A 1153433-nucleotide genomic window follows, 5' to 3' on the forward strand; every position below is an offset into this window, starting at 1 on the left:
TATAAGAGAGCAAATAAATTTGTAGTCCTTTATTTTAGCACATAATGGTTGTGCTTCATGCTGAGTTTCTTTATTAAAATTTTCATTATTTAAAATTTCAAAAAGTGCATCATAAATTTCTCCTAAATCGGAGGGCGGATTGCATTAATTTTACTTTCCCATCGCGTATTTGATGGCTGTTTCAATGTTATTTTTTTTACGAACTTTAAGAGAATGAAAAGAAATTGTATATTTCTTGAATAATTGCAAAGAAACTAATTGTATCTGCATTCACTTTGGCTGCATCGTTAATTATTAAATTTAGAGTATGAGCAGCACATGGCACGTAAAAAGCTCGAGGATTTTTGTTCAAAAGGAAATTTTGGAGCCCATATTTTTTTCCCTTTCATAGTTGCCGCATTGTCATACCCTTGACCTCGCATGTCTTCAATGGGGATGTTCCATTTTTCCAGTTGTTCCATTATTGTTGCACATAAACCACGTCCTGTGGAATCTGATATATCTATAAAACCTAAAAAGTTTTTCCTGATCTTGACAATTCCATTGTCACAGGAAACAAAGCGAATAATAATGGTCATTTGTTCTGTTTTACTTGCATCAGGTGTGCAGTCTAAAATTATGGAATAATATTTATATTTTCGAATTGATAATAAAATTATATCCCTGATTGCGTTACTTAAAAATTTCCAATATTTCATTTTGTCTGTCTTTACGCAAATAGTGTACTATATTGTTTCGATGTAGAGCCCTTTCAACATGATTTTTCCATAACGGGATCAAACTTCGCAAACAGTTCGACTAATTTTAAAAAATTGCCGTTATTCCTTTCATATAATTTATCAGATGATCCGCGAAAAGCTAAAGTTTGGCTACCAAGGAATTTTATAATTTCAATCAAGCGTTTTAAAACACTCGTCCAATGTTTCTTTTCCATTTCATACATGCTTTGAATCCTGCAATCAATAGTAGTTTTGATTATTAAATTTTTATCGAGTTCCTTCCATTTTAAGAAATTTTTCATGTCAGTTAAACTAGTCTCATGTCTATGCAAAGTTGTACTTACATTTCTGCAATCGTTATAACCTTCTACAAAACTACTTGATTCAGTAGGTGCAAAAAGTTTCGGAATAAATGAGCCATGTTCTTGGCACGAGCTCCCCGTTTTCCATTTTTCTATTATAATACGTGTCGCCAAATTTACAACTATATGTATCTCTGGGATATATTATATTTTTCTTTTGAACAGGCCCCATTTCAATTAAAACAACTCGTAATTTTTCATCAATATTTCCTCATTCACCTGGATCTTCTAAATTTACAGAGACTAATAATGTGTTAGTTTCGTGGTCAACTACAAACTAAATTTTCTCTTAACTGTTTTTCACTTAAATCATGTGTCTTGTTATCTTGTTCAATAGTTGCAATAGTACTTTCATGAAAACTGGATGATGTTCACGGTTCTTCACCTCTGATTTCTGATGTATCAAGTTGGTTACAATCTGCATCAGAATATTTTAACAAATTTATTAAGAGCCCCAGTTTGTTTCTTAATAACTGCTTCTTTCGCAGCATGACGCTTACGATTTTGTGCACCGGATAACTTTTTTTTAAATTTTTGATTCCATTTCTATTTTATACCCAGAAGAAATTATTACACAACACGACACAGAGACGAAATAATAGTCCTCACTGCGCTGCTGTCAGTAGCCTACTGAGATGCATACCATATGACTGGTTAACTAGCAACAAATGTTTTGTACGAAAATTCGTTTCTGCGCATAAAAACCGTTCACCGATTCACTTTCGATAGGCTGCAGTAGACACAACATTCTGCAGGCAAGTTTAGCCTGCTCTCACTGCAAAATTGTAAACAGCTGGCTGATCAAAGAGGCGGCAATATACAATTTTTTAAAAATTTTTATTCGGTGTATCCGGCCTTATTTATTTTAATATTGATCATTCTAAGATTTTTTTTGTTTTTATGATAAAAATTTTGTTTCCTAAAAATGAACTTATTAACCGTGCCCCGGAGGCGGTTCCCCCTTCGTGGCGGAGCCCGCATGCACCGCATGCTCTGCATGTCCGCTTCCGCCGGCCCTGTTTGTAGTGTGCACAAAACTCTTACGTTGTTATAGCGTATCTTAGTATATTTTGGCATAGTGCTTTGTATATTAGTGTTTTTAGGCGTGTGGAACTATTGTCTTTTAATCTGTAGAGTTTGCTAGTTATTGTTTGGAGTTTATTTTGTAGATGACTTATGTGGCTGTTCCAATTCATATCTGCATCAAGGTAAATTCCAAGGGTTTTACTGTTCAGTGTGTTTTGTACGTTGGAGAATGGATGTTGGACGGTTATATATATATATTATCAACTGGTTGACTCAGTTGATTTCTGAATATAATTAATTTTGTTTTATCAGGGTTTAGGTGTATGGATTTTTTGGTGAGCTAGTCGGTGAGCAGATTTATGTCATGCTGCATATTTGGGCTATGCTTGCATTATTATGGATGGATATTATAGCTCTATCGTCTGCATATTGGATGATCTTGCCTTTGAGAGGGAAGCTGGTTAATATCGTGCATAAAATGTTGAATAGAGTTAGGGAGAGAACAGTTCCCTGTCTCACTCGACAGGTTACAGGTAACTCTACTACGGATTAACCAGATGTGTATGATTTTTCTATTTTGAAGGTAGTTTCTAAGCCATGTGTGTGTAGAGGCCAATCTATTCCAACATGTCTTAGCTTTTCTAATAAGGTTTGATGTATGAGTGTGTCAAATGTTTTAGTCAAGTCGATAAAGACTACCATGATTATTTATGTATTAATTACTTCTGTAAAATTTTCCAAAGAGGTTGTTCCCTTATTCTTCTAGCAACCGTACTGTGTTTTGGAGATAATATACAGGTTCTCTGTATATGTGTATATATATATATATATATATATATACAGGGTGTTCGGGATAAATTTGACAGTTTCGTAAGGAAAAAGAAAATCTTCTTTGTATCTATTAAATTTAATGAATTGACAAAAAAACATTACAGGCAGAGTTAATTACAATACTATCAACAAGATTTACTCAAAATAACCACCATTAGCATCGATCACAGCTTCAATTCTGCTTCGGAACCTCAAACAAGCTGATGCTACAGTCTCCCTGGGAAGGGCCGCAAAAACTGTTTTAATTTTATCCATTAACTGGGCTTTTGTATTACTGGAAGTGCGATTGGTGTCTTTTTCAACTGCGCCCCATACAAAATAATCCATGGGGTTAAGGTCTGGGGAGTTTGGAGGCCAAACATTTGGACTGGTGAAGTCGTAGAAATTTTCAGACAACCATTTTTGACTTTTCCCAGAGGTGTGGCAAGGGGCCGAATCCTGCTGCCATACATACGGCCTACCATTGGCTACCCTTGTTATCCAGGGCTTGACTACAGTTAGCAACTCCACGAACAAAGCCCGAATTCCAATGCCAGGGTTCTTCAACACCTGTTCCTGCAGATTTGCGAGGAATTCTGCTGTACGAACGCAATCAGATCGTCTGCTAGGGATCTTTCTTCTTGCTACATCCTCGTAGTCACCATTGCAAGTCTCTAGTTCATGCCTGATTGTTTTTACTGTATTCAGGGAGCATTGGGCAGCAGTCGTAATATCCTTATTTTGATGGCGGGCACGAATCATCATGATACAAGTTATTCTCTTCCATGATTCAGGTGGGTTCCAGCTATCCATCCTTTCTGACATCTTGTATATGAATGAAGAAGGGTCCAAACTTTTAAATGAAGAGAAGTGTGTGTTAATACATGTAACTTACGGAAAAATATAATTAATTATAAATATGTCAAATTTATCCCGAACACCCTGTATATATATATATATATATATATTGCGAGTTTGTTAAGCACGATCTGCTCCATAATTTGATTGATAAATGGTAGGTTTGCTATGGGTCTGTAATTATTGATTAAATTTCCTTTTCCATGTTTGTATATGGGTGTGATTATGGCAGTCATTAACCTTGGTATTTTTCCGGTTTTAAATATTTTATTTATTAATTTTAGTAAGATCGGACCTAGGCTAGCTGCGTGTTGCTTGTCTGATGTCGTGGGACTTTGTGTGGTTTGGTTTGATGTACTACTGAGAGACGTTCTGCTTCTTGGGAATCATAAGAGAAGCATAAGATTAATGAGTAACCATATAATAATAATTATTATAATTATGATTATTATTAGAATAATAATTATTATTATTATCAGAGACCTTTAGGGATTCAAGGACTAATCGATGGAGGCCATACATCACCCACCTTAAACCTTCTCTTAAACTCATTCACACTAGATGCACTAACCACTTCAACAGATAAATTGCTCTACTTACTCACTGCTGTGTGAGAAAAAAATCTAGCTGTCACCCCCTTTCTTAACTGCACACAAATTAAACTCCCACGGATGTCCCCCCCCTTACCTCCTCCCATCTTCTAAATTTCATTAGTTTATATTAGTATTTGTCCGGTTTTAAATATTTTATTTATTAATTTTAGTAAGATCGGACCCAGGCTAGCTGCGTGTTGATCACAAACCTATAACACCCTTTCAGAAGTTTATACACCCCTCATATCACCCCTCTTTCTTTTGTTTGCCAATGTCTGCAATCCACACATTCTCAATTGTCCTCGTAATCTATATTCCATAATCCTGATATCATCTTTGTTACTCTTCTTTGCATATTAAAATGAATATTAAATTTTGCATATCACTTTACAACCATTATGTTATTAGTCTTTTCACTTATATCTCTATATAGAGAATATGAAAACGTAACCACTAATAACAATGTTGTTTTATAATTATAAACCACACCTCTATTAATATGGAATTAGTTTGCATTTGGTTCACAAGATGGCGCTAACACAAAGTTGATTCCTTTATTGTTTGTGATCAAATATTTACATTAATTTTTCGTGCGACCAGAATGAGTGCAAAAAAAAAAAAAAGACGTGTTCATATTTGAATTCTTAATAGATCTGGAATATCGTTTTTTTTCCCCTCTCCTTTTCCTTTCACCCAGTGCAGAACTGATTAAATTCTGAGCACAGAAATTTAAAAGCATTTTAATTTTGTGAGTATATTTGTAACCTACACTAGGGAGGACATAATTTATAAGGCTTGACCTTCTTAAATAAATTAATTTGAAACGCTATTTGAGTTTGTCATGTAGCCTTGATAAAACCAATTTCTAGTTTCTGTTTCAATTATTTAAGCGTCATATCCAGTTGAGTATTTGTAGTAAGGGGAAGGGGAGTTTGTTAGAGTTTCAGGGATCGTGATTACTCGGAAGGTATAGAAACTAAAGGTACAATATAAAATGTTTGGAAATAATGAATATACATGGCAGAACAGCCAAATGAGACTTGGGTTAATTTGTTGAAGTAACAGCTGCGCAGTAATTTTGTGGTTAATGAAAGAAGCCATTAGGTTTGTATCCTTATAGGTTTCCTGGTCTTTTATATTGCTACTAGGAAACTGATTAAGCCTTTCAGTAGCACGATCTTCCTGCCTTATTCTTGCAACTAGTCAGCATTATAAAGTTTCTAGTAAACCAAACAATTGTAATTCATTTCGAATGACAAAATAACAAAAGATGCAGGAGTATTTATTAATAATACTTTCTGTACGGATGATTACCAGTTAGTATTCAGAAGATGAATGCAGGCTGTTATATAATGTACTCCTCTCTAGTTCTTAGACGCATTGTGTGAGATGGATGTCAGCGCTAGAGTTAAAGGCTACGTCAAAACAACTTTTCTTATGGACTTGAGCAGCTGCAGGCAGTTGCCAATATATGACGTAAGTGTTTAGTCTCCATGACGATGTCGTAACGACTGTAATATGCCATACTCACAACGAGATCACTAGTTTTCAATTTCTATAAACGCTATAAATCCTCCCCCTCCTCCCTCTTTTCGGGGTAAGCGGGATGTAAAACCATTAAATGACGGCACAATTTAATGAATGTAGCTTCTTCTTCCATTCAAAATGTTATAAGCTTAATTTTCAGGCTACTTCAGTATAGCAAATAACAATATACGGATATAGCCGATTTCACTATAGTTGCTATGGGGACTAGAAAAGAAAACAATCCTGTTGACAAGCTCTCTCAACTCTGGTATTGCTGAGATTTTCTACAGAAATGTCTTATTTCATGTCACCGTTGAGAAGGAGCATTTGTTGCCTTGTTCTTCTGCCAACTTTCGCACACGGTACTTGAAAAAGTTATATTTAGAACAACGTAAGAAGTAATCCTTCCTGATTATCTCTAACACACACACGCACATATACACGCACACCGTTCTTTCACCCAACTTTTGATATGGAACTGTCTAAAAGAATTATCTACTTGTCTTAACCGTCAAGAAGCTCCAATGATAGACCGTAGGTCAAGCGGATACAGTTGAGCACTTTAAAAAGTGTTAACTAATAACATCCCTATATAGTTCGGATTGTAGAGAAATTTCCTTAAGACCAGTATGTGTTCAGCTGAGCCATATACTTTAAAGACAATCAGTTAATAGAAAGAGTAAAAAGATGGACCAATTGTTCAAAAAAAAAAAATTAAATAAATTATGTTAAACAGGATATCGGAAATCTTACTCATCGGTTAGTTTTATATAGGAAGTTACATAAAAGTGTTTTTAGTAATTAATGGTCAATTTTTTTTTTTTTTAAATTCGCTTTACAAAGTCAGGAAATCCGAAGATGAAACGAATACATATTTAACGGGTTTGACTTGAGCGAAACAGGCAATTATTTGTCTTCCAAGGGAATATATTTCATTACGTTGCATGCTAAGACGATTCTGCTATTCACCAAACCAAAAAATTACTTGGGGAAAGAATTTTAAAGAGCGTCCATTTTAGGAATTTTTAAAAGAAAAAAAAATATTAAATTTGGTTTCTGATTCATCACTGAAAATTCTTCTGCATAAGTGTTATGTTAACCTTTCCAATAATTGCAGCTACCAATGAAAGAAGTTAATAATAGAAAAAAAGTTATTAAAATTATTTACATTTAAATTTATTTCAACGATGTGTGAAAGACAGTCGAAAAGATTTAATGATCTCGATAAGAATATGAAGTTAAAGAAAAAGTCCTTAATCTTACTTTTTTTCAAAAGCCTCAAAATTTCTATAAAATTATTTCTATATTCTCATACTTATTTTCCTTAACTATTCTTAAGAATTCGCCGTAAATAAATATGCTTTTATTAAACTTTTTATCATAAATGAAATGCAAGCAACAGCAGAATAATGAAACCTTAATTGAGACAGTGGATACGTAATTTTTAAAAATATATTATATACAAACCAGTGGGTAATTACTATTTCCCCCCCCCCCCCACGCCAACAATAAAAATCAGATCAAGACCAGCATTAAAGTTTCTGGTACCCAGAAAATAATTGACTTTAGATATACCTACCTCTAGTATTCACACCATAAGCTCTCATTGAAGTTACATTGGACTTTTACCTTTCTCGCTCACCTTCGGAAAATCGAAACAAAATCTTAATAATAATAACTACGTTCGGAAATAAGGCCATTACTAACAAACTCGTTGTCTTGGAAACGACGATTATGTAAACACGAAGCTAATAACTGTCAATGCTGAGGGTGTTTGAAGGTTAAGGACAGAATGATCAGTTAGTTCCCTTCTGATAATTCCTATTCTCGGAGACCTTTGTATGAAAAGAATTAGTTTATTGCTTTCAGATGATTAATAGTGACGTTTTGGATTATTTCTGAGGTTTAATTTTGGTTATGAAACGGAGAAGGTTTTGCTATATCTAAATGAAATATTATCAGTGTATTGCAGATGGATTATGACGCAAAGATGACGATTATTACGTACTTCTGTCTTTAAACAGACAGAATGATTAAAAAAAAACGTTATTAATGAACTTCTATGGGAATTTTAATTATCTATGTTTTTATTTGAAATTATGAATATAGTGAGAATTATAAAAGCAGTTTACAAGCAATGCAAAATGAATGGTAACACCGACCATTTGGAGAAGCATGTAGATATGAAACCTGTATAATACACGCGATTTCGGACATAATATACTTTCTTCCCGGATCTTGGGCCTATCTGAGATTGGCTGAGAGAGGAGATCCCCCCCCCCCTCCTTCCAGTTTCCAAAATTTAGGACTAAATGATCTCTCGCACTCCCTGTGAGAAATAAAAGACATTAGAACATTTGTTTATTTATTTTACTTTATTTACAGAATAAAGCAGTAAGGTGCATGCATAATGCAACTCCGCATAGCTTTCGCAATTCATGGAAAAAATCCATGAGCACAGTGATGAGATGGCTAAGGGCGTGTGGCATTTATATACAAAAGCCAAAGTGGAAGGGGTGACTTGTTTTATGTCCTTATCACGATAAATTTATTTGCACATCACGCGTTTAGTGTTTTCTTTCTGAAAACGTTCAAGAAGAGCCTTGTGGCTTCTAGAAACTGAATAACAGGTCAAAAGGAAGAAAGTTTTAATGTATATTTTTCCCTTCTTTTTAAATCGGTTTCTTAATTTCTTAAAGAAATTAAGAAACCAATATATCGAATTTCATTATAATCTATCATCCTCAACAACACGGTAAACGATATCTCTTCAATGGAATATTCAGATTTCAAACACTTTTTTCATTGTGCTTTTTAGATTTTTGTTTAACTTTAGGGATTTATTAATTTCTTTTTAATCGAAAGGTCAAACATACCACTCAATCTTATTAAACTGCTCACTATTAAAAGTTTGTATAGTATACTGAACTAGCTATTCGCTGCATTAATCATTGTTAATTTTCACTGATATAAAATTTATATGTAATTATATAAATTTCAAATTCATAAATTTAAAATACAAATTATGCAATTTATGTTGTGGATCTACTTATAATTGATAATGAATATTTTACGCACGGTTCATGCCATGTGAATTCCGCATGACCCGGGAAAAGAGTGGCAATATAGGGGAAGAAAGCCATTCTCATTCATTTCTCAAACATATGACGGCAACTCAAGTATGAATGACATACGCCACCATTTTTTGGGTTCAAGTGAACCTACCACTAACAGAAACTCGAATGACAACCACGAAAACAGTCATCACCAACTTCATTTTACAAGAAGTATCACGTTTTGATTCCTTTTGTCACAAAGATAGTATTTGGAAATTCGTAAGCCCAGACAATCCATGCTAAAGATTGTATAACTTCAAATTCCATCTTTTTATTCTTCTCTGACAAAATATTTTATCCTACCGGATTCATTATGCGCTTCGCAACCATATGCCTGGGAAAGAAGTGTCCTGCGTTCGATTCCCGTCGCCTAGGGGAGGAGTTTAAGGATCTTTCTCAGACATAGCCAAGTTAGCTGGTCTTGGGCGTGGACCGCAGAGTTTTTTCTCCCCAGTTTATCTGGGGTTTTCCCTCCTGCAAGCAGGCAAACCGGCCCCCTTGAACACACGCTTTGACAGACATAGGATACCTCCAGGAATAAGGAGTAACCAACCAATTCCGTAGGATTCGGTTACGAATGCATGCACGGTAAAAAGTGTAGGTCTGCTCGTGAGTAAATCAGGAGACCAAATTCATATTCAGCATTTGTCGATCTCTTTAAATCGCTCGGAACTCTTTGATTGCCTTTCCCTGAATCGTGATTCCATGTAGTCAAACATAGGGATTATCTTGCATTAATATCCCTAATTCCAATTGGATTCCATTTTTCATTTCTACAGATCATGCTGAAAAATATGCCGAAATATTTGCTGTGAGTAAAGAATTAATACTAATATTGAACCATGCAGACCAAAATTATCATTCTACTGAGTTTTACCTTTAGATTTCTTCACTTGATGTCCTTTGGACCAGCGGTCGGCAACCTTTTCAGACTCGCGGGCCACATTCAACTTTTATTTTTAATAATCGGGCCGCAAGCGTTTAATTAAGCGAAAATAGTAAGTGAAAAAATATTTGAGTTATCACTTTTTGTTATATCAGTCTTAAAAAACACAAAAATATTTAAAGTACGAGATATGAAACAAGCATAAAAATGATACTCAATGAAAAATTATTATCATGTAAGAACAAAGTAATATAGTTTGTGCATCACAATATGTGTGCTTCCCTGCTTTTTTGGCAAGCATCGATAAAATTTTTAGATATTTTCTAACGAAAATGCGTTTTTTAATGTGCGCCAAAATCTCGGTTGTGGTCGGATGAAGAACCTTTGTTATCCCCACTAAAGATGATCACAAGGTTGACTCGCACCAAGTTGTACTGGGATATCACGAAGTATAGGTATAAAATTATTTTTAATTTATTATTCATATTATAAAATGTATTATTTAAATAATTCAGCATACGGGCCACATGCCATGTAAATATGGTCAACCTTTTATGGGCCGCCAAAAATGCACGTTTGGGCCGCATGCGGCCCGAGGGCAGCCCGTTTGCCGACAATGGACAGTGGAATGATCTCCACAATTTTAATGCATTTTTTCCATGATCAGACTGTGTTCTCTCTCTCTCTCTCTCTTCTTTTCTTTTGTCTTCTTTTCTCTTCTCTTCTTCTTTTCTGTCTGTGTCTTTTGTGCGTTTTCTTTTCTGTCTTTTGTCTTTTCTGAATGTGGAATAAAGAACTTCATTCCACATTCCACACACAAATTTCCTTCCTACCATGATTAAAACATTGCTTCTTCAACTAGTTAGTATACATGCTAAAAATGAAGAATATCTCTTTCTTTCTTTGGGTATGCAAAAAGATTTCATGCACTACACTTAAATTATTTCCTACATAATAGATGTCATGAAAATTACGATTTTGGATTACTCGTCTAGATGATCAAATCAGACCACGACCTGGTTCAGGTTTCCTTCATTTCAAACCATTCTCAGTCCTGGGTCCTTTGGCATTACAAGAGTGCCAAATGGGACGACCTCCATGATGATGATGATGATGATGTGAATAGTTTCCTCTCTTCAGATTCCACTCCTCCTTTCCGTGGTATGATTACCGCTTCCGATCTTCTAATCTAAACACCTTCTCAGACCAAATAACAGAAATAAATATATATAACTGGAATGAAGGCCTTCATCATTCACTCCATCCAAAAATCCCGATCGCTATCCAGAGCTTTGGTCCACCAGCAAGTGTTTCAATGAGGGCCATGAAAAAAAAAAAAAATCATATCATGAATAGCAGCCTACACCCGAATTTAAAATGACCAAATGCAGCGAATTTCTTCCTGGTTTAAAGAAGCCTTTTAGACTTGGCGAAGGTCATTGGGTGCACTTTCTTCCCACTCACCTGGCAACACAGCCTCGCATCCAGATGGTACTACTGAACATAACTCAAGACAAAGTTGATCTACTGGCATTAATTGATTCTCTCAATTGATGACCAAGGCAAATTACTCCCATCTATCATAGGTATTTCATGGTCAATATTGTACTGAATTGGTGACTATCATTCGTCCATTTTCTCCATTTCCCAAAGTATCTTCTCCACTTTCTCCAACTCAAACTTCTCATTTTCATTCAGTCTATCTGTTGTTAGGAACTTCTTCTCTCACTCTATTTACCTTTAAAAGCTACAACCTTCAGCTATTCAAAAAAAAAAAAAAATTCAACAAATTTCTTCTTTCTTCTTACTCTCTAACCTACAGTACACACTTCTAAGCCACTCTCGGTGACAAATGTGTGGATTAGAGGTGTGTGTGTGTGTGTGTGTGTGTGTGTGTGTGTGTGTGTGTGTGTGTGTGTGTGTGTGTCCTTCATTTATGGGTCAGATAAAAAAAAACAAAAAAAAACGTAAGTATTTTGATATTAAGAAACGTGAAATGCACCTTTTTTTTTTTTTTTTCCTCGCGTAAATGCAGTCCACCTGTGATGAAATACGACCATTGTTAGCAAAAGCTGCGTTTACTATAACGATGAAAATGGATGGCGGATCTCAATCGTATATATAGAAATTTAAACGAAAATTTTGGCAAACTGCTGATTTTGATGAGTAAATGGTCTGAAACCTGGAAAAATCAATTTTAATTGATATTAATTAATATCTTGATAACTCGCCATCCATCACTTCTGCTACAATTAACACCTTTCGGCAGGAGGGGGGGGGGGGAAGGGGAGGGTAGAAGAATTTATAAGATTTTTCTTTGTGCAGAACATGAAATTTTCTAACAAGTCAATGGGAGAAATGTTGATTTTAAAGGAAATATCTGTAGTACTTCTTTGTGAAAAATTGATTATTTGTCATCATTGTAAGGGATAAATAGTAGTTTTTTTTTTTTTAATTGGTCGTCGCATGTTATGTTATCTGTAACATAAAGCTATATAGGTCATCAATACTTCGAGAATATATATATACACACAAACGATTAGGACCTTTTCCCATCAAAAGTCAATTTTAGATAACTATAATGTGCTTTTGCATTACAATTCTGTAAACGTAATAACAATAATAATTCATACAATGCCGTTAGGTGCATATAATACACCTAACTGCATTAGGTGTCATTACGAGCATCTCGCGCTTAATCATTCATACTGTTCTAGTAAATTATCTTTTATTGCTCTGTGCTACTTGCTGCCTAGTTCTCCTTACCGATTATTTTCATTCAGTTGCTTTTGTTTTATGCTTTGTTCTAAATGCTAGAAAAGACGGAAGGTACTTTTCGGTGAAACATAAATCAATCAACCTATGAAAGCCTTTCCATTCAAAGAAAAAGCGCACATGAAAATAATCTTTCTAAGTCATAACATTATCTTGTAATAAGGTGGCGACGTAGTTACTGTCCGCACACAGAAGCCGTCATCTACTCATATTTCTTTAAAGGGGGTTGAAGTCATCGATGAAGTAAGGAATGTGGACAGTTTGTAACAACACAAATATTTCTTCTACGGTGCGAGTCATCACTTCAGAGCCACGCTAAGAACTGATTTAATAAAACTTTTATCGTTCTCCCTGAAGGGTTGCTTCTCGGGTGTCGTTTATCCCAAAGGCTACTTCTACGCATCGCTGATGACAGTTACCCCCCCCCCCCCTTCATTCTTCCGGAAACCAGCTCCGAGTTGACATCATTTGAATAACAATGGATTATCCAAAATATCGTACGAAATACAGAAATGGAAGGGGATTACATATTTTAAGAAATAAATCACAAGTCGCTTACGCGGAAAAGAATATTATTGAAATATTATTTAATTAATATCTAAAATAATTTTAACTAATAGTTAAAATAATCACTAATTGTGTATCACCATTACCACTTCCTCAAATCGTTCTTTTAGCACATCAGATTCCTCTGCTCTGCAATTTGAACTAATAATATGACAAGGTTTAAGAGGAAGGTTATTGTCACTGGATTAAAATATAAAGTTGCAATCAGTGCGATTAAATATAATGTACGTCGTGAAGGAATGTCATCGATGACCTGATGTTGGAATTTAAATAATTCAATACGAGACAAACTGGTCCATAGCAAGGGAGACCTTAAAAAAAAAAAACTCCAAATTATAAAACGAATAATTTTGATTGTGTTTCACAAGGATGGCAATACTGCATTCAATACCATTAGGCATCTCTTTGATTTCATAATACATTGAAATAATAAGCAAATAACCCTTCATTTTGTTTTAGGCTTACGGGTAGACCCATACCTTACCATGCAGGCTTTCGAAACCAGAGCTGACGGAATTCATTCCTGTAGTGTCCTATGTTTATAAACTGTGTGCGTGCGTGTTTGTTTTTTTTTTTTTTTTAGATATATTTATTCGTAATAAAGGCGAAATCTTTACATTTTTCTCAGTGTTGCATGTGTGTTTGTGTGGTTCTTCTCGCGGTTTTCCTGTTTTGCAGGATGGAAAACCCGAATTTCCGAAGATGAAAAAACCCTGTCATCCCCAGATCAGACTGGCTAACTCACCTTCAGATGAAAAGTTCTGATCAAGGTTATTCGCGTTTTAGACAGGATTCGAACTCAGCCCTTTCCAAAGGGCATCCTAGAAACTGACTACGGAGACTCATAATAATCAATACTACATAGAATAAACACACAATAAAGAAAGTGGAGGAATATTTTAATACACAGAATCACAAAGAAATTCAAATAAATAAAAAAGTAATTACGTTTACTTTTTTAAAAAAAAAATTACTTTGCGCTGTCGAAATTCGTCAAAATGTTAAACTGCACGTAAAATAGTCTCAAAAGTACAGAAATAATGTTCGAGCTTGATAATAATAATTATTTCTGCATTTAAAGTTATATTAACCAATGTCATTATATACTAGGGTTTCACTATAATTAGAAATTTAAATAAAACAAATAAAAGCAACTGTGTGGCGTTAACTTCTCATGGCTGCATTTCAGTGGTTTTATCCCCGTACAAATTATAACGTGACAAATGACATCATAGAGATAATTGTCGGAATTGTTTCACGAGAAAACTGGCCGGCAAATGAAGCATTTATAATTCACAAACCGTCAGGGGAGAGGGACTAATTATGAAAGTTGGTATACAAGGGTCATCGATCTAGAGATGAATTGTTTAGCGACTTAGAATATAATATGATAATAACATGAATACCGGAAGCCATTAGAAATGAGGTATTCAACATTTATAAAAACTTACAGAGCTGGAACAGATGACTGAAGCCATTCTCTTTTTAAACAATGTTGAGCACTAAAGGATGATAACCGTTTTTTCACCTCTTGCTGTTGTTATTGTTATGCATAAATTCGGCTAAAAACAACAAATATCCATTTTACGTAATATGTTGAACATTTGTTCCCATACTACGATTCTATAAAGATTCATAGTATGGGAATTTGAGATAAATACATCTCAAAAAAAAGAAACTAAATGACATTCAGAACAGTTATTACGACTGTGGTGTAATGATAATAGTTAATTGCATAACACATCCGCTGTTGCATCATCTTATTCTTAATTGTATCATTTAAGATGAAGGCTGCGGCTGCTGATGGGCACTTCGAGGACGTTGGCACCGCTGTTAATAGTACGTTAAAAAAAAAAAGAAAAAAGTCGCATTCGCTTTAAGGGAAAAGACATTTTTGGGACCACTACTTGATTATCAGTACGAAATCGTATATCAAACGAAGTCAAAAATGTAACGTCAATGGATGTTGATGAATGAGTCACAGCAAGTTGCGTAGTAGCTAGTGAACATGAACCTCAAGCTTATATTATCTGATAAAAAAATAAAAATAAAAACACGATTAGTTAATTAGCTTATGATAATAAGCTCATAACGGCCATGAGATTTATTCGGGCAGATGCCACACCATCTTATTAAACCAAAACATTACAACCTAACACGAGTTTGAGAATGACTGAGCGAAACCCTTTCAAAAGGAAATCTTGCAAAAGATTTTGGTCGAAATTATCTAGAGATGGGTTATATTTGGAAGGAGAACTAGAAGAAGTGATCAAGAATATTGAGAGAGAGAGAGAGAGGTATAGTTTTTGGCGAAATGGGTGTGGAAATAATTTTTTGCTGGATTTTGTGTGTGTTTTGTAATTTTAATTTTAAAGGGAAAAATTTGTTAGTGACACAATTATTGTTTGTAATTCTATTCATGATTAATTTTGACGAATATATGCAAGAAAGTCGGGACATAATAAAATAAAAAGAAGAAATAAACTCTTGGACACGCTGCCCATCCATGCTAAGAGTACTCAATTTGCTCATCATATAGTGGCTCTGACAGTGCTCCCACATAATGGAAGTCGAGCTTCCCTTTGGTCGCAAATTGGCAGAGTATGGGAAAAAAAGATTTATGTCAGCTGCTTGGGACGAAAGACTCCTGAGGTGTCATTACCATTATGTTCGGTCCCGTATACTATCTGGCAGCTGACCTGCGGAACTTTACTGCTCAACTCTCGAATGGAGAAGGTTTTTCGATCTTCACACTGTTTGGCAAGCCCTTGAAGAGTATAATTCTCACAGCATGTTAAAGAGGTTAGAATGGGAATGGAAGCCGAGACACCTACTCTCTGTTAAAGATACCAAGCAATTTTATAAACTAGGTTTTAATCCTTTTTCCCAAGTAAGCAAACAGACAAGTAAGGCAAGTTTGCGTCTGAACATAGTTCAGGTCTGAGGCAACTCGTAGTAAGGGTGGTGTAAGCTCTGATCACTTTCCTTAGTATTTCCCCTAATGCAAAGCACATCCCCTTACGGAGATGTATGATGCTATGCATTAAAGGCAAGGGAGAAACCCAGACCGGTTTCGACTTTTATTGAGGTCTCGTCAGTGGGAGCCAGACCGAAAAATGCCAAGGTTGAAGTAATGCGGAGCTTATAAATTTTACCTAAACAAGTTGCCACGAGGTGCTTTGACCTTATTAAATAAAAATCTCAGGATGAGAGTAATATGTAAAATGTTTTTTACCTTGGGTATATACTATGTTAAAGATATCCCGCAAGGGGATGTGCTTTGCATTAGGGGAAATACTAAGGAAAGTGATCGGAACTTACTCCACCTTTACTACGAGTTTCCTCAGACCTGAACTATGTTCAGGCGCAAGCTTTACTTACTTGTCTGTTTGCTTACTTGGGAAAAAAATTATCAAAACCTAGCTTTCAAAATTGCTTGATATCTTTAATATAGTATATACTCAAGGTAAAAAAATTTCTAAACCTACTCTCTGGAAACCAAACATAGCATTTCAGGCCTGCAATAAGGATAGCTGTGGTGTTGGTAGTGTTTCGCCGAACGATGAACTTCATCTTTTACCCAGTAGGTTTGGTTGGCATTTCTCTAACTACGAAGCGATCCATTTATGGCAAAACTAGTTCGTTAGAGTCCCTTATGTGGAAATGGGACACACCACAGGATATATTAATACTAATAATTGTAGCCCCGTTTATGACACATCTTCGTTGATTATACTCAACGTTTATAATCAATCAACGTTTTGGTATTGCAGTCAAGATCAGTGCATTCAGTCAAGGATAAGATTTCACCGACATTTACAGATATAGAAATTATACACCATCTTATTTTAATTTAAATGGTGACAATCTCTTTATGAGAAATATCACTTTTTGCAATTAAATCGCATAAATATGAACTTTGGACAGCAATACTGGAGAAAAACCAAAAAAGGGTTTCCTTATCATTTGAAGATATCATCAATGATTTTCGTGGAATCGTGGGAAAAATGCTTTAATATTTAATTCAGAGGTCGCCAAACCTTCTAGGTTCACGGTTTCGCTTATTAAGACGTTAGGTCCGAATTATTAATAAGTATTTATGTCCTAAAAACTTGGTAGCAGTTTGAAAAAATAATAGAATTCGCTGCGAAGTCCTGGTCGCCATTGGAAACAGTTTGGAAACCATTGATTTAAATTATTAGGCAGACATGTTCCTCTCAGTTTACGCTGCCGTTTTAGTATACAGATAATTGTGAAATGCTTAATATACATTCTAAACTAAGCATTTTACTACTGTTTATTTATTTTCATGTTTTCTTTTAATGAAATGTTCCCTTTATAAAATCACAATAATAAATACATTTCTAATTTTTGGGATACTTAAACTTAAAAAGAGTGAAAGGTCTGCTAATACTCCTGCTACTCTAATTTCTTGGTTCGTTTTTGTTATACCAATAGACAGAATTGAATATATATAGATAGAAAATAGAAAACAGCCTGTGTAGCTCAGTGGAAGAGAGCTTGAATCCCCTGCGCTAGGCCTCCCGAAGATAGATTTAAGTTCCAGTCTAGTCGCCGATTGGAGGAACTTTTTCTAAGCCTTTCTTCGACTGGTTCCCGAGTTAGTCGATCTCTGGGACGGGCTAGTGAGTTTTTCGTCCCATAAACTCAAGAAAATCGACTGTAGAACCCACGTTATTTCAGACAGTAACACATCCTGTTAGGGTTAGGTGCCCTAACCCTGGCAGCACTTGTTTACCTGTTTCTTCATCGATTACCGCTTATAATTAGTGATAGTTATAAGCTATCTCTGATTGGCTACTGGTAGATATTCAACTGCCCACTCACTTTCCAAAAGCTAGATAGGGTTAAAAGGTCCCTCAATACTCCCTATAAGGGAATAAAACGTGTTAGCTGATTATTATTATTTATTTATTATTAGATAACTTCTGCATTCTCATAAAACGAAAAGCTTGCTTCTCAGATAACTCTTGAAAGAGTTTGTTTTGAGACGTGAACATTCGTAATGTCTCGGCTGAAGTCGGCTGGTGGAATTTGTATCGTGGACAGGCTAAAGGTTAATCTGGAAACCTTGTTCTAGAGACGAGCCATGGAAATTTTTCAAGCCACTTTAGAACTCCAGCAAGCAGAATTATATTATCACATTAGATACTAAAAAAAAAAACCTAAAGATTTTCACACACCTCCGGGCCATGTTAGGATTCTAAACTAGCCTGTTGGTTGAAGACGGTTGGCCAGCCTCGTTGGCCGGCCGCTCTTCAATGCATAAAACCCAACTCATAAAAATTTGCTTTCATGAAGCCTCTAATGTTTATATAGCTAGAGAGAGAGAGAGTGAGAGAGAGAGAGAGAGAGAGAGAGAGAGAGAGCCTGAAACTAATTTCCATATACTTTTTTACATTTTTTTTTTCAAATAAGAGAATATATTAAATTTGTTATATCTTAGCGCTAAAAATAGTTAAAAATACTGAGAATATTGGAATTAATAAACTATAACTTCGAATCGTATACCACATATGCATGGTGTAGTTCTCATAATAAAATGTATTTTCAAATCTTTATTATTACACTGAAGAAAGTATCTTATAACATCATGACTCTTACTTAACTGAACCATACTTCCAAACGGACGTAATCCCATAAATCCATTAGGACTGAAATTTGCTAAACTGAAAAGTGCAAGACGATCAAATGATAAAACCATCTTCAACGTGATAAACTTGTTTGAAATGAATATACGAGCCACAAACATCTCAGTATGTGAAGGATTGTAATAGAAGTTGTTGATGTTAATATGATGCTATATTTCCTTATTAACTTACTTAAAGTGTCTTACTTAAAGTGCAGAAATTCCTATTTCTTATTACAGCAAGCAACTAATCCTTAAGGTTTTCGAGGGGAAGAGGAAAGTAGCTTTCTTGGACTCTTTACGTTTATTTGTGTAATAGCTTATATTGCGTGCATTCACGCACATACAGGGTGTTCGGGATAAATTTGACAGTTTCGTAAGGAAAAAGAAAATCTTCTTTGTATCTATTAAATTTAATGAATTGACAAAAAAACATTACAGGCAGAGTTAATTACAATACTATCAACAAGATTTACTCAAAATAACCACCATTAGCATCGATCACAGCTTCAATTCTGCTTCGGAACCTCGAACAAGCTGATGCTACAGTCTCCCTGGGAAGGGCCGCAAAAACTGTTTTAATTTTATCCATTAACTGGGCTTTTGTATTACTGGAAGTGCGATTGGTGTCTTTTTCAACTGCGCCCCATACAAAATAATCCATGGGGTTAAGGTCTGGGGAGTTTGGAGGCCAAACATTTGGACTGGTGAAGTCGTAGAAATTTTCAGACAACCATTTTTGACTTTTCCCAGAGGTGTGGCAAGGGGCCGAATCCTGCTGCCATACATACGGCCTACCATTGGCTACCCTTGTTATCCAGGGCTTGACTACAGTTAGCAACTCCACGAACAAAGCCCGAATTCCAATGCCAGGGTTCTTCAACACCTGTTCCTGCAGATTTGCGAGGAATTCTGCTGTACGAACGCAATCAGATCGTCTGCTAGGGATCTTTCTTCTTGCTACATCCTCGTAGTCACCATTGCAAGTCTCTAGTTCATGCCTGATTGTTTTTACTGTATTCAGGGAGCATTGGGCAGCAGTCGTAATATCCTTATTTTGATGGCGGGCACGAATCATCATGATACAAGTTATTCTCTTCCATGATTCAGGTGGGTTCCAGCTATCCATCCTTTCTGACATCTTGTATGTGAATGAAGAAGGGTCCAAACTTTTAAATGAAGAGAAGTGTGTGTTAATACATGTAACTTACGGAAAAATATAATTAATTATAAATATGTCAAATTTATCCCGAACACCCTGTACATTGAAGCGATGATTAAAGGGCAAAATTTATTTGATATCATACTTAACATGTGGTCTTTGCATTCCGTCTAAGATTTCAACACACAGAAATAAGAATAATAACATAGAAGGCCAATAAAAATAATTCCTGAAACAAGCATAGTTTAAAATTGTCTTTATGATATTTAAATATATCTGCAAACAGAGCACTTTCTTGGACTTGTCATAGTCAAGGTTACCTTAATGCGACCCTCCGACCTCGCTGCTTACAGAATAAACAAGAATCATACTTTCCTTTGTACTCTTTTAACTTGCCGAAACCTTGGCTTCTTACACCCACTCCGAGACTTTATGAGCCAGCTTTAATAGAAGAATTACTCTCCTGCTTTTCTTGGTGTTCAGCTTTACAGATGTTTGGTTCAGGGACACTTCTTTCAATTATGAGACATGGTAACTGCTTTGTTTTATTGTGGTGACGTAATACATCTAGTCGCTTCCCTAAAAGAAAATCTGCATGAATGATCACAAACTATGGATAAAGTCATTCGTTACTGTGGTACTGATCAGGGGACGGCTCGTACATAGGTACTACGGAACTGCAGCACCCCAATTTTTCTCGATATATTTATTAATATTTGCTTGTAATATTTAATTTTATCATCAACAATCCTATACAATTCTCTTAGCAGGGCGAAGGACGCTAGCAGCACTGTGTTTCCCACAGTGTCATATTCAGTGGTGAGCTATAAGGGTCTCGCGGGAGCTCGCGCCAGCCCTTTGTTAAATTTTTCTCAAATTTGTGAGCCGCTTGTTCTTCTTCTTGTTTACTTTTTGATTAAAAAAAATGAAACATATTAAGCGACAAACTCATACGGTAACGGAACAAAAATTAGTCTATTCGGCAGTGTATAGATTATTTGGAATTATGGTTTCAACTCCTCTATAACGAATGCGCCCAAGTTTTCAACGTTAATGAAAATAAAATAAGCGCATGAGCTATCTTTACCCTTCTCCCTTCTGGCAGCCAATTGTATGTTAAAACCAGGAGCCAATCAAATGTTTTATAAAAGATTTCATGCTTATTATATTTTGATAGTTAAAAAATGTTTTTCTTATGTAAGATAAATTAACACAGTTGCTTGCGGGCAAATATTTCATGTTCAGATCATGAAATATTTGTCTAAAAATTATAGCCTTTAGAGGTTGATTGTCCTCTCATACTTTTTGATTGGAATTTGTACAGAAGCTGTATTAATAAAGTTTTTGTGAGAAACACGGCTTTTTTTTTTTTTTTTTTTTTTTTTACTCGACGATGCGAGCCCTTTGTTAAAATTTCCATAGCTCACCACTGCTCATATTGCTAGTATTTGCTACGCGCGCAAGCACATGCAGGTCATAGTGAGACGCGAGCTATTAGAGTAATGCGGCACTATCCATCGCGCAGTTCCACTGTTGTTTATATGCAGTTTGCGCCAGTAGTAGAGTGTTCGTAGTGCTTATCGTGTTTACTCCGTCTCTTTAAATATTTGGACATTACAATTAAAGGATTTAACTGTAATGTCCAAAAATTGTTAATCCATTCCTTTAATTACAATTAAAGGAATGGATTTTATTTTTAAGTAATTTTGAATTATACCAAACTATAATTTTATATTTTATTTATAATAAACATTAATATATATAATAATTATTGTAATAATTATTACAATAATTATTATAATAATTATTACAATAATTATTATATATATTTTATCGATAATAAAAAATATTTTTTCGTGTATATATATTTTTTTAATTTTTACCATAATTTTGATATTTTATCCAAACACGTATACACTGTACTTACAGTGGGTATGTACATTTCGAAAGTAACAGCACCCCTACGATTTCAAGCCACGAGCCGCCACTGACACTGATAGTCCTAAACTGAGCGGGTGTGTGTGTTTCCTCTAAGGGAGACGAAACTAATGCTTAGGGGTAGCTCTTTTTTTTTTTTTTTTTCGATAATAGCTATATCTAGATTACTTTGAGCACCACACTAATATCTCCCTTTAAGAATGTTACTACTCTTACATTTTAATAATCAGTACATAAAAGGAGCCCCCTTACCTTAGTTGGTATCGAAGATTCCCTTTGATTGGAAAGACCTGGGTTCGAATACTGTGTAGCATGCGAAGGACCTTTATCGGGGCTTTTTTTAGTGCAGGTGGGTAGACGGATTAGCCAGTCTCATACGAAGATGACAGAGTTTTTCATCTCACGAAAAACACAAACAGGCCAGAAGAATATACTCCATTAACAGACATAATACACTGGTCACATCGCCTCATCTGCTCGGCTGTAAATTCAAAACAACCAATGAACCAATCGGCATTAAACATCACATAAGATACCCAATTTTTCAGAAAAGTGGGTAGGAGATGTATAATCTCATATGTACGAAAACAAATAATACATAAGCATACCTATCTTGCTCCGAAATATCTTCAGTAGCCTATTTCTCTTAATAAGAAACGAAGCCAACGAAGAGTATTTAAATTTCTATAAGAATATTGATAGTTTGTTTATTAATGAATTTGTTGATGCTCAGGTTCTTGATGTGAGAGTATATTTTTCTAGCTCCAAATTACTGCTGTTGTTTGTCACACTCTGTATTTGTGTTGCTGCACTGTTATGCGTTGACGTGTGTAATTTTTATATAGTTTTATTCTCTTTTTACCGAAGAGAGTGGGCTTATTCTCTTGAGTTAAATATATGCCTTTTATATAATTCTAAAAAAAAATTAGATGTAAATACGAAATTACAAAAATAAATAAATAAATTTGAAACGTTCATCTAAATATTATTTTGCTACAAAAAAGGTTTTAGAAGCTATTTATTTCCAGTTAATGCAGTAGGTAGATTATATAAACTTTCGCAGCGTCTCTTGTGTTATGATTGTGACGTGTTTGTTGCTGTGGAGATTTTATTCTTTATGAACTATTTTATTCTTTACTGCACGAAGGCTTCTGCTTCAATTACATCACTGTCGAAAATTTTAACATCTCATTATTTAGGAATTATGTGTTTTGGTTCATTCCAACAGTCGATCTTCCAGGGGGCGTATTGCCATACCATGAAATCCCGTAATACAGTGCTTTTCAAACTTTTCAAAGAGACGCCCCTTTGTTTATATATATAAAAAATTCCTGCAACTCCGACACTTTTCATAAAAGAATGTTGACGTCTAATTTTCTTAGCATGTATTTTATTCTAGTAAAACTGACAGTTTTTTGATAGTACACAATTATGCTTCAAACCAAACTAAACCTGCACAAAATATTTATTTTAAAATTAACAACTTTTTTTAATTTAAAATTTAAGTTTTAACGCACCTATCTCAATAAAAAATACTTAATGAGATGGCTACGCTTGTTCTTTAACGTATTTTTTTCAAAAAATGGGGTTAGATGATATTGCCAATTGTAATTCCTTAGAATAAAAACTGTGATGGGGGAGTTCTTTTCGAAGCATTTCTTAATGTCAAATCTAATCAAACAATAAGAAACTAAATCTGCAAGATAGTCAGTGATCTAGGAAAAACAGAAGTACAACATACAATCAACATGCAGAATAATTACGCATCAGAGAATTTCATAACGATCTTAGACTTTAAATGAAATCAAATTTTGATGACGACTATATTGTGGTGATAACCACAACGGTAACTTAATGTCATAATGTTAACGAAATAAGCATGGAAGATGCAAGTGCTTTAAGGCTATATTGTATTGAAATAACTGGATGGAATGTCGAATACATGTGGAAGATGCGACAATAAACAATAACGTTAATTGTTGTTACCCCCCCCCCCCAGAAAGGGTCTCGTCCTCCCTGGGGATGTGGCCTGTCAGTTGAAAGCCACTGCCATAATGCAAAGATGGCAATGAGGAAGCCGAAAGCTTAGAAGGTTCCATCGAAGGCTCTGAAAAGACGCAACAAGCGGTTTCAGAAGCAAAGTGCAATTTTTATTTTATTTTTATTGTTAAGGAAGGGATGCGTTTCTAACAGGCTATTAGTAGTAGAACAAAGAAATCAAGAAATTATGATGAATCATATCTATTGCTCAGATAAATCATAATCCCATTAGAAAATGCTTCTAAGATTTATGTTCCTCTCTTCCTCTTCCTTATACGTATATTAGGCCCCAGTGGCCTAAGTTCGTATTAAGCATGGCCTATTACGCTTCGAAACCGCCTCGAGGATAAGGTGGTTAGCCTATGCCTCCCGGTGTGTCCTATGTCTGTAGATCCGCGCGCGCGCGCGGGCGTGTGTGTGTGTGTGTGTGTGTGTGTGTGTGTGTGTGTGTGTGTGTGTGTGTGTGTGTGTGTGTGTGTGTGTGTGTGTGTGTGTGTGTGTGTGTGTGTGTTTACGGCCGATTTGCTTGTTCTGGAGGACGAAAAACGAGACGAGTTTCCGGGTGAAAAAACCCTACCTCCGTATGAGACCGGCTAACTCATATTTCGTCGAAAAAGATCAGATAAAGGTTCCTCACGTCACGAACGGGAATCGAACCCAGGTCTTTCCGACCCAAGGGCTTCGTCTATACCAGTGGTCTCCAAACTTTTCGCCGTGAGGGCCACATTGGGTACTTCAGCACTGTTCAGCGGGCCGTAGTAAAAAAAAAAAAAAAACTCTAGGACTAGATATATGAGTTTTATTGAAAGCAGATAAAAACTGATTACAGAGTGTGTGAGATTAAATCATCGTATATTAATGACAACGAACACTATCAGCAAATTTTTTGCTAGCCGTTAGTTTTTCAACCGAATATACACCGACAATTTACATATAAATTTTATTAATATTAATATACACCGACAATTTACATGTAACTTTTTTTTAAATTTCGTATAACTTCGAGTTTTTATCAATGAATCCAGATCGGGAAATTTTGTTTTTATTTCGTTTTTTGCTCGTTAGTTCATTTGAACAGTGTTTTTACCGAGTTTTTTTAAGTGTTCTTATTTCGTGCGACATAAATTTTTTTTGTTGATAAAAAAATTTATTCGGAGGTAACTTTTTATTTCGTTTTGAATTCTTTTAAATTTTTTTTCTTCGTTAGTTTATTTTAACCGACCTTTTAAGTCCGTAATCCAAGACCGTAACTTGGATTACGGTTACTTTTTGCTATTCGGGAATATATTTTGAACACAATTTTAATTAATGCATTTGAAATCTATCAACACCCCTTTTTTTTTTTTTTTTTTTTTTTTTTTTTGCGGATTCTTATTGAAAAATTAGTCCAATTGGCGGGCCGGATAAAATCATATCGCGGGCCGTAGTTTGGAGACCCCTGGTCTATACCGACTGAGCTACGGAGGCTCAAACTTTTATTTTGTACTTAATTTCATATTCGTATTTTTTCCTTTTATTCTATGCATAACACATGATTATAATTTTACATTTTTATACGCGTTTCCAGATGGGGGAACTTTCATGGAAACTCATGTGAGACTTTGTATGGCATTGGCTAACTCACCTCCAAATGAAAAGCCATTGTAATAGTTCTTCTCCTCTTCCTAGACTGAAGTCGAACTTGATATAAACCAAACGGAAATCCTGCGCAGTCATCATTGTGAAGGTCCTCGCTATTGTGACTGTATCAAAGCTTTCGCAAAAACTAGAAGAAAGTATGCATACTTTCTCGAAAATATGGTTTTAGTGAATGACAGATTAACACCTTGGGTATTCACAAAGAATGGTGGCCTTTTTTTTACTCTCGTCTGCAGTAAGGAGGCAGTTCAGAATAAAGAATAAGCCGTGTGTGTGTGTAAATGACATTGCTTCATTCAAATTCTGCAGGTTGTCTTGTGACGCTTTCAAATTTTTATCTTTTATTATTATTTTTAAAATTTAATATTGTTAAAACCTTTGGATCATAGTTGACGTCATCAATTACAGATGCGTCCACAAGACTGCTCATCGTGTGCTGTTCTGTTTTTTTTTTTAATGGTTTCAGTTGCTTTTATATTCGTGCACCGAATTTCTATATTATGTTCTATATAAACAGGTAATGAAGTTTACTTATTTACACGTTTACTTATTTACATGTTTACTTATTTGCTTGTTTAATTACCTTATGTCACTGCGATCGTTATTACTAATAATAATACTTGAATTGTTTTGCTATATGAATTGCCAAGTGTGCAGCATAATTGTATGAACTGGAATCTGAACTGAACTCCATGTGAGGAATTGTAATATTATTTACGAAATTGCGTAATAGATGTATGCAGTTTATTTGAGGGATAGTAAAGTGTTATTTGACATAAAATTATTATTATTCTACAATTCTTCTGTAGTGAAAGACTCCTATTTTTTAACAATTTTAACATTTTAGGTTTAATACTAAATAATATTTTACTGTTCTGTTTATCATTCTATTATATACAATAATATTAATATATTCTGAGCGCGAAACTACTGGTTCACGAGCCAACCAGTTTATTATGAATATTACAGCGCGTGTTTTGCATTCCATTTATGTGTCAAAGTCACGTGTGCCTTCAGGTTACTATATGCTATAGTTTAATACTAACGCCGATACAAAAAGTAGGCGGGAAAAAGGGCGGATCTTCATTCGTGAAATAAATATGCGTCCATATTTATTTCATTACCGAAATACGTGTACCTTGGAAACATTTGCATCTTTAATGGACGCAGACTTCGTTTATATTCACGAAAACAATATATTACACGTTTGGATTATCCTCTAAAACAATTTCTGTGTAACTAAGCTGACAGCTTAATCAAGAATATTAATGATACGGTTTGGGAGCGAGTCATAATTCTTTATTGTCATTATATTGAAATGTGAAGATTGCTAAAAATAAACTGGAAAGATGCATTCTATACATAGTATAGACATGGGTGGTCTGAAAAGTTCTCGGCCTCAACCATAAATAGCAACACTATCGGCAAGATTTTTTTTTCTAAGTTGATACATCTGTCATAAGCATCCATGTGAAATTGCAAGTCGTTCTATCAAGTAGTTTGTTTTATACAGCTGTCTGAAGCAAAAGTGTTCTCTGCATCCCTTGAAATGGATAAAATTGAGTATCGTGGGGTTATAAAATTCTTTGTAAAAGAAGGTTTAACGCCAGAAAAAATTCATTCGAAGTTAATAAAAGTTTATGGGCACTCTTCTCCTTCGTTTTAGACAATTAAGAAATGGGCTGCCGAGCTTAAACATGGCCGTACCAGCCTTGAAGATGATCCACGTGAAAGACGTCCAAAAAGAAGTGTAACAACACCAGAAATCATTGATCAAGTGCACGATATGTTATTGAATGACCGACGAGTCAAAGTGCGTGAAATTGCTGAGACTATAGGCATTTCCAAAGAACGTTTAGGATATATTTTGCATGAAGAATTGAAAATGAAAAAGCTTTGCTCAAGATGGGTGCCGCGCTTACTCAGAGCAGATCAAAAATGCACTCGCATGAAAATCTCCGAACAGTGCTTGGAGCATTTTAACAAGAATAAAACTGATTTCGTGCGTCGATTTGTGACTATGGATGAGACTTGGATTCACCATTACACACCAGAATCCAAACAGCAGTCAAAACAGTGGAGAGAAGCAGGTTGTTCAGCGCCAAAGAAGACAAGATTATGACATCGGTGTTTTGGGATGCTAAAGGCATTTTGTTTATAAATTATCTTGAAAAGGATAAAACAATAACTGGGGAATATCATTTCGATCTTTTAACCAGACTAGACGAAAAAATTCGTGAGAAAAGGCCCGGAAGAAAAAAATCATCTTTCATCAGGACAATGCACCTGCCCACAAAGGTGTTTTGGCAATGGGAAAATTAAGGGATCTGCACTATGAATTGTTGGAACATCCACCCTATTCCCCAGATTTGGCTCCCTCTGACTTCAATCTTACCAAAACTAAAACTCTTCCTCACTGGTCAACGTTTTTCTTCGAATCAAGAGGTGATTGCACCTGTAGAGGATATTTTGCAGATCTTACAGAGAACACCTACAGGGACGGGGTAATGGCGCTGGAGCATCGCTGGAATAAATGTATTAGTCTTAAGGGAGATTATGTTGAAAAATAAAAATAATTTTGAAATTATAAATTCGTTTTTTTATTCTTAGACCGAGAACCTTTCAGACCACTCACGTACATCTGGTACTTTATTATTAATGACATAAACGTAACAGAAACTTGAAGAACTTGGACTACTACGAAAGAGAAAAATACACTCAATCAACCCCATAAATCAATGGAGGTCTGAACTTCACTTGTAGAGGACGAAATATTTATTATTAATATTAAGGAAGGAGAAAATTGGATTAAAAATTCACTCTCCACCCTTCCTGATTTCTTTGGGTGTGATCGATCGTTCCCCTTCTGAATCTACTTAACTAAACAAACCGAAACGAGTCAAAAAGTTAACCCAGCATAATATAATCTAACATCGAAACTAACTGAAACTTTACTTTGTAGTATTCTACGAGAATAAAGCATCACATGGAAATCCTGTCCACAAGAATGAAAACCATGACGTTAACACGCATCGATTTCATAGTTGCCAAACAACGAACGTATATCGGCTGTTTATTGTATTTTATGAATATTTTCGTAAAAAAAAAAAAAAAACAGACACACTGTTTCACTGCTAATCACGCCAATCTTCATAACTTATAATAGTTAATTAACAGTGAAAACAAACTCCTCTTTATTTCTGAACTCCTCTGACATAGTTTTACCTATTTTATTTATTTATTTATTTTTACCTTATCTAGTAGGTAAATGTGCGTGTTCGAATATATCAGTTCGAAGTCATTTTGGTATCTGTTGCATGAAGGTCATATTTTCTGTTCGGCTAAAAGACCGTGAATGTTGTCTTTACATTAAAAAAAATCATATACAGAAAGCGATGAAGGGGTAATTTATGCCGATGATAATAAATAAATAAATGTTTATTTATTTATTTATTTATTATCGTATACGCTAATACTAATATATTATCACGCATTAGCACTGTATGTGCCCAAAGGGCTAGATAATCTGAAAATCCTGCTCTACTTTAGGTCTCCATGAGCACCCTGCTCATGGAGACCTAAAGTAGAGCACGGTGGTCTCACACTTAATGATGAAAATCATTTACCATCTAATGATATTTAATAGACATTTATGCTACAGTAAAATCCGAACCCATAGAGTTCTAGTATGTATGAAACTACTCGGACCTTCAGCCCTTCTCTAATAACCTGACTATCAGCAATATCCGAGAGCTACGGATATGCGATCAACTCAACAGGTGTATGTCTCTCATGAGCAACTTACGAGTTTGCTTTAAATCTTTAATTTGATCTAATTTAAAAATAAAGTAAAATATCTATCTGCATGTCTAAAAAAACCTAAGTTTCTCAAAGTGGTAGGTTATATGATCATGAGAATTACTCCGGTAACTTTTGCTGGTATCTTACTGTATAATTCACTGCTTAAATGCTATCCTCAAGAACCTTGTTTTCACATTTTATTCATTTCATTTTCCTTATATTTTAGTCATTAGTGACGTGAAACACTATTTCAAAACTGTTCATAGGTTGGACAGAAATTCAATTTTTTGTTTATTTGTTTGTTTGAATAGTTTAATTACTAAGTGAAGCCTATTTACAACTTTCTTCAAAATTTATGTGATTTTTATTTCCTCCGCTAAAAGCGCAGCAAACTGATGTGCTTTAAGTGAATGAAATATGAATGGCATGAAATGTTAACTTCTTCTTCTTAGTCATTTCTCGTAATATTTATTAAAATTTGTCATCTGATGATAGTTTTAACTGTAATCATCCCAAATTACAGTTTACAGTTTGGGTTGGACACAATTTTAGTGGTAAAAAGTTAGCAAAACAGTACTATATGTGAGAAGTACTTTAAGTTCCCAAACGTCTTTACGTTTAATGTCGTGAATGCTGATGAGCACGCACACACACACACACACACACACACACACACACACACACACACACACACACACACACACACACACACACACACACACACACACACACACACACACACACACACACACACACACACACACACACACACAAATGCGATTACGAAAGGTTCCCTTTTACTTTCTTGAGTGTCATGTACAGCAATAATTTTATTTCATTTCAAATATGCCAATAAAACGGTCTGATTTAAACCAAAATTGAGATGACTCGATAAATTCCACATATCAGTTTCACTAAAATCTGTCCGACCAGAGCGTACAGACAGACAAATAAACAAAATTATTCCAACACACGCTCACACACACTTTGTGAAACCCTGCAGTAGGGCATCATAAGAAGCAAGAAAGTTGTTTATTAACTAATTCAAAAAAAAAAAAAAGATTATGAAATTTAGAAATAATGACCTGGAGTAATCTGGGACATCCTTTTATGTGATGTAAAAGTTCTTAAATTTATATGATTAAAGATTATGAAAATAATTTTTGGATTTTTTTTTCTACGTTAATAATCCATTTAGTTCAAATTTATTTTGGATTTGAACCACATTTCGTTCAAGCATTCTTTTTGATGTTGACTTGAAGAATATCTAAAGTTCAATAATGGAAATGTTGCTTTTGTCTGTCACCACAGACAATTTTTCCTTTTTTCCCCCCGTGAACTAAAGGTCGTAAACCTATAAAGGTCGTAAACCCTCATGTGAACACATGAGGGTTAAGGATTTTAAGGATTTTTCTACGTTTTATTAATTTTCTGTATTTTTCTCTATTTTATTTATGTCGATTTAGATGTAAAATCTAGAAGTCCTGTTCTCGAAACTCGAGACCAAATATGGAACTTTTCAAGCCACTTCAGGCCTCCAATAAGCAGGACGTTGGACTCACCACGCGATGAAATTTACCTACTACCTAAAGACAATCACAAGTATTCATATGAACGGTGGAGTGTAACCCTTAGCCATTGGTGCGTAATATATTCAGTTGCATATATTCAACCTATAATAGTAATTTTGATATCGAGGTTTGTGCAAACATTTGATATACTGAAAAGGAAATTTACTGCAATGCTATTAACTGTGAATATCGGCTAATGTATTGTAGCAATCTTCAAAGTATCAGAGAACTCAATTCCTACCTGCTTGGAACCTTGCACCCCATAGAATTTTTGCGATTTCTCTTTCATCTTTCCCTGAATGTATTAGGCTCAATATCTATGATTGAAAAGAAACTTAATTCTTATAAACCGATAAGAGAAACCGTATCAATTAGAGTAGAATTTACGAGCCCTCATGCAGAATTTATGTCTTTTAATGCAGTGTAATACCAAGTCAACTCATGGGAAAGTTTGTATTTTCTTATACTCGTCATCACTTTCAAAACGTTTAGAGTTGTGAAGTTATTGACATAAAATTTGGATTCATATTTCAGATAGCAAAATATAGTGTTAGGATTAGGGACCACGAGATGGCGGCACTTGTCAGCCGCTTCTCTTCACCGAATGCCGTGTATAAATAGTAATAGTCTTGGACCATCTGTTTCCAATTGGCTACCGGTGGAGATTGACTGCTCACTCAGTCACCAAAAATTAGATAGGGTTAAAGGCCTCGCGTACTCCTTGTAGGGAATAAAAGACATTAGCGGATTTATTATTTATCCTTTTAACAAGATTTGCTACTAAATTGAAACCTTTTAGGCTCTTTTCTTTATTAATACTTAAGAAGTTAGACCCTATTTGCATGTGGCTGTGCAACAATGAGGATGCCATAGTTAACATTTACATTAACAGGCGGTTCCTATTATGTCGATTTATGATGCAAGTTGTGAAATTCCGTGTGGTATATCCAGAAAAAAATAATTTGGTAATTGAAGTATTAATGCAGATTTTAATATAAAATTGATAACATTATAACAAAACTAAAACCGTTTATTATTTCTGGGATTTAATGTGTTTTCATTAAAGAAGCGATTTTAAATTGAATTTCTCACACCGATATTTCCAAGTTGAATATTCTGTAACAACACGATTTCATGTTCATTTTATGAACATTTTTTTTTTTTTTTTTTTTTTTGTTCTGTTTGGAATAAAGTCATCTTTATCTGTTATGTCTGAAAAAAATTAACAAGAACAGTGAACATGGTTTCAAAGGAAAAAAAAGAAAGAAAGAAAAGAAAAAAAGATTTCTATAGCACGACTTCATCTCTTACTAATGGAATAGTTTATCGAAACTTCTACCGTGTCATATAATCTAAGATGTGTGTAACTTCTAAGCAGAAAATCAATCTCTCACTTCGGCAATGTTTTTTATGAAAGTGTTGTTGTAAAATAGAGCAGATTGGAAAGGTCATTGCACTGGCATCTTCACTTGAGTGAAATGTGCCTTTCCTATAATCATGACTCTGTTTCCATGTGTCAGTTTCACTTTTGCGTCACAAGTGTTGCCAGGGTAACGATGTCACATATCCAGTGCAGGTTAGGGTATCACTTGATTTATAATCCTGTCCTTTTTCGACATAATCGGAATTGCTTTATTCAGATAATATCATATGTCATATGTTGTCGAATTAAATCTACTGAATTCGAAAACTCGTCTTGAGCAAAACAGAACTTTAGATAGAATATTCAGAATTGATTGAATTACAAACGCTGGGATTGAGATAAGGAATCCTGAAAGACACACACACACACACACACACACACACACACACACACACACACACACACACACACACACACACACACACACACACACACACACACACACACACACACACACACACACAAACACACACACACACACACACACACACACACGAGCACTATTTACTGGCCATTACATCAATTATAATTGATGTAATGGCCAGTAATTGATGTTCAGAAACCATATAAACGGTTTGTGCTGGCGGTAATTAATTATAAACTGCCAAAATTTAAAATCATAAGATTATAAATTCTATGAATATGTACTCGAACTGGTCTATTTTGAGTACTAAATGCCATTAAGTTAAAAACTTCAGGGAGTTTTTTTTTTTTTTGCGAATAATAATAATCTGAACCTTTGTAATGATGTGTTAACTTGTTATTATTCGAAATCACTATCACACTTCTTTTTTTTTTTTTTTTCATTAAGTTGTATTTGTGCTCCCTGTATGCTCAACTTCATCAAACAGACTCGATTCATCTTTCACTTGCGATGGCGATTTGTGAAAAGATCAGCAGAATGATATTCTAGAAAACAATTTTTAAGGTAAAACGAAACCAAACAGATGGCAAATGATTTTGTTTTATTCTCTCAGCATACGTTTACCACCCTGCTTATCAGAGAACGGAAGTGGCTTGACAAAATGTCCCAAGTTTGGTCTCTTAAACTGTGTTCCTCGCAACCCTAGGGTTCCTCGAAAACTTGTACGGTTCTTCAGAGCACACACCGTGATTTATAACTTTGGTTAGATGTAATTTTGGAAAAAAACCTTTAGTGAATGGAGAAAATTCGAATTTATATTAATCCACTTATTTCTACAGCAGAGTTTCCTTATTATTTGTAATATTATGTATCATATGTTTTCTTGATTAAAACATTTTGCTGGTATAAAAAGTTTCGTCCGACTTACGCGATGAACGACCTATTTTTATGTATTTCTCCTATGACATAAAGTATAAGAAACATTGCTCTAAAATATGTTTCTCCAGTACCTTTTTCTCACGTACGTACACCTATGAAAGGTAGTAAACCTTTCATGGATGGACTCATGAATTAAGTTCTATTAAAGATTTAAAGTTTTAAACAAAAACTGATTTATGCTACAAAGAAATCACCTGACGCGTTGTATGTGTCGTATACAACTTGAGGTAAGCTTCATATCACACACTTTCCCTTCTCGTTTGGTAGATATTTCTACTCGGTATGCATTTGATATTTAGATAAGACCTACAAAAATTCGATTAGTGTAGTGAGATATGAGTCCACGGTCTCTGTAAGTTAGCCGATATTGGGTGATGTCCTTGATACTCGTCATCATAGCTGTTGCTAAGGTGGTCAACAGTGATATTTTTATGTACATGCACACTAGACTACACAATGTACTTCTGCTGAGCGAAACGCGATCGCATTAAGAGGTATCGACGTGCATTCAGTGTGAAAGACGCTCAATATATCGACACTGGATAATATTATAGAGTGCATTGTGTCTGATGCTCGTTTGTTCTCACACGCACACAGTGAAAGAGAAAGGAGAGAGAGAGAGAGAGCGAGAGTATGTAAAAAACAACGGAATATTGAAAAAAACGCTCTCTCTCTCTCTCTCTCTCTCTCTCTCTCTCTCTCTCTCTCTGTGTGTGTGTGTGTGTGTGTGTGTGTGTGTGTGTGTGTGTGTGTGTGTGTGTGTGTGTGTGTGTGTGTGTGTGTGTGTGTGTGTGTAGAACGTCCAGAGCTCATTCGTGAACGACAATACCCTTCAGTTGGATAGATCTCGATTCACATCCCGCCCAAGACGCGAATTACTTTATTATAAAGGCCTCTCGACTGAACATGTTAGTCGGTCTCATTTAGAAATGATAGCTTTTCAACACGAAACTCGGTATTTTCCCTGTAAAAAAACTGGCTAGTTAGTTTCCCAGGCAAACTAGCCTGAGAATACTAGCAATTTACAGACACAGCAAAGGATGTAGCGGACTAACTAGCCTATCGTTGCATTAATTAGCTTTCTTTCTTATGAAGTCAAGTTATTTGGCCCTCAAGGCCAAGTAATCGACGAACACACACACACACACACACACACACACACACACACACACACACACACACACACACACACACACACACACACACACACACACACACACACACACACACACACACACACACAAAGCAACTGGTACAGGTCGTCTCACCAGCGGATTTTTTCTCTGCGGCCAGCCTTCGCTCGTTTCACTCGCGATGGAACTGTGAATTTTCACCACACGCAATACTAGACTCCACTCAATCAGACAGTCCCGGCACAAAGATTCTATGGGATTGTTTGGTGGCGCATCATCATCATTGGAAAATACCTCATCGGTCCGTTGTTCTTACCATCGAAGCTGAAGGCCGATGTTTATGCTTAATGAATAGGCTCTCCATCAAAGGATCATGGATAGTTGTACCTCGATGCGGAATTCTCCAGGACGTCCGATTGCTTTATATGTTCCAGAATTCTTCGGAAAAGATGCAAGCCAATCGCTCAGCCAACGCTGCGAGGCATGTATTGCTAATCGCCGAGTCCATTTCAAGGATTTACTATGATATCGTAGTTAGTTGCTCTCCTCAAGCATTTCCTATGTACAATACTATATATTTAGAATATAAACACGTTACCTTCCTATGAGGTGGGGGGAACTGGAATGTTCTGATAAACATCTAGAACAAAAATGATATTAAAGCAACTGATATAACCACAAGAAAGAACATATGAAGCTATAAGAATATTAGACCCACCCTAAGTTGCTTTCATAACTCTGCTGCTGGAATGTTCTTCCTTGTTGTTATATCACTTGCTTTAATATGATTTTTGTTCTAGGTGTTTATCAGAATTTTACAGCCCCCCCCGCCCCTCCTCATATGTGTATAATGTGCAGTTTCACAGGTGCCATATCTCTGTAAGAAAGAGTTTTCCGATTTTATCTTTATATGATCTTCTGCCTTAAGAATCGCCGGTAAAGAACAATTACCACCAAGAGTTTGATGAAACATTTTAGAAACAAACTATATATGTCATCTAACAACAAGTTTTCATGTTCAGCGTTGGAGAAACATGTGAATATCCTTCAGGCACAAGAAAGGCGTCGAAAAGAAAAAAACACTTTCACGATAATATTATGTTGAAGCGTAAGAGAGAAAGTAATAAGTTTAGATCCCGGTAATAACTCTGCTTATTGTAGATGCCAATGTCAATTAAGATGGACAAGAAACGAGAGAGAGAGAGAGAGAGAGAGAGAAAACAGTTTTCTTGTCTACAAGATTTAGATCAACGTTGACGTCAAACAGTTATGAGAGGCGCACGCTTTAATATCTATTTTCTGCAGATCAAACAGGGAACTCTCTCTCTCTCTCTCTCTCTCTCTTTCAGTAATCACAATTAAATTATGTCCCACTGCTTTCTGGAAACACACACACACACACACACACCACCACCATAATTATTATTATTATTATTATTATTATTATTATTATTATTATTATTATTATTATTATTATTAAAAATGCAGGTGAGTCCTATAATTTCAACTCTTTAAATATACTAATAGGAAACGGTCTAGAGACCATAAAAGACATCTTAGTAGACCTTGTGCAAGAACTCTTTAATAAACAGAACGAACAAATAACAAAAAAATCTAGCGAATATGAAGATTTGGTAAAACATAATAATTTAGCAGTTATAGAAGTGTTGCAAACGGTAAAAGACATTAAAATGAGCATTAACGCACTAAATGACAGGCAACACAATTTGATGAAAGAGACATCCGAACTCCGTCAAGAACTCCATTCTCTAAAACTACAATACGAACGTTTAAATCAGCAACAACATAAAGAAGATCTTGTCATAAACGGTCTTCCAGAAACTGCACCTACAGAAAACCTCAGAGACGTGGTTATAAAATTAGGCCATGTAATTGATATCCCCCATACAGCTTAACGACATTCAGACCGTAAATCGGATTCCTAGGAAGATCAAAAACCAAGGCTTGCAACGACCTGCACTAGTCATAATGCGTCTTAAGAGCAAGTCCACAAGAGACGATCTCATAAAAGCCAGCAGGCAGAAAATACCAGTTGCCAAGGATTTGAACGCACAGCAAGACAATACACCAATCTTCCTATCCGAATATTTAACACCATTCTACCATAATATGTTGTACCAAGCAAGAAAAGCAAAAATGGAAAACAAATTACCAATTTTTGTGGACCAGAGATGCCAAGATATTCATAAGGAAGTCACAAACTTCAAAGCCGATACAAATTAAAAGCACAGAAGACATAGAAAGGCTGCCACTGTGAAAAAAAAGCCTCCTAAATAGTTCAAAAAGAAGCCCACAATAAAAAAGAATGTGAACCATCAAGACAGATGCAATAACACAGGATATATCGGCAATTTCACTTTGATCAGACCTTTCAGATCATTCATTTGACCTCCCAAACATCTGCCTACTTCCAACACAGCAACAAAATCAATAACAAATATATATATATATAACCAGTATCACCCTCAGATAAGCTAATTACAAAGCTTCGAGGGAGCAGTTGAGTTACATCCCAGTGGTAGTATTTATCAAATATAATTTACTTAACATTCTGTAATGAATACTTGTAGTAAACAGAAAATGTAATAGTAACACTTCAGTTATATATTTAATTTTAAAATTATATATTTAATTTACATATTTAAATTAAAAAAATTATTATTATGTAAACTGCAACATAAGTAATATTGTTTAACTTGTGAGTTATTAAGCGTGAAGTATTACTATGATTATTATTAGTGGCAATAATACACGCTTTTTACTCTTGTGTCAATGAGAAATTCTACAAATGATAATGATATTACGAGTAATTATAATTTTTACTGAACCATTTTGCAAGAAAAAGTTGCACTGTTGCCTAAATTTTAGTATATTCATGTAATTATTTGAGAGATAATAAACTATTATTATTAAAAAGAAAAAATTATTATTATTATTATTATTATTATTATTATTATTATTATTTTACGTACCTGACATGATAAACAAACTCCGTTCGACGACAGAAACCTAGGGACATATAGAGAGCTGAAACAGGCGCTATATAAATATTATAGCGAGAATGAAAATTAGAGAAATTCTTGTTTCTCTCTCTCTCGCTCTCTCACACACACACACACACACACACACAAAGCAACTGGTATAGGTCGTCTCACCAGCGGATTTTTTCTCTGCGGCCAGCCTTCGCTCGTTTCACTCGCGATGGAACTGTGAATTTTCACCACACGCAATACTAGACTCCACTCAATCAGACAGTCCCGGCACAAAGATTCTATGGGATTGTTTGGTGGCGCATCATCATCATTGGAAAATACCTCATCGGTCCGTTGTTCTTACCATCGAAGCTGAAGGCCGATGTTTATGCTTAATGAATAGGCTCTCCATCAAAGGATCATGGATAGTTGTACCTCGATGCGGAATTCTCCAGGACGTCCGATTGCTTTATATGTTCCAGAATTCTTCGGAAAAGATGCAAGCCAATCGCTCAGCCAACGCTGCGAGGCATGTATTGCTAATCGCCGAGTCCATTTCAAGGATTTACTATGATATCGTAGTTAGTTGCTCTCCTCAAGCATTTCCTATGTACAATACTATATATTTAGAATATAAACACGTTACCTTCCTATGAGGTGGGGGGAACTGGAATGTTCTGATAAACATCTAGAACAAAAATGATATTAAAGCAACTGATATAACCACAAGAAAGAACATATGAAGCTATAAGAATATTAGACCCACCCTAAGTTGCTTTCATAACTCTGCTGCTGGAATGTTCTTCCTTGTTGTTATATCACTTGCTTTAATATGATTTTTGTTCTAGGTGTTTATCAGAATTTTACAGCCCCCCCCGCCCCTCCTCATATGTGTATAATGTGCAGTTTCACAGGTGCCATATCTCTGTAAGAAAGAGTTTTCCGATTTTATCTTTATATGATCTTCTGCCTTAAGAATCGCCGGTAAAGAACAATTACCACCAAGAGTTTGATGAAACATTTTAGAAACAAACTATATATGTCATCTAACAACAAGTTTTCATGTTCAGCGTTGGAGAAACATGTGAATATCCTTCAGGCACAAGAAAGGCGTCGAAAAGAAAAAAACACTTTCACGATAATATTATGTTGAAGCGTAAGAGAGAAAGTAATAAGTTTAGATCCCGGTAATAACTCTGCTTATTGTAGATGCCAATGTCAATTAAGATGGACAAGAAACGAGAGAGAGAGAGAGAGAGAGAGAGAAAACAGTTTTCTTGTCTACAAGATTTAGATCAACGTTGACGTCAAACAGTTATGAGAGGCGCACGCTTTAATATCTATTTTCTGCAGATCAAACAGGGAACTCTCTCTCTCTCTCTCTCTCTCTTTCAGTAATCACAATTAAATTATGTCCCACTGCTTTCTGGAAACACACACACACACACACACACACCACCACCATAATTATTATTATTATTATTATTATTATTATTATTATTATTATTATTATTATTATTATTATTATTATTATTATTAAAAATGCAGGTGAGTCCTATAATTTCAACTCTTTAAATATACTAATAGGAAACGGTCTAGAGACCATAAAAGACATCTTAGTAGACCTTGTGCAAGAACTCTTTAATAAACAGAACGAACAAATAACAAAAAAATCTAGCGAATATGAAGATTTGGTAAAACATAATAATTTAGCAGTTATAGAAGTGTTGCAAACGGTAAAAGACATTAAAATGAGCATTAACGCACTAAATGACAGGCAACACAATTTGATGAAAGAGACATCCGAACTCCGTCAAGAACTCCATTCTCTAAAACTACAATACGAACGTTTAAATCAGCAACAACATAAAGAAGATCTTGTCATAAACGGTCTTCCAGAAACTGCACCTACAGAAAACCTCAGAGACGTGGTTATAAAATTAGGCCATGTAATTGATATCCCCCATACAGCTTAACGACATTCAGACCGTAAATCGGATTCCTAGGAAGATCAAAAACCAAGGCTTGCAACGACCTGCACTAGTCATAATGCGTCTTAAGAGCAAGTCCACAAGAGACGATCTCATAAAAGCCAGCAGGCAGAAAATACCAGTTGCCAAGGATTTGAACGCACAGCAAGACAATACACCAATCTTCCTATCCGAATATTTAACACCATTCTACCATAATATGTTGTACCAAGCAAGAAAAGCAAAAATGGAAAACAAATTACCAATTTTTGTGGACCAGAGATGCCAAGATATTCATAAGGAAGTCACAAACTTCAAAGCCGATACAAATTAAAAGCACAGAAGACATAGAAAGGCTGCCACTGTGAAAAAAAAGCCTCCTAAATAGTTCAAAAAGAAGCCCACAATAAAAAAGAATGTGAACCATCAAGACAGATGCAATAACACAGGATATATCGGCAATTTCACTTTGATCAGACCTTTCAGATCATTCATTTGACCTCCCAAACATCTGCCTACTTCCAACACAGCAACAAAATCAATAACAAATATATATATATATAACCAGTATCACCCTCAGATAAGCTAATTACAAAGCTTCGAGGGAGCAGTTGAGTTACATCCCAGTGGTAGTATTTATCAAATATAATTTACTTAACATTCTGTAATGAATACTTGTAGTAAACAGAAAATGTAATAGTAACACTTCAGTTATATATTTAATTTTAAAATTATATATTTAATTTACATATTTAAATTAAAAAAATTATTATTATGTAAACTGCAACATAAGTAATATTGTTTAACTTGTGAGTTATTAAGCGTGAAGTATTACTATGATTATTATTAGTGGCAATAATACACGCTTTTTACTCTTGTGTCAATGAGAAATTCTACAAATGATAATGATATTACGAGTAATTATAATTTTTACTGAACCATTTTGCAAGAAAAAGTTGCACTGTTGCCTAAATTTTAGTATATTCATGTAATTATTTGAGAGATAATAAACTATTATTATTAAAAAGAAAAAATTATTATTATTATTATTATTATTATTATTATTATTTTACGTACCTGACATGATAAACAAACTCCGTTCGACGACAGAAACCTAGGGACATATAGAGAGCTGAAACAGGCGCTATATAAATATTATAGCGAGAATGAAAATTAGAGAAATTCTTGTTTCTCTCTCTCTCGCTCTCTCTCACACACACACACACACACACACAAAGCAACTGGTATAGGTCGTCTCACCAGCGGATTTTTTCTCTGCGGCCAGCCTTCGCTCGTTTCACTCGCGATGGAACTGTGAATTTTCACCACACGCAATACTAGACTCCACTCAATCAGACAGTCCCGGCACAAAGATTCTATGGGATTGTTTGGTGGCGCATCATCATCATTGGAAAATACCTCATCGGTCCGTTGTTCTTACCATCGAAGCTGAAGGCCGATGTTTATGCTTAATGAATAGGCTCTCCATCAAAGGATCATGGATAGTTGTACCTCGATGCGGAATTCTCCAGGACGTCCGATTGCTTTATATGTTCCAGAATTCTTCGGAAAAGATGCAAGCCAATCGCTCAGCCAACGCTGCGAGGCATGTATTGCTAATCGCCGAGTCCATTTCAAGGATTTACTATGATATCGTAGTTAGTTGCTCTCCTCAAGCATTTCCTATGTACAATACTATATATTTAGAATATAAACACGTTACCTTCCTATGAGGTGGGGGGAACTGGAATGTTCTGATAAACATCTAGAACAAAAATGATATTAAAGCAACTGATATAACCACAAGAAAGAACATATGAAGCTATAAGAATATTAGACCCACCCTAAGTTGCTTTCATAACTCTGCTGCTGGAATGGTCTTCCTTGTTGTTATATCACTTGCTTTAATATGATTTTTGTTCTAGGTGTTTATCAGAATTTTACAGCCCCCCCCGCCCCTCCTCATATGTGTATAATGTGCAGTTTCACAGGTGCCATATCTCTGTAAGAAAGAGTTTTCCGATTTTATCTTTATATGATCTTCTGCCTTAAGAATCGCCGGTAAAGAACAATTACCACCAAGAGTTTGATGAAACATTTTAGAAACAAACTATATATGTCATCTAACAACAAGTTTTCATGTTCAGCGTTGGAGAAACATGTGAATATCCTTCAGGCACAAGAAAGGCGTCGAAAAGAAAAAAACACTTTCACGATAATATTATGTTGAAGCGTAAGAGAGAAAGTAATAAGTTTAGATCCCGGTAATAACTCTGCTTATTGTAGATGCCAATGTCAATTAAGATGGACAAGAAACGAGAGAGAGAGAGAGAGAGAGAGAGAAAACAGTTTTCTTGTCTACAAGATTTAGATCAACGTTGACGTCAAACAGTTATGAGAGGCGCACGCTTTAATATCTATTTTCTGCAGATCAAACAGGGAACTCTCTCTCTCTCTCTCTCTCTCTTTCAGTAATCACAATTAAATTATGTCCCACTGCTTTCTGGAAACACACACACACACACACACACCACCACCATAATTATTATTATTATTATTATTATTATTATTATTATTATTATTATTATTATTATTATTATTAAAAATGCAGGTGAGTCCTATAATTTCAACTCTTTAAATATACTAATAGGAAACGGTCTAGAGACCATAAAAGACATCTTAGTAGACCTTGTGCAAGAACTCTTTAATAAACAGAACGAACAAATAACAAAAAAATCTAGCGAATATGAAGATTTGGTAAAACATAATAATTTAGCAGTTATAGAAGTGTTGCAAACGGTAAAAGACATTAAAATGAGCATTAACGCACTAAATGACAGGCAACACAATTTGATGAAAGAGACATCCGAACTCCGTCAAGAACTCCATTCTCTAAAACTACAATACGAACGTTTAAATCAGCAACAACATAAAGAAGATCTTGTCATAAACGGTCTTCCAGAAACTGCACCTACAGAAAACCTCAGAGACGTGGTTATAAAATTAGGCCATGTAATTGATATCCCCCCATACAGCTTAACGACATTCAGACCGTAAATCGGATTCCTAGGAAGAGCAAAAACCAAGGCTTGCAACGACCTGCACTAGTCATAATGCGTCTTAAGAGCAAGTCCACAAGAGACGATCTCATAAAAGCCAGCAGGCAGAAAATACCAGTTGCCAAGGATTTGAACGCACAGCAAGACAATACACCAATCTTCCTATCCGAATATTTAACACCATTCTACCATAATATGTTGTACCAAGCAAGAAAAGCAAAAATGGAAAACAAATTACCAATTTTTGTGGACCAGAGATGCCAAGATATTCATAAGGAAGTCACAAACTTCAAAGCCGATACAAATTAAAAGCACAGAAGACATAGAAAGGCTGCCACTGTGAAAAAAAAGCCTCCTAAATAGTTCAAAAAGAAGCCCACAATAAAAAAGAATGTGAACCATCAAGACAGATGCAATAACACAGGATATATCGGCAATTTCACTTTGATCAGACCTTTCAGATCATTCATTTGACCTCCCAAACATCTGCCTACTTCCAACACAGCAACAAAATCAATAACAAATATATATATATATAACCAGTATCACCCTCAGATAAGCTAATTACAAAGCTTCGAGGGAGCAGTTGAGTTACATCCCAGTGGTAGTATTTATCAAATATAATTTACTTAACATTCTGTAATGAATACTTGTAGTAAACAGAAAATGTAATAGTAACACTTCAGTTATATATTTAATTTTAAAATTATATATTTAATTTACATATTTAAATTAAAAAAATTATTATTATGTAAACTGCAACATAAGTAATATTGTTTAACTTGTGAGTTATTAAGCGTGAAGTATTACTATGATTATTATTAGTGGCAATAATACACGCTTTTTACTCTTGTGTCAATGAGAAATTCTACAAATGATAATGATATTACGAGTAATTATAATTTTTACTGAACCATTTTGCAAGAAAAAGTTGCACTGTTGCCTAAATTTTAGTATATTCATGTAATTATTTGAGAGATAATAAACTATTATTATTAAAAAGAAAAAATTATTATTATTATTATTATTATTATTATTATTATTATTTTACGTACCTGACATGATAAACAAACTCCGTTCGACGACAGAAACCTAGGGACATATAGAGAGCTGAAACAGGCGCTATATAAATATTATAGCGAGAATGAAAATTAGAGAAATTCTTGTTTCTCTCTCTCTCGCTCTCACACACACACACACACACACACACACACACACACACACACACACACACACACACACACACACACACACACACACACACACACACACACACAACACACACACACACACAACACACACACACACAAAAACCTATGACAAACCACACTCAAAAAACACCACTACAAGAACACAAACAAACACACCACGTTCAAATCCAACCCTACTTGCAAAAAAATGTTAAACTTCGAAATAGCAGTTGAAGTCTTCCAGCATGTACCAAGAAAAAGTAAAATCAACACCAGGATTGCGACCCGTATAGAAACATGACCACGAAACCACCATCATCTATTATCTTCCTCAGATAAGCTCTGCAAAGTTTTGAGGAAGAAATCAGAAATGCTTCTCAAAGAAAAGAAACAAAGAAAATTATTATTGTCATTATTATTATTATTATGTGATAATATCATTAATATAATATTACTATGTAACAAGAAAAAATAATGTAATAAACCATTCTTATTATTAAAATTATGTAAATAATGAGTTTACATTATACGCTAGTGAGAATTAGGAAATATAATATTTTAATTGCATAAGTGTAAATACTGTGTATAATCACACTTTCTCAAACTTTCAAGAAAAAAAAGAAGTAAACTGCAACATGTAATATTATTTAACTTATGTAACTCTGAACTATATAATTGTAAATTATTACTGTGATTATTTTAAAAAATAACAAATAACTATGTTATCATCAATATTATTGAATTCTCATTATATGTAGCACTTAGTGCAGAATCTTGTAAAATGATATACTGAATGTTAATGTTACTCAAGATGATTAATGTATATATGTATATATTTGAAAGATCAATAAAAAACAATATTATTAAAAAAATTATTATTATTATTATTATTATCTAACGCCTCCAGGGAGTCAAGGACTCATCGAGGGAGGCTGTAAATCACCCAAACCAGCTATCATACCTTCCCTTAAATTCATTCACACTAGATGCACTCACTACCCGTAAGGGCAAATTATTCCACTCACTCACTGCTCTCTGGGAGAAAGACCTTGCTCTTAACCCTTTCTTGACTGAGAACAACCTTAACTTCCATGGATGCCCCTGTGTTCTCTTCCCACCGTCCATATAACGAAAAATTTCATCAATGCTATAACACCCATTCCAAAGTTTATAGACCTCCATCATATTACCCCTCTTTCTCCTGTTAACCAGAGTCTGTAATCCACATACTCACAATCTGTCCTCATAATGTAAATCCCATAATCCGGATATAATCTTTGTAACTCTTCTTTGCACCCTTTGCACAGCTTCTTTATCCCCCTGGGAACCCGGGAGACAAAATCTGTGCACAGTAATCCAAGTGTGGTCTTATCAAAGCCTTATAAAGAGGCAAAATTACTTCTTTATCCTTACATCTCAAGGTTCGCTTCAACATAGCAATTATTCTCTGAGTTGTATTTGCAACTTTTGCTATGTGACCATAGCAAACTTTAAATTCTTATCCATCAATACACCAAGATCCTTTGCCTCTTCAGTTTCTTGTAGCATAACCCCGCTACTATAATATGCCACTGGAACGCTAATCACGCCAAAGTGCATAACTTTACACTTACTAACATTAAACTGACAGCCATTTTCTTTAGCCCAGATTTCCAGTCTATTCAAATCATTTTGTAATTTCTGAATATCAGTAGTATCTCTGATTGCAATGCCTATCTTCGCATCATCAGCAAACAATTGCAAATCTGATGATAGACCCTGCTTGATGTCATTAATGTATAGATTGAACAACAATGGCCCAAGGACTGACCCCTGAGGTACACCACTGGTTACCTTAAATCTGTCAGATTTACACCCACTGTATACCACTTTTTGATATCTATCGGTCAACCATCCCCTGGTCCAAGTCGATAGATTATGTTTTAGTCCCATATTCTTCAATTTACACAATAGCCTATCGTGTGGTATCCTATCAAATGCCTTAGAAAAATACAATATTATCATAGTGTATCCATTCCCTTTATCCAACTCGGCCGTAACATTGTTATAAAATATGAGCAAATTGCTAAAACATGACCTTCCTTTAGTAAACCCATGCTGTTCCCTGCAGTGTATAGAATTCTGTACCCATTTCTGTATGCGAGTGCTTACCAACTTCTCTAAAATCTTCACTACCACATCAGAGATACTAATAGGTCGGTAGTTAGACACATCAGTTTTTGCACCACCCTTGTGCAATGGAACTATCATACATTTCTTCCATTCCTGTGGTATCATTCCTGAGCTGAGACTCAAGTTATACAAATGTGTGAAAGGCCTAGCCAATTCAGCTGAACATTCCTTTAACAAACGGGCAGATGTTCCATCTGTCCCTATTGACAAATTCTTATCCAGGTTATGAAAGAGCTCTTCATCTCTTCATCTAACGTAGCAGTAGCACCATGCACCATGCTACATACACCTGGTTGATATATCTTAGCAAAGTGAGCACTCATTAACTGAACAATCTCCTTAGCTTCAGACACTCGTGTGCCATCTGCATTCAATAAAGTTATTCTTCCACATTCATTCTTTCTTTTGCTTGAGACATAACGATAAAATTCTATTCTTTTGGATTGCTTTTAGCTTGCATGGCCAATTTCTTTTCATACTCCTTTTTAGCTTTTCTCACAATACTCGTTACTTTTCTGAGCCTTATATATTTGCCTGAGCCTTATATATGAGCCTGAGCTTTATATATTTCATAACTCCTCTCACTCTTATTCTCACGATATTCTTTCCACATCATCTTCTTCTTGTGGATCTCTAGTTTAATAAGGCTGCACATTCATTTCAGTCCCAACCTACTTATTCTTCGAACACTAGGGATACATTCAGATACCGCCTCATTCAAGCACTTTTTCAAAGATTCCCATGCACTGCTGACATATTTTCCATTCAGTAACTGATACCATGGGACCAAAGATAATATTCTTCTAAGTTGATCATAATTTCCAGCTTTGTAATTTAGCATGTAGCCCGATTTAATCGAAGCTTCAATACAAATAGATACTTCCCAAGAAAGAACAGCATGATCACTGTCGCCAATCGGTGGTAAAATAGCCATATTCTTAACAGAGATCTCTTCTGATGCTATGAGCAAATCCAACACTCTTTGACCACGAGTTCCTTCTTTCACATGCCGCTTGAGAAAGTTATCTCGCAACAATTCAATAAATTCCTGTTCTTTCTGATCATGAGATTTCTCTTCTACCCAATCAATGTTTGGAAAACTAAAGTCACCCATAATGATCATTAACTTGGTACCCATAAGGCTAAATTGGCGAGGCATTTCTTCGTCCCCTACAACTGAGCTGCCAGGTCTGTAGCAACACCCCACCATATATTTCATTCTGTTAACCTTCACTTCACACCAAATAGTCTCAAACTCATCGCTACATGGAACATTGTTACCCTCATTGTTTTCTTGTATTTCTACCCTAACGGGACTTAAGTCATCTGATATCATTAGTAGCACTCCTCCCCTATCTCTTCTGTCATTCCTAAAAATAGTATATCCGTTACACTCGATCCCACTTTCCATATCTGATTCTGATAGCCAAGTTTCACTAATGCCAACAATCTTAGATCACATCGTATTCAATAAAACAACAAACTCAACCCCTTTGTTTCTAATCACCTGAAATTTGTGTAACATAATAAATTACGACCCAGCCTATTCTTATCATTAGACATGCAACCTATTTGGTCTTGTTCTAGAATTTTCTCTTTTCCCTCCCCAGACATACTTAAAAACCCAAACCGAACCCAAAGCATATTTTTCCACTCCTTCGCCACATACATAACCATGTTCAAAGACATTTATATCTTTATCTCGTTTGTATACCATAGCTGAACTTTCACACACATTTTTCCTATTCCTCCCTTGATGATCTAGTTTTCCTGACTCTCTGCATTAAGTCTCATATCAAGAAGTAATTTCTCCGGGTTTCTGATGCCAAATGAATTCAAGTGCAGGCCATCATTCTTATAACAAATCTTTTCTGCCATCAAACACACCCCACACATCTAAAAACTCACATCCATATCTTCTACATAGCCTGCGCGTGAAATCATTTTCTATCATCGCCCTCCTTCTTAACTCAGTACTATCATATCTAGGTAGTAATCCTACAATTTTTACTCTTTCGCATTTCTTTCTCGCTTCTTCCAACAGACCTTTCATATCTTCTCTCATACTATGTTTGTCACCATTTAAATTATTTTTACCTACCAGCACTACCATTTCTTTTACATTTCGTTTTTGGTTTTCAATTACGTTTGTCATGTTTTTAATTTTCGCTCCCGGGAAACTAGAAGTGGTGACTACTTCGGCAAGCGCATTTTAAAATTGAGTCACCATACCATATGACCTCTTTTTTCTTAGATATTAATGGAACTTACCTTGTTTATCAATATTTTGATTACCAACTTCAGTATTTTCCTGCCTGCTGTTGCTCTCATCCTTTTTCTTATCCTGTCGAAGTTTAAACAAACGTTTTTCCACCTTTTCCAATTCCCTGGTTGATTTCTTAATAATTTCTTTTAACCGAGCTATTTCTAATGTCAGCGTATCCTCAGATAAATTATTATCATCGCTGCAGCAGTGGTTTTGTTCAGGACAAACTAAACTTATAAAAAATTATAAGTCGAATTAAAAAAAAAATACACACACACACGTAAATACGAAGCTTTACCGTTAAATCAAGATATAATTTATTTATATTTTTTATATAATTTCAATAATTAATATCCACGTCACCATACTGAAATCATAAGATAATCCAGTAACATAGAGGACTCTCTATATTCATTAATTTTTTAAAAAAAAATTTTGTAAATATTTTCAGAATTTGAAAATGGGCTAAAGTACTACCTTTCAAATGTAGAAATTTCATTAGTGTTGTGTAAACTGTTTATGACATTTGTTTCATTAGAAGCTTTAGTTATAGTGCCAAGAGTGACGGTGTGTTTTGACAAAATTTCGGAAAATGAGTTTCAAACAGAGAGCTGCGATTGACTTTTGTGTTAAACTTGGTAAACGTTTTACCAAAACGCATCAAATGCTTCAAAAAGCATACGGTGATAAATACTTATCCCGTACTCAAGTTTACGAGTAGTTTAAGCGATTTCAAAGTGGTAGTGAGACGCTTGAGTTAACATCCAAAACTTGCATGATTTCATCAAAGAAAACCAGAAATCGTCCTTGAGATTGATTGAAGATGAATTTGGGATTCCAAAATCAACTGTGTACAACATTTTGACCGAGAGTTTGGACTTCGTAAATTGAATTCGCGATTTGTTCTCCACAAGTTGACCGACGACCAAAAATGTATCGAATTGAACACTGCGAGTACCCATTAAAACCGCTCGTGAGGACTCAAACTTCCTTGAAACGATCGTTACTAGTGACGAAACGTGCTGTTTTGATTATGAGCCCGAAACAAAGCTCCAGAGTGCTGAGTGGAGACTACCAGAAGAGAGGCATTCAAAAAAAAAAAAAAGTGGCTTGGAGAAATCAAAAGTAAAGACAATGCTGATTTGTTTCCACGATTCCAAGGGCATTCGTGGAAACAAATGCCCTTGGAATCCACAAAGAATTCGTTCCGCCTGGTCAAACGGTCAATAGTGAGTTTTATCTCGAAGTTTTGAAGCGATTGATATTGAGAATTCGTCGCGTACGGCATGAATATCGTGAGGACCGACCGTTCATGAAAACACTCTGTCACTATAACTCTGCTTCTTATGACATTTGTTTCATTAGAAGTTGACACAACACTAATGAAGGCTGCTGCTTTCGACAACAAAAATATTAAAAAAAAGGTGGCGCCACTAGTTTCTTCTATTTTCAAAAAGTTCGGTTTCTTTTTGGATAGAGGGTATATATATAATCTCCCTCCGTATCTCCCTCCATGTAAAATATATTGTTATTAAGGATAGCCCTCGTAGTTTTCCAAAAGTACGTCGTTGAGTTCCATATTGTAAGTAGTCTCATCTCTCAAACACTGAGATTTTAAGGATATCCCCTTCTTTGTCAATCGATATATATATATACAGGGTGTTCCGGATAAATTTGACATATTTATAATTCATTATATTTTTCCGTAAGTTACATGTATTAACACACACTTCTCTTCATTTAAAAGTTTGGACCCTTCTTCATTCATATACAAGATGTCAGAAAGGATGGATAGCTGGAACCCACCTGAATCATGGAAGAGAATAACTTGTATCATGATGATTCGTGCCCGCCATCAAAATAAGGATATTACGACTGCTGCCCAATGCTCCCTGAATACAGTAAAAACAATCAGGCATGAACTAGAGACTTGCAATGGTGACTACGAGGATGTAGCAAGAAGAAAGATCCCTAGCAGACGATCTGATTGCGTTCGTACAGCAGAATTCCTCGCAAATCTGCAGGAACAGGTGTTGAAGAACCCTGGCATTGGAATTCGGGCTTTGTTCGTGGAGTTGCTAACTGTAGTCAAGCCCTGGATAACAAGGGTAGCCAATGGTAGGCCGTATGTATGGCAGCAGGATTCGGCCCCTTGCCACACCTCTGGGAAAAGTCAAAAATGGTTGTCTGAAAATTTCTACGACTTCACCAGTCCAAATGTTTGGCCTCCAAACTCCCCAGACCTTAACCCCATGGATTATTTTGTATGGGGCGCAGTTGAAAAAGACACCAATCGCACTTCCAGTAATTCAAAAGCCCAGTTAATGGATAAAATTAAAACAGTTTTTGCGGCCCTTCCCAGGGAGACTGTAGCATCAGCTTGTTCGAGGTTCCGAAGCAGAATTGAAGCTGTGATCGATGCTAATGGTGGTTATTTTGAGTAAATCTTGTTGATAGTATTGTAATTAACTCTGCCTGTAATGTTTTTTTGTCAATTCATTAAATTTAATAGATACAAAGAAGATTTTCTTTTTCCTTACGAAACTGTCAAATTTATATATAACAATATATATAAATTGTTATATATATATATATATATAACACCCTGTATATATATATATATATATATATATGCATATATATTATATGTTATCTCGGTCTTGGAGTCATTAAATCTATTTTTTGAAATGTATAACAACCGAGTAAAAACTAATCGCCACATATATAATATATATATGCATACAATATATAATATATATGCATATATATATATATACAATAAGTCAAACTGTGTTTCAGTATATCTTATATATTGGTCTTTGTATTCCTTCGGCAACATGCATGGTCTGTTCTTCCTTCCTATCACATGACATAGTGATAATTCAATGTGAAAATCTCAAAACCATCTCATATTATAAAAGAAAATAAAGAATGCCAAATTTAGGAAGTGGGAAACAACTTTATTTATTTTGATTTGAAATACAAGCACTAATTAGGAACAACAATACCAAACTTAATACTATTGCAAATATACATACATTAGCGTACCGTCGTGATGGCATTGGCGTCCCCTCGTGTAGTATTCTAAAGATGCAAGTTGTTCGATATACTTGTGCATTGTTAGTTGAAAATAATGCGCAACAAACGTGCCCGTTGATACTTGAAACTAAAAGAGATGAATGGTTATGTATGTGCAAAATATAATGTTGGTGATCAAAGTATGCTGGGAATAAAACAGGGAGGTGTTTTTATTCTATAAGATTTAAGTGATTTTCTTGCACGAGATATTTATTACAGAATTTAAAGGCATGGCGATTTATTAAAGTGATAAAAGTGAACGATATTTGACCAACAGCTAAAGCGGTGTGAAAAACTACTTTTCCTGTAAGGTCATTGAAAGCGTCACACGCACTTCTAAAGGTTTTTGATATTCCTTTTATACAAATGGAAGGATTTTGAAGTGAGAGAGTTAAATTCATTTTTCAAAAAAAAAAATTAATTGCTTAATTAATGAAATAAATATGGTTACATTACTATTGCCGTAGACGCGACCGACACCGTTCCGTCATTACGAAAATTTCTGGGTGTTTATACAATAATATACCAAAATTAAGAAAAATAAATTAATAGCGTACAGTTTAAAACTGATTAGGAACTTCCTTCAGTTTTTACTGTTATTTTGTTTGGAAATGTTCAACCAGACAAAGAGACTGTTGAAGTTCATTAGATTGCAATTACCTCAGAAAGAAGAGAAGTGTTAAGTGCAGATCGAGGAATAGCATCCCCAAATACTTTTCATAGTATTTCTGGGTCTTCATAGTCATCTGGGAGACCAAACATCCCCATATGTGGCAATGTGCGGTACCACTTTTCTTCTTCTCCTTCCTCTTCCTCATCTTCATTTCCTTTCTCTATTTTGTTCCCTTTTCCTTGAGTTTCTTCATCATCTTCGTCTTCATTATCTTCCTCGTTCCTGTTTGAAATCCCTGCTTTATGATCGTCCGTGTCTGTTTCATTTTCTGTATCCCATAATACTTTCTGATTATTTATACCTAATGACGATATCGAATCTTCTTCTTCGTTCTCTTCTCCTGTGGCATTGTTTTCGTCGCTTTCTATTTCTGAGGACTCTTTTTCCATTCCATCCATCAGCGCCTCCTTGTCCATATCCACCAACTCTCCAACATGTGATTTGAACGGATCCGCCAGTTCTTTGTATTTCATAAACTGGCCATTCCAGTCGTTTTCATCTTCATAGTCAGATGCATGCTGAAATCCTGAATCAGGAAAACCATGGTAGGATTGTGCAAATGATTCCGGAACGAAGTCCAGTTGATTCAGATCTTCACTTTCTTCTTCTCCTTCGTTATCGATGTTGTATTTTAACCTTCTTTCTTCTCGGTCTTCTAGCTGTCCTCGAAGATTCCAGGGGGCACTTTGGAACTCGCCACGATTTAGCTGAAAATTACCTGAAAATAAAAAGAAATCTTAATTAATCTCTGTAAGAAAACGTAAATAGCATTTTGGAATTATTTCATAGTCAGTGGCCTAAAACAAAAAACATAAAGTAAAATATTTTTGGTGAAATAGATCGTAAATCCACACAATACTAATTCTACATAATTGAAGCACTTGTCTGCTCATTATAAAACCCGTGACATAATTTCATGTATTTCAATTATGTAGAATTATCTCTGGGATAAACTCTATCCCATAAATTATCTATTTTTTTCTCGGATATGGCAGAAAGAAAGAAAGAAAGAAAGAAACTATAATCCAGTGAACTTTTGTTTAGTCACTCAAAGCCCAGAGCTAAATGCACCTGATTGGTGGGAGAGAAAGTCATCTTAAAAACTGGTAGCACTACATCCACATGATTCAATCAAACAAGCAATGATTTAAACAATCTTCTAATTCCTTTTCATTCTTTAAATAGAGACCTTTCAATAATCTTTTACCCCCCCCCCCCCCTTTTATTCAATTACTTCATGACCAGTGTTCATCCTTCGCCTCGATAGTTGGGTGCATAGTAGATTGCATATTTTCTTGTAAGTGGAAGGGACGATATTTCTTATCTCTGCCAAAATTCAATTAGTTTGGGAACCAGCTGAAAAAAAATCTAAAAAAAATATTCCTCTAATCGACGCTAGAATTAAATCTACTGATCCAGCATCAGGGAAGTTACCAAAAAGGCTATCCAGGCATTTCCGTATGATGCAATATTCAATATTTTTACAGACCAGACTAGGAATGGAATCTCGAATAAAATACGGATCTTTCCCCATCTTTATACTGCTATGCATGTTTGGGTGGGAGAGAAAGTCATCTTGAAATCTTTTCTTCAACCCAGGATATCTGTATTTAGCTTTTTTATGCTATTTTTCAAAAGTAGTTGTAGGCAATTATCTCACGGATACTTGTCTATAACTACTTTTACCTTAAATGATAAAACCACAGCTCAATCGCTAATAACGATGTCCTTTGTATGGGAAGACCTGAGTTCAAATCTCATCTAGGAGACGAAGAAACTTTATGACTTTTCAACCGAAGATGCACGTCTTCAGTTGAAAACATTAAAGGGTATTGTTCCTTCAAGAAACTTGGGTTTTTCATCCAAGAAAATTGTAAAACAAAACTCGCAAGAAGAACGCAGACATAATATTAGCCTCGTTTGGTAGCTTTGGAAATGATTCCAAACAATCTATTCCCTAAATTTTTGCTGGGTGGGGGGAAGATGAGCGACGGTTGTGTGATAAAAATATGACATTTTATGACTGGTGAACATCTATCGTGCCTCATAGAAGACGAAGGGCATTCTTATAAAAGTTTTTAAGTGTTCATGTTAAAAATAGAGCACACATGATTTAATCTTAAAAGCATTTAAATATTCAAACACAATACGAAAACAAAATGGAATCAATTCTCGATTAATGTTTCAAGATTCAGGAGTTATTATTATCTATGCTTGAGTTTTAGGTGATACTTATCGTAGAAAACCAACTATGACACACACCTAAGAACAAGGAAGTCTACCACACACACACACACACACACACACACACACACACACACACACACACACACACACACACACACACAAATTTCGATCTGAAACTTAATATAATTAACAATTATATTAATATAATCAATATAATTGACTTCAATATAATTGACAATTCAAAAAACTTGACACTTTTCAAGAGAATTCAGGGAATTCAGAAACATCATTCTTACATGTTATAAGAAATTCGATCAGTCTTGTCTGGCCAAGCACGGAATCGTCACTAACACAGAATTTTCTGCTCTTAGATCAGTCTTAGATGAGCATTTAATTTCAAAGAGTGCCGAAATGACTGTATTTCTTTACCAACATTTAAAGTAAAGATAAGAAAAGGCTTATCTTTATTTTAAATAACAGTTTTTCCCCAACTTCATTATCCCTTGTGATCTCTATCTTTTGAATTGTCAGTTACACTGAAGATAATTTATGTTTCAGATCGAAATGTTGGTTAATATACGTTATTAATAAACTGTCTTATGCTCGCATGTTTCAATAGTTTCATTACATTATTTATTTTATAAGCATCACCGCTAATATTCTAACGTAAGAGAATTCAAAGTCTCCATTATCTTTTAAAGATATCCTTTTTACAAATCAATAAACGCAAATGTGTCCTTGACAGAATTCAAACTCGGATCTTTCCACTCATGTAATGTAAGTTCTGTAATGTAAGTGATGCAAGTTCTTCAGATGCTTTCTGAATGTTTTTCCTAGTAACCTCTGTGTATATAAATAATGTTATGTCAAAATAATTCACATAACACTTAGTTTAATCTTTATATCAAGGCAATGCACAGTAATATCTTTACATGATTATTATTCTTGCAAAATGGTTCATATCACTTAATTCCCGTTGTCAAGTAGGAGTTCAAATTGCTTTTAAAAAATCAATTATGGCACATTGGGTGGTTCTTACTGCTAGCAATTCAGAACAACGTAATTTGTATTCTTTTTCCTGGAAATCGATAATGATGATCTTTTTGATTTCAGGGGTATGTTTAGATTGCATTGAATCAACGATATTTGAATAGTGGGATTCTGGTTGTTTGTGACATGTTTTTGTTTGTCTGGTAGCTGAACTTGCAAACCATATTATGGCAGAGTAGCATGTCGGCATGAGTTATTGTGGTTCAATGTTTTAGTACATTTTGTAGCTTGTTGTTTGTAGTGAAGACAATTCTATAATTTGAATATTCGTTTTATTGCTTTATAGATGTTTTGAACAGATGGGAATTTTAAAGCTATGTGTAGTATTAATATGCGGTTTTGGGAAACACGTGATTTTTGACTAAGTGGATAGCGTAGTCCAGGGATTGGCAACCGGCGGCCGAAACGTGCATTTTTGGTGGCCCATAAAAGGTTGACCATACTTACATGGCATGTGTCCGGTATGTTGAATTATTTACATAATACATTTTATAATATGAATAATAAATTAAAAATAATTTTATACTTATACTTCGTGATATCTCCCGTGTAACTTGGAAATACCAACAAAAGAAACTTCTGCTGGTATTATTCAAGATTTACAAACGGAATTTTCAACAAGATTTGTGGATTTTCATAAAAAATAGCATCGAAATACGATTATGTTTGAACGCTTTTAATGTCGACATTGATCGATGCTTACCAAAAAAAAAAAAAAAAAAATTGAAGGATTAATCAGTTTCGCAAAGATGACAGTCGCATTGGGAAGCACCTTCATTTGCGAATAAGAATTTTCTGCCATGAGGTTTAAAAAAAATAAAATTACTACTCTACTGACTGATGAATATTTGCATTCTTCGATTCGAATTTGTTTTTAGGTGATAATAATTTTTCATTGTGTTTTTATTTTCATATCTCGTACTTTAAATATTTCTGTGTTTTTTAAGATTGACATAATAAAAATTGATAACTTAAGTATTTTTTTTTCACTCACTATTTTCTCTTAAATAAACGCTTGCGGCCCGATTATTAAAAATAAAAATTGAATGTGGTCTGCGAGTCTGAAAAGGTTGCCGATCCCTGGCGTCGTCTATAAGTTGCATGGTGTATTGTCAAGAAATGAAGATATCTTTAAGATGAGTGATTTATTGGTCTAAGGCAGTGTATAAAGATGAATATTTGCAAGCGTTAATGGATTGTGTTAAAATAACAGATTTTTTGACACAATAAAGGTGATAGGAGGTTGTTGTTGTTGTCTTGTCCTTTGAAGAGTCTTAGATGTTTCCGTGCGCTCTTTGTACTGCTTTGGCTATGTCTGTGATTTTGTTTGTATAGAGCTGTTGTTCAGGATTAGGATCTATTTCTTGCAAGGCTGCTGTAATTGCTGGACAGGTAAAGATGTGAGTGGGTGTCAGTTCCGTATTGGGGCAGTTGTTGCAGTTTCTATATGTTCTCGTATCATCTGTATTGATCTTCATTCCTCTATAATGTCCTGTTCGTAGTCTTGCTATCGTAGTGGAGGTCCTTCTGTCAGCATTGATCTCGGGAATTTGATGTTGTATCACTGATTTCAATGGAATTAGTTTAGCTTTTGCTAGTGCATTGGCATCAGCAAGAGTTATCATATGAGTTTCTTGGTTGAGTTCTCTGGCCTCTTTTGCTAATTTATCAGCTGCTTCGTTGTGATCAATGCCTACATGAGCAGGAATCCATTGTAGAATGCAACTTTTACCTAAACACTTTAGATGATTTAAGAGTTTATGGATGTCTTGTGTGAGCTTGGTATTGCCATTTTTGATTGCCTCCATAGCTGATCTTGAGTCACTGTAAATTATAATTCCTTCAGATTGTTGAGATGATGATAGATTTAAGTAGGCTTCTAGTGCTTTAATTATATAGGAGGTGAAATGCAAATATTACAATACTTGTAGGTTTGTGTTATACTTTGGTACTGATATGGTGATCGAATCTAATGGTAGTTAAATTCAAGAAGTTTATGGTTTTATTTCGTTCGTATTCAACGAAGAATTTTAATCTGAGACTAAAGGTATTGAATGAACGGGCTAACAGTTGTATGGTTACCGATGTGAAGACCAAAAATTTGTTCGTAACAGTGGTCATTATATTTAAATAAATTGCCGGAGATTATTATTAGAAAGAGTATATCTGTAGGAGATAATTGTGTGCGTTCCGATAGCAAGGGGTTTTGGGCACATCGACGTTTGTATATAGTGATGAAGCATCTAACGAAGAAAGAATATTATTGGGATATGTGCTCATTTAAATGATATGCTGGAAAAGTTGATTAATATTTTTTTAATCATAAATTTTGAATATTTTAACAAAGGTTCTAGTAGGAGCGCAGTAAATTTAGATAAAGGAACTATTGTGGTATCTTTTATGAAATTATGGGACAATTTCCTGGATTGTGCATCATCTGAACTTGTCCAAAACTAGTAGGGGAACAGTTTGTACGAGGAATAATTGGTTAGCAGTGTATTTATCTAATTTGTATTTTTCCTTGAGTTGGTGTATTCGTTTTGCAATTTATTTTATAATGTTAGGAATGAGGTCTTCATAGATTGCTTGGGTTATTGATGATGTAAAGAATTTTATTATGGTAATTTGTTTTGTTTATTATTACAGTAATTATCTTCTTTATCGGCCTTACTGATAATAATAATGTGGTTTTTTTTTTTTAATTTTATATAACTTGTGTAAAATATAAATCGTGGTGAGAGATTTTTTGCAAGAATTATTTTACTATTTATGATATTTTTTATCTTTTTGGGTCACTTTCTAGTTTAGTTTGGGCCTCAATGATGTGTTCTTTTTTAGGAAACGTTTTTTTTTTGGGGGGGGGGGGCAAAATTTAGACTTTATTTAATACTTCTATTTCGTCCGAAGATAGCATGTAGTCAGATAAATTTATAAGCGAACTAACGGCGTTATGTTTAATTTCTTTGAATGCGGAGAAAGTGGGAGTTGGGGAGGGGGTTAGGATGTGCTAGTTTGTGGTGATGAATTTGTAAGACTTTTCCAGTTTTATTACGACGTTCTTCTATTATGTAGGAAGCACTATTAGTTAACGATTGTAGTTTGTTGGAGAAATTTTTTCCATCCTTTGGGGGCCTAAAATTTCAGTAATATAAAGATACTTTACTTTTATATCATATACTAGTCCACGTTTACATCGTCTTATAAGACATCCCTAAGAGAGTACTGGAGCTTCGTTTTGCATTATATTACCAAGCATACTGAGTGCGATTAGCACAATAGCATTTTCGTCCCTAATTTTGATAATATAATGCAAAACGAAGCTCTCCAAACACGTCAATCGGTAATAAATATCATAATTATAAAAATGTTCCACGAAAGAGGTTTATAGTAGTAATTTTACTGTTTGGATTTAAGTCATAAACCACTTTCCTGTTTACATTTCTTTTCTAAAAAAAAGGATTTTAAGGAAAAAGGTATTTACTTTTTTTATCATGGTTATATTATACATTTTTTAACTAACTCTCCATTTGCACCTTTCTTTCCCTTTATTATAGTTTCAAACTTTTTAGTGCGCACATTTCAGACTGCACTTTGTTTTCGACACACTTCCTGCAGTTGCCACAGCAACAACATCAGGAAATGCGCGCAATTTTCCAAGACATTTCTTGTAAAGTATGCAGAAACCAAATACTATTTATATTTGGGGCAATAACAAAGTACTTGGCGCGTGCATCTTGCTTATGCGAAGTTAAGTAATATTAGATTATCGAGACCTAATGTAACCATCAAAGTCACGAAACTTCTCCTTACGAAGGATTTTCCTCTCCAACCTTGAAAAAAAAAATCACTCGAGGAAATTACAGCGGAGATTTTAGGCCCTACGGAAAACACGGTGATTTGATTCTGTCGCACCTTTCAGAACATCAGGTGCACGTGCGACAAGAGTTTTCCGAAGAAGAAATGAAGAGTGCCTCGAGCCACGAAAGCCTTTCCACTTAGCTGAGCGCTTCTTTCGATACACACTTTGATTTTTTTTTTTTTTTTTTCCATTTCCCTTTCTTTCGCTTAGACTTTTGCAATCTGCCGATCTTGCCAAACAGCACGTAATCTCCTTAGCATGCTTAGTTATAACGAAAAGCGTACTATTCTGAAATACCCCGAAACACCATTTAATATTCGATGTTTCACAGTCATAGAAGAAAGTGTGAAAGTTTTAAGTAAATTTGTTTGCAGTTTCTTTTTCTGTTAGCATCAAGAAAGTAAATTCGCCAATCTGAAATGGTCGATGGAACATTAGTGAAATGCTGATACAGAAATAGTTCAAAATGCACATGCAGGAAGGAGAACTGTGAAAATAGAGTAGGCTTCGTAAACATTTTATGTTGTTGTTGTTTCAAGTTATGGCTAAAGCAACCATTGCTATGAGGCCAATGTGTTATGGATGCTCATTGCATGTTGGGTTTCCTTCTAGCCAATTAACGGGATAAAAAGGTCGACTTTTCGGAATTAAAAATCCTTCCGACTTCGTTATAAGGCCAGCTAACTCACACTTCAGTCGAAAAGCTCTAATTAAAGGTTCTTCGAATTGTATAAAGGATTTGAACCGAGATCTTTTCAACTAAAGTACATCACTGATACCGACCAATCTAAGAAGGCTCGTCTGCACTAATCAATAAAACAAGAAGAAAAAGAAAACGTCTACTTTCTTTATTAGCGTAATCGTATAGACGAATCGTCTAGAATTCACAAAGAAGTGGTTTATATTAAGAAGTGATTATTGCTTGGGTACCCGATTTCGAAAGATCGTTCGATAGGCTAAAGAACGATCCTGTTTCAGAGCTTCAGCAACTCTTCAGCAGGATTATGAAATGGAATCGTTTTCAACCAACTTAATTAGAAGATGGTGCAACAAATCTATGAATAAAGAATGAACATGTAGAGGTAAGAGCATTGACTGTCCAGATGTTAGCAGGCAAAAATGTTCATTGCATTCGTGGGTCTTTTGTAATGACCACCACATGCAGTTGGAACGCTTTGAGGAAGAGATTGCACGTTTAGCCGCGCCATTTATAATTGTTACGGCAACTGTCAACAACTGATAATAACGTAACGGACAGCGTTTTTTGAGGAAATAATTAGTCAATTTAAAAGTGATGAAACACCCACGGTGACCATCTCGCTTACATCAGTATATGCTGTCTTCTTCTTTGCAGAATTTTGTCACTGATGTCTTGACAAGAGCAAGGACAATGGTCGTGGCCTCGGTTCATTGATGCGATCTCTTCCTTAGCGCTTAAATCTTCAGACTTGTTCCAATTCCGTTCGTTTTTTTTTTTTTTGTTTCATGTTTTTGCCGCACCCATCTCGAAAATAAAGCCATTTCTCGTCACCCAAATCCTTTATGATATAGTGCATTTTTAAGTTATTTATGAAGCAACTAGTTTTCCTAACTTAAATTAGGTAACTAATTCCGAACCAACTTAAAAAAGAACGCTTGTGTATCAGAGGAAGCGATCATAAAAGAAGCACAAAAATAGATTCGATAAGTAGCAAAAAAAATACTTGTAAAATGAATCGGATTGATTTTACTTGCTACAAATCCTAGAAAATTATGAAGCTCTCGGAATATAGGAGAGTGAACACTTTTATTGTTAGATATTGGGATGCACGTTTTCTTCCTGCGTGACAGATCTCATTAAAGGAGAAGATCATTCTAACAATTTCCTGGAAACAAGAAAACTAATTGCACGAAAAGTGTTGAAACACGTTATACTACTCATCCTCTATATTAATAATATTTTACTAATAATTTCTGGCTTAATGAATGAAAAAACGTCAAGCAATATATTCAGTATACAGAATCTCTCTTCTCCAAAAGAAAGTAGATTGTGAGTGTGTGTGTGTGTGTGTGTGTGTGTGTGTGTGTGTGTGTGTGTGTGTGTGTGTGTGTGTGTGTGTGTGTGTGTGTGTGTGTGTGTGTGTGTGTGTGTGTGTGTGTGTGTGTGTGCGTGCGTGCGTGCGTGCATGCGTGCGTGTGTGTTTAATTTTCAAAGAAAAGAAGAGGAAAACTAGGATATGACATTTTGCTTCATTTCGTTGATGAAATATCTTCATCCGAGTTTCCATGCCAACCAATAGCTTCTAACCCACGTCTTCAGATGATACCCGTTCGTAACAACTGATAATCCAACCTATCCAATAGATCCCTAACCAGCTAACTCCGCTTCGCTTCTCAGAGGAAAGCCTGAGGCTTTCTCAACCTTTAGCACACTTTTATTTTATCTTCTTACATCTAGCCAGACACCTGGTCGCCTTATTAGTGTCTTCGTAAATTAAAATATCGATTGTTTATCAGAAAAATGCGTGAGGAGAAAGAATACTCCACGAAATGAAGCAAGGTGTTTTGTTAGCGAGTTAAATTTTGAGTTAAACAACTAATTAAAGAAGAGAGTTGATTGAGAATGATCTCTTACACGCTTCTCAATCTCTCAGTGATATCATTACGATTTTACTTTTCTCCCCGCAATAGGGTTTCATTGGATCACCTTGAGAACTCTAGATGGATCCCTTTACACCTTTCCCAAGATTTCCCTCGGGAGCATGTGCACCGCAAGCGCCCAATGTATTGAGAATGATTTCATGGTATTGTGGTTACACCAGTACGACTGCTACTGTGAACTCTTTTTGTTCATAGCACAAAGTATAGAAAAGACAAACAGCACCTGAACATGAGCAGACTGGTCATTTATTAAATCCTTCCGCCTGATAAAACTCCAAGTTTAAAGTGTTGTTTTATGTACACTTTCTTAAAATAATTTATCAGTACCTTCATACAGAAATGGAACAATCAACGAATAAATGGACACCAATTCTGCAATTTCTCCCCCCCCCCCACTTTTTGCAGGAGTATATTGCAGCGTATAAAATGTGTTCTATTCATGTTTTCATCTCATACTCGAGCCCAGCAAACAAGTTTGTTAGTGGAGTTATATCATTCATGGCGATGCTTCTATAATGAAACCGGTGGGAAGCGCGTCACCTGGGACTGCGTACAGCATCCCATTACACGACGATTAGAGAATTTAACCACCTCGACCAGTAGTAATGCCCATCCTCGAGCGAAGTAATTAACCATAGGATAATTATCCCGCTCCACTTAATTTACCAGGCTTGAAGCTTGAAGAACATTTACTGTACACAAAATCTTATATTCAAAAATCTTTTATTGAAATTTTTAAATATAAGAATTTAAAAATTTTTATCAAGTATATTTATCCTCTCTCTCTCTCTCTCTCTCTCTCTCTACTCTACCCTACTGCTTATTCTTCATTTGGTTATAAACTGTAATGCGATTTAATTACACAAATAATAAAAACAACAACATTCTTTTGAATTAGGCCCAACTTGGAAATTCTGTACACCGGATAACATTTATAATGAAAGTTCGTTCGTTTAAAATCATAAAAGTTTACAAAGTATTTTTACGACTATAAAAAGTATTTCTGATTTAAAGACCTAAGATTTTGGTGGTTGTGATTGTTATACAAGCATTGATTATTGATTAAATCGACTAGTTTCGTAGGACCGAATAACTAATTTCTTCTTCTTCGGTGTATGTCTGCAAAAATCTTAGAAAAATCGTAAGCGGTGCAAATATATTAACTCAATTAGATGACATTTTTTTATTTTAAATTTTGAATTATTTCATTCAGTATACGATTCATGATAAACTAAAAACTAATCTTTAAAATTCATTTCACTAAATTTGTTTTGAAACACGTTCGGCCAAATTTCTAGATATATTTCTCTAATTTATGACTTTGACCGCCCTCTAGCGTATCAACATTTAGATTACGTTTCGAAGCTAGTAATATAACATGCTGTACATTACTAAAAAAAATCCAAGACCTTACATTACTAACGCAAGATCCCATTTGTGGTTTTCTTTGACGTTTCAAAAATTTCATCTTTTCTGACCTCGTTAGTAGCGTGGATTGCGTCTACGGTTTTCACCAATGGACTGAGGGTTCTAATCCCACCATGGAACGGAATGTTGCCAAATGTCTTTCGTTAGTAGATGCTTTTCATTAGAAAAGCATCTCCTAACGAAAGATTAATTGGTTTTTAAATTTCTGTAGTGTGTGTCTGATGCATATTTCTAAACTATCTAAAAAATGCTATAGTGTGTGTCTAACCCTTAGTCTACTTACTGTATTGCGTTAGGCTAACAGCCTTTCATGGGGGAATTCATACAAAAAAAAAGGACTATAGCAGCATTCTAGTAGATTTAAAAATTCTATTGAACTAGTACTCTCATTAGATCAAAAACATCATGATAAAATAAAAGCGTTAAATATTCTATAGTTCCGTAGTGATCGAAAATCTATGAAACAACTTTTTTTTACTTAAAAAAAAAGTATAATAGCAAAGTCTGAAGCAAATAAACATGCTATTAGCTCTTTAATCTTGTAAATCGAAGTATAAAGTCAGTACTGAATCAACAGAAGGCACAAGTTCGTATAATCCTTTTTTTTTTTTTTTTTGTTAGTTCAAAGTTCGGTTACCAGACAGTACCTCTTCAGTTAGTAATTTTTTTCAGTAGGTAAGAATTGGTTATATTATGATACTAGCGATGTGCAAGCGATGAGTTAAAACCAGCATTAAAAAAAAAAGCAAAACTAAAAAAAAAAAAATCAGCGTTTGCAAAATGCATTTTATTACTCCTATTAGGGGCAAAACCTTCCTGCAAACGAAATGAAAAAGCGTCGAATATTCTGATATTCGATACGGAATATATTATCCAAAAATGGTCTAGCTTAGATTTTGTGCAATCAAAATGAGATTACGAGCCTCCGTAGTTCAATCAGTATAGGCGAAGCCGTTTGGTGGAAAACACCTGCGTTCGATTCCCATCAATGACGTGAGGGAATCGAACTTTATCTGGTCTCTTTCGACGAAAGGTGAGTTAGCCAGTGTCATTCGGAGGTAGGATTTTTTTTCATCCGGAAAATCGGTTTTTTGTTTCCCCCAGAACAGGCAAACCGTCCCCGTGAACACACAGCCACACACACGCACGCGGATCTACAGACATAGGACACTCCTGGAATAGGATTGACCTACCTATTCTATGGGATTTCCGGTTTTGAATCGTAATAGGTCACTAGGCCTAATACGTAAAGGAAGAAGAGAAGAGAAAAAGAAAATGAGGTTACATTTTGAAGAGTTAAATATCAGCTGCCATTTTCAAGACCAATGAAACCAGACATTTAATTCCTTCCAAGACAATCACCCTTGGTTATCATCGTTAGCCAGCTTCCCACTTCAGTGAGAGCCGTGCATTAACTTGGTGGCGCAGTTAATGAAAGCAAATGCTTGTTCACTGCAGGAATTAAAATGTTCGAAAACTGCTTAAGGCGTTATTCTTAATAAATTCTTCTTTTTCGGATAAACTATTTTTCTGTTTTTAAGGGGAAGTGTCTTTAATAAAAACAAATATCAAATGTTTCAAGAACAGCATCGGATCCAGCACAGAATTCTGTCGAAGCCTATTAACCGCATCTGCCCATTTGAGAGCTCACCATTCAACACATCTCGAGCATTTTATCTATTAAATGTACCTCAACCAGTGTAACTCATCGGCATCATTAATTTTCAAAAAAAAACGTTGGTGGTATTGTATCGAATAATAAAATCAAAATGCATGGAACAAAATCATTTATTGCATCCGGATCCGTTTTTATACAGTATATCTCCCTAATTTCCTCTTTTCAGTCCTCTTTATCGAATAGAAATCACTTCTATAATCAGTTGATCCTTCTCTAAATGTATGTTGAATGTGTTAATATCTCTTCTCTTATTTCCTACATGATTGGAAATACCTGTAAGATGTAATCCTTGAAAAATTAATCGTTTGAAGAAACAATGAAAGGAAAAAAATGACCATGATGACGTCTGAGGAGACGTTTACATTAAGAAACACTTAGAGAAGATAGGGGAAATATTGGAGAAGATGCAACCACAGTAAACAGATGGTGGTGGTAGAATTATGTACATTTCGCTGTAGATTTCCAAGGTCTACATATCCAATCAAAATGAACGGAACTGAACTTCTGGAGCCTTCTTAAGTTTATATAAAATTAATATTACAATAAACTGTGGACGTGAGATAAGTTTGAAAGGTTCCGTTGTTTTTGGTGCAATAAATACAACAACCCACACCTCTTTCATCTTTCCTGTAACGCGTGAGGCTCAATAGCCTGACAGCCAAGCCAAGTACATCGGCTTCATAGAAACTTATGAATACTATTATAGGGCTGTCGATCATATCCTGATAGTGTGACAATTTTTGAGACTGGCTAACTCACTTTCACCTGTAAAGTCTTAATTCTTTGCGTTCTACGTGGGATTCAAACTCGGATCTTTCTAACCAGAGATTCATAATGTATATGCATCAATGGGCACCAAAGCCTTCTTTAATTACATTATAATGAAAGACAATACTTGTCGTTAGTGTGTGGGAGGATGAGAATGCTTCCAGTTATAGTCAATACTTAGAGCAACTCCTAAAGAAGTTAATCGCTTTTAGTGTAGAAGAACAATTCTCCTAAATATAATTTCGTGCTTAAGTAATCAAAGATCAAATTTTCTTTTATTAACATGCGAATTTTATAAGGTGAATGATGTAATATTTCAGAAAACATTAACTCATGGTCGAAGATTTCAAGTAATAATTCTTTCCTTTTTTTTAAATACATTATTTTTTCTTTTTTCTTTTCCTCCGCTACTCATTATTTTTCTATTATGTTCTTGTCATCCGAACCTCCCTTAATCTTCATATCACACCAATTCATTTACTTTGGACGCACATCGTGGAAATACGACTACCGCTAAAATCGTATGGCTGTCAGTTACTAAAACTTGAATAGGTCTATATTTAGTTCGCAAACAGTAATATACATAAATCGTTAGCTTAGCGGCTTTCACTATAATTAGAGTACGAGGACATCTAAAATCTACCCACTTCACTCGACATTTATTTTTTCTACTCTTTTTTTCTCCTTTACTACTCAACTTTCAGAGCAATCAAAAATTCATTCAGAACTTGTTTGGTCTGAGAATGTCTCGTTAAGCTTATTACATTCATTAAAGTTAATGAGAGCCAAGGATTCTGGGTATGGTTATCTTTACTGTCACATCATTGGCTGTTCTCCTTGAAGAATTAAACCGGTCAGTGACTGCCGTGACCTTTCTACTGGCATAATGCGAAATATTTTACGATACTTTAGTCAGTTACAGCATCCTGTTTTCTTGGAAAATGAATGTAAAGTTGACTCCGCCAGGTCTAGCAGGGCGTATAAACATAACAAATCTTTCCACCAAACTTATGAAGACTGTAGTCCATAAACCACTTAAGGTGGGAGGAATCTTTTGTTATTGTCGTCATTATTGTGTCCACAGGTCTTAAGAAATCATATATCTTATTCCTTAATGTTGTAGACAGACTTGTTTCCTTCTTCTAGAATCCATTTAAAGTTAAACGACGGCTTTCTTTTGCTGCATTTGTTCTATTTTGCTTCGCCTTCGTATTCCCTACGTGACAATATACGTCTCAATAAATCTCATCAGGTCTACTCGTAATCCTTTAGTTCCTTCCTTCCTTCCTCCTGTTGGTTTTCACTCTTCCAAAAGCACTTTTCTCAACTTCAAGGCAGCAGACGCACCCTTGGGTTTGTGTGGAAAGCATGAATTACAATGACAGCACGTATTACAGTTATTAGATACTTTGAAGTTATATAAATCAAACAAATCCTTTCTTGCCTTCAAGGTCCATGTGTGAAACAGAAATAGTTGGTAAATAAATCTCATTGATGCACACGATGAGGATTTTTTTTTTATATAGTTCTTTTAAATAATGAATGCATAAGATTCATAACCGTGTGATATTCCAAATGGGAAATCCAGTATTTGGGAAGCAAGTAAAAACTAAATTCGAAAATAAATCAATTGCAATTGACTCTGAACGAGCACGTGATTTACAAAAATTCCATCGTACATTTTATATCACATATTGCTGTTTTTGCAAGTATATTCTCGCTTTTTTATTTTTATTTATTATTATTATTATTATTTGAATTCGAATTTGTAGATTTTATGATTCTAAAAAAGGAAAACCTGCAAACATATAGAAGTTTGAATTAAGATTTATAACATTTTGTGTATATAAATTGATTTCTTTCATCTAATTCTCCGAAGTAGTGATAAGGCATTGTGCTGAGTAGCGGTGTCTTTATAATAATAACGAAGGTGGATGCTATTGCAAGTAGTAAATTGGCTAAGAGATGAAGTTCTTTAGTCCTTAATGTTCATACAGTACTACTAAATCGACTTTTCTTTCAGATAATGTACCGACTAATGGACTAGCTTCTTTTTTCCTCCTAAATGAATATACCATCCGATGAAATGGAAGTACTATGGAGGAAAAGTGGGCGAGGATGGAAAGAGAAAAGGGAAGGGAATATTGTCATCTAAAAATGGCAACATCGCAAACTTGAATGAAAAAAAAAATCATATCACCAACAAGCATCTCAATTATGGCCTTGAATTAAAAATAGAGGCTTATTAGTTTATGAGGACCTTATTGCTTGCATGAGCTTTTATATGCTATTCAACGTCTCTCTCTCTCTCTCTCTCTCTCTCTCACACACACACACACACACACACACACACATATACAGATACGCTATTAGAAAGGGGAAAAAGATGTATTTTTTGTTAACTAAATGTAGAAAAAGAAAGTATTTAATGTTTTTTTCAATTCAAAATTAAATTCAAATTGATATTGGTTCCTTTAAATCAAAATTAAATAAACCAATATCATTAGCAGTTGCGTATTTAGGTGGGAGATGAACTGCACCGCCCTGTGTGAGACCATCGCCCTGCTTACTGGAGGCCTGAAGTGGCTTGAAAGAGTTCCGTGTTTGGTTTCTAGAGGGGTTTCTGGACTATGTAAAAATAAATTTAAAAAAGTACAAAAATTATAAACTTTATAAAAAATGAAAAATCTCCTTAGCCCATCCACGGGTATAAAATGTGCTGCAGGTTTATAATAACCTTTCGTGGGTGGGAATCCATAAAAAACTCATTGTATTAGCTGAAAAGACAGCTGAAGTAATGGTTCCCAATTAACAAAATGAGAAATAACTGATCCCGGGAATCAATGGTGATATCAAGTCCCTATTTATATGATTCTACCAACAAAGTAAGCCTTTTCATCCGTGGTTACCACCTAATAACAATTTAATTCTCTCATTTTCCTCTATTTATGCTTTTTAATAAATAAACGATGACTCAATAGCTGTATCGAGACTCAGGAGTTCGCATTAATAATAATAATAAGAAGAAGAAGAAGAAGAAGAATCCGTTTCCACCTTTGCATGATATACACTGAGCTAATACGTTTTGCTGAAAAATGTTAATTGTTAATAATGCGGTTATACCAGGAATCGTACATCCTGAAGAGTAACGTGCCGACATAATTACATGAGTGATGAACATTCTTTTCATGTGTATAAACAAATATTAACATCATAAGAATATGCAGATGCTTTCATCCAGTTGGGAAATGAGGTAGCAGCGTGTATTGAAGAATAATTTTATTATCACAACCGACGTAGGCATAATGGAGGTTTCAAGTTATTCGCGCTTACCCCCCCCCCCACCTCCCGCTATCCCACTGAAGCTGCCGGACGACTCATCTCGTGATCCGTGACAAAAGTAAACAGTCGCGTGTTTGAAAGAGAAAGCTTCGTTCCAAAAGGGTTTAAAAGCGATCACGTACTCATTGGCTGTGGCTCCCAGAGTGCACTACGGGGAGTTCTCGGCGTGGGACAAGGTCGGTTATATCACGCTCCTGTGGTTCTGCGTGAGATGTAAAGAAGCGAAAGAAAGAAAGAAAAAAAAAAGATTACTGCTCCTTTTCCATCCGATGTGACTTCGCATAAGAAGGTGATTAATGGAATACTTATTATTGAGATCTCAGATGGAGTCAACATCCTTGGAGGATAACTTCTACACAAGTTAATCAATTTACGTAGTTGGAACTTCACTTAAGAATGGGGAACATAAGGAGAAATTTCAACAAATGATTTATTACAGACATTTCCCTCTCCTCCTCTTTACTAAGACATATGTCTGTACTGGTCAGGTATGCAGCGCATAGTCTATGTGAAATATGTTCATCAATTTAGACATATTTCCGCACGGAATACCTCTCCATCCAACATCATAGAATTGTTACATCTATGCAATTAGGGTAAACAAAGCGTGTCAGTTACTGCGCTGCCCACAAAAAAAAAAAAAAAAAAAAAAAAAAAAAAACTGATCCTACATCTCTCTCAACAATACACTTCCATCTCCATTCGAAGTCCTATCGACATCGGTAGCTCGCGACTTTTGTAGCATAGCAGGCTACACCTGAAATTATTGTTTTAATACAACATATTGCATTATTATTATTATTATTATTACTATTAATTTGAGCCTAGGTAACGAAGGCGTTTGGCTTTACATAAAACTCAGTAACGGTGAGATTACGCACTTATTTATATCAATCACTGAGGATACATCTTCATCACATGCGTACGTGTCAGGCTTAATGGCCTGCAGTGACAGTCAAGCAGTTTGGCTTCATATAAACCTAAGTAATCTACTATTTCTACCAGCTTGTATTCACAAGCCAGTTTGTCTGTTCTGCGAGGTGAAAAACTAGAGTTTCCGGTTGCAGGGAAACTCTTCAACCTCCCTATGAGATCAGCTAACTCACTTTCAGCTCAGTAAGTTTACTCAGTAACAAAAAGATGTTGCTGAGTAAGCTACGGAGGTTCTACCGGAAAAGTACCTGGTACTATTTTTTTAACAAAATTAAATCGAATTGGAAAAAAAAAGTAACTCAAAAATACTTTAATGTCTAACATTTTCTTTTTATTATTTTTTTTCCTACAAAGCGCACATGTTGCTTCTTCTGAATAAAATTGAGGTTTTCGTCATACTTCTATTAGATTCATTCTTCAATCCGATTAAAATGGTTAGTATAGAGATATCCACACCTGTGGATATCTCTATACTAACGTATAGAGATATCTCTATATTTCTTTCTGTCAAACGTATGTGACTGCCCGATTTTCTGTTAAATCCATTGAACATTCGGTAATATGCTCCTAGAATTCCATTTCCTACATTTTTTGCAGGAGATTATATTTGAAAATCATTACGTGTACTTTGGGAAACTTTATTTCAAAATATTAATATTTTATTGACTGAAGGCAAAACGAAAACAAAACCGCGCTACACGCACTAAGGATTTGTTATACTTCAAAATAGGATAATTTCGTCATAGTAAAGCTTTAAGCTTAGATGTTCTCATCGAATGTTTTGTTTATGATAATTTATTGAAGAATAGAACCACATACGATATTCCCAAAAGAAATATTGAAGGACGAAATTCTTTTAACTATTAAGGGAAATGGCAGCCTTTGGATGCTCCATTTCACATTATCAGCTGCTTATGTCCTCTTTTTAAACTTCAGGGCTGTGGTTTTTATAAGTAGTTAACGCGGGAGTGAACGTCGTAGCTAAGATTATACTGATGAGAGAGTAATCTGCATCCTATACCAGATGTGCTTAATTTGTGAGTAGAAATATTCCGATCTAGAAATAATTACGTTGATAAAAACTTCTAAAAAGACCAACTTGGTGAATCGAAATAAGTATTTAGATAAAATAAAAATATATATATTTAAATAAAAAATCCATAATTTTTATTTAAACCAAAAATAGGCAAAAGGAAGTCGATATTTAAGAAACCAAAATTACTGAGAGCATTTAACGGCTTGTTATACTTTGACCTTCATTATTTAGGGACCCTCACCCTTAATAACGAGAACCACAAAAGTGCAATATGGTTCCAGGTGAGAGCAAAGCAACTGGTAAAATACCATGAAAGCGAAATGCTTTCTCAATAGGATGGAGTCTTTCAATGTTGCGATGCACACCAAGGGATCTCTGTCTGTACGTTACCAGATTCTTTGGTCTCTTGACATGAATGTACTCCGTTCGTTTGATTAGGAAATGGAGATTTATTAGAGCCTCCGTAGCTCAGTCGGTATAGACGAAGCCCTTTGGTCGGAAAGACCTGGGTTCGATTTCCGTCAGTGACGTGAGGAACCTTTATTTGGTCTCTTTCGACGAAAGGTGAGTTAGACGTCTCATACGAAGGTAGAGAGTACCGGGAAACTGGACTTTTTCTTCTCCCAAAACAAGCAAACCGGCCCCATGAACACACATGGATTACAGTCATGAATACGTCCCAGCCATATGCCGGTCCCGAGCCCGGATAAAATTAGGAGGGTTGGGGAAAGCAATGGTGAACTATCCTGTAAAAATCTCACCAGGAACACTTTGTGGGCAATGCCTACAAAGTCACCTAGAATCGGAAACGACTGAAAGGGAAAAACAGCAGACTTATTCTTTCTAACTATACGAGTACGTGTGTTATGACTAGAAATAAACTGATTTAAAACCAAGGGATCGTATGAACAGTACTTGCAGTCCATTATGTGCGTGGACTAAAGTTCATGGAGCTCATTTCTGACATGTGTGATTAGGTATTTTGTAAAGTCGGTTAACAAGCGTTATGTTGAAATAAGTAATGGGAAGCCCTTGTTTTTAAATAAATAAATCATGCAATATATATACTCATGGTGTTGACTGTATACTTTCAATGGCACGTGTAAAAGAACTTCGAAAGACGTGCCTATTCGCTCGTGGCATTGGTAAGATGTTGCATCATTCACGGACTGTTTTATGAGCCGATGAAAATGTGACGATTTATCCTCTCAGAAGGCCTAGGAAGCGAACGTCTACGTATAAGGTGATAACGAAATCTTGACAGTCCGAGGAAGAAAAATCAACCCCAAATCTTGAATCAACAGACATTTAGAAGAGTAGGTCAGGTGATCTTAACTCTGTAAGTTTAGATGATCGGGAAAAAAGTGTAACGCCACTCATCGCTCCGTATCATCGAATACTTTATACGCCAGTGAATTGAACCGTCGGGTGAGCGTCAGATCAGACCAAAGCGTCTAACAGCGGTACGTGGTCAGGTTGAAGAAGGAATGGTTCACAATACTGACTAATCTTATCACAAATTCAGGGAGAGTATACTTAGAAGGGATGAAAGTGTGATCTTGGCCTAATTAGAGTGCGCACACTATCGCGATGTGAGCAATTTAGACTTCTCTGTAATATGATGCTCTCCGAATATACTTTGTCAGTAATTGATTTCATATCCGGTGATTATTTCAATATTATTATATTGAAAGATCCAGAAATGAATGAGAAAAAAAAAGAACAAAAAAAAAGCTCATCACCCATCTTTCTTCCACTATGCAGAGGAAAGTCTTAAAGATATTCAAAACGAAATATGAAGACGATGAAGCTGTTTTTTTTTTTAAATATTTCGTTGGCTTCAATGTATAGCTTCATAAAAAAGGGCGTTTTGATGGAGATGTTTTTGCTATTTCATTATGACTTAGTATTTGTACGGCATCTCTCTCTCTCTCTCTCTCTCTCTCTCTCTCTCTCTCTCTCTCTCTCTTTCTCCATCCTATGATCATCTTATGATTCATGAACTGACAGTTTATTATTATTATTATTAGTAGTAGTAGTATTTTCTAATGGCTATATTGACACCATACGTGCACTTTTCATTGGTCATTTTTATGACAGAGTCATAAAAATGTCGCCCATTCTTTGTGCAAGAGGAGATTCAGTCTGCAATCCTTTTCGGCTGCGTATTCCTTTTTTCCCTTTTTTCGCAAAAAACGAATCTCGATTTCCATCTATTCATTCATCGATGTTCATCGATTGTTTCATTCATTGATTCATTGATTGTTCATCGTTCTTCCCTTCCGGCGGATAGCAACTTCGATCAGCTTACAGAAACGAGGGGTTGGTTTCATTTTACGTTGTCAAAATTGCGACTCCAAAAATATTTTTTTCCCTTCTATTCTGCTCTGCATGCTATAAAAGAGAAATGATAGGCATGAATTGATGCTAAGTAAACAGTAGTTCTTTATGAGATGTTTAACAATCTGATTTTTAGAAAAGAAATCTTTGCGACATTTGTATTTTAATAATAATAATAATAATCCTCGATTCTTTCTTGAAGTACTTTTAACGACATCCATATTCGTCACTCCACAAGAGAAGCGATTTATGTTAAAGGGAATTTCCATACGCAGAAAAGAGTGCCAAGTGTTTGCTCTCCTCCTACAGTATTTGTTATCCAAACACGGAAAAACTGTGCCTTTGATGAACCCATCAGAAATTCCATCAACGGATTGCGAAAGTGTGTCTTATGGACTTTAAGCAGCTTGTTTCTTAAAAAGCCACACATGAAGATGGCGATAAAAATTTTCTACGCAGCCTTCAGCGCGGTGAAAGAGCACGCACTGTTTATACGCCTAATATCACCAACAGATCATGTTTTAAGGAGTGGGAGGTCATCGAGATGTACCTGTCAAAAAAATGAATACATGCCCATCGAGTGTTGACGATGAGGAGTTTAAAGGTCACGATGGGCAATTATTTAAATGAAACTGAATCCCATACGCTTTGGTTTCAGTTCGTTTAATTCATTTTTTGCTTTTTCTTTTTTTTAATTCTTTGAAACCGATCATCACAACGATGTTTTTTTTTTTCGTACATTCTTTCGTTGAAATAATTTGTACGTAACTGATTAAGGCAGTGGGAAAATTTAAATAACTAATTTTCCTACAATATGTTTTTAAAAATCTCATCTCATTAGTACTATGACACCGCACAATGAAAATCATCTTTCTTTTGATATTTTCAATAATCCGATTATATTTTCAAATCTTTCAACTTATCAGAGAAAAGACGGACACGTATACAAACACATAGGGTTGATTCGGCAGAAGTAGAAGAGAAGCACAAGCTTTTACATATTATTTCCTTTTTTGTTGTAGAATAATTACTATTTTATGATACTCATATTATATGACTTACTTCCACTTCCTTATCTGTTGAAATCGCAGACTGAATATACTGTGGCGTTAAGCAAATAGATCGAAAGACACTTGCAACCGATGTAGAGTGACTTATCGTATAGCAACTGACATAACTGTTAAGTTTGACGCACCGTTGGAAAAAAATTAACCTCTTTCTCTTAAAGGGTTGTGAAACAACACACCTTTTTATTTGGAACTGGGAAAAATAACATAAAAAACACGTCCTACTTTTCCCATTTCGGACTACGAACGATCTTCCATTACTTGATCAAAACAAACATATATTATGTACCAAGCTGTTGCAATTTATAAGGCAGGAGGACTATTCCACACAAAAATGATGGTGCGACTACAACCTATACTGCTCTTCAAACCCCTGGAGCAACTAATTGGCTTTATGTTGTTACAGGCAACACCGAACTGTCCTCATAATAACCAAGTTTCCACGCTATAGTAACGATTACCTATAAAACTAGACCGTGTCTACTATTAAAATATTAATTTCAGCAGTTAAACCTACACCTATTAATATCGGAATTGGCTATAATAAAACGTGACTACAAAGTGAATAACTGGCGCTACCATCTTCCGACACTAACGATTGATAATTTGTAATGAATGTTACATGTAATAAGCTTCAAATTATGGAGTTTATTACCTGATTTTCATCATTCATCAGTTCGATGCCATTTTTATCAGAAGTTATTATCGAAGGAGATTCATTAATGACAAAATTAAATAGTTCTACCTTTACATATTTAATATAGTTATAATTATATGAACATCTTCTTTATATATATATATATATATATATATATATATATATATATATATATATATATATATATATATATATATATATATATATATAAGAAAAACATTTAAGAGATTTAGCCAGATATTTTGAAAGGTTATATGTCGGAGAATCAATTCCTTCTATGATAGGTCGAAATGGGATATTTTCTTTATGAATTTTAGGAAATCCATATAATTGTGGAATAAGCCGATGGGGAGAACGAAGAGAAAGGCGTATATTTCTAGGTAGTTCAGAGGTAGTTTTCAGTAGGTTGTTGGTCCGGTTGTGGAGTTCACGGGTGGGATCTCTCTCTCTCGAGGATCGAGTAAGTGTCACTCCGCAACAATTCCATCATCTTGTTATGATATTCATCAATGTTAAGAAAAACTGTGGCGTTGCCTTTATCCGCGGGAAGAATAATAATTTTTTTGTTGTTATGTAATGTCTTAATAGCCTGTCGTTCCAATGAAGAGATATTGTCTGTCGGGGGTTTGGCATTATTGATGATGAAATGAAAATGGATTCAATGTGGAGTAAATCAATCTTCCTATATATATATATATATATATATATATATATATATATTATTATTATTATTATTATTATTATTTTGAAATCCTGAAAATTAATTAAATTTAATTATTTAACTCATTTGCAACTAAAATTTCCAGCATCTGTTGTTCACTACAAAGGCTACCGTTGCTAATCGTAGTTATCACTGTTTAGACTTCTTGGAGGAGGAACAGATGGAGAATTGATGCATTTTTACATATCATTTCAGTAATAGTAATATGACAATACATAAACTTTTGTAAGATAATAATCAGAATGCAGAATTTCAAGCGTCGTGTAGCATACAAGTTCTTTTAAGATTTATTATTATACAAAAAGAGACCCCCCCCACACACACACATACACACCGTAACTTGGGTTTGAGGATGTGGGCGGTAGATGGGTGTGTGTTTTCTAAAAGGTCACTTACCGTCGTCGTCAGCATCGATAAAAGGGTTCTTGGCTTCGCTTTGACTCGTGTCCGATACTTTGGCCAGTTCTGGGAGATCGATGAAGCCATTGCTGTCCAGATCGTAGCTTTCAAAGTTCGCTGGGAGAGAGACCGGTTGGAAATCACCTAACGATTCGGAGCGCTCTTCGGTGTCTAGGACTGTTGGCAGAGCTTCGTTCGCTACGGAAGAGGGCAAAGAACTTTTGTGGTCTTCGAGGGCATTATCTGACTGCTCGGAAGTGTCAAGGGGATACGAGAAACAATGAGAAACCACAAGGAGCAGCACTATAGTATTTGTCTGTCGCATGAAGGACGCCATGTCGAACTGCTAGAAATCCATGAGCGCCAGCTTTGTTATTTAGGCTTGTACACTCTGGATGTAGACACGGTGATTACGACAGAGTTTCGTAAGAGATGCTTGTTGGGCATTTTTAGAGGTAGTGCTGCCATCTGTCGGCACATGTGTTATTTATTGAAATTAAACCTCTCTCTTTTCACAAGACATTTTTTGTAGAGTATGATAAATGTGTATTATTTATACCAGAATCAGAGTTTAAAGAGCCCTTCAAAATTCTAAAAATATTCCTTATTTGTTACAAAGAATATCGTCATTTCCTGGGGATGTTTTTTTTTTTTTTTTTTTTTTTAATGAGACTTTTCTCCTCCCAGAGTCAGTACGCTGATTTGTATTCCGGCCTGCTTTTTTAATGGCAATTTCTCAATTAAAAAAATAAGGTTAATTTAAAAGTATGCTTAAGTGTATGTGTAATTGATAGTCGAAATTACTGAAGTTATGATTAATCCAATTAATAATAATAATTCATGACTTATTTTTCACTGTATTAACAACACCACAAACACTTTTATCAACAAAGATGTTTTATTAACGCTAATATTTCGCTGATTTTCAACTCAGCATCATCAGAGCACAACACACATGTAAACGCGACAGTGAGTGAGTGAAACAATATAATTGAAAAAGACAAAAGATCTAAAGTCCTATTTTTGGCGCCCTCTAACGAAAAAAAAAAAACAGCTCTGCAGGAGTTTTTCTTAGGATAACCGTCTCCCAAATTTTTGGCAAATTAATGCAACCATATTTGTTAAGGTTGGGAGAATTCTTCAAAGCCATTGCTGACTCAAAAAATAATCTTTCAGATCTATAACGACTCCTAAATAGCACATTCGTTTTCCTCCATTTAATCCTGTGTGAAGGAGTGTCCAAAGCATGGTCTACCAGTCCCGACTTGCCATAGTAATAGTAGCGAATGTATCTTTCATGTTCTTCCAGGCGGATGTTCACTGATCTTCCTGTTTGCCCATAATAGCCCATAATTTGTCCAAATTTTTGTCACCTACCTAAACAGCCAACACCCCAAAATTCACTCCACAGTAGAAAAATAATCAAATAACTGTTTACCATTCCTTGACACATTAGTCACCCGCCTTTCAGATGGATCACTATCGTTTTCTATTTACAGAAAGCCTACACACACAGGAAGATACCTACATAAACAATCACATCAACATCCAGCCCAACAGTACGGCATTTTAAAAACACTTACACACAGAGCCAGAGCCATTTGTTCTGATGATACAGCTCTGACCACAGAACTCCAATATCTGCGCCTTACGTTCTTAGCCAACAGCTACAATCCCTACATAGATAAAATACTACATAGGCCCATTACTCTGCCCTCCCCTAATACACAAGAATATAACATGACCATTTCTATTCCCTATATCAGAGGTACATCGGAAAAGATAGCCAAAGTATTGTTGAAACATGGCCTTCGCACCACCTTCAAACCTCATGTCAAGCTGGCAACTCTGATCCGCTCGCCTAAGGATAAACTTCACCCTTTAGCACACCCAGGAGTGTATGAAGTTCCTTGTGACTGTGACTTGGCATATTATGGGCAAACAGGAAGATCCGTGAACATCTGCCTGGAAGAACATGAAAGATACATTCGCTACTATTACTATGGCAAGTCGGGACTGGCAGACCACGCTTTGGACACTCCTTCACACAGGATTAAATGGAGGAAAACGAATGTGCTATTTAGGAGTCGTTATAGATCTGAAAGATTATTTTTTGAGTCAGCAATGGCTTTGAAGAATTCTCCCAACCTTAACAAATATGGTTGCATTAATTCGCCAAAAATTTGGGAGCCCTTATCCTAAGAAAAACTCCTGGATAACTGGGTTTTTTTCCCGTTAGAAGGTGCCAAAAATAGGACTTTAGATCTTTTGTCTTTTGCAATTATATTGTTTCACTCAGTCACTGTCGCGTTTACATGTGTGTTGTGCTCTGATGATGCTGAGTTGAAAATCAGCGAAATATTAGCGTTAATAAAACATCTTTGTTGATAAAAGTGTTTGTGGTGTTGTTAATACCGCGAAAAATAAGTCATGAATAACCATCAACACCTAAGCTTATCTGTTAGATTAATAATAATAATATTTTTTTTAGTATATTTAAGCGCTGTAACTACAGCACTGAAATGTGATATGTGGGTTTGGATTTTTTTTTTTTAAAATCTCGAATGAGATTTAATATTTCAGCTTTCATCCTCGAAGCTTATTTGTAAGCTTATCTGAGGATGACACCAATTAGTTATTATTTATTCGTTTGTTTGCTGTGTTGGGAAGTTACGTAATCAAATCTATGTTTAATAAGGTTTGATTTCCACTGCAGTCGTTGATTGAGAAATTCTCGCACGCCACGCACGCACACACACACACACACACACACACACACACACACACACACACACACACACACACACACACACACACACACACACACACACACACACACACACACACACACACACACACACACACACACACACAAATTAACTTGGAATGTATTGATGCGTCGCTGAACTGGAAGCCTGAGCGAATATATTGTGTTTCATTAAGTTTGTATGGTATTTTGGGTGCGTGTTTCTTGTTCGTAATATGTCCTTAGAGCTCTTTTCAGGCTATTGTAGTTTGTGAGGTTTCTGTATTCAAAAGGTAATTTGTTTATCATGTCTGGGATGTAGAAGTTTCGCGTGGCCTTTCCGTAGTGATTATTGTATTTATGTGTGATATAATTAGTTGTCTGAGGTCTTGTTATACGGTATGTATTTCTGACTGTCCTGTAGTTGGCATCAAAATAATGTTTTAGCAAAGTTGCTTAGTGACATAACTGTTTTGCTGTCAGTATTTTGTGTTATGACATTGCAGTGTATATAAAGTCGTTATCTTCTCTTTGTTCCCAAAAGATCAGTTTTATCATTTTGTACTGTAACGACATTAATCTATTTAGTTTGTAAGGTGCACAGAAAGCACATGTTGTTATAGCGTATCATAGTACATTATGGCATAATGCTTTGTATATTATATATATATATATATATATATATATATATATATATGTACACACTACACACAATTAGATGAGACAGTAATGGGCTCCCCCCCCCTTAGCCAATTTCTACATAGTGCCCTTGAATAAGCTAGCTATCAATACAGCTGCTCTCAAACCAAAGCTTTGGTTTTAGTTAGGAAACCATAGTGTTGAGATGGGTGATGTGTTATTGTTTGTGTAAATAATAATAATAATAATAAAAAAAAATAATAATAATGAAAGTTATCTGATCAGAAAACCTAATAAATTATCGATCCATTTTCAGGGTTGGGCTTACTGGGAATTTCTTTTTTTTTTTTTTTTTCATGACATGTCGGACTATTATTAAACTAAAGTGGTATATCCGTGATGTTTATTAAGATAAAATGCGTCTTCTTTTGTGACCAGTATGATCACAATTGTTATGATGATAATTGATTAAACGCATCCACAGTGCAAATGGAAGAACGACGTGACGTTGTGTCCTTTCATTGGAAAATACCTGATTTAGATTCTCATCGAGACGCGAGGAATCTTTATAAGGGCGTTTTTCAACAGAGGATGAGTTAGCCAAAAATTCTCTCTCTCTCTCTCTCTCTCCTTCAGGACAAAATGAAATATTAATGTTCATAGTGGCTCTGTGTGTATAGATGGTGGAATAAATAATTTAGACAGTGGGATCAGGACCGACCCTAGGAATTTGTCGCCCCGTGCAATAGCATATTTTGTCGTCCTTTTCCCCTAACGTTTTTAATGACGTCTTTAAAGCCATGATGATAAGCTAGGTTTCAACATGTCTGATTATAAATTCTAAACCGTAGCATTAGCTAATGAGAATTCATAAGTTAATGAAAAATGATCATAAGCTATATTTTTTAGGGAAAGAGAGAGAGAATTAATCCTTCAACGGTGGAATTTTGTTCTGAAAATGTGCATCTGCATGATAATTAAAATCAAGCGAAGACGGGTACACTCGTCAAACGCAGAGTAAATGCACCTGCCGTAAATTTTAACGGAATTTTAACAAAGTGGCAATTAAAAAAGTTAGGTTATGTGAAAAATCAATAATTTGATTGCTCCAAAATTCATTAATATCACAAATACTATCAACACAATTTAAAAAATATTGTTTTTTAAAACCATGAAAAATCCACGAACATAGAAAAAAGTATGGCAATTTGTTGTACGATTATAGTTTATAAAAAATCGGATTCGACTTGCTAAAAAACTCTGCAAATTAGAAGTGCGTTGCGCGATCTTTTTTAAAAGTTTTTCGTTGAGTTTTCTTTATTTTCTGGGGAAAATTAGACGCCGTTTGCACACTTCTCACAAGAAATGATTTGAATTGCGTGCAATGGTAATTTATATGTTTTGTATATATATATGTTTTGCATACATTATTTTTATAAAACTTTTAAAAAAATTATTGATCATTAGATTCCTTTATAATAATAAGAGAAATATATATTTTTTTGAATTTTTACTAAAATTTTAATTTTTGCCACAAAGGGCAATTTATTTTTTCGAAAACCGTTAAACGGTTAAAAGAAAGAAAGAAAAAAAGGAAAATAACGTATTACTATTAACTTACATGTAAATAATGCTCATCACGTCATGTAGAATGAAGAGCTGCTAAATCACAAACACGTAACTATGGTAAATATTATTTTTTCTTTCAGATTTTAGGACACGTGTCATATCTTAACATAAGTTCATTTACCTTCTCACTGTTAAAATGTAAACCTACTGCTTAAAACGAAACTTTTCTTGCTTTCATATTCGCAAAATCACAAATAAGGCCAGTGTAGTCTAATTTCTGACCGATTTTATGTTCGACTGAAATCATAGCAAGGCCTTCCAATCGAGTTTCGGCCATTGTAGACCATAAATAAGTTTTAATAAGCTTTGGTTTTGAATGACTACGCTCGCCGCTTGGGAAAAGACAGCGTCTCATTAAAAGTATCGTTGAAGATTACTTCGGGACCGGCTGCATTCCCTGGGCTTGCCTCAATGTAAAACACGTAAAGACACATTCATCACATCAGTGTTAACGCTGCACTGTGGACTGGTCGGATTCTCGCTCACAAATAAGAAATAACGGAAATCGCCCATGGAAGACAGAATAACGATTATCACGTCGTAAAAAATTTCAAATTAATTCAGTCATTCTGAAATTTTATATACAGTCTAATCTTGTAATTCTAGATTCATTAAGAATAGGTCACCTTACTTTCATTAAGCAATTTTGATAAATATGCATGTATTTAACTTCAAGGCAAAGTCAACTCATGGTCCCAACAGTGGAATCGGAAATAAATGCAAGATAGAAAGTGTCCTGTTATTGTCGCGTCGTCTGATATTAACACTAACAGTGCGATATTAAACGCAACGTAATACATTATTTCAAATTATTATGATTTTTAAAAAATATACTGTACAATGAAGTTTTATTACGTAAAAATTTAACTAACGACATCCTAAAGTCTGGTTTCAACAGAGAAGGAAATAAATGACTTTTTTATGATTTCTTTTTCGTATAGTTTAGGCCAATTTTGTCTCCTACTGCAAATGCATGTAGTTCCACATATACCAATTCTCGACAAATATTCCTCATGTTTTACAATTTCCTAAGTCAAGACCGCACGGTCACTTTCACCAATTGGAGGCAATGTTGTCAACATCGTTATGGATAGCTCTTCCAATCCTATGAGCAGGTCCAATACTCTCCCCCTTCCATCATATGCTGCCTTAAGTAATTATCCCTCAGCAGATGTATAAATTCTATTTCCTTTCTGCCATTTGATCTTTCTTCCTTTCAGTCTATGTCTCCATAGTTGAAGTCCCCCATAATAATCACTCGACCTGTACTCCTTGTACTAATTTGGTGATGCATGTCTTCCAGATAATCTGTGGAATTCCCTGGCCTATAGCAACAACCAACTGTATATGTTGCCTTGTTGGTCTTAATCTCACACCAGATTGCTTCAAATGAACAGCCACCCTCCCGCCTGTCTCCTATTCTTTTTGGTCGCAATTCGTCTGCCATCATCAACAAAACTCCCCCCCCCCCATCTTATCTTCCCTGAAAATCAATGCCAAAATTTCCATCTTGTTCCTGATTTTTCTGCAGCAACATCCCTTTATTCCCCCACCCACCTTTACTTTCTGAATTGACTAACCTATTCATTATTTTCGCTTGAGAGACTAGATTCCTCACTTGGTCATTCTCACACTCTCGCTTCATGGTTGCCTTCACACAAACTCACTTGCTTCCACCCTAATTGCTTAAATTTCCCTGAATTTGAACTTCATCATGCTCGGTGAACAAAGCTCTCTCGAGACATCTAACACAAAAACATTCAAATGCAGTCCATCAGCATTGTACAAATCCTTCTTTCCGTCAAACACAGACCACAGATCCACAAGTTCCACATCATTCCTTTTTCACAATCTACTATAGATTCATTGGCTATCAATGCCCTCCTCCTCGGTTTGCCTCTATTATAGCGTGGTAGGAGACTTACAATCTTCACCTTCTCGCTCTTCAGTTTTTCCTCTTCTAACAACTCCTTTACATCCTCCCTCATAGAATACTTCTCGCCTATTCAATTTTTTGTACCAACCCAGACAATCATTTCCTTCGACTCACCATTGTGAGTCGAAGGAAATGATTCACCATGGCGTGGCTAATATCGTGAATTTTTGCACCCGGGAAACACAATTTTGTCGAACTTTCGTTAAGTACTCCCCTGATCATTGAGTCTCCATACATAATTATCTCCTTAACTTGTTTTCCTTGTTTGTTCGGTCGTTTCTCAGCCCCGCTTAACTCTTGACGCTTTTTCAGTTTTTCAATTTCTCGCTTTGTCCTATGAAGGATAACATTTACGCGCGCTATTTCGTTATTGATATCAGTGGGGGCTCGTCCATAAGGGTTGCAGTCCCTCCGGTATAAAATGAAAGTTCCTATTTTATTGTCGCCGTTCTTAAATTTTTATATATTTATCTAAAAACCGTTATTTTCTTGTTTGTAATACAATACAGCTCGATAGTATTTTATAATTCATTTTATATCAACAGTTGTATTTTGCAATAGTCAATGTGCTGTGCCGGTTAGGATCGGTACTGGCTACTACTCAAGCTGCGTTCAATGCAGACCGCACCAAACCGCTACCTGGTGGGAACAACGTAGTGCGGTTACCGTGATTTACGTGTAGTTTGGGCTGATACCATTGCAGCGTAATAATAATAATAATAATAATAATAATAAATATAAAAATATTATTTTTCAAACTTTAATTTCAATACCATGTAAAAACTTACTCTTAAATAGTAAAATCATTTATTTCAAGAAATTAGCATCAAGAGAGCTCTTATCGTAGTCAAAATTGCCCCCCCCCCCCAAGTACAGTCGCATTAATTGTTCCCAACAAGTGTGTACTAAACATTTACGGAAAACTATTGTTGGTAATTCGATTCAACTATTTCACGAGGATTTCTCACAAGCCATTAAATGTTCAATACGAGTTTAGTGATTCGATCTTGAGTGAATGGGATCATTCATGAATAAAGTGTACCGTCACACATCAGAATTCTACACACACACACACATATATATATATATATATATATACAGGGTGTTCGGGATAAATTTGACAGTTTCGTAAGGAAAAAGAAAATCTTCTTTGTATCTATTAAATTTAATGAATTGACAAAAAAACATTACAGGCAGAGTTAATTACAATACTATCAACAAGATTTACTCAAAATAACCACCATTAGCATCGATCACAGCTTCAATTCTGCTTCGGAACCTCGAACAAGCTGATGCTACAGTCTCCCTGGGAAGGGCCGCAAAAACTGTTTTAATTTTATCCATTAACTGGGCTTTTGTATTACTGGAAGTGCGATTGGTGTCTTTTTCAACTGCGCCCCATACAAAATAATCCATGGGGTTAAGGTCTGGGGAGTTTGGAGGCCAAACATTTGGACTGGTGAAGTCGTAGAAATTTTCAGACAACCATTTTTGACTTTTCCCAGAGGTGTGGCAAGGGGCCGAATCCTGCTGCCATACATACGGCCTACCATTGGCTACCCTTGTTATCCAGGGCTTGACTACAGTTAGCAACTCCACGAACAAAGCCCGAATTCCAATGCCAGGGTTCTTCAACACCTGTTCCTGCAGATTTGCGAGGAATTCTGCTGTACGAACGCAATCAGATCGTCTGCTAGGGATCTTTCTTCTTGCTACATCCTCGTAGTCACCATTGCAAGTCTCTAGTTCATGCCTGATTGTTTTTACTGTATTCAGGGAGCATTGGGCAGCAGTCGTAATATCCTTATTTTGATGGCGGGCACGAATCATCATGATACAAGTTATTCTCTTCCATGATTCAGGTGGGTTCCAGCTATCCATCCTTTCTGACATCTTGTATATGAATGAAGAAGGGTCCAAACTTTTAAATGAAGAGAAGTGTGTGTTAATACATGTAACTTATGGAAAAATATAATTAATTATAAATATGTCAAATTTATCCCGAACACCCTGTATATATATATATATATGTTACCGGCAAAGTGTGAAAAGCAGGCATTCTATAGAATGCCTAGGCTTTTTTTTGTTTTTTTTTTGGCAAAGTATGAAATGTCTATTTTTTTTTAATATTTTACATACTTTCTCTAGGCATTGTATAGAATGACAGATACTATTTCGGATATATTTTCATTTTGAAGTTTTAAATTTTGCCGCCATCGCAGGTTAGGTTAGGTTTTGAAGTTTTAAATTTTGCCGCCATGGGAAGGTTAGGTTAGGTGCTGGCAGTTGTTATGATTGTGACAGACGATGGTTTTTACCGACTTGGAACTGCTGAAGGAATTTTAAACCAACTCTATGCCAGATCACAATTCACTTTATGTCTCAAGGACTTACTGAGAGTTGGAGACGTTCTGGAATGGCATTTTGAATTGCACTTAACTTCCTTTTTCATACAAAAGCACTTCAAATTTCGGCACTTTGTCTTGCAAGTACACCTCACGAACCCTTGGCCGCTACCCACGGTAGCGGCTGACCGGAGAGCTATTTCGTGGTCAGGAACGTCTCCAACTCTCAGTAAGTCCTTGAGACATAAAGTGAATTGTGATCTGGCATAGAGTTGGCTTAAAATTCCTTCAGAAGTTCCAAGTCAGTAAAAACTATCGTCTGTCACACTCATAACAACCGCCATCACCTAACATAACCTAACCTAATCTAACCTAACATATCCTGACTTAACTTCCCTATGGCGGCGAAATTTAAAACTTCAAAATGAAAATATATCCGAAATAGTATTTATCATTCTATATAATGTCTAGGTATTCTATACAATGCCTAGAGAAAGTATGTAAAATATGTAAAAAAAAAAATAGAGATTTCATACTTTTCCAAAAAACGCCTGGGCATTCTATAGAATGCCTGCTTTTCACACTTTGCCGGTAACATATATATATATATATATATATATATATATATATATATATATATATATATATATATATATATTCTTAATGTTCAGACCATTTCTTTCTTCAACGTATTAATTCTTAATTAATATGTTTCTCATGGGAATAACGTAAATTTAGAACAATTCTATGTAAAAGAGTATGTAAAGAAATAAAAGAGATTTTTTTAAAAAATAATAAGTTATTATTTAATTAATTTTAAAGTAAATATAATAATAATAATAATAATAATAATAATAATAATAATAATAATAATAATAAACTAAAATTGAAATATTTCTGTTAAAATAATGAAACCCTTATTTTATTTATGAATGAACTAAAATTAAATCCGTACGCACGTTTGAAGTAAAAGGATATTAAACAATTTTTATTTATTTTCCTGTATGATAGCAAAGGCACCGCGTGCCATCGGAGGTAGAACTTAAAATAATTCATTAGAAGCGAAAAAACTCTGTTGTTTAGGCAATATGAGTATTAGTGAACTCCTGGAATGTAAGAATGAGTGAATATTAAATTCACTCACACATCGTTATTTTGTGAATTAAAGGTAATCTCTGTGTGAATATCATCTTAAGCCGAATCTTTCGTATAAGCACTCCGGACTATTTTCCATCAGCGTAATTCTCGAGATATGCGTTATTATTATTTTTTTCATGCAGTTTTGGTACGTATTCTGATTTAATATTTGCCGAAAACAGCGACCGACTGTTCAGTTAAAAGTTTCAACTCTTAATAAGTGGATGAAATTTTTCGTTTTGTATATTTTGGGAAACATTCCACTTTATCAATAGTCGAAGAAAATTTTGATCAAATGAATTTATTTCTTTTTAATGTACAAAACTTATGTGAAAAGGACAGCAGAGAAACAATTTTCTTGAACTCATTCTTCGCGTGAGAGAACACTGCGTTTATTTATTTATTTTTTCTCTGGAGTTTCTTCTTATTCGAGTACATTTAGTTTCAAGATTATTTTTATTGTTTTCGGCGAGTCTTTATTCCTTTCTCTGTTTCTTCTCTGTTTTTTTTTTTTTTTTAGTTTTTTTGGAGTTCCCCAGCCACCCTCCCACCCTCTTAGGGGAACTCCCTTATCTTTTGTCTCATCCATCTCATTAAAAAAGACTACATCTTTTCGTTTGGAGTTTTTTCTTCTTCGGGTACATTTAATTCTACAATTCTTTTATTCTTTGTTCTTTTCCTGCTTTCTATTTTTTTGAGTTTTTTGGAGTTCCCCACTCACGCTAGGGGAACTCCCTTATATATGGCACTCCATTCTAGGCATTCCTAAGTTCTACCATTCTTTCTGATCCTGAGGTTACTTTATTCCACAGATAGTCCCCTCTTGAATTCCCGTCCTTTTGGAAAGTGGGGAATTGCAACATATTAATTCCCTTATGTCGGTCCTTTCGAAGAGGTCGGCACATTTCTCCACATTCGATTTTTCGTTCTTACAAATGCTAATTGAAAATAAAAGAATATATTAATTAACATCGAATAAGAATAAGAACTTTTAAACACTTTAGTAATCTCCCAAACAAATTAATGTAATTACATGCATATATATATATATATATATATATATATATATATATATATATATATATATATATATATATATATATATATCCTCTACAATTTAGACAACAATGCTATATTTTACAACTCGTACATGTAGCTCTGTACAGATTTTAAATAATAATTTGCATAACGTGCAATAGGTATAAAATAATCATTCATGTATTGCTATGATTAATAATAATCGCAGTAATAATTTACAGGTACATAACCAATAGTTATTCTTCTTCTTCTCTTCGAGGATTAGAAATTTGCCTGTTCCGGCTTCACTGGTCCTTCCATCTTGCAGCTGATCTTCTTCTCTCTCTCTTTCTCCCTTGGTCTATATATTCACTTCTTTTAGACAACAATTTTTCCGCCGACATCTTTCCATCCTAGATAGATGTTCTTACCATGTCTCTCTATATTTATTAATCTTTTTCGTTTACGTCGTAAATATCTAGTTCTTTGCTGATGTCTTAATTTCTTATACGGTCCAATTTTGAAGGAAATTCTACACGGAATGTTCTTAAAAATCTCATCTCTGCTGCTTGTATTTCATCTCATCTTTCGTTTTAACCGTCCATGTTTCTGAATCATATAACAGAGTGGGAGTGGCCATTACTTTATAAACATTTAGCTGAGTTTCTGGTCTCGTTTTTTTTTTTTTTTGTTTTTTTTTTTGTATTCAGTGTCCTTTTAATTGTTCCAGAGATTATATGAAATTTCTGTATTTTTTTATCTACATCTTTATCTTTTAGATATATTATTATGCTGCCTAAAAAATTAAATCATCTGTTATATTATATTATTTTCTATTACTATTTTTGATCTAACGTGATCTCGACCTTTAAATGGCATGCCTTTTGTTTAATTTTGTGAAATTTTTAAATTGTATTGTTGGCTTAGTTTGTTTAATTCGTAAACTGATTTTTGAAGGTCATCTTCAAAGATCTTATATCCTGCAAAGTTTGACAATTACTTAATTAATTATTATTATATGGGACATATCTGATATGCTGCCATCAACACAACTTTATCCCAAAAGTCAAAGTCTTACACCATGTCCTGTACAAATGTCGCGAGCCAGTGCATGAAAAATTGGAAGGGCCATATTGTACAGGTTGTTGATTTTCGAAACCACCTGGAAGGCAAAAATATATGACGTTCAGAGCTGCAGACCTACCGTATTTACTCGAATATAACTCGCCCTCGCGTATATCTAGCATCCCTCATTTTACTTGGCGAAAAAATAAATTAAAAAATTTCGCATATATACACGAAAAAAAGGTTAAACATTTTAGAAATAATGAATGTTGTTATTGTAGAAATGGTAAAAAACTTTCGGGTGTGAAGACCGATGTGGCCATTAATCCTAATGTCTTACACATTGTCTACAGCCCTTCGATGTATTGGTCAACAAACCATTCAGGACTACGTACGGAAATTCTACACCGAGTGGATAGCAATCTGGCGGCTACGACCTGACTCCAGCAGGGAAGATTAAGAGCCCATCATTAGAACTGTCGTGCAACTGGATTTTGGGAGCTTGGGAATGATTTCATCAGAAATAATTGCCAAGAGTTTTTTTTTTTTTCAAAAAAAAAAAAAAAACGACATCTCTAATGTCCTGGATGGGAACGAAGATGACACTGTTTGGGTAGAATGACAATGCATACGAGGACACTGCTCTCGAGACCGGAAGTAGCGATAGCGAATATGAGATTCTTCATAAGTCTTATCCATTTTCATTTTTTTTTTTTTTTTTTAAATGGTGATGATCTTATGATTCCGAAATGATGAAAGGACAAGCAATAATGAAATTGTGCGTTTGAATTTAATTATAGAAGCATTGTCGCAAAAGATTCAAATATATGTCGTGATGAAGGTAAGTGGCCGATCGCGTAAATACCGTTGATAATTATAATTTAAATGCATTCATAACAATTATTAATAAACCGATGCCTTTTATTTTATTATAAACCCTATCTAGCTTTTGAAGACAGGTTTGAGTGGGCAGTTCAATCTCCACCGGTAGCCAATCAGAGATAAATGGCCCATGTCTATCACTAATTATAGGCGCAGCGATGAAGAGACGAGCAAACAAGTGCTGCCATCTCTTGATACCTAACCCTAGCAGGATATATCACTGTCTGGAATAATGTGGGTTCTGCGCTCGATTTTCTTGAGTTTACGGCATGAAAAAACCCGAGTTTCAAGGTGAAAACACCCTCCAATTCTGTACGAGACGGATATGTAATTCACCTTTAGCTGAAAGAGACTAGATAAAGGTTCTTCACGTCTTGGACGGGACTCGAACCCAGGTCTATTCGACCAGAGGGCTTCTTCTGTACCGGCTGCTCTGCGAAGGCTCTATGTGAGCAATTAAAATTACGATTTATTTAAATTAAAAGTAAATTAAAATACAGCAATTAAGCAATGAATACTGAGGGTTTAATTCTAAAGATCAATTAAGTTTTTCCTGAAAAACTTTAGTTTCCGAATATCCCCGCATATATCTCGCACCACGATTTTTTAACTTTAAATTTGTGGAAAAATGTGCGAGATATATTCCAGTAAATACAGTATAGTTAATTTGCCTCTCATTTCTAAACTTTTTGAAAAAGTAATGCACACACAATAGTACAAAACGCCTTAACAGAAATACTTCACCTCACATGTTTAACATCTCACAAAAGCAGTACGCTTTCCAGAAATCGAAGCATAACCATCTTATTAGAGGACATCACAAACGAACTCAATAAGCTCTTCATAAAAATAAATTTACGATCCTTTCTTGACCCAACCAAAGCGTTTGACACACATGTCATGAAATACGGCTCACCAAACTACGCTCAGTTCGAAAAATAGGGACGCTGCATAGCTGGTTTAGGAATTTTCTCCCAGACAAGAACGAAAATGTAGGCACACATCGCAACTGGAGAATAGAGACAGCACGGAGTCCAACGAGGACTCCGTGCTGTCTCTATTGTCGAGGAGCAATACCACCCACACTGTTCGACATATACATAAATGGCATTCCAAACTTGGCCATAGAAATTCGAATATATCAATACGCAGATGATACAGCTCTACTAACAGTCCACACAAACATTAACCGCTCTCTCTCTCTCTCTCTCTCTCTCTCTCTCTCTCTCCAAAGGACAGTAAGACATAATTCAAATAACCAAGTACTTTTACCATAATTCAATTACAGTAGACAACACTAAAACGCAAATGCTAATCATAAAGAACCCAAAGAGCATGCTCCCTACCCCACTAATGATATATAATTGGAAACATTGCATTAATCACGGAACCTTCCACAATTCCGAAATCACACCCATAACACATGTTAAATACCTCGGTGAAGTCACTTCACGAGCTGATTTTGTTTGCTTATACTTGGATAAAGGATGAAACCAAAAATATAAGTTCCTCACATCTTTAATTTACAGTATAACCAAATGAAAAGCTTTCAACATCTAACTCTAATCCAGAGTATTTTAGTAATAAATTGTTTCACCTTTTAGCTACTTGTATATGAAAATATGACTTCTGCATTACTTCAATCTTGATATAACTTATGGGTTTGGCTCCCAGTGATGAGATATCAATAAAGGTCAAAACTAGTCTTGGCAGTGGCCCTTCCCATAATGCATATCATTATACATGTCCGTAAGGATATGTGCATTGCATTATGGGATATGAAGGTAATTGATGTGATATACAAATAGCCCAATTGTGAAGTGACTTCATGTGTCAAACTTTGTTTGCTTACGTTTGGATAAATGATGAAACCAAGATTTTTTGGCATGCTTTATTTACATAGACAACCATTTTAAATGGACTAAACAAATAGAATACCTCCATAGCAAACAATAGTTTGCTATGGAGGTGAAAGTATTATTGCTGCAAAACTCTTTGAAGCAAAAGACTTGATCCATCCTTCATAAAAATATCATATCTCATGGAATTTGTGAAACAATACAGAGGTACAATATAACTGTCTACACAAATACATCAAACTGTCTTTTATTAAATTTAGAAAAACTCCACTAAAAGATCGTTTCAACAGTGCATTGGAGAACCAACATGTACCAGACAATAACCGATCCCATAAAAATCCTAAAGAATCTAAGGCACTACGTACTATTACTAAGACACTATTTCAAATAATGCTTACCATAATAACAGAAACGTATCGCATAACAGACCCACCACAACCCTGCAGAGAACTAAGCACTGTAATAATTTGTATGGAGCATCTTATACCCACACCACTCAACAACTTACCATATAATCTAACCCATCTGGACAGTTACAAAACATTGAAAATCGAACTGTGAAAATTGTATCAACGCACTTAGTAGCAAAAGTTGCAAAAGTTGCTTTATGTGTCTCATAAAACAACAAATGCTACAAATCAGCAACAAATGCTAACAATAACATAAAGTTAAGTAAATCGTTAACTCGCTGTATTCAGAAAATCTAACTCTCGCTTCCGAGTCAGTGAAATTACTCTATCTGACCAGCGTTTTGCTACTATTAGTAGCAAAGGGATGACAGTACTAAATATTAGCACCCAATAAACTATAACTCGTTTTCATGAATATATAAATTTCATTCCTCTACATTTTCATGTGCATAAATCAAACACGCATACTCAAATATACTTAATTACTCAAATAAAGTTCGTATTTCTAAATCTTATTTAAAATGAACACGAAAACAAAGTATTATTGCATCTAACAAAATTAAATTAATATTAATATTATTAAATGTAATGTAATAATAGTATATATAAAATATGAATATTATTATGTATAATAATAATAATGTAACACTGTTACTACACTGAAGTGCCATTGAATTAGGGATAGCTACCTAGTAACGTGTTGGTCCTCCTCTGGCTCTGATAACGCCTGCCACGCGACGAGGAATGCACTCAAGAAGCTTGCGAGAACGCTTCATGGATGCATGGGTATGGCAACCCATGCATCCTCCAGAGCTGCCCATAATTCGGGACGCGAGCTCGCGCACTCTGCTCGACGAAATTCCAAAGATTTTTCAAGGATTTAAATTAGTGCTTCTAGGTGGCGACTTCATTATTACAAATCAACAGAGTGCTCCAGGAACCAAGAAGTAGCGTGCCCAGATGCGAAAGATGAGTAGTTGTGGGCCATGAGTTTCAAGAAGCGGGATGCATTGATAGTCGTTGATACACGTACCAAATTCTTCAAGAAGTCCTACTGAAGACAACCAAGGCCATTACTGAGCCACCACCATCAGCTTGTAGAGGTCCCACCTGACATGAAGGATTTATGACTTCATGGGGTTGGCGCCATATCCTCAGTCTCCCGTCGGCGCTATGAAACTTAAATCGGGATTCATCACTCAGGGCTACATGTGGTCAATTTTCATTCGTCAAGTTTCCATGTTCTTTAGCCCAGGCAAGGCGATCAGCCCGAAGAAGTTTGACTCTCATAGATCACTGTCTCCCGAAGTTGAGCGGTGAAATAAACGTCGCACGGTGCTTGCATTGACTTTCTGGCTGGAACCATCGTTCATATGGGAGATAAGTTCAGATGCAGTCTGGCCGCTATTGTTCGGTACTATGAAGTCATACGGCGAATCCCACGATTATTCAAGGCTGGTTGCCCTTTGCAGTTTATCCGGTGATTGTCCTTTTTTTTTTTTTTTGTCCGAATTTTTATATTCCCTAAATAGTCTTGAAACATCTTTTTATTGGCCCAAAACCATGACCCAAGACCAAGAACAAGAAAATTCTCAACATTGGTCGCAGATGCGAACCAAATAAATCTTTTCCCTGCTCATTGTTCCTTATCCACGTTCCAAATGAGTAATTAGCACTTAGGAATTCATCCTTATTCCTTATCCACTCACAAAACGTATTATTCACCTGTAAATAATATTAACGTTAATTAGAATACATTTACCGCCATTCATTTAATATTAATAATTTTATTAATAACTAATTATTTGGTTAATATTTTTGAAAAGAAGTTTATCAAATGCAAATATGAATTATTAACAAATCGCCTACTGCATTAATCGCTTTTCTTCGATGTATTTTAATGTCTCCTACTAATGAACTACAGGAGTACATTTCGTGGATGGAATTTGTTTTTTATTAATTTCATTATTCGTTTCTATATTAAGTAGAAATCTTACTTGGAAAACTCAAATAAAAATTTTATTTTCCTAAATATGCCTCTAACAATCAAAGCGTTAATTTCGCACCATTAAAAAAATCCATCTTTTAAATTCATTTAGGCTTCTTTCCATTTTTTCGTTAAAAATTTCTGTAAAGCTTCATTCGCTTTGTATTTATTAGCTGGAGTCGATAAACTTACTAATATAATACTTACTAATCGTATCTAAAAGTTGGTTTTAAAGTATTTAATAATAATATATATTTTTTCTAGTATATATCCATTGCTAATTTGATTTTTCATTCGATCAACTCTGGATTTTTAAATTTAGAAGGGGTCGAAATAAGTAAATTAATAAGCTTAGTGCTTTTATATTGATCTCTGTTCAAGGAAAGTTGTAAATCTCTAAATCCACGACTTCTAATACTAAATTGAGATAATCGTGAAAAACGGTCGTTCATTAATGCAACACGTGTGGCTTATTTGTATTGCAGACCATTTTTATTGCTCGTTAGAACACTTCAATGATGTTTGCATATCATTGCAGTTATTTTTACCGCCTAATTTTGTGGGAACGATCTCACTTTGAATATTATGTAAAATGCGAAAAACCTTATATGCGCTTTACCTTGTGAGTTACCTAGTCTCATAGGGAAATGGAAGGATTCGCTTTCTCAGAAACTCGGGATTTTTTCATTCCTCAAGACACAGACTACACAGTCATGCACTTACAAATATGTAATAATACTGCAGGTGCTTTCCCCCCCATGTCTATTTACTTCAGCCTTAATTCTAACAAATTCTAAAATTGTTACTAAAATAGATTCGGATTGAACTGGATCGAACTTATACATCTTTCTTCTGCAGACCTTGCGCATTGGTAGCTCCTGTGACAATATATAGATATCTCTCTGAAGATATCAACAGTAAATTTAGTGATTATTTTTCTGCGTTCTCCTCATGTTAATGTTTTTTGAAAAAACACAATATTAATGCGACGTCTCTCCACCACGGCAAAAAATAATTTAGATAAATACCATTTCTCATTAGTATTATTAGTTATTTTCTTTCCTTTATGTTACATTGATGTATTATATTTCTCAAATCTTTCTAATAACTTAGATATATTCTTTGCTTGAGAGCCTTCACTGAGAATGTAATATTTTGCCCGGTTTCTAATTTTGAACTGTATTTTCATCACTCTATTTGAAATAAAGTCCTGCCTCGAACAATTTCTTTATTTATAATCGAATTCTATGCTTAAATCATGCGTTACTTTCTCTGATATTTAAATATCATTAGTCTTCGACTTCGCTTTGTTGGTATTAATGACACAAAGAAAAAGATGCAAATTCTGAATGCAAATAGAAACCTGAATGAACACGCACGCACGCACGCACGCACGCACACACACACACACACACACACACACACACAGCTTCAACAGATATAGAAATACATCAGCCCAGTTTCTGTCTTCACTCACTCCCACAAAATTTTAACTTATTTAAAACTTTACATTTCAAAGTATTTTCTTATATTATACTCACCGTTTAAAGAAGCAAATCTTCTTTATTGATGCTAACTTCCTAAAAAAAGTAGAAATATGAATGTTATAAATAGTTACATAAGCACTTTTATCTTTGACAATATATCTTAATTTTTTTTAACAGATATAGAAATACATCAGCCCAGTTTCTGTCTTCACTCACTCCCAAAATTTTAACTTACTTAAAACTTTACATTTCAAAGTATTTTCTTATATTATACTTACCGTTTAAAGAAAGAAATCTTCTTTCTTGAAGAAATTTTCCTAAACAAAGTAGAAATATGAATGTTATAAATAGTTACATAAGCACTTTTATCTTTGACGATATATCTTAATTTTTAAAAAAAAAAATCATATTCAACCAACAAAATTTTAACTGCTGGCTATTTTAGAATTAACAAAGTCAAAATAAATAATTACAAATATATGTGTATACAATAAATTTTAGATGAAAAATTATTTTTATTCTACGGCGTGAGATGACTGCCTGCTCATTGGTTCGAAGTGACTTGAAATAAAGAACCATGATGGCTGTAGTTAGAGAAATGGACATCTTTCATGTAAGCAAGCTATAGTCGATATGGAAACGGCATCAGATTGTTAGGTTTGACAGTTTTGCCACTGTCCTGTTTTTCTTTTTCTGAAGGAATGTCTGAGAATCACAGAATATGAGGCCAAGTATGTGGAACCAAGTATATATATATATATATATATATTTGTAGCATTCAAAGGAGTGGAATACCTCTATGGTTCTGACATCACATGTATCATCATTTTCCAAGATGAGAGATGATGACTGAAATGTTCCGGTCTCTTGGTAAGATTTCTTTGCTTTTTTCCAGCAAACGTTGTTCAGTCAATACTAACTCTTACACAAGCTACTGAAGCTCCATAATGTATTTAATTTTCTATGCAGTGAGGAAAGCAAAGCAGCTATTATGAAAAGAGAGGACGATGAATGATTGGACTGATATTTTTGATATTTGATATTTTTTGATATTTGAGGTTTGATATTTTTTCCAACTATTTTGTCTGTCTAATTTTTTTATTTATTTTTTATTTTTTTATGTTGGGCCATTTGGGCCATATACAGGAGGTTGGCTGGTCAACCTATAGTACGTTAGTACCGTATATCGGTGATGGGTCGTGAAAGGAGAAACTTGTTTACATTTGATTTGAACGCCTGTATATTGTATTCTTTGGGAAATACGTTAGGGGGAAGACTTTCCCAGTACTGCAGTAGCAGGGATGAATGAGGAGGAGAAGAAACTTGTTCTGTGGGTTTCGAGGTGTACTGTAAAAGGATATTGGGCGGAGCTATACTTGTTCCAATGGGCTTGGTACAGGGTGAGGGAATTATTGATGCTGTTTCAGATGAACCTTTCCCGTGAAAGTATTTATAGAATGTACAGATTGCAGAGACCAAACTTCTATGTGAAAGTGCGGGGAGCGAGTTAGTGAGGGATGGGTCATTTATTAGTCTAATTTCTCTCCTCTGTATTGAGTCAAGCATTTTGAGGGAGCTTTTTGGAGCCCCACTCCAGATGTGAGAGAGCAGTATTCGAGAGCTGGGTGGATTTGTGATTTGTATAATGTTAACAGCTGTTTACAGGTGAAGCGAAAGAGAAAACCTAGTTTTTTGGAAGCTGTGAATGCAATGGTTGTGAAGTGTTTATGCCAGGAGAGGCTTGATGTCAAGGTAATTCCGAGAAGACAAATTTCGTCTTGTCTGTGAATTTGAGTGTTATCGAAAACAATGCTGGGGGAAAATGGTTCTTTTTTGTGAGAAATAAGACAGCACTGGGTTTTACTACGTTGAAGTTGACAAGGTTGTTTAAGTCCCGTCGGAGGATGGCCTGGAGGGCGGAATTAAGAGTAGCGGTGGTTGATGTTCTGTGGGTTGAAGTGAGTTGTGTAGGGTAGGGTAGGGTTTGTCAAATGAAAGGGAGGAATGTAGTATGCTGTCATCTGCAAAACTGTGTATTGAGTTAGAGGTCAACTGAAGTAGGTCATTGATATATAGAAGGAAGAGGGTCGGTGAGAGAACTGAGCCTTGAGGGTCCCCAGCATTAGTTGGATGGTGAGAGGATAGGGAGCTGTCTACCATCACACATAGTGTGCGTCCTGACAGGAAGCTAGTAATCCATTTGCAGAAGTCCTGATCAGTCCAAATGATGAGCGTTTGCTTAGTAAGCCTTTGTGCCAGACTCGGTCAAAAGCTTTGGCGATATCAAGTGCAACTACTTGGGATTCGCCGAATTTCTCCATAGCGCTTGTCCAGTGATTGCTGATGTATGAGAATAGATCTCCTGTTGAACGGCTTTGGCGGAATTCGTACTCGTGGTCGCTTAATAGCCGGGTACCTTCAAGATAGATCAGGATTCGAGAGTTGATGATTTTCTCCATTACTTTAGATAGGACTGAAGTGAGTGAGATAGGGCGGTAGTTAGATGGCAGTGATTTGTCACCCCTTTTTAGGAATGGTTCGAATATAGGCCAGTTTCCAGGTTTTGGGATATATACAAGTGGAGTAAGAGAGTGTGTACAGATGACATAGGATAGGAGTTAGTTCAGATGCACAGACCATCAGAATAATTGGAGGAATTCCTTCTGGGCCAGGAGACTTTTTTGTGTCTAATTTAGACAGCAGGTTTGTGATGTCTTTTTGGCAAAAGGATAAAGAGGGCATTGTATGTTGGGCAGTTGGAATGACTGGAGGGCATTTGCCATTGTCAGTTATGTGTGCATTGGAGGCAAAGTGTGATGCCAGGAGGTTAGCTTTTTCTATGGGCGATGTTGCAAATGAGCCATCTGGGTATGATAGAGGTGGGAATAGTGTAGGGCAAAAGTTACTGCCAATTGCCTTGGCAAGGGACCAAAAGACACGGCTTCCGTTTGGACAGGCTGAAAGCTTTCTGCTTTTTGCCTGTTCAAAATCTGTTTTGGAAGTATTGATAGTTTTCTTGCATTTGTTTCGGGCTTCAGTGTAGGCATTGAATGAGGATGGGGTTCTTGATTTGAGCCAGTTGTGGTACCTGATTTTTCGTTTGTACTGCCTTGGCACATTTTTTGGAGAACCAGGGTTTAGTTAGGGGACGGCAGGTCTGAGTAGTGTGGGGAATATATGCTTTCATGCCAGCGAGGATCACTTTGGTGATGCGTTAGGTGCATATGTCTGAACTGGAACAACACCTACACAGTAGTCTAACCATGGGAATGAAGCATAGTAGTCTCGGAGACTGTCCCATTTGGCACTACTTTAGTGCCAAACTACTCTTGTGTGGGAGTAACTGTGTAGGTGTTGTTGCATGGGGAGGAGATGAGCACTAAGTTGTGGTCAGAATTACCCATGGGACTTACTACATTCACTGCATATTTGGAGGGATCATTAGTAAGGAAGAGATCTAGGGTATTTGGGGAATGTTTTGGGTTATCTAGTATTCTGGTCAGTTTTTGAACAATTTGCGTGAGGTCATTAGTGACTGCAAGTGTTTCAGCATCTCTGCCTGCAGGATCTGTATGACTGGAAGAGGAAAGCCAATTGGTGTTATGAACGTTGAAATCACGTCCATAGTTGGACTGGAGAAAATCAACTTTTAAGGAGAGGAAATGAAAGAGCTCCGAGTGATTGGTAGTGTTAGGAGAGCGATAGAGACAGCAGATGAATTTGACTGAGTGGGAGAGGGATATCTTCAGCCAAAGAAGGTCGAAGTCGGGCGATTCCAAGCTAGTTGTTCTCTGGCAGGGATGCTGTCTAATGCTCAGTATTTGCTATTAAACTGACTCGAATTTTAATACACATAAATTCGTATTCAAAATAGTAACATAAATATGAAAGTTGATGTAAAATTAAACCATAAAAGGATTCATTTCCCTGGTTGAAAATTTCTTGTCAAACTAACTAGCTTAAATTATTTATCATTGTTTCACAAAGGATCATGAATTATTATATTTATCAATATATAAAAATACTCTATCATGCGCAGGGGTTTCAGCCTCTTTTTTTCGGGGAGAAGTTCATCAGATGTAGAATCTATAGATATGCGGAACCCGAGTTAAATTAGAGATAATAATGTTACTAAGAGATACACGTCTCTCAGTAACATCACGGGGGTCAATCTCACGGAGGACAAAAAAGCATATGTTTAGTGGAAATTACATCAAAACTGTGCAGATTTCATTAGCCAGTGACACTTCTAAAATATTTTAGGTTTTATTTTATACGTCTTGAATTTGCCATCAGTAGAGCAACTTATACATGAGGGAGTTTCAATCGTTGACTAACATCCCTGCTAATGGGAATGGAAAGAGCCATATATTAGGAATTTAAACTAAATTGTTTCATATATACACTCTACGAGAGGAGGTAGAGTACATCAAAATCAACTATATTCACATAGGAAAGCATGACCTGAAACGCCACCCGAAAATGATAGGCGTCGCTGTTCGCCAGCGCTCCAGGTGAGCAATTGGGGCTTCCTCATTCAAGCTTTCGACGTCGTACGAAGAACATGCGACGTTTTACGCATGTTATTCGTTTCACACACCTGATATGAAACCATATTATGTATTAAACTACTATTGAACTGTTCAGTCACGCCTAATAAAGTTTTTATGCTACTTACTGCTTTGTGTTATTTCTGAATCTTTGTGTCCCTGTTAGTACCTTCCGGTGGTGTTTCCGATCATGCTTTCTTAGATGAATATGGTTGATTTTGATGTTCTCTACTTCCCCTCAAAGTTTTTAAGTGGAATTTTAAACCACCCTGTATATACAGGGTGTCCCAAAATTCACGCAAGAAGTAATTTTGATAGAAAACACAGGATTTTAATTAAAAATTGTAATTTCTTATTGATTCATAAAGTACACAGTATAGGGTTATGCATGGAACAGCATATCGGGTAAATGGCCTCCACGGCTTTGCTGGCACATACGCACTCTTTTGTCGAAATATTCCATGACCGTTTTGCATAAATGTGGCTGAATTTCGTTGATACAGCGGTCAATTTCCTCCTTCAAGGCGTGGGTGGTCGTGAGCTTGTTGGCATAAACCTTAGACTTCAAAAAAACCCCAAAGAAAAAAGTCCAACGGCGTTAAGTCACATGATCTGGGCGGCCAATTCTGATCACCAAAATGGGAAATTACACGACCAGGAAATGATTCACGCAGTAATTGAATTGTTTCTCGGGCTGTATGGCATGTGGCACCGTCTTGTTGAAACCACATGTCGTCCACATCCATATCTTGCAATTTAGGCACAAAAAACTGGATTATCATGTTGCGATAGCGAACACCATTAACTGTTATTGCCTTACCAGCCGCATTTTTGAAGAAGAATGGACCGATGATGCCTCCAGCCCAAAATCCGCACCAAACAGTGACACGTTGTGGATGCATTTGTTTCTCAACAATCACTCGTGGATTTTCTGAACCCCAAATGCGACAATTTTGTCGATTAACGAAGCCATCAAGATGAAAATGAGCTTCATCGCTGAAGATGATTTTGTTCGAAAAATAAGCATTATTTTTAAAATATTGCTCAACAATGAAAATGCGTTGTTCTTTCGTGTAGCGCTCCATTTTTAATAACCCTGAACTGTCAGCTGTCACACTGTCTTTTTTTTTTCTCGTTGGCAATACTTTACCGCACAAATGGCGCTAAATTTAAATCTTGCGTGAATTTTGGGACACCCTATATATATATATATATATATATATATACACGTGATGATCAGCTTTTACTCGGTTGTTATATATTTGAAAAAAATATAGATTTAATGACTATAAGACCGAGATAACATATAAGATTTTAATGATAAATACTACTAGTTTCGGCATATAGCAGCCTTCTTCAGGTATTTATAAAGGAAAAGAATACTAATAAACATTGAATTATTTAACAAACTGGAAATTACAGGTACAAATTGCCTCACATAATCGATACATAAAAACGTTGTATTTTTTCAAGTTGTTCCAACTGGCGTGCCATTGTTTGTTGCAATTGTGCGTGCAGGTTCACGTGAACGCACAATTGCAACAAACAATGGCACGCCAGTTGGAACAACTTGAAAAAATACAACGTTTTTATGTATCGATTATGTGAGGCAATTTGTACCTGTAATTTCCAGTTTGTTAAATAATTCAATGTTTATTAGTATTCTTTTCCTTTATAAATACCTGAAGAAGGCTGTTATATGCCGAAACTAGTAGTATTTATCATTAAAATCTTTTTATATGTTATCTCGGTCTTATAGTCATTAAATCTATATTTTTTTCAAATATATATATACATATATATATATATATATATATATATATATATATATATATATATATATATATATATATATATATATATATATATATATATATATATATATATATATATATATATATATATATATATATATATATATAGAAAGTTTTTACCTTGGGTATAATATATGTTAAAGATGCGAAGCTATTTTAAACCTGGTTTTACTCCATTTCCCAAGTAAGCAAGCAGACAAATAAGTCAAGTTTGTGCCTGCACGTAATGCAAGTCTAGGTGACCCACAAAGTAGTGCAAGTCTAGACAACTCGTGGTAAAGGTGGAATAAGGTCTGATCACTATTTTTAATATTCACCCTTATTTACCCTTAATGCAAAGCCCATCTCCTTGAGGAGATGTATGATGCTATGCATTAAAGGCAAGGGGCCACTATCCAGACCGGTTTCGACCTTTATTGAGGTCTCATCAGTGGGAGCCAGGCTTAGAAATACCACGGTTAAGTAATACAGAGCTTATAAGTATTTTACCAAATACAAGTTACCATAAGGTGCTTTGACCTTATTAAATAAAAATCTCAGGATGAGAGATAGATGTAGAAAGTTTTTTTTACCTTGGGTATAATATATGTTAAAGATGCCAAGCTATTTTAAAACTGGCTTTACTGCATTTCCCAAGTAAGCAAACAGACAAATAAGTCAAGTTTGCGCCTGCACGTACCTTTACTACGAGTTGCCTAGACTTGCACTAGGCAACTCGTAGTAAAGGTACGAGTTGCCTAGACTTGCACTACTTTGTGGGTCACCTAGACTTGCAACACTTGCAGGCGCAAACGTGACTTATTTGTCTGTTTGCTTACTTGGGAAATGGAGTAAAACCAGGTTTAAAATAGCTTGGCATCTTTAACATGTATATACATGTATATATATATGTTTATATATCTATCTATCTATCCAACTATTCTCCACCACATTCAAAAGGAAATCAAACGTTTCCTCTGGAACAAAACTAACTGGACAACACACCCTCAACTCTGCAAGCCACTCAGCAAGGGAGGTCAAGGCCTGATTTCCCTTGAAAACAAGATTCGATCCTTCAGGATAATCCTCCTCCTAAAGACACTTCAATGCAATCACACTTATGTAACCACCTTCGATTACATCACGAAAGCATCCACCAGAGGACTTACACTTTCCACAATCCTCCGAATGGCCAGTCCTGCACCATCTCCTCCTAAACTACCTACCTTTTACAAAGATGCTCTACAGCGATGGAAAAACACAGGACTCCATCACACACTCACAGGATCAACAGAGTCAGCTGTACTTACAGAACCACTATTTTCAAACAAAAACATCACAAGTCTCACAACTGGCGAGCCTTTTCTTTTCCCTACATGGAACTGGGCAGGAATAAGAGTCATAGGAGACCTCCTAACCCACACCCTAAAGTGGAAAGCATTCACAAGCCTACCAATGAATAACCCAAAAACTGAAAAACAATATCAACAGTTGCAAGCCTCCATTATAAAAGCCTATCCAGATATCGCTACACCTCAGGAAATCCGTATTCCTTCTAGAAACTGCTCGGGGCCAATATTTCATCTTGTACAATCTGAAGCCTCACTTCCAATTCATCCCTCCAACTACAAGAAAATATACCACTTCCTCATGTCAGTGTCCCCATCCTCACCATTCTTATATTCAGCCTTAACACTCTCATCTACAAGGCTGCATATACCACACAGTTTTCAGTGGGATCTGCCATATAAATCAAAATGTGCCAAACCAGATTCCGAAATACAGTGGAGATTATGGCATAACATCTTACCAACTCCTTCAAAGCTCTACAAATTTAAGCTAAGAGAAACGGATCTGTGTCCATTCTGTGACGTTTCAGGCACCCTGGAACACACATATCTGACCTGCCCTGCAAACAAAGTGATAATCACCTATGCCCTGAATACCGCCTCTAGCACCTGTAACTACACACACAGCCAAGAAGACTACTGGAATTTAGTCCACACAGAAGAAAACAGACACAGAACATGCAATTTCATCTTCATCTGCGCTAAGGCCGTCATCTACAGCTTTTACCTAAAACAGACAAGAAGTAACCAGCACCCATCGATCACTGAAGCTGCACAAACCCTCATGCACATTCTCCGTCGGAAACTAAAAAGCAGGCTTCTATTGGAACTTGAGCACTTCAAAGAAACAAGAACTGTCGCGAAATTCCTAGAGGAGTGGAATCCAACTGGTACCCTCTTCTGGATTGACGACGACAATGTGCTCCATCTGAATGATAACTCAGAATGAAACTGAACTGTTAATTTTGAATATTCATTTATATCTCTATTGTACACCCGAAAGGAAAATGTTTCTTTTTCTTTCTCTGTAAATATATACTTATAATATGTAAATAGTCATTGTTGCCTATCGTGTAATGTTTATTTTAACAAGTTAAATAAAAAAAAAAAATATCTATGTATATATATATATATATACACACACACACTGTCTTATTTTGAAGAGAGGAGGAAAGAAACAAGAAAACATGCAATTTCTCTCTTATCTTTGAAATGAGTGTGTTCTCTGGTTGGTTTGTCCATTTTGTAGGATAAAGAAAGACGAATTTCTTGAATAAAAAATATAATTTAAAATGTTCATCTTTAAAATTACACTCGCTATTATTTATTAATATTTAAATACGAAATTAATAATAATATATTATATATAAAAATACTGTATATTATATTAAACTTTTAAACTTATATTAAATTAATTATAATTACTTAGTAAAATTCCAAGTAGAATTGGAATTGTGTCAAGGTTTGACGTTAATGGGAATTTTTTTTATTTTAGAAAAAAATTTGTCATGTGATACTCACTGATCTTCAGATGAAGAGGATTTAGTGGCATCTATTGATGGATTTCTTAACACGCTATCAGAGATGCTTTCCTTTTCTTCGCCGTGCTCATAAAATGGATTTCCGTAGTCGTTTGCCGAGTTCAATTCCCTTTCTTCCCCGTGCTCATAAAATGGATATCCGTAGTCGTTTGCCGAGTTCAATTCCCTTTCTTCCCCGTGCTCATAAAATGGATTTCCGTAGTCGTTTGCCGAGTTCAATTCCCTTTCTTCCCCGTGCTCATAAAATGGATTTCCGTAGTCGTTTGCCGAGTTCAATTCCCTTTCTTCCCCGTGCTCATAAAATGGATTTCCGTAGTCGTTTGCCGAGTTCAATTCCCTTTCTTCCCCGTGCTCATAAAATGGATTTCCGTAGTCGTTTGCCGAGTTCAATTCCCTTTCTTCCCCGTGCTCATAAAATGGATATCCGTAGTCGTTTGCCGAGTTCAATTCCCTTTCTTCCCCGTGCTCATAAAATGGATATCCGTAGTCGTTTGCCGAGTTCAATTCCCTTTCTTCCCCGTGCTCATAAAATGGATTTCCGTAGTCGTTTGCCGAGTTCAATTCCCTTTCTTCCCCGTGCTCATAAAATGGATTTCCGTAGTCGTTTGCCGAGTTCAATTCCCTTTCTTCCCCGTGCTCATAAAATGGATTTCCGTAGTCGTTTGCCGAGTTCAATTCCCTTTCTTCCCCGTGCTCATAAAATGGATTTCCGTAGTCGTTTGCCGAGTTCAATTCCCTTTCTTCGCCGTGCTCATAAAATGGATTTCCGTAGTCGTTTGCCGAGTTCAATTCCCTTTCTTCCCCGTGCTCATAAAATGGATTTCCGTAGTCGTTTGCCGAGTTCAATTCCCTTTCTTCCCCGTGCTCATAAAATGGATTTCCGTAGTCGTTTGCCGAGTTCAATTCCCTTTCTTCCCCGTGCTCATAAAATGGATTTCCGTAGTCGTTTGCCGAGTTCAATTCCCTTTCTTCACCGTGCTCATAAAATGGATTTCCGTAGTCGTTTGCTGAGTTGAATTTCCTTTCTTCGTCCGGTTCATAGAATGGATTGTCACTGACTCTTGTTCTTTTCTGTTCTGGTTGTTCTCTGCAGTAAAGTACAGATATTAATGTCATAGAGACAGAGATGCAGTGATTCACTCTCTCTCTCTCTCTCTCTCTCTCTCTCTCTCTCTCTCTCCCTCCCTCCCTCTCTCTCTCTCTCTTTCTCTTTTAAATAAGGATAAAAATATGCACTTCAATGCAGTTAAATGATTTTGATAGAAATCTTATTTATTCTTATTTGAGCAATCAAATGAATGATAGTAGATAAGAAAATCTGAAAATTTTATCGTGATATTTTTGGCTAAGCTTCAAAATCCTTTTTAGTGTGCAGGCAGTAGCTAGGGGAAGGCGAAGGGGGAGATCTGACTCTAGCGGTACTTTTTAGGGGGGGGGGGGGCAGCACTTTAAACGTGATTCACAATTTTATTTATCCACGATTCTTTTATTTATGTTAACTTAGTAATTTTTATTACTTAATTAATAATTAGTTTTTAACAGCTATACTGACAACTAAAATAGACGTAAGCATAGTGTTTTCATTTATTTACCTATACATCGTGTTGGCTTTTTGTCGTATTTTTGGTGTATATTGAGAACAGAGGCAAAAGCCCTAGGTATGCCACTGAGTGGAGGTAAGTGAAAGTTGAAAAGAATTCAATTCTGGATTGTAGTAGGGAAATGAATTTCTCAACCTGGCTCTTACACTCATGAAAACAAAAAAGGACTCAATTTAAGATGTCAAGATTTCAAATTTCTGTTTTTTGTCGTACTTACTCTTGATATGGTCATCTACTGGTGAGCATTTCTTTGTACTATGAAGCACATAACGAAATTAATTTTATCATAGTGAAAAGGGACATGAAATTGTAAAAAATCAGTTGTCCAGGTTTCAGAGTTGCGTTTCAGGTCTCCAAAAAAACACTAATAATATTTTTTATATATTATTATTTTTATTTATTTATTATTTATTATTATTATTTATTTTTATAATAATAATAATATATTGTAATTGGGGATATCTTGCTCCTAAGTTTTAACACTTTCAGAGAAACGACCTGATAGTCTGCACGAATGGGTTTGCGAATTAAGAAGATTAGGTTATCCATCTATTTAAATGTTGATTGAGATACATCTTGCGAGGTTCGAACTCGGGTTCACACCATTTCACCAAGTAGAAACCAAGAGTTGTAATGTAAATAATTTAATGTGGTTATGTAACATTTCATGGAAATAGTTATAACTGACAGCAATTCATCTATTTTGTTTTTATATGTTAATGAACCTTTGGTTGCTTGTTTTCAATGACACGCTTCGGCTTGAGTCAATATGTTCTAATAAAGAGATAAAATGATTTCCATCCTAGTCAAATGTTTTAAAATATTCAGTTATCTTTAATACGATAATTCACACCTTAAATAAGGAGCACAACTACTCTTTGAATTAAAATAATAATAAAAAATTCCGATATTGTTGAATAAAAGTTTTGAATTTTAGCATATTCATTTGTGAAAATATCGTAAAAAACCTGTTACTAAAATAAAGAGCCAAAAGGCTTCAAATAGGCGATGCAAAAATTATAAAAATCAAGTGAATATTAGATCCAGCATTATTTCAAAGTCGAATGTAGAAACTCTGAAAGTTTTGTAAAAGTAAGTTGACCAGAGAACTTAGAGGAATACCCCTGCCGGCATTTACCAGTTGCCCTAGCATGGACCATTTAGAAAACATGAACGCTGCCCAGGCGTCCATATATTCGCTTTCTAATTTGGTCCATTTTTTTAAGGTTTTACTGGCCTAACAGCTATTTCGAACTGGTTGGTTCTCTTCTCTCTAAAAATGAAGCGATCGCTCAGAGACCACTTCTGTGGTCTCTGAGCGATCAGTGACCAAAAGTCACTGATCGATCTTTTGGTCACTGAAGTGACCACTTCAGTGACCAAAAGATCGTTCAACTCAGCGTTGGTTCTGTAAAATTCGATGTAGTTTGAAATTTTACGAGCGCGTTACATCGATTTTTTTTTTACAGAGGTTGCACCTGTAAAGATTGTAATATGAAAATAACATTTTTATAAAAAGAATATATTTTATTGAATGATAAATTTAACTTGGCAAAAACAAAGTAAACAAAGAAAGTGTAAAGTTTGCAAGAAACAAAAGAAAATGCTATGTCACTCCAACCTATATTAATTGTTTAAATAAGTGCTTTTGAAACCATTGTTTACAAGCTCTGTGTATGCACAACGTCAAGTCATTCTTAAAACGGACGGTAAAATTCACAAGTAGTTCCGGTGTCCATCTAATTGGATTTGTGTAGCATACCAGGCGAAGAAGGAATGGGTCGGTCAAAACAGAAGATCAAAGAGTTACTCCGAATTCTTCGGGGTCTCAACCCTTCGCGCAAGACCCCAGAGACGGTGGAATAAAAGGGGATTGGAGATCGACAGAATCTATCGACAGCTAGAGGCAGAAAATGTAGGATCCAGAGGACAGGCCGTTACTGCGACGCATTGCCAGAGGAGAAGCCGATCGGAATGCCAAGAGAATTGCCAATGTAAATACCCGAGGCATTGTCGGTCGGACGTCTTTTACTGCGGCAGGTCAACCAAAGCCAATAGCCGCAGAGCGAACCTCAAGCGCCGGAGAATTTGCCCGTATGCTGAAACCTCTTGCCTGAGCTGGAGATTTGCAGTCCAAAGCCCTCTACTATCTCGACGAGATGTCCCGGAAGCAAGACACTCCAGGAGGAAACCTAAGGCCCGAGATGAAAGGAAAAGCATAGGACTTTAGTGCAAGACTTTGGATGAGGGTGGGCGACACAGAGTCTCTGTAAGTTTGTTCCATCTTTTGTTATACATTCCCTTTTGTAATCTAGGAGATACGTTATAGATGGACTGATAAGAATTAATTTAATAGTAATAAGATGTGTCTATAAGAGAGTCGTTTGGCATGTTAGTAATTTGTATGAAATTTGTGAAATAACTCGACATAGTTAACTACCCTCTTTGCGAGTGGATTAGAATTTTAATATGCTGATTTTGTAAGCAGAGAGTAAATAAGTATTTGTGCTAAAGAGTTATTTAGTGTTGAAGTGAAAAAGTTCTATTTTTATGCTAAAGGTTCAACGGATAGGTAGAGAAGGCAACCACCCTATCGTTGATTGATGTACCTTTTATAGAAGAGTAAATAAATGTGTTTTGTTTATATATCAATGGAGTGCCGCCTGATCTTTCCAATTACAATACACTGTTCCTAAATAAAGCGAACCTACGAGCGGGAACCAAATAAGATAGCAAAAGCGTGTAGTTAAGTGCAATTAGACGACGACTGTTTGTGTTAATTTTTGCTGAAGGAAGTTTGTGTTAGAGAGAAAGAGAGAGAGAGAGAAATCAACCGGCCATATTACTGAGTTTTATGCCAAAAAAACGATACTGGTGGTGCAGTCGTAAACAAATTTTCTAGTATCCATAGGCATAAGACTCATAGTGCGAAAGATAGATAAACTTATTATGCAATAGTAGGATAGAATAAGAAGAGGAAAATATATAATAAAGTAAAGATATATTACAATAGCGCTGTAACCAAATCAGGTTTATGATGTAGTATTAAATAGAATCCGTTTACAGTTCCACTCGGTGACAGGTTCACCCCACCACTGAGCAGAACAGCTCCCATTCCAGCAAAAAGCGACCCACTGACAACACCAAAAAACACTTTCCCCAGAGACTCAAATTGCTCCCTCAAGGAAAATCCCCAGAAATCTAAGCCTCTCCCCCTCACCGAGAGCGAAATTCGGAAGAAATGTTAACAGAGCAGAAACTCTCAATACTAACGAACGGGAAACGTCGAAGAGGTGTAGTTTTTGTAAGTGAACTCTCGGTCGGTGTGTAAAAGTATTTACTAAAATAAAGAGACTTCAATTCAGCGATTCAAAATCATAAAATCAAGTGGATATTAGATCCAGTATTATTTCAAAGCTTAATGTCGAAATTATGAAAGCGTCGTAAAAATAAGTTGACCAAAAATGCAAAAATGCACGTCTGCGACGTTTCATGTTCCTTAGTATTGAAAGAGTTTTTGCTTTCTTATCATTTCTGCCTGGTCTCTGAAGAGAACCAATGAGTTCGAAACAGCTGTCAGGCCAGTGAAACCTTAAAAAAATTGAACCTAATTAAAAAGCGAATATATGGACGCCTGGCAGCGTTCACGTTTTCTAAATGGTCCACGCTAGGGCAATTGATAAATGTCAGCAGGTGTACGCCCATAAGCTCTCTAGTCAACTTATTTTTATGAAAAAAAAAATGAAATGCCAACAAATATCTATTAATGACTAGATTCAAGCAGCAATAAACGCACATTTTGCGGATGAAAGGGGAAATTGAACACATAATTTTCTGTATTGCAATAAGCATAGAAATATTGTATTAGGGTACTCATATTGAGGTAAGTTAATATACAGCTGTATTATAAAAAAATCTATTCTTATTGCTGTTTATTAAAAAAAAAGAAGTTTTAGACAGAGGGGAAGAATAAAAAGTGCAATATGTGAATACATCATATGATCTAAAATATCAAATGTATTTAAATATCAGTATTTCAAAGCATTAAATGATTCAGCTTGTTGAATCCACCGTGAGATGAGGTGATTAATAACCTTGGAGGGTAATGGATGGCAATGCTGTAGCCAATGACGTTCTAACTGAGGTTTTCTAATGCTGTTACCCTCCTGCCATGATCAGAGTTTTAATTGCTCAATAAAATCTTATCCCTACATGTCCTCTACAGATAACGGGGAAGATGAAAGCATTCTTGCTTCGCCCCTTTAAGCCAGTCCTTATAAGGATTAAATGATTTTAATCATGTCTGTAAGGTTGAGTTTTCGACAAAATGTGTAATTCTTTTTAATGTGACGTAAGAATGTCCTAGGTTCAATTCCCTTCGACAATGTGAGGAGCTTAAGGATCTTTCTCAGCCATAGCCAAGTTAGCCAGTCTTGGGCGTGGAAAGCAGCGTTTTTCTCCCGGTTTATCTGAGGTTTTTCATCCTGCAAGCAGGCAAACTGGCCCATTATATATATATATATATATATATATATATATATATATATATATATATATATATATATATATATATATATATATAATACATTTTTTAACTTGGGGATATTGTATATTAGGATAACCAAGTAATTTTATAAACTGGATTATTTTAACTCCTAATCCCAAGTATGCAAACAATTAAGTTTGCGCCTGAAAGATAGTTCAAGTCTAAAGATGGTATAACATAACACCAGGGCAACTCATTGTAAAGGTGGGTAAAGCTCTGATCACTATTCTTAGTATTTTCCATAATGTAAAGCACATCTCACTAGAAGATGTATACTGCAATGCATTATGGGTGCGGTCACTACCCAGACTGCTTTCAACCTTTTTTGAGGTCTCCTCAGTGAGTAGCTAGACCCTAAATACCAAGGGTTTAGTAATACAGAGCCTTATCACCTTTACCTATAGAAGTTGCAACAAGTTGTTTTTATTTTAATAAAAAAATTTAAATTTTTATTAAAAATTTTTTAATAAATTTTATTAAATTTTTTTTGTAATAATAAAATTTATTACATCTATATCTCATCCAAAGATTTTTATTAAAAATAAAAACACCTTGTTGCAACTTCTATAGGTAAAGGTGATAAGGCTCCGTATTACTAAAACCTTGGTATTTAGGGTCTAGCTACTCACTGAGGAGACCTCAAAAAAAGTTGAAACCGGTCTGGGTAGTGATCCCACCCATAATGCATTGCAGTATACATCTTCTAGTGAGATGTGCTTTACATTATGGAAAATACTAAGAATAGTGATCAGAGCTTTACCCACCTTTACAATGAGTTGTCCTGATGTTGTACCATCTTTAGACTTGAACTTTGTTTCAGGCGCAAACTTAATTGTTTGCATACTTGGGATTAGGAGTTAAAATAACCAAGTTTATAAGGCGTCGCATGCCTATTTCAGTTGGGTGTGCTGTCGTGTATGCTGCGCAACCGCCGGTACAAATTTCACGTCAATTTGACGGTAGAAAATTTGGATCCACAGAAAATTTTCCAGGGGTGGGGTCAAAGCTTAGAGAAAAATAATTACATCAATAAATGTTTATAATTATTGACGTAATTAAATAAATTCATCAATAAACGCCTTTTAGCATTTTTTGATGTATGTAATTATTTGTCGATGTGAACTATAAATACATTATTTTCATTTTACATCGATTTTAATGAGCTTTAATTCTTGGGGAAAAAAGTGTTCGGAATTAATACAGTTTTTAGCACAATTTCATATATAAAAAAATTGACTGGCATATTTTGTTAAAAATCAACTACTTAATTAATCCCAAAATCCTAAATTGAATTATTTCAGTTTAAAAGCAAAAAAAAAGTCATAAAACTAAGAAGTAAAATAATATTAAATTACATACGCTTACCTTTTAAAAATGTATTTTTCTGTTTAAGTTCGTTTCACTATAAATTTACAATTAACACTTCACCAAGTGATTCACTAAACACAGAGAGCAAACGAACACTGGTCGCTCTACAACAGTAATGAACATTTTTTCACAAATCAGAAAAAGCTGAACCGAAAACAGGAACATGTATTCATAGTGCATTCTATGACTACCCTGCTGTGGGCCGAATCAGGTCCACCCATAATAAAAGTTTAAGACAGAAAAAGCATCCCATGGTCGAGAGTGTACGGTTGCATATCTCCATCACTTTTACGATTATAATTTATGGAATTGTTTACTCGATCTCGGAGGGAATTGACCATTGTCAACCCATCTGCAGATGCACATGACCGTATGAGTGCATTTTTGTGAATGGATGAAAGTTTTGAGAGTGCATAGCGCATCAGAGTTCATCTTAATTGATCCAATGCAATTAATTGCAGGATAACTTTTTAATACTTCTCCAGTGGGGGAACAATCGGTTTGCTTTAGGATTTATTAGAAAACAACAATGGAGGAGAATGTTATATTTAGTTAGTATATTTGAAATACTCAAAGATGAAACTATGTGAACCATCATTTATATGACATGTGAGAATAGAAAATGAAAGGACAGAATAAGTGAGTAAAAATACTTTCATTAATGCTAAACGAATTGCCATTTGTGATATGTGTGTCCTTTAAGTTGCTGGGAAGAGCAAATAGCACGAGCCTATAAAGTCTAGACATGAATAAGTGAATTCATGATGGTATAATTAAAAAAAAACTTATGGGGAGACAGAGAGTATGGCAGGAATAAATATGGTTCGATGGAGCAGCAAATCATTTTGCAAAATTTGTTGCCAATAATATCTCTGGTTTGTGTATAATTCGCTCCATTTTCGAAGAATTTTGTTTTGTTTACTGAGACTCAGTGTACATAACATCTGATTATTATCGGAATTATCCACACTTTCGGGAATTCTACATTCATTAGTTTTATTTTTTTTATTTATTTTATTTTAGAATCAGCGGTTTGTCTATCATATGTGTCTCATATATGCTGACATTTTTTTAGATCAACAACATCTTATAGTACACAGAACATTCATTTTTATTCAGGAATAGATATTTTTTACTATCTGTTATATATATATATATATATATATATATATATATATATATATATATCTGGGGCAAATATATTCTGGTTGTGCTAGGTGTGCGGTGTAGTGCTCATCCATGAAATATCAGCATCACTGATATTATATTTTTGCATTTATTCCCATTAAAGACTCCTCCAATTGTTTGCAGACTTAAGCACACAATTTTGAGTTCTATGAAAAGAAGTAAAGAGGGCGCAGCAGGTCAAATTCTTAGCTTTTTAGTATTTTTAAACCACTGAGAAGGCAGGGCTGGGTGAGCTGAAATTTTGAGTTCACCCAGCACCTAACGTCTGTGATTGGTTATTGTATCAACCAATCCAATTGAATTTTGTCACTTGTCATGAGTTGAGCGCTTTGTTTATCCGATTATTACAAACAGCTGTTACACATATTTTCTGGAACTCAAAATTTGAAAGTGGATGTTAGGAGTAAAGAGCTAATTGTTTTTTCTTTTGCTTGTGCAGTATAGCATCTGTTGAGATTGCAAAGTTTTTTAATGGTATAGAGACATTTTTATTCTAGTCTTCGGAAATAACAGACAGCAAAAAATATCTATTCCTGAATAAAAAGGAATATTCTGTGTATTATAAGACGTTGTTGATCTACAACAAAATACCAACATGTGAGATTGATTCGAGAGAAGAACCGCTGATACTAAAAAAAAAAAAAAACACGATTGAATGTAGGATTCCCGAAAGTGTGGATAATTTCGATAATGATCGGATATTATGTATACTGAGTCGGAGTAAACAAAATAAAATTCTTGGAAAATGGATCGAAATATAAGTCTCGTAAACAGGAGTAGCCTTATAGATGAAATTAGTAGCGCATGCATATCTCTACAGGTTACAAAATATAAACCTGGTATAAATTATCTGTCGTTAGTGATGCAGCAGCAGCAGAAGTCTCACTGATGCTAAATAAATAAAATATCCACTATTTTTCTTTCTCTAGTTTTGATTTGATGCTTTCTGCTAAAAATGGTAAAGATTAATTTCTGTTTAATATATTATGTAGGTAAAATAACAGTTTATCTGTAATTTTTATGTATTACTCGTAAAGGATTAAGAAGTAATAAAATACTATCTTTAATTTTATTTTCTTTTATTGTGCTTTAGTCGAGTAAAACGATTATGAGATTGTGCATTGCAATATATTGGAAAAACGTGAAAAACTTATGCCTGACTGATCTTTATTAAAAAAACAAAATCAGAATTATTGTTTACTCTTGATGATGTTAAAATTGCGTCTTTAAATTATGCGGCTTTATATGGCAGCTAGAATTACACTTAAATGCAAACAAAAAAATATTCACGCTATCAACAGGGTAGGACTTAACTAAAAATTCCTTCACTAATTGTTACATTCGTTCAATCTTGCATGACTTACAATAATCACTCTTACCATATTCTTTGATTTTACCATTCTAGTGTGATTATTTGAAAAGGTCTTCCCAATACTTAAAAGACACCAAATAATAATGTTCCTCAAAATTTCGGTTGGTACATGAGAAAATTTTGCATCACAGATTTGGCGATTTTGGCATGCCCACTAAAATAAGTTGCTCACCCCCTGGTCTAGAGTCCAGATTTAAACAAATCTATCATACTGCTGCGCGTTTGGGAGTTTACGACGAACAAGGAGCTGCGGCGAAAACGTCCGCCAGCCTGACCAGTGGTAACGGTGACTAAGATTGCCAGAAATGCTATACGTCTTTTTGAGACGTATAGCATTTCTGGCAAAAATATAGCGAATAGCAAAAATACTACAAAAAATACTTTTTTTGTAGTATTTTTGGTGTGTATATTGAGAAGGGCGGCAAACTCAGGGATCGCCCTGGGCGACAAAAGCTCTAGCTACGCCACTGCCGCCAATGTAATATTTTCCCTATTAAAGTTTCTCTTTTTTTCTTCTAGCAATAACTTGTAAAATTGCGAGCATTTAGTTAATTCAATGCAATCCCAGTACATATTAAAGCGAAATGAGGGTAGGTGTGTGGGGAATTGCGTTTGCACGAGTTCCAGTGACTGTACCGTATAGAGAAAATAGAAACTCTACACAAATATGCATCGCAATTGCTGACGTCAGCATCCATTCGCCCACATTGCGCATGCTCAAAGCACTAATTAGATTGGATTAAACTGGGATGGGTTAGAGTAATATTGGAGTGGAGAAATTATTAAATAAATAAATGAAAAGTAGGATTTATCACATAATTCGGTTTTATACTACATTCAATAATATTGACTAATTAGAAATTCTAAAAGCAATAATTTTGTGTGTGTGTGTGTGTGTGTGTGTGTGTGTGTGTGTGTGTGTGTGTGTGTGTGTGTGTGTGTGTGTGTGTGTGTGTGTGTGTGTGTGTGCAGTTAGTAGGCGTGTGTGTGCTCACTTTTAGACGTCCTGCGCCGTACACACGCACAGCGAACATTGATTACAACAATAAACACAGCCCCTCCGAATATGTAGAAATGGGGAAGAGCTTGGAGTATTAGCTAAAGTACTGTTCCATTCTGTGCGTTAGAGATGTTAAAAAAATTGGGGTGGGGGGAGGAATGCTGGTTCACGCACTCACTCAGATCCTCTCACAGACATTTCACTTCCTGAAATGTTGCATACAGAGTATTTAGATACTCCTAAATCAGAATTTAGGCGTATGAAAGACAGAAAGCAGAACTGGAAATGTATTCAATGTAAATTTAGGGAGCAACCAAGCTCGCAGCAGTCAAGTCCTTTGTCCCAAAGCGGTATGCATTTCACTGCGGACCAGCGCTCGCAGGCAAAAGAGTCACTCAGAAATGAGCTTCTTGACACCAGTGCAGCAATGTCTATGGCTAATTTAACGAGTGTGATCTGCGACTTCAAGAAAGAGGTAAGTGAACTGAAAACTTTTGCTGAATATACTTCTGCCAAAATAGACGGATTTCTATATACGCTTGTTGGTCTAACAGAAGAAATCAAATAACTTAAAACTAAAATACAGAACTGGAAAATTCTAATTTACATTTACGGCGCGATATTAAATTAATTAATCAAACTGTCGATGATCTCAGTCAACAAGCCATTAAGAGAAATTTGGAAATAATAAGTGCCCCTCAAGGACCCCATGAAAGTGTGTATGAAATAATAAAAAAAGATTTCACAAAAAATCCAAGTGGATTTTTTGTGAAATCTGAGAAGGACATCGAAGCAGCCCACAAACGCCATAAAAATAAAAAATCCAAAATATATTATTATAAGGTATAATATATTATATATTATTATAAAGAGACGAGAGATAAATGGCTAATAAGTAGTAATTTTATTACTACTTATAAAGGCAGCAAAATATACTTAAATGAACATTTGACTGCAAACATGAAGCGTCTAGGGTATACAGCAAAACAATATAAACAGGATAAAGACTATAAGTATCTCTGGATCAAGGACCGTAAACTCTTCACTTCGCATATATGGAGGGTAAAGTGTGAAGATGACTTCCAAAAACTTTAAAAATCACGAAAGAATCTCTGATTACTTTACGATGGATAATAAGAACATGGATATTAGTATAACTGCTTTTGACAATCGTATAATTTGCAATGACACAACAGAATTAGGAAGAGATTTTTATATTGCAATAACGAGTCTATGCCAAAATCATTGCATTTACACATTAGAAGTATAAGAGATAAAATGGAACATCTAGAACTAATATTAAATGATTATAATATAGATATTTTAATACTAACAGAAATATGGATAAAAGAGCATGAAACTAGCCTATACTATTCAAAAGGGTTTTAAAAGTACTATCACTCTAGGGATTATAACAGATCTGGGGAATTAATGCTCTTTGCTCGAAGGCATTTAACTATTAAACACATTAGCAGTGCAAAAATGGAAACAGCCGAGAATATTAACATTTACTTAGAGAACTGCAATTACTACATCATGGCTATTTATAGATCTCATTCTTTTACGCCTTACGACTTTACCTGGACACCGTACTACATGACATCGATTATGATACTGTTATCATAATTGGTGACATAAATATTGATCGCTAAGCGATAATCGTTATTCTCTCGATTTCATGGATTTATTTAGCCATGTATCACTTTGAGCAACATGTAACTATCCCAACGAGGGATTTCAATGACTGTAAGTGTTTGGATCATATATTTGTATGAAAACTATTAAAACAGCCAATCAGAGCTCACTTTCCGATAGCCATAAGAATCCATCTGCAGTCAACATCTACAGACACAAAAGATGTCAGCGTCCAGTATCCCAGAATAAACTACAGTGTGCTAAACATATACGTACCATATTCTGGGAACAAATACAATCTAAAACCAATGTTGACGATGTTTAGTGCAAATTCGTTAACATTAGTAGATACTGAAATACAACACGCCAATGTCAAACTCCAAGGAAACAGGCGCAAACTAGCGAAGCCATGGATAACGCAAGACAAAAGAATGTATAAAACTCAGAGATAATATATATAAAAAACACAAAAAATACCCTCAAAATGAATACTATGAGAACAGTTTCAGATATTATAGGAACCAACTAAGTCAAAAATTGAAAGAAGGAAAAAACGAGTATTACCGTAACGAAATTTTAAAATGTGAAGGTTGTGTCAAAAAACAATGGAAATTCGTAAACAATATACTGGGCAAAAATATTCGAGAACCAACACTTCCAAGACTTATTAATGAGGACAGAAATCATATAGATGTAAACAGTGAAAGAACGTTAGCAGACAGATTTAATAATTACTTCGTAACCACAAATGAAAAACTTGAAAATAGTGCTAATAATCGATTCGTAAATTGTGGACTTAAAAGAAATGGGAGTTTAGTGTACTTTTTTCCTACTTGTGAGAATGAAATCAAAAATATTATAATGAAACTTAAAAACTTCTGCTCCGGGCCACGATAGTATTAATGTCAGAATTATGCGGGAGTGCAAGGCTGATGTATAAAATATTTTTTTATATATTGGTAATACCAATATATAAAAAAAGAATGGAAAAATGATCTTAACAGCTACTGGCCAATCTCCATACTCCCGGTTTTCTCCCAAATATTGGAGAAATTAGTAAAAAACAGATTACCGTATATTCCGGCGTACAAGTCGACCTGGCGCATAAGTCGATATTGGATTTTTTTGAGTTTATTTTAGTTTTTATAGTATACTCGTCGTATAAGTCGACTCGAAAAATTTCTTTTTCGTATTGACCAGTTGACCAATAGTGAACTAAAGTGCCATGGCTCCTTTTAAAAGAATGAAATATGACGCGAGTTTTAAGTGCAAAGTGATTAAATTTGCAAAAGAAATACTAACTGTGTTGCTGCACGGCAGTTCGAAGTAAACGAAGAACTAGTTCGCGATTGGAGAAAAAATGAAACTTTAATAATGAAAATGCCAAAAAATAAGTGCGCATTACGGTAAGGAATTTGTAAGTGGCCTATTCTACAAAATAATGTTGCGGATTGGGTTCGAGAAAATGGCCAAAATGGACTCATTATAACGAGAAATAATATTTGTTTATTTGCTTTGAAGTGAAGCAAAGCAAATAAAAAGGACAGCGAAAACTTCAAAGCTACAGTGAGTTGGTGTAGACGGTTTATGGATAGGAAAAATTTAGTGCTTCGACTAAAAACGAAAATCGCACAGAAGCTGCCAAAGGATTTGGATGATAAGTTATTAAGTTTTCAAAGATTTATAATTGCTAAAAGAAAGTAAAAAAATTATTTATTGTCTCAAATCGGAAATATGGATGAAACTCCAGTTATGTTTGACATGATCGGTAATAGAACAGTAGAACTGAAAGGAAGTAAAACTATTTCTTTAAAAATAACTAAACATGAAAAAAGCCGTTTCACAGTTGCACTTGCTTGTATGGCTGATGGTACTAAATTAAAACCTATGATAATTTTTAAAAGAAAAACAATGCCAAAAGATCAAAATTCCAAGAAACGTTTTTGTCCATGTTCATGAGAATGGTTGGATGGACGAAGCAGGAGTTAAGCTGTGGATAAAAAAATATTTGGAATACACGACAAGGTGCATTAAAAAAATCCGAACAGTCTTTTAGTGTGGGACATGTTCAAATCCCATTTAACGGAGAGCACAAAATCTTTGTTAAGCGAGAATAATACCAATATGGCAGTGATTCCAAGTGGGGTTAACTTCACCAGTGCAACCGTTGGATGTTTGTATAAACAAGCCATTTAAAGACAGTTTACGAAAACAGTGGAATGCGTGGATGCAAGAAGGAGAGAAAAAAGTTACACAAAAGGAGGACAAAGGCGTCTTTGGTAACTATGTGCGAATGGGTAGCGAAAGCATGGGATGAAATAAAACCAGATACAGTAATAAAATCTTTTAAAACAAATGTGCTACATCTAACAAATTAGATGGCTCAGAAGATGATTTTGTTTACAATGATGACGAAATTGATGCTAAATCTGAAGGAGAAAACGAATACAATTTATATGACGATATACCGGAAGAAATTACAGAACCAGAGTACAATGAACTTTTCATACATTCAGACAGTGAAAATTAAATTTTAATTATGTAGTTACCTACCTATTTTCTTTTGTAAATAAATAATTATACATTTTGTAAATAATTTTTTCTGTAAATAAATTTGATATAAGTGAAATATTTTTACTTATTTACCCTCTTTTGTATATTGCTAATAAATTTAACAGAGTATAATGGGTACTAGTTTTTTCTTGGAAAGCAATCAATTTTTGACCCGGCGTATAAGTCGACTTTTTTCAATGCTGAAAAGTCGAATTATACGCCGGAATATACGGTAGTAAATTTTTGAGAAAAAAACCGCTGGTTCTCTAAGAACCAATATGGGTCTAGACAGAAACTAAACACTGAGCATGCGCTGCTGAACTTCACAAACTTGATTTATTCATCACAAGACCAACACAAACTAACTTTAACAATCTTTCTACACCTGCAGAAAGCCTTTGACTTTCTGCAGGTGTAGCAAGTTCAAACTTTCTGTAGTACTCCCATGATATTTTATTTAAAAAAAATGGAGAATATAGGAATTAGAAGTTGTGCACATGCCTGGTTTAAGAGTTATTTAACGTGTAGATCACAAGCAGTAAAAATCAACAAAAGTTATAGCAATTTCGTTCAGATAAAATGTGGTGTTCCCCAAGGTTCTGTGCTTGGCCAGCACTATTTATAATTTACATCAACGACTTTTGTGACCTACAGTTATCAAGTAAAGCAAACACCTTTGCAGATGATACCGCATTGATATTCACTGCAATTCTGTAAATGAAATGCAAAATATGGTGAACACAGATTTGCAAATAGTAACAAATTGGTTTCATGTGAACAAATTCACTCAAATAGTGAAACCAATTTTTCCATCCATATATTCCTAGCTAACTGGAATTGTAAAGGTAACCAAAATTGTAACTGTATGAAGATAGAAAACGTGAATGCTATAACCTACCTAGGATAAATTAAAAATAGACAGCAACTTAAGCTGGAAACCACATATTACAGAAGTATACAACAAAGTAATATTTACGCTATTTCGAGTCTTCTTAAAGAGATTCTTAACTCGGACAATGTTAAGATTGTCGCAACTGGTTATGAACAATAACCATTTAATTTTAAAATTAAATTGTTATTATCATATTAATTTAATTAGCAATTAAAATCTTCAATATTCATCGGAAAAGAACGCTGAACGAGAGGGATAAGTATCTATCAACACACGTATTCGCGTAGCAGCACTAGAACATTTCCAGGATGAAAGGTGAACTGCACACAACTCTAATTACAATACGCGTAGAAACAGCTCATCGATATAAAAAGAAATTTCTTATATAACACCAAAGAAATTTAGAATTTTATTATAAAGTACAAAAAGTATCCCCATATTTAATAATTTTGATACATAAAACTCAAGGAAGTAAAAGATTAAACAAATAGAAAACAATAATATGAAATACACCATAATTTGAAATAAATAAAATGTTTTGAAATATTAATATTTGAAAAACTGTATCATATCGTATTATCATGGTTAGTGTTTTGATAAAATAATACATATCAAGTGTCGTGTCGATAAGAAAAACGACTGATTGTTTGTGGAGCACAAGGTAAGACTTTGACTTTTGATACAATTTACCTGCTATAGCTTAGCGTATTTAGCCAACACTCGGTTTTGCTGGCAGTCCTCTGTGGCTGCGAGATTTCTACTCTCACTCATACGCAATTGAATCGCTATGAGCCTGCCTGACCTAGACGTCGTCACTGATTTGCTCGATGAAGAGTCGGCTCTCGTGCTCATTAATAAACTTCAAAAGAAGTTCAAGCTGAAATGGCCTATTAACATGATCGATCCAGATATCATCATTGAGTCACTTGACAAAGGGCTAGCACTCACTTTCGTCAAAAAACTTCTCAAAAAATTTGAACAAGAATTTGAACTTAAACTTATATTCTTTACCCGGGGACGATGGTGAGGAAAATGAAGACTCTCCTCAAATGGAGGAAAATCTCAATCTAGTAGGCTCTGCCTCGAATCCTTCCGATCAAGGAGAGACTCACGCTCGTAAGAAGCGAAAACCTCTCGCGCCTGAACCAACAATTGATATCGATATGGATGAAGAAGCTCCCAATTCAGACCCCTCTGCTTCCTCCAATGAAAAGGTGCCACCGATTATCCTAAGGGAAAAGCAGAGATGGACAACACTAAGAACCACCATGGCTAACCTGCAAATAAATTTTAGATCGGCTAAAAACGTTAAAAATTCAGCCCACCACGGTGGCTGATTATAGAAATCTTACAAAGGAACTGGACGCAAGAAGAATAATATCATACATTTTCACTTGCCTCCGAAAAAAATCTGAAACTCTCTGATTCCAATCTTTGAGTTTCTTATTCGGTTTTAAAACAATGTGGGATTTAATATTCCCTTAATTTGAATAATGTTTATATCGCCGAAATGAAGCCTATTGGCTCTTTATATTTAAATAACTTAATGGTTGCACCTGGTTGACAACTCGTATAGCAAAGTATATAAGTTTTTTTGCTATACCCTTTGGTATCTTTTGGTCTAGCTACTCACTGATGAAGCCTCAAAAAAGGCTGAAACCGGTCTGGGTAGTGACCTCCTACCATAATGTAATAACAGCATACATTTCCTAGGAAATGTGTTTTTACATTATGGAAAATACCTAAGAATAGCGATCAGAACTTTACCGCCTTTGATGCGAGTTGTCCGGTATTGTACTACATACTAGGGTCACTTACATTAGCTCAAGCTAGTGATCGCCGATACTTTATAGTTTACTATATTCGGCATGAAACTCTCTGATTCCAATCTTTGAGTTTCTTATTAGGTTTTAAAACAATGTGGGATTTAATATTCCCTTAATTTAAAGAGTGTTTATATCGCCGAAATGAAGCCTATTGGCTCTTTATATTTAAATAAGTAATAATAATAATAATATTTTTTTGAAATTATTTATTTATTAAAGGAACTTTGTGATTCTGGAACTGTTTAAACGAATTCATTGGATGTCTTTATTTTCATATATTTCAAAGAAAGGACTCAACTATCTAGACGAATGCTGCTCTGAATTAAGATGAGATCATCGATCTGCTAAACCTATTCATTTATCTACCTCTTTAAATATTGTATCCGAAAGTTCCTCAGATTCGCCTATCGGGACGATAATTTCCGATGGAGGTTTTTCTAAACTTTTCTAACCAATGCGACAGATATAAGACATTCTCTAATTCGTTTTTGATCAAGAAAACTTCCAAATTCAATCGCTATTCAGAGTGTACCATTTTACTATGGTCATATCTCAGGCCGAAGAGAACTAGGATTCAAGTAGAGAAATGCATAAGTGCTGAAATATAGGCAGAGTACAGTAGGACCCCCGTATCCACGGTTTCACTTATTTGCGGTCAATCCCGATCCGAAGATATTAACATACGAAAGGTCAACTTACGAAACTTTCATAGTCTCTACAAACATTCGGCTTTGAAATAATGTTGGATCTAATATCCACTTTGCTTATGTAATTTTACATCGCCGAAATGAAGCCGTTTGGCTCTTTCTTTTAGTAACAGACAGTTCGGCTGATTGCAGAGATTGTCCAACAGCAGGGCAACGCGTTGCAAAGGTGGAGAAAGTCACACACCTCTGAGGTTGCAAAGATTCCATTCACATTCAGATAAATTTATTACAGTATGTTGTTATAATTGTTCTGTTTTATTATTAGTTATTGTTGTTAATCTCTTACTGTGCGTAATTTAAAAATTAAACTTTGTCATAGGTATTTATGTATAAGAAAAAACATAATATATATAGGGTCGCTACTATCCGCGGAAGACGATGGGACCAAACCCCGCGGATACGGAAGGGGGGGGGGCTACTGTACTTGCTTTTTCATTTTCCCTGAATCTCAGATCTCAAATTCCCCATCTCACTAAAACCAAAAACTGGCAAACAGTTCACAAATATAACACGAATCTCCTCATAAAGCTAATTGGGAATCAGCTTCGAATAACTATAGCTATAATCTGACTACACACACAAAAAAAAAACGACAATAATATAATAAATAATTTTGCATAAATTAGTACTGCACTTAAAGGTATTTGAAGTGTTTTGCGTAATGGTTCTTTATATACGAAGGGGGACTCTTCTATTCTTCCCTGTGCTGTGTTAACTCTTCATCACAGCATAATCCTACTTGAGCTGCCAAACTCTGCTATATTTACGCATATTTATAGATGAATTGATATGAAAAATAAAACTAACACTCCAAGCAAATTTAAGTCTTAAGAAACAAATGAAATTATAATTTTTTTCATATCCAGAAGTGCATGTCAAAATGAATTCGTTTGACTTCATATAAATCTCAGTGATGCTATCACAGTGCGCTTTTTCTTGTCTGCATAATCTAATATATATATATATGACTTCCCTACAAAACAAAATTGTCCTAATAGTTTTCTTACTAAAATTCATGAAGAAATTTCCATTTTGTCTGAAGCTGTATAAGTAAAATCAGAGTTTGGCAGCAATCAGTGATTTACTTGAATTATTTCCATTGTGATCTCTGAGGAGTTCCCCTTGAAAGAGAAACTGGCAAGAAGGCAAACTCCTCTTTCCTGTTTGCAGAAACGTTCTAATTATTTTTTTATTCAGCATGAAAATCTAAAATTATTAAAACGTGATGTTAATAAATTCGCTATGGAAACAATATATTTATTCTTAAGGCAATGGACATGGAATTTTGTTTTCATTGCCACATATGAAAAATTCATAGCTCATACATTTCGGTAAAGTGCGAGGGTGCCTCTCCAAAAATCAACTGTAAGTGGGTTAAAAATCACTCAAAATCACTGAGTAATCCGAAAGAATCACTAAACTCATCACGTGATCTGAATCGCTCCAGAACAGAACAGTCCGAGTCAGACGTGGCTCCACTCATTGAAATGCAAAGATCGAATTGATCTTCTAGAATATTAAAAGGAAGTATTTGATTTAAGATTAATATCTAAAAATACTTTTATACTACTTACTTCAAGATCTTCAAACCACTGTCATCATCATCATCATCGTCATAATTCTGGTTTTCTTCAAATTCTGTTTTGTTTCCTTCCCTGAAATATTAACGATGTTTTATACATGCAGCATTTCTGCTTTCATTTCAGGGACAAATCTGAATTGTTTCATCATAGAAAGAAAAATAAATTATATAAAATTTAAATTTGTATTTAATTTAAGATTTAAGATTTGATTTAAGATTAATATCTAAAAATACTTTCATACTACTTACTTCAAGATCTTCAAACCACTGTCATCATCATCATCATCATCATCGTCATAATTCTGGTTTTCTTCAAATTCTGTTTTGTTTCCTTCCCTGAAAGATTAACGATGTTTTACACATACAGCATTTCTGCTTTCATTTCAAAGACAAATCTGAATTGTTTCATCATAGAAAGAAAAATAAATTATATAAAATTTAAATTTGTATTTAATTTAAGATTTAAGATTTGATTTAAGATTAATATCTAAAAATACTTTTATACTACTTACTTCAAGATCTTCAAACCACTGTCATCATCATCATCATCGTCATAATTCTGGTTTTCTTCAAATTCTGTTTTGTTTCCTTCCCTGAAATATTAACGATGTTTTACACATACAGCATTTTTGCTTACATTTCAAAGACAAATCTGAATTAATTGAAAGGGAGATAGTAAATCCCGTTTTATTTTATAGCCGGGTACGAAACTCGGATCGAAATCCTAGAGGTTCATGCCGAAAAAACTATCGGCGAGCCCAAGAGTAAGTAATCCCTTGAGTAGTACAACACCAGGGCAACTCCATGCAAAGGTAGAGCAAGCTGCTCCGTCACTAACCTTAATATTGTTGGATTCTGATTATGTAGAGATTAGAGTAATTATTATTTGCTTCAGAATCCAACTTGATCTTCCATCACAAAGGCTAGACTTGTAAATATTATATAATGTAAACAACTTATTTTACAATTTAATATTCATATAACTACTTTAATTTTGTCTAATATCTAATTATTTAATCAAAGATATATGTATTAATAGTGATAAGACCGTATTAAATATTATTAAGCTATTTAAATTATTACTATGTTAATATTATAAGAACTTGTATTTAATAATTTAACTGCTGCATTAATTGAAATATAAATATTCTTTATTTATTCCTATTTGTAGAAGTTTAGCGTTATGCAATACCTCAATTTTATGTATATTATTTCTGGGAAAACTCCCATGTTTACTCCTTTTAATAAACTATTATAATTACAGCTATTTTTCCTGCTTCAGTTTAGGAGTGCCCCTGTTTAAATGGCATGGCTATTTACTCATGGATTCTTAGGGCATTGTGAGTGTAAATGTACCAAAAAAGTATATGTAGCATAAGGAATAGAAATTTACACATACCTTTTTCTTGGTGTTGCGGCTTTTTCTCTCTTCTGCGATGTCGAAAAACTACTGAGTGTGTATGTGGGGGGGTAGGCAATTTGGTGGAATTAAGTTAGAAAAACCCGGGTTTTTTTTCCGTGATATATATATATATAAACATATGTATATATTATATTATATAGAGTGGGGAAAAGGTGAAAGGGTTGATTTTTTAAAATAGGGAGGGGGAAGGGGAAAGGTGGTTTTGTTTCCTTCCCTGAAATATTGACGATGTTTTACACATACAGCATTTCTGCTTTCATTTCAAAGACAAATCTGAATTAATTGAAAGGGAGATAGTAAATCCCGTTTTATTTTATAGCCGGGTACGAAAACACCTTTCCCCTTCCCCCTCCCTATTTTAAAAAATCAACCCTTTCACCTTTTCCCCACCCTATATAATATAATATATATGTTTATATATATTACGGGAAAAAAAAGAAAAAAAACCCGGGTTTTTCTAACTTAATTCCACCAAATTGCCAACCCCCCCCCCCCCCCACACACACTCAGTAGTTTTTCGAAATCGCAGAAGAGAGGTAAAGCCGCAACACCCAGAGAAAGGTATGTGTAAATTTCTATTCCTTATGCTACATATACTTTTTGGTACATTTACACTCACAATGCCCTAAGAATCCATGAGTAAATAGCCAATGACATCCTCAATTTTATTATATTTTGTTTGGTTGTCATGGAAACGTATGTAAGTGAGCGAGCACGTTTTGGAACACCACGTGAGAAGAGGGGTTTATTCAAAAGAGTTTTAGAAAGAAATCACGAGAATAATTTAGACGGGAAGAACAGATATATAAGCGATGATCGCTGAAATTATTAATTAATTAAGAGATAGATTGGAGAGAGAAAGGAGAGGATTGGCATTAGGTTGGATCGGGGCATTCGGGAATCACAGTGCAATAATAGCGAGTCGGCAAGTCACTCAAGCAGCTAATAAAGTCTACTAGTCAAGAAGCAGTTAGCTAATAAGTTGTAGAATAACAATTATAGCTACGGAAAACAGTTAAGAGACTATTAAATAGACTAGCGATATTTGAGTTGAGATTTAATTTCAATTTAATTTTAATTTTACCTTTCAAGGACATACGGAACCTTGAAGCAAAGCACGAAGTTACTAGTATAGTAGTGGCTGTAAAGTTGAAGTTTACCGATAGCTGTGTTTGGAATTGTAGAGTCTAAAGAATTAATTAAATGCCGGAAGAGTGAACAACTGTGCATTTAAAACCTCAAGTTAAGGAATTATTGTGTGTTGCCTTATTTCATGAGTGATCAGTAGTACTTTATTCAACAACGTTTGTTTATGTGTATTGTGACCGATGATTAATTCAGTTATTGCTTAGAAGAATTATTTTAATGAGTGCCGTATACTGTTAAAGTGTTTACAGTTATAAAAAGTGTATATGTATAAGTAGATGAAGATAGAAGATTATCGGTAAGATTATGCCACCATTAATATTCCTATACAGAGAAGTGTGTGAGTTTCATCCTAGAATTTCCCTATACTAACAGTAACTATTGGTGAAAATTAGCTGAAGTGTAAATTTAAAAGTGTTTGTTTGTGAGGAAGTGTTACTACAATTTTTGTCGTATTTGGAACTTAAAAGAACTGTGAGAAGACTGTATTGATAACAGATTTACCATTGTCTGAGTTTGTATGACAGTATTATCAGAAAGGCTGAAGTGTTTATAATGACTTATTTAGTATTTTGATCTTAAGTGTATAATTTGTGATTATAAAATTAAATGTTTGTTTTTGTTAATCAAAAGTTGTATTTTGCCTGAATCTCTTTTACTGCACCATTCATAAAATATTCGAACCAAAGCGGGTGAATAAAGTTAGTTAAATATACTCGGCCAGTATATATTTTAAGGAGAAATAGTTGAAGGTTGATTTTTCTTCAATTTTTGAACTAATTCAGATATAGAGTGGCGCAGTCTTTAAATATAAATTTTCTCTATATTTGAATTAGAAACCAACTAGCAACTTATTATTTTGTTTAAGAACATGATAGTGACTAACATGTCGGATCCAAAGTATAGATTGAGACGAAGTAGGATCCAACAATATTCTCTCATAATGTAAAACACAGCTCCTAAGATATTTATATTATTTTACATTATCAGAAGAGGTCACTACCCAGACCGGTTTCAATCTTATGTACAGATGAAGCGGGCTCTAAAAATAAGACGATCCCGAAAGATCGCCAAACTCAGCGTTGTTCCACTCGATGACAGGCTTACCCCGTCACCGAGAAGAACTTCTCAGCATTGGCTCTACCCAGTGGCAGGCTCACCCCACCATAATCTCAGCGGTGGCCCCCACTCAGAGACAGGCAAAACCTACCTCCAAGTGGAGCCTCTCAAAGCCAGATCCGCCCTGCACCGATTTCCACTCTCATTGGGGTCTCATCAGTGAGTAGGTAGACCTGGAATACAATAAAATAAAAGTTATTAAAAGAACTGGGCGATGGACTGAGTCCTTGACTCTTTATCCCGTCATCTGAATGAAGAAATTCTGTATGGATGGAGTGTTATTGAGCTAAAAAGCTCTAGTCATGGCTGGGTAACGGCAATAGCCGAGCCTCAGTTAAAACTTCATTGGCTACAGCATTGCCATTTGTTACCCTGATTAGTAAGTAAAGGGTAAAATCTCAAAAAATCGGACGATCTCTAGGCCACTCCATAGTGGGCGAAAGACCGTCCATATCTCATCTCAGCATTGGTTCCACTCAGTAACGGGCTCCCCGACTGAGCAGAACCGCTCAATTGGTTCCACTCAGTGATGGCCGCCCCTTCCTAGCTCCCCGACCACTGAGCAGAACCGCTCAATTTCCGAGGAAAATAATTCATTCACCGACAAGAACCCCTCAGCGGGCCGTGCCGGAGAACACCTTCTCCGGAGACTCAAAGTGCTCCCTTAAGACAAAAACCCTAAGAGAGCGAACTCAAAAACTCATCACCCAGGATAACAGCAACAGCCGAACCTCAGTTAACTTCCTTGGTTCAGCATTGCTATTTGTTACCCTGGAAGTCCTGATTAGTAAGTAAAGGGTAAAATCTCAAAAAATCGGACGATCTCTAGGCCACTCCATAGTGGGCGAAAGACCGTCCATGTCTCAGCGTTGGTTCCACTCATTGACGGCCGCCCCGTCCTAGCACCCCGACGGGCTCCCCGTTTAAGCAGAACCGCTCAGCGTTGGTTCCACTCAGTGTCGGCCGCCCCATCCTAGCACCCCGACTCCTGAGCAGAACCGCTCAAATTCCGAGGAAAATAATTCACCGACAAGAACCCCTCAGCGGGCCCTGCCGGAGAACACCTTCCCCGGAGACTCAAGGTGCTCCCTTAAGGCAAAAACCCCAAGGGAGCGAACTCAAAAACTCACACCCAGGATAACAGCAACAGCCGAACCTCAGTTTACTTCCTCGGTTGAGCATTGCTATTTGTTACCCTGGAAGTCCTAAAAAGGACTTTATTCAAAAAAATATTATATATATATATATAAAAGTTTTAAGTGAACCAAACTTACATACTCTACTATCGAATTGCTAAAATGGTGTACTTATATATTGTTATTATCAAATTGTTATTACTATGTTTTACCGGCTACATAAGTTAATTAAAAGGGAGATGGTAAATCCAATTTTATTTTATAGCTGGGTACGAAACTCGGATCGAAATCCATCGAAGTCCTAGAGTTTCATGCCAAAAAAAATTATCGGCGAGCCCAAGAGTAAGTAATCACTTGGGTAGTACAACACCAGGGCAACTCCATGCAATAGTATACATATAAAACAGTATACATATCTTAGGAGCTGTGTTTTACATTATGAGAGAATATTAAGGTTAGTGACGGATCTTGCTCCACCTTTGCATGGAATTGCCCTGGTGTTGTACTACCCAAGGGATTACTTACTCTTGGGCTCGCCGATAGTTTTTTCGGCATGAAACTCTAGGATTTCGATCCAAGTTTCGTACCCGACTATAAAATAAAACGGGATTTACCATCTCCCTTTCAATTAACTTAGTAAAACATAGTAATAACAATTTGGTAAATACAAATCTGAATTGTTTCAGAAAAATAAATTATATAAAATTTAAATTTGTATTTAATTTAAGATTTAAGATTTAACATTTGATTTAAGATTAATATCTAAAAATACTTTTATACTGCTTACTTCAAGATCTTCAAACCACTGTCATCATCATCATCATCATCATCGTCATAATTCTGGTTTTCTTCAAATTCTGTTTTGTTTCCTTCCCTGAAAGATTAACGATGTTTTACACATACAGCATTTCTGCTTTCATTTCAAAGACAAATCTGAATTTTTCATCATAGAAAGAAAAATAAATTATATAAAATTTAAATTTGTATTTAATTTAAGATTTAAGATTTGATTTAAGATTAATATCTAAAAATACTTTTATACTGCTTACTTCAAGATCTTCAAACCACTGTCATCATCATCATCATCATCATCATCATCGTCATAATTCTGGTTTTCTTCAAATTCTGTTTTGTTTCCTTCCCTGAAATATTAACGATGTTTTACACATACAGCATTTCTGCTTTCATTTCAAAGACAAATCTGAATTGTTTCATCATAGAAAGAAAAATAAATTATATAAAATTTAAATTTGTATTTTTTAAATTTAAATTTTAAAATTAAATTTAAATTTAATATTACTTCTATTTTTCTAATTTTAAACTTTTTTTTTTATGTGGACCATTCTTCTGTGCAGTTTTGTTTGGGTACACGCAACCTCCCCTTCTGTTTGGATGATTATTTATCAGGGGCACACACGTTTAGTTTTTCCTTAAAGCGAAATGTTCGAGGTAAATGTAATCATCCACAATTTCAATGCGTATGTCTGCTAATTTTAGCTCAATTTCATCTGAATTTGTCACGAACTTTGTTGTAGTGATGTCAATCTTTAAATTTGTTTTCGTGGTTTCTCTGTCTTGGTCATTTAGCATTTAATGAACTTCTCTAAGAATGACATCACTAAAACAAAGTTTGTGACAAATTCAGATGAAATTGAGCTAAAATTAGCAGACATACGCATTGAAATTGTGGATGATTACATTTACCTCGAACACTTTGCTTTAAGGAAAAACTAAACGTTTGTGCCTCTGATAAATAATCATCCAAACAGAAGGGGAGGTTGCGTGTACCAAAACAAAACTGCAGAGAAGAATGGTCCACATAAAAAAAAAGTTTAAAATTAGAAAAAGAGAGGTAATATTAAATTTAAATTTAATTTTAAAATTGAAATTTTATTTTTTTAATTTAAATTAAAAATTACGAATCTCTTGCTTAATGAGATTGTATTACACATGCATTTCACTTCTGTCCTATTTATTCTACGAGCTCTACGGACACATTCTGATATTGCATCATTTAATTCTGGAGTGGCCAACCTTTTACGTTCCATCCAATTTTTTCACTTACCAGTTCAGATGCGTCATACAACTCTTGTACCCTTAAAAACTCCCTGTTGAAAACTATCAATTGTAAACTGACTGACAAAAACCTGCGACGCACCGCTATAGCTAACGCTTGGCGCCTCAGGAACAAACAAGTGAATGTGAAAAAAGATGTGAAAAAAAAAATAATAAAATTAAATTAAATCGCTAAAAATAATTACTAAGTTTTAGCTTTTTTTTCTTGCTGAAAATTGGTGATTGGTTAATACTTTTTGCATAAATAGGCTTATGTTTTTATTATTATCATTGGGGTTCAAGCCACTTCTAATCATCCAATGCGCCACTTTTGGCGCATGCGCCATTAGGTTGGCCATTCCCGATTGAACTATTGTAACAACGCTTTTCATGCATTGTCAATACATCTCACATCAAACAACTGATACCAATGCGCAGAAGCCAGAATACTCCTCAGTTTGTCCTAATTTCCTGATCGTAGTTCAACGTGTAATCTTTTCTGAATGGAATATTCATAAACTTAGCCACTTCCTAAGTGAGCACTACATGATCACTTTCACACGTCTATAACTGAAACTCCCTCGGACACTATAATGAAATCTGACACTCTTTGACCTCGAGTTCCTTTTGTCACATGCTGTTCGAGAAAGTTGTCTAGTAACAACTCAATAAATTCAGTGTTATTCTGTTCATGAGATTTCAAAACTACTCAATCAATATTCAGATAATTAAAGTTTCCTATTATGATTTCTCGCTTCTCACCCATCATCTTTATTTGGGAATGCATTCTTCATCAACCGATCCACTAGGTCTATACCAACACCCCACTACGTATTTGATCTTGTTAGACTCCACCTCATACCAGATTGCTTCAAACTCGCTGCGACATGAAAAATTGTTACTGGTATTGCAGTCATAGGTCACCTCTAACTGGATTCAAGTCATCTGATATCATTAGAACCTCTACTGTCCTTTCTATCCTTCCTACAATGTGAGGTCTCAATCTCAGATTGTAGGCATATTAAATCTTATTAATAAAGAAACCTTATTACTAAAAAATATTTCAATAATGCGAAAGATGACATTCTTATCATATGCAACACAGAAACCACAATATCCGTTGTTAAATTCAACAAAAACAACAACAACAACAACAACAACAACAACAGTAAAAGCCTATACAGTTTATGTTAATCCCACGCTTTCAAAACAGCTCATTACAGCTTCGCAGTCAGTGGGATTCCACCGCGTCAACATCTCTTCACTCTTAGCACTTCTAATATTATCATTATTTAACAAACCCAGTTCATAAATTTACCATTTCCTTTTCTTTACTTTATTTCACACACACACACACACACACACACACACACACACACACACACACACACACACACACACACACACACACACACACACACACACACACACACACACACACACACACACACACACACACATAAAAAATGACAAAACTGCTGTAATATATTCATATTAATTTATACCTTCTGAACATGTTTCGCTCATTCATATAATATAATTTCAGATGTGCCCATCACCTTGTATCGCACTCTCTGTCTCCTTCCTGTTAACAGTATGCTCTATTTTTTTTAAATTTTCAATTGTGTGAATATTTTAATTATGCGAGTTGTTTCAGCAAAGAAAATATTAACGGTAGTAATATTATAATATTATTATAATATTATGTTATGTACGATTATAAAAACATCGTCGTCGTCGTCGTCCGGTAGCATCCTCTAGCAAGAGGGTTGCAGCAGATGAGCAGCTCTTCTCCATTTCCCTCTGTCTGTCGCTTCCATCATCCTTAAACCAGCCCATTCCACGATGTCATTGAACCACTCTCTATCTAATTGGTCTTCCACGTCTTCTCTTCCCCTCAACTTTCTTTCCCATGTAATATAGTTCTTGTCAGATGTCCCGAAGAACCTCTCAGAAGATGTTCTGCAAATCTGGTCTTTCTTTGCATAATATTCTTTAGCAGTGTTCTTTCCATCCCAACTCTTCTTAAAACTTTTTGATTTGATATTCTCTCTGTATAGCTAATCTTTTCCATCTTTCTATAACACCACATTTCCAATACATTAATTCTTTCCATATCTCTCTTTCTGAGTGTCCAGGACTCACTTCCATAACTTGCAATACCCAAAACTGTTGCTTTAAGTATTCCAATTCTAACACCTATTTTAATATTCTTGTTTATTAAAATTTTCTTTATTTCCATAAATGCCGATTTAGCTTTGCCTATTCTATTTCTAATGTCCAACTCTGAAGTTCCTTTCTCTGAGATCCAGCTATCTAAATATTGCAATCTTTCCACTTCTTCTAAAATCTCTCCTCCACATCTTATCTTTACATTATCTCCCATTTTCTGCCCATTATCATTTTCTTATCTTGGTCTTCTTTATGGAAATCCTTAGTCCGTACTCTTTACAAGAGTTTCCAATTCTTTGAACAATTTGTTGTAATCCATTTTCACTTTCTGCCATCACCACTACATCATCCGCATAAATTAAGTTATTAATGATTCTTCCATTTATTTTTATTCCTTCTTCTACATCCTCAAGTGCCTCTCTAAGCATCTTCACCATAAAGGTTAAACAATAATGGCGATAACTTGCATCCTTGTCTAACTCCTCTCTCCACCGGGAATTCTCCTGTTTCCTCTCCATTTACACATACTGACGCTGTTTGTGTCCAATATAATCTCTTTAAAATTTCCAAGTCATAAGAGTCAATATCAATATAATCTAGAATGTAAAAAAGCCTTTTATGTTTCACTGTATCAAATGCCTTTTCAAAGTCTAGAAATCCCCAAAACAACTTTCCAACATGGTTTAGTGTTTTCTCCCCAATAATTCTTAGACAAGTTATAGCCTCTCTAGTTCCTCTGTTGGTTCAGAATCCAAACTGTTCCTCATTCATTTCTTTTTCTATTTTACTCTTAATTCTCTCCAAAATTATTTGTGCCAGAATTTTTGCTGTGTGAGTTATACGACTTATTGTTCTAAAATTGTTACAGTCCAAAACTCCCGTATTTTTTGGAATGGGGATAAAAATTGATCTTCTAAACTCCTCTGGTAATTCTTGTCCCTCATAAATTCCATTAATAATTTGCCATAACACTTCCATCCCTTTTCCAACTATATTCCTTATAAGTTCTATCTGTATACCATCTATTCCAGGGGATTTTCCTTCTTTCATCTTTTGAATTGCTAGATTCAATTCCTCCTTCATGATGTACAGTCTCTGCCCACTATGTTCTTTCCTTTGATTTTCTCCTCTTTCCCTGTCTTCATAAAGTTTACTTACATATTCTTCCCATCTCTGTAATATCTTCTCTTTTTCTATCAGAATTTCACCTCTTTCATTCTTGATTGCTCCAGTCCTTAGCATCTTTCTCCTTCCTGTCATCATATTAATGTTTTTATAAACACCTTTTATGCCATATCTTTCTGCCTTTGCAGTTGTATCTTTACTTGTTTCATCTAACCACCCTTCCTTTTTCCTTCTTATTTCTCTTTGTATCTCCCTTCTCCTCTGTTTTACTATTAATGAAGTTTCTTCTTTGTGGTATTTTCCTCAAAATATTTTCCATCATCCATGGCTTCTTTCTTTTCTCTCTTTCCTCTTCTTTTTTGGCTAAATGTAATTCTGTAGCAGTAATTATGCTTTCCTTCAGAATCTTCCATTTTTCATTTGCATCATCATTTTCTTGTATATTTCTCTCATTCATTTCTTCTTCTACTTTCTTTGCGAATTCATTCGCCGTACTTGATATCTTCAGCAGCTCCATGTTCCATGATTTGTTCCGTTTCCCTGTAGTTACCTTTTTTTTAGATTAATCGTCATCTTAGTTGACAACAATATATGATCTGTATCACAGTCTGCTCCTCGATATGTTGTCACATCTTTTATAATGTTTCTATATCTTTTGTTTACCAAAACATAATAAAAACATCATAAAATTATTATTGTTGATAACGTTTGATTGATTGATCTTTCCTTTTGACTAACTTAATTAATTACTAATTAAACTAAGTTAAATAAAAGACGCAAATCACATTCATAAAAGTGTTTTTTTTTTAAAGTCTAATTATTGTCTTAAAATGGTCAATAAAATTAAACACTTCTAGGGTGAACTTTTCAAAAATATGTTGGAATGATACACAGAGATGCTTGAGAGAGATCAAATTTAAAAAAAAAAAAAACTAATAATTTAAAATATATTATTTATTTATAGTATTTATTTATTATGCTGTTTTTTTAATTAATTTTTGTCATTCCAATCTGCTGTCTATCTATGTCTCTGATCCTTCTCCTCGTTCTACTCCGATTAACTCTTTGATTCTCCCCAATATGAAAAACGGAAAAATATTTTGTATTCAATACATTTTATCAATAAATTACACAAAAGCATTCACAGTGTACTTACATGATCAATTTTTGTTGCTATGTCAGTAATTATCTCAATATGCTTTAACAGTGCTTTAGAAAATTCACAGGGGCTTTGAAATTCACTTTAAACTTTTCTTTGCTGAAGCACGCTCCAGTAGGCCCAAAGTTGAAAAAGACAAAGAATCAGTTCGTTCATCGCCTGTATAGGATCAGTTGGATTGTGACGTCACAATGTTGGGTTTCAAACTTCGTTTGAAATTAACAAACAGAAACTATGATAATAAAATGGTTATTTTGGACCACGAGAACTATAGGAGAAAATGACTACTATTGTGTTTTTTTTTTTTGGTCAAATATATTTATTTTAAACTAAGGTATACCAACTAGTTTCGCCAACTGTGGCTGTTGGCTTCATCAGGGTTAAAATTATATAAATGTAAGAACACTTAAACGACTAAAAAAACTAGTTATTATGTAGGAACGTTCTGTAGATCATACACGTGCTATATGTAATGTACGCGTTCTTCTGCTTTTATAAAAATCAATTGTATTCGGTCCATTTATGGTTTCAGTGCAAACAGTTTTTTAGCATTTAAGTGTTCTTACATTTATATAATTTTAATCCTGATGAAGCCAACAGCCACAGTTGGCGAAACTAGTTGGTATACCTTAGTTTAAAATAAATATATTTGACCAAAAAAAAAACCAAATAGTAGTTATTCTCTCCTAAAGAGAAACTATAGTAAATGCGTTTGTTATATTGGACTGATATTTTTTTTTAGTAAAAAAAAATGTTTAAATTCAAATTCGTTATCATCATAATCAAAGTCCCGATGTGTATGCTAAAGAAGTTTACAGGATTATATGATAGTATTCCATGAATTTTACATTCATGAATTGATCGAACTCAAACTGACCGCACTTCGGTTCATTCTATTAAAGTATCTATTTTCTATGTCTCACAATTTATTTATAATTCGAGGGATTCGCAGGTCTACGGTCTGCCTCGATTGTGGTTATTACCACAATTTTACGATAAGATGTCTGAGTATGACTTTCTGTGTGTTAATTTTTTTCCCCTGGGTGGAAAGTCGTGATAAAAAAAAAAAACACGGAGTTTTTGGGTGGGAAAACTCGCCTACTCTCTTACGAAACTAACTCATCTTTAGTTGAAAGGTTCTTCACGTGTTATGGGATTCCAACCCAGTTCTTTCCACCCAACGCGCTTCGGCGAAACCGATTGAGCTACGAAGGTCGTATTACAAATCTATAAATGAATGTATCAAAATAAAATCGATAATTATTAACAGAAATGATTGGTCAATGTACGAAATTGAAACCAAAAATAAATAAACAGCCAATCTCTCAGATCTAACTTCCGTGGTTGGTTTAGGGGTTGGACAGCATGTCCAAATCATGGGGATAATGGGGATGATGGTTCTCAACAGAATTTTCATTCATAAGTGAGTTCAGCACCACCTTTTTGTTATCTTTTTCTCCGCTGTTTGTTGGCACTTTTGATTTTTAATTTATATTAAGACGGGTGTGTGAAAAATTCTTCAAGTATAGAAACGCAGACTTCATAATAAATCAATCACGACTCTCCATGTTGGTTATTGCAATGCTATATTGTAATCATTAAAATGGTGGCGACATCCTACAAATTAATTTCACAGTCGATGACGCTGTGGAAAATTTCGTAACGAAGAAAAACGCAGGAGCGTCCTACATCATCTGCGATACAAAATGTCACACGAAATGCAGAAACTTAATTTTATTCAAATATCGCAAGTTTTCTTGCTTCCGAAATGTTCGTAAATTTCCTAAATCTCCAAAGATTTTAAAAAGTCATAATCAGTAATGTGGATATTTGAAGAGATATTTCTCATTGCAGGAATTTTTCATTTTTTTTAGATAATGGATAATGGTTCCCCCCCCTCTCTCTCTCTGTGTGTGTGTGTGTGTGTGTGTGTGTGTGTGTGTGTGTGTGTGTGTGTGTGTGTGTGTGTGTGTGTGTGTGTGTGTGTGTGTGTGTGTGTGTGTGTGTGTGTGTAGCTTTTCATTTGTCGCCTTAAACTCATCACTTCTCAATGCACGTGTGATTTTTAGTTTCAGATTATTTTGGTTCACCGATAATTTATTGTTTCATCCAAATGTGGAAATCCTGTTAATTATTGCTTAATTATATATAACTAACCCGAAACCAATAGATTCTTTCCCCCTCCCTCTACGTAGTAGCTTCGCAGTCAATTGAAACAGCAAGAAATGTATAGAAGAACGGAGAAGTTGCACACAGTCTATAATACAATAGTGCTGTATGCGGGAGCAGTTAAGAGAAGGAGGAGGGGGGGGGGAGCATCTATTCCTGTTCTTTGAAATAGCTCATGGTTGCTTCTGTGTGCAGGACAGATGCCAGCTGAGTCTTCTTAACCTAACGTGGCTTTAACAACATCCTCACATAACGCATATGACCAGACTGCCTTCCCAGGCTGGTCTGGCAGAGTAGATGGCGCTAAATTATTCGCCAATTTGAAATTGCCGCATTACTATTAGGTCCGTTCTAGGGTTCTAGAGCTGTTGTCTTGCGGACCCTCTTCTAGAATTATGCCCACTTCAAGGTCGAAGAAGTATTACTCCAATGAAAGCGACATCATTTCTACCACATTAATACAGAATACAATTTTAATATTTGGGAACTCACTATCGATCCCCTGTTCATGTTGTAATAAGAGCAGTAATAAAACCAGTTTCATTCCTTTATTATCGTGTCGTGTAGTCAAATAAGTTTTATATTCTCCTGTTCTCATCGTGAAGGGGTGTGCAACGGATTTCGCTCTGATTTGACAGCGTCCCAACTGAATCGGAGAGTGGAAGCACTTAACCAGCATGCAACGATTTACACTAAATATAATCTCTTTTTCCTATTGGCATATCCTCTTCGAAAAACGGACTTGCCTGTCATTTAATTAGAGAATTCAAGTGGATTTGTCTATTAGTTTCAACGGCCATGTTGAACGACTTGCATCTTTCATAGAACGTATTTATTATTTCTGGTTTTGTTTGTTTATTTATTTTTGAAGCCCCTCAAAATAGTGTACAACCGAGGAATTTCCCATTGAAAATTTGTATACACGGCAGTGGCGGCTCGTACATAAGCACTGCGACACTGCAGCACCCCCAAGGAAAAAATGAAAAAATTAAATTTGGTTTGTGTTTATAAATGATAACAATGCTTACAACATTATATAAATGCAATACAACATGCCAAAGGTTACAGCTCATGTTTCGACATTGATTGAATAGTTAATAATTCGAACTGTTCGATTAACGCTTTAGATTACGAAACAAATGTACTGCGATCTAACACAGTGTCGGAATTATCACATTCGGCCAATTGCAGCTAGACTCGCCGATATTCGTTTTCGCTTCTCATTGCACGTGACAAGTGATTCCGACACTGCTCGTTGGGCAGTGTATCGTATGCTTGCGCGTTATTTTTGTGAGATACGAAACTTTTATTATTAATCGTTTGTTCGTGGTGAGGGTGAAATATTTTTAATAAAGCAATTTTTTAATATGTAAATTTATTTATTAATAAATTGGTTACTGATTAGGAAAAAATAATTTGTTTTTAATTTTTTTATTTTGTATATGCGGTACCCCCACTTAAAATTTTCACCCGTCGCCACTGATCTAAACAGAAGTAAATACGTAATAACATTTATTTAAAGTTATTTTTAAGCCTGAATACTATTGACCATCATCAATGGGAACGTTAGTTATTTGCAAGGTAGAACACCAACAATGAATTGATTTGAAAAGTGATAGCCGCGTGAAGTTATACGTAAAATAACTCAAAGCTATCACTGAGGAAACATTGTATTATTAATTATTCATTAAATGTATTTTAAAAAAAATTAATGATGTGTAATTAAATGAGACTCGCCCATATCTTGAACATTGACAGAGGCAGTCGTTCCGATTTAGGTTCTGACAGAAAAGTAAGGCATCAGCGCTTTCTTTAAATAAACGTTCAAATTTAAAGTGATAAAAGTGACGTAAGCTACTTTCAGACCATAGGATACAGTATGTGGTCTGTATGTATTCTGTGCTGTTCCACGCCAGATTTCACAGACTTCCTATTGCTGGTGTAAGACTGTGTTCTTGTATTCTCTTTTCCACTAAGCGTCTGATTTATCCGAAGTAAGAACGGTCAGAGACCAGACGCTCAGCGGAGAAAATTTGGTAGACGCCAGGAAGAGCTAAAGATGAAAGTTCATCTTTAGAAGATGGGAAAACACGCTCGAGGCCGACCCCTAGGAATTTGTCACCCTGTGCAATAGCATATTTTGTCGTCCTTTTCCCCTAAAAACGTTTTTAATGACGTCTTTAAAGCCATAATGTCAAGCTAGGTTTCAACATGTCTGATTATAAATTCTAAATAGTAGCATTACCTATTGAAAATTCATAAGTAAATGAAAAATGATCATAAACTATATTTTTTAGGGAAAGAGAGAGAGAATTAACCCTCCAACGGTGGAATTTTGTTCTGAAAATGTGCATCTGCATGCTAATTAAAATCAAGCGAAGATGGGTACACTCGTCAAACGCAGAGTAAATGCACCTGCCGTAAATTTTAACGGAATTTTAACAGAGTGGCAATTATAAAAAGGTAGTTTATGTGAAACATCAATAATTTGATTGCTCCAAAATTCATTAATATCACAAATACTATCGACACAACCTAAAAAATACTGTTTTTTAAAAACCATGAAAAATCCGCGATCATAGAAAAAAGTATAGCAATTTGTTGTACGATTATAGTTTATAAAAAATCGGATTCGACTTGCTAAAAAACTCTACAAATTAGATGTGCGTTGCGCGATCTTTTTTAAAAGTTTTTCGTTGAGTTTTCTTTATTTTCTGGGGAAAATTAGGCGCCGTTTGCACACTTCTCACAAGAAATGATTTGAATTGCGTGCAATGGTATTTTATTTGCTTCGCATACAACGTTATTTTCAAAAAAAAAAAAAATTAAATCATTCATCATTAGATTCCTTTATAATAATAAGAGAAATATAGTTTTTAAATTTTTACTAAAATTTTCATTTTTGTCACAAAGGGTAATTTATATTTTTTTCATATGATTTATTTTTCGCATAGTTTTAGGCCAATTTTGCTGCCCAAAAAAACTTGTCGCCCCGTGCAAATGCTTGTGTTTCACCGTCAGTAGAGCCGGCCCTGGGTGGATTTGTGCCAAGTGGAGTGGTCTCTCGCGATGAGTTTTCGGACTCCTTGAAGGTGTCACGTAATAATAATAACTTTCGTAATTATGAATTTTTTCGAGAACTAACGAGGCCTCCGTGAAAGATATTTGCCTTCCTTTGTTTCTAAATAAGATATGATATGCTGTCCCTAAGATGATTTTTAAAGTGGAGGACCAGGATTCCTTCCCAATCGCCTTTTCATGCAGAGATTGAACAAATAATAACGAAAATAATTTTGATATATAAATTAATTTTGATTTTGAATTTTAAAAATAAAGTTGTTTTTGTTTGCGTTATTTTGATTCATTTCGAAGGGAAAAAAACAACATCCAACACGCTTGGAATTCTACTGCAGGCATAGATAACTGCTGATGTCTTGGGAATGCATCAGTTTCACCACGCGGCGTGAGACCATCCTTCTTATTATATTCCTGAGCTGGCTTGATAAAGTTTTAAGGGAGGGTTTTCTCTTGAGAGGAGTTTCCAAAATTATCTAGCCCTTAGCCCAACCGCAGTACTAATGTTAATGTATTACATGCTAATATTCATTCATGGGTGCGATACACACATAAAATAATCACTTAAGTATTTTCAAGTAACGTTGTTGTTGCTTCCTAAAAATCTGGAATGAAATGTAAATAACAACAAAAAGAATTAGACAGCTACCCATTTCTAAGAAAGAAGGATGCACAATGACTGTCAGTGGATTACATCCTATCAAATACCTCAGGAATCCGTCAATGTAACTCAGTGCGAAACCCTTTATAAAGTCTTTTGAATTGAGATAAGCTGGTCACTCTCATAAATGTACTCAAGCTACAGAAAAACACGAACAATTAAAAGACCCAATGCACTAGCCTCATGGCCTTAATTGCCTCGGCAGTAATTCAAACCAACCCACCAACTCTGGCGAACTTTAGTATATTCTGGGTGCTGTTGGATGAGAATAGAAAGAATGCACAAAGAGTTCATGTATGTGATTGAAAAAAAAAACTATTCCATTACAAATACACTTTTCTCTCTCTCGCTCTCTTTCATTATGAAATTTACATTTTAATAATAACGGAGAGGGACGCGCAGTCCCTCCCGATTCTTCATTTAGTCTTCCATCTGTGCCACAACAAATAGGAAAGCAAATCTCTTTGGTTTAAATCCCGTGCTGAACAATTTATTCCCTTGGATTCGATAAGATTTGTGGCAGCTGTTTTTCTGCGTGTTCACAGAGTAAATGCGTGCAATATTTATCTACTCCCACAACACGCAGTGGTTTTAGCGATAACCGTCTTGTTCGGTTAGTAACATCAATTTTTAGGATCTTTCCTCTTTTTCACTTGCTGGGTTTGTTATTAATCCTCTCGCTTTTATTTACACTCGTTCATCACAATAAGAAAAGAACGATAATTTACAGCTCTAAGTACGAAGAATCGCTATCGCACGAATACAGTGGGGAGAGAGAGAGAGAGAGAGAGAGAGAGAGAGAGAGAGAGAGAGAGAGATCCATTTAATTGGAAAAAAATCGACGCTTTGAAAAATAGCGAAATACGGTCGGAAGAGATATTTTTCTTCTATCTCTCCTGATTTCTTCCCCCCCCCCCCTTCCCTGCGTAGAACTATACAGGTCGCGTTGTTCATCCAATTCCGAATAGCCCACTCCATAAATAACCACACTTCGGCGTACCTTCCAAATCTGCAGTTGGACAGCCTGCTTTCTTTCTCTCTCTCTCTAGTCGTTCGTTCAAGATGTTTACGTACAAATATTTCAAGCTACAAAATCTTCGACCATCAGTACCCTAAACCCCGGTCTCTCTACCATTATTTAACAAGTTCATTGCGCGATATCGCGCGATGCGAGTTCTCACCAAACGGCCGATCACGCGTTATCGCGTGGACGTCGCTAACTAAAAAAAAAATTAAAAAAATTTGGCCACCACACGAAATTCCAATTTTCAGCTTGGCAATGAAAGTGTTAAAGTATCAATTCACCATCCCTTACCTTAAACAATACACAAACCACCAGCCAGGAGGAGCTCTTCCTTCGTGTAATGAATCTTTAGTTTTTCCTGGAATAAACGCATTGATATCAATAGTTTCCTCAACCTGTAAAGCAAACTAGACATTGTTATAGCCTCTACACTCTGCTTTTTATCCATCCCAAATGCGATCTTCCTTGTTTACACTGAAGTGAACAGTATTGGAGTTCCTTGGAGCTCGTGGAACACAACCAAAACCTTTCTAAAATTCTTGATACCGTCCACAGGAGGGCAAATGGGCTCATAGATGAGTCTTCTTTCACCAACTTACTTCAACAGCTATCTCAGAGATGCACTGTTTCAGTTCTGCGTGTTTTCTACCAGTACTTCTACGCAGTACTATTCTCCACATGAGCTGCATGGATTACTTTTCTACTTTTTTTTTGGTTAGATCTGTTAAAACACGAGCAGCAACTCCAACATGCTTTTTCAGCGCAACTGCAAACTCACCGAACTTTCCTGTGTCTCTCTTATTCCATCAGCCTCTGTTTTCTGAAACACCCTTCCTCGTGTACTGTTCCTTAAAAACTACAACTTCCAGCTTTTCAAGGAAAATGTTAATAAGTTCCTTCTTACACACACACACACACACACACACACACACACACACACACACACACACACACACACACACACACACACACACACACACACACACACGCTGAAAAAGTGGGAGGACGGATATAATTTAGAAGCGACTACTTAAATAACTGTCGTTTTATTTTATTTATTTATTTTTATGAAAATCTCGCTCACGAGAGGCTGTTGGATTATAATACACTAGTATTAGTACAGTGGGTGGATTAAAAGTCAGATAATCGGGAAACTTTGCTCTAGAGACGAAACATTTTTTAAGCCACTTCATTCCTTCATTAAACAGGATGGTGATGGTTACCAAAATCTACACCGGGAGGGGGAGATCTCCGTATCGACGATGATTTGTTGGAATGACGTTGGTTCAAATCCCGTCTAGAACGTGAAGAATTTTTATAAGGATTTGCAATTGAGGATGAGTCAATTTGCCCTATAAAGGTGTACAATAGGGGTTTTCCCTCCGGAAACGGGTTTTTTCATCCTGCAAAACGCAAACAGGCCAGAAGAACATACGCAATTAACGGTGGTAATTCTGAGCAACAAGAATTCTTGCATAGCACAGGAAGCGTCCATTAAACGTTGGAAATAGAGTAGGCAGCTGAAACTTTTGGTGACACTGATACTGTCTGCTCCTTTGGGTAAAAGAAGAGACGGCTAACAGTTCAGCTACAGGTCCAGGGTTCATACATGTTTCTTCTCCATCGATGAAACGAGTGACTAAGTTACGTCTCCAAGCCGTGTTCAAAATTTAGTGTGTTATAATTCCCGTTTTGACAAGTAGCGAATTAGTACTGAGTGGAAGTCATACCCAAAGACATTCTTTTAAACGCATGCAGTTGATTCATATTCTTAAAGTTCATCATTTCAGCATGAAAAATAATTTTACTGAATGGTTTCTTTTTAGAAATTCTATTCCTATTTACACGGAATTATGTGTAACAGATCGCTTTTAGCAAACAGAACGGTTCGTTTCTTTGGTCTTTTAAGTAAGTAACAGCGTCGGAGGATAAAATAGTATGAAGAAATTTTTCTAACTATAATTATAACAAATAGGTCCATGCAGTAGCATCGGAAAACTATCAGTCTTCTGTAATTCAAACAAAACTAAATTAGCCAAACTTATTCGTGATTATTTTTAAAAACATTGTATCGATTGGCATGGATGTCAGGAAAATCTCCGTCCCCCATCTCTGGCACAGTCAGAAAAAACAAAAACAAGCACTTGGGTTGAAATCGTCTACGTTTGAATTCCATCAAGAATGCGAGTAACATTTGCTGAGCGATTTCAACTGAGAGTCTCAGATGGAGGTGTTTCAAATCTCGTAGTGTGTAGTGAACATGTTAAATAGATTCGAACCAAGTTCCTTCAAACCGACGAGCAGAATGTCTCATCATCCTCGCCATTATGCTACGGAGAGATTTGAAAATCAGTAGACCAGTGGCGTAGCTAGGGGTGTGCGGAGAGGAGGGGGGGGGGCATTTTCAACCTTTTTGAACTTTTGCAGTTAATTCTAAAATACAGTCTCGAGAACTCAGTTTCAAATATTGTAATACTACTGCGAATTTTCCTCACAATTGCTGTAAGTGTTGCTAAGTTGTGAGAGGAGTTTTTCTAAATAAAACTGATTAAGAATTACCTACATTACTATGAAATAGGATTCGACAATGTCATCGACGATTTTGCTAACGTCGATGACATTGGCGAAGTCTATTTCATTTTAGCATTTTAGAATTTTCAACATTTTCAACATTTTAGAATGTTGAAATTAGAGTTTTACTTCAAAAATAAACATAGCGTTTTAATTTATTTCCCTCTACGTCGTTTTGACTTTTTGTACAGCAGTATTTTTGGTGTGTATTGAGAGGGACGGTAAACTCAGGGATCGCCCCGGGCGACAACAGCTCTAGCTACGTCACTGCAGTAGACTCATCGCCTTTGATAATGACTGAGTTCAATTTTATTTTTGGGGCGAAAAGGTGACGAGAATACGACTAAGAACTATCATCATTCCGTCTGTTCCTAATCCTAAGCTAATTTTGTGGTGTGAATAACATGTGAATTCTCGACATTTTTTTTTTCTCGCGAAGTGGCTGGAAAAAAAATTACCATAGTGAGAACATGTTGGATTAACAGTTGGAATGGCGTAATTCAATTATTCTCCTTTCCTAACAAAAGACAAATGATAGTATGGGTTTCACATTACATTCGCTGAGCCCGATCAAACTCATCGGCTCCCAAGGGTAACTTTCCCTGGATGTGTCACTTGGCTACTGAATAATGCTACAAGGTTAAGATTATAGTTGCTTACAGTCTATTACAGGCGTGGCCAACTTCATTCTATACGAGGGCCAATATATGATGAGTAGTAGCGTCACGGGCCGCACACTTTTAGACAGAACTTAAATAAAAATAAACTCTGCATTTTTGTAGTGAATTCCTTTATTTGTTAAATCATTTTGACTTGATTTATTTAAATATAAGTTGTTAAATTAAATTTAATCACACACACACACACACACACGCACACACACACACACACGTGTGTGTGTGTGCGTGTGTTTAATAATGTCAAAGCACCTTATGGTAACTTGTTTTGGTAAAATACTTATAAGCTTTGTATTACTTAACCTTGGTATTTCTAAGCCTGGCTCCCATTGATGAGACCTCAATAAAGGTCAAAACCGATCCGGGTAGAGGTCCCTTGCCTTTAATACATAACATCATACATCTCCTCCAGGAGATGGGCTTTGCATTAAGGATAAATATTAAGAATAGGGATCAGAGCTTATTCCACCTTTACCAAGAGTTGCCTAAGACTTGCACTACTTTGCGGGTCACCTAGACTTGCATTACGTGCAGGCGCAAACTTGACTTATTTGTCTGTTTGCTTACTTGGGAAATGGAGTAAAATCAGGTTTAAAATATCTTGGCATCTTTAACATATATATATATATATATATATATATATAAAGCAATTTTGATTCCGTGAGAATATAAATTGTTTCCGTCATCAGAAATAATGAATGTGACTAGTATATCAATCAGAAAATCTGCGGTCGAAACTAATAGCTAAATTGATAATACGTATAATTTAATATAGTTTTTATCCTGCTGCGGGCCGCACAAAATCACGTTACGGGCCGCATGTGGCCCGCGGCCCTGCTGTTGGCCACCTATGATCTATTATAATAATAGAAGATAGCAAATTTGATCCACTGAGAAAGACAGTGACTTATGGTCTTTATCCTAATTTCTGAGACTGCATAACATTAAAATAAATTATTTATGAAATGAAAGAAAAGAAAAAAACTTGCTTATTTTAGAAAACTTCTGGTTTTCTCTTTCAGATGGCGCCACGATATTTTAGGATTGGTCTGACTAGGTAAGCTTATGCCTAACTTCACACGTACAAAGTTCCTTTCCTTTCTGACCTCATTCACTATGCACTGTATGTTTATGCAATGAAATGACAGCTTGCACGCTTTATGCACATTGCACCGACTGTAAAAATTATTTTTTTATGCATTGGAAGTCTGCACCTCAGTGTGCATATTGCTCATGATTGACGACTACAGAATGGCTGCAAGAACAAGAGATACACGCCTCTTTATCAGCTCAATTTCCGTTGAAATTTCCACTTAGATTTTTAACAGCGTTTTAATAATATTAGTATGAAATACAAAACTTACCAAAACATTAACATACGGGCTTAACAGGGGCTTGAATAGCTATGTTGAGGAAAGTGAATCGTAGCTACAACTAATTCGGTAGAAATGGGAGCTTGAAACTAAGAGAATCTGAGGAAAAGTAAAAACCTTGAAGAATAATAAGACAGATTATAGAAAAGAAATAATTACTACGAAAGAAAACTAAAGGGAAATAAGAGTTAGGAATTACGACACTTGTATATTATGTTTGTTAATTGTGTCTTTTCTTCTCTCCGTAAGCTTTTCAAGCCACTTCAGGCCTCCAATAAGCGAGGCGGTGGTCGTCTCATACCGGGCAATGAAATCCATCGTCCACGTAAAGACAGTCGCAAACATATCGATGGTGGAAATGTTTTTTTCCTCCCAGAACTTCGAAATTTTCATCAACCATTTTGAATATTGGATTTCCTTGAATTTCTTGAAACGAGGAAGTTGCGACATTAGCTTTTCCGTAAAATGCCTGGGTTTGAATCTCGTTTATGGCGCGAGAAATTTTATAAAGGATTTTTTTCAGCTGAAGAGGAGATATCTGGTCTCAAATGGGATGGGGATTCATTTCCACCCTCCCCAATGGAGACCCAAAGAAATTATCTGGTCTTATTAGCCCAAGTTGCTTCGTTTGTAATACCAAATGAGTAACAACCCAACAAACTGACCCAACTTTAACAACGAAAATTACTACACTGCGCAAATTTACAAAGAGGAATTTTCGAATAGCGATATTTTGCAATGAGGAGAAAAGTGAGAGAGAGAGAGAGAGAGAGAGAGAGAAGTGACGAGTATTTTAAAAGTGGCTGCTTACTTTATGAAATATCGTCCATTTTTTTAGATTATAGTAAACATAATTTTTTTTGCCTAATTTTGCTACTACTAAGGACGAACTACATTTTTACCTGCATATGAAAAAATTTTCATGACGACAGCCAAATGTGTACGTAAATTTATTGCCAGCATATTGATAAATTATATTACACAAAATGTGTTACAAATCTCGTACAAATTAAATTACAATACATTTTTGGCAAAAGTTACAAATTTCCTAAGCATGTAGTTAAGGAATTAACGTACAGTGCTTACAGAAAACCATGCGGAGAGACGTTTCTGTATGGAATATGTCCACCCCTAATTGCGATGCAGCCTCACAACGTCATACCATGCTTAGAACCAAGTGACTCGGGAGTTCTTGAGACAAACCGGCCCACTCCTCCTCCTTCAGAGCAAGGATAAAGCCTTGTTTGTTTTCTGGAGGAGAACTTCGAGCAGCAGTGCATCTCCCTATTGCACTCCGAACGTGTTCTGTTTGGTTGAGATCTGGAGAGCGTGATGGCCATTCGATTCGATTAATATCCTGTCCCCAGAAGTATCTCCACTGCTTGTGTATGATGTGGTGTGGCATTGTTATCCATAAAAACGAATTCTTCGCCTATAGCACCACGAAACAAGTCCCTTTTTCCAACACTTGTAGCTTGGTGCGTCCATTAAGCATAATGTCTCCTTACATCGTGATCCCAGCTCCGCCGTCTCTATCCATTTCAAGAACATTCTCGCAGTACTACTTTCACACCAGATCAAGTCATCTAGAATTTGAGGAAAGACAAAAACGACTCTCATCTGTAAAGAGTACATTAGCCAATGGGCGTGCTGACCGATTTTTATTGATGCAACACCACTGAAAACGTGCTCTACGATGAGCTGTGAATAAAGGGACGCACACTACAGGCCTTCGGATGTGTAGGCCTACTTGTCGCAGAGCCATCGTTTGTCGAGATATTTGCTTATCTATGCTTGAATGTGGAGCCGACTTGCAAGCTGACCTGCCGTTGGTGCGTCGATTACGTTTTGCTGTTATAACGAAAAATCTGTCTTCATGCTCTGTAGTAGAGCGAGGGCGACCTCTTAGTAAACCTGTGGAACACACGTTCCATTGGTTTAATACGCTGCCCAGAGTATGGATAGAATGCTATGTGACATTCCAAACTCTTTGGCAATATCAGTAATTCTGAGGGCTTCAAGCTTTCCAATAATTTTTCCCCGCTTGAAATCATGTGAATGATATCTTTGAGACATTACAAGGCATCCAAGCTTTCAACTTTATTCCTTCAAACATGCTTAGCGCAGCCTTTTGCCTTTTATCCTGTTGAGTGCTACCACGTGACCCCTTTGAGCGCGATTCGAAATTTTGAATGTGTACTCGCTTTCTACTCGAAATCGTCAGTTATACAAATTACTAGAAGCTAATGCGTCTGAATTTGTGATTGTAATCTTCAAAAATAGCGTTCTTCCTTAGGTTTTGGACACAGTGTATAAATGGTCCGACAGAAACTAAACCAAATGACTCGACAAAATATTCTAGAAATCGTAATACTCAATTTTATTCAATACCATGAAACCAGTATAGAATTAATAATGAGATATTCATTTTTTTTCTTTATGTGATTCCTGCCACGAAAGATTGTCAAATCTACAGTTCATTTGTACTCTTAAATTTAAGATTTAATGAAATTAAAATTTAAAAATCAAATTTAAAGTATATGAAATAGTATAAAGATATGCTGATATAAAGACGAAAGTTATATCTTAGATATCGAATTCTAAATAAATAAACAAATTACTAAAAATAATTTACCATGTTTAATATAAAAATGTTTATTCTTAGTATTAATATTGCATTTGAAATAATAAGAAACTTATTAAGTATTTGCTCTTTCAAAATAAGTACCCATTAAGAATATTTTTGGTTACGGGTGAAGTGAATCACTGCTGTCTAAATAATTCTCATTGATATTTTCGTATCACCTAACAGTCGCTGATATTGCATGAGTTATGATTTAATTGTTGTTTCAATCTTTTAGATTTTCAACAGAAAGCTCATTTTCCAACGCTATTTGTAACAATAAAATTCAACGTATTGGATTTTGATTTACGAGAATTTTGAAAATTAGGCACTTACTGGCATCTCTGACTCTCTCGCCTAAGTAGCTCAGTGGATGTGGCGTTTGCACACCATGGCGCTTGACCGCAAGAAAGAAGACTTGCTTTCGAATCTAGTCTACTAGTAGAGGAAATTTTTCTAAGCCTTTTTTTTTTTCGATCGGTTCCCGAGTTAGTCGATCTCAGATACGGTCACGCGGGTTTTTTCTCCCAGAAACTAGTTTTTTTCGTTCCGTAAACTCAATAAAATCGGCCATCGAACCCACACTATTTTAAAAATATTGGTTAGGATTAGAAACCACGAGATGGAGACACTTGTTGAGCCGTCTCTCTTCAGTAAGTGTGGCTTAATTAGTGATAGCCTTGGCCCAGCTATCTCTGATTGGCTGCTAGTGGAGATTGAACTGTCCGCTCAGTCTCCAAAAGTTAGATAGGGCTGAAACGGCCCCCCGTTGCCTACTCCCTATACGGGAATAAAAGGCGTTAGCTGATGTCTTCACTCTTAAGTTACTTTTATTATCATTTGAAGAGTTTCACTCTCAAGTGAAGAATGGACATCTTGACGCCAAACGTTTGCCACATACAACTCTAGCACATTCAAGGTCACAGATGGAACATAATGACGATGCTTTAGGAGTAGAGTAGAGCTCTGGGTAATTTTACGAACAATTTTGTCTCATTGTGATTACATGTCACGTTTGTAGTTAAAATCTCATGACTTTTTACCTAGTATGACCTGATATTACAAATCTGGCTATGACGTATTCATCTGAGGAGTATAATAAGCATTCGGACCAAAGAGGACAATTATTCTGACTCTTTTTGAGTACGATAATCCAAGCCTCGCTGCAGTTTCAGTGACAAAATGCGGTCTGATGGAACATAAAGGAGAAAAAGTAAAATGACGTCATCAGTAATTGTAATCTTCGTAAACCGTACTAAAGAACAGAGGTCAAACCATTAATTTAAACGTGAACAAGAGGCATATCAATTACAAAAGAATATAAACCAGGATACTAGTATAGTTATACACAAGATATTATTAGTATCTGTGGAGATAGACTATAAGTTTCTTAATACATTTAGTGTCTTAGTGGACCTTCTTTTTACGACATTCATGTGCTGCGATAAGGAACAAAGGTAGTTTGACCCGAAAAGCTTTTGTCTTAGAATGAAACCTAGAAACGTGGGTCACTCATTATTTATTGTCCCGCACCCACCTATCACGTTTTCGATAATTTTCTAAGGTCAAAAAATTGATAATCTTCAATTTCGCTTTCTCTAGATCAGTTTTCACTACTTTAAAGCTATTTACAGACTGTGAACGATTTGCAAAACACCGAAGTGTCTTGCATTTGAGTTCTTAAATGAAGGTGATGTCAGTGCTGCTGCTGTGTAACAATAGATGGCGTCACTAACTGAAAGTAGAGTTTTTCCTTTCGTCACGCAGCTGAAAATAGTGTTGGGCGTATACTTTTTTACTCTTTAACTTGCCGTTAGTCTTGAGTAGAATAATAACTGCTATCATAGATATATTCTGTTTTTTTTTTTTTTCCTGTTGCCAATTTCATGTTACATTTATAGTTCCTCCCACGGAAATTCATTATGGACCTGAGTAACAGAAATGCACTTAAATAGTTTATTATGTCTACTTTGTTTTTTGCGGCTAATGACAGGTAACTTTGGTCGAAATCCATCATGGTATGCGTTCGGCTACGCGTACGGTTGCTTTGGTTATAGGATTTGAATTAATACATTTGAATCCATTTGCTTTCTCGTTCATAAAGGTTTGAAAAATTGAAAAATTTTTAACAAAAGAAAAAACTGAAATAAAAAAAAAAAGAAATCCTTGGCTTGTCCACAGTAATAATGTAGATAGTTTGGCAATCTTTCATGGATAAGACACACACACACACACACACACACACACACACACACACACACACACACACACACACACACACACACACACACACGTTTAAGAACAACTCTCAACAGTGAGTTTTGTAAAATATGTATTACATATCACACGATTTTCATCGCCGGGTATCAGATTTCCACCTTACTGGGTACATTGCAGTTTCCTGATCATATAATTCTTAGGCAACTCATAAGTTTAATCTTTTGTAGGTGCAGTACCGTCGACAGGGTGTAGCATAGAGGCAGTCTGTCTCACTGCGGGCTTAATAAGGGCGCTCGTTCAGCCATATTGCGGTAGGCGCCATCGCCAATTATTGTTAGCGTAGCAAGTGCGAAAAGAAGTTTTCCCAAGCTTAAACTGATTAAAAAATATTTGTGAACAGCGACTCAAGAAAGATTGGTTGACCTAGCAACTATATCGATAAAGGTGGACACAGCCGGCCTGGTTTGTCGAGTGGTTAGCGAATCCGTTTTCCAGCCAAAAAGCTGCGTGTTCGAATCCCGCCGTGGGCATGGATGTTTGTGATTGTCTGTGGAAATACTAGTGGTGATGATCGGCGGTAGATAGCGTTGGTGTAGATGATGAAGGTAGTTGTGGTTGGTGGAGTGGTGGAGACGGAGAGTTGTAGAGTAGGTGCCCTCCCTCGATGAGTCTTTGGACTCCCTGGAGGTGTCACGTAATAATAATTTAAATGTAGATGAGCTTATAAACAGTTTTATCGTGCGATATCCCCGTAGAGCAAACATTTAATTAAGATTATTATGTGATGGTTTTGCATTAATGTTTCTTTTGTAATAAAAACAAAATAGCAATTTAAGATTTTCTTCTATTTTTGTCTTATAATCCATCAGGGGCGATATTTAATTGTTTGCCTCAGGGCGCGATCCAATTTGGCAACGGCCCTGTGTATTTGCATTTCATAACGCTGAATTGTAGGCCTGACGTGGCTTGAACATGCTGTTAATACATTCTTTCTGTTTATTTATTGTTTTAAAAACACAATATCATATAGGTGTATATCATGTTAATATCGTGCTTTTACTTGATCAACTGGAATCGTTTATTTAAAATACATTATGAGTAATTGATTCACAAATAGTTTAAACTTTCTGCGCTATTAAGACGTGCTTGAAAAAAAAAAAAAAAAAAAAAAACATGCACGCTGTATTTTTGTTGCAAATTCAGTTGCCATTTACAAATTACATTGAGAGTGTCGACAGCTGCAATTCGTATCAATAAATGTTAAAAGAAAGCAAGAATGGAAACGACTCCAATCAGTAGTTACGAAAAAAGGTGATAGGTTTCATCCGCGAATTCTTGTGTAGTGAGTCATTGATTATGAAAACAAAACTAGAGTTGTTCTTGGCTTACTTACTGGAAGAAACGGAACATTTATTCTCGTTGGAAACAGTCCGATTCAGAACCAATTTTGCGAGGGCTGGACAGATTTTAGTAGACAAAGCAGATACGGATGGGATCACAGTTTACGTATTGAATCTTCCTACATATTATGGCTTGTTGATAGCTAGGAAGATTCATTACATTCAATGATGACTTCATCTTTAATAATCGTAATGTTTTCACAGATAAGAAAACGTTTCTTCCAGTAAGTAAGCCAAGAACAACTCTAATTTTGTTTTCATAATCAATGACTCACTACACAAGAATTCGCGGATGAAACCTATCACCTTTTTACGACTACTGATTGGAGTCGTTTCCATTCTTGCTTTCTTTTAACATTTATTGATACGAATTGCAGCTGTCGACACTCTTAATGTAATTTGTAAATAGCAACTGAATTTGCAACAAAAATACAGCGTGCATGTTTTTTTTTTTGTTTTTTTTTCAAGCACGTCTTAATAGCGCAGAAAGTTTAAACTATTTATTCCCGCCCCTTCCCATTGATTTAGGGCTCACTTTTAAATCACTTCAAACTTATATTGCATCTCAAGATGTTTGTTTTTCCTACACTCGCTTTGTCTTTTTATTGAATTCAATAGAAGATAAAAGTCCATTATTAAGAAGTTGCTTTGAATTATTATTTACTTGATTTTTTTTTTGAAAAAAAAATCAAGTAAATAATAATTCAAAGTGCATGGCTTATCTCTCCCATATTAAAGAATGGATTGTTTGAACAATCCATTCTTTAATATGGGAGAGATAAGCCATGCACTCTCATATCTGGAAGAACTCTGACTATTGGTTTAAAATCATTTCTTTATGTCCATCTGCGTTATTTATTTCGGTTCAGAAATACGCATTAAAAACGTTAAAATTCTGATTGGAATAGTATGAGTTTCATTTTAGACGAAAATGTTTAAGGAGTTAACCAGTTGAACATTAGATAATAAAGTGAAGTTCTAACGAGATAAATAAACCTTATCTTGTGTCTGTAGATTACAAAAATAATGAAATAATACGACACAATAGGACAGCCATTAATTCTACACGAACTAGAATTCTACTGGGCGTGGTCTCAGTAACCCACACATTATTGTCACTATCTTAAATGGATGTGGGGATCTAAAAGCATGATGCGTAGTAAAATTAGGCCAAATAAAGACATCCCCAGACTATCCATTATGACAAAGAAGGAAGATTCACACTTTCGAGCAGGGATAGATAAGAAAAGTTCTTTTTGATGTACCCTCCTCAAATAGATCGTCTATTTTCAGATTAAGGTTTGGCTTTCAGTGCTGCCATTAACACTTAGTTTCCTTTCTGATTCCACCACTTCCTTCATGTGGCTTCCTTCTTCCATACACCCATTGAACTTATTTCGTTATGAGTAGGCGAGAGGGAATAAAACTGGCTGGGAAGGTATAGCGGATCCTTTAACCTACTTTGTACTCGAGATTTGTGTTGTATTTCCGGAAATCACGTGGCTTTTTTCTTGCAGAATGCTGTGGAGATTTGCTTAGAAGGGTTTATGGTTTGTGGACATTTCGCGCCTGCTTTCAAATGCCACAATTCCTCATCCATCCGTGCAATTAAAATAAAACGAGCACCTGCAATATTCTGGGAAACGGTGATTATACAGCTGGATGTTTGATGTTTTCTTTTAATTTATAATTCTCATACATTATTATTTTTTTTTTTTAGTCTTTAAATACTAGTTTCCATCCCGTTCCTCTCTCTCTCTCTCTCTCTCTCTCTCTCTGTATGTGTGTCGTTTTATTCTTCTATCATTCCAGAAATTTTTCTTCCCAGCAATACTACTTTTCATATGAAAGATGAGTTAAATTTACGCAGTTAATTAAGTAAGAGGAGCAGCATTACTTTAAATCAAAAGCGTGTCTCTGTTGGTATAGCTCATCAGGATATAAATGTAGACGCTTAAAAATTTAGCACTAGTTTCAAGTTCATCGTGAGAATTGCCTCAAAAATATATTTTGCGCATGCGTGGCACCCTTAGAAAGCCATTGCGCAGTTGGAAAATCATAAATTAGCTAATGCATCACAGATAACAACTTCCTGATATTGCTCTGATCATTTGAAGATCATGAAGATCATATTTGAATGTTTAACAGCAGTACAAAGTTCTTTTACCTCATTAAACTACAAACAACATTTTGCTATCCTCTTCTATGTTCAGATATTTCCCTGTTGTTGTAGCGGTTTGTAATATTTGGTGTATTATTTAGATTTACGCCAAAGCAAATAAGGCTATGAGGCCAGTGTATTATGTATGCTAATTGCGTGTGTTCTAATGGCCGGTTTGCCTGTGCTGAGGGACGAAAAACCCGATTTTCCTGGAAGAAAAAAACCCCCAAAATTCACTAAATGGGTTTAATGTGAATATGACGTGAAACCATCGATTAATTTCCCAAAATTGAGGGAATTAATTCTTAGGTCTCCCACCCAACACAGTTAAGGTTAGCCAACAGCATCCATAGAGAAAGCCCCCACCCTCACAGGACTTGAAACTTTCAGTCTTATCTTTTCCACTTATTATTTGTGCAAATTTGTGTGTGTCTGGGGGATTTTAATATTGATGTCATCCCTGACTGAGATGAAATATAGGAGTGATTAAAAGTGTCGTTTAGTTATTTATATGTGCTGTATTTAATCCATTAAACCGTCAAATGGATGTTGGAAACCAGTTATTAACCTAATGGAAAAAAATTTCTTCAAAAACTGAGTTGTTAACGAAATAAATATTACTAATTATAATGAAATTAAAATTATTATTATTCAGTAAAATTTTTAACTTTTATTATTAAATTAGCATGAACTTGACTTTGGACAAAAATATATTTCTCTATCCTGATGAATAATCTATTTTAATAAACGTAATATTTCTACGAAATAAAGGGGGGATTTTCACAAGTATTATTTGGGGAATTCTGACTTCTCCAGCGCGTGACGGAACAATACGAAATTAGAGGATATTCCAAGAAACATTAAAATATGCCAAGATGATAAATGAAGACAAAATATCTTGCGGTTAAACTAAGACTGCAAACATTTCCCGTTCGGCCAGTTCCCTTGTCAGTCAGTCTCCTTTTCGTTTTGGAATGATTTTGAGAAACTGTTTTTGGACAATGCGAATGTGGTAATATTAACATCTATTACCTGTTCCTCCAAGAATAAAATTATATCTTCATTATCAGCTTCACAGAAAGACGTTGAAAGCTATGACATCACATCACTGATCCTTATATAAACTTTTATATAAGGATCAGTGATTCTTATATAAAACGTGATCCTTATATAAGGATTAGGATTTAAGGTCCATCACGATCGGCTACGTATCCTTGACTTCCAAAACTTTAATTTATAAGAATAAAATGGCGGTTAATCTTATGCCTATAGAATATATTTTGTCTGTTTTCGGAAGAAAAAACTCCAGTTTTCTGGTGGAAGCGCCCTACGGTCCAGCTATGAAACAGGCTAACTCACTCTCAACCTGAAAAACTCTGATAAAGGTCCTTTACGTACTAGATGGGATTCAGATCTTCCCAGTCATGGTCGATACCGAACGAGCTATGAGGCTGTCGAAAGCAAGTTTTAGGGAGCTTTGGTAGATGAGAAGCAAACATTTTGTGGAAGAATTAAACATCTGTACATAATGACCATAATGAGCAGAAAATGCAAAGTTGCTCAATTTCCTTAGAGATAAGATGTATTTCTTAAAAATGAAGTAGATGTGTACAACAAGTATGAATTTAAGAAACTGAGTTGACGTATTAAGGTTATGTGTTCATTATAAATATGATTTTTTATAATCTTTATAATTCACTTAGCCATAATATGATTAATATTTACAAATCTGCCTTTTTTGCATGTTCCTTTATAATGGTATATCTTATTTCTTGCACACACACACACACACACAATAATAATAATAATAATAATAATAATAATATTCAAATCTATGAACGAGATGAGATTTTTTCTATTGACATAACTTTAACAGCGCGGAAGGGCCATTTTCGGGTGAATTTCCCTCCCCTCTTCTGTACGTATATGACCGAGAATTTTAAGGGAGGTTTTAGGGTATTACTCCAAATGTGAGAACATTTTTCTAGGTGTAATCGCATTTAGGCTTTTTTTTCTTAGCGCTTTATAAATTTGTGATTTATAAAGTGCCAGTGAGTGAGCAGAAGAGAAGTTGGTTTTGAGCAAAAAAATTTCTAAGTTTTTTTAGGAAGAGTGATATGTTTATGCCAGGATGATCTAGATTTTCAAGTTACCGTAAGAAAAGGAAACTGATCTTGAGTGGAGATCGGAATATTGCCAAAAATATGAAGGAATGAAGTAGGATCTTTCTTACGGGTAATAAGACGCTCATTCTGTGCATACCAGAAAGGAGGTTGTCAAGCCGATCAAAAAGAGCTGGAGAGAGAGACCATTTTACGACGGTAGCTTGGTAAAAAAAAAAAAACCTCTATGCAAGATACGATCAAAGCCTTGGAGGTATCAAGAGCAACCTCAAAATCTTTCCGAAGAGTGTGTCCAAAGGTAAGTATCGAGGTCTTCTGCAAAACGAGAGTGGAGGAATCCACATTGATGACCACTAATTAATTAATAGATGTCCAGATAGTAAAGAAATCCATCACTATCGAGAGTATTGAGATGATGGAATGGAGCGATAGTCGACTTTCATTTCCTTTTTTAAGGATCAGACTGGATAAAGGTTTGTTTCCATGCTGTTGGCTAGCTGCCAGCGAGTATGATAACTTATATAGGCAAAAGGTATGCCTTATGTTTGTTGATGTTACATTGTATACCAACAGAATGTGAAAAAGGAAATTCAGAAACGAGGAAGTGCAGAGTCCAATAGCCTTAGAGAGTGATCAAAAGGCTCGACTGCCATTAGAGTAGAAAGCATTGCATTTAGCCCGTACGAAATCTGCTTTGGATTTTACACTTGTTTTCGAGCTGTAGTGTAGGCTGAGTGAGGTGCATGAGTGCTTTTACTTGAGCTGGAGCCATTGAATATATGCAAGATTTTTATCATGGACTGCAGGGGCACATTTTTTTAGATAATTAGAGCTAGGATAGTGGTTGGTCGAAGGTTTCCAGTGGAGTGGAGAACGAAAGTCCTCATTAATCCACTCCACAGTAATTAATCCACTGAAAATAGAAATCCCAAACGTAATCCCAATTGGCACATTTATTTATTTATTTATTCGTATGGAGTTTCCTCCCTTTTTCTCACCCGTCCCTACTGGGGGATAGTTGAGCCCTCCCTCATGGGGGGGTTAAGTATTTATGGCTATAGATCCGTGTGTGTTCACGAGGCCGGTTTGCCTGCTTGCGGAATGAAAAACGCCAGATAAACTGGCGAAAAAACCCTGCTGTCTACGCCCAAGACCGGCTAACTTGGCTATGGCTGAGGAAGATCCTCAAATTCCTCACGTCTTCGACGGGAATCGAACCTGGGACACTCCTTCCCCAGTCATGTGGTTGCGAAGCGCACAGCCACTAGACTAACCGCGCGGACATTGGCATATTTATGCTATGGGATGGAAGGTTGACACTAGCCGGGAACAAAATAAATAGTAAAAAAATAAAACTAAAATAAAAGTCCTACAGAGAATTATATTGAGGAGATGAAACATGGCAGTAGCCACTTCGCGCCCACTCTAAGCGGGGGGGGGGGGAAGAAGATAACTCGCTCTTATATGTCGTAACACTCGCCTCACAAGAATCCTGTTTGTGATAACAGGCCATGCCATGGGAAGAAAAGGTGAAGTTGACATTGAGAGGCTATATATTAAGTACCGTGACCCAATGGCCCAGTGTTAATGTGTCATGTTGAATTTTGGTTTGCGATCATCAGAAAAATAAAACTTGAGTTTAGTTGTGTGAATCGATTTTCCATTTATCACTTTTCAATTTTTCTTGCATTACGAGTTTGTTATCTAATTTGATAATTTATTCTTTATAATTTTATTGCTTTTTTGATTCTTTTTTCGGTTTATTAACATCTTTCAATTACTGAGACCTTATGTTTAATACTTAATACTTTTAAAAATACTCAATATAGAGTGCGTTGAAAAGTCTCAAAGCTGCTCATCAGAATGCAGCTATCAATTGCCTATCTTAAGTCTTTGAAGTAATTTAATTGTTAATATTATATTACAATCAGAGCAGTTCTTTCACATTTTAATTTATTGCCATAATTATAGTCTCAAGGAATCTAATATTCATTACAGACCACAATTTTTATATATAAAATTCTTTGCCACATTTTATTGTATTTTATTTTACGATCAGCTTCTGACATTAAATGTATTTGAGTACTGTTTGATTGTGGATTGTTTCATTATTCATTTGCCGTGCGACTCTCATCAGGTGCATTCTGACCCCAAAATTAACATAACTGCGTATACGACCGTTAATTAAGTTCACGGTAAGGTATGATGTTGCGAGAAAGGTAAATATGTGTTCTTTTCTCTTTCTTTACGTTAGGAGATTAAAAAAAAAAAGAGAGCAGACGTACTTACCATAATTGTGGCTCTTGTTGCACGATACGCTATGCAACAGACCTTGTCCCAGTACAATTTTCAAAACGTAGTTCGCTTATTATCACTTTTCAAGTGAGCAAGTGAGAATAGATGTACCCGAGCAGTGCACTGAATACAGACCTTGTCCCACTAGAATGTGGCCTAATATTCTGCGACCAGGTTAAAGAACAACTAACTCGCAGACCTGTTTCTACTACTTAATAAACGGTGATGGGATTCCATATCATCACAAAGTAATATAAACTGAAGGAGGCATATTTCAATTTTGAAGTTCCGAGGTCTTGTTTTAATAGAATACATTATTATTATTAATGAGGAAGGAAGCGGATTCTGCGCAGTTAATCACGCTCTATCTCTGTGGGTATTTATTATATTGCATATCTTTATGCTTTAGCATCAGACAGGTTACGCCTGTTATATTATAGGCTTGTTAACACCATTCCTCCTGCATGTTTTTGATCTGTATCATTTAACAAGGTCGTATGCGGTGTTGACATCTTCATTATAATCTATTATTTAGTTGCCTTGACCATTTTTCTTCTGCACAATTGTTTTGCAAGAGTACCTTCAACTTGCTATGTAGAAACCTGATTAAAATTTTGTCCATTTACAGAGGACGTCTAATAATATTTTGATGTTAAATTTTAGTTACCAGGATTCACTACAAGGACTTCGCCAGTAATGTGAATCTGTATCCACGATACACCTTTTAACTTTCTAAATTAAATATGCTAAAATGATTAATTTTATATCATATATTATTATTCAATAATTCAACAGCCACTAGGCTAACCGCGCGGACTATTATTTTATATTTATATTTATTTATTTTATTTTGGGATGGGTAACGTCCCCTGATTTGGGGGTCACAAAGAATGAATCCACCCGGCAGTCATCCTTTGCTGTATCCCCTTATACCAAGTATTTTTTGGCTGTAAATCTGTGTGTGTTCACAGGGTCACCGGGAGATGAAATCACAACTTGAATCCCACCTTACTGTTAAAAAACAGAGTCTATCTGATTTTTTCCCAATGAAGCGTACCAATATTTTTTTTTGTATGTAAGTTCAAAAAAATTCAAGAAAGCCTACATAATAAACCTCATGAATAAAAGGAAGTTAAATAAAATGTAATTAGAAATTAGAAAATAAACACTCTTTATTTTCATCTGAGAATGACTAACGACCAACAGGAGCAACAGAAAACTCTTATCCGCACTGTAAGCTGCGAAGGGTCTTTCCAGAGAAAGCATGATGTTTCATGTACACATATTCCTACTCGAATAAGGTCCGGCGGATGTTAAAAGGTTACTCTTTAATTGAATGAACCTCTTTAAGTCGTGACGTCTTCGGAAAGTGCGGTGGTCCTACTGAGCCTTGACCCACTTTAAAGGAGAACTACGTACCTGTGATTGTCTGTGTGCATCGTTAGAATATAATATTTGAGATGTTAGGGAGGAAAGAAAGATCGTGAAGTTTGTGTATTTTAAAGAATTTGATATAGCAGTGACGTAGAACACGCATCACGCAATGGAGAGAGAGAGAGAGAGAGAGAGAGAGAGAGAGAGCTCTTATTATAGTTGTAAGAAGGATATGCTATTCAAATTAATATGAAGATGCTTTTGTCCAATATTCTTAAATGGTGAGAGTCTCTTTATAACTCCAGTGAAAAACTAATTAATGTCTCATCTTTGCTTCTCAAAGCCGAAAAGTAGACATAATACTTCTTAATCATGACGATTTATGTGATGTTTATTATCCTTGACAATCTATGAACACCTCATGAATTAAGTTGGACTGTAGTTAATTCAATAAGTTGGTTGTTGTCAAAGTAATCAAGTCTACGAGGCGGTTGTTTTATGCCTGTCAATTTGTGTGTGTGTGTGTGTGTGTGTGTGTGTGTGTGTGTGTGTGTGTGTGTGTGTGTGTGTGTGTGTGTGTGTGTGTGTGTGTGTGTGTGTGTGTGTGTGTGTGTGTGTGTGTGTGTGTGTGTGTTCTTTGGATAACTTACATGTTTTATGGGATAGAAACCTTCCGTCTTCGTATGGGACTGGTTAGTTCATCTTCAGTTAAACTGAAGTTTAATAGAAGAACTTTTAAAAAATCCTTATAAAGAAAAGTCCTTATCTTTCGCCATAAATTTAGGACAAACTGAATAATAAATGACTGAATGTGAAATGAAAATATGTGTTAAGAATGCAATAGAATTTATTTTTTTGTTCTTCTGCCAGATGGCAAGAGCATGATTAATCTCCAAGAACTGTGGTTAAATAACCATAGTTGTATGTAGACTTCTCTTGCATGGTTGTCTGAAATAACTGTCAAAGGAAACTAAAAAGCCACTGAATTAAGTTTCTAAACTGCCTGTTCTTCTTCTGATCGGGTTGTCCATTTTGCGGAATGAAAAATCGCAGTTTTAGGAAGGAAAACCCTCCCCTCCCCTCCTCACGAGACTGTTAGCTCATCTTCAGTTGAAAATGACGAAATTCGAACTCGGATCGCTCTTTCTCTCTCTCTCTCTCCCTCTCTCTCTCTCTCTCTCTCTCTCTCTTTCTCTCTCTCCAACCAAAAGGCATCGTTCATACCGACCTAGCTATCACTTACAATTGCAACGATATTTTGTGTAAACACTTTTCATGTTCGATATTTCGGGAAGGAAAAACAAAATAAAAGAATGTGTCGAATTTATTTTTCATGAAAATGGAAGTATTTTATTACACTTAAAATATGTAAATTTCCTTAAATAATCAACAACCATACAGTCTACCCCATCCACTAAATTGTTAGTTCATAACAAAATTTCTAGTTCTCACCCCTTCTCCTTTGAAAGCCGAGATGTAGCATATTTGCTCGTCAGGTTTATAATGCCGGGCAATAATAAGAGTGACCCCATTACGAAAAGGTCATTCTGGATGGAACATAATTCAAAACTTTGTCCGAAAGTAGGATTTTTTTAAAGAAATTAAATTTGTTTTTAAGGATTGGGTTAGAGCTTCTGCAATTCGTTTTAAATATATTTTTTTCTAAAAGTCGAAAACCTGGTAAATACTGAGTCTCGTACTCCTCCCCACCACATTCAGCACTACAGAAAGTGCTTTCTGGATTTTTTGGTCTTTTTGAACTTTGTAATATTTTATCAGTAAGAAAATATTCAACTGTCACTTCTGTAACAAAGCATAACACTTTAATGTCCGTCTGAATTTCAGAGCCAGAAAACAGAGTTATCATCATGTCATAAGTAATTCATTATATATTTAATAATTTACTTTTACTTATTTTTTATTTTATTTAAAAAAAATGTATTCCGTGAACATTATCACGTTATGATCTTTCCAAAAGAGAAAAACTGGAGAGACAAGGTCATCTAAAAGTCATAAATGCCAGTTTTCTCTACATTTGCAAAGCAATTTGTTTTCTGCATTATAACAAATCCTACGGTCGTTAATTCGTGACTTTCTTGCGTATAATGGAGCGCAGTGGGACCACCCACTTCTGTTATAAAAATAAATGTTTCATTTATGAAAGAGAAAAGAAAGAGCGCAAGGTTGCTACAACCTGGTTTCAGAGAGCAACCTACGATGACCGAAAAGCATTCCAATAGCTGTTGATCCCCCCACCCCCTCCACACACACACACACACACACACACATAATTCATTAGCTCTTCTTCTTCTTATAGTGAATGAACAAAGCAACCTCTCAGCGAGCTTTGCTTCATCTAAATGTCGCTTCCATTCGTACTTGTTCGCCATCACTCACCATAAAAGTTAAGGCATAGACAGAAGAATTGATTGTTGTGGATCGACTGGAATTCTTCGCAGTTGAATTCCATTCGGTTTGCATTGGGGTCCACTCATTTCTCTCAGTGTTTTAGACTTCTGAGTATATTTTGACAAGAAATTATATTCTTGTTTTAATCCTTTAAACAACCACAAGCTAAATAGTTTGCGTGTGAAGCATCTCAACGACTAGTCTAAACATGTATATAAATCTTGAGTAGATAAACAAAAATATAATTAATTTCCCATTAAATATAATATACTTTTAATTCTAATGGAAACGCCTTCTACAACTGTTCTAATGAAGAGTATTTAATAATATGGTATGAAAATGAAAGAAAAAAAAAGATAACCTTCAGCTACATGATGATATAAAAGGGTCGAGGCCTTTTTTCTGTCTCTCCTACTAGCCATCTGTCTTGTCTTTATCGCAATACTATCAGGCTCTCTTGCATCCCTGAAATACTCTCTACCTTTAATGAGGTAAAAAAACAGTGGGTCGCTTTCCATAATGTTTCTCCATTACGGGATACTGAGGCAACTGATGAGAATTCAACAGTCTCTATTAGTACACTAGCCATGAAGATACTTTATCCAAGCGTAAGCAAAGGATGCTCACGATTGGGTAAATAATTAAAGCAAGAATATAATTTCTTTTCAAATTTAATTTACTTCGTAATCGAGCTGTAAAATGCTTTTAGCTTGGATATCTGCAGAAGAATGTCTTCAGCCCTCCTTTCCTTTAGATTCATTAGACTTACTTAGGCGTTTTATGGCTAACTGAATACATTATAAATATTTGTGAGTTCCATAGTAACTGTTATGATATTTTTATGTATATTTTTTTATTTCTGCTGCAAAAAGCAACTTTCAACATATCTCTATACGTGTGGTGGTCAATTTAATACTTCACGCACTTATAGCTATCGGTGTGTTTCTTGAATACCTCGTTCTTATCAACATCTGAGCAGTACATGATGTTTAGAAGGTTAAAATACGTTCGTTCGGAACAAATCCCAATATGTTAGTTTTAACACTATTCTTACCTTTGTGGGTATTACTTTAATTTTCATCAATTGTTGAAAAATAAAATTGCTCTTCTTGATTGCGATTTAATATAAACACGTTTTGTAAGTCGTCTGACTTAAATTGTCAGGAGTATTAACAAAAGTTACACAAAAAAGAAGACTGGAAACAATTAGTTACATATATTAGAAGTTATCAGAACTTTACAATTGGTACATATAAATGTTAACTTAATTACTGTATACATGTAGGAACATTGCTAGTTGCTGTTGTCACGTTCTGTAGCAACGTCACACTTTTATATTCGAATTAAACATAAATTACTGTAGTTAAATAAAGGTAAACGAGCAAAGCAGACTCCGTGAGCAAATAAAAATAAGAATAAAATTGAGCGAATTCTCACGAAAGCCTACGTTGATCTCCAAAATGGTTGTTTAAATTATTCACAGGAACAGACGTTCGCAATTGCGACCGTTTGTTTGAGAAGCGGTTTCTGTACACCTTAAACAGGGCCGCATTTACCATTAGGCGCATGAGGCGCAAGATGGGGGCCTCACTCTCTAGGGCCTCATTTTAAAACCTTACTCCTCACAAAGAACAATAAAAAAAACAGCGTAGTTATAATTGCAAAATAAAATACTTATTTTTAAATATTAAATTCATAATATAAAAACTAGAGGCCGCTGAAAAATTTGTGAGGCTTCCCGCTTCCATTTATTATTATTATTTGAAATAATTGTTCTTTCCTTAGAATATAAAACTAACAGGAACTCTGTATTCCATAAAATTCATGTATGTAAACATACCATTTTTTTGCCTGACGTATATACACGTCCACCAAACCTGGATAATAGTCTGTCCACCTGCTGAAAGAACATGGATAAGAAGTGTAGTTTGACCGTCATGTCCATTAGAAGGTGCGATAATCCTTCACGCTGAGAATAACACCTAACTACATTACCTGGAGTACGTAGTAGCTACGTTCTGTGGCCTACAGCAAGAAACGCTTGCCGTTTGCTAGGTAACCGGAATCTAAGTTATATCAGACTAAATACCTAAGAGTTATATTCATTTTGCTGCTTGTTTTTATCGCATAATTATAGTTTTTAATGCCAGCGTAAAATAAGAAATCCTTTCATACTTTCTTCACTTCATATTGTATCACTTTGGAAGATCAATGTCACTATCAATTTTTTTGCTAATCATTTTAATCGCCAATACATTTTAAAATTCTCCAAGAACTTGATTGAAGATAATTATTTTTGTCAAATAATTATTTTATAAATTCATGAAAATCCGAATCTAAAAATGAATACAGCCTCCATCTGTTCCAAATTAAGTTTCCTATTTTATTCATAATCTTAGTTCGAAGATTAGTTATCATATGTAAATCTTGAATCATATCATGTAATGCATAATTTTTATAACGTAATCTGTAGGTTTTGCATTTCAACTTTCTTGTTTTTCCCCCTAATCACTGGCTACAAATCAAAATAAACGGCAGTTATGAAGTCAACTGTTATGTACATATTTTTGGCTAATTTCGATATTATGCGGCAGTTTTGAAGTAGCGATATTTTCCCTACAGTTTATCTTTTGAACCATGTGTAGGTGCATGCGTCAAAATGAAATTTTATTTCCAAAATTTTCATAACAAAATTAATTCGCCTTTAATGTCTAACTCTCCCTCCCAAAATTATCACCACACACACACACACACACACACACACACACACAACACACACAAATACTGCTAGATAACATGTGCGCACTTTCTTTTTGTTTGAATTCGTTATTTTTCCCAAGTAATTGTACTGTTGCAGTTTAAAGCAAAAGATAAAGGCGTGGAATCTCTGATAAAATACCATTGGATATATATTAAAAAGACTCACAATCGGAAACCCCGAGTAATGCAGTTTAACACCATTTGTTGTTCATAAAAAAATAAAAAAAAATCGTTCCTAAAATTGAAATGTGCGACCCATATAATCTTATTTTGCAAGGAAAGGAAGCAAAATGTCATATTTATTTCAATAAATGTTATTTAAAAAATATAAATATTTGACGTAATATTTCCAATGCAAACAACTATTTTGATTATTTATTTTCGCACATGTGAAATTCGTTTTTATTTGGGAAGAGACACAATAAGTAAATTGTGTAGAAAAAAGGGTTAATCCAAGAAATACAGTGCGCATAACTACAATAATACGTTAACTGCGAGGGGGGAGGCGGAGTAATTGCATTTTAACAGATGGAATGCTGATGAAGTTTCATCAGCATTCTGTCTTTTTATTAGGTCAAAGGGATTTTGAGGTATATTTGCGAACAGATATATTCAAAATAACTTAGCCAGTTTTGTTGTAAAAAGTGCCGCATTTGAAGAAATATTAGCGTCATAATAATAAAATAGCAAAATTCATAATGCTTCAGATAACTTGATAATTTTGATAATACCAAAAGAAGATGAGACACATCTGTAGAAATCGATTATTATTATATTTAAGTTAAGGGATATTATCCCATATTGTTTCTTAGCCGAATAAGAAACTCAAAAAGTTTCATGCCGAATATAGAAAAACTATATAAAGTTCGGCGATTATTATTATTATTATTATTATTATTATTATTAGAGTCCTTTTAATTATGAACTCTATAAAGATATACTTAATAAATTTGTATTTTTGTGTTTTTAAATAAATAAACTAGTTTCATTTTGTCACAGATGGTTTTCGCTGGACTACCTGGAATTTTAGACTATTGTCTTATCAATATTGTAAAAACTCGATTGTAGCTTAAATATTCCAAAGCACATTACATCGATTTTTTACTTAGGTCAAGTCCCATAAGAATGTTGTAAAAAATAACCTTGTTTGTCTCTTTATATTTTGTATTAGATATTTTTGTAAATAGCCCTTTGAAAATTAACTGTATATACTTCTTTAATAAGAATATGTTAGAGTGTTAAAAACAAAGGCAATGTTTTTCGCCGGAGCTGTATGTAATAGATCTACATGGCAGCATTAGAAAGGATGTTTAATAAATTTCGTGTGTATGAGAAAGGCTTACAAGCTCTGCACGTAAACACCTCCGAAGTCAGTCAGAAAGGTTCAAACAACTTTCCGATGGTCGGCCACTTACAATCAAAAGAAGGCACAGAAGAGAACAAAGAGCAGGCCGAACGTGAAACTTAAGATGAAAGAATCATGCTGAATTCTTCGGGGGTTACGAACTTCGTGCGAGGTCTCAGAGAAGGCATAATAAAAGGAGACAGAGCCAAGCATATAGGGCTTCCCGGATCCAGAAGTCGCTATATAGAGAGGGCTTCCCGGTTCCAGTCTTAAGAGAAGGCCTCGAGTTGCAGAAAGGAAATGTTCCAATCGCCGGAGAAAATCTTCCAGGTCAGAGAGGAATCCTGGTTGACAGTTGGCGGCAATTCGAGTTAGTGGAGGCGGCAGAAAAAGGAGGCAGTCGTCCAGGCATTTTTGGCGAGCCCAAGCAGAGGAGAAAAGGCGAGACATTTCTTAGAAGAATTTTCGAAGAATTTTGAAGAATTTCATAGAACTGAAGTTGCATTTCACAGTTCTCGGAATGAAAACGAAACATTGGTATAATTATAAGGAGGAGATGAAAGTGAAAATAAACAATATCAAAATGATGTGGAAAACATAGAAGGAGAGAAAGAAGTAAATGAAACAAATCAAGAGGATTCTGAAGAAAATTTTCAATCGAAGTCTGTACTTACCGGCAAGCAAACAAGCTATCTCTTATCCTACCGATATAGCAGTGTGGCCACTTACTATTAATGAACAGTTGATCGAGCATATTTTAATAAATATGCTCCAGAATGTTGGTAAAATCGAAAATGTAAAAAAAGAATACACAGAACGCAATAGAATATATGTCAGAAATGTAAATATATCACATTTTTACTGTAGAAAGGTGAATGGAACAAAGGAGATACGAGAGTGGCTAATTTTTTCAGACACCAGCAAAGCAATTTACTGCTTCGTTTGTAAATTGTTTGTTAAGTCAAATAATAGCTTAATGAAGGGTTTTAATGACTGGGGAAATGTAACACGAACTTTATTTGATCACGAGCATTCTACTGAGCATATACGAGCGATGTGCACATATCGCAAAAGAAAATCAAGTTCTGTAAATAGTCGAATTGATTCTGAATTGATCAAACAAATACAATCTGAAGAAAATTATTGGAGAGAGAGAGGTTTTAAAAAGAATAATAGCTACCATTAAGTTACTGAGTAAACTAGGGCTAATATTTAGAGGAAATACAAGTGATATTTTTTCTGATTCTTGCGGAAATTATTTATCGTGTTTACGTTATTTAAGTGAATTTGATGATTTTTTAAAAACATCACATGAAAATATACGCCAACTGTGGTTCTGGCAGATCAAATTATCTTTCTTACCATACTTGTGATGAATGCATAGCGTTAATAGCTAAAAAAACAAGAGAAATATTAATATCAGAAATTAAGGAAGCTGCTTATTTTGCAATAATACTCAATTCAACGCCAGACATTGCCCATAATGACTAACTAGATATGATATTTAGGTATGTTGCCGCAAATTCTGGCAGAGAAACATTTATCGGGTTCATCAGAATTACACAACATAATTCCTTATATTTAGAAGAGGTAGTATTAAAAAATTAGAAGAATTATCTTTGGATATAAAAATGTGCAGAGGGCAAAGCTATGGTAACGCTGCTAATATGAGAGGTATCTTACAGGTTTACAAGCTATTCTGAAAACACGTAGTCCTCTGCACATTATTTAATTGGCAACTATGCCGCGGAATCTTGTCCGGAAGCAGTGCAATATTTTTGTTTTATTCAAAATGTATATAATTACTTTTCATCTTCAACAAGAAGATGGGGTATACTCCTTAAACATTTAGAAAAAAAATCTTTAACAGTTAAAAGACTAAGTGAAACGAGGTGTCCGCAAGAGCTAACGCTATATTGGCTTTGAAACTTGGATACAAACAAATTAAAGACGCATTACTTGAACTATCCATTTCTCCTCATGAAAAACCTATTTCTAAAGTAGAGAGCTCATCATTGGCTGAACGTTTTGACAAACCGGAAACAGCAATTTTAACAGTTGTGTGGGACAAAATTTTATAACGAATAAATACTACTAGTTAATCTCTACAAGATATGGATTTGTTTTTTGCTAATAATTTGTTACACTCTTTAGTTGGTTTTATTTTAGATATAAGAAATAGTTTTGCTGCTGTAAATGAAGAAGCGAATTTATTAACAGATGAGACAAAATTTAAAGATGAAAAGGAAAGAGTAAAAAAACGAAAAAAAAATGAGTGACGAAGTTTCACAATCTAATAATGAGATTATATTACATGGGAAAGAAGATTTCGCTGTGAACACTTTTAATGTCATTTGCGATAAGCTAATTTTGGAAATTAATGAAAGAACAAAAAGCTATTTCAGCAGATTAGATATGGGTTTTTTTTTTTTTTTTTGAAGAAAGATATAGATCAAGACAAGTACAAGACTACTATTAATAAAATTTTACAAACTTATGGGACTGATGTTCATCCAGAAAAATTTACTGAAGTTAAGCTATTTTTAATAATGATGAAGGAAGAAAATTCTTCAATTAAAAATATGTACAAATTTATAAACGATGGGTTAAGGTCTGCTTTTCCGAACGTAGAAACAATTTTAAAAATAATTTTGACGATGCTTATTTCAAATGCAAGCGCTGAACGCTCCTTTTCAGCGTTTAAAACGAATAAAAAATTATTTAAGAAGCAACTTGCACCAAAATAAAACAAGTGACCTGTCGTTATTATGTATTGATTCAGATGAAATAGACTCGATTAATTATGATATCATTTTAGATATATTTGCTAAAACCAAAGTCAGAAAAAAAAAAACTTTTATTTATTGATTTTTTTAAATTTAAATTTAAACTGATTTATTTTTGTACGTTTTTTAAAATGCAAATATAATACCAATGTTGTATTGTGTTATTAAAATGAGTTATTATGGAAATGTTGACTTTTATTTTCAATAAACTAAAAAAAATGCTTATTTTTGAGGGCCTGATATTGATGTTGCGCCTCGAGCCTTCAGAAGTATAAATGCGGCCTTGACCTTAAAGGTCGTTCATTAAGTAATCATTGTCGCTTCGCCCAAGCGAAATAATTGGCTTCCGATACAATTCCACCCGCATCAGTATCGCTCAACGAACGCATATGTTTCGATCTGCTTAAATAGCATTGCGAGGATGTTTCTTATTGATCCTCCTTACAGAACATCCTGGTTATACGATTACACCCGATGACTTTAATGTATGCAACTCCACTCTGTATGGGGTTGCACAAATAAATCTTTGAACATCTTTTTTTTATTCCTCAAAGAAGTAGTCAGCATTCTTTTGATTTTGACGTTGGAAATTAGGACTCATCTCGTCGTCATCCCTTTGCCATCGCGTCAGTTGAGCGTATTTCTTCCAGTGTGTGAGATAATTTTCTCCATATTATTGGGGAAAAGCATGTGTGTGTGTGTGTGTGTGTGTGTGTGTGTGTGTGTGTGTGTGTGTGTGTGTGTGTGTGTGTGTGTGTGTGTGTGTGTGTGTGTGTGTGTGTGTGTGTGTGTGTGTGTGTGTTAAAATTTATTTCAACACATACCTACATATTAGCACTACATTTCGAAGATGTCGAGATCACCTCTAATTACAATTTTTACTCTTCTACTTGCATTCTCTTCACCAGTTTATGATAAGATGAGTCAAGTATTTTAAACATCCTTCCTTTAACGTAACCATCGGTCATCAGTCCATGACCGTTTAATGTAGGCCGGGACAACAGCCGACATTCCAGATCATTCTAAATGTGCTGTATTGGATTGATTCACACAGGCCAGTCAAATTTTTCCCGGTTATTGTTCCGTAAAACTGCCACAATATAGTAGCTGCATCATCCAGAAGCATCACCAGCACGTTGTCGGCCCCCATCCCTCTGGGTACTTACAACAAAAAGCCAAATTCCTGCCAGTAGAAACATCTACATCATCATTACACCTCCTCCACGAAACTCCACAGTCTTCAAATAGTAGATTCAGAAATAAGACATTCTTCAAGCATCTGACTCGCAACGTGCTAAGCTCATCACAATGTCCTTTTATACCAATTTAGTTCACACTGTTGATTATTATGTTGATGTTTGGCCCACGTTTGCAGATGTTTGGTTGATGTTTGCAGCTGCTATTCCATAGAAGCCCCCTACAGACCATTTAATTTCTGGTTGTTTGTTTCCACGTTGAATCTCAGTGATTCAATGTGCAAACTGACCACCTCAGAACACTCTGTGGTTGAGTAGAATCAATGCCAAGATAGATGCAAGTGGAATATCTGTCATAAGAAACCCAACACGTTACTAGTTAGGCTGTCATAATGTTGGGTTCATGAGTGTATACAACTTCCTTGCCTCTATTTCATTCATTTTTTTAAATTCAATCTGTGCGTAGATTTAGAATGGGACAAGGAAACCCACCATTCCAGAAATTTTAGGACGAAAGTGGTCCTCAAAATCCTTAAATTATAGTTTGGATTAATTTTTTTTTAAAAAGATATTAGAATAAAAGCACAACTTCTGTTGCAATTTAAAATAAATATGGTAAACATTCTATGCATATATATTTATAATATATTCAAATGTTAAGTTTTCTTGTTTTCGTAATTTAAATCTGGAAAATAAAGTATTTGCTTAGTATCGAGGCGTCATTAAACAAAGACATATTTTTATTTGGGATTGCTAATGGACCAGTGATGTATAATATAGACTACCCTAGTCAATGTGAACTGCGTCTTCAAATAGTGCAGCCTGTTTTCAAAAATGGATTCTGATGGAGCATTCGTGGGAGTTTACTATAATAGAAAGGAAATGCTAGCTCCACACTCCGCCTAGGGATGGACAAGCAAAGTTATTCTCAGCCAGGCCCAAGCGAAGTAGAAGAAATGACGACGGGAAGGGCATCCGGTAGTAAAATATTCGCTACAATCCTTATGAGATACAAATTCAGGGAAAAAACGATCTACTGGAGGGCGTTTCATGCAAGGAAAGTAGAGACACAGTGCCGTCCTCGTTACTAGATCTACCTCGATAAAGGTGGGCAACGTCAAAGAAGCGAGCCCAAAGATGTGAAAGAAGCAAACATGATAGCGCAGACTGGATGGAATAATCGGAGGTAAATATCAGGTGTACTCCACGATAGAATTTTATCAATCAGGCCGAAAAAGTGAGAATACAGTAAGACCAGAGAAACTGTGCAATGCTCAAGCTTGGCTAGCGGCAGTTTTTGTCGCTAGTCAAGTGATAGTTGCAGCCATGAAGAAGTTGTATTGAATATGTGACGTGTTATTAGGAAAGAATGAAAGGACGTGATTAAAAAAGCAACACTTAAAGAAATATAGATCTTAAAGAAGAACCCAAGCAACAAAATTGTACTGATGTGGACACACATATTAAGCAGAGTACGAGTATGGTCGCGAAAATCGTGGAAGAGGAAGAAATGTTGAGGGAAAGGAATTATAAATTGATACGAAGGAGAAGAATTTAAGTAGTGAGATTACACAGGACAGGACACGACTGAGTGGAGGAAAAGGAAAAAGGTTCTGGAACAGTGACACCACAAATAATGTGGGCGAAGAAGTGGGAGATTGTATCTTGATTTAGAAATACCGCACAATATCCAAAAGAGCAACATAAGTCTTATTTATTTATTGCTAAGATTATCAATAATTGTTTTGAGAATTATTTAATATTTTGCCAAAAAAACCCCTTAAAAATTGCAATCAGATCAGTTTCTTTTTTAAACATTAACCGATTTTTTTAAAAATTAACGTTTGAAACAATGAATCAAGTTGGGAAGTAGAAGACTTCTGCTGTTTGTGTTGTGCAAGTGCATCAATGTGAAATGAAAATTATTTTATACTCTAAAAGTTACGCACGCCGCGTGTTTGTAAGCGTTTTTACTGTTCGGTGTCACACAGAAAAAGAAAAACCTTTATGGAATACACGATTTAGGTTCTATCGGTTTCAAGATGTCTTACGTCCTTCAGTTTACACTGGCTGGTTTCCTGAACTGAAAGAAGATAAATATGATGACATTTCTGAGGATATAACCCACCTATCACGAAGAAACTCGTTTCTATGAAAGGTTAAGCGTTTTCTCCCCATAATTAATTATCTTCCACCCTCCCGTCCCCATAAATCGCACTTAGATAATCTTCGTAACGCCTCTGAAGCTTCCAAATTACTTAAGATTTCTGCCCTCCAAATATGTAGGTAGACGTTTCTAAGAAGTAAAGGCGGATCAGGAAGTTCGTCCTGGACGGCATTTAGAGAGCGAGGGATGCGTTGCATCTTGAAGGCGTTGCCGTTTTCCATGTGTCGTAGTGGGAGGGCTTGGCAAACGTGTTCGTGATATTACTATTATTTTGGATACGTGAAAAGAACAAAATGGGAAAATCCCTAGAGGTCCTAGGGATAAGATAATGCACGATTGAGTGACACGAAAAACAGGATCTGCTAATCTGCCTACGCCGGGTCGGTAAAAGGTCTCTTTCTTCAGGTAGTGAGGCGATCAATAGCTGACACTCCGTGCCTCACTTTCTATGTTGTCAGGGTTTATCTGTCAAGACATGCAGAGAAAATTGTTTATTATCTAATAGCAGTGACCTGGATTTTGGAATCCCTAGCTGGAACTGGTTATGCTTCAGGCTTATTTGGTCGTCCCTGATATTCGTGTGCGATATCGGGAGAATCTTTAGAACAACTGGAAATTTCTTTGGCTGTGAATTGTCTTCTTTAAATAATGCAATGTCGACATTTAATATCCACGGAGTAAAAAAGGCAGAATATAAGCCTAATCGTACAATTAAAATCGATTATTTGTCTTTCTCCCCATCCTTGTGTGAGTATGTACTCTCTTCATGGTCACTGTGAGTAGCACGTGTGAAAATTTGTTTTGTAGAATGACCCTGAAGTCTACCAGTTTTAAAGTCGTGTTGAATATGTCTGAAAGCAGAAGTGTAGTTGTTGTACTTCCCTTTCAAAGAATGCATATTCCGATGATGAATCCAATACTGTTTACGTGAAGATTAAGAGTGATGGTATCTCATTAAAAATATCCTTCAGCACAGAAAACAATGCAATGTTTTAGTCACCAGGATTACGAACATTTAAAAACGTTCCTGGGAAATAGTGTGTAAAGATTCATTTGGAAGTAAAATTATGTGTGTGTGGGGGGGGGGAGTTAAAAGCACCCATACAAGAATCTTTTGAGATAGTAATTTATTTAGGGAATTTTAAATTGTTCTTACAAAATACATCTCACACTAATGTACATGCTTCTAAGAAATACATAGAAAACAGAAACAGTAATTTTCATAATAAAAGTGCACAAAGAAATGACTTTATTAAATTAATACACTTCCACCGACTCCCACACAAATATTAGATGTTCTGGAATAAATCCTAAAATATTTCAGTGATAGTAGCGCATAGCCTTGTCCAATGTAGAGTACATGTCGTATAAATTTATATTTGTATAATCTACTCTCACTGTGAACATTTCTAAAAAACACTTTCGTTGTTGCTTTTCATGCATTAGATATAACATTAGTCACCATATTAGACACAATAATTCTCATTTCGTTATTTTTTTCTGGTTCAGTGGATTTATTCAATCTAAACTGCCGGCCTGGTTAGCCAAGTGGTTAGCGTATCCGCTCTCCGGCACCAAAAGGCTGCGGGTTCGAATCCCGCGTAGGAACGGATGTTTGTGATAGTCTGTGAAAATAAGTGGTAGTAGTAGTAGTAGTGGGCGGTAGATGGTGCTGGTGTTGATGATGATGGTAGTTACAGTTCGGAGTGAGTGGTGGAGACAGAGAGTTGTAGAGTACCTCCCTCCATGAGCCTTTGGACTCCCTGGAGGTGTCGCCTAATAATAATAATAAATTAATTTGCCCTTAGACATCTTGACATTGCCAATGAATCTGATGGTGTCTGTCAAAGGGACCCCTTTGGTTTTCATGTAACTACCAGCCACGAAAGGTTGTAAACTAATAGTAAATTAGTACTATAAGTGGGCTATTATTTGACAACCTAGTGTAGTCAATAAAATGCTGTTGGGTCCTTTTTCCGCATTCTGATTTGATTTCGCAGAAACTCACTACTTGTCATGATGGATAACTTCGCCTCTTCGGATTTCCCTCTTGATGCAGAAATTCCCATGGTTCTGTTCTTTTGCTTGTCTTTTCCTTCTGTACATAAACAACCTTTTCTGACTTATCTCAAATCTAAGCCTAGTTTTGCTTGTGATAATACGCTGAACTTTCCTCCTACTCAATTCAAAAACCTCAGATTGCTCAAACCTCCAAAATTTAAAGATCATCTGCAACTATTGGCTTATGCACTGAACTTCATGGCATTCTCCAATGACCTGCTGATCAAGTCTTTTGATGCTCTCAAGACCTAATCCTGTCTTCTTTCTGACAAAGAAATATGCAATTTAGATTCCCCTTATGTTTAGTAATAATTAGAGTTTCTTGTCATTTTCCTGTTCATTTGAATTGTTGCTATCTTTGTTCAAATAAATTGTCCCAACCTTGTAATGTTCTCACATTTGTGATGGTACTTCAATCTGCACCCCCTTCCAAAAATCTTAATGCTATCTTAGAAGAGAACATTTTGGTTAAATTATAAACTGCCTTTCTTTTTCTATTCCGAGTGATTGAGTATGCCTGCCTGTTCTGTGTACATACATACGCATCAAAAAACTAGAGTTAGATTTTGCTCATTATTTGTATATATAAACTAACATAATATAATCAGTAAATTTACTTTCAAATTTTATTTATTTTTATTTTTATTTTTATTTTGTTTTGTGATTCTGTAGAAAACTGCAGAATATTTTTTACAGTTAACTTAAAATACAGTCCGAAGAGTGTGTTTTGAGTTGAGGAATATTTAAAACCATATACTGTGGTAAGTTTCCTAAGAATTTTTAGATTCCTGTTTTCTAAGAATAACCACGTTAACGTCTTCAAGAATTTTTACAACAGTTGTTTGTTATCGTTAACTAAATTAGTTAATTAACTTATATTTTAGCTATTTAGTATCTCTTATCGGCAAATGGACTAAAAAAAATCAATCAAGTTGTCTGTATGTATTTGCACAACCATTTCTAAATTAATAATTCTCCAAGTGATCAGCGATAACGCCAATGCAAAAATCATTTCTTAGTTTGACTCCACACTATGTACGATAATCTTTTATCAAATGTAGCAAAATTCTTTTAGACAGTCGATATTTTGTCGAAAAACGGAAAGATTTTCGATTATTTGCAACCTTTAAGCTTAATTTAGAATAAAATAACACTCCCGATTCTTAGCATTTTTCTTCTTTGAATCAATTTCTGTTTAAATCAAAAGAGTGTCAAATAGTATTTAATGAATCTTCAAAAATAATCAGTTTTCTAATTGAATTTCTCGTAGACCAAATTAAATTGCTTAATGTTTTTGAATGGGGATTTAAAATTGCCTAAAATGACTTAACTATGACAGAATGTGAAAGCAATATGAAGCATATAATCGTTTTCGTACTGAAAAACATTTGATTTCTAGATTATGCTCTGATATTGTTATAATAGAGCCTCCGTAGCTCAGTCGTTATAGACGAAGTCCTGTGATCGGAAAGACCTGGGTTCGATTCCCGTCAGTGACGTGAGGAACCTTTATCTGGTCTCTTTCGACTAAAGGTGAGTTAGCCGGTCTCATACGGAGGTATAGGGTTTTTCCTCCGGAAACTCGGGTTTTTATCCCCCCCCACAGAACAAGCAAACCGGTCCCGTGAACACACGCATCTACACACAGGACACACTTGGGGGCACAGGGCCTTATCCTCGAGACAGTTGCGATTACAAGAATAAAAAACCTCGACACCGTAAAAAGTAGAAGAGGAGGATAAAGAAAGAAGAATTATTATAATAAGTTCATAATGTAATAGTAAGGAAAGAAGGTAAGAATTCTGCTGAATTATTTGGCTGCAAGATTGTTTGGTTTCTTAGCTTTACCATTGTTTTCTAGAACAGAACTCTGCTAATTCCCATTGAAAATGGAGAAAAATCACATCTGGTCCATTCGAAGACGTTTCTCCTTCTGACAGAGGCTTTGATAGGCGAACGTAGATGGAGATGTTTTATCTCTGATAGAAATAAAACATCGGTGTCCAAAGAAACATTATAAGATACTAGAAATAAACAATACTCGACTTAATATATGAAGCCTATTACAGAGGGCTGATAGGGCTCTTTTAAAGACTGTAATAACAGAAATTCCAAGATACGGGAATTGCGCCATTTGAAGAAAGCGATCATTAAAAACAGATCCAATTTAAAGTGGGAGTTTATGAACTAAGGCCAAAGCATCTGAGATTTCCATTCCTGTATTTTATATCTGTAAATTGCTGGTATTCTTGTGGCCAGTTTACCTGTTATCTGTAATATACTGAGTATTAGAGAATTTCAACTCGATAGCGTACTACTGGACTACTATAAGTTTTCAGAACAGCCTTATACAACAGGACACTGACTCCACAATTATCCTACCCTAGTAGTGGATTACTGTCATGGACACCTCGTGCCACCAATTCCCAAAGACACCAATTAGGATTCATATCTATTGACTCAGTGGGCCGGTCTACTAACAAAATATCAGTATTTTGTTCACCGTGTGCCGACTAAAGGGCCAACATGAATGGAAATACTTCTTTCCAAAGATGTTCAAGCAGTATGCCCCAATTAGCTTTGTTTTACTGCTGACGAAAACATATCAGTTGTTCATCCCGCCTATGCCATTGCCTTGCGGTGAAACAACCAAGCATGATGGTTTTATGTAGTTGTTGCCATAATTCTTGAACTTCCCTCCGTGTGATATAACGAGAACTAGAATTCATCAATCCCTGCGACCTTTCTCCTTTCGTTGATGCTGGTTTAATCGCCTACGTCAGTCACAGCCGTTCGTTTTTGTCGGACAAGCGTGGCATTCCCAGTGACCGTCTGTTATACTTGTATGTTCCGGTCGCGAGACCTTTGTCAGAGCTTATCGACTGAAAATAAGTTACTGGTCTCATACAGAGGTGGAAGGGTTTTTTCCTTCCAGAAACTCGGGATTTTCATCCTACAAAACAGATAAACCGGCCATAAGAACACACGCAATTAACAGACATAATATATTGGCCAGATAGTGTGAGTTGCTTCGGCCCTAAATCTAAAACAATTACTGACAAATTGTATATATCTATTGGAATATCTTTACAATCCTTTTCCTCATTTTTGGATCACTCAGCTCTTTCTGACTATGTGCCCGACGCATTTTTTTAATCACACTATTTATGGCATACTCAGTTCACTTCGGTAAGAGGCTATTATGTATTATGTATCCTACCTATTATGTTACCTATTTATAGTGGTGCCAGCTGGTGTTATTGTTGCTGCTATGGATTCCATTTAGCAGCGAAAAGCTAATAGTTGGACCACTCGGTGTAGAACTGGATAAAACTAAAATCCGTTAAGTGTTAGCAAGTTACTAATGTAAGTAAGTAATATACATTATCTTTGGAAAAGTAGACAAAAATAGATAAATCCATTGAATTTAATACTTTCTTTTTGATTTCATACAAACAACTTGCGTGATTAAATTTATTCAGTTGTGAAACAGCACCAGAGTTCAAACGACTACCATCAAGTTTCTTGTAATGTCTTCTTTTCCTGGGATATTGCGCTTCGATTTCTTTGCCTCGCAATAAAGTAATTTAGAGGTAGAACTTCTTTTCTTCTTTGTTGGATCCTGTTCTTGAAACAGTGAATGTTTCCCCCTTCCAAGAAGAAAGTAGTTACGCGTTGAATTTAGCTTCTGTTTTATTCATTGCAAATTCCCTACGCCAAACAGAAGTAATTGACTGAATAGAATGTCACATCTCCTCTTAAACTGGGCAATTAAATCGTGTTTTTTTATCAGATAATATAGAACGTGTTAACAAACTATAATGTTATCGTACAGAATAGATGATTATATAGTAAACCTCATTTAATTCACTATATGTAGTTTCTGTAAACCAAGCCTCATTACAAATTTAAAAAAAAATCAAAATAATTAGTGGTATTTATGTAAATTATTTGTCTATAAAACCAATAATTTTCGCTTCCAATTCCCTTCTTTATGAAAATACTATCCTTTTGTTAAGTAAATGATTTCATTTTTATCTGAAATAATAAAATTATATGCAAATTCGCAGTCAAGTAGTCCAGTGAAAAATTTAACTTGCTCTCAAAACTCCTGTGTTGCCATTAAAAAATAAAAAAACGAAGTATACTTTTAAAAAAAAAGTTAATTTTGCAATAGTTAATGCGGTCAAAAAAGATTCTCACTGGAATAATTATTTCTAAAAAGCTGTTTATTTATATTTTAATTCTATGGCATTTATTCTGACTGAGATTCATTTTCATTAACAGAAAAGTTAGTTCACAAAATCAGCTATCGAAAGAAATTAAGATTACAAATTCACACGACTTAAATGAATGGAAGATTCAAGTGTTATTAGCAGTCTTATAATCCCAAAGCATACAAGCATCATTAACTTAAATTAATTAATCAATTTATTTTTTGAATTCTAAGTTAGAACCAAGACACTGTCATGTGCGATCATATTTCCTTAGACGATAGAATTTTGAAGTGTGGCTACTGTGTTTCCCTTCCCGCACTATAACCCCACGTGCGTTACCCAGATAATATTCAAGATGAGATTTCAGCCGTTTGTCGCATTCAGTGGTATAAATATATTTGTCTAACGACACATTCCAGAACTTTACGAATTATACGATACAGAACACGAGAGTGGTCTGAAACGTTCTCGGCCTCGACCATACATGGCAATAATATCGGGATATCGGGAAGATTTTTTTTTAAGTTGGTACATCTGTCATAAGCATCCATGTCAAATTGCAAGTCATTCTATCAAGTGGTTTGTTTTATAGAGCTGTCTGAAGCAAAAGTGTTGTCTGTATCCCTTGAAATGGATAATACTGAGTATCGTGCAGTTATAAAATTCTTTGTAAAAGAAGGTTTAACACCAAAAGAAATTCATTCGAAATTCATAAAAGTTTATGGGCACTCCTCTCCTTCGTTTTCGACAATTAAGAAATGGACTGTCGAGTTTAAACGTGGCCGTACCAGCCTTGAAGATGATCCATGTGAAGAACATCCAAAAAGTGTAACAACACCAGACAAAATCATTCATCAAGTGCACGATATGGTATTGGATGACCTGCGAGACAAAGTGCGGGAAATTGCTGAGACGATAGGCATTTCAAAAGAACGTGCAGGATATATTTTGCATGAAGAATTGCAAATGAAAAAGCTTTGCGCAAGATGGGTGCCGCGCTTGCTCACAGTAGATCAAACACGCACTCTCATGAAAATCTCCGAACACTGCTTGGAGCGTTTTAACAAGAATAAAACTGATTTTGGAAGTCGATTTTTTACTATGGTTGAGACTTGGATTCACCATTACACACCAGAATCCAAACAGCAGTCAAAACAGTGGAGAGAAGCAGTTGTTCAGCGCCAAAGAAGAAAAAGTCGGTTCCATCAGCAGGAAAGGTCATGACATCGATGTATTGGGGATGTTAAAGGCATTTTGTTTATTAATTATCTTGAAAAGGATAAAACAATAACCGGGGAATATTATTCCGATCTTTTAGCCAGACTAGACGAAAACATCCGTGAGAAAAGACTCGGTTTGCAGAAGAAAACATCATGTTTCATCAGGACAATGCACTTGCCCACAAAGGGGTTTTGGCTATGGGAAAATTAAGGGATCTGCAGTGTGAATTGTTGGAACATCCACCCTATTCCCCAGATTTGGCTCCCTCTGACTTCTGTCTCTCTCTCTCTCTCTCTCTCTCTCTCTCTCTCTCTCTCTCTCTCTCTCTCTCTCTCTTCCCAAAACTAAAACTCTTCCTCGCTGGTCAGCGTTTTTCTTCGAATCAAGAGGTGATTGCAGCTGTAGAAGGGTATTTTGCAGATCTTACAGGGACGGGATAATAGCGCTGGAGCATCGCTGGAAGAATAAATGTAGTAGTCTTAAGGGAGATTATGTTGAAAAATCAAAATAATTTCGAAATTATAAATTTGTTTTTTCATTGTTAAGCTGAGAACTTTTCAGACCACCCTCGTAAAATACAAATAGAACAATTTACAACCCCCCCTAAGTGTATGTAACCAGTTAGAAAGTTCACTATTAATCACGCCCAAGTACGAGATCATTTTATTATTATTCAGAAAAAAACAAATAAAAGTTCGTATCACAGACGTTTAAACATCATATCTTCACAGGTAGCCACCCCAGGGTCCATAATTGCTTTAATAGGTACCTTGTAACATTTTCTCCTGCTTGGGATGTCAAGGAGCGGAAGTAACTTCATTCACTTAACAGAAAGTTCAGTCGATTGGCAAAAAAACGCACCTCTTAACGAGTCACGCCTGTCCGTTATTTTAATGCCCAACTTCAGATCCCCTGATAAGTAGGTGCACACTCGGCTAAATAAGTTCTGCTTCCCCCCTCCCCCTACCGCAATGACATTTGCATGTTTTTTGAATCGCTACCAGATAAAAGTTGTCCTTGGACGAAAGAGAGCCATTGTGTTGCGATTGTGAGGGATACTCGCACCGCCGCCTCTTAATGATAACGCTGACACTTCGTAACATAACGAATAACGGGGGTTCGTCCAAGGTTCGACGACCAATTATGCTATATTCCGCCGTTTGACTCACCTCTCTGAAATGTGCACACTAGTCTTACACTCTAAGTCGGTTTCTGTCGGCGACATACCTCTTTAACTTTTAATTCGGTCCATAATAAAAAAAAAAAAAGGTTGCCGCCTGTAGAATGTGTGCAAGGTGAAGTTCTTTAAAGCGCATGTCAAATAATATAAATATAAAATCTTCAGGAAAGAAAAGGAACGACATTAACATAGTTAAATTGCTGAAGCTCAATTATAGTTCTTTTAATTGTTATATTTTCTTATGTGGTTTTTATATATTTTATTATAAACATTAAAGGGTACACAAGATTTTAATGCACATTTCCCTCTAACGGAAATTGTTAAAGATTGAAATATTTTATTTATTATGCGATGAAAATTACAGCAGAAAGTTAGCTTTCTGCTAGTAGTTGAAATAATAAAAAAATAAATGTCTTTGCTACCATCCTGCGATGGTATCGCAGTCAATCGCCATGTACTGCAGCACGGAAAACCCCAGAAAGTATGGCAAGTTGAAAGCTCTTCTTAAAAGTCATCGTTCGGAAGAATTTGTGTTTGAGAAGTTCATGAATGGTTGGTCCTTTAATGGGAAGCAATAAGCGTTGCTTTGGAGTGAAGTCGAATCATTTCCCCTGGATATTAACCCCTGGATAATACGCCGTCCAAAAGTCATTAAAGGCTTCCATGTGAGGTCAAAGTTCCCGAATAATATTCTCAGAAGTAAAGTAACTATTTAAATCCGTCATTTTCCTCATTTGCCAACACTGATTGCAATTCGTGGCGAAATGATTTTTGTCGTCTATTTTCCCAACTTGGGAAAGCCTCAAGTGGCTAGAACAAGTTCCACGTTTGAAGGAGTCTTATTCTCCTTAGGGGGACGACAGTACTAAACGAATATTAGGTTCTTCACCTTTCGAGGTTGGATCGCCATCAAAAATGAAGTCTTTCTAGTTTTTGATTAGAAATTCCTGTTTAGACAAAACAAAATGCCGAATTACCCTACAGAGACAAAACAAACTGGAACAATGTCTTGACAGAGAAATCAATTTCCAGCGAGCCACTTCGTTGTGCATTCGGTAGAATATAAAGATTGGTTCAGACTTTAATTCTTCGGAAGGAATTAATAATGCACAAATCGATGAGTGCAAAACGAATCAACAGACCTCAAACCATTTTTTAAGTTGGAAAACCAATTACGTGTTTGCGTTCTGTTTATTTTCCACTCTGAAAGCAAGGTTTAGGTTTCTGGGGATCATTTTTTCGTCTGTTTTAAGAACTTCATGCGCATGCGCTTGTCTTCGAAATTCCTTTTTTTTTTTTTTTTTTTTTGTTCGCTTCTCGGGGAATCAGGATTCCTTCGTCTTCCTCTTTATGCATGGCATGTACTTAAAAAATTCTCCTCTTTTCATATTTCTTGGATGATTATTCTTTTGTCATATGTTACTAAATTATTTGAACTTAACCATCTTTGAAAACGTGCAACGACTCAAAAAATATCTTGCACATTATGCTGCTTTATAGAAAAACTTAACATGTGTATTCATTGTTTCTCATCTCTGATACCGTAAAATGTCGAATTTCATGTATCATAGGATAAGGCTATAAAGCCAGTGTAATATTATGCCTGTTAATTGCGTATGTTCTTTTAACCGGCTTGCTTATTTCAGGATTAAAAACGATATCATTCGGGATCAAAAAATCTGCATCTTAAAATGGATGCTGAATGCGAACGATTGAAGTAATGCATTGAGACTGTATTTGTATTTCTGTATCAATGTGTTCCCTGTACGTAACGTATCGCCAAGTTTTTCTACTTTGTATTACTGGAGAAGTTAATCCCCACTCTTTTTTTATGAAACCTCACCTGTGAGTTTAAGGAAAAAAGTTAAAATTGCTGGTAACCAAATTGACTCTCGAAAGTTCAAAGCAAGACTTAACACCGTCATGTTATGACGATGATGTACACTATGTCGGTGGAATATTTCTAAAAATGTATATTATTATACGATAAAATGTTTAGAGTTAAACCAATTCTACCCAGAACATTACTGTTTGGAAATTATTTTAAAAATACCATCAACATTCTTATGGATAAATTAAATGCTATCCATTGTCTTCTGCACTTCAAATCGCTGAAAAATTCCAGTTATTTATTCATTCTTGTGTTGATCACGTAATAATAGTGTTTCTAATAATTCCTTTTTTCATTTCTGCTACATGGCAAGAAAATCAGGAAATAAGCGAAAGAGTGTTAACTATAATAAAAATAAATAAAACAGATACATCAGGAGATAGCCACAAATGAGGGTTCTTCCTTTGTGTACGGATTCCCTAAATTACAGAGGAAGGACAAGAGAAGACCGTGAACAAATTAGGATATGATGAAGGAAAATGAGCAGGGAAATTGTGAGTAGGAGTGATAATTGCGAGTGAAGATGTAATAAAAAAAAAAGGAGGAATCTTTTTAAGAAGCTTCGGGGCGTCAAACAAAACGAGAAAGCGAAGCAATTTGTTAATGTTGTTTATATTAGTAGTAACAATACTTTTGACAAATTCTTAACTCGAGAACAAATAGTGACGAGTCGATTTCCGGAACGGAAGTTTACAAGGCTTTTCTAAACCGGCTGGAGAGTACACTAACACACTTTGGGGAATTCCTACTTTCGGTGGTAATTTTTTTTAATCCTGCATGCAAAGGTAGCACATCCGTGTCTACGTCCCAGTTCAAGAGAGAGAGAGAGAGAGAGAGCATGCTGTGCTTCTGTGGAATACTGATGATCACACTGCGTGACGTCACATGTTCACCTTGGAGAAAGTGCAAACTAACAAGGAACAGGAGTGATGTTGTATCACCTCCACTTTGCGTTTCTTACGTATGTCATCAGCCTTGAGCGGACTGGTATGCTTTTTTGATACCATCCTGCTGAAACACCTGCTATGTAAAGAGACACGTGTCGTTTTCTCAAGCACGAACCTGACGATGCGACATTTAGTGTTAGTGAGTTAAATAGGACACGAGAGAGGAGGGGGGCGAAAAGACTTAACTCTCTACGAACAGTTGAAAGTGAACATTTGAAATTTCCACGTGCAGGAAATAGAAACATCATCATGCTAACTAATAAGAAACGATCATACCAGGTGGTCTTCCAAAAGGAAAGATGATGAGGTATAATAAAAATATCAGAGGTAAAGAAAATGAGATTCTACTTTTGAAATGGGGTATTGAGTCATTTCCAAATATAAACGTTGGCTACATTTTCCTCCCATATTCCGATGCGCATTACTTCCAAAGCTTGTTATAGCCAAGTAACTTTACTTCTTATAAATCTAATATTAGTTAGGACCAGTAAGTTAAGTCTCTCTCTCTCTCTCTCTCTCTTTCTTTCTCTCTCTCTCTCTCTCTCTCTCTCTTTCTTTCTCTCTCTCTCTCTCTCTCTCTCTTTCTAGTTTCATCTATCCGTCAATGCGTGTGTTTTTTTGACCTACTTGTCTATTTCTTAGAATAAAAAGATTTCCTAATTTCTGGGAGTAAAACTTTGCCACCTCCCGTTAAGTTCCAGTGACTCATTTTAAGTGGAAACGCCCTCGTCGATTCTCCAGTGTCCTAAACGATACTCACCTCGACAATGCTGCAGTAGAGATCTTGCAGCATTATAGAGATACGTCTTGAGAACAACTTTCACCTATTTAATTTAAATGTTGTTACACGTGTATCTTAAATGGTATATATGACCAACAATTACGGTAATGAATCCTTAAGCCAATTACGTATGGACTATTCTTTTATTACTAGGACTAAACTGGACTTAATGTTAACTCTGGTTTCAGGTTGATTATCACCGACCAGCCTTTTTTTGCAGAAAACTTTCCACAATTTTCCACATTTGCAGTGTTATCTGCAATTAATTAAATAACTAGAGCGCTTTTTGAAATAAATAAATAAATCCGAAACAAATAATCTAACTCCCTTTTATTCCCCAAAGGGAGTGCGCAAGGCCGTTTAACCCTACCTTTATATTTGAACATCGGTGGACAACAGCCAATCTCCACACTGATAACTAGCACGCGGTTTTACAAGTATCTGGAGAGAGGAGTACGCTATCTCTTGTTCCCTAACTGTAATATTGTGAGTTGTACGATCGTCCTGAGTTGAGGGGTTACAAACCCCAATTTCTGCGAGGTAAAAATACTACTATCAAACCCTGTATCAAAGATGGAATAAGTAAGGAACCAACTGAAAACAGGCCTAGGGAGAAAAGTTTCTTTAGGCGCCTACTAGAATTGAACTTATATGAACTAAACGCTATGGAAGTAAACGACATTTTCGTAATGGCCACACAGACATCTGTACTACAACCAAAATTTCTAATTCTGAAACGAGAGTTTTATTAAATCCTGTACAAAATGGAATACGCCAAATTCAAGTCGCATGTTTAAATTATACAATAGCTTACGAAGTTGACAATTGAAGCAAAATTTCTACATTCTTTCATTCATGTTTTTGAACACCTATGATAAAAGAAAATGTCTTTTATATCGACAAATTGTGTCTTGTTTACAAAATAGAAAGTAAATTAGTGGCTCGTGAAAGATGTTTGAGGAGAGAAATGGCTGAATATTTATTTATTAGCATCGCACACAAGACATCGAGATGTACTGCTTATATTGCATATATCATTGCGATAGCCTTATTAATGCTCTCGACAGTCCATAATTTACAACTATTTAACCTCATTTGATACAGACACGTTGTCCATTGTAATCGGAGTGTTTAAATTAATTATTCCATTAAAAATGGTGACGCGAAAAGAACAGAGTTGTCGTAATTAATTTCTTTGTAATTAATGTATAGTCATTTTATCGAAAAAACCAGTTATCTTATTAAATGACACTTTTTTTAAAAAATTACTCTGCCTATGAGTTGGTTATTGCTAAATAAGAATATAAACAGAAGAAATGATTATGTTCGTTGCTGTATATAAAAACTGATTCTTTTAAAACAGCACTTTTTTATGCTTTACAGTTGCCTGTTTTTGTGATGAACTGAATTTTCACAGTTTTCAGTTCACGAATGCTTTGCGCAATACCACATTTAGCATTTATCATGCAACGTATCCTTTAAAGGCAGTCAGCCTTGACCTTGGTGGGAAAGAGAAACATTGAAAGCAGTAGAAATTGTCATTCTGTTAGCAACATGTCTACAACTCAGAAGAATGCACACAAGCAGGTGGCCATCATCTTCTGGGACGGTTCCAATTTTATTTTTGTTCCACGACAGTTCTTAAGCCCTTACGTTCTTACTTTAGAGGTTTTAAAGTACCTCCAGCAAAACATAACCGGATCTTCCTGCGTATACGAATTGATAAATCAAATGCATATGAATAATGGAATTGCTTTTCTCCAGTTTCTCGTTGCCATATTGAACTAAATATGTGTACGTTGGGTGAGGGAACAAGGAGGGAGAGGAATGTTGAATTCACAATAAATATTTTAGCCTAAAATGACTGCACATGCACTCTAAGTAAGAAAACGTGATCACTTTGTTCCCTATTAAACACAACCTGTTTGCTCATCAAAGGTTATTCAAAAACCTATTTTCTCTCTACGACACAATTTTTTCTCTCCATTTAGGTCCTTTATGCATGACAAAGACATAAACTTGTTTACTCTGCACTTCCAAGTTCAGAGTTCATCATATTAAAGGCGTCGTAGTCGTTAGAGAAAAAAAATTGGAGTGTTTCATCTCATAAAAGCAAAGTATGTCATTAAAATGTGCTGTGGTGGATGATTATGGCCATGGCTGCGAGTGAGTTTGCGCGCCTAATATATTAACGGATGGAGTCACTTGGAATGTTTAATTTCAGTGCTGTCAACGTGATGACTGTGATATGTGTTGTATGTGTTCAGTAAAACTTGTTTTTCGTGCAGTGGAGTTATAAAAAGCTGGGGAAAAACGTTTAATCTGATACAAATGCGAGAGACCTTTACAAACACTTTTACGATTACGTGACAGATCCTCTGTTGTGGTTCTTTTAATCGCTATCCTTAAACTCAATGGAAGTTTAATTTATCTTCGATCTTTAAGGCTAATAAGCCTGGATAATAAAATCCTGTGTTGTGGTTTTCAAGACATTCAGTCACAGCACTTGATACATTCAATGATGGGTTCTTTTAAATTAGGAATCTGCAAAGATTCCTAATTTAGTGTGAGCAGTCTGTTACTGTATTTACACGACAGTATTACAAAAAAATGTTTAGTGCTTTTGCTTATTTATTACAAGAAAATAAAAGAGCAGCAATCAGACCGTCAGGTTCATCGATCACTCTAGGCTTTGGATGCGTCTAGAAAGTTTTCTTTCTTAGAAGCATTAGAATAAGGAAAATTGCTCTAATAAAAGATAATCTGAGCCCTTAGAATTCTGTGGTTTATGACACAAATAATTAGATTTTTAATGGAAAGAAAGATAGACAGAGAGAGAGAGGGGGAGCATAACTATATGAAAATATGTATCATCCTTGTATAAGATTTTAGGAGTGTTGCAAAATACATATAATATCCCTTTTCAAAGTATAACAACTAAAATAGATTTTAATGCGTTATCCAGTAATTAAATAGCTTTCCTGGCAGAAAATAACTCTGATAAAATTAATGGCCCAGATCACAGAAGTATTAAACCTAAATCGTTAGCTTTAGTGGGATTCTTTTGCGACACTGGCTGACAGGTAATGTGCAGCGATATTTTGCTTGTGGCAAGGTCGATGATGTTGTTTGTGGGTGACGCCCACCACGCCTATATAGCGCCTATCTACAAGAAGTAGTCTGCTTGTTAGAAAGCAGATTTCTCCTCTCACCTACACATCATACACTGGTGCTCCTCTTGAGAGAGAAAGAGAGAGAACAACGCATTAGCTGATATTAAGGAGCCACTCCAAAAGCTTAAAAATGATCATTATCTCTGCAAGGCTTCCAGATCCTTTTTTAACAAGTACAAAAGCTTTAATTACTCGTACCCACAATAAAAAAAAAGTTTAAATTAACATTTCAAGTATATTGAAAAGTACTATCTGCCGTACGTAATAAAAAATTATTTCCTGATCTCTCCTGAATGGAGATGAATGAGTAGTTATTATAAAGATCCCAGAGAAAGCAGCTATACTCACAGTAGGGGGCGCTCTCAATTTGGATAATGCAAATCTCGGATCTGTCAGGAAAAAGAGAGAGCGCAGTTGCTGGGTATGTGACTTTTCGCTTTTCATTCCTTCTCACCTTCACTAACCATCCAACAGTTTGCGACGACTGTAGTTGTTTGATAATCCACTGCTAAAATAAAGAATAAAAATGCTAAATAGAGTTCCCGAGGAAGAATTCCATAACATGATATAACATATTTGAGAGGGAAGAGGATTTTTTTTTTTTTAGTTCTGGGCGAGTATGGATATCTCTAAAATACTCATCACTGAACAAGCTTGCATGAGCGGATCTTAATTCAGTGATGTATTTATGAATGAACGACCTACATACTGTCTACGCCACTAGAAAAGACGCTTTCTTTTAAATGGTGCATAATTTTAAAACATCTAATATAATTTTAAATTATTGAAGTTATTATAAATGTATACATCGAGGTTGATGTTTGTTTATTCAAATTTACATCGTTTGACCCAGAAATTTTGCTTAGCTTTCCTTGTTTGCATAAGAAAAAAATCGTAAGATATATTTAGACCCCCCCGCCCCCCGAATTTTTTTCTCCTCAGCGATTGTTCATGTCTTCCTTAGTAACATAATGTAAACAATTGTCACTTTATTTTTTCGATATTCGAAGGTATCGAAAAGCAATCTCGACTCAAATCTTTCCCATATGTATTCTCTGCCAGTTTGTATGTTTACGAAATAAAAGTCCTGATGTTTTCCTTCTATCTCCTTATGAGCCCGGACAAATTACTTTCAGCTAAAAAGTCCTAAAAAAGGTTTTTCGAGTCCTAGACTGAATTCGGTAGTAAGGCCTTAAATCAAGGAACTCCACTAAGGTATACAGAGGCTCGCCCTTCAAATATTTTTAGTTTGAAATCAAGAATACAGTAGATAATATAGTACAATTTGCATTATATATTTTTCCCTTATATAAGTGTTTAATTTTTTTAATAATTCAAATATTATTTCTGTTTTCTTCATTTAAAGAATTATTATTAAAGCCACACTATCGATATATTTTGGAAGGGACCTGAGTTCGATTCAACCCATGAACGAGAGGAATCTAATATGGACTTTTCAAGTGAAGGTGACTTAACCGATTTCATACCGAAGAAGCAAAGTTTTTTTTCCCCTCCAGAAAACTTGGGTTTTTTATCCAGCATACAGACAGATCGTCCAGAGAACACACAAGTCACAGACAAGAAAATAGATGGCACGGTGTGGATGGTGCATTACGTAGTGTGTATACAGTGTAGAATTAAGTATTGTGTAAACGGTGTCAAATTAAATAGCATTCGCAGTATATAATGTGTGGTGCCTTTTTACCATGTACTTAGATTCCATGAAGATCTTATGTAATAATAATAAGATTTTTCAATAATAACATATATCAATAACTTGATTCCGGTCATAATAAAAATAATTCGACATTTAATGACATTGAAAATTTTGAGACTGTGTTTGGATGCTGTGTTTATATTCGAAATATTGCTAGGAAATATCTTTGACTTCGTGTAACATGACATCGTTCTAGACATACAGCTTCCTCCGCGTCATCACAAAATAGCACAATTTCCTGATCTGTTATCTCCCACCCTCCGTCCTTAGACTGTGACGTCATTTAAAGTAAACCCTTTTTACAATTTACTATGGTTCAATGACATTTTCGGAAATAACGATGGAGGCGTCGTTAGCAGTCTAATAGGTAGCACTTAAATTTTATAGCTTCAGATGCAGCAGTGATTTCTTTAAAATTTGAACATTCTAATGTATTCTTCAGAATGAGATTTAGACACTGTTGCAGGGTCTTCAAGTTTTTTTAACAGTTGTGAATAATATTAGAAATAATATCCACTTAACTACCAAATACTTACAATATGTCGTCAATGCACTACTGTAGAGCAATGACAGCCTAATAAGTCTAAATGCCATATAAAAGTATGTTTCATTAATGGTTCTATTGTTGTTGGAATCTGGTATTGTGTTATACCAAATCGTTAAAGTAACGATTGTTCAAAACGTGAAATAAGCAGTAGATAAATTGCTCATATAAACAAGGTTTTGTAAATAACTAAGTGTCCATGCTGTTATTATTACAAAACCCATATAAAAATATCTTGAATAACCTACAACGTTCTGTTAATTTAACTTATTACTTTTAACTATTCATGCTATTTGTTTTCTTGCAGTGAAATACATATTAATGGATGATTTTGGCCTAAATTAATTATAATTCGTTTGGGTCAAATGCTAAACTTTATTCCTAAAAACAATTTTTCGGAGAATTCCTTCAAAAGCAGCTGCAATGATTCTGAGAACATTCAGTTGTCTGCTGTGACATACGAGCAACTTAAATCTTATTTGATTGCTTATTTAATAAAGTCTAAACATCATAAATTCAGACATTCTGGTCCGACACTTGTCGAACCAACAATCAAAACAATCTCGTTGAGGATTACTTCACACCACGACAGGATATTAGATGCATGCCGAAATTGTTTATTCATTGGCGATGTTTGTAGCAGCTGGAAAAGGCGATATGTATGATCGATGAAAATCGTGCATTATCGGGATGGAAAACTAACTCCAATATTTATTGTTCAGCACTCGACATAACTATTGTGAGTTAAAGATACCAAGAAATTATATACTTGGTTTAATCCCTTATCCAAGTGTAAGCAAACAAAGTTTTCGCATGAAGCAACTTCAAGACTGGGCTATTTGTATGTAAAGGCTAATGACTTCACATCACTTGCCTTAGTATCTCATAATGCAACGCACATCTCCTTACGGACATGTATAATGCTATGCATTATGGGAAGGGTCACTACCCAGACCGGTTTCGAGCTTTATTGAAATCTAACCAGTGGGAATCAGAGCCAAAAGTGATAGTGACAATTGACAATTGACATTTATGTCTTTAGGGGTGAAGCAAGATGCTTTTCATATTCCCCGCTATCTGTTGTGGTTGCAGTGAAGGTAAAATTTATGAGCAGAATGCTCGCCCTGATTGGGCATGGAGATTATGCATCACTAAAGGAGGCCAATATAGCTTTTGGTCTTCTATATTTGAATATGTCCGTTGGATCGTATGCTGTAGCTTGTTGAACCAAATCGTTGGGATGTGTGGACGTCTTTAGGAAAAACTTGGTGGCTAAGGATCGTAGAAAAGAGAAGATATAGGGAATATTTGTGTCTCTGTGGAGTTGAGTGTTTCTAACATACCACGGGGCGTTCAAAATCATTCTCAGGCACTTGTTCTGCACTCGCTGTATTTTGATGATGTTAGCATTAGAGGTGTGGCTCCAGGCCGGAGAGGCATAGGTGATTATAGGACGAATCGTCAACTGGTATAGCTACAATTTGATTCTGTTGCTGAGCTTGCTATTTCTGTTAATTAGCGGATAGATCTGTGCTATGGCTTTAGATGCCTTTGTGCATGCAGACTTGGTGTGTTGATTGAAAGATAGCTTTTTGTCGAGAATTACACCCAGGTAATTTGTTTCTGATTGCCAGGGAATTTTAGTATTGAATAGTAACAAATCTCCTACAGGAGACATTGGCCTTTTTGAGAAAAGAACGGCTGGGCTTTTCTGGGGGTTGACTTCCAATCTCCATTTAGAGAACCAACCCTCCAGCTTTAGAATGTTTTCTTGAAGCTTTCTGGTAATGAAAAGGGGTCTGAGAGATCTGGTTAGAATTGCAGTATCGTTCGCATATAGGGCCAAAATGGAAGTCATCGGATTGTGTGGGATGTCTGACATGTATACAGAGAACAGCAATGGAGCCAGTAGAGATCCTTGCGGCACTCCAGCAAAGATGTGGCGCTGCGAGGATGTAGAACCTTTGATTTTTACTTGCATTGATCTATTTTGAAGATATGAGTGGATTAAATGAACCATTTTAGGTGAGATGCCGGCTGAGATAAGCTTGTGCAGGAATCCAAAATGCCAGATTTTGTCAAATGCTTTGGATAAGTCTAGGAAAACAGCGCCTGTGCACTGGCGCCAGTTGTAGCTGGTTGTGATGTATTCAACAATTCTGTGGATTTGCTGGGTAGTACTATGGTGTTGCCTAAAACCAAACTGTTCTTTTGGAAGGATGTTTAGGTCATTTATTGAGGTCTGAAGTCGTGAGAGGATGACCTTCTCTGCAACCTTACCCAGATTTGAGATGAGACTGATTGGACGATAATTTTGGGGTAGGTGTGAGTCTTTGCCTGGCTTATGTATGGGAATTACGTCAGCCAGTTTTCAGGTGGAAGGAAAATAGTGAAATCTTAAAATTGCATTTATTATACTGGTCAGGTACACTACTGCCCTCCGGGGCAGAAATTTAATCACACGATTAGTAATGCCATCTGGTCCAGGAACTTTTTTGTTCTTTAAATTTTTAATAATGTCATATATCTCAGCAGGTGATGTTGATGCAATATGGTCAGTGCTGGTGATAGGAAGTTTGAGTGAGTGTCTGACCTTGCTGTGAATCTTATGTATGTGGTCAAAGTCAAGGTTTCCATACGAAGGCCTGCATTGCTCTTCCAAGCTGTGCGCTATAACCTCTGCTTTGTCCACATCTGTGTGAGCAAGGCCCTGGTCAGTTAATATTGGGGGAAGGGATCTGCCTTTGTTTTTGGTATTTTTCAGTAGTCCCCAGATGGAGTGATCACTAGGTGAAATGGAGGATAACTTTTCATCCCATACATAGTCTCTGTGAGCTTTCAGTGCATCTCTTACTGCCCCATTTAGTCTGTTTAGCTTTGTTTTGTCTTGTGGTGCACACGTGTTGCGGAATCTTTTTCGAGCTCTGTTTTTATCTCTGATTAAGTTCATGATGTCTTCAGGCAAACGATCTGGCTTGCGGGCAGATTTGTAGGAGGAAGCTACCTTTATAGCAGAATTAATTTGTTGTGTGAGATTTGTAACTGCAGTTTCTACTTCTTCTTTAGTGCGTATGTGAGGAACAGGTCCAATATAATCCTTGAGTGCTGCTGACAGTCTTTCCCATACAATGTAGGAGTGAGAAGGAGGACATAGGAATTCCTGATTTCCCAGCTGCAGCAGAATTGGATTGTGATCGGATGATAGTTGATCCATAGATATGATACTGTACTGAAGTTTAATATCCTGCAGGATAGCTATATCCAGGATGTCAGCAGTGCCGAACGTACTGAGATGAGTTGGTTCGGTGGGGCCTACCACAACAGCGTTGCTTGATCCTAAGTAATTGAAAAGGATGCAACCATTCTTGTTTGTGGTTGAACAATTCCACGCAGGATGCTTGGAATTCAGATCCCCGGCAATAATGGTGGGCCCTCTGATGCCTAAGATGGCATTTAGATCAGAGTGAAGTAGAGATTTTTGGGGAGGTTTTAAGCTGAGTAGATTTTCAGTTTGCCAGTGGAGCTGGTGACTACTTCCACTCCTGTGATCTCAAGGTTAGTGGTTGAAGGAATGCTCACAGAGTGGTGCTTAATGTAGTTTTTAATGAAGATGGCAGTGCCACCGCCTCTGTAGAGTAGTCTGTCATTTCTGTATAGGTGATAGCCCCTTATTGTAGGATTGTCTGAGGGTCTTAGATGAGTTTCGCTGATTAGAATAACATCTGGCTGATACCTAGATGTGAAGGCACGGAGTTCCAGGATTTTGTTTTTGAGGCCATTTGCGTTCCAAGCAACTATTTGAAGAGATGCTGGAATGAGTTTGTTACTATTCATTTATGAGAGCTGTGAGGATCACCTGTGTTTCACGAAGAAATCTTTTAGTGGAGGTTTCAGTAGGGTTTTGATAGGCTAAAATTTTGTAGCATGTTTGCTAGTGAGGCCGTGATAACAGCTGTTAGGTTTTTAGGTGCTCTTGGTTGATTTTGTTCTGGAATTGGCCTAATTGTACGGGTCACATCGGCATAACTTCTTGTTTGCTTTTGGTTGGAGGTCTCCGACTGTGGTCGCTGAGTCTCCGGTTTTGATGTCTGGGCCGCTGGTGTTCTTGTACTGTAGGAGGAGGGCTGACTGATTGCCTCCATCCGTCTGTTCTTTGGGTGTTGAGTACATCCTTTGTAGTTCGCCGGATGAGGGCCACTGCAGTTGGCACATTTGGCCGAGGTGGTCCTTGGCTTAGTGCAGGTATTGGTTGGGTGGCTGTCTCCACATTTTAAACATCTATATTCTGCTCTGCATAGATTCTGGGCATGGCCAAACTTTTGGCACCTGTGGCACTGCCCAGAAGATGATCTTTTAAGGAGTGGTTCCGGTGTGACGATGAGACCACAGACTGTTTTTAAGTTGTAGATATCCTTATATATTTTGTGAATCTCAACAAGGACCAATGGCATGGGAGTTTTGTCTGCTTTGTACATTCTGCTCACTTTGACTGGTGGCAGATCCTGAGAATTTAGGTCAGCAGCGATTTCTGCTGTGTCAATGTCTTCACAGACACCACGAAGGACTACTTTTAAATTTTTTTCTGAACTGAGCGCAAAGGTATGATACTGGATGCCTCTGTTGTCCAGTTCCTTGGTCAATCTTCTATAGTCTGTCACTGTTGCTGGCTGAATCTTTATGCCTTCATCCATGTTTTTGGCCTTAATGAAGCCAATATGCAGATTGGACATTGTGGATCGTAAAGCTGCCCACTTTTGTTTTTCTCTAAGAATGACCGGAGGCACCTTTTCTTTGGGAGAAGTAGCGGCGTCCGAACCCTGAGAATCCTGTTCCATTACAGTATTGTCATTGTGCGGTTCTTCTGTTGTTCTTCGCTTTTTGCGAGCACGCACTTCTACAAAGTCTGAAGGAGTAGAAGGCATCGACTCTAAATGATCTTCAGCGACGATTTTGTGAGCACGCACTTCTACAAAGTCTGAAGGAGTAGAAGGCATCGACTCTAAATGATCTTCAGCGACAGCGTCTGAGACACATTCGGGGGGAAACGTGTCATACAGTTTAACCTTTCCCGGCCAATTATCACTCAGTAGCTTTCCCAGTCTGAGGAATTCCCTGTAAACTTCTTCGAATTGGGTCTCATTTAGAAGTTTTGTCATTTCAAGAAATTAAAATGTGTTGAGACACAGATGGAGAAAGAGTAGAGGTCCCTCAGGTGCCTCGAGCAGGCAAAGATAATCCTGTGGACTTTTGAGGGTCCACTAGCAGATCCCGTAGACACTCTTAGGTGTCTACCAGCAATAAAATGTTACTCTATATATATATATCCCGTAGATCAAATCGATCTACCAGCAACGGTAGCAAATATTTCACCTTAAAAAAACTCAGAAAATGAAGAACACTTACCTCTGTATATATCATTTATCATTCAAAACTATCGCCAACACAACACACAATGACTCATCTGACTCTTTAATTCCATCATCAATAATACACTACACAAAACACTAACACACGGGCCGCCATTTTTCTCCAGAATTTTGTTATACTATAAATTAAAGATGCCAAGAAATTATATTCATAGTTTCTTTCCTGAAAATACTTCAGGCGCAAAATTAGTTTGCTTACATTTGGATAAAGGACTGAACCAAAAATATAATTTCTTGGTATCTCTAATTTATAGTATAAACAAGTGGAAAAAACTTCCAAAACTATTGTATGATCATTTATGCTTTAGGCATTCATGAATTCTCGTTTCTTATTAAATACATTATGGATAATTAGATATGCTAAAGACCATTTTTTTTCCTAATTAGTCACAACAGTAATTCAAACCATCCTCAATAGATCAAGCTCAACACTTCCTGTTTCACCACTTCTCTCTCTCTCTCTCTCTCTCTCTCTCTCTCTCTCTCTCTCTCTAATATATATAATGAAATTTAAGTTTTTAGATTTTTTTCTACTTTTACTGTTTGTTGTTATGAAAATTAATTGGAATAACTTAGTTTTCGCTTTACTTTTTCCAAAATGTAATGTTATAGATGGCTGAACATTCCATCTGCTCAGACGTTCAACATTAGTTACGTTAAGTGCAAAAGCTGTTGTTCGCTTGTAATCTCGCTGCACTGGAAGTTCGGAATAAGAATGAAAATTCTGATCTTGTCGGGAATATCGGGAGAGTCTGGTTTGCTTTAACCTGCCTGGTTTCAGCGGTAATAACCATATGCGATATATATCATTATGTCACGATTTGTGCATACGGTTATTTGGTATGATGCAAGTTTAGTATCTACTTCTGTTGTCTTTTAACCTGGCTACTTACTGCCACAAGTAATGGGGACAGCAGATTGCCTCGAGTTCACGAGGCGTCCCCATAGTTACTGCTTCCTTTCATCAGGTTGATGATGTAGCTATTATCTTAAACGAAAACAGATCGACGTCATGTTTCTTCCACAAATAATAGATAATACCCCCCCCCCTCTTTTCTCTTCCCGAATACTGGATTTCTATCAATTAGGAATCTAAACTTCCAGCTTCATACTTTGTAGTGCTGATGTAAGAATCTCTTGCATTAGTCTGTTGTACTTAGAAGAAAGGACGGACATCGCGCTTTTTTTTAATGCATTCCCTATTAACATTAATTATCTTAAAGTGAAACCCGATTTTTTATGCACTCTCCTACCAAAAATTCAATGTAGTGTTCTTGCACTTATGTCTAGTCGAATTAGTATGTAGAAGTGCTCTTCACATTTATCAGTATGTTGAATGACGTTCATTGGCTAAAATCCTCAGAAGATTCTTACAGAATTATTTGCCTTCAGTCTGCGGTTCTCAAAACGCATTTCTTGATGAAAGAAGAAAGGAATTGATTTGTTTGGGATTCAGGGATTATTTGATAGATCAAAATTTTATTCCCAGTTCATCTGATGTCATCACAATACGATATGCTGATCGAATGGAGATTGCACTATCTTATGTCAGTGACATCTGTTAAGTGGAATAATATTCAAACCCTGCATGCTGCATTTTCAGTTGCATTCGAATAGTCTTAGCTTACATCTGCTCGCAATTTGATCTATAATATCGTTTTAATTGACATTACAGCATACATAATACAACCAAATTATGTAAACCCACAATTGCCTTTCTTATGTAAAAGGCTACGTTCATGAAATGTGATGTAATACTAAGTACACGAAACTTCTCCCAGTGACATCAATGTTGTGATAAATATCTTAAGGTCATTGAGTCTCTCTCTCTGTTGTGGATTCTTCAGTTACCCAATTGGTCACGGTCGGTAGATTCTGAGGAGAATTACAACGTAATCTTGCACACTCGTACTTTAATGTACGTAAAGCTGTTCTTGTCTGACTTCGTTATTAATCAACTATTGCTTCTGCTTCTTTACATTCAGTTTTTTTTTTTACTTGCGATATGGCCTCGTTCCGAAATGCAGTATTTCACTTCAGCAGTTACAAAGTGCATCGAAACGTAATGCATGTCACAAACTACTTTTTGTACAACGGGCGAGTCAACAGTTAAATTGAATATACAACAGTCAGTCTACAAACTCCGGAAGAAGTTGTGTTTCCTGCACGTTTTAAAGTCACAGACTCACTGTTTGTGGATTATAAAACATGCAAACGCAATTTCGTTTTAGGTTTGTACATTAGACTTCAGTTTACTGAGATGTGGGAATGTCAACTGGGAAATGCACTCCCTAAAAATCATATTAGGGAGAATGATCATTCGAAATTATCTATTTTTTATTTTTTTATTTCACACTGTAGTACAGCCATTCTGAGAAGAATCCTCATGATTTCTTTAATGGCGAAAGTATTTTTTTTTAAGTGAAAAGTTGCTTCGAAACATCACTTTTGCAATAAAATTAAAAGGATGACCTAAGTTTCCCCTCACACTCCTTATAATCATCGTGATTTGTTTCCAAAAACGCCATTTTGCTTTGTTATGTTTCCCGAGGACACGTCACTTATTTTCACTTGTAACTCCCATTTGAAAATTGGGAAAAGAAAAAGTTGTTAACTGAAATCATAGCCTACGTAATATTTACAACTCAGAACTACGCAAAACTGAAGCGACACTGAAATCTCACAGAAAGAATTGAAACTTGACGCCAATTTGGGACTCTCTTCAATGAAGACGCAACTACCTTCATTCGAAACGCCATATTTTCACTGACGTATGTGTCATGTTGTTCCTTTGAAAGTAAAAGTATGTTTCGCCCGCCATCTGTCAAGTATTCAAAAAAAAGTACTTACTTTCCTGGCTGATGAGATGTTTTACTGGGGTGGCTACAGGAAGAGAAGCAAAAAATCGTCAGACAGATTCGCCCCCATTTGGGCGGAATACCACAAACGAATGTCATGTGACATTATGTCACACGAAGTGCAAAACATAACAGGATTATGTGTAATTTGTACTCATAGGAACAAAGGGATTTTATGTGCACAGTATTGCTGTTCTCGGAGTATGTCAATCAAATGCTAAGAATAGCAGACGCATCTCCTATTCGTAAATGTTTCAGCACATATTTTGCTCTGTAGCAACATCCATCGTTTTTTTTTTTATTTGTTGCACGAGAATAGAATTAAATAGATGCACCAGGAAATATGACTCTTAACAACAAAATACAAATACAGGAATGTTTTAAAGCAATCATAATCATGAACAGTACTCTTGCGATAATTTGACAAATTTTAGCTATCCTCAGTATTAATATCAATTTAGTGCCATTAACGTTGCACTACAGTCGAACATAAAACCACCAATTGAATTCAGTATTGTTTGATTCGTGCAGAAATAGTTTTTACTTGCTCTTCGCAGCTAGATTAAATATCTGTTAGATTATATTTTTACGTGTGTTCGTCAATGAGCATATAGGAACTCCGCTCTGGACTTGGATGAAATTATCCATTTAAGATCTTTAATAAAACTTACCGATCATCTCAGCTTTAGTTTCAATAGGATCATTTTCAGTAACGTAACCATTCGAGGCGATACGAAATTATACGCTGAAACGACTGAAAAAAGAATGTTCTGGTCCATCTGTTGTGATAATGACCCATGTCACTATGGAATAGCGATTACGAAACTACTCTTTTTCTTGGCGATTATCATTGATCACTTCATATATGTGAAGAACTTTCGCAATTTGACTTTATATTCTCTAAGATAAACGTTTTTTTTTCAAAACAAGTTGGATAATTTCATTCTTGTTTGTGGAAGAAATTGCCATTGCTATTAGATCATCAATCCTCCCTCAATGGTGAGGAGTTTGTTCGTTATTTGAGAACATATTAGCTATCTTGAGGCCTTTGACATTGAAGATCCCAACAAGCATGTAGGTTCGGTCTCCCAATCTTTCCAATCAACAGGATATAGTTTGAATCTGAAAGTATCACGGATGTCTGTGGAACAACTTTAAATGGTGTGAGACCATCACAACAGTTATCGCTACTGAGGGATTTCGGATTTTCTAACTTATAATTTTAAAGTTATAAACCTATAACTATAAAAGTTATAGGTTTATAACTTTTCGTGGATGAAGTTCACATTAAAAAGAAATTGTACTTAGTTCAAACTCAACACAGATCTATTCATGTGTCCTTCTAGTTGTTCTGAACATCGCACATAATCAAAAGAGGTTGCGGAGGTGATGGGTGTGGGAATGCTAGCTATTCACATGTACACACTTAATTGCCAGCTTATGTGTGTTGTGCGATTCTGGTATGCAAGTGATGCTGTACAACACATGGGTGTAACCTTTTTTCGTAGTAATTATTATCAAGAAAGAGACTACGTTCTAGTAGCAATTTTTTTTTTATTTAAGCGAATATAATAAAATACTTATCATTTATTGAAATGTTAAGGAGATTCGAATTGAGAAAATACAAAAAAAAGTAAAATCTATTATCAGTCTGTCGGCTCTGATTAGAGCCGTCAGACTGCCAGACCTTTTTTTTTTTTTTTTTTGGTTCGAGAGAGGCAGAAAGTTTGACACGCCACTGAGTAGAGAGTAGTATAGTTCTACCACAGTGAGTAAAGCAGCACACGAGTAGTTCAAAATGGCGGCTGTTATAAACACATGCACTCGGCGACTTGAATAGCTTACTGCCAAATAGGATGTGGGATCGATGGAAATTCATATCCCTTTGATAAATATGTATGATGACGAACTATTGACGTGAGCACAGGACCTGTAAGGCAACATATGTTTCTAAATGGCGTCCATCATTGTGTGTTAGCTGAAATTGATAATTTGACGACCCTACCAACTTCTGCCATTGGTCAGCATAATGATGCGTTTCCGACACCAATGTAGGCGTCATTTCGCGTTACTGCAAGGAATGCAGTTGCGAATATCCTGTTTATGGGGCTCTTAATCTCATTAAAATGGACACCTTGGAATCTTTGTTGAAATCCTTGACCATAACCGCTGCTCGTCTATTCACAGAGGCAATTCGCGTAAGCTACTGACAGTTCCTTCTTTGTCTTTCGGCTAGAATTATTCTTGCTGTTGTAGGTTTTTCCCTGGCGAAGAATACTCTTGGCACTGCCTTCATTGATACAATAACTGAAGTCATGGCTACCTTCAAAGATGCTCGGATCCTAAAAATGAGGGATCTGTTCGCCAAAAACATCGTCTTGGACGTACTGACGGGTTACCGACGTGCTGCGCTTTATTTTTAAAGCGATATCTGATATGCGAAACGACCAATTCTTCGGGGGGAGGTAAATAATTATGATTATAATAAGAATTTCTTACGAGTGTAAAGATCGGAATAGAAAACTTGTTGTTGTTCGCATCCTGCGCTACTATTCAGTCCTCCACTTCAAAAAGAAAGCATTTTTGAATACTAAAGTGAATTATTTTAAGCTCTGAAAACCAAAGGGGAAGTGACTTTTCTTTTTATTTTCTTCACATAATCTCCAAATCGAATGTTTTCGTTGCTATGCATCATTTTTAAGTGACCTCTTCCCTCCTCCACCACAAAATCTTGTTAACCTGCTTCAAATTAGTACGATGAGTACACTAAGCGGAAATCCTGCTCTAAGAATACAAAAACTGAAGTTTTTCATGCCACTTCCGGCCTCTGATAAGCAGCAACTGTCTCACAAATGGCGAAAAACTTCCTCTACCATCGAAGGACACTCACAAACATCCAAAACCAGGAGGGTTTCGAATCCAGAATCGATCATTGTGAAAGTAGATGTGTTATCCACTCGTCCAAGTAGGCATTTCTTTATTTTATTTGGGTAATGATTTAAATAAAACTCAGACGTGCTCCAGGCAGTCCTAAATAAGACATTTAACTCATTTTGATTTACATTCGAACCCCCCTAAGGTAAATGAGCAGAGTTAAACCCACCAATCTCACTGCGAGTATAAAAGAAACATCTAACCTCGATTGATCGAAAGCCTAAAATAAAATTAGAAATATTCGCGGAGGCAACTTATTCGCTCTAATTTTTATCGCAGAGAAATTTGAGATAAAAGCTTCGATACGAAAATAAATGAAAATGCACGAGTCCATCAAAGAATGCTAACGAGAATTCATTCATCCTTAGATTTCACTTTCTCCTCGCATAATAATTGAATGGTCGCGGTAGACTGATAACAACAACACAAAAATTATCCCTTACAGGTTTAGTGAGGAGATGACAACCGTGGCCAAATGGAATTAATACGCTCATGAATATCTCTTGTCTTTGTTTCCACTTGGCACGTTTTAAATCCTTCTTTTTATTGCTTGCCCGAAACATAAAAGCAGTCCGATATATGCACGCTGTTTACCGGTGAAGTCATTCGTAAGGTTACAGGTGAGTCGTCACATAACTGTGTGTGCGTAGTTACGAAGCCGTTAAAATTATTGTCTGTCATGGCTCAAGTTACCCACTTGCCGGAAGCGATGTTTTAAGATAATCTAAGTAATAAATTCTTGCAGAGTTGAAAATAGTCGGGGTTATTTCCTTACTTTTTAATCATTTTTTATTCACAGATGAGTTTGTCGTGTTTGCCCCACGTTACGAATGAATCTGAGGCGGAGTCTTCATCACGATCACATGATCTCCTCAGTGAGTGTTTAATAGTCTTTTAATCGGTCAATTTTTCTCCGAAGATAACATTTTCTTTAGTTCGGAGAGTCGCCACCTGTTTCAGTGTTTTCCTCACTGACCAGCGATCTCCGAGAGCCTATCGCAAGCCTTTACCGGTGCCTGCCCAAGGGCGCTCAGAAGATTCACCGCCTATATAAGGAGCACACCTCTCACCGGCCGCTTCAGGTCAGTTTGGAGGTGAACATCAAACTTGCTTGCAGTACGGAACAACACGGCAAAAGCCGCCCGTTACCTGACAAGTGACTTTTTTCATGGCGAGCGAACCCGAGAAATCTCGGGAGGAGAGTGGGGCACGAGGCCGCCGTGCGACAGCGGTTGGATGCGTCTTTTTCTTCCTAGTCCTCTTGAGTTGCCTCTCCGTTTCTCAAGCGAATCTCGTTAAGACGACGGGGGAGGATGGACAGAAAAAAACGGCAGGTAAGAATAGCATTATAGGATGTGAATTATTGAACCCAGAGTAGGGAAGATTTCCACGAAATGTGATTAATGTCCCTTAATCTCATTTAGTCATAATGTTTGTGATTTCTATCAACGTCATTATTCTAAATGCTCAATTTCCCATAAGCCTATTCTTTCTATGGTATAGAATAAGTACTTTTCGTTTCATCCACCACAGGACCGGATATTTAACTCTTCTTACAGGTTTTTTTTTTTCATTGAATATTCCTAACCCTGAGCTTGAACAATTACTGGACAGAACAAACATATGAAACTGAAATCAAGATGTTAAAAAAAAAAAAAAAAGATATTTTTAACCGAAGAAGATAAAAAGATATCTTGAGTTTTTTTTTTTTTTTAATTTTGATTATCTTTATTTTACTTGCAAGAAAGGGTAATTTTTTTTCACGGTGTGTATTAGCGATGTTAACACTGCAGACATTTCTAATAATAATCGGAATTTTTTCATTTATTTACTTTTTTTTTATTCTTGCGCAACGATCTACAAATGTGTCGTTGCGACACTTAAGCATTTGTTCTCCATTCTAAGAAATGCTCATTTTCTTAGTTCTCTTTTCTTTCCTGATGTCAGTTTTAAGCGAAAGGGGTGCAAGTATATTATAATCACTGATGTGGATAAATTCTTTATGCTCCATTTGTGCTTTTGAATTTTAGATTCACCAAACACGTATTCGTGTGAAATAGTAATGCTCGGAGAATAACTTTTGCTGTTTGATTTGTCTTTCATTTCCGATTGAGTGTTTCAAAATGAGATTTGTGAGAGCTTTTGTTTTTCTTTTCACTGTATATATTCAATTAAATAAGAATCTATATATTAAGTGACATAAGGAGTGGATGTTGTTTTCATCTTTTGGATTAATATTCACTATAGTCATTTAGTCCAATAACATCTCAGAGATTAAAATGCTCCCATTATGGCAGGAGCTTATTTTGTGATAAACTGCTGTGCATCAACTTCAATGATAAATTATCATATCTTTCCGTTGTAGATGTTTCGTACTTTTGCACAATTAACTTGCATTTCATACTACGATTCATGACCTATATTTGCCATTATACATCAAAGCAAGCAAAACGTTCATTTTGCTTTTACTGTATGTTTTCTCAATCCACTTGAAATTCAATCCAGTTTTTACCAAATGGGAACGGGTCAATGGTTAGCAACTGGTTGCCAAGGCAAAATTTCTCCGTGTGTTTACGTAAAGTCGCCTCTTGATCCGATCACGTTCTTTCACAAAAACAGTAAAAATCTGTATTCCAGTAACGGAATGATTTCGCCTACTATGTCGTTGCCTCTTTAGCCTGAGGATTGTCGTGTCTCTTAGAAACTCCTTCGAAACTGACATACGACCCGTTTCTCATTTATTATATTCTTTCATAAAAAAGAAAAACAAGGTTCATCCTTAGGATTGAGCAATCACACACACACACATACAATGTTTGAACGGTGACGCTTTTCGAAACAGTTATTTGAAAGACGGGTCCATACTTTTCCTTCACCTCCCTTGCTTGCACTTCTTCATGATCTCATGCTGCTTATCTTGTTTCCCGGGCAATGCACGTACCCGCATTCAATCAACATGTTGTACGAGGAAGAACACGGTATTTTGAGGATGTTAAAAGTCCGTGACGGTAAGATAGGTGAGCAACCACTGCACGTCCGTTGGTGAAGAACAATTACCGAGAGAGGTAATGGAGATAAGAAAAAGAATATTATACAAAGATCGTACTAGAGGGGGGGGGAGGATGTGCGAGGGAGGGAGGCACGGCAACCGCATAGAAGCTTCTTGAAATACATTAGGTGGAAGCAGATATCTGATCTGACAAGAGTTCGTAGCACCGGTTTAGACTGCGCTTTTGATTCCTTCAGACAACAAACAAAAAACTATTCTCTCAAACAACTCCAGAAATTCTCTTTTTCCAAAATGCACGTCCATAAGTGTGTTCAAAATGTGAATGTAAACAAAACAAAGTGAGAACCTTTCAAGGAATCCTTTAAAATGTATTTAAAGTACTATTCCTACTTTTCACCTTCATATAGTTCTGAGACTCATCGTAGGAAACCAATGAACACTGTACAATCTACCTCATAAGTGCATTTTTGTCTAACATATGCATGTATTCTCCGGCTGGTATGTTTGTTTTTCTGGAATTTCCATTGCGTACGTAAAAATATTCAGAATTTATGTTTCTGAATTTTTTATTTTCAAACCACTTCACTCCACCCATAAACAAGGTGGTGGTCTCACAGTTGATGAAGATCATCTACCACTCAGCCATCTCTAGAAAGAGGGATATCCATCTTAGTAGCTTTCTCATCTCTTTCTTTCACACGAAAGCGGCAGGGTTTTTCTCCCTTAAACCTAAGTTTATTTTATCTCTCTAAACAAGTGAATCGGCAGTAGAACACATTATTATGCTTGCAATTAGCAAGCATAATACACTCTGACTTCATCGCCTGAGTTTCTTTACCGTAATTACAAACAAACAATAACATCTGTTACCTTTCTAAGTAAATATGCATGCATATGTGGGTCTTATTCGTATTGCTAAAAAGATTTCCATCCTCTTCTTCAGATTATACTGGGTAATTTCTTCTTGATATGTCACCAAATCCTTCCATAATATTTCACGAGTGGTGATGGTTATCGCATGGATCACGTAGTATGCCTAATATCAAACACATTACTGATGTCAGGAAACTGGAAATGTCTAAACAGAATTTTCAGTTCCTTCTTAGCAAAATGTGAATATTGAATCTGTGAGTATATTTGACTACGGCCTTGAAGTCCTCAGATCACTTTTAACGAAGAAACAAACCGGTTAATTGGATAAAAATGTATATATCTAAACAGTAGGGGATATGCGCTTCCGTATTACGTAAGTAACATTGTCCTGTTTATCATTCCCCTCTTCTCCAGGGGATTGTTCTGTGGAAAGGAGTTACACGCGTAACCCACTTTCTCTGCCCTTATGCTTGTGACGAGTTCCGTGTCTAGTTTCATCTCATCGAAGGGATGCACTCCAAGTTCTTGACTGGCCTCTTAAGTGTGTGTATGTGTGTGTGTTAAAAGGGTCAAAGTACTTGTTCTTCCAGATTTTCTCTGCGTGGTGGCATTTCCTATGCGTACATCCACAATGAGCAACACTACATTAAACGTTAAGATAATCTCGTCTCCAGGTCAACAATAGAATCCTACAGAAGAGGCTATGTGTTGACTGTTGGCATAACAAAGTGTAATAAGTGAAAGTACATATTATTCTGCTGAATTTAGCAGACACTGCTGAGACGAAGATATAAAAAAAAAATCCAAGCGATTAAGAAATGAGGGGAAATACAAGTAGAAAAATACCAATAGTTGTCACTTTCTAAAAAAAAAAAAAATTATTCTTTTTCGAATGAAAATATTCAGTTAGTATTTTTTTTTTTTGTTCATTAATAGACGTACTCTATATACTCGTCTAAGTTACTAAAGCTAATTTCAATATTTCACATTGAAGTATAAAAATGCACAAATGCTTTTTTTTTTTAAATATTTTATAAAGAATATTTAAATATCGGGCGATAAAGAAAAGGACATCTTCAATACAGAGAAGAAGCAGTCTCAAATTGGCACAACTTTATAAGAATATTCCGAATTACCCGAGAGATAAAAACATGAAAAAGTAAACGAGATAGTTCTTTTGTTGGCAAGCGCATGCGTACTTTCATTAATGATTACTCTTGTGCGGTAATACAGTATTATTATAGAATATCTTGAACTGAAATATCTTCTCGTGTAATGTTTAATTTTAAACGTCTATTCGGCAAGTTGTGTTCGCTTCATTGGTATAAATATCAAAATAATAACACTAATACCATGCTTACTTAATATGCTATTAGTATACGATATAATATGTGACATAAGGGAAATGGTAATATTGAAGTTCTGCATGTTTCTTAGATTTCTTGTATTAGAATTCAAATATTGTTTCGTATAGCTTTACTTTATTTAATTTCAATGATTTTTATACGACAATAACATCCACAAAAGATTATAAACATATAAAACTGAAGAACCTTGTATAGGATAAGAATCAAGTAACTTAGCCAGTGTCATATGAAGGTAGGATGATTTTTCGTCCCTCAAACATGCAAACTAGATAAAGAACAGGACATCCGGTTCTTTTGGCAGTTTGTACTAGCTTTGTAACATCCATTGTAATTCTAAACAAAACAACGACGTCAACAGTTATGTAATCCGGAACCCAGAGCTCTAGCTCAAAGATGGGCAGTTTTATAAGCCACTTCAAGATTCCAATAAGCAAAGTGAATTTTGTTTAATTCTTAAAATTTTAACAAAAATAATTTTGCATAATTATTATAATTCTATTATTATGTTACTTAATACCGTTGGTACCTTTGTATATTTAAACTGATGAAAATGTAAAATAGGCTAATATTGGCATTTTCATAATTATAAGCACAGTTTTAAAAAAAATAAAAACTTTAAACGAATTTTAAATTCTATCTGAAATCGACGACGTTGAAATTATTTCTGGCAATAGCAATTTCGATTGGCTACGTGTCTTGCTATTCAAACAAGGGAAGAAAATGAAATACGAAACAAAAGTTTCGACAAGTGAATTTCTTATTGCTGTTGCAGATTGAGTATCTGAATATTGCCTATCTCAGCGAACAAAACACTCGTCTCAGAATAAAAATAAAAAACAGTTTTCTAGATGTGAAAGATACGTTATACCCACCGGCATCAGTAAGATACATTCACTCTGAATCCAGTTTGATAATTGAACCTCCATGTAGTGGGTTTGATATCTACCGATAGAGGAAGTGACTACATTTTGGAATTTGACTACGTCTATAAATCATTCCGATGCTTGCATGTGTGGGCTTATTAAAGGTTTTTTTTTTTTCTTTATCAGGAAGACTTTAATCTCGTGATAGTTCTGTGACTTCTCTTAAATTTTGTTTTGTCAACACTTTTTCTTCCTTACTGTCTGCGAATATCCAGGGATAACGACATCATAGCAAAGGAGGACACCGATATTTACATACCTGCAAAAGAAAGTTGTGGAGACACGCCTCTTTTGACAAGAAAAGGTGCTATTTAGATTCCTGTTTACTCTTGTGCGGTTATTTTAAAACTACTTGGTTAACTTGATAGTCCAGTTATTAAAGTACGCGAACAAAGCTTTAAAGGACAAAGAACTCCACAGATAACAGAAAAAAAAAGGCGGATACCATCTATGTGAGAATGAGGGGAGGGGGCCGCAGTGAGATTGCGTAATTTTTTATTTTTTTTATTATTATTTTTAACTTATCCTGTAATGAGTTTTGATAAATTGCGATGACTGGTTAAGATAAGTAGTATGTTTAACAGTGCTTAGAAATTACAATATTTTTGTTTAGAACACTGTAATTTACTTCTTTTCAATATTCATAATAAATGCATACAATGTGAAAGTTGCCGTTGGTTTTTAAAAGCTTGAATAATTCTTTTTCCTGGCTGAAACGAAGCTTTTACATTACGGTAAAATATTAACCATTCAAGTTCGTTTGTTTATCCAACAGGAAACTATTGACGCATAAAAATCCCCTTGAAACATTTTCCTCTATAAGATATTTCTAATTGTCCGTTCTTTGACGAAATTAACGACTTTGGTGTTTATTTAAAATCAAATGAATTATTTGTAGAGGGAGAAGTGCATGTTGGAATGACTTTAATGATGGCTGTTATAAGAATGGATCATCAGCACATGTAATGCATAAAATACAATCTACTGTATGTAATGAAAATCATTTATTGGCTTGTACAGCATGTTTTTCGAGGATTCTCGCTTCCCTATATCCTGGCACTGTAATCATTTACCACTGACATGAATTGCGCATTCATTGCTAAAAATGACGAGATTGAGGAGTCCGTTTTCGGTACTCTGTAAGATGTCCCCACAAAGTGTTTCATTATGTTCTTTATCAGTATCTGTGATGGATCACAATATCTGCATTTGTACGATTTTTCTCGTAAACATTTTCCTAACAGTTATGCTGTCATAACTATGGTATGAGAAACAACGAGTTGACGATATTGGCAGAACACATTTGAAATATACGGGACATGCAAAAGCTAATGTTTGTATTCAATCAGCACATTCGAACAGTATTTTTTTTCCTTTCAAAATGTGAGTGCTTACCAATCAAAACACAAGCACTCTGTTTTAGAAATTCACACTTCTGATCAGTATGGGGAATATTTGACATGTCTAAGTTGTTCAAACAATTAAAAAGTAAACAATTTTTGGTAAGTCATTTTAGTTTATTTTAATTTAGTACTTGCGCTGAGATTTCGAATTTACATCTCATTTGACAAGTACGAAAACAGGTAATAAATAAGACAATGAAGACAGAAAGAGAGAGAGAATAAATCAGAACTCGAAAAAAGGTGTGGAGTGATTATGCTGAAATGTGTCTACAAATAAGTTTTAGAATAAGCCAACACCTTTTTAAACGCACTTAAATATATCTCAACCTGTATTTTTTTTATTTATTCGCATGAAGTTTCCTCCCTATTTCTCCCCCGTCCCTACTGGGGCGAGTTGAGCCCCCCTCATGGGGGGGACGTACTTATGACTGTAGATCCGTGTGTGTGTCCGCGGGGCCGGTTTGCCTGCTTGCGGGATGAAAAACCCCAGATAAACTGAGGAAAAAATCCTACTGTCCACGCCCAAGACCGGCTAACTTGGCTATGGCTGAGAAAAATCCTTAAGCTCCTCACGTCGTCGACGGGAATCGAACCTAGGATACTCCTTCCCCAGACATATGGTTGCGAAGCGCATAGCCACTAGGCTAACCGCGCGGACAACCTGTATTAATACACCCATGAGTCCAAACATCTACCAAGTAGCATGTGGAGTCTCCTTTGAACTAGACAACCACTTATATTCGTCTTGGCATTGACTCCACTAGCCCACCGAAGGAGACCCGACGTGTTCTGGTCGGTCAGACAGAATAACGTCTCGGAAGTCAGCAAGGCAGTGGCGTAGACCAGCGGATGCTGCGTTCTATTTAATCTCACAAATGTTCGATGAGATTCAAATCAGGAGAATTAGGTGGACAGAGGAGTACCCGGAATACTTATTATGCTCTTTGAACCATGTTAGCCCAATGCGAGCCTCGTAACTCTGGACGTTGTCTTATTGGAGGAGTCCAGATCCATCCTGCCACATAGTCCTCATGTAAGGCAATATTTGGTCCAAAAAAATCTCCACGTAAGATAAGATGTCAAGGGATGTTCACTGAGAACGAGAAGATCCTTCATTGAAGCCCATGAGAACAATCCCCATCCTCAGATATACTGCTGCCACCGGCTTGTTTCCGGCCAACAGACTGTTGGTCGGGTGGTTAAATATTCTGGCTTATGAGTGTATGTGATGAGCCTTGTGTATAATGCGAAATAATGAGTTGCCGGTTAATTGATTAACTGATTTTGTAAGAAAAATGCTGCAAAACAAAATAATGTAAAATAAAAATAAAGAAATGCGATCACCATCAAATTCTATTAGATCAATATACTTCATTTTCAATTATGTACCCTTTCAGTTACTTCCTCAAATAAAACTCTTATTACATGGAGAACATGATGAAGCAGCTCAATTAAACTTCGATAAATTAATCGACTGTAATTATTAATGATTGTATATTGTTTTATGAGTATTATTTTGTGTTAGAGGTTATGATTGAGGTCTAGCAATTCGATTACAAGATCTTTGTTGGTTTGGAATTTAAGGCAAAAACAAATGCTAAGAGACTAGTGTATTGTGTAGGCGTTCGTTCTCTTCTTTGTCTGGTTAAAGGAGGAATAAACCCTAATTTCCAGGAGAGAAAAAAACCTGTGAGATCGGTTAACTCATCTTCAGATGAAAAGCCTTTATAAGACTGAAGATGAGTCCAACCAAAAGGCATCATTCATACAACTTACTGATCAGCAATTCGATAAATTAGAGAGGGGGGGGGACTAAACCATATTGATTTGTGCACGCTCCTGAAAATAGGAAATATAATCTTGTAAAAATTATTCAGACATCCCCACACTCTTCTGTAAGTTCACATCAGTGATATGCTTTATAACTTGCTGTATAACTACACAGCAAGTTAGAAAGGCAAGGTAATGGATGCTAAACGACTTTTATTGCACAATACTGGAAATGGGGCATGGTTTAGGGTTACCTAATTTCCAGTGAGGTATTATTATGCGCTTCCCTAGCAGTCATCAATCAGTTGGTATGACTGCAGCGTAGTTAGGGCGTCAGCGATCGGTTGTAAGTGATGTCATTAAAAATGAAAGCGTGATGGTGGGAGAGGAGGGGGGGAAGAAGCAGTCAGGTAGACCATACAAGCGGACGAAAATTGATAAGATAGTTCCTCCAGTCGGTGCACAGAAGTTCAGGGCGCACCCAGCTGCTGCAATGGTTTGTACTACGCATTTAGTTATTGAACTCAATCTTGATGTCTGTGGAAGGACTGCCGCATACAAGCCAAACCTCACTTTAATTATATTTGGATTTTTCTGGATGGTGCAAAGCTAGCCGTGACTGGATAGTAGACCGTGATATTGAAGGAAAGCTGACTGACATGTTTGAATACAATGGCTGTTAGGAAAAAGCTATTTATCAGTGTGTATCAACACACTTTTTAATACGAGAGCAGTGGCATATTAAGAGGAAGGTGTGTGTGTGTGTGTGTGCGCGCGCTTCTGATATGAATTGATATGAATCCCTTTTCGTAGTGCCTGGGAAATTAAATGTCATCGACACTCGGAAGAACTCTCTGTTGTCTACGTTGTGGGGTTCTATGGAGACCCATATTTTCGGGGGGGGTCTCTATGGAAACTACCCCATTTAGCATCGATATGGTTGCACTATATTACAGTACTGGCTATTGAAGGAGTTTCGCCCCCCCAAAGCTTAATAACAACGGAAGATAACTCAAATGGTGTTCATATTCAGAAAGGTGATGCAATCTATTTAAGAGTCTACACGCAGCATAGTTATTTTGAATTCACTCCAATGTTTATACGAAATAAGAAGTTTTTCAATTCTATGTTTTATAATGTTGCGAATTTTTTAATTATATTAGATTACATTTTCAAAACGTACTAACGTCATTATATGTATCTCAAGATAAACTTATCCAGGTTATGAAATACATATATTACAGCAATCAATGTACTGATCATACAATGAAAGATGGACAAATGGATAGATTCTAAAAAGGATTGGTAGAAAGTTTAAATACCTTTGGGTACTTTAGAAAGAATGGAAGGAGGACTTCTCAAAGTCAGAGAATAAAGTTCCGGAAAAGGGGGAGAGCAATAGACCCTCAATGAGATGGATGCCATGTCTGGAGTACTGGTTTTACGGAGAGCTGAAGCCTCAAGCAAAATGTGCATTGTACAACCTCACCAGAAGTCGTGTGATAAATCACCAAAGTGTGGAGTGACGATACGGCATCTGCTGATGTCCAGTAAAATTATGGAATGAATTTATATAAACTACAGTGACGATCAACGCAGCGCCATCTGCAAAAGTTTTTTTTTACTTGATAATTGTAGGTCACAGAAATCGTTGATTTATATCATAAATAATAAATGTCCAAACATAGAACTCTGTGTATGTGGGGGGGAATCATTTAGCTGAATGAAATTGCTATAATTTTCTTATTACTAAGCAACTTTCTAAGTGGAATTTTCAAAAAAAAATTGTATAATTCTGATTTTTAATTTTAACAAGTTTTTAAAAAATTTACCCAAAATATATATAACATTTACTCTTCATAGTTGCCCCTCACTTTTAATTTTAATGTATAACTATATTCTTCGTGGTTTTAAATTTTCTGTTGTCTTTTCAGAACTGTACGAGAAGTGTCAAAATTCAATATGCCCGACATTACAAGCAAATCTGAGTACCACCAGAGAAACACAGCTGACCGATCTTAGCAAGGTATGTATCATAAGAGAGAGAGAGAGAGAGAGTAGCTTAGTTTTCAGTCTAAATGGACGGGTTATTCTTAGACAAAAGTGTATACAAAATTAACCGTTTGGAGGCCTGAATATGCACTTTCCTTGGCATATTTAAGAGTCCTAATTTTTTTACGATTTAGTATACTCCATTTAAATACCACAGGACAACTTGGCTGTAGGATTACTTTCCTTGAGGGAACTATGTTCTTGTCCTACGGAATATATTAACTTCTTCTCACGAGGAAGGCAGTTATGGCTTAACTGAACTCATGACCACTCGATGGTTGGTTTTAGTTTATTTCCTGCATTCCTTTCTGCCACTTTATGTCCAAGTGGGGGCCGACTTTTCCGTGCACGAATCGTCCATCCGTTTAACTGTGACCTTATATTTGCAGTTTATCCATATATATAATATATATAGCCATACGATTGTTTTCGGCAACTCCTTAATTCCTGTAGGATACTAGACCAGGCACTTTATGAAGGCTAGATTCTTTTGGAGTCTAGAAACAACGATGGTGTGTTTGAAGTCATGTTTATACCGTCTTATATCATGAAAACATTTAGTTTTGTAGCTTTAAATACCTCTGCAGCAATTATTTAGCGATTTCATGAGGGAAAAAAATGTAATATTTAAAACGCAAGATCTTTTTGATTACTTGTAGCGACATAATTGAACAACTTGTGAAGGTTTTCAGAATACTGATTCAGATAGACGTACGTGTACAACGTGTGTGTGTGTGGGGGGGATTGATAGGATGGTGATAATATACGCGTTTTCCCCCAGAGTATACTGCTTTGTTTCCTGTAAACTTTGGAGAAACAGTGAAAAAAAAAAAACAGTTTCCAAACCTGTTTATACTGGATGAAGGAAAAATGGGCAAAAGTTCCATCTAGTTTATACTTTTCAAAATAAACGACGTAAGTGGCATTCATTGAAAAAATTTAAATAATACAATGAATAAATTAAAAACTGTCAAATGCAGTCATAATCTCCAGAGGAGAATGCTGTTTTTCCATTTTCGTTTATAATGTTTACATTCAACTTTACTCTGAGATGTTGGTCATTAAAGTAGCATATTTGATGACACCCAATTTCAGTGGAAAGCTTATGATTTTGCAATATGTCGAACACCTCTTATAAAGAAGAATTACTGTAAATACTGAAGAACAATTTCAAACTGACCTTCGTAATAATTTTTGGTGCATCAGAAAATGATTGTGATAATCCAACACAAGTAACATTTCATGACCAGTTTCCTATTAATAGCTTCCTTCCTAATTGATTTATTATTTCTGAACTCCCTGATTTGTCAGCTCTTATAATTAGATCTTTTCTAAAGCGCTAACAACTGTTTTAAATAGATCCTTGGGTTCTTTTTGCTGCTACTTTTGTCTCAAACACTTCCTTTGAGACAAAATGTTTTCATCTCTCATTCGGTTTAAGTCATCGTAGATTGGTTCTGTTTATTTACACATTCTTGAATATTATAATGCCAAGTTCCTTTTTTTATATTACTATTACTATTATTACGGGCAACTCCAGGGAGTCATTAGACTCATCGAGGGAGGCCCCAAATCATATTCATCACAACTATTCGACATTCATACAGTATCTATCATACCTCGCCTTAAACTCATTCACTGTCACAGCATCCACCACAGACTCAGGGAGCGCATTCCACTCATTCACCACTCTAAAAGTAAAGAATCCGGCTCTAACACCTTTACTAACCACACTTTTGCCCAGTTTCCATGGATGTCCCCTAATCCTCCCACAACCAGCCCTGTTCTCAAAAATATCTTTTGAATTAATTTTATAGCAACCCTTCAGTAATTTGAATGTCTCAATCATATCTCCCCTCCTACGCCTATCAACCAATTTTTGCAACCCACAAATCCTCAACCTGTTCTCATACGGTTCATTCCACAGACCTGCTATCATCTTGGTCACTCGCCTCTGGATCCTCTCCACCTCCTCCCCATCAAGAAGAAACCTAGGTGACCAAATCTGAGCACAGTAGTCGAGATGGGGTCTTATCAAGGCTCGATACAGAGGAACAATAACCTGCTTGTCTCTGCTTATCAACGTATTCATCAGCAACTAAGTGATTTGATGAGCTGATTTGGCCACTTTTGCAATGTGTCCCCTAAATTTCAATTCCTTATCCACCAACACTCCTAAATCTCGTGCCTCATCAATTTCCTGGAGCATAGTTCCACCAATGCAGTAAACTGCCGCCAATCTTTTCACCCCAAAATGCATAACCTTACATTTTGCCACATTAAATTGACATCCATTCTCCTTAGCCCAGACCTCCAATCTATCCAAATCATCCTGCACAATTTGACGTCATCTGCATTCACTATTGCCCTACCCAACTTCGCATCATCCGCAAACAAATGAACTGTTCCTCTCAGATCCTTTCCTATAGCATTAATGGACAAATTAAATAGCAGTGGTCCAAGAACAGATCCTTGTGGCACACCACTAGTCACAGGCCGTCTTGTGGACTCTATTCCTGAGTAAACCACTCTCTGATATCTCTCCGTCAACACCCTCCTATCCATCTCACCAACCCTATGTCCATTCCCATATGCTGCAATTTACTGATTAGAATTCCATGTGGTATCCTGTCAAAGGCCTTAGCAAGGTCCAGTAGAATCACTGTAAACCCATTACCCTTATCCAGTTCAGCCGTCACTGTGTTATAATATGTGAGCAAGTTACTGAGGCATGACCTACCCTTCACAAAACCATGCTGTCCCCGATACAGTATCCCATTTTTTTCTATCCAATCTTGTATTTTCCTCTTGACTATTTTCTCTAAGACCTTGATAATGATTCCTGTTATGCTGATTGGCCGGTAATTTTCAACAGCAGCCTTGGAACCACCTTTGTGCAGTGGAACTATTTTCCCCTCTTTCCACCCCCTTGGGAGTGACCCAGTCCTGAGGCTCAAATTAAACAAAATGGTCGAGGGCACTGACAATTCTTTGGCCGCTTCACGTACGACACGAGCTGGTATACCATCCAATCCCTATATATATCCCATCCCATACCATCCCCAATATATATCTTTATTTTATAATTAAACGAAATTTCCATTCTTTGAACGGTGCGACTTTTACAATAATGTGGACCAATTAATTAAAAAAATGTATCGTTGACATTATATCTGAAGTATTATATGGTCTTACTTATATCAAAGCCTCTTTATAAACCACGTGACATTTTCCTTCCGAGGTACATCTGTAAAGATTATTACTGCTCTTCATCCTAGAGTAGGCTGCACCTTTATGAGCAACAGCATCATCTCGGATCAACGCTTCTAATTCGGAGCGGTTGACCATTTGATTTTTTTTAATACGAACCATACTCTGACTGAGAACTGGGAATGCTTAAATTTAAAGGGGTGCTTGGTCGGAATTAAGTGAATGCGTGGAATGAAAACAGACTTGCTCTTTCCTCAACCGGTAGGTATTCGCTGTTTGTTTAACGTTCATATGAAGAACTATCACCTACTGCACAGTAGTGAGTACTATTGCATAAAGTAGCGCTTCTCGTGAGCATGAGTGGCGCACAGTTTTCCGGGTTGATTTTATGTGTAGGTGTCACAGGAGCAGTGACGAAATGCAAAAATATTCTAGTCGGAAGTTAAGTCCATTGATTCTTCCTGATCTTCAACACCATCTAAGGATTTGTGGACCATTTTCTGTGCCTCAAACCAATTTAGCACAATGCTATTGATTATTTGCATCTAGTCGTACTCGGGAATTAATATGGATCGCCTACAAAAAGTCAAGAGCTCGGTTTATTTCCAATATTAAAAACTTTGGAGGGGTTGGCGGAAGAAACAACCAACCTAGCTTGAAACATAGCCAAGACCAACCCAAACATTCACGAAGATACATTCAGCCGATTCTGCATGATGGTCGAACAAACAAACATCTTAAGGTTAACTCAGGTGTGGGATATTAATATTAACCCTCACACACACACACACACACACACCTGATTCTGTCTTTAATTTGACTGCAGTTTGTTATTTCCTAACAAATTTTGTAGCAACTTCAACAATTTTTTTCTGAGCAAGTTTTCTTGATGCTTCAATACATCTCATCTCATCTTTCTTTCCACTCACAGTTCCATGGTTTTTATAAGCGTAATTTTGATAATGATAGGGAGACTAATCCTATTGTCGATGAGTAGTCTTATGCCTGACAATGATTGTTCTCTGGCTGGTTTGTCTGTTTTACGTTTTGAAAAAATAAACCCTCCCCCCTCCATATGAGACGAGTTCATTAATCGCTACTTCATAGGCCTTTTATAAAAATTTCTGGCTTCCTAGAGGATTCGAACCCGTTTCTTTTCACTCGAATGCTAACTCCACTGAGAAGACGCTGAAAATTAAATAATTCGTTAATTTCAAAACGAAAAAAAAAAGAAAATAAAAGAACGGAAAATGAAGAAGACAGCAGCGATGTTTAATATTTAAATCTTCCAAATTTATGAATTTTTTTCTTGATTTACCGATTACTATAGTTTTATGCTATTACACAAATCTCAAAAGTGTCTAAGTGTAGACGTCACAATTCTATTCGTATTTTAATATTACTAAAAAAGGACATCTGGTAGGGAATCTGTAAAAGTTTCATGAATACAAAATTAAAAACAGGTGAAATTTAAAATAATTAGATGCGAGCGATAAAAATCTGATTAAATAGGGGATTAGCCAGTCGAATAAGTGTTTGCTCTCTAGTCAGTGCTATGATATATGTCAAATACGAAACGAAATAAATTTGAGAATTTAGACATTTATCAAATCCACATAATGCTTCAAATAATAAAAGAAAATAATCCAAATGGATCTTGTCGAATATGAAAATATTCCGACTACTAATCGTCATTACTGAGTGCTCCATAACCAAACGAAACAGATGTTTGAATACCATCTGTCAAGGAACACTTCATCTCGTACTGGGACTGCACTTAATAATAATAATAAATAAAATATAAATTTAAAAAAAATAGAGAGACACTTCTGGTGTAGACTGGTAGGAGAGCAATGACCCTCCTCCAAGAATCTGAAGCTTTTCAGATCGTAAGGTTACGATTAAACTATATTGCATTTTAATGCAATACAGTTGACTGATCAACTTCTTTTTCCCTTCAGGAAAATAAAAAAAAAGTTCTAATAGGAAATGTTTTCCATAGTTTCAGGTGTAGTTAGATTCCTTCAACCTCTTCCCCTCCTGAGAAAAAAGATCCTGGGTGTGTTAATATGCACAAGCGTTCTCGTATGTGCGAGCACTTACTTGTTTGAACTATAAATAGCACGCTCTTTTTTCTTTTCTGTGTCATTTTCCGAAACGTGACTTTGATTATGTCCATTCTTTGAGAAGGGGTGGACAAAAACTTCGTGGTTGGTCACCAGTAATTCAACCACTTAGTCTACTACGTTCCTGTACTTTGCAAACTTTTTTTTCAGGCGGTGACCCATTTTCATTTGTTTCGGTTAATTACGATCTTTTCAAAACATTCGCTTTAATTCTAAACTAGGTTTGGGATTTATTTAGTAAAACTATTCGAGCTTTACCAATAATAGCATATGCTACGGAACTGGGAATCAATTATTATTGAGAATTTTTAAGAGTAATTGAATGAAAATGAATAGACTTAGGTGCAGTTTATACTTTAGTGTGGCCTATATTATAAATTAACTCGAGACCAACTTGATCGCTCTCAATCGTTTATCCACCTCTGTTTCAGAAAACCTTTATGCTCAGTGTTAAACGTCAAGTACAGAAAAGAAAAAAACGATGAAACTGAGGAAGAGGACTGAGGTACGATTCTCAGAAGAAGGTTGTTGATATTAACTTTTTTTTTTTGCTATGGGGTAGGCGTGTAATTATATCCTCTCATTGTGGTCCATAAATTTCCTAGCTGGAGATGTAAGCCCCCGAAGTGTAATTGGAAAAACGACATTGCACCCTTCGATTGGAAAAGACTTGAGTTCGGTTCTCATTGTCCCCAGAGAAATCTTTATAAGGGCTTTTTTAGTTGCAGCTGCGTTAGCAGAACTAAGGGGAGGTAGCAGGTTTTGTCCTCCCGCATAGAGACAAATCGGCCAGGAGAACACACTCAATTTACAGGCCAAAAGGTACTAGTGCTGATGATAGGAGTGGTGGTCAGTAGACAACGTTGTGCAGTTAGTGAATTGAGCAAGGGAGACGATGGATTGTGTGTTGTGGAGTGTCCTTCTTAGATGGGTCCTTGGAGGCGTCGTGTAATAATAATAAAAATGCGTATGTTCCTATATATGTATAGATTTCTGGAATTCAAGAGAATATTCATTTCATCGTCCACTAATTTCTTATTGCTCTTACTTTGCCTGGTGAAGCGTGAAAAATCGTGTGTGTTCTCAGCGGTAATGAATTTACGTAGATATGCTAAATAATTTGCCGTCCTGGTTGGCTGAGTGGTTAGCGTCAGCGTATTCGCTCTCCAACTGTAGGTTCGTATCCCACAGTGGATGTGGATGTTTTATGAATGTTCTTAGTTGGGAGATGAATTCATTGCCACTTTCTGAACAACCGCTCCGATTGTTTGAGAGCTGAAGAGGCTTGAAAAAGTTCCATGCTTGGTCTCTACAGTAGGGTTTCCTGACTGGTAAAAAAAATACAAACAAAAAATGTCCTTAACTATACCGATGTACTATAGGTTTATAGCCATTCGTGGGTCGGAAATCACATTAAAAAAATAGATTTCACCCATTTTTTTCTTGACTTTTTTTTACGTTGACCTACCTATAGTGTACTTAACTGAACAGAGTGATGATTAACTCCTTTGGAGCAAAGCGTAGCCCTCTTTAGTTCCTGAAAAACTAGTAAATATTTACAAATGTTTCAAGCAAAGGGACCCTCTACACCTAGCTGATAATCTTTGGTTTAAAATACGAGAGCTCGAATCCAGTCTAGGATGTTAGGAACCTTTTTATAATGGCAAGAAGATAACAAAGCTTTCCTACTGGATTCTAAGGGGAGGGAGGTTTTCTTTCTAAAACAGACTAACTGGCCTCTTTTGAGGAGTTGAGTCTAACCTAATGTATGTGGGATAAGTCGACTTCTACATGTCACCTAAGACGCATTTGTTCCAAAGTGGGACATTGGTGGAAAAACTGGCGTCAAGTATCTTTTAACTAATAAAGAAAAAAGAGATGGAAGGAAAAGATCCTTCCAGTTATACTGCAACAGCTCGAATGCACAGTGTTGGCAGTACGTCGCTGTTACATCAAATCCCGGAATCCAAAGAAAATTTACAGCTTCCTTTATACGACGTTTGTTGCATGCACGTCTACCAACTAGCAATGACTTATCTGAAATTTTTGGTAAAATGGGATATGATGCCACCATGTGGTCATTCACGGAAACAGACGATGCAAACGTTCCCTGTTAATGGGAAATGAAATCATATACAACCACACTTATGATTTAAGACAGTCTGTTGCCTTGGTAACGGTAAATGTGGTGTTTGAAAGAAGTTTCATGATCAAAGAATCATCTTTACTCAGAGGCATCTACAACTATAGATATCCGTTTTCATTTAAATACCATATAATTATTAAATGTTTAATATGATAATATCCTTTAAGTCTGTGCTAATTTTGAAAAATTAAGTATAAACACTTATAATATATCTCTCGTTTCCTGTGTGAGTCAGCCAGTCTCATCCTGGTGTAACAGGGTGTATTCTCCTGAAAACTCTGGTTTTTAATTCCCGCAAAACAGACAAACCGGTCAAAGAACACACGCAATAAACAAACATAATACACTAGCCTCATAGTCTTACTTGCTGTGGCCGTAATTCTAAATAGCCAATAGATTTTTTTCATGTCTTGGTTTGGAAAAGTAATACCTTTGGATGTCTGTTGTTAATGGACTTATGAAACTTCAAAAAAAATAATAATAAAATAAAATAATAAATAAATAAACTTTTGTAAAAGTAATACTTAGCACGGCTATTTTAAATGTTATTTTTCGAAGGATATGTTAATACAGGCACACATCGTTTTAACTGTTCACCTCTTGTATTGTTTTCCTTTTTACCAGTATACTGGCTTTAAGTTGCGTCCCACACCCACCAATAAAAAAATTACAGTAATCTAAAAGATTCTCCAAGCCATTTCTTTTTTTTTATATCCTTTCAGTGATGTTAAGGTATACTTTCATATCAATAATATATATTTCAAAAATTTCAAAAATGTCAGAAGAACACACACACACACACACATATGTGTGTGTGTTCTTCTGACACCCCTCAAGCACATTCACTGGGTCTACCTAAGTTCTCACCGCTGATCTTCTCATGGGATGGCAATTACGCCACTGGCAAACAATCATTAGACATCAAGAAAAAACAAAAGCGAGCTATCTAGGAAGAACAGATCTTAAAACACGTATTTTCTCTTCCTTTCTCTTTATCTCTCTTCTATTTATGGATTAATGAACTCGTTTTAGTTAGACGCGTCAATTAGGATGAAGTCATTGGTGAACCTAACGAGTGTTAGAAACCAAAACACCTACACGTTCACACACACTTCCTCTTCTTCTTTACAAAATTAATGGAAACCTAATCTTCTTTCTGATTCGGCGTCTTCATTTCGGTGCTGCGGACTCACTTGCCGGAAAAAAATCATATCAGAACCAACCATTCGTCTACGTTTAAGACCTCAAAAAGAAAATGTGGGTCACAATCTCCGTCACATCGCTTTGCGAAACAGAAATAACTTGCCTGTTAAGATACGGATTCTTGCTTGTACGGGGTCAGGACGTGTCAGAGGATGCTCTGGGGGTTATACACTGACATCGCACTGTGTCGATGTGCGTTATAAGTTAATGGCCGCATTGTGCTGTCGGGAATGATGTGAAATGTTGGATAGTTAGGGGAAAACGTCGGAATTGTATAACTTTTTGTTCCATAAATTTATGAAAAAAAAACTTAGTGAAAATTTGTATAGAATATCACTTCCTTATCTGTGTTTTTTAAACTTTCTTGAGACTACAGAACCCTATATAAAAATATTTATTTTTCGAAGCACCTCCTTCCCACGAAACTGAATAAATTCCATTTTCTATTAAAGGTATCTCTTCCCATCGCTATTCTTGCTTTTATGTCACTTTTACATCTTCCATCACTGCTAATAGCACTTCCTAGATATTTAAATGTCTTTGATTCAATTTTTCCTCATTTATTCTGATATCCATATTTGCCTCTTTCCTTGCTATTTTCATTACCTTTGTTTTTCTGATGTTAATTTTCATTCCACAATTGATACAGGATTCCAGTAATCGGTTCAATAGATGTAGATATTGTATTCCTGTTTCAGTATTTGATAATAATGCCTTATCATCTGCGTATATAAGTCAGTAAAATTTCATATATTTTAAAGGTTTTTGAATCATTTTTTTCAGGAGCTACATCTAATACAACGTATAAATGTTTGCATCAGTGTAAATAGAATTTTTAAAAGGAGAAAATCAAACTGGAATATTCTACGGGGTTAGGGCAACATAAGGAGTGAGGAAATGCCACTCCGAAAACGAAACAAAAATTGGGGAAAGGGTGAATCCTATTGTGATTTTCTTCAACTATTTTCAAAAGAACACATGGAGAACTTTGGTTTATGAAATTTAAAAATAAATAAATAAAGCAGAAAGTAGTCGTTCAGCTTCCATTGATGCCATCATTTATGCGTTAACTGATCTTCTTCTTCTATCCGTAACCTGAAAGAAGGATCTTGGAAAAACGAACAAAGGTGAGCTCACCAGACTGTGCTCCTCCTGTTAGTTGGAACAGTGAAAGTTGCTCCCACCCATCTGTTGTTTATGTGGCAGACAGGCGAGACTAATGACAGGATGAAAATGACTATACTTGTCGTAGAAAATTCAAGGACGGAAACAGAAAAGAGAATGTGAAGTAAAGAAAATATGTGTTATCACGGAAGTGACCTAATTACAGAGTGCCAACAAGGAACATTGTAAGACAAACCCGTGTCGTAAATCATATCAGAATTGAAAGTGGTTGAATGACAAAGAAAGGAAAGAACAGATTAATCGAGTACATAAGTAGTCGATAGAATTGAATGAGGGTGAAGTATAAGCGAAGAAAGGGATTGCTTAAAAGGCAATAAATATCCCAATCACAAACTACTGAATAGGCCGGAAAAGCTACAATACAACGAGCAGTTTATGCGCGGTCAATCATCACCAAACAACAACAACAAAAAAAGTATTATATGAAGGGAAGTAAGTAAAAAGTAATAAATATCTACACCCTACATTGCAAGAAACGACGTGCCTCACTAATGCACTGCTATTCTTCAAGTCATGTGATTAAAAGCTATGCTGCTTCTAGTGTGATTATTGTGCAAACGATGTATAACGAAACTTAAAAACTTAGTGATGAAAGTGCTAAAACCAGTGATAGTTTGGAAGTAAAATGGACTTTCAGATAAATGTACTTTTAGAGTAGGAAAGCAGCTTTAGTCTAATGGTAGATGCAATAAAAAATTAATTAAATATAAAATACAAGATTATCCTCTCAAAGAAGCTAAGCCTACTTTCGTGGGATTCATATTCGCAGCCTTGTTAATGGATTTTATCAACTGAACTACCAAATCAGAGTAAATTTCAGAAATAAAGTGTGAAGGGAGAATCTCAACAGTTATCTCAGGAATGGGAGAACTATGCTGGTGCTCTTTGGTTAACTAAAATTTTAAAAGAAGTAGCACGAGAATCGATTCCTTTTAACGTGTTCGATATAATACCCTTCCCTAAAAAAATCTCCACATTTCCGATACTATTTGATCGAAAAGACCTAGGTTCAAATTCCATCATAGGACGCGATGAACTTTTATAAGACATTTTCGAGTAAAGTTGAATTAACGGGTCTCATACGGAGGTGGAGGAGTTTTTCTTCCCAATTCTCTGATTTTTAATCTCTCAAAACAGGAAAACTGGACAGAAGACAACATTCGATTAACAGGCATAATACACTGGACTTACAATGCTTCAACTCTAATTCAAAACACCCCAGCTCAATAGGATCCTGAAAAGCAGCGTTGGCAAACAACATCACCACCACCACCAACAACAACAGCGAGGGATATGCACGCACAACGAAACACTTCGAGTGAATTCACGAGATTGAGGTATGCTATTTAACAAGCAAAATCCATGATAATTAGCGCCAAAAGATAAGGGCAAGGTTCTTAGGAGAGATTAAAACCACATGCACTCAATGCTTACTTCATTGCTATCGTCATCATTCGTCCATTAAAGTCACTGATATTATTGGTGAATTATCACGGAAGTGACCTAATTACAGAGTGCCAAAAATTGAAAACTGGATTTCTGTCTTCATGTTCAGTGCTAACTATTGTTAGCCTATTTTAATAAAAATTAAAACTGTCTAACAATTTTTTCGTCCTCCAAGTATTATTGATCAAAATTGGTTCATCCGTTCTCGAGTTGTTTCATGCAGATGGAAGGACAGACTACATCATCAATGCTTTTTATTCTGAATATCATCATCATCATGCTTTTCAAGGATTTAGGTCCAGAGTGGCCTATTCCGGCCACTCAGAAGTCATCGTTGAATCTAGTTAGAGGACTTCGTGGTTTTTCTTTTTCCTAATGGTTTGTAATTTAAGGATGGTTTTGCTAATCTTTCTGTTTTTTCAGTGCTCTAATGATGCACTGACGCATGCAAACTGCTATTTAGTAACCTCTTTGTGACTTACCATAATAAAAATAGAAAATAAATGATCATGAAATGTCTAAGGATTTTAAGTTCAATATCCGCATGAAGACTTTCTTTTTGATGAGTCTGCTTCTTGTTGAGTTTCGTAATTTGGGTGACAGTATGAATCATGAACGCCATTGTAACATGTGAGTTGCATGGTATTAACACTGTCATCAGGGATATCTCCTAGTGCCGTTAGCACTGCAAATGGGAGGTTACACGAAGTAATATCCACATCATTGAATTACGGAAGGAGCACCTGGCTTCCAAGCGATTTGCAACTGACCACTATATACAGCACACTATCCTCCTGGTTCAAGACATCGGACACCAATTTCTTCAACGTCAAAAGTCTTTGGTGACTGTTTGTAAAAGTGTCATGCACATATCTGTATTACAATGAAGTCCTTCACACAAATATGCCTTATTTTCGAAAGACTATTGTAGCGTATAGGGCTTATAAAGAAACTAAAAGCGCGTTGTTGACGCGTCTGTAATATATTTTAGGCCGTAATATGGACAATTAATATTTATTTTCATGTTTAATGTTATATTTGAGTTTAAAATTTTAGTCGTTGGTGTAAAATGGAGAATACTATGGACTGAAGTCGTTCGTATTAGGCAGAGGGGGGGGGGATGTTGCCTATTGCGGTATTGGTTGAACTGCAGCGCAGACTCACCCTTAGATTTTTGAACAGGATTTCCAAAATTGGGGGTTACTATACCTGAATCAGAACGTACAGAGAACCTCGCAAAACCAAGATTTATAAGATTTTGAAAACCCTGAGGAGAATGCTTAGGACAGGGGTCTTCAACGCATGGCCCGCGGACCACCTGTGGCCCGCGGAGCTCTTTGCCGTAGCCCACCAGCCATTTTGAAAAAATAACTACTTAACATTAAAACGCGATTAATTTAAAAATTAACATTAATTAATTAATTTAACATTAAAACGCGACTGATTTAAAATGCCAGCAGGGTACGTTTAAAAGGCAGAGAGAAGAGAGCGAAGCTTGAGTCAAAGTAAGTTATGTAATAGCTGAAAAAATTGCTAAAAAATCAAAAGCCTTCTTGGAAGGCCAGTTTGTGAAAGAGTGTCTCATCGCTGCAGGGGATATTCAGTGCCCAAATAATAACGAAATGTTTAAGAAACCGAGTTTATCTGGGTAACTGTAGCACGACGTGTCGAAGAACTTACTAATGACATTGAAGGAACTTTAAAAAAAAAAAAAACGGTCGTCCAAATGTACTTCATATTCACTTGCTTTAGATGAGAGCACAGATGTGAAGGATTCAGCACAACTGGCTATCTTTGTCCGTGGCATTGATCAACAATTCAGTGTGAAAGAACTGCTAGCGCTCGTACCTATGAAGGGAACGACGAAAGGCACTGATATTCTTGAAGTCGCCAAGAAAACGCTTCAGCGTTTCGACCTCAGCTTAACCAACTTCGAGGGTGTGGTAACTGATTGTTCCCCTGCTATTCAGGGAAAGAACGAAGGGTTTGTTGCGCTGCTACGGAAAGAATCGGAACTAGAAGGAAACGATTTCGTCTATTATGACTGTTAAATCCACCAGGAGAATTTGTGCGCGAAAACTGTTGGATTTGAGAATATCATGAAAGCTATTGTGACTGTTGTCAACATTATTAGGGCAAAATGATTCACTCATTGTTAATTCCAAGAGTTTTTAACCCAAGAGTGCGAAGCGGATCACAGTGATGTGGTTTATTATAGTGATGTGCGTTGGTTGAGAAGAGGGAAGGTTCTTAAAAGAATCTTTGACTTAAGGAACGAAATACAGCAGTTAAATACATGCAAACCAAGGAGAATTCGGTTGTGGAATTTAACGATCCGAAGTGGATGACAGACTTTGCCTTTGTGACCGACATCCCGTTGCATATGAATGATCTAAATACGCGGCTACAATCCAAAGATCAGCTGGTGCACACTCTTTGATCACATCAAAGCTTTCGTGGCCAAGCTGAAACTTTGGGAGGCACAACTCGCAAAACAAGACAACTCATTTTCAGCTTCTCTCTGAGTCCAACTGTTCGTCTCTTGATGAATACGCTACAAAAATTAGCCGTGTTGTGAAGTGAGTTCGAAGAGAGATTTAGTGATTTTCGTAACCAACAGTCTTCTTTAGATTTATTTTCAATGCCATTCAGTGTCAATGCTGCCAAATGCCAGGTTCAGCACAAATGGAGCTGCTTGAACTCCAAGACAACTCTTCTTTGAGAGGAAAATTATTCAATGTGCCCTTGCTTACATTTTACAAAGACTACATTTCTGAGGACGCATTCCCTAATCTTCGCCGGCATGTTTTGAAAATGTGCCCTTTGTTAGGAAGCACATACTTATGTGAGAAGTTCTCCAGAATGAAGCATGTGAAGTCCAAGACAAGAACTCAGATTATAGACCAACATCTCAAGAATACTCTGCACATAGCGACTTCCAACATTAATGCCAACATCGACAAGGTGGTCAAGGAAAAACATTGTCAAGTTGCCCACTGACATTGTAAAAAATAATGTTTTCTTCATTAAATTATCTTTTTTCAAGTATTGATTGTATTTTCTTATCATGAACCCGACACCTACCGAAGCTCTTAAAGCTGAGTTTATTTTTATATGATTTTATGTAAAGTATGCATAAGGAATGCGCAGCGTTTTTTGTGAATCTGGACCGCAGTATAGCTTAGTGGCCCAAGGACTTCATTGAAATTTTTAATGCGATCCCCGCTATCTGAAAGGTTGAAGACCCCTGGCTTAGGGGGAGGGGGGAGCCCAAAAAAGTTTATGCTAAGTGAGATCCTCGAAAAATCAAAGACATAATTATAACACAAAGATTAATATAAACTCAGTCTATATTTGACTATAATTTTTTCCATTAGTTTTGTATTTGAATGTGGACTTGTATATGAAGCATCTGACGTGATTGTTTTAAGTATTTTGAGCTTAGTTTAAGGAGATAAGAAGCGGATAAGCGAGATCTTCGAAAGTACTCTGAAGTTTCGTGTATTTTGCGAAATAAAATACTAATTAAATTTTGAAATAAATAATTAGTTAAACTGTAGCAAATACATTTAAAAATAAGAAATAATGATAACTGAAAAAGTACTTTTTAATCGCTCCCACAAGATCTCAGTTGCTGCCCAATATTTGTCAATCGTTCGCCGGTTCTTTCCGCTCCCCCCCCCTCCCAAAAAAAAAAGAAAAAGAAACAACAAAGTACGATATGAGTTGCTGGCTGAAGTAATATTCTTTGATTTCTCACACTTAAGTATCAAGTATCATTACTTGTTGTTTATCGTTCTAATCCTTAATATTGTGTAATAATAATAATAATAATAATAATAATCTTTTCTTTATTTGAATTGCTTTAGATGTCTGTGTTTGTATACGTTAATGCAGATATTACCAAGTCATAAAATATTTGCAATCACAGAAGGTTCGGAGCTCAATGCTTATTATTCTGAATATCATCATCATCATCATGTTTTTCAATGATTTGAAAAATCGGAACTTTTTTGAAAGTCGGAACTTAGGCCTAGAGTGGCCTAAGTTCCGGCTTTAGAAGTCATCGTTGAATCTCTTTAGATGATGTCCTGGTTTATTTTTCTTTTTTCCTAATGGTTTGTAATTTAAGACTTGCTTTAGTAATCTTCTGTTTTCATTCTTTCAACGGGTTTCATCCATTTATGTTTATATTTCTTTATTTATTCTATTACTGATTTTTGGTTTAATTCTTTCATCATTTCTTCGTTTCTTTTGTGATCAAATAGGGTATATACTTTGCAGTTTTTCATTTCCTCTGTTATTAATCTTTTGTTTATCTTTTTGTTTGATTGTCCAGATTTGATTTTTCGGTTTCGGTTGATATTATCATACCATAATCTTTGGCTGTCTCATTTAAATTTAAAATATCTTTCTGTAAGTTATCTTCGGAATTTGTGATTATTATTTGGTCATCAACAATAAGAAGATTATTTAAGTTCACAATAAGAGAAAGTTAAATCCCTTAATGTAAATTTTTATTCCATTTTATTATTATTTCATTTAACTGGATATTAAAAAGAGTTGCTGAAAGGGAACAACCTTGTCGAACTCCTTGGTTTACTTCTCTCGTATATGATAGCTCGTGATTTAATCTTATTTGTATTTGATTATTTTCATATATACTTATGATAGCTTTTAGGATATTATTTGGTATTTGTCTTTCTTTTAATATGTTAAATAATATGTTTCTTTTAACTTTGTCAAATGCTTTTTCAAAGTCAATAAATGTAATATGTGTTTCTAAATTGTATTCTCTTCTTTTCTCTATTATTAATTTTAGGCAAAAGGCCGGGTCTGTACATCATCGTCCTTTTCGGAAATCCGTTCTGTACTTATAAAATAAAGTTTTCAGAATATTTTTATTAGTTTGTTATTTAAAATTCTGCTATATATTTTATAACAGGAATTTAGTATGCTGATACCTCTATAGTTTTTAGGGTCATCTCCATTACCTTTTTTTTAAAAAAATAGGGATCACTATTTTTAATAGCGTAAGAGTCATAAAATGAGAAGAGTTGGCTGATAAAGGGTTAAAGTGATCCACTCACTTTAACCCTTTTATAGAAAGGGTTAAAGTGAGTGGATCTTCCTCAAGGTAGTAGAAGGAGAGGATAGATCTGGTTAGGGGACCATGGGAGTGTCACTTCCCTTACAATCAAGATGATTGCCTCTTTTTGGTCCACGAGTTCTTACTCAATATATTTGGATCATCCCACCATAATATCTGGTGGGCTCCCCTGTGTGTGTGTGTGTGTGTGTGTGTGTGTGTGTGTGTGTGTGTGTGTGTGTGTGTGTGTGTGTGTGTGTGTGTGTGTGTGTGTGTGTGTGTGTGTGTGTGTGTGCGCGCGCGCGCGTGCTCACTCTTTCTCCCACGCTTTCTATTGACCTAAAATGTAAGTAATAATTCTATTTTTATTGAATTATAATGGGGATATTTATCTATCAGATGATTTGCTTCAATGAATTCTTTACTCACCAGACAATTACTAGTTTTTCCTGGTCATTTAATGAAGAGTAAATGTTTACATACAAAAAAAAAATGTATCGACTTAGATGAAGATGCGTTTCAATTGTATGGAGAACTATTAATCTTTATAAATGTATTCTCTAGATGGCATTACTTGCTTTCAATTTGTTTTAAGCGTGTTGACATTGTTCTGCAGACTATCACCCCCACCTCCCCTCAGCGCATGCATCCCGATCACACAATGAATCCGGTATAATCATACTTCGTATTAGACTCACAAATCCTCACTTAGAGAGTTAAGTGCATGCAATGCCTGTTATCAGAAGTGATCTTATGTGATTGAATTATACATCGAACAGCAATATTTCGTGCACTGATAGATCGAATTCTTCAATTGTAGCAGTTGTTTTTCCAATATGTGAAGCAAGTGCTCTGAGAAACATGTCGTACCATGACGCACGGTGACCCTAAAATCACATGAACCACAATGAGAGCGTGCGACTCCCAGCAGACAGCATAAATTGTCAAAGCAGATATTGGAATATAAAGAACGCAGACAAGTAAAAAAGTCGAGTGTCACATATCAATGAAATATAATGTTAGAGAGAAGCGAGATTAAAAAAAAACATTGAACTCTGTTCATTGACTAACAGTAGATTATAACCTCAAGTTTTTTCGAGAACTGGTTTTGACTGAATCAGTGAGTGAATGTTTTAAGATCAAAGAACAAAGAGGCTGAGTGATGATTTTGAGATCGGTACTGTTTAAATCAACAAACTTTGTTGCTGGGGAGAGAGAGTCCCATTTAGGGTGGATAAATATCGCATCAAGGGATCAACAGCGATAAAATTGATATCCGTGTTGAAATCTGGTTGTCTGCATCTGTCTAAAATCCGAATAAGTTATTGCTATTATTATTATTTTTTATTATACTGAAGGTGAGCTAGCCAATCTCATACGGGGATGGAAGGATTTATCCTTCCGTCCCCAGTTTTTCATCCCACAAAATAACCATACTCGCCAGAACACATGCAAGTAAGAAACAAAAATACATTGTCATCATGGCCTTAGTTGCATCGGCCGTAATTCAAACACAACAATCCTAGACTGAATTCAAACCTAGGTAATACAAAATGATGAATACGATCGTTCTTTGGACTGTGCTATGGAAATGCGTCTTACGAACATGTTAATTTTATCCGAGATGTGATTACCCTGTTTGGAATCACAGCTAAAGCAACTAAGGTCAGTTGATTATGTCTATTAACTGCATTGCGTTCTCTTTGATCGGTGTGCTTTATTGTCGGGAGAAACACTTGATTTGTCGAGAGGAAAAACCTTCCCCCCCTTCCCCCTCCATATGAGATACATTTTAGATTCAGAGAGAATTGCATAAAATAGATCTAAAAGTGAAACTATAGAACACGTGCTCAACGTATCCAAATTTTGATTAGGCCACAATGATTATGACAGGGAACGATATGGATGATTTGTTTTCTTACATGCTTGTGAATAAATCTTTAATTTCTTGGTATGTTTCAGGTAGATACGCAGCCTTCTAAGTCCAGACAAAAACGAGAAGGTACCAATGGATTGGAAGGTTTTTACCAATACCTTGTAAGTCTGGGTCTGGTCAAGTTATGCAAATTAATTCGATCTGCTGGACTTGGAGAATATCTACAATCAATAGGTAAGAAAGTGTTATTGCACTCTCCTATGATTATTCGCTTTGCTTACATTATTCCTGTCTTCTTCTCATCGTTCCTTTTCCTTTCATATTCAAGTCAAACTCTTATGTGATTCTTCTGTTTATCCAGGTTCCTTTACTCTGTTCGCTCCTATTGACCGCTCATTCGTATTCATCCCTGGACCCGTCTTGGAACAAATAGAAAGTGACCCGGTATTACTGAGGGAATTCCTCCTCTACCACATCGTTGGACAACCTGTTCCTCAAGCAGATATATTTGATGAGAACACTGTTACGTCACTGCAAGGAACACCATTAAGGTTCAACATCTACAACGAAGGAAAGGTAACCACTTATCAAGATTCCAGTGCTAATTCGTGTTTAGCTTATCAAATCACGTTAATAAAAGTTAAAGGACTCAGATTCATATTTAACTCATCAGGACTAATTCTGTTTTATAATGTTTAATATTTGTAATATTTACGTAACTCTCACCCACAAAAAATATTGGGGGGAACCCTACTCTAGACGCCATACATGGAACTTTCAAGCCACCTGAAACTTTCTAGAAGAGAGCAGTGGTTTCACACCGGGAATGCATTCCGTCTCTCACCTAATGATATTCAACAACATCCTCACGTTAGAGATTCCAACCATCAAGTTATTGGTTGTAGAGTGGTGTTAACTAATCGAGAACGAGACTAGCAATTTATGACATTTGTATATGTCAATGAAGTATTTATATCACTGAAATATTATGAGAACATTTTCATAACATATGGAGTGTTTTCTTCACATTAATATATACACATATTAACATACTGTATATGATTGAGTATGCAAGTTCAAAATCTATTCAACTAATACTTTTTTTCATCTCTTACAGACGACTACAGTGTCCGGATCTAAGATTCTAGAAGCGGATCAACAGTTTGGTGATATTATAGTGCACATCATTGACCGTCCCATCCATCCATTAGCTTTATATGATATTGTAGGTCAAATCAGGACTACTTCAAATCAACTCTATCAGATTCTGGCATCCTCGGGTTTCACAAGTCGTCTTTCAGGTAATCTAATATAATCTTCACAAGCAATTTACGCAATTCATTTTACTTAAATGAATTAGTTCATTTAAGTAAAATGAACTAATTCATTTAACACACACACACACACACACACACACACGCACGCACGCACACGCACACACAATAAAAATGTGTTGAACAAATGGAAGAACAACTAGACATCATGTCCTTTGACCGGAAACGATCCGAGTTCAATTCCCGTCGTGATGAGAGGAATCTTTATATGATCTTTTTTTCAGTTGAAGGAGAGTTAGTTGATCTCATGCGGAGGTAGAAGAGTTTTTTCTCTCGAAAACACGTGTTTCATTTCGCATATAGGCAAAATCGGTTCTAGTACGCACGCAATTTACAGATAAAATCTGCTATTAGTGGGTAGATGGCGCTGTGTGTTGTTGAGGAGTTGTGTAGACAGTTGCATTGTGTGTAGTTGGAAGACTGAGTAGTACAGATGGTAGGTTGTGTAGCGTGTCCTCCCAAGAGGAATCCTTGGTCTTTTTTGGAGGTGCCACGTAGTAGTAATAATAATAATAATAATTTCTGTAGTATTTCCAATTCTGCTTTACGTACAATATAATTCAGCATGAAAGACAATTATGTGTTATAAATCACAATAAATAAAGTGTTTATAGTATATCAGGCATACATGCGAAGAGAATTGTAAAACGAAAGTTGCATTGTATGATCATTATCACAAAAATTGAATCAAGAACTGTTTGGAGCATAATATTTCGATTAAAATAGTCCTTTTGACCACTACAACTGATATACGTCGACAGTTGCGCAGTTCAATAAAATCTGACAATTTAGAATGAAAAACGTTCGTGCAGTCTTAAAACTCTAAAAGCGGATGACACATTTCTGAAGTGATTCTGAGACTGAAGCTGGGTTTCGTTGCTCCGATAAACATTAGTCGCCATATAAGAATGTTATTGCACAACTCATTTTTTAATTAGTTCAGATTATTTATATACTTTAGAAATCAAATACGAACCACATGGTAAACATCAGAGAAATGGTGAAAATCGGGATACGTATGCAGTCCAACCAACTGTTAGACACCTTTTGTATGTCAGAACAAACAATAATTACGACTGAGTTATTGGAGATATTAGAAAAATCTGAGAGTTTAGAATTACGATAAAGAGCCAAGAGGCTATTTTTTTTTCACTAAAAATTGTTTAGAATTAGGAGACGAAGAACAAAGCCTTTGAGGGCAATCTATTGCATTTGTTAATTTTTTATGTTATTTGTTTTTACGGGATGAAAAACACCAGTTTCCGGGAGGAAAAATTTTGTCACCACCGACTGACTCACTTGCAGTTGAAAACTTCCTATAAAAGGCTCTTCGTATCCTAGACAGCTTTCGAAAGGTCTTTTCAAGTCATCGCTACTGACTGAAGAAAATGTGAGGAAATATCTGATGCTATTTGTTTGTCGTAAGACTTTCCATAATTTTGGATTTGGCTCCACCTCACTATGAAGAATGTTCGAACAGACACTTTTCTAATCACCAAATTCGTTAGCGCCGACCAAGGTCTTCACTATTCGGTATCCAGATTTCAGTGCTGCAGAAATGTATTGATAGAAATACATAAAAATATACGTTCCCCATCAATTATTCTTGAACTGTCTGGAAATGTTGTACAAGTAAAGTTGCATTTTCATAGTGATGCCTATTCTATTAGCTCACTTCAAAAATCTTACAAAGAAATTTTCATTTTGAATCTGGCCTTCCTAAAATGTGACGATGCTTTATTTACTATATTTATTTATTTATTTATCAGTCACCATTTTCTTTAAGAAACTAATAAAATTTATTTTTTGCAACTTCTTAATAAAAGTTACCTAGTTGAGGTTTATTTTATGAGGATATTAACCACGGTTACATGTTAAAATTACACGGGATAAAATTACCCTGCCAAAATTACACAAGGATGAAATTATATATAGATAAAAATACACTAAGAAAAAATTACACAAATTTGAATATTCACACCGAAGTTTTTTACTTTAGAGTTTTTAAATTTTTATGATGAATTTTGTATTTATTTTTCAGATAAGAGTTCCGTTAATTTTGTAATACTTTATAAGACCTACCTGTTGACTTTAATTTGATTAAAGTCAACAGGTAGTAATAATAAAAATAATAAAAAACAAACACTAAGTCATATAAGCTATACAACGTAAAAAATCCAATTGTCTATTAGAGTCGTAATTTTGTACAATATTTGAAATACGTTGTTTTAACGAAATGTAATACGACGTCCTGGGTTTCGTTGACCGGATAGATGCTGCAAAGAGTTTGTATGTTGTAAAGATAATTCTTTAACAATGTTATCCAAAAATTTCCAAACAGTTGGATGGAAACACTGAAAGAGAGACTGAAGTCCATAATGCCATCCTTCGATACAATTTGTAGTTCTAGCTATACGGTTGGCTGCAGAGTGTCTATGGTTCCAAGTAGAAATATTGAATAGAGGTTGTCTATAAGTGCCGTTCCTGAGCTGTCGACCTCGAATATATATCTACGTTTGAAGTAAAGGAGAACTTGCTCGATTTGTTCATTATATTCGTCTAAATTAGAGAACAGATCAGCAACTTCTAAAAATGTTTCTAACACTTCTTCTTCTGGCAAACGTGCAAGTGATTGTAACACTTCAATGTGTACTGCAAATGGCTGATTGGATTAATATAGAGATTTCAGTCCACATTCATTTACTTTGCATATAATAGATTGTGATAAGTGGAAAAAGCAGCCATCAATTTCGATGTTTTCAAACACGGCACGGAAAGGCATTAGTAGTATGGGAGCCACTAGTGACCAAATGCTTCCGGAGGGCGTGGCTTCATGAGTCAGGAATTCCCCTAAGGGTATATGTGTCATTGGCTTCAGTTCTTGTATTTTGGTTCGCGCATGGAATTGTGGGTAATTTTTTTTTGGTTCGCGTATGGAATTATGGGTGATGGTAGAGATAAGGATTCGTATTGTGATTGGTGGGACAGTTTAAACCAGATGCTTCCGGTGAGCGTGGCTTCATGAGTTTAGAATGTCAAGAATTTCCCTGTGGGCATATGTGTCAATGGCTTCAGTTCTTGTGTTTTGGTTCAAGTATGGGATTATGAGTGATGGTAGAGTTAAGGAATCTGTCGTGATTGGTGGACACTTCTGACCAGATGAAGATGAAGATTAGATAAAGAATCGTGATGTGAATGTTTGTTGTTATGAGATGTAGATAAGTGACGTCATTTGTTAGTTGCAAATAAGTGACGTTGTTGTTTTGAATGGAAAAGGGAGATATATTAGAGATAAGGAATCATGCCATGATTGGTGGACACTTCTGACCAGATCAAGATAAGATAAGGAATCATGATGTGAATGTTTGTTGTTATTGATTTTGGAATGTTTGGAATTTCGCTGGAGCCCTCGCTTGTCGGAGACATCACGTGGTGTGATTGGTGATATTTAGAGATAAGAATCGTGACGTTATGTGATTGGAAATTTCTGGGGAACATATGTCTCTCTGTGATATCACATGGTGTTTTGGTTTGGCTATGGAATTGTGGGCTTTGTTTTTGAGATAAGATATCTTGGAATTTTCCAAGGGTGACACACATCCGTCATTGAATAATAATTTAATTTAATTATATGCTATGTCACTCAAACATACATGTTTTTAACTCATGATGGCGACAGTCTTTCGAGGTTTTCTAAAAAAAAAAAAAAAAATCTGCTAACGCCTTTTTATTCCCGTATATACGGGAGTAGGCGAGGCCATTTAGCCCTATCTAACTTTTGGAGACTTAGTGGGCAGTTCAATCTCCACTGGTACCCAATCAGAGACAGATGGCCCAAGGCTATCACTAATTAAGCGGTACGCAGTGAAGAGAGACGGCTCAAATGTGCCGCCATCTCGTGGTCTCTAACCCTAACACAATATATTTAATGTCTGAAATAATGTGGGTTCTACGGTCGATTTTCTTGAGTTTACAGGACGAAAATCCCGAGTTTCCGGGAGGAAAAACCTGCTTGCCCGTGCCAGAGATCGACTAACTCGGGAACCGGTCGAAAAAAGGCTTAGAAAAATTTCCTCTAGTCGCCGACTAGACTCGAAACCAAGACTTCCTTCGTGCGGCCTAGCGCGATGGTGTGCAAACGCCACATCCACTGAGCTACACAGGCTCTCGAGGTTTTCTGAATAATTTAATTATATGCTATGTAACTCAAACATACAGTTTTTTTTTCTTCTATAGATGGTTGTACTAATTTTCCAATACATTTTGCGATGTTTCTTTACTGTTAAAGGGTAGGAATTCTTAGAGTATGTCGTGATGACGGGTGTGATTAGGTTTTCTGAATAATTTAATTGTAATGGTGTCCTTAATCACACACACACATTAGACATGAAAAGTCGCTAATGTATCCATGTTGATACTTTAATATGTATCCTATGATTATTCTTACGAAAAAAAAAACTATTCAGTATTAGAATTACGCTTACCAAAAAACATACGAACAGTGATTATTGTATTACAATTATCAATTGTTATGTTCAAGTTAAAAAAAAAAACTTACATTTCTTTCCAGAATGGGAACATCTTGGTACTATCTAGGTTTTCTGAATATTCCAAATTGTTGATTAACATATATTCACAGAACACAAACACAAGCCTGAAAAGACATTTCACTTTTTCATTATAGGTTACTGTGGCTAACATATATTCACACCACAAAACACACAAAACATAGGAGTTGAAAGATATTTCTGTAAATAACCAGAAAAGCTAGTGGACTACTTAATTTACTTTAGTATCTAATTGGTTCGCTCTATTAATTTTTTCCCACTGTTGCCCAACCTTGGTGGGAAAGTCTATGCGCCGTTTTGTTTAGGGTAAGTGTTAAAAAACCACAAGAACTGAAGTCATTGACACATATACCCTCAGGGAAATTCCTAACTCATGAAGCCACCCCCACCGGAAGCATTTGGTCACTAGTGGCTCCTATACTACTGGCATTCATTGCTGCTGTTTCAGAATCAGTCAAATTTTTTCGTGGTCGAGCTTGAGGAAGTTTCTCCAGTAACATGTTCAGCATCTTCGCGTATATTTCGTCCTTTTTCCCTGGTAGAAGAGCCAGTAGACAAGGAAAAGCGACGCCTGAATCATATTGGACATGGGTACTGTATAACTGATGATATATTTCTGGAACCACTTTAAATGTACCATCTGCTAACCAAAAATCGTTAACTACAAGTTGATCTAGAAGAGTCTTGTGACCAATTAGTATTATACGTTCTGGATCTTCTTCTCCCCCCCGCCCGGAATCGTGAATGAATAATACATTTAGAGTATTTCTCTGGTATTTCAAAGTTTTTGTTATCTGGATTTGACGGAACGTTTCCGATTGTTTTAGCTTTGGATCTATTTAATCGCCTTGTCATGGAGCTCTTCTTCGGTAGGCACATTTTTAATCAGTCTGATACGGTCACTAAACTGTTAACTATAATTGCATGAGCCGTTGCGCCTGGATTCGACATTTTTCTTTTCATTTGATTTGCAAGTTGATGAGCTTCAGATTCAGAAGTCTTATTAACATGACAGTGTTCTGAAGACTCGCGGATAATCTTGTTGTCTCTGGTATGGAGCAGCGATCGACAATGTAAAGTTCTAAAGGTTGCACAACGCCAATGAATAGTTCCGATAGCAGTTTCACGATGACAAACAAACTCGAATCCTTTGTAAATTATAATTTGACCACCTTTGTTACTAATGCCGTACTCAAAATCAGCCATGGGTAAATTAAAAATTAATTTAAAAAAAATTAATCACGAAATTTATTAACTCGCACGTTATACACTAGTTGTATTACGAGTCACTAAACTAGAACTGAAGAATGTAAGACAAAAATTTACTTATATACCTTCACCCAAATAATTCTTAGAAATTCTTGAGCAGCTCATGGTGATTAACAATTGTCGACTGGTTTTATCTTAGGAAATTATTCCTTGTAAATCTGAGGTAAGTACTAATTAGGGTAGCTAATCACTACATCATTTTGAGTTTCCAACTCAACCACCTCCCTAATCCCCTTGCCCAAATCTGCACTAGTGATTTACCCCTTGCTGGTTATAAATTTCGTACAATTTTTGGTAAATTTTATTTTATGTGTAATTTCTTACTTGTGTATTTTTATCTATGCGTAATTTTTTGTTTATGTACTTTTTTCTTTGTTACGAAATTACGAAATTAAGAAATTACACAGGGAAGAAAAATTCCCTGTGTAATTTCTTAATTTCGTAATTTCGAAATTACTTGTGTAAATATTTTCCTATTTTTCCTTTTAATTTTTTTCTTAGTGTATTTTTATCTATGAAAAAATGTGCAATTTCTTCCCTGTGTAATTTTGTCCCTGTGTAATTTCGTCCTCGTATAATTTTTGCAGCGCAATTTTATCCCGTGTAATTTTTTTCTGTGTAATTTTGTCCTGACACGATTAACCACGTAAGGTCCTCGTTTTCCTTAACTGTATCCAGCCATTATTAATTACAAGCACGCATCCTGTGAATAGTCATTACTAAAATTTAAAACATAAAAGTTGGATTCTATTCTTCCACATTATTAATTTTTCTATGACATTCCCATTCACGAATGACTAAGAACCGTAATATATTACTACTATAATGCAGTGGACTAACTCCGATTATAGTAGTAATGCAGTTAGTCCAATAGCATAGCAAAAAAGATATCCCTCTTTATTATATATCCATTTCAAGTTTATTTGTTACATTTACTTATTTTCAAGTTAAAAAAGAAAGAAAAAAGAAAGCTGTAGAAAAAAAGTAGAACGTGAAGCAAATAGGTTGGAAAATAAACGAATATTTTTCACGTATATATTTCAGAAACATATAATTATAAATCGTAGCATTATATAATTTTAATCCACCCTTAAAGCATAAAAAGACGCATTTTAAATGTTCATTGCGAATTAAAATATTCTGATAAGAAAATCCCTCCCCAACACACACAACACCGCTCCCCTCCCGGTATTTTTCTTCTCAATCGCTTTAAAAGGCGTATATTAATATGCACTTTTTCCTGCGAATAAGAAAAACAGTCGTATTTTGCACTAACATTTTTATACCTTTTTTTTATTTTATCAGAGCTCGCATGCAAAAATTTCTAAGTAGTTTTGTTTCTCACTAGGTGGCACTTATACCCTGTTTGCTCCTGATGACGATGCCTTCAACCATCTACCTCCACACTTAGTGGAGCATCTAAATAGAAATTCGACATTTGCAGAAAGTGAGTATTTCCCTTTTGTGTTGTGCTGCATCTTTCGTAGCTTTCTCTTTGAAGTTCATTTCGTGGAAAAATAAAGTTTGTTACAAATGATTTTTGCATTATTTCTCTCCTTTGTTATTTTGTACAGATGGTAGTAATAGCACAGAAGCAAGCATAATGTCGATATTTAGACTAAATGCAATCGCATTTTTATGACAAATCAATTTATGAAACCTCGAAATATACTAGTCTCTTATATAGTACACTAGGTGGGCCAAGAGTTAGATAAATCGGCAACATTTCCCTGGAAAACAAACATTATTTGTTTGAAAACAGCAAGGGAGTGGTGTCACTCCGGTCGGTAAAACTCATTTACCCTATTCGTACATAATATAATAAATTAATTATAATATTAACGTTTTATGATGATACGGCCAATAACATACTAAATCTAAAGAAAAGTGGGGAATTTTCCGAAAAAAAAAATATAATATAATTTACGATGATACACTTAAAAATACTAAATCTAAAGAAAATAGCAGCAATAATTGTTTTCTTTAAACTTTTCATATATGAGTCGAAATCCTAACTGTCTGGCCATTAACTGTCATGAGCTTATTTGTTTTACATTGCAATTAGCTCCAGCTAAGAAACTGTTTTATTCGGAGAGTAACAATTTCTTTCCCTTTTGACCATCTAAAACATTTTTACATGTGCAGTTGCGATGAGTTAACATTATCAAAGAGTTTGCATGAAATTCGAGAAGGAAAAAAAAATCAGAAATGTTGAAAGCAAAACATTCTCCCCTCTCCTTAATTCATTGTAATAAGAATTTCATAAAAAAGTTGTAAGGCCAGGTTAAGGACTAAGACCTAATTGTTTTAAGTCGGTTACGACATAACGTACGAAGAAAGAGAACGAATAAATGGAATAGCAATGACAGTTTCCCTACCTTGATCATGCACTCTCACACTGCATCTTTTCTATCAGCCATTTTCTCATTTCATTGGAATAAAAACAAAACACATAGATACCTACCCATCGATTCTAATACCTTCCGACTTCTTTTATTTCCAAAAATTTAAATCAGTTGGAAACATTTGAATTTTCGAATTCCAACCAACCCATTATCAAATATGTTGGCAATATTGCCTTTTACACTGAATGAGGACAAAAATTATCTTTTCCGGTGACACTTTGAGAGCACATCAATGAGTCATATTGAACATGCAGTGCGTTTATCTGTAGTTCATCTAGGAGCGTTTTTTCACTGCACACGCTTTTGCTTAGGAATCTAAACGTTTTTAAGATTGAAAATGAATGGCCTATTTCTATCTGTCTATTTATCTTTTTTTCTTTCCTTCTTTAATGAAAAAAACAAACAAAAAAAACAGTGTGGTAGTTTCGATGTCATTTCCTTCTTCTTAATGTAATCACCGTTAATTATATTTTTTTAAATATTACATTTTTATCTGCCAGTTCCTTGTTAATGTCGTGTGAGTTTGCACTTAAGATCAATAACACACAACTATTTCAAATGTTATCTATCTTAATATTCTGATGATATAATTTTAATAGCCATGATATCGATATGAATTAATAACCCACTGCTATTTTGGCCTTCCATAGACATATTGATGAATCACATTCTACCAGGAGCTGTGTACACCATAGGAATCACAGATGGTCTCCAGCTACCTGCAATGGGAAATCAGCCACTCAACTTCTCTATCCAAAGAGGTAAATATTCCGCTTATATCCTCCGTATCACAAATCAGATATTATCAGTAATCGAAGGACTTTTTTTTTTAAAAAAAAAGAGTCAAATTATTCATTATTAAAGTTCGTGCATTGTAATTACATGTTTTGAATGAAGGCAAAATTGTCTTCATTTTTCAGTTCTTTTATTTGGTCTTCACTTTTTTGGATAAAACAGAAATCTATTAGTTTCACCAAAGTGTTTCAAATTTCATCGAGATTGGGAATTCCCACAAAGTAACATGAGGGGATTATTGGTGGCGTACAATCGCCAGCATCACTACCAAGAACTATGGAAGCTGTTGGAGTATTAGACTGTCAGATGCCACCTTCTCAAAAGTGTATAAAAATAATTAGGACAAAATTGTTCATAGGAGTAACTGTGGTAGAAATAAGATTGTACAGGAGAATTACAGATAACGTTGAGGTGGTATCACTGGTTTGCTGTGCAACAACCAAGTGATATCATCAACATTAACACACATCGACCCGATCAAAACAAAAAACTGTGTGTGTGTGTGTGTGTGTGTGTGTGTGTGTGTGTGTGTGTGTGTGTGTGTGTGTGTGTGTGTGTGTGTGTGTGTGTGTGTGTGCGTGCACGTATTGAATATGAAGATGGAAAACTACTTTACGAAAAGACAGGCCTTCCTGTCGAACCTCTAATACATACGCTTTAGAACAAGAACAAGTGCATACTGTGGGAAATGTCCATGGATTAGAATTATGCGATCTATTAGATTACATATGCCTACATGTAAACATAATTTAAGACTATATACATCGTACAATTTCATATTTCTGTCTTAAAGGACTTCAAATCGTAAATATGCATTCTCTGAATCTGTCAATGGTTTAAAAATATCAACTCAGATCATTGAAAGACTAATTTCACATCATATGATTGCCAAATCAGCATTTTTCTCTGATCACCACGTATCTAGATGTGTACTTATCATGAAATCTGTGAGATGTATCGAAACGTGCATAGGAGCATGCTATTCCACGGTATTAAGAGTAATAATTCAAATTACCGTTGATACCTTTCACGTATTAGTAGAATCATGTGTTACCACAAATTCAAGATGTTTTAATTATGGAGTTTTCAATATTATAGTAGGATGGTTTATACCCTTTTATTAAGCGAAATTCTAGAATATTTATTAATAGAAAAGAAATAATACATAAAATGTCAAAATGCCTTTTTTACTCGATTTTTAGAAAGGCACAGGAACCTGTGAAAAAACTATTCCTTCGAGATCATAACTTTTAAGTAGTGTGGAATTCCGAAAAAATTCTTGGCAAACATGCATAGTGCAAGCACCAGTTTTCCCTGCCCTATTAATAAATAGAGATATTTTATCATTTTTCATTAAATAACAGCATTCCAAACGTAAAGTACGGTTAAATGAAGCACGTAAACACTTACGTAAAGATCATGGATACGCATCCACTCTCATAGTCGCAATATGAAACTTGGGAATTATGAAAATCTCGGAATTTTGTGGAAAAATTGACATCTTAGATAATATTCCATAAAACTGCAAATTCAGTTTCATCAGTTTTTATTTTTAAATTCTATTTATTCATAAAAGAAAAAAAATTAAAACTTGACGATGCGACATTCTCTCTAATTAGATACGAATAGTTTATATAAGTTCTTTACTTCTTGACACATTTTTATTTTTAATTCTTTAGGACTCATCTCGGTAAACGGTATTCCAATCACTCGTCCTGATGTCACTGTTACAAACGGGGTGGTACATTACATTAACCGTGTTCTTCTGTCTCCAGACGTAATGAATGATTGTAATTGTAAAGGTCCCTCACAAGGAGAAATTCGACAACTGCCACCTTCTACTGGGAGTCGTCCAACTCAAGACGGGAACCTTCCATCACTAACCCTACGCCAATCTAGACCACCAGCTGAACTACGTCCAGAAATTCGACAACAACCATTGCCTCCATCAGGTCCTGGTCCAGTGAGATCAGGTGTTCTGCCTCCTTCTGATGCACTACCTAAACCAGAAGGCGAGCCTGGTCAACTAGAAACACCTATAAGACGTATTCAGCCCATTGCTCAACCTGGAAGGCCTCCTGTTCAACCCATCTCACCAGAAATTGGTGGTAGGCCACCATTTACTCAACCTGGGAGACCTCCAGTCATTCAGCCTTCATTACCAGGTAGACCTCCAGTCATTCAGCCTTCATTACCAGGTAGACCTACATTTATACCTGCACAACCAACAAGATCTCCATATACCCAACCAGGCAGTCCCCCTCAATTTGGAAGACCTCCATACATCCAACCAGCAGTGCAGACTCGACCTGGGATAGCTATCTTACAGCAAGAAATTGGAAAACCACCATCGCAAATAACTGGACCCGAGCAAGGTACAATTCCGGAGCAGCGCCCACTTCAACCCACATATCCTGTGCAACCTGATAGGTCTTTAGTAACTAATTGCCGTCAACCAAATGAACCTTATGATAGCCGTCCTCTTTGTTCACAGAACCCACCAGCTCCAGTGTTTGTTTTCACAGTCAGTGGTGAAAATTGCCGAAATCCGGGAGAACCTTATGATCCTAACACCGATTCTCGCCCAGAATGTCTTCAACCGGAAGTACAGCAGCCATTAGAACCTGATGGTATTTTATTAGTGGGACCCTGTCGACAGCCAGGTGAAGCTTTCAATTCAGTAACGGACAATCGTCCAGAATGTCCTCTTCCTGACAGCCGTCAACCTTTTGGACCAGATTCCCAACAGCCAACGCCTAACATTATTACAGAAGGATGTAGACAAGTCGGTGAGCCTTATGATCCCTCTAGAGATCGTCGACCTGAATGTCCGCCACCAGACGGTACATATCCTCTTCAACCAGTAAAGGAATCTCCAGAAATCAAAGAATGTCGTAAACCAGGAGAACCGTTTGACAGACGCCCACTTTGTCCTCTGCCAGGTGGATCACAACAGCCTGAATTGCCTAGAGGATGTCGCCAACCAGGTGAGCCAGTTGATAGCCGACCTTTGTGCCGACAGCCTGTTTCACCCGGAGCTCGAGAAATTCCTCAAGGCTGTCGAAAACCAGGAGAGCCACTTGATAGCAGACCTTTGTGCCCTCGTCAGCCTATTCCACCTGGATCTCGAGAAACTCCTCAAGGATGTCGGCAGCCAGGAGATCCATTTGATGGAAGACCACTGTGTCCACGGCCTGTTCTTGTTGGTCCTCAAGAAACTCCTCAAACATGTCGGCAGCCAGGAGAGCCACCTGATGCTCGACCACTTTGCCTGCAGCTTATTTCACCTGGATCTCGAGAAACTCCTCAAGGATGTCGGCAACCAGGAGAGCCATTTGATGGAAGACCACTGTGTCCACGGCCTGTTTTTGTTAGTCCTCAAGAAACTCCCCAAGGATGTCGAAAATCAGGAGAGCCATTTGATAGTAGACCTTTGTGTCCACCAGATGAATCCAAATCTGCAGAACCTTCAGAACAAGAATGCCGACAGCCTGGTGAACCAATTGACAACAGACCATTATGTGATGTGACAAGCCAAGCCAAGCCTCCAGTAACTTCACAAGGCTGTCGAAGATTAGGAGAGCCACATGATCGCCGACCACTGTGTCCTCAGACTCAGCATCAACCCAGCTCTCCAGAAACGCAATTAGGATGTCGACAACCAGGAGAACCATTTGATCGTCGGCCTCTATGTCCACAGATACTTCAACCCCAACTTCCAGAATCTCCGCAGGGATGTCGGCAACCAGGCGAGCCATACGATCGCCGACCCTTATGTCCGCAAATTGTTCAGCCGAGACCTGCTGCATCTCCTCAAGGATGCCGACAAGCTGACGAATCACCCGATGGTCGACCTTTATGTACCCAGCCTGTTCAATCCGGTCGTCCTGTAACGTCTTCGGGATGTCGGCAACCAGGAGAGCCAATTGATCAGCGACCTCTCTGTCCACAACCAGAACAGCTCAGTCCTCCAGGGACTTCTGAAGGATGTCGACAGCCTACTGAAGCACTCGACAACAGACCCTTATGTCCCCAAACATCTCAACCTAGACTTCCAGGAACGCTTCAAGATTGCCGACAACCAGGAGAGCCTTATGATCGCCGACCTCTGTGTTCGCAAACAGTTCAATCAAGACTACCTGATGGGTGTCGAAACCCAGGAGAGCCTGTCGATCAACGGCCGTTGTGTTCACAGCCAGGCGAGTTGAGACCAGCAGCTCCTCGAGGATGTCGCCAACTTGGAGAACCATATGATACTCGTCCGTTATGTTCGTTAGACCAGCCACCTTCTAGAGTTCCAATTCCTGGAATCTCTAGTAGTTGTCGTGGACCTGATGAACTTAACGATGGCCGTCCAGAATGTCCGAAGACATCACAACCATCTTTCCCAACACCAACATCTTCAACTCCAGCAGCACGCTACCCGTCAAGAACTAGACCGACTACTGAAGAAAGGCAAGACGGTTCTCCTCCGTCATCAGGAGTTAAGCCATCCATAATCTCGTCACCTCCTGGTACAGAAATCCAACAGATACCGTATCGTCCATCTCCTTCATTTGCACCTGGTCCTGGAAGACAACCGCCCCGTCCACCTCCTCCTCCTCCTCCTCCACCTCCTTCAACTTCTGGCGTTGTTTATTCAGGCAAGCCCGCAGTAACTCAAATTCAACCTGAAAGGTCAACACTTGAGATTTTGAGGAACCCGAATCTTGTTATCGGAGGACGTCCAATTCACCTAACTGTGGTATCTGAACTCTTCCGCGTAGCAGGATTAGAAGACATTCTCTCACAACCAGGTAGGTTTCTTTTAAACTGTGGTTTCACTTTATACTTCTAAAAGAGCAGAGTAAGTATTCGTATTCGAAACTTAATGTTGGAGTATTAAACAAAAAGCATTTAAATCATTAAATTCTACACTTTGTTAACTAATTACTGTTATGTTAACTATTTTACACATTCCAGAATGATACACTGATATATTCGAAATAATCAAGATTAGGTTGTGATCGCAGCAATCAGGAAAGATAATGCTTAACAATTTCAGATAAGAGAACTGGTTTAGTTTATATACCATACCACAAAACGTGTGAAACTGTGTTTTCTTAGAGAAATGCAATACGTATTAGTAATGTAATTAAAGGCAAAAATAAAGAATTAAGAAATGCATGGATGGATATTTTGAAAATTAAAGAGCATTGTATCTTGAAATGGACGTGTCATTCTTTTGTAATTCTAATGCTATATTAGGTTTTGATTCTACAGTTTGATGGCTAAAATTTCCATCCTGGAAATTCACCTTTTAAATGCATCTTTTGGAAAACATGGACTTTCTTAAAATAACGTAAATAAATCTTCTAATTCCTTCTACTAACCAAAGTGAGTAATCAGTGCTCTAGTAGAATTAACTAATTTTTGAAAAGCAGTGTGCAGTCGGTCTTCACCCCCTTAGCTATCAAAAAATAACTAAGCTCGTGACTACCAATGATTTAGAAGTATTTGAAGGTTATATGTTATCTCGTGATTTTAGATCATATTTCAGATTCGTGGTTTTAGATAGTAAAACACCCTAACTGGTGTTTTACTATCTAAAATAGTGCGAGTTCTAGAGATGGTTTTTATTAGGGGTTGGGTTAAAATTCCGCCTTTCCTGGAGGGGGCAAAGACACCTGTTTGTTTGCACTAAAGTACTTGAGACGCTGAAAATTTGGGAATTCTAAAAATCGACTAATTCTGGAATAGACCGAAAAAAACACCTAGAAAAAAGAAACTTCCTGTGATCGGAACTAGTAGTAGAGAATTTAAGATGGCTTTTCTTCTGACTGTCTAACATTATGGAACTAAGAACTTTACCAAAATCTATACAGGCAACCGCATAAGCGTTCTTCATGTCCAACTATTCTTGCAAACTCTTCTCAGCATCTCAAAATTTGATGTGTTGCCATCTTATGTAGACAATACAACTAAAGTTCTCGTTCTTTCCACATTTTTATGTAAGTTTTCAAGCAAAAACTTCTCACTAGATCTTTAGTTTTCATCACAGATTTGACACCATGAAATCTAAGACAAAAATTCGGGAGAATGTGAAAAGATGACAGAATTTCTTTTCTTTCATCGTTTTTCACGTCTTTCGTGTCCTCTTGAAACTGCTTATGCCTCAGAGACTCGTATTTATTTTACCACCTCTTCATAGTTACACTTACATCCACCTTTCACAACGCTGTACATTCGTTCGCTGCTCGAAAACCAGAATCTGAAAGACGTAGCACCATTATTTTACTACTGCATCACGAGACTAGGAGGTTTGTTTCTGTAAATGAAAAGCAGAGTTTACAGAAGTAAAGATTTTGCCACTGCTTTATGAGATCTACTTGATGCAGGTCTCATAAGGGGGTTTTAATTCACCTTCGGTTTGAAAAGCTCTTATTAAAAGTTCTTTGAGTCTTTTATATCAGAGAATATATGCAAGAAAATCAATCGCATTAAATCATAATGTGTGGCCAAAGCAACGGCAAAGAGTCAATTTATATTGAGTGTACTTGATTATCACATCTCGTAAAATGCAGTTTCGTTTTCCTACTGGTTTGGTAATACCCAACTCGAAATTTTTAATTATTGTTAAGGGCTCTAATGTTTTCTAATTTTTTTTAAATGAAGCCAGTCTTTAGACAGAGAAAACGTGTTCCTCTACCTTGAAAACCCAGTTGTTTTCCCACAGAACACAAATCTGAGCATACCCTAGAGTATGACAATAAACATTCATGTCTCGTGACTTTAGTTGACAATTCTTTGATACCAATCTATCCGGCCTAGCTCGGTTATCATGGGCATTCACTTATTTTATAGAAAATGGGGTTCTCGTCCAATACGTACCATGATATGAATGAAAAATAAAATAAAAATTGAGATCGAGTGAGAAAAATTTTGTAGTGAAATATTTATCTTATGGAACAAATTGCTGTCCGAGATTTATTAGAATCTATATAAATTATAGATTCTAATAAATTCGTAATGCATAAAATTTAAGGAATAGCAAGTACTACTTTATTATTCAAAATACTCTGTCGTTGTTAACATTTCATATTCACAGACATAAATTTTAGAAATTATGGAAGTTTTTGTCCTGCTTCACTAGCAATGATAATAGGCGAATGGCTATGGAGAGATAGAACCTCATTAGCATTGTATATCTGTAGGTTATATTTTTATTAAATGTAAATAAATGAAGGTATTTTAGAAACTGAAAATAAAGGAAATGAAAGAAGAGAAAGAAATTTGGCGCATTTTGGAATTAGAACGGATGGTATGGGCTACCAAAAACGTATTCTTAAAGATTTAGACGAAATCTATGAAATTTTTATAATTATGATTATGATTAGACAAGCACGTCTATAAAAAAAAAGAATGTTAACCTGTAAGTAAAAAAATCCATTTAAGTAGAAATTGAGCTTTGCATGGAGGCAATCAGAGGGATCTCAGATGAGTAAAGAATCAATGCTTCTAATTTAAGGACGCTAACGTATATAGGAGAACACCCTACATGCATACATATGCGGAACGTTATATTCGTTATGCAATCTATTTCTACGGAACAATTCAAATACTTAGTGAATGATTCTCTTTAATAGTGCTTGTTCTATAATATATAATGAGAGAGAGAGAGAGAGAGAGAGAGAGAGAGTAGATCTACCGTTTGCTTTATTCTTTATAGAATGCTAATATTTTTCAAATGTTTAATGCTTCTAGGTCTGTTCACTGTTTTTCTTCCAAGTGATGACGCCTTTGAGGCTCTCCCGGAAAATTCCCTAAACGAATTGAGAAATAATCCTGATCTTCTACGACAAATTCTGCTCTTCCATATCGTTCCAGTCGAAGTTCTACCAACCGGACCACAGCAAAATGTGCTGATAACTCGACAAGGACTTCCACTTCTCGTAAACATTCTAAATGGCGGAAAAGTGAGTAACGTTCAGAAGAATAGATTACGATTTTTATAAGAGCCTCTTACTGACAATACTGGCCTTATAAGTAACCCTAATTGAAAAAAAAAATAGTGCACAAATACGTCACTTCTCTCCCACATCATATGCAGAAACCTAAAGAGCAAATACTCTCTCAGTATAGAAATCCTATGTCAAAAAATTAAATTCATCATAAGCAAACTCTCGGTACGTGCGTAATCCAATTACTGAAATATAGAACAGTGAGACTTCTGTTGATGGTGTTTTGCTTTCCAGGTTTCTGCCTGGTCTCTCTCTGCAATATTTCAAAACAGCTGTCAGGCCAGTGAAACCTAATCGAAGCATCAATAAAAGGCGAACATACGGGCTCCTAGAGAGAAATTGCAAACCTTTTAGGCAGTGCAAACCAAGGCGACTCTGATGTTGATGGCTCTGTTTTCATAAGCTCTGGAAAATTTCTGAAAAATTTTTAAATTTCTTTCTATATTTGGCTATAAAATATGGATGGATTCATAATATCCTCCATTCTGTTAACTTACCATTGCCAAACTAAAGGCTTGCTGCTCTATATTTCAGTGAAATAACACATTACCAAGCTATTTCTGTAATGCAAATCTAGAAAAATAGGACAACTATTTTATCATATAAATATTTATTGTATATATGGAATATATTAAGATTCGGAGAAACGTTTGCTTCGCCCTTGACATTTCCAAAGCCTTCGACCGTGTGTGACATTGTGGCCTGCTCAACAAATTGCCATCCTTCGGTCTCCCTACCACCCTCTATAATTGGGTAACCAGCTTTCTCTTTTGTTGTTCTCTGCGAATCATGGTAGATGGCCCCCTTTCCTGAAGCTTCACCTCCAATGCTGGAGTGCCTCAAGGCTCTATCCTATAACCTACTGTCTTTCTTGTGTACATAGATGACCTACTCCCAATAAAAACTAATCCCATCCACAACGACATTACTCTTCGATCATTCTACTCATTCGACAAACGATGCAGTACTCTGATATCTCAGGCTATATTACTATCCTACAGTCAGGCGAGGACAACCTTGTTATACCAATGCCATCAAAACACCTCTTATCTTGTAAAACAGATCTCAACTCACATTCCCTTACCCTCAGTAATATACAAATCACCAGACAAGATCAAATCTCTCTTCTTTGACTAACGTTTACCTCCAGTCTCTCTTGGCATAAACACATCACATCAATAGCCTCCTTAGCATCCAAGAAAATTGGCTTCTCTTTCGTTCAAGGGCTTTTTTTACATCCAACGAATTCTTCACAATATACAAATCCCAAATAAGTCCACGTTTAAAATATTGCTCACATGGTCGGGGTGGTGCACCTAAAACTTCCCTTAAAATCCTTAATGGCGTCCAGAAGCGTGCACTGGGCTCGTAAATAATCCCTCTCTTACAGACTCACTTTAGCCTCTATCTCACAGGCGCAGTGTTTCAGCACTGTGTCTGTTCCACAGGTACTCCCCACGGTCACTGCTCCCCTGAATTGACAATGATCATTCCTCCACTTTCTGTTGCAGGTATTAATACAAGAGCTGCATCAGCAGCACCCCTTTACTATGCAATTGCAAACACACTGAACCCACTCCTCTTCATCCTCTTTTACTCCATCCACCTCGCTTTTCGCTGGAATAGCCTTCCTTTAGAAGTATTCCCAAACAACTACACCTGCAACTCTTAAAAAACCAATAAACGTCTATCTCAGTCCTCATCTCTACCTCATGCACGGCACTGATGTGCCGATAGATCCAAATAATGACAATGGGAATTATCAATAATTTAGGTGATTATATTAACTTGCCTATCCAACTGGGAAAGATCACCGCATGTTTTATAGTTTTCTTAACACTATAAAACAAATTGATTTACATTAAATACGGTAATCAAGCACACAATAAACAATTTCACATATCGATACCATTATTGTTGGCTAACAATAGAAGAGTAATTTTCCATGCACTTAATGTGTATGATTTAAAGCTTTTCATGTGTAGAACATTAAAAGTTTGAAACATAGCACATGGCTTAGTAACCTCTTCATCCATGGGAAAATATAACACTCCTTGAGTGATAAATACCTCTTCTATGCTATAGATAGTAACAAGACTTGCAGCAGAACTCATTTTCCCTGAACATTAGATTGGTTATATATATCTACCGTATATAATTATGTCATTCACTTATAATTAGTTTACAATTGAGTTTGTGTTCACGTGATACTTTCTTAATTAGACTACCTAACACACTGACGATATCACGAATTTCTTATGAGGCGTCGAAATGTTGAAATCATATTCGCCATCTTCTAAAGATCACGAAGAGTTATCGTATTCGAAGTCAAGTCATGTGGTTATTTGTTTGTTTTTTTTTCATCAGAAATTTTTTTGTGTTAATACCACCCACGAAAGATTCGAAATCTATGGCAGATTAAGTACCGTAAATGGACTACGATTTGCGTAATTCAGGAATCCTACTCTAAAAACCAAACAAAACTTTTTCACAAACTATTTCGTACTTTCAATAAGTAGGACAGTGGAGCCCTCACGCTGGAGAATGAAAGTGATCTACCATCCACGAATATAAATAAACATCTCTGCTATTGTAGATTCAAACCCACAGCTTGCTGGTTGCTGATAGAAGAGGCTATCCAGGCAGATAAGATTTAAGTTATTATAATCCTCATGTATTTCACTATCATAATGTGCCAATAATAAATATTAAGTTTCTCAAAGTTTGTGTACTTATCTAACTGCAAATCCTTATGTCATTCACCTGCCAGCTTACGTTTACTCGAGAACAGCACACTTAACAAAGACGAAACAAAAAGATACATTCTTACAAACAGTGATATAAAAGGGCGAATACGGCACAAATTGCTTGTAACATACACTACTTGAAAAGAAGCCAACGGACACCATAGTGTGACGAACGAAGCCACGGTGCCTACCTTAATAAGATGTATGACTTCCTTTTGCTGCAATGACTGTAGCAGTCCTACGGCGAATGCTTTCCACAACCGTATACGATCGATCAATGGGAATTTTGGACTATTCGTCCTATAGGCATAAAATGAGGTCCTGTATTGTTGTGGGCGGAAGTCCCTTGACCTCACCCGCCACTCCTGTTCCTCTACATATGTCCATAGAATTGGGATCAGGGCTCTGTGAAGGCCAGTCAAGTGTTGCGACGTTCATTCGTGTCCCAATCGATGCCTGAAACTCCACATTCAAAATGTTGGCCGATGAATGGCGTTTTTACAAATGATCCTTCGTAGTACCGTACGGTCACGTGGGATGAGTGTGGTGAGTTGTCCGTTGCGGGTAGCAGTTGCAGTTGACATCCTGCGCTTCTATCTCAGTACGACATCACTGATTGTTGACCTGGGATGGCCAAATGTCAACAATTTGCAGATTACAGTCCAATTTATACTACAAACACGTGACACGTTACATGGCATGATGCACCTTTCCCATGGGTGATGGTCGTTGACTTCTTTCCAAGCAGTGTCTATCTAAAGCCCTTCCTGAGCACTTTCACACTACCCTTGTGACTTATTTTATGAAAATGGAAAATGCCATTAGAAATTGGAATTAATTCTCTTAAATGATATTAACCATTTAAACAGACTATCGTTAGCCTTCAATGTATGCACTTCGTGACTGAACGAAATCAATTTTTGATTCTCGTCTGCTTGATTACTTCCTTTGTGCTGTTAACCTAATTTTGTTTTTGCTTGACTTTTATCTTCTAGCTCATTATTGTTGGTGGAGCAAAGGCCGTGGCAGTTAGCCGTTCTTCAAATGGAATTGTTTACGTCATCACTCGTGTCATGTATCCGCTGCCAAACACGGATATCTTTGAAGGCATTAGATCTCGAGAGGAGTTGGCAGAATTTCTCAAGTACATCATTTTAGTGGAGCTGGAAAAGACCTTACAAAGTAAGCAATCTATGAAGGGAAGTCACGAAATATGATCATTATTTGCTTTGGCTATATAGGGAACCTCCATCTGATACTTCTGTTAAATAGTTTCTCGTGTTCACGATACGGCAAAAAAGGGACTTATTGTACTATGTTGGATGGAAAAGCTATCGATACTACAAGAAATATTCATGTTTTTAGCAGAAGAGTGAATAGCCACACATTTCTTTACAATCTCCATAGGAGGCAGGGAAGCTGGAAAAGTGTATTTTAGACAAAAATTACACTTTGGAGATTTTTACTGTTATCTTACTATGCAATAGAAAGTGAACCAAAGATATTGTTCTTCTTAGGTTTGTGTAAAAATCCATTTATTTTTGGGAGATAGTATACACAAACAAACAAAAAAAAACGTAATTTTGCTTCACTTCTAATTTGATGAATAGGGAGCCATCAATAATCTTGGTGGATCCTCCTAGATGAATTTATCTCATCTACGAGGATGGTCTATTGGATCCCTAAAGACCTTCCTACAAAATGTTGTCCGCCCTTTTGTGTGGAGTTCCACACGTAATACCAAGTCAAACTCCTTTAAAGCTTAGAAATATCATTCTATGACTGTGGAACTGACTTTGACACTGTTCCATACAGTGGCGGCTTGTACATAAGCACTGCGACACTGCAGCACTCCCAAGGAAAAAACGAAAAAATTAAATCTTTTTTTTTTGTTTATAAATAATAACAACACTTACAACATTATATAAATGCAATACAATATGTTAAAGGCTGTAGCTTAAGTTTCGACATTGATTGAATAGTTAATATTTGTTCGAGTAACGCTTTAGATTACGAAACAAATGCACTGCGATCTAACGCAGTGGTAGTGTCGGAATTATCACGTTCGGTCAATTGCAGATGGACTCGCCGATATTCGTTTGCACTTGTCATTGCACGTAAGAAGTGAATCCAGCACTGCTCGTTGAGCAGTGTTGCTACAGATAAATTGTATGCTTGAGAGCAAAAATATTATTAAAAATTTTATTAATATTATATTTAATATAGAGCCTGTGTAGCTCAGTGGATGTGGCGTTTGCACACCATCGCGCTAGGCCGCACGAAGGAAGTCTTGGTTTCGAGTCTAGTCGGCGACTAGAGGAAATTTTTCTAAGCCTTTTTTCGACCGGTTCCCGAGTTAGTCGATCTCTGGCACGGGCAAGCAGGTTTTTCCTCCCGGAAACTCGGGTTTTTCGTCCTGTAAACTCAAGAAAATCGACCGTAGAACCCACATTATTTCAGACATTAAAATATATTGTGTTAGGGTTAGAGACCACGAGATGGCGGCACATTTGAGCCGTCTCTCTTCACTGCGTACCGCTTAATTAGTGATAGCCTTGGGCCATCTGTCTCTGATTGGGTACCAGTGGAGATTGAACTGCCCACTCAGTCTCCAAAAAGTTAGATAGGGCTAAATGGCCTCGCCTACTCCCGTATATACGGGAATAAAAAGGCGTTAGCTGATTTTTTATATTTAATATATAATAATAAAAATATTAAAATATTATTTGAAAATAATATTTTTAATAAAGCAATTTTTTTAATATGTAAATTTACTTATTAAACAAAGGTTGGTCGATTGGTAGAGCCTCTACTACTAATGGCTCACGCAAAAAGTTAAGCCAGTTTGGGGCGGTTAGTAGTTGGAAGAGGAAATCGTTCGGTGCTGTTGGCACGCTCTTTCTCGATGAGTCTTTGGACTCCCTGGAGGTGTCACATAATAATAAATTGGTTACTGATTAGGAAAAAAATCAATTATTTTTCTTATTTTGCGGCACTCCCACTTAAAATTTTCACTGGCCGCCACTGGTTCCATGAAAATTTATTATCAACCGGTCAGTTAGATGATAATAATTCCATTGTAGACAATCAATTTTCTTTAATATAACTGTCAAAGAGATGAGATTCATCTTGTTTTTAAAATCCATAGTTTCATTGACATAAGAAGCAGGCCCGTCTACAAATAGAGCAAGATAGAAAGCTGTCCAGAGTAAATCATTTCAAGTATTAAATCGCAAAGGCTGTCTAAGAAGCAGCTGGCAAGTTTTATAAATCCCCTTGAACTGATGGATTGATTTTAAAATAAATTTTAGCCGCTGCCTTAACTTATCTTCAGTCCAACGATACCATGATGAAAGGTTGCCTCAAGAAGAGCAACAATCGCATATAGCACAACCACGTGCTTTCTTACTTTGGGAAGCCATTTCAGTTTGTATCCTTTTTATGCTTTGATAATGCAGACTTCGACTGAAAAGGTTGGTTTGTAACGATTACTTTTAGTAGTTAAATATTACAATTACATTGCTAGCTGAATACTCTTCAGAACATTGTGTGTGTGTGTGTGTGTGTGTGTGTGTGTGTGTGTGTGTGTGTGTGTGTGTGTGTGTGTGTGTGTGTGTGTGTGTGTGTGTGTGTGTGTGTGTGTGTGTGTGTGTGTGTGTGTGTGTGTGTGTGTGTGTGTGTGTGTGTACTAATTCATACAATATTATAATGCTGATAAAGTTTCCTTTACAAATTCACTTCTTCACCCTTAGGTCCTGATGTGTACACTGTTTTTGCTCCAACCGATGAAGCCTTTGCACAGTTGCCAGAGAATGTTCTCAGAGAACTTACGGAAAACAGAACAGCACTCAGAGGTAAGGATGAATAATTATCTCGATTTTATTGATTTATTAATTTGTTTAGTTTAGTTTCTTTAGTTCTTTTAGGTCACAGTAATATGATTCTTCAAGGTTACATCACACACACACACACACACACACCACTCCTTTTCCCAAACATATAATACTTCCTGGAGTATTGATTAAGTAAAAAGTTGAGAAATGTAGCGCGAAAGCATTCTTACAATACGATCTTCTGGAAATAAAATTTAAAAAAAAATTAGAAGTAGTTTTATCTTCATTCTCGTTCGCATTTATAAACCTTAGAGTTGAAAACAGCTTCACGCTGAAAAACACACATTCGATGCCTCATTGGAATGCAACGTCCGAAGCAGGTCAGAGCGAACTTGGACGCCCCAGGTGTGGAGAAAGTTTCCTTTTTTGGAGGAAACTTTGTAATGAGTAATACTGAAAATAAGAATATGCTAAGTGATGACCTCATGTCCTCCTTATATCGAACCTGTTCTCCCATCTTTTGATAGCACACAGCTGATGATCTTTTGGACCTTTGTCCCTCTGAAAGATCGGGTTGTATTCACATTCACGATGGCTTTTCGTAACCTCTTTTCTTAGGTATGTACATCAACTCATCTCTGCGCCCATCTTCAGCGATAGTAGTTTAGCTCCATTTGTTTCTTTTCGTGTACTTATTTATTTACCCATCTCCGTCCCATGCGTATACCCACGAAAACATTGAGAATCTTCTGCTGGTGATAGCTCTTAAAAATTACTTTAAAAACGTGAAAAACTGTATAGGAGAATGAGACAGAATAAAACTGTGGATAGAGTTTCTTTATGTATGTTTGCTTATATTAATGCTTATATTTTTCTAAAATGCGTTCTAAATTAATTAGGTGATCTTAAAAAATGACTGCCAGAAAAATAGTACAGAATATCATGAATTAATAATTATAAAACTTCTCTTGATTTAATAGATGGCGCCAAATTAGGACTTTTTCTGCTTTGTGTTGTCTGTTACTATTTTAAACCTCTCCAGCTATAATTGATTGTTGCTGGTTGCGAACTAACAAATTTGTGCTCAAAAGATGCTGGGTAAAACAAACCAGCGAAATATTATTAGGCTGAAGAGAAATGCGAATCCTTCCATGGACTGTCGTTTGTCTCTAGCGTCGCATTCAAATTCGGGATGGGGAGAAATCTAAATTTTTCTCTATCCAGGAGTTGATTCAAAATCTGAAATGCTCAGCTGCTTAAGATATGCCCGTGCTAGATTCTGTTGAAATATATTTGGATGACAAACGCCACGGTAAAGCGAAAGTAATGAGAATCAATTAAGTCTTATAGAAATGCATCTACAAGCAATTCAGGAATGTACATACCTGAAAAAATATTTCAGCCCATGTCACGTTCAAAAAATTTGAAGCCTGTTAAGAACCGCATCAATTTTATTGACCAGCTGAATATGAAACAGCTTCTGGGGAGGAGATTCGTTTAATAAGTGACACAGTTGTAGCAAGTAAAATATCATCACTTACTGTATTTTAGGGAAAGACTACGTATACTAGAATAATACTAGAATATTAATTAAAAAAGTTTAATTAATACTTCCTGTATTTCGGTAATGTTACATTACCATCTTCAGGGAACATAAAAATAATGATATGTGCACGCAGGCACTAACACTAAACAAATATAGCTGAAGAAAAAAGCTGAAGTCGGTCCTAGAGTTCTAAAGGTGACCCCTAGCGGGCTAAATTGGGTAGTCTATGCTGTTGGGCAGTCACTCGGGACTTGCTGACCATGCTTTGGACACCCGCCACAAAATACGCTGGAAGAAATCCACTTTACTACACCGCAACAAGTTTAAATACGAGAGATTATTCCTGGAATCAGCCTCAGCTCTAAAAAACTCCCCAACAAATGTGGATGCATAAGACTGCCCCAAATATGGGATGCTTGTATCATGAGAACATCAGATTATTCTTAGAACTACGGATCATTCGCGATATTCTGGATAGCAGTGGAGTCAGTAGGTAAGTTCAGAGGTAATGTAACACACATAACTTGTAAGCACATAAGCACAACGCATGCACAAAAAAAAAAGAAGTTTACTAATAATATGAATTGTGTGTTCTATCTTTTGAATGTACTTATTATATCACTGATGATAGACAGTTTCTGTCCGAAATATATGATGATGAGATATGTGATTATTTCATAACATCAGTGAACTTTTGTGTGTGTGTGTGTGTGTGTGTGTGTGTGTGTGTGTGTGTGTGTGTGTGTGTGTGTGTGTGTGTGTGTGTGTGTGTGTGTGGATACGAGTGATCATGCAAGTGTAGTCTGATGTGTTGATTTGCCATGGCTGATATTTGGTTTAAGTGATATCCTACACTACAAACCTGGACGCTGACTTAGCCCAGTCGCGAAGTCATTGCAACATTGCTTTGAGTGGAACGAGTTGGACCTTGGGTTTGAATCTTGTTAGCATGCGAAAAACCCACTTAAGTGCTTTTCGGTCAGTTATCTGATCTCATACAGTAGTGACAGATTTTTCCTCCTTGAAATTTGGATTTTTTGGAACGAAAAATCCAAAAAGAGGCAAACGAAGAATAAACGCATTGAACACACATGATAAATTGTCCTCATAGCTTTAGTCGTCTGTCATACTTCCAGAGAAATGACCCGATCCTGATCCGTATTTGATGTCTTGGTTGATCGTTTCTACAGAGCGTACCAAGATTTCCATGCTATCCTTCCGAATAATTTGATCATTTGGAGTTAGCTTCCTAGGTCTTTCTATGCGTTTTCCGAATAAGGAGATATCCTCAGATTCTCAATGTCTGTTAATATCACCTACAGTTGATTAGAGTGATGCAATCTTTTACCAGTTATAAACAGAATAGGCCACTGATATGGCACCTGTGATGATAAAAATACCTCTTTCGAAGTCTGTAAATTCTCCATTCTATTGGCGGTATGCAGAGACAGAGTACATTCCAGGGATTATCTGTTTGACTTAGAGAGCAATACAATAATAAGGAATTACTGATTATGAAATTTTTGACCACTTTTCATTGGCTTCTTCAGTATTAACTAATTGGAATACAAAGGACCCTTACATAAGAAACATTCAAAAAATATGAAATCAAGATTCGGTAGAGCAAAATAATAATAATAAATAAATTAATTAATTAAGACAAGCAGAGTAAAAAAAAAACACTATTTTCCACAAAGAAGATAAACGAAGATGTCTTTCTCTTGAGCTCAATAAAATTAAGTAAAATAAAATTTCTTCCTTAAGTAAAAATCTTAAGGAAGAAACCGAAAAAGCTTCTAGAATACCAGGAGCTTAAAGTAATCTTATTTTTTATCTCCGGATATACCTTTCACATAAGGAATGGATATATTATATTAACTTCCTCTTGAGTGCAAGAGAAAAGAGAACTCCTGTGTATGTATACACAGGAGTTCTCTTTGGAACTCCTGATTTTGTTTTTCACTTATTCTTATTTATTTTTATTTTATTCGTTTATTTCTTTTTCGTATTTTAAATTCGCCTTTTTTTTTCATTTTTTTTTCAGTGAACACTAACTACTTAGTGCTTTGCTCTCTTTATTTTAAAAAACAACGTTCCTCTTTCTTTATTCGTATTAAAAACTTAGTTTTTGATGTTTCTGCTGCACTGCTAACCCGTTTAGCAGCCTTACGTCGATGAAAACGCCCTCTATTTTAGACGAACTGCAACTGCCGTTTCTCATTATTGTTTGAAACATGAATGCAAAGTTGTTCAAGTGGCCTTCCTGGAAGTCATATTTTGACATTTATAAAAACAAAAAAGGGAAATTATAAGTTCTATGAATGTTATGTAACTCTTCCGGACTACAATGACAAGGATAATTTCGCCTGAATTTAAAGACATTTCTAGAGCAAACATTCCACTAGGAAAAACTGGAATTAAGTGCAGAGTGCCAACAATGAGACTTTTTATTTACGAGTTCGTTGCCTTTCAAAAAATAAAAATAAATAAATGAGAATAAATAAATAAAATTCTGATCTAACCAAAATATTAAAAATATTATCATTGCATCGTACACTAAGTGCTACAATAAAATATATAGAACTGATATGCGTTATCACTCTCTGATCAAATAACATTGAATCTTTCCGAATTCTTTTTAGCCAAAATAACTTCAGTATAGTCCGTAACTTTTTTTTTAATTGGTGTTATAATTTATTGTTTAATAAATTAATTGCAAATGAAACTTTAGCTGTTAAAAATATGTGAAAAATGCATTTAAAGATAAAGGGTTTAAATCAAACTGATCAGTGCGGGAAAAGTAAGATTTATTACAATCGAAATATTATGAATTCAAGAATGCTGTTAAGATCTGAAACAGCTGGAGCCAATTTCTGCCCCGATCATATTAATTATTATTGACCCATTCGGTTTTTTAAAGACAGTTATTGCATGTCTATTTACGTCATTCGTACAAAAATGTGCTTAAATTCATCTACATATATTTATTATTGTTATTTATCCTCGAGGTGCTATCTGGATAGCACCTCGCTCGATCAGCAATATTACAGCTCCTACTTGGCATATTTGTCAATCGATGGAACGACTGCGCGACAATCACAGCATCTGAGATCAACAGTAGCCGATGAAATTAAAAGATAGAAATATAATGGTTAAAAGACAACCGAGAAAAATTAGACCATGCAGATTGACAGAAAGAGACATGAAAATAGTGAAAGTGTAATGTTTCTCCCACTGTACATAGCTGGATTTTCTCAGCTTGGAGATACACAGCTGTAGAGTTTGTGCCAGAAATGACTTAACTCCACTTTATAACTTCATAGCCTTGGTTTCCTTGGAAGGATCGCTGGGTACAACTATTGCTTGGATTCAACTTATATAGTGTATAGTCCCCCTCTAATGGCACGTTAGAAGCTGAAAATACTTTAGAGTGCGAATTCCGAAACTCGCCTATTCAAATCAGATAAAAGTGATTTGGTACGATGGGGGATGCTTCGTGGAATAAGATTTGCTGTCTTGTAAAATTAACACCAAGAGTTATATTGGCAGTTTTGGAAATTTCTTGGAAGTGCTCCCTCTGAGTCTCAGCAAGACAATGCATCACTAATAAACCTACGGGGTATGGCGAAGTGGTTTCAGAAACTGGTAATACTATTTAGATTGACTTGCGCAGAGTCCTAATCTAAACCCTAGGTCACAGACTGCATGCGACCCAGTCATTGAAAATCCGTGGTGAAATTTTAATGTTTACCGTAAGTTAAAGGTTCTTTAACGGTCTTATTCTGCCTTCTTTCATTTTTTTAAACTGTTTATTTATTATTGTCGAAATGAAACTTGCGTTGTATAATGTCATTATGAATACATCAACTGCGATAAATTTGTGTGAAACTGGTACATATTAGTAATCTGAATACAACCCTGGTCTTTCCTAGAGAATACCAATCATTCTTCGGCTAAGTTTTTATATACTGCAGATAATTTTACCAATTTTAACTTCGGCACATGTTTCCTAGAATTGTGTTTGCAATGAAGTTTCAGAACTTCATCATTAAAAGAGAGAAAGGTTCAGCGATATCTTCCACGAAATCATCAAGACGTAATGACGATCACCCTGAAATATAGATGCTAACCAGGTAGTCATTCACATCGTGTACTCGATTATAACCAGCGCTTTAAACCGCGTCAGCGAAACCATTTGAATGCTGTAATAACGGCCATTAAGTGGCGAACACCGAGAAATTATGACCTAACTGAGGACGTTTAACAAACTGATCGAAGGCCATTTTCCCGATTACAAGGCACACATCCTGAATGGAACAACCATCTACGGATCGTTCATCAACTTTGCTGAAAAGAGGAAGAAAAAAATTACTGTTTCCGATGGGAGAAACCGCTGCATAATAACATTTTAATTCGCTACGGAAGCCAATTATACAACGCAAGTTTCGTTTTGACGATGAAGTCGTCCATTTTATGAACATCATACGTTTGAATCCATTGTTGGATTGTTGCCATAGCAACGCCAAATATTGGCATAAAGTTAAAAAAAAAAAAAAGTTGATAATTGTTAGATGTTGATACATTTCTTTTTTTTTTTTTTTTTTTTTAATGTTTTAGAGGTGCTACTTAACCACGTGGTCGAAGGCGCTCATTATGCTAAGGAGTTCACTACTGGTCTGGTTTATCCTACTGCTCGTGGAGGAAAGCTTCGATTCCGCGTTGCGACCGGTAAGTAGAAATCAACATTCGCTTGCACGTTTTTGAAGTATTCACACTCTGATATTATTGTTTTATTATTAGATATATATAACAAAAAAAATTGTGGAGAGGAATTACATAACAAATTATTTATGCTATTATTATGATTGATTTTTATAATTTGTTAAAATTTGTTTGACTTACGAGTAAACATGACTAAGATTGGTGTTTAGCTTTTTAACTGGCAATACAATCCAATAAAAATACAAAATCTGAAACTGCAGAAATCGACTTAATGTGAAAAAAAAAATGATTTTATAGAAATATGTGGGGTTGAATAAACTGCTGCTTATATTGTGAATGCACATATTCACACAAGACAGCATGTCGATACAGTCGTCAATACTTTAAATCATTCTTCAGATAGTTCAAATGTGTTGTTGTTGTTAGACTTCGCAATAATGTTTTCTTTCATGAGAGTTCAATGAACGACATCGAATTTTTAGGTGCGTTTTATAACAACAGCTAGGCGTGACTGAAAAACTAACCCAGTGAATAAACACGTTTCTTAAAAATATTTAAACCTGTTGTTGTATTCTCAAATAGGGGAGTCAAGGATAACCTGTATTCGAATCTTGTGAGTGGATCTCCATATTTATGCTCATCAGTTACTTTTGCTAGTTCAAGAAAACATCAGCTGCATTATAACATATACTGCGATGATTAATAAAGAGAAAAAAAAGTGTTACCTAAAATCCTAGCTAAAAAAGGAATCTGTTTACTGAACTACAAACTTGTATTAACACTGTTATCAACTCGCATCTTAGTTTCTGTTTATTTAGACGAGTATGCAAAAACGACCGACGTAGACCTTGGATAAATGTTCGTACAGTTACATTGGTAACATGAATTGTTTAATACTTTCAAATACTCTCTGATACTTTCAAGAGGAGGCTCCGTTGGTGTCGATGATAATACCTTTCGTTGGAAAGATCGTTATTCGAATTCCATCTAGGAAGCGAATACCCTTTACGGGGGCTTTTTCACTAAAGGTGTGTTAGTCTGTCTAATAAGCAAAATCGAATGAGAAGGTATTATTTACATCTTATGGGAATTTTCTTCGCATATAAGACAAGCGAAGGCAGTAATTATCACCAAGAAATTCACTGAAGGTTCTGGTGTATCCATTTCAATGAAAATTCTTTGAGAATGAATCAGTAGATATCCCCCAGATGTGCCCTTCTAGACATTCCTCGTCTTTTGTATTTACAGAAGGAGGAATCGTCTACTTTTGCAGTGTCAAAGCACGGATTTGGAACTGTTCACTAATGACAGATGATTGTATACTCAATAGAATTGATATTCGTACAAATCCGTAATGATCAGGGGGGTCAAAGTTTAGAGATAACTACATCAGGGTTTGAATCAATCATTCATTTCTTTCTGTAGTTAAAGCTAATGATGGATTTAGCAAGGATCTAGGGAACCTGGGGTTGCGGAAAACAACTGTCGTGATGTAACGTAACATCGTGCCAGTTTTTATTAATAATTAAAATTATTAATAAAATAATTTTATTAATAATTTAATTATCTTTGATCATTTTTACAAGTTTATATTTTGTCAAAAAAAAATTAAAACCATTATCACAATCATAACTATTGAATAATTTATAGGATATTTTCAAACAATTATTGTGGACTTTTTATTCACTGTTATAATACTATAGTTCTCTCCATTAATAATTTTGATTTCTTATCGACAGATGGCGTAACCGTCAACGATGCTCACATTCTCCGTTCCGACATCTCGACTGGAAATGGTGTCATTCATACTATCGACCGCGTACTGCTGCCATCTGATGGCGGAGTCTTAAGTCAAAGGCGAACTTCCGAACCTGGTAGGTGTATTAACGATATCGAATAGCTAGTGACGCTTCAGCGGATCTCATAAACGAGAGAGGAAAGGGGCAACGCTCTTTGCCTTGAAGCGAGCTATAAAATATTAAGAACAAGCGGCTTAGTACTGTTTGAACTGCTTCTCTATTGGAAATGTTACTGTAATGTGATCAAATGAAAAATACCAAAATACTGTAAGCGTATTTCATACTTGAAACATCTTCGCCCAGTTTTAAAAGGATTATACTTTGATTTATAAACTAGATTGAGATTTCTTTTAGATCTACAACTGTTACTAGATCAGTAATTAAATCGTTAGAAGGAAATATACATATTAGACGTGAACACGAAAAAAAAAAAAAACTTCTTGGATGTCGAAATTAGCATTGTTGAATTTAAATCATTTTTTCTTTAACGTCGTCTGTCTCATTTAATTTTTAAAAATAATAAAATAATGCTTGTGAGCCATTTATGTATTTTTTTTTTACTGGCATAAGCTAAATATATATTTTTTTCAAGGTAAATAAAAATGAAAGTTGATTTTTTAAAGCATACGTTATTGATGAGCTATTGATACAAAGCTGCTTGCTTTTAGTTACTCATTTAAAAAAATAAAATAAAAAAACTAAATGGAGAAATGAATGTACCAAAGAAATGAAAGATAAATAAAGAATTACACTGTAAAGTCCACATTAAATTAAATTTCTTTCCTCCCACAGATACGTGCACAATTTTTTTTTAAAAAAATTCTCCTTGGCAAATAGGTGGCGCTAATAAAAATTACTGATGTAAATGAACCGTGCTCAAAGATATCCATAAATCGAATTGACGTTTGTAACTTTAACGTCAAAGGACAAAAATTAGTGAAATCTCCCATTCAGAAAAGTCATCCAGTGTTGTGTCATAAATTTCTGAAACGGACATTGCTTTTTTCAAACTGTTTTTTCTTTTCTTTTTTTGGTTTTTCTTGCACATAAAGTGTGTGTGTTAAATAAAGATTGTGAATAATAATGTTCTTGGTTATCAGACGTTTCCACCTGCGGATCCATTTTAGAGTTATATCCTAATTAAAGAGATGATGGGACTCGCTATGATGTGCGTCTTCTTAAAAAATCTCTCAAGTTAAATGGTAGAAGGAACACGAAGCAAAAAATGCCAGCACTTTAAGTGTATTGATAGTTTGGAGCACTTTATGCTCCAGAGAGAAAGACAAAATATGTTCATAAGAGGCAATGAAATTAGTAGTCATCCGACAAAAAAAAGTGCACACCTCCTATCCTCACAAGTTGCTCCTTTTCCCTGAAGTGTAGGAGTACCGTATTTCGATACGTTGGTTCACACATCGGTTTCTTCCTTCTTTCCTTCCTCTAACATACACGAGCATTACATCTCCTCGAGACTTGAGGAGATATTCAGAGTTGATCACAGGATCACAAAGCGTAAAGATCTATCGAACTATGTCAGAATTCTGCATACTCTCTCTCTCTCTCTCTCTCTCTCTCTCTCTCTCTCTAGCACGCACACATACACACACATAAAGGGACTGTTGTAGTAGTGCATGTGATCTCAGCGTTTTGGATTTTCGAGTATTAACAAGATTGAACTATTCTTTGTATTCCGTTTTCTTCGTTTGTCTCCGGATGCATAACCACGACATCGCCTCTCTTCCTCCAATTCTGATGTCACTGATTTCTAAATAGCCAGTATTTGCTATATTCTCCTTTATTTTCCACAAAAGAAGGACGATAAATAAGAAGAATAAAATAAACATTGAAGGGATGGCAGATAGCAGTCATGAAAAACGATAACAGCCTGAAATCCAAAAGGCAGAAGAAGGAAACAGAGATGCACTCAAAGAAGATGAAAATTTTTTTTGAGTGCATCTCATTGACTGCATCAGTCTCTACGTCTGCTAGATGAAAGAAGAAAAAGAAGAATAGTTGTTCCTACTATAAGATTTTCTGCATCATTTTGCATATAATCTATCATAAGGTAGCAAATTTCCTTTTTTTGCCTATTTTGAAGAAACCCTCGCATACTTGATGATCGCGATTGGAAAAGTAAAGAGAAAAATACGATTTCAAAACCAAATCAGAAAAAGATAATAAAAATTACTGATCACCCATTTTATAAGGAATTTTAAAAGTATAAGTAGCATTATTTTTACAACGAATCCAATCTCTCTTTAGTTTCTGCCGACGTCACACTTTCCCGAGTGCAATTACCAGATGTAGCTGGTCTGGCTCGTGGCATGGGACTAAACAAGTTCGTCACGTGGATCACAAACACCGGCCTGATTGAAAGAGTTCAAGATGGAGGTAAAGTGTTTTGCAAATTAAGTATCATTACCAGTAAATAAAATCACAATTAATTGAGTTGCTGTTCATCTTTCTTGTTTTCTTACTTTATAGGCCCTTATACGATATTTGCCCCGAACGATGACGCTATCAACGCTCTTCCCCCGCATCTGATTACGGCAATCGACAATGATCCCGATCAAGTAAGGCCAATCCTGAAATACCACATCATCCCATTGTATCTACGCACCAGCCAGCTGTCTAATGAAGACACGAGCCCCACCCTCAAAGAAGGGAAAGACATAAGATTTAATATATACCACGATGGTCGGGTGAGTTTGTGCTCATTTCTTCCTCTTAATATCAATTCTGCTCATAACGTTTAATCAACTATATTCTGTGTCGATTCTTGGCAACATTTCTTGATATTATACACACTTGTCATAAGGAACTATCAGCTGTTATTGATCTTTGAATGTTATTGATTGCATTCTTTGGCCTTAATGATTCTTACAATAAGATTAGTCAATGACCCACTGCACCATCTTACTTAAGAAACCGCAGCCATGACTCTTGATCACGAATAAAGTTATATTACATGCATTAAAAGAAATCCTATTTTATTAAACGACTTTTCAAAACCAAACTCCTTTTGCAGGTAAGAGGAGAGGCTGTTGCCGAAAGAACACTTTTGTGTTAGATCAATGGTTGGTTTGCGATATTTAGCATTTCAAGGAATAATATAATAGAATACAATACGATGATATTTATATTAAATATGAAATTATCGTATATATCTTTAACATATTTCAGACTTCTTCCGGTTTACCTTAGTTCGAAATGCAATAGTGTTCACATTGAAGGTGAAGTTCATTTGTGAAATAAACGGAAATTAAGTGATCCCGATGCGATCACTTAAGTTCAAACAAAGCGTTATTGGTTATTGGTGCAGTTAATAGAGTACAGCTTTCTGTTGAATATTCGAATTTTTTGGTCTTAAAACTGTTGAATGTTGGACCTTTTGGGGTGTGATATCTGAGTCGGTTCTACAATTCTGTTTCCAAATCCGTAGGAGACTTATTTTTTAATTTTGTCTTTGAAAGTATTACTAATGGACTTCGTCTAGTAACTAAAGAAAGCATTTTGTATTCAAAAATTATGTGGACTTACTTTCTTCACCCTTTCAAATACACGAAGTTTTTAGCCCTGAAAGTTTGGCAGTCCCCCAAGAGGAAGTACGTGAAATACTTACATGATTTGCTCGCATCGTATGTTAAACAAGGGCATTGCAAGAGATCTATGTGGTTGCAGCTCAAACATAACAGAAATCCAATAGGAATGTCAATGACGAAAGAAATACACGCAGTATTTTTTTTTTAAATAATAATCTTTATTGACCTTCAAAAAATAGTCACAAATGCTATTAAGAATAAAAATAATAGCATTAAGTACAAACAGTAATATTAATTACAACTGCACATTGAGAAACGTGCTGTAAACTTGTTAACATGAGTAGTAGAACAGAATATTATGATGGGCAATAACATTAGCGTTAGTTTTACTAATTACTTGCTTTTTTTTTTTTTTCATCATTTCAGGTTCGTACAGCGTCTGGTGCACCATTTCAGTTATCACGTGACACTGGAAACGTTCAAATTTTACCTGTGGACCGTGTCCTTTATCCCCCATCTGGAGACATTGCAACGGTCCTGTCGGTATCGCCAATTCTACAGAACATCAGCGCAGTATTGATCCTCGCGGGATTAGACAAACAGTTACAAGGTAAGCGACACCTTCCTCCAGGAAGAAATCAGTAATAGGAAGAGGTTACTAAACGCGAGCGTGTACGGACACACGTACACGATGTATGCCACAATAAAGTAGACATCTACTGACATTGGTAGATGTCTACTTTATTGTGGCATAATAAAGTGGACATCTACTGACATTGGTAATGAATCAGCAGCTTATGTGTTTTATTTAACTTTAATTCTATGTTTTCTGATAAGATATTAAGAATAGCATCTACTGACCCTCTAATAGCAATATTTCTTTTATTATAAAAGAAAAAGAACACGGAGAATCTAATTAATGTTATCTTTGTAACATTATGCAATGGATTCAATTCATGAGTATTTAAAATACCTAAAAACATTTCCTTAGACTTTAATCGCTATACAACTTCTAAAGTGGGTGACGATATTGACTTAAAATAAATACTTTATTTTTATTTTTCAGAGAGCGGCCCGTACACATTCTTTGCCCCAAGTGAAGAGGCTTTCAGAGGACTTACGGCTGATCAACAACAGATCGTCAGCACCCAATCGGATGCTTTACGAGGTGAGCCGAATGCATTTTGTAGAATGCTTAAACGTTAGCTTTCTCAGGTTGGCAAATCATCTTGGATTTCTTAGTTACAATTAGGACTGGGTGATCTGTCTTAGAGACTAAATAAGCGAGGCTTGAGATCACGTACTTTCACGGGTCTGCACTTCAGTTATCTAAAACGGAATCTATCCAGAACAGCAGAACCGTCAACGTCCACCCATTCAAATTGTGTTCCTCGGAAAACGTTCTGAAGAACTGCAACAGTTCCTCAGAATTTCTCAGAAAAGTGTTATTTCTTAAAATTTTAAGAAATTTTAAATCTTCTTGTAAATATCTTACAATGTAATATAGCTTTACTAAAATACGCTGTCATTACCTCGTCTAATCGCTCTTCTGCCTCGAGGCAGAAGTGAATTTTTAAACCAACCGTTAATGTGCGTCTATTCTGTAATTTCAGATTTAATTCTCAGTCATCTGGCGAGAGGAACTCTGTTTTCGTCCGGAGTCACTGACGGGATGCAAATAGAAAGCTTGGGAGGAAAGACACTAGTCGTTACGATAGCCGACGGTAAGTCTGATTTTGCATTCTTCATCTCTTAGTGTGGTAAGAAATGTGAACTCTGAAAGAATAAAAAGACAACAGTTCATTAATATTTAAAATAATAATTGGTCGTAGATCCATAAATTCAGTAATGTTTTTATTGTTTATCACCAGTTATAATAAGATATTAGCGCATTCTTGATTTTTTTTTTCTTAAAAATTCTCTTTTTCTTTCTCCTAGGTGGCATTCTTGTGAATGGTATCCATGTGATATATTCTGACGTCACTGCTTCTAATGGAGTTGTTCACGTGATAGACAAACTAATATAATCCTGCAAAACCGACAGTTTCATTTCTCTCGTGCCTTTTTTTCATCCGTATTTGCGAGCAGCCTCATCTCATCACCGCCAAAATATCCCAATGACATCTTTCCCGGTTTGCATGACGTCGCCATGATCGTATCGAAGATATTGACAGTTTTGTTTTCCAATTTGCAGCACAAGAAACTGTTGTTTGTATTTTTGTATAAAATGAAGAAAGAACAGTTGAAAATAAAAATGGATAAATAATCACGTTTACTTGCCCTCAATAGAATACTGTTTATGACATTAACAAAATCTTGTAATAACTATATTCTTCTAATGTAATATTTTCACTCAGTTCAATCAAGACGAAACTTAAGATTTATCATAAATAGCTTTACGAATTACAGGAAAGAAATAAGGAATTTATAACTACATTTTTTTAAGGCTATTATTAAACATGATGAGCCTCCGTAGCTCACTCAGTACAGACGAAGCCTTTTGGTAGGAAAGACCAGGTTTCGAATCCCGTCCATGACGTGAGGAACCTTTATCTGGTCTCTTTCGATTAAAGGTGAGTTAGCCGGTCTCATACGGGGGGTAGAGTTTTTTTATTTTCACCCCGAAGACACTCGGGTTTTTCGTCCCTCAGAACAGGCAAACCAGCCCGTGAACCCACACACTGCTACAGTCAAAAAATACATACTTAATCCCTCATTAGGTGGGCTCAACCAGTCCTAAGGGACAGTCGAGGATCCGGGGTGAGGGAACCCCAGACGAATAAATAAAAAAAAAATCAAACATAATAAGAACTCATACTTCAGTACGTCCATTTGTGCCAAGACGAACAATGGTGATAAAATACACTTCGGACTTAATTTCTTTTTGTAAGAAAAATTAAAGAATATTAATAGGAGTTATTTCTGTCCAAGTACAATCCTACATTGTGTGCACGATCTTCTGCGTTGTTCAGTACATTCCTTATCGACTCGTTTAGAAATGGACTTCAATTGTGCATCTACAACGTCTAGAAAACATTTCTCCTTTCTGAGGGCCTTAAGTCTGGAGAAGAGGAAGATGTTGCAAAGAGCCAAACCTAGTGAGTAAGGCAGAGAATGCCACTGGGTTGCTTGATTAAGAATTCTTGAAGAATCCTGGACGCGTGATATGTCCCATTGTTGTTGTGTTGGAAGAATATTGTGAGACCATTTTCAATAATCTGCATCTCGAAGGTGTTGATTAATATTTGACAGTCTGAATCACGATCTTTAGAAAAATAGTTCTGATGCACCTCTCTCTCTCTCTCTCTCTCTCTCTCTCTCCCTCCAGGTCAAACGAAATCAAACCGTATTATGCTGCTTGACTGGACTTGCCTCATTTTTAAGAAAGGATACAAGCATTTTGCTTGTTGAAACATTTCATGTATTTTTGTGTTCGTCATAGCAAGTATAACTGTAGAACATGATGCACACAAACATACGTTACTCCCTCAACAAAGCCATTGACAATGAGACAGAGGGATAAAAGATTCTTGTACTTGCGCTGAGCTCACTCATTCTGAAGATACTCACCTTTTCCGATGAGTGTCTTCAGAACATATTGTCAAATAAACGACATGACCGCTGTTGATGCTGCTTGAGTACTATTAGTCATTTTCCTGCAAAGAATTCGGTCTCGGATCATTTTCATTACCCTTTGTATGTTTGTTTGTTTTTATCATATAATTTGGTAGAATAAAGTGGTTGGTTTAAACCGATAAATGTTAGCTGAATAAAATGGTTTCGCCTATTCTGTGTTGGTGCAATGATGTATTTGTACTAATGTGTTTGTTTAACGGAAAAATATGCATATCACCGATTATACGATGATGAACTAAACCACTATCCATTTCGCTGTAAGATATGAAGGTAACTCAACAGAATCGAAATCTGATCTCTTAATGCACGTAGTCTCAATTTATGACATCGCTTGAATAAGATGTGTCGCAAGATTCGTTAGTCTCTGCATGGATAAATACCCGCTCATTCCACACGCCACTGATGTGCCACAGGTCTTGGAACCTTTTGTATGGGGGAGAGCAGTTAATTCAGCTCTGCTAAAATTTTTATTATTCATGGGTGAAGCTGAAATTTGGCTGCCTTTAATTTCTTTGCTAGTTTTGTTGGCTGATGATGTCTTGGAAACTGCAGTTGACAAATCAAGTCCACAATTTTATAAAAGTAAATGCAATAATTTAGCACTTTCCAACTAATGTCTCACTGGTGCGGCACAAAATATTCGATAAATATTTTTCTATATAAGCATAATTTGGCTACTGATTTATTTTTTATATCAAACATTAAGATGAAACAAGCTTTAATTTCTCGTTAAAATATAAAGAATAGATTTTACAGATTTTCGTGAGTTTTAAGATTGTTTTTTTTAATCCTTCATAAGAAAACCAGATATTATTTTAAGAAGTGGGCGAGCATATTTGTTGAGCCCTGATTATTATGATTATTACGATATTATTTCGAAATTCTGTTAGAAAAATATTCATTTGCTCTAGAAACCTAATTATGATTTTAAAATAACAATAATCATGATGATGATGAATAAGAATAAATCAGACATTGGGATTTCTGGATTTCTCCACCTTGTATTAACGACTTTCACTCTCAATGGGAGTAGGCGAAACTCTGTTATCCTTAACTCTCTGAAAGATCGGGCAGCTAGGCTCCACCGTAGCTCACCGATAGATAGTTGTGCAAAAGGCTATCAACGATTTCATAGTTATCAGAGGCCTCGGATTTACTGTTGCTAATATGAAATTGGTGTTCTTGTATTCTCTTTCCCACGGAGCGTCCAGTTGGTACAAAATAAGAACAATGACAGTACAAGGAACTTGGTAGATACTAAAGAGAGCTAGATACATACAGATACCAAATAGATACAGACCACAATATCCTATGATCTGAAACACTCTTCATCAATGTCAGGATAAATTCGAACGCTTTTTTAAAGAAAATGCTGAAGCCTTACTTCAGCATTTTACTTACAGTAATTTTTTAATCTTAAATCGGAATGACTGTCTCTTTCTATCTAAGATAATGGCTTGAATGCAGCTATGTTGACTAATTGTTCTATATAGAAATTTGTTCCAATTGGAAGTCCGTTGCAGTTCCATTTATTTGTTTGTAATTTTTAATTTTACAAATAACGAACAAAAACAAATTACAAGTTTTTTTTTCTTTTTTTTTTTGTAATTGTCAATAAAATAATCTCCATGAGCAGTAAATTTGCATAATTCAAATATGTCTTGCAGGAAAGAAAGACGTAAGACTTTATTAAATCAAAAGTCTCTTTTAGTGGGTCATATTAGTTAAAACGAAAGTATTATCAAAACTAATCTTAATGTCTGATAGGCTTGAAATGAATATATTTTTTTAAAGAAAGAGTAAGTTATCTGTAAGGGGAATAATAGACTTTGCTAATTGCTTAGCAAGTTTGTAAATGGGACACTCTCTATATGGTCTATAACTTCACGACAACGCAACCTTGAAAGACACGGTAAATTTCCGCCAATTTGACGATATCCCCAAAACATTCACTAATGGCCTACCTACAAACGATAAAAGGCAGTAATTTTTTAATCATTTAGAAACTTTTTGCTTTTAAGAATAATTGGCGCGGCCAAATTTTATGTGTAGAATGACCTTTTAGAAGATTCTGCATTTTTGGCCTGTAAAGGTCGCGTTATTATTGATTTATGATCACAGTCTGCCATAGAAGAAGCTGCCAGCGCCCGCAGTAGAGGTCATGACTTTGCTATCACGCCCAAACAAGTACCCAAATTGAAATTTTGAAGAATATCCAATATGCGATGTACACTAGCTAACAGCATTCGCTTAGTCGTAGTACAAACACCCTGACTAAATTCAATAACAAGATATACAACAGAAAGTAGATAAAACTAAAGCTGATAAGGACAATTCTATTATTATAAATCAGAAAACTGAATTGAAATGGAAAATCTAAAAGATCATTCTACTTACCACATTACATATCCGTCCAAATGTCAAGAGTAAAAAGTTTTTAAATTACTGAGAAATAAAAAAGCATCTTAATTCAGAGTAATCATAACCTTTACATCGTAAACCTCCCCGAATTCATGGGACCCGAAAGTCACAAATATAATATCCACTGTCTCATAGTTGATGATACAATGTGCGCGGTGGGAAGCAGTTAGCAAATTAATTTATCCTCCTCTAAGTTTAATTCCCTTTATACAGGGTGTTCGGGATAAATTTGACAGTTTCGTAAGGAAAAAGAAAATCTTCTTTGTATCTATTAAATTTAATGAATTGACAAAAAAACATTACAGGCAGAGTTAATTACAATACTATCAACAAGATTTACTCAAAATAACCACCATTAGCATCGATCACAGCTTCAATTCTGCTTCGGAACCTCGAACAAGCTGATGCTACAGTCTCCCTGGGAAGGGCCGCAAAAACTGTTTTAATTTTATCCATTAACTGGGCTTTTGTATTACTGGAAGTGCGATTGGTGTCTTTTTCAACTGCGCCCCATACAAAATAATCCATGGGGTTAAGGTCTGGGGAGTTTGGAGGCCAAACATTTGGACTGGTGAAGTCGTAGAAATTTTCAGACAACCATTTTTGACTTTTCCCAGAGGTGTGGCAAGGGGCCGAATCCTGCTGCCATACATACGGCCTACCATTGGCTACCCTTGTTATCCAGGGCTTGACTACAGTTAGCAACTCCACGAACAAAGCCCGAATTCCAATGCCAGGGTTCTTCAACACCTGTTCCTGCAAATTTGCGAGGAATTCTGCTGTACGAACGCAATCAGATCGTCTGCTAGGGATCTTTCTTCTTGCTACATCCTCGTAGTCACCATTGCAAGTCTCTAGTTCATGCCTGATTGTTTTTACTGTATTCAGGGAGCATTGGGCAGCAGTCGTAATATCCTTATTTTGATGGCGGGCACGAATCATCATGATACAAGTTATTCTCTTCCATGATTCAGGTGGGTTCCAGCTATCCATCCTTTCTGACATCTTGTATATGAATGAAGAAGGGTCCAAACTCTTAAATGAAGAGAAGTGTGTGTTAATACATGTAACTTACGGAAAAATATAATTAATTATAAATATGTCAAATTTATCCCGAACACCCTGTATATATATAAAGTATTCATTTCAAGTCTATATTTAAAAAAAAAAAAAAAATTCTCACTTCCTCCCTACATGAGACATATTCGAATTATTATATACATTTACGGTGTGTGGACCTTATTTTTATACGGAAATAAATATTTAGAAAAATGGAATAACAGTGAGTTCCTTGGGAAATTTCTATAAAATCGCGAGTGACCAAGATGATAGCAGGTCTGTGGAATGAATCGTATGAGAACAGGTTGAGGATTTGTGGGTTGCAAAAATTGGTTGATAGGCGGAGGAGGGGAGATATGATTGAGACATTCAAATTACTGAAGGGTTTCTATAAAATTAATTCAGAAGATATTTTTGAGAACAGGGCTGGTTGTGGGAGGACTAGGGGACATCCATGGAAACTGAGCAAAAGTGTGGTTAGTAAAGGTGTTAGAGCTGGGTTCTTTACTTTTAGAGTAGTGAATGAGTGGAATGCGCTCCCTGAGTCTGTGGTGGATGCTGTGACAGTGAATGAGTTTAAGGCGAGGTATGATAGATACTGTATGAATGTCAAATAGTTGTGAGGAATATGATTTGGGGCCTCCCTCGATGAGTCCAATGACTCCCTGGAGTTGCCCGTAATAATAGTAATAGTAATAATAATAATAGTAATAATAATAGTAATAAAGAACATTTGGAGAACAAGCACTCAACACAGCTACACACACACACACACACTAGATGATACTCACATAAACAATCCCACCATCATACAACTCAATAATATATAACTCTAAAACGCTAACACCCAGAGTCATAGCAGTCCGTTTTAATGATACAATTCTTGCCCCAGAATGTAGTTATTTCAGCCACATCTTTTTAACCATAAAGTACAAATCCTATAAAATAGACAAAATACTATATTCTTCCTGTCTACCCCCTCCCTGAATACACAAAGACCACAACTATGCTATACCCTATTTCCGAAGTACATCTGAAAAGATAGCCAACGTACCAAATAAATATAATCTCGACGCTATTATACACTCCTGATCTATTAATACATCCAGAAGTGCATGAAGCGCCTTGGACTTTAACGAGGTGTCTGCAATAGACAGACAGGACGATCTGTTAGTATCTGCGTTGAGAATACAAGAAATATATTCGCTAAAATCATTATGTAAGTCAGGACTAACAGAATACTCTTTGGAAACCTATACATGAAGGATCAAATGGAAGAAAACTATGCTGCTATATAGAATTCATTACAAGTCGGAGAGACTATTTCTCGATGCAGCAGGGAATGTTTCCAGCATTTTGTATATTGTGACAAGTTGTATTCGAAAGATGCAGGTTTGAAAATCAGCGAAATATCAGCAACATTAATAAATATCTTGTTTATTTCATTCTTATTTTTATTCTTCTTTATTTTCATTTATTTCATTCTTATGCTTTTATTGATCATTTTTAATTATAAAAAGATCAATAAATTTTAAGATAAGTGCTTTACATTGGACCAAGTGCGATGTATGTAACAAACACGTTGACGTATTCGCGTTGGTTCTTATTAAAACATCTATTCAAGTAATTGAACTCATATTAGTAAAGAGTATATTTGTTATGTAAAGAAATAAAAAAAAAACGCTATTTGACATTAAAGAATGGGAAATTCTTTACTGGAAGTTTTCGCAATGTTGGTTCCAATTAATCCCATGCCACGAAACGAGTACTGCTAAGCCATCTACCGACGTTGTTTGAAAGTGCTGAAGATTAGGGATCGCGCGTCAGTCAAGAAAAACAGTCTAGTAAAAGGAGGAAACTTGCAGACAGGGATCGGTGAACTCTTAAAAGAAAAGGGTGGTAACATCACGTTGCTATTCATCGCTCGAGCTCAGCCTAATTAAATTCCACTTGGAGTGGTCGTGACCGATCATAACTGAAAGTGCAGAGCGATAGAGGAGACTAATCGCGCAACACACTAATCTGGTTTGACAAGTGTATGCGAATATAACACGGCAGACAGTTCTTCGTTAGGTATAGCGCAGCAGTTTGTAGAACGAAACAGTTCGTTTTAAGATACTTGGTTAGATGTCTCGAATACCCACAGCTGTGACCTCATGCAAGGAAAGTATTGAGAGGATTAGCAAAATTGCCGACTTTGAATCTGAACTCAGCTCTCTGATTACAGAATTGATCACAGTATTGCAGGGAAAGTGATGTAAAATGTTTCGTTTAGGGCCCAACATTGAACGACGTGTCATCCAACCCAGGTACATTCGCGAGAACATTCTCCATCTCGCCGAACGAAAGAGCTGGCCATTTTTTTGTCAAAGTTACACCCAAGTTCAGGAGAAAAAGAAAACCCCTGCCTTTTTTTATCACCCAATAAAAGCACAGATTAAATTGGTTGAGACTCTTTCCCAGGAAAAAAAAATCTATTTTTCTGCAATAGTGATTATTTTGTTTTGTTTTGGTTTATATGATTTATTTTTACTTCTGCCAATGCTCAGTATGGTATTACGTTCTAGAATATTCTCAATTCTTCGTGTTCTCGCTTGATCGCTATAGATTCATAAGTTTAGTTTTCTGTTATTTAAAATGTTCCTCTTGTACTGTCGTTAATTAATGCTGGTCTCATGTACATCGTCTGCTAAATTTCTGACGCTTTCAAACAGGCGCGCGCTCTCCATGACAACCGAAATAATACTGTAAATTATACATCTACGTCAATTATGTCAGTTCTTAACAGCGAAAAGTTTAAACCTTTTTAAACCTTTGCCTTGAGATTCTTTCAAAATTCTTTTGAAGAATTTTTTCCTCAGTCAACTCCCCCCACCCCACCCCTCCCTCAGCTCTCTTTAAGACCGCAACCATCTCTCTCTCTCTGTCTCTCGCTTCTTTATGGCATCACAGATCACAAGCCTTGATGCTAACTTTCTTTCATTGATCGTGGCGAACTTTTGTTGAATTCGCATTTCTGTCCGATTTGGCTTTCTTAAGCGAACAGTAATGGGCCTGATGGAACACTGTTGGCAGAGGAATGTTGCGCCATACGTTACAAGGAACACACCTAAAAAAGAAGCGTGTGGCAGTATAAGTTTGAGAGGTGTTATTTCAGATGAAGCAAGCCGCAGCATCTACGTATGCAGAAGGAGAAAAAGCAACGGAGTAAAATCTCTTCACATTTTTTCTGAGTAAATATTTTCTGAAAATATTGAATATTTTTATTCAGTATTTTTCTATCTGAGTGAATATTTTTTCTTAGTTAATAATAATAATAATAATAAATAATAAATACAAAGAACTTTTTTAGAAACTTTAAACAGCAAATTAATTTTAAATAAAGATGACTGAAAGAGATGGAAAATCAGAAAACAAAATCTACATGACTTTGATTTTGTATTATTAAAAAAATTATAATATCTGTTATAAAATAGATATTATCATGCAAAAAGCAGCTTGCTAGTACGAGAGTTTCAATACCGAACACCAGATGGCCTTAGAGTGCCTTGTCTTACAGATTCAATAATAACCATTGTTATAGAAGGGCGAGGCAGTGATATCGTCATCATACTAATGACCTTCTGACAGTAGAGGAAATGGAACTTTATGTCATCCTTTTAACCAGCTGTTGCCTGGTGACCTTCAGGGCATTAATCGATACGTCTGAGGGGGAAAAGTGGATTCGTTTTAATGGTTTCACAGAAGCAAGTCGCCATGTGCAACAGAAACATTTCGGGTGAGATAACTTCGCTCAGCTGTCAGCGTACGTTGACAAAGAAAAGAGGCCTGTTTAAGTGCGAGGGTCTTCTTGCTATCGAAAGATACTCTTATCTTACCGAGCGTTTCCCATTACTTCTTGTGATGTCATATATACAACTACATTCTCCATTTATCGCATAGCAAATACATACAGACACGGTGTACGCCTCCAGTTCTTTAAAAGACACGCGCGTCTCTCCCTAGTTGGAATTTTATAAAATTCAATATTTAGGATGTCGGCCAAAATTTGCGGAGTCATTTTAATTTTAATTGGACCATGTGACGAATGCTGAGAGTTTCGAAATATACAAAATTACATGTTGCAAATGAACTACGTATACAGTACAGTACATAAGACAAGCAGTCTAAGTTCGGTTGGTGTGAGAATGAATGTAATCATCATACAAGAATGTCGGTATTGCGCAAGAGGTGTGGTTTGATGTGTGGCGATTGTTAAGGGTTGTAATGGAAAACTATGCTGAAAACAAACGGACGAAAGAAACTAATGAGCGATTGTTTTCAAGTTAACTATTAAAAATTGTACTAGTTCCAAAAAGTGAATAAAACTTTTTGTTTCTAATTTAAATGTCTATAGGGTAAATAACAAGTCGTTATGTCAGCAGAAAAAGAATATTTAGAAAAATACTCGTAGTCTAGAATACTTAGTACTTATCATTTTCTTCAGGAATTTGAGAGAAAATTGCAACTTTAATATTCCACTCAGACAATTACTGTGAACGAGACAAGGCTCTCAAAGTGTGTGTGTGTGTGTGTGTGTGTGTTGCCTCCCCCCAACTTCCCAACAGTAGCCTTGCCAGGTGGTAATTTTTTTTTCTACATGCTCCATTGCGTTCAAAGCATTTACAGGAATTTAATTAACATTCAGTTTTAATTAAATGCAGAGTGGCCCTGAAGTAATGAAGCAGATACAAGAACAAGAATCACTAAAATTTCATCATTGTTTGATAATTTATTAGTATTATTTCTATTATAAACTGATTTTGTTTCTATTATTAAATATTATGTTCCGCACATAAATTACATATATACGGTATTATATTCTGCTATTTTTCTGCGTAAATCTTTTACTGCCATATTACTTCTGTGCCATCCCGTGCATATGAATCATATTATTCGATTGCTAATTTTTCCTTCCTGTTCTACACTTACGTGTTTATTTACCCACTTTCACCATTTTCACTTCACGACAAATAGTTGAGAAATCATGGGAATATAACAAAGATCTTTATTTGAGTTTTGTTGATTTGAAAAAGACGTATGACAGGTGCCAGATTTAACTTATCGATCTAAGAGCTGGGTCAGAAGTAAAACACTTGACCAAAGACTGGAGACTGCAGATATGAGAGTCCTGAGAAAGATTAAAGGCATGAACAGATGGTATCAATGGCAATATTATATTAAAAACGAGAATATTAGGAAAGAACTTGACATTGTCAGCATCCAGGAATGTGTTAGCAGAGCTAATCTCAGGTGGGATGGTCACTTAAATAGAATGGGAGAGGAAAGATTAGCAAAACAAGTGTTCTCTGCCAGGTTGGCAGGGCAGGAAAACGACCCAGAGGAAGACCAAGATACAGGTGGATTGATACAGTACAAAGTGCCTTAGACGACAGGAATATAAGATCTGATAATGGGAGTCTTGACAAGTAACAGACTGATTTGGAGGAAAATTGTAGATAGGAAGTTAGTAATGATGTAAATTTTTCATGTAGTACTGTTATATCCTGTACACCCCCTTGAGGGTACATGGCAGGAATTTAATTATGTGTTTATCCACACCATACCATGCAGCTTTTCGAAACTAATTCCAACGGAACAGGGTGGTTAATCCTCTGTCTGTATATTACGTGCATTCTTCTAGTCGGTTTGCAGTATGAAAAACGCAAGTTGCTGGAAGAAAAAAAAAAAGAACTTGCTACCTACGTGTTATACCGGCTAACTCACCTTTCGATGTAAAGCTTTGATAATGGTTCTTCGCGCCCTCGAGGGTCATGCCTTATAAAGTGATTCTATGTTCACTATAAATCGCTGCTGTCTTTTGATGGAAGTGCTGAGTTCTAATTCCTGTGGATAGATTATCTTGGATTGGCTAGAAAAGAAGAACCGATGTCTTCCTCTATTTTATTCCCTTCATTGCAAATGTTATATTTCTCATTGCTTGAAGAGCTTTCCTTCTCCTTAATATACGTTTTCTTTGGTGGGTTAGGTTACTTACTGTAGTAAAGCCGAAGTTGGTAACTGTTTTGAACAACGTCGGCTTTTCCGTCGTATCTTCTAGAAGTAACTTCATATATAAGGTAGAATTCTTGCATTTTCAAGCAGATGTTGGAGCTGCAATAAGGAAAGCTGCCTCGAAAGAATTATGCCTATGGCTATAAGGTGTTGAACTACGTTACGTTTTGTGGATTTATGTTACGTTTTATGTTTTTTTTTTCCAAGCAGATGCGGTATACACCATCAGTGGTAAAAATGACTCATGTATATATTGCGTTCAGCTCTCGTTGGCCTAATCCCCAGTTTATCCATGTCAATTTCGATAGAAGGTTTATTATTTGTACGCTTTTATTAGCGACATATGATAACGTGCTTCTTGAAGTAGATTTGCTGCTACTTGTTACTCGTAGATATTTTATTTTGCTGACTATCTCTAGAATTTCTTCACTTAGGAAGCCATTATGGTTGTCTTCAACAAGTAAATGAAATAAGAACTTTGGACTTGGTGCTGTTGAATGTAATTTCACGCGTCTTTCTGCAATTTGAAAGAGTTCTTTATTGTTCGTTGCTTCTATTTGTAAGCCATCTCTTCTTCGAATTATGACCATTACGCCACTGACACACTTGACAACTTTTATTTCGATAGTATACGAAAGTTGGTCCCAGTAATCGACCCCAGTCTACACAGTAAAAACCTTGCTCCGTTTGATTTTTTTTTTTTTTTTTTGCTTTGTTACAGTTGTGGTTTTCAGTGTCACAATGGTTGCTCTTCTAAATTTTTTTTTTTTTTTTTTGCACATTCAGAATCACTTAATTGATTATGACTGGCCACTTTGCAACATTAAAAGACTCCTTGAACGCTGTGAGGGAGATCAGCTATGCGTCATTTTTCTGTTAGAGGCTATCTTGTGTGAACTTTTTTAATTACCATGATAGCCTCTGCAGTTTTACTTTGCTGAGTGTATTGTGTGTGTGTGAGAGAGAGAGAGAATTTATCCTACCTATCTGTACGCCAGAGCATCCCAATTTCACCGCGACCCACTTCCTATCTTATTCATATTGCTAAATATATTTGAATGCAGATAACGTGCCAAAGAAAATAAGCCAGCGGATACGATTATAAATAAAGTTATTTTCCGTTCTAGTCAGGTGTTTTTTTTTGTTTTTGTTTTTCTATTTACTGTAATTTCTTTCATAAATGATTTCATGTATTTCGTCGATTACAAGTTCTAAGGAAAACTGAAAGTGCGGATTTCTGCTTAAATTATGCAATCCCCAAGAGGAACAAGAAGTATTCCCACTCTATACATTATGAAAATTTTTATCTCATTAAGAACTGGTTTTCGTGTGGAGGAAATGACTCGCATTCCCATGATGATGAATTCACGGTTAGCATCACGTGAGTAAGACACATCCCATCACTTCAAGAAGACTGTAATACTACTTCTGCTCGCTTGCAAGGTCTTACAAAATCCTGTTCTTTATCATTTCGGTCTTCGTTTTGTGCGACATTTACTACTGAAATCTCTGTTGTTCCTGTTTTCTCCCGAATGTTTTTCTTCCGAAGACAAAACGCTGAAAAGATTTTCTAATTTGTTGCTTTGAGGAGAATCTAATAGTTGTAGTGTGATGAGTGATGTAAAAAGTAAGATAAGGCGCATTGCCAGGAATTAACCAAGAAGAAAGAACATTGGAATTAACAAGCAAAAGTAGGGGGAGGGGAGAGTTGACTTCCAGTTGAAACAATAAAAAAAAACTTAGAGAGAGGAGGAAAATATTCAAATTTAAACACGCGGTCTTTAATCCGTTTTTTTAAACGCAAAACAAAATCTTTCATGTATATTTTAAGTGCCTAAAAAAAGCACGTTTGATTCTTTCTGCAATTCTTGCCAAAGTTTTGGCAGCAGTGGAAGGTCCTTCGTTTCTAGCCCCTATAGCAGCGTTTGTGTGTGTATTTAAACATACCAGCAGTTAATTTTAGAAAAATGCTTGATGCCAATATCCTTCATGTTTATTAAAATCTCAGAGTAAGATTTTATTTCTTAGTCACTGTATTTTAATAAACCACCAGTGAGACTAGTTTTACTTATCAGCGGGAACAGCGTGGAATTTGCTTAAGATTTGATATTTAACTAAGAATTTTGGAACTTTTGTATCCTGGATATTTTAATAGGGGAAAGATAGAGGAGTTGTTAGCACATTGGTATTTTATTGCTTCAGTTTCCTGCTTTCAGAAAACTATAATATTTTCAGCATTTTAAAAGTATTTGATGATTTAAAGGGATACGATAATAATACCTTACTGATCCAGTTTCTTTATTCATTTAGTGTCATATCTTAAAGGAGAACAGATGTCGAAATTAGCACCATCAACTTTGATTGTTCGAAAACAAAACTAAAGAAAGTAATGATAAATAAATAAAATAATTTTCTATTATTTGGTTGTTATCTTTTCATATTCATTTTTATTCTTTCTTTGAGACAATGCAGTATTTTTTAAGAGGAATTTTAAACGGAGCTACAACATAAATTTGTCCATTGAAGTATTTTACAGAAATTTATGCTTTGCAGGATTCGGAAGTGTAGCCTTTGCAATGAACAAACAGACGTTTTTACAAGTGAGCTCCCAAAGCACCCCCCCCCCGGGGGCCCGCCTTCCTTAGAATTTAAGTTGACTATCTCTGATACGTAACGGCAGTTCACTCAACCGAAACTATATCTCCAAAAATATATCAAAATATCCTACGATACTACAAATATAGCTTACAGCTAGAAAGCGAACGACTGATTGGTTGACGTAAAGCCATTTGTGAACCCTTCCACACACGCACACAGCATTTCACCTGTTGGGCAGTAACTTCAATTTCGTCATCCAAATATCTAATGTGGAATGAAAGAAGCGAAGAAGAAAGAAAAGAAGTGCGCAGAGTAATTCCAACCAATGGGTATCGTCCATATCGACTGAGGTATGGAAACTCTTATTTAAATATGTATTTTTCTGGCGGTCAGTAACAAGAAGTATTCTTAATAGTATAAACGTATTTTAGTATCTCAACATTCACAAACTCGGAATTTTTATTTTCGCCTTCAAGCTTTGTTTTATATGTAAGGACGGGTTTATTTATATAAGGACGGGTCTAATGGCATGGTTGGGGAGAGCGCACGACTACAGTCGGAAAGACATCGCATGCAAGGGTTTACAAGAAATATATATATATATATATATATATATATATATATATAGATCTGATTCGAGTAAATACGGTAGCTGGTCTCAGAGCTGAAATAGTTTTTTTTTCTCACTTAAAAGGGACAAACAATCCTAAGAACATACGTAATCAACAGATATAATACATTAACTCCTCACGACTTAAATTACCTTGTATTGGATCCAAAAGCAGTCCGTCTCCTCCAACTACCAATGTTTCCTACAATTCCAAATCGGCTCTTGCTTCAATAATGTTGCTACCACAGTTGGATATTGCATTGAAAAGTCGATAAAAAGCCACAGATAGATGAATTCTTTCACACAGATTTAGTTCATTTTGCTAAGTTTTCTTTTTTTAGCTATTTTCACATGCATCATCTCTCCTTTGAATTGCTATCTCTGTTCATAAATCTATTAAGACCAATCGCTAGAATTTCTTCCTAGATTAAATTAGAGCCTTTAAGAATGAAGCCGCGTATTAATGATTTGCATGTTTATTTATTTCCAAATCATTCTCGGTATGAATAAAAACTCATAACCTTCATTATTGGGTTATAAGAAGAAGAATCAACATCAGTGTACACACAGAGACTAGCACACTGTACGTTTACCCCTGCTAGTTTGTTTTATTTGGTGGTATTCTGTTCCCTATAAAATTCGCAACGGTTTCTAGTTTATTTATTCCGAGTGGTGTTCTTGCCTATCGTTTGAGAGTCAATCCATTGCGAAGCCAACCTGGCAACATAGTGTTTTCTCATTTAAACTGCCCAATTGCAAGATCACTACCCTTCTTAGTATGTGATACTGTTGTTAGATGGATCACCAATGGGTTATCTGATAGCTCAAGACCTCTCAAATAAGATATTGCACTGCACGTTACTTTAAGTCACGTAATTGTTTAGTAAAGAGAAAAGCGAGAATAACACGTGACTTGGAAAGGTAATTGCCTATTGCAAGAGGTGAGAATTGTTAAACAACTACAAGAAACTAACGCCGAAAGGAGGCCTGAATTGTAAAGAATGCAATAGTCTTAATGCGTATTCGATAGAGGTTCTTTTCAGATTTCCATTTTACTAATAACATTGCAGGATTTTTTTTTCTTGTTCCAATCCGTATGGCTACTTCAGTATTTCAAGGACTTCTCACTTAGCATGTTTCAGTAGGCGTAAATAATGTTAATCAAATGAAACTGGCAACAAATTCTCTTTCAGTGTTTCTCATATTTGATCTTATTGTATTGGTAGAAGTACTTTTCGAATTTGTCATTTTTTTCCCTTGTTTTTTTTTTTTTTTTAGATTTTTAAATATTCTGCTAGATCTTCCTTATTATATATTTTGCCAGAATGTTATATAAACTCATTAATATCACATCAAAAGATAACAAACCAACGAAATCAAGGAATATTTTTATAAACTAAAATAACATAACGGTTGTTTTAAAGATACATTTACTGGATTATCTTTGTCCGTACGCTTATAACTTCGTTTTGATTGGGTGTTTTTATGTAGATTAGGAATAAGAATAATTATTATTGCTACTATTTGAAGGCGTTTTTTTTTTTAATCTACTATTTGATCGTAATGAGTTAAATTCATTGATCAGACAGTGTTTTGATTGGGTCGAGTTAATGCACTTGTCAGAGATGAGGTAATTGTCACCTTCTTCTAATTAATAAGGTACACGTAATTAAATATGTATTCCCTTCATTTGGATGAGAGTACTCCAAAGCTGTTGCACGCAAAGCAAGTGGGTAAAATTAGGTCGTTAATTAGTTGAGAGAGTGCGAATGTGAATAATATATGTATTTATATAAAAGTAGGTTCAACGCTATGAGGATTTCAAATTCAATTGAAAAGTTCTTGCTTTCCTAGTATTGGATTTAATGGGCCAACACGATCTAGTAGTTCGGGTTATGGTCGAAGCAACTAAATTTAGTTAGACAGCGCTGGCGGTCACTCACGGCCGTCGTTGGACGTTTTAAAAACTTAAGTTGACAAGATCAGTATCGGTCTACTTGTTTTACAAAAGAAAAATTAAGCTTCTGGAAGGAATATTTGGAAAAAGATTAAGAAGGTCCTTTTCGTCATGAACCAGGTTTCTTATCCAACCAATCTGGTCGTGCGTAACGAAAACCACTACAAAGGCAACGGCCCCATGCATGCAAGTAAAATATTATGTGAGCTTAGTAACGTCTCTCTTTACTTGCCGATGGCTTGCGAAAGGTACGCAGAAAGACTGCCATACAAGGAGTTGGGGGGGGGGGGGTGAGAGGGAAAGAGAGACAGTGCCAGGCAGTCGGCAAAATCAGCTGCACACAACTACATTCGATTAAAATATTGCAAAGCAGCGCTCTGCGAGACTAAAATAGACGCTAGAAACACGTGGCTGCAAGTTCAAATGTAATGCAATCGATATTACCAGAGCTCATTTATGAGCAGATTAACAGGTGGAACTTGCGAGGGTTACTAATAGAGCCGTAGTACAAGGGGGAAAAAAAAAAAACGAAATTTGAATTATTGTCAACGTAATAACTTTCAATGTGTACTAAATAGAAATACTATTGCATTTATTATTATACATTTTTTATAGTAGCAAACTATAGTATGAAGAAACGGAAAAAAAGGCAATAGTACTTTAATCAAAATAAAGGTGGAAATTTCATACTTCTTAATGGCATGGCGATTTTATAAAGATAGGAAGGGCATGTCTTTTAAACGAAGCCAATGAAGAAACCATAAATAATGACACGTAATTCATAAAGAATAAAAGAGAGAAGTTATTTAGCAGAGATGATAAATCTCTTAGAGAGGGTGAATGTGTTGTTTTAAGTAATAACAGGTTTTCCACAATATGAGCATCATTAATTGCAACCGCCAATAATAATCCTTTCCGGTAGCTTTTCTTTCCTCTGGATTCAAGTTGAATCCAACGGAAGGACACAGAAGAGTATTTGATGACTTTAAAAATTCATTAAAGCAATAACAGCAATTATAAAAAAAGATTTCTGGAATTCTATTTATGTATTCGCCAAAAAATATCATAGTGTTATTATGGTAGGTTTATTAACATGAAAGTTATAAAGGTATTGCTAAGACATGGGATTTTCCTTAGTAGAACAAACTACATAATTTTATTAAGTGAATAGATTTACTTTTTTCCCTTAATATAAATTCTAACAGGAAAAGTCGCTGTTGAGAAACTATAATACCTTAGCCGTGGATGAAAGAAGTCTACTTTAGGCAGTGAAGTCACACCGGGATATGAAACTCATCTGCAATTGCGTCAATGGTATGTTTTAATCTCAGTAATATTTGTGTTTGCTTAGTATTGTTATTTCTTCTGTGCCTTTTGTATAGTGTGATGATGAAAACACGAGCAAAGGGAGTATTAATAGAATTTGCATTTGGTTGACCCTTCACACCAGACATCTACAAATTTACATATGAATGCTATCTTACTGTAAACATATATCAAAGATTGCTTCGGGTAGAAGGCGGATTGTTTAGTGCGAAACTGCGACATGAGATTAATAACTGACAACAGACTGTTTGCTTTACGGAAATTACAGCCAAGAGTGTAGTGTCTGCTAGTAACAGATCGGGGTAGTCATAGAGGACCGCAAAATGCTATTTCTAATGCATGACCCATGGGAATGTGTGGGTGTTTCAACTATGGGGTGGATGCAGTAAGCAAAAAGTTACTCATTTCTCAGCACGTCGTTATTCTGGGTAAGTGATCGTAGGTCATCACTGCAATTATCCATAATGCAGGGCGCATCGTGTTAAATTTTTGAATGCGTGCGCACATCCTGTTTACGTGGGTCTTTTATTATAGGCTCTTCTTACACACACTTCCTTAATTTTACTTCTTGGTTTCTATATTTTCATATGCTAGATACCAAAGACTCTTATGAGAGGTTTTTGAACGCATCGTCATTCTCCTCCAAGAAGTAATAATAGTTTCTTTTTTGTATAAAAAAGAGAAAAAAAAAAACATCGGTAATGTTCTTCAAAGTACGTACTGTAAATTCAGACTGAACTCATTAATGTCCTGGCCCAGTAGTACAGCTTTTCCCCTACAATTTTACAACTTTAGAAGTCACCGATAGAAAAAAAAAAGTTCTGTAATATTTTATCCAGATATGTGATATTTATTTTTGTTTGCTTTCCATTCATTTTTGCCTTCACAAACGGTCAAGATGAAGTTGCATTTCGTGGCGTGCATTTAAAAACATTGTAGTATTGCGCACACACCTTAATATAATTTCAAGAGGAATTAGACACCACTCTGTTACGAAGAAGGAAATTGCACGTGCCCCTTCAGGCTAGACTGATCCAGGTTTTGAGGCCTTGTCCAACAGAAGGTGAATTTAACCGATCTTAGACAAAGATAAATATCTTTACTCGAAAACACTGCGGGTTTTTCGGACACTCGATCCTGAAGAGAGAGAAAAAATTGCTTCCTCTGGTTTGAGGAAGAAACAAGTATTTTTATTTAAAAAAAAAAACAAAAAAATATCAATGAAAGGAGCTACACAAGCTGATGTAAAACTAACTTTTACCAACATTGCGTTACGCGGAATTAGAATCTGCAGACTTTATCGTAAACAAGCAGTGATTTTACCTGAGTTACCGAGGTAAGATATTTATTATTCTGCACAATGTTTATGGGAAAGAAGGAAGAAAGACGATGACTTCCCATTTTTTTTAATTTTAATAAATGCTGCAGTACCACCATATGGTACTGATGTACATTTCAAATGATCTTCCACACAATTCATTACAAGTTCTGTTGAAAGTTTTGCCACGAATGCCCGTATTCATTCTTCTTTAATGCGATCTGAATGGCTTGATAATTTCGGTGCGTCCAAACCCATCATCTTATTGATCTCCCCCCCCCCCAATAGTTTTTTTTTTTTTTCGCAGTGGTCTACAGGCAAGAACAAATTTCTCTACTTGTAAACACGAACCGATAACATTCAATCAACTGCAACTTCTTTAACATCTAAAGAATTACATTTTTCTCTTTGGTTTCCGATGTTACTTTTCTTCTGAAAAAAAGCCAGACCTTGAACAAATGACCTACTTTAGAATGTGGTTACACATCAATGCCTACGGAACATTGCTAGAATCTTGAAGCTGGTCATTACCTCCATATTTCAAAATGTGATGCTCATTGATCAATGTAATGGTTTAGATCATTTCAGAGGTTCGCCCGTCACTAATTCTGCGCTTAATCGCACGAGGGTGACGTAGTCAATGATACCAAATGGGGGAAGGAGCCTAAAGGTTTCTTCTGACAAGATCTAATGCTGTAGGGATGGCCCTCTCTTAACTCCAATTACAACACATTGGGCAGTCAACCAGTCCTTTAAGTGTTGAATTTAGTCAATGAATAAGCGTCTCTCTCATTCATCATTTCTCTCTTCTATTTATGTTCTCTGGAACTCTGTATGAAAATTGTAGATTTTAGAATTCTTTAAAATAATAATCTGAGACATTATTATTTTAAAACGATATTTTCAAACTGGTGGAAATTTTAACTGGAGATGAATTTCATCGCCAGGTGTGATACTACTACACCGCTTATTGGAGGTCTGAACTGGCTTGAAAAACGTTTCATGTTCTGGAGTGCAAAAAATTAATAATAATAATAATAATAATAGTAAAAAAATATAAAATTAATTAATCTAATTTTAATAATTTCTCCCCTAATATTATGCTCGCTCTAAACAGCGTTAAGTTCCATTCAGCTTTTTCAAATTTGGAATTGCCTTAAATTATATTAATTCACTGTCATAATAACGGATGTTGGCTTTTTTTTCCCTTTTCTACCAACCCCCCTTCCTTTTTTATCGAGGAAAACCGAAAAGCAACAACAGTATGTGTTACTTTAATTAATAAAACTCACTTTTGTTACTAAAAAAAAAAAAAAGTAATGATAGAAAATAAGTATTTTAAAATTTTATAACTGACTTGTAGTCATTAATGCTCAGCCCAGTAATATTCGATTGGAGAGAAAGAAAATTTGCATTGGGTAGTTACAGAAGTTGCTCATCTGTGAAAAGTCCTATCTGAGATTGTCTAAAAAGAGTGATCCATGTTCACCCTGAAGTAAGCTTCAGGGAAAACATAGAGAGAAGAATTTGTTGTAATGCTTCGAATGTGTTGTACAGTCTGTCCATTATGCGTCAATAGTGTGATGCATCCTTCCTCAGTAGCAGTAGTAACAGTGGTCTTTCAGCAGGAGTCAGTCGAGGATGACAATGGCAGAAAATTTATACTTTTTCAGTACATGCAACTCAAACCAAAATCTTTTTTAAAAGATTTAAAAGATCTCTTAAAACGATTTTTAAAAGATTTATGAGATTTTTTCTTCCAAAGTTAAAATAGACAAAGTAGCCAAATCACTCACTTAATATGATATGTTTTCCCCATGGCTATAGTTACCTCGGTTTAAATTCCAACCAATTCTAATCCCAAAGCTCTTTTGAATAGAAAATGAACCGACAGGGTCTCGATGAGGTATAATATTCGTTATGCTCCTCCGGGAATGACTTCATTTCTTCATCACTCCTTTCTTAGATAATATTCTCATTGATCAAAAGGAGAGGGGGGAAAACACCTTAATACACTTTATTTTTTGCTCTATTAGAAGTTCCGCTGTTCCTTTTACGTTGCATTGGCCTATTATGACCAAATGACTTTTCATAGAACTAATTTTTGGTAATGATAGGGCATCTAGCTCTATATCTATGGTCTGATTGGTTTATCAATGCGATTTATCTATTTGAATAAAAGGGGGAAAAACATCAGTTTCAAGTGGGGAAGAATAGGATGGGTTGTTTGGAAAGATGTCAGTTCGAATTCCGTCTAGAACGCGAAGAACCTTTATGAGGACTTTTCACCTGAAGGTGAGTTAACCAGTGGTATGCGGAGGTAGCAGGATTTTTCCTCGTCCCAAAACTCTGGTTTTTCATCATGCAAAACAGACCACCTGGTCATAAGAACACACGTAATTAATAAATATAATGCACTGGTCTCATAGCCTCAGTCACTTCGGCCGTAAATCCTAATAACTAATCCAAGTGAGATTTGAACGCAAGTAGATCAAACGGCGTCATCCCCACAGAAGCACTGGTTTCCGATATATTTACTAATTTTCGCGAATATTGGAGGTTGAATTAATAAGTGTTGATTATCTAGTAATTAAGCAGGGCCCACATTAATAAGTGGACTTCTTATTACTTTGAAATATTTGATATACTTTATCACATTCCATAAGAACCAAAGAATTCGCTTTATTGTCTACAGTATAAACTTCCTTATAAATATAAGAAAGAATTCTCGCTTGAAAACCATCGGAAATCCTCGTACAAGCAATATCCTGGTGTACGTATACCTCGACAACCGTGCTCGCTCACAAAAAAATTGTCTTACGCAATCTGTTTGAAAGCCATGCCCTGGATCCTTTCGCCATGTATTTTGAAATACGCTATTTTTGCTGACTTGAATTTTTACCACGAAAATCGATGGCAAAGTAGCCTGAATTTATAGAATGTTTATAATAATCCACTTAATGTATATTTTCTATCGAGTGTGCTTCTTGTCCTAAAAATAAATCGAAACCTCCTTCATATTTATCAAACTATCGACTTGGCTACGTATCCGTTCTCCAATAAAAATCACTGTACTGCGAAACCCAGAATAAATTTATCAATATCGCACAACTATTTTTATTCTTTCAGAAGAGTGTGTGCCGGTGATACGAGAGAGAGAGAGATCTACAAAGTACCTTCCGGGCAAAGTTGACTCGCTCGAAGAATTCCACACGAGCAAGACTTGATTTCACTTTTATAGGTCGCTTTACTACTATTGGATAAAGTAAGAATCTTATTCCTTAGATTTAGAAATATCTTTCTGCATTATCGCAAGGATGCGATGATCTGGAGTGATAATGAACACACAATAATATCATCATACTGTAATATTATAATAAAATAGAAACGTTTCATATTAGATTGATTTTAGCATACACGGGTTATGTTCATCCTTGCTTATTCCTTCAGACAGCATTTTAATCAATCCCTCTTACACATACAGCATGTCGTGTCTCACACAAATTCTAGACGACCACAACGTTCACATAGTGACCTTATCTCGTCATTCGCTTGCGAAGCCGTCGTCGGAAAATAATTGATTATCTCGATAAACATGTCCTCCTTATTCTATCGTAAGAGACCTTCCTTGTCTTCGTCCAATATAAATATAAGATGATTAAGTAAATATCTTGTGATTATCGTGAGCATGTTCATTGTCGTCGTGTTGTCACTGACCTAATCATTCGTCTCTCTCTTTATCCCACTAATAAAACATAATTCACAAATTGCACCTAATTACCTGGATAAGATAACAGCTTATTCTAATATTTCGTGATGTGAACAGGTAACGAAGCTTAAAAAGCATTTTTTTTCCTTTCACAGGAAGTGAACGTAACTTGAGTGAAACCCAAATTAACTAGAAAGGAAGTGCGTTCATATTTATTCGTCCCTTTATTAGGATGATTTTTATTTTTAAAAAAGCATTACATTACCGGAATGGTAGTTCATCGAGTTTTGAAAAATTTAAGTGTAGCAAAAGTTTTTTTTTTGGACTTCGACTGGTCTTTCTCAAACGTGAATGTGTTTTTTTTAATATATTTTAAAGTAAATTATTGAATAATATTCACTTTAATCTCTAATTACATATATAGGTAATCAAGTTCAAAAGTAAACATTTCTGGAAGTTCTTTTTGATTGGGTTTGACAGGAGCATCTTTCTTCTTCTTTTCTTTTGATGTCCTTTTATACTTGCTAAACGTTTGGATTATTTGCTTCCGTCTTATTACACTTCTCCATAGCACGTGCTCTTTGAATTAAAAATTCTCTGTTGGAGCTCCAACTAAAACGCGACGAATCTATATAAGGATCCTTCAACTGAATGCGAATTAGCCATTCTTGTATCATACGGGAAGGGGGAAATGACAAAGATTTCGACTTCTCAGAGAACCCGAGGGGGGGGGGGAAACTTGAATCCGTATGTCTAGATCCTAATCAAGGAAACAATTTCACATAATAAGCATCGAATAAATAAATAAAATTATATATATAAGAAAAGACTTGTCATTGAGATTGACTTACTACAATTCTGTCGTTGTGCTTGAGTGCGTGCGATAGCTTGCGTAATAGCAACATAATTGTAGTCTGAGAGGTTAAAAACTCAAGTTCAAATGGCTGGAATTAAGTAGGATCCCTGCAGATTCAAGGATCTTTCTTCCTGTCTCAAAATAGCACGTAGTATAGGAGCTCTGAAGCACTGTTTTCTTTTTTTATTTTCTTAATGTATCCTCACGCAATGAAGTCCATAAAGAAGGAGAGAACTAGTTGTGATAATAAGTTACTACTGTTTCTTTATATATATATACGTATAATATCATGTGCCAGAAAATTTCTCTCCATTGCGGATACTCATTGTAGATGGAAATTAATGACTTATGAGGAGGGGATGGTGGTGGTGATTGACTGACTGACACGCGATCTCTCTTATTATATGTATGGAGATGAATTAAAGCGTGATGTATCGAGAATAACTTATTTTTCTGAGGCATATCGAATTACGGATGAAAAAACAATGACCTAAATGGAAGATTAAAATACCATGAAAAAAAAAAGAATCTTAATAGTGTTTGTTCATTGTAATCTCTCTCTCTCTCTCTCTCTCTCTCTCTCTCCCCTCTGTGTAGACAATTTCAAATGTTTCCACTTTTTTTGCTCGTTATTTTAATAAATTTAAATAAATATCTTTAATTACACTACTAGTTTCGTCTAAAACTAGACTTCATCAGGTGAGAGATAAACATATAAATACCAGCAACCCATCTAAAGGAATTGTTTTTTTAAAACACAGAGTAACGTATCTAACACTGAAGAGAATAAAGGCTAGAGTTTAAATAGAAGAATAAACTTTGACTGTATCATTACGCACATGATCTTGTATAAGGTCTCGAGGGCGCCAATATTGGATGGTGGAGCTGTGAAAGTCTGATAAGCTGTAGTTTAGGTGGCTATTGATATGGAAGGGATTGATAACTATCTCTTTAGACTTTAAAATTCTTCTCTCTAACTCGTCACAACATCGGTGTACGTTGACAGTTTCATCCCAGAGTATGATGCGGAAAACTTGCATCATTTGAGTTCGCTGAAAATAACACATGACTGGACAAGGCACTGGCTCGAGTTGTGTTGTAGGTAATGTCTCTCTGGTGTTCCTCTAAATGGAGTTCGATAGATTTCTCCGTTTGTCCGAAGTATGGCTTACCGCAGTCGCAAAGAATCTTATAAACACCAGGATATTTAAGATTATTGTGTTTAGTTTTAGGACTACTTAAGATGGAACGAAGTTTAGGTAAGGTTGTGAAGAACGCCTTCATATTATACATATTCACACCATTTTCCTCCACAGAAGTTGGGTATCATCTCTACTCTAAGTCACCGAGCTCTGTCTCTTCTGTTGGAAGAAGAGGAACTTCATAATGAACTTAAACATCTTCAAGCTACATTTCAACGTAATGGATACTCTAAGAAAACTATAGACAGATTACTGTTCAACCCTCATCCACGACAGTATGAAGACAACACTACTTCTAAGGGCAGCATTTTTTTGCCATATATCAGTTCTTTATCTCCAAAATTGGCTAAACTTCTGAAGAAATATAATATGAAGACGTTCTTCACAACCCTTCCTAAACTTCGTTCTATCTTAAGTCGTCCTAAAACTAAACACAATAATCTTAAATATCCTGATTTTTATAAGATTCTTTGCGACTGCAGTAAGCCATACTTCTGACAAACGGAGAAATCTATCGAACTCCGTTTAGAGGAACACCAGAGAGACATTACTTACAACACAACTCGAGCCAGTGCCTTGTCCAGTCATGTGTTATTTTCAGCGAACTCAAATGATGCAAGTTTTCCACATCATACTCTGGGATGAAACTGTCAACGTACACCGATGTTGTGACGAGTTAGAGAGAAGAATTTTAAAATCTAAAGAGATAGTTATCAATCCCTTCCATATCAATAGCAACCTAATCTACAGCTTATCAGACTTTCACAGCTCCACCATTCAATATTGGCGCCCTCGAGACCTTATACAAGATCATGTGCGTAATGATACAGTCAAAGTTTATTCTTCTATTTAAACTCTAGCCTTTATTCTCTTCAGTGTTAGATACGTTACTCTGTGTTTTCAATTAGATTGTTTACTGGCATTTATGTTTATCTCACAACTGATGAAAACAAAACTAGATAGTATAATTGAAGTTTTTATTTAAACCTCGGTTCTAGTCATTAAAACTTTTAAATATGATATCAAACGGAGTAAATCTTCAATCACACACACACACACACACACACACACACACACACACACACACACACACACACACACACACACACACACACACACACATATATTTGATTGAAGAAATAATAATAAAAAAAAACTCGTTTTGGAACTGCCGGGAGGTGAGCTCGTAGAGATAATTCTCTGTCGCTCTCTTTGCAGTTCACCCGTGTTCTCTACAGTGCTGCAGCATACTGGAACTAATATGCTTCTACAAACCACCCCGACTGGATTATTTCCCAAATACGTTGCAGGCTGAGTAGAGGTGTTTGTGGGAATAACCTGCTGAGAAAAGAGATTACACTTTGTCAGAAGTTTCCTATCTTCTTTCACTGTGAGCTTCATCTCCAGTCATGCGTTACCTTTCTTTCCTCCCCTTCTCCACTCACAAACAGAAGCAGATGTTCTTCAACAGACATAATAATAATAATAATAATAATAATAAAAGGAGACTGGTCTAGTTTATATTAATGAAGACAGAAAATCAGATCAAAATGGAAAGTAAAAAAACAACATCCTTTAAACTGTTTGTTTGCTTCAAGCTTTTTTAAAAAATTAGTTTGTTTTTGTTTTCAAAGTATCATACAGACTATCATGTTTTGAAAACTCACTCTCTGAGTATTCAATTAAAAAACAATTTAACCAATATCCAGATATTTCCATCGTCCACGGATTATTACAGTTTACACTTGTATTATTATTTATTTATTAAACAGTTCGAGCTTCAAATTTTTGTTTCGTTTAGCTTTTATAATCTAGATAAAACAACTTTCTAGAATAACTAAATTTAAAATTACCTTAAAAAGCAGTCGTCTCTAACCAGAGTTGAAAAACTAACTACGATTGCTCCAATTTAAAAAACGACCACTTTCATATAGAGGGCGTTAATATACTTCAACAGTAGCTCCTAGACTCCTAGTTTATTGCGATACTTCTTATCTTTCTGGTATATCTACTTCCATTTTATGGAAGACACGAACATATTCTGTTTGTCATCAGGTCGAGTAGCTTCTAGGCAAGACCGTCGACGAAGTTATCGCACGGAAACAACATTGACAAAATAGTCGGACGAAAAATAAAACTTGGAAGAAAACAGAAATCAAAACTGTCAGTACGGAAATGTTGGGAGTAATAACCGAAAATTGATAAAAGTTGGGGCACTGACGACAAGATTACTGAAATAAGAGATTTGAACGTAGCACGCAAAACACAGTTTACCAGAAGTCATCACACTCGCTTTATCAGAAAATAGACATTGTGATAAACCGCCCACATTCTCTGATCACGATCAATGTCTTGCTACTTACAGGAAGTTCTTCCGTGTTTTAATCAAAGTAACACGCTTATAAGAAGAATTACAGCTAAGATTTTGTTCATGTTCTGTTTATAACGTTCATTAAATTCTATTTCTTGAATATAGATGGTAGATGATTTTCATTACATGGTGTGACGCCATTTTGTTTCAACATTTGGAAGCCTCGGCTATAATTATTTTACATTTGCATCCTCTGGGTAGGAATAATTCTTCAAAACAGTAGAAAAATGGCTATCAGAACAGAAAAACATAAAAATAACGATACGCATTCATTAAATCTGAACTCGAGGAATGGGCTATCGCAAAAGATAACTGGATGACATTCTAAAGTAGAGGAAAATCCATCTATAATACAAAAGAATGATACAAAAGAAACATGAAAATTTTCTCAAGGATGGTTGTCTTGTATTACATCACTCATACAACATAAATATAACTTCAGTGGGAGATGACTTTCATTACCCGATGGAAGACCACCGCCCGACCTTTTGTAGGCCTGAAGTGGCTTGGGAAAAAAAGTTTCATGTTTGGTCTCTACAGCTGAGGTTCTGCACTATGTAAAAAATAAATAAAAAAATACAAAACATAATAAAATTATGGATAATTCTTGATTAAAAAAATGAAAACATTTCGTAAATGGGGGACATTAAAAAAAAAAGCAATGATCTCTATTTACAAAGATTTAGAAAAGCAAGGCGCGCACAATGTGTGACCAACATCGATATTCTATCGATGTTAGTCACACATTGCTGTAGGACAGTCGAGCTAACTGCAGGAAAAGTTGCAGGTTTATTATTAGTATTACTATTTTTCCATACATGAAAGGTTACAAGACTATAACACAACAGTAACGTGTGGGTAGATCAACATATAATAAAATGAATTTTGATCCTCTCAAACAATATCATCGACATTATCTTTGTAAAAGAGCGTTACATATCAAATAACTATACATATCAAGAAAAAAGTTATTTGGTATGGTGACTCTATAATAAAACATGCTATAGATGAGCGAGTTATAACATCGAGTTTTCCTGGAGCGAAAATTAAAAATATAACGCAAGTAATTCAAAAACAGAAAAGAAATTAAATGAAATCATAGTTGTGGTAGGTGCGAACGATTTAACTGGCGATAAGTTCAGTATGAGAGGGGACATGACAGGATTGTTGGAAGAGGAGAGAGTGAAGAGTTAGAAAGTGAAACTCGTTAGTAATTTACCTCGCTATGATAAAAATGAATTAAAAAGAAGAGTTATGATGGCAAACTCGATGTGGGTTATATAGAAGGAATGGATGCGAGTTTTTGGATGTGTGGAGTGAGTTTGAGGGAAGATTGGATTGGTATATGAGGGACGGCCTACACCTGAATGTGTTTGGTATCAGGAGGCTGGAAAAACTAATAACTAGTATGAGACCTAACACAGAGAATCAGGGGAAACTAATTTATAAAGGGAGGAATGGTGTGAATGTGAGTGGAAGAGCGACATTGTTATATGACTGTGTTAATGACGGGAATGGGCTTTCTCATGGAAATGTTGACGAGGGTTTGTGTTCGTCAGGTTCGGACCCATCATATGTGTGCAAAGATGTCTACATGTGTAAGGCATTAGAGAATAATAGAGATCTGCAAGTTGTCCAACTGTGTCACGCAGACTGCAGGCAAGACAATATAAAGGAACCAACAGGTAGATTATCATGTCTGTACACGAATGCTAGGAGTATCAGAAACAAAGAGATGGAGTTTGTTGCCATAGTCAATATGTTGTGACCTCACATTGTAGGTACCAGAATCAGACCTACTAACTGGTATCGAGTGTCATGGGTACAGCATTTCTAGGAAGGATAGAGAGGATAGAAGAGGACGGGGCGTGCTGCTAATGATATCGGATGACTTAAATCCAGTTAGAGTTGAGACCTGTGATTCTAGTAATACTACTAACAATATTTCATGTGGCAGTGAGTTTGAAGCCATCTGTTGTGAGAGTGGAATCTAACAAGACTAATTACATAGTGGGGTTCGCGCGGTTAGCCTAGTGGCTATGCGCTTGGCAACCATATGCCTGGGGAAGGAGTGTCCTGGGTTCGATTCCCGTCGCCGACCTGACGAGCTTAAGGATCTTCCTCAGCCATAGCCAAGTTAGCCGGTCTTGGGTGTGGACAGCAGTTTTTCCGCCAGTTTATCTGGGGTTTTTCCTCCTGCAAGCAGGCAAACCGGCCCCGTGAACACACAGGGATACAGCCAAGAGTACTTACAGGCAGAGGGGTGACTAACCTATCCTCGTACTTCGGTTACGAAATCCAAGCATGCTTGGAAGGTTGTGTGCCTTAAAAGCCTGTTAAAGCCATTGGGATAGATAAGGATGACTTCCGTTATGAACGTTATAAACAGCAAGCTCGAATAGTCACAACTGTTGTACCGAAAGCAAAGTCTGAGTGTGAAAAGAAATTGGCTTTGAGTGCTAAAGACAACCCACAAGAATGCTATCGATATGCTGCAAGTAAAAGAAATAATGAATATGAAAGAATCGCTCTTCTAAATCCAGATGGTGTGAGGGTTACAGATGCAGAAGAGGTTGTTCAGTTAATTAGTGCCAATTTCGTTAAAAGCTATCAACCTGGTGAACGCAACATTGAGCTCACTGTTACCTCTTCATTAGATGAAAAAACGCAGGTGTGTGAGAGGCTGAGGTATTAGAGCTGTTGCTCAAATTGAATAAGGATTCAGCAATAGGGACTGATGGAATATCAGCACGTGTTCTAAAAGAGTGTTCAGCTGAACTGGCCATTCCTTTGACCAGGATGTTTAATATGAGTCTCAGAACAGGGAAGATTCTGCATGAATGGAAGGAATGTATGGTAATTCCATTGCACAAGAGTCGTGCAAAGACCGATGTATCCAACTATCGCCCAATTAGTATCACAGGAGTGGTGGTGAAGATTTTGGAAAAATTAGTTAGGGCCCACATTCAGAAATGGGTTGACAGGGAATCTTTACATTGCAGTGAACAACATGGGTTTATTAAGGGAAGGTCATGTTTTAGTAACTTTCTCCCATTCTATACCAATGTTACCATTGAACTAGACAAGGGGAATGGATATACCATGATACTTTTGGATTTTGCTAAGGCTTTTGCAGAATACAGCATAGTAAACTCTTGCATAAATTGGAGAAAATGGGTTTGGATTATACAATATCAGCATGGATAAGAGGATGGCTGACTGACAGATATCAGAAAGTTGTATACGGAGGATCTGAGTCTGCAAGGTTTAAGGTAACAAGTGGTGTACCACAAGGATCAGTTCTTGGTCCACTGTTATTCAATCTGTACATTAATGATATTGGGAAGGTTTTGACAAGCGACATACAGCTATTTGCTGATGATGCAAAGATAGGTAAGGTAATCAATCAGGAATGCTTCTGATATATGCAGTCTTTGCAGGATGATTTGAATGGGCTGGATTTGTGGGCATGGAAAAACGGGTGTCAGTTCAATGTCAGTAAATCTAAAGTCATTCACTTCGGCATGATTATATATCCAATGTCATATTATATAGGTGGGATTAGGCCAGAAGAAACTGATGAGGCTAGGGATCTTGAAGTGTTAATAGATTGGAAGTTGAAGTTTAGGGGCCATGTGGCAAAGATTGCAAATACAACTCAAAAGATAATTGCAATGCTATGCTGAAACGAATATTCATATGTAAAGATAAGGATGTTATTTTGCATCTTTACAAGGCCTTGATAAGACCTCACTTGGACTATTGTGCGCAGGTCTAGTCTCCTGGTTTCCGTTGTAATTCTGATATATGGAGAAAGTACAAAACAGTGTTAAATATGATATCAGGATTGTTGTGGAATACTGATTATGAAGACAGATTGAGAATTTGTAGACTGCAGACACTAGCAAACAGGAGAAAGAGCAGTGATATGATTGAGACTTACAAACTTCTAAAACTAAAAGGGTCATACAGGATTTTAAATGATGGAATTTTTCAATTTATGGAGAGTGGGGAAAGGACGAGAGGGCATCCTTAGAAGCTGAGAATGAAGGCCGCTAAGAGGAGTGTGAGGGCTAGATTTTTCTCTGGAAGGGTGGTGCGTGATTGAAATGGATTGCCTTAGGATGTTGTGAGTGCAAGCAGTGTGAATAAATTCAAGAATAAGTATGATAGCTGGTGCGTGTAGTATGTGGCCTCCCTCGATGAGTCTCTGACTCCCTGGAGGTCTCTCTTAATAATAATAATAATAATAATAATAATAATAATTAGTTTGACTAACATTGAGAGCAACATTGCATTATAAAAGTTCTCATTTCGATTTTTAACTTATTAGAATGGTCTTAATGGAAAAAATAATAATAAATTCAATTTCGTGATTTTAAAATTATAGAAACTGATAATAATTCGGAATTTCAATTTTTCATCTAAGCTTTGTCGTTTTATCTGATAAATGGAAGAAAACTTTCAGAGCATAAAAACTTGAAAGTTATAGTCTTGTTTACCAGGGATAATTGTTTTGAAGTAACAACATTTTTGCTGTAATCTCTTCATAAATGGATCTAAATCTATCTACTCTAGCGTGTTAAATAATTGTGGTTTAAAGGAAAATAATTTTCCTTTTAAGAATTCAAAAAATAGTTGAAAAGTAATTTACTGTGAGATAGAAAGCCTTAGGACTCGAATGCTCAACTAATTCTGAACTGCGTACAAAATTTCTCGGAAAGTTTCCTTCATAGCAATACCAGGAACTGAATACAAGCGTCTCCATGTCACGAGCTAACCTCGAGGTACCACGCGACAAATATCATGTGCTGTTGACGTAATCATGAGCACATAATATTGGTAGGGAAGTCAATTCAAAGTTATCATTCTTGCAGCTGTGTTTAACATAGCAAAATATTTTGTTATATTGAATATTTTCTAAAACAAAATCGGATTTTATAATTAATTTTATGCACTGCCTTAAAAAATGAAATCCGTTAACAAATGTGTTCAAGGCGCCTAAGGAAGAAAAGAAGACATCGCGAGAGACTCTCAAACAGGTATGTCAAGTTATAGTGTCATCTTCCTTAAACTACTAGTGATTGTTCAAATGGAATTTAGAGTGGAAACTACGAACAGTGTTTTAAACAGAATTCAAAATTTCGCTTAAAATTTTAAATGCAGAAATATCAAGATCATTTTAAAGTAGGAATTCCAGTATTATGCATTTAATAGGGAAAATGCTTTGTACATAATGAAATTAGTTCAACTATTTCTTAAAAATTAAAATTAAAAAAAACAAAACAGTCAATGCTTTTTATTCCCTTATAGGGAGTAACGAGATCATTTAGTCCTATCTAACTTTTGGAGACCTGAATGGGCAGTTCAATCTTCATTACTAGCCAATCAGAGATAGCTGACCAAAGACTATCTCTAATGATAAGCGATAAGCGGCATCTGATTGGGTATCAGTATCAGACGCTGCCTCTTGGTGCCTAACCCTAACACGATATGTTAGTCTGTAATAGTGCGAAAAACCCGAGTTCCTGGAGAAAAAATCCGCTTGCCTGTGCCAGAGATCGACTAATTCGGAATCAGTTGAAGAAGGGCTTAGAAAAAGTTCCTCTAGTCGGAGACTAGAATTGAGCCTAAACTTTTTCGGAATAATAAATACATAGGCAATAACTTCAAATTATTTCGGAAAAATGGTTTTTGAATGTAGTATAATATGACATGCGCTTTGTTCAGTTACATCATATTTAAAATTATGTCAAACATTTGCATTTGGCTTCTTTTTTCTTTCTTTTTTTTTTTCATAATAGCATGTAAGGCCTGTGTAGCTCAGTGGATGTGGCGTTTGCACACCACTGCGCTTGACCGCACGAAGGAAGACTTGCTTTCGAATCTAGTCGGTAACTAGAGGAAATTTTTCTAAGCCTCTTTTCGACCGGTTCCCGAGTTAGTCGATCTCTGGCATGGGCAGGCGGGTATCTTCTCCCGGAAACGCGGGTTTTTCGTCCCGTAAACTCAAGAAAATCGAATGTAGAACCCACTTTATATCAGACATTAAATATATTGTGTTAAGGTTAAGGACCACCAGATGGCGGGACTTGTTGAGCCGTCTCTCTTCACTGCGTGCCGCTTAATTAGTAATAGCCTTGGGCCAGCTATCTCTGATTGGGTACCAGTGGAGATTGAACTGTCCACTCAGTCTCCAAAAGTTAGATAGAGCTACAACAGCCTCGCCTACTCTCTATGCGGGATTAAAAAGTCATTAGCTGATTTTTTTTTTTAATAGCAAGTATGGCATCGCAGCTAATATCCGAACTTGGTCATTTCTTTAACAGTCATTTTTCCAGCAACAGGGACGTTAGTATTTTGGTAATTTGCTTGTTCTTTTATGTTGTTTTATGCAGGACATGAACCATCTATTTTGTAGGTTTTGTAAACCTACAGATCATGTTTAAATGATCATTTTGCTCAGAAAGTTCAGGGACTTTTCCCATAAAATAAATCTAATGCCATTAACTCGGTCACGCAGTGTGAGTGATATTTAACATTGAAAATGTTGTGGGAATTAATATATCATTGTATTTTTATGTTTTAAAGTATTTAAATTTTAATATAGAAAAAGAACATAAAAATCCTTGGGAGTTGCAAACTAGACTCTCCTCCTATACGAACGTATTATAGATCACTATAATGCTCTAATAACATTAGGAGAAGGAACCAATAAAAAAAAAGAAAGAAAGAAAGACTATTTAGCTATAACAGACTATGTTCATTATATAAAACCTCCGTTTCTTAATATTAGGTTTAGAATAATCAAGTTACTTGGCCAATATACAGGCAAGGAAAGATGGGATGATTACCATCACATCATGAAATTTCTTATATGTGCGGATTGGATAGTCAAGTCCAAAGCTTCAGTTGTGCCTTAGCATTCCTCAAAAAGCCATGTGGAGGTCTTCTCTCAATTACCCAGCTTTGATCCTGAAATGACTCCATTGAGTAATCACAAATATGAAATATCACTGAAGCTGCAGTACGTGATTTAGTATACCGGCGAATTCGAGACATAATGTTATAAAAAAATAATAATATTATTATTATTATTATTACATCACACCTCCATGGAGTCCAAAGACTCATCGAGGGAGGGCTTACTCTACAACTCTCTGTCTCCACCACTCAATCCACCAACTACAACAAACTCCAACTACACCAACGCCGTCTACCGCAGACCACCACCACTAGTATTTTCACAGACAATCACAAACATCCATTCCCACGGCGAGATTCGAACCCGCAGCCTTTTGGCTGGAGAGCGGATACGCTAACCACTCGGCCAAGCAGGCCAGCAAAGCATTCACCGAAGAGTACGCCACCGAAAACACCGATCATTGGAAGTTTAAGAACTCTCCTAATGCAGAAAACCTTAAGCGAGCAAAAACTCTTAAGGTTAAATGCTGTATAATGGAGTACCATGTTAGAATCTCATTAACATTACGTTCACTAGTTGCCTGAACCCAACATGTTTATTGGAGATATATGTGTAAATGCAGTTGTTTCTCGTAAATAGAATCAAATGATTGCATCCCCAGTCCCACCCACTCATATGCTATATAGGTTTACCTTTCGTATGTAGATCAGATATTTAAAAAAAAAAAAATAATAATAATAATAAAGTGTCTAACGCAAATATGGAAACACTATGATTATTTTGCAGAAAGACTTAAGTTTGATTGGTTTGCGATTATGCTGAAATATTTGTTTTTCTTTAGGTTCATAGCTCGTACGACGTGTCTCCTTTAAAATAGAGAGGGGGAAAAAAAAAAAAGGTTAAATTCTGTTACGAGTGGAATCTAATCAAGTTTAACCCTTTCAAGGTCAGTTGACGGACGAAAACAACGACGACCGTCTACTTTAAATTAGCATATAGAATATCACATAAACGAAGTTTAGGTATTTTGATTTTCCAGCATCATTTCCTGAATAATTCGACTCGTGTTGATGAGATAAATTTATCTTCGGCAACGGTACATAAAGTCTCCCGCCTTAATGAAATGAGTATTTTATTTATATAAATTTAATAAATTGATGTTATTAATTATTTACATTTAACGATATTTTAAAAAAGTATTTTATTATGCAAAGCGATGTGAACAGAAAGTGACTTTTTTTTCTGTCATTAATTTTTAAACGTTATGTGATGTAGACGAAACAATCAGCATTACACAAAGTATTGAATATTTAAACGATTCATTATTTTTATTTGATTTCAAAGAAGCTAGTCAGACTAGCATTGGGGACAACGAAACTCTCTGTTCAAAGAGAAACAGCTAAACCATGAACATTTAGTTTGAGAGTTTGGATAAATTTATAATGTTGAAAAAAGGGCTGGTCAATTTCCTTTCATGGAGCAGACGTGTGGAATAAAAAAAAGAATAACAACTGCAAAAAATGATATATAATTCATCAAGCAAATTTACTTCTAGAAGAATCGTTTTTGTGTGCGAAGGATTTCATTGATGCTGTCAAAAAGATTTCGACAGTTTAAAAATAAGACTTCGTTAAAAGGCCCTAGAGAAGTAAGCAAGGACTCGAGCTACTCTATACACGTTCTCTATCAACATCCATAGCAGTATATAGCAACAGTTTCGTAATAAAATTATGTTTTCATAAAATTGGGATCCCTTGGATCTCGGGACCTGCGTCAAATAATTTTCTTCTCGTTTCTATGGGGGCATTTTTTCCTTTTTTACTTCGTGCCATTCTTTGCATAAAAATTTTTATTTTAAAAATTGAAAAAAATCAAGAAATTGATGAAGCCAAACTGGCATTAAGTGCTTTGGGTGTAGTAAAAATAAAAATTCTTCGTCTAAATCCAACCATAAAAATTTCTGGACTATTTGTAAAGAAAAACCCAACAGAACTGATTGTCTAGCTGAAGACAATCTGATTTGCGCAGAAGCACTCATACAGATCCATGAAGAAAAATTCAACTACATTTGCAAAAATAAAAAAAATAGAAATTAAATCAAATAAAAAATTATAGGATTTTTTTTAGATTAATCTTGTTCTCTTTTATTATATGGTTTTCAATGTTGCATTTTTATGCTTTCAACGTGGTTGTACCCTGCAATTTATTGGTATTGTCTATAGCAGGGGTTCTCAAACTTTTTAAATGTTGTACCACATGAATAAGAATCAAAAAATATATGTACCACCATAAAAGCATTTCCCGATTAAAAATCAATACATCCCAAATGGAGTGTTTATAATCAAAGAATAAAACATTTCAAATTTATATTATTTATTTATATTCGTAAATGAAACTTTTATATTATAATGAAATATAGTAAATGGTGGGTAATAACATGAGTAAATATTAAGGAGATTTATTATTGGTGAGGATTAATGAGCCTGTTTCATTGTAACCAATTTCGATATGTCGGGCTTTATCTTCATTAATTTCAAACGTAAGTCAAGTTCAAGTTGCAACCGTGTCCTATATTGATTTTTAATTAATAGCATGGCTGAAAACCCAGTTTCGCAAAGATATTGTGTGTTGAAAGGCATTAAAAATTTTATCGCTTTGTCGGAAATATACTTATATTCATCTCTTCTTTTTAACCAAAAATTGCATAAGTTATCTTTTTTGAACTCATTCATGAGATTTCTGTCACATGAAATATCTTTGAGTTGATCTCTTTCTTGAATTAAAAAATTATCTAACACAGTATCCGAAAAAGAAAACGGATCTCTTATCCAACTTTCATTTTCTAAATTTTCAGGAAAGTAGGAATGAAAATTATTAACAAGTCCTATGCAGTGTTTTTCTATATCTTAAATTAGTTGTTCATTCAGTGACAAATCATTTTCCTGGAGATGCTCTTCTAATGGTGGTAATGCAGCAATTTTCTTCCTTTTCACGTCCTTAATTACGTATTTTAGTTTTTTTCACAGCTGCATTTATTTTGTCGTGTACAGTAAAGACAGTTGCATTGGAACCTTGTAAACTTGAATTCAGTTCTTTCAATTTTCCAAAATTATCGGCCAAATACGCTAAACGTGATAGCCAGAGTTCGTCAGTAAAACAATGGCGGAGTTCAAATTTGAATTCTGACAGGAATATTTGGACCTCTGAACGTAATTCGAAAAGTCGAGTTAAAACTTTTCCCCTTGAGAACCACCGCACTTCTGTGTGTAAAAGGAGCTTATTGTGGTTACTGCCCATTTCATTGCACAAAATTGTAAACAGTCGTGAATTTAGGACCCGACATTTAATAAAATTCACAGATTGATCTACCTTCACAGATTGATCTAAAACAGTCTTTAGTTCTGTGGGCATTGCTTTGGTAACTAGTGCTTCACGATGTATGTTGCAATGTGTAAACTTGGCATCTGGTGCAACTTCTTTAATTTTGGCGAAAACACCACCACCACAACCTGTTATTGAACGTGCACCATCAGCACACACTCCTAGACAATTTTTTCCAATTTACTTCGTGGCCAGTGATAAACTCATTAATTTTCTTAAAAATCTCATCCGCTGTGGTATGATTTCGAAGAGGCTCGCAAAATAAGAATTCTTCATCTATGACTTGTTCTCTTTCATATCGAATATAAGCCATCAACTGTGCAAAGTTGTTGACGTCTGTACTTTCATCGAACTGAATTGCAAAATGTTTGCTTTGCTTTACATTTTCGATTACTGTTTGTTTTACTTGAACTGCCATTTCGTTAATTCGTCGCAACATTCAACTTGGCTGCTGCTGCTGTAGGGCCAAGAATAGACATCACAATGTCTTTGGCTGCAGGTAATATGAAAGTTTCTTCAATAGTATGTGGTTTTGCAGTTTGAGCAATTCTCAAACTAACCAACTACGATGCTTCCTCTGCTCGTTCGTTAATTGTAGTAAAAGAATGAAGAGAACGTTTGTTACTTTTCATTTCAGTTCGTTTTATTTAAAAAAAAAGTCGAGAGGGTTACCTTTTAAACAGGCGTGTTTGTTTTGAAAATGCCGTAGCAGAAGCGATGGTTTCATCGAGTGATTCGAAAATTGTTCGTAACAAATAACGCACTGGGGCCTGGGGTCGTTTTCATCCTCGTTCCAAAAAAATCCATAATCCATATTCCAAATAATTTTCATTATACTTTCTTGTATAATGAGAAATTTAGAAAACAAAATGCAGTAGCATTTTGTTTTCTAAATGCTTCGTGAGATTCAGGATTTAAACTAGAAGTGCTAGCTGTGTCAGTGTCGTCTGCCAGCCGTTTCCTCTTCGCTTTTTCAATTCCTAACCATTTGTCCATTGTAACGAGGATATTGTCATTATAATAACATTACATTATATTTTATTTGACATTATAATGTCAAATAGAGTGACGCTACTCTTATTATATTCTGTATACTTTGCTAGTGATCTCATTCGTAAACAAAATTCAGCACATTCCCGGGCGTTCGCAAGAACATCACATCTTGGTAGTGGTAGTGTCTTAACAGCAGTGTCAGCATAAATCAAAAACTCCACTCCACATTCATACGAATATAAACATAATATTTATTTTTAATATCATTTATGTTAAATAATAACTTTCCTTTATTTTTTTAACGGAATATCACATAATTATCTTAATAAAATACATTTTCATGTAAAATAATATATTACTCTTAAATTTGCAACAATCTATTGCTTTTATTTTTCATTATGTTATATGTACTTTATTTATTATAATTTTTTTACATACAAAAATACTGTTTCAAAATAAATATCAAATATGAAAACCCTTATGACACGCTAATGAGACTTCGCATCCGAAAGTTCACATAAAACTGCAATAAAATTTATTTGTTCGTTTTATTCGATTCGCCAAGCTAAATTCTTGGAACAGTCTACTCGTTACAATATTGAAATACATTTTTCTGAACATTTATTTAAATATTTTGGGTAAAAATTGTACCATCAAAAATAACGTAATGTACCATTAGTGGTACATGTACCACAGTTTGAGAAACGATGGTCTATAGCGATTGTTCACCAATGCTGTAATGGCGCCTTGTATCAAATCGAATTTTGTTGGTCTGCGTTGGGAGATTGAATATTGCAATTTTTGTTCCGTGTTGATAGTTTTTTTGTGTGTGTGTGTGTGTGTGAAAAATTATTTTTTGCAACATTTTGAGAAATTTTCTTTACGTTGGGATGGGCGGGAGGGCTCGTATACAAAACGTTGCGTGGAATTACTTGTAATTTGTTAAGAAGATCGAATTCGTTAGTGACGATCGCACATGTTGACGAAAGGGATGGTTGATTTACGGAAGTCGGTTCTATAATGGTTAGAGCGTTCAATTTTTTTTTTCTTTCCCCGTTGTCTTAATTGAATTTCACTGCAGATCGTGTCGATAAGATTACTGTGATTACTTTGAGAGTTTCCTATTTATTCGGTGTCAGGAACGAGCATTTCCACCGTGGCTTATTCTGCCGTAGGTCACTTTTTTTTTTTTTTGACATTTAGCGCTTGTTTGTATAAGGAGAGGCTGTCGTGAATATTAATACAAAAATATAACATGCAATTTGGGTTCGAATAGAACAGAAAGTTTACTAAAAGCCACAGATTTTTTTTTAATGTTTGATGCTATTTATGCAACGTTATGAAAGAATGATGTGAAGGCCTGTCAAGAATGTAGTATTGCTAGCGAAAGAATAACATGACGCCACTCGGTGTAGATAATAAATAGTAATTAATTACTAATGTCAATAAGCTAAAAATATTAATTAAAATTACTAACCAAATAAATTCGAGTATTACACCGAGTCGCTGATAACTCATGTTACGGGAATCATTAGGACCAAAATTCGACTTGTTTGTAACTCCGGTTCTAAGCTGCATATTTTTGATCTCTTACTTAATCCACAGGGCTATTGAACTAGACAAAATCCAAAAATTGAAGCCTTAAGTCCAATTAATAATAAGAAGCTTGCTTGAAAACAGAAGTGAAAGTCACAAAGCTTTGTTTTGCTTCTTCTTTTTACTGCGCAGGTCGCATCGTTCAACCAGTTTCGACCCAAATTTGGAATATAATTACTTCTTATATTGCCTCAGATCCCGTGGGAAATTCAACCTAACATGCAATTATGCAAAGGGATTAAAATAAAGGGGGAGGGGTAGTTTTCCTCCGAAAACATGTAAGATCAACAGTTTTCAATGATTTTTGGAATATTTTTACGGTGCTTATGATCTCCCTGACAAGTTCCATACAAATGAAGAACACATCGTGCAAATGATTTCAAGCAACTCATTGTAAACTGTTTTACCTGATAAGCGACGTATCGTTTAAAAAAAAAAATCTCATATGTAGATAAAATTGAGCCAAGTACTAAAGAAACAGAAAGTTGTCTACGTTAGAAATGGCTACTTGGCTGAGATTGTTATTTTAATTATTGAGGATGCAAATTTTCCATTGAAATTCGAGAAATACCATAACAGGCAGCAAGAAAGACCACTGATTGTTAAAAAAATAATATCAGTGAAGTTACTTTTTGTAAATTAGAGCCAACCTCCTGTTTCTTCAGTTTTATATGGCTCTAGTTTTATACATACTAGACGCTCTCTCTCTCTCTCTCTTGTTCAGGAGGATGATTTGAGTCTCATTGACTTAAACTCGTTCGAAAGTGAGTCAGTTGGGATTAACTAGCAAAAATCTGTAGGTACCGGTGATTTCGGAGTTTGGTAGAATCCACGTTATTGCTGTCCGCTATTATTTTATTGCATCTCATCTTGGAATTTAAAGAAATGATTGGTTTGATGCTGCCAGCCAGTCACTGTGCTGAAGGACATGAATTCAAGCTACAAGAAGACAGAATTGAATTATGCTAATCAATAATTTATATGCTGGCCATTAGAAGCAAAAGGTTTTCCATCAAGAAACTGCAGTTTTTCATCCTGAAAAATCCAGAAACAAGCTCAAAACAGGCTAACCTACAGAACGCAATTTACAGTCATAATACCTTAGCCGCTTCTTCTGCAATTCCAAAACAGTCACAAAAACCCCTACCCCGATCCTAAAACGAAATTGACCAATTAACAAATAAACACAATGTGTGAATGAATCATGCTTAACTGCATCGAATCAAATCTAAAACGAACCAATCTTCTCTTAGCGCTTATATGGTCCCGTAAAGAATGTCAGATTTATATTTTAGTTTTTATCTTTAATATAATACTTCTTATACGTTTCTTTATTATGAGCAAAAGCCCATATTTTAAGTACCATTAATTGTTTCCTAATTAAATTAAACGTACCTATTACTTCGGACGTAATTTTATGCAAACAAATTTAATGCCATTTTTTTTTTTTTCAAATATAAATGTCCATCGCTTTCACCCAATTTTAGATATTAATAAATCGTTGCCTTTGCTATTTTAAACGTAACTGTTGCACTAATTACCATTCTAGCTGTAGTGATGCGCATTAACCTCGATACCGGTGTGTACGTGTTATAAGTTAAGAACATTGCCAATTGAGATTTAAAAAAATAAAACAATAAGCCCATATTAATAAATTTTTAAATGCTGTAAATGACAACTGTGATTAGTGTTGCGATTATTATCGTAGTCCAAATACAGCAAGTATTAATTTTAATCCATTAATGTTCTTCACGTATGTTAATACAGTATTAATCTTAAAAATATACTAATTTATTAATATATTTTATATAAATAAAATAATAAATAAATGGTATACGTGACGATGGGAAAGTAATTAAGGTACTATCATTGTAATTACACATGCTAAGTATTTTTGCATTTAGCTTACTATAGCTATTTACTGGGAAAATAAAAAGACTACCGCAGCTACATTGCGTCGAAAAGTAAGCTTTCGTGACCTAGTTTATCACACTGGCTGAATGCAGCTCGCCCTGTGTTACAGCGAGGCTAGCCAAAGAACATGCCACACATCAAGCAATAATCGATCTCTCTATCGTCCATACAAAGGACAGTTAAAGTGCTCCGACCGGAATTCGACTTGTACGTAAACATACGAAAGGTTTATTGTCCTAGGCGGCGGATTAGTTATTGGTGTAAATAACGACGGTGATTGAACCAGAGATGGATGCAAATTTTTTCATTGTACCAGAGTAAAATTGGCTCATAAATGCATGGAGACAAGAATATACATTCAGGAAAAACTGAAGAAGGATGTTGTTTTATGAAATAGAAAGAGATGGAATGAAGAAGAAAAGTTAATTTGATGATTTTAGATTTAATGGAAGTTGGTTGTTGCACTTGTTTTAAACGAATCTTGAGAATGGTAAAGAAACTACGAATTCCAATTTTTTTCAAACACCATCAGGATGTATTTAATCCCTAAGTTGCCTGAAGGATTATTAATTTAAATTGCGCTTCATCTGTCTGATTTTCATTGAAAACATACACGAAAATAGATCATGCATTTTCGTTTATTATTATTATTATTATTATTATTATTATTATTATTATTATTATATATCCACATGATAAAAGAAATATATAGATATAAAGAGAGGGGTCCGCCAAGGCGATGTGATCTCCCCAAATCTATTCACTTTAGAATACATTCTTAAAAAAATAGATCTAAACGAAGGAATAAGCATAGATGGTGAAAAGCTACAAATTCTTATGTTTGCCGATGATCTAGTACTGATATCCCACAACCCAAAAAACCTAGAAGAAATGGGTGAAAAAGTATACACAAACAGCAGTAAGATAGGCTTAGAAATGAATCTAGAAAAAACAAAATGGATCAAAAACAACTACACAAGTGACAGTCACCTATGTATTGATAATATCCCTATCGAACAAGTTGACTCCTACAATTACTTAGGACAAACAATAAAAATGAATAACGATTTATCTGAAGAACTAGCAAAAAGAAAGAAAGAAAGCTGCATGGCTATCATTCAACAGACTAAAAGAAACACTTACTGATCCAAATCTTGACATCTCTGCGAAGGCAAAACTATTTAATAGTGACATTCTTCCATCACTCACATAGGGATCAGAAACATGGAACACGACAAGAAAAGAAGAAGAGACTCTCAGAATAACTCAGCGTGCGATAGAACGCAGGATTTGTAACATCAGCAGAATGGAACATGTTAGAAACACGGAACTAAGAAAGAGATCAGGCATAAAAGATGTGGTAACTGCAGTGTATGAAAGCAAGATGAGATGGGCAGGTAACATAAACAGACTCAACGATAACAGATGAACATATAGAATACTCAACTGGCAACCAAGAATAAAGAGAAAACCAAGAAGACTACCTACAAGATGGGAAGATCCACTAGTGAAATCTTTGAGTATAACATGGAAGAGAGAAGATCGAGATCGTTGGAGGCATCTTTGTGATCTGCACTCATGAAGAAATCCTGAGTGAAACACGGGTCCATCAAGGTAATTATTATTATTATTATTATTATTATTATTATTATTAAGAGAGACCTCCAGGAAGTCAGGGACACATATCACCCACACAAGCTGCTGTACTTTTTCTTGAATTCATTCACACTACCTGCAGTTACACGCTGCAAAGGCAATCCATTCCAATCACGCACCGCTCTATGAGAGAAAAATCATCTCTCACCCCTTGTTGGCAACATTCATTCTCAACTTCCAACGACACCCTCTCGTCCTTTTCCCACCCTCCATAAAACTAAAAATTCCATCTATCCGATATCCTGTTATGATCTTTCAGAAGTTTATATCTTTCTATTATATCATTCCTCTTTCTCCTATTTGCTAATGTCTGCAGTCTACAAATTCTCAATCAGTTTTCGTAATTTATATTCTACAGTCCCGATATCATCCGTAACAGTCTCCTTTGTACCCTCTCCACTGTATCTGCATCACCATGAAAACCATGAGATCAAATCTGTGTACAATGTTCAGATGGAATCTTATTAAAGCCTTGTAAAGAGGAAAAATATTATTATTGATGTTGTTGTCTTCCACTAGAATACATTCGTCCATCTGGAATGGCAACGGCATGCACTCTACAAATTACCCAGTTCGTGTTGAAGTTTTAAATAAATGTATTGCTATTATAAAAACAGTTCGTGACCTAGTTGAGGAGAAAAATCCAGAATTATAGGAGAAAAACAAACTCCAAAACCACATCGCGTGAGCGACATCGTGGACATGGATGTTTGTGAATTCACTCCCAGATTTTCATTACCTTCTGAGTGAACACCATACTGCTTATTACATCCCTGTTGGTTGACAAACGTTCCATGTTCGGTCTCTAGCGCAGGATTTCCAGATAAACCTCAACCTACCTTGACAATTAAATGTATTGTAGGTTATCAGCCTTAGGTGGAGATTGACATAAAAAAGTAAGCCATATACTAATTACCAAAACGTACTGATATAAAACCAAAACATTCTAAATTGTCCTCACAAAACTCGCATAACTCGACTTGCTTATTCACACGTTTAACTTCTCTTCATTTCATTCTCATTCGTTATATTGTTTTAAAAATATTTTATCATTATTTTCATATAATGCAACAGAACTGTGTTATACTAATTCCATAGTAATAAACAAACTAAATTCTTGATAACAACTATACCGAGATTGTCAATGATAAATTATAATCTACAATTTTGCTACATTATCAACACTTCTGGGTGAGTAGCATGGACATGTTCCTATACTGATGTTGTTGTTATGTCCCGTCCAGTCGTTTCCAACTCTTGGTGATAGACTCTCTCCATCTCACTCGATCTCTTCTTTCATTAGTTTGTAAATTCATATTGGCAAGTTCCTTTATGTTGTCCTCTAACTCTTTTGCTGTTTTCTTCTCCCTCTCTTATTCTCAATCTTCCCCAATATAATTGCCTTTTCCAGTGATGCATATGCTCGGATAATATATGCAAAGTACTTCTGTTTAGCGATCATTGCCTCCAAGTGGCATTTTGTCTTTATACTCTCTAAAATCATTTTAGTAGTCATCCTTGCAGTCCATGGTATTCTTAATATATCTATTAAGAATACCATGAATACCATGAATACCAAGAATAGGAATATTCTTAATAGGTATTCTTCTCCGCGCCCATAATTCAAATGGATCAATTCGCTTTCTGTCTTTCTTCTTATGATCCAGCTTTTACATCACTACTTTAGCAATTCTTACCTTCGTGGCCTTACTAACACCTCTGTCTTTCATAATTTTTGTCATGTTTAACATAGCTTTTTCCCCTCCATGACTATCCACCTTTTAATTTCATCTTCACATTTACCATCATTTCTTATTCTGGATCCCGGTAAATCATAACATTCAATCACTTCTGTTTTGCCGATGTCTAAGCCTCCCTTTTTTGCTTTTTCTCTTAACCAATAGAATCAACTGCTCCAGATCTTCCTTAGTTTCTGCTAAGAGGGTTATATAATTCGTATATCTTAAGTTATTTATTTTTATACCACCAATCTTAATTCTTGCTGCGTCTTTGTCTAAATTGGCTATTCTCAATATATTCACTATAAATATTAAAAAGATAGGGTGGCAATATGGAATATTGCGCACCCTTTTTGGCACTCGAACACTGTCCGTTTCTCCGAAAACTGTTTTTACTGTGTTTACGAAAGCATTTCACTGTATTGATCACACCACTTTTTTATAATCAGTCAAACAGATGAATACTTCCTTTCACTTTTATGTTGTTCTTTCCGTAATTCATCACATATTCGCTCTCTGGTCTCTAGTTTCTCGACCTAAAACCAACCAGTTCTTCTGGCATTTATCTGTTCACAAATGGTTCCAGCCCTTTTTGGGATTCTTTCAAAATAACTTTATATGCATGTGAAATTAAAGCAATGGTTCAGTAATTATCACAATCTCCGGGATTTTACTTTTATTTATTTATTATTTTGAATAGGAATGAAAAATAAAATTGATGTTTTTCAATCTCTAGGCCAGTATATTTTCTTCCAGATCTGCTAAAAGATTTCTGTTAATTTTTTCAAAATTAACTACTTTCTCCCAAGATGTTCTCAACAATTCCACTGACATTCTCAAGTCTAAGAGAGTTTCCTTTTGGCAGCTGTTCCATTGTCCATCCACATCACGTCACTTTTCATTCTCATAGGTTCCTCAACAAATTCTCTTTCAATCTAATATCTTTCTTCAATAAATTCTTTACCCACTCTTTCAATCTTTTCATTTCTTCTTCTAATCAAACTCTTTTTCCCAAATTACTTTTTTACTACTCCTAATCTAGGGATAAACGTTCCTAAACGTATCTTCCTAAACAGATCTCTTGTTGTACCTGTAATGGTATTTTCATCAATTTTCGTGCACCTTTTTTTTTTTTTTTAACCTTCGTCTGTCTCTGAAAATCTAAGTTTCATTTTTCTTCTTTCTTCGTGGTCTTCTTTTGTTGCTTCTGATAGCCATCTACAATCTTTCTTTCTTGTTGATTGTATTAGATTCTCATTCTATTCTTCTATTATTGTATATTTTGTTTCTTTTCACAGTTCTAATTTTCTTCATGTTCTACCCATCTTTTTCATTTCTTTCCATTTGCTTTAAGTGTTTCACTTCAATACTTCACAGTGACATTAACTGTCATAAAAATAACAATAAACAACAACAATAATAACAAAGAAATACCCGTTATGAAAATTTTGGAGTAACTGATAAAAAAATAATAATAATTAACCAAATCAACCCAAAATAATCAACAGTATGTTAATTCTACTAACCAACCCTTATGCGTTAAATTTATGCTAATTATGAATATACTGTAGTATTATTTAACATATTAAATAATTGAATAAAATAGTTATATAAAATCATTATATAAGTACACATAAGTATTATAAATTACAAGTATAAATAAATAACTATTAAATAATAAAAGTTATTATTCAGAATATATTAATTTATAATTACATAGCGTAATAAATTTAAGCTGAACTCATTTTTCAGTATTTAAAAGTATTTATAAACAAAATATGTTTTTAAATACCAGCACCCACAATTACGACTCCACAATGTCATAATTGTGGGTGCTACACACGTCAGTGCACGTGTCCCAGCTATACTGACGAAATAAGCATTCTTTTGAAAATGTGAAAACGAATTATATCTCTTACTTAAAAATGAATGAGTGTGGAGCAGTAAGAGAAGATCCTTATCTTCACAGCAAATTAAACGTTTTTCTCCAGGTGTCCATTCAGAAGAAGCCCACGTTCCTTTGACTTTATTGCATGCCACTTGGTTAAAAGGAATTTCAATTAATTATTTTAATCCCACGTTAACATATAGAATGTTTAAGTCCTTTCAAGAAGGCTGAGTGTTGTTGTTTTTGGATTTATGATCGAAGCAACTAGGACACAGACATACAATGGATTGCCATGATATGTCTGTGAATTTTGCGTATTCTTCTGGCTTCTTTGCCTGTTTTGAAGGTTAAAGAAAGTCGAGTTTTCTGGCACAAAATCTCGCTCCTTCAGTTGAAAAGCCCTCATAAACTCAGTGCAGGATTTACTCATAAGATAGACAAATTAAAGCTTTGGACCTCACATTACAACAATCTTTAATGAGGAAGGTAAACTCCTCCTATGCTCCTTTGGATCTTCTGTGGGTGAAAAACTACGTACATTTCAGTAGAGTTTTTTTCCAGTTAAAAAAATAATAATTCATTCCACCCTCAAAAAAAAAATAATAAAATAATAAAATAAATAAGGAGAGAGTGCAAAGGAGAGTGTTAAAATGATATCAGGATTGTTAGAATACTGATTATGAAGACAGATTGAGAATTTGTAGACTGCACACACACACACTAGAACAGGAGAAAGAGGGGGGTGATATGATTGGGACTTACAAACTTCTGAAAGGGTCATACAGGATTTCAGTAGATGGAATTTTTCATTTTATGAAGGGTGGGGAAAGGATAAGAAGGCATCCTTGTAAACTGAGAATGAATGCCACTAAGAAGGGGTGACGACTAGATTTTTCTCTCAGAGGGTGGTGATTGGAATGGATTGCCTTAGGATGTTGTGAGCGCAAACAGTGTGAATGAATTCAAGGATAAGTATGATAGCTGGGCTCCCTCAATGAGTCTCTGACTCCCTTGGGGTCTAAAGGAAAAAAAAGAAAAGAAAAATCCTAGTTTTCGTTGTCTTTATTCCCTCGTTGAACTTTGCAACTAGGGATATTTTATTGTCAGCATTTTAGAATTATCCTATTAGTTTCAACACCATGCATACATATAACAATTATATTGTAAAATTGTGGAATTTACAAAATTTAAAAATTCTAAAATTTACATAGATATAATAATAATAACGATGATGATTATAATAATAATTTTTTTCACGTTTAAATATTTTATTATGTCTCAGATAAATTACATACATACAGTAGATACAGTAATAATTATAATACATTACAATTGTGAATAACAGATACTTGCAAGTTAATAATATTTTTAAATAATAATAATAATTTTTTTTTCTGTATAATGTATTATATTCTTTCGTTGGGCGGCATTTCTGATTTCTTCCTCGAAGCTTAGCAGAGCTTATCTGATTTTACTGTTTGTTGGTATGCGCTTGGAAGACTTCAACTGCTATTACAGTTTAACATTTTTTTTCCTTTTTTTTTTTTTTGCAAGTAGGGTTGGATTTATACATGGTGTGTTTGTTTCTTTGTGTTCTTGTAGTGATGGTTTTTGAGAGGGGGGTTTTTCATAGGTTGTGTGCGTGTGTGCGTGCGTGTGCATGTGTGTGTGTGGGGGGAGAGATACGAGAGAGAGCAACAGGAATTTCTCTAATTTTCATTCTCGCCATAATATTTATTTAGCGCCCTGTTTCAGCTCTCTGTATGTTCCTAGGTATCTGTCATCGAACGGCAGTTTGTTTATCATGTCCGGTACGTAGAAGTTTCGGGTGGCTTTGTAGTGATGATTGTTGTACTTATATGTTATGTAGTTTGTTGACTGTGGTCTTGTTATTTGATATGTTGTTCTGGTTACTCTATAGGTTGGGCTGTAGTAATGTTTTAACATGACTGTGTAGTGGCATAAGTGCTTCACCTTAAATATTTTGTGTTTTGTTTGTGCTTCCTGCATAAGAGTGGGTTGTTCCCAGAATATCAGTTTTACCATTTTGTCTTGCAACCATTGTAACCTGTTAAGTCTGTAGTCTGCACAGAATGCGTATGATGTGATTGCATATCTTAAAATGTTTTCACATAATGCTTTATAGATTAGTATTTTTATGTGGGTTGGGGCAATGTCTTTTAATCTGTATAGTTTGCTCGCTATTATCCTAAGCTTGGTATGTAGGTAGTTTGTATGGCTATTCCAACTTTGATCAGCATCGAAGTGAAGTCCGAGATAGCGTGTTGTTTCCACCTGCGTGATGGTTGTGGTTTTAGGTTCTGCGCTTTGTGTATAGGAGGATGAATGTCGGATAGTGACATATTTAGTTTCTATGGGCAGGGTTTGGGGGGGGGGGTTTGAATATCATTAGCTTTGTTTTTCCAGGATTTATATATATATATATATGCCGTTTTCGGTTAACCAGGTTAGTGATTTGATTGATGTCGTGTTGCATATTTGTGTAAGCGATATTTGCGTTGTTGTGAATGGATACTATGGCCGTGTTGTCTGCATACTGGAAGATTTTACTTTTTAGGGGAAGGCTTATATCGTGAGTGTATATGTTAAATAGAATGGGAGATAGGACAGCTCCTTGCGGTACTCCACGGGTTACATGTACCTCTTTGCTGTACGCTGATCCTATACGTGTGGTGTGCTTTCTCTTTTTCATGTATGCTTTAAACCACTGGAGTAGACGACCTCCAATTCCGATATGCATTAGTTTCGTTAACAAGGTTTTGTGTGTTAGTGTGTCAAATGCTTTTGTTAGGTCAATAAATACCACTAATGTTATTCTGTTTTTATCCAATGCAGCGTTTATTAGGTCTGTGAAATCTTCCAGGAGTGTTTCTGTTCCTTTATTTTTTTGAAAGTCATATTGTGTTTTTGGTATGATTTGAAATTTTTCAACGTATGTGGAGAGTTTGTGATGCACGATGCGCTCCATGATTTTGTTGATTACAGACAACGTGGTGATGTGTCTGTAATTACTTATAATGTTTCTTTTTTCCATGTTTGTGTATGGGTGTGATTAATGCAGTCTTTAGTGTTTCAGGTATGTGTCCCGTTTCGAAGATTTTATTTAGCAGATTTTGTATAACTGGAAGTAAGTTGGTTGAGTGTTTCTTGATGTCTTTTGGTCTGATTCCGTCTATTCCCGGTCCTTTTTTAGGGTTAATCTGTTGAATTGCCAGTGATAGTTCTTCTTTTGTTACTGTGGGGAAACACATCGACTGAGTCGCTCGTGGACCTAGTGGAGAATGTTCGTTTGTGTGAGGAAAGGTTGTTTCTTATAGTTTTTGGACAGAGTTCACGGAGTGCTGATTAAGGTGGTGGAGGTGGGCGGTAGATGGCGTTGATGGAGATGATTCGTAGTAGAGGCTCGGTGTAGTTGTTGAGACAGTTGTACGTGTCCTCCCGCGATGAGTCTTCGAACTCCTTGGAGGTATCAGGAATAATAATAATAATAATAATAATAATAATAATAATAATAATAATAATAATAATAATAATAATAATAATAATAATAATAATATTATTATTATTATTATTATTATTATTATTATTATTATTATTATTATTATTCCTGCCAACTGTTTGAGGGATTTGGGGTCGCAGGCAAAGCTGTGTTTTATTGTTTCTGAGGCTATATTTTCCAGCATTTCATTATTCAGGTGCCAGGTTTCCTTTATGTCATTCTGAGCTGTTGTTAATTTGTTGCTATAATAGTTTATTTTTGCCGTTCTAATCTGTGTTGTTAGGAGATTCCGTTTTCTTTTGTATTCAGCTTTTAAAGCGATATTGTTCGGCGACTCTTAAGTTGTTTCCATAGGGCATCTTTTCTTTGTATGTCTGTTCTGTTATCCATGGATTTTGTTTCGTTTGGGGGCGTATTTTTATTTTTGTTAATGCTTTGTTATATATTTTGTTAAATGCAAGTTTAAGATTATTATATACAGCTTCAGCAGAGTCTAAAGATGCTATCTGCATCCAGTCTGTTTTTCTGATTTCATCGTTTACTATTGTTTCGTTTAGAATGGTATAATACTGTTTTGTAGTCTCAGTGAGTTTTATGGGTTCTGGTTCAGTGTGTAACTGTAATGCTGTGAAATAATGGTCTGCTAGTTTGCATGTTATGACGGCTGCTGTGTGTCTGTTTGGAGAGGCCCTTGTATTTATATGATCAATGAAGGATGAGGTTGGTGTATTTCCAACTATCTCTTCTCGTGTATATGACTGTATGGATGGAGTTATGTTATATGCCGATAAGAGATCTAGGTATTGTTCTGTGTTGTTATTTATTTTCCTAATGTTTATATTCATGTCTCCTATTATTATCAAGTATTCTGAGGCGCCTACTTCTGTGGCTGTAAGCCATCTGTTTAGTTCTTCTAGGAATGTTGTGGTGCTTAAGTTGGGTGGTCTGTATATTGCGTTTAATATCAGGGAGTTTTCTTGTTTAATATTCTTAATTTCGATGCATATGTTTTCTGCATATTCTAATTTATAGTTTATTTTTGTTACTTCTAGTTTATGTTTGGTAAATATTATTATACCACCGCCTCGTTTTGTTTGTCTGCAGTGTTTGTGTTGTTGAAAGTGTGACATTTGGTTAGTGGATGCCTCTTCGTTTGTCGTAGATGCTTCAGTCAGTATTAAAATGTCTATGTCGTCTATATCTTCCTTCAGATAAGCTTGCAGGGTCAGCCAGTATTTTTGAATGCTTCTGATGGTGTGGAGAATAGATAGTCATTTTTTGGGGATAGTCACTTGTTTCCATTCTGTTATTGATTTCAGAATGTGGCAATTATCATGTTCCGGGGTGATTACGTCTTCTCTTTGATGGTCTGCATTCATGTTGGTTGGTGTGCTGTTCCTTCTTTACGAATAATAATAATAATAATAATAAATACCTTAGTTGCTTCCGCTGTAGTTCTAGTTAATGGATTATACCCTCTTACTTTTTATGACAGGTTGAACTGAATTAATTCATCCTATCTAAAATTTCATTCTTTTAATCTAAAATGTTCATTGCTATTTGTTTTTTTCTTCTTCTGTTTTTTTTTTTTCATATTTTACCCCTTACTTTCAGCAAGCATAAACACACACACACACACACACACACACACACACACACACACACACACACACACACACACACACACACACACACACACACACACACACACACACACACACACATTTTCCTGTTCTTTGCTAAAACTAAAGTGAGGTTTTAAATGTTTGTTGATCCTATACTCGATGGTTGTGCTCCTCAGCGTATCTGTTTGTCATGGTATAACGCATCAGTGCGTTTGTATCCTTCTAAAATTGATAAAGCGAGTCAGTTATTTGATTTCTTTCGGTTCAAAGGTCTCTTCCATTCGAAAATTTTTAACAACCCGTGGTTATTCTCTTTCTACGACATTTCTGAAAATTTCAATACGTCCATAAAAGCGTCCACATAAAATAGCTTCTATAACAAGTGAAGAGAGAAACATTTCTTTTCTACTGAAGTGGAAGTTTTATACCGGAAATATTATTCAATATTGGTCATGTCCCTCTTTTCATGCTTGTGAGTTAAATCAAAGACGTTGTCAACAGAGCTCGACTGTTTGCGGTGACAGCGAACTGTGACCTCAGATTCAAGTGAAGGAAGTTTAAAACAACATCAGAGAGATGCTGCCAAGTATAGACCTTCGAGTGTTCCTGTTAACCTCCTTAGATTTGCTATCAAAGTGATTTCCTTGTGAATACTGCAAACAAAATTAACAAGAATATGATGTGATACGTACCAATTATGTTGATATTATTTCTTAAAACGTAGCATTTTTTTCTTTGTGCATCGTCAAGGATAAATATTAACCATTATTATTATTGAATGTTGATATCATCAATGATATCATACATTATTGCATAATTTTTTGCCATTTTGATTATGTATTTGCCAATTTTGGCTATTGTCTGCATAGATTTAACCCTAAAGTAAATAGCTTGCTTTGGATTGCGAATATCCCAATATTAAATTATTAACCTTACCTACACAGCGATTAGTTTAAGTGCAATGGTGCCGAAGGTATAAAATTGTTTTTCTATTTATATTCATTCAATCATTGCAGAAAGAAAAGAAAGAATTACATTTACGGAAATCAAAAATCAAAGCGTGACATTCTATTCGCATTTCAAATGAGGTTTCGAAGAGTTCATTGCATTGGTTCTCCAGGTTCCCTAACCCTCGCGCGACTTGCAAAACCTGTTTTACAACTCTTGGCGTTCTTATGACATCATTAACCATCTTCCAAAATCCTTCTACTCAGACGTATACACGGATCAGTGCTTGTTGCCCCGGAAGTAAGCAGACAATCGGTACTTCGCATCTGCGCGAAACAAATGTTTGGGGTTAGTAAATCTCCACCCTGTTTTTCTTTTCTTGAAGAGTGACATTCTTTTGGCGCTTCAGCTGTCAGGTGAAAGGAGAGGTGAGAAGAAAAATGTCCAATGAAAGACTCGAGAAGGACACCGATTCCTATAGCTGACGTTACTATTTGACATTATGAGTCATCTTATGTGTTTCCTTATGTATTAAAGAAAAAGGAGGCAACTCTAACAATAATACGCTTCACTGAGTCCATATTGTCGAAATATAAACTCCGTTTATTTAGTTTATTTCTGTTAGGCCTTGTTTCCTTTTTTTTTTTAATTGGGCTTAAACTTGAATAGCATACAGGAGATGCTGTTTAGAAGGATTAAATAATTTGGAAATTATTAAAATTCGTTTTCATGCAATACTGTGTTAATGCAATTTATTATTTATGTGTATAAAATTTAATCGTTACCATTCGGATATTACGCTGATTTGGATACCTTCGAGGAGAGGAAATAGCTCAAAACAAAGCATTAAGTAACAAATAAACTGCTGAGAAAACTCAGATAAGGCTGTACGTTTGGATATAGTTGAAGAACTGCACATGTTCCATTCAGTGCTTTTCTACACAAACTTACTTCCACCAGCCAGTAAAGAAAACTAAATTCTTAAACTCCGTCTCAGTGAGCGAGTACATTTCAATGGATTCTTGTTGTTGTTATTATTATTCTCATCATGTGGATCCCGCCAGCGAAAGGTTGTGAACCTATACTACATTAGTATTAGTCCCTTGAGTGATTTAAGGGTAAGATAATTGGGAATACAGCTATAGAGACCAAAATAGGAAACTTTAAAAAAAAAAAAAATCTGCTCTCCAATAAGACCCGTGTAAGATTTAATAAGATTTCACGCCTGTTGACGAAATTCGTCTATCACCTAAACACATTTACAAACGTCCATGCCAATGGTGAGATTCAAACCCACATTTCTGTGAGTTGGATACTGGGTACTGTACCCACTCAGCCAACAAAGCTGGCAGATGCAAATTGTCTGATTTTACAACATTCTTACTGAACTGTCAACCAACAAGAAGCCTCCCGGAGCTCAGTTGGTATAGACTAGTGTTTCCCAACGTTTTTTTTTTTTTTTTTTTTGGCTCATACCCCACCTCAACGCCTCAAAAATGTTGATGCTCCCCTCCGTCTAGCATAATAGTCAGCCAAGTTCTGAAAACGTATAATATAAATATGTACTTTAAATAAAAAAGGAACGTAGGTAAAACTGTTTTTAATTTGACTTTCTTCAATGAATATAAATTTTATATTACACTTAGTATATTATAAAACATAAATCGAACTGAACTCGGGAAAATAAAATCCAAGTTAATGCTATCCTTGAGCTTGATGTCTGCTGCAAAGAGTTTTTATTTGAGGTAATAATTTAGTCATTTTCAATCTCAAATCCCCACGGTTTGTGATATCCAGATGATTACTTTTTGTCAGTAGCAAGTCATTTACAGCAATAAAGCCACATTCAACTAAATATGACGACGGGACGGGCAACAGTATTTTTTTTTTTTTTTTTTTTTTTTTTTTTTTTGCAAAACTAGTTGAATTTCGGTATTTCGTTTCTGTCTCATCAGAAAGCCATGCCAATATTCCTTTTATGTTAAATAAATTTCTAATAGACTCATCATTTTGCTTTTCTGAAAGTTTTTCTTGATACTGTATTTATGTTGACTGCTGTACTAGTGATGTCAGCTTTTTTTTCTCGCTAAGGCAGGGTTGCAACAACGACAATTTATCGCCGACATTGGTGAGTTTTTTTGAGTATATGGTGATGAGGTGACGAATGCAACGTCATTTTCTAATTGCCCCCCAAAATATTCAACCCCCCCCCTCTGTGGGACGTACGCCCCACGTTGGGAAACACTGGTATAGACAAAGTCCTTTGGTTGGAAAAACCTGAGGTCAAGTTGAAAATCCTGTCTAGGACGCGAAAATCTTTAGGTTTTAGTTTTTTCAACTGAAACTAAGTTAACCGATCTTATACAGAGATGGCAGGATTTTTCATCACGTAAAAATCAAATCAATAAGCAGAACCCACGCAATTTACAGACAAAAATACATTATAACCAACATCAATACATTGGTTTCATGAGATGGTGCTGAATGCCCGTCTGGACATCCAAGCTGTTGTTTCGCTGATGATAACTTTGCACCAAATGTTTCGTTTATAATTTTATAATACAAGTCACGAAATCAAAAAGAAAATCTTATCCGCAAAATTAAATTGCTGACATTCCATTTGTAGTTAGATGAACACAAATTGAGTTCAAACAGGTGATGCTACTGTCTTTAAGCCAATGTGTCATAAAATCCAGGACAGACGGGCCAACGCGCAGCCAAACTAGACTTACGAGGAATACTATTTTGAAAACATACATATTTTGAAAAACATCTCCCATTTTTTTCTTTTGCAAATTATTACTGTCTCCTGTGTAATTTAACGTGCTTACTTCACTACACATTTGCTGTATGTGCTCCCTAACTTGATATTCCTGGGTTAATTCCTTAAGAAACTCTCTCTCTCTAACCCTATCTTGTGCATTTCCTTTTCTAACCATACAAGGAGAATTTTGTGTGTGTGTGTGTGTGTGTGTGTGTGTGTGTGTGTGTGTGTGTGTGTGTGTGTGTGTGTGTGTGTGTGTGTGTGTGTGTGTGTTTAATAAACTAACGCGATCAATAAATATTTGTCTCCTCCTAATACCGTTAATGATATCGTATCTCTTGCAGTTTCATCAATAATAATATCTTTGCCTCTTATAGTTCAAGGACAGCCAACCAAATTTGGTCGATATCATTTTTCCCAAAAGTCTCGAGCGCCTTGCAATATCTATCGCAATTATATTTTCCCTAATGGAGTATGAGCTACTGGGAATTTTATCCCAAAATAATATTACCGTGTCAAAAGATGTTGCACTATACTTAACAATGAATTATTGTTAGTATGGGCTGTCTTCACCTCCAAAAACAATTTGTATTTTTTTATGTGGCATTATACTTATTTCGTTTCTTTTTTCTTTTGTGTGTGTGTGTGTGTGTGTGTGTGTGTGTGTGTGTGTGTGTGTGTGTGTGTGTGTGTGTGTGTGTGTGTGTGTGTGTGTGTGTGTGTGTGTGTGTGTGTGTGATGACTCTGCTTTGTTTCCTTTTAATGCTTCTGATTTTGTTCTCCCTCAACTCGATTGATACTTAAAATTAACTTTGAGTTATTTCTAGGTTATCCTATAAACTAGCACTCAATTCAGTTCTGACATGCTGCTATAAACATAACATTTTAATCTCTTAGTTTAAGAATATAATACAAAACTTGATTAACGCTATGCGACCAAAAAATATACAAATAATACACAGAAAATGCGCAGAAATAGCAGCAAAATGTGTAGAAATTTATTCGACGATTTGTAAATTATGTTATACTTGACAAGAAATAATATTTGTTCTGATTCTCATTTTACTTAAGAATAAGTAAAAAAAAAAAAAATAGTGTTCAGTTTTCAGGGTGGCTCATAAGGCACGAAGGGGGTTTAAAATAAGTGGTTTTTCATAACTAATAAAAAATCTGCAGGTTCTGTATTTTATTATAACTACAAAAAGAGAATAACAATAATTGATAAATGAAAACATTATGAAATGTGTAAGCCCCTTCGTGACATATGAGCCACCCTGTATATATATATACAGTATATATATACAGGTAAGTCTCGTATAACACGGATATTACGTTCCACAAAAATGCCGCGTTATATAAATCGCGTTATACGAGTCTCAGATCACATAGAAAAAGTAGGGTTAAATTCCGAAATCGTTTTTTTTTTAAGATTATATAAACAATGACATATTCAACAAAAAAATATTTTATTTAATTCATGTAAGTTAAGAAAACAAATAAACTATGAAACAAATACATAGTATAAAATTATAAATTGTACATCACATTTATTGCCCATAATGCATAAATGTTTTAGGCAAAATAAAATAAAGTGCATAATTTAATCATCATCATCATCACTATCTTCAAAACTAACATTCCGTAGATGTTCTTTATTTATGAGTGGTCGGACGTCGTCATCACTTGAAATCTTCTGGACATCATTTGTATAATTCTCATTGCATTCTTCGGTTGGTTTAGTTATCAAGAAGTCAGTAATAAGATCTTGATTACCACTATGCTGCAATTTTTTTTATTAAGTTCATAATACGGAGCTAAACAAATATCCAATTGTCTTGTGAATTTTCCGGAGCGCTCCATTGGGAGATCATAATCCATAAAATAACTTTCTTGCCAAGTCCAATCCTTCTGCTAATTTCTTTAAACTGAATTCTTTAACGAATTCAACTCCGCCATTGCGGGTCCCAAGTCCGAATGAGAAAGGAGGAGAGTTGTACTTGTGGCTAGCAACCATAATATGGAAAGAACATATTGCTACAGAAACCTCAACCATTGTTGGAAAACCGACAGAAAACCAAGAGGGAGAAGAGTACTGGGGAAAAGAAGCAAGCGAGTGGAAGCTGACAAACGGAAAACTCCAAGGAAAAAACCTCTTTATCCCAAAACGTTTAACCAAAATTGGATGCTGGAATATTAGGACTTAGTACGAAAGTGGAAAAGCTAACTTACTAACCAGAGAAATGGAAAGATACAAAATAGAAATACTAAGTCTAAACGAGACAAGATGGAATGGTAGCGGAAAAATCCAACTAACAACAAACAAATACATTTTATATTCTGGAAACCAGAATGAGGATGACACACACATAGCAAAGGTGTAGTTTTCATGCTAACAACAGATGCTAGAAGAGCACTAATTGAATGGAAACCAGTTTCTGAAAGAATTATCAAAGCTAGATTTAAAACTAAATACAGAAGTGTGACTATAATAAACATATATGGACCAATAGAAAGAAGACTTCCATGACATGCTGCAAAAAAGAAGTAGATGAAGTCAAAAGTAAAGGTATTAAAAGTCTTTTAATAGGTGACATGTTTAAAGGTGACATGAACGCAAAAGTAGGAAATAGTAATGTGGGATATGAACGAATAATGGGAAAAGAAGGTTTAGGAAACTGTAACGAAAATGGGGAAATCCTAAAAGACTTTTGCACTTTCAATGATATGATCATAGGAGGAACCTTCTTTAAACATAAAGACACTTCTGCAAAGTACAGAAGAAAACAAAAGAAATAGGATAAATGAAAGATACAGGCTTGAAAACGGACAGGTAAAAAAAAGTGCAAGGAAAGATCAAAGAGTTTTCCTGGAGGAAATGTGTAAAGAGGCTGAAGAAGCAGCAAGTAAATTTGATCCAAAGAGTTGTTTGAGAGAACAAGAAAGCTAGCTGGGAAGAGTTTTAAAAGAGAAGGGCCTGTAAAAAATAAACAAAGAATGCCACTCACAAATGAAGCAGACATAGAAAAAAGATGGGTAGAACATTTCAAGAAATATTAAATTGAGAAATAAATAACCTAGAACAAGAAATATCAGAAACACCAGAAGAAGAAATACTTAAAATAAATACAGGAACTATAACTAAACTAGAAATAACTCATGCAGTAAAGAAAACAAAAAATAATAAATCAGCTGGGAGTGACAATATACAGGCTGAACTACTTAAAGCAGATTGAAACACCACTATTGAAATGCTACACCTGCTATTTAATCAAATATGGGAAAAGGAAGAATGGCCAGAAGACTGGAATACAGGACTCCTGGTTACACTGCCAAAAAATGGAGATATAAAAAATTGGAGAGGGATTTCACTTCTAAATGTTGTAAGTGAAGTATTTACTAGAATTTTGCTAGAAATAATGAAACAAGAAATTGAAACTAAACTGATGGAAGAACAGGCTGGGTTGAGGCAAAACAGATCTTGTATTGACCAGATAATAACATTAAGAATAACTGTTGAACAGTCAATAGAGTGGCAGAGTAGCCTATATTTGGGATTCATCGACTTCGAACGTGCATTTGATAGCATAGACAGAAAGACTATATGGAAGTTAATGAAGCACTACGGGATTCCTCAGAAAATCATAAATATAACAAAGAAAACTCATGAAAAATACAAAATCCAAACACAGGAGTAAGTTTGCAACAAATACAGGAGTAAGACAAGAATGTATACTCTCCCCGACCACTTTTCTGATTGTCATTGACTGGGTGATGAGGAAAACATCTGAAGAAAGAATTGGCATTGTGTTATTGTGCTTTTGGCACAAAAACATCAAAACCTCCAAAAGAAAATAGATAATTTAAACCAGGAAGCAAATAAATGTGGATTGAAAATAAATCATAACAAGACCAAAGTAATGAATAAACCCCAAACAAGAATTAGTCTTTGAAATACTAGGGAAAACACTGGAACAGGTAGATAACTTTATCTACCTGGGATCAGTGATCAGCACACACGGAGGAACTAAACAGGACATACAAAATAAAAACCAGAAAGCACAGATTGCATTCAATATGATGAAGAAAATTTGGGGGTCCAAAGAAATAAAATTAAAAACCAAAATTAGGCTCTTCAACACTAATGTTAAACCAGTTGTACTATACGGAGCTGAGACATGGTCACTAAAAGAGGAAAACACAAATAAAATACAGGTCTACGTAAACAAATGGTTGAGGAAGATACTAGGAATATACTGGCCAAATAAAATAACAAGGTCAAACCAGCATCAAAAATGAAATCACTAAAAGAAAATGGAACTGGATTGGTCACACAATCAGGAACCCAGATAAAGAAATAGCAAAAATTGCACTAGAATGGAATCCCAAGACAAGAAGAAAAGAGGCAGACCCAGGATAACATGGAGAAGAGAACTAGAAATAGAGGCAAGGCGGCTGGGACGTTCCTGGAAAGAGATCAAAAAAGAAGCATTGAATAGAGTCAGATGGAAGTCAGTGGTTGAAGCCCTATGCTCCGCAGGGAGTGAGGAGGGTAGGTAAGGTAAGGTAGGTTTAACGGATTCATCACAATCAGAATCTTCGGCAGAACTTTCCCCGCCATTTGGTTCGACGTCATCTATTAATTGTACCAGTTCCTTCTCATTTAAATCTATTTCTACATCAATTAATTCACTAATTTCGTTTTCAACCATATCGCAAAAGCGCTCTAAATGGCCATTACTATAAAAAAAAATTTTTTACATAAAAAAAAGCATTGCATATTGTATGTAACTCGCCAAAAAATAAAGTGTTCAGCTTGAGATGAACACACTTATGATTTTTAATGCGCTTTCCTGGCAGAAAACGAAGACAATTTTCAACAAAAACACTTTATACGGTAAGTAATTGACGTACATGCGTACTAAAGGGTGTTTTTCTTAATATAAATTCACTACTTATAACTACATGCGCGGTAGGGCAGAAGCAAATTTAATAAAGATAAAATTTGATTTTTAAGTCGCCCGTTGAAAAATATATGAAAAGATAAAGGGTTTCTGCAATTTGTAGACCGTGTTATATCGAAACCGTGTTGTATAAGTACCGCGTTATACGAGGGTTACCTGTATATATATATATATATATATATATATATATATATATATATCCACATTCTCTTTTCAGTTAACTCAGACGAAGGCCGCCAACACATTGTGAACTGGAATCAAACTTCTAACATCCATGTGTGCTATGATGAGCTTGAGAGAAAGATTGTCGAATCTAGAGAAATTTCTCTAGATCCTTCCCATATCAACAACAGCCTGAGTTTCAATCTCTCTGATGCACACGTTGCCTCTGTTCAGTATTGGTACACTCGCGACAGCGCGTAGTCTACGTTTATTTGGAACTCAAGCTCATGTTTGTTTTCAAACACGCTACTGTCTTTTTGTACTTGTTCTGTTAATGCAATTTTAAGTCTCTGTAATTAAAACTTTCAGTAATTAAAAGTCTGTCATTAAAACTTTTTAATAATATTTCCCACCGAGTAAAAATGAATTATAATATATATATATATAATGTTGTGGGGCGAATGTCCCTTGACCGCCCGGCGAGGTCAAGGGACATTCTCCTGATGTCACCTGATGAAGGCTGTTACAAGCCGAAACTAGTAGTGTTTTAATATTAAAACCTTTTTACTTAAATCTCGGTTCTAGTCATTCAATTCTTTTAAAAACTATATATGTTAACCTAGTTAATGATCATTCATTTATATATATATATAAATGAATGATCATTAATGAAATTAATGAAATATATATATATATATACACGCATCTGCACAAAACATTCAGTGGAGATGGAGAGTTGTGGAGCAGGTGACCTCCAATAAGATTATGGAAGACGAGATCTGGCTGCAATCTTGTCAAGAGGCTTACACGGTGACTAGATATTAAGTGTAATTTGGTTGGCTTGAGAGTAGTGGGGGGGGGGGGGGTAATTAATGTTGTCCAATTACCATGAGGCGAATTAGATAGTGTCTAGGGGTATTTACAAATTAAAACAAAAATCAAAACAAAAAAGTTAAAGGTTATAATACTTCCCCCTCCTCAATTTTTAATCTAAATAGCAATATAAATGATGCTCCCCATCATTCAAACTCGACTTTATTGGACTGGACAAACTGGACATTATTCCTAACAGAACCTCATCTGGCAGTTTCAACAACTACTGTGCACCTCAACTGTCCAAACTACGCATTGCACAATTCCTTCCACCACAAGGGCGGAGCCTGTGTATTCAACAGAACCGGTATCCCATGGATGTCCGCTCGAACCAAGGGATTCGAAGTTCCGCAATCTACGTTTTGATCAGCCTTGATTTCGATAATCACCACTCTGACCTCTTCAGTACCTATCTCGAAAGCTCGATTTTTTTTTGCAATCGAAATACCCTAATAGTAAAGTCATTTGGTTAGGGATTTTAACGTTCACAATTCAAATTGGCTTCTCCTTTTTCCATGTAAAATACTTCCAACTGCTCTGACTTCAGTTCTTTCAAATCTATGGAGAAGGTCATGAACAGACAATTTTTGCACTGCCTTGAAGTCCACTTGGTAATTACTGACCAGAAATATGGATTCAAGCACTCTTGATCCACAACTGATTTACTAACTTTCACCACAAACCTCTGTATTAAAGCCATGGAAAAAATTGAAGAATCTCATGTGGTCGCTTTCGATATGTTTAAGGTATTTGATATGGTTTGGTACAGAGGCCTTCTCAGCAAACTATCATCCAACGAGTTGCCTTCTGTCATCTGCAACTGGTCACCAGCTTTAGAAGTATAGAAGATTGACGAGACGACAGAGGACAAATGTTAACTCTGGAGCACAACATTTGAGCACAGTAGGAGAGATGTCATCTGGACCAGACAACTTTGTAGTGTTCGGATTGTTTAATATTCTTATGTCTTTCTGTTATTGGGCACCTACAACCCCAGGTTTTCCTGGGACAAACACATATTACACATTTCTTCTACAGTGGCCATAAAACTCGGTGTGCTTTTCCGTTCAAAGCACTGCTTCTCAGCTATACAGCTTCTCGTCTTCTTCTGTTCGCACATTTGGGGTGGTGCACCCAAATGCTCTCTAAGGTTGCTTGATGCTATCTAGAAAGGGGGGGGGGGGGCAGTGTGGTTAACTGATGATCCCTGACAGATCCGCTGCAATCCTCCTCTCTCATGGACGTTCAATTTCTGCCTTATTCTTCTATAGGCACTCTCATTCCCACCTACAAAACCATAATATCAAGAGCGGTTGCTGACCATTATCCGTTTATAGTCCAGTTCCAACTTGCCGAACCAACTTCCTTGGCTCCTCTTTCATTTCATCAATCTCTGTTCTTTGTTAAATTTGTAAACAACATTATGACATAGTAATAACTCGGATAATGTTATTGTAAGTTTATGTTTTAGAATTTTGTAGTTTGTTAATGGTAATAAATACAATTTTGTCTTTATTACCACTTTATAAGAGAAAGTTTGAAGATATTAGGTATTGTGAATATTACTGAAGACGGATATCGTTAAGGCATACTGGCATAATAAAAAATCCCTGAAAAAAAGGGGGAGGATAGAAGTCATGATCCTGTGTGCTCGAGGGAGAGTTCTGCAAGTTTTCCGTTAATGTTTCTAAACCACTGAACGAACGAACCTCCTCTTTCATTCTATAGATATGAAAGAGGAGGTTCAATAGATAGAATGAAAGAGGAAGGCAACAAGTTCGTTTAGTAATTTTTAAGCTGGACTGGTAGGTATCACTAATTCTTGTTTTTACATGGTTAAAGGAAAGAATTTTGCTGATCAGGTCATCAGACAGAACTATGCCAATGAAATTTGTGTGTGTGTGTGTGTGTGTGTGTGTGTGTGTGTGTGTGTGTGTGTGTGTGTGTGTGTGTGTGTGTGTGTGTGTGTGTGTGTGTGTGTGTGTGTGTGTGTGTGTGTGTGTGTGTGTGTGTGTGTGTGTGTGTGTGTGTGTGTGTGTGTGTGAGAGAGAGAGAGAGAGAGAGAGAGAGAGATTTTAAGGAGGTTTTGTGAATCACTACTAATGTGAGAACAGTATTCCAAGTTATGCAGTCAGTCTAAGAATCTGATTTTGAGTTGAGATCTTTTTTATTATCAAAGGTAAGCGGAAATAAGGAGAAATCTTTTTTTTTTACTATAAGTAACAAGGCAGGAGTGTATTTTCCAAGCATTAAAGTGCACTGATTATCTTCAAAACACTGGAGAGTTGTTAGCGGATCACTGTTTAAGCGGATCATTGTATAACCATTGTCTGAAGGTCGTCCATAGACGCTCCTCCAGATAGTTAAGAAGTGTACTTCTTCAGAATAGAATGGTAATAAGAGGTGGATTTGTTTTTGTGAAGCGAATTCCTGTGTTGAATTCTGAGATTTTATACAGGTGCCGTAGAAGGATTTCATAGAGGTTTCTTGTATTAATGCAACGTTAGGTATTGTTGTTATTTCCGTTATTTTTATGTCTATGCATATCCGTTATTTTTTTGCATAGCATCGATTTAGTATTTACGCGAATTACCCTAATTAAAAGTGACTAGCCCCCAATTTTAATTAATTATTAATTTTGCATTTTTTTTAATTTTAGGATTATTAAAATTGTTATCATTTAAAATCATGGAACCAGCAACAAAACGAAGAAAGCATGAAGCTCGATTTAAAACAAGGGTAATTGAAATGGCAAAGCAAACTAATAATTGTGCTGCTGCAAGAAACTTTGACATAACCGAAAAGATGGTAAGAGAATTGAGGAAGAAAGAAGATATTTAAAAAAAAATTGCCAAAGAAAAAATGTGCAATGAGAACGGGGATTACCCGATTACAGCAATTGTAAAATCACGTCGCAGAATGGGTATTCGAACAAAGGCAGAATAGTTATCTTGTTTCAAGAAATATGATTAGAGCATATGCATTAAAATGGTCAAGATTGAATCCGGATGAAAGTATAGAATTTCAAGCTACTTCAGAATGGTGTAATCGTTTTATGAACAGACACAAATCTGGTAATACGACAAAAAACGAAAGTTGCTCAGAAATTACCAGCAGATCTCGACCACAAACTTACCAATTTCCAAAAATTTATTATTCAGTTGAGACAAGAACATAAATTTCTATTGTCAAATATTGGAAATATGGATGAAACTCCTATGAGCTTTGATATGATAAGCAATAAAACAGTGGGGTCTAAAAGTATTAACAGTGCTAGTTCGAAGTACAGGTCATGAAAAAACAAGGTTTTCGGTTGTGTTGTCATGTTTGTCTGATGGAATCAAGATAAAACGAATGATCATCATCAAACCTAAGATAAAATTTCCTTCAGGTGTTTTTGTACATTTTCACAAAAAGGATGGATGTTCGAAAATGGTGTGAAATTATGGATAAATAATGTGTGGAACACGCGACCAGGCGGTATAATGAAGAAACGCAGTTTATTAGTATGGGATATGTTTCGTAGTCATTTAACTGAGAATACTAAAAATCTTCTAGAAAAAAATAACACAAAAAGTGCTGTTATACCAGGTGGTTTAACTTCCATATTGCAACCACTAGACGTCTGCTTGAACAAACTATTTAAAGATCACATGAGAGAAGAGTGGAATAACTGGATGTTGACTGGTGAAAAATCATTTACAAACGGTGGATCTATGCGCGCCGCATCACTTGTTATCTTGTGCAATTTTGCGATCAAAGCATGGAATAAAGTAAAAGTAGAGACTGTAATAAAATCATTTATAAAGTGTGGTATCTCTAATCTTAAGAATGGTACGGAAGATGATCTGTTGTGAGACAATGACGATGAAAACGAAATCAATTCACCGGATTTGAACTGGGATCCATTTAAAGAATGAATCTCAAGAACTAGTTTCAACAGATGATGAAGAAAATAACGTGGAAATTGAGGTTAATAATTATTATTTGTTTTTTAAGACTTACATCTATTTAATATTTTAAATAAATTTATGTAACAAAAAATTATTCTGATTTGTTTATAAACACTGCCTATTTTCTTATATGACGATGTATTGTAACTGCCTAAATGTTCAGCCAAGAAATTAAGAGAAATTTGGGCAATTAGACAGGAGTTTGGTCAGTTTGGGAATTGTGGTGCGTTTATTATATATCTTGAAGATCATGCAATTTTTGAATCAGTGCTCTTACCGAAACAGTTCAGAGTCCTGCAGCAGTGCCGGTAAGACTACAACTGCACGGTAAGCGTGTTTTTTTTTTTCTTTTCTAAAATCTTTTCTTTCTCTTCTCCTCCTCACATTGACAGATATGGAACAGCAGCCAAACGAGACAACGTTTAAAGAAGTATATCGGGTGTTTATCAGACTGGGCGAGCTGCTCAACAAAAATTGGCCAGGAAAGGTGAAACTTTATAATACGTTTCCCCCGGTGAGTGTCATAGATGTTGATGCAGAGATTATGGAAAATCAGTCAGAATCGGCAAACCCCACTATTTCTGATTTTCAAGAAGTCCGCGTACGCAAAAAGCGAAAAACAACAGATGAACCTCTCAAAGACAATATAATGGAACAACATGATCAAGTTTCGGACTCCGCTGCTTCTCCCGGAAAAAAAGGTGCCTCCGATTATATTAAGAGAGAAGCAGAGATGGGCAGCTTTAAGATCAACAATGTCCAACCTACACATTGCCTATGTAATGGCCAAAAATGTGGACGAAGGAATAAAGATATATCCTACAACGGTGACAGACTTCTTCTTTCACTGCGCATTATTCCCGCTTCCTATGCAGGGTCTGCGTGTTACTTAGATGCGACTACTTGTTAGTACCACTCCTAACCGACCTGTCGCCTAGTCTGCCGCTGGGAGGATCTGGACTGTAGAGACGTATGTTCATGGGGCCGGTTTGCTTGTTTGCGGGATGAAAAACGCCAGATAAACTGGCGGAAAAAATCCTACTGCCCGCGCCCAAGACCGGCTAACTTGGCTATGCCTGAGGAAGATCCTCAAGTTCCTCACGTCTTCGATGGGAATCGAACCTGGGACACTCCTTCCCCAGGCATATGGTTGCGAAGCGCAAAGCCACTACGCTAACCTCGCGGACACAACGGTGACAGACTATAGGCGACTAACAAAAGAAATGGACAATAGAGGTATACAATACCATACCTTTTCGCTCGGCTCGGAGAAAAATTTAAAAGTGGTCCTCCGTGGCGTCTGTGAAGACATTCATATAGAAGATATAGTTGCTGATCTTAACTTGCAGGATCTATCTCTTGTTAAGGTTAGCAGAATGTACAGATCCAACAAATCCCATGCCGTTCGTCCTCATAGAGATACATAACATATATAAAAATATCTACAACTTGAAAACAATCTGTGGGCTCATTGTCACACCAAAGCCACTCCGAAAAAGGGCATCTTCTGGGCAGTGCCATAGGTCAAAAGTTTCGTCACGCCCAGAAATTATGTAAGGCTGAATTTAAATGCTTGAAATGTGGGGCAAACCACCCAACCAATATCTGCACAAAGCCATAAACAACCCCGACTAAATGTGCCAACTGCGGTGGTCCACATCTTGCCAACTACAAGGGATGCATTCAGCAGCTAAAAAATAGACGGATGGAAACAGTCAAACAGTGCTCTTCCTCTAGTACAAGAACACCAGAGGCCCCTGCACCACAACCGGAGGCTCGAAGTCCACAGTCAGAAACCTTCAAAGATAGAGTGAACCAAAAGCACTCATTGATGAGTAGAAACAAACTTATTCCAGCCTCTTTGCAGATCATTGCATGAAATGCGAATGGCCTAAGAAACAAAATCTTGGAGCTGCAAGAATTCACTAACAGATATCAACCAGATGTTATTTTAATCAGCGAATCTCACCTAAGACCCTCAGATAACCCTAAAATAAGGGGTTACTGCCTATACAGAAATGATAGACTGGTTTACAGAGGTGGTGGCACTGCCATCTTCATTAAGAACTACATCAAGCACAAGTCTGTGAACAACCCTCCAACCACTAATCTTGAGATCACGGGCGTGGAGGTGTTCGCGAGCTCGGCTGGCAGACTGAAAATCTACTCTGCTTACAACCTACCCCTAAAAACTCTATTACACTCTGACCTAAACGCCATCTTATGCGTCAGAGAACCCACCATTATAGCCCGGGATCTGAAGTCCAAGCACCCTGCATGGACTTGCAGATCCACCAACAAGAACGGTTGCATCCTTTCCAACTTCATAGGATCACACAATGCTGTTATAGCAGACCCCACTGAACCAACTCATCTTAGTACGTTTGGAACCGCAGACATCCTGGATATAGCTATCCTGAGGACATTAATCTTCAATACAGCCTAAGATCATTAAATGAGTTGTCATCTGATCACAACTCAATACCACTTCAGATAGGAAGACAAGAATACTTGTCTCCTCCCCTTCACTTTTATATATAGTGGGAAAGATTGTCAGACGTGCTCAGGGATAGTATTGGCCCTGTTCCTCACATTCATACAAAAGACAACACTGCCTATACAGAAATGATAGACTGGTTACAATCTGCAGTTACAAGCCTCTCCCAACTAATTAACTCTGCCATAAAGGCCTCACTCTACAATTCTGTCCACAAGCCTGGTCGTCTGCCTGAAGACATTATGAACTTGATCAGGGAGAAAAACAGAGCCAGGAAAAGATTTCGTAATACTCGTGCGCCACAAGATAAAACAAATCTAAATAGACTTACTGGGGCTGTGAGAGATGCACTCAAGACACACAGACACCATCTATGGGAAGAAACGTTAGCCTCTATCTCACCTACTGATTACTCTGTCTGGAAATTACTAAGAAACATCAAAAACAAAGGCAAATCTCTTCCCCCAATATTCTCCGACCAGGGCCTTGTACAGACTGATGCGGACAAGGCGGAGGCCATGGAAAGAAATTTGGAAGAGCAGTGCAAACTTGCATATGGAAATCTAGACTTCAACCACATACTGTATATAAAATTCACAGACAGGTCAGACACGTATTAAAACTCCCAGATACCAGTGCTGATCATATTGCACCCACATCACCTGTTGAATTACATAATATTATTAAAAAACTAAAGAACAATAAAGCTCCTGGACCAGACGGCATCTCCAATAGGGTGATCAAGCTGTTGCCTCGAAATGCTGTAGTGCACCTGACCAATATAATAAATGCAATCTTAAGACTTCACTATTTTCCTTCCACCTGGAAACTGGCTGATGTAATCCCTATACATATGCCACGCAAGGACCCACACCTATCGCAAAATTATCGTCCAATCAGTCTCATCTCCAATCTGAGTAAGGTTGCAGAGAAGATCATCCTCTCACGACTCCAAACCTCAGTAAATGACCTAAACTATCCTCCCTAAAGAACAGTTTGGTTTTCGGCAACACAATAATACTACTCAGCAAATCCACAAAATTGTGGAATACATCACCACCACCAGCTATAACTGGCGCCAGTGCACAGGAGCTGTTTTCCTGGATCTATCCAAAGCATTTGACAAAATCTGGCATTTTGGACTCCTTCACAAACTTATCTCAGCCAGTATCTCACTAAAAATGGTTCGTCTAATCCATTCATATCTTTAGAATAGATTAATACAAGTCAAAATCAAAGATTCTACCTCATCCCAGCGCCATATATTTGCTGGAGTGCCGCAGGAATCCCTACTAGCTCCATTGCTGTTTTCTATATACATGTCGGACATCCCACACAATCCGATGTCTTCCATCTTGGCCCTGTATGCGGACGATACAGCAATACTAACCAGATCTCTCCGACCCCCACTTCGTTACCAGAAAGCTTCAAGAAAACCTTCTAAAGCTGGAGGGTTGGTTCTCCAAATGGAGATTGGAAGTCAACCCCCCAAAAAAGCTCAGCCATTCTTTTCTCGAAAAGGCCAATATCTCCTGCAGGAAATGTGTTACTATTCAAAACTAAAATTCCCTGGCAGACAGAAACAAAATACCTGGGTGTAATTCTCGACAAAAAGCTATCTTTCAGCCAACACATCAAGTCTACGTGCGCACGGGCATTTAAAGCAATTGCTCAGATCTATCCGCTAATTAATAGATATAGCAAGCTCAGCAACAGAATCAAATTGCAACTATACCAGATGACGATTCGTCCTATAATCACCTATGCCTCTCCAGCCTGGAGCCATACCTCTAATACTAACATTATCAAAATACAGCGAGTGCAGAACAAGTGCTTGAGAATGATTCTGAATGCCCCATGGTATGTTAGAAACAATAAACTTCATAGAGATACAAATATTTCCTATATTTTCTCTTTCCTACAATCCTTAGCATCTAAGTTCTTCCTAAAGACGTCCATACATCCGACATCTAATTGAGGGCTTCGCCAGGGGGGGGGGGGGGGCGAAGCCCTCAATTAGCTGTCGCACACATTCAACTCATGCCAACGGTAGCACGCGGTCACCTATTCCCAACGATTTGGTTCAGCAAGCTGCAGCATACGAGGCAACAGACATATTCAAACATAGAAGACCAAAAGCTATATTAACCTCCTGTAGCGATGCATAATCTCCATGCCCAATCAGGGCGAGCAAACTGCTCATAAATTTTACCCACACTGTAATCGCAACAGATAGCGGGGAATATGAAAAACATCTTGCTTCAACCCTAAAGTCATAAATGTCAATTGTCCAAGAAATTAAGCTTCCCTTTTTATACTAGCCGTATAAGACGAACCATGATTTCAAGGGGTTTCTGTAGTATTTGAGAGTCGTCTTATACGCCGACATATACGTTATATATACCATTTAATTAATACCATTTATAAATAATAATATAATATAATAAATTTAATACCACTAATGATAAGCCTTTTTGTCAAGTTATTTGAAACGTTTTGAAACTCAGGGGCTATCCTGAGTGTGGAGTCTTCAAAATTCGAATCATTAGAATTCAAGGAGAACCGGCCTACCAGTCTGGAACTTGGGGGAGGGGACGCCGTAGGCACCAGGGGATTCGGAACCGCCCCTTTCGAGTTTTTAAAATTCGAGTCATCAGAATTCAAGGAGAACCGGCCTACCAGTCCGGAACTCGGGGAGTTGTGCGCCGTAGGCGCCAGGGGGGCGAAGCCCTCAATTAGCTGTCGCACACATTCAACTCATGCCAACGGTAGCACGCGGTCACCTATTCAAATATGACTGTTACTATTCTGCTTTTTATTAAGCTGAAAAATCCATGTTTTTTACCTTGTTAGTTTTATATCTTATGTTTTTTATTTCTCACCTGAAGAAGTCGAAGAAGTGGTATATATATATATATATATATATATATATATATATATATATATATATATATATATATATATATATATATATATATATATATATACCATTTAAAGCATTCGAACCATAATCTTATAATTTCTGGTAATTAATACCACATTCTGGGTACTAGTAAGAATGGACTACGGGATTCGAAATATTAAGTTCTAAACAAGAACTTAATATTTTGAACGTTTATTTACAACTAAAAGGGTTGAATTTGTTTTTTCTCTCTCTCTCTAGTGATCCAATCTAGTAATATTTCTGAAATGAAAAACATGTTGCTGTCGTTCGTATTACATGTTTCACTGCCTGTTACCATGACTATCAATCATCTACAACACATGCGTCAAATGTACTGCAACGAGTTGTAACACCGCGTGAAACACGAGAAGTTGAAAGCGATCATTGAACTTGTATGTTAGATTCATTTCTGTTACAGAGAAAGGTAGGCGTCAAATGAAGTTTGAAAATCACCGAAAACGGATGGGCGGATCATTTTTCATAATCATATTAATTTAAACCTGTTTAATTACTATGCTTCAGTTTACATTATGTTAACAAACCAATTCTTAGGACAGTGTAATAATCTCTTAAAGACGTTAGGGCAATTTTTAAGTCTAAGTGTTTCACACTTGAAGAGGTGCAGAAATTCAACGGTTTCATTGCGTGCACTTGCATATTGCATAACAAAATATGAAAATATTTGATTTAATTAATTAATTATTTAAATTTTAATATGGCATTTTTTTTTCAAATGTGGTCGTTATTAATTAGTTCTTAATTATTATAGTACCAATAGTGTTATAACTAAGATTTTTGAGCCAAGTAAAATGCCAATGCTAATAATAATAATAATAATAATAATAATAATAATAATAATAATAATAATAATAATAATAATAATCCGCAGTAGCTACAGGCCCATAAGGCCTGAAGTACTGCTGATTATGATTATACAACGAGCTGCCCAGATTGGCTTTCGTAACCCACAGTCTTATGAAGTCTAAATAAGTTTTTTTTTTTTTTTTTTTTCGATAAAGGAGGTACTTCGACAAGATTCTAATCCAGGTCTTGCTAATTCTATAACAATAATAATGATAATAAAAGCGGTGTTTACAGTTTTAAGACTGTAAACACCGCTTGGTATTCTTAACATTAATGTTAGGATGAGGTGGTTAGTTTTAAACCTAAATCTATTTATTTATTTTATTTATTATCAATTTTTTTGCGTATAAATTGCATATGTTCTTGTCGTTTTTCCTGATTGCGTAGGGGGGAAAAATTTCAGGGAAGAACCAAGTGGTTAGCGTATCCGCTCTCCAGCCAAAAGGCTGCGGGTTCGAACCCCGCCGTGGCCATGGATGTTTGTGATTGTCTGTGGAAATACCAGTGGTGGTGGTCGGCGGTAGATGGCGTTGGTATAGTTGCGATCAGTTGGGCGGATTGAGACCGCCCCCCCTCCCCGAACACACACACACACGGATCAACAGTCAAAAGGTGAAGAGTGAGTTGAAGAGTAGGTGCCCTCCCTCGATGAGTCTTTGGACTCCCTGGAGGTCTAATAATAATAAAAAGAAAAATCCTGCAAGGACTAGCTAATTCATCTTCGACTGAAAAGCCCTGATAAAGGGCTTTCATTCGCGCCCTCGACGGGAACTATACCCACTTCTTTTCAACGGGGGGGGGGGGTGAAGCCTTTTCCCAACGATAAAAAATCCAGTAAATAGAGTATAATTCTATATCCCATTTAATATTTTTTTTAAACATCGCCGGACAAAATACTGATTTTGCATCTTCTCCAATTGAAGGATGCCTCTTAGTTTTTAATTTTTCATACCAGAGATCGTTTCTTCAAAAACTATAAATAATACAGTAAATAAATGAATAAACAAAAAAAAAAAAAAAAAAATACTTTGCCTGACTTTGCTGTGTCTGGAACGAGAACCTCACTCAACTAACCTTAGTCATTACATTGCCTTAAAAAAGGCAGACCTATTGCTTTGAAGCATTTTCCCTTTATTTGTCTTATTTTCTTTCTTTATTTATTTTTGTCAGCCCCATTGACAACTCAAGGGTAGTGATGATACGCTGCTGATACCATTGAGTAAGCCAGAGGTTAGTTGGATTGGAAATTTTGTTATGGATACTAGTTAGGACTTTTTTTTTTTTACTCCACTTTAGGTCCTATAGGCCAGTGTGATGAGAATCATTTATCACTTTTGGGGGGGGGGGGAATCGTAATGAATAATTTCTCAAGCTGGTAAGAATTTTAGAGATGCTACAAGATTCTGTAGAATCGTTCCACAGCGCATAAATACAATCATATGTGGCTTTCAACTGAAAATTCAACCTTTATCTAGTCTCTTTCACTAACGGTGAGTTAGCCGGTTTCATACGGAGGTAGATGGTTTTTTCTCCTGGAAACTCGGATTTTTCGTCCCCCCAGAACAGGCAAAACGGCCCCTTGAACACACACGGATCTACAGTCAAAAGTACATACTTCGAAATCCCTCATTGGAGGGCACAACCTTAACCGGTCCTAAGGGACGGATGAGGAAAATTGGGGAGGGGGGAAATCCCATAGGACAACAACAACAACTGAGAATTCAAGTACGTTGATTTTTCTCTTTTTTGTCACCTTTTTAATTCCTCCGATAAATTTTTAATTTTATTGTAAATATCTTCGTGAAGGTCTTCATAAAATAAAACATCTATCTCGAAGATTAAAAATATCTATCTTTGTGGCAGATGTTTGTTTTTTTTTTTAATTGGAAGTGGCTAGAAAGTTCTACAGGGTGTTCGGGATAAATTTGACATATTTATAATTAATTATATTTTTCCGTAAGTTACATGTATTAACACACACTTCTCTTCATTTAAAAGTTTGGACCCTTCTTCATTCATATACAAGATGTCAGAAAGGATGGATAGCTGGAACCCACCTGAATCATGGAAGAGAATAACTTGTATCATGATGATTCGTGCCCGCCATCAAAATAAGGATATTACGACTGCTGCCCAATGCTCCCTGAATACAGTAAAAACAATCAGGCATGAACTAGAGACTTGCAATGGTGACTACGAGGATGTAGCAAGAAGAAAGATCCCTAGCAGACGATCTGATTGCGTTCGTACAGCAGAATTCCTCGCAAATCTGCAGGAACAGGTGTTGAAGAACCCTGGCATTGGAATTCGGGCTTTGTTCGTGGAGTTGCTAACTGTAGTCAAGCCCTGGATAACAAGGGTAGCCAATGGTAGGCCGTATGTATGGCAGCAGGATTCGGCCCCTTGCCACACCTCTGGGAAAAGTCAAAAATGGTTGTCTGAAAATTTCTACGACTTCACCAGTCTAAATGTTTGGCCTCCAAACTCCCCAGACCTTAACTCCATGGATTATTTTGTATGGGGCGCAGTTGAAAAAGACACCAATCGCACTTCCAGTATTACAAAAGCCCAGTTAATGGATAAAATTAAAACAGTTTTTGCGGCCCTTCCCAGGGAGACTGTAGCATCAGCTTGTTCGAGGTTCCGAAGCAGAATTGAAGCTGTGATCGATGCTAATGGTGGTTATTTTGAGTAAATCTTGTTGATAGTATTGTAATTAACTCTGCCTGTAATGTTTTTTTGTCAATTCATTAAATTTAATAGATACAAAGAAGATTTTCTTTTTCCTTAAAACTGTCAAATTTATCCCGAACACCCTGTATGATTAGTTTCTGGAGAAAGATTATCGTATTATCTGACGCCAAACCACCCGCCTATTGCACTAAATGAGATATCGGTTCTCAATCTATCGTGAGTCGGATTATCCTAAAAACTAAATAATTTCTATGAAAAAAAAAAAAATGTTTTGAATAACCTTAAAGAGTTCCAGAAAGATCAATATTTTCATTACATTACATTAAATGATTTGCTAACGAAGTGGATTAAATATAAACAACAACAACAAAAAAAAAAGCTCTAAAATGCTGAATTCGTACCTCAAAGGCAAGCGTTAGAGCTGTTATGAATTATTACCGAGTCAGCTAAGGCCATGAGGCCAATGTATTCGGAGATTTTTTGTAGAAGGGCGTAAGGGATCACGAATGTCAGGAAATAATAAAAAAAAAAAATTTCCAGTTTTTTTTTATATCCGCGAACCCAGCTTCATTTGAAAAGCCCTAGAAATATTTTGACCGTTTGATTCGAATGCAGCATATTGGTTCATGTATTAAATGTAGTCGCAATTAATTTTTACGAGTAAATTAATTCAGCTTTCACTAACCAACTAGTTTAGAAAAAGTGCGCTAGAAATAACATTCTATCTTTTTTTTTTTTTTTTTTTGGCGAAGGGTCAAAGTGACACCACTTTTGCTAATGAAAATGAGAATTGTTTCGGAAAGGGTTCTTTTCTCAAAAAAATAAAAACGTCGTAATATATTGTGACATTTTTAATTTTGCGACTTTTTAGTTAATTAAAAAGTTAAAGAATTATATCTTTGCATCCCGTTATTTTTTTTGGGGGGGGGATTAAAATTAGTTTACTGATTTTAAACAAATCAGTAAACTAATTTACTGATTTGTTTAAAAGATCTATCTTGTAGCTTGCATTTTGTTTTGATATCCACATGTTATATAAGCATAGATTAAACATAATAAAAATATATAATTAATTAAAGATCATAGCATAAATAATATTATAGGTGTTCCTAAATTGCATTCTTAGACTACAATAATATTGATTGGATGAATGCCTCCAAAACCTCCTTAAAACCTAGACACTCTTCAACAGGAGAATCAAATTGATTAATGACACCTCTCTTTCTTGCTGACTCGCTCCACTTCCATCACACTCAGACGCTGTTTCTGCTCTGAGCCTCTTTTACAGTCGTTGTTCATCTGAATTCTAGCTCTAATTCCATTACTCTGTTCAAAAATCCATTAAAAGGAAACAGCAACTAGTCCCATGTTTGTTGTTTAATTCAAATATGAACGCATTTTTTTTTAAATTTTAATTTAACCTTAGGCCTATTGCGATCACAATAGCCATGATTTTTTTCCCTTCTTTCTTCTGTGGGATTACACACACACACACACACACACACACACACACACACACACACACACACACACACACACACACACACACACACACACACACACACACACAACATATATGCATACATACAAACAATTAGGTAGATTAGAGCTGCTGTTCTATCAGTCTTTGAGCTTGCTTTGATATCTACATGTTATTTGTTTGAAGAGTCCACTTATCAATTTTTCCTGGTCATAGTCAGTATCAGTCATAGGTGTAGGTCATCGGGTTAGTGGTACATTGGTTGACGTCAAATTTAAAAGTACCTCCAACCGATTTGCTGATCATTATTGACCTGAAAAATTTAATCAATCATTTTGGGGAGCGAAGGGGAAGAATTGGAAGATGTAACGAGCTTTAAATGAAAGGAAAAAAAAAAGCATTGCTTAGAATTATATGTAATATTATTTGATTTCAAATTAATTACTTTTGTCTGTCATGTTGTATCTAATAATAAATAACTTGTAAGCTTTCAGAATTTGTCAACCATTTTATGATCCTCATATCGTTCTCATGCTTTTTTTTTTAATATTAATATTAAATAATAGCTTTGCTGTGGCAAATCTTGAATTTTTCCCCCCTTAACAGAATGTAAAGTACAGTACCGCAAGAAGCACGAATTCGTCTCTCAGCTCAGAAGATATAGCCCTCTGTATATAGTTTTCCTATATACGGTATATATAGACAATGTTTTTTTCTTTCGCTTTTGATATGTTTTCCGGATTCAGTCCAATGGAGATTTGTTCATGAGCATGTCGAAATAACTGCATTAGTTCACAGTAATTTAAACAGAAATATTTATTGCCATGCTTCGTATTGTCCTATCTTCCGCTACCTCCTAAAATTTTCTACGCTGTTAACTCAGAATATAAATGCTGTTGTTGCTGCAACTGCTTTCTAGTTCAAATGTATCTCAATTTAGCTGAGCGGCTAGAGATCTGCCTATCATGTCTATAATACAAATGAATTCAGGATATAATGAAACTATGTTTTTCTTTAAATATTAAATTGTAATAAATCGATTCCTAAATCTGATGTGCTTTTGGCTAGTTCCAATAACATGGTGTTATAGATTTGGTTGCTTCCTTCGTGACTGCAACTAATCTAACGCAGGCCTAATTTATATTTCAGAAAAATTTGTCATGCGGTATTAAGATATGAATCACGATGAATTGACTATACACGTAAATTAATTACGTAAAGAAAAATAAAGTATTTAATACAAAACTTAAAATATAAAACACAAAACAATATATAACAACATAAACCAATACACTTCTTCAGCTAACGCCTTTTATTCTCTTATAGCAAGTAGGCGAGGCCATTTTTACCCTATCTAACTTTCTTCACTTAATTTACGTGTGTAGTCAGAGATGGAATAGGTTTCACTCTGGTAGAATGTGTTTCAGTATTGTTAAATAAATTCCTTGAAGTGGGTCTAAGATGTCAAAAAGCGTCCTTTGAAGAAAGGTTCTAACAAAAGAAGAGTGTCTATGATATATATGTATATATACACACACACATCTCATAGACACTCTTCTTTTCTGGCTCAAAACGATGTACCGAGTTTTAACTCCTCCCTCCAGTGGTAAAATTGTTCAAGACAATCACATTGTGCAACAGTTTGTTTGCAAATATCCAGCTGAAGCTGTTTCAGTCCTCCCTCTCTCTATGTATGTGTGTGTGTTGCGATCTCATGACTGCAACACCCACGCGATTAAGAGACATAATACACTGGCCTCATTGCATCAGTTACTTCGACGGTAATTCTACCGAAACCAGCTTAATCATTGTAAGTATGTTAAGGATAGAAAGATATATTACTTGGGATCCTAATTGGCTAATTGGATAGCGTTTCTACTCTCTAGCCTGAGGCTTTGGGTTAGAATCCCAACGTGACAATGGACATTTTGTAAATGTCTTTGTTTTTATGTGTGGTTCCCATCCACGAAAGGTTATTATAAACCTATAGTACAAATCGTACCGTGGGTGGGCTAAGGATTTTTTTGTCATTTTTAATAATAATAATAATAATAATAATATTGTTGTTGTTGTTTGCATTTTTTTTATTTCTTACATTGTCAGGAAATCCTGCTCCGGAGACCAAACATGGAACTTTTTCAAGCCACTTCAGGCCTCCAATAAGTGGAGCGGTGGTCTCACATCACAACTTAGGTGGACGATGAATTTCATCCCCACCTAAGTTGGCAAATGATTGTGGCCTTGAAAAAAAATCCATTTTTGGTGTCTCTCTACACTAAATTATCTAACCACCCACGTTCTAATAGTTCTACAATCTTTCTTCAATGAGATGAATAAAAAAAAGTAATGACTGTTGCTTAAACAAAACGCAAGAAGATAAGATTTGTGTGTGTGTGTGTTAAAATCACCAGTGCTAAAAGGTAACTCTGAGGTGTGCTTCATGAACTAACTCAGTGAAGATACTAGTATAAATAGTGCAGACAAAAATGTACTATGGTCTTCTTGTAAAGTAGTAGTTATCATTTTTCTGGTTTCGAACAGTTTTTATTTCGGAATCCTAAATATTACACTTCATCAGAATCGGTTCATTCATTCTCGATTTCTCTCATGCGAACGGATAGACAGACGTGGAGAAAGTAACTGGTGCTATTTGCATGATAATGCGTAAAAAGTCACATTTTGCTTGAAGGATAAAAAAAAAAAAAAATAATAATAAGTAAACTTGCCGTGGAGCGTAATTATAAAAATTATATTTCTGTAACCATCTGATGTTTTTTTCTTGCGATTATATTCTGTATTTTTTTTTAAAAAAAATTTCCTTGTTATGTCGACAAAAAAAATAAAAAAACAGATGAAGAGAGAGAGAGAGAGATTAAAACTGCAAATAGCCCTCATCTCTCTTAAAATGATGATACTTCCGAATTAATCTTAAAAAGGCAGTTATTTTTCTATTATTTATTTTGAAATTTATAAAGTTATATAATTCAACTTGAATATACAAAAAAGTTTTGGGAGATAAATACTTTACGATTAAAATATATGCAACAATTTTGGATGTAGCCTGTTGTGTAATTATTATGCTTTCCTCAAGCCAACGATCTCAGCTTTAACAGTATTCTCAGTAACTAAACAATCAACAACATCACTGTTAGCATATATCGATTTCGAATTGTACGTGTGTCTCGTAACTCGAAGTATTTTAATCTTATTTAGGCTCACTTTAAGCAAACGCATAACAATTTAGTATTAGCGACAATTTGTCTGCCGTCTGTATGCATAAATAGTCCCGCCTGGACAAGCGTCTGTTTTAGAGTAGTCCGTAGCGACGAGTCTTGAGTAGGGTTCGATTCCCGGTACAATACGGGAGAACCAGGGCTTTCCAACGAAAGATGAGGTAGTCTGTGTCATATGGAGTAGGTAGAGTTTCTCCTCCTTGAATTTCTCATGCCTCTTAATATTCAAACTGACCAGATAACACACACAGATAAACAGAGAACGTATTAACCAGACAGATTTCGTTGCTTTGGCAACTAGCCAACCTGAATGGATAGTTTTCCTACGTAACATTGCTGCTGTAACAAGTATTGACGGCATTGTACACTTCAATGAAGACCAAATTAATCCTAGATTTTGTAGTGAAAGTAGGTTATAAACATGTTGGTTGTTGTATTGAATTAGTACGTCATGATACAACAATTATGAAGAGATTGAAAAAAAAAATGAAACTTTGGAATTTTTCTGATTCCACATGTAAAACTTTAAAACATTTTTAAATTCTCTAAGCACTGAAAAATTTCGAAAGTTCACGAAGATGAACAGAATCCATCTATCGATTGAACTGATATTTTCAAAAAATATCACACTATAGATTATCTATGATACCAGATAACTGAAATTATAATCTTCGATCATTTTAAGATAAGTTACAAAATCAGACTTGATAGCTCGTCAGAGAAGGGTTAGCTTCCGCGTACAAATAAAAAATATAATAATATTAATAAAATAAAATAAAATAAATTTCTCAATAGATTGCCAGCTAATTAACGAATATGTAATCTCACCTTTTTACGACTGCACTGAGTGTTCACACTTGGTAATCTGAACGCTGGAAGCTACCCAAAATCTAACTCCCGGATCTCTTACATGATTAACAGTGAGTGCCAGACAAAAAGGGAAATTGATTACACTATCATAACATGAATTTTATTCAAACTCTAACGCCCTCGGAGACTAGGAAGTTAGTCCATCATTTTGTAAATTAATTAGTAGTAATTAACAAATATAATATGTGTGTGTGTGCGGCTTAGTCGATAATGACGATGCCGTTTGGTTGGACAATTTTTTTTCAGTTTCTTTTCTTTTCTATTTATTTTTGAATGTCGCAGTTATGTAGAAGGAGCCTCCTTACTTCGGCCAGTTTGACAAGACCCTTTGGTTGGAAAGATCTGGGTTCATACCACCTGGGATGCGAAGAATCTTTTTATTAGGGCTGAAGATGAGTTAACCGGTATATGATGGAAGGGTTTTTTCATCAGAAAAACCGGCCAGGAGAACACGCAATTTACACACAAAAATGTCTATTAGGCATACGACTAACCACTTCATCCAAAAGGGCCTGTAAGTACCAGGGATTATTTATTTAATTATTTTGTTTTGCGGGATTGAAAAAAATACGACACTATAAGATACCTCAGTCTGAAGCAGTGAGAGAGGGGGGATGGGGAGTTCGAATCTGAAAAGCAGTAAAACATCTTTCCAAGGGAGTGCTAACTATAGGCAAAATAAAAGTAAGCGATTCCGGTTTCTTTTAAAAGGGACATTCCATCAATACACAAAAAACAATTCCATGAAATACATATTTAATAATTTTTGTTTCAAATTTTGAAGTAAAAAAATGCAAAAGTCAACAAAAAAAAGGAGGAAGAGGATAAAAAGTTTTACTTGGGGCGACAAAAAACTTTAGAGGAGCCAGTTCTGCTTCCAAGATGAACCGACGGGTTTCCTGTACTCATATTGAGCAAGCAGTATTACTAAATGCAGTAACTCAGGTAAACAGAATATATCCAAGTTTATTGTCTTTAAAAAATATCATTGTTTACGAATTTCTGTTTGGCAAACTACTTTTATTATTATTATTATTATTATTATTATTATTATTATTATTATTATAAAAACCTCCATGGAGTCAAAGACTAATCGTGGGAGGAAACAATTCATTTCAATAACAACAACCACTTATATATAAATATATTTATGTAAATAAACCAATATATATGTACACACACACACACACACACACACACACACACACACACACACACACACACACATGTGAGCTCTTTTGAAGAATATTTATTGCAATTTTCAAATTATAAACGAGAATTTGATATTTTAAACTTTTAATGTTTCTTCATTAAAAATAATAAAGCATTAATTAATGCTTTATTTTTTTAACCATTTCAAAAGAAAAACTATCAATCTTCACACAAGAAAAAACTTTGTTAAAATAATGCTTCATAATAATTTCTTTGTAATGAACAATAATGTCCATCTTTACTAATACTATACTGTTTACATTATGTAAACGAAAGTTGTATATCATTTCTCGTACATCTTCATCTCCGGCTAAGCATATTGTCTTTCAGGCTGCATGCAGCGCCCTCTCGAGAGGATTATCAGAGCTGAGTGACGGATCGAAATCAAGCACTTCATATCGGCAAAATGGATGCGGGAAAGCAGCCTGACGTTTGCAGCACTGATAAAAGTGACAGTAAAAATTTGGAAAGATGGATGGAACAGTTGCCAGAGAATATGCATCACATACCACTAAACTGCCTGGCTATTCCAGGTAAGCAATTATCCTTATTTTATTTGTGGAACGTTACAACTATTGCTTTAGTAGCATAGCAACACATTACACTCCAAAGCGGAATTATTCCGCTGCTGCAATGACGAGCATTTTTTTTCCCTCTTTTTTCTTTCCGTTTTATTTTTTTTAACGTAGCTGCCGAATAGAATTTTTAAAAACGCATGCTTTTGAATTACTTCCGACTGAATTCTTGTTGTGCAACTGAAAATCGATTATTGATTACAGCAAGGATTATAGCAATGGGCATATATACATTTCCTATTAATCGAATATAAAAGCGGATCGATAAATGCCCCTTTCACAGCACCGACGCAACGTTTTGAATGTTACAATCAAGATCTTAACGGCAGAGTTCACCATTATTGATACAAAAAAAAAAAAAAAAAAGAAGAAGTGAATAAGCTCACTTCTTCGAAGGAATTTCTTTAAGTAAATGTGGGAGTTTACCAAACCATGTATTTATAAAGTTATATAGTGCCACTAAATAAACATAATTTACGAGAAACACGTGCATTGAAAGTGGTTCGTATATTTCGCTGCTTTCCAGTTTTGACAGTTAAAATTAAGTCGAAAATTAATCATGATGAAATTTCTTTAAAAATTGTTATTGATAAATTAGTAATGACTCATGTAAACTAAATCATTTAGCAGTGCCAGTAAAACTGGTAAATGATTTAGTTTGACCAGTAAGCCGAGTTAGTAAACATTACCTTGTTAAGGCTTGTATTTAAGAAGTTATTTTTGTTAATTATCCTAGCAGTTAGTTAAATGGCAATTTTTGAACTTTAGCTGTAAAAGACTTACTATAATTTATTTTCGTGCAGTATCACAAATACCGTTAAAGGTCAGCCACTTGTTATTATTTATATACCTACAGATATTTCATACACAGACATGTAACAGGTTGCATACTGTATTTCTCTCCTTTGGTTGGAAAGGCCTGAATTTGATTCCTTTCATAACATGAGGGGAGGGGACTTTTCAACCAAAGGTGAGAGCTAGTTGCTCTGGACATCTGGACATTACACATTTATCTTATATCCTTAGTATAATTTTAATAGACAACAAACTGCCAATTTCCAGACACGCTTCCAACTGCAACGATCTCTTTGCTCATCCCAATCGAACTGCAACACATCCTGACAGGATGTGCTGTGGTTGGAACTGTAGTGAAGGTTCATGAAATAAGATGAATGTTTTTGCAAATTTTGTGACAACAATAATATAGACAGATTGTGTACCTCTCCGGAGCTTTTTTAGTGTCCTGAGAATAATGCAATAGAATTGGGAGTATCACTTCATAAATATTAAGTGGTACTAACAAAATGTCAAAGGACAAAATATTTCAGGAAAGAATATCATGTGGGTAATTATTACTTATTTTCATTTTAATACTGATTTCATCTTATCAGAGGTGGACATTCACTTGATTAACCACTACTGTCATTAAAACAGTTAGCTGTTCTTAAGCCACATTTCATAAAAAAAATTGTCTGCAAGTTGCCTGAATGTTTTCTTAATTTATGGGGGGGGGGATGCAAAACACAAACATTTTAAATCTGAATCTGCTTGAAGCATGCTTTTTTGTACACATTTCTTAAAAAACTTTTTGAAATTATATTTCTTTTTATATTGAAACTGTTTGCCTCATGTTATGCAAAAATTAATGATTCAAAAAATCTCATCTTTATATCACTCATTTATGTGTTCGGCTTACTGAAATTATAGTAGAGTAACTTGGTTTTTTTTTCTTGGCCTAAATTTGCTTGGATATAGCTCCTAATCCTGTCTCCATGATTTGCTATATCTGTACTTAAGTAAACTAACTATGTGTAGTGTACTATACCATAGTTTATATGTTTACCAGATAGCTCTCTCCACTCTCCCAACACTTTCCCATTCTTTTTTTAAACCAGTTCTCCTTCCATACCATACATATCACTTCTGCATAACAGACCATAATTTTGCATAAGTTTTCTTTTCAACAGAATATTCTTCACTTAGCCATCTCAACCTCTTGTCCTTGGCATTACACCAGGACCAAGTGGGATAACCTCCAAGACTTCTCCTTTCCATGGTCAGACTGCAGCTTCCTTTCTCCTTGTCTTATAGTTAGTTACTGAAATTTTCCTTACTGGAATGAAGGCCTTCATTCCTTACTCTATTCAGAATTTCTGCTCACCATCCAAGTGGTTCAAAAACACATGTGGTATAGCAGTGCAAACCAAGACAGCCCAGGAGAAAGATTCAGCATACTGCAGTTGGCTAAAGAGAACACCAGCTTAATTCTCAACCTGTATGGAAACACTGCAAATGCAAAATAGCCATCAACATATGCAAATCTGACCTTAAAAGGGCAAAACTTACATCTTGTAAAAATGGAAGTTATGTCTTCTGGTCCCTTGCAAAAGCAATGGGATAACTTCTGCTTATATGTGCTTCCACCTCTTTCTCACCCAGAAGGCTCTGCATCAGACTTAATGCTAATATTATAGCTTCACCCTACTCCTCCTGTATAAACAACCAAGACAAACTACCTCCTGACATTTCAGAAAGTGCATCACATGACTTCTGTAGTCTTTTGCATGAAAGACAGCAGAATCACTGTAAATTATTTAGATATCAAAAATGTCTTCTGGTCATGGTATCTTCCCAGTTGTATTCAAAAGCTGCACTCAAGAAATAACACCTTTCCAATATCATCTCTACACTCTTTATCCTCAGCTGCATCTATCTTAAATACTTGGAAGCTTAGCCTATGTGCATCCCGATCCAAAGCCCATGAACCTACTGACTCACTGCTTTCACCTTGGGTCTTTCTAATTTAAGGATTGTTGCTGAAGGTTATCAACAATCATTATATTCACTACTTGGAATCTCACTAGTTAATAACTGCCAGTATGGATTTCACCATTCATGATCCACAGCAGATTTGCTTGTCTGTATTACCCACCTTTGGACACATTATGATATGTTGTTTATTATTTTAACGGTATAATAGAACACAGAAACTAAGTAAATAATTAATTTATTAACTTGATGCTGATATTTCGCTGGTGTTATAACCAGCATCTTCAGAGCACAAAAACACTGTTTGTCACAATACGCGAGACTAAAACAACATGGTGTACTTAAACAAAATTGTAGCAGCAACACAAAGACTAGAGTCCTGATTTTGGCGCCCTCTATCTGGAAAAAAAAAAAAAAAGCTATCATATATTACTGGAGTCCTAGAAAAGAGCTAGTTTTTTCTTAATATGACTGTCTCCCAGATCTTCGGCAAGTTAATACAGCCATATTTGTTGAGATTTGGAGTGTGTTTTAGGGCTTCTGTCGCCTCTAAGAACAATCTCTCTGATTTATACGGGTTTCTGTGTAGTACTTTTGTGTTTTTCCAGTTGATCCTGTGTTCAGGGGTGTCCAGAGCATGGTCTGCCAGGCCCGACTTCCCATAATGATAATTCCGGACGTATCTTTTATGTTCGCTGATGCGTATGTTCACAGTTCTTCCTGTTTGACCATAGTAGGCTTGATTGCATGAGCAGGAAACTTGGTAGACTCCTGGATGTGATAAAGGAGGAATGCTGTCCTTGGGTGAGCGGATGAGGGTGGCTAATTTGCTACATGGTCTGAATGTAGTGCGTAGTTTATGTTTATTGAGAATTCTTGAGATCTTTTCGGATGTGCCTTTAATGTAAGGGATGGTGACTGTTTTGTTGTAGTTCTCTGTGGTGGATGGTGGGAGGGGTTTCTTAGGAGTGTTTAGTATTTTGTTTATTTTATGTGGATTGTAGCCGTTGGCCAAGAAGGTGTGGCGTAAGTGAGTCAGTTCAGCAGTAAGAGCCTTGTCATTGGAACAGATTGCTCTCGCTCTATGGGTTAGCGTTTTTAATATGCCATATTGTTGAGAAGGATGATGGTGTGATTGTTTGTGTAAGTGCCTGTATGTGTGGGTTTTCTAAAAACTGAAAATGATAAGGAACCATCTGGGAGACGTGTGATGAGTGTATCCAGGAAAGGGCAGACAGTTGTTGGTTTCCAGTTCCATCGTAAAGTGGATTTTTGGATGTTGGCTATTTAAATGTGCTAAGAATGTTTTCAATGTCTCAGGGCCATGTGGCCAAATAGCAAGCACATCATCAACATACCGTAGCCAAAGTGTTGGTTTTAGAGTGGTTGTATTGATTGCTTGTTTTTCCAGGTGTTCTATGTAAAAGTTGGCTGGGGGGGAAAGGGGGGAGCCCATGGCTGTCCCATCAATTTGTTTGTATATTTTCCCTTTCCATGTGAAATATCCTGCATGTATTGTGAATTTGAATAGTTCAAATATATCAGGGGGGAAGTGTGACTTCAGTAGATTGAGGGTTTCTATTAGTGGTAACATTTGTGAATAGTGAAGTGATGTCAAAGCTTACTATTAAGTCTGAGCTTTTTAGGGTAAGGTGTTGTAAGATGCTTTTTAGGTGTGCTGAATTTTTGACAAAGGAGGGAGAATTGTTTGTGAGAAATATCAGCATCAAGTTAATAAATTAATTATTTACTTAGTTTCTGTGTTCTATTATACCGTTAAAATAATAAACAACATGTTCGACGAACATATAAGTCTGTCCACACATTATGATATGGAAGGTTTAGAGAAATTTGTGCCATTGCTCTAGATCTAGACATTTCCAGAACATTTGATTGCATCTGGCATTGAGGCCTGTTTTGGTTAACCTTCCACCCTCTATAACTGAATAGCTTAGTTTCTCTGTGGTGGATTGCTACACGTCTTTCCCCACCAATGTACTGACTTTTCTCACTAACTAGTAATCCTATCCATACTTTTGCTGACCATAGTACACTCCATTCCTTCTGCTCATTTCACAAACTTTTCAGTTTGCAACCAGTTGTTGCAGTTTTCCATAAACAAAAACCTTATACTATTCTTCAATTGTTGAGGATAACCTATTCACCTTCACTGACATCAAAACACAGTCCTGCCTTTTTTCACTCAAAAGGATCTCGGTATCATCCCTTATCTATAGTATAATACACAAATCACCAGACAGGATCAGATCTCTCTCTCTCCTTGTAGTGAGTTTCACTTCTCTTTCTGGCATAAACATGGTGCATTAGCAGCTTCCTCAGCCTTTAAAAATCTTGGCATCCTTTTCTGTTCATGGTAGATACTTTTCAATCTACTAACTCTTTACAAATCTTAAATCTGCCCAACCTTAGAATACTTCTTTTGTTTGGGGCAGTACACCAAGGATCTCCCTAAAAATTCTTGTGCAGAGGAAGGCATTCCAACTGATCAATGAGTCTTCTCATTGACTTATTTCAACCACTCTCTTAGCCTTTAGCAGGAGTACTTCCACAAGTGCAAGTGCTGCTCCATCAAACTGGAATCGATCACTCCCCTGTTTTTCACCAAGCATATTAAAATGCAAGGCAGCAGCTGCCAACATCCTTTTATAGTCAACCTACCAAAATCTGCATCTGCTCTTTCATTTCCCTCTACCTCTTTTCTCCACTCATACCTTAGTTGCTTTGATAATAATTTGAAATAACTCAACCCACCCTCTATTCTCTGGAACATCTTTTCTCATGAAATGTTCCCCTCAGCTCTTGCCTGCATGGCACCAGTGGGCTACAGGTTCTACAACCTCGTGTATGTGTGGATTAATGTATACTTTTTTTAAATATGTTTGTTCTCTGTTGTGCAATTTGTCTGTTTTATAGGGAAGGGGAAAAACCAAGATTTCTGGATACCAAATTTCTTCTACTTTCATATAAAATCGGTTCTTGCATTCAGTTGAAACTTGTGTTTCTAAATGGGATTTGGATGATAGTCTTGATGACCTAGGGCAGAGGTGTTCAACCTTTTTTTAATAAGCGAGCCACTTTTCTATAAAAAGTTATTTGGCGATCTACTCTCTTATATAGATCATATTCCCCCAACCTGATATCTGATTATGCACAAATAAACAATTAAAAAAAAATACACAACTAAAAACTTTATTTGTGTATTTAAAAATTTATTTATCACTTTTAATTATTTTAATACAACAAAAAAACACAAATATATTGGAATAAAATATTTATTTCTCTATTTTGGAAAACCAAAGTTAGAAAAAACAACAGATTGATTACAAACTCACAAGTTACAGGAAATGCTGGTTGATTTAAAAAAAAAAAAAAAAGTTAATGTGAAATTTGGCATTGCTTGGACCTCGCAATATTTTCATAGTCAAGTTGATATGAAGAAGTGGCCAATCGCAGACAATCATCCAAATGATCATTTGTAATTTGGTTTCTTAATTGATTTTTTATGACAGTCATATTTGAAAAAGCGGATTCAGACAAGTATGTTGATCCGAAACACGACAGAATTTTTCGTGCAATATCAGTTAATATTGGGAATTTTTCATGTGCATACTTCCAAATGACTTCATTGTTTATTGATTTTATTTGTAAACTATTCTGAATGTTTATTATCTCAAGTTCTACTTCAGCTTGGTTTATATCAAACAGCCCACTAATTTTATTTGAAATTTCTCTGATGTTCAAGTTTTCTTGAAATGGATTATTGATAAAAGATACAATCATTTCAGTTTTATTAAAATCTTTAAATCTTGAATTTATTTCTTCCTCAACTAATTCTATTTCACAAATAAATTATTTTAAACGATCGCGAAGCATTTCTTGATTTTGTTCAAAAAATTTTAATAAATATGGGAGATGTCTAAATACGTGGTCATTTATATTTTTCTTTAATAAAAGTAAGTATTGTTGGAAAGTTTTTATTGAACTTAACATGTCAATTAAATTTTTATCTCTACCTTGTAACTCTAAATTTAAATTGCTTAATTTCGTACAGAAATCTACTAAAAATGATAAGTGTAACAACCATCTTTTATCACTCAATTGTGGATAAATAACTCCTTTTTCATCAAGAAAATTTTTGATATCGTTAATTAATACAAGAAATCTTTCTAAAAATTGACTTCTGCTGAGCCAGGGAACATTATTGCATAACAGAAGTTCCCTATCATCATCTGCCTGTAATTTAAATAACCGCCGTTGCAGGGCTTTTCCTCAAACAGAATTTACAATTTTAAATGTAATATCCAAAACATCTTTTGTGTTTAATCTTTTACTACACAGTACTTGTTGGTGAATAATACAGTGGTACGTTAAAAAATCTGGATATTTGTCATCGTTTTTACATAATGAAATGAAGCCTGATTTATTACCATCATTGCAGGAGCACCATCAGTAGTAATAGACACAAGTTTAAAAAGCGGAAGTTGGTGTTGTTTCACAAATTCATCAAATGAAAAAATGTTTTCTCCCCTAGTCCTTCCCAATAATGGTATAATTTTCAAAAGTTACTTGAATAATCTTGAAATACCATGCGAATAAATACCATTAACTAAGCAATATCAGTGAAGCCATTTGATTCATCAGATTGTAATGAAAATGCAACACACTGGTAAATGTCTGACATTAACCTGGCCTGGAAACTTTTCTCCAGCAATTGGAACTCTTCTTTTCGGCAATTTGAAACCTTGTCTGCGGCCTTGAAGTAGTCTCTCTCTAGCGACGTCTTGAACCGAGAAGCTTCTTTCTGGAAGCGGGAAACTCCTCTCTCAAGCAACGTGGATCCGGGCAGTCTCTCTGACGGTGACTCTGGACCGGGTGGCCTCCTCTCTGACAGCAATTCTGGAACCGGGACCACCCCTCTGCTTGCTTCAGTCCCTTTTTATTAGGCCTCCTCTGAGACCTTGCATGAAGTTTGGCAACCCCCCAAAGAATTGGTATGAGTCTTTCATCTTAAGTTTCAAGTTCAGCATGCCTTTTGTTCTTCTCCACTTTCTTTGATTGTAATTTGCCGGCCATCGGAAAATTGTTTGAACTCTTTCTGACTGACTTCGGAGATGTTTACACTTAGAGCCTGAAGCCTTTCTCATACATACAATTTTCATTATCAGTCTTTCTAATGCCGCTATGTACAGCTTTGGCGACAAAAACATTGCCTTTGTTTTTAACACTCTAACATATTCTTATTAAAGCAGTATATACAGTTAGCTTCAAAAAGAGTTATTTACAAAAACATCTAATACAAACTATACCGAGACAAACAAAGTTTATTTTTTTACAATATTCACATGGGACTTAACCTAAGTAAAAAATCGATGTAATGTGCTTTGGAATATTTAATATTTAAGCTACAATCGAGTTTTTACACTTTGCTTATAATCGTATTCACTCGGCTCGCTGTTTGACTTCTACTGATCCAAATTAATTCATTTACTTGGACTTATAAGAAAATTACTGATTTAACAATTTTAACAAAAAATAAATAAGCAATAGCAATACACTTCAAGCGAATTAAAAATAATACAAAATAATGATAAATAAAATATTTATGACATGTGGATTCATCACGGGTTGAACACCCCTGACCTAGGGTATACTATTCCGACTGCACTATTAGGATGTTGGCTGAAAATCTTTTCATTGAAAAGTAATATATTTTTTATAATTTTCTACTGTCTTTCAAATATCAAAATGGAGACTTGTTAATGACACCATGATTTCATGCCATGTGGTTTAGTTGTTTTAGTTGCAAGAGCTGCTACTTACTACCTTTAATCTCATCTGTTTTTAGTGAGTCAGCATAGTCTGCTATTATTGCAGGCAGTTTTACTTATCAGTCAAATCAGCTTGAATAATTTTTGTGCAGTTGGCTCCTAAAACTTTTGACAATATTAAATTTACAATAAAATGTTAAGAGAAGCAGTTGTATATTGCCAGCTGAGGATCAGGTTAAGTATCTTTCTGTCTGGTATTTGTTTGCTTATCATGATCAGTTGAGGGGAGAAAAAAACATGGTAAGAGAATTTCACGATCAGTGAGAATTAAGGATTAGTAATGTTTTTCTTTAATAAAGTTATCTAAATGTTGCTTTATTTCAAATTTTTTACGTCTCTCTCCTTCACAAAATGCTGTAAATCTGTAGTACATTAGTACTGTGCGTTTTTTTATGTATTCTTACATATTATGTAAGAATACGTTAAAAAATGCTTTAATGACTTTTTCTTTTTAAGAAATGTGTGTACTAAAATAAACACAATGATAAATTATAATTTGATTTTAAAAAATTGAAAAATTTAACAAAAAATTTAAATGAAAAATGTTGTTTTTGGAAACCTTCTATGAAAATAAAATGTAAATAACACAAACGGCTATCCATTGCATTTTAATAATAATAAAACTTGAAAATTAAAACAAAAAATTTAAATGCTCTCTTTGGCAACCTGTTCTAAAACAAAACACGACTTCATCTATAGAATAACAGTTCATTAATGTGATGAACAGTGCTACATGTTTAGTAAGACAAGTAAGAGATGTTCCCTATAAGAGAAAGTTAGTTTTTATTATATAAAGTTCTTTGGGCATTTTGATAGTCGCTTGGGAGTCAGAGGTGCGCTACTTATTTTTGGACAGAGAAAGCTAGAAATTTTCTCACTCTCCCAATGTTGTTGCCAGTATGCAACAAATGGTAAAACATTTTTAGATGTTTGATGTGGAGAGGATAGATGCTTGATATCTTCTGAATTTAGGAAGGAGCATGTCACATTCTTAAAGAAACAATCAGTTTTTACTTGTTTTGGTATCTCATTCAAGATAAATGCACATGACTCAATATGTCAATTCCTACACAAGCCTTGAATGCTCTGTCAGAGTCATATGAAGATAATAATGACTTCAGGTTGTATACTTCATATCAATTCCTTCAGATTTTGCATTGGGAATTCTTTTGTCTCATATAAACAGGTTCTGACACAACATCACTGACGTTGAAGATATCTTCTTCCAAGAGGTCTTAGAAATGAGACTGGATTCCTTTGCATTTTTTGATGTCGCTTCAAGGCTGAGATTTTCTCTGATTGTGCTGCTTTCTCAGTTTATTATTATTCAATGGATTAAAACCTTCTAAACAATTTGGGCTCACATTTTTCCACACTTTTTTAGCTTTATCTGTAGCACATCTGATATTGTAACCTTTTAGAATTCTTTTAAGTTGGTTTATCTTCTTCGTCGATCACTGAGAAACACTGTGTGAATGAGTTCCAAGGACTTCATCTTAAAGTTTGTGATGACATGTGGATTCATCAATTGAATCAGTGAAATGGTGTTTAGAGCAGAAAAGAATACTCAATATCTAAGGCTATGAGCTGATGTTTTTTCAACAAATAGAGAGTCTTTTCTGTTCTGTCACATACTTAATCCAAAGATATTACTCTGCTGCTGTTATAAAATAATTCACAAATTAATCTTAAAAATAGCACAAGACAACCATTCCTTTTTATTATTACTATTAAAAATCACAGGGAGTTGACACTTAATCACATTTCAGTGCTCAAGTTCCTGGAATGGTAGACATGGAATAGTGTTATTTTGAAGTCTCCGAATGTTACAGAAATGATGTGGTTGTGCCAGGAAATGCTAGGAGTAAGTGTCAGTCCAAGTAGAGAAATCTGGTCTTGAATGTTGAGCCAAGCATTGTCAAAGATAAGGGGAGAAGAACTAAAAGTTTTTTTGCAAGCAAAAAAAAAAAAGGACAAAATTGTACATAAATGTTCTAAAACTAATGTTTCTTGTCTCCTGATATCAGATGATAGAAAAATAGCCAAGTTCAGTAAGTAATGGAGCTACCCCATATCTCCAACCAAAATTCTTAATACCATAGCAAAGAATTATTTTTATTATTATTATTATTATTATTATTACCACGGGCTACTCCAGGAGTCCTTAGACTCATCGAGGGAGGCCCTAAACATCATGTTCACGCAGCTGTTCAACATTCTCACAGTATCTATCATACCTTGCCTTGAACTCGCTCACTGTCATAGCACCCACAACAGACTCTGGTAGCTTATTCCACTCATTTACCACTCTAAAAGTAAAGAGCCCAGCTCTAACACCCCTGCTAACCACGCTCTTGCCCAGCTTCCATGGGTGTCCCCTAGTTCTCCCACCACCAGTCCTGATCTCAAAAATATCATCTGAATTAATCCTATAGAATCCTTTTAGCAATTTGAATGTCTCAATCATGTCTCCCCTTTTCCGCCTATCAACTAGTTTCTGCAACCCACAAATCTTCAACCTGTTCTCATATGGTTCATTCCATAGACCTGCTATCATCTTGGTCACTCGCCTCTGGATCCTCTCCACCTCCTCCCCATCAAGAAGGAACCGAGGTGACCAAATCTGGGCACAGTAGTCGAGATGAGGTCTTATCAGGGCTCGGTACAGAGGTACAATAACTTGTTTTTCTCTGCTCGTCAAGGTATTTTTCAACAACCAAGTGAGTTGATGAGCTGATTTAGCTACTTTCGCAATGTGCCCCCTAAACTTCATCTCCCTATCCACCAACACTCCCAAGTCCCTGGCCTCATCAATCTCTTGGAGTACAGTTCCACCAATGTGGTATACTGCTGCTAATCTTTTCACTCCGAAATGCATAACCTTACATTTTGTCACATTAAATTGACATCCATTCTCCTTAGTCCAGAACTCCAATCTATCTAAGTCATCTTGCAAGACTTTGACATCTTCTGCATTCACTATCGCCCTACCCAACTTTGCATCATCAGCGAACAAATGAACTGTCCCACTTAGACCCTTCCCTATATCATTAATGAACAGATTAAACAGCAGTGGTCCAAGAACAGAACCCTGTGGCACACCACTAGTCACAGGCCGTTTTTTGGACTCTACTCCTGAATAAACTACTCTTTGATATTTCTCCATCAACCACCCAGCTATCCATCTCACCAACCCTATATCCATTCCCATATGTTGTAGTTTACGGATTAGAATTCCATGTGGTATCCTGTCAAATGCCTTTGCCAGGTCCAGCAGTATCACTGTAAACCCATTTCCCTTATCCAGTTCAGCCGTCACCTTGTTATAAAACTTGAGCAAGTTACTGAGGCATGATCTACCCTTCACAAAGCCATGCTGTCCTCTGTACAGTATCTCATTTTCATCAATCCATTCCTGTATTTTTCTCTTGACTACTTTCTCCAAGACCTTGACAACGACTCCTGATATGCTGATCGGTCGGTAATTTGCAACCATAGTCTTGGATCCTCCTTTATGCAGTGAAACTATTTTCCCCTCTTTCCACGCCTTCGGGACTAAGCCAGACCTGAGACTCAGATTAAACAACTTTAAAAGACATACCTAGTTTTATAGTTTTGGAAGACAAGGATGACAGAATAATTAGAGCCAAACTTGATTGAGCCAAGGACATGTGGTAAGAGAATGGTATCGATAATGATGCATAAATATGACAAGTAAACAAGGAAAAATGATGAATCAGAAGGAACTATAGATTTTGAAAACTAAAAATTAAAGACCAAAAATTATGTTGGTCCTGTATGTATTTCACTATATTTTGCCCCTTTTTGGTCTTTAATGTTTAGTTTTAAGAATTTTTCCTTTCAAAATGTATAGTCCATTTGATGCACCATTTTCCTCATTTACTAGTTTTTTTATGCATCATTATCAAGACCAGTGAGCAGCATATTTTTGGCTCCAAATATTTTGCCATCCTTGCCTTCCAAAAATATACAATCAAGTATTTATATTAGACAAAGTTATGTTTTGAAAGCATTGAAGGATCATATGAACTTTAGAGTTTACATCACTGATTGTAAATTTCAAAGTTTGAGATGTTTGAACATTGCAAGGGTTCAAATCATAGGAGGAATGAAGAGTGTCATCATCACCAAAAACTTGAATGGGGTTTGAGGCCAATGACAAGGTCATTTTTGTATATGATGAAGCAGGTGGATGAAGTAATGCCCTGAGGAACACCTGCATTAATAGGGAAATCTGAAGAGCGAACAATCTTTACTATCACACACACACAACAAAATGGCCTGAGAGGAAACTGCCAATCTATTTAGAAAGAGTAGAAGGTAGATCCATAAGATGGCAGTTTGTTGCAAAGTTCTTAATGCCAAACCTCCCTGTCATCCAACCCTGGAAATGAGTGCAGTATCACAAGTTTCTCCAAACTTTTCCATAGCACATGTCCAAAGGTTGCTGATCATACTCTAACAATCCAGCTTAATACTGCTCTGGAAGCAGTTGTGATTCACCTATCTGTGAGATTTCTTATTGCAATATTCAGTATGTTCCATTTATTTACCACTGGGTTTGGAGTTACTGTTACATACAGAAAACTCCATGGAGTCCATAGACTCATTGTAGGAGATCCATTTCAAAAACATTATTCAACAATTATTAATATCTATACGACATCTGAAATCTGAAGCCTTGAAATCATTCACTGACAAAGCACACACAGCTGACTCTGGTAATCTACTCATTCACCACTCTCCAAGCAAAAAACTAGTCCTCACTCCCTTATTAACTGCACTCTGACTCAATTTCCATGGATGACCTCTAGTTTTCCTCACATTAATCATGTGTTGAAATATTTCGTCCACATCAATACTATCACCCCCCAAGCAACTTATGTTGTATCTATTATATTATCCCCTTATCTGCCAAACAATCAGCTTCTATATTCCACAAATCTTCCATCTCTCCTTATATGGAGAAATGGAAGATTTGTAGAAGATAGGCATCACACAGTGCTGCCACCATCTTAGTCATTTGCCTCTGAATCTGCTCCACCACATCCACATCTCCAAGAAACCCAGGCGATCAGATTTATACAGTAATCCAGATAAAGTCTTATCAAAGCCTTATAAAGTGTAATAATTTTCTTATCTCCGCATGTCAGGTGTTCTTCAATAACCAGTAATCCTGTAAGCTGTTTTAGCCACTTTTGCAATATGCCCTCTGAATTTCAACTCTCTATCCATCATCACTCCCAAATCCCTGACTCCAGGAACCTGAAGCCAGGGATTTGGGAGTGATGATGGATAGAGTCCCATCAATATGGTACACAGTCCATACAGTCCCATCAATATGGTACACAGCTGGTAATCTTTTCACTCCAAAATGCATAACATTGAACTTTGCCACATTAAATTGGTATCCATTCTTCTTTGTCCATACTGCCAGTCTATTTAAATCATTCTGTAAAATATCAACGTCATCTTTATTGACTATTGCTCTACCTAATTTTCATTATCTGCAAGCATCTGAACATTTCCCCTCAGATCATTTCCTATATTAATAATAAACAAATTAAATAGTAGTGGCCCAAGTACAGAGCCCTGTGTCATGCCACTAATCACAGACCTACAGGACTGTGCACCTGTATCAACTACTATCTGGTATCTCTTCATCAACCAATCTTTATTTGCATCACCAGCTTCATGTCCATACCCATTTGATGTAATTTATATATCAGTATTCCATGTGGTATGCCATCAAACACCTTTGCAAAGTCCAACAGTATGACTGTGTAGCTATTACCTTTATCCAACCCAGCTGTCACCCTATTATAGAAAGTGAGTAAGTTACTGAAGCATGACCTACCCTTCACAAAAGCATGCTTTCCTCCCCATACAGTATCACATTTCTATCCACGCATTCCTGAATTTTGTCTTTAACCTCTCCAATACTTTGACCACCACTACTCCTGAAATGCTAATTGGTCTATAATTAGCTGCTTCGGTCTCAAAACCACCTTTATACAATGGAACTATTTTTACCTCCTTACATTCTCTTGGGACTCTTCCCAAGCTGAGACTCAGATTAAATAATCTAGTCATAGGGACTACCAATTTCCTAGCTCATTCTTGTAATATATGAATTGATATCCCGTCCAAACTCATAGCCGTATTGACATCCAGATTCTGTTATATCCTATGTACCTTGACTTCCTCTATCCTCACTTTCACATTAAATCCTGTCATATCTATTATTGTAATATAATCACCTGGATGATACATTCTTGCAGAATGATTACTCAATAATTCAACTAGTTCATCTGCTTCAGTCACTTCCTTACCATCTACATTCTTCAAAATCATCCTACTGTGGTCATTCTTTCTTTTGTTTGTGATGTATTGAAAGAATTCCTTCAGATTACTCTTGGCTCGTTTGGCTAATCTCCTCTCATGCTCTGATTTTGCTTTCCTTACCATACCAGTTACTTTTCTGGCCTGTGTCTTATACTGCGCATGGGCTTGCTGGTCAAGTATGTCTACAAATCTCTTTCTTTTTAGCTCCTATTTGATGCTGTAACTCATTCATTTAATTCCCAGTTTATTAATTCTCTTAATTCTTGGTATGCAGTTAGTTATTTGTTCCTTCAAACATCCCTTTACCCTGCATTTCCCTTGCATGACTAACATTTTTTCTTGAAGTATATCCTCCCATGGTACCACTCAAACAATTTTCTAAGTTTCTCATAGTTCCCACCATTATAATTCCACGCTAAACTGTTCTTTACTGAAAATTCCACGTCTCTGGTAAAACTAAATAATTGCTCTTGACTATTGGTGACAATATATCCATCTTAGTTATACGCAAATCCTCAGATGTAATCACAAGGTCCAGCACTCTCAATCCTCTTGTACCTTCCATTACAGGCTACCTTACGTAATTATTTCTAAGAAGCTGCATAAATTCCATTTCCTTCCACCCACATGATCTTTCCTCCTTCCAATCTGTATCCCCATAATTAAAGTCACCCATAATAATTACCCTCCCTCTACTTATTGAATTTATTTGCTGATACATATCACCCATGTCATCCTTTGCATTCCCTGGCCTGTAGCAGCAGCAGCCAACCAAGTTAAGTGAAATCAATTTTGATAACTTTATCTTGCAGCTGCCTGAGCCCGTACTTTCTTATAGGTGACTTTAATGGCTACAGCGTTCTGTGGGGTAATACATTTGTCCTCCTCCATTTGTGTTGACCAACACAAATGGACAAGATTGTATCATTGAGCGAATGCTTGAGAATAATGACTTCTCTCTTCTGAATAATAGATTGAATACCTTCTTCCATATGCTCACCTGCTCATATTCTGCAGTAGATCTTAGAATGTACTCCCTGAGATAATGAGTGACACAATTCATCTCTTATCATGGATGATTATCATCTATTATCAAGGATTATCCACCACCACATTTACCTTCCCTATCCTACCAAAATTTGCTATATATGCTATACCCTTCGATTTCCATCTTTGTTAAAGCATTCTTTCAGTTAATCAAGTTTCACTGATACCAACAGTCTTTGGAGACTGAGTCAATCAATGCCACAAACTCATTACATTTATTCTTAATCTTCCTAGCATTTGTATATAGAAAAACGAGTGCATTGCCAGCATTATTATAGCCATTATTACTCGCCTCATACTTCACTTGGCTCTGCAATATAGTGTACATGTTCTCATTTCTAAAGCCACTATCCCCATGAGGCCAACCCTGCTACATTCCACCTGTGCAGTTCTAGTTTCCCTGCCTTGACATACTCACTTGTCCAGTAAATAGCACTCTATCCAAATACCTGCATCCAAATGTAATCCATCTCTTGCATACAGCTCTCTTCTATTCTCAGATGTACTCCGTGGATCCACATGTTATTCCAGACCTCTCTTCCTACATTTTCTTGCTATCATCTCATTCATTATCACTGCTCTTTTCCTCCATTCTGCATTATCATACTGGGGTAGCACATTCACTATCTTTCTTTGGCCACATTTCTTCTGCACGATCCCTAATATCAACCTCAAATCTTGTGCTACACGATTCACACTACGTCTCAGGTCATTCATACACCATTATTATCATCTCCTCTACATTTTCACCTCTGTTCACTGCCATTGCCATATGTTGTCATTCAACTAGGCAAGCACTCCTCTGGTACGCTATTCTGCACGCACCCTGAATCATTGAATCTTTCCTATCTCTCTCTCTCCCCCCCCTACTTTCCTCCTTCCTCTCATCTCTCTATCCCTTGCTATCCATTCCATATTCCCTCGACTTTCTCCAATTTTCTGACTTCCCTTGTCTCTTCTATTCTCTTGCCTTTCTCTCTCCCCTCCCCTCCCTCCCTTGCTCTATGACGTCCATCTCTCACACCTACTCTAGTTCTTCTTGCACTAGCCAACCTCTCCAGCCTCCTAATATCATCATTCACCCTCCTCAACTCAGTCTTTATTCTTTCCATTTCCTTTCTCAGTAGTTCTGTTTTTCTCTCGCGGTTAGCATATCTGCTCTCCAGCCAAATGGCTGCTGGTTCGAATCCTGCCGTGGCGTGGGTGTTTGTGATGGTCTGCAAAAATACTAGTGGTGGTAGTGGACAGTAGATGGCATTGGTGTAGATGATGCGGTTGGTGGATGAGGTTGAGTGGTGGATACGGAGAGTTGTAGAGTAGGCGCCCTCCCTCGATGAGTCTTTGGACTCCCTGGAGGTGTCAAATAATAATAATAATAATAATAATTTTCATTTGACAAACACAAAAAATCATAAATAAATCATGGCCATCAGACAAACCATCTTCCCTCTGTCCAAGGTCAAATCCATATGTACATTTTCCCCATTCTCTCCACCCTCCAACCACTACTGGTGTACACAAATTGAATTTCATCCCTTTTCTGAAGCACCATCTCTGCTGTTGCTAAATCCTGAGATCAAAATACTTGTTTCCCTGTGCTTCTCACTATACATTTCATCCACATATACATATTCCTGTCTCTTGCCTGCCACATTTTTAAACAATGGGATGTGTACGTGCCACATGCATAGCAAGCTACGAAATCAACACCTATTCTATAAATAACGTAGTTTTTAAATGGTGAGGTGGGCTGGACTACAACATGAGAGAACAGCTGGCAGCTACCATGTTGAATGTGATTGATACAATGGGAACACAATATCGAGATAATAGAATCCTAACAAACAACAACACAGTCATTAAAAAAAAATTGTCAATTTCAATAGTGCAAACTTAAAAACCAGTATTGATAATGAAATAAACACAATAATATCTTTCTTTACTACTGATACTTATATTTTTACAGTTTTTATAAGCTCACATCAACCGATTTCCTATGTCATTGTACACTATCGCCACCTCTTTCGATTCTACAACCATGTTATACAAGTACTATGTTGTGCAAAATTTCTGCAATTCCCTAACTATGTTAGAGTGAAACTGATGTAAAAGTACCATGTTTTATATTTATAAAACTAGAATTTACAAAATTTCTCTGATTAAGAGGAATGTTTTCCACATCTTTCTTCAGCTAGTTCCAGAGTAATTCAGTTTGTAGCAGCAGAAAGAAGGGTTTTTAATCCCATGGCCCAGAAAAATTTAACCTAAAATTGACCTCATTCCCACAGTAATGGTAGGATTAGAAAGACAAGATGGCAGTAGTTGTCTACTGTATATTCTTGTGTTGCTTTTTTCTGCAATGCATGCATGCACTCACTAATTTCCAACAGTGATTTGATGAAGCATGGCTGCTATGATTTTCAAAAAGTTAGGGCTAAGAATGTGCACCCACTTCCTTTTTTTTGGAAATATTTATTTATTTAGCATATGACTCACACATGAAAAGTTACATTACATTAATCCTTAATATATATGGACATAGTAATAGACATATGTACAATAATAAGACATAATACAGTCATAAAAGAGACAATCAAGAATAGGCTACAACTGAATGTCTAGGTTGATTATCCAGTCAACTGCACTTGGTGTAGCATGGATGAAGTTTGACAGGTTTCCACTGTATGCACGTTGGACACATTCTGCTGTAATATGATTAATTGTCTGGTGGGGTGATCCACATTCGCACTTGGGTGAGGCAATCATGCCTCATTTGTAAAGGTAGTCTGCACATCTGCCATGGTTGTGCGGATTTGGTTAAGGGCAGACCAAGTTTTCTGAGGTAGGTCAAAACCCGAAGGTATCTGTGTTGGCTCCACTAATTCATGGAAGATCCCTGTTGAAGTGTTACACCAGGACTCTTTCCACTTCTCCTTCATGTTGAAACTTGTCTCTGCAAGATTTTTTGCTGTTAAGATTGGAGGATGCCTTGACTTTAGCCTGTTTATTTCTAGGGGTTGGATATCTTCATGGATTGGAAGATTTTGGATTTCCATGATTTTGCTGTATTCGTGTAGAAGAAAGTTGGATCTGCGAATGTGTGGAGGCGGGATGTTGCTTAGCACTTGGGAGCCAGTAGGTTGAGGTTGATTTTACAGTTCCAGAAATAAGGCACATGGTGGTGTTAAGCTGGGCATCAACCAAATATACATGGGCGCTGTTCAGCCATACGGGTGAGCAGTATTCAGCTGTAGAATAAACGAGGCCAAGAGCAGTGCAGCGAAGCGTTGCTGCTGAGGCACCCCAAGTTGTTCTACATAGTTTTTACAGTATATTGTTTCTTGTTTTTAGCTTGGATGCTCTGTAAATGAGATGTGGCTTAAAGATAATGTTCTATCCAGAGTGACTTCCAGATATTTTGGGAATCTGTTGTAGCGTAGCAGTTTGTGGTTGAAGTAGACCATAAGTTCTTTGTTAGCCTGGTTATTGTTCGGGTGGAAGCATGAAACTTCTGTTTTGCTAGGATTTGGGCATAATCTCCATTTGCTGAAGTATTCATCTAGGACTGCAAGGTCGTTTATTAGTGTATCTTCCATTGTAGTAAAATTGGTGTGTCTGGTGGCTAGAGCAATGGCATCAGCATAGAAAAACTTCTTGGAGGCTGTATTAGGCAAATCTGCGATGTATAAGTTAGAAAGGAGGGGAGCCAGAACTGACCCTTGTGGTAGTCCATTATCCATTGCTCTTTGTTTACTTTTGTTCTCGTCTATACACACTTGGAACAGGTGGTTGCTTAGCATGTTATCTATTAGTTTTGCTATTGTTCTGCATGGAGAAACTTGCAGACTGCACCATGCCTCCAGACTGTATCATAAGCTGCGGTAAGATCTACAAAAGCTTTATGTCTGAATCCGGCCTGTTTCCACTGGGACTTGTTCTATTATCTTAGGGGCAATTCTATTAAGGATGAGCCTTTCTAGGAGCTTATAACAGGTGCTAAGCAGGGCGATTGGTTGGTAGTTTTCTGGTTTATTGTTGGTTTTTCCTGGTTTTAAGATGGAGATAATTTTTGTCCTCTTAAACTCTTTTGGAAGTCTACCAGTCTGGAGGATGTCAGAGGAAAAGCAAGCCAACCAGTGGTTGGCTTGCTTTTCCTCTGACATCGAGCTTTTTGGCCTGTCTTCAACAGGAAATCAGGATGAATTCCATCGAAACCTGGAACCATGCCTGGTTTCATATCCATTAGAGCAGTGTTAATTTCTTCAAGAGTGAAGGGTCGTGAATATAGAGGGTCTGATGGTCTGTTATTTTTCAAATATGTAAGTTCTCTTTTTATTTGAAGAGTGTGTTGTTTGTCTTTGGTGGTATATCTTGACGTGTTGACAATGTGTGTGATGCATATTGGTTAGGAGAAATAGCTGATTGTTCCCAGGAAGTCAGGGTGCCACTACCTAGTTTTCTTAGAAGGCTCCGTACTTTTCTACTGGAGTGCCGAAAATTGAGTCTTTCTACTGTTTCAGTCCATTTCTTCTGTTGGCTGGTGTCAAGGCTGTGAATGAGTTCATCTGCAATGTCAGGATCGCCACACTCTAGATATTCTTGATACAGTTTATTACTATCATAGTCCCATCCAGGGATATACTCCTTCTGGAAACCTCTTGGTATGGTCTTCTTATCTACAGCTAAGACAGCTCCCATGAATCTCTTGTAATTACTGCTTGTTGGAGGGATCCAATGGACATATTTGTCAAGACAGGCAGCAAATGTATCCTAGTCGGCTTTCTGGAAGTTTCAGCTGGGACGTTGGATGGATCTGACAAGGGGTACCTGCAGACCTACCTCTAATATAATTGGTCTATGTTGGCTTTGGGGAAAGTTGGAGAGAACTCTTCTCGATGTAGGTAACGGTCGTCAATTGTTGTCTTGAGTGACGAAGCAGAGGTCAGTACTCCCCGGTGCATGTTGTGAATTTCTGCCCATTCAGTCAAAGTCTCTTTGCATTCATTGTTGGAAGCATATTTCCATAGTGTGTGGTGGCTGTTAAAGTCTCTTATATGCATCGCAGGGTTGTGCACTGGTAGAACTTGTGGAGGCCATAAGAGGGCATGGGGTTTATACACGTTGGTAATGGTTATGTTCCCTATCATAGTTGTTATCAGATGCAAGCCGCCGACATTGCTAGTTGTAATGAGGTGGGAATCTTCTAAGGTACCACGTACATAGGTGGCAAGGTCATGTGCATGATGGTAAGTGGCTCCAATGATAATGTAACCAGGAATTTGGCCCCTGCAGTGGATCTGATCTTCATCCTTACAGTGAGTCTCTTGAATAAGAACAACGCTGACATTGTTGTCATATAAAATCTTTGAGAAGTATTTGCTTTTTGCTCTACATATACTCTCAATGTTAATTTGGCAAATTCGGACAACAGGTCCAATATTCCTAGTCATCTTGCCCTTAAGAGAGCAAGAAAATAAAAAGGAAATTTTTGGAAATAAAAAGTGATAGATTTACACACACACACAAACACACACTATACAACAGTCATAATTGCACCTCTTGGTGAATATTTTGATGATCTGGACATCTGACAGTTTGTAAATTATTGTAGTTCTGAATTGCCAGCCTGGTTGACAGTGTGGTTAGCATATCTGCTCTCCAATCAACAGGTTGTGGGTTCAAATCTTTCTGTAGGCATGAATGTTTGTGACTGTCTTTGGGTGGGAGATGAACTTCGTCATCTGGTGTGAGACCATCGCCCTACTTATTGGCGGCCTGAGGTGGCTTGAAAAAGTTCCATGTTTGGTTCTGTAGAGCAGGGTTTTTTGGGACTATGTAAAAAATAAATAAAAAATACAAAAAGAAATATAGAAAATTAATAAAAGTAAATCCTGAGCCCATCCACAGTACAAATATACTATAAGTTTACAAAAAAAAAAAAAAAAAAAACTTTTGTAGTTTTAAAATGCATATTTTGTTGTTGTTACTGCAGTTCAATTCTTCTCCTTAGCATAGTGATATGGATAAAAGAGTGGCTGGGGCATATGTCAAAAAGTGGTATATGGTGGAGTAAATTCTATGAGAGGGCAGATGACCAATGGTATGCCACTGGCTCTGTATTTACAGTGAATATTGACTTGCTTACTGATGTTAAATTGAGGAGGAATAATTAATAAAGGTGATGTAGAGATCCTGCTGGATAATTTAAATAGATTAGCAGTTTGGGCAAAGGATAATGGCTAACAGTTCAGTCTGGCAAAGTCTGATGTGCACTTTACATTGATGGAACTACATTGTAGGAAATTGATCCTAAGACTAGGGAGTTGATATTCAGAAGGCATATTGCAAAAGAGAGCATAACAGCATAAAGGATCACTTGGAAATTAATATGCACACACAAAGAGAGGGGAGGATAAAGATAAAGAAACTGTTAACCCTCCTTATAAGGATTTTATGCCACCTCATCTGTCTGTACCAATGTTTTCATTGTCCTTGAGTTTCTTGTGAATGAGGAAGCAATTGAAAGAATCCAAGGAGACTTGTGACCAAGGTGGTGACAAGTTTGTGAAATGCTGGCTATATCCTATATGGATAGATTAAAGTTTTGCAGATTACAAAATTTCATTGATAGGCTGGAATTAGAAATGTATGCTACTAATGGAGTTTTCTACAGTATACCTATAGATATGTCATCATTTGATGTCAACAAATGACAATGTATTTTTAAGAATGAGTGAAGCTTTATTCTTTATTTACACTTAAATATTTATTTTCAGATAGTATATTTTCTATGTTTATTTTTTAATGTCTGATCTAACTGTTTCTGGGTGAGGAGAGACAGTGGCATTGCTAAAACTGTGATGGCTGAAAGAAATGTCTGATTCATTAATAATGACTGTACAAGATATAACATAACCCTTTTGCCTATTCTCCTGACTTAATTTCTAAAAACTGTTTAAAGATATGCATATGTGTTTTGAGTTCCTGTTTGCTTTTTTAGCAGAAGAATATAACAGTGAACTCCAGATCATTTTACAAGACTTCAGAAACTGTTTTTCAGTTATGAAACACTGGGACTAGCATATGTCAGGAGATTTTCTTTGAAGGAATGAGATTTTATGTTATGTCATTGCTTGCATTTTAAATTTGTCAGTCCAGAAACATTTAGGTCACATTTCCTATGTACATATAATTATAAAGTTAACTGATATATTACTGTCCAGAGTAATCATGTCATATCTAATTTCAGGTTCTCATGATTCATGCAGTTATTCCATCAATCCAGCATCAAGTATTGCACCTGATGAACCTGAATTATACAACTCAGTCTTTATTCATCTGTTTGGATGTATGTCTAAACGCATTATTTATAACTGGTGTAGAACCCAAGTCCTCAACTGTACACAGCAACTGGAAGCTGGAATACGGTATTTTGATCTAAGAGTAGCATCACAGAAAGATGAGAAGAGTTTGTATATTGTTCATGGTTTATATGGATCATCAGTCGGCAGCATACTGAAAGAGATAAAGGACTTCCTTCAGAACCACAGCAAAGAGATACTCTTGTTAGATTTCCAGCATTTCTATGATATGGGTCATGATGACCATCATAACTTGCTTCATCAGTTAACAGAGATATTTGGGGCTATGCTCTGCCCATCTCTTAATGATATTAGTAAGCTAACTCTGTCATGGCTTTGGCAGCGAGGGTTTCAAGTATTGGTATTTTACAGGAATCCTGTTGCACAATATCATCCATTCCTTTGGTCAAGTGATAGCATTCCAAATCCATGGCCTAATACTCTGAGCCCAAAGGCCCTTTTTAGTTTTCTTACAGAAAACTTTAAAAAAGGCCGACCATCCAGTAAATTTTATGTAACCCAAGGAATCCTTACTCCATCTCTTTTATACATTCTTTGGCATATGTTTGGAAATCTTAGAAATGATATGACTGTTGATGTCAATGGTGGGTTACATAAATGGTTGAAAGACAAAGTTGCAGGTGCTAATGGATTAAATATAGTGATCTGCAACTATGTTGAAATGGATGGCTTTGACATTCCCCATTCAGTGGTGGATTTAAATTACAAATCTCCACCACAGGAGAATACAGATGAAGTAAAGGTCTAGTCATATGTTGTTTTGTATACATTTGTGGCCAAAGGAAAACAGAGCTGTTGATTCATGACTTTTAATTTTTTACTTTGGCATTTAATTGCCTGTTTTTCGAATTTGATGTCTTAGGAACATCTCTTGGGAAGACCAACAAAGCAAAGTGGTAACAAGTCTTAAGCAGACCTCTTAAAAACATAAAATAAAAACTTGTTAATTGTTGTGAATGGCATAGCAGTTCGCTTATCCTATATTTCTTAAGGCAGTACAAAGTCTTTCCTTGATCTAGTAAACTAATGTTTTGTGGTTGCTTGTTTCCATTAGCTAAATAAAGCTTATATAGTATTTATTCACTTTTGTTTATTGCATTCCTATCCATTTGAAATATGCATGCTGGCTTTCTCTTTATATAAAATAAAAAAAGATTCATTTATATATAAAATGCAAATTATATGAATTACTTGTTTTTGCTGGTGTCTCAGTAAAAAATGCAGTGCTGCTATTTTTCAAGACTTCAGAAATGTTTAATTAGCTCAGAAAGTTTACACTTAATTTTTGATGCAGAAACAAGAGATATTGGTTTTAATTTCTCTTATTAACAAAATAAAAATTCATTATAATAGAAAGTGGATTACTGCACAGATTTCTTCGTGTCTCTGTGTAATGTGTGTGTATACACGCACAACTATTTGTATGGAATTGTACTGAAATAAGTATTTAAAAAAAATGGTCCTGTCTAAATATCACTCAAATTTTAGTGTAGGATTGGTATTTTGAATTTTTATTTAGTGAAAATGTTGTTTTATCACATCAATTGGCACTGGAAAACTTTGAGAAAAAAAATCACAAGAATGTCTGAGAAACTTGGATACACCTAGTTTATTGTAAATAATGTTATTCATCTGATATTCACTATATCTTTCCCCCTGTTTATTCATTTTTGTTTTCATATGATTATCTTTAATGAATAATGTTTCATAAGTCAAATGGAAATACAGCAAAACTTGCTTATAACATTTATGGAACTTGAAAATTTACATTTTTTTTAACAGAGTTCATATGAGAAGTCTAGCAATTACATCATTTTCTGAAATACACCTTCAAGAGATTGTACAGAATATCACAGTTCGACATAATTAATACTTTATAAATTTCTACCACAGTTTTCGCTTGGATTACTTTATTTATTGGTTTTGAATTTGATCAGCCATTTACCTTTTCTTTGTGAATTTTGCTTGAGATACCTGCTTTGCTTATTTTTTCTGTGTAAATAATCCAGCCATTGCAGTTATTAAAATGATTATTCAGTGCAGTATATTTAAAATAATTCTTTTGTATATATAGAAATTATTCACCAAAATTGTTATTATAGTTAATATGAACATGTTTTCCCTATGCTCTGTCTTTTCAAAGTACAAATTAGTGCTCCATCTCTTGCTGCAATGTCATACAGAATGATTTTATTTAGACACAATTCTGTTTAATTTAATATTCACTAAAGATTTTGAGGCTCTATTCAGTTTATATATTTAAGAGGATATCTCCCTCCCCCCCCTTTTTTTTTTTTGAATAGCATAGTCATATATCAGTGTCAGCCAACTTTTGAAAAGAATAATTAGATTTAGTTCTTCTAGTAAGTAGTTCTGATTATTGCTATTTAGTTGCAGCCCCAGTCTCTCATTAAAAATGAAGCAGAAACATTTTTTCAGTGCTGAACTCAACATACAGCAGCATATGCATATGATTTTTCTAAGGAATTGTAACATATATTGTGAACAGCTTTACTCAAAGTAGAATTCTGCATTCTTCTCTGCTTTTTGATAGTATCCTGTGTGATGTTTTATTTATTTTCCATTTTGATGTTGTGCCAGTCTTTAATGATTATCAGCTGTGAGTAGAGTAGAGTACTGTTCAGAAATACAGTTGATCAAATATCATAGTTTATTTTTTAAGACATTATTCTCTGTAATCTGAAACGATTATATGGATTCTTGTTCATAGTCTGATTTTCAGTTTAGATACAGTATAAATATTTTTTTAACTCAATGTATCATTATTGAAGGTTGAGTTTAAGGCAAGTGTGTTAAGCAAACTATGGCCTACTCCCTGGAAGCATTATTGTAATATAATGCAGTCAGTTTCATATTCCTTTTTTTTAATCATGACCATGATTAATCATAGAACTGTATGTTCTTGGGATTTTTACTTAAAAATCCCAAGAACATAAAAAAAAACATGAAAAAGGTATAATCTCAAGGGAGTAATGAAATACAAATTATTGGAATCTGGAGTATTTATTTATTGGGACATTGAATAATTTGATTTAGAATAATCATAAAAGTTTTCATAATTATGGTGGTATTGAAACAAATGTTTAAAAAACACATTTTCAATAATAGTTACATATTAGAAATTCCATTCACCATTTCCACTTTTAAGTAGGCTAATTAGTTTTTAAGGAAACAGAACAGTTCTTAAGCAATACTTTACCAGGCTTTTTATATGCAAGCAGTCTGATAGAGGTCTTATTCCTTTTAGTAATTGCAGGGTCACTTTACTTTTGAGAGGTTAAACATATCTGAAATTTCTTAGTTTTTTTTTCTTCAGTGGTTTTGATCAATATAATTTCAGTGATTTTAGATCTGGAGAAATTTAAATGCAGTTTTCTAAAAAAAAAATGCTTTGCCTTCATTGAAAAAAGAAAAACTTTATATATATACATATATATATATATATATATATATATGTTAAAGATACCAAGCTATTTTAAACCTGGTTTTTACTCCATTTCCCAAATAAGCAAACAGAACAAATAAGTCAAGTTTGCACCTGCACGTAATGCAAGTCTAGGTGACCCGTAAAGTAGTACAAGTTGAAACAACTCGTGGTAAAGTCGGAATAAGCTCTGATCACTATTCTTAATATTTACCCTTAATGCAAAGCCCATCTCCTTGAGGAGATGTAAAAACTTTCTACATATATATATAAATACTCATGTACTACTATTAATTATGGCATTAAAAAATTTCTGATTGCATTCTCAGATGTACTTGTTTTTTGATGTACAGAAAACATTTAAACCTGAGCAAAACAAAAAAAGTTCTGTGCTTGAAATATCATAAACAACTATGGTTAATTTTCTACATTCTCATTTATGAGTGAAAATATTCATTCCACTTTTATTTATTTTTTGGTGGGGGGGGGGATTCCTTTTTGTAAAGAATTTTAAAAAATACTTTTATGTAGAAACCTTTTTACTGACTTTAAGGATATTTAAAGTGTGTTATTACGAACACAGTAATTAGTTTTGTTGCAGGGTGATAAATTGATTAGAATGACTTGTTAATTGGTTGGTTTTTACCCTCAACATGAGATTAAGACTATATATTGGCATATCATGTACTGACTAGTGTGATGTTTAAGCTTATAAGATTAAGAATTGTTTAATATATCCACATAAAATTATTTTTCCTTGTTAAACCAGCTGTCATATATGTATATATTTAAGTGCACTTTTTTTTGTTCAGTAGAGGTTGATATTTCTGAAAAGCTGAGTTCTTTATGCATTGTTAAGTTTTATTTCACACAAAGTAATTATCTGTATTTGAGGGACCAGATGTTTTAGTGTAGATTTTCTCTAACCATGAAATAATTAAAATCCTGTAAAACAAATGCTGATGTTTTAGCTCTTAAATGTAGTAAAATAATATAGCTATGGTCCTGATTCAGTTAAATGTCCTGTGTGTTATCTGACTTCTACATGGAATGTTACTAAAATATAGAATTATTAAAAAGAAACGTGTAATTGTAAACAGTTGTTCTGAAAAGCATTTATTACTAACTGCAAAATTTTTGTCTTGAGAATGCTTTTGTCTGCTATTGTGACCTTTATGTGGTCTGTAATAAATTTTAAGAATGGAAAGCAAATTCAATAATTGAGGGTCAGAGTGGCTGCTTTGGTAAATTGTTGCAAGATTTTGCATAAAATGCGTTAACGATTTGTTGTATATTCTATTTAGCAAAATATTGACTGTTATGGAATGGACCACCTGTGAGCAATAGTTATAATGTTAATGCAAATTTCATTTAGTCCATTAATATATATAAAGGGGAAAAACTTATTCCTGTGATAAAGTCTTATTTACTTGTTTGATCTTTTAATTATTCACTTTCTTGAAGGATTACTTAAATAAAATGAACTTTTGATGTCATAACAGTATTTTACAGTTTTAGAAGATTTTTAGTCAGTATTGTAAATTTGATTTTATTGAAAGTGTGTTAAATTAATATATGAGTCCCCCCCCCCATCTTTCTTGCTTGTGAACACAGTGAACTGGAAACCACAATAAAAAGGTTTCTAAATCATGAAACAGTTATTTAGCCATAGATACTCATAATTTTGTATTTGAAATATTTATTGATGAAATAGAAGAGACATTTTTTAGGTAAAAATAAACTGAACTTTTTTTTTAAATTTATTTTCAATTAGTGCTCTAAATTAGTACGAACACAAGCAGTTGTACATTTTTGTATTATGGCTTTTTATTTCAAAATCTGGTGGTAATAAAACTTTAACTACAAACTATGTCAGTTGATTTAGTTTGAAATCTTGCTTTGTGATGACTGACTGAATGGAAAATGTGATCTATTTACTATCCAGAATGACAGTGACATGTTCACATTGCTCAGCAATGAATATATTTTGACAGCCCACATATCACATTGAATATAGCAAAATTCTATATAGCCAGAAATCTTAGCATTGTTTTTGTTATTTATGCAGAAAGATTCAACAAATTTTACTCTGTAAAAATGTACATATCTTTTTAATACTGAATTTTTCATTTTTGATTTAATGATTAATTTTTTCTCTGTCACAGAGATATCATCAATGATACTATATAATTATTATTATTATTATGGATATCTCCATGGAGTCAATAGACTCATCGTGGGAGACCCAAACTATCAAAACAATATCTATCATATCTGTTCTTGAATTCATTTAGAGACGAAGAACTCACAACTGATTCACCATTCCACTCATTCACCACCCTCCAGGCAAAAAACCTCGTTCTCATACCCTTGTTAACCACACTTTTCTTTAATTTCCAGGAATGACCTCTTGTTCTTCCATCATAATAATAATAATAATTATTTAGTATCATTGATGATATCTCTGTGACAGAGAAAAAATTAATCATTAAATCAAAAATGAAAAATTCAGTATTAAAAAGATATGTACATTTTTACAGAGTAAAATTCTTTGAATCTTTCTATCACACAGCTGAAACATTTCCCCTGCATCATATACTGTACAAGAGAAAGTGATTAGTCACATGAAAGTCTTGGTTAGAACTCATGTTAGAGGCTTAAAAGGGGTGAAACAACACAGGGAGAGAATTATTAATGCTTCCAATATTTCATCTCACTGACGGAAACATCATCAGGAATACAGTATAAATTGCAACGCACAAGTGACACAAAGTAAAGTGAATACATTATGAAAATTATGGAAACAACTACTGTGTTAAAGTAAAACTTTAGTTTAATATAAACCAAAATAAACACTCGATGTTTCGACCTTCACATTAAGGTCATCTGGAGTATACACATATATATATACAAAGAAACAAGCTGCACTACAATCTACATGGTAAGCTAAAGTTACTGACCAACTGTTACAACTATTGGCCTGACCTCTGGTGAAAAAAAAAACTTACTATATCAAAGCTAGAGTCCTGTTATTATTATTATTATTATCTATTAGGTTACAATGATAACCTTAATGTGAAGGTTGAAAGGATATACCATATATATCAAATGTTTATTTTGGTTTATATTAAACTAAAGTTTTACTCTAACACAGTAGTTGTTTCCATAATTTTCATGATGTATTCTAATCACCATGTAATCATGAAGGAAAGTAAAGTGACATTTAGTAGACTAAAGTGTAGAGTCCTAACTAGGAAGGGCACTCTTTGTGGATGCTAGTCAGAAGCCTAGATTGTAACACAGGATGCTTAAGAATTAAGGTGTAGAGAATCAGAGCAGAAATGAACTAATGGCTTCAGTATATAGTGCAAGACAGAAGTTTGTAGGATAAGATATTTAGTGGATGTTGCTATTTACCAGGAAATATAGAAGCATCTATATATCCTGGCTATTGGGACTCCAGTTTGTAGCTATATAAACTTTGCAGAGGAACAAGCATAGAGTACTAAGGAAACTGAATTTTTGGACTTCTTGAGAGACAACTGTCTAGGCAGTGTGGTAGAGGGAACATGAGAATCAAGAGTTTGGGATTTGGTCATAGCATCAAAGGATCTGATTGTGACTGAGATGTCATACTTGTCCCAGTTGATGACTAGAAAAATTAAACAGGAATTGCAGATGAAAAAGATTGATGACATATTATTATTATTATTATTATTATTATTATTATTATTATTATTATTATTACGGGTATCTCCATGGAGTCAGTAGACTCATCGCGGGAGACCCAAACTAGCAAAACAATATCTGTCATATCTCTTCTTGAATTCATTTACAGATGAAGAGCTCACAACAAAGTCAGGCAATGAATTCCACTCATTCACCACCCTCCAGGCAAAAAACCTTGTTCTGACACCTTTGTTAACCACACTCTTCTTTAATTTCCAGAGATGACCTCTTGTTCTTCCATCACTATCACACAGCTGAAACATTTCCCCTGCATCAATCCTATAAAAACCTTTTAGTAATTTGAATGTTTCTATCATATCCCCTCTTCTTCGCCTATCAGCCAATCTCTGCAATCCACAAGCTCTCAATCTATCAATGTAGGGAGCATTTTTTATATCACTCACCAACTTGGTCACTCTTCTCTGAACCCTCTCCACAGCCTCCTCATCTCCAAGGAATCCAGGTGACCAGACCTGAGCACAGTAATCCAAATGTGGAAGTATCAATGCTTTATAAAGGGGAATAATAACCTCTTTATCTCTGGATGTCAGTGTGTTCCTCAACAACCATATCTTTTATATGCTTTCCATAATCTCTCTCTTGAGAGAGGTGGAGAACAGTTGTATGAGGAACATAAGACTCAGGCTAAGAAGTAACCAGTATTGTAAGAAGAGAAAAATTAGAATATGAGAGGAGACTAGTGCTGCAATCCAAGGAGAATCCCAAGGAGTTTTTCTGCTATGTTACCCATAGGAGGAAAAATTGTGGATGGGTAACTTTGTAAGATGGGGGATGAGACTCGCTGACCAATGCAGATGACATGGTTTTGCTGTTTAATAATCATTAAACAGCAAAAGAGAACAGAAATGCAAAAAGAATAGCGAAATGGGGGCCCAAGTGGACAGGGAGGCATGGCATAGGAAGAGTGGATATTGAAAATGGCAGTGAATGTGTGCATGAAGATGGAGTATATTGTGATGCGAGTGGGGAAGTTGAGACTGAGCGGGTATATGGGGTAAAGGGTGATAAAGGTGATTGGGCAGGTGAGGTGGGGAAATCGCAACCAACAAGTGGCATGGATAAAAATGGTTATAGACCTAAAAATGAACTACTGTGTTTGTTTACAAATGACAGAAATAAGGGAGATGAAATGGTTTCACTGATTGAGCTTATTCATCCACAAAATCATTGGAATAAGTGAAACATCGTTAAATGAAGATAATATTCTAACTGGAATAGAAATGGAAGACAGTATTCTTCATGAGGATAGAAAGGACAAAAAAAAAAGGGGGGGGGGTGCTGCTGATGATTGCAGGGGAATTAAGTCCACATAAGGTAGACATGAAAGTGGGAAATAGTGGCAATGGTTTTGAGGCAGTGTGGTGTAATGTGGAGGTTGACAGGAAGACATATTTAGTTGGATGTTGCTATAGGCCAGGGAAATGTATAAACAACTTGGATTAATGAACAAAGGAAGAGTAATTATTAGGTTATTTTTAATTATGGCAGTATAGATTGGAATGAAGAGATAGCATTTGGGAATAAGGAAAATGAATTTCTTGAGTTCTTGAGAGATAACTATCTCAGGCAGCATGTAAAAGACGGTATACGAGGATCGAAGAGTTTTAGATCTGATCATTTCATCAGAGGATGTAATTGTAAGTAGAGTTTTGTGCTTTCCTCTAGTTGGTGAGAGTGATCACCTGGGTTCTGCCTAGCCATATGTAGACTTCTGTGAGGAAAGGATATACCATATAAGACGACTCTCAAATATTACAGAAAAACCCCTCGAAATCATGGGTTGTCTTATACGGTGAGTATAAAAAGGGAAGCTTAATTTCTTGGATGAACATTTAGGTAGTTATAATACATCGTTATATAAGAAAATAGGCAGTGTTTATAAACAAATCAGTTTATAAATTTATTTACATAAAGTTATTTAAAATATTACAATAGATGTAAGTCTTAAAAAACAAATAATAATTATTAACCTCAATTTTCATGTTAATTTTCTTCATCATCTGTTGAAAATAGATGATGAAGAAAATAGTTCTTCAGATTCATTGTTTAAATGATCGTCATATGGATTCCAGTTCGAATTGTTTGATTTCGTTTTCATCGTCATCAGTGTCTCACAACAGATCACCATCCATAAGATTAGAGATACCACTTTTTAAATGATTTTATTACAGTCTCTACTTTTACTTTATTTCATGCTTTGATCATAAAATTACACAACATATCAAGTGATGCAGCACACATAGGTCCACCGTTTGTAAATGATTTTTCACCAGTCAACATCCAGTTATTCCACTCTTCTCGCATGCGATCTTTAAATGGTTTGTTCAAGCAGACGTCTAGTGGTTGCAATATAGAAGTTAAACTACCTGGTTAACAGCAATTTTTGTGTTATTTTTTTCTAAAAGACTTTTAGTATTCCCAGTTAAATGACTATGAAATATATCCCATACTAATAAACTGCGTTTCTTCATTATACCGCCTAGTCGCATCTTCCATACATTATTTATCCATAATTTCACACCATTTTCATCCATCCATCCTTTTTCATGAAAATGTACAAAAACACCTGAAGGAAATTTTATTTTAGGTTTAATTTTATGTTTGAAGATGATCATTGGTTTTAACTTGGTTCCATCAGCTAAACATGACAACACAACTGTAAACCTTGTTTTTTCATGACCTGTACTTCAAATTAGGACACTCTTACTACCTTTAGACTTCACTGTTTTATTGCTTATCATATCAAAGCTCATAGGAGTTTCATCCATATTTCCAATATATGACAATAGAAATTTATGTTCTTGTCTCAACTGAATAATAAATTTATGGAAACTGGTAAGTTTGTGGTCAAGATCTGGTGGTAGTTTTTGAGCAATTTTCGTTTTTTGTCATATTACCAGATTTTGTCTGTTCATAAAATGATTATATCATTCCTGAAGTAGCTTGAAATCTATACTTTCATCCGGATTCAATCTTGACCATTTTAGTGCATATGCTCTAATCATATTTCTTGTAACAAGATAACCATTCTGCCTTTGTTCGAATACACATTCTGCAATGTGATTTTCTAGTTGCAACCATCGGGTGATCCCCGTTCTCATCGCACATTTTTTTCTTTAGCAATTTTTTTAAAATATCTTCTTTCTTCCTCCATTCTCTTACCATCTTCTTGGTTATGTCAAAGTTTCTTGCAGCAGCACAGTTATTAGTTTGCTTTGCCATTTCAATTACCCTTATTTTAAACCGAGTTTCATACTTTCTTCGTTTTGTTGCTGGTTCCATGATTTTAAATGATAGTAATTTTAATAATCCTAAAATTAAAAAAAAATGCAAAATCGATAATTAAAATTGGGGCTATTAACTTTTAATTAGGGTAATTCATGTAAATTCTAAATCTATGCTATGCAAAAAAATAACGGATATGCATAGATATAAAAATAATGGATCACTTGGATACTGAAGAATACTTTGCCGAGTAGAGATAAGCAAGTTATTGTTCCTCTTTATCGAGCCTTGATAAGACCCCATCTTGACTACTGTGTCCAGATCTGGGCCCCTGGATTTCTTCTTGATGGGGAGGAGGTAGAGAGGATCCGGAGGCAAGTGACCAAAATGATAGCTGGTCTATGGAATGAACCTTATGAGAACAGGTTGAAGATCTGTGGGTTACAGAAATTGGTTGATAGGCAGAAAAGGGGTGATATGATTGAGACATTCAAATTACTGAAGGATTTTTACAAGATTAATTCAGAGGAAATTTTTCGGAAGGGTGTTAGAACTAAGTTTTATACTTGGAGAGTGGTGAATGAGTGGAATAAGCTGCCAGAGTTTGTTTTGCGTGCCATGACTGTAAATGAGTTCAAAGCAAAGTATGATAGATACTGTGCAAATGCCGAATAGTTGTTCTTGATATGATGTTTAGGGCCTCCCTCGATGAGTCTAAGGACTCCTTGGAGTTGCCCGTAATAATAATAATACGGTAACAACAATACCTAACGTTGCATTAATACTAGAAAGAAGAAATTGGGGGATTGACTTATACAATCAACATAAGCTTAAAACCTAAAAATAGCCTAAAATTTAGGCCTCGTCTTATACGCCGACATATACGGTATGTGGAATTATAAGGCTGATGATTATGAGCTTAGGAGACAGCTTGGAGTTATAGCATGAAATGAGGAGTTGGGTAGTAAGTTGCTTGGGAACTGACAAAGAAATACATAACAGCATCAATGTGTGAATGTAATCAAAAGGCTGAATAAGGTAGGTTTAAAATGGATGAATGGGGGAATTAAGCATGAAGAAGTACTTTTGGAGACAGTACAGGATGAATAATGGTAATAATCAGTTACATGAAGAGTAGAAAGAACAAGCCAGGAGAGTGACTCAGTTAGTAAGGAAAACAAAACAGATTGAGCAGAAGTTGACAAATCAGGTGAAGAAACGTTAGAGTTTTTTTAGATATGTGGCAAGTAGAAGGAAGAATGATCATGGTAAGATGATGTTAATGAATGAGAAATGGTAGAATGGTAACTGCTGCACAAGACATTGTTGAGGTATTCGGTGATCAATTTATAAGGGTGTTTCATCCTGATCAGGGTGGAATCATGAGGAACGTAAATGTAGAGCACATAGGAGAGGATGGCTTAATTGTGAGTGAGCAGGAAGTATTTGGGAAAATAAACTTGATGACATATCACCATGCATCTTAAGGGAATGTTCCAGTGAATTGGCAATAACATTGGCATGCCTGTTTAATAAGTCTTACAACAGCATAGGTTCCAAGGAAGTGGAAAGAGGGTAAAATTGTTCTACTGCATAATGGTGGTGATAAAGTTGTGGCTACAAATTATAGGCCAGTCTGTATCTAGAGTTGTGGTGAAGGTACTAGAGAGATTGATGAGAAGTAGGATACAGAAATGGGTTGATAACAGCACTCTGTGGTTATCAGTATGGGTTTGTTAAAGGGAGATCGTGTTTTATTAACTTATGTACTATAACAAGATGACAAACACCTTGGGCAGGGAAGATGCATATACAGTGGTGTACTTGGATTTTGCAAAAGCTTTTGATAGACTGTTAAATAAATTGAAACAGATGGGATTGGATAACAGACTTCTGAGTTGAATCAGTGACTGGCTGTCAGATAGGTACCAGAAAGTTATATATGGGGGGGGGGGGGCAGTATCCCAAAAGATGAAAGTCATTAGTGGTGTTACCACAGGGGTCAATTTTGGGAGTATTGTTGTTCAATTTGTTTAATGATATTGGAATGGTTTAACTAGTGATATACAGATGATGCAAAATTGGAAAGAGAGCAATGCAGAGTTAAGCAGACAGTGGCACACCCATGGAGGGAGCCAAGGGGCCCTGCCCTCCCCAAAAAAAAAGAAAAGGAAAAAACACTAGAAAATTTTCCAAAAATCTTTTCCTAATTAAAATTATTTTTTTTATTTATATTGTGTCGTTTCTTCGATTTCTATACTACTTATGAATTAGCGGTCACATAAGGTGGGAATACCCTATAGCTCTCGGGAATCACGGCACTGTTGAACGCGAGGCGAACAAAGTATTGCTCGTTGGACAGAGCGCTACTTCATTTGCCTGAGCCGGGCCAAAGGAGATCATGGGTATCATGTATTGGCGATCACTGCAGATGCTTAGTCATAGGTCATATGCAATGCGTAGTGTGTATTCTCAAATCATATACTTAACTCTCTCTTTCTCTCCCCCCCCCCCAAAAAAAATTAAATCCTAAGCACCACTGCAAGCAGATGTTATGGCCTTACAAGATGACTTGAATAGATTGCATTAATGGGCAGATCAATGGAACTGTCAGTTCAGTGTTGCAAAGTATACACTTGGTTGGTAAACTTTAAAGGAAGAAGAGATGAGGGAGTGGTGTTGGACAAGGACCTGAAATTCAGGGGCCATATTGCACATTGTGAAGACGTCACATCGGATAATGGCAACGATGCAGAAATAAAGAGGTTATGATGCCATTGTATAAGCCTTGATCGGGCCTCATATGGATTATTGTTCACAGATTTGGTCGCTGTTTTCATGGTGACAAGGATATGTTGGAAAGGATACAGAGAAGATTCACAATGGTGGTCAGTGGTCTTTGGAATGTGGAGTATGAGGACAGATTGAAAGAATATAAATTGCAGTCTTGCAAATAGGAGGAAGAAGGGGGTGGATTGATTGAGACATATAAGCTAGTCATGGTTGTTACCAGGTTGACATGGAAGAGATTTTTCATAGAATGAGGGGGTAGAACAAGAGGCCATTGCTGGAAACTATAAGGAGAGTGTGAGCAGAGGAGTTAGAAGCAGATTCTTTGCATGGAGAGTGGTTTTGTGCAGTGGAATGTATTGCCTTGAGGGTGTTGTGAATGTAGACACATTTGAATCAGTTTAAGGCACAGTTGGATGACCATTCCATGGAGGTCATTGTCATCCGGTAGCATCCTCTAACAAGAGGGTTGCAGCAGATAAGCAGCTCTTCTCCATTTCTCTCTGTCTGTTGCCTCCGTCATTCTTAAACCAGTCCGTTCCATGATGTCATCGAACCACTCTCTAGTTGGTCTTCCACGTCTTCTCTTCCCCTCAACTTTCTTTCCCTTGTAATATAGTTCTTGTCAGGTGTCCTGAAGAACCTCTCAGAAGACGTCCTGCAAATCTGATCTTTCTTTGCATAATATTCTTGAGCAGTGTTCTTTCCATCCCAACTCTTCTTAAAACTTCTTGATTTGATATTCTCTCTGTATAGCTAATCTTTTCTATCTTTCTATAACACCACATTTCCAATGCATTAATTCTTTCCATATCTCTCTTTCTGAGTGTCCATGACTCACTTCCATAACTTGCAATACCCCAAACTGTTGCTTTAACTTTTCCAACTCTAACACCTATTTTAATATTCTTGTTTATTAAAATTCTCTTCATTTCCATAAATGCCGATTTAGCTTTGCCTATTCTATTTCTAATGTCCAACTCTGAAGTTCCTTTCTCTGAGATCTGGCTATCTAAATATTGAAATCTTTCCACTTCTAAAATCTTTCCTCCACATCTTATCTTTACATTATCTCCTATTTTTCTGCCCATTATCATTATCTTGGTCTTCTTTATGTTAATCCTTAGTCTGTACTCTTTACAGGAGTTTTCAATTATTTGAACAATTCGTTGTAATCCATTTTCACTTTCTGCCATCACCACTACATCATCCGCATATCTTAGGTTATTAATGATTCTTCCATTTATTTTTATTCCTTCTTCTACATCCTCAAGTGCCTCTGTAAGCATTTGTTCACTATAAAGGTTAAACAATAATGGTGATAACTTGCATCCTTTTCTAACTCCTGTTTCCTCTCCATTAACACATACTGATGCTGTTTGTGTCCAATATAATCTCTTTAAAATTTCCAAGTCATAAGAGTTAATATCAATATTTTCTAGAATGTCAAAAAGCCTTTTATGTTTCACTGTATCAAATGCCTTTTCAAAGTCTAGAAATCCCAAAAGCAACTTTCCACCATGGTTTAGTGTTTTCTCCCCAATAATTCTTAGACAAGTTATAGCCTCTCTAGTTCCTCTGTTGGTTCAGAATCCAAACTGTTCCTCATTCGTTTCTTTTTCTATTTTACTCTTAATTCTCTCCAAAATTATTTGTGCCAGAATTTTTGCTGTGTGAGTTATAAGACTTATTGTTCTAAAATTGTTACAGTCCAAAACTCCTGTATTTTTTTGGAATGGGGATAAAAATTGGTCTTCTAAACTCCTCTGGTAATTCTTGTCCCTCTTAAATTCCGTTAATAATTTGCCATAACACTTCCATACCTTTTTCACCTATATTCCTTATAAGTTCTATCTGTATACCATCTATTCCAGGGGATTTTCCTTCTTTCATCTTTTGAATTGCTAGATTCAATTCCTCCCTCATGATGTACAGCCTCTGGCCACTATGCTCTTTCATTTGATTTTCTCTTCTTTCTCTATTTTACTTACATATTCTTCTCTTCTCTTTTTTCTATCAGAATTTCACCTTTTTCATTCTTGACTGCTCCAATCCTTTGCATCTTCTCCTTCCTGTCATCATATTAATGTTTTTATAAACACCTTTTATGTCATTTATTTCTGCCTTTGCTGTTATATCTTTACTTATTTCATCTAACCACCCTTCCTTTTTCCTTCTTATCTCTCTTTGTATCTCCCTACTCAAGTCTTTATACTGCTTTTTTTTTCCTCTGTTTTACTATTAACTAACTTTCTTTGTGATATTTTCTTCAAAATATTTTCTGTCATCCATGGCTTCTTTCTTTTCTCTCTTTCCTCTTCTTTTTTGGCTAAATGTAATTCTGTAGCAGTAATTATGCTTTCCTTCAGAATCCCCCATTTTTCACTTGCATCATCACTTTCTTGTATATTTCTCTCATTCATTTCTTCCTCTACTTCTTTGCAAATTTATTCACCATATTTGGTATTTTCAGCTGCTCTATATTCCATGATTTGCTTTGTTTACTTGTGATTACTTTTTTTAGATTAATTTTCATCTTAGTTGATAACAATATATGATCTGTATTACAGTCTGCTCCCGGATATGTTGTCACATCTTTTATAATGTTTCTATATCTTTTGTTTATCAAAACATAATGTATCTGATTTCTTCTATTATTTATATCCTCCCCTGGGGCTTTCCACATATACAATCTTCTTGGATGTTTCTTAAACCAAGTGTTCATAATTGCTAAATCATGTTTTCTACAGAAATCCAACAGCATATCTCCACTTTCATCTCTGACTCCCAATCCATATAGCCCAACAATATCTTCCTCTTCCGATTTTTGCATTCACATTGCCCTGTATTATAATTATATCTTTAGTTTCTTTACATTTCAAGCCCTGTTCTATATCGCCATAAACTCTCTCTCTCTCTACCTTCTCATCCTCGTAATCACAAGGTAAATATATCTGATTAAGTATAATATTTCTTGGTTTTGCTTTCATCTTTACCACCAAAACTCTGTCTGAGATTTGCCAGTAGCCTTCCACACATCCTGCCACTCGTTTATTCAATATTATACCAACACCTGCTTGATGTTGCTCTTTCCCCTCCTGAGTAAATTACTCTCATTCCATCCTCTGTTCTAAAATCTCCTTTTCCTTTCCATCTCACCTCAGCCATTCCCAGAGGTCATATGTTAATAATAATAAGCTGTGGAACTGAAAGTCTTGCAATAAGACAAGTTCGTAAGGAGTCCATCCTATCCTATTCCCTCAACCATACAGCTGGTGGAGTAGCTATATGCTACCATACTAGGGAGATGATTTTGAGCAAGGTGGTTCCCCATTGCCTTCCTTGCCGTAGTATATTTTATGACTATAGCCGTGTGTGTTCATGGGACTGGTTGTCTGTTTTGAGGGATGAAAAACCTGAGTTACCAGGAGAAAAAAACCCTCCATCTCTGTATGAGACCTTTAGTCGGAAGAGACCAGATAAAGGTTCCTCACATCCCTGATGGGAATCAAACCATGTCTTTCTGACCAAAGGGCTTCATCTATACTGACTGAGCTACAGACTCTCCTAAGGAGTGGAAGGAGGATAAGATCATGACATTGCATAAAGGTAGTGGTAGAATGGAAGTATTAAACTGTAATAGTTTGTATTTCTTCTGTGGTTGTTAAAATTTCAGAGAAATGGTAAAAACAAACTTGTATTCAGGATCGCACAGATGAGGGAAATATTATTTATGCATGTCAGCATGGATTTGTTACAAGGCACTCTTGTTTTTGCCTTTTACAATAGAGGAATGGGAGGTATACACTGTCTTTTTTTTATATATATTTTTTTATTTTGCAAAGGCTTGACAGGGAGCCACATGACAAGGTGGTGTTAAGTTGCAACATATGGAAAATAATCTAATGGAACCCTGTGGAACTGGTTCAATTTTTATGTCAGTGATGACATGGAACTACAAGAAGATATTCAGTTGTTTGCAGATTATGTGAAGCTTGGGAGGGTTATCAGTAATAGTGCTGATGTTTTGCTCTTTGAGAGGATTTGAATAAACTAGAAAAGTGGGCAAATGAATTGGGATGTATGTATGCAGTGGTGAGCTAAGGGGGCTCACATGAGCCCTTTGTTAAATTTTTCTCAAATTTGTGAGCCCTTTATTCCTCATGTTTACTTTTTTATTTTTTTTTTCAAAAAAAAAATTTTTTTTAAACATATTAAGTGACAAACTCATATGGTAACCTAACAAAAATTAGTCTATTTGGCAGTGCATAGATGATTTGGAATTATTCTTTCAACTCCTCTATAATGAATGCACCCATGTTTGAAAATAAAATAAGCGCATGCACTATCTTTACCCTTCTCCCTTCTGGTAGCCAATCGTATGGTAAAACCAGTAGCCAAGCAAATGTTTTATAAAAGATTTCATTCTTATTATATTTTGATAGTTAAAAAATGTTTTTCTTATTGTAAGATAAATTAACACAGTTGATTGTGTGCAAATATTTCATGTTTAGATCATGAAATATTTGTTAAAAATGATAGCCTTTAGAGGTTGATTGTCCTCTCATACTTTTTGATTGGTATTTGTACACAAGCTGTATTAATAAAAGTTATGGGGTGCTTAAGGGTCAAAGCTGTATAACTGAGAGGAGACCTCCACATAGCCTTTAAAGGAAGGAATGCAGAGAACCGACCAGGGCTTCTTACCTAATGTCCAATCCTCACCTTCTCGTGGTGCACCCTGTTGGGTATCTACTTGCATACTGAACGAACGAGGATGGGCTGGCAATTTGGGATTTAGCCGATCAAATTTTCTTCTTATTGGTTAAACCAAAATAAAAAATGATGGTACAACATGACAAAATTTCATGCTAGCTAGGGTGGTATGGTGGTATAAGAGTCTTTCAGTGGCTGCATAGTTCAGAAAGCCTGGACAGAGGGACGAATTCCCGATGATTGGAGTAGAGCTCTCATAGTACCCATATATAAAAAGGGAAATAAAACTGAATGTGAGAATTACAGAGGTAGTTCCCTACTGAGTGTTCCTGGCAAGATCTATGCAACTATACTTGCGAAACGGTTGAGAAGAATTGTGGAAGAAAAGCATGGTGAAGAACAAGCTGGATTCAGGCCAAACAGAGGCTGTCAGGATTAGATCTTCACTTTACGACAAATAGTCGAGAAAGCATGGGAATATAACAGAGATCTGTATTTAAGTTTTGTCGGTTTGGAAAAGGCATATGACAAGGTGCCAAGAGAGAAGCTATTCAATACGCTACAGTTATATAGTGTCAATGGAGCATTATATCAAGCAATACTTAGTCTTTATTTGAGTTGTAAGTCAGCAGTTAGAATTGAAGGAAGTACAGGAAGATGGTTTAATGTTAAATCTGGTGTGAGACAAGGGTGTACATTATCCCCTCTTTTATTCATTATCTCTATGGATCACATTATGAAGGAAAGTGGTATTAAACATGATATCAAAATTGGAGATGTTACTGTCAGCTCTTTGCTTTATGCGGATGATGTTATACTTCTAAATAAATCCACTACAAGTCTGCAAGATTCTCTGACTAAATTGAATAACTGTTGTAATAGATATGGTATGAAGGTCAGCAATAAAAAGACAAAGACAATGAAAATAGGCAGAATCATTGAAAATGTCAACTGTGTTGTGAATGGAGAACCTGCGGAACAAGTAAAACATTTCAGCTACTTAGGCACGGTTTTTACTGAAGATGGCAAATTAAGTAAATATAGAAATAGACAACAGAATCAGCAAAGCTGGTATGGTGGGAAGTCAATTCATATGGAATTCCATATGAATTTATTCAATTCATATGGAATAAGAGAGAAATTAGTCAGAACACTAAATTAGCTGTATACAAGACAGTGTTCAAACCAGTTTTAACTTATGGATCTGAGAGCTGGGTCAGAAGTAAAACACTTGACCAAAGACTAGAGACTGCAGATATGAGAGTCCTGAGAAAGATTATAGGCATGAACAGATGGCATCAATGGCAATATCATATTAAAAACGAGGAAATTAGGAAAGAACTTGACATTGTCAGCATCCAGGAATGCGTTAGCAGAGCTAATCTCAGGTTTTGTTTCAGTCTATAGAGCATAGTTTCTGTATGAGAGGACTTGTGATTCATTAATTAGTGTTTTTATCCCAGTTGTCTCTAATTGCACTATTTGTTGAGAAATATATTACACAGACTCCTCATACCTTATTCACTGGCATAATAAAAGTACTTGTTTTTATTGCCGCTGCAGTATAGTGGCTGTTAGGGAAGGCGTGTTGTTTACCACTGCAAGGGAGTTACTATCTCCCCACATGAACTTGTTTAAGCTTTTTTTCATGTGTGAAGTATATGCGAAACTTTTATTGGTAACAGAAAACTAGCTCGGATGACAGTGATAATATAAAACGAGTTTTGATATGTATATAAAGTCAATATCAACAGTGCGTGATGAAAGGGACAGGAAGATTTGGAGCTTCCCTGAAGAGCATTCGAAGTAAATACAATTAACCACTACTTTGAAATGAAACATATAAATAAGCAATATTTACTAATATTTGTTAAGCGCCGAAATACGCAGGAAGCAAAGTTTGTGAACCAACACCTATATGTGAATTTTTCCATTAAAAAATAAAAAAGAAATAAATAATAAAAGTTAAATATGTTTCTTTTAAAATAAAAAAACCTACTTAGTCTTAAAACATTTTAAATTTGTTTTCATTATTTCGCGGCCCTCCCTCAACAAAACCTATGGCCCCCAAGGGGGCCGTGGCCCACAGTTTGGGAAGTGCTGCCTTAGACGATAGAAATATAAGATCTGATAATGTTGGCGTCTTGACAAGTAACAGACTGATTTGGAGGAAAATTATAGATTGGAAGTTAGTAATGATGTAATTTTTTTCATGTAGTACTATCATATCCTGTACACCCCTTGAGGGTACATGGCAGGAATTTGATCATGATGATGATGATGATAAAAGTTTTGGTGTGAAATACAGTTTTTTTTTTTTTCTCTTAACGATGTGAGCCCTTTGTTAAAATTTCCATAGCTCACCACTGGATGTAAGTTTAATGCAACTAAATGTAAGATTTTGAAATTCACAGATCGGAGTTATAGTGGAGGAATCTTGGGGTGATTGTGGATAGAAATTTGAAGTTCTGAGGACATATTGCAAAGACATTTGACCACAAGAAATAAAGTGTGCTAGTCCCGTTGTACACCTATAAAGCTTGGATCAGACCACATCTGGCTTTCTGTGTTCGGATTTGAAGAGGATGAAGTAACCTTATAGAGGTGCAGAGTCCTGATATCATTTTTGTTATCTGTCTCTTTGGATAGATTCAGGACATGTGGACTGCAGAGTTCGGTGGATAGAAAGCAAACAGGGAATATGATCAAGACGTTTAAGCTATTGAAGGGTTATTAACACTGAGGAGAGTTTTCATATAGTAGAATGAGAGCAAGGTGCCATCCCTGGATGTTACAAAGAAAGTGGTAAGTAAAAGGAAAAGAAGTAAGTTTTTTGCATGGAGAATGGTAGGGGCAATACCGTCGAGGGTGTAGCAGAGAGGCAGCCTGCCTCACGGCATGGCTTAATAAGAGCTCTCGTTCAGCCATATTGCTGTAGGCGGTGGCGCTACACTTTTTCCAAGCTTAAACTGATTAAAAATTATTTGTGAACAGCAATGATGCAAGAAAGATTGGTTGGTCTAGCAACTATATCAATAGAGGCAGACATAGCTTATAAACAGTTTTATTGTGTGACATCCCCGTAGAGCAAACATTTAATATTATTATGTAATCATTTTGCATTAATGTTTCTCTTGTAATAAAAACAAAATAGCAATTGAAGATTTTCTTCTATTTTTGTCTTATAATCCATCAGGAGTGATATTTAATTGCTTGCCTCAGGGCACGATCTAATCTGGTGACAGCCCTGGGTAGGAGCACTTTCACCATCCAGGCAATGCATAGAATGCATTGCCTGAGAGGGTGGTGAAAGTGCAAATGGTAAATGAGTTGAATTATCTAGCATTGACCCCTCCCCCCACAATGAGTCCTTTGATTCCATGAAGATCAGGAAATAATATTTTGGAAAGTTTAACACATCCATATTTATTTAAATTATCTTGGTTTTTAAGAGCAGCTGCAGACTAAAAAAAGTCGCTCACTTTTGAACATGCTACAGTGGAGAATAGTGGATTTTTGTAGTTCAGATTCAAAGTATTCGAGGCATGGTCCGTTAGACACCTGTCAATAGTGATGATTACAGTTTTTTTTTTTTTTCCCAAGGTGTGGTGGCTGATATTCCCATAGTAAACCAACTTGTAGTAACAAGCAACTTTATACACACTAAGAGAGGAAGGAGTAAGTTCTTGTAGAGAATAGGTAAGGGAAGCCAGTTCCAAGTGTGATTTGAGGATAATGCAGAGATATTTTTAAAAAAATATATGCACTACCTTCAAATCCCATGCTGTCTTCTAAATGACGAAATAGTGGTTTAATACTTTCCTTGTGCTATTTTCACTTTCTTAAGGCAGTGCACGGACTGAAAGATCAGCCGCCATCTGCTTGGAAGAGCATAAAAAATACATTTATCATTGTCTAAGAACAATCAGATCCAGCTGATCATATCTTGGATACTACACATGAAATCAATGGGGAAAAAAATTACTATGCTCCATTGCAGTAAGTTGAAAAGTGAAAGACCTTTTAGAATCTGCCCTTAAAAACCAAGATGATTTAAATAAATACGGATGAATCAAACTTTCAAATATCTGGGAAATATTAATTCACAAGCATCCCAAACTTAAGCTTCTGACTACTGCCCATAGAGGGCACTGTTCTTAACTAAATATCTCTAGAGTTTAGTCTTACGGTTCACTTTTGTGTTGCTTGCATGTGCATTACAGTTTATATTGTACTTCTTGATGATGTCTCTGTGATTGAGATGAAATATTGAAAGCATTAAACAGTTGTTTAATGCTTCCCTTTTTTTTATGTGATTAGATTGAAAGCTTAAAGTGCTAGGAGGCGTATTCTCTGTCAGTACTGGCAGGTTCTTGAGCAGTAAGTCTAAGAATTAGTTTTTCTATGTCTTGAAGAATAGTTTCAGGCAATCATATTTATTGAATAAGTAGATTTTTAAGATGCTCTTCCGGTTGCCTTAAAAAAAAAATGTCTATATTTACTACAATGAAGCATAGCAGGTATTTGTTCATTTGATACTGTGCATGGAAATGGAAAAGATTGCTATGCTTTGCCACAGTACAAACACAAACTACTAATTCCAAAATATCTTCTTATCTTAAAAACCAACCTACAATAAATATCATTTGTGTGAAACACCACAAGGCACAGCAAACTAATTCTTTGAACATCTTCCCAACAATCAAGCACCTGTAGAAGAGGGATACTGCACCTAGGACTTGACACTTTGTCTTATCATTTCTAGTTTGCTTTTGTGTGCATGTTTCTTATATCCCTGGTGATCTTTCTGTAGCAGATATAAAATATTGGCATCATCAAGCCAACATTCAATTCATCTCTCATGCTTTCTTAATTATATTAAACTAAAAAAAAGAGAGAGAGATTCAACCAACATGTAAGCCCAAATACATGACAGTATACTTAATATCTGATCTGTTGTTGAAGAATTAACAGTCCTCTCATAAATTGAAAATGTGTTTATTATTTGAATACTACTCTGAAAATTATAAAAGGGAAAAGATAAACTAAATTATTTTTTCTTATTGGAATTATAAACATTAACATATTAGGGAAGGACATATTCTTTTTGGAAATTTGACTTTATAAATTTAATGGTCATAAAAATTGTTAAATATCAACTTTTGATTTCCAATTTCTTAGTGCTATATTTGTAACCTAGTCTCAATAGTGCATCTGCAAAGTAATAAAGACAGGAAACAACTACTAGTTTCATAGCTAGAAAGGCCTTATTTACCTAGCTTATGAATTATCAGAATTAGAGATTTCACTCTTACATTATAACTAATTTTTAATTATAACACATTATGTGCATGCAGATAGGTCTTTAAACTAAAAAATAACATATACCACAGTAGATAACTTTTAAATATGTAAATATTTCATCTCATGTATCATACAGTCAGTACAATTATCAAACAAGTAAAACTCAGTCCTATCTTATTTTTTGCAAAATAAAAATTAAATAAAAAAATTCCCTTTTCTTCCAGTGTTACTTTTGACCAATATCTAAATCTCTAGAAAATATGAAATTTCTCTTCTTGGGATTACTCTAATCTCCAGTCTCTCTTTGGCATAAACAGATTACAAATATCAGCATCCAAGCATTAGGGTTTTTTTTCTTTCACTCAACACGTTACTTTACCTCTGTATGGTTTAAAACTGTTATATCCATCCTGCTCTCAAATACTATTCTTACATTTGAGATGGTGTCCTCACTGACACAGACATTCAGTTTTTGCTACTTGCATTTTCTAGAAATATTTCCAGGTCACTGTTCATTAGCATCAGTAATTTCTCAACCCTAATGAATCTGTTAAATATGTGCAACAACTGTTTAGTACTTCAGAGTTCACATTTTTCTTCCACCTCATTCATTCTTTCTACTACTGTCTTGTGGAGTGCATGCCTCCCTTGACCTTCATATCCAATGCTAACAAGTTTTTTCCTCATTCACAGTACTAATGTACCATAGGTTGAATATCCTCTCATGTATTGGATTACCATTTAAAAAATTCTCTAAGTATCAGTTTAACCAATATTATTGAGGATAGAGGAACTAAATCTGCATGCAGTAGTCCATGTGACCAAGGTATCCCCACTCAGTCAGTTGTTTCTTGTAGAAACCGATAATATTCATTTCACTCCTTGGTGTTTCCTAACTTTACCTCACAATAAAACTACATAAACCCTAACTATAAAATAACACATATGCCACAGTAGATAACTTTTTAATATGTAAATATTTCATCTTACGTATCATAAAACAGTGAGTACAATTATCAAACAATAGGAACTAAATTTGAAAAAAAAAAAACATTTGCACATTAATATATTTTTGACATGAGGAGCTTAAGGATCTTTCTCAAACATAGCCAAGTTAGCCAGTCTTGGGCGTGGACTGCAGGGTTTTTCTCCCCAGTTTATCTGGGGTTTATCCTCCCGCAAGCAGACACACCAGGAGGTATAGGGCTAGCCACCTTATCCTCGGGAACGAGCATAGCCTAGAAGGGCTAAGGATAGCCCTGTAATAGGCCACTAAGCCTAATAGTGAAGGAAGAAGATATATTTTTGAAGTAAGTTCCTATTGCTGTTTGATAATTGTGCTATGCCTTATGATATGTAAGACAAAATATTTACATATTAAAGTTATCTACTGTGGCATGTGTGTTATTTTATATTTATGAATACTTTGCAGGTTTCACTATAGTCTTATTACATAAACCCTGAACCAATAATAATCATGTAAATAATGCAATTTTAGCAAATATTGATCCTCAAACAGACTCCTATGTCAAGGATTCGTGGAAAGTTTTCTTGTACTCTTAATTCTGTATCCAAGCATGATGTAACTTCTCACTTATACTAATAGTTGGATGTAGGATTTACATATGAATATAAATTCTTGTCACATATACTATACATTAATGAGTTTGTCCCTGACACTGCTCCTATTGCGATTTATTGATACCTGTCAGACTGTCTCATAATTTCTTATGAGAATAACTATGTGGTTGGAGAGCAGGTATATTAATCACTGGACCAACTATTAAACTAAACTAAACTTGGAATTGTTATTAAACTAACAATTCCAAGTACAGATATTTCTGATTTGTTCACAAGAGAATAAATTACTTATGTATTTTACTTTGGGAGCATGCATCTATACTGTTTTTTTTTTTTTTTTTTTTCATTCAAGAAGACATATCAATTTTAAAATTTATTCGTGTCATAAATGCTAGTATTGAGAAATAAGGTGAAGATTAGTATTTCATCTGCAGATGGGAATTTTGCCTGAAACTAATTTATATCATGAATGATTTATGTAATTTTACTATCATTTAATATACTTGTTCAAAGGAGCACTTGTAGTCTTAAACAATAATAGCCTTCAAAATGTCTACCATGCAGAAAAAGTGGAGTCAGTTCCAAAATACATGTATCCCATAGCTAGTGGAGTTACTGAGTGACCACTTTTCAAAAATTTATCACCCAAGTGAGGATATTTCTGTGTCTGGTGTGAGAAGAACTGATATGAGAATTTAAGTTGGTGAATCAGAGGTACCTTGGATACTGCAGAATCTCAATGCAAATATCAGCTCATGATTACGAGAATGTGCAAAGGAATTGTCAATGTCTCTTAAAACTGTTTAACTTAAGTCTGAACTCTAGCAAGGTAGTGGAAGGAGGGGGAATAGTTCCTTTGCATAAAGAAGACTCTAAGGCTGTGGTAAAAAATTATAGACCAATCACCATCTCAAGAGTGGTGGTAAAAGTATAGGAAAAGTTGAGCAAAGACAATTCAGGAATACATGGATAGGAATATGATACTCTTTAGGCAGGTAGCATGACTCTGTTAAAGGTCAGTCTTGCCTTAACAATTCATTAATATGACATGATACTTCATGGAAATTGGAATTGGGGTATGGATGTGAGAGAGGCTGATGAACAGATATAAAAAAAAGTAGTCTGTGGAGGAGCAGAGTTCAGGACAAAGTGGACAGCTGTGCTTCTTGGGCCATTATTGTTTAATTTTATTTATACATAAATGATATAGGAAACAATATTCAGTTGCTGATGATGCAAAGTTAGCATAATAGTTAAATCAAGAAAATGCAGAAAGCTAGCTTGCAGAATGATTTAAATAGGCTAACAGCATGGGCTAAAGATTGGAAAAGTGTGGATTTTGGAATAAATAGATTACAAGCTGTGTACCACATTGAGGGACTGTACTCCATGTAATTGATGAAGCCTGGAATTTGGGGATAGTGATAAAAAGAGAGTTGATGTTTAGAGGGCATAATACTAAGTAGCCAGGGTAGGGTAGCTTAGAGGATTATTTGGATATTGAAGAATACACTAACAAGAAGAGATAAAGAAATTATCATTCCTGTTTAGCCTTCATATATTCATCTGGATTACTGTGCTCAAGTGTGGATTTCTTGGGGGTGAGAAAGTGGTGAGCAGTCTGTGGAATATCCCCCCCCCCCCAGTGATGATAGATTAAGGGTTTGTGGATTGCAAAAGTTGATCCATATGCAGAAAATATGGGATATGATAGACACATTTAAGTTACTAAAAGGGTTTTGTAGGATTAATGCAGAGAAAATATTTCAGCAATTGACTAGAGTTGGCAGAACAAGAGGTCATCCCTGGAAATTATCATTAACAAGGGTATGAGGATTAGATTTTTTGGTTGGAGAGTGGTGAATGAGTGGACTGTGTTGCTAGAATCAGCTGTGAGTGCTTCATGTCAACAAGTTCAAGTAGAAGTATAATATTCTGTGGGTAGTTTGAGTCTCAGTGATGAGTCTTCAGACTCCAAGGAGGTGTTCGTATAATAATAATACTATTTTTACTACGTTTTCACTCCTATCACTTACATGACTTGAGTTACATTTGTGGAGAAACAATTTCTTCTTTGTCATTATAAACAAACATTGAAAACATTTAGCATCATAAAAACTCTAAATAAAAAATAAAATAAAAACCCCTTAGGTCTATGCATATTAAGGTGCTCCTTATTTTTGAAGTTTAGTTTTTTTTTCTATTTCATTTCATTTTTTTCTTTTCATTTTGTTCTATATATATATATAATATAATATGTATATTGGAAAGTAGCAATGATACTAATCCCATCAGTTAAGAACCTAGGACACAATCCCATGGAATATGACGTCAGTCCCTCCTCCATTTGCCAATGTTTGAATAACAGTTTCATTTTCTCTAACTGAAGTTGATGTTCATTTAAAAAAAAAAAAATCAATGCTAAAAATTGAATAAAAAAATTAAAAAACTTCACTTTGGGCACTAAAGTAGATTTTTAAAATAAAAAAGAAGCAACTAACCATTGCAATCCCTAAATTAGCAGATATGAGAATGCTTCGGTGGATGAGTGGTGTGACCAGAAAGGATCGTCTGAGAAATGACTACGTAAGGGGAACAGTGAAAGGTATGAACTTAGGAACAAAGATACAGAAAGCAAGATTGAGATGGTTGGTCATGTGATGAGGAGGGAGGACGAGTGTGTGTGTGGGGAGAAAGGTCATGCAGATGGATGTGCAGGAGAGGAGGAAGTGCAGGCAGCCAAAGAGATAGAGGAAGCTGGTGGAGGATCTGAGGATGAAAAACTTAGATGTGGTTACAGCTCAAGATGTGGAGGAGACTCATTAAAAACAGCGACCCTATTTAAGTGGGATATGCTAAAGAAGATTGCAACCCCTAAATATACTCTGTATCATTTTAATTTTCACAGAGTCTATTAGTTATTGAGGAAGGTGCCACATATGAAATTCAAAACATTTAAAATTTGCTATTTTAAGAATCACCCTAATAAATATAACCACATTAGTACACTTCTGAATCCTGACTGGCTCAGAAGCAGGGCAGTGATGTCAAATGACAAGCTGGCAACTCAGAAAACAATTTAAAAAACATTTAGGTTAGAATAAAGAAATACACTGGTTTCCATAAATTAAAGAACAAAGAAAAATTGCAATAACTCCAGGTGGGGGGAGGACAAATAAAAGTCAGGTGTATTATGCAAAACGTGATGCTGAGTCTGGTTATTGTATACAAACGAGTGGTGCCTTCAGCAGTATATGCAAATGAGCCAAGGCATAAAAGCAAGTGTTTTGAAGTGGTATTCTATTTTGTGTCTGGAATCAGAACAATACGTTCTGTGATAGCAAAATTCTTGCATATTTTTCAAGACATAATTTAATTGACGAATTCAGGTGGTGAGCCATCTGACTTAGAGGCTGGACAAGGTAGCCTCTAATTAAATGGTTCAGGCAGAGGTAGCCAGATGGTTGCGTGCAAGTTCTGTGGTTCACAGACTATGGAACCAATTATAAGTCACAAACAGCATCCCAGAGATAGTGAAGGAAGGCCACAGGCTACAACCATAGTGAGTGACCAATATCTCCAATTATCTGCTGGCCAAAAACAGAGTACTACCCTAAATCAGCTACGATCTGACCTCAAATTGACTGTAGGAACATTGTATATACTTCCAATGTTGCAGAAGGCATCAAGAAAGTGGTCTGTATGCTAGTCAACCAGTAGTCTTAGCCCTACACTACAGGAGAGAATGTTTGAAACAGGTCAGGCTCCATATCAACTGGACCCAAGACCAATAGGAGTTGCTAATGTTTACAGACAAGGCCTAATGTGCTCTGCAAAGCAATACCAGGCATGCTCTGATCTGAAGAGAACTAGGGACACAATATCATTCTTCTAATATCTGTGAAGGGGTGCATATGGTGGAGGCAGTGCGATGGTTTGGGAATGCAACTGGCCAAAAACCAAAAACTCATTGGATGGATAGACTGGCCTGTGTTGTTTCACTGGCGTCGCATGCCCATTTAGGTTGGGTGTGGTTTATAGAACCCATGTACAAAATTCATGCCAATTTGACTGTATATGATTGCATTTTTATTGATGTATGAAAGTTTTGAGAGCGCTTAAAATCATCTTAATTGGTCCAATGCAATTAATTGTAGGATAACTTTGTGAATACTTTATTATTTAACATAATTTTAAATATGGAAAGCATAAAGGTCAAATGAACAATAGCTATGCTTCACACACACTTATGTGAGAAGCACAAAGAGTTTATGCTTCGTGGTGAGATTAGATTATCACTGGCAAATACTAGAGTAAGATATGGATAATTTGAATTTTGATACAATTTTTAAATATAAAACTTATTATTTTTCCAGATTGAACCAAAGAATGCCTGAAATAACTCATTTTACTTACTTATACACAAGTTCCAACCTCCTGCGACTATAATCATACAATTCGCAAAAGCTCTGGCAGAAAATGGGACATTCAATACATCGTCAACACTGTTTCCCATTGTAAATATGGGCAAAAAAGTTAAATTATTTATAGAAAATTATAAATATATATTAAATTTAAAACTTGTCTATATCAGTGTCATACACACGTCACTTCACACACGCAAAACAGATGAAACTCAGAAAACAAAACAGCAACTCATGACAACATTCAACTGGATTGCTTCACACAATAACCAATCACAACTACTGATTTCTGGGTGCTACTGTCTCGGCATACACCCACACCCTGCCTTTTGGGCTGTTTAAAACTACTGGGATGCTATTAATTTGACATGCTGCACCACCTGCACGTTATTATTATTATTATTGTTCCGGGCAACTCCAAGGAGTCGACAGACTCATTGAAGGAGGCCCTAACATCATGTCGAGAACAACTATTCAACATTGAAACAGTATCTATCATACCTTGCCTTGAACTCATTCACGGTCGTAGCACCCACAACAGACTCTGGAAGCTTATTCCACTCATTCACCACTCTCCAAGTAAAAAACCTAGCTCTAACACCCTTATCAACCACGCTCTTGCCCAGCTTCCATGCATGGCCCCTAGTCCTCCCACCACCAGTCATATTTTCAAAATATCTTCTGGATCAATCTTATAGAAACCCTGTAATTTGAATGTCTCAATCATATCATCCCTCCTTCGCCTATCGTCCAATCTCTGCAACTCACAAATCTTCAACCTATTCTCATAAGGTTCATTCCACAGACCTGATATCATCTTGGTCACTCATCTCTGGATCCTCTCCACTTCCTCACCATCACAAAGAAACCCTGGTGCCCATAACTGGGCACAGTAGTACAGATGGGGTCTTATCAAGGCTCGATACAGAGGAACAACCACTTGTTTGTCTCTGCATGTTAAAGTATTTTTCAGAAGCCAAGTGACTTGATGAGCTGATTTTAGTCACTTTTGCAATGTGCCCCCTAAACTTCAATTCCCTATCCACCAACACTCCCAAATCCCTGGCCTCATCAATCTCTTGGAGTACGGTTCCACCAATGTGATATACTGCTGCTATTCTTTTCATCCCAAAGTGCATAACCTTACATTTTGCCACATTAAATTGACATCCATTTTTCCTAGCCCAGTCCTCCAAACTATCCAAATCATCCTGTAAAATTTTGACATCCTGTGCACGAACAATTGCTCTACCCAACTTTGCATCATCAGCAAACAATTCCTCTCAAATCCTTTCCTATATCATTGATGAACAAATTGAAAAGCAGTGGTCCAAGAACAGAGCCCTGCGGCACACCACTAGTCACAAGCCGTCTTTTAGACTCCACTCCTGAATAAACCACTCTCTGGTATCTCTCCTTGAACCACCCTCCTATCCATCTTACCAACCCTATATCTATCCCTATCTGCTCCAGTTTACTGATTACGGTTCCATGTGGTATCCTGTCACTGTAAACCCATTACTCCTATCCAGTTCAGCCGTCACTGTGTTATAAAACGTGAGCAAGTTACTGAGGCATGATCTACCCCTCACAAAACCATGTTGTCCCCCATACAATATCCCATTTTCATCTATCCAATCCTGTATTCTTTTCTTGACTAATTTCTCTAAGACCTTGACAATGATTCCTGATATGCTAATCGGTCGGTAATTTACAACAGCAGTCTTGGAACCACCTTTATGCAGTGGAACTATTTTCCTCTCTTTCCACCCCCCTCGGGACTAACCCAGACCCGAGACTCAAATTAAACAAAATGGTCAAGGGTACTGACAATTCTTTAGCTGCTTCTCGTACGACACGAGCTGGTATACCATCCAATCCCACGGATGTATTGACATTGAGGTTATGCAATAGACTACTCACCTCCACTTCATTCACCACAATTCCCATATAATCTACTGGTTTATTCATTTCTGCAATGTCACCACCTGGATTATACTTGCAAAGTGCTCACTCAGTAACTCAACTATATCTACTGATTCAGTTACCTCCCTACCATCGGCATTCTTTAAAATCATTCTGCCATGTACATTTTTCCTTTTACTTGCTACATATCTAAAAAACTGTTTAGAATTCTCTTTAGCCTGCATGGCCAATGTTCTTTCGTAATCCTTTTTTTGCTTTTCTTACCACACTCGTTACCCTTCTGGCCTGCGCTTTATATCGGTCACCTTTCTCCTTAAATTCCCTCCATAGTTGTTTCTTTTTTTTTTTGCAGCTCAAGCTTAATGGTGTTATTCATCCATTTAACACCTACTTGATTTATTATTCGGACTCTAGGTATACAGTCAGCCATTGCTTCATGCAAACACTTCTTAACTGCCTCCCATGCACTATCAACTTCTAGTCCTTGCAGTTGTACATGCCATGGCACTGAACCAATCAAACTCCTAAGCTTGTCATACTTTCCAGCCCGATAATTCCACATGTACCCTGCCTTAATTGAAAATTCCACACCTTTAGCCACCTCCCAAGTCAAGACCCTATGATCACTCTCACCACTTGGTGGCAATGTGGTCATAATTGTTACAGCCAAATCCTCAGATGTAATTACTAGGTCAAGCACTCTCGGACCCCTAGTATTTCACAATCCTGATATCATTTTTGACTCTCTCTCCACTGTATCAGAATAATTTGTGTTTGCATTGCAATAGTTAAATGCTTGTCTCATTAGTAACTTGCTCTTTCCTCTCATTACTTGCATGCTAGATATAAGATCAGCCTAAAACTAGTTACTGATATGGCAGGTGATTATCTCAGAAACTATAACATCAAAATAAAGATTCTGTTTGATACTGTATGAACAAGAATAAGACAGCTAAATTACTTCATTCACTGAAAGCTAAACAAAACACTATTTTCATCAGGGAATGAAACCGAATAACCTAAACACTTTTGAATAACATCAGTACCTAGTTCGAACATGTCAAATATAACAGCGATTGTTTCAATTTGTTGCTAGTATAACTCTCAACAAATTAATGGATATATATATATATCAGCTATTTTATACACCCACCCACTTCTCACTATAGTTATGATAAAATAAACCAAAACTTGGCATTATTATTATTTTTAAAGGAAACAGCCATTTTAAATTTTAAAAGCTAATCATCACTGCATTCTAAAGGAAATTCACTGCAGCAAACCTTCCACTATAGCTATTTCTTTGGCATCAACATATTGGCTTAACAAGAGCTGACTGTATACTGCTTTCTTGAGTCAGTCACAAAGACCTTGAAGGAATGGATGGCTGGCTGTCAAGTAAGTATATATTCTGTTCCGGTAAGAATATATTCTTCAGGGAGTGGGAAAGAACAAGTTACCAGGAATCTTAAAAAGTGCAACAAAGAGAGAGTGTGTGTGTGTGGGGGGGGGGGGGATCAGCAAAATTGTGTAATATAAAATCAATAAGAAAAACATCTCTGATGTAGAAACCAAGAAAGATCTTTAAATGCATACAGTGTGAAATATTGTTTTTTATTTCAGAAGATAAGAATAGCAGATTGAGGAGTGGTCTTGAAACAGTATGCTATTGTGAAGATTTCAGGAAGAAGGTTAATGCCATTAATATTCGAGTCAAACTGCATGTTAATTACATAATATATCACGTCTTTAAAAACAAACATTTAAGAAAGAATTTTAATCACTCTGTACAAAAGTATCAGAATAAATCACAGCACTGCTGTACAATGTACAGTAATAAATGTCTATTTTACAGGGTGCTCTCTGCACAAATATTACAATATCAATTGAATATTTACATATGATAAATAAATATATAACACAGTTATATACAAGTATGATCTTCAGAATATTCTGAAGACCCTTTAATATGCTATTTCTCATTTCTTTTAGAACTAACATTTTCTGACATTGATACAGGAGCTCACAGCAAAGTGTTCTATGGTGTCATATGCTGTAAATAAATGAGTGGATTCCTAAATATTTACCTGAAAAAAAATAAATAAATAAAATAAAATAATTAACTTGTGTAAGTCATATAATGATAATATTTAAACTACATTTAAATTTTGATCATCGTAGTAAATAATGGTTATTATCTCTAATAATCATCACCAAATGTGCTAGATAAACATTACTACTGAAATGGATATGCCACTTTTTTTCAAGCTCTTCTTTTCTAGAGTGATTAAGAAGAGAAATCTATTTCCTAGCTGGTAGGTTTTAATATAGATTTTAAAAATTATTTAATATCAATAATTGGATACAACTTTCCAACATAACATTAAATAACTCATAACTATCAAATTTTGAAAAATAAACTAAATTCATATTAAGAAAAAAGTTTGAACCTCAATAAAAATACTTAGCTCTGTTTAATTTCTTTTAAATTTTTTTTCTTTTACTATAGTCTCCCCCCCCCCCCCCCTCCACATATACTTTGAAATTAAACTAAATTTTTCATAGCTGAATACAGGACAGCTATCTCTTCTGCCGAACTTTTGGTAGAAAATAAAACACAGGACAATTATAATTATTCGAATCATTTATTTCAATCAATATACTCTCCCTCAGCTTCGATACAGCATTTGGCACGGTCAATTAATTTGTTATATTGGTTTTTGGGATACTGTTGAGGGTCGTGGTTACTGCCGCTTGAACGTTTTCAATGGTGTCGTATCGCTTTCCTTTCATCAGCAAATGAAGTCGGGGCAAGAGAAAGAAGTCACAAGGTGCTAAATCAGGTGAATACGGCATGTGATCCAACACATAAACTTGGTTTTTGCTCAAAAACTGCCTCACAATGTTCGAACGATGAGATGGTGCATTATTGTGCAAAAGTAACCAGCTGTCTGCATCACAACATTCATGCCGTATGCGACGAATTCTACCTATCATCGCTTCAAAACTTCGAGATAAAACTCACCATTGAACATTTGGACAGGTGGAATGAATTCTTTGTGGATAATGCCCTTTGAATTGTAGAAAGAAATCAGCATTGTCTTTACTTTTGATTTCTCCAAGCGACTTTTTTTTTTTTTTTTGATGCCCCTCTTCTGGTAGTCTCCACTCAGCACTCTGGAGCTTTGTTTTGGGCTCATACTCACAATACCATATTTCGTCACCAATAATGATCGTTTCAACGAAGTCTGAGTCCTTACGAGCGGTTTTGATGAGGTCCTTGCAGTGTTCAATTCAATACATTTTTTGGTCGTCGGTTAACTTTTGTGAAACAAATCGTGAATTCAATTGACGAAGGCCCAAACTCTCGGTCAAAATGTTGTGCACGGTTGATTTTGGAATCCCAAATTCATCTTCAATCAATCTCAATGACGATTTTGGGTTTTCTTTGATGAAATCGTGCACTTTTTGGATGTTAACTTTGCTCAGTCCAGTTTTTGGACGGCCCGGCTTTTCATCATACTCAAGCATCTCACGACCACTTTGAAATCGCTTAAACCATTCGTAAACTTGAGTATGGGATAGGCATTCATCACCATATACTTTTTGAAGCATTTGATGCGTTTCAGTAAAACTTTTACAAAGTTTAACACAAAAGTCAATCGCAGCTCTCTGTTTGAAACTCATTTTCTGACCGTCTGTCAAAACACACCGTCACTCTTGGCACTATAACTTGGCTTCTAATGAAACAAATGTCATAAACAGTTGACACAATACTAATGAAGGTTGCTGCTTTCGACAACAAAAGGTGGTGCCACTAGTTTCTTCTATTTTCAAAAAGTTCGGTTTCTTTTTGGACAGAGGGTGTAGAAAGGCTTATATGTTGGCAGTTCTTTTTTTTCCCCCCTTAACAGTTTAATTCACAATGCAAGAAACTAATAAGAAAATAAATAAAATAATATACTTATTTATTTAGCTAGTCTGATATTTTGCTAGTTTTCTACCCAGCCAACACCTTCAGATGCAAAAATAGTTTGAATTGTAGAAACAAATCAGCATTCAATCAGTATGCAAACAACAACATTAATGGTAGGAACAGTTTAAAATTAGGAACTAAAGTCCTAATTGGTGCCATTTATTGTTAGATATAGTAAAAGAGAGAGTTGACAACTACTAATTTGAAATTAAAATCTCCCAGATTTTTAATAAAGTGATGAAGCCATGTTTGTTAAGGTTTGGGAAATGTTTTAGATATGTGCTGAATATATCCAGATACATTCAGCACATATCTGAAAAGATATCTAGCATGCTTAATTAATACCAGTTCACCATCACATTTAAACCACATAATCAAATTGGCAACCCTCATTCCTTCACCTTAAGACAAACTCTCCTTTATAACATCCAGGAGTATATGTAGCGCCCTGTACTTGTGAGCTGGATTACTATGGCCAGACGAAGATCTGTAGACATCTGCCTTAAAAAATATAAGAAATACATTTGGCATGATTGTCATGGCAATGACAATATATTACTATTACTTTAGTATCCCATAATGCAAAACAGACATCCTTTCAGATGTGCATAATGCCATGCACTATGAGAAGGCCCTACCCAGACCAGTTACAACCTTTATTGAGGTATATTTAAGTGCAGGGATACCTCTCCAAAAACTCAAATCTACAAGATCACTAAATCTCACTTGGTGATCCTGAAGGATCACTACCAAACTCTTACTCCTGGCCTGAATCACTCCAGGACAGGAAACTCAGCATTGGTTCCATCTGTTGACAGGCAAAAACTCACCCCCAAGTGGAACTTCTCTACTTCTCAGGAACCCAAAGACATTAATGTCATCAGTAGGAGCCAGATCCAGAAGAGATAGCTGCAGAAAGTTTTTTTCACTTGGTTACAAACTAAATTAAGCTTGCCAAAAAATTATATTCTTGCTTAATCCTTTATCTAAATGTAAACAAAGTTTGTGTGTGAAGTATTTTCATGATTAGGCTACTTGTATGTACAATATATAGTGGTATATTGTACATAAAAGTATACCTTTTCACTATTTGTATATAGGAAATAAATGACTTCTGCATTAATTCAGCTTTGGAATCTCTTCTGGTTCTGGCTCTTAATGATGAGACCTCAAGAAAGGTCAGAACTGGTCTTGGCAGTGGCCTTCCAATAATACAGCATTATGCATGTATGAAAGGAAGTGTTCTTTACATTATGGGATACTAAAGCAGATGTAAAGTTGTCAGTTTCTATATACAAGTAGCCTAGTCGTGAAGATACTTCAAGTGTAATGTTTGTTTGGTAACACTTGAATAAAGGATTTAAACATTCAGAAAGGCACCCTTTCTCAAAGCAACTTATACTTCAAAAAAAGTTCAGATGTAGAAAATATATGTTCATACAAAGCAGTTCAAAGAATTGTGCACTTTGAAACTACAATATTGTATTACTTAATAAAATAATAAAAATAACTGATTTGTAATGACTGTCTTTGTTTCTCCTGTTCCTTTTGTATATCATGCAGTCTTCTATAATCATAAAATCGAAATTTCCTATGCGTAGGCATTCAAACATATATACTTTACTAATTGCTGAAACCAAACTGACTTCTGTGATGCATTTTAAAAAACTAACTGTCCAATGCAATGCTTGTATCACCTTTGCAATGTGTTTCCTCAAACTTCAACCTGCTGTTCAGCATTCAAAAATTCCCTAATTTTTTTTGGGAAAAAAAAAAAATCTCACCAATATAATATTCTATCCAGAATTTCTTCAACTGAAAATGCATAACTGCATTCTACATAATCCAACTCAAGTGACCATCACCAAAAAATAATTGGACAAATAACTGATATTACTAAACAAAGAGAATGGTTGCTCTCAATCTTCGATGAAATAAAAGATTGTCAAGCATCAAGGCCTGTAAAGGCTTTCCTTTCAAAGTGAAATTTCATTTTTAACATATTCTTGTATTGTAAATCAGTATGTAATTATTACCGACAAGAATGATGGTAACATCCTCAAGAGTTAATATTGGTGCAATTAAAACTTAAAAAAATAAAAATAAAATACCAAAGTTACAATATAACATACATAGTACAACAAAGTGAGCTAGCTACCTACCTACTTCTGTTTAACGAAATATTTTATACCAAAGTTGCTTTTTTGACTGTGCTCTGATCTTCATACCAAGCCAACATTTCATCATGAAATGCATCAGCAAGAGAAAGATGTGGATCAGGTTCATGTAAACAGAAACTTCCATCTGGAGACTGGGAACTAGCTGGTAATCTTAACTGAACACCATCCCTGTGTATTACAGAATTGTATATTTTATTAATACAGAGCATAAGACAAATAATTATCACATTTACAGCTAACCAAATAAACTATACATCTGGAAATCAAAAATATGTATAGAAATGTAGTTATGTTTTGCAGAGGAACTGGGTGCAATTCTTGGTTTAACAAAGACTCCAATACTGCATATTCCACGTCTTTACAAATTGCATCTCACTTTAACAAACAATGATGAGAAGTCACGAAAATAAATAAATTAGCCTTGCTCATTTCACAAATAAAAATGCATCAAGTTTCAGATTCACCTCTTGATGTTCACTTCCATCTCTATTTTGCTAAACCCACCTACTTTTCTTAACAGAAATGCTCTGGCTTCTCCATTCACTTCTTATCTCACTTTTCCTGATTACTACACACACAGCTTCTTTCCATCAAAAGATGCAAGAGATTGTTCTGATATTCCAAATCAGAGAGTGTCCAACTTAAGAATATTCTGTTTGCAATGTTCTCTTGCAAAGAGTTTATTTTTGCCTCATTTAAATGAGATAAGCATTTCTAAAGAGTTCAATGTACAGTGTTTCAAATTCTAATGTTAAAAAATTATGTTCTTTCTCCGCAACTTTCTACCCATCCACAGGTTGAACAATTTCTTATGTGTTGAACCATCACACACACACACACACACACACACACACACACACACACACACACACACACACACACACACACACACAGGTATCCCTTGCTTAATGCGGATTCGATTGCCGAAATTAATTGTGGCAATCAAAATTCCTTGATATACACAGCAAGAGTTTTGATTACCGCTCCTTTAAATTTACCATGCAAAATCATGCTCACGCCATGAGGCTGCTAGCCTTGTGGTCATCCAAATTCTCTTAATCATCTGTGTGAGAATGTGAAAGTTTTATTTTTCCCACCAAATATGACATCATTGTTACAACCCATGGACATGGGCGTCATTGCAACTTTCAAAGCCTATTTTCTTAAAAAGACATTCTCAAAGGCAGTAGAAACAACAACGGGAGAAAATGAGATTACGTTCCATGAATTTTGGAAAAAAATTTAACATTAAACACGCAATTGAGAACATTCGTGACTCATGGGAGCAAGTGTCTTCTAGTTGTATGAAAGCTGTTTGGAAAAACCTTCAGCCAGAATGAGCTAATGACTTAGATTGTTTTCAAAATCCTGTGAACAACGTGGTCAAAGAAATCATTGCAATTGGTGAAGACCTCAGTTTTGATGGTGTTGATGCAGAAGATGTTAAAGAATTATTGGATTCAAATTCAAAACATTTCAGTGACAACGATCTTCTTGAAATTGAACAACGCACATATGAAGACAACAAACAAATGGAATGTGAAGATGAGGTTCCAAAGGAAATAACAGACAAAGAACTGGATGGAATATTTCGCAGTTTAGAATTGCTTAAGCAGCAAGTAATGGATATGGATCCAGATGTTAATCGAAGAATGCTTATTTGACAAGGTCTAGAGAGTCGTTTTCTTGTTATTTCTTGATAGAATTTATGCCGGAGGTGCTTAAGGGTCAAAGCTGTATAACTGAGAGGAGACCTCCACATAGCCTTTAAAGGAATGCGGAGAACCGACCAGGGCTTCTGACCTAATGTTCAATCCATTCTCGTGGTGCACCCTGTTGGGTATCTACTTGGATACTGAACAAACGAGGATGGGCTGGCAATTTGGGATTTAGCCGACCAAATTGTATTCTTATTAGTTAAACCAAAATAAAAAATTATGGTACAACATGACAAAATTTCATGCCAGCTGAGGCATTGCCTGGTTAAACAAGGCCCCCGTTGTTTTCGGCAGGGAACCAGGGTGAACAGCGAAAAGTCAGCTACTGGAACAAATCTGAAAACAAACCCCAACTCAACATCACCAGAGTTCAAGATCGGTACTATCAACGTAAGAAGTCTGAATGGGAAAGAAATGGAGCTAGCTATAATACAGAAAGTTAAAGAGGCAGTGAAGGAAAAGAAGAAAGCATATCAAAAGTTCCTGTCAAATAATTCAGCTTAGAGAATATAGAGACAAATGCAAAAATGCTAAACACTGTGTAAAACTAGCTAAACAAAAGTCATGGGAGGACTTTGGCAAGAATATAGAAAATAAATATCAAGAAGCTGGCAAAATATTCTGGAGGTTGTTGAAGAAGCTTAGGAATGGAGGAAAGATGCTGTAAAAGGAGTTGATAGAGATGATAAAAGTGACATGAAAACTGGAGAAAAAGATATCCTTGAAGTATGGAGTAATTACTTTGAAAAACTGCTAAATGAAACAAGCAGTGATGACAGCACAGTGGTAAAAAACACTGACCAGGCATGCAGGCAGGAATACATATCCATACTTGAAGTAGAAAAAGCCATCAAAGGCTTGAAATGTGGAAAGGCAGCAGGAGTAGATGATATTCGACAAGAAATGCTAAAGTATGGTGGTATGAGTCTTACAGTGGCTGCACTGCATAGTTCAGAAAGCCTGGACAGAGGGACGAATTCCCGATGATTGGAATAGAGCTCTCATAGTACCCATATATAAAAAGGGAAATAAAACTGAATATGAGAATTACAGAGGTATTTCCCTACTGGGTGTTCCTAGCAAGATCTATGCAAGTATACTCGAGAAACGGTTGAGAAGAATTGTGGAAGAAAAGCTTGGTGAAGAACAAGCTGGATTCAGGCCAAACAGAGGCTGTCAGGATCAGATCTTCACTTTACGACAAATAGTCGAGAAAGCATAGGAATATAACAAAGATCTGCATTTAAGTTTTGTCGATTTGGAAAAGGCATATGATAAAGTGCCAAGAGAGAAGCTATTCAATACGCTGCAGTTATATGGTGTCAATGGGGCATTATATCAAGCAATACTTAGTCTTTATTTGAGTTGTAAGTCAGCAGTTAGAATTGAAGGAAGTACAGGAAGATGGTTTAATGTTAAATCTGGTGTGAGACAAGGATGTACATTATCCCCTCTGTTATTCATTATCTATATGGATCACATTATGAAGGAAAGTGGTATTAAACATGATATCAAAATTGGAGATGTTAATGTCAGCTCTTTGCTTTATGCGGATGATGTTATACTTCTAAATAAATCCGCTACAAGTCTGCAAGATTCTCTGACTAAATTGAATAGTTGTTGTAATAGATATGGTATGAAGGTCAGTAATAAAAAGATAAAGACAATGAAAATAGGCAGAATCATTGAAAATGTCAACTGTGTTGTGAATGGAGAACCTGTGGAACAAGAAAAACATTTCAGCTGCTTAGGCATGATTTTTAGTGAAGATGGTAAATTAAATATAGAAATAGACAACAGAATCAGCAAAGCTGGCATGGTGGGAAGTCAACTGAATAAATTCATATGGAATAAGAGAGAAATTAGTCAGAACACTAAATTAGCTGTATACAAGACAGTGTTCAAACTAGTTTTAATTTATGGATCTGAGAGCTGGGTCAGAAGTAAAACACTTGACCAAAGACTAGAGACTGCAGATATGAGAGTCCTGAGAAATATTATAGGCGTGAACAGATGGCATCAATGGCAATATCATATTAAAAACGAGGATATTAGGAAAGAACTTGATATTGTCAGCATCCAGGAATGCGTTAGCAGAGCTAATCTCAGGTGGGTGGTATGGTCATCTAAACAGAATGGGCGAGGAAAGATTAGCAAAACAAGTGTTCTCTGCCAGGTTGGCAGCAAAACGACCCAGAGGAAGACCAAGATATAGGTAGATTGATACGGTACAAAGTGCCTTAGACAATAGAAATATAAGATCTGATAATGTTGGAGTCTTGACAAGTAACAGACTGATTTGGAGGAAAATTGTAGATAGGAAGTTAGTAATATAATTTTTTCATGTAGTACTATCATATCCTGACACCCCTTGTAGGTACATGGCAGGAATTTGATGATGATGATGAGAATTTATGCCGATAAGAAAAAAACTAAAACTGTTCAAACGACTCTTTATAACGTCTTTTGATTAAAAAAAAATTGTAGTATTATTAAACATTTATTTGCATTCATTTTTTATCTTTCCTAAAAGAGTACCATATAAAATGAACTATTAGTACAGTAATCGATCAGGGACGAATTGTACTTTTTACCATTGATTATTAGATTTGATTAACGCAATGACATCGAGGGATACCTGTATATATATTGTGAACGGAGAATCTGTGGAACAAGTAAAACATTTCACTACTTAGGCACGATTTTTAGTGAAGATAGTAAATTAAATATGGAAATAGACAGAATCAACAAAGCTTTTGTGGTAGGAAGTCAACTGAATAAATTCATATGGAATAGGAGAGAAATTAGTCAGAACACTAAATTAGATGTATACAAGACAGTGTTCAAACCAGTTTTAACTTATGGATCTGAGAGCTAGGTCAGAAGTAAAACACTTAACCAAAGACTAGAGACTGCAGATATGAGAGTCCTGAACAGATGACAATGGCAGTATAATATTAAAAACGAGGATATTAGGAAAGAACTTGACATTGTCAGCATCCAGGAATGCTGCTGATCTCAGGTGATATGGTCACTTAAACAAAATGGGTGAGGAAAGATTAGCAAAACAAGTGTTCTCTGCCAGGTTGGCAGGAAAACGACCCAGAGGAAGCCAAAATATAGGTGGAGTGATACGGTACAAAGTGTCTTAGACAATAGAAATATAAGATCTGATAATGTTGGAGTCTTGACAAGTAACAGACTGATTTGGAGGAAAATTGTAGATAGGAAGTTAGTAATGATGTAAATTTTTCATGTAGTTAGTACTATCATATCCTGTACACCCCCTTGAGAGCACATGGCAGGAATTTGATGATGATATATATATTTGCTCACATATATCAATTACATACTACAGGCTATGCTACCTCTTATGAGGTATGTTCTTACACAGTAAATAGTTATTCAAATATAAAATAATGTCTGGGGAGAATGGTGGAAGAACTTGCTTTTGGATTTCGAGTAAGGATGCTATGTGAAGTATGAAATAATGCATTATACCATTTTTTGTAGATGATAAATCCAAACTTATGTGCTAGCTAAAAACCACATTGCCCTGCCATAAAGTACCTCTCACATCTGGGATGGGTGTTCCAAAAGCTCCAACTGAAAGCTAAAAATTTTCATTGTTGTTCAAATTAGAATAATTAAGGAAAGCAGTGAAGATTTGAAATTGGAAGTGATCACTAGTTAGTCTTGAGCAGGATAAAATTGAATTTCATACTGAAAACAAGAACATGTAAGAAAGTTTTAAAGCAAATAAAATTGAGCAGCTCTCAGATATAAACTGTAGACTAAAATACACAAACATTATTCAAGTAAAAATGAGACTTTGAGAACAGGAACCAAACCTTGTAGAGTCAGTAGCAAATCCTGAAGAAAATATTGATTGATTCAGCCAGAGAGGCATGTGGTGAGGTTTGTCTGCAAAGATAGAAAAATCAGAATCCCATGGTGGACACAGGAAGTTAAAGAGGCAGTGAAGGAAAAGAAAAAAGCATATCAAAAGTTCCTGGCAAATAAGTCACCTTGTGCTCTTAGAGAATACAGAGACAAATGCAAGAATGCTAAACACTGTGTAAAACTAACTAAACAAAAGTCATGGGAGGACTTTGGCAAGAATATAGAAAATAAATATCAAGAAGGTGGCAAAATATTCTGGAGGCTGTTGAAAAAGCTCAGAAATGGAGGAAAGAGTGCTGTAAAAGGAATTAGAGATAATAAAGGTGATATGAAAACTGGAGAAAAAGATATCCTTGAAGTATGGAGTTATTACTTCGAAAAATTGCTAAATGAAACAGTCAGTGACAGCAGTAGTAAAAAAAACACTCAACAGACATGCAATCAGGAATACATATCCATACTTGAAGTAGAAAAAGCCATCAAAAGCCTGAAATGTGGAAAGGCAGTGGAGTAGATGATATTCGACCAGAAATGCTCAAGTATGGAGCCATAAAAGTTTTACAGTGACTGCACTGCATAATTCAGAAGGACTGGACAGAGGGACGAATTCCAGATGATTGGAGTAGAGCTTTCATAGTACCCATATAAAAAAAGGGAAATAAAACTGAATGTGAGAATTACAGAGGTATTTCCCTACTGAGTACTTATTTATTCAAGTATACTTGAGAAACAGTTGGCAGGATTGTGGAAGGTAAAGCTGGATTTAGGCTGGATTGTGGAAGAGCTTGGTGAAGAACAAGCTAGATTTAGGCCAAATAGAAGCAGTCAGGATCAAATTTTCACGCTACAACAAATAGTTGGGAAATCGTCAGAATATAACAAAGATCTGTATTTAAGTTTTGCAGATTTCGAAAAGGCATATAACAGGGTGCAAAGAGAAAAGCTGTTCACAGTGCTACAGTTGTATGGTGTCAATGGAGCATTATATCAAGCAATACTTACTCTTTATTTGAGTTGTAAGTCAGTAGTTAGAATTGAAGGAAGTACAAGAAGATGATTTTATGTTAAATCTGGTGTCAGACAAGGATGTACAATATCCCCCCCCCCGGTTATTTATTATCTATATGGATCACATTATGAAGGAAAGTGGTATTAAACCTGATATCAAAATTGGAGATGTTAATCTCAGCTGTTTACTCTATGCAGTTATACTTCTAAATAAATCTACAAATCTACAAGATTCCCTGACTAAATTGAATAACTCTTGTAATAGATTTGGTATGAAGGTCAGCAATAAGACAAAGACAATGAATATAGGCAGAAGCATTAAAAATATCAACTGAGAACCTATAGAATGTAAAACATTTCAGCTACTTAGGCATGATTTTTAGTGAAGATGGTAAATTAAATGTGGAAATAGACAACAGAATCAACAAAGCTGGTAAAGTAGGAAGTCAACTGAATAAATTTATATGGAATAAGAGAGAAATTAGTCAAAACACTATATTAGCTGTATACAAGACAGTGTTCAAACCAATTTTAACTTATGGATCTGAAAGCTGGGTTAGAAATAAAACACTTGACCAAAGACTAGAGACCACAGATATGAGAGTCCTGAGAAAGATTAGAGGGGTAAACAGATGGCATCAGTGGCAATGTCATATTAAAAATGAGGATATTAGGAAAGAACTTATTATTATTACTTAAATATAAAGAGCTAATAAGCTTCATTTCGGCGATATAAACATTATTTAAATTAAGGGGATATTAAATCCCACATTGTTTTAAAACCGAATAAGAAACTCAAAGATTGGAATCAGAGAGTTTCATGCCGAATACAGTAAACTATAAAGTATCAGTGATCACTAGCATGAGCTAATGCAAGTGACCCTAGTACGTAGTACAATACCGGACAACTCGCAGCAAAGGCGGTAAAGTTCTGATCACTGTTCTTAGGTATTTTCCATAATGTAAAAACACATTTCCCAGGAAACGTGTGCTGTTATTACATTATGGTGGGATGTCACTACCTAGACTGGTTTCAGCCTTTTTTGAGGCTTCATCAGTGAGCAGCAAGACCAAATTAATACCAAAGTGTATAGCGAAAAGAACTTATATACTCTGCTATACGAGTTTCCAAACAGGTGCAACCATTAAGTTACTTAAATATAAAGAGCTAATAAGCTTCATTTTGGCGATAAACATTATTTAAATTAAGGGGATATTAAATCCCACATTGTTTTAAAACCGAATAATACCACCTATATCTTAGTCTGGGTATTTTTCCTGCCAACCTGGAAAAGAACACTTGTTTTGCTAATCTTTCCTCTCCCATTCTGTTTAAGTGACCATACCACCTGAGATTAGCTCTGCTAACACATTCCTGGATGCTGTTCCTATTCGGTTTTAAAACAATGTGGGATTTAATATCCCTTTAATTTAAATAATGTTTATATCGCCGAAATGAAGCTTATTAGCTCTTTATATTTAAGTAACTTAATGGTTGCACCTGTTTGGAAACTCGTATAGCAGAGCATATAAGTTCTTTTCGCTATACACTTTGGTATTAATTTGGTCTAGCTACTCACTGATGAAGCCCCAAAAAAGGCTGAAACCGGTCTGGGTAGTGACCTCCAACCATAATGTAATAACAGCATACATTTCCTAGGAAATGTGTTTTTACATTATGGAAAATACCTAAGAATAGCGATCAGAACTTTACCGCCTTTGCTGCGAGTTGTCCGGTATTGTACTACGTACTAGGGTCACTTGCATTAGCTCACACTAGTGATCTCCGATACTTTATAGTTTACTATATTCAGCATGAAACTCTCTGATTCCAATCTTTGAGTTTCTTATTTGGTTTTAAAACAATGTGGGAACTTATTATTGTTAGCATCCAAGAATGTGTTAGCAGAGCTAATCTCAGGTGGTATGGTCACTTAAACAGAATGAAAGAGGAAAGATTAGCAAAAGAAGTGTTCTTTTCCAGGTTGGCAGGAAAAAGACCCAGACCAAGATATAGGTGGATTGATACAGTAAAAAGTACCTTAGAAGATAGAAATATAAGATCTGATAATGTTGAAGTCTTCACAGGTAACAGATTGATTTGGACGAAAATTATAGATAGGAAGTTAGTAATGGTGTAAGTTTTTCATTCAGTACTATTATATCCTGTACACATCAGGAATTTAATGATGTGATTTTCTCATGTTCTGATTCCACTTGTTTCTGATAGCATCTGCTGTCAACTAATGAAGTAAACTGTTTGCCTATCAAATCAGAATAATCCTAATTGCTCTTTGAGCATCCTCAATCCTGCTGGGTAATTATTTCAATTACTTTTTCTTTACTTATTGAGCACCATCACTCTCCAATCCCTGTTGTCTGACATTATAAGAATGTCAATCAGATGAACTTTGTAATTTCTTTTTTTCATTTACTCAGTTAGATGCTCCATCATTTTACATTGTGGTTTAAGCCAGTAAGAATACAATTTTGCTGGCTAAATCCCAAACTGCCAGCCTATCCTCGTTCGTTCAGTATCCAGGTAGATACTGAACGAACTCGTGGTGCACCTAACAGGGTACACCACGAGAAAGTGAGGATTGGACATTATGTCAGAAGCCCTGATCGATTCTCTGCATTCCTTTAAAGGCTATGTGGAGGTCTCCTATACAGCTTTGAACCTTAAGTACCCCATATAGTACTATCATAATATTCTGTACACCCATTGAGGTACATGTCAGGAATTTGACAATGATAATTAGATTCTTATTTTCAGTCTTCTTATCCAAATATATCAACTGATTACTGATTACATAATTAAAAGAATTCTCATAGGAATGGAAACATTAATTCTCCTTTATTTTAAATGCTCATTCCTTACATCATTTTAGTTTTCCAAGACATATCTCAAAGCTCTCCAAGATAAGAATGAATATCATAACCAGTCTTTCATCAAATCCCCAACATTCTTGTCTGCCTGTATTAAGGATGCATTTGCAGTAGAATAATATAGTGCTAGTTTCCTCATAAATAGCAACTATGACCAATGTGGAAGACAGTTTCAGATCTTCCTAATTATATAAAGTGTGGTCTCCATTAAAAAGTTCAAGGCAGAACCCTGATTCATCCCTAAATAGTAGTTGTTACTTTCTGGCTATATTAAATGTCACTGTAAACTATATTCAACTTTGCTTTCATATCTTTTGCATCCAGGCAATTTTATTGCAACATAAATTACAAAGCCAACTTCCTCTTACTGGTCTGTCTGCCTGTATTAAGGATGCATTTGCAGTAGAATAATATAGTGCTAGTTTCCTCATAAATAGCAACTATGACCAATGTGGAAGACAGTTTCAGATCTTCCTAATTATATAAAGTGTGGTCTCCATTAAAAAGTTCAAGGCAGAACCCTGATTCATCCCTAAATAGTAGTTGTTACTTTCTGGCTATATTAAATGTCACTGTAAACTATATTCAACTTTGCTTTCATATCTTTTGCATCCAGGCAATTTTATTGCAACATAAATTACAAAGCCAACTTCCTCTTACTGGTGTGTTCTTTGATATTTCTCCAGAAGTGAAAAAGAAGATATGATCAATCTAGATAATAATAGGTCTTCTCAATTTTGTGGTATTCCCCTAATTGTTCTTCTAATTAATTCAGAGTTAACTCCTATTCTGTGTTGTTTTTCACTTTCTGTTCTACTGGCTTTCCAAGTATGCTGGGTATAAAACAAATATGTAAAAAAAAGTATCAAATTTGTATCATCACAGTCTTATTGTTCTCATAAATCTTATCTAAAATAATGTAATAAAGAAAGTTGCAAAGAAACATTACTACATCATCCAAGGTTGAATAGATCTGATGGAGAACATTTATCCACATTATTAAGTAATACTATTTAAATAGTATTACTTAATATTCTTTCATGTTGTGTGCATGTGTGTGTCTACCTTAGTCATTATCCCCTGCACAGGTTTTTAGTTATACTTAGGCCTGTCTGCTCTACTGCAGCCCAAGATTTCCTATATGTATTACTGATCTTCTGTCATGCATGGCTCGTGTTATTGTTCCATCATCTCAACTGATTCATATACACACAGGATGTTCAATAAACAGTGAGGGAAATATATGTAGAATCGATTTCAAAAATGTATTAACTTTCATTGTGTATAATACTTCAACAATCGTTAAAAAAATTACAACAAAAAATCCTAAAATATGCACCTACTTATTGTTCATTCAGTATGCTTTATAGAAACCAGAAAAAAACTATATTAGTCATATGCTAACATAATACAGTATGACAATAAATGGTCATACTGTTAAACACACTGTACTAAACAGTACACTATCTGAAGTGTTCATCATTCTGTTTTTAAATTTCATATCCACAGTTGGATATGAAAAGGAATTTACTAGGAAAAGTTCAACTTTTCCTATACTACAATGAAAAGTTATCAAAAATAATTACTATATGAAAATATATACAAACTTAATCCTTACACTTACCTTGTTACGAGTCCTTCATAACATGACACCTCTTGAACAGTTGCAAGATGTGCATTCACTAACGGGTGATGTACATGAACATTTTTTTGTATATGAGTACTGAAATCCTGTTCACCTTTCTGCCATGTACTTTCACCAAATTCTGGAACTGAAGTTGAAATATGAACAGGATTATAAGTTAGCTGAGTCCACATTGTTGGTGCAGAACTATTCATATCTACAATATGATCTTCTAAAACAGAAGATTGCAGAGAAGAGTCAGATATTACTTCTTCAGATTTGTTGGATGCCTGCTGCTGTCTACGGTGTTTGGTACTGTACTTATAAAAATCTGATAACTCATAAGGTTTTGTTTCTTCCCAATATGGCTGAAAATGACCAACAGTTACTACATTAACTTCAACGCCTGCTGGGTAAGCAAATGAAGGGGTACTTGGAGATAATGGTATAGAGATTTCCTGGACCACTGCTTTTTGAGGACTGGGACAAGAATCTCCGATTTCCTGTGATGAATTTAAAGATGATGACTGAGATAATAAGTGTGAAGTTTCTGGTACGGTTTGTGATAGTTGCACTGGAGGAAGAAGTGTCATGGATGCCAGAGAGCATTCAACTGGTTCTTTCATTATATGGTCAGTATTTTCATCTGCTTCATCGTACAGCACAATGTTCTGCTCTTTTTGATTTGCAGGTACTTCGACTGTTATTTGCCTAACTTCCATATGCTGCACTTCTTTGGTCTTACTTTTTCTTGGCAGCAATGGAGAATCCAGAGAAGTTTCAATCCATTCTTTTGACTTTGTTTTCTGTGGAGGACATTGTAAAGAGTCTGTTGAAGCACATATACTTCTCTGAGAATCTAGAAAAGCTGCCTGAACAGACAAACTTGAAAAATTGTGTAAAGACTGCCCATCATGCCTACCAAAGATTCCTGCTTCTGCAGTATTAAGGAACATTGGAACACTCTGGTTCCTTTTGCTCCTCAAACTTTTTTGTGTATTGGTATGAAATTCTAAATTATGATGGTTGTAAGCAAGTCTTTTCAGGTCAGGTTCACTAATGTGTGTCTGTACAAGCTGTGAGCATAAAGTTCCATCTACCTCATCATGAGACTGGGAATGATTTGTAAAGTCATTTGAATTTGGGCAGTTATCATATATCGAATAGGTGTGCTCTCCATAATTTAAATGTTCAAAACTATGTATATCAGACTGGGCAATTACATGTGACTGATCAGAAATCTGAGAATTGGGATGATGATGCTCAGTTGTCTCATCCAATAAATGCCTATGGTTTACACCAGTATTAATTACGGATTCAGCAAGAGGTGCAACAGAAGTAGTGCTAAAAGTAGTCTCGGTAGTATAGCTTAGGGGCTCTTGAATATGATATGTTAAGTCCTGATGACCATTGCATGATCTAGATTCTAGGCTAGTAGAAGTTACAACTGGAAAATCTGTACACTGTGTAGAAGGAACCATAAGCAAATTATCCTGACTGTCAACATATGCTAAGCTGGTCCTCTGCTGTGGAACATTATATAGATTAGTCCTATCCATATCCAGTGATGACTCAAACCTAAACAAAAAAAAGTATTTGATTATCTTCTATTATAGAAATTGATATAATAAATCAACACACACACACACACACACACACACACACACACACACACACACACACACACACACACACACACTAAGCTATTTATTATCCTATTAGCAACTTTATAAATTCATATTTAATCTTATCATTGTCATATTGCTTTGTTTGCAGTCAAGGATGTGTGTGTGCTTAGGATTCAAAATTCACTTAGTGTAACACACACACTAAGCTATTTATTATCCTATTAGCAACTTTATAAATTCATATTTAATTTTATCATTGTCATATTGCTTTGTTTGCAGTCAATAATAACAAAATAGTATTTGCGCTTAGAGTTCAAAATAAGCTGTATTAGTTCGTTATGAGAAAAAAGTGTGTGGATGAAACTCGACAGGATAAGCTAATCCAATTGTGGCATAATGGTATATAAGGACCTGTTTTAATTTTTGAGAAGCCGGTCTACTCTCCCCACAAAATTGGATCACAAAATATATAATGGATAGTGTACATATAGCCAGAAAGCCTAATGTGGTCTATGCAATATTACTGCACATATTTTTATAACTGCAAAACATTTTCATGAAAGATATATATTGTAGTTTGTTTAAAACTAAACACAAGTAAAAAAAAGACAGTATCTGACAAAAGCAATGTAACTGCATAACCAAGGGTTAAGCATGTAAATAGAGTAGGAGTGAAATGGATGAACAGTGAAATCAAGCAAGCTGTGCTCAAAAAGAAAATGTTACAGAAGAGATACAAGACAGTTGGTGGTGGTGATCGTATCCTTGAAGAGTATAAAGTGCAGGCTAGAAAGGCGACGAGCATGGTAAAGAAAGAAAAGGTGCAGTATGAGAGGAGACTGGCTGACATATGAATGAGGAATGGATGACATATCACCATGTATTCTTAAGGAATGTGCAGCAGTTGGCTATGCTCTTGACCTGGGTAAGGTTAGGGCAGTGTGTAGGGTTCCTAAGGAGTGGAAAGAAGGGAAAATAGTACCACTCCACAGCATGGTTCTGGGACAGAAGTTTCTAATTATGGACCAGTCTGTATAACTGTGGTTGTGGTCAAGGTGTTGGAGAGATTGGTTAGGAACAGAATATAGGATTGGATTGATGGACATAGCATTCTTTATGATGGTCAGCATGGATGTGTAAAAGGGTAGGGTGTTTTTTTTTTGTTTTTTTTTAAACAATTTACTTGCATTTTATGATAGGGTAATGGGTATGTTAGATAAGGGAGAATCATATACAGTGATATTCTTGGATAGGTTGGTATACAAACTGCAGAGAATGGGAATAAATAGTATATTGGATAGATGGATCACGGATTGGCTCTCTGAATGATATATCAGCAAGTTTTGTAGGATGGAGCAGTCTAAAAAAAGAAGGGTAACCCGGGGTTCTGTTCTTGGGTCCCTGTTGTTTAACTTGTTTGTAAACAATATATCATGTGGGCTGACTGGGGATCTTCAGTTGTTTGCTGATGATGCCAAGTTGGGAAGAATTATAAAGTAGTGCTGCTGATGTCAATTACCTTCAGGAAGATTTGAATAAACTTTTGACTTGGATAAAGGAGTGGGGTTGTAGTTTTAGTAACAAAATGCAAGGTGTTGCATTTTGGAGTGCAGAAATATAAGGCTGTGTACTATAACGATGGTACCATATTCAATATCTTTATTGAATGTAGATGGTATGCAAGTGACAGATGCAAAAGAGACCGTTCAACTAATGAGTGCCCATTTGGCAAAAAACTATTCACATCCATCCTGATGCTGATGGGATATCAGCATGGATGCAAAAAGAGTGTTTGGCTGAATTGGCTGTTCCTTTGATCAGGCTACATAATTTGAGTCTCACAACAGAGAAGATTCTGCAGGAGTGGAAAGAATGTATGATAATTCCATTGCACAAGGGTGGTGCAAAGACTATTGTGTAATTATCAACCTATCAATATCTCTGGTGTAGTGAAGATTTTGAGAAAACAAAATGCTGGTAAGAGCTCATATACAAAAATCAGTTGAAAAAAAAATCCATACTTTGCAATGAACAGCATGGGCTTACTAAATGAAGGTTATGTTTGAGTGACTTGCTCACATTTTATAATAATGTTACTGTTGAGTCAGTTAATTCTAGCTAATGTCTCAGGATATTAGCTAGAATTAACATTCCTAATTAACATTTCTAAAGTATCAAGGATACACCATGATACTTTAGGAATGTCATTTTACCTCTTTACAAGGACCTGATATGAACTCACTTGTATTGTGCACAGGTCGAGTCTCTTGGTTTCCATGGTGATGCAGAAACAGTGGAGTGAGTGCAAAAGAGTGTTAAAGATGATTTAGGGATTGTGAAATATAGATTATGCAGACAGATTGAGAATTTGTGGGCTGCAGACAGTAGCAAAAGGAAAAAAAAAGAGTAGTGATGTGATTGAGACTTAAAAACTTCTTCTGAAAGGGTCATATAGGATACTACTACCGAAATTTTTCATTTCATGGAGGATGGGAAGAGAGCAAGAAGGCATGGAAGTTGTGAATGTGGTCAAGAAGAAGAGGGTGCGAGCACAAATTTTCTCTCCTATAGTTGTGTGATCAGAATGGATTGCTTTTGGAAGGGATGAGTGCAGGTAGTGTGAATGAATTCAATTAAAAGGTATAACATTGGGTGTGGATAGTATGTGGACTCCCTCAATGAGTCCCTGACTCCTTGCAGATCTCTCTTAACAATAATAAAGTAGAGCTGAATTTAATATCTGTTTACTGTTTTGCATAAATTTAACTTTCCTTCATAATGTTATACATAGATTATTAATAACAGTGGCAACAGTGTAAAACCCTACCTATATCTGACTTCAATATCAAACCATCTTCCTCTACATTCTTGAATTCTAGCTATTATCTTACAACTTATGTATAATGCCACCATTTACAACATAGTGTTTTCAAAAATTTTCTTTCTTTGTACCACATGAGGTGTCTTTTCTAGATGTACTTTAATATAGATTTTTGTTATATTCCCTTAATTTCTTGACCATTTCACTTAAAGTAAAAACTGGTGCTGACAACCTCTATTTGGTGAGGTTCTTTCCCAAGATTCTCTTCAACAACTTTTCTTAGCCTATTTTCAAGCATGCCTAAATAAGGATTTATTTAAGATTACTTGAAACACTTAATAGAGAAATCCCCCCCCCCATAATTCTTTGCATCCATTTACTATTATTATTTATACATTGGTACACTACGAGCTCTATTCTAATAATCTAGAATTTGGCTTCTTTTTTTTTTTTTTGCCTGAATTCAGCTTTCTGAATATACATTGTAGCTAGTGCAAAACTTTTATACTTCTATATTTGAGCTGATTTCTGCCTCCTGATATGTATTCCTAATCGCACTTGCCTAGATATTTTCTATCACTCTTCCATTGTTTAAATATTCTTATCTTCAAGTTTTTTTTATTGTTTTTTTTTTTATCACCTTTACCATCTGATTCCTTTTGTGGAACCCTTTGCTCCATTTCTAAATTTTAGCCACCAGAATGTTCTTCCACCCTTTAAGACATTTTTCAGTTATATTTTTCCCGATTAATTTTTTTTTATCAGCTACTTTTGCGCATAACTTAATTTTCTTATGTTTTTCTATATATTATTTCAAAAGACATGATGAGTTACTTGTTAGGAATTTTAATATGATTTTTCATGAATGCATTCAACTTCTTGAGTACATCACAAAATTCTGATTATAACTTCACCACATGCTTTCTTGAATAAATCAATGTTTTCCTTAAATAATATTTGTATATTGTAATAGTTTGCATCTGAAAGCTGCTTAGCAGATTATTTTTCCATTTTTCCAAATGTCTTTGAAAAATGAAAAGTCGAAAAATTTTATTCTGAAATAAAAACATTACTATATACTGAAAACAGTAGTATTATACTTATCATAAGCTTAAAGAAAATATTTCACACTGATCTTTGTGCCTTTGAACTTATTGCAATATAGTTTTAACTGTAGCATTTCTAGCACAGGGATGGAAATTAAAACCAAATAATGTTAAAAACAAGTGAAGAATTACAATGTCAATTTGTTTTTAAACAGCAGTGTATATAAAATACCTCTCCAAGTCTTACTAGATGACGCCATGTGACAGGGAGGTGACATCTGCAGAAAGGACGAAGCACATCAGGAACACTAGTTTCCTAGAGGCCCACCCTAGAAATGAAGGCTATTTCACCATGCACCATGGCCAGTTAAAGCTAGAAAGCAAATGCAGCAGCTAAGAGTGATAAGCTGGCTGCATTAGAATGGCCAAAAATCCCTATAAGCAAAGAATCATTACAGGGCCAATATAATTCTACTACATTCAAGGAGAGCTAATACAACTGTTTTCAGATCACAGGAAATAGTTGAGAAATATGCTATGTGATCAGCTCAAAAAAATCTCACCTCCTAACCTTAAATATAAAACTTTTTAAACTAAGAAAGATAAAATTTATGGGAAAAGAGCTAGACAGGATCAAGTGGGATATAGCTGGGAGTGCCAAGAAACATACTGGCTAGGAGAAGGTGTAATAAATCTGAAGCATGAAAGACTTATTCAGGAAGAGAAGATAACATCCATAAAGAATGAGCTGCAATATTAGTCAATAATCATTTACAAAACTCCATCTTAACTGTAGACCATCTTAGTTCAAGAATAATAACAATTAGATTAAACAGAAAAGGGATATTTTTCAAAATTACACAAATATATTTGTATATTCCAATATATACAATCAGATAAAAATAAAGAATTAGACACTTTCCACCAGCAACTACAGGATCATGTTGATAAAACAAATAAAAAGGACTCATGTTAAAAGTTTAATAGAGTGAAACAGCACTAAGAAAGGATTAAAATAGTATTTATTCTTCCAATATTTCATCTCAGCTGCAGAGACATCAGGGAGTACAATACTTGTGACACACACACACGAAAACAGCATAAAAATAAACGAAACACATGGATGAAAGACTAGAGTCCTAAATAGGTGGGGGTACCCTCTATGGGCACATTGTATCCAGCAAACTTTCTGAGAACTTTTTAATCAAACACTACACACTGCTAAAATACCAGACAGCTGTAAGACAGAAATCATAATACCAATATTTAAAAAAAAAAGGGAGATAAACGATGGTGTGAAAACTATAGACAATGTGTGCGAAAATTTGATTTTTGCATGCATCATACAAAGCAGAATTCAAACCCTAAGAAATGAAATAATAGGAGAAGACCAAGCAGGCTTAGGTCTACTGACCATATTTTTGCAGTTAACAACCTGGTTGAAAAGTACTGGGAATATAACTTACTTTTGTATTGCAGTTTTACTGACTTCAAACAAGCATTCAATTCCACTGATAGGGATAAAATGATAAATATCTTAAAATCTATAACTCTGAAATACAAACATTCAATGCAAATTATTATAAAGATACCAAGCAATTGTCAAATTTAATAAAATAAAAACAGATGAATTCAAAATTTGCAAAAGGAGTTATGCAGGACTGCCCACTCTCATCACACTCATTTACTATTTATCTCAAAAAATATGTCAAGCTATAGCTGAAAAACCTGGTTTACTAAATAAACATCATGAATTTCAACCAATTTAAATATACAGAAACCATTATTCTAGCAGAATCTACAGAACAATTGTAAAAGAAAATAAAAAATTTAAACAAAGAATGCAAAACTTAAGAAATGAAAATAGAAAGAGGGGAGGGAAAAATTCCAATAAACTTAGAAAATCATAGACTTCAACAGGTAAAGAAACTTGACATTTCTTGGCAGTCTCGTTACTCATAATTTTGACATTACAAAAAAAGTAAAATACAAACTTAACAGTGGATGGTCAAACATGAATAAATTAAGCAAAATACTGAAAAAGAATAACATTTCAAAAAGCTTCAAACTAAAACTCTATAAAACCATTATTATACCCAGGCAACAATATAGAACTGAGACATGGAGATTAATCATAAAAAAATAAAATAAAAATAAAAAATAATAATCAGAGAATTCGCAAAATGAAATGCATAAAAAAATTAATGACTTAATGGATAGAATATAAAACAAATGAGCAAGTTAAAAATAAACTCAAATACACAGATAATATCACAGATAAAATTCTTCAACAATAGTTAAGATAGTTTGCACACCTCCAGAGAATATCTTCTTAGAGATTATCAAATATAGCCCTGAACAAAGTCAATGGAGTAAGGCAGGCGATCAATCGAGAAACAAAACGACCTTGGCTACAATCATTATTAGGTTTAATGGAATGAACACATATAAATCTTAATAGTTTTAATAGTCACAGACTACAGTTGACAGATGAGAAAGAATAAGTACAACATGAAAATCAGTTATCAAAACATCAAACCTCTGATGGCAGATCATAACTAAGTAGTTCTGAAAATTTATAATTTGGTTATATGAAGTTAATTAACTGATATTTGGATAACATAAATCACCACAACAAGCTATGCAAAATAGTGCCATTCTTATAAATGTCAAACAATTTAGGATTTTCATTTGCATAAAAGAATTAGTTACCTATTTCTATAAGGTACTCTCAATGAGATAGCACTACCACTACTACAACTGACATTATCATATTCTGAGCCTGAGCACATCGACCGAGAAGGCCTTGAGTTTGTAGAAGTGTTTCGGTACTGTAGTTCTGAATTCAAATGATGTTCTGTGTGCTGAAGCCAAAGGGCTGGGCTAACAGGCCTAACTTCATGTTGAAGAGATCTATGTCTTTGTCTGCGCTTAGACGGACTAGGAGGAGCAGAACTTGAAGCTGGGATTAAACATGCAGTTAAATGCGGAATGGAAGATGAAGAGGAATTAGTGGGTGCAGGTGATGATGACTTTGAAGTATGCTGAAAGCAGAAATAAATATATCATATAAATATATAAAAACATAGTAATTAACACAATCAATATTAAAACTTTTTTTCTATTATTATAGCCACAGATTAGATAACCTCTGGACTTGATTCTAGAGATGAAACATTTTTTTTTTTTTTTTTACATGCCATTTCAGGCTGCTTCCAGTAAGCATGGTGGCAGTTTTACATTAGAAAGTGAAAAATCATTACTTACAGATGACTTTTCTAAATGTCCATGAGACAGTGAAATTTACACTCACAGTCTGCTGGTGGCAATATGGAAACCTGGGCCATGTGGATACCCAAACTGGCAATATATCATCTCGATCTCCGCCATTTTTCTTTACACATTGGATCAAACAGTCTATCACAGTAATTTATGATATTTACATAATTAAGACATGTGCCCCCATCTGATTTTTTTTTACTTTAAAGAGTTACTTTATTTTATTATTTTATCATCATCATCAAATTCCTGCCACTTACCCTCAAGGGGTGTACAGGATATGACAGTACTACATGAAAAAATTACATCATTACTAACTTCCTATCTACAATTTTCCTCCAAATCAGTCTGTTACTTGTCAAGACTCCAACATTATCAGATCTTATATTTCTATCGTCTAAGACACTTTGTACCGTATCAATCCACCTATATCTTGGTCTTCCTCTGGGTCATTTTCCTGCCAACCTGGCAGAGAACATTTGTTTTGCTAATCTTTCCTCTCCCATTCTATTTAAGTGACCATACCATCTGAGATTAGCTCTGCTAACGCATTCCTGGATGCTGACAATGTCAAGTTCTTTCCTAATATCCTCATTTTTAATATGATATTGCCATTGATGCCATCTGTTCACGCCTCTAATCTTTCTCAGGACTCTCATATCTGCGGTCTCTAGTCTTTGGTCAAGTGTTTTACTTCTGACCCAGCTCTCAGATCCATAAGTTAAAATTGGTTTGAACACAGTCTTGTATACAGCTAATTTAGTGTTCCTACTAATTTCTTTCTTATTCCATATGAATTTATTCAATTGACTTCCCACAATGCCAGCTTTGCTGATTCTGTTGTCTATTTCTATATTTAGTTTACCATCTTCAGTAAAAATTGTGCCTAAGTAGCTGAAATGTTTTACTTGTTCCACAGGTTCTCCATTCACAACACAGTTGACATTTTCAATGATTCTGCCTATTTTCATTCTCTTTGTCTTTTTATTGCTGACCTTCATACCATATCTATTACAACAGCTATTCAATTTAGTCAGAGAATCTTGCAGACTTGTAGCGGATTTATTTAGAAGTATAACATCATCCGCATAAAGCAAAGAGCTGACATTAACATCTCCAATTTTGATATCAGGTTTAATACCACATTCCTTCATAATGTGATCCATATAGATAATGAATAACAGAGGGGATAATGTACATCCTTGTCTCACACCAGATTTAACATTAAACCATCTTCCTGTACTTCCTTCAATTCTAACTGCTGACTCACAACTCAAATAAAGACTAAGTATTGCTTGATATAATGCCCCATTGACACCATATAACTGCAGCGTATTGAATAGCTTCTCTCTTGGCACCTTGTCATATGCCTTTTCCAAATCGACAAAACTTAAATACAGATCTTTGTTATATTCCCATGCTTTCTCGACTATTTGTCGTAAAGTGAAGATCTGATCCTGACAGCCTCTATTTGGCCTGAATCCAGCTTGTTCTTCACCAAGCTTTTCTTCCACAATTCTTCTCAACCGATTCTCAAGTATACTTGCATAGATCTTGCCAGGAACACTCAGTAGGGAAATACCTCTGTAATTCTCATATTCAGTTTTATTTCCCTTTTTATATATGGGTACTATGAGAGCTCTACTCCAATCATCGGGAATTCGTCCCTCTGTCCAGGCTTTCTGAACTATGCAGTGCAACCACTGTAAGACTCTTATACCACCATACTTCAGCATTTCTGGTCGAATATCATCTATTCCTGCTGCCTTTCCACATTTCAAGCCTTTGATGGCTTTTTCTACTTCAAGTATGGATATTTATTCCTGACTGCATGCCTGGTCAGTGTTTTTTATCACTGTGCTGTCATCACTGCTTGTTTCATTTAGCAGTTTTTCAAAGTAATTACTCCATACTTCAAGGATATCTTTTTCTCCTGTTTTCATTTCACCTTTATCATCTCTAATTCCTTTTACAGCACTCTTTCCTCCATTTCTAAGCTTCTTCAACAACCTCCAGAATATTTTGCCACCTTCTTGATATTTATTTTCCATATTCTTGCCAAAGTCCTCCCATGACTTTTGTTTAGCTAGTTTTACACACTGTTTAGCTTTCTTACATTTGTCTTTGTATTCTGTAAGAGTAAAAGCTGACTTATTTGCCAGGAACTTTTGATATGCTTTCTTCTTTTCCTTCACTGCCTCTTTAACTTCCTGTGTCCACCAGGGAGTTCTGATTTTTTTATCTTTGCACACAACCTCACCACATGCCTCTCTGGCAGAATCAATCAATGTTTCCTTCAGAGTTTGCCACTGAATCTCCAAGGTTTGATTCCTGTTCTCAAACTCTTTCATTTTCTTTTCAATAATATTTCTGTATTTTAGTCTACAGTTTACATCTGAGAGCTGCTCAACTTTTATTCGCTTTAAAACTTTCTTACATGTTATTCTTTTCAATATGAAATTCAATTTTATCCTGCTCAAGACTAAATAGTGATCACTTCCAATTTCAAATCCTCTGTACACTCTGGTGTCCTGCACCAAGGAGAAAACATCACTATCAACAATAACATAGTCAATGAGACTTTTCTTATTCCTAGCCTCTTCTCTCCATGTGAATTTGTGCACATTTTTATGTTGGAACATGGTGTTAGTAATAACCAGTCCATGTCCTGAGCAGAAATCCAACAGATATTTGCCATTATTATTAGCTTTGCTCTTTTCTCCAAATTTTCCCAAAATATTTTTGTATGTCTCACAATCATTTCCTACTCTACTATTTAGATCCCCAACAAGGACCAACTTTTCCTTTTTCATTGTGTCAGTTGCTTTTTCTAAAGCCTCAAAAAATTCCTCCACTTCTACCTTAGTAGAACCTTCTGTGGGACCATAGGCACAAATAAGTCTCATTGTCCAGTTCCCCATTCTCATATTTGCCCACATTACTCTACTTGAGACTGACTGCCATTCAAGAAGATTAGCCTCGTATTTTGTGTTGAATACTATGGCTACTCCTTCTTTTTTATTTTATTTATTATTTTCTTTATTATTCTATTTTACGATTCTTTATTATTTTATTTTACAGTATTTTATTATTTATTATATTACTGATATCTAGATATATCATGGAAGATGATATCTTCCATGATATATTTGAAGTAGCACTTTGATGTAAGAACATATATATATATATATATATATATGAATTTTTGATTTCAGTGTGATTAAAATATACATTCTGATTATGTATGAGAAACTGAACTACCACCATATATGTCCTGGTTCAGAATTCTAAGTGTATTGCAGTACATGCAAAGATCTGTAACAATGTTTGAATTTGTTTTGCAATTCACTGGCACTGGCAGGATAGTCTACAACAGCCCACACTGGATATCAGTATTTAGTTTGATGCTTACTATGTTGTACAGGAGGATCTCACTGGAAAATGAATGATATATGTGGAGAGGTGGACACAGTGACATCAGCAAGAGATATTTTTCATGTATGTGATAGATAGCAGAGGTAGAAAGGTGCCAAGTGATGTGAGTTGAAAAATACATACAAGTATTTAGATGTCTTGCACTACTGCATAGTTCTGGAAAGACTGTTCCACAAATCTGGAAGCTTAATGGAGTGAACCAGCACTGAGGAAGAATTAAAAGTATTATTTAATTCTTCCAGTATTTTATTTTATCTCAGACCAGAAACATTTTCAAGATTTTCATATGAGACATTCAAGGAGATTTTCAAGAAACATTTTCATATGAGACTTGTAACACACACACACACACATAAAGGCAACACAAAACTAAGTGACAAATGAAAGACTAGTCCTATGTGGTGTGCCCTCTGCAAGTGCCTGTTGGTGGTCTCAGATGTAAACTGAGATCTCAAAGTATTAGTGTTTCTTATATTTTGGGAAAGTTTTATGCAACCATATTTATTCAGATTAGACTGATTTTTGAGAGCAACTACAGTTTATAAAACCAGTCTTTCTCTTGTAACTTTGTTACAATGGAGCATGGTGGTCTTTTTTCAAATGATTCCTATGAGCCATATCCAAAGTATGGCCTGCAAGGCCAGATTGATGATAATTATGATTGAAAATGTATTGTTTATGTTCTATACAGATGGTGACGGATCTTCCTATCTGTCAATAGTAAGCCAACTTACAGGAACAGAGAACCATATATACACCAGGAACTAAGAGAGAGGAAGTTGATCCTTAGTTGAGCAATTAGGGTAGCTTGTTTCAAGTGGACCTATAGAACAAGTAAAACATTTCAGCTACTTAGGCATGATTTTTAGTGAAAATGGTAAATTAAATGTAGAAATAGACAACAGAATCAATAAAGCTGGTATGGTAGGAAGTCAACTGAATAAATTTATATGGAACATGAGCGAAATTAGTCAAAACACTAAATTAGCTTTATCAAGAGAGTGTTCAAACCAATTTTAATTTATGGATCTGATAGCTGGGTTAGAAATAAAACTTGACCAAAGACTAGAGACCACTGATGTGAGAGAGTCCTGAGAAAGATTAGAGGCATGATGGCATCAATGGCAATATCATATTAAAAACAAGGATACTAGGAAAGAACTTAACATTGTTAGCATCCATACCATCCTGAGATTAGCTCTGCTAACCTCAGATGGTATGGTCACTTAAACAGAATGGGAAAGGAAAGATTAGCAAAACAAGTGTTCTCTGCCAGATTGGCAGCAAAAAGACCCAGAGGAAGACCAATATATAGGTGGATTGATACAGTAAAAAGTGTCTTAGAAGATAGAAATATAAGATCTGATAATGTTGGTCTCGGCAGGTAATAGATTGATTTGGAGGAAAATTGTAGATAGGAAGTTAGTAATGATGTAAGTTTTTCATGTAGTACTATTATATCCTGTACACCCCTTGAGGGTACATATCAGGAATTTGATGATGATGATGAGTTTCAAATGGGGCTTGAAAGTTGTGCAGAGTTTCTTTAAGATTCTGACCTTTTTTCTTTTTTTTTTTAATCTGCCTCATATATAGAGGATGTGATAGCATTACTAAAATCCTTCTGAAGAGAAGATTGTGGACTTGTGGGGGGAAAGATTGATTAGTTTTTGATTCTGCAGGAACTGTTGGCATTAGATAGGAAAGTGTTGTGTGTATATGATTGAGTTTTGCTGCAAGAGAGGCCTCACTAGAATAAGTTATAGGCTCCATTGGTTAGTGTTACAAATCAGTCAAATTTGAATAAATATGGTTGCATGAAAGTTTCCAAAATATGGGAAATATTAATACTTTGAATCCCAGTTTACATCCAAAGCTCCCAATAGGTGCTCACCCTAAGTTAGGACTCTAGCTAGTCTTTCATTCATGTGTTTCACTTAGTTTTGCTGCCTGTGTGTATGTTTTACAAGTATCATATTACACTCCCTGAAGATGGCTCTGTGGACATCTTCAGGTTACACTGATACTGGAAGAACTAAATGGTAATTTTAATCCTTTCTCAAGTGCTGCTTCACTCCATTAAGCTGCCAATTTCTGCCATCTTTGATTTGGTCTTCCTCTACTTTTCTTCTTCTTTGGTGTCCAGTTCTTAACTTTCATTTGTTATCTTGCATTATTTCTGTATGAATTTTTCATTTTTTGTTTCTGGATCCAATCATTTACTGGCTGTATTTTGCAAGTTTCAGTTTTATTAAATACTGTTATACCTTCCATTTTCCTTAATGTTTTCATTTATGTTAAATTTTTTGTTAATTTATCTAATTTTTGTAGTTACATGTTATTCTGCTGCATGTGTTAGTACTGGTCTGACAACTACTTTGTAGATTTGTATTTTTATTTCTACTTATGTTCTTATTCTTCCAGATGAGGCTGTGAAGACATCCAGATATTTTTCTAGCTTTCACTGCTTGTTCTTGTACTTATTTTATCACTGATCTCCAACTCACATCTTTTCTCTAGCAAACTCTCATGGTTTTATTTTTTTCTGTTAAAATCTTTATATATTTCTCTTCTGTTGTGTTAATGTTTAGTAATCTTTTGTAAATTATCTTCATTTTCTGCTGCAAACCACTTCATTTTTAATTTGTATTTCACCCTTTTCCATTTTGTTTACTTCTTTTATTATTTCAATCATCACTAAGTTAAATAAAGTGAGTTGAGTCACTTTGTCTAATTCTTCTCATCATTATCATTAAATTCCTGATATGTACCATCATGGGGTATGCAGGATAATATGATACAGGATATAATGACAGTACTACATGAAAGTTTACATCTTTATCAATATCCTATTGACAATTTTCCTCCAAATTAATCTGGCTTAAACTTATAGAACAAGTTATGCACTTCAACTAGTTAGACAATTTTTTGGTGAAGACATAAAATTAAATATGGAAATAGATAATAGAATAAGAGCCTATCTAGAATGTGAAGAATCTTTATCAGGATTTTTAAAGTGAAGGCGAGCTAGTTGGTCTCATATGGAGGTGGCAGGTCTTTTCTCCCAGAAACTCAGGTTTTTCAGTCCCCAAAACAGGTCAACTAGCCAGAACACTTGCAGTCATAATAAGCTATGCAGACAAGTTAATCTGCCCTATCAGAGCATTAAACTGGCTTTCAAAGAAGCCAAATTACTCAGTCATGATGAGCAACATGCAGCCTAACATTGGAAGAGAAAATGAGAATGGGATAACAGAATAATTCTTCAAGCTTCCTACCATGCTAGCTTAAAGCTAGCATGGTGAAGCTTGATGAATAAATTTATGCATAATATAAGAAATTAGTGAAAAACCAAGCTAGCAATATAAAAGAGTATTCAAATTCATTTTAACATGTGGACCTGAGCATTGGATTAGAAATTAAACAGTTAATTTTTAACATGGCAAAACCATATTAAAATGATAGAACTTGACATTATCAATGATCAAGAATTTCTAAGAAGAGCTAATCAAAAATAGCATGATCACTTAATGGGAGATGAAAGATTAGTAGCAAAAATAAAATATTTGAGAGAGAGAGAAAAAAATGGCTGAAAAATACCAAGACAACAAACAAGATTTGGGAGAGCAAACTGATGCAATTAGGAATGCTTTAGAAGAATGAAATGTAAAAGATGATTAAATTCCAATCCTGATAAATAATGACAAATTAAGAGGGGGGGGGGGTTTGCTGATCAGAGAGTGGACATGAAATATAGAGACAGATAAGTTTTAAATATAGAAACAGATAACAAAATAAGTAATTTGTTATTCTATATACAAATCTGGTTATTCTCAGACTCAGGTGGATAGATTTTATTGACATTCAATATTTTGGAATATCAACAAAAATGTGTTCAGTTCAATCAATTATCTCACTGGACATTCGCAAGGGCACAAAGGGGAAAATGTGTTTGAAATTTTGCGATTCTGATACAGTGAAAAGAGTACAAAGGAAAATGTTAAAAATGATATCAAGATTGTGGAATACTGATGATGAAGACAGATTGAAAATTTGTAGACTGCAGACACTACCAAACAGGAAAAAGAGGGATGATATGATTGAGACTTAAAAACTTCGAAAAGGGTCATACAGAATTTCAGCAGAAGGAATTTTTCATGAGGAGTGCTTAAGGGTCAAAGCTGTATAACTGAGAGGAGACCTCCACATAGCCTTTAAAGGAATATGGAGAACCGACCAGGGCTTCTGACCTAATGTCCAATCCTCACTTTCTCGTGGTGCACTTAAAAACTTCGAAAAGGGTCATACAGAATTTCAGCAGAAGGAATTTTTCATGAGGAGTGCTTAAGGGTCAAAGCTGTATAACTGAGAGGAGACCTCCACATAGCCTTTAAAGGAATATGGAGAACCGACCAGGGCTTCTGACCTAATGTCCAATCCTCACTTTCTCGTGGTGCACCCTGTTGGGTATCCACTTGGATACTGAACGAACGAGGATGGGCTGGCAATTTGGGATTTAGCCGACCAAATTGTATTCCTATTGGTTAAACCAAAATAAAAATGATGGCACGACATGACAAAATTTCATGCCGGCTGGGGCATCGCCCGGTTAAACAAGGCCCCCGTTGTTTTCACTAGGGAACCAGGGTGAACAGCGAAAAGTCAGCTACTGGAACAAATCTGAAAACAAACCCCAACTCAACATCACCAGATTTAAAGATCAGTACTATCAACATAAGAAGCCTGAATGGCAAAGAAATGGAGCTAGCTGAAGAATTAGATAAGTACCAGATCAACATAATAGGGGTGACTGAAACAAAAAAGACAAAAACTGGTGAGATCTTTCTGAGCAATAAATACAAAATGTTATATTCGGGAAATGAAAATCAAGGAAAAGAAGGAGAAGCCATAGTATTCAACACAAAATACAAGGCTAATCTTCTTGAATGGCAGTCAGTCTCAAGTAGAGTAATGTGGGCAAATATGAGAATGGGGAACTGGACAATGAGACTTATTTGTGCCTATGGTCCCACAGAAGGTTCTACTAAGGTAGAAGTGGAGGAATTTTTTAAAGTTTTAGAAAAAGCAACTGACACAATTAAAAAGGAAAAGTCGGTCCTTGTTGGGGATATAAATAGCAGAGTAGAATGATTGTGAGACATACAAAAATATTTTGGGAAAATTTGGAGAAAAGAGCAAAGCTAATAATAATGGTAAATACCTGTTGGATTTCTGCTCAGGACATGGACTGGTTATTACTAACACCATGTTCCAACATAAAAATGTGCACAAATTCACATGGAGAGAAGAGGCCAGGAATAAGAAAAGTCTTATTAACTATGTTATTGTTGATAGTGATGTTTTCTCCCTGGTGCAGGACACCAGAGTGTACAGAGGATTTGAAATTGGAAGTGATCACTATTTAGTCTTGAGCAGGATAAAATTGAATTTCATATTGAAAAGAATAACATGTAAGAAAGTTTTAAAGCGAATAAAAGTTGAGCAGCTCTCAGATGTGAACTGTAGACTAAAATACACAAAGATTATTGAAGAAAAAATGAAAGAGTTTGAGAACAGGAATAAACCCTTGGAGATTCAGTAGCAAACTCTGAAGAAATCATTGATTGATTCTGCCAGAGAGGCATGTGGTGATGTTATCTGCAAGGATAAAAAAATTAGAACTCCCTGGTGGACACAGGAAGTTAAAGAGGCAGTGAAGGAAAAGAAGAAAGCCTATCAAAAGTTCCTGTCAAATAAGTCAGCTTGTGCTCTTAGAGAATACAGAGACAAATGCAAGAATGCTAAACACTGTGTAAAACTAACTAAACAAAAGTCATGGGAGGACTTTGGCAAGAATATAGAAAATAAATATCAAGAAGGTGGTAAAATATTCTGGAGGTTGTTGAAGAAGCTTAGAAATGGAGGAAAGAGTGCTGTAAAAGGAGTTAGAGATGATAAAGGTGACATGAAAACGGGAGAAAAAGATATCCTTGAAGTATAAGTTTTAAAAGAGGTAAACCGTGAGTAGACATAACTATACATAAAAATATAACGGAAAAACTCACGTAGAAAAATTATTTAATGGTATAATTTTCGCCCGTGTGTCACAGGCATCTTCAGTACAATTAGGCACAAAAATTAAACATTAACTGACAATTCCAAAAAGCGCCACCTAAGTAGCTGGTGTAAGATAACTAAAAAGGTCAATAACTTTCCTAAAAAAAAAAAAAAAAAAAAAAAAAAAAAAAAAAAAAAAAAAATTAATACAATAAAAAGTTAGGAAAGATTAGCTGATTTGTAAAGTACTATCTCCCATAAAGGGGACAGACGTAAGCCGTCGGATCTGTTTAAGTTAGGAGAATGAAGTAGAGTTTCACATGCTTCTTTATAAAGGCGTTCCATGAGAAACTGACTTTTGTGAAGAACTCTTGTCTTTTTCCAATGAACTCTGTGTCTAGTGAAGATGGCATGTTCTGCAAGTCCAGACTTTTCAGGTTTAAAGTATTCAATATAAGATTGGTGTTCTTCTAGCCGAATGGAGGCAGATCTTCCCGTTTGTCCGAAATAACATAATCCACAAGAGCACGGAATCTGGTAGACACCTGGATGATTGAGATGTGGAAGCTTGTCCTTTGGAGAAGCGAGAAAGGTGGAGATTTTTCTGGAAATAACAGAGGAAATAACGCGCATTACCATCCCTTATATACAAGGCATCAGTGAACGTATAGCAAAAATTTTAAAACCACTGAATATTTTTGTTGCCTTTCGACCTTTTAGAAAAATCTCCACCTTTCTCGCTTCTCCAAAGGACAAGCTTCCACATCTCAATCATCCAGGTGTCTACCAGATTCCGTGCTCTTGTGGATTATGTTATTTCGGACAAACGGGAAGATCTGCCTCCATTCGGCTAGAAGAACACCAATCTTATATTGAATACTTTAAACCTGAAAAGTCTGGACTTGCAGAACATGCCATCTTCACTAGACACAGAGTTCATTGGAAAAAGACAAGAGTTCTTCACAAAAGTCAGTTTCTCATGGAACGCCTTTATAAAGAAGCATGTGAAACTCTACTTCATTCTCCTAACTTAAACAGATCCGACGGCTTACGTCTGTCCCCTTTATGGGAGATAGTACTTTACAAATCAGCTAATCTTTCCTAACTTTTTATTGTATTAATTTTTTTTTTTTTTTTTTTTTTTTTTTTTTAGGAAAGTTATTGACCTTTTTAGTTATCTTACACCAGCTACTTAGGTGGCGCTTTTTGGAATTGTCAGTTAATGTTTAATTTTTGTGCCTAATTGTACTGAAGATGCCTGTGACACACGGGCGAAAATTATACCATTAAATAATTTTTCTACGTGAGTTTTTCCGTTATATTTTTATGTATCCTTGAAGTATGGAGTAACTACTTTGAAAAACTGCTAAATGAAACAAGCAGTGATGACAGCACAGTGGTAAAAAACACTGACCAGGCATGCAGTCAGGAATACATATCCATAATTGAAGTAGAAAAAGCCATCAAAGGCTGGAAATGCAGAAAGGTAGCAGGAGTAGATGATATTCGACCAGAAATGCTGAAGTATGGTGGTATAAGAGTCTTACAGTGGCTGCACTGCATAGTTCAGAAAGCTTCCACAGAGGGACGAATTCCCGATGATTGGAGTAGAGCTATCATAGTACCCATATATAAAAAGAGAAATAAAACTGAATGTGAGAATTACAGAGATATTTTCCTACTGAGTGTTCCTGGCAAGATCTATGCAAGTATATTTGAGAAACAGTTGAGAAGAATTGTGGAAGAAAAGCTTGGTGAAGAACAAGCTGGATTCAGGCCAAATAGAGGCTGCAGGATCAGATCTTCACTTTACGACAAATAGTCGAGAAAGCATGCTAATATAACAAATATCTGTATTTAAGTTTTGTCGATTTGGAAAAGGCATATGACAAGGTGCCAAGAGAGAAGCTATTCAATATGCTACAGTTATATGGTGTCAATGGGGCATTATATCAAGCAATACGTAGTCTTTATTTGAGTTGTAAGTCAGCAGTTAGAATTGAAGGAAGTATAGGAAGATGGTTTAATGTTAAATCTGGTGTGAGACAAGGATGTACATTATCCCCTCTGTTATTCATTATCTATATGGATCACATTATGAAGGAAAGTGGTATTAAACATGATATCAAAATTGGAGATGTTAATGTCAGCTCTTTGCTTTATGCGGATGATGTTATACTTCTAAATAAATCCGCTACAAGTCTGCAAGATTCTCTGACTAAATTGAATAGTTGTTGTAATAGATATGGTATGAAGGTCAGCAATAAAAAGACAAAGACAATGAAAATAGGTAGAATCATTGAAAATGTCAACTGTGTTGTGAATGGAGAACCTGTGGAACAAGTGAAACATTTCAGCTACTTAGGCACGATTTTTACTGAAGATGGTAAATTAAATATAGAAATAGACAACAGAAGTCTGCAAGATTCTCTGACTAAATTGAATAGCTGTTGTAATAGATATGGTATGAAGGTCAGCAATAAAAAGACAAAGACAATGAAAATAGGCAGAATCATTGAAAATGTCAACTGTGTTGTGAATGGAGAACCTGTGGAACAAGTGAAACATTTCAGCTACTTAGGCACAATTTTTACTGAAGATGGTAAATTAAATATAGAAATAGACAACAGAATCGGCAAAGCTGGTATGGTAGGAAGTCAATTGAATAAATTCATATGGAATAAGAGAGAAATTAGTCGGAACACTAAATTAGTGTATACAAATCAGCGTTCGAACCAGTTTTAACTTATGGATCTGAGAGCTGGGTCAGAAGTAAAACACTTGACCCAAGACTAGAGACCGCAGATATGAGAGTCCTGAGAAAGATTATAGGCGTGAACAGATGGCATCAATGGCAATATCATATTAAAAACGAGGATATTAGGAAAGAACTTGATATTGTCAACATCCAGGAATGCGTTAGCAGAGTTTATCTCAGGTGGTATGGTCACTTAAACAGAATGGGCGAAGAAAGATTAGCAAAACAAGTGTTCTCTGCCAGGTTGGCAGCAAAACGACCCAGAGGAAGACCAAGATATAGGTGGATTGATACGGTACAAAGTGCCTTAGACGATAGAAATATAAGATCTGATAATGTTGGAGTCTTGACAAGTAACAGACTGATTTGGAGGAAAGTTGTAGATAGGAAGTTAGTAATGATTTAATTGTTTTCATGTAGTACTATCATATCCTGTGCGCCCCTTGAGGGTACATGGCAGGAATTTGATGATGATGATGATGGAATTTTTCATTTTATTGAGGGTGGGGAAAAGGATGGGAGGGCATCCTTGGAAGCTGACAATGAATGCAATCAAGAAGTGGGTGAGAGCTAGATTTTTCTTTCACAGAGTGTGCATGATCAGAATGGACTGCCATTGGATGCTGTGGGTGTAAGTAGTGAGAATGAATTCAAAAACAGGTATGACAGCTGATGTAGGTGGTATGTAGTATCTCTCAATGAGCCCATGACTCCCTGGAAGCCTCTCTTTATAATAATATCTATCTACTGCAATAACTTGACTCTGGCTGACTAGAATTTAATAAAAATTGATATTTGAGTGATGTACACAAGAATATGCTTTCATATTTTGTTTTATTTATTTTAAATGTAAATTCCACCCAAAAGACTGCAAATCTACAGAACATTAGTATTAGTAGTGTGCATGAGCTAAAGACTAGATAACCTGAAAACCATAGAGACCAAAGAAAAGTTTTAGAAAAGTTTCAAACATGAAACTTTTTCATACCATTGCATACCTCCAATAAGTAGAACAGTGGTCTCACACCAGGTAATGAAATTCATCTACCACCCAAAGACATTCACAAACATCTAAGTTCATAATAATATGATATGAACCCATGGGTTGTTGTAGAGTGGGTATGCTATCAGATAAGAAAACCAGGCTGGAAAATTTTGGCTTTAATCTGATAATTTTTTTGGCAATAAACTGATTCAAAATGATAATTATGCACTGGCTCTATGTAATTTAATGAAAATTGGTATTTACGATCTCTATTAAAATTTATCAAGTTATTTCAACTTTAGTTTCAATTAGACCACTTGTAGCAACAAATTAAACAAAACAAAATTAATTGACTTCAACACACAAGTTAAAAATCTTACTTTAATGAAGTACTCTCATTCTGAGAGGGCTTATTGATATCATAAATTCCTCACAAGCATCACACACAATAGTTCTCACAAAAATGACAGAAATATCAATGACCAAAAATTTAAATTGGCATAATTACTGTATTGTACATAAACAATTACAAGTTACACCTAATGTTTAATGGTCATATGAGTACGGAGGCAATGTTGTAATTTTAATGGAAATTACAACATTACAACATTAATTACAATATAATGGAAGTTCATTATAATTTCATTTAAGCATTTGAATGCCTAAATAAAATTATATCAGCAAAAGCTAAAATCAAATGCACTAATACAAAGCAATTGCACAGGTCGAGCATTTGTATATTTGTATCACTGCATTTGATTTAAGCTTTTGCTGATATAATTTCATTTAGGCATTCAAATGCTCTTAACTCTTAATTAACTTTTGAAACTTTTCAAAGACTGATAGTTTTTTGTCTACATATATAAAATAATGATGGATATTTATTAACTTTTCATTTAATAATTCTTCAGAAACTTTTTTTTAGTGTGTGTGTGAGGTTATGTTTTTTCAGTAAAAACAAAACAGTATATTTCTCCCTTCTTATCTAATAACCTTTTAGAATGAAGTTTTTTTTTTCAGCCTCAATCACCTTCATTTACCAAAGGTGCTCCTCCCCTGCCCCACACATAAATACATATATATTTATTTTTCGGGCCTGTGTAGCTCAGTGGGTGTGACGCTTGCATCCTTTGCGCTAGGCCACCTGAAGATAGACTTGAGTTAAAGTCTAGTTGCCGAATGGAGGAACTTTTTCTAAGCCTACCTTTGACCAGTTCTTAAGTTAGTAGATCTCTGGAACAGGCAAGCAGGTTTTTTCTCCCAGAAACTTGGGTTTTTCGTCCCATAAACTCAAGAAAATCGACCACAGAACCAACATTATTTCAGGCAGTAACATATCCTGTTAGGGTTAGGTACCAAGATATGGCAACACTTGTTTGCCCATAATCTCTTCATCGGTTGCCACTTATAATTAGTGATAGTTATAGGCCAGCTATCTCTGACTGGCTACCAGTGGAGATTGAATGCCCACTCAGTCTCTAGATAGGGTTAAAAGGCCTCACCTATTCCCTATAAGGGAATAAAAGGCATTAGCCAATTAGCTGATTTTATTTTTCTTAATGGCCATATCAAAATAATTTCTTCAGAATTTTTTTACTTGCCTTGCTAGTTTCCTCTATGTTTGGAATAAAACGAAATACCGAATGCTATCTAGTCTAGTGACTAGCTAAGATAAACTAGTCACTAGCTCTTAGACTACTTAATTTTTGAAATATATGAACTGTAATTTTTAATCAATTAAATATCTACTGTAGATTTCTAAATCACTTACAGTCAAAATTCTATTAACATGATTATTGGCTTCAGTCCTACACGATGACCGTGGAGACAACAAAATTGGACTCAAATCAGACAGACTGACTCCAGTTTCTTGAAAAACATCTATACAAAAAAAAAAAAAAAAAAAAAAAAAAAAAAAAAATCCACATTAATAGAGTAAAAAACAATAACCATTCTATAAAAGTGCTAATAAATTTATATTGAGGAACAAAAAAAGTTTTACACTGATTATCTAGTGATTTTATGATAATAAATCAAAGGTCTTATTTCCCTGGGCCATTTCTGATCAGAAATAACAAATGTATTTGAGTTCAATTCTCAACAATTAGAGATATTTGCCTTGACTTAGTTCGTCGTATATCCACATTGGATTCTTATGTCATGTTTTTTCATCCCCTCCCCACTTTCACATACACACAGTAAAAAAGTTCTGCTAATGGTAGCCAATTCTGCTGACTGCAATGGCTGATTTCCATTTCCACTGATCATGGAACTGTTCTCTCTTTGATATGCATGATGTTCCTAGTGTATCTATTCCTCTATCCCGTTTGCTGATAGTACATCTGCAATTTTGTTTGCAGAGAAACATTCTACAAGAAGCCATCAGTTCTCATTTTACAAAAATCTAATATAAATATTCACCTCTTAGATATCTGATCAGATCACAAAAATAATCTTTCCAAAACACTTATACACTGGCACCTCCAGGGAGTCAAGGACTCATTGTAAAAGGGTTCTTTGTAGATCATATGATTCCTAGATTCATCACAACTCTCATCAAAAACATTCAATGAAGATAAACTATGTCTACTGGCTCACCACATGCAATGTGAAGAAAATGGACACTGCAAAAATACCCTTACAAAAAAAGACTTCAAGGATTGTTGATTCTATCACAAGTGAACTAAGCCTTTTTGGTAAGCAAAATGAAGTGATAAAAATGGAAATGTTCAAACCAATGGTAGCATTCAATTGCCTCCCCATGTATCTCTGGATTCTAGAAAGTAAATCCTGGATATAACAAAGATGCAATCCTTCCTGCATAATTCTTCTCATGCCTCCATACTCTCGTGCAGAATGCAGAAGCAGACAAATTCTTCAAAATACATAGCCTGTGAAATTCTTCCTTGGAAAATAAATGGCATTTTCAGATATTACATATATGTTTCTATTGTATCTCTATCTCTTTTCTTTCTTCTATTTCTCAAACTTTGAAGACCACATTCTTTCAATTTTATTTCATATACAAAATTCCACAGGCTAGATATTATTTTGGTTACTCACTGGTGAACAGTTATGAATGTTACTTCATTTCCAACCTCAAAATGTTGAGAATAACTTACTATTCCTAGGCCACTAATCCCCATCAACCACTTGCAAATTTCCATTAATATAAATAATACTCAGTCTGCAATATCCTCAGTCCAGACTACATAACCTTGCATTTAGGAACATTAAATTGACACTCATTAACATTTGCCCAGAGAATCAGTCTATACAAATTGATCTGCATGACTTCTGCAGCAAATATGTTCCTTATCACAACCCAACTTTGCATCATTAGCATACTTTATATTCCGTTCACCATTCCCAATGTCATTAATATGCAAGTTAACCAGTAGTAGTTCAAGCAGAGAACCATGCAATATAGAGCATGGTCCCTCTCCTTTTCTTAGACTCAGCACCTCTATACATAATTCTTTGATACTTATCAGTCAGCTACTCTATCCATGTCACAAACCTATTTTGAATACCATTTCTTCTGAGTTTGCATAGTAATCTTCCTACTGTAGATTTTTTCATAATGAAGTGCTAGCTCCCTCAATACCAGACCATGTTTCAAGAAAATTGATGACAGAAATTACTTTCTGTTGTTCTGTGCAGACTGTCAAAAGCTCATAAATGGGAGCTTCAGTATTGTTGACTCCATCACAGGTAAACTATACCTGTTAACAAAATAGTGTGATACAAACAGAAATATGCAAACCAATGCTAATATTCAACTGCTTCCCCATGTATTCCTAGATTCAAGATGGTAAAATCTGCTGGATATAGCAAAGATACAATCCTTTCTGTATAATGTTTCCTATGCCTTCATATGCAAGTGTAGAATGTGGAAGCAGATAGAAATTCTTTGAAATACATAGGTGAAATTCTTCATTTGAAAATAAATGGCATTTTTAAAATTACTTTTAATAATGATGATAAAACTGAGACTGGCTAACTCACCTTATATAGGGATGCAAGTTGTTCAGATAATCTTTGAAAGCAATCAGCTCATCCACCATTCTCGACCAAATGACAAAAATATCATAGACGTAAAGTCTATCATAGTAATGTAAATAAACTTTTGGTTTCTTCTGATAGTTTTTTAATGCATTAGTTTCAAAATTTTCCATAAACAAGTTGGCTAAGGATGGAGAAAAGGGGGGGGGGGGGAACCCATGGCAAGTTCTTTTTGTTCCCAATATTTGTCTTGAAATACGAAAAAAGTATTTTTGATGCAGTGTTTGAATAGTCCTACAGTATCTGGTGGAAAAAGATTTACAAGTAGATCCACATGTCATTTCTGGGTACATTGGTGAAGAGAACTGACTACTTCAGACATATTGCTAATACGTCTGAAGGTTCTATATTTATATCTTTTACCTTTTCAATGAAATATAAACTATTCTTTACAAATGATTCTGTTTTTCCTATATATGGTGATATCAGGTTAGACAGATATTTTGCTAAAAAATTTGAGGCCAGAGAATCTCTCCCATCTACAATTGGCCATAACAGAATATCCATTTTGTGTATTTTTGGTGAGCCATAAATTTTTGAGAACAATGGATATTTTGATGATAAAATTTTTTAAATTCTTCTGGCCAATTAGGTAACTTTTTGATCAAGTCATTGGTTTTATCATGTGTGCCATGTGGAATCCCTATTTAAGGATAAATAGCTATTGGTATCTTCTAATAGGCTGTTTATTTTTCTTGCATATTCATCTGAATTCATAGCTACAGTTGTATTTCCTTTATCTACCTTGACTATTACTATGTTTTATCTCACCTTAATTCTATAAGGGCTGTGAATTCCGATTTAGGTAGGTTTCTAAGCAGTAATTTACATTTTAGTAATAAGACTGAAGTTTGTATGTGGATGAGATCTGCCAAATCTCTAGGAAGATTGTGGATTCCTTTTTCAATTTGCGCTATGATGTCTACTTTTGGAATGTTCTGTGGAGATAAGGCAAAATTAAAACCTTTCATTAAGGAGATTTTTTTCCGTTTCTGAACAGAACTTTCGAAGAAAGATTAATGACAACTTTAGACTGATCTAGATGTTTTTCTTGTTGAAGCAAGTTAAACTTTCTTATGATTTGCAACTGCTGTAGTTTTGTTGGATGTAATTCTGTCAATGCTGTCCATAGGTCGGAAGGTAGAAATGTAGCCAATTCACTAGGTCAGGGCTGTCCAAAACACTGCCCACAGGATGATTTTGTGCGGCCTGCAGTGGGTTTTGATTTTCATGAGCAAAAAAAGAAAATAATTTGAATGAAATGCATATCAGATATTGTAATTCTATTCACTAATCAATAATCTCGATGTTGGTAATTTTATTTGGTATTTTTACATCACTATATACCCATGTGTTTTTCAAATATCAGATCTGTCAAAGAAGCATTCTTATACTGTTTTGTTCCAAAGCGCATACTCCAGGCACTCATGTTCCTTGTGCGTGCATGATTAATGTTGTTCGTTTGTTCAGCTATTGAGATTGTGTCACTGTTGCTCACCAAATTACTAGATATGCATTATGATGCGCCCCTCGGATAAATTTTTTTTTTAAATGCAGCCCTCGGATTACCTAAGGTTGGACAGTCCTGCACTAGGTACAGTAAATGCAGTTTCATCTACCTTTGAAAGCTCTGATCAAGTGGTTGTGATCCATTTTCTTAAGATAGCTAGTTTTGTTTTTCTGTAGATTCTATTTGCTTTGGCTGAATGGAATGCACATTTAATTCTTATGAAAGCAGGTACAATATCGTTGTCTCTACATTGAACCAGAAACGTTAATTGAGTGATGAAGTTCTTATGTTTAATGCATAATTCTTATGTTTAATGCACTATAGGCATTCACTGTGAGCTTCCAGATGTAAATGTAGGATTCTATGGTTAAGCAGTTCTGTGAGAAGTCTTCAGTATTGAGACCACATTGTAATATAAATAAGGAGTTTATTAAAAATAAGCAATTAAAATTCGAGAAGTTTCATGCGTCCTAAGACTTACATCATCAGGGTAGTGTTACATAAAAGTTTTACACAACAAAAGCCTATTAACAATTAATTACACATATTAGATGTGTTTGATAACTTCGCAACTGTTAAATATAATTGATAAACCAGAATATAAATAATAAATTCGTTACGTATATTGATAATAACTGTTTCTCAAAAAATTTAAAGCCTCACAAATGCTTAGGATCCCTACACAATGCAATAAAAATCAAGGCTTAATTTTACACCAAGTATGGTCTGCTTTCACCAAAAATTTAACTGCCACAGACCTCAGATATAGCAAGCTTGATATCACAGAACATGATAGCTACAACTGGCAATGCTCCAACACACATACAGTAATGAATTTATCATTTGTGTTGCAGTTTATCAATTATATTTAACAGTTGTGAAGTTATCAAAACATCATATGTGAAATTAATTGTTAATAGGCTTTTGTTGTGTAAAACTTTTATGTACCACTACCCCAACGATATAAGTCTTACAACGCATGAAACTTGTCGGGTTTTGATTGCTTATTTTTAATAAACTCCTTATTTATATTGCAATGTAGTCTCAATACCAAAAACTTCCCACAGAACTGCTTAATAACAGAAACCTACGTGTACAAGTTTGTTTTTTTATTATTCAGGATGACTACATCTTCACTACTTTTACCTGAACTTATCAATATGAAGCCCTGCACCTATTTAACAATGCAATTTCATTATCTTCCTTCTTTAGTTTTAACAGAAATCATTCTTATTGCTTAGAATGTAAAACTGACAATGATTTCTTTTTGCTTTACACAATCTTTTTCATATGTACCAATATGCTTAAGTGTTGGTGGTTATTCATAACAGTGCATCACAGTATGAACACCACCACCTGAAAAAATTTTTTGTTCTTTTGGTGTTCATACCTTGAAGTACTGCTATGAATAATATTTCCAGGTAAATGGTTTTTATGATGACTTTAGTTTTGTTTTTCCAGTGTCCAGAAAAAATTACTTAATGGGGAAGACTTGATTCATTACATTACTAGTATCTCATGTAATCTTCATGCTCTTTAAGCATAATTCATCATTCACTACGTTTCCTGTTTGACCATAATAAGAAAGCCACAAAGCCCAACAGACCCCTAGATGGTATAGATGATCAAACGTGTCTTGAGGAGAAGGCAGTAAAGTAATAACTTCTGTGAATAAGGTAGGAGACAAACTTGTATATCTAAAGGATAAATAAGCCTAAAACTCTCAGGTCATAGGATACTGAACAGTACAATCTTCATCTATATCACCCATCAGAAGATATTCATAGAACTTCTATCTGGTAAGTTACAGGTTTATTTGAAAACTTGTCCAGGCTTCTTTGCTCTTTAAATCTACCTATCTCCTTCCATCAGATTTGCAAGTTGACATCTTTCTGGCATTTGCCTAAAAGACCAGTGTGATCTACTACTCATTCAGGAGTCTATTATGTTACCTAATCTTTTAAACAGGGGTGCTTAAGGGTCAAAGCTGTATAACTGAGAGGAGACCTCCACATAGCCTTTAAAGGAATGCGGAGAACCGACCAGGGCTTCTGACCTAATGTCCAATCCTCACCTTCTCGTGGTGCACCCTGTTGGGTATCTACTTGGATACTGAACAGACGAGGATGGGCTGGCAATTTGGGATTTAGCCGACCAAATTGTATTCTTATTGGTTAAACCAAAATATAGACTGATGGTATAACATGACAAAATTTCATGCCGGTTGGGGCGTCGCCCGGTTAAACAAGGCCCCCGTTGTTTTCGCCAGGGAACCAGGGCGAACAGCGAAAAGTCAGCTACTGGAACAAATCTGAAAATAAACCCCAACTCAACATCACCAGAGTTAAAGATCGGTACAATCAACGTAAGAAGCCTGAATGGCAAAGAAATGGAGCTAGCTGAGGAATTAGATAAGTACCAGATTGACATAATAGGGGTGACTGAAACAAAAAAGACCAAAACTGGTGAGATCTTTCTGAGCAATAAATACAAAATGTTATATTCAGGCAATGACAATCAAGGAAAAGAAGGAGTAGCCATAGTATTCAACACAAAATACGAGGCTAATCTTCTTGAATGGCAGTCAGTCTCAAGTAGAGTAATGTGGGCAAATATGAGAATGGGGAACTGGACAATGAGACTTATTTGTGCCTATGGTCCCACAGAAGGTTCTACTAAGGTAGAAGTGGAGGAATTTTTTGACGCTTTAGAAAAAGCAACTGACACAATGAAAAATGAAAAGTTGGTCCTTGTTGGGGATCTAAATAGCAGAGTAGGCAATGATTGTGAGACATACAAAAATATTTTGGGAAAATTTGGAGAAAAGAGCAAAGCTAATAATAATGGCAAATATCTGTTGGATTTCTGCTCAGGACATGGACTGGTTATTACTAACACCATGTTCCAACATAAAAATGTGCACAAATTCACATGGAGAGAAGAGGCTAGGAATAAGAAAAGTCTCATTGACTATGTTATTGTTGATAGTGATGTTTTCTCCCTGGTGCAGGACACCAGAGTGTACAGAGGATTTGAAATTGGAAGTGATCACTATTTAGTCTTGAGCAGGATAAAATTGAATTTCATATTGAAAAGAATAACATGTAAGAAAGTTTTAAAGCGAATAAAAGTTGAGCAGCTCTCAGATGTGAACTGTAGACTAAAATACACAAAGATTATTGAAGGAAAAATGAAAGAGTTTGAGAACAGGAATCAAACCTTGGAGATTCAGTGGCAAACTCTGAAGAAAACATTGATTGATTCTGCCAGAGAGGCATGTGGTGAGGTTGTTTGTAAGGATAAAAAAATCAGAACTCCTTGGTGGACACAGGAGGTTAAAGAGGCAGTGAAGGAAAAGAAGAAAGCATACCAAAAGTTCCTGTCAAATAAGTCAGCTTGTGCTCTTAGAGAATATAGAGACAAATGCAAGAATGCTAAACACTCTGTAAAACTAGCTAAACAAAAGTCATGGGAGGACTTTGGCAAGAATATAGAAAATAAATATCAAGAAGGTGGCAAAATATTCTGGAGGTTGTTGAAGAAGCTTAAGAATGGAGGAAAGAGTGGTATAAAAGGAATTAGAGATGATAAAGGTGACATGAAAATGGGAGAAAAAGATATCCTTGAAGTATAGAGTAATTACTTTGAAAAACTGCTAAATGAAACAAGCAGTGATAACAGCACAGTGGTAAAAAACACTGACCAGGCATGCAGTCAGGAATACATATCCATACTTGAAGTAGAAAAAGCCATCAAAGGCTTGAAATGTGGAAAGGCAGCAGGAGTAGATGATATTCGACCAGAAATGCTGAAGTATGGTGGTATAAGAGTCTTACAGTGGCTGCACTGCATAGTTCAGAAAGCCTGGACAGAGGGACGAATTCCCGATGATTGGAGTAGAGCTCTCATAGTACCCATATATAAAAAGGGAAATAAAACTGCATGTGAGAATTACAGAGGTATTTCCCTACTTAGTGTTCCTGGCAAGATCTATGCAAGTATACTTGAGAAACGGTTGAGAAGAATTGTGGAAGAAAAGCTTGGTGAAGAACAAGCTGGATTCAGGCCAAATAGAGGCTGTCAGGATCAGATCTTCACTTTACGACAAATAGTCGAGAAAGCATGGGAATATAACAAAGATCTGTATTTAAGTTTTGTCGATCTGGAAAAGGCATATGACAAGGTGCCAAGAGAGAAGCTATTCAATACGCTGCAGTTATATGGTGTCAATGGGACATTATATCAAGCAATACTTAGTCTTTATTTGAGTTGTAAGTCAGCAGTTCGAATTGAAGGAAGTACAGGAAGATGGTTTAATGTTAAATCTGGTGTGAGACAAGGATGTACATTATCCCCTCTGTTATTCATTATCTATATGGATCACATTATGAAGGAAAGTGGTATTAAACCTGATATCAAAATTGGAGATGTTAATGTCAGCTCTTTGCTTTATGCGGATGATATTATACTTCTAAATAAATCCGCTACAAGTCTGCAAGATTCTCTGACTAAATTGAATAGCTGTTGTAATAGATATGGTATGAAGGTCAGCAATAAAAAGACAAAGACAATGAAAATAGGCAGAATCATTGAAAATGTCAACTGTGTTGTGAATGGAGAACCTGTGGAACAAGTAAAACATTTCAGCTATTTAGGCACGATTTTTACTGAAGATGGTAAATTAAATATAGAAATAGACAACAGAATCAGCAAAGCTGGTATGGTGGGAAGTCAAGTGAATAAATTCATATGGAATAAGAGAGAAATTAGTCGGAACACTAAATTAGCTGTATACAAGACAGTGTTCAAACCAGTTTTAACTTATGGATCTGAGCGCTGGGTCAGAAGTAAAACACTCCACCAAAGACTTGAGACTGCAGATATGAGAGTCCTGAGAAAGATTATAGGCGTGAATAGATGGCATCAATGGCAATATCATATTAAAAACAAGGATATTAGGAAAGAACTTGACATTGTCAACATCCAGGAATGCGTTAGCAGAGCTAATCTCAGGTGGTATGGTCACTTAAACAGAATGGGCAAGGAAAGATTAGCAAAACAAGTGTTCTCTGCCAGGTTGGCAGGAAAACGACTGAGAGGAAGACCAATATATAGGTGGATTGATACGGTACAAAGTGCTTTAGACGATAGAAATATAAGATCTGATAATATTGGAGTGTTGACAAGTAACAGACTGATTTGGAGGAAAATTGTAGATAGGAAATTAATAATGATGTAATTTTTTTCATGTAATACTATCATATCCTGTACACCCCTTGAGGGTACATGGCAGGAATTTGATGACGATGATGATCTTTTAAACAAATATATGCTTAGCAGAAATACATACTCAAGTTTTGCAAAGTACTTTAAACTCATCAAGCTTTGGGAGGCAATCTTACTAAACATCCCTGACACTCTTTTCTAATCCAAATAATCATTTCTTTAAACTTTAATGGCAATAAGTGAAACTCTTCTCTTGATGTACAATCCACCATTGTTCTAATGTATATTTTAATTATTTCATCTTGTTTGACTGTAATCCTTACAGTCTGGAGTGAAACCATGACCCCCACCTAGAAATTTTGTTTCCATTAAACAATTTTAAATTCTTGGTTCCATTTCATTAATTTATGTATGTTCCCTGTGTCCCTTAGTTCTAATGTATTTAAGAGTACCATCCAGACAGTTCACATTCACTAAAATCTCACTAGTAGGAGACCTGATCACTTTAAACATACAGTATCCCAAGAGTCTAGCCACCTGTTGATGAGATCTTAGCAAAGGTCAAAACATGTCTGGATGGTGACTTTAATACACTATATAACAAAAGACATTTTATATAAGTGCCCCACTGGGTATGCATTCCATTGTATTGAATACTCTGGTACAGTCAATTGTTCTCTATACCAAAATCCATAATGTAGTAAGTTTATCATTTGAAGATTTTGCAGAACAGTGTAGAAATGAAAACAAAACAACTTCAGTATATAAAAGCAATTACAGAAGACTGTGAAGAGAGAGAGAGAGAGAGAGAAAAAAATATATGGCACAATCCCCCACCCCCAGCAACACTTTTTATAACAAAGCTCAGAACTAATATCAAAGAAATAGCTGCTGAAAAACAGACTTGCTTATTTGAGAACCTTGTTGTCCATTTTTGTTATTTTCCTTCAACATTCTGTGAAGCAATACATTGAAGTGATATACAGCAAAATCTTAAGAAATGTAGAACTATTCTGCATTATCACCTTAACTGTGTTTAGATCATTCACATTTTTGCTTCTTCATCCTCTACTACTATAGTGCACTTAAAAAATAAAAACATACATCGCACATTAGATAGACAAGATATAAAATTAGATAGACAAGATATAAAAATCTAACAGGAAGAATAGAAAAGGAACATATAACTAACTCAGAACTCTTTCTGAATGAAATTTTTGTTCTAACAAAAATGTAACCTCTCCATTACAAGTATAGTGAACACTTAAAGGCCTAACAATCCACCTGAAAATGATCTTGATGTAGGATATCTTGACATGTCTGGGCATACCATGTGTTGTACTGATTTTTGTTTAGTACCACGTGTATTAGCAGTTTAGCATTTAGCAGCAATCTATATTATGCCTGTTAAGAATCTCTATACTTTTTGTATACTATGAGTAAAAATCTTTGTGAAAATACTTTATGCCAAAACATCTCTCCAGAATTCATTTATTTTGGATAGGTAGGAAACATTCAGGCAATGACAATCAAGGAAAAGAAGGAGTAGCCATAGTATTCAACACAGAATACGAGGCTAATCTTCTTGAATGGCAGTCAGTCTCAAGTAGAGTAATGTGGGCAAATATGAGAATGGGGAACTGGACAATGAGACTTATTTGTGCCTATGGTCCCACAGAAGGTTCTACTAAGGTAGAAGTGGAGGAATTTTTTGACGCTTTAGAAAAAGCAACTGACACAATGAAAAAGGAAAAGTTGGTCCTGGTTGGGGATCTAAATAGCAGAGTAGGAAATGAGTGTGAGACATACAAAAATATTTTGGGAAAATTTGGAGAAAAGAGCAAAGCTAATAATAATGGCAAATATCTGTTGGATTTCTGCTCAGGACATGGACTGGTTATTACTAACACCATGTTCCAACATAAAAATGTGCACAAATTCACATGGAGAGAAGAGGCTAGGAATAAGAAAAGTGTCATTGACTATGTTATTGTTGATAGTGATGTTTTCTCCCTGGTGCAGGACACCAGAGTGTACAGAGGATTTGAAATTGGAAGTGATCACTATTTAGTCTTGAGCAGGATAAAATTGAATTTCATATTGAAAAGAATAACATGTAAGAAAGTTTTAAAGCGAATAAAAGTTGAGCAGCTCTCAGATGTGAACTGTAGACTAAAATACACAAAGATTATTGAAAATAAAATAAAAGAGTTTGAGAACAGGAATCAAACCTTGGAGATTCAGTGGCAAACTCTGAAGAAAACATTGATTGATTCTGCCAGAGAGGCATGTGGTGAGGTTGTGTGCAAGGATAAAAAAATCAGAACTCCCTGATGGACACAGGAAGTTAAAGAGGCAGTGAAGGAAAAGAAGAAAGCATATCAAAAGTTCCTGGGAAATAAGTCAGCTTTTACTCTTACAGAATACAGAGACAAATGTAAGAAAGCTAAACAGTGTGTAAAACTAGCTAAACAAAAGTCATGGGAGGACTTTGGCAAGAATATAGAAAATAAATATCAAGAAGGTGGTAAAATATTCTGGAGGTTGTTGAAAAAGCTTAGGAATGGAGGAAAGAGTGCTGTAAAAGGAGTTAGAGATGATAAAGGTGACATGAAAACAGGAGAAAAAGATATCCTTGAAGTATGGAGTAATTACTTTGAAAAACTGCTAAATGAAACAAGCAGTGATGACAGCACAGTGATAAAAAACACTGACCAGGCATGCAGTCAGGAATACATATCCATAATTGAAGTAGAAAAAGCCATCAAAGGCTTGAAATGTGGAATGGCAGCAGGAGTAGATGATATTCGACCAGAAATGCTGAAGCATGGTGGTATAAAAGTCTTACAGTGGCTGCACTGCATAGTTCAGAAAGCCTGGACAGAGGGACGAATTCCCGATGATTGGAGTAGAGCTCTCATAGTACCCATATAAAGGGAAATAAAACTGAATGTGAGAATTACAGAGGTATTTCCCTACTGAGTGTTCCTGGCAAGATCTATGCAAGTATACTTGAGAAACGGTTGAGAAGAATTGTGGAAGAAAAGCTTGGTGAAGAACAAGCTGGATTCAGGCCAAATAGAGGCTGTCAGGATCAGATCTTCACTTTACGACAAATAGTCGAGAAAGCATTGGAATATAACAGAGATCTGTATTTAAGTTTTGTCGATTTGGAAAAGGCATATGACAAGGTCTCAAGAGAGAAGCTATTCAATATGCTGCAGTTATATGGTATCAATGGGGCATTATATTAAGCAATACTTAGTCTTTATTTGAGTTGTAAGTCAGCAGTTAGAATTGAAGGAAGTACAGGAAGATGGTTTAATGTTAAATCTGGTGTGAGACAAGGATGTACATTATCCCCTCTGTTATTCATTATCTATATGGATCACATTATGAAGGAAAGTGGTATTAAACCTGATATCAAAATTGGAGATGTTAATGTCAGCTCTTTGCTTTATGCGGATGATATTATACTTCTAAATAAATCCGCTACAAGTCTGCAAGATTCTCTGACTAAATTGAATAGCTGTTGTAATAGATATGGTATGAAGGTCAGCAATAAAAAAACAAAGACAATGAAAATAGGCAGAACCATTGAAAATGTCAACTGTGTTGTGAATGGGGAACCTGTGGAACAAGTAAAACATTTTAGCTACTTAGGCATGATTTTTACTGAAGATGGTAAATTAAATATAGAAATAGACAATAGAATCAGCAAAGCTGGTATGGTGGGAAGTCAACTGAATAAATTCATATGGAATAAGAGAGAAATTAGTCGGAACACTAAATTAGCTGTATACAAGACAGTGTTCAAACCAGTTTTAACTTATGGATCTGAGAGCTGGGTCAGAAGTAAAACACTTGACCAAAGACTAGAGACCGCAGATATGAGAGTCCTGAGAAAGATTAGAGGCGTGAACAGATGGCATCAACGGCAATATCATATTAAAAAATGAGGATATTAGGAAAGAACTTGATATTGTCAGCATCCAGGAATGCGTTAGCAGAGCTAATCTCAGGTGGTATGGTCACTTAAATAGAATGGGAGAGGAAAGATTAGCCAAACAGGTGTTCTCTGCCAGGTTGGCAGGAAAACAACCCAGAGGAAGACGAAGATATAGGTGGATTGATACGGTACAAAGCGCCTTAGACAATAGAAATATAAGATCTGATAATGTTGGAGTCTTGACAAGTAACAGACTGATTTGGAAGAAAATTGTAGATAGGAAGTTAGTAATGATGTAATTTTTTTATGTAGTACTGTCATATCCTGTACACCCCTTGAGGGTAAATGGCAGGAATTTGATGATGATGATGATGTGGAGGAGGAACACTGCCATTTTCAAGCAAAAAATTGGACTTTCTTATAGTCCATTTCCCACCAAACAAGATTCCCTTTGGTATAATAGAGCATCAAACCTCTTTGGAATATGGTTTGGAAAATTTATTAAATTTATTTATGTGTTCTTTAAATAGGAGGGGGAATGACCTACCAACTCCTTGAGTGTTGATGCTAATTTCTTGGCTAGGTGTAATTAGGGTTGTCTATTTCCTCAACTATTGGACGAAGCAGAACATTATGTTTGTGCACCTTGGGAACACCATATATTCTGGGAGAACGGGCATAATGGGGTATAAGTTTTTGAACAGTGTCCTAGCAATGGCATAAAAATCCGAAGAATTTGGATGGCACACATTCAGCCCACTTACTTTCCAGCAAACCCTGACTTTAGGACTTTAAGCAATTTTTCAGCTTTTATTGGCCACTATCCCTACCAGTTGGCTGTAATTTATATGTATACTCATATAATTTTTTTAAATTTAAATTTTTATTTTTTTCCCCTTTTTGTAAGCATGTTGTTCTCCAGCTTAATTTAATTTTATAACCTAATGGATAATAATAATAATAATAATAATAATAGGACTCTAGCTTTGATGTAATAAGTTTTTTTTCCACCAGAGGTCAGGCCAATAGTTGTAATGGTTGGTCAGTAACTTTAGCATGTCATGTAGATTGTAGTGCAGCTTGTTTCTTTGTATATATGTGTATACTCCAGATGATGACCTTAATGTGAAGGTCGAAATGTCGAGTGTTTAGTTTGGTTTATATTAAACTAAAGTTTTACTCTAACATGGTAGTTGTTTCCATAATTTGCATAATGTACAGCTGTGAGATCATCTCATCAAAACAATGGCCAAAAAACAGACCATAAGAATAAGAGATAAGGTCATGATGAGAAGGGAAGGGCGATTAAAACATTCCAAATAATACAGAATATAAACAATGCACTAAACACTGTATCGTTTGCCATACTAATATAGCCAGGATACAAACTATATTATTATTTTGAATTCATTTAAAAATACTGAAAGTAATATTTATACTTTTTTTTTTAATATGAACACAAAAATGAACTCACCACTATCATCTGTAGAATGACTAATGCTGTCTTCACTTGGATCTGTAGAAGAAAAATCTTGTTAAACATTTTACACAAAATATTAACAAAATGTAAGAAAATTTGCTTTTCCATTTATACAGAATACAAAATAATACCATCATCAGAGGGCCTCCTAGCATTTTTTTTCTGTGCTATTTCCATCTGTTTTCTCAATGTTGATAGCTTTTCTTCTATACCTTTTAACTAGAGTATATATAACATGATACAAATAAAGCACAAATTTTAAATAAATACTAACTGAAATACATAATATAAATGAACTACAATGTAAAACAAAATGCTTATTTTATAATAAGTATAAAATTCAGAATTCTAATTATGTAGACTATTATAATACAAGGAATGTGGCATCATCTTTCCAAGTAACATCATTAAAAGTGATGAGTTTACTGAAATATTTCCTTTAATTTCAAGCTTATAAAGAAACTGACTATTGCTTTTTTAATATTAGTAAACATGCCAAAAGATCAAAAAGACAAAAACAGAAAACTGAATGCAACAACTTCTTCTTTACAGGCATTGTTAATCTTTGTTATTTAGAAGAGTAAAGCCAAAATAGAAGCAAGCAATTAAAAATTATTTCAGACATTTAATCTTGCTTCCCACAACAAATTTCTGTTTGTTGTTTTTGTACCATGAGAAAAAAACAAATTCCTAATGAGCAATAGAGCTACATTTAAATTATATACAAAAATATGCATATAAATTGGTTAATGAGAGAGTCCATAAGATCTGCTATTGAGGTGGAAGAATGAGTAAGAGAATTAGTAGTGGTTATGGAGACAAATAATTGAGGAGAGTGAAAGATAACAGTATGGTGAGAAAGATTGTCAGTGTGTGTTGCCAAGGAATGACAACGATGAGTTGAGACAATGAGCCAGAATCATGAATGGTATGCTAACGGAGCTGGGTGAAGAGAAGGGAGTGCAGTTTATGGATGTGTGGCATGTATTTGAGGGAGAATGAAATTATACAGGCATGATGGATTGCATTTGAATGACTTTGGATTGAGTGAAATGGAGAAACTGTTGTTAGATGGAAGTGCAATATATGATGCAAGTGAGAGATGAAGTGAAGGATCAGGAGAGTGGCATTGAAGAGACAGAAGTGCTTGGCAATGGAAACAGTGTGAAAGATGAAGAGAACATGGGAATGCAAGAGGAATAGGGAAATGGGGGGGGGACAAGAAGACATGGCATAGGGAGAGTGGATGTTAGAAGTAGTAATAAATGTATGGAGATGATCAGCATAGAAATGGAATAGATTGGGATGCGGGTGGGGAAGTTGAAACTGAGTGGATATATGTGGTAAGCAGTGATAAAGGTAATTAGGCAAAAGCAGGTGAGGCGGGAAAAAAACAACATTATCCACACAGCCTCTATCTCATCTTCTTGAACACACTAACAAAAACATTCAACACACTCATCTTTAGAAACAAAGATTTTCAATGTCTGCAATTTTTATGTCATATACTTTTTTTTTTTTAATCTTAGATCATGTATATTACTTCTTTATTTTCCTTAATGTATTTTATTCTTTTTCTGGTAAAAAGTGGGAAGATATCAAAATTATCCCTCAATAATGTTTAGCAATAAAGCTTACAACAGTAGACAAAGTAACAAAACTCTAAATCAACAGAAACTCATTATCAAACTTATTCTGCTCTTATTCAATGTTAAAAATCTTTTTCTGGCATTTTTCAAAATGAAGGGAAAAAAATTGCATAATTCATAGAACTGTTAATTATATAATTTATGAGGGCAGTCCCATAAGTTTCTGGCCTGACTAACTTTTAGAGGTGATAGAAAGAAAACTGTTACTTTTCAACATAACCTCCCTTTACTTTAATACACTTTCACATCAATGAATTAACATTTCTATGCCCTTGAAAAGCAGTCTGTACTTTTGTCTGCAAAATGGCCTCAAGCTGCATATTTCACCCCATTGTCATCTGCAAATTTTCTTCCTTAAAGATCTTTCTTCAGTTTCAAGAAAAGGTAGTAGTCATTGGGTGCTATGGGGTGGGTGTTCAATCTCCTGGAAGCCACAGTCCTTCACTGCAGTCTTCAACAACAATAGCCATATGGACTGGAGCATTGTTGTAAAGCAGGCGAACACCATGACACATCATTCCTAGTCTCTTCTCCTTTATGGTGTTGCACAGTTTGTGCAGGATTAAAGCATAATATTCTGCATTCATGGTGGTATTCCATTTCTTGAAGTCAATCAAGAGAATTCCCCAGCAATCCCAAAAGATTGTTACTATGTTCTTCTTGGTGGTCTGAGTGACCTTGGCTTTTCTCGGCAGTGCTTCACCTGGTTTGCGCCACTCCATGGATTCCCTTTTGGAAAGAGGTCATAATAAAGGATCATGGTTTCATCCCAGCGACAATGGATTCCAGCACTTCTCTCTGATTCCCTTGGCAAAGGTCTAAAAACTAGTCACACGATGCTACTTCTGAATTGAAGAGAGAAATCAGGGCACCCACCTTGCACTGACCTTTGTCATATGAAGCTTCTTGTGAATGATGCGAAAAGATGGTTGTTATAGAAAGCCCCAACCATGCTGAGATTTCTTTGAGCTTAGCCATTTGTCATTGTGCAGTTTCCCCTCAATAAGAGGACAATGTTCTCAGTCATCACTTCCAACAGACCGACCATCATGAAGATCATCTTCGATGTTCTCTTTTCCTAGGCGAAACTGTTTAGTCCATTCCTTTGCAGTGGAATATGAAGGAGAAGCTTCCCCATAAACACCATCCAACTGTTGTTTGATAGCACTTGGCAAAAGCCCTTCTTTGGTGAAAAGCTTTATCACAGTGCAGTACTCAATTTTTTAAACATTACAGCCACTTAGCATGCTATGTGTTAGTCAAACGAGTGCCTCCAACTGAATGATGCAGATAGAGAGCTGAAACTGGTACACTAACCTCCCCATAAATGGTGCTATCTGTCATGGTATCATGCTGTCTGGCATTTTAAAATCAGCGCAAATTTTGTATGTCAAGTCGGAAACTTTTGGAACCTACCCCATACATTTACATTCTGTAATTATCCTGATTTCATATTATTACCATTAGTCATGTTTGTCAATAATGCAAGAGATGTAAAGGTAAGGCTTGTAATAAAAACAATTATTGCAATGTTCACTACCATGCTATAAATATTTTTGTGCACGTTGGTTTATCTGTGAGTAACTTCAGAAAGATCTTTCCTGATAAAGCCAGAGTGACATTGGTAGTAACTCTAATCTTCTCTTTCCCCCCCCTTCCTGCTCCAACAACCCACACACAATGCATAATGTGTAGAAAGCAGAAATATTAGCATCAGTATTACCATCAAAACTCTAAATAGAGATGATAAAAACATGACAGAACGAAAATAATCTTCAGCAAATTGGATCAAATAGACCTAAAAGACATAGGGGTGCTCAAGGGTCAAAGCGGGATAACTGGGAGCAGACCTCCACATTGCCTTTTAAGGAATACAGAGAACCAACCAGGACTTACGAGTTAATGTCCAATCCTCATCTTCTTGTGCTGCACCCTTTTAGATATCTACCTGAATACTGAATGAATGAGGATAGATCAGCAACTTGGGATTTAGCAATCAAATTATATTCTTACTGGCTAACCATAATTCAAAATGGTACAACATGACAGAATTTTATTCTGGTGCATAAACCAGTTAAACAAGCCCCCCCCCCCTTTATATCATCAAAGGGACCAGAATGAACAGCAAAAATTCAATTACTGGAACAAATCCCAAGTAAGCACCAGCAGAGTTCAAGACAGGCACCATCAACATATAAAACATCAATACAAGTCAATACATTAAAAAACAATAAAAGCAACAAATAAAATATGTTATATTCAGGCAATAATAAGCAGAAAAAGAAGGAGAAGCTAAAATATTCAACACAAAATATGAAATGAGGATAATCCTCTTGAATGGTAGTAAATATCAAGTGGAGTGATGTGGGCAAATATCAGAATGGGGAACTGGACAATTAGACTTATCTCTGCCTATAGTCGAACAGAAGATTCTACTAAGAAAGAAGTGGAATTTTTTGAGGCAGCTAACACAATGAAAAAGGAAAAGTTCTTCCTTGTTGGAGATCTAAACAGCAGAGTAGGAAATGATTATCAGATATATAGAAATGTTGTAGGAAAATCTGGAAAAAGAGAAAACCTAATAATAACGGTAAATACCTGAGAAATTTCTGTTCAGGATGTGAAATAGTTATTACCAACAGTACATCCCAACATAAAAATATGCACAAATTCAGATGGAGAGAAGATGCAAGAAATATGAAAAGTCTTATTTACTATGTTATAGTTGATAGCGATATTTTCCCACCACTTCACAACACATACAGAGGATTTGAAAGTGGAAGTGATTGCTATTTAGTTTTGAAGGATAGAATTGAATTTCTTATTAAAAAGAAGATTGTGTGATAAAGTTTTAAAATGAATTAAAGTTTAGCAGCTTTCAAAGGGGGAAATATAGACTCAAGAACATAAATATTATTCAAGAAAAAATGAAAGAATTTTGATTAAAAACAAGAACCAAACCTTAGAGATCCATTGGCAAAACCGGAAGAAAACACTGCTGATTCAGCCAGAGCGGCATGTGGTAAAATTGTTTACAATGATAGACAAATCAGAACTATGGTGGACTCAGGAAGTTAAACAGGCAGTCAAGAAATGAATAAGAAAGCATACTGAAAGTTCCTGATGAGTAAATCAGCTTATGCTCTGAGAGAATACAGAGAAAAATTTAAAAAAGCAGAGCACATTGTAAAACTAGCTTAACAAAAGCCATGGGAATACTTTGGTAAGAACACCGAAAAGCTGTGTTCTTACGAAATCTGGAAGATGACAAAATAGTCTGCAGGCTATGGAAAAGTTTAGTAATAGAAGGAGTACTCTAAAAGGAATTAAAGATAACAAAAGGTGATATGAAAACTGAAGATAAAGATATTCTAGATGTCTGGAGATGTCTGGAGTGATACTGGGGTGAAAGACTGCTAAATGAAACAAAGCTTGAAGTAGGTTTTTTCCCCTACTTCAAGCATTGAAGCTTGAAGTATGGAAAACCATCAAAAAAATATAAAAGTTATACAGTGGCTACACTATAATTCAGAAGGCCTGGTGAGTGAGTCGAATTCCAGATGATTGGAGTAGAGCTCTCTTAGTAGCCATTTGTAAAAAGGGAAATATAACTGAATAGGAATTTCTCTACTGAGTGTTCTTGGTAAGATTCATGAAGTACACTTGAAAAAAAAAATTTAAGAAAAATTGTGGAAGAAGCTTGGAGAAGAATAAGCTGGATTCAGGTCAAATAGAAGTTGTGAGGACAAGATTTTCTTTTTCAGACAAATAGTTGAGAAATCATGGGAATATACACAGGATTTAAGTTTTGTAGATCTGGAAAAGGCATATGACAGGGTGTTAAGAAGAAAGCTGCTCCAAACGCTACAGTTATATCAGGCAATGCATAGTCTATATTTGAGCTGTAAGTTACCAGTTAGAGTTGAAAGAGGTATAGGAAGATAGTTTGAAGTTAAAGTGTGAGACAAGGATGTAATTATCTCCGTGAATATTCATCATCTATCTGGATCACATTATGAATTAAAGCAGTATTAAACCAATATCAAAATTGGAGATATTAATATCAGCTCTTTGCTTTATGTAAATGATGTTATACTCCTAAATAAATCAAGTAAAAGTCTGCAGGATTCTCCAACTAAATTGAATAACTATTGTAATAAATTTGGTATGAAAATCAGTAACAACGAAAGGCAAAAGTAATGAAAAGAGGCTAACACATTGAAGGCAAACACAAAAGAAGTAAAACACTTCAGCAATTTAGGCACAATTTTTAGTGAAAATGGCAAATTAAATATGAAAATAATCAGAGAATTAGCAAAGCGGGTATGGTAGGAAGTCAAATGAATAAATTTCTACAGAATAAGAGAAATTAGTCAAACCACTAAACAAGCATTACACAAGACAGTGTTCAAATCAATTTTAACTTGTGGAGCTGAGAGCTGGGTTAGAAATAATAAACTTGATCAAAAACTTTCTGAGAAAGATTTGGGGAGTGAACAGATGGCAGTATCATATTACAAATGAAGAAGAAAACAAGTGCTAGGTGTATTAATGTAGTAAAAAAGTGTCTTTATAAGAGAGAATTATAAGATCTGATAATATTGGAGTTTTGACAGATAACAGACTGATTTGGAGGAAAATTGTTGATAAGTAGTTAATAATGACATAACTTTTTCATGTAGTACCCTCATAAATATTCTGTTCGGTACATTTCAGAAATTTGATGATGACTAAAAATCATAAAAAAATACAAGAGACAACCCTATAATAAAAGAAATGGGGGAATTTTTCAGATGAAATTAATGATCTGAAATCATTGCCTCAATTTAATTTTGGCTGAATTCAAGATCTCAGCAGTAAAACTAATAACAAAAAATTAAAGAGATGACCAAAATAAAAGCTTATACCAACTCTCACTCTAATATGAAAGACATTAATATCGAGTTAGCCCAGTTAAATCTAGTGTCCCAGTTAGTTCTGGAACACTAGATTTTGGTACGTTGCTATGGTAATTCCTTTCCACTCTTCTAGAAGAGCATTAGTGTGATTGTGCACTGATGTCATGATATGGCATGCTTGCACAACATTGCTTCGAATTCATCCCACAGTTTGATGGGAGCGAGATCAAGGCTCTGTGCAGGCCAGTCCATTTCTTTAATACCGATCTCATCAAACTATTCCCGCACAGAGCTCACTTTGTGAACAAGGGCATTATGGTGATATAGGAAAGTGCCTTTGCCAAACTGTTGCCATAAAGTTGGAAGCACAGAACTGTCTAGAATCATTATAGGTTATTAAGATTCCCATCACTGGAACTAGGAGGCCTAGCCTTCAAGATGAAAAACAACCCCACACCATGATGCTTCCTCCACCGTGTGAAGTTTGGTGGAGGAAGCATCAACATATTCAGGAAAGTAGCGCTCTTGGCATCAGAGAACCCCCAGCCTTGTCCATCGAACTGCCAGTTGATGAAGCATGATTCATCACTCCAGAGAATATGTTTCCAATGTCCCAGAGTCCAATGGCAGTAAGAGTTACACCATTCCACCTGATACCTGGCATTGCTCTTGCTAATGTTAAGTTTGTGTGTTTAATTAATTTATGCAGAATAAGAGAGAAATCAGCCAAAACACGAAGTTAACAAACAGTATACAAGGCAGCGGTTCACACTGATTTTAACTTATTGATCTAAGAGTTGGATTAGAAATAAAACAGTTGTGTTAGATCCTAAATGAAGGAATATTGGAAAGAAATCATTCATTTGGAATCTAACATATAAAATGCTAACAAAGAGAAATACCTGCACATCAGCTGTAATTAAAAGTGAAACTTCTTCACTTTATGTAAAATTTGTATTCTTTATTTTAAGTACCTTATATTTAAGCTGATGTGATTATTTTTAGATTTCATTTTAAGTATGTCTAAAAAGAGAGATAATCTGATTTAAATTTAAGCCTCACTTAAGCTATGTAAAATTTACTGTGAGTCATCTAAAAAGAGAGATAATCTGATTTAAATTTAAGCCTCACTTAAGCTATGTAAAATTTACTGTGAGTCACCTAAAAAGTTGCTAAGTAATAATTCCTGGAAGGCATAAAGCTACACATGTACAGCATAACGCTAGCGGCTATAGCTTACTCGAAAAATTATGTTGCCATGTATTCTGTGAATCCAAGTATAACAGCATTGTAAAGGTGAAGGATGAACCCAAAGGGTTAAAAAGATAAGGGCTGTGTGCAAAAAGGGGACTGAGAAAAGAGGACGCTCTATAGAAGAATATAAGGGGTTGAGCCCGTATCGGAAGAGTCTCTCTTGTCATATCGTTTCCCTGTTTTGGTGGTTCGGAAGTTAGTGGGCAGTTTCGCGTAGGAGAGAGGGTGAAGTCTGTGATAAGATGTCGGACTGCGAGCATTCTTAAAATGAAGTAGGATTCTATGCAAAGCTGAAGGTAAAATTTCCAGTCCTAGCAGAATGAAGCCTAAGATGGGACTGAGAAGTCCCATCAAGTTGTTCCTGAAACGCAAAGATTTAAGACCGATTTCGGCAGAAATAATGAAGTTAGCGTAACCCCTACATTGGCGTATGGACAGCCAATAGACAAGAAGTAACCAGACGTACACGTGGTGCTGAAAGATGCGGAAAAAGTTCGGTAAGGTGAAATTACTCTATTTTGTGTATAAAATTCATTAGAAGAGAGAAGATTGTTTGCGAATGTGAAATTAAGAACAGTACTCTAAAGAACTTTGTGGACAGTCTCTAATTAGATAGTTAACCTCTTTTGTGAAAAAGAAGAATTGTTTAGAAGACATTTTTTGTGTTCTTTGTGATAGAATTAACTTAACAAGATTAGAATAGTGGATTTATAGTAACTGGGTAACATAAGAATGTTTGTTTATATTATCTTATGAATAGCATTGCAGAAAGGAAATTTAACCTAACTTCATATCATTTGCAATCTATCTCAATTTTCAATTACTGTGTTTTACGATGTTTCTTAACCTTTGATTTAATTTAGAGTATGTTAGTTAACTCGAGTTATTTATTTAGTATTGAGTTAAATTGAGTGTATGAATTTTTGTGTATTCTGTTTAGATATTCCAATAAACATGCCATATTTACCTAAACCTGAGTCATGCCTGATTACGATTCCAAACTACCACTTATAAAAATAGAACCTATTTTGGTGGGAAGGAATTAGAAAGTGTATATAATTATAGATTTAGGTCACGACTGCAATAATCTGAATCTATACGGCAGTGTTAAAGTAAGATATTGTGTAAGAAAGTCTCAGAATCTATTATTATCTCCCTGAGCAAGGATCCCTTTCTGCTATAGGATACTGGCTGGTGCAGCAAAATATAAATTTGCCAGTATCCGAAGAGGAAACAATCCTAGATGTAAGCATGTTAGGCCCGATATCTGAAGAAGTAAAATTGCGATAGAAAGATAGAATAGGAAGATATAAGGCAGTAAAATATAGAGAAAGCAACGACATAACAGTTGATCAGAGAATGAATACCACATGTGAGAGTTATGAGGAAAATTAAAGCACTGAAGAGATGGCATCAGTGGCAAAACAATATTAAAAACATAGATATCAGAAAAGAACTTGGTATTGTTAGTATTCAATAATGTGTAAGCAGAGATAACCTAAGATAGTGTAGTCACTTAAACAGGAGATAAAAGATTAGCAAATTTCAGGGTCTGAAACAAAAACTGCAGGAAAAAAAAAGATATATATACAGAGGAAGTCCCAGATATAGATGGTAGATGTAATTAGGAATGCTTTAAAAGATTGAAATTGTATTGTCAGGTCTGATAAATTAGGGACTTGAGAAAAAACTAGTTTGGATGAAAGTCATTGATAAGAAACAATTGTGTTAGATATCTGGTACATTCCCTTGCAGGCAAACGCTAAGAAATTAATTAATTTCATAATAATTTATTAATTTATTATGAAATTATGTACTCAGCCAATTTCATAATAACTACTGGCTAGAATTCATTTTCTTATGTACCAAAAAGTAATGCAAAAAAATAACACAATCAGGCCTACAAATATCTGCATAGATACTGAACAATGAGTACTTTAATGAGTCAATTGCATTCTTAATTAAGTAAATAAGTGTAAATAAAGTTTATTTGGATAAAGCGAGTCAACTGCATTAAAAGTAACTTTTCATTTTAAAAAGTCCGTTCATAGTTGTATACTATAAATACTTATGAATAAGGCTGTTACCCACTCTATTTCCATTTCCCATTCTAAGGCAATGAGTAAGAACAGGAAGTTATTGAAATAGTTTTTGGGTTTACAGTGATTCTACTGGACCTTGCTAAGGCCTTTGGCAGGATACCAGATGGAATTCTAATCAGTAAACTGCAGCATATGGGGACGGATATAGGGTTGATGAGATGGATAGGAGGGTGGTTGATGGAGAGATATCAGAGAGCGGTTTATTCAGGAGTAGAGTCCAAAAGATGGCCTGTGACTAGTGGTGTGCAGCAGGGTTCTGTTCTTGGACCACTGCTGTTTAATTTGTTCATTAACGATATAGTGAAGGCTCTGAGAGGAACGGTTCATTTGTTCGCTGATGATGCTAAGCTGGGTAGGGCAATAGTGAAAGCAGAAGATGTCAAAATTGTGCAGGATGATTTGGATAGATTGGAGGTATGGGCTAAGGAGAATGGATGTCAATTTAATGTGGCAAAGTGTAAGGTTATGCATTTTGGGGTGAAAAGATTAGCAGCAGTATATCACATTGGTGGAACTGTACTCCAGGAGATTGAAGAGGCCAGGGATTTGGGAGTGTTGGTGGATAGGGAGTTGAAGTTTAGGGGGCACATTACAAAAGTGGCTAAATCAGCTCATCAAATCACTTTGTTGCTGAAAAATACTTTAACAAGCAGAGACAAACAGGTTATTGTTCCTCTGTATCGAGCCTTGATAAGACCCCATCTAGACTATTGTGCCCAGATTTGGGCAGCAGGGTTTCTTCTTGATGGGGAGGAGGTGGAGAGGATCCGGAGACAAGTAACCAAGATGATAGCAGGTCTATGGAATGAACCTTATGAGAACAGGTTGAAGATTTGTGGGTTGTAGAAATTGGTTCATAGGTGGAAAAGGGGTGATATGATTGAGACATTCAAATTACTGAAGGGTTTCTATAAGATTAATTCAGAAGAAAGTTTTGAGAATAGGACTGGTGGTGGGAGGACTAGGGGCCATACATGGAAGATAGGCAAGAGTGTGGTTAGCAAGGGTGTTAGAGCTAAGTTTTTTACTTGGAGAGTGGTGAATGAGTGGAATAAGCTGCCAGAGTCTGTTGTGGATGCCATGACTGTGAATGAGTTCAAGGCGAGGTATGATAGATACTTTGTGAATGTCGAATAGTTGTTCTTGACATGATGTTAGGGCCTTCCTCGATGAGTCTAAGGCCTCCTTGGAGTTGCCCGTAATAATAATAATAATGTCTTCTGGATGACAATGTCATAAAAAGAGTGTGTGATTAGTAAGTGTGTACAACAGAAGAATTGAGGATATGAATGTTATTTGCACTTAAAGAGTGTAAATTATTCTGGGAAAAAAAAATTCATTCAAAATATTAGTTTCTTTTACCACCCCCCCCCACCCACCCAAAAAATTATTTTGACTATGTTATTGTATCCATGTTATCATTACTGTGTAGACGTTATGGAAATCCTCTCACCTCATTCACCCTATACAAGACACAAAACAAGTAATAATATTAGGAAGGATAATCTATAAATAAAAAAGAAAAATGCAAATACCTTATTCTGTATTTTCTGTAAATTCTTTATAAGTGTAAACACCTGCTGTAGTCACATATTTTTAAAAATAAATTACTGTATATTATTGATTATGAATAAGAATGGTGTGCAGATTATGCCTGTCTCATAACTGACATAAATGGCATGATTAATGGTTAAGAACATAGAGGATCTATGAGGAAGTGAAAAAAAAAAAAAAAAGGAAAGAAAGACTAACAATGAAAAATTTGGGAACCACCAAGCTAAATGCTAATTTGTAACAATTAAACCAACTGTATCAATACCTTAGAAATTGACTGCTGATAAGATAATTTTCTCTGTTTACGGACACTTTTTCTAGCACTTGCTTCACTTGCCAATTTATGAGCTGCACTACTAATCTTACTTTGAATTTCATATTCCAGTTCTAACTTTGCTAGGGTCTCTTCCTATACATAAACAATATATATAAGAACAAAATTTTTTTAAAAATAATAAATTATTAAGTTATTTCAGAAATTAATACAGATTATATTAAATATATACTTATAATTCAAATAAACAAAATGAAATCAAATCTCTTTTGGATTAAGTTAGTTTTACACAACTATCAGGAAAGAGCTAAAAATATATATTTATTATCATATCCTTAACAATTTAGGATCATTGGCCAGGCACAGGCAAGTAATTCTGATTTATAGAAACCTTACAAATGTTATGAAATGGCAGTTAATCCTATCTGTGTACTCTGTTATTGTATATCAATTGGTGTATTCACTGGCCAGTTTGTCTGTTTTGCAAGATGAGGTCTCCCAAAATTTAAGAGAAAAAGCTAACCTTTAGATGAAAAGTTCTTGTAAATTTTCTTCACATCCTGGAGACTACAGACTTATATGGCTATACATAAATATTAAAAAATCATATGCAAGATCTCCATTTATCTCAGGATCAGTATTCATTGCATAGAAATTATGGAAACAAAACACATGTTCTACAGCAATTACTTCAATTAAGACTAAGATAAAATAATCCTTGACGTTTGCTTGATTGCTATGTGTTAACTTCTTTACAGTTATTGACCACTGACCAAGTTTTGTTGTGTTTGAAGATTTTTGGAGTTCTACTATGTTGTTCTATATATGATGTTATATGGGTTTCAGATGGATATTCCAGACTGGGAATTGCTAATCCATCATTCTTGTTGAAACTAGGATGACGAATCAGCATCTCACAAGCTTCTTTGAATTTTCTTTCATACTATATTTTAGTGCGCCGAAGTGAGTGGGTGTCTATCCAATCAATTACGTGGTATGTTTCAAGGGCATAAATGCAAGGCCTGTTTTTCTATAATGAAGGAATTTAATGTGTCGTTTGTATTTGAAGGAATTTATTGGGATTGTGCACCCATTTCCCTTATCAAGAAAGCCAATGAGAAAATCTTTGCAACTTCGATGCCTCATTTCCTTAGATTATTGTGTCCAGCCATTTGAGCCCAGCCTATGGGCAGAATGAATCACCAAGTAATTCTTATTATTATTACGGGCGACTCCAGGGAGTTCTTAGACTCATTGAGGGAGGCCCTAAACATCATATCCACACAACTATATAACATTCTCACAGTATCTATCATACCTTGACTTGAACTCACTCACCGTCATAGCACCAACAACAGACGCTGGCAGCTTATTCCACTCATTTACCACTCTAAAAGTAAAGAACCCAGCTCTAACACCCTTGCCCAGCTTCCATAGGTGTCCTCTAGTTCTCCCACCACCAGTCCTGATCTCAAAAATATCCTCTGAATTAATCCTATAGAAACCTTTAGCAATTTGAATGTCTCAAATATATCTCCCTTTTTCCGCCTATCAACTAATTTCTGCAACCCACAAATCTTCAACCTGTTCTCATAAGGTTCATTCTATAGACCTGCTATCATCTTAGTCACTCGCCTCTGGATCCTCTCCATCTCCTACCCATCAAGAAGAAACCTAGGTGACCAAATCTGGGCACAGTAGTTGAGATGAGGTGTTATCAAGGCTCAGTACAGAGGTACAATAACTTGCTTGTCTCTGCTCATCAAAGTATTTTTCAACAACAAAGTGAGTTGATGAGCTGATTTAGCCACTTTTCGAATGTGCCCCCTAAACCTCATCTCCCTATCCACCAACACTCACTCCCAAGTCCCTGGCCTCATCAATCTCCTGGAGTACAGTTCCACCAATGTGGTATACTGCTGCTAATCTTTTCACCCCAAAATGCATAACCTTACATTTTGTCACATTAAATTGACAACCATTCTCCTTAGCCCAGAACTCCAATCTATCCAAGTCGTCCTGCAAGAATTTGACATCTTCTGCATACACTATTGCCCTACCCAACTTTGCATCATCAGCGAACAAATGAACTGTTCCTCTTAGATCCTTCCCTATATTGTTAACGAACAAATTAAACAGCAGTTGTCCAAGAACAGAACCCTGTGGCACACCATTAGTCACAGGCCGTCTTTTGGACTCTAATCCTGAATAAACTACTCTCTGATATCTCTCCATCAACCACCCACCTATCCATCTCACCAACCCTATATCCATTCCCATATGTTGTAGTTTATTGATTAGAATTCCATGTGGTATCCTGTCAAATGCCTTAGCCATGTCCAGCAGTATCACTCTAAACCCATTACCCTTATCCAGTTCAGCCATAACTGTGTTATAAAACTTGAGCAAGTTACTGAGGCATGATCTACCCTTCACAAAGCCATGCTGTCCCGCATACAGTATCTCATTTTCATCAATCTATTCCTGTATTTTTCCCTAGACTACTTTCTCCAAGACCTTGACAACGATTCCTGATATGCTGAACAGTCAGTAATTTGCAACAGTAGTCTTGGATCCTCCTTTATGCAGTGGAACTATTTTCCCCTCTTTCCACACCTTTGGGACTAAACCAGACCCGAGACTCAGATTAAACAACATGGTCAAGGGCACTGATAATTCTTTAGCCGCTTGACGTAAGACCTGTGCCAGTATACCATCCAATCCCACAGATGTATTCACATTAAGGTTCTGTAATAGACTATTCACCTCCACTTCATTCATCAGAATTTCCATATAAACTAATGGTTCCTTCAACATCACCACCTGGATGATATACTCTTGCAAAGTGCTCACTCAGTAATTCCACTATATCGACTGATTCAGTGACCTCCTTACCATCGGCATTCCTTAAAATCATTTTGCTGTGTACAGATTTTTTTTTGCTTGCAGCATATTGAAAGAACTGTTTGGGATTCTCTTTAGCTTGCACTAGTTTCCTTTCATAATCTGCTTTTGCTTTTTTTTTACCACACTCGTTACCCTTCTGGTCTGCGCTATATAACGTTCGTGTGCCTGCAGGTCACCTTTCTCTTTAAATTCCCTCCACAGTTGTTTCTTTTTTCGCATCTCAAGCTTAATGGTGTTATTCATCCATTTAATCCCTACTTGTTTTACTATTCGGACCCTAGGTATACAATCAGCCATAACCTCCTGTAAATGCTCCTTGACCACTTCCCATGCTCTATCGACATCCAGCCCTTGCAGTTTTACATGCCATGGCACTGAACCAAGCAATCTCCTAAGCTTGTCATACTTGCCAGCATGGTAATTCCGCATGTACCCTGTCTTAACCGAAAATTTCACACCTTTAGCCACCTCCCAGGCCACCTTATGATCACTCTCACCAATAGGTGGCAACATGGTCATATTCATTACAGTCAAATTCTCAGATGCTATTACCAGGTCCAGCACTCTCAAACCTCTAGTATTTTCAATTACATGCTGTCTCAGATAGTTATCCCTTAATGATTTAATAAAATCTAGTTCCTTCCTCACATGTGTCCTCTCCTCCTTCCAATCAATGTTACCATAGTTGAAATCCCCCATAATAATTACCCTCCTTCCTCTCATTTCATCAATTTGTTTATGCATACTATCTCCACCATCTATTCCATCACCTGGTCTATAGCAGCAACCAACTGTATATTTTGTTCTGCCAGTCTCAATCTCACACCAAATAGCCTCAAATAAGCTCTTTTCACTATCCTGCAATACAACTTCAATTCTCCTTGGCTGCAGTTCATCAGCTAACATCAATAACACTCCTCCCCCCATTTTATTCTCTGTCCCTCCTAAACACACTATAACCTACACATTCTATCCCACTAACTATATCACCTTTTGTCAGCCATGTTTCACTAATGCCAATAACCTGTGGCCAGGAAGAGCCAATCAAGGCCAAAAATTCTTCCTTCTTGTTCCTAATACTCCTGGCATTAGTATACATGAAATGCAGAGGTCCCTTTGTCCCACCCCTATCTTGATGCGTTATTCTAACTATCCCATTCCGATTTCTTGTCCTTAGTACTGGCTCAGGTACGTTATATACATTCTTACACTCAACTATCTCACTGATGTCTGGATATCCACTTCCCCCCCTCCTTGGTAGTTCTAGTTTCCCTGGTTCTGCACATCCATTTTCACTTCATTCAGCAACACTTTTCCCAGTCTCCGCACACCAAATCCATTCAAATGCAGGCTATCCATCTTGTATAAATCCTTTCACCCATCAAACTCATTCCACACGTCCACGAATTCCACACCACACCGTCTGCATAACCTGCGCATAAAGTCATTTGTGATTATGGCCCTCCTTCTAAACTCCTCTCTGTCATACCGCGGCAACAGACTCACCATCCTAACTCTGTCACTCTTTTCTTTCGCTACCTTTAACAATACTTTCAAGTCCTCTCTCATAAAAAATGTCTCTCTTTTCAATTTATTCATACCTGCCACAACTATCAATTCTTTCACCCTCTGTTTTTGCACTCTAATACTCTCAAGCATGGAAACATTCCCCACTCCACCCGAAATTCCCATCCTCTATCTAAGCCCTGGTTCTCCCACAACTAGCTTGCATCCAAAATACCATATTTCTGTACTGATTACACCAAAGCCTAGAATAGCTACAAGAAAATTATCACCACATTGAAAACTTTCTTAGAGAGAGCTATAAGCAAGAAACTTGCATCCTGCCCAAATAGTAGCCATGCCTTCTGGGCTCTAGCCACAGCTATGGCCATAACTTTTGCCCAATGCTACTCCTGCCACTGTAAGACCCAGATAGTACTATTGCTTCATCACCCACAGAAAAAGCTAACTTCCTGGCTTCCTACTTGCATTGCTGATCTTGTTAATGTTCCCCAATCATTCCAAACAATACCACCTTTGAACTTTTGCTATTTCACCTTCAAACTACAATCCAATTTCTCTCACCTCAATTCATTCTAAACCAATGGAAAGAGCCTCAACACCCAACTGCTATGCCACCTTAAAGACTGTTATCTAATAAATGAATGACAGTATGGATTGCATCACTGATGATCAACAGATCTACTAACCCATGTTGCCCATCTCTGGACAAACACCATGAAAAGGTTTGGCAAATCTCCCTTGATAATGTCAAAGTATCCTCTATATATAAACAATATACTCCAGCTGACTGCCAATTCAGTATACAGTTTTGCTGATAACAACACACTGCACTCCTTTTCATTTGATAAACCTGCAAAGCACAAATCACCATAACCTGCAGAACTTGAACCTCTACCACCTTAAATAATTCTGATCTCCAAAATATTCATCAATGAGTTTGAATAACCTTGTCAACTTCAATACTAGCAAAACAGAGCACTGCATTATTTCCCTTGACAATAACTGAAATCTCTATTCAAGATGAAATTTACCTTCTTAGGACAACTAACCTCAAATCGCCTAACCCTATACAAATTACAAATCCACCCAACCACTGAATACTGCTCTCATATCTGGACTGGTTCCTCTAAGACTCCCTAAGAATACCGAATTCTATACAGAAAAAGGAAGTTAGCTTGACTGATGACCCCATTCACCAATACACTCCACTCACTTTCACAGAGGCATTCAATTTCTACAGCCTGCATCTTCTATAAATCAATAATTCTCCCATCCTCTGTCAAATCCCCTTTGTTGATGATTTGTTAGATGAAGTGAATAAAATTAAAAGCATTCTGATATATAATGAATACAACAAAACTACCATTCAAAAAATTATTGATAATTATCATCCTTCTAGAGCCTGTGTACTCAGTAGAAGTGGCATTTGCACTCTACAGTGCTTGACCACACGAAAAAAGACTTATAAGTTTGAGTCTGGTCGCTGACTGGAGGAACATTTTCTAAGCCTTTTTTCGACCGTTTCCTGAGTTAGTCGATCTCTGGCATGGACAAGCAGATTTTTTTCTCCAGAAACACAGGTTTTTCGTCCTGTAAACTCAAGAAAATCAGCCATCGAATCCACACATTAAAAATATTGTATTAGGGTTAGGGACCACGAGATGGTGGCATGTATTAGCCATCTTCTTCACTGCAAGCTGAATAATTAGTGATAGCCTTGGCCCAGTTATCTCCGATTGGCTACCAGTGGAGATTGAACTGCCACTCAGTCCCCCAAAAGTTAGATATGGCTTATACGGCCTCACCTACACCCTATATGGGAACAAAAAGGCATTAAAATAAATTTAGTTTAATCCTTTACCCAAGTGTAGGCAAACAAAGTTTGCGCTTGAAGTAGTTCAGGACTGAGGCAACTCGTAGCAAAAGGTGGACCAAGCTCCCATCACTCCTTGTCTCAGTATCTCCCATAATACAAAACACATCTCCTTGCAGACATGTATACTGCTATGCATTAAGGGAAGGGCCACTACCCAGACTGGTTTCAACCTTCATTGAGGTCTCATCAGTGGGAGACAGACCCAGAAGTGGTTATAATAAGGCAGAAGCAATGGAGAGGTCATATTTGCTTATACGAGTTGCCAAAAGGTGTACCACCTTATTATTAATTCACTCTGGATTTAGAGAAAGATGTTGGAAGTTTATTTTCCACTTGGTTAGACTATAATAAATTTAGTTTAATCCCCTTTACCCAAGTGTAGGCAAACAAAGCTTGTGCCTGAAGTAGTTCAGTACTGAGGCAACTCGTCGCAAAGGTGGACCAAGCTCTCATCACTCCTTGTCTCAGAATCTCCCATAATGCAAAGCACATCTCCTTGCAGACATGTACAATGCTATGCATTAAGGGAAGGGCCACTACCCAGACCTTTATTGAGGTCTCGTCAGTGGGAGGCAGACCCAGAAGTGGTGATACTAAGGCAGAAGCAATGGAGAGGTCATATTTACTTATACAAGTTGCCAAAAGGTGTACCACCTTATTATTAATTTACTCTGGATTTAAACTCTGAACTTTCTCTAAATCCAGAGTAAATTAATAATAAGGTGGTACACCTTTTGGCAACTCATATAAGTAAATATGACCTCTCCATTGATTCTGCCTTAGTATCACCACTTCTGGGTCTGCCTCCCACTGACGAGACCTCAATAAAGGTCAAAACCGGTCTGGGTAGTGGCCCTTTCCTTAATGCATAGCATTATACATGTCCGCAAGGAGATGTGCTTTGCATTATGGGAGATACTGATACAAGGAGTGATGAGAGCTTAGTCCATCTTTGATACGAGTTGCCTCAGTTCTGAACTACTTCAGGTGCAAACTTTGTTTGCCTACACTTGGGTAAGGGATTAAACTAAATTTATTATAGTCTAACCAAGTGGAAAATAAACTTCAACAAAAAGGCATTAGCTGATTTAATTTGACTGAACAGGTTTTTAAAATTTGTGGGTGGTATGAATGTTGTCTAAATATTGCATTTATGCAGTGTGCCATCTATTTTTTCAGATATTCCTCAAGTATGAGAATGGCTATGGCATTTATGTAATAGTTTTTATCTTTGGTAGCATTATTTTTCTTTTCTAGTAGCTGTTCTTTATAAAAGTTTTGCTTGTAATTTCAAACTCATTCTTCAGGGCTTGCTCATCATAGTAAATTGTTAGGGCTCTATATTTGAAGGTGCTGATGACCCATAGTTTCTGTGTTGCATGGTGGTATGAGTTAGTGTATGTACTGGACTGTGTGTGTGTGTAGTTTCACAATAGACTGTGAAGGAAAGACAACCTGATGGAAGACAGATGATAAATGTTTCTAGAAAAGGAAGTGTGTTATTGTTTTCAGTTTCAATCGTAAACTGGATGCATTGTATCGTTTGTTCAGGTGGCTTAGAAATGTATTTAAGTTTGGCAGGTCATAGGGCCAAATGGTGAACATGTCATCAACATATCTGAGCCAAACACTGGGCTTTAGACTTGCTGAAGTCTAAAGAGCTCATTCTTCTACATAAACATTATCTGGGTAGAGGGGAGAGGAAGCAGCAAGCCCAAGCCCATACCTTCTTTTTGTATGCAAAAATTATTTTGCTATCCAAAATGACTGGAGCACAGTATGTGGACAAAGATACCATGTTACTGGCAGAAATTCATTCTGCAGGAGAAGAATCATGTCACTGATCAGGACATTTGTGAACAGGGCAGTTATGTCAAAGCTGACTGATAAATCTTCATTGTTAAGTGTGATATTCTTAATTTTGTTTATGAAGTGTATTTTGTGTGAGGGATGGATGACCTATCCATTCCTTGAGTGCAGCTTTCTAGAAAAGTTATAATTAGGGCTGTGGGTTCCTTCACCTATTGGGTGAAGTGGTGCATAGAGTGAGCATAATGCAGTAACAGATTTTTAACTCTTTCCAGTGACCACCTGGTGTCTGACTAAATTATTATTTTTTTTTTTTTTAAATGCAGTTTGTTGGATTGTAGTTAATCAACTGGTATATGTAGTTGTTGGACACCAATAGGTTCATTTCTTAAAAGTAAGTTGTTTGGTCAAGAAAAAGATTAACATACACAACACATTATATTCTTTAATAATGAAAAACAGGCTTTACCAAACATTCACTTCAAATGTGCAAAAGGGTGCCAAAACGTGGTATGAAACAAAATTCAAAGAAGATTGTGAGATTCTGATTCTTAACAACCTCAACCCAATCTCAAAAAGAACGAGTGATTAGCAATTCCCACAGTCTGGAAGACCCATCCGTAAACAATACAGCATTTAAGTATTGAACAAGATGGCAGAACTCCAAAAACCTTCAAACACAAGAACACCTGATCAATGGACAGAGTCCTAAAGATAACAGGGCTGTAGAGAAGTTAAAACAAGAGTATCACAACTGATGTAGTTCCACTTTTAGTTTAAATCATCATAATTGAGCGAGCACTTTGCAAGAGTATATCATCCAGGTGGTGACATTGAAAGAATGAAGAAACCATTAGTTTATATGGGAATTGTGATGAATGAGGTGGAGGTGAATGGTCTATTACAGAATCTTAATGTAAATACATTTGTGGGATTAGATGGTATGACGGCATGGGTCTTACGTGAAGCGGCTAAAGAATTATCAGTGCCCTTGACCATGTTGTTTAATCTGAGTCTCGGGTCTGGTTTAGTCTCAAAGGTGTGGAAGGAGGGAAAAATAGTTCCACTGCATAAAGGAGGATCCAAGACTACTGTTGCAAATTACCGACTGATCAGCATATCAGGAATTGTTGTCAAGGTCTTGGAGAAAATGGTCAAGGGAAAAATACAGGAATGGATTGATGAAAATGAGATACTGTACGTGGGACAGCATGGCTTTGTGAAGGGTAGATCATGCCTCAGTAACTTGCTCAAGTTTTATAACAGTTACGGCTGAACTGGATAAGGGTAATGGGTTTAGAGTGATACTGCTGGACCTGGCTAAGGCCTTTGACAGGATACCACATGGAATTCTAATCCGTAAACTGTAACATATGGGAATGGATATAGGGTTGGTGAGATGGATAGGTGGGTGGTTGATGGAGAGATATCAGAGAGTAGTTTATTCAGGAGTAGAGTCCAAAAGACGGCCTGTGACTAGTGGTGTGCCACAGGGTTCTGTTCATGGACCACTGCTGTTTAATTTGTTCATTAACGATATAAGGAAGGATCTAAGAGGAACAGTTCATTTGTTCGCTGATGATGCAAAGTTGGGGAGGACAATAGTGAATGCAGAAGATGTCAAAATCTTGCAGGATGATTTGGATAGATTGGAGTTCTGGGCTAAGGAGAATGGATGTCAATTTAATGTGACAAAATGTAAGGTTATGCATTTTGGGGTGAAAAGATTAGCAGCAGTATACCACATTGGTGGAACTGTACTCCAAAAGATTGATAAGGCCAGGGACTTGGGAGTGTTGGTGGATAGGGAGATGAAGTTTAGGGGGCACATTGCAAAAGTAGCTAAATCAGCTCATCAACTCACTTGGTTGTTGAAAAATACTTTGACAAGCAGAGACAAGCAAGTTATTGTACCTCTGTACCGAGCCTTGATAAGACCTCATCTCAACTACTGTGCCCAGATTTCGTCACCTAGGTTTCTTCTTGATGGGGAGGAGGTGGAGAGGATCCAGAGGCGAGTGACCAAGATGATAGCAGGTCTATGGAATGAACCTTATGAGAACAGGTTGAAGATTTGTGGGTTGCAGAAATTAGTTGATAGGCAGAAAAGGGGAGATATGATCGAGACATTCAAATTGCTGAAGGGTTTCTAAAGGATTAATTCAGAGGATATTTTTGAGATCAGGACTGGTGGTGGGAGAACTAGAGGACACCTATGGAAGCTGGGCAAGAGTGTGGTTAGCAAGGGTGTTAGAGCTGGGTTCTTTACTTTTAGACTGGTAAATGAGTGGAATAAGCTGCCAGAGTCTGTTGTGGGTGTTATGACGGTGAGTGAGTTCAAGGCAAGGTATGATAGATACTGTGAGAATGTCGAATAGTTGTGTGGACATGATGTTTAGGGCCTCCCTCGATGAGTCTAAGGACTCCCTGGAGTCGCCCATAATAATAATCAAATTCTTGATATATCAAGTATATATTCCAAAGGAAATATCCTTTGGATATTCCAAAAACACTACATGAAAAAGTTTGATTACTAACTTCCTATTAACAATTTGTCTCCAAATTAATAAGTTACCTGTTAAGACTCCAATATTATCAAATCACATATATTTGTATTCTAAGACACATCTTACAGTATCAATCATCCTAGATCTTGGACTTCCTGAAGGTCTATAACATTACCTCTCCTATTCTGTTTAAGTGACCATACCACATAAGATTAGCAAACTCCTGAATGCTAACAAAAGTTTTATGAAAATATCCTCATCTTTAATATGATACTGCCACTGATGTCAACTATTCATCATCCGAATCTTTCTCAAAACTATGGTATCTGTAGCCTTCATTCTTTGATCAAGTGTTTTATTTCTTAGGCAGCCCTCAGATCCATAAGATAAAACCGGTTTGAACATGATCTTGTATACAGTTTGTTTAATGTTACTAATTTCTCTCTTATTCCATATAAATTTATTCGGTTGACTTCCTACCATATCTGCTTCGCTAATTCTCCTATTTCCATATTTATTTTGCCATCTTCAGTAAAAATTGTGCATAAATAGCTGAAATGCTTTATTTGTTCTACATGTTCTGCATTCAGAATGCAGTTGATGTTTTTAATGTGTCTGCCTATTATAACTGTCTTTGCCTTCTTGTTGCTAATTTTCATACCAAATTTATTAAAACAGTCATTCAATTTAGTCAGAGAATCCTGCAGTATTTTACTGGATTTATTTAGGAGTATAATATCATTTGCATAAAGTAAAGAGATGAGATTAATATCTCCAATTTTGACATCAGTTTAATACCACTTTAATTCATAATGTAATCCATATAGATGATGATGAATAAGCATGGAAATAATTACATCCTTGTCTCCCGCTTTAACACCAAACCATCTTCCTATTACTTACTTACTGTCTTCTTCCACTGGGGACAGGTTGAGTCTTCTGTGTTTCCACAACAACCTCCAGGAGTCTCAGTTTCTTGTGTGCCTTTCTTCAAATTATACATTGAGAAGATACAACACCTCCTCCTCTTTTATCCTTTCTGTCTTTTCAAAATATGCTATAACCATTACATTCTATTCCTGCATGTCATTGTCCTTTAACGTCCGTGCAGTTATCCTAGTGGCTTTGTGTTTCGCAACCATATGCCTGGGGAAGGATGGTCCTGGGTTCGATTCCCTTCGCCAATGTGAGGAGCTTAAGGATCTTCCTCAGCCATAGGCAAGTTAGCCAGTCTTGGGTGTGGACAGCAGGGTTTTCCCCCCAGTTTATCTGGGGTTTTTTCATCCCGCAAGCAAGAAAACTGGTCCCTGGAACACACACACGGATCTACAGCCATAAATACTTAACCCCTCATGAGGGAGGGGCTCAACTCGCCCCAATAGGGACAGGGGAGAAAAGGGAGGAAACTCCATATGAATAAATAAATAAAATTGTCCTCTAACCAGGTCTCACCAACACCAATAATTTGTGGACTGACTGACTATATCAAGGCCACAAAACTCTGCAACCTTATTCGTAATACTCGTTATATTGGTGAATAAGCACAGTAGCTTCCCTCTGATCCAACTTTCCATCCCACAATTCCTTACCCCATCAATGAAGTCCTTTGACGCTGTCGTTAATATTGATTAACGAAACTTCCCACTCACATTGTCTAGTTTTCATTTCTCTGACCAGTACACACTCTCCTTCTCTCATTAACAATCTAGAACTCTCTCAAATGCAGACCATCTTCAGTAAAAACAGTTCACTCTTATCTTCAAATTTATTCCATACATCCACAAACGCAAGTCTTCCTGCACAACCTACCTATCATGCCCATGATCATTCCTCAGCTCTCTCTCTGCTGTCACACCTTGGAAGCACATTCACAATTTTCCCTCTCACATTCTGCCAATTTACTGATTCTAGCAACACTCACAAATTCCACACTTCCTTGCAAATCATTTGTTCCTAAGGTTGCACAGTCAACACTGAATTTTCTCTTCTGTCAACAACCTTAGTCACTCTTTGTATCATTGCTCCTGACACCAGCTCCATTTTCACATCCTTAATCAGTTTTCATATAGCACTATGCTAAACTACTTTCCATTATTCCATTGCAATAATTTATCCCTGGCTTATCTGAAACAAGCTTGCTTCCTTAAATCACTGACAATCAATCTCTTCTCTAAATGCCCAAATTCACTCTGCACATACCTCGATTCATTCCTTAACCTTGCCAATTCTTTTCTAATGTCCTCACTCATGTTGGCTTCTTTAACATTCTTCCTTCATTCTTATACTATTCCAGTCTTTCACATCTTCCTCTGTCTTACTACTCTCTGTTGTTTCATTCATCACATTTGCTATTCCTAACTTTTACTATGCTCATATTGTTATTTCACTCATGCCTCTGCTGATTGCTTCCTTCACCAGATAACTCACCCACTTTTTCATAACTTTCTTACAACTCATTCACTGCTCTTTCACAGTATCTCTCTTTGCTATCAGATGACTACTCATTCTTTTTTTTTGTTACATTCTCACTACTGCCACCCTCAGTCACCAACACAGCCTTGTCCATCAAATCTGCATTCAAGTAGCACTTTGTAATGTAACACACTTCACAAAATCACTAAAATCAAAATTTAACTCATGCACAGACAAAGCTGCTGCTATCATGCTTTCAATGCCCATCAGTATAACTCGCTATAAGTTTAAAGATTTGTAAGCAAACTCAAACAAGCTCACACACTACAAACACTGCAAGAGCACAACTTCACAACTCTCAGACAAACACAAATATCCACAATTAATTAGCCAAAAATAAATAAATAAAATAAAAGAAAAAGAAACTTTTCTGAATCTTAGCATTCTTGCACAATCTTTTTACCTTGCATGCTCACCATATACTTTGCGGTGTCCATGTCTTGACAGCTGAGGCTGTTCTGAGGAATACATAGGCTGCTACTCTTATGTCATCATCATCATCATCAAATTCCTGCCATGTACCCTCGAGGGGTGTATAGGATATGATAGTACTACATGAAAAAAATTACATCATTACTAACTTCCTATCTACAATTTTCCTCCAAATCAGTCTGTTACTTGTCACGACTCCAACATTATCCGATCTTATATTTCTATCATCTAAGGCACTTTGTACCGTATCAATCCACCTATATCTTGGTCTTCCTCTGGGTCGTTTTGCTGCCAACCTAGCAGAGAACACTTGTTTTGCTAATCCTTCTTCGCCCATTCTGTTTAAGTGACCATACACCTGAGATTAGTTCTGTTGATGCATTCCTGGATGTTGACAATGTCAAGTTCTTTCCTAATATCCTTGTTTTTAATATGATATTGCCATTGATGCCATCTATTCACGCCTATAATCTTTCTCAGGACTCTCATATCTGCAGTCTCAAGTCTTTGGTGAAGTGTTTTACTTCTGACCCAGCGCTCAGATCCATAAGTTAAAACTGGTTTGAACACAGTCTTGTATACAGCTAATTTAGTGTTCTGACTAATTTCTCTCTTATTCCATATGAATTTATTCAATTGACTTCCCACCATACCAGCTTTGCTGATTCTGTTGTCTATTTTATATTTAATTTACCATCTTCAGTAAAAATCGTGCCTAAGCAGCTGAAATGTTTTACTTGTTCCACAGGTTCTCCATTCACAACACAGTTGACATTTTCAATGATTCTGCCTATTTTCCTTGTCTTTGTCTTTTTATTGCTGACCTTCATACCATTCTATTACAACAACTATTCAATTTAGTCAGAGAATCTTGCAGACTTGTAGCGGATTTATTTAGAAGTATAACATCATCCGCATAAAGCAAAGAGCTGACATTAACATCTCCAATTTTGATATCATGTTTAATACCACTTTCCTTCATAATGTGATCCATATAGATAATGAATAACAGAGGGGATAATGTACATCCTTGTCTCACACCAGATTTAACATTAAACCATCTTCCTTCAATTCTAACTGCTGACTTACAACTCAAATAAAGACCAAGTATTGCTTGATATAATGCCCCATCGACACCATATAACTGTAGCGTATTAAATAGCTTCTCTCTTGGCACCTTGTCATATGCCTTTTCCAAATCGACAAAACTTAAATACAGATCTTTGTTATATTCCCATGCTTTCTCGACTATTTGTCGTAAAGTGAAGATCTGATCCTGACAGCCTCTATTTGGCCTGAATCCAGCTTGTTCTTCACCAAGCTTTTCTTATGTAGGTATACATATTAAACTGGCAAATAATAGTATTGGTGGATCAAAGAACAATACTGAACTGATGGTACTAAAAAGGACATCTAAATTATTACTAACAAAAAACTAAAAACGACTGTTTCTCACCTCTTTAGTTTTGGCTTTCAAAATCAGTTTGTCACTCAGCGTAAATGAAGTCCCAACTCGACGTCTTACATGGGGATAGGGTTCCCCACGAATAAGTGGTGTTTCTGGAGGAAGCTCTCCTGTTAATTCCTGCACATTGAAACATATTTATTAAGACAAACCTTTAGTTCCTAACTTTGATATCAGTATTATAGCAATAAAAATTTATTTTTAGTTGAAACCAAATATCCTATATTATATTATAGGAAAAAAAAATAAGTACTTTATATTTTTTTATAAAAATAGGCAGGAAAACAGAAGATATCAATTGCATTCTCAGTAATAGACCTATAGTACAGGTAACAGTTTAACTATTTAGGTGTAATTTTTAGTAAAGATGATAAGTTAAATATAGGGGGAAAATAAAGCAGTAAGGCTGGTATGGGAGAAAGCTAGATGGATAAATTACTATGAAACAATTGAAAAATCAGCAAATATACCAAGCTAGCAGTTTTCAAGATGGTTTTCACACAATTTTAACATTCTGGATCCAAGATTCAGGTTAGCAGCTAAACAATGACTGTAAACCAAAGCTATAAGAATTCTGAGGAAAATGAAGGGATCAAACGAACTGAAATGGTGTGGAGATTATTTAGAATGCTATCTTATCTAATGTATCCTAGATATTCTGGCTCTCTTTAGATGAGCACACTGGAAAAGGCATGCCAGAAGCTAAATACATATTTCCATACACACTTGAACAAAAAAAAAATCATATGTTTGAAGGAACTATCCTCTCTCGCATCCAGGAGTGTAGAAAGTACCTGTAACTTAGCCTACTGCAGGCAGACAGGAAGATCTGTTAACACCTATCTGGAAAAATTTAAGAAACATGCTCACTACCATTGATACAGAAGATCCAGACTGGTAGCCCATGCATTAGGCCCCACCCTTCTCATTTAATAATGGATTAGAAGGACAAAAATTTACAATGTTACCTAGAAGCCATTAAAGTTGAAGAGACTATTTTTGGAACAACCAAACTTCAATTTTCCAAAATTTGGGCGACAATGATTTCAAATTCACTTAAACTTAACTGAAAATTTTTTAAATTTAAATGTAAGTTTCTGTGGTTTAGCAGTTCTGTGGGAAGTTTTCGATATTGAGACCACATTATATAAATAAAGAGTTTAATAAAAATAAGCAACTAAAACCTGACAAGTTTCGTAAGTCATAAGACTTGCATCATCAGGGGTACTGGTATATAAAAGTTTTACACAACAAAAGCCTATTAACAATTAATTACACATATTAGATATTTTTGATAACTTCACAACTATTAATTATAACTGATAAACCAGAATACAAATGGTAAATTCATTACTGCATGCATGTTGGAACATTGTAGGTTGTTACCATCACATTTTGTGGTATTAATCATGCTACATCTTAGGTCTGTGGCAGTTAAATTTTTGATGAAAGCAGATCATACTTGATGTAAAATTAAGCCTTGATTTTTATTGCATTGTGTAGGGATCCAAAGCATTCGTGACACTTCTTTAAATTTTCTTGTAAAACAGTTACGATCAATATATGTATGACATTTTTGTTTGTTGCAAAAGTACTTGATGGCCAGTAGTGGTTGTGTGGAATGCCAAGCCTAATTTATGCTCTCTTCTTTTTTCGACATCTTTTACGTGTTCAGACATGTGGATCTCTCTCTCGACTTTCCTGTCGGGCCTTTACAAAACAAATGCTACAAGAGCAATGAATCTTATAGATGCCTAGATTTTTCATGGGGGCTGTATGGAGATTTTGGTGGTGTAGGAATCTTGATATTTTTTGTAAAGGTAAAGAAGCCACTTTTACATGTACTTACAGAGCAATGCAGCCACTTTGTCTGTGACATTCTTGATGTAAGGCAGGTTAATGAATTCTTGAAATCTTGTTTGAGCAAGAGAGTTGCAGGAGATGTATTAAGAATTTTTCTGATTATGTATGTTATTACAATTTTTATATTATATCACAAAATATGTCTCTGTGACAGAAAAGAAATATCAGAACTGAAACTGTTTTTAATAATTTCTCTGTGTCATATTCATTCAATTAAATCTAATTATGAGCTTAAACCAGCACCTAAGCTTTAATATCTGTTTTACTTTTTGATATTCATTCTGGTTCTCTGACAAGAAGAGCAGAAATCTTGTAACTAGGCAATGCCCCCCCCCCCTCCTCAGAGGGATGATATCTGATTATAGTGCACCATCCTAACTGACCCATTTTCATTCATTAAGCATCTGAGTGAGCCCAATAACAAGAAAAGCCATGGGAAAGTGAAAATTTAAGATTGGGTCAGAAACCCCAGGAAGTTCTCCAGATATAGACTATGGAAAAAGAGAGCTCTTAGGTGTCATAGTTTTGATTCTTAAGCAACCCTAAATGTTACTAAATAGCATATTTAAATACTGAATAAAAGAGACCAAAAAAAGGCATCAATATGACACATGTGGCAAACACTGCAAACTATTAAAAGAAAGAATAATAAACTTAGTCAACTATCTATTTTGCAAATTTTCAATATCTAACTCTAAATGCAAGTTAAAACCTTTTTTATTTTTGGCCCTTTTCCCCATTATTTATGATTTATGCATTTATGTAAGATCTCAGAAAAAACACACCTTTCCAGCATGGATATCCAAAGCATTTTGGGTTGCTGCCTAGTCTCTAAAGGAATCAACACTTTAAAAAAGCTGGAGGCCAGTGAAACCCTTAATGAAAAGTAATAACAGGTGCATAGAGGCTGGCAGGCTCAGTGTCTAAGTTGTGAAAGACAACTTGCATAAAAACTATATTCACACTATCTCACATACTCCAAAATTTTTGAAGTATCAAAAGGCAAATCATGTGGCTGATTGCTTTAAAAGTATTAGTATTATTACAAGATACTGCCTGGGAATCAGGGACTTATTAAGAGAGGCCACATATCATACCTTCTCTTAAATTTATTCATACTCAACAACTCGAAAGCAAGCGATTCCAGTCACACAACTGCTCTATGAAAGAAAAACCTAGCTCTGAAACCCCTTTCTTGAATACATGCATTCTCAAATTCCATGCAGGGCCGGCCATCTCGGGGGGTGCAGTGGGTGCAATGCACCCGGGCCCCACGATCGAGTGGGCACAGTGGGTACACATTTGCGGAAACGTATTTTTATTTTTTATTTTTTTCTTCTAATTTTGCTTATAACTAAAGGGATTTCATCGACAGGATTTTAGGGGCCCCAGTAATAATAATATCTCTGTGTTTCTCTATTATATTAGGGTTTTTGCTTAACCCATCTGATGCGTTTATGCAGTGTATAAAAATTAACAAACATCATTTCGTTTTTACCCTAAAATGCAAAAAGGTCTGATTCATCATTAGTTTTTTTCTAATCTGTTACACATTTATATCATTTGGCTCGTTATTGAAACCGTTGAAAAAATATTTATTATATTCTTTATATATGGTTAGTCTAGAGCAGGAGTGGACAACCCTTAACATGCCTGCCAAACGTGGCACGCCAATGACTTTTTTCCGGCATGCAACCCAGGGCTCATCTTAAAAAATAATTAAATAAAAAAATACATTTCAAACATCTTTGCTGACACATATTTTAACTTAATATAATACAATTTTATGAAGTACAGCTATACCAAATAAAAATGCAATAATTAATTAAACTCTATCAACTGTTTCATAATAATAAGTAATAAGAAAATTAGAAACAAACATCCCATTTCCAAGCCATCAATATATCTCCACGATACACTGATGTACAAGTTTTGTCCAGTTCAGTTGTTGCATTATTCATCAGACATCCAGACGTGGCATGACTCCTTTACCATCTTTTGATATATCTTTTCATGTTTCGTAAAGAACGTATCCGTTTTCTAAAGTGTATTTGTATTTTATTAAATCGTAAGTCATTAAAATATGGATTGGAAGTATTTATTGTCAATTAATATGTTTAACTTATTAGATATAAAAGCAAATTTCCTTTACATTGATTTTCAGAAATTAAAGTTTTCAGTTTTTTTCGTAAAATCCCTGCATATACTGCAATTGCTATTTCCTGCCTAGAGAGCAGTTTCCTTGTGTGCATCCTACCCAAATAGCACCATCTGCTTTCCCATTATTTCAAGCAAAAATTAGCAGTAATTTACAAGACTTGAGATACTTAATGAACAATCCTTCACGAATGACTAATGAACAGACGGCCATGGTACTAGGCCAGTAAAGATATGTGCATATGGTTGGTGCGGTGTTAACACAAGATCGTGCGAGTCAAAGTCAGCAAACAATTTTTGAATTGAAATGCTAATTCTCTTCAACCAAATTCAATATCTGAAAGTGCCATAACAATATTCCCTATATATTTCCTAGCTTTAACACGTTTATGAATTTTAACACTTTCTGTTTATTTTTATTGTTGCTCTGCATTTGAGCTGGGGGGACAGACTCCCACACATCTACTTTTTAGTGTTTGCCAGTGCAGTATATGGTTTTGCTTGCGGCTAAATAGCATAGTTTTTTGGGGAAGGGACATGCGATTCATTAGTTAGTACATTTTTATCCCAGCTGTCTCTAATTGCACTATTTGTTGAGAAATATATTACACGGACGGCAAATGTTTTTACCTTATTCAGTGATACAATAAAACGACCTGCTTTTATTTGTGTCTGCAGATGTATTGGCTAGTATGGAGGGCACATGGTTTGTCATGGGAAGCAAGTCACTACTGCCATGAGGTGAACATAAACTTTATTTTTCTGTGCGAGGTTACACAAAACTTTTCAATTTCTATTTTTCGCAATGTAAAATCAGGGGCGAGAATTATACGCGAGGACCAGTTACATTCCAGTAAATACAGTAAGTTATTTTTAAAGCTATGTGAAATGTATTATCAATATTCAGGATTATGAAGCATTGTCTGCACGTCATTAGATCTCAACTACGTTAATTTCAACTCAGTTAATAGTGATAGATAAGGGTGAAACTGATGTACTGAAGTAAACAAACAAAAATAATAAAGACATTCCTTGGGTGTTTCTAAAATTTTGTAATATTGTAAAAAGTATGTACATATTTAACTTTTTGTTAATTCATGGCATAAAAATATTTAATATTATTTACTTATTCGACAGACAAAGCCTAACCCATAATGTTCATGCCAAGAAAGTATCCCTCTGGGTGTCAAAAAAGGAAATCAGTAGAAAAGAAAAAAAAAAGAAGAAAAGCAAAATCTCAAAAAGTCACATGTAGATTTGTTTTCATGGCTACAAAATAAATCTGACAACGAAATTGCTATGACTTCAGCAGTTGCGATTCAAACTTCAACTGAAGAAGAAAACTCCAAACAAGCTACACAACTTTTCAACGAAAATGTAGAAACTGTGGGATTCGTCGAAAAAGACGCGTCTGATTATACAAACGTTTTGGATACAGCAAATAACGATGAAAACAATAATAATGATGGTAATCAAGTGAATATAAATGATCCAGGTTTGTGGCCAAATATTATAACTGATAAATTTTTATTTTGTGTTAAAACCTGACCTAAACAGCATCATCAAGATGCATTCGTTAAGAATGTTGAAGGTAGATCATTTTCTACATCGTACTATTTAAAAAAAATGCCAAATGGTGAAACAGCTTCGCAGCTGGTTAGTTTACTCAAAAGCTCAAGACTCAGTAGTTTGCTTTTGTTGTGTATTATTTTCCAAAAGAAGAGGAAAAGATGAATCAACACAATTTATATATGGCATTAATAAATGGAGAAAACTGTCATCTGTAATTCGAGATCATGAGCTTTCTGTTAGTCACTTTAATTCTTTTATTGCTTGGCAAGAATTATTAAAAAGGCTTAATTTATGTTCGACTGTTGACAGAACAAATCAAATTAATATAAATAAAGAAACGGAATATGTCTAAAATTACTATTCCAAAGAATTGAAGATGTAATTCTATTTTTAGCAAGTAATAATCTGTCATTTCGAGGATCCCATGAAACAATAGGAATGCCGAATAATGAATATTTTTTAAGTTTAATAGAATTATTAAGTAAATATGATCCTGTGCTAGTGGATCATGTAAACAGAATTAAAAATACGAAAAAAAGAATTGTGCATCATTTGGCACATAGATTTCAAGAGGAAATTATTGCTGCTTTAGGTAATGAAGTCCTTAATAAAATTAAAGACGATATAAAAGCAGCCATATATTACAGTATCCAAATGAATTGTACTCCTGATATTTCTCACAAGGAACAAACTTCGATAATTATTAGATATGTAAATTTTGTAGACAAAAAATTAATTATAAATGAGTCCTTTATAGGATTTATTGAAATAATTGATGTGACTGATGAAGGACTAGCAAATTCACTTTTAAAAAGAATAGGTAGCTTGATTTAGATATTATGAATTGTAGAGAGCAAGCATACGATAACGGGTAGCAATATGAAGGGAACATATAAAGGCGTACAATCTAGAATAATTAGTTTAAACCTTCATGCAATTTATGAACCTTGCTTATCACATTCTTTTAATTTGATAATTTGTGATGCTGCTTCCAGTAGTATATATTGTAAAAAAATTTTTGGAATATTGCAACATTTAAACTGCATATTTTCTGCATCTACAAAAAGATGGGAAATTATACAAAAGCATTTAAATATTACGCTTAAACCATTATGTGATACTCGATGGGAAGCCAAAGTAGACGCAGTCAAAGCAGTGTATACACAGTTTGAACAAACTTAGGCCTTAGAAGAATTTATTGGTGCAATTAATGATAACACAGCGGTATCCAAAGCTAAAAGTCTACTAAATTCATTACAAGGCATTTATTTTAAGCTTATTGGTGTGGTTTACAATATTGTCAAAAATTAATAGTATCAACAAACTATTTCAAGCAAAAACAATTGTTCTTGACTCTGCTTTTAATTTAGTGAATAAAATTAAAAATGAAATCCAAAATTTAAGATCAAAATTTAACACATTTTTAGACGACGCAAAAATGATAGCACGAAACTTGAATATTTCCGAAGACTTCCCTGAAAAAAGAATTCAAAAAAGAAAAGATTATTTTCCGAACTAGCAGAAGATGAAATTTTACTATACCCGGTAGAGGAATTTAGATGTCACTTTTTCAACATTGTGATTGATACTGTTATTGTACAAATAGATGAGAGATTTAAAAATATACCCAATTTATTTCTTATTTTAAATTTATCACTGATATAAAAACATTAGAAAAAAATGAACTAGAAAACCGCTCAAGGGATTTTGTAAAATATTATAGTAAAGATGTAAATGAAGATTTATTATTATTATTATTCCTGACACCTCCAAGGAGTCCGAAGACTCATCGCGGGAGGACACCTACAACTGTCTCGACCACTACACCGAACCTCTACTATGAATCATCTCCATCAACGCCATCTACCACCCACCTCCACCACCACTACAACTGGTATTCTATGTCTGTAAATTTTGTGTATTGTTCTGAAGGGCCGATTTGTCTGCATGCGGGATGAAAAACCCGAGTTTCTGGGAGAAAAAACCCTGCTACCTCCGTATATGAGATCAGCTAACTTACCTTCGATTGAAAATCGTCCAGATAAAGATTCCTCCCATCGAGACGAGAATCAAACTTAGGCCTATTCCAATTGAAGGGCGCAATGTACCATCGTTCTTCCAATTGGGCTACGGAGGCACTTAATCCAGGAAATTGATTTGTTACGAGAATTGATCTTGGACCAAAAAAATGTAAATAATGCGCAAGACATATTGCAATATATATTAAATAATAGTTATAATGAACTATTTCCAAACGTGCTAACGGTATTGAAATTTTTCTTTACGTTACCAGTTACTATAGCAAGTGCAGAGCATTCTTTTAGCAAATTAAAATTGATGAAGAATTATCTTATCAATTTCGGTGTAAAATTGATAAAGAATTCGGTAATTCTTTATCAATTTTAATTTGCTAAACGTATGTGCGAAGAATGCTTAAATGAACTTGCTATATTGAACTTGCAATAAGCATTAAAAAAGAAATTGCCAAAAATTGTAATTTTTCGGAAATGATTAATGACATAGCAAAAAAAATCGCATATTCAAATAAACACATATTAAGCAATATACGTGTTAGTAAAACTAGGCCCCCCTAGATAGTAAACCTAATTTTTTTATTACTTTAAACAATAATTAATTGTAAATAGTTTTTGTGTGCAAGTTGGTGAGCCAGGTTACTTTTGTTTGTGTTAAATATTTGTTTATTTTAATTATTTACTACTTTTGTTTTGTGTTCAGTAAACGTTATGTTAACCTGTTATATTTCGAATGTGTTTTTTTTTTTGTTTTCATGTGCCAAAATCATTTGCAGGTAAGAGGTTTTACAATACATTTATTTCGAATCCTTTAATTTTTACCTTTGAAAAATATTTTAGGGCCCCAAAAGGTTTCTTACACCCAGGCCCCTTTATAGAGAAGGCCGGCCCTAATTCCATGGATGCCCTATTGTCTGTCCCCACTTTCCATAAAATGAAAAACTCTATCTACTAGTATCCTGTATGATTTTCAGAAGTTTCTTTGTCTCTATCATATCATCCCCTCTTTCTCCTGTCTGCTAGCATCTGCAGTACACATATTCTCCATTTCTCTTCATAATTTACATTCCATAGTCCCAATATCATTTTTAACACTCCTTTGCATCCTTTTTGCTGTGTCTATCATTTTGAAAACCAGGAGACCAGATTTGTACACAATAGTCCAGATGAGGTCATATCAAAGCCTTGTAAAAAAAAAGCAAAATGGCTTTCTTATTCTTACACACAATTGTTCATTCCAGCATTGCAATTATCCTTCGAGTTGTATTCATAATATTTTGCTTTATGGCCCTGACCTTCAACTTCTTATCTATTAAAGCTCTAGGATCTGTAAGCATTGTCAGTTTCTTATAACATAATCCTACCAATATAATATGCCACTAGATATATCATTACATCAAAGCCCATAACTTTACATTTACTAACACACTGAAATGACAGCCATTTTCAGATGCCCAAAATTCTAGCTTATTCAAATCATTCTGCAAGTACTGCATGTCAACTATTAAATCCTTTCCAATATCATTAATGTAAAGATTGAATAACAGTAAACTAAGTACTCATCCCCGGGTTATACCAGTGGTCACCTTAAATCTTGTAGACTCATCCCCCCCCCTCCCACTTTTTGGTACCTATCACTCAGCCATCCTCTTATCCAAACTAGTAATTTATAATCCAATCCCATATCCTCCTACTTATGCAACAGCTTTCCATACTGAATCGTGTCAAAAGCATTGACAAAGTCCAAAAGTATCATAGCATATGCACTGATGTATTTTTTAAATTCTTCCCATGTACTGCCAACATCCTTCCCATCTAGCAACTGATACCATGGAATCGAAACTAATATTCTCCTCAGTTGGTCATAATTTCTTGCTTTGAAGTTAAGCATATAACCTTTTCTAAATGAAATATCCATACAATTACCTTCTTCTATGTCAAGACATGATCAATGCAACCAACCAGAAGTAGAACAGTCATGACTTTTACTGAAACCTCTAACACTATAATCAGATCTAACATTCTTTGATCTTGAACTCCTTTCGTCACATGGTGCTTAAGGAAGTTGTAATAAAACAGCTCAATAAACTCAGCTTCATTCTTTCCATGATATTTCATTATTCCTAAAATAACAAATAATGTTTATTTTTCTTTGTAGTTTATTAACTTACTGGCATCATTCTTCTCTTCCAATTCCTGCATTTATGACTGGGGCAAAGTTCCTCACCACCAATGCCCCCCCCCCCCCCCACACACACACACAACCAAGAACATATCAAAAAAAAAAAAAAATCCAAAGACTCGATAACCTGAATACAAACAAGCATCTGCTCGTGATGATATCCCAACTATCATGTTAAAAACTTGTATCCAGAAACTAACACTTATCCTTAATAGCTTTAATGTAACAAAAATTATAAAGAATTTATTCAAAAACTCCAAAATATTTCATCCAATGTTACCATGGACACAGTCAGGAAGATAGACCATAACTACATTCAAAAGATGTATCAAAATAATGAGTCATAAATCACGCATATATCAGCTCGTTTCTCGGTTGCAGCTGAAGTATATCATATTAGCACTATTAGAATTCAAAGGAACAACTAAAATAAGTTGCATAGATTTAAAATAAAAAAAAAAAGAAAGGAAAATATTTAAAATAATCATGAATAAAAAAAAAACAAACTTATGAACAATTAATAGTGATCACTTCCCAAAACTTGGATACGATACTGGTATACAGGCCAATCAGTTTAGGTTCAGATGATATCTTAGCATTTTACGTTTCAAGGAAAAGATGATCGAATTTGAACTGGCTGGAGTAAAGAAGTTTTGTCTGGTTCCAAAGAACTCTGTGCCTAGTATCAATAAAGTGAGTAGCAAGGCCAGACTTGTCAGATTCCAAAAATGTAATATAGTCATGATGTTCATCAATTCTAATCAAGGAAGAATAGCCAGTCTGTCCAAAATAAGAAAGATGACATGAGCAGGGTACTTGATAGACACCTGATAAGGAAAGAGGTGGTAAGGTATTCTCTGTTGATGGTAGGAAGACAGTTTCTGAGCTGGTTTGATGGAAGCATATACACTGAATTTATGAAGAATTCTCTTAAGAATTCTTCATAAATTCAGTGTATTCATAAATTTCTGTGGTTCCTTTGAGGTAGAGTATTGAAATTCTTTTCACATCAGATTGTAGCCTGGTAGAAGGATGATCATTAAAATCAAATCAGCTAATTGCCTTTTTGTTCCCGTATAGGGAGTAAGCGAGGCCATTTAAGCCCCATCTAACTTTTGGAGACTAGTGAGCAGTTCAATCTCCACTGGTAGCCAATCAGAGATAGCTGACCCAAGGCTATCATCACTAATTAATCAGCATGTAGTGAAGAAGAAGAAGACGGCTAATACATGTCACCATCTCGTGGTCCCTAGCCCTAATACAATATTTTTAATGTATGAAAATAATGTGAGTTCGACAGCCGTTTTCTTGAGTTTACAGGATGAAAATCCAAGTTTCTGGAGAAAAAACCTGCTTTCCCATGCCAGAGATCGACTAACTTGGGAACCAGTCGAAAAAAGTCTTAGAAAATGTTCCTCCAATCGGCGACTAGACTCGAACTTATGTCTTTTTTCGTGCAGTCAAGTGCTGTAGAGTGCAAACACCGCTTCTACTGAGCTACACAGGCTCTAGAACAGTGATTTTCAATCTTTTCCATAATACGGCACACCTAGACTAATTATTAAAATTCTGTGGCACAGTAAAAATATATTCTTTTAATTTTTTTGATGATCTGGCAAAAAAAATAGGCATAATTTTGATTGATTTACACACACAAGAAGAGGGAAGACCAGGCACTAATAAATAAATGTGCAAATTACGACATTATTTCTTTCAATTCATTTGTTTTCATAAATCTCGCAGTACACCTGAAGACCTCTCGCGGCACACCGGTTGAAAATCGCTGCTCTAGAAGGATGATGATAATTATCAATAATTTTTTGAATGGTAGTTTTGTTGTATTCATTATATATCCGAATGCTTTTAATTTTATTCAGTTCATCTAACAAAAGGGGATCAAAAGAGCAGATTGTATGAGATAATATACAAGATCCTTAATACAAGACTCTTGATAATACCCATTTTTTGTGATGAGCAATCATGGGAGAATAAGTAAATGTATCTACCAGTCGTGGTGGATTCCAATAAATTTCTTGTATTTCGCTATCCTCAGCCAGACAATTGCACTCCATCAATAAACGTAGATTAATTTGTCAGCTTGAAATATTAGAAGGAAGAAACCACACAATATTCAACCAATAACTGAGCCTAACTGCAACAACTGGGTTATAAATTTAACCAACAGACCACTAACAAATGAACTAAATTTTTGTCTAAAGGTCCCAATTTTGCCTTGTCTCCTCAATGTATACCTTACACATGGTAACTGTAAAAAGGTATCAGAGAATTAAGTACAGATGAAGTAAATAAATGCTGAGACTGCCCAAAGTTTATACAAAGCAAAACCATCTCCTATAAATATACCCTTCTCAGAAGTACAAGCTCTTTGCTACGCCAGAACACCAATATTGTCATCATGAAGGCTGATAAAGATAATGCCACTGCTGTGATGAAGACATTGAGCATAATTGTAAAATTAATATCTTATTAAGAGATAGATCAACCTACAGTGTCATCAGCAGGGATTGAACGAAAAGTCAAATCAATAAATTAAATAAATTATTAGACAATGTACAGTCGTGGGATGCCACTATTGTTGAGAAATTACAAATTCATCATGCCTATCTGCCTTGTCTCTATGGTCTTCGTAAAATGCATAAGGATGTCACAACCCACTACACACAATAGTGGACTGCATTAGCTCTGCAACTTACTACCTTGCAAAACAGCTCACTTGTCATCTTCAGAATCTCGTGGGCAATACCGGCTCTTATATCAAAAACAGTCTTCACTTCAAAGAGAAAATAAAATATCTACATTTGTCTAATAACAAGATTTATGGGTTTTTTTTTTTTTATATATATAGCCTCCCTATTTACGAACATACCATTATAAGAGCCTTCAGTTTTTAAAATCTGATTTCCCAGAAGACATTGTCAACCTATTTAAATTTACCATCAACACGGGCTATTTTACATGGCATAATAAGTTGTTCATGGAGAATCTAGAAAAAGAACTTTTTGACACTATATTCCCTCAGCCTCATATATGGTTACATTTTGTTGACAATATATTTGCAATCTGGTCCCACATTGAGTCAGAATTACTTCAGATCTTAGAGAAAATAAACTCCTTGTACTACTCCCATATCAAGTTCACTATTGAATGTGAATCCAATAACCAACTACTCTTTTTGGATATAGTAATTCATAATCCTGCAGGTCATGTTGAGTTTTCAGTTTATCAGAAGCCAACCCTTACTGACAGATACATTTCACTCATCCTCTCACTATCATTCATCACACAATATGGATATTATCAAGTCTTGTACACAGAGATCATACGATCTGCTCTTCTGATCCCCTTTTGTTAGATGAACTGAATAAAACTTTTGTTGTATGGATACAACAAAACTATCCTTCAAAAAATTGACAATTATCATCCTTCTACCAGACTACAATCCAATGCAAAAAGAATTTCAATACTTTACCTTAAAGAAACCTCAGAACAAATAGCAAGGTTTCTTTGTAAATTCAATCTATATGCTTGCTTCAAACCAGCTCAGAAATCATCTTCCTTCCTACCATCAATAAAGGATACATTTACCATCTCTTTCCTTACCAGGTGTCTATCAAATGCTCGTGTCATCTTTCCTATGTTGGACAAACTAGCCATTCTGCTTTAATTAGAATTGAAGAACATCAAGATTATATTACATTTTTGGAATCTGACAGGTCTGGCCTTGCCTCTCACACTACTGACATTAGGCACAGAGTTCTTAAGAACCAGACAAAACTTCATCACTCCAGCAAGTTCAAATCTGATTGTCTTTTCCTTGAAACATGTGAAATGCTAAAAAATCATCCAAACCTGAACTGATAAACCGTATGCCAATATCCAAGTTTGGGGACATGATCACTATTAATTGTTCATAAGGTTTTTTTTTTTTTAATCTATGCAACTTACTACAACAGTTCCTTTGAACTCTAATAGTGTAATATCATATATTTCAGCTGCGACCAAGACATAAATTAATATATGCATGATTTATGACTCATTATTTTGATACATCTTTTGAATGTAGTTAATGGTCTATCTCCCTGATAATGCCCATGTAATACTGGATGAAATTTTTTGAGTTTTTGAATAAATTCTATAATGTTTATTATACGTGCAAGCCATGAAACTTACTTTAACGCTTATTCTATATCTCCTCTTTAATGTATCCTATTTGCCTGGTATCTACCCTAGAGCACAAAAACAGATCCAGACTAGCCCAGTTCAAAAAGGCAATAAAAGGCAGCCAATAAACCACCATCTAAATACTCTCACTTCTGTTTTCTCAAAAACTATGGAGTAGGTCATCAACAGCCTACTTCTACATGACCTGGAAACATAACTAATCAGTGACTAATGACATGGATGCCACTTTCAATCCATAGCCAATTTTCTAACCTTCCCCATCTACCTCTGGACTTAAGCCATGGAAAAATTCAGAGAAATGTGGTAACTCTGGACTTGATCAGGTTTGGCACATTGGCTTTATTAGAAACTACCATTCTATAGTTTTGCATCCACCCTCTGCAACTGGCTTTCTCACTGATCAAACGCTGTGAGTCATGGTGGATGATTTACACTCCTCAGATTAACTCGTCAATGCAGAAGCACTCCACAGTTCTGTACTTTAACCCACTCTCTTCCTCCTTTATATAAATGCCCTACTCTTACAGCTTTCAAATCCTATCCACAGCTTTGCAGATGACAAACCCAAATGTTAAAACCTTCAAGTGCTGCCATTACCACCATCCTGAACTCCAATCTCCTATGTTTCAATGGATAAGGATAATCTTGTAGACATCAATGCTACCAAAACTTAATCCTGTCTGTTCTATTGCAAAAAAGGATTTCACATTCCTTCCCTGGGCTTTCAACATCTAGACATTCAAACAAGATCAGATTTCCCTTCTTGGACTGACCTACATCTCTATCCCTTCTTGGCACAAACACATCTCAGCCATAGTATCTGCAACCTTCAAAAAAGTCTGTGTACATTTCCACTTAAGACACTACTTCACACCTTTACAGCTGCTAACTATACAAATCCCAAATCTGCCTATGGAATATGCTAACACATTTGGTGTGGTGCGCTGAAATCCTGAGAGTGTCCAATGGTATTCAGAAGAGAGCATCTGGTTAATTAATGATTTCTCTCCCATAAACATTCGATTTCCACTTTACATCTGTTGTATAGATACTTTCACAGAATCTGCTGAACTGACCACTACCACTCCTCCACTTTCCTCCAAAATCATAACAAGAGCTGCTGCTAACTAATACCCATTTATAGTCCACCTTGAAACTCAATGAACCAACTTCTCTGCCCACTTTTTCATTCCATCCACTTCTGTTCTTTGGAACAGTCTTCTCCACTTTGCCTTCCCCAAAGAATGCAACCTTCAGCTGTTAAAAAATAATATATATATCATCATCATCATCAAATTCCTGCCATGTACCCTCAAGGGGTGTACAGGATATGACAGTACTACATGAAAAAATTACATCATTACTAACTTCCTATCTACAATTTTCCTCCAAATCAGTCTATTACTTGTCAAGACTCCAACATTATCAGATCTTATATTTCTATCATCTAAGGCACTTTGTACCGTATCAATCCATCTATATCTTGGTCTTCCTCTGGGTCGTTTTCCTGCCAACCTGGCAGAGAACACTTGTTTTGCTAATCTTTCCTCTCCCATTCTATTTACTTGTCAAGACTCCAACATTATCAGATCTTATATTTCTATCATCTAAGGCACTTTGTACCGTATCAATCCACCTATATCTTGGTCTTCCTCTGGGTCGTTTTCCTGCCAACCTGGCAGAGAACACTTGTTTTGCTAATCTTTCCTCTCCCATTCTATTTAAGCGACCATACCATCTGAGAATAGCTCTGCTAACGCATTCCTGGATGCTGACAATGTCAAGTTCTTTTCTAATATCCTCATTTTTAATATGATATTGCCATTGATGCCATCTGTTCATGCCTCTAATCTTTCTCAGGACTCTCATATCTGCGGTCTCTAGTCTTTGGTCAAGTGTTTTACTTCTGACCCAGCTCTCAGATCCATAAGTTAAAATTGGTTTGAACACATTCTTGTATACAGCTAATTTAGTGTTCCGACTAATTTCTTTCTTATTCCATATGAATTTATTCAATTGACTTCCCACGATACCAGCTTTGCTGATTCTGTTGTCTATTTCTATATTTAGTTTACCATCTTCAGTAAAAATCGTGCCTAAGTAGCTGAAATGTTTTACTTGTTCCACAGGTTCTCTATTCACAACACAGTTGACATTTTCAATGATTCTGCCTATTTTCATTGTCTTTGTCTTTTTATTGCTGACCTTCATACCATATCTATTACAACAGCTATTCAATTTAGTCAGAGAATCTTGCAGACTTGTAGCGGATTTATTTAGAAGTATAACATCATCCGCATAAAGCAAAGAGCTGACATTAACATCTCCAATTTTGATATCAGGTTTAATACCACATTCCTTCATAATGTGATCCATATAGATAATGAATAACAGAGGGGATAATGTACATCCTTGTCTCACACCAGATTTAACATTAAACCATCTTCCTGTACTTCCTTCAATTCTAACTGCTGACTCACAACTCAAATAAAGACTAAGTATTGCTTGATATAATGCCCCATTGACACCATATAACTGCAGCGTATTGAATAGCTTCTCTCTTGGCACCTTGTCATATGCCTTTTCCAAATCGACAAAACTTAAATACAGATCTTTGTTATATTCCCATGCTTTCTCGACTATTTGTCGTAAAGTGAAGATCTGATCCTGACAGCCTCTATTTGCCCTGAATCCAGCTTGTTCTTCACCAAGCTTTTCTTCCACAATTCTTCTCAACCGTTTCTCAAGTATACTTGCATAGATCTTACCAGGAACACTCAGTAGGGAAATACCTCTGTAATTCTCACATTCAGTTTTATTTCCCTTTTTATATATGGGTACTATGAGAGCTCTACTCCAATCATTAAGAATTCGTCCCTCCGTCCAGGCTGTCTGAACTATGCAGTGCAGCCACTGTAAGACTCTTATACCACCATACTTTAGCATTTCTGGTCGAATATCATCTACTCCTGCTGCCTTTCCACATTTCAAGCCTTTGATGGCTTTTTCTACTTCAAGTATGGATATGTATTCCTGACTGCATGCCTGGTCAGTGTTTTTTATCATTGTGCTGTCATCACTGCTTGTTTCATTTAGCAGTTTTTCAAAGTAATTACTCCATACTTCAAGGATATCTTTTTCTCCTGTTTTCATTTCACCTTTATCATCTCTAATTCCTTTTACAGCACTCTTTCCTCCATTCCTAAGCTTCTTCAACAACCTCCAGAATATTTTGCCACCTTCTTGATATTTATTTTCTATATTCTTGCCAAAGTCCTCCCATGACTTTTGTTTAGCTAGTTTTATACACTGTTTAGCTTTCTTACATTTGTCTCTGTATTCTGTAAGAGTAAAAGCTGACTTATTTGCCAGGAACTTTTGATATGCTTTCTTCTTTTCCTTCACTGCCTCTTTAACTTCCTGTGTCCACCAGGGAGTTCTGATTTTTTTATCCTTGCACACAACCTCACCACATGCCTCTCTGGCAGAATCAATCAATGTTTCCTTCAGAGTTTGCCACTGACTCTCCAAGGTTTGATTCCTGTTCTCAAACTCTTTCATTTTCTTTTATTTATATATTAGTATAATATATATTAGTATAATATTTTAATATTAGTATAATAATATTAGTATAATATACTAATATATATTAGTATAATATATATATTACTAGTATAATATATATATATATATATTTAAAATTTTTAAAAAAAAATAAATAAAAATAAACAGATTCCTCCTTTCTTCTTACCCTCTTGACCCAGTATACTGTGGGTCATAAATAAACACACACACACACACACACACACATATACATACTGTGTATAAATAAATATATAAGTTACAATTTGTAATGTTAACTTATGTTAATCCATAACAAATATGTAAACTTATATAGTATTCTCTGCATCACAATGTAAAAGAAAGTTTTAAAAAAGAAAAAGTTATCCAAATTTTGAAAAAAAAAAACTAGACTGAATCCAAATTCATTTAAAATTTGATATCTAATACAGAAGTAAAAAATTTTAAAATGCTCACTCCTTCTTTAAGACATAAGGCCTTAAGTTCCTCAGTTTTCCTCTTGAGAGCTTCCTCTAAGGCTTCTTTTCTGGCCTTTAAAGCAGTCCACATCTCTATTTTGGCTGCTTTACTCTCTTCACTCAGTTCGCCTAAAAACAATTAATAAAATAATTTTTCATTTTTTTTTTATTTATACCAAAATATATATATGAAACTTAAAACTGCCACGTACAGTTCAGCAATTTATTATTATTATTGGTCTTACACTGAGAGACTTAAGTCCATCTAGGGTGGTAATGGCACAAATTCACAAATTACCTAAATTCATCCCTGATACTTTTACAGCATGTATAATACTTTCAGATATGTTTGGAAATATTTACAACATACTTCCAAACCAGAAATTAGAGCAAAATCAAAAACCAACCACACAGCCATATTTCAAGGCCAGCTAAATGAATGCTAAAAAGAATGAAAGATTAGGTGTAGATAATCCATTTACTGAGTAATCACCAATGTTGCCAAACTGATATGGCTGCCATATCCATATCCACTCATAGCTTAATTTTCTCACTCTCGTTCATTCACACATTGTTTTTTTTTTTAATTTTTCTTCTATTATTTTATATACATATAAAGAAACATAATAATACCAATGCATTCAACAGTGCTATATTAGATAATCCTTATATTAATATTTAATTGACCTCTACAGCTATGATTATGCAATTCTTTCTTAAAGTTATATAAATACAATGTCAATATCAGATTGGATTTGTAACATATTTTCAAATCCTAAGAGTAAAAAAAAAATTGCATATTTTTTTACAAATCTCTATTCAATATTTTTTTTATGCTCTGTAGCAAAGACTGATCTAGCCAAGTGCAACCAATATATATATATATATATATATATATATTATATATACACCCTGAATGCTTATACCCCGAACTAACATATAAATTTCAATTAAATCTCCCCTCTGTGTCTTTTGTATAAAAATTCAACTAATTATGAATACAATTGGGAAGCAAGGAAATGGCAGAAAACTCCAGGGGAAAAAAAAAACAAAAGAAAAAGTTATATTGTTGGAAATAAGACACAAAGGATTAGCAGGAACCATGCATAAAGCATACAAAATAAAAATGAAAGTATAAATGCAAACAATAATAGGAGACATAAGAAAAGTTTTATAATTTCATAATCTTCTAGAAGAAGAGCATGAAATTATAAAATTATAGAATTAACATTTAGATTTCAAAAGTTTCAACTTCATCAGCTTCAACTAATGTTACTTACCTGAAATCTTCATAATAACTACTGTTAATATGTGCAGACCGTAAAAATTTAGGTCAAAATTTCTAAATCAGAAAAATTTTTGCATTATAAAGTCTTTCAATCATAAATGAGCTGCTATACAAACAAAATTTCAGAGCTTTTACTTAAACTTCAAATTAAAGAAATAATGTATATTGTGCAATACTTTACTTTTTTCTCAAGCTGACTAATATAGACTAATGTTCATTACTTTTGTTCCTTTCCTCTTTTGTAACTGGAGGTGATTAAGTTGATGACTACCAAAGTTTTCAGATTATTTTTGATTTTAATGGTATAGACTGCACATATTTAGTAGTTTATTATGAAGATTTCAGGTAAGTGACATTAATTTAAGCTAATGTGATCTTTCAAAATATCATACTGGAACATATCTGCCCTTTTCACAAATGTCCCAGTATGATGATACTATTATTCTTTTACAGAACAAATTTCTCCTGATAACATGACTCTCTTTGCCCATGCATTACATTTGGGTTACTTCATCTGTCAAAATACTTTTTGCCTACAAAAAGAAGGTATAAACATTTTATAACCATTGGTTCACCACTATCCTCTCCTACTGCACTGTATAAAAAAGTTGTTCTTTCTATATTCAAATCCTGATGATGACTTACACCTGTTGGATATGTAAACAGTTATAACTTTATCTTATTGCATTGTGCCAATTATTGTAAACATGTTTTTTCCCCCAATTTTAAATGTTCTATTACCAGGTCATTCATTATATTTGGTGTTGCACTATACCACATACTTAAAAACTAAGTTTCCTTTTTATATATTTTATTAATAAAGAGAGAGAGAGAGAGAGAGTGTGTGTGTGTGTGTGTGTGTAAATACAACATATAAAATAAAATTACATTAAAACTGTAGTGAACCTCCTCTACTCGCTCACACACACACTGAAAATCTTAAAATTTTGGATTAAATCTGTTTCTGACATTAAATTATAAAATGTCTGCAAAGGCAGAAATTGACATATTTCCATCAGAGAATCAAAAAGAACATTTTATAAACAGAAAACTTGGCTAATCTTGTTCTGGAAATTCCAAGCATGTCTTCCACATTAATCAAGTGTTTTGAGTTAATGGAAGTTCTCTATGGAGAAACAGATTTGAGCAACAAATTTTCTTGTACACAATAACTCAAGAAATTAACAACTCATACCTATATCTTCAACATATGCCTTACTGTAAGCATACTCTGTTTCTATTTAAAGAAATTACCAAAAAAGAAAAGATTAACAATTTATTTCATAAGCTTGAGCTATCCAGCAACAAAACAGTAATACAACTATGTTGAAACATTCTTGTGTCTTTACCTGACAGACGCTGGTTCAATACACATAGAAAAATGGCTTGCCATCCAATTTTCAATCACAAATAACATCAAATTCACAACAGTGAAGATATATGTTATTCTCAACAGGAACTTGAACAAATAAGGAATCCACTGAGAATCGCCATTTCTTCCTTATATTTATTTTCTTTATTTCTTAAAGAAATCATTTACCACTTGCCCTTTCTCCTCTTCCTTTTTTTTTTCCAACTTATCTTCTCTATGTATTATTATTCTCGTGTCTATCAGATGTTCACTTCATATCACAGTAGAGCACATACTGTATAATCTGATTCGCTTGTGTCAATAACATCATGATAGCCAGGTTTTACGAATAGCAAAGAGCAGTTTTCAGTAATTGCAGGAGGGATACATTTATTGATGGTGCAGTGAAGATAACACATCTTTTCTACTTAAAGTATTTCATATGGTCAACATAAAAACATCTGCAAGTATTTTAATTACAATGTTTGTATATCTTGCAATCCTTGTTGTTGCTAAATGCACTGTTTCCATCAGTAACTTAAACCGTGAGGTGTAGTTAGGTTTAACAGCCTCACTAGTCATCCACCAATAGCAAAACCATACACATCTGCTATAACATAATATTTTTACACATATTCTGTTCCAATTTTAATCAACTAAAATAATTTTAAAAAATAAACATTTCACATTTGACATTCGTAGATGCTGTATGGCCAGTCCCGTACCTCACTGGGTTTTGGGAGTGAAGTCTTCTGCTAGAATAAGTGGTAGGGTTGCGGATTCCCTTTAGTCGGCCAACCAGACCGGCTAAAATAATTAACTAATTTTAATTATTGTGGAAAGGCTTAGACATTGGTTATGTATTTTTTACTAAATAATTTAAGGAAATTACAACGTAAACTAGGATATACATTAAAATAAATTTTAATATACTTCAATATTTCGGCAACGTCACGTTGCCATTTTCAAGGAACTTAAGAACAAGACACGTGCACGCAGGCAGGCACAACAAACAGTAAGTGAGGAAGAAGCAGGAAGCTATTATTTCTCCAAAAGTCCTGATGGTGCCCCCTAGTGGGCAATGTTGATATTCTTGAGCATTTGGGTTGAAGGTCTTCTGATGTAGGTTTCCCAAATTTGAGGCAGTCTCATGCAGCCAAATTTGTTGAGGTTTGGATTGTTTCTTAGGGCTGAAGCCGATTCCATGAAAAGCCTTTCATATTTGTATTTACTATGGTGTATTACCGTATTCTATGGCGGGTATCCAGCACATGATCAGCAAGACCAGAGTGGCTGTATTGGCGAAACCGGATGTAGTCCTTGTGTTCTGAAATTCTGATATTTGCTGTCCTGCCTGTTTGGCCAAAGTAGGACAGCTTACAGCTGCAAGGGACCTGGTATACATCAGGTAGGTCTAGAGGTGAGGTTGGTCTTTAGTAGAGTGGATAAGGAATGGCAATTTTTTATATGGTCTGTAACAAGAAGTTAAGTCATGTTTTTTTAGGATTTTTGTAATTTTTTCCAAGGTGACTCGGATATAGGGTATGGTGATGGATTTAGAGTAATCCTTGTTGTGTGTGTGTGTGGGGGGGGAGTTTGTGGTTTACTGGTTTCAATATTTTTTGGATTTTTTTTTGGGGGGGGGGGTTGCCATTGGCTGAGAAAGTGGTTTAGTTCTGTGGTTAGGGCATTGTCATTTGAACAAATAAGTTTAGCCCTGTTGTGTAGTGTCTTAATGACTCCATATTGTTGCAAGGAGGGGGTGGTAGGATTGTTGGTGAATGTATCTGCCTGTATGAGTGGGTTTTCTATAGACTGAGAAAACCAAGGTTCCATCAGGCTGGTGGGTGATTAGTGTGTCTAAGAAAGGAAGGCAGTTGTTTTTTTTCCCTCTTCCAGGGTGAATTTGATTCCAGGGTATTGGTTGTTTGAGTGTGTTAGGAAGGAGAGCAGTGCATCGGAGCCATGTAGCCAAATAGCGAACACATCATCAACATAGCGAAGCCAAATGGTTGGTTTTTGTGGGGCAGAGTTTAAGACTTTCTCTTCAAAAGTCTCCATATAAAAGTTGGCCAGAAGCCAACATGCCCAGTAAGGAAATTAAATCTCTACTAGAATTAAAGAAAAACAAGAAAATAATAATCACCAAAGCTGATAAAGGGAACGCCACAGTATTGTTTAACCAAAAGGATTACACAGGTAAGCTGAAAGCTCTATTGTTAGATCAGGCTACTTACCTCCCTATCGAGTACAATCCCACCAACTCACAAATTAGAAAACTCCACAGGCTCCTTAAGAAGGTCACTTCTTAGCCTGTGGAAATCACTAACAAATTAAAACCATTTAACTCCATACCCCCCCCCCCCCATATTTATGGACTCCCAAAAATACATAAGGAAAATGTGCCATTACGTTCCATAGTGGATGGCATTGATTCCCCCACATACAAACTAGCTAAACATTTGGCCAAAGCTCTCTCACACTATACTGGCAACACACCTTCACACATAAAAAACTCAGCCCACTTCAAAACCAGCATAGAAAACCTTACACTCAAACAAACTGACATAATGGTCAGTTTTGATGTCTCCTCCTGATTCACAAATGTCCCACTCAAAGAATCCTTAGAGCTAATCCAAGCTAAATTTCCTCCCAATATCACAGCCCTATTTTAGTTCACAATGAACTCAGGCTATTTTGTTTGGCAAGGAAAATTCTACAAACAAATAGAGGGGACAGCCATGGGTTCTCCACTTTCCCCACCCTTGGCCAACTTTTATATGGAGACTTTTGAAGAGAAAGCCTTAAACTCTGCCCCACAAAAACCAACCATTTGGCTTCGCTATGTTGATGATGTGTTTGCTATTTGGCCACATGGCTCCAATGCACTCCTCTCCTTCCTAACACACTTAAACAACCAACACCCCAGAATCAAATTCACCCTGGAAGAGGAAAAAAACAACTGCCTTCCTTTCTTAGACACACTAGTCACCTGCCAGCCTGATGGAACCTTGGTTTTCTCAGTCTATAGAAAACCCACCCATACAGGCAGATACATTCACCAACAATCCCACCACCCCCTCCTCACAACAATATGGAGTCATTAAGACACTACACAACAGGGCTAAACTTATCTGTTCAAATGACAATGCTCTAACCACAGAACTAAACCACATTCTCAACACTTTCTCAGCCAATGGCTACCCCCCCCCACCGCAAAAAAAAAAATCCAAAAAATATTGAAACCAGTAAACCCTCCCCCCTCACAACAAGGATTACTCTAAATCCATCACCATACCCTATATCCGAGGCACCTCGGAAAAAATTACAAAAATCCTAAAAAAACATGACTTAACTTCTTGTTACAGACCATATAAAAAATTGCCATCCCTTATCCACTCTACTAAAGACCAACCTCCCCTCTAGACCTACCTAGTGTATACCAGGTCCCTTGCAGCTGTAAGCAGTCCTACTTTGGCCAAACAGGCAGGACAGCAAATATCAGAATTTCAGAACACAAGGACTACATCCGGTTTCACCAACACAGCCACTCTGGTCTTTCTGACCATACGCTGGATACCTGCCATAGAATACGGTGGAAGAAAGCCACGATAATACACCGTAGTAAATACAAATATGAAAGGCTTTTCATGGAATCGGCTTCAGCCCTAAGAAACAATCCAAACCTCAACAAATTTGGCTGCATGAGACTGCCTCAAATTTGGGAAACCTACATCAGAAGACCTTCAAGCCCAAATGCCCAAGAATATCAACATTGCCCACTAGGGGGCACCATCAGGACTTTTGGAGAAATAATAGCTTCCTGCTTCTTCCTCACTTACTGTCTGTTGTGCGTGCCTGCATGCACGTGTCTTTTCTTAAGTTCCTTGAAAATGGCAGCGTGACGCTGCCGAAATATTGAAGTATATTAAAATTTATTTTAATGTATATCCTAGTTTACGTTTAATTTCCTTAAATTATTTAGTAAAAAATAATTTTAATTAACTATTGTAAAGATATTTACATATCTTTACAATAAATTTGATATGGAACTTTTGAGCAATGTGCTCTATAATATTACTTTAAAACCCAAGTTTCACTTAGACATGTTGATTTTTTTAGTTATTTGGTTCCATAGCTATAAAACTTTAGACACCTTCCTCAGTCATCAGAAGAAACACAAATGCATATAGTTCAATAAAATTGAAACCCGCTTTCAATTCTGGATACACTCGACATATCTCCCCTTGGTCAGTTTATCCTCCAAAAACAGAGCAACACACATCTGATCCAATGAGCAAACTTTTAAGCATGAATTACAAATTATCAGCAGTACTTTTAGAAACAGTGGCTATAACAAAAATACTGTCAATGAAATTCTTCACAGGTCCACCTAAAAATAAAAATATATTACATTACAGTAAAACTTTAGCCATTATATACAATGAAGACTTATCAAAAAAGAAAAAAAAATACAGGATATTACACAAATACAACCTTAATGTCACTTTTAACCCCTTCCCCCTCCTCTCACACACACACAACATTAAAGAACTTATTTAATTCCACCAAGGATCCATTTCCTCACCTGGACTACTGAATTCATTGTACCTATTCATAATCATTTCATAAAGACTTTTTTTATTGAAAAAACCTCAGTAAAGTTTGAAACATGTTAAAGAGGTGACTCTCAATGTAATGTAAGGTAATATAATCAAGGAATCATGTTGTGCTTAAGAATGGGTACTTAGAATAATGTATTATGGAAGTGAACCACTCTTAATTATACAAAAAAAAAGCAAGCTGTGAGGTTATTTCATGTGCAAACTTGTAGTATTTTCTTATTACTGTTATTATGTCACACCTCCAAAGAGTCCAAGGATTCATCAAGGGAGGGTATTCTACTGTATCACACACAAATCAACATCTCCACTATTTACTATAACTTGCCATATATAGGTGAAACAGGACATTTGATTACTATCCAGAAAAAGGAACACAAAAAGGACATATAATTTAATAACTATAGAAAACCTATTCTTAATGATTGCATGCTGTATACTCTACACAGAAATTACTGGAAAAGCACTTGTTTCTAACATGTATGAACTTGGTATGAAGAAAAATTTAAAGAAGCCTGTGAAATTCTAATCAATCATCCTAATCTCAACTACAATGATGGCTTAAAAATCTTAAGTATATGACAGTCAACCCACACATCTTTTGTTCTAACAGGCATAATAATTAAGACTGTAGATCTCCAGTATAATAAATTTAGTTTGATCCTTTATCCAAGTGTAAGCAAACAAAGTTTGCGCCTGAAGTATCTTCAGGACTGAGGCAAGTCGTGGTAAAGGTGGACCAAGCTCTCCTCACTCCTTGTCTCAGATCTCCCATAATGCAAAGCACATCTCCTTGCAGACATGTATAATGCTATGCATTAAGGGAAGGGCCACTATCCAGACCGGTTTCAATCTTAATTGAGGTCTCGTCAGTGGGAGCCAGACCCAGAAGTGGTATACCAAGGTGGAAGCAATGGAGAAGTCATATTTACCTATACCAGTTGCCAAAAGCTGTCTCACCTTATTATTAAATTAATTTAATAATAATTGCTTCCACCTTGGTATCACCACTTCTGGGTCTGGCTCCCACTGATGAGACCTCAATAAAGGTCAAAACCAGTCTGGGTAGTGGCCTTTCCCTTAATGCATAGCATTATACATGTCCACAAGGAGATGTGCTTTGCATTATGGGAGATACTAATACAAGGAGTGAGGAGAGCTTGGTCCACCTTTACCACGAGTTGCCTCAGTCCTGATGATACTTCAGGCACAAACTTTGTCTGCTTACACTTTGATAAAAGATTAAAGTAAATTTATTATAGTCTAACCAAGTGGGAAAAAACTTCCAACTTCCTAGATCTCCAGTAATCCCTCACTCCAGGAATCACTAATTACTTCAGGCATAATTCAACAATAACAAACCTCATTCCTTACTTTCAACATTGATTAGGACACCACTAATGCTGTAGCATTACTAGTATTTTTCATTACAGAATAATGTCAGTGAATCTTATCTCTGGTGGCCATATAAAATAGGACTGTAGCTTTGGGCTTTTATTTTAAAGTCAGGATGGGATAAAGGCTGACCAAATTAGTAGTACTTTGGCATACTTTTTAAACTGTAATGTCATTTATTTCTCTGTATGTATACATGTATATATGTCAGATGATGATCTTAATATGAAAGCCAAAATATCAGGACATATTACTCCTAACAAGGTAGCAGTTTCCATGATTTTACCATGATGAATACTCTGATATATGCATTCATAACAAGTTGAAAAGAATGCTATAGTAAATAATTTCACAAATTGTTCAGAAGGAATAAAATTCAGTAAATGGATGTAGGGAATGATTCTGACCAGGTATAGCAGTGGGGTACTAAGATGGCAGATCTAGGTCTGTCCCCAGATTGGCTATCCTTAGTACTTTATCTCTATTAATGTGTCCTGTTTATCCAGCTTCAAGGTATCCTCAAATCAGTTTGTTGATATTATTAGTATCTAATTATGGGTCTACCTAAACCAACTACTGAGACGATCTGTCCCTTAATCCTCAGACTACGTTTAACCAACACCCTGCTTTGAGGAAGCTTAATACAGTCCCCTTATACACCTTGATCAGTCTGCCTGTTTGTGGGATGAAAATCCCTAAAGTTACCTGTAAGGGTAAAAAAAAAAACAAAAAAACTATCACCTCTATATCAGAATAAATTATTTTCAGTTAAAACTTATTTCAGAGAGATATTCCTCATGTCAATAATGAGAACTGATCCCAAGAGCACATGATCCATCATCAATCTTGATCGTGCTATAGAAGTACTTCTGAAAGATGAGATTCATAGCCAAAATCTTTTTTTTTTTTTTTTTAAGTTTTGGACATAGAAAGTAGAAAATGGCATATCGAATCAAGAGAAAGAAGTTTGGTTTATAAACAATAGAAGCCAGGCATTTGCAAGTAACTGCATTTCAATGTCTTTGGTATGCGTGTCAGAATTCCATCAGCTTCCTCCAGGAAGTTTTTGGTTTTTTGAAATATCTGCTTTAAAATTTTCAATGGACTCAAGTCTGTGTCTGTTAATGTTTCCACTTTGCTGTAATAATCTGAATGACAACAATTTAAACAGATAATTTAAAGCTTAATTACATCCATAATAATAATTTAACCAAAAATTAAAATATATATAAAGTTATATGTAGCGATCTCTCTCTCACTCTATTACATGACTCAAAAAAGCCAGAACCTCAGTTAACTGATCTTCAAGTGCACATTCAGTTAAATTGACCAGCTAATCTATTTCCCAATGCAAACAAATAATTAAGAGATCACTGCACTTGTTAAGTTATATAAAAATTTTAAAAATAAATAAATAAAAAGCACTGCAAAATTCAAGACAATTTTAATTTATAATACCTTCCAGTTTAAGAGCTGGCAAACTATTAGAACTTGTGCTTCTACTGAGATTAGAGAATGAACTAGCAGATGACAGAGACTGGATGCTACGGGATAAATCAGCAGCTATCTGTCCAAGACTACGTGCAACACTGGCTTGACTCTAAAGAATAACAATAAATAACTGCACATTCTATTATTGAATAATCAGAAAAACTAAAACATAACCAATCTTAAAAAAAAAAATTTGATCAAACAGCTGAAAGGAAAGAAGTTGAAAAGTAGGAAAGAAAGAAAAGAAATATATATTAATGAGATATGAATAAAAGTACTAACAACCAGGGCTCCAGAAATACAACTTGAATCTACTAGCCAAAAAAAATTTTTTTATTTTACTTGCTCAAGGTATTGGTCTACTTTATATAAATATTGTTACTTTTAATAAGGGAATACCGTGAGTAGACATAATTATAAAATTAATAACGGAAAAACTCACAAAAACTCAGGACTATAGTACAATTTTCTCCTGTGTCACAGGCACCTTCGGTACATTTTAAGCTCAAATTCAATATAAAAATTTCTTATTAAAAAAAAATTATATATACAATAAAAAGTTAGGAAAGATTAGATGATTTATAAAGTATTATTCCCATAAAGGGGATAAATGTAAATTGGATCTGTTTAGGTTTAGAGAGTGAAGTAAAGTTTCACACGTTTCTTTATAAAGCCGTTCCATGAGGAAACGACTTTTGTGAAGGACTCTTGTCTTTTTCCAATGAACTTGATGTCTAGTGAAGATGGCATGTTCTGCAAGTCCAGATTGTTCAGGTTTAAGGTATTGAATATAAGACTTGTGTTCTTCTAGCTAAATGATCTTTTTACGTGAGTTTTTCCGTTATTAATTTTATAATTATGTCTACTTGTGGTATTCCCTTATTAAAACTGATTTCTAGACTTCACAGAGAGTCTACTTCCAAACAATGTGCTAGATAAGGTAAAGTATTGGTAAAGAAGGCTAAATGCATTAACAGAATAATTTTCCTAAAGCGTTGTAAGATGGCTCAGGTTATTCCTACCTGTTGTAAACTAAAAGAAGTTTTTAGGTCCCCAAGAGCTCATCGGATCTATTTAAAAGCTAGTAAGTCTCTTTTAAATTATCAGCTACACGAAGCTAAATAATCTCTAGCTCCAGTTGCTTATCTTCATGTGGCCATTAACCATGCTACCGGCCAGGACGTATATGTACGTCCAAGTTACCATGGATGTGAAGTGCATATTAAAATTGTAATACCATTGACATTACATTGAAATATATGATGGATACGAAGAGTATGAGGATGCATATTTGATCCATAATGGCCGGCGAGGTGGTTAAATCTAATGGATTAAGAATTCTTGTAATGGGATGGATGGCTCCTCGATTAAAATATATAAGGTTAAATAAACTCCAACATTCAACTTCACCTTTTACTACAGCTGCCTTTAGAACTCTTCTGACTCAATGGGAATTAACTAAAATAATACGTTGGACCTTTGATAATGGAATATATATTGTTCCTAACTCTCTTGAAGGAAGAGATGGGAAATATCTCGCTGTTAACATGAAGCCATTCAGTGGATTGCAGAGGGTTCAGTCTCAAAATCTTTGGGTCCATGAACGAGCAAGAACATGGCCTGGATGGTAGTATATATAGATCTGGTCAAGGTTAGGAAAAATGCCCTTCCTACCAAGTCTCATACAGCTTGTGGTAGGTCTAATATAGATACACGTAGGGCTGGATGTGTTACAAGAGTTACAAAACATGATGCAGTATGTGCCATCTTAAAAAACCGACTAGAACAGAAAGAATGGTTAGTCAGAAAGGAGCCAAATATCATGACTAAGGCAGGCATATAAAAAAAGCCTAATCTTTTGGCATCAAGAGATGGTAGTGTTGTTGTCCTGGATATTCAAGTCTGTGGATTGAACCTAGATCTTGATTGGGAAAATGACGATAAGAGATTATTATTATGCTTCTAATCTGGATATTAAAAGACATTATTCAGAAGAATATGGCTCACTGCCAGCTTTTTTGCTAAAACCATCTGTAATAGAGGCATGTAGTGTGTAAAGTCCTTTAAGGATGCACAAGTGTTGTCTTAGTGTCCAAGATATCAAAATATTTACTTTCCCTCCAAGCCCTTCAAGGAACATTGTCACATGGCAAACTGCCATCTTATTATCTGCCTTCCTCTCTTTGTAATTGGATTACCAGTTTTCTCTCAGATTATTCCCTATGTGTAATGGTGGAAGGTATAGATGGCTAAGAGGAAGGCAAAGCTGAAGTGAGACGAGTCAAGAGTGGAAGAGGACAGAGAGTGAGAGTTGTTACACAGGAGAAGGCCATGGCATATCAGGATCTTTATGATCAATTAGAAACAAAGGAAGGACAGAGAAAAATTTACTGATTGGAAAAATTTAGAAATAAGGCATCAAAGGATATCTTACATGTGAGGCAGATCAAAAACTCTGGAGGAAGAGTATTAAGGAGGGATGTGGATATAAGAAACAGATGGAGAATATACTTTGAAGGGCTTATAAATGAGGAAAATGTGAGGACTCACAGAGAAGATGGGCAGCCTTATGAGGGGATCGTGAGGAACATCAATAGAGAAGTGAAGGAGGCCATAAAGAGGATGAAGAATGGAAAATCGGTGGGCCCTGACAGGATCCCAGTGGAGGCATGGAAAGCACTGGGGGAAGAGGGAATTGACCTGCTGTGGGACCCTTAAAGGTTTGCCAACAGGAAAACATACCCAAGGAGTGGAGAGAAAGTACTCTTGTCCCCATCTATGAGGGTAAAGGGGGATGACAAGACTAAGAATTACAGAGGAATAAAGTTGATGTCCCACACAATGAAAATCCTAGAAAGGATTCTTGATGGAAGACTGAGGAAGGATGTGGACATTGTAAAGGAGCAATTTAGCTTCATGCTTGGTCGATTGACAACAGATGCTATCTTTAGGTTACGGCAGATGATGGAAAAGTTCCAAGAGAAACAACAAGAACTACATCTCGTGTTTATTGATCTGGAGAAAGCATAAGATAGAGTGCCAAGGCAAGAAGTCTGGAGGTGTCTGAGGGAGAAGAAGGTACTGGAGAAATATGTCAGGTTGGTGCAGGAGATGTACAAAAATGTGAGGACAAGAGTTCGGATCTGCCTGGGAGAGACAGAAAGTTTTCAAGTGACAGTTGGCTTGCATCAAGGGTCAGCATTAAGTCCGTTCCTGTTTAATATTGTGATGGATGTGGTGACGGAGGAGGTGAGAGAAGATGTGCCTTGGACAATGTTGTATGTGGATGACATCGTGCTATGTGCAGAATCAAGAGAAGAAGTGCAGCTAAACTGGAAAGGTGGAGGAAAGTACTGGAAGAGAGAGGTATGAGACTGAGCAGCAGCAAGACAGAGTATATGTGTAGCAAAGTGGATGGCAGCCAGGAGACACATCTGGAGATGGAAGGAAATGTCATCAGGAAGATTATAGACTTTAGATACTTAGGTTCAACAGTGAAAGAGGATGGAGAGGCTGAGAAGGAAGTGGGATGCAGGATATAAGCAGGATAGAGGAACTGGAGAGAGAGATGGCTGGAGTGCTATGCAATAAGAGGGTGCCAGTCAATCTAAAAGGCAAAATCTATAGGACAGTTGTGAGACCAGCTACGATGTATGCCATGGAAACTGTGGCCCTGAGTAAAAATAACATTAATATCAGAGGATGGAGGCTGAGAAGGATGAGAATGCTTAGGCAGATGCAAGGTGTGACCAGAAAGGATCGTCTGAGAAATAACTATATAAGGGGAACGGTGAAAGTTACAAACTTAGGAGCAAAGATACAGGCGGTAAGGTTGAGATGAGGGAGGATGAGTATGTGGGAAGAAAGGTCATGCAAATGGATGTGCAGGGAAGGAGGAAGTGCAGGCAGCCAAAGAAGAGATGGAGGGAGCTGGTGGAGGAGGACTTGAGGATGAAGAACTTGGATGTGGTTACAGCTCAAGACAGGAGAATGTGGAGGAGACTCACTGAGAACAGCAACCCTACTTAAGTGGGACAAGTTGCAGCAGAAGAAGAAGAATGGTGGAAGGTATAATCTCTTCAGATTTTCCTGCTAATGCAGGTATTCCTCAGGAATCTTGTTATTTCTCAAACCCCCTTCCTTATAAAGGACCTCACTGACCTCAAACCCTATTTACAGTTTTGCTATTGATAACACTCTCCACTCATCCTATTCACATGTATCAAGCTTCAAGATCATCTATAATAAGTGGCATAAAAACTGATCTCCAACACCATCCTGCAATGGGGCAACACAACCTACTCAACTTTCAATGCTTCCAAAACAATTTTGCCTGTTTTCTCAAAAAAAGACCTTAGTTTTTCACTTTTTCACAAGAGGTTGTTTTGTTTCTCTTCTTATTCTATTGCTTACTTTGTATATATCTCGTATCTATCTAACCTTGAAATACTACTCACATGTCGGGGCTGGTTCATCTAAGACCTCTCTGAGAATTCTTAATGCAATTCAGAAGAGAGTGGTTCAGTTGACTGATGACACCTCTCTCTCAGGTTCTCTACAGATAATGTCTCACACAGTTGCTGCATTGTGTCTCTTCTACAGATATGGGTGCTGTTCAGCAGAACTAGCATCCATTATCTCAGGGTTTCCTCAAACTTCGTGCTAAAGTGGAGCCCTAAAGCAAGCAAAATTTTTTTGCAGAGCCCTCACAACTCACTCTTTAAAATAAACATAAAAAAAGGAAGAAATCAATAAAACTCTCACCATTTTACAATTTAGTGCGCCATAAATTTAAAAAATTTAAGTTCATTTTAATGACTACAGTGCAGTTGTTTTGAACAGCAGAGTTTATCAAAGTCTGGTGTGATGAATGTAACTTGGAGCATCATATCATTTTCTGCATTTAGACTGTTTCTATATTTAGTTTTAGTGGCTGCACATAGTGAGAACATCTTTACACAGAGATATGTTGTTGGAAAACATATCAAAAACTTCAAAGCTCAAAATACTGAGAAAAGCAATTTCTCAGTATTTCTCATATAAGTCAATCCAAAATGTTGAAAGTTCACTTTCTTTAAATTTATCTTTCAATTCATAGTTATTTGAAATTTCTATTAGCTGCTGCTTCTCCTCCTTTCTAGATAAATTAGAATTTTTCACAAATGATTACTCAAGGTTTCTATCAATGGAACTGGCAACACAGTAGAATGAATGCAAAGTATGGTAAAGTGAATGGGAAAATCAAAAACCTTAAACTCCACCCTTAAAATCTCTGGCCAATCTCTTGCTGTAAAATTTTATATATCATGCGTGATGAAGGCAAATGGCAACGATCTGTCTGAAGGTGTCTGCTAACAAAAAAAAAAAAAAATGCTCGCAAAAAAAAATAGCTATAAAACAAACAAATATCACATTTGATTCATTAATTTAAAATAAATAAATAATAAATAAGTAAATGTTTGTGAACAAGATTCGTGGTGAAGTCCTAGAATTTCAGTTGTGGAGCTTTAGGGCTCTGCAGAGCCTGTTTTGGGAAACCCCGTATTATCTGTTATATTCAGATTTATTGCTTTTTTTTTGTTTGTTTGTTTGTTTGTTTTTTCCTTTAGATGTACACAGTGCTCTACTCTGGTCACCCGAATTGTGCAGTAGCCACTATAAAACCAATCCCTCCATGTTTGAGCATTTCTGGTTGAATATCAGAATGCTACTCAAACCTGCCTTTCTACATTTCAGGTTTCTGACAGCATTTTTTTTTTTTTTTTAATCTCATCTCCACTACTGTAATGCCACCATGACTGCATTCTTCCTGCTAGATATTTTCTCTCAGTGTTCTGCCACCATTTTTCTTATTTAATAATTTTTCAAAGCAGTAATTCTAGATACCCAGTTTTTATGCCATCATTACCATCCCTAATTTCTTTCACAGCACTTTCTATTTCCTTTCCTCTATGCCTTTTCTGATAGCACCAGAATATTTTTCTGCCTTCATAATATTCATCTTCTATATGCTTCTCAGTGTTTTTCATGGTATATTTTTTATACTATATCTGAACCATGGATAGTTTGTCAGTGAGACTATAGGAAAAATTAAGTTACATTTTTAATTTCCCATTTTGAAATTTGCCTGCATGACTGTACTTCAAACTGTCTTTCATTCAATCTCCATGTCTAGTGTTGGTTACCATTACTATGTGTTCCTGTCATTGAACATAATCTCTTATATGAGAGCGTCTCCATAGCTTAGATGGTTTCGATGAGCCCTGTGGTTGGAAAGGCCCCAGGTTCGAATCCTGTCTATGATGAGAGGAACCTTCATCGGGTGTTTTCAATAAAATGGTGAGTTAGCCAGTCTCCTGTAGAGGTGGAGGTTTTTCCTCCTGGAAACTCTGATTTTTCATCCCTCAAAACAGGCAAACTAGCCAGAATGACACACACAAAAAATAGATATGACACTTGGGGAATAAGGATTAACCAACCCATTCATCAAATTTGGTTTCGAATGCTTGCATGGTGAAATGTGGTCTAAATGTAAACATAAATCAACAAGGAAGGAACATCTCATAGGTTTTTAAACTTATCTCATCTGATTTTGTCTTCACTAGTTTTCTAATGATGTCTCCTCTTGAAACATCAAATTTATCATGGTGTCAATTTTAATTTTGTTGAGTTAGATTATTCCGGTAGCCAATATTTCCTTACTCACCCTGGTTTCCTGATTGATGAAAACAGCAGAGGCCTTGTTTACTTGGGTGGTGGCCCCCACTCAGTCTGCAGGATGTTTGATTGTATTTTACCATCATATCTGTGTGCGTGATTTGATCCAGTACAGAAGATATCAGCCCAAGTCAAAATATTTCCAGACTATTATCATTCGATATTTAAATGGATACCCAGTAATATGCTCACCACAGGAAAGTGAGGACTGGACATTGTTCAGAAGCAACAGTTAATTCTCCACATTCATTCTAGGTTAGGTGGAGATTTCCCAATTATCTAGATTTGGTTCTTAAATGAGCCAGTAATTTTTCTTACTATATTATTCTTATAGATTTGTAAATTATAATGCTACATAAGGAAATTGTAACTGACAGAATCTTTAATAAAAATATTAATAATGCATGAAAAATACCTTTCGATGTCTTCGATCCAAGTAAAACTGGTGTTGAGATATAACCATAGACCAAATGCATTTTGTTAACAATGTTGTGGCAGCAAACCAGACATAAACAGTTACATTTCCTGGAGCAAGCGTGCGCCTGCTTACAGATACCCTATGGATAAAAATAACAAAAAATTAATTCCATTTTAATCAGTAATGAATATCATACAGGATTTTAGTCCTAGTTCTAAATTAAATTTGCTGAAGTATACATTTGAATTACACTGAATTTTATCTTCACAAAAATTCTCTTAACCCTCTAGCTAAGTAATTACTTTCAAAACTTTTCAAATGTTTTTGAGATGGAGCAGAATGGTGTATAACAAATATTTTGTTTATGAACTTGAGTACTACCTCTGCTCACCAATCCACAGTTTATGAATTTTTATACATTTCTACTAAACTATTTATCTGTCTCCCTACCTTCACTTACCCAAACAAGAAAATTCACTATGTTCAGAATATAATCCATAGATGACAATTTACATATCTTTTAGTGTTCAACTGGGGGGGGGGGGGTTTCAAACCCCCCCCCCCCCCCAGTTCCAGACTGGTAGGCCAGTTCTCATTGAATTATGATGACTCGAATTTAGAAAACTCGAAGGTTTTTTTTTATACATTTCTACTAAACTATTTATCTGTCTCCCTACCTTCACTTACTCAAACAAGAAAATTCACGATGTTCAGGATATAATCCACAGATGACAATTTACATATCTTTTAGTGTTCATATATATATATATATAAATAAGCAGTTTATAGCAAATAGTTCTTAGGATTTATTTTTTCTTTCTAATTCTCTCCTTGCTCCTTGGCAATGTTTTTTATACTTGTACTGCACCCCTGATGCATCCCCCTCCCCAAGTTCCAGACTGGTAGGCCAGTTCTCATTGAATTATGATGACTGGAATTTAGAAAACTCAAAAGGGGTGGGGGTCCCCCGCTGAGGAATTAGATAAGTACCAGATTGACATAATAGGGGTGACAAACAAAAAAGACAAAAATTGGTGAGATCTTTCTGAGAAATAAATACAAAATGTTATATTCAGGCAATGACAATCAAGGAAAAGAAGGAGTAGCCATAGTATTCAACACAAAATACGAGGCAAATCTTCTTGAATGGCAAACAGTCTCAAGGTTTCTAAGGTTTCTACTAAGGTAAAAGTGGAGGAATTTTTTGATGCTTTTAGAGAAAGCAACTGACACAATGAAAAAGGAAACGTTGGTCCTTGTTGGAGATCTAAATAGCAGAGTAGGAAATGATTGTCAGACATACAAAAATATTTTGGGAAAATTTGGAGAAAAGAGCAAAGCCAATAATAATGTTCAATACCTGTTGGATTTCTGCTCAGGACATGGACTGGTTATTACTAACACCATGTTCCAACATAAAAATATGCACAAATTCACATGGAGAGGCAAGGAATAAGAAACGTCTCATTGACTATGTTATTGTTGATAGTGATGTTTTCTCCCTGGAGCAGGACACCAGAGTGTACAGAGGATTTGAAATTGGATGTGATCACTATTTAGTTTTGAGCAGGATAAAACTGAGTTTCATAATGAAAAGAATAACATGTAAGAAAATTTTAAAGCGAATAAAAGTTTAGCAGCTCTCAGATGTGAACTGTAGACTAAAATACACAAAGATTATTGAAGAAAAAATTAAAGAGAACAGGAACCACACCTTGGAGATTCAGTGGCAAACACTGAAGAAAACATTGAATGATTCTGCCAGAGAGGCATGGTGAGGTTGTCTGCAAGGATAGAAAAATCAGAACTCCATGGTGGACACAGGAAGTTAAAGAGGCAGTGAAGGAAAAGAAGAAAGCATATCAAAGTTCCTGGCAAATAAGTCAGCTTGTGCTCTTAGAGAATACAGAAACAAATGTAAGAAAGCTAAACACTGTGTAAAACTAGCTAAACAAAAGTCATGGGAGGACTTTGGCAAGAATATAGAAAATAAATATCAAGAAGGTGGTAAAATATTCTGGAGGTTGTTGAAGAAGCTTAGAAATGGAGGAAAGAGAGCCGTAAAAGGAGTTAGAGATGATAAAAGTGACATGAAAATGGGAAAAAAAAATCTCCTTGAAGTATAGAGTAATTACTTCGAAAAATTGCTAAATAAAACAAGCAATGATAGCACTGTGGTAAAAAAACACTCAACAGGCGTACAGTCAGGCATACATATCAATATATGAAGTAGAAAAAGCCATCAAAGGCTGGAAATGCAGAAAGGCAGCAGGAATAGATGATATTCGACCAGAAATGCTGAAGTATGGTGGTATAAGAGTCTTACAGTGACTGCACAGCATAGTTCAGAAAGCCTGGACAGAGAGACAAATTCCCGATGATTGGAGCAGAGCTCTAATAGTACCCATATATAAAAAGGGAAATAAAACTGAATGTGAGAATTACAGAGGTATCTCCCTACTGAGTGTTCCTGGCAAGATCTATGCAAGTATACTTGAGAAATGGTTGAGAGGAATTGTGGAAGAAAAGCTTGGTGAAGAACAACTGGATTCAGACCAAATAGAGGCTGTCAGGATCAAATCTTCACTTTACGACAAATAGTTGAGAAAGCATGGGAATAAAACAAAGATCTGTATTTAAGTTTTGTCGATCTGGAAAAGGCATATGACAAGGTGCCAAGAGAGAAGCTATTCAATACGCTACAGTTATATGGTGTCAATGGGGCATTATATCAAGCAATACTTAGTCTCTATTTGAGTTGTAAGTCAGCAGTTGGAATTGAAGGAAGTACACCATCCTTGTCTCACACCAGATTTAATGTGAAATCTGGTGTGAGACAAGGATGTACATTATCCCCTCTGTTATTATTTATATGGATCACATTATGAAGAAAAGTGGTATTAAACATGATAACAGAATTGGAGATGTTAATGTCAGCTCCCTTTGCTTTATGCGGACGATGTTATACATCTAAATAAATCTACCAAGAGCTTACAAGATTCCCTGACTAAACTGAATAACTGTTGTAATAGATATGGTATGAAGGTCAGCAATAAAAAGACAAAGACAATGAAAATAGGCAGAATCATTGAAAATGTCAACTGTGTTTTGAATGGAGAACCGGTGGTACAAGTAAAACATTTCAGCTACTTAGGCACGATTTTTACTGAAGATGGTAAATTAAATATAGAAATAGACAACAGAATCAACAAAGCTGGTATGGTTGGAAGTCAATTGAATAAATTCATATGGAATAAGAGAGAAATTAGTCGGAACACTAAATTAGCTGTATACAGGACAGTGTTCAAACCAGCTTTCACTTATGGATCTGAGAGCTGGGTCAGAAATAAAACACTTGACCAAAGACTAGAGACTACAGATATGAGAGTCCTGAGAAAAATTAGAGGCATGAACAGATGGCAATAATGGCAATATCATATTAAAAACGAGGATATCAGGAAAGAACTTGACATTGTCAGCATCCAGGAATGCGTTAGCAGACCTAATCTCAGGTGGTATGGTCACTTAAACAGAATGGACGAGAAAAGATTAGCAAAACAAGTATTCTCTGCCAGGTTGGCAGGAAAACGACCCAGAGGAAGACCAAGATATAGGTGGATTGATACAGTACAAAGTGCCTTAGACGATAGAAATATAAGATCTGATAATGTTGGAGTCTTGACAAGTAACAGACTGATTTGGAGAAAAATTGTAGATAGGAAGTTAGTAATGATGTAAATTTTTCATGTAGTACTATCATATCCTGTACACCCCTTGAAGGTACATGTCAGAAATTTGATGATGATGATGAAGATGATTTTATAAAAAATTTATAAAAAAAATTATTTATTCTTTTTTTTTTTAATAGCAGACACTTACTGTGTTGTGGGATCACAGATAGCATCAGAAAGATCATCACATTCTTCAATAGGTTCATCTATAGCATCTTCATAAAGATTAAAACTACTCAGGGTATGTATAACACTAATGTCAAGAAATATAAAAGAAATATTATTATTATTAATTATTATTATTATTTTTATTATTATTATTATGTGACACCTCCAGGGAGTCCAAAGACTCATCGAGGGAGAGTGTGCCAACAGCATCGAACGATTGATCCCCTTCCAACTACTAACCGCGCTCAAACTTGTTTAACTTTTTGCGTGAGTCATTAGTAGCAGAGGCTCTACCAATCGACCAATCTTCGCTGGCATTTATTTATATGTTCAGATTCATATGTGAAAAGAATTCCTATAGTTAGCATTTTAACCAAAATATAAATCACACAAACAAACAAAAAAAAATCACACTAACTTCCTAATGTTAAGTTAGTTAAATTTTAACTAACTTAACATTAAAAACATCAAAAATACTCAATAGGCTATTCTTGTCTGTAGACATGCAGTTATAATGCCACTGTTAAGAACGTTTTTTTTTTATTTTTTGATTGAATGAATGTTTTTTTTAGGTTAATTGGTGTATTTTAGTAAATTATTATATTTTTTTAATGGATTTATTGCATCAGCACATTTAGTCACATAACTGTAAAAATATTGTTAGTTTTTACTAGTCTTAAAAATTGGCAAGTGTTAAAAACATTTCATATTTCTTCTTTTACAGGACTGATCTAACTTCTTGAGTCCGTCATGAAGTTTGCACTTTTTTTATCCCTGAAAAACTTTGCTGCATGATTCTGTAGCTGAGTTTTGGTTACTGTTTTCAAATTCTTTCATTTATTTTAGCCAATAATATTTTTAAAATGTTATACACATTTTTCTTTTCAATTGTTATTCATTTTTAGTCTACTCAAACTAAATGGTGATCAACTTCCTAGTTCATATCCCCTGTATACTTTTGCATCCTGAATTGGTAACGAAGATATCACTATCAACAATAACATAGTCAATAATGGTTTTCTTATTTCTTTATGCACATTTTTATATTGAAACATTACATCATGGTAGTAATGACTAGTCCATGTCATGGACTCTAGGTACTTACATTATTATGAGCTTGGGTCTTTTCTCCAGATTTTTCCAAAACATTTTTATATGTTCAGATTCATTTTCTATTCCTATTTAGATATCAACAAGAACCAGAATTTCCTTTACGTCAGCCACTTCTCTAATAACTCAAAAAATTCCTATCTCCAAAAAAGTCTAATTTTATAATTTTCCCATTTTGAAATTAACAATTACAAGATGTTATAAGATCTGTAATGAAATTTGAATTAAAAAAATTAAATGCAACAGATGCTCTTGAAACAAAAACGTTTGCAAAATTATATCACTTTCTTGAAACATTCACTTAGTTGACATTATTACAATATGCATATTTGCAATATTTACAAAATAAAAGAAAACATCATGTCAGTCAAAGCTCATGGAATACTTAAACCAATAGACCTCTATCCACTGATCAATTCCATGCTAAAACTAATTTGGCTCTGCTCTCACTAAACATCCATTACAAAATCAGAAATTCAACATTTTTCATTAACCTTTTGGAAATTATTAAACATCATCATCATCAAATTCCTGCCATGTACCCTCAAGGGGTGTACAGGATATGATAGTACTACACGAAAAATTTACATCATTACTAACTTCCTATCTACAATTTTCCTCCAAATCAGTCTGTTACTTGTCAAGACTCCAACATTATCAGATCTTATATTTCTATCGTCTAAGGCGTTTGTACCGTATCAATCCACCTATATCTTGGTCTTCCTCTGGGTCGTTTTCTTGCCAACCTGGCAGAGAACACTTGTTTTGCTAATCTTTCCTCGTCCATTCTGTTTAAGTGACCATGCCACCTGAGATTAGCTCTGCTAACGCATTCCTGGGTGCTGACAATGTCAAGTTCTTTCCTAATATCCTCGTTTTTAATATGATATTGCCATTGTTGCCATCTGTTCATGCCTCTAATTTTTCTCAGGACTCTCATATCTGTGGTCTCTAGTCTTTTATTTCTGACCCAGCTCTCAGATCCATAAGTTAAAACTGGTTTGAATGCTGTCTTGTATACAGCTAATTTAGTGTTCCGACTAATTTCTCTCTTATTCCATATGAATTTATTCAATTGACTTCCAACCATATCAGCTTTGTTGATTCTGTTGTCTATTTCTATATTGAATTTACCATCTTCAGTAAAAATCGTGCCTAAGTAGCTAAAATGTTTTACTTGTACCTCTGGTTCTCCATTCAAAACACAGTTGACATTTTCAATGATTCTGCCTATTTTCATTGTCTTTGTCTTTTTATTGCTGACCTTCATACTATCTATTACAACAGTTATTCAATTTAGTCAGTGAATCTTGCAGACTTGTAGCAGATTTATTTAGAAGTATAACATCGTCTGCATAAAGCAAAGAGCTGACATAAACATCTCCAATTTTGATATCATGTTTCTTTTTTTCAGAAGAAAAATATTTATGCTAAGACTCCTCCTCATTATTCATGAATGGATTTGCCAGTCCTGCTCATTACTGCAATTCTGTTAAGCACATAATGTGGCGAGCACTGTTGTTTTCTGAGTTTCTGGACAAAGTGAGCTAAAATGCAACTTATCCTAAGAACATATTCCACATACTACTTAGACATAAATGAGTCTCTAGTTCTGTAACCTACTAATAAAAAAGAAACTGACCAGAAATCAACAAACAAGAAAATCTAATCACTCACTCAAAATATGATGCAAAATCATTTGCCAATAAGCATCACATGCAATCATATCACTGATTTTTGTTTCATTATTAAACAAATTTAATTAAAAAGATTATTAGACTGATGATGTAGGAATTACAAAAAGTCGAGAGGCATTTAAAAGAACATAGGGAAGAGAAGAAAGTTAAGCATCAAAATGAGATAAAAAAACAACAAAAAATAGAATGCAGTAAGATACTGTTTAATGAAAATCAGGTAAGTAAAGTTGATTATAAAAAGAAGGGTATTATTTGGTATAGTGATTCCATCATAAAACAAGGCATTGATGACCAGGCTATTACTATGAGTTTCCTGAAGCAAAAATCAAAAATATAACAAATGGAATTGAAAAAAACAGAAAAGAAAAGTAGACAAAAGTAGTAGGTACAAAAGTGTTTTGTACCTACTAAAATTAATTCTAGTAGGTACAAAACAATTTAACTAGCAATAAGTTCAACACGAGAGAAAATATTATTATTATCTAACTTCCATGGAGTCAAAGAACTCATCGCGGGAGGTCTATACTCTTATGCCAAAAGATGAAGCCCCGCATTAAACCCATTCACAGTTTCCAAAATCACCACACTTTCAGGTAATGTATTCCACTCACCAACACTCTCCATGCAAAGCACCTGCTTCTCACTCCCCTGCTTACCCTCCTTATACAGCTTCCATGGATGGCCTCTAGTTCTACCCTTGCATTTATGAAATATCTCCTCCACATTAATCTGGTAACAATCCCTCACCAACTTATATCTCGATCATATCCTCTCTTCTATTCACAAGGCTATGCAAGTTACATTCTCCCAATCTCTCCTCATATCTGACATTCCATAGACCTGACTTCAACTTAGTAAACCTCCACTACATCCTCATCTCCCTAAAAACCAGGGGACCAATCTGTGCACAGTAGTCCATATGAGGCATGATCAAAGCCTTATATATCTTGGCAACAACTGCATCAGTTGACAGAATATGAAAGGATTGTTGGGGAGAAGCAAGAGTGAAGAGTAAAAACTGTTAGTATATAACCTAGATATGGCAGAAATAAATTAAGAAGAATGGCTATATTGGCAAATGATTCAATGAATAGGCTATGTGAAAGAAATGGATGCAAATTTTTGGATGTGTGGAGTGAGTTTAAAGGATTAATGGATTTGTATAAGAGGGATGGCCTACTTGAATGTGTTTGTTATCAGGAATCTGGAGAAATTATGAGCCGACATGAGACTAACACAAAGTCAGGAAAACTAGATTATGATAAGAGGAAATGGGGAGAATCTGTAAAAAAGAGCGATCATGTTATGTAACTGTTAATGACAGGAATGTGTATTATCATGGACATGATTACGAGGAAAGACTATTGTGTTTTCATCTAGTTCAAACTTATGTAGACACCCTTGCACATGCTTAATAAGTAAGACATTAGATAAGAATAGAAGTGGCTAAATTTATGGATTTTCGATTCAGAAAAGGTTACAAACTAAATTACAAACCAGGAAATTATGAACAACTGAGAAGTACACTAGGTTCAGTACCATAGAAAGGATATTGACAGTGCATGGGAAGCATTAAAAGAATACTTAAATGATACAATATCAGAATTGTGTCCCTACAGTTCAAAGAATAAACAAGTTGGGAGTGAAATGGACATGGAGTCTTATCAAGCAAGAGATTCTTAAGAAAAAAAAATATGTAGAAGGAGGCTGTAAGTAATGAAAATTATAAGCAGCAGGCCAGAAAAGTACAATTGTATAGAAAGCTGTCTGAGTATGAAAAGAAACTGTTCTGCAAACTAAAAAAATAAATTTAAAAAAAAAAAACCAAGATAATTTTATTGTTAATGGTCCAAGTAAAAGAAAGAATGAATATGAACCAATGTAAAAGTAAAAGTGTCCAAGTAAAAGAAGGAATGAATTAGTTGACCAATCTCTTCTGCTTGAAAAGCAGAAGAGATTGGTCAACTAATAGTGCCCATTTTGTTAAAAGCTACCAACCTGGTGCATGTAACAATGAGTTCACTACTACTACCTCTGCATGAGATGAAGAGACTCATGTGTATGAAGAAGCACTAGAGCTGTTGCACAAACCAAATAAGAAATCAGAAATTGGAGATGGTGAGATATCAGCATGGATGCTAAAAGAGTGTTCAGCTGAACTACATAAGTTCAGCATGAACTGAACTACTTAATTACATAGCCTGGTTAAAGAAACGGGCTATGTAATTAAGTCTCAGAACAGGGATGAATTCACAGGAATGGAAAGAATGTATGGTAATCCCATTGCACAAGGGTGGGGAAAAGACTGTTGTGTCTAATTATCAACCTATCAGTATCTCTGGAATAGTGGTGAAGATTTTGGAAAAGTTGGTACAAACTCTCATAGAAAAGTGGATCAACAGAGAATCTGTATAGATTCTCTGATACTTTGCAATCAACAGCATGAGTTTACTAATCGAAGAATATCAGTAGACTGGCTTTTTCATTTTATGGAGGGTTGGTGGAAGATGAGAGGATATCCATGGAATTTGAGAATAAATGCAGTCAAGAAAGGAATGAGAGCTAGTTGTTCATTCATAGTGGTGCATGATTCAAACTGATTGCCTTTGGTGGTGATGAGCACAGGTAGCATGAATGAATTCAAGAAAAGGTTTGACAGAAGGTGATATTGTCTTCTCAATGAGTCCTCGACACCCTAGAGGTGTCTCATATTATTATTATTAAACTTTATTAATTAAAATTAAGAAATGTAACTTGAAAAAAAAATAGCTGAGAGGACCCTGGCTTAGAAAACAAAAATTATAATTAATTTACTTTCAAAAGATAATAACTGTTGGATGCACACTAAGATATTTTAATGAAATTGCTGTATCATAACTGTCTAACTATCATGTATACCAGCAAATTAAATTAAACTAGTTCTTACTTTTCTTCTTTTTACATATATACTTACTGCCTTCCTTCATGTACTTCAATGGAAAATTTTCTATCACGATAATATATATTATCCAGCTGCTTCCACAAGAAGACCTTTCAAATAAGAAAATTTACTTTATTCATTTACCACGAAAAAAAACAAAAAAACATAATAGCCCTATCTCTCCAAAGAGGAGCTGAGGTTAGATTTATTATATTCAATGACCTATTACAGATATGACTTTTTTTTTTTTTTAAAGAGAGAGAGAGAGAGAGAGAGAGCAATTAATTCTACAATTAATCAACATAGTCCATTTATGTTCTTCAGCTGGTCTGCATTTTGCAGGAGGAAAAACAGAACAAGGAAAAGATTTTAAAAGCTCTACAAACATGCACATCCAGTGAGATAAGCTATTGGTATGATGAAATAGTTTCATCTTCAAGTCAGCTACAATCCAGGAGTAAAAACAACACATGCTTTTTTGATTTATAAAACAAACTTCAAAGTGCTAGTATTCATCATGAAACCTTGTGCAGAATAATTACAACTGAAATTTATAATGCTCTGCACGAAGTTTGTAGAGATGATACAGTAATCTGCAACACAATATCATGGTGGACATTGTTCTTCTATGACAAGCACTGAAGATGATCCAATAAGTAAATCACTGACCCCTACAGATGCCACACTGGTGGTTATCATCAACAGCCTGCTAGAAACATGAAATCAAAAATGAAGAAATATCTCAAGTCTTCATTTGTAATTTCATCACAAATTCTGGTAATTTTGAAGAACAGAAAGCTGTTCTTCAAAATTACCAGAAACTGCTGAATCATTATGAGACCAAAGGAAAACAGTTTTTGAACAGATATATTGAAACAGACAAAACATGAATACAAGATTTTCAATCAGAAATGAAAAATTAATTCCTCACAGTAGAAACATCAAAACCTCTCCCTGTCTAAAAAAATGTCAGTGTCAACAAATGAAGGTTAAGTTAATAATAATAATGGCTTATATCAAGAATGAAGTGATGGTGACAGAATACCTGTAGGGTCAACTGTGACAGTAGCCTGATACAAGAAATTTATGCAAGACATTTTTGTTCCTGAAAATCCACTTGCTGTCTTTGCAGCAAGACCCCCTCATTTTGAAGAACAAGTGAGGCCATGCTTCACATGAAGTGCAGATATGGATGACAAAAACTTCCTCCCCTTCCCTCTCGCCATACAGGCCCAACATGAATTGTCTAGACTTCAATGTATTGCTTAATTTGAAAAAAAAAAGCTATCACTGATGAGGTCTCTGCTAAAGGGACCCAGCTTATCAAATACCTTAACAAAAAGGTTTGCTGACAGGAATACAAAGCTTATCAAAGTTGGATAACATTAATCATGTAGAATGAAGATTATGCTAAAAGTCTGTGAACATATTTTGTTAAATAAATGTTTGGCTTAACCACAAGAGCACAGTGTGCATAACTTCTGAAATGGCTGTTATATTTCAACTGGATGAACAGGATTTTCCTTATTTTATTTATTTATTTTTTTAATTAAGTGTTTGTGCTGTTATCTACTAATATGCTAACATAATTGTTATGGAATAATGTTAAACAACAAGAATGCAATAATGACCAAATCCATGAAAATAACTGCTAAATCAATGTACCAACCATATTGGTGTGCTGATCTTTCAAAGTAAAATTATACATTCTTGTTGGTGGTGGTGGAATAGGAAGGGGAGGATATCTAATCCTCATTGATCCTACCTGCTGCATATTCCACTGATATATACATAACAAATACAGTTCTAACCTACACAAATATTTACAGGAGAACTTTCTACATAAATACAAGCAGCCACAGTCAACTGCATATGCAAATTACTTGCACATTCCTTATCAAGTCAACTTTTTGCATTAACTTTACATTAGAGAACTGCTGTTTTGTTTTTAAAAAATTCTTAAGTTTGATCATGTTTTCACTCTGATAAGAAGGTTTGTAACAAGCTTCTGCATGGCATGATTTACTATCTAGTATTATAGAGGTCTTTTTTTTTTTTTTCCCAGCAGGTCCTTGAGCTAAATGATATTTGGCACAGTCAAGTGTGTATATTAGTGCCTTCACATGCAATGATGCGCTATAAGTTTTGTGGCCTCAGGTGTGTTGATACTAAAAAGTAAGGTTTTACTCTTAGAAACTGAATTGAATAAAAACTTATAAAACTCACATACCATCCTCTGATATCTGTGTTAGCCTCCCACTAACCATGCTATCAGCCTCATATCCATTCCCCATTTACTCTAATTTATGTAACAGTCAAATGCCTTTGCAATGTCCAACAATATCATGGTGTAACCATTTCCTCGATTGAATTTCACTATCATTTTATTATCAAATGTGAATAAATTACCAAGGCAGGACCTACCTTTTACAAAGCCTTGCTGTCCCCCATAGAGTAACATATTCCTATACACCCATCGCTGAATTTTAACTTTAACCAACTTTGATAATACTTTAACCACCACTCCTGAGATAATAATTGGTCTGTAATTTGCTACCTGTTTTGGACCTACCTTTATGTAATGGAACTATCTTACTCTCTTTCTGCTCCCTTGGAATCTTGAAAAAGAAAAGACTTAGATTAAACAACTTTGTCAGAGGCATTGCCAGTTCTCTTGCACATAGACTGACATGCTGTCCTTGTCCCACTGATGTATTTACATCGATAACTTTCAGTCAGATCTAAATTCCTCATTAACTTCTAATTTTGATGGTTGAAGTTCTTCAGCTATCAGTAGTAACACACAGCCAATCTCAGTCTCATCCTCTATGGCATTCTAATTGTGCCAACTGGGATGACCTCAGGAATTTTATGTCACTTTTCCATGGTCAGATTACTGCTTTTGCTCTCCCAATCCAAACACCTGCACTGAAATAATCCTTACTGGAATGAGAGCCTTCCAGTAAGGCTCTCATTCCTCCAGGAATGAGAAGAGCTAATGTTCTTCCTCCAACTCCTGCCTGGATGATGAAAGCAAATCACTTCACATATTTCCACAAACTGCCTATTGCATGTCTCCTCTGAACTTTTGTCAAAAAGACAGAAAACCCTCATTAATCTTGATACTAATAAGGCTCCTGGTCCAGATGTATTCCACCAGTTGTGCTTAAAATTTGCGCTCCAGAACTGACACCCAACCTCTATCGCCGTGTAAACTATCATATTCTACATCTATCTAACAGCATGGAAGCAAGCCTTCATCCAGCCTGTACACCCCCCCCCCCAAAAAAAAGGGAAACAAAAGTCAGCCATCTATTCATCCACTGCTCTCACTTCACTATTTTCAAAAGTGATGGAGAAGGTTATCAACAACAGGCTTCTTCATTACCTGGAGACACAACAGTTAATTAGAAATCAGCAATATGAATTCCATCATTCTCATTCTACAGCCGACCTCCAAGCTAATCTCACCCACCTTTGGACATGGCCATGGAAAGATTTGAAGAAACTTATGTTATCGCTCTCGATATTTCAAAGGCATTTAATTGTGTCTAGCACCAAGGGCCCTCCTGAACAAACTGCCATTTTATAACCTCTCTTCTACACTCTGTGATTGGATTGCCAGCTTCCTCACTAGTCGTCAATTGTGTGTCATAGTGAATGGCTTCCTCTCATCACATTTCCCCATCAATGCCAGAGTGCCCCAGGGTTCTGTGCTCTTACCCATACTCTTCCTCCTTTACATCAATGACCTCCTTTCTCTGACATCAATACTCTTCATTCCCCTTCCTCATTTGATAAACCCTGCAGTACTCGTCTCAAGATCTCCCATAACCAGTGACTTGAACACTGACCTCCTCCACATCCTCAAATGGCGTGAAGACAACTTAGTAAATTTCAATGCCAAAAAAACTCACGCGTACCTTATTACCTACAAGACAAATCCTATCTCATCCACTCTCGTTTTTGATAAAGTTTCAGTTGCCCTTCAAGATCAACTTTCTCTTCTTGGGTTGACTGTCACATCCAGTTTATCCTGGCACAAACATATTACTTACATAGCCTCCTTAGCATCTAAAAAGCTTGGTGTTCTTTTCTGTTCTAAACAATACTTTTCTTCCTCTCAGCTCTTAATACTTTATAAGTCTCAGATCTAACCAACTTTGGAGTAGTTCCCACATTTGGGATAGAGCACCCAAGACCAACCTAAGAATTCTTGATGATATTCAGAAGAGGGCAGTCTGCTTAATAGATCACCCTTCCCTCACAGACTTCCTTCAGTCACTTTATCATAGGCATGAAATTGGGCATCTGTTTCAGCTCTCTGACTTTTCTATAGGTATTTTTATGTACATTATTCCTCTGAATTGGAGGCTACCACTCCTCCATTTTCTTCTAACCATATTAGAACTAAAGCAGCTACTGGCCAACATCCATACACTGTCCACCCCTGAACACACCAAACAGAACCTGTCTACTCCTCAGTAAGTAAGCAAACTCAAAGATGAACATTAATAAACTTCAATGGAATCCAGACCCAGAAGAGATACTAAGATAAGGTTAAAATAATGCAGAAATCATATGTCCATATACAAATAGCGAAAAGGAGTAACCAGTACCGGACCAAGATAACTATGTGCCCGGGGCAGACTCCGTGTGTGTGATGCTCCTAAGTTTTTTTTTTTTTTTTTTTTTTTTTTTTTTTAATACTTAAGTACTTTCTATTGTAAGTATAAGTATTTTTCAAATTATTAATAATTTCATAGCTTAATTATTTCTACTTATCATTTTTTATTCACTCAGATATACTACATAAAAAAGAAACAAAAATGATTACAAACAAAAATTATTAATTTTACACTGTAATTTTAATTTAATCAATTATAATTTAGATATAATTTTTTCTTGATTTTAAATCTGCAAAAGCTTTTATTCTTTCACCAATGTCTATTTTCTGAGCAACAGCATTTTTAATAGATAACAAGGCTAAGAAATTTAATCTCTCACTCCCATTGTCGATTGCAAATATGTTTTGATAAGTTTTTAATTTGCTAAAACTTCTTGCAGCTGTTGCTACCATTACAGGAGTTGTCAGCAAAATTCTCAATGTGACCCATGTATTTCGAACTATATTCTGCAAATTGCTTGCTTTTAAAAATTGTAAAGTTTTAAACTGTGAATTGGGCCTTAGTTTTGGCTCCCTCTACGTTTGGCGCCCCACTCAGCCTGCCCCTTAATCTAGCACTGGGTGTAACACCTTATTATCAAAATACTCTGGATTAGAGCAAGTTGTGGAAAGTTTTTTCACTTGGCTATGACATAAATTAAACTTGCCAAGAAATATTCCTGTTTAATCCTTTATCTAAGTTTACAAGTCTGCAAGCAAACAGGAAGTTTATGTGTGTGAAGTATCTTCACGACTAGACTAGACTACTTGTATATAGAGGCTAGTGACTTTCAATGGCAGCCAACTTGTTAACATAGAGGTTTATGTTTTATGCCATTTAGTGAATTTATTAGATGAATATTAAAAGGGAAAGAATAATGATACAATGTACATATTACCAAGGTGTAAGTTTAAGTTTCAAAATAGTTGACTCCATTATGGCGATTATTAACTTGATCATTATAACTGACTGAAAAGACTGGACCAGAACTCCACAGACAATGTTTTTCAAAGAGAATTCACCACAGCAAACTATTCACTACAACAAACTATTCCTGTATTCTCTATGAGTTTGCTATTCTGAGAGTTGACTGCAGCCAGCCATCACTGCTGCTATGTTACAACATGATTACTCATTATGTGAAAGTGAAGTGTATTATCTGGTTTACTAAGACTACAATTATTACTGTCCAGAAGCAGTACTACATAGATAAGGTAGATATTTCATACTAAAAATAATAGTACATCTTCAGTGTTACAAACAGATAGGAATAGAATACAAGTAACGAATATTTGGTGGATCACCTATTAAAATACAATGTTGTCACGAACTAGGAAATGGAATGAATTCAGGATAAATATGAAGACAAATATAAATAAATATAAATTTTCCTTTTCCATGAAAAAGGAAAATTCTGGTACTTTATCATTTTTGGACATCCTGCTTACTCGAACTTCTTCTGGTACCTTATCTACAAGCGTCTTTCGAAAGCCCACATTTACTGGCAGATACATTCATAAAATGTATGCTCACCATACATCTCAAAAATCTGGCATTCTTAAATCTCTAATTAATAGGGCACATAAAGTTTGCCCTTCTCCAGGAATCTTACAACAAGAACTTTCCATCATTAAAAAGTTAATGGTATCTAATAATTACCACCCTAATCAAATCCAACAGATAATTGAATCTTATGTTCCAATACCTAAGGTTTCTTCAACAGTTTGCAGAGTTCCAATCCCCTACATTCCAGGAATCTCAGAACCTATAGGTAGAATTTTAAAAAAGTACCAATTGATTCCCACTTATATTCCTATCAACAAAATTTCTTCCTTAATGCCTTCTACAAAAGATAAACTGTCATCTCTGTCTTTGGCTGACGTTTACAAAATTCCTTGTGAATGTGATGTTTCTTATTTTGGACAAACTGGCCGTTCTGTGGAAAAAAGAATTAAAGAACATCGATATTATATTGATTACAACAAACCTCAGAAGTCTGGTCTAGCACAACACAGCATTACCGCTACCCATAATATCCAGTGGGATAAAGCTATTCTACTTCATAGATGCAGGTTCAAATATGAACGCCTCTTTAAAGAAAGTTGTGAAGCTTTTTTACACCAACCGAATTTAAATCAAAATGATTGCCTCTCTCTCTCTCGAAGATCTGGGAGAATTTTCTTTTATGTAATCATTAAAAAACTAATTATCTTAAATATTAATTATTTATTAATTTCTTTCATTTCCTAGCTTGCAACAACATTGTATTTTAATAGGTGATCCACCGAATATTCGTTACTTGTATTCTATTCCTATCTGTTTGTAACACTGAAGATGTACTATTATTTTTAGTACAAAATATCTACCTTATTTATTAATTAAAGTTATTACTGTGGACTTACGTGTTGTTTTTAATAATAGTATTACATAGAGTTTAATAGATTCTTGAGTGAAAATCATTTACAAGCAGCATAAGCTTGTCCCCAACCCCATTTTTTTTGTACTCTGAGAAAAGCACTGGACAACCAAAATCAGCATAACCTAAATATGCAGTACACACCATCAAGGCCCACACACAACCAAATTAGTAATAAGGTCACTGCAATACATTACCAATCACAAACTTGAATGCCACCTTGATATTTGCTATATGATAAATGAATCCAATTATCAAAAAAAACCTCTGGTTAATCTGGTGGGTCCTGTCTGGTTGACAGGACCCACATACATAAATTACCAGATCTCTGTCACAATGAGGAGTTTACATAAATTGCAGATAATTTCTTTTCATTTGCAAACCTAACAATAATTTAAATACAAGAGCACACTTACTTTTTTAGGAACTTTTTTGTCAGTCTTATTATACAGACTAATTCCTCTGTAACTCAAACCTAATAATAGAGGAGTTCCTCCTTTATCCTGAAAAGGAAAAAAAAAATGTCATCATTTAAACTTGAGTCTATCTATAATTATTTCTTGGTGTCCATTTAATGCATTGATGTATGACAGAATTCTGTCCAATTAGTCTATCAGAATAATACTTTTTGATTCTTCCAGAGAACTGAAGATGTGAACTGTTTACAACAGCACAAGTTAACAGCTTGTCCCTTCTCCCACACACACACACACACACACACACACACCTAAAATAATATCTGATGCATGTAAACTTTTTGCATCAAAGTTCAGTTGTTCCTTATGTACTACTGCTTAGATTGCCTGAGTACTAACTGCATAAAATTAAAGATTTCATACATTTAGAATATAATTTGTAATTTGCTCTCTCTACATTTCAACTTAAAAACCAAAGTGTAATTCTGGGACTCTAATATTCAAAAGTTCAGTATCATCTTAAATAATAATAATAATAATAATAATAATAATAATAATAATAATTATTATTATTATTATTATTATTAAGAGAAACCTCCAGGGAGTCAGGGACTCATCGAGGGAGCCACATACTACATGCACCAACTATCATACTTGTTCTTGAATTCATTCAAACCACTTGCACACACACAACATTCAATGGCAATCTATTCTAATTACACACCACTCTAGGAAAAAAAATCTAGATCTCATCCCCTTCTTAGCGGCATTCGTTCTCAGTCTCCAAGGATTCCATCTTGTCCTTTCTCCATCTTCCATAAAATGAAAAATTCCATCAGCTGAAATCCTATATGATCCTTTCAGAAGTTTGTAAGTCTTAATCATATCATCCCTCTTTCTCCTGTTTGCAATCTATAAATTCTCAATCTGCCTTCATAATCAGTATTCCATAATCCTGATATCATTTTAACACTCTCCTTTGCACTCTCTGTCCACTATATCAGAATGACAATGGAAATCAAGAGACCAGACCTGCACAATAGTCCAAATGAGATCTTATCAAGGACTTGTAAAGAGGCAAAATTACATAATTATCTTTACATGTAAAAGCTCATTTCAGCATTGCAATTGCAATCATTGCTACACAGCCCCTGAACTTCAATTTCCTATCTACTACTGAGATTCCTAAACCTGGTCAGTTTCTTCTAGCATTATCCCACCAATATAATAAGACACTGGATATCTAATCATGCCAGTGCATAACTTTACATTTCCTGACATTGAACTAACATCGATTTTCCCATGTCCACAATTCCAGCTTATTCAAATCATTCTGCAAGATCTGCATATCAACCGCATTTCTGATTACCCCTATCTTTGCATCATCAGCAAACAGCTGTAAGCCTAAGCCACCTATCAGATCCTTTTCAATGTTATTCATGCACAGATTGAATAACAGTGGACCAAGGACTGATCCTTGTGGTACACCACTGGTTACCTTAATTTTGCAGACTCACATCCCCAATATACACTTTTTGATATCTGTCAGTCAGTCATCCTCTTATCCATGCTAATATTGTATAATCCAAACCCATATTCTTCAATTTGTGCAACAGCCTTCCAATGCTATATTCTGTCAAAAGCCTTAGCAAAATCCAAAATTATCATGGTAAATCCATTCCCCTTGTCTAGTTCAATGGTAACATTATTATAGAATGTTAGAAAGTTGTTAAAACATGACCTTCCCTTAGTAAATCCATGCTGTTCATTATGAAGTAGATTCTCTGTCAACCCAGTTCTGAATGGGAGAAATAACCAACTTTTCTAAAATTTTCACCACCAGTCCTAAGATGCTTTAATTTTCCAAACATTGAATGGGTAGTAGTAAATTCTTATGAGAAGAATGAAACTGAATTTACTGAGCTGTTGCAAGACAACTTGCTCAAACAGCAGGTGACAAAAGGAACTCAGTGTCAAAGAGGCTGTTTAACATAGCTATGTTGAACAACCTCTTCTGCATCTGTTACCCTCACACCATCTGCCTTCAGTAGAGTTATTCTTTCATATTCATTCTTTCTTTTGCTTGCAGCATATCGATAGAATTCTTTGGGGTTATCTTTAGCTTGCAGAGCCCAGTTTCTTTTCATACTCAGACTTAGTTTTCTGTACAACAATTGTAACTCTTCTGGCCTGCTGCTTATAATTTTCATAATGAACATCATCCTTATGCACACAGTATTCCTTCCACATCATCCTTTTCTTACAAATCTCTTGCTTGATAAGATTGCACTTCCATCTCACTCCTACCCTATTTATTCTTCGAATTCTTGGGACACATTCTGATATTGCATCATTTAAGTATTTTTTAAATGCTTCACATGCACTGTTGATATTCTTCCCATCCAGCTATTGATACCATTGCACTGAACTTGGTATACTCCTCAGCTGGTCATAATTTCCTGCTTTTTAGTTCAGCATGCAATTTCTCTTGAATGGTACATTGATAAACTTAGCCATTTCCCAAGTGAGTACTACATGGTCACTGTGACCATAAGGAGGAAGAATAGTTATGTCTTTAACTGAAACATCCTCTGACACCATAATCAAATCTAATGCTCTTTGACCTCGAGTTCCTTTTGTCACCTGCTGCTTGAGAAAGTTGTCTTGCAACAGCTCAAGAAATTCAGTTTCATTCTTTTCATAAGATTTTACTGCTACCCAATCAATGTTTGGAAAATTAAAGTCTTCCATTATGATTACACTTGGCAAGTCCATCGTTTTTATTTGGTGATGCATTTCTTCATTCACTAGCAACCAATTCACCAGGTCTGTAACAAAACCCCACTATGTATTTGATCTTGTTAGATTCCATCTCACACCAGATGGCTTCAAACTCACTGCCACATGAAAATCTGTTACTAGTATTACAATCATAGATCTCAACACTAACTAGATTCAAGTCATCCAATATCATTAGCAGCATGCCATCCTACTCTCCTATCCTGTCTATCCTTCCTAAAATAAGAATGTGTCACATGTATGTTAGATACTAGTATTGGCTATTTCATAAAAATCTTATGGAAGATAGTACTGCAAAGCATTGGTTAACCGTTATATCATTTATAACTTTTTAAGAAACATTTTGCAATGAATGATTTTTACAAACTGGAAAACGATATGAAGATAAAAATAAGCTGGATCAATGGTTAATTAGATACGGGGGGAGGGGTCTGGAAAGTTCGGATAAAAGCAACTGATATAACCACAAGAAAGAACGTAAGAGGATATAAGAACATATTTGACTAGCAGGATATTCTAGGTTGTGATTTAACTTTAAAGGAAGAAACACAGAACCTGAATCGGGAAGAAATGAAATTGACAAAGACTTGTAAAGGAATTGTATATATATGTTAATATGAACCAAACTGTAAATATTCCTTTTTGATTTAATTAAATGGTTTGTGAACAACACATTGGACTGATTCTGTCAATGCACTATCCTGAAAATTTCGAACCTGCATAAGATAAACTTTAAGCGATCAATAATTAAGCCGTGATTAATTAAAAGGTAAAGATTAACATAAGCAGGAAATGCTAACAATATCTGCTTTGTTTTTAGTTTAAAATCTTATAATCTCACACTCAATACAGTCTAACTGGTGCAGTCGTAAAACAAATAAATTTGTTAGACTATAGAGTGTGAGAACACAGGATTCAGTAGAAATAAATAAATGGCAGCAGTTGAAAATTAGTTAAGGCAGTCGACAATTTGCAAAGTTTTAAGTAAAAGACAAGGCAGGATTAAGAGATATATAATAGAAATGAAGAATGTATATTACACCACTGATAAGCTACACACACACACTGTAGAATGACAACAGAATGCCTTCCAAATGATAGTAGTTGTGTACAATACCAAAAATCATTAACAATGTTAACTGACTTGTTGGAATTATTGTTAACTGACTTCTGGAAAGAAGTAATCATAGTTTTCCACACATTAATCACAAATCAGATTGTGTAACTGCAGCACAATCAGAGCATGAGAGAACAACTGCAGCTGCGGTCATTAAAAGACAAAAACACTATAGTTGAAAGCAGTTCAACAGAGAAAGAAGCAGAAAAGCCAAACCATCACACCCCAAATACATCTTGGGTTCAGTGTTGTGGTGTAGCACTTGCTTTAAGTGGACAGTAGACCATTGAAAAATAATGATATAAGGTGACAAATCATAATGTGCACTCTTCAAATCTGATGTGTTTAGGTATGGAAACTTACAGAAGAATGTTATTTACCAGAATATGTTGTTCCATCTATTAAATTGGTGGTTATCGTGCAAGGATGCTTCTGAATTGGAAAATGACTCTTTGTTGTGGTGCTCAGAAAAGAATGCTAAACGTACAGACATTATAAACAATTCTATATTGCCTGTTGTAGCAGTTCTAAAGATACAATCCAATTAACACAATGCACCAAGTCATACTGCAAGGACTGTGGCAATATGGTTTGAGGAAATAGGAATGTAAAAGTTAGACAGTTGGCCTGGTTGGCTGAGTGGATGGCATACCCACTCTCCAATGAAAGGTGGGCTTGAATACTATGGTGAGCATGGCTGTCTATGAATGTCTCTGGGTAGGAGATGAATTTCATTACTCAGTGTGAGTGGAATTCACATAAAACAGCCAATAGTCCTGAATTCTATTGCAGAGTACTTTTTGGGAAAAATCAGAATGCTGGTTAAGAGTGCATGACCAGCATGTTCAACTTCACTACAGGAAATGACTACCATTTTGGTGGAAGAATTATACAAAACACCCATTTATCAAAATTGAGTTGAAAATTTACCTAGGAGATTCAAAATCTAATCATGGCCAGTGGGTGAGACAACAGTAAAATAAGATTTGCAAAAATAGAGGATTGTAAAACATTTAGGTATACATATAAATTTTCAAATATGTTGTATAAATAAAATATTTGTGTGTAAATTAATATATATCTAGGGTTTTTATTGCATAACATTTCATAAATACATACCTTAACTTCATAATAATGAACTCCATACGTTGGAAGACTTTCAACTATGCTGACATAGCTAAAATATCAACAATCTGAATTATTAACTATTCATTATTTCTTATTACTATTTCTCATATATTATTAACCAAATGTGTTGAATATTTTTAGTTACAGCTGTAATTATTTATTTATAATTTATTAATTATACATTAATTATTAGCCAGCTGAGACCATATGTAAGTAATCATATGGAATAGTCTATACAGGTTAAGTTAAAAAGAGATGATTATATATATATATATATATATATATATATATATTTAAAGGACAGATCAGATTTTATAAACTTTCTGAAAGTTATTTATAAAAGAAGGAATTGCTATTGTAAACATTCAGCCAGCAAACCCACTGGAGAGTGAGCCATTATACCATGAAGATACAGTAGAATCTCTCTTAACCGGCAACAATGGGATTTCGCCGATTCTGGATACAAGATTTTGCCAGATAATCGAATATATATTTCGAGAACTTACCTGTTCATGTTTTGCGATGCCATGTGTAGAAATTGCAGCATGTGAAGTTCGTTGTTGTGTTTTTCGATCTGCCAACCATAATTAAATAAATAACATCAAAAATCGTGCGGATTTTTTTTAATTTAAAACACATACACATAATTTTATATTTAACAAAATCAAATTTAAACAGCATTTATAAATTACAGTACATATCACATGAAAGTTGTTGTGAATTCTTAGTGTGACAATATAACATAACTTCGAATGTCTGTCTGCTTACAAGATTATCACCGGAGCTTTAAAAATTCAATGTTTATACGATGAAGTTTCATAACATCATAGATGAACGTTGCTCGGCAAATCTTGCCAGAATGCAAACCTAATGCATATTATTTTTATCTTATTGGCTTAAATTTCGGGTTTAAATTTAGAACTTTGAAAGTGCGTTTGTTTTAGTATTGCCGGTTACGAGAGACTTTACTGTATACCAATTCCAAAGTAAACAGTTTGAAGGTACACCGAAAAAACTATCAGGGTTTGATGATGATTTAAGATCTTATTTCTTTGGTTCTGCTTAGCAAATAATTTTTCTAATCCTGTTTCCACAGGAGATACGCTACTGCTGTATTTTTTATGACTTTACCGATAGGAAAGTTAATGGAATTTTTGGAGAAAGAAAAAAGCACAATTTTTTTTTTTCTGTTTCAAATAAACTCCCTTCCAAATATATATATATAGAGAGAGAGAGAGAGAGAATTACTAAAACTTTATTTTGGATGTTCAGATTTTCCTCATTGGCTGTGCAATAAACACTATCCCACTGCAAAGTTTTAACTGCCTAGTCTCACAGTGGACAAATGTTTTGATTCCACCAACCTATCACTCACTAAACAGCTTGCTTGTGTGTGTGTGTGTGTGTGTATACACACACACACACACCAAAGCACCAAATTTGACTCTTGACCAGTGAATACTGAAGCAACTGCAGGGAAACAAAGCGAGATTAAGTTGTAGACTTTGAAGTCTACAACTTAATCCCACTGACTGATTCCTTCAGGCAGACATTTGGTGAACTTGTCTGCAAGGACAGAAAAATCCAAACACCGTGATGGACTCAAGAAATTAAAGAGACAGTCATGGAAAAAGTATGAAATCTTCCTAACAAGGAAGTCGGCATGCATAGTCGGTATTAAGAGAATACAGAGAAAAAAAATGTAAGAACATGAAGCAATGTGTAAAAATAAATAAATAAATAAGTCATGGGAAACTTTAGGTAAGAAATATAGAAGATAAATAGCAGGAAGGTGCAAAATGTTTTAGAGACTATCAAAAAAAGCATAGAAATGGAGGAAAGAGTGCTGAAAAGGAATCAATGAAAACTGAAAATAAAGATGTCTAAAGTTATTACTTTGAAAGAATGCTAAATGACAACAAGTGACAGAACACTTGTGTTCTGTCACTTGTGGGAAAAAAATATTCAAATTCAGAGGAATTTTAATTAACAAATGTATTAAAAAATAGCAAATAAGCATACAGAAGCATATCAAGCATATGAAAGCAAGGTATGTGACTTGTCTTTGTAATTTATGTATCCATCTACAGCTAAGCATGCCACCAAACTAATATGAATAAGAATGCACTTATTTAACTCACATGCAATTTCACACAACTTCACACATACGTAGCCTCTCTCACACACACACACTCAAGGAGTATACTAGATATTATACCAACTGTTAGATCCTAAATGAAGGAATCTTGGATAGAAATCATTCAATTAGGGTCTAACATATAAAAATGGCAAACATGGAGAAATACCTGCACATCAGTTGTAATTAAAAGTGAAACTTCCTCACTTTATGTAAAAATTTGCATTTTTACATAAAGTGAGGAAGTTTCACTTTATGTAAAATGTATATTTTATGTATTCTTTATTTAAGCACCTTATATTTAAGCTATTGTGATTAATTTAAGATTTCATTTTGTATGTCTTTAAAAAGGTGTGGTTGGGAGGAACGGTGCCCCTGACCTTAATGCGAATGGGTTGAAATTATTGGATTTCTGCTGTACTAACAGCTTGTCCATAATGAATACCTTCTTCCAGCACCGAAGTCCATAAGTATACCTGGTACAGGGATACACTAGAACAAAGGTCTCTGATTGACTTCTTTATAGTCTCAGCAGACCTATTTTCCTCAGTGTTGGACGTTCGTGTGAGAAGAGGGGCAGAACTGTCAACTGACCACCACCTTGTTGTGTGCACTCTACGGCTTCAGAAACCAGATGCTACCATCAACGTTGGTAGGCCTAAGCAGCTGTACTGCGTGAAATGGGAGACATTGGAAAATGAGGTTGTGAGGAAGAATTTTGCAGATGACATTTCCTCCAGGTTCAAAGAGATTCCCAAGCATACTGCAGATGTTGAGGAGGAATGGAAGCTGTTCAGAACAGCTGTCACTGCCTCTGCACTCTCATGGTGTGGCAGAAAGCGGCTCGGCATGGCAATGGGCAGTGAGAAAAGGACACCTTAGTGGAATCAAGAAGTCCGAAAAACTGTCCGGGCAAAAAAGGAGTCCTACCTAACATGGCTTAGAGTCAGGTCACCTGAGATGCGTTTGCGGTATGCTGAGGCATGAAAAGCTGCTGCTAAGGCAGTAAAGACAGCGAAGCAGAAGGCTTGGGAATCCTTTGGAGAAAGATTAGACTCATCCTATGCAAATGCAAACAAAGTATTCTGGCAGACCATCCGCCGCCTTCGAGGGAGGAAATCGTGCACAGCAAGGGCAATTAAGGCCTCTGATGGTGCACTTTTAACAACCGAGAAGGATATCCTCCACAGATGGAGGGAATACTTTGAGAGCCTTCTTAACCCAGGTGGCCCAGCAGTTGTGGACATCCAAGAGGTGCAGATTGGGGCAATGACTAGTCTCACAGCAGAAGAGGTCCATTTAGCAATAAAATCGCTAAAATTGGGCAAGGCTGCTGGCGATGATGAAATTTGGCCCGAAATGCTAAAAGCCTTAAATCGAGACGGTGTTCTCTGGCTGACTAGAGTGTGTCAGGCTGCTTGGATATCTGGGCGAGCACCAAAGCAATGGCAGACAGGCATAATAATACCAGTCTTTAAGAAGGGAGACCAGAAGGATTGCAGTAACTATCGTGGCATCTCTCTGCTCAGCCTGCCTGGGAAAGTGTATGCTAAGTGCTTGGAAAGACGGTGAAGGAGCATAGTTGAGTCAAAGTTCCAGGAAGAACAATGTGGCTTTCGTTCTGGTAGAAGCACAACTGACCTAATCTTCACTTTAAGGCAAGTCTTTGAGAAATCTTGGGAATATGCCAAGAATGTCTACACGTTTTGTGGACTTGGAGAAGGCATATGACCGGGTTCCTCGGGATAAGCTTTGGCAAGTAGTACAGGAGTATGGAGTGGATGGTCAGCTATTAGCTGCCATCAAGTCCCTGTATGAATGCCCAGAGTTTTGTGTCAGAGTAAACAGCACACAGTCTGAACCTTTCACAGTCTCCGTTGGCTTCCGTCAAGGGTATGTTCTGTCACCCCTCCTTTTCATAATATTTATGGACTGGATTGATAGGCACAGCCAAGGCAGTGAGTGTGTCAGAATTGGAAAATGTAGCATTGGACGTCTGCTTTTTGCAGATGACCTAGTTCTGCTTAGCTCTTCCACAGATGACCTCCAGCGGACCCTGGATAGGTTTGTAGCTGTTTGTGCAGACACCGGAATGAAGATCAGTGTGGCCAAAACTGAAACATTTGTAGTCTCAAGACAACCATCCCAGTGCACTCTAAATGTAAGTGGAGTCCCAATGAGGCAGGTGGAGAAGTTTAAATACCTTGGGTCCATATTCACGAATGATGGAAAATGGGATGTAGAGCTAGATACTCGAATTGACTTAGCAAGCTCAATATTGCGGGAGCTTGGCTGTTCGGTAGTATTGAAGCGGGAGTTAAGCCAGAAGGCAAAGCTGGCTGTCTTCAATACAGTCTATGTCCCCATCCTCACCTATGGTCATGAGAGTTGGGTAATGACCGAAAGAATGTGGACACGAATCCAAGCGGCTGAAATGAGGTTCCTTCGAGGGGTTGCGGGGCTGACAAAACTCGACTGAGTCCGAAGCTCTGCAATTCAGGAAACCCTCAATACTCAACCGCTGCTTCTCCATGTTGAGAGATCACAGTTACATTGGTACGGACACTTGGTCAGAATGCCACAAGAGAGGCTCCCTCAGCAAGCCCTCTTTGCCAAGCCAGAGGGTGGGATGCCAAGGACTCGCTGGATAGATTATATCCAAAACCTTGGGTGAACACGTTTGGGAATCCCACGAGAACACCTGAGCTTGGTGGCAGAGGATCGTGACCATTGGAAGTTCCTCCTGCAGCTGTTGCCCCCACAACCCAATTAGGAAGAGTGGGCCTTGAAGATGTATGTCTGTATGTATGTCTTTAAACAGAGGGATAATGTGAATTAAATTTAAGCCTTACTTAAGCTATGTAAAATCTATTGTGAGTCATCATAAAGCTGTTAAGTATTAATTCCTGGAAGGCCTAAAGCTACACGCGTACAGCGTAACGCTGGCGGGTATAGCTTATTTGGAAAATCACGTAGCCATGTATTCCATGAATCCGAGTTTATCAGCATTGTACAAACGAAGGATAAGCCAAAGGGTGAAATTAGTAAGGTTCGTGTGCAAAAAGGGGCTAAAAAAGAGGGTGCTCGATAGGAGTATACAAGGGGGTTGAGCCTGGAATAAGGGGGGCTTTTTCTTGAGGACTTGACGTATCGTTTTCCTGTTGGGTGGTTCGGAAGTTGGCAGGCAGGTTTGCATAAAGGGGGGATGAAGTCTGTGATGTCGGGCAACGAGCGTTCGTAAAGAAATAAAGCTAGATTCTATGCAAAGCTGAAGGAAGAAAATTCCAGTCCTAGCAGAATCAAGCCGTCGCTGGAAAGCCCCATCGAGTTGTTCCTGAAATGCAAGGATTTTGAGTCTGTTTCCAGCAGAAAGAATGAAGATAGCGTAACCCCTACGTTGGCGTATAGACAGCCAAAATAGATGAGAAATATCTAGACAAACACTTGGTGCAGAACGACGCAGAGAAAAAAAGATCGGTAAGGTGCTATTGTTCTAATTTTGTGTGAATGTTCATTAGAAGAAAGTTTACAATTATGAAATTAAGAACTATATAATAAGGAACTCCGTGGACAGTCACTATTTAGAAAGTTAACCTCGTTTGTGAGTAAGAAGAATTGTTTAGGAGAGATTTTGTAACTTATATGTGATAGAATTAACTTGATGCAATATGAAAGGTAGAATTTAGAGTCTCAGTAACATTAGAATGGTTGATAGTTTGTTCTTACGAGTAATACTGCTAGAAGGAATTTAGCTTATTATCATTTGATTTGTATCCCAATGCGTAATTACAGTGTTTAGCATGCCTTATAAGTTTTAATTAGTTCGAATGTGTTAATCTCTTAGTTCGAGTTTATTTAGTATTGAACATAATTAAGTGTATGAATTTTGTATTGTGTTTTAGATATTCCAATAAACATGTCATAATTTCCTGAACCTGAGTCATGTCTGATTAAGATTCCAAATTACCACTCATAAAAAATAGAACCTGATTTTGGCGGGAAGGATTTAGTGAGTGAATATAAATATAGATTTAGGTCACGACTGCAATAATCTAGATCTATAGGGCAGTTAAGTAAGATATTGGGTAAGAAAGCTAAGAATCTAGTATTGTTTCCCTGAGTAAGGATCTTTTCTACTATAGGATACTGGCTGGTGCAGCAAAATATAAATTCGCCAGTATCCGAAGAAGAAACAATCCTAGATATAAAAATAAGATTAAAATTAAGTATAAAGAGATAAATAAATATAGAACATAGATATAAAAATAAGAAACAACTTTTTAACACACCCAATATAACATTAATATTTCACAACTAGTTTCCTATACTGATAGGAAGAAAGATGATGATAGCATAATAATCAAAATTTAATTCATACAAACATTTGCATTATAGAATCATATAAATTTATATCATTCTATTATTTAAATTAAGGAGATATTTAATCCCACATTATTTCAAACCGAATAAGAAACTCTAAGATAGAAATCAAAGAGTTTCATGCCGAATATAGCAAGCTATAAAAGTTTGGCGAGTCCAAGAGTAAGCAAATACCTGGGTAGTACAATACCGGGCAACTCATAGTCAAGGTGGATAAAACTAGGATCACTATTCTTAGTATTAACCCTAATGTAAAACTCATCCCCTAGGAGATGTATGTTGTTTTACATTAAGAGAGATAGGTCACTACACAGGCCTGTTTCAACCTTTGAGGTCTCATCAGTGAGTAGGTAGACCAATATATACCAAGATTGTAATGATAATAGCTTTAATACTTTACAGTATGAATTGTTAAAGAGGTGCACATATAAATTAATGAAATAAAGAGCCAAAAGGCTTCACTTCAGTGATGTAAAAATGATTTAAATTAAGGGGATATTTAATCCCACATTATTTCAAAGCCGAATAAGAAACTCTAAGATAGAAATCAAAGAGTTTCATGCCAAATATAGCAAGCTATAAAAGTTTGGTAAGTCCAAGCGTAAGCAAATACCTGGGTAGTACAATACCAGGAAACTCATAGTCAAGGTGGATAAAACTAGGATCACTATTCTTAGTATTAACCCTAATGTAAAACTCATTCCATAGGAGATGTATGTTGTTTTACATTAAGGGAGATAGGTCACTACCAAGACCGGTTTCAACCTTTGAGGTCTCATCAGTGAGTAGGTATACTGTTATGTCATTGTTTTTCTATATTTTCACTACTATTATTTCTCTTGTGCCTACTAAGAATATCTCTAAACTAATTCTCTGGGGCCCATTCCCTTTTTTGGAATCTGACAATATTTGTTTGTTTCAGCTGTGCCAGTCAGAGGACAGAAATTTCTTGTCCTAAGAAAGTTTCCCAGAATGTAAGTGTTACCTAACCTTGTTAAAGGAATTAAGTAGCTTTAGACATCTCGGCATACAGTCATGGCCAAATTACTCTTAACTCCACTTATGCATAGGTCCATAATTTTATGAGTGGTAAAATCAGTCTCATGCTCAGACAAAACTCAGGCTTACATAGAAAAAATATTTATTAAATGGCTAAAGAGATTACAATTAAGTTTAACATGTCAAAGGCAAATCATTGAAATCATTACTAACTCACTAGTTAAGCAAATAAGAATTATTCAAACTGACAAGTATATTATTCACATTTCATGTGTGAATTAGGTTCACATAGCACAAAATATAAGATCAATTTCTAAACTAAACTTTCTGTCATTTTTGACCCCTTTACATTAAATTAGGAACTGCGCAATCTTAAGTTCTCAGACTACCAGTCCAACACAGTCTCTAAATCACTGAGCACAAAGTTACTTTAAAGGTTCTTTTTTTTCCTAGTCAGAATCTTGTTCCTTCTTTCTCTCACTCACTCATCTCATGGTTTGCTGTCGTTAGCTCGACCGCCATCAAAGGGAAATCCTTTGTTATCTCACATTGGTAAAACCTTTACAGATGGCCCGAATTGGAAAACTGCCATCATCTCGCGTGTAGCCTTGTCCGACTTATGTTAGTCAGCAACGGGAAAAAGCTCGCCATCATCAAGCTTCCTTCCAGTCATTAGCATCACTGGTCCGCACAAGCAAACAGGATCATCAAAAATGGCTGTTCAAACACACGTGAACTCGTACTTATCCCCTGTTACAGCGTCCTCTTTCCACATTCCAAACTTATTCATGGCACCTTCCTATTTGCTCTTATGAAGTAGCGTCATACCTCTCTCTTCGATGAGCACTCTTTTCGGAGAACGCGAGTTCCGTTCGCTTTCCACGAATGCTTTCGCTTCGGGCGTTACGTCATTGTGGGCAGCTAGCTAGCAACCTTTGGACCTTTGTTTGCACTTAGACATACATTCTTACATAGAGTATATTTTTGACATCAATAATTTTAAACAGTATAATTCTATTGAGACATACAATTTTCTCCTCTATTTTACTTCTTTCTAAGGTAATTCTAACATGTTTTCTTTTATATTTTGCTTTCTTAACTAATAGTACAAGTATTTCTAGCTCAGAATCATGTTTCTTGATAAATCTTGAATGAATGATTCTTTTGTTGAAAGAGTCCTCATTCAAGATCTAACAAGACCAATAAATACCAAGATTGTAGTGATAAAAGCTTTAATACTTTACAGTACGAGTTGTTAAAGAGGTGCACATATAAATTAATGAGATAAAGAGCCAAAAGGCTTCACTTCGGCAATGTAAAAATTATTTAAATTAAGGGGATATTTAATTTAATCCCACATTATTTCAAAGCTGAATAAGAAACTCTAAGATAGAAATCAAAGAGTTTCATGACGAATATAGCAAGCTATAAAAGTTCAGTGAGTCCAAGCATAAGCAAATACCTGGGTAGTACAATACGGGCAACTCGTAGTAAGGTGGATAAAGCTAAGATCACTATTCTTAGTATTAACCCTAATGTAAAACTCATCTCCTAGGAGATGTATGTTGTTTTACATTAAGGGAAATAGGCACTACCCAGACCGGTTTCAACCTTTATTGAGGTCTCATCAGTGAGTAGGTAGACCAATAAATACCAATTGTAGTGATAATAGCTCTAATACTTTACAGTATTAATACTTTATACTTAATACTTTAATTTAAATAATTTTTACATTGCCAAAGTGAAGCCTTTAGGCTCTTTATTTCATTAATATCATTCTATGATAATTATATGGAAATATCATAAAAAAAAGGACTGATTGAAAAATTTTCTTTTTAGTTATTAAACATAACCAATCCAACAACATTTACAGATTGAAAGTTAATAAAAGAATATAAAAGTGAATTCCAGCACTGATAGCTTGCTTCTGACTGAAACTCACATGACAAAATTATACACACACACACACACACATATATATCATCCTTCTCGTTTAAACCTAAACTTTGGAAACGTTATGTGGATGACATTTTTATTATTTGGAGCCATGGCCACAATTCTCTCATGGATTTTCTTGATCATCTCAATAATCAACATCCTAATATAAAATTCATGGCTAAACTTGAATATGACAATTCCCTACCTTTCCTGGATATAAAACTGTCCTGCTGCTCTGGAAAATTTAGAATTTCAATGTATAGAAAACTTACACACACTAATAGATATTTTCATAGTCAATCCCATCATTTTCCTCCACAAAAACTTGGAACTATTTCTACCTTAGGACATAGAGCACGCTCTCTTCTAAATGACCCAGATGAACTACAAAAAGAAATTAATTACCTCTCGTATGTCTTTAGACAAAATGGATATTCTCATAGAACCATTAAAAAATTCCTTCTAGATCCTCCTAGCCACCGCACTGAAGAAATAACCAATATTAAGGGTAATATCTCTATCCCATACATCAGTTCAGTTTCTCAAAAATTAGCTAGAGTTCTTAAGAAATACATCAGGACTTTATTTACTACACTTCCAAAAATCCACTCTCTAATATGCCATCCGAAGCCTCATCATCATAATCTGAAATATCCTGGTGTGTACAAGATATGGTGTGACTGTAATATCCCTTATTTTGGTCAAACAGATAAATCTATTGAATTACGTATAGAGGAGCATAAGAGAGACATCTCTTACAAAAGAACACGCGCCAGTGCCTTGTCTAGTCATGTTCTTTTCTCGAACAATCCTGATGATGAACACCAGGGTCATTCAGTCTGCTGGGATAGATCCAAAAACATCTTTCATTGCCATGATGAGTTTGAAAGAAAAATTGTGGAGTTGAGAGAAATTATCCTTAATCATGAACATTTAAATAACAATTTGAGCTACAACCTCCCAGATAGCCATTCTGCTGTTGTTCAGTACTGGCATTCACGAGAGACTGCAAGCACGCACTCACCAAACAATGCCACAATCGAAAGAACAACTTAAATGTAACTACAACATTTTTTCATGTTAATTATGTACTGCAATTTTTTCCTATGTTTCTCAGTTTTTCTAAGCTTCAGTGTTTTTAATGCTGTTTCCTATTTTTAAAAGACACCTGAAGAAGGCTGTCAAAAGCAGAAACTAGTAGTGTGTTATACCATTAAAACCTTACAATTATTCTCGCGGTTTCAGTCATTAAATTCTCTTTATATATATATATATATATATATATATATTAATAGATAGATAGATAGATATAATTCCATAATATCAATGTATCACAGTGATAATCTCATACTTTACTATTGCTGCACCTCTGGATTGGCCAGACAACTTTTTGTAATGTCCTATAACTTTTTCCTCACTAAAAAAATTAAAAAAAAAACGAATATATAATATGCATAGTGATAATTTATGAAAACAGAATTTTGCTGATAATACTACAAACTGATATATTTGAAAATAGAATTTTATGTACAAATGTCAAATGCAGATCATCTGATTCTTTAACTGGTAATGACTAGCTGGAAAGTCTATTAAATTAACAGAAATTAAGAATTAGGATTCTTAATTTACCTTTGATTTAATAAGAAAGGAAAAAGGGGGTTTAATAATTTAAATGAACTTTTAATTTGAAATTTTTTCTGATCTCAAGCATTAAAACAGAATACTCAGGAAAAACTGCTCTTCAATAGGTTATTTGTTTTTCTTTTAATTTTTAAAATCCTATAAAAGTTGGATCTCTAATTTCAATTGCTATTACACCAATTTTTCCTCATATTTTTACTGATAAAAGAACACAATGAAGTTTAAGTAATCTAGTTACCTTTTAATCCTTATTAAATGCATGCTATAAAATATATCTAGATATAATTAAAAGTAAAATACCATGGGCCAAGGAAATTATTGGAGAAGAACAATGCAGCTTTAGGAAAGGAAGATCTTGCACAGATCCTGCATTTACACTCAAACAAATTATAGAAAAAAGAATAGAATTTACCCTGCAACATATATGGCCTTCCTGGATTATGAGAAAGCATGCGATCAAATCAACAGAACAAAATTAATCAATATACTGTATGAATTGAAAGCTCCACCTCAAACCACAAAAGCAATACCAAATATAATGGAAGAAAGCTATATTAAAATTAAAATTAATAATGAAACAACCAAAAAAAATTAAAACCAATAGAGGTCTCACATTCAAGGAAGTGGATTATCACCAATACTCTTCAATATATTTTCGGCCTAGTTGACCGAGTGGTCAGCATGTCTGCTCTCTAGCCAAAAGGCTGCGGGTTCGAATCCTGCCGTGGGCATGAATGTTTGTAATTGTCTGTAAAAATACTAGTTGTGGTGATGGGTGGTAGATGGCGTTGGTGTAGTTGCAGTTCATTGTAGTTGGTGGATTGAGTAGTGTAGAGTAGGTGCCTTTGCTCGATGAGTCTTTGGACTCCCTGGAGGGTGTTAGATAATAATAATATATACATATATGGAAAAAATTTCAAGAGAGTGGAGGAAAAACAAAATCATAAGAATTAAAATAGGAAATAAAGAATTAACCAGCCTTTTGTATGCTGACGATCAAGTTATTTTTGCTGAAAATGAAGACAATCTACACGTATTGAACAAAACAATAGAATAGTATGACATGAAAATCTCAATAAATAAAATGAAATCAACAGCATTTCAAGGTAAAGAAATTAAAAGATGCAAACTAGTCATCCACAACAAAGTAATAGAACAAGTGAACAAATTTAAATATCTAGGAAATTACATAAGTCCCAATGGAGAAATGGACATTGCATATAAAAAGTAAAAATTCCTAGCAGTCATTGGAACTTTGAACAGACACTTCAATAAACAGATGTCTAGAACAAGTGAAATAAAACTATATAAAATAATAGCCAAACCAATTCTGAAATATGGCAGTGAAACATGAACTTGGGGAGAACGAGATAAAAGACAAGTGGAATCTGCAGAAATGAAGTTCCTAAGACTGCTCACAGGCTATAAAAGAATAGACAAGATGAGAAATGAAGAAATAAGAAAACAATTATCCATAATTAACATAACAGAAGACATAACAAACTATAGAAAGAACTGGAAAAATCACGTGGAAAGAATGAATGAGGATAGATGGCCAAATATTGCCTGGAAGTATAAACCAAAGGGACACCGATCAAGAGGAAGACCTAGGAGGAGATGGGCAAAAGACTTTTTAAACCCTTGAAAACGTTAAAGGCAAACAATTGCCTAACACGCGAAGCCAAGAAGAAGAAGTTACCTTTTACAATAGAGTAACAAGACCAGTGGATGAGCGTAAGAAATACACTGACATTTTTTTTTTTTTTCCAAAGGCATTTCACAGGGTGCCACATGACAAGTTGATTTTTAAGTTGCATCATATGGGTTTGGATATCAGGTTAGTGGATTGGATTGGTGATTGGCTCTCTGATTGATATCGAAGAGTTGTATATGGAGGAGCAGTAGGAGAACTACAAGTAGGGTACCACAAGATTCAGTCCTGGGTCCATTATTGTTCAATCTTTATGTCAATGATATTGTAACAGGAACTACAAGGGAGATATTCAGTTGTTTGCTGATGATGTGAAGCTTAGGAGGGTTATCAGTAATAGTGTTGATGTTTTAGCTCTTCATGAGGATTGAATGAGCTGGAAAAGGGGATGAATGAGGATGTCTGTTAAATGTATGGTTTTGAAATTTGGGATCCACAGATGGGATGCTTCATATTCACTTGATGGAGTTAGAGTTAAAGAAGTAGAGGAAGCAAGGGATCTTGAGGTGTTTGTGGATAGAGATTCGAAGTTCCGAGGACATATTGTGAAGGTTGCGAAGACATCTCAGAGAACTGCAGCAATGTTGAGGAGAACATTGACCACAGCAAAAAAAAATGTGCTACTCCCATTGTATAAAGCTTTGATCCAGACACACATCTGAATTTCTGTGCTCAGATCTGGTCACTGGGATTTGAAGGGGATGAAGTAACCATGGAGAGGATGCAGAAATGGATAACAAAAATGATATCAGAACTGTAAAAATTTGATTATGAGGATAGATTGAAGGCATGCAGACTGCAGAGTTCAGTGGATAGAGACAAAGGGGGAATACGATTGAGACATTTAAACTGCTGAAGAGTTATTGTATTAACATTGAGGAGATTTTTCATATGATAGAATGAGAGGAGCAAGGACAAGGGGCCATCCCTGGAAGTTGCAAAATAAAGTTGTAAGTAAAAGGATAAGGTGAGCCTCCATAGCTCAGTCGGCATAGACAAAGCCCTCGGAAACGGGTTCAATTCCCGTCCATGAGGTAAGGAAGCTTTATCTGGTCTCTTTTGACTAAATGTGAGTTGGTCAGTCTCATACAGAGATAGAGTTCTCTATTTTAGCAAATATGACAGCTTGTTCCTGAAAGTCAATAAGAAATAAAAATGCTGTAATTTATAAAAACAACTTATCAGTACACTGAAAAGCAAAAAAAAAAGCTTACGTAACTGCCAATTTATTTTTAAAAAAATGGTATCTAAATTATCAGTTATCATATTTAATAAAAATTAAGTAAAATACACTATATTAAATAAAAATTAATAAAAATAAAACAAATTTAATAAAAATTCTAATAGTTATAAAAATAAAATGGTGCATTTTTGTTAGCTTTTCGAATGTGCCCCCATTCTCTTAGTCCCATATTACATGGTTTCACACTACACGAGATTTGATAAGAACCCAACTACCATGTTATACAAAAGTTATCTCTGTGTGTGTATGGATTGTTTGTGTGTGTGTGATATACAGGATGAACTACAAATAATGTGAGCAACTACAAAAATGTATTTCTAAAAAAATACACAGACAAAAGTCAAACCTACTATTGTATACCACACCTCAAAAGAATTTTTTTACATTTTATGGAAGTTCAATATATGCTCTATTCATTGTCCTGTGCATAGCATGATAGTCAACTGATCATACATCCTGCAGGTGATAACAGGTGATAACCAATTTTGACAACCTGTCTGTAATGCAATCTTTCAAGTGCCTCCACTGACAGTGAGTATACCTCATCTTTTACAAATCTCTCAGAGGAAAAAATGGGGGGAAGCAAATAATTTAATCTGGAAATTGCCAGGAAGTGGGCTTCCTCAACCAGAGTTCACTGTTGGGTAGATTCACATTCAAGACTGTTATATCACTGTTAGGCTATATTGCAGAAGTGATGGTGATGTTAACCTTTTCAGAATGGTAAAACGTTACCTCATCCACTGAAACAGATGTCTGACAGGAATGTATCACCATCACTTCTGTAATATAGCCTAACATCTTCACAAAAATTTCTAATCATACCATACTATCATTAAGGTTTCACATGAAATTATGTGATGGTATGTTTAGAACTCTGTGTGAAGAATTTTTCACGGTCTGTTTGTGGAGCATTCAGTTCTTGGCTAGCCCAGGTTGAGCACATTTGGTAAACATAAGTTTACCAAATATGCTCAACTGTCTCTACTCTGGTATTCTGTCTGGAGAAAAACTTTTCTTGATTACAAATATAAACTGTATCCATAAACTGTCCAAAACTACAGTTAATGCAAGGCATCTTTCTCAAACTTTCCTGTGAACAGTACAGATTTTGTAGAATGACACTACAACAAACACTTTCTGATTGAAATGCCATTTTACGTTTCTGCAGTAACAAAGTGAAAATCATTTCTTATGTATGTATGCGTGGAATAAAAACTCTTGAGTTGCTCTTTATAATAGTACAGGTTTGAATTTTGTACGTCTTCCTTTTGTAGAAATATTTTTGCAATCCTGCATTACTTATAATCATCTAGTATATAAATAATACAATAAATAATAATGAAGAAATGTTGGAGATGGTCCAGATGCGATTGACCAAAATGGTTTCTAATCTCTGGAATGTTGAATATGAAGAAAGGTTGAGATGATGCAATTTGCAGAGTCTAGTGAATAGGAGGAAGAGGGATGATATGATAGAGATGTACAAGTTAGGGTTGTTATAGGATTAACAGTGAACAGGTTTTTCATAAAATGGTGGGAAATTGGGGGAGAACAAGAGGTCAATCCCTGGATGCTGTATAAGGAGAGTATGAGCAAGGGAGGGAAAAGCAGGTTTTTTGCACGGAGAGTTGTGAATGATTGGAATGATTTGCATGAGTGTTGTGTCTGCAGAGAATTTGAATGTGTTTAAGGCACAGTATGATGAGTTGTGTGCATATAACAAAAGAGACCTCTAGATGAGTCTGACTCCATGGGGTCTTAGGATAATAATAATAATAATACAATACATACCAAACTGAAATGGATGGATGATCCTTCAGAGTAGAAGTTGAAAGAACAGGTATCCTCTTCAACTGAGCTTTTGTTGTTTGATCACTAAATAAAAATAAACAAATAATAAAAAAAAACATCTGTTTTAATTTCATGCATATATGTTAACCTTATTCAGATTTTCATCAAAATGTGAAGTAAAAAATCATGTGCTCCTTCACACAAATGCTGTTATTCAACTAAATTATATAAAAGCCAATGTTAAAAATAATAATAAAGAAAGTAAATAAAGCATTATTTCCTTTCCCTAGTTGAATTAAACTGGGAATCTGATTCTGAAATTACATTTCACTCAAATGTTATTGTACCTCTCCTTGAAACTGAGGTAACAAACAAAACACAACTGACTCAGGCACCCCATTCCATTCCTTCATCACTCCTCAAGCAAAAATTTTAGTCCTCACGTCTTTGCTAACCACACATTTATCCCACTTCCGAGGATGACCTCTTGTTCTGTTCCCTCTAACCAAGAGCTGAAACATTTCCCCTGCATCAATCTTATAAAAGCCTTTAAGTAACTTAAATGTTTCTATCATATCCCTTGTTTGTTTGTTTTTTTTTTTTTTCATATCAACTAACTTTTGTAATTCATAAACCCTCAATCTATTCTTATAGGAAGCATTCCACAGACCACTTACCATCTTGGTGACTTGCCTCTGGATCCTCTCCACCACTTCCTCACCCCCCAAGAAAATTAGGTGCAAGACCTGAACACAGTAATCCAGGTGCGGTCATATCAAGGCTTTATAAAGAGGAATGATAACTCCCTCATCTCTGCTAGTTAGTGTGTTCTTTAATAACAAAGTAATCTTGTGAGTCACTCTGGTTACTTTAGCAATATACACTTTAAACTTTGACTATCTAACTACTACCACCACCCCTAAATCTCTGGCTTCATCAATTTCTGGAGTACAGTTCCCTCACTGTGGAAATCTTTGTATCCCAAAATGCAAACCTTTACACTTTCCCACATTAAATTGACATCCATTATGTTTTGCCCATACTGGTCATCCTATTTAAATTATCCAGCAAGCTCTCTACATTACTTTGATTAACTATTACTTTACCCAACTTTGCATCATAAACAAACAACTAAATATCTCCCTTCTAATTATTTCCTATATTATATGCACAAATTAAACAATAGTGGTCCTCCATATACTACTTTTTTTGGTATCTGTCCATCAGCTACCCCTTTTATCCATATCCATCTCCATTTGTTGCAGTTTGCATAACAGAGTTCCATGTGGTACCCTGTCGAATGCTTTTTCAAAATCCAGCAGTACCATTGTGTAGCCATTCCCTTTATTGAACTCAGCTGTCACTATTATAATTCTAGTGACAGCAATTAGAATCTATTAGTAGATTGCTAAGGCACGGCCAACCCATCAACCCCCCCCCCCCCATAAGAATATCATATTCTTATTCACCCCCATTCCTGAATTCTCTTTTTGACTAACTTTTCAGTACTTTTATTAGTACTCCTGAGATACTGATCGGTCTATAATTTGCTACTACAGACTTAGATCCTCCTTCATGCGAAGGAATTATTTTGTTCTCCTTCTATACCCTCTTGGGACTTGACCAGACCTGAGACTTAAATTAAACAGTCCAGTCAAAGCCATCGCCAGTTTCCCTGCACATTCTCTTAAAACATAAGTCGATATCCAATCCAATCCCACAGCTGTATTTGCATTCAGATTCTGCAATATCCTAAGTACTTCCAATTCATCAACCTCAGTTCTCACATCAGTCTCTGTTACCTCTGTCATAACAACATCGTCACTTGGATGATATACCCTTACAAAATGGTCGTTCAGCAGCTCAACAATTTCGTCTGTCTCGGTCACCTCTCTACCATCTGCACTCGTTAAAGTTATCCTTCCATAGTCATTCTTCCTCCTACTTACCACGTAATGAAAAAAAATGTTTGGAATTTCATTTTGCCTGATCAGCTAACTTCTTATAATCTGATTTTGCCTTTCTTACCATGCTGGTCACCTTTCTTGTCTGTTCCTTGTAATGTTCAACTGGTCGCTTTTCTCATTATATACTCTCCACAAGATCTTTATAAAGAGGAATGATAACTGCAGAATGATAACTGATAACTTTTTCGGAAGCTCCATCCCCAAGTTCTGGTGTATTCTTTTCAGTATCATTTGAATAATCTGTATTCATTAGATACATATGATAATCCATATGATAACCAACAGGATCACTTAAATGAATACAACAAAAATTGAGATGTATGATTGTAGAATAGATGCAGAGCACCAAAAAAATTTAGCAACTATGACACTGAAACAAAGTCAGAGACAAGATTTAGCTACAACGTTGAACAACACCAACTTGACAATAGAAACAACTCCTAAAAAACTGTTGGAGAAACAAACCAACTGATATACAGTCTGCAGTTGTAGTTACAAAAGAACTTGGCTACACAATAAAACAGATGAATAAAGCAAATGAAAGCACCTCAAAATAAAAATTACATTTGAAATCAAAAATAAACAAACTTCGAGCAGATGTCAGTAATTTAAAGAATTTTCTTGAAGGAATTTAAAACAAGGAAAATCTAACCAGAAAAAGATCAAGGGCAAGCTTGTAAAGAGATACAATCTTGAGAAACAATTGCCGAAGTATCAGTAGAATTAAAAAAGAATTGTGGCCACAGGAAAAAAGATCATTTGCTATGAAAGCAGAATAAGTCAAAACAGGCAAAACATTCAGTTCAAGAATAACCAACATCAGTTTTTATAAAAACATTGATGGGAAACTCCCAAACAGTGTATATGCTGGAATGCAGAAGAAACACTCAAGTTCTAGAAGCAACTCTGGGATAATCCAAAAGAATATAATAATGCTAACTGGATAAAAGATGTCAAAAACAATCGAATGCTCAACTCAGAAGGCAAGTGATGTGAAGTCATTAGCCTCTATATATGAGTTGCCCAATCGTGAAGTTACTTCAGGTGCAAACTTTGTTTACTTACACTTGGATAAAGGATGAAACCAAGAACATAATTCTTGGCATCTTTAATTTATAGTATAACCAAGTGGAAAAATGTTTAACATCTATCTCTAATCCAGAGTATTTTAATAACAAAGTGTGACACTTTTTAGTTACTTGTATATAGAAATATGACTTCTGCATTAAACCAAGAATATAATTTCTTGACATCTTTAATTTATATTATAACCCCACAAATGATCCAAAGGCATGCAAAGAAAGTGAAACATTAGAGTACACTAGGCTAAGATAAATTGCGTGGGTTTTGGCTCAAATACTTGACCAGTACTTATGATTGATTGGCTCAACAATTTAACAATCTGTTACAAACAGGCTCAACTGAGGAGTGGATAACAACCGGCAGAACAATTCTGATTTTGAAAAGGGGGGGGGGGCTTTTCTAAGAAATAACTTGCCTGTCAATAACATTTAAGTTATTCAACTGACTTTTAGTAACTTCGATTAGTCAATATTTATCACAACACCACCTTCTGCTTATTGAACAAAAGGGAGTTTTTAGAAACTCTAGAGAAACAAAAGGCCAGTTGCTGATTGACAAAATGTTTTCAAAAAATTTCAAAATTTTAAAAATTGATTGATTACTAAAAAGAATTCAACTCCTTGTAACATACTTGGATGAGAAAATGTCTAGAAAGTTTAGGAGTAAAAACATCAGAAAATTTCTAGCAGCTGTAATGACCATGTAGAAAACTTAACTAATAATCTTTGATTCTCATAGACAGGCTTATACGTTGGTTATGCATTATTAAAACACTTAAAGAATTGAACAACGTAGTTAAGGATATAAATTAAATTAAACTTTAATAAATTAATCAATTTTTTAATAAATAAACTAATAATCAATGGAGACAATCAATGAATATGAAGAGAGGAATTTTCAAGGTGACTCACTATCACCTCAATTATAATTATTCATCCTAGCATTGATTCCTTTAACATTAATTCTAAAGAAAACGAGTTTCAAACTGTAAACATCAAAACAAGCAGGAAAAATATCTCTGTTATAAGTGGATGATCTTAATCTATAGGAAAAATCATTCAGAGAAACTAAGTAACTGCTCAGTACAGTCTAAATTTTCAGTGAAGACATCTGTATGGAATTTGGGCTTGGTAAATCGACAACACTCTTTATAGTTCAAGGAAAAATAACATATGGCAATGGAAAAACATTTCCAAATGAAAGAAAAATTAATAACTTTTCCCAGAACGAATCCTACAAATACCTAGAAATACTTGAGACAGACAATTTTGTGTTCAGAAGTCAAAAGAAAACAGCCTGAATATCTGAAGAGTCAGAAGTAACACTGTAACAGTAATCAATTCATGGGCCATCCCTATAATTAGATACACAGCAGGGATAACTGACTAGACACAAGCTGATTTGGATGCCCTTACTGTAAAACATGAAAATTAATGACGATGATTCATGCCTTGCATTCATGCAGTGATGGATTGTTATACATAACAAAAGGGGGAGATGAGGCAATTTACAAGTCAAGCAAACAGGCTAACTGAAGCTTACAAAGGAAAAGTAGCAAAGTAGTGGATTAAAAAAAAACAGTATACAAGGAGGAATAAATGACAAAAAAAGATCAGAAGGTTAGAAAAATAAACACTACATGATCAATATTTGAAGGATATTGAAGAGAAAGTTGACACTCATTTAACTGGGCTTCAACTGGGTAACATCAAGAAAGACAGGTCTGATACTTGCTGTTCAAGAATAAGCACTGCAAACTAATATAATCAAGGTAAATATTGAAAAGATCTGCAACGGTAACAAATGCCAACTGTGCAGAGACAGAGATAAAGTGACAGTAGACCATTAATTAGTTCTTGCAGCAAGATTATTATTTATTTATTTATTTATTTTAAATATGGCTCCCACCCATAAAAGGTTTATTTGTAAACCTATAGTACATTTGTGCTATGGACAGACTAAGGATTTTTCCCCCCCATTTTTTCTTGATTTCATATATTGTTTTGAATTTTTACTTGTTTTCTCACAAAGTCCAGAAACTCTGCTCTAGAGACCAAGCATGGAACTTTTCAAGCCACTTCCTCCAATAAACAGGGAGGTGATTTCACACCAGGGAATGAAATTCATCTCCCACTTAAATAAATATCCATGCCCATGGTGGGATTCAAACTCAGAGCCTGTTGGTTGGAGAGCAGGTATGCTAACCACTCAGCCAACCACGCTAACAGACTGAGTTACAACAAGTGAGTTACAAGAGCTGTACTATGAGTTTGTGTAGGAAATATGGTTTCCCAACTTTCAAAACCCTTTGGAAACACACAGTTGAACAAATTATTGAAAATGCAAAGATATTATGAGACTAAAATTCAGACAGAGATCTGGAACATAACATGATGGACATCACAGTAATCAAACAATACCGTGTGGTTTACTGATGTAGCAATATCAGGCAATAGTAGAGTAGAAGAAAAAGTGCATGAAAAATTGACCAAGTATAGAGATCTGGAGAATGAAATTCAATAACTTTGGAATAAAAGGACAAAAACAGTTACAACTATCAGAGAGCTAGAATATTTATATCAAAGTTTCATAAATATCAAAGAATATTTATGAAGCATCTGGAAAAGCGGATTCTCCCAGATATAACACCATCTCAACTCCAGAAAACAGCAATTTTAGGGACACCTCGCATTTTATGACAATGGCTAGTTTATTTTTAGGTCTCTGGATAAGGCTGAAGTTGATTCATTTACCAGCCAAAGATTTCATTATGTTGTTTCTTGTTTCTCTTTGACTATAAAGTTTTAATTTAATATACAAATAATAAAGAATAGAAATAAACAGTATTTCCTTTCCCTAATTAAGTTAAATTGGGAATTTGATTTTGAAATTACATTCAGTTGACACTAACACATAAAAAAAGGTTTTATATATGATTTTCACTCAAAGTTTTGATGTATTCATTTCAGTACCATATTTTAGGCTGAATATTTACTAACTCACCTAAGCTTTCTTGAAAGACTGGACAACATATAGCATTCATTGTAAGAGACTTTCAGATTCACCTACTCTGGTAAAAATTTATCAACTATAATGAACAATTAAACCAAATGTTTTGGCCTCAGCGTTGAAGGTGTCCTCGGGAGTATACTGTATGTAAAATAGAGACACACACACACACAAGCTTAAAAGAGTGATTGAAAAAAGAGCAAGAATTCTGTATGTTAACCATAGGACAGTTTTGCCTCCTGCTGAGTTTAAAAATGATATATCACTAAAATCTAGAATTCAGAATTATAATAGATTTATAATTCAGAATTATATATTATCAAAGAATAAGGTTTCCCTTGGTGCATCTCTTGAGCACTTTTTCTAGTCATGTTGACTGATTGAAGATTTATGGAGTAGTGGTGAAGGATGAGGGTCTGACAATATACCAACATCCTGAAATCTTGAGGCCATCATGTTTATTAGGCTGAGACTCGATCATGGCCTAATAAGCTTCCTATTATATCAAAATTCTGTAAATAGAATGGTTCAATGTAATCTACAAGAATTCTTTCTTCAACCATGAGGACATGCTTATCTCCTAGAAAGAGTTTTAAAAAATAAAAAGACAACTTATTATTTAGCCAAGAAGCTACTAGTGTTGCATCTTGAATGGGAAATTTTATACTAAATTTTATTTATTCAGGATTCAACCAGAATTAGAAAACAAATAAGAGATACTTGAGCTTTAGTATAGAAACTGATTGTGAAAAGAGTGCACAGAACGAATATTTTATGTAAAGATACAAAGCATAAATCAATTATGTCAATTTTATGTAAAGAAGTATGCTTTAGTTAATTGTAAAGGCCATAATATGTTCTATGTGAAACGTATGTAATCTAAAGTTCAAGGTGCTTCGGTGAGCGTTACGCTCGCGGCAGTGTAAATTATTGGAAAGCGGGTCACGCTCGAATTCGCAGAAGACGCTGATCTAAGGAAACGCAGTGAGCCAGATGGACTAGTGGGAAAAGAAGGCGAGTGTCAGGCAAAGATTCGTTAGAGAAAAGAGGGCACTTTCGCCCTTGCTCGAGTCGTGACCGTTTGATTTTTGACCTGCTCTTCTCGGACGAGTGGTTCCATCTCGCCTCGTGATGGATCCAGGATAGCTCGTAGATGTTTTATATCAGCAGCTGTAGTTCCCGTATTCATGACCGCAATGTGGAATAGGATCACCGAAAACAGAACCAGACCAACGTGGACAGATCACCAGCTGTGCTGAAAGGGGCAGACGAGACAAACGGCATGTATGACTACGAATGTAAGGTAATTCTACGATGTTCCAGATCCAGTTTTTCAAGGAAGGAGAACCTAACACTGTATGCAGAATGTGGACTACCTTGGTAAAGTACTGTTTTGTTCTCCTTTATGTTAAAAGAGAAGCATGCTGAGAATAAGTGTGAATTGCAGTCAAGTATTATATGTGAACTGACATTCTAGTAAGGAACTTTAGTAGGTTAGCATTATCTGCCAGGGTTTATCTTTCTCGGTAGCTTTGTCACTGATTGTAGATTAGATAGAGTGTGACATCATGAAATGTATCTTTTAACATAGAATAATAGGGTAAATAGTGAAGATTAGAAGTTTGAGAAATGTATTGTGTACAATCTAATGAATGAAATTGTGAAAGGAGGTTCTGTTAGATTTATAGTTAAGTTCTAAATGTCTATATTAGCACCTCACCTGTGTACGACTTTTATCTAATAGTGAGAATGAATGTAACTATATACAATTTAGTGACCTTAATAAATGTGTTTTTATGTTTTAACCTGAAATTAGCCTGTGCCTGAATTCAACTCATCGCTCATAAATTTCAGAACCTAATGTGGAGTATAATTGAATGTAGAGGCCACAATTGCAAACATCATTGAGTGTAATTAGTTCAGATAATTAGGTGCTAAAAGATAAGCATTAGGATAATCACTTCTGTATAATTTCTGAGAGAAGTTCCCTGGTTAAGGATTCCTCCTAACCTAAGGATACTGGCTGGCGCAGCGGAACAAATAAATTTGCCAGTATCTGAGGGAAACAACTCCATACAGTAAAATACAAAGGATTTGTCTCCAACAAAGAAATAGGCCCATTATTCAGATAGGCCCAACTATTCAGAATTCCAACAAAGAGATAGGCCCAACTATTCAGAATGGGCCTGAATAGGCCCATTCTGAATAGTTGAAATACTGTCCAATCTAGATGTCGTCTCTCCTCCTCCTGTACATTTAGTGTGTTAGCACACGTGAGTAACCTGTTGTAATATTCACTTACACTTTCCCTTTCCTTTTGTCTTATGCTTTGGAGCTTCCAGAGGTTTGGCCCCACTGTCTTGGTCTTTGAGAATTGTGAGGTTAGAATTTGCCTAAACCTCTGGTAGTCCATTGTATTTTTCAATAGGGGAGAGGAGTAGAAGTAGCTTTTTGCCCTTCCAGTTAACTTGCTGCAAAGCAAAATGAGTAACTGGAAGTCACTCCATCTCCCTATTTTCCTAAGTTCTTCTACGTGTTCGAAATAAGCCCCCACATCATCAGAATCTTTACCAGAGAACTGAGGGAAAATTTGTTGGTGGTTTATGGTCCTAAAGAACTCTGGGTTGCTCATCTCGGTGGTCGTATTGGGTAGGGACATACTTACGCTCTCTGATTACCACAGCTCAGATTCAGATAAATCTCAAGAAACTTAATTTCACTATTATACCATTCACAACTGAGTTTGTTTCTGGGATTGAGACCAGTTTTGTGTGCAAATTAATCTCTTTCAGCATATCCTGTCGAATGCGCCCATTTGTTATATACTTGGTTTTATATATTGTCTGTGGTCTGTGCGCACACTTTATTGTTATATCTCTAATTGTCTTTACTTTATCTTTACAGTTAACATAATTTTTTTTTTTGTATCACTTAATATCAGATATTCGTTTGCCGACAAATTTGTATTGATTAAAGACTGCGCCAGCCGGCAACTAAACTCTGATACATTATCCAAGAATACTTAAAGAAAATGTATGGATCATGAGGCATGCAGTCATGGTCCCGATTCTTATACCACTATTGGTTTCCCCTTTAATACACGGTACGTAAGTTTTCAAATGGTAGCTCAATCCGCAGAAAAGATGACAAACTCATTTGATTGTATATAAAGAAACACATTTATTATGGCACAAAGACAAGTATACATGTTAATCAAATCCTTAATCTTAAGAGAGTCTGGGTTCCCTTTACTTAATTAATCACATCCAAAACTTCTATGTTATAGTCCCTTACTTGACATAAATTTCTCACTTCTATACGTACATCTATTCTCAGACTCTTATAACTAAGTTTCCTAATATTAACACACATGTAATATTGCATATATGCACAAGACAACTCAATAATTCTGACATGAACTTCTCTAGGGTAATACTTCTTATTCTTACTTAATCCTCCCTCCAAAATATTTAGCTAACATTTAATTACGTTCTGACCATATAATATTACTGTTCCTAAATCACACAAACAGTTCGGGCCTCGGCGTCCTGTTCGCCTGGAGCCTAATATGCTTTCTTCTCAACCGCAGACAAAAGTGTCCAAATCGCAGACTGTTCTTATAGCACCACACGGAAATAGCATGTTTCCTTAACTTCTGCTTCCTTACCCCACGGTTACTTTAATCGAACATATAACATAAGAAAATCTTACGCTTACCGTTCTTGCCTTGAACTGGATATTCTGGTCTGCTTACAGTGTCTTCACTGATGGCGGCCTTGCTATTCCTTTGTTTCCATATGAACCGAAAACACTCATACACAGGTTTGAACACTGACGTTGATCTCATCAGTGGCTCTTTCTTCTTATGGATCTGAATACATTGTAGTTGCAGCCTTGGCCCACGTCGCATACATAGCAAGGGGGGATTCTTGCTACACGTGGCGGCAAGCTCTACACAGCTCTCCGACAGGAAACTAGGTGCCAACAAAACCCGGAGACAAGAGAGCGATTCAAATCCCCGCCAAAACCTTTATACCTCAAAACAGCTCCCTCACTTGGCGGTGTCGTCACGCATACGGCGACTGCCGATTGGACGCCATGGCCACGGACTGTTTTTACATGGCTTAAAACATGCTCTAGCTTATACATATTTACTTGGCAATTTATATATGATTTTATATTCTAATTCATTTACAACTATTCTCTATTAAACTCATGGGTTATTTTAACACTGTTCAGAGCTTACACACTTGGATATTTACATGTTCTTGGGACATTAGACGGTACATTTCCCATCCAGAGGCATAAGCATGTCCTTATCCACTCCTTCTGAGATAACTTAATGTTGGGTGGGAAAAAAGGCGACTCATCATTTTTTTCCGACACAACAAGATATAGAATTAAAATAAAGAATTGAAGGTAGATATTGAAAGTAAAGAAAGTGAATAACATATAAATACACATAAATATAACACTAGCAACACCCAAAGAAATGCGAGTCATCCTGTATTAAAAACACACAGTACCTAATTAAGATTAAAGATCTCACACTCACACCAAAGATATTTTGCTCAACTTTAACTTCAATGTATAAAATCTCTCGCAGGAAAATTTAACTTTGCTAAATTTTTGCAATCGATTTTTCAGTTTTTTTTCTCAATATTTAGTAATTTTTAATAAATAGAATGTTACTGTAAAAGTCCATATACGTTGAATTGTCTGATTAGTGATGACAAAATACAAACCAAAGATCACAAGGGCAAGCGATGTTGATGGAATAGGCAGCAATGATGTCATTGCTAAAGGCTAATCCCAAAAAGACATTATACAGAGAACAAAGAGCAAGATTTTGCATAAAAGTAGATTGTGGTGCTTGGCTCAAGGCTTTTCATCTTCCCATCGCGAGTTTTCTATTTGTTAAGTGCTGTTGGATCTTCATCTCCAGATTACAGCAGGCTGTTTTCCCTCGTCGATAGCTCTCGAGTCTCAAATCTCCAGATAGAGAGCAGTTACGCGCAAGCTTCACAGTAACTACGGCTGATTCCAAATCAAAATTTCCAATGGAGGAAAGTTCTACAAGAGACTGCCAATGATGTCCAAGCAGCAAAAAGTTAACCATAAAGAAGACGCTACTATCTTGAGGAAGTATGCTGTAATTTGTTTGGACTCTTTATTCATGGTAAAAATGTAAGTAGGCACTAATTTTGTATTTGTTAAGGAAGTATATCTCGAAATACAAGAAATCATTTGTAAAACGACACTAACTAAGTCACAAATTTTTTTGTGGGAAGATTGTTTATTAACTTGTATATTTAAATAATGAATGTGTGCTTAGTTATAATATAGGAAACAGTGCTATTATGAAATTATATGTAGTTAGGCAATTATTAAGTCTGTCTTTAAGAGAAGGATTTTGTTAACTTGTTTATGCAGTGAGCAAGTATGTGCATGGTTTATGTCTAACGAGTTAACCCAGTAATTGTGTGCATTGTGAGCTTTATTGTATAAATTGCATTCCCCTGTTTGTAAAAAGGTTGAGTGTGATAATTGCACAATATCTCATGTGTATTGTACTTCTTGTCTAGTTTAAAATAAATGTTTTTGTTTTGCAACTACCTGGTCTGTTCTTTAGCTAATGCACTATCTCCAAAAAAATAGTGAACCTGCAGGTATAATAACGCACGAATAGTCACAACTTGCATATAGAGAATTTGGATATAGTCAGTGATTAATTCCTGTTTTTTCCTCACCCTAACTGTCAAACAATATTTACTCAAATTAGATGGTGCAGTCAAAAAATAAAAATAAATTTTCTAATTGATTTGTATGAGAGTGGAGAACTGCATACATTAAGTAAACTAACAACATGGAGTTTGTTTAATAGCAAGGGGGGGGGGGGGGACAGAAATGAATCATGGTAGGATTAACCTTGAGAAGTTTATGTTAAAGTAGTTGATAGTCTTAACTTAGTGAAGTTGAATGAAGTATATGCCAGCTGAGTAGTTACGTGCTCTGCAACCATGTGCCTGGGAAAGGAGTGTCCTGCGTTCGATTCTCATCGCTGATGTGAGGAGCTAAGAGGGATCTTTCTCAGACATAGCCAAGTTAGCCGGTCTTGGGTGTGGAGTGCAGGGTTTTTCTCCCCAGTTTATCTGGGGTTTTTCCTCCTGCAAAAAGGCAAACCAGTCTTAAGAATACAACGCTTCACAGACAATTACACATGGTTGAGCATGGGGGTAACGACCCCACCTTGTAGTAAGTTATGAAACCCAAAAATGGGAGGCCAAGTATTTACTCAAATATTTACTACTACTTCTTCAGCACTACAGCCCCATGTGGGGCTGTAGTGCTGAAGAAGAAGTAAAAAAGTTAAGACAAAAATAAATGAAGTAAATAATTAAATTAATATTTTACAATGATGCAGCAGACGACATTTAATTAACGTAATAAATTTTACAAATGCACTATTCACCAATGTCTATCAAAGAGATATTCTAATGTTACAAAACAAATTTCCAACAGATTATTGCCCTACATGTCTTGCAATTAATATAGGCAAAGTAAATTTTTCTTGAAGGAGAGTTCAGTTATGGGCTTTCCACTCCTCCCCACAGCAATTTTTTTTTTCAAGTCTTTCCTGAACAAATAGCTCAACTCCACCTATATAAAACCAGAAGTATGGCTCAGGTATGTTGATGATGTATTTGTGATCTGGCCACATAGGGTTCAAGCTATTGATGCTTTCCATAGCCACTTGAACAAACAACATAAAAGAATAAATTTCGCATTTGGACATGGAAAGCAGGATTATCTCTCTCTTTCCTTGACCCTTGTGTCTTCCAATCAGGTGGATTGTCATTTTTGGTTTAATGGAAACATATACACACAGGGATTCCCAACCATCACTACACCCACAAACTCATGTAATTATTATTATTATGTAACACCTCCAAGGAGTCCAAGGGCTCATCACAAAAGGGCATCCTACCCTACTCTGCCCCACTATACACCTCATTGTTTCCCCTACTGCTTAATTCTCCCACTACACACAACTACCATCAATGCTATCTATCGCCCATCACCAAATAAGTATTCGTGTCTGTAAATTGCGCGTGTTCTGATGGCCGATTTAACATCAGAAGAAAGAAAAAATAAACTTAATGATGTGGAGATCATAAAACCATCAACAATGGATACAGTGAAAAAAAAAAAAAAAAAAACTATCAGCAAAATTCTGTATAACAACTTATTGAAAAGAAATGCTGATTATAGTTGAGCTACAGCCATCATATACAACAAAGGGATTCAGGAAAAATTGGAAACACACAGCAAAAGTACAATCTCCAGGTGATTTTCACCTCAAAACTAAAAAAACTCTTCAGTTTTCTTTTAAAAATCCACTTCCACAGTTATTCCATTTGGGAGTTTACAGAATATATTATGTTTATTACATCCTTTACACCCCCCATAAAAAAAAAAATAAGACAAGACAAGCTAAAGAGATATTAGAAATCTCTTATGGTAAATCATTTTTATTTGACCATGCCAATGATGTTGACCATAGAACTGACTGGCAATGAATTCAACTATTAATGTGAATCAAGTACTGGTATGATAAGAAACCTAAGAGGCAATCAACTCTCACAACTCTAAATAAACATGATGGCCTCAACATTTACAGAATTTGGCCTGCTATTGTCAAACTAAATTCTTGTCAACATCACTTCATATATCTCCAGTCAACCAAGATAACTAAAAAAAAATGCTAAGACACCGTTAGTTGTATTGCAAATCTTTTACAATGAATGAATCATCATATATGAATGAATGAATTGACAATATTCTCAGATAACGAATGACCATTCTAATAAAAATCATATTCAACCACTGTCATAAGTTGAGTTTTTTGAAGGGACCAGACAGAAATCCAAAATACCTTAGCAGCCTGTCAAAAGTTAAGTATAATTATTATTATTCGTGACACCTCCAAGGAGTCCGAAGACTCATCGCGGGACGACACCTATTGTACAACTCTCCGTCTCCACCACTACGCTGAACCTCTACTACCAATTAACAACATCAGCGCCATCTACTGCCCACCACCACAGCTAGTATTTTTTGTCTGTAAATTGCATGTGTTCTGAAGGGCCGATTTGTCTGCATACGGGATGAAAAACCCGAGTTTCCAGGAGAAAAACCCTGCTACCTCTGTATAAGATCGGCTAACTCACCTTCGATTGAAAAAGTCCATATAAAGATTCCTCCCGTCATGATAAGAATCGAACTTAGGCCTTTTCCAATCAAAGGGCACAACGTACCATCATTCTTCCATTTGCGCCATGGAGGCGCTTAAATATTTACCATTTATTACATGCACATACTAATAAAATATATACTTACTCTGCATAATCTCCATGTGTTGCTTGTAAAACTAGGGCAGCAAGCTGAACAGCTGTTTCACAATCCACTTCAATAGATCTCTACCCAAAAAAAGAAAAAAGCCTCATGTTAGACAGCAATATAAGGCAATACTCAAACCAATTTTAACTTATGAATCTGAAAGTGGGGTTAGAAATAAAAGAGTTAATCAAGTACTAGAGACCATTGATATGAGAATTCTAAGAAAAATTAGAGGAGCATACAGATTGTAGAAACTACACATTGTTAGTATTCAAGAATAGGTATGGTCACTTAAATAAAATGAGATTCAAATGGTTAGCAAACAGGTGTGTGTGTGTGTGTGTGTGTGTGTGTGTGTGTGTGTGTGTGTGTGTGTGTGTGTGTGTGTGATACAAGGATGACAGGATAAAGACCCACAGAAGACAAAGATCTAGGTGGACTGACAATCAGTAGTCCTTTTAGAGACCAAAATGTTGAATGTGACTATTGGAGACCTGACAAGTAAAAGATTAATTTGGAAACTGTTGATAGGATGCTAGTAATAATGCAAATTTATCATGTGGTATCCTGATGGTATTCTGTACGCCTTGTGAGGATAATACCTCTCAGATCATGATGATGATGATGATTATTCATAACATTCAAATAAAACCTTCAATTAAATTTATAACTAAAAGAATTCAAGGTATACTTCATTAAAGAAATGAAAGAACTACCATTTATCAAATGTCAGAGAATTCACTTAATAACCAAAATAAATTTAGAACTTAATATCATTCATTCTGCTGCTTCATAATAAAACTGTAAATAAAAGGGACATATATTAATAATAAAAATTTTAAAAATTACAAAGAAAATTTTCCTAGGGAAACAAAAATGGAAAATTCTGCATGAACTTAGGAATTTTCCATTGCTCGGCAACAGTCTACTGCACAGGTTACTCCAAGAATCTCTATAACGTCTGTGCACGCATGCGCGTACACACACACACACACACACACACACACACACACACACACACACACACACACACACACACACACACACACACACACACATTCTCATTCAATTAAACAGCAAATTTGAAATGTGAATGAGTGGAATGACACAGCTGGTTTTTGTTTGCATTCTTATAGATGAATTAAACTTTGATGCATAAACTGTGCATAGTGCTTTATGCACAGTTATGTGCATAAAGCACTATGTACTTACAAAATAAAAGACAGGCAGAAGTATTGACAGCCCATCAAATATGGTAAAAAAAAAGAAGACAATTAAATCCATTAAGTCTGGAGAAAAAAAAATAAACTTGTAAGAAGAGCAGATGCTGCATTTTATTTATGTACATTTAGTAATGAAAAGAATTATAAAACCAGATCGAAAACTCACGTAAAAACTTTGTTAGTATAGAATTTTCGCCTAAGTATCATAGGCATCATCAGCACAAGATCACAGAATGGAAATTAGACATTACAGACAATTCTAAAAAGTACCACCTAAGTAGCCAATGTAAAATAAAAGGTCAGTAATTTCTTAACTTTTTTTTTAAAAAAATTATACATATTTAGACAAAATAAAATTAGGAAAGACTAGCTAGTTTAAGAAGTACTATCCCCCACAAAGGGGATAGACGAAAACCATCGAATCTGTTTAAGTTAGGACAGTGAGGCAAAGTTTCCCATGTGTCTCTTTAAAGACATTCTATTAGGAAACACTTTTATGAAGAACCCGTCTTGTTCCAATGAAGTCTATGTTTAGTGTTGATAGCCTGTCTGCAAGTCCAGGCTGTTCAGGCTCATGTTATTTAATATAAGACTTGTGTTCTTCTATCCAAAAAAAAAGCAGATCATGTAGAAAGTATTTTTTTGCGGAGCTTGCCCCACCTTTACCACGAGTTGCCCTGGTCTTGCACTACCTGTAGGATCAGTTAGACTTGCATCAATTGCAGGCGCAAACTTGACTTTTTGTCTGTTTGCTTACTTGGGAAATGGAGTAAAACCAAGTTTTAAAATTGCTTGGTATCTTTAACATAATTTTACCCAAGGTAAAAATACTTTCTACATTTATATCTCCTCCAGAGATTTTTATTTAATAAGGTTAAAACACCTTATGGTAACTTGTTTTGGTAAAATACTTACAAGCTCTGTATTACTAAATCTTGGTATTCTAGCCTGGCTCCCACTGATGAGGCCTCAATAAAGGTCGAAACCGGTCTGGGTAGTGGCCCCTTGCCTTTAATACAAAACATCATACATCCCCTTCTTGGAGATGTGTTTTGGCATTAAGGGTAAATAAGGGTAAATATTAAGATTAGTCATCGCAGCTTGCCCCACCTTTACCATGAGTTGCCCTGGTCTTGCACTACCTGTAGGATCAGTTAGACTTGCATCAATTGCAGGTGCAAACTTGACTTTTTGTCTGTTTGCTTACTTGGGAAATGGAGTAAAACCAAGTTTTAAAATTGCTTGGTATCTTTAACAAAAAGCAGATCATGTTCATCTGACATAAAATAACCCACAAGAGCAAGGAATCTAGTAGATACCTTGATAACATAATCGCAAATGATTTTGTGCGCAGGTTATTCAGACGGTGTGGTGTGGAGTAAGTTTGATGGGAGAAAGGATTTGTACAAGATGGATGGCTTACATTTGAATGGATTTGGTGTGCGAAGGCTGGAAAAAGTGTTGCTGAGTGAAGTGAAAATGGATGTGCAGAACCAGGGAAACTAGAACTATTAAGGAGGGGAGGAAGTGGATATACAGACATCAGTGAGGCAGTTGAGTGTAAGAATGTTTATAATGTGCCCGAGCCAGTACGAAGGACAAGAAATCAGAATGGGATAGTTAGTATAACGCATCAAGATAGAGGTGGGACAAATGGACCTCCATTTCATGTATACTAATGCCAGGAGTATTAGGAACAAGAAAGAAAAATTTTTGGCCTTGGTTGGCTCTTCCTGGCCACAGGTTATTGGCATTAGTGAAACATGGCTGACAGAAGATGATATAGTTAGTGGGATAGAATGTGTATGGTATAGTGTGCATTCAGGAGGGACAAAGAGAATAAAATGGGAGAGAGGAGTGTTATCGATGATAGCTGATGAACTGCAACCAAGGAGAACAGAAGTTGTATTGCAGGATAGTGAAAGGAGTTCATTTGAGGCTATTTGGCGTGGGATTGAGACTAACGGAACAAAATGTACAGTTGGGTGCTGCTATAGACCAGGTGATGGAATAGATGGTGGAGATAGTATGCATAGGCAAATTGATGAAAGGAATGGAAGGAGGGTAATTATTATGGGGGATTTCAGCTGGAGGAGAGGACACATGTGAGGAAGGAACTGGATTTTATTCAGTTACTGAGGGATAACTATCTGAGACAGCATGTAATGGAAAATACTATGGGTTTGAGGGTGCTTGACCTAGTAATAGCATCTGAGAATTTCACTGTAATGAATATGACCATGTTGCCACCTATTGGTGAGAGTGATCATAAGGTGGCCTGGGAGGTGGCTAAAGGTGTGAAATTTTTGGTGGAATTACCGTGCTGGCAAGTATGACAAGCTTAGGAGATTGCTTGGTTCAGTGCCATGGCATGTAAAACTGCAAGGGCTGGATGTTGATAGGGCATGGGAAGTGGTCAAGGAGCATTTGCCGGAGGTTATGGCAGCCTGTATACCTAGTGTCCGAATAGTAAATCAAGTAGGGGTTAAATGGATGAATAACACCATGAAACTTGAGTTGCAAAAAAAGAAACAACTGTGGAAGGAATTTAAGGAGAAAGGTGACCTGCAGCACATGAACGGCATAAAGCACAGGCCAGAAGGGTAACGAGTGTGGTGAGAAAGGCAAAAATGGATTATGAAAGAAAATTAGCCATGCAAGCTAAAAAGAATCCCAAACAGCTCTTTCAATATGCTATTAGCAAAAGAAAAACTGTACATGGCAGAATGATTTTAAGGAATGCTGATGGTAGGGCGGTCACTGAATCAGTCGATATAGTGGAATTACTGAGTGACCACTTTGCAAGAGTATATCATCCAGGTGGTGACGTTGAAGGAATGAAGGAACCATTAGTTTATATGGGAATTGTGGTGAAAGAAGCGGAGGTGAATATATTACAGAACCTTAATGTGAATACATCTGTGGGATTGGATGGTATATCATCACGGGTCTTATGTGAAGCGGCTAAAGAATTTACAGTGCCCTTGACCTTATTGTTTAATCTGAGTCTCGAGTCTCGTTTAGTCCCAAAGAGGTGGAAAGAAGGGAAAATAGTTCCACTGCATAAGGGAGGATCCAAGACTACTGTTGCAAATTACCGACCAATCAGCATATCAGGAGTCGTTGTCATGGTCTTGGAGAAAGTAGTCAAGGGTGAAATACAGGAATGAATTGATGAAAATGAGATACTGTATGGGGACAGCATGGTTTTGTGAAGGGTAGATCATGCCTCAGTAACTTGCTCAGATTTCAAAACACAGTGATGGCTGAACTGGATAAGGATAATGGGTTTACAGTGATACTGCTGGACCTGGCTAAGGCCTTTGACAGGATACCACATGGAAGTCTAATCCATAAACTGCAACATATTGGAATGGATATAGGGTTGGTGAGATGGATAGGAGGGTGGTTGATGGAGAGATACCAGAGAGTAGTTTACTCAGGAGTAGAGTCCAAAAGACGGTCTGTGACTAGTGGTGTGCCGCAGGATTCTGTTCTTGGACCACTGCTGTTTAATTTGTTCATTAACGATGAGAGGAACAGTTCATTTGTTCGTTGATGATGCAAAGTTGGGGAGGACAATAGTGAATGCAGAAGATGTCAAAATTGTGCAGGATGATTTGGATAGATTGGAGGTATGGGCTAAGGAGAACGGATGTCAATTTAATGTGGCAAAAATGTAAGGTTATGTATTTTGGGGTGAAAAGATTGACAGCAGTATATCACATTGGTGGAACTGTACTCCAGGCGATTGATGAGGCCAGGGACTTGGGAGTGTTGGTGGATAGGGAGTTGAAGTTTAGGGGGGGGGGGGCATCGCAAAAGTGGCTAAATCAGCTCATCAAATCACTTGGTTACTGAAGAATACTTTGACGAGCAGGGATAAGTAAGTTATTGTTCCTCTGTATCGAGCCTTGATAAGACCCCCCCATCTTGATTACTGTGCACAGATCTGGTCACCTAGGTTTCTTCTTGATGGGGAGGAGGTTGAGAGGATCCAGAGGCGAGTAACCAAGATGATAGCAGGTCTATGGAATGAATCTTATGAAAACAGGTTGAAGATTTGTGGTTTGCAGAAATTGGTTGATAGGTGGTAAAAGGGGAGATATGATTGAGACATTCAAATTGCTGAAGGCTTTCTATAGGATTAATTCAGAGGATATTTTTGAGAACAGGACTGGTGGTGGAAGGACTAGGGGACATCCATGGAAGCTGGGCAAGAGTGTGGTTAGTAAGGGTTTTAGTGCTGGGTTTTTTACTTGGAGAGTGGTGAATGAGTGGAATAAGCTGCCATAGTCTGTTGTGGGTGCTATGACAGTGAATGAGTTCAAGGCAAAGTATGATTAGATACTGTGTGAATGTCGAATAGTTATGATGGACATGATGTTTAGGGCCTTCCTCGATGAGTCTAAGGACTCCTTGGAGTCACACGTAATAATAATAATAACTGAGAGGTGGGAGCTTGTCCTTAGGAGGAGTAAGAAAGGTGGAGATTTTTCTGATGGAATGAAAGGCAATAAAAATATTATGGGGTCTTAAAACTTTTGCTATGCATTCACTAATGCCATGCACATAAGGGATAGGAATGCAAGTTATTTCCTCTGTATTTGAAGAGGTAGAGCTACCATAACTTAAAAACTCTTTTAATGCAAGAATCCTTAAAATCATTAGATAAAAAGGTGGAATTAATATGTTGTAATTCTTTCTATAAAAGTTTACATGAAGAACATAAAAATTTATTTATTTATTAATACATTTAGTAACAGAGTTTATATTTAATTTCTTGGGACCCCAAAATAGACAGTAATTCACTAGACTGATTTATGCATGTATATAAAATTGCATATTATGAAGTGGAACCTAATAAGGGCAGGTGAAAAAAAGTACCTCAGTTTATTTATTAAAATTAGCATACCAACAACACACTATACAAATGTATCATTTCTGAAACAAAGTCCCCTGATTTTGGATACTCTTGGTCAGCAGTGCATAAGTTTTTGAATGTCTTTGAGGAGGGGGGGGGGGGGTTTGTCTCATAAGCGACATATATTGCCTCTTACTTTTGGGAACAGCTTTTCAAAACACTTTTGAGAGGTCTAAATTAGTGATAGTGAAAGAGCAAGGTGCAGACTGTATGTATGTAGGGCCTCAAATGAATATGTATATATTAAAATAAACTAAGTATAAAACAGGATTAGAATGACAAATTAAAAAAATATAAGGCATAACCTCATAACCTGAATGCAGCGTGGGAAAATAAAGTTGACAATATTATACACAAGAACCTGTGAACAAGTGCGATTCACTACCAACTCTTCGATGTGATTGGCAAATTCAATAATATATAGCATACGATCATAATTTTAAAGGTAGTTCCAAAATGCCAACTGAAGACATCAGAGCAGTTGTCAATGGAAGATTAGGTAAGGACAATTCTCAGTAATGACGATCATTAACAATAGGACAGAGGAGTATAAAGTTATAACATTACAACTTAGGAAGATAATTAAGGTTCCCAATCATTCTAGTACACTCAGCTATGAGAAAATTCTACTGATCACTTCCAATGACCTGTGCTGATGTATTTTAATCATCTTAACATCTAAGGGATAAAATCATTATGTTAAATTCCTTCAGTTTTCCTAGAATCTAGAATTTCCATTTCAAGAAAATGCCAAAGGTAATTAGTTTAACTAATTAATTTTCTTAAAACATAAGAATGTTAGATCCCTTTCACACAACAATTTCTGTAATTTTGTAGAAAACAGGTCAGGAAGATTTTTGTAGCACTGATTAAATATATATGCCTTTCAATTAAAACTAAATTAATATTTTAAAATAAACAATGTGAAAAAAAGTAATCTGATGTTACATACAAATCATCAATATAACACAGCAAAAATTTTTATTCCAATAAGGAAAAAGATATTTAGAAAACTATACTCAGTTTCTTCTTTAAGGAAGTAAACATGCAATACAGATTTCAACAATGCTCATGATATTTCATTTTTTTATTACAGAAATCCAATCTACAATATTCAGTTCCCATCAAAACCACATTAAAAGACAAAATAGAACTCTAAAGAGAAGAGTTTTGTAGGAGTTCTCTTTCGCAAGAGAACTTTACAAAGCACTAGATTTCTATTTGCAAGACTAAATTGATTTAAGCAATTATATATATAAAATTAAAAAAAAGGATTCTAAATGCAACATTCTAATTCTGCCAAGAACATGTAGATTTTTGGGAAAATAGCAAAATGGTCATGTAAACTAAAATTTTCTTGTAACAGAGTTGCAAGACAGTCAAAAAATTGAGTAATTTTTCAAATAAATATAAACAGTTAACTCCCTAACCCCAACTCCAATAAGATGATCTTAACTATGATGCAAAATTATTCTCATTTAAACTCAGAATAGGATGGGAAGAATGGAAATAATTCAAGGCAATCATGAAAAAAAAAACATTCTGCAACAATATATTATTAAAACAAGTGCACCTGGAATTATTTTTAAATAAGCTTAAAAATAATGCCAAGTACCTATCAGATTTGTAGATTTAATTGAAATTCAGTATATGATATCCTTATTTGTTTTAATATGAACATTTGCAGGGGCAAAAAAAGGTGCAAACCATTTTATTATTAACACCAGACCTCCATGGGGTCAAAAGACTCACTGCGAGAGGAACACACATTATTAATACAAAAACCATCAAACCATGCTTTAAACTCATTCAATGTATATGCATCAACCACAATATCAGGCAATGTATTCCACTCACAACCACTCTGCAAAGATCTTGCTTCTTATGCATCTCTTCACACCCTCTTTATACAGCTTCCAGGGATGTTCCCTTGTTCTACCTCCCTTTCCCCATTCTATGAAAAATTTCATTCACATTAATCTGATAACTACCCTTTACTGACTTAAATGTCTCAATAATATCCCCTCTCTCTTTTCCTCCTTTTCACAAGGCTTTGCAAACTGCATTCCCTCAACCTGTCTTCATATCCCACTTCCCAAAGACCAGTCAACGCCTTGGTCTTCTCTGGACCCTTTTCAATATATCCTCACCACCATCAAAACTAGAGGACCACATCTGTCACAATCCATATAAGGCCTGATCAAGGCCTTATGCAATGAAACCAGAACCTCTTTATTTCTACACCTTAAGGTTCACTGCATGTTGCCATTATCTGATGTGACGACTTTACAACTTGTGCAATGTGACCTCTGAACTTCAGATTCTTATCTACCACCATTCTAAGTTTTCTTGTCTTCAACTTCCTCCAAAATTTTCCCACCAAATTTATACTTTTCATCCCATTATTACTTGCCTACCAAATTTGAGAACCTTACACTTTGCAACATTGAACTGCAACATTCCACATTGTTGTCCGTTCATACAATCTATTCAAGTTTTCCTGTGAGATCACAACATCTGCTTGCTTCCTCATCATTCTCCCCAGTTTTGCCTCATCTGCAAACAGTTGTATATCATCAGTTAACCCATCTTAATATCATTAATATACAAATTAAATAACAGTGGTCCCAAAATAGATCCCTGTAACACACCACTAGTGACTTTTCTCTTCTTGGATACTACCACCCCCCCCCCATATGCAACTTGCTGATACCTATTTGAGAGCCAGTTGCCTATCTCTCTCTCACTAATCTATCATCCAATCCCATCTGCTTCAGTTTAGTTACCAATTTGTGGTGTGGCAATCTATCAAAAGCCTTTGCAAAATCTAAATATACCACTGTATGTCCATTTCCCTTGTCCAATATATTCTTCACCTTGTTATATAAGCAAGTTGGTAAAACACAACCTTCTTTAACAAAGCCATGCTGACAAGCAGAAAAAATACCACTGTTATCAATCCACTTTTGCATCCTATCTCTCGCCAACCTCTCCAGGATGCAAAATATAATATAACTAATAACTACAACCTCAGATATGCAACCTCAAATATAATATAATAACTAATAACTGCAACCTCAAATATAATATAATAACATATAATAACTACAACCTCAGATATGCAGATCAGTCTCTAATTTGTAGCCTTAGCTTTATCACCACCTTTGCAGTGGCGGCCCATATATAAGCACTGCGACACTGCAGTACCCCCAAGGAAAAAATGAAAAAAATAAATTTTGTTTGCGTTTATAAATAATAACAATGCTTACAACATTATATAAATGCAATATAACATGTTAAAGGTTACAGCTTATGTTTTGACATTGATTGCATAGTTAATAATTGGAATTGTTTGATAAACACTTTAGATTACGAAACAAATGCACTGCGATCTAACGCCGATATTCGTTTGTGCTTGTCATTGCACATTACGTCATTAGATACACTGCCATCTGGGCAGTGTATCTTATTATTGCGCATTATTTCTGTGAGATATGAAATGTTTATTATTGGTGCATGTGCATGGTGAACTATTTTTTGTAAATTTTATTTTATTTTGTTAAAATAACATATAATTATTTATTTATTATAGATACAAAGCTGAATTATGATTAGTGTCACTGTTGAAAATATGAAAAGAATTATATTTTTTCAATTATTGTTACACGAAACAAATGCACTGCAATCTAACGCCGATATTCGTTTATGCTTGTCATTGCTATTGATACGAAACTTTTATTATTGGTGTTTGTTCGTGGTGAGGATGAAATATTTTTAATAAAGCAATTTTTTAATATGTAAATTTATTTATTAATAAATTCGTTACTGATTAGGAAAAAACGTTTTATATATATATATATATATATATATATATATATATATATATATGTATGCAGCACCCCACTTAAAATTTTCACCGGCCACCACTGCACCTTTGTGAAGTGGAACTAATTTACCTTTTTCCACTCCTTTGGGACTTGTGCTGTTGCAAGACTCTTGTTAAATAGGTAGGCCAAGGCTCATGCTATCTCCTTGGAACATTCCCTTAAGACATGTGGTGCTATGTCATCAAGTTGATATCTAGCTTACTTAACTCTTCATATACCTCTTGCTCACTCACCATTAAGTTTTCTCTCATTTCATTCTCTACACTTGATCTTCTAATCTGACATTGAGGATGAAACACCCTAATGAAATGCTCACTGAATAACTCGATTATGTCCTCTGCAGCAGTTACCAATCTTCTAGTTTCATTCATTGACATCATCTTACCATAATCATTCCTTTTTCTACTTGTCGCATATCAAAAAACGCAGAAAATTAGTTCTTAAATGTGCAGAAAACTGACATTGTAATACAGTATAACAAGTTCCGGTTACAAGTCAAATTTTCTCTGCACTTCAGTATGGCAATGCACAAATAACTTGTTATAAACAGAGCTGAAAGCCTTATTGAAATCTGTATAAATGATGTCAACCATTTTTTCAGATCAGGATTTTCATCTACATCAGGGCTGTCCAAAACACTGCCCGTGGGCCGCATGCGGCCCACAGTGCGATTTTGTGCAGCCCACTTGTTGGTTTCGATTTTCACGAGCGAAAAAATAAAATAACAATTTGAATAGAATGCATATTATATATTTTAATTCTATCACTAATCTCGATGTTGGAAATTTTATTTGCTGTTTTTGCATCACTATATACCCACGTGCTTTTCAAATATTAGCCGTGTCAAAGAAGTGTTCTTACACTGTTTTGTTCTAACGTGCAAGCTTCAGGAACTCACGGGGAATGGGAACATGCAATTAGTGTTGTTCATTTGTTCAGCTATCGAGGTTGTGTCCCTGCTGCTCACCAAATTACTAGATATGCATTATGATGTGGCCCTCAGATAAATCTTTTTTTTTTTAATGCAGCCCTCAGATTACCTAAGGTTGGACAGCCCTGATCTACATCATTAAAATGTAGGATGTTGTAGACCATATGACTTGTTTTTGGTAAACTCATACTATCATGGCACGAAACACATGCAGAAAATTACCTGTTTAGACAGACTTGTAATAATTTATCAACATTTTCTGAAAATCCATTCATTGTCAAAACTTGGTTTCCCATGATATTTCATGTGATGATGATTAACTGGACTAACGTCTAGTTAATCATCATCACATACCATAAACATCTTAACTGAGATAGGATGAGGAAGTAGAAGAAATGAACATACTGACAAAACAAAAATATTAATAACTTAACACGTATAAAACCAATAGTAATAACTTTAATGAATTAAAGATACAAATATTTCGTACTGAAAGTAACAGTACATCATCAGTGTAGAGCAAACAGTCTGGTCTAGCACAACATAGCATTGACACTAAACATAATATCCAGTGGGATAAAGTTTGTCTTCTCCACAGATGCAGGTTTAAATATGAAACGTCTTTTTAAAGAAAGTTGTGAAGCCCTTTTGCATCGGCCGAATTTGAATCAAAATGACTGTCTCTCTCTCTCTCTCCCAAAAGTCTGGATGATTTTTATCTTATGCAACCATCAATGAAATAGTTTTTAAGAATTATTTAATAATATTTTATTAATATTAATCTTCTGGCACACGGCAACAATTTAATTGGTAATCCACCAACTGTTCTGTACTTTGTATTCCATTCCTTTAACTAGTTCTTCTACATTGATGATGTACTGTTACTTTCAGTAAGAAATATTTGTACCTTTAATTCATTAAAGCTATTACTGATGGTTTTATACGTGTTAAGTTATTAATTTTAATTATGCCACAGGTACCTCTAAAGATTAAAACAAAAATATTTTGTTTCACTTAAAGCACAAAAAACAAAAAGTGGAGACTGCCTCTTCTTCACTTTTTATACATACTATAGTATTTCAAAAAGACATGTGGTAGGGTAGGTCAGAAAAATGGCATTTATGTACAGTTAGACCAAGGTCTCAAATGAGAAATGAATTATCTATAGCACAAATTAACTTCTAAAATAGTGGGAACACTAGTAAGCACCAAATTATGGTATCGTGTACATGTGCAAGAGGCTTAAACAAAGACTTTTAATTTATTTATTGCACTTTTAAGATCTTCCAATATTCATTTCAAAATGTGTTACAGGTCTTATTTCAGTATTTAATTTTATTCATTATGCCAGGTGGATTCATTGCTCAGTTGTTCAGGCAGCTCAAAATGGAGAAATAAATAAATCCTGTTATAACAACAGGGCTGAAGAGGTCATTCATTTATACTTGCCATTTCCAAAAATTCCAATCTCTGTCTACACATTTATCATCAATCTAAGAGACAGTCCTCTTCCAGGTCATCCTAACTCCGGCTTCTCTTTCTTAAGTAGTTTATAACCTCTTAAGATTAATCTGAACACCTTCTCTAAGAATGTTTTCTAATATTTTGGCCATCCACTTCATCTTTTCCCTGGTATCTTCTCTTCTAATACATTTATAATCCATTCATTATGTGTCTGAGGAATTTAGTCTTTCTTTCTATGATTGTCTTCTTCAATACTTGGCTCTCTTTTATTCAACTCAACTTCATCAGTTTTCTAGTCTTCTGTGTTATAATCCAAGTCTCACAACCATATAAGAATATGCTCCAAATGCTTTTAAAAATATTTTCCATATGTCTTTACTTATCTTATTTGTAATATAATAAATTTAGTTTAATCCTTTATCCAAGTGTGAGCAAACAAAGTTTGCACCTGAAAGTATCTTCAGGACTGGGGTAAGGTGGTACAACACCAGGGAAACTCGTTGCAAAGGTGGAGCAAGCTACCAACACTCCTGTCTCAGTATCTCCTATAATGCAAAACACATCTCCTTGCGGATATGTCTAATGTTATGCATTAAGGGAAGGGCCACTACCCAGACTAGTTTCGACCTTTATTGTGGTCTCTTCAGTGGGAGCCACGCCCAAGTTGAGATACCAGGCAGAAGCATTAGCAGGTCATCTCTACCTCCCAGCTCCCACTGAAGAGACCTCGATAAAGGTCGAAACTAGTCTGGGTAGTGGCCCTTCCCTTAATGCATAACATTAGACATATCCGCAAGGAGATGTGTTTTGCATTATAGGAGATACTGAGACAGGAGTGTTGGTAGCTTGCTCCACCTTTGCAACGAGTTGCCCTGGTGTTGTACCACCTTACCCCAGTCCTGAAGATACTTTCAGGTGCAAACTTTGTTTGCTCACACTTGGATAAAGGATTAAACTAAATTTATTATACTCTAACCAAGTGAAAAATAAACTTTCAACTTATTTGTAATAAATTATTTCTTTTTCTTGAATGCATCTTTTACCATAGCAATTCTTTTTCTTTTTCATATTTCCAACTTAAATTTTCTGCCTTCTTGAATTGTTAATCCAAGATATATGAACAGTTTTACTTGTTCAATATTTTTACCTCTAATCACTATTTTATCTATCTCATTTTGTTCCTTTGATCCATTATTTTAGTTTTTGATGCATTTATATTAAGTCCATTATCAGATTAAACATCATCCATCCTAGATAATAACTGTTTTAAATCCTGTTCATTCTCAGCTAATACAACTATATCATCAGCAAAGCATATCATATGTATCTGCATTCTACCTAGTTCATTCCTTCTTTTATTAATTTCCTTGTATTCTCTATATGCAGGTTGAAAAGTAAGGTTGACAATGCACACCATTGTCTTACACCTTTCTTTATTTCTGCAGTTGCTTCATTTTCCCCATATTCGAATCGTTATTTTTTGACTGGTATACAATTCCTTAATAATTAGTCTTCTCTCTCTCCAGCATAGTAGTATCTCCTGTCACCCCCCCCCCACACACACACACACACATACACACAGTGTTTGGTTTTTTGGTTACAATCAGGAATACATAAAAAAAAAAGTCAAGATATGTCAGACAACTATTCTTTTATGTAAAAATAAAATAAATAAATAAAAAATAATTGTCATTAACTACTAAATATTTTAATAACCTAGCTTACTATATTTATCACAATTCATCTGAAAGGCTACAAAATTAGCAACATCCGGCCAATTTTGTTAAAATATTCGGGGTCAAGAACGATCCACAGACGAAAAATCAATAGCGTGCCGTAACAGGGAGAAGCTAAATGACAATTATGAGGCCGCATGATCAAGCCCTCAGAGGGAAAGATGACTCATAAAGGAACGCAGACTAGTAGCTATCACTCCAGGAGTTTCAACTCAACAGCAGTAACGAAGTGAAAATCCTAAACGGCACGTTAGCACTGAAGTTGCACGATAAAGAAAAACAAAATATTCGCAAAAAAATAGTGTAAAGCCAACGCTTATCGCATTAACACAATCTTAACACCAACAAATTATTTACTGCATAACAGGAAATTCTAGAGTTAACATGTATTAAAATATGTAATCTACACACTCCACGATGTGTATAACTGCAGACGACAAAACTTATTAGTGGGGAAAATATCGGAAAGGAAATTTCCGATATTTTCCCCACTAATAAATTTCCGAAAAAAAATATATATATAGGAAAGGAAAATATCGCTGACTTCTTTCTTTGTTACGCCTGAAGAAACGTCTGTTATTGTCTCATATAGTCTAACACATAAAATCATTACTAATGCAGTATACAATCAAAAAGGGTATATTTCGTAATAGAATCCTTCATCATTCGTTATCACGATCATAATGACTTAAATATATAAATAATATATCACATCTACTCAAAGCGATGTTATTGCAATATATATAATTTCGACATGTTTTCCACCATTGTACCTTTGCATATTGTCCGATTCAAACAAAACTGGTCAAATTTTTGTCAAGATTCCAAAATACCAAATTACAATATCAACAAGAATCCCGGAATAACTTTTACGAATGGATGGACAAAAATCTAATAGATGCATTTTATGAAACGCACGTAACAAGGAAACCGTCTATAATGACATCCTTCCCCTTTTAGATACTATCAAAACTATATATTCCGCTCAAACATTACGCAAGCATTAAGTTGTTTAAAAAAAAATAAAAATATTACTACGAAACTAAATATTTTATTAGCTACAAAAAATACTAAAATGATTATACTGGCATCGAAAATTTTAAAAGAAAAGAGAATAATAAAATATGAATATTATGAAAACGAAATTTCACTTTTGACGCATGTACCTAAACGTGTTTTTTCGAATGATAAACTATAGAGAAAGTATCGAAACTGTCTCATAAATAGCTAAATTAGTAGAAAAACATGTATATACAGTTTACTTCATAACAGCCGTTTATTTCAATTTGTAATGAGTGATTCTTGGAAACCAAGAAGTTGAAGTGCGAAGAAGTGCTACAGATTACGTTATAAAGATTATACATTACGTGATACGATTCATGTATACGAGTAGTTCTCTATAAATAAAGCAAAGAACAGGCAGAAAAACAATGTTTGCGAAACGTGATAAAGAGCATACAGCATTACCAAAAGCTATGAACTCTGTCCACGTGTCCGTCTTTTATCTGTGCTAAATTTAAGAGTTTCACCTGACCTAAGAGCTGTTGTGAACTAAGTTTTCATACACAATGACGGATCCATTTCTTTGAATAGTTCTCGATGCAAGATGAAGCCACAGGATTTCTTTTAGTTGTGATATTTAGAATTCACTTATGGAAAATATAATGTTCAGACATGCGATTCCACGATATCGGAAGCTTTCCACACCTCCAGAGTTTTCGCCTAGAATCTGGTAAGAACTAAATATTTAAATAACTGTTACGTGAGGGTGACGGTCAGTCAAAATCACTAACTAAAAAGCGAATACACAAGCTCCTAGACAGAGTTCATCGTATTTTAATCAGTGTGATACTAAGGAAATTAATGTATACTATACATCATCATCAAATTCCTGCCATGTACCCTCAAGGGGTGTACAGGATATGACAGTACTACATGAAAAAATTACATCATTACTAACTTCCTATCTACAATTTTCCTCCAAATCAGTCTGTTACTTGTCAAGACTCCAACATTATCAGATCTTATATTTCTATCGTCTAAGGCACTTTGTACCGTATCAATCCACCTATATCTTGGTCTTCCTCTGGGTCGTTTTCCTGCCAACCTGGCAGAGAACACTTGTTTTGCTAATCTTTCCTCTCCCATTCTATTTAAGTGACCATACCATCTGAGATTAGCTCTGCTAACACATTCCTGGATGCTGACAATGTCAAGTTCTTTCCTAATATCCTCATTTTTAATATGATATTGCCATTGATGCCATCTGTTCACGCCTCTAATCTTTCTCAGGACTCTCATATCTGCGGTCTCTAGTCTTTGGTCAAGTGTTTTACTTCTGACCCAGCTCTCAGATCCATAAGTTAAAATTGGTTTGAACACAGTCTTGTATACAGCTAATTTAGTGTTCCGACTAATTTCTTTCTTATTCCATATGAATTTATTCAATTGACTTCCCACGATACCAGCTTTGCTGATTCTGTTGTCTATTTCTATATTTAGTTTACCATCTTCAGTAAAAATTGTGCCTAAGTAGCTGAAATGTTTTACTTGTTCCACAGGTTCTCCATTCACAACACAGTTGACATTTTCAATGATTCTGCCAATTGTCATTGTCTTTGTCTTTTTATTGCTGACCTTCATACCATATCTATTACAACAGCTATTCAATTTAGTCAGAGAATCTTGCAGACTAGTAGCGGATTTATTTAGAAGTATAACATCATCCGCATAAAGCAAAGAGCTGACATTAACATCTCCAATTTTGATATCAGGTTTAATACCACTTTCCTTCATAATGTGATCCATATAGATAATGAATAACAGAGGGGATAATGAACATCCTTGTCTCACACCAGATTTAACATTAAACCATCTTCCTGTACTTCCTTCAATTCTAACTGCTGACTCACAACTCAAATAAAGACTAAGTATTGCTTGATATAATGCCCCATTGACACCATATAACTGCAGCATATTGAATAGCTTATCTCTTGGCACCTTGTCATATGCCTTTTCCAAATCGACAAAACTTAAATACAGATCTTTGTTATATTCCCATGCTTTCTCGACTATTTGTCGTAAAGTGAAGATCTGATCCTGACAGCCTCTATTTGGCCTGAATCCAGCTTGTTCTTCACCAAGCTTTTCTTCCACAATTCTTCTCAACCGTTTCTCAAGTATACTTGCATAGATCTTGACAGGAACACTCAGTAGGGAAATACCTCTGTAATTCTCACATTCAGTTTTATTTCCCTTTTTATATATGGGTACTATGAGTGCTCTACTCCAATCATCGGGAATTCGTCCCTCTGTCCAGGCTTTCTGAACTATGCAGTGCAGCCACTGTAAGACTCTTATACCACCATACTTCAGCATTTCTGGTCGAATATCATCTACTCCTGCTGCCTTTCCACATTTCAAGCCTTTGATGGCTTTTTCTACTTCAAGTATGGATATGTATTCCTGACTGCATGCCTGGTCAGTGTTTTTTATCACTATGCTGTCATCACTGCTTGTTTCATTTAGCAGTTTTTCAAAGTAATTACTCCATACTTCAAGGATATCTTTTTCTCCTGTTTTCATTTCACCTTTATCATCTCTAATTCCTTTTACAGCACTCTTTCCTCCATTCCTAAGCTTCTTCAACAACCTCCAGAATATTTTGCCACCTTCTTGATATTTATTTTCTATATTCTTGCCAAAGTCCTCCCATGACTTTTGTTTAGCTAGTTTTACACACTGTTTAGCTTTCTTACATTTGTCTCTGTATTCTGTAAGAGTAAAAGCTGACTTATTTGCCAGGAACTTTTGATATGCTTTCTTCTTTTCCTTCACTGCCTCTTTAACTTCCTGTGTCCACCAGGGCGTTCTGATTTTTTTATCCTTGCACACAACCTCACCACATGCCTCTCTGGCAGAATCAATCAATGTTTCCTTCAGAGTTTGCCACTGAATCTCCAAGGTTTGATTCCTGTTCTCAAACTCTTTCATTTTCTTTTCAATAATATTTCTGTATTTTAGTCTACAGTTCACATCTGAGAGCTGCTCAACTTTTATTCGCTTTAAAACTTTCTTACATGTTATTCTTTTCAATATGAAATTCAATTTTATCCTGCTCAAGACTAAATAGTGATCACTTCCAATTTCAAATCCTCTGTACACTCTGGTGTCCTGCACCAGGGAGAAAACATCACTATCAACAATAACATAGTCAATGAGACTTTTCTTATTCCTTGCCTCTTCTCTCCATGTGAATTTGTGCACATTTTTATGTTGGAACATGGTGTTAGTAATAACCAGTCCATGTCCTGAGCAGAAATCCAACAGATATTTGCCATTATTATTAGCTTTGCTCTTTTCTCCAAATTTTCCCAAAATATTTTTGTATGTCTCACAATCATTTCCTACTCTACTATTTAGATCCCCAACAAGGACCAACTTTTCCTTTTTCATTGTGTCAGTTGCTTTTTCTAAAGCGTCAAAAAATTCCTCCACTTCTACCTTAGTAGAACCTTCTGTGGGACCATAGGCACAAATAAGTCTCATTGTCCAGTTCCCCATTCTCATATTTGCCCACATTACTCTACTTGAGACTGACTGCCATTCAAGAAGATTAGCCTCGTATTTTGTGTTGAATACTATGGCTACTCCTTCTTTTCCTTGATTGTCATTGCCTGAATATAACATTTTGTATTTATTGCTCAGAAAGATCTCACCAGTTTTGGTCTTTTTTGTTTCAGTCACCCCTATTATGTCGATCTGGTACTTATCTAATTCCTCAGCTACTCCATTTCTTTGCCATTCAGGCGTGTCCAAAACCTAAAGACGAACGCTATTTCTGAAGATCACAACCCAAATTCAGACGAATCAGCATGTGGCAATTTGGATAAATGGCGATTTCCAGTAGAAAGCGGGTGAACATTTTAACTTTCGAATCACGTGGTAGCACTCAACAGGAATAAAAGCTACGATTCCGTGAAGGAATAAAGTTGCAAACCTGGATGTCTTGTAATGTCTCAAAGACATCTAGATGATTTCAGGCGGGGAAGAATTATCGGAAAGCATGAAGGTCACAGAATTACTGTTAAGCAAAGCCTTAGCCTTATTGCCAGAGAGTTTAGAATCTCAAATAGCGTTGTATCCATGCTCTGGGCAGCGTTTCAAACCAATGGAATGTGTTCCAGACGTTTGTTAAGAGGCCACCCTCTCTTTACCATGGAGAATGAAGACAGATTTTCGGTTATAACAGCAAAACGTAATTGACGCATCGTGGCAGGTCAGCTTGCAAGTCAGCTCCATTGAAGCATAGGTACGCGGATATCTCAACTGTGGCAAAACGTCTGCGACAAGTAGACGGACTATTGTACTCTTTACAAATGACAGATTCTAGACAACACCTGATCTGGCGTGAAAGTGGCACTGCTTACCATTTCGAGAATGTTCTTGAAAGGGGTTGGTATGGGGAGACATTATGCTTAATGGACGAAACGAGTTACAAGTGCTGTAAAAAGGGACTGACCGACTGATGAACGATATTGCAACGAAGTTCTTCAAACGTCATGTTCAATTGCTTCGTGGTGCTGTAGGCGAAGAATTAATTTTTATGGATGGCAATGCCATATCGTACACGAGCAGTAGAGATACTTCTGGAGACTGAGGATATTAATCGAATCGAGTGGCCAGCACGCTACCCGGATCTCAACCCCATAGAAATGTTTGGGACGCAAGAAGGAGACACATTGCCGCTCGAAATTCCCCTTCAAAAACAACTAAGGCTTGCTCTGAAGAAGGAGTGCCTCATGAACTCCTGAATCACTTGGTGCTAAACATGATACGACGTTGTGAGAGTCATCGCAGTTCGGGGTGGACAAGTTTCATATCGAAATGTCTCTCTCCGCATAGTTTTCTGTAAGCACTGTACATTAATTTCTTAACTACTTTCTTAGGAAATGTGTAACTTTTTCCAAAAATGTATTGCAATTTAATATGTACGAAATTTATAAACACATTTTTGTGTAATATAATTTATTAGTATGCTGGCAATAAATTTACGCACACATTTTTGTTCATGTGCAGGTAAAAATGTAGTTCGACCTAAACTGTTGGACACTAGCGTATTGCTACGATTCCCTACTGGAGTCTCATTGAATGAGGTAACGAGGGAAGGAAGCAATCGACATATCCGATACCTTATCTTAAAGTGATTCGATGGCTACCTTTTCCTATACGCCAACTACTTACTCCGTACAATCTTTTCTTATGACTCCCAACCCAAGAAAGGTTGTAGACTTATAGTACAATTGTACTGTGGGAGGACTAAGGGATCGTTTCTATTTTTATTAATGTTATATTTTTTCCACTACATTTACACCCCAATCTCTATTATGTATCATAATTTTATACAATTTCGAGGAATGGTCTCTCTCATTCCTTCTTCCCCCTAAACTCTCTGAAAAATATCCCGGGTGTCTATCGCGTAAGCTTTTCTTGACAATTTATGTCTCAATCATTACCGCTCCGCCGCCTATTTATTAATCTCTATGAATTATAACTCACGAGCAATGCATGGTGAGTTATAATTCATAGAGTGATTTATTCTGTTGTTGATTTTTGAAAAATACGTGCAGCCGTTAAGGAATTGCTATTTTCCAGGTTTCCCAATCCTCCTCTGTCCCACATTATATACTTCCCTCAACAAATATGCAATTCCCTATTTTGAATTATGTTTACTACTATGTCTCATCAAAAGTGACTTATTCTTGGTATCATAATTTACGGTAAAAAAAAAAAAAAAAAATCTCTGACTCCTTCGGTAGTTAAGTTCATCTTTACCGACAACTTGTAAACTCGTAAATAGTTCGAGTTTTCTGAGTTACGGAGTTAATCCCAAGTTTTTGACAGACAAACTTACTTACTTGCACCAAAGATCGACTAAGTCGAAACTGCATGAAATTGGAAATAGTACTCTGGTCGGCGACTATTATCGAGCCTATAACATTTTTCTGCCAATCTAGCATTGTGGAAGTTATCACAAGAATACTCACGCACCCAATATAAAATAATACTAAAATTAGTAAACCGATAATTTATTTTATTTAAAAATTTGTATGATAAAAACATTACACTGTAAGAATTGGTAATTCTTTATACCTTACGAATCTATCCATATATATCCTTTAAACAGCCATCCAGTAAATACAAACATACTGGAAATATAAAATCAGGATCATCTCGTAACAACAGTTCGACGAGGCTGGGAGTTCATTCTGATAACGCCAGTCTAAATCATTTCCCTCATGCCGATGAGGAAATCTTGTAGAGATATACACGAATGGTCGGTTGAATTCAGAAAAATTAATGTGGCCTTGAAGAACGCCTCCATAAACTATGTTAAACTTTAAAAAATAAAATAAAAATAAAAAACTAAGGGGCAAATATTAATTCCTCTCTCCCACGAAACTTTCACGACTATTTGAAGTTATGAAGGCAGCGTAGTATGTCTATAAATTTCGTGAGTTCTTTAAAAAGAGTTGTCTATTTTGTTCCAAAGCACAGGTTTTGACACATTTGTAGGGATACCAACTGGACCAGAAGACCGGTTGGTATTCAAGATTTTTCTGATGTTTTTCATAATTTTTTCCATCTTACTCTCAACCTATAAACATGAAAGCAGTGTTCTTTATACCTACGAATTTATCCATATATATCCCTTAAACTGCCATCCAGTAAATACAAGCATATTGGAAATATAAAATCAGGCTCATCTCGTAACAACAGTGGTAACAACTAGTGTTTTTAAAAAGAGAACTTTCATCAGACAAAAAAAAAAAAAAAAAAAAAAAAAAATTGCGAATTGTCCAATGAAAATATGATGTACTCTAAAGCAATATATAATGAACGAGTATTATTAGTTTTATTTCAATCAAGAACTGTTATTGTTTTACTAAATAATTTTGCCCCATCCTGCTACTGGTGATATTCAATACAAAATTTCTTTATTCAACGTACACGATCGTCGTTGTATACATGACGATTGTTTAAATTTGATTTCCCCCTCCTCTTGAATGTGTTTTCATTTTTGTTTTTATTTATTTATTTATTATTATTTTTTTTTTATGTTGGGTCCCATACACGAGAAATTGGTTGGTCAACCTATAGCACGTACCATGATGGGAAGAAAATTGGGAAACGAGAAATTTGTTCACATTGGATTTGAAGGCCTGTGCATTGCATTCCTTGGGAAAACATGGGAGGGAAGACTGTTCCAGAATACAGCAGCAGCAGTAGAGATGAAGGAGGAGGAAGAGAAACTTATTCTATGAGCATGGAGTTTATAGGAGCGTTTCTCAAAGTGGTCCACGATTCAGTATCGGTCCACAGATCATTTTAAATTTCAAAAATGGCATGTGAGCTATCGATAAAGAAAATCAGGTTGTATACGATAGAAAAAATAAAGTAAAATTAAAACGTAATACAAACTAGTCTATAGTTTGATGCCTCCATTCTCCCACCACCCTTGTGCGGTGGCCATCTTCCTTCCTTCCACTCCCCAGGAACTTTTCTAGTTGCAAAGCTTTCATTAAACAAATGAATAGCGCTGTGTTATTTCTTCAGCACATTCCTTTAGAACACGTGAAGAAATTTGATCTAGTACTTTAAATGTTAACAAGGTTATCAAATGTTATTCAAATGTCTGAATGTTAACAAGGCGATAGCCTTGTTAACATTCAGAGTACTTAATATTTGAAATATATCCACTTCACTTCTAATCCTTTAGCAAATAGTTTTATCAGTATATTATAAATATATTTATTTAATTATTATTATTATTATATGGGAATCTCCATGGGGCCCGTAGACTTACGAGAGGTCCACTATCATCAACGCGAACCATTAATATCTACAATACCTGTCATATTTTGAATTCATTCGCTGACAAAACTCTGGTAATCAATTCCGCTCATTCATCACTCACCGAGCAAAAAAAAAAAAAAAAAAAAATTTGTCCTCAAACCCTTGCCAATTACACTCTTAATTTATAGAGATGACGCTTAGTCCCTCCACACACATACAGAGTCATGTACTGAAAATATCCTTTGTATCAATCCTATAATAATATTTAACAACTAAATACATACATACAGGTGAGAGACAAACATTTATACGATGGGCAGCAAAAAATACACTAAAAGAAACAGTTCCCAGTCATTATGTCAAGTTTAGAAAAAGGTCGTTTAATGCAACACAAACACAAAACTAATATAGTCTGCGTCTTTCCTCTTGCTATTCTCACTATTATTATTATTAATAATTTGGTTTAATTTAAAACATTTTTTTAAGTTTCTGGTGGATACTTTAATTCTTAAAAGTTGTGAGACTCGTTAGATGAAAATTTTCAGGAATGAACATGAACTCCTCTTTCCTATACTCAACCTTCACTAAAATATATACATCTATTAATAAGGTATCGGATGTCTCGAATTTACAAGGTGATTTCAGTGTCACGCAAGAAACTTTCAGGTCTCTCATTCTCTCGGTTATTATGAAATAAGTTTGAAAAAAAAAAAAAAAAGTATAATTATTTACGATTTTCATTTATTGTAAATTGTAAATTTTCGAAACTAAATAATTAAAAATGAACGGTGAATTTTAAAAGATATAAGATTTTCATGAAAGTCCAGTAATGATTTTTTGTCATTAAATAATATGAACATATATGAAAATCTATACTCGAGTGTAAGAGAGATTTAGAAATCATGTAATAAAAACTAGTGCACTAATAAATTTATTTCTATGATTATATTTGTATCCCACAAAACAGAGCTACGAGTTTCCTAAAATTATTTAATTTAAAATTTTATAAACTAAGATTGGAAGCACTGCAACTTTAAATTTAATAAAAGCATGCATTTTTAAATAAGATTGGATTCGTGCTTTTTCATTATATATCCGCAGTTTAATTATAATTATTGGTCTCGTAAGAATGATGTATTGATATTTTTAAAAATATCAATAAAGGTTTTTTTTTGTGTGTACTGAATTGGATAACAACATAAAAATTATCTATCTACAGGAGGCTTCAAGTTTTTCACATTGCCATGTCACTGTGGGAGCCGAGTTAAAATTCACGTATTTTCTAGTTTCTGTTTTCTTATTAATTCTGTCAAATTATTTAACGACGGTCTCTTATTTATAATTAAAGATTTATCTGTCATATAATCCAAAAGTCCCCAACCTCAGTAGAGTCTTTTTTTAATCGTTTTTTTTTTACCTTTAAAACCACGTGGTTTTGTAAATTATATTTATTAAGACATTTACACTGCTTAATTCAAAAATTTTAACGCGGCTAACAAATGATTACCACATTTATTAAATTCAGTATACGTTGTTTATTTAACTTTACTTTTTAATATGCAGTAGGTAGGTAGTTATAAGGATGCTAATAACTAAAAAAAAAAAAAAAAAGTATTAATATTCCCATGAACGTGCCATTTAGAACATAGTTTATAATGTTACACCCAACTATTTGTAAATATCAAAATACGCATGATGATAATGGCAATTCTATTCAAGATATAGAAAATAAGGAATCTTAGTATCACATATTCTTTTTCTAGAATGGAGCATTTTGAAAATAATCTCATTTTTTAACAAAGAAAATAGTTCATTCCTGAGATATTCCCGAACAGTTATGTGGGAGGGAGAGAAAAAATATATATATATATATACACAGTATATTAGAGAGAGAGAGAGACTGAACCTAATTAGAGAGAAACTAATATCATTCTATACGAATTGATTCAAATTTCTGCTACCATAAGCATATAATACCGTTACACATGTGGTACGTGAACAACGATTACTGTAGGGGGCGAGTATTTGTCTCTACATGTGGGGAAATGGGCTAAATATGTCTCTAGATAAGAACGGGAGACAACTCTTGCGATGAACTATATTTTCCCCTTGACAGAATGCCATGTGTAGTGCATGTTATACAGAGATAAAATCAAATTTTTTACTTCTCTAAGTATAATTAGAACACTATCTCATTTGGTCTCTTCATTCCAGCTATTTTTACGAACTTTTTAAGCAAGCAGGGTAGTAGCCAAATACTCAATGTTATCATTGTCGGACGTTATAACAATACCATCATGAAAAGGATTTAAGCATTCACTGATGAACAGATACGTTGCGTAATTTAAACTATGATATGTCATTTGAGGATATGTGTGATTATTGTCCTAATCTGAACAAACAATTCTTCCTAGAGTATTATCATCATAATATTCTGGTGTATACCCTAAAGGGATGTACTAGACATTATCACATTTCAACACAATTATGATTTCATCTGACTAGTTTTCCAATCAAAAATTCCTTCCAAATTGGCTTGTTATTCGATTAGCTTCTGCATTTCAAAACCTTCTAAATCTGTTAATTGCATAAACCCACTTATATATCTATCTTGGCATTTCTTTTCGTTTTTCCTGCAATTTTGCTTCAAACACTTCTTTTGCCAATCTTCACTTTCCATTCTGCTTAAATTACACCATCTTAAATTATTCAAGAATATGTAATAGTAAAGCCAATGTTAGATTATTTTCTGATATGTTCCTGTTCAATACAGTTCTGCGCTTATTGCGAGTTTGAGACCTGTGCTTCAAAGAGAAATCCCAACAGTCCTCGCGATTTATAGTTATCATAACGCAAAGGGAGGGTTAATATGAAAGTTTGCTTACCCGATTTTTTTTTTTTTTTTTTTTTTTTTTTGTTGTTTGTTTTGTTAGGATGGAATAATTAAACTAGACGATTTGTCAACAAAAACGCAGAGGTGGATAGTTTATCCTCTTCAAACCCAATATCAAAGTACACATAATCAGCAGGATTTTCAAAAGTATCGATAAACTTCATATCAATCCCCTAACTCGTATACACGAGAAGTTACAAACCTACAGTAGCATTAGTGTCGTTTATGGACAAGAAAAAAAAGAAGGAAGCTACTGATGTTTTTTGAGTGAATGAAAATTGTAGTCCTTAGGAAAAAGCTATGTGGGGAAGATTGTTCCAGAACACAGAGGTAGGAGGTATGAAAGACAAGGACGAAAAGTTTGTTCAATATGTTTGGAGATGGAAAGTGAATAGCAGCTGCTCGTGTGTTTTATGGATTGGGGGAGAAGAACAGTATTAGCCAGTTGGTAGAACAGTGTCCATGAAAATAAGACGTGTATAAGAAACTTCTTATATACAACTCTCTCTCTCTCTCTCCTAGATTACAATGAATCTAGGATTTAAAACTATTTTGCAAAAGCACTTACATTTTATATACAACTGTTAAACTTTTAATACGCAACCAGGGATGGCATCTCAAAATTTGCGGAGATATCAGGATCACGGCATCTCAAAATTTGCGGAGATATCAGGATCGATACCGATATAACAACTCTAGGACATTCTTTACTACAGTAATCCAATACCAAGTCGAGGTGAATTTTGATTCATATAGCGGAAAATGAACAATTACAGCATGAAATTCTTGCTTACATTTTATTCTTATGAAATACTACAAAATGTCTTTATGGGTATAAAAGGGCTGAACAAATGATGTGGTATCCGAGCTTCCGTACTCATGGGATCTGGAATGTTTATTGAGATTTGCATGAAATTTTACGAACAACAATAATATTCAGATCTGGACTTTATTTATATATCATTCTACCAGGTATCCTACCCTAACAGAGTGAATTCTTGTAGTTCCATCAGATTTCATAGGAATGGGTCCCTGTTCCTTCCTTTTTGGATGATCGTGTCACATGGTGCATTATCTTGTTAGAAGCATCCATCACATGCAAGGCAAATGGTTGACAAGCATGGGTGTTCGGGTAGATAGCAGCAATTAGTACTTATTCAACTGGTATCAAGTGCCAGGAAAAGATATCCCAGACCGCTATTCTACCCACAACTACTACTCTGCATTGTCATAACCAGTACATGATGTGACTGGCTTTACATTGTTGTCTCCCATGCGTTCTCCTTCGATCTGCATGAAATGTATCGCTTCATGCGGCTTCTTTCGTCGACAACAGTCACAGATGCTTGTTTTCCAGAATAATGTCCGATGGTGCGTTCAGATACATTCTCTTTCTCTGTCTTTAGTTGTACAGCGCGCAATCATTTGATCCATATCTATAAACTTTACGATCCTGTCGATCATCTCGCATCCATTAACCATATGCCGTGATGTCTTCTGATTATTACACCCTCCTAATGGATTCTGAGCTACTCTTACTGGCCCGTTTGGATTCCACTACCATCCGTTCGAGAAAGTCATGCATTGTCCAAATGTCGCACATAAAAGCACTCAGCTAGAGGCAATTCTATTTATAGCTGATACCCTCCAAGTACCCTCAGTTACATGATACCTATAGCATCCATTAGCTTCGGGTTTAATATATGTTTAGAATATTTTGGCCACTGTATGTAAGCGCGCGCGCACATTGTAACTGTCGTATATTACTTCATGTTATTTATGCATGATGTCATTTAAGTATACTTCTGAGGTCTAAGGTAGTGTTTCCAATGTTTCAGACATAAAGAGGCTGCAGATTACAAAAAGTTATCGGGTATGAGAAGGATCGGGTTTCAACTAAAAAAGTGAAACAGGAACTGTGTTATCCTTATCATTAAATTGATGGGGGGAAGGCACAGATGCAGAAAAATTCTTGAATTGTTTTTTTGTTTAAAAAACACATATCATACGATATGTGAGATTACACAGTTACGTTTTATTTTTAAAAACCGAGGAGTTCTCAAAATAATACACACCCAATTCGCAATGAACAGTGGAAATGTCAGCCTGAATCATATACCTAGCTGTATTCCGCTTCATATGAGAAATTTTCAAATATTTGCCCGCAGATATTTGAAAATAACGTAATACAAATTAAAACAAAAATGAAAATATAATCAATTCAGTGGGCCAATGCGAGTAGTTATCGCTCGTTCATTTAACATTCGTGTTAAGAGTTAACGCTGAAGCGTTACGAGTGCGTTAACTCATAACATTATATAAAAACTATAACTCATTATATAAATATAAATTGAGATGTTTTAGGGTAGACATCCATGGTATTTTATCTTCTCCTACTGTTATGGAATTTTCCCTGGACTATGTATGAAATTAATGCATGCAAAATGGAAATAGGCTGGACCCACTGTAATATATAACATAAGATGGCCTGAATTATTAACAAGAATAGAGACCTACCTATACCATGTAAGCCAAAGAGAAAAAAATAGGCACGATGAAATTGTTAGGATTGATGGCATGTGGGATTTTATATGTGCACACCTCAGTTACAACAGACGTATAAGTAACATTTACTAGCGTTAAGCATAATTTGTGTAGATTAATATCTTTTAGTGTTGGGACACCACACATTATTTCAGCTTAATCTATAAAACGTGACTTTCACACCTCTCGTTAAATTCATTTAGCACCGTTTGTTAATCCATTCTCAGAGAAAACAAAACAAATAAAATAATCTCCACTCTTAGCCACACTTTTACTAGACTGTTAGCACTCGACTCTTTGCTAAATTCTGAAGACACGATACAGAAACAGTTCTCTGCTTAAGTTCTTAACAAAGACGTCATAACTAAAATATATACTTAAGCATAATCTACCTTTTAACAAATTCTTGCTTCAAAACGAAAGAATATTATTACGAATAAAATTTTTGTAATGCTTTCTGAATGAATGAGTTCACTATCGTTTCCAATAAAACGCTTATCGGCAAACAGGCTGCATTTGACCCATTTCGCAAAATGCGTCTATTTTGTCGCAATGGAATCCTTACAAAGACTTACCTAGTCATGCCAATTTGTGTTTCAATCAGACCGTTTACAGAAACAAAATACCCTGAAATTGCATTTATTTCATAATAGTTCTGCACTGGCTAGATTGGAATTGAATACAATTTGGGATAGAATTCAATTTTAATATTCAATTATTTGCAATGATAAAAACAATTCGACTTAGCAACAATTCTGCACTGGCTTGGTGGCATTTTATGACGTTAGTATTTACGATCTCCATTAAGTTTCATCGGACTATAATGGCAATTATGTAAACCAAAAATGTGGACACAGCATACCAAGAAGGAAATCATACAGTTATATAAGATGCATTTTGTAATAGCATTCTCGTATAAAACGACATCACAAATGAACTTCAGATACATGTTAACATAATATACCGTAGACACACTTTTGTTAAGCTTAATTTTGCCATTAAAATGGGTCGAATTAAGTTAAAGTTGAAAATTGATTCAAAACTACCATATTTCATTAAACTCATGAAATTTTATCAAGTTTCACTTGAATCGTTTTGCCAATTAAGAAGTTACAGGTCTAGTTAGAGCAATATATCATTTTGAATCGTTTTGTTAATTATAACGAAAAAAAAAAAAGTCTTAAACTTGGGACTGGTTTAAAAGAAATTACTGAACGGTCGAGTACCATATGGCTTAACATACGTCGCGGTAACAATCTCTCTTAACTTTTTATATAAAACAGTTTGATTTTTTTTTTTACAGATTAATTTTTATTGCCAATATTTTAAACATTTTCAAAATAACAATCAATGTATGGCACAAATTTACGTTATTCAAATAATGTACATCTGAAAAGATGGGTGTATCATCAATTGGGAATTGACAGTATTTATAACTGTGTTATCACTCAAAGGATGAACTCCTCCAGTTCTTAACATCCCAGAGATAGACAATATAATGATAAAACAAAATCAGTATATAACCAGTATATTATGCTAAATATGAGCAAAATAGGCTAAATGATAATCAACAGAATCCCAAGATTTTCATTCATAATTATAGATTGGTACATCCAAACATCAAAAGATATTAATTTTAATTAGGCACCTCTGATGCGCTACTTTCTTATGGTCTTCGGTTATAAAACTGAAGACCAGAAGAAAGTAATGGATAAATTTTACAATGAAAAACAGGAGAGTGTTTTTTCTATATCTATGGCCGCTTTCTATATTCGATATAGAATATTTTCTATATTCTATATCGAATGTACCAGGAAAAGATTGGAATGATAGTATAGAAAAACGTGGAGCTTGCATCCCAATATATCCAGTTATATACTAACAGAAGAAATTTCACTTGCAAATCACAATCACTTCCACCACCACACACACAAAATGTCATGCACGAAAAAGCTCATAAGATTTCTTCTGTTTCAAGTAAATTCAAATATAGACAGATTGTATTTTAAATATTTTGTAATTCTTGCATGCATTCTTTTATATTAAATGCCACCTCAAATGGTGATTCAATGGGAAAAAGTCTCGAATAAGAATAACAACACCTAAGTGACTGAGAGTGTCAGAGCAACAACGGATCCCTGCACTATACCGAGTTACTCAGACAAACGTATTCCCAAACCGAATGCTTATTTGTAGCAAAACCACTCGGTATGAACTCAAGCTTAATGAGGACATCTAGAAATACCGTTACCACGAAGCCATTGTCATCTTCATGGGGTTATAACAGGTGTGCCTATCATTGCATACAAATTAAGGTCCTCCACTCTCAGTTTCAGTTAAACATTGACGACAGTTTGAACCATATTAACCGTTTTGGTTTTTCCAAGGAAATATTTCTTTCTTTTAGAAGTAAGGTCAGTACACTTTCTGCAAACGGAAACGGCTTTAGAGCAGAACGTCCTGGGGCAATCTAACGAGACATGAGTGGCTGGTTTCCGTCACTTTACACCACTATTAGAACGCTAAGTGTAAGCCAGTGATTACTACGAGGTTACCAGAGCGTTGCACATTCTTGGAAAGCTTTCCGTGTGCCTACAGTGAAAACAAAAACTTTCGCACGAGAAGTGAATATTTAATAAAATATACAATACATCTTTCCCTCGAAGTCGGCCAAAAAAAAAAAAAAGAAAAGAAAAAAAAAAAGCATTTTCTTTCAGAACGAACTAAGAAATATGGGAATGGGAATTTTATGTTACCTGTGTGTGTGTTACATGAGTGGTGTGAGTGTAAATGGAGGGGATCCTGACAGTGATTTCAAACAATAGGCATGAAATCATTGTAACATGGAGAAACACTGGAAATGATATACGAAAACAATTCATACGTTTTCAGTTGACAAGATCTGTGTTTCTGAGATAGGTTGATGTAAGGAACTGATGTGGGGTTAGCTCTCAGAAAAAATATTACAAAAATGATTATTTCCATTGATGCCAGTTTTCTAAGCAGACCCTCTAAAACGCAATATAAGGTTGAAAAAAAAAACTGTAATATGACAGTCCATTACAAAAGGGAACTTTTGTATAAAAATATATTGGTAAGTTTGTCCACTCCTTTCATCATATCCTTAGCTACTCGGCTCAAAATCGATACCAAGAAAGATAGTCAAACTTTTTCATACTGTTTTGCAGGATCACGGTCGTACATTGAAACGTTTGTTGTTGATGTATATATTTAGCTAATTTTCAGTTTTCGCACGCTAAATTATGGATGAATAGAATTCCATAAATGAATATATAATTGTGTTCTATGTTGCTAAACATTTAACTAAATACAAAGCGCAACTGACCAATTATTACCTGGATAGTTTCTGTCAAACAGTAACACACGAGCACCATAATTTAGTTCACGTGATTTATCGCGTTTAGCGCAACACCTGTGAGAACAGCACACTACAGAATATTTGCATCATTATCAGAAAACAATATACGGAAATCACTACAGCCGTGACAAACACCAGTGTCTCATCTACGGTTCTGCCGTTCGGGTTTGACAAACCTACATGTTACGAGCAAGCTACCATAATACAGGTTCACGTAGAGCGCGCACACACACACACTCACTCACACAACAAGGGCCTCCCGGTCAGGTGACTGCTTTTATCCCGAGATTACAAGATAGAAACGGGGGGGGGGGGGGTTAAGAGGCCCGTCGACCCTCTGCGAGACGCTCGGTAACACAAACCTGTTCACTAGCGGTCAGAGTACAGTGATCGTGACTGTGGTGGCCCCAGATGATTGGCCATGTTTGGACATTGCCTAAACACAGTAGTAATAGAGTTCGAGTTACCGAATGTATATATGAGTTTCACTTTAAATATGCAAACTATTAAGTAAGATATTTTCCATACATACTAAAATCCGAAATGCCAAATCCACAAATTCAATAGAAATCTTTATATCTTTATATATATCTTTATATATATATATAAAGTACATGTATATTCGTCATACTTTGTTTTGATTTGTTTATCAATTATTTCGACATTGAGAACAAAAGAAAACACCTTTCAAGTTCATCAAGGACGATAATATTTCGATAAACAGCGCAGCAGAAGAATAACAGCTACAAATATCAATAACTATAATATAATAGCATAAACGAACAACCATCTGGAAACCTCGCCCACGCTTGTTGGTTATCTTCCTACAACCACCTAAATATCCAAGACAGACAAATGAAACTAAGGAAATCAGCCACTTACCGTTGCTAGAAGCAAAGTCTCCTAATTCCACCTACGTTAACGACACACAAGCCTTTGGTAGTCGGATACCAGCTAATGTTACAGTATTCAATAGCATCAATCTGCACTTCCGGATGATTGTTTCACTTCTTTTTTTTTTTTTTTTTTTTAAATTGTAATAGGTGTACCGTAGGTTACGAACAGTTTCTCGGTATACACATATCGTCACACAGGAGTCGGAGAAGTTTAGGTATCGTTTCAAGCAGACCCGCCAGCCAGCTTCTACTGCGCACACGCGTGTTGTTTCACAGGCATAGCTCCAGCAGACGACATGACGGGCTAATCCATTTTCCCAACCGAGGTGGAGACATACAAAGCAACTAAAAACTTAGTAGCGAAACTTTGCTACGTTTGTTCACCTTTGATACCAGACTCGGCAACAGCAAGATAAGAGTTTATGGCAAAAACCAATGAGAAATCGTTCACAATTAATCAGGAGGAGTAGAATATAAAGAAATCACCGAGAAGGTGGTTACAAATGAATCCACGACCTATTCGCGTTTCTTAATTTCGTCAAGATTATCGTCAAAAGTAGAATTTTTTTTAAAAGCATCGATTATGAACAGGAAGGAACAAGGAAAAAAATGATGTTTATGAAGAAATCATAAATCTCATCCGCATGAATGAATGCTTGTATGGTAAACGTGCACAAAATTTCAAGGAGGACAGGATGTGGGGATGAATATTATTAAGGTGATATTATACAAAGTGGCGTGCCCAATAGGAGAATATTTCCAAGATGAATACTGCTGCAAGTTGTTAAATTACAAAACGTGTTCTCTAAGGAAACTCGAGCGGAACCACACGCACTGCAGAAATGTAATCTTTCCGAGTTTGTGAAATTTTGCGATGATATTCTTATCCAAACATTACGCACGTGCTTTTAGGATCATCTCTTTGCCACAGAGGAAGGGACTAAGGTGTGATGGTTTAATCTTCATAGGGGATTTTCTTGTTTTAAACTGGATTCAAATCTAGATCTTTCCAACAAAGGACATCATCGATACTATGCTATGGTGGATCGCTACATGTCGGAAACTTTCCTGGCAGTTCCTTCGCCCTTAGGGCAGCAGAGGGATAAAATAAAGCATTGGAACTATTGTATTAACGCAATTATTACTGGATAAACCAGTATAAATTGCCTCTCTTCACCACAGAGGAAGGGATGTGAAAACTTATAAATCTTCTCCATTATTTATGCTACAGTATGTGGCACCTCAGTGGACTAGAATACATTTCCTGACAATCTCCTCTTCTTCTTGGGAAAGGGGGATGGTGGTTAAGTATTAATGCGGTTAATTATTAGGAAAACCAACGGTATTGAGGATATTATACGAATTTCAAATCGGTTGACAAACTACTGGAAATGAACCTTAATTTTCACGCAGCTGTAAAAACAGATTAACGACTGAAAAAAATATTAGAAAGATAAAAAATATTTTCTAATTTTGTAAACTAGCCGAAGATAATAAGCATACTGATTGAAATCAAGCATATTTTGCATACCACATTACGGACAGATATCCATGCCGATTAACCAGATTTAACAAGCTAATAAATTCCCCCTCGTGAAATTATACTTGATTAGCAAAATATTAGCAAACAAAAAATCAGAGAGAAACAATACGAGGGATTCAATCTCATATTTTTTTTCTGTCTTCAAGTCAGTATACAAGTAGCAGCAGAAAAGTCAACTGGAATTCAAGATAAAATAGAGAGGGGAAAAAAATAGTTTACTTAAAAATGTGACTGGCAGGAAAGAAAAAGGGGGAAAAAAACATAGAAGTGATTGGTTTAAGAATCCATCTCATATCCATGGCCTCAGAGAGAAAACTTCAAATTGTTGAAGTAGAAAACCAATAAATCAGATAACCAAAAAGAAAAAAAATTACATGAAAAAATCGAAGAAACCCAGAAATAATTTTGGGGTCAAATAATCAAAGAAAATTAGTTTTAAACGAGTTTTGTGTGCGTGTGTCTACGTGTTTAAATAAACATAGTTTAAACCAAAGATAATTCATTTAAATTCTTCATGAAATTGAAACTAAAATGTGTCACATATAAAACAACAATAATCCATAGTAATAATGGACAAACATTAGCTACCAGATATATGCGATGAACCTACTTTTGAACGGAAAACTTCACATATTTGTCACCTAGAATTATGCAAATCGTCACTATCCGAAGTAGAAGAAAGTAGAAAGCAACTGAGAAAGAATAATACGTCAGGCATTGAAGGAATAGTAGCCGAACTCATCAAATAGGAGTGTAATGAATTAACTACAGAAATACATAAACTGATACATTTAATATGAGCAAACGAAGAGATATATCTTTGAATGGAAGGAATCACTAATCACGCTAACATATAAAAAAAAGTAAACAAACAATGAATGTGGAAATTACAAAGGAATATCGCTTCTGTCCACAGGATACAAAATCTAATATTATAGTGAAAAAAGAGAGAGGAGAAAGAATTGTACTGCATACTGAAATAAACATAAGTAAAAATGAAGGAGGATTCTTTGAAAATAAAATCGAAACAATTTTGGAACTGTAAGAGATAACACAACTGGTGAATGAAAAGACATAATCAAGACCTGTACCAGCCGTATATATTCCCATTACTAATTGATGGAATTAAATCTCGCAGAATGAGATGGCTTGGAAAGAATGGGTAAGGATAGAATTGCTAAACAAGCTTTCAAGATGAGGTCTAATGGAAAGCAACCTAGAAAATCACGGTGACGTTAGGGAGTAATACCCAAAAAGACTTAGCTGAGAAAGAAATCCGATTAGACTCAAAACAGAAAGGAGGGGGAGAAGGTACCTGCAGCAAAAAAAAAACCTTACGGTTTCAGTAAGCTAGATGAATTAGTTCAAATAAATAAATAAATAAATAAATAAATAATATTACTTCATGTCAGGGGGGAAAAAAAGACACGTTGCTCATTGTTTCTTACGCTGAAGGAAACATTTACTGAAGTCTACGATGTCTTCGTAAATTCTGGTTTAACGTAATTAAAAAATCTGCGGATTAAAACAATTAAGTTTCGTGAAAAAAACATCGCAATGAGCTGAATCCGGTGAATATATAAACTGTTGTTAGTGGCTAAAAATTGCTTCATTTCACTATCCAATAATAAGTTAAAATTAAGTAACACAAGTTCAAGTCTTCAGATGAAACTCAGCCTCAACAAGCTTATAGAAATTGTCTCTTCTACATTCTAGATCGCAAATAATACACTTCCGATTGAGGTTCTTTCCTTTTTAATTGGACGGAATCGTTCAAAGAATTGACATCCCATAGCAGTATCTCTCTACATGCTATTTTAATAACCATATGGTTCATTAGTCGCGTTGATAATTTGAAATAATAACAATACAAGACCACTGTTCCATCGTAAAAGTAACCTCCCTTATTTTGATAATACTGGCGTTCCACAGAGAAAAAAAAAATATATAACGAAAATTAAAATTACACAAGAATGCATTCCATGTGGCAAATTCCTCAAGTCTGGAATGGCCCATCATGGTGTCGATACTAGACAAAGAATCTTTTGGAAAGACACCAAGCTAATTCACAGGTATAGTTTCAGACGAACGACTATTTATGTAGAGTTTGAGGATCTACTACATCTCCACAGTTCGAACCACAATGATGGTTAACCCATACCGAAAGCTTAGGATTCTTATCTTGAACCGCATTAATCAGCTCCAATATTCTTTTTCAATCCCTTTTGCAATTTGTTTGTATTAATTATATGTACAAATTTGTATTTTAATCCATTTAAAAAGATTGTAACACTCGGTAAGATCTCTGACACACAGTAATTAGCTCGTATAGCAACTGGTTAACAGGAACTGTTACCCCCGTTGCTATACGAGTCATATTTTATTATGGGGAGGAGGATGTTTAGGTAGTGGATGATTGTTTTTATTGTCGATGTCACATGAATACCTTGATTATTGGAGCGTGAATTAGTCAAAATCCGCCGTAGCTCAGTCGTTATAGACGAAGCTCTTTGGTCGGAAAGGACCGAGTTCGATTCCCGTCAGTGATGTGAGGAACCTTTTTCTGCTCTCTTTCGACGAAAGGTGAGTTAGCCGGTCTCATACGGTGATAGGGATTTTTTCATCCGGAAACTCGGGTTTTTCGTCCGCCATAACAGGAAAACCGGCTCCGTGAACACGTATTTACATACCGAGGACACATCGGGAGACATAAGGCCAACCACCTTATCCTCGAGACGGTTACAAGCATAAGAAACCTCGACACCGTAAAAGGTAGAAGAGGAGGATTAAGAAAGAAAAAAATTAGTCAAAACGACTGCCATTGGTCTATAGAGATGCATTTCCGGACCTACTCTAATGTGATGCAGGTTTCCTAATGCGATTCAGAAACAAAACAAGGGAAAAAGTTATAAGCTGCTGACATTGTTTTCGCTGAACAGTCTAAAACGAACGAAAAGATAACTTAAGAAGATGGATCTTCATGTAACTTTTTTTGGTGGAATTTTATTTTATTCACTGATTATTGCAACCTTGTCTCTCTCTCTCTCTCTCGACTACGTTTCTTCACTCGTCATAATGCGTTCGTAGTTCGTAGAGACTTAAACTGTCTCCATCGCATTTATTTTGTTTCTTAGTTGCTTTTCAGTTCTGTCTCGTATACTTTTCCGTTCTTCTTTAATCGCTCGTTTCTACTGTCAGTACTTTGGACTTTGTTTTCGCATTCAGAATCCAAACTTTGATCCACACTTTCTTACTATTGATATATCAAAGCGTTGTTCACAAGTACTAATCGATGTTGAGCAGAATTCGGCGTAGACGTATTCATAAGCGAAGTGCTTTCACTTCTAACATGAGATATTCACTGAACAGTGCCCTGAGATATTTAAATTTCTGTATTCCTAACAGATAACTGGCCTTCTAATCCTACCACATTTCTGGATTTTTAGTTTCCTTCATTTATCACACATTCTCCTTTCAATATTTATTTCCTGATCACCCGCAGCTATGCTGTGGATGATCAGGAAATAAATAAATAATAAATAAGGAACTAATAATGATCATTTAAGTAAATTTCTTTTAGCTCTCTCGGTTTTTTTTAACTGTATTCCTTTTTTTTCGGTCCACAAAAAGTAGAATACATTTCCATATTTGTTTTTATAAGCAAATATCCAATTATCTATATAATTTTTGGTTTTTGTAATTTTTCCTTTGACATGAAACGGATCAGCGATTACGATCCAATGACTACTTTGGAGAAAATGCAATTTTTTTCATTTCAGTGTATGTGAGAGAGAGAGAGAATATGTCTTCAAACAATTGCCTTAGGGAAGTCTACTGATGTAACATTGAATTGTGACCACCTGCTTAATATCTTTTCGCGTGGATAGAAGATCCATTTGGCACAGGCAGTTATCCAATACGACAACCAATCTCTGAGGAATGAAATTACTCCAATATGCAATATGGTCGACGTGTACTGTGGAATCATCACGTGTCCATGACGATTCCAAAGGATCTCACAGTCCCTAAATAAAGAAAGGTACACTGTCTATACGTTTCAGAGTCTGGTATAGATCTTCATACAAGTATTCGATTAAGTTGAGATTCCACGAATTCACCGACCATTCAAGATAAGTGATCCCACCCCATCTCCTCTCCTTCAACCAATTCCGTGCAGCCTCGGCTGGTGATATCATGGTCTTGGACCACTCCATCGTCGTTGGGAACGTGCAAACTCGTAGCTGACCACATGCATTATTGTGCGCACGTGGTCAGCTAAGAGCTTTAGGCAGTCATCATACACTAGCCAATACACAACACTGGGAACTAATTCTAGCCGGGAAAATATAACCACATCAAATAACACTCCACCAGCCTGGACAGCGGAAATCATGCATGGTTTCACCCACTTCCGTTGTTTGCTCTTTGAGCGAAACAAACGACGCTATGAGGTCAATGTAACTGGCTATCTACCGCGTGTGTTCTTCTGGAGTTTGGCTATTTTGCAGGACGAAAAACTAGAGTATCCAGGGATGTGATCCCAGGTCTTTCCAATAAAGGGTGAAACTATGATTCCTAAAACTATTATACCTTTTTTTTTTTTTCCCACTCTTCTAGTGTTCAACCGGTATGCAGGAACCTTACGTACGAAGGTGCAGCGCTTCATCACCTGAATATTATTCCTGCATGTTACACCCTTCGCTCACAATGAGCACCCACTTTCCATGTTCTTTCACAACTCTATATTGTAAGCAGTCAACAAGGTATCCAAGATGGAAGCACACAACACGCTAGCTCTGATGATGATATCCTTATCGAACTCTGTGATATCATCACTTTTTTTTTTTTTTTTTTTTGCATGAAATGCTGAGGATTACGCAACTGCATTCCTCCCTTCCCGTATTAGGCATGGCCTATTACGATTTGAAACCGCGACGGCTTCGAGGATAAGGTGGTTAGCTCTATGCCTCCCGGTGTGTGCTATGTCTGTAGAGAGTAACTACACTACACCAGCACCAGCGGTATGGATGTGTTTCAGTTCAATTCAATTCAAAATCGCGATTCAATCTATTTTATTTATATGTTTATATTTGCAACAGAAGCTAGAAAACCAGAATGTATGACTTTTCTATCCGTATTTAGGTTCCTTTTAATATCACTTCCATACACACCAAGGCCCGTGGCAAATAAAATTGCCGTGTCTGGGGTTGGGAAAAAAGAACAAAGTAATCTGTTGATATTCTTTTTGAAGAGCTGTAGGTTGTAGTCTTTGTGGAATACTTAATTGGGGAAGGCTTTCCACAAAATGACTGTAGTGGGTTCGGCAATTCAACAGTTCATCTGTACAAGGATGTGACAGCTGATGCTCGTATTACTGTAGGTTTAGCAGAAAGGGGGGGGGGGGGCAATGATGGATGCTACTGCTGAACAGTGCCCTTGGAAATATCTGACCTTTAGACACGTTTTTTTTTTTTTTTTTTTTTAAGAGGTTTTATGTACATCACTTCAAATATGAGAGCAATATTCCAAAGTTGAGCGGATTTGGAATTTTTATAGAGTAAGTAGCTGGCCAGACGAAAATCAACGTCTTGAACAAAATAGGATTCTTACTTATTACTCTATTTAGTTTATCTATTGCAACCCAAAAGACTCATTTCAATAAGTTTGGCGTTAAGGAAGAGTTCCGCTACCATGCTATATCTACAAATGTTTATAGTTGCTGATACATCTTATATCTGTGGGATATTAAATGTCATACACTCTTTGTAATACTCATGGATTTAATTTTTAATAAGACTCAATCATTCTCAAAACCCATTTGTGCTGTAACACCAGTACATAAAAACAGCCCTTGAATATACTTTTCAAACAGTGATCATGGCTAAGTTTGTTTCTGTATTCATTTTTATGTGTGGAATAAGATACTAAGGGATTTACATGAGGATAGAATAATTAACAGTAATTTCTACTATCTTCCTGATTACAGGGCGATGACAAGGCATTCTTAATATATTTATATATACAATTACGAATGAATGCATTCACTTTTTTCTATACACACTCAATTAATGCACTTAATTTATACTGGATTTTCATCTTATTCATTATTTTACTAATTTCTGGAATTATGATCCGACATAGCTTTTTACTGGTTTTTTTTTTTTTTAACGATGGTCAAGAAAGAATGCGTCCTTTGTATTTTGATTTGCATTTGAGTTCATATACTACTGTATAACATTTCACTGGAATCTAATGAATTAAACACTCCGTTGGTTAGAAATCTCAACTATATACAAATATAAATATTTTAGGAGTGTGTGTGTGTGTGTGTGTGTGTTTGTGTGTTCATAGTATGCATTATGGCATTACTAGTTCCTTCTGTAAGATTTTTGTATTCTGAAAATCATTACAGAAGCGGAATCCTTACACTTTTCTCTCTTTGCGAGCATTTTTGAGGGCAAAAACATGTTTTATTATTGTTATGTGCCATCCAGTCGTTTTCGACTCTTGGTGATCTTGTGAACAAAGACTCTCTCCATCCTACTCGGCCTCTTATCCTTTCTTTCAGTAATTGCAAGTTCAAGTTGGTAAGCTCTTTTATGTTGTCCATCTAACTCTTTTGTAGTCTTCTTCTTCTCATTCCCTCAAAAAACATGTATGTACTGGGCTGTAAATCTTTTTAAATTAAACTAACAATAAATGAAAGAAAAGCAAGGCAAAGTACTACAATTCATTCCAATTAGCCTGTAGTGTCTGCGAAATCTGGATGCGTTTAAATATTTCATACACCCATAATAGAAAGTTTTCTCCAGTCGCATTCAGTGTGGGAAAAGCGACAGGGGAAATTTAAAAAAAGGGTGTTAACGTGAAAAGGATAAAAAACATGGATTAATAAATAACTCAAAGTTTATTCAACTTTACATCTAATATTTCCCTAGTTTAACATTAGCATCGTCAAAGCGAATATAGACAGAACTACAAGTTGAACGAATATCGAAATCGAGTCATTTAGGTAATTCCGTGAAATTGCAAAATTATGCCCTCTCCCAAAACACACACACACACACACACACACACACAGTGAGTATGCAGAGACGATACAAGTGTTCAACTAGAGAAACATTAGCAGTATACAGTTTAATAAAATTAATCTGTATTTCTTGTCTGTTTTACATCATTAAAATAACTCAACTTGGGTATAAAAAAGACCTGTTGTCACGAAGCTACCATCAACCGGACTCTCACACCCCACCCCAGCGCATGTGTTCTTTTATTAGAAGAAATGAATTAAGATTTGATATACTCGTTTCGAAATTTTTGTCATTAAGAGGGGAGGAATAATATGCATATTTATGGACAAACAAAACGAATATAATACCATACAGTATGCGAAGACTACAAATATGATCTTCATTTTATTCTTCATATGCATACAATCAGGATTGGTTTCTCATCCGATAAATATATGCTTGTTTGTTATAAAACGTGCATATAGTTCAAAATAGCTTATCCAAGCTAACTATTCATGTAGCCGAAGCCTTCACCGAAGCTTATTTCTCCAGCCATCTTTATTTTCTCTTTTATTTGCATATCATGAGGGGATGGGTACAGAAGTCCCCCCCCACACACACACAGCACGTTAAAATCTCTCCATACGGATCAAATAAATAATCTCATTTGCACAAGCATAACTGTTCTCTGAATCAGATGAAAAGTACTATTAATAAAGATAGGATTGCGGTCGCACTTAATTTAAATGCAAAATCTTCCATATAGCATGTCTTCGCAAAATCTCTCTTTTAGTAGTGTCATCACCTGTGAAAGAAATAGATGAATAGCCTTCTAACTAGTGAAAAAATTACGAGAATGTTGATTTAATCTTATGCGATATATAATACTTTATGCAGCTTGTCAGAGAGCCTCAATTTAATATTAAGATATATCTTAATGTTAAATTGTATGTCTACAGTAATATTAAATGTAATAAAAAAGTAATAAAATGTAATAAAAAAAAGTTAATATTAAATGTTGTCTACAGAAAACTAATAACATTTCATGAATCATACAATTCATAATGGCTTCTGGTTTCAGCAGGATAGGATGTTTCGCATGATTTCTAAGAACTACGCGGTGGTAGTGGTGATGGGGGGTGGGGAGAAATATGCTGGATAGCATTAGTGCTTCACAAAAGATATTAAGAGTTCCTGTCTCTTTGACTTCTGTTAACCAGTCAACCTAGCTCGCCCACACACACAGACATACAGTAACGTATTTATTGATTAGTGGGTCAGGACAAAGAAGAGATTATGAGTCATATAACTAGAAAATGTTTTCTAAACCCACTGACAACTTTTGCAGCTTTAAGAGTTAAACATTTTTTGAGCAACGAGATAAACTCCATCAAAATTAACTTTAAAATAAGTGAAACTATGAAAACGCATTTACAATAATCAATTCATTTCCAAAAGGCACGCTTTTACTAGTGTTATCTAAAACAGACTCAAGTTTAGAACTCAGTATCTAAAACAGGCTCAAAAATATGAAACTTGAGAAATGTAACCTTATCATTACTTAACAAGCATCCGTTAAATTCTCTTTCGTTTATTATCTATATAATTTCGCATCTCCATCTGCAGATCCACTGTTATGTCAAATGAGAAGTTTAATCTATATAATAATAATAGTAATAATACGAGTTTGTGACATATGTATTTTAATTATAATCACTAGGAACTATTCAAAACGTCAACTCATTTCATCTAGAGCCGTCAGTATATTTGAAATTCAGATTAGAAAATTACAGACTAAACAGACACTGCTGGCAAGCCTTTGCAAAATTATTTGATATCTTCTAAGCCGTTGGTTTTCGTTATATTACGCATCACAGACATGACTTAAGTAGTCTGAATGTTGAAGTTTTAAATGGTCGTGCTTTGTATAACTTAAAGGACTAACGTTACATCTTTTTGTGAGAATTTTCCATAGTGCATATTTTTAATTCCTGATTTGCGATCTCACTCCTTAAATACTCTTTCACAGTACAGATTTTATTTTATTTTATTTTTATGTTGAACCCATACACGAGAGGTTGGTAGATCAACCTATAATACATTAGTACCGTGTATGGGTTGGGAAAGAAGGTACTTGTTCACATTAGATTTGAATGACTGTAGATTGTATTCCCTAGGAAACACATCAAGGGGAAGGCTGTTCCATAGTATAGCGGTCGCAGGGACGAAGGAGGAGGAGAAGAAATTTGTTCTGTGGGTTTCAAGGTGCACTGTGTAGGGATGTTGAGCAGTAGCTGCACGTGTTCCAATGAGCTTAGAACTAAGTGGGGGAATTATTGATGCTACTTCGGATGAACATTTTCCATGGAAATATTTGTAGAAGACATAATGGGGGGGTGAGTTGATAAGAGATGGGTCATTAATAAGTCTGATTACTCTCCTCTGTGTGAAGTCAAGCAATTTGAGAGAGCTTTTGGGGACACTACCCCCGTATGTGGGAGCAGTATTCGATGGTTGGGCGGATTTGTGATTTGTATAAGGTTAATAGCTGTTCAGGAGTGAAGTAACGTCTTGAGCGAAAGAGAAATCCTATTTTTTTTAGAAGATGAGGATGCAATGGTTATTATGTGTTTATGCCAAGAGAGGCCTGATGTCAGTCAGGGTAATTCCAAGAAGAAAAATATCAGATTGTCTGGAAATTTGGGTATTGTCAAAAATAATACTGGGAGAAACTGGTTCTTTTTTATGAGAAATGAGAAGTACTGGGTTTTATTTCCATTAAAATTGACTAGGTTATCTGAACCCCATTGGAGGATGGCTTGGAGGTCTGAATTGAGGGCAGTGGTGGTTGCTGTTCTGTAGGTTGAGGTGAGTTGTGTGGAGTAATGTTTATCAAAAGAAAGGGAGGAGTGCAATGTGCTGTCATCTGCAAAACTGTGTATTGGGTTGGAGGTAAGCTGAAGTAGTTCATTGATATATAGTAGGAAGAGGGTTGGTGAGAGGACAGAACCTTGAGGAACCCCCAGCATTAGTTGAGTGGTGAGAGGATAGGGAGCCATCGATCACTACACATAGTGAGGGTCCAGACAGAAATGGTAATCCAATTACAAAGGTCTTGAGATAGACCAAACGATGGCAGCTTGCTTAGTAAGCCCTTGTGCCAGACCCGGTCAAACGCCTTGGAAATATAAATATCAAGTCCAACCGCTTGTGATTCGCCAAACTTCTCCATGGCATTTGACCAGAGATGGGTGATATATGTGAGCAGATCTCCTGTTGATCGGCAGCGACGGAATCCATACTGGCGGTCGTTTATTAGACAGGTAGTGTAGGAGTTGGGAATCGATGATTTTTTTTCATTACTTTAGACAGGACTGAGGTGAGGGAGATGGGGCAGTACTTGGAAGGCAGTGACCTGTTGCCCTTTTTTTGGGAATGGGTTGAATATAGGCCAATTTCAAGGCTGTGGGATAGATACCAGTGGAGTAAGACAGTATATATAAGAGACATAGGACAGGGGATAGTTCTGGTGCGCAAACCTTCAGGACAACTGGAGGAATGCCATCAGGGTCAGCAGACTTTTTTGTGTCTAATTTAGACAGTATTTTGCTGATCTCTTTCTGGCAAAAGGATATGGTGGGCATCTGGAATGGTTGGGGGACATTTGCCACTGTCGATTATGCGTGCATTGGAAGCAAAGTGTGAGGTCAGGAGATTGGCCTTTTTTGTAGGAGAGGATGCAATGGAGCCATCTGGATATGACAGAGGTGGGACTAGTGTTGGGCAGAAGTTAGCCGATTGCTTTGGCGAGAGACCAAAAGGCTCGGCTGCCATTTGGACAGGCTGCTAATTTCCTGCTTTTTGCTCATTCGAACTCTGTTTTGGAAGCATTGATTTTTTTTTTTTTTTTTTTGCATTTATTTCGGGCTTGGGTATAAACTCTTAAAGGAGGATGGGGTTCTTGATCTGAGCCAGTGATGGTATGTTTGGTTTTTATTTGTACTGCCTTGGCGCATCTTTTGGAAAACCAGGGTTTAGTTAGGGAATGGCAGTTCGGTGTACTGTGGGAAATATTCGCCATCACTAATGACCTTACACAACTCGTTCAGAAGCCAACCAGAATACCTGATAATGATTCCATGCCAGTGAGGATTACTTTGGTTATGAGTTCAGTGCATGTTTTTGGGTTGGAAGGTCGGAAGCAATAGTCTAACCATGGGAATGAGGCATAGAAGTTGTGGAGGCTGACCCACTTGGCACTGTTATAATGCCAAACTACTCTAGTATGGGAGTGGCTGTGTAAGCGTTGTTGCATGGGGAGGAGATGAGCACTAGGTTGTGGTCAGAATTGCCTAGCAGGCCCTCTACATTCACTGTGTATTTGGATGGGTCATTGGTCAGGAAGACTCTAGGGTATTTGGAGAGTGGTTTGGGTTATCAGGTATTCTGGTTGGCATCTGAAAAAGTTGTGTAAGCTCATTAGTGATGGCGAATATTTCAGCATCTCTGCCTGCAAGATCTGTACAGCTGGAGGAGGAAAGCCAGTTGGTATTGTGGACATTAAAATCTCCTAATAGGATGATTTCACTGTTGGGAAAGTGGGACTGGAGAAAGTCAATCTTTAGGGAGAGGAAATTTGCTTTTAAGATCATGAAGAAATTCCCACTAAGTTTGTCCCACCAAATGTACTCTGTATATCTATATTGCCAATATTCTCAGAATCTGGTTAAACAGCATCGAAGAACTAAATAACTCTGTCCAATATCTAAATCAAAGGCACCAAAGGTTCATAAAAGAATGAGGGGAAAAAAAAGCCAGCATTTAGATATTACAGCAAAATAGATATTATAGGTATATAATATAGTAGATATTATAGGTGGGTTTAATTATAGATATGCGTATGCATATCTACCCACCTATCCTCTTTGTGTCCTGTGGCACATAAAATTAAGAATTATCTTCTCCATTTACTTTTATCTCTTGTAACTAATTCTACCTTTCCACCCTCTCTCTCTCTCTCTCTCTCTCTCTGTCCCCCAAACAACAAACATTCTTTCTTTCTTTCTCTGTCATTCTTCGAAGTCAGTTTCAGTCTTTCTCTCTTGCTTTTTTTCCTCCAGGGATCTATTTGAAAGCCTCTGTCGGAATTTCTCCTGTACATTCTCAGTATATGGCCAATTCGCTGCCATTTACATCTTTATTATTACTTCAGTGCATTGGCAGACAGATAAATAATATAAACAAGCAAAAATGCTTTTTTTTTTGCTTGTTTTCATTGTCATTATTATATTACATAGAGACTTTTAGCTCGGTCAGTATAGACGAAGCCCTTTAGTCAGAAAGACCTGGGTTCGATTCCCGTCTGTAACGTGAGGAACCTTTATCTGGTCTCTTTCGAAGAAAGGTGAGCAAGCCGGTCTCATACTGAGATAAGGTTTTTTTTTCACCATGAAACTCTAGTTTATCGTCCCCCAGAACAGGCAATCCGGCCACGTGAACACACACGAAGTACAGTCAGGAATAGCTAAGACGGCCCCTCTAGCCATAGGTCTGATTCGTCCGCTATGCCAGTTCCGAGGGCGGGTAAAAATAGGGGGGATTGAGATGGTGCGGTATCTCTCCGTAAAAAGGGCTCACGGGCGTTGTATCACCATACGAAATAAAAATATTATATTAACATATCATTTTATATATTTAAACGTTATTGGAAACTATTCAATTTGGCTTCCTGCATCTTTCTCGATTTCTATCTCTGATCCACATCATAACACTGACTTCACATTGCTACGAAGAGCCTTATTTTAGTTTTATTATGATATGTGGATGATTGATATATATTATTCAATCTTGATATAGTATTCGCTTTTGTCTCTGTATTATATCTTTGTCAGAAAAATATTTTAAAAAAAGACAATTGGCAAACAATTAATGAAAATGAAAAGGAAATAACTAAAGAAGAATTAGAAATCAGCCTGAAAGAAACAAGAAACGGAAAATTACCTGGAGAAGATAAACTAGGTTCAGAACTATATAAATATATAGGAACTAGATTCAAAGATAGACTCTTATTATTTTTAAATAAAATTTATTCAACTGGTATCCCCCCCAATAGAATGGAAAAATGCAATTGAGATTCCTATCTTTAAAAAAGGTAATAGCGATGACCCTAAAAACTATAGAGGTATCAGTATACTAAATTCCTGTTACAAAATATATAGCAGAATCTTAAATAGCAAACTAATGAAATATGCCGAAAACTTTATTTTAGAAGTACAGAATGGATTTAGAAAAGGATGATCATGTATAGACCCGGCCTTTTGCCTAAAATTAATAATAGAGAAAAGAAGAGAATACAATCTAGAAACACATATTGCATTTATTGACTTTGAAAAAGCATTTGACAAAGTTAAAAGAAACATATTATTTAACATATTAAAAGAAAGACAAATACCAAATAATATCCTAAAAGCTATCACAAGTATATATGAAAATAATTAAATACAAATAAGATTAAATCACGAGCTATCATATACGAGAGAGATAAACCAAGGGGTCCGACAGAAATGTTCCCTCTCAGCAACTCTTTTTAATATCTACTTAAATGAAACAATAAAATGGAATAAAAATTTACATCAAGGAATTAAACTTTCTCCTACAGCTTAAACACTCTCCTCTTTGCCGACGACCAAATAATAATAATTACAAATTCTGAAGATAAACTACAGAAAGCTATTTTAGATCTAAATGAGATATCCAAAGTTTATGGTATGATAATATCAACAGAAAAATCAAAAACTTGGCCTTTAAATGACAAGATCCAGCAAGAACTAAAATAGTAATAGATAACAAGATCTTAGAACAGCTGAATTCATTTAACTACCTAGGATGTACGATCACATATGAAAATGAAAAAGATATAAACGTAAAAATTGCAAAATATTTAAAATTAACAGGTGTAATTAACTCTATATTCAAACCAAACCGAGTTCAAAAACAAACCAGACTAAAAGTATACAATACATTAGTCCTACCAGTCTTAATGTATGGAAGCGAAATCTGGACAATAAAACAAAAAGAGAAACAAAGATTAACAACAGCAGAAATGAAGTTTATGAGAAAAACTGCAAAGTATACCCTATTTGATCACAAAAGAAATGAAGAAATTATGAAAGAATTAAACCAAGAACCAGTAATAGAAAAAATTAAAAAATATAAACATAAATGGATGGAACACGTTCAAAGAATGAAAACAGAAAGATTACCAAAACAAGCCTTAAAGTACAAGCCATTAGGAAAAAGAAAACCAGGACGTCCTCTTAAACGATTCAACGATAACTTCTAAGGCCGGAACAGGCCATGCTAGGCCTAGGCCTAAATCCTTGATATGCATGATGATGATATCTTTGTCAGTTCCATCGTCATTTTCAAACGCTACCTCCCAGGAATAAATAATAATAATAATAATAATAATAATAATAATAATAATAAAGAAACTTAACTGCTACTGTATGTTGGTCAATTTTTTTTTTTTTTTTTGGGGGGGGGGCATTTGCTGTTCACAATTTAAGGATTTTGTTTTATTCATATTTATTTTAAGTCCAATTGTTTCAGCTGTTCTTATACAATGGCTTCCGATTTTGCTTGTAGATCGGAATGTTTTGTGATATTAAAAGTATGTCATCCGCACAGTCCAGATCTTCGAACTGTGATGTGAAATTTCATCTTATTCTCTCCTTATACTTGTAACATTTTCAAAAACTAATGAATGTGACTATGGTGAAAGATAATCTAGATATTACACGATTCTATCTCACGCCTATCCTTATCTCCAACCATTCTGATGTTTGCTATGTAGTAACACAACTTTTACTTTCTTTACACATTTTTTTAATTGTTTTCACATATTGATCAAGAATTCCATAGTTTCGGTTTCTAATGATTTTCCATAATGTCTCTCTATCAATGCAGTCAAAAGTTCTGTTCAAAAATCTAAACAATTCTGATACGAAAAAGAGGCTGAAAAGTTGTGATAATCACCATGAAGGAATTATTATTATTACAAATTATTACAATTTGATTAAACATGTGGGTTAAAGGGTTTTAAAATGTGTTCTTTCTTGTGGTGATATCACTTTTCAGCTGCCCCCCCCCCTCGTATAACGAGGTTCAACACTCTCTACTGTATTCAATTATAGTCCTTAAAGTAAAAATGTGATATACCTTATTTTAAAATAAACTGGCTCATAGCTTAAAACCTTTTCTATTTCATTTTTAATAATTCCGTTTATCAAAAATTTTATAACACGTCTTCACAAGTGCTGACAGTAGACTGGTTTTTCTCCGATTTTGATATTTAACGAGATCGCCTTTCTTGAGCATTATGTTTATTTACTTCCTTGCGCTGTTCGGGCATCTTTTCGCTCTCCTGTACTCTATAGGCGAGAAACCCATAAAAAAAAGGGCTTTGCCAGTTATTTAAAAAAAGAGCTTAATCTCCTCATAAGGCAATTGTAACTTACTAGTTGTAAAATATATAGAAATATGGAAAAATATATCGACAAAATACTATCAACAGATCCCCTCCCCAGTAATGAAGTCCAAACATACAAAGGAGAAGTTGCAATGTATTCAACTATAATGTGAAAGAGCGTCGTGATCAATATTATATAAAAATCACCTTCAAACCAGTCCTTAGACTACAATAAATGTTCTGATTTCCCAAAAAATTACCATCTGTTTGAAAAGTATTCAGATACCCTGCAAGCCTATAACATCAAGTGCATCTATAAAAGGTGCATGTAGGAAAAACGGACCGATTATTAGAAATCTTGAGAAAGGAAAACACATCGGTGATGCTGGACACAACTGCAGTGACAAGACAAGTCATGCTATACTTGCATCTAATCGAAAGCTATGAAATGGACGGACCACTTAGAAGTCCTTCAAAGAATCTAAAGTAATCAGGTCATAAGAGACTCATTAAATCGGAAGTACGGCTAGAGGGTGTAAGGAAAGCCTTTATAAAATGATATAACAAAGGCTGATTAAACCACGCAATGCACGTCTATTAACAAAACTTAGTAGTTTCGAAGATTGCGAACTGCAATCTTCAGCCAAGGTCGATTAGTGCTACTATTTATAGGACCTACCAGTCTGGTTGGTTGATATGGCTTTAAAAAGTACTGTATCTCATGTTTGGTCTTTGGCACAGGGTTTCTAGACTATATATATATATATTATTGTTCATCTTTACTCGGTAGAAAATATGAAAAATTAGTTTGAATGACTATATAACGAGAACAAGGTTTAATATTAAAGTACAACTAGTTTCGTTGAATGATTCAACTTCTTCAGGTATCACAGGCAAAGAATTACACAAAAAATGACAGAGACATGATAAAATTACATCAACAGATCTAGTATAAAAGATAATAGTACATTTTAAAAACAGGAATGCGAGCTTGAGTTCCAAATTAAAGTTGACTACGTGAGCTGCCACGAGTGCGCCAATACTGAACAGAGGCAATGTGTGCGTCAGAGAGATTAAAGCTAAGGCTGTTGTTAATATTGGATGAATCCAGTGAAATTTCTCTAGATTCGATGATGATCTTTCTTTCGAGTTCATCATAATACACACACACATGGATATTAGAAGTTTTTGGCCAATGTGTGTTATGATGAACTCGAAAGAAAGATCACTGGATTCATCCCATAATAACAACAGCCTTAGCTTCAATCTCTCTGACGCACACATCGCCTCTGTTCAGTATTGGCGCACTCGTGGCAGCTCACGCACGTAGTCAACTTTAATAATAAAATAACAGCCCATCCACAGTACTAATGTGATATAGGTTTATAACCCTACGTGGACGGGAGTCACATAAAAAAAAATGTCTCTTGATGACTGAACTCAATTGAAATACGTCATATTGTTCATAGTGACTGCCATTATAACACACACCTGAATTAAGCGTGAGTCATCATTATTATATCATTCGGCATGCCTGAAGATAACCATTGCATCCAATAAAACGTTATTTATTATTTATTTCAATACGTCACCAATTGAATTCGACAAAATAAGGAATATTATTTGGAATCAGTGTGCAGAACCATATCTAATTTGAATGGTTATTCGGCCTATCTCAAACGGAAGAAGTACAAAACACAAATGAATTAGAACACACAGAAATTAGAAAAACAGACAACTAATACACTGGCGTTCATTAACCTCGCTAGGTCACCCTAAATAATGAAATTCTGTGATATTCAATTTATAGTTACACATATTTCTTCAGAAAAGAATATTTTCATTGAAATTTTCCCATAGCGAAGTTCCTTGACAGATTCGAGCCCACGTCTCTTTGACCAAGTAATTCTTCCCATGATCTACGGAGACACTAACAATCAGCACATTTTCATATCAAATTGTTCTAATTAAACGCTAAAGCCCAGTTCCATGCTATGACACTAAACTCTTTAATTAAATTCTAGCAACTTATATTACAATAAAACAAACTACCTATTTCGGGAAGTGAGGAGGGGAGATGAGTTATCCAGTTATTAATTTCTGCTAAATGCTGCAGCCATTGCTTTATGATCTGATTTAACTGTATACATTGTATCTTTTGATGCAATCGAATTTGCTGGTCTCAGACGCTGTCCTTTCCAATACCCAATTAAATTGACCTCAAAGTTGACGTTTCAGGTGTATTTTAATTCCTTAATTTTTTTTTATATCCAACAGGATTTAATTTTATATCTTTGTCTATATATTTTTATAAATAACAATAACTCGCTTTCTGAATGTAGAGCTTGTTTTAGCTCCCACCGATGTCTACCAAAGGCTGTTGCTCGATTTGGAATGCGATAAGAAAGTGAGAGTTATACAATGTGTGGATATCAAAGAACTGGGTGCAGCATACACATATCAGGTCCGCATTTATAAAGCGAACTATTTACATCCTCTTCTTAATGCATTTTTAGGGTTAATGATACAATCGAATTCGTCACGTTTCCATAACATAGAGAAAAAAAAAAAAAACTGACGTTACGGGCTGCTCAACAACGCATAACAGAAGGGTGGTTGTTCGTTTAGAAAGAAAAAACTGAATCGGTTTTTCATAATATAAGGATTATTCGTTTAATTAAAGGGATACGTTCCTGAAATGTAAATTTTTGATAGAATGAAGTTCACAAAGCGAAAATGGCAGTTCAATTATTATTAAAAATGAGTCAAATGCCTCCTGAAATATAAATAAATAACAAGTAGGCAACACTTGTGTGCGTACATCACACAATTATTAGATATAATAATAAAATATAAGAGGAATGTAATTTTAAAGTACTGCCTAGTCAGAAAATAATGGCTTGTCTATCACGGCTAAAACTTTATATATAATCACTAATGAACGGGCCTTTATTGCTTAAATTATTTTCATATGACGTATGAAAATACGTCATATGAAAATGACGTATAATAAAAATATTCTCTCAGCTGCATTAACACTAAAATTCGTAAATCGAATGTGTGTAAATTCAGCTGCCTCTATGCATATTTCTAAAACTGTTAAAAAAATCTTTTAGTTCTTGGCTGATACCTGTTTAAAAATAGTAAAGGCAAACAGTAAAACGTATACTCCAATTTTTTTTTTTTAAACTTCGGAAGTTCGGTCTTAGCTTATACTCCACATCCACTAATCTATTTATCCACTGATGTATTTAATAATTAAATAAATGAGGGATTTGATGGTTTCTTCTCGCGCTGAGTAACACACTATTATTTTACCGATAATATTATTAAATTGTAAAGCGCTTGTTTTTGTTAATGTAATTGACGAAAATCAATTACATTAATTAAATTAGTGCCCTACCCCTTGAAAACATATTGACGAGAGGGGATTTTGTTGTACCTTCACTGTTAATGTTTGGACTTCCTTTTTTTCCCCCGTGATACTGTATTAAATTAAAAAGTATGTATTTTATTTATATATATCACGCTTCCGCCAGCTACTTCATGCTATTTGACTGTTCTTATCCTTATAAAAAATGAGAAATTTAGCCCATTTGACATATACTTCACTCCGCTTTACAAGTGATATGGGCCATTACTTTAACACTTTCAATGCCAAGCTGAAAATTGGAATTTCGTGTGGTGGCCAAATTTTTTTTATTTAGTTAGCGACGTCCACGCGATAACGCGTGATCGGCCGTTTGGTGAGGACTCGCATCGCGTGATTGGCAATGAACGTGTTAAGTCGAACAGGTGAAATATAAAACAAGAATAACATCCACTAGTAATAGTTTTTTTTTTTTTTTTTTTTTTTTTTTTTAAATGTTGTCTCTCACCCACGAAAGGTTATAAACCTATGGTAATTTACCATCATGGGTGCGTTTTTTTTTTTTTTATTCATTTTACGTAACTTTTGTATTTTTGTTTCTCTTTCTCTAAAATAAATATCGCAAAAAAGGCGTGTAATGCACAACGTTTATTGAAGATGGATGGTCATCTAATTGCTTATAATTATCAATGATTATAAAATAAATTTTTCATTTTCTGTATTAAACGACGTGGCTATCAAACTGTTTTATTACTTACTTGAAATATGGAGGTTGTCTAAGATGTTTCTAAGGAGAAGTTGATAATACTGAATAGCAATACTTTTAAAAATCACTGTAAAATCTGGTTAGGATACCGTGTACAGCTTACTAAAGATTAACTGGCAGTATTCCATTTCTTGGAAGGCAAGAGAAAAGAGTAAAAATATAAAACCGGACTTATACCAACAGAAGTTCCCGATCTACTCGTATTTGTTAGGTTTATCGCAGAACCTCATGTTCCCAATTTAAATATTCTCTCTGTCTCGGACAGCGTGATGGTTACCTCATTGCTATTAGCATGCAGGTACTGCTCAAGGCTTAAGACAGTCTAAAAAACACTATTTCCGGTTGAAGTGACCGAGAAGTCTGTGCAAAGCTGTGACGTAAGTTACTGAGGTCATACAAGAGCAAAATCCGCTCCCACACGAACTTGACAACACACACGCATGCAGATGACAATGGCATAGAACTTTAAAGAAATAATATTTTCTCCCCTCCGGTAAATGTGCCTTGCCGTAATTGTTAGCCAAAGATGTTTGTCTCTTTAACATATATGTTAATATAAATGCTAATAGCTGCGAAACTATCTTTCAATTGATCTCTAAAGCCATATTTCTCCGCGATGAAATTTTTGTTGTAATAATAACACTCACATACCAAAAAAAGTGAGGGAGCTACCGCTGAGAAATGGCAGGCGGTTGCTGTGCTAATCAGAGACAATTACTTAGAAGCTGACCTTATTTTAATCGTTGAGAATGCAAGCGCTCCTTTGAAATTCGATTTTCAAAATTCGCTTCCTCGTACATCATCCTTCATTTTTTTGTCCCATTAAGCTGAATGTCTGGGGAACCTTAGCAATGCAAGAAACAACTAGATTCCAAATTTGGTCGCATCACGCGACCAGTTTCGACCAAATTTGTTATTATATGAAATTATTATATGAAAATTAATTGTAATTAATGCTACATATATATTCGGCAGACTGTATTGAATACTTCTGTCTAATAAAACTGGCCGATCAATAAAATTCAACTTAGAACTGGAATTGTACTAAGTCGAATTTTTGCCAATAAGGATTCTTTTCATAAGAGTATTCAGTGACTAGCTGCAGTACTTAGAGTCACTGCACGACCCAGACAAGAACGAAAGAAATAAACTCCACCAAAATCTGAGGTATTCTTGCCCAAGTTTCCAGTAGGGTTCAAGCTAACGTTCAGATGTTATACATAAAATGTCCATAATTTAAATTATTCATTCCAATAAATGATATGATAATAACACAATTATGCTGTACAATGGCGTTCAAAAAGTCTACTCTTCTTATACAGAAATTTTCGTGATGAAAAAGCGTTACATCACGGAAGCGTCGCGTTCAAAAAGTGTTGCGCGCATCGCAATGGAAAATGCGGTAAAGAAGATTTTAACGCCTGCCGTTACATAAAAGTCAGCTTCCAAAACTGTTAAATATGTAGCAGGATACATTATACATTTGGTGCAGAATTTTTTTTTTTCTCCTATATATAAGTAGTGCATCGAAAAGCGTCCTCCGAGGTTAGTTTAGTAGGGGGTGGGGGAGTTATTCATTTTAAAATACAAGTTATTATTACGGGCTACTCCAAGGAGTCCTTAGACTCATCGAGAGAGGTCCTAAACATCATGTCAAGAACTATCTAAGATTTGCGCAGTATCTATCATACTTTGCTTTGAACACATCCACGATCATGGCACCCACAACAGACTCTCGCAACCTGTTCCACTCATTCACTACTCTCCAAGCAAAAAAAACCTGAGACTTAGATTAAACAATATGGTCAAGGGCACTGACAATTCCCTTGCAGCGTCACATAAAACTCAAGCTGATACACCATCCAATCTCACAGCTGTATTCACATTTAGATTCTTCAAGTGTTATGCACTTCCATTTCATGTATCTCAGTTCCCATGTAAGCCTTTAGCTCTCAGGTTCCAGCAATATCACCACCTGGATGATATACTCGGCAAAGTGCTCACTTAGTTTCTACTATTTAGACGGATTCGGTTACCTCCCCTACCATCGACATTCATTAAAATCATTCTGCCATAAACATTTGTTCTTTTATTTGCAGCATATCGAAAGAACTGTTTGGGATTATCTTTAGTCTGCATTGATAATTTCTTTTCATACTCTGCTTTTGCCTTTCTTACCGCACTAGTTACCCTTTTGGCCTGTGCCTTGTACTGTTCATGTGCCTGCTGGTCACCTTTCTGCTTAAATTCCCTCCACAATTGTTTCTTTTTTTGCAGCTCCAGCTTAATGATGATATTCATTCTGACTCTAGGTATGCAGTCTACCATTACCTCCCCCAAACTTTACCACTTCCCATGCACTATCAACATTCAGCCCTTGCAGTTTTACATGCCCTGGCACTGATCCAAACAATCTTCTAAGCTTGTCATACTTACCAGCCTTGTAATTCCACATATTCCCCGTCTTATGTGGAATTACATAAGACGGCGCATATGTGGCCACACATTTAGCCACCTCCCAGGTCAAAATCATATGATCCCTCTCACCAATTGGTGGCAACTTGGTCATATTCGTTATAGACAAATTCTCAGAGCAAATGCTATATCGAGCACTCTCGAAGCCCTAGTATATTCCATCACATGCTGGCTCAGGTATTTATCCCTTAGTAAGTGCATAAATTCCATTTCCTTCCTCCCACGTGTCCTCTCCTCTTTCCAATCTATGTTCCCATAGTTGAAATTCCCCATAATAATTACCTGCCCTCCACTCATTGAGTCTATTTACCGATGCATACTATCTCTATCATCTTTTCTATAGCAGCATTATAGCAGTTCTGGTCTATAGCAGCATTATATAGATATCATATTAAAATTGACCTTAAATAATTATATTTAAGATCCTTATTTAACTGCAGATATCAAATGGAGTTTACAAATTGAGATATCAACTTCTAGTTATCGTCTTGAATGAATTTTTTTTACGTTTGGTTTTAAAGTAATATCAAAAATCTCAACCTTGTTAATCTTTTAAAACGCAACTATTCAAGTTGTGCATTTTTAATGAACTGAAACAAATTCACAACAAGTAAATTACTTCTCTTGCATAATTCTTTTCACTCTCTCGTTCTGGAAAACAAATAAAGGGTATATATATATATATATATATATATATATATATATATATATAAAGGAAGCCTACCTTGAATACTAGAGACTTTGCTTGTAGATAGAAAGCTTCTACTGTTGCGCTGTCCCGCAGCTGTGTGATACTTTCCACGAAGTACCTAAGGAATTGAAATTAACACTTAAGCCTGGTTTCGGAAATTATTTTTAGTACAAGATAATGTAAAGGTAGAACTGATGGGGGGGGGGGGGATTTCCTTAAGGGAGTAGAACTTTATTTAAATTAGCTTTTCTACTATTATCTAGTACACTATCAACTAATGATAAAATTCAACAGTATAACAAAATTCCAAAATTGATGCGAAAAATCAGCACTTTGCTGATTTTTTGCATTCAAAAAATTCAAAGTGTTGATTTTTTGCATCTTTGTACTGAAGACAATCATCTGTATCCCTTAGAATCTTTCCTCCGCGTACACCACCGACGTATGCATGCAACCTTGTATTTAAAGTTCTCAAAAGTTCCTGATATCGTTCCCCAGTTTATTTGAGCCAGATTCAAATAAACAATTAAATACAATTAATCGGACTTTAACTGCACTTATTAATATTTTAAACGCAATTATTAATTCTAGTTTATAAAAAAACAAAAAAAGTGAACGCCTGTCATCCTGCTGAAATGACAGTCAAGCTTTCTGTTGCTCATTAGAGACTACTAGATTCATCGTCGATCCATCTGTGAATCTGTCCCTTCTATATCCAATTGATTTTCATACAAGATCGTTCAAAAGCAAAGTTGGGCTCCTGGAATCATTTCTAATTAAACTCGCACAATACCTAAGGAAAAGTGTGCAATCTGGTTACCAAAAAACTCTCTCTCTCTCTCGATGGTGTCTATTCGACGCCTCTCAAATCTGTGCTCGAGAGCTATTCCTTTTATCCTGCAACAAAATTAGATCAACACCATCTGATTATCGAGTAAATACTTTCACATCAAGTGCTGTGTAAATAATGGAGAAATCTACCAAAAACCAATTTTTACTTTTTAGAAACTTCTGGCTTAATCAGAGATCATCCATGTAGACTCAATAATTAGTATTTTGAGGAAAAATCTTGTTCCGTTATATTGAACTTTTGTTATACTAACTTGAAAGCGACCAAGATTCTGATTAATAGAGATCATTTCAGCTACGATTTAAAATATATATGTATATATAAATCAACACTTCGCTTGCATTGAGTGCAATATTGTTATGACTAAATATATACAGTATTTTAAGCTCAGTATTATAAACTTCAGCTTAATGGTTCCTGTCCTCAAGCGACTAGCCTAACTCACACATTACAGAATTCACGATCTGAATTGTGACAAAGGAGATATCTTTATACTGAGCTTTTTCTTTTTAATAATTCTAACATTTATATTGAATTTTAAGACTAAAATCTGCAATTAAACCTTTCTCTATGTTTAAAAGTCGCGATAATGATTTAACAAACAGTTTTTCCTCAGAGATAAAATGCTCTACATGAGAAAGGCTTAATTGAACCAAACAAAATGCATAGCTATACTGAAAAGGCTATAGTAACTAAAACTAACTGTCTACTACTGTTTTCTTTTTTTTTCGTATTATTTACACGTGATTTTAATCTTTTGGACTGTTAGAAGAATGGTCCTCTAATAAGGAAACCAATGTCCATATCTACAGGGTAATTTGTTATTTCGAGTTATTTTACAGTAAAATGGCCTAAACGTTTTTAAACAAACCTTACAGCATCGAAAAATGACTGCTTTTGAAGGAAGTTGAGCATAGTGATTCGTTCTGTTAATATTAAACAATAATCAAAAGTATAATAAAAAACGGTTCTAGAAGAACGTATTTTGATGTAATTTCGTATTTGAGATCTTTATTAAAATTTTGCCGTAATTTTAATTTAAAACAGTCCCAAAATTAAGTATGCAATTCAAAATGATACCAAATTATAATACCTATCATAACTATTCCATTTACTCGAAACGTTTGTTTTGATTAAACAAACAAAAGTATGATTTAAAAAGTTTAGGTATTATAAATAACTAAGGCTATGAGACAGTTATATCGAGGCAATATTGTAATTGCGTATGTTCTTCGACCAGTTTACAAGTTTTGCAAACTCTCATAGAGAGACAGCTGGGATCTTCCTCCGAGTTTCTGGAGGAAGACTTCTACTAACTTCGTATGAGACCGGCTAGCTCAACTTCTGCTGAAAAAAAAGGTCTCAAAATTTCTAAGAAAGAACTATTATTATTATTATTATTATCGATATCAACAAAATTTGAAGAATTTCAGCTTAAATACATAAATAAAATATAAAGAATACGGTTAAAACGGTCATATCGAAATTTTCAAAAATCGCTAAAGTATTCTGGTATTCGGAATATCGAGTTGAAATAAAAACGATTGGCTTGTTGCTTGCAAGATTAGCAAATCACTATGATTTAAAAAATTTCTTAACGTTCTGTCTATATGTCACATATACACACACAGATCTCAACGCTTTTTGTGAAAGCATAACTTAACACTTTCATTGCCAAGCTGAAAATTGGAATTTCGTGTGGTGGCCAAATTGTTTATATTTTTTTATTTAGTTAGCGACGTTCACGCGATAACGCGTGATCGGCCGTTTGGTGAGGCTCGCATCGCGTGATATCGCGTGATTGGCAATGAACGTGTTAATTCACTGAAAAGTCTTCTGCTTAGCTGAGTTAAATGCATTTCAAATAAGATGGGGAAAATCGTCGTGAAGGATATTGATATATAGGCTGTGTGAAATACTGCGGTTAAATGTGGTCTTGGATGACAGAACTAGGAGAGGAGTAAATTAGAAACCTAACAAATGATAATATGATTTATAAAAAACATTAACGGAAAACTAGCAGTGAAGGTGTTTGTTGTTATACTATCATATTATCCCGTACGTTATTTCCTCTCTACCTTCCAAGGGTAGACTTCCAAGAAATGATAATGGCGAGGTAAATTTCATAACATAAACCTTGAACTACGCCATTAATAAATGAACATTATTCAAACAAACAAATAAAACTATACACGAAGCAACAGCTCACTGAATCTGGACACCGGTTTCCAGTTCATGTTTCTTTTATAAGACGATCGTCTAAGAAACTGGAAGTGTTGGCTACCGAATAACAAAATGACAACAGGCGTGGCTAAATTGCATGTTGCTAACAGATTTCGCAGAAACTTAATCACGAGAAACTACCAAGGGCCATGTCTATTATCATGCTCATGGCTAACTAACGATATGCATGCTCTTTCCATACTTTTATGTCTCGACTAAAATACACTGATGCATCAAAGATGTACAATGAAACAAAGTTAAAGAAAATTTATTATTAATTTAAGCAATTAGATTAGTGTGAATAATATGTCTTGTTTCTTCCTACCAGCAGGAAGTTCGTTTGAGAATTCCTAATCGTTATTAGAAGGAGTAATGGTCGTGTGAGGAATTCTAAGAACACGCTAGTCATTAGCTTGAAGCTCTTTGACGACTCAAGGAATTAGTCATGATATACTTGTTCTTTCAGTATATCCCACAGGTAAGTTCATTTTTCAAACTGTAAAACGGTGGGAATATATAAGGTTCGAAGTAACCAAAAACCTGGCTCTAGGAACTGAAATTTGCTTAAATAAATGAATACAGTTGCTTTAAGCAATCAAATTATACAACATGAACAATTTGTACAGACTTAAATGAATTCTGGTTACTAAATTACATAAAATAAGAGAGCAAAATAATTCCATTATATGAGGGGAATTAGGGCTGAAGTAAACAATTATAGACTGATATCAGTATCTCTAGAGTATTCATTAAAGTATCGGAATGACTGATTAATCCCCCCCCCCCGCAATCAAGAGACGGGCGTGCATTTGTTAAAGGTGGGGTCTGTTAATATTTGGATATGGCAATGGATGTATACCAAAATACTACTGGATTTTTGCAAGACACGACAAGATTCCACAAGGGAATTTGTTAAACTCGAAGGAATGATTATGCAAAAACAAGATTGTGATGTGGATAAGAGATTGACTGACATATTGGAAAGTGATGCATGGAGGTGCTGAGTTTAAGAGGAGGGTGAACCAGTGGCGTACCACAGAGTTCTGCACTGGAGGTATTGTTGTTTGGGAACGATTTAGAGAATAATATCCAGTTATCCGCTGATGATGCAAAGTTAGGGGAAAGTGATAGGTGATACAGAATCTGTAAGCTGAATTGAATCGATTGGTTCTACAGAGAAATGGTAATGGCTGTCAATTCAATGTTACCAAAATATAAGGTTATGCGTTTTGGACTGAAGACGTTGCAGACGGTAATATAATAGTATTATTATCTTATATTAATACAGCATTAATATAATATTAATACGAATTAGCTACAAGTGTCAATGAAGACAGAAACCTAGAGGTAATGGTCGACAGTTAAGTCATCATGAATAACTGCGATGTTAAGGAATAAATAAAATAAATTACATTAGTATCTTTTCTGCTAAGCATTACTTTTCACCTGTTCAGCTACTAACACTGTACAAATCCGAAATCCATACAACCTTCGAATACTTCTCTCACGTGTGAAATTACGAACCAAATCCTGCATAAAAATTCTTGTTGCTGTTCAAAATGAGGGTGTTCGACTAATAAACAATTTCTCCCTCACAGATTCATTCCTGCTGCTGTATCACAGGCGGTCTGTTCCTGCTTTGTACTTTTTCTACAAGTACGTTTATGAGATCAGTTCTACAGAACTGATATCCATCATTCTCCCATTTCTGTTAAGCCTATAATAACACGAGAAGCACTGCCTAACACTTGTACCTTTCAAAACCGCCGAACCTGCTTCTCCTTCCATTTATCTCTATGCTCTAGAAGAGATTTAATCACAGAGTATTCCTCAAGGACTATAACCTATAGACGTTTAAAAAAAAAAAAATATTAACAGATTCTTTCTCGTTTAATCTCTGCCGACACACAACACCAAAAATTACTATAGGCTCTGAAAAACTTCTTGTGTGGGGTGGATATTTGTATGTGCGCGCGCGTGTGTGTGTGTGTGTAATATTTAAGAATATCTTTTAGGTCAGAGATGAACTTCACCATCCAGTGTTAGCCCTACTCTTATTAAAGGCCTTAAAATGTCTTGAAAAAGTTTATTTTTGGTTCTTTAGCACAAGATTTCTGGGTTATCTAATTCATCCACAGTACTAATGTGCGACAGATTTACAACCTTTCGCAAGTGGAATTCATCTCTCTCTCTCTCTCTCTCTCTCTCTCACACACACACACACACACACACACAAAGGGACAAGGGGGATCTGAAAAGTTCGAATTTCTTCAAAACCTCTGACATGTCTTCTTATATATCATAAAAGAAATTATTATTACAATTTGATGAAACATGGGGGGTTAAAGAGTTTTAAGATATGTTCTTTCTTGTGGTTATATCAGTTGCTTTAACATCAGTTTTGTTCTAGGTGTTATCAGAACTTTTCACCCCCGCCCCCTCGTGCGTGCGCGCACACACATACAGATCAAATTTATGACTGAGAAAATCTCTTCCATATGTTCCTCGAAATTGCACAAGGAAGCTTTGGGCAAACATGTTCTTTTTTTTAAAAAAATCATCTCCAGAATTAGAGGAATTTAGGAACTCTTGCTTCAAGAGATAACGCTCAGGAAAACAATTTGTTAATACATGCTACCCATCAAATGATCAGTTACGAGCAAGAAAAAAACGTTAATCTCAAAACAATGGGTCATCATTTACGTAGCTGTCGGCTGCGCAAGTGTCTAAATGATACTAAACTCTTTATGACCCCACCTATTCTGAACATGTAAAAACTTTCACTCCCCCCCCCATGGTCTGTTGTATGTGGTATAAAAGGTACACCACAATGACCTAAACAAAAATCAAATAACTGTTTCTGAAACTTAAAATACTACTGGTTTTGGATCAGTCGCACAAAAGGAAACAGTTACTTAAACGACATTCCGCTTAAGAGGAACAAACTAATACTGGGTAACCACAGGATCGCAGCTACGATACGACATTAAGTGCACCTGTTGTAAAATTGGTTCTGGCTCTTTACTAATTGGTAAATGTGAACTGCATACAACAGAAACTACGATCATCAAGTAACTTGTATGCAACTGCCCAGCTAGAGTCTGAACGGTCGAGTGCGTCCATCAGATACTAGCCAGTGCTATGCACTTGCTCAGAGAAGCGGACACATAATTACTAGACATGGACACTTGTGGTTCGTTACGGTCGATGAACACTGTCCTTTAGTAAGCTATCTTCAGCAGCAAGTTGCTTTGTCCTCTGGGGATTTCCATATGGGGGAGATATTTACAGAAGACTGCCACGTGAGCTTTAATCCCAGTACCCATTAATTAGGAGCGGTGAAAGAACTATTGCTAATTATTAAAAACTAGTGTTGGAGCTTGAAGAGGGGAAAGGAGATGATAAAATAAAAAGGAAAAGTAATTGCCTTCTAACACAAGCTAATTTCCTGGCGGCATATAAATGTATAAACCCCTTCATTGATGCTACTCCATTACAAGTAGTTAAAAGTTAGAAATTGTTCAAGAGATTATCTTTTTAGTTTTCAATTCCAGTTAAGATTCATTCATAATTAGGTAACGATCTTGAAGGCAACTGGTGATGAAACGTTTCTTTCAATTTCAAAAAAAAAAAAAAAAAAAAGTTTTTTTTCTAATACAATTCGTGTAAACTGGAAAATAACCAACAAAATGTACAAATGGATCGTTTGATTTTCTTTATTTTTTTTTTAATGAATATCATTAATCTAATAATTTAGATGAATACTGCTTTATTCAAATGTTTCAATCGAGATTTAAGTTTAATGCGTAATATATTTAATTTCCCACGTCCAAGCTTACAGATCCTTATCATAAAATAAAAAAACAACAGAATACATAGTTTATAAATACCTAAATAAATAATATACACATTTACAATAAACAACAAAGAGGATGAATATTTGTATTTTGAAATTCAAAACAAGCCAATACTGAAAGAAATTCGTGGCACATTAATTGCAATTTCGCTTTAATCTATACAACTTTAAAAATCACACCAGTTTTCTGAAAATCAACTCCAAATAAGTCCATACGTATCACTACAAGAAGAGGGGAAGAAGTTATGGTAATTATTGCTCATGAGAAAAATTAGTATGTAAGATGGCGACTTGGGAGATCTGTAAAGAACAACACGGTAATACTTATTCAGTATATATTCACTGGATGACTATTAAAACGTTCTACGGAAAAATGAAGTCTATAATCAAGATATTAAAATAAATATTATAATTTATATATATATATATATATATATATATATATATATAAATTCGATAAAGGAAAATACGTAAGTTACGGATGAGTCTGTCATCATATTTCCAGGTAATTATGAATTATAATAAAATAATAATAAAAATAAATGACATGAGAAAATTTGATGAGGTGGTTTCTCAGTATAATTCATTTAGTAATACTTAATATTAATAATCCTTAATGTTTTCAAAAGTCAATAAAAACATATAATTAATAACACACTGTCGCACATTTGCTACTCAAATTCTGAGTACCGAACTACGCAATACTTACTTTACCATAAAATAAAGAGTCAGCGTTCCTTGAGCAGTTTTCTTAGGGAATTCATGTTCCAACACTCTTCGATCCAACTGTAACCAGGAGTAGTGAGCACTATAAAAGAAACAGAAATATAAAATAAAAACATCAGACATGTAAATAGAAAATATTTAGTATTACGAAGCAAAATACCTTAAAGCTAAGAGGAACATTCAAAATATTTTTTAATATTCATACAAACATGCACAATGACATCATAAGGGAATCAACCTGGATACATTAAAGGAGAATACTAGAAAAGAATTTTCTTCACACTTGGCTTGACTTTCGAGAAGCAACTGCTTCAGCGATTCCATTTCCTTAGGTTACTCTAGGTCAAGATTTTCTAACTTTTCATCGCGTGGCTTGACTTTTTCTAAACGCTGAGTTGATTCATTTCACAAGTTAGTGAAGTTATCTTTTTAAAGCGACAGGGGCTTAAAATTGGTAATTTTATATATTATTCATTTAAAATTTGTAGATCTATTACTACTTATTATAAATCTACAACAATAGTACATTAGTACTATGCGTGGTCCCAGGATTTTTATATATTAATTTATATGTGTGTGTTGTACATAATCCGGAAACCTTGCTCTACGTACCAAATTTCAGATCTCCAATATGCGTGGCAGTGAAATGCATCTGTCATCTTAAGCACATCCACAAAACATTCATGCAAACGACAGGCTTCGAACCTTGCAGAGGTAAGCTTATCTACTTTCTACCAATAGGTAGAAAGTAGATAAGCTTACCTCTCGACCAACCAGGCCAGCGTATTCAATTAACTAATCGATGTAGCTTAAACTTTATGCTTTCGTACTGAATTATAGTAAAGTTTTATCCAAAATTTTATTGAAATCTCCTCGAATAAGTTATGCTCTGATACTAAATAACTAAATAGCAAATACGAATTCCACATAGGAAATCTAAATCCGATTTTTACAAAATCGGGCATCCACGATAAGCCCTTTATCGAACTGCGAAAAATCGTTCGTTTTTGCCATTATGATTAACACCACTCGATAAATTCTTAAATAGTTGCTTAGAGCACATAGTGATGCACGTGACCAAGAATTTTGCATATATGCTGAGTAAGTGATGTTTACGTATATCTGCAATAAAGGTTTCTAATTCAGTGGCCTCTAAGTGTTTTACTTTTTTTCTTAATCCTCCTCTTCTACCTTTTACGGTGTCGAAGTTGTTGTTTTTTTGTTTTTTTTAACAACCACAACCGTCTCGTGGATAAGGTGCCCTACGCCTCCGGGTGTGTCCTATGCCTGTAGATGCGTGTGCTCACGGGGGCGGTTTACCTGTTCTGGAGGAAGAAAACCCAAGTTTCCGGGTGGGAAAAAAAAAAAACCTACCTCTGTATGAGACCGGCTAACTCACCTTTCGTCGAAAGAGACCAGGTTCCTCACGTCACTGAATCGGACTTCAGGTCTTTCCGACCAAAGGGCATCGTCTATACCAGGGGTCGGCAACCTGCGGCTCCGGAGCCGCATACAGCTCTTTGAATGAATAATTGCGGCTCTTTTCGTTATTAAACGATCTATCTAAACATAGAAGTAAAAAGAAATTTTTTGTAGGTCAAATGACCCCTAACCATATGTCGATACTCAAAAAACGTCAGTTTACATTGGGCGCGATCAGTCAGGCAGAGCGCTATGCGAGCGCTACTTTGTAGCGAAAATTAATCGCTACAAATTAAATTAATTTGTAGCAAATGGCGATCGCTAGGATCGAGCAGTTGGCTCGGACACATTTATGACGTCACGCTAGGCTAGCACATGTAGCGCTTGCCTGCCTGAACGCGCCCATTGTCTTCGCATATAGTGTAGGTGTGGTCTGTAAATCTGCTCACTTTGTTAAAATAAGTAAAGGTTTTGTAGTGGACGTTGCAGTGCTTTCATTTACTAGTGACTGTGTTAGGTAACGTGAATATTGTAACATTAAATGAAATATTAACAAAATAAAAATATTTTTATAGTATGTATTTAAAATGTCAGTAAAAAAGAGAAAGATAGAACAAGAAAATCGGGAATTTAAAAGTGAATGGACCGAAACTTACGCATTTGTAGCAAGTACAGCAGGATTTCCAATGTATTTAATATGCCATGAAAAGCTTTCAAACAATAAAAAATCAAATATACAAAGACATTTTTAAATAAACACGATACATTTAACAAAGCACGGGGAGATGGGAAAAAAAAAAAAAAAAAGGCAGTAGAAGAGTTGCAACGCAAAGTAAACCAAACTAAATGTTCATTTTCCAAATGGATAAAAGAATCAAGAAATACAACTATTGCTAGTTTTGTCGTCGTTCAAGAAGTTGTAAAACGAGGAAAACCTTTTACGGAAGGCGAATATGGGAAAGAATGTTTTATTAAAAAGTCCGAATATCTTTTCTGCGATTTTAAAAACAAAGCGGAAATAATTACAAAAATAAAAGACATGCCATTATCTTCTAAGATTGTAAGGGACAGAACTATACGAATGGCAGAAGATATAACAAATCAGCAGGTTACAGATCTAAATTCAACACCAGGATTCTTCATTGCCTGTGACGAATCATGTGATGTGGATGACATTGCACAGATTGTACTTATTTGTAGATACATAAACTCTCAAGAACCTCAGGAAGAATTACTCGATATACTGCCACTTACAGGACAAACTCGTGGAGAAGACATTGAATCTGCTGTTACCACTTGCTTGAAAAGTAAGGGTATTAATATTAGCAAAATATCTATTGCGACCGATGGGGGGCCGAGCATGAAAGGTACAAAAAAAGGTTTTGTTTCTTTATTTAAAAAACAAATTTTGCATGACGTGTTTTCCTTTCACTGCATAATCCATCAAGAGATACTTTGCGCACAAACTTTTCCAAAAGAGATAACAGTCGTGATGGATTTGGTTGTAGAAATTGTTAACAAAATAATGGCAATACCGCTACATCATCGGAAATTTTGTGACTTCTTAAAGAAATCAATTGCGAATATTCGGATCTTCTTTTGCATAACAGAATAAGAAGGATAATCCAGAGGTGCGGTGTTGATGCGATTTGCCACCTGCCTTGGAGAGGTTAAGTTGTTTCTAAGACAAAAGGACCTTGAATATGCACAGTTAGAAGATACTCATTGGTTACAAAAATTCTACTTTATGGTGGATATGATTTCCCATTTAAACGCACTAAATAAGAAACTACAGGGAAAGGGAAATACAGCAGTTTTGCTTTTAGAAGTGATTTCGTTTGAACAAAAATTATATTTGTTTGCGACAGACTTAGAGAAAGGCACATTATTACATTTTCCTACGTTGAAGAAATATCAACAAGAACAAGTGATAATTCCATAAATTTAACCTTTTTCAAAGAAATTGTGGTAAATTGCGATCTGAATTAATGGGAGATTTGAGGAGTTCAGAAAGAACAAGGCAACTATGTCATTTTTATTGCGACCGCTTGAAATTAATCCTCCCAAATTAAATTTTTCACCTTTTGCTGGAATTGATGAGGCTGCATTTCAATTTGAGTTAGAGGACCTGAAAACCAAGGATTTGTGGAATTCAAAATTTAGAAATCTTAAAGACAAATGGTCTGAAATAGAAGATCTTAAAAAGCAAGATCAGATTGTATTTGACACGTGGAATTGTTTACCGGACACTTACATTCAGTTAAAAATGCATTTGGACATCTATCGATTTTCTGATCGACATATTTCTGTGAGCAAATATTTTCTAATATGAATTTTATTAAAAGTAAGTTGAGAAACCAACTAAACAACGCAAGTCCTTCGTCATGTTTGAAAATGAAAATTACGGCGTATTCGCCGCATATTGAGAAACTATCCGAGGAAGTTCGACTGCAAAAGTCGCACTAAGAAGATATTTTAAATTTAAAAAATTAAAGAAATAGGTATGTTATTGGATTTTATACATATGCTTTTGTAACGAGAAGGAAATCTTTGTTTTATTATTTAATATTTTAAAATTTCATATACTTTCATGTGACATGTCACCCCTGTGTTTTATAAGTATGACAACGTGTTACTGTAAAAAAAAAAAAAAAAAAAACGTGCGGCTCCCTAATTTTTTTTAACAGATATAATTTTAAAAATGGCTCTTCACTCCAAAACGGTTGCCGATCCCGTCTATACCGACTGAGCTACGGACATTCTATGTGTAGTACTACGTAGCTTTATTTATGATGAAGAAAGTACTGCGGAGTAATATTAAGTAAGAAATCAGAGATAATCATTGCAAAATTCCCACTACACACTGACAATATTTTATCTTGACAATGACACCGACTACTATTGTTTACATGCGTAAACCAACGATTCCTTCACCGCCGCTCCTGGGAATCTTAGGAACTCTTTTATATTACTGCACTTCCTTAGCGTAACCTATAATTGTAATAAAGTAAGACTACCTAGTTGCAAAGACGTGCTCAAACAGATCCAAAAATACGACATCCTCAAATAGCCTATAATACGATGGTGTGCTGAAAAGTGATAATCATCATGAAGAAATTGAGATAGAACCATGTAACTTACACATTATTTTACATATTCCCCACGAAGTGTTATATATTTGTTACAACGCTGCTGCATCATTTGTAATCCTCTGAGAAAAAAGTCTTTTCTTTCCCTTGTTGCACAAACCAGGTTCTCAACTGCAGATATGACTTCATCATCTGTGGTAAATTTTGTTCCTTTCAAGTGTTTCTTTTAATTTGGGAATAGGAAATAGTCAGATGGGACCAGGTCTAGCGAATAGAGTGGGCGAGGCAAACATTGAAAGCCCAAACATTGAAAGATCCATTCTGTTGGATTTCATGAGCAGTGTAAGCAGGTGCGTTGTCCAGCAAAAGCAACACGCCTCTGCTCAGCTTCCCACGGCTTTCAACTGACCGCATGTCTAGATGTTGGTGGATAATGACCCCAACTCGTTCCCTGGATATCCCTAGAGTCTTTGCAATGTTTTTGGCTGGTATTCGTCTATCATCAAGAATCATGGCATGCACTGCATCAATGTTTTCGGGTATGATCGCTGTGAAGGTCTTCCTGACCTGGGGGTCATCTGGCAACTGTTGGATATGATGGGGCACAGTCCCCTAAAATCTCTCATAATCTCTCCTTGATGAATCTCAGTTGCTGACTTTTCTTGCAGCATGATTTATTTATTTATTCGTATGGTATGAATAACAAAGCATTCAGTACAATACACTGTCATTTTAAAACATATAAAATTAAAAGTCATTTTAAAAACCAATAAAATTAAAAGGTTACATCCATATTGGTCAAATGGTTCATAGCTTCGGGTGTAGCACTTGAAAAGTCCAATTTGTCTCCTGAATATGCTCTAAGATAACATTGGGTCACAATATGGTCCACAGTTAGTCTTTGAACTCCACAATCGCAATGTGGGGATGGTCGTTTACCCCATTTTAAAAGCAAATCCGCACATACACCATGACCAGTTCGTATTCTGTTAAGCTGAGTCCAGGATTTTCGTGGGAGGTGTGAGCAAGCATCAAAACTTTCTTGTAATTTGTTGAGAGAAAATTTTGTTATATCATCTGTCTGGCTCTCTCACTGTTCTTGTCACTTTTGCGTCAGGTCGAAGTTAGATTGTAGTAGTTGGGCTAATTGTAGTGGTGGATATCTCGATCGTCGTACACTTAAGTCTGGGAGATCTAAGTGTATTGGTAGGGCTGTGTTCTTCAAGATTTTCTTCTACTCCTTTAAGAGAGCTTTAGTCCTGCGCAGACTTGGTGGAACAATGTTGCTAAGAGCTGGAAGCCAGTGTGTGGGCGTTGATTTAATTGTGCCAGAAATCAGTCTCATTGTATTGTTTAGTTGGTTATCAACAAGTTTAACATGTGTGCAATTTAGCCACACTGGCGAGCAATATTCGGCAACAGAAAAAACTAGACCGAGAGCTGTAATCCGTAGATTATCGGCTGTTGCTCCCCATGTCATGCCTATTAGTTTTTGTATTATGTTGTTACGTGTTCTTAACTCAGCAGAAACGCTTGTTAGGTGTTGCTTGTAAGAGAGCGTGCGGTCCAGGGTCACGCCCAAGTATTTTGCAAACTTATTGTGTAGTAGTAAACATCCTTCAAAGCAGATATGCACAGTGACATCTACCATGTGATTATTAAGGTGAACGCTTGATACTTCTGTTTTGTCTGGATTGAGCTGGGGCCTCCATTTTTTGTAATATCACCTGTTGTTTTCAGATCTTGTGTAAGTACCTCTTCAGTCTGACTCTGGTTTTTGTGTCGAATGGCAATTACAGTGTCATCAGCATAACAGAACTTGCGTGAGATGGTAGCGGGCAAGTCATATGTGTACAGGTTATAAAGTAAGGGCGCCAATACTGACCCTTGTGGAAGAACATTATTAAGTTTTCGTTGTCGGGACATTTTATTTCCTAATAGAACTTGGAAGAAACGTTCTGTGAACATGGAGGAAATTAAGAGCGCAGTCCGTTTACATGGGACAATACTAAGAAATTTGTATATAAGACCTTCATGCCATACTGTATCATAGGCTGCTGTTAGGTCCAAGAGAGCTGATGTTTTTTTCTTGCTTCTATGTATGATTTAAAGTGAGCACTTGATCACAGCAACCATGTTTTTCTCCAAAACCAGTTTATTCAATCGGGACATGCTGCATGATTGGTATGGACAATCTGTTGTACAGAAGGCGTTCTAACATTTTATAGGTGCAACTCAATAAAGCAATAGGTCTGTAACTTTTTGCCTCCTTGGGAGATTTTCCAGGTTTAAGAATAGCAACTATTTTTGACTTCTTAAACTGGCTGGGTAGTCGGCCAGTCAATAATATATCAGAAAAGAATTCACAAAGCCATTTTATAGTATTTGGCCCGCTATTAATCAGAAATTCAGAATGGACACTGTCGAAGCCTGGGCCTTGCCTGCTTTTATATCTTTTATGACAGCTTTTACTTCGTCTATAGTGAAGATTGAGGCATACTGTGAGAAAGCAGGGGGCATTTGTTTTTAAAGCTAAGTTCCTTCTTAACTTTCTTGGTCTGTTCATGGTCCCTAGGTGCCCTTGACATATTAACGATTTGATGAGCTATTTTCTCAGGGGAGATAGTTGTGCTTTTTCTTTTAGGTAGATTAGTTGTGGATAGCTGTTGGAGAAGATTCCAAGCTTTTCTACTTGATTGTTTGAAGTCAAGGTTTTCAACCGTATCAATCCATTTTGTTTTTCGAGATGAGTTCAGGCTATGTAGTAATTCATCTGCTATTTCAGGATCTTCACTTTTGAGGAACTCTATACAGATTTTCACTTTCTTCATTCCATCCGGGGACATAATCTTTTCTGTAACTAGGGATATATTTTTTGGCAGTTGATATGATCGCTCCTACAAATCTCTTGTACTCCGCAACTCTAGCAGGTATCCAATGAACACATTTATCCAATTCATTTGCAAAATTTCTCCAATTTGCTTTTTTAAAATTCCAACGCGGTCGTGGGAAGGATCTTGCTATAGGTAGTGTCATATCCATTTCTAGTAACACCGGTCGATGTTTGATGAAACATGGGGATTAAAGGGTTTTAAGATATGTTATTTCTTGTCGTTTATATCAGTTGCTTTAATATTAGTTTTGTTCTAGGTATTTATCAGAACAATTAACTGCTTTTCCACTCACCTCCCCCTCGTAAAAGGATATCTGAGGATTTCGTAATAAAAGGCAATAAATATGCATTCTCCTTTCGGTGTGCAGATTTTCTGCACACTGAAAGGAGAATGCTTAGTTCCAAGGTAAGAAGGTACGGGGGGGGGGGGGATATCAGCAAGAACTTGAAGCTTCGGTTTTGTAAGGGTGGAGGGGAAGAGAAACTGCAGATTACTTTGAGTACGAATCTCACATAAGACAATGATTAAATAACTTCCGTTCAATATTTTTTACAAAAAATATTCATTACATAATAAATAGTACTTAATATTCATTATATAATTTTCCTGGCTGGCAGAGTGGATAGCATACTGACAGCGTATCCCCCCCTCTCCAACCAACAGACCGTGGGATCGAATCCCACGGTACACAGATCTTATGAAAATCTAAGTGGGAAACGATTTTCATCAGCTGGTGTGAGATCATCATCCAGCTTCTTGGGGGCCTAAAACGTCTGGAAAAAAGTACCATTTGGTCTCTAGAAAAGAGTTTCTGGATTATCTAAACTTTAGTCCAGCTACAGTATTCTAATATATTATATATAGGTCTTCAACTTTCTGCATTCACATAATAATTGCTAAATGTGATTAATTATTAAAGCATTATTTAGCGGTTTTGCATAAGTTAATTACTTATTGAGGGTTCACGTGCTTACTTATGAAGGTTTAATAAAATTCATTAAATATAAGACAAATATGAAATTACAAAAATACTTGAAAACAAAGGGAGTAATAGATTCTGTGCTTAACTCTAACCTAGCACAAAAAAGGGGGGGGGGGAGTGGAGGTTAAACGTTTACATTAGGCTAAACCCAATACCAATTGATGGAAGTGAAATTAGGATAAGCAAAAGACATAAACCGCTGAACAAGTTAAATTTATATGACAAAAGTAAAAAATATATCTGTTTGATCATAAATAATTAAACCAAAAACCAGTAATCTAATAAATAAATAAAAAAAAGATAAAACACAGCTGGAAGAAACATTAAAATAATGTGAACAGAAAGGCTGCTAATCACCAGTCAGGAAAAAATGGAACTAGTTCGCTTAAAGAGAAAAGCTGATAGTTTTTGAGCCGAACATAATGGCCTAAATCCTTGAAATGTGAATGCCGATGAACATTAAACTTAATAAGTTGTTGCTTGGGGAATTACTTTGTGCTCCTTCATATATTCCTTATATCCACAACAGTGTATATCGCCTTGGAGTTATATCATACGTATATAGTTCAAAATATTCGAAACGGTAATCTCTTTCGCGAGCGCGCGAACGCTCATAGGAAGGGTGCATCTGTTGTTTGTAAAAGAATATTTGTATGCGAATGTGACGTCAGCAGCACACAGAAATAAAAAATAAATAAATAAAATAACCTTACAAGTACGATTAGCTGCTTTGACAATATACGACGTATATTTAAGCATGCACTTTCCCAATGTACGTCACAAGGACATACTGAAAACCGGTCTCTAGCTTGCTTGAAACACGTACATGGCAAATCTGCACCACTACTTTACACACACACACCTGATCATTCTACACTGAATAATAACGATAATAATGCCTCCAAAATAAAATTCACTGCTAAAGAAAAACATTCTGATTGAATGACATCTAGTAAAAAATCAGGAGTGGGTACATACAGAGATTTCGTCTCTAGCGCGCTGAACTTTGCATGCATCATTATGATGTCCCTAAACAAATTACAGAATTAGTTACAACTGTTGATGATTAAAAATAAAAAAATAAAAAACTGAGATATCGTTTAACGATAAAATTTTTCAGTCTCTACAACAAAACTGGAAAACTTTTTTTTCCAGTGAACAAATCTGCACCTGTGCCTTCTGCCATTATGTTATTACTAAGCATGGAATTATTACACATCTATTACCTTGAAGAAGTTTCTATAGTTGTGGAATATGGAGCTAGCTATACAGAAAACTCCCTGGACTGGAGTCACAAGAATGGGGTTGAACTTCTAACCAGTGGTGTAGCTAGAGCTTTTGCCGCCTGGGGCGGTCCCTGAGTTTGCCCCTCTTTCAATACACACCAAAATTCTGTTAATTTTGGTTAATTGATTAATTCTGTTAGCAAAATCGTCGATTTTGCTAACAGAATTAATCAATTTTATTTAGAAAAACTCCTCTCACAACTAGCAACACTTACAGCAACTGTGAGGAAAATTCGCAGTAGTATTACAATATTTGGAAATAAGTTCTCAAGACTGTATTTTAGAATTAACTGCAAAGGTTCAAAAAGATTTAAAGTGCCACCCCCTCCGCTAGCTACGCCTCTGCTTCCTAACTAGTTACGAAACTTCCAACGTTCCCCTAAAAAAAATTCCCTAAATCTCCTTTTTTCATTTCCTGTCCTCAACAATATTATAAAATATGGAATTTAAAGGTATTTCAACATACACATTTCTTGTACAACAACACTGAACGTATTGAGCATGCTCAGCTTTGTGATCTACCAAGTGTAGTCACTAGAGTGCAGTGATTGGATTAGCATGAGGTCACTGACATAGAAAAGGAAATTTAACCGCGAACTTTCGAATATACAATTAATAACATTTTGACATACTAAAAATTTGAAACAGGTCAGCTGGTAGCAGGTACATTTTGAGGTTACGGATACTGCAATGTACTTTTATAAAAGTGAAAATATGAGGGCGGAAAACTAGAGTAATAAAAAAGGCAATTCCAGTCGGTTCAGTAGAAATACTATACGTTATATGTGCAGATAACAATCATTAAATCAGCTCAATGAGGAAGAATGCTGCAATGAAATAAGAATGTGAAAGAAACACTCCAATGTTTTTGAGGAATAGTGGCTCAAAGGGCAGGCCAAAACTTGTAGATATAACTTTTCTGAGAGAAAGAACAATCCGTATATGAAGTAAATAGGTAGAATATCGCATACAGTGATTTTTCATTCCCTCCCAGCAACAAGCTGTCAGTAGTGCCTTTAGAATGTTTATAAATCCCTGCTAACATCCTGATCAATAATCAATTTACTTGTATACTTTTCTTCAACTGAAATATGTGGGGATTTTTTGTTTGTTTCACTGGAAATAAACTTTTAAAAACATAATACAAAAAAAAATGGCCAACAAATCTTATCAATGCTTACTTGTAATAAACCAGCAGGTTTCTTGTTTTAATCCGAATGTGGGGGGGAAAAAAAAACCGTCTAATTCTTTTTTTTTTTTTTTTTTTTTTTTAACAGGAAGACACATGTTCATATTACATGTACATATGTCCATGCCCTACAGTAATAGTTTTCTATGAAATTTCTAGCAAAACAATGAACGCCATTTATTCCAACTTATTGAATGGCCATATTTTACGAAAGTATGCCCGTTAGTATTACAAACGCGTGCACGGCAGTAAGCACGTCCTTCATTTTTCATTCTTCCGGTAATTCGATAGGCCGATCGTACAACGTGCACTGTCTACGACAGCTGTGACCGCCAATCTGACGCTAACAGCAGGAACAGTCAACTTTAAATACCCTCCTCTTAGGAAACGGAATAAGTTCAGTATTCGAAAATCGGCCAGGCCAAGCGCATGCTCAGAAATGGCAGGAGCACATTTTTATTCTTCCTTCCGTTAAAAAAAAAAAAAAAAAAAAAAAATGAATGATATCTTTTCAAACTCATAAAATCAAAACAAAAACACTGTCTGTATATTTACTTCCCCACCCACACTTTTCAATGTTAACAAATTAATTTAATAATTTTTGTTTTGTTATTCTTAAGCATTACCGTCTACTCAAAAAAGTGAAGAAAATATTAGGAATATAAGATTAAAAATTAAATACACTAATAAAAACAAAACGTACTCTCTGAAAGAAGAAATTATAATAGGATATTTCTGTTATGGATTATGTTAACCGATATTATTATTATTCAAGACCTCCATGGAGTTGTGAGACTCATCGTGGGAGGTCTCCGCATTTGAAAGCAAAAAATTCAATAACGTATCAAATTCAAACAATATCACTTATCCTTTTAAGATCATTCAAAGGTTACGTATAAAATTGCTGAACAAAATTACTTCCAGGATGTAATTCTGTTCATCTAATTCCAGGAAGCTGTTCCATTGAATGTGTTTCTCTGACCAGCTATTATGTACGGCGTAAAATCCTTTACTCCCTATGTATTGAGAGTAAACTCTTATATGATTGTCTCATAGTAAAATCATATTTTACTATGAGATTGTTTCATACAAAATTAGGGAGTGATTTTACTCTTTATGAGGCAGTAAAATCTCTGCCTCTGTATGAGACACGAGTTTAATTATTATTATTATACGTGCATCTCCATGGAGTCAGTAGACTCATCGCGGGAGACCCAAACTATCCATACAATATCTATCATATCTCTTCTTAAACTCAAGACGAAGCACTCACAATGGGTCAGGCAACGCATTCCATTCTCTTGTTCTTTCTATTACTACTATTCCATCGCTGAAATATTTCCCCTGCATCAATCTTATAAAAACCTTTTAGTAACTTAAATGTTTCAATCATATCCCCCCCCCCCTTCTCCGCCTATCAACCAACTTATGTAAGCCACAAACTCCCAATCTATCAATGTAGGGAGCATTCCTTACGCCACTCACCACTTGGTCACTCGCCTCTGAATCTTTTCTACCACATCCTCATCTCCAAGGAATCCAGGTGACCAGATCTGAGCACAGTAATCCCAGATGTGAAGGTATCAACGCCTTATAAAGAGGAATAATAATTTCTTTATCTCTGCATGTTGGTGCGTTCTTCAATAGCTAACAGGAGAGCAAATGAGCTATCTTGGATACCTTAGCAATACGCCCTCTGCATTTCAACTCTCTAATTACCATCACTCCCAAGTCCTCATCAATGATATGGATCTCTTGGAGTACAGTTCCATCAATGTAGTGCACAGCTTGTAAACTTTTAATTCCAAAATGCATTAACTTTACACTTTTTCCACATTGAACTGAAATCCATTATCTTTTGCCCATAGTGCCGGCTTATTTAAATAAATTATTTTAAATTAATTAATTAGGTTGAGAATTTGATTATTTTCTTTTTAAGAAAACGGATCCAAAAATGGCATTATGCTTGTTTTCGTCGCGATATTTGGCCATTCGCTTAGAAAAACCTCGATGTCCATACCTTCTAGGACGCGAAGGACTTTTCCCACTGAAGATGATTTAGCTAGTTTTATAGAGCGGTGGTGGCATGGTTTTTAATCCGGCAAATAGACAGGAGAACAAATACAGTTAATAGACGTAATGTTCTAGCTTTATAACCTTAACTACTTCGATCGTAATTAATTCCAAACCAAACTCGCCATAAATGTAAGTGTAATACAATTATGGCGAGTGAACATCCGACATGCTGTCACCAGTGACGGACTTCTCCTGTAGCGAAAGTATTTATTTCATGAATAAGCCCAAGACATTCGAGCTCGTCCATAATACAATTCGGTAAATAGAATTTTCCTCCAACACCGAAAGTATATTTCCATATCAAGGTTCCAGATTACTCAAATCAACAATCATTGGGAAGAAATCAAAAAATGATTTTTTATATAAACCTAAACCCTACCGATTAAAAAAACTCTTGATGAAAAAATCTCGGAATCTTCATGCGATGGCAACTTTAGTAATAATGGTAAATACAGTACATGAACGTGTTTCGTTTAGAATGACAAGACCATTTTATTATTTCCATTATAAGGAAAGCTTTCGGTCGTGTTATGCAACAGCGTAAAAAAAAAAAAAAAAAAAAAAAAGTGACGTAAATTTTTGAATACGAATCACTTTTCAATGGTACAATATGTCAACATGTTTAGCCTCTACTGTTATGATTAGTCGGCAAAACAGTACTCTATCACTGGTGGCTACCATTGCGATACCAGCAAATTTTATTTTTTCCGATTTCTGACATGACTGAAACAATATAAGAAGAGTAGTTTCAAATAACGAGTTATAAATGCCCGCAGTCATTAAACTTAAGTAAATGTCTTGATTTCGTTAATCGAATGTCAATTATAGTTAGATAAATACACTGGTTCAATACTATAGAATACGGAATATACAAATTTAATTAAAAATTAAATGCATAAATGCTGTATAAAAACAGTAACACGAAATGTTCATTTATACACCGTATTTGATTCTGAAAGAGTTTTTTTTTTCTTTCTTTCTTATTATATTCACAAAAAATCACAGTTTTGTATTCACAGAAATTAACGCAGATTTTTTCTTCTCCTCTTCATGCTTCACGGATATATTTACGGAGTCTAAATTTCGTGTTTCTGAATGAATGGAATGCTTTTCTCAAAGCAGAGAAGATGTTAATTATGACAAGCAATTTAAACATCGAGCCATATCAGACTGGGACGGGAATGTTGTGAAAACGTACAGTTTGACAAGAAAAAATAGGTTTGCGTTTAAGTGAAAGCAAAATAAAAAAAAAAAAACGATAGCAGCAGAACTAATTATCAACAGCGATATCGTAAATTAGTTCTGACTGAAATGTGGATATTAAAAGCAAAGTTTTTTTTTTATTATTAATTACTGAAGAGTAAATGTTTTGGCGGAAAAAAAATGTATAGCCGTAGGACACTGCATTGCATTTTCAGAACCTCACACCGTCTGATTTTTTTCTATTCACAAAATAAATACATAAATAAGAAAGTATTACGCATCACACTTTCAATCAAATTCAGGAAAGTATGACAGCCCTTCTGCATGTGCGCCTTAAAGAGAAAATGATTTCGCTGACTGTTCCTAAAACTAGAAAAGACGCTGGAATTCATGAACTAAGGAAAAGACCTAAGCATTTTTAACTCATTATTTAAGATGATTTTTACCACTTAAATTATGCATTACTGAGGAAATGCGTGCTAAAATTAAAATCATAAAGGCTAATTCATTCATAAAAGCAGAAATATTTTCTTATATTAAAAAAGTGTACATGTTAGGCCTGTTTTAAAACACGGGGATCTTAGTGTCTGAAACGATAAAGGAAAGATGAAGTCGCAAAGTCCAAAACGATATTGTCTTACGGTATTTGGTTTCCAAAACTGGTTTCAAATACACACCGTAAATAATTCAATTTCTAATTCGCTGAGAGTTTTATTTCAAAAAGCAATATTTTCATACCTTTCACGATCTGCAATTTTTTATTTCACTACTAAATAAATAAATCTTACGTGTCTACCTAACAGTATTGAACTGGGCATGTGTGCAAGTTAATGTGTGGCATTAAAATATGAATGCTTGTATTTGATTCAGTTTCTTCTAAAGTTGGTATAAAGTGCTTTGACTAGAGACGAGGGGGGGGGGGGGGGATGGAGAGAACACACAGAAGAGTATACCATGTGATGAGCGCACGTAGATGGCTGCTGTTGTGAGTGACTGATATATCAAAATGTTTAAGCACTTCTCTTGGCGCTAGGATGTATAAAATTCAAAGATTTTAATCTACCACCGATTAAAAAAAAAAAAAAAAACAGTTCCGAGTTCCAATAGTCGCAATTTTATTTTATTTTAATTAATTTTTTTAACCTTCCAAAAACACGTTTTCTACTTTGTTTTTCTTGTCTTGAAAACAGTCCAAGATATTGGGTGGGAACCTTCTATTTGCGTAAAAAAAAAAAATAAATAAATAAATAAACTTGTATGTATATATAAACACGACTCTGGCTGGACGGATTTTATTAAAATTTGGTAAATGTTTGGAGTCGATACTGAAATTTGTTGAATCATCTCAATTTAGGTTCTAATCGCAACCTTTTTTAATGGTAAAATTAAGAAGAAAAAAAAACATATTGCAAATAGGTCGCGAGTATTCTTCTAACCATATCTCCTTAACCCCTGCACGTGATGATAACTGTCAGTTGCATTGTATAAACATATGAAGAGTTCAGCACTTCATTTTGCGAATCTCTACGGCACATTGTTCAAAAGATGAAAAAACTGCTGCAAAAATTATAATTTTATATTAATGTTTCAAGGATACGTAATCGTTTGAATCATTTTCATAAATATATAAAAATCATTTAATAAAACTTTGATAAATAAAAATGTGAATTTAATGTGAATTTTATTTCCATGGAAAAATTTAAAAATAGCGAAATCATATTTCTTAAATTCCTTAAATAGCAAATTTTTGTATTATAGATATGTAAACAACAGAGGAAAGGAATGACATCCTCCTACACGAAGTTCCGGTCTTTTGTTAACAGCAAAATCGCCATCCTTTTCAAATAGAAAAACATAATTATTGTTGTCTGTGGAGTCAATTGCTAAAATAATATTTATTATTTCGCCACAATAAAATTATTATATTTTAATGTTAATGACACACGCTAGAGGTTGCAGAACCTACAGTACAGTGTGTGGGCAGTAGTAAGAGAAGAATCTATGAGTGTTCTTGAATACTAAGAGACTGCGGTCCTTGGAGTACACGTGACGAGGAAGACTATTCCAGAGAACAGAGGTAGATGGAAGGAGCAGGTTTGGCGGGTTTAAGGTTGGATTATGTACTTACGTATTAAAATGTTATTACGTATTAAAACAAGAGTATTTTCATACAGTCATCCACTCTTGGAGTGTGATATCCCTAATAATCCTAAATGGTTTCGAAGCATTGCCAATGCAGCTTCTATTGAGTGTATAGTTATATAGCTATCAATCTCAGGAAGGGTTCAAATGGAAAATATATTAATAAGGTTAGATAAATAAACAATAAATCTAGTGGGTGGATGATTATCCTGCTATAAACTATAGGGGTAACAGCGATTACTAATGAATGCATATATAATTCCATTCATGAGTAATATGAATCTTGAAAGATTAGCTCTGTCTGGAAATACAGCAATCCCCCGATTAATGAGTCCCCGATTAGTGCGTCATTTTTTTTCGATACTCAAATTCGATTAGTGCACCTATATAATCTTAAAAATAAATGTGACAATTTTGAAAATTGTCGATCTATACATTTTTTATGGCTAACTATTTTAAAAAATCACTCACCAGGATGAAATAATTTAGTTACCGATTTGAAACATTTTACAAAGTTATTTTTTAACGGCATACTACACTATTTCCATATACACTCTGTTCTAAATTTACCGCCAAAATTTATTTTCCTTACTTTTTTATTTTAAATTATTTTCCTAACGTTTAATCATGAGTAAAAGAATTAGTGAGCAAAAAATAGAAGTGTGAAAATGATTCGAAAAGTAATCTGATTAGAAGAAAAACTTGAAATAATAAAGAAAAATGAACAAGGCGAGTCCAGAGCAAAGATAGGACAAGAAGACAAAAATGGGTGAATCAACTGTACGAGCAATTTTAAGCAAAGATGCTGAATACAAAGAGAAAGGTAAGGTTGCTTCAAGTTCATCATGGATGCACTCAAAATCAAAGTATTATAATGATTGAATTAGAGAGACTTATTTTTACATGGATCGAAGATTGTAACCAAAAACGGATCCCGCTAAACACTGGCTTTATTAAATCAAAAGTCTCTTTATAACCTGGAAAGAAAGGGCTATCAAGATGGAAAAGAAGAAGAATTCCACGTTAGTGCTGGGTGATTTGAGCGTTTCAAAAAGATAAATAGCCTACATAATGTTCTAATCACGGCCAAGCTGCAAGTGTAGATAAGGAGATATCCAGAGATTTTGAAGAAAATTGGGTAAGAAGGGGACTAATTGTGATCAACAAATATTTAATGTCGATGAAACCGGCCTTTTTTTTGGAAGCGAATGCCTTCCAATACTTTTCTAGCCAAATCAGAGAAATCTCAGCCTGGTTATAAAGTCGAATGAAATTACTGCTAGCAATATGCGAGCCGTTTGGAAGCACATTCTTCCACATTGTGTAAATGATTTTAGAGCTTTTCAAATTAATCTAATTAATTAAATCTCATTCAGAGAAATTGGGTAATTCCGATCTACTAAATTTGGATGCACAACAGGAAGATCCTGAAGAATATGAAATTTTAATCACTGACAAGCCCAAAGAGGTTTCACAGAAATAATTTGAAAATAGTTTTCGTACCATCGAAGTTTTTAAGCAGCAATGCTTAGAGACTGATCCTGGTGAAGAGAGAACCAGTAAAATTTGCAGAAGTGGCAATAGGGCCATACCGTTAGTTCTATGAAAAAAAGAAACAGAATGGCCGCCAAACTACGTTAGCTCAATTCTTTGTTAAGAAGTAGAATAATAAATTTATATTCTGAATATGTTTTATGGTCTTTCAGCTTCATGATTATCCTTTAACTAGGCCCTGAGACATATCCTAATTCTTTTATAAAAAAAGAAGGGTCAAAAAAGAAATCTGAGGAACGAATTATACATTTTCCCATAGGTTATTATATTCGATTAGTGCGTTTTCGATTAATGCGCGGCTGCGCCTGTTTTAAAGAACGCATTAGGCGCATTAATCGAAGGATTGCTGTATTAGATAATTTATTTACGCCATTTTCTAATAGTAAAACATAATTATTGTTCCAAATTAGATTAGAAAATAACGATATGAAGAAATGCATTGCATTGGATTCATTCGATTTCACGCAATTACTGGCCACTTGTTCCATGAGTGTCAACAAGAACAAAAACACATTGTTTTTGTTCTTGTTGAGTCAGTCAAGTGTTACTGCTACCGAGTCTTCAACCTACATCTCTTTCTCGCACAATGAAAGCATTATGCGATATTTCCGCAATAATTGCAATACAGTACTTATAATAGAGTATGAGTAATCGATTATGATTCATTAATACGCTGTGTGGCGCCATCTCATGTCGCTTATCATTACTACTAAAATCTGTTTTTTTTTGTTTTTTTTTAAAGGATAGAAAGAGGTTTTTTTTTTTTTTAATTATTTCATTAAAGATGCAAACATCAAAAATAAAATAGCTTTAACCAGAAATAAATATTCCATATAATTTTCAATGGTAGTTTCAAATTATTTAAGGAGAAATTTTGCTGTAATCCGATATCTGGCATACTGACCTAAGAAAAAGTTACAGAGAGAATAAAAAGCTACCAATCCTTTTGGGATGAAGTATATTATAGTTCCGAAATATGAAGCAGAAGCCTCTAGACCATAGGTTCCCAAACTTTTTCGGGCCACCGCACACTTTGTAAGACATAAATTGTGTAACGCCGCTCCCCCCCCCCTATTATACGCACATATATACATGCTCTATTTCCTCATTGACATAGAAAATTGACATCTATTTCTATCTGACATGGTAAATTTTCAAATGATTAAATAATTGAAATAGAAAATTGATAAAAAAATTGATCGTGTAAGATGGGCATAAGATGAATTAAAATGCAATATTTAAATTTTAAATGATTATCTAATCGCAAAATCACGAAAATAATTAATTTTTAAATATATATTATTAATTTCTTCTATAAAGAGCTACCGACCCCTAGACTGCCCCCAAATGCTTCTGACCCCACTATAGCCCACCCCTAGAAGGCTTCAGTGCCCACTGGGGGGGGGGGGGGAGACAGTACCACCACTTTGGGAACCTATGCTCTAGACTGATGTAGAGGAAGTGCTGCACCTAAGAATTTCACTGAATACACCAACTTAACTTTTGTATCTGAATGATAAACAACTTTACCATTTCTGCTGATGCAGTGATAACAGCAATAACAGCAACTTAATGATCTTCTAGCTCATAATTCCGATTGCAAACAAAAGAAAATCTGAGAGATGGAGCAGTGTTTCTGATTATCAGGAAAGTAACACCAAGACTGGGTGTTTCAATGCATAGAGGAAGCTTTAACCTCTTCTTCTTCTTTCTTCTTTGAGTGCCATCTCCTCTCGGAGGTCAGCGACCACCTTGGCAAATTTTGAGCGATTCTCAGCTATTCTGAGCAGTCTCTCAGAGTTCATACCAGTCCACTGTCTGATATCTGCCAGCCAAGATTTTCTTCGTCTTCCTTGTCCTCTTCTTCCATTTATCTTCCCTTTTATAATCAATTGAAGTATCTTATATTTTTCATTACGAAGTAGGTGACCAAGCTATGCAGTTTTCCTTCTTTTTATGGTATCTAAAAGTTCACGTGATTACCCCTTTTGTTTCAGTACTTCCCGATTGGACGTTTTTGCTGTCCATGGGATTTTTAACATTCGTCTGTATAACCACATCTCAAAGGCTTCAAGTCTTTTTATTGATGTTGTCTTCAAGGTCCAAGTTTCTGCACCGTACAGCAGTACAGACCATACATAGCATTTAACCATGCGTACTCTAAGCTCTAAGTTTAAACTGTGGTTACACAGTGTTGATTTCATCAAGAGAAAATTTTTTCTTGCCATTTCAATTCTAACTTTAATTTCCATTTCTGGATTGCAATCTTCATTTAACCAGCATCCGAGATATTTAAACTTTGCCACTCTTTCTATTTGTTTCCAATTTAAAGAAAGTGCTAAATTAAGAATTGGTTTCTTACTTATGACCATGAATTTAGTTTTGGTGATATTTATTTTTAATCCCATTTTTTCACTCTCTGCATTTATTAGCTCCAAAAGATTTTGAAGATCCTGAATATTGTCAGCCAGAAGAGCTGTATCATCGGCATATCGATGTTACTGATGATTTCACCATTTACACTAATCCCTTCCTTTCTTCCTTCCAAGACTTTTTGAAATATGGCTTCTGAGTAGATGTTAAAAAGAAGAGGTGACAGCACACATCCTTGCCTTACTCCTCGTTTGATGTTAATGGAGTCTGTAATAATGTCATCAACTTGAACAGATGCCTTTTGGTTCCAATATAAGTTTTCAATGATCCTGATGTCTTTACCATCTAATCCAATTCTTTTTAATAGTACAATCATTTTAGCATGTTGGACTTTGTCAAATGCTTTCTCGAAGTCGATGAAGCAAACGAATATTACCTTGTTTTGGTCAATACATTTTTGAAATAAGATCTGAGAACAGAAAAGGGCCTCTCTTGTTCCCAAGCCGTTTCTAAAGCCGAATTGGGTATCACTGATGGTGTCTTCACATTTTCTGTATATTCTTTTTTGAATTATTTTCAGAAACATTTTGAGAACGTGACTCATTAGGCTGATCATTCTATAGTCATTACAAGTTTTCGCATTTACTTTTTTAGGTAGCATGATGAAGGTCGACTGTAACCAGTCTTGAGGGATTATGCCTGTATCATAGATCTTATTAAATAGCTTTACTAATATGTTAATGTTGTCACCTTCTAATAACTTTACTATTTCTGCCAGTATTCTATCTGGTCCTACGGCTTTACCATTTTTAGCTGAGTTCAATGCACATTCTACCTCTGATTTTAGAATGCATGGACCTTCCATATGTTCATAAGTATTTTCTGGGTTCTGTCTGTCATCAGTAAAGAGTTCTTCTATATATTTCACCCATTCTTGTATTTTGTCATCCTTTTTGGATATAATTTCTCCCTTTTTGTTTCGAAGGATACAGAATTGTTTTTTCTTATATATACCTGAGGTCTCTTTCATCTTTTTGTGTAGATTAAAATTGTCATGTTTTTCCTGTAGAATTTCTATTTCTTTACATTTTTCATTTATCCAGATTTCTTTTGCTTTTTTGATCTTGTGTTTAATAATTTTCTGAACCTCTGTATATTTTGTTGGATTATTATTTTTATATGATCTGCGTTGATCCATGAGAGAAAGAATTTCATCAGTCATCCAATCTTTCTTTTTTACTGCTTTATTAGGACATAAGGTATTGGTACATTTCTCTATGAAGACAGATTTCAATTTGTCCCACGATTCATCAACCCTCATGCTGTCATCATTCTTGATAAGTGCTAGCTCTTGACTCTAGCTCTTAACCTCATCACCTTGAAAAAATTTAAAAGTTGAGGTAGTTTGAATATCAAAGTAATTTGGCCTTTAAGTTGGTTTTTTTTTTTTAATTAAACTAAATTTTATTTTATTTATAACATGATAGTGAAGTGTGTTCGAAAGTGATTAGGGAGAAAAAAAGAATCTGTTGATGTGTTTCTTGAAAAGATGAGGGTCGCCATCAGAGGTAATGGTCCAGAGAAGGCTGTTTGGAAACAACCTTCTACATATCGTTCAATCACACTTTGTTCTTTGAAGAACAGCAGCAGATGGATTAGAAGACAATGACAGGCTGATTCAATAAACTTGAAGAAAGAACTATGTATGGGCTTAGAGTAGCAGCTGATAGTATGTATTCTTACATCTTTAAGGAAAGTAAGAACAGTGATGGCCAACTTGGTGGACTGCACCTATAAACCTATAAAAAAGACATAATACGAAAACTGAGTATCTATAGGAAAATACTTGGAGAGAGTTTGTCAGATGGGATTAATATATTAAGCAAATTGTTCCCTTTAAACATTCTTAGGGAATGTTTTGGTGCACCACTTAACTGAGAACAGTATTCTAAGGTAGAGCAGTTTGGGATTTATAGCAAATTGTCTGCAATTCACGAGAGATCCAAACACTTTTTTTAAGTGATCAAAGATACTTATTAAGTTTTTAACATTTTTGTCTCATGAATAAAATTTATTTCAGTCATTCAATTATAACATTTCAGATTAAATTTTTTTAAAGTAACTCCACCAACAAAATGTTTTAAACCTATAGTACATTAGTATTCATGGGTAGGCTAAAGATTTTTCTATTAATTATATACATATATATTAGTATTTTTTTTTTTTTTTTTTTACATTGTCCATAAACTCTACTCTAGAGACTAAACATGGAACTTTTCAAGTCACTTCAGGCCTTTATAAGTGAGAAAAGTGTTTCCCACTAGGCAATGAAGTTCATCTCGAACCTAAACTTTGATTTAAATTTAAACCAAAGATAGCAATAATTACACAGTTTTTTTTTATTAACTTTTGTTAGGTGAGAACTCTGATAGTTACTATCTGATTAGGTACTCCTCATTGCATTTCCCTTGAATATTTTCTACCACCATTCTTTCACTTGTTTCGTTTAGCAATTTTCCAAAGTAATTACTCCGGACATCTAGAATATCTTTATCATCGGTTTTTGTGTCCCATTTATCACCTCTGATTCCTTTTACAGTAAAATATTTTGCAGACTATTGAAATGGAGGAAAGAATAGTCTGCAAAATATTTTACTATCTTCCAGATATTTATATTTCAAGAAAAGAACTGCAAACATTTCATCTTGGTATCAAAAGCTAAAATTTGCCATTAAAACTTCATCTGTTAAGTAGTGCAATGACAATGAAACTCACACCAAAAGCTCCATTCTCATAAGCAGTCAATCACTTTGAAATCTTTGTATGTTTCAAAGCCAAACATGGTTTTGTCAACTGGCTAACAAATAATAATGAATATTTATTGTCCTTTCTTTCAATAGTAATTACTATCTACATATATTCTTAAATATTTGCAATAAATAAAACACTTTTAATGGTGGATTGATTGCAATACACCATAGGGGATACTGATTTTTCTGAGCATTATAACAAGGGATACTAATTGAAGCTGGGAGACATTTCAAAAACCATACCGCCAATGCCATCATATTTAACTGACTGGATGTGCAAACTGCTTTAACACATCCATCTGATTTGAAGAGCGTGACTCATGATTTACTGTATACCACAACTTCTAATGACCTACTATTACTTGGTTGAAGCTTTCACATAACTATGCACTGCAAAAGATCAAATCAATCCAATGTTGCATACAAGCATTGGCTTGTATGCAACACTTAACCTAGAAATTGAGGTTACAAAACTCCATAGTAACACAAAGTCATGCATTTTGTACCTTATAGTGACTTTGTTTCATCATTAAAATGTGATATTTGAGAAAAATATAGGTGTCTAAATAATTTTTGCATGTGTATATACTAAGTCTCAAATAAATAAAATCACCAAGGGTAATTTCCAGCACTCAATGCTTCAAAATTTCTCACCTATCATCCAGATATGCAAGGCCAAAGTATTCTTTTTCTTTGATGTTTGAATGGGATGCAACCATATCTAGCAACTCGCAGGCATACAGCTTGGGCTATAGAAACAAAAACATATATATAAAACTAAGTTCATTTCTCAAGGAATTCAAAAGGAAAAAAAAAAATACACAACTATTTCATGAAAAAAATGTAACATTTCAAATTTGGAGAAGTCAGTTGCATATTTAAAACCTACTTTGAGAAAGAAAGGGATGAGATAGCTCAGAAAACAGAGTTAGAGGTTGTTGATTGCTGATTGATTTCAGAAACTTCATCACAGTATTTGCAACTCATATAATGACAACTACATGTATGGGAGTTTTCAAGTTATGAGCACAGTGATATGAGAAACAACTTACAGATAAGCACAAGCTCATCTATTTATAAATTACAAATGTGAACAGTCTTACAATTATGTACAGTTTCCATAAAATAATGTGGTATTTTAAATGTGAATATTTATTATTGAGGTGGGAAAAAAATGAGTATGACAGGTAGTAAATCTTGAGAAACACTACCAGGTGCATTGCGCTTTAAAATAAAAAAAAATTGTGGAGATAGTCCCTGAAAGAATTAACTCATTTCTCAAGATTTATACTTAATACTATATCCTGATAGTTCGCCTGAATATGTTATGGGCGCCCTCTTATTAACAAAAAACCATGCCATTCATCAGCGAATGGATCAACAAGTGATTACGCTTTAAGATTTACCATGCATTGAATTATTAACCAACTCTTAAAATTTCTAGGTACATGATTGAAGAACTGTTAGCAATATTTGGAAGAACTTCAGTATCTTAAGGATCAATAATATATGGGAATTACCTGGTGAGAAGTGATATTAATCCAAACGGTGTACTGGAAGAAGTGGCAGATACGGTCAATGAGTATAGGTATCTAAAAGATGTTTGCCCTGAAAATGATAATTAGGACTTTACCAAACTCGAAGAAAACGATGGCGGGGAGAATCTCAAAATCACACATTTAACAGAGAGATTATCAACTCATCATGTGATTTCGAGTAGCATCTGAATGTTATGCTGAGAAATTAAGAAAGTTTAAACTGCAGAAGTGAGTAAATGAAAAGCAAAACTCTATCTATGACTCTGGAAATGATTTTAAACAGCTTGCCAATGTTAAGTAGTCCAGGTGTTAAGAGAAACAATTGACGCTTGGAGATGTCCTCAAAAATATCAACAAAAGAGCAAGCAGTGCAAGAAAATAAAAGTAAGACACAGAGGAAGATGAGCCAGTATATACTAAACTAACTTTTACAACCCACGCATTCTACTTTCAATCAGATGTCTCAGGCTCTCATCACATTATTTTCATTAATTGTTACAGAAAAGCATCATTTCGATTTACGTCCTGATATTCATATCGCAATGTAAATTCTTTCGAAATGTATTTTGATTTTACTCCGAACCAGCCGAAGAACACAAGCAGGAATACGTTCAGGTTTACAATTAACACGAAGTGTATTCAATAGCTAATTTTCTTTACGAGAAGAAAAATCCAAGCTTCCAGGAAAGGAAAATAAATATCACTTCCATCTGAGATCAATAATTAATGATATACTTATGCACTGTTCCGATTAATTTAATGCTAGAAAATAACCAATCAGTTCTTATTGTTATAATGACTATTAACAAATCCCAAAGAAATGGCTTAGGAGTTAATTAGCTGGAAATGATGATTTTGAGCTTGTTCTTAATTCCAAAAATGAAATCATCATCGCCAACCATGGGCTCACTGCCCGTTGGTGTCCAATGCCTCCTTCATTATCTTTTCAAACATTTCTTTGTCAAGTGCACAGTGTTGCAGTTTCTGTACACCCATTCCACACCAGTCTTTTATATCGTCTATCCATTTTCTGTATGGTCTACCTCTTCTGCTTAAATCATCCAAAATACCAAACATAAATGTCTTTATCTTCCAGTCCTCCCTCATTCTACAGATGTGTCCAAATAATTGCAGCTTCCATTTTATAATCTTCTGCATTAGATTCTCTTTTGGTTGTATCTTCCAAAAATGAAATGACAAATATTAAAAGAGGAATACACAATAAAACTAGCATTTCAATCGCAAACTCTGTATGTTTACAAATTAATTCAAATATGTGAAACGCAGCTCGCACGCACACACAGAGAGAAACTATCGCCAGTAACAGGTTATTAATAAGATCGTCTGGATTACGTGATAGCGGAATGCAATTAAACACTAGACCCATTATGTATAACCAGGCTTCTTTTTTGGGTCACACATAAACAACGCATCGAATGATTCAAAAAATGTGTGACTGGTCTCTTCGCTATATAGCAGTGGTCAAAAGTTATATATGTTGACGTTATCTATAAATTCCTTCCTTAATATCCAAACCACAAGTCTGACTCATAATCGCTGACACATAGCTATTTTTACACATTGTATAACTGCTTCATGTCATAGAATAATTAAATAATTAAGCTTGTATGGACATGAAGCATGTATGAGTAGTTCCACTTGAAGTGAGCACCTACCTCTGAAGCACAGATGAAAGGACGTGACGCGATGTGTCTTACCGTTGGAAAGACCTGGATTCAAATTACACTTAAAACACGAGAACCTGCATTTTGATTCAAAGTAAAATAGCCGGTTTCATATCATGACAGCAGGAGCTTCCCTCCTGGAAAATGATTTTACTCCGAACCAGCCGAAGAACACGATTGGCCCCTTAATGTAAGATAATTATGTATCGGGAATAAATGCTATTAAAATATTAAAAATGAAATAATCTATTTATTGATTATATTTTTACAAAAAAAAAAAAAAAAAATTAATTATAAAGAAATTTGTCTTGTTTTTTGTTGGAAAATCTTCCAAAATTTGGGCCCAATCGGTGCAAATCGGTTCAGGACCAGCTTAAGGTGGTCCTGAACACAGGCACAACTAGAGGACATAATATATTAAACTCGTGGTCTTTTTGTCTTTGCCATAATTCCAACTAAAAACGCTCTGAAGTTTTCCCTCGATATAGTACTCGAGGAAATAACGTCAATTCACTGATAACCGTGACAACAGAGAAAGAACCTTTACATCTTGATAATTATAAAGCTACTGTATAGTTCAATTACTGGCACAATGCCATAAAGGCCATGGATAATCTTACGATTATACATAAGTCACTAGAAAGTAATGAAAAAAAAAAAAAAGAAAAAAAAGACTGCAATGTAGATAGTTGCACGATTTTTTACATAACTGCAATACATTTGGTGACTAGCAAGACAAAAATATGAACCCTGTTTACAAGGACAGGAAGTGCAACGGCATATTATAATAGCAATTCGTCATGTTTTCCCACCAACGAAAACAAAAAATAAACGTTCTGTTGGTGAATTAGAAACCAATACTTGTACGTTTCTTTTTTTACTTGTTCGTTCCTGCAATACAGAAAGAAACAAGCAAGTAAAATAAAAAACGAAATAAAAGAAATCCACACTTTTATTATAAGTGATAAAATAATAAAGACTGTGGTTTTATTATATATATTTAACTGGAAAATTATATTCACAAGCAACGTATTCTGAATATAATTATAAAAATTATATTCTGCGCAGCTGACTGCATTCACTTCGCCAACCACTATCTCGCTCTCATTCTTCAGTCATAATTCGATTTAAAATTCGCATTAGTATCATTACTGTCTTTGTTATCAGTAGTGGTATTAATATTTGCATCATGTTTTCTTCTTTTCGCAAAAAAAACAGCGCTGTTTTTTGCGAAAAGAAGAAATTATTATTATTGCCACCATAATGATCATTAGTAAACAATAGTCGATCCAAAGCTAAATTTTTGTTGTTAACACTGAGAAAAGTTTTAAATCAAATTCATTGATTTTGAACTAGGAACAGCTTCACCTCAACCAGTTAATGGAGAAGATAATGGTGATAAGAGATTCGTTTTGTGTACAGCAAGAAGTGCAAAGCTTACAAAATTTACTTTAAAAAAAATGTATATACAAAAGTGCCTGGGAAAAGAAAAATATTTGCACTCATGTGTGCAACTCTGACTGCCCTCTGTATATCTGCGGATAAGTGGGCCACTTATAGTAAACAGAACTGACGCAACAATTAAACCGGTGGATTTGTACAAATCGATGTTTTTTAGAAATGGGTGTGCACGCTGCACGAAAGTTACACAAAGTAGTGAATGTAATTAAAAATATTTCCGAGTTTTCCTTTAATTCGACTGATGATTACTGTAAATTACATACCTGAATCAGAATTTCCAGTCGGCGTTCATCCAACAACAACACCTGGCTCCTGCGGCCCTCTGTCATCTAGAAATCAAAATTGCAATTTAGCGAGTTAATAACCAGAAGATAGCAAGCTATAATAAATCTAATTATTAGACTGTTATATAAAAAGTGGAATGAATACCTCCCCTAACCATTGCCTGGGAAAGGAGTGTCCTGGGTTGGATTCCCGTCGCTGAGATGAGGGGCTTAGGATCTTTCTCAGACATGGCCAAATTAACCGGTCTTGGGCGTGGACTGCAAGGTTTTTCTTCCCAGTTTATCTGGGGTTTTTCATCCCCAGCGCTTCATCTCAACGCTTCTATAGACATAGGATAAAACGGGTGGCATAGGGCTAACTATCTTATCCTTGTAGCGGTTAAATGAATAGAAAACCGTCGACACCACAAGTTAAAATGGAAGAAGAAAAAATTGAAAAATCTTAGAGGGAATAACTTTCAACATCTTCAAAGGTTACTTTGAAGCACTTTATGGATTTTCACAAAAACAACAACTGCGTGTACATGAGCATCACAAATTATTACTAAAAAAAATCTCACCTCCATGGTCACAGCTGAAGACTATGGGGAGAAGGGTATTATTTAAATGAACTGCGTGTATTTAACTACAAATATGTTTACTTTTGGGATAGGGAAAATGTTACCACCTCTTTGAGGCTAGTTCACATAGCTTATGTAACCTAGTTTATATTATGTAACCTAATATAGCTTATCTTTACATAATTTACTTATGTAAACAGTTAACACTGTTTACATAAGTAAACAGTGTTAACTGTTTTTGTTTTTTTTTCCCGATGAGTGGTTATTAAAATCAATGGCTTTGCGCTTCCTTCTCAACTAATTTCCAGATTGGTATAGATGCATCATTCCGATACCGATCCCCCACCCGCTTCAATAAGACTTTTTTCTTAGTCTTAAAAGTGACAACAATTACACTTCATAGTGTTCTTCATCTATTCAAGTTTGAAACAGGAAGGACACTATAACAGCCATGCAGAATAAAGTATACCTTGAACTTGATATATAGCATATCGTTCACTATTAATTTTTTTAAAACTTAAATGAGATTCTGTTTTTGCACGAGTGAACGTATTACAGAATTTTACTCTGCACTGAGACTATTGATCCTCTCATTGTCTTCTCTACGTCGTTTTCCCCTCGAATAGATTCACCATCATAACGATCTCTATTGAGGAAACTGATGCAAAAGGTTACAGTGATACAGTTGTTTGTAAATGTCTATAAATGAGTTCGTGTAAAGATTGGTTTCTCTTCTTTTAACAAAGAAAAACTCACCTGCTTTATCTAAGATTGGGTAGTTTAGCCGTATCTGACAAAGATCTAATAAAGTCCCTTCTCTTATTCACAGATGAGATTTAAACCTTGACTCTTTTCCATGAAATGAATGTGAAGAAGCTACTCGGTCATCTGACACTTTTTTTTACATATATATGACCAATCTAGAACCTCCTCTCTGGTTTGAAGACCGAACATAAAACTTTTACATCCAATAAGCCGAATGATGATATCACATTGAGCAATAAAAATAATCTATTATCTAAAGATATTCATTCACAATCATCCATTCTACAGAGAAATTTGGACTCATGGCCTGTAAGGGCGGTTAGCGACCTTACAGGCCATGAGTTTTTTTCTATTTCTTAACAACTTTCATGAGTTTTTTCTATTTCTTAACAACTTTCATGAGTTTTTTTCTATTTCTTAACAACTTTCATGAGTTTTTTTTTCCCTTTCTTTTTTTTTTTTTTTTTGTGTAAATAATTTATTCCTTCTGAATGTGGTACAACATGATGAGAAATAATATGCTCAAAAATAAAAAGGAAAGAAAATTTATAAACAAAATGAATTATTTCAGCTAAATATTACATAATCGCAAAGGTAACTGACTAACATCAGTTTTCCCCCCACCCCATTTTCCAAATCATGAAGTAATATTTGAAGGAAAACTTCACAATGAATTTGCATGTTTCGTATAAAGTTAGTGCCGATAACATTTCAGCGGCAGCTTTATTTGGAGGAGATACTAATAACGATGAGTTTAAACTCCCAACATCACCCTTGATATGCTACTGGTCACTTACTGCAGTCAGAAAGTATGAAACATTCGTTAAATGAGTGTCCCCATTCATTTCATGAATGTTATAATACATTAATCTGTGTGCTTTTTTAGCTTCGCTATGTCTTTATATAAATTGTCTTTATCTTCGTTTAGAGACCAACTGTTTTACCATGGACTGCCAGGAGAAGAAGGAAATCTCTTCACTGCCTATTAAGGAAATTGTTATAGATTACAGTTAGTGTAGCGATAGCATGACAGGAAAGTGGAGTTAACATTAGGGGAATGCTTATTTAAATGAAATCGTCATGTGACGACACTCTGAACAAATGACAGGAAGAGTTACTCAACAACCTGCCTAATATGTTATGAACTATGGAGTTACTTCCCGTCGTCTCAAATGTTCAAATACTCCACTAAATGAAATATGTAATCTACATTACTTTAAGTGGTCACTGATTATTCAAGTAGCGTATTAATTGTAAATTAAGCAAACCCATCATTCACCTACGATGAACACTCAAAAAGAAATCGTCGTTGCAAGACCTTGATCCATATATCAACAACTGTTAGTATCTAGTTTTTTTATATATATAAAGCTTGGATTACAGCCAAACTGACTATTAGTTCTATTTAACATATATTACTGTCGGAAGTTGAATACTTTTGAGAGTGGCCAACCAACCAACCAACCAACCAACCAACCAACTAATGGTTAGCGATAAAATAAATTTACTTATTTTAAAATTATGTACGGGAATCAATCTGCTTGCTTTCTTGTCAGGCCTCATATTATTAGGAATAAGTAGAAACATGACCAAAATTTAAAACGATATTGTATAAGCAAACCAATTATGAATAACAACTAAAAGCAGCTTCATCGACGAATTTAAGAAATCGTTTGAAAATTTTAATTCTTTTAATAATTTGCAGAATGGACTATAATAGTCCATATCAAATGAGGCCGAACCGGGATATTTATTATCACTGCTGCAACACAAAAGCAGCACGAAAGAACGGCTATGTGAAAAAAGTGGACACAGTGCGATTCAAAAATATACAATCCATCCATTTTAATTATAAGATTTACTTAAACTTAATTAGGCTTTTCAGCTATAGGGTAATGTAAATGTTTTTTTTTTTTTTTTCTATTAAAGATCAAAGATTTTTGGATGAAAAATGAGACTAGACATTAGCAAAAAACACAATAGCACTGCATCCTGAAGAAGAAATGACAAAAATAAACATATAAATTATAGTATATTCGTTTCTTACCAATACTTAGAGGAGTAGTCTGTTATACTGTAATGTTTGACATATATGCATAGCATGGATTTTCAATAATATAACTTAGCTGAGCAACAACTGACACTAATTGAAGATAATAGAGAAAGGCGGTCAAATGCTGATTTAACACCCCCCCCCCTACCCACATTGAAGCAAATGTGCATACGCGCATAACCATTTATAAAATGCCTGAGCTAAAATCCCTTAAAAATTTAATAGATTCATTGGGCTTCGTTTTCGTGATGCTGTTATTTTAAGATTTTATTGTTTTCCTTATTTACATTAAGACGTGTTTGCTATCGCAGCCTCCTAAGATAATACTATCAGCAAATCACAAACAGAAACTACTACGATATCTATTACAGATTAGGGATACTATGACTATAACGAACAAGCGAAAATAAGTTTTCGCGGCTACATAAAAACAAATACAAAGAAGATGAAACAATTTATGTACGCTTTTCAAGGAAGTTCCTGTTTGGCGTGGAAAAGAAACGTCTATAAAGCCATCCAACAAAACGAGTGTTTTCAGTGATAAAATAAATTGTTATTGCAAGGAAATTTCATAATATATCAAGAATGACGTGGATCGTGTTGTTAGCAAGGTCTACGCAGAGCGAATTTCAAAATCCATATTCGAAGCTGCACTCTAGAAAACTGAAAGAAACACTTCGCAAGAATATTAACGAACATGTGAGATAAAAATTGAAAGATTATTCTAAATAATCATGCAGAAAGTTTTCGACAGCAGCTCATAAAAGCTGTCATAAGCAATGAAAAAGTGAAGACGCGAAAATTAGTCTGGACAATTATCCAGCAATTACGGACTAGAAGAAATCTCTTGTTTTGAAAACAAAACACTTCGTGAAACTGGAACATTGCAAGTCCTTAAATTTTCAAGAGTGGAAGAAAATACATGCAAAACACTGAAATGGAAAAACTTGACGAGAAAGAATTCTAAACATTTGTCATTTATATGAACTAAGAAACACACACCACGACAACAACAAAATTTATTTGTAATCGCACGTATAAACTAATACCGAAACTGAAATTGTTTTAAGACGGAGTGCTATTTCTTTCTTAGTTATAATCCAAAAATGCAACGAAAACTTTTTTTTAATATGCTCCCGCACATGAAAGATTGTTGTCAACTCTATTCTATTAGTAACATGAGTAGGTGAGCTAAGGATTTTTCCCCCTATTTTTAGTACTTTTATATATTTTTTGTATTTGTATTTCTTTTTTACATGGTCCAGAAACCAAACATGAAATCTTTTCGAGCCACTTAGGCCTCCAATAAGCGAAACGGAAGTTTCACACTGGGCGACAAAATTTATCTTTTTATCTAAAGAAAAATACAAATATATACATGTCCTCGACGGGATTCGAACCTACAGCCATCCAGTGGAGAGCGGATATGCTAACCGCTTGGCCAATCAGGCCAGCTGTTACGTCACGAGCACGAATAATATATATATATATATATATATTAAATCTGATATTTCTACAGAACTCCTATAACAATTTCATTACGTATAATTTACATAAGAAATATGCTTTACGAGAAGGTATCAGAATGTACATAAACTAATTACAAAAAAAAACAACTAAGATAACATTGTTTTTCTTCTGATATTCCTGAGCTTGTTTTTGAATCTCAGTTTTAGATAATGTGATTATTTAAAACTGTAATCGTCGGCCGACTTAATGTGCGAGTAACTTGCATTATTGTTTCCGTCTTACATGCAAGGAAAATATGCTGGTATATACTGATCGGCCAATTTATTAAGTATATCCCTAATCATCATCAATAGAATCCACCGCTTCAACAGCGATAGTATCGCATCTCCGTTCCAGGGTATATAAAACAGGTAAACAAATATTGAAAGACAGCGTGGATGGACCGTGTAATTTGCGTCATAGTGATAATACGTCAGTAATGAAACCTAAGTGATTCAGAACCAAAATGATAGTCAGCACCAGATGTGCCAGTGATATGATAAAAGAAATTATAATTTCCATACTGAGTTGTTCACGCACAACAGTGTTAAGAACATACAACACACACACACGAAAACAGCGGTCTAGAAAGAAGCATATCGGAATGCGCAGTGCGTTGGACTGTTACGAATGAGAATATACAAACAAGTTCCCAGTGTCAGCTAAAAACAAGCAGCTCCGGTGAGTACAGGAACAGTAGCACGGGACTTTGAGGAGTGGAAAAGTCTACACGTTCGAAGATGAAATTCTCCCCACACGACCATTACTGCATCCTGCAGTAATGATCGTGTGGGGGGGGGGGGTGAAGATCATACACACAGGTCTACCGATACCGACTGAGCCATATCTGAATATCACAGCCTATTTGAACTCGTGGCGGTCAGGCACATTCCTTCATTCTCACCGTTTATCCATTTAGTAACGATTAAGCACGCAATTCACAAGCCCCAGATCATTTTTGCAATGGTTCCATAAGGACGATTTGCCATATTTCACTGGTTTGCTCAGTCACCGGTTCTCAATTCAATGCAGATTAGCTACTCGCCTTCAATGCTATCAAAACACAATTCTCTCTCTCTCTTTCGCAAAAAAAAAAAAAGAAGAAAAAAAAAAAGATATTAGTTCTTCCTCCAGATAATGTTCAACTTAATAGTCAAAAACCAGACTTCTCTTCTTAAATTGATACCTCCGGCATTTCCTTGATAAGGTCGAAGGTATCGGTCTAAAAAAGAATTCTATAGCATCCTCGGTTTCCATAAAACTTGACATACAGTATATATATTAGCTCAAGATGTTACTTTTTATCTGTCGGTGGTGAAAATTTTAAGTGGGGGTGCTGCATATACAAAAAAAAAAAAAAAATTTTCCCTAATCAGTAACGAATTTATTAATAAATAAATTTACATATTAAAAATTGCTTTATTAAAAATATTTCATCCTCACCACGAACAAACACCGATAATAAAAGTTTCGTATCAATAGCAATGACAAGCGCAAACGAATATCGGCGTTAGATTGCTGTGTATTTGTTTCGTGTAACGATAATTGAAAAACTATAATTCTTTTCATATTTTCAACAGTGACACTCGTCATGATTCAGCCTTGTATCTATAATAAATAAATAATTATATGCTATTTTAACAAAATAAAATAAGATTTACATAAAATAGTTCACCACGAACACGCACCAATAATAAACGTTTCATATCTCACAGAAATAACGCGCGGAAGCATATGATAGACTGCCCAAACGGCAGTGTATCATATGACGTAACGCGCAAGCGCAAACGAATATCGGCGTTAGATCGCAATTATCGTTACACGAAACACATGAATTCTTTTCATATTTTCAACAGTGACACTTTCTGCAGTGTTTTTTTACAGATATTTCTATAGAAGTAAATGACATTAATAATAAAATTCATAATTCAGCCTTGTATCTATAATAAATAAATAATTCTATGTTATTTTAACAAAATAAAATAAGATTTACAAAAAATAGTTCACCACGCACCAATAATAAACGTTTCATATGAAAAACCCGGGATGAAAAACCCGGAAACTCGGGTTTTTCATCCCGCATACATACAAATCGGCCCTTCAGAACACACGCAATATACAGACAAAAATTACTAGTTGTGGTGGTGTTGGAGGTGGGCGGTAGATGGCGTTGATGGAGATGATTCGTAGTAGAGGTTAGGTGTAGAGACAGTTGTAGGTGTCCTCCCGCGATAAGTCTTCGGACTCCTTGGAGGTATCAGGAATAATAATAATAATAATATATCTCACAGAAATAACGCGCGTAAGCATACTAAAGATACACTGTCGTTTGAGCAGTGTTGAGCACTGACGTAACGTGCAATGACAAGCGCAAACGAATATCGCGTTAGATCGCAGTGCATTTGTTTCGTATTCTAAAGCGCTAATCGAACAATTCCAATTATTAACTATGCAATCAATGTCAAAACATAAGCTGTAATAACCTTGAACATGATGTACTGCATTTATATAATGTTGTAAGCATTGTTATCATTTATAAACACAAACAAAATTTAATTTTTTTCATTTTTTCCTTGGGGGTGTCGCAGTGCTTATGTACGGGCCGCCACTGGTCATCTCTTTATTAATTATAGAAATCCCAAACCTACCTACCTATCTTGGAACATTGATCGCAGATTTGAAGCAGTGCACCGAAAATCTCTAAACATTTTTGATGACGTCCAGAAGAGGCAGTTCGGCTAATAGACGAACCCATCTCTCTCTCTCTCTCTCTCTCTCTCTATCAGACTTTCCAGCCTGTCTCGGAGATGGTCACTTTCTGATATTTACTATAGAAGTAAATGACATTAATAATAAAATTCATAGGTACAGAAGAGCACTTAGTTAATCAAGTTTTAATTCAACAAAAGTGAAGGGACATACCAGAATTAAAGCATACAAACATTACCAAGACCAATGCTTGGTCTTGCCAATGGGAATGAAGCCTGGACCATTAGAAACAAGATGAGCAAATAGCTTACAGTAGTTGAAATGAAATTTATGAGAATAGCACCATATACGTTACTGGACCAGATGAAAAACACACAATGAATAAACTAAATATGTAAATATGATACCTGTTATACAATATATCCAGCAGTATCGACAAAGATGGTTACAGCATGCAAACAAACGGACAAGACCAGACCAGATACCTCGCCGGGTTCTTCAATACATCCCTAGAGGATGGCAGTTCCCGGGAAGACCAGTCAAAAGATGGATTCAGACCGTAACAGAATACTAGGCTTAGTACTAGACAGGATGATGATTTCCATTTTCTGAACAGACACTGTGCTGTTCAGCAGAGCTGGCATCCATCCTGAACCCATTTCTGTTACATCTACTATACCATGAGCAACGTCCAAACATCATTTTACAGTTGAAATGCTGACTCTCAACGAACCTGCTACTCGCATTAATCTTTTATTCCATCTACCTTCAGGGAGAAGGCTGTTAACAAGGAACATCCATCTCTATGAAGTATTTCGCTCAAAGACTACAACCTCCAGCTCTTCAAAGAAGAATATCAATACCGGAAACACCATGACATCAATAGCAACTTATACTATATCTAAGCAAGGCAAGCAAGAATAGTGAATATTTAGATCGTTTTGCGAAGAATTCGGAAAACGAATTCCGAATTTGGATAAATGAAGAACGAATTTTTACTAATTATGTATTCTTAAATCTTCGGTTCTCTCCCCCGTCTCCCTCCCTCCCTCTCTCTCTACAGGTCTGCATTTAATTCGTGTCGGTGGTGTGTGTTTGAAAGCCTGTAATGGCGGAAATAATTTGTTTATGGTGACTAGGAAACGATGACCTGCATTCATTTCAGCATTACTATACATGATTGGAAGTCGTTGAATTTATCGGTAAGCGGCTTCAGCACTTGTGCTGCTCCGCGCGCTGTGTTAGTAATTCAGTAGCGAAATTCTTGCATGAGTAATGGATGATTGTAAAAATGTGAATTAGAAAGGTAGATTTTTTAATGAATTTGTTTATTAAGATTGTACCCTCACTGACACTTCGTAAATCTATATACCATTTTGTAAAGGTAAGTAAGTGTTAGTCCACCGAAGAGGAAAGTCCGTGGATTGTTTTCATTATTTTTCTAATGTCTGTTTGAAACACCTGCTGCCATCTTTTTAAAGTGGCTAATAAATTTGATTCGTTTCGATATTGTTTCTGGCAGGAAGAATATGAGTACGAAGCTTAATTATGCAAAAACACTATAACTGCAGAAGCTAATGGATCAAAGCAGATGCCTTGTTGATAATGGCGATGATGACTGATATGTTTCTAGTACATGAAAATGTGCGATGCTCCGCATTGTCTGTGTGTCCCCCCTGAAAGCAAAGAATATGTGCGAGACGTCTCAGAAATAATTTCATATAACCGTTTGAAATAAACATAAAAAAAGCATCAATGCATTTTAATTAATCAGTAATATTTTAGCTTTTTACTATTATTAGTAAACACCTTCAATACAGTGAGAAAATGTAAGCAACGTTAAAACAATATTACAAGTAGGGTACAGATGAAAATACAATGATAACGGAAATGAGGGTTATCGCCTAACGACATTCAAAATGCTTTTCGATTGAGCGGCATATTCTGTTTCTCTACAGCAACCATTTAGGTGGAAGAAGTTGGATCATCGTTCTTAGACTACAGACACTTTCAAGTCGATCCATGATTTGAAGATGTCTGTAGTCCGAGAACAGTGCAAAGTGTTCCCAAGCTAACAGGGCAGTGAAATTTTACAATGATGTGCCCAAAGGGAAAACCACTAACACCGACTACATAAAAAAATAAGGCAAAATGAACGGTGTACATAAAATCATTGTCCCCATTCCTGAAATCCATTATTTAAGTATTAAATAATGATCCAACGTTTGAGTTAACCAGACTCGGGCGACATTGTAGCACGTATAAGGTTGAGGACACACCGGGAGTTGGGGGGTGGGAAGAAAACAGAGCAGGCATTTCAAAATATTTCACTTTGCGCTCCCTGAAAATTATCATGTATATTTTGTAATCTTCCTAAAATATATGGAGCCATATTCTCCAATATGAATTATCACGGCCAATATCTTTCTACAATCAATCTATAAATACTTTTTCGACATATAATTCTGAAATCAAAAGTTCATGAAAAATGAGGTGAAAAATATTTTCTGCAGTTTTGTCCTTCAATTTTACGCAAATGACAACAAAATAAGATAAACCAGTCATCAATGCTTCTGCTATTTCTTCAACTGTTCTATAAAACGAATTCTTTCCATACAAGTGATGAACTCGGAAATTTATATGGGATTTCTATAGATGATTTGTTAACAGAAAGCTTTTTTTCTGTTTTTCTTTTAAGCAACAGCAATATGTATGTTTTTTTGTTTGTTTGTTTTTTTAAATCTAACCAAGGAGTTCGCTCCAGTAGCAAAAGAATGCTGGCTGGCATTCCATTATTGCTTAGACGATTTATATTTGATTAGTTTCTTTTTAAATATAAATGAAAACATTTATATTTGAATAGAAACAAAAAGCAAAACGATATCAGCTTTCATTTTTAGTTTGGATTTTTTAAACTTAATTTTTTAAATTAGAAAGCTATGCCAATCGAAAACACACACAATGAATCATTTTTCCTGGAGAGAAAGAGAAGCGAAAGGACTGTGCTCTGTTCCGTCCATACAAAAGATGTTATCTACTCGATAAACCATCACTAAAAAGATATATCAACGTTGAAGATTTTTTTTTCTTGCAATAATGATATGCATATAATGCGTGTCGCAAATATTAGCAAAATAAGCAGCACACAAAATAAAATAAATACAACATCCTTGAGTTTTATTTCAGCTATCCTGAAATACTAGGACTGCTGCCAAAGTGGTTTATGTATATTGCGTGTTTCCTTCTTCCTTAAGCATTTACTACTTTAACTACCATTAATGCCGGTTGTTATCCGCATACTTTTTGATGCCTTTCGTTATGGACATAAAAAAAAAGTACTCATTTTCTGGCAATGAACACTAACATATGTCATTCAACACAGTAGCTAAAGACAATGAAACCTAAATTACCAAATTTCGATATATAGCACATCATTATTCTGGTGAATAACTTGATTCAAAAAAAGAAAAAAATGCGAAACTAAAATTTTGCTAGTTCGATCGTATCGTAATACGATCAAACTTACATACCGTAATGTAAAACTGAGAGAATAAAGTCGGTTGTGAAAGTTATAGAACACGTTCGTTCTGTCATCATTTTCAAGTAAACTTATTGCACATATGCATTTAACACATTGGTCTAACTCTCGAATTCAAACGTATGCAAATACCTGTCAAACGTGTAGCAAATAACAAATTGCAAAATCAACGAATGCAGCAGGTAGTTTTAATTTGCGACATGTTCATATTTATCACATGTAGTAACGTATAGAAGTGTTCCAGAGCCAGCAGGGGGGGGGGGGGTAAAATGGAACACTAATGTGTCAAAAGAAAAAACCGCTAACACAGGCTGCGTAAACAAGGAGGCAATATGCGGCGTACTGATGTAAGCACTGTCCCCATATGGTACTTTTATTATTATTATTATTATTACGGGACAACTCCAAGGAGGCCTTAGACTCATCGAGGGAGGCCCTAACATCATGTCAAGAACAACTATTCGACATTTACAAAGTATCTATAATACCTCGCCTTGAACTCATGCACGGTCATAGCACCCACAACAGACTCTGGCAGCTTATTCCACTCATTCACCACTCTCGAAGTAAAAATCCTAGCTCTAACACCCCCCCCCCTGCTAACCACACTCTTGCCCAGCTTCCATAGGTGTCCCCTAGTCCCACCACCAGTCCTGTTATCAAAAAAATCTTCTGGATTAATCTTATAGAAATCCTTCAGTAATTTGAATGTCTCAATCATATCACCCCTTTTCCGCCTATCGACCAATTTTTGCAACCCACAAATCTTCAACCTGTTCTCATAAGGTTCATTCCACAGACCTGCAACCATCTTGGTCACTCGTCTCTGGATCCTCTCCACCTCCTCCCCACAAGAAGAAACCCTGGCACCCATATCTGGGATAGTCTAGATGGGGTCTTATCAAGGCTCGATACAGAGGAACAATAACTTGTTTGTCTCTGCTTGTTAAAGTAATTTTCAGAAGCCAAGTGATTTGATGAGCTGATTTAGCCACTTTTGCAATGTGCCCCCTAAACTTCAATTCCCTATCCACCAACACCCCCAAATCTCTGGCCTCATCAATCTCCTGGAGTACGGTTCCACCAATGTGATATATTGCTGCTAATCTTTTCACTCCAAAATGCATAACCTTACACTTCCACATTAAATTGGCATCCATTTTCCCTAGCCCAGTCCTTCAAACTGTCCAAATCATCCTGCAAAATTTTGACATCCTGTGGACTCATAATTGCTCTACCCAACTTTGCATCATCAGCAAATAAGTGAACACTTCCTCAGATCCTTTCCTATATCATTGATGAACAAATTGAAAAGTAGTGGTCCAAGAACCCTGCGGCACACCACTAGTCACAAGCCGTCTTTTGGACTCAACTCCTGAATAAACCACTCTCTCTGGTATCTCTCCATCAACCACCCTCATATCCATCTCACCAACTCTATATCCATCCCCATCTGCTCCAGTTTACTGATTAGAGTTCCATGTGGTATCCTGTCAAAGGCCTTGGCAAGGTCCAGTAGAATCACTGTAAACCCATTACGTTTATCCAGTTCAGCCGTCACTGTGTTATAAAACGTGAGCAAGTTACTGAGGCATGATCTACCCTTCACAAAACCATATCCCATTTTCATCTTTTTTTTAAATAAGCATCCCATTTTTAAATATAATATTTTTATTATATTTAAATACTTATTGGTTTTATTAAACAGCTTACTACAAGATGTTAAAATTACACAGCAACAACTATTACTTTGTTAAAAAAAAAATCTAAGTATTAATGGAATACTTATTTGAGGGTGTAGAGTGTGAAAAATTTTTAAACTACCGGTTCCGAAGATTCGCAATAAACAGTAAAAGATGACATTTTATTTGATGTTTTAGATTCTTCAGTTTCAAGCGAGAAAAGACAAGTAGACGATGAGTTAAAAAAATAGAAGTAACACGAAGTAACTATAGGGCGATGAGCGTGTTTGTGTGAAGGTTTAAATCATCGTATATAATTTGAACCTATAGGGATATTTGATTGCATGCGATCTCATGACTTTTATGACGACTTTACATAGTGCTTTTTAAAGCAATTTCCCGATGTACTTACACATAGAAGGATTAAAATCATTAGTCGTTTGACACCTCTATCGACCAAAAAAAAAAAAAAAATGTGACAGAAATTTGTATGCCACTAAATATAATGGAAGAAGAAGCATTAACGATTCCATTCTTGCTCTAATAACATCTTATGTTTTAGTTTAAATTTAGGTATTAAAGATAATGGCATCTTTATCTTTAATACCTAAATTATCTTTAATACCTAAAAGTCAATTTAATCTGAAATCTCGAATGACAAGTGGATGTGTCAATTTCTACATTTTCCATCTCGTATACATTTCATCTTTGGCTAAACGATAACATCATATATTGACTTCATGATCCTCCTTAACTTATTATATATACAGTATATATAAAAAAAACGTCTGTTTATGAAAGTGCTGGAGCGTACAATGTGAAATGTGAAACAACTCATTTCACAGCTCTGTGAAATGAGTTGTTTAATGAAAGCATTTTAAAGTGGCCTGAAAAAGCACCACGTTTGTTCTCTAGATCTAGTAGGATTTCGGGATTATCGAATACTTTCAAAGGCGAGACCGACACAGTCGTGAACCTGAAAAGCAAATTTTCCCGATTCCCTTCCAAGAAAAATAGGTAAAAATAAATTACTTGCTCAGGCATTCGGAAAGTTCCAGAGAGAAGAAACAGAAAGCCAAAAATAAATAAATAAATAAAAATAAACAGATATATAATTACCACAGAGTTATAAAAATTTGGGAATAACCTGTTGAAATTCTGTGCACGAATCCGTCCGTGTATGAGGGAGGATGGAACAAGGTTATCTACATCATATAAATGCATAAAGGAAAATCAAGTCCATTGTGATTAGGGGAAGAAAATTACAATTTGAAAGAACAAGCCTTGAGGTTTGGTTTGATTTATTTAGATTTATAGCCAAGCAACTCAAGGCTGAGGCCAGTGTATTATATCTATTAACTGCGTGTGTTCTAAAGGCAGGTTTGCCTGCTTTGCGAGATGAAAAATCCAAGTTTCCGGGAGGAAAACGCTGCCACCTCATAACTACCGGCTAACTCACCTTCAGTTGAAAAGTCCTAATAAGGGTTCTTCGCGTACTGGACGGATTCGAACCCAAGTCTTTCCGACCAAAGGGCGTTCGAAACCGACTGAACTACGTTGGCTCTACCTTGAGGAAACTGTCAGGTGAGATTATGGTTGGTGTAGCTATTTGGAATTACTGCTGATGCAACGATGATCATAGACTAGTGTATTGTGTTTGTGAATTGCGTTATTCTAACAGGATTGTCTTTGTGAGATGAAAAACCAATTTCGGGGAGAGAAAACCTCACTTTCAGGTGGGAAAGTCTTTAAAAAGGAAGAACAAAAGTAGGAATTCGACCAAAAGTCTCTGCTGACTGAGTGTAATGTGAGAATTGGTGGTACTGACTGCAAAATATGTAAATAATTTCTCCTTTCCAAACAAGCCTCACCCACCGGAAAAAGAAACATGCATTTACTACAGCTGTCGTATCAACGGACATTTACATTTATGACTAATCATTAATACACCAAATAAAGTAACCTGTCGCATGGTAAAGCACGACTTCACTGAAAGATAAATTGCCTGGAAAGATATGTCATCTAAATGAGAAAAAAGCGACATTTTCCTTTCAATTGAAAAGAATTGACATCCTATACGAGAATTCGAATCTCGCATAAAACAAAAGGAACCTTTAAAACGGCTCTTCAATTAAAGGTGAAATTCAATTGAATGCTATTCTCATGTGTATGTGAAGATTTTTTAACTAATAGCCAAAGAACATATGTAATGAACTGACAATATAGTGATCTCGTAGCCTTGATTGCTTTGACCTAATTCCAATTAAGTTCGTTTGAATGACCATCGTACAATGGTCCAATTGTCTTTCATTCAAATTGCTGAGAACATGGCACAGCATTACAAGAGTTCAACAAGAAATATAAAAAGTTGTAAATACAACACAACTATTTCTGTGCAAATTTCTCCCCATACAAATATACATATAGATATACATATTATCACACACACACACACACACACACACACACACACACACACACAAAAAAAAAAAAAAACAGTAATGTTTGAATAAGAAAAACAGAGAGAGAGAGAGCCCGAAAAAAAAAAGTAGACAAAATATGTCGATTATTCGCCAGTCGGTGTAAGATCAGAATATCTTGAGAGAACAATGACTCGTGATTTTTATAACAACAAAGGCAAATGATGGTATTTTATAACATGATTTATACAAGTAATAGGGGGGGGGGGGAAACGAGAGAGATGATATCAACAGAAAGGAATGAGGACAAATGACATCTGCGATCATTTATATACGGTGAAGCATTTATTCAATAATGTGCTTATGATGCAATACTGCATTAAGGAGGACAAACCCTAGGTAACACATGTATATGGAATAACTGTCAGCTGATAGTGTTCAGAAACCGTGTTGCATGTTAAGTGAAACGCATGTTCCTATGATATTTCAGTAAATATAGCGACCATAAAGAAGTATAGCTAAATTTATTAAATAATTTAAAGTACAATAACCTATCTTACACACACATTACACAATGTCAAAGAAAAACACCATCGCCCATTATCATACGATTTCCACTAACAACACACCCTTCCTCATTATGCCGTTCCACTTTCACTTTGTCATGTATATAGTATTTCCTTCTTCGCAACTACTTCCTTTATATCGAAGTCTTGAAAAATTTCCATGAAAGTCAACAGAGGGCACCACTAACAAACGTATGATAAGGCCTAATTCGTAGCTTTGAAACTTTTCCCATATAAATATGAAAATTTCATGTCGTTACACGCTAGAGTTGGAATTAATTTTTATTTGTATGTAACATTGGGGGGAGGGATAGCTTGCGCTCGGTGATTATCAATACATAAGTGAGAGAATAAAGATAGCAACATAAACAGTTTCCGACTTCCCTCAAGGACATATAGCTCTCATCCGGGAAACGGCGAAGGCGGTCACGTATTTCGCAGCATTACTGATAATAATAACACACCGACTAGTATAACGAAACGCAACTCAATTGTTATTGGGCAACAAATAAAATATGAGAATTTAGTTTTCATTTTGGGTCTCTAAAATTAGAAACGAAACCCAGCTTATTTCTTTAAGCTTTAGAAAATAACAATGACAAATTTCCTGGTGCGCGTCAAACGTGGTAAGGTAATTCGGTTATTAGAATTAATCTGTTTAAATCGGATTATGCACCAGACGCTTTATAGCATTGCGCAAGGCTAATGCAACTTCCACGTATGTTATAATAAGTTATGATTTTAAAGCAACACGAAACTGTTTAGAAGAGTTAAATACAATGCTTAAACAAGTGATGTGTTTAATTTCTTGACTGTTCTAATCTAAATAGAGAGGTCATTGATATTGTTAGACGGAATGTGTGGTGCACACTCAGTGATTACCAACCCGTATCAGAATAACAAATTTAGGAGTGCAGGTTCAAGATGTCTTCAAGATACGCTTATAAGCAGAGCCGTAGGTAGGGGGGGGGGGGAGATCCTCCCGGGGCGACACTTTGAACATTTTTGAACTTTTGCAGTTAATTCTAAAATACAGTCTCGAGAACTCAGTTCCAAATATTGTAATACTACTACGAATTTTCCGCACAATTGCTGTAAGTGTTGCTAAGTTGTGAGAGGAGTTTTTCTAAATAAAACTGATTAAGAATTACCTACATTACTATGAAATAGGATTCGACAATGTCATCGACGATTTTGCTAACAGAAGGGCAAGAAAACATTTTAGAATGTTGAAATTAAAGTTTTACTTCAAAAATAAACATAGTGTTTTAATTTATTTCCCTATACGTCGTTTTGACTTTTTTTTTGTAGTATTTTTGGTGTGTATTGAGAGGGGTGACAAAAGCTCTAGCTACACCACTGCTTAATAAGCCTTACTTATTTTATCACAAACAAAGTCCGATCCTTATTCTTGTATCACGTGTACCTTGCCCCACATCATGGGCTATGATGCTGGGGATTTAGGCACGTTGTACGTGATATCCAGGAGCCAGCAAAGGTTGGTCGATTCACACCTTGTTGTTGTACAGCACACATGGGCTGTTATTCACTGGGAAATGCTTATATCGCTATGTTAATTTTTCTGTAGCTATATGGCAATGCTCGATTGGTAGAGCCTCTGCTACTAATGGCTCACGCAAAAAGTTAAGCAAGTTTGAGCGCGGTTAGTAGTAAGGGGATCAATCGTTCGATGCTGTTGGCACACCCTCGATGAGTCTTTGGACTCCCTGGAGGTGTCACAGAATAATAATAATTTTTTATATCCCTTTTGGGAATGTGAGTTAACACCGACAGTCATAATATACACATACACACACTTCCATCAATCAAAATAAAATAAATCTAATCAAATCAATGCTGCACTTGAACAACTTCGCGCTCTCTTTACTCTAATGCAAGTTTAACAACACATTATATGCTCATACTGCCTGTTCTTTATTTATCCCTACATAATTTCTATAATTCCAAGTCGTCAGCGATTTCGAAATCATTCTCGCAGTTCCAAGCGAAGTAAATTTCCCTAAAGAATTACTGCCAAGGCCATGTCATTATTATATAAACGCAGATTATCCAGCTTTATCATTGTGAACATAATGAAACTGGAACAATCTAAAGCATGCTCTTCCGCGAACACACCATTCAAAGTGTCACTTGGCAATAATATCCAAAAGAGACATTATGGCTATCGTGAATAACTTCGTCACATCTCAATACTTACATGAGTCATAATCACGGAAAAACGATGTGTACTTTTCTTCAATTTGGCTGACAACAATGACCAAGTCCCAGAAACCCTATGGTCCATCGTTATTCGACCCATATCCATATCAACCACCGAAGAATATTCAGATGCGCAGAGAGAACCGGTGCGTTACTAGTTCCACTGTACACTTCAAAGGATATGACTGTTCCAAGAACCTGCCTTTTCCGGACGTCCTGTCAGCACAACAAAACACTGGATGGCAAAATTATGCCCTGTACATGCAATACATTAATACGGATGCGTGTCAGAAACGAGTAGATCGGAAAGACGAATGATATTCAGCTTGCTCCAACAGCTGTTTATTTATTTTATTTTATTATTATTTTTTTTTTTTTTTGAAAAAATCGATTACAACACGGTTGTAATCATATTCGCGGTATTGACGTTAAATAATTACAGTTAACGATTTCGAAAAACAATAAGCGCAAGCAAAATAAAATAAAAAAAAAGTTTAATTTTTGCCACTTGCCAAAAACAATCGAGCCACTGTGAACGTTAAGAAAACAGCAAACAAATCTATATGGTTGATTCTATTGGAATAGTACTCAGTTGTACATTCTGAAAATAGTCACTTATGAAGCGAGAATGGGGCGCACACTTCAATTCAGCTAATTTAAACAAACATGCATTCGGTTATTCCTGCAATGAATAGCAAGTTCACTGCACGAATAACCTCAGCAAGACTAAAGACCTCAGTATATTGAAAAGAAAGTTCACGATCAGATCCTGGAGTTTTTATTTTAATATTTACATAATCCAGAAATCCTGGTCTAGGGATCAGACATTGAACTTTTCAAATCACTTCAGGCTTCCAATATGGTTGAGATAAATTTCTACCATAGTTACACTCCTACAATCAATTTATTCCTTGTGTTAATCAGTTATAGAAGGTTTACTTACAATGCGACAAATAAAAGCACAGTTTAATTTTAAGAACTAATAAATTAATAGTAATAATAAATAATAATAAATAATTAAATAATATAATTTAAGAATATAATATAATTAAATATAAATGTTTATGAATATTTTACATTATTAAATTAAACTACATTAAAATAATAATCAATAATTAATAAATAGAATAAATTAAATATTAAAAATTCTTTAACACCTCAGCAGTTAAGTGTCCAGTTCTCCAAATTTAGACATTTTCGTAACGCCAATGAGTACTAAACAGTAATCCTGCTGTATAGTAAAGACATCAAATTCCTAAGAAAGATATATATAGGAATCTGGAACTTATAATACATTCTAATGCTGTAGGTGGGAGATGAATTTCATTACCCAGTGCGAACCACCGGATAATGAAATTCATCTCCACCATATTGGAAGCCTGAAGTGATTTGAAAAGTTCAATGTCTGATCTCTAGACCAGGATTTCTGGATTATGTAAAAAATAAAAAAAATCCTTAGCCCACCGACGGTACTAATTGTACTGCAGGTTTTAAACCTTTCGTAGGTGGGAGTCATTTAGAATTGTTTTTTTTTTTCTTCTTAGTTTAAAATACAGAACGAGAGTAAGTTAATTAACTGGAAGTTGCATATATTTTTCCATAATTCGAACAGTTTAAATTCTTACGTAGCAGTTTCTGATCAATTCTACAGTGTACTTTTTCAGTTCAACTTTTTTCTTGTTGCTAACTGCTCATTTGTAAATTAATCCGTGATACTGTGAATCGGTGATAAGTGTCCAAGCTAAACAGGTTTCAAAAGGGGAACAATGCATTGTACAGGATGATTATAATTAAAGTTCACATTTCGAAAGGCTGTAACTGGGTAACTACTCAGAGGAATGATTTAATATTTAACATGATGATGTGTGCGGCAATGGAATTTTATTTTGAGCAAAAACCAATGTTAATTATAAAAAATGGCCACTAGGGCGACCATTGGCGCTGGAATACATGTAGATTACGTATGATACTCCTGGTAGGCAGTGAAACGCTGCGACCGTACCATTTATGTAAATAACGAATGGCCCCAATGACGTATGCTTCGAAAGAAGCTTCTAGTATAAAAGCAGGTAGCTAGCTGCTGAACGCATCAGTTCATTGCCTTTGAGCAGGCAACGTGTTAAGGCACAATGTCACCATTACCGAAGGATCGCGGACTTCTCGTGAAGTTGTTTCGCCAATATAACAGCTGTGCCTTGTCAGCATTGAGAAAATTCAAAACATTAAAAGGATTAAAAACGGGTCCTATGACTGCAAATGGTTTTTACGTAAAATGATCCGGAAATTTGAAGAGACAGGTTCCTTAGATGTCAAACCTGGCAGGGGACGGCAGACAGTGGAGGAAGCAGCCACAGTGTTAGAGGAAGAAAGGATGGCAAATGTCGTTGAAAGCCGCGCACATATTGCACAGTTCACAAAGCAATTCTGCGCTGTTAGAAATCCTTACAAGATTTCCCACGTTCAGTAATTGCTTAATCCTGACCAGGGTGCACGAGAAACATCTGACCTGAAGTTTCTTGCTCGGACTGAACTGGACAACGACTGGCTATGGAACAATTTCTGGACTGACGAAGCTTACTTCCATCTGGACGGTGCTGCGAATACGCACAACTGCAGAATTTGAACAACGGCAAACCCACACGCCATGCGACAGATTCCGCTTCATTTCTCGAAGGTCTCACCGTTTGGTGTGGTTTTACAGCGGAATTCATTTTCGAGGTGCTCGGTCCTGCTGGTCTCGTTACCTGCACTGTTAATGGCCAGCGATATGCACCTCTCTCTCTCTTAGCCAATCAGGTGATTCCCACACTTCAATCGCGTTAGTGCCTGGATTCAACAGCTTTCGTGCAGGATGTGCCCCTTCTCACATCGCTACCGCTGTCAAGCGGTTGCTTCAGACACATTTTACTGAGAACAAAATCAGCCGCCATTTTCGTACAACGGGGCCAGCGCGTTCGCCGAATCTGAACCCCCCAGTAACTTATCTGTAGAGTAATCTCAGAGACGTTGTTTATCGTTGACACAGACAACTTGGTGGACCTCAAGACCTATTACATGCCATATCCACAACATTTCGAGTGAAACCCTACGTTCTGTGGTTGAGCATGCCATTTCAGCACGTTGCGGCCACGGAGGACAGCATATCGAACGTTGTATTGTGTAACCATACAAACGCGACGTGTGTTAGCCACTACGGTACTGCAGTAGCAACTTTTAGAACGGACAGGTTTTGCACAAAATAAAATTCCATTACCGCACACATCATCATGTTAAATATTAAATCGTTCCAGTGAGTAGCTACCCAGTTACAGCCTTTCGATATGTAAACTTTAATTATAATCACCCTGTATATTCAAAATAACTGAATCAAATACACTCTAAATGTAACAAAAACCAAAGTTGTTGTTCTTCTCTCTCTCTCTCTCTCTACTTGTACATATCACGCTGCTGTTTCTTATGTAGCTAATACAATTATGTAGTCTTAAGCTTTTCACAAACCATTGAGCTTCTTTAGCTGTGGACTTCGCAACCATCTCGAGGATATGGTGGTTGGCCCGATTTCAACTAAGTTTGAACTTTTAAGTTATTTCTTAAGCTGTTTATGTTTCCGTGAGTATTTCAGCCTAATCAAGCAAAAATGAAAATGAAATGTGTGGTAGGGAGTAAAAAAAAAAAAAAAAAATAGAAGTGTCCCGCCTTCCTTCGTAAATATCTCTGCAGATCACATCAGACATTTTGAACAAATTTAAAATAAAACTGTTTATAACATTAAGTGTCGCTAAAAAAAATTCAGCCCAATCGGACGGGGGGGATGTAGTAAGGGTAGGACAGTGGTGGCGAACCTATGGCACGCCCGAGAATTTTGCTGGCACGTCAACGCTTTACGTATGATATCCTTTTATACGCTTATAAATTATTCCACTTTTTAATTGTTACAATACGTACAAGTTAAATTTTGTTTTACAGAAGAGAGTAGCTATGAAGACATGAATTTGATTGGTGCGGTATTAACAAAAAATCATGCGACCCAAAGACAAATGGAACCGACAATTTTTGAGTTGAAATGCTAATTCTCTTCAACCGAATTCCATAACATTTGCAATTGTTATAGCAACATTCACTATATATTTCTTAGTTTTAAAACATTCACGACGGGGTGTCTGTCAACTCACAAAGTTTCAACCCTTGGTTGGTTTTTATTGCTGCTTGTTTGAGCTGGAAGGGGAACTCACACAAGCATTATATGGCATGTTTCAATTCGTGGAAGAATTTTATTTGAAGTAAGCCTCTGTGATCTGTCATAATGACATCGAGAATTTCAAATGCAATCAAACAAACACTTATTTCATGTAATTGAAAAATTGGACAATAGTTTCAGTTAGATACTGTGTTTCCGGTGCAACATATGGTTTTGCTTGCATCTATACAGCGTAGTTTCTGTGAGAGGGGTACATGTGATTCATTAGTTAGCGCCGTTTTTGTTCCAGCTGTCTCTAATTGCACTATTTGTTGAGAAATATATTACACAGACTGCAAAAGCCTCTGTACCTTATTCAGGGATACAATAAAACTATTTTTTTCTTGCATCTACAGTATATAATGGTTGTTGGGAAGGCATGTTGTTTTTTGTGTGGGAGGTATATATGCAAAACCTTTTAATGTCTTTTTTCGTAAAGTGAAATCAGGGGTGCCAGTTATACCCGAGGGCAAGTTATATTCGACGGTAAGCATTCGCCGACAAGTCGACATCCTTCTGCTGCTTCCCCTGCTCCGCTGACTTCTATGATAAGTTACAATGCATAAATATTTTTCTCCGTTTTTTTTTTTTCAAACCAACATCATTAAAACCAATTTAATAATACAATAATCAATTTTATACTGAATAATATTATAGCTTTTTGGTGATCAGAATGGGATATGTCAATGAAACTTACCAGAAGTTAATTTAATGATGTTGGCCTGAGGAAACTACAATATTGTAGCATTAGTCCTGTGATTGATAACTAATTTAAATGCGTACTTTTATATTTGTCAACATGCTACACCGTATACATTAAGTGTATTAATACTCTTTATGATTATGCCATAATTAATTATTAATACTTATTTACTAAAATAAATAGCCAAAAGGCTTCACATCGGCGATACAAAATTATATAAATTAAGTGGATATTAAACTCAACATTATTTCAAAGCCAACTACAGAAACTATAGACGTTTCGTGCGAAATTTGACCAGAGATCTTACGGGAATACCTCGCCGCCATACTACGAGTTGCCCTAGCCGCTAAAAACTGGTAGTATGGCGACGAGTGTATTCCCGTAAGTTCGCTGGTCAAATTTCCCACGAAAATTCTATAGTTACTGTATTCGGCTTTGAAATAATGTTGGATTTAATATCCACTTAATTTATATAATATTAATACTTATGTTAGTTTAATGTATGAACTTTAAAAAAATGGGAACGGTATTTACGAGTAAGTTTGTTGGGACTGCGCCCTCTAATACAGTAAGAATAAATAAAAATACAGTCTTATAGAAAAATAACTGAGATGGTATTGTTATGGTACGGCGCGGTCGACGGATGGAGAAAAAGAATTGAGAACGACTGATCCTTAGGATTCCCTGACTTTTCCCTTTTCTAATCGCACGTGCGTTCATTATGCATTTCGCACCGCGCATCCGCCAGTAGGCAGAACTACGCAGCGACAAGTGCATTATTGTTGCGTATGTGTACTGTTTTGTTTTTGCTAATGTAAATAGGAATTATAAAGATAATTTAATTTAGGCATATAATAAAATGTTGATTTTTTTGAAACTATAAAAAATGAATTTGATTTAAGTTGTGAATTATTTTGTTACAGTTCTACTGAGCATGGCTGGCGAAAATAAAAACGAAAATTATCACAGTCAAACAGCAGAGAGTTACAAAACTGGTGGACTGAAGGTATGGCATGATTAATAAAGCAATATGCGTTTTATGTTACGGGACAGTTGTGTGCAGAACGTAGTCAGTAAAACGGCATTATGGGACAAACCATAAATCGCTCCTTGAGAAAAGCAAGGACGAACAGAAATAATTTATTGCTCGGGCAATTAAAAATAGGAATATCCAGTTAACAACCCTAATGAAATTTATCGGCAGCCGTTCATATATAACTGCTGCTAGTTTTTTTTTTTTTTTTACCTCAAATGTAATTGCCAAACACGGGGAAACATTTTAGTGATGGGGAATATATATAAAAGAAGCATGGTTAAAATGCGCATCAGTTCTCTTTGAAGATTTTGAAAACAAGGAAAAAATTATTCAAAGAATAAAAGATATGCCTTTGGCTAGAAACAAGGTGAAAGATAAAATCATAGAAATGGCTAAAAATATAACTTATCAGCAAAAAACAGATATAAAATCTGGTTTAATTTCTCTTTGTCTTGATGAGAGTACTGACATAACTTGATCAGCTCGTTCAGCAATTTTTATTCGTTATTCTGTTGGGAATAATATCAAAGAAGAATTGATAAGTTTAACATCATTAGCAACAAACAACAAAAGGAATAGATATTTGCAATGCAGTTGTAAATGCACTTGCTGAAAGAGATATAGATCCTTCCAAAATTGTATCAGTAACTACTGATGGTGCTCGCAGTATGACTGGAGAGGAAAATGGGTTCATCAATTTATTTACCAAACGTATTGGACATTCAGTTCTGGGATTTCATTGTATTATACATTGGCAGGTTTTATGCGCTAAGGCTAGTTTCAAGCCACTGCATGATATTATGAGCATTGTAACAAAATTAGTCAATTTTATATCGATAAATGAAAATTTATAGAATTATTAAGTGAGGTAAACTCGGTGTACAATGGTTTACTTATGTACAACAACGCCGATGGTTAAGTCGGGAGAAAGTTCTTCAAAGATTTGTTGAGTGTTTAGATAAAGTCAGACTTGTTTAACATAATGAGAAAATCATTTAAAAATACAATCAGTTAATGAACGTCGTATGGCTTTCGAAATTAATGTTTTTTACTGATTTGTGTTTACATTTAAATGAATTAAATGTTAAACTGTAAGGTGTTAACAAGACACTTATTGTCATGTTTGATTTAATCAAAGCATTCGAAGCTAAATTACCAATATTTAATCGTGACGTTATTTCCAATACCTTTCGATATTTTCCAAATAAAAAAAAAATTCTTTGCAGATCTAGAATCCCATGAAAAAACAGATCAAGTTAAATTCAAAAAAGAGTTTTCTACATAAATAGAAAGAGCCAATAGGCTTCAATTCGGCGCTGCAAGCATTATTTAAATTAAGGGGATATTAAATCCCCTTAATTTAAATTAAATCCTCTAAATCCCCGGAATATAGCAAACTATAAAAGTTTCGGCGGATTGTAGCGTACGCTATAGCACGTAGTTCAACACTAAGGCAACTCATAGCAGAGGAGATTATAGTTCTGATCACTATTATCAGAACTTTATCCTCCTTTGCTACGAGTTGCCCTAGTGTTGAACTACGTGCTTCAGCGTACGCTACAATCCGCCGAAACTTTCATAGTTTGCTATATTCGGCGTGAAACTCTTTGATTCCTATCTTTGAGTTTCTTATTCGGCTTTAAAACACTGTGGGATTTAATATTCCCTTAATTTAAATAAAGTTTTCTACAGTTATTCAGTCGATAATCAACGAATTTTCTTCAAGATTTACGCAGTTCAGGCAATTTGCAGAGACATTAAAATTTATTTTGCATCCAGACACAACATCAACAGATAAACTCAATTTGGAGATTTTCGAGTGGCTGAATTTGGAAGATATAGAAATGCAATTAATCGATTTTCAATCTAGTTCTATATGGAAACAAAAGTTTGTCGATTTGGGAAATAATGGAAAATGATCGATTTTTGGGCGCAATTAAAAAGAATGCAGAAGAGGAAATATTGAAAACCTGGAAGGCCATTCCTGAAACCTTTTTGTTGTTTAAAAAAACTAGCGATGGCTATATTATCAATTTTCTCCTCTACGTATGCTTGTGAGTCATTATTTTTCGAAATGAATTTTATAAAAGACAGTTTAAGAAATAGAAATATATTGACTGATGAATCTCATTCGGCGTGTGTATTACTAACAGTGACAAAATATGAACCTGATATAAAGCATTTGGCATCTAATGTACAACAGCAAAAATCTCATTAATAATTGATATATTGATAAATTAATAAATTGATAATAGGTTGATATTGATTTGTATACGACAATGTGTATGCCAAATTATGAGTTCATTTTTATGAAATTCTATGTTAATTTTTAAACTTGTCTCAATAAAATTCTGCAATTAATTTTGTATTAATTTTCCCCTATTAAAAACTTCATGGCACGTCAGCAACTTGATTTGTAAATATTTGGCACGCGCCGGCACGTCAGCAACTCAATTTGTAAACTTTTGGCACGCGCACATAAAAAGGTTCGCCACCACTGGGGTAGGGGATTAGTCCTACGCAGACCTCCCCCTCTACAGATCGCATCGTTTTCTATGGAAGTTTTTTCACGTTGCTCAAGTTCTCCTAGCTTTGGCTAAAGAATAGGACTTTAGCCAGACATTTCTACAAGCCGTAATGTTCAAAGGTTTTTAGCAATATTTGAAATTTAATTGTTTCTTACGTAGTTTAACAATTACGTACAACTGGACCAAAATAGACAGAAAGGTTGTAAGAGGGAAGTAATAAAATGCAACAGCACCGCAACGGGTCACATGGTTCAACCTATTTCGACAGTTTATTTCTCGAATGATTTATTAATTCATTTTAAAACACGTGATCTCATAAAAACATGTTCATATGTAAAAATACTGGTACTGAGGAAGGCTGCTGTAATTTAAAAGCGGCCATTTGGTTGATTATTCTTTTAATCGTTGAGAATATCAATTCCCCCTATGAAATTCAAGCAGTATCATACAGCAACAGTGCTACTACACCCTATGTCCAAAAAGAAACCGAACTTTTGATAGAAAATAAAACACAGGCCAATTATAATATATTCAAATCATTTATTTCAATCAATATACTCTCCCTCAGCATTGCGGCGTTTGGCACGGTCGATTAATTCGTTAAATAAGTGTTTTATATCGGTTTTGGGGATACTGTTTGGGATACGTGGTTACTGCCGTTTGAACGTTTTCAATGGTGTCATATCGCTTTCCTTTCATCGGCAAACGAAGTCGGGGGAAGAGAAAGAAGTCACAGGGTGCTAAATCAGGTTAATACGGCGAATGATTCAACACACAAACTTTGTTTTTGCTCAAAAACTCTCTCACAATGTTCGAACGATGAGATGGTGCATTATCGTGCAAAAGCGATCAGCTGCCTGCATAACGATATTCATGCCGTACACGACGAATTCTCGCTATCAATCGCTTCAAACTCGAGATAAAACTCGCCACTGTTCGTTTGGCCAGGCGGAACGAATTCTTTGTGGATAATGCCCTTGGAATCGTAGAAACAAATCAGCATTGTTTACTTTTGACTTCTCCAAGCGATTTTTTTTCGGATGCCCCTCTTCTGGTGGTCTCCACTCAGCACTCTGGCGCTTTGTTTCGGGCTCATACTCAAACACCACGTTTCGTCACCAGTAACGATTTCAAAGAAGTCTGAGTCCTTACGAGCGGTTTTAATGAGGTCCTTGTAGTGTTCGATTCAATACATTTTTTGGTCATCGGTCAACTTATGGGAAACAAATCGCGAATTCAATTTACGAAGGCCCAAACTCTCGGTCAAAATGTTGTGCACAGTTGATTTTGGAATCCCCAATTCATCTTCAATCAATCTCGCGGACGATTTCGGATTTTCTTTGATGAAATCACGCTTTTTGGATGTCAACTTCACCCAGTTCAGTTTTTGTACGGCCCGGCTTTTCGTCGTCCTCAAGCGTCTCACGACCACTTTGAAACCACTCGTAAACTTGAGTACGGGATACGCATTCATCACCGTGTGCTTTTTGAAGCATTTGATGCGTTTCGGTAAAACCTTTTACCAAGTTTAACACAAAAGTCAATCGCAGCTCTCTGTTTGAAACTTATTTTCCGACAGTTCGTCAAAACACACTTTCATTCTTGGCACTATAACTCGGCTTCTAATGAAACAAATGTCATAAATCCAGAGGCGAGTGACCAAGATGATAACAGGTCTACGGAATGAATCTTATGAGAACAGGTTGAAGATTTGTGGGTTGCAGACATTGGTTGATAGGCGAAAGAGGAGTGATATGATTGAGACATTCAAATTATTGAAGGGTTTCTATAAGACTAATTCAGAGGATATTTTTCAGAACAGGTCTGGTGGTGGGAGGACTAGCAAAGGTATTAAAACTAGGTTTTTTGCATGGAGAGTGGTGAATGAGTGGAATAAGTTGCCAGAGTCTGTTGTGGGTGCCGTGACTGTGAGTGGGTTCAAGACATATGATAGATACTGTGTAGAAGTTGAATAGTTGTTGACATGATGTTTAGGGCCTCCCTCGATGAGTCTAAGGACTCCTTGGAGTTGCCCGTAATAATAATAATAAACAGTTGACACAACACAAATGAAGGTTGCCGCTGTCGACAACAAAAAGATACAACAGGTGGCTCCACTAGTTTCTTCTATTTTCGAAAAGTTTGGTTTCTTTTTGGACAGAGGGTGTAATTATTAAAAAATCTATAAAGCAGCCGTTCCAAAATGCAGTCAACCTTCTGCGTTCCTTAGTACATAATTAATCGTTTCTTTACATATGGGAATTTTTTTTAATGGAATGCATATAGAAAATCAACTTCTGAATTCTTGCAATACATTCCATATATTTCATAATATATTCCATACAAATTGTCCCTCCGCACACGTTGAAGATGTATCGCTCTATACTGAGTCTAGCAAACACTTTCCCTCCTTCTCCGAGGGCATTCATTAGCATGCTCGTATATCATATATAAGAGATATACACTATTATATCACGAGAGACTGCGGAAATAGATATTACTGTAGTTTAAAATATTTTGACTTTTATTTATTATTTTTGAAACATACTCGAGATTGAACACTGATTGTCAACATATTCACTTCTGTTTTGTCTTATCATCAATGAAACACACAACTTAGTATATTTTTCACTGTGTTTCACCTCTGAAATGGCTAAACCATGTAGCATGTCAGGGATACAAAACATACATATTATTATCGTATTTATTGGAAGATAAGACGCATCCCAAATTTATGAGACATTTTTTAGAAAAAAATATATTATTATATAAAATATAGCAGCCGCCCATTGTTTCGCTTCTGAAATTATCATTTTCGTAGAAATGGATATTCCGATAATTCGGCGATTTATCAAATTTTCCATTTGCACTGCTAATTCTGGCATTTTTCAAAGTGCGCAAGGAATTTTTTCTTATGTTTAGTTTGCAGTTTCAATTATTCTTGTTTTCTCCACTCGCGAATCATTTTTTCTGTGGGCGGTGGACTAAATTTAAATTGTCTTTCTGCTGCTCTGTTTCCATGTTGTTTTGCATAATTTGTCACAATCAATTTATAACTCAGATTATACGAGTCTTTTTTTTTTTTTACACTCATGTTTAATAGTTTTATGACAATAAAAAATTCAACGAATTATAAAAATAATCCAAATGAACCGTTCAAAACCGCATACGCTCGCCCACTAACTACTATTGACGCCGGTAAAAATTTCGTATGTAAATCGGGAATTCCCACATAAGCAGCGAGACACGTGTTTGGCTCGCATCGAAAAAGTGGGAATCCAAGAATTACCCGGTATCACCTACCTTCGGACCATAAGACGCACCCCAATTCTAAGTCAATTTCTCTACATAAAAAAAAAAAAAAGGTGCGTCTTATGGTCCATAAAATACGGTAAGTTTCTAATGCAAGACGGGGAGATAAATAATATATATATATATACACTTTTGAAAAGGAGGGAAGAGTACAAAGAGATATATATTAATCGATTATACGATTAATCCAATCTGCATAGTGTATTACGGCTGACAACTGCATGTGTTCCTCTGACTTGTTTTGGGGAATGAAAAATCCGAGTTTCCGAGAGGGAAAAGCGCTGCTTCCCTATGAAATCCGTTAAAATCATCTTTCATTGGAAAAAACGATGACAGTTCGTTTCCAAGACGGGTTTGAATACAAATGTTTCCGACATAAGGGTATTGTCGTAACCCACTATGTTATGGCGGATGTGTGTGTGTGTTTTCATTTCGGAAACTATATATTGTAATGATAAGAATGGTAATATCTTTTAAACACGATTAACGCATGTAAGGAAAATCAGAATTTAATAACCATTAATAATCATTTATATGTTTCGCTCACTGCAACATGGGCATCATTCAGGGAGAACGCAAAAATACTGGTTACAACATTCAAATTATGAAACACGAATCGGTGTGCGAAATATAAAAAAAGTTGATGTCATCATTCATCATCATACGTATCAAGGATTTAGACTTAGCATGGCCTGTTCCGGCCTTAGAAGTCATCGTTGAATCGTTTAAGAAGACGTCCTGGTTTTCTTTTTCCTAATGGCTTGTACTTTAAGGCTTGTTTTGGTAATCTTTCTGTTTTCATTGTTTGAACGTGTTTCATCCATCTATGTTTATATTTTTTAATTTTTTTCTTTTACTGGTTCTTGGTTTAATTCTTTCATAATATCTTCGTTTCTTTTGTGATCAAATAGGGTATACTTTGCAGTTTTTCTCATAAACTTCATTTCTGCTATTATTAATCTTTGCTTGTCTTTTTGTTTTATTGTCCAGATTTCGCTTTCATACATTAGCCTTGCCGGTCTTAATGTATTGTATACTTTTAGCCTGGTTTGTTTTTGAACTAGGTTTGGTTTAAATATAGAGTTAATTACACCTGTTATTTTTAAATATTTTGCAATTTTTACGTTTATATCTTTTTCATTTTCATATGTGATCATACATCCTAGGTAGTTAAATGAATTCAACTGTTCTAGATCTTGTTATCTATTACTATTTTAGTTCTTGCTGGATCTTGTCCTATAAAGGCCAAAGTTTTTGATTTTTCTGTTGATATTATCATACCATAATCTTTGGATATCTCATTTAGATTTAAAATAGCTTTCTGTAAGTTATCTTCAAAATTTGTAATTATTATTTCGTCGTCTGCAAAGAGGAGAGTGTTTAAGTTAACTGTAGGTGAAAGTTTAATTCCTTGATGTAAATTTTTACTCCATTTTATTATTATTTCATTTAAGTAGATATTAAAAAGAGTTGCTGAGAGGGGACATCCCTGTCGGACCCCTTGGTTTATCTCTCTTGTATATAATAGCTCGTGATTTAATCTTATTTGTATTTGATTGCTTTTAGGGTATTATTTGGTATTTGTCTTTCTTTTAATATGTTAAATAATGTTTCTTTTAACTTTGTCAAATGCTTTTTCAAAGTCAATAAACGCAATATATGTTTCTAAATTATATTCTCTTCTTTTTCTCTATTATTAATTTTAGGCAAAAGGCTGGGTCTATACATGATCGTCCTTTTCTAAATCCATTCTGTACTTCGAAAATAAAGTTTTCGGAATATTTCATTAGTTTGCTATTTAAGATTCTGCTATATATTTTGTAATTTAGTATACTGATACCTCTATAGTTTTTAGGGTCATCTCTATTACCTTTTTTAAAGATAGGAATCACAATTGATTTTTTCCATTCTATTGGGGGGGATACCAGTTGAGTAAATTTTATTTAAAAATAATAAGAGTCTTTCTTTTGAATCTTGTTTAGGTATTAGGTATTGAAACACCTATATTTAGGTGTTTCAAAATCTTATATACATTGGGTCTTATTTTATATAAATCATGTTCTAAATTAGAAACAAATTTATTCCATGATTCTATTTCTGACTTCTCTTTTAGCTATGGCTCTTATTCTTTTATATTCTATTTCATCTTCTAATCTTTTACTGCTTAACCATTTGTGATAGGCTTCTTTTTTCTTTTTGATTATTTCTTTGATTGTATCATCCCAGATCTTCAGTTTTTTTCTTTTATTGAATTTTTGTCTTTCCTTTCATTTTTGCTGCTGCATTTAGTATCGTTTTTATATTAAGTCATTCTATTTCTATTTCTCCATTTTGTTTTATTTTACCTAGATATTGGTTAATTCTTTGTTCATATAGCCATTGTACATTTGTGTCATTCAATAGTCTAGTTTTATAAACAAATGTTTCAATTTTTCTTTCTGTTCTTGTTACTTGTAGCCATTTAGTTGGTAATCTTAATTTTATTTTAACAAGGAAGTGGTCACTGCTTATTTCATATCCTCTGTGAACTCTAACATCTAGTGAAAATTTTGATGTCTTTTCATTTAATATGAAGTAATCTAATATTGATTTCCATCCTCTTGTTGCCCAAGTATATTTATGTATGTCTTTATGTTTATAGAAGGAATTCATTATTTTTAGGTTATTATAAACTACAAAGTCAATCAATTTTTTACCATTTCTGTTTAGAGTGTGTTCTCCATGTATTCCTATATTATTATTAATTTTCGTGTTTCCAATTATTGCATTTAAGTCTCCTGCTAAAATTATGTAATCATTTTTATTTATTTTATTATATATAGCTAGCTGATTATATGTAGATTATATATAGCTGATTATAAAAATCAGTATTATCCTCTTCTCTTCCTTCTTCTGGGGCATATAAACCAATTATTGTTAAATAGCCTCTATCTATTTTTATTCTAGCTTCTATTATTCTTTCATTCCATAATTTATAATATTTTAACTGTTTTGAAAGGGAGTTATGAATCCAAATCATGACTCCTGCTTGTGCTCTTTGGTCTCTGTCAACTCCACTGTATATCACATTAAAATTTTCAGTTCTCCATGTTTCAGCATATAAAGAAATATTTCATAGTTCCTTTTAATTTCTTTTTTGTTTCAGTGATTACTGCTATTTTAAAATTTCTTTCATTTAATAACTGGTCTAATTCTATTTCTTTATATGCTATTCCTCTTACATTCCAGTTTGCTATGTGTATTATATTTTGTCGTTTCCATTTTCCATTCCAGGGTCGTTTCCCATAGATTCAATCCGATTATCTTTTTCTGTCAGCTTACAAGTAGGATTATGTTCCCCATGTCAGGGGACTTGCCTGACGATGGAATAGTTCAGTGGTAGGGCTGCTACCTTAAGGCTTCTGAACTAGCCTTCTTCCGAATTTAAACCCATAGGAGGAATAGGGTATATTGAAGGGGAAAGAGTAGATTATAGAAGAAATATAGTAAGGTTTATAGAGAGGGCATAGTTGTAGGGCCAGAAATGAAAAGACCCCATGGCCCTCGAGTACTATAATAGCATAAGGGTCATAAAGTAAGAAGAGTTGGCTGATAAGGCCTTATAGGAAAGATTAAAGTAAGTGGATTTTCCTCAAAGTAGAAGGAGAGGATAGATCCAGTTAGGGGTCCATGGGAGTGCCGCTTTCCTTACAATCAAGATGATTGCCCCTTATGGCCCTGTTAGTCCACGAGTCCTTATTCAGTATATTCGGACCACTCCACCATATATATATACACGCACTCGCATGTACACACACACACACACATATGGTGGGCTCCCCTATCCGCAACCCAGGGGACGCGCTCTCTAGGGGTTACAGGGTCCCCTGAGAGTAAAAAGTTGATGTTAAATTCAAATTTCTCCTATATGTGATAACCGTTTTTTTTTTTTTAAATATGTATATATATAAGAAATAAAATAGACGCGATGAGGCAAGTACAATATGATGGAACGCATCGATTTAAGGAGAATGTTCACCAAAACAAGATTCAGACCACAAAATTCATTTGATTCGAAGACAACAAATAATATATGGATTAAACACACAAACAAAAAAGCACAAAATGGAAAATATAAATTTTGCACAGAATAAAGGGGGAGAGTGCCCATCCAGTTCAAATTTAAAATATCCTTCTGGTGGAATCTGTTGAGACATGATCCCGACATGAGGTAAACAACTTTTGCGACTTCAGCTATTGCTGAGGAAGGTTTGTGACCACGAATGTATCTCTCTTCATCCAAATGGATCTCTTTTTCTGTTGTTGTTTTGTTGTGATGTTCTTTCAAGTTCTGAAAACATGTGAAAACACAGAAGTTCGGGACTATTCCAGGCACTCTAGCATAAGTGTTCTTTATCCTTTATTAATCGATTGTTAATCTTTTGCGATATTCTTGCGGATTAGTGTCACAACATAAATTCCAGAAATTCAAACAGCACCATGGTGGCCAAAAAAACACATCATTGCTTTTCCTGCTCTGAGAATCGGCTGTGACGTTGTGGATTGCGGGAAATAGATGATTGCCTTTTTCATTTAATATTTCTGGACTGAAATGGTGACATCATGAACCATCGCTTGCAAAAGTGTTCCTGTCAAGCTTCCTGTTAATATCCTTCAGTTCAAGGTAGGTAAAGTATAACTAAAGCCAAACGATGCAGTACTACTAAAACCAGATAATTACTTGATCGGGCCTAGATATAGAATCATTATTATATGAATATGAACCATCAAAGAGATTTAATATCACTAGAATGCGGTAATAGTCATACCCTTGACTCGCTCGATGCAAGAAAGCAATACGCAGATTAAGTATTGCTTCCTCGCTCGATGCAATACACAGGTCGAGTGAGAGGAGGGGGGGGGGGTTACTCCATTCTATACATAAACATCAGAAACATTGGCTAATGTTACAAGCTTATCTGAAGAACCATACTGACGTTATTGATCGTAACGGAAGTATCCGCAAGTAATAACGACGTCGGCCTGGTTGGCCATGTGGTTAGCGCATCCGCTCTCCAGCCAAGCATTCGAATCCCGCGAGAGGCATAGATATTTGTGATTGTCTTACTCACAGTTTATCATATGTACTACTGTAACCTGTGGCCTAGCGCAGTATGACCTTTAATGTCTATGCGCCAGAAAATTTAAAAAAAGCTAACTAATAACGACTACCTGGAATTTGATAGCAAATATCTACCAAATTCCAGGCTTGCAACAACACAGATATTCCGACAAACAAAAAGAGGTAGTAGAATACTAGTATTCAACAAACAGAAATAAACAATACCGCTAATCAACAGCACCACCTAATACCAAATGCAATTTTTATAGGGCACTAGACTTTAACATGGAACCTCCGTAGCTCAGTATGTATAGACGAAGCCCTTTGGTTGGAAAGACCTGGGTTCGGTTCCCGTCAGTGACGTAAGGAACCTTTATCTGGTCTCTTTCGAATAAAGATGAGTTAACCGGTCTCATACGGAGATGGAGGGTTTTTCTCCCGGTAACTCGGGTTTTTCATTGCTCAACAGGCAAACCGATCCCGTGAACGCACACGGCTATAGTCATAAAATATACTACGGCAAGGAAGGCAACGAGAAACCGCCTTGCTCATAATCATCTTCCTAGTATGGTTGTATATAGCTACCACCAGCCGTATGGCTGAGGGAATATGACAGGATAGACTTTAACACGTTAAAATTTCTGAATGAACTAAATTGGTCACTCTTGTCTAGAATAATGCTTAACTGAATACTTAATGATAATCGTTGTATAAAAAAAAAAACACTGCAAATATAAATCTTAATAACACCATACAATTCCTAAGTTATCCACATATAATCTAACACAAGCTATTTAACATAATGCCAGAGAAGAAAAAAAATTTGGAATACTATCACAGCTTCTTGCATAGATTATATAGATATACGGACACCACCAAATAACGATACATCAGAAGTCATAAAATACAAATCAACCACCTATTATTTCACGGCTCTAAACCTGCATACTATGATAAAATCCATGCAATACTCTGCATTCGAAGCAATAATATTTTGTAGAATTTTGTAGAAAACATAACCTTAAGCATAGAAAGTCTATGGAAACAGAGCAATACCCAAATACATAATGATACACTAATACATGAAACTATAAGAAAGGGTTAAGTACTATACAAGCAAATTAATCTCTGTAAACGATGCAAAACAAACCAGGCATCTAATCAACGAGATGCTGAATTGTACTCTCAAAATCACTGTCTCTGAAACCATAAAACGTAGCTTCACGAAAGGGGCTATATCTCTCAACATCAAACGGCTTGAGCCAGTACTTTGTAGATTTCATCCTAAAACTAGAGGGAAAAATCCTCCGATCGGACAAAAGGAAAATAGACATTGTGGTTCCCAACCATAAGAGAAGTAGGACTATTCTATTAATCCAAACTAAAGAACAAAGCTCCAGAAAAAATTCATATCATTACAAAAAGACATTACAATTTCCAGAAGAATAAGGGAACAATCTCTCTCTCTTGAAGATTTTATAGACAGAATTAATGTTGTCTTCGATAAAAAAACAACAACATTGTTATGGTTGTCTTTATCGACTTGATGGAAGCATTCGACATATTAATACATGAAACTTTATTAGAAGGGTAAATAAATTATCAGCAAAACAAACTCCGGACAATAACAATCAAGCCCTGCAGATTACAAGACTTAGTTCCTACATACACAGAAACACTAACATACAAAGCACTACGAGAAACATTAAGATACATTATAACAATGTAACTATAAACTAAACAAAATCAACATCATTATAGTATAAAATAACAAAGCTTATCTTTTGGGAATAAACATAAGAAAGTTCCAGCTTTATCCACACTGCAATAACAGAACATAAAAGACTAACAACAAACACCTATGTCATTATAGAAAGCTATGCTAAAATATTACTTTGATTACTAATTATATGAAGAGCCAAAGGCTTCATTTCGGCGAGCAATATGGGATGTAATATCCCTTAACTTAAATATTACTTTGATGCTAACTGCAGGATAGTCAGAACCATATCGTATAACAAGACCTCAGACAACTACTAATCACATAAAAATAACAAAGATTGCTATCTTTATATGTGACTCTATGGGAAAGCCACATAGAACCTTCTACGTTCCAGACATGTTAAATAAGCTATGTTAAATAAACAGAGATATTACAAACTATAGTATCATAAAAGAATCTTAAGGAAATACTATGAACGAGAAATAAGCACTCTATGTGAAAAACAGACGTAATGAGATGCACTATACTAGTTCAGTAACGTATCATCGCATTCCTAGGTGTGTGTCTTTCTCATCCTGCTGCGGGTATGGTAAAATCAAATCTATTAAGTATCAATCTACTTCCAGATAGCTTTACACAAGCTTCGAATTAATGCAAGATGACATTATACCTCATCCCTGATTAATATAAAGAAAAAATTCATTTATTATCATTAATGTAATGTAAATGTATATAAAAAAAAGATCACTGTAGTGCAAAAACTAAAAATATATATTAGAATTTTATGTAAAAGTTCGTTGTATATACACACACAATGAATGATATGTACGTAGATATAACCATTACAAGAGGGAGCGGCCACTTCAACAGTGTACATGAAAGGAGAACCGGTTAAGAAAAGATCAAGAGTGTTTAGTGAGTGGAGAGGATTGTCGGCTATTTTGATTGGTAGATGAACAATTTGCTTTCGCTGTTTATAAATAGCTCAGCATCTTTTCTGACTTGGTCGTTGCAATGAGAAAAAAGGGATGCAGTTGGAGTTGTGGACATTAAAATCACCAAGGAAGATGAATTTACTCTTAGGGTAATTGAACTGTAGGAATCAAGCTTCAAATATAAGAATTTAAAGAGATCAAAAGCAATAGAGACAGCAGATGAATGATACCTATTGAAGCAAAGAACTCTTAAATCACGGGTCAAAAAGAGAGGAGTTTCAAGCTTAGTCATACTCAGGCAAGGAACATCGGGGCGCGCGAAAGCACAGGCACCAACTTTGTGGCGGATTGAATCATATAGAGCAGTATTTGCCAACGTTTTTCGGATCATTACCCCCCCCCACCTGAACGCCTCAAAGATTTTGATGCCCCTCCCCTCGCCGACAATGGTGAGTGTTTTGAGTATATCAGTGATGAGGTGACGAATGCAACATCATTTTCCAATTACGCCCCACGTTGAGAAACACTGATATAGAGCATAGTTTGGACTATTAAAAACGAACTGTAATTTCTGTGGCAATAATTTGGAATTCGATCAAGTATCGGGTTTGAATGTCAGTAAGTGATGATACACATAATTTAGTTTATGCTATGAATGCTGGTGAAGTGAATGCGGAAGAGATTTTTTGTAAGGTTTTTTGAGTTTTATTTTTTTCCAGATTTTTTAGTGTTTTTTTTTTTAACCGCATTTACAAGGGAACATGCAGTGAGAGGTGGTACACTCATCCAGCCTCCATCCCAGCACGATCTGGCATTGCAGATGGTAGTGGGATTATACGCCCGCTGATCGAGAAGCGACATAAACGTGTTAGTTATCATTAGGTTCAGTCCCGCACACTATCTGGAACCAGGCCTGCTTTTCGGCTCATCCGAAGATGTCTTTCATCTGGAAGATGGGAGGGGGGGGGATTCTTTGTGAGTTTAAGATCTACGTAAATGCTAGATTCCTATATTTTACTTATTTAAATAAATTATTAAATTTAATATGGTTAAGTTTTTAGATAAAAAAGCGAATGATGAATCAGAAAGCAATAACAAAAATGGGAACAAACTGATAGAAGTGTGTTTTGCAAATACTATACTTTCCTTATGCTACGCATGCTGAGCAAGTATAGTTTATATTAAACAAAAGTAGTTATAAATTCTCTTTATATGGCGAATAACACCCAAAATTTCACGCCAAGCTCGCCAAGATAAATTGAGAAATTAAATTATTGTAGAAATAGATAGGGAAATTCATTAAGTCCCACCTCATTTTGGTAAGGGATGAAATAACAAAATAGTTATAACATAATAGTTATGTCTGTAAGTTGTATTCTTCTGGCAATATGCTTTGTTTTGCGAAACCAGAATTTCTGAGTGTAAATAACAAAATTAAGTCGGGGGGGGGGATGAAGAAAAATAAAAAATTGAGAAGAATGGGATGATAATATCATTGTTTTACTACTTAAAAATAGATGTTTCACAAAAATTATTATAAACACAATTCATGTCTCAAAAGAAAAATTATGAAGATACCAACAGAAAAAAATAAATAAATAAATAAAAGTATGAAGTTTTTGAAAAAGAGCGTCCAAAAGGCTTTATTTCACCGAAGGAAATTAATAGAAATAGGGGATATTATAAGTCCATCCTATGCCATAGTCCTACTTCATCATTGTATTGAAACGTTGAATGTCGGTAGCTTGCAAAAATATCTTTATATCTTCTATGTTTTTTCCTATTTATATCTATTTTTATATCTCTATATAAAGATAATGAGTCTTCGGATTCCCTGGAAATGTCAAGTAATAATAATAATTCTCATAAGCTCTCTGGTCCTATTTTTTTTTTTTTCGAAAAAGTTCGATGTTTCAATAAATTCGGCTATGAAATAAGGATGGATTTATAATATTCCCTATTTCTATTTAAAATTATGAATACCAGTAAACCCAGGAGATATAAACTGGATATCAAAAGAAAAATAATTGAATAAATTAATGAGCTTAAATATTTAGGAATAGAACTAACTCGTCGCTCTCCAACCCTGCTAGTGTGAAATCACCGGTATGAGATCACTGGCTCGAGGTCTGAAGTGGCTTGAAAAAGTACCATGTCTGTTTTCTAGAGCAGGATTTCCGAACTATGTTAAAAATAAAAAAAATACTATATATATATATATATATATATATATATATAGAGAGAGAGAGAGAGAGAAAACTTAGTCTTCTTCTTCTTATTGTGCTATCTTCTATCGAAGGTCAGCGACCATCTTGGCGAACAAACTGCGCTCTTGTGTTAATCTGAGCAGTTGTGCACTGCTCTTTCCTGTCCGCGTCTTGATGTTGTCAAACCATGATATTCTTTTTCTTCCTCTAGTTCCTTTGCCATCAATTCTTCCTACCAAAATAGTTTGTAGAAGTTGGTATTTGCTGTTCTCATGATGTGGCCAAGATATGATGTTTTTCGTTTCTTGATTATTTGTACAAGATGTTTAGCTTTGCCAAAGGATTTTAAGACATCTTCATTGGTAATTTTTTCTGTCCATGATATCTTTAGCATTCTTCTGTATAGCCACATCTCAAAGGCTTCGATTTTCTTGATGGTTGTCGCCTTCAATGTCCATGTTTCAACTCCATAGAGCAGAATAGACCACACGTAGCATTTCAGCATTCGGCATCTGACTTCCATATTTAGGTCTTTATTGCAGAATAGTGTTCTCATTTTCATGAAGGACTGCCGTGCAACTTCAATCCTTGTCTTTATATCTATTTCTGGATCCCACCGTTCATTAAGCCAGCAACCAAGATATTTATATCTTGACACTTGATCGATATTTTTCCCATTGAGTGTCAGTTTCGATGAGGCTGGATGTTTGCTGATGATCATGTATTTTGTCTTGTTGATGTTTACATTTATTCCAATTCTTTGGATTTCTATGTATACTCTGTCAATGAGTTTTTGGAGATCCATAATGTTATCTGCAATTAGCACGGTGTCATCTGCATATCGAAGGTTGTTAACAATCTTTCCATTTATTCCCTCTGGACATTCTTCCAATGCTTTTTTAAAGACTACCTCTGCGTATATGTTGAACAGGAGTGGTGAGAGCACGCATCCTTGTCTCACTCTTCTTTGTTAATATCACTGGTGGTAATGTCTAATTGAACGGTAGCTGACTGATTCCAATACAGATTTGTTATTAGTCTTATGTCTTGTTTCGTCTAGCCTTATTTGTTGAAGGACTTCTATTAAGTTAGTGTGTCTGACTTTGTCGAATGCTTTTTCAAAATCTATGAAACACATAAAGACGGATTTCTGTTTTTCTATGCATTTTTGTATCAATATTTGGGTACAGAAAAGGGCATCTCTAGTACCAAAACCATTCCGAAAGCCGAATTGTGTTTCACTTAGAGTTTCTTCACTTTTTCTATAAATGCGATTCTGAATTACTCTCAAAAATGTTTGGCTCATTAGACTGATAAGTCGGAAGTCACCACAGGAATTCGCTTTGGGTTTCTTTGGGATAGTGATAAATGTAGATCTGAGCCAATCTGATGGAAATTCATCACTTTCATATATTTTATTAAATAGTTTTTCAAGAAGTTCGATGTTATCTGGTTCTATTAATTTTAAAAATTCTGTTTGCACACCATCTGGTCCACTGGATTTTCCTGTTTAACTTGTTCGTATAGCATTCTCTATTTCGCATTTCATGATTGCTGGTCCTTGAATGTTATCTTTTATATTTATAGGCTTCTGTCTAGTATCATTGAAAAGTTCTGTTACATATTTTATCCAAATCTGTGCTTTATTCTCTTCTAGAACTATTTTTCCATTTTCGTCTCTTAGAGACACTATTTGCTTTTTTCCTGAGTTTTCCGGAAATTTCGTTGATTTTCTTATACAGATTGAAATTATCATGATTCTTCTGAAGCAATTCAATTTCAGTACATAAATTTTTCATCCAATTTTCCTTGGCTTCTTTTATTTTTTATAGGTATTTGTTTTTGTACATTCTTCTTGTATCAATAAGAGAAAGAATCTCATCTGTCATCCATTCCTGTTGTTTTATATTATTCACATAACCTACTTTTTCAATACTTGTTGTTACGATGGCATTCTTTAAGCTATTCCAAAGAGATTCCACTCTTTTATTTTCTTCTATGTTAATCTGTTGTAATCGCAGGTTAAGCTGTGTCTTGGCACTTTTATTTATGTTCGGGTCTTTCAGTTTTTCTACATCAATTTTCTTTTTCTTCTTTTTTAGCTGATTTTAATCTAAGACGTACTTCTGCAACTATGGGATTGTGGTCTGATGAGATATCTGCTCCAGGATAAGTCTTTGCACTCTTTATACTACTGTGGAATTTTATTTATCAGTATATAATCAATTTGATTTCTGACAATGTTATGTCGGTTATCTTGAGGCGATTTTCAAGTGTGCAGTCTTCTGGGTGGAAGTTTAAACCAGGTATTTGCTATTGTTAGATCTTCTTCCTGACAGAACTGGACTAGGCGATCTCCTCTGTCATTTCTGGTGCCTAAGCCATGTTCTCCAACAATTTCTCCATCACTCCCTCTTCCCACTTTTGCATTAAAGTCACCCATCACTATGTTTATATCATGTTTCTTTGTTAGGTTTTTAATCTCTTTTAGGTGTTCATAAAACTCTTCAACATCTTCTTCACTTTTGTCAGCTGTGGGTGCATAAGCTTAGATGATATTTATGTTAACGGGGTTTCCCTCAAGTTGTAACAGCATTATCCTTTCAGAAAATGGAATCCAATTTATTACTGATTTATTGATTTCTTCATTTACTATTACAGCTACACCATGTCGATGTTTGTTCTCATCATTCCCAGAGTAATACATCGTCGTATTATCTTGTTGCCACTTTCCAGATCCTGGCCATTTTGTCTCGCAAATTCCCAACATCCGGATGCCCAGCCTCTTCATTTCTCTTGTGGCATTTCTTAATTTGCCAGCTTCATACAGAGTTCTGACATTCCAAGTTGCAATTTTAAAAGTGGACACCACTTTGAGCCCGGAGATTCTTCGCACCCCTGTCCCATTTAAGGGACGCCGGGAACTTGGGGCCAATTGTAAGGGTTTGCTCGCCATGGTGGTTGTTCTGGAGATAAGGTAGAGCAGTAGTTTCTCCGTTTGCTTTCTGCTCCGCAGTATTACAGACGTACACAATATAATCATATTGCCATCTGCAAATCTCTGATCACAAGCTTTTCCGTCATCATTTGGCTTCAACCTTGTGTCAGTACTGACAATGCTGCTTCCCAATGTCAGGGGTAGTGACCCCAACAGGTGCTTATTTAATGGCGGCACTACTCGCCATGTCACCGAGTTGTCATTGGGCTTTGTGAGGTTTTAAGTGAGACAGAGTTGCCACTTCTGCTCCCCCACGCCCTGATAGCTCAGTCGCTGTTGGTCCACGCCTGCTTATTCGCCAGATTGCTCTGCTTATATCGCAACTAGCCTACATATCTGAAGGCTGTTCCCTCAATATCTGAATGCTCTTCCCATCGAGTACATTCTCGATGGGAAGAGCATAAAAAAATTCTTTATCGATTGTTGCTACAAAAATTAGACAAATAAATTACACTAGTTTATTTCATGTAGAAATGAAAATACTGAGGCAAACTGAAGATGTAAAAAATATTAAAGAAACGCCCAAATCAGAGAAAACGCAAAATACGTCCAATAAATAACTGGATAAAGCAAAGGGGGAAAATGGAAAAAATCATGCAGAGGAATGCAGGATAAAAGAAGAGCAAAATAATAATAATAAAAGGAAAAGAGATAACATTAAAATGTTAACAAAACTGAAACCAGCGATATGTATTCAAGATTATTATTAGAAAGTATACTCAGAAAATCTGGAGCAGAAAGAGAGCATGTTTACTGCCTTGAATATTCTGAGTCTCGATTTCACAGATATTCATTCATTCAGCTGTAAATATCTGACACCTTCACTGAAAACTGAAAGGGAAAACCAAAATTCCGTAATTTTTTGATAAAAAAAATTTTGATGTCCATAAAATTCAACTAGACTAGACACTACCATTCTTCCAAATAATTTTCTTGCTAATGCATGATAATTTTCTGCAGTTATTTTTACCTTTTCTTTGGGGTTGATACCGTCCGTCTTAAGAGTAGAAAGGCTTATGTGTTCACATTACATGTTATTTATTAACTTATTTGCTGATATTTCACTGGTATTATATCCAGCATCTTCAGAGCACAAAACATTTTTACCATCTAATTAATATTTGTTTTCTCTCTTTTTTCCAACATAGATGGCGCCTAATTAGGACTGTCATTTGCTCGCATAATATGTCCGAAGGATGACACTTTTTGCTTCATGATCATAGCTTCGAGGGAACAATCTGGCTTTATTCTGTCTATCACTGATTTATTGGTTTGCTTTGCAGTCCATGGTATTCTTAGTAAGCGTCTCCAAACCCATAATTCAAATGCATCTATCTTCCTTCTATCACTCTTTCTCAGGGTCCAACTTTCACATCCATACAGTACCACAGGGAATACCATTGCTTTCACGATTCTGATTTTTGTTGCGAGGCTAATATCTTTATCTTTAAAGATCTTGCTTAAATTTGTCATTGCTTTCTTTCCGAGTAATAATCTTCTAACTTCTTCAGTACAAAAATCATCTTGATCAATTCGGGAATCCTAGGAGCACAAAAATTGTTAACTGCTTCCATTTTCTCCCCATCTACTTCAAAATCATTAAGTTCACATGTTGCCATAACTTTTGTCTTTTTGAGGTTAAGTTTAAAACCATATCTAGCACGTTCTTCTTTAACTTTCATAATAAGTTCCTCCAAATCTTCTTCGCATTCTGCTAGAAAGGTGGTATCATCTCCATACCTCAAATTATTAATATTTCTTCCACCAATTTTAATTCCAACTGAAGACTCCTCCAGTCCTGCATTCTTAAAATGTATTAAGTTAAACAGGTACGGAGATAAAATACATCCTTGTCGCACCCCTTTACCTATTGTGAAATACTCAGTTTCTCCAAGATCTGTTCGGACAGTAGCTTCTTGTTCATAATAAAGATTCCTCAGAAGGATAATGAAATGCTCTGGTACTCCCATTGTTCTTAACACATTCCACAGTTTCACATGATCTACAGAGTCAAAGCCTTGCTATAGTCAGGAAAACAAAGGTAGACATTCTTTTGATATTCTGCACTGTGCGTTACTGCTACTATGAAACAGGCGAATAATCACCCAAATCTTCTTCCACAATCACATCTTCATCACCTTCCCTATGTGAAGGACCAGACTGCGGCTCTTCCGATGTAACCTTTGTTTTTTGATGAAAATGTCCGATGCGCTTGGCTTATTCCTCTTCTTCTTTTCGTCATAAATTTGTTTATAGCAGCAGTTAAATTCTAAACGATAAGCTCCAGGGCTCTTAAAGTAAGGATCATAAATATAAGACTATTGCTAGATTGTCAGAACATTTTTTAAATTTAATTTATTTTTTTTTATTCTGGTGGAGTTAAAGCCATCAGGCTTTCTCTTCCACGCCACCAGAAACATTAAATAGAAATACAAAATTACAAATGAATATAATACTTCTAACATGTTAATCGTAATCAGGCGACTTTGTATGCACATTCAAAACTGTAAACAATTGTTGAATAATAACACAATAATGTAGGCATAATTACCGCAAAGGGAGAAAAGTCACAAAACAGAAAAATGTCCGGTGAATAAAAAGTTCCGGGGCCCAGCTGAATTTAACCACTGGTTTATAGCAAGCAAACGCACCATGTACTTTTCTTTCTACTAATAAGTAGCGTTCAACATTGGGATCCATGTCTTCAACTATTTTGAGAACATCGCTAACTGCAGAGAACATTTCTGCAAGACCCTTCACTGTGAATTAACTACCTCTCCTTGTTTTTCTTTTTCCTCTTCCTTTTCTTGTTCTTCCTCTTCTGCAACACGTTGTTCCTCCAGCTCCACCAATTCTTCGTTGGTCAACTTTTCAGGGTCACTTTCTATGAGTTGAATTATGTCGTCATCATTCACTTTGAGATTCAGATTGTTTGCTAGGCCCACTATTTCTTCACTCAATTTACAGAGGTCTTCATTTTTTTCAAAACTTCCAACATCGTGCACAAACCATTTTAATGTCTTTTTCCATATGCCATTCATACATTGAGAGATCACTTTGTCCCAAACTACAGCAATATTTTTAATAGCATGATAAATATTGAATGCTTTCCAGAATTGCATGAGAGTCTGGTCGTTTCCTTCATTAGCAGAAATGGCTTGTGAAAACGTTCTCCGTAGACGATAAACCTTAAACACTACTAGAACTCCCTGATCCATCGGTTGGATGAATGAAGTAGTGTTTGGAGGGAGAAACATGACCTTGAACTTGGTGAAGATCAACAATATAAGTTCGATTATCTGGAGCTTTATCTAGAATTAATAAAATTTTAAATTCTATATTTTCTTTCAACACAATAGCTTTCAGTTTCACTCGCATAAGAGTTGATTAAGGCATCTGCAAAAATTGTTTGCGGATGCCTTAATCCGCGACTTCTTATATCTCCGCTAATGAACTGGAAGAGTAGCTTCCTAATAAATGGTTTCAGTTTATATCCAGCCACATTACCCCCTAACAAAATTGTAACACGGTCTTGAAGAGCTTTGAAACCAGGCATAGATTTTAGCTTTTTGTGGATGAATTGTCCGCTCGGGCATGTTTCTCCGAAACAAGGAGGTCTCATCCATATTAAATATTTGCTGTGGCAAATAATTTTATCCCATTTCTCCACAAACTCCTTGGCAGCCTTTTCATCGGAACTTGCAGATTCACTATATATTTTCACATTATGCCGCGCAAAACGCTGCTTAAATCTCATGAACCAACCAGAAGAAGCGTTGAATTCGTAGTAGTAATCGGGTCCTGCTTTCTCCTTCAACATGTTGAAGAAACTTAGTACCTTAGCAGTTATGGTCATAGTGCTAAAAGGCAGGCGCTTTTGGTTCAGGTCCTCTATGTATGATGGAAGTAGCTTTTCCAATCACTGATACGACCTTCTCGTTGCTTCGTTACTATCATTGAACTTGCAACTTCGTTTCAAGATCAATTGCTCGCCTGCTTTTCTGTGATTCTTCACTAGGTTTTTTTAATTGGGCTTGTAGGGGCCATGTTGCACAAAATATCGCGAAATATTTAACGAAAAACACAAATGTTTAACACAAATAGCATATTTTTCAAACACAAAATCAACAGAGGAACTGTTGAAGCCAACTGCCGAGGAAGGTTGCCGCTGAATGCGCTGTTGCCACTACGCATGATGCGTTGTTGCTAAATAGAAACCTTTTTACTTTACGCTCACTTGCGTCTTGTTCGAAAGTATAGTCGAAAATGTTATTTATTTCATTATGGGATCACGGACGTAACTCGAATGGACATAAGTTGAGGGACGACTGTACTTGGCGAGCCCCTAATAAAGCTATATACAAGACGTGTACAGCTTTATGCTTATGAATGGCCCGTATAATAATAAAATCAGTACATACGTTCCGCTGCATGTAGGTAATTTTAATAAGCAATCTTTATTACTGTTTTACTGGTTATACGAGGAACTATAATTTTTAAATTATATTAATTATTTTTAAATGTAAAGATGAGGTTATTTAAGTTAAGGGATATTACATCCCATATTGTTTCATAGCCAAATAAGAAACTCAAAGAGTTTCATGCCGAATATAGAAACTATATAAAGTTCGGCGAGTCCAAACGTAAGCAAATACCTGGATAGTGCAGCACCTGACCCATTTGGTAGTGCAACACTGAGGCAACTCATAGTAAGGGTGGAGCAAGCTCTGATCACTATTCTTGGTATTTACCCATAATATGAAACCCAGCTCCTAGGAGCTGTATTACTGTTCTACATTATGAGAGAAGGTCACTATCCAAACCGGTTTCAACCTTTAATGAGGTCTCATCAGTGAGTAGGTAGACCTAGTAATACCAAGTTTGTAGCGAACAGAACTTACATACCCTACTATGAGAATTGTCTCAGTGTTGCACTACCAAATGGGTCAGGTGTTGCACTATCCAGTATTTGTTTACATTTGGACTCGCCGAACTTTATATAGTTTCTATATTCGGCATGAAACTCTGCGTTTCTTATTCGGCTATGAAACAATATGGGATGTAAGATGTAATATCCCTTAACTTAAATAAGTTCATGTCGCCGAATTGAAGCCTTTGGCTCTTCATATAATTAATATTAGAACACCTTCTTGGCAATTCTCATAGTAGGGTATGTAAGTTCTGTTCGCTACAAACTTGGTATTACTAGGTCTATCTACTCATGTTAACATCATATTAATTATATGATGAGACCTCAATAAAGATTGAAACCGGTCTCGGTAGTGATCAGATCTTGCTCCACCCTTACTACGAGTTGCCTCAGTGCTGCACTATCCAGGTATTTGCTTACGTTTGGACTCGCCGAACTTTATATAGTTTCTATATTCGGCATGAAACTCTTTGAGTTTCTTATTCGGCTATGAAACAATATGGGATGTAAGATGTAATATCCCTTAACTTAAATAAGTTCATGTCGCCGAATTGAAACCTTTGGCTCTTCATATAATTAGTAAAGATGAGGTATTTTATCGCAGTACTATTATGGGATATAACCTATTGAAAGATCCTGCTGCCATCTATTGGACATCCAGGTAAATAGTATTCTCTCTCTCCTCAAACATTAGGTGCATAATTTATTAATACACTAGGTGAGAAACCTGCTACATACTAGAACCATTCGAGATGAAAAAATGTTTTTGCGTGTGGGTATATATATATATATATATATATATATATATATATATATATATATATATATATATATACATATATATACATATATATATATACCGGAGGCATGCAAACCAGTCCTATTTGGTAAAAATGCAGTGTGTAAGTTTTCATCGAGACTGTACGACGAAGGAAATACATATACTGAATACTCAAATCCAAGAGGATAAACAAAAGTAAAAAAAAAATTTCATATTTATAAGGCGAAAAAAAGGCTATTAAAGTAGGCCTATTTTTTATTATTTTTTTAAAGTAGTTTTTAGATGGTTCATTTGGCAAAATATGTAAAAACATCAGTTTTGCCTATCAGTCGTTCGGCAAGCTATGCCTCAATTCTGGCTGAACAGGTTTTATTGAAATTCGGAATTTAGGATCCTTAAGAAAAATTTATCTGGCCTTCTCAAATCGAATTTATTTAGAGTTATTTTGAATTATGATAGAGGCAATTAATGCTGAAAAGACAGTGTATTATGTCTGTTAATTGCATTTTTCTTAATTGTCTTTCTGGACGATTTGCCTATTTTCCCCGATGAAAAATTCAAGCATCCCGAATCTCTCTTCGTGTGTGTGTGTTCCTGTCTCAAACATTAGGTTGATAATTTATTAATACATTAGCTAAAGATACTGCTAAATACTGGAAACCTTAATAACGTTCTTTGTGTGTGTGTGTGTGTGTGTGTGTGTGTGTGTGTGTGTGTGTGTGTGTGTGTGTGTGTGTGTGTGTGTGTGTGTGTGTGAATAATTTTTTTTACCTTGGGAATAATGTATATTATGGTTACCAAGTAATTTTATAAACTTGGTTATTTTACTCCTAATCCCAAGTAAGCAAACAGTTAAGTTTGCGCCTGAACGTAGTTCAAGTCTAAAGGTGGTGCAACACCAGGGCAACTCATTGTGTTGCATATAACGGTTCATATAACTCAAAGTCCATATAACGGTTTCGCGCGTCCTTGCGTGATTCGAGCCCAGGTCTTTCCAATCGAAGAGTATTTTTGTTACTGACAGAGCTACCTTCTCAATCGGATTATCTGCAGGAGCAATATTTTACGAAACGTTTCAAATTGATGCAAAAGAAATAATTCGACTCCGCTGAATGGAATTTCATGAAATTTGATATTGAATGTGTCTGCGAAAATGTGTTCATTCGACTAAATTTTGAACTGCGTTAACAAATCCAACTCAAAATCGAAGGTGCAATGAGATCGAAGAAATGATTCCAAATGAGAGTACAATTCCGTTGCACATGGATGGAATTTTATGAAATTTGATATTTAGAATGTCGACTAAATGTATACATTCATTTCGATTTCGGTTTAATTGGACTATTTTTGTTGCAAAATTAGGCAAAGCTAAACTACTGTATATGTACAGTATACAAACTGTTCCACGGCCAAATGTGAAGTATTGTCTAAAAAATGCTATTTTACCAAATGGCTTTTATTGTCTCCATCATTATTTTTTTTTATGTGACTAGTATATTAGCATCGTGGATGACCTAAGGGTTATTTATTTAATAATTTTTTTATATAGTCCGAAAACTCTGTTCTAGTGACTAAATATTGAACTTTTCAGGCCACTTCAGGCTTCCAATAAGAGAAGGGATCTTACACCGGGTGATGTAATTCATCTCCAACCTACTGTCCGACCACATATACGAGAACCTCAGCTGGCAATGTGCCAAGAAGAGTCAATTCATGTTGAAAGGGAGAAAGAAATAAAGCGATGTACGAATCACCAACACGAGAAATCACGTACTTTATACGTAAAACTTTCCAACTGTTGTACAAACAAAATAGTTACCACTTTAAAAACTAGAATTTTCATAAAAGAAAAGCTAATTTTCTGACATATAATAATAAACATTCATCCCCGAAACGCATTGATTACTCTAATATCGGAATGGTTCTACCATGCTCAGAAGTGTCGAGGGGTTTCGCATCTGTTCGCACAGTAAAGCCATTCACAAATATCCATGCCCATGAAGGGATTCCGCAACCTTTAGTTAGATAGCTAGAGAGAGCTACGCTATCTAATAATAGAAACTGTTCTGTAATGTGCACCTTTAAACCTTTCACGTTACTTGCTCGTACTTTTATTAAACTGTGCTTTCGTCCTACAACCGATTTAAATGAAACAATTTGCATAAGTGAAAGTCATATATAAAACTAGATAACATTAAGCTTCAACAGGTTTCAGCTAGTGTGTGTGTGTGTGAAAGAGAGAAAAATTAGAGTTGTCATCTACCCCGCTCTGCAGCCAAAAGGCCATGGGTTCGAATCTTGCTGTTTCATAGATGTTTGTGAAAGTCATTAGGTGGTAGATCATTCTGGTCTCCCAGTGGATGGCTTGCGAGTCAACCATTCTGCTTATTAGAAGCCTGAAGTAGCTTGAAAAAAAGTTCCATGCTTTGTTTCTAGAGCAGGAGAAATAGATTATCTAAACCGACCCACGGTAATAAATGTGTAATAGGCTTACCAGCTTTCATAAAAAAAAAAAGGGGAGGGAGTAGGGTTCCCCTCCAGGAAAAACTCTGATTTTATCTTCCCAAAACAGGCAAAGTAGCCAGACAAGAATTACTGGCATTGATGCTTCTGTTGCTTCGGCATCAATTCCAATAAAACCAAATCAGCTGGTTTGCGTATTCTGCGGAATTAAAAACCCGAAATGTCAGGAGAAAAAACTTCCACTTAGGTATAAGTGTGACGAAACCCTTGTAAAGGGACCTACACGGAATTCAAAAGTAGCCCATTCGTTCTGAAGGGATAAATAAATATCACGTCGTTCTCGCGATTCTTCAAATGATGAGGCACGAATGATAGGTAGCTCTTGTATTTAAACATTTCTCGATGATAATAACTGAATTATAGAGTCAATTCGGTCGAACAATGCCCCTGGAAATACTTCCTAAAGAGAGGGCATGGATCAGAAACTCGGCATCGGTGTAACAGGAAGTGTATACAGATGAGGCATCAATTAACCGAACTACGATCCTTTTGAATAGAATCAAGTTTCAGTGAGTATTACGGACATCATTCATCAATATTAGCAATGCGGTAACAGCATTCTAAAAAAGAGAGGATTTGAAATCTGTATAATAAATATTTGCTCAACCGAGAGAGAGAGAGAGAGAGAGGAAGTAAAATAGAACAAAAATGGGAAATGTAACTTTTGGATTAACAGAATAGCACTTGCATCATATATTACACCAATAAATAATGGAAGCTAATGTTATTCCAAGGATAAATATCTGTTCTTTCTTTATGCGAATATTATTTAAAAGTTGTAATTGCATCTCAGAGGATTATCTGCCCACTCTCATTGGAAAATGGCAGGAAGATCTTTAAGAGCTATGAAACATTTCTGATATTTTCTATATTTGCATACTGCACGGTCTGAGAAAATTAGAGTATATTGCACTAGATGCACTAATAATGGACAAAATTTGCAGTAATCAAAATGCAGAAAGAAATAGTATATAAAAGAATTTCGTTTTGAGCTACGTCTAACGTTCATCATGCCTTCTCTCTCAGCTGAAAGAAAAGCCTAATGCATTAACCATTAGACTGTCTAGTGCAGGGGTCGGCAACCGGCGACCCGCATGCGACCCAAACGTGCATTTTTGGCGGCCCATAAAAGGTTGACCATACTTACATGGCATGTGGTCCGTATGTTGAATTATTTAAATAATACATTTTATAATATGAATAATAAATTAAAAATAATTTGATACCGATACTTCGTGATATCGCCCTGCAACTTGGCGCGAGTCAACCGTGTCCGTCATCATGAGTGGGGATAACAAACGCGACTTCATCCAACGACAACCGAGATTTTAGCGCACTTTTGCAGTCGCGGTCCCTAGTCCGTCTTATACACAGGGTGTTTCAAAAAGAATGATCCGATTTCAAATAATTATATTTAATTATCTGAAATCGGGTCATTCTTTTTGAAACATCCTGTATTTGTTAAAAATAATTTCAAAAATGGGTTCAAGAAAACGTAAAATTGCAGATGAAGGAAGAAGGTTTAATGATGAATGGAACAGCAAGTACTTCTTTATTGAAAATGGGGGCAAGCCCCTTTGTCTTTTTTGTCATAAAAGTGTTGCTGTTATGGAAGAATAAATACAATATCAGACTTCATTACGAGAATGAACATGAAAGCCAATACAAGGGTTTGAACTGTGAACTTAGAAAAAAAAATCATTAATAAATTAGAAGCTTCTTTGATTGCTCAGCAAAACATATTTAAGAAGCAAATTATTCATAATGAATCGCTTGAGTATAAGGACGTTACACAACTATCTGATAAAAATGTATTATGTCTCTTGCATTTATGGTACCTTAATGACCTTAATTTGAACTTGCAGGGCCAAGGTAAATTACTAGCAGAACTGTTTTCTGACATAAAAGCTTTTGAAGGCAAACTATGTCTGTTGAAGAAACATATGATGGAAGAAAATCTACATCATTATATATGTTGCAAATCTGCATCTACAGTTGGATGACAAACACAAAAGGAAACTTTTGTTGGTATCATTGAAGATTTACAAACGGAATTTTCAACAAGATTTGTGAATTTTCATAAAAATAGCATCGAAATGCGATTATTTTTGAACCTTTTTAATGTCGACATTGATAACGTACCAAACCAACTACAGATGGAAGTTTTGGAATTACAACACAATGAAACATTAAAGAACGCATTTTCATTAGAAAATTAGAAAATATCCAAAAATTTTATCGATGCTTACCAAAAAAATTTGAAGGATTAATTAGTATCGCAAAGAAGATGATAGTCGCATTTCGAAGCACATACATTTGTGAACAAGCATTTTCTGCCATGAGTTTTAAAAAAAAAAAAAAAATTTCTTCTCGACTAACTGCTGAATATTTGCATGCTTCGATTCGAATTTGCACCTCAGGTTATAAAGTGGATCTAGATAATCTGGCTAAGGGAAAACAATCACAAAAGTCATATTAAGCAGGGAGACACACATATGAATTGTGATGCATAAACTATATTACTTTGTTTTTACGTGATAATAATTTTCATTGAGTTTCATTTTCATGTTTGTTTCATATCTCGTATTTTAAATATTTCTGTGTTTTTTTAAGATTGTTATAATAAAAATTGATAACTGAAGTATTTTTTTCACTCACTATTTTCTCTTAATTAAACGCTTGCCGCCCGATTCTTAAAAATAAAAGTGGAATGTGGCCTGCGAGCCCGAAAAGGTTGCGGACCCCTGGTCTAGTGAATTACCTAATGGCTAGTTAGGTAATACCGTTTTAGTAGTGTAGCCTGAAATGGAGATTCTAATTTCCCAATTAAGTCCGACATATCTACAAAAGACATCACTCATACTAGAGTACAACAGCAGCGGAGGAATGGAATGAAGAAATACGAAAGAGAGCTCGAGAATCCAAACAAAGTTTTACCACCTCAGCACTTCGATAAGCTAGGAAGGAGGGAAGAAGTCACAAAGGTCGATTTTGTCATTAATTTCCTTTTCTTATCATTACTGATTAGTCAGTTATCTCTCCTAGACTGCACGCAGATTTTTCCAGCACGCATTGGATGGGAACTCGTCATACTAATGCTCACCTGGAGATATGGCTCTCATCGTACTACAGTTACTACTGGGAAAGATTTGAAGATACTGTCTAATTCATGTCAGCATTCTACTTTTTTATTTGTGATAATATGAATAGCCACAAAGTTTCAATTTTGCCATAAATTGCTACAGTACACGAAACAACAAAAATTTTTACTGGCAAAAAAAGGAACTTGTTTTATGAATAAAATCTGCTTTTCTGTAATTATCTTCGATTAATATGGGACAGAGGAATGATTAACGTATCTGCTGTGAGTATCTGCTGTGAGTCACAAACGTCCATGTGCCCACCGTCACATGGACGTTTGTGAAATTCATGGTAGTGAAGATAAGTCAGCCGGTTTCACACAGAGGTGGAAAGGTTTTTCGTCCCACAACTAGGAAAACAGCTCGGGAAAATACATGCAATTCACACCAGAAAGGTGCAACATGTGTCTAACTTTCGTGCGATTAGAAATCCCATAAAACTGGAAATGATACTTTATCATTCAGCTTTTAAATGAGATGATTACTAATTAGTCAATGAATTCGAATACTCAAATAATCAGAAAATAATTCAAGAGATTTACGAACATTAACTTATCCCATAAAATTTTCTAGAAGAATATCATATAAAAATGCTTCACAGACCTTTTTATAATTTACTGAATAGTTTGCGCATTATCTTCCTTCTTCTGTGGCATATAAACCGATTATTGTTAAATAACCTCTAACTATTTTTATTCTAGCTTCTATTATTCGTTCATTTCATAATATATAATATTTGAACTGTTTTGAAAGGGAATTATGAATCCAAACCATAACACCTACTTGTGCTCTTTGGTCTCTATGAACTCCATTATATATTACATTAAAATTTTCAGTTCTCATGGTTCCTTTCAATTTCTCTTTTGTTTCAGTGATTACTGCTATTTGAAAATTTCTTTCATTTAATATTACGTCTAATTCTATTTCTTTATATTCTATCCCTCTTACGTTCAGTTTGCTATATGTATTATATTTTGTCATTTCCATTTTCGTTTTTCTTTTTCCATTCCAGGGTCGTTTTCCATAGATTCATTTCGATTACCTTTCTCTGTTAGCTTCAAATAGATTAATGTTCTCTGTCAGGTGACTAGCCTGGCGATGGGCATGTCCGGTGGTAGGGTTGCTACCTTAAAGCTTCTGAACTAGCCTTCTTCCAAATTTAAACCCATAGGAGGAATAGGGTATACCGAAGGGGAAAGATTAGATTAGAGAAGGGACAGAGGCCAGAAGTGAAAAGACCTCATAGCCCCCGAGTACTCAAATAGCATAAGGGTCATAAAATAAGAAGAGTTTGCTGATAAGGTCTTATAGGAAAGATTAAAGTGAGTGGATCTTCCTCAAAGCAGACGAAAAGAGGATAGATCCAGCTAGGGGACATGGGAGTGCCACTTCCCTTACAATCGAGATGATTGCCCCTTATAGCCCTGTTGGTCCACGAATCCTTATTCACTATATTCGGACCACCCCACTGTATCTGGTGGGATCCCCTATCCGTCACCCAGGGGACGCGCTCTCTAGAGGTTACAGGATCCCCCCGAAAGTAAACCCTGATATAAACCTAAATATTGTAACCGAAATATTTAAAAATAACAGGTGTAATTAACTCTATATTTAAACCTAACCTAGTTCAAAAACAAACCAGACTAAAAGTATAAAATACATCAGCCCCACCAGTCCTATTGTATGGAAGTGAAATCTGGACAATAAAACAAAAAGACAAAGATTAATAACAGCTGAAATGAAGTTTATGAGGAAAATCTGCAAAGTATACTCTATTCGATCACAAAAGAAATGAAGAAATTATAAAAGAATTAAACCAGGAATCAGTAATAGAAAAATTTTAAAATATAAACATAAATGGATGGAACACGTTGAAAGAATGAAAACAGAAAGATTAATAAAACAAGCCTTAAATTACAAACCATTAGGGAAAAGAAAACCAAGACGTCCTCTTAAGAGATTCAACGATGATTTCTAAGGCCGGAACAGGCCACTCCAGGCCTAAATCCTTGATAAGCATAATGATGATAAATCGGGTTTTCTCTGGTTAGTTTGCCTTAACATATAAAAAAATGAGATGAAAAACTCAAGTTTTTCATTGATGACCAAATGTTCCTCTCGTATTACAAACGCATTCCAATCCAGATCTTTTTAATCCAAGTGCGTGTTCGCTACCATCTGAGCTATGTTTTTTAAAATCATACTAGTCATGACTTTTAATTAACTGTGGATGGGCGCTTAATTAACTTAATATTCACCTGTGAACTTCATATATGTAACATACTGCCAGTTCAGGCGCTCGAATATTTCAGTCGAGTATATTTTTTGAAACAAAAATGGAGGAATTTTTACATTTTACAAGTTAGAAATGAAAATGCGTATAGTTTCAAATTTCTTGGAATTTTATGTCAAGATCAGAAAACTATAATCAAACAGGAGGACAAATGAAATCTTAATTTCAGAAAGAAGATGAGTTGAGCGTTCTAGTTTTATGTCATTCGCATAAAAGGATCGGACTATAAAAGTTGCCTCTATTAGTATTTTACATAAGAAATGTACGAATTTAATTCAAAAAATAAATAAAATAATAATACCAAGGACATCAACTTCGTCAGGGAATGCATTTTGTTATTTCAGGCTTCTCTAGACATATTCATGACTTTGTCAAAAGTTATGTGAAAATGAGTGACTTCATTTTAGTCTTCATGCTGTGGATAACATTTTGAAATTAAACACCATCATCATCAATTTACTGATATATACTCTCAAGGGGTCAAGCTACTATGACAGCATATATGATTAAGTTTAAATTATTATTAATTTCCTATCAACAGATTTCCTCTATATTAATCTAGTACTTGTAACCACTTTAATATTGTCGTATCTAACATTTCGTGCTTCTAGGGCACTTCTAATTGGATTGACTCCTAGTCTCTTTACTGCCATCTTGGTATCAAACACCTGTTTTGCTAACCTTTCCTCACCCTTACTATTTAAGTGGCTACATATTATTAGAAAGGAATCTAACATTGTTAGCATTCAAGAAGGTGTGAGCAGAGCTAATACTTTCTTGAATGCTTAACAATGTTAGATTCCTCTCTAATATCTGAATTTTTAATGATTCTGCCATGGATGCTACTGTTCAATCCCCTAATCTTTCTCACAGTCTCTGATAAAGTGCTTTATTTCTAGCCCAACTCTCAGATCCATAACTTAAAACTGGTTTGAACACCCACCATCTTGTATACCGCCAGTTTGGTGTTTTGGCTAATAACTCTCTTATTCCGTATAAATTTATTCAGCCAGCTCCCCACAATACCAGCTTTGCCTATTCTGTTGTCTATTTCCAAATTTAGTTTGCCATCTTCAGTAAAAACTGTGCCTAAATACCAGAAATATCTTACTTGTTCTATAAGTCCTTCCCACTAAAAATGCAGTTGAAGTTTTCTATTTTTTTTTTCCTATTTTCATCTGCAAAGAGCTAAGTTTGATATCACAAATTTTAATATCTGGTTTAATGCCACTTTCTTTCATAATGCGATCCATATAAATGATGAATAAAAGGGGGAGATAATGTATCCCTGTCTTACTCCTGATTTACACCAAACCATCTTCGGAGTCGCTGAAGGATCAAAGCCAAATAACTGGGATGATACCTCCACATCGTCTCCAAGGAATGCGGAGAACGGACTGGAGCTTCTGATCTAATATCCAATCCTCACCTTCACGTGATGTGCCTCGTTAGAAAGTATCTACTGGGTTGAGAACGAACGAGGATGAAAAAGTAACATGGGACATTACCGATCGAGTTGCACTCTCTATTCGCTCAAACCACAAATGCATATGATGGTTGAAATTAAGACACCTTAAATATGATTTAAAAATTTTAAATAAAGTCATTAAATTCTGAATGTGGTATAGTGTAAAGTAAAACTATAATTTGTATTCTTAATACTCGAGGTATATTTTCTGTTATTTCTGAATCGAAGGTCATTCTCAATTTAAAATAACAGAATCACTTCGGAGCATATGAAACATGTTAAGACTTAACATGATAAGTCAGCAGTAATTATTCTTAATAATAATTAAAAAAACTTTGAATTTCCTTTTTAGATGATGGCTGATCTCTTGTTTTCCGATAAAATAACGACAGGAAATACACTCATGCAAAACCTAGAACAAAGGTATTTTTTAAAAAATGTAGGAAATTATTTAAAAATAATAATAATAACAATAATAATATTTTTGTGTTGCCAGTCAAAATGGAGATGTAGTTATCAAAAAAAAACAAAAAAAATCACCTCTTATCGAAGAAAGGTGTACAATTTTTTTTTTCAATTGTATAATTATGCTCTGCTAGTTTATTTAATTCTCTATGCCAGTTGTTCTAATTGTTCTAAACTAATCCTATTGTTTTAAATTGAGAGCAGTCCTCTAATACAAATGTAGTGAATGCTTTAGCTGGTTTTTTTTTTCATTTCTGGCCTTACAACTATGCTCTCTCTATAAACCTTACTATAATTCTTCTATAATCTACTCTTTCCCCTTTCAATGTATCCTATGGGTTTAAATTCGGAAGAAGGTTAGTTCAGAAGCCTTAAGGTAGCAGCCCTACCACTGAACTATTTCATCAGGCTAGTCCCCTGACATGGAGAACATAATTCTACTTGTAAGCTGACAGAAAAAGATAATCGGACTGAATCTATGGAAAACAACCCTGGAATGAAAAAGGTAAAACAAAAATGGAAACGACAAAATATAATACACATAGCAAACTGGAATGTAAGAGGAATAGCATATAAAGAAATAGAATTAGACCAACTATTAAATGAAAGAAATTTTAAAATAGCGGCAATCACCGAAACAAAAAAGAAATTGAAAGGAACTATGAGAACCGAAAATTTTAATGTGATATACAGTGGAGTCGACAGAGACCAAAGAGCACAAGCAGGAGTCATGATTTGGATTCATAACTCCCTTTCAAAATAGTTAAAACATTATAAATTATGGAATGAAAGAATAATAGAAGCTAGAATAAATATAGATAGAGGCTATTTAACAATAATTGGTTTATATGCCCCAGAAGAAGGAAGAGAACAGGATAATATTGATTTTTATAATCAGCTACAAAACATATATAATAAAATAAATAAAAATGATTACATAATTTTAGCAGGAGACTTAAATGCAAGAATTGGAAACACGAAAATTAATAATATAGGAATACATGGAGAACATACTCCAAACAGAAATGGTAAAAAATTGATTGACTTTATAGTTTATAATAACCTAAAAATAATGAATTCCTTCTATAAACATAAAGACATACATAAATATACTTGGGCAGCAAGAGGATGGAAATCAATATTAGATTACTTCATATTAAATGAAAAGACATCAAAATTTTCACTAGATGTTAGAGTTCACAGAGGATATGAAATAAGCAGTGACCACTTCCTTGTTAAAATAAAATTAAGATTACCACCTAAATGGCTACAAGTAACAAGAACAGAAAGAAGATTTGAAACATTTGTTTATAAAACTAGACTACTGAATGACACAAATGTATAATGGCTACATGCACAAAGATTAACCAATATTTAGATAAAATAAAACAAAATGAAGAAATAGAATGACTTAATATAAAAACGATACTAAATGCAGCAGCAAATGAAAGCTTAGGAAAGACCAAAAAGTCAATAAAAGGAAAAAACTGAAGATCTGGGATGATACAATCAAAAAAATAATCAAAAAGAATAAAGAAGCCTATCACAAATGGTTAAGCAGTAAAAGATTAGAAGATGAAATAGAATATAAAAGAATAAGAGCCATAGCTAAAAGAGAAGTCAGAAAAAGACATAGAGAATCATGGAACAAATGTTTCTAATTTAGAACATGATTTATATAAAATAAGACCAAATGTATATAAGTTTTGAAACACTTAAATGCAGATACCAAAGAAAACATAAAATTAAACACCGAATTGAAATTAAAAGAATTTCTAAATTACTACACAGAATTGTGGACAGATAAATATTTTAAAAAAAGACAACTGGCAAACAATTAATGAAAATGAAAAGGAAATAACTAAAGAAGAATTAGAAATCAGCCTGAAAGAAACAAGAAACGGAAAATCACCTGGAGAAGATAAGCTAGGTTCAGAACTATATAAATACGCAGGAACAAGATTCAAAGAAAGACTCTTATTATTTTTAAATAAAATTTAATTCAACTGGTATCCCCCCCCCAATAGAATGGAATCCTATCTTTCAAAAAGATAATAAAGATGGCCCTAAAAACTATAGAGGTATCAGTATACTAAATTACAAAATATATAGCAGAATCTTAAATAGCAAACTAATGAAATATTCCGAAAACTTTATTTTAGAAGTACAGAATTGGATTTAGAAAAGGATGATCGTGTATAGACCCGGCCTTTTGCCTAAAATTAATAATAGAGAAAAGAAGAGAATACAATTTAGAAACACATATTACATTTATTGACTTTGAAAAAGTATTTGACAAAGTTAAAAGAAACATATTATTTAACATAAGACAAATACCAAATAATATCCTAAAAGCTATCACAAGTATATATGAAAATAATCAAATACAAATAAGATTAAATCACGAGCTATCATACACGAGAGAGATAAACCAAGGGGTCCGACAGGGATGTGCCCTCACAGCAACTCTTTTTAATATCTAGTTAAATGAAATAATAATAAAATGGAATAAAAATTTACATCAAGGAAAAGAGTTGCTGTGTCCTCACGGCAACTCTTTTTAATATCTACTTAAATGAAATAATAATAAAATGGAATAGAAATTTACATCAAGGAATTAAACTTTCTCCTACAGTAAACTTAAACACTCTCCTTTTTGCCGACGACCAAATAATAATTACAAATTCTGAAGATAACTTACAGAAAGCTATTTTAGATCTAAATGAGATAGCCAAAGATTATGGTATGATAATATCAACAAAAAAATTTTTAAAAAAAATTTTTTTTAAATCTGTGGCCTTTAAAGGACAACATCCAACAAGAACTAAAATAGTAATAGATAACAAGATCTTAGAACAGTTGAATTCATTTAACTACCTAGGATGTATAATCACATATGAAAAAGATATAAACGTAAAAATCGCAAAATATTTAAAAATAACAGGTTTAATTAACTCTATATTTAAACCAAACCAGACTAAAAGTATACAATACATTAGCCCTACCAGTCTTAATGTATGGAAGCGAAATCTGGACAATAAAACAAAAAGACAAACAAAGATTAATAACAGCAGAAATGAAGTTTATGAGAAAAACTGCAAAGTATACCTTATTTGATCACAAAAGAAACGAAGAAATTATGAAAGAATTAATCCAAGAACCAGTAATAGAAAAAATTAAAAAATATAAACATAAATGGATGGAACACGTTCAAAGAATGAAAACAGAAAGATTACCAAAACAAGCCTTAAAGTACAAGCCATTAGGAAAAAGAAAACCAGGACGTCCTCTTAAACGATTCAACGATGACTTCTAAGGCCCGAACAGGCCATGCTAGGCCTAAATCCTTGATACGCATGATGATGATGAATTAGCTGGTTCTGATACAATATCATTTTAAGCCATCCAACAACAACACAACAAAAAAAACTTGACTTTAACAAAATAATAAAAAACAGAGAGGAAAAAAAAGGCTTAAGTTCACAATTCGTTCATAAAAATTCTTTTCTCAAGCAAAATATTTATTCTCCACGCCTCCGTTTGTGCATTCATAGAATAAAAATTAACAAAGCAACGTTGCGAATGAAAATGCTGTGATACTCAACGTTTGGTTTCATAGTCCGTAAAAGAAGCAGGTGCTGCTGCATTAACGGAGGACACTGTGTTAGGAGTTAATTCAATAAAGACCAGGTGACGGTGACCGTTATTTCCGGTGAAGTGATTTGAATCAAAAGGAAACTAACAAGAAAACAGTGCGAATATTTAAACACATTATTTTTAAATAAAATAATAATAATAATAATAAATAATTAAAATCGATTAACGTTATCACAAATAAAGTTTTACTGTTTATAGATAAGGCTGATACAAGATATTTTCTGAAAGAAACATTGTTAAAAGAGATGAAAATATCTGTTAAAAAACCGAAATAATAAAAATTCAAAAATTATACGTAACACTTCTTTGGCTCAAAAAACAAACAAAGAAATGAATAATTACTGAAACTAAAAGTAATTTCCAAATAGCGAAAGGAAGGGGGAGGGAGTACAGAAGAAAAAAAATCAGGAAGGGAGCACAAACAAGAATTAACCAAAAGATCAGAATTATTTTAATCGTTCTGGTTTCCAGTTATACTACAGTACTGTTTTTCTGAATAGCTTTTCGTTGGGTATCAGCGTTAAGTAGGTTTCGATATCTGAAAAATAGCTATCAGGTTAAGACACACATACTCGCTGGCACACAATATTTTTAAGACGGAAATATTTGTTAATACGCTATTGTAATACATTATAATCGCTAACCGTTATCAGTCAATGAGCGTTGATTCAGGAAGTTGAAATGAAGAATGTTGAAACAAAGATTGGTAGAGAGTTTAGCGTTGGCATAAGCGGGAACAATGCCATTTGTTATCGTGCCATTTTGAGAGAAAAGAAAACAAAACAAACTAGAAAAAGGACTGCTTTCTGTCATTTATATGTTAAAAAAACTTATCTAGTCATTAGCTGTGCCACGGAACTAAACGTCGCATAAAACAACCAGTTTCATAAACACAACTTTCGACGAAGAACACAAACTCCACTAAACGATGCAAATCCGCTCTAATTTCATACATTTTTATCAAAAGATATAAAGGGAAAAAGTATTTCGAACCTCATTAGGCATACTCCCATAGAACTTTAAAGTTCTATGGGAGTATCCTCCCTCCCTCCTTCTCTCACACACACAGTGAGAGGGAGGGAGGGAGGAAGAGAGAGAGAGAGCGAGAGAGAGAAGCTGTGTCCTCCTTTCAAAAGATTTCTTACAATTTCTAAACTTCCAATCACCACTTACCCGTCAGCTAGCCTAGTGGATTACATCTTACTCACAATCAGTAAATGAGTTCGAATCCAACAGTGGCATGGATATTTGTGCGCGAGTCTCCTATAAACAGGATGGTAATGGTCCGAAGAAAGCTCCGTGCGCCACTAGAACAGAGTTATTGCTAATGGATTGTCAGATAATCACTTCAATACTACAATGACTACTGTGAAATGTTCAGTATACATTTCATAATTGAAGACTTTATATCAGTTTTTACCTGAGATGTAAATAAAAAGCAGTAATAAGTAAACTTATGAAATTAATTAAAATAGAGAGGGGAAGAAGAACCGAGTTAAAAAATCAAAGAGAAATTCGTGGACAGCGACACAGGCATTAGAAATGAAACGCCAAAGCTCTTGGCGAAAGGAAAAATTTTATTCTTAAATGAAGATCACATCAGTTAAACCTAGATCACAAAAGAAAAATTAGGAAAGTATTTTTCTTTGAACTTAATGTGCAGAGAAATATTTAACTGTTTGTTTAAAAGTTCCTCATAATATTATCTGATGATGTTTTTAAAATAAACTTCAAATATTAATACATATCAAAAATATATTACCAATATTTCTTTTCAATAACCGAATTTCACACAATCTTTATTTCTGTGCAAAATGAAAAAAGTTTCAATTCTGCAGTACGAATATGTGGGCCAGATCTTCGTTCATGTGTTTTGGGAAAAGTTGACATTTTCGCTAAATCAAATTAATTTGAAAACCACACATGAAATTTTTAAAAAATCTATTTTTCTCTTGAAATAAATAAATTCCCCTTCATTTATTGTTTAAGACAGGCCATAGAAGTTTATTATATTTTTTCATGAGTAAAAGATTAATTATTTTTAGTTAACGACTTATATTTCAATACTTTCATATTATTACTGTTCGCATCCTCTAAATTCAAACTTAATCGTTTCATGTGCAACAGCTAAAACGAAACTATATTTCATTCTAACTGCTACACATACACACAAAGATACGAATGGTATCATTTGAACTTAAAGAATAATTTTGCCATATCGCTAATCAAAAAGAGCAGATTTAATTATCTGAAAAAAAGTCGTCTGATTTTAACTAGTTATTTCTGTACCTAATTACAATTGGCTAATTATAATGGAGTCTGATTCCACACTGTTGAGCTCTAATAAAAATGCCTGTATCCTTTGAGCAGTGAAGTTACTAAACCCATATTCACATTTGTTTAATTACATTAATTAAATATAATTTCCTAACAATTTTCAAAACTTTAAGTGCTTTGTAGTACACATTACAAATGAAACCTAAAGTATCTACAAAACTTCTTGTTGCTTTTGCAAACAAATATCGGAAACACTAATATAATACATGGACACAAGATATTTTAAATAAAATTGCAATTCCAACATTTTTTTGTTGCTGTTTTCTAAACCCCAGGATGATGAAGTTTCCTAAAATACAGCAGGTAAAGAAAAACAAATTTTATTTTATTTTTCTAAACTGAAAACCTCGAAATGGATGAGGACAACAATCATATTTTAATGAAGACTTGTAATCCAGTTAAGACTTATAAGAGGTGTCGGAATTATGAAAATGCACCTCCTAAAAAAAAGTTAGTCTAGTAAGAGGATACAAGAAAGCAGAGTGAAATATCCTATAAAAATTATCTATTACGTGCTCCAGTATTAGAATGAAAAAGTTAATTATTCCCAATGCAATATTACTTTATACCTTTATTTACGCAGATAGTTTAAAAATAATTCAACATATCCATATTTTGTTCACACACATGGTAATTTCAGCCCAACCACAGACAGGGCTGAAATTACTGTCTACTAGAAGCTATTACAAATGAAAAATTTTAGAAGACAGAACCACATAAAGCAAACTACCCCATACAATTATGATTTAGTATTAAAGAACAGATTCAATCGAGCTTAACTTATGAATTCAAATCTACATTATTATTTTACTTACCGTAAATCTTTTAATAATTTCCCTAAATAACGTGTCGGATCCCATCGTTAGGAAGAATTCGAAAATGATTTTCCTACCATGAGTTCTAGTAATCCACAATACACACACAAAACGACGTTAGAGTCTAACGGTATATGATGATACCAATCAGCAACAGGTGTCATTATACAACGTAGCAGGTGTTAGTGTCTCCATGAATGGGAATATCCCTTCACCGGCTTCCATGTTCATAACACAAACGAACACTGAAATGAAGGGAGGCACTTAGCGGTGACGCTAGATTGACGCACGAAGCATGCTTCCATCTGAATGACACGTGATTCGAAGAACAGGCATCGCTAACCTAATCAGTGTTCGCAGACTACATATTTCACTAGTGATAACACTCAGCTTCCCACTGTGATATTCATGCATGACACCAAAACGCCAGGCTCCTTTCCTATGAAATACTCGTACGTGATATAGACTACAATATGCCTGAAGAAAAGGTGGTGTTTTGTCCCCATGCCCTGGGCAACAGAAAATGATACCGCGTTATCGTTTATATGTACAACGGAAAACTGAACAGAATAAAGTAATTGACATCTGTCAACACAAGGCAACGTCCTAATTTCAGCATAACGATGTTTGAAAAGAGGAGGCGGATCACATCTCTTTAACCTCAAAGGAGACCATAAAATATCAGTCAAAAAATATAACCAAAACTAGATTTTCGATCGGAAATTCACGTGTGGGGAAAGAGACGTTTCGGATATCAACAGAGCTCATGTATTAGATGTACAACATTCGTGTTGAAGATTTCGAATGTGTTATTAAACGGCTGACAACCTTTCATCATTAATGCTTACTCCACACACAGAAGAATGACTTTCAGAAATGAACAAGAAGCGTCTACCAAAACAGTGCTTCAGGAACAACAACTGCACTTGTTGCACACACGCGCGCACGCACACACACACACACACACACACACACACACACACACACACACACACACACACACACATTCCGCTCACTATGTCGTTACTTTTAACCAAGGCTACCATCTTTCTGTACCTAATAAATTAACCAGCAGCCCAAACCGGCCCATCATTAAATTATACTTCAAGTTTTAATGATTAACAATTACATGTACTAAATTACACATAATAAATATTTACAAAATAATGCAAAATCATCAAATACTTCATGATTTTGCATTATAAAAATTTCATTTCATACGGCGAAAAAACTGTTGAAACTACTTAACAGGTGAGCAGAAAATCTTAGTTTCTTGCAGGATAATCTTACGTTAATCACAAGTAATAAAAACTTTGGTTTAGGCATAGAGATGCTCGACATATCAAAAAAACTAAAGGCAACAAGTGACTATTACGTAACAGTAACAGACAATATTTTTTCCCTACAGTTAAATAATGTAATCCGGAAAAAAAAATACTGTATATAAAAAATATGTGAGCTGTGTAGACCTACTATTTAGTGAAGGTGGGAAATTAAATATGCTTGTAGACAAGAGAATTAGCAAAACTAGTTTTCGCAATCAATCAATATATTGGTATTACTATATAAGCTGTAAATAAGTGCTAGATTTATTTTAAAGAAATAATTGCGAAATGTTTTTATAAACGAAGCCAAAATGAAGATCCAATTAAATTGATATTTAGCGATTTTAAAACCGTCAAAAACAATTTGTGTTCTTACTTGAGCACTTAGTCAGTACCGTTTGTGTTCAATAGTTCTTCAAGGATGGCGCCACTACAATTTTCGCCCCCAGCACAAGCTTACAATAGGAACTATACTTGGATGGGTTCCCGTTGACACTTCCACTGTTAATCTTTGTGCTTTGCATTCGGCGAATTTTTGAGGCGATAGCCACCACTTTTGTAGTTTCCAACGCTTAGAGCGGAATGTTTTTAATTCTCTGGCATTATTTTCACATAACACGGGTGATTTTATGTAGTAACACTGCTTTACTGAATTACTTGCACCATCTCGCATTAATGTTTTTTTCTTGTGTTGAGTAACTGATCAAGCTAGGTCGGATGTATATACGAAATGTTAAATGTCACATCGGTATGTACTTTCAAAAGTAATAAATTTTCCACGAATCCAACACGCAGTAAAATTCTACAGTAAATGAACTCCAAATGGGAAATGAAAACAAGGAATACAGGGTTTTCTTAATTAACTTTCTTGGTATCACGAATAAGATGGAAATGTTAAAATACTTTTCTTAATGCTAAAGACTTCGCCCAAGCAAATACGAACAGAAAATGTTGTCCATTTTTATTTTACTCTGAAAGAGTAAAATAAAAATGGGCAACACTATATAAGAAGTGTTTCAGTCTTGAAACACTGTTTATATAGTATTTCACAAATTACTCATAATTCTCTTCATCAAATTCCTGATATGCAACCTAAAAGGATGTACAGGAAAAGTTTTCATGACTACTAACTTAATATCGACACTTTTTTCCTCCAAATTAGATTATCGGTCAGGAATCCAATACTGTCAGAACTTATATTTCGATCTTTTAAGACATATCTTACTGCCTCAATCCAGCTAGATCTTGGTCTTCCTCTGGATATTTTTCCAGCCATCAAACACCTGTTTTAGTAACCTTTCCTCTCCCATTCTGTTTGAGTGACATTACCGCCTGAGATTTAGCTCTGCTCATACATTTCTCGCTAAAAACGTCAAGTTCTTCCTAATATTTTCATTTTAGTATGATTAAGCCGCAGATGCCATTAGTTAACTTTCCTAATTTTTCTCAGAGCACTTGTGATTCCCAGTCTCTGATCATCTGTTTTACTTCTAATCCAAATCTGATATAAGTTAAGCCTGATTTGAACGCTGTTGTCTTTGTGTACTGCTAGTTTAGTGTTTCAACTAATTTATCTCTTATTTCACAAAATTTATTCTGTTGACTCCTTACCAAACCAGTTTTTGCTAATTCTCTTGTCTACAAGCATATTTAATTTCACACCTTCACTAAATAGTGGGTCTACACAGCTATTTTCATCAAATTCCTGATATGCAATTACCTCACATATTTTACGTATTCTATAATCCATCATTTAGGATGCAGTTGATGTTTTCAATGCCTTGCTTATCAATGCCTTACAGTCCGCCTTTTCGTTGCTGATTTTCATACCAAATTTATTACGGCAGTTATTCAGTTTGGTTACAGAATCTTACAGACCCGTTTAAATAAACCCAGTACATCACCTGCATAAAGTAAACAGCTGAGTTGAATATATCCAAGGATAACAGTGACGATAATGTGCATCCTTATCTCACATCTGATTTTATATTCAACTATCTTCCTGTATTTGCTTCAATTCTGACTGACGTATAACTTAAAATATAGACTATGTATTACTCGTTTTAAGTTTCCTACATATTTTCGCATTTTTAGGCTCTTAATTGCTGGTTTTCATATCAAACTTGCCACAGCATTTATTTTAGATTAGGTTCAGAAAGTCGCTTCACAGTTATGCCATATGGTTTCGTGCACAATCACCACAATGGGTGGAGTATCCAAAAAAAAGCGTCTCCGGTTGCAACACCTTACGTTGCAGATAGTGCTGCAAAACAATAAACAGTACTACCGTGTGTGCATGCGCGGGTGTATTTCCCACTGCCTCTAGAACACCATGTCAAAGAATATCCTGAAAGTAAAAGATAATGATGAATGTCACCCTCTATATTATTTAATTCATGCCATTATATATATATATATATATATATATATAGTTTGTTTCCGAGAAATCGTTTGATAGCACCAGTCGTTACTCTGATAATCGGTTCAGATTCGTTGCGGTTTAATGAATGGTTCCCAACCTTTTTCCGCTTGCGTACCCCTTTTAAACCCATTTCTATAAATTGTACCCCTTCTTTTTAAAATAGCTGTTTTTAAATATTGACACTTTTGTTCAGTGCCTATCTTAATATAAAACAGTTTACTTGTTTTTCGTGTACCTCTGAACGGCCCAGCACGTACCACCGGTTGGGAACCGATGGTTTAATGCAACATGCAATAAGAAAAAGTAATTCCATCTATGATGCTAGTGAAAGCTTTGCGACCATATTCCATACTAATGTTCGCCTAAAAGATGCACCTCTCCCACTTCCGAGTAAGTTGTGAAGTTTAAGGATTCCCCTGCCAATCCTTCGATTTTTAATGTTTTATGCCACTGCCGCTCACGACGGGTTGAAAGCTTCTAGTACTTTAAGCATGATGATGGTCCTTCGAAACATATTTATTTCGCTTTCTGCTTAATCCGATGAACGACAAAAGCGAAAGTTTCGTCCATCCTAACCAAAACAGATTTATTTCCATCCTACTAAATCTTCAATACCAATTTCTGCTTAATCATTTGAACAATAAAATGTTGAAATGAGGGTCAATCACACAGTGACTTTCGGTGTTCGGCAAACGCCCTTGACAATATTATGACGGTCGTGACACATATCCTAAGAGTTTCTGAACGACTAAGGTCAATAACACACGAAAACTAATCAGTATTTCTGAATAAGGAGGGGAAACAGATAAACTACGTCTGGTATCCAACATGCAATATAATTAACATTTAAAGTAACACGTTAGCGAGAAAAAACGTTTACTGCGCCAGAAGCTTTAACACGTCATTCAGTGTAGGTTAACGGGTCCGACAGAGCAATACTTTACTATACGTCACCGGCGAGCGAGCGAGAGAGAGAATGACAAACTGTAAGCTAGAAAACCTGTAGAATTTGAAATCTTTTGCGTTATCGTACTGGAATGAAATGGATTGCGTTTAGCTGTTTTGAACCAAACTCTACAACTGTTTTACACATATGTATGAGACTTGCTAAGTAGACAGGATGAAATGGCTACTTCTCTATTCTGACCTTACAACAGCATCACCATCGTTTTCTGATGTATATCCGCAAGGAGTGCGACATTACAACAATTAATATTTCGCAAGTAGTTTCCAATCAACAACTTTCTTCCAAATTAGTTCATTACTTGTCAGGTTTCTGAATTGATCAACTCTTATTATTCCACTCTACTAAAGCAATCTAATACTAACTCACCTATATCTCGGTCTTCTTCTAAGCATAATATACATAAGTTAAAATTGAACACTACTTGCTTATCGCTAACTTCAGGGTTTTGGATGATTTCTCTTCCACATAAATTTATTCTGCTAGATTTCCATATCAGTCCTACTTATTCTGTTATCTATTTCCATGTCTAATCTGTTATATTCACTAAAAGTCTGCCTAAACAGCTGAAACGAAACCTAAGAATGCAATTTATGTGTTCTGTTTTTCTACCTTTTTTTCACAAAGGTGATTTTCATACCAAATTTGTCACAGCAATTAATTCGTCTAAGAACTGAACACTCGTAGCAGATTTATATAAGACGATGTCATGTGCATAAAGAACTAATCATAATATCTGCTATTTGAAAGTCAGGTTTAATGAACTTTGCTTAATGATGTGGACCATTGACCATTACATCTTAATAGCAGTTAACACATGGCATACGACCAGAACCGGACGGAGAGACGAGTAGGGTACTTGCCTCAGTCGTAAAACTGACAGGGAGGCCAAAATAGAAATAAATAAAAAAACAAATTCTCTGACTTTTTATTCCACAAAGGGAGTAGGCAGAGCTTCTTTAGGCCTTTTTGAAGACAAGTTGACAGTCGGTCTCCAATCTTCAAGCCTGATGGTAGAAGCTGAAACATGAAACATTTAATTGAAGTAAAAGTCTTCAATTAAAAAACTTCGAATTAATTATCTGCAGAATGTTCTAATTAAGAAACAATCTTAACATAAAAGAAAATATAACTTAGTCTGTTTGCAAAAAAAAAAAAAAAAATCGATACCGTCATTCAAATTTACTTGAAATTAATTTTGCATAGCTATTACAAGATACTAAAACGCACTTAGTATGAAAATATGAACACTAAGTGTTAGATGTGAATTGTTATTTCGCTTACCTGGCAAAAAGAAACGTATGTTTGAAATTTAACTATTCAGAGGGCGAGGACTGGAGTTGTAAAAATCAAAATGTCAATGAGAAATCTCATGTTACCGATAAATATTTCGTAGAGAGTTAAGTGAAGGCAAACCACTTCACGAACAAAAAGTACTCACAAACGAAGAGAGATGGTGAACACGATATATCGACAAAAGGAAAACTATGGCGAAGACACGGAACGTGAACAGGAAACTATCGCTCAAAACCGCACAGTCATCTAATAATCGTTACTTTTTACAATAACAGGAAAATGTCCTGGCGTGAAATATTTCTTTCTTTAATCTGAATAAGTGAAGGAAGGTGCAAAACAGGTTTTATTCAGATTCTTTTCTTTTACATTTAAGAAAATGTAAGAGTTTTACTTGGAAGCGATCGTGGCCACATTAAGAGGGTTACATTACTTTTATTTTGATACTAATTCAAATAAATGATTTGAGCATCTTCCCCTTTCAAATTGTTTATGTATTATGGCATACTTGAAATCAGCCATTTTTTCGGATATTGCCAACAGATTTTTTTTGAAGTAGGTAAAGCTCTAAGTACGAACGAATCTTAATATAAAGAGAAGTACAATAATCTTATTTTAATACAAAATGAAACCAAGATGTGTTTGCCCAGATATTCGAACGTAACAGGTTACATTTTAAGTTTTAAAAGAGGTAAATCGTGAGTAGACATATCGAACTAGAAAGAACTACAATACATAACTTCTTCCTTTCTATCTAATGGTTATAAGAATTGCTTCATTGAAAGAACTTTGAGTAGTTTTAATATGTCTTCCTCTTCAAACACAGAGGAAATAACGCGCATTACTATCCCTTATGTACAAGGCATCAGTGAACGTATAGCAAAAGTTTTAAAACCACTGAATATTTTTGTTGCCTTTCGACCGTTTAGAAAAATCTCCACCTTTCTCACTTCTCCTAAGGACAAGCTTCCACATCTTAATCATCCAGGTGTCTACCAGATTCCGTGCTCTTGTGGATTATCTTATTTCGGACAAACGGGAAGATCTGCCTCTATTCGGCTAGAAGAACACCAATCTTATATTGAATACTTTAAACCTGAAAAGTCTGGACTTTCTGAACATGCCATCTTCACTAGACACAGAGTTCATTGGAGAAAGACAAGAGTTCTTCACAAAAGTCAGTTTCTCATGGAACACCTTTATAAAGAAACATGTGAAACTCTACTTCATTCTCCTAACTTAAACAGATCCGACGGCTTACGTCTGTTGTCCCCTTTATGAGAGATAGTACTTTACAAATCAGCTAATCTTTCCTAACTTTTTATTATGTTAATTTTTTTTTTTTTTTTTTTGGAAAGTTATTGACCTTTTTAGTTATCTTACACCAGCTACTTAGCGCTTTTTGGAATTGTCAGTTAGTGTTTAATTTTGAGCTTAATGTACTGAGGATGCCTGTGACACACAGGCGAAAATTATACTAATAAATAATCTTTCTACGTGAGTTTTTTCCGTTATTTATTGTGTACCGATAAGGTTACATTTTGTCTTGCATAAATTGAATTCCCGGATGTGGCGGTTGAAGAATGTGGCGAATGTTTAGCTGTGATATTTTGGGTCATAATAATGGTTTAATCGGTGCTGATGTATTAAAAATTGCTACATATGAATTTCACAGGTATTATCCTGAATTGTGAGTAATTTTAAATAGGCTTGGTGAATTTTCGTACTTGTTTTTCTTCTCCCTTCTACGTGTTAGGCCTACTGGCCTGTTACAGAGCTATCTTAAGCCCGTCTAAGTCGTACTCGTCCTGAGGATAAGGTGACTAGCCCTATGCCTCCCGGTATATGGATGTAGCTGCGTGTGTTCACGGGGCCGGTTTACCTGCTTACGGAAGGAAAAAACCCAGATAAAATGGAGAGAAAAACCCTGCTGTCTACGCCCAAGACCGGCTAACTTAGCTATGCCTCAGAAAGATCTTTAAGCTTCTCACGTTAGCGTCGGGAATCGAACCCAGGACACTCCTTTCCCAGGCATATGGTTGCGAAGCGCAGACACTTATTTATACTATCCGAAATGATCGCTTTGCTAGACCTAATTATACCAATGTTGATTATGGTGATTTGAGTTTTATAGTATTTGTATCTTTTATTAAGATTACTGTGAAAGAAACAGTTAACTGAATTTAAACTAAAATTATGGAATCTCAGCAAATTTGTTTAAAATAGACCAATCATCAGCGGAATATGTTAGCAGCATTTGCACAATTATTTTCTAGTGAAACTCGAGTGGATGTATTTATGAATTTAAGGGAAGGTATGAACAGGCCACCCCCTAAGAATTTTGTCGCCCCGTGCAGTAGCATATTTTGCCTCCTCTTCCCCCCCCCCCTTCATTTTTCGTATAGTTTATGCCAATTTTGTGCCGCCCCAAAAAAACTTGTCGCCTCGTGCAAATGCACGTCTTGCACCGTCGGTAGAGCTGGCCCTAGGTATGACAGCTAGTTTGGGTGATTTAAAGCCTCCCTCGATGAGTCCTTGACTCTCAGATAATAACAATAATGGTGAAGTTAACGTTTCTTTTTTATTATTTTTTAAGCGCCTCCGTAGCGCAATTAGAAGAACAGCGATATGTTGCGACATTCGATGGCAAAGGCCAAGTTCGATTCTTGTCGTGACAGGAGGAATCTTTATATGGTTGCTTTTCAATTAAAGTTAGTCGATCTCATACGGAGGTAGCAGGTTTTATCTCTCGGAAACTCAGGTTTTTCGTCCCGCATACAGACAAATCGGCGTTCAGAACACACGCAATTTACAGACAAAAAATACTAGTGATAGTAGGCAGTAGATGGCGTTGGTGTAGATAATCGGTAGTAGTTGTTGGTGAATTGAGTGGTGGAGAAGGAGAATTGTGGAATGGATACCCTCCCTCGATGAGTCCTTGGACTCCTTAAAGGTGTCACGAAATAGTAGTAATAATAAACATGCCCTTTGGACTAACTGTGTGCGCAGATCAAGACAAACTGATCACTAACGCGTCGACAGAAACAATTAATTCAAAGTGATACAGGGAAGTCGTGATTAACTAATCTGAACGGATCGAAGAGCTATCGGATAACTGCAAGTATCTGTTAATGCGGAAAACCAAAAAGCATAAATATGTATACAATTCAGTTTGATATTACAAAGTATATATTAAAAGCAGAATATATATGGAAATTTATCCCTATTTTAATATCCCTATTTTTATCATCAAAATTGCATTTATCCAACCATTATATTCTCCTTACGAAAGATTTAAAAACAATTTTAACGTGATATTTAAAAATACAAACTGACAAGCACAGATGGAACATTTACTTGTTAAAGGGTACAAGTTAATACATCACAAGTTTCTTGTACCGTACTCTGAAACTTGATATCTCAACGAGCACATTCCAACAATACTCGATTACTACGCCCTGGCCTATTTTCAACTAGGCTAGTTCAAAGTCAGCACTTGCCATTGTACTTTCTAACTGTATATACTGTGCTAAAAATGTCGGAAACTTTCGGTTGGAGTTTAAGATTTGTAATCAATTTAAACTGCAATTTTGACGCGTTTTAAAGAATCGATTTCGGTTGATGCATGACCTAGGAATAACATGTAGATAATAAATTCAAGTTAAATCAGACTAAGAAGTGGTTTCATTTTTAAATGGCAGTTCGAATTAATAGATTCGAATAAGTTCTCTTAAAATTTCCTTCTGAGATCGCCACTTGTACGGATGGATTACTATATATATATATTGTATATTAATAATAATTCATATATATATATATATATGAATTATATATATATATATATATATATATATATATATAACACCAAGAGATTTCCATGAAATTATGTAATGTTCTTTTTCCTCTAAAACCTATATACTTCTATATTAAGTTTCCTATCAAAGATGTCTCGAACGCATACAGAGCAATTTTGAATTTAAAAAAAAAAAAGGTAGCAAACTGTAGATTAAATAATTCCAAGACAACAGTGTGTGTGTGTGTGCGCGCGCGCGTACGCGCACATACATGCTGTCCACTCCCACACACGCAAGGCAGAAGAGCCTACAGCAAATAAATGTCGTGTGTGGGCAAATTCCAAAGTGGACCTTTACTTCATCTATTTCAACCAAGTTACTAAAGTTGAGTATAAAATAAAAAAAAAAAGCATCTTCCATTCCTTAACTCATTCTATTTGAGATTCTATGATCTTCTATGATTAAATCCATTTTTTTAATTTTAATGCAAAAGAGTTAAGTAAAATAACGATAATTACTTTGCAATTCTGAAGTCGCGAATGCTCACAACTGTAAACATCGTGAAATTGCATGAATTGCTAACTGAAAATAAAATTTTACAAAAAGAAAAAAGTATCTTTCTACTGCACACATATGCAAAAACTATTTATCACAGGCAAAAACAAATAACATAAGTGACAAAAGACCAAAGTACAAACAACAATGGGGGGGGGGGATACATTTACTGGCAGCCACCACCTAAGGGGATAATAGCATTATAGGTTATGGCTACAGGCAAGCTGTCATACGAGATATCTAAAACTTGTGCATATAAGATCATTTTGATGTGGAGTTAGCACCATACGAGTTAGCAACTGTCAATAATCAGATCATTTCATTTAGATCTGGAAATATATTTTCTTCCCTTCATCTGTTTTTGAAGGAAAAGTAATTTTGTTTCCTCGACTTGTAGAGGATTACCAGAGTGCACAATGGTAATCCAAAGCTGATCTTATCATCCTATACATACTCTAGACAGGATTGTGCAGTATTTGAAGGAGTTTTCTTATTATTAACTATAACTCAAAACACTCTGTGTAGAATAGTGGTTCTGCTTCTTATAGTAGATTCAATATTATTATTATTATTTTGTATCTCATACTGCTGTATTAAATGCGGAATATATCTCCATCAAATACTATTTTTTATGAATATTACTATAGTTACGTATTGTTTTATTATTAAGAGATATCTTCAGGGAGTCAGACTCATCGAGGGAGGCCGCATACTACACACGTACAGCTATCATACTTATTCTTGAATTCATTCACACTGCTTGCATTCACAACATCCAATGGCAATCCATTCATCACGCACCACCCTCTAAGAGAAAAATCTAGCCCTCATCCCCTTCTTAGCGGCCTTCATTCTCAGCTTCCAAGGATGTCCTGACGTCCTTTCCCCACCCACCATAAATTGAAAAATTTCATCAATTGAAATCCTGTATGACCCTTTCAGAAATTTGTAAGTCTCAATCATATCTCCCCTCTTTCTCCTGTTTGCTAGTGTCTGCAGTGTACAAATTCTCAATCATTACACACACACACACACACACACACACACACACACAAGGCAAGACATTCATTTGCACGGGACGGCAAGATTTTTTGGGGCGACATAAACTATACAAAAAAAAATAAGGGAGAAGGGGAGGCAAAATATACTACTGCATGTAGCGGAAAAATTCCTAGAGGCGGCCCTGTATGTGTGTGTGTATATATACATGCATACACACACATATTACATTTGATATCCGACTACTTTTTAGACATCGCTGACTAATGCTAGATGCCTACTTTTTTATTGAAGATTTACTGCAGTATATATAACGACTGCGAAACGTTTTCACAGTTATTCACAATACAATTATCAGTGAATTCTTTAACATAAAATATCTACTTAAAATAGGCAATATTCTTAATATTTAACACAGTCCATATTTTATATTCATACAATTCATATTAAATTACGACCTCATACTAACAAAAAAGAAAACTCGCCTGAAAACAACGCCAACAATTCACCACAAAGGGTAAAGCACAACCATCGCATCGTACACCTGAAAACACTGACATCTTGTTGCTGTTGCATCTGTATCTACTAAATGTTACTGTCTTTAATGCCCGATTTCACTAATACGAAATCTAACTTTGCGAATGCTAAGAACACGTGTTCTAAGAAAGCAGACTTCCTGTCACCGAGAACTTCGAAATAAGATGAGAAAAGTTTGGCTCTGGCCCAGGTAACGAACGTGTGTCAACATCTTGGCGAATGTCCCATATGCTCTTTCTCCTCAGAGATGCGAATTTACTTGGAAAAACTGCACGTTCTATGCAAAACAGGCATTTTCTTAAGTTTCTGATTATAAGGACAACATGAATGAAGTAGTCTTAATTCAGTTAAAACAAGATTCTTATCAAATATTTAGAGACGTATACAATTATAAAAGTAATATACAAAATTGGATCAACTACTCTCTCTCCAATCAATAAAAAAAACATCATGTTTTCATAGATAACTTGCATCTTTTGATGTATCGCAACTTTCTCCGGCCATTTCAGGCCTCCAAAAATCAGGGTGGTCTCACGCCGGGCAATGAAATTTATCCTCTGCCTAGAATTTCCATGATAGTATCAATTTAAGATCAGAGAGCCAATTCCATACCTCCGCACTTTCAGAGGTAAGAGGATCAATTTCCATAACATTAATAAACGCCTCCACACCATCACAATTCTTCACCACTACTACAATGAAGTTCTGCTAGTAGCATTTGCCTGAGTTGCCAGCAGATCTAGGTTTCCTCACTTAGATGAACTCGACCATCGCATCATACACCTGAAAACACCACCTTTTGTTGCATCTGTATCTGCTAAATGTTACTGTCGTCCGGAATCCAGATTTCAGGACTTTAGTAACGTTACTGAGAACGAACTCTTGTTATCACGTTGTTCGAAGTTGTATGCCGCATGTCATTTTAGTTATCTGGACATGATGGTCCACAATCTTCTTAGAAAACGCCACTAGCATAATTTAGATCTTTATCTGCATGTCAATACTTTAGGCAACAGCAAAATATAATGAGCTCTGATTGTTAAGATACTTATTTAGTTACGAAATTCGCGAAGTTCCACTTGTTCTGGAGGAATTTTACCAAGTATATAGCTTATTTCATTTATTCATGAGAATTAATAGGAAATATTTCTCTTTCAAGTGCTTGAAAAAATTAAATACTCAAGAAAGGAAGAAATGTTCTTACGAAAAGTGTTTTTTCGTAAGATATAATTACCAAAATTTTACTGTTTTCGATGTACTGTATTTTAATAGAACATATTTTTTAAAAAAGTAAAGCTATGCATACAACTTTTGAAAGAGTTTTCTGATTCACTATTAAACAGCTTAGATAACAGTAATAGTTTCGTTTAGCTACGATCATTCAACTAGCAGTACTTTAGAAGTGTAAACAAGGAACAATAATAATTGCAAATTTATATTTGTAATAACTGGTTGAATGGTGGCTATTGGAGAGAATTTCTTAAAAAGAAAAATGAAAGAAATTAGTTTGTTTTAAAGAGATATGACACAAATTGGACTATGAAGAAGAATGAAAAGACAGTAATATGTGTCAGTTGTACTTCAAAAGTTAAAAAACAGTAAAACTAACCGATTAAGGGACATTGACTTATAATTCCAGCCACTGCATGGTTAGTTAATATTAATAAAGGCGAGCTAGTTGGAGCTCAGTAGATATTGTCAACTGTTGGTTCCCGGAATGTCCAAAGTATATTACGAAAATTTAGGTTATACCTGAAAATGGTGTGTGTGTGTGTGTGTGCTCGGATGCACGTACATATACACAAATCTTATTTGGATGTCAATGTCTCTGATTAAGATATGTTAAAATCAATGCTCTTTGATTGGAAAGAGGCTGGTTCAAATCCTACGATATAACTTTTTTTTTCTTTTTTTACGACATAACTATACTTTATAAGAACTGGAAAACTGAAAGAGAATTAGGTCGGTCTCATAGAGAAGGAAGGGTGCCCAGCAAAAAGGACATACAGACAGGAGAAAACGCAGTTAACATAACAAAATCATAACGCACAAGCAAGAACCGACATGCTGGTTCATGACCTTGGTTTGGTTCCAGTATAAAACTAACGAACCCCACATCCCATCGAGTACAACGAAATCAGACGAGGAGTTGAAGTCAGTAACAGTTAACTTTTGGCAGCTTCACAAGTCTAAGAAGTGCCTATTCAGCAGAGGCAATGACACATGTACTTCAATGACTGGTGCCTTAATTACTCACGAGCGTTGAAGGAAATGTAAAACTCTTTCATCAGTATGCGCAATAGGTTCATCCTATCTGAAACACTAACCTCAACATCGTCGTAAAAGGAAGGTGGGTATCATTAAAGTATATCCTTGACACTTGTGAAAGGCCATGATGTCATTTCAACTAATTCGTTTTCTTGAAGCTGCAGTGCTAAGAAACGCCATGTAAAAGTGTACCAACTTCTTTGAAATACGTTCTGAAAACACTTTGCCAGAATTTAAAGACTTCTGCATACGTAAATTGAAACTAACACATAACTTGTTAGAACTCAACGGTGGGAATGGTATTTATCGTCTCTTTTTCAGAGCCCTGTGCGGTGTTAAAAATAAAGCTAATATGTATAATACAGAACGACCTACGTGAAGTTATCAACCTCTGTTCGTTGACTATGTTAACCCCAAATTGGTCATATTGTTTAAAGAATAATTAACTGAAAAAGTAACTAACTGCGAAAGTCTCGCAATAAAATTAAGTCCCATGCAAGTTGACTACTCGTAAAGATTTGGGCCACATTTCTATGGGAAAAATGGTAATTTACATACACACCATTGTATTTTAGACTAGAATATATAATCATTTTAAACAATGTAAACTTCGTTCGAACTGGTTCAGTGAAAAACCGTGTTCAATTTCCCGCGAGAAAACTAAAAGGTTATTTAGCGTGCGAAGTTCTATTTACTGAAGTTCACATTAACAACCTTAGTGATCTACTTAACGTTGACTTTTGACTCGAGCGTGCTCATGCATCATGCATGAGCTTCTCATATGTTAGTAAATGAGATTTATTATTTCCGCTTTCAGTCTAAGAGTTGTGAGCATCTGATGTCGTTGCAAATAAGACTATCACAAATCAGTTATGAAAAACTGATTTTCGAAATATTTCATTCATACGTAAAGCTCAGAAAAAAGATTACATACTCTAGCGATGTCATTTTTACAAACGCAAACCTATAACATAATGGCCTAAGCCTATAGTATTAAACTCGAGTGAATACAAGTAGCCAAATGAATAAGAAAACAAGGTTACTACACAAATCATATATTAAATCCTGTTTAATATATGCCTTGGTATATGATTAAATATATTTAATTATTATCGTTTATAAAGAGACGTTTATAAAAAGGATTAAAAACCTAGCTTATAAAATTGCTTGGTATCTTTAACATAAGACGTTTATAAAATTTTCCACTCCAATAAATAAATGTCATACCTCAAAATCAAATAAAATATCCCATTTACCAAAAGGAAATAGGATGTCTCTCTTGTTAAATTAATAATACAGAACTGCAGAATCCTTTTGAGTTGAGTTTTCCCCACTGCGAATTATCGTTATCACGTAATAATCTTTATCCTCTGTTTGTTATTCATATCTTACTACTATGATATAGTGCCAACTGCTGACTCTTGATGCCTCCCCCCCCTCCGAAAAAAAAAATCCTTTAAGACTAGGAGCGAAGCTACTGCTTCCTTTTTCAAATCAGCTACATAAAATTATTTTCTGCTCTGACAAATAACAGTATATTATCATCATTTGGTAGTAGGGCACTTTATAGTCCATTCTAGCGAAACATAAGTCTCAAATAAAGAGATTCAGTTGTATGTCAACAGCAACTTGTAGAAAATGATGAACACCTTGATATATATATATATATATATATATATATATATACAAGCCTGATGAAATGCAAATAAACAGTGAGAATTGTGTTAAGACAAATATAAAGAAATACATCTCTCCACAAGATCATATTTTCGTAGAAGAATGTTTAAAAATTAAAATCACAGAAAATGTCAGATTATTAAAAAAAAAATGTGTTCAAATAGCAACGTGTCTAGATTATTAAACTATAGATTTGTTTACGGCGTCAAGCTTTATATTAAAGTCACTCAGTCTGATTTTTTTACACTCCTGCACACGAGAAGCCACAGACCCCATAGCAAATAAATGCCGGAGAAGTCAAATGGAAAGTGATCTGCTGATATTCTCGAAGAGCTGGAGATCATGGGGAGGACTGTTGGGATTGCGTAGATTGAATGAAAGACAACTGGGAGTAAGAGGTTCGGTGAGTGGAGTTCAAGGATGTTGGGCAGCTGCTGCTTGTGTTCCTGGGGGTTTAGTAGAAATGGAAGTATAATAGATGTTAGTTCTGCTGAACAGTGACCGTGGAAATGTCTGTAGAAGAGACATAATGCGGAAACTGACCGCCTATGACACAGCGGTTGAAAGGAGACTGAGAGAAGCCATCGATCAACCGAACCGCACTCGTCTGGACTGCATCAAGAATTTTTTAGAGACGTCTTAGGTAGTACACCACCCCGAATGTGAAAGCAGTGTTCCAAGGTTGGGCGGATTTAAGATTTATATCGAGTAAGCAACTCAGCAGAAGAAATGTACACCTCTCGAGAGAACACGTATGTCAAGTTTTATGAAAGCTGAAGATGCTATTAAAGTGATGTGATGATGCCAGGAAAGACTATGATTAAGAGTCAGAAAAGAAGAGAGAGCTTTTCTTGACTGTGAAGTTGGACATTATGAAAAGTAAGTGGAGAATGACTAAGTTCTTTTTTTGCGCAGGTGCAGCCGTAGGTGCGTCAGAATCACTTCTTCAAGAAAGCCCTGCTCTTTAGATAAAACATGGAACTTTTTTAAGCCGCTTCCAGCATCCAATAAGTAAGGTTGTGGCCTCACGACAAAAGGCGAAATTCATTACGGTAACGCAACTAAGGCTAAGAGATGGGACAATCCTTTTATATTAAACCCCACGAGAGAGAGAAAGAGATCACAAGACACAACACAACAGTAGCGTGTGTAGGAAAGTGGTTAAGGAGAGGAAAGAAATCTATGACCAAGTTTCTTGAAAAAGGTAGGGTTGTATTCATTGAGAAAAACAGTAGAGATCGATATACTGGTTTGTTCGATATATTTGGGGTTAAACTGTGTATGGATGTTGGCTGTTCGTGTTCCTGCATGAGTGGAGGAATACTGGAATTTGGTAGTCACCAGTTTGGTGAAGCTGCGCCCATGAAAGTACTTCTAATAAAGCTTAATACAAAAGCACAACACCTCCAAGAAAGTGACTGAGAGAAGGGAAACGTCAGGCAAATTGCCCTTTCGGTATAGTCAGGAATTCTTGGGGTGGTTTTGGTTCACAACCCAAAATGTGAGAGCAATATTCGAAGGTCGGTCAAATTTGGGATTTGAAAAATGTTAGGAACTGAGCAAGATAAAAATAGTATTTTAAACGAAAATAATATCGAGATTTTTTGGTATCTGAGGAGACTATGGTTGTAATATGATTATGCCAAGATAATCTGGATGTGAAAGTCAGTCCAAAAAAGGAAAAACAGCTTGACTGGAAATCGAAACATTATCAAAAGTAGGATCTTTCGTCAGAATAATAAGGCAGGACCGCTTTGAAAATATTCAAATTCACTAGATTATCTTCACTCGACTTGAGAATAGAAACAGATCAGTGCTTAAGACATCAGTTATGAAAGATCTTGAATTATTTGAGTACTACAAGATTTCTTGATTGAAGAAGAGGAACGAAGAGCACGTTCATCAACTTTCTTCAACAGGATATGAAGTTAGAGAGGAAGCGCATGAGGACAGAGCTCTGTACTACAGCACTGATAAAGTAATCTGAGGAAGATGAAAATCATCAAACCACGACACGCAAATGAATGAAATGAACACAGTGGTTAAGGTTATTGAAAAGGTATGTTATAGAATGGAAATGGTGGAATCCATATTGGTGATCACTAAGTAACTGACGGGTCTCCGGGATGCTGGTTGTTATGGCCTTCTCCATCACTTCGCGAGATGAGGTGAGGGCATGGGGAAGATAATTCGATGACTGACTTTTATCTTCATTTTTAAGGACATTCCAGATTAAGGTTAGCTTCTATGCTGTTAGGCAGATGAGTATGACTACTTATATAGGCAATTCAGGATGGGTCTTATTTCTGGAGCAGAAATTTTGAGCACAAATAGAGAGACACCATCTGGACCAAGATATTTAGTATCAAGACATGATTTTTCTCATGTCTTTCTGGAAAAAGATCAGAAGAGACATGGTGATATTGCCTGAGGTGATCTTCTATGGTCGTATGACTGATCGCTGGATGTTACTAAGGTACCATCAGGACGTGGGCGTTAAGGTGAAAAGGAAAAAAAGAAGTTAAACGCAATAGCCTTAGCGAAGTATCCGAAGGTTGTAGAGCTTACAGCATTCATGCTTACTGCATTTTTCCGTTATGAAATCTGCTTTGGATTTGTCGATTTTCTTATGTTTCAAATCGTACTACAGGCTGAACGAAGTTTTTTTTTTTTTTTTTTTTAATTCGAGCTACTGAATATATACTGCATTTTTATCGCGGACTGCAAAGGAATGTTTTTAGAGAACTTGGGTTTGCATATTGACAAGAAATTATATTCTTGTTTAATCCTTTATCCAAGTGTAAGCAAACAAAGTTCAAGTGAAGTTAGGTATATAAAAAAAAAAATAATCAGCTAACGCCTTTTTATTCCCGTATACGGGGAGTAGGCGAGGCCATTTAGCCCTATCTAACTTTTGGAGACTGAGTGGGCAGTTCAATCTCCACTGGTACCAATCAGAGATAGATGGCCCAAGGCTATCACTAATTAAGCGGTACTCAGTGAAGAGAGACGGCTCAAATGTGCAGCCATCTCGTGGTCCCTAACGCTAACACAATATATTTAATGTCTGAAATAATGTGGGTTCTACGGTCGATTTTCATGAGTTTACAGGACGAAATCCTTATATGTCACCAACCCAATAACATCTTCTTATTCTAATTTTCTACCAATGAAAACTCCAGTCTTTTTTTTTTTTAATTCAAGCAGCCATAACTATTCAGTTGGACTCATGTTTATATATATATATGATATTTTTTGTTTTACTGAAAAATACCTTTGCTATAAGCTCTTAGTTATGCACATTTCTCCTGACTCATCCTGTATATAAACAGTAGTATGGTTAAAATCTGAAGTTATACTGAAAATGTATAAACTGACACTGATGCTCAAGTGTTTACAAATTTGGGGAAAGATGCGGAATTGCAAAGGATTATTCCACCAGTGGCGGCCTGTACATAAGCACTGCGACACTGCAGCACCCCCAAGAAAAAAATGAAAAATTTTAATTTTGTTTGTGTTTCAGCGGCGGCCCGTACATAAGCACTGCGACACTGCCAACTCATCTCAGTCCAATTAGCCCCTCCGACGTCCTAGATATAATTGTCCTCCAAAATGTCAAATTGCAGTACAACCTCTGACCACAACCCTATTCTGCTCCAATTAGGCAATCAGAAGGGACTGTTCCCCCCGCCTCACACCTTGGGAAAAATTATCCAATGTGCTCCCAAACTACTTTGGTCCTGTTCCTCATATTACCTCTAAAGAAGAAATTGATTCTGCAATCAATAAATTTACTCAACAAATCAATGCAGCCTTATCATCTATCACCTCAAATACGCCTACTTCTAAGCCTAAAAGACTTCCAGAAGATATTATGAACTTAATCAGGGGGGGAAAATAAGGCAAGAAAAAGATACTTTAATACCAGGGCTCCCCAGGATAAAAAGTTACTCAACCGGTTGAATAGTGCAGTGAGAGATACACTGAAGGCCCACAGAAACAAACTGTGGAAAGATAAATTAACTTCCATTTCACCCGGTGATCAAACCGTTTGAAAACTGTTAAGAAATATCAAAAATAAAACTCTTCCTCCTCTCAAATCGGATTTAGGCATACTTCACGCAAATGCTGAAAAAGCCGAAACTATAGTCAAAAACTTAGAAAAGCAGTGCAGCCCATCTTATAACCTGAACTTCAATCATATTTATAAAATCCACCGCCACGTCAGATACGTACTAAAACAGTGTGATACTTGTACCAACCAACTCACACCTACTTTTCTAGCCGAAATCTACGACATCATACAAAATTTAAAAAATAAAAAAGGTCCTGGACCTGACGGCATCCCTAATAAATTTATTAAACTGCTACCCCAAAAGGCCATTGTACATCTTACAACAATAATAAATGCCATGCTTAGATTAAAATACTTTCCCTATGCTTGGAAGTTGGCAGATGTGGTCCCTATTTATAAGCCTGGTAAGGATCCACAGCTGCCACAAAGTCCCCCATCAGTCTGATTTCCAATTTGGGCAAAATCGCTGAAAAAGTCATCCTCTCCAAAATTCAAGTTTCTGTTAACAAGCTAAATATCCTACCTGTAGAGCAGTTTGGTTTTCGCAAACTCCACATCACTATTCAACAAATCCATAGACTGTTGAATACATTACCACCAACTTCAACTGGCATCAATACACCGGAGCAGTCTTTCTTGACTTAGAAAATGCCTTCGACAAATTATGGCACTTTGGACTCCTATACAAGCAGATTTTAGCCAGCATTCCACTGGATCTGATCCACCTCATTACGTCCTTTCTTTCTGGAAGACGCATGCAAGTTAAACTAAATGGGGCAGTATCTACCGAGCGGTGGATCTTGGCTGGAGTGCCTCAAGGATCCCTCCTGGCGCCGATACTTTTCTCGATTTACATCGCGGACATCCCGCATAACCCGATGTTATCTATCATTGCTCTCTATGCTGACGATACTGCAATACTGGCCAGATCTCTTAAACCGCATCTTGTTACAAAGAAACTACAGGATAACCTACTGAAACTGGAACACTGGGTTCTCCATTTGGAGACTGCAAGTAAATCCTCAATAAAGCAGTGCTCTTCTGTCCACAAAAAAGTCAACATCTCCCAAAGAAGACATCTTTCTATTTAACATCAAGATTCCCTGGAAAACAGAAGCTAAATATCTCGGCGTACTGCTAGATAGAAAACTAACCTTCAGTCCGCATACAAAATCCTTATGTGCAAAGGTATCAAAAGTTATCACTCAGCTCTATCCTCTTATTAATAGGAACAGTAAACTAGATATTAAAATCAAATTGCTCCTCTACCAGTTGATGATTCGTCCCCCGCCTGAAGCCAAACTTCAAGCGCAAATATCCTTAAACTGCAAAACAAATGCTTACGCATGATCTTAAATGCACCATGGTACATTAGAAATGTTCAACTTCATCGAGACACAAAATCCCTTATATCTACTTTTTCCTGCAATCTTTCACAGTAAAGTACGTCTCAAAATCGTCCTCACATCCAAATGAATTAGTCCAACAAGCAGCAAATTATGATGAATTGGAAATATGCAAATATAGACGACTTAAGGCCTAGTTCCCTTTCAAGACCTATAATTTACCCAACTCGGGCTGAGGACGTAGCTCATAAATTTTTCCCTGCATAGTAACCTATCAGATAGCAGGGATTGAAAGCATTATGCTTCACCCTTATAGACAGTAACGTTCTGCACCCCAAGGAAAAAATGAAAAAATTAAATTGTTTGTGTTTATAAATAATAACAATGCTTACACCATTATATAAATGCAGTACAACATGAAAAATGTTACAGCTTATGTTTTGACACTGATTGAATAGTTAATAATTGGAATTGTTCGATTAACGCTTTAGGTACGAAACAAATACTCTCAACTGCAATCTAACGCCGATATTCGTTTGCACTTGTCATTGCACATTACGTCATTTCCACACAGCTCAAACGGCAGTGTAACTTTTTTTTTTTTTTTGTAAATCTTGTTTTATTTTGTTAAAATAACATATCATTATTTATTATAGATACAAGGCTGAATTATGACGAGTGTCACTGTTGAAAATTACATTTTTTCAATTATCGTTATACGAAACAAATGCACTGCGATCTAACGCCGATATTCGTTTGCGCTTATCGTTGCACGTTACGTCATTAGATACACTGCCGCTTGGGCAGTGTATGTTATGCCTGCGCTCGTTATTTCTGTGAGATATAAGGTATTATTATTATTCCTGACACCTCCAAGGAGTCCGAAGACTCATAGCAGGAGGACACGTACAACTGTGAACCTAATATGAAACATATCGTTACGAAACAAATGCACTGTGATCTAACGCCGATATTCGTTTGCGGATCTATTGATACGAAACTTTTTTTTTTTTGTATATTGCAGCATCACCGGCCGCCACTGTTGTGTTTATAAATAATAACAATGCTTACAACATTATATAAATGCAATACAACATGTTAAAGGTTACAGCTTATGTTTCAACAGTGATTGAATTTAATAATTATTATTACCGTAATTCCAATTATTAACTTGTTAATAATTGGAATTAATATTTCCAATTAAGAATTATTCCAATTATTAACTTCAGTTAATTGAACAATTCCAATTATTAACTTCTGTTAATAATTGGAATTGTTCAATTAACGCTTTAGATTAAGAAATAAATACACTGCGATCTAACGCAGTGTCGATATTATCACGTTCGACCAATCGCAGTCAGACTCGCGCTTATGCCTGCACGTTACAAATCATTCCGACATTGCTCGTTTGAGCAATGTATCGTATGCTTGCGCGCATTATTGCGTTTGCTTGCCGGCCTGGTTGGCCGAGTGGTTAGCATATCCGCTCTCCACCAAAAAGGCTGCAGAGCTTTTACCACTTTATCCCAGTCCTGAAGATACTTTCTGGCGCAAACTTTGTTTGCACACACTTGGATAAAGGATTAAACTAAATTTATTATAGTGATAAGTGATATGGAGGCTTGTCAGAGAACACTGACCAAGCTGGGTAACTGGGATGTGGATATGAAGGGAGATTAAGGGAATGCAGTACAAAGCCTTGTGAATAAGAGAAGATATGAGTGAGACATATAAGTTAGTAAAGGGATGTTACTGGGTTAATGTGGATGAAATTTTTCACAGAATGGGAGAAGTGGGTAGAACAAGGGGACATCCCTAGAAACTGTATAATGAGGGTGAGAGAAGGGATATACTACTACTACTACTAATTATTATTATTTTATGGCATCTCCATGGAGTCCAGAGACTCATCATGGGAGACTCAAATTAACCATTATACAATAAATCCTATCATACCTCTCCTTGAACCCATTCACCATCAGGGAACTCGCAACCAATTCTGGCAATCCATTCCACTCACCACTCTCCATGAAAAAAATTGGCTCCGCACATCCCTACTAACCACACTCTTACACAACTTCCACAAAAATTGCTCCTAGTTCCCTATTTGTTATATACTGAAAAACTTCACTTGCATCAATTTTATAAAACATCTTATTATAAGTTTCTATATTTAACATCTTAAAAGTTTCTATCATGTTGCCTCTTTTCTGCCTGTCAACTAAACTTTGTAACCCACAAACCTTCAACATATCCTCATATGCAGTTTTCCACAGACCTGTCACCATCTTGGTCACTCATTTCTGAATCTTCTCTACCACCTCCTAATCCCCAAGAAACCCAGGTGACCAAATCTGTGTGCAGTAGTCAAGATATGGCCGAATCATAGCCATAAAGAGGGATAACTTCCTTATACTTACTTGTTAGCATGTTTTTCAACATCCAAGTAATCCAATTATATATTTGGTTTAATCCTTTATCCAAGCGTAAGCAAATAAAGTTTGCACCTGAAGTATTTTCAGGACTGGGGCAACTCGTGGCAAAGATGGTATAACTTCTCATCACTTGCCTTAGTATTCCATAATAGAAAGCACATCTCCTTGCAGATATGTATAATATATAATAGTATCCCATAATGCAAAGCACATCTCCTTGTAGACATGTATAATATATAATAGTATCCCATAATGCAAAGCACATCTCCTTGCAGACATGTATAATATATAATAGTATCCCATAATGCGAAGCACATCTTGCAGACATGTATAATGCTATGCATTAAGGGAAGGGTCACTACCCAGACCGTTTCGGACCTTTATTGAGGTCTCATCAGTAGGAACCAGACCCAGAGGTGGTGATACTAAGGTAGAAGTAATGGAGAAGTCATATTTCCATATACCAGTTGCCAAAAGGTATCACACCTTATTATTAAAATTCTGTGGATTAGAGATAAATTGATGGAAATTTTTTCACTTGGCTATGCTAATTTGGTAGGACCTACCCTTTACAAAGCCATGCTGTTCACTGTAGAGTATTACATCCCTATCCACCCACTTTAGTATTTTACCTTTCATCAACTTTTCCAATACTTTAACAACCATTCCTGATATATAAATTAGTCTGTAGTTTGCTACCTCTGTCTTGGAGCCACCTTTATGCAATGGTACTATCTTAACCTCTTTCCACTCCCTTGGAATCCTGCCAGAACTGATACTCAGATTGAATAATTTCATCAGCAGCAATGCCAATTCTCTTGCAGATTCACTTAGTACATGGGCTGACATGCCATCCAGTCCCACTGCTGTGTTCACATTCATATTTTTTAATTGTGTTAAACACCTCCTGTTCATTTACCTCAGTGTTGATATGCATCTCTGTAATATCAGCAACTGTAAAATCATCACCTGGATGATACACCTTTGCAAAATGATCACTCAGCAACTCAACTATTTCTTTTGGTTCAGGTCATCTTCCTACCATGAGCATTGTTTAGTTATCCTACTATAGTCATTTTTCCTCTTACTTGCTACATAACAAAAACTCTTTTGGGTTTATTTTGGACTGTTTGGCTAATTCTCTCTCATAGTTTTTTTGGCCTTCCTTAGCATATTAGTCAACCTTCTTGTTTGCATTTTTTACATGAGTATGCTCATCACTTTTTCTTTATATTTCCTCCACAATGTTTTCTCTTTTTTTTTTCTTTTTTTTTTTTTTGCAGCTCTTGCTTTATATCCCTACTTATCCACTTAATTCCAACTTGGTATATCCTCCTGAACTTGTATATGCATTCTGATACTGCTACTCTCAAGCAATCTCTGACCACTTGGCATGCACTACTGATATTCTTTCATTGTAGCTTCTCAAGCAATGGCATTGTTCCACGATGACTCCTGAGTCTCTCATAATCACCACACTTATATTTTTGAACATAAACCTCTTCTTGACAGAGAATTCTGTATGTTTGGCAACTTCTCAGAACAAGACTGCATGGTCACTCTCCCCAAATGGAGGTAAAGTGTCTACCTTGGTTATGGATACATCTTCTGATGCTATTATCAGATCCAACATACTTAAACCCCCTTGTTTCCTCTATAACATGTTGTTTCGTGTAATTATCCCTTAGCAACTGTATAAATCCCACTTCCATCTTGTCATGCTTCCTTTCCTCTCTCCAATCGATATCCCCATAGTTAAAGTCTCTTATAATAATTATTTATCCTGCAATCATTGTCCTAATCTGCCGATATATTGGCATCTACATCTTCCTGTGGACCTCCCCCCATTCTATAGCAGAACCCAATATTGTATTTTGTCCTATTGCCTAATAATTGCCTCTATCTCACACCAGACAGCCTTCGATGAACCATCTTTCTAAGACTTAAAATCCTCTTTAACTTCTAATAAGGAGCAGGTTCTTTGCGTGTGGAGAGTGGTTGGTGAGTGGAATGCACTGCCCGACAATGTGGTAAATGCAGATACACTGAATGAGTTTAAAGCACGGTTTGATTGGCTTTCTGTGTATATACCTCCCATGACAAATTTTTTTTCACTCTATAATGGTCTGGTGATAGTAATAATAATGGAATTTGCAACAATAGCAAATGAAGTCTTGGAAATCAGAAATGTCAATCTTTGTTAAAACTGATTTTACTAATAAATGGACTAGAATAAAAAAAAGTCCTAGAGAAACTGGTTCTAATAACATACAGAAATTGAAAATGTCAAGACCTTTCATTGTTTTAATGTGAAAGGTATTTAAAACACTGTAGATAAACAAAGAATTTTCATAAATTTTCATATTTGAATCCCAACAATTTTGAAAATATTCAAAATCGCATCCTAGAAAATTTTCTTTCTAAAACTAAGTGAGCTATTAAAATAATAATAATAATAAGCAACAATATCACAAAAAGAAATATACAAGCAGAACTGATGGATTTTAGAATTAAATGGAGGAAATTCTGTTCAACTTTTACTGAAGATGTACTATATGAAAATATTAGCATTTACAACAATGAGGACTACAATGAAACTGTTAGTGCTACTGAAAATTGTAAATCCTGAAAAAACTGAATGCCATGCTGTTGTAAGGTTTCATCTAAATTTATATTGCACACATTGGCAACAGGTGCATTTTCAGCCTATAAATATATGTTAACCTTATTTTTCAAGCGAAGTATTCCTTGAGAGGTTTTCTCAAAGTTAAAGTACATTCTAAACAGTCAGATATTGTAAATTGAAAGCCAAATGGCTATTTTTCTGGCATCCTTAATAATAATTAAGGGGATACAAATCTCTTGTTGTTCAACTGCCAGTAAGTAAAACTCTAAGATCAAGAACTACAAATCTATGAGTTTCATATATACCAAAAAACTATCAGCGAATCCAATGTAAATGACCACTTGGTAGTACAACACCAAGGCAACTTGAAGCAAAGGTGGAGCAAGCTCCCTCACTATCCTTGATGTTTTCTCATAATGTAAAAACACAGCCCCTAGGGGATGTAATACTGTAATTACATTATGAGGAGAGGTCACTACCCAGACTGGTTTCAACCTTTTTTGAGGTCTCATCAGTGAGTAGGTAGACCTGGAAGATAACAGGTCTACCTACTCACTGATGAGAGTAGGTAGTGAAAAAAGGTTTAAGTGAAAAGAACTTGCATACCTTTACTATACGAATGCTATAAAGGTGTGTTTGTATATTATTTGTACCCGAGAGCCTGTGTAGCTCAGTGGATGTGGCGTTTACACACCACGACGCTTGGCCGCACGAAGGAAGACTTGGTTTCGAGTCTAGTCGGCGACTAGAGGAAATTTTTCTAAGCCTTTTTTCGACCGGTTCTCGAGTTAGTCGATCTCTGGCATGGGCAAGCGGGTTTTTCGTCCCGTAAACTCAAGAAAATCGACCATAGAACCCACATTATTTCAGACATTAAATATATTGTGTTAGGGTTAGGGACACGAGATCGCGGCACATTTGAGTAGTCTCTCTTCACTGTGTACCGCTTAATTAGTGATAGCCTTGGGCCATCTATCTCTGATTGGTACCAGTGGAGATTGAACTGCCCACTCAGTCTCCAAAAGTTAGATAGGGCTAAATGGCCTCGCCTACTCCCCGTATACGGGAATAAAAAGGCGTTAGCTGATTTTTTTTTTTTTGATTGCACAAGTTGTGGACCACATTGGATAATGGCAATGATGCAGAAATAAGGAGGTTATGATTCCATTGTATAAGGCCTCATGTGGATTATTGTGCACAGATTTGGTCACCAGGTTTTCATGGTGATGAGGATTATATTAGAAAGGGTCCAGAGAAGATTCACAAAGGTGGATCAGTGGTCTTTGGAATGGAGTACAAGAACAGATTAAGATGATGTAAATTGCAAAGCCTCGTGAATAGGAGGGGGGGGGGTATGATTGAGACATATAAGCTGGTCATTGGTTGTTAACAGGTTGACATGGAAGAGATTTTTCATAGAACAGGAGATTGGAAAAAATAGAACAAGAGGACAGTGCTGGAAACTTTATAAGGAGGGTGTGAGCAGCGAGTGAGGAGAAGGTTTTCTTTGCATGGAGAGTGGAATGCATTGCCTCTCTGTGTGTGTGGACACATTGAATCAGTTAAGGCATGGTTAGATGAGCTACACACTATTGCACACAGTGCAATAGTGTGTACCTCCCATGATGAGTAACTTTAATGCAGGTCAAATGTTAATAATAATGTATATTTATGATATGTATTCATATTTAAAAATAATGTATTGATATTTTATTTATATGGTGTGTAATATAAATTGAGGGAATGGGATTCCTCCCCCATTCCCACTAAAATAGTGGGAATCGGGGAGGAACCACTGATAGTGAGTGAGCAGGAGGTATATGAAGAATTGAATAAACTTGGTGTCAACAAGGACATAGAACTTGATGGTATATCACCATGTATCTTGAGGGAATGTTCCAGGGAGATAACAGCTTTAACATACATTTTTAGCATGAGTCTTAGATTGGCCCTGGTTCCAAAGAAGTGGAAAGACAGCAAAATTGTTCTGCTTCATAAAAGGGTGTAAGACTAAGGCTTCAAATTATAGGCCAATCTGCTTGTTTGGAGTTGTGGTCAAGGTACTTGAGAGGCTAGTGAGGACAAGGATTCAGAACTGGGTTGACAGCAGTAGAATTCTCTTTCATGGAAAATATGGTTTTACTAAAGGAAGATCATGTTTTAGCAATCTGCTTACTTATAACAAGGTGACAAATACATTAGACAATGGGGATGCATAATACAGTAGTATATTTAGATTTTGCAATGGCTTTCGACAGATTGCCACACGAGAAACTAGTATTTAAACTGGAATAGATGGGGTTGGATAGCAATAAGCAGGTTGTGTATGGGGGGGGGTGATATCCCAAAAGAGGAAAGTCACTAATGGCATGCCCCTAGGGTCTGTTTTGGGGGCATTGTTGTTTAATTTGTATGTAAATAACACTGGAAAGAGCTTAATTAACCCTTTAACTGCTACGTCGCCATTTTTTTCCACGCTCGAGTTAACTCGAGCGCGGAAAAAAATGGCGACCTTGCCATGATCGAGTTAACTTGATTTGAACTTTCAATGTGTAAAACTCATTTAATTCAGTTTGTGAAAGCATTTGAATTGCCCCTGGGGTCTGTTTTGGGGACATTGTTGTTTAATTTGTATGTAAATAACATTGGAAAGAGCTTAATTAACTCTTTAACTGCTACGGTCGAGTTAACTCGAGCGCAGAAAAAAATGGCGACCTTGCCATGATTGAGTTAACTCGATTTGAACTTTCAATGTGTAATACTCATTTAATTTAGTTTGTGAAAAGCATTTGAATTGAGCGGGCTTATCGTGGCATCTCTTAGGATTAGAAGGAACTAATTATCAAGCTTCTGTCTTCTTTGTGGCGCTATCTTCGTAAAAAATTGTGAGACCATGCACAATGTTATCAGAGCCGTCCTTGACAATAGGAGCCAGGCAATCACGTGATGCAGTGATTCCAGGGTTAGTAAAAATGGCTTCGACAAGCAGACAGCAGCATTCTCTTACTGAGGCGGACTCTCGTCAGAGAAATTTTTCAAAAGTTCCACATCCCAAGACCAATCGCTACATCTGGACGACCATCACAGGGTGACGAACCCCTCAGAATGAGGGAAAGACATTTCCTAATACCTGTGCCACCCACACCCAAGAAAGCAAATCCTACTAGGCATTGTCATGTGTGTTCAATTACCACATTGGGGCAAAGAAAAGAGAGCTGGTATATGTGTGTCAAATGTGGCATAGCCTTATGTGTACAACCCCTGCTTTCAAAATTACCACACACTACTAAAGTATTGAAGTATTTCTGGGGAGGTGTTTCTCACTTGAAGTTGTGTGTGACATTATTTGACATGGAATAAACAAATAAAATTCAAGATAAATTTTGGACATCCCTAACTTGAAAATAAAATTCCTATATAACAGTTTTGTTCAGTGACTTCAATTTATACAAGAAAACAGTGCAAAAAATGTGTGTAATACATTATAGTAACTATTCATATTATTATAAAATATTTTATAATTGTGAAAATAGCTCAGCAAGGAGGGTCATACTAGTTATTTAGTATATCAGCATTTAAAAGGTTAAATGGCAATATACAGTCATTTGTATAATTATTTGCAGATAATGCAAAGTTGGGGAGAGTTATGAGAAGTATAGCAGATGTTTTGCAAGAGGGCCTAAATAGACTGTCTGAATGGACAACTGTGTGGGGAGGATGTCAGTTTAATGTTGTGAAGTGTAAGGTTTTAAAATTTGGGAAGCAAAGGTGGGATGCAGAGTATAGAATTGGTAGAGATATTTTAGAGGAGATGAAAGATTTGGGAGTTATGGTGGATAGGGACTTGAAATTTTGTGGACATTTTGCTAAAATTGTGAGGACAACATAGCAGATTATGGGAATGATGCAGAGAACACTAATTTGCACAGATTTGGTTGCCAGGTTTTCAAAAGAGTGATGAGATGGAGAGGTTTCAGAGATGATTTACTAAGTTTCTGGTCTCTGGAATATGAGGACAGATAGAGAGAGAGAATGCAAACTACAGAGCCTAGTGGATAGAAGGAAGAGATATAAGGAAGGAAGAAAGAATAATGGTATTATTATTACATGGTAATAATAATACCATGTAAATTTCATATGAAATACTTAATAAAATATTCTTAAAGCTTACCATCAAAAAGCAATTTGTTTTAAAAATATATTTTGTAATATAAAAAGTGGGTTTGTGGGCCATTATCAAGTAATTTCCTGGGTCTATTTGGATTGTTCATCCATCACTGTTCTGGATAGATAATCCTTTTGGTAAAAGACTTAACTGTTACATAAGCCTGTTTGTTTAATTAAAAAGACTGCAGAAGGAAAACTGTGAAGTTCTAATCCACCAATCAAATTTAAATAGCAATGACTGCCTCAAACTTTCCAGTCTTGGTAAGCAATCTTGCTAAATATATCCCTTACAACTATATTTTGTTCAACAAGTGTTCCAACTGAATTTACTTTTTCTCTTTGTACTAATGGTATACAGATTAAACTGTTCTCAATGTTCATAACATGCATTTCATTTCTCATTTTTACAATTTTACTCTGTTCTCTTTTTAAGTTTACAGCCATGATGAAAGTGGTTTTGAAACAGGACCAAAATTCTGATTATAATAATAACATTTATACAACCTTTTTCATTTATGGTTGTTAAAGAAAGATATTAACAGCAGCCATCTTCTTCATTACCTAGAATCAAAGTAGATAATCAACAGACATTAGAATATTAGCCACTCTTGAAAGTTTTTTCCCACTTGGTTATACTATAAAATAAAGATGCCATGAAATTATATTCTTGGTTTCATCCTTTATCCAAGCGTAAGCAAACAAAGTTCACATATGAAGTCACTTCACAGCTGGGCTATTTGTATATAGAGGCTGATGATTTCACATCAATTGCCTTAGTATCCCATAATGCAATGGACATATCCTTATGGACATGTATAATGCTATGCATTATGGGAAGGGCCACAACCTAGACCAGTTTCGACCTTTATTGAGGTCTCATCAGTGGAAGCCAGATGCCAGATCCAGAAGTGATACCAAGGTTGAAGTAATGCAGGAGTCACATTTTCATATACAAGTAGTCAAAAGGTGTCACAGAAGGCATGTGAAGTCACTTCTTCAAGTGCAAACTTTGTTTGCTTACACTTGGATAAAGGATGAAACCAAGAATATAATTTCTTGGCATCTTTAATTTATAGTCTAACCAAGCAGAAAAAACTTTCAACATATATCTCTAATCCAGAGTATTTTAGGGTGTGATAACTTTTGATAACTAGTCTTCAGAGAGTCAAAGCCTACAGAAAAGCATACAACAGAACAATCTGGTGAGGACTCATGTGGTACATCACCGAGGAACGGAATGAACATATGGCATCTGATGATGTCCAATGAATTAATGGATAGTTGGAAATCTCATCACACCAACGTACACTTACTAACATTAAATCGACGGCTATTATCCTTTCCAGCCTATTCAAATTTGTCCCTGTAAATGCTATACATCAACAGCACCTCTGAATGTTTTTATTATTACGTGATACCTTCAGGGAGGACACTAAATCCACCAACTACATCGAACCGAAACTATATCAGCGCCATCTACCGCCAACCACCACCACTGGTATTTTCCCAGACAATCACAACATCCGTGCCCACGGCAGGATTAGAACCTGCAGCCTCTTGGCTGAAAAGTGGATATGCTTACCATTCGGCCAACCAGGTCAGCTTATCTTTTGCCTATCTTTGCATCACCTTATAAATGGTGATGCAAAGATATGCCATTTACTTCCATGGAGTCAAAAGAGTTCGTTGCAGGAAACCCTTGTTAACCTCTACACACAATACCTCTCCTTAAACTCATTCATTCTCAGGATACTCACAACCTAATTCTGGCAACCTATTCCATTCATTCACCCTCCAAGCAAAAAATCTAGTCTACATGCTTTTCTTAATCACACTGTTACACAATGTATTGAAAAATCTTTATGTCAATCTTATATAACCCTTTTAATAACTTATAAATGTTTATCATATCCCCTCTTTACCACCTAACAACTAAAACTTTGCAACCCCTATTCTTACAAGGAGCATTCCACAGACTTGCTATTGAATGCTCTGTCACCAGCTTGGTCACTCATCTCTGAATCCTCTCTATCTCCTTATCCTCAAGAAACCCAGGTGACTAAATCTGTGCATATTAGTCAAGATACTAATATGCACATAAAGAGGGATAATAACCTCTCTATCTTTACTAGTCAGTGTGTTTTTCAACATCCAAGTAATCCTTTGAGCTATTTTATCAACTTTTGCAATATGCCCTCTGAACTTCAATTTTCTGTTAACCATTACCATCCCCCCCCCCCTCCCCAAGTCCCTAGCTGCATCAATTTCCTTCAATCCAGTACTATCAATGTTATATACAGTATGTAATCTTTTCAACCTGAAACCTTACATTTTGCAACATTAAATTGACAGTCTTTATCCTTTGCCCACAATGCCAATTTATTTAAATCATCCTGCAGGATCTCTACATCACTTTTATCAACTATTGCCATTCCCAGTTTTGCATCATCATCCAAGTACCAAGGATCTAATGCCCACTGGTGTCTGATGCTTGTTTCATCATTCCTTGCCATTTCTTCCTGTCCATTGCCAGGTAACTCAAATTCTGCAAACTATTTCCTCACACCCCTTCAAATTATCTACTCACTCTCATCTTGACTGTCCTGATCTTTTTATACCATTTAATGTACCAGGCATAAAGGTTTTGATCTCTCTATTGTTATCCATTCTGCAGATATGTCCAAAAATTTTAGTTTCTTTCAAATTATTTTCTGCATTAGGATCTCTTTGCTATACAGTTCTTCATTTGTTACCTTTTGCACCCATCTAGTATAGAATCTTTCTATAATATGTTCTTTCAAAAGCCAATATTCGTCTCACAGTCTTTGACCATTACCCATGTCTCACAATAATAGATAGTGCTTATGAATATGAATCTTCGAGCAATCTCAGCCTTATGTGATCTCAGATAAGAAAAGAGAAAGTAAATCTACAGGCAATGGGAAAGATATGGAAAAGTAAATCAGTGATCTGTTCATTGTCAAATCTCAGATAAGACTATCTCTCTTTTAAAGTTTAAATTGCATGTCATGTGATGTTGCACCCTAAGTGCTAAGTAGTTGCTAACCTCTTCTCTATGAATATCATTGTTTTTTTTCAATGTTTATTATCGACCCATATCTCTTTCCTTTTTCACTTAACTTCAGCACAAATTTCTGATCTATTCTGCTAAATGCTATCTGAAAGTCAACAAAGCAAGTATAAATATTTTTATGCAGAACTTTCTATACAATTAATCTTAACATTAGTATTTTATGCACAGTACCTTTGTCTCTTCTAAATCCTGTTTGTTCATCTTCCAATGAAAGATTTTCTTTCGTCACTTTCCCTATTTTTTCTATTAATATCATCATAAAAGCTGATATCTCATTAAATCTTTTCCTATAATATAAATATACAAATTTAAGAGTAGTGGCCCAAATCAGAACCCTGAGGCACTCCACTAGTCACCCTCATTCTCCTAGCTTCCATTCCACATATACCACCAGCTTCATATCTGTTCCAATTTGCTTAAACTTTTCTAATATAGTTTTCCATGTGGTATTCTGACAATTTAATCTGTCAACTATCAGCAAATAACTGAACATCTCCTGGCAGGCCCTTCACAATATCACTAATCATATATATATATACACACATATATACAGTCATACCCCGAAGTTATGCGTAACAAAAAGCGCGTAAGTCAAATTCATGTAACTTGGGGTATACTTTTGCATATAATTTATATATACAAACATACAAAATATTAGTTAATTGGGACCAAAGGTTTACCAAAAACACCTATATTTTTAAGAAATATAATCATAATTGTAGTTTTTCATACATAAAAAAAAAGAAAGTTATTTCGATGTCAATGGCTTCAAAAAATCTAATATATTCGTCTGACGGCATAATGTCTTTTTCATATCATGCAAAATTTCTTCATAGCAAGCCAATGATTTTTTTATTCCTTGCCTTGTGGCTACAATTCGTTCCTTGTTAGAATCTACGTCCTCCAAAATCTGTAAACCTTTCTTAATTAAGCCGAGACCTTCTGTTAATTTTGCAATTGTCATGTGCTTTTCTGCTTTCTGGTAGAACTGGATCTGAGGTTTCGGTCTCTTCAGTAGCGCTTTGCTCACGCATCTCTACGAGCTCATCGATTGTAAGCTCCTTGTTATGCGAGTCTAACAGCTCGCTGACATCCTTCACTGTCGACTTCTAAATCTAATTGCCTTGCAAGGTTGACAACTTCTTCTATTGCCTCAGCAACTTGCTCAGTTTCAGGAATATTTCCGTTTCGCATTTAAAGAAGGATGGACAAAGTTTTTTCCAGACACCATTCAAAGTTTTTTGGGAAATTTCACCCCAAGAATCTCCGATAATCCTTACAGCATCCAAAACATTAAACTGTTTCCAAAACTCTTTAACAGACAGTTGCTCATTTTGCCTCATAGCTTCATTCAGACTTGCATACGAATGCCGTGTGTAGTATGCTTTGAATGTTTTGATAACTCCTTGGTCCATCGGTTGAGGTAAGCTGGTTGTATTTGGAGGCAAGAAAACAACTTTTACATGTGGATCAAAATCAATTAAAGTTGCAGGCGGGTGACCAGGTGCATTATCAATAATGAGTATAACTTTAAACTGAATTTTTTTAAACCAATAACGTTCAACTTCAGGTATGAAGTGGTGACTAAACCAGTCTTCAAAAATAGAAGCTGTCACCCAAGCTTTAAAATTTAACTTCCAAATCACTGGCAAGCCAGCTTTAGATTTATTTTTTAGAGCTCTTGGATTACTGGTGAATGCGGCCGGCACCGGAAAGATACGACTAGTGATGAGGCGTGAAGCGAGACGGGAATACATATAAGAAACCACGTAAATCTGGATTCACGTAAGTTGGGGTATGACTGTATAATATATATATATGTGTGTGTGTGTGTGTGTGTGTGTGTGTGTGTGTAAATTTTTTTTTTTAAGAAGTTGTTTTCATTTGATTTTCCCTTGAAACTTAACTGTGAGAGTATGATATATAAAGAAAATTTCTGTAAACTGTGACCTAACAAAAATCTGTAAAGATGTTTGACCTCTTTAAAGTTTATGCTTTCCTAATGCTGAGAAAACTTAGTTTAAAGGAAATCAACTAAAAAGGTGTTCACTCATTAAAAACTACATGGTTCCACTAACACAGAAAAAAAAAAAATTAAAGTTCACTCTGAATTCAATAGTTTGCATATACACTAAGTGAAATATTCCTGGAGCTGAATGGTTGATGAGAATTGTACTGTTTTCCAGAGAACGTCCTATGAATGTACAACATGGTCACTGTTGAGTGCTTCATTTTTTAAGTCTATTATTGGACATTTCAATTTTTGCTGTCATAATAGATTGGTATACTTATTTTAACAGCAAGTTAGCAATTTACTGTTGAAGTAAGTAAAACCTTACCTACCTTGATAAATATCAACACTCAACTCATAATTGTAAAGATTTCAAGGTTAAAACTGCCTCACTGGCAACTTGTAAGGATCAATGTGAAAACTATGACAGAGCTTTATACAAAAACATTGTATATTATATGAGACATCTTTATATGGACTCTTTTTAAGTGAAGATGAGTTAGCCAGTCTGACACAGAGGTAGCAGAGTTGTCCCATCCCAAAAAAACTCAGGTTTTTTCCTCCTGAAAAACAAGCAAACTGGCCAAAGACCACACACACAATAAGCAAAAAAAAAAAAAAAACCTTTGTGTGGTGGGCTGTGCATTGTAGGATAGCCAATCATGGTGAATCCTGGGACTCCATTGAGATAGCATATAGAAACATAATGAATTTTTCAAGTGGAGCATTATTAAAAGAGAAATTTTTGCTTCCATGAGTTATGCAAGTCAATCAGAAACATAATGCACAGGACACAGTAAAAATAAAATATTTAATGATACTTAAAAAAACAAGCAGATATTTTGATACACACAGTCCATCTCCAGAAGATCCACTGCAACAAACTAATTCAAACAAGGAAGAATATTAACAATAACAATAATTATATATTACTGATTAATTACATTTTACTTAGGATAAGAATCCCCAAACTTTATGCATGGATAAGTCATGATACCAATTTAAATTAGGATAATCAAAGGAGGTCTGGGTAATAATATACACAGCTGACTATCACTAGCGAGAACTTGTAGGGACCATAGAAATAATTTGTTATAACGCAGAGTTTGTTGTAGTGAAATTTCTTTAGAATAGCATTATAGCTATGGAGTTTTGATTGGGTTCAGTACTTTGTTATAGTCAGTGAATCTGTTATAATACTGTTTACTATAGTGGGAACTGACAGTATATATGTTAAAGATACCAAGAAATTTTATATATATATATATATATATATATATATACTTAGTTTTAATCCTTTTCCCAAGTAAGTGAAACAAAGTTTTGACTGTGAAATATATTCAAGTCTGAGCTAATTGTATATAGAGGCTAATGACTTCATATCACTTGACTTAGTATGTATCCCATAATGCAAAGCACCCCACCCTCCTTCAGGTATGTATAATACAATGCATAATGGGAAGGGCCACTACCCAGACTAGTTTCAACATTTATTGAGGTCTCTTCAATGGGAGCCAGACCAGGGAGAGATACCAAGGTTGAAGTAATGCAGAAGTCATTTATATCTCATATACAAGTAGAGAAAAAGGTGCTTGGCCTTCTTAATAAAAATCTCTGGATGAGAGAAAGATATAGAAAGTTTTTTACCTTGGGTGTAATATACATTAAACATACCAAGAAATTTTATATACTTGGTATTTTAATCCTTTTCCCAATTATATAAAATTTCTTGGTATCTTTAACATATATTACACCCAAGGTAAAAAACTTTCTACAAATATATATGTTACACCAGCATAGTTCACCAAATGGTTGAAGTACCTGTGCTCTAACCAACATACTGCATGTTTGAATACCACCATGGGCATGGATGTTTACGAATAACCATAGGTAGCAGATGAATTTCGTCATCCAATGTGAGACTACCACCCTGTTTATTGCAGTCCTGGCTTAGAAAAAAGTTCCATATTTGATCTCTAGGGTGATAAATCTGGATTATGTACAAAAATAAATAAAATATACCAATATGCATTTTTGTATTTATTTATTTATTTTTATAATAAGAGAAAAAAAATCCTTAGTCCATCCTTGATACAAATGTACTTTAGGTGCTACTCGCACCCACTTCATGGGTGGGAGTGGCATAATAAAAATATACAGAAAGAGATATATTATGATTATTAGCAGAGACCTCCAGGAAGTCTCAGTCTCATTGAGGGAGAACACATATCATCCACAGCTGTGATATCTTTTATTGACTTTGTTCATACTACCACTCATCACCAAAGGCAAGCCATTCCTATCACCCATTGCTCTACTGGGGGGAGGGGGGGGTTGAGACAGCCTTCCCGTGCACCCCACCAGTAGTGTTGCCTTGTGGTACGTTGTTGGTACTTCAGACAAAAGAAGCCCCAGAGATGAATCACAATAGCCAAAGATAGCCAAAGATAAAGCAATTGACGTCTTGGCTCTCCAGGAAACCCATGTGCCTAACACAGCTCTCAATAGATTAAAGATACCAGGACTCATTCTCGTGACTTATAACTGCCACCTCAAGCATGGCCTAGCAACCTATATCTGGCCTGATCTCAAGGATATAACCTAAAGTGTTTCTGATACAGAATACTCCATAGGTATTAAAGTTCAAAATATCACCATATACAATGTCTATAAACCTCCATCGCAATCCTGGCCTGATCAGATGGACCGACCTCCTCCTCACCCTGCTATCTATGTTGGTGACTTCAATTCCCATCACACCATGTGGGGCTATTCCTCTAACAACCAGGATGGTAATAATCTAGCTAATTGGATGGATACATATAACTTGTATTTGAATTATGATGCCAAGCAAGACAGCACTCTTTACTCAGTCAGATGGAACAGAACCTACACCCCAGATTTGTGCATAGTCACTAAAGACTCCGAAGACCACCCTCTACCATCAACCAGAACCATCCTTAGCAGATTCCCTAATAGTCAACATCGTCCTACATTAATAGAGATAGGAACATCAATCCCAGTCATCGGCGGAACACAAATCGTTAGATGGAATCTCCGCAGGTCCAACTGGACTGCATTTCAGAAACAAATTGAGCAAACCATTAGAGCAATTCCACCCACTCCTAATTGCTATCCTAGATTTGTTAAACTACTCAAATCTGCAGCAAAAGCGTCTATCCCTAGAGGCTACAGAAAACAATATATCCCATGTTGGAGTAGAGAAAGTGAGGAACTCCTAGCCTGATCAAATATGAGGAATCTGAAGACCCAACTATTGCTAAGGAGGTCATATCAACCCTGGATAAAAACAGAAAGGAAAGATGGATCTCAACCATCAATGAACTCGATTTTGTCACATCTAGTCAGAGAAGCTGGTCACTTCTGAGAAAATTAGGTGGAGCAGAGCCAACAACACACAAAACAACAGAAATAACTCCTGATCAAATAGCTAACCAGTTATTGAAACCTCCAAGATTCATCTCAGCTCTACCAGGAAAATTGCTGCACAAGCTTTCACCAGATAAATCCTGAGGATGGAACCCGAGTTTCCTCAACTCGTACACCCAGTATCTCGGGAAAATGTACAAATAGCCTTAAAACTTACCAAGAATGGCAAAGCTGTAGGAGTGGATGGTATACTCCCTGAGTTCCTAAAACATCTCGGTCAACATGGCCAAACATGGCTGGCTGCCCTTTTCTCAGAAATCATCATGACTGGTAAACTACCAAAGCTATGGCGGGAAGCCAAAATAATTGCCATGCCCAAACCAGAGAAAGATCCAAATGATGTGAAAAACCTGTGACCTATCTCCTTGCTTTGCACCACCTTTAAGCTCTTTGAAAGAATTCTCCTTAAAAGAATTTCACCACTCATCAAAAGAGCACTGCCTACTGAACAAGCTGGCTTCAGGCCAGGAAGAAGTTGCTGTGACCAGGTCCTGGCCCTGACAACTCAAATTGAAGCAGGCTTCCAGAAGAACCTTAAATCTGGAGCAACTTTCATTGACCTAACATCTGCTTATGACACTGTCTGGATCAGGGGACTCCTCCTAAAACTAGGAAATATTATAAAGTATAAAAAACTTTACAACTTTTTGATTCTATTCTCTCCAACAGAAAGATCCGGGTCCATATTGGCAGGAAAAAGAGCAGGCCTAGATTTCTTCACAACGGTCTTCCTCGGGGCTCTGTGTTATCCCCTATACTTTTTAACATCTACATGCATGATCTACCTTATACCAGATCAAGCAAGCATATGTATGCCGATGACCTAGCAATCTTACATCAATCCACATCCTTTACCAACCTAGAATCGACCTTGAATACAGACCTGAACACCCTGGAAGAGTACTTTAAGCAGTGGTACTTGAAGCCAAATCCAACGAAAATAGTGTCCTCAGTATTCCACCTGTACAATGCAGAGACGAATCGACAACTCAACCTTTCTTTCTGTGGAAAAATGGTAGAACATGAGCCTCACCCAAAATATCATGGGATGAGCCTGGACAGAAGCCTAACCTATAAAAGGCACATCATCAACCTCTCTAATAAAATTAAATCAGAAATAATATCATTTCAAGGCTTGCTGGAACAACCTGGGGTTGTGGTGCAGAAGTCTTAAGGTCGTCTGCACTAGCCCTCGCATTCTCTGCAGCAGAATATTGTGCCCCTGTCTGGGAAAGAAGTACACACACACTAACATTATAGACACCCAGCTAAACTCTACCATGCGCACAATTAGTGGGACAGTGAGAAGCGCCCCTCTCTCCTGGCTGCCTGTCCTAGCTAACATTGCTCCAGCACACATACGGAGAAGACAAGCCTCGATTAAGGAATTTAATAAAGCAGTGAGCAACCCACTCCTGCCCCTACATCAGACTTTCATAAACCCACCTAGTCTATGCCTCAAATCTAGAAAGTCTCTCTGGTCCATAGATGAACTCTCTTCAGCTGCGTTGCCATCAATATCTGACATATGGAGAGAATAATGGTCCAACAATCTACCAACAAACAGCTTCCTGGTAGAAGATCCCTGTGCTCTGCAGCCTGGTTTTGATCTTCCTAGGAAGATTTGGTCATCAGTAAACAGGATCAGAACTAGTCAGGGCAGATGTGGCTACCTTCTATATAAATGAGGGCTGTCAGATCACCCTTATTGTGATTGTTCTCCCATGGCTCAGATGATTACTCATATTGTGTATGACTGCCCAAGGTGCCAATTTCACGGTGGTGTCCTGCAGGACATCCACAAAGTGATGAGTCCTTAAATTGGCTTTCCAGCCTGGATCTTGACCTGTAGTTGATGTGGTGGTGGTTATGGAGGAAACAGAAGATCACGGTCCCATTTTACCACGAAGACGCTATTCTCATAGTCACTCTCATAGTCCTCGTCATGGTATCAACAGAACTCCTCCTCATGTTGAAGATGATGTAATGTGCTCTCTAATTAAACCCAGGATACAGCTACATTTATGTTGTGAGAACATGCAGCCTTGTCATACCTGTTACAGTAGGACAATAATTGCCCCTGGCTTGATTATGACAAGTTACTTTTGCTTTATTTAAAAGAAAAAAAAGACTTAGAAAGCTAGTTGTGCCTTTAATGAACTTTTATATGTTAAGATTTTCATCATTTGTTGCTGGAAATTGTGATTGTACTCTTCACTTACCAGTTTCATGTAGCCATAAGCATAAATAAATAAATAAATTGCTCTATTAGAGAACAATTAACTTTTTTGAATGTATTTATTCTCAACTTCCATGATCTTGCATGGTCCTTTCAAAAGTTTGTAGGTCCATATCACATCACCTCTTTCTCCTGCTTGCTAGTGTCTACAAGTCCACAAATTCTCTATCTTCCATAATCTACATTCCATCTTGATATTATCTTTAACATTCTGCTTTGTACCCTCTTCACTGTATCTGCATCATCTTAAAAAGTAAGACACCAGATCTGTGTGCAATAGTCCAGGTGAGGTCATATCAAGGCCTCTTGTAAAGAGGCAATTTGACTTCCTTATCCTTACATGTCAATTCTCAGCATGGCAATTATCATCTCAGTTGTATGACATGGCATAAAAAAAAACAAGAAAGGTGGAAATTTTTCTGATGGGGTGAAAGGCAACAAAAATATTCAATTGTTTTAAAATGTTTGCTATGTATTCAGTAATGGTATGCACCTAAGGGATAGGAATGCAAGTTACTTCTTCTGTACTGGAAGAGGTAGAGATACCATAACTGTTAAAAGCTTTTTTGATATAAGTATCTTTAAAACCATTAGATAAAAAGATTGAATTAAAATGTTGTAATTCTTTCTGTAAAAGTTTGTCTAAAGAACATAAAGAATGAGCACAATGTACGTCTTAATTTACAGCCTTTTTACTAGGATGGTCATGAGATTTAGCATAGATATAACGGCCTGTTACATCTATGCTAACCTATATTTCAGTCTTTTTCCAAAAAACTGAAATATAGGCTACCAACTGGTTGAGGAAGGATTAGAATATCTAAAAACGGCTAATTATGCATTTAATTTGGAAAGAAACTACTGTAACTCAGAGGGAGAACCATTCTAAATTGCAAAAACATCTACAAATATGTAGTAATGTGAAGGTCTAGGTGAAATGTTATCAAAAATATGTTGCTCAAAGTATTCCATGAAAAAAGTTGGCAATAGTAGGAGAAATAGGAATGGCCTTTGCTATTCCTTCGATTTGTTGATATACTTGTAATTTTTTTTAAAAGGAGAAATAACCAGAATGTATTACAAAATCAAATTATTGAAACAAATCTTTAGACTTCACATTATGAAAAATTATGGAAACAACTACCGTGTTTGAGCAAAACTTTAGTTTAATATCAACCAAAATGAACACTGAACGTTTCAACCTTCATATCAAGGTCATCATCTGGATCATACACATATATACGAAGAAACAAGCTGCACTACAACAATCTACATGGTTTGCTAAAGTTACTGACCAACCATTACAACAATTATTGGCCTAACCTCTGGTGAAAAAAAAAAAAAAAAAAAAAAAAACTTTACTACATCAAAGCTAGAGTCCTATTACTATTATTATATATTAGGTTACAAAATTAAATTTGGCATGGACAGCAGCATGTTTATATATATATATATATATAAATTATGTAAGTATACATATAAATTCAAACCAACTGTTATGGAATAGCTTCCAATAAAAGCTGAAAATTGCTTAAAGTCCTAAAGTTAGGGTATGCTGGAAACTAAGTAGGCTGAACATGTGCCGTCCAAATTTTCTTGGAATTTTTATGCCACCATTATTGTTAAGATTAGGGCGGTTAATCAGAATTTCACAGGCATCTTTAAATTTTCTTTCTCCCAGGTTTCTGCATGATGTAAGGAGCAGGTACTTTTCCAATCAATTTGGTGTTGAGAGCATGATCTGAGAGGCCTGCTTCACCAATATAAGTTACAGGTGCAGTAGATGCAATAAACTCCAGGATGTGCCAGCGGGAAAAGAGGATCCTTAGAGGAGTTGCATATGTTTTTTAATTTTATAGATGGTTTAAAAGTGGCATTAAGATTATAATGGTGTAGGATTCTATTGATTTTTTCTGATAACCCTTTAATGTATGGGATGGCTATGGTTTTACTGTAATCTATATTCTTTTTGATGAAATTTTATGAAGAACTTTATTAATAGTATTTTTGTTATAGCCATTATTCATAAATGTGTTGTTAATAATCTTTAATCTTGTTTAAGAGCTTGTTCATTAGAGCAAATTGTTATAGCTCTGTTTTTAAGGGTATTAATGACTCCAAATTTTTGCAAAGGGTGGTGATATGAATTAGCATGTATATATTGGTCAGTATGTGTCGGTTTGCAGTAAACCATGAAGGATAGACTACCTGAGAGAAGACTTGTGACCAGTGTATCCAGGAATAGGAGTGAGTTCTGGATACACTGGTCACAGCATGTTCAGCTGAACACTCTTTTAGCATACATGCTGATATTCCCTACTGCAGAATTCTTATTCAATTTATGCAAGAGCTCCTCCTCCTCATACACCTGAGCTTCTTCGGGTGTATGAGTAGTGTAGAAATTACACTGAGTAATTCTTATAAGAAATTACAATTTAATAAGAATTGCTATTAAAACATAAGACATTGTTAAACTGACCATAGATTTTTAATTCGTATGTATGTTCATACAATATTGCGTACCGGTTTCACTAGTAACTGACTAGCTTTCTCAAAGCTTGCACAGTACAAAAAAAAATTATAAATGCAAAAAAGGTTTAAGAATACAAAAAGCCTTAGTACCTGTTAGGTAGCTAAGGTAACACATTTGCATGACACGTCTGTATGAAATTGTGACTTTCTACTCAGCATCATGAAAACACGCTACATGCAAACGCGTAATATGATTATTCGTGTATTGTAGTTCTGTTGAACTGAGGGAATTAATTAGATTTTTCCAAGTATCGTTCAGTATGGCCCAACAAAAAAGAACAGTCTCCCAGCAAATTTCAACAGCAGTCATCCCCTTTATGGGTTCAATTTCCACCAAAATTACGAGATTGTTAAAGGCCCATAACATCAGGGTTGTATTTAAACCAACTACTAGCATCAGACAGGTTCTAAGATCTCCTAAGGATAGTGTTCAATTTTATAAATATCCAGGTGTGTATAATATTCCATGCACGTGCGGTCTTTCCCACATTGGACAAACTTTGAGAAGCCTGGAAATAAGACAGAAAGAACATGTTGGCGTTGTAAATCACAACAGAATGATCACCTCCGGGATAGCACATCACTTTTCAACTTCAAACCACACTATAGACTGGAATAACAGCTCTATGCCCTACGTAGATGAAGATTACAGACATCTATTATTTAAAGAAGCAGCAGTAGTGCTACATACAGGCAGAAACATAAACAGAAATCAAGGGGCCATACTAAACGATACTTGGAAAAATCTAATTAATTCCCTCAGTTCAACAGAACTACAATACACGAATAATCATATTACGCATTTGCATGTAACGCGTGTTCATGATACTGAGTAGAAAGTCGCAATTTCATACAGACATGTCACGCGAACGTGTTACCTTAGCTACCTAACAGGTACTAACGTTTTTTTATTCTTAAACCTTTTTTGCATTCATCATTTTTTTTGTACTGTGCAAGCCCTGAGAAAGCTAGTTAGTTACTAGCGAAACCAGTAGGCAATATTGTATGAACATACATACGAATTAAAAATCTATGGTCAGTTTAACAATAAGTCTTATATGTTTTAACATTTTACGAACAAAAATATGTATAAATTAAGAATTGCTATTTTTCAAATCTGGGAAAGTTTCACACAGAAAAGTTTTTTTTTCCCATTTGATTCTGTACATGTCCAAACACAAAGCCAGATAGACTTGAGTGACCATAAATGTGGTAACCGATATATTTGAGTTCTTCAGAAGGATGTTTTAGCAGACCTTCCAGTTTGACCACAATACATCAAGTTGCATTTCAGCAACTGTACTTTTTCATATCAGCATTTGTGCTCAATTTTGTTCTCTCATTCATGCTCAGTTTCAGTCCCACAATCACTCTAATTTTTGCTCTCATCCATTCCCACAATTACACTATTCTGCTCCATTGGTCAGGTGCTCTTCTATTTCCACAATCATGCCTGCTTGTACATCCTTTGTTTCTTCCATACTCACAATTATATTTTTGGCACTCATATTTTCTCGATCACCCTTCTGGTTGAAACTATTCTGAGTCTTATACTCTTTACTACCTTTGCCATTTGTACAATATTCATTCCTTATTCACAACTGTCAACTGCAACAGCTCACAATCAATCAAGATATCACACTTTCTGCAGATACATTACCTCATCTTACTTCTCTTGTGCAATCGCTCTGCAAACTTATCCTCTACACTCCACAATTCATATATACTACACTCATGCTAACAAACGAACTGTCTTTGAAAAATCTATATTTCTCACCACATTTGATTTTCGCACTGTACATTGCAGTTTTCATTCTTACCAACATTTTTGTCTTCATTTACAGTAAACAGTAATTACAGTTTTGTATTCTACATTATGTTCTATACAATGCAGATTTAAACGATCTATTATTATATGCATATAACTGGGCCAATAGCTAATGCAGGTATTACTGTATTATTTAGTAATACAGTATATACTGTATAATGAGGTTTGAATAATTTTAATTATAATTGTTTAAATAAAACTATCTGTTTTGCTTTATAGCATGTTTTATTATTATTATTATTGTATGGGCACATCCATGGAGTCTGAACCCATTAACAGACAAAGCACTCACAACTGACTCTAGCAACCCATTCTACTCATTCACAACTCTCCAAGCAAAAAATCTAGTTCTCACACCTACTAACTACACCTTTATTCAACTTCCATGGATGACCTGTTGTTCTGAGCCCCTCTAGCCAAGTGATGAAACATTTCCCCTGCATCAATTCTATAAAACTCCCTTATGTAACTTAAATGTTTCTAACATACCCCTCTTTTTCTCCTATCAACCAATTTCTGCAATCCACACACCGTCAGTCTATCCTCATAGGGAACATTCAAAAGACCACTCATCTCTTAATCTTCTCCACCACTTCCTCATCCTCAAGAAACCCAGGAGACCAGACCTGAGCACAGTAATCCAAATGTGAACGTATCATGGCCACTTCCTTATCTCTACTTGTTAGTGTGTTCTTCAATAGCCAAGTAATCTTATAAGCTACTTTAGCAACCTTAGCAATATGTCCTCTAAACTTGAACTCTCAGTCTGTTACCACTCCTAAATCTTTAGCTTCATCTATTTCCTAGAGTACAGTTTCATCAATGTGGTACAAGCTTATAATCTATTTATCCCAAAATGCATAACTTAACATTTCTCCATTTTATTATCCCTAAATTTCTGTAGTGTATCTATAGATAAAAATAAAGTGTTTGATTTATTTTTAAAAAATATATAAATTAACTGAGTGTTACAGAACCTATCCCCTCATTTTCTATACAAATGTTCATCTCAATTTACACAGTACTTTTACAGAACCAATCTATGTGTAAATCGAGTTAGGTGTACTCACATTTTACTAGTGTATCAATTAGGTTTCACTGGCCTAACAGCTGTTATGAACAGCTTTCTCATTAGAGACTAGGCAGAAACCTGATGAGAACCAACAGTTCTAAACAGCTATCAGGTCAATGAAACCTAATAGATGAAGTAACAAATGATGAATATATGGTCTTCAGGGCAGAGTCCATTTCTTTTAAGTAGTGTAAGCCAAGGCAACTCTACTGCTGCGGGTTATATTCTCATAAGCTCTGGTAAATTTTGAAACTAGAGTTTCTTTCTTTGTATATTTATTTGGTTATAAAACATGATGGATTCACAATATTCTCCATTTCAATATCTTAAATATGTCAAACTGAAATCTTTTGACTCTACACTTTACTATAACGCTGTTAAGTTTTAATTGTTCTGGGGATGGAGGAGATTTGAATGTCAAATTAGTCCTAAGCATTCCATGGAATCTAGCCTCTTGCAGAATTGGCATACATGATAAGAATAGGATAAAGTTTTCTTAAAAATTCTTACTCCTGTCCAAAGGACAGCAATTTGACTTATAGATGACTCTTCCCTCAGAGGCTGACTTCAACCTCTATCTCATGGATGCAATGTTTTAGCTTTGTCTCTGTTCTACGGTTACTTCCATAGTCACTGCTCCAATGAATTAGCAAACATCATTCTTCCACTTACTGGCAGACCTGTTAAAACAAGAGCAACAGCTTCCAACATCACTTTTCAGTGCAACTGCAAATGCATTGAACCTGCTTCTCCTCTTCCTCATTTATTCCATCTGCTTCTGTCTTCTGGAACAGCCTTCCTCATAATGTGTTTCCCAACAACGTCAACCTCCAGCTCTTTAAGAAAAACTCTTCTTTCGCAACTTTATCTGCATCTCACACACACAGCACTAACATGCAAATAGGTTCTTGTACCTCTCATGTGTCATATATATATATATATAACAGAATATATTACTAATATTTGAGTCTACATAGCTAAATTGTTCTTATCCCACCCCCATCTCACCCCTGGAAGAAGGTCTTTATAAAATAAATAAAGAATTTCCATCTAACAAACAGATACTGGCCAGAGAATATACACAATTCATATATATGCAGACTTTGTATAGAGGATTAACTGTTCTATCATAACACTAATTATGGTTATCTCAAACCAAGCTACTTGGTCCTGACAGGACACTAGCACATATAGGAAAGAAGATTACTTATAATCTGGATCATTTAAACCTTCCATCTACTTGTCATAAGTAACTCATCAAGAGTTACTTATGACAAATAAATAACTTGTAGGGGGGGTGGGGAAATTGATAATGCCTGCTCTAAAATCAAATAGCAGATGCCATAAAAGAACAATTGCCAGGACGCAAAAATAAAATAAAATTAGATTAAAGACCCTTAAGCACCCCTTTTAGAGATCAAAGATCTCTAAAAGGGGTGCTTAAGGGTCTAAGCTGTATAACTGAGAGGAGACCTCCACATAGCCTTTAAAGGAATGCAGAGAACCGACCAGGGCTTCTGACCTAATGTCCAATCCTCACCTTCTCGTCGTGCACCCTGTTGGGTATCTACTTGGATATTGAACAAACGAGGATGGGCTGGCAATTTGGGATTTAGCTGACCAAATTGTATTCTTATTGGTTAAACCAAAATAAAAAATGATGGTACAACATGACAAAATTTCATGCCAGCTGGGGCGTCGCCCGGTTAAACAAGGCCTCCGTTGTTTTCACCAGGGAACCAGGGCAAACAGCGAAACGTCAGCTACTGGAACAAATCTGAAAACAAACCCCAACTCAACATCACCAGAGTTAAAGATCGGTACTATCAACGTAAGAAGCCTGAATGGCAAAGAAATGGAGCTAGCTGAGGAATTGGATAAGTACCAGATCGACATAATAGGGGTGACTGAAACAAAAAAGACCAAAACTGGTGAGATCTTTCTGAGCAATAAATACAAAATGTTATATTCAGGCAATGACAATCAAGGAAAAGAAGGAGTAGCCATAGGTATTCAACACAAAATATGAGGCTAATCTTCTTGAATGGCAGTCAGTCTCAAGTAGAGTAATGTGGGCAAATATGAGAATGGGGAACGGGACAATGAGACTTATTTGTGCCTATGGTCCCACAGAAGGTTCTACTAAGGTAGAAGTGGAGGAATTTTCTGACGCTCTATAAAAAGCAACTGACACAATGAAAAAGGAAAAAGTTGGTCCTTGTTGGGGATCTAAATAGCAGAGTAGGAAATGATTGTGAGACATACAAAAATATTTTGGGAAAATTTGGAGAAAAGAGCAAAGCTAATAATAATGGCAAATATCTGTTGGATTTCTGCTCAGGACATGGACTGGTTATTACTAACACCATGTTCCAACATAAAAATGTGCACAAATTCACATGGAGAGAAGATGCTAGGAATAAGAAAAGTCTCATTGACTATGTTATTGTTGATAGTGATGTTTTCTCCCTGGTGCAGGACACCAGCGTGTACAGAGGATTTGAAATTGGAAGTGATCACTATTTAGTCTTGAGCAGGATAAAATTGAATTTCATATTGAAAAGAATAACATGTAAGAAAGTTTTAAAGCGAATAAAAGTTGAGCAGCTCTCAGATGTTAACTGTAGACTAAAATACAGAAAGATTATTGAAAAGAAAATGAAAGAGTTTGAGAACAGGAATCAAACCTTGGAGATTCAGTGGCAAACTCTGAAGAAAACATTGATTGACTCTGCCAGAGAGGCATGTGGTGAGATTGTGTGCAAGGATAAAAAAATCAGAACTCCCTGGTGGACACAGGAAGTTAAAGAGGCAGTGAAGGAAAAGAAGAAAGCATATCAAAAGTTCCTGGCAAATAAGTCAGCTTTTACTATTACAGAATACAGAGACAAATGTAAGAAAGCTAAACAGTGTGTAAAACTAGCTAAACAAAAGTCATGGGAAGACTTTGTCAAGAATATAGAAAATAAATATCAAGAAGGTGGCAAAATATTCTGGAGGTTGTTGAAGAAGCTTAGGAATGGAGGAAAGAGTGCTGTAAAAGGAGTTAGAGATGATAAAGGTGACATGAAAACAGGAGAAAAAGATATCCTTGAAGTATGGAGTAATTACTTTGAAAAACTGCTAAATGAAACAAGCAGTGATGACAGCACAGTGATAAAAAACACTGACCAGGCATGCAGTCAGGGATATATATCCATACTTGAAGTAGAAAAAGCTATCAAAGGCTTGAAATGTGGAAAGGCAGCAGGAGTAGATGATATTCGACCAGAAATGCTGAAGTATGGTGGTATAAAAGTCTTACAGTGGCTGCACTGCATAGTTCAGAAAGCCTGGACAGAGGGACGAATTCCCGATGATTGGAGTAGAGCTCTCATAGTACACATATATAAAAAGGGAAATAAAACTGAATGTGAGAATTACAGAGGTATTTCCCTACTGAGTGTTCCTGGCAAGATCTATGCAAGTATACTTGAGAAACGGTTGAGAAGAATTGTGGAAGAAAAGCTTGGTGAAGAACAAGCTGGATTCAGGCCAAATAGAGGCTATCAGGATCAGATCTTAACTTTACGACAAATAGTCGAGAAAGCATGCGAATATAACAAAGATCTGTATTTAAGTTTTGTCGATTTGGAAAAGGCATATGACAAGGTGCCAAGAGAGAAGCTATTCAATACGCTGCAGTTATATGGTGTCAATGGGGCATTATATCAAGCAATACTTAGTCTTTATTTGAGTTGTAAGTCAGCAGTTAGAATTGAAGGAAGTACAGGAAGATGGTTTAATGTTAAATCTGGTGTGAGACAAGGATGTACATTATCCCCTCTGTTATTCATTATCTATATGGATCACATTATGAAGGAAAGTGGTATTAAACCTGATATCAAAATTGGAGATGTTAATGTCAGCTCTTTGCTTTATGCAGATGATGTTATACTTCTAAATAAATCCACTACAAGTCTGCAAGATTCTCTGGCTAAATTGAATAGTTGTAATAGATATGGTATGAAGGTCAGCAATAAAAAGACAAAGACAATGAAAATAGGCAGAATCATTGAAAATGTCAACTGTGTTGTGAATGGAGAACTTGTGGAACAAGTAAAACATTTCAGCTACTTAGGCACAATTTTTACTGAAGATGGTAAATTAAATATAGAAATAGACAACAGAATCAGCAAAGCTGGTATGGTGGGAAGTCAATTGAATAAATTCATATGGAATAAGAGAGAAATTAGTCGGAACACTAAATTAGCTGTATACAAGACAGTGTTCAAACCAGTTTTAACTTAGGGTTCTGAGAGCTGGGTCAGAAGTAAAACACTTGACCAAAGACTAGAGATCGCAGATATGAGACTCCTGAGAAAGATTAGAGGCGTGACAGATGGCATCAATGGCAATATCATATTAAAAATGAGGATATTAGGAAAGAACTTGACATTGTCAGCATCCAGGAATGCATTAGCAGAGCTAATCTCAGGTGGTATGGTCACTTAAATAGAAAGAAAGTGTTCTCTGCCAGGTTGGCAGGAAAACGACCCAGAGGAAGACCAAGATATAGGTGGATTGATACGGTACAAAGTGCCTTAGACGGTAGAAATATAAGATCTGATAATGTTGGAGTCTTGACAAGTAACAGACTGACTTGGAGGAAAATTGTAGATAGGAAGTTAGTAATGATTTAATTTTTTCATGTAGTACTGTCATATCCTGTACACCCCTTGAGGGTACATGGCAGGAATTTAATGATGATGATGAAGATCTCTAAAATATTTCTATTGCATAAAACCTTGATTAAGCCACATATGGACTACTGTGCACAGATTTGATCACCTGATTTTCAAAAAGATGAAGAGATATTGGAGAGGGTCCAGAGACAATTGACTAAGTAATTTCGGTCTCTGAAATGTTCAGGAGCAATACAAGACTTAACACACACACACATGTCATACAAAAACTAAATGAAATGTGAACAAATGACTTGTCCTAACTAAGTAGAGCACTCTGTGGACACCTGTTGGCAGCCTAGGATATAAAACTGGGTTCTCAAAGTATTAGTGTTCCCATATTTTGGGAAGTTTAATGCAGCCATATTTATTTAGATTAAGTTGATTTTTGAGAGCAGCTGCACATTCTAAGAATAGTCTTTCTCTTCTACATTTACTGTGATGGAGCATGGTGTTCTTTTTCCAAATGTTTCTATGAACTCTATCTAAAGCATAGTCCGCAAGGCCAGCAAAGGTTGGTCGATTGGTAGAGGCCCTGCTACTAATGGTTTGCGCAAAAAGTTAAGCAAGTTTGAGCGTGGTTAGTAGTTGGAAGGGGATTTCATTCGATGCTGTTGGCACACTCTCCCTCGATGAGTCTTTGGACTCCCTGGAGGTGTCACGTAATAAGAAGAATAATAATAATGATAATAATAATAGTCATGACTGCAGATGTATTTTTTATGTTCTTCTAAGCAGATCAGCCAACATCTGCTTAGAAGAATATAACATCCAACAACAACAGCCAACTTGCAGGAACAGGACTTTATATACTTCAGGCACACAGAGAGAGAGATGATCTTTAGCAGAATGTATGAGGATAGCAAGCTATCAGTGGGGCTTGAAATTGCAATTTGGTGGTGCAGAGATTGTATTTCTTTAAGATTCTGGATATTTTTTCTGAAGTAAATTGGACATATGAAATTATGATGATAGCATTACTAAAATCTTTCTGAAGAGCAAGGATTGGAGGAAGAATTGGTTATTTTTTTAATACTGTGGAAACTGTAGCCATTACAATAAGAAGGTGTGGTGTATATGATTAAGTTCTGCTGTAAGAGGATTCTAGAACAAAAGTTGTATGCTCTATTGATTGTTTCACTGATACTATATTGTTGAGAGAGAGAGAGAGAGAGAGAGGAGTTGATGACAAAGTTTGTGAATGTATCTGCCTGTTTGGGTTGGCAAGTTACCAAAGTGTCTAGAAAGGCTAAACTATTATTAGTTTCTTTTACCATGGTAAACTGGATTCTAAGGTGAAGATTACTGAGGAGAGAGGAAAGAGTCCAATGTGTCTGGGCTATGGGGCCAAATGGAGAACAGCATCAACATATCGTAACCAGATAGAAGGTTAGGAAGGGTTGAGTCAAGAGCTTGTTTTTCAAAATATTCCATAAAAAATTGACAGGTGGAGTGAGAGGGTTGAACCCATAAAGGTATCCTCTGTTTATAAAATTTGTGCTTCCAAGAGAAATAGCTAGAATGGATAGCAAAAAGTGATCAGTAATCAGGGGCTAATGCTGGTCTTGAAATTCACACTTGCTCTTATTATCATCATTCAGGGAGTGAGAGGTATGATTGAAGTCTGATTAGCATAATAATGAATTACTGACCATTTAAAACGATATATTTAGAAATTTATGTTAATCATACAAATACAACATTATTTTACAAATGATATTCTATCTTTTTCAATTTAGCTCCTTCAATACAAATTCTACCCTACGGTTCTTCTTTATAAACTGGTCAATAACATCGTCATAAAAAGTTGGTTGTAACTTAATTTTCCCAAGCAACACGCACACTTGTAAAGGCTGGCTGAAGCTCACTGGTTAGAGCTACTTTGACTACGTATGGCCTGTGTTTCAGACGATATGAAGGGAGCAGAAATGGCTATGCGTGCACATGAAATCACAGTGCTGTAGCAAGGACATGGAAGTTCTGACAACCGAGCAAGCCAAGGTAGCTTTGACTAGACGAGCAAGCATCGCCCTTCGATACACAATGCAACACTCAATTATTGCCATGAAATCTTAAGACGTCTTCTGTCTACAAAAATAAAAGTCTAAATGGAATGCTTATAAATGCATGCATTTATTAGCAAATAAATATTACTTCTTTCTCAAGTAATGAGCTTGTGCAGCAAGCATGGAGAATTTGCCCCCTGTCAATAATATTAGGAGGAAAAACTTTTTTTTATAAGTGATAAGATGTCATTTAAGAGAATATTAATGAAGTGATCATACCACTTCCTACATAAAAAAAAAAACTATGCATTTTAAAACTTCCATTGAAAATTTAATAAAAAATACAGATATTTTAGTTAACTTTGATATCACCTCATGGTTCACCAATGTTCCCTTAAATGACACCTTATCACTTATAAAAAAAGGTTTTTCCTCCTGATATCACTGATCTCTTTTCCTTTGCCATCCATTCTGGATATTTCTCTGAAGCACAAAATTTATAAACAGACAGGTGAACCCCCTCCCCCAACACACACACACACACACACTTGCCAATTTTTAAATGGAATACTTTGAAAAACAAGCTTTTTAAATTTAACAAATTTAATAAAATCTTTTATGAACTGAAAAAAATAAACTGATGTAAAATTGCTTTTTTTTTTTTTTTTTGCATATTCATTTTTAAAACCACAAAACCACAGGGCACACGAAAGGATAACAATTAATCCATCACTTGGGGGCATCCCTTTAATTTATCAGTAAGTCACTCTAACAATGGACTTAAATAGTACACATAGCAAAATTTAATTTAATTTAATTTTTAATTTCCAAGAAATTTAAACTTTTCATAGAAAGTACATCAAGAAGAGATTTTTCACTGTATTTAGAATATACGTTGTAGGTACACAATTATGTGCATAATGTTAATTCACTTACATGGGACAGAGAGTCTTAAAAAACTTTAAACACGGAAAAATTATTGAAACAGATTTGATAAATAAGTCTGAAAAATATGAAATAAGAAAAAAGACAATTCCAGTGAATAACAGAAAAATATACTTTCAGGTTTGACAGCTGGTACAGGTGATATGTGGCCTCCCTCAATGAGTTCCTCACTCTTAAGAATAATAATAATAATAAAATAAATGTCTCCTAATAAGAAATTTCATATGTCAAGATCTTAAAAATTAAATGTATAAATAGAGAAACAGACAGATACAAGATGCAGTTTGGACCAAGAATAAATTCTCTATATAATAAAATAGCTTTGTTACTTTCAACTAGGATGGATGTGACTATGCTTCCAGGGTAACAAATAGGTTGTTTGAACAAAGTATCGGTGCACACTTCCACTGTAAATCTGAAAGATATTATAAATGATTTTTTTTTTATTTATTTAACTGTTTGCTACTAGAAGTTTGTAAATAAAGTCACCAGATGCAAGTAAACTAGTAATGAATTATCTTGTTTGTGCTGTCAGATATAGTTGGGAGTTCACGCTCCCAACTACAAAACCAGCATGAGGGACAGCAGTCACCATTTAGTACATAGTTCTGGTATTAACATACAAAAACCAACAAAAAAGACAGTAAAATGGCAATAAAATCAGCCTAAATTCCTAAAAAAATTACAATTGTGATAGTGCTTCGAATTCCTAGTCAAATGAAATTATGTCTGAAAACTAATTACACTCAATGTGCCTTATAGCTTTAATCCTTTCATTCATTCATAAGTCTTTCATTCATTCTTAGTCTTAGTTTGTGTCACAGTAAGAAGTCTTTAGCAGTTGACACAAACTTGTACAAATAAGGATCTTGAAAATAATAATAAATTTAGTTTAATCCTTTATCCAAGTGTGTGCAAACAAAGTTTGCACCTGAAAGTATCTTCAGGACTGGGGTAAAGTGGTACAACACCGGGCAACTCCTTGCAAAGGTGGAGCAAGCTATCAACAAAAAAAAAAAAGGATCTTGAAAAGTTTAATAATCAGTAGGACAAAAAAAGGAATTTGCAGAAATTTTTATAATTTGAAGAAAACAATTTCTTCAAATTATAGAAATTATTATAAAAAACATGCACTTCAAAGCATATTTGAAATGCACATTTCATAGATAAGTAAGCATATCTAAAATATGAATCATATGTTTTATTAAGAACATATAACTGAATTTATGATAATCATATACATATAAATTTTTACTAAAGCAGAAAATGTTTATGGAATACATGATGAAAAAATATTCTGATAGACAGGTAAGCACAGAAATCACCTCTGGAAATTATAAAAGTAGTTAATAAAGATATGAGGACCAAACCCGGGGATTGCGGGTTCGAGTCCCACCAGGGGTAGTACTTTTTTGGCCAGCCTGGCTGGCCAAGTGGTTAGCATATCCACTCTCCAGACAAAAGGCTGCAGGTTCGAATCCAGCTGTGGACATGGATGTTTCTGATTGTCTGTAGAAATACTAGTGGTGGGGGTGGTGGTGGTGGTTGGCGGTAGGTGTCATTGGTGTAGTTGTGGTCACTTGGAGGATTGAGTGGTGGAGACAGAGCTGTAGAGCAGGTGCCTTCCCTTGATGAGTCTTTGGACTCGCTGGAGGTGTCGAATAATAATTATATCAATAATAATAATAAATGGATTGCCAGATGCATTCGGTGCTTTGTGAGTGATGAGTCTAAGGAGAGATTTGATAGGTGTGTGTGTGTGTGTGTGTGAATAATGATAGTTGAGCCTCCCATAATAAGTTTTCAGACTTCAAGGACTTTCCTGTGTAATAATAATTGTTATATGAAAATAATTATGATTATTTTGCATAAAAATATGGACTGACTTATTTGACAATGTAAATAAATTTTAAAATAAACTTTTCCTTCTTCAACACATTTATAACATTTGAATATAAGATCACTCACTCACTCAAGATTACATAAATGTCTCACTCATATTTTCCTTTTATAAGCATTCATAAAAACAGTTGACTCACATTCCATATAATAAAATGTGAATCAATTATATTCACATACTGGAATGCATATTCTTGGTTTGGCATGTTGGTTTCCAAGTGAATGCACTATACATTCATTAGTCTAGTTGGCTGAGTGGTTAATGCACTTACTCTCCAACACCAACAAGCTGCAGATTCAGGTCTTGCCATGGATCTATAGGTAGTAGATGAATTTTCTTGCCTGGCACAAGATTATTACCCCATTAGTTACTGGAAGCTTAACATGACTTGAAAAAGTTCCATGTTTGCTATCTAGAGCAAGGTTTCTCCAAACTATATAAAAAATAAAATAAATAATACAAAATATAAATAAAAATTAAAAAACAGATAATAAAATCCTTTTACTAAAGTAGGATACATAAAAACATAGTGATGTCTTAGGTTTTTTTTTTTTTTTTTTAAATCCATTACAATATTTCTAAGATGAAAGTTCCCAGTAATTGAAATCTCAGTAATTTAAATAAAGTTTAACTTAATTAGGATTTTATTTCTCATGTAGTGTTCCTATATACATACATACATACATACATACATATATATATATATATATATATATATATATATATACACACATATATTGGTAGGGGGGGAGGTCATGAGATAAATAAAATAAATCCAGTTAAATGAATGATAACAGGGCAGGTAAGACAAAAATATACTTTCAAATTAAACTTGATTAAATGCTTTTACTAAAATGTTTTAATTATATTATTCTGAATAATTAATTGAACAAAAACAAATGGCATCACTTTCTAAACGTTTAGTAGTGTGCTAAACTTTCTCTTAAACAAAAGAAACATCCATTACATTTTCAAAGCAAGCCAGACAGCAAGGATATGATTGGACATCGCACTCCAATTATATATATCAAGTTTATAAAATTATAACAACGGTTATCTATACACACACACACATAACATTACGTATCAAATTAAAGATTTTGCGGTAGTAAAAAACGCAAAATAATTTGTCCATTAAATTAACATTACATTTATTATCTCTCTTTTATATTTATATATATATATATAGAGAGAGAGAGAGAGAGAGAGATACGATATTTCGACAATATGACGTCTATGTCCATCACGCACTTCGGAAATCTCAGTGATAACTGAAACGAGAGTTTGTAGTTACCATAACAACCCATGAAAATATAAGTGAATGTATAGTCCACTACTGATCTTAATGAAAGAATAAGCTTATAAAGTTATTCATTTTCTACATACCCTAAAAGATTCTGTTCTTCCCATATTTTTTCTTGCTTTTTATTCTTAAATAAATAAATTATTTATTTAATTAAGCTGCAGCAGTTACGCTTTACGTAGCAGACGATTTTCATTGCCGTGTGAGACCATCTGTTTAATGAAGGCTTGAAATGGCTTTGAAAGAATACCGTGTTTATTTAGTATTTTAGTATCTAAAGCTTTAGTATTTTAGTATCTGCATTATCTAATCTTAAGCTATCCACGGCACTAAAGTACTACTCATAAGTAATGTCATACTCATGCAAAGTTTACGAGATTTCATAAATAGGAATGTCATAAATAAATCAACACACACATTACAGTTATCAGTTAACCGTTTAATTTTTATTCGTGAACAAAAGACGATGCTAAACATCTACTATATTTAGATATTAATTAAATACTCCAACTCTTCATTATACGCGATTAGCAAAGACTGTCCCATGGAAAACAGTTATCTTTCAGCTTCTTAATGACCTAAAGGTAAATTAAATGCATAAATTAAAGATGCCAAGAAATTATATTCTTGGTTTAATCCTTTAAACTAATATTCATAATTATTGGTTGAAATATTCATAATATTCAGAAATAAAAAACTCATAATTATCTTAAAAACAGTCAAATTCTTTTATCATACTATAAGGCAATATACAATTTTTTTTATCTATTACCTATAAAAAATCACTCGACAGCAGCAGAAATAACTGGTATATCCTTTAGTGAACGCATTTAATTTATCCTTACTCTAACCGACAAATGTCTATTATATAAAGCCGATGAATAATGGACTGCATTAACCTCTCTGTTAGTATTAAAACATACATGCTACTTCGTTTAAAAGAAAGAGTAAAGTTTTATATTAATTTTTGACATATGTATTAGCAGCTATACTGTACTAATCCGAAGAAGTTTTTATTCATCCCGATATAAACTTGTTTAAATTCAGCTTGCCCACCCATACAAATATAAAGCACCGCATGAATGACGTCCAATGACAAGGGCTGGAAACAGTGAACTTGACGTAAACTGAGATTGATCCCTACAAACTACTATCTTTACATTATTCATTCGGGATCTTTACTCAACATCACTGAATTTTTCTTTTGAATTAGAGCTATTATGAATGATAATGGCACGGGCAGCAAACAAGTTTTCAAATCGTTGAATTATTAAATTGTCAACGGAAATAATGTTTCTAATAGTTGATATAACTTAACATTAGAGTGAAACATTTTTAATTGTACTTACTGCTTCATGCTACGAGGTAGACATAACCAAAAAATTCCACCATCATTTCTTATAAACTGTATAATTGTCATTTACTAGTAATAACACAAATTTCAAATCATCTCACCTATCGCCGCCATAACTCTAGTTCGCTCACGTTTAGCGCATGCGTTCTAGCATACCATCGCCAGGTGTAGAGCTAGTGACCCGTCCATGAACTTTCTCCTCCAAGTGGTACGAAAGCGGAGAGTGGTTTGTCAGAACTAAAAGAACCGATCTATACGGGAAGAAAGGAAAATGATGCATTTGCGATGATATTACCTAATGGATTCTATCTTCCCAAGAACACAATCCTGCACTTTGATCGTTACTTTAAAAAAATGTATTTAAAAAAAAAAGATGAAATATTGTAAACATATCTATAATTCGACACGTAAGTGCAGAAAATTAAAATAAGTTCATTTGTTATTAGAATGAATTAGAACGAACGCTTATTTTAATTTTATTAAAGGAAGTGTTTAAAAAATAAGTGTTAAAATTAAAATATTAAAAAAAACTTTCTCGCCCTAGATTTTGTGAATATATAGCAACTAAGATTTTAAAAATGTTGGAAGTAGCCTGATAATTCGGTAATTTATAATAAAACACCTAATATCTTTGCAACCGGATAGAATAAGACTTGTTTGCTCAACTTCCGCCCTATTCTCTAACAGCAAAGGGAGAGAAAAAAAAATCTCCCTACCTCCTTTTCCCTCCCTCTCTTGTAGCTGCATTAACAACACTGGGAACTTCCGCTAGTCGCACTGGCAATCATGCGTGCATGATGTCAACTTTTGTTCCAGGTTATATTTCTGGTATCTTCCATGTGTTTAAAAGTAGAGAGAACGGATCCCATTAAAGGATGTGTATTATAGTATGGTATCCTTCACCATAGATATACCTAAATGTAGCGTGTCAAATAAAATGAAAGTCAACAATTATCCCTTTTATGGCAAAATCAGAAAGAAACAAAATGTCTTCGAGGCCTCTTTTCCCGCTATTCGTCCCGTTGAGGGGAGTCATCCCTGTCACAAAAAAAAAAAAAAAAAAAGAATGACACACACACACACACACACACACTGCTTGTGGACTTCCAAAAAAGGAGTATTCTTTTGGTTCTATCTACCCTGTGTAGTATCCCCACCCCTGTGTAGTATCACTATGCCTCAAATAATAATATATGCTACATTCTTTCCACCATCGCTTTCATTAACAGAATAGAAAAGAGAGAGAGAGAGAGAGAGAGGGAGAAAAAAACTGACTAAATTTCCAGTACGGCTTCCTCCTTCTGTCCCATTTCTAAGTGACTTGCATAAGAATTTTTTTTTTTATTACATTGCATACATTTGTTACAGTTATTACATACATTTGATTACATATGATACATTACTTACATTTGTTTACATATAATACATACATTACATATATTGGTTTACATGTGATGCGTACATTACATGCATTTGGTTACATATGATACATCTTGGATGAGAACTAATTTCTCTGCTTTCATTCTCGAAGCTTATATGTAAGCTTATCTGAGGATGACACCAGTTGGTTATTATTTATTGGTTTTTTTGCTGTGTTGGGGAGCTACGAAATCTATGATTGAGTAATTCGAGCGGACACACGCACACACACACTTACATACAATAACTTGGAATGTATTGATGCGTCGCTGAACGAATATATTGTGTTTCATTAAATTTGTATGGTATTTTGGGTGCGTGTTTCTTGTTCATAGTATGTCCTTAGAGCTCTTTTCAGGCTATTATAGTTTGTAAGGTTTCTGTATTCAAATGGTAGTATTCAAATTAATAATAATAATAATAATAATAATAATAATATTATTATTATTATTATTATTATTATTATTATTATTATTATTAGAAGAAGAAGAAGAAGAAGAAGAAGAAGAAGAGCCTGCATAGCTCAGTCGGTACTATAGACGAAGCCCTTTGGTCGGAAAGACCTGGGTTCGATTCCCATCAGTGACATGAGGAACTTTTCTGGTCCCTTTCAACTAAAGGTGAGTTAGCCAGTCTTATACGGGAGTAGGCGGGGGGGGGGGGGTTCATCCGGAAATTAGGGTTTTTCTTTACCCAGAACTGGCAAACTGGCCCATGAACACACGCATCTATAGACATAGGGCTAATCACCTTATTCTCGATACGCTAGGTAAAAGAGGAGGGAAGGAATAAGATGTATTATTATTATTACTGCACGGCTCCTCCACGGTGTGCTGCTCCGAACTACATTAATCTATCTTGTTTTGTTTTGTTGTTGTTAATGCATGCGTTCTCTGATTGGAAAAACCCCGAATTACTGAAGAGAGAGATACATTTATTCCTATTTCCTATACGTTTATTTATATCTATTTACGTATGAGACCAGCAAACTCGCCTAAGTTGAAAGGCCCTTATAAAGGTTCTTCACATTCTAAACGGAATTCTAACGTGTAGTGGGTTTTTCCCTTTCAGTCGTTTCCGATCCTAGATGAATTTGTAGGCATTGCCCACAACGTGTTCCTTGTGAGATTTTTACAGGGTAGTTTACCATTGCTCCCCCCCCCCTTTTTTTTTATCCAGGCTCGGGGCCAGTTTGCTTGTTCTGGGGGGAGGGGTGAAAAACCCGAGTTTCCGAGTGAAACCCCCCTACCTCCATATGAGACCGGCTAACTCACCTTTAGTTGAGAGAAACCAGATAAAGGTTTCTCACGTCACTGACAGGAATCGAACCGAGGTTTTTCCGACCAAAGGGCTTCGTCTACAGAGGCTCTAATTCTAACATATGTAATTTCAAAGTGCATCATTACAGACTGAGCCACAAAGATGCGAGTCAAAAACTAGTAATACTTACTGGCAGCAACTCGAACTTAAAAAAGAAATACGATTTTTTTTCGCATAATCAAAAGTCAATAAACAAAGACAAATAAATAAATCCCGGTATCAATGTTTACGAAACAATAAGACAAATGGGTTTCACTGATAAAATGTGTTATCATCCGACAAATAATATCACACTTCAGTCCTGGTTCTAATAAATAAAACTTATATTAAGTGCTAATCGGTGTTGATAATGACAAAAAAGTGGAACAGAGTTATCAAAGATCTTCGAGTGCAGCATTTACGGTTTCTCAAGTAAGTTTAAAATAACTACTTTTAGTTAGTGATGTAAATGATTAAATAAGCAGAAATGGTACAATTAAATTATCTACCCGATCCATGATTTTATATAAAATGTTTTTTGAAAAAAAAAAAAAATCGAATTAATTTATATGTATCTTTGTTTTTGAGTAACTTCGTAGTAACATAATCACAAAAGATAGGAAAAGAGGGAATCGAATTTATAGATTAGATACCTCTTTCGATGCCTTTATATACTGTATTTGATATCTATAATACGGTTCGACTCTGGCCACTCACTAGAGAATCCTTCTCTGTCCTTTTCTCCGCCGGATTCAGAGTTAGTCGATCTTTGACACAGCAAAGAGGGTCGATTCCTTTCTTATATACTCGGGATTTTAACGCCAGACCGCAGAATTCCCCCGATTTCAAATACAGTGGTATCTCGCTAATCCGAACCTCTTTAGTCCGAACCATCCAGTAATTCGAACTGCGATTTGAAAGGGAAAAAAAAGTTTTATTTATTAGCATTATTATTTTGTGTACTATTATTTTTATTTAATAATTATTATTTTAACTATTATTATTTATTTTATCATTATTACAGTAGAGTATTTTTAAACGTGCATAATTTGTTTAAAAATCTAAATCCAGATGTTGAAATTTCACAAACAGATGTTACGGAATGGATTACGGGTAGAACCGAAAGTGAATTCGAAATCAAATCAGATGCTGAAATTATAAATATGATGCTGCAGAATGAATTAGAAGACGATGGTGATGATGATAAAGAACTCGAAAAAAAAAAGACTGGATCCTTGGATGAAGTGCATTAATTTTTGAGAGAAATGCACTTCATCCAAGGATCCAGTTCACCCTAGAAGTAGAAGTAAATAAGCAGATAGCCTTTCTAGACCTCTTGATTCTTCGCCAACCAGATGGTTATCTACAATTCACAGTCTATAGGAAAGAGACTCATACAGGCCAGTACATCCACGCTGAATCACATCACCATTCCAGCCAAAAGGCAGATACTATAAAAACACTAGTTCATAGAGCCAACTCCTTTTGTTCTTCAGAAGAACTTTTACAAAAAGAATTACAGTATATTAATTCCTCCTTCATATCCAATGGCTATAAGAAGTACTTCATAAAAAGAGCTTTAAATAGTCGTGCTCCAGCATCCTCTTCAAGTACAGAAGAACCTACTCGTATACCTATCCCCTATGTACACGGGGTTAGTGAATGCATAGCTAAGGTGCTAAAACCACTAAATATCTCTTTGTGGCTTTTCGACCCATCAGAAAAATCTCCAAATTCCTAATGTCTCCAAAGGACAAGCTCCCACATCTCAGCTATCCAGGTGTCTACCAGATTTCCTGCTCGTGCGGATTATCATATTTCGGACAAACAGGAAGATCTGCTCAGGTCCGGTTAGTCGTACATCCAGTACCTTGAACCCGAACAGTCTGGAATTGCAGAACATGTCATCAACACCAGACATAGAGTTAAGTGGAACAAGACAAAAGTCATTCACAAAAGTCGGTTCCTAATGGAACGGCTATACAAAGAAACATGCGAAACATTACTTCACTCACCTAACCTAAACAGATCCGATGGTCTACGTCTTTCCCCCTTGCGGGAGATAGTACTTTATAAAGCAGCAAATCTTTCCTAACATATAATTGTATACACATATATATATTTATAAAAAAAAAAAAATTAAATTATTAAATTGAATAATTAAATAATTATTATTTAATAATTAAATAACTAAATAATTAAATTTAAATGATTTAAAAAATAAATAAAAAAATAAATAATAATTAAATAAATTTAGAAAATTTAACCTTAGCTACTTAGGTGGCGCTTTGTGAATAATATAACAGTTATTGTTTAATTAGCCTTGTACCTGTACTGATGATGTCTGTGATACTCAGGTGAAAATTCCACGCATAAAGAATAATTTACGTGAGTTAATTCCGTTATTATAATAGTTAGTAATAGTATAGATTGTTCTGAGAAACAGGGGGATCATTTGTAATGAATTCCACCAGCCTCTCTATAGGAAACTGGAAGGGAAAAAAGAGACGAGACATCACTTTTCGATTGGATCCTGATTTTTCTGAGTCCGATTTTCGTGATGACAAGAGGAATTCTTTATGTGGACTTTTTCGGTTGAAGTTGAGTTAGCTCATTTAGCTAACACTCTGAGTTAGCTAAACTTCAATAACTATTTGCATAGTTACGTGACAACAACAATAATACTGATAATGACTAAAAACTAAACTGTCACCTTCTTAGAGTTTATATACTTATCGTACTTATCACTGACAATAACAGTCAAGGAACAGGTTATTGAAATCAGTTGAACAGTGCAATCTGTTTTTTTCCCTCCTTCTCCTCCTCCTTTTAAATCTTCATTTTGAATTGATCCTGTTAAGAAGCCTTTAAGTAACACAAGACACAATTAAGATGGCTAAACGTCGCAGAGGTAGCAACACTACAGGTTGCATCATTCCCCATCCCACCCGGACAACCATCATTATAATCCGATTGGATTGAATTTCTTGGAGACTTTAAGCAACGTGAGAAACATTAATTTCGAATTTTGGACGAAATCAATTACACATGCAATTTGTAGAAGTATCTGCAGAGGCTAGATTAAACTGAATTCTTCAGAGAACATCACAACTATATTCCAAATCATTTGAATGATGCAACCTATAAAGATGTCTGAGAAGTGAAGAGAAGAAAGCGATTTTTGGACGTTTTTCACTCTTTTCAAAGGCACTTCTTTCGTTAATGGGATTTAAGCATTTCATAGTCGGAAGGCTGTGTCCTATTTCTATCGAAAAAGTGTTAGGGCGATAATATTTAACTTAGAACAGGAGTTACAGGCTGTCGAATTTTGGCCGTAGTGATTTTTAAAATAAGAGCAGTAGTGATTTGCTATAGTCACTGCTGCTTCGAATCAATATGATTGATTTGAAGTGCGTTTCTCAGAATTCGCAAGTATTAATGGTTAGAGGAGATATCACTTTGATATTCCATATACCAGCATTTCCTAAATTTTTCCTACGACGGAACACTTCACAAATCCTGAAATTTTAACGGAACACCTTGGTTAGATTCGCAGCATTTAAAGCCATTCCAGACTCATATTAATATTAATTTTGATAATTTTTCACGGAACACTTATTCACTTTCCGCGGAACACAATTTAGGAAAAACTGCAGAGTGAATCGACTTGCGCGATGCATTTTACCGAAATTAGATATAGGGGATCTTCATTAAACTACATAGATAACAGCTATTTGAAACTTTGAATGATATTCAGATACCTATTCCATGCTTGCTCTTGTGTCCTTTATAATTATCGAACGATAATTTGAGACCAGCATACTAGGTGCATTTGACACCTGAACGTGTGTGTGTGTATGAAGATATAGATAGAATTACTTTGATTGTAATATTGATATTTTACTGTTTAAATTTTCTACTGTAGGAAAACTGATATACATTATATCTTTGTTGCTCCTAATTTTATCGAATTTCTAGCATTTTGCATAGAAATTTGGTTGTTAAGAGAAATTCTAGTTTTTTTTTTTTTTGAAGCTGGAGATGCAATGGTTGTGATGTGTTTATGCCAGGTGAGGTTTGATGTCAGGGTGATTCCAAAAGGAGAAATCTCACCTTGTTTAGAAATTTGAGTGTTGTCAAAAGGTAATACCAGAAGAAAATGGTTCTTTTTGTGAGAAATGAAGCAGAGCTGGGTTTTTCTATCATTGAAATTAACGGGTTATCTGAACCCCATTGAATGATGGCTTCGAGATCAGAATTGAGAACAGTGGTGGTTGATATTCTATAGAATACACATTCTATAGAATAGGGTGAGGTGATTTGAGTAGAGTAAGTTTGAAAGGGAGGAGTGCAATGCTGTCATGTGCAAAACTGTGTATTGAGTTGGAGGTCAACAGAAGTAGGTCATTGAGAGAACAGAACCTTGTGGAAACCTGGCATTAATCGAATGGTGAGAGGATAAGATGAGAGGACCCTAACCTAACCTAACCATCCATCATCACACATAGTCTGCGTCCAGACAAAAAAAAAAAAAAAAAAACATGGGAGTTAGTTTAGTAAACCTTTGTGCCAGATCCGGTTGAAAGCTTTGGAGATATTAAGTGCAACCACTTGAGATTCGCCAAATTTCTCCATGGCATTTGTCTAGAGATGGGTAATATATGTGAGTAGATCTCCTGTTGATCAGCAGCGACGGAAACCATACTGGTGGTCGTTTATTAGCTGAGTGCCTTCGAGGTAGTGTAGGAGTTGGGAATTGATGGTTCTTTCCGTTATTTTAGACAGAACTGAGGTGAATCAGATAGGGCGGTAGAACATAGGGCCAATTTCCAAGGCTGTGGTGATAGATACCAGTGGAGTAGGAGAGCATATACAGGCGACATAGGATAGGAGTCAGTTCTGGTGCACAAACCTTCAAAACAATTGCAGGAATGCCATCAGGGCCAGAAGATTTTTTTGTGTCAAATTTGGACAATATTTTTATTTTTCTGATCTCTTTATGACGAAAGGATATAGGCGACATTGCATATTGAGCATCTGCAATGGGTGGAGGCAAAGTGTGAAGCCAGGAGATAGGCTTTTTTCTGTGGATGATGATGATGCAATAGAGCCATCTGGATATGATATGGGGCTGGAAATAGTGTTGTTGGGCAAAAGTTACCACCAATTGCTTTGGCAAGAGGCCAAAAGGCTCAGCTGCCGTGCTTTGGACAAATTGCAAATTACAAACTTCAAGTTTCTTTCAAACACTGTTTTGGAGGCATTGATAGTTTTCTTGCAGATATTTTGGACTTGAGTATAAGCACTAAAGGAGGATGGAGTTCTTGATGGTTAACTTAAGACCATATTCATCCCGCGGACCAGTTTTCTCATTCCTGTTCTGACCCATAAGGTTCGTTTCATAATGAAAACAAATCAAAATGCCAGGGAAACTGATCTGGTTTATTTAAAAAAAAAAGGGTTAATATTTTATTTTTAATCTTTGTTACCATCTATCAGTGAAAGTAATATTGTTTTCTTTTGACGTGGTTAGCATTTCATTTCTTCAGCCTATAGCTGTAAGTTGTTTTGAGAACGTCTTTAATTTCTAGAGAAGAATTCGTAGATTATAAAAAAAACTTAGTCCATTCAAGGTACTAGTGAAAAACTTAGTTTACAAAAACCGTCCAGCACCGTACTGAGACCGATTAACTCATCTTCAACTAAATCTTTTATAAAGGCTCCACACGTCATGTCTTGAAGAGAAAACAGTTAATCATATATAGCGTTGAATGTTACAATAGTGCGTGCTACACTATAATTTTCCTTCTCGGAGACATTTATGTCTCTGAGTAACCGGCATATGTGCCAGTAACTCCCAGTTTCTGCTAGTTGTTCACGCATAAAGAGTATCAACTTTTAATAAGTGCAACAATTAATTTAACAAGCAAATTTTGCGAGCGAGTGATTCCCTTGTGTGCCCTTTAATAATTTTTATCTTCTTCGTCTATTGTTAAAGTTCCACACGTCATATATTCATTAAGACTATATTTAAAAAATGTATAAATCTTGTGAGCTATCTGGTATTCGCATGAATTAATAGGAAAACAATTATAGCAATTAGTTCAATTAGGACAGAAAGGAATCATATCTTTGCAACTCAGAGATCAAAATTAGTTTTGGAGTAGAAACAGCACGTCGTTAAAAAATTTTTTAAAAAAAGCCAATTTTATGACTTCGATGTTCTTTATATTCGTTTTGAAAGACGTCAACCGCAAGAGACTGAAATAGCTATTAATAAGAAGGAAAAGTACACTTCGTAATGTAATACACAGAGCTTTCATTTTCGAAACATTTTCCTAATATCATTTACCCTCTTTTCTTTAGTTAACAAAACTGTGTCGATTCACTGTGGCATTGATAGAATAAGACAGTGAAGGAATTTTTTGAGAATATTAACCAGTTCATGAAGACAAAATACCATTTCTGACTTGTTGGATGATTGCAAGTTTCGCGTCATCAAACAATGTTTAAAGAAGTTCCAATCTGGCACGTTTTCCTACTAGAAGTAGCAATTACTAAACGAATGCAATGAACATGGAAGGATGCAGTTAGACAATACGATGTTTAGAAGAATATGGTAATCAAAAGTTGGACTGGGTAGCGGGGGGAGGTGATGTGTTTTCTAGGAAAATAAGCTCACGATCACATTATATATATATATATATATATATATATATATATATATATATATATATATATATATATATATATATATATATATATATATATAATCAGCTAACGCCTTTTTATTCCCGTATACGGGGAGTAGGCGAGGCCATTTAGCCCTATCTAACTTTTGGAGACTCAGTGGGCAGTTCAATCTCCACTGGTACCAATCAGAGATAGATGGCCCAAGGCTATCACTAATTAAGCGGTACACAGTGAAGAGAAACGGCTCAAATGTGCCGCCATCTCGTGGTCCCTAACCCTAACGCAATATATTTAATGTCTGAAATAATGTGGGTTCTACGGTCAATTTTCTTGAGTTTACGGGACGAAAAACCCGTGTTTCCGGGAGGAAAAACCCGCTTGCCCGTTCCAGAGATCGACTAACTCGGGAACCGGTCGAAAAAAGGCTTAGAAAAATTTCCTATATAATGATTAATTTAACATAATTTAATGTCAATTAAATTAATATTAAAGTAATAATTATATATCATCTCAGGTTCCCTTTCGAATCAAGGTCTAATGGAATCTTATTAAAACCCCCAGTAAAAGACAACACACACTAACTCTTAAATAGGGTTCATGTCTGATCTCAGGGCACTCGCGTTCAGCGTATGTTTTCTCATATACTACCAATACTTCAAAATCATTTACGTATAAAGTACATGTGAAGTGAATACTTCAGTATATACGAAATATTTAAAGTCTTTCGAGGCACTTTTTCGTTGGCATGTCCGTGATAAATACCGTAAAAAAAGAGAGAGAGATTATATTTAACCAATTTTTCCTTTCGCTCTTTTTTTGATATGTGATCTACAGCATCACACGGCAATGAGAGTTTGTGTAAACAAAAGAAAGCACGTGAATGGCGGCAACGCAAAATACTTCACTCTCACTGGCAGTTGTCCCAAGCTCGTAACGCGAAGGGAAGAAACTGAAAACTTGCATAACAGCAACTATGAATTCTGGTGTGTCTTTTGTCTAGTTTTGTGTGCTGGAAAACGTACTTGAGATCTGTTGCTATCTATAATTAACTAGATAGCTATTTATAAAGTGCATGTTGTCGGGACGGTATTTGTGATCTCCGAGTTTTCGGAAGGATAATCTTTTCATCTCAGTACGATATTGGCTAACTTCGTTTATAAGAGCATTCCAGCACTTAAAAATGTTCCTGGCATCCTGGAAGAGATTCGAACGCAAGTCTTTTTAACCAAAGAAAAAGAAATGTTCATGTCGTTTGCCTACACTGTGATGATCAATCTAATGTAACACCATCATTTGATGTTGTTGAATTAGATTGGGCATCAATCGATTATGATCCATAATCATATAGCATATGTGAAGGAATAATTGTATCCTTCTTCGAATAAATTTCATTACGTCAATGATCGTGATGTCTTAAATGCGAGGATTGCAGGGAATTAATCATACAGTGTATTTTTAATACCAGTTACAAAAGGCCATTCATTCTATAATAGCAGTCTGTAGATGGAACAGAAGGTTGAAAAGAAAAAAAAAGAAACTTGTTAACACTGTATTTGCAAATTGTACTCTTTGTGAAATATGCAGTATAAGAATAGAAACTGTTTCGAAGTACAGCAATAGAAGGAATGGAAGAAAAAAAAATTTATGAGTTTGAAGTTGACTGAGATAGGATGATGAATATTCTTTGTATATATCCTAACATATTAAATGAGAATGGATGAATTATCAATGCCTTGTTAACGATTCCATATATGCCTGTAGATAAATACGATTTTATGTATAGAGACAGATAACTATCTGTTAATAGTAAATATAGGCCTCTCTCTCTCACTCCCCTTCTTCTTAAAAAAATTTTAAAAATATATAACTAGGGATAAATTGAAACTATACTTTGGCAGTAGAGCAAGAATTTGTTCGTAAACTAAGACAATTGCTTGGACAATATAGATACAGCTTTGGATAATTATAAAATTAATAATAAATAAATGCTATATCAAAGCATACTTTTATTAGTTTACTTTGATATAGCATTTATTTATTATTAATTACTAATTTTCATTCATTTAAGGCATCTTCATTAAAGAATATAAGGAATAAGTAAAAAAATAATGTGATAACAAGTAAAAATATATGGGATTAACAACTAAAAACAATGAAATAACAAGTAAAAACATTAGAACAACACAAAAGCCAATGAAATAACAAGTAAAAACAGTGGAATAACAAAAAAACAACGAAATAAAAATAAAAAAACAATGAAATAACAAAAAATTCAATCTAATAACAAGTAAAAACACTGGAATAACAAAAATGCCAATGAAATGACAAAAGGTGAATGAAATAAACAATTAACAAGTAAAAATATGTAAGATTAACAACTAAAAACAATGAAATAACAAGAAAAAAATTGAAATAACAAAAAAGCCAATGAAACAACAAGCAAAAAAACAATGAAATAACAAGTAAAATACATGGAATTAACAATTAAAAATACCTGGGATTAACAACTAAAAACAATGGAATAACAAAAAAGCCAATGAAATAACAAGTAAAATATATGGAATTAACAATTAAAATATATGGGATTAACAACTAAAAACAATGAACTAACAAGTAAAACAATGAACTAACAAGTAAAACAATGAAATAACAAAATACATGGAATTAACAATTAAAAATATATGCGATTAACAACTAAAAACAACGGAATAACAAAAAAGCCAATGAAATGACAAAAACATCAATGAAATAACAAGCCAAAAACAATAAAAAACAAGTGAACTACATGGAATTAACAAGTAAAAATATGCGGGATTAAAAACTAAAAACAATGGAATAACAAGCAAAAAACAATGAAATAACAAGTAAAAACAATTAAATAACAAAAATTCCAATGAAATAACAAGCAAAAAACAATGAAATGACAAAAGTGCTCAATGAAATAACAAGAAAAAATAATGAAATAATAACAATTAAAAATACATGGGATTAACAACGAAAGACAATGAAATAACAAGTAAAAACAATGGAATAACAAAAAAGCCAATGGAATAACATGTAAAACAATGAAATGACAAAAGTGCTCAATGAAATAACAAGAAAAAATAATGAAATAATAAGTAAAATACATGGAATTAACAATTAAAAATACATGGAATTAACAATTAAAAATACATGGGATTAACAACTAAAGACAATGAAATAACAAGTAAAAACAATGGAATAACACGTAAAACAATGAAATGACAAAAGTGCTCAATGAAATAACAAGAAAAAATAATGAAATAACAAGTAAAATACATGGAATTAACAATTAAAAATACATGGGATTAACAACTAAAGACAATGAAATAGCAAGTAAAAACAATGGAATAACAAAAAAGCCAATGGAATAACAAAAAAGCCAATGGAATAACATGTAAAATACATGGAATTAACAATTAAAAATATATGCGATTAACAACCAAAAACAATGAAATAACAAGCAAAACAATGGAATAACAAAAAAAACAATGAAAAGCAAAACCAATGAAATAACAAAATACATGGAATTAACAATTAATAATAAATGGGATTAACAACTAAAAACAATGAAATAACAAGTAAAAACAATGGAATTAACAAAAATGATAATGAAATAACAAGAAAAACGATGGAATAACAAAAAAGTCAATGAAACAACAAACAAAAAACAATGAAATAAAAAGTAAAATACATGGAATTAACAAGTAAAAATATATGGGATTAACAACTAAAAACAATAAAATAACAAGTAAAAACAATGGAATAACAAAAAAAGCCAATGAAAAAGCAAACAAAAGAAATGAAATAACATTCAAAATACAATGAAATAACAAGTAAAATACATGAAATTAACAATTACAAATAACTGGAATTAACAACTAAAAACAATGGAATAACAACTAAAAGCAATGAAATAACAAGCAAAAAAAACAATGAAATGACAAAAGAGCCAATGAAATAACAAACAAAAAACAATGAAAGAACAAGTAAAATACATGGAATTAACAAGTAAAACAATGGAATAACAAAAATGCCAATGAAATGACAAGGAAAAAACAATGAAATGACAAAAGTGCTCAATGAAATAACAAGAGAAAATAATGAAATGACAAGTAAAATACATGGAATTAACAAGTAAAAATATATGGGATTAACAACTAAAAACAAAGAAATAACAAGTAAAAACAATGGAATAACAAAAAATCCAATGAAAAAGCAAACAAAAGAAATGAAATAACAGTCAAAATACAATGAAATAACAAATAAAATACATGAAATTAACAATTACAAATAAATGGAATTAACAACTAAAAACAATGGAATAACAACTAAAAGCAATGAAATAACAAGCAAAAAAAACAATGAAATGACAAAAGAGCCAATGAAATAACAAACAAAATACAATGAAATAGCAAGTAAAATACATGGAATTAACAAGTAAAACAATGCAATAACAAAAATGCCAATGAAAAAACAATGAAATGACAAAAGTGCTCAATGAAATAACAAGAGAAAATAATGAAATGACAAGTAAAATACATGGAATTAACAATTAAAAATACATGGGATTAACAACTAAAGACAATGAAATAACAAGTAAAAACAATGGAATGACAAAAGAGCCAATGAAATAACAGGCAAAATACAATGAAATAGCAAGTAAAATACATGGAATTAACAAGTAAAAATATATGGGATTAACAACTAAAAATAATGAAATAACAAGTAAAACAATGGAGTAACAAGCAAAAAAATGAAATAACAAAATACATCGAATTAACAATTAATAATATATGGGATTAAGAACTAAAAACAATGAAATGACAATTAAAAACATTGGAATAACAAAAAAGCCAATGAAATAACAAGCAAAAAACAATGGAATAACAAGTGAAAAAAAAAAAGAATCGTCAGCCCTCTTATTACAGTTTCACCGCTATAATTCATGGAAGGAGAACTGTAATATTGGAGGAGTTTCCTGTACCCTTCCTATTCACTTTACTTAATATGACTTACCACGCTGACCTGATCTTTTCTTCACGGAATGAGGGATTCAGCTCTCTGAACGGTGAATGTATCTGAACATCCTCTGACGATTTTTGTCAAATGAACAACTTATTTCACTTGAGCAGTTTATTGACATTCTCTTTCCATAATACGGGTGTTAACTAGCCTCATTACGATAGCGCTTTGAATCCGCAGAGCCTAAAGTACGGTAAATATGAACTGAAAGTGCTGCTTAGTTCGGAGAGCTGTCGAAAGCCATTTATCTGGAAAATAATAGTCCTTTGTGGTTCTTATCGAACCGTGCAGTGATTATTTTAATACAGTCGCGTGACTAGGAAACAGCGATAGGAGTCTTCTGATATATTGTTATTCTATTATTGCTCCCGCTGCCGGTAAGAGTGCACACGCTTAGAGGTTATCAAGAAGGTAACAAAAGGTTGGCGACCTAAGTATCGTTCCTCCCTTCCCCAATACGCTTTATTGGAAAAGTTTTAAATAGACTCAAGCAATCATACAAATTCTACTACAATGATTTGTCTCTTCCTCATTCTCTCTCTCCAAAAAAACCTGATTTAAAACTTTGTGTTACGATATCAGAACATTAAAAAAAATTACCCTTCATAAAGATAAAATTCATTTCTAACATTATCTTATGCAGTGTGTTTACGAGGAGAAATAATTCTTGCCATCACAGGTTAGCGACTGATGATGAACTTGGTCTCATTATTGTCGATATTGGTATACAATAGAGGACACTGATCTGATTGCTAACATGGGTAGGTTGACAGACTGGCAAGGATTCTGTATATTGTTATTATCAATTGAATACCTCTATGTAGTTCCAGTACTCATCGAAAGAAAAGAGACTCAATCTTACTCACACAATGTCGTTCACATTCCTTTTAAAATCATTCGCCGTTAATACGCTCACCACGAGCTTTAGAAACATCCACTTATTGGTCATGTGACAGAAATCATCTCATTCTTTTCATAGTCACAATCTTGTTTGACCTTAAGAGCTCTTGCATTCTCTTCACTCCAATCATGCATTGATAAATATTCTCCGTATCATGCGATAACTTAAACAACTTTTGTCTCGATCATTTTTTCACGTCTAAAATTTTGTAATCCTTAATCTTCTCAGCTTATCCTCGGTCAACATCTGAGAGTCTGTACCCCCCCCCCCTCTTTGAAACCTGGGAGACAGACATGCGCACAGTAGTCTGGATGGTGGTGGATCAAGGTTTTATAGGAACAATAACTTCATTATCTCTACTCGTCATGCCCTTCTAAACATAGCAGCTATTCTCTGCACCACCTTTGTAACATTTCACCTGAACTACCTCTCCCACTACCAAACCTAGATCCTCTTCCTCCTCAATCACTTCGAGCGTAATTCTACTAATATAATATACTGCCTGTGATTTTGATTTTCTGAGTCCAAAATCGAAAACCTTACATATAACATTGTATTGGCATCTTCATCTCCACTCACAATGCTATTTAAGTCTTTCAATGACCTATTTAAGTCAACTTGAAGAGATGTTTATATAAGAGTCAGATATCACACTTGCGAACTTCACACCACCTGTTAACAACTGCATACTGGCGATGCAAACTATCTACAACACTGACATTAAAGCTCAAGAACAGAATGTTATAATGTACAATAGCTTTCGTTCTCTTTAATATTAATCATATACTTATTCTGTTATCCATATCACTAGCTTATTATCCGTTCCCAAGCATCTTAACAGGTGCCGTAACCTCCAGTGTAGTATTCTATCAAAACCTGTGTCCTGTAATCATGGCTCCCACAAGGGTGGGGCTGACAGGACTCTAGCCTGGGGGCCCGGAATTAGGGGGCCCGTCTTGTCGGGTCGGCCAGTTACGTGAGACTAACAAAAGACAAAAAAAAAGAAACTTTATAAAATATGAATGAATAATATGTGCCGAGAGGGACTACTAGATTTTGCAATCGCTTCCAACCCATTATCCATCTTTTCAGACTTATGGTTCCTCTTCTGAACTTCCCATTTGAAAGGATTTACTTTAGTTTTCAGTTTTCGTTCGCCTGTCTCGCTTTCTCCTTCAACATCAATTAAAGGCTTGAAAAAATATTTCAGATCTTATAAAGGTATGCTAATGACAATGTTTTGGCACAAAATATTAGTAAATATTGACAATAAGAACATTATTATACAAAGTAAAGGAATATCTCTTGAGGTCGAATCCGCACTCATAAGAGAATTAGTGCAAGAGATACAACATTTACGTGACTCGTGGGAAAGTGTTGTCCAAGAAGCAGAAGTAGTTGCTGAAGCAATCGGTGTGGAACCTCAATTTTGCGAAAATCGAGAAATTACTGTAAAACCTGAACAAAATTTCAAAATTTTCGTAATTTATCCAGTATTGGATTTCATTATGAATGATTTAAAAGCAAGGTTTGAAGCAGCAGATAATATATGTGAATTATTCTCACCTATTTTAAATTTCCACAACTTGGGCGATGGTCAATTTATCGCAAAAGCAGCAAAACTTGTGAAAAAGATCTGTCAGAAGAATTATTGAATGAAATTCTGCACCTAAAAAGTATTCATAAGATAGTTTTCGGCGCAGAAACAAGTCCGGTGAGACTTCTGAACGCAATTTATGACAAAAACCTGCAAGGTATATTTGCCAATATCTGCCTCCCCATCAAATAAAACAATACCGGTTACTATTTCTTCAGCTGAGAGATCATTCAGCAGACTGGCCAATTCATTGAAAACATGGCAAAGAAGCACAAGTAGCCAAGAACGACTTCATCACCTAGCAATTTTGTGCAGCGAAAATGATTTGGCTAAGCGAATTGATTTTACTGACATTATTGATAAATTTGAGTCGACAAAAGCTAGAAAATATACTTTGAAGTAAATTTGAATATTATTATTATTAGTTTGTATTATGTAGATAGATAGAGGCTATTTAACAATAATTGGTTTATATGCCCCAGAAAAGGGAAGAGAACAAGATAATATAGATTTTAATAATCAGCTACAAAACATAATAACATATAATAACATAAATAAAACTGATTACATAATTTTAGCAGGAGACTTAAATGCAAGAATTGGAAACACGAAAATTAATAATAATATAGGAATACATGGAGAACACACTCTAAACAGAAATGGTAAAAAATTGATTGACTTTGTAGTCTATAATAACCTAAAAATAATGAATTCCTTCTATAAACATATATCTATCCCAATGGCTTTAACAGGCCTTTAAGACCCACAACCTTCCAAGCATGCTTGGATTTCGTAACCGAAATACGAGGATAGAATGGTCACTCCTATACCTCAAGGTATTCTTGGCTGTATCCCTGTATGTTCACGGGGCCGGTTTGCCTGCTTGAGGGATGAAAAACACCAGATAAACTGGCGGAAAAAACCCTACTGCCCCGCCCAAGACCGGCTAACTTGGCTATGGTTGAGGAAGATCCTTCAGCTCCTCACGTCTCCAACGGGAATCGAACCTAGGACACTCCTTCGCCAGGCAAATAGTTGTGAAGCGCAAAGCCACTAGGCTAACCGCGCGGACCTATAAACATATAGACATACATAAATATACTTGGGCAGCAAGAAGATGGAAATCAATATTAGATTATTTATACTAAATGAAAAGACATCAAAATTTTCACTAGATGTTAGAGTTCACAGAGGATATGAAATAAGCAGTGACCACTTCCTTGTTAAAATAAAATTAAGATTACCACCTAAATAGCTACAAGTAACAAGAACAGAAAGAAAATTTGAAACATTTGTTTATAAAACTAGACTATTGAATGACACAAATGTGCAATGGCTATATGAACAAAGAGAACCAATATCTAGATAAAATAAAACAAAATGAAGAAATAGAAATAGAATGGCTTAATATAAAAACGATACTAAATGCAGCAGCAAATGAAAGCTTAGGAAAGACCAAAAAATTCAATAAAAGGAAAAAACTAAAGATCTGGGATGATACAATCAAAGAAATAATCAAAAAGAATAAAGAAGCCTATCACAAATGGTTAAGCAGTAAAAGATTAGAAGATGAAATAGAATATAAAAGAATAAGAGCCAAAGCTAAAAGAGAAGTCAGAAAAAGACAGAGAATCATGGAACAAATTTGTTTCTAATTTAGAACATGATTTATATAAAATAAGACCCAATGTATATAAAATTTTGAAACACTTAAATGCAGACAATAAAAGAAAACATAAAATTAAACACTGAATTGAAATTAGAAGAATTTCTAAATTACTACACAATTGTGGACAGACAAATATTTTAAAAAAAGACAATTGGCAAACAATTAACGAAAATGAAAAGGAAATAACTAAAGAAGAATTAGAAATCAGCCTGAAAGAAACAAGAAACGGAAAATCACCTGGAGAAGATAAACTAGGTTCAGAACTATATAAATATGCAGGAACTAGGTTCAAAGAAAGACTCATTATTTTTAAATAAAATTTATTCAACTGGTATCCTCCCAATAGAATGTAAAAAAGCAATTGTGATTCCTATCTTTAAAAAAGGTAATAGAGATGACCCTAAAAACTATAGAGGTATCAGTATACTAAATTCTTGTTATAAAATATATAGCAGAATCTTAAGTAGCAAACTAATGAAATATTCCGAAAAATTTATTTTAGAAGTACAGAATAGATTTAGAAAAGGACGATCATGTATAGACCCAGCCTTTTGCCTAAAATTAATAATAGAGAAAAGAAGAGAATACAATCTTGAAACACATATTGCATTTATTGACTTTGAAAAAGCATTTGACAAAGTTAAAAGAAACATCTTATTTAACATATTAAAAGAAAGACAAATACCAAATAATACCCTAAAAGCTATCACAGGTATATATGAAAATAATCAAATACAAATAAGATTAAATCATGAGCTATCATATACGAGAGAGATAAACCAAGGGGTCCGACAGGGATGTCCCCTCTCAGCAACTCTTTTTAATATCTACTTAAATGAAGTAATAATAAAATGGAATAAAAATTTACATCAAGAAATTAAACTTTCTTCTACAGTAAACTTAAACACTCTCCTCTTTGCCGACGACCAAATAATAATTACAAATTCTGAAGATAACTTACAGAAAGCTATTTTAAATCTAAATGAGATATCCAAAGATTATGGTATGATAATATCAACAGAAAAATCAAAAACTATGGCCTTTCAAGGACAAAATCCAGCAAGAACAAAAATAGTAATAGATAACAAGATCTTAGAACAGGTTAATTCATTTAATTACCTAGGATGTATGATCACATACGAAAATGAAAAAGATATAAACGTAAAAATTGCAAAATATTTAAAAATAACAGGAGTAATTAACTCTATATTTAAACCAAACCTAGTTCAAAAACAAACCAGACTAAAAGTATACAATACATTAGCCCTACCAGTCTTAATGTATGGAAGCGAAATCCGGACAATAAAACAAAAAGACAAACAAAGATTAACAACAGCAGAAATGAAGTTCATGAGGAAAAACTGCAAAGTATACCCTATTTGATCACATAAGAAATGAAGATATTACGAAAGAATTAAACCAAGAACCAGTAATAGAAAAAATGAAAAAATCTAAACATAAATGGATGGAACACGTTCAAAGAATGAAAACAGAAAGATTACGAAAACAAGCCTTAAAGTACAAGCCATTAGGAAAAAGAAAACCAGGACGTCCTCTTAAACGATTCAACGATGACTTCTAAGGCCGGAACAGGCCATGCTAGACCTAAATCCTTGATATGCATGATGATGATGAGGAGGATGATTATGTAGATGGTGGTATTTTTTTAAATAAATATTACTTTTGTGTTATCATTTAAACTAATTGATCCTAAACCCTGTAGACTGTATAGCAATGCGTTGTCCTTAACCTGAGGTAGCGGGGGGGGCGCCAAAAATTCTTGCCTGGGGACCCGCTTCAGGATGTGGAGGCCATGCCTGTAATATCACAGATTATCAAGAAGGTAACAATCCTTAACCAACACGACTGCCGCTTTACACAAAATATACGCAGATTATTAAAGCAGACTGAAACAAGCAATACTGTTGTATGGTTTTGTTAAGGGAAGTTCATGTTACTATTTATCCATTTCAGCATTCTGGAAAGAGTAAATTTGCAGATTTCGCCGGCTGCTTTGGAAATACTAACTGGAATATATTGGGTAAATACTTTCATGCTAAACCATAATAATCGATTCCTCTCACCATATTATAACCCTTCTCTCAGCTGCATAGCAGAAAAAAAAAAAAAAAAAAAAATGGAGTCCCCACAAATAGAATGTACGAAGCCTTCCTTATATAGAACATGTGATTGAAGAAGAACACTTTTTTATGTTATTACCGGGAGCGGCTCGTGCATAGGCACTGCGGAGGCAAAATGGAGGTGCCTATGCACGTGCATAGGCACCTCCATTTTTTCTCGATATATAAATATATTTATTAATTTATTTATATTTGCTTGTAATATTTAATTTTATCATCAACAATCCTATACAATTCTCTTATTTTGTATAAAAAAATAATAAATAATAAATCTTGTAGCACTTAGGAGGGTGGAGGACACTAGCAGCACTGTGTTCGCCACAGTGTCATATTGCTAAGTGCACAAGCATATTCACATCATAGTCAGACGCGAGGTATTAGCGTAATGTGGCACTGTCCGTCGCGCAGTTCCACTGTTGTTTATATGCAGTTTGCGCCAGTAGTAGTGTTCGTAGTGCTTATCGTGTTTACTCCGTCTCTTTAAATATTTGGACATTACAATTAAAGGATTTAATTGTAATGCCCAAAAATTGTAAATCCATGCCTTTAATTATAATTAAAGGAATGGATTTTATGTTTAAGTAATTTTGAATTATACCAAACTGTATAATTTTATCGATAATAAACAATTTTTTCATGTTTAATTTTTTTTTTAAATTTTTACTATAATTTTGACATTTTATCCAAACACGTATACACTACTTTTCGAAATATACTGCATGTATATTTCGAAAGTTGCAGCACCCCCACGATTTCAAGCAACGAGCCGCCACTGGTTATTACCTAATTCAATACGGAGCTTTTCTTTATCCCTATTTAGAAAATATCTAATACATCATATTGATAAACATTTCCACATTATACATAAATAATATTCATTGCAGCTGACAAGTATATCGAATAATTGTTACAAATAATGAAAAGTCTTGAAGCGTAAGCCAGTATTATTATTTCAAAATGGGTTTGCTTATTCTGAGTTCAGGAGAGGAATGCCTTAGATTTGATTTTAGAGTTTCGAATTTTAAAAGTAAAAAAAAAAAAAAAAAACTTTACATTTTTTTCGTTGTTGTTTGAGGAATGCGAAGATGTGGAACATGCAAATGTTGTCATGGAAACAGAATTTATTAGTGACTTTTGCGCACTACTTCCGCGATCTTCTCTTTGCCACTACATACTAATTCTGTGCCTGCTGTTTCTCGCTCAACTCCACCTCCCACTCGACAAACGCTCTTTTTTTCATCTACGAATGCTCGAAACAGCTGATTCAGCGTGTCGACATCATTAACATCATAATACAGAAACAGCCACATATTTAAATCGCTAAGTAACGTGCTTGCATAGTTTTCGTAAAGAATGTTCAACACCGCGTCGCACCGATATAAAATGGATAAATGAACATTAACAAAATGCCAAAGTTCAAAGAAAAAGAAAGAAAGAAAGAAAAAAAAGATGCTGGCACAACAACAGCTTCGTTCATAATTAACGCGTATACCTGATTCTTAAATGGATATGATGAAATAATCTTTATCATAATGCAAGGTCGCCAAATTTTATAATCGAATTCAAAAATATTTATTAATATTTTAAAATTTCATTCAGTTCATTTTAATATTTAAAAATATTTTTTTCTTCACTGCTTAATTTTCTCGCTGCTGTGAGCGAGTCTCCTAAAAGTTGCCTTCCGGAATACGCAGTTCTTAACACTTGTGTGGTGGCAGTTCACCAACATGCTTGTAAAACAGGACCCGCCTTATTTGGAAATGGGTTTCGCTTCATATGTTTACCGCATACTGAAGGAACAAGCGATGCGTAAAGTTTCTGTTTCCGATTTCCTATGACATCCCTACTACCACTTGTGCTTCGAACCGTGACTTCTTCTTAGAGGCTTCTTTCCTGTCAGAGTCCATCAGAAAACTCAAAGAAGTTGCTAATTATTGACACGAGATATTTTATGTAGTTGAAAAGATGAGAGAGAAAAAATCTGCGTTGCTGCACAGAGAAAAAGACACGTCTTCCAACTTCGAATTCGTGTTCTTTGATACTGTCGACATGTACGAGGTGAAGAAAAATTGTGATGTGACTGAACTTGCAGAAGGGAAATGTCCTTTTTAAAAAAAAAGTTCACAAACTGGTTACAATATAAACCTGAGTGTGAATCCCCGAAGACTTATCTAATAGCAGTGTGGAAATAAACTTTGCAATGAAACTCTTGCATAACATTATTACTACCAAACACGGCCTGTACAAAAAACTACCTGTTTAAAAATAGAAACGGACACACACACACAGTAATGGGATAAATATACAAACTGTATTAGTAACTGTGCATGTCTCTGGATCTTTATATTAAGAACTGTGTATAGTAAATCACCTGGAAGTTGCATGTTTGACTCTACTTTAAAAGTCTCATCTGATCTCATCTTTCTAATGTCATTATCAATTTGGGTGGGTTGACTGTAATTTGGCGATTTTTTTATTTGCCACGCGTAGGTCAGGAAAGTCAGTGATACTCTTATTCATTATGTCTGGAAAATAATGATTGTGTTCTTGAACTAGTTTGTGAGTTGTGAGAGAGGAACAATACGATTTTCGGGCAGTTTTTTTTTTAATCTCCCGTCACAGATAAGATATGAATCTAGTTTTATTTCCCATGCAAGTGACATGTGAAACAGCTTTAGTTACGTGAATAAAAACAAATATTTTAATGGAACAGGCTGTTCGTCAATACTTTTTTAGACATATTTAATGTAACTTGATCCATTTTTTCCACGTTGTTGAAATTTTATATTTGTTCGTTGAAATTTACATTGAAATTCAAGAAACACTAACTACATCAGAAAATTGCTTGATGTAGTTGAATAATATGCTACATTTGGTTCCAATAAACATTCTCATCTGAGAAAATTGTTGTTACGGTAATAACACTCCAGAATCTTGTGCGTCAACTTCATCTTGTAGACCTTGAACTATTAAGTTGTGATGCAAAAAAAGGACGTTGACAATTTCTGCTAAATGTCCCATTAACTGGACATTTTTTTCCAGCTTTTTTTTTCTTTTCGTGATTGCCCTTCCTCAATAGTAATTACTGACGATGAACACAATAAAACGCATGAGTGGATGGCTAATTGCCTTTAAAAAAATAAATAAATCCCGCATTTGATCCATCTATATTTTGTGCTCCGTCTGTTGTAACCGACACAGTTTTGATTTTATCTGTATCATAGTCGGATATTAATGGAAGCAGTGCTTCATAAATATCTTCACTCTTTGTGGTTCTTGATAATGAGAATAAACATAAAATTCTTCTTTTCAATGCGTCACCAGCTGGCTTCTATACTGTACGTAGGCATCACTAATCTGGATTCAGCAAATTTAAAAAATAAAAAAATAGCATTTTTTTTTAAATTTTAGATCATTCAAAATATTGTTAGTTGACCTTTTACTACATGGAAATTATTTTAAAAGTTCAATAACCTTTGTTTTCACTACTGGAATCTTCACCTAAAGAACCGCCCTAAATCTATCAGTGTTTCTTTTACCTAGTCACTATGAGTCAACAGGTTCTATATTTAAGCAATGCAATTTGAGACAGTCCAGCAATAATATTTTCTTCAGTTTTGGCAAATTTGGGATGTGGTATTTTTAGCTCAAGGAATAAACATACTTTAGATTCTACATTTACTTTGCTCAACAGTTTTTTTTTTTTTTTTTTTTTTGAGATGTTTGTCAACGTGTTGTTTACCAGTAAAGGTTATGCAAACACTGCATCAGATCAACAAAAACGCGAAGCATCCCTCATCATTCATGTAACTTTAATAATATCACATGAGTCACGATTGTAGTATACATACTTCGCATAGTCTCGCCATGGCACACTCAACGTGTCACTGAGTTACACGTTGAGTGAGCCATGACGAAGCCACTAGTCTGCGAACAAACTAACGTCTTCAGTTAGTTTGCTCGCAGACTAGCTTTGGGTTATAATCAGAATTTATAAATATTTATGCATATTTATCATTTGAAACTATGGCAAACTAATTTAAGCTGTCAAGTATAAAATATGCTCCCCCACTACTTCCAAACATCTGAGGAGGGAACGTGGAGCAGGGGTGAATCCGAAGGTGTTTGTGTACTTTTTGTAATACTAGAGTCTTGTCGAATTTCTAGTGTAGTAATGAACTCTAAGTACATTAAAATAATTAAAATTAAATGAATTTCCTTTTATGGGATAGGTTACTGCACTAGTCCCTATAATCAACGAGCCATAGATGTAAAAAAAAAATAAACCCATCGCTGTCATCGTACTTCATCACGATACGACGTGAGGGATTACGTTCCACCCGCACCTTGGCACAGGATACGAACTCAATCACTGCTTGAATTCACTGCCCGTTACAACATGCACAATGAGGCAGAGATGATCTGAATACCGAAAACCATTTAAGCCTACTCATTTTTCGTGTTTCGAAGGTCGCAGAAGCATAATATTTTTTCCCCTTGATATCAAATAACACTTAACAACTATGCGGTCAGTTTAGAGCTGTTCTTTCTCTTCTTTTACGATGTCTTTCACTCCTCTTCTTGGTACAATGAATGGATTAGTCTCAAAAAAGTTTCCGCACTCTTTTCGTTCAAAACAGAAACCATCATCAACAAATAAAACAATACAGAAACAAACCCACGAGGTTATAAGTAAAAACTATTCCCACAGACTGTGGTTAGCGTCATGAAAGACATAATTGAAACTCACCTTTCAGGTCTCTTGACACTGGATCTGAGAAGGTTGACCGGAAACAAAGGCAGAAACTTTCTTATGATCATCATTTTCATCTCAGTGATAACTTGTGGGTTCCGCTTGTAATTCATCCACTATAATGACGTTCACCTGCAAACAAGCAATTGCTGGAATTATTTTTTCTTATTCTAAAGAAGTGGTGCAGCAAATATGATGAAGAACAGAAATAGAATGAACTCATGAGTTAATCAATTTGGATTACCAAGCTTATTATTATACAAATTATTACGGCTATTGTTGTCCTCAAATACAACTCTGAATTAGGGTCTTTGAACATGATCCTTATTATCTTTACTAGCTTTTTTTGTTATCCTAACAGTTACTTTCATCTCTGGGAATTCTATCATATCCTTTCCTAGGATTTATAAATATATATATATATATATAATCTTTCAATCTCTTAAAGGTCATTTTCTCGCATATAGTAATAATATTAATTTGCAATATTAAATTTCAGTTGAATTTAATCCATGGTAGCTCAGTTGGTAATGATAATTTGAGTGGAAAAACTTTGGTTCCACCGCCCCGTCAAGGATGCGAAGAACTTTTAGAAAGAGTGTTTTCAACTGAAGGTGAGTTAGCCGGTCTCACACAGAAGTTTTTTTTTTTTTGTTGTTGTTGTTGTTGTTGTTGTTTTGTTCGTTTCTTTTATTCCTCCTGGAAATGCGGGCTTTTCATTCTGCAGAGAAACCGCCCCGGAGAACACATACAATTTGGCAGAAGCAACCTTAGCTGCTTCTGCCATAAAAAAAAAAAAAAAAAAAAAAAAAAAATGCACAGTTGTCTATCTAAAAATTAAAAAAAAAAAAAAAAAAAAAAAGAGAGAGAATCCAGCATTATTTCAAAGCCGAAATAATGCTGAGATTATAGAAACTATGGAAGTTTTGTAAAAATAGAATTTCGTAAAATTTCGTCAAAAAATAAAGAATAAAGAATATTTTTATGAAAAAAATAATTTTTTGCATAATACGCTTTATTGCATATATTACATATAGTAATATCACGTCACATCAATTCTTACTTGCTTAAAGATCCTGTTACAAGCAAGTAAGTGCAGATTTCTTTATATTTTCTTATATGTTTTTGTACTTTTATTTATTTGTTTGTTTGTTTTCTCTATTAAATGTAGTTTATTACGAACTTTTTTTCTTTTTTTTTCCAGAAATGGAAATTTAGCATTCTTAAAGATCTTTCCCCTTATTAATTCGAATTTGATATCATTAAGCTGAATTAAAGTTAAACTATTTTCAACAATTAAAATTTTTAACTTAGTTGAGAATAGTCAGCTTTCCCTGGTCTTCACTAAGTGTGTTATATCGGTTAATGTGTAAATGGGGGCGATACAAGCAGACCACTTATCGCAAGTAGAACAAAATCAAAGAAGCAACAATGTATACAAACGTGATAAAAAAATAAATAAAAAATAAAATTTTTATACAAATATAAAACTCTTGTTTTTGAACAAACGATCTATAAATATAAATTAAAAACTAGAATATTCTTCAATTGGAAAAAGGACAAATAATTAGCATTGGACACCTTGTTAAAAATACCCAGTTACGGCATATAAGTGCCAATGCTAATTAGAGTAATAAAAAAACGTCCATTAAAAGTGAGTTAGAACCACTGTTTAAGAATCCCAAGTGAGGAAGGTGTTTAGATTCATTATATCAGTAACGTTAGTTAACACGCACCAAGACTGCCTGCGTCTTAAGGTGTGATTAAAATATTTCGCACGCGCTAGAAGGGGAGAATTTAGTAATCAGTACGTCACTAAAACATAATTACTAATCTGGAGTTACTATGTAGCAAGAGGTTACAACGAAGTGCTTTATTTTGTTTTGGTTGAACCCCGAGCACTCGTCGCGTCTGCCCTAGACCTTGTGACACCGCTTTCTCCTCTTGCGAGGGCAACGGCCCCTACGTAAAGCCATCGCATTATTACCGACTAGAACGTCTGCCTCTCACTACATACCGAGTACTTTTCTCGGTTCGCCTTCTTGCTGTGTCAGCCGAAACAAAATCTGAACAGGTCACTGGCATGCGGTGTGTGTGTGTGTGCATCAGAACACCTATCCCTCGAAGGCGCAAGGTGTGTCGTGCACAGGCTATTACGGAACCAAAGCCGAAGCAGGAAGGATGGCCAAGTATGCGTGGTTGGGGTTATGAAGATATTAGATACTATGTCTGGTACGGAAGAAAAATGACAACCCCCAGGGCTCCCTCTCTGCAGGTAAATGAATAGTCGTGCGGTAAGCAAATCCCCCAGAACTGCATATTGAGTTGGCCGTTTACAGAATTCATAGATGACAGCTTTCATCTTTACTCGCTGCCGAAATATATGAAAGGATCTTTTAATTAAGCACTGGAATGCGTTGCAGATCATCTTAATGGCCGCCAACTATTCAAACAATCTCTCTCTCCTCCTCTTTCTAAAGTTGTCCTTAATCTCCTTAGCCTAATAACCGCAATTTCGAAGTTTTACTGCCTTCATTCAAGATGTATTAAAAAGACCCGCAGGGAGATATTCTTGGAAAACATTTTAAAATATCTTGTTTCACTTCTCTACTTCAATGAAGATGAAACGAAGAGAAACGAAAGCCATGTGAGTCTTCTGGTCATATAATTTTGGTTCAATACAGTAGTCCCCCCCCCCCTTATCCGCGTGGGATACGTTCCAAGATACCTTAGGCGCAGTAAGAGATTAACAACATACTGTAATAATAAAAGTTATTTATCTGAATGTGAATGGAATATTAGCAACCTCAACATACGTTTTTATTCATTTATTTATGAAGTCGAAAACTTGCGCCTTTTCACTTAAAAGGAAGCATTTTACGGCTTCTCTTTGGCATATTCGAATTGCCAGCATCACTACTCTTGCGCTTTGGGGCTATTATTAAATAAGGGTTACTTGAAATGAGGCCAACAGTTAGTTTGTTGTAATTTATGAACGAGTGTTATACTTTGTTACTAAGCAGATTTTATTTAATCTAAAATGATATCTCAAAAATAACAAAAAAAAAACATTCATTATATCCATTTCATTCGTTAAATTTTAAAAGTAAAGTTTGTTGAAACTTTTAAAAAGTAGATATGCACAATATCTGTGACATGCATCGTACATCACAAGGACAAATCACATAACTGGGGAGCAGATACGATAATGAATGTGCCACGGGGCCGAGAGAAAGGACAAATTTAAAATGAACTAAACCAAGTAAAACAAAATTATTATAGTATAAAAACAAAAGAAAGTGACGAGGTATGAAATTCTGCTGTTCACAAATAAAGTATAACGGTAAGGATGATTGTAACGAAAAATTATATTGTCTTAAAGAAATCTGCAAGGTTATAATTATGCAGGGGCGAATGTCTTGAAATTCACGCTTGTTCTTGTTATCATTCAGGGAGTGAGAGGTGTGATTGAAGTCTGATTAGGAGAATAATGAATTATTGACCATTTAAAACTATATATTTAGAAATGTATGTACATTTAATCATACAAATACAACATTTATTTTACAAATGATATTCTATCTTTTCCAATTTAGCTACTTGAATACAAATTCTACCCTACAGTTCTTCTTTATGAATTGATCAAGAACATCGTCATAAAAAGTAGGTTGTAACTTAATTTTCCCCAAGCAACACGCAGACTTGTAAAGGCTGGCTGAAGCTCACTGGTTAGGGCTACTTTGACTGCGTATGGCCTTGTGTTTAAGACGATGTGAAGGGAGCGGAAATAGCTATGCGCGCGCATGAAATCACAGTGCTATAGCGAGATCCTGGAAGCTCCTACAACCGAGCAAGCCAAGGTAGCTTTATGCATGCATTTATTAACAAATAAATATTACTTCTTTCTCAATTAATGAGCTTGCGCAGCAAGCATGGAGAATTCACCCCTGTAATTATGCTAGAAACTTCCACAGTTTGTGTTCGTAGCTTTTAGGTGGTGTGGCAAACTGCCAGCATTGCACATATGAGATACTTTTGTCTCTCACAGCTGCACGATAACAGTTGTACGCATTATTATTACATGACACCTCTACGGAGTCCTAAGACTCATCAAGCATGGACCTAGACGTATTTTCGTCTGTTAATTGTTAACTAACCAGTTTGGCTACTTTACAGGATGAGAAATCTGCGATCTCTCATATGAGACTTGCTAACTCACCTTCCTCTGAATAAATCCCATATGAACATCACCCCGCTTTATGATGAGAAATGCATTCAGGTCTTTACCAATCGAAGAGTGTCCCTGAATGATTATACTTAGAATACTACGTATATCCATAGCGCTAAGGAAACAACTCTTCTGTGTAACATTTCAACCTTTGAAAATGTGTCTTAATAGCTTCGCCAATGGCGTGATGGATAATATTTTTACGAAGAAACCCCCACTGTTGTCATATGGAAACCTCGTCTCAAATTCTACTTGTAAATATTGTACCCGATTATTCAAGTATGCCAAGCAGTTCCATGCAAAAGTTTGTATTATCAACCACAAATATCCGAAAATTAAAAAAAAAAAAAAAAAAAAAAAAGTCCAACTGCGCATTTTTCTCGGTTGCTTAAAGCTGCAGTCACGTGACTACTGCAGCACTCTCGTGTGCGATGGAGTGCAATAAGGCTGGGGGGAGGGGGGGTTCACATACGGCTAGAATGTAGGACACATGAAAGTAAGCAATCGGCGAGTCTACAAAACTGCATTCTTCGTCATCTTTTTTTTTTAATTATTATTATTATTTAGAAGTAGCAGCCTAAAATAAAAAATGAATATGGCATAATAACAGGACTCGTGCGATTAATAAGAAATAAACACATTTTGTTATTTTATTTCGGCACATTTACTATATTTGAAGGTTAGCAGTGCCCACTGTTTCAGAGCGGCTACTAAATAATATATTAGCTGATATCAAGCGTTTTAATTCTGTAATGTGGTATTTTAGTAACACACAAAAAATGTGACAGTGGTAAAAAAAAAAAAATAAATAAATAAATAAATAAATAAATAAAACTTTTTTTCTTCTAAAGTTTCTCTTAAAGTCTATTCAGGATGTTAGATCAAAATTGCGATTATCGTACTATATCATAGTGTAATACAAAAGTATGGCCCATGTATTATGAGTTTCGCAACAGAGGCATTACAAATTACAGGGGCATTATAAATTATTACAAATGTATAAACCACATTTTGTATTCTTTAAATCACATTTTAGAATAATTATTATATTGTCTACATGTGTATGTACACAGAATATCGCAATTGAATGTTAACTTTGAGTATAACGCTATTCTGTTGCACTCTATGTGACGTCATATCGAAGTTATAGTCTACTAGCAAATACATAATAACAACTCGAGGTAAAAACACATACTGTTCGACAACAGAAGCGAGAGCCGTCGCTGGCAGATTGCCAAGAAGAGTCAATTCATGTTGAAGGGGAGAAAGGAAGTAGGCGATGTACGAATTTGTCATCAACATGTGAAATCACGTGCTTTATACGTAAAATTTTCCAACTGTTGTACAAGCAAAATGGTTACCACTTTAGAAGTTTCATAAAAGAAAAGCTAATTTTCCGACGTATAATAATGAACGCTCATCCCACGAAACGTATTGATTTCCCTAATATCGGAATGGATTCGCCTTCTTCTGCCATGCGCAGAAGTGTCGAGGGGGTCTCGCATCTGTGGTCGCACAGTACATAACGTCCCATGCAAAAACAACGGATAATTTTGATTCTTCCGTATCTGTTTAAAAAATAAAATTAATTAATTTAAAAAAAAACATCCAAACAAATAATATAAATAATTCGCACAAAGTCACACATTAGGAACACGTTGTATTCTTAGCAGACAGTCATTTAGTATATTTTAATCCCTCTGATTTCACTAAATACTCCTGATGAAACAGTATAAGGCTGCATAATAAACTGGAAAATAGTTACACGAATAAAAATTCCAAAATATACACGAATTGAATCCGAATAATTTATCAGCAGCGAGTGAACTGTACACGCGACAGTTTTATCCATATAAACCGACTTCATAATCTATATTATTTATTATGCATCGAACAACGTTCGCTAGAAGACACTAAGGAATAGCCACGGTTACACAGCACGTTCTGCTGAGATCTATTCATGTGTGAATATCCAGAACAAACTTCCGTTGACAATAATAAATATTTCTTCAACTTAACAGATGCGCTAAATAAAACTCCAGAATTTAACCAATCAGATAGCCAGTCATGTGATCATCCTTTCCGTAGTACAACAGAATTACAACAATGGAATTGTTGTAATTCTTGTAATGTTGAGTTTTGCCGCTAGAAGGCCAGGCGAACGGTCGTGTTTTCAGGGAGCTCCCGAAAGCTAAGTACAATTTTGAATGGAAATTAGAATATATGTTAAAGTCATAACGTAATATTGTCTAAATTTGGTAGCTTGTTGTGTCTGTGTGATTTTGGTGTAAATTCCGTTAATTAATTTAGTATTTAACGATACGTTTCATAGATTTGAATATGGCGCCAATGCGACGTAAGATAATGGCGTCCAAAAATACGACGCCATTGTTCAAAAACTATAACGTGAGAGAATTTGTCCAATGTGATGTGTGTGGAATGTATGCATTCCCGAATGAGGCTGGAGTTTGAATTGAAAGTGATAGTGGTGGGAGAATGTGTAGAAAGTGTATGCAAAGTGAGGAGTCGAAGTATGTGTCAGGTTGTGAGACAGTTATGGTTGAAGAAAGCCAGAATGTGAGTGAAAATAGTGGCATGATAGGGAATTGCGGTGTACAAGATGGCAATGTGAGCGGTGATCTAAGAAAGAGTGAGGGCAATTATACAGAAAGAGAAAATGGTTTGAATGATAAAAAAAAATGAGGAATTATTTGTAGGAAGTGAGATCGCTAGCTTGCGCGCAGTGATACAAAATGCGCAGCGGCAATTAGAGCACCTGCAAAACTCTTTCCAGAGTGATTCGGCTAACTTAAATAAACAGCGTGGGAGAGTTTCCGAAATGAAGGAAAGAGTGTTGTATGGTGACTCGTTATTAAGAGGAGTAATAGATGGGAGTGTAACTAAATCGTACTTACCGGGTGCGAAATTTAAGGATGTAAGTGAGAGTATTAGAGTGCAAAAACAGAGGGTGAAAGAATTAATAATTGTGGCGGGTACGAATGAATTGAAAGGTGATAAATTTTTTATGAGAGAGGACTTGAAAGTATTGTTAAATGTAGCGAAAGAAAAGAGTAACAGAGTTAGAATGGTGAGTCTGTTACCGCGGTATGACAGAGAGGAGTTTAGAAGGAGGGCCATAATCGCAAATGACATTATGCGCAGGTTATGCTGACGGTGTGGTGTGGAATTCGTGGACGTGTGGAATGAGTTTGATGGGTGAAAGGACTTATACAAGATGGATGGCCTGCATTTGAATGGACTTGGTGTGCAGAGACTGGAAAAAGTGTTTCTGAATGAAGTGAAAATGGATGTGCAGAACCAGGGAAACTAGAACTACCAAGGAGGGGGGGAAGTGGATATCCAGACATCAGTGAGATAGTTGAGTGTAAAAATGTATATAATGTACCTGAGCCAGCACGAAGGACAAAAAATGGACTGGGACATTTAGAATAACGCATCAAGATAGGGGTGGGAAAAAGGGATCACTGCAATCCATGTATACTAATGCCAGGAGTATTAGGAACAAGAAGGAAGAATTTTTGGCCTTGATTGGCTCTTCCTGGCAACAGGTTATTGGCATTAGTGAAACATGGCTGACGGAAGATGATATAGTTAGTGGGATAGAATGTGTAGGTTATAGTATGTTTAGGAGGGACAGAGAGAATAAAATTGGGGGAGTGGTGTTATTGATGATAGCTGATGAACTGCAGCCAAGGAGAATTGAAGTATTGCAGGATAGTGAAAGGAGCTCATTTGAGGCTATTTGGTGTGAGATTGAGACTGGCAGAACAAAATATACAGTTGGTTGCCTATAGACCAGGTGATGGAATAGATGGTGGAGATGGTATGCATAAACAAATTGATGAAATGAGTGGAAGGAGGGTAATTATTATGGGGGATTTCAACTATGGTAACATTGATTGGAAGGAGGAGAGGACACATGTGAGGAAGGAAATGGATTTTATTCAATTATTAAGGGATAACTATCTGAAACAGCATGTAATTGAAAATACTAGGGGTGTGAGAGTGCTTGACCTGGTAATTGCATCTCAAAATTTGACTGTAATGAATATGACCATGTTGCCACCTATTGGTGAGAGTGATCATAAGGTCTTGACCTGGGAGGTGGCTAAAGGTGTGCAATTTGTGATTAAGACAGGGTATATGTGGAATTACCGTGCTGGCAAGTATGACAAGCTTAGGAGATTGCTTGGATCAGTGCCATGGCATGTACAACTGCAAGGGCTGAACGTCAATAGATCATGGGAAGTGGTCAAAGAGCATTTACAGGAGGTTCTGGCTGATTGTATACCTAAGGTCCGAATAGTGAAACAAGTAGGGGTTAAATGGATGAATAACACCATTAAGCTTGAGCTGCAAAAAAAGAAACAACTATGGAGGGAATTTAAAGAAAGGGGTGACCTGCAGGCACACGAACGGTATAAAGTGCAGGCCAGAAGGGTAACGAGTGTGGTAAAAGCCGATTATGAAAGGAAACTAGCTATGCAAGCAAAAGAGAATCCCAAACAGTTCTTTCAATATGCTGCAAGCAAGAAAAAAACTGTATATGGCAAAATGATTTTAAGGAATGACGATGGTAAGGAGGTCACTGAACCAGTCGATATAGTGGAGTTACTGAGCGCGCACTTTGCAAAAGTATATCATCCAAGTGGTGACGTTGAATAAATGAAGGAACCATTAGTTTATACGGGAATTGTGATGAATGAAGTGGAGGTGAATAGTCTATTACAGAACCTTAATGTGAATACATCTGTGGGATTGGATGGTATACCGGCACGGGTCTTGCATGAAGCGGCTAAGGAATTATCAGTGCCCTTGACCATGTTGTTTAATCTGAGTCTCGGGTCTGGCTTAGTCCCGAAGGCGTGGAAAGAGGGGAAAATAGTTTCACTGCATAAAGGAGGATCCAAGACTATGGTTGCAAATTACTGACCGATCAGCATATCAGGAGTCGTTGTCAAGGTCTTGGAGAAAGTAGTCAAGGGAAAAATACAGGAATGGATTGATGAAAATGAGATACTGTACAGAGGACAGCATGGCTTTGTGAAGGGTAGATCATGCCTCAGTAACTTGCTCAAGTTTTATAACAAGGTGACGGCTGAACTGGATAAGGGAAATGGGTTTACAGTGATACTGCTGGACCTGGCAAAGGCGTTTGACAGGATACCACATGGAATTCTAATCCGTAAACTACAACATATGGGAATGGATATAGGGTTGGTGGGATGGATAGCTGGGTGGTTGATGGAGATATATCAAAGAGTAGTTTATTCAGGAGAGTCCAAAAGACGGCCTGTGACTAGTGGTGTGCCACAGGGTTCTGTTCTTGGACCATTGCTGTTTAATCTGTTCATTAATGATATAGGGAAGGGTCTAAGTGGGACAGTTCATTTGTTTGCTGATGATGCAAAGTTGGGTAGGGTGATAGTGAATGCAGAAGATGTCAAAGTCTTGCAAGATGACTTAGATCGATTGGAGTTCTGGACTAAGGAGAATGGATGTCAATTTAATGTGACAAAATGTAAGGTTATGCATTTCGGAGTGAAAAGATTAGCAGCAGTATACCACATTGGTGGAACTGTACTCCAAGAGATCGATGAGGCCAGGGACTTGGGAGTGTTGGTGGATAGGGAGATGAAGTTTAGGGGGCACATTGCGAAAGTAGCTAAATCAGCTCACCAACTCACTTGGTTGTTGAAAAATACCTTGACGAGCAGAGACAAGCAAGTTATTGTACCTCTGTACCGAGCCATGATAAGACCTCATCTCGACTACTGTGCCCAGATTTGGTCACCTCGGTTCCTTCTTGATGGGGTGGAGAGGATCCAGAGGCGAGTGACTAAGATGATAGCAGGTCTATGGAATGAACTATATGAGAACAGGTTGAAGATTTGTGGGTTGCAGAAACTAGTTGATAGGCGGAAAAGGGGAGATATGATTGAGACATTTAAATTGCTAAAAGGATTCTATAGGATTAATTCAGAGGATATTTTTGAGATCAGGACTGGTGGTGGGAGAACTAGGGGACACCCATGGAAGCTGGGAAAGAGCGTGGTTAGCAGGGGTGTTAGAGCTGGGTTCTTTACTTTTAGAGTGGTAAATGAGTGGAATAAGCTGCCAGAGTCTGTTGTGGGTGGCATGACAGTGAGCGAGTTCAAGGCAAGGTATGATAGATACTGTGAGAATGTTGAACAGTTGTGTGAACATGATGTTTAGGGCCTCCCTCGATGAGTCTAAGGACTCCCTGGAGTAGCCCGTAGTAGTAGTAGTAATAATAATAATAATAATTTGTAAAGCAGTGTTTAGCCAAATATGATCTAAAGCAGGGATTCTCAACCTAAAGATGCAGAATATTTATTTTATTTTTTTTTTTTTCGGAGAAAGAAGCTTCTTTGAAATAATTCTATAAAGATAAATGAACCCTAATATTTAATTTAGCGCCTTCAGTTAGACTTCAGTCAAATAAATAAATGAATCAGTCATTGATTCATTTATTTAGACAGCGAAGAGTGAGTCGACGTGTGCAGTTTATACTAAGTCATGACAGCTGCTACTTCCAAGAATTTTAGCTTCAGGATGAACGTGAGAAAAGGATGGGGGGGGGGTAAATTAAGTGGAAAGCTAGTAATGCACACACACACACACACACACCGCCGGTATGATGATACATCTTCACGAAAGAAGAGACCGATATAATTTGGCTGTCAGACTAAGATGAATATGAGGTGAAAACGGAGAATCTTAGTAGAAAATGCTTTTTGTTTTAATAATTTTATTCTGAGAAATGGAAAGTGGGAAATTACGTGATGTGAAAAACAGAAGGATAAACACAGTATGTGTATTAAACAGACGTTGATCTTAGTTTAAGTTCCAGTATAGGAATGTATATATTCACCAAAAAATATAATAATACAAGAAAAAGTTCGCACGCATGATATTACAAGGCACAATCCACATTTATAGTTCGTGTATCCAATGAAAGATTCACTAGCTAGAGCCAATCCTCGAAAGTTAAGACTATAGTTTTATCTATTTCCTTTCCGCTGAACTAATCCTAATCCTGTGGCCTCCTCTCTTTGAGAAGGTTGCAACTAATTACTACGAAGATATGACGCAAGGTGGTTTCCCGTTGCCTTTCTTGCCATAAGTATTTATGACTGTAGCCATGTGTTAACAGGGCCTGTTACCTGTTCTTGGGGGACAAAAAACCCGATTTTCCGGGTTTAAAAAAATAAAATAAAAAAACTACCCTCGTATGAGACCGGCTAACTCCCCTTTCGTCAAAAGAGACCCAATCATCAAAGAATCCCAGGTCTTTCCGACCAAAGGGCTTCGTCTATACCGACTGAGCTACGGAGGCTCTCCGCCGATTTTTACTCGTATTTATCCACCATCATCCTGTCCTCAGAAGAAAAAGGGAAAAAATGGATAAATAAAATTAGGTAAAAGAGAAAATCAAACAAGAGTAGAATGCAAGAAAATACATTCCTAAATTTTCATTTTCTCTAAGAAGCTGCCTACATTCACTTAGAAGGAGAGAAAGAAAAACGAAGCAGTTGGTGTGGCAACAGATTCTGATCACTAACATCATCCCATATAATTCTTCGTTCGGATGATCCAGCACACCTCTATAGTTAAAGTTATCACGCTACTGGTGAGCAACGCCAATCACCCTTATCAAATGACCATTAGATATTTCATATCTCCATTCCCGACAAAGGAAATCGACCAATTACTCCAGCAATGGATACTTCCTCTCTACGAGACGTACGAAATGAGAGTGGTTTACACTGGTTATACCGAAGAAATGTATTTCCCCCTCTTGCCTTTCCTATTAGAACCTAGATATAAGAATTGTTTACCGACCCTCCTAATACTCGCCATAGTGAAATACGATCATTTGCTTTATTGGTTATGGCGGTAGTCACGACTTCCTGGTCCATGTCAGAAAGTCGTGACACTTCGATGGGAACGGAGCAAATGATCTCGGTGTTAAGTGGAGGCACCATTAAAAACATTTCTCCGCGTTGCTCCTCTTCGCAGGAACTTTTAAAATACCTAACTAAAGACTGATGAATGCCGTCACGACTTAAAAGGTAAAGAAGTCATTTAGCTTTATTCGTAAGCGCCATGGAGGGAGAAAGTTTCTTTGTTGTGTCAGTCGGGATGTTGATGTCGTAACCATGGTGACAACTATACGATAATAAGGTCTTATTGATGACGAGCTTCACAGGAGCCAAACTCAAGCAGGTTTTTTTTTTTTTTTAATAAAATATGATAACAGTTGATCAACGGTCGTCAGCCATTGTTACCGACAACGTTTTTTTTTTTTTTTTTTTTTTTTTTTTTTTTTTTTTTTTGGCAGTACGCATATAGAAGAGCCGTTATCGCTAGGCAGGTTTTAAGGAAATTTAACATTTGATTCAATCAAGATTTACGTTTAACCCTAACTATCAAAGTCTAAAAAAGCTCAGTCAATAAAATTGGCCATCCCTGTACTTCCAAAAGAAGAAGAAGAAGTAAAGTACGTCTCAAATGTAACACACTTAATATCCAGTCGTATACTTTCATTTTTTTCGTAACTATGAACTTGTTTCTGTATCCCCCACTCCTCTCCCATTATAAACTGGATTCAATTAGACGAAAAGAAAGAGAAAATATGCTACAACAGAGTCTGCGTAATCACTGTCTGGCAACATTTATGTTGCAACCTAATTCTACGAAATACTTTATCAAATCATTCAGTACATAAACAAGTCTTAATTTTTAATGAGTATCCTTCAAAGATGCCCTGTAATAGTAGCTCATTTCGATGTGAATCCAACCATGAATTTCCTTCTATGGCCTAGAATAGTTGTCATGGTCCTCGATAGGTCACCTTGAATGACTTTGGCAGAGGTGATGATGAAGAGGTTTATTGCGTGCAGCGATGGGAAAATGACACCAGATCAGACACCCCTTTTCACATTTATAGAGACGGTTGACACATTCCTTCGAAACTAAAAGTCTCTCAATTTAACTAATGTTAAATGTTGATTAAATTTAACATAAATTAAAACCGTATCAATGTAGCTGTTGGTAAATTTTAGGCGCATTCTTAATGTTATTCCTATATAATAGTTTGAGACTGAGGGTGGAAGGGTCTTAAGGACGATATATTTTGTTTGAGCGTAGTTCTCAACAGGATTGTGTTTCTACACATGGGAGAGATTGTTTTTACGACCCCAAACAAAGGCTTAGTTATAGCGTACACATCATTAGATTCAATCCCCTGCCCCCTTACACACACACAAATAAGTATGAAAATAATCAGACATAAAAAAGTGTGTTTTTCAATAGCGTGCTTGTAGCGATGTCATTCATAATCACAGCAGCTAAACCAAAGCCCTTTTTTAGGCCTATATTGTAGATAAGAAATTATTATTTTAAATGGAAATTTTGTATCATTTTTGCCCAATTTTGTCACTAAAAGAGAGGTCCACTTTCAACGGCAAATGAAGAACTGAACAAATTTTAGTCAAGATTCGAACTAAATTTCTGTAAAATCTTTTGGTTATAGCGGAGTTATCAGATGCATATGAAGGACAGACTTTAAAAAATGATTCTCACAAGTGCTTATGCATTTTGAAAAACATGTCTTCCATGTATTAGAATTTTGTACCAAAACCTGTCGGTGTCTTCGCTTAAATAAACATGCGTAAATATTTTCGTTCTTTATTTCTCTGTGCAAGGAATGTCGTTAAAGAATCCTTGTTTTCAAACTCTACATTCCATTTACATTTTTCTGACGACTAAAACTATGCCTCATTATGTTTCCAATTATTAAAAAATCCAAGGAGATTTATTGTTGTCAAACTGTCAGCTTTGATTCTCATATTTAAAAAACTGGCAAAATATATTTTCGTCGTATTTTGTTGTTTATTTTCATTTGGTGAAAGTAAGTGCTGCCATCTTCCGAGAAAAAATCACAATAGAAATGAACAGATAGTAACATTCTCATTCTCGCGCGAGCATAAATAATTGCTTGAAGGACAATTAAAAAAAAAAAAGTTCTCCCCCTTTTCAATATTCCTATCCCTCGTGCTGTAGGGTTTCATTTAAGCAGTATTAATTATTAAATCAACATAAAGTCAACTATTAATTACATGTTTGAAATATATATAGTTTGAAAACTATATATATATATTTTTTTAAAATTAAATTTTGGAATAAATACTGCAATAGCAAACATGAAGTGAATGTTTATGAATAAAACAACAAACGCTAGAAAAAAAAAGCCTAATAAATATCTGTCCCTCTTAAAATTAGTTTGGATCCATCATGGTGCAAGTTACTTAAGGTATAGGCAAGTGTCGCTTCCTATCCAATTTATCGCAATATATTTAAATTTTTAATAATTAAAAAATATCATAAGTTATTTTAGAGAATGTATTTTTTAAGTTAATATTTCTTGTTACTGTGCAATAATGGTATATACGAAATTTAAATTCGGATTAAAATGAGTCCAAAATCTAAAACAGAATTTGTGGACGCTTTTAATACAGCGCGTAAGCACTAGCCGATGGTGCTCATATATAATTACAACACTGTATAGCATTTCGTCAAAATCAAGATTACGAATAAAATCCTAATCCAACACATTTTCAAAATATGTACCTTTGTAGTATATTATTTTTGGATTATTTTTTATTGAGAAACAAGAAACGGAAAATCACCTGGAGAAGATAAGCTAGGTTCAGAACTATATAAATACGCAGGAACAAGATTCAAAGGAAGATTCTTATTATTTTTAAATAAAATTTACTCAACTGGTATCCCCCCAATAGAATGGAAAAAAGCAATTGTGATTCCTATCTTTAAGAAAGGTAATAGAGATGACCCTATAAACTATAGAGGTATCAGTATACTAAATTCATGTTACAAAATATACAGCAGAATCTTAAATAACAAACTAATGAAATATTCCGAAAACTTTATTCTAGAAGTACAAAAAAGGACGATCATGTATAGACCCAGCCTTCTGCCTAAAATTAATAATAGAGAAAAGAAGAGAATATAATTTAGAAACACATATTGCATTTATTGACTTTGAAAAAGCATTTGACAAAGTTAAAAGAAACATTATTTAACATATTAAAAGAAAGACAAATACCAAATAATATCCTAAAAACTGTCACAAGTATATATGAATATATGAAAATAATCAAATACAAAAAAGATTAAATCATGAGCTATCATATACAAGAGAGATAAACCAAGGGGTCCGACAGGGATGTCCCCTCTCAGCAACTCTTTTTAATATCTACTTAAATGAAGTAATAATAAAATGGAGTAAAAATTTACATCAAGGAATTAAACTTTCACCTACAGTTAACTTAAACACTCTCCTCTTTGCAGACGACGAAATAATAATTACAAATTCTGAAGATAACTTACAGAAAGCTATTTTAAATCTAAATGAGATATCCAAAGATTATGGTATGATAATATCAACGGAAAAATCAAAAACTATGGCCTTTAAAGGACAAGATCCAGCAAGAACTAAAATAGTATTAGATAACAAGATCTTAGAACAGGTGAATTCATTTAACTACCTAGGATGTATGATCACTTGTGAAAATGAAAAAGATATAAACATAAAAATTGCAAAATATTTAAAAATAACAGGAGTAATTAACTCTATATTTAAACCAAACCTAGTTCAAAAACAAACCAGGCTAAAAGTATACAATACATTAACCCTACCGGTCTTAATGTATGGAAGCGAAATCTGGACAATAAAACAAAAAGACAAACAAAGATTAACAACAGGAAATGAAGTTTATGAGAAAAACTGCAAAGTATACCCTATTTGATCACAAAAGAAACGAAGATATTATGAAAGAATTAAACCAAGAACCAGTAATTGAAAAAATTAAAAAATATAAACATAGATGGATGGAACACGTTCAAAGAATGAAAACAAAGATTACCAAAACAAGCCTTAAAGTACAAGCCATTAGGAAAAAGAAAACCAGGACGTCCTCTTAAACGATTCAACGATGATTTCTAAGGCCGGAACAGGCCATACTAGGCCTAAATCCTTGATACGTATGATGATGATTTTTTATTGAGCTTTTCGTGTGTTTCTAAAATTTGAATATTTTATCTCTGTGAAGGGAATGGATAAAGGAATACAATTTATAACCACCAACATATCCACACTTGCCACCTTTTTTTTTATTTTATGGTTGTCCATAAAATAAAATAAAAAAAAAAATGAATTCATCCACGTTCGCTAGACAAATAGGTTAACGAAGTAAAATGTAGAATAATTTTTTTGTAATACATATACACTGCATATTTGACTTTATATATAACAATTTGTTTTATCTTGTGACAAAACATAATATCCCAGAATGCAACATAATATTTCAGGTATTAAGTATAGTCTATTTAAATGTAAATTAATTTTACAGCTGTTGGGATCAGGAAATTTACATTTTGACTCATCTATGCTATTTTCTGTACACGAATTTTATTCATTTGAGATAATGACGTCATTTATTCGAGTTCATATGAATGTGGCTCGCAAATGATTATTTTTATTTTTGAAAGAGGTATTCGCCAGTAGCAACAGATAGAGATAGCGTTAGAGAAAGGAGTGATCTGTGCGTGGGGGCGCTAATTATAGAAGTTCAAAATAACAGTCTAATCGTTTATTATTACAGTATTATTTAAATCCTTCAACAAAAAATCGAGGTAAGATTTATTTTAGGATTCCTCTAGGAAGTGCTGGGTTTGGGGAAAGTCACGGTCATAAATATGTTTATACACGCCACAGTTTAAAAGTACTTCCAATTAATTTATTAATCTTTTAACTATCAATAAATGAATTTTGTTGTTGTGTTTATATCTCTTAAAATATTCCGTCAGCGATGAGGGGGGGGGAATGGGGATAGAATCTTGAGTGACAGAGGAATGTGTGTCGATATATAATGCAAGATAGGTTCTGTTTGTATTTTAATCCCTGCGGCCTAGACTTGGTCGATTGTGAATTTGCACAGATTGTCACATAGTAGGCAAGAGTCTGACCTTTATCAAGAATATATTACGACGATGAATCGCTTGCACTTTAGCAATGTATTTTCGAGCAGCTAGCAATCGATATATTGAGTCATATTGTAGAACTACTCAAGCAGTGTAGTTCATCGAGTGGATGGCGTCTCCCTGCAATCAACAGGTTGTAGAATCAAATCTCCGGTAGTCTGTAGTTTGTAGTCTTGTAGTAGTAGATTAATTTTATCGCCTGGTGTGAAACCACCAGTCTGATTATCGGAGTCCCGAATTGACATGAAAAAGTTCGATGTTTGCTGGGTTATCTGTTAATGTACAATAAGCTTACATGCGGAAACAGTCAGCATACGGTTAGGTTATTTAAAATTATTAATGTGGGATTTACATTAAAAAGAGGGTTTAAACGTGTAAATGTTGTCAATAGTGCAAGACTTGGAAGAAAAACTTGCACGAATTACGAAACATAAAAGAAATTAAACTTATAATCTCTGTTTTCTGGTTAACCCTCTCGACATTTGATCATCTATGTCAATTCTTAATCCCATTAATATATGGGAAACGGTATGGTGAGGTCTACTGAAATCATGATTTGTTGCATATCAGGTAAGTAGGTTTGCGATATGCTGGAGTCTGGACGCTGTAATCGACAGGATGAGTATGTTAATTATCCTCTATGTTATCCAGAAAAAAGAACCGAACAATAGTAAATTTTTTTAAAAAAATATTTTTTCAGTGGATATTAGTTCTTTGTACAGCCAAAGAGAAAAATGCTACATAGAAAATTATCGTCCATCAAAGGCTTACCTCTCATATAATTTTTGACGATCGTATCTTCTGATGATTCCAAGACTTTGTGTGTGTGTGTGTGTGTTACTGTTGCAAGGCCAACATAGCCAGCATTTCCATGGTCTTGGATTCTCCATATTACGTCACACCAGGTTTGCATGTCCGAGTAGGGTTTCCAGAGAAAACCTTCCAATAAGCCAATGTTAAAATATTCTATGGATCTCTCTCTCTCTCTCTCTCCACATATGAAAACATGTAGCTTAAATGTTTCATGAAGTATAATTTGCAATTTGTACGCGATTAAAACTGGAATTACTGTATATACGAATGAATTTAAAAAAAAAACGAATTTGACGATTTATTCATAGGCTATCAAGCAACAAATCTCATTTTATTTTTAAAAAAAGTATTTGCAATTTATACAATTTTTTTGAATCAAGAAAACCAGTTCCTGGTTTTCCGTCTATTTACAAGTCACAAAATCTGTTATTTGTTCAAAATTTCCTGATATTTATTTAATCTGGATTTGGAAACCATTCACTGAGGATGTTCGTACCTTATTGTGCATATCGTAACTTGAACATATCATCGATAAAAGCATAGTTGAACATTCTGTCATTCTGTATAACAGGAAACGATATTTCATAATATTTTCATAAAATGTAATGTCGAATGCTGTTGACCGTTCAGGTCATGTCGCAGAACCCCTTAATAAATTTCTATTATGACACTACATAACAGAAACACTACTCCCCATACTAAAAGGAATTCACTGGCACTGGCAGGTAGTAGATTGTCTGCGAGATAGAAATCTTGTCATCAAAACAAATGTGCTTGCATTCAAGTGTGTGTGTAATAACATGTATAGGTTTCGTCTGAGTGCCTTCGAACAAACCGATATGATAATGAAAACCAAGACGGGCACTTGTAAGACCCTCTCGGAAACCATTTCTCAGCTAAAATGGTGACGTGCAAACAGTCTCGGGTATACCGAGAATGGTTGGTAAACATCAAGTCATTTCAGGACATGTGACCGGAAACAGCTGATCGATGCGAAAAGACAAAGTCAAAGGATCGATAGGAATGTAAAGCAAATTTGGATATGCTAAATTAGTCGAATGACAGCGAGTTCCACTCGCAAAGAAGCGTTCCACGTGCCCGAACCAGAGAGCTTTACTGTTTTCCAAGACATTCTATGGACAGTCTCGAATAGGATAAAGCAGTAGACGACTAATGAAGATATCACACGTGATCAACAATAAATAAAATAAAGTTATAGCTTTGGTTTGGTTGTAATTACTAATGAAGTAACTAATGCAAGCCAATATCTAACTTTGTTTGCCTGCTTTGTGTAATCAAAAACCTTTCGAAAAGAAACAATCCTGCTACCTTCTTATGAAACAGGCTAATACACTTCCACTGAAAAACTTTATAACGAATTTTCGACCCACTAGACGAGCCTGAGTTGAACTTCAGGTCTCTCCAACCGAAAGGCAAATGTCGCTTTGGCCTTCGCTATGGAGAGGCAGCTACGACTAACGTTGACGAAGAAAAATCGGCATTGCATTGGACTACAGAAAGGTCGCATGGAGTAATGAATTCTGGTTCCAGTAATTTCATGAAGACTGAAGGAAATGAGTATGGCGATAAAAATGACTCACGCTCACCATCTTACACTGTGACCACGCATAATAATCACAGCAATATAAGATGGTATTAGTGGTCTGGAGACATTCTTGGCCACCTCTTGATATTAATGGAGTCATGGATCCAACCATTGCTGAGGATCAAGTACTCATTCATAAAGACCATTTACTGTACATGCAATGAATACTTATAATACGATAACGCGTCATATTACTGGAATGATTAGAGGATCACAGGAGTGAATGTTCTCATTGGTTTGGTTGGTTGGCCATTGCACACGCATGGTACTGCTACAGAAATAGACCTTGGGTCTTTTCTCTAGATCATTTACCTAGCCACCTTATTTCAGGTTCTAAATTTTTCTTCGCCCTGGATGAAATTTCCGAAATTTTAACTCCCAAGTCCTACATAGGCAACTCCAGGCAAAAATCTTAAATCTTCTGCCACTTCCACTCATCCTACGTTCAAGCACTTATAGCGGGTCCATTAAATGTCGCACTGTTTTTGTCTTACCACGTCGGCTTATGTGTTTGCAAGATGAAAAACAAGACCCGAGTTATTCGAAGAAATCCCGGAATGAGTCAAAACATTTTATTCGGATACTAAGTTTCTCCGACAGCGACGATGATTGTACCAAGGTCTTTTTCAACCAAACAGCATAAAGGAGCTTTGCGATTCCTCACCTTCCTCAAACTCCCCAGACTCTACCGCATTGATTATCTTTGGCAGATGGCAGAACTAGAATCTTCGTGATAGGACTATCTGCCAACAAATATAAAGGAAATCATCATATCCATCTGGTTAGGACATTGTAGGATTTTTCCTTATTTCGTAGAATCGATATCTCAGGCATAGCCAAGTTAGCCGGTCTTGGGCGTGGACAACAGGGTTTTTCTCCTCATTTTATCTGGGGGTTTTCCTCCCGCAAGCAGGCAAACCGGCCGCGTGAACACACGCAGCTATAGCCATAGAATTTACAGGAAGGCACATAAATCACCTTATCCTCGGGACGGGCACGACTTCGAAGAGTTCAAGTCAGCTCTATAACTGGCCAGTAGGTCTAATCGTAGTAGGGAGAAGAAGACACTTTCCTAATGGCAGGAAAATAAAACTGTTCTTGAAAATGTCGCAGAATTGCATAAAAACGCATATTTCAAAAACTGTGACAAAGAAAGCGTCTTAAGATGTTGTGGACTAATAATCATTTTAGGTCTTTCGTCTCTGATATGGCAAAAAAATAACCTTCTCTGAAATGCAATCTTCACCTAAATGCAATTTTGCAGTTTATTCACTAATACATCCACTTCGGGGATGTAATCACGGATTACATCCTCGAAATGATGTTGACCAGTTGTACCTACCAAAGAGAATAGGTGAACGGGGTCTGCTGCAAGTGAGAGAGACTGTGGAAGAAGAAATTAGCTTAAAAAGTTACATCGACAATAGCTCTGAGCAAATGCTTCAAGCAGTTACACAAGAGGGTCTTCTGAAAGCAACAGGAAACAAATGCGATTACGAAAGGAACAGCACCTTTGCATGGCCAATTTCTTCGAGATACTGAGGACAAAATTGACGTGAAGAAGACGTGGCAATGGCTACAATATGGATATATTAAAAAAAGAAACAGAAGGATTTATTCTAGCAGCTCAAGAACAGGCATTACAAACTAATGCAATCAAAGCAAACATTTTGAACATCCATAACAGCAAATGCAGATTACGATCAGAAAGATGAGACTGTAGAACATCTAATCAGTGCCTGCAGCAAAATAGCTCAAACTGACTATAAATATTGCCATGATCAAGTGGCCAAAAGAATTCATTGGCATTATTATTTTTATTATTATTCGTGACACCTCCAAGGAGTCCGAAGACTCATCGCGGGAGGACACCAACTATACAACTGTCTCCACCACTATACCGAACCTCTACTACCAATCATCTCCATCAACGCCATCTACCGCACACCACCACCACCACCAGTATTTTTTGTCTGCAAATTGTGTGTGTTCTGAATGGCCGATTTGTCTGTATGCGGGATGAAAAACCCGAGTTTTTGGGAGAAAAAACCCTGCGCATGAGATCGGCTAACTGACCTTCGACTGAAAAAGTCCACATAAAGATTCCTCCCGTCACGACGAGAATCGAACTTAGGCCTATTCCTTTTGCATACATGCCTATTAGGCATGTATGCAAAAAATATGGCTTTCCTACATCTGATAACTGGTGGCAGTATAAAATAGAGACAGTATTAAAAAATGAAACAGCAAAAATTCTTTGGAACTTTCGAATACAAACTGATCGGCATTTGGAACACGATAGACCTGACATCACAATTATCGAACATCGACAGGTTTGGATTATCGATATCGCAGTACCGCGCCGAGGGCGTGGCGAAAGAGGCGCCCGCCATGGGTGCAACTAGGTTTGGGGCGCAAAACGTTAAAAATAAATAAATAGATATAAAAGTCCGCTATTTTATATTGTATTTTTAAATTTCGACAATACGCCGCTTTAGATACACAAATTCAACTGAACTGCAAGAAGTTGACGAGGCAAGGGACTTGGGAGTTATTGTGGACAGAGAACTTAAGTTTAAAGGGCATATTGCAAAGATTGCCAAAACATCACATCAAATTACATGGTTGTTAAAGAATACACTGACAAGCAGGGATATGGAAGTTATTGTTTCGCTTTATAAGGCATTAATAAGACCGCATTTGGACTATTGTGCACAGATCTGGTCTCCTGGATTTCTTGGTGATGGAGAAATTGTGGAGAGGATTCAGAGGCGAGTTATAAAGATTGTTGCAGGTCTGTGGGATGTTCCCTACGAGGATAGATTGAAGATCTGTGGGCCCCAGAAACTAGGCTGATAGACGTAGGAGAGGTGGATATGATAGAAGAATATAAATTATTAAAAGGATTTTACAGGATTGATACTGATGATATTTTTAAGACCAGTGCAGGAAGGGAGAGAACGAGGGGCCATCCCTGGAGATTATGTAAGAGTGTGGTTAATAAGGGTGTTAGGACTAGATTTTTTACTTGGAAGGTTGTGAAGGGGTGGAATGTGTTGCCAGAGGTGGTTGTGAATGCTTCGTCTGTGGATGAATTTAAGGAGAAGTATGATAGGTATTGTGTAAATAATGGTTAGTGCGTCAATATGGAGTCTCCCGCGATGAGTCTTTTTACTCCATGGAGACACTGTTATAATAATAATAATAATAATAATATAATAAATTCTGCAACACACTGCAGCTCATTTTGACGGGGTTAATAGTAAGTATTTAATATATTGCATTTAGTAAAATTTAACTTGTGACATTGAAATTTTTCAAATTTTTTGTCATTTTTGGGTTATGGGGCGCAAGTTAGGCACTTGGGTTGGGTTGGGGGAGTGCAAGTTAGAAACTTGCCACAGGCGCTTCATACCCTCGTTACTGTACTGATCGTAGTACCCAGTGATTACAACGTTAACAACACAGAACTGGAAAAAATGACTAAATATCGAGATCTGGCAATCGAAGAGTTAGCAGGCTGTGGCTTAAACACTTTAGTGTGTTTAAGCCACAGCCTGCTAACTGCCCAATAGTTATCGGTGCACCTGGCGCAATTTCAAAGAAGCTCTTCAACTATTTACAGCAATTAAACATCAACGAAGTGACCCCATATAACCTACAAAAAACAGCATTACCTGGAATAGTCCATATTTTACGACGCTACCTGACGGATTATTCCTAGATTCCTGGGTAGAATCTGAATTGTTCTGTATCACCAGTGAAATTGTTGTTTAAATAATGCTGTTTAAATCTTGTTTTGATTGTGTATCAATTATGTGAATAAATAATAATAATAATAACAACAAAATGCTGTAAAATAAAATAGACAGAAATTTCCCAAATTTTAGCAAATTTCACACAACTTTCATAAAGTATAATAATTTGCCCTCTCTCTCTCTCTCTCTCTCTGTGTGGATTTACACAAGCAAAAGAAATGTAAACTTCCGATATATGAAAGTCGATCCACGAGTAGTTCCTTAACGTGTTTACATAGCTTCCAACAAACGTGCATCCATACAACTGTCGCTAACGCCTTCTGGGATCATTGAACTGCCCGCAGCCAGTGGAAAGTTAAACGAACATTTATGACCTCAGTCATGACCTTCACCGTAGAAATCAGAGGGATACACAATTATTATTAATAAAATTCATGATAACTTGGACAGACTAGTAATGTTAGTAAGTTAGATATTAGCATAATGAGCAGGATTTGTCCATAAATCACATAGCGCTCATGATGAGCTGGAGTGGTTATAATTTGATAACAATAGGAATGGCAGGATTATAAAACTATATTACGTAGAAGAAAAAAAAATTTTCAAAAATGAAAAATTAGTTTTCAGAATACAGTCTATGGAAATTGGAACAAGAGCCAATATACTCTATGAATAGATCTTTTGCTTCTGCAACCTTTTAAAATGATAAAATAATAATATAAAAGTGCATATCAGCTATACATAACGATATTACGTATTCTTAGTTTTTACTAGTGCTTGTCACGAATTTTCAAGGTTAAGATTTTAGATCTTTATCCAATTAAATACTATGGTTTTTTTTTTTTTAATTCTAAGTTATGTATGCATAACTACTGTAACTCTGAATCAAAAAAAAAAAAAAACTAAAACTGGAATCAATAGCAAATTATTAGAGGAGCTCTCTCCTTTAAGAAGATTATTTAAAAAGCTTTCGACATATAATTTAATCGTTGTAAAAATATTTGTTAATATTTCTTCCCCTAAACTAAAATCTAAATCTCTCTTAGGTGGAATTATGGTTTAATAAAGAAATTAAAATAAACGAAGAAATAAATACTTACAGCGAAGACAATCAATGCATCTCAATAATAGTAGGAAAACATGTACAGTCATTTTTTACTTCAATTGCTATTTAAAAATAGATGGCTTTTTTTTTTTTTTTTTTTGAGTCAACCTTAAATAAAACCGATAACAAGAGGTTACGAAATTCTGCTAATTATTCCACACGAGGTAAAATGAAGAAGTGAAATAGCGAGCGACACCATGATAGCTTCCATGAAACTGACACATAAATAAAATTATTACAATACAGAAGTCTTATTAATACACGTTATTAAATGAAGACATAAAATGATCATTACAGAAAATTCAAGCGAAAAAAAAATTAAATACTAATATTCTCCCATGCACTTGAAACTATTTTTAAAAGTCTAACGAATTAATAACAGCGTTTTTTGTTCAAAATAGTCTGATAAATAAAGTTGCGTTTTTGCTTAATCAAAACGCTATCATTGTATGCTTTAATACGTATCTCCTTTCGTTTGGCCAATATGTAAATCTCCTGCCCATTAAACACAAAACAGACGATGTTTCTCTATTAACTCCTTTAATGAGAGTTACAATAAATCTATTTGCTTATTAGATGCATTGATCACTTTCTCCCATTCTGTCAAGTTCTCAACCCTTTTTTCAAGGACATGACCTGTGTCAATAATAGAAAAATTTCTCTTAACTTTATTATTATTATAAGAAACGTAATAGGATTTTATTTGGGAAATCTTCATCTGAGCTCGATATCATAAACAAAAATTGCAGCAAAAATCCCATCTTTTTTTATTTTCTATTGTTTTATTTAATACATATCTGAAATGAATATTTTCATAAAACATATAAATTACTAGATGCCGTCTTATCAGTCCTCCCAAAACACAAAGACCAGATAATTCTATTCATACCTCGTATATCCAGGATATACAACTGAAAAGATAGCGCGACTACTAAATAAATATAATTCCACACCATATTCAAACCAAACTACTGTAGTAACCGTCATCCCCTGCGAAGGGCAAATTCCGTGTCAAAACCAGAAGCAGTAGCGCACTCAATGTTTAATCTTGGGAGGGGGTGGGGAGGAGGGCGAGTTGAGTAGACGATTTGAGAATATACACTACGCATCGCACACGACCTATGACTGAGCATCTGCAATGATCGCTAATTCATAAGTAGTATAGAAATAGAAGACGCGACACAACATAAATATTTAAAAAAAAAACGAATTTTATTAATTAGAAAAATATTTCTGGAAATTTTTCTAGTGGTTTTTCCTTTTTCTTTGGGGGACCAGGGCCCTTCTTCCCCCCCCCCCCCCCCTCTGGATGCGCCGCTGACCAGGAGTGTATGAAACGTCTATAATTTCCCCGATTATTGAGAGACAAAGAAAGATCTGTTAACATGCATCTCAGAAAACAGAAGAAATGCAATTCCCACGAATTACGGTTAGTCACATCTTACGCATCCCTTCACAGAGAATTAAATGTGAGCGTGGGGAGGAACTATCATGCTACATAGAACTTACAAGTCCAGGAAACTATTTTTTAATTAGCAGCAACAGTGAAACATTTTTAGTCTCATCATGTATGGCATCATTAATTCATCGAAGTTTGGGAAACAGACCAACTGTATCTCAACAACTGTAAACTTTTTTTTGTCCAATATCAGACAACACATGATAGGAGTTTAGTTTTTTTTTTTTTTTTTTTCTGTTATAGTTTGAATTCTTTCCGAACACTACCTCACTTGTGTGTGTACTGTAACAAGTCTTTTGTGCTCTGAAGATGATATTTCGTTGGATTTCAAAAAGTAAACTTAATAAATTCTTTCTTGTTGTGTTCTGTTAATATCAATTACCGTAAATTAAATGTGTTCACCATTAATAAATAAAACATTTATCATCAGAAACGATCTCACCATGGAACCATCGCGCATGCACAGTTAAGAACTATGCGTATGTCTTCAATGTTATAAAAAGAGCTTCCGTAGCATAAATGGTAGAACAACGGAACATTGCGTGCTTCGATTAGAAAGACCTGAGTTCGATTCTCGCCTTGATGAGAAAAATCATCGCATGGACTTTTTCAATTGAAGGTGAGTTAGCCGATCTCATATGGAGATAGGTTATATTTTTCCTCCAGAAACTAGGATTTTTCTTCCCGCACAAAGGCAAATTGACCTTGAGAACACACGCAATTTACAGGCCAAAAATACTGTTGGTGGTGGTGATGATGATGATGTGCGGTTGATGGTAGTAGTGTCGTTGTGTGCAGGTAGAGAATTAAGTAATAATATGGAAGATGGAGAGATGTTTTAGCAGAGTAGAGTGGGAGTGCCCTCCCGCGGCGAGTCCTTAGACTCTTTGGAGGTGTCATGCAATAATAATGACAAAAACTCTTTTTCAGTGTATTTTGTATGAATTGCTCTGTTCTCGCAGTGCTGTATCTGGAACAGTGTTGTTCAGTCACAGTTTGTTCAGGGATGCGTACAGCCACCATCTTGGATAAGGCTGTCGATGTATACTGAGTATAGAATATGGTATGTGGAGAAAAGTAAAGCAGGATGAAGTGGATATTCACGAAAGAAACTTGGAAATATGCTGTTTAATTCATATACCTACCGGCCATTAAATTAGAAAATTTAATGCAGATGTACGTAAACGTCACTTACGCAGTATATATGTAAAACACTTGGTCATGTGCGTCACCACGTGACCAAGATCAACATTATGGCTGGTCAGCAATAGCGTTGATCACTGTGGGAAAAACAAGGATCTTTCGGAGTTCGATAAACGGCTTATTGTGGGTACCTGTCTGGTTGGAACCACGATTTTGAAAACAGCAGACCAGATTTGTTTCTCAAAAGGTGAGATATCCCGGGCGTTTAATCAGTGGAAAAATAATCGACATGGCTGGTCTATGAGGCGTAACTGTGGTCCTAAGATAGTCTGTCATTGCCATCGTCTGAGAAAGCTTGTACAGAACAAACAGACCTTCCTGAAGCATTTAATGAAGGCTGTTCCCGACCCATATCTCCCCGAACTGTGCTCAGGGAATTGGAGAGAATCGGCATTGGCATTCCTATGAGGAACCAGAGAAACTATTCCTGACACCACTGGAAGAGAGTCTTGTGGTTCGACGAATCACAGTACACCTTGCTTTGTAGCAACAGTAGGCAGAGGGTTTGGCGGGATCCCTATGAAGCAATGAACCTTGTAAACACAATTCAAGGTTCTGAGGTGGTGTTGTGGTGTGTGGGAACTTTGGTACGAAACAAGTAACCAACTAACCAATCCAGCTGATATTGCTGGGGTCAGTATCCTCCAAGGAATATCTGAATATTGATGCTGATCAAGTCCATCCTGTAATGCTGACTTTTTTTTCCAGCAGGTGACAGTTGTTTCATGGGCAACAATGCCTCTGTCCATCGCGCAAGAACTGTTCAGCAGAAGTTCAGCTAGTACGAGAGCGACTTGCACCATATTCCATAGAACCATAAAGCCCGGTTCCTGAACCCCAGTGAGAATGTATGGGACATGTTAGAAAAACAGATCAGGGAGCAAAGTCCCCTTCCGTCAAATCTGAACCAGTTAAAGGACTGTCTTATGAATACCTGGAATCAGTGGCGTAGCTAGAGCTTTTGTCGCCCGGGGTGGTCCCTGAATTTTCCGCCCATCTCAATACACACCAAAAATACTATAAAAAGTCAAAACGAAGTATAGGGAAATAGATTAAAACAGTATGTTTATTTTTGAAGTAAAACTTTAATTTCAACATTCTAAAATTTTATTTTTCTTGCTTTTCTGTTAGCAAAATCGTCGATGACATTGGCGAAGTCTATTTTATAGTAATGTAGGTAATTCTTAATCAATTTTATTCAGAAAAACTTCTCTCACAACTAGCAACACTTACAACAATTATGAGAAAACTTCGCAGTAGTATTACAATATTTGGAAATGAGTTCTCGAGACTGCATTTTAGAATAAACTGCAAAAGTTCAAAAAGGTTCAAAGTGTCGCCAGGAAGGAACCGGCCCCCACCCTAACTACGCCTCTGCCTGGAATGCCTGGACGTAGATGCAAACCAACACCTTGTGGAATCTATGTAAAACCTCATATTTGCTGTAATTCGGGCTAAAGGAGGACTAATATCGTATTATTAAATAAAAGTTTTTAATTCAGTGGCCGAAATTGTGCGCTGTGTATATTTGGAAACATTATAGCTTGTTTGAAAGAAGGAGGAACATTCACCAGTGACAGAAAGAAAGATTTGAACATATTGATATTATAAGTAGAGAAGAATGGCCACTGTTGCATAGTTTCTATTTTGGATTGAAGCGACATTCAGTGAATAATTTCTGCAAAAGTAATTTTTTTTTTTTTTTTTTTTTTCAGAAAATACAGAAGACATGGCAAAAGTGGTAAAATTTAAATAACAAGGACTATTGCCATGTTAATGATATGGATAAGTAAGTATAAGATAATTTTTTTCTTCTTCTTCTTCATAACTAAAGGCTTGTCATTTGAACTGCTATGTATAGAGTTGGTCACCTGAATTTCGGAAAAGGAAGGATGTAAGCAATAAAAATCATGTCAGAACTATTGAATGGGGAATACGTGACACGTTATAGAATAATGGATTGTAGAGCTTGATAAAATGTGGGAAAGGAGACAGATGCGATAAAGTATTACTATTATTATTTTATTATTGTACTGCCGCCACCATGGAATCCGAAGAATCATCGCGGGAGGCCCAAACTATCCACACAAACTATCATGCCTCTCCTTGAACCCATTAACAGTCAAAGCACTCACGACTGGCAACCCATTCCATTCATTCACAATTCTCCAAGCAAAGAATCTAGTTCTCACATCCGTACTTACATCTTTATTCAACTTCCAGGGATGACCCTCATGTTCTATGACCCTCCAGCTAGGTGCCGAAACAGTTCCCGCTTCATTAATCCTATAATAAAATTCTTTAAGCAACTTAAATGTTTCTATCATATCTCCTCTTTTTCTCCTATGAAATAACTTCTGCAATTGACACACCTCAATTTATCCTGATAGGAACATCGTACACGCCACTCACCTCTGAATCCTCTCCACCGCTTCTTCATCCCCAAGAAACCCAGGAGACCAGACTTGAGCGCAGAAATCCAGGCGTGGACCTATCAAAGCCTTATAAAACTTCATTATCTCTACTTTATTTTTATATGTGGATCCCATCCACGGAAAATTATTGTAGACCTATTAGTACATTTTGTACCTTGGGTAAGCTAAGATTTTTTTTTTGCTATTTTTATCAATTTTATATATTTCTTTGTAATTTTTTTACATAGTTCGGAAACCCTGCTCCAGAGATCAAACATGAAACTTTTTTAAGCCACTTCAGGCCTCCAAAAAGCTGGGTGGTGGTCTCACACCGAGCGATGAGATTCACTTCCACCTAAACACAATCACAAACATCTATTCCTACGGCAGGATTCGAATCCGTGACCTGTTGGTCAGTGAGCGGGTACACTAACCACTCGGCCAACCAGGATGGCAAATTATTAATATGTTCTTCAATACGCAAATAATCTTATGGGCTACCTTAGCAACATGTTGAGACGTAGCTACCTTAGTTTAATGTTGAGAAATATAAAGTTATGCATTTCAGGATAAATAGATTACAAGTCGTTTATCACATTGATGGCACTGTACTCCAGGAAACAGATGAAGCTAGAGATTTATGGATGGTAATAGACAGACTTCAAAGCAGTGTATAATATATATATATATATATACTAGAAAAATGGCTAGCAGACTGAAGGATCCAAGTAAACCCCCAAAAGAGCTCAGCCATACTGTTTTCCAGAAAGAAAATCCATAGTATGGAGGACATTCATCTTTTGGAAGTTAAGATTCCATGGCAGACTGAAGTCAAATATCTTGGAGTGATACTTGATAAACAAACTCCAATTCTGCAATCATATAAGATCTTCCCTTTAAAAAGGGGAATATGAAAAGCATTTTAACTTCATCCAACTCACCAGAAACGTTATTCGTATTCTCGTCACAACGGGGATCGAAGATATCCGAAGTAATTGCTCATCTCTACCCGGTGATCAACAGAAAAAGCAAACTGGATACACAAAGTTAATAATTTACAAGATGGTAATAAGACCATCTTGTAAATTATTCAAGTGATGCGCATCCCCCGCATGAAGCCACACCACGAATGCAAATATTCAAAAACTAACTACAGAACAATTGCCTGAGGATGATTCTAGATGCTCCTTAGTTTATTAGAAAACTCCCAGATCTATAGAGAAGTCAACATTCCTTATATCTTCTCCCTTCTTCTAGATCTAGCTAAGAAGTTCTTTACCAAGACAAGCAACCACCCAAACCCGTTGATCAAGGAAGCTTCGGAATATAATGAAGCTGAAAGCCTACAAATATAAAAGGCCCAAGTCAATTTTACGTCCAATTGAACACAGCTAATTTCACTGCCCTCACTGGGTGAGCTTATAGCTCATATCGTCTAGTTGAGATGTATGGGAATCAATTTTGTCTAGTTGAGATGTATGGGAATTTTGGCAAACTGCAAATCGGACATAGTAATAACCTTAAGGCCTGCTTTGTATGCAGCAGGAACTAAGAACAGAATTAAGAAAGGACAAAAGAGAGTCAAGTGTCAGGTAGGATTAGTTAAATGGTAATAAAGAATCAGTAGCCCGTATTAAATTTTCAAAGGCTCTTTCAAGGATCTATTTAAGAGTAATATATTATATTAGAGTGGTTGACCCAATGCTCACATTCCACGTATACAGAACTGAAAACAATAACAACACATGAAGGAAAATAACAAATGTTTCCTGGATTTCAAAGCAATGAAGAAATTTTAGAAAGTGCAGAACTTATGACATTTTGGTTAGTTATTGTCAAAGTAATCCACTGCAAGACCAGTGGATTATTTCTGTTAGCTGCATATGCTCTTTGAACTAGTTTGTCCATTTCGCAGATTTGAAACCGGAGTTTCCCGAAAGGGGGAACTCTTCCACCTCACTCAGCTTAAGTTGAAAAGTCTTGATAAAAGGTTTCTTGCATCCTAGGTGGGATATGAACCAAAGGGATATGAACCATTGTCAATGCTAAATGAGCTATGGAGGCTTAAAAGAATTACAATAGGAGGAGGTTGATATGGTTGAGATATAAGTTACTGTGGTATTTACCAGATGGATAGTGAGATTTTCCAAAAAGCTAACACTGGAAGAGTTGCACAAGGAATTTTTATTTTTATTTTTATTTGTTTGTAGAAAAATAGAATAGCATTCCTTGTGAATGCTATTTTTCAGACAATGCATTTTGAAAACTACATTGCCTGAAAAGACATTTCAAGGAACAGTTTGAAAGTAATAGGTATGGCTCTCTTGCAATTGGTTTTGATAAAATCATTCAGCTATGCATATAAGTCAATGCATGTGTATACAAATTTGCAACAATAAACTTAAACCCACCAAATTTTGAACGGCCATTCTATTTGAGTAAGGAAAGAATAAGTTATATGCAGCTCCAAAATTTCATTCTTTCCCTTATGAAGTTTTTGATTAATAGTTCAAGAGCTGTTAAGAACTACCAAATTTTGTATGGCAATCGCATTTAATTATGATCGAAGGGCAATTTATTCCATTCAGTTTGGAATTTTTTGCCCTCCCAGGTGATCAAGAATCATTGGACCACAATCATATTTTGCATAGTTATTGTTTGATCAGGTATAATACTTGAGGTATAATATTTGATCTCGTATAATACTTGACAAGAAACGTTCTTCCCTATACTCAAGCATAAGCATAACTTCAAGACTTCCGACAATGCAAAACATTATGAGAAGGGTCACTATCCAGCTGGCTTTAATGTTTGAGTTCTCAGTAGGAGCTAGACTGAAGAACTAAATAATGGTAGAAGTTATTTTCCTTATATAAGTTGAAAAAGAGTCACATTAGTTATGAAGTTACATAACACTCATTCTTACACAAGGGTTTAAAATAAGAATATGATTTGGTTAAAAAAAATCACCATGCACTATTTTATACAGTTTTTGGCTTAAGTATCAAAAACTATTTGACCTATCAAATTTGTAGGTCTACTTCACCATGGAAAGACAATGGGCTATTTGCTATAGAGCTCTTTGGTAGTTTTTTTTTGATCAATGAAACATTCCAATAAAAAAAAATAAGTTACTTTAAGACTTCAAACATTATCTTTGAGATAATGAAATATCCTTGAAAGACTTCAAGATTATCAGACTTCAAACATCTTTGAAGTCTGATAATCTGATGTTTAAAAAAAAAAAAAGTATTAAGAAGCATACATACCCTATTTTGTACAACTAAGATTTGTATTGAGATGGGCTGTTGTGTATAATTTTGGAGAGAAAAAAAAAAGCCTAGTTTAAATATATTATCTGCAATTTGAGAAATTAAATAGGGAAAAATAATTTAAGTTTGATAATTCCTGAAGTTAACTTATTAAAAAAAAAAAAATTCTTAAACTTGATCATTGCTGGATAACCTTCTGGTTGATTACATAGTACCGAGTGTTATTTTGATTTAATTTTTAAATGATATATTTAAGAAAGTAGCTTAAAAAGTCAGGCATTCTACAATTTATAGGACATTTTTGTGTGAAATCATTCAAGCTTGACATTTGCAATTTTTTTCTCCTTCTCATTGACTTTCTCCTTCTCATTCACTTTTTAGAAATCTTATATCTGTTATGAATATGTCCAGTTTTTTTTTTTTTTAATCAAATCTAAAGCATGAAATAAACAGTTGTAGCTCTGTAACCTAACAATTAATTGCTTACAAACTTAACATCTCAACTTTAGTATCACATTTAACATCATTAGTTGCTAATCATTGTATACAAGGATTAGCAACTAATGTATACAAGGCAAACTATTAATACTGACTACTAAATGCAGTAAACAGTTATTTGTTTTTATGTGGAAATTTATCCATAATTTAATTTTTTTTTTTTAAATTAAAAGCATGTTTTCCTTATGAACTGTAGAAGCTGTTCGACTTTATGTTTAACAAATTACCTTGTAAACTTGCTATGAATATTTTGCGTGTGAAAAGTATGAAGTGGGTTACACACACACACACATTTATTTACCGGTGCCATATGAAAACTTGAATTTAAGTTTAGGATATAGATTATGTTTACTAAGTCATTTCAGAGACAAACTGATTTAAGATTTGTTTGTTTTCATAATGACAACAGCATAAAGCAAACTTAACTATCATACCTTAAGATGACCAGTTGTAGAACTATGATAAATGCTGATGACTAGATCCATATTTTATCTAATTATTATAGATGGACTCACTCAACCAAGAACACTCATTCACACTCTTAGCATTTGTAACACTACAGTGATGAAATTTCATTCACTGACCATTCTCCATATATAACTTACTTTGCATTTCCTTCATCACATCCATATACCATTAGAGATTGCCTCTCATCTTCCTCTATGCATCATCTCCACACAATGTATATGGTCTTGTCACAACTAGTGAAAATCGCAAAGTTTCTGTATTTTAATCTACCATCACACCCATTAAAAATTCATGTGGAAAATCAGATGAGTAAGAAAGTTTTTGTACCTTCACTAATTTACATTAGTTGCTTCTTGCCCATCCACACAATCAAAATACAATTTTTGCATATCACTCCCAAGCCACCATAAAGGCTGAAGACTCATCATGGGAGGTCAAACACCAGACCACAATTAACTATCACACCTTGCCTTGAAGACCTTGTGTGGGAGCACTCACCATCCACTCCAGCAAGTTGCATTCGTTCACCACCTGCCAAGCACAAAAAAAAAATCTTTCGCTTCCTTATTCACCTGTGTAGTTTTCAGGAATGATTTCTTGTTCTTGCATCATCCATTATTTCATAGGCTCCTCTCACCAGCTTTTGTCTCACTCATACCTCTCCTATCTACGAAGCTCTGAAAATCATATTCCCTCAAGCATGCAATAATATTTCAAATTCCCCAAGATAGTCTTATTTGCTTCTGCATTCTCCCATTTTTTCTTATAGCCAACATAGCCAGGTAAAACAGATCTGTGCACAGATATCTAGATGAGGCTGATTAATGCCTTATACGGTGGAATCATCTATACATGTCAGCATCCTTTGCATTATAGCAGTAATTTTCTGGGATAAACTTTACAACATGTCCCCCAAACTTCAGTTCCCTATCTATCCACCAAGATCCTTACCTCATCCACTTTTTCCAAAGTGAAGTTTCTCCAATATCATAAATTCATCTTTTCTAGATGGATTTATCATATTGGCACTTAATAACATTGAAATGACATCCCCATTCTTCAGCTCAAAGTATCACAACTTATTCAAATTCTGATGTAACATCACATCAGAATTTCCTAAGATTGCTCACCTTAATTTAACATCATCAGCAAACAACTGAGTATCCCCTCTTGCATCTTAAATTATATCACTGATATATAAATTAAACAATAATACAGTAGTTCCAGAACAGAACCTTGTGGTATCCCACTTGCCTATTTTTGGAATGCTATCCCCCCCCCATATGTAACTCACTGGCTCCTATTAGTCAACCATCGCCTGTAATCTTGCTGCCAAATGACTATCATTCCCATCCTATTCAGCAACAGTTTTACTATTTATATCCATGTGAATTATTTCAGTTTCTATACTAGGATGTGTAAAACCAGCTGCTATATAATGAACTGTTCAGTGTATAAATTAAATATGAAGATTAAGTGAATATTATCTATAAAAGCAAGAGATGTTATAATATAGCTGATTTCTTTCAAAGTTTATTTCTCAAATAAACTTACACTATAATAAAATTATCAGAGTAATGACAAATAGTCACTCTCAGAAATTAATCCAGAAGTGAAACTGGTTATTTTAATGATATTGACCAAAGCATTAAATAGTACTCTAGTTATGTACACACAAATCATTAAAATTATGACAACAAACATGAGCAAAATATTATTCATGAACACAGACTACTAAATGATTTACATGATGAGGAAACTAATGGGTTTAAAGCATTTTACATCTTAGAAACCACGAAGAAGCAACTTGGTTCTCACTAGAAAAAGAAAAAAAAAATGAAAAGTGAAATAACTTCACTGGCTAATGTTCTTTTGCCAGCATTTTTAATTCACATTATGGTGAGTAAATGGTCTTAGAGCTTGCCATATCAAGAAGTCAGGCATAAAAATTGTCTATTGAAAATAAGCTATAAAATAGCTATGTTCTGGTAGTATCAAAAATGCAAGTTAATTTTTGATTTTTTTTTTGTAGTAGATAAAGCTATCTTATATATATATATATTTCTATATTTAGATATTTATAATGTAGTTTCCATATTTCAAAAGGCACACACACTGCCCTGCTCTCTGATGCATTCTTCACTAAGCAGCACAATCATTACATTTGAACATAAAATTCATCCATGAAAAAAAAAAGTAAATTTATAAACAAGAGTATATAAACATGAGAATTTGTAAACTGGTGCCATTCATTTAGGAATAGATAAAAGCCATTTTTCTCTAAATGTTTCAAATCAACAGTTAAAAAAATTTTACTAAGATGTAAATTACCCCCCTCCCCCAACAAACTGGCAGCAGTTATTAAATCTTATAAGTCATTCAATATTTTTTATCAGATACTAAAATGCTGCATAAAGACAATTTTATTCAAAAATATAAAATTTTCATGTCTCATTCTATAATAGATTCATAAACCTGAGAACAAAAGCAACCACAAAACCTAGGGTTGCTATATCGCATTTAGTTACATATCATTGTACAAAGACCAATTTACAATAGTTAATAAGAACAACTGTTACAACAAAATGTCACAAGTAGCACTGAAGTTTGATTACATGCTGACAAACTTGTCAGAGAGAGATGACCAGTGTAAAATTTTACTGAATGGCATTTGTTTTTAAAATTTAACTGATATTTGCAATTAATAAATGAAACAAGGATTTCAGAGATACGACAGTAATGAAGCAACTTAAAAATTGGGCATTTTAACAATCGATAATGTTTAACTTATCACAAAAAAAAAAAAAGGTGCCCACATATGTTCTCTAAAGTTTGAACACAGCTAGGAAGTTTCATTCTTGCTAGTTTCATTAACTTGAATTTATATTGCAAACTCAACTTTAAATGCCATATAAGTATAATATATATCAACAAATTTGAGAAAAAATGTAAAATGCCATTCAGCACATGTTGCCCAATCACTTCTTTGAAAACACTATACATGGATCCAGAAGTCAGGACTTTTCAAATATTCATGCAATTGTCATTCTAATATTTAAGTTGCAATGATGTTCATTTGCTATCACAGTCTTAAATTATGACTTACAAATTAAGGCAGTGCTAATCAAAGTGTGGCTTGTTTTTCTTAGTTATTCCCAACATTTATTCCACTGTTGCTTCTTCATTTTCTTGAAGTTAACAGGATTTACAATGATGATTTCTAAGCAATATATACATTTGGTGCAAAAACTGCCCCAAACTGCTATGATTTCGAATCAAGTGGCATTGTCTGTTGGGCACATACTTTAGCATGGACACGCAAAAATTCTGGTTTACTAGCTTCCTCCTCTATTTTTGCAGCTTCCCTTTCTTCTTGCTGTAAAATATAAGAAATTGATTATGTAAACTACATATACATACATATATACACAACAAAATTATAAGGCACATTAAAGTTTTTAAAAAAATCTCTAAAAAGACATGTACCTCATATCCTAATAATGTGCTATATGTTTTCCAACCTTTCATATATATTGGTCTGATATAAACAAAAAGGTGGCTATATTTTAAACTGAGCATTACGTTAACTTGATATTATTTCCATGCCTCTACAGAGTTACACTCCAGAAATTTAATATCTCTACAGATCACAACACACCAGTGTGTACACTGTTAATTGTAACCAATTCTCATGCTTATTGTGGTCTGTGTGTTCAACCTCCTGCAGTGAAGTCTTTGGACTCCATGAAGGCTTGGAAGTAATACTAATACTTTATCAACCTCTTTTACTTACAGTTTATTTTCCTATGGTGACCAGAGATTTTCATATTACTGCTGTATAATTCTAAATATTTGACTAGGTACTTCTTGATTGAAATCTTCCCCTCTTGGCTGCCTTCCAAGTCAGTATACTTTTATGATCCTTCTCACCAATCAATGGTAGTTTTCACATCTCATCAAAACTATATCTGGTCAGGCTATTAACAAAACTTAATCCTAAAACAACTGTTTATCACATGCTGCATATGGCAGTTATCACTGAAAAACTTAAAATTCACCTTTTGCTTTCATACAGCCTTCTTTCCAACCCATCTTCCCCTAATTAAAATCTCCAAATAGGATTCTTTTTACATGCCCATTCAATTTGTTTAAATATTTCTTATGCTGTTCATTGCAATCTCATACCAAACACCCTCAAAGCTGCCATTGCCCTTTTTTTTTTTTTTTTTTTTTTTTTAACTCTACCACAAGCAAGTCCAAGTCTCCTCCATTATTAACAATAATCCTGCCCTCCCACTTCTCCTTTGAATGTGGAGATCTGATATAAACAATATTTTTGAAGAACACCTTTAGCATTCAAAACATTTCACTCCATACATAACTCACCAACTACTATCAGCTAGTTATCCTTGACACCAGGCAATTCATCCCCATTCTCAATTTCAGCAGCAGTTTGTCAACACGTGTATTCTAATATATTTGTAAAATCTAGAAACTGACCACAAGCATCTCTTGTCCAGTACTCATTACTCTACTATAAAAAAGTAGAAAGTTATTGAGGCAAGATTTTCCCCTTAACAAATCCATGCTGCTTTCTAGAAAGACTTCTATCATATTAACCAGCCTGATGGCCAAGGGATTAGCACATACACTCCAGCCAATATGTTGTGAAGTAGAGTTCTACCCTTGGCATGAATGTTTTGTAAATATTTTTAGGCTGGAGATGAATTTCATTATCCAGTGTGGCTTGAAATAGTAAATAAGGTTCCTAGTTTGGTCTCTAGAACAGTTTCTGTATTATAATCCTTAGCTTACTCACTATACTAAAATGCCATAGGCTGACAGTTTCATGAGCAGGATTCACATAATATAGACAGAGGGAAGGAAGCAGTTATACCACTGTACAAGTTTTTGAGCAGACAACACAGACACCAACTTTTATACATAGCGGTGTACAAAATTTGGTGTCAACATGCAGTATTATGACTGCATGTTAAGTGACCTTGAGATTTCGAAGCTACAAACGTCCTTTTTACTTGCTTCTGCAAGTAAAGTAAAATGCTAGGTTATGTTGTAATACATTTAAAGTGGATTTTGCATAAACAAATTTAAAGGAAACTGCATTTTGTTAAAGAAAAATTTCTTTGCCCTATTAATACATTAAAGATACCAAGAAATTATATACTTGGTTTTAATAGTTTTCGCAAGGAAGCCAAACAATATTTTGCACATGAAATATATTCACGTCTGAGCTACCTTGTATATAGAGGCTAATGACTTCTTATCCCTTGCCTTAGTATGTATTCCATAATGCAAAGTGCACACCCTTTTTCAGATATGTATAATGCTGCTGATGAGACCTAAATAAAGGTCAAAACTGGTCTGGGTAGTGGTCCTTCCCAATATGCATAGCATTAAACATGTCTTTGCATTATGGGATACATACTAAGGCAATTGATATGAAGTCATTAGCCTCTATATACAAGTAGCTCAGATGTGAACATATTTCATGTGCAAAACATGGTTTTAATCCTTTTCCCAAGGAAGCAAACCAAAGTATATAATTTCTTGGTATCTTAATCTATAATAAACCTAAGGTAAAAAAATTCTTTTATCACAAAGATGTTTTACTAATGCTTATGTTTCGCTGATTTTCAACTGAGCATCGTCAGAGCACAACACTTAAATGCAACAGTGAATGAATGAAACAATATAATTGCAAAAGACAAAAGATCTAGTCCTATTTTTGGCACCCTCTAACGAGAGGAAAAAAACAGCTACGCAGGAGTTTTTCTTAGGATAGCCCGTCTCCCAAATTTTTGGCAAATTAATGCAACCATATTTGTTAAGGTTGGGAGAATTCTTCAAAGCCATTGCCGACTCAAAAAATAATCTTTCAGATCTATAACGACTCCTAAATAGCACAATCGTTTTTCTCCATCTAATCCTGTGTGAAGGAGTGTCCAAAGCATGGTCTGCCAGTCCCAACTTGCCATAGTAATAGCAGCGAATGTATCTTTCATGTTCTTCCAGGCGGATGTTCACTGATCTTCCTGTTTGCCCATAACATGCCAAGTCACAAGGAACTTCATACACTCCTGGGTGTGCTAAAGGGTGAAGTTTATCCTTAGGTGAATGGATCAGAGTTGCCAGCTAGACATGAGGTTTGAAAGTGGTGCGAAGGCATGTTTCAACAATACTTTGGCTATCTTTTCCAACGTACCTCTGATATAGGGAATAGAAATGGTCATGTTGTATTCTTGTGTATTAGGGAAGAGCAGAGTAATGGGCCTATGTAGTATTTTATCTATTTTGTAGGGATTGTAGCCGTTGGCTAAGAACGTAAGGCGCAGATATTGGAGTTCTGTGGTCAGAGCTGTATCGTTAGAACAAATGGCTCTGGCTCTGTGTGTAAGTGTTTTTAAAATGCTGTACTGTTGAACTGGATGATGATGCGATTGTTTATGTAGGTATCTTCCTGTGTGTGTAGGCTTTCTGTAAATAGAAAAAGATAGTGATCCATCTGAAAAGCAGGTGGCTATTGTGTCAAGAAATGGTAAACACTTATTTGATTCTTTTTCTACTGTGAAGTGCATTTTGGGGTGTTGGCTGTTCAGGTAGGTGACAAAAGCATCCAAAGTGTCTTGTCCATGGGACCAGATGGCAAACACATCATCTACATAGCATAACTGCACTTGTGGCTTGTATGTAGCTGTGGTAAGTACTTTGTTTTCAAAGTGTTCCATGTAAAAATTTGCTAATGGAGGAGAGAAGGTGGAACCCATAGCAGTACCATTAATCTGTTTGTAGAATTTTCCTCCCCATGTAAAGTAACCTGCATTCATGGTAAATTGAAATAATTCAAAAATATTAAGGGGAAATTTAGACTTGATTAAATCAAGAGTGTCCATAAGTGGTAGATTGGTAAATAAGGAGGTGGCATCAAAACTAACCATTATGTCTGAATCTTCTAGGATTAGATTTTTAACCAGTGTTTTGAAATGGATTGAATTTTTTACAAAAGTAGAGGAGTTGCCAGTCAGGGGGGAGGGGGAAGCAACTTGGCTAAATGCCGGGCCAGTTTATATGTAGGACTATCTATGCTATCAACTATGGGGCATAGGGGGATATTAGTTTGGTAGATTTTTGGTAATCCATAAATACGCGGTGGTTTAACACAAATTGGTTTTATTTTCCTGATGATTTCTTTGGGCCATGATGTCACTTTTTTCAGTAATTTTTAGACTTTTCTTTTGAGACATCGTAGGGTCTATGTATGATGTCAAGCTGGCAACTCTGATACGCTCGCCTAAGGATAAACTTCACCCTTTAGCACACCCAGGAGTGTATGAAGTTCCTTGTGACTGTGACTTGGCATATTATGGGCAAACAGGAAGATCAGTGAACATCCGCCTGGAAGAACATGAAAGATACATTCGCTACTATTACTATGGCAAGTCAGGACTGGCAGACCATGCTTTGGACACTCCTTCACACAGGATTAGATGGAGAAAAACGAATGTGCTATTTAGGAGCCGTTATAGATCTGAAAGATTACTTTTTGAGTCGGCAATGGCTTTGAAGAATTTTCCCAACCTTATCAAATATGGCGGCATTAATTTGCCAAAAATTTGGCAGACTGGTTATCCTAAGAAAAACTCCTGCAGAGCTGTTTCCCCCCCCATTAGAGGGTAACAAAAATAGGACTTTAGATCTTGTCTTTTGCAATTATATTGTTTCACTCACTATCATGTGTACAAGTGTGTTGTGCTCTGTTGATGCTGAGTTGAAAATCAGTGAAATATAAGCGTTAATAAAACATCTCTGTGATAAAAGTGTGTGGTGTTGTTAATACCATGAAAAATAAGTCAGGAATAACCAACACCTAAGCTTATCTGTTAGACTAAGGTAAAAAACTTTCAACAACTTGCTCTACGTAATGTCTGCATATAACTTATTGCTATTGACATCACAGGTTCCTCCTTGCTATAAAGAAAATCAATTAATGTGAAATGGTATTATCTGAAATGAATCTTAGAAATGTACCTATACAGGAGAATATATATTTGAAACAGATTAAATGATTAGAAGCTGAGAGATAAAAATAGAAACACTATTTTATTTTTAAATAAACCACGCAACTAGTTTTGTCTTCTTAGATGGCGAAACTCATTGTGTGCATAACATGAGAAAAATACCAACAAACATTGCAAGAGAAAATCTATATATTAAAACACTGAATGTAGTAATACAAGTTTATGATCTTGCATTCATGGGCACTGCATAAAATCTGAGATTTCTTCCCAACTTAAATATCAGACTTTAAAATTTTTCAGGATATGACAATGTATACTAAAATATTAATTAAAAAACTTGAATCAATACCTTCTAATATTTCAGCAATGTTACATTGCCATCTTCCAGGAACATACAACTATAATATGGGCACACAGGCACTAACAACGAGCAAATGAGGCTGAAGAAGGCAACTGATGTTGGTCCTAGAGGCTTTAGAGAAAGCAACTGACACAATGAAAAAGGAAAAGTTGGTCCTTGTTGGGGATCTAAATAGCAGAGTAGGAAATGATTGTCATTTCCTACTCTGCTATTTGGGAGCTGCTGAAAATTTGGAGAAAAGAGCAAAGCTAATAATAATGGCAAACACCTGTTGGATTTCTGCTCAGGACATGGACTGGTTATTACTAACACCATGTTCCAACATAACAATGTGCACAAATTCACATGGAGAGAAGAAAAGTGTCATTGACTATGTTATTGTTGATAGCGATGTTTTCTTCCTGGTGCAGGACACCAGGGTGTATGGAGGATTTGAAATTGGAAGTGATAACTATTTAGTCTTGAGCAGGATAATATTGAATTTCATATTGAAAAGCAAAGCATGTAAGCAAATTTTAAAGCAAATAAAAGTTGAGCAGCTCTCAGATGTGAACTGTAGACTAAAATACACAAACATGATTGAAGAAAAAATGAAAGAGTTTGAGAACAGGAACCAAACCATGGAGAATCAGTGGCAAGCACTGAAGAAAACACTAATTCAGCCAGAGAGGCATGTGATGAGGTTGTCTATAAGGATAGAAAAATCAGAACTCCATGTTGGACACAGGAAGTTAAAGAAACAGTGAAAGAAAAGAAGAAAGCATATCAACAGTTCCTGGCAAATAAGTCAGCTTGTGCTCTTAGAGAATACAGAGACAAATGTAAGAAAGTTAAACACTGTGTAAAACCTACCACCTTCGTGAAAATAAATATCAAGAAGGTGGCAGGATATTCTGTAGTAGGTTGTTGAAGCTCAGAAATGGAAGAAAGAGTGTTGTAAAAGGAATTAGAGATGATAAAGGGGACATGAAAAGGAGAAAAAAGATATCCTGGAAGTATGGAGTAATTACTTCGAAAAATTGCTAAATGCAACAGGCAACGATGACAGCACAGTGGTAAAAAACACTGACCATTCAGTGTTTTTTTCAGAGGCATTCAGTCAGGAATACATATCATTACTTGAAGTAGAAAAAGCCATCAAAAGCCTGAAATGTGGAAAGGCAGCAAGAGTAGATGATATTCAACCAGAAATACTCAAGTACTATTATTACTGGCAACTCCATGGAGTCGTTAGACTCATCGAGGGAGGCCCTAAACATCATGTCAAGAACAACTATTCAGCTTCTACACAGTATCTATCACACTTTGCCTTGAACTCATTTACAGTCATGGCACCCACAACAGACTCTGGCAACTTATTCCACTCATTCACCAAGTAAAAACCCTAGTTCTAACAACCTATACTAACCACACTCTTGCCAAGTTTCCGTGGATAAACCCTAGTCCTCAGACCTGTTCTGAAAAATATCCTCTGAATTAATCTTATAGAAATCCTTCAGTAAACTGAATGTCTCAATCATATCACCCACCTATCAACCAGTTTCTGCAACCCACAAATCTTCAACCTGTTCTCATAAGGTTCATTCCATAGACCTGTTATCTTGGTCACTCGCCTCTGGATCCTCTCCACCTCCGCCCCATCAAGAAAAACCCTAGTGCCCAGATCTGGGCACAGTAGTCAAGATGGGGTCTTATCAAGGCTTGATACAGAGGAACAATAACTTGCTTGTCTCTGCTCATCAAGGTATTCTTCAGTAACCAAGTGATTTGATGAGCTTATTTAGCCACTTTTGCAATGTGCCCCCTAAACTTCAACTCCCTATCCACCAACAGTCCCAAATCCCTGGCCTCGTCAATCTCCTGGAGTACAGTTCCACCAATGTGGTATACTGCTGCTAATCTTTTCACCCCAAAATGCATAACACTACACTTTGCCACATTAAATTGACATCCATTCTCCATAGCCCAGTCCTCCAATCTATCCAAATCATTTGGAAAAATTTTGACATCATAATTTAACTATTGCTCTACCCAACTTTGCATCATCAGCAAACAAATGAATAGTTCCTCTCAGATCCTTTCCGATATCGTTAATGAACAAATTAAATAGTAGCGGACCAAGAACAGAACCCTGCGGCACACCACTAGTCACAGATCATCTTTTGGACTCTGCTCCTAAAGAAACTCACCATCTCACCAACCTTATATCCATCCACATATGCTGCAGTTGACTGATTAGAATTCCACATGGTATCCTGTCAAAGGCTTTAGCAAGGTCCAGCAGTATCACTGCAAACCCATTACCCTTATCCAGTTCAGCCGTCACTGTTATAAAACAGTGAGCAAGATACTGAGGCACGATCTACCCTTCACAAAACCATGCTGTCCCCCATACATTATCCCATTATCATCTATCCATTCCTGTATTTTTTCTGGACTACTTTCTTCAAAAACCTTGACAACGACTCCTGATATGCTAATCGGTCGGTAATTTGCAACAGCAGTGGAACCTTTTTTATGCAGTGGTACTATTTTCCCTACTTTCCACCCCCTCGGGACTAACCCAGACCAGAGACTCAAATTAAACAAAATGGTCAAGGGCACTGACAATTCTTTGGTCGCTTCACGTAAGACCCGAGCTGGTATACCATCCAATCCCACAGATACATATGGAGGTATAAAAGTTTTACAGTGGCTGCACTGCATAGTTCAGAAGGCCTGGACAGAGGGACGAATTCCAGATGATTGCAGTAGAGCTCTCATAGTACCCATATAAAAAGGGAAATAAAACAATGTGAGAATTACAGAGGTATTTCTCTACTGAGTGTTTGTGGTAAGATATGTGCAAGTATACTTTAAAAACGGTCGAGAAGGATTGTGGAAGGGAAGCTTGGTGAAGAACAAGCTGGATTCAGGCCAAATAGAGGCTGTCAGGATCAGATTTTCACTTTATGACAGATAGTTGAAAAATCATGGGAATATAACAAAGATCTATATTTAAGGTTTGTAGATCTGGAAAAGGCATATGGCAAGGTGCGAAGAGAGAAGCTATTCGAAATGCTACAGTTATATGGTGTCGATGGGTTTTATATCAAGCAATACTACTTAGTCTTTATTTGATTAATGTTTTATGTTAAATATTAAATTTAATTAATGTTAGTTTAATGTTAAATTTGGTGTCAGACAAGGATATACATTATCCCCTCTGTTATTTATTATCTATATGGATCACATTATGAAGGAAAGTGGTATTAAATCTGATATCAAAATTGGAGATGTTAATGTCAGCTCTTTGCTTTATGCAGATGATGTTATAGTTCTAAATAAATCCGCTACAAGTCTGCAAGATTCTCTGACTAAATTGAATAACTGTTGTAATAGATATGGTATGAAGGTCAGCATTAAAAAGATAAATACAATGAAAATAGGCAGAAACATTGAAATATCAACTGCATTGTGAATAGAGAACCTATAGAACAAGTAAAACATTTCAGCTATTTAGGCACGATTTTTAGTGAAGATGGTAAATTAAATATGGAAATAGACAACAGAATCAACAAAGCTGGTATGGCAGAAAGTCAATTGAATAAATTCATATTGGAATAAGAGAGAAATTAGCCAACACTAAATTAGCTGTATACAAGACAGTATTCAAGCCAATTTTAACTTATGGATCGGAGAGATGGGTCAGAAGTAAAACACCTGACTAGAGACTGCAGATATGAGAGTCCTGAGAAAGATTAAGGGCATGAACAGATGGCACAATGGCAATATCATATTAAAAACGAGAATATTAGAAAAGAACTTGACATTGTCAGTATCCAGGAATGCATTAGCAGAGCTAATCTCGGGTGGTATGGTCACTTAAACAGAATGGAAGAGGAAATATTAGCAAAATAAGTGTTTTCTGCCAGATTGGCAGGAAAAAGATTCAGAGGAAGGCCAAGATATAGGTGGATTGATACAGTAAAAAGTGCCCTAGAAGACATATAAGAAATATAAGATCTGATAACATTGGAGTCTTGACAGGTAACAGACTGATTTGGAGGAAAACTGTAGACCGGAAGTTAGTAATGATGTAATTTTTCATGTAGTACTATCATATCCTGTACACCCCTTGAGGATAATATATATATATATAAAATCAGGAATTTGATGAAAAATCTCAGATTTTATGCAGCACCCATGAATAAAAGGTCACGCCTGTAGTAGATTAGCAACATATATAGGTTAAGGATTTTACTCCTATTTTCATTTAAAAATTTTTTTTTAAAATTTAAATTAAGGGATATTACATCCCATATTGTTTCATAGCCGAATAAGAAACTCAAAGAGTTTCATGCCGAATATAGAAACTATATAAATTATATTACGTAATAAAACTATATTACGTCGCCGAATTGGAGCCTTTGGCTCTTCATATAAGTAATTTATTAGAACACCTTCTTGGCAATTCTTATAGTAGGGTATGTAAGTTCTATTTGCTACAAACTTGGTATTATCCAGGTCTACCTACTCACTGATGAGACCTCAATAAAGGTCGAAACTAGTCTGGGTAGTGATCTTCTCTCATAACATAGAACAGTAATACAGCTCCTAGGAGCTGGGTTTCGCATTATGGGTAAATATCAAGAACAGTGAAGGAAGCTTGCTTCACCCTTACTATAAGTTGCCCTGGTGTTGCACTATCCAGGTATGCTTGGACTCGCCGAACTTTATATAGTTTCTATATTCAGCATGAAACTGAGTTGTTTCTTATTCAGCTATGAAACAATATGGGATGTAATATCCTTTAATTTAAATAATTTTATGTCGCCGAATTGAAGCCTTCGGCTCTTCGTATATTTAGTTTTTTTTTTTTTTTTTAATCTGAAAACCATAGTCTAGGAACCAAACTTATTTTTTCATTTCACTTCAGGCCTCTGATAAGCAGGACAGTGGTCTCACACCAAGCTATGAAATTTGTATCTCACATAAGTGCACAATTACCCATGTCAGGATTCAAACCTGACATGGGTAATTGTGCACTTATTTCCTCTTCAACCAACCAAGTCTGTTGGTTGAAGAGGAAACTAAATGATCTACCAACCAGGCCAGTAAACACAACGGATTATTCAGAGTGGATGGAGAGAAGTTATGGAAGTTTCATTATAAAATCATGGTGAGCAAGGGAGTAAAGCAGGAGATAGAATTATTTTGAATTACAGCTGAAGCAACAAAGATTATAAAAGCTACTGTATTATGTCTATCAATTATGTGTACATTTTTCTGGCAAGTCAGCCTGATTTGTAGGATAAAAAACCCTTCTACTTCCAAATGCACAAGGGAATGAGAAGCAGATTTTTTTTTTTTTTTTTTTTTTTTTTTTTTTTAAATGCAGAGTGGATTGTGATGAATGTAGAGTAAGAATGTTTAAGGTATAATACATGTTATTGGCGTAGTGGAACCTCCCATGATCAGACATGCAGGTCTGTTCAGAATCATGGTAATAAAAGAAACCAAGTCTCCATGACTCAGTCAATAGCATCAGCACCCCCTTAGGCACAAAGGATAACTCTTTCTGTCCAAAGGATAAAAAAACAACTCACCATTATAAGTAAGGATTGGAAGTCAGTTTTATGTGGATGCAGCAGGGATTTACCTCCCAGAAACCATTTCATTCTACAAACAAGTAAACTAGCTAGAGAACAGACAATCACATGACAGCCACAACATACTATGTAAAACATCAAGTTTAGTAAACAAAGTTTATATCTCTCAGAATCTTTTTATATATGATTCAATTTTGTCAAGGAAGAATAGATAGCTTTTATTTTTTATATAAATAAAATACTAAAGAGTATTTAGCTTTTATTTACAGGGGAAAGCTGATAATTAGCAACAATAAAACCAGTAATGGTAAAACAGAATTACCCACTTTTTCCTCCCCATTTCTGACAAGGTTTATTAGCCAATTCCTTGGACATATGGGATAATTTTTCAACGCTTCATTAAAATACTTAAACATTTTAAAGTAATTATAAGCTTAAATTATTATCTATAATGTGATATGGAAATTTCTAAAGCCAAAAATCAAATTAAGAGAGGTAATAGGAGAATCAAACTAAACTATAAATTGAATTATTTTAATTCACCTCTTTAAAAACTTCAGTTTATAATTTGCTTAGTTTACTTCACTAACCAGCCTGTCTTATTAACTCTATTAGAGATGAGTGATGGTTGGTATAAGTGACCTGAGATGGTATGAATTTTTTAACAAGGGATTTAAGATTGATGATAGGGGCTGTGTAGCAAAAAAGTGTGAAAGCAAAAATAGCGTATTGTTTCAGTATAAAAATGCAGAGTAGAGGAGAAGAACAGTGATAATGAAGAGTTGCCAGAGTACCTGATGATAGCAAACGTGTATGAAGAGTGACCTGGAATGTGGATGCTTGAAGTGCATTTGGGAATAGAAAAGAGCTGTGTGTAAGATGGAATGTATTTGAACAGAGGGATGCAGACATTTGGAGAGCCTTGTTTTTTGGCAAGTGAGTTTGTTAGGGTAAGAAACTTAGAGTTGCAAGAGTTGGAAATTTGAAGTTCAATAGGACACTGCAAAAACAATCCAGAGAACTACTGCAATATGGAGGATTTTGACCAGCAGAGATAAAAGGGTGATGGTTCCATAGTATAAAGCACTGATGAAATGACATCTGCATTACTGTGTCACTAGAAAATAGATATGATTGTCATTAGATAGGATTGAGACAGATGCTGAATGGCATTTGAAATTGACACTGGAGAGATTTTTATATGGTAGAAAGAGGTGAAGGCAGAAAGACAAGGGGTCATCTTACGGATGATGCAAAGCTGGGAAAGATTATTAGTAATAGTGGAGATGCAACAGCCCTGCAAGAAGATTTGAATAAGCTAGACAGATGGGAAAATGAATGGGGGGTATCTGTTTAATGCAGCAAAATGTAAGGTCTTGAGGTTTGGGAAATATCGATGGGACACTGCATACTCTATGGGAGGAGTTATACTGGAGGAAGTAGGGGAGACAAGAGATCTGGGGGTTAATGATTGATAGAAACCTGAAATTTAGAGGACATATTGCAAAGGTGGTGAAGGTAACACAGAGGATTGCTGCAATAATGAGAAGGACACTGACTTGCAGAGATAAAACAGTTATCATTCCGTTGTATAAGACCCTGATCAGACCACACTTGGACTATTGCTCTCAGATTTAGTTTCCAGGATTTGAAGGGGATAAATTAACTGCGGAAAGGGTACAAAGGCAGATAAAGATGTTTCAGGATTGTAGAATGATAGTTATGGGGATTGGCTGAGGGAATGTGGACTGCAAAGTTTGGTGGATAGAAGAAGGAGAGGTGATATGATTGAGACTTTTAAACTGTTGAGAGGTGGTTACAGGGTTGACACTGAGGCGTTCTTTCACTTGGTTGAACAGCGGGAAGGCGTAATGACAAGAGGCCATCCCTGGAAGTTACGAAAGGAAACTGTGAGCAAGAGGGTGAGGAGTGGTTTCTTTGCATGGAGGGTGGTTGAACCATGGAATGCATTGCCTGATAGAGTGGTGAGAACAAGAACGGTCAATGAGTTTAAGGAGTGGTATGATAGACTTTGCGTTTCTTAGGGGGGACCTCCCCTCAATGAGTCTTGATAGACTTTGTGTTTCTTAAGAAGGACCTCCAACGACGAGTCTTTTGACTCCATGGAGGCCTGAATAATAATTTGTGGAAGTTGCAAAAGGAAGTAGTAAGAGCTTGGAATGCATTGCCTGAGAAGGTGGCAAGAGTGAAAAATAGCAGATGAGTTTAAGGAGTAGTACAATAGACTATTGTCCAAACTGGACCTACCATGATGAGGTATGACTCCATTGAGGTCTGAAATAATTTTCAAATATGAATTATTTCAAGCTTCCCTTAGAACTGCATATTTACACATCAAGGTTTTAGTTGTTTTTTTTATTGTTGTTTTATATCAAGATTACTACATCCACCAAAACCACCGCATCTATCAGATTCACTGTTCTTGTGGCATCTGCCAGACGGGAAGGTCAGGAGAGATCTGCATGGCTGAACATATAAAAGATGTTGAAAAAAGAAGGAAACACAAATCAGGTTTAGCATTCCACACAGCTACTACTGGCCATCAAATACTCTGGCAACAGACAAACATGTCATATGATGATAAGAACTGTTTCACAAGAAAATTTAAAGAAGCTGCAAAAATGCTTAGAATCCCTACACAGTGCAATAAAAATCAAGGCTTGATTTTTACATCAAGTCTGGTCTGCCTTTATCAAAAATTTAACTGCCTCAGACATAACACACACACGAGCCACAGAATGTGGCAACTAGCATTGTTCCAACAAGCGTATGGTAACAAATGTATCATTTTGTATTTGGGTTCTCAATTAATGAACAGTTGAAGTCAAAAAAACATCTAATTGATTTAATTATCAATAATCTTTGGTTGTTGTGTTAAACTTTTATACATCATTACCCCCTGATGATGTAGGTCTTACAATGAATGAAACTTGCAGGGTTTTTATCCTTTTATTTTTTATTGTTTAATAATCATGTGGTCTCAATACCAAAAACTATCTCCAATACTATGGGCATTTTGTGTGCCTAATTTTGCTATTAAAACAGTCCATATGAAATGACAAGACAAATACTAAATGTATTAATGTCAAAGGCAGAGAGGAATTATTTCCAATATACTTTTGCCAATAAACATAGGAAAACAATGGAATGAAAAATTTTTTTTTTCTTCTAATAATTCTTGAGGCTAGTACTGGTTTAATAACAAAAATTATTGGATTACGGTAGATCCATGTGACTAAACACGTTACAGCCAGCTTTTTTTTAAATGAAAATCCTACTCAAAACAAGCTTTGCGTTGAGTAGAGTTGAATTACATCTGAAGCAACTAAAATTTTGAGGCCAGTCTAGCTGATTTGCAAGATGAAAAACTAACAACTTTTTGCACGAGACCAGATAATTCACTTTCAGTAAAAAATAACAAACATAACAGTTCATGTCCTAGATGAAATTTAAGTCCAGGTCAAGGGCATTACTGATATTGTATGAGTTATAGAGCTTCTACTCCATGATAGTCTTTAGCCTATAGCACATAGTAAGTATCATGGGTAAACGAAGGACCAATTTGATAATTGGAAAATATATGCAACTTTTTCAAGCCACTTCAGGCCTTTAAGAAGTAGGCCTGAAGTACTTGTAATACACCAGTATAAAATACAGTTTGAAACAGATGAATTTCCAATTTCAGATCTTTTCATAGTTTTCAAAAGGAACTATATCTTGATGACTGTGATAAATTTACATTATTCAAACAAATCTATTGGTGCTTTTGTAAAAAAAAATATGGTGTGCGTGTCAAAAGATAGTGCATTTATGAAACCACAGCACATTTAGGATTTATTACATAGTTCATTTATGAAACCAACTCATTTGAGTTGGATTCATAAGTGCACTATGTAAGCACTACATGTGATTTTGTTGTGTCAAAATTTTCTGCTAAAATAGCCTGATCAAAACTAAAATTGAACTAACTTGACAAACTTTAATATCTTAAATACCAGCCAAGTTGTATTTTGCCAATAAAAATAATTTGATTGCAATGAAAACTGAAGCACACTGAAATCTTGCAAATATAAATCAAATTTTATTAAATGCCATCCAAACCAGAGAAATTATTACTATATATATTTGGCACATTTTGCCCTTTTGTGACTGTAAATAGTTCAACTGAAAAAAAAAAACTGGGATGACTTGAATAAAACTAATATTTAGATGCTTGCATATTCTACAACAAACTAGAAGACCTATCTAGGTGAGTTTCATTCTTTTATTAGTTTTACTATCGTGAATAACAGATTAGCTTTCTCAAAGCAGAATCATGTACTTCTATAATTATGCAGTCAAGATTCAACACATTCAATACTGTTAGTGTTAATAGTTGAGGTGCTCAAATATGAATTAAGCATACTTGGCTGTGATAGGCTTGCTGTCCTATCACATTAAGAGAAGAGGGTGAAAAATGAATATTAGGAATCTCTCGAAGTACTAACATTAAAGAAATTTAAACATCCCATAGATTACATGAATTGATTTAGATACCAGAAGTTAATAAATGATACCAAATGTCAAAATCTAGGTCACAACTTCAACATCCTCCCCTTCTCATCACTGAAAAGGGTAGGATGAAGTTATGAGATGAAGTATAAGGGAGTAATGACAAGCATGATTTATGGATCTTCACATGGAATATTATGTTTGCTTGTTAATGCAAGGAGTATCACAAATAATGATAAATTTGTAGTATTAACCAAGTCCTTGCATTCCAGAGAATAGGCATATGCAAAACTTGGTTAACTATTATAAAGGCAGGAACAGAAATGGAGAGATAGGAGCTTCCATGAGGATAGAAAGTATCATTACTGTTAAGGATAAAGCAATTATGACCACTCAGGGTAGAAGTGAAAGATGGCAATACAGTGATGAGCTTTGAGATTTGGTGAGGTTGAGATAAATAGAACAGGGTGGAACATAGAGGGCAATGATTGCAAAATGTTTAGATAAATTGGTTGGGCAAGTAAAGAGGGTGACCCCAATGGAGGATTTTAATTATGGGAACACTGACTGAAAAGAAGAGTAGCATATGGCAGCAAAGCTGGATAAGAGACTTACATATGAAGTACAAAAATATCATCCTAAGAGAATTGCACAAACTGATATGTGAAAAGTTTGTGTACAAATTATGAAAGATGAGAAAGATAACAGACCAGTGAGACAGATAATTCTCACATGGGACACTTTTTGTTTTTTGAGTTGGATCAGTGACTGACTGTTGGATAGGTATCAGAAAATTGTTAATGTGGTTGTGGTATCCTGAAAGAGAAAGGTCACTAGTGGTGTGCTGCAGAGGTCAGTTTTGGCCATTTTTGTTCAATTTGTATGTTAATGATATTGTGGGATGGGTTTAACTAGTGATATGCAGCTGTTTGCAGATAATGCAAGACTGGGGACAGAGTCAAGCAGATGTTATGGCCTTACAAGAAGACTTGAATAGATTGCATGAATGGGCAGGCAAGTGGAACTATCAGTTCTGGGTAGTGACCCTTCCCATAATACATAACATTATACATATCTGTAAGGATATGTGCTTTGCATTATGGGATACTAAGGCAAGTGATGTGAAGTCATTAGCTTCTATATACGAGTTGCCCAGTTCTGAAATTACTTCAGGTGCAAACTTTGTTTGCTTACACTTGGATAAAGGATTAAACCAAGAATATAATTTCTTGGCATCTTTAATTTATAGTTTATTATGATTATATTAGTATTAACATTAAAGACAAAGAATCATTCATCTTTATAACACCTCCATTAGTCTGGACTGGTGTTAAATATGGTCACATGGCTTTCACAAGGTATAAAGAGACATTGGTTACAGGTCACTCAACTTTCTCCAAACTATTACATAAGCAGAATACAAATTGGGATGTGGGGATGAGAGAATATAGGCTTAAAGTTTGATAGCCAAGAACAAAGACTCGCATTCCTGAAAGCCAAGTAAGAGTGGTCAGCAAGAGTGTGGAAGCCTACATTGTTCATGCTGTGTAGTGAATAAGTGGAGGGTTGCAGCAGGAGTGACTGATTAAAATCAAGCAGAGAGAGAGAGATTATCAACTGTGCTTTGCAAATGCATGACCCTCCCATGATGAGTCTATAGAGGTAATATCCAATAACATGTTATTGTTTGAGTGAGATCTCCTATGATAAGTAATGACTCCATAAAAGCTTGTTAATAAATTTAAGTGACATGTTTAACAAGAGTCAATGGTTTGACTAATCACATAAGTGATAAGAGAAATTCGCTGGTAGGTAATGGCTTCATGTTCTCATATTAACCTGAAACATTTGCTATGAGAATAGACTAAGGATTTGTGGAGTAAGAATTTTATACAACAGAATGGAAGAAACATTTTAATACAGAGAAGAATTGCCATTAGAAATTAAGAATATAGTTAGCAAAAAATATGACTTTTTTTTGAGTGGTAAATGAACAGAATGGATTGCTTGGTAAGTGGAAAGGCAGTGTTAATGAAAGGATTTAAGAAAAAGTGTGATAGGCAGTGGGTGCACTGATACAACAAGTCCTAATTTTCATAGTAATGTAATGCTTAAATGATAATAAAATACTGTTTTATTGAGCAGCTGTTCTTGTAACTAACAGAACAATAATTCTGCCAACCTGTTTGAGCTTGTTAGCTTGCTCCTCTAATTTCTTTTCTAAAGCACTCCGTTTATTCAGTCTCTCCTCTTCTAATTCTTTCTTTCTTTGGTCCTCTTTAAATTTGTCCATTACTTTTTTAAGTTCTGTCTTCTGACCCAGGACATTCTTGCCTCTGAAAAAAAAAAAAAGGAAAAAAATAATACCAGAGTGTAAGATGAGATGAGTATGAATAAAGTAAATGTTCCTCTCCACTTTTACCTTAATCAAATTCAAGCAAACTAGAATTAAATACAAGTTCCCCCTCCCCCATCTCCACACACACTTGCCAAACAAAGTTTCCATATTTCACTTAATATACTTGGTTTCAAATATATTCACTGTTTCTGATAAACTTTAATTTACTAAATAAATTACATAGGCAAAGTGGATATTAAATCCAACATTCCAAGACCAGGTAGAAACCTCAAGAGCAAAAACCCTCATTCAGTACTAAGGAAATTGAAATGTTGAGAAATGTATTTTTTCTAAGTGAACTCTCAGTCGGTGCACAAAAGTAATTACTAAAGAAAGAGCCAAAAGGCTTCATTTCGACAATGTAAAATTAGATAGGCAAAGATATTAAAATCTAACATTATTTCAAAGCAGAATGTTTGTAGAAACTAAGAAAGTCTCTTCAGCTGACTGTAGAGCTTACCAGAATACAATCTTCGGCATCCCAGAGTTACCTTAGTATGAACTACTTAAAAGACATGGGTGCTGCTCAAGCATCCACATATTCATCTTTTATTAGTCCATTTGATAAAAGATTTCACTGACCTGAGAGCTGTTTCAAACTGGTTGGTTCTCTACAATTACAAAAAAATACATTTCTCTGACATTTCTATTTCCTTAGTACTGAATGAGAGTTTTTGTTCTCTTAAGGTTTCTGCCTGGTCTCCGAAGAGAACCAATCAGTTTGAAACAGGTGTCATGGCCAGTGAAACCTTTATCAAATGAGCTAATAAAAGGTGAATATATATGGATGCTTGAGCAGTGCTCAAGTCTTTTAAGTAGTCCATACCAAGGCAACTCAGGGATGCCAAGGATTGTATTCTCTTAAGCTCTCAGGTCAACTTACAAAACTTTCATAGTTTCTACAAAACATTCGGCTTTGAAATAATGTTGGATTTAATATCCACTTTGCCTTATAATTTTACATCACTGAAATGAAGCCTTCTGGCTCTTTCTTTATTATTACATGACACCTCCAGGGAGTCCAAAGACTTTTGGAAGTTTATTTTGCACTTGGTTAGACCATAATAAATTTAGTTTAATCCTTTATCCAAGTGTAAGCAAACAAAGTTTGTACCTGAAAATATCTTCAGGACTGAGGTAAGGTGGTACATCTCTTGGCAACTCGTAGCAAAGGTGGACCAAGCTCTCATCACTCCTTGTCTCAGTATCTCCCATAATGCAAAGCACATCTCTTGCAGACATGTATACTGCCAATTACAAAATTATTAAGGGAAGGGCCACTACCCAGACCAGTTTCGATCTTTATTGCGGTCTCGTCAGTGGGAGGCAGACCCAGAGTGGTGATGAGTTGCCAACCGATGTACCACCTTATTAAATTACTCTGGATTTAGAGTAATTTAATAAGGTGGAATATGTTGGAAATTTATTTTGCACTTGGTTAGACTATAATAAATTTAGTTTAATCCTTTATCCAAGTGTAAGCAAACAAAGTTTGCCCCTGAAAATATCTTCAGGACTGAGGTAAGGTGGTACATCCCTTGGCAACTGGTAGCAAAGGTGAACCAAGTCCACCTTTGCCACGAGTTGCAAATTTAATAAGGTGGTACACCGGTTGGCAACTCGTATAGATAAATATGAACTCTCCGTTGCTTTTGCCTTAGTATCACCACTCTGGGTCGTCTGACTCCCACTGACGAGACCTCAATAAAGATCGAAACCGGTCTGGATAGTGGCCCTTCCCTTAATGCATGGCAGTATACATGTCCAAAAGGAGATGTGCTTTGCATTATGGGAGATACGGAGACAAGGAGTGATGGGAGCTTGGTCCACCTGTGCTACAAGTTGCCAAGGGATGTGCCGCCTTACCTCAGTCCTGAAGATATTTTCAGGTGCAAACTTTGTTTGCTTACACTTGGATAAAGAATTAAACTAAATTTATTAGAGTCCAAAGACTCATCGAGGGAGGGCACCTACTCTACAACTCAGTCTCTACCACTCAACGGCAACGAACCGAAACTACACCAATGGCATCTACCACTCACCATCACCACTAGGATTTTCACAGACAATCACAATCATCCATGCCTACAACAGGATTCAAACCAGCAGCCTTTTGGCTGGAGAGTAGATACGCTCGACCAACCAGGCTTTTAGTAATTACTAAATGAATATTCACGGGAATTAAGAAAAAAATTAACACTTGAAGCTTTCACTTAAAACTAACTCAACTCACCACATGAATCTCAACATAGTCAATTTTAGTACTTCAAGGCAACTACATTCTGCAAGTAGCAAGCAGAAAATTTGGCATGCTGTGAAAGTTCATAGAATTACATTACTTAACTGGCAGTGACAGAGTTGATGACAAAGCTAAGAATGAAAATAAAGGATCAAAACTATGCTTGGTCAAAATTATCCAAAGTCAACTAAAAATGCAGTGCTCTGGTAATAAAGCATCTAATTGCATGGTGTTTTAATGTCAATATTTCTCTATTAAATTTACTTTAATCATTCATGTAATTAACAATATTCATGGAGAAATCAGTCTTGTATCATTTGCTTTTGATAAAATTACATTGTGAATTTTATTTCATAATGGTCCAGGACTTTGTTTTATTATTATTGCGCAACACCTCCAGGGAGTCCAAAGACTCATCAAGGGGGGGGGGGAGAGCCCCTTCTCTACAACTCTTCATCAACTACACCAATGCCATCTACCACCACCACTAGTATTTCCACAGACAATCACAAAAATCCATGCCTATGGCAGGATTCAAACCTGCAGCCTTTTGGCTGGAGAGCCGATATGCTAGCCACTCTGCCAACTAGGCCGGCAATTAAAGTGCATGATTTTGAGTACTGTAAATATCCTGATCTGGAATTGCAAAAATCTCGCAGTGAGAGTAAAGAAAGGAAATTTAGAATTCTGAAGGAGAATTATCTTTGAATGTTAGAGGTTATTAAGGCTGGCCTGGTTGGCCGAGTGGTTAGCATATCCACTCTCCACCCGAAAGAAAGCAGGTTCGAATCCCACTGCAGGTACAGATGTTTGCGATCGTCTTTACCTTCATACAACTATGCATACACCTTTCCAAGATGGAGTGGGTCAACCATGAGAGAAGTAGACCCAACTAATTAATCAGCAGGTCCTGCACCAAGCAAGACATAATGCTAGGAAAAAGAAGAGAGTTACAGAGATTATTAAGATGGAAATTAGAGGATTTAACCCTAAGTGCAATGGGCATTTCAGCTCAATCACTGAATAAGCATGCAGTTCTCACCTGGGGAGTAATCAGGCATGTGGAAGGATTGAAAGAACATATGAATTAGCTAGCAAGGAATTATGATAAATTCAGTACATAATCCAAAGAAGTATTAGACAATGAGTTACACAAATCGATATTGCTTGGGAATTTACTCTGGATAAATGAAGTACAGGTGAACTGGATGAATGGTGAAATTAGAAACTGAGAAAAATGTTGTTGCAGAAGTACTATATAAGAAGGTAAACAGCTAGATGAGGAGCAAGTATAAAGTGCAAAGTTAGAGCCTCCGTAGCACAATTGGAAGAACAGTGGAACATTGCGCCCTTCGAATGGAAAAGACCTGGGTTTGATTCTCGTTGTGACGAGGAGAAATCCTTATATGGACTTTTTCAGTTGAAGGTGAGTTAGCCAATCTCATACATTGGTAGTAGGGTTTTTTTCTACCAGAAACTCTGGTTTTTCATCCTGTACACAGACAAATCAGCCTTCAGAACACACGCAATTTACACACAAAAAATACTGTTGTTGGTGATGATGGGCGATAGATGGCGTTGATGGTAGTAGTGTCGTAGTTGGAGAATTGCATAGTAGCAGAGAGGATGAGATGAATTTAATGAAGTAGAGGAGTACAGTGCTCTCCCACAATGAGTCCTTGGACTCCCTGGAGGCGTTAAGTAATATTAATAATAAAAAATGGAGAGGAAGGGGGGGGCAAATAAATGAAAAAAGAGAAGCCAGAATATGAGAGGGAATATAGTTGGAATCTGAGTTAAAAGAAACCTCAATAAGGAATTTTTTTTGAACCAGCAGGAAAAACAGATAACATGGTGTGATATCATCATTAAGGAAATTGAACGTATGTTTTTCATGAGGACAGGAAGGGAATGGGATGGGGAGTGCTGTTGATATTATGCCTACATAATATAGAGATGCAAGAGGAAAATATTGCCTATAGCAATATCCATCTGAATATCTCATTGTCTACCTCTTACTAACTAAAATGTCTATCATATCACCTATTTTCCTCTTATCCACTAAACTCTGCAATCCACATTTCTTCAACTTCTCTCCATAGCATTCCAAAGTCCTGATATTGTCTATTCATCTCTGGACCCTCTCCAATGTTTCCACATTACAGTGAAAACCAGGCAACCAGATTTGAACACAATATTCCAAGTATGTTCTGATTAGTGCTTTACCAAAAGTTGAGGTAGACAATGAGATATTCAGATGGATATTGCTATAGACCAGAATTATGGAGGACGGCAACAAACGTATAAGCAAGACTGCTTAGTGAACGTGAGAAGAGTGATCATTAAAATGATTTTAATTATGATAATATAGTGGAATGAAGAGATAGCATATGAAAATAAGAAAAATGAATGAGTTTTTAAGGAACATATATCTTAGGCAAGATGCAATGGAGAGCACAAGAGGAGAGAAAGTATTAGATCTGATCATATCAGAGGGATAAGGAAGTGGTTGTGCCACAGTATAAAGCACTAATCAGAACATACTTGGAACAGTGTATGTGGAAACATTGGAGAGGGTCCAGAGATGAATAAGACAATATCAGGACTTTGGAATGCTATGGAGAGAAGGTGAAGAAATGTGGATTGCAGAGTTTAGTGGATAAGAGGAAAATAGGTGATATGATAGACAATTTAGTTAGTAAGAGGATTTTTATCGGATTAATCCAGATAAAAATGAAAATTGTAAAATTATAAAAAAAATAGAAGGCGAAAGGAGAAAACCATAGGCCATTCCTGGAAGTTATGTAAGAGTGTGGTGAAGAGGGGTGAGAGAAGTTTTTACACACATGCACACAGAGAATTGTCAATAAATGGAACACATTACCAGAATGTGTTGTTAATGCAAGGGGTGCTAAGGATTTTAGGAGTCTGTATGATAAATATGTTATCAGTTGAATGAGCCTCTCACGAAGAGTCTGCTGACTCCATGAAGGGCGTAATAATAACAGGGTTTGAATCTAGCATAATTTTATTATTATTCAGGCCTCCATGGAGTCAAAAGACTCATCGCAGAAGGTAAACACAAAATCTATCATACCACTCATTGACCATTCTTGCTCTCGCCACTATCATGCAACGTTCCACGGTTCAACCACCCTTTATGCAAAGAAACCACTCCTCATCCTCTTGCTCAGAGCTTCCTTTTGTAACTTCCAGGGATGGCCCTTGTCAACACTCCTTCCCGCTGTTCAACAAAGCAAAAAAAATCCCGTGTCAACCCTGTAACCACCTCTCAACAGTTTAGAAGTCTCAATCATATCACCTCTCCTATCCCCCAAACTCTTCAGTCCACATTTCCTTAGCCAATCCTCATAACTAATATTGTACAGTCCTGAAACTGTCTGTTATCTGCCTCTGTATCCTTTCCACAGTTAATTTATCCCCTTCAAATCTTTGGGACCAAATCTGAGAACCATAATCTAAGTGTGGTCTGATCAGGGTCTTATACAACAGAATGATAACTCTTATCTCTGCATGTCAGCATCCTCAGTATTGCAGCAATCTTCTGTGTTACCTTCACAATATGTCCCCTAAATTTCAGGTTTCTATCAACCAAGATCTCTCGTCTCCCTTACTTCCTCCAGTACAACTCCTCCAATAGAGTATGAAGTATCCCAAACCTCAAGACATTACATTTTGCTGCATTAAACCAAAACCCCCATTCATTTGCACATCTGTCTAGTTTATACAAATCCTCTTGCAGGGCTACCACATTTGCACTATTACTAATAACCTTTCCCAGCTTCATATCACCTGCAAACAACTAAATATCCCCCTGAAATCCACTGACGTCATTGATATAAAGGTTAAACAATATAGGTCAAAGTACTAAGCCCTGTGGGACCCCCACTGTAACCTTCTGCCTCCCTGTAACTGTCCCACCATACACAACTCTCTGATACCTATCAAACAGCCAATCCTGAATTCAGCTGACCAACCTGACATCCAAACCCATGTGCTGCAACTTAAATATCAGCTTACGTAGCACCCTGTCAAATGCCTTCGCTAAATCCAAGAAAATGGCAGTATATGCCTTTCCCTCATCAACTGCTCTTGTAACTTTATTATAAAAGGCTAGCATATTACTAAAACAAGAGCACCCCTTAACAAATCCATGTTAAATCTCTCACAGATAACATTACCCTCATCTGTCCAATGTTGTATACGGTCCCTCACTAATTTCTCCAAGATCTTAACTACTGATGACACACAAACTGGCCTATAATTAGACACTTGCAGTCTGCTACCACACTTATGCAATGGCACTATCTTACTCTCCTTCCATTCCCTGGACACCTCTTTCCCCACAGCCAGACTTTCATTGAAAAGCCAGGTCAAAGGAACTGTCAGTTCTTTAGCACATTCTTTCAAAACTCGTGAAATACCATCCAGTCCCACAGCTTTACTGACATCCAGAGCACTCAGTATCTGGCGCACACTCCTCCTGCACCTCTAAAACTCAAGCCTGCCCTATCCTCTAGTATTAAAATTTACTCCTCCAGGATGAAATACTTCAATAAAGTGTTCATTGAACAATTCCACTATGTCCTCTGCATCAGTCACTCTATTCCTATTTTTATCCCACAATGGGATTCTTCCCAAAATCATTTCTCCTTCTACTGCCCACATAGTTAAAAAAATTCCTAGGATTTTCTTTGGATCTTAGGGCCAATCTCTTCTCATATTCCAGTTTTGCCTTCCTTACCATACTAGTCACTCTCCTAGATGCGTCTTATATTCTTCACATCCACTCTTCACCTGTCTCCTTATATCTTTTCCATAGCCTCTTTTTCACATGCAGTTCCTGTTTAATATTGTTGTCATCCACTTTACACCAAATTGTGTCTTCTTCAATTGTGGAATACAGCTTACTATTGCTGCTAACCAGTGGCAAATTCTCCATGCTTGCTATGCAAGCTCATTAACTGAGAAAGAAGTAATATTTATTTGTTAATAATGCTTATAAATGCATGCATTTCTATTTATATTATTATAAATGCATGCTTTTATTTTTGTAGACAGAAGTTTCAAGCTTGTGCGGAAATAATTGAGTTTTGCATTGTGTATCGAAGGAAGACTATAGTCAAGCTACCTTGGCTTGCTCAGTTGTGAAAGCATCCAGGTCCTCGCTTCAGCACTGCGATTTCATGCACGTGCATAGCCATTTCCACTCCCTCCACATCATCTCATCCTATTTCTTAAACACTGGCCATATGCAGTCAAAGTAGCTCTAGCCAGTGAGCTTCAGCCAGCCTTTAGAATTGTGCGTTGCTTGGGAAAATTAAGTTACAACCAACTTTTTATGACGATGTTATTGACCAGTTCATAAAGAACTGTAGGGTAGAATTTGTATTCAAGTAGCTAAATTGAAGAAAGATAGAATATCATTTGTAAAATAAATGTTGTATTTGTATGATTAAATGTACATAAATTCCTAAATACAGGTAACCCTCATATAACACAGTACTTATACAACGTGATTTCGATATATCGTGGTCTAAAATTGTAGTAACCCTTTTTGAACGTGGTACTTATACAACACGGTTCCGATAAAAACATGGTCTACAAATTCTAGTAACCCTTTATCTTTTCATGTGTTTTTCACCGCGCGACTTAAAAATCAAATTTTATCTTCATTAAAATTGTGTCTGCCTGTATCCCGCACGTAATTATAAGTAGCGAATTTATATTAGGGGAAATACCCTTTAGCATGCATGTACCTCAATTGTTTACCATATAAAATGTTTATTGTTGAAAATTGTCCTAGTTTCTGCCAGGAAAGTGCATTAAAAATCATAAGCGTGTTCATCTCAAGCTGAGCACTTTATTTTCTTATTTTCTGGTGAGTTACATACAATATGTAACGCTTGCTTTTTTGTGTAAAAAAATTATTTTTATAGTAATGGCCACAAACTGCAACGAAAGGGAAAAACCAACATTGAAAACAAAATTAATTTCTCTCTAAGAAAAATATTCAAAATCTTGGATCGGTTGAAAAATGGAGAAAAACCAAAATTTTTTGCAGGAACTTTGAATTTAAATGAATCAATAATTCGAACAATCAAACAAAATGAACATAAAATCCGAGAAAGTGTTTATTGCTGGGTCAATGATAAGTGCAAAGTATGTTGCTCGTGTACGTGATATTCTAATGAAGGGGTCTCCAAACTATACCCCCCCCCCCCCGTATTTACGGACTCCCAAAAATACATAAAGAAAATGTGCCATTACGTCCCATAGTGGATGGCATTGATTCCCCCACATACAAACTAGCTAAATATTTAGCCAAAGAGCTCACACACTATACTGGCAACACACCATCACACACAAAAAACTCAGCCCACTTCAAAGCCAGCATAGAAAACCTTACACTCCAACATAATGACATAATGGTCAGCTTTGACGTCTCCTCCTTATTCACCAATGTCCCACTCAAGGAAACTTTAGAGCTAATCCAAGCTAAATTTTCTCCCGATATCTCAGCCCTATTTCAGTTCACAATGAACTCAGGCTATTTCGTTTGGCAGGGAAAATTCTACAAACAAATAGAGGGGACAGCCATGGGCTCACCACTCTCCCCACCCTTAGCCAATTTCTTTATGGAGACCTTTGAGGAAAAAGCCTTAGCCTCTGCCCCACAAAAACCAACCATATGGCTTCGCTACGTTGATGATGTGTTCGCTATTTGGCCACATGGCTCTGAAACACTCCTCTCCTTCCTCACACACTTAAACAACCAACACGCCAGAATCAAGTTCACCCTGGAAAAAGAGGAAAACAACTGCCTCCCCTTCCTAGACACACTAGTCACCCGCCAGCCTGATGGAACTTTGGTTTTCTCAGTTTACAGAAAACCCACCCATACAGGCAGATACATCCACCAACAATCTCACCCCCCCCCCTCACAACAATATGGAGTGGTAAAAACACTATACAACAGGGCTAAACTAATCTGTTCTAACGACATAGCCCTTAACACTGAACTAAATCACATCCTAAACACTTTCTCAGCCAATGGCTACCCCCCCCAAAAAATATTAAAACTTACAAACCACAGCCCCCCTCCTCCCCCCCTCCACAAAAAAGATTACTCTAAATCCATCATCATTCCCTACATCCGAGGCACCTCGGAAAAAATTACCAAAATTCTAAAAAAAACATGACCTCACCTCCTGTTACAGGCCTTACAGAAAATTGGCATCCCTTATCCGCTCTACCAAAGACCAACCACTTCCCCTAGATCTACCTGGTGTATACCAGGTCCCTTGCAGTTGTAAACTGTCGTACTTTGGCCAAACAGGCAGGACAGCGAATATCAGAATTTCTGAACACAAGGACTACATCCGGTTTTACAAATATAGCCATTCTGGTCTTGCAGACCATGCTCTGGATAATACTCGCCACAGAATACGGTGGAAGAAAGCAACAATAATACACCGGAGCAAATATAAATTCGAAAGATTATTTGTGGAATCAGCCTCTGCCCTAAGAAACTCTCCAAACCTCAACAAATTTGGTTGTATGCGACTGCCCCAGATTTGGGAGGCATACATCAGCAGACCTTCAGCCCAACGACCAAGAATGCCTACTTAGCCCGCCAGAGGGCACCATCAGGACTTCTAGGAGAAAGATAGCTTCATATCTTCATTTCCAGTTACTATATTGTTAGAGCTTGTTGTGCTCCTGCCTTTTGTAAGTTCCTATAGAAAATGGCAATGAGACATTGCCGAAATATCGGAGATATCTATTAAAGTATTATTTAATTTATATTCGGATCTACGTTGTTTCAATTCCCTAAGTTATTTAGAAATGCATAACCAACGTATAAGCCTATCTACGAGAACCAAACTATGGCTCGCAGTATGATTTTATCCTGCCCGCCAATTGAACTAATTTTTCAATAAGAATCCACACAAAAAAATAAACACAGAGTGTTGATAGATTTCAAATGCATTAATTAAAATTGTGTTCAAAATATATTCCTGAATAGCAAAATAGTAACCGTAATACAAGGTATGGTCTTTCTGACTGTAAAAGGTCAGTTAAAATGGACTAACAAAGAAAAAAAAAATTAAAAGAATTCAAAACTAAATAAAAAAGTTACATCCGAATAAACTTTTTTTTTAATCAACAAAAAAATTTGTCACACGAAATAAGAACACTTAAAAAAGTCGGTAAAAACACTGTTAAAACAAACTAACGAAAAAACGAAATAAAAACAAAATTTCCTGATCTGTATTCATTGACAAAAACTCTAAATTATGAGTTTTTTGAAGCACTTCAAAATTTGAACCCAAGTTTAAAAACACAAACATAGTTACATCATTCACATTAATGGTTTTATTATAATTTGTGATAAAAATATGAGAATTTGCTGATAGCGTTCGTTGTCATTAATATACGATAATTTAATCTCACATACTCTGTAATCAGTTTTTATCTGCTTTCAATAAAACTCATATCGAGTTCTAGAGTTTTTTTTTTTTTTTTTTTTTTTTTTTACTACGGCTGAAAGGGGGCAGAACCCCTTTCGAGTTTTCAAAATTCGAGTCATCAGAATTCAAGGAGAACTGTCCTACTAGTCCAGAACTCTGGGGGGGGGGGGGGGCATAGGCATCAAGAGGAGTGGAGCCCCCTAGTACAATATAAAATATCGGACTTTATATATATTTTTTACATTTTGCACCCCAAACCTAGTTGCATCTGTGGCAGGTACCTCTTTCGCCATTGGTAGAGAATACAAGTACTCTATATAGTATATAACTATTGGCAACTTATTTTCTAAATACTCTGCATGCACTTTTAAATATAGTCGACTTTTTGCCCTTTGTGTTCTAATCAGATTTTGGGAAAATTACAAGTGATAAAATCACTCTCTCTGTTTTTTTCAAACTGTCACTAAATGAAAAATGAATAAATTAATACAAATTCAAACATATCAAAATTTTCCACACAAAAATGCATGCTTAAAAAATATGAGAAACTTATGTTAAAATACATTTTGTGTGTGAGAGAGAGAGAAAGCAATTGCTGTTGACTATACTAATGAAAAATAGTGGATTGTGTCCTTGACCTACAACCATATGCTATTCAACATAACTTAAAAAATCTACTTACACTTTATTATTAAATATAAGCTCTCTGTGTAAGTTTTGTCTCTCCGTTGACTCAAGGCAAGGATTTCCAATCTTTTTGGGTAATATTAAGCCTTCCTCTGAATACTGAACACCATTTGATGATCCAGAAGAATTTGGACGGTGCTTCTGGAGACAGTGATTATTTTCCGACTCTGAGTCGCTGTAATCAGGATCAGGAATCATATCTGATGATGAAAAATATGAGATTCATTAATTTCATTTTTTTAGAGAATGAAATATATGAACAAACATCTAAAACAGTCTTCAAATCTGATCCAACAACAAATTATCAGGTATGTACAATATAAATGGAGGATAATCCCAATGGGGGAAATTGTTAATGATAGAAATATCTAAAATGTTAAGAAAAAGGTGATATACATAAAAATAGTCCTAGAATAGATGTTTCTAATTATAGACTAGTCTATTTATTACCAGTTGTGTAGTTAAGGTGTTAGAAAGATATTCAAATACAGCAGTGAACAAATTAATCTGAACACTCACATTTTAAAGAAAAAAAAGTTTAATTTTGCAAAACAATAAGTAAAAAAAATTAAAAACTCCAACTTAATTTATATATGCTCCTCTATTCCTAATAAGTTCATTAATCCACTTTGGCATGGATTCTACCAATGTATAACACACTTCTCCTATTTCTGCATCTCAAAACCACTTTTATAATGGATTGTATTAAGTTATCCTTGGTATCATAATTTTCAAAGTCTCTTTTTTACTATGGTCCACAAATTTTCTGTTGGGTTAATGTCAGTAAAGTTACCTGGCCATTGAAGCAACTGAATGTTGTGATTTTTGAGGAACTCACTTTTTTTTTTTTTTTTTAAAGTGTGGCATGGAGCAAGATCCCATTGTAAGATGAGTTTTGTCTTTCTTGATCTGTGGGACCACTCTTTTCTTCAATATTCTTATGTATTTCTCACTGTTCATCATACTGCCGACAGGCACGAGTAATTCTGGACCATCATGTGTAAAATAACCCCAGAACATCTTTTTAGCTGGGTGTTTAGGAGCTTGTTGAAGGTGGACAGGAGAAGTCACAGCCACCGATTTGCAAACCTTAGCATATTCTCTCTCCTTGGATAAAAGAAATGGCTCTCATCTGAGAATAACCTTCTTCCAATTCTTAACAGTCCAATCTTTGTATAAATAGCCTGAGTTCATTGTAAACTGAAATAGGGCTGAGATATCAGGAGGAAATTTAGCTTGGATTAGCTCTAAGGTTTCTTGAACTCAGGCTATTTCGTTTGGCAGGAAAAATTCTACAAACAGATAGAGGGGACAGCCATGGGTTCACCACTTTCCCCACCCTTGGCCAACTTTTTCATGGAGATGTTTGAAGAGAAAGCCTTAAACTCAGCCCCACAAAAACCTACCATATGGCTTCGCTATGTTGATGATGTTTTCGCTATTTGGCCACATGGCCCGGATTCACTCCTCTCCTTCCTAACACACTTGAACAACCAACACCCTAGAATCAAATTCACCCTGGAAAAAGAGGAAAACAATAACCTCCCCTTCCTAGACACACTAGTCACCCGCCAACCTGATGGAACCTTGGTTTTCTCAGTTTATAGAAAACCCACCCATACAGGCAGATACATTCACCAACAATCCCACCACCCCCCCTCACAACAATATGGAGTTATTAAAACATTATTCAACAGGGCAAAAATAATCTGTTCTAATGATCAAGCCCTAACCTCTGAACTAAATCACATCCGTGACACTTTCTCAGCCAACGGCTACCCCCTCCAAAAAATCCAAAAAATACTTAACCCAGTTATCCACAACCCACCACCCCCTCCCCCTCACAAAAAAGATTACTCTAAATCCATCACTATTCCCTACATCAGAGGCACCTCAGAAAAAATCAATAAAATCTTAAAAAAACATGACTTGACCACTTGTTACAGACCACATAGAAAACTGGCATCCCTTATCCGCTCTACCAAAGACCAACCACTTCCCCTAGACCTACCTGGTGTATACCAGGTCCCTTGCAGCTGTAAACTGTCCTACTTTGGCCAAACAGGCAGGACAGCAAATATCAGAATCTCAGAACACAAGGATTACATCCGATTCCACCAGTACAGCCACTCTGGGCTTGCAGACCACACTCTGGATACTCGCCACAGAATAAGATGGAAGAAAGCCACAGTAATACACCGCAGCAAGTTCAAGTATGAAAGACTATTCATGGAATCAGCCTCGGCCCTTAGGAACATGCCAAACCTCAACAAATTTGGATGCATGAAACTGCCCCAAATTTGGGAAACTTTTATCAAAAGAACTTCAGCCCAAAGGCCAAGAACTACCAATATAGCCCGCCAGGGGGCACCATCAGGACTTTAGGAAAACGCTAGCATCCTAGCCTCAGTCTCATTTGTTGTATTAGTACTTGTGTGCACGTGTCCTTTTAGTAAGTTCCCAAGAAGATGGCAACGTAACGTTCGCCGAAATATCGGAAAGTGTATATTAAAGTTTATTTAATCTATATTTCCAGTATACGCTGTCAATTCCTTAAATATTAGTTATTATGTCTAACCAGCGTATAAGCCTCTCAACAAGAAAAATAGCTAAGTACTATTCCATAAGTGTGCTCAACACCTAACTCTCTCATGTTGATCAGCTGTCCTTCATTGTACGATATGTGAAAGAACATGGAACTCCTGTGGAGCGTTTCTTGCGTTTCATTCCTAATGTAAGTCACAAATCTGAAGAATTACAAGAGGCAGTTTTGACTTTACTAAACGAGCTTGGAATTGATGTAGCAAATTGCTGAGGGAAGGCATATGATAATGCTAGTAACATGTCAGACATGTACACAGGACTGAAAGCAAGAATTCTTGAAAAAATCCATTGTCAGAATTCACACCATGCACTGGACATTCTCTGTCTGTAATTGGTACTTGCACTGCTGAATACTTGTAAGTTTATTTTTCACTTGGTTAGAGTATAATAAAATTAGTTTAATCCTTTATCCAAGTAAAAAAAAGGGTGGCACACCATTTGGCAACTCCTATAGGTAGAGATGACCTGTTAATGCTTCTGCCTGGTATCTCCACTTGGGCCTGGCTCCCACTGAAGAGACCTCAATAAAGGTCGAAACTAGTCTGGGTAGTGGCCCTTCCCTTAATGCATAACATTAGACATATCCACAAGGAGATGTGGTTTGCATTATAGGAGATACTGAGATAGGAGTGTTGGTATCTTGCTCCACCTTTGCAATGAGTTGCCCAGTGTTGTACCACCTTACCCCAGTCCTGAAGATACTTTCAGGTGCAAACTTTGTTTGCTCACACTTGGATAAAGGATTAAACTAATTTTATTATACTGCTGAATACTGTCGGTACACTTATCTGTTGGCATCTTCAGGGCTTACATAGAGGTTTAAACAATCTCACAATTATGCGTAACTGCAAACTGACAAGAATAACTGTAAAAAACTGACTAGAATAATTACAAATAAAATAGTATCGAACGCGAGTGAAACACGTATTGCATGTACAAGATCAGCTAGCTGTTGCTGAGGAACTTTCTGTAGTTTGTATTAAAGTTCAGAACCTTAAAAACAGAAGAAATGATTAGGGTTTTCCATATCTCTGGGAGTATTAGGCCTTGATTGCTGTTAAGGTTGACAGTAGAATGGGCGACTGTGGCTGCCTCTTTGAAAATTCTTGAATGGTAATCTTCCTCTATGTAAGGGGAACAGCTTTTATCCCACTCAATGACATGGTTAGTGGGACAAAAGCTGTTCCCCTTACATAGAGGAAGATTACCATTCAAGAATTTTCAAAGAGGCAGCCACAGTCGCCCATTCTACTGTCAACCTTAACAGCAATCAAGGCCTAATACTCCCAGAGATATGGAAAACCCTAATCAGAACCTTAAAAACGGAAGAAATGAACTTTAATACAAACTACAGAAAGTTCCTCAGCAACAGCTAGCTGATCTTGTACACGCGATATGTGTTTCCCTCACGCTCGATACTATTTTATTTGTAATTATTCTAGTCAGTTTTTTACAGTTATTCTTGTCAGTTTGCAGTTACGTATAATTGCGAGATTGTTTAAACCTCTATGCAAGCCCTGAAGATGCCAACAGATAAGTGTGGCGAAACTAGTTGGTTCAGTTAATAAAATTGATCAACACTGTCGGTACTCTTCCGCATTTTTTGATGTCCTTCAGAAACTGTACTATTCATTAGTCAGCTCGCGATGATGCCTGTCGGAGTCTTCGTGAGGGATGGAAGGAAATAATTTCCACTTTGTCCGAACTTGAAAATGAAACCACCCAGAAGAAAGTTACGCGATGTGAAGCAAGTGGAATTATATTCAGTCACTGGAGATTGCAATAGAATTCAGTCACTGGAGATTGGGATCATGACCTGCCTATGGGCAGCACTTTCTGTGGGCCTAAGGGCGGGAAATATCTAAATACGCCACTGGACTCATGTCAGAAACATTAATCCCACTTGCTGCCAAGTCCACAGCAGATGATCTTGGATCCATTTTTCTTTTCTTAACTAGTAAATTAAGTGTAATTTTCCTTTTTTGCCCACATTTTCTTTTTCTGTCTGGAGAAAAAAGGTACCCCCCATCTCCCTAAACCTCTAAAATCACATTAGCAGTACCCAAACCAACACTACTTATTGGCAATTTATCTTTGAGTCATGGATGTGAGTTGAGAAAGAGTACATATTGTTGAATGCTTTATAGCTACACAAAATAAATAAAACACTAGGCATGTCAAGTTGCTTACACTATTAAAACTGCACAACACTATTAATAAACATCGTAGAGACAGTTAAAACACTTAGCACTCAATCAAAATAGTGAACTAAAACCAAAACCAAAACCAAAATTGTGAACAAACAAAAACCAAAAAACTTGACGCAAATTTGGCTCATTCAGATTAATTTGTTTGCTACTGTAAGCACTGGAATATAGGATTAGGTTGCTGGATATAAAATTTTCTGAGTATAACAAACTGCAAGGTCTGGATTTAGTAATCTACTTTAACTTTATGATACAGTGATAAATATGCAGATATAAAGATACTTATATTAAATGTACAGTGTACTCATACCAATACCAAACTGGACATACTTTATTAGAAACCAGGAAACTTTCTTCTACATCAAGCATACACAGCAAAAACAACTATGGAAATGAATTGGGGGGAAAAAAAAAAATTAAAAAGTGACATTCTGGACCTGAGCTTTTAACAACATATGGTGCCAGCCTATTTAAAATAAGTTATAATTGTTATGAAATGTAGCAAAGCAGCACTTCTCTGAAGTGATCAATTATCTGATTAATTCAACTGACAATGAAAGAGCATTCTGGTATGTCATTCACTATTATTGTAATGACAGTCATTTTGGCTTATATACAGATATTTGAAATATATAATGTGTATTATTTAAATTTTATAATTTTGAGAGCAAAAATGAGCAGATTTTAATCAAAATTACATCACCTACAACTTTTAGGTGGTGTGAAAATTGTAATTGCTAATGTACTCCTGATGGAATTTGGTGAATGAGTCCAACTCGTCACAGAAATATTGTTCTAAATTCATCTTGGTTTCTAAGTAAATCATGCCATGTCTTAAAAAATCATTTGCTATCTACATTAGAGAAAGTGATTTTAAGGTATGATTGACCCACAGCAACCTTTTACATATCTAGCACTTTGTGCTAAACATGTTACTTCTCACTTTTGCAACATCCTGCTAAACTCATCCTTTGTAAAATCTTCCAGTATCTAATTCAGGGCACCTTACAATAACTCATGTCACAATCATCTCTTCCTACATCTACTGAAATATACAGATTATATTTCCTCAATCTATGTCTCTCCTTGACATTTCAAATCTTGATATTACATTATTGGCCTATGTACCCTTTCTAAAAGGTCTCATCCCTTGAAATCCAGTACAGTAATCCAGATTTGATCTAATCAAGGATCTATACAATGGAATCACATCTTTCTAACCAGTGCAACAGTCTGCTGGGTAATCTTCAATATCTTTGCAATATGTCCCTGTTCCTCAACCATTAACCCAAGATCATTTGCCTACTTCGCATCCTCTAGTAGATATGCTCTCACCTTTTAAGCTGTGGAATACATAACCTTTCATCTCTGAATTCCAAAGTTTAAATTTCCCTTCAATTTTTCCTAGCTTTGCATCATCAGAAAACAAATATGTATCCCAGCTATATATACAATCCATTCACAATAACAAACTGTTGGATAGTAATAGCTACAAGTACTAAGCCCTGTGAAACCTGAATATTCTTATGCAGAGACTTCAGATAAAGAACTACAGTGAAGTGTTGGAAAACATTCTGGAGAGGGTGCAAGATAGTAATGATCAGACACACAAGAAGTATAAAATGTAAAGGTACAAAAAGGTGATGAACAAGCATGGTAGAGAAAGTTCCAAGGAGATCAAATAGGCAGGTTGAAGAAAATTCAACATAATTCTTCTGCTATGTGGCAAGGAGGAAATATTTACAGAGGGGAAAATATTGGTGGAGTTATGGTAGTGGGTTAGCTATTGCAAAAGTAGTAGCAGACTTTAATGAGCACTTTGTCAACATATCAGTAGAAATGTTGTGTGACAACTATACATGCAGCCACTGAATTAAAACCTTCATACAGATTTATGCAAACGTCACTTACACAACATATATGAAAATACTTGGAAGTGCATCAACAAGTGTTCTAGGTAAGAATACTGCTGGTCAGTAATAGCTGATACTGTTGATCACAATGGGAAACAAAGTATCTTTCAGAGCTCAATAACGGATTTATCGTGGGTGACCATCTGGCTGGAGCCACAATTTTGAAAAACAGCAAAGCTGACTGGTTTCTGGGTGTTTAATCAGTAAGGAAAAAAACCCACATTGCTGCTTGTTTCAGAGGTGTAACCGTGGTCCAAAAACAGTGTCAGGAACAAGATAGTCTGAGAAAGCATGCATGAATAAACAGAACTTCCTGTGTGCAGCAGATGAATAAAGCATTTAATGAAGGGACTGTTCCCAACCCATCTCTCACCCAACTATGCACAGGGAATTAAAGAGGATCAGTATTGGCGGTCTCGTGCCTGTACGGAAACCACTGATTTCTACAAAGTCTCTAATTCAGTGGCCGGTATGTGTAGAAGGGAGACAAAATGATAGAAGGATCAGAGGTGCATCAACTATTAAGGTTGTGGGAATGAATAACATAATATATTCTTAGGCAATGTGAAAAAAAGTTAAGATACCCTTTACTTGGTTGTTTAATGACATGCTTGCAGCAGGAAGAGTTCCCTAAGGAGTAAAAAGAAAACAGTGCTACTACAGTGTGTCTGCACAGTATATCTACAGCTGTAATTAAGGTATTGAAGGGGTTGGTTAAAAGAGAATCCAGGACTGAATTGATCCATCAGGTCAGTATGAAATTGTGAAGGATAGATGGATTATCCATGAAACTGTTTTAACCAATGACTTCCACTACTAAAAAAAAACAGAACTCATTCCGTTTTTTTTTTTTTTTTTAGTAGTGTCTGGCCCTAAAGTTAACCCTTTCTAACCCTACAAAAATCCACTGCCAATCTTTACATCCAGAACATTTCAGGAAAAAAAATCTGAAAAGAACCTTAATATTTAAGCATCCTTTCAAGCCTTACCAAAAATTAGCTACCTTTACTTGTTCTTCAAAATATCCATTATCTAGATCAAAATAGCAGCAAATGGCACCATAAATCCAGATACCATAACGAGCCCATTTATAGGATGTCATGTCATATACTTCAGTCAGCAAGTTATTTTTCAGTTGTATTTTTCTGTATCTGTCATATCAGTTGCTTTGTTGAACGATTTGAAAGTTGCACATTTTTAGTTGTTAAAATAACTACCTGAACTTTTCTATTATCTAAATATCAGAAGGATTGAATTTTACACCTTTGATAAGAAAAATAGGCTACAAATAATATTTTGGAATTAAAGTTGATGATCAAGATAAAAGCTGGGATTCTCATCTGTTAGAGAAATTGTACAAGGTGCCTTAAGGAATAGCTCAGAAATACACATTCCTTGATGTTTGTGCTTTTCAAATTATATGGTACAAATAAAAATCATATTACTGACATTTTTGCTTGACAAAAATACTGTATTTTATCAAACATGAATTTTATTATTACATGCAGCACATACTCTGTTTGAAACACATAAAGATATCCCAATTTAATGTCAGTCATAAAATTCATATTCTACTATGTGTCAAATAAGAGGAAGGATAATTATGGACAATAATAATGATAGATGATTATTATCTTCCATGAAGTTACTCATCATGGGAGGTCATACTTAACAAGCAAAAAATTTATCATACTGAACCTTAAATTCAATTACACTCCTTATATTCACAACTGTTAAACTCTCTCTCTCTACCTTCTAAATGTAATCCCTTCTCATCAATTTTGCAAAATTTCACTAAAGCTTTCTCTCTCTTCTCAGCCTATCCACTAAACTGCAATTTTCATTCCTTGAATTTGTTCCCATAACCAACATTCCAGAATCCTGATATTGCCTTACTCATCTCTGTACTACTCTCTCCATGGTTTCTACACAATGGGTACTGAGTGAGACCAAATTGAGTAAAACAGTCTACATGTAGTCTGAACAAATGCTTATATATGTAAAACAGCACAACCACGTCCTTATCCCTACTTTTCAGTAGGCTTCTTACTACCAGCAATGTACTACATAGTCTTTGAAATAATGTTACATAATAGGTAAGGATTTTTTTATTATTTTTTTTTTTACATAGTCGTAAACTATGCTTTAGAGACTAAAACATGGAACTTTTTTTCAAGCTACTTCAGGCCTCAAGCCATTTTAAGCTGGGTCGTGATCTCACACACCAGGCAATAGCATTCATCTCCTACAAATCACAAACATCCATTCCCATAGTAGGATTTGAACCTGCAGCCTGCTGTTTGGAGAGTAGATATGCTAACCACACTGGCCAATTTCTTTTTACATGTTAGACATAATGGCCTATCATATCGATGTAACATAGATTCTTAGAAAGAGCTGTACATATTATAATTGAAACAGTAATTAACAGAATAAAATCTTTTAGCCCCATTTTTGGTAAAGGTTAGCAACCAGTCTTTCTCCTTAGCATTACCAGTACAGTTATGAGTTCATGGCTGCTGACAATTCAAATATTTGCAGGTGAAAATGCAAATTTTGCCATCATGTGCAATTCCTAACTGGTATTAATTCCCATAATTTAAAGTTATGGGAAGTTAAAAATCAGTTCTGGAAAGGGATAGAGGCTTGCTCCAAGGGTCTATTAACTGGCAAGCTAAAAAAAAAAAAAAAAAAGCTTAGAAAGCTAGTTCATAACTCAAAGTGTTACCACAAAGATATATAGGAAATTAGGTTTAGCATCCATTGTGTCTAGAGTTACCCCATTTTTTTTTTATCCCATCTGAATCGAAATTTCCATTCTACATTTACTCTCTTTATCACTTTAGAAAATCAGGTTTAATGATTTTCAAAATTAAAATAAAAAATAATTGGGGTATTTATGTGTGTGTGAATCATTCTTATGAGATATCAGAAGAAATTAGATCTTCAGCAACTCATACATGTATGATTTTCAGATCACCTTCCTAGTCTTCTCTATGCAGGTTTTTTTTTTTTTTTTTTTTTTTGAACGTGAACACTTGGAAGGAAATACACTACCCTTTATTTTCAACTCCTATCAGTAACCTGTGAGTCATTATAATTACACAACTTTTACTGAACTTAACCAAACACATGCATTACGCTTTTATTCTACTTCAACAATAACTAGCATAGTCACTGATTTTAAACACTCTTACATTACTACCTAGCATTTCTTGTACAGGAAGTTGCCTTAGATAAGACATTTCCGTAAACTTTCATGATGACGTCATTCGGAAATGAACGTTAAGATGCATCCTTAACAGAGACCAAATGTTACTTGTACGGTTTGTATTATTCTATTCATTATATGATTACCTTTATATTGTAAGTAAATATCACTTAGTTAATCAGATCAGCACAAGCTACCAATAAATCTTGAAGGGCTAAAGAATTAAGTCCGCTTGAACTGGCTCGCTAAAGACTAATTCAACTTTATGCTAACACGGTCACATCTCAAGGAGCAATTTTACACAAAATCGCAAGTTAAGCAGGTAACGTAGGGTTGACAAACCTAAATATATATATATATATATTTTTTGCGTGGATATATTTTACATTATAAACATATATAATATAGCAATTTTTTTACTAAAAACATTAACAAAGAAAAAAAAAGCAAAACACTAGGTTTGGTATCCATTTCGCCAGAATACCAAAGCTAGTTACCTTTTTAAAAAATCCCTCTTAATCAAAATTTCTATCCTACATGTTGTGCATTCATCTCTTAATCGTCTCAAAATCCCGAGCACTCCGACCCCGAATCTTCAGTCCAAAATAGTCCGAACAGTGAGGTTGAATAACCTCAATAACATTGCAAAAGTAGCTAAATCAGCTCATCAACTCACTTGGTTGTTGAAAAATACCTTGACGAGCAGAGACAAGCAATTTATTGTACCTCTGTACCGAGCCTTGATAAGACCTCATCTCGACTACTGTGCCCAGATTTGGTCACCTCGGTTCCTTCTTGATGGGGAGGAGGTGGAGAGGATCCAGAGGCGAGTGACTAAGATGATAGCAGGTCTATGGAATGAACCATATGAGAACAGGTTGAAGATTTATGGGTTGCAGAAACTAGCTGATAGCGGAAAAGGGGGGGGGGTATGATCGAGACATTCAAATTGCTAAAGGGATTCTATAGGATTAATTCAGAGGATATTTTTGAGATCACGACTGGTGGTGGGAGAACTAGGGTACACCTATGGAAGCTGGGAAAGAGGGTTAGAGCTGGGTTCTTTACTTTTAGAGTGGTAAATGAGTGGAATAAGCTGCCAGAGTCTGTTGTGGGTGCTATGACGGTGAGCGAGTTCAAGGCAAGGTATGATAGATACTGTGAGAATGTCGTATAGTTGTGTGGACATGATGTTTAGGGCCTCCCTCGATGAGTCTAAGGACTCCCTGGAGTCGCCCGAAATAATAATAACTGAAATAATCCTTGTTAGAATGAAGGCCTTTGTTTTTTTTTTTCGAACACTATCTCTAGCCTTGACGGTAATAGTGTACCAAAACAAAAACGGCATTTTTTAATTGGCTACATAAAAACAATTGCAGCTTAAATAATCGCTGAATGAAAACAATCAAATCTAAATCGCTTTTTGAAAGAGTTGAATGTCAAAAATCTTGAAAAGTGAGCCTTCTAATTCCTCGCGGTATTGGGAGAAACTTATTTCCTATCATGCTTTTGCCTTGCTCACATCCAGATGTCCCATGGTAACAATGTTTAAAGTTAAGGCCGACCTGACATTCTTCTCCAACTCTTGTATACATGCAGTAGTCAAATAATTTTCTAATATAAAAGGCAGAGCAAAAAAAAAGAGGGAGAATTTAACGGCTAGGCATCTATCTTCGCATCATGCCCCATAATACAAATAGTGGATTAGTGGTATCTTAACTGATGGTGCAGCGAGGTAGCCACCAAGGTCCAAATTAATGTTCAGTTGCTTACATCGTATTACTCAAAAAAAAAAAAAAGGTACGAGTTATCCTCGTTTAGTAATCAAGAGGGGTTTCATTTGTAGTTATCCTCCTTCCTCCACTATAACGACAAAAAAAAAAAAAAAAAATTATATATATATATATATATATATATATATATATATATATATATATTCGAGGAGCTCTAGAACATATCCCTACCAATATAACAGCCCACTGCACGCCTCCTCTGTTCTGTCATCAGAAAAATCTAATGGTTTGATACCAAAGTCTTCTGGTCCTATTAGTATTGCCCTAATTGTCTTAAAAATCAGTGTTCTAGACACCCAACCTATTTGTCAGCCTAGCTGGCTGAGGGGATATCATCTACCAAAAGTAGCAGATAAAAGGCTGCAAAACGTATAGCAGATATGCTATAGGTTTTGCAACCTTTCGTGCGAATGGCTGACGACACACAGAGGCCACTACCAGGCTTATGTTTGGTCTAGATTGGAGTGTTCCCGGATTATCAAGCACTTTCGACCTGCCCACGATTGAATTTTCCAAATCGCGGAGTTAAAAATCCGACTTCCCGATATCGAACACCTAGTATTAAACTACACACAAATACCTATAATATATAGTAATTTTACAATTATAGTTTTAACGGATTACTAAAATATTAAACATTTAAAAAGATTAATACCCATTCAAACAATTTAAGTTTCTGCTGTCCCAGGCATAAATACGGCACTGCAGTTTAAGTCAGAATTCCAATCCTCAACCATACTTATAAAGAGACGCGAGTGGGGGGAAAAATATTATCCAAGAAATCGATAGCGTTTCCAAGAATATTTCGCAGGTTTTCCGCATCCTGCTGTACAATAAGCAAAAATCCTATTTGAGGCCAAGCAAGGTCCACAAAACAGATGCAAACGTTTTAGCAAATGCTGCGGCTTTCAAGGTAAAGGCATCACCAGAACAATTGTCCCCAAATATGTATATTACTTTTTTGAGTTCATAAAAAGGCATGGTAAATTAATATATAACTTGACCAGCACAATCTACATTGCAATGTTTTAGATTACTGCAGGCCTCTATCTCGTTGTCTTCTTTTAAATTGGTGGTTGATCTTCACAAGAATAGTTATTAGCGTTTTTTTTTTTTTTTTTTTTTTTTTTTTTTTAAGAAAAACACTTTTTTTTTTTTAGAGGAAAGTAGCAGACGAAAAAAAAAATCATCGCATTCAAAACAGCATTAATAAATAAAGCTATCGAACTGTTAATGCATTTTTTATAGCACCAACGAAATACTGTAAACCTATCGTGCATTTTTAAGTACCGCAGAGGTGGAGACTTAAAATAGAATCCCAACAGTCGTCAATTAATGCTTTTCAGTGATATATATTTGATTTCTGGAAAACTGAAATGTTTTCTGAAATCAAATCAGTCTAGTTACGCAACGAATATTTATACTAAGGAACTTAAAAATAGGCATCGAATGGTGAATAAATCAGATTATATCTTATTATATAAGGTGCCTCCATGGAGTCTAAAGACTCATTGTGGGAAACCCAATATTGACATACTAACCGTTATTCACACAATACCTGTCATACTTCCCCTTGGGAAAACTATTTTCTTACTCTCGAGAGATGGTAGATAATAATACTACGCACAACCATGCAAAAATTAAAAACAACGTCGCTGCATGAAGTTGGGCAGAAAAGTAACAAACACAAAAGCACTTGACTCACACTTTCAAAGGCAACCACACATACTAAGAAAAGTGATTCTTTTCCCTTTCCTCTTCCATATAAACAATTCAAAACTAAGACTTTTCTCCCAATTCTATAAATTAACGCACCTTAACATCGATATAGCAACGAAGTGTGCACAATGAAATAAGTGGTTACATACCTGAGTAGTTCAGAATGAAAGACCCGCTGAATAATGTTCTTGTGTTATATTCAAAGCTGCGTCATATCCATATGATTTGCTTGGCAACACCTACTTTTTCTTAAAACACCAATAACGATGTCTTTGTTTACTAGGAAAGTCGCATAGTTAAAAACGCACAAGCATCGAATATTTAAACAACACACGACTAGCGGCCAAATTAGTAAACAACTACTGACTGGAGCAGTATCACACTGTATCTGGAAAGGCGTCACGAGCGTGTGCTGCGGAGACCAAGCTGACTCTCCACGAAAGTGCAACTTCCTACTATCCCGTGAGTCACCAATACTCCCCCACCCCATCAACTTCCGACGCGGTGTAATATTGAACGGTGTAGAGTCCAGTTTTAATGGCGCCATAAATATCTGTTCGTCATAAACTTAACTACTTGTTTGTTACCATAGAAACAGGGCTGATAGGGTCACAATGCTTCTAAAATTAGGTAACCCAAAGTTAATTATATTACCTTAACACCACAACCACTACTTATGAAATATTGGCATCTTTTAAAACGTGTAATTTAAGTGGCATATCAAGCTAAAAATTTCGACAGTTTTGAGGCGAAATTTTTTAATAAGTGCAGAACTGCTAGAAAAACCCTAGACAAAATATAGCTTCGGTGATTTATAAGCTGATTTTTATTAGTATGGAAAGATATTGAAAGACTAAGATAAAAATAAACGTATTTTTATCTAATTTAATTGTAGTTAATATACAATTAAATTAGAAATATAAAAGGATGTTTATATTTGACGATTTCACAAGCCATACTATTAATATAACATACTTATAAAAGGAGGCATATCTTAAGCTCCAAATACAAGATACCATGGCTTTAATTGTGAAATTACACTACAAGAATTACAGTAATTTAAGAACCAAGAAAATCACTAACATTCACACACAGAGAGGGGGGGAAAGACGCATGTTATTCTCATACCAAGAAGGCTGTTAAATTATTGCATTTTAATTATTCCACAGCTCGGTTCAATAAATAATTTTTTTTCCAGTTTTCTCTCAGAAATGATTTTATTTTGCTACTTGTGTATAATTACATGGAGGCGAATGATTTTCAAATATAATCACACAGTGACAAGACTTTTAGTTGGAAAAGCCTAAATTCGATCCAGTCGATAACATAAGAAACAAAAGGCTTTTCATAACAGTGAATTATTTGGTCTTATTCTGCAGTGGTAGGGTTTTTCTACCACTGAAAACTGTTTCTCTTTATGAAAGAGAACAAATCAGCCAGGGAACACACACACAGACAGGGAAGACTATGGATATGGGATAAATGTTCGTTATCGTTTACTACGTAGGAATAAACTATGCGTCATATCAGCATTCAGAGCTAGATTTATCAAAATTGGTTGGCTAGCTTATTTTCATCGTCTGTCATCGACAAACAGTTGTGTGTGTAAAATATAATTTCACAACGGGTTTATTTTCAGAAGAAGAAAAGAAAAAAAACGTAAGAGATAGGCAAACTTTAAATTGAAAAAGTCCCTATAAAGTTCATGTCATGACCAGATTCGGACCAGTCTTTTTCAACCATGGATACATGTCGCTTCGTCCTTTCAACTACACTGTGACGGTAGCTTACCAATCAAAATTTGAGCTAAGTAGTACCTGGCTGTAAGAGTCAACTGGCATAATACATAAAGGAATATGGGATGGGATATAGTTAGATTTAAATACCCTTTTAAAAAAAGTAAAGCCTATACTAATCGGGAAAAAAAATTATAAAACCATATTGGATATTTTGTATCCTTCATAAGGTTTATTATTAAGTTGAAGAACTTTGCTCTTTTCTTTATTAATTCTTATTTTCAGTATTTCAAAACTATACACCCGAAATCTGCCATCATTTTTTTTCCTTTAACATTAAATCCAACTAGACTACAGTTTATTCTAAATGCACTAGAATTATTCTGTAATGCTATATGCCGGAAGTGATAAAACAGTTTTCAAATTTTAGAAGTTGAAGCTGGCAAGTTACTCCACCCAAAAGTAAAATCAGATTTTGAAGAAAAACAAATGGAAGAAACATCGTACGGAAAGATCATTAAATACTAAAACTTTTCGCTAATAATCTAGCTTTTTTCCTCAAAAAAACTTCATATAGAAGTAGATGTCAAAGCTATTGCATCATTTGCAGTACTCTTCGCAAAAAAAAATAGAAAATAAATTATATAACCGAAAGGAGAGTTAACTTTCAGGAATAAGATACAGAAGATTAAATTGCTCATTGAATATCACCTTTTTAAATCAAGATAACATTTATATTACATTTCTTATTTCGTACTTTTAAGAAATGTAATCTTATTGCTTAAGATTACATTTTTCAGTTTGCAGATAACAGAAGGGGGAAAGCAAAACATCTTTGCTCAATCTACAGTGAGTGGTTAGTTTATTCGAAATATCCACCTAATAGGTGTGCGAGCCTCAAAGCAGCCTCCATAAGCGTGGTTCGACTCCACGAGGTTTCAAAAACAATCTACAGATGTCATCCCATGTGGGCAAATTCTGGCAAGCCCATCGTATTTGCTGGCTACGAACCCCCCCCCCTTTTCCATCACATCGCAAATATGCAGAATTCTCAATCTACCTGTTCCCTTAACTATTCCTGGATAACAAGTGCATATTGACATGGGATATGATCCTGTTGGAAGTGTACCACAGGTAAGTCAAATAGTTCATACGAATAGCTGTATTTAGTCAGCAAATATTCAGGTAGGTTACACCATTCCACTTGGTATCAAAAAATCAGATGACTAGAAAAGCATGAGAGGTTTTCTAGGGGGCGTAGTAAACATAATTTCACTGCGTTGTATTGCGACCAGATGCAACATGTTCCATGGCTTCGATTATTGTTGCCATGCTATGTTCCATTCACGACAGTGTGGGATGTATAGTATATTTACTACACTCCCTGGCAACCTCTGCGGTTCAGTTGGTATTAATGCTATTTGGTCGGAAAGTTATTTCCAACAAGAAAGAGTCATTGAATGCAGTCTAGGAAGCGAAGAAAATTTTCAAAGGCTCTTCAGTTTAATAGAAAAGCTCTTATTAAGTAAAGGCTAACTGGATCTCATACTGATAGCATTTATCATCCCACAAGACAAACAAACCAACCAGAATACATGCAGTTGACAAAATACTGGCCTCACGGCTTTAGCTATTTCAGCCGCAATTCAAAACAACCATCCGTCACTTGCCCATTTAGGAGTATGTTAATTCTATCCACGTAAGGTGGTACACATCCATAAGACAATGGTATCGTGTTTAGGCTATGGGGCAGATAATCTGGAAACGTTGCTGTTGAGAGCAAACATGAAACTAAACAATTTTAGGCGCCCAATATTCAGAGAGGTAGTCTCAAACTGGAAATGAAATACATCTTCCACATCAATCCGTTCATAAGCATCTATGTCCTCAGTGGAGTTCTAATCAGTGTTTACTGGAGAGCAGATGCCATGCATTCGGCCAACTAAGACGAATGAATGGCTTAGTTCGCCGAATGCATGCCACGTCTCTTAAAATTGACGATTCTGACAATCCTTCGTCTGACTTGCTCATCGATCAGCTGTACGCTAACTGTTGTCTTATCATACCATTCTCAGTCTATTAAAGTTTTTTTTACACACATCTTAACAGGACAATAGTTTCCGAGATACATTTATTGAAATTTCTGGATCTCACAATTATCCCACGTTGGAGGTCATTCAAGTTCAATATCTTTGTCCACAAGACTTCACACATATGAAGATAGGGCGATGCCACGTGCCGTCAGCTGGATGTTATCGATGGTTCCATTCAGCAGAGAGACGCCTGGTATTTGGCATTGTACACCGTTACGTTATAAAATGTTTAAAGCTAGATCAAGGTTTATTATTAACATTTACTTCTCTCTGCTTCATTGTCTGTTCCTTATTGGAACAGACAATGAAGCAGAGAGAAGTCACTCTTTCCTGGAACAGCTTTGCACAATGAGGCCTATGGCCGAGTTATTCTAATACGAGTAATCGTCATAAGATGACTACTCACTGCAAAATAGTTTAGTGAACGATCAATACACTGGGATGAACTCTGCAACAATGCATATGTAGAACTATGGGTCAAACATCGGCCGACTAATATCAAATATCAAAGTGCGTTTCAGTAAAACAGGCTCCCAACTTATCCTACCTGTGTCGTTCTGCAATTCTAATAGCAATCCATAAAATGTGCACTTTCTCGGTAGTCCAGATTCATCGAACGGTTATGAGTTATTTCTATTTCCTGTAGACGTAGTTTTCCCCCCACCCCCTTTTGCACAGACGGAAAGGAATCAATGTAGAATCATTTTCTGTTATTGTTCTAGTGAATAAGGACACGCATCGAAGTCAGATAAGGAACGTTGCTGATCGTAGCAGTATACAGTTACTGTGTTATGTCTATTCGATTGCTGCATACATTTCTTCAGCCTTTTTTGGTTATAGACATCAACTGTTTTTTCGGAAAATGAGACACAGTGAAGAGTACCGTATCCCCGGTATCCTATTGTAAGCGGTATTTATTTTTTCTCTTGTATAAAATGGCATATAAAGTTATATTTCAAAAAAAGATTTAGGGAACATTTCATGCAGAAAATATGTAAAGTAGTTTACCTGATTGAAGGTTGGAAAGAACAGAAAATTGCATCGCCAGTACTCACAGAATGTGAGTATTGGCGATGTAATTCTCACAGAATGTGGTCCAATTATTACAATCTCCTCGCATTTACCTGGGAGGATGAAATCTGATTAGGCCTAAAGAGAACAAAGTTTCTTTCGAAAGAGTGTGTGTAGTGTTGTGTAAAGGGGGGGGGGAGTTATTTGCAGCATCACCGAGTTCACTCTTCTGGTTCACTGCACATTGCAACATAAGGATTTATTAACATATGTTTAATGTATAAAGTTTCGTAATGCGTACGTGTTACAGAATTATCAGATTCAACCGAATACATGATTTCTAAAATTCTGTAGAAGTCAGAGGGCCGATTTGAATATCTGATTTCATTACCGTTCACTGAAACTAATGATGTTAGCGGAAGTGTCCATGTTCGGATTTGTTTTTCGGAAACTTTTGCGCAATGTCAAATTATGAAAAATGTAACTAAATATTCATTTCATAAAAATTTAACAAACGCACAACTTTTTAATCGACCCGATCATTAGTACAGGGTTGAATAATTCGCAATCATTCAAAAGGGAAGAATTAAACTAAATTTTTAATAGAAAATTTGGAATATTTCCGATTAGAAACAGAACAATTTAGCATTTTAAAGATCTTAAAATTGAAATAGTATTCTAAAAGTATTGAAGGTAAAAGATTCCAAAATCTGATTGGTGAATATCCCTATTATTTTCCTTTAAATATTAGGTCAAAAGGACTTGTAAAGGTAAAGCAAGTTAATTTTATAAATTTAAATTTTTACTATTGTATAAATAGTAGACTAAAAAAATAATAATTAATCGTATAGATTAATTATTATTTTTTTTTAGTCTACTTTGTCTATTAAATGCCAGTGCTCCCTTATTGGTTTTGGCCCGGAAATTTATTCTTTCCGGAAGGGCTGGAATGAATTCATTCCTCCCCTCCCGGAAGGAATAAATTTCCGAGAGAAAAAAAAAAGCTATCTCCATATGGTACCGTCAATGGATTCATCCACAGCTGAAAAAATGTCCCTCACATACAGATGAGATTCGAAACTATCTTTTCAATGAAAGAGCCATCTGTTGCCCGCTTCGCCTCGAGAAAAGAAAAAGTTTGTATTTTAAGTAGCATTCCAACCGGATGGTATACATTTTATGGATTGTTCTTCAGTTGGAAATCCTGTCGATTTCGCGTGGAGCCTTTATTAGATCTTGTCAGGTGAAGTTCTTTAGCCGGTCTCATACAGAGGTGGCTTGGTCCCCCCCCCCCCAACTTGTAGATAAGCAAGTCATAAAATTACTTCCAAGATGTCGGTTTTCGATAAACATTGATAAGTTAGAAATAATCGAGCCTTTATTTTTCCAGGAAACAGAAATATCAAGAAGTGCTGAGGTAGTATCTCAATCTTCATATTTCGGAAAGAAACAATTAAAAAAAAAAAAAAAAAAACTTAACCAGCCAGCCAAAAGACTTCGGGTATCACAAAATTCAAAGTACACGCCTTCAACTTTGTGGTACTCCATGTCAGTCTGATTATAATTTTGCATCATGCACGTATATATATGTCATTTAAGTCCAATCCTGAATGATCCACATGGAGGTAATAGTTATTACTGTAAAGTTATTTCTTCTTGCATCGATAGTCTTTCATGGAAAAATGAAAGCAATGATTTAGTTCGACACTTTTCAGTAATCCAATAATGTTTCTCGTTGTAAAAAAAAACTGTTTGGAGCAGTATTAAAGCAGAGCGTTCTGATTTTGCTTAGTGATTTTCGTACTGTTTTTTTTTTTTATGGGGGGGGGGGGATACCCACGATGTAACTGAATTTTTTTTAATATAAAAATTCATGCAAATTAAGTTAACAAGCTATTTTGTGTAAATATTAAAGAAACTATTCAGATTAATAACCATTAATATCCAAAGTCGAAGAATAAGCATTTCTTCAAATATACCTTTTAAAAAAAAATCTTACTTTTAAGAGATTTATAAGCGACTTTAAAAGGGGGGAGGGGGGGGACAGCCTTGTTTACTTTACTTGAACGTTCGATTTTTATTGTACTGCTGCGCGAAAGAGTGAGCTAAGCCATAAAGAATAATGGTGCTAGTGTTCTCTGTTACGCAATAGAAACAGCCATCATAATTCCAAGGACAAAACACCATTCACATATTGTTATTGGCAGCCACCAATGTTCATATTTTGAACAGAGCTATCCTTATATGTTCATTCGGCCTTGAGTTCTTTTTATTCACATAATAGCTTCACTTTGCCCTTGGATTTCATCGATTGCGATGTATTCCTGTTTTTCTACCTTAAAAAAAAGTTCAGACTACAGAGAACATCTAAGGGTAAGTTACATAAGAACGTATGTAACGAGTGGGGGCTCGTGGCTTGAAATCATTGGGGGTGCTGCAACTTTCGAAATATACATACAAACTGTAAGTACAGTGTATACGTGTTTGGATAAAATATCAAAATTACGGTAAAAATTTAAAAAATAAACATGAAAAAATATTGTTTATTATCGATAAAATTATACAGTTTAGTAGAATTCAAAATTACTTAAAAATAAAATCCATTATCATAACCCTAATAAATGTTCTAAAATAAAAACTATAACAAATGTTATGTCCTTAATTGTAATGTCCAAATATTTAAAGAAACGGAGTAAACACGATAAGCACTACGAACACTACTAATGGGGCAAACTGCATATAAACAACAGTGGAACTGCGCGACGGACAGTGTCGTATTACGCTAATAGCTTGCAGTTCACTATGATGTGCATATGCTTGCGCGCGTAGCAATGACACTGTGGTAAACAGTGCTGCTAGCGTCCTTCGCTCTCCTAAGTGCTACAAGATAGATTTTTATTATTTTTTATAAAAAATAAGAGAATTGTATAGGATTGTTGATGATAAAATTAAATATTACAAGCAAATATAAATAAATTAATATATTTATGTATCGAGAAAAATTGGTGGTGCTGCAGTTCCGCAGTGCCTATGCACGAGCCACCCCTGTATGTAATAATACATTTTTATGAGTCGTATTAAAACTTGCAAAGTGGATCATTTGTAATCATTATTTCTAAATATTTTAAAATTAATTTTCATTGCCTTAAAATGAAATTAAGCGCCAGATAAGATCAAGATTCAGCGTTCCACAATTGCAAAATGTTTACACACCAACCAAAGCGATTTACGGATACCATAGCAACAATGTCAGGGATCGTATATTAAGTTGTATGAAAAATTTTGCATTATGAACTTCATATATTTTGTATGTTTTTATGCTATAAAAATAGCATAAAAAACATACAAAAAAATGGTCCTCTATAATTTAAAGATTTCTCTTAAACGGGTCTCGAGTATAAAAAAAATATTGCGGGAAAGAGAAAGAAAAAACTATGTACAGTGTACGCACATATACGGAATTATTACGTTTACTCTCTGAAACATCGCAAAAATGTGCTGAAACTAGCAGAAGTGAGATTTACACGATTACAACGGAAGTTGTAATTTAAAAAGTGCTGAGTGAGCATCGTTAGCCATTCTACAAGTATCTTCACAGTAAATGATCTATTTTTATGCAATCTGGGGCATTTGAATGTCAAGTTAATAGCACAGATTTTCAATAAAAAATATAATCATTTTACAGTAAGTGATGGGAAGCCTTGTTATAGGCAAAAAGGTGTTGCTTATTAAACAAGTTGTAACTGTAAACCATATCTGGACATGCCTGGGAACCATAATCCCATTCTTATTTTTCAGGAGAAAAAAAAATGCACAAGTTTGTTTACAGCCAGTGCCCAAAACCCAATCCTCATTGAAAATGAAAGGATTTGATCAGGAAATTGGGGGTGGGGGATAGCATCAACAGGATTCTTAACGTCCTACAACTTCAAAACAAATGTTGAATCTTTTCTTTCATCGGATTTCATTTCTCGAGGCACCTCCAGTACTTTATTTCAATAGCTAAGATCTTTCATACAATTGGCTAGTTTCACTGATATAGACTTGTGAAAGTAAACATAAATGCAGTTTATATTCCTGGCAGTACATAGCCGAGTCGCTATTGTTTTGGCACGACAATTACAAGCTACTCGTAGTCAAAGTTGGAGATAAATGAACTTAAAAGTTGCTAACGCATTCTCTACAGAGTTCTTTAATTTCTTAGTTTTGGTTTGTTTTTTTTTCTAATTAATGTTTCCAAGTGTAAAGACCGCTTGTAATAACCATGCATAGTGAGTCAAGTTAAACCTGCATCAAGTAACTGTGCTTTAATCCAATAATTTTTACCTCAGAGGGAAAAAGAAATTTCTTCAAAGGTGAACGATAATATTCTTAAAAACAACCCATAAAATTAAAGAAAGTACTTATTGCATTTACTGTCCATTTTCGGCTAATATTGCAACTTTGTCGATTTTATACCGAAGTATTTTTTTTTTCCTTCCTTAAACAAGCCCAATGAACATATCTACAGCTAATAGAGTGGTGGGGCTGATCTGTGTGTCCACCAGGTCAACGAGGGGATAGCATTAACACGTCGGGATTAAGAAAATGCCAATACCTAGTGATCCAGTAATGCATTTGGCCAGATGGTATTTCACACCCGAGTAACAGTTTTCATAAACCTGGTTTTGCTAATTATAAGGCCGTTTATCTCACCTCACCAGTTACTTGTCTATCAATTGCGGGTATTCTTCAGTCGATTTTGTGAGAGGAAGGAGTTTCCAAGAGGTGGGAGACCCCTTCCAATTACAGAATGAGACCAACTATCTCATCTCGAGTTCAGAAAAACAAACTTTATAAGCGATCCTTGTGTCAGAGGGAATTGAAACTCAGAACTTTTCAATTAAAAAAAAAAGGTACTGTCGTTCTTCGGACTGTAAACGAAGAGTATCACAGAAAACCTACACAATTATTCGTCTGGTTAGCAACCAGTGGACCAACCGTTTGAATATCTAAAGATGTGGGGGGGGGGGGAATATTACAATGAGTACGAATTCAGTTTCAATGTTCATCCATTTTGCGACAACTAACAGCGAGGGAAAAGCATTAAGAGAAAAATAGAATTGGAAATCCTTCACTAATTTAAGATGACAAAAAAAAAAAAAACATTACGGCCAGAGGGTGAAGGACCCTTATATGGAAGGCGACTTAAGAATGAGAACCACGGGACTAATAATTTGACAATGAGTTTTTCAAGCAAAAACCATTTCAGTCTTGGAAGGAAGAAACTGGTTATTCTTCGGTAGTAGGGGTTTCTAAGTTCCTCCCCCAATCACGAACCATTTAAAAAAAAAAAAAAAAAATCTTTGTCTTGCTAACCCCACCTCCGTTTTACTTTTAATCCGCCAGGTTCGCTTTTTCCCCCCATGTTAGCTCAAAATGGGTGTGGTAATGCCATTCGCACATTCCACAATCGTCGCCGATTATCAGAATAAAGTTATTTTTAAACTAATTTCGTCTATATCTAGTAATAATATTTAAGTACATTTCGAATACAATATAACATGAACACCAGAGGTACAAGTCTGCACACATACACACGGCAGAACGAGAGATCATTCGGTTTAATGATAAACAAAACAAACAAAAAAAAATCTCGAAGAATTTGGCGGCATCCATCGGAGCATGACGCTAAACCTATTTCAAGTACTGATCTACAGATAATACACAATGTCACTAGGTTACAAGAAATTGGAATAACAAGCTAAAAGATTACAGCAAATGCTAATCTAACAGTTTTAAATGTTGGAATAGTAGGCGTGAATAATGTATTTTTTTTTAAATCATGCTTATCAAGTTTATCATCATAATGTATGTACATTCCCCCCCCCCCCCCCCATTTAAACCTTATCTGAGATAAAGCAATCTACGTGCTTTCAGGAGCTGTGCCTGTCTCATTCCCTCTTTTCTTTGGCTGTTCTTGTTGTTCCTCTAATTGGGTGGTATCGGAAATTTCAGTATCAAATGCCACCTCTTTTTAATATATGATACAGAACACTTTCAAGTATCTGAAGCGGCTAGTGGTCTAAAATCTCATTTTCAACCAAGATTTCAATTCCTACTGGAGTCTTAAAATCATGGCTTTTACTTACATTCAATTGCTAAAATGGTTTAGCAATTGCGTTTAAGGGAAATACTGGTATTTGGAGTTAATCATTTCTTATTGTGATCATTTGGTCATATGCAAACAGGATATTAAGCGTAGTTTCATTATCTAGTTTAAATGCTTTAAAAATTTTTTTTTCATTTATTATCTATATACGAGTAAATATTAAATAGCTGTGATATGGGGAAATCCGATACAGCTATTGGATTGTTTAAATACTCCAAGCAGCTGATCTGGAATGTTTAACACTTCTGGAGTATGATCCAAGTTCGATTTTTATTATTACGTGACACCACCTCCAGGGAGTCCAAGGACTCATCGAAGGAGGGTACCCACTCCACAACTCTCCATCTCCGCCACTCAAATCCACTAACCATTATGTCTGTCAAAATGCTGTGTGCTTATGCTGAATTCACAATACTTTTGCTAGTCTATCCTATCCTTCTCATCCGTCCCTTAGGATGGATTGAGTTTCTCTCCCCCCCCCCCCTGAATGAGGGGCTTACGACGAATTAATGCAGCCGGCTCGTCACTCCTCTGCTGCATCCCTTAGGGGCAAGTATTCATGACTGTAGATCCACGCGTGTTCACGGGGCCGTTTTGCCTGTTCTGGTGGACGAAAACCCCCCTGCCTCACCTTTAGTCGAAAGAAACCAGATAAAGGTTCCTCACGTCTAAGAAGGGAATCGAACCCAGGTCTTTCCGACTGAGCTACGGAGGATCTTAGGTCGATTACTTATGAACAAGTTCATAAGTAATCGACATTTTCGGAAGCCATTTTGTTCTTCAAAGTTTCTTTCGCACATTTGTTTCGTAGTTAATATTTGTGTGTACCTTATAACCAGTACTTTTTTTTCTGGGGGGGGGGGGAGAGGTCCCTCGTAGTTTTAAGTCAATTTTACATATTTGAATGATTATGGTCTGATTACCGGCTTTCTTTTTGCTGCTAATTTTTTTAATGGTCCTTAGATAAACAGAATGCCCATGTATTTCATAAGTTATTTATTTCATCCTCTCCAGGGGATTTTCAAATTTTACTTAGACGTAATTCTTGTTGGATTTCCTGTAATAATTGTTCCTTCCTTTGTGTAGTTTGTATTATCAGTTTTAGTTTTATTACCATCTTGTCATAAGTTTTGGAAAAAATCAAGCCAGGTTTCCCCGCTTTAAGTTTAACTTTCAATTATTTATTCTTGTTTCTCTCTCACACAGTATGTATAAAAATATACAAATTATTTTGTATATGCAAATGAATAATCTGGGTGTCAATCGACCCCCAGATTATTCATTATCTAGGAAGCTATTTTTTCAATTTTTGTCTGGTTGTTGACTTCCCAAAAATTAAGAACAGATATAGAAGAGAAACTGGTATGAAGTTAGACTATTGGTGTTGCCGTGGATCCACTCCAATTTTTATAGGGGAGAAAAAATGATGCCAATTCAGTGAAAGAAATCGAAGTTATCAACAGAAAATACATAGGGAAGAAACAGACAGTGTGATAAAGACTAGGGGAGGGGTGAACTTGCTATAGAGAATCATTGACCGAATTGCAGCCTGAACTATGAGAATAAGTAAGTTTTGGAGAGAGAGAGAGAGAGATTTGTACAAAGCAACTGCATGGAAAGAAGTAAGTACAACCGAACAGAATGTTATGGGGAGAGAATGCCAGTCTTGATGATGTAGAGCAGGGGTTCCCAACCTTTTTTTGTTTCCTAGAGCACATTCTAAAATACCGATAGGGCGATGGGCACCATCTATTTTTTCAAGAAATTTTTTGAATTCTTTTGTTAAATGAATACATACAAAGTTTACATTATAACCAAATGTTTTATTACTTAAAAGTTTACATTATATAAAAATGTAAATATATATATATGTAAGTTAGTGTGATCTTTGGCATTGCATTTCATTGGCCAGTGCTTCATAATTAGGAGAATATGATGATATTCGATTTCTTAAACTGGAATGAACAACTTCGAATGCGCGTCTACTTTACATTGTATGCGATTAATACTAGTCATGTGTCATTAACGCATGCGTCATATAGCATGCCATGAATTGTTGCGTGATTATTTCAAACTATACGACACACGGTTGAACAGCGGCGGGCTCACACAAATTGGTCGACGGGCGCCATGGTGCCCGCGGGCATAGGGTTGGGAACCCCTGATGTAGAGGAAGGAACTATGGATGTGAGGTGTTTGAATCTTGTCTATGGATATAATCAGAGGTAAGGGAAGCAGGACTGTTGTTTTGGTTAACTAGGCTGTCCTCACTTCACTGATAAACATTTCTGATGAGTTAAGTAAAAATAGTTTGCATTTTTACTATCATAATTAGATGTATAAACTGAAAAGTAGCACTGAAAACAAATATTATGTAACTGCTGGAATATTTGAGCAGGTTACAAGGAAAGACAGGTCCATCCAAGCATCTTGAAGATTCTTTTGAGCATAGCTTTAAGATGATAATCTAGAACATTTTTAGCAAGTTGAAGATTCATGATGGCTATTGATAAACCTCGAAATTACAATAGGCAATATTGATATAGCATTGGAATAGTATAAGGCTTTTAGAGAAAAAATGACTGCACCGTTATGATGAAACTCAAAAATGGAAACAAATATGATGAGATGATACTAGACTAGACCAAAGCTTCCTTTTTGGAGAGGAATTAGTCAGGATGCAAGTTCTGAAACAATGTTATACGGCATGGCTTTATAACCATTTACGGAATTTTTGAATTCGGTTGTTATGCAGTGCGTTTAACTGTTTAAAATAAAGATGCCTGGGATTACATTAATCTCAAAGCTTTTAATATAAATATTATTGCACACGAACATAGATAAAATGCAACTCAGTACCACGTATAAATAAACACTCGGACCGTGCGATGCGCTGTAATAAAAACTTCATCCTTATCTCTAGTAAAACGAATGCTTAGCCCTTAGCATTAACACGCGGTCAGTTATTATCGAAGTTTATAAAATTCCAGCTACTGCTAAAGGTTCAAAGTTTTCTTTAAAATTATTTCCACCAAAAAGTGAATAACGTAGTTTTTGACATCGAAGACTGCACATTTCATATGCAGTCTATCATGATCGCCGGGAAAACTGTTTTTTCTTTGCAATTTTTTTTTTTTTTTTATGTACTTAACATACCATGCAGAAATGAGCAGAACGCAGCTTCTGAAATTAAACCAGGTAGTTTCTCAAAGGATACAACTGGATCAATTCAGAAATCATGATGAGAATTGAAAATAAACTATTTCCTAATAAAGATCGATCTAAGGACTGATTTGCACCTGATATATATCATCCCATTAACCCAAAAGTAACATTTTTGCACCATTCAAAATGGTTGTAATTATTTAAATTGGCAAAAATTAGCCTAACCTTTAAACATGATCAATACAAGAATTTTTCCGGAGGCGACAGGTTGCTATTTGATAGTACAGTCAAAGCAATTAAGGCTGCGATGCCAGTGTTCCGTTAAATGTATGTATTCTGGCTTCGTTTACGAGATATTTAATAGTATTTCTAAATTTTTAGCGATTATCATAAATTTTAGGACTTTTTTTTTTTAATCCTTATGATAGTGTACATGCATGCAGTCATTCCAGTTTTGGTGCATTTTTGCACAATGCATAAACCCTTGTCAGCATCGCTTGGGTCATCTTTATAAAATGGCAAATTATTAGGGCTTCAAGTGTTTGGAATTTAATTCAAGTTGTTCATATCTAAAGTGTGATTTCAGTAAGATACCTTAAGTAGAGCAAAACGTAATTTTTGTGTCGGTTGGTTCATTTCCATGGTTGTTTATGATGTGAAGAACACAAATGGCTCAAGCTGAAATTTAAGATGAACATAAAGACTAAAATAAAAATAATATAAAACTTATCGCTGTATATAAATATTTCTATGTGGGTCATTAGGAGTAGTTTAAAAAAAGGATTTATATTTCCTTTAGTTGCTATGAGCTAGTTAAAGTATATTGTACAAACATTTAAATCATCCCAAGAGTAAATCTGAAGGTAGTTTTCAGAGGACCGATTAGCGCAGTAAAAAAAGAGGAAATACAACATGCCCTCTGGAATATGTAAGTATCTGGGTATGTGCACAGTTGAGCAGTTTATTATGAACAATCTTTTTCATGTGAATTTGTGGCGGAGGAGAAGCCACTGCAACTGTGATCTAGAGCATTTTTATTTATTTTTTTGCGCAAATAGTGATAGGTAATTGTTGGTTTCAAAGTTCCAGATTTCTGTCGATGACAGGGATCTAGTTCTTTTTATATATATATATATATATATATATATATATATATATAAACGATGCTAGCAATATACGGCTATACCAAGTTTTAACTATTAGTTCCTTCATTGAGAATAAGCTAATTTTTTTAATTTATTTCCGAAGGCGAATCAGTTTCAGTGAATAATATGGTGGGGACCAAAGAGGAAACAACCCGATCACAAACACTGCTAAGGGGCATGTAACTAATACAATAATTTTTTTTCCCCTTTCCAAACGTTGCACGAACGTTGTATATTTAATTCTGACAAACATCTTGGGAAATGTTAACAAGAACGATACATAAAAATAATAAAAAAAATGTCTCAGACTATGATTTATAAAGAAAATTCAAGGAGTACTGAATCATTTTGAAAATTATGCCAATCTTGTTTGTGTATTCTACACTCAAAGGCGCCGTCAGTTACAATTGTAAATCTAATAAGTAGGGAAAAAAACTGAAACACTACAGGCAAATTTAATACGATTAATGAAATCATAAAATAAGGTAGAATCACACGAAAACAAAATATTTAGCAAGGGTGTTTACCGTTTTTTTTTTCCCTTTTTCTATTGCATCTTATCACAAGAAATTGTAAAACTCGACATGTTAGTACTGTCTGGGCTAAGAATTAGATTATCCGGCACATCTACTCTTAAAAGATACTAAGCACGGTATTTTTTTTTTTCCCCTAAGACATTTCAAGGCTTCTAAAATAAGCGAAACAATGGTCTCACACCAGGAGAGAGAGAAAAAAAAAAGTAAAGACTCACAAATATTGCATAGTGGGATTACCAAATGCATCCCCCGTCTGACTGTTTTACAGACAGTTTTAAAAGGCATCATAAAGTTCTCGTACATAAACCGAAGTATTCCAAAAGCACTGAAGTGACAAAAGTTTAGACCTCAATGAATAAAGTTTGAACAATAACTCTTGCATTAACCCTACCCTGCTATCGATGAAAACATTTTAAAGAGTACTCCGAGACATTTACAATATTAAAAAGCAGGCTTATTATAATTCTGATCTGTGATAGAAATCCGGCCTTCGTTCTAAAAATATTTAGTGAAGGGGGGGGGGATGCACGACGCCATAAGTATATTATGAAAGTATATTTGGCTACGGTTAGAGGTCTGATATCAAAACGCCATTTCAAATCATTACAGTTTTAGTCTATGGCGGCTTGCCAATTAGGTCACTTGAAAAAGAATGCAAAGTACTCTGGCAAAATTCTGCGCCTCACTTATAACGCATACTATTATGATAATCACGAGGGATATCAAAGCCAATGAAACGTTAGAAATTTGCCTTGCAATAATACTGACCCCAAGAACCGCTGTTCATTTAATCTGCAAATTTAATAGACAAAATTAGCGAGAAATTTGAATTTAAGTGGTCAATGACCTAGTAAGCGACCTTGAAGTGTAATTTACCCCGTTTCAATGCAACATCCCCCCCCCACTTTTCTTATCGCGATCCCGCTTTACATTTTAGACTAATCACACGCTCAACACAACCATTTACTGTTCATTAGGGACAAGTCCATTAACGGGTCGACGTGCAGCAAGATCCATTACATAAGACTCAAAAAAAAAAAAAATAATAATAATAATAAAAATAAAATAAAAAATTCCGATAAAGGGACCCTATAGGACAGATTAGCTTCTCCTACAAAATGCGCCCACTTTGAAAATGCTTTTATTAATAAATCAGATCGGGAAAGCAAAACGCTACACGATAAATTCTGTGTACCGAATGGCTACAGTAATGAGAAAAGTGGTCTTTGTTCTCATCAGAGAACCGATGCCCTGCTTTAAACGCTACCAAGTGATATCGGAATTAAATCACTTGAAAATCAACAGTATTTTAGATTACTGTGAAAAGATTGCAACGAAAATAATTAAAGAAGGCGCGAATACAAATTTAGCATCGATTATATGAATTTGTGATACCAATTCACAATGTTTTAAAATTAGAAATTAATGGGAACTGCACCGCCTCACTTGTATCCCCCCCCCAACACATGAATAATAATGAATCATTCGCTTAATTCGGCATCATCTCCGAATTATATATCTTTTTTAAGATGTAAACATTGTTCAAATAACATGATATTCGAACACTAACGGGAGAAAGAAGAGGGGGATCCATAAATTTGGAACTAACCTTAAGAATGGGATGTACCTCTAGTTACGCTAAAATGACTACTTTTTTTTTAATATTAAATTTTTGTTGCTATTTGATAGCATAGTATAAACTAGATTAAACCTACGGATTCCTTGCAAAACTTCCAATAAGCCAGTTATGATTTATAGAAGAATCGAACATTTTATCTTTAAAACAAGACGAATACCGAGAGAACAGGAAGTTGGCTTAGCAACGAGATATCACAGCAACTCAATGATATCTCAACTCGCAAAGGTGACATTCATAGGTTATACATAATATTGGCAATCTCATTTTGGCTTCTCAGAAGATAAATCGAGAAAAAGAAATTACAACTTTCCGTATGTGTTGCGAGAGATGTAAACTCTTATCACCATAATCTCCAGCAAAAGTGGATACGTATTGTAGCCTATACACTAATCGCTGAACTGGTTGGAGTACCAAGCACGAGATATGACAATCGTTTCTACATTCGTCGAAGTCTTCCTTGGATAATTTCTCTTCAACGTTAACACAATTCGTTTTCAGTTTTTCCTTGAACGTAATCAAGTTGTTCATAATCACAGCATTGTACATTAACAATACGATACACAATACATTCACGATTGTCCTTCATATAATTATCATGTTTAAGTCTTTCTCAATCGTTATATGTAAAGTAAAACAATGCGTCAATATCTCCGCTTTATCAGATCCATAAACTATCTACCGGTAATATTACACGTGCCAAGAGGAAAATACCGTTGATGTAGACGTCACGATAACTCAGCATTGTGTCAAAATGAATTCAGCAATCCTACAAAGAACGGTTTCTCTGAGAAAATGCAATTATATTTCAGTAACAGAAAATTTATTTAAATCTTAAACCTGTATAAAGTTTACTTAAATAGGAAACTTAAAAATTGTGATACTACCATACGGTCCCCCTTAAATTTTGTTATACTGTACTGAGCAGTGTTCAAGAACTTTAAATCCCCCACAATGATCAACTAATCGGATGCAATACTATAGCGAGACAATTATTTGAATAAACGATGCCATCGCTGTGCATATCTAAACATGGTGGATTACCAATCAAGTTCGAAGATAAAATCGGAAACAAAAAATATTTTGAGCGAGGAAGCAACGCATTTGTAATATTTTTAGTTGAAAACACGTTATTTCCATGGCTATGCCACTGTCCACAAACAATAACATTTGTTTTCTGCTAGTTTCAGCACTCAGTGGGCATGGCTATGGGGATCGCTGTTTCTAGTCATCACCATGCTGTAACTCAATGGCTTCGAGACTCCTTCGCACTTTTGGTAAAGTTAACCTTAACATTGAAATAAAATACATGCACTGAGTTACATTAAAAATAATCTGTACAATTTTGACCCACATGTTCAGATACATGTTTTATTGCTTGTATAAAATATCTGAATGATTCTAATTACATTAAAAGATTAAAACTTTTGTTTACGTGTTTGGTTGTTCAAAGGAAATGAATCCATGTCTGAGGGCGTAAATTCAGACAGCACACACAACGTCCTTTACAAATCTCGAGCGCTTTCTAGCCAGCATGATGCTAGCAAGAAATGCTGGTAGAGGTGCGGCTTAAACCATTTGTTCTCATTATTCCACCCTCCCTTCCGAACTAGCTGAGCTTTTACTACTGTAACAAGACAGCTGTTTCGTACAGAGAGCTCCGCACTGCCGAAGTAACAGCTGGGCGATGGTCTTGTGCCACCTGGCCTTCCGTCCGTAAGCCCTAGTTTGGTCTTTCTATCGGTAAAAGTTTGGGCATTCTAATTCCTATGAAGAATGCATGTCTTATAACTTTTGAAACCCAGAGGGGAAAAACATTTGAAATCGATGTGAAAATATCAAGAACATGGGGGGGGGGGGGATGACCATCACTTATCAGCATTTAAAGCGTTGACAGAGCTATTTGTTAAGTTCAAGTGTGGTCGATTATTTTTATATTTCTAGGCAATCCCAAGTACCGACTGAAACCTATAGTCTATCCCTAATAGGATAAGCCTGAAAGGTTACACAATTCGGGAACCTTGTTCTAGAGAATGTGTGTGAGAGAGAGAGAATTAATAAATAGGGTACGTCATCACATCCAGGTATAATCTCAAGACCTTCAGGGATCTGAGTCCACAGCTTTCAGTGTAAAGACATTTCACTTTGCCATAAAGGCGATGGTAATACTGCCCAAATGACAAATATTCAGAGATCGCAAACCTGGAATAGTCAAGAATTTCAGTTAACTGTGGTCGGTTGCCTAGAAGTCATACTGTAATAAATATAAATAATAAATCTACAATTCCGCTTATAAAGACTGAAAAGCTGTAGTATATCAAGTACTGAAAAGGGCAAGCTTTGAATGAAAGGAGAAAAAGGCAGCGACATTTCAACCAAAGCTTTGTTTTATAGGATAGAAGCAGCGATAAATGAAGCGAAGGGGATAGTAAAGGAAGTTGAGTTGATAGATTACTTGAATTTACAGGTTTTATGAAAACTCGAGCAACAAAAACCTGTTCAAAGCGCGAAATGCTTTTTGAAATCTAATCTGTTACCAGACGAATGGATTTTAATTTTAGAAGTGAAAAGCGTTACTGAATTTATCTGTCGATCCAATTCAGCTTAGAAAATTGTGTTCCTATTTGACATTAATGACCATCATTAGAGAAAACTATTTTGGACCATCCAAAAAAAAAAAAAAATCTTAGTTTTTAAGAAATTTCAAATACATAATACCCTTGAGCAATTCTCGCTCAGGAAATTTGTCCCTTTTGTTCACAAGTATCTAAGGAACTCGCTCACTATGATAACAGCACTTTATAAATTGCATAACATTTATGGCTGAGATACTTCAAAACAAGTGAAAATAAGCACTTTCTCAGTAAGGGGTTACCCGCTGAAAGACGTAATACTGGCTAGAAATATTCAATTTTTAGCTTTCTCTCATATGCAAGCTAGTGGGGACTTGTCCAACTGCTTCTTCAAACTTCTGTGTCACACAGAAAACGCCTGAATTGATAACCGACATTTAAATATTAAAAGCCAAAGCTCGAACGAGTTAGGAGTAGATTAATGAATACTAATACGTTTAGTATTCTAATATGATGTTCTAATATGACCTTATTAAATTTGAAGTTTCATCATCGGATGCATATTGAGGGACTGTGATGATAAATATCCAGAGTCAAAGATATCGTCTATAAAATGTAGAGTTATGCCTAACTGTTATAAGATTTAGAATCCAAGTTTCTATTAACGTTAGATTAACGAAGTAAAGCAAATTAATAAAGAACAGATAAAACAAACGCAACAATTTGCATTTACTATAACACTGATTTATTCAATTATTTGAATCGACTGGCCTCCGCTTCTTCTTATAAAAATAAGAATGTTTTATATTTTAAACGAGTAACAGAAACAGCACCTTATCGACTAATGGGATGGGAAAACTTTGCTTTTCATTTCACCCCACAATGAGAAAGAAAACGAGAAAGATGACAATACACTAAGATTGCCATAACTACATCGTCGTCTCGTGTAGCCTCCAAGTCAAGTAGCAGCTGATTTTATTGGATGGATTTAGAGAAGCCTCACTTTCTTAGGTCATTCACGTCTTTTACTTCTGAACTTCAAAGAACAAGAAATTAACTTTAATTGCAACTAACAGATGACATGCATTATGGCACTACAGAGGATTCAGTCTGGGATAGAAGCGAGGGGAAAAATCCAAGTCCAGTGTTTCGCAGATGACTCGTTAGGTGGCTAATAACTGGTTTGGGCTTTGGAGGCGAGAGGTCAAGGACAGATGAACCTTCACCTCTACCTGTAGAGTGGATGAATCAGGTTTATGGAGCATGTTCATTTGTTCTTTCAGGATGGTTGCGTTGCTCGAGGCAATTATGGTTAGAGGTTCCGGCAGACTGCAGTAGTCTGGATCCATCAAGGATTTTTTTTTTTAAACAACTAAAACGTGACTATCCAATTTCCTAGACGAATTTGGTATTTCCGTTCACACTTAACAGTCACAGAACAAGACAAGGCGGGATAGAAAATAAACAAAACAAAACAAAAAAAATGCATATTAGACTTGACCAACCACTGGATACATGCGTATCAAAACTGCAATCTAACTAGTAATAAATGTCCAGACTTAAAATGCGTAAAATCCTTATTTCTGAATGGAATAAGATAAAAATAAATGGGACTTGTAGAACGCATACGTCTGTATTAGCATTTGGGTAAGACTACTTGGGATGGGGTGGGGGCGAGCTTTATGAATTAGTAGAAATTATAGTAATAGCGATGCTTATAATTTAACTCACGGCAAACGAAAGTTAAGTTATTTCAGCTAAATACAGGGTAGGCCCATAAGTCATGGAATATTCCGTAGAAATGGCCCGTGTTTGTGAAGCCGAAAATGAACGATATTTACGTGATGTGTTTTTTCAAAACGAATAAAAAAAAAAAATCTGGTGATGTGAAAAAACTTATGCAGTTGCTTCATAAAGACGGGCCTTTTCTGCAGAATGTTCCAAGACTTATGGGCCCACCCTGTATTATAAAGGCAAATCAAAGAGACAGATGCGATACTTCTCGTTTTCTCCGAATATACAGGATGTAAATGCGCTATGAAGTATCGCCCATTTGGGACTACTCATAATATTAGTAGCTGATATCAGACCTAACAAGATGAAGTTTACTTTCACACTAATCATTTTAAAATTATATCTTGTGAATTGTTCGAGAGAAGCCTCGAAAGTTGCTCAACAAGCCTTAGCAACAATCCCATCCAACATAAAATAAACCCTCATATTTCACATTATACAATTCAATTTTGTATTAAAATTTTAGTTTTACTTTTAAGGGAGAAGAGCCCAAAATTAATATTTTTGCAGGGAATATCAGGTGAAAAGGTTAATGCATTCCTGTTTAGCATCGTACGCGGGAAAACTGTCTAATAGAGGGCATTCACAGTACTTGAATACATTGGTATACAAACTGCTGAACGCTCGCCAAAGCCAGGAAATTCTTAACATGAAGCACATCTCTGACCACGGGTACTATGCTGATGAACTAAAGAAGTTTTATGCAAGCCTCCAAAATCATACTAAACAAAAAAAAAATCTTAGAAAAGCAATGAATTGTATGTTACTTTATCTACTGAACGAAATTTTGCATTGCTTGCTTTCCATTAAGGTTTAAATTTAATGCTTTCCGATTGGAAGAGTGACGTGCATGTTCAGAAGAAACATGTAAATTTAGGAAAGGAGAGAATGCATCGGAGAAGAGGTTAAAACTTCCGATTTTCTACCTGCACGCGCTGAGATTGTAACTTGTTCCTCTAAAATACAATCTATGCATTCCTAAACTACTTTCCAAGTACTGAACTTTGCAGAATGCGTTATGAATGCAGTGTGGAGGGGAGGGATAAACAATATCCACGTGCTTTTCTCTATTGATACTTTTTGAAATAACTACTGGGGATGACACCATAAGTACGTCATAAGACTGCACAGGAACACGGTACATCTAACCTGCAAGTCCATTTCTTGCTTGCACGTGCAGAAGTCGTTTCCTTCCCTAATCCTCTCCTTTCCCCTGCTAAGAAGTAGCGGAGTGAAGTCACCAGTTTTCCGTTTCAGCCCCATTACCTTTGAATGCCTTGTAGGCACGTGTTGGCACAATGGAGAAAGCAGACTGAGTGGAACAAAAGGGAAAGCTCTTCTCCAAGATCTGGAAATAGCGAGAGTACGAACGCGAAAAACGACAGGTAGGAGGAACTGAAGACTGGTGTATCCGGGGATCGGCAATGTACCTGCTGACTTAATTTTCAAGGTCACTGTTGCTGCGTACACAACTGTTTTACGGCTCGATGGCAAATGACAGTTAACGATGGTAGTTTCTGTAACCATGGCAACAGAATCACCAAGGCCAGATCTGCCTCGCTACCGATAGTACTGTATATCCATTTCGAAGGAAACTTCAAAACATTTGTGACCTTTAGAGCTGTTGGCACACTGCCAACTTAAGTCTCGGAAATACCGAACACAATTTAAAGTCAGGTAGAGCAGCGACAGATTTTGATTGCGAGGAGACATCTTTCCGAAATCACCTCCAGGTTTGACACTATTTCGTGCTAAAGAAAGTGATAAGGTTGTTTTATTTTATATTTTAATACCACAAAAAAAAAAGATTTGTTCGTCTTGTAAAAAGGTACTGCCATCTTTCGAGGATGGTTAGAAGTTTTCAAAACTACACTTGCTGTTTGTCGAAGGGGACTAAGTTCGTTGTCCGATTCTATGGAAAAGCCAACGATATTGATGTTTTCACAAGGAAAAAAGAAAAAACTTCATCCCTTCTCTCATAGCTATCAATTATACTAAACGTATCCATCCTTTAGCCATCAGAAAATGGAGGAACGAGCACAATTAAATGTCTGCTAAACTTCAAAGTAGGTTATGTTACACGCAGCTGTTCTGAAGCTCGCGGAACCTAATTAAGAAAAAAAACTTCAATAATCTAGCGTTTACAGATGCAAACCCAAAAATAAAAATGCGCTGTTTCAATATTGAAGGAACATTCACTTTAGCATACCGGCAGCTATTTAAGTATAGCTATTTCCGTACATCTTATTTTACTTTTTAAGTATTTTGCACGCACTGAAACCTTCTGGGGGAGCATTTAATGATAGCCTTTTCACTCAATTAGACAGCATAACAATTTTTTTTTAAACTGACACATTTATCTTTTCATCTCGAGCGCAAGCAAGTGAACAAGCACGAACAGAAGTAAGTTATTCGAGAACATGGAGGCATGGCGATTGCTATCAACCCTTCGGCTTAGCCTACTACTGAGGAAAAATTTCAAACACCTTCCTGAAAGGTGAACATCAAAGTGAGTAGAATATCCGTTACGCCTTTCTCCTTTTAAATGACCATACTTCACGAACACGCGCGGTAAAATTATTTCCGGTATGGGGTGGGGGTACCCATTTAAGTGAAGCATTTGCAAATTGCCAATCGCAGTAGGCAACAAAGGCGATTAGGAACCAGGTGGGAAGAAGGTGGTTCTTATTTAAGAGATTCCTTCTTGTAAACATTTCCGCGAAAAAAGGTAAGGGTGTTATACGATTACCTGAATACTCGCAAATAAATTAACGTCTTTAATTCTCTTTCTGGAATCAGGCAATAGTAAAGTTTAAGATAATAAAAAAAGATGTGTTACAATTTCGGTATACTCATTAATAAGACTAATTTTAGGTAATCGCAAGAAAATAGACGAAAAAAAATATTTCAACCGGAAGTTCTAGTGCTGTGGCTGTCTGCAAGACAGTCTACGAATCCATTCGTGTATAAACAGTGACCAAATCAATACCTCCTATCCCCACTAACCTCCCACGACACCACTTCAGGCAGCTTTCTTACCTCCTCCCACCTCCAAAATCTAGTAGCCCTGACCGAGGGTATCCGATGTAGTCTCATGAGCATCGAATACGTGATGCGCATTTAACGTTCGCTTCATGACTCATCCTCACCTCAAATGAACACTAAATATGCTTGTCTTACAGATATTAAACGTCTGAAAGTGAATATGTTCCCCTCCCCCTGAACATCGGTTCAAAAACTTAACTTGCTAATTGCAATCAGTACTGACGCGAAGCATCAAAATATTTTATGACAGCAGGAAAATTAATTTTTTTTTCATAACTTAGTTATCAAAATAACTAATTTTAATTAAGTATTTTAGTTATTCCTGATGACTACAGAAAAGTGGACAATTTTCATAATTTTGGAAAAGAACTTTGCATTAGCCAAGCTATAAAATGTTTTTAAAAAGAAATTAAGGAATGTTCAAATTGAAAAACAAACGCAACCTCACTACAAATCTATGCAATCCTTTCAAGATTGGAGGTCTTGGTTTAAAAGATTTATCTAAACAACTTCCTGCAGGAAAGTTAAGGTTATACACAACCTGTTCAAGTAAAACATAGGCGATTAATTTAACAAGAAGCATGTTCAAGGAGAGAGCGGATAAAATAAACAAAAAACTGGTGAATCCTGACCGCATTTAATAATACTTCTAGGATACGTTGAAGATAATTCTGTTTCTGAAAAGCACTTGCGGATGTTAACGGTAAAAATGAAAGCTCTGAGAGGAGTGAAGTGCTTTAACCATTCAAGCACTTCAAACTTGACTCCACTTTACAATGCGGGCGATATGGGAGCAATTAACGGATTAATAGAAAGTAAATTTCGACCAGGATGTGTGTGTGATCGGGGATGAGTTAAGTTGGAAAGATGAGTGTATACTGGATTAGATTCGGATCCAGACATTCGACCGTCCACTTATTTCATGGAGGTTACACGTAACTCTAATTAAAGCACACATCTAAGAAATTAAATATCATCTCCAGAACTTTAGATAAGTGATGTTCAGAGAACATCACTTATAATTGATGTTCTCTGAACATCACTTGTTGGAAAATAAATTATAACCGATTAATTGAGCTCTTAACAAAAAAAAAAAAAAAAGAAGGTACATCTAAAAAAGGTAGCACCTATACACATTTTACCGTTACACGCATTTCCTAATGTGTAACTGGAAACAAGCACGTGCCATTCGGTTGCGCCATCGAATGTCTCAATATCACTTCAGGTGCAATTGCAACATTCTTTTCCTGACACCGTTTTCTGACCGATCTTATGACTGCAACGTCACAGTCCTGCCGAAGGGCACCTTTCTGATGAGTGTGCGTGGACTTTTAAAGGAGCTGTTATTGACGAAGTACAAATCGAATTTGTCCTAGAACTAGTGAAACGCAAATAAATAAAAGATAACCCTCAACATGAAATCAAGAGTATCCATTTCACTGCACTATAATCAGCTTTAAAATAACCGTGCAAATGAGACTAGTCAGGATTTATATTTGCGAAATGCTGAAACAACAGCATCGTGTATTCCCCCCCCCCCAATCATATTTGACTTTCCCCCCACATGCAACTATTATGACGATCTGGCAGGCAGAATTCTTTAACATATAATATATACAATCTCCTAAATATAAGAACAGACATGAAAATAATGCACTGGTTTTAATGTTGCTATGAAACGTCTGTTGCTAAAATGTTGCAAGGTCATTGAGAAATATTGTTAGCGGTAGAGCTGTTCAATTTTCCCTTTCTGGAATGTAGTTGCTATGGGATTTCTGCTGTTGTAATAGTTTCCATGACAATGACTCTCCACTTAGAATGCTTCTTAATTGTTGGATTGCATCTCTTACAATGGTACCGAAATATAGGACTGTTACAATACCTTTACCACGTTTGAAGTGAAAATCAAATTGTATTTTTTTTGAAATCAGTACAAATGGTTGCAAGTAATTACTGTGTCTGTGTGTGATAGGAAATAAATGCAGTAAAATCTCGCTGCCTTGTTACCCAGACAAACAGTCAGATAACAAAACAAAACGAGTCCGATAACTGTCAGGCCTACGCGTAGATAAGCAACTGCTAGCAACTATATCGAGTGCAATTATAGAATAAATTATCTTTGAAATAAAACACACTAATGATATGTTTTGCTTATGGGTCAAGGAGGTTTGATTTATTAAGTTTACACATTTTTAACTTACAAATCAATCCTTTCTTCAATAAAATAATTTTTTCTTCGTCTTTCTATGAATGAAAACTTTACAGAATCGAAATCAAATAATTCATGTTTCTCAATTTATTTTTTTTTCCCTTCAGCAGCGTAACGAGTTGAAACGTTAACGAATTCGAATGATAAAACTATAGATAGCATTTAGAGGTTAATTTATTAGGAAAATTTTCGAATGAAGTTTACAATTACGGCCGAAAGCAAACTGAAGATAGTGTGGTATCTTTGTTAAATGTGCTCGTTCGACATTTCTTTAGCGGGATGAAAAAACAAAGTCCCCGCCTTATGCGCCCAACATCTTCGATCACAGTTTTGTTCGAAGCTGTTCCTAATAAATATAGCAGAAAGCGTTGAATAGTTTAAAGGGATATTCTTGAATGCAAAATAACTAAACAGCGAATTAGGATTCTGAGGTGGTATGATTGTAAACGTCAGAACCGCGCATACAGTGATAAACAATTTATCACCCGATCTGAGATCGCCATCCTGATTATTTGATAGCCTGGCAGGGTTTCCAGATTACTGAAATCATAATCTATCCCAAAATACTAAATATGGACCATAAGTTTAGTCTTTTGTGGGTAGGACTGACTGACATGAGAAAAAAAAAAAACCTAACAGTAATAGTTGCGAGTGCTTAATGACAGAATTATAACAATTGAAATGACAATACCTATTGACTAATATAACATTTTACTCTACACCGTATCATGCTTTATTTTTTATATTGATCCCACACACGAGGTCGAAGGACCTATAAGTCTTTACCGACTACCACTTCCGTCAGGAGTTGAAAATTTAATGCATAACGAACACAAACTAGACTTATGGTCACAGGCATATTTCGCGAAACACAGGAAACTCATTAGTGAAACACACGTATGAGTTGCTGCAATGACGTTCATCCTGTTCGTTGCGACGGCTTATTCATCTTGTGGTTACTTCCCGCAAGAAATGTATGCTACGGTATAGTGTTGATGTGTAGTTTCAGAATCCGGTGTAACGTTTTGCTGTCGTAAGATTATGCATCAACTTAAAAGATTTTACTGCGCCGATCCGTGTCATCCCCTGCACGACATTTCTATCACCTTGTAGAATCAGTATCAAAGAGCAAACCGTAACAATTATGAAACAGAGGGTGCGACGTGATACGCGTTGTATCTATTAAACTGGTTACTCAGTTCATATCAAAACTGAAAAAGGGCTCTTTAAGATCTGGAAAGATCTTTAAGATCTTTCCAGAATTTTGGAACTATTTAAAACAATAAAAAAAAAAAAAGAGCTGCTCTATTAACAATTCGTGCCTTGACATAATATCAGAAATATTTTAACCTCCTTACAAACTGCGAACGATATATCAGTTCCAAACAAGTCGAACGAGGACAAGTAAACATACAGGAAAAAAAAACCCTGCAAGGTTTCGAAAGGGAACTTGATTAACCTACAATAACTACAAATAAAAACAATGAACCTTGATCCAGAACACGATTCTGTATATAAAAACAGACTGGGGGGAAAAAAATCCAATCAAATAGTTAAGTATTTCTTGTATAGAGGTGTATGCAGCACTTGACAGTAAACCATCGTTTTTTTAAACTACATGACTGCTCGCATTTATTCACCTCCCTCACAGACTACTGCTGCACGGATCACCAGTCTGATATAAGAATAGCAAATTCAAGAATAGTAAATGAAGCCGAGAGAGATACGAGTTGTGATGTACTTTGTCATCAAATGTAAAAAGCATCACGTAATACTTGAATTTAAGCTAGAATTAGAGATGTCAAATGGTTTGTAGTGTAGTATCGAGGGGGGGGGGGGGAAGGCAGCCTTTATATGGTTGCCGACCACATTTGCATTTGGGAAATGACCGACTAGCTTTTAAGTTATAGTTTAAAGATATAACAGATCATCTCTCGTTTTAAAATTTTAAATCGTGCATCTTTAAAGTTTCTTAAATCTTTCTGAACTGTTAAGAAATTTATCTTATATACATATAGCACAAAAAAGTAACATTCTCCTCTAGGGTTTAAGGCATTTTTCGTATATTGCACTACAAAAATTCACAGCGAAGTAGAGCTGAATAATAAAAAGGTAAGAAAAAATACTGAAGACTTTTGCAACAAAGTAGTTCTCATAAAGGGGTTATATCAAGAATTTTTATACTGAGACCAGTAACATAAGAAATAAGTACCATAGTTAAACATAATCCAGATTACTAACGCCAAGTGTCAACCTTGGAATATTTGGTATTCCCTGCAGCTATCGTGCAAAACTCAACGAAACCAGAGAGAAACTGCAAGGAATAGTAACAGATTATACCAGTACACATTGTGTAATCCAACTTCCATTGGACATTGAATGGTTTGTATAAACAGGATCTACTGCTGGCTATAGAAGGACACGGATTAAAGATAAACATAAAATAGCGCTATTTCAATGTTGACAAAGAATGTCCTCCTGCACTTTTTGCAGTAACTCGGTTATCCTCTGAGCAAAATCTGAACAAGAACCACCCAAAATATAAACAGGAACTGCCCTGTTAGCTGTTTTGATTGACAAAATGCGCTTATTGTAGGGAGAATACATGCTATTCCCAGTATCTTTTCTCCTTTAGTGAGGGGCCGAGCTCAGGCCAATTTTGTACAGCTATGACCCAGTGCCTCACTTTAAGCCTCTTTTATCACTGCTGGTATAAACGTTACCGTTGAATTAGCTGCCCTGAATACTTTGGCAGAATCTACAATAGGTAGGGGTTGGAACGCTGACATTCACCGATTTCTACTCAACCATGCGTTGCTCTCGTACAAGTCATAGAAAAGCGCAACTTCCCTCATGTTTATAAACCCAATTCAGAAAGAAAGGAGGGGGAAAAACGGTTTTTCTAATCATTTGTACAGTTTTTTTTCTCAGCATTTAAAAAATAACGAAATCGCAAATTGTGCAGTGAACTTTTAAATAGAAAAAAAATTAACCTAAAAACACGTTTATGAAGAGTTGTCCATTATTAAAAATATATTTACGGTTACACAGGGAAAAAAAAAGATTAAAGTCAGCAATGGGGGAGAAAAGTAAGCATTTATCCAAGAATAACTTGAGATAAGTTAACTGAGAAAGAACGACCATCTTAAGAACTTACCCGCAAACTGAAACCACTACTGGACTGATGGAAGTTTCTTGTTCACGCAAAAAGTAAGATGAACCTCGCGTTAAAATTGTTTATACCTAAGTGAGACAGATGCAATAAGGATAAGTGCGCCCTCTCACCAAAAAAAAAAAGGATTAAAGTACCACTACTCAATAAAATTAACGATTCACTACCGGATGGTTCAGAGTAACCTTACCTCTAAGAGGTCCACAGATTAACGAAACTTGCAGCACATGCGAACAAAAAGTAGCGCCAATGGTGACCTTGAAACGTTCAAGTCAATAACATGACAGGAAAAAGGATACAAAGAGCACCACTTAGATATCTTACTTGACATACGCCAGCAATCTTTCTTCCTGGTGTTGACTGCGCACCACAAACAAAGCACTTGTTGTTCGAAGAGGAAAGAAACCATTCCAATCTTATCGGAATTCCTGTTTGTTCGAGGGAGTTCAGTGTTCGACGATCAAAGTTTTGTTGTAATCAGTATTAGCCTTCTCTTTGTGCACACAGGTGCATATAGGAGCTCTCTCTCTCTCTCTCTCTCTCTCTCTCTCCAGTCCTTTAGATTATTCTGTTTATTTGCTATACAACGAATCTGTTGTTATCAGGCGTCATTCGCTGTTTGTTCGGTGCACTGATACCGGCTGATTTAATTCGAATTCAATTAAATCCCGTGATTTCCAAGCCGAGTGTGAATGAACATTATCCAAATACGTAGTCTTGAATTCTGCTTGTTATTTCGTGACAAAGTTGATGCAATGCATCAAATGACAGTCACCACGCATACTAAATGTTGGTCAAATTTACTCTCATCGTGGCCGTGGGGTTGAAATATGTCAACATTAATACGATAACGTTCACTGCAGATAACGACGGAAGTAACTTTCTCCGAAAAGGAAATCCAGGATCTCTAAAATTCATTTATATCCAAACTTGAATTGAAACATACCGATGCCAATACAATTGGCTATTAGGAAAATAACCTCAGGGATACATGGGCCAAAAGGTTACTAAAATTAGGGAGGATTTCAAAACCGAAGAACCGTGTGTGTGTGCGCGCGCAGAAACTGAACAAAATGATTTATGTAGTTCAATTAAAATGAATTAAGTGTGCTGATTTACCAGCAAGGTTAGACTTACGTACAACTATTAACAGAAAAGTAACAGCAAAGATCTGGAAAATGGAGTTTAAATGCTAAAAACGTGCAGTTTTAATACTGGAAATGTTTTTTCATTTCATGTAGTACAGGACTTAATAAATGTATTTATGAATTTTAAAATTAAGGAGAGGTATCGAACCGTGAAGAAATCAAGAAGATTGGTTTCTTCGCGATTTAATTCTTCTGAAAGTTAGGGGAGGGGGATAGCTGACCGATAAATTCAATAATACAAAAGGGAAGCCTATATTTGCGACCAAAGTCAGTATAAGGAAAATACAATTGCTTAAGTCCTTTAAAGCAATGACAGAAGTGTGCAACCTGGCACATCAAGATCGAAATTAAATGTACAGATGAAAAAACTACTCCAGGTATTAATATAAGGAAAGAGACGCTTGGAAATTGAAGTAGGACACTTTTAATCAAGTACACTTTTGAAATGGGAAAAAAATGAGAAAGCTGTAGATTTTTTTTTTAATTTTTTTTTTTTTTTTTTTTTTTTTTTTTTTTTTTTTTTTAAAGAACAGAACATTCATCACTACCAGAAAAGGAAATGGGCAGAACATGCTTGTCAAGAGTTGACCACTGGATAAAAATGGGACATTTCTAGAGCAGCTGAGTTGTGTCTCAGTGATTAATGAATGGTAAAAATAGCTGTTCTACAACAAAAACGATAAAAGATACTCACGCTATATTTTAACTATTGAAATAAAATAAATGCGGTAAAGAATGGCATCACTATTAGGGGAAATAAAAAAAGGGGGGGGGATTAGCAAAATATTTCAAGATTATATTCGGAAGTCAGTTTTGCATGAACTATCAAAAAATGGTTAGTTTTAGAAACTCGCTGTCCAATAATAAAAATTGATTAATTATCTTAGGCCAAATGGAATCATTTATGAAATAACACGAGCTGTTACCATTTTTTTTGGGGGGGGGGAAGGGAACAGATGAACAAAGTGAGAGATTGATTGAATCCAACATTTCGGTTCGGAAAGATAAGATATCCACGTTAATAAATTGAAACACGAGCAGAATGATGCAGGATCAGCGATTGAAACAGTTCGAATTTTCTTATCCTTAATTGGGAGTCGCTGCTAATTAGAAGTCAGAATACCCTGTGACAAGTCTGATACGGAGGTGGAAGAGTTTCACCCTCCAGGAAACGAGTTTTTATCCCGAAAAATAGATTTCTTGCGATCCCCATCAGATTTAAAGACAACGTACTAACCGCATAGCCGGATTTGCTTTGTAAATTCCCAAACAAGAACAGACCAAACGGTAAGATGACTAACATATCCACCAAATGAAACTGATTCGCTTATTGGTGATGTCGGGAGTGCTCGAACTCGCACGTATGAAACTCATTACTTGCAAGTGAACTAGGAGGCCAAGTACGTCCCTTCAAGTTTGAAGATAGCCGAAAGCGGGCGCACTTGTTCTTGGAACATCGGAAAGCACATTGAATACACCACCAACTGTTTTCTAATTAAGATATAATTTCGTAATCGATTGAAACGCAGACGTCACCGAACAAAACACAGAAGTTATTGAAATGATGCATTAAAAACGGGGGGGGGGGACTAAAAAAAAGAGGCCGGAGGTGAAAGGAGATCTTTTGGAGAGGAATTTGTTTCACAGAAACATCTAAAATAGCAATTTTTTTCTATTTAAATGTGATAAAAATCAACCCCAAAACATCCCTTAGAATTTTGCATTTCATATTACATGATATTTATATTTGTGAATATAAATACCACGTAAAAATACATTAGATTCATAGCAAGCTATATTTAAGAAATATTTCGTTTATTTTTAAAATGGCTGCAACTGCCACAAAACATGCAATTAATTTAGCAAAGCTCATTTAAATGACATTAACGAACGAGAAATCGCGAGAAAAGTTTGAGATTACTTGCCCTTTTAGCGTGTTTTCAACTACTGAGGCCCACTGTTTACAAGTTTTCCTAAGCTGTCAGAGGATCGACTGCGCCGATAACCTTTTCGCTCATTCGTCACACTTCATACGCAAAATCGCACGCAGAAAACTGCATAATTTTATGTTGAATTTGACGGATCGAATATTGAATTAATTACCGACTTTCGTTTGCTTCACTTGACTCGAGAAAACGAAACTGCTAAGCAACATTTCAAAACTTCTAAGCTCGCTCATCAAATCCGTGCCTTTAACTTCAAGCAGCTGCTAGCGGCGCCACGCACGGCTGCCGCACGAGACAAACAATGAATGGTGGAACAGCTGTTGTACGACCATGGCTTCAGTCATTCTTCGTTTGCCGCGGGGGCTACCGAAACGGAGATTAGGACTTGCTTTTGGGGGAGAACTGTTCATTCGCTTAACCTTTCGCGTTCACTTACGCTAATATGCGAAAGAAAAAAAAAATGCTCTTTCGACTTACCTGGACGATGGTTGACCCTCTTCTGCTGTCCGCCCAATGCATGCACATGGAGTTCGCGTGTGGCCTGCAATGAGAGATAAGAGTCGCGTTAGGAAGACATCTTGGTCAAGTCCATTGTTGATTGGCGTAGGGGGAAAGGGAGGTGGAGCGGTCTTTTTTGTATTAAATAGACGATTAAAAATAAAGTTCATGAAATTTTTTAATTTATTTCCATTTGTTCGATATTTTTGTGTGATAATAACTAATTAAAAACGAATATGCGGAGATAAACTGGACAGATACATAAAAAAATCCAATATACTTATATATGCAATACTAAAATGTTTATTATTATTATTTTTTTGTAATGATATGCATTCGACTTTAGATTATATCACAATATCGGCAACAAAATCCTGAATACTTTAGTGAATGTTACATTTGTAAATGCCTTGTTGTTTGTCGCCATGGCAAATTCAGCGTCAGTCATTAATAATTCAAACAGAATATCATTATGTAAAACAACCTTATTAAGTCAAGCTCAGGTTTTAACCCACTTCTAGAACGACACCTCCGACTCTCCCTTCAGAATTAAGTCACCAAGATAATTTAATACCAATATTCAAAAGAAAACAAAATCACTGCAGCTTTACGCAACGGTACATCCCAATTAAGGCTTAGTGCCAAAAGGGTAATTATCACCAGAGGGAGTAATCCAATTTAAACAGACACGCGTTCCAGATAAATAATCTCAAATAAAATAAACCCTCTCGCGCCTTTTATCTAAAATACCAGTACATTAATAGTAACTTATGTTGCTATACAGCATAGAAGCACAAAATGATCCTTTATCTTCCCAAGCCAGATGATAAAGGATTCATTTCTCCAACCACTCAGATATTTTCTAGTTTGTTCAAGTAATTTTGTTCCACTGATACAGAGCTTATCAGAATTAATATAACATTAAGGGGGCTGAGACCGCAATAGACAAAAATAGCCAGTTTAGTTTGGCCGGGTGAAAGCGTGCGAGTTCGAATCCCGTCTGATCATAAACGTTTCTTGAAATCTTTAAGTGAATTTCATCCTCGTGTGCAAAACCACCACCCTATTTAGTGGAGACCTGAGGTGCTCCGTAGAGCGGGGATTTTTCCGGATTCTCTTACTTAGCTGGAGACAACACAAATTATTTTAATTATTGTATTTTGAATGTAAAACAATTCTTTACGTGAAGCTGTTGACAAAGGATAAAAACACGCCTTTGGAGTTTTTTTTTTTTTTTTTTTTTTTTGCATGAAGATACTTAAGAATCCAGTGTTATAGTAGTACACCACGGACAACGCAGAAAATGTGGAGAACGATTTAGGAAGAAGCACAAAACTTCTTCCAAAAGATAATCACAAGCATGCCCACGGCGGGATTCGAACCGGCGACCTGTTGATTGGAGAGTAGGTAAAATGAAAACCAACACTAACGAAGAAATTAGCAACAAAAAACTAAAGTGTTTTTTTTGTTGTCTAAAGAGATGTATGAGCAATGATATCTTAATTGCTCGTTTATACTTTTTATCTGAGATAGATACAAACGAAGGAATAACATTGAATTTTGGGAAATCCTCAAAGTGAGGTACTTGAGACACGAAAACAAGCGTATGAAGATTATGTCAAGCAACCAATGTCTTTGAAGTAGTGAAAAAGTTTAAAAGAAATCTAAAAAGAGTTAATGCTGATACATTCGTCCAATAACACGTGGGTTAGTCAAAAAAAATGTTATAAATGGGTAAAAAAAAAAAAAAAAAATCTGGTCAAGTTTTTACCAATGACAAAAACGTCATCTGTAGAAACTTCGTAAGCGGTATCTCCATGGTCACATATCCTACAAGTTCGCATTCCATCATGGACAGGAACTTCTCTAGGAATTTCCGGTACGGTATGATTTAATTTTTCCCAGCGGGATTCTTCCGGAGTTTGTTGTTTTTCCTCTCTCTCTCAAAGTCATCACAGAACCCAGACGTAATCGACACAAACCAATACTGCAATGAGTCAGATTTTCTGATGTGCGAAAAACCTAACTCGCTGAATGACAGATTGCCATTGAGCAGAAATATCAAATTCAGATGAACACCGAAATGACTCAAATCAAAATCCGCGACAATCTGAGAACTTATTGATTTCATTAATGCAACCTGAGGATCGATTTAGAGAATATTCATGTTCTAATCATCTTGAATCAAGATGATTTTTGAATAGTCAATTTTCCAGAGATGATCTCGAAAATAATTACTTCCCTGTTGAAATTAGAGATCTGTAAACATCCATTTATTCATTTTTTATAGACGTTATGACATTCGCACGGCTTAGCAATAAAAACACTCGCATCTAATAAACGAGGTCAACCAGTCCCCATTTTCCTTGTACAAACATTCGGCCGCTCCATTTCTGAATATTCCTTCGCTTATTTTCAAAAATACTTCCTGCATCCCTTGTATGCCGATGATAAATATTGCAATTCCCTAACTTAATTGCAGTAAGAGAATCATAAACAGCAGGTCCCATAACGATTCGGATGGCAATAATAATTCGCATAAAATCTATACGGACAGGAAATCGATTCCATCGGCCTACGAGAAACTGCCTTTACTTTTAAGGAGTTAAAAGAATATCAAGGGAGGTCCTTAATATTCTTTTAACACATACATCCTCAATATTAGCAAGTTCTCTTCACCTCTGGTAGTGCATTTTTCAGTAAACATACAAACAACGTCAATAATTCATTGCATTAACTATCGCCGTTTGGTTTATAGTTTCTCTTAGAAACCTTAATTATGGCAATTCCGGGAATTCTGATAGAGCATTTCAATAATTGCTATTAAGAGACTCATTGTCGTTCAGCTTATAGCTAGAAGTCGTTAAAGTTATTAGACAGTTGTAGGTTTGGAACCCATTCGGACATGGAATAACAGCCAAATCTTTTCCATACAAACTTAGTCTTCAGACGTTTATAATTTACTTGACTGTTTTCAGAAATGAAAACTATTATTCCATACTTCACTACAATAAGGAAAGATTAGGAGAGAATTGGGAGATTTCAAAATTATAAAGAAAAAAATGCAAGTTATGTTTGTGCATATTTGTCTGCTAATTAAAAAGAAGCTGTCAAAACAACTAGAATGCAGGTTTTTACATAATTTTTGGGCCTGCAACCGTGATCGTGAGTTTTATTCCTCTTATCTCTTTTGAAGTGTTAAGTTATATTCCTGTTTTTTTTTTTTTTAATCTTATCTTGATCGGATCGATGCTTCGCACATTCCTTCCATGCTCCGAAGATGCGCAGTTAGCCAACACACTCAAGCTTGTGTCAGAGCTTATTATAGTCTGGAAAGCCGTTGGAAGTCCTTTCACCTTCATTCTTCTTTCTTTCGCTGTTGATCTGAGTATTAATCGAGATCCTTCATGCTTTTTTCGTAACGAATCCGTTCACTATTTACCGTTCTTGTCTCCAGAGCTTTCTGATGCTAAATCTTCCAAGTCCTCTCCATACTGTTGTGTCTTCTCTGTATATATTCACTACTCCAGTAATGCTTTACCACTGTTCATAAGACAAAGAATCACCTTTCAAGTCGGATAGTAAGCAGTTTCAACTTTAATTGTTGCAACAGCGATGAGCTTGGGATGGGGAGGCGCGCCATTCTTCTCTGCTAGAATAGCAGAGAAGAATGGCGAAATCTGTTCTAGCATATTATTTGCGTGTTCGATAAGTCATGCAGCCAAAACTGTCGGTATTTCAGGGAAACATTTCAGAACGTTACGCTGTGACGTTCCGGTATGTTTCGGACGTGTTTTTGAACATGCATATGTAATCTGGAGTAAGCGATCCACACGAACAACTGTGGTGAATCACAAAGCACAGTTCTATACGAATGTTTGCCTTCACAGACGAACCCTTCTCCTGAGGCATTATATCCTGAGTGTTTGGTGTGTGCATTATATATATATATATATATATATATATATACAGGGTGTTCGGGATAAATTTGACATATTTATAATTAATTATATTTTTCCGTAAGTATTAACACACACTTCTCTTCATTTAAAAGTTTGGACCCTTCTTCATTCATATACAAGATGTCAGAAAGGATGGATAGCTGGAACCCACCTGAATCATGGAAGAGAATAACTTGTATCATGATGATTCGTGCCCGCCATCAAAATAAGGATATTACGACTGCTGCCCAATGCTCCCTGAATACAGTAAAAACAATCAGGCATGAACTAGAGACTTGCAATGGTGACTACGAGGATGTAGCAAGAAGAAAGATCCCTAGCAGACGATCTGATTGCGTTCGTACAGCAGAATTCCTCGCAAATCTGCAGGAACAGGTGTTGAAGAACCCTGGCATTGGAATTCGGGCTTTGTTCGTGGAGTTGCTAACTGTAGTCAAGCCCTGGATAACAAGGGTAGCCAATGGTAGGCCGTATGTATGGCAGCAGGATTCGGCCCCTTGCCACACCTCTGGGAAAGTCAAAAATGGTTGTCTGAAAATTTCTACGACTTCACCAGTCCAAATGTTTGGCCTCCAAACTCCCCAGACCTTAACCCCATGGATTATTTTGTATGGGGCGCAGTTGAAAAAGACACCAATCGCACTTCCAGTAATACAAAAGCCCAGTTAATGGATAAAATTAAAACAGTTTTTGCGGCCCTTCCCAGGGAGACTGTAGCATCAGCTTGTTCGAGGTTCCGAAGCAGAATTGAAGCTGTGATCGATGCTAATGGTGGTTATTTTGAGTAAATCTTGTTGATAGTATTGTAATTAACTCTGCCTGTAATGTTTTTTGTCAATTCATTAAATTTAATAGATACAAAGAAGATTTTCTTTTTCCTTACGAAACTGTCAAATTTATCCCGAACACCCTGTATAATATATATATATATATATATATATATATATATATATATATATATATATATATATAGTGTACACTTAACTGTACATTATGAAAATGCAGTTTTACCGACTTAAAATGCTTTTTTTTTACTTCAAATTTTTTTTTAATAGTACCACGCAAAAACAAAGAAGAAAAAAACGTTTCGCGTATTAAGGCATTATTTTTGAAAGTTTATAAGTGGTAGACGAGTCTGAAACCATCACCACCATTCTGCTTATTAGAGGTTTGAAGCTGCTTTAAGTTCCATGTTTGACTCGAGAGAACCCAGAGTCGTTGGACCGAAAGAAAACACAGGAAGGTCTTATGAAAATTCAAAAGGCACATCTGAAAGAAACTCAAAAGGGAATCCATGAAATATGTCTTGTCGGATGACCGAAACACTAGTTCCACAGAAGATTCCACAAATAATCCACTCCAACCTCAAAATACATAAAATTTACCTGCATCAATGATTTTTAAATAAATACTGCTGTTCTATCCAGAAAACATCTGTGGCCGCTTGTTATATAAATTTATATTACGCATAAAAAACGCATTTTTCTAGGTTTCAACAAATATTTCCGACTTAGTTTAAATTCTAAAACCATTTTCTTTAGATCCCAGAACTTTGAAACTTAAATGAAAGTTTAATTATTTAACAAAAAATAAAATTTTTGATATATACCCGTGAGGGGTGTGTAGGATACTGATAGTACTTCGTAATTAAGTTCATATTATTAGTATCTTTCTCTCAATAAAAAAAAAGTTTTAATAAAACATTTCAATAACAATTCTGTGATTTTACTGTATTTTACAGTGTGTGCGAGAGAGAATCTGCGTAATAAAATCACAATAAGAGCCTGTTTTAAATGCGCAAATTAACTGATGATAGATTCTGCCACGAACTTGAACCTGTTTTAATATTTATTGTTAAGTAAATAATGTAGAATTATACATTTTATTTATATTAAAAACTAGCAATGTAAGGCACCATCGTAGACAATGCTAGTAAATTACTGAGAATGACATGCGATATTAGGATTTATAAACTCATGTCTTAAGAGCATCTTTAGTATAGTTTAAAACTTTTATAACAGTTTTAAAATATATACACTAGTTTAATTTAAGTTAAAGCATACCAAACTATTTTTTTTTAATTTGCTTTAAGAGCTTACTATTTGAAACATTTTTTTTTTTTTCATGAATTTTGGTTTGACATTCTAATACAATCCTTCTGTAGGAAGATAAGACATTCAACCAACATTTTAAGATGCATTTACATTCAGGAATTTCGCAGTTCTTAAAATTAATTGCACCAAATTATTACAGCACTCGCATACATTCAGAGTGACCTCATTACGCTGATGCTTAAACATGAATTTGTAAACTTTAATGATTTGAAAAGTTTGCTAATCCGTGACCATAAACAGCGTTGCTCAAGATTTAATTAAAAATCGATAGCTTATTTATTTGTTAAAGAAAATGGTACATTTCTCTTTTGCCGTGTAGAACACGAAGTTGTGTAAGAACTTTCACTTCAAAGATCGTGACTAATTATACTTCTTGCGGAAATTTCACATAATCGAAGATAAATTCGCAAGAAAGCACACTTGAGGCCAGCACACGGGGGTAGGGGGGGTACTTCTTATGAGACACGCAGGAGATATTTAAAATGCGAAATAAATAGTTAAATTACTTAAGAATACCGCGGTTATGTATATTTCTTACTGCAAGTAGTCATTTCGAGAGGAATTACAACTGTTAGGCCTAAGGCATACCTGTGGGCAAATCTGAACGTTTCCTTTTGTGATGCTTTATTCTGTTTGTGTCTTACGACGGTGGTCTGAAAAGTTCTCAGCCTCGACCATAGATGGCAACACTGTCGGCAAGATTTTTTCTCCCGAAGTTGGTACATCTGTCATAAGCATCCATGTGAAATTGCAAGTCATTCTATTACGTAGTTTGTTTTATACAGCTGTTTAAAGGAAATGTGTTGTCTGTATCCCTTGAAATGGATAAAATTGAGTATCGTGGGGTTATAAAATTCTTTGTAAAAGAAGGTTTAAATGCCATAAGAAATCCATTCGAAGTTCATAAAACTTTATGGGCACTCTTCTCCTTCGTTTTCGACAATTAAGAAATGGGCTGTCGAGTTTAAACGTGGCTGTACCAGCCTTGAAGATGATCCACGTGAAGGACGTCCAAAAAGAAGTGTAACAACACCAGAAATCATTGATGAAGTGCACAGTACGGTATTGGATGACCGGCGAGTCAAAGTGAGTGAAATTGCTTAGACTATAGGCATTTCAAAAGAACGTGTAGGATATATTTTGCATGAAGAATTGCAAATGAAAAAGCTTTGCGCAAGATGGGTGCCGCGCTTGCTCACAGCAGATCAAAAACGCACACGCATGAAAATCTCTGAACAGTGCTTGGAGCGTTTTAACAAGAATAAAACTGATTTTGTGCGTCGATTTATTACTATGGATGAGACTTGGATTCACCATTACACACCAGAATCCAAACAGCAGTCAAAACAGGACAGAAGCCGGTTGTTCAGCGCCAAAGAAGACAAAGTCGGTTCCATCAGCAGGAAAGGTCATGGCATCGTTGTTTTGGGATGCTAAAAGCATTTTGTTTATTATCTTGAAAAGGCTAAAACAATAACAATAACGGGAATATCATTCCAATCTTTTAACCAGACTAGACGAAAAAAATTCGTGAGAAAAGGCCCGGAAGAAAAAAATCATCTTTCATCAGGACAATGCACCTGCCCACAAAGGTGTTTTGGCAATGGGAAAATTAAGGGATCTGCACTATGAATTGTTGGAACATCCACCCTATTCCCCAGATTTGGCTCCCTCTGACTTCCATCTCTTCCCAAAACTAAAACTCTTCCTCGCTGTTCAGCGTTGTTCTTCGAATCAAGAGGTGAATGCAGCTGTAGAGGGGTATTTTGCAGATCTTACAGGGACGGGGTAATGGCGCTGGAGCATCGCTGGAATAAATGTATTAGTCTTAAGGGAGATTATGTTGAAAAAAAAAAAAAAAATTGAAAATATAAATTCGGTTTTTCATTGTTAGGCCGAGAACTTTTCATACCACCTCGTATGTTTTCTTCGAAATAGCAGCGTCAATTGAAAAATGGGTCCGCTATTACAGCTTATGTTGCTCAACCAAAAATCATTTGAATCGGTCATTCTTAAATATCACTTTCCCAATGACGATCGCAAAACTGACATTTTGAACGAGGAATTATATCTAGAATGATGTCAGGTCAAAATAGTTGAACCGTTCTCTCTGAAAAAATTGATTTTTCAGATTATGAACTGCGTTTAACATTTTAAAATCTGGAAATTCGCTGAATCCGAGTGATTTATAGGAGTTACTTATCTGGATATTTTAAAAGGCAAACTTCATATAAACATTAAAAAAAAAAAAAAAATTAGGCGACTCCGATCAGATCATCGCTTGCTTGGCGTCACGGAAGGAGGGAGAAGAAAAAAAAAAAAAAAAAAAAATCAGAAAATGCGGGATAATCAATTATTGGGTGCAATTACCAAAAAAGCGACATTTTAAAACCTATATTTTAAAAAATAATTAACTGAAAATTAGCTTTGTATAAGTGTGTGCTATTATTTAGTCATACGTTGTAAGTGTTGAGCAAGGTTAGTTATTTTTTGTCCAATTCCGAAAGTTGGGACTTAAAAACTTATTCTCCTTGAGGAATAATTTATAGTCATTAGGTCTGATTCGTTTATCAATACTTGTGTTACTTTCTATGAATGGATGCTTTCTGATGAAGTATAGAAAGAGAAGTAACAGATCGGAAAAACGATTCTCCCAAATCGGTCAATTCTCTTAGGAAAAATATTTGAACTTAAAACTAAAAGATGAACGAAGGCGGTAGTATGGATGTATACGATTGTTGCAAATTTGGGAAATAAAATTAAGATTTCAAAAAACGACAATCTGCTTTTGTTTGCACTTTTTTTTTGGCTAAGTGGGGAGACATCAATACCGGTGCACATTAATTAAGTCACTTTTATTGATGTCCACGAATAATTAGCAAGAACTATTTAAATTAGGTCGTACAAACTCCGAACTGAAAATCATTAAGAAAAGTAAACTCACGAAAATGCAATTAAGATTCAGAACGATAAGGCATTTTACAGATGCTTTAAATAAAGCTATTAAAATAAAATCGCTCAAAAATGTAACTTCCCATATTGCTTCAATGTAATAAAAATAATTAAAAAAAAAAGGAACGCAAGTATATTTAACATTCGTGAGACTTCCCTGGCTGCATCATCGACGACAGATGCTGCGCAGGTCAACACTCGAGGTGGATTCCTAGGGTGATGTTTGCTTCGAAATTTGAAATTATTTGGAGAGTCCTGAATTTGTGTGCCCAAAAAATTAGTATGCGTGCCACGGGTACACTATCCCTGTTCTCTTAGATGCAGGGGTAGATGTACGTCACCCCTCTGTAACCATTCAAAACTCAGCTCCAACTTTATTTTATTTTTACCAAGTTGTGAAATTAAACGATAGATTGATAAGCTTTGTATGCATTAAGCTATAAGTACGTAGAGGCAAGTATATGCTATTATACTGATTGCCAGAAGTTTAAAGGAAATATTAAATAACGGTACAAGTCATGACTCACGTTAAGCAATTATGAAAAGCTAATAAAAGTGGATGACGTCTTACTTTCACTACCGCAAAGTAGTCTAGAATATCTTCAATAGAAATGGTCATTGCGATGTGAGTAAACGCTGCTCGAAGTTACTTTTTATAGACGCGTCACGTGTCTTGAAATCGTAGCACTCTAGAATTGAATTTGGAAAGAAATTAAGCCAGGAAAAATATTTAAAAAAAATCCTTCACCACATATCTATTCATAGAATCGTGGGCAACTCCAGTCATTATACAGGGACAATAAACTGACCCCAACTGGCGTTACCAACACGTTTGAAGTTCTTGCAATCTTTTCAAAGGAAGGCATTTTAAAATACATTTTTGAAATCGCTCATATAATTTGTGTTTTATGTATTTTGAGTTTCTATCTGGCCACTGATGAGAATCAGTCCATGCGCTTCTGATTAACAGCGAAACTGTTAATCAGAAGCGCAGAATTAGCGGGCAGGATTCGTCTAAGTTTCCCAAATACCAAACGGTAATTTATGTGGAAGGTCAGTATATTTATAAATACTAGATCACTTCCGAAAGTTTCAAAGACAAATAGCATTTATCTATTCGATAAAAAAAAAAAAACATGGATTTTATTATCCTCCCTTTCAGAGGGGGAAAATTATAATCTTCATGAAATCGTTAATACGAAAACATCGACTTTGCATTAATATTTAAATAATGATTTGTGTTCAGAAAAATCCGTCAGGCATTTGTGTGCTTTGAGGTAGGCAGGTACACAAATATTTCGAAATAAACATTAACAAGACTGTTTCCTGTGTACGGATGCAAGTAATTGAATTTTCTAATAAGTTACGGCGGTGGGATCACAAGAGGTTTAATTTACTAGATTGCCGGATTTGGATATCCGAAGGTGTACAAAAGCAAAGAGAAAAATGCAGTGTTTGTAAAACATCAATCAACCAACGTAAGTCTTGAGTGTGAAATCTGACAGTTTTAAGAGTGATGTCAGGGTGCACGGATTATATTTAGAAAGCAGATTGGAGATATTTTTTTCCCACTTTACGCTGTCTACTTACCACAGTGAAAAGGGAAGCTAATTATCGTGCAAGAAGCTTTGCTGCTACCCCTCATCAGGGTTCAGAAATAACCAGCATTGCTGATAACTTCGACATCTGTTAAGATGTCTTTAGTTCTTAACTTTTAAAGTGTCTCAATTGGATTAATACTTAAACTGGGAGAATTTTTCCTTCGAATGCCCCTCCTATCGAAGAAGCTCTTCAATACTATTATGTGTAGTTCCCTCTTCGTCCAATGTGAATCGATTGAAGAAATTTGCAGGGTCAATCCTCTTATTTCTTTACAATTTCTTATTCTTCTTATGTTTATTCCATTTAAGAGTACAAAATTAACGGACAAACTCACGTAAAAAGATTATTTTATAGTATAATTTTTACGTGAGTTTTTCCGTTATTAATTTTGTATTTATATGTCTGCTCATGGTTTGCCAATTATTAAAACTTATTCCATTTATATTATGCGAAATCCATCAAATTGTTAGATTTCATGATTTCGTTTAGATCCCGAGATCTTAATGCATGCTTCAAACAAGCATTTTTGGATATTTTTAAGACTACTTGTTATACTGTTTTAAATTTAAGATGATGCGACTCTTTAGTTAAGAAGAAAAGACCAGAAAATCTGTTATGCAAAAAACTGTTTCAGGTGATTATCAAAACAGCTCCAGTAACGAACATGAAGAGAAAAAAAAAATTTTTCTTCGAATGAAAGATGATACATGGGATTACAGTTAAGACTAGGAGATGAATAACAAGGGAATTTGCTGAATGAAAACTGAAAAAAGCACCGAATTTTTAGCACGAGATATCAGCAAATGTCGCACATGGTATATACGGAATTATCGAACTATTGTATTACTATTTAAAAAAAAAAAAAAAAGCCGGTTATTTTTTTAAATAGTAATATCTAACCGAGAATTACTCGCTTTCCTAATTCAAGTTACCTTGAAAAGTGAATCGAAATCAAATGACGCGCTTTAATGATCAATCAGTTTTAATCTGTTCCGCCTCTTAACAGGATGTGTCGTATCCTGTTTCTGAATCTCCGTCGTATGAATGATGACCTGCAACAAGAAATGCACCTTATGGTATTTCCACATCTAAATCCATTCCCCACTTTGTGTTCTGTACACATTTGATTCCTTAATCTTCTTTCTTAACTTTCTTTGGAGCACTGAAATAACTTTTCAAATAAAGAAAACGCATCTCTTAAAAACGAACGTGATCAATACTTTCATCTTCGATATTTAATGCGACTTCAATGTTTCTCTCGCTCTATAAGTACGTCTTCCCGTGTTCTCTTTTATAACGTACTACGTCTTATAGCACTCAAGATTTTCCCAAAATATTTTTCCCAGTATCAGTGAGTGGCTATTCAAAAACCATCTTCCATTAATAGCTCTTGTCCTTATTTAAAGCACACACATATCGATACCAAACTTGGATCGGTTGTAGCTTATTTTGCTCCTTCAGCCATCACTGCAGGACTTAAGGTATTAATATATTTTATTTATTTCTATCTATGGCTCTAAAAAAAGGTCACATTCAGTCTTTCGAATACCCGGAAGTGTGCAAAAGCAAAATGACGCAATGCATGCTTGTCCAATTTATTAAAGAGCAGTGTTTATACAACATTCGTGCTATTTCCACACTACCAATATTTTGCGATCCATCTACATGTTTGACGCAGAGTGATTAGTTGAGATTCTGTAAGCGCAAGATCTTAGGAATATGGAAAGCGAGTGTTATACAGCAAAACTTTCTAAGAGAAATTGAAGTTTTTCTGATATTAGAAATTGACATTTTCCAATCTATCCATCCAAAACATGGAGTTTATTACCAAACTTTACTGGAGAAAAGTAAATTGCATTTGCTAGAATGCTCCGAATTTTTTTTCCCTTTGATCTCATGCGTTTTGCTCGGATATGTAATTCTCGATGTGGAAAAGAAGTAATCCGGACCTTCGAAAAGAAACGAAGTACAAATACAATTGGAATCGCTTGATATAAAAGCGGATGACAGGAAAGGTGAGTCAAGACAAGCTGGCGACAGTGCAATATGACAGGGAACTAAGTAAAGAACACGCGAGATCTGATTGAAGGATTTAGTTGAGACACGAGTATGAAACGGCGTTCATAATATTTACAGGAGAAAGATGTTTGGTTTAAATTTATTATTTACTGCACCGAAGTTTGATCATAAGGTTTGGACATTTGACTTCTGTGCATCCCACACACAAAATATTATTATTACAGTACTTGAGACCGAACATACTTTTTCAAGCCACTTCAGGCTCCAAGAAAAAAGGTAGTGGTGGTCTCATCCCTGGTAATGAAATTCATCTACCATCTGGAGATCACAAAACATTCATTCTCCCGATGGGATCCAAACCCGTAGTCCAGTGGTTGGATAGCTAACGCGCTCACCCTCGGCCGAGAAGGCCAGCAATTGTATTCTCTGGTGAATTTTTATTAAATGAAAAATAAACTAATTTTGACACAAAATGTTAAACCACAGATTGGTTAAAGAGCAATTAACAATAACATTTTACGTTAATTTCTGTAAAAAAAAAAAAAATAAATAAATAAATAAATAAAAAAAAAACATTCAGCAGAATATGACTCAAGTGTCGTAAACATGACATCACATGTTACGAATATCTCTTTTCCACGAAACCAACATAGCAGCTGAGTGAACTTAGGCTATGATAGCTTCAACACGTTATATTTCCCGCCGGATATAATTATTAGCTTTTCACTAGCTGCCTTAAGTCCATCTACAGTTATAATGACATAAACTCAAATTACCTAAATCCCTACTTTCTACCATTAAAGTAGGGATTTAGGTAATAACTAATATCAAGGGTTCGAAGCGAATATTTGTGATGGAAAGTTGAAGCAAAGAATTATATACATTTTTAATTAAACATATCCATCATTATTTCTTTCTTGAAGGTATAGAAATTCATTGGTTCCATAACATGTTAAGGCTATTTTCCGTCATCGCTATCTTTGTGGTATGTCTTCTGGTAGAGCGTGGTTCAACCAAGTGAAACACTTTCTTTTTTTTTTTTTTTTTTATGTATATACCACGCAGGGGAGCAGGTTATGTGTATCAAGTGTAAAATAATAAGTAATATTTTGGCGAACTACGCTCGCAGAAACAAGTTATGGACATAAGATGCGATTAAATAGTCAATTGTATAACAAAAAGGTTATCGCAGCGCTACTCACTATGATGGAACTGGCAACTTCTGCTGTCCTCCTCAGTAACGTGTCAAGTGCCGCTCTGGAATAAAAGACACTTCTATTTGGAGACCATTTTAAAATAACCGATATTTTTAAAGCTGCAAAACCCCGTATAATTTAAATACCCTGATAAGAAATTCGATCAAACTATTGCAATCATACAAATTAGGTGGCGGACGATTTTATGTTACGCTGCTTTTCGAAGGCCTAAAACAGTTCGATAAAGTATCATGCTAGGTTATTAGAACAAGATCACGAATTTTCTACCTTGCATGAGTAGGGATTCACATAAAAATAAACAGAGAAATCCATAAAAATATAAAAAACTATATGGTCAAATATGAATTGAAAGTAAGTCGGAATAAACATTAGAAAATTACGTAGTCTGTTTCCTCCTCATAATATGCTTGGATTAATAATAAAATTACTACCAGAAAGCAGAAAATTACCTGCAAATAATCACTAGTTACATCCCTGTTTGCGTAACACGATTGTGTATGCATGACTTAAATCTCGTCACGTTTTGTTTTACCTGATGTATGCATTACCACACAGCAGGAAGTACGCATTAGAAGCATTTAATACCGATTATTGTTCTTGTGCGTGTCTCTTAATTCAAACATCCGTGCATGTCAACAGTTCAATCAAACTTGCGTGATATTTTTTAAATCCCTTCTTCATTTCTATGTTTGGTACGATGCAAGGCATATTCATATGTGAGAACAGTTTATAGTTCAGAACCGTCCTACATCCGATTTTCGTCGTGTAATATTTAATGAGAATTATTTCGATCCATATTTAAAAACGTACTGAAATCTAGGAGTCGATTTCGACGATTTCTTTAAGGTGCTTTCTAACCTGAATATATATTCAAAAGACTCTAAGCAAAGGCTTCGTTTGAAGTGCCATCCCCCTCCTCCTCTCTCCGTAGAGATTTTCCGATTCCTTTAAGAGTCGGAGTCTCGTTTAAAGATAAACCACTATAAGAAGAAATTCAAAATGAACTTTTGATAATTTGCACCAGAAGACGCCAATCCTTCCCTTACTGCTAAAGATATTCTTGTTAACCGAGACCGTTGATGTGGTCTAGAAGCTATTACCCTTTCAGATGGTCTATTGGAAGCACGTGCAGTGTTGTTGAACAATAATATGCTTGGCCACCCAAACGAATTTTAGGATATAACAATCCTTCCTGGTTAGTTCTGGTCATGGGAGTGCGTATGATTCGGTTCCTTGATGATAAGTTCTATCTAGCCGTTGAATTGATAGTTTGAGTATGGATCCGTGTGCGTGTATGTCTATAGTTGTTTAAAATTAACATAAAAAAATGCCTGTCCAATTACACAAAAAGATCAATAGCCTTGATCTTTTGTTTGTTGTTCTCTACAGGTCGTAATAAATGAATACATTTTTGAGAGGTAACTAAGATACTCAAGTTCTTAATTTTACAACGGAAAGTGTCAACTACATGCACCCTCTTTCTATGCATACATCCTGTATAAATAATCTTTAAATTAGGAAGTAACATTAGGAGTGTGAATCATACGTCTGGTAATTTTTGCTGGGCCTCGTAATGACCACTTTCCGATTGACTGGCACTGCTAGTTAAAAACGAACTTCATTTTCCCTCCCCCCCCCCCCCTCACGCGAGTGTCTGAAAGAAGTCGGCAGGCATCGTCTTTTTTTTTTTTTTTTTTTTATTATTTTTTTTTTATTTCTTCTTTGGGAAAGACTCCTTACTTTCCATAACAGGAAGATTCTATCTTCCTGCCAATTTCCGTCGAAATTACTTGAGTGGAAGAGATATATTGTGGACTAATAATGACAGCGAAATTAGACCAAAGAACAGCGTGAAATTGCACCCACTTAATAGGTTTAAAAGGATCCGGAGGAAACGGCTAACAAAACGAAAATTACAACTTCACTTCCTGATCACATTTATCCAGACTTAATTAGCAAGGGGGTGAGGAGGATTGTTTAATAGGCTGCATTTAGCGCAGTAGTAAACAGAATTAGATCGTAGCTTTGAAGCAGGCAAAAATATATTTTTATTCATGAGAACTGCACCGAAACATTTTGACATCCCCAAGAATGGAGTTTATATGGGTTCTAGGTTTGGATCGGGTCGGGAATCCAGAGGAGGTAGTCAATGCTACAAAGGAGCCCATCACCTTCAGAGATCGCTAGTTCAGCTTGGGAGGGGGAATTCCAGCCAAAGGAAAGTTTCCTATTTCCTCGCAATAAAATGATAACTTTATAGTACCTTGAAGTAATGACATCGTTATTGAAGTTTTTAGTCAGTCCAATATTCGATTACAGCTCCCAGGCCACGCACATTGACCGCATTCAGAAAAGATTGACTAAGTGTGTAGAAGGATTTTATGATGATAATGAGGAGAATGTTAGTTACAATCTAATGAATTTATCCAACGGAAGAGGAGATTTTAACTGAAGTAAATTCAAGACGTAAAATAGGAGTTTGCTGCAATTGGCTGAACCAGGCTCTGCTAGAGGATAATAAAAACAGGTCAAAAGAGAAGACAAATATATGAAGTTCATTTGTTACTGTTCGGGTAGAAAATGTAGTTTTTTTTTTTTTTTTTTTTTTTAGTGAGTTACGGGATCGGTGCATTTACGTAATTTTGAAACAGAATTGGATAGTTAAGTTTGGAGAATAAGTGTAATGATTATTTAACTTGACATTATAGGACACGATATGAAATAAAAGGTGAGAATAAGTTAGGATGAGCTGAGTGAATTTAGACAAAACCATCCTAAATATCGATAGTGAAATTCGTGGTACGCGTACGCTTTGAGCACAATGTAGATCACTCAGTAGATGATTCAACCTGCACATTTATTATTTTTACAGCATCGATTGAGTTAGTCTAAAATTGTAGTTCTGAAGTTAGTTCTCTCTCAAACATAAAACTGATTTTGAACGCATTTTGGTTTTAGTTACGTTGTCGAATGTGTTGATCTATGGGATTAAAAGGACATGTTTCTTCCGAAGACAGAAAAATAACTTGCTTGCACCAAGAATCGACTAACTCTTGAATTGGCAAAATAGAGAAAAGACCTAAAAGAGTTCTAGTCGGTTACTATGGAAGTTACTAAGAACAGCACCAAGCATTCGAGATGTTTATTATGGTATTTTGTTAGCCTTTTGTATGTCGAATATTTCGATATTTATACTTATGACAAAGCCCTTATCAAGCAGAAGCGAAAAAAGCATGGAAGAAAGATTGAGAAGTACTCAATGTAAGAAACTTTTTTTAAACTGGAGCATTATTTGTTCGTGTGAAATATTTTAGTCTTCATGAACAAATAAGTAAAAAGGCACAATAGAATGCACTGCGAGCCTATCCTGGCTAGCAGTAAATCCTACTCATCCGATCATCAGGTCGCAAATGTCTACGCCGTCTTAAGAGTACGAGAAGTATTGATGTGGAGCACGCACAGTATATCCTCGCACATGAAAGGCCACAAAAACCATAATCACAACAGTATACTAAAAACATATTGAACCATCCACAGCGCGTGAAGCCTTTGGAAGCTTCAATTTTTTATTTTTTATTTTTTTTCATGTAAACCATAATTTTCAATAACCAGTGAGTGGGAGATAAACCTCTGCTTCCTACCGCTTGTCAACCCTTCCTCTCTGCTCGATCAGCGCTCGTCTTGCCCCCATTCGGTTCATATTTTTCCCTGCGTTGCCGCAAGGTAATCTGGTGCTACTTCTTGATATCCTAATATAGAAGATATTGCTTTTAAGTTGAAAAAGAAAAAAAAGCCTATATGAATGAGAATAATGGTTTTGTATCTGGCAGGGAAAGTATTAAAATGAAGTGAGTCATTTAAAATAGGTTAAGTGACTTTTTTTACATTTACATCTAAACATTAAACAAATGCATACTACTCAAGCTAGCGAGGCTTGAGTAGTATGTCAGTAACCTGAAATGTCCATTTTATTTAATATCGTGTTGAATAAAAATAATTTATTTATTCAATGTAACTAAGAAAAATGACCTATCAAGCAATACTTGCTATGAGCTAACACCTCTTTCACTGCACGTTATGAAGTACAGAAAGAAAAACAAAGCGTGAGAAATAAATATCACAATGAAACGAGATTAAGCCTCGATAACGTCCATCCTTTTCCACCCATAAGAAAAATATCAAATATTTACTGACAGATAACATTTACTTGGTCAACATCTTTATATTAATCTGGACCACCGGTGGTTTGGATAGGCTTCCAATCATCTGGACTTTGCAATGCAGCTTAGGCATGCTCGTAAGTCGATGGTAAGTACTTTTATTTGTTTTCTCTCTCCGTTATCAAACATCGGCAAATCAAGCTCACCAAGATGTAATAAAGTTAAGTCCTAGTTAATAAGCCACAAATCATTCGTAAACCATTTCATTGACGTTATCGTAACAAAGATCCAAATTTGGCACATGTGAATTCAATAGGATCATTGATATCGCATTCTTTTCAATGTAGTTTATGTGGTCCAAATAAATAGCCATTACTCCACTTATTGGAAACTGAAGTGGAATATTAAGTAGGCAAATGTGGAAACACAGTATTAGGTAGTTACAGAATGCGCCCCTATGTTTAAAAATTCATTTGATCTTTTAAACTACTGAAGTTGTTTTTCGATGACCTTTCTTTGGTTTAAATTTTTGGTTCATATATAGGACAACACAATGATTTGTTGCATATACTTTCAATTTGTTGTATTCAAACTTTACAAAAATTTAATTTTTTTTATTTAAATGTCTTATAAATACAAGACATGCCATTTTTGTCTGACCCTACTAAATTTTGAGAATATTTTTTATTAACTATACTCTTCTGCACATCTGTCTCTCTACCTTTATTAAAAGAACTTGAAATCTGTTGCTACATTTGTTAGTTATACCTAGTATTTATTCCCTCTCGACGATTAACGAAAAGTGTCGAAAATAGCATCGGTAATATTGCGAAGTGCTCCTTGGTATTGCATTGCCAAGTGACTTTAATACATGAAGGAGTTCAATGTTTTGTAGCACATTGAGATACTTGCGAACGAAAGGGTAAAAAAGCTCATCCAGCAAACCAGGCAAAAAGATACGCAATTTAGATATAATATACAAGTCTCATATGTGGCTTAATTCTTCTGCCATAATTCCAAACAACAGCTCTGATTTAGTTAATGAAACCAAAAAGGTTGCATAGAATGATCTATAGACACTAAATTCAATAAGTTGAATGGCGCAAGATGGCCAGAAAATGCGAGTGGATAAAAGATGAAGAAACCCTATTAATGGAACTGTCATAACGGTGGCCCAAAAGTGTCTGAATGCAAAGCAACGTATTGAATTTCCCAGCATGCATAGCACTGCTTCAGTTGAGTAACAGAACCCACTGCGTAACACTTTCCTCACAGATCAAAAGTAATTCATAATTCAACTGCCACGCTGAAGTATGGAGAAAGAACGAGTCAGTCCAGACTGTGGGAGCTTTGAAATACAGTGTGTGTGACGGCTGCTTTCAGCAAGTGAACGCGGCATGCTATGGGGCTCAATATCGTGTAGGAGTAACTTTTCATCCCCTCCTCCTTTCTTCCATATTCGACAAAGATTACGTATGGGTTTACTAATACTCTGTTGTTAATAAGGCATTTTTGAAAATTAAAAACTTTTTACACGATTTATTAGAAATTGGTGATCGCAATATTCTCTTCGACGGAAATCTTACGTAATATCTCCTGCTTACAATTTGCCGTCTCATAATGTGATGTTTACTCTCTCAGTAAACAAGTTCCGTAGTCCTATTACTCTGGTGAAAATAGTCTACGCATCCGTTGTCAAGGTTACAATGTGACGTCCAACGTAGTTATTCGCTCCTATGCATCTCAATCACTGCTGGATATACTTATTTGGATAAGTAAATAAGTCCAAACTGAGTATACATGTTGAAATGAATCTTTCTTTTTAAAGCTTCATTCCCCCCCCCCCCCCACACACACCACCAACTCTCAAACGCAACTTCCGCAATACTTACAATTCTTATTACGCAAGTTGAATAAGTCTTCGAGTTATTTGGTATACAATAAAAGTGAAATCACAATATACAAAGCGAACATAAAACTAACCAAGGACTGTAAACGGTTCATTTTTTTATAGAATAAAAGCATAGCTAAAGGAGGAGTTGCGACCTCGAAACGTAGTTAATATCAACTGTTCTGCTGTTATTAAAATGCAGACTACGGGACATTTATATTTAACAATACGCTGCCATGAGAGAAAACGAGAATAATGGCTTTATATGGAAATTGTGATACGCATGAAAAGATTGGGGCGCATGCGTAGTTGAACAAAACGGCTTCCTACGTAGCAAAAGTGACATTTTTAATTGAGCTCTAGCACACGAGCGAAACCGCATACACTGGCGGCCTACGCAAGCACGAAAGACAACATACGCTGGAATATTTCTTTTGATAGTCAGAGAAAGTGATACAAGTGAAGTTGTTGACTCAAAGTGAAGATATCACGTGTTATCAAAATACAGACGAAGTTTCTAGTGATGATTAAAATGTCTGAATCGTGGAATAGTCTTAGAGTTAGCCTTTGATAATGATAGCTCGAGAGGCCGCAAAATGGTAGCGTGTGAATATTTTACTTTTATTAAATTATTTTCATCCCAATTTCAAGATTTTTTTGTTGTTGTTCCAGAAAACTTCAAAATGAATAAATATAGCAGTATAGAGATTTTTCATTATTCATAATTAAAATAAAGACGATTAATAATAAAAACTTAATCCATTTAAAATATTCTTCCTCTTCAATCAGTTACTTTATTCACAAAGATCTCGGCGCAAAGTACTTTCATAGCACTCCAATCACGAGCATCTGCTACACTTCCAGATTTTTTTTTTTTTTTTTTTTTTGACGCGGAATTTCGCACATGTAGTTTAGCTCGACGTTGAGCGCAACTTCTGTTTACCCATGAAATTATTTTATATGTAGACTGGTGACTGGAGACAAAGACCTATTTAAAGATGGCAAGACGAACTTAAATCACTTAAGGACAACACGAATGAAAACAAGAAGATAGAATCACGGAAATAAATTGGACCCACTTCAGGAGACCGTCAAATAGATTCAGAAAGGTAAAAAAAAAAAAACCATATTAGGAAATCTTGGTCCAGTGTAAGCTGCAAACTGTGTCCAGTTGACTCTAGAAAAGTCAGGATTAGTAGCTGCAGGGCCGGTTTTATTATTAGGCGAACCTAGGCAATCGCCTAGGGGCGTTAAGACTTCAGGGTGCCACATTTTGCTACACAGTTCTGGGAAAAATTACAACCTACGAAAAAAAATTAATAAAACCTTGATTAATAATAAAAACTGAAATAAGTCAAGTCGTCTTGGTGCTCGCTGATGATCCTACATTATTTTCGCCTTTCTCTATTTTTTGCTTTATTATTTTTATAAATATCCACATGTGTAGGTGTACGTGTGAGTATGACTCTATATATATATATATATATATATATATATATAGAGAGAGAGAGAGAGAATGTATAGGGGCGCCTAAATTTTCTTTGCCTAGGGGCATCAGATACTCTCGGATCGGCCCTGGGTAGCTGTGCTTCTAAAAAAACGATTGAGAGAATGAAATTAATTGGAGAAAGGATTCCGACCATCTTATTCGGTCAAATTACAAACCCTACAGTGACCTTTCTGGGGGAGAAAAAAATGCAAGTTTCTTTCACTTGCTTGTTTATGGCACCCTTTGTACTGTATTGAAGTTGCAAGTCAATCCGCCAGTAGGTCAATGATTACCCAACAGCAGCACACCATTTATTACTAACCAGTGGCCGCATTTCTTTGTTTCTTTCACTTCCATTTGCACCAACGGAATGGTTTTAATTCTGAACAGGAACTAAGCAAACAAACAGTCGGTACGAACAGGGATTATTCCCAATTGAGTGTTTCCACTCCCCGAGTTGCTTTTGTTTCGATGCTTTGTTGCATCTTAAAACGAACGGAACCTAGACTTTATCCCTTTCTCACGTGCCCGTTCTTCGAGCGCAGGGAACCCACTAATGCTCGCACGTTCGAAAGTGGAGGAATTACATCACCTGACCGCATGACTGTTTTCTTTTCACTTGCGCGGAGAGTCGAGGTGGTGCGTTCCTTGACCTTACTTCTCCCGGCAGTACCCACCCGTTCCTCCAATACAGGACGTAATGGGGTAAGAGAAGTGCTACGACGTCATTAAGGGCACATTCCTAAAGTGTGTTAACATTCCAGGCACGCCCCGTCTGCCAACCATGCCGAGTCCCCGCGAGGTGTGTCTTCTTTACAATCCCGAACTGGGCAACGAACACGAGGCGGACACTTAGGTAGGCTGCTGAGTAATCATGTCCGTGAACCCGGTGGGTGGCGTTAAGGTCTGCAGGCCAATGAATAATTCGAAGCAGGCTTATACAAAAAAGCTTTTTGTTTGAGGATTTTATTCAGGTGTATATACTAGACGTGGGATATTGGATTTTCCATTCCTTCTCCAGACTTTGTCCACTCTAATTGGTGTCTTTGATGAAGATTAGGTCTTGGATAAACATTAGGTGCTGCATGGAAGTGATCGGTCACATTTCCAAATAGCATTCTCACCCACGTGTCATTCCTTTTTCCATTTAAGTTTCACCAATTCCATTCTTTCCATCTGCAGCGCACACCAAGTCGATAAACCAGCGAAGATTACTCACTCAGAGAAGATATACTGAATTTCTAATGAAGTTCTTATTACAATGAGTTGTTTAATAGTAGCTAATTAACTTTGTGCAACCTTACGTCTTCGTAATGAATTTTCAATTAAGTGTTCCTTCCATACCAAATTTCCAATGAATATTGTTTAATGTAAACTTGTTAGGTCATAAACGGATACTGTAAAAGTCCAAATGCAACGAGAAGTTACATGTAGTACCGCTTGTAATATGTGGACCTTGTGTGCTAAATTTCGTTCGAGTATTTTTGTATGCTGAATGTAATAATTGTTATATATAGGATGGATTTCTAGTCTTCACAAAACTGCTGGACTATTTTCATCCGAATAATGAATCTACGAATGCGATGTAGGTCGTTGTTTTATTGACTGAAGGGTCAACAAGAAATAGCATACAATACTGCACCAATCACATTTAATAATATCAGTGTTATATATCATATGTGAAGTGCTTTGGGAAACAACTTATTTGGTATGAAAGCATCAGAATAAGATGCGATGCACTATTCAGGGAGGATAGAAAAGTTGTGCCCGCATTGCATAGCATATAAATGGCGATATGAAATAAGCTACCTTGATTCTAATGGGGATTTTTTTTTTAATCTTTCCACATATTCAATCTAAGATCACTGGACAGTTTTTATCACCACCCCATGACAGCCATGAACTCTCGTTATAACCGATGTTAACTGTCATACAAATATAATTCAATGAAACCCTTCAACAAATGATTCTTAGCCCAGTTTCTTCTGCGAGTATCTCTTTTGATGTGAATCACAGTTGTGCTACTGGGGGAATGCACTCCGTGAGAATGGAAGCGAAATCCGTTATGCGAATACATGAACAGTCAGTATACGCCGTGGTTCAACTTTGAGGTAATGAACCAATGGAAAGCAAGTTTAGCCGCATCGACTTTCAAAAATCCTTCAAATCCCTTTCAGCCTTTATCCTCTTAAATTCATACGAAAAAAAAAATGTAAAGTCTTTCTGATTATACAAAATGAAGCAATAGATTCTACTACAAAAATAAACACCAAATACATTAGTGATGTTACAGAGAAATCATAGGACAGGCGTAGTAAATCCAAAAGAAGGACCAATAGTTTACTTAATCAGAGAGAAAAGTTTTTGGTAGTGTCAATTCTTATTTGTTATATGCAGAGCATGAAACCCGATCGTCCATAGTTTACACTCCTGCAGAAGTTTTTCACAATGCCTTAACGGCTACACTCCCACCTTTCGGCATAGAATCAGGTAATGCAGTAACATCTACTTCTGGGGGGGGGGATATCACTCTACGAAGCTCTTCACAGATGCTTCAGATAAGGAGCTGTATGAATTGAAGTAGGTATTCAAATTGTGAAGGCTCGTCGTCTATAAGACGTCGACAGCTGTACTCTGGTTAAGAGATAAAAAAAAAAAAGGAACCGGTCGGTAAACACATGAACAATTTCGGTATCATCTGTTGACGAGACCAGGAGGTACGTAAATTCCACAAAGCTCCGTTTGATAAACGCTGAACAATGGTGAAGATCACGAAGTAGCCGTGCCTAACTGTCCAAGGAGATGATTTTGCTACCCCATCTGCATTACAACAACCCACCATTTCATCTTAGGTATTAGCAGTGCTTGCTCCGATGCCTAAGAAGGCCGGGCTTTGATCCCAACACCACGAAAAGAGGTTAACACCCATTATAACAGAGAACAATAGTTTTTTTCCCCGTTTGTTTCCCCCTCTAAAAATAACTAGGTTTTCTTTTCTAGTTACCGACTTTTTTTTGTGGATTATTGAGTGATAATAGCGACCCTTATTGTGTGGGATTAGTATTATAAAATAATTTAGCGGAAATCTGAAAGACAGCTAGTCTAGAATTAAAGTTCCAAGTTAGAATTGCTTACGCATTCACTTTGGCAAAATGACAGCCAAAATCAAACTTATTTCGGACCAATTTTGATTGTGACAAAATTGCCATAATTAATGAAAGACTGTCCGCTCGATTAGCCTAGTGGCTGTGCGCTTCTCAACCATATGCCTGGGGAAGGAATGTCCTAGGTTCGATTCCCGTCGGTGACGTGAGGAGCTGGAGGATCTTCCTCAGCCATAGCCAAGTTAGCCGGTCTTGGGCGTGGACAGCAGGTTTTTTTTTTCCCCAGTTTATCCTGGGGTTTTTCATCCCGTAAAGCAGGCCTTCAGAACTCAACACTACAGGACATCGGTTACACCGGGGTGTAGGGCTGACCACCTTATCCTGTGAACGGTTTGAGGTCCGATGATTAATAAACCCTCGACACAGCAATGTAAAAGAGGGAAAGGAAAATGAGATGAATGAAAGACTTAATACTTCAATTTTGGCAAGGAAAAAGTTCGAAATAAGCGAAAAACTTGAACCAGAAGTAAAAAGCAAAACATACGGGCTCCTAGGCAGAGTTCGTTTCTGTATTAAGTAGAGTTAATACATGCACTTTGACTTTCGAAACTAGGGTTCAAAAACAATATATTTCGCCTACGCGATAAAATATATGCATTTATTATCCTTTCTTTTAAGCATTTCGTCAAATTCAATGCATTAAAAGATTTCCAGTAAAAAAAAAAAGTAAGATTTTTAATACGGATTAAAAACCACTGATTATTCAAGACGATTACAACTATTTTTTCTTGTCACCGATGGTTCATATATTACGTTTGCTTACTAATCAATCATTTCCAATCAGACCTAATAATATTCAGAAATTGCGTAGATCATTAGTGAACTAGTACGTGTCGATCTACTGATAATGCAGACACTTAACTGTAGTAATCAGAAAATATGAGACGGGTGATGCTGCGAGCACACCAACTGCACTTGAGATTTGATTTTTTATTTTATTTTTAATTCATGGTACCGCAAAATACCAACGAAATGACATCTTAAATCAAACTTTTACATTTGAAATATCATTAAGCTGTCATCAGAACGCGTGCGGTTTGAGAACGAGGAATACTACATAGCGTACGTTAAAATGATGATAGAAGTTTGGCAAAGTTCCCAAGCTGACTTCCTCTGGGCTACTCCAATTCAGTGACATTACAATTATTGATATCCTGGTTGACAACACAGTTTAATCAAAGAGATGGGGACAGAAATATATATAAAATGATAAGCCTTTCTGTGTAACGTTTTTCTGATGTCAAGTTATTTCAAATTTAGAAACTCAGGGGAGAACCGGTCTACCAATCCGGAACTCGGGGGATTGGGCGCCGTAGGTGCCGGGACTCCCTTCCGAGTCATCAGAATTCAGAGATTCAAACGTTCATTTTTTTCATAAAAAAAAAAACGATCGGATTTTCTTGATTACTAAGTTACCACATATATATTTTTTTAATGAACTAGAGAAACTACAGGGAAAGTTGGAATAACTGTAGACATCCATCGAATAATTTTAGCAGAGTTAAAACGAAGCCGTCGCCATCCTCTGCAAGGAATTGGTGTTGACGAACATTTCGCATGCCACTTTTTGACTTTTGACCTTCTTGTGGAGACGGAGAAGAACCCAAAGAGTAAACACAGAACTTATTTTTCGTTTATTGGTCAATTTAAAAAAAAAAAAAAAAAAAAGATGTGATCGCGTGTTACGCAGTCAATCTAAAGCACGCACGTTTCCAGACGTTTGCGCTGAGATTTATCCGACTGGCGACACTCACCGAGTGAAATAGGAAGCCACAGTGAAAGGGGTGTGTGCGGACTGTCGTCGCTGTTGTGTCAAAAAGGTATTCCCGAAGCTCTTCACGGGTGACATCATTTGTGGAGGTTACCATGGCTACCGCAACACATCAAAACTGTAGGTTTGAGAGACGGCCGTTCTAATCTGGGTGGCACGTTCGGTAATCCTTAAAGATCTGCTTGCTCTGGAGCTGCATTCTTAGCACAAGTTTTCAAAACACCGACGTACGGTATCAGTGCATTTTTTTTTTTTTTTTTTTTATCGAGTTCTTTTCCTCCCCCAACTTCTTGAAGAATTCCTTTAGGAAATCATTATGAAGGAGGAATTTGGAAGACTTACTGGAATGACTGTTCGCTTTGCGAGTCTGAACCTTGACCATCCATCGTGCATAAAACATATCGTCATACTATTGGTTTAGTCCTTAGCAAAGCATTTTCTGAACATTTCTGGAGGGAGATTACCTTTTCTAATTTATGCTGGGGAAGTAAAAAAGTATAGCGACAGACAAAATGAACTTGAGTATACAAATACAGCATATTGAGTGAGCAATGATGTCCGAAGTTTTTAATTTTTTTTAAATATAGAACTACGGGAGTAATAACGCATTTAAATATAAATGAACTACAAAAAATATTAGAGCAGTTATTAAGAAACATGTGACAGGCATGACATTCTGTAGCCATCACTTTCTCAGTGACTTCCACGTTTTTTAATACTAAGGACAAAATAATGATCCCCCCCTCCCTTTGAATTTTTTTTCCCCTGAAAGAGTACCGCATTTTAAGCTTAAGTTAGCGAATGAAGTTTTTATTCACAAAAATTTAAAACAGTATAAATATCAAAATTTAAAAAATATTAGCCAGCCTTGTTAGCAGAGTTGTTAACGTATTTGCGCTTTAACCAACAGGCTTGAGGGTGGTTCAAATCCCGCTGTGGGCGCAAATGTTTGCGAATTGTCTTTAGATGGGAGATAATCACGGGATGAGCCAATCGTCCTACTTATTGGAAGCCTAAAGTGACTTTAATAAGTTCCATGTTTGGTTTCTATGGCAGGGTTTTCGGATAATGTAAAAATAAATGAAAAACATAAATTAATAAAAAAAAGAAAAAATGTTTAATCCGCGGTACTAATCGTAGGTTACAACCTTTCATAATGGGAGTCAAACAGGTCATATCAACTACCTAAGGATGCTTAGTGAATTTCACGCCAAGTTATTCACACAAGTGCCCAGCAATTGAATAAGACCAGAGTTCGATTATCGTCGTGACGAGAGGAATATTTGAACTTTTTAGTCGAAAGCGAGTTAGCCAATCTCATACGAAAGAAGCAAGGTTTCCCCCCTCCCCCCATTCGGGAAACTCGAGTTTTCATCCCGCATACATGTAAGTAGGCCATGAGAATATGCGCAATTTACAGACAAAAATACTATCGGTGATAGATGGCGCTGTGTGTTGATGGTAATAATGTCGTTCTGAATTAATAGGGGAAAATGGTGAGTTGAGTATAGTGCTCTCTCCCGCGACGAGTCCTTGGAGGCGTCCCGTAGGGAGTTTTGAAGCAGCTAATAAGAGTATTAAATTCGAATGTAGTCACAGCTGAGATTTCATTTGGGACTTTTGAACTTCGTCTACAGGCATCAGCATCATCGTGCAATTCCTCGAAAAAACGTTAACTTATTCTCTGTTCGACTTCAGTCATTTAAATCAAGCTTATAAACTTGATGGTTAATGTCAGACTGTTCCTTTTCAGATATTTATTCAAATTGTTTGTGAAAAAAGGTTAATGACGTAGTTGAAATTTATGTTAACTTTTCTCGTATGACCTCACATGCTGAAAAGAAGTTAAAAATAACCAAAAGGCAGTTAATACCATCGCAAATGAAGGAATTGTGGGAACAGTAACGAAGTGTTGGTAGTTATAAAAAAATGCCACTTTATGTTACCCGAAATACTGCATTCAGATAAGAAAGATCCAATTGCCAACAGCGCTCATTCCCAGTAGCGATCTAGCAATTAACAGTTCTCTAGATCCAAGTGAGGAAGTGCGAACGTAAAAGAGGGGAATCGGTCCGCCCTTAACAGAGGTCACTAACTGCACACACACCACGTGTTCGTGTTGCATTGATAACCCTCTCGGTAGGGTAGCCTGGCGCCTATTCACAGAGAATCCATTGTTGTGCCTCATCACGTGTTTCAACAAAAACCTTTCTGTAGGGAGGAACCCACTCGGTCTCTTTCCCCCATATGTAGACATTCGTGGCCCATAGCTTCATGAATTATCGTGCTACTTATCTCAACCCCGAACAGTGGCTCCACGGTAAGATTCCGTCTCGAGTCGCCTTCCAATATTGAAGTATGCACTTCTTACTCATTGTTTATCTCTTTAGTTAGCGAACTTCGAGAGCCTCCACTCAATAAATGAGTACAGCGTATCAAATGTGGCTACTTCAGTGTTGCCCTGTCGCACAATACACAGTAACTGCACATAATGGACGATATCCGGGATAATTCAACTACAAAGAAGGGTATTTAAAAATAGCCCTCCTGTATGCAACTTTCAAGTGGCTTTTTTGGCTAAAGCAATAAAGAAAAACACAAACTAGAATTTCTTAATCATGAGGGTGAAGTAACAAAGGGTGGGAGCCCAGAGGTAAAAACCACCCCTCGTACTAAATCAAAAAAGGGACACCAAAACTACATAGAACTAGTAGTCTTTGGTCGTGTCCACCACCTCCTCCTCTCTCTCTCTCTCTCTCCCTCTAGGGGGGGCTACTGAAATCGGAAAATACATCCGATCAAACTACTAACCTGTCAGCATTCTTCACCTAACTAGATCAAACGTTTCTCACTGCAGATACATTTCTAATGGTTCATGAAACTTAATAAAATTAAAGCTTTTTAGTTTTTAAAATCTTGAACTTAAAAAAATTCTTGGGAGAGTACATCTTAAATTGGTTAAATTTGTTCTGCATCCAAGCAATTTGAAAAATACAAAAATCGAATCCAGTGATTCACAAAATGGAATTTGCGATAGATTTCTTAATTTAAAAAAAATTATGGGAATTTACCCATTAAAGGTTGCGAACCTATCACAGATTACTACTGTGAGTAAGTTTATGTCTATAAAGTCTGCTTTATAGACACTAAAATGGAATTCTTTAGAGCCAAACGAACGTTATTGGCGTTCAAATAAAGCAAGAGAATATTTAAAAAAATCTTTTGAAGCTGATACTTGCGAAGAAAAAAAAAACATTTGAATTTCGTACTAAGCAATTAAGAATCAAGGCAGGAGAAACTAAACGTGTTTTGAATTGGTGTGGGAATCTTACTTTTTATCGCAAACTAAATTATATACAACATATTAAAACTAACACTTCGTGGTAGAGATTTTAGATTGATCGTCCTGAGTAGTTTTGGGTGGCAAAGTACTCTAGACAGCATGTCATTTAAGATAATGTGATCTGGTGCCGTTGCAAATCTCTTAGTAGGACAAAAGACATACACACTGAGCCAGATATGTGTGTCCACAAAAAAAATGATCAACTTTTTTTTTTTTTTTTTTTTTATAAAGGCCTTTGAATACTATTCTTTATCTACAAAAACATTTTAATACACAGTAGTATATATAAAACCATTCACTGATACTTGAAACAATTCTAATACTTTACGAAGTTCAAAGAAATCTTCTGCCTTCTCATTTCTTGAAGGCTTTCACCATCGGTGAAGATGAATATATTCCCTTGGCGTATAAGATGATGTTCCTAGTCCTAACTAGCATTTACAGGTACCGTGTTTATGGTCGATTTTGGCGAACAAGAATGTTGAGTTCACGAGCTGAGAAAATAGGATTGCATGTGCAAAATAAATTAGAATCCGCTAATAAATAAGAAAAGCATTAGAGAAAGTTCCTCTGATCGATAAGTTACTCCAGGGTACAGCATGTTAAAATTTATTGACACTTAATTCTTATTTTTCCGATTCATATTGGGTACCTAAGTTCTACCAGTTCGGTTATAGAATTATAGTTTTCATTTATAGAATTATTACAAGCTTAGTGGAGTGGGTTTTAAATAGCTTCAAATGTTATCGTGTCGGTACAGGACAAAAAACTTTATTTTATTTTATTTTATTTTATTTTATTTTTTAGATAAATCAAGAGGCATATGCACAGGATTAACAAAAATGAACACTCAAGTATGAGTAATTCCATAATTAGTTCGCCCATATACTAAATATGAAAATTATCGATTCAAAGTACAAAATTATAAACATCCCAATTATCACATAGCTGCAAGTTTATGCTCTTCGATTTCTATTATTTAACTAACAAAAACTAAAACTTGTTTCCAATACAAAAAGTGGAATTTTGATATTGAAACTACAAAACCGGAAGTGACGTTCAGATTCCAGTTCCGCATCTTTATTTGTGCATTTCCTAAATAGATCTTCCTGTAATATTACGTCGTATTCGAAGGTCACTTACGAGAAAACTCGCAGCGGGCTAACTGACAGTTCGTGTTGCAACCGGGTGGATGAGTTCAGTGCGGATAAAAGTGATATCGTTTGCTCTTCATCCGCGTTTATTCAGCTGCTCATTCCGTGAATTTGATACGCGTCTTTCCGTATACATCGGGTCATATCCCCAACACTCAAACGTGCCCATTTCATGCTGACGGGATGTAGAAAGCCATTCTGGAAGTATGAGAACTTTCCAAATGGAAATTTAGAACCAAAACAAGCAATTTCGCTTAAATTCTCGACAAGCACGTGATTATGTGTGTTAAATTAACACACATAATCACGTGCTTGTCGAGAATTTAAGCGATGTGTGTTAAATTAACACACATAATCACGTGCTTGTCGAGAATTTAAGCGAAATTGCTTGTTTTGGAACCCGCACTGAAACCATTTTATCGGTTTAATAATTATTATTCTGGCTTGTTCTTCCTAGTGAGAAGAGGTCATTCTTGTAAACAAATCTAGGAAATGAATCGCTTCCATAATATCTGAAGACCAAACAGTGGCAGGTCAAAGTTCAAATTAAAGGGATAATTTTATGTATTCGAAAATTACTAGTTTCCCAACTTTAGTTCTTGAGAAATGCTTTTTTTTTCGAGGGGTGGGGTGAGGGGACAAGCCCCTATTAATAAATCTACTTTCGTTTATAGAATTATTACAAGAACTTGGTATTGGTTTATGCAGCAGGATTATAATCTTCCAGAATACACGTAATCCTCTTCGGATGTTCAGAAAGAAACAAATTTCTTTCCACTCACTAATTACTGAAAATCCAACGTTCTTTGGGGAAAGACTTAGAGAATTCAGATCCAAATAAAATTTAGAGTTAAGAAAACGGAAGAATTCGAGAATATAAACTCCGCTAAATTTTTTAATTAGGAAAAAAGGATTCAGATAAGTCACTACATACATTTTTTTTTATATTTTTTACTATAACCATAATAAGCCCATTTCTGTCTTTCACTTGAAGCCTTCGTGTCACATTTCATGCGTTTTTGTACGTCGGTGGTCATACAAAAAACATTTAATACAGCGACAAGTGACGGCATTTTACAATACCTCTCCAGCTCATCCTACGAGTTTAAGATCAACTTCAAGGCGATCATTTCATTAATAGTATGTTGTCATCAAACCAAGTTCTCCCACGTCCAGATTTTTTTTTTTTTTGAAAGGGGGCCTGGCATGCTGAAATATGACAGGCACTTTCTTTAATCCAACTTATGATCTCGGGAGGATTCTAAGCTCGTGAGTCCCTTATTAATGTTTAATACTATCATGCAAGTATCCCCATGGATTCAGAAGACTGGATTCACAGACATGGAATGTCTGTGGATTCCACAGACATTGATTCACGCACTAGCCATCATTGAGGCAACACCTATCGTACAACTCCTTAAACTTATTCACTGAACGAAGTACTTACCAACCATCTCTGGCAAACCCATTTACCACCTTCCAAGCAAAAAATCTAGTCCTAACACGCTTGCTAACGACACTCTTACATCACTTTATTATTAATAATAAAAACTTCCACTGGTAATTGCTTATTGTCTCTCTCCTTGCAATGCCTTGAAAAAGTCTTCCGTTTCAATCCTATAAAATCCCTTTAATTACTTTAATGCTTCTATCATGTCTCCTCTTTTCCCTCTATCCAGTAATTTTTGAAGCCCACACACGGTCACAATCTGTTCTCATAGGGAGAATTCCACAGCTAATAATAGATGACAGCCAATACGGTTCCACGAGTCCAACTTAATACCACTTTCTCACTCTTGACTTGCAGGTCCACTGGTGTGAATTACGGGTTTCGACGTATTATTGAGAAGAATCATAAGTTCGGAATGGTGTTGTCTAAACAGTGGAACCGTAAAAATAATACAATTAATAAAAAAAAATATGCAGGCACTGGAGATTATTCCTTCTAATGATTTGGTAATAAGATTATTTCTAGACAGTTTTCTGATTATGCGTATCTAATAGTAATAGTACAGTTTTTTTTTTTTTTAATGCGAAAAGTAAAATGGGGAAAAACAAAACAAAAAACTAAGGCTATAACAACGGAAGGCAAAAGTCGCTATTTCCGGCAAGAACACAAGTGAGGACAACAAAAACTCAATCTTAAAAGACCCATCAATAAACTTGATATGCTGATGAAGTGGAAGCGGAGAAATCCTTTTTTCTTAGGGACTTACTAAATGAACAATTTGTAAACCTAAGAAAGGTTCACGTTTTACCATTATATCACAAGTTTGTAAAAAAAAAGTATTAAGGTGAAAATACGAAACTTTTGTTTTCGAATGAACACAGTTTGCTTTCATTGAGATAATCAGGTCAAAAGTGCAATATCGACAATCCATAAGAAATAAAGAAATTTCATTAATTAGAAATACGCCAATTGTGAAAGCATAATTTTAGATGATAAATGATAACAGAGGAAGTTACGCAACAACTGACATGCAAGATTTATTCTTGCTATTAGCAAGATTCCAACGCCAGAGTATAAAATGACAAAATAAACTTCTTAACTTCGATCACTTTGGTCATTTAGTGTGGCGCCATCTGGTGTCGAAATAGAACACTATACGTTCGAATGTTTATTGTAACGCCAACGATGTTTCTGCAGAGACAAAAACAAACGCACACAAATGTATAATGCATAGTTTCGTTTCATTAACATACTTGTTTAGCATATTTCATTGCTATTTATAATTTACTATTGACTTTAGTTTTCGGACGAAGAAACAAAATGAATTTTTAGTAGCAAACTAAATAAATTGCAAAAATATTTGCAATTTATTTAGTTTGCTAAATAAATTAGCACATTTATTTAGCAAACGGAATCTAAAAAAATCGGACAGTTGCTAAATAAAAAACAGAATCCAGTTATTGTTTTGTGTGTGTGTGTGTGTGTGTGTGTGTGTATATATATATATATATATATATATATATATATATATATATATGGTATTGTGTATATTGTATATAATTAAAGAACATCGTCGCTGTCAGGAGGCCTAAATTATAATATACGTCTAATTTATTCGATATTTCCTTAAAATGGATTTTTTAAAAATCCTATTTTGAATAGAAGTTAATAGAAGAAATAGAAGAAATTAATAGAAGCACCGCTTGCTATTAATTTAGGCATGTCGTTACATTTATTGTGTATGTTCATTTTAATGTTATGCTTATATTATTTTTATTTATATTTTTTATCATAATATATAAGCATAGGAATGCCACCCGTCATGGACTTCCACAAGGTAATCACTTGGAATTTCCGACAATAAATATGCAAATCGCTTAAATTAAGATGAATGAGTAGTTTACATACGAGTAAAACATTATAAACATTTAAACTTCCTACGATGTCTGCTAATTTGTAGCACGGTTTCTGACCAAATGATCCCTTACAGCTTCCCCCATTTCTTAAGCAGAATGGCACTAATTATAGAAAAGACAGCGAACACGTTCACTGCTCAACGTACAACTTCTGTTTTTACTGGAAACGCCTAATAGTCACGAAAGACTGTCTAGTAGGGTAAAAGAAAAAAAAAAAAAAAAACAGCACGAGCGCACACTCGCTGCTGATATTAAAGTTCACGGTCAAGTTAATAACTCACCAACGCGTAGGAAGGTGACCTCATGAAACGATTTCAATTCTGACAATGGAATCCTTGAATTGCGCAGGATGCATTCCTTGTTCCGTCTGTGCGCGCGTGCGTCGTAGAAGCTGAAATTCCGATCAAGTATGCTACATATTGAAAAGCAAAATTTATACGAGCTGCAATCTTTACCGATATAGAGGGAGTAAAAGAAAAATTATCGATACTGATCACTTCTAACTGAAACGGCTACCATTCTTCCACTTCCGTCTAATTACACACGAACATCAGCAGCTGTTGAGCAAAACCCAAATACAGTTCGACTCGAGACTTATATCATCGAATGACCTGCTCATCCTCCATCCCTTACACCCACTCTTTGGATCAGTGTTCCCTACTATTTCTCCCCTCTATGATCACAACCCTCAGATCTTTAAGATCCAACAAATTCCTTTCTTTTAACCATTGGCCTGCACCCCACGGCACTGTCCTGTCATAGTTCTTGAGACCTCTCGTGGGTGGGTGGGGGGATTAAACAGACACAGCCTAGCGACGAGGAAACGAGTCTTTCCAGCAACTTCGCATACAGTAGTTAAACAAAAATCACCACTTCCTGAAATAGCGAATTACGATTTAACCCGGTACAACAGACAAACGGATAGAACACACGCACTTAACAGATATAATACAGTGGCCTCGTAACACAGCTTTGGTTGCTTCTATCATAATTCTCTTCAACTTACTCCAAGTTTCCCTTCTGGTCGCATACGCGGACGGCCATGTTTTAATACGAGCTGTTTCTCGTACATCAAGTAACGTTACTCCATCCTACTTTTAGTGTACCTGATTGCATCCCTTATTTTAAATGGAAGAATTACCATTCGTGCGGACGTAATCATCCCCGTGGGCCGTGTAACGTGCGGAAAAACCTGTTTTTTTTTTTTTATCCTTCCTCATCATAAACATCAAACTGCACTTGTCCTTATTATCGCTAATGTCGGTTTTAATATCCTATCGAATATGCGCTACTTTGAAAACCACGCGAGCTTTTCTGGACCCAGAATTTTTCCTTCGATCTAAGCATCATTTCTAATTTTATGACCCAACTAATGGTCATATTTCCAGCCATCGAAGTTTGCAGTCTCTTTTGCCATTAAGGTTGATGTGTGTGTATACTGCACACAGTGGCGCAAAAAAAGTAACTTCACATTTGAGTCTTATTATAACGGTGGTGTGTGTGTGTGTGTAGGAGGGGTTCTTCAGTTATTTCTAGCGAGCGGACCGGAAATAACCAAAGAATTTTAGTGTAATAATTCCCACCACCCAAACTTTTTAACAAATAGTAACAAACACACCAACGTGTTAATGTTCAGATGCCTCCGTGTGATTGACAATACGCAGTGGAATAGCACTTATTCTGAACAGCGACAGGAACAAAAGTTGGCGAAGTTAAGGCATGTTTCAAAATCGATGGAGCATGTTGTGAAACCATTCAAGACAAGTGATACTTGTCTGAATAGTTGCACAGCATTCACCTGCTGTGGGGAAAAAAACAACAACTAATGTTTAAATCTCATCACAGAAGAGTTTAAGGCTTTTTTTTTTCCCAAAAAATTCCCTTCAGGTGATTTTTTTAAAAAAAAAATCTATTAAACCAAATTGGCTTAAGACCGGAAGACAGAAAAGAAGATTACCAGAAATCAATTCTTTTTGCAAGAGCCGATTTTCTCTCGTTTCTATAAGAGAAAGAAAAACATCCGGGAACATAAGAGTGATAGCACGATGATCCCAGATAAGGTTTCTACCATACAGGTATGGATGAAGATTTTCATAGGATAGAGGGAGAGGACAAGAGAAGCCATTATTGAAAGCTATTATAAAGAGAGTGTGAGCAGTGGAATGAATTTTTTTTTTTTTTTTTTTTTTTGCATGGTGGGCAACTGGAATACACTGAGCGTGTGGCAAGTATGAAGACAGTAAATGCGTTTAAGACACGGTATGATATATGACCTCTCACGATGAGTCTTTGGATTCTACGGAGGTCTGATGATAATCTCATCTCCCTCGGTTAATTCTTCCAGAAACTGATTTTACTCCATTAAAACTGGCATTTAATATTTCAAAGTTGGGCTGTGCGTCCTCCCGAGTAGGTAATGACTAGCACTTAAGTATCAAGCAACGTCGGGAGCATCGTACTTTCAGTGAAGCTATGGATTTACATGAGATGCCAGTGTAGATCTCTTGGGAGTTTAAAGAAGTTTTTGGTCTATTGACCGCGAGCTGTTCCAAAATATCCTTTGCACCCTAATCCATAGATCGGATTCAGTTCTTGGGAATTCATTCAGTTGGCCAGGATAGAATGGTCATGATATTCTTTCAAAGCATCCGATATGGGATGGCCGATGTTTCCAAGTAGGTGCAGTTCATCCTGCAGGGGATGAAACCGCCAAACTAGAATGGCATCTGACGGAAAATAGTGCGTCAAGATAAAGCAATCAAAATGATATCGCTTTCAATTTGTCTCCAAATAATAAAAACCACCTTCCAAAAGATGCAACCCCAAGTGATAAAAACCTGATGTTGCCTTCAGGGCCTACGTAGGTCGCCACCTTGAGTGAAGACAAACTGTCTCAAGAAACATTGGGATTATAGATGACGCTTGCAGACATGTTTTCATGTTTGTTCCTCAAGGAATAAGTTGTGTACGGACCGATAAAATAAATAAATTACGTATCTTCGAAAATGCACCTAAAAATTGATATTTCATCAACAGGTCTAAATTTTGAGGGTTTTTTTTAAACAAAAGTACAGCACTAATATTCGATAGAACGCCTTGAATGCAATACATTTATCATAGAAATATCGCAATGAAACATTCAACTGTAAACAAATTCAAAGTGTAGGATTATTTTCACTCTTCAAGACGTGTTAGGTTTTTATTTTTTCTTTATAAATGTAGTTCATCGGCAAAGTGATAAAAAATAATTCCTCCCTGGGATGAAAGAATTTAATCAACATTTTAGATCCTCATTTCAAGTTTGTTGATTCTCTTGAATTTCGCTTTTAATCCGATCATTTAGTGGCAAAATTACGCAAAAGAAAATTATGACCAAATATCTATGTGAGTAACAGTTCTAAGTATATACTGAATGTTACTTACACCATTAAGAAAAATACCTCGTATTGTAGGCATGGGGAATCATTGAAGACTTTTTTCGAATCATGTTTATTTATCGCTATACCTGAAGTGGCAAAAGGTTTTCCTTCCCAGATCTAGTGTTTCATCTCGATAAACAGGGAAACTTGATAAAGAACACACACACACAGACTTCATAGCCTTAGTTACTTTCAGCAGCAAGAGTTCCCACTAATTCATACTGAATAAACCATACAGCACAAGTAGCTCTAAAAACAACGTGTATTTATTTGCCTATCAATAACACGCAAACAGATAACACTCTACGTAACAAACTTCAAACATTGACAATATTTGAAGAAATTTGTGAAGTATACAAAAATTCATTATAAAAATGAAACAAACTGAAGTGGCATACAATCAACATAACTACATCATACCAGAATTTATGACGAAAATAATCTCTCAAAGAGAATTTCAAGTAATTCGCGTACACCTGTGAATATACATACCTTCCCTTTCTTGGTCCACGAGAGAAACTGAACTTTGGTATTTTAGAGCGATTTAAGTTCAGCTCTTAAAAAAACTTTTTGGTTTGTTTTTGATAAAGTATTAAAAATTCTTCGCCATTAAACGAATTAAAATTTCTCTGTTCAGCTTATAACTTTGGTTTATACAGCCAAGTTGTTACCGAGTTCGGTTTTGTATTTCTGATATACAAAAATTGTTTTCTCAAGCAATGTATTTCTGAGAAAATAATTGAGTTCCGTTTTAAGACTTGTTTCTGAAAACAAATCTTGAATAGGATTATTTATACAACCTCATTTTAAAGTTACTAGCGATCTTCTCAGGTTTCGTACTTTTAAAAATGGTTAAATTCTAATAATTTTAAATGTACTATAATCCTTGAAAAATCACGGAACTAATTAAAAATCAAAGTTGGTGGTTTCTAAATTATCAAATTCTCATTTTAGATTGATCAAATTCTCATTTTAGATTGTTCAAATCCTACGGAAGTTGTTATATAATGAAAATTTCCGGATAACAATATTTCAAAATTTGTTAAATCAGTTTTTAAAATGTAATATTTCTTTAAAAACAGAAAAAATAAACTTCTTTTCTGTTGCAGCTCAAAGTCAACAACTGAAGCAAGTGATGCAGAACTGACAGTCTCTCGATGTGCATTTATCTGGAACAGTACAAAGCGGTACATTTTCCTAGTGTGCTTTCTGCAATATAATACTAGCCAAACGTTTTGAAAAGGAAAAGCCTTAAAAAAAAAAACTATCAGGTTTTCTTCAGGAGTTCTGGTGAGCTGAACTCAGCAGCTAGAACAAACTGTCACAATCTTACTGAGAAGTGACGGTGAGATAAAAAAAAAAAAAAAGTTGTTTTCACAGACTGCAGAAAACTTTAAATGATCTTCAAGAAGTATTAGTGGTAATGTTCTTCTCCTTATTTGAATAATTAACACTTTCTTTTAATTACGATAGATTTCGTTAGCTTTTATAAATGTAAAGGGCTGTCCTTGGGAAGGGTCCCTCTTAAATTCCATGGTTCTAATTTCTTCTCAACTCAGTGTCACGAATTCCAGTATGTTAAACTCAGACCTATTATTTAAAAAATAAAAGAAGCAATTAATACAAAAAGAAAAGTTGCAAATGAACAGACATCCTTTTGCCCATGGTTCAGACGAGAAATCATGAATATGAAAAATCCTCATCCCAACACGTGTCCCAACACATCTCAACATGTTGATGAAAAGAACAACACATCAAGAACTCAAATCATTGCACTTTGTAGTTACGTTTAGACGAAAGCACACATCAGTAATGCATATTTACGTTTACGATGGAATAACTAAATAAAAGTTTCGTGTAGCAGTTCAGATTATAACGTAATTGTTAAATCAAGAGTTAGTGTCCCTTCTTCCTGGAAGATCTGTGTTACAGGTCTAGTGATAAATTGAGAAATAGGCAGCTATTGATTTATTTACATTAGAGTTCGAGTAGCATGGATTGAAATGGGAAGGATTCGGAATGACTGAGGGAGATAAGCTGGCTATAGACGCAACTCTTGCACTAATTTCAAAAGGCGAAATGTGTTCTTTGAAATGGTCTCTCTCCAAAACTTCAGCCGCGAGAATTTAATTTTCCACACTTTAGATACATCCCAGAAAAATAGTGATTCAGAGAGAGAGAGAGAGAACAGCGAGTGGGAAGGGATGTTTTGTTTCTCCTTCCCTCTCGTGGGAGACCAAGTCTGGGAAATGCTGTTTTTGTTCCAAACAAATTTGGGTAAGCCCCTCTAGAATGAGTTTCCCAATAAAAAATATTCTGTGGGAGTTGACCTCCATGACACATCGACACCTATAGTTACTAAGAGTAGGGCGGTACACATTGTCTGAATTGGTGTTCTGCTTCACTGGCTCCGTTTTATTTTCCATTTGTACTGCGCGATCTCCCACGTTTGGAAAAGTTTTTTTTAATGCCCTCCAAAGACTTTTCCCATGACAATACAAAGGTGCTGCTTGCGCCATCTGTTATAGTTGGCAGATCGGTGATATGTATAAATACTTCACTCCCGATGAAGGGGGAGGGATGAATTAAATTTCAAATGTCTCCCGCTGTCAGCAAGCACAATGTGAACGAAGGAGTGCGCCTTGTTAGCCGCACACGCTTTTAAATGATAGTCTGCCACACCTCAAGTGAAGATGGTTCGGGCCCTGGAAAGATTAAGTTATTTCCCAGTCCTTAAACCTGATTTTGGCTTAATAATTCGCTGATTAAAATACAAGTTAGAAAAAATGCATTTCAGATGTTACCAAACTGTATACACTTTCTATTCATTGATTAGTATTACAAGCCTGAACCACCCAGGATAGTTCATGTTGCAAACCCAAGTTTAATAATGCTACCTAGAGAAGTTTATTGCTTGTATAAATCACCAGGGAAGTCTACTTTCTCTCCAGAAGGAAGTCCCCTCCACTAATTACGTAAAGCCCGAAGAAAGACCGTCCATTTCTTTCCCCACACACACTAGTTATTCTTGTTCTCAAAGCTTGTTAAATAAATGCGTACAGAGTAGCAGTTTATCTCTAATAGAAATCACGAGAAGTAGGACAGTCAACTGGTATTTATAAAGGAAGAGATGGTCGGAAAAACAACTTATTCAGTGATAGCTTAAACTTTTGTTGGTCCGTAGATAGACGGAATATATTAGATCATTATCCGGTTTGCTCGGAACAATGATTAGTACGGGATTGTTTTTATACAGTGCGAAATCCCCAAGCTGTTAGACTACATGCATCCACTTGCTTCACTTATATTTAGAATCGTTTCTTCTCTGCTAGTATTATAAATTCTTTTGTCTGCTCTCTTGTTCACTTTCAATTGGTTGTTCATCAGTGAGGAATGAAATGCAGCTAACGCAAAACGTATGACAGAAGACATCCGCATTTCTGGGAGCAGTGGCATACCAGAAAATTAGGAGACACGGGAGTTTTTTCCCATCAATTTTTTCTTTAATTTGCTGCTATTTCCAATATACTAACTTGGGAGATCGATAGGAGTGAATACATTGTTATGAAGAATTGTCGTGGGTGAATTTCTTTTTGTATATGCATGGATACATGAAAACCAAACATAATACGAGCAAATTACACTATACAACCAGTTAAACGTTCTATAGAATAATGTAAACGATGCGAGTTTCAGGGATTCAAAACTGAATTGCTGAATCCAGATTGTTTCGAAAAGACTTAGCTTAGCTCGAGATATGGAGGAAGGGAGGGGAATATCCTTATCCAATCGAACTTGCCTTAATTTTATTGAACAAGTTACATTTTCTTTAAAAAAATATTTTGGTACTCTGACTTCCCTTTGATACTTTAATATTCCACCTATTTACGCAGTGACATGTTGGTTGGCAAAATAAAAAAATATATATAAAGAGGTTACAATAAAATTACCGTTTCGAAACGAATGTGATGTCCCTTCACATTATGAGGCAGAACCCAGAAAATATTCGCAAAGTCCCCTCTCCCTTCTCGATTGGTTTCACTGATGTACGCAAACATAACCACAAACATTCAAAATTTCATTTGTTACTTAAATGATGCAATTGATCCAGACTAGCTGTGAAAAACATGACTGCTTTAATTATAGCAAAAATATGAAGAGACTTTCGTTTTGGGAGATTAAACGTAATACGAATGCATCGAATATTTGGACATTATGACAACAGCATGAACTCAATAACAGGAGATTTAAAACAGACTGCATGGTGCACAGGACCATTTAAACAACAATACGCTACCTTACAATTACAAGAAATATTAAATTTCACGGCTAACTATCACAGAAGTGTTAAAATAGTTCCCACATACTTATCTTTGTATGTGTCTTTTGGTGATGACTAATACGAAACTTACTGATGTTGCTATTCACTAAATTTAATACAAGATTTGCCAGAAAATTAATTTTTCTTAAGAAACTGGATTTATTAACATACGTAAAAATTCATTCTCTTGAATAGATAGTACAAGTAAAATAGATAGTACAAGTAAATTTCGTGTACTGAAATAAAAAAAAAAAAACTAAAATTACGTTAAAACGATAATGTTGGTTTCACGAGTTTTTCAAACTTCCCAATAGGAGGCCGGTTGGATTTAAAACATTTTAAGAATGTAAAGAATTCAAAAACTTTCAGTTGTCAAATTCAAGCTTTAAATGGATTCCCTGAAGCTATTAAGGGGTGTTGTATGTTCTTTTTCCTCCATTGTGTACAAACGATTATCATCTATTAAATAAACATTAACTGAAGTGGGTCGAATCCCTGGAATGCAGAAGCTGGAGGAAGTTTAATGAAAAAAAAAAAAAAAAAAATTCTCACCTGCAAAATTCCAGAAGGCATAACTGAACGTGCGAATTCTCACGCCTAGAAACACATGAACCACAGCGACAGACCTGTAGGTAATGCGGTCGTCACATTTATGAGGAGCGACTGTTCATAACTCAAGAATCTATCATTAAAAATGAATGTGATCAGTGACCGTGTTTGCCAAATTGAGCAGATGCGTAAGAAACCAGTTACATTGAAGTTATCATTGGGATGCAGTTACTGGAAGAATAGCATTACGAGTAATAACGTGCTGCAGCTCCACCTGTTAATCGGATCAGTAAATTCAAACACGTTGGGACATGGAGCGGTTCGATGATGATGACATTATGGTCATCACACCGTGAACACACAAGAGGTGACCTATTTTGTAAACATCTAAAATGTGGGCACGCGATTTACAACTAAAAGAATACTCCGCCACCTAAATGGCAGATGCTAGTTCGTCAATGCCTTTCACTCCGTGTTTTTAATAGGCAACTCATTTTGAACCGACACCTAATCTCGCGGCTAGTTGGCTTATGCAAGGGATAGCCGTCATTCAGTTTTTTATTTATTTATTTTACAGAGGAATTTTATTTATCACTAAAGTATTATAAATGCTTAACTTTGCTCCTTAAGTAATAAAAGCTTGTACTCATTACATTGGAAGAAAATTCGGTATCCACGGCGACATAACGAAGCTTTAAAAAAGGCCAAACCATTCGATAAACTAAAACGAAAGTGATAAAAAAGTTATCATTGAAAAGTGTTGCGAACATCCGTTCCTATAGGAAATGCTATGGCTTCCTGGAAAGCTCAGGGAAATATCCATAAGTCGAAGAAAAATGACCACCCAAACACTTAATTAACATCAAGTTCTTTTAAGTGAATGGACAGAAACTTGTTAACGTTAGATCGAATATAACAGCATATCAGGAAGTGTGGTCTTAATACCATCGTATTGATTATTCAACAGTGGGCCGGTCTCGAAATTAAATGGGAAAGGTAGCTGCAATTTTAGGAGCTCCTCTCAACTTCGTGTCCGTCCATTCATATGGAAACGCGAGAGCTGATAAACAGAAGCTTAATTAACACCGAGGCAATTAATTCAGCAAATTCTCAAATTACAACAGCATTAATCACCACCTTATATAAAGCCCAAAATATCTTTTATTTCGCTTCTCCAATGACGTACGTCACTAAAATTACCAACATCCAAGAGAGCCGGTTGATTTTAATCGCCTGCCTTGCGATAGTATTTGGCTCGCATACTTTTCATTTTCTTGCCTCTTGTTCGTCAAGTAACATATCTTACAATCACGAAAGCACCTGCCACGTTACGTTGTACGTAGCATTCCCTAATTTGTTCATTAACACTTCTGTATTCAACAGAAAGTTAGCACCTTCCTGCTTAAACTTAATTTGTACAACAGCTATATTAAGAAGTCCATTTTCGCCTTGAATCTTATCAAAAGACGTTTTTATTCTGTCATTCTCAAAGAAGGAAAGAGGAGAACGATTCTGAAGAGTGTAGAAATATGTATCCCAAATGCGTAGGCAACATTTCAAAACTCCTCATAATGCCTAAGTTTTTATATTATCACTAAAGGTTTTGAGGGAAGAAAATGTACGATCTTCAAGTTGGCTGATTGATTGGAACAACGATTATAACTTGGGCGTGTGCCAAACGCATTTCAATTGGCTCAATTTAAGTTGAGCCGATTACAGCGACACCAAACTTGTTTCAATCAGTCAACTAAGATTGTACCGTTCCTTCACTCAAATCTTAAATTTAAGAAAGTAATATTCGCCTCAAGAAAAAGCAATTGTAATGATTTTTAAAGTTAAATCATTTATCTCTAATTTTGATGTAATTAACTGACCATATTAAAACGAGTTAGGGAATTATGAGTGTAAAGTAAACGAAGTATAAACAAAATAGAAGGTATTCGATTAAAATTTTCGGATGTTTATCTCGTTATATAAACAATGATTTCGAGATGAGGCCACTGGAAGAAGTTCAATTTACTATCGGAATTTTAAAAAAGGGATATTTTTGTACTAAAATACATGTATTATATATTTCTTTAAGAATATTAATCACGACAAATGAAACCTGACAACAAACTAAGTTCATCCAAATGAAAGATCTGATGCTGTAGCTTTATCTCCCACGAGTGTAACAACAGCTCCAGCAACTAATCTTGTAACACTTCTGACCCAACAATATTTAACGCCATCTAGTGAAGAACTAACATTTCGTCCAGGAGAATTATTATTAAAAAAACATGGATGCAAACAGTTGTTTCGAGTGTCTTTAGGAAAAAGACGGTATATTTACAGCAATAACACAATCTAGAAATGCTGGTTGTTCTTTAATCGTTATAATAAAAAAAAAAAAAAAGCGTTTTGCCAGTTGTCTAATTTTAAGTATGAGCTTACAATCGCCAACAAAAGAAAACATTTACTTAGCGTTAGGACTAAAGAAAAAAAAAACTATCACTGGTTTTACCGAGAGGGATTTGTTAACATCACAAGATTTATTAGTTGTCTAAAAGGTATTCAAAAACACGGACGTTAAAGCAGGTCAGATTTGTTTACTGAGCCTAGAATACTGCAGTCAGGTATTCTAGGCTCAGGAAACAATTGCATGTTTCTGTTTACTTGTTTCTGTTTTGCAATTCTGCTTTCGACTTTACTTTGGGTTCACTTTCTGAGACCACGCTTGATGTTAAGTATGCATAAGCAGATTGTGTACGAAAACAAAGAACAATGCGCACTAAATAAACGAGTCCCTTCAGAAGGAAATTCGCGAGTGGCCATTTCTCCGCGATAATCCTTGTGAAAACATCATTACGCATGCTTAGTATGCCTAATAATATACCCTCTCACATTCATCCAAAGGATGGAGGCGAAAGGATAATGAACCGTCATAAAAGAAAATGGATTTTTTTTTTCACTTTTGATGAGGAGGTTGAACTCGCTTTACCGAATAATAAGCAAGTTAACGATTGCAATATATTTCGTTTTCTAATCTTCATAAGCTGAATAATGCCACTCATAAGATGGAAGACCATCCTAACAGATTCTTTTCCAGGCACATTTCAAAACATCTTAATATAATTGCACGCACATTTATTAATCCTTCAGACTTATAAGCACTCGAAAGCTTCAGGTTTAGCAATCTCTTGCTTTCTTTAGGTGTATTTCGCAAAAGAATCAAATTTTGCAAAAATTGCAGCTAATTTTTGGCTCTGAGATTAAATGATCAATGTAATCTAGATTCGGTTTTAGTTAAAGTGCTGTTTAATTTATTGTAAGGAAACAAAACTGCAAAACATACTTTAAAATTTTAGACTTTCCAATTTACAAGGCATGTTTTTTTTTATTTTTTTTATTTTTATATAAGAGCACTTCGGAAAGTTCTGTATTCCATGTATGCTAGAAGTTTCTTAACTTTTGTACGTTGCTCCTCCCTCAAATATATTTTATGAATTTCAATCCCACTTCCAGAACAAGTGCAGATAAAAGATTTGGCATGAAAATTAGCTACGAGTACATTTTTGTAATTTTGTATATTGTCGGTCGATTTTAATTTTAAAAATACATTGCTTTTATAATAACGTATTTTTTTTTACTTATTAAACTCCCAAGGCTCTAAATACTTTTATTCGTTAAAAATAGTTTCATATCAATAAGCTGTACTGTCACAAGAAGACCGAGTCCTTCCTCACCGTATTCAGAAAACTCAACATCAGTTGCAGATTATAAAATTGCGATTTTTTCCCCCCTGTACTTCTCAGAAGTACAAGTATTTCTCGTGCCAAATAGTTGTTTACGTTTTCTAGTAGTTGCGAAGATTCAAACGGAATAATAAACAATTAAAATTACAAAATTTCAGGAGTTTGTCTCCCGAACAGACAATGATCATTTCAAAGAAAGGTGACAATCTTGTGGCCCACCGAATTTGATTTTGAGGAACGTTATAAGTAACGGTTACTACACAGAATATCCCCCCCCCCCCGCCTTGTGTGCTTATAAAATACTCAGATCGAGAAACTGTGGGATGAATGAAGCGTAGATCGAGTTAACTTAGCAATAATTTATTTTTGAATAAATTAAATATTTCACGGTTTATAGCGAATCGACCGATCATTATTTATAGCTTGTTTCTTCTTAACGCACTATTCCAATCGCCATTGTCTGCTATGAATTCTATATATACGGTAAACAACTTGCGTATATAGAAGGTGAAAGGTTGTTGAGTTGCACAATATAAAACAGTTTAGCGATTGTGATGAAACATTCAAAATTTAAAAAAAATGCATTTCCTTCAAAATATATCACATAAGACTGCCACTGAGATTATAACCCACAGGTAGCGAAACGAAATTACCCACGCGAATTCTAGAAAAATAATAAAATTAAACAAATGAAATTACTCTCTGCTGAATTTTTAAGTTATTTTTGATTGATCTGTTCGTGAAAAAATTGTTAATTATTAATATTAGATTTCTATTATCAAAAGACTCATCACAGGAAGTTAATCAGAAAAAATCCCCCCCCCCCCACAAAAAAAATCACGATGTTCGCTTCGCTTCCAGTTTTCAATAGCATTATTTGGAATTGTATAATCCATCCCTTCCCTACCCCTCTTCCAAACAATGCACTTCATGTTTTCCTGTCTCAGAAAGTTAATTTGTGGATAAAAATAGAGAAATTTGACGTAAAAAAAAAAAATGTTCGTGAACTATTACGAATTTACAACGAAATTTGTTTATGAAAGTTAGTGTTTCCAGAATTGATTTTAAAATGTAGTTTGGTGCATGCTCTTTTGAACTTTAATTGAACAAGTCACCTGATAGTAAAACAAGTCTCGAATTCACATCTCGGAAAACTTTTAACATTGGAAGCCCCAACATGTAGCTGGTAGAGCGGAAGTGCAACTTTTTTTCAGCAGCCATTCTCACAAAATTAATATAAAACTGTTCACTACTGTGGTTTTGAACAGTTACTGTTGCAAAAATGGATTTGGAAATATAAATGATCGATAGTATTAATGCGCCGACGCAGACTAGTGCGAAATATTTTCACCGTTTCAATTAGCCGTAATGAGGAATACTAAGCATTGTTCCATTTTACTTAAAGTGGAAAAATATCGTTGGTTGTCCATTAATAATATTTGCTAGGAACGCCACCTAGCATTTCAGTCTTGTTTAAAAAATTCCGAAACTAATTTCATCCTTTTATTTCTAATATTCAGAATTAGGGATAATCTTATATTCACTTGTTAAAAATCTGGAAGATATGGAAGTATAGTTTTAATAAAAAGTTCAGGAGCGCACAACGATATATCGTGCAAGTTGAATGCCATGTTAAAGCGTAGTTTAAAGTGGCTAGCAATAGTGAAACTTAATGATTCTATTTTGCAATGATTACAATATTACGTAATTATTTCTATAGCAGTTGATCACATTTCATTTCTGTAACTTGAATAAACAGAAAATATCAGAAAAGTCAGGATTCAGCACGCTAAGATAAATTACCTACAATTCGTAAGGCAGCAGAATAATTTTGATTATGAATCCGAGTGCGCATTTTACTATTCATCTTTGTTTTAAACTATTTTATAAAGTTTAATTATGAAACTTTTGGTTAAAATTAATAAATAAAGTACATACGCTAAACTCAGTCTGATAGTCCCCACGATAGTCGAAGCACTAACTGCTTAATGTATGCGAACTCAACTGGCGTAATAAAATCAATGAATTTTCAAAATAATTAATACCGAAATAAATTAAGTTGTTTTTTACCTGACTAGCTACTAAACGCAGCCTGTTTCTTTATTCATTTATTTTTCCCGAAGTGCAATATAACCTTCAGAAAATTGAGCTAACAGCCGATAAACACCCATCTATTAGAAAGACGATCTGGTTTCTCTGGAAAATCTGGCCTATTTTAAAGTATCGTTTGTCGCACGATGGTACACACCATCACCTGAAGGATTTCCAGTAAGCAACGAATCGAAGCAAGGTCACCAGTGAACTGCGCAGTGTATGTCGGAAGGTCACTGTCAGAACCTGAACTAGAGCTTGTTGGAGCAGAGGCCCGCGCATCGCCGTCCGTCACAGGGAAACCATTTTTAACCTCTGCACACGCTGACAATGCATCATATGCAGACTCTGATGAAGTAATAAATTAGAATTTCACTAGCGGTTAGCATCCTGTGGAATATAAATTCCAATTTCTGACTTTCTTGACAGATACATTTTAAGAATAATTTGGGCGTTTTCAGAAACGTCACCTGTATTTCAGAGAAGGCTTTTAAATTATTAAAGGCTCGATTTTTTTTTTTTCCGGACAAAGTAACAAAAAAATAAATAAAAAAATACAATCTACACAGGATTTAATGGAACTAAATAAAATATTTAATTGTTCCAAATAAAAAATTAAATCTTAGCTCTCGTGTTGTGGTAAGAAGGCAAAACGTTATATCGTCATAGCCAAATGTTTGTAAAGGAATAACTTTATTTTTAAAAAAAATAAAAAACAAATTAAGCTGTGGTTATAATTAAGGCTAAAATGGCAAGTATATTGCAATACATTCTTTAATTTGATTAAATAGCATGTACTAACTTCCTGAGTACTACTAGCTCGCATACAATTAGTGCTGTATGCAAGCTAGTGGCAATGATGAGCTATTCTAGAAAATAGAGGAAATGAAAGAGGAAGGGAAGCTAGTGAGATGGGTCTGAAATTGTCATTCAAATTCGTTTGAAAGAAAGTAAGAGAAGGATAAATGCAAGTTCAGCAATATCCGCCTAAGTGCCAATATAAGAAAAGGAGTTGACAAAGATTGAAAGGAGTGTGTAAGATGAAGGATCAGCTAACCGAATTGATCTCGGTGTAGTATCGAGGATTTTCGTCCAGAACTCAAATGTAAGAACAGCATTTTAAGGTTAGGCGGATTTAGAATTTGTACAAAGTTAGCAGCTATATGGAGAGGGGGGAGGAAGCAACAATAAAACGGAAATTTTTTTTTTTTTTTTTTTTTATGTAGTCGAAGCAATAGGCGTAATGTATTCGGGTGACGCTAGAGGGCTAAACATACATATGCTAAGATGTAAGGGAAGGTGAAAAGGGATCTAATTTTTGCGAGGAAGAAACAACGTTTTGAACTTGAGCTGATTGTCCTCATTCCACTAGAAAATGACATTAAGATCGTGCTTATAGCACTACCTTGAATAGTAGTTTAGCAGATGAGGGAAGAAGTATATTGTCATCAGGAAAAGCTATGGATATGCTGATTTGAGATCAAAAAGTGAAAGTCTGAAGTTTGCGTGAATAAAGTGGCCATCGAGTTAAAAGGGATGGATTAATGTTCAATCTTTTGTGTTAGTTTCCTGCTTAAGATAATGCCAGATTCTATATTTGAAGTGTTAAGAGCGACTACATGAGATCCGCCATTATTCAAAATTAAGACTGATTAACTCCATACAAGTTCTTAAGATCACTTAGTTGAAACGGATAATGCGATGATTATAGCACTAAACCAGCAAAAGTTTTTTTTTTTTTCTTCCTAGCTGACGAGGGGGGGGGGGGGGGAACGCAATCAGTGTGCTTGCTTTGGCTCGTTATTGCCTAGAAATTGGGAGATAATGGGAATAGACCAATGGAAATAATATGCAGGGGAACGATCTGAAGTGACAATTTTAAATGACTTTTTTTTTTTTTTTAAACTGAGGCGAGTGTGGAAATTGTACAATTGTAATTTCACTGCAGAACAGAAAATTGCTGCTCACTTCCTAAGGGGGGGGGGGGACTATCCTGGAACAAAGAAACTATGGTGCGTCTTCATGCATTACACGAAGTTAAGAAACTCGGTAGAGATCTAAAATTGAACCTTTTTTGGGCAGAGGCCACCGTAAAATGTGGGGAATCAAGTGACCTACATCCCGCAATCGGATGTCCTTCGTTCCGGTAGTAACCGGACTGATTACTTTTCATCATCGAGTAGGTCGCGAAACAAAATAACAGCCTACGCACACATAAGGGGACGATGTAGCAATGAAAACTTGTCTACTAGTACAGAAATTTGTATTTCCAGAACAGAACTGTCTTTGTATGTATTAGAATACCAAATAGGAAAAAAATCCGTTGATCATCGATTTTTCTCCTTTGCTATGTGTGGAAACATCTTCCTATAATACGTTTCAGAGTTGTGGTTTGGGATCGTTGCAGTACCAGATTAAGCTGTTTAAACAAGAAAAATTTAAACTGCTCTGTAAACTCATAAGGACATAAAAATGTCCTTATGAGTTTACAGAGCATCGAAATCAGTATTCAATGAAGTTCGTGAAGGATGTTTTTAATTGTTCTTACCCCTTTTCTTTTATGGGAGGAAAACCAGAGTCTCTGGGAAGAGGAAAAAAGCCTGCAGTTCTTCCTAAGACCGATTCCAAAAATCTAGAAAACTTCCTTACACTTCTAACCGATTCGTGATCAGCTGAATCCATTGATCTGTCAATAAATTCATTTCCGATAAGGTAAGAATAAAATGCGTCCTCCCGCGATGAGTTGGAGGTGTCACGCAATAATATTTCGATTGGTTAATGCAAGAAGTGATTCAAAAGACAGTAGGCGTGTTAAAGATTGTTTTCAATTCCCTCATGCTTTAGATCGACATGTACGGAGTTTGGCATCCCAAATTACTGGTTTTTCTTCCCACAGGCAGCTTCGATCTATGGGAAGGACGAACGACTGGTTTTGTTATTGTGACTTCATCTGCTACCCTATGCGATCGATTATGTGTTTCGAATCCATCATCTCACAGTCCCTGAAGATAATTCTTACTTGAGAAATACTTGAGTGAAATGTGATCGTAATCCATGACCTGTTGAATGGCATCCTGATTTATTTCTGATCATATTCCTCCGCAATTTTCTGCGTGTCACTTTTAGAAATTGTAATGTGTCATCGCCGACTTAAAACCTGTATAGATTAAGGAGGTTGTCAAACAAGCATTCAAAACTAGTCCTGGACGGGTTACTTCCAGACTAGTTGGTTGAGAAATACGGCAAAGTAGAAACAGAAATTTACATCCCCTTAAGACAGCAGAGGTTAAAATTTCTAATTTAAAATCAGCTGGTCGCATTTATACAGCATAGTTGGCTTCTTTCAACATGAGTCATAGAACACATTTACCTGGTTTATATAATCAGATATTTCAAAACTAATTTGCATAATATATACACTGCAAAAAATCTAGTGGGTATTTCGGATGAAAAAGCATAAGTTTGAGTAATATATCTTAGATTAGTACTGTTTTCCCCCCCCCTCTCATTTTTAGATGAGTTTTGCAACACATTTAAACGCATTCAATTCCTTTTGTCTTTTATTTAGGAAAATCTGACTGATGGATTTTTAATGAAATATGACATCTCGAATTCTTATAAAAATCTATCGAGCTGGTCGCATTTATACAGCATAGTCATTTGTAGAGACAAAGCGTATAGAAATAATATATTGCTATTATATAATTAGTGTATATCGATTTCATATGCAATTTAATATTTGCAATGTTCACTAGAAGATGGTTTGGTTTTGGCTCGAATTAGATATATTTTTTTTAATATGACAAACGATTTGAATTGAGTTCTACACTAGCTGGTTGGAAATCAATGATGTGGTATTTTATGTCCTATAAAATTTAAAAAAAAAAATTCAACAATTTTCGCTCCAATTGAGCCAACTGCATTTACAAATTTAAGCAGAATAGAATCACATGTTTCTAGGAGTACATTTGTCCCAGATGAGTCGACTTGTCTTAAATGCTCCGTAACTTAACACGCTTTTTTTTCTTTTTACAGTGGTATCACCACTACTCATTAGAATCATTTGAATAATTCAGATGTAACTTGATCGTTCGTGCATAAAAAAGCGGAAAGTCGACACTGAAAATTCATCTCAGACTGTTTTATATGTACTCAAACACGTTAGAATTTCGTTTTTATTTGGCAAAAAAATTTGATACGATAATTCCTTTATCTTAATGGAACTAAAAATTTCACATTTAGGATTACCTAAGATTTAGGATTAAAAAATGTTGAATCCCATTATTTTATGGCAAAATTAAACGAAATAGAAACGTGTGGGTAAATATGCCAAAAACTACACTCGGTTCAATTGTAATAACAAAACGCATCTGTATTATTTGCAACAATTTTCTTGCTTATTATATAACACCACAGAATGCCAGACACGGATAAGTTTATAAACTTATCCTTGTCTGGATAAGTTTACAACAGCTAAACGTCGCAATTGTACAGTATGAAGCACAAGTTCATCTTCAAAAACATTTCCCAGCTCTCAGTACTATTGAATTACATACGAATATCAATGACATGAACTTTTCCCTTCATCTTCATTAATTTCTAACATTAAAAAAAAAAAAGGGTTAAGAACCTTTGTTCCTGGTACTTGAGTATGGAGCACAGATATGCTCCCCCACCTTCACCCTACATTTCTACAGGGAGAAGATTTAACGACTGTTTTCATTTCTTCAGTAGAGCGTGCGTAGTGATCATGGTATGCCACTCTCATTTGAATAAATGAAAATGCGAATATGGACTTTGATGACGGTGTTAAGTATCGTTCTTCTCACGGAATTTTGAGCTTCGGGCAACTGTTGATTACTCCAGGATTCTTCCTTCAGAACCAACAAATTCCGCAGGAAATGATGTCTGAGTATTTTAATTACAGACTTCCAATGCCGAACCCATAGTTAAAAAGTCGATACCTACTGTCAAGACCGAGTGGTAGTTCAAAATCGGCTTCTACACAACCTGGCCGTTTCCATGGTAACGGACTGATTAGAAACTGGTCACGCGAGACTTTCTCATCCGCCTTTTTTCGCACGAGCCACTAGTCAGTCGGACCACTTTTACACCATCTCCTACTCAAGTGGACGTTAACCTTGTTGCGTAGCAAGATATCCAGACGTCGTCTAATGAAACGCCTGTAGTGCGTGCCACGATGGCAGACTGATGCGCAGGTGATGGCAAAAGGGAGAGAAAGACAGGTGCACTTTCAAGGATTTCTAATTTAGATGCTCTTGCAAGTTAAAGTTCCGAAGAAGAACGTTAGTTCCTGTAAATAAAAGAACGGTTTATCATAAAACCAAGTTAAATAACTTTTTGCGGTGTTGAAGTTTTGGAGAAGGGTTTTTGAAAATACAGTAAGGTCAACCGTAGATATTTAAACGTCCATTAGTTTACCATAATTTTATAAGTGCATTTAATAAAATATTTTCCCTTTGAAGCTCTGTTGTCATCCATTAAATGCACATTCTCATTCTCTTATACAAACGTTAATCTATGTAAATAAATAAAAAAAAAAGTCATACTTTTAATGTGACAACGACAGTTGGACATCTGTGCTTAGTTCAACTAAACAGAACAAAGTTTATTCACCTTTGAAACACATACACTCGTTAGGTCGTTCCGTTTTTGTCACAGTTTATACAATATTCATGACAACTTCTGTTTGCCTTCGTCTGTGCCAAGAGAATGATGTGACGTAATTGGTGTAACCTAAATTACATTCTAAGTATGTGTAGAAAGTCTAAATCTATCGCGATTGGTCGAAACAAATTGCGCCCATTCAAACTTCAACGAAGTCGCTACTACCGATAGATCGTCGCTTCCACGAATGTCAAATAGCTTGAGAGAATGTTTCGAGGGAAGCAAGTACAACTACACAGCCCAGATGATTAATCTAAGATTGTAATCTAACCCTTTGTAAGCTGTCATTCAAAAAAGTCAATTTCCTACATCTGTTTATTCATAATATCCTCGTTCTAGTTATATTTTTACAGAGCATCAATATTAACATTTGTATATGATTAAAAAAGTACCACATTTTATAAATAAATGGAAAAATAATGTTTCAAAGAAACAAAAAGGCGAAGGAAATTAAGATTTAATGATGAAATATATTCTGAATTTTTTTTTTTTAGTCGGCATTTATCAGTCCACTCCATATTAGTCTGTATCTAAATGAATGCATTTTAAAGCCGTATTTCCTGCAATGCTGTTTGCTCTAATTATGTAGGCGCCACATCTCCTGAAACTGTGACGCAGTTACTGTCATCACCTTCCTCTTGCAGTCTTCTGTCATGGCAACAGCTTCATGATTACTCAGTAACTACGGAAGATACGTTATATGCCTGACTCATCACATTCAGTACTAGAACTAAAATGGATGTGGAGAGTAATGAGACGATGGAATTAATTGCATCCTTTGATGCAACGTGAGATAATGAGGATATTGGTATAGATGCCGTGGTAAATAACAGCTGAAATATATTTAATTACAGAATTTCATCTGTTATTTAAATGCCATTGTTTTTCAGGAAAGAAACTTTTCCTGCATCTTTTTTAGTAAGGAAGTTTGACTTCTCAAAATTTGCATTGACGTTTTTTTTTTTTTTTTTTAAATGAATAGTTTTCGCTTCACTACTAACCCTTCCCTTGAGCAATTAAGATATTAACAATAAGGAAGTTGTACTCGAGAACATTTGTGGTCTATCCGTTTTCCTACAAGACCAACATACTCACTTATCATGGAGATAGCCTGATTTATGGCACAGCTTTAAGCTGCTCTATAAAAACAGACGAAAGACTTCCTTATAAGATAACCGATTAAGAAGATAAACGACAGTTACTAGGGGTTTAATGATCAGGTTGTTGTTGTCAATAGAGAACATGTTGAATAGGTAAGAAGAATAGGCAATATCTCCAACGCTGAGAGGTTTTATTTATAAATGACACTGTTGTTTACATATATCATCTTTATCACCAGTTTACATTTAAGATTTTTTTTTTATTTAGCCTTTCAAACTTGAATCAGGAATGGACGTTCTAGACTTAACATATTGAGCGACGTTAAAATAATATTTGCGGAGTCTACATAATCCTTTTTAACAATACTCCAGTTTTTATTCAGTTCGCTTCATAAGTATCTGTTGTTGCTATGACTACCTGCCCTTCAGCAATATTTCAAATAGTAAAAGAAGAACCAACTGACTAGCAATTACCAATAATATTCTATGTGCCGACCGGAACTGAAACATGCCTAATTTACTTCGTTTCTTTTGAGTGTAGCAAGCGAATCTGCAAAATGTAAAAATGTCACGCACAGGAACTTGCTAAATACAGAAGCAATGCTGCTGTTTCCACCTCCTTCCTTTTTCTGCTGTAAGCAGCTAAACCAGGTCAGCAAGTACGCAGATATCTTGCACTGATTTGGAAACAAACCAAGCCAACCATTGTTGTTGAGAGAAAATCTTCAGTAGACTCATTAAACAACCAAACAGTGACTTAGTTGTGATGGAACAAAAGGATAATGGTGGTCCTTTGTGGCATCATCAATAAACTCCGACTCGCTGTTACCTCGCACAGCCCCAATTTCAGTAACATAGGACAACGCCCACAGACCGTTCGTGGTGACAATGTAGAAAACAAGTGATGCGTCCATTTTCGACCTCAAACGGTATTTAAATGGCGAATGTTACTTGAATGTTTCCAGGAAATTTTCCACAAATTACAGAATTATCAAGTATATTTCCTGTTTTAGGATTATTCAGGCTTTGCTACTCACATCAACAGCTGTTGCTTTGAAAGCAGTCAAGTTCAGCGTGAGCGATTTCAGGAAGAGTTCTCTTCTTCTTCTAACAGGGTAAGAGTTGGCGAAAACAATAAGGATTACTTTGTGGGCGGAAAGAAATAAAGCACGTGGGCTATATTTCCTTATGTAGCAATCAAAATTATAAAAATATTACACCTAAATCCCCTTGGTATTCCGTTAAAATAATTGGAAATAACTGTTTCTTGGAAAAGGGCAGATGACCTAAGAAAATCTCGATTTTCTATTCTATTTTCTTGTTGGAAAGGTAAATACAATAGAAAATTAGTACCAGACGAGAGTTACAGAAATATTTGTAGAAAAGTATAGAGTTAATAATATTGAAACATTTTTGCTGCAATTCGTTCATTATATTGGAACAATGACAAGTCCATGTAAAGGTGTGCATAAACTCACATTGGAAAGAATACACAAGAATTAAGTCTTATTGACAGTTAATGTAGCTGGGGATTTTTTTTCACTCTTCTTCAGTACACAAGAGGGGACACTGTACACTGCATTATGAAGGAAAGTGTTGTCGAGCCTGATATTAAATTGGAGATATTTCTAAATAAACCCAGTACAATTTTTCGGGATTAAATACCTACTTTAATGAGTCTGTATGAAAATCCTACAGAAGAAATTCAGAATAACATTGAACATTAATATTTACTGCATGGTTAATAGAGAATATATTAATATTCTCTGTTAGCTCTAACTAGTTCAAATAAAATATTCAGCTATTTAGGCACAATTTTTGATGAAGGTGACAATAAATAGGGAAACGGGCAATAGAATAAGCAAAGTTGGTAGGTGGGGGAGCCAGCTGAATACATTTATATGGAATAAGAGAGAAATCAGCCAAAACACTAAACTAACAGTGTACAAACGGTGTTCAAACCAATTTTAACTTATGTGGATGTCATCAATAGCAGAATCATATTTAAAACGAGGATATTAGAAATAAGTAATCTCGGGTTGTATGGCCATTTAAACAAAATTGGAGAAGAATGGTTAGCAAAAATGTTTGATGCCAAGATGTTAGGAAAAAGACCTCGATAGATCAAGAAAGATCTCGGTGGACTGATGCAGTCAAGTGTCCTAGAAGACAAATCCAAGATCCTGACAAATAACCGATTAATTTGGAGATAAATTGTTGATGTAAAATTATTAATAATGTAAACCAAATCGTGTAATACCATCACAGTACATCCCTTGGGTATATATCAGACGTTTAAGGTTGATATCATCACAGACAACTTCGACGACGAGATGTATCATACGCGATGCTCAGTTAAAAGCTTTATCCTCCATTTCAGTTTAAGTCAACGCTCAAGTCAGCAAATTTCAAAACAATTGCTTCCTGCAGTTAAAGTACATCGCATATTATATTTTTCCCGTCAGTTCTTAAGCCATATATAAGAAAGCACGAGTCACTCACTACATGATATCTCTTCACTGCCGCATTACTCTAACATAGAGGTGGGGAAACTTTTTTTTTTAAGTCAGTAAACCTCATCCCATTTCAGTAGGATCTCAGAATTATGGCCAATTAATATTTATATAATCGTTCGATTAATGCATCTGAAAAGTGAAGAAACGGTGCATCAGACCGCACATAAGCATCGGGTTCCTCACCACTGGTGCCTTCCTAAAATAATTCAACCTTTTCGATTAACATAACCCACTAATAATTAGGCTTTCATCTTCAAATCTCTTCATGTTTGATACTTTTCATTTTGAATGCCAATGACATAGGATTGTTCAAGAATTGGAAGTGCTGGCCTTTGTACTATCTCCGTAATCCTTTTTCTCACCAAAGTAACTAATCAACATGAAGGCTGGCTATATTGGGATATGATTAGTTATAGCTTGAAACAAATGATGAAAACAAGTGCTGTAGAAAAAAAAAAAAAAATCACTCGCTTATTACAAGAATGATAAGGATTCAGTTCAACCACTGCAAACCTTCAGTTCTACGATTCAAAACAGGATCTGCTAAATTTCAAGCACTCAAGCATTTTTAAAAAGTGAAAAACAATCAGCACTTTCGGTTTCCTTCTCTTCTTCCTATGCATGTATATTTCTGACCATTGTACAACCGCGTTCGATCCATTTGAGGTTTTTTTACGTTTAAAAAAAGTACTCAAACCTTTCTGCACAATCGGATCAAAAACGGAAGGGGAAGAAAGTAGAATACCACTTACATGATTAAAGACACACTGCTCAACCTATTTAAGCAATGGACAAATCTAGCCATTTCTCAGTGCAGAAGGAAATCCACAGAAAATACTTGAACCTTGCAAACTTAAATGCGTTGGCTCTAAAAGGTAACATTTTTGGATCGGTTAGCAGTTAACCAATTCGTACGGAGAAGATTTAAGTCTATTTACTGATTAGAATTGTAATCAGTAAATTAACTAATCCAGCCGAGAGTCAGTGAAAAAATATCCATTTTAAGTCAAACCAAAAGGAATGACTGTAGTATTCACGCACCCAGCGCCACAAAATTTATTCGCCGATATATATTCCATGAAGGCACAGGATTGTTCAAGAAACCGTTTAATAGTTTAACGTTATAGAGAAGTACAATGCTCCCCTGTAATTTGAACTCAGTGAACTGAGTTCAAACATGAGTTACGACATATCTAAAAGCCAGATTCAGGAACTGTGAAGATGAGCTGCTCATTTTCTGTAATAATTTTCTTCCGGTTTGATGACTTTCTGAAACCGAAGTAAACTAGAAATAGCTTGCCACGTGATCAATCTTCACTGTTCATTACGAAACTGGCATACCAGCTTAGAATTCCAGTTTAAAAAAATCTGGCAAATAAAGAACTAAATATTATTATCAGTGTGTTACAAAAATATACACAAGTAATTACAGAGTCAAATGTTGAAATTATTTAATAAAATAGTTAATGAATTCAAGATTTTTTTTTTCTTCTTGAGTTGATGTACATTTTCCGAATATAACTGACATTTGTCCATCGACTTTTAATTTAAAATTCAGGGTTCCTTGCTCGAAAAGTTAAGTGCCACCACCATACGTAAACAAAACTTTAAAATAAAGTCCATAGGCTAATACATAACTTACATGGAAAAAAAAGTATAATCTTGCTATGGGAATTATATCGCATTAAGAAGAAATATAAACTGTGCACTGGCTTCTTAAAGTGGGAGTGAAAAACTGGAAGAGTATTCCCGAAGTTAAGCCTACTTTACGTCCGATACCATCTAATTAAACAGACTGGAGATGGAAAAATACTACTGACCGCGAAACTAATGACATGGATTTACTCCAGACAATGATCCCACCATTCGATGAAATCAAAATGCCAGACCATGTCTAACGCCCCCCCCCCTCATCCTTTACTAGCAAGGTAGACGCAACAAACTGGTTTTTAGAAGTGGATGCCTCTCAAATCTTGAATGTCAACACTGATGATAGGTCAAAGGTTGGCGTCAGTTACCATTAAATATTGTCATTAATTGCAAAGAATGACAGCTGGTCAAAACGGCACGTTTAGAACACACCTATATTACCAAAGAAATGGCTTATAACAGCGTTCATTCAACTAACATCTAGACAGCTGGGTGGAGGTATGTCCCACGCCTACGAGTGACACTGACGTGGAACTAGATTCAGACGGGGTTGTCCTTTTGCACTATAAACAGCGTTTAGTATTGAAGAAAAAGGTCATGGCTAAAATGAGTAGTTAGAAAGAGAAAGTGCGTGTACATACCACGGAAATCTTTGATCAAATAAAAGTCAGAACTATTCATAAATCTTTCAACGTGGATATCCTGCCAACAGATGTTACAACGTCCAACACATTTCTCTTTAGTTATTCAAGGTCAGTATCATTTTCTTAAACAAAACCTAATTTTTGTGAGCTTCAAGAATTCCTTAAAATACATCTTCCCGTATCTGTCTTGCACAATCTCTTCGCCTTATCTCTGCCATATCCGCTTTCCCCCTCTGTTCTCTTAAATTATCCTCATATTCGACATTCCATAGTGCTGATGTTAGTTATCCGCCTTTGCACTTTTTGTTTTATCTTCCAAAAAAAGCAGGCGTGGTCGGATGAAGGCTTTAAGAAAAATTGCAATCTTTGTTCCTATTTGTCAGTGTTCAACATGGCAGTTATTCTTTGCATTTTTTTATAACGAAGTTTTCAATGTTTCCTGTGCGTTTGTTGGAATTACGGCAAATGTAACTTACGCCTGAGGCCAATGTAAATATCTGTTAACTGGTCCTCCATTTTACAGGAGAAAAGCCAGGATTTCAGGAGAGAAAGCCAGTACCTTCCTTCTTAATCGCTACTATGCTCTGCACTAATGCTTAAATTAATTCCTTCTGATAACCTGCATTGAAAAGCGACATCAGTGGTTGAAAGTATGAAATTAAATACTTTATTCGACCATGGTTCGTCATTTCAGTTGTCCTGCGTATAATAATTTAAAATTTTTAAAAAAATAAATGGAGTCAATATACATTAATAATAATAATAAGAAGAAAATAGCTTTCTATACCGATTGGGTACATGAAAATGGAAATAGTTGTTTAAGGAGGAAAATTATCAAATATTATTCAGTTTATTTACTAAACTGAAAAGTTTCGCTTTAGAAGGCATTTCAAGAATGCATCTCTTGGTCTACGATTCCTAAGACTTCAAAAGGCACTGCAACTTTCTGCAATATTCTTGATTCAAATCCAGAACATTGCAGAATATATTGACTCAAGATGGTTATCTTTTTATTTTGAAATAGATAAAACAATAGTCATTAATAAACGTCGAGTGGGAGATATTTACAACACTAAACTAATAAACTTATAGAGCCGTAACACTATAGTAGCAGCATTCAAATTGGTGACCAGTTTGAATGCTGCTACTTTTGAACTATCAGAGAAGCATCCAGTAGTTTCTCCTTGATCACCATTCTATATTCCTTGCTATTTATAAACATCAAAGAGAGCAGTTAATAACGTCGGTTGTCAAAAGGGACCAGAACCTATCTTTGCTTCGAGCCTCATGAAATGTCACGAGGCTCGAAGCAAGGTAACATAGCCCGATCAGCTGTTACTAAACCTCATAACCTTGAATCTTGCACTGTGTATTCAAGGATATCCTCCACCCAAAAAAGAGTATACGCTGAATGGTTATGTGAAAGAGAAGCCTTCAATAAGGTGAATCTTTCTGAACTGGTTAATAAACCAAATCTTTGATACGCCACAGTTTTTACTGGTTTTCCAGTAAACATTAACTATGCGCTCGATATATTAGTATAGAGTGTTCTAGTTAGGTCAACGAGGAACATAATAGTACTGCAGTAACTAATTAAAACAACGATAATCCGTCTCTTACTATAATCAGGAGGCAGTCGTTTTCTAACGGAAGCCGTTTCTCAATTTTTGTTGCTTCCGTCCTTGAAGTTATGCACTCATTTCTCGCGAAGCGTTGCAGCACGACTAACCCTGAGCTGCTGTTAACCTCTCTTTGTGGTCTTTAGACCTATTAAATTCTGATATTCACTGAACAAAGCCGGGTGGGAGTATCCTGTTACAGGCTCATTCTATTATTATCTTTCCTATTATGAAAACCGAATAATGATGACTGAGCTAAAAAAGAATTCGCAGAAGGCTTGTTATGCCACAGATTAAACAACTACATCGTTTAATATTAATGACTTTATTTCAAGATAATTTAAAACATTAAAAATGTCATTAGAACCGTTATTGAAGGATCAGGAGTCGTCTATAAGTATCTTGATTTTTCTATCTCATGTTCAGATAATTCAATTCTCTCAGCAATTACATGTCAAATGGCGATCTCTCTCATCTTAGATTAATAATTTTAGTGAAAGTTATTTTAAGTTGATTGTAAGAAGTTATTAAACCTGACCTTTTGCAATCAACTTTTAAATATACTTAAAAAATGTTAATGTTTCATGGATACTCTGTTGAGATGCTTCCATCATTCCTCCGTTTTTCTTAAATCATGTGAAAACAAGCAGTTCTTGGTAAACATTCAATTATCGAACTAACTTCTCCTTCATTCCATCTAAATTTTGTTTGAAAAGAAATTCCACCTCACGCTGTTTTCAGGACATTCACATCTGTTTAAAGAAACAATCGAGGATTCAAACAGATTTTACCTTTCTTAATCACTTGATCTTTCTCAAGTTTTTGTTTTGCAGCTTCGTGTATTGATATATGATAAAGTTTTTCTCCACTAAGCTCTTAAATTATGCTGTTTACTCAAATTCTCTTGGAAATCTCGCAGAGTGAAAAAAAAAAGTCAAATATTTTAATTTATCATAACCCTTGACCAATAGGAATACACTAACTCTGTAATACCAAATTAATATAGAAGGCAAAGGTGCTAATCATGAAGTTCCTTGAATCAGAATGAGAAGTCCTGTGTGTCGAGGTATTTCAGTTAGCGAGCGAGTGCTCTAGTTTATCTAGGGGAAAAAAAGTATTTTTTTGTTATGTAGAAAATTTTGTTTTGGTGTATACCCTCCACATTTCTGTAATTTTGTTGTATTGGTCGTGTGCGGGAAATGATCCACCAGCTTTGGCATGATACCATTGTTGTCATTCGCGTTTGTCCACTTGATGTAAATTCAGGCAAGCATGAGGTTAGTTTTTTTTTGTACCATCATTAGATACGGATCTTTCTCGAACCAATGTGTTCTTTGTACAGAATCGCTTTTTCGATGACCTCCCAGAAACATGTTCTGATTTCGTTCGCACCCAGAATTACTGGATTTTCATTCGTAAAATTAAAACAAGAAGAAAACATGTGAAGAGAGAAAAAAAAAAAACGTGAGTAGTTTCTTGTGCATTGTGACAATCATGTCTCAGCTGTAGCGTCCTCTCATTGTTCCAGTTGTGGTCAGACAACCATCTCGGCGTCTTTGTGATCCCCCAACGCTTCTCTATAGAACCGGAGGGTACTGTGGGGAACGATAATTTTAGGAAACTGGTTCCTTCAGGCATGCAGGGGTGTTCTTAAATATGAATAGGTCAAACAAAGCAATGCTGTATGTATTTTCCGTATAAGTTTAGAAATAAAGTGCATTTAGAATCACACTGAAGCAGTCTTTACCGTGATAATATTGTTATTACTTCAGTAACCGATTTCCTTTATAAGTTAAATTTTACTGCAATCATTCACTAAATCATTTCAAATACAAACGCAGTGAAGCGGGGGGAGAGAGAATATATTTCTAAGTATTATTAGATTGATCGATTATAAATGCTTCTTAAGTAGTTATGAACGACGATTCTACATTAATCATGTTAACTAAAGAAATCCCAGTAATGGTCTTGTACTTAATCAGTTTGATGAGTTGATTGTTAAATCATATTCACCTAAGAGATTGAAATAAAAAAAAAAAAACTGAAGTGAAGCAGGTAAACAAGAGAATATGCAATGAAAGAAACATATTTCAACTTTTGGGCCATCTAATAATTAACTCTCACTTTCTGAGACATTCCTAGATTGTTTGAAACAATAGTTATCTTAAAACAAGGTTAATTTCTATTGGAGTTCACGAGAAATAGGAACAGATTTTTCTTCATCTGCTTAGTTTTGAATTTGCTCGCTTTCGAGTGTTTTATGTTTAGGTAGGCCTCTTTACACACCGTTCTGCAATATTATTCGAAGTAGTCAGGAACTAAAAACTAACTCTTTGGATATCTTTTAATCGACAGTTTGATTCGTGATTTTTTTTTTTTTTTCATCTCATTATCTGCTCACCATAGTGAGCAGTTTAAGTTTTGATTACAAACCAGTTTCATTAATTTCTGATTCTGCAGTCTGTTAATTACATTTTTTTTCGGAAATAAAAAAATACTTTTTGATCTTCTTGACTTCACTATCATTTTGAAATGAATTCGAATAAATTTATAGTTCAAACAACTCTAAAATGCATTTTTGTTGTCGTATATAAATTGAAAGAATTCTTTAGTTCTCCTTTCGATTGCCAGGAGTGCAAACTGTCACTCAAGGAGACCCCAATTTGTGCCCCATATCCGTTCTCCGGCAGTTTTCGATGTCGTAGCTACTTCCTTGATAGAGAGAGAGATGCTAGCATGTGCGTTCTCCTACTAAACACACTAATAAAATTAATTCGACATGTGAAATAAATTTAATTTTACAATCTTTATCACCTTTAGCGTTATGACTCACTGAAAAAGTTTTCATTCCTTATAATAACTTAAAAATAACAAATCTAAAAGCTCTTTACACAGTAAAAATTTATCCACTGTTTACCTTTTTATCCTTCACAGGTCGTCGGCGATGTTTCCTACTCGGTCCCATCTGCTGCATTTTTTGAAGACTATCCTCTTCACTGTGTGCTACCGTATTACCCATTGCTTAACTGTCTGCTGGTCGACCGATATATCCCAATATGAAACTTACTTCGCCTCGAGTATGTTCACAAAATATCACCTATTCACATTCTTAACTAAAAAAGTTTTGTTTCTAGCACCTACTGTTGACGAGACTGCTCTGCACGTGGGGAGACACTCGAATGTCCGTAAGCGTTAGGGCAGTCACTTTCCTTGTCGGTCCCCTCCAAGATTTCCTTGAATTATACGCCTGGGGAGTTGCAATCACCTATTGGCTCGTCCACCCCAACATACTGTTTTTGACGGTTGCTAACTGTGTAGTTACCATGGAAACGACAAGGTAACCACTAAGTTAGAGGGCAGGACAAAGCCTGACCGACCTTCAGACGACCACCGGACTTCTGCAGAGTCACTGGTCACCCCTTACCCACATCGCACGTTCTCCTGGACTAGTCAGATCAACGCTAAGCCAAGTACTGATAGCATCCGTCCTGAGCCGATGGTCCTCAACGCGGCCAGGTGTTAGATAAAGTTGGGGAAAGACAAGTACTGCGAGACTGGTTCGTGACGTCACTGTTCACATGACTACTGATTGCATTTGTCAGAGGGCTGGCGGAAACTCCCGAGTCTGCACAGCACTCAAACCAACGATCCGAAACGAAGTCCGAGGTCATACAACTGTTTACTGTATTCACGGGCCACAAAAACCTTTGACCTTACTTTAATGTTCGTAATTCTCTTTTCACCTATTGTTCCAGAGCCCGACAATCGTACTTATTAACATTTCATATTCATTTCGGAATTATAAACTCCCCCCCCCACAAACTATGCATTTTATTTATCGACTTAATATTTTTTTTTTATTGAATTAAAAGTATATACTGAATATTCGAATGTTTTTAGTTAAAGAAACTTAATTTTATTATTTTTTAAAAGCAGTAATTAATGACATTACAAAATTATACTCTGTGCAAATGACACTACGAAAAATTTAATAGTTATTGTGTACCAATAAAAGGATTTCCGTTCGTTAATGATCATGCTCTAATTAAGTTTTGTTTACGTTTTTACAAGAGATGATTAGAAACAAAAACATTCAGGTGGCGCTGCAGGAAGCCCAATTTTCACGTTTGTCTACTTGGCAGATGTTACAATTATAAATAATTATTTTTTAATTTAGTTCTTTTCATATGTTAAGTAGGGGGCGCAAGAAGTGCCATTGTCCTTCTGAGTGGTTAATTTCAGTCTTTGTTACCAAAGCACGAAATCACCAAATTAAAATAGTAATTTATAGATGGAATTAAATTACCTGGGATTTTTCAATTAGGTATTTTTTTATTTTGCAAATTATTTAAGATCATTAAGCTTCATATTTTTTTTATTTCAATAAATAAAAGGTAAATTATATCTTTGAATATTTTTTTCATTGTATCATGTAGATACATCAGTGAATGCTTTTAAATGTATTAAAACATATTTTAAATATTACTTTTATAGTTGCACTAGTACATTTAAGTTAAAAGAAGTTAAAAAATGATATATGGGTGAGAATAGATTTTGATAGTCCTCAAAATATCAATCACCAAGTCAATAGAAATAAGGTATTAGTATATTGAGTATTAGTACATCGATCAAATAAATATATATACTTTGATCAACGTCCCAATAACATCTTTATGTTGTTTTTAATTTTGACGCCTGAGGAAAGTGCAACTGCTCATCCTTAGAGTGATTAGAATTACGACCCAAATAAATAAAGACTGTATAACAGGCCAATTTAAATGCTTCGTGTGTTCGAGCCAGTATGCTATTTGCGAGTGGAAAAATCCTTTCACCCCGTGTTGAGACCGTCATAGTCATCTTCAATTGAAACCTTAAAACCAGCCAATTAGCATACTATGTTGGCAATTGCTTCTGCTATAATTAACAGACTTGATCGACATAACTAAGAAACTTTCGTTAGCAACGAGACAGTTTGGAGTATGCAAATAAATTAGGAAGGTGCAGAGTCATTGACAACAGGCTCTGAAGAACAAGGAACCCCAAGCATATCCAGAAAATAACTCAAATTTAATTATATCTCCGTAAATTGCAGGGTCATATTTTTGGGTATTTCACCTCCTTACATAAACCAAGCCTTTTAAAGTCGCACACAATCTACAAGTACTGTTGATATGTGCACTTCCTGGTCGCTTGCACTGAATCCTCAAGGACTGTTGCGCGATAGGTTAGAAGCATTAAGCCGAAGTATAGTTAGGCTTATTGATGCTAGGTTTGAGTATAGTTCAAACTTAACGTTTTCCGATTAATTCTTGAAAAAAAAAAACTGAACATTTAAGATGGAAATTTTTCTCCCTAAATCTCCGGTATGCATTAACTTACTGTTGATTAAAAAGCATGAAGTAAACTTCTCCATGCTCTCTGATTCAGGAAGAAAATTGTATGAAAAAAAAAAAAATCAGTGTGGAATGAAATGTTTTGCAGGTGAAGGAACCCTTTGAATTTGACTTTTGCTTATCAATTTCTTTTGCCTAACTGGGAACAAAAAAAAGACGTAAACGGAAGAAAGTGGTGCAATCATTTAAAGCGGCAATCGAACATCGTTCAGTCATTTACTCTCAATTTTTGATCTTAATAATTTAAGTAAAATTTATCTCATCACATTATCAATTCACCGACAAGAATTACCGTCGACTCGAGGGCTCCATTAAATTGATCGTTCATTTCCGTGGTCGTGAACTGGAAACCTAATATGAATTAAGCAGCACTCTTAAGACTTCCTAGCTGGAACAGTAGGACAAACTGCCTCCCAAGAAGCAATTCAAGTGAAGCGAAAATAAACCATCTAAAAAATTCGCTTAATCGTATAAAAAAAGTTTGCTTCAATCTTTCAGAAACTCGTTATCCGCTACAGTGAACAAGACTTAAGTAATCAACTGGACTTCTTTATGCTTTGGTTGAAAGGGGTGAGGAAGAGGGGGTAAGGCAAATGCTGCTAAAAACAATCTTAACGATGGGTCTGTATGGAATGGTCTAATTGAGTTTGCCGTGTTAAGAGAAGTGTAACAACGATTCCTATAAATAATTAGCAACCAACGATTGTATTGACGTAGTCCTTTGTCGGGAGTGTTTGGAAGATGGCGGCTGTAAACTGGGATATAACGTGCAAGGTGACTTTCTATATTCGTCGTTTCGAGCATTTTCCTTTCCTTGCAATCATTTTCCCAGAATTCAAAGCTTTTTTTTTTGTATACTTCTTACAGTTAAGTGTTAACATCGATTACTAAATTATGCTGTTAAAATTGCGCGCTTTCTAATTGGGATATCATTTATTCACAGACTAAACAATCGTAACTTGCCACTACGACAATGCTCTTCAGCTAGAACCACCCTAGGTTCAAATCCCGTGTAATAAGTGAAGAAACTGTATTAAAGCTTTCCAACGGAAGCTAATTTCGTTGACCTCATAAGGAAGTGCAGGGGTATTCTTCTAGAAACTTGAACTTTCATTACGCAAAACAGTCACATGGACAACTCATAATTGCCGTCATTACTTCACGATATTACTGGTACACATTACTGGCCATTTTGAAATTATGTGCGCAGTCGCACACAGTTTTATATAACTATTTTAAATATTAAAATTTGCACGATTAAAATAGTAAAATATGTTCCTTCATTATAAACCAAACCCCTTCCCCTTGTTTTATTTTACTTAAAAGTAAAATAAAACAAAATTAAAAAAAGTGTTACTACTATTTGTTAGACTTAAGACTCTCAGACATCTTTCAACTCCCATTTCCGAACTGCGTAAACAGAATTTACACCGATAAACAGTTGGTTTTTGTTCGTACTGGTAGTGGTGGAAGGGGGGGGGTGAAGAAGGGGTATATAAATCAGACGTTTCCTGTTTTTAGCTCACGCTGCTGCTTGCATCAGTTCCTGGCTTTTATCGCACCTTTAAATAGCCAATAACATGCATTGTAAAGGCTGAGGCTACAATTGTGTATACTTTGTTCGTCATGAATGACGACTATGCCTTTACTGTGCTATTATCAACTGGTCTTGTATGTGGGGAGGGCGCACACGCAGCGGCTTTCATCAAAACGCTGCAGTAATCCTTTGCACCAAAAAATTCTAGTAATGATTTCAAGTCAATGTGCCGAAGAAAACTTCGCCAGTAGTCTTAATTCTTTTCCACTTTTTATTTAAATTATGGTATTAAACATAGGGTATATGAAATATACGAAACTTATTTCATTTTTGAAAGAAAAATATTGAAAAGAGTCATGACTCCTGTCAGCCCTGAGCTGGGCTAGTTACACTGTTGATTAGGGTTAAAAAGACTTCATATGAATGCTCAGATGTTAAGTTTGCAGTCTAACGAATAGGTTTCAAACATAGAAATACGTAATATAAAATCAGATACAATGAATATATGTACACTATATTATCCTTGCAGTACCCCCCCCTTCTCTCTCACATACAGAAATCGGTGAATCAGTCAGTCTTGTGAAACGTCCAATGACTACTCCATGAAGTGGCTACCGAAGGGGGGAAAAAAAGGAGTCAGTTGTGATCATGCATATTCTTTTGAGACATTTTTACGTGGTAATCAAACCTCAAATTAATAACAAATCACATGGGTTAAAGATTAATACTTTTACCGAATCCTGGAAAAGTAGTTTACGAGCACACCGGATACCGAAACAGAGCCAAGAAGTATACTAAAATTTCATTTCAGAAGGTGGCTGAAATGTAAAAGGCTGCATGCAAACCAGTTTTGTGAGATCATGTTTGCTTTTAAGAGTTCGAAATCGAGCAGACATCAAGCTTGACATTCTATTTATTTAGTAGACAACATAAGACGTTCGAAACTGATAATTCATTATCACTGATTGCTTTCGACTCTCATAAAGGGTGACTGTTGACTAACTTGAGCCTTTTAACAAAGTTTTGCTTTTCAAACTGTCCTGATGCACTAGAATCAGTACAATGACCAGCACAGACTTATTCCTTATTTAAGAAAAGAGTCAATCATGTAGAAACAAAACCATTTCAGTGGACTACTAAAACTGTTTTGAAGTTGACAATAACTTACAACTTATCGTAAATGTCCAAGTGCTAAAACGCCACTCAGCACTTGTTACAAAAGAACTGTAATACCTGCATTGACAAGTTTAATGCTAAAATTAACTGAAAACCGTCTGTTTTTTGTTTTTTTTAAATGTATCAAACGATAACGACATCGTACTGCTTGCTAAAGCCAGCTATTCGAATCAATAAATAAAGTTTAAATTCGAGTGTTTATCCATAAGGCTTGTTTAGGTAACTTGTAGTTGGGATTAAAAATTAGAAATCGAAAATAACTACACAAAGATAAATTTCTTTATGGATTTAAGTCAATTTTTTTTTTTTTTAATTTCGTACTATTTCTTTCTTCATCTTCTTACTTTAAGGTTCTCCATTTTAAAAATCAAGTTTGGTGAAAAGGCTTCTATCCATTCGATTTCATGTTCTATACTCGTCTGTAGTTTTATATTTACTTGAAAACCAAAAAAAAAAAAAAAAAACTCGATACTTAAGTGCTTATTTTTTTGTGTACTCGTTCTAATATATTTATGAAATGAATATCAAGAAGTCTTTAGAATATTTAAATCAAATTTATAATAGTAATTATAAATTAATAGGTATATTTATTATTGAAATAAAATTTTTATATCTTTGCGAATCACCAGCGATGTTACGAGTAGTATTGTTTAATCTAAATGGGCAAGGTGAACTAAACCCAAATATATTTATGTAAAATAATGAAAAATCTATTTTTATATAATTAGTTTGGTTTGCTTGTTATTAAGACGGATGAAATATTTCAAGAATTATTTTATTAAATGTAAATTGTGTTCTCCAGAACAATAGGCAACAGAAGACCTTTTCCTATTTTCTCATTCGTCTATTTGACAATTTCCCATTTTCTTGACAACGTAATTGAATACCAACCAATTACTTTGAATAATATCCAACGCAATTGGTTAATAATTTGGTCGCAGAGAACGGGCAATTTTGTTTGCAGTAATTTTTTTCACAATTTTCACTTTGAGTGTTTAACTACCACCGTCATAGAAAAGTTGGGAATATTTAAATCGCCAAGTACTTAAGATAACGTTTCGACTTTTTTCCCTTTTTAGATTTATCAAACGGTTTTCATAATTATTAAAGTGACAAATATTTTTGTTTTCTTTTTATTTGTTAATTTTAACATGAATACCGTGTTTAGTCTTTCTGGAATATATTTTTGATAAAAAAATCTATATAATTTTTTGCGATATTTTAAAATTTCTTTATAGTTCGTCATAATTCTATTTTTAGCTGAATATTTGCTTTTTTGAAGGCAGGCGTTTTTCAGTTCTTGTCATATCTTAAAAAAATTAAATTTTTTTAATATTCTAGTTAAATAGTTATGGACTTGCAGTAACTATTTATCTTCATCTAAAATGTCTTTTTTTATTATTATATTTAGTTTGATCATTGCAATAGTTATTAAAATTATTGCAATGATAAAAATAAGACGGTATTAGCGTAGCATGCAATTCATCTCTGGGATTTAAAAAAAAAAGGAGGAGGGGGGCTGTAGATATTCTTGATATAGTCAAGGTACAATATTAATGTTTGTAGTATCTCAACCTGGCTAACCTTTTAAATCTGAAATGCTGATGGAATTGAATTTCAGCATTAAATTCTGAAATCTAAATTTCAGAATTTAATGCTGAAATTTAGATTCAACAAATCCGGCATGCCTGCAGCAAATCGGATTTTCTTCCTACTTCTCGCTGGTGGATCTATTAATAGACATGGATATATCCTCAAGCCAACAAAAGCATTAAACCACTAGAACAGAGGAAACTTCCTAGAGAATCAACGTAGACGTGCTTTGGTCTCAGCAGTATGAATGCATGAGAAAAAGGCCAAAACGTCTGTAGAATTAAGAAAATTAAGAACCGCTGAATGGTAAGCAAGTTTCACTGCCCAATGGAATCCCACTATCACGTTGCTTATTGGAAGCTTGAAATAGCCAAAACAATGTTTGGACTCTAGAAGGTCCAAAGTTTATCTTTTTCTACTAGCTTGCAACATGATCTTTTCAGAGTTTAGTTGGACATAGGTGATATTTCTTTTTAAAAGTTCAGTTTTAAAAACAGATTTAGAAAACTCTCTCCTAGTTAGTATTATGGACAGAACATTATATGCTTTAAAGGGATTTCGAGTTAGCCAGCGATAATTTTCCTCATCACTATTCTACCAGGGGAAGGAGTCTGTATAGTGAAGGAACTGACAGGTCCACTTTATAGAGAAGTCGTGAAATTTTCCATGTATTCGTGTGTCAAGGGCTTAAAGAATCCAGTAACACGTCCCCCCCTTTCAAAAGAATAATGCGAAAAGTTAAATAACCGCTCTAAAATGAAGCATTCATATGTTCCTATCGTCACAAGTAATCTATACACAACTACCAAGGGTCAGTGGGTATTCTACCATTTCATGTCTTCATCCAGATGGCATCAACGTATCATTAATAAAAGGCTAAACTGTCAGCATCTTGATTTTGTAGAAGTGATGTGTTGGTTTATAATTGCCAGCTTGATTGGTCGAGTGGATAGCTTATCTGCTCTCGGACTAATAGATCCTATGTTCGAATCTACAGCCATAATGTTTGGCTGTTGTCTTTAGGTGGAAGAAATTCATTTCCAGGTGCAAGACCCTCTAACTTACTTGAAGGGCTTCAGCGGTTCGAAAGGTTCCATGTTTAGTCACTAGTACAAGGTTTTCTGATTATGATAAAAAATAGAATAAAAATTCCTTAGCTCATCGACGGTACTAATGAACCATGAATATAACCTTTCGAGTCCCTTTTATATATAAAAAGGTACTTTTTTGGGTAAGTGTTTATTTACTTAGCCACAAAACAACTATTACTTCAATATAAGATTTGATATTTCTAATGACTGGGACAGCAAGGGTCAATCTTTCTCTTGAGAATATTTACGTTCTGACGTCGATGCGATAGAATTTTTCTTGCATCAAATTTTATGCCATTAAAATGCTTTAATTTACGCCAGATTAATATATGTCAACATCTCAAATCGAATCGCAGTGACTGGAAAAATTTAATCGGTCTTTAGAGCGAAGGAACCCAAGTTGCCAATACTCTAGAAAATGGGATCAACTTCAGAGGACAACTCAGCATTGCAAAACCGTGCAATACTGAGTGATTGCACGGTTTTGCAATCACTCAGTATTGAGAAATATCTCACTACTGAGTGATTGCAAAACCTCCTGAACCATAAAGATCCATTTCTTACGTATGTTTTCAACTTATCATTCATCTCGCCTTTTGCCAAAAAGCACTTTTCGTATTCAGTAAAGGTGACATTTGTGTATATATTCTAATATGCATTCACTATCAGGGAGTCTCCAACATGGAATCTAGTTTTCATCTTGTCTTATTCTATTCGGTCCATCTTCTGTCTCTATCGTTCTCTTTCAGTACCACTGACTATCCCGAACTTTGATTTCCTTTAAATTTTTTTTTCCAAGTCCAGTTGTTATAACAAAGTCGCCTTCCTGAAGAACTTCAACATTCGCATTTCTACTTCGGTTTAGTTCTCCAACTGCACTTGTCCATCAAGTAGGAATGTCCAGATATTTACTATTACCAACGATGTCATTTAAGTTGTTTAAAACACCTACCAGAATATACGAAATTACTTTCCAACCTCTTGATTTCTTCCTCTCCAGTGATCCTTCAAGAATACTTCGAATATTGTTTATCCAGTGAACCAGTGTTTCTCAAACTTCAGATATCCGCGTACCACTTATTAAATTTTCATTACCAAATACCCCCTAATTAATTAAAAAATAAATTCATTAATTGAATAATTAAATAAAATTAATAAATTAATTTAAAATAATTAAAATTAAATGTTTTATTTGAATTTATATGTTCATGTAAACAAAAAATATGATTTATTTTTAAATTTTAGTTCTCCAGAGATGTCAGACGACACACTCTTATCAATTTCATTTGATCCAGATGCAATACCAACGCTTTCTTGTTGTTTACAGCTACTTGTATTTGCTATATTGCTCTCTTTTGGGGGTTTTATAAATCCAATCTTTAACCAATGATCCATATGTAAGATCAAAATTAAAAAAATCGTGTTGCGAGATACGTGCGGGAATTTTCGGAAACTAAAGTTTTCAGAAAAAAACTGAAAATGGTGCGACTTATCAAGAAGCTCCTACTCGCTATCACTACTGTTCGCATCGAGAACAGTTTCTTTGTGTGCATCAAAGTCAATCTACCCAAATAGTGTCATCTTCTTTCCCATTATTTCAAGCAAAAATTACCAGTAATGTGCAAGACTTGAGATACGTAGAGCAGCGAAGAACTGCATATGATTGGTGCGGTATTAACAAAAGATCGCGCGAACCAAAGACAAATTAGCATTTCAACAGTTGAGTTGATATGCTAATTCCCTTCAACCGAATTCCATAATATCTGAAACACATTCACTATATATTTCTTAGTTTTAACACGTTAACGACGGGAGTGGTGTCAAGCAAAACCATACGTTCCACCGGCAACATATGGTTTTGCTTGAGCAGTTTCTGTTGGAGGGGGGGGGGGATGTAATTCATTAGTTAGTGCCGTTTTTATCCCGGTTGTCTCTAATTGCACTGTTTGTTGAAAAATATGACTCCTTTAATTATGCATAGCCGAAAATTGCCACGTATCCCCTAACGACCTTTCGCGAACCCCCGGGGGTCCGCGTACCACACTTTGAGAAACACTGCAGTAGACCAGTGTTTCTCAAACTTCAGATATCCACAGACCCTTTCTTAAATTTTCATCATCACCAAGTACTCCTAATTAATTAAAAAGAAATTAATTAAAACTATTTTAAAATATTAAATATCTATTTTATTTAAATTTATATGTTCATGTAAACAAAAATATGATTTATTTTTAATAGAACAAACTTTTTAAAGATGCTATGAAGTTTTACTTACTTGAAATAATTTATCATCAATGAGAGGAGTGAAATTGCTTATGGTGAGATAAAATTTCAGCAAAATTTGGCTCTATAGTTGTTAATTTCAATCTCAGATGCGGTTCGACATCTATAATACGATTCCTCTTCTTCGTCTTGATATCTACAAGGGCCGAAAATCCAACTTCGCACAGATATGAACTTGGAAATAGAAAAATGAATCGTAGAGCTTTATCTGTTAATTCAGGAAATTCATTCTGTATTTGTAGCCAACATGATGATAACGTATTCTCGCTGTATTTATTTAGGAAACCATCAGAAGCTAGTTCTAAAAGTCGTTCTTCTATCGACGATAGACACTTGGCATAAATTTGTTTTTATTGAAAGGATATCTTATCCACTCAATATTAATGTCCAATTCAGGGAAATACTTTTCTAGATTCATTTGTAAGCTTTTTAAATGCTACATGATAGTAATTTTCACATTATCATCAGTTTGTTCATTTGAACTTGCGAGCAATTCATGAAGCGATGGAAACGCGTCAAATTCTTCATTACCAACCCGCTTTTGCCATAACTTCATTTTTGTCAACGTGGCGTTCACTTTATCTTGGACATGAAATATAGAAATTTCCTTGCCTTGTAAAGATAAATTAAGACTATTTAATACAGTAAATATATCTGCCAGGTATGCTAATTGACTGAGCCATTTCCAATTATGTAAATACTTTTTCAATTCAAACTTTCCATCAAGAAAAACTTTTAGTTCATTCCGAAGTTCAAATAAACGAGTAAGGACTTTTCCACGAGAAAACCAACGAACATCGGCATGGAAAAGAAGTTGTGTATAGTTGCTTCCCATTTCTTTGCAAAGTTGAGAGAAATGTCTGGCGTTTAGAGGACGGCCTTTAATATAATTTATGATTTTTACAGCTTCATCAAAAACTTTTCTGAGGTCTGTAGACATCATATGTGTAGCCAAAGCCACCCTGTGTATGCAGAAGTGTATCGACTTTGCATTTGGTACAACGGCTTGAATCGTTGACAAGCCCTTTTTTGATCCGACCATGGATTTCGCTCCGTCCGTGCTTATTCCAACACAACTTTTCCAATTAAGCTTGTTTTGATGCATAAAGGTATTTATACTGCTGAATATTTCTTCTCCTGTTGTATGTTCTTGCAAGGGTTGGCAATATAAAAGGTCGTCATGAATTTTTTTGATTTTTTTCGTACCTAACGAACACTAGAAGATGATTTGCAAAATTTGTAATGTCGGTGGATTCATCTACCTGCAACGCATAATAACGACTCTTACGTATATCGGATAACAATGTTTTATATTGTCAGCCATTTCAGTGATTCTTCGATGAACGGTACTATTTGTAAGGCAAATCCGATCAAAAGATCTTTTTGCATTATCTCCGATCATAATTTCCGCTATTATTTTTGCTGGAGGCTTGACCAAAGTTTCACCAATTGTTTCCGCTGCACCACTTTTTGCGATTAATAGCGACACACGATATGAAGCTTCTAAAGCCTTCATGTTTTCACCTTCTGACACGGTCGACATCACTTTTTGAGATTCTTTTAAATTTTTTAGTTTATCTTGAAAAAATTCGACAGGTTTGTCCTTGCATTCATTATGTTTCGAATGCAAGGACAAATTACACATAATGGAATAGGTTCCTCTTCATTTCCCGTCCATGAAAATCCACATTTCAATTTATATCGTACTTACGAAGTTTTCACATCTTCCTAGTTGGTTCTTCAGAGATATCAGACGACACCCACTTATCAATTTCATTTGATCCAGATACAATATCAACATTTTCTTGTTGCTGACAGCTACTTGTATCTACTATGTTCCTCTCTTTTGCGCATTTTAAAAATCCAGTCTTTAACCAGTGATCCATACTTAAGAATTTACCAAAAAATACCAAAGCTAAAAAAATTTAACGAACAGTCCAACAAATGGCTAGTGAAAGCAGAATTCGAAACAGACAGCAATGATAGACCAGTAGAGATAAAGCAGCTATGAAGACGTTCATATGATTGGTGCGGTATTAACAAAAGATCGCGCTACTAATTGACAAAGGCAAGCCGACAGTTCAGTTGAAATGCTAATTCTCTTCAACTGAATTCCTTATATAATATCTGAAACACATTCACTATATATTTCTTAGTTTTAACACGTTCACTCAAACAAAATCATATGTTGCCGGTGCACCATATGGTTTTGATTGTCTACTATACAGCATTTTATGTGGGAGAGGTCATGCGATTCATTAGTTCCGTTTTTATCCCAGTTGTCCCTAATTGCACTGTTTATCGAGAAACATTACACAGCCTGCAGATGTCTCTGTACCTTATTCAGTGATAAAATAGGAACGTTTTACGATCTCAAACTTAAATTTTATTCCATGCGTTAATGATGCATAGCCGAAAATTGCCACGGACCCCCTGAAGACTTTTCGAGGACCCCGGGGATCCGCGTACCACACTTTGATAAACACTGCAGTAGACCATTCAGATCACAATAAAATGCTGATTTATCTTATACAGCAATAGCCAAAACAATTATACGTATCCTTGTTGTCCAGCATTATAAGAATGCAATGATCGTGATTTCTATGTTTTATTTTCTTAGGTGAATTTCTGCATCAGGTTTTCTGAATCCAAAAACATACGAACTAAACTTAGTAAGGAATTATGCGCCGACCAAGCGTTCACTTACAAAAAATATGAGTCTGATATAGGATTGCTACGATATTGAGAATTTTTGTCAACTCTCTGATGAGAACAATAGTTCAAAACTGCTGTCAGGACATAAAAACCTAAGAGTACCTATGAAAGGCAAATATACGGACTTTCGGGAAGAGCTCATGTCTTAAGCAGTGCAAGCCAAGACAACTCCGATTCCGAAGATTGTATTCTCATAAGCTATGGTCCATTTTCGACAATGTCACTGGATTCGGCTATGAAATAAGGGCTGATTTCTATCAATTCATAGAAAATTATCATCACAATCAAAAAACTAATTTGAAAAGGCCAAAAGTGAGAAATTCGTACAATGTCCGAATAGCAATTGAGCTTTTGAATCCCTTGCAAAAACAGCTATTGCTGTAACTATAGTGCAACACTACCACCATGAATAAACCCCTACTATACCCACAGGGGAAAAAATCCGGCTTCATCTAGCTTCTTATTTTTCCTCAAATTCTTGAGCTGATGGCCTCAATGTTCTCATCTTATTTTCCAGCGGAAAGACTAAGGATTATCTGGATATATCATCAGCAGCTATTGTCAATCCACTCCCGGATGAATGTCTTTCCAAGATTACTCCAAAACTATGACTGGTGATCCCATGCGAAAATTCACCAACCGCAGTGGGCCAGCATGGTGAATTTATTGCCTAATCTTCCAGGATGGATGGATATATATATATATATATATATATATATAGTTCCATTACCATTTCCTAGTCAGTTTTGTTATTGTTGTTCTTGTGCAAGTATCACAGAGATGATTGCATATACTTTTTGCCTTTTAAAAGGAGCTAAATCATTTCCATATTCAAGTTATTTTAAATAATCAGTAGGATAATCCACTCATGGCAAATTTCAGTTCTGTTCTGAAAGAAAGTCGGTGCACTCCTTCACGTAAATTATGATGATTTCATTTTGGTAAAAAAAAAAAAAAAATTTAAACTGTTTTCGCGATTTATCGTATGACCTTCTCTCAACTTTTTAAATAATTACTTGTTTATAAGTAGCAAGAGAAACGTTTCGAAATACTCAGAAAGGTGAAATTGGCACACAAAAGACATTAAGTTTTAAAAACGGGTTTAATCCTCTACCACAGGCCTTCATGCTTCAGTAGATGTTTCGACGTTTTTATCCTAACGTTCATTTTATGCCAAGAGGTACTGCAAGGAGACAGTTAGCTGGGACTAGTGCAGTTTCCTATTCGAAGCACGCAAGCCACGACGTAATAAATTTAGGGGATCCCCAGGTTCCGAAGCAAAGCAGACTTATTTGTGTGATACTTGTTTAGTGCAATTGCATCCTAGCCTATACACTTGAGTATTTAACTGCAACACAAAAAACTAGTAGTGATTAGGAAAGTGTTAGCGACACATGGCAAAAAGACTGAGCTATTTAATTGCATCATGGTAAAAAAGGATGAAATACACGGGAGTGTTAATGAGGGAAGAAGCTGAGAGTTGCGATCTTTAAAACTTCAAATATATATATATTTATTTATTTTATGAAATTGATTCAAAATGTGGTAGACACTGTCAAATGAATCCATCCAAAGCTGTGTGTGTTAAAAGATCTGTAAAAAGTAATTAAAAAAATTCTGAACTTTGCGATCAGTTTCAGATCAGCTATGGTGGAACAAAGAAACTGGTAGCGGCAGTTTTGACTCCTGTAAATGCTACAAAAAGAATCTATACCAACAAATCTACTACGCTAAGCAATAGATCGAAAATTTTCTTTGTGCCTTGAAGCGAACATAGTTAAGGCCAAGTGATGAATTGGAATGAGTGTCGACGGTATTAATTGCATTTCAAACGAACCTCTATAATACGTATCACAACTTACAATTTAAATATTTTTCGATTGTCATTTATGGTTTCTTTGATTAGGACTCAAAAGCATACTGGAGTGCCACTTGCCCGAGTAATGGTCCCATACATAAGAAACATCCAAATGAAATCGTTGACTGGTTATCATCACTGGTTGCATCATCTAGATGTGAATGCTAAAAGCGGATCTTTAAGTGGCATGTTACCCTCCCATAACCACGTGCCACTTAAGATCTGTGCTCGTAGCATTCTTCGATAATGTCTGTCACATTTGAAAACATTCTGAAATTTACCTGGCTTGAGAGCTTCTCATGCTTCTTTTAAATTTTATTTGAGATGTGATCAAAACAAGTATCCTTAAAAAAGTGTATGAATTTACTCGCCAATAAAGATGTCTTATTTGCATCACTTGTTCGAGAAACTGTCCTTTAAATACCAGAAATCACATTTGAAGGTTTAAGGACATTTTTCTCGTTTCTTATTGGCAATAAACAGTTAAATTGGCCATTTTTTTTTAAAACTGTTAATGGTAGTCTTTTGCTCAACCTCCCACATATTTGGAGCTTAGCTGATCATTAAAATTGTATCCTTGAGAGCAAGAAAGGTGTTCAAAACCTGCATTCATCATGATTAATAAATTTAAGAAACAAAAAGATATTTCGGAGAATTCATGAGATATGGATAGCATGCATAAGGAGAACTATTCCTCTTATTCGCCACTGGAATAAGAGGAATAGTTCCAAAGGAAGTACGAGCTTCAATTTAATTTTTGTTGTATAACTATTAAACACCATTGATCCTTTGTAAGGAGTTTCCTTCTCAGTTTTATGCAACATTAACAGAAACCTAAGTTACTACTCATAGAAAAACGAAATTCTAAATTTTGCTAGTGCTTTCAAAATGAGGCCATCTTTCCTTTTCGAGGTTTCCATCCTCGCAGTCTACACAAAGATTTCGGTTCAATTTCAAGAAGGATCATTTAATTTTATATTTGGATTATCAAATGAGATACTATGTGCTGAAAATCTGGATATGGTTCACGTGATCGTAAGGCTGCGTTCTTTTTTCTTTTATTAGGTTCATCGGAAGGGTTCTCGCTCACAGTCCACGTCATAAATGGTTTAGAATTGATGAGTTGTGTGTACAAGTCTTGTTATTAATAGATTATTTTATTGCTTCTCGACTTTGTAGAAAGCCTGGATTTCTTTGTTAAATACAAAGAGCGCTCACGTGCATGGTCTCTAGACTTGCTCCGTACCACTGAGATACTACCGAATGGCACTGTCAAATCTATACCTTTAACTAGATCATGCACACGTGGTACAACATAAGAGGTCTAGTCCTGATCTCCCACTTTCCAATCAACGCAAAATCCATACGCTTTCGTGAGTGAATGCTTACTTCCCATTTAATGCCCCCCCCCCCCACCCAACACACACAATATGATCATATTTGTGTTTCGCTTTCATAGCCATATATCATTGCAACTATTACAGCTTTAGATTGCTATCAAAATCATCCGGTCCTCTCTTTGTGCAAGAACAAATAGGCAGTTACACCGAAATGTAATATAACCAATGAAGTCACTTAAATGCACAAAACCAATTAAAAGAAAGCAAGTGTTGAATAACTGTGTGCGATCATTAAAGGATTTTTTTTTTTTTTTTTTTTTTTTTTTTAAGTATCTCCCACACCCAAGATTGACTCTAAGTCTAATGAGTAGGGCGGACAGACTAAGGAATTTTTAAATTATTTTTATTAATTTTGTATTTTTTTTTTTTTTTTTTAAATTACATAATCTGAGAACCCTGTTAAGAACCAACATGGACCTATTTCAAGACTTCAGACCTTTTAGTACGCAGGGCAGTGGCCTCACATTGGGCGAAAAGATTCACCACCCACCTAAAGGCAATCGCAAACATGCCCACAGTGGGATTCGAACCTGCAGCCGAAAAGTGAATGTATTAAGCACTTGGCAGCAAATCATTGGATGGAAACAGAGACACGTGTGCATGCGATGACGTTATTCCTTACGCACCTGCATGCCCTGGAGAATATCGACCTTGAACTGACCCAATGTGATTCATTACTTAAGTCCAACGAAAGGCGTTTCCTTAAGCAAACCATGGGAGGAGAAACAATATGGGTGTCATTTTTGTATTCAGTTGATAGATCTGTGTTATAACTGCCTACTTTTACTTAAAAGGCAAAAATAGTGTTGTAGATTAATAATAATAAAAAAAGTGCGAGTTTTGTTGCCAACACAAGTAATTCATATTTCAGCATTATTTTTTGGGTATTCGATTTCATTTCTATGGCGGCGCTGACGAATAAGAGGAAGTGACAGTTAGTAGCAGCACTTCCTTCGGAATGTGCTACAATTAACGGAGTGCACCAGGATTATTACTTCTACTTTTCAGTAGTTACGTATCGGAAACTTTGTTCCATTGGAATTACATAAATGGTACTGTTCTGTGGACAATATTGCAAGGTAATGGTCCTTAAACCCATCTCTGAACTGAAAACAAAAGTTTAAGAGTGTCTTCCGGAAACTTTCTTGACAAGAAAAGGCATTAAAACTTTTTTTTAATCCGTTGTGAGTTCTTCATATCGCTGTTATTTACAACAGTTTATGACAGTTCTCCCATTTCGGGAAAAAAAGGGGTAGTCACATGTTTAAAAAAAATCGATAACAGAATGAGGACTGAATTTGGTAATATTGACAACTGGGCTTTATTCGCAAATTGACCGAGACTTTAATCGATCACTCTATAGACATCTGCAGTATCTATTTACTTTTAATTAGCAAACATTTCAAAATTTGTTAAATCTTTGCGTTTTAAAAACTAACGTTTAAGCCAGATTCTTATAATTAATCTTACTCGACATTAATTTTCCTCTTCCTCCACTTGAAGATGAACTACGAAGGAGGGAGGACTTCCCCCCCCCCCTTCTTGATACTGCGGCTTTTCATCCCTCAAAAACATGTACACCAGCTACAAAAATACATCCCATTTACAGACATAATACACACTTACCCTTAAGTGTCTCATACCCTTAGAAACTTCGGCCGTAAATCCAAGAAAGCAAAAGAAATATACAATTTCTAATGGAGTTCATTAGTCAAAGACGATAAAATATATCACCGCAAAGTTTCATTAATAATTTGTGATGAAATATTTTCCTAAGAAAAAAGTTCATTTTCATCAACAATTAGATCCAACTAAGACGACTGTTCTCAATAATCAACTCCTACAACTTATCTCCTCACATTCAGTAGAGAATCACTCGCTTATTTCTAGAATTATTAGGGCTCCGAGTCGACCTATTGAACTATGTTATTATTGATCTGCTACATACAGATTCTAAAGTTAAAATCTAATGAAATAATTGGAGCCCTTTAAAGAGTACAGTCTTAAAGAATTCGATGTTTCGTAAAAATTGAATTTCGGCAAAATTGTAACCCGAAAGGAAGTTAAGGAGATATATAATGTAAGTACTGGGGAAACAAATCGGATGCAACTTACTCAGTTGATGTTACTATTTTAACTATTAATATGCTTTCGCTGAAAACTTCAATACCATCAGATCTCCCAGCATCGCCAATCTATGGACCTAAGAACTGGAGAAGTTTATTGAAACCCATGTGCTCATTGGAGATATTTCTAAAGTTTTTGATCTGTTCCGGCACAGATGTCGCCTTACAAACTAAAAATGACCAACGTATGGTCTACCATCCACCCTTTGGAACTGGATTGTCAATTTCCTCGCTGTTTTTTTTTTTTCTTGCGTGTCTTATGGATGACTTCATTTCTTCAAATTTCCCCACCATTACAGAGTACTCCACTATCTTGCACTTTCCCCACAGTCTTATTCCTAAGTGATCTATCACTAGCCTCAAATCCAATCTGCACTGTCGTTGATGTGAGCACTTCTTGCAGTGGATATATATATATCCCAAACCACGAATCTTCCACAATCGATGCCTTAATTGCCTGTGTTTCTGCTCATGACTTTTCTTATCAGTGTAACTTAACACTGTACAAATCCTACTTCCTTAAAATATTGTTTCTCAGAGTGTAAGAGCCTTTTCTAAAAGTGCTTGATTCTCCAGCTACTGTCATGGTGCTTTTTTTTCTTACAGGTATTTTCATGGGTGCTGCTCTGCCGAACTAGTAGACACATTCCTTCATTTTTCTTCAAGCCCATAAACACACAAGAAGCTTCTAATCAACATTCAGTCTTCAGCTCCAAAACATACTAAAAAAACTTCGTCGTCTTTCATGCTCTGTGGAACATTCTTTCCCCCATACAGTTATCTCGAAGAACTTCAAGGATGTTCAATAATCACTAGGTTTCTTTTTTGAACTACTTGCGCGACAGGAAACTGATGTGCTATACGTTTAATTATCGGATAGTTATTCACATTTGACGTCAGTAGACGTCAAATGTGAATTGACCGTATGGTCACTCCCGTATCTCATCGAGTTTTGGGAGTGAAGTCTTCAGTTAGAAGTGGTAGGATTGCAGAATACTTTTCTACAGGGGAGGGTAATCAGCAAACCATGACGGAAGAGCCCGCAGACTCTTGGCTGGAGAGCCGATGTTGGCAGTTTTTTTTGCACTTTGCAAAATAACAAAATAAAATTTAATAAATTTAGGTTAATCCTTTATCCAAGTGTAAGCAAACAAAGTTTGCGTCTGAAGTATCTTCAGGACTGAGGTAACTCGTGGTCAAGGTGAACCAAGCTCTCTCATCACTCCTTGTCTTAGTATCTCCCATAATGCAAAGCGCACCTCCTTGCGGAGATGTATAATGCTATGCGTATAGAGGTAAAGATGACTTCTCTGTTTCTTCCATCTTGGTATCATCACCTCTGGGTCTGGCTCCCACTGACGAGACCTCAATAAAGGTCGAAACCGGTCTGGGTAGTGGCCCTTCCCTTAATGCATAGCATTATACATGTCCACAAGGAGATTGTGCTTTGCATTATGGGAGATACTAAGACAAGGAGTGATGAGAGCTAAGAGAGCGGATATGCTAACCACTGGGCCAACCAGACCTGCATTTCTCGGGTATGAGACCGATTATATATAATATATCAACTAAGTCGTCGACCAACCCTCTATCCAAAGTAAACGCAGTTATCAGTTCTCTTAATGGAACCTGACCCACAGTTTTGGAAAATCACACGTAATATCTGACTAGTATGAGACTGACTACAAAACAGATAAAATTGAGAACAATCTGAATGCCCTGGTGCTTCACTGCATTACCCTTATAACCATGCAAAGTAATCAACTCGAGTAGAGCAGGTGAACTCATTTCTTCCGTGTTCCTACTAGATGGGATAAAATCCTGTTTAATCAAACAGGATTCAGAATTACTGATGGAATCGCATAACGCTTAAACGTTTTAGGTTTAATGCTTATTATTTATAATTGTACTCCTGGACACAATAGTGTCCAGGAGTGTAATTTAAAACGGATGCGATTGCTAAAGGCAGTATAAATAAATAAATAAAAATTCAGAAGTCAAATGATCATACGGCGTATGTGGCAAGGACAACCAGAAGGTTGATCCCTTAGCAATGGAAGTTCGTATAGTTTTCTCTAAGTGATTTGTGATGCTTGAAGTTTGCAATGATTTGTATCACACGCTCAACATTTACCAAAACGAGGTTATTTTAGATTGGCCATTTCACAGTAAAATAATCCAGATTTTCTGGAACAGGCTCGTATTTTCACTGCACTAGATCTAAATCAGACTCAGCAGTGGTTCTACGAGTTTTCCCTGTAAAATTAACAACTACTTTATTTTGTGTATTGACATGCATGTCAGAATATGGTAAATTTAGCTATTTCAGTTAGATAAACGCCAAAGAAATTGAAAATCGTCTTAAATTCGTCAGCAGACACGTTGATTTTGTATTCAATTTTAGAACTAAATTCTGAAACTACAATCGGAAATTAAAGCTATTCGCTTATTTGGAAAGGTTTCAAAATCTAGACACATGATAGCAAAATTAGCAAGTTAAGTGCTTTAAAATCCTGATATTACTCAGCTGAATGGGAGCGTGAGTTGAGTCAGCCATTATCTTCAAGTTCCTTGAGAATAAACAGTTCTTCAAAGTTCATCTTTGACCTCATCCTATTATCTAGGCTTTATTCATTTTATCTTTGACCTATGGATCACTTTTGCTCCGTAAAAGAAATATTTGTTTGTCAAATGTCAACATCCTTTCTCTTCTCTCGCGAACCCTTGACCTAGCTGACAGACTAGCGCTGTAAAGTCACCAACTTTTAATAGGCGGAATTGTTATACAAAATATTGAGCATCATTATATTCAGCTTTGTTATTTCCCATTTCAGGTTCTCCAGCTGCTTGCGAGATGTTTACTACTAAATATTGGCATACTCGTGATTTTCAGAAGATATTGTAGAAAATTTAAATAAGCTGCAATAGAACATGCAATTTGAGAAAGTTTCTGTGCTAATCTATTAGATTTCAATAAAATCTTAAGGGGTCAGCGTATAATTCACTCAGGATGAAATGGGTTTATGTTTTCGATTGAAGAGACTGCGGACTGGATGATATCAATGGAGGCTGAGCCACAAACAATTCAAGAAACGAGCATAAACCCCACTCTGGAGATATTTTGACATTTAGTACAAGGGTACCTCAAATTATGGCGCGTAAACGACCAAAATGGAAGTCAGCGAGCTGAATACTGCTTGCGATACAACTTATCCAGTCCCTCAAAATTATGAAGGCAATTAGTGCAATAGCCGTTTTTAATGGTTATTTGCTTGTTTCTTAATTCAAAAATTGGTCTTTTATTGATCGATTTATGAGTACTACAGGGGGGGGGGAGGAACGGCGATATCATTTAAACATTTTTAAATTATTCAAGTCTGCCCTCTTCCAATCCGTGACATCTCGCTTTCCTATTCTGAAATGTAAAAAAATCTGCCATTTGGATGAAAAAAAAAAGTGATTCTTGAGCTCGCAATTATTGATGTCAAGATCATTGTTATAACATTGAAATTGGTGTGTAGTAGTGGTATTATGGGTCTTCTGAATGTACTTGTTTTGGATCAGGATCACTGAGCAAGTTTTCTTGAGTACCGGAGAGAAAAAGAAAACGAGGCAATTTTCTTGAACAAATAAGGAATTTAATTAAACAAAGTAAATTCTATGTACCAATGATAAACACTCAAGGTGTGGTACGATTTGTATAGCATACTTTCTCTTTTAATGTTGCGATTAGCACGGAGCTTGCAGGGCTCCGTGTTCTAATCATATTGATAGACCAGTTTGTAGAACAAGCTCTAAGCTATTATTTTTATGTGAATAGCTTCAGTTCTTTTTAGTGCTGGAGTTAGTTTGCTTTAATTACTCTCCAAAAAAATATTGTTCTGTGTTCGAAATTACCTTTACACTTTTACAAATGACATGAAACAGACCATCAGCGAGAAAGTGTTTAGAGCGAGTCTTATGAGGGTTTATCTAATGAATGGACTACTCCCATTGTGGACAGCAATCCTGCAGTTTTGAGAGATCAGTAATCTAAGGTTTGGGATTTGTTCAGAGTCGGCAACAAGGATTAGAGTAAGATTCAGTGAAGAGTATCAAAATAAAAGATGTCTTGAGCGAAATTACAGCAAGGATTTTAGAGGCTAAGAAAGCTACGGATAATGTTTTTTCCATGAGATGCGAGAGAGAGAGAGAGAGCTTCATCTTGGAATCTGAATATTATTATAAAAAGAGAGTATTTTTAAGGAAAAGGCAGGAACTGTTTTTGATAGCATTGAAGCTGACGAGGTTGTCATCATCCCACCGAAATATGGAGGACCGTATTGCATCTGTATTTAATACATTGGTTATAGAAAAGATCCTGGGGCCCGAGTCATTTCACCATTACTAGATTTGGCGAATGAAGAAAAGGAATTCTATGTACTCTCATCAAAACCGTGGAAGTGATCTAATGTCAGTAACGTGTATGAATTTACGATAGCAGTAGTAGGGATTCAAGCCTTAAGACCTTCGATAACCATGGCATCAAACACGGAAATTGTCACTGTGTTCGGTGACAGAGGACAACTTCGTCAGCTTCCATGCTATCAAAAGTAGTTCCTACCTTTTGAAGATGGTCTGTCCGTTCGCCTCCCTTTACGTTTGATAACACTCAGAACAGATGAAACGAAGTCTCTCTGGTAATATTGTTCTCAATACTTCCGGACAGTCCGTTCTCAAATCCGATTTACGTCACAAATATGCAGGCTACGCTTTAATCTAGTGAGTTATGCTCATAAAATTCGCCGCGAAAAACAGAAACTGGAATCATGCAGAATCGTGTGAAATCACTTTTGGATTTTGAAAGAACGAAATTTTGTCATTTGTAGTGCATGAAAAAAAAAAATTAATTTTCAAAATTTTACTTTAGTGCCCATAAAAACAACGTTGAAGACAGATTAAACTTATTCGGCATAATTAGTTTCGATCTTATTATGATGCACAAAAATCGTAAAATGAAGCGAGGTCAAGGTATCAAATTAAATAAATTTAATTTTAAAAAAATATTGGGTCACTCGAGGTTTAATTGGGTGTGTCTTTCCTTCCTCCTCTCTTTCTGCTTTTCATCCGGCCAAGGGCAGTACAGTCATATTGCTAGGGTATTAGCGTTTCTTTTTCGTGCTAATAAGTAACCCTATTACTTCATGGTTATTTTGTAACTGTGATGTTAATCTTACGTCTAGAAGTTTGAGTTCTGAAGAAGAGCAAGTGCGCCTTGTTCGTGAAAAGTTTTTTTTGTGAAAGTGGCCAACTAAAAATACATTATATTAGTTATTTGAGCTTAGAGAGAATTTTTGAAACGAGGTCTTTTGACGTGACGTTTCTGGAGGCGTTTATCCTACTGCAATCGGGTCTTCGTGAATTAGGGTGTATTTCTTTATACGAAGTTTCGAAATTCTGTTTTTTGTTCTCATTAGGCAGAAACTAATGAAGGCGAGTCGTTGCTGAGAAATCAAAAACAATTCGACACAAATTCAAGAATTGATTTGCGTCACATAAGTAGTGACCTCACATTAATGATTGTCCATCTTAACTGGTTTTCGAAACACAACAAGGAAATGGAAACCGCAATAAACAGTTGGCCTGATTATAGCAAACTATCACACCTGGCGTGTCGTTGCTTTAGTTCAAAAAATGTATACACGGAAAGTTTCAAAAATAGAATTGTTTTTTTTTAAAAAAAACCTACTGATGGAATTGCGCAGTTGACTCTTCAGTTTTTAAACACAAGTGCTTGACGACATGACTGTATTGTCATGACTCATCCAAAGTTACTTATTCCGTCAAGTAGCAACCGGTTTGCTCAACTCCACGGAACATAATTATACGGACAACCACAATACTGAAGACTGACCATCCTTAGTTGTGCATTTTTCCTCCGATTATCGGAAGCAAGTACCTTCGGGATGTGGATATTTATTAATAAATAAAAAGTAATAGTGTCGCAAATAAAGATCTTTCTCATTTATTAGAATATCCTGACAAAAACATAATTCCTGCTGCTTGCGAATACAATACCAACGTTGGAAACTCAAAACAATCTTTCCCTGTCTTGCAAAATTATCAAGTCTTGTATTTAATTTGTATAATACTGCAATTCTATTGTTATTCCAAAGGTTTTAAACTGCTGACTAACTGGAAGCTTAAGCATTATAAGTATGACGACATTTTCCTAATCATGTCTGAAAATATAAAACTTGTATTTTAAAAATCATGAGGTCGTGATTATAAAACGGCACGCTATTTTTATATTCGTGATGTTTTAAAATCAACTACTGAAAAGGTACATGATTAACCCAGCATGAATCGAAAGAAAACCTGGATATGTTTGAGCATGCGCGAAGCCCAGAGACCCGATTACAAACGTCTGTCCGAAAAATGAAAGTACCCAGTAATCTCTAGGTGAGGTTCGCAAAGACGACGTGTCCCATTGCATGCCAGATTTCACACACGACCAGACCAGAATAACAATCGTCAACAAACCGGTTCTTGCTCACGTGCTAAAGAAATAACCTCTACACCGTTACATGTGCTGTGTAGCTAGCCAGGGTCGCCGGCCTTAAAGGATGTAACGTTTCAATATGTCTGGGTGTTTTTACTCAAGATTTACTCGCTTTCCGCGACCTTTTGAATTTTTCTTTTTTTTTCCTCGTTACGTCAGCATCTAAAACGTGTCTCACAATACGGCATGTGAGAGACAGAACCCATTTCTCACAGGAACGTTGCTGTTTTGCCAATGCTGCACGGTAGACAAGCAGGTATTGCAGCATCCCGTCCCCGTTTATGCATTTCGTGCATGTTGCCACCCGAATTAGGAGGTTTCGGTAAGACAGGATGAGTCATCGATGAATAAAGGGTTGTGAAGACGCTGCCCGATTGCATTGTGGTGAAATTAAACTCCACTCGATTGTGTAAACTGTTTTGTATGCGGCAACGCAATCAACGCGAAATGACAGATATGAATGTGTGTGAGCGTGCATTTAAAAAGACCTCTGTTTTCTTAACTTTTCCTTTAGTAACTAAATAAATTCATCCCAGAGAGACTTCTTGTTTGAAAGTTTACGCTGTTTCAAGTTTAAAAGTTGCTTCCCTCATTCTAAAACCAAACCGATGATTAACAATCGATATTGAGTTTTCATTTCGAGTTCTTGCCGGTGCATTGATAAGTCGTGCAACTATTTTTATCCGTTTAGAATCCTATCGAAGCGCTTTAATAATAACAATCTAGCTAAAATTCATTATTTAAATGTCAAAATCACGGATACAAATACCCAACTAAAAAAAAATTATTTTAATTTTCCAAGAGTTTGTTTTCAAGCTTTAAACTTACTTCTTCGATATCCCTGTCGAGTTCCTGCGTATAGAATTGGTTTTAAGTGACATTAATTCAGAAAGATTAATCCCTTACTGGTATTGCATTGTTTTCTTTTAAAAACCTCCCATAGTTATAAATTTGAATGCGTGTGATAAAAATTTAAATTACCACTATTAGTTCTTAATGTAAAAGAAATGTATTAAGAAAGGTAGACTTGCCAAACAAACGCAATAGCTTTCCAAAAACTGCGCATCTCTTAAACTGGCAGATCTTAATGGGAATCCTAAATACGAATGGAAGATGTATTTATAAAACTTGTTCACTGGATGTGTGTTAAATTCTCAAAGTATCTGAAACGAAATTAGCAACAAGACTCGAAGTTTTAAGTTCATGGAGGTCCACGAATCACCTTCGGATGAAAAGTACATGGGATTGTTCCTGCAGATAGCATTCGAACTAAAGGTCTTTCAAACAAACACAAATCATGTTTTTCTCGGGATAAGCTATGGAGGTTGTGTTCAGCGGTTTATTTTGTAGGAAGAAAGCGCAGTTGCCAGTAGGGGTAAAAAGCTCGCGATCTTAACTGAGATTGATTAATTCAACTTCGGCTGAAATATGTTCTTCCTGATGTTTCTGGGAAAGAGACCCGACGTCTTATTTATTTTTTTTTTTCTGGTGCACAGAAAGTAGCCTTAGAACAAAAATAACTTACGTTTATGTCACATGATGTTCGATTACTTAACAAGTTGCTTTAATAACTTGAGAAAAAAAGAGGTTATAAGATGATCAGATGACTGAGATATGGAGTTCCTTATACAGAAAAAAATAACTCAGTGAGAGAAAATTCCTTCACTGGTTTTCCAGTAATTTATATTGACAAATTATCAATTCAGAACTTGAACTTTTGGTAACGCACTGTTTACACGAACTTGAAAGGCATTCTGAGATTAGGATGATATTTTGTGAAGAATATCTTATTTTATCATTGAGATTAGGAGGTATGTTGGTTTGATATTGCACCGCTGAAGACGATTTCAGTTTTCACTTCTGCTTACTTTAAAATACAAGTTATCTTAATAATTAATGTTAAAAAAATACTCGGTCGATGCGCTAATAAGAGTGGATAAAAATATAATTGTTTCTCTTCCTATTGGCTGATGACAGCTGCTTTGAAGAAACTCGGATATTTATCTGCGATCCTGTATTTCTAATGAAAATACAAGAAAATGAATTTTATAAAAACCAGTGAGCGCGGAACAGTTTACTTTAAATCAGTAAATTGACTTGACTAATCCATCGGAGCTTTACAATTGCAAAATAAAATCAAACCACGTTCTTAAGACAATACATTGTCCTCAATCTTAGTTCCTCCAGCTGTAACTCCAAATAACTGCGAGTTAACTTAGCCATATAAAAGCCTGTCTATATATCACAGCTATTAATTGCATGCGTTCTCTTGCTAATTTGTTTTGTGGCAAAGTTAACGCTGCAACCTCGATAGGAGATTAGCTAAGTCACCTTCAGCCAAGTAGAAAACCTTGTACGTAGCGAGTTAGAAATATACTGAACGCATCGTAATTGACTAATATTTTAATAAAATTCAAGTATTGAAGTTTTCCTTGAATTAACTGAGAAATTATGATCGATCCAAAAGCCTCCAAGATTTGAGACATACATTCAATGTTCATAATGACTGAAGCAAGAGCGCCGATCAAAGCATTCTAGATAAAAACTAAATGAGCTCTCAGAAGAGTGATAGGTCTTACAATTCCCGACACCTTTGATAGCAAAGTGTTCCAGAGCTGTGCTACAGTGCATGTACTAACTAAACAGAAAAATCAAATTGCATGGATGCGTTTATAACCATTTATCATGTTCTGTTAGCTCTGTTACACAAAAGACCAAGAGGAGACAGAATGTATTTGGTATGCGATGCTTCTCCCTGTTTTTCTAAGTTGTGCGGAGAAATGTTTATAAAAGGGGCGGTGGGTGGAGTGTTTTTAAGCACATGTTAATAGGAGAGCCACTGAACCTCGGAGAGATGCCAATGACATCCGTAGAAAACTTCAGCGAACATCCTAGAGTTGGATTCCTCTGCAATCCAAGTACAATATTATACATATTAACTATGTATTAAAAAGGCATATTAACTATAATAAAACATTTTAATTTTGATTTAAGTGGCTTTTGATTGTATTTCGGTAATATTTCTTACTATTTATTCGGAGTAGTAAAGATGTGCTGAGAACACTTGATTGGCCAGTGAGCGATAAGTGAATCATCATGCGCATGATCTGTCACGTACCACCGTTTCTTAGCAACAAGTTATAACTTGCTATGTTTACTGCACTTACCGAGTTTTTATTGCTAATTTATTTTCATCACCGACGATTGTGTTGACGATAAAACAGCTACTTCAAATCATTCTGTCCTGATTATAAATGTCACTGTCGACAAAAAAGGGGAAAAATCAAGTAAGGAAAGGATACGTATATTGCCTTAGGCTTCGTACACGACAGTCGTATCTCTAACCAGTTCTGTAGAACTAATCCTGCAGTCGTGCTGTCCCACATGGCTTCCGTATTGCCATGAAGCAATCACAAAAAGTTGAAAAGAATACAAACTGCCAAGAGTGGTACCCTCACCTATCATTACACAGAAATATGAAACGAGCGGGATGCTCACATACGTAGCTCTTCCTTGAGTGCATGAATTTACACTTTCAAGACTTCTTTCAAAACTTTTTTTTAAAAAATAAACAGAATGGGGGGGGTAGTTTTCACTTGAGCATTATGGGAAATCCGCGATTATTATTTGAAATGGCAAGAGAAAAGTTGAATGGTCTTTGGAATGAAATTAAGTTCTTCGAAATTCAGTGGGATGGTTGTGATTTTCACAGAAGAAGAAAACCAAGACTTTAACCACCTGAATTTGTGAACACAAATTCAATGTTAGGAGTTTTTGTGATGGGCTTATACGAGCGGAATGACGAAAAAAATCTTGTTACCGGAATGACTGATGTGCTTAATTAAATGTTGCTTCTAAAGTTAAAAACATTCGATCTCTCTTCCCCATGCTTTTACTTGACAATATGCAAACAAGCACGAAATTGTAGACTTGGTGGGAAAAAAATGAAAAACTTAGAGTTAAACTCAGCGTGTTGTACAATATCGTTGTGGGAATATTTAACAAAACTTAAAACTCCACATGAGAATAATCAAACAAGAATTTTAAGTCTTGAAGCTCATCCACGGTGTGCAGGTTTCGCTACTCTTTTTTTTCCCCTTCCGTTGTAAGGGCCAGAGAAGAATCCCTCTCCACACACCTTTAACCTAACTGACAGTTTGTTGTTGGCTTAAGCATTTGGCAACAGTTAATGGGGCGGGCGAAGATAAAATCATTACAATCAAGTGGTTATTCCGTATGTGGCGTCGCTTGTATGTCAAAGGCAGATGCTTCATTCCTTGTCATTTTAAACTGAAAAATTGTCTAATAGTAGTAAACCCAGTGCTGTGTCAGTTGTGTTTCTTATTCAGCTTGTGGTCTCAGTACAGGCCATACGATTGATCTTTTTCATTCCTGAATGACGAGGCTAACATGTCAGAACAGTCTCCTAAATATCGCAGAAACAATCAAGATGCTGCAAGTTCACTTGAGAGTACATTATCACCGTTATACATCAAAATGATCAACAGCTGCATTTGTATATTTGCACACATGGCTTACGTTAATGTTTTGTATAAAAAGGGCATAGTATACATGTAGGTTAAATGACACATCACTGGTTCTCTCTTCCTGTTCCCAAGGCATTCAATGCAAAATACTGACTACCTGCTTATGCAATGACATTCCACAATAAACTCAGTATTTGAGTCATCTCGTTTTCGTTGTTTTTCTTTTCCCTTGGACTTCATCTGCCCTTTGACAAATGACAGGTGTTTTGAAAGAAGTTCAGCAATATCATTCTACATATCTTTGAAACCAGGTTATAGTGTCCTCTAAATGCGTACAACACGCCATGTTGAGAATCTTCAATACATATTTTCCAAATCCCCCTAATAACCAGAATGGTCAGCGATGGCTAAAAAGTTGATACCGAGTACAATAGGCAAGTATCAGCAGACATGAGCAAAAGTTAAAGCAGTTCTAAGCAAGGACTATAGAAACATGCAACAGCAATCAATTATGGGTAACTTTTAAATCAGATCTATTGATGTGAACGCTCGCTTATCGTAAAAAAAAGTTTGTTTCGTAATAGCATTTTGTAGAGTGATCATAATTACATTGATTCATGCGATTTGTAAAAGTTTTTAATTCATTCATTCTACTTTGACCTTTAAAATGATTCAAATCGAATGACTTGATACAAAATTTCTTCAAGAAAAGAAAGGCACTATTACAATAATTCAAAATCGTTTTTTCCATGAAAAAAAAAAATGAACGAAACTAATTTACGGCCCATTCGAAAACTAAAATTTGCTGATCAGTAGAATACTAACATAACACTTTGCAATTTCACCCTTTTAAATGTTTTACAATTCGGTTTGAAACTGTGGTTCGAGTTTTTGATCGTTGCTATTTCCTGGTTTTTTTTTTCCATGAAAAGGATTATGGTGAAGCAATAAATACATCATTCAAGTAACTCGAACGATGGATAGCGCGCGCGCGCACAAAAAAATCCTACAATAGCAAACGCTATAGCGTTTAAAATGAAGTTTTTTTTTTTGTTTTTGATTAGATTCTCGCGATATTTTGGCACAACAAATAGTTCGACTGAAACTTAAATTGAAGTCATGATACATTTCAGATTCTAAACGACCAAATTTTCAGATTTTCCGTCCAGCCAGTGAGGAATTATTAATGTTAATTCGAATCATTGTCGAATTATTATTTAAACCAAAATTGAGCGACTTGTGAATAGGCGAAATCTTGTCAAAATGCCATCTAGCAAAAAAAAAAAAAGTCCTTGCAATATATGATTTGGACACATTTTGCTGCCTGTGCCGTCACAAACTGGCTGATTATTTTTTTTTTTAAGGATTCTAAAAAACAAATCGCAACTTGCCAGCAGAAGGCCATACCCGATGTAATACGTGTTTGCAATTTTTTACGCAATTCCTTTAAGGAAAATAGCAACAAAAGACGTGCATCAACCGACCAGAACTTAACCCTATAAAAAACACAGCTTCAGTTGCACCTTCTTTTCTAATGCGCTCATGGAAGACGGTAACCCTATCCTGCCTATTACAGTAGGTTGACCAAGGGTTAAGCAATTCAAGAATATTGCTCTAGAAACTAATTTGAAATTTTTTCAACTCGCTTCAGGTTTGCAATAAGAAGGATGGTAGCCTCGCACTTTAATTCTTCTGCAGTCTATAAAACGATCCCAAAAAAACGTGCCCAAGGCGGGATTTGAATGCAGTCTATTGGCTGCAAGTGGACAGGAAAGAAGCAGGTCAGCAGTCATTGATCACGGGGGAGGGGGGGAGGAAGATGTTCATTGACGTCCATTCTTTGTATACTCCAACATTTGTTAAGACATGCTTCCATGACAACAATAGGTCTTGACTTGCGTATGCGAGATGGTAGAATATATTATGCACATCGTCCATCAATATTTTAGAGTGGATATTTCAACGCTAGGAAGCTAATTTGAAATAGCCTACGATTTGAATATCTTATTAATGAAGTCACAACCTAAAATATATTGAGTGAGCGAGATAATCACCTGGTCGACTTTAATATTTATCGAAACACTAGAATAGGGAGGAAAATATTACCAAGAAGTTCAAAATTAAGTCGACCATAAAAAAAAAAAAAAACATTCGTTTTTTTTTTTTTTAACTAGTCGTTGTACTTTGAAAATAAGACACGCATCCTGCCTGATATTTAAATACTAAAATTTATACTGTGGCAGCGAAATTTTCAGATGTTTATATTCCGTCTTCTAAACAATTCATGAACACCTCCCCCTACAAGTAAGTATAAAAAGTGGAAGTCGAATCCCTCCGTAACTTTTACCGTCAGAAAAAATTTTTAACTTTTGAATTAATGTTGGATCAAGTGAAGGTTAATTGTCTGACTGATCCAAGGCCACGTAAACTTCGATCAGATGCTGCGTTGAGGATTAACTTATGGCGAATCTCAGTGGGTATTAATTTACGATTTTAAATACAACTCTTAAAAAGGAAGGTCGCCGTTTGTCGCGTCTCTGACATCATCGGTCTAACAGCCGTCATAAACTAACATTTCTTAAGAAGCTACTAAAGAAGTAGAAGGCTTAAATTAGCCTTGAAGATTTCTGGTTTCTAGCAACAACAAAAAAAATATACTTTGACAGATAATTGCCTCCTTCACAACACCGTAGTGAACTATTTCCTTGTCTGACTGGCCGGAAAGAAAGATCATGTGGAGATTTCTATTTTTAGATGCTCAACCTTAAGACATATTGAACTTCCCCCACATTTGACCAGATGTGTTTTGCTCCAAATGTGCAGGGGCTAAACGCTTCACGAAGGTTCGTGTGGCGACATGGAACTTGTAGAGTAAAACCATGTAAATATGACGTGCAGTGTTGTCTCCGACAGTGTCCACGAAAATAACGTGTATCCTACTGCACTATCTAATTAACACGCCTTAAGACCTAGTGTCGACTTCTTTAATTACCTGAAGAGAACGTAATTAGTTCCAATCGCATCTACGGAAGGATGGCAATTACATTTTTTATCCGATATGGTACTGTGACTATGGAAACGCTTGAGCGATTCGAGTTTTCAGCTGCGTTTTCCTTCTGTGTAAAAATAAAAATCGTCTACTAGGTGGCGCACTTTCATCAAAATATCAGTTGAAGAGACACGAGCTTATCAGAAAAGTTGATTGTTGTCTGGTTATTAACCTTTTTATTTTTAATTAAGTTTGCTCATCAGGTGAGAGATTGATAGCTGTCCATTCAATGGTTAACCAAGCTGTCTACAAAACGGAAGTAACTCTGAATCAAGAACGTTATCAAGAAGAACATTCCTCACTGTCACAAAGCAGGTATTCTCATCCTTCAAGTCTTCGAATTAAATCATTTTAATTAATACTATCTTTCCATTCTTCCAGTTTTTTAATGTTAAATGCATCGAGTGGGAACACGTCTGTCTCTACCCGAACAAATTTTATTTTTAAGAAGTCAATTATTACAATAATGAAATAAATGTGAACAGAGGAAAAAGTTAAAGGATGTGCACCTGAATTTCCGGTTAAAAATAAAAGACGTACTGCTAGAAGCTATCTTCATTGTTTTCCAATTAGTAACATAATTACGATATTGATTCTACGTTGGCTTTTAGATTATGAAATCATTCAACCTAAAACGTCAATTTGTTGAGAGACAAAGCTCTTAAGCGATTTCTATTGGCTATCATTTATGAATGAGGTGAAAAACTCCAGTTACTTATGCTAAGTTGGAATATAGTGACAGAGAAAGTGAAAGTTAACACTGAACGATATTAGGTTAATGAGAGCCTTCTCGAGGACCAAGCGCAACTGACAGATGAAATACGGATCAAGAGAGAAAAGTGCATTAAGTCGGCTGACCAAGAAAGATGTTTCGACACTTTCAACGAGCACTCTACAGAAGTCTTGTGATTCGTATGTTGGGACTTATGGACATGAAAATATAGGCGTGGTAGGGAAAAGTAGCGCGACTACATTACAGATGAAGAACGCATAATCAGATGCGCAACACCACATTGAATTGATTTCAACCTAACACGCATGCGTGAGAAGAGTGGTAAAGACATTGTAGCTGGATGGTTGCAACTTGTGCAAGGTAATGAAAGTTGGTTAAAAGAACTTATCAATACTGGGGTTCAAACAGACTTTCAGGTGGGACCCGAGAAAGTTATAAAAAGACAGTATAATAAGTTGACAGCCGAGTTTATTACCATAAAGTAAGTTACTCAACCATGAATACTTAAAAATCCACATCCATGTTTTGTGCAGAATTCATTTACAGTACTTCGGGTGGGGCGTGAAATATTCTCTCGTGATTTAGGCTGCAATAGTAGTGAAATATATCAGCTGAAAGAGGGCATGAGTATAAAAATCACATGAAAAAATGCGATAAATAGGCATATTAGACGTGAAAAAGATAGGAGCAAAGTAATGGTTTCGTCGCCAGGTAATCCTCCAAGACTTTAAAAGATAGATATGCAGTTTATTACATTACTCTGAATGGAGGGAATCAAAATCTGAAGTATGTTTAGCGAGTAAACATTGAAGATAGTTCTTAAGAGCTTAGGAATTGCAAATTCATGCTGTAGAACACTCATAACTGATAAGTTATGAATCACCGAATAAAGCTTTATCAGGTCTTTAAGTGAAGACGAGTTAGTCTGTTTCATACGGCTGAAGTAACTCAGGCTATGAGGTGTGCGCTTTTGTAAATTAAAAAAAAAAAGACAGTCTTAAACTCAAGGAGTTATACAAGCTCATCCAGAGCAGGGTTATACGAACATCAAAGCCCACAGTGGACTTCGAACCCCAAACCTTTGGTTGGAGCGGGTACACTATCCACTCGGCTAATTTTTTTTTATTTTTATTATATTTTTTTTAAATCTTTTTTTTATATCCACTCGGCTAATCAGACGCAGGCTATTAATGCTTTCTTATGGATGGTTTGTGTTGCAGGAGGGGGAGGGGGGCTCAAAAACCCGATTTTCCTGAGGAAAACCATCTCTATATGAAACCGGCTAAGGTTCATTTGAAAAGCCCAGATTAAAAACGTTCTTCGCGTTGTAGACGGGATTTGAACTGAGGTCTTTCCAATCCAAGGGCATCGTCGATACTGATTGAGGCTTAGTGGCCTAAGACGGAAGCTAACACAAAAGGGAAGATGGGATTAGGTTTTCTAATTTTTTAAAAAAACAAAAACATGCAGATGAACGTTTAAAATGTTAATCGCATAAAACGTCTGATTTTAAAGTATATAATGTATTAAATAATTCTGTAGTTGAGTGTTATCGTAGAGTTTACAAAAATAAATAAAATAAAAAACGCTGCTCGCAATTGTTTGGGATAGTACACTTAAAAACTTCCTAAAAATTCTCAGTTTTATGTCCAAAGAGCGATTCAAGCTAGACGAGCTTGTAGTTGTAGTTTTAGTTGAAGTTTTAGTTGAAGTTTTAGTTGAAGTTTTAGTTGAAGTTTTAGCCTCTATCCGACACCATGGAATAGTTGTACAAGAAAATTAGATGCTGCACTATTTCAAATCTGTCTCTTCTAGAAATATTTCCATTGCTATTGAGAACTGACAACCCTCATTCCTCCACTTTCTATTGAGCTTTTTGAAACAGTCGCTGTTGAGCATCCCTTTTCGGTATAAATGCAAACACTGAACGTTCTTCTCCATTTATTCCATCTACCTCCCTTCATTGAAATTTTTCTTATGAAGTATTCATAAACAGCTACAACCTGCGACTAAGAAAAGTGTCAAACATTTTACTTCGATCGTCACTTGCACCCTAATCGATTCGTTTATGGTATTTCTCGTGTATGAAGCGCACAACATAAGAAATTTATTTACTTATAAAAGAAAAAAGTGACTTTCTTAGTCGTAAGTTGTAGTTATAAGCTTTCATGTTATCCAATCCTTAATGTATACTAAAGTGATGCTTTTACAATCCTTCGCGGTTGAGATTAACAAAAGTGAATATTAAGTTCCTAACATTCTCTTTAATATATGGAGTTATCTTTAATAAATCCAGTACAAATATAAGACGTTTACCAGATCTCCAGGTAAGAAATTTGACAGTCAATGACGAAATCTTCAGGCCGTTTAGGAGCAGTTTAAGAGATAATTAAAAAAAAACAAAACACTAATATAAAAGCAGATAACAATAGTGTGACACGATTCAATACAAAGGAGAAGCCAGCTAGAACACTCAACTAACAACATGGAGGATGTTGAACACTGTTGTCATACACGAAGTCAAAAGGAAGAGGCTGATTCCATTAAGAGTATTGTACAGGATCGATATTGGTCATTGGGATTCGTATCAAGAATGACCTTGTGTTGCTCAACATGAACAATAATAATCAGGAATTTACAGAATCTTGATCTTAGAAAATAGAGGGAAATATTTGATAACAGCAGTAGAAAATTAAAAATGAAGGTTACGAAAGCAGCTACTTTTATTATTGATATTTACAAGTAAGATTTTATTTTACTTAATTTGCCCGATTACTTTTGCTGACTTAATGAAGGTGTGGGAGGAGGATTCATTATATAAGCCATAGAGATTGGGTCGAAATTTTTTGTTCAAACTTTTGTTTTTAATCATGAAGAAATTTTGAGTAGAGGCGAGATAAAAATTGAGTACGATGAACATAGAATTCAAAAATGTGCTAAAAATTAGAAAAACTGGCCAATGCTAATGAAATACAGTTCCTGATTTACGTTATGCATTCAAAATGCAAGTATTTTAAATTAAAGACGGAAACTCAAAACTTACGTGTTAGAAATAAGTTTAATTAATGTAAAAGTTTCACCAAAGTATCAAAAAAGGTATCCTCAGTACGCTCTATGGAACACAAAACAAAGTGCACTGAAATAATTTAAAAAAAAAGAGCCACTACAGCATAAGGAAGAAGGTAATTCAATTCCTAATTTATAAACAATAATCAGGAATTTACAGAAGATTGATCTGTTAAAAAAAAAAAATAAAATAAAAATAAAAAAGATTCCATGCCCCGTTCTGCAAATTCATATTTAGGAGAATCACTTTACATTTATACGACAGATGGCGCCACCTCAACATGGACGTGCGCTGGCGATTTCACAAGACGATCATGCAGCTTCACGTATCACTCTTTCTTCCTCCCACCATAATACGAAAAATAATAATAAAAAAATAGGTTTAACGCAGAAAGAAACAAGTAGTTGATGACCCCATTCAGTTCACGGCATTTGTTCCGCATATTGGTCACCCGGACGTGTTAACACATGCATGTATAACACAATGTGACGTTGAATGTCATTTCGCTTGAAGAGAAAACACCGAACAGTCGGGTGAACGGATGGGAGTGCCTCGTGACCTAATATTATAGCACTAATATTGGAGTAATGTCACCTACAAGTTTCGCGCTGTGGCTCTTTATTTACAAATAAATTTCAGTATCTGCATGACAATCGAGTTGATTGTGCAACAGAAATCGCTTCAGTGGAAGTTCTCTCTTCCACACACACCTGTCCAGGAAAACAAACTGTTGATTGCCATTTCAAAAGATTATGTACGCTTCACCTTGAATTGATCCTACGCATAAATCTTTGAAACCTAACCAAATATTAACAATGATGGTTTTATCTAAACCGTATCAAATCTATTGAGTAGATTACCTTGATCCAGTTTAGTTATAACGATTATACAAGTAGATGAACTGAATATTTCTATCTTGTTTTTCTCATCTTCGTGGTGTCGTCAAAAGGAAATATGCCAACTGAGGAAAATAAGTTTAAACTCAGTCGAGAAGGTTTTGGTTCTGATCGAAATCAAATACGCTACGAGGGGAGGAAGTATGGTCTGTTAATTACGTGTGTTATCCCGAAGATTTGTTTCTTCTGTGGTAGGGAAAGACCTCCAAGCTTCGTCTGATACTGGACACCTCATCTTCAGTTAAAATGTCCTTATAAGGGTCTTCGCGTCCTAGATAGGATTTGGACTCTAGCTTTTCAAATGAATGAAAAATACAGCATCACTCACAGGCCAAGATATTCCCTTTTCGGCGCCTGGTGTGAAACTACCACCATCTAGCTTATTAGAGGCTTGAAGTAGCGTTGCAATCTTTCGCGTTTAGTTTCTAGAGCAGGGTAACAATTATTTAATTCGTTCATTGTATTAAAATTTACGAGTTCCAACTTCTTATGGGTGAGATTCACATTAAAAATTTTAGTTCCTCTCTGAATCTAATCCAAATAAGTCATGCTTATCTCAACTATGAGTATAAACTTTCCAATTCAGCGATTCTTAATCTTATTTCGGATTTCACTTTTGTTTTAAAAAGTCGTGCAAGTAAATCGTAAGATGGATCAAATAATAATAAAAGTCTTGTTATCTAACATTTAATAAATACTGTTTTAATAAAATGGGCTGGTGTATCACGGTTGAAGTTCAAAAGTTTTATATTAATATTAATATTTTTTAATATTAAAAACCTTACCTATCCTCTTCGCACCCTGAGAAGCATAGGGCGTCAACCATTGACTTTCATCTGACTCTATTCGATGCTTCTTTTTTTTTTTTTTTTTTTATCTCTTTCCAGGAACATCCCAGTCGTCTTGCCTCCGTTTCTAGTTCTCTTCTCCATGTTATCCTGGGTCTGCCTCTTTTCCTCTTGCCTTGGGGATTCCATTCTAGTGCAATTTTTGCTATTTCTTTATCTGGGTTCCTGATTGTGTGACTGACCTATCCAGTTCCATTTTCTTTTAGTGATTTCATTTTTGATGCTGGTTTGACCTGTTCTCTCCCAAACTTCTGGGTTTCTTATTTTATTTGGCCAGTATATTTCTAGTATCTTTCTGAAGCATTTGTTTATGTAGACTTGTATTTTATGTTTTCCTTTTTCAGTGACCATGTCTCAGCTCCGTATAGTAAAACTGGTTTAACATTAGTGTTGAAGAGCCTAATTTTGGTTTTTAATTTTATTTTTTTGGACCTCCAAATTTTCTTCATCATATTGAATGCACTGTGCTTTCTGGATTCTATTTTGAATGTCCTGTTTGGTTCCTCCTTGTGTGCAGTTCACTGATCCCAGGTAGATCAAGTTATCTACCTGTTCCAGTGTTTTCCCTAGTATTTCAAAGACTAATTCTTGTTTGGGGTTTATCTTCATTACTTAGTCTTATTATTTATTTTCAATCCCCATTTATTTGGTTCCTGGTTTAAATTATCTATTTTCTTTTGGAGGTGTTGATGTTTTTGTACCAAAAGGCATATCACGTCTGCAAAATCCAGGTCACTGATTTTATTTGACTATCCCATTGAATGTCAATTCTTTCTTCAGATGTTTGCCTCACCGCCCAGTCAATGACAATCAGAAAGATGGTCGGGGAGAGTATACATCCTTGTCTTACTCCCGTGTTTGTTGCAAATAGTTCTGATAGTTTGTCATTATTTATTATTCGGATTTTGTATTTTTCATGAGTTTTCTTTGTTATATTTATGATTTTCTGAGGAATCCTATAAAGCTTCATTAACTTCCATAGTCTTCTTGTCTATGCTATCAAATGCACGTTCGAAGTCGACGAATCCCAAATATAGGCTACTCTGCCACTATTGATGGTTCAACAATTATTCTTAATGTTATTATCTGGTCAATACAAGATCTGTTTTGCCTCAACCCAGCCTGTTCTTCCATCAGTTTAGTTTCAATTTCTTGTTTCATTCTTTCTAGCAATATTCTAGTAAATACTTTACTTACAACATTTAGAAGTGAAATTCCTTTCCAATATTTACTGGCCATTCCTCATTTTCTTATATTCGAATCCGGTGGTCATAGTAAACCTGGATGCCTCTGTCGTGTTTGGCGAAACAAACTCTTAAGTTAATAGCAACGTGGCACGACACGTTATCTTGCTAGAATACACCTGGTTCCAAATATGAAGATAGTCAGCATGAATCGTAGGTGGGGGGAAAGAAGTACCTGATCAGCTGGAAAAGATAAGATAGCAGACAGTACGGTGTACGGGTATTAAAACTCCAAGAGATTCCTATGAACAAATCCTCATGCCAAAATCCTGCCGCCGCCTGCTGTGTATTTAGTGATTTGCTGGAGTGACGTCAAAGTTCCTCTCCCATAGCTGGAAACAATTTATCGGGAAAAAAAAAATCTAATCTTCACTGGTCGAATGATGTCTCAGATGCAAAGTATGGACATAATGGTCTATGATTAGGCACCTTTTTTTATTTGATTCTCTTAATTTTGATGATCCTCCCCTTACTTTTTTTTGGGGGGGGGTTAGATTCGACTAAATAGTTCGTCAACCTTCAGTATCATGTATGCTGGTTTTCACTGTGATAGCAATACCACCTGGGAGGTGGAAGTGACCGATCGTGAAATAATGGTGGTCATAATATTTTTAACATCTTGCAAGAATGAAATCGATTTATTGGCCAAGACGTGTCGGAACTCACTATTGCGCTCTCCAAATCATTCTTAACAGTTAAGTTCAATGGAGAGTAACGCTGTTGATCTTAGGAGACCTCACCCCAGGGACAGTGCTACAATTGCAAGGAGGTACATGGTTAGAAAACAAAACGCTGGGTATGCCTTACAATGCTAAATTTCCACCAAGAGACATTTAAAACACATTCTTACTCTGTCTACGCTCTCAAAATAGACTTCCTAAAATCATTACAAATATGCTAACGCATTCCGCTAGGATTCGCTGATAGAAACAAGTAACAGCTGTTGCACATCAAACATTCTCTAGAATAGCGTGGTAAGGAAAGGTTTTGTAACGAGTCGCATACCGTATGAAGTGAAATGATATAGAAAATTAAGAGAACGTTGAGTAGTATTTTAAAATGTCACCGATAAAGACATTGAAGAATAGGGTTAAAAACCTATTTTCGTATTGATGCAAAAGGAGAACTTCCAAACCATCCGCCTAAGTAGTAAACACATGCTGGAGAACCCAAAGACATTAAGGAAGTGCGATGAATTGAAGGTCATACGAGCTGAACTAATTTCAAATACAGTATAAGAAGGCTGAAGCTTTTGATTGTTGTCTTAATTATCAGGCTAATTAAACTTAAATCTTATCCTAATTATCTTTAGGAGAAAGTCATTCTTGCAAAGTGACAATTCATTATCACAGAAGACGAACTCGGTGGCGATTAAAATGTCCTAGTTTTTATTTTAATAAATCATTACCTTTTCATATGCGTAATAAATTTTAATTAAAATGTTTTCTTATCATTGCCAAGGATTGGATTTCGTTCGAATTGCTCAGAAATATTCGAATTTAAACCAACTGTATTTCAATAACGAAAGCTTTAGTCATAATTACAAAACAATTGAAGTGGTTCTTTCAACTTAAGAACCAGATCGAAGTTTGAAGAGTTCATTTCAGAACTGGATTAGAGAGGAAGGGACGAGAACAACTTGGCCGGAAAAATGAATGCGATATTTCGACTTTTGTGATATTCTTCCTTTATTTTGAAGTTTTTATCTTGAAAGAGCTACAATGAATGAAGAAAACGCAGTAGAGTTTATCACATCATACAAAAAGGTACCCAAATTTAATCGTAGATTGAGAACTATTGTGAGCCAGCAAAAGGATGGTATACTAAAAATAGAATAACCACGGTATCGACTTTATTCAAGTCTTTATCTTGTCTTGACGAAACAGGGCGTGCAAAATTTGGTTGTACGGCGCCAGTTCCTATCAATCTGAATACCGATTCGCAGTAGTCAGCATTCGAAGAGCGCGCGAATGAGCTAACTTTTTTTTTTTTAAAAAAAGAATTGGCAATCATATTTCCATAAGTATGTAGTATAAAAATATTTTCCTTTAATTTTTTTCCTGAAAAGAGAATTATTTATATCGCGCTAACTTAGGAGGGTTATTTAAAAAATTCCACGCCTGCATAGCCATTGAGATGACGTAATAGCTTCCACCTTCACGTCAGTTGTAAGCAAGTCTGAGTAAACTTTTTTTTGTTGTTTCCGAAGTTGTTTTGATAAAACTTCAAAATAAACGAAGAATATCACAAAAGGCAAAATATCGCGTTCATTTTTCAGGCCAAGTTGTTCTCGTCCCTTCCTCTTCAATCCACTTATGAGCTCTTCAAACTTCGATCTGGTTCTTAAGTTGAAAGATAACCCTTCAATTGTTTTGTAATTATGACCAAAGCTTTCGCTATTGAAATACCCACCTCATACATGGCAACGTAAAAGGTTTGACAGACATTCAAGAAACGTTGGACAGCAGCGAATAAGGCAAGATGGAGATTAGATTGAGGACCTATAAATGTATTTTGTTAAGTATTTGTTTTAAATGAAGTAGAGCCTAAAAGGGCTTCGTTATTTCAAACTGGAACAACCTTATACGACTAGACGATCTTCTTTCACTATGCCTTATCCCATGTTAAACTGGGTCGGTGCACCCATCTTTAACCTTCCTCTTCCAAGTTCTCCTTCCCTCCAACTCCATATACTCCACTCGTTTACCAACATACTTCTCACCCTTCCTCTCTACATGTCCAAACCACCTCAGCCTACTTTCTTGTATCTTCTTGCCAATTGGTCCCACCTTAACCGTCCCTCTGATGTAGTCATTCCTTATCCTATCCTCCTTTGTCACACCACTCATCCATCTCAACATTTGCATCTCCGCTACCTCCATCTTCCTCTCCTGTGTCTTGGTTATAGGCCATGTCTCCGCACCATGGAGCATCGCCACCATCTTATACAGCTTTCCTTTCCTCTTACAACTCGCTCTCTTGTCGCACAGGACCCCGCTCATCTTCCTCCAATTCATCCAACCGCATGTTATTCGGTGCTGTATTTCCTCATCCAAGTCACCATTCCTCTCGACAACCGACCCAAAGGTACTTTAATTTCTTCCCTGAAATTAGCCTTGCACCCTGGAGCCGTATGGCCATAACCTCGTCACTCCTCGTTGACATATATTCGGTCTTCACCCGGTTAATTCATGCCTCTCTCCTCCAATTCCTTTCTCCACTCTTCCAGGGTATTTTCAAGCTTCTCTCGGGATGATTCGCATAGAACAATGTCGTCGACAAACAGCATGCTCCATGGTGCCTGCTTCTTGACATTCTCTACTAGTACATCCATGACCAGGTCAAAGAGGTAGTGGCTCAGAGCTGACCCTTGGTGTAGCCCTACGACAATGGGGAACCCTTCTGTCATGCAGACACTAGACCTGACCTTCTGTTCCCTCATACATCACCTTCACCGACCTCACGTACTTCTCCGACACCCCCCCCCCTTCTTCCTCATACACCTCCATGCCTCCTGCTTGGCCACTCTGTCGTATGCCTTTTCCAGGTCTATAAACACCAGCAGCTCCACTTGCATCTCTATATTTCTCCATCAATCGCCTTAGCGCAAATATCGCATCCGTTGTTCTTCTTCCTGCCATAAATCCAAACTGCTCCTCACCACTTTTCGTTTCCTGCCGTATCCTTCCTTCAATTACTCTTTCCCATATCTTCAATGGGTGTGACATCAGCTTAATCCCTCTATAGTTGCCACAGTCTTGAACATCTCTTCCTTTGTAGATTGGGACGAGAATACTTTTCCTCCATTCCTCTGGTATCTTTTCCTGTTGGGCTATTTTCCTCATCAGATCCCATAACATATCAACGCCCTCGCTGCCCAAACTTTTCCACACTTCCCCAGGTATCTGGTCTGCCTCCACGGCTTTTCACGACTAGACGATACCTGTGACTAATTAATTCCGATTTGCACACCATTTGAAATTCAACTAGTGAACTCTCGAATACCACAGCCCACTTTCATATGGGAATCGCTCACTTTCCAAATGTAAAAATCATTTGCCTATTTAGTATAAATAAGATTTCTTTTGTTGTTTTAAATGATAATTTCTCCAATTCTGCCACATAATTGAAGTTTCTGTCAAGGTTAAAAACAAGTGTAAGATAATAAACATTTAACATGACTTGCCTGTATCTTGGGTAACACTCGCACATCATAGAGATGATGAACGACCGCCATCTTGGATATTCTGATTATCTGAAATAAAAAAGAAACCAAAACATTAAAAAGACACAGCAAGTACAGTATATGCAATTGTCAGTTTAATAGTTGTGTGCGAAAGCCCCAAGCGTGCACTAAAAATTTTCTGCAAGATTAGTGAAAGAATGATTAAAAAAAAAAAAGGGCGAATATTTTCCTACTTGGAAGTTACTAACTTTGAAAGTACGTTGTGCTTAGTCATTCCCTCCCTTCCCCCCCCCCCCACACACTTATACATTCACGAAAACTGCCTCGCAACTCGTGAAGCAAGAAATCTGTCGGTAAGCTAACTTAATGATAAAGGACTAGGAGGCAATCAGTTTTTTCCCTCCCGCGGAGCTCAGTATCAAGTCGAGAAAATATGTTCCCATGCTTGCTATCAATTATGTAGTTCTACGATAGTTAAAGGTTGCCTTTAAAAACAATCCTAGAAAGGAATGTTCCTTCTCTTCCTTTTAACAACTAACCTACAAAGACGTCAAGGCAGTGGAAAAGAACTTGCCTTTGTGTACAAGAAATGTTTACGCATCACTGAATAATGTTCCTGTTTCCCTTTGCAATATTATCATGATGTGAATCACGGTTAACAAAAGCTCATTACCCTCAGGAACTGTTTCATTAAAACAGTTGTTTCCGATTATAATTAGAGTAAAAAAACGATGCAAATAGATAGGAAGAAAAAATAGAGTGACGAAGTTAGTCTTTTCAGGGAAAAGATCAGTATTGATGAATTTATTTTTAAAAATTAAAACACTGTTAGTTCCGATAACTAAATTTATACGATTTTTTCTTTTCCCGGGTTGATGTTCATTAGTATTACCTCGATTTTTTTTTATCTTTACTCTCTCCTAAATGATTTATCATTTCCCCCTATCTTATCGTCTATTTATTCCATCTTTTACTTGGTATTCCCCACTTGTCCATCTTAACAAAATCCTTAGGGACGAAAGATGGGAAGTTCCGTGCGTGCCGATTAGAACTACTCACGAAGTCTTCAATTTTCTGCGGATGGATAAACAAAAAGAGGTGTCGGTAGAGGCGCCAGATGCTCGTGTGATCTGAGAATGAGTGAAGGTGAGATGACGTCTATTGATCCGGCCGTTATCTGTTCTGCTCAATACTGGAGTTATCACTGCTGGCTGCTACTTGTCGATAGGTTGATGAATAGAGTCCAGAGGCGAACTTTTTTCCCTTCACTGCACTAAAACACTGTTACTATAGTAACGAGTGTTATAGTACATGCGAGCGTGGTGTATGTCTGAAATATCACAACCCTAGTATGATTAATTTAAAAATGAGAGTAGAAAAGTTGGTATTTTATTATTCTTGGAAAAAAAGAGAAGCTAGTAGTATCTAGTAACAATGGTGCCTACTGTTGATAAAATATTTGTGTGTATTTTGTTAACAGTTCGAGGGGGAAAAAAAACTGACTTTTGTATGCTTCTATAACGCTTAGCACACTCCCGCAGTTCAAGTTATTCTCGATGTTTTCTTCAAATCAGAGGTTTGATGTACTCTTTAGAAATGTGCGAATAAATTGTTTTCGTTATTACAAAATCAGTGTTGCGCGTCAGTTTTCATCAATTTCAGGTTGTTTTTGAATAGGTTACAGTTGGATGCATTGCCATTGCATACACGCGACCCGAGGTCCGCCACCTTTACAGAATCATTGACCCGAAGACTGTCGATTCGGAGTGCTTGCAAAATGCATCTACGGAAACACCTTCCCACAAAACTTGGCTGTTTAAAAAAAAGTTAAAGCAATTGTTAAGTTTTGTAATTTTCTTGTGACCTAGTCAAGGATGATAACTGGTTGCTCGCGTTTCTTCTGTCTTCACATGATGGATGCACTAATCAAGTCATTACGTAGTACGACTCCCCAGAAGGATCCGTATTTGCATTTGTCTGAAATAGAGTTCCATGGTCGATTTTAAGTTTCGGGGTTAAAAACGAAGTGTGTAAAGAGTAAATTGGAGATCACTCCGCATTTCTGGGTCTAAGTTAAGTTACAAACTTAAATATTTCGTAAAGAGGACTCAAGTTTCATTTTTTATATCTCAAATATCTGAGATATAAATTCCGAAATTATTTCGTTTCTTTCAATTTGTCGACAGCCTCCTTTAAAATAATTTATTTACTCCTTTAAATTAAGAATCTCGATCTCAAATGGATGGTAGTGAAGTCTAATCGGTTCAAGGCTAAATGGTTGATGACAACCGATGAATATGTAAAAGATAAAATATATCTAAGATTATCAGTAAACCTATTTAATGAGGATTAAGTTGAAATGGTGCTTTATAATAAAAGCTTGAAACTTAAATCATTCCTATCTATTTTAAGAAGTGAAGTGATCTCCAGCTGCTCTCATGCTATAATTTTTGCAAACTTGATCTATTACCGCACATTAGTTCATCTTGCCTGGTGAGGTAAGAAAGTAGAATCCACCACATAAAAAATAAACTCACGAATGTTGTGAACATGTACGTTAAAGTAGGCATTCAAACTATGTGGAATTCGAAGTTAGTTTGGGAGCTCCTACGTTAATTACTCGGCAAACTGAACAAAGAAATTACAGTTGCATTAACCTTCCGAAATGTAAGGGCCAAGACACGTCATTTGGGAACAGCTGCTACGGAACGAAATTATTAGTTACAATGACGAGCATTCTCTCTTTCAGTGCAGATTTAAATCCAGAATTCGAAAGGTCGTATGAGCAAATACAGTACTGAGTAGAAGTTGTGCCCCTTTTGTCAGATGTGGTCTCCATAGCTCAGTGCAGCACTCTCGAAACAGCTCATGGCAAAGCTGGTTCAAGCTTCGTCTAATTTCCCTCTAATGTAGAGAGTGATCTACTTATTCCTAAATTTGGAATATATAAAATTTTGAAATTAATTATTAATTTAATTTCTGTTTTCATAACATTTTTATAATCGTGACAGATGAGTTGCATGAAGGGAATGGCTACACAAATGATGCTATTGGATTTTGCAAAGGCGTTGGACACGATACCACATGGAACTCTCTTACGCAAATTAGAAATGGGGATGGATGTGGATTAAAGGGTGGCTGATCGACAGATACCAAAATGTAGTACAAAGAGGAGAAGAGTCCAGGAGAAGGAAGGCGACTAGTGTGCCGCAGGGCTTTGTGCTTGGACCACTGTTTAATTTGTACATAAATTATGCAAGAAATAATCTGAACGGAGATAATTCAGTTGTTTACTGATGATGCAAATCAAGGTGATGTAGAGAGCTTGCAGGAGGATTTAAATAGGCTGACAGTATGTGCAAAACAATGGATGTTCATTTAATATGGAAAAATGTAAAGTTATGCATTTTGGGATACAAAGATCGTTTATCACATTCAAGGAACTGTACACCAGGAAAATGAAGCCAGGAATTTGGGGATAGTATGAGAATTTGAGTTTACAGGCCATGTTGCTGAAGTAGCTCTGGTGGCTCACAAGATTACTTGGTTATTGAAGAACAAGAAAAGATAAGGGAGTTATCATTCCCTCTTTATGAAGCCTTAATATGACCACACATTTTAATTACTATGCTCAGGCCTGCCATCTGCGTTTCTCGGGCCTGAGGAAGCGGTGGAGAGGATTCAGAGGCAAGCAACCAAGATGGTGAGTGGTCTTTGGGATGTTCCTATGAGAACAGATTGAAGGTGAGTGGGTTGCAAAAGTTGGTTGATAGGTATAAAAAAAGGGGAAAGATATGATAAACATTTAAGTTACTTAAAGGATTTTATGGGATTGACGCTGGGAAAATGTTTCAGTATTTGGTTAGGGGGGATTGGAGAATAAGAAACACTGTCACCCTTGGAAGTTGCGTAAGAGGGGTGTTTAGCAAGGGAGTGAGAAGTAGATTTTTTTGTTTGTTTATATATAAGCTATATTGATGTTTTATATAATCTGATCATATTCACAGAAATAGACCAGATTTTAGTTATTTTATTATATAAAAGTATATCGATCGATTCTTATAAAGATTGTGAAAAGTCACGACAGGCGACCAACCCATTGAGTACTCTGAAGTTTCGCAATCAAGGACAAAATTTGACCTGTTGTCGCCTCGGTTGCCAATTGAATATTATTGCCCTGTCACTTTTAATCGTCATAGACATTATGCAGGAAAGGACAGTCTGCTTGCTAAATCAGAGGTGTCCAATTAATAATCTTAAATTACCGGAAAAAGCAACACAAAGTGCTTTCTCTGCAGAGATGTCTAAGAAACCAGTTCTTAGACATCTTTGTAGGTCGCACTGTTAAAGCGATTTCGACAGAATTTGAAATACATTTGTTTCATTTTCTTAAAATATTCCTTTAGAAATTAAGCCTATTTTAACGAAAATAGAAAAAAAAAGGGGTTTTCTGTAGCCACCTTTTATTTAGAGGCTTAAACACAGCATCGGTCAAACCCATCATTACAAGTTGCATCCTCAAATGATTTCGACAATTTTATAAGTTTTACCAACTTCATCTAAAAAACGATGTTAGAAAGTGAGTGAAGCACTAAGAAAACAGGAAATAACTTCTTTTGCAAAGCAGCTACTTGGGATTGAGAAGGTACATTATATTCTGAAATTCGAGCAACAGCAGAAAAAAAAAAGTTAAAAAAAAACTAACCAAATAAAATTGCAGCCAATCTCCTGCTACTTCAAAGCAGGAGGTTGACACAAACTTTTCGATTCTCTGTTGCCTTAAAAGACGCATACATGTGATAGTTTCAGTTTATGCGTAACATATATTTGACACCACTTCAAAACAAGAAGGCAGATATGAGTGGAAGATTTCTTTCACTTCGTGTCACCTTATAACAAATGCAATTCATCGTTATTGTGAGACGAACTAAAAACAAAATTTAAATAAGCACTGTGTACAAAAACTCTGCAATATCATCATCTACACATACATACCGATCGATATGTATGTTTTTATTACCGAACACGCAGAAAAAGAAAATGCTCTTTAGTTTATTACTCTTAATAGTGGATTATAATGGTTGAGAAACTGACTGTAAAGGTAGATGCATTTAGCAGAAACTGACGTCTGTCCATATTATCAACTGATAACATCCCTGAAAGTACATTTATATAAAACTGAAATATTAAAATACGTTCATACGAAATAAATTTCCAGATCAAGTCAAATCGACTTCGAATGTTTTAGAGCTGTATTAGAATTTGAGTATTTGATTTACTGTCTAATCAGATGCAAATAGAAGGGATTCTTCAATGCACGTTTTTTCGATTTGCTTGGGATAATTCAAATTCCAAAACGTAAATACAGCACAGGGTACTTGCAGTATGACGTACAGCATAAACATTCCTAAGAATGTTTTATTTCCTTTCTTCTATTATCTCGTCACGGAATTAAATTCTACACATCGTTTAGATCAAATTCCATAGATTGAGTGTCCCTTACTGTGTATAGGGAAAAAAAGTAAAGGAAATGACTGTCACTAAAGTAGGTTTCAATCGTTTCCGTGATGAGACTGAGTTTGGTTATGTTAAATGGTACGTGACATCGTTTTCGGCCTGTATTTTATTTTTGTGCATATCCGATATTAAACATTTATGTTTTGACTATTTTATCTGTCGGTCATCACAATTTACTCTTAAAAGTAACTACGTTTGGGGATGGGATTCTGGTCTGAAGCAATCAATGTCACTCTTTCACACATCAGTAATCATTCCCTCCGATAGAGGGCTCCTCAGTCATTTCTGTTTGCACTTTTATCTGCTCATTCTGTACATTATAATTTTCACTGGCCTGCTCCAGTGAACAAGTAGGGGACTTTGCTATTTCTTCATAAAAGATGATTTAGGGTTCACTAGAGAAACGTGCTAGCTCAGCAGTTATTGGCGATAACGAAGTCTACTTCTCATTTTGCTTTAGATCTATAGCCTGATAGCGTGTTCTTGACTCGCTTGTGCACGAAAAGAAAAAAAAAAAAAAGTTGACGCGAGTAAATCTTTCTGGAGATTTCTTAGGCCTGAAGTGATCAGAGTAGGGACTCCCCCCACACACACACTCTGACTAAACGAACTTAATGACAGAGTTGTTGACTTTTCAGTGAAGCTGGAAGTTAGTTTCGTAGGTTGTAACGTCGTGGGGTGTATTTTCCTGCACCTAATTAGGGGGTTACGGCGAGAAAAGGATTAAGACCTCCTCAGGAGTGTTGAAGCAAAGTCGAAAAGTAATAAGCAGTGATCAGACGCGGTAGGATAGCGAGCGAGAGAAAAGTTACCAGTTAAGATTTCCTAGTCTTGGGTTGTACTCATCTCTCAAGCCAGATTCTGCGTTCCCCCCCCCCCTTTTTTTGGTGCGGTTTCCTTTAAAATCACTTGCATAGTGTTCGGTTTCATCAGGATTTAACTACGTCGTCTAAAAGGAATGAATGGTTGCCTTTCCCCTGTCTAATTTTTCAAACTTTTTCTTTACATTTTGCAAGATGCTATACTTGAGTTATTTAAGTTTCTCCTCTGCAGAAAATTCCCTCAGTTTCCTTGAAGGCTTTTGGACATTCCTTTTTTACAATGAATTTTACACTAATCGTTCGTTGAAGCAATCTTGTTTAATTACTGTGAACAGTAATTTACGAGAAGTTCTGAGCAGTTAACAAATTAAGAAAACTATCTCGCTGATTTCAATCGTATATATTGCGAAATAAGTTTATACCAAGGGGAAAATGCCTCACTTTAGAATACTCAAAAAAAATAAATATCACGAAGACTACACACGGCTGTACACATATTTAAGGCATTTGTTATGAGAAGTAATTATTCCAAGCATAAATTAATGACAGACAAATTTATGCATACATAGTTGGAGAACTGGAAGCAAAACCAACACTTCAAAATAAAAATTGAGAATGTATATCAAAAAGTTGATGGTGGTAGATGGTACGTGTTTACAGTAGTAATGTCGTTGTAGTAGTTTAAGTAGGGGGCAGATGGAGAGTTGTGTATAGGAGTAAAATGCTCTTCAGCGACGAGTCCTTTGACTTCTTGAAAGAATCACATAAATCCTGAAATAAGCTAAGTGATGCAATCACATTAGGTAATCAAAAGTTGATATCGAGATGAGATTAAAATGATTAAATCAAAAATAAATCGCCATTTCTAACTATGTAATACGATCATCGAAATAGTGATTCCAGGTTAAAATGGAAATTTTAAAACTGGATTTAGGATTTCCATTTTAACCGATATTGTTTATAATATTTATGACTGAGTGACTACTCATGAGAATTTATGTAAAATGAAGGAACTTGAATCTGAGTATCTAAACAAAATGGTTGTTATGGTTATGCTTCCATAGCAACCACAGGCTGAGCTTGCATATACTTGGTAGTAGAGTAGTTAGTGTACATCACTGGTTGGAAGATTACCGGTATCTTCAATAGATGGAATAAAACATTGAAATGTTTTGTTTCATGCATAGAATTTTAGTTTTAAAATGTTTTTCGCGTTGACAGCAATAATCCTTTGCCCTATTTCCAAACTGTTCATAGATTATATAATTTTAAATAGTCTACTCAGTGACTCCTTCGAAATGCCACGTTCACTTGTGCATAATGAACGAGATGGGTTTTCTTATTATACATTAATAAAGGGTGTGCTACCTGGTTAACATAACGAACAAGCACAGTTACTCTGATGGCATTTGTTTCATCACACAGCGTTTTAACGAGGTTAAAAGAAAATTAAGAAATGACCGAATTAAAAGAACCGAATACAACTTAGATGCAATCTCATTTTGCTTCTTGCGTTAGATGTCTGCTTTGTATTGAGTCATGCCGTTTCTTTAAAACAGATAAAGATCGAGGCGAACAGGATCAGTTAACTTGGATTCATTATAGCGAGTAAAATGGGCTCTGCTTGAAAGGGCAATCATTTTGGATCAAGTTTACCGAATGACTGTAGCACGAATCTGTCTTAGTAGGCAACAGTTCGAGTGTACGATGTGCCACCAAGAGTTTCGTTTTGTAAACTCTCCTGGAAATTTCGTTAATTGAAAAATTTGTCAGGCATACCCGATAGCTTACAAGATTAAGTCATTCATCATGCACTGAAGGGTGTACAAACATACCGGAAAAAACAGCAGAAATCACGAGTTATTTTAAGTCTACATTTAATGTTTTCTTACTTATATTATGGGGTGCTGTTCACCCTGTGATGCGATTATAGTACTAGTAGGGAACGTCTGTGAATCATTAAGTGGACTTTCATACCTGGTTATGACTTGATTCTATCCGAAATAAGAACTTCAATTTTTGTGTTGTAGTTCGTAAGAAGGAACTTAAGAAATTTTTCCAGCTACCAAACAAGAGCGCTCTTCCTTATGTAACGATGAAGGAACCGACACCACCATCCACAAGTAAGGATTAAAATCTCCAAAGAAACCGACGATTTTCCTTTGTGTAGCAGTGCGACATTCCTTAGCGTAACGGAAGTGGAGCAACTATCTAAGCACGCGACTCGTAAAAAAAAAAAAAAAAAAAACCCATTTTTGTAGTGGGAAAGGAAAGATTAGCCGTTCATCTGACCGTTACGGTAACTTGAGTAGTGTCAACTTCCGTCTAAGTATTCCGTTAGAAGAAATGCATCTGGCACGTACGCGATAAGACGCTTCTGTTGGAGTAAACACACACACGGATTATTTTGCACTTTCTTCCCTTGTACTCAATTGGCTGAGTGCACGTAAGAATTTGTCGGCGTACAATGCCAAACATTCCCACCGTTCCTATTTGGAGAAATATTAACATAAAGTCATGTTATCAATGTAGACAATGTTTCATAAAATAACTATTTATAAAATGAAAGAATTTTCGCTTGCATTTCATAAATTATATTTTAGCTTTTTTTTTTTCTTATAATAAATCCGGAAATGTGTCAAAAGGTTGGCTTTGCGTTGTCCTTTCTGAAAGCAAGATGAAAAACTAACAGGATTTTTACTGCTTCGTCTTTCAAAACTTCTTTTGGAAGACGAAAAATAAATAAAAAAGAAATATTAGTAATGTCTCGGTGCAATTTATAGGTTCAGAAGGGAGATATCAGTGCAATAAGGAAGCAAGATTAAGGATTAGAAATGGGAAGTTGGCAAGTCATTTGCCAAAGGCAAAGAAATAAAAGGCTTACATTACAACCATTCATTTGTCCACAAGGAAACGATGCTACACTAAATAAACTACCTAAAATACATAGTAATTACAGTTTTTGAAAAGGAAAGGGGTGCTTGGTAGAGTAGGAGATTAAGAATAGGATAAACAACCATGTTTCTATCCAACATGAGGCAAATAAGAGCCGACTTCAGTCTTGCACTTTACTTGGAAGTCACTCCTGTTGGAAGACAGGAGACGATTATCTGTGATGGGACATTCATTCGAATTACAAAATAAAACTATTTGCATACCTCATGCAGTAAGAACCGTCGAAATAGTGTTTGTGAACGTGTAATTATGGAAGAATTACAAAGATTTTTTTTTGTGTGTGTGGGCTGAGGATTTCATTTGTAATTTATTTTTACAGTCTGGAAATCCTGTTCTAGAGAGATCAAAGATGAAACTTACGTACAGAATGTGGAATTCTTTCAAAATGAGCTTTCAAAAAAAGTGACTTTTTTTCAAAAAAAGTAGTTTTAGCTTTCTTAAAAATAATGCGGGAGTCTTCATAACATGTCATCGTTAAAGCAAAAATTGCGAGTTTCGTTTCTTAATGACGTCACTTTTGCTAAAAAAATACTGATGAAATAAAAATGACGAAATAAAAACTTCTGCCGTATTGTCAACTCATTTTCATTGACAATAAAATGGACATGTAGAGAACCTTTGCATTGTAGAGGGGAAAAAAAAGTCTGATCGTGAGAGATCAGAATATCCCTTCTTCCATTCTTCACGTCGTTACTTGAAACTGGCCACGGAAGAGTGTTCGACTCTACACGCATTCTTTGCTAGATTATATCACATATATACAAAATTCCTTGTTCCTGATAAGGCAATTTTTAGATTTGTTTTGCAATAAAAGCACGCGCTGTGACAGTTCTTCCTTGATTATCGGTCATTGCGTAGTTATTTTCTCTATTTTGAATAAAGGAAGGAGGGAGGATATAATCGGAGATAAGTTATTGGTATGAAGTTCCTAGAATGAATAATCTTGATTCTTTCCAATTTCATTATGGTTTTTGTTTTGGTTTCAAGACATTACGACACACTGAAGGTTACAATTCAAGGAGAGATAAATAAGGGGAGGATCTGAAGGTTTTCACTTATAAGCTAGTTGATTGTACAATTTGTGTTTCAAATATCGATAAGCTTTAATGCAATGTACACAATAGAAACGAAATCAATTTATTGGGTAACTGATGCTGTTGAAACCTTTACATTAATTTATTGCGCATGTCACAAAATCAACTGATACGTGACGTTTCAGCCATTGATACCAAAGAAGTCAAAATGTAGACTTCTGATATTGAATTAAAGTACGTTTTGATACTACTATAGTAAAAAGGCATTTTGAATGCCATTAGTTTAATTGTTAACATATTAACAAATCTCCACACGTTAAAAATGTCTTGAGATTGCCCCAATAATACTTTAGCATTTGTTGTATATTATGGCGACCGCATTAGTAGCGACACGTTTCAAATTTAGCTGTGGTTTTGTTTTGAAATTCGAAATGAGACCGAGTTAGTGCGCGGATAATAAACTCGGTTGCAAAATGTCTAAGTGAAATAATTTGACTTTGTTAAAGCACCGATTTCAATGTTTTGCAGTTCTGATTATTTGGATTGCAAGAACGCTAAGTTCGCATGGTTTCCGATGCAGATAATTAAAAACAAACAAACAAAAAAAACTGAATACTATTGAAGTCCAAAGTGTTGATTTGAATATTTTAAAATTATATTCCATTCTTTTGTCTCCAAGTTTATTGAACTTTTAACACACTCGTAAACATATTTCGAACTCCTGATTGATGACGAAACATTGGCTTTTATTAGGGAAATTCTAATTAAATAGAAGGATATCAACCTTTCCTGGGTGAGAATGAAAAATGCGAGACTAAACAAATCCAAATGAAGGTTTTACGAAAAAAAATTTGGTTCTCCTTAATCTATTTAGATATCGATCTCATGGATTATAGAAGCAAACTCTAAAAATTATTGCAAAAATAATCTGATCACTTCTTTTCCTTAAAAAAGAAACTTGCACAAAATATGCTCCTTCCCGATTGAAAGAAGGGTTGAGAAGTGAAGGAAACGCATTTGACTTCAGATGGATGAAGAATAAAATTGGGTTTGAGTAAGGATATTTTAATTTAATCTCCGAGCAATTGCAACGATAAGCTAGGAATATTATTTGGGAATTCTGGTTGATTAGTATTCTTTATGGAAAGTGATATATCAAGAGAATATACGATATTTTCTTGCTACTCCGTATTATGTCAATATATATGTGGAACTTTCTTTGGGGGGGGGGGAAATCCACGAAAGATTCGAGTAAATATTTTTTTCATAGCATTAAAGAATATTTACCATTGGTAAATATTGTCGAGTTTATTCGTTGAGTTCTGAAATGAGGTTAGCAGCATATTACAGGACAACTTACGTTTTGCTTCAAATAAAGCGAAGTCCACCCCCATAAGAATAACTTGGTACGTTTGCTAAGTTATTCCTGTACTACTTCAAATTATCCTGTAACCTTACAAAAAGGAATATTAGATGCAAATAGTCATTCCAACATTCTTTCCTCTCCCCCAAACATAAAACTCGTGGTTGAAAAGTAAAACAGTAAGAATGCTGTATTACATTTCAGTGAAAAAAAAATCCTTTGTGAATAGGAGCTCCCTTCTCATACCCACAAACGTAATTCTTATGTTTGAAAAATAAATGCATACGACAGATACAACAAAGAGGGGAAGATTGCAATCACAGATTTTCCTTGTTCGTATTTTAATATACACAATTAAACGATTCTTTACACGCCAATAAAAGAACACTTCTGGGATTATTTGCATGTGTAATTTATATTATAAGAAAAAAGCTCCTTTGTTCAGGAATTAGCATTACGAGGTACTTCAGATTTCACGATTCATTAGATTTTCTATAATTAATCCAAATATCGTGAAACAAAAAGAAAAAACAACAACACAGTGGATGGGTCAAGAAGAAACTTATGTGCGTCTTGAATATCCAGAGGAAGACAGTCCATTTATCTCTTCTGTTCCACAGAAGAGATAAATGGACTGAAAGAAGAGGATGAGAAGTTGATTCGAGACGTTTGAACTCTTCATGATGATTGAGCTGCTCGTGCTTTTAAGATGTCGAAAAGAAAGGGGGAAAGAGTTGCGACCAGTTCAATAAAAACATTGAAGTGGTCACAATAAAACACTTTGGTAGGCCATGTTCATGAACATGACCTTCCACCCACTAATTGCTTTTGCATTCTTTTATGTCTTGCGCCTCGCAAGACATAAAAGAATGCAAAAGCAATTAGTGGGTGGAAGGTTATTTAATTTGAACGATACTAGAACAGTTGTCTTTACGGAGGCTTTCAGTGCGCTATTAAAAATATGGGAACAGTACTCTAAGGTTGAGCTGATTTGATACACACGCACTGTTAGGAGTTGTACAGGCAATAAGTATACTGGATGAAGCCGAAAGAATTTTTTTATGACCATTTCCGCCAGGAAAGGCCAGAGGGAGAAACTAGAGAGGTCATTGAAGTACAGAAGGCAGGAGAAATTCGAGAGTAAAACCACCACAACCAGAAAGGTAAAACAGTACACAATCGCTACAGGGTAGAATGAATCCGATATGATAGAAGCCCGTTTACCAAGATGACTCAATCAAATGCTGTCATGAGCAACTGTGCTAGTTGCTCTCAACCTCTCATTCAAGGTAGGGAATGTTAGATAAGAATAGTGCGAAATTTCATACTGATAATCCGTAGTTCATTAATGTTAAGCCTGTAAAGTGAAGGATTGACTGCTATTTGTTTCCGAGAGGAATTAGGTAAAAGGTGGATGATTGATGGCCCACTTACCTCATCCTTTTATTTTAGGGATAGACTTAAGTCTTTCTTTCATGCTGTTGGGCAGCTTCCAGTGTGACAGACCGAATAGGAGATATCTAATGAGTGGTAATTCGGAAGCGCATTGGTTGAGCACTACCGGGATGGGGGGGGGGGGAGTGAAAGATAGTACCAAGCGACTTGTTAGATCCAGAGTAACGAGGATTTTTCTCATATCTTTCTGACCAAAGATAAGAAGGTATTTAGTTATTGTACGTGGGATAATGGGATTTTTTTTTTTTTTGGTTGATGGAGAAGACTAATGCCAAGATATCAGTTAGGCTTATCTTTGGGCACTGTGGCAACACCACCCAGAAGGATTATTTCACTTATTCACTTGGAGCAAGTGTCTGGATCAGAGAAAAGGAAGCAGTAATCAGACAATAGGAAAGACTAAGAAACCAAGGAGGTCACCCAAATGTGAGAATTGAAGGCATAGATGAGGGAGAAATTGCGCTCGGTAACCTTAGCAAAGGATCCAAATATGACTGTCGTTTGAACAATAGGCAAGTTTTCTGCATTTGGATTTTTTAAAAAACATAGTGAAGGCAGAGTGCGAAGCTACACTCACTCGATTTATGGCAATCCATGTCACTGTTCAAGCACAAACAGATAACGGACCTGTCAAATCAATGTAATCTCAATTGACACCGTTTTAAAGCGATGGGACACAAGGCTGAAACTGGCTGAACAAAGTCCACGACTTTGTTCAGCCAGTTTCAGTCTTGACAATGTTATCCAAGAGATCTGATGCAGAACATTTGAGTGGGAACTGGTTAAAAAAAAAAGTTCAGGATGTCGGAAGAATGACAAGGATTTATCTGGTATTCTGGTTGGTAGGTAAATGTATTAGATCATTACTAACCGGGAATACCTCGGCATCTTTTCCGGTTTGATCTATGAAGTTAGAGGAGATAAAACAGTTTGAATTAAAAACCTTAAAATCCCCAGAGACTTCTCTCCGATTGGTAACCAAGCTTTAGAGAATTAGAGGGTGGAATGGTTAATAGAACGGAGGGCAAAGGCAGCAAATGCAATAAAATTTTGAACGAGAGTAGATCATAAATAGCGGATTCAAGGCTTAGGAATCATACAGCTTGAGAAATTTGACGAATATTACCACTCTTCTCACAGAAGCAATCTAGTTTCAAATATACGAAACGAGATTTGTTTTTCGTGTATTAAACGCCGAGACTTTTCAGCGCTACTCGTCATAATCGTATCAAAAGAAGTGCCGTAAAATGAATAAAGGATATTAAAAGTTCTTATTTATTCGGATATGAAATGAAAGTTCCGAAAACTGACCCGAGAGCTTATGAGGATACGATCCTCATCGAAGTTGCCTTACGAGTAGTTGATGCGTTACCGCTGAGAATTCACCAATAGATCAACTTATCGCGCAGCTCTTCAGCTAATTTGTATAACAGACATACAAACGAAAAACAAGCGCAATGTTACAATACGCTGACCTTATACCCATAATTGTATCTGTCATAGTTCAAAATTAAAGCATTTTTTTCCCGCTCTAAAATAGGGTATGGCTGTAATGAAGGCATTGAGTTCACGTACACAGCGTGAGTAAAGCAAAGTATTTGGAATTAAAATAATTTCAAAATTAAAAAAAAATCGTTCTTGCATTGTTAGTAGCATTCGACTTAACAGTAAATAAGATGTACAAGTATATTGTAATTATTAAAGAAAGAGCCATGCAGCTTCAAGTATACTGTTTTATTTAAGTGTACGACAACAACAACAAAAAAAAACATTTGAATGTAATATACGAGGTTTATAAATGTTATTTTCCAAATGGATTCGAAACTGAATTCGTTAATATACGAATGTGTGGGTGGAGGTGCTCCGTCAAACCACTTCCTAAAGATCCAAAAACGGTAATAACGAGAGGTCCCGTATTTTACCACTACGCACCGCAGAAAGGGTTCTGAAGAATACCGGCATTCTTCAGATTAAAGGCGATGACAAATTGGGTCAGCGGGTTAACAGCTGTACAGCGTATGGAACGCTGTACATCAGTCACTCGTATATTTTTACAGACAAACGAAATTTGAGTTTACATTTCTACACATCCGTATGATTAAACAGCGGCTAAGAAAGCACCTTTGTAAACAAATAATGGCGGGTGGAACAGACCAGTAATTGCAGGCCGGAATTCAGTTGCTCCATTTTGGATAAAGCAAAATACTTTGGGGTGGGATTTTTATCTCTTTGCGAATGCGCTTTATACGTCGGATCGAATTTGTACAGTATGAACGTTGTTTAAATCCTAGAACAGAAGAGTTAAGAGGAATATTACTGACTGACTATTAACCAATAACATTTCATAATTAAGAGTCGAATCCCTGTGAAATAAATATTCCTCTAATAGTTGGGTCGTTCCCCACCTGCATGAACTTCCAAAATTTCTTCATTTTCCGAAACCTACGCTACCAAATTTGTAGCGTCTTCAGCAACGAAATTGTCACTTCTCATCATGCGTGGAGGCTATTGAAGACTAAGAGTAAACTACTCCAATTAAACAGTAACTTCGATATTTTTTTTTTTGAAACGTTCAAAAAAAAAAAAGTCCCGAGTTTTCACAAACGAAAGCCAGTATTTTAAACGCATGTTACTTTTAAAACCAAAAGTTTTTCCCCCTGCCCTTTATCATGGGTGCTCATCTATTCTAATCGAGAAATGTTCAAGTCCCGGTTGAGTCGGTTTGATTTGAATTACAGCTGAATGAAGCGACCAAGGATGTGAGAAGTGTAATTATGTCTGTTCTCGGGTCGGCTTTTGTTGAGAGATGAAATACCCTGCATTCAATTCTGTAAGACCAGCTTACTTGATGTAAATTGTAATTCACAACGGTTATCACTATTTTCTTTCAATAAAAAGTTACGTTCTAAATACCGGTATAATTTTGTGGAAATCCTGTTCGTACAAGAGGTTAAATAACACTCGCTATATTAAAAAAAGGTGCTCCTAACATGCTTCGGTTGATTCCACAGTATTGTAGATAATACATTTAGTGACGAGTCGGCTATTTGCCAGAGGACAAACACTAAAGAGGAATATTTAAGCTTAGAGTAATTGAAGTTACATTGAGGTTTACTAATTTTTTTTAAACTAAAAAAAATGTAAATAATAAAAATAGAGAACACAAACCAGTGGTAACAAATATTTATAGAAACAAATCCAGCATTTGTACCTTGCAACAAATGTCACTGATAAGCGTTTTTAACTGTTCACCTACTTTTGTTTTTGAATGAATTATTCCACACATTCTCACGTTTCACTTGCCTTTGATAACACGTTAATGCAGTGACCTATCGAGTCACATCGGTTGCAATTTTCCACCTCCCCAACCCTTTACAACACCAGCAACTTGTGCGCAATCAATACTCTTAAAGAGCTTTGTGAACAACTAGAATTTTAATTGAGTTTGCAAATTAAAATAGCTGTGCCACACTTTCTGGTAAAAGTCATTCAAACCTTTAAAACAAAAATAAATCGCAGAAAAGCTTTCGTTTTGATATTCCACGAAGTTTTTATATGAATAAATACTGTTGGGATTCTGATTACACAAAAGTGGCCCTAAATAATAAATTCTAGCGATGATAACAGTTTAATTTTAAAATGTCTATAACTAAGCCATTTTACGTTAATACACCTTTACAAGAAAAAGACGTTCTCTTTCAACTGAAACACCCTTCATACAATGCAGACAGTTGTCAAAGATCACGCTTACCTGTCGGCTTAAGTGAACTCCGTATGAATCTCGACTCCCGTGTATAGGTGACCCAGCTATTTAATCAGAGGAGAAGGAACAAACACCGTCAGCAGCACACGACACACTGTGATCGATTGCCGATAGAGCGCAATTTTGTGAAAGGCGTGCGTTCTCCGATAAAAGAAAACAGAGAAATGGGAAGGAGGGGGTGGGGGGAAATAAATAAAAGTGCAATGGATGAAAAATCCCCGTGACCGTCGATCGCGCATGCTCATTTTGAGTGTCGTGCGCGCGCTTTCTTCTTCTTCTTCTGTCAGAAGGGACATTGAACTAGAAAAATCTCCCGGTTCTTCCTCCATAGCTGCCGAATTACGGAGTGGGTCAGTGGTGGTTAATTTGAACGGAGGTTGTGGTATTGCCGTGGGTTATAAAAAAAAAAAAAAAAAAAAAAAAAAAAAAAAAAAAAAAAAAAAAAGGTAGCCTTGTTGAACGTACGAAAGTGGGACACATCACCTGGACCGTGACTACGTGATATTGCGTAGGTGTTTCACTCTCTCTGGAGTGCGATTCGAGTTTGTTTAAGAAAAGACGGAGCGCTAGGCGGAGGTGAAGATAATTACATTAATGCTCACAGCTAACACGTAATGTCTACATTATCCGTGCCCACCATCCATCCAGGCCATGCATAATGCTTGATTAATAGAGGAGCCAAGTCATTAAACTGAACCACCCCACACTTGACACACCAGAGTGAGAAATGTGACGTAACCATGGAGATCTTTTGATGCAGGAATTTGTTTGCGAGGGTGAAAGCACACACCCCGTACCAGATTTTACCTTTTCTACCAGGCTAACGTCGGCCATCCTATTACAGCTACCTTCCCTTTACGAAGAGCTGCCCTTCATACCCCCCCTCCCCCCCTCATCGCACAGTTACGTGCTCCTGCAGCCTCTGGGATACTTTCTCCTGGAGGTTCGTGACGGCGCTCGCGGTCTTCATTAAAGAATATTTTGTAAGACTGAAAATGACTTCCTGGTTTGGTGGACAGCGCGGAACGTGACCGAATCGAAAGGTACGAGAATTTGGGTTCACTTCAGTAGCGGAAGGATTTAACGGACGTGATGGGGGGGGGGGGAAGAAAGGTTGGCCAGTAATGAAAGGAATATTTTTTCTCGGGCGCGGATCTCGAAGATAGATCAACAACACTCCTTTATTGACAAATAACGGAACTTGAGTTCTCCCTTACCTAATGAGTTTTCTTGATCTTTAATAAACAAGTACTAGATGGGGGGGTCGAAAATGTAAATGTTTAATGATTGAGAAAGAGAACTAATCCATTTCTGAAAGAACAGAAGCAACTTCCCCGAAGATTAAGTCGTTGATTATTAGTACCAATTTTTCTCTACATTTATCCAATTGCGTTCGTGGAATAATCTGCAACCTTATTTTGTTAAATCTGCATCATATTGAGAAGGTCAGTTGGATGCAATCAGCAACAGTTCCGCTAGAGAGAGCTAACATTTTGAAACCCCTGATTTCTGCTTTAGAAGAGGGTTACAGTAGTGTTCGATATCCCCCTGAATTAAGTACCAAACAACCCACGGCAATGTCGGTAGTATTATTTGTCCAGAAGACCCACTCAAGTATATCGAACACATGTTCCTTTTGTTTTGAAGGAGTATATAAAAATTGGAAAAAGGACAAGAATTTTCGCCCGTACAAAGAATTCGGTAATTTATAGACTAGGTGACTTGACAGTTCATGGGGATGCGGAACGAGAATTCTTGTACATAAGTTTTATATCCTTCTTTGTCAAAACGTGGCATAACGTTTTGTTTATAATACTGCGTAACGGACTCTCGTAGGGTTACCAATCAATCTCACCCCCCCTCCCCCACCAGAATTTCCTAAAATTTCATCTGTAAGGGTGGTATGTTTAAATTAAAAAAAAAAACTTTGGCGTTCTAAATTTAATGTTGTATAAATATTTTTTCGTTCAGTTCATAAAGGCTCCGATTGCTTTTCCTTTACTGAATTGTAAGTTGCCCATTGGTTGAACTCGAATTCCGCATAAGAAGGACACGATCGCAGAATAATTGAGCAGCGAAAAAGATTGTCACAGAGCGATGGGAGCAGCACCAACTAATGTATTGTATGTTGAGTTAGCGTCATATACGAAGCAATCGGAACTCGCTGTTGTCATGGGAACATAAGAGTATTACATCCTATATGACGTATAATTGCAAGTTGGGTTTCTTATGTTTCAACTTTTTTTTTTATCTGATGATATTTATTTCCGAGTGGTACGTACTGTCCCCATTGCGAAAGGCTGTGCAAAGGCTGGCTTGATTCTAAAAGTATTGTTCACCAATGAGCGAGAGACTACTTTTGCGGTACACGCACTCTTACAAATGGGGATTTTATTTTTCAGAAGATATTTATCGGATAAAATAGAAATCTATCTACATAACTAGACGACGCAATTTTTGTGCAGCGTGTGTTTACGAAACGTAAATGACTCGTTTGATAATTACATGCATTAACTCGCTAAGCAGAGCATATATCGGCTCATATTTCCTTGACTATAAAAAGTTAGTCCAAAATACAACGATTTATTTGTTCAAAAAAATAATAATAATATCGCTGTGATAAATAAATAAAATATCACTACATTTATAGCCTTCATTTCCATTGAACTTTGACAGTAGAAACTTCTTTATTACGTGTACTGGAGATAGAATAGCATTCAATGTGAAAACACGAAAAAATAATGGTTGTAAAACATATCATGGGAACAATCTTGCTCTTCGAGCTTCCAACATTAACTTTATTTTATTATTATTACTATTTTTTTTTTTCTCGTAAAGCTAGTAGAACGTGATCATACGTGTAGAACGAGTTAATGTTCGAATAGTCCGGCAAATGTCATTGGCACGTGACGTCACGCACTGCCATTATTTCGTAACCATGCATAATAACGAATGCAGACCTCGTTAAAATTTAAAAGATAATAGTTTGCTCGATCCGGTAATCCTTTATGCCCACGCACAACCCATTGGGATTGATGAACTGATACAGAAGAATCATATTTAATCGTGGGATTCGCATTCCAGTACTGGATATTTGAGAAGAGTCCCTCAGCAGATTAAAAGGGCCCGTATTGCTTTATGAAAGTTTCATCCTATGAAATATTCGCTGGTAAATTGCAGTCGTAAAAGTTTGGCTGAATTCATCGGATTCTGGTTGAAGGAACTTTTTGTTTTGGCTCAACTATCGTTATGGGGTAGATGAATTTTATTGCTCTGCTTATTGGAGGCCTGAAGTGGCTTCAATAGCATACTCGCAGGTCTGTTGCTATAATTCATTGCAATAGACTGTAAAGGTACGTTCCCTGTGTAATTTTGAGGTCCCACGGGAAACTGGCCTTTCGGAATATTTTTATTTATTTATTGAATATTAAACATGTTTTTAAAAAATGGTACATTCCTCATTCGGAGCGGGAGGAATAAACGGAAGTACTTGTCGATAGCTTTCATACGTTTCTGTAAGCCATTTTAACAGTACTTGGCTACGATAAACAACGTTCATGCTACAACATTAGAGCAGCACAATAAAAGGCATTTTATCATATGTCAATTAAAGTTGCTCTGTGAACCACTTGGTAAAAGTTTCTGCTGAGTAATTGTTGCCATGGAGTTCAAACATCATACGTGAGATATTATTAAGTTCTCAACAATAGAGTAACGATTGGCGTTCTAGATTTTCCATGCGACTAGAATGGTTTTCCTCGTAGTTCAACAGCTTGGCAACAAGTCAGAGTGGCGAAGAATGTAAAAGGAGGAAAACAGTTCAGAGGTGGGTATTAGATGTCGCAGAAGAGGTCGTTGATTTGTGTTCATAGTTAAACTTTTCAGGAATTAAGTAAAAAAACTGCGCAGTTTTTCCCTCTTGGGTTTCCCAGCAGAAAAATGTAGCGTTCCATTGAGCGATTACTCACGAAGCATGTAATGGACCGGTTAAGGAAACTAACTTGAAATCTGAAGTTAGCTGCTATTTTCGATTCAGTTATTTTTCCTGTCTTAAAGTGAGCAGCCCAAGCGTGTTCCACACGCAAATTTTTTGGTTTAAATTTGTACCGTTTCATGTATTCTGCCATCGCTTCCTGCCTAAGCAATATTCGCCGCGAATACTCAATCTTTTCTTGCTTCCAATGGCACCGAAGCGAGCTTAATTAAGTTCTCGGAGTAAAAATACTTTCCCTTGCAAGAGGAACTTCGATATTTTCGTCATCGGTAGTTCTGAAGTGGAACTTTGTGGAAAAAAACGTGCAAGTAAATTTCTTAGTTGTTTAAATCGTTGCTCGTCGATGTTGTAAGTGTGATAAGCCTCACGAAACCGTTTTTCATTTCCAACCATATTTAACCAACGGTAAATTATCAGACGTTTTTTCCTTATTACGGTATTTGCCACTTACTTCTGTCGCGATTTTTGTAGCTTGCAAATTGGAATAGAAATAACAAGCCGATTTGCTGAGTGAAAGAAACGAATTACCGGTTGTTTTTTTTTTATTAACATAATTGATACAAACTATTTACTGGTGCGGAAGTTTACATTTACAACATTTTTGACTTGCAGATTCAAATGCAATTCCGCGTTCCATTAGAAGCATCGACGGAGTGGGTTCGCACGCGACAATGAAGAAACTAAATACAAGGAAATGTCATCATTAGCATGCGTATCAACAATATTTCAGGATGCTCTTTGGAATGAAATTCACCTACGATGATGAATTTATTTTTTTTTAAAAAAGGAGCCTCCGTAGCTTTGTCGGTATAGACGAAGCCCTTTGGTAGGAAAGACCTGGGTTTGATTCTCGTCAGCGATGTGAGAAACCTTTATCAGATAAAAGAGACTAGATTCTGGTCTCTTTCGACTAAAGGTGAGTTAGCCGGTCTCATTCGAACTTAGAGGTTTTTTTTCAGGTTATTTATCTTTCAAATAGCATGTCGTCGTCCTTCCTCTCTCGTATTGATAGATGTGAGTGATCGAAGAACACAATTGTATGGAATAAAATATTTAACCCTAAAACATTGGCATCCTTGTCACAATTCACTTAGAGTCCTAAAGTGGCTTGAAAAAGATCCGTGTTTGGTCCCTTCTTGAGCAGGTTACCGGACTATGTAAAAAGAAATTAAAAAAATATAAAATTAATAAAAAAAAATCCTTAGTCTACGTACGGTATGAATGCGCTATATGTTTACAGAAAATCTTCGTCGGTCGAAGCTACACAATAAAATCTTTCCTAATTTCGGTGGGTATCCTGGGACTCTGCACTGTTGATCTTACACTACAACGCCAGTGCACTTAGGGTTGTCAACTGTAGATTTTTTACATAAAAACTTACAGACAGCTGTTACGTTTTTGTCTCAATCATTGCGTTTATTTTATATCTTAAAGGAATATTTTGACAAAACTAAACTGCACAGAACAAAACTGAATAGATATTGAGAGCCACAGTTTGAATCGGGGAAAGCACACTAAAGGGAGCGTATACCAAAACTCTAAACTAGTGGCCCAAGCTTTTTAGTAGGCGAAAGAAAAAAAAGTGGGTTTACAGAGAGAAAAATTCTAATGGAATCTATTGATGAAGTGTGAATGGGTGTAACAGAGGAGTGTTGCTCGATATCTTTCACCTCCCTTATAGGATCGCAAGTAAGGTCTTCCCTTTCCAGGGTAGATGAGATCAAGAAACAATCACCCAACAGCTTTTAATCGCTGCTACTAATAATGTTACACGAGTCTCCGTAGCTCAGTCGATATAATGCGCCTCTAGCTCTAGTGGGAGCACTAGACGTGTTTTCTAGTGCTCCCTATTGTTAGTGACTCGCGCGACCCTTGCCCCCCCCCCCCAAGCTGCAGGCCGCAGAGGAAGACCGAAGATCAACCGTAGCTTCTCAGGTTAATGCGAAGGTTAACAAAGAAGGAACTGTAAGTACCTCTTGGTTTCAACCATCTCGTGATATGAATAGCATAATGAATAGAAATAACAATTTTGAACCTAAAGCAGATAGTGAACAAGAAAATCGGTCTGAAGGTTTTAACTCGCAGGACCTATTAAAATCGCTAAACTTACCACTCGAAATAGACTGGTCTAAAACTGTTATTCTTAAAGGTGACGCAAAATGCGGTCCTTACACCGAGGAGGACATAATTAAAAGCCTTACGAAAAACAAAGTTAAAGGAAGTGATGTGTGGCATTTAGGTCATCTAAAATACAATTATGTTTTTCTACTGTCGTTCAAGCAACTGACCGTTAAAGAACGATTTGCCAGCATGGGGAACATCCAAGTGAGGAATGGCACCTGTGAAATTATTAATATAAATGCATGTAGGAAATTAGAAATTTAAATACACTGGATGTCACCCCACATACCAAATCACTTGGTTGCTCTCCACTTTGAAAGATTCGGAAAAATAGAAAATCTGTAAAACATATCAACAATTAAGAATGATGACTGGTCTCGTGTCCTAAGCAACAAAAAAAAAAAAAAAAAAAAAAAATTAGTCATAGAACTCAACGAAGGTGCAAAAATTGACGACATCCCATATACTATACGAGTGAAAAAGGTTATGGGAATAGTCGTCGTCCCAGGAAGACCGCCATTCTGCTTCCGCTGTAAAAAAATCGGATATCTACGCAGACATTGCAATGAGCCGAAATGTGAAAAGTGCAACCGCATAGGTCATGCAGCAGATCAATGCAAGGGTAGCACGTACGCTTCCATATTGAGGCAAAACGAAGAGTCCCCAGACATAGAAGGCGGAGAAGAGGATGTGCAAGACACAGATGGGCATAACAAAGGTAAAGAAGAGAATAGGGAGAATAACAACGGAAGCAACAACTCATCAACAGACAGGGAAGGAAAAAAAAAAACTTCACGTTACAAAAAGGCAACAAAACCGCTGTTCCAGAAATGCCTATATCAGGCGATAAGAGGGGGGAAAGCAGAGAAAGTGAAATTCCAGAAAGTCGCCCTGAGCCATTACCGAGGGAAGGGATTAGTGGAAAGAACTGTACAGGTGACAAGCAAGAAACCTCAAATGAGTCACAAATAACCTCTAATCCGAAATCCCAAGGGCAAACAAGTAGCAAGTCGCCAGCAACACAAAACATAGCAACTAAAACACAGCGAAGAACAAAAATTAAAGTCACGCCAAATACTACCAGAGCCAGAAGCAAAACATAAAACAACACGAATAATTGTAACAGAACAAATCAGAACCAAAATGAAGTTAATGAGCCTAAATTGTAACGGGATAAATACCAAAACCTGCTGATCAATGAAATTCACAAAAAATTGCCAGACATCGTAATGCTGCAGGAAACAAGAATTCACGCGCCAGAGCCAGTAACACGACTAGAAAAAAGACTAGCCCATCACTACATCCTAATCAATGAACCTGCCAGCAGTAGTTCTATCGGTGGAGTAGCTATCCTTATCAAAAAGGCACCACACATGCAACTGCTGGCCCACGAAGTCTCTGTCAGGCACAGAACCCTAGAAGTTGACATACATCTCGGCAATAAAATAATAACCTTAATGAATGTGTACGGCTCAACAAAACGTGAAGAAAAAACAACATTTTGGCAGATAATCAAAGAAAATCTGCAACAGAAGAACATAGCAGTAATTGCAGGTGACATGAACTTCGTGGAACAGCCCTTCATTGATCAGGAGAAAGGGTCACAAGCGCCACAGAAAGGACACATCAAGACCTTTGTAGATTGCGGGCTAACAGATGCCTTCAGGTTCTTGCATCCAAGAAAAAAAGAGTTCGCACATTTCGCTCCTGGGAACGCCTCAAGAATCGACAGGGTTTACGTGTCCCAATACAGAGGCTTCACTGCGAGCAGTGTTGAACATATCCCTGTAACTTTCAGCGATCACTACATGCTAATAGTAGAATTTCAACCCCCTCACAAGGAAAAAAGAACAAAATTCGTCAACAGAAATTTCCCACTGTATAAATTTAATCAGAACTTAACGAAAGATGAAGAATTCAACAAAGAAGTACAAAATATAATATCAGACGTAGAAAAAATAGTCAATCCAATCATAGCCTGGGAAACCTTCAAAAGAAAAATTAAAAACGCAGCCATAAAAATTAGCACTAAAAGAAAACACCAGCAAAACCAAGAAAGAGAGACAGATCTAAAGAAACTATCCACTACATGGATCGGACCAAACCAGAAGTTAAACAAGAAATAAATCTAATTAGAGAAAAAATTAAAGCGCAACAACTTCAGGAAATAGAAGGAACTCCCGGTTAAGAACCAGAAAATGATGAGGGCAAAATATCCACAGCTTGGATTTTCGAAAAATAGAATTATGAAAGAAAGAGAATAGAATGTTTGCACTACGATGGGAAAATTATTCAAGAAGATGCGGAACTACTGCATGCTATTCACGAATACTTCGCAACACTGACTGTTTTTGGAAAAACAAAGCGAGGAACGGGACAGAAACAAATTCCTCCCCTTCATACCTAAGATAACCCAGCAAGAGGCGGAAGAAATTGACATCCCGATAACAGCAGCAGAATTCAGGTAAATAGTAAGGCATTTACCAGACAAGAAATCCCCAGGAGAAGACGGTCTTACAAACGAATTTTACAAGCACTACTTCCAAAAATTCGAGCATTTATTTATGAGAATGACGCAAGAGATATACCAAACACAAATAAAACCAGACAGATTCAGCACAGGGTACATCACACTTATCCCGAAAACTTCAGACACAGAGAAATTAAAAGACATAAAGCAATGGAGAGGGATAACTCTTTTAAACATCGCTTACAAGATCATCTCAAAAATCCTATCCAATAGAATACAGAAGTACCTACAGAAATTAATATCTCCGCACAGACTTGTGCAATTAAGGGCAGAAACATAGCAGACACAATTACTCATTTAAGATCAGTATATGAGTACTACAGTCTGACTGACAAACTCTGTGTCCTACTAGGCTTGAATATAGAAAAGGCGTTTGACACCATAAGCCACGTATATATATTCAAAGTTGTAGAGGAAATGGGATTTGGCCCAAAATTTAGGAACTGGCTGCAACCTTTCTACGAGAATGCAGAAAGTCAAGTAATCGTGAAGAGGAAGCTATCCGCATCTTTTAAAATGAAATGCTCAGTGAGACAAGGAGACCCCCCCCCTCTCTATGGCCCTCTTCGTCCTTGAACCAGTCATCAGAGCGATCAACTCCAACAAAGAAATCAAGGGAACAAACATTCACGGGGAGAGCCAAGCAAAAATATTGGCATATGCTGACGACATCACATTAACCCTAGAGACGGAAACATCCATTGAAGAGTCAATGAAATTACTAGACGCCTTCGCAAGAGCTTCTGCCCTGAAAGTAAGCCTAAATAAATCTCATTGCATGCTAATAGGAAAATGGGAAAAGAACCCTGAAATTCCTCAAGGCATAAGAGCTCAGGAATACTTACCGGTTCTGGGAGTTAAAATAGGCGGCCCAGAAACGTATGAAGAACAGTGGAGAGAACTCCACGCAGCTGTTGCGTGGAAAATAAATACCATGCGCCCAAGACAACTTTCTGTAAGAGGGAAAGCGCGAATATGCAACATATATTTATCCTCTCGCATCTGGTACAAAGTGAACAACATCCCGTACCATGGGCAATGGGCAGACAAGATCCACAGGCTGTGCACCACCTACATCTGGGGCTCCCGGTACGAACCGATGAGGAGAACAACGCTCTTTCACGAATTAGAAGTCGGAGGTCTAGGTCTACTTAATATCCACTTAAAAACAGTTATCAACAGAGCGAAGACTGCAGAAACAGCAAACACTAAGTCATACCACGGATATGCAATAGCATTCCTACAGAAATGCCTTCCACACAGAATAATCAGCACAATGCCAGAGATTCACGGAAGAGTTCCCAGAATGTTTACAGAGATGGCGGAGGGATACGTATTTGTAACAGAGCGCATCAACACTGAAACCTTAATAAGTCAAAAAACAAAAGCAACATACTACAAACTAAGCAGAACAACCATTCCCATACCACAACATAGAGAATTAAAAAGAGGACAAATCACACTCAGTCCGGTTTTAAACAATATCTTCAAGCTCCCAATACATCCAAGGTATAAAACCTTCTTCTTTAAAGTGCACCATGCCTGCCTACCAACCAAGATGTGGATAGTGGCTAAAGGTATACCCCTCGAAGGGCATGCAACATGTCAGTTTTGCCAGGAACCAGAAACACTATACCACCTAATGTTATATTGCAAGGAAGCGGAAGTAACTTGGAAAGCCGTTAAAAGATGGCTTCCTGAAATCAAAGTAATCATTGAAGAAATGTTATTCTGGCTAAAAGGAAAACATATAAACAGGGTGCAAACAATTGTTCTGATCCTAACGATGAACGCAATTTGGGCTTACAGGTGCGACCAAGCGTATGGAAGAGAAGACAGTCCCGGAACAATATCGAAATTACATCACTACATCCAGGAGGAGATCACCAATTCAGTCCAGTCTAGAAGAATGACTACAGAAGAATGGACACACTTAACCTCCAACCTTACATCAGACGAACCCTCCAACCAACAACAGAACGACACCTTCATCACTCCTAGTGGAAATGGGGCAAATCGGAAGCAAATTCGGAAGGATACTAACTCTCCACCTCCATCAGAGGAAACAGCGCCTGGAACAGATCTCCTACCGCAGGAAAAAAGAGTGCTCTCCTACTTCATTGCATGTGAATGTTATTTCGCTGTACAGATGTATATATAATTTATCTTGTAGAATATATAGATTGTTAAATATATAATAAGTGTGATATATATTTATATATATGGTATGTAAATATAATTAACTGTATATTCTTTAAAAAAAAAAAAAGCTAACAAAGCTGAACTATACCTTAATCGGTGTAATAGAAAGTAATGTGTATGTAACTGCCAGTTATGAGATTCCCTGTTTATAAGTAAAGGAAGTCAAGCCATTTTAAGAGAACAGTAATGTAACAACTACATTATAACATGATGATATAATATAAAATGAAACTTCGATTGAAATAATGGTATAACAATTGTATATATTGTGTATATAATTCATTATGATGTAAATAATTGCAAAAGTTGATAATAAAGTTGTTAAAAAAAAAGCTCAGTCGGTATAGACAAAGCCCTTTAATCGAAAAGACCTGGGTTCGATTCCCGTCAGTGAGGTGAGGAACCTTTATTTGGTCTCTTTCGACTAAAGGTGAGTTAGCCAGTCTTATACAGGGATAGAGATTTTTTTTTCACCTGAAACTGGGGTTTTTCGCCCCTCAGAACAGGCAAATCGGCCCCCATGAACACACATGGATTACAGTCATGAATATGGCCCTCAGGGGAATGACGAACCTGCTGCATTAATTCGTGGTAAGCCCTCATTAGGGGAGGGGGGGGGGGGAGGAAGTAACTCAACTTGTCTTAAGGGACGGATGAGAAGGACAGAAGGTAGAATAATGTTACACGAAACCAGAAACAAGTGAATGAAGATTGTCGTTCTGCGATGTGTTGTCAGCGCTCGAGACTTCTGTAGTACGTAATACTTTGCATTCGTCCCGGATATTCATGAAGTGCACGCTCTGCTTATTCGCTGTCTCCGTTCTTCCCCGTCGGCCACAGCCTAAGGGAATTGATATTTGCATAATGTAGTGCATTCTGCTGCTATGGGGGTGGGGGTTGAACGTTACCCCCCCCTCCGAGCTACGATCGGGAAACTAGGCTAATTAGACGAAAGATAGTTCTACTTCACCTTCTCATTAACGCTCCGTTGGTTCCGGTTTTATTCTGTCGCCGTATTTGCTTCCTCGATGTCCGTAGTGAACTTTCACTTCCGCATTGGTAAAGCGAAACTACTTTCCTCTGCTGCCGAAATTTCTCCGATTAACAACAATAAAATAACGTCCTACTGTAAATATGTTTTTCACAAAAAAGTGCACGTGCGAGAACGTGCATTGTAACACAACACCTTCCGTGGGCGTGTTTGCATTCGGTTGTAATGGGTCCCGGTTGTCGTACGTGCGCTCAGTGTCAACATATCCCACAAGTATCGGTCACGCCCATTGCCAGGTCGTTGCCGCATTCTGGAACCGCGAATCGCTGCCTGCGAGAAGGATTCGTGAAATATCCCCATAAATTTTTTTTTTTTTGAAGAAGGAAGACATTGTACGACTGTGCATCACGTGGCTGCTTCTTACGGCAATACATCGGAGGGTAGCTACGGAAGTTCCACGATCTTTTATGACTGTGGAAGGTCTGTTTATTGACACTTGCATACTGAGGCCACCACTGAGAGTTGGTCTTTGTTTACATAATTCTACTTAGCTTACCTCAATCATTTATTTGTTCTTGTTTTGCTTCAATTACATAAAACTAACACATTTGGCAGTCTTCGCGTGTTCTGTCAATCTATAAAATATTTCTGCATTCAAACAGTTGATGAGCATTTTTAAGGTTTTTGTTTTTGGAGACAGTAAATATTTATGAGATGATTACGTGAAGTTTGATATAAAAAATTTTCATTGGAAGTGGATGTAAACAGATGAATGCGTCCATGGCATTAATTGGTGGCGTTTTATCGCTTACAAATTGAGAAAAAAAAAAAAATTTAGTGGCGACATGAATTTGTTCGCTGTCGTACAGTGCACAACACAATGTGTAATGATACTAAATAATTTATTGAATTTTAAAGAACACATTTTAAATGAATTTAAATTTAATGCACTCTTTGAATTCTTAATTAAGAAAACTCACTTTTATTATAGACCAGCTGCACTCGTTTTAAAATAAATTCTTTTCGTATTCAACACACAAAAACTCTTTCGCTTGTTTCGGATGTTTGCACCCAATCGAGCTTGTAAAGGCTTAGTTTAAAAGAATCAAACAAGAACACGTGCAACACGCTATCACTGTTCGAATTTGACATTTCATTTTGACGTGTTAGATATAAAGTCGGTTCAGAGATTGAATTGCAACGATCTCTGTATTCCTATAAAAGCGTGTCATGTGAACGATGCAAAATAAATCAAGTGGCCTGGATTTATTCCGTAGTCAACATCATGACACGTAAGATCTTGTCTGTTATCTGAGGACACATGATCGGGATGCAACATTTCAGAGATTGCTGCATTCTCTACGTGACATTCCCATTTCTTATCGTGTTGGGGAGGGGGAAAGAAGGAAACACACGCGCCTAAGACAAAATAAACAAACAGCAGATAACCCACTTATCCTCAAATTAATCAGCAACGGTTGTTATCATTCCAAATGGCTAAAACACTTCTGCAATCAAAAGAAAACAAACTCCTAACCAACACTGCTTAGTCAGCTTCTCTAAGAAGCCAAGAAAAAGGAAGTTGACGTCTATAGAAAGAAGCGGCTTCTGCGTGATATTCTTGCACACATCCTGACGTATATTATGTTACGAGTTAGGCTTTTAGTCCCACATAATAAAAGAAATGATGTACTCACCTGGAAAGACTGCGTATTCTTGTTGAGATGCCACCTAAAGAGAGTCTACAGTTCTCCTAACCCACAGCAAACCACCCGATGTAGTACACCCGCAGGTGGACGTATTAGCTGTCACGTGGTCTGCTGAAGTGCCCGCCAAAACTCGTGGCCTGAACTGCAACCACCCCTCCTGTCAATGCAGCGCGTATCTGACTGACAGCACTTTACCGTCAAGTCTGGCAACGGGTCGTTCACGTAGCCATCGCAGCGTGAATTCGTGCAGCGTCTCCCTCCCACCTGTACAAGGGGGGGGGGGCGGAGAGAGAGAAGGCAAGAGAAACTCCGGACAGGGTCGGATGGAGTTTTTAATTAATCGCTCTCTTAATAAATCTCTCTCGTTCGCAGTCGCTTCCGGAAATAGAGTGTGTCATCATCCCTGGGTGGCCGTCGTGCCAGCAATGGGAAGGCTACGGTTCAGGGACGTTTGGGGAGCATTTCCGGTGGGAAACTGTCAGGAGAGTGATAGTTGCGCCTCGCGTTCTAACAAATCATCCCCGAGCACGTAGGTATTTATTTCTTCGCACGAGACGCGGTACGGAGAAGCAAAGTGGTCGTGACGGACGGATTGACGGCCGCATAAAATCCCAGCAAGACTATGGAAAGTGAATTAAACGGAAGATTAGAGATCATAGGCAAGAGTTCTTTAATCTGACGTCACAACTAATGCTTTATTTTAAACTGCAATAAATATTGCATCTCTCGTTCTCGGGTTGTTTCGTTCTCAAAGACGTTTGCTAAGAAATCTTGCGCTTTGCAGCTGTTTTCAAATAAAATGTGATTTTTTTTTAAAATATATATCGCTCCCACACAGGAAAGGCAGAAAAGTCTATAGCCAATAAATGTCATGTGTGAGCAGGAGTTGGGAGCAGAGTAATCTGATATTATTTTTGAAATGAGGAGATCGTAGCCCTTTAGAAGTGCTTTGCAGGAGAAGCTGCTCCACAGAATTGAGGAAAACGAAAGATGACTGGGAGTAGCAAGTTCGATAAGTACGCATTTCGACTGTAAAGGGATGTTGAGCAGCTGTTGCTCGAGTTCCTGTAGATCTGGCAGAGATGGGAGACACAATGGATGCTAGTTCTGCTGAACCGTGACCATGAAAATATCTGTAAGAGACACAATGCAGACATTGATCTTCTATGAGGAAGTGTGTGAAGAGAGTCTGTAAGCGATGCGTCATTAATCAACCGAACTGTCCTTTTACAGCGTCAAAAATATTTACGGAATATTTGCACCACCCCAAATGACAGCAGTGTTCCAAGATTGGTCGGATTTGGGATTTATACAAAGTAATTGTTCAGAAGAGAAGTACCGTCTTGAGCGGAAAAGGATGCCAAGTTTTTTGGAAGCGGATGATGCTACGAAGTGATATCATCATGATGATACCACTCGTTCTACTCATACATCAAGCTTTGCAGTGCTCAAACATCTCAAGTTTCAAATCATTGTAATAAGTGCCCTGAACACTGATTTCCACATTGTCCTTTTGCTTCCAAAACACAGTTTTTGCTTGTTTTCTCGAAAAAAAGACCTCCGATCTTCACTTGCTTTGCTCAGTTCAACAGTCAAGATCAAATCTCTCTTCTCGGACAGACTCTTACTGCAAATCTTTATGCCAAGAAAGATTTGCACGGCAAGGCTTGTCGTATGAGTAGGACGAGTGGAGGGTGCTGTCATCAGCAAAAGAATGAATGCAGTTTGCAGTCAATCAGAGCAAGTCATTTATATAAATCAGGATGAGGTTGGGTGAAATGACAGCTCACTAAGGGACATTGACAGGAAAGTCTGAGGAGAAAACATCCACATTACAAGTAGGGATCGATCTCCGAGAGAAAACTGACCATCCATTTACGCAAGAACGAATGTAGTACAAGATAATGGTAACTTGTTGATCAGTCCTTGATGCCTAACCCTATCGAAAGCCTTGGAGATGTCAAGTGCAATGGCACCGATTTCTCCAAATCTTTCCATGGATTGAGTCCAGAGGTGCGTGATGTAGGCCAGGAGATATCCCGTGGATCTAGATTGGGAAATCGATCACATTCTCCATTAGTTTGGACAAAATTAAGATGATCGATATTTTGATGAGTCATTTATCAACTTTTTGGGAACTGGTTGTGGATGAGCTTTCGTTCCTTCTGAAGGGTGGATGCCAGCTGAGTACAAGTTAGTGTATAGGTGAAAAGGATTCATCAGGACCGGCTACCTTTGTGGTATACAAGTCTTTCAAGGTCATTCTGATGTCTTTCTGGTGGAAGAGCACAGGAAGCACGAGATGCACTGTTCTAGGCAAAGAAGAGGATACTTTACCATGGTCATCTATGGAGGAGTTGGAAGAGAGGAATGGAGCTTTATATTTTGGTTTTGCTTGAGCATATAACTTACGATAAATCCATCCCCACCTCCCCAAATATAAGTGCTTTGTTATTCTTGTTCCAAAGAACTCTAATCCTTTGGAGAACCTTGCTGTTGATTCTAAAAAATCAAAATACTAGGCTCTTCGTCACTCTTAAAATAAATATAAAGAAAATGAAATATAAAATAATTAATATATCACAAACTGCGAGATGCACACACCCACACACACACACATAGAGAGAGAGAGAGAGAGAGAGAGAGAGAGAGAGAAAAGGGGGCGGGAGAGGTATGAAAAGTTTTAATATATTTTTAGCTGCAGGAATAGTTTTCGCTGGTGGACTCTTTCTTTCTTTCTTTTTTTTTTTTTTGGTGATGGTACTGTAAATTTAAATTGTTCTCTCTTGCACTAAATGATGCCTTTTTAATGTTCTGGTTTTGGGCGTGCAGCGCGCTAAGATTCCTAGGTGACACGTGAAAAACAAAACAATTTTATTCTTCACACCCCGAAACAAGTTTTCAACCGATCCTTTATGCATTTTCAAGTGCAACCAAATAAGCTTAGTGGAACGAATTCTCATTGGTTCCACTAAATTCACTGCTCTTCTACTCATCGCTCACATTCCGAGATTTCGCTGTAAGGTTGTTACATCACAGGTAGACACTGAGAACATAAATATTTCTTTACGAAAGAATGCAACAGCCGTAGCATCATGTCCGTTAGATGACGGATGTGATTTAAAAGACAATCATTTGCCGATTGTAGCAGACTGATAAAACTTCCGATAAAACATCCTGTACCTGAAATTGTTTCACCAGATGGCGCAATGTGGAGGATAAATGTGCACGTTGAAAATTATCTTCACCAGACTCGAAAATAACATGCTAGAGAAATCACTGATTAAAATCCTGAATCGATGCTTGTAATACCAGTTACGGATGCATACTAACTAATCATTCAGTATGCACCCGTAAAACAACGAACATTAAGGTTGTTGCCTAAAACCGCATCATTCACCAAATCTCTAAGGCAAATGTCGCATTTTGCCAATTACTACAGTTGGCAAAATGTGTTTCATTCACAGCATCATCCCCCCCCAAAACGAAGTTCAGTCACACGTCAATCTGAAACTGCGAGGTGCAAAGTGTCAACTGTTGGATAGTTTGTTGAGTAATCCTCTCCAAGTTACAGACACGGAAACACGTTTGTTTAGAGGAACCCCCTTTACAAGCTGTACAGCTATTGCCGAGTTCATTGGATACTTATTTCTCGTCGCTTAATTTCCGCTTTGCGTGTACACGAAAACCCCCACAAGGAATTCCCACAGTTCCTTCACGAAATTGCTTAATCAACGATGCATTTCACGGGCAGTTAGATTGGCTAGAAATATGCTACCCACCGAATGCCTTCGGTGATAAAACAATTGCCTGTTTTTTTCCTCTTTCATTCTTTGTGTCTGCAGGTCGAGAGACAGATACACCACCTGGTATCGAATGTTTTCAGGTTTTATGATTTTTTTCCCCTTAAAGATTTATTCCATCATCTGATGATGACTATGCAATTTTGTTGTTTTAATTCCAAGTTAGGCCTATGATTGTTTATGTTGCATCGGACAGAAACATTAGAGACATTTTTTTATCCGAAATAATACAATTTCAATCGAAAGTAGATTCAAAATATGTAGAAAAAATATCGTTTTTTTTTAAAAACAAATAAAATAATAAACATCATAAGCAAAGTGGATATTAAATCCAACATTATTTCAAAGCCGAATGTTCGTAGACACTATGAAAGTTTTTCAAACATCACTATGTTCCATCTATGCGCTATTTTTAAATTCAGCCTCCACCCACAACTGCGCTACGAATTTCAAACGCTATTTATACGAGTTCGTATTTTTATGAAACCAGTTTTAGAGATCAGAATTCTTCGCCTTCAAAAATAGTACTGTATAATCAATTTTGCTCAACAGGTAGAACTTGTCCTGCCATCTCGTGGCCAAAAATACGTAACTCTGTCAAAACAAATTAGCTCGAGAGTGGTACTAAAAGGGGTTAAAAGTATTGTTGTTGTTATGTAACACTCCCAATGAATCCAAGGACTCACTGCAGCACCATTTATTTAAAGATCGAACTTAATTCAAAATTTCACGATTGCATTGCGTTTACGAGAAATTATGTTTTCCCATTCAACTACAAGAGAGTGGATAAAAGAATGTACATAGACTGATAGGTAATCTGATAAATTCATAATCAAAGCTTCTGAATAGGAGCGTATCGGTTGATATTAAATAGCTATTACTTTTAATCGATTTTAGTTATCTTTATTGTTCGTTTTTCTATTTAAAATTATTTTTATCCACTCATTATCTTTTATTTTAACTCAGAATTGGGTTTAGCACTTAAAGCATCGAGTTCTGCTATTGAAATCCATTATTTCCTCTCCACATGAATGATATAATCACGTAATCACAAGAAAGATATTTATTTAACCAAATATTTCGGTCTGGAAATAGCAGACCATCGTCGGTGGTATTACAAGAACAGTTTAAAAAAATATACAAGCTAGAATACTAACAATAGATCGTTGAAATTAGAACATGCCGCGTGATGTTATATCACTAAGTATGAAACGAAATATTTTGAAGTAGAAACATGATTGAATTTGCTATAAAAAAAAAAAAAAAAAAAAAATTAATGAGTAATCTTGATTAGGCTTTCCCAGATTTTTGATATAGATATGCAGTCATTACGATTCAGGTTGGGATGATGGAGCAAGGCCTCCACGCTTTCCTTGAACAAACGTTCGAACCTATAAGGATCTATGTAAGAGGCGCGTTTTGGACCAAAGGATGCTGTGGTCAGTTTCAATCCCGTGTTGAGCCAAACCAGACTTTTCAGGTTTATTGTGAAGAATGGATGATTGATGTTCTTGGATTCCTTTTTCAAGAGAACGTCCAGTCTGTCCAAAGTAAGAGAGATCACAGTTGCAAGGAATTTGATAAACTCCAGGAAGAGATAAAGTTGAGCGTTTGTCTTTAGGAGAAGGAAAATGAGAAGACAATTTGTTAATAGGAGAATACGTAGCTGTTAAATCATATTTCTTCAAAATTCTTGCGATAGGTTCTGAAATACCGGAGATACCTCTCCACATGTCAGGTATTCATACAATATGTACATAATTAATTCTAGATATTCAGTGGTCCTAACAGAAGCAATGAAATAATTACTTTGAAATTCTATAGATGGCAGCACAAGATTCACCTATGAAGTCCATATTGTTATTAGAAATACATCCAAGAGTAAAAGACAAGAGTCAAAGAAGCTTTGATTAAACTAAATTAAAGCATTTATTCTCTAATGATCACATAATACAAAATTAAAAATTTAATTTAGTATTTGCAGATTTTGAATAACTCGATACGCGTAAAGCACGTGAAGAATTTTCGTAAATTCTTCTCGTAATTTGAAAATAATAGATTTCAGTGAAATAAGACACGAGCTAGGACATACAACAATAACTTTCGCTTTCAAAGCATGATCGCGAGCTAGAAATGGCATCTGATATGTTAAAAAATAACCAATGAGATCATTTTTTATCATTATTTACTTTTGTAGAGAATTTGAAATACCGAAAACTTTAGGCGAAGATATACGATCTTTTATATATCCTTACCAAAAGGTTGAGAGATTGTTATTCTGAGCGATGTAAATAATGGTTAAAAAACATCAATTATGTATTTTCTTTATTATTTTAATTATGGCATTGGTATCTCTGTCGGTTGTGCCATTAAGGAGAAATCCATTGTCGTATGTTGTTCCGTACAAAATTTGCCTTATTTCACTAAGAACGGTTCTGTTATTTTCAAACCGAAATGTATTTTGAGATAGTTTAATATCGTTCCAACACATTCTTGTGCTTAAATGTCTCGAGCTATTCATTCCTTATGGCACAAGTATATTTTAAAAACACATTTAAGGTTATGTGGTACATTTAAAATGTAATATGAGATATGGGAATGCTGGTGTGGCCGTTGGAAAAATGCTCAACTAGTGTGCCGCATTCAAATATATCAAGAAATTTCTGATGAACATTAAGATGCCTCCGTGAAAAAAAAAGTAAATAAACTTAATTAAAATAAATTTATTCATTTACCTCTTGCTTAGTTTTATTTTCTTTTTTTAAGTTTAACTCATATTTTTACTTAAGTATTTTAATTATTAAATTTTGATTGGCACAATGCGAATATGCCTGAGATTCAAGCTTACCTAAAGAGATAGCATACGTAGACAGATGTGAAAATGTTGAAAACTTGCACGAACCCAAGCACGCGCGCGCGCGCGCGCGCACACACACACACACACACACACACATACACACTTTAAAAAGTTTGCACTTTGTAATAAAACTGAAATAATTATGACGCCAATTTGACTCTACTTCAGTACGTCATCATTCTGATTCCACTCGTTCGGACTCAGAAAATGTGGGGAACGAAAATTAAAACCACTACCTTAGGTAATCATATAAATTCTACAAGTGAAGAGAGAGAGAGAGAGAGAGAGAGAGAGTTCTTTGAAAATCATGTGAATGCAGAATGGAGTCATTTTCTCCTTAATACGAATTCTGTGCTCTTAGGAACGATTTTTGTGGACGAGCTCTCTTAATTTTGGCAGCAATAGAAATTTTTATAACCATTGGATTATATTATAAATATATCCATTATTTACAAACCCTGCTACGAAAATCGTACAATCCGCATTCATTCTGTGTATTAAATAGCATGACTGAATATGATTTGACACAGAAAACAAGTGCTGCCATCTATCGATCGTTACGATAATTTTGCTAAACGTCATAAGAGATTTAATAACATATTCAAGAACTGGGAATTTCTTCTAAGATGAGCATGTGAGATGAACGAACTAAACACAGTACTGGGCAGTGATAATAAAGTTTGTTGTTTAAATAATTTAAAAAAAACGCGTACAAAAAATTAAGTTTATGATTGTATGGCTGTTTAAGGATGTGAATTGCTGCGGGGAGATCTCGGAAGGTTGACCTTACAAGTTCTGCAGCAGTGATGCAAAAGCCACTACGATCAGTAGGCGAAATATTAGCGAGATTAGTGGATTCCATTTAGCGCTGGGCTAAATCTAATCCAAGGGTAACACGCAAATAACAGGTGGCAGACACCGGTTGTAAATAGCCAATTATCTGAGTCCAAGTGTTTTACAAGGGCTATGAATGTGTTAGGGGGGATAACAGCTGACAACCACTGAGCATACCGCACGAATCCAATGCTGATGCTCTGGAAAAAGAACATCAGCATTGGATTCCTGAAGAATGGAGAAAAACTAACCGATATAATGAATCCTAGTTCCAGTTCCATTCCGATAGAAGAATAAGGTTATGTCGACAACGACTAACACGAGGCCATGGACCTATCAAGCTTGGTCACAACAATTCCGAAGTAGTAGAGTGATAGGGGACTAGAAAATATTTCCTAGCACTTCTTAGGCACCCTGAGACCACTAGTGCAAGGCCTACCTGATAGTTTCCGACTAAATGCATGCACCGAATCGGAAAATGAAACGCAAATCATGAAGGGCAAATAATCATTTGCCCTTCATGTGATAAACAATTTCAAAAGAAAAACACCATGATTCTGGATATGGATCATTCAGGAATAGCAAAGGTCCATTCTTGAATGACATTCCAGAAGAATGGTAATGGTTCTGTTCAGTCTTTCGATGATTCTGTGATGGAATGAGATGTTCGTGACAGACATTGAATTCCCCTTGATCTAACGGAAGTGAAAGAATTCATCGAGTCCATCCTGTTCCTGTAAGCTGGCGTACTTTGGACAGACAGGCAGATCAGCATCCATCCGCTTAGAGGAACACAAGTCTTACATCTGCAAACACAACTATGGCCATTCAGGCTTGGATGACCATGTTTTGGATACCACCCACAGGGTATCTTGGAAGAAAACCACCATGCTCCACCACAGCAAATTCAAGAAAGAGAGACTTTTCTTGGAAGCAGCAGCAGCTCTCAAAAACCAACCAAATCTGAATAAATACGGTTGTATTAAGCTTCCGAAGATTTGGGAAACACTCATCACCAGAGGTTCCACCTTACATTCCAGGCCACCTACTACTGCCCTTAGAGGGCGCTCCAACTGGATAGGACTTTAATATCACCCACGTGGTTGGGCTCAGTATTGTTTATTATTTGTGTGTATGTTACATTAACTGTTTTTGTAATCCCGTAGATGTCCTAGTGACTAGGACGAAATATAGGAAGTATTAAATTCTATTTTAATTCTTTTTGAGTGTTGTAAAAAATCCATTAAGCCTCCAACATGATGTCCTCACAGCACTTAAGCCTCTACACACGGAGTCCATCTGGGGATGAACACCTATGGGATGTTTCGAGAACCGGTTCTCGAAACATCCCATAGGTGGAAATGATATTTTGACAGGCATCGAGGCCATTCTGAACATCATTAGGTACATTTCGCTATTAAATTAGCCACCCAGTATATAAGTGATGATTTAGCATTGAAGCTCTTGTCATATGAAGTCTAAGGAATAGCGCAGTCGAAAGGAAACTGGGCAGTCTGTGTAGTCATAAATTTTCTGTCCAAGCCCCTTTCTGTACAAGTCCCTTAAATAATTTAATATCCACTTGATTTATATAATTTCTGTCCAAGGCTTTTGGCTGTTGGAGGCTGTAAAAATTATAGCTACTTGTTAGTAGCTGTAATTAAAAATTTAAGTGGCAAAACGTCCACTTAAATGTACCAAACTGTAATCCAACATCATTATTGGATTACAGTTTGGTTCGTTGCCGATTCATTGGTCTCATTTTAGGATATTTAACAGCTTAAGAGTTGAAGAAATTTTTTCGTCAGAAGTGAACTAGCATTCTAACCGAATGTTCTCTTAAATCTTATAGAGCATTCTGTTGTATCTTATCTCAATGTGTCCAATTATGCAATGTTCGATGATTGATCAAAGTGTGTGTATGACTGGTACCATAATATTACGAGTATAATACCAATATTATTAGTTATTTAAGAAAAGGAAGTGATACACTTCTAGTGTATATGTTATACCCTCTTCTACTGTAAGTATTGCAGAAAGAAGAGTACACAATATTTATGATTAATAAGAGTATAATTAAAGTTTCTGGAATCATTTGAATCAAGCTTCATTTGAATTCTGCAAAGAGTGACCCCCCCCTCAAAGGATGCTAAGCCAAGATCAGAAGCTATTGGAAGATCTGAATTAAGCCCATCCAAGACAATAGTTCTTGTTACTCACTCATCCAGATGGCAACAATCTCGACTGTAAATATTTTCTTAGAGTGGCATTTTCATCATAGCAGTGGAATAATCAGAAGACAAGAATTTATTCCAAAAGGATTCTTAAGTATAAACTAGATAGTGAAGATTGTCATAACATACCATAAAGCTTACTGTATTTTGTGTGCTTTCTTGTCTTCATATGATTGCCTTTATTTGCTGGTATTTCCTATTATCAAAAGAGTTGGAAATGATTTCTCCAAATGAACATTTCTTGTTGTTTTTCTTGTTTCATATTAAGCCAGTTGCTTTGTAATGCAAGACCATCCTGCCATCTTCTTCTGGGTCTTCCTCTGCTTCTTTTCCCCTTTGTTATCCAGTTCTTTGCAATCATTGTCGTTGTATATCTGTTATCCTGCATTCTTTCTATATGACTTTTCAATTATTATTTTCGTTTTTGGATCCGATCATTTATTGACTGTATTTTATAATTTTACCTGATTTGTGAATTCCTAATTCTGTTAAATATTGCAATCATTCTTTTATTTATTTTTTCTTTTAAATTATTTTATTCGTTTAATTTTTCTAATCCTGCATGTGTTTCTACTGCATATCCCAGTAATTGTCCGACAAATTCCTTGTAGAATCACATTTTTGTTTCTTTACATAGGTTCTTGCTGACTTGTTTAGTCGAGTGGACGGCGTATCCGCTTTCCAACCAACTGGCTGTGGATTTGAATCCCACTATGACCCTAGATTGTGTTATTTTCTTACTAATTCTATGTGGAACGGGAATTGTAACCCTATCGCTTCTTCTTAGATCAAAGACTTTACCCCCCAAAAACCCTATGAGGTACGGAAGTGACCATGAAGACATTCAGAATCTGAATGTCTTCATGGTCACCCGTACCTCATAGGATTTTGGGAGTGAAGTGAGAGCTGGTAGAAGATCTGATATTCTACCAGCTCTCGACACAAATTTTATTTATCTTTTTTTTTAATATTTCATCCATCCCTAAGTTAAATAAGGTGGAACTTAATGAGTCACCCTCCAATTCTTTTAGTTATTTTAATTTCTTCAATCTGATCTTAGTCTGTATTTATTATAGAAATATAATCTAATTAGAAAAAGTGGAAAAGCAATTAGAGAGGCATCGGAAGGGCATGAAAGGTAAGAAGAAAAAGGAGCGACTAAAAGAGAAGCAAAAGGAAAAACAAAAAAAGGAGAAAGTACTGAATCAGGTAAGACAGGGCTGTCCAACCTTAGGTAATCCGAGGGCCGCATTAAAAAAAAAAGAATTATCCGAGGGCCGCATCACAATGCGTATCTAATAATTTGGTGAGCAGCAGCGACACAACCCTCGAAAGCTGAACAAACGAACAACGCTAATTGCGCACTAATCGCGCGCTCACGTTCCCCGTAAGCGCCCAGAGCATGCGCGTTGGAACAAAACAGTGTAAGAACGCTTCTTTGACACGTCTAATATTTGAAAAACACGTGGGTATATAGTGATGTAAAAACACCAAATAAAATTACCAACATCGAGATTATCGATTAGTGATAGAATTAAAATACCTAATACGCATTCGATTCAAATTGTTGTTTTCTGTTTTTCGCACGTGAAAATCAAAACCCACAGACGGGTAGCACAAAATCGCACCGCGGGCTGCATGCGGCCCGCGGGCAGTGCTTTGGACAGTCCTGAGGTAAGATATTGCAGGTAGGAATGAACGATTTGATTGGCGATAAATACAGTAAAAGAGGATATGAAAATACTACTGGAAGACCCACTGAAGAGTAAGAAAGTGAAAATAGTAAGTATAATACCTTGATATGATAAGACGGAATTAAGAAGTGGGGCTATGATGGAAAACGATTCGATGCGTAGGCTGTGTAGAACGAACGGATGCGAGTTTTTCGATGTGTAGAGTGAGTTTGAGGGAAGATTGGACTTGTATATACGGGACGGCCAACACTTGAATGCATCAGGAGTCTTGAAAAATTATTAATTGATATAAGACCTACCACAGAGAGTCAGGGAAACTGAATTCTGATGGGAGGAATCGTGAGAATCTATGTGTAACATCTAATCTAGGTTATGTAACTGTCATAGTGATGATAAAAATGGAGTTGTTTTTGATTAAACGATGACTGTGTGTTCGGACTTATTAAGTATGGGTATGGATGTCTAGATAGTTGAAGCATTAGATATGAACAGGAACCTGAGAGTTGTTCAACTGCTGAGTCATGCAGACTACATAGGAGAGTACAAAACAAAGCATGGAAGTAACTTATTATACAAATGCCTGGAGTGTAAGGAACAAAGGGGGATTCAGTTTGTTGCCTTAGTGAATATGTTGTAACCCTAATTTATCGGCATTACTGAGCCCAGGGTCTTGTATGCGATGTACTAACTGGTATTGAGTGTAAAGGGTACAGTATTTTTGCGAAGAGCAGGGGAGTGGGTATGATGCCAATGAGCTGATTGAGTCCCATTAGGGCAAATAGCTACGATTGCAATATTAGCAACAGTTTTCCATGTAGTAGCGATTTTGAAGATATTGAATGTGAAATGGAGTCTAACAAGCTCAAATACATGGTGGGATGTTGCTACAGACCTACTGGATTAGCTACTAGTGATGATGAAATGTGATACCAAGTCAACTCAATAGGTGCGAAACTATTAATCATGATGGGTGACTTTAATTATCCGAACATTAACTGAGTAACTGCGAAATCTCATGCAAAGAATGAAGCCAAATTTTATCGAACTGTTGCATACAAACTTCCTTAAGAAGCATGCAAGAAGAAACTCGAGATGAAAGAGTGTTAGATCTGATTACAGTGTCAAAGGGATGGGTGAGTACAAGACGTGACTATTTTGTCTCTGACTGCTGACATTACTCATTCTGTAGTGACACGTGAGAAGCAGCTAATCGTATGATATTCCATTTAGAAAAGGTTACATGGTGAACTTCAAAGCAGGAAATTATGACCAACTCAGGAGAATACCAGGTCGATCGATCCTGGTATCGGTTGAAAAGGATATCGACAGTGCATGGGAAATATTTAAAATATACCAATGATACAATATCGGAATGTGTTCCTAGAGTTCGAAGAATAAACAGGGCGGGAGTGAAATGGATCTGCAATCTTATTAAGTAAAATATTCTTAAGAAGTTGATGTGGAAGGAATACCGTATGCATAAGGATGATGTCGGTTACGAACATTATAAGGACAGGCCAAAATGGTTACAACTATTGTACAGAAAGCTAAGTATGAGTATAAAAATAAACTGGCTAGTAAAAGACAACCCAAAAGGAATTCTATCGTTATAGTGGAAGTAAAAGAAAGAATAAATGTGAACAGAATAACTCTCGTCAATGTGGATGGTATGCGAGTGTCAGATGCAGACGTGATTGTTCAACTTTTTTAGCGTACCCCATTTTGCTAAAAGCTGTCAACCTTCTGTATGCAATATTCGGCTACCTCTTCACTGGATGAAGAAACTCAGATGTAATGAGGAAGGAGGTAGTGGAGCTGTTGGACAAAGTGAATATTGATTCGGCAATAGCGCCTGATTAGATATCAGAACTGATGCTAAACGTGTTCAGCTGCATTGGCTGTTCCTCTGACTTGGCCGTATAATTTGGATCTCAGCACAGGGAAGATTCCGCAAGAGTGGAAGCGTGTATGATAATCCCATTGTTCAAAGAATGATATATCTGACTATCGGCTTATCAGTATCTCTGGAGTGGTGGTAAGGTGAAGATTTTGGGGAAAAAATTGATAAAAGATCGCATACAGAAATGGATTGAGAGAGAGAGAGAGAATCTATAGTTTGCAATTAATAGCATTGGTTTACTTGGGGAAGGTCATGGTTCAGAAACTTGGTTGCGTTTTATAATACTGTCACAATTGAGTGTTAGATAAGGAGAATGATTACACCATAAACACTTTGGACTTGCTTTTGATAAGATTCGGCATTGATGCCTTCGATAGAGGATATAGGATTGATAATAAATTGTTACTTTGAATAAGAGGATGGCTGAGTGACAGATATCAAAAGGTGGTGTGTGGAGGATGCAAGTCTAAAAGATGTAAAGTGATCTATGGTATATCCCAGGGATCAGTCCTTGATCCATTATTAACTGTTTTAGCATCATTAACGTTTTTTTTTAATGATATTAGAGATGATTTAGCAGGCGGCATATAGCTATTTAATGATGATGCAAAGATAGGGGTGGAAAAAATGTAGCACTTGCAGAATGATTTGAATAGGCTGAAATTATAGGCATGGGAAAATGGATGTCAGTTCAATGTCAGTAAATGTAAAGCCATTTACTTCGACGTGATTAGATATCTAATGTCGTATTATATTAGTGGGATTAGGACAGAAGAAACTGATCTTGCTAGGAATCTTGGAGTTTTAGTAGACAAGAAGTTGAAGTTCAGAGGTCAAATAGCAAAAATTGCGAATACGACTCAGAGGATAATGTAATGCTGAAAAGAATACTGATATGTAAGAATAAGGAAGTCATTTTGCCTCTTTACAAGACTTCGATACTATCTCATCTGGACTATTGTGCGCAAATCTGATCTGATTTATGAGATGATGTACATATGTAGATGATGTAGACAGACAACGGAGAGGGTGAAAACAAGAGTGTTAAAGATGATATCAGGATTGTGGCATGTAGATGAAGAGACTGAGAATTTGTTGCAGACAGGGGAAAGCGATATGATACCCTACAAACCTCTGAAAGGGCCATACAGAATACCAGTAGATGGAATTTTTCATTTTAAGGAGAGTGCCAAGAAGATGAGAGACCATCCAGTCAAGTTGAGAAAGAATGTAGTCAAGAAAGGTGAGGGCAGTGCGCGGCTGGAATGGGTTGTATTTGGGGAGTTGTTTGTGCAGATAGCGTGAATGAATTTAAGAGAATGTATGATTCTGTTAGGGATATGTGCCTTCCTCGACGAGTCAGTGACTCATGGGAAGGCTTATAATAATAATAATAATAATGATAATTTTTTCATATTTTAATGTGTTTATTTTGTCGTAACTGTATTCTATCAAATGCTTTAGTTAAATCAACAAAAAACTTGTAAAGAGGTTTATTGTGTTGCAATGATTTCATTTATAATAATTTCTCTCATTTGCTATCTATTGTGGATCAGTTTTCCCTAAATCCTTGTTGCGCATCAGATAATACAATCATATTATTTATTATATTTCCAATTATGTTAGTGCGTAATTTTTAATTTTGTGTCAAGTATTCCTCTGTAGTTTTGATTTCTTCTGTCTTCTTTCTTGAAGCTTGGTATTGTCAGGCTCTTTCGCCAATCATCTGTATTTTTCTTTCTTTAAATACTGTATCTAAATTACACAATTCTTTTGCTAATTGTTTCCTCCATATTGTAATACTTCATTCTGTATCTTATCTATTCCAGTTGATTTTCTATTTTTTGTTCTTTAAATGTTTTTTTTTCAATATCTTTTTTTGTTATTTCAAAAGTGATGTTGTCCTCTTCATAAACATCATTATCTTCGGATATATTATCTTTATTCTTTTCTGTGTATAGAATATGAAAATAATCTTTCCATTTATCCAATCCGATATTTTTAGTTGTGTACTTTCTTCTAGTTCTTTCTTTTGAGCTCGTATTATTTTCCAGCTTCTTCTTCTTTTATTACCACAAAAATCATGTTCTAGTACTTTGAAATGGTTAATCCAATATTCCAGTTTAATTATCCTTATCTCACTATCTATTTGATTTCGTATAATTTTATATTTTTTCGTATATTTAGATATTTCATTTGTCTTATAGATACGTAAAACACGATTTATTCTTTCGTTACGCTTTACACCTGTTCTTAATATCTTTTGGTACGAATAATAAAATCAGAATAAACAATATATATTTATGATAATAAAACTGTGTTTTATGGAATAGCAAAGTTGCCAGTTCTTGCATATAAATCTCCAAGGTATTACTACATATTTTTTTATTTCTTTTGTCTATCACATTTTGTAGATCTTCAAACATTTTTCTATTTCTAAGAAGTTTCCTCACTTCGTTGCAAATTAAGTTAAACTTGCCAAGAAATTATATACTTGGTTTAATCCAAGTGTAAGTAAACAAAGTTTGCGCGTGAAGTACATTTAAGAGTAGTTTCTTTTATTTCTAGTTTTGGTTTCTCTTCCTCTGGAGACTGTATACACTAATAATGTTCAATATTTTCCTCAAATATTTCGCCACCTAATGTTTCTTGCTCAGAAGATCCTGAGAAGTGTGTCTGCTCACAGAAGGAACAGGTGTTCGATTTTTTTTCCTGTGATTTTTGTAATTGCTTGTAGTCGTTGGTTCGAGATTACTTCAACGCAACTAAGCTACGAAGAGAGTTCATTATTTTTGCAGCAAAGGAAATCGATCTAATGCAAAGAAATAACTTTTGCATTGGATAGAATAACTAATTATTAATTGAAAACCTTTTATAAATGTTCCTCGCGTCTTAACTGGGATTCAAACCACTGTCGTCAACTTGGATTCGTTGGCCAAGTTGACAGTTCTCCAACTAACGGGTTGTGGGTCCGAATCCCACTGCGTCCTTCGATGTTATTGAATATCCTTCGGCGAGAGACGATTTTCTTCACCCTGCATGAGGCCTGAAGTGACGTGAAACGTTCCGTGTTGCTGCCTAGAGCGGAGTTTTTTAGATTATAGTCTCACTCACGTTGCTAACATAAAAGTACAATACGTTTATAACATTTTATGGGTGGAATTTGAATAAAGCATAATTCTAACTAAAGGGAGTCTCCCAACTGCACGCTAGAATTCTTTTCAGATACAATTTCGTACTGTAAGGACACCTCTCCGCATGCTACACGAAAAATCATCCGTCATTTATGGAAATGTTCTAATGTACTACTGCGCAACACTTCAGTATTTCCAAATCCACAATCGACAACATAATAAGAAAACGAAAGTTCACTCCGGACAGCGAATTCAACATAGACGAAGCAGCCCAAAGTATTGACTAAGAAGAGATGACTCACTTGAGAAGGCTGGGTACCTCGTTTGGTCCCTAAAGAATTTGTTTGTAAATGCGAGTAGCCATATTCAATGTTTCCAGAAACAGAAGAGAGAGAGAGAGAGAGAGAGGGAGAGAGAGAGAGAGAGAGAGAGAGAGAGAGAGAGAGAGAGAGAGAGAGAGAGAGAGAGAGAGAATGAGAGAGAGAGAGAGAGAGAGAGAGAGACAAAAGCTATGAATTCTAACTGTAAAAAGGATAAATGTTTGTAGACGATAGCAAATATAAGTCCTCGTCAAAGCACACAGAAACCTGGACCACACAGCAATACGAAGGTGGTCTGAAAAGTTCTCGGCCTCGACCATAGATGGCACCACTATCAGCACGATTTTTTTTTTTCTAAGTTGGTGCATTATGAAATGGGCTGCCGAGTTGAAACGTGGCCGTACCAGCCTTGAAGATAATTCACGTGAAGGACGTCCAAAAAGTGCAACAACACCAGAAATCGTTGATCAAGTGCACGATACGGTATTGAATGAATGGCGAATCAAAGCGTCATATGCTGAGACTATAGACATTTCAAAAGAACGTGCAGGATATAATTTGCACGAAGAATTGCAAATGAAAAAGCTTTGCGCAAGATGGGTGCCGCGCTTGCTCACAGCAGATCAAACACGCACTCGCATGAAAATCTCTGAACAGTGCTTGGAGCGTTTAAACAAGAATAAAACTGATTTGTTCGATTTATTACTATGGATGAGACTTGGATTCACCATTACACACCAGAATCCAAACAGCAGTCAAAACAGTGGACAGAAGTCGGTTGTTCAGTACCAAAGAAGACAAAGTCGGTTCCATCAGTAGGAAAGGTCATGGCATGTGTTTTGGGATGCTAAAGGCATTTTGTTTATTAATTATCTCGAAAAGGGTAAAACAATAACCGGGGAATATTATTCCGATCTTTTAACCACACTAGACGAAAAAATTCGTAAAGAAATACCCGGGATCTGCACTATGAGTTGTTGGAACATCCACCCTATTCCCCAGATTTGGCTCCCTCTGACTTCTGTCTCTTCCCGAAACTAAAACTCTTCCTCGCTGGTTAGCATTTTTCTTCAAATCAAGAGGTGATTGCAGCTGTAGAGGAGTATTTTGCAGATCTTATTGAGAACCACTACAGAGACTGGATAATGGCGCTGGAGCATCGCTGGAATAAATGTATTAGTCCCAAGGGAGATTATATTAAAAAATAAAAATGATTTTGAAATTATAAATTCGTTGTTTTCATTGTTAGGCCGAGAACTTTTCAGACCACCCTCGTAGAAACTGATCCGAAGGGGCGACACGATACGTGTATCCGCCTACACGCTCTTCCAGTCTGATGAATGTATTTGGGTAGGAATGTTTAGAGAATACTTTTTTATCTTAGCATCTTACGTGTTGCTTTAACGATGAAGTGTGAAGATGCCAGTGCAATGGAAGGTTGTTCGTTGAAATATGGATTTAAGTCCACTAGTCGTAGAACATAAATTCATGTCTCCCATGTCCTACGTTAATGTTAGGAACAAGAATGAGTGCGTATATGTGTCTGTGTGTGTGTGTGTATCCAGAATTGTAACAGTTTTAAGGAACCAATACTCACACCTTCCCATTCAATCTAACCTCTCATGTCACAAAACAATAGATTAAATACATGGATTTAAGAGAATAACGTTGGTTCATTGAAGCGGCCAGCACCAAATATCTGACCTGAACCCTATTGAACATCAGTAGAATGGAGTAGAACGTATAGTTAAGACACGACGAAAGGACAACCTTCTTTATTAGTGGAATTTCAACTTTTTATCAGAAAATAAAACATATTTATTCCTTGATGCACTGGCGCAGCTATAACTGGTGAGGTAGCACGTTGTTTATTCGCTCATTACAAACAGGTTTTGTTTAAATATGCACGTCTTCTACATGAATTTTGGCAGGAAATAATAGTTTTATCACCATCGTTCCTTATTTTTTCTGTATTTCCTTCTTATTCTTAATAACATTTTCCCCTGTGTATTGAATAAGAAGGAGTTTGAGAAATATGGTTCTGCAGTTCTTTCTGGTATGTATATACTATGCTTGTTAGGTACTGTGTCGCTGCTACGAACTTGGATCGTCCGAAGGAGAGTAAATCTAACAGAACTGAATGCTGACTTGTTAGAAGGTTCTAGGTCATTTAGTAAATAATCTTGTTTTGTGCTCTCTTCGTTGCCTCAGGTGCCTTGGCAGAGTCCTAGTGGTGCTATGTTATATGATGGATGTTGCCGAGGCCGAAACGTGAAAAGAATCTTCAAGAAACAACTCACAAGCACTTAAAATACATTCAATGAACTAAATGATAACCTCGGTTACGTCCATTATCATTTTCACTCAGCAAACTTCTTTCTGGCTGAGATCCAAACCATTGGATTCCTAATAACCACTTTATCTTTCCAAACTGCACCCTCCAAGATTCTTTCGAATTCAAAGGAAGGATAAATACTTACGCGCATTCTTATTATCGCATGTCAGAAAATGAAACAGCCTTTTCTTTTTACTGTTTTCTATGACTCAAGATATTTTTGCTTCATTCGCAGGATTCGTTGGCAACCTATATTGCGCCTTTTATTCACCAAAGTTTTTTTTTTATTTTCTTTCTTCAAATCTAGACTTCTGTAGAGTAATATTCCAAAGTGAAGTAATTCTTTGAGACTTTAAAAGGCAATTGATATGTTAAAATTATGTGAATTATGGCCGATAGCTTATTTTAGATGAAAAAAAAACTATATAAAAAATTGACCATAATGTATCATTGTAAATGTGCTACCCACGAGCGAGCAGCAATAAACAGTTGACCATTTTAAACCTCATTGAAGAGCAGTGATGATTCATTTGTTTGCTTTTTATATTTTTATTCCTTTTTATAGAATAACAAGCATTTCACGAGCCATTTCGAAAACTTTCCATGCATTACTTCATGCGTATAAACTTTTATTAACTAAAAAAAAAAAATGTAATAATGAATTTTGAATTATCCATAACCAGATCATTTACTTTAGAAAGAAAACGAATCAGAACCAATAAATACGATAAAACTTTATTATATTCATTATTTTACTGTTTTTAAACAGTAAAATAATGAATATAACAAAGTTTTATTATATTTTCGGAACCTTTTTATAATTAACCTTTTCGGAACAAACCAGAAATCCTCTCTCTCGAGACACAGAATTTCAGAAACACTATGGCAGGCTAGTTATGCATGTGGATGATGCGGTAGAGCTATCTCTACAGGGGAAGAGGAAAGCTACCAAAACTGCGATAACTATATTGAAATATTCGAAATAATAGAATGGCTATGCTCTCACCATGAGAGAGAAAGTTGACTTCAAGTTCCCAAAAGCGAAGTTGAAGTCAGCTTATAAGTTGAAATTCTTGGTGAAATTTTTTATGGAGAAGAAGTGTTAAATTCATTATGAAAACATGCTTTAAAAGAGAGGTTGATCAATTTAAAACTGCTACTTTTCTGAAAAGTTTATTAAAAATAATCCTTATAGCCACAGTTTTCTTTTAGAAAATACAGAACCATATAACCACTGCTCGAATAGCTCAGTCGGTAGAACATTAGACTTTTAACCTAAGGGTCCAGACTTCAAGTCCCTATTTAAGTATGATGATTTCCATGTAGAAAAAAATAATTTCTTTCTTTCATAATTCTCAAATTTTTCTTGGAAAAGCGAGAGAAACTCTAATTTTATTTTTATCCTCGAATTCCACAAAGAATGAAACTTAAACCTTTCATGCATCTGGACGTTTGGCCCATTTTTGTTTGAAATCTAGGCTAGAAAAGAGCAATGCATTTGGCTCTTAACTATTTTAGTGTCCAATTATTACAGAGACAATCACTGGTTTTCTTTAAAATGTTTATGAATCATTCATGAAATTTGTAAATGTTTATGTTCATAAAAATAGAAATCAAGCAAATGCTTTGTTGTTTTAAGGATACTTGCGACATAAGACTGAATGATATAATCACGTAATCACAAGAAAGATATTTATTTAACCAAATATTTCGGTCTGGAAATAGCAGACCATCGTCGGTGGTATTACAAGAACAGTTTAAAAAATATACAAGCTAGAATACTAACAATAGATCGTTGAAATTAGAAGACAAACGCTCAACTTTATCTCTTCCTGGAGTTTATCAAATTCCTTGCAACTGTGATCTCTCTTACTTTGGACAGACTGGACGTTCTCTTGAAAAAAGAATCCAAGAACATCAATCATCCATTCTTCACAATAAACCTGAAAAGTCTGGTTTGGCTCAACACGGGATTGAAACTGACCACAGCATCCTTTGGTCCAAAACGCGCCTCTTACATAGATCCCGTTATAGGTTCGAACGTTTGTTCAAGGAAAGCGTGGAGGCCTTGCTAAATCATCCCAACCTGAATCGTAATGACTGCATATCTATATCAAAAATCTGGGAAAGCCTAATCAAGATTACTCATTAATTTTTTTTTTTTTTTTTTTTTTTTTTTTTAATAGCAAATTCAATCATGTTTCTACTTCAAAATATTTCGTTTCATACTTAGTGATATAACATCACGCGGCATGTTCTAATTTCAACGATCTATTGTTAGTATTCTAGCTTGTATATTTTTTAAACTGTTCTTGTAATACCACCGACGATGGTCTGCTATTTCCAGACCGAAATATTTGGTTAAATAAATATCTTTCTTGTGATTACGTGATTATATCATTCAGTCTTATGTCGCAAGTATCCTTAAAACAACAAATTCTTATCCTTCACGGGGAAAATGCTACCAAAATAACTGGTAAATTAGGAAAACTTTCAGTTATACAAGGTAGGTTACGAGCAAAGATTAATTTCTTAAAAAAGTGCCGCGACAACAAGATTATTCCCAATTTCGCTAAGATTAAAGAAACAATAAAATCTCCTGGAGCTCATAATATTTACCGGAACACAAGTTTATCTCTAATCCGTAATCAACTTAAAGCTGCTAAACGTGATCTTGCTATTCACAGTCATCAGACTTCTGATTTACGCACCTATATATCCACAAATTTGGATCCACATCTTTCTCACATAGTTCTAAATGTAGCTAAACGTTCTACTCAACGTGCTTATAATAAACTAAGTCAACATCTTAACCGTAAATATGAGGCTCTTTCGTCTAAACAATCCAAGCCATTCATAACTCCAGATAATTGGATTGTAAATATATCCGGACGTCCTTTGACTAAAAGCGAAACCCTCATCCTTTCAAAAGGACATGATTTTTCTATTGTTCCAAATAAAATACCATATCTAGATTTCCTAGTTAACATTGAAAGGAATCTTAATCATCTAACCAGCGATAAAGCTAATGCTCTTCGCCTAGAAGTCGCTTCTTCTCTACTTAAGGCTAAACTTCCTCCTTCTAACATATCTCCTTCTGAAATGAAATCTTTACAGTCCTTGAGAAAAAATAATCACCTCATTATCACTAAAGCTGACAAGGGAAAAGCAACAGTAGTTATGGACTCAGTAAATTACAGAAGAAAACTTTCTCTTTTGCTTCGAGATCGCTCCACATATCAAGAAATTGATTATAATCCAACCAACAGACAACTAAAGAAATTAAATTCTCTCCTTGATGAAGTCATCAGTTTGGATAAAGACACAATTGAAAGACTTAAAACTCATTTTGCAAGACCTCCTAGATTTTATAGCCTTCCAAAAATCCATAAGATTGACTATCCTCTTCGTCCAATAGTAGATTGCATTGATTCTCCTACTTACCGTATAGCCAAATATCTAGCTAAATTACTGAAATCTTACATTGGCAACTCGAGTTCTTTTTTAAAAAACTCCTCAGATTTCTTAGAAAAATTAAAAGATGTCTCATTACAACCTACAGATCTTATGGTTAGTTTTGATATAGAATCTTTATACACCAATGTACCTCTTAAGGAAACTTTAAAACTACTTGCTGACATCTTTCCTCAAGATATTATAAAACTATTCGATTTCGTTATACATTCTGGTTATTTCATATGTCAAAACAAATTTTATAGCCAAGTAGAAGGAACAGCCATGGGAAGTCCTCTTTCTCCAGCTTTAGCCAACTTTTATTTAGAACATTTAGAAAAAGTCCTCTTCACATCTAGTTTCCCTCTACCATCTTTTTGGGTAAGATATATAGATGACATATTTGCTATTTGGCCTCACAGTAAAAACACTTTATCTTCCTTTTTAAACAGTATTAATTCCTTACATCATCGCATAAAGTTTACTATGGAATTAGAAGAAAACAACCAGTTATCTTTTTTAGACGTTCTCCTCATCCGATCATCTTCAAATATTCTTACAACTACAGTATACAGGAAACCAACATTCAGAGGTCGTTATATTCTGAAAGAATCAGCCCATCATCCATGTCATAAAACAGGAATTATAAAATGTCTCATCAAAAGAGCCAAAACTAATTGTTCTACTTTTGATTATCTACAGAAAGAACTTTCTACTATCCAGCAACACATGAAACTCAATGGCTTTTCTGAAAAAAGTATTCAACGTCTTCTTACATCTTATAATCCTCCACAAAACAACAAAGATTCAATACGTCGAGTACCTATTCCTTATATCTCCGGTATTTCAGAACCTATCGCAAGAATTTTGAAGAAATATGATTTAACATCTACGTATTCTCCTATTAACAAATTGTCTTCTCATTTTCCTTCTCCTAAAGACAAACGCTCAACTTTATCTCTTCCTGGAGTTTATCAAATTCCTTGCAACTGTGATCTCTCTTACTTTGGACAGACTGGACGTTCTCTTGAAAAAAGAATCCAAGAACATCAATCATCCATTCTTCACAATAAACCTGAAAAGTCTGGTTTGGCTCAACACGGGATTGAAACTGACCACAGCATCCTTTGGTCCAAAACGCGCCTCTTACATAGATCCCGTTATAGGTTCGAACGTTTGTTCAAGGAAAGCGTGGAGGCCTTGCTCCATCATCCCAACCTGAATCGTAATGACTGCATATCTATATCAAAAATCTGGGAAAGCCTAATCAAGATTACTCATTAATTTTTTTTTTTTTTTTTTAATAGCAAATTCAATCATGTTTCTACTTCAAAATATTTCGTTTCATACTTAGTGATATAACATCACGCGGCATATTCTAATTTCAACGATCTATTGTTAGTATTCTAGCTTGTATATTTTTTAAACTGTTCTTGTAATACCACCGACGATGGTCTGCTATTTCCAGACCGAAATATTTGGTTAAATAAATATCTTTCTTGTGATTACGTGATTATATCATTAAGCAAATGCTTTGTACTGTTTTTTTTTTCAAATCCCATTCTTTTCAGTTAGAATAGACTTTTTCTTAACTTTTTAATGAGAATTCGCAGAACAGACATATTTATGTTCTGCGAAATGTAAATGAATGTAGGAAGTAAAAGCCACCATAAATTATAACAATTACCAACACATGGAATTCAATTTCAGTTTTGTTTTTTATCCTTCTTTATGGCTTATTGTTAGTTACATCATAAAATAAAAAAGTTCATTATAAAGACCAGTTTCGTATAACAAAAATATAAACTACCAGTCTTAGAAAAATGCGAGGCTCCAATTGTCAGTTTAAAGGATTCTGCAAAATGCACTGCAAATTTGAAAGCACATTTCATCAAACAGCTGACAGTTTTATCGAACTGTTGGGCGGAAGAGTTTGGGAGCCATTGATCAAGAAGGATTCTTCATCTTACGATAACAAATATATTTCTGAGATGATAACGTGACGAGGTGGAGTCACACAGACATTTATTCAGAGCATTAACTCTGCCAGAATAGAAATAAATACCTGCAGTACAGAAGTTATTCTGCTAATATAGAAAACTTAATTTACAGCTATTTTACACGCGTTTTCATTTGACAGCGCCGTCTTAGACGACCTGTCTTACCCTTGTTTGCAGAAAAATCGTTTGGCAGAAGACGTCAACAAGTTGTTGAGACGATGGCGCAGTTACCCCGCATACCACACTCCCAACTGCTTCGGCCCATTGTTGCCGTAGAGGAGCTGCGCTTGGCTGAAATCTGGTGACCTGTGGCCTAATGCGTACGGAGAACGGACGAGGGAATAACTTCCTCCGTGTGCCTGATTATTGGCTGGGAGTGCTGGGGGATGAAATTCGGAATGAAATGCATGAACTGGTGGCGCAGGACCATTTCTGGAATACGACACGTGCAACGGAGTGTTCTTGTAATGCGGATCTTGATAAGAGGTTGCGCTACCGGTCGCCTGTCGTGGCAGCTCCCCCTTCCTCCTGGTGGTGAGAACGTAGCCGTTGGTGGAGTAATCCCGTCCATTTTGAGGTCTTTTACTCCCACGACGGTTTGGACGCACGCTTCTTCCGGAGCCTTCGTGCACGTGGAGGTAAGGAATATACGTAACACCGGGATTTGGCATTTGGGGAGGGAGATCCAGCGAATCCTGATGAACGGTGTAAGAATGCTCCCCTTTCCGGTCGTCGTTCACCTGTGGGTACGGACTATAGTGGGACGTCCTTCCATAATCCGCCGGGGCTTTGCTGCGAGTTTCCTGGGGCAATTTAGAGGTCACAGTTCGTCCTATGTCATGTCGAATACTCTTCAAGAGCACATCCGATGGAAGATCATCTGCATTGCCCAGATAGGCTGCATTCGGCTCTCGGTAAGTCTCTTTCGGAGGTTGGTGTTTCGGCGTTTCGCTCCTGTATGCCTCGGGATCCTCTTTTTCTTTCGCATTAGTCTTCACGTCAGTGTCGCTTGCCGCATATCCCTCGCCGTGATACGGACTGGGGGCTTCTTCGTAATCCGCCTGCCCATGCTCCTCTTCGGGATGTTTGGACTGCTTGACAACGGGAACTCCCTTTGAGAAATCTTCGCGGTGTTTCTCACCATCGTAGTTCGCCAGTTGCTTCTTTCGGTAGGCTGAGTCGTGGTCGTCGTGTTCTTTTTCTTCTTTCGTATAGCCTCGTTTCCTTTCTCCCGCTACTTTGCTCTTCTTATCGTCTTCCAGCTCGTGCTCTTTCTGGCCACTCGCGTGTCGTCCATGACCCTTGTCGTGATGCGCATCTGAAAGAATAAAAAGAAATATGGTAGGAATCAGGTGGTTGATGCACAGAGTCAAACGCAAAGAGCAATCAACCGCAAGCGATGATTTATTCTGCATTCAAATCACACTTAGTGTTTCGCCTGCAAATCTCCCTAATGCGGTGACAAAAGGGAGGCATGAATTTCACTTGCATCATATTGGGAAAATACGAATTAGAGCATGTGAATTAAAAATATGTTGTTGATTGGAATTACGGTCTAAGTAACTAAGGCTATGAAGCCAGTGTCTGCAAACTGCGTGTTCTTATAGCTGGTTTGCAACCAATAGGTGGAAGAACCCACCCACATCTAGTTATTTACTTTCAAGGTCCGTAGTCTTTTCAGCTGAATTTTGTCTTGACTGATTTTAATGTAATTTTTAGTTTATGGACAACGCCGAAACTTGTGCAGCTCATCGTGTCAGAAAGCACACTCCGTGAATTAATTGAAATTTCCATCCATATTAAAGTGCAGTAAGCAGAATCATTAACAGACAGTTTCCGACCAGATGCATCTCAGTGATCGACTTGAGACAGTATTAGCTGTGATTATACAGGAGACAAGTAAGTATGATAGCTATCAACCGAGTGTTTTCTGGTTGGGATGAAAACCTTCGATCGCTATTCAAAATTGAATAACTTAACTTTTAGCTAAAAAAGCATTATAGAGATGCTTTGCGTCCAAGACAGAATTAGAACCTAAGTGTTTTGCCAACGTCGTTCTTCCAGCTGCACTACAGGCGTTACTGATAAAAAAATAATCAGTTCTTCGGCATTATGGCAGTGATGTTAAGCATCTGTGAGTTCTATTCATTACTACATTTAACATCGTGGCATCCACTCTCTACAGCGGTTCATTGTTATTGTATTTGATTGATTATCGGTTCATCTCACGTAGGCAACATCATTCCTAATAAATAGTACGCATGCTGAATTTTGCCAGTAATTATTTAATTACTTATGAGAATTCCTTCCAGGAAAGTTTGATAACAAATTTTAGTGCTGCGGGGTAGCTTTTAAAGGTAGGTCTAAAACAACGGTTCTTTAAATGGGGGTTTGCGAAGAAAATATAAAATAATGGCAACTATTTCCCGATACTTTAGTAATCATTATTTACTTTATTAAAATGAAACAGTTCTGATCTTCGATGTAGTTATATTTTTCATTTCTAAATTACTCGTTCTATACTAAACTATTACCACTCTTCCTAAACAAGAACTCAAGAGGATGCCTGGAAGGTGTCTTGAATGCTGTCGCAACAGTTTTTTTTAATGATATTTACTTTTTGTTTTCGCTAATTTTCACGTAACGCATGAAAAACATTCAATAATTTTTGTACAATTGAGAATTTTATCTTCTTACTCGGGTCAGAACAGGCAAACTGGCTCTGTGAACACACGCATCTACAGACATAGGTCACTCCTGGAATAAGGACCGACCTATTCCGTGAGATTTTCGGTTTCGAATGCCTGCACGGTGAAGTGTGGGTCTACGCGTGAGCGTAAATCAGGACATCAAGTCTGAGTATGAATTGGTGATTTTTCCCCCTAAATTTCTACATCAATATAGTTAGTTTAAGATGTTGAATAATTTATAGATGTTAAGAATTTTAAGAATGGGGTTTAAAGAAGATCGCCACATGTCTGGAAGAGGACATAGAAGGGAAAAAAAAATCGAAACTTTTTTCAAGCCACTTCGGGTCTCCAGAAAGATGAGCGGTCGTCTCATACCGCTTGATGCAAATCATCTGCCACCTAAAATTAACTAACGCAAGATTAATTAATGTAGCCCAATCAAGAAAATGTTCAGTCACAATGTGCACTTTAAATCTGCTTGTTACTTACCGTTTAAGAAATACTCTCTTTCGGCGGTTATCTTGTAGCCTCGTTCTCGGTATCCTTCCTTTCTTCGTCCTTTGTCGCTGTCTTTGTATCCCTTATCTTCGTGGTTCTTGTGCAGTTTCTTCTCGTCAACGTGCTGCCTCTGTCCCTGGCTTTCTTTGCTGGTTTGTTCGCTTTGTTCTGTTTTTTTCTTCTGTCCCTCGTGTTCGCTCTTAATTGCGGGCTCCACCTGTCGATGACCGTAAGAGCCTCCGTATGGAGGACTATACTTGGCGGGTCGAACGTCACCAGAGACGTATTTGTTTCCGTGCACTTCTTTGGTCGTTTCGCCATCATAATGAGCTGCGGTTTGTTTGTTCTTGTGGCTTTCGTGATCTGCATGGCTCTCTTGCTCTTTGACTCCTGTTTTCGTCTCGTGACCTGCCTTGTGTTTGTCGTAGTCTGTGTCCAGAAAGTGTTCTACAAATTTATAAAATAAGTATGCTCTTAAGACAAACTGAAAAGTTGGATAAAAATAAGAAAATTCTTGTAACTAAAAAATAAAAATATTTTTATGCATTTCAGTTTTAATTCATGTTGTGAACTGTTTGATTTTTTGGTTTGATAACCATGACCATTTTCAATTAACTTGATCAGTATCGGATATTATTATCCACTTCTTCGAAATTTCTCCTTTCTTTAGAGAACGTGTATATTACTGGTGTTGGTTAGCTAGGATTACGTTAACCATCTGATGTTACAAACAATGTTGTTGTGATGTAACCTCACATGCACATTAATGATTACTCAAGCTAAAAACAAACTCATTCCATCAACACCTTCAGTTGCGTTAAAAGTGCAACTCTTACTTTTTTTTCCACACAACATGTATTACGCTAATAGCAAATGTAACTTTAGTGTACTCTTTTAGTGAAATTCTTCTTTATGGTATGGACAATCTTTCAAGCCTTGGTTTATTAACAAGTGACCCGAAGAGATTTGTACAAAAAATACAAACTATATCAAAGACAAAATGACTACATTTTTCTCTCCTAATACTGCAGCTAGTTAGAATTGAAAAAAAAAAAAAAACAACAACACCCGTATCGAAAGTGTCAAAAGTGAAAGGGCTGAAATATTAGTCCTTCCTTTCTTATTTCTTGCCCGAAACCGTGATGGCTTACGTCACAGGACCGAAATTTTTGTTTTTCCTTACTCCCACCTTTCCCCTCCCCAAGACAAAAAGTGGTGCCACATTATCCAAAGACAAAAAAATTGTTGTGAACGATGAAGAGAGAGAGAGAGAGTGAAATATTATTAATAATATGAATACCAAACACTTAGTCCTGGTGCTGATATTTTCCTTCCACTTGTTTTCACAATTTGCACTAAACCTATTTTGATGAATTTTATGCGGTGCTCGATTGGTGTAAGCAGTTATTTGTGTAGCGTTGCCTTAAGATAATAAAAATCCACTCCTTGGTATAACAATAATTTGACGAATAAACTTCTCACCGGCGGTTGAGGCATCGTCCAAAAATACCAACGTTCTCTTTTTTAAAAGTACCAGACGTTGAAGAAAAAGTAGTTTAATGTAACTGTAGGATGCATGACATTTAAATGATCCCTGTGGGATCCATGTCAGACGTCATCAGCTAAGCAATAAGATCCCCCATAACATGGGGAGAGGTTTCATCGCACTATAAGTAAGTTTGAATAATTATTTGGACATCTTTTTCTCGAATGAAATGTATCAATGAAAACCACATGAGTCAGCAAGCGATGAAGGCAAAGGAAGTGCACTAAATTAGCTGTGTACAGTAGTGGAAATGAGGCACGGTTAAAACTAACTACTAGCGAGGTGTTATTATATGCATGCGTTAGTCATCAATCAAAGTTTGTGCGTATGAAGCAAATTGGAGTATTTGAATAAACCACTTTGGCTGACGTCATTACAAGATAGAAATTTGATGGCAAAAAGAAACTCAAGCTGAACAAAAAAGACACAGAATCGAGTTTAAAATATAGAAGGCTATATTAATCGTGCATCAGTTGATTCTTTCAGCTAGGAATTTAGGATGTCCATGTCCATGGAGGTTTGTGTCCGAACATTAAGGATTGAACTCACTCTAGCCTCGGTTTTCATGAAAGAGATATTACGTATAAGACAAAAATCCTCATGACCATTTCTCGGGTTCGTCTGTTTAGTCTAGAGGGTGCCGTAATAACTGGGGAATAAATTGTTGGTAACCTTTTTTTTTTTGAAGCATGATACACTTTTCAAATTGAACGGCATAATTTTGTAATTAACTTTCGTCTATCGTGTTATTTGTTAAGTTTGGTAGCACTGGTATAATGGCGTGGAAATGCTCTCTCTCTCTCTCTCTCTTTCCCTCTTTCTATACAGGGTGTTCTGGATAAATTTGACATATTTATAATTAATTATATTTTTCCGTAAGTTACATGTATTAACACACACTTCTCTTCATTTAAAAGTTTGGACCCTTCTTCATTCACATACAAGATGTCAGAAAGGATGGATAGCTGGAACCCACCTGAATCATGGAAGAGAATAACTTGTATCATGATGATTCGTGCCCGCCATCAAAATAAGGATATTACGACTGCTGCCCAATGCTCCCTGAATACAGTAAAAACAATCAGGCATGAACTAGAGACTTGCAATGGTGACTACGAGGATGTAGCAAGAAGAAAGATCCCTAGCAGACGATCTGATTGCGTTCGTACAGCAGAATTCCTCGCAAATCTGCAGGAACAGGTGTTGAAGAACCCTGGCATTGGAATTCGGGCTTTGTTCGTGGAGTTGCTAACTGTAGTCAAGCCCTGGATAACAAGGGTAGCCAATGGTAGGCCGTATGTATGGCAGCAGGATTCGGCCCCTTGCCACACCTCTGGGAAAAGTCAAAAATGGTTGTCTGAAAATTTCTACGACTTCACCAGTCCAAATGTTTGGCCTCCAAACTCCCCAGACCTTAACTCCATGGATTATTTTGTATGGGGCGCAGTTGAAAAAGACACCAATCGCACTTCCAGTAATACAAAAGCCCAGTTAATGGATAAAATTAAAACAGTTTTTGCGGCCCTTCCCAGGGAGACTGTAGCATCAGCTTGTTCGAGGTTCCGAAGCAGAATTGAAGCTGTGATCGATGCTAATGGTGGTTATTTTGAGTAAATCTTGTTGATAGTATTGTAATTAACTCTGCCTGTAATGTTTTTTTGTCAATTCATTAAATTTAATAGATACAAAGAAGATTTTCTTTTTCCTTACGAAACTGTCAAATTTATCCCGAACACCCTGTATATATATATTTTTTTTTTTTTTCCTTGATTTTTTCATTTCAACTATAAACACCTCGACTAGAATTCATTGTCGTAATTCATTGGAAGTTTTATGACAGAGAAATGTGTTGCTGCGCTGGTGATTGTTCTACGGAAACTATAATATACTGCTAATGATCACTGCATCAATAATAACACAGTCATTCCAAGGGTGAAGAAAAGGGACACGTAAAGATTGGACTGGTCAGTCCCGTGTCCCAATATGAACCCTATAGGCAGCTTTAAGAAGAGTTCAAATGTCGGTCAAAGGAATAAATCAACACGTCGAATTTCATTAGGAACTGACTCTCATCTTGGTGAAGGAATGACCCAAAATACGTTTATTGACAAATAATGGATCTATACCAAGGAGAGTGCCATCTGTCACCATAGCCAATGGTACGATACGTATATGAAGATAAAGAGTTTGTAAAACCATTCGAGTACGAGTATAATTTGGGCACTGTTGTATGTTGGATACATAAATCCCATTCTTTTTGTACACTTCAATGCGCACTCCATGCTAGCAAAATCCTTGAGACTACCAACTTTAGTTGCAACACGTTTTACCAATTCATCAAATGCTCGTGGCACTTCTTGGTTTGTATTGCGTTGAAGGCTTAAACATGATTTATTTAATCGTTTAATTTCATACTAAGCAAAGTTTACTTTCGTGTACTAAGCTAATTTGTGTCTCACTAATTTCTCAGAGATCACTTAATCATCATTATCTCAGATTTCTAACAGCACCTGCTCGACTGATAGTGTATATTGCGCCACCTACAGTGGAAGGCAATATACTCGTAACGGGAGGAAAGTTGAATCAAACGTCAACACGAAATTGGAATATTCTGTTGAATATATATTCAGGAAGGAAGAATTCTTTTAAAATAATATTTTTGAAAGTTAAAATAAAGTTTATAATGTTTAATCTTAATTAAAATATATCTGTTTATACGAGAATTTGTTGTCCTAAAAGAAATTTAATACTTATATGGAATCACATTTTATTACTGAAGAGTTCAAATGTATCACGAAACCAACAAAAAAATCAAAATAGTGACTCTTTTTTTTTTAAGTCGTTAAACTTTTTTTGCTTCTCTCTCTCTCATAAAAACTTTCGGCGGAATTAAAAAGAGTTTCGGTTTTCCTTGAGTTCTTTGATTAAGCGCGCTGTGGTTGCATGGCATGATATTTCACTTCTCCAAACGAACCATCATCAAACTCATTTCGACCGAGCTTTGTGGTGAATTCTTTCAATATACTGATCCAGATAAAAAGTGACCGTATCAAACCACCTTCAGCAACCCTGCTGAAATCGGATTATACATTCGTTTTCATGAACCCATATTCTAGTAATCATATATCACTGTAATTGGTAGTAAGAAAATCAGTGAGATAAGCTGACCAAACATTTTAAGAAAATATCGGATAAATTTCGTTATTTAATTTTCTTACTTAAACTAAGAATTCAGAAGCCATTCAGATGGTCACGTATCACCACAGAAAGTTGGACGTGCAATAATGGGATTGAATCCTTGGGGATCATTAAAATGTCTGCATTGCACAGTTTGAGTTTTTCTCCAATTGTAAAATATATCAAAAGATTAGGAGAGATCTGAAAACATGAGCTAAATAAAAAAAAATGAAGGCAATTTATATAACTTCTTCTTCTTCATTAAGAAAATAAAACTTATTTCTCGCTAATACCAAAATTCGCTGACGTTTATTTTTATAATGGTTGCAAGTTTCATGCTCAGGCTTCTGGAAGATGCTTAATGAATGGGGAAACTTCCACATTCGGAATAGAATCTTTGGCCCTGTTCAGCAGAAAAGAGATCGACTAAAAATGGCTTTGTGGTAATATGTTCTGAAGAGATCCATGTAAAGTAGGAACGTTTGGGGATTTGAATGGTAAGTAAATGGCTTTGTGGTAATATGTTCTGAAGAGATCCATGTAAAGTAGGAACGTTTGGGGATTTGAATGGTAAGTAAGGAGAAAAACTTTCTCCTTCTAGGAAAATGAGACAAATGTGTGTTTTTCCAGGTAAGACGAAAGATTAATGTAATTTAATAAGAGACGGGATTTTAACTTTAGTCTTTCCAATAAAGACCACGTTGGTCCTAGTGATTGCCATGTATGATGAGAGTTCCATAGACAGAGGAATAAGAACACTATACGAGTGGGGCGCCCGTGTAAAAGGATGCCAGTGACAAGATGTTTTATCAGTTATCGAAATTATCACACCTAAAAAGAGGGTCGCAATTTTGAATTTGGCCAAAAACCTAGCTATGCTACTGTCCATAGGTACCCTCTCCATATGGCAGTCGTATGGTATATAATGCAAGAAATAACTTCCCAAAATGGTTTTGTATAGTATAACGATACTGAAGGGAATTATCTCTCGGGTTAGAACATTAAAATATGGTCCGTCCTGGACTTTCATTCTGTCGGTAATCTAACAGGATCGCTAACCCATTGCCCATTGAAAACCTCTCTGGATTCTCACCAGTGTCAGAGAGAAGCAGAGACTACTGAGCGAAAGCTCATGACCAAAATAAGTAGTAGAATTTATATTTGCTATCATTTGAGGATCAAAAACATGACTTAAGAAAAAGAATGAAAAGGATTATACTGCCCAGCCAGAAAAGCTTTTCGTTTTCCAATAATTTAATTTATGGTATGGAAAGACTTTAATTACATGCAAGAAGTATGATTACCACATTCCTCTCGATATAAGAAAACGAATACCTACCCCTTTCGTAGTATTCGATCTCCGTCTTCTCTCTTATTCCTTGCTGTTTAGCTGCACCTTTGTCGTGGTGGTGTTCATCATAGCGATGCCCTTCCTTGTCCTTGACCCGGTGTTTAGCTTTATGGCTTTCCCCATGAGTTTGGTGATCGTGTTCTTTTTCTGTCTTTGCCTTGTCGTGATTTCCTCTCTTGTGGCCTTGTTCCAACGTCTTCTGTTTTCCTGTCTTTCTGGAAACTTCATGACCTTCTTTTATGGGAACATATTTAATGCTCGTATACGGCACGTGAGAGCTAAAAAAGAAAACAAAGTAGAAATAAAGATTTTATAGAAACTATGATCCATCGGCTGCTGTATGTAGGGCATCCTGATCATAATAGTAGAGTATGAAAAAGAAAACAAAATAACAGATGAATATCGTTAGACTTACTATAAAGATTAATTTAAAGTTTTTTATAATTAGTAAGAAGACTGTTATGTAATATATCCCGTTACTATTGTCCAATATTCATATGGTTATCCTTTCTTCCGATCACTGATCTCACATCTCAGGGATAGCGATCTCTTGGACGAAGGATTCATCAGTCTGACAAGTGATTCATAAAGCGCTTTGAAAATGTAGATGCTTCAATTCGACACCAGTATAGTGTCTTTCAAAAACTCTGGTTCATACCCAGCAACTAATAGCAACGACAGAGCATGGGTATCGTTGTAAAAAGCTACTAGAAACAACCGATGTTTTTAGTAGCTTTTAGAGCTACTAAAAACATCGGTCGTTCAATTAAGAAATGTGACCTTATTTTTCGAACTAAAACACTTAGTAATCTTTGAGAAGGTTAAACCTTTTCTAGTTGTTTCTTCAAACCATCGCTTCACTGGGGCTATATAGGGCTATTTTCATCTTATTTTGTATATATAAAAAAAGAAAGCCCTTAACAAGTTTTCATTTCTCAACGGAAGTTAGTTGCATTCTTTTAGTATTATCGTCTTGGAAAGGGGCAGGAAAGGAAGGAAGCCAGTCGCCTCCTTTTATTATCATCCGGCAGCGTGTTAGAAGAAAAGTTCCTAATTCTGCTTTGACCAAAGAATATACACACGTATTTGTGCGCGCTCTGTGGCCTTTTTTCTGAGTTATGGGATTGAAAATCATCTGTTCACATCATCTAGTCTCAAAATTAATAATTTTTAACTTTGAGACTAGATGATGTGTACGTACTGATCATTTGTTTAAATGTCTCTTTTCTCTCTCTCTACCTCTTCATCGAAAGCAATTATTTACAACTGATGACGCCACCGTGCGTTACTTCATATCACGTGTTTTTTACTGTTGTTGTTCATTGCAGAAATGGACGTTGTGCGATAATATCCATGGAGTTTACATTGATAAATTTGAAATTAACATAAAAAAAAACATGGAATATCTGATAATTAAAAATGATCCTTGTTACACATGAAACAAAAACTACTGTGTTAAAATTTCTTCAAGTTTTTTAAAAATAAATATTTCCAGGATACCATTTCAGGAAGATGTTACAGAGGAGGAGAAACAGGAAACGTAGCACTGTCTTCTCACGTTGGTCCCGAAAGGGAAATGCTGTCTCGAGATCCAGTTTACTGATGACCAACTATTTCTTCCCTCAAGGTTCCTTGTAATCAAAGAAATAGTTACCCTCAAAATACACCAGTCACCAGTCCCCTACATGCTGAAATCTGACATATCTACGAAGAAATGTTTTCATCCCGTTCTAACTAGGGGTGGGGGTCAATTCAAGAAGCATATGGAACAGGCTTCGGCAATGACATAAAAGGGGAATCAAATATCAACATAACATAACATAACATAACATGTATAACATATAATATAGTATAATATAATATAATATAAAATATTTTTGGAGATGGCATAATTATTAGACCAATATAGTTTTCATAGTTTTAATTACTATGATTCGAGCACGCTTGGTACATTTTTATGAGCACTGCTGAACTACTGACCCGAAAAACTGTCTTAATATAATATTTGGAAAGTATTCTATTAATCTGAGAGATAAATGATGCGTACGTAGTGATCATTTGTTTAAAGACATTCTTTTAGACATTCTATTGTATTATTGGGTCCGTGCGGTTAGCCTAGTGGATGTGCGCTTCGCAATCATATGCCGGGGGGAAGGAGGGACCTAGGTTCGATTCCCGTCGGAGACGTGAGGAGCTCAAGGATCTTCCTCATCCATAGCCAAGTTAGTCGGTGTTGGGCGTGGACAGCAGGGTTTTTCCCCCAGTTTATCCTGGGGTTTTTCATCCCGCAAACAGGCAAACCGGACCCGTAAAACATACAGGATACACCCATAGGACATATAGACGAAGACAAAAGAGAAGATGGACGCCATCTGTCTTAATTAACCGCCCATTAGACATTCATGGCTTAGCCGTAAGTGACCCAACGGTCCATTGTATTATTTAAAGACATAATTATTCCATTGAGTCAGAAGTGCACCTTAATTTCCAAGTATTCTATTTCTCGAACAACCAACCAATCCAGGCCACGAAGTTTTTATTCACGATTACCTCTGTTTTTCCTTTCACAAACAGAAAACTATCCATCATATATATTCAACTTACTAGCAACTGTACTTTCGACCTAGGAAGGATTAAACCTAGAAATTCGACATCGAAACTCCACTTTCTGTTTAGTTAGGCTAAACAGAAAGTGGAGTTTCGTTAAAGTTTTCCATGTATTAATTGGATACAAAGAGGCATGGAAAAAAATATATACAAGGTGGTTGAAAATTCCACGTACAAACTTTGAAGGGAGGTAGAGAACATCAAAATCAACCATATTTACATAGAAAAGCATGACCGAAAACGTCACCCGAAAGTGATAGGTGGCGCTGTTTGCCAGCGCTCCAGGTGAGCAATTGAACTTTCTCATTCAAGCTTTCGACGTCTTAAGAAGAACATGGGTAGTTTTACGAACGCTGAGATGGCAGACATGCACCTCGCTTACCATATTATGTATCCAACTACTATTGAACTGTTCAATTACGCCTAATAAAGTTTTTTACACTAATTACTGCCTTGTGTTCCGGTCATGCTTTCTTATGTGAATATGGTTGATTTTGATGTTCTCAACCTCCCCTCAAAGTTTGTACGTGGAATTTTGAACCACCCTGTGTATATATATATATATATATATATATATATATATATACACAGAGAAATTTTAAATATAGCATATAAATATTAAATAAATAAACAGAATTAAATTATGGCAAAGAAACCGATTTAAAGAAATATACAAAGTAGCGATAATGGGATCTAGTGTTTGGATACTGGAAATTAAGCAAGAAATGTGTATGCAAATAAATATTAACAAAAATTGGCTTTCGTAATACAGAACGCTATAAGAAGTTTTTAAATCCCAGTGCTGTCTTAAAAGAATGTTTTTTTAAAAAAAAAAAAAAGAAAGAAAGTATGATAGTGTTATATTACCGAAAATAAATTTCAGGCCTTAAAAGTTGTGCTTGCACTAATTTAAACACGTCGTTCCATAGCCAACCTATTTGTGAGGCGATGCTTACTGCTGCAAGAGAGAACATTTACACACACACACACACACACACACACACACACACACACACACACACACACACACACACACACACACACACACACACACACACACACACACACACACACACACACACACACACACACACACACACACACACACACACACACACACACACACACACACACAGAGAGAGAGAGAGAGAGAGAGAGAGAGAGAATTAACTGTGCAGAACAAATCGTGTTATGCACCAAGGATGCCATTAACATATCAATAGATTAACGGTGAGTGCATTTTAATTGGGGGTTCTTATGGTAACAAACAAAACTTTTACCGAAGTAGATAATGTATAAAATTTAATGTTAGGATAGGATATATGTAAATGGGTCAAGACCGAACGTATCCTATCCTTCCTTACTACTACTATATGCGGCGAGTAACTAATTATCGACTTATTTGAATACAAAATACAATGAAATTCATAAAATATTGCAATTCTGTGTTCTCTTATTTCAATCTTAGAAGAATTCAGAAATGGTTTTGATTTTCAACTAACCTGCCGCTAGTTGCAATACTTGATGGTTGCGGATCGTTGGCTGACGAGTCGAGGTCTTTTTCTTCATCTGTGTTGTGCTGATGCCTCTGCTGGAACTCTTCTATTGGCATGTCGCCTCCGTAATACTGACTCATAACCACTGGCTTTCCTTCTGAACACAATTAAATGAAATATTAGAAACCCTTTTGAGTTTTTTTTTAAATAAGCGCCAAGATGTTATGTTGTTATGCAACATCACACCGCAAACAGTAATTGAAAATTTTCATTTTAGCTGGTAGGCACGTTAGAATGATTGATTTAGTTAAAGATTAAAGAGAATGCGACTTGAACTAGTATGGATTTGTGCCCAAAATTTCGAAGTCATTTCGAAGCAGTGAAGCACTTTTATTACCGAGTCACAAACTGAAGAGTTTATAAAATTATATAATGGTTTCATAAACTGAAAACTATATAATGGTTTTCAGTTTATGACCTTTATGTCTACAGTTGATTAAATCTTACGGTTACAGACACTGAAGGATCCATGGGATGGAGCAGTGTCTCAAAAGGAATAGGAAACACACAATTTTATTCGATTCTACTTTCATAATTCAAAACCAGTTCGTAGTGTTACCAGCAAAAATGAATATAGTATTAATTTCTTTTATTATAACACTTATAATGATATATCAGTGGACATTCATGCACGGTTTGCTTTTTGCTTCTCTTTCACGTTTACCCATAAGGACACCCTCCAGCGACAATTTACTTATCAACAGTGAAAGTAATCTTATAATTATCTCACTCTAATGTTCTATATCGTATATCGTTTCTTTACGGTGTACTTCTCCAATTATGAAATAGCACTTCGTTGCAATGTATTTATATCATGATGCAAATACCTCTTACACAAGTCTTCAAACATGTTTAGATAACAATCCCCATGTTACAATCTCAGTTCTTAGTTTCACATTTTGAATATACACTTTTTTCATCTCTCTCTCTCTCTCTCTCTCTCTCTCTCTCTCTCTCTCTCTCGTGTTACTCTTCTTATTTACACTCTCATAGCTAAGGCAATTTTAATCTGCAACTTTAATAACTCAAAGCTAATTTCACATCAGCAAATCATAATCCTCACTTTATGCTTCCAGTGAAACTATCTGAAAGTGGAGCTGTCAACCGTATTTCGAAAACGTTTTCATTGATAACTGAATTTTTTTCTTATTCATTCATTTAAATTAAATATTTCAACCTACGCTGCTTGCTTAATATTGTTATAAAAATAATAATAAGATATAAAGGAGACTAGAATCAGCTTCTTGAGTAGCTTTATGGCAGCATTTCAAGTTCTATTTTAGCCGCCGACTATAGGAACCTTTCTTAGGCATTTTCTTCAGACTATCCCGAGTTAGCTGATCTCTGCTACATGAAATTAGGATTATTTTCCCTAGTGGAAACCCGGTTTTCAACTCTGCATCTGAGACATCATCGTACAATTCACATTATTTCAGACGATAACACGAGTGTTAGTATTTATAATCACTAAATGATATCAGTTAATGCGTACTCTCGTCCCGATATATCTTGAAAATCTTCAATAGCTATGAGCTCAACTATGGTGACAGTTAAGGAGGGAGATTGGCTGCTTACCATAAATTAATTAAGATGAAAACTTTTTCTACGTTGGTGTTCTGTATATTGCGTTGTGTTCTGAACAATCAATTTTTTATTCAAATTTATTATAATACTAAATAAAAAAACTGAAAATTGAAGACTTTTTAGCAATAAATCAGCTTTATTGTTATAAGATTCTCCGAACTGTGATTTGTAGGTGTATTTATTCCATGTGCAGTTATTTATGTGAAATTGCTTAAAGAGGAAACAGCACCAACTATTATTTTATTTATTTATTAGCGAATGGCGATTCTGTAGACTGGACGCTTACAAAGGCAACACTATTTTATGAAACCAATATATTACTATTGCTTGTAATTTATTATTATTTTTCGGTAAATTTGTGTGTGTTCTGCTGGCCGGTTTGCTTGATTGTGGGACGAAGTTTCCGGCTATTTCTTTAGAAAAAACCCATCACCTCCGTATGAGACATTAACTCACCTTCAGTTGAAAAGTCCTGATAAATGTTCTTAGCGTCCTAGATTCGAAACCAGATCTTTCCATCCAAAAGACTTATCTATACCGACTGAGCTACGAAGGTTTTTCCAGTCCATCATAAGGTAAAAGGTTAGGAAATGCGGCTATATATTTGAAACCTAAGCAGAGTAACAAGGAATGATAAGACTTCTGAATATGCGGAAAAGGTATTTCCATTAAATACAGAAAGTAACACTAAGCGGACTTTGTTTTGCAATCGCGAAAGTGTACAGCAAAGAAGCTGGCGTTGAATGAACATTGAAGCTTTAAAAACAGCAAATCTCCGCGAGAAAGGCTATCATTATGGATACAGTATGTGAGAAGAGTAAACAACTGCTCTCTGCTATAAACTTTTACTTTTACCTTTATCAGTAAACTTTCAGACATTTTCTTGTGGTTCTTCTCGCATCCTTATAATTTATTGTTATTTTTCTGTAAATTTGCGTGTGTTCTGCTGGCCGGTTTGCTTGATCGTGGGACGAAAAACGGAAGTTTCTATATTATGCTCATCTAGCTCTAGCTGATTTTAATAATTTTGATCTAAGTTTGAGCTCATTTAACTCCTTTTTAATGTCACTAATTTTTTATTGTAGATTATATTATATTATAGATTTAAATCTATATTTTTTAAATATAATGTATAAAATATAAAAAATCTATAAAATATTAATGTATAAAATAAAATCTCGAAAACATTAATCTATAAAATAAAATTTATAAAAATCTATAAAATATATAATCTATAAAAATATAGATTTAAATCTATATTTTTATAGATTTATAATATAGATAAGATTATATTAAAGATTTATATTATACATTTATTTAAGATTAATTATAAAATAATATATTTTAGATATATTATAGATTTAACTCACCGAAGGAACAAAACACTGATTTTGTTCCTTCGGTAAGTTAAACTAAATCTTAAATTAATTAAAAGATTTTAGCATATGCTTTTAATGTATCATGATTATAGTCCAAGTCTTTTATATCCTCCCTAATTTCTTTACTCTCATCAAATTTTTTCTTTCTTTTTTTCCCTAAAGCATCGGGTCATTTCTTTCAGTATACTGAGTTTGTAACGGTTCCTTTGTCTTTCTGGAGATCCAGATGTGTTGTAATAGTAGCATCAGCTAATAATGCTTCGGTAGTTGAGGAACAATTTAGACATCACCACTTGCTGTTTTGCCAGTTATTTTAATAATATGCTTTAGAGAGTACCACACATTTTGGATTGTTACACCTGTCAGTACAACACAGACTTTTGTCCTCAGCAATTTTCGAGTCACATAACTAGCAGTTGTCTCTCGACATTTTTCTTATTCGATTTATACTTTATCCATTTATTTATATTTGCAATTTTAATCGCAATATTTGCATTTATATATATATATATATATATATATCTGAAGTTTGATTTGATATCGTAGGATTTTCTTCAGATTACTGTACGAAAAAAAAAAAAGAAACGAAGCACGAAATATATAAAAAAGAGCAAATTTTCAGAGATCATGCTGTCGATAGACTCCTGGCACACTTACAGTCCCCCCCCCCTCCACACACCTTTTTTTTTTTTTTTTTTTTTGTCTTACGTTTATCACGCCAGCATTTTTAGCAAAATGGTTAGCATATCCGCTCCCCAAAAAACAGGCTGTGAGTTCCAATCCCAACGTGGGCATGGATATTTAAGAAAGTCTTTAGGTGGGCAAAGAACTGCAACATCTCCGGCAAGGACCATCACCCTGTTCATTGGAGATTTGAAAAACTTCTGTGTTTGCTTCTGGAGCACAGTTTCCATTAGGCCATCCGGGATAATAACACTAATGTGATAGGTTTACAACCTTTTGTCGATGGATTCGCATAATTTTTTTCAATGCGTTTCTTCATGTTTACAATTTTTAAATGGCATCGCAATTTCCAAATAAATTATAATAAATATTTACTTTTTTTCATCTTGTGTTGAAGACATGTTTAAAAAAGAGAATTTCTAAGTGAAGTAAATAATGAAGAATATTTGTGAAAGAGGGATTATTAGTACTCTGTGTTATTTCTAGATTCGTATTTAGTTATAGTAGAGGGAATGTACAGGACTGAAAGGGCACTACTCATAATGTGACGCTGTAGTTTAGAGTCAAATATATATAAAAAATTGTTTAGAGTCAAATATATATAAAAAATTGTTTAGAGTCAAATATATATAAAAAATTGTTTAGAGTCAAATACATGTAAAAAATTGATACTGATTAGTGTAATGGTAATTACACTAATCAGGCGAGGAAGAGAAAACCAACTCATAATGAGGAAATCGAATAGAATCTGCCGTTGCATTCACCAACGTTAAAATCACAGTTTAAATTGTTATTCAGCCATCTGTTCAGCAGAACTTAAAATAACAGTCATTAATTTGTGTTCAGTGGACCGAATGGTCATCAGGCAAAACTGTAGCTTCAACTGATCATCGGGTTTTCCGATGATCTTCATTAGCAGATGACTCTCTATGCATTTCAGTGGATTCTTTCCGTTTACTTACAGCGATTTCTAGTAACGGAAACAACCAATTCTATGAAACCATCAGAAAGGAAGTACTGTTGGGGAAAAAAATCAGTATTTCGAAAAAAAATCGGATCTTTTATGTTTAAGGAAAAAAAAACAAACATTTTTTTTCGTCATATGAAAGCGGATGTCATAAGTAGACCGTGTCATAAATGTTATAATGCGTGACAAGGCCACCTATCAAGTAATCAGCGTAGCTTGGACACTGAAAAAATAGCCAAGCCCCAACCGGAACAGAGAGGGATCCTTTGAAACCTTTTTCAGTTTTATTTTTGTCAGATACTACCAAAAAAGAAACAAGACCGCCTTGTAAATATACGTTTTATTATGTCTCTAAATGTTAACGGAGCGTGAATAATCCAATCACCCACAAAAAATTAAAAAGCAAAAAGAAAAACGATATTTGATTAGAGGTTTGAGATTTGTTCAGGCCGCGTGCTACAGTTTGAAGACCAGTGCTGACGACTGACAGGCACCATTCCGTGCTTTATGGAGTTCTCTTTGAACAGTTCTTCGTTTTGGATGGATAGATTTCAACAGTAGGATTATCCTCCGTGTAGTTATTTTGACGGTCCGATTGGTCTATGGAACGTATGGCACAATTATGGCAGCTTTTCCGATAGCCGGAAGCGCGCCTTTCGTCTTAATTACATTTCTGTAAGCAAATGCCCACAACACGTGTACCATCACGCTCAAAACACTGCTTTCTGAACGCATCTCAGAAAGCAGTGTCCATTATCCTCGCCAGCAGTCATTGTTTAATATAATTTGCTATATCCGAATTTTTGTTGCGGATAACTGTGAGGTATTTCTTTGCACAATCCGCTTGGTGGTGACCTGTTTCCTGTTGAGTCGAATTATGTAAATTGCAGACCGAGACTCGGTAAAGTGCACTTTGCGGTTCATTTCGTCCACTCTGCGGACATATCTCGTGAAAATATTTTACATATTTCAAAGCACCATATATTTTTTCTTTCGCTTTTTATTTCTTCTGACTGTTTTTGTGTTTTACTGCAATTGAATGATAACGTTTTACGCATTAATCTCCGCCGCAATTGACCGTAATCAGAAACACGCAGGAATGAATCAGCATCCTTGTAGAATTAAAAGAAACACACGTATTAACCACAGTGAAAATTATTTAATTGTAAATATTTCATCCTAAGTATCTTAAGACATCGTCAATACAGTAGTTTAAAACAATAATAGGAATAACATACAGTTAGGGCGCATGAATCCGCGCGGTTAGCCTAGTGGCTTTGCGCTTCGCAACCATATGCCAGGGGAAGGAGTGTCCTAGGTTCGATTCCCGTCCACGACGTGAGGAGCTTAAGGGTCTTCCTCAGCCATAGCCAAGTTAGCCGGTCTTGGGCGTGGACAGTAAGGTTTTTCCGCCAGTTTATCCGGGATTTTTCATCCCGCAAGCAGGCAAACCGGCCCCCGTGAACACACAGGTTACAGTCATAAATACTTACGGCAAGGAATTCAACGGGAAACCACCTTGCTCATAATCATCTCCCTAGTATGGTAGCATATAGCTACCCCCCCCCCCCCCCGGCCGTATGGCAGAAGGGAATAGATAGATAGATAGATAGGGATTTTGTAACACGTGCGTAACGTGTTACAAAAAAAAAATAATTATTTAACACAATTTTGTATGACAATTTCCCATACTTTTGGAATAGTAAGAACGTCGTTGCGGTTTAGGTTTGGTCTGTGTAGTAGGGCTTCAGGACTTTCTATGTATAAACGTTCATGTTTAAATAAAGATCTATGTAAAAGTTTAGCCTTTTCCCAATGGATCCTATGGTTTGGATTTTCAATTCCGTGTTGAGAGAGGCCAGATTTCTGCGGTTTAAAAAGACGAATGTGGTCTTGATGTTCCGAGATCCGTTTCTGAACAGACCTACCTGTCTGTCCAAAGTAAGACAATTTGCATGAGCATGGAATTTCATAAACGCCAGGCAACATCAAAGGTGAGAGTTCCTTAGGAGAAGGTAACAAGTTGTAAATTTGGTTGATAGGTTTGTAAGTAGTGGCAAAATTGTATTTCTTCATAATTTTAGAAAGACATTCGGAGATGCCTTTGACGTAAGGTATGGGAATCCTATGGACTTCTTCCTGTCTGGTTTGATGTGTGGAGAAGTGACTGATGATTTTTTGAGTTGTTTTAGGAAGTGAATTAACATGTGAATTGAAAGCTATTATATCCTTAAAACGTAATAGAAACATAATCATTACCAGAGCTGATAAAGGAAATACCACTGTGGTTCTTGATACCAATTCATATGACCAAAAAATGAATTTACTTCCTCGAGATCGTAATACTTAAGCCAAATTGGATTATGATCCTACAAAACGTCAACTCAGAAAATTAAATAAGCTACTTAATGAAACCTCCTTAGATGAAGAAACAATCAAAAAACTTAAGACATACCATGCCAGATCTGCTAGAATTTATGGCTTACCTAAGCTACTCAAAACTAATGTTCCACTCAGACCTGTCGTAGACTGTATCAGCAGTCCAACTTACAAGTTATCAAGATTCTTATCTAACCTTCTCCATCCTCACATAGGCCACTCAGTCTCTTCCATCAAAAATTCTACACAGTTTCACACAAAAATGAAAGACATTAAACTCAAAAACTGACTTGTTAATCAGATTCGACATTGTCTCCCTCTTCACGAACATTCCCCATAGAGAAACAATAGAATTACTAACTCAGAAATTTCCCTCTGATATAGTTGAATTTTTCAAGTTTGTTACTTCACCTGGAAAGGTTAAATTTACAAGCAAGAAGAAGGAACAGTAATGGGATCTCCTTTATCACCAAACCTAGCAAACTTGTTTCTAGAACACCTTGAAGAAAAAATATTCACTTTTGAACCCAAACCAAAAATTTGGTTAAGATATGTCGACGACGTATTTGCAGTCTGGGATCATCCCGAACATGAATTACAACTGTTTCTAGATAAAATTAACCTTCTTCATCATCGCATCACCTTTACGTTAGAAAAAGAATCTCCACAGGGTATCTCCTTTTTGAATTTACACATTCAAAGAAGAGAAGACGGTTCCATCGCCACGTCTGTCTTTCGCAAGCCTACATTCTCAGGTCACCACATTCACAATTCTTCCGCGCATCATCCATCTCAGAAATCTGGCATTATTAAATCACTAGTTTCCAGAGAACACAAATTCTGCTCCTCTGAAGAATCTCTAAACCAAGAATTAGAAGTAATTAAAAATACAGCCATCCTAAATGGATATAATCCTAAAACAACTCAGAAAATCATCAGTCACTTTCCCACACGTCAAACCAGACAAGATGTCCATAGGATTCCCATACCTTACGTCAAAGGCATCTCCGAATGTCTTTCTAAAATTATGAAGAAATCCAATTTTGCCACTACTTACAAACCTATCAACCAAATTTACAACTTGTTACCTTCTCCTAAGGACAAACTCTCACCTTTGATGTTGCCTGGCGTTTATGAGATTCCATGCTCATGCAAATTGCCTTACTTTGGACAGACAGGTAGGTCTGTTCAGAAACGCATCTCGGAACATCAAGACCATATTCGCCTTTTTAAACCGCAGAAATCTGGCCTCTCAACACGAAATTGAAAATCCAAGCCATAAAATCCATTGGGAAAACTCTAAACTTTTACATAGATCTTTATATAAACATGAACGTTTATGTAAAGAAAGTTCTGAAGCTCTACTACACAGACCAAATTTAAACCGCAACGACGTTCTTACTATTCCAAAAGTATGGGAAATTGTCATACAAAATTGTTTTAAATAATTAATTTTTTTTTTGTAACACGTTACGCACGTTTAATGAGATTCTATTGTAATCATGCACCCTAACTGTATGTTATTCCTATTATTGTTTTGAACTACTGTACTGATGATGTCTTAAGATACTTAGGATGAAATATTTACAATTAAATAATTTTCACTGTGGTTAATACGTGTGTTTCTTTTAATTATGATCGCACCACAGGTTTCGTTATTTAAAAAAAAAATCCTTGTAGAAGCTTCATCCTTTTAATGTAATCCGTGACGGATTACATTAAAAGGATTTAAAATTTAAAATTTCTTTCTGATACTGATAAAAGAACATCATTTCCATACCCACCTTAATCCAATATTTTCACGAAACGGTAAAACTCAGGTCGCTTCAAAATCAGGAATTCTAAATGTTATTCTATCAAGAATCATTTACCGAGGAGGAAGGTCATTTGGTAATGACCAAATCACCGTCCTCCTCAGGAAAAGAGCAGGAAAAGGTACGCAAGCGGTTCAAAGAAATTAAACATTTTTATTAAATATAACAAAGGGACTGAATTCAATAGAATCATTTTTAAACAACCCAAATAGGACTTTTCCTTTAGTATCATTCGTGTAATGAATGAGAGTAATATTTTGAGCATCCCAATGAGATGAAAGTTTTCTGTTACGTGACAGACACGATCACAAATTACTTCAGAAAGTGATATTTGAAGTACTTCTTACAATCAGCGGAATAAAATTAGCCTTAGAATTGTTTAGTAAGTCTCATTACGCACTCTGCGTTAGAAGATTGAAACATTAGGATGGATTCAAGCAAAATCCACGTCTTTTGTGATTCTGTCAAAGGGAGAAGTCATACAAAATTTGGTGGTAGTTAATCCAATAGCGAAAAGTGTTAAAAATAATTATTTAAAAATCCGAATAATCTAAAATAGAAGTCTGTCCTTTATTTCTTCCCACAGATTATTTTAATACTGTAAAAACCTTTATTAGTTTTCTTAATGTTCTAGACCCATTTTAATCGAATATCAAAGAATCCAGACTTTTAATGGAGCGTGTAATGAGTCACAAATCTCTTCATAGTTGCCAATGTTATTTTTAGGATAATGTTAAATTCATTAAATGCTTCTTGTCAAGAGTGATCGCAGATTTTTTGTATATGAGAAAGGATTACCACGTCTCTGTTTACGTATCGTACGTTTTTAAAGTGGAGTTTGTGTTTTCTTTTCCTTAATCAAGAGTTAAGGCAGGTCTGAGACGAATTCTTGAGACAAATAAATAAGGAAATATTTTTGTGAGGAATTTATGAAAGTTAGCATTCTAGTGTCACTTCTAAATATTTATTTAACACATCCTGGTTCGTCAATCTCTCGATGAAATCACGCCTTTTTTTTAAAAAAATTTAGTGAACAATTTATTTTTGTATTTATGTACACATAGCAGTACATAAAAACGAGTATATATTCCAATAAATCGAAATGAGGCAATTATTCAGATGAAGGGAACCATTTTGGAAAGTTTCATAATGAGTGCAGGCGAAAAGAATTATTAAAACTTACTAGTTTTTCAAACAAAATAGAAACACCGACCAGAGAACACATGCAGTTAACACACACACACACACATAATATACTTCATAGCTTTAGTTGGGTCAGCATAATTCTAGCCATCCTATCACTGGGTAAAGGGCTACTGAATTATGTTTTAGGGCTAAAGTCCAGAACAACTTTCAGCCATAACAGTCGTTTTATTTATGTCGCGTAAGAAGCGACAAGTTGCTGCTGTTCTGTAATGTGAAGATTGGTAGATTTTTTGTCTTTTGGGTTATTATTTTCAGCTCTGTATGCTTTTCTGCGCGTGGTATTTATAACCGAGTTCCTGCACTAGTAAGTACGAGTATGCGCCCTTTTTTCATAGCAACAATAAGCTGTACTCATCCTCGTGATTACGATATGCTTAGTTTGATTTGAATTACGAAAGAAGCAACCAAGGCTATCGCGCGTGTTTGTTTGGCAGGTTAATCTGTTTCGTGGGATGAAAACAGAGGTTCCGGGGAGAAAATAAATCCTTACAACTTCGTATGAGATTGGCTATCTGATCTTCAGTTTCGCTTATAAAGGTTTCTCACCTCCTAAGAAGGGATTCGAATTCAGGTCATCTTCAATATCAAGTGAGCTACGGAGGCTCGTTGCATAATTGGATGAAATAGGAACTGGAAACACAATTTTTTAAATTTAAATTCAGTTCCTTTAGTACCCCACATGCACTCACGCTATAGTTAATAATTAAACTATGAATCATGGGATGAAACTAAAATTTTGGTGCATGAATTTAGCTAATAATAGCGATTTCAATTACTTCAAAGATTGATTCGGTTCGCTAATGAGGGTTTTATTATTTGTTTTACGTAGTTCGTATCATTATTACTGGAATGCGAAATTTCATTGAGCAAGTCAGGGATTAATGCAGATGCTTTTGCCAGTGACTGATGTGTTTCTGATGCCGGAAAATGTTCCAGCTGGGTCGGCATTGTTTAGTAGGTGTGTCCAAATTTACCCAATAGTCTACTTTAATATGGGTTTTAAGACGGGCAATCACATTTCGCTTTCTTAAATCGGAAACAATCGCCCAGCAAGATTTCACACATAAATGAACAATGCAGTTTCACGAGTTATTTTCAAAATTGCTTGTCTTTCCGTGTGCAACTTGTCAGACACGAGCATTAACGTAAAACACCTATTTCGACGAGGTAAGCAGTTAGTTGCCTGACACCTTGTGATTATTCCTAAGAGTTTTCTTTGTCCTCTGCAAACGATTCGCGATTTCTATACGGAATGCCTTGATGATTGTATGTCTCCGAGCAACCAAGTCAGTGTGCTACACTATCTCTCATGTCCAAGTCAGTAGCGCGACATCCTTGACCGCTCAACCGGCAAACACAGAATCGCAATCGTGTATACTTGCTGTAAATTGTACTGACGGGCGGACAGCAGGCTGTAATGCGAAATCGGCATGGCAGAACGCCATGTCAATTAAGTATGTAATTAGTTGAGGTAGCGCCCAATTATATAATCGCAAAGGAATGGCCAGCGTTCACTTTTTTTTTTCGTGTTCGGTGCGTTGCTGCCCTTACCACCCCCTCGGTGAATAATGTAGGACGGTAGGGAACTCTCACTACGTAATTATTCGTTCGCCCCACCCTTCGACTTATTGAAATATTCCTCGCACACAAAGGAATGAGTGGGCAAGGCGAGAGTGCAGCTATTAAATATAACCTATTTATTCGCAACTGGGTTATTAAGTTGGACTTGCAGAAAGGATGAAGTCATGCAGATGAATGCTGGGAGTCACAGGCCAACAACTGCTGCACAATACTCGCAGTAAACGGAATGATTAATAATTTAGACTTGCACATTCAATTATGATCCACTTCGGAAGTTAAAAAAGAGGGGGGGGGGATATTTACGGAAACAAGCGACACACACAGAGGATGCTGGACTGAATGCCTAGGTTTCAATTTGCTACGATGAGATTGTGACTTTCAAGGAAGTGTTTCGTGTTTTAAAGATTCAATTCACATGCTCTTCCTTTCAGTGAGTTATATTTTGTATGACCTGTTTCTCCCCTTCTTCGAAATTTATTTCGCGTCAGTGAATTTTACCAAAGCGTGCCGTCAAAACCATTCTGATCATCAGATTCAAAGGAAAATGTGTTTTTCTACCTATTGTGTGACGCTTTGGAATGAATTAATCAAATAAGAACATGTATAATTTTTTCGCTACTTATTTAATTTACGACCAGAAAATAAAACGGCGGTATCTAGTTGTCAATAGACGTAAGTTACATCACCATGCAAATATTTCCTCATATATATAAAACAAGAAAAAATTCCATAAGCGTAGTTATCGTGTTTATAAATTAACTTTCAAGATGGCATTTTTCTTTTCTTTTGTTCTGGTTTTCATTTTGTGGAAAAATCTCACGCCATTAAAAATGTTTTTAAATGCCAAACAGATTGCATGTCAAGCATGTATGGTAAGGATCATTTTTTTCAAAAGCATACTTTATACAGAGATGTATATTTCCAGTTTGTCGAATTCCATTTCAGATGACGACCAGGCAACAAACGCATCATCAACAAATGAAACCAATCAGTGGAGAAGAATAAATAGAAAAGTTGTTTTTCAAAATGTATCATATGGAAATAAGTCAAATATGGTGAAATAAAATCGCTGTAATTGTTGATATATATTTTTCCCTTGAAAAAATTATCTTGCAGGAATAGCTGGATTACATCATGATGAACTTATAATAAATTGATCATCTAATAATTAAATCATCTAACGCTTTTTATTCCGAAAGGGAGTTCCGCTCTTTTAGTTCTAACCTTTTAGAAGATGGATAGAATTACTGTCTATCCATCGCTGTTCGCCCTTAGCCACCACTGATAGCTAAGCCCGAGGATATCAACGATTTCATAAGCATCAAGGTTTGATGGTCATGAAATCAAAGTTTCCAGGAGATGAAACCCTTCTACGTATGAAGCCAGGTATATCCAACCAAAGAGCATCATCCTTACGGATTAAGGGGATACAACTAGGGCGCGAAGAGCCTTCATAATGGATTTTCAACTGAAGCTGAGTTATCTGATCTCATAAAAAGTGGTGTTTTATTCCTTTCTGAAAGTCGGGGTTTCGGGTTTTTCATCCCTAAAGCAGGCAATCTAGTCAGAAGAACATACTCACATAATACACTGGCCTCACAGCCTTACTTGCAATTCCGAATAAGCAAGAGATGACAGCGTTATGAACATTCAAAAGAAAGTGATGAAATTGAAAGCAATTACAGAAAGAAAAAAAAAGACTCTTTTATGATACATAAAAGGTTATTGTTAGGAGAATAAAGTCCCTTCGCTGCTTTACTTTGTTACTTCATGACGACATCTGATATCGTGAAATATGAGATATTAAACTAAAATGAATAATTCGTTAAAAACAAAAGCAGGACAAATTGATTTTTATCATTAAAATGATTTAATTATCCGTATTTAATTATTTTATTTATTTTAAATTAAAAAGTCTGATGAGAAGTCTTTTAAATTTATCCTTACCGATAAATTTAAAAGGAGAAGCATGCTATTATTGGCGTACTGATCCTCTATTACAGGGTTTCCCAAACTGTGAGGTGCACCTCCTTGGGAAGGTGCAGACAGAATCAAGGGGAGGTGTGACAGTAAAAGTGAACAACTTTTTAGTTGTTCACTGTTACAATAAATCCACCTTTCCCAAAATATTGTTTCAAGTGAGTAACACGGTTTTATATAATTATTTTATAATTGTTTAGGATAAATAATTTTCTTTGTTTCATTTGAACTTTTTTATTTTTTATATTTTTATTAAAATAAAGTTCATTGTATTGCTTCATTCTTCATTTGTGTTCAGTTTAGTGTTTGGATTTTTAGGGGAAGTGTGCATTAAAATTATGCTAAAGGAAGGTGTAGAGGCAAAAACGCTTGGGAACCCCTGCTCTGCTAGAATAAATTCAGACTTCTCATACAAAAGTCCACAGCCGATTGACTTTTCAATCGGCTGTTGGCTTTTTATTATGACAATCACCTCATGTTAGGTTGATTTGGGACTAGATAATTCAGCTCTAGAGACGAAACACGAAACTTTATCAAGCCATTTCAAGCCTCCAATAAGCAGGGCGGTGGTGGTCACCAGGCGATGGAACTCATCTACTATCTATAGACATTTAAAAAACACCGATGTGCACAGTGGGATCTGAATTCACAACATGTTGACTGGAGAGCAGTTACGCTATCTACTTGGCCAACCATAGGTCATGTTTGTGATCAAGTGCTGGCTACCATGTTGAAAGTGCTCTTTACAAAACTGTTCTGTATGTAAAGCTTTTTTTTTAATTTATAAATTAACCCTCACACACACACACACACACACACACACACACACACACACACACACACACACACACACACACACACACACACACACACACACACACACACACACACACACACACACACACACACACACACACACACACGAATAGTTACAAAAACCAGTAACACAAGAACGCTGTGTAGATAAGGGAGGTAAGCAGTTGAGAAGAAAGAAGGTAACCTTTTATGTTTTTCTTGCACAACTGGAAGTCCGTAGTCTGCAGTTCTTAAATAAATGCGAAAAAGAAGGGTGTTTCAAAGTTAGTTTGGTAAGTATGTATATGAACTGTGTATGTGTATGCATGTTGGCAACAGTTTCTCATATTTTTACAACCTTAAAGAAAAGTGGAAGAACGAATAATGGTGGCAAGTTCGGGAGAACAGTTCGTATAGGAAATTCAAAATACAGAGAATACCTATGATGAAGTGATTGAAGTGGATGAGATGAACCATTCGTTAACCCGACTGCCCTCTTCTGGACGGCAACCATTTGAGGGTCGGTTTAGGGTAAACCTTCCCGTAAATGTGAATAGTATTCCAAGGTTGTGCGGGGTTGGGACTTATATGGTGTTAAAAGTTCTAACACCAGCTGGAAACCAGCGGTTTGAGAGGAAAATGACATTAAGTGATCTTCGATGTCATTTTGAAAAGTGGCAAAAGCGTACTGTGGTCATTGAACATAAACGGAGAAGTGGACGATGGGCCGTTTCTGCCACTTAGAAAATGACCTCTGATGGCCGACATTTGTCTCTCCTGTTTTGAATGGGCTGAAAAATACTTTTGGTTATTAGTGAAAGTGCCAATAATCAGTTACTATTCCTCTGGTCACTGGTTGCTGATCAGTATATCAGCTTAAGGACGACTAGGTGGGGATTTATTGCATAGCCCTTACAAGAGATAATAGGGTTCTTCCTCCTGTAAAAGAGAAGCTTATATATATATATATATATATATGACACACATGGATTTATATCCCTTGGGTACTTCCACGTGATTCTTAGCCACAAATGTAGCAATCGCTTACCAATTTTACTGCGAGTTCCGGAGGCCTAATTAATCTATCTACCCATAAGTAATGCAGTGGTGCTTTTTTCATTGGCATTAAGAGAGTCATTTATCTCAATGAATGAATCAGCTTGAAATCAGATTTTAAAATCGTAAATGAAAATCGTAGGCTAGTATGCGGCTACCACTCGAAGAGAAGACTGGAGTTTACTAATTATCATATCTTTGGTGTTCGTCAAACGATGCATTTGGGTTTGCTCGAAAGTGTAAAAATGCATTGGGTACCTCTGAAGGTCTTATTTTAGCCAATAAATATATTTATCAATTAAATCAGAAAGCAATGACGTTAATATTATCATCGAGGCATGCATATTCTATAATATTGTAGAAATGAAAGAAAAACAGCTCATTATTTGACTATCAGGAGGAATAAAAACACTAGAAAGAAACATGTTTGTTATTATTTTAATCTCACACCAGTTTCCTGAGAGCTCCGCTTATTTTCCTTTTTATGATTCCAGTTTTCTCATTTGGGCTTAGGTTATAGCTAAAATAGCCACTTTATTGTGCGTGTTATTACACATCAAAGCAAACTAACTTTGTAGTGTTTTATCATAATGCAGGTAAGTAGAGGAAGCTGTCCACGACAAAGTAAGACTGAAATAAAATTAGAAATAAACTTATTAATAAATTAATCGTGGAAATATTGTATCGAAAATTATGCGCCAAGGCGAAGAATCACGGAAATTTTCCAAAAAATGTGAAACAAACGACTAGTGGCACACGAAAAATAAGTTATGTAATGATTTTGGGGAAAAATAAACAGAATTGTCAGCGGCCTGTACTTGAATTAGAGCGAACAGCAAGATAAAACTTTTGATGTGAAATAAAAATACAACTTCCTGAGACGGTATTCAATTATGTATGAGTGTTTACTTGAAATGAAAAGAACAATAATAATGGCGCGGTTGTGTTATGTGTAGTAAGTAACACAAGATTAGAAGAAATAGCAGAATGGGGAGAAATCTCGAAGCAAAATGAATGAAGTTGACCGTTAAGTGGGAACACTCATGATTGCATGGACTACGATGGAAATAAAAAATTTCTGGTTGCCATCGTCGAATCAGGATTGAGTTGTCTTGTGTACCGATGCGTATCACGTGCCGACACTCTCTCTCTCTCTCTCTCTCTCCCCTCTGATCGAGGAAGGATAGCAGTGGAGTGGAATAGAAGAAAGAGAGTGCGCAGTTAAAATTGGTGCGATCAAAAAGGGTGCATTGATGCGTTTATCTTTCTTTACCGAGCAAACTGCGTCATTTGCGCTAATAAATCATTCTATTTTCATCGTTGAACCTGTACCAAGATCTGTGGTGCATTAATGACCACCTTGAAAAGGTGGTCATTAATGTACCTGGGAACGATAGCATAACTTAACGGAGACCGTGATTAAATTTATAATTGGTCAAACGGAGATGTGCGTCCCTTTCAGCAATAACCGACGTTGTTTCGTGTTATTGAAGTTTTTTTAGCTGATCATCACAATTATCGTGACAAGTGGTTTATATTTTCTGTCGTTTTAATGATATTTTGCCTGCTAAAGGGTCATTATAACAGTTTTATGGACTTGATACGTCTATTAGCGTAACTAAATTTTATCCGGGTACTGTTGCGTGAAGCATGTACAATAATGATGGCTGCATGAAATCGGTGCGATTGTTGGATTTAAAAAGGAGGATTAGTACGGTAGATTTGGTCACCTAATTGGTCTAATGTTTGGCTAGTACTCTATTAAGGATACAGTGGCTTTGATTGCAGGGAAGAAAATGGTGCCAGTGGGTTAGCCATTTTAGTTCCGGTACTACCTTATTTACCGTGGTGGTCATTCCTGGACTACGTGGCCATTGAAAGTTGAGAAAGTTGAAGTATGCACCTACATCTTAATCACACGGAGTTGAACTACTTCACTACACGACTGCCAGGACACTCTGAATTTGGAGAGAGGAGCTAACATTTTTAGATGCTGTAATCTAATTTGAATACCGCTCAGTAATTGGGAAAAAAATAGAATGAACATAATTTGTATACAATATATGTGCTGAACATAAAGTAAACAGAAAAAATGTGAGATGCATCTCTTTTTTATATTGTTTTAAATTGTTTCTACAATTGATGAAAATAACGATCGCAAGTCACTGAAGTTTCATAGGAAGATTGCAATCTTCTGTTTTTTCTCCCTCAGTTTATTGTCATCATTTTTGCATCCATTGTATTCAATCATCGTTCAGCCATCCTGAAATGTACAGGATAAGTTCTCCTCATTATCTGAATTCTTATGTACTACACATTGCAGAAGTTTGTATTGAGCATCGAGTATATTACTTTATGACATATTACCTTTTGTTCTGCCAACAGAGCTGCACAAAAAATATTTATCTTCTGGTCACAGTTTAAAACATAAACAGCGCCTGTTTTTGTTGTCATCGTGTGGAATTCCCTCAAGTTTCCCCATCCGTCCATTAGGACCAGCTGAGCCCTCCCTCATACATACTTAAAAATCCTTCATTAGGATTTTTAAGTATGTAATTTTGATAAACCGGTATGCCTGTTCTGAGGGACGAGACACCCGAGTTTACGGGTGAAAAAAAACTCCCTACCTCCGTATGAGACCAGCTAACTCACCTTTAGTCGAAAGAGACCAAATGAAGGTTCCTTACGTTACGAACGGGAAATGAATCCAGGTATTTCCTGGGTTTTTTCCATCCATAACATAACGTCCGACTGAGCTACGGAGGCTATATAAACAGCACCTCATATTTGAATTAGAACTGTGTCCCTCAAGATAGCAATCGTTAGATATAAATCAAGGTTTGACTTATTTTCCCCTTTTCACTGGATAATAAATAAAAATTCAAAACATGTACAATAATATTCAGAACATTGGCACATGAGGTCTCAGTTAATAGAACACCGATAGAAGACGTAAGATTTTATCACTGAAAAATACTTCAAGTTTTCACACATAAACCTAATAGTCTTTATAACAGAGATATATACAGGCTTTGAAGAATATTGCACTGGAAAGAAGGTTTGCAGCGTTCATGAAGGTAATGCGATTTATTTCAAACTAAATCTTTTCAATATTTAAAAGGCATTATAACAGGTGTGGTTACGTTGGAAAAGTTAAAAGTGAAGTCGTTGTATATTAGTTCCGGTACTAATATACCGGAACTAATATACAACGGGCTGATGACCTAATATCTAATCTTTAACTTCTCATGGTGCACCCTGTTAGTGGGGTATCTACTTTGATACTGAACGAACGAGCATGGGCTGGAAATTTGAGATTTAGCCGACCAATGTGTATTCTTATCAGCTTAAACCAACTGTGAAGTCAAAATTTATCGGTTATTCTAATATGGCGAGCAGAGTACTATAGCTGTCAGAAATACCAAATGTTCACCGGTGGTATTCTGGACTAACGAAATTTTTTTGTTATAGAAATTTAAAAACAAAATAATACAGCAAATGTTATTCGATTTTCAATGCCTTCTTGTAATTGATCGAATTCGTAATTGTACAAATATTCGGGCTAGAGTAGTTTTCTCTAACCCAGAAGCCACTGTAAAATCTTTACAGCTTCCCATCAGCCGTAAAGGCAGCATCACGGCACAGCTACAATCATAATTTCTTGAAAGACTTTTATTGGGATTATATTGATCAAGTGAATATAATAAACAACTAAGTTATACCAACTAGTTTCACCAACTAAGTCTGTTGGCATCTTCAGGGTACATAACTGATGTAAGGCACTAAAAAGTAAAAAACTGTTACAAACTATAATCAACCGATTCCAATTATATTAAACAAAGAACAGAGCACGTACAATACATTCATAGAGCGTGGATGATATCACTTGTTGTTATTTAGGAACATAATTATTTAGGAACTTTACCATGAATGGATTTCCTCGAAGACTCGTCCACAAGATACTTTTCTCTGAACCCCGACAAAGACAACAAGATGATGTACGTTATATTTCTACCATCGTCATTCCATACTTAGAGACAGTTTCCAATAAGATTGCTAGACTCCTTAGACCACATACAGGGTGTTCGGGATAAATTTGACAGTTTCGTAAGAAAAAAGAAAATCTTCTTTGTATCTATTAAATTTAATGAATTGACAAAAACACATTACAGGCAGAGTTAATTACAATACTATCAACAAGATTTACTCAAAATAACCACCATTAGCATCGATCACAGCTTCAATTCTGCTTCGGAACCTCGAACAAGCTGATGCTACAGTCTCCCTGGGAAGGGCCGCAAAAACTGTTTTAATTTTATCCATTAACTGGGCTTTTGTATTACTGGAAGTGCGATTGGTGTCTTTTTCAACTGCGCCCCATACAAAATAATCCATGGGGTTAAGGTCTGGGGAGTTTGGAGGCCAAACATTTGGACTGGTGAAGTCGTAGAAATTTTCAGACAACAATTTTTGACTTTTCCCAGAGGTGTGGCAAGGGGCCGAATCCTGCTGCCATACATACGGCCTACCATTGGCTACCCTTGTTATCCAGGGCTTGACTACAGTTAGCAACTCCACGAACAAAGCCCGAATTCCAATGCCAGGGTTCTTCAACACCTGTTCCTGCAGATTTGCGAGGAATTCTGCTGTACGAACGCAATCAGATCGTCTGCTAGGGATCTTTCTTCTTGCTACATCCTCGTAGTCACCATTGCAAGTCTCTAGTTCATGCCTGATTGTTTTTACTGTATTCAGGGAGCATTGGGCAGCAGTCGTAATATCCTTATTTTGATGGCGGGCACGAATCATCATGATACAAGTTATTCTCTTCCATGATTCAGGTGGGTTCCAGCTATCCATCCTTTCTGACATCTTGTATATGAATGAAGAAGGGTCCAAACTTTTAAATGAAGAGAAGTGTGTGTTAATACATGTAACTTACGGAAAAATATAATTAATTATAAATATGTCAAATTTATCCCGAACACCCTGTAAAATAAGAGTGGCCTTTAAACCTACAGAAACGATTAGACAATTCTTAAGATCTCCAAAAGATAGCCATCCTTTCTCCAAATATGCTGGAGTTTACAACATACCATACTCATGCGTCTTGAATTACATCGGCCAAACTTCAAGGAGCCTTGAAATTAGGCAAAAAGAACACATAGGTGACGTCAATAATAACAGAGAAGAAAAATCGGGGTTAGCTTTTCATTTCTCAAGAACGAACTATGGTATGGTTCGTTCTTGAGAAATGAAAAGCTAACCCCGATTGGGATAGAAGCACAATTCCTTACATGGAGGAGGACTTCCGCTCCCGAATTTTTAAGGAGGCCACAACAGTTGCCCGCTGTATAACCTTAACAGGAACCAAGGACTAATCTTGCCCGTGATCTGGAAGACCCTTATCAGATCCTTCAACTCGCCAGAACTGAATTATAGTGCCAACTATAGAACGTTCCTAAATAATAACAAATGATATCATCCACGCTCTATGAATGTATTGTATGCGCTCTGTTCTTTGTTTAATATAATTGGAATCGGTTGATTATAGTTTGTAACAGTTTTTTACTTTTTAGTGCCGTACATCAGTTATGTACCCTGAAGATGCCAACAGAGTTAGTTGGTGAAACTAGTTGGCATAACTTAGTTGTTTATTATATGCACTTGATCAATAATCCCAATAAAAGTCTTTCCATAGCTTTTTGGTCAAGAAAATTAAACGTTTTTTTAACATCATAATTTCTTGTCAGCAGGCGTGCGAATGTCAAAAAAGCAATGAGATAATAACCCCTATTTTAACAATACGCTTTGACGGGGGGAGGGGGGATTATGCGAATCGTGCTTTCACAGACGACAGGAAATTAAACCCTTTCAATAGTTCCCTTTCATGATCGTGATTTGACTGGAACTACTGAACAGTATCCGTGTATAAACAAAGTACATTAAATCAATGAAATTGCTAAATGTGGAACACTAAAATGATTCTCGTAGACTTCCTGAATTATAGAGTTACTCAAATTCATAAATAAGTTGCAAACTCTTCCTGAAAAGCCTTTGAAATCTTTCTGCATACGAAGAACAGTGGAGCCAATGTCTGCCTTGTTATGACTCTGTAACCTTTAATAAGAAGGTACGTTCACAGGGATTTGTTTAGAGGTGAATGTTTTCTATTCTAAACAAAAGGAAATCTCACGACGTCCCTTTTGTGGCTCCACTATTATAAGGAACCAAGACAGAACACGTTACATTCCACCGATCCATCCATTCAACTTGAACGGACTACTTTTCTCAAGGAAGACCAACGTTTTTATGTTAAGGAGAAAGCATTTCCTGGAGTATTCTTCGTTCGCTTCCTGCAGTGTCTGTAAATTTCCCTCTCTTTCACCTACAAAAGAAGGAATCTCATTGTCATTCGTTAGCAGTTGCGGCAGGAATTTTTGTCGTAGCTAAACTTTAGAAACATTTATGATTTGTGAATAACAGCTATTCTTGCTATGGTTTGTGCTTGATTGCGTTCATTCAAATTATTTTGAATGTTCAATCATTTTACAGAATCTTATTAGGTGAAGAGTTGATAAATGCTATCATTGGATTTTTTTACAGAATTTCTGGTCTTTTATAGGTCTTTGATCTTTGCGGCAGATGCAAATATTTGCCTTTTGCAGAAAAGAGCGAGAAAATTAGTCGAAATACACTTTTCAGATCAGTGACGACCGGTGAAAATTTTAAATGGGGGGTGCTGCATATACAAAAAAAAAAAAAAAAAAAAAAAAAAAAAAACCTCTTTTTCCCTAATCAGTAACGAATTTATTAATAAATAAATTTACATATTAAAAATTGCTTTATTAAAAATATTTCATCCTCACCACGAAAAACACCAATAATAAAAGTTTCATATCAATAGCAATGACAAGCGCAAATGAATATCGGCATTAGATCGCAGTGCATTTGTTTCGTGTAACGATAATTGATAAAATATAATTCTTTTCATATTTTCAACAGTGAAGCTCGTCATAATTCAGCCTTGTATCAAAAAATAGTTCACCACAAACACGCACCAATAATAAACGTTTCATACCTCACAGAAATAACGCGCAGAAGCATATGATACACAACGTAACGTGCAAGCGCAAACGAATATCGGCGTTAGATCGCAATTATCGTTACACAAAACAAATGAAAAAATATAACTCTTTTCATATTTTCAACAGTGACACTCGTCATAATTCAGCCTTTTATCTATAATAAATAAATAATTATATGTTTTTTTAACAAAATAAAATAAGATTTACAAAAAATAGTTCACCACGCACACGCACCAATAATAAACGTTTCATATCTCACAGAAATAACGTGCGTAAGCATATTAAAGATACGCTGCCGTTTGAGCAGTGTGGGAATGATGTAACGTGCAATGACAAGCGCAAACGAATATCGGCGTTAGATCGCAGTGTATTTGTTTCGTAATCTAAAGCGATGTCGATTATATTCAATCAATATAAGCGCTGTAACCTTTAACATGTTGTATTTCATTTATATAATGTTGTAAGCATTGTTATTATTTATAAACACAGACAAAATTTAAATTTTTTTCATTTTTTCCTTGGGGGAGCTGCAGTGTCGCAGTGCTTATGTACGGGCCGCCACTGTTTCAGATGCAAGAAAAAAAAATTCAAATCTATTTTCAGTTTTAAATATGCATAATAAGAAAAACGTGTTAAGAAACAGCAATAGCGCTCTTGTCAAGACAATTTATAATCTTTTTAGCTGAATATAAGTTAGCCTGTTTCATATGGAAACTCAGGCTTTTATACTGAAAGACAAACCGTACTGAGAACAAGAGTACTTTGTTGGCATGTTGCCTTCGCTTCCCAGCTTGCATTAATTTCAGTTATTTTAACCTAAACTAAACAGCTGTCCAATCATCCACCTTCTTTATACAGTGTAATTAGCGAGTGATAGGAGGTGATGACAGGTTGCACGTTGCAGAACTTACTAAAATATCGTGGTTGCATTATTATCAATAAACAGTTTTAGATTATCTTGTGAAGGTTATGTTTCCTGTCGACGGTTTGGTGCAATTCTAGTTCCGTATCATTGTGTAACAACAACAAATACTGACCGGCCTAAGTCATCTCGAGTTTGCACTGTTTTGTTGAGCCTCCGTAGCTCAGTCAGTATAGACTTTGGTCGGAAAAATTTGGGTTCGATTCCCGTTCGTGACGTGAGGAACCTTTATCTGGTCTCTTTCGACGAAAGGTGACTTAGCCAGTCTCACCGAGGTAGAGGGTTTTTCACCCAGAAACTTGGATTTTTCGTCTTCCAGAACAGGCAAACCGGCCCCATGAACACAACACCGATTATAGGAAGAAATACTTAAGAAACAGTCCCTCCCAGCCTGATTCGTCAGCTATGCTAGTCCCGAGCCCAGATAAAATGGGGGGGGGGGGGGAATTGAGATGGTGCCCGACCTCTCCGTAACACGGTTTACGTATATCATACGAAGTAAAATAAAAACTGTTTTGTTTAGGAAATAAGTTTTGTATATTTAGTGAACTGTCTTCAGAGTTAAAAACTTGCATTTCAAGAGAAATGAGAGGCATGAAACTGAATGGAAAGGAAATAGTCATCTTTACGCTTGGCGTACTCAAATTTCTATTGCACTTGTACACATTCTTTGCGAGTATCACCAAAACCACTTTTGCACGGTTTGTTTAAAGTGCTCTTCGATGAATGAGTTAGGTCTACCGTCTTTCTTTAACGTGAATGAAAAGTATTTCATTCCCACAGACATCAATTAAGCTTAAAATATACAAGAGAATGTGAATCCTGTTTATAAACTATAATATTTCTTGGTTACCCAGTTTTGGCCAGAGCAAAATTTTTCCTCTGAAATTCGGGTTTTTCTTCAGTAAAACTACTCGAAAAACAAGATTAGCAACACAATGTGCAATATCTGCCATTGTCATTCGATCACGAATAGTTAGAACGAATACAGGAAAATCCAGGATTAATATGATGACCCCAATAATAAACAACAATAAAACATGTACACATTTACAAATGATAAAGAAAATCCAAACACAACCTTCTCTAGGTATAAAAACATTACTGGTTCAGGATTGCATTCCTGTGAGAAACTAAGACGTGACCAGCTGAAGGACTGTGTGTTTGTGTGTTACTGAAAAACAGCTCATAATGAATTTACAGCAAATGCAACAAGAGTCGTTAAGAGGAAGGGAAATTAAAGCTGGATTTATGTGTTTCCTCTCTCTCTTAACGGAATTAGGCAAGTAAATCTGACTCATTCGTTAAACTATGGGCGGAAAAGTCTGTCATCTGTAAATACTGTAAACGCCAACGTACTTCTAAGGAATGTTTATATTTGAGTGACCCAAACTGTTACTACAGACTTTATTACGATAAAATGACATTATGATTATGATAATGATTTCGAAGCTGCTTGCATGCATTTCACGGGTCTAATCTGATTAATTTTCCCATTTAGGATTTGTTCTGTACTATTAGTTTCCCGATACTTTTCTATAATGATTATATCTCTGACACTCACACTTCAGCTACGATTTCTAAATGTTTCAATTGTCTACGGTTACAGGCTTAGTCAACAAATAATCCTTCCAAGTGACATCACACTTTCCGTTTGCTACTTATCAGATCTGTTAACGCCTGCCTCGCAAAGTGATTAGGCTGCATGATTAAGTTGTCCCGCACGAGTGGCCATCCCAAATATCCCCCCCCCCGCTATATACACACACACTCACACACATATACATACATCAAACATGTGTTGGTAAGGAATTTGTTCATAGATGATCACACGATCCAATTACTCATAGATGCAATCAGTTTTAAATTGATAAAATAATCGCTTAAAATATGCTCTAGCAGCTTAATATTTAATGTCTTTCTGCATGTAGGGCGTTTTAAAATAAAATATTTTAAAATCTCTCTATCTCTCTCTCTCTCTCTCGTTAGAAGCCAGTAACTGAATGAAATAAATTCGCTGAATAAGCATATTTCCTGTAATTAGAGACTCTTTGAGAGAAACCTCTGCTTACAAATTACTTCGCCATATTTTCTTGTCCTCGAATTCTCTCTCTCTCTCTCTCTCATTTCGTCTCGCTTAATATTAAGTACATTTTTACTCTCATCCATTTATCTCCTTGTAATGGGAAAACATACTACCACAGAGGTCTGGTAACTCAAATAACGAATACAGATTAAAAATAAAACTCTAATAGATGTATATATTAAACCTTCTGAGTCAGACCATTCAAACAGTCTGGACTACCACAAAAACGTTGCACACTGTTTAACAATCTGTTACGTGAAAAACCAAGAAATTTCTGTTCCTGAAAGGAAATTGTTTTATTAAATTCTTCTTCTTCTTCAATCCATTCGTTCCCTTAGGCTGGTTAGAGTCCTCTGAATATGGATTACGACGAATTAATGCAGCCATCACCTGCTCTATCCCCTAAGGAAAACTATTTCTTGCCCGTAGATCTGTGCGTTCACGGGACCGGTTTGCCTGTTTTGAGGGACGAAAAACCCGGTTTTTGGGAGATAAAAACTCTCCACTTCCGTATGAGACCGACTAACTCATAATTTGATTGAAAAGACCCGAAAAAGATGTTTTTCAATCTGATAAAGGTCTTTTTAATCTAAATTTATTTAAATTAAATAAATTAATATTCGGACACCATTTTTTTCTGACCATGGCATACTATTCTACCAAGTGAAATAGCACAAAGACAAGGCAATTAACCCGAAATGTTTGAAGCTGTGTACAGTATTGGAGGTATGATGTGGTTTAGAGTTAGCAGGTTTGAAAAACGCCACAGCGAAGTGTTTCTCAGAGAATGCCATATCTGTTATCATTCAGTTATAATGTGACTGTATTACAATTAGGGCATCCGAAATTAGCTATGGCTGACGTTATTAACATATAGAAACAGAATCGTCAAACCCAAGAAACAGTTTGATCATCAAACTGACTGAAAGGGAGGAATATGAAAAGAATTAAGCTCCTGTAGTGCACCATGCATACTGTAAGTGGCTATGATAATATGACTGAGAAATAGGAGAGCAGATTTTAGATGGGCAGCCCAAAATCCCAATTTGAATTACCTCTGCAAAAAAAATGGCTGCAATTTTGGCAGGACCACAGCCAAATACCTGAGCCTACTCCTCAACATTTAGTGGGAAGTCTATCCAGGAGAGAGGCATTTGTAATCGCGACCAACCAGTGATGTCTTCGATGTTTGGGAAACATTTAGGTGTCCGCGTAATTTTTGCAACGTAGGGTATTTACTATACAGTAACAAAAACAGTACAATCATTAATGAATTATTTTTTTCAATCTTACCTTTTCCATCTTCGACTGGCGTTGTGTAGACAGTCACCTTGTATCCAAATGTTTTCTTTACTGGATTGCTGCCCATAATTTCGTCCCTTAATGCTGTTATCTGATCTGTGACAGAAATATTACTTTTCGGGACAGTAATGTTGCTGTTACCCTTCTGCAGACGAAGTTGTTCCAGATCTTTAATCCGCTGATTACGAAAAGCATCCAAAGAATCTAGAATGTGATTTAGCATCTTCAACGTAGAAGGGTCCAAGGTCCTATTTGTTGGTGGTTGTCCGGTTGACGTTTCTCGAACGTCTCCATGCCTAGCTGAGATTGCTGTAGTCCAGCATGAAGTAATTACTATAAACAGCACCTGCAGAATAAAAGTTCATTTAATGAAATATCGCAGTTTTCAAGCATTTTAGTTTGTTATTGCACAAAGGGATGGATTAGCGTAAGTCGGTTAATGCTAAGATTTTTAAATATTTGGATTTATTTAGACTCTTTCGGATATTATGGATATTCATATCCCTAATATCCAATTCGAGGATAAGAGTGAAACACAATCCACAGACGGCTTGAAGAGGAAGAAAAATGGAGTTTTCAACAGATTTGGTATTTTACACACGATGCTTAATTTATTCAAAGTTGGACCAGAAATAATTTTATGGGTTTTATCTCTTCGTAGATAATACTAACAACAAAATTATTTGAATTCTATATTTGGGGACATGATTTTATCCTGTGCAAGTGCTCTCCTGATTGTCGTCTTCTGCAATAATCTTTCGCAAAGCTACAGGAGTATGCGCCATGAAATCTCAGTCTTAAATGTTTTTGTACCACTTTATCTATTAATCACAGCCTTCTACAACTTCTACTTTTAAAGAACAATCAAAAAGTTAAGATGTGATATTTAAATATGCTGCCGTATGTATAAACAAAACGACTTTTTTAAAAAGAACATTGAAATATTATTTATCACACTGTTACAAATCTTTTCGACGAAACTACAAAACTAACATAAGAGGAATGGGCACGACGTCGAGTGGAAAACAAGATTAGAACGCATGGGCTATTTCTTCTGAAAAACAGACAAATTGAATTAACTCATATGCTATTACGAAAATTCGATTTATATGAGCTATGTTGCTTAACCGAAACAGGCAACTGATTTTTTTCTACAGCATCATTCTGCTATTAACGTTTAAAAAAATCCCATAAAAACCCTAGTCATTTAAATGTAATATTAAGGGTTTTTTCTTTCTTTCTTTCCAATCTAAAGCTCAATTATAATACTAGATGAATAATTCTTTTTGTTTGTTTGTTTGGTATTGTCGTATAAAATACTGATCAGAATGTCAAGTATATTGTTTGTCTTAAGTATGTTCGCTTTATTTTAGGTGGCTGTTCATTTATAAACGTTTTCATTTTAAAAATATGTTGTACGATTTTATGAAAAAGAAAATTCATATAAGCTCAGTTTGTTGCGCACAAAATAAATAAAAATCAACCAGACAAACAACTAAATCACGTGTGTAACAAGTTTCGCCTTTGTTTCTCATTTTCATAACTTAGTTTTGTCGAATCTTACTACGTAGTTCCAGCAGGGAACTTCCCACCGAGAACTTTACGAAATTCTTAATAATTGCTGCCTTCTTGAACAAATGTTGCTTTTGACCTTGAAATTTAGACCAACTGTCTTCAACAGACATTCGCATGGTATTTGGTCCAAGGCTGCTTCTTAGTCTGTTATCTGTAAGTACTAGAGCATGGAAACCTTATCTCAACTCGGGTTATTTCTAACATAAGAAGCTGTTAGTTATCAAATGGAAGGATTTATGAACGGTTGATCCCTCACATTACAGAAGCACACCGTTGATTATTTGGAGCGTGCATATCATCACAGTTTAATCCACAGATTATCCACAAAATTTTCCTTTGCACTTATCCCTTGACAAACTGCGTAGTTTTAAAAGGTAGACGGTTACAATGCTTCACAAACAACAGAGACAAAGACTTCAAGTTCGGAATATTCCAACGAGGAGGAGAAAGTAAGTGTCTCAATGACCTCAAAATAGGTGAACTCGAGCAGTGCATAGATTGCATTTATCGTACACATAATGATTACCAATAGGTGGTTAAAACAACCCACAGAGAACAGTTTGTTTCCAATAGAGAAGCTTAAAAATGCCATTCCTTTTCCACACTCCTCAAAGACCGTATGTGCCATAGGAATTTTTTTTTAGAAATAAAAAGCATAAGGGGAAGGATAAAGTACTCATTTTCAACAAGCGAATGAGCAACCGAAACACCTGAAACTGATAGTATGTTGGGATAGTTTCACCTTTCTAGTGATCATTTCTTAACACGTAATGGAAGATTTTTTTTTTTTTTTTTTTTTTTACTTTTTGTTAATATTTTTTCCCTTTTATGGGTGAGTGGGTAGTCAGTAACCTTTTATAATCACTAATAACAGTCACAATTACGGCGCTTCTGGACTATGTCTGTTTGCAACGTACTGACAAGAAATGTCTCTATAGCACCTTTCGAAGATCGAATGTGTCTTCTGTTAGAGAGAATAGGGAATTCTGTCTCGGAAGTGAGCACCCATCATAAGGACCTTTCAGCTGAATGTAATTTACTTGGTCTCGTTTGGAGTGGAAATGTTCTTCCTCCCAGAAACTCGATTTCTCTCCCCCTGCGCATATTGTACAGGAAACAGTTTTGTTTTTTTCTCCTCATTTAAAAGAGACGAATCAGCCGGAAAATAAAATGAAATGATAGACATAAGGCACTCGCCTGATTGCTTATTTCAAACGAATAGATCAAGACAGCCGAAACAATTAGTGGCAAAGGCGAAGTAAGCTATATTATGTCACTTTCAGAAAGAGTGGTTTCTTTAGCGTGCACATTCAGCTGGAAATGGATATTTAATCTTATAGTTGAATAACAAGTATGGAAATGATTGCAAATATATAAAGCAATCATATAAAAGTGCGTTTCGCAATAGCATTCCTCTTTAGTGAGTGACCATTCATAATTACAACCATTGAAACAAGACTTGTTTTTGATACATGCATGCGGATACGCAGTTTCTCCCTATTTTATTATTATTATTTTTTTCTCTCTCTCTACTAAAAAATCGTAAAGATCGACGTGTGAAACGTAAGTGGTGCCATCACAGAACATAGACATAGTGGCAACTCTGAGAACTAAGAACCTGAAAACGAACGAAACGAAGCAAGTGTAATGCCCCCCCCCCCCCAGAGAGCAGGGATTAGCAGCAAAAAGAGTTCACCTTCCTAGAAACAATCATTTTGCCAAACATTTACAGGGAAAACAGTCTGATTGAAATGAAAATTGGAATAACAACTTATACGCCAACTTTCGTTAAAACTAGAACTAGTGGAGAGAGAGAGAGAGAGAGATTACTTTGCATCATTTTACCAAAGTTTGTCGTTTAAAATGATCCAACTGACGTGGCTTTAGTTTCGTAAATATCGAATTTCATTAAAATCTGACCAGCCAAAGTGAAGGAACAGCATGCGTATGGAAGGACGGATGGATGGACAAAACGAATGGAAAAATCTCTTTAATAGGTGCTTATGCTGTTTTTGAAAAACTCATCTAAAAATGAAGCCTTTTTTCCTGAAGTTTCTTCGAAAATGAAGAAAAACAGTTGCGTAAATAAGTCTAAGGCCATTCTGAAACAATTTTCGCGTTTAGATTTGTGTAACTTTGTGTAACTACTCCTGGCAGCTTAATCACCGACAAAAGGCCGGTGTCTGTCGAGTTTCATTGTTCAGATTTGGATCACTAACGATCATTGAAACTTCCCGCTTTCAAAACCACCTGAAAGGCGTATTTTCAGGTAGTATGGATGTCTTCAGGAATTCCGGATCCTCCTTTACTTCCAGACCATTTCGTCAACCGATATGCACGTACACTTTTATTTATTTTTAGAAGAAAATAAATATGGCGGTATTCACCCGTAGATAGTTGGTGACCCCGTTTACCTTTATAATTAACAACTTGGCCGCTGTGAAATTGGGTGGTCACAGTTCCTGTAACCATCCCCCTCTCTGAAATGCTCAAAGACTGTCGCGCCTAATAATAATGACGGAGGGGTTTGTCTTCAAGGGCTCTTCTCAGTCACCCGGAAGTTCTTAATGTAATTATAGCGATGTTGATGTCACTCAGCATCGAACTCGCTCAGCCGTCCAAATACAATATGGCGGATTCGCCTATAGCGCTAAGCGAATCATTTAATTCAGCAAAGAGTTCTTCCTGGTCACTGACACCCTCAAGAGCGCTTAGGGCTCACTGCGTCTCTTTGCATTCCCGGGAGGTAAGTTTAATCCAGAAACTTCTGTCGATAGGTTAATCCCTATCATAGATGTCTTGGGGATACTTTCATACGAACGTGCTTTTCACAGCAAGATGCATTCAACAAACGTATCGCAAGAAAGTGCAGTCGGGTCAATTGAACGTTGGCACAACTTTTGAAGGTAGCTTTTATCCCACTTCTGTTCCATTGTCTTCACGTATGATCACCATAGTGTGAACAAATAGGAAAATAATTCCAATTTCCATTAATGTGTGCATACGATAATTACAACTCTACACTGGTTTACAGAAATCTGTAAACCATATAGAGTTTTTTTTTTTTTTTTAATCGCTGCCATGAACCTAACGAGTTTGAATGTGGAACCATCAATTATAAACAAGAACCTGCCTGAATTATTCAAATGTTCTGAGAAATATTCTGAAGAATTCGAGATCTGTATCAGATATTTCAATGATGTAAATACCAACAGGAATAAAATCGAAAGAAAACGGAATCATATGACTCATTTTAACTTATAAATTGACTGCTCATGTTTCTGTTTTTGTTTGTCGTGAATGGCCTACCAGGGGGAAGTCAAAAATACACTTAGACACTTATAAGCACGCTATGTTAATTGTTAACAATTAACATAGTGTGCTTATAACGCTCCCTTATGTTTATCACCATGTAGATCAACAAGTTGAAGTGTATTTTTCAAGTCGCTGCGCCTATTCAGAGCAGTCGCGATGACAACGTCATTTGGTGAGAAAGATCTGAGTTCGATTCCAGTCTAGGAGGAGACAAATACTGGTAAGGACATTTTTAACTGAATGCGAGTTAGTCAGTCTCACAGGGATATGGCAAGTCCCCCCCCCCTCTTCCCTTTCCTCCAGTAGATAGTCAAACCAATAGGATAACACACACGAGTGTTGGTCTCGCAGCCTCGGTTGCTTTGGCGTAACAACTAATCAGCTTGAGCAAGACTGGTCCGTTATCATTATTTGTCGTATATCACAAGCGTATTAGGGCATCACGCAAGCGAAATGTCAAATAATTTTTATTACGCCTCTAATGTATTTATTATTATATAAATTAAAAACAAGATTTGTGAATTAATATTTTCCTAATATCTACAGAGTTACAAATTAACTATGCAAAAAATTTTATAACCAATGTTCCTGACTGGAATTTTTTGTCTAGGGATAGTCGAAGTATTTCGCACTTTTTATTGAAACCTTCTGATCGAAGTTTAGCTGGAGAATAGTCCTTCGGTCTATTTTAGCTTATTTGTAATAGTAGAACCCATATATAATTGTACTTGAATTATTATGCACTTAGTTTCTAATCCCATAAGTCATACTAACATATCAAAATAAATATCTCACAAAAACTGAATACAGTAGTAATGTTTTCCACGTAGACACTGCTAGTTGAAGTTTAAAGAGCTTTTATTTTTGCGAGAATGGGATGTTTAATGAGATGTATATGTCGCCACCATATAGTGGATAGGAGCATATCGCAATTCGGATATTTCATAAAACAGAACTCCAGCGGTTCAATAAGGACACTAAAATTAAATTTGTCGATAAACAATTTCAATACGAATTGCACAAAAATATATATCAAGCGGTTCAGAGACTTTCCTCTCATGTAAATACTAATATACTAATATACGAGTTTATGATTGAATACATGCGTCCAGTTGACATTTCGCATCGAAAATTCATGTTGCATCTGTAAAGAGCTACTATTAATCATTTACTTCATTGCTAATAGTAAACCACTTGATTTTCTCAACCACAGGAATAAAACATTCTGAGGTCGTGCTTTAGAGAGGGGTTTTCAGTAGGCATTTATTTGAATATTTTCATCTCGAATTCTCGTTAATGTTAAATCTTGCCTATGAGTTAAAGTTAACTCAAACCCATAGGCACAGTTCCTTTCATTACGCTATTTTACGCTCTCCAATTAACTTAAGTATTCCTCAAAAAATTGATGTACACTTAAAACATGTCTGAGCAAATCCTGGAATATTCAACAGTCGTGGAATGAGATACCTGAATGAATGAGAACGTGGAATAAGAATAAAATGGGAGACTGAATTTTCTAAAACTCTCAATGCTAATTTCCTATGATCCAATATTGGAAACAAATTCCTTCCTCAGTGCAAAAACAAAACAAAACAAAAAAATTACAATCCACCATTTTTATTATTTAAACTGTTCAATGAGAATGTTACTCTAAGAAACGCGTGCGGTAATTCAGAAGTTTGTTTGTATTCCTTCCTCCCCAGCCAAGATAAAGCGAGGCACACCTTACCGCGTAAACAGCGTTCCGCTCGAAAACAGCGCGTGCTCCCTGCCGGTTTTTTTTTTTTTTTTTTTTTTTTTAAGCCTACAGAAAGACATGCTCTACAAAGCGACAGCATGGAGCTCATGCTAAACCGTAACTTACATCAGGTGTACGTAACCACGGGAATTCGACAGACATATGTAACTCACTAGGAAAAGTGTTTGTGTGTCCTATTGCCTTGTCTATCTTTGAATTATGTGCTGCATTTTGTGATCAAAGAGTTCATCCATATGTATGCTTGTCCTTATGTTCAGATAAATGCATTTGAAATAGGCGTCTATTTTGTAGAGCTCTTCTACAAAATATGCGGGAATGAGGAAAGAAAATTATTACGAATTCCACCTTAGAAAAAAAAAAAAAAACGTAATTGTAAATCATGAAAAATAACAGTTCTATAAATGCAAAGGAAGCCAAAATGCAGTTAAATAAAAGAAAGTCACCAGAAAATAAAGCAAAACAAAAAAAAAAAAGCAAAGAAAGAAAGAGAAATAACGAAATGCAACCAGAGAATGGAGTAAGAACAGTTTTAACTTCCAGTATTTGGTGTGTGACGTTGTGCTATGCGATTATTGTGATAAACTACAGTCCAACTGGATTTCATTTATGCACATTTTCAAAGAATGGTTATCAGAACATCCCTGACTTTCATTTACCAACATTTCCACTGTTTGTCCAACAGTGAAGGTATCTCAATCCGTAATCATTTGAATTATACCGTGGTCTAAATCCACATTGTTATATTTTTTGCTATTTACTTAAATTATATATATATATATCATATAAACAAGCGTTGATCGGTTCTCTCTTCTATGTTATCCATGTGACTGACATCAAGTATAGACCAACGCAGAAACTTTGAGGGAGACTCACTCACCTTATGAAGAATCATGATGAAAGTCCGAGTGTATGCTTCCAGTGACTGCCAGTGCTCAGCTGTTCCTAACAACAGACGACACACGGAACACTGCCTTCGAGAAGCGCACGTTGATACCGTTCTATTTACCTTCACTATTACCCGGCATATGTTTGTCCTTTCGGTGTCGGGGCAATACTTGGGGTGTGGGTGGGTTTTGGGCGCACGTGCTACCCAGTCATTACTGCACGGATGACCGCGTTTATGGAACAAGCTTTCCGAACGGTAGTTCTAGTGGATGACGTCTTTCCCTCATTCTTTCTCTTTCTGCCTCTCCGTAATTCTTCACTTTGGGAATTTCACCACAACCTGAATTCCTGAGTCAAAGAACATGGCATCTCTAACCGCCCCGATCATCTCTGGCATCTCTTTGTTTTTAAAGATAATGTACGTGTTCTTCATTGGTTACAAGTCATGCATTCAGTGCTTTGACGAGAATGGTAGTGCAAGAGGACGTATCAATAGTAAGCAATAATGTTTTCTCCATTGCACGCGCGCGCGCACACACACACACACACACACACACACACACACACACACACACACACACACACACACACAGAGAGAGAAAGAGAGAGTACGTTCCCTGTGCAAAATGTTAACTATTTAACACTACACAGTATATTCTGCATTATTCCTCCCGTTTTAAATATCTGATCACCAACTGCTGCAGTCATTAGACAATGAGTGTAGTTGCAATATCAGATCTGCCTTTACTCCAAACGATACTTGTGCCCTCTAAGCAATCTTTATAACTTCATTACATCTGTTCTTTGAATCATAATAGATACAGAGAGATCCAATGACCGAGCTAGATACAAAATACAGCTCATTAGAAAGTATTTGATTAAGTTACGTAGCAATGCATGGATGCTCATGACTGATGTCACAATGGTTTCTACTAATGAGGAGTAAGGTCAGAGCATTTGCTGTTGTGCAGCAGTTTTGTTCAGTGGCCCACTCAAGATATAGAGCTTAAAGATAAAACAAGCTGATATTTCTTTCGAAGTTCGACTACCCGTTTTTCTGCGCAACCTAATAAACATTATTCACTTATCTCAACAAAAACTATTATCTTCTCCTCCCACCCGGCCTCTCTCTCTCTCTCTCTCTCTCTCTCTCTCTGTTAATATGTTTCATTAAGGTATTCCGTAAACAATTACTGGCAAGACAAACTTTCTTTTTGGAATCTGAGCAGGTCAACAGATAAATGGAGCACTTAAACATCTCTTAATGTGAACTTTGATACTAACAACAGAAAACGTCCCTTCTGACGTTTTTAATTTACATATTTTAATGCACACTGCTGATAACTAAAATTACCAATTATGTGCAATTTGAGAACATCGAGAACATCTTGCGTGTTCGAAAAAAAAAAAGTAATCCAAAGAAACATGGAATCACTTACAGTTAAAGTGAAATTCATCGATTCACAGAGAAGTGAAAGACTGCAAAATATAAGTAAATATATAATGCAATACAATACACGATACTGTGGTGTTCCTATTATTTGGGACATTTAGAAACCACGACTCGTTTTCGGCAACATATAAAGACAGAAATATTTGCATTCTGTTTTAAGTCGGGGGAGTTAAGTTACGTTCGTAATATTTGCATCTTCTCTCTCTCTCTCTCTCTGTGTGTGTGTAGCTCAGTCTATATTGGTGATGTCCTTAGACTGGAAAGATCCAAGGGCAATCATCATTTGAATCCCGTCTAAGACACGCCAAGAACCGTTATGGGGACTTTTTTCAAATGCATGGGTTAGTCCCGAGGGGTGGAAAGAGGGGAAAATACTTCCATTGCATAAAGGAGATTACAAGACTGCTGTTGCAAATTACCGACCGATCAGCATATCAGGAATCGTTGTCAAGGTTTTGGAGATATTAGTCAAGAGCAAAATACAGGAATGGATTGATGAAAATGGGATACTGTACGGTGGACCAGCATGGTTTTGTGAAGGGTAGAATATGCCTCAGTAACTTGCTCACGTTTTATAACACAGTGAATAAGGGTAATGGGTTTACAGTGATTCTGCTGGACCTTGCTAAGGCCTTTGACAAGATACCACATGGAATTCTAATCAGTAAATCAAAAATCAGCATATAGTAAAATGCAGCACATGGGGATGGATATAGGGTTGGTGAGATGGATAGGAGGGTGTTGATGGAGAGATATCAAAGAGTAGTTTATTCAGGAATGGAGTCCAAAAGAAGGCTTGTTACTAGTGGTGTGCTGCAGGGTCTGTTCTTGGACCACTGCTATTTAATTTGTCCATTAATGCTATAGGAAAGGATCTGAGAGGAACTGTTCATTTATATGCTGATGATGGCAAGTTGGGTACAGCAATAATAAGTACACATGATATCAAAATTTTGCAGGATGATTTGGATAGATTGGCAGTCTGGGCTAATGAGAATGGCTATCAGTTTAATGTGGCAAAGTGTAAGGTTATGCATTTTGGGGTGAAAAAATTAGCAGCAGTATATCACATGGTGGAACTGTACTTTAGGAGGTTGACAGAGCCAGAGATTTGGGTGTGTTGTTGGTGGATAGGGAGTTGAAGTTTAGGGGGCATATAGCAAAAGTGGCTAAGTCAGCTCATCAGATCACTTGATTACTGAAGAATACTTCGACGAGCAGAGATAAGCAAATTATTGTTCCTCTTTATCGAGCCTTGATAAGACCCCATCTTGACTACTGTGCCCAGATCTGGGCCTCTGGGTTTCTTCTTGATGGGGAGGAGGTAGAAAGGATCCAGAGGCGAGTGACCAAGATGATAGCTGGTCTATCGAATGAACCTTACGAGAACAAGTTGAAGATCTGTGGGTTTTTATTATTATTATTATCAGTAGTAGTAGTAGTAGTAGTAGTATTACGGGCGACTCCAGGGAGTCCTTAGACTCATCGAGGGAGGCCCTAAACATCATGTTCACACAACTATACGACATTCTCACAGTATCTATCATACCTTGCCTTGAACTCACTCACTGTCATAGCACCCACAACAGACTCTGGCAGCTTATTTTACCACTCTAAAAGTAAAGAACCCAGCTCTAACCTTGCTACCCACACTCTTGCCCAGCTTCCATAGGTGTACCCTAGTTCTCCCACCACCAGTTCTGATCTCAAAAATATCCTCTGAATCAATCCTATAGAAACCCTTTAGCAATTTGAATGTCTGAATAATATTTCCCCTTTTCCGCCTATCAACTAATTTCTGCAACCCACAAATCTTCAACCTGTTCTCATAAGGTTCATTCAATAGACTTGCTATCATCTTGGCCACTTGCCTCTGGATCCTCTCCACCTCCTCCCATTCAAGAAGAAACCTAAATGACCAAATCTGGGCATAGTAGTCGAGATGAGGTCTTATCAAGGCTCGGTACAGAGGTACAATAACTTGCTTGTCTCTGCTCGTCAAAGTATTTTTCAACAACCAAGTGAGTTGATGAGCTCATTTAGCCACTTTTGCAATGTGATCCCTAAATTTCATCTCCCTATCCACCAACACTCCCAAGTACCTGGCCTCATCAATCTCCTGGAGTACAGTTCCACCAATGTGGTATACTGCTGCTAATCTTTTCACCCCAAAATGCATAACCTTACATTTTGTCACATTAAATTGACATCCATTCTCCTTAGCCCAGAACTCCAATCTATCCAAGTCGTCCTGCAAGATTTTGACATCTGCATTCACTATTGCCCTACCCAACTTTGCATCATCAGCGAAAAAATGAGCTGTTCCTCTTAGATCCTTCCCTATATCGTTAATGAACAAATTAAACAGCATTGGTCCAAGAACAGAACCCTGTGGCACACCACTAGTCACAGGCCGTCTTTTGGACTCTACTCCTGAATAAATTACTCTCTGATATCTCTCCATCAACCACCCACCTATCCATCTCACCAACCCTATATCCATTCCCATATGTTGTAGTTTACGGATTAGTATTCCATGTGGTATCCTGTCAAACGCCTTTGCCAGGTCCAGCAGTATCACTGCAAACCCATTACCCTTATCCCGTTCAGCCGTCACCTTGTTATAAAACTTGAGCAAGTTACTGAGGCATGATCTACCCTTCACAAAGCCATGCTGTCCCCTGTACAGTATCTCATTTTCATCAATCCATTCCTGTATTTTTCCCTTGACTACTTTCTTCAAGACCTTGTCAACGACTCCTGATAAGCTGATGGGTCGGTAATTTGCAACAGGAGTCTTGGATCCTCCTTTATGCAGTGGAACTATTTTCCCCTCTTTCCACACCTTCGGGACTAAACCAGACCCGAGACTCAGATTAAACAACACGGTCAAGGGCACTGATAATTCTTTAGCGCTTCACGTAAGACCCGTGCCGGTATACCATCCAATCCCACAGATGTATTCACATTAAGGTTCTGTAATAGACTATTCACCTCCACTTCATTCATCACAATTCCCGTATAAACTCATGGTTCCTTCATTTTTTCAATGTCACCACCTGGATGATATACTCTTGCAATGTGCTCGCTCAAGTAATTCCGCTATATCGACTGATTCAGTGACCTCCTTACCATCGGCATTCCTTACAATCATTCTGCCGTGTACAATTTTTTTTTGCTTGCAGCATATTGAAAGAACTGTTTGGGATTCTCTTTAGCTTACATAGCTAGTTTCTTTTCATAATCCGCTATTTCTTTTTTTTACGACACTCGTTACCCTTCTGGCCTGAGCTTTATACCGTTCGTGTGCCTGCGGGTCACCTTTCTCTTTAAATTCCCTCCACAGTTGTTTCTTTTTTTTGCAGCTCAAGTTAAATGGTGTTATTTATCCATTTAACCCCTACTTGTTTTACTATTCGGACCCTAGGTACACAATCAGCCATAACCTCCTGTAAATGCTCCTTGACCACTTTCCATGCTCTATCGACATCCAGCCCTTGCAGTTTTACATGCCATGGCACTGATCCAAGCAATCTCCTAAGCTTGTCATACTTGCCAGCACGGTAATTCCACATATACCCTGTCTTAATCGAAAATTCCACACCTTTAGACACCTCCCAGGTCAAGACCTTATGATCACTCTCACCAATAGGTGGCAATATGGTCATATTCATTACCATCAAATTCTGAGATGCTATTACCAGGTCAAGCACTCTCGCACCCCTAGTATTTTCAATTACATGCTGTCTCAGATAGTTATCCCTTAATGATTGAATAAAATCCATTTCCTTCCTCACATGTGTCCTCTCCTCCTTCCAATCAATGTTACCATAGTTGAAATCCCCCATAATAATTACCCTCGTTCCACTCATTTCATCAATTTGTTTATGCATACTATCTCCACCATCTATTTCATCACCTGGTCTACAGCAGCACCGAACTATATATTTTGTTCTGTGAGTCTCAATCTCACCCCAAATAGCCTCAAATGAGCTCTTTTCACTATCCTGCAATACAACTTCAATTCTGCTTGGCTGCAGGTTCAGGCGGAAAAGGGGTGATATGATTGAGACATTCAAATTGCTGAAGGGCTTTTACAAGATTAATTCAGAGGAAATTTTTCAGACCAGGTCTGGTGATGGGAGAACTAGGGGAGGCTATCCATGGAAACTGAGCAAGAGTGTAGTTAGCAAGGGTGTTAGAGCTAGGTTTTTTACTTGGAGAGTGGTGAACGAGTGGAATAAGCTGCCAGAGTTTGTTGTGGGTGCCATGACTGTAAATTAATTCAAACAAAGTATGATAGATACTGTGCGAATGCCGAATAGTTATTCTTGATATGATGTTTAGGGCCTCCCTCGATGAGTCTAAGAACTCCTCGGAATTGCCCGTAATAATAATAATAATAATAATAATAATAATAATAATAATAATAATAATAATAATAATAATGTGAGTTAGACGGTCTCGCCGGAGCGGAAGGATTTTCCTCCTGGAAACTACTTTTTCATCCAAGAAAACAAAAAATCTGGCCAGAAGACCACATGCGATTTTTTGCAGACATGATATATTGGTCTCTTACTTGCTTTCCGAATAAATCAAAACAACCACAACTCTCTCTCTCTCGCTCAGATTAGTTTATATATTGTCTGTTCGTTTGTATTGTCGCTTATAAAAATAAACGTGGATGGAGGTCGTAGCCAGTCAGAATAGCAAACTCACCCACTAATTTTGAGTTCTACCAAAAATGTTTTTCGTAATTAAATTTTTTAACCAAATGAAGTTTGGTTAACAAAGTCCCGCTTTTGATAATTTTGTTCTTATTCAGGCAAACGTTTCATCGTTTTGTTTCGCTTTCATCTGAGACTTGTATAATATGAATGACAAATTATCCTTTCTAAGTTCAACTTCGTAGGCTATATTTTATATATATTTAGGAAGAAACATCCCGAAAATTAATATTATAATAATAATTATTTTTTGTAAAACAACTATCACCAAAGACCGAGAATCTTTACTAGAAATGAATATTTCAGGCTCGCATACAGTGTTATTGTAGATAAAGTGTACTACATCAGGTCTATTTATTTTTAAGTGAGCTTATTTCGACTTAAAAAAAAGAATAACTCCTCTGATGCCTTTTTATTCTCGAGCAGGCGGAGAGCTTTTAGCCATAATTGATTTGGAAGTCTTTGGAAGCCTGCTCCATCCTTAGCCATAACCGAAAGTTGAGCCCGTAGCTATCGATACAGCCATCTCGTGATCTTAAACCCTGAAAGGTGGTTAAGAAAATTTCGCTCTATTCTAGTCGACGAGTAGAATCGAATCCATAACGGTCATTCTTCGGGCGATCTATATTATATTATGGTGCAAAAACGTTGCCATAGGGCTACACAAGCACCTATTTTAACTGATGTATTAATTAATTATTAATATTAAAAATTATTCAGCAAAGTATATTTTGATTATTCATAACGGAGTGTACTTAAAGGAATGAAATGATTGGCTCAACGTAAATTTTTCGGGAAAAAACTTTCTACGAGAAAAACGTTAATTTGATTTTTGATTACATGTAGGTACCTTTTAGCTAAATTTTTTTCTTTCTTTTTTTTTCCCGTTTATAAACACAAACCATTGCACGGCACAATTTTTCCGTTTCCATGATGTGTATAACTTAATTATAAAAACAAAATTTAGCTCTATACATATTTCGGTTGCTTGTCAATAAATGTCGTCTTGCACGCCACAGATTTGTCATCACTGTACCACTAGTTACAGCTCTACAATAATATATTCGAGGTAATCCATGCATTACGAGCGTGCACGTGCTTCTGGAGAGAATCTCGGTTTGATTTAGATTGAGGATGGGTGAGAACTGTCACTCAGCACGGTTATTCTTTCTCTGAAAAGTATTCAATGGAACGGAAAGATTGTTGTAAGAACGTTATTTTCACTAGCAAAAACAGAGGTTGATTTTCTTCTCCGTGGTTATTAACACAAAACAGTACCCTTGCCCTACTTCAGTTATACCAACACTTGGGGTTCGCTGATAAAAATCAGAGCAAAATACTGTTTACAATTGTACAAATTTTTTTTTAAATTCATTATTTTATTAATACAAGGCCTGTATTGTCTTCACTTTCGTTGCCATATCACAACAGAAAGAAAACAATGACTGCCCTTGTAGTGCCCGTACAGTACATTTACCTCAAAACTCAAAAAAATGTCATTGAGGGCAAGGTGTTTTTGTTGGGTCGTGTTTATTTGAATGAAATTAGCTTAACAGAAAAATTCGGCCTGACCTAGTTCTCAAGAAAAGTTTTTTCTACTTGACCAGGTGTCTTTGTTCGTATGAAGAATGTCAAATGAAATTTTCCTTTGTAGTTGTATCATTTACATGGGTTCGGCTGGAGTTAAGTCTAACCCAGTCAGGCTGGTACTGTTGCAACACCTCTCCCCACACACAATATTCTCTTCGGAAACAAGACAGC

General features: G+C 35.7%; 5 protein-coding genes across 11 annotated transcripts; 2 read left to right on the forward strand and 3 right to left on the reverse strand.

Moving 5' to 3' along the window:
• Positions 1-51487: 51487 nt before the first annotated feature.
• On the reverse strand, positions 51488-76794 carry LOC150108487 (uncharacterized). The gene is made up of 2 exons (XM_090415895.1): positions 76403-76794; positions 51488-53017 (listed from the first exon to the last, which is right to left on the reverse strand). Exons 1-2 carry the CDS (start codon positions 76740-76742, stop codon positions 52344-52346), a joined length of 1014 nt encoding a protein of 337 aa, XP_090272021.1. The 5' UTR covers positions 76743-76794; the 3' UTR covers positions 51488-52343.
• Positions 76795-204856: 128062 nt separating this feature from the next.
• On the forward strand, positions 204857-272247 carry LOC150108488 (uncharacterized). The gene is made up of 19 exons (XM_090415896.1): positions 204857-205075; positions 215022-215113; positions 233507-233654; positions 233782-233996; positions 234538-234721; positions 241940-242038; positions 243647-243757; positions 245471-248587; positions 251535-251746; positions 255534-255720; positions 258291-258392; positions 264535-264645; positions 266379-266513; positions 268701-268829; positions 268923-269140; positions 270407-270590; positions 271047-271148; positions 271594-271704; positions 271919-272247. The coding sequence occupies exons 1-19, from the start codon at positions 204910-204912 to the stop codon at positions 272005-272007; spliced, it is 5712 nt and encodes a 1903-aa protein (XP_090272022.1). The 5' UTR covers positions 204857-204909; the 3' UTR covers positions 272008-272247.
• Positions 272248-303960: 31713 nt separating this feature from the next.
• Positions 303961-383092, forward strand: LOC150108489 (PI-PLC X domain-containing protein 3). 2 transcript variants are annotated; one of them, XM_090390817.1, is made up of 3 exons: positions 303961-304139; positions 354120-354322; positions 377645-383092. In XM_090390817.1, the coding sequence occupies exons 2-3, from the start codon at positions 354196-354198 to the stop codon at positions 378523-378525; spliced, it is 1008 nt and encodes a 335-aa protein (XP_090246943.1). In that variant the 5' UTR covers positions 303961-304139; positions 354120-354195; the 3' UTR covers positions 378526-383092. The 2 variants fall into 2 exon arrangements, with proteins under 2 accessions (XP_090246943.1, XP_090246945.1); XM_090390819.1 differs by lacking the exon at positions 303961-304139 and having other exon boundaries at positions 354105-354322.
• A 27604-nt stretch (positions 383093-410696) lies between these two features.
• Positions 410697-795949, reverse strand: LOC150108490 (uncharacterized). 5 transcript variants are annotated; one of them, XM_090415899.1, is made up of 24 exons: positions 795853-795949; positions 671685-671750; positions 667392-667486; positions 643701-643799; positions 636096-636180; positions 579005-579084; positions 564546-564629; positions 559508-559573; positions 548694-548751; positions 543659-543745; positions 536193-536269; positions 530413-530517; positions 526531-526672; positions 519366-519507; positions 509250-509380; positions 491193-491321; positions 476198-476341; positions 464607-464694; positions 464470-464511; positions 450017-450126; positions 434444-434775; positions 426237-427814; positions 415077-415262; positions 410697-411025 (listed from the first exon to the last, which is right to left on the reverse strand). In XM_090415899.1, exons 2-23 carry the CDS (start codon positions 671748-671750, stop codon positions 415100-415102), a joined length of 3903 nt encoding a protein of 1300 aa, XP_090272025.1. In that variant the 5' UTR covers positions 795853-795949; the 3' UTR covers positions 410697-411025; positions 415077-415099. The 5 variants fall into 5 exon arrangements, with proteins under 5 accessions (XP_090272025.1, XP_090272023.1, XP_090272024.1 ...); XM_090415897.1 differs by lacking the exon at positions 795853-795949 and adding an exon at positions 748754-748844; XM_090415898.1 differs by lacking the exon at positions 795853-795949 and adding an exon at positions 689726-689778.
• A 60873-nt stretch (positions 795950-856822) lies between these two features.
• On the reverse strand, positions 856823-1059658 carry LOC150108491 (protein FAM107B-like). Of its 2 annotated transcripts, XM_090415904.1 has the most exons (6): positions 1059588-1059658; positions 1042692-1042760; positions 934913-934976; positions 887624-887828; positions 875992-876145; positions 856823-858685 (listed from the first exon to the last, which is right to left on the reverse strand). In XM_090415904.1, exons 2-6 carry the CDS (start codon positions 1042740-1042742, stop codon positions 858572-858574), a joined length of 588 nt encoding a protein of 195 aa, XP_090272030.1. In that variant the 5' UTR covers positions 1042743-1042760; positions 1059588-1059658; the 3' UTR covers positions 856823-858571. The 2 variants fall into 2 exon arrangements, with proteins under 2 accessions (XP_090272030.1, XP_090272028.1); XM_090415902.1 differs by lacking the exons at positions 1042692-1042760; positions 1059588-1059658 and adding an exon at positions 999386-999904.
• Between the last annotated feature and the right edge of the window lie 93775 nt (positions 1059659-1153433).

This window comes from Typopeltis vanoorti, chromosome 3 (assembly GCF_054136105.1).
Source record: "Typopeltis vanoorti isolate ZY-2024b chromosome 3, IOZ_Tvanoo_1.0, whole genome shotgun sequence".
Classification (NCBI taxonomy): domain Eukaryota; kingdom Metazoa; phylum Arthropoda; class Arachnida; order Uropygi; family Thelyphonidae; genus Typopeltis; species Typopeltis vanoorti.

Bases quoted from the DNA above. Each gene is read 5' to 3' on its own strand.
- LOC150108487 (XM_090415895.1), bottom strand. From the start codon at position 76,742: ATGGCGTCCTTCATGCGACAGACAAATACTATAGTGCTGCTCCTTGTG. The intron at 53,018-76,402 runs GTAAGTGACCTT...TTTTATTTTCAG, and splicing joins TATCGATGCTGACGACGACG to GTAATTTTCAGCTAAATCGT.
- LOC150108488 (XM_090415896.1), top strand. From the start codon at position 204,910: ATGGCGAGCGAACCCGAGAAATCTCGGGAGGAGAGTGGGGCACGAGGC. The intron at 234,722-241,939 runs GTAATCTAATAT...GTTTCTCACTAG, and splicing joins TTTCACAAGTCGTCTTTCAG to GTGGCACTTATACCCTGTTT. The intron at 266,514-268,700 runs GTAGGTGTATTA...ATCTCTCTTTAG, and splicing joins AAGGCGAACTTCCGAACCTG to TTTCTGCCGACGTCACACTT.
- LOC150108489 (XM_090390817.1), top strand. From the start codon at position 354,196: ATGGATGCGGGAAAGCAGCCTGACGTTTGCAGCACTGATAAAAGTGAC. The intron at 354,323-377,644 runs GTAAGCAATTAT...ATCTAATTTCAG, and splicing joins AAACTGCCTGGCTATTCCAG to GTTCTCATGATTCATGCAGT.
- LOC150108490 (XM_090415897.1), bottom strand. From the start codon at position 748,828: ATGTCAGTGTTTTCAGGTGTACGATGCGATGGTTGTGCTTTACCCTTT. The intron at 671,751-748,753 runs GCGAGTTTTCTT...TTTGATTTCTAG, and splicing joins ATTGTTGGCGTTGTTTTCAG to ATGACAGAGGGCCGCAGGAG. The intron at 434,776-450,016 runs GTAAGTGATTTA...TTCTGCTTTCAG, and splicing joins ATGTTAATAGAATTTTGACT to CATACTTCAAAGTCATCATC.
- LOC150108491 (XM_090415902.1), bottom strand. From the start codon at position 999,487: ATGGGTAATACGGTAGCACACAGTGAAGAGGATAGTCTTCAAAAAATG. The intron at 876,146-887,623 runs GTAAGTAGATTT...TTTTTTTTTCAG, and splicing joins CTTATATTTAATAATAAAGT to AGGCAAGAATGTCCTGGGTC. The intron at 858,686-875,991 runs GTTGGCAGAATT...TATATTTTACAG, and splicing joins AAGCTAACAAGCTCAAACAG to CAAGAAGAAAGGGAAGCTGC.